This window comes from Podarcis filfolensis, assembly GCF_964270895.1.
Source record: "Podarcis filfolensis genome assembly, chromosome: 16".
Classification (NCBI taxonomy): Eukaryota; Metazoa; Chordata; class Lepidosauria; order Squamata; family Lacertidae; genus Podarcis; species Podarcis filfolensis.
The window spans coordinates 40,913,222-42,063,382 of record NC_139620.1 but is presented as its reverse complement, the minus strand read 5'-3'; the positions used below and the strand labels follow the sequence as shown (position 1 = coordinate 42,063,382).

The following is a 1,150,161-nucleotide window of genomic DNA, read 5'->3' as shown; positions in this document are numbered from 1 at the left end:
CTGCAAAATTTTTTAGCTTAGATACAAAATCTTTTTGTTCTGATACAAAGACTTGAGTCAAGTCCCTTCCAGTTTCAGCAAGATTATTTACTGTTTCATTCAATGTTGTAACATTTATAGCCAAAACATTGCTTTGTTCTTGGAATTTTCCCAGAAGAAGAAAGGTCTTTTCCAGTTCAATCAGTATTTTTCCACTTACAGCCATTCTTGTAATGTCCCAGAGCCCCCTCTAGAGGAGTTCTGGTTACTTAGTATTCCTTCCAGTTCCAATCCAAAAGTCAATATAACTTTTTCTCTTTATTTTCAACAATTTATTACCTGAATGTAACAAATATAACCAGCCGAGGCAACAGAAACAAAGTTCTCTTTTTCCCCCAGCTTTGACAGCTAGTTTGACAGCTGTCAAAATCTTCTATGTCTCTTCAACAGGCTCTCTCACGAATCACTCCCGGGTCCTGGGGGGGGTGGCAGTTCCACTCTCAAAATTAGCTCTTATCCTCCAGCAAAGTCACTTATACTGCCAAAACGTGAAATCAATTACTTTTATCCTCTCAAGAAGAAGGTGTTCTCTCAACCTTAGTTATCTAGTCCTTGCTTTAAAATGTTTACAAGACGGGGAGACGGACTTCCTCTTTGCGCCTTCCCCGCTCGTGCCAAATCCAAAAAAGAAATTTTAAGTCCAATTTCCGTATTACTCACGGGTTGTTACTTTTAGTCCAAATGTTCAAAGGAAGAAGTCAGCACTCTCCGACCATGGCATGCGACTTCACTCCGTAGGGGAAGCAGTCGACTCACAGCACCGCGCCGCTCCCTGTCCCCCGTTCCGAAGCCTTTAAAAAGGCTCCTTCGCGGGTCGGGGGGCGCAAATGGTGCCCGCCGAGTCACCAGGTCCACAGGCTTCAGCACCTGTGGTTTCTGAGGGTCCCCGCGTCGCCACCGCGGCAGGACCCGTCCCCTACTGAGCAGATTCCCTCCGGAGCTCGGAGGGAATCCGCCATTAGCCGTTCGCGCTAACCCGGAAGTCCAATTTGGCCTCCATATTGAGCTTTTTCTGAGCCTTCGCTTCCATTGGTGACAACCACCTTGGGGTTTTATTTTCCAGTAAATCTTTGTAACTTATCCAGACATTGAACAATGCTTTCCTGACAATATGGTTTTTAAATGCTTTATGTGCTTTAACCTTGTCATACCACAAATATGCATGCCATCCAAAAACGTTAAAACCTTCTAGGTCCAAAATGTCTGTGTTCTCAAGAAGCAGCCAGTCTTTCAACCAGCAGAATGCTGCTGATTCATAGTAAAGTTTAAGGTCTGGCAGGGCAAATCCGCCTCTTTCCTTTGCGTCAGTTAATATTTTAAATTTTATTCTAGGCTTCTTGCCCTGCCAGACAAATTTAAGAATGTCTTTCTGCCGCTTCTTGAAACAGTCCATCTTGTCCAAAATTTGCAATGACTGAAACAGAAATAACATTTTTGGCAATACATTCATCTTTATAGCTGCAATTCGACCCAACAAGGAAAGCTTCAAATTTGACCATATTTCCAAATCTTTTTTCACTTCTATCCAACATTTCTCATAGTTATCTTTAAATAAATTTAAATTCTTAGCAGTCATATTAACCCCCAAATATTTTACTTTCTTAACTAATGTTAAACCTGTCTCCTTCTGAAACCTCTCTTTCTCAGTTGGTGTAATTTTTTTCTCAAGCACTTTAGTTTTTGACTTGTTCAGCTTAAATCCTGCCACATGACCAAATTCTTGAATCAATTCTAATACTCTTTTCGTACTAGATTCTGGCTCCTGTAACGTCAAAACTAGGTCATCTGCAAAAGCTTTCAATTTGTATTGTTTAGCCAACCTGAATACCTTTAATCAGACGGTCCCTTCTAATCATATTCAGCAAAACCTCCAGAACCGAAATAAAAAGCAATGGGGAAATTAGGCAGCCTTGTCGTGTCCCTTTCTCTATATTAAATTCCTGTGTCATCACATTATTGACTATTAACTTAGCCTTTTGTTCTGAGTAAATTACACTTATACCATTTTCAAACCCTTGGCCCACGCCCATTCCCTGAATATTTTTCTTCATAAAATTCCAAGAAATAGTATCAAAGGCTTTTTCCGCATCTATAAAAATTAAAACTGCTTTGGTATTGATGTTCACTTGCAGCTTCTCCAAAATGTTAATTATGTTCCTCGTATTGTCAGACAGATGTCTACCTGGGAGAAAGCCGGCTTAATCTTTATGTATCTCTTCAACTAATACCTTTTTTAATCTGTTAGCCAAGATATCAGCAAAAATTTTGTAATCCACATTAAGCAGGGATATGGGGCGGTAGTTCTTGAGTTGTGTCTTTTCAGACTCAGTTTTCGGTATAAGTGTAATGTAAGCTTCCTTCCACAACTCTGGCGCCTTTTCCCCCTCCAAAATTTCATTACAGACCTCCTTTAGTGGCTGAATTAACCACTCTTTCAAAGATCTATAGTATTTGGAGGTTAGACCATCCGGCCCTGGAGATTTACCCAACTGCATGTTCTGAATGGCACCTTCTACGTCCTGTTCTGTAATTTTGTAGTTCAACATTATCTTATTTTCTTGAGAGATTTTTTATAATCCATTTGTTCTTAAAAATTGGCCTAAATCAGTCTCTTTCTGTGGCCCTTGTGTGTATAGTTGTTTAAAATATCTCTGGAAGCACTTTATAATCCCCAATGGATTAGGTCATCGAGTCTTTGACAGCCAGAAGAGGCAGAGGCAGCAGCGCAGGTCATCGTGGCTTTGACAGCCAGAAAAGCCAGAGGCAGCAGCGCAGGTCATCGAGGCTTTGACCGCCAGAAGGGGCAGAGTCAGCAGCGTAGATCGTTCAGGCTTTGACAGCCAGAAGGGGCAGAGGCAGCAGCATAGGTCGTCGAGGCTTTGACAGCCAGAAGAGGCGGAGGCAGCAGCGCAGGTCGTCAAGGCTTTGACAGCCAGAAGGGGCAGCGGCGGCAGCGCAGGTCGTCAAGTCTTTGACAGCCAGAAAAGCCAGAGCCAGAGGCAGCAGCACATGTCAACGAGGCTTTGACAACCAGAAGGGCCAGCGGCAGCAGCGCAGGTCGTCAAGGCTTTGACAGCCAGAAGGGGCAGCGGCGGCAGCGCAGGTCGTCAAGTCTTTGACAGCCAGAAAAGCCAAAGCCAGAAGCAGCAGCGCAGGTCGTCGAGGCTTTGACAGCCAGAAGGGGCGGAGGCAGCAGCGCAGGTCGTCAAGGCTTTGACAGCCAGAAGGGGCAGCGGCGGCAGCGCAGGTCGTCAAGTCTTTGACAGCCAGAAAAGCCAGAGCCAGAGGCAGCAGCACATGTCAACGAGGCTTTGACAACCAGAAGGGCCAGCGGCAGCAGCGCAGGTCGTCAAGGCTTTGACAGCCAGAAGGGGCAGCGGCGGCAGCGCAGGTCGTCAAGTCTTTGACAGCCAGAAAAGCCAAAGCCAGAAGCAGCAGCGCAGGTCGTCGAGGCTTTGACAGCCAGAAGGGGCAGCGGCAGCAGCGCAGGTCGTCAAGGCTTTGACAGCCAGAAGGGGCTGCGGCAGCAGCATGGGTCGTCACGGCTTTGACAGCCAGAAGGGGCAGCGGCAGCAGCGCTGGTCGTCGAGGCTTTGACAGCCAGAAGAGGCGGAGGCAGCAACGCAGGTCGTCGAGGCATTGACAGCCAGAAGGGGCAGCGGCAGCAGCACAGGTCATCGAGGCTTTGACCGCCAGAAGGGGCAGAGTCAGCAGCGTAGATCGTTCAGGCTTTGACAGCCAGAAGGGGCTGCGGCAGCAGCATGGGTCGTCACGGCTTTGACAGCCAGAAGAGGCGGAGGCAGCAACGCAGGTCGTTGAGGCTTTGACAGCCAGAAAAGCCAAAGCCAGAGGCAGCAGCGCAGATCGTCAAGGATTTGGCAACCAGAAGGGGCTGCGGCAGCAGCGCAGATCGTTGAGGCTTTGAAAGCCAGACGGGGCAGCGGCAGCAGCGCAGGTCATCAAGGCTTTGACAGCCAGAAGAGGCAGAGGCAGCAGCGCAGATCGTCGATGCTTTGACAGCCAGAAGAGGCGGAGGCAGCAGTGCAGGTCATCGAGGCTTTGACAGCCAAAAGAGGCAGAAGCAGCAGCACAGGTCGTCGAGGCTTTGACAGCCAGAAGGGGCAGCGGCAGCAGCGCAGGTCGTCAAGGCTTTGACAGCCAGAAGGGGCAGCGGCGGCAGCGCAGGTCGTCGTGGCTTTGACAGCCAGAAGGGGCAGCGGCAGCAGCACAGGTCGTCGTGGCTTTGACAGCCAGAAGGGGCAGCGGCAGCAGCGCAGGTCATCGAGGCTTTGAAAGCCAGAAGGGGCTGCGGCAGCAGCACAGGTCATCAAGGCTTTGACTGCCAGAAGAGGCAGAGGCAGCAACGCAGATTGTCGAGGCTTTGACTGCCAGAAGAGGCAGAGGCAGCAACGCAGGTCATCGAGGCTTTGACCGCCAGAAGGGGCAGAGTCAGCAGCGTAGATCGTTCAGGCTTTGACAGCCAGAAGGGGCTGCGGCAGCAACATGGGTCGTCACGGCTTTGACAGCCAGAAGGGGCAGCGGCAGCAGCGCTGGTCGTCGAGGCTTTGACAGCCAGAAGAGGCAGAAGCAGCAGCACAGGTCGTTGAGGCTTTGACAGCCAGAAAAGCCAAAGCCAGAGGCAGCAGCGCAGATCGTCAAGGATTTGACAACCAGAAGGGGCTGCGGCAGCAGCGCAGATCGTTGAGGCTTTGAAAGCCAGACGGGGCAGCGGCAGCAGCGCAGGTCGTCGAGACTTTGACAGCCAGAAGGGGGTGCGGCAGCAGCGCAGGTCATCAAGGCTTTGACAGCCAGAAGAGGCAGAGGCAGCAGCGCAGATCGTCGATGCTTTGACAGCCAGAAGAGGCGGAGGCAGCAGTGCAGGTCATCGAGGCTTTGACAGCCAAAAGAGGCAGAAGCAGCAGCACAGGTCGTCGACGCTTTGACAGCCAGAAAAGGAAGAGGCAGCAGCGCAGGTTGTTGAGGCTTTGACAGCCAGAAAAGCCAGAGGCAGCAGCGCAGGTCATCGAGGCTTTGACAGCCAGAAGAGGCGGAGGCAGCAGCGCAGGTCATCGAGGCTTTGACATCCAGAAGAGGCACAGGCAGCAGCACAGGTCATCGAGGCTTTGACAGCCAGAAGAGGCGTATATTACACTTATACCGAAAACAGAGACTGAAAAGACCCAGCTTAAGAACTACCGCCCTATATCGTTACTTAATGTGGATTACAAAATTTTTGCTGATATTCTGGCCAAGAGATTGAAAAAAGTATTGATGGAAGAGATTCATAGAGACCAAGCGGGCTTTCTCCCGGGAAGACATTTGTCTGATAATCTGAGGAACATAATTGATATTTTGGAAAAATTAGAAGTGAATATAAACACTAAAGCAGTTCTGATATTTGTGGACGCGGAGAAAGCCTTTGACAATATCTCTTGGAGTGTTATGAAAAAGAACCTACAGGGGATGGGGGTAGGCCAAGGTTTTGAAAATGGTATAGGTGCAATATATTCTGAACAAAAGGCTAAATTAATAGTAAATAATGTGGTGACGGAAGAATTTAAGATAGAAAAAGGGACACGACAGGGGTGCCCAATCTCCCCATTGCTTTTTATATCGGTCCTGGAGGTTCTGCTGAATATGATTAGAAGGGACCGGTTGGTTAAAGGTATACAGGTCAGAGCCAAACAGTACAAATTGAGAGCATTTGCAGATGATTTAGTATTAACGTTACAGGAGCCAGAATCTAGTACTAAAAGGGTTTTAGAACTAATTCAAGAATTTGGTCAAATGGCAGGATTTAAACTGAACAAGTCAAAAACTAAGGTTTTAGAGAAAAATTTAACACTGACTGAAAGAGAGAGGTTCCAGAATGAGACAGGTTTGACTGTGGTTAAGAAAGTGAAATACTTGGGGATTAATATGACAGCAAAAAATGCGAACGTATTTAAAGATAATTATGAAAAATGTTGGACGGAAGTGAAAAAAGACTTAGAAATTTGGTCAAATTTGAAGCTTTCCTTGTTGGGTTGAATTGCAGCTATAAAGATGAATGTATTGCCTAGAATGCTGTTTTTGTTTCAAACACTGCAAATCGTGGACAAGAAAATGATATACAGGTGGTACATGACACCAGTCAAGCTTGCAAAAATATATCATTTGCCCGATAACAAATGTTGGAAATGTAAAGAAAATGAAGGTACATTCTTTCACCTTTGGTGGACGTGCCCAAAGATTAAGGCTTTCTGGGAAATGATTTATAATGAAATGAAAAAAATATTTAAATATACATTCCTTAAGAAGCCAGAGGCCTTTCTCTTGGGCATGGTCGGCCAATTGGTGCCAAAGAAGGACAGAACTTTCTTTATGTATGCAACAACAGCAGCAAGAATTCTCATCGCAAAGTATTGGAAGACACAAGAGCTACCCACCCTGGAAGAGTGGCAGATGAAGCTGATGGACTATATGGAATTGGCGGAAATGACTGGCAGAATCCGAGACCTGGGAGAAGAGTTGGTGGAAGAAGACTGGAAGAAATTTAAAGACTATCTTCAGAAATACTGTAAAATTAATGAATGTTAAAATTATGCTTGGATTGGTAATAAGTGGTAACTAGTGACAAAAGTTAATAAGATTATGTAAAAAATGTATTGATAAATGGTTGAAAATATTGAGGTATAATATGTTATGGTATAAAGTTAAAATATTTGAAAAAGGGTAAGAATTTGCTGAATTAAGTATGCAAATGGGAACACAAAAGGGGGGAGGTGTGAGGTGGTCAAGGATTTAAGCATATGAAATTGAGGATACTGAGAAAAATGGATTTGTTTTATTTCTTTTATCAAATTTCTTTTTTCTTAATTAGTTGTTTTTTGTGTATTTTTTGTGTTTTCTTTTTTGTAATGTTTATTTTTATCTATGGTTTTTTTTATTCTGTGAATTTTTATTTTTCTCTTTTGTAAAACTCCAATAAAAATTTATTTAAAAAAAAAAGAAGAGGCATAGGCAGCTGCACAGGTCGTCGAGGCTTTGACAGCCAGAAGGGGCAGTGGCAGCAGCACAGGTCATTAAGGCTTTGACAGCCAGAAAAGGAAGAGGCAGTAGCGCAGGTCGTCGAGGCTTTGACAGCCAGAAAAGCCAGAGGCAGCAGCGCAGGTCATCGAGGCTTTGACATCCAGAAGAGGCACAGTCAGCAGCGCAGGTCCTCGAGGCTTTGACAGCCAGAAGGGGCAGCGGCTGCAGCACAGGTCATCGAGTCTTTGACAGCCAGAAGAGGCAGAGGCAGCAGCATAGGTCGTCGAGGCTTTGACAGCCAGAAAGGGCAGCGGCAGCAGCACAGGTCATTGAGGCTTTGACACCCAGAAGAGGCAGAGGAAGCAGTGTAGATCGTCGATGCTTTGACAGCCAGACGGGGCAGCGGCAGCAGCGCAGGTCGTCGTGGCTTTGACAGCCAGAAAGGGCAGTGGCAGCAGCACAGGTCATTGAGGCTTTGACAGCCAGAACAGGAAGAGGCAGCAGCGCAGCTCGTCGTGGCTTTGACAGCTAGAAGAGGCGGAGGCAGCAGCACAGGTCGTCGAGGCTTTGAGAGCCAGAACGGGCTGCGGCAGCAGCATACGTCGTCACGGCTTTGACAGCCAGAAGAGGCGGAGGCAGCAGCACAGGTCTTCGAGGCTTTGACAGCCAGAAGTGGCAGCGGCGGCAGCGCAGGTCGTCAAGTCTTTGACAGCCAGAAGAGGCATAGGCAGCTGCACAGGTCGTCGAGGCTTTGACAGCCAGAAGGGGCAGTGGCAGCAGCACAGGTCATTAAGGCTTTGACAGCCAGAAAAGGAAGAGGCAGCAGCGCAGGTCATCGAGGCTTTGACATCCAGAAGAGGCACAGTCAGCAGCGCAGGTCCTCGAGGCTTTGACAGCCAGAAGGGGCAGCGGCTGCAGCACAGGTCATTGAGTCTTTGACAGCCAGAAGAGGCAGAGGCAGCAGCATAGGTCGTCGAGGCTTTTACATCCAGAGGGGGCGGAGGCAGCAGTGCAGGTCATCGAGGCTTTGACAGCCAAAAGAGGCAGAGGCAGCAGCACAGATCGTCGAGGCTTTGACAGCCAGAAGAGGCAGAGGCAGCAGTGTAGATCGTCGATGCTTTGACAGCCAGTAGGGGCAGCGGCAGCAGCGCAGGTCGTCGTGGCTTTGACAGCCAGCAAGGGCAGTGGCAGCAGCACAGGTCATTGAGGCTTTGACAGCCAGAACAGGAAGAGGCAGCAGCGCAGCTCGTCATGGCTTTGACAGCTAGAAGAGGCGGAGGCAGCAGCACAGGTCGTCGGGGCTTTGAGAGCCAGAACGGGCTGCGGCAGCAGCGCAGGTCATCGAGGCTTTGACCGCCAGATGGGACTGTGGCAGCAGCGCAGGTCATCGAGGCTTTGACAGCCAAAAGAGGCAGAGGCAGCAGCGCAAATCGTCGAGGCTTTGACAGCCAGAAGGGCCAGCGGCAGCAGCGCATGTCATCGAGGCTTTGACAGCCAGAAGAGGCACAGGCAGCAGCGCAGGTCATTAAGGCTTTGACAGCCAGAAGAGGCACAGGCAGCAGCGCAGGTCATCGAGGCTTTGACAGCCAGAAGAGGCAGAGGCAGCAGCACAGGTCGTTGAGTCTTTGACAGCCAGAAGAGGCAGAGGCAGCAGCATAGGTCATTGAGGCTTTGACAGCCAGAAGAGGCACAGGCAGCAGCGCAGGTCATCAAGGCTTTGACAGCCAGAAGAGGCACAGGCAGCAGTGCAGGTCATCGAGGCTTTGGCAGCCAGAAGGGGCAGCGACAGCAGCACAGATCGTCGAGTCTTTGACAGCCAGAAGAGGCATAGGCAGCAGCATAGGTCATCGAGGCTTTGACAGCCAGAAGAGGCACAGGCAGCAGCACAGGTAATCGAGGCTTTGACAGCCAGAAGAGGCAGAGGCAGCAGCGCAGGTCATCGAGTCTTTGACAGCCAGAAGAGGCACAGGCAGCAGCGCAGGTAATCGAGGCTTTGACAGCCATAAGAGGCGGAGCCAGCAGCACAGGTCATTAAGGCTTTGACAGCCAGAAAAGGAAGAGGCAGCCGCGCAGATCGTCGAGGCTTTGACAGCCAGAAAAGCCAGAGGCAGCAGCGCAGGTCATCAAGGCTTTGACAGTCAGAAGGGGCAGCGGCAGCAGCGCAGGTCGTCGAGTCTTTGACAGCCAGAAGAGGCAGAGGCATCAGCACAGGTCATCAAGGCTTTGACAGCCAGAAGGGGCAGCAGCAGCAGCGCAGGTCGTCGAGCCTTTGACAGCCAGAAGAGGCAGAGGCAGCAGCACAGCTCGTCGAGTCTTTGACAGCCATACAGGGCAGCGGCAGTAGCACAGGTCATTGTGGGTTTGACAGCCAGAAGGGGCAGCGGCAGCAGCACAGGTCGTCGAGGCTTTGACAGCCAGAAGAGGCATAGGCAGCAGCGCAGGTCATCATGGCTTTGACAGCCTGAAGAGGCGGAGGCAGCACGGCAGGTCATCGAGGCTTTGACCGCCAGAAGGGACTGTGGCAGCAGCGCAGGTCATCGAGGCTTTGACAGCCAGAAGGGGCAGTGGCAGCAGCACAGGTCATTAAGGCTTTGACAGCCAGAAAAGGAAGAGGCAGTAGCGCAGGTCGTCGAGGCTTTGACAGCCAGAAAAGCCAGAGGCAGCAGCGCAGGTCATCGAGGCTTTGACATCCAGAAGAGGCACAGTCAGCAGCGCAGGTCCTCGAGGCTTTGACTGCCAGAAGGGGCAGCGGCTGCAGCACAGGTCATCGAGTCTTTGACAGCCAGAAGAGGCAGAGGCAGCAGCATAGGTCGTCGAGGCTTTTACATCCAGAGTGGGCGGAGGCAGCAGTGCAGGTCATCGAGGCTTTGACAGCCAAAAGAGGCAGAGGCGGCAGCACAGATCGCCGAGGCTTTGACAGCCAGAAAGGGCAGCGGCAGCAGCACAGGTCATTGAGGCTTTGACAGCCAGAAGAGGCAGAGGAAGCAGTGTAGATCGTCGATGCTTTGACAGCCAGACGGGGCAGCGGCAGCAGCGCAGGTCGTCGTGGCTTTGACAGCCAGAAAGGGCAGTGGCAGCAGCACAGGTCATTGAGGCTTTGACAGCCAGAACAGGAAGAGGCAGCAGCGCAGCTCGTCGTGGCTTTGACAGCTAGAAGAGGCGGAGGCAGCAGCACAGGTCGTCGAGGCTTTGAGAGCCAGAACGGGCTGCGGCAGCAGCATACGTCATCACGGCTTTGACAGCCAGAAGAGGCGGAGGCAGCAGCACAGGTCGTCGAGGCTTTGAGAGCCAGAACGGGCTGCGGCAGCAGCATACGTCGTCACGGCTTTGACACCCAAAAGAGGCAGAGGCAGCAGCACAGGTCTTCGAGGCTTTGACAGCCAGAATTGGCAGCGTCGGCAGCGCAGGTCGTCAAGTCTTTGACAGCCAGAAGAGGCATAGGCAGCTGCACAGGTCGTCGAGGCTTTGACAGCCAGAAGGGGCAGTGGCAGCAGCACAGGTCATTAAGGCTTTGACAGCCAGAAAAGGAAGAGGCAGCAGCGCAGGTCATCGAGGCTTTGACATCCAGAAGAGGCACAGTCAGCAGCGCAGGTCCTCGAGGCTTTGACAGCCAGAAGGGGCAGCGGCTGCAGCACAGGTCATTGAGTCTTTGACAGCCAGAAGAGGCAGAGGCAGCAGCATAGGTCGTCGAGGCTTTTACATCCAGAGGGGGCGGAGGCAGCAGTGCAGGTCATCGAGGCTTTGACAGCCAAAAGAGGCAGAGGCAGCAGCACAGATCGTCGAGGCTTTGACAGCCAGAAGAGGCAGAGGCAGCAGTGTAGATCGTCGATGCTTTGACAGCCAGTAGGGGCAGCGGCAGCAGCGCAGGTCGTCGTGGCTTTGACAGCCAGCAAGGGCAGTGGCAGCAGCACAGGTCATTGAGGCTTTGACAGCCAGAACAGGAAGAGGCAGCAGCGCAGCTCGTCATGGCTTTGACAGCTAGAAGAGGCGGAGGCAGCAGCACAGGTCGTCGGGGCTTTGAGAGCCAGAACGGGCTGCGGCAGCAGCGCAGGTCATCGAGGCTTTGACCGCCAGATGGGACTGTGGCAGCAGCGCAGGTCATCGAGGCTTTGACAGCCAAAAGAGGCAGAGGCAGCAGCGCAAATCGTCGAGGCTTTGACAGCCAGAAGGGCCAGCGGCAGCAGCGCATGTCATCGAGGCTTTGACAGCCAGAAGAGGCACAGGCAGCAGCGCAGGTCATTAAGGCTTTGACAGCCAGAAGAGGCACAGGCAGCAGCGCAGGTCATCGAGGCTTTGACAGCCAGAAGAGGCAGAGGCAGCAGCACAGGTCGTTGAGTCTTTGACAGCCAGAAGAGGCAGAGGCAGCAGCATAGGTCATTGAGGCTTTGACAGCCAGAAGAGGCACAGGCAGCAGCGCAGGTCATCAAGGCTTTGACAGCCAGAAGAGGCACAGGCAGCAGTGCAGGTCATCGAGGCTTTGGCAGCCAGAAGGGGCAGCGACAGCAGCACAGATCGTCGAGTCTTTGACAGCCAGAAGAGGCATAGGCAGCAGCATAGGTCATCGAGGCTTTGACAGCCAGAAGAGGCACAGGCAGCAGCACAGGTAATCGAGGCTTTGACAGCCAGAAGAGGCAGAGGCAGCAGCGCAGGTCATCGAGTCTTTGACAGCCAGAAGAGGCACAGGCAGCAGCGCAGGTAATCGAGGCTTTGACAGCCATAAGAGGCGGAGCCAGCAGCACAGGTCATTAAGGCTTTGACAGCCAGAAAAGGAAGAGGCAGCCGCGCAGATCGTCGAGGCTTTGACAGCCAGAAAAGCCAGAGGCAGCAGCGCAGGTCATCAAGGCTTTGACAGTCAGAAGGGGCAGCGGCAGCAGCGCAGGTCGTCGAGTCTTTGACAGCCAGAAGAGGCAGAGGCATCAGCACAGGTCATCAAGGCTTTGACAGCCAGAAGGGGCAGCAGCAGCAGCGCAGGTCGTCGAGCCTTTGACAGCCAGAAGAGGCAGAGGCAGCAGCACAGCTCGTCGAGTCTTTGACAGCCATACAGGGCAGCGGCAGTAGCACAGGTCATTGTGGGTTTGACAGCCAGAAGGGGCAGCGGCAGCAGCACAGGTCGTCGAGGCTTTGACAGCCAGAAGAGGCATAGGCAGCAGCGCAGGTCATCATGGCTTTGACAGCCTGAAGAGGCGGAGGCAGCACGGCAGGTCATCGAGGCTTTGACCGCCAGAAGGGACTGTGGCAGCAGCGCAGGTCATCGAGGCTTTGACAGCCAGAAGGGGCAGTGGCAGCAGCACAGGTCATTAAGGCTTTGACAGCCAGAAAAGGAAGAGGCAGTAGCGCAGGTCGTCGAGGCTTTGACAGCCAGAAAAGCCAGAGGCAGCAGCGCAGGTCATCGAGGCTTTGACATCCAGAAGAGGCACAGTCAGCAGCGCAGGTCCTCGAGGCTTTGACTGCCAGAAGGGGCAGCGGCTGCAGCACAGGTCATCGAGTCTTTGACAGCCAGAAGAGGCAGAGGCAGCAGCATAGGTCGTCGAGGCTTTTACATCCAGAGTGGGCGGAGGCAGCAGTGCAGGTCATCGAGGCTTTGACAGCCAAAAGAGGCAGAGGCGGCAGCACAGATCGCCGAGGCTTTGACAGCCAGAAAGGGCAGCGGCAGCAGCACAGGTCATTGAGGCTTTGACAGCCAGAAGAGGCAGAGGAAGCAGTGTAGATCGTCGATGCTTTGACAGCCAGACGGGGCAGCGGCAGCAGCGCAGGTCGTCGTGGCTTTGACAGCCAGAAAGGGCAGTGGCAGCAGCACAGGTCATTGAGGCTTTGACAGCCAGAACAGGAAGAGGCAGCAGCGCAGCTCGTCGTGGCTTTGACAGCTAGAAGAGGCGGAGGCAGCAGCACAGGTCGTCGAGGCTTTGAGAGCCAGAACGGGCTGCGGCAGCAGCATACGTCATCACGGCTTTGACAGCCAGAAGAGGCGGAGGCAGCAGCACAGGTCGTCGAGGCTTTGAGAGCCAGAACGGGCTGCGGCAGCAGCATACGTCGTCACGGCTTTGACACCCAAAAGAGGCAGAGGCAGCAGCACAGGTCTTCGAGGCTTTGACAGCCAGAATTGGCAGCGTCGGCAGCGCAGGTCGTCAAGTCTTTGACAGCCAGAAGAGGCATAGGCAGCTGCACAGGTCGTCGAGGCTTTGACAGCCAGAAGGGGCAGTGGCAGCAGCACAGGTCATTAAGGCTTTGACAGCCAGAAAAGGAAGAGGCAGCAGCGCAGGTCATCGAGGCTTTGACATCCAGAAGAGGCACAGTCAGCAGCGCAGGTCCTCGAGGCTTTGACAGCCAGAAGGGGCAGCGGCTGCAGCACAGGTCATCGAGTCTTTGACAGCCAGAAGAGGCAGAGGCAGCAGCATAGGTCGTCGAGGCTTTTACATCCAGAGGGGGCGGAGGCAGCAGTGCAGGTCATCGAGGCTTTGACAGCCAAAAGAGGCAGAGGCAGCAGCACAGATCGTCGAGGCTTTGACAGCCAGAAGAGGCAGAGGCAGCAGTGTAGATCGTCGATGCTTTGACAGCCAGTAGGGGCAGCGGCAGCAGCGCAGGTCGTCGTGGCTTTGACAGCCAGAAAGTGCAGTGGCAGCAGCACAGGTCATTGAGGCTTTGACAGCCAGAACAGGAAGAGGCAGCAGCGCAGCTCGTCATGGCTTTGACAGCTAGAAGAGGCGGAGGCAGCAGCACAGGTCGTCGGGGCTTTGAGAGCCAGAACGGGCTGCGGCAGCAGCGCAGGTCATCGAGGCTTTGACCGCCAGATGGGACTGTGGCAGCAGCGCAGGTCATCGAGGCTTTGACAGCCAAAAGAGGCAGAGGCAGCAGCGCAAATCGTCGAGGCTTTGACAGCCAGAAGGGCCAGCGGCAGCAGCGCATGTCATCGAGGCTTTGACAGCCAGAAGAGGCACAGGCAGCAGCGCAGGTCATTAAGGCTTTGACACCCAGAAGGGGCAGCGACAGCAGCACAGATCGTCGAGTCTTTGACAACCAGAAGAGGCATAGGCAGCAGCATAGGTCATCGAGGCTTTGACAGCCAGAAGAGGCAGAGGCAGCAGCGCAGGTCATCGAGGCTTTGACAGCCAGAAGAGGCACAGGCCGCAGCGCAGGTAATCGAGGCTTTGACAGCCATAAGAGGCGGAGGCAGCAGCATAGGTCTTCGAGTCTTTGACAGCCAGAAGAGGCACAGGCAGCAGCATAGGTCTTTGAGTCTTTTACAGCCAGAAGAGGCAGAGGCAGCAGTGCAGGTAATCGAGGCTTTGACAGCCAGAAGATTCAGAGGCAGCAGCACAGGTCATCAAGGCTTTGACAGCCAGAAGGGGCAGCAGCAGCAGCGCAGGTCGTCGAGTCTTTGACAGCCAGAAGAGGCAGAGGCAGCAGCACAGCTCGTCGAGTCTTTGACAGCCATACAGGGCAGCGGCAGTAGCCCAGGTCATTGTGGGTTTGACAGCCAGAAGGGGCAGCGGCAGCAGCACAGGTCGTCGAGGCTTTGACAGCCAGAAGAGGCATAGGCAGCAGCGCAGGTCATCGTGGCTTTGACAGCCTGAAGAGGCGGAGGCAGCACGGCAGGTCATCGAGGCTTTGACCGCCAGAAGGGACTGTGGCAGCAGCGCAGGTCATCGAGGCTTTGACAGCCAGAAGGGGCAGTGGCAGCAGCGCAGGTCGTCGAGGCTTTGACCGCCAGAAGGGACTGTGGCAGCAGCGCAGGTCATTGAGGCTTTGACCGCCAGAAGGGACTGTGGCAGCAGCGCAGGTCATAGAGGCTTTGACCGCCAGAAGGGACTGTGGCAGCAGCGCAGGTCATCGAGGCTTTGACAGCCAGAAGGGGCAGTGGCAGCAGCGCAGGTCGTCAAGGCTTTGACCGCCAGAAGGGACTGTGGCAGCAGCGCAGGTCATTGAGGCTTTGACCGCCAGAAGGGACTGTGGCAGCAGCGCAGGTCATTGAGGCTTTAACAGCCAGAAGAGGCGGAGGCAGCAGCGCAGGTCGTCGAGGCTTTGACAGCCAGAAAAGCCAGAGGCAGCAGCGCAGGTCATCGAGGCTTTGACAGCTAGAAGTGGCAGCGGCGGCAGCGCAGGTCGTCAAGTCTTTGACAGACAGAAGAGGCATAGGCAGCTGCACAGGTCGTTGAGGCTTTGATAGCCAGAAGAGCCAGAGGCAGCAACGCAGATTGTCGAGGCTTTGACAGCCAGAAGGGGCAGCGGCAGCAGCGCAGGTCGTCGAGGCTTTGACAGCCATAAGAGGCGGAGGCAGCAGCGCAGGTCATCGAGGCTTTGACAGCCAGAAGGGGCAGCGGCAGCAGCGCAGGTCATCGAGGCTTTGACAGCCAGAAGAGGCGGAGGCAGCAGCGCAGGTCATCAAGGCTTTGACAGCCAGAAGAGGCAGAGGCAGCAGCATAGGTCATCGAGGCTTTGACAGCCAGAAGGGGCAGTGGCAGCAGCACAGCTCATTGAGGCTTTGACAGCCAGAAAAGGAAGAGGCAGCAGCACAGGTCGTCGAGACTTTGACAGCCAGACCGGGCAGCAGCAGCAGCGCAGGTCATCGTGGCTTTGACTGACAGAAGAGGCGGAGGCAGCAGCCCTGGTCATCGAGGCTTTGATAGCGAGAAGAGGCGGAGGCAGCAGCACAGGTCATCAAGGCTTTGACAGCCAGAAGGGGCAGCGGCAGCAGCGCAGGTCGTCGAGTCTTTGACAGCCAGAAGAGGCAGAGGCAGCAGCGCAGGTCATCAAGGCTTTGATAGCGAGAAGAGGCGGAGGCAGCAGCACAGGTCATCAAGGCTTTGACAGCCAGAAGGGGCAGCGGCAGCAGCGCAGGTCGTCGAGTCTTTGACAGCCAGAAGAGGCAGAGGCAGCAGCACAGGGCGTCGAGGCTTTGACTGCAAGAAGACGCGGACGCAGCAGCGCAGGTCATCGACTCTTTGACAGCCATAAGAGGCGGAGGCAGCAGCGCAGGTCATTGAGGCTTTGACAGCCAGAAGGGGCAGCGGCAGCAGCACAGGTCATTGAGGCTTTGACAGCCAGAAGAGGCAGAGGCAGCAGCGCAGATCGTCAATGCTTTGACAGCCAGACAGGGCAGCGGCAGCAGCGCAGGTCGTCGTGGCTTTGACAGCCAGAAGAGGCGGAGGCAGCAGCGAAGGTCGTCGAGGCTTTGACAGCCAGAAAAGCCAGAGGCAGCAGCGCAGGTCATCGAGGCTTTGACAGCTAGAAGAGGCAGAGTAAGCAGCATAGATCGTTCAGGCTTTGACAGCCAGAAGGGGCAGCGGCAGCAGCATAGGTCGTCGCGGCTTTGACAGCCAGAAGAGGCGGAGGCAGCAGTGCAGGTCTTCGAGGCTTTGACACCCAAAAGAGGCAGAGGCAGCAGCACAGGTCTTCGAGGCTTTGACAGCCAGAAGTGGCAGCGGCGGCAGCGCAGGTCGTCAAAACTTTGACAGCCAGAAGTGGCAACGGCGGCAGCGCAGGTCGTCAAGTCTTTGACAGCCAGAAGAGGCAAAGGCAGCTGCACAGGTCGTCAAGGCTTTGACAGCCAGAAATGGAAGAGGCAGTAGCGCAGGTCGTCGAGGCTTTGACAGCCAGAAAATCCAGAGGCAGCAGCGCAGGTCATCGAGGCTTTGACATCCAGAAGAGGCACAGTCAGCAGCGCAGGTCCTCGAGGTTTTGACAGCCAGAAGGGGCAGCGGCTGCAGCACAGGTCATCGAGTCTTTGACAGCCAGAAGAGGCAGAGGCAGCAGCATAGGTCGTCGAGGCTTTTACAGACAGAAGGGGCGGAGGCAGCAGTGCAGGTCATCGAGTCTTTGACAGCCAAAAGAGGCAGAGGCAGCAGCACAGATCGTCGAGGCTTTGACAGCCAGAAGGGGCAGCGGCAGCAGCACAGGTCATTGAGGCTTTGACAGCCAGACGGGGCAGCGGCAGCAGCGCAGGTCGTTGTGGCTTTGACAGCCAGAAAGGGTAGTGGCAGCAGCACAGGTCATTGAGGCTTTGACAGCCAGAACAGGAAGAGGCAGCAGCGCAGCTCGTCGTGGCTTTGACAGCTAGAAGAGGCAGAGGCAGCAGCACAGGTCGTCGAGGCTTTGACCGCCAGAAGTGGCAGCGGCGGCAGCGCAGGTCGTCAAGTCTTTGACAGCCAAAAGAGGCAGAGGCAGCAGCGCAAATCGTCGAGGATTTGACAGCCAGAAGGGCCAGCGGCAGCAGCACAGGTCGTCGAGGCTTTCACAGCCAGAAGGGGCTGCGGCAGCAGCGCAGGTCATTGAGGCTTTGACAGCCAGAAGAGGCACAGGCAGCAGTGCAGGTCATTGAGGCTTTGACAGCCAGAAGAGGCACAGGCAGCAGCGCAGGTCATCGAGGCTTTGACAGCCAGAAGAGGCAGAGGCAGCAGCGTAGATCGTTCAGGCTTTGACAGCCAGAAGAGGCAGAGGCAGCAGCACAGGTCATCGAGGCTTTTACATCCAGAAGAGGCACAGTCAGCAGTGCAGGTCATCGAGGCTTTGACACCCAGAAGGGGCAGCGACAGCAGCACAGATCGTCGAGTCTTTGACAACCAGAAGAGGCATAGGCAGCAGCATAGGTCATCGAGGCTTTGACAGCCAGAAGAGGCAGAGGCAGCAGCGCAGGTCATCGAGGCTTTGACAGCCAGAAGAGGCACAGGCCGCAGGGCAGGTAATCGAGGCTTTGACAGCCATAAGAGGCGGAGGCAGCAGCATAGGTCTTCGAGTCTTTGACAGCCAGAAGAGGCACAGGCAGCAGCATAGGTCTTTGAGTCTTTTACAGCCAGAAGAGGCAGAGGCAGCAGCGCAGGTAATCGAGGCTTTGACAGCCAGAAGATTCAGAGGCAGCAGCACAGGTCATCAAGGCTTTGACAGCCAGAAGGGGCAGCAGCAGCAGCGCAGGTCGTCGAGGCTTTGACAGCCAGAAGAGGCACAGGCAGCAGCGCAGGTCATCGAGGCTTTGACAGCCAGAAGAGGCAGAGACAGCAGCGTAGATCGTTCAGGCTTTGACAGCCAGAAGGGGCAGCGGCAGCAGCATAGGTCGTCGCAGCTTTCACAGCCAGAAGGGGCAGAGACAGCAGCGCAGATCGTCGAGGCTTTGACAGCCAAAAGGGGCTGCGGCAGCAGTGCAGGTCATCAAGTCTTTGACAGCCAGAAAAGGAAGAGGCAGCAGCGCAGGTCATTGAGGCTTTCATAGCCAGAAGAGGCAGAGGCAGCAGCACAGGTCGTCGAGACTTTGACAGCCAGAAGGGGCTGCGGCAGCAGTACAGGTCATCGAGGCTTTGACAGCCAGAAGAGGCAGAGGCAGCAGCGCAGGTTGTCGTGGCTTTGACAGCGAGAAGAGGCGGAGGCAGCAGCACAGGTCATCAAGGCTTTGACAGCCAGAAGAGGCAGAGGCAGCAACGCAGATTGTCGAGGCCTTGACAGCTAGACGGGGCAGCGGCAGCAGTGCAGGTCGTCGTGGCTTTGACAGCCAAAAGAGGCGGAGGCAGCAGCACAGGTCTTCGAGGCTTTTACAGCCAGAAGAGGCAGCGGCAGCAGCGCAGTTTGTCAAGTCTTTGACAGCCAGAAGAGGCAGAGGCAGCAGCACAGGTCGTCGAGGCTTTGACAGCGTGAAGGGGCTGCGGCAGCAGCACGGGTCATCGATGCTTTGACAGCCAGAAAGGGTAGTGGCAGCAGCACAGGTCATTGAGGCTTTGACAGCCAGAACAGGAAGAGGCAGCAGCGCAGCTCGTCGTGGCTTTGACAGCTAGAAGAGGCAGAGGCAGCAGCACAGGTCGTCGAGGCTTTGACCGCCAGAAGTGGCAGCGGCGGCAGCGCAGGTCGTCAAGTCTTTGACAGCCAAAAGAGGCAGAGGCAGCAGCGCAAATCGTCGAGGATTTGACAGCCAGAAGGGCCAGCGGCAGCAGCATAGGTCGTCGAGGCTTTCACAGCCAGAAGGGGCTGCGGCAGCAGCGCAGGTCATTGAGGCTTTGACAGCCAGAAGAGGCACAGGCAGCAGTGCAGGTCATTGAGGCTTTGACAGCCAGAAGAGGCACAGGCAGCAGCGCAGGTCATCGAGGCTTTGACAGCCAGAAGAGGCAGAGGCAGCAGCGTAGATCGTTCAGGCTTTGACAGCCAGAAGAGGCAGAGGCAGCAGCACAGGTCATCGAGGCTTTTACATCCAGAAGAGGCACAGTCAGCAGTGCAGGTCATCGAGGCTTTGACACCCAGAAGGGGCAGCGACAGCAGCACAGATCGTCGAGTCTTTGACAACCAGAAGAGGCATAGGCAGCAGCATAGGTCATCGAGGCTTTGACAGCCAGAAGAGGCAGAGGCAGCAGCGCAGGTCATCGAGGCTTTGACAGCCAGAAGAGGCACAGGCCGCAGCGCAGGTAATCGAGGCTTTGACAGCCATAAGAGGCGGAGGCAGCAGCATAGGTCTTCGAGTCTTTGACAGCCAGAAGAGGCACAGGCAGCAGCATAGGTCTTTGAGTCTTTTACAGCCAGAAGAGGCAGAGGCAGCAGCGCAGGTAATCGAGGCTTTGACAGCCAGAAGATTCAGAGGCAGCAGCACAGGTCATCAAGGCTTTGACAGCCAGAAGGGGCAGCAGCAGCAGCGCAGGTCGTCGAGGCTTTGACAGCCAGAAGAGGCACAGGCAGCAGCGCAGGTCATCGAGGCTTTGACAGCCAGAAGAGGCAGAGACAGCAGCGTAGATCGTTCAGGCTTTGACAGCCAGAAGGGGCAGCGGCAGCAGCATAGGTCGTCGCAGCTTTCACAGCCAGAAGGGGCAGAGACAGCAGCGCAGATCGTCGAGGCTTTGACAGCCAAAAGGGGCTGCGGCAGCAGTGCAGGTCATCAAGTCTTTGACAGCCAGAAAAGGAAGAGGCAGCAGCGCAGGTCATTGAGGCTTTCATAGCCAGAAGAGGCAGAGGCAGCAGCACAGGTCGTCGAGACTTTGACAGCCAGAAGGGGCTGCGGCAGCAGTACAGGTCATCGAGGCTTTGACAGCCAGAAGAGGCAGAGGCAGCAGCGCAGGTTGTCGTGGCTTTGACAGCGAGAAGAGGCGGAGGCAGCAGCACAGGTCATCAAGGCTTTGACAGCCAGAAGAGGCAGAGGCAGCAACGCAGATTGTCGAGGCCTTGACAGCTAGACGGGGCAGCGGCAGCAGTGCAGGTCGTCGTGGCTTTGACAGCCAAAAGAGGCGGAGGCAGCAGCACAGGTCTTCGAGGCTTTTACAGCCAGAAGAGGCAGCGGCAGCAGCGCAGTTTGTCAAGTCTTTGACAGCCAGAAGAGGCAGAGGCAGCAGCACAGGTCGTCGAGGCTTTGACAGCGTGAAGGGGCTGCGGCAGCAGCACGGGTCATCGATGCTTTGACAGCCAGAAAAGGCAGAGGCAGCAGCGCAGGTCGTCGAGGCTTTGGCAGCCAGAAGAGGCAGAGGCAGCAGCGCAGATCGTCGATGCTTTGACAACCAGAAGAGGCAGAGGCAGCAACGCAGATTGTCGAGGCTTTGACAGCCAGACGGGGCAGCGGCAGCAGTGCAGGTCGTCGTGGCTTTGACAGCCAGAAGAGGCAGAGGCAGCAGTGCAGGTCATCGCGGCTTTGACAGCCAAAAGAGGCGGAGGCAGCAGCACAGGTCTTCGAGGCTTTGACAGCCAGAAGAGGCAGCGGCAGCAGCGCAGGTCGTCAAGTCTTTGACAGCCAGAAGAGGCAGAGGCAGCAGCACAGGTCGTCGAGGCTTTGACAGCCAGAAAAGCCAGAGGCAGCAGCGCAGGTTATCGAGGCTTTGACATCCAGAAGAGGCACAGTCAGCAGCGCAGGTCATCGAGGCTTTGACAGCCAGAAGGGGCAGCGCCAGCAGCACAGGTCGTCGAGTCTTTGACAGCCAGAAGAGGCAGAGGCAGCAGCATAGGTCGTCGAGGCTTTGACAGCCAGAAGAGGCAAAGGCAGCAGCACAGGTCGTCGAGTCTTTGACAGCCAGAAGAGGCAAAGGCAGCAGCATAGGTCATCAAGGCTTTGATAGCCAGAAGAGGCAGAGGCAGCAACGAAGATTGTCGAGGCTTTGACAGCCAGAAGGGGCAGCGGCAGCAGCGCAGGTCGTCGTGGCTTTGACTGCAAGAAGACGCGGACGCAGCAGCGCAGGTCATCGAGGCTTTGACAGCCAGAAGAGGCACAGGCAGCAGCGCAGATCGTCGAGTCTTTGACAGCCAGAAGAGGCAGAAGCAGCAGCACAGGTCGTCGAGGCTTTGACAGCCAGAAGAGGCACAGGCAGCAGCGCAGGTCATCGAGGCTTTGACAGCCAGAAGAGGCAGAGACAGCAGCGTAGATTGTTCAGGCTTTGACAGCCAGAAGAGGCGGAGGCAGCACGGCAGGTCATTGAGGCTTTCACCGCCAGAAGGGACTGTGGCAGCAGCGCAGGTCATCGAGGCTTTGACAGCCAAAAGTGGCAGAGGCAACAGCGCAGATCGTCGAGGCTTTGACAGTCAGAAGGGCCAGCGGCAGCAGCACAGGTCGTCGAGGCTTTGACAGCCAGAAGAGGCACAGGCAGCAGCGCAGGTCATCGAGGCTTTGACAGCCAGAAGAGGCAGAGACAGCAGCGCAGGTCATCGAGGCTTTGACAGCCAGAAGAGGCAGAGACAGCAGCGTAGATCGTTCAGGCTTTGACAGCCAGAAGGGGCAGCGGCAGCAGCATAGGTCGTCGCAGCTTTCACAGCCAGAAGGGGCAGAGGCAGCAGCATAGGTCGTTGCGGCTTTGACAACCAGAAGGGGCTGCAGCAGCAGCGCAGATCGTCGAGGCTTTGAGAGCCAAAAGGGGCTGCGGCAGCAGCGCAGGTCATCAAGTCTTTGACAGCCAGAAGAGGCAGAGGCAGCAGCACAGGTCGTCGAGGCTTTGACAGCCAGAAAAGCCAGAGGCAGCAGCGCAGGTCATCGAGGCTTTGACAGCCATAATAGGCGGAGGCAGCAGCGCAGGTCATCGAGGCTTTGACAGCCAGAAGAGGCAGAGGCAGCAGCATAGGTCGTCGAGGCTTTGACAGCCAGAAGAGGCAAAGGCAGCAGCACAGGTCGTCGAGTCTTTGACAGCCAGAAGAGGCAAAGGCAGCAGCATAGGTCATCAAGGCTTTGATAGCCAGAAGAGGCAGAGGCAGCAACGCAGATTGTCGAGGCTTTGACAGCCAGAAGGGGCAGCGGCAGCAGCGCAGGTCGTCGTGGCTTTGACTGCAAGAAGACGCGGACGCAGCAGCGCAGGTCATCAAGGCTTTGACAGCCAGAAGAGGCACAGGCAGCAGCGCAGATTGTCGAGTCTTTGACAGCCAGAAGAGGCAGAGGCAGCAGCACAGGTCGTTGAGGCTTTGACAGCCAGAAGGAGCTGCAGCAGCAGCACAGGCCCTCGAGGCTTTGACAGCCAGAAGAGGCAGAGTCAGCAACCCAGATTGTTGAGGCTTTGAGAGCCAGAAGGGGCAGCGGCAGCAGCACAGGTCGTCGTGGCTTTGACAGCTAGAAGAGGCGGAGGCAGCAGCACAGGTCATCGAGGCTTTGACCGCCAGAAGAGGCAGAGGCAGCAGCGTAGATCATTCAGGCTTTGACAGCCAGAAGGGGCAGAGGCTGCAGCATAGGTCGTCGCGGCTTTGACAGCCAGAAGGGGCAGCGGCAGCAGCGCAGGTCGTCGAGGCTTTGACAGCCAGAAGATGCGGATGCAGCAGCGCAGGTCGTCGAGGCTTTGACAGCCAGAAAAGTCAGAGGCAGCAGCGCAGGTCATCAAGGCTTTGACAGCCATAAGGGCCAGCGGCAGCAGCACAGGTTGTTGAGGCTTTGACAGCCATAAGAGGCGGAGGCAGCAGCGTAGATCGTTCAGGCTTTGACAGGCAGAAGGGGCAGCGGCAGCAGCACAGGTCGTTTAGCCTTTGACAGCCAGAAGAGGCAGGTGCAGCAGCATAGGTCGTCTCGGCTTTGACAGCCAGAAAGGGCAGCGGCAGCAGCACAGGTCGTCTCACCGTCAGATCCTAAGTGACACCAGATAAAGTCAAGCAACATTTATGGACTCAAGCCTGATATTCACCTGAGAAGGTGGTGCCTTGTTTTGACCCCCAGGCTTGTTGTGACCCATGGAAGGTGTAGAGCTGCCGCCCCCCCTTATCAGACAACTAATATCACGTATTTCATAAGCATATAATGTCATGGTTTTACAGTTGGAGTGTGAGCTCAGTTTCTAAAAAGCACCTCTTGAACGGGTTATTTTGTTTTTTGTTTTTTTATAAATATTTATTAAGTTTTCCAATTTTATGCAAATACAAAAAGAAAAAGAAAAAGAAAAATATTGAAAACAAATCAATTTCAATAACAATTTTTTTGAACGGGTTATTTTGGTATTCATTCAGGTTGGCCCCCAAAGCAGCTCACTTCAGTTCAATGGTCTCCAGCAAGAAGCACCCAGCCACTCATGACCCCTCCTGCCCCTTCTCATCCCAAACTGGCCGCAGCAGAAGCTAGACTGGTGCTTCCATTTGGAACTATGGAGTTCTCCGGTGGTTTCTGGTGGGCCTGGACCCCGCATTCCAACCTCTAGGGCCGGGCATGGACCTCCCAATCTAATTTGCCTCTGCTCTTCACAGTCAGGTACATTTTGGTGGGAAAGGGAAGGAAGGAGTATGAGCTGGTTGGAATCATGCTGAACCAAATGCATCCTAAGCTGGGTCTGAACTGCACGAGGGTTTGGACCTGGCTCATAAAGAGCATGAGATGAGGCTTGAAACTGGAGAAATCTCTTCAGTTCAAAGACTTAGTGGCCTCAATAAATAAATGAAAAAAGCTTATTTGGACGAGCAAAGGATGATGATGATGATGATGATTATTATTATTATTATGTCTCCCCACCCCGATACATAGCGGAACAAAGAGAAAAAAAGATATATAATAAACCAGCAGACACACATAAATCAATCTTTAAAGCAGGCAAAAATAAATACATATGAACTTATACCAGCTTTAAGGTGTTTCCAATAGTACATATAAAAATGTAATTTTAAGAAAAATCTTAGCCTTCCAAAGGTGAAGACTTGTCCATCCATTAACGGAATACCTGTATGATTGCTGCCTGCAGTAACTTGCGCGCTAGGTCACGGAAGTGTCCGTATCGGAGTCGGACATCCCCTAAGTTGGAGCAAAGCCACTGTAAGTGCATCTTTTATTATGTATACATTCATCTTCTATCAAAAAAATATTGTCCATATATATTAGACATGATAGCAGTGAATGCAGCTGAAGTTGTACAATTAAATAAAAAATGTGTAAATGCTAAAGAACATTTGACAGTTAAATTGCGAGGAATAAAGAAACCATTAGAAACATTAGAACAGGCATTCCCTTTTTCCAGTTCCTACCTCCAAGTAAAACGCCATGCCGATGGCTCTCTTCTTATTGTTTGGACAGCACATATATTCCCGTGCCAATCGGGCAATCCTCTTGTACTGTTCTGCCGAGGAGGTGAACAAGGTCCTGAAACATAAGAGTAAGAGACAAAGGATTCACAAGCCTGAAGCTGGCAGGAAGAACCGCTCAGCGTTCCTGCACAACAACCACCACCACCAGGTTACAGTGGTGCCCCGCAAGACGAACGCCTCGCAAGACGAAAAACCCGCTAGACGAAAGGGTTTTCCGTTTTGGAGGCGCTTCGCAAAACGAATTTCCCTATGGGCTTCCTTCGCAAGACGAAAGCCCATAGGGAAATCTCCAGGACAGCGGGGAAGCGCGTCTTCCCCACTGTCCTCGGACCTCCTCCGAAGGCTGGCAGCGGGAGGAGGTCTCTCCGCCCCACCGCCAGCCTTCGGAAGGCTGCTCCGAAGGCTGGCGGCGGGAGGAGGTCTCTCCGCCCCACCGGTAGCCTTCGGAAGGCTGCTCCGAAGGCTGGCGGTGGGGCAGAGAGACCTTCGGATGGCTGTCCTGAAGACTTGCGGTGGGAGGAGGGTTTTCCTTCCCACCGCCAACATTCAGAATGCTGTTCTGAATGCTGACGGTGGGGAGGAAAAACCCTCCTCCCACCGCAAGCCCCGGGAACAGAGGAGAAGCACTGCGCGCCTTCCCCTCTGTTCCCGTACCTGTCCTGAAGGCTTGCAGTGGGGAGAAAAGCCCTTCTCCGCACCGCCAGCCTGGCAAGTGGTCTCTATAGGAACGCATTAATTGATTTCCAATGCATTCCTATGGGAAACCGTGCTTCGCAAGACGAAAAACTCGCAAGAAGAAAAAACTTGCGGAACAAATTAATTTCGTCTTGCGAGGCACCACTGTACTTGAACGCTGAGCAGAGCCTCCCGCCTGCATTCGCTCCATAAGACGCACACACATTTCACCTTACTTTTTAGGAGGGGAAAATTGCGTCTTATAGAGTGAACAATATGGTACATTTTCTGAAATAAATAAGAAGTTTATCCCCATTTCCCCAGAAAGCAGGCCTTGCTCTTCATGCCTCACCTGCCAGTCCTTTTCACCTTCTTACCTTGCCAGAAGACGAATGCCTTCGAAAAAGCTTTCTGGACTTGACAGCATATCCCAGCAGCCCAAAACCTCAAATTCGTCAAGGTATTCAACACGCCCAATCAGTTGTTTCAGGGCCTGCACAGCGGTCCTGAGTCAAGTGAAGGAATTAAGAATATTATATTTTAAAAATTTGTATACTGCCCTTCACCCATAGATCTCCGGGCAGTTCGCAACATAAAAATGCAAGTTAAAAAGCACAAAATACAGAATAAAAACAAGAACCAAAGCAAACCAATAACTCCTCTCCCTCCAACAAACACAGTTGAAAGGGCATAGGAGGTTAATCTGCCAATGGCCTGATTGAAGAGGACCATTTTTGCCTGGCATCTAAAGGCACCTGGCAAGCCTCCCTGGGGAGAGCAACCCACTAATGGGGAGCCACCACAGAAAAGGCCCCTTCTTGTGTGGAGGAGGCACGTGAAGAGGGGCTTCCGATGATGAGCGCAAGGTCTGGGTAGGTTCATCTGGGGAGTTTTAGGTCCTTGACATCTTGCAGTCCAACCCCAACCATCACCCCCTGCAGCCTCCCCCATGTTTCCAGCACAAGCGGCAACCTTTCGGCTGTGATGGAGACTTAAGGTTTCATGACACGTGAGTCCACCACACCCAAATCAGCCCATCGTGCGGGAGAGTCTCCAACATCCTCTCCCATCCTAGGGTCCTTCAGATGTTTTGGGCTACAACTCCCATCTTCAGTCCAGTTGTGCTGGCTGGGGCTGGTGGGAGTTGTGGTCCAAAGCGACTGAAGAGCACAGGGGTTGGGGAAGCCTGGGTCTCCTAGCTATCTAACCTAAGCAGAACCTCCTTGTCCAAATGAAGCCTATCTCTTGGGGGAGGGCTGAGCCATCACCGCTATGGGTCAGAGAGAGAAGGGAGGGGCCCCCCAAATGCATTAGCAGGTCCCTTACGTCAGCGGATCGAGATGCGAAGAGGGCTCCGGGATTAGACTTGTCGCCCTCGAACCTCTTCTTCTCGCCTCATGGACAAAACAGATCCGAGTGCTAAGTGCAAACAGCAGGTGGTGGAACTTGCTCTTCAGGATACCTGCAGCCTCAGGCAACGACAGGATATGACACAGAGCGTTGGTAGCCTGGAGGGACAAGGACAGGAGAACGGCATTCAGCAGAGGTCATCGTCAGATCAAGATCTCAGACGCGACTCAGAGCCCCGGTCCATCTCACTCAGTGTTGTCTACACTGACTAGCAGTGGCTGTCCAGGGTTTCAGGCGAGGGACTCCCCGACATGGAGATGCTGGGGCCCTTCTGCATACAAAGCAGGTGCTCACAGGATGGACCACTTATTAAGATGCACCCCCCTCCCAGCAAGAAGCCCCCAGCCCCATCCAGCTCCCATTCAAAACAATCCAGGAGAGAGAAACTGAGTGGTTTTGTACCGCCATTGGCATTTGAGAAGTGCTGCGTCGCCTGGAAGTGACTTCCGCTTTGGGGTCTTCATCCTGCAGCCTTTTCAGGAGGGGTCTCAGCAGCTTGACGCTGGAATACGGATCGGTCACCAACGACTTCCAGATCGCTGCGGCACTTCTGCAATTTTTCAAAACAGAATTTTTCCTTTTTCCTTTTCTTAAAAAAAGTCAGGCCTTTGATATTTTCTTTATATTGCACATACATTAGCAAAGAAAGAAACCACAACTCGGAGCACAATTTTTTGCAAGTACGAAATTCAATATCATCAGAGCTGCCCAAGGTCCCAGCTCACAAAGGACCAACGCTGCTTCGTTGTTAAGTACAAAAGTCTTTATTGAAGTTCAGTTTCACTTCCAGAGCCGCAGCGCGCAGCTCTACGTCTCAACTGTCAGACCGCTGATGCTCCGTCTGAGTCTCCTCCCCCCTGACACCAATTTAAGATTCTAGCCTTACTCCACCTCTTCCTCAGTTCCTTCCGCCTCTGGTTCCGCCTGTCCGTTGGGGTCTCGCCCTTTCTAGCCTCTTCTGACGCTGAGTCCCCTGAGCCTTCCCCCTCCCTCCGGCGGGCTTTAGGAGCTGGCTCCCCATCCGGGTCTCCTGCTGTTCCCCGCGCCTGTACATTTGAACTTGGCGTGCGCGCCCAGCCGGTAACTTTTCTCCTGACCGTTTCACTGCTGCTGCTGTCACTGCTTCCCCCTCTGGGGGGGCTAGCTGCAACTGACCTCCCCTCCGTTGGAGGCGTGGTCAGCCCTGACTCACTCTCTCTCCCTGCTGGAGGAGACGCTGGCCCTGACACATGTGACTCTTCCCCCCCACTACGCTCTGGTGGGGAAACTGGTCCCGATCCCCCACTGCTGCTTTGGGGTTCCCCTCTGGCTCCTTGTTTCTGGTGCGTCCCCCCTGGGACCCCCCTTGCCCTGACCATCGGCGCCCCCTTCTGGGAATCTTCTGATTCACTGGAGAAGCTCATGGAATCTCTCGGGCCACTGTCATACTCCCCTACGCTGCCCTCGGATTCTTCCCCTTCGCTCTCCATTTCCTCTCTCCCCAGTGCTCCTGCTCCTGAGTCCCTGACAAATATAAATAAATATAAATTAAGAAACCCCTTAAATCTACCCCTCCCCATTTTCACATCACAAAAACTTACTCATCACACTCCATCGAGCAGTCCAACAGGCTGTCTACGACCGGCTGCAGGCGCTTGGTGGCTAGGCTGACAATAGCCGAAAGCGTCTCTTCCTTAGTGCGGGTGTCGGGGATCTGGTGGAGATGGTTGTAAATCTCCTTCACAACCATAGGCAGCTGGAAGAAGATTAAAGAAGACGAGGGTGAGAAAGTGTGGTGAACCTGGAGGACTTCCGGTCAGCGCCGGCGATTAATGGCTGACTTTCCCCCGAGCTCCGGGGGAAGCCTGCTCCGCGGGTTCGGGTCCTGTCGCAACGGCGAAGCGGGGACCCTAAAAAATCACAGGCGCGGAAGCCTGTGAGCGAAGAGATCCGGCAGGCACCTTTTGCACCCCCCCAAAACCGCAAAGAAGCCTTTTTAAAGGCTTTGGAGCGGCAGCGGGAGAACGGCGCGGTGCTGAGGGTCGCTGACAAAGCCTGCTGAGTGAAGCCGCATTGCCATGATCGGAGAGCGCTGATTTCTTCTCTGAAATTTGGACTTTAAAGCAACTACTCGTTAGTAGTAATAACGGGCTTAATTTGAAACAAAATTGGGAAGAAATTTGGTACTGCACGGGAAAGGTACAAAAAGGAAGTCTGCCTCCCCGTTGTGTAAATAACCTGAAGCAAAGAGACTGAAAGCTGTAACTTAAGAGGGAATATTTTTTTGGAACTAGTAATCCATCGTTTGGAAGAGTATTTCCCCCCAACGTTTGACAGGAGTGGAGGGGGGTGGAAATTGAACTTTTTATGCCTGTAAGAAAGGAACGCTTAAAAAGAACGTCCGCTGCTTTGATCTCTGGAGTCGGACTGCCTTGACAGGGAAACTGAATGGTGGACTGTCAATACATTGGGACTGTTTACAACAGTAACTTTATGTAAAGATACAGTGTCTTTGAATGGACTTATATATAAAATAGCATTGAAAATAAATTTGAAACTGTGGCTAATTGGAAAAAAGGGGGCTTTTAAGAGATATTGGTGTTACGAAAAAGGAGCAATGCTGCTGAGTTACTGCTGAGTTATAAAGTTACAAAGTGAAGCTGGAACTTTTCCCCCTAGTGGAGACTTTGTTGTTACAATAACAATCAAGCCACCAGAGTGAGAGCCAGTGGAAATTTCCTTCTCAAAACAAAGTACAAGAGTAAGACGTGACCTTGGCTCCGAATGAGAGTGTTATGGATAAAGAAAAGGGGAAGTCTGAAGAAAGAAGTTTAAGATCAGGCAGACAATACAAGACTGATTTTTCCCACCAGCGGAGAGCTTCAACATCCGGAGGCACGGGCACAGCTGCTGCCTCTCAAACTAAACCAAAAGTTATGTCAGCAGAAGACGCTTTAGCACAAGCACTTGGCAAGATTAATGTATCTTTGGAATATTTAACGAAGCAGGGAACAGAGACAAGTAAACAAGTTGTGGAAACTAATAAACAAATTCAGGAAACTAATAAACAAGTGGCTGAGATCTCAGCAAAAATTGATCTGAACACGAAAAGTATTGATGAATTGGGAAAGAAGGTAAATTCCAACACAGAGACTATTGTAAGACTTTTGGAGGACTCGGCCACAACTCGAAAGATTGCAGAGGAAGCAAAGGAAATAGCGGTTCTCACCCAAGAGAGGATACCACCGGTCATCAGGAAATTGGAGGATCATGATCTGACTTTGTCTATGATTGAACTGCAGAGAAAAGAGAGGAATTTAAGGATAAGATCGGTTCCGGAAAGTGAGAAAGATAACTTGGTGGACTTCCTGACAAAAGAATTTTTGGACTTTTGGCAACAGGGCCTGGAGAAGGAAGAATTTAAGATAGTGAGTGCATTTAGGCTTGGTACAAGACAAAGGAAGAATAAGGCAAGAGACTGCTTAATAACATTAAGGACAAAGGAAGAAAGGGGTAAAATTTTGAATCTGCACTATCAAAAAACCCTGGAGATTGAAAATTCTTACGTGGAGATCTTTAAGGATATTCCGAAGCACATTTTGGACGTAAGAACCTACTACAGAGATCTGGTCGTTTTATTGAAGAAAAACAAAATATTCTTCAGGTGGGAATTTCCACAAGGCCTATCTTTCAAATACAGAGGAAGGAAGATAAGAATAAGAACATTGAGTGATAAAGACAAATTCCTGAGAGACCACGAAGAGGATCTACAGAAGGAGGTGGATTCCGGGCAGGAACTGACATCATTGGGAAAAGGAACACTGGATATATCAGACATATCGAACTTGTCATTTGGTTTGAAACCATCGACAGAGGAAGAACAACTACTTGGAGCAACAGGAATAAGTAAATAGTCTCATCATGGCTCTGCAACTTCTAAGTTGGAATTGTAATGGCTTGAATATGCCTCGAAAGAGGAAAGCTGTTTTTCATATGTTGAAGAAAGAACAACTGGATTTGATCTGTTTACAAGAAACACATGTGACGAGGTTACAAAGGAAAATATTGGTGAATAAAAGATTGGGTCAAGAATTTATTTCATCAGACAAAGTTAAAAAAAGAGGAGTTGTGATATATGCAAAGGAAAAATTACTACCGAAATTTGTTTTTAAAGATGAACAAGGAAGATTCCTGGCAATTGAAATTCAAATCCAAGGAGAGAAATTTTTAGCCGTAGGAATTTATGCACCGAACGAGGGGAAATCTGAATTCTTTAAGAAGTTGCATGAGATTTTGTTGGACTATATGGATTATAATCTTATTTTGATGGGAGACATGAATGGAGTAGTATCTACTAATATGGATAAAGCACAAAGACAGGTACTCACTAAGGATGGAAGATTACCAAAAACTTTTTTTGAAATGACTGACAATATGGACTTGATTGATATTTGGAGAACAAAGAATCCTCTTGAGAGAGAGGGAACCTTCTTTTCTGAAGCCAAAATGACATGGACCAGAATCGACCAAATCTGGGTTACTAGAGGAATGGCATCAAAGATAAAGAAAGTGGAAATCTGCCCAAAAACCTGCTCCGACCACAATGCAGTAAGAATGGAGATGAAGCAAATATCAACTGGATCCTTTAGATGGAGGATGAATGACACCTTATTTAGAGATGAAGAAGTGTACAAAAAGGCCCAAAAAACTTTGAGAGATTATTTTGAAATAAACATGAACACTAATGTGGAAAAAAGAGTAATCTGGGACGCAAGTAAAGCCGTTATGCGAGGATTTCTGATACAACAAAATGCAATAAAAAAGAGAAGCCAAAATGAGAAAAAAGACAAGATTTTGGAGAAGATAAAAGAAGGGGGAAAGAAACTAAGATCAAAACCAAAGTCCAAAGAGATTTTGAGAGAAATCAAATTGTATCAAACACAATATATGGAGCTGATGAATCAAGAAATAGAATGGAAAATTAAACAAATGAGACAAAAGACATTTGAATCAGCAGATAAATGCGGCAAACTATTGGCTTGGCAAATGAAGAAAAGACAAAAATTAAATACGGTTACAAATCTAGAAGTGGAAGGAAAGAATGTATATAAGCCAAATGAGATTAGAAACTGCTTCCAGAGATATTTTAAACAATTATATACACAAGGGCCGCAGAAAGAGACAGATATAGACAATTTTCTCAAGACTTATGGATTACAAAAAAATTCTTATGAAAGTAAAATAGGTTTGAACCAGAAAATAACTGAACAGGAAATAGAAGGTGCCATTCAAAATATGCAACTGGGCAAGTCTCCGGGACCGGATGGGCTTACTTCCAGATACTATAAAATGTTAAAGGAGTGGCTATTACAACCTATGAAGGAAGTTTGTAATGAAATTTTGGAGGGGAAAAGGGCACCAGAAACGTGGAAAGAAGCTTATATTACACTTATACCAAAGACTGAGACTGAAAAGAACCAACTTAAGAACTACCGCCCTATTTCGTTACTAAATGTGGATTACAAAATTTTTGCTGATATTCTGGCTAAGAGACTGAAAAAAGTTTTGATGGAGGAGATTCACAGGGACCAAGCGGGCTTTCTCCCGAGAAGGCATATGTCAGATAATGTAAGGAATATAATAGACATTTTGGAAAAGCTAGAAGTGAACATAAATACTAAAGCAGTTTTGATATTTGTGGATGCGGAGAAAGCCTTTGACAATATTTCTTGGAGTTTTATGAAGAAGAATCTTCAGGGGATGGGGGTAGGCCAAGGATTTGAAAATGGTATAGGTGCAATATACTCAGAGCAGAAAGCAAAGTTAATTGTAAACAATATGGTTACGGAAGAGTTTAAGATAGAAAAAGGGACACGTCAGGGGTGCCCAATCTCTCCATTACTTTTTATATCAGTCCTGGAAGTCTTGCTGAATATGATTAGAAAGGACCAGTTGGTTAAGGGAGTACAGGTCGGAGCTAAACAATACAAATTGAGAGCATTTGCAGATGATTTGGTACTTACGTTACAAGAGCCAGAATCTAGTACTAAAAGGGTTTTAGAACTAATTCAAGATTTTGGCCAGGTTGCAGGATTTAAATTGAATAAATCCAAAACTAAGGTATTGGAAAAAAACTTAACACCTATGGAAAGGGAGAAGTTTCAGAATGAGACAGGTTTAACTGTGGTTAAGAAAGTGAAATACTTGGGGAGCAATATGACAACTAAAAATGTGAATTTGTTTAAAGATAATTATGAAAAATGCTGGACAGAGGTAAAAAAAGATTTAGAAATTTGGTCAAAATTGAAGCTTTCCTTGTTGGGTCGAATTGCAGCTATAAAGATGAATGTATTGCCTAGAATGTTATTTTTGTTTCAAACATTGCAAATTGTTGACAAGATGGACTGTTTCAAGAAGTGGCAGAAAGATATTTCAAAATTTGTCTGGCAGGGCAAAAAGCCCAGGATAAAATTTAAGATATTAACTGATGCAAAAGAAAGGGGGGGATTTGCCCTGCCAGATTTTAAACTTTATTATGAATCAGTGGCTTTTTGCTGGTTGAAAGACTGGCTACTTCTTGAGAATACAGATATCTTGGATCTAGAAGGGTTCAATAATATTTTTGGGTGGCATGCATATTTGTGGTATGACAAGGTCAAAGCTCATAAAGCTTTTAAAAACCATATTGTCAGGAAAGCACTGTATAATGTCTGGATTAGGTATAAAGACCTGCTGGAGAACAAAACTCCCAGGTGGTTGTCCCCAATGGAGGCAAAGGCTGTGAAAAAACTTAATATGGAGTCTAAATGGCCGAAATATTGGGAAATTTTGGAGCAAGAAGGGGATGTAATGAAATTGCAGAGTTATGAGAAATTGAAAGATAAAGTGAGAGATTGGCTCCATTACTACCAAATAATGGAGGTCTTTAAGTCAGACAGGAAAATTGGCTTCCAGGTGGAAAAATCAAAACTGGAGACAGAACTATTAGAATCCAAAACTAAGAATTTGTCAAAAATGTATAACTTGCTGTTGGAATGGAATACACAGGATGAAATAGTTAAATCAGCTATGATCAAGTGGGCACAAGATATTGGTCATAACGTTATGTTTGAGGACTGGGAACGGTTGTGGACCACCGGTATGAAATTTACGGCATGTAATGCCTTGAAAGAAAATATTATGAAAATGATTTATAGGTGGTACATGACTCCAGTTAAGCTCGCAAAAATTTACCACTTGTCTGATAATAAGTGTTGGAAATGTAAAGAGACTGAAGGTACATTCTTTCACCTTTGGTGGACTTGCCCAAGGATTAAGGCTTTCTGGGAAATGATTTATAATGAAATGAAAAAGGTATTTAAACATACCTTCTTGAAGAAACCAGAGGCCTTTCTCCTGGGTATGGTCGGCCAATTGGTGCCAAAGAAGGACAGAACTTTTTTTATGTATGCTACAACAGCAGCAAGAATACTCATCGCAAAGTATTGGAAGACACAAGATCTACCCACCTTGGAAGAATGGCAGATGAAAGTGATAGACTATATGGGACTGGCAGAAATGACCGGCAGAATCCGAGACCAGGGAAAAGAGACGGTGGAAGAAGATTGAAAGAAATTTAAGGACTATCTTAAGAAACATTGTAAAATTATTGAAGGCTAGAACGATGTTGATTTAGAAATTAAGGAGTTAAAAGCTGTAATGATTATGTGGTTAAGAAAAGAAAGGTTAAAAAGTACATAGAAATTAGGGAAAGGATTTGCTGAATTGACTTAATTAGAGAATGGAATACAGAAAGGGGAGGTATGAGGAGGTCGGGAAAGTAAGTTTTATGAATATAAGGGATGGAAACTATACCTGTTTTGTATGTGTGTTTTTTCTTTTTTGGATTGTATGTATTGTTATTGTTTTTGTTTTTACTGTTCTGTTTATTCTGTTTTATATAAATTCCTAAACTTTAATAAATATAATATATATATAAAAAAAGAGAAAGTGTGCTGAACCTGTTTCTATTTGGCTTAATGTATGTAGGGTTTGGTGTCAGCGTTACTCGTGCCGGTTCTCTGCTGTTCACTTGTGTTCCTTTGGTGGTGAGAGAGGTTGGGGTTGGCCTAGGGTGTGGTTGTTTGTTTGTGATTGGCTGTGGTGATCTTTGTTTTCGTGTGTGAGTGTGGTGAGTGGGTGTTTTGGATCAGGTTAGCCATATTGATTTGTATGCTGTTGGTGGATTATTGTCATTGTCTTTTTGGGCTGTGTTTGTGATAAAGGGGAGCCATACCAGGATAAAGGCGTCTTCTTCTGTTTGTCCCCGTGTCAGTTTCAGTTTATTGGTTAATTTTTCTAGTAGGGCTGTTTCCCATACTATTTGGTACCATTGGTCCATGCTTACTCCTGACAGGTCTCTCCAGTGTCTGGTTATGGTGTTTCTGGCTGCTGAAAGTAGGTGGGTTATGAGTTCTTTGTGGTGTAAGTGGGCATTGTTGTCTTGGAAGATGTTTAGTAGGGCCAGTTCTGGGGTGATGTCTGTACTTGCTTAGTTATTTTACATATTTCTCGTATGGCTGTTGTCCAGAATAGTTGGATTTTGGGGCATTCCCACCACATGTGGAGGTATGTGCCTGTGGTATGTGCACCCTCTCCAGCATTTTGGTGAGGTTCCTGGGCGTATTAGCGCTAGTTTTCTTGGTCTTAGGTACCACCTGTAGGTGAGTTTCAGAGTGAGTTCTTTTCGTTGATATGGATTTAAAGGGGGGGGGGGTTAGACCACATTCTGATCCATTGAGTGGGGTTAATCTCATAGCCTATGTCATTCTCCCATTGTTTTTTGATTGCGTCTAGGGGGTTTGTGGGATTTTGGAGTAGTATTTTGTATATTGCGGATACCATCCTTTTACCGTTTCCCTTTGTTGTTAGGAGGAGGTTTTCAAAGGTTATCAGGGGCCTAGTTGCTGCTGATTTTACTGTTGGATTGTTTAAGAGGGCATGTAATTGGTGTTGTGTTAACCAGGGCATTTGGGTGTCTTCTAGTTTGTCTTGTATTTCTTGTGTTGACAAAGGTTTGTTATTTTTACAGAAGTCTATTAGGCGATATAAGCCTTTGGTTTGCCAGGTTTTTATCTGGAGGTTTTGTGCTGCATGGTGGAATAATGGGTAGTACGGCAGGGGGATTAGTGGGGATGGGGTTGGTATTTTCAATTATGTCCCTCTCTAGGTGCACCCATTGTTTTGTCTCATCTTCTAGTATATATGGGATTATATGGAGTATTTGGCTGGCAATGTAATATGCTTCTATGTTGGGGATTCCCCATCTTCCTTCTGAGGTGGGGAGGTGCAGGTATTTGGGGCTTATTTTTGGTTTTTTATGTGAGAAGATAAAAGAGTGTAGTTTTCTCTGCCATCTGTGGAGTTGTGTTGGGGGAATCCAGATTGGGAGGGTTTGGAATAGGTAGGTTAGTTTTGGGAGGGTGATCATTTTGATCATAGCAAAGTTTTATTAATTGACCTCAGTGTTGTACACATTGTGTTTCCTTTGCACTGAAATGAACAGGGTGGAATAATGTAATTAAAATACTACCAAAGCAGACAGCGAGATGAAAAACAGGGGGGTTGATTTTTGGAAGCCGAACTGCAGCAGGATGGAAACAGAGGCGCGAGCCACAGACACGGAAATTGAAGAAGAAGAAGAAGAGTTTGGATTTGATATCCCGCTTTATCACTACCCGAAGGAGTCTCCAAGCGGCTAACATTCTCCTTTCCCTTCCTCCCCCACAACAAACACACTGTGAGGTGAGTGAGGCTGAGAGACTTCAGAGAAGTGTGACTGGCCCAAGGTCTCCCAGCAGCTGCATGTGGAGGAGCGGAGACGCGAACCCGGTTCCCCAGATTACGAGACTACCGCTCTTAACCACTACACCACACTGGCTCTTCTTACTTCCCACACAATGCCTTCTTACTTCCCAGAAACAAGCTAATTCTAAGTCTGAAGAGAATGTTTAATTTAGAGGAAACCTGCTCCCCCTGCCTCCGTTTTGAGCCTTACGTTTTCCATTTCCATCCCGCATTCCTCAAGGAAGGACCTCAGGAGCTTTCCTGCAGCCTGAGAGACGGCTCTGTCTTCCACTGTCAAGTTGTCAATCGCCTTCAACACGACTTCGTTGATCTGGCTGGGCTTGAGGTGCTCCCCAAAAGCCTGGCACAAAGAAGAAAGAAGAGGGAGTTTTCTTCTGCTCCACACTCTGACCACGTTTCAGTAGTCCAAGGGTGCCTTCACAAACCAAGTGAAAGACATCTCCACTCTGCCTTGAGAGGGTTGAACTAAGTGACCCCCGCGTCCCTTCCAACTCTACAATTCGGTGATTCTATTTATGTGTTTATTTAAATAGCTGAAAGATTTCACAACAAACAAAACTAAAAGTCAGGTGACACCTTGCTATTTTCGATCCACATCTTAAATTGGTTATGACATTGGAACATGAAGAGGTTCAATCTAAAATCAGACTAGAAAATTTAAAAAAAATTCTCGCAGGAACAGAGAGGGTGAATAATAGTGGCTATCCGTTATATAACCAGTGCCAAACAGACTGGGTGGGAACCTGCTGGCTGTGTGTTTAGTTCTTAATATACAACAAAAACACCCACCACAAGGTTGGCATAGTTCATTGGCTTGGCAGTGCCTTGTGAAAGATGTATTGAATGAGTCAACTTTTCCTATTCTTTTTCCGCCCTGAGGAGCCCAAGGTGGCAATGCATGGTTCTCTCTCCTCCCCGTTTTAGTCTCATGAGGTAGGTTAGACTGAGAGACTGTGACTGACTCGTGAGTTTCAGGGCTGAGTGGGGATCTGAACCCTAGGTCTCCCAGCACCTGGTAGAATTTCAATAAGTAGAATTCTGCATGCAGTTTAGGCTACCGGGCACTTGTCTTTGAGCAATTTATTCTAATACAATGCATTTCTGAATGTTATTTACACTAATAGCTCACACATGGATTTTTTTACACACTGTTTGGCATTGCGAAATTCAAGGACATGTGAATTTCAAAGGCGGGTTGTGTTTCAGTTCTCCTATTGTTTCTGAAAGCCTCGATTTGATAGCTTTGGCTTCCAGTGTGAACTGCTCTGAATCTCTCCCTCATCCCTAGAAGGCGTGGGCTGCCTGAGGGCAGGCTGAAGTTGGTGGGGCAGGGCCCCATTGGCCCGAGTGAGCAAATCTTTGCTAACTGGGAGTGGCTGCGGTCTTAGCAATAAAGAGTACAAAAAGCCACCCCTACCTTGGCCACTTTTGCGATGTGGTAGTGGAAGAGGGAGGGCCCAGGGATGAAGAAGTCTTCTCGGACCCATCTGACCATGTTGCCTTTCTTATTTTTATTCCTCCTCTTCTCCAGTTCCTTACCTAAGCAGGGTCGGGTTTTGGAATATGCATGCAAAAGAACCCAGCATTAGTGCTCCCTGCTCAAAACCTCCAGTTTTCCCACTGGGACCAACAAAAACAATTATCGATTTCACCTCAAAAATTATAATTCAGAACTGGGAAAAAGGTTCAGAAGGGGGCAACCAAAAGGACTGGGGTGCTTGTGGAGCTGGTTGCAGCATTTGGGGGGGTGTTCCGTTTAGAAAAATGGCGAGGAAGAGGAGACACAATGTATGGCATGGAGAAAGTGGAGAGAGAAAGCTTTCTCTCTCACTGTCAGAACATGAGAACAACTGGACCTCCAATGAAACTGAAGTTTCAGGATGGTCCTTCTTCTTGCAGTGCACAGCTAAACTCTGGAACTCCCTGCCACAGGAGGCACTGATGGCCACGGACCAAGATGGCTTTCAAAGAAGATGAGGCAAATTCATGGAAGAGAAGGCTACCCATGGCTATTAGCCAGTATGGCTATGCTCTGCCTCCATGGTCAGAGGCAGCAAAGTACAGGAGTAGAAAGAGCTTGAATTCTGCTTGCTGGATTCCCACAGGCATCTGGTCAACCCCTGTGGGAACAGGATGCTGGGCTGGGCTGGGCTGGGCCACTGGTCAGGTCCAGAAGGCTTTTCTGATCTTCTTCAGCAGTGAATCCCTCCCCCAAGACTGCCCTCTCGTCTCTGGCCAACAGGGTGTTGGCGTTAGGCCAGTGCTGGCACGAATTCTGGCCCTCCTGAACTCCCTGATCAACACCAGCAGCAGCCAGCATGGGCAACACTCAGGGATGATGGGAGTTGGAGCAGCCTCTGGAGGGCTACAGATCTCCCACCCTGCGGCTTACAAGAAACAAGCCATTTCCCAGCATCGCCCTCACCCATTTTGGCTATCATGATGTAATGGAGATGGTACAAGGCCTCCGCTGACTGCAGGCCAATCTCCTTCACGTTGTCTGCGAGGTGAAGGGACAAGAGCGCCACCAGCTGTCCAAGAAGGGGGAAATCCTGGGATACCTAGAAGGTGGAAACAGAGAGATGCACAGTCAGCCCTCGTCCCACAGAGCCCAGCAAGAGAAAACCGTCTGGCATGCTTTCAGTCGGCAAAGGTGACAGAGGGGCGCAGGGCAAGAGAGCTGTGCTTAGGTGGCCCACCCTAGGCTTGCCCCAGGGCTTTTTCCCCAGCCAGAACTCACTGGAACTCAGTTCTGGCTGTTGAATGGTTGAATGTTGAATGGTTGAATGTTGAATGGCTGTGTCAGCATTTGGGTGTAGTATATAAGGAGCAGCACCTAGCTCTCCCATTACCCTGGGGGATGAGTTGGTGGTTGGGTCTGGTTTGTTGATGATGTATTTAGTGTATAAGGAGTTTTTGTTTTTGTTATTAAAACCTTGTTTAAGTTATTTTTGAGTCCCTTTTTAATGCATGGTCTCCCCAGCAAGCTCTCTGCAGTGCTACTATACTGCAAATAGCTAACATCTTTGGTTATGGGCCCAGCTGCTGAGTGGATGACTGCATATTTTTGGACTCTGAGAAAGGTTTGAAAACTCCTTCTCCTGTTAGTGTAGTTTCTGTGGGTCTGGAAGAGTTCCAGAATGGTTGACCGGGTTCCAGAAGCCAAGAAGGCTCTGGTGTTCCCACAGCTAACAGATGAGAACTATAGTTTATGGTCTTTTCGGGTGGAGGCGCTTTTGACCTCTAGAGAAGTATGGACCTATGTAACTGATGACCCTCCTGACCCTCAAAACAAAAAAAAAAAAATTTCCTTCCAGTAGCACCTTAAAGACCAACTAAGTTAGATACACATCTGAAGAAGTGTGCATGCACACGAAAGCTCATACCAAGAACTAACTTAGTTGGTCTTTAAGGTGCTACTGGAAGGAAAAAAATTTTTTGTTTGTTTTGACTATGGCAGACCAACACGGCTACCTATCTGTAACCTCCTGACCCTGTAACTAATGCTTGGTCAAAAGGAGATGCGAAAGCCAGGGCAATAATTAATTTGGCAGTCAGCGACCAGCAAGTAGTCTATATAAGAAATAAGAAAACTGCCAAAGAAATGTGGGACAGTCTTGCAGCAGTGCATATTAGAAAAGAGTCAGCGTCCGCATTGACGTTTTTCAAGCAGCTGTACCAGACCAAGTTGCAGCCTGGTGGTGATTTGGCAGCACACTTTTTTTTAAAAAAATTAATATTTATTAAAATTTCAAAAGAAATTACAAAAGTAATAAAGAGATAGAAAAAAGAAAACAAAAGATACAAAATACAGAGGAAATAAAAACAATTAAAAATAAATCCATCATTCCATGTCTTGCCTTTCATTTACTTGTTTCCCTGACCTCCTCACACCTCCCTTTTTTGTATTCCAGTTCGAATGGTTAATTCAGCAAATCCTTTCCCTCTTTGTTTTTATCTTAATTCTTCATCTTAACATATTATAACTTTATATTTTCATCTATTAACAATCCATTTTACATACTCCTTTTTAACATTGTTGCTAAAACCGCTTCATTTCATTCCGACATCATTTTAGCATTCCTTAATTTTACAATGTTTCTGTAGATAATCTTTACATTTCTTCCAATCTTCTTCCACCGACTCTTCTCCCTGGTCTCGGATTCTGCCAGTCATTTCCGCCAATTCCATATAGTCCATCACTTTCATCTGCCATTCTTCCAAGGTGGGAAGATCTTGTGTCTTCCAGTACTTTGCAATGAGTATTCTTGCTGCTGTTGTAACGTACATTAAAAAAGTTCTATCCTTCTTTAACACCAATTGGCCGACCATGCCCAAGAGAAAGGCCTCTGGTTTCTTCAAGAAGGTATATTTAAATACCTTTTTCATTTCATTATATATCATCTCCCAGAAAGCCTTAATCCTTGGGCACGTCCACCAAAGGTGAAAGAATGTGCCTTCATTATCTTTACATTTCCAACATTTATTATCGGGCAAATGGTAGATTTTTGTAAGCTTGACTGGTGTCATGTACCACCTGTATATCATTTTCATAATATTCTCTCTTAAGGCATTACATGCCGTAAATTTCATACCGGTGGTCCACAACTGTTCCCAGTCAGCAAACATAATGTTATGTCCAACATCTTGTGCCCATTTAATCATAGCAGATTTAACCGTTTAATCCTGAGTATTCCATTTCAACAGCAAGTTATATATTCTTGATAGTATCTTAGTTTTGGGGTCTAACAGTTCTGTTTCCAATTTTGATTTTTCCACCTGGAAGCCAATTTTTTTGTCCAGATTGTAAGCCTCCCTTATTTGATAATAATGAAGCCAGTCTCGCACTTTATCTTTTAGTTTCTCAAAACTCTGCAATTTCAATTTGTCTCCTTCTTGTTCCAAAATCTGATTTGGCAGCACACTTGAGACGTCTGGAGGCAATACGCTGCAAATTAATTCAAAGGGACATAGAGATACCTGATATTCAGTATGTTTTTATCATTTTGTTCCCTTAATGAGGACTTTGATGGTGTAGCTAGCCAGATATCTGCCGTTCCACCAGCACAATTAACTGTGGAAGGGATAACGGCAAGATTAATGGGCGAGTTGGATAGAAGGGAGGCTTGTGCCATAAGCACTCCTATTTCCAGAAACAATAAGGAACGCCATATGCAAACTTGTGGTGATACGACTGCATTTAAAGCTGCAAAGCGTTATTGGTTCTGCAATAAGCAGGGACATTTTGCAAAGGACTGCAGATCCAAAAGAAAGCAAAGTACTCCCAAGTCTGTTTCTGTTCGTCAGTCACGGTCGTCAGCCCAGCAGCCGACATCGTACCGTAAAGACAGAAACGAGCCGCGAGCTTTTCATGCTCGGAGTACAGATCGTAAAAGAATTAAAGGTGCCAAGTGGAAGTCTTTTATTGTGGACTCAGGAGCATCCCAGCACATTTGCAATGATCGAAGCTTGTTTATTTCTTTTGAAGAGGAAATTGGTAATGTACATTTAGCCAATTCACAAGTCTTGCAGTCACTTGGCAGGGGTACTATTAAACTTGACTCTTTAAACATTACGATAGCGAACTGCATTTACTGCCCGTCAGTGGACAATTTATTGTCAGTAAGATGTTTTGCTCGTCAAGGCATAACTGTGCGTTTCTTAAAGTCAATGTGTGAGTTTTTCGATGGGAAAAAAAGTCTATTGTATGCCCGGGACTCTGATGGTTTATATAGACTGTATTTTCGCACCTACTCCCAATCGCCTATAAATTGCAGAGCAGCACAGTCAAGCCAGGGGTTGAGGAATGTAAGGCCACATTCCGGGTGTGCCCATGAAGCACACAGAATTCTGGGACATCTGAATTTTGCTGATGTAATTAAGACAAAGAATATTGTTAATGGCCTAAACTTAAAACCATGTAAATTCTTTATACAATGTCTATCCTGTTGCAAGAATAACATTAAGGTTGCACTCAAGGGTAGGTGCTCAGATAGGAAAGTAACTGAGCCATTTGAGCGTGTACATTGTGATTTAGTTGGGCCACTCCCACCATCATTAGGAGGTTCTAAGTACTGGCTTACCCTGACTTCCGGAGGCGGCACCATCGGTAATGGCGGATTCCCTCCAGCTGTGAGGGAATAGCTCCACGGGAATCGGGTCTAGTCGCGACGGCGACGCGGGGACCCCTTAGAAAACTACAGGCGGGAGAAGCCTGTGTTCGTGGGACTCAGCGGGCACCTTCAGCGCCCCCCTAACTGCGAGGGAACCCCGCAAGGGGTCCCGGAGCGAAACGGGGAGATAGGCGCGGTGCTGAGAGCCAACTGCTTCTTCCGTGGAGCGAAGCCGCACAGCTGTTGCCGGAGAGCGCTGACCTTTTTCCTGGGACAATTTGGCTAACAAACAACTACCCGTGAGTAGGTCAAGTTCAAAGACCGGGGAATTTAAGGAAAATAGGATTAATTTGGCACTGAAACGGGAAGGCGCAAACAGGAAGTCCGCCTTCCTTTTTGTATATAGATCAAAGCAAAGACTGATCAAGCTAACGCTGGAGAGCTGGGTTTAAAAGGACTTAAATCCTAACGTCAAATTAAAAGATTTCCCTCCCTGAATTGCAGGAGAGGGGAGGGAAGAGGAGAAAATATATTTTGCCTGCAAAAAAAGTGGAGAGAAAAAGGAGTAAAGACCACCACTTAATCCTTGGGAACGGACTGCCAGATTAATAAAATTGCTGTACTGAGAATCGCACTATTTATGGACAATGTAACTTTGTGATAGTTAACTCTGCAAGTGAGACACTTTTACTCTGAGGGTTACTTTGGACTTGGAACTGTTGCTTTTTTCTTTTGTAGAAGGGGGACTTTGGAAAATCGGAAAAGAGACTCTATTGCAATACCATTGATCGTTACTGTGTCCCCCTAGAGGAACTTTGAAATTGTTGCAACTAGCCAGGGGATTTTCCACTCTCGACTGGCCTGGGAAACTTCCACAGCAAAACAAGTTTTGGCCGTGGGATTGACCTTGATTTTCAGATCCTTAGATAAAGTGGCATGGCAGACTTGCTTCAGGAAAAGACAACAAGATCGGGAAAGGTTAGACAGCAGCAGACTAGTGTAACGCAGCAGCGCAGAGCATCCATATCTGCCTCTGCATCTGTATCTGCCCCTTCTGCATCACAAGGAAAAGATCCTGCACAAGGAAAAGATCCTGCACAAGTTGGGTCTAAAGGAATGGCTACTGAAGAGGGATTCACTTCAGTATTAAATAAAATTTTTGAAACCTTGGAAAAATTAAGTAACCAAGTTACTGAAGCGACTACTAAAATTGACCAAAATACTACTAGCATCAACAATTTGGGGCAGAAGGTGAACTCAAATACAGAAGCTATTGAAAGACTGTTGCAAGAATCCGCTTCGAACCAAAAGGCAGTTGAGGAAGCAAAGGAAAAAGTGCTGGCTGTAGAGGAAAAGATTCCAACTATATGCAAAGAGCTAAAGGACCACCGGTCGCTTCTGTCTATGATCGAACTTAAGGAAAAACAGACTAATCTGAGGATCAGGGCGGTCCCTGAATTGGAAAAAGACAGTTTAAGTGACTTTCTTACGCAGGAATTTGCAGAATTTTGGAATTTGGATGCTAAGCAAGATTTCAAGATAGTAAGTGCTTTTAGACTTGGAAGAGGAGGGAGAAAGAACAGGGTGAGAGACTGTTTGGTTACCCTCCGAACGAAAGAAGAGAGAGATAAAATACTGAGTCTGCACTTCCAGAAGACCTTGGAAATAAACGATTCAAGAGTGGAGATATTCAAGGATATTCCGAAATACTTATTGGATCTTATAACTAACTACGGAGATCTGGTGGCCCTGTTGAGAAGTAACAGAATTGTTTTTAGATGGGAATTCCCTCAAGGCCTATCCTTTACCTTTAAAGGGAAAAAGTTCAAAATAAGATCAGTGGAAGACAAGGAAAAATTCCTGAGAGACCACGAAGAAGACCTGCAAAAAGAAGTTCTAGAAGAGCTAAGAGCTTTAAAACCAGGAGTACTAGACATAGTACCACCACCTTTGGGATTGGACAAATTAGAAAAAGTGATACCACCGTCAGAACAAGAGGAATTAATGGGAGCAGTTGGAGGAAAGTAGAATAAATACACCATGTCTCTGCAATTATTAAGTTGGAACATTCATGGACTTAACTCCCCGGAGAAGAGGAGGAAAGTTTTTCATTTATTGAAAAAGGAACTGTCAGAGCTGCCCGAGGTCCCAGCTCACAAAGGACCAACGCTGCTTCATTGTTAAGTACAAAAGTCTTTATTGAAGTTCAGTTTCACTTCCAGAGCCGCAGCGCGCAGCTCTACGTCTCAACTGTCAGACCGCTGATGCTCCGTCTGAGTCTCCTCCCCCCAGACACCAATTTAAGACTCTAGCCTTACTCCACCTCTTCCTCTGTTCCTTCCGCCTCTGGTTCCGCCTGTCCGTTGGGGTCTCGCCCTTTCTAGACTCTTCTGACGCTGAATCCCCTGAGCCTTCCCCCTCCCTCCGGCGGGCTTTAGGAGCTGGTTCCCCATCCGGGTCTCCTGCTGTCCCCCGCGCCTGTACATTTGAACTTGGCGCGCGCGCCCAGCCAGTAACTTTCCTCCTGACCCTTTCACTGCTGCTGTCACTGCTTCCCCCTCTGGGGGGGCTAGCCGCAACTGACCTCCCCTCCGTTGGAGGCGTGGTCAGCCCTGACTCACTTTCTCTCCCCGCTGGAGGAGACGCTGGCCCTGACACATGTGACTCTTCCCCCCCACTACGCTCTGGTGGGGAAACTGGTCCTGATCCCCCGCTGCTGCTTTGGGGTTCCCCTCTGGCTCCTTGTTTCTGGTGCGTCCCCCCTGGGACCCCCCTTGCCCTGACCGTTGGCGCCCCTTCTGGGAATCTTCTGATTCGCTGGAGAAGCTCATGGAATCTCTCGGGTCACTGTCATACTCCCCTACGCTGCCCTCGGATTCTTCCCCTTCGCTCTCCATTTCCTCTCTCCCCAGTGCTCCTGCTCCTGAGCCCCTGACAGGAACAATTGGACTTAATTTGTTTACAGGAAACACATGTGATAAGGCTACACAGGAAAGTATTGTTTAATAAAAGATTGGGTCAAGAGTTTATTTCATCGGATAAGGTTAAAAAGAGAGGAGTTGTAATTTACACCAAAGAGAGCCTGTCACCGAAATTTGTTTTTAAAGATGATCAAGGAAGATTTGTGGCAATCGAAATTCGATCACAAGGAGAAAAATTTTTAATAGTAGGAGTTTATGCACCAAATGAGGGAAAATCTGAATTTTTTAAGAAATTGCACGAGACATTGTTAGACTATATGGATCACAACATCATTATGATGGGAGATATGAATGGAGTGGTATCTACAAATATGGACAAGTCACAGAGACAGATTGTAACTAAAGATGGCAGACTACCAAAAACCTTTTTTGAACTGACTGAGAATATGGACTTGATTGACATTTGGAGAATTAAGAACCCCCTAGGAAGAGAGGGAACATTCTTCTCTGAAGCCAAAATGACATGGACAAGAATTGACCAAATATGGATAACTAGAGGACTGGCACCTAAGACTCAAAAAGTGGAAATTTGCCCAAAAACTTGCTCCGACCATAATGCTGTGAAAATGGAGATGAAACTAACACCAATCGGTTCCTTCAGATGGAGGATGAATGACACCTTATTTAGAGATCAAGAGGTTATCAAGAAGGCCCAAAAAACCTTGAGAGACTATTTTGAGATAAATCTGAATACTACTACTGAAAAAAGAATAATCTGGGACGCAAGTAAAGCAGTTATGAGGGGGTTTCTGATCCAACAGAATACAATAAAGAAGAGAGCCCAAAATGGAAAAAAAGATAAAATTTTAGAAAAAATAAAGGAGGGTGAGAAGAAACTAAGAGCGAAACCAAAGTCACAAGAGATTCTGAGAGACATAAAGTTATATCAAGTGCAATATATGAAGATGATGAACCAAGAAATTGAATGGAAAATTAAACAAATGAGACAAAAGACATTTGAATCGGCTAATAAATGTGGAAAATTGTTAGCTTGGCAAATGAAAAAAAGACAAAAACTTAACACTATCACAAATTTGGAAGTGGAAGGAAAGAACATTCAGAATCCAGTGGAAATTAGAAAATGCTTCCAGAGGTATTTTAAAGAGTTATATACACAAGGGCCACAGAAAGAGTTTGATATAGACCAATTTTTAAAAACAAATGGATTACAAAAAATCTCTCATGAAAATAAGATAATGCTGAACTACAAAATTACAGAACAGGAGGTAGAAGGTGCCATTCAGAATATGCAGTTGGGTAAATCTCCAGGGCTGGATGGCTTAACCTCAAAATTCTATAGATCTTTGAAAGATTGGTTAATTCAACCACTAAAGGAGGTTTGTAATGAAATTTTGGAGGGGGAAAAAGCGCCAGAGTCGTGGAAGGAAGCCTACATTACACTTATACCGAAAACGGAGTCTGAAAAGACACAGCTTAAGAACTACCGCCCCATATCCCTACTCAATGTGGATTACAAAATTTTTGCTGATATTTTGGCTAATAGATTAAAAAAAGTATTAGTGGAAGAGATACATAAGGACCAAGCTGGCTTTCTCCCAGGTAGACATTTGTCTGACAACACGAGGAACATAATTAACATATTGGAGAAGTTGCAAGTGAACATTAATACTAAAGCAGTTTTAATTTTTATAGATGCGGAGAAAGCCTTTGACAATATTTCTTGGAATTTTATGAAGAAAAATCTTCGGGGGATGGGGGTGGGTCAAGGGTTTGAAAATGGTATAAGTGCAATTTATTCAGAACAAAAGGCCAAGCTAATAGTCAATAATGTGATGACAGAGGAATTTAAGATAGAGAAAGGGACACGACAAGGCTGCCCAATTTCCCCATTGCTTTTTATTTCGGTCCTGGAGGTTTTGTTAAATATGATTAGAAGGGACCGTCTGATTAAAGGTATCCAGGTCGGAGCCAAACAATACAAATTGAAAGCTTTTGCAGATGACCTAGTTTTGACGTTACAGGAGCCAGAATCTAGTACGAAAAGAGTATTAGAACTAATTCAAGAATTTGGTCATGTGGCAGGATTTAAGCTGAACAAGTCAAAAACTAAAGTTCTTGAGAAAAATTTAACATCGATTGAGAAAGAGAGGTTTCAGAAGGAGACAGGTTTAACATTAGTTAAGAAAGTAAAATATCTGGGGGTTAATATGACGGCCAAGAACTTAAATTTATTTAAAGATAATTATGAGAAATGTTGGACAGAAGCGAAAAAAGACTTAGTAATATGGTCAAATTTGAAGCTTTCCTTGTTGGGTCAAATTGCAGCTATAAAGATTGCCAAAAATGTTATTTTTGTTTCGATCATTGCAAATTTTGGACAAGATGGACTGTTTCAAGAAGTGGCAGAGAGATATTTCTAGATTTGTCTGGCAGGGCAAGAAGCCCAGAATAAAATTTAAAATATTAACTGATGCAAAGGAAAGAGGCGGATTTGCCCTGCCAGAGCTTAAACTTTACTATGAATCAGCAGCATTCTGCTGGTTGAAAGACTGGCTGCTTCTTGAGAACACGGACACTTTGGACCTAGAAGGATTTAACAATGTTTTTGGGTGGCATGCATATTTGTGGTATGACAAGGTTAAAGCACATAAAGCATTTAAAAACCATATTGTCAGGAAAGCATTGTTCAATGTCTGGATAAGATATAAAGACTTACTGGAAAATAAAACCCCAAGGTGGTTGTCACCAATGGAAGCGAAGGCTCAGAAAAAGCTCAATATGGAGGCCAAATGGCTGAAATATTGGGAAATATTGGAACAAGAAGGAGATAAATTGAAATTGCATAGTTTTGAGAAATTAAAAGATAAAGTGCGAGACTGGCTTCATTATTATCAAATAAGAGAGGCCTATAATTTGGACAAAAAAAATGGCTTCCAGGTGGAAAAATCAAAATTGGAAACAGAATTGTTAGATCCCAAAACTAAGATACTTTCAAGAATGTATAACTTGCTGTTAAAATGGAATACGCAGGATGAAACGGTTAAATCTGCTATGATTAAATGGGCACAAGATATTGGTCATAACATTATGTTTGCGGACTGGGAACAGTTGTGGACCACCGGTATGAAATTTACAGCATGTAATGCCTTAAGAGAGAATATTATGAAAATGATATACAGGTGGTACATGACACCAGTCAAGCTTGCAAAAATATATCATTTGCCCGATAACAAATGTTGGAAATGTAAAGAAAATGAAGGTACATTCTTTCACCTTTGGTGGACGTGCCCGAAGATTAAGGCTTTCTGGGAGATGATCTATAATGAAATGAAAAAGGTATTTAAATATACCTTCCTGAAGAAACCAGAGGCCTTTCTCCTGGGCATAGTCAGCCAATTGGTGCCAAAGAAGGATAGAACTTTCTTCATGTATGCAACAACAGCAGCAAGAATACTCATTGCAAAGTATTGGAAGACACAAGATTTACCCACCCTGGAAGAGTGGCAGATGAAGGTGATGGACTATATGGAATTAGTGGAAATGACTGGCAGAATCCGAGACCTGGGAGAAGAGTTGGTGGAAGAAGATTGGAAGAAATTTAAAGACTATCTTCAGAAACACTGTAAAATTAATGAATATTAAAAATGATGTTGGATTGAAAATAAGAGGTATTAGCAACAAAGTTAATGAGAATATGCAAAAATGAGTTGATAATGGATGAAAATATAGAGTTATAATATGTTAAGATATAGAGTTAAGATAAACGAAAGAGGGTAAGGATTTGCTGATTTGATTATTTAAATGGGAATACAAAAAGGGGAGGTGTGAGGAAGTTAAGGAAACAAGCTAATGAGTTTAAAGTTACAAAAAATGGATTTGTTTTTAACTCTTTTGTATCTATTCGTTTTTTGTACTTTGTATTTTTATTCTTCTTTTTTCTTTTTTGTGTATTTTTGTATGTTTTCTTTTTTTATCTTTTTCTTTTCTTATTTCTTTTATGTTTTTGTAAAATTTCAATAAATATTATACCAAAAAAAAAAAAAGTACTGGCTTACCCTGATAGACCAGTATAGTAGATATTGTTGGACTTATGCAATAGCTGAGAAGTCCCAAGCATTTGAGAAGTACAGAGCTTTTTGCAACTGGGTAAAAACGCATTTTAACAAACCAATTAAGAACCTGTTTACTGACCGGGGCGGGGAATTTGTTTCTGAGGATTTTGAGAATTTCCTGGAAGCGCAGGGGACTACACATGAGTTATCTTGTGCCCGAAGTCCCTGGCAAAATGGGCTTGTTGAAGTTGTGCAGCGTGACCTGCAGGCAGGGGTTAAAACTTATCTGCACAATGCTAATCTGCCCAAAGTCTTTTGGGCTGAAGCGCTCGATGCCTTTTGTTACGTTAGAAATCGCAGTTATCATTCTGGTTTAGATGTCACCCCTGTTGGGATACTGCCAGGGAGACAAAGGCCATCATGCCCCCACGTCGACTTCGGACGATCCATCAACCTCCCGTAGGAACGCAGTATCAGTCGAGCGACACAAGCCTCAGAAACAGCTTTCCACATTCCAAGGACTTGTGCACGCCCTTTGCAGAGTTCGCACAACGAAAGATGCACTCAGGAGAGCATTATTTACAACTTTATTCAGCGTTGGTCAGAACAAAGAAAAAACATGACTGCTTGCCTGCGTGTTCAGGCACAGAGAGAGAAACAAAAGCTATGTACAAAACATAAACTTCCTGTGAGCCGGAAGTACGCAGACTGTGACTCAAACAACAGCCTGCTCCCTGTTTAAGGTGGAACGGAAATATCCTAACAACCCCCTATGAGAAGCTGTTTAAAAAACGCCCTAATCTGAAATACCTACGCATTTGGGATTCAGATATAATTATGCATTATCCCGCTAAGCAGAAATTGGGTGAGCGTAGTGTTCAGGGAAAATTAATGGGCTACCAGCAGGGGGCGTACAGAATTTACATACCAGCAACTGGCAAATTTCATATTACCAGAAGCATGATACAAACTGTAAATTGGAATGGCGCTGCTGTTTTCCAAGATACTAACGGTATAAATGACACTGAGGAAGAAGAGGAAGCAGCAGCAGCCGCAGCAGCAGCAGGAAATGGTGCTTCTGAATTAATGGAACAAGACAAAAAGCCTGTTGAATCTGATAATTTGTTTGATGATTTAAAGTCACAGGCACCCGAGGGGAGGTTAGATTCTCTTGAGTTTTCTGACTGTGAGCTTAGCCTACAGGCACCTCTTCGGTCTGACAATGATGATTTACAACCTGAAACTAGTAGTTCACTTAGTCCCATTAAGTCTGAGGAGTCTGACTCTCCTTCCGGACTGAGACATTCAGATAGAAAAAGACAGAAGCCACAATGTTTTGCAGATGAACATTTAAATACTGTGTATGCCAATAAGGCTACAATGATGTTCAGAATTTACCTAAGCACCAAGCTGTAAATTGGTATAAAGCTATGAACTCTGAGATAGCTTCTTTAAAAGAGCATAACACCTGGTCTCTTGTACCACAAACCCCAGATATGAGACTTATTGATTCAAAATGGGTTTAAGAAAATGCAAATGGGAAGGAAACGCCTATGGTGTGTGGTTTCACCTTTACAGGTGAAGATAAGCCATTTCCTAACAAAACTTTGTATCGTTCTGCTATAGGCAAGCTAAATTTCATTCAAAGAATCTCAAGACCAGATATAACTTATGCCTTTCACTTTCTGGCAAAATTTGTGGAAAAGCCCACTACGCAATGTTTCTCTGCTCTTAAGAGAGTGGTAATGTACCTTAAACATACCAAACATTATAGGTTGCAGTTTACATCATGTATTGACAAAGGTTTTGAAATTTTCTGCGATGCATCTCATGCAGTGGAACAAAATAATTGCAGGGATGTGTCTGGTATGGTGTTTTGTTATAACGGTTGTCCATTTGAATGGAAGTCCCAGACACAAACCATTATTTGTCTCTCCACAACAGAGAGTGAATTATGTGCATGCGTTCAGGCCACTCATGATGTGGAATGGTATCTGCAAGTATTTGCAGACCTACAGATGAAAGTAACACTACCAGTAAGAGTTTACCTTGATTCCCAGAGCGGACTCGCTATCCTGTGTTCAGAGACCAATACGCAGCGCACTAGAGTCTTAAGGTTACGTTTACAGTTTGTAAAGAAACTAATTGCTGATGAAATGATTGTATTTCAATATGTTCCAGGTGACAATCAAATTGCAGACATTTTTACAAAAGCACTTCCAAAGCTTACTCATGAAAGACATGTACAAAATATGCTTTATGTTTTTGTTCCACAATGATGAACCGCAGGGGAAATGTTGAATGGTTTCTTTAAATGTAAAGGTTCATTATTGTTCCACCAGTTGTGTATGTCTTTAAGGGGCCAGAGCAAGGGCCAGAGCAAAATAACGAGATCCAGCTTTACAGCTGTGAAACACAGCAGGTGCTGAGTTGTATTGATTAAGCTGTGTCAGCATTTGGGTGTAGTATATAAGGAGCAGCACCTAGCTCTCCCATTACCCTGGGGGATGGGTTGGTGGTTGGGTCTGGTTTGTTGTTGGTGTATTTAGTGTATAAGGAGTTTTTGTGTTTGTTATTAAAACCTTGTTTAGTTATTTCTGAGTCCCTTTTTAATGCATGGTCTCCCCAGCAAGCTCTCTGCAGTGCTACTATACTGCAAATAGCTAACACTGGCACCTCTCAGGTGGGCGCTATTGCCATTATAAGAGAATGAGGGAGGTGAGTTCATGGTGAGTCCTGGCACCTCTTTTTCTAGAAAAATAGCACTGGCTGGCACCTTCCCCTGGGATGGCCATGCCATACAGCTTTCATCTAGTTCACACCTGAACTTTCCAACGCAATACGATTTGAAATTGCAGCGTTAAGCCTTGGTCACTCACATCAAAGTCCAAATGCTCGGAGACATATTTCATGAGTACGTTGGTGGTCTTGACTGCTCTTTGCCTCTCACTGATTTTTGTGGAGTCAATCCAGCCATTTGTGTGCTGCGAGAGAGAAATCATCGTCATCACATGGAAGGACAACCCTTAATCCAGGTTTGCAAATTCACAAAGCTTCATAGAGGGGACAAATTGCAAAAAGGGGTTGTTTTGTAAAGGAGAAAGTTTGCTGCAATTTGTTTATTATTATTATTATTAATAATAATAATAATAATAATACCCCACCTTTTTCCCAGACAGGGACTCGAGGCAGCTTACAAACAAAACAAGAACAACTAAAGACACAGAAAAAAGAAGCCATTAAAAAAAAAGCATTAGTAGAATTAGATATTAATTGGCTCTTGCGTTGCTTTTGTTTTATTATGCATTTTCTGTTCTGATTGTGTATTTTTATGTTGTGAACCGCCCTGCAATCTGTCATTTGTGTGTTTGTGTGTGTGATAATTACAACAATACAACATACACCTCACCACAGCCATAGCAATGGAATGCAGGAAGCATCCTTAGACCAAGCCCAGCCATTGATCCACAGGTACTGAGGACTGGCAGTTGGCCCTTTGGCCTTTCAGGCAGAGAGCCTTTTCCCAGCCCCACCTGGAGATGCTGAGGACTGAACCGGGGACCTTGGGCATGCAAGACAGATGCTCTGCCACAAGCCACGGCCCTTCCCCATATGCCATCAGCAGAGGACATATCTTGTGTGCCTTGCACAAGCATTGCTAGCAGAACAGAGGCCCACTTGACCATCAGCACCCACAACCAGCGAGTTGGCCGCAGATGCCCCACGTGCAATCATTTCAAGAGGGTCTGTCCTCCAGCATGGGAGCTGCTGCTTCCCCCTGCTCTGACACCTTGGGGGCTCCCTTACCACTAATATCTCCTGCAGCGTCTCCAGAGAGGGGGCCTCCGACAGCAAGCTGGTGAGCATGTTGAGCCAGATGTAGATGGTCTCTTGAAAGCAGTCCTGGAAGGAGAGAAGCAAAAGCACTTAGAAGCTGAAGACCCCCATGGAAATCCCACATGCTTTGGAGCCTTCTAGTCCAAATTCGTAACAAAGCTTATGCAGGGCTTCAAGCAAGGCACACAAAGAGTCATAAACAGCAAACGTTTCTTGATATATGTAAGGTTACAGGTCATGTGATATAAAGATACAGGACTCCACACTGGGCTCAACTTCCTTGGGGTGTTCCAAGGCAGAGGGCCTTCTTGGTGGTGGGGCCCACCCCGTGGAACACCCTCCTATCAGATGTCAGAGAGATACATCATTATACTTCCGTCTGAAGACATCTGAAGGCAGCCCTGCATAGGGAAGTTTTAAATATTTGATGTCTGGCTGTGTTTTAATTTGTTGGAAGCCGCCCAGAGTGGCTAGAGTAACCCAGTCAGATGGGCAGCATATAAACAAACAAGCAAACAAATAAAATTAAATGCAGCGTAGGAGGGAGGCATGAGAGTCACAAAATGCAGGCATGCAGGAATCATTTGTGGATGCATTTTAGCCAAAGGTGAAATGCAATAAATATGGAAACGTGATTAAAATCAAAAATATACACCCCAAGTCTCTGGCTGTTACATCATTGTGATGGGTCAAGTGTCTCGGGCAGCATTCTTTGCAGCTTACACGGCTCAGACTCTTTGCCCTCAAATCCTTTAACCTGGCAACCCCATTTTCCTCCAGAAGCAGAAGGTCCAGTCACCTGGCTCTGTGTTGCTGGCACAGAGCTCCCGGCTTTCACCTTTGTAACCTGCAATGATGGCAATTGGAAGACCTTCGTGGTGGTTTTCTGTAGCAGCAGAGACCGGAGCAGGGGGTCCATGCGTGGTCTCAAGGCACTGAAACGAGAAAGAAGGGGAGAGGAAAGGATCAGCACCCAGCAGTCCATAAACCTGGTGAAGAAATATGTACTGTGTCTGGCCGTACTTACGTCATGCAATTGATAGTTTCCATCGCTTGGTGTAATATGGTGAGCGATGCCATCGGCTCCTCTTTGATAACCTCCTGTGGTGGGGAAGCACACAGCATGTCAGGGAACTGGAGGCGCCATCCCTGCCACCACCATACCAAGCCCTGAGTTGTGCTCTCTATCCAGCCCACTTGACAACTTCTTTGCAATTGGCAAGTGGGTCCAACTAGGGGAGAAGAGTGGGCTTCCTGGATCTGGGAATAAGAAGGACACTGACAAACTGGAACGTGTCCAGAGGAGGGCAACCAAAATGGTCAAAGGCCTGGAAACAATGCCTTATGAGGAACGGCTAAGGGAGCTGGGCATGTTTAGCCTGGAGAAGAGGAGGTTAAGGGGTGATATGATAGCCATGTTCAAATATATAAAAGGATGTCACATAGAGGAGGGAGAAAGGTTGTTTTCTGCTGCTCCAGAGAAGTGGACACGGAGCAATGGATCCAAACTACAAGAAAGAAGATTCCACCTAAACATTAGGAAGAACTTCCTGACAGTAAGAGCTGTTCGACAGTGGAATTTGCTGCCAAGGAGTGTGGTGGAGTCTCCTTCTTTGGAGGTCTTTAAGCAGAGGCTTGACAACCATATGTCAGGAGTGCTCTGATGGTGTTTCCTGCTTGGCAGGGGGTTGGACTCGATGGCCCTTGTGGTCTCTTCCAACTCTATGATTCTATGATTCCCTTTTTCTCCTGGGCAGAGCTCTACCACATAAGAACAGCATAAGATCAGCCTTCTGGACCAGGCCAAGGGCCCATCTAGTCCAGCATCCTCACAGCATTCTCACAGTGGCCAACCAGACGTCTGTGAGAAACCAGGGAGCAGACCATGAGCCCAAGAGCCCTCTCCCCACCTGTGGCTTCCAGCAACTATATTCAGAAACATTGCTTCCTTCCTCTGTGGAGGTAGAACATAGCAATCATGGCTGGGAGCCATCGACAGCCCTCTCCTCCTGGGAGAACCTAGCCTCTTTTACTTAGGCGCTGGTGACATCCTGCTGAGGTTGCCACAATGTAGGGCTGCCTTTCAAGAGGGTTTGGAAACTTGAGTTGGAGCAGAACGTGACCACCCAGAAATGGTTTGGGGCCAGATGGTCAGAACATGCAACCCAGAGCTAGACCTACACAGCTATTTTTAAGAAAAAGCGCTCTGAAAATAAACCCCAGGAGATTCCCCCTCTTTTTTTCTTTTTCTTTTTACTCACTATGATGCCGAAGGTGAGCTCGTCTTTGTGGGGGAAGGTGACATATCCCACATTCGATTGCACAAGCGCCTTGGTTGTTAGAGCTGCTGCCTTCATAAAGCTCTTCTTCAAAGCCTCGTTCTGAAAGGAGAAGGGATTTTATAAAATTGAGTTTGAATCAAAATCACAAGGAAACATAAAGCCACACTGACCCTAACCCTAATTCTAATCCTTACCCTAACACTAACCCAATCCAAAAATTAACCCTAACCCAGAAATGGTCTTGTTAGATGGTTAAATTCATGGTAAATTGCTGTTTTAGGGTTTCTTTAAAAAAAGTCTGGAAAGAATTAATCCATTTTGCATTACTTTCTATGGGAAAGCATGCCTTGGTTTGGAACGCTTTGGTTTCAGAATGGATTAAGTTTGAGAACCAAGGTACCACTGTAATGCCCCATCTGGTCCTAAGGGTGGAGTCAGTATACACCCCAGTCTACAACCTTTCGGTGGATGAAGCCAGAGACCCTGCCCTAGGGCACAGTCTGAAGGCATGTGGTGCAAGGACCTTGACGGAGCTCAGGAGGTCTGCTCAGTGCCTGGATGGTGACCACGGGGGAAATGGAGTTGTATGATAGGAGAAAGGCAGGATATGCCGTATTTTTTCGTGTATAAGACACCCCCTATTTTGGGGGACTCCAAATTAAGAAAATGGGGGAAGGATTGCCCAGAGTTGCTGAGCTTTGGGGGGGAGGATTACCCACAGTTGTTCAGCTATTTCGGGGAGGGGATTCCAAAAATTGCTCACCTGCTGGACCTATGCTGCCACTCACACACGTCGCAAACCTACCTATTGTCTGTCCCTCGCCGGCAGAAACCGCCAATCGCCTTCCCAATTGCCGCAGCGACAGCCAGTCAACACCACCCCTTGCCGCAGCCACCAATAACATGCACAATAGCCGCTGACTATCTCCGGCTTGCAGCGGCAACCAATCCCACGTCCCCCCTATGCACTATCTGTGTATAAGATGACCCTCATTTTTAAACATCATTTTTTAATAATAATAAAAAACACCTCGTCTTATACACGGAAAAGTATGGTATAGCTGAGAGAACAAACAACAGGAGTCTGTGTGATAATCAGAGCCATACCTTCCTGCTGTTCTGGAATTGGAAGAGGAGCTCCACTGTGATGGCGTCTATAAAAAAGGGGAGATCATCCTGCCGTGCCCCGAATGCCATTTGCCCACAGCAAAGGATGACGGTGATACTGGCATTCGTCTTGCTAGTATTCTGGAGGGAAAGGATGGGGAAAGTGAGTTTGGGAACCTTAAGTGCAATTGGAGACAAATCACCATTTAGTTGGGACCTTTTAGCAGCTGGGAAAATATTCATAGAATCATAGAATCATAGAGTTGGAAGAGACCACAAGGGCCATCGAGTCCAACCCCCTGCCAAGCAGGAAACACCATCAGAGCACTCTTGACATATGGTTGTCAAGCCTCTGCTTAAAGACCTCCAAAGAAGGAGACTCCACCACACTCCTTGGCAGCAAATTCCACTGTCGAACAGCTCTTACTGTCAGGAAGTTCTTCCTAATGTTTAGGTGGAATCTTCTTTCTTGTAGTTTGGATCCATTGCTCCGTGTCCGCTTCTCTGGGGCAGCAGAAAACAACCTTTCTCCCTCCTCTATGTGACATCCTTTTATATATTTGAACATGGCTATCATATCACCCCTTAACCTCCTCTTCTCCAGGCTAAACATGCCCAGCTCCCTTAGCCGTTCCTCATAAGGCATTGTTTCCAGGCCTTTGACCATTTTGGTTGCCCTCCTCTGGACACGTTCCAGTTTGTCAGTGTCCTTCTTGAACTGTGGTGCCCAGAACTGGACACAGTACTCCAGGTGAGGTCTGACCAGAGCAGAATACAGTGGCACTATTACTTCCCTTGATCTAGATGCTATACTCCTATTGATGCAGCCCAGAATTGCATTGGCTTTTTTAGCTGCCGCGTCACACTGTTGGCTCATGTCAAGTTTGTGGTCAACCAAGACTCCTAGATCCTTTTCACATGTAGTGCTCTCAAGCCAGGTGTCACCCATCTTGTATTTGTGCCTCTCCTTTTTTTTGCCCAAGTGCAATACTTTACATTTCTCCCTGTAAAAATTCATCTTGTTTGTTTTGGCCCAGTTCTCTAATCTGTCAAGGTCGTTTTGAAGTGTGATCCTGTCCTCTGGGGTGTTAGCCACCCCTCCCAGTTTGGGGTGGACCTGTCGAAATGAATGGGCCTAACTTAGTCATCTTCATTAAATTCAATGGGTCTACTCTAGAACATAGTTGAATGGGGCCAGCAGGCACTCCCGTAAGCAGAAGAACCCTTGCACGAGAGCAACTTGGGCAGCTGCCCTGCCCCGGGATGCAGCTGAAACCTCTCCCCTCTTTCTCTCTGCCTCTCCCAGCCTGCCGCCTGCCTTCTCTCTTGGGTTCTGCTCCCTCCCCTCAGTTGGAGAGGTGTCCCCTCTTCCAAACTCTAAGAGGTTCTTCATTCAAAGCTTTCTGACAGCAGAACACTCTCCCTTGGGAGGTTGTGGACTCTCCGTTGGAGGTTGGATGGCCATCTCTCAGGGATGCTTGAGTTGAGATTCCTGCATCGAAGGGGGTTGGACTAGATGACCCTTGGGGGTCCCCCATTAGCTTCCACTATTGAAGAAATGCCAACCAACCATCTGACAACCAACCTAAAAACAGGGGTCAGCGTACTTTGGGGGATGACCAATGGTTTCTAACGAATCCGTTTGACTGACTGACTGAGCCAAGGGATCAGATCAGATCTAGGATCTGGAGCCACAGAGACAGGACTGCTGGAGCCCACTTCAGAAGGATGACTGAGACATACCCACAGAGGAAGCTGTCTGGCTTCCTACTGAGAGGATGAGCAGATCCAATTGCCTTTTTGGAATGGTAAGGATCCCATCCCTTGAAAAAGAGCATATTTGGAAATGGGGCAGGATTCGTTCTTTTCCAACACAGCTCTGTTTTACTAGATCAGAGGAACCCAGAGGCTGCTTCACGTGCTTTGGTGTGGATGTAAATAGCCGCTAAGGATCCAATTTGCCAGAACCTTTGTCTAACCATTGGCCATGCTGTCAGGGGCTGATGGGAGTTCCAATTCAAAACACACGGATGGGGAAGGGGCACCAGGCTGGGGATGGCTGACCTACACTCTTGCTGCGCTCTTTCCTCACTTCACACCCTTACCTCAGACGTCTCAGTCTTCATTGCAATAGCTGCACGGCCAAAATCCCGCACTGCCATCAGCGCCTGGGAAATATGGGTGCTTGAAGCCACACCAATAGCCTCAGAAATTCCCTAGGGAGAATGAGGCACGTCAAACATGTTGTTTTCTTGATTGCAATTAGTGATAATAATAATAATAATAAATTTTATTTATATCCCGCCCTCCCCAGCCAAAGCCAGGCTCAGGGCAGCTAACAACAATAAAATAGTACAACATTCTAAAAACATTTCATTATAAAAGTTAATTAAAATCAATTAAAATGAAATTGATGGCAACCATTAAGCTAAGCTGATCATGAGGGATGGAGGATAAATGTGATTCTGTAAGCAGATTGCTGCAAAATGTGGGGAACCAAATTTAAGAATGGAGAAATGAGACACTTAGAGAACCAATTTGAACAGATCCTTTCATCCCGGATAATAATAGGGGTGGTTTGAAGAACGATATTTCTGTGGATTCTGATGTGAACTGACCAGACCACACCTCCCAGACTCATGTGCAGCTTGCAATGCAAGGATGCCTTGCATTCTGACATTTTCGAATCTTGTGATACAGTTCTTGGCTTCATTAAACACCCAACTACATTAAAATGCATCATTTATTCCCTGGAAGTATTTGTAATCCACCCCTCACCCAAAGGCGCCAGAGCAGGAATATGCACCATCTAAACCAGGGTGCTCCAATTTCTCATACCAAGTGGGCCACAAGCGTAGTTCAGCACAGAACCTGTGGGCCACACACTGACTTGTCTTGTGGGAGAGGGGAGCAAGGCCAAAATTTGACACACACCCCCGGCCCGCATGCTGCCTTCCCAAAGGTAGGCAGGTGAGGCACTGGGTTTTGGGAAGGAGGCACGAGGCTCTGGTGGGACCTAGAGCCTTCCCACCTTCTTCCCAAAGCTGGGAAAGAGCTAACTGAGGACTCTAGGACCCTGACAGATCACACCTGCCTCCTCCCCCAAGCCCAGCACCTCCTTACCCAGCTTTAGGAAGGCGATGCAAGGCCTACAGGTGTGTAGGGGTGCCTCCAAGGTTGCTGAGGGCTGCCAAGAAAGGCATTGAGGGCCACTTGTTGGCTGCTCTGATCTAACCCAAAACTAAACAAATCTGCCCCAGATATGTTGAATGCTGAAAAGCGGTTCCTCCTGTAAGAGGCTTTGAGGGGGTGACTGGGTGGGCACGAAATCCTTGGAGGAAGGAAGGTCACGAGCAGAAATCAGGACAGAGGGCTGGTGGGGTCTGTGGGGTAATGTCAGGGACTGGCTGGATGAGTAAGAGTGGGGGACCCTGGATTGTGGTGGTGGGACACTGGGGAGCAGCCTGGGGAGGCACTTGAAGCAGGAGGGTTCAGAAGGAGGAGGCTCTTCCAGGACACGGCTGGAGGTGGAGAGTCTCCGTGTGAGCACAGTCCCAGTCCTGCTGGCTCTCCTCCCCCCTGACATCCCACACATTCACTCACCTCTCTGTCTGCTTCCTCTTCGAGAGGCAACGTCAGGAGTAAGTGCAGGTACTGGTGGACTGTCTCTGCGCTCCTGGAATCCCGCAGCTTGAGTCCATAGTATCTATAGAGGGCGTTCTAAGGGTTGGGGAAGGTTTGGGTGAGTCACAGGGAGGAGACCCCACCAGCTACATCAACTGCTTTTGGAAAACCAAAGAATTTCAATTTTACCGTCTGAAAATGTCGGGTAATACTGAATAATAATAATAGATTGCAAGTACTAGGCAATTGTTTTAATGATTTGCATGCAATTTTACAAATCTTCTGAATTCCCAAGTCATGTTACAACTCTTTAAAGGTAAAGGTAAAGGGACCCCTGACAAATAAGTCCAGTCGCAAACAACTCTGGGCTTAAAGCTCATCTCGCTTTAAGGCCGAGGGAGCCGGCATTTGTCCGCTTCCACAGACAGTTTCTCCAGGTCATGTTGCCAGCATGACTAAGCCGCTTCTGGCGAAACCAGAGCAGCACACGGAAACACCGTTTACCTTCCAGCCGGAGCAGTACTGGCTTCGGCTGGGGAGGGTGGGATATAAATAAATTATTATTATTATTATTATTATTATTATTATTATTATTATTATTATTTACTTGCACTGTGTGCTTTTGAACTGCTAGGTGTGTAGGAGCTGGGACCGAACAACGGGAGCTCACCCCGTCGCAGGGATTCGAACCGCCGACCTTCCGATTGGCAAGCCCAAGCGGCACAGTGGTTTAACCCACAGCGCCACCTGCGTCCCTATTACAACTCTTTAGTACTCCTCATTTGGGGAATTTGAAAGTTGACAAGTTCAGCATGTCCTAATTGCTCTGCCTCCACTGTTGGAGGCAGGAAGGCTTCTGAATACCAGTTGCTGGAAACCACAGGAAGGGGAGAGGGCTCTGTGTTCGAATTCTGCTTTCCAGTTTCCCATGGGCATCTGGTTGGTCTCTGTGAGATAAGGATGCTGGACTGTGCAGGCTGCTGGTCTAACCCAGCAGCCTCGTCTTTCATTCTCATGACACACTTTTGTCCTGGATATGCTGACCCTAGGCTCTTCCCGCTTTTTAAGAGAACTAATACCTGCACCCACAGCCTCTTACGGGTTTCCCCACCCTCCCTCCACGACTGAAATTGGGAGAGGGTGTTCTCTTTTGTGGCACCCCACAGTAATGTGATTGGCTGTCACCGGTTTAAAAGGGAAGCCTGTCCAATAGTGGTGGAGTGGTGTAGATGAGTGTGGAGTCTTCTTTTGCCTCAAGGCGCAGGTACTCTGTCTGATTATATGAACTGCTTCTGTAGATATTTGTATATATCATAGAATCATAGAATCATAGAGTTGGAAGAGACCACAAGGGCCATCGAGTCCAACCCCCTGCCAAGCAGGAAACACCATCAGAGCACTCCTGACATATGGTTGTCAAGCCTCTGCTTAAAGACCTCCAAAGAAGGAGACTCCGCCACACTCCTTGGCAGCAAATTCCACTGTCGAACAGCTCTTACTGTCAGGAAGTTCTTCCTAATGTTTAGGTGGAATCTTCTTTCTTGTAGTTTGGATCCATTGCTCCGTGTCCGCTTCTCTGGAGCAGCAGAAAACAACCTTTCTCCCTCCACTGTGTGACATCCTTTTATATATTTGAACATGGCTATCATATCACCCCTTAACCTCCTCTTCTCCAGGCTAAACATGCCCAGCTCCCTTAGCCGTTCCTCATAAGGCATCGTTTCCAGGCCTTTGACCATTTTGGTTGCCCTCCTCTGGACACGTTCCAGTTTGTCAGTGTCCTTCTTGAACTGTGGTGCCCAGAACTGGACACAGTACTCCAGGTGAGGTCTACCAGAGCAGAATACAGTGGCACTATTACTTCCCTTGATCTAGATGCTATACTCCTATTGATGCAGCCCAGAATTGCATTGGCTTTTTTAGCTGCCGTGTCACACTGTTGGCTCATGTCAAGTTTGTGGTCAACCAAGACTCCTAGATCCTTTTCACATGTAGTGCTCTCAAGCCAGGTGTCACCCATCTTGTATTTGTGCCTCTCATTTTTTTGCCCAAGTGCAATACTTTACATTTCTCCGTTAAAATTCATCTTGTTTGTTTTGGCCCAGTTCTCTAATCTGTCAAGGTCGTTTTGAAGTGTGATCCTGTCCTCTGGGGTGTTAGCCACCCCTCCCAGTTTGGTGTCATCTGCAAATTTGATCAGGATGCCCTTGAGTCCATCATCCAAGTCGTTGATAAAGATGTTGAATAAGACCGGGCCCAAGACAGAACCCTGTGGCACCCCACTAGTCACTCTTCTCCAGGATGAAGAGGAACCATTGATGAGCACCCTTTGGGTTCAGTCAGTCAGCCAGTTACAAATCCACTGAGTGGTAGCATAGTCAAGACCGCATTTTACCAGCTTCTTTACAAGAATATCATGGGGCACCTTGTCAAATGCCTTGCTGAAATCAAGGTAGGCTACATCCACTGCGTTCCCTTCATCTACCAGGCTTGTAATTCTGTCAAAAAATGAGATCAGGTTCGTCTGACATGACTTATTTTTCAGAAATCCATGCTGACTATTGGTGATCACAGCATTCCTTTCTAGGTGCTCACAGACTGTTTGCTTAATGATCTGCTCCAGAATCTTCCCTGGTATTGATGTCAGACTGACTGGGCGGTAATTATTTGGGTCCTCTCTTTTCCAGTTTTTGAAAATAGGGACAACATTTGCCCTCCTCCAGTCTGCCGGGACTTCGCCTGTTCTCCAGGAATTCTCAAAGATGACTGCCAGTGGTTCTGAGATCACATCTGCCAGTTCTTTTAATACTCTTGGATGCAGTTCATCTGGCCCTGGAGACTTGAATACATCTAGACTAGCCAAGTATTCTTGTACTATCTCCTTAGTTATTCTGGGCTGTGTTTCCTCTGCTGAATCATTTGCTCCAAATTCTTCAGGTCGGGCATTGTTTTCTTTATCGGAGAAGACTGAGGCAAAGAAGGCATTGAGGAGTTCAGCCCTTTCTGTGTCCCCTGTTTGCATTTCACCATCTTCTCCTCTGAGTGACCCCACTGTTTCTTTGTTCTTCCTTTTGCTACGAACATACCCATAAAAGCCTTTTTTGTTGCTTTTAACCTCTCTAGCAAGCCTGAGTTCATTCTGTGCTTTAGCTTTTCTGACTTTGTGTCTACACGTGCTGGCTATTTGTTTGAATTCCTCTTTGGTGGTTTCCCCCCTTTTCCATTTTTTGTACACATCCTTTTTTAATCTTAACTCAGTTAAAAGTTCTTTAGATAGCCACCCTGGCTTCTTTAGGCACCTTCCATGTTTCCGTCTCATTGGTATTGCCTGAAGTTGTGCTTTTACTATCTCCCTCTTAACAAACTCCCAGCCATCATGAACTCCCTTTCCTTTTAGTATTACTGTCCATGGGATCTCACCCAGCACTTCCCTAAGTTTTATGAAGTCGGCTTTCTTAAAGTCGAGAAATTGTGTCCTAGTATGCTTGGCTGCTCCTTTCCGCTGTATAGTAAACTTCAGAAGAGCATGATCACTCACGCCTAATGATCCTTCCACTTCTACCCCACTAACCAGGTCATCAACATTGGTTAGGACCAGATCTAAAATGGCTGTTCCTCTTGTTGCTTCTCCCACTTTCTGGACAATGAAGTTGTCTGCAAGGCCAGTGAGGAATCTGTTTGACCTTATGCTCTTGGCTGAGTTTGACATCCAACAAATATCCGGGTAATTGAAGTCCCCCATTACTACTATCTCCCTTCCTTTTGCATGCTTGGCCATCTGTTCCAGGAAGGCATCATCTATGTCCTCTGTTTGGCTTGGGGATCTATAGTAAACTCCCACAATGAGGTCACTGTTATTCTTCTCTCCCTTAATTTTGACCCAAATGCTCTCACTTTGGCTTTGAGGTTCTAAATCTTGGATCTCTTCACAGGTATACACATCCCTGACATATAACGCCACTCCTCCTCCTTTCTTGTCTGGTCTGTTCCTCTGAAATAGATTGTATCCCTCCATTATTACATTCCAATCGTGGGACTTATCCCACCAGGTTTCAGTGATTCCTATTATGTCATATTTAGTTTGCTGCACCAAGAGCTCAAGCTCATCTTGTTTATTTCCCATGCTTTGCGCATTAGTGTACAGACATTGAAGTCCATTAATCATTCCCCTGTGTCTCTTATTTAAGGATTTTTTCCTCCCACCACTAGGTCTGCGTGCTGTTTGCTCCATTCGGTCTATGACATTTGGATGATCATCTTCATCAATTGATAGACTCCTACCTTCAGGACCACTGTCTCCCTCCCCCACATTAGTCAGTTTAAAGCCCTCCTGATGAGGTTTCTGAGATTTTTTGCGAAAACATTCCTCCCAACCATTGTGAGGTGCAGCCCATCGCTTGCCAGAAGTCCATCTTCAAGAAGATGCATTCCGTGATCTAAGAATCCAAACTGTTCCTGTTTACACCATTTGCGAAGCCAGTTGTTCACTTCCACTATTTTTCCCTCTCTCCCTGGGCCACGTCGTTCAACTGGGAGGACAGATGAGATGACAATTTGTGCATTTAATTGCTTCAATTTCCTGCCCAGAGCCTCGTAATCTCTTTTGATCTTCTGGAGGCTATTGCTTGCAGTGTCATTGGTTCCCACATGAACCAAGAGGAAGGGGCATTTGTCAGTGGGTTTTATGATTCCTTGCAGTCGTTCAGTTACATCTTGGATCTTAGCCCCGGGGAGACAGCACACTTCCCGAGACATCTTGTCAGGCCCACAGATAACTGCTTCTGTTCCCCTCAGTAGGGAATCCCCTATCACCACTACACGCCTCCTCTTAGGTCTGGTCGGGGTTCTTCCGTGAGCTGTCCGTTCCAAGGTCGCCTGCACATTCCCTGAGGGCTGACTTTGCTGCTCGTCTTCATATACCTGATCGACTGTTAATGAGGGAGAGATCCTCAAATGGAGTCTGCTCTTCGTCTTCCATGCTAGGGGAGAGGACCTCAAAGCGATTGTGTATTTCTAAACAATCAGAGCGAACCCTGGGCCTCCTACTTCTTTGAGTCACGTTTCTCCATATATCTGGCTCCTGTGTTGGTGAACTAGCCTCCTTCTCAGGGGAGTCCCCTGTCTCCTCCTTGGTAGAGACGGTGTGCTCTGTTGCTTCCAAGAAGAGCTCCAGCTCTCTAATTCTTTGGAGCGTAGCTACACGTTCCTCCAGTTGCTGGACTTTGTCTTTTCAGAGGGCAATCAACATGCAATTGCTGCAGGTAAAGCTGCCTGCAACCTTTGGCAAGATGGCAAACATTGCGCAGGAACCACAGGCAACTGCAGCTGTTCCCTCACCCTCCATCTTGAGAACGTGTCGTTGGGGCTGACTACAGCGGTCCTCCATCATAAAAAGCGTGAAGACAGGACAAATAAATTCCCCCCCCCAAAAATATATATTTAGCTCACAATAATGAATACTGCACTAAAGAACCTGGGACTCTGAGCATTCTGCTAAAAGCGCCGCGAGGAATTCGTGACAGGGTTATGGGCCCAGCACGCTTCCGCTGCGCATGAGTACAGGTGGCAGTTATCTAGCCGTGGGTGCTGGAGGGGAGCTGCAGGGATGGAGCAGTCCAGAGCTGGCGTGTTGCTGGAGAAGCTGACGGCCACAAACTACAGGATCTGGTCAGTCCGCATGCAACACTTCCTCAAGCGTGAGGGCCTGTGGAAAGTGGTGGAAGATCCACCGCAGCCCCCTGAGGAGGATGAAAAGGATGAGAAAGCCTTGGCTACGATCATCCTTGGAGTGGACGACAGCCAGCTAATCTATGTAGCTGATAAGGTGACAGCAAGTGAGGCGTGGAATGCGCTCAAGGCTGTCCATGTGCGAGAGACAGCTGGCTCGCTGATAACACTGACCAGGAGAACGTACCGGTGTCGGAAGACACCGGGAGACTCCCTGGTGAAGCACATAAAATTCCTAACAGGCTGTTTCCAGGAGCTAGTCTTAAGAGGGAGGCCTGTGGGGGAAGAGGACAAAGTCTTTATAGTCCTGAGTTCCCTTGATGACAGCTATGATATGCTGGTCAATTCCCTCGAGTCGGTAGAGACTGATAAGCTGACTCTGGAATACGTTACCGGACGGTTGTATGCAGAGGAGAACAGGCGTTCAGAGCAAAAGATCACCTCAGTCCAGCTGTTGGAGCATCCCAGAGGGAACAACAGCCGGGAAGAGCAGAGGTGTCAGGAGCCGGAGAAACAACCAGGAGGAGCTGCTGCAGACCAGCTGGTGGTCAACAAAGTAAAAAGGTGTTTTTGCTGCAAGTCCAGTGGACATCTGCTTCGGGACTGCCCGAGGAAACAACAAAAACAGCAGAAGCACAGGAGGCAGCAGAGAGAGTCTAACACTTGGGTGTCTGCAGATGGTCAAGAAAATGAAGAGCTGTGGGTTCTGGACAGCGGAGCTTCTCAAACTTTTTGTAAAAGAAAAGCATTGCTAACTGATGCTAGGGCTTCCAACAAAACCATGTAAGTCTTGCCTCAGGCCAGAAAGCTAATATAGTCTGTGAGGGGGAGATTGTGTTCCCACAGCTGGGACACACATTCAGGAATGTGTTGTGTGTGCCTAGTTTGCAAAACAATCTCCTGAGTATTCCTGACTTAGCAAAAGCGGGCTTTGAAGTAAACTTTGTGGGCGATCAGTGCCAGATAAAGCCAAATGGGGCAGTATTGGCAAATGCTAACCTTAGAACTAATATGTATGTACTGCAGTGTGAGTCTAAGGTTGCGAATGTGCAAAATGTCCCGACCCATGATATGTGTATTCATCTGCTGCACAGGCGTCTGGCTCATGCCAGCTTTAAGGTGCTGAACAAAACATTGGAGTTGTGGGGGGGGATGAAAAACATTACAAGTTGTGATAATTACTTAGACTGCAATATCTGCAAGGAGGTTAAAAGCAGGGCTTGCCCAGTAGCAAGAGCAAGCCAGAGAGAAACAAAAAAAACCACTGGAGTTGGTTCATGCTGATGTAACTGGTCCTTTTCCACCAAGTGTCTCCCGCAACAAGTATTGTTTGATCCTAGTGGATGACTATTCTAGATTTGGCTGGGTCTATCCATTAAAGCAAAAATCTGATGTTGCCCAAACTTTGAAGTTCTGGGTAAGAAGGATAGAAAGACAACTTGGCCAAAAGGTGTGCTCTATTCAGACAGACAGGGGAGGAGAATTTATGGCAAGCTCCCTAAGAAACTGGTTGCGATCCCAAGGGATTAAACATAGGCTTACCAATGTGGCGACTCCTCAGGAGAATGGAGTAGCAGAGCGTAGGGGAGGTGTCTTGCAGACACAAATGAAAGCATTGTTGGCAGATGCAAATCTTCCAATTAAATACTGGACTGAGAGTATTAAGACAGCGAATTATATTGGAAATTGTTTGTGGTCAAGGGTACTAGATGACATACCCTATAAGATTCTCTATAACAAAAGTCCCAGTTTGCAACATTTGAGAATCTTTGGGACAAAGGCACGGGTTGACATACCTATAAAAAAACTGAAGAAAAGGTGGGAAAAGGGCACAGCAGTTGCTATTCCTTGGGTATGAAAGCGGTACGAAAGCCTACAGGTTTGAAGATGATAAAAATCTTTTGAGTTATAGTTGGTCAGCCAGCTTTAATGAGCAAAGAAATTGGCCCAAGATACATGCAAACCTGCTGCCAGAAAAAGTTTTACTGCCAAGCGTACCTGATAAGGCCGTTGAAAGAAAGCTGAGAATTGGCAGCTCTCCCAGAGAAATTGAAAGGGAGGTGGTAAAGACTGAGCATTTTTCTCCAGCTGCTAGCATGGAACGGGGGGGGGGGGAGTGCAACAGGGACAGGAGGAGGTAAATCTCCAGAGTCAATCCACCCCAAAAGCAGTCCTGAAGGTAGCCCAGGGGGTGAGATTAATGAACCAAGGAGGTCTGAAAGAAGTAATAAAGGCCAACCTCCAGCCCGTTATGGGTTCCCAGCCACCATAAACCAGGTTTGTGTAACTGAGCCAGCAAACTTTGAAGAAGTGCAAGAGTTACCTACTCTAGAGAAAGAGGTGTGGTTAAAGGCAATGCAGGCAGAGTATAACTCTCTGCTAAATAACAATGTGTTTGTACCTACTGAGGAGATTTCACCCCTCCCATATCCAAGAATCTGCTGATGTTCTCTGCTGATTCTCCAGAGAGGAGGGGGCGGTTTTTGCTCTCTATTTATTCCGCTCCAGCCTCACATCAAAGTGTCGGAGAGAGAGACTGAGTGTTAGAGAGAGATCGTGTGTATAGATAAGGTTGCTGCTAAGAGCAGCTGCAGACACTCAGTGCAGTTCAGCATTCATTTTCGTTTAGCTCTGTATATAGTTGTGTATTATAGTTGTAGATAGAATAAAGAAGATATTCTACAGAGCTGTTCTCCGAGTCATTTATGCTCTGCTGTACTCTGCTATACTCTGCTGTGCGACGACTGTCTTCTTGTGGAAGTGAATCTGGTGCTCACAACTCTAAGCTGTGAGTCCACAGCACTTTGACCTGTTCCTGTGCAGAAGGTGGTCTCTGGAAGTGCTACCCAGCTCGCCTAGCTCAGTTGGGGCTGAAGTGGATGAGTCCAGTTGGTGACACTGGCTCAAGGGCTATGCTGACACCTACAGAATTGCCTGAAGGTAAAAAGCCCATAAGCTGTAAGTGGGTTTTTAAAGTGAAAAAGCTGGCTGATGGTAGTTGTCAGAGGAAAGCCAGGCTGGTTGCAAGGGGCTTTACACAAAGGAAAATGATACATTATGATGAAGTGTTTGCCCCAAGAGCAAAGGCTGAAACAGTAAAATCAGTTTTAGCAATGGCAAGTCTGAGGGGGTTAAAAGTTAATCATTTTGATGTTGCCTCAGCATATCTAAATGCTCCTATTGACGCCGAGGTGTATTTACAGCAAATACCAGGTTATGAGCTGGAAAAAGACAGCATGGTGTTAAAGCTGCAAAGGGCACTATATGGTTTACACCAAAGTGCACGTCTATGGCATGAATGCATAGACACAACTTTGAAAAAGATGGGATTCAAACAAAGCCTGGCTGATTCCTGTTTATATTCAGCAATGGTGCAAGGAAGCGTTTGTTATTTACTTTTGTATGTTGATGATATCTGTCTAATAACAACTGCACTAAAGCAAGGGTCTTGGTTTATAAACAGCCTAGGTAACAAATACAAACTGAAGTATTTGGGAGAGATTCAGAATTACTTAGGAGTAGAGGTTCAGAGAAATGAAGAGGGCGTCTACTCTCTGAGTCAGAAGGAAAAAATCGAAAAGTTACTGAAGACATATGGAATGGAGAGGGCAAATGAGGTTGACACTCCCATAACTAAACAGTACAAAAATGAACCAGAAGGACAAAAATGTGAGAATGCAACTGTGTTTCATTCTTTGTTAAGTTTTCTGTTATATTTAAGTTGCTGGACGAGACCCGACATAACATTGGCAGTGCACATGTTAAGCCAAAGAAGTGCAGACCTGGCTCAGAGAGATTGGGTAGCACTTAAAAGAATCCTAAGGTATCTGAAAGGCACAAAAGATTACAAACTGGTGCTGGATACAGGATATGATCAGCAAGTGTATGCATATACTGATGCCAGCTGGGGAGACAGAGAAAATGGAAAGTCTACCACTGGCTATGCCATATATATTGGAAATGTCCTGGTTCAGTGGAAATCACAGAAACAAACATTTGTTGCCACAAGTACTTGTGAAGCAGAGTACTCAGCCATAAGCGAATGTGTGTCACAAGTAGAGTGGTTTGCTTGCCTAACAAAAGAGCTTGGAATACCTTCTGAAATGCCAATCTCTGTGCTCAGTGACAACATGGCTGCACAACAGCTTGCTAACCAACAGAACTTTAAGAGCAAGAGCAAACATATTGCTATAAGATACGGAAATGTGAAAAATGCTTTGGAAAGAAATGTGCTCAAGGTACAGCACTGTAACACAAAATGTAATGTGGCAGATTTGTATACAAAATGTTTGGATGCTCCTAAATTTCGAGACCTAAGAGAATTATTAGGTCTCAAGCCTTTGACTTAAGGAGGAGTGTTGGGATTCACAGGATGCTGTGCAAGTAAGTCTGCAGGCTTCAGTTTGCAACAGGCTGATGTGAAGGAATGGGTTTCCCAAACCCAAAACTGACTGTGAAGGCAGTTTGAAAACTGCACCAAAATCCCTATTTTTCCTTAGCTAAAATCCATTAACTTGAGCTCTGAGTCAATGTATAAACAAAAACCCGGCTGTGCTCGAAGCTCTCTCCCTTATCAGTCTGTGGCGGCAATGAGTGACCTTGCCAAGTTCCAGTAGAGCAGGGATGATGCGTGTGTGCCTTATCTTATGTGCTGACCACAAAAGACGCACAGACCCAATCTGGGAACAGCACCAGAGCGTGTTCCCGGAGATTATGACCTATTCCTCCCAGATAAGAGTAGGAAGAGGAAGATCCTTTTATGGTCAGAAGTACAGAAAGGAACACCCTTTTATGGTTAAGAATACCAGAGCAAGAACATATGTGATGTCAACCTGCGTACATAAGCTGATGTAGTTGGAAGGAGGGAGAGGGTGCCTGGAGGATATATATACTGCATGAAACTTGTCATTTCTTTGGACTTGCTGTGGACTTGATCACGCAAGTACCTTCTGCTATCCGGAAAGCAGAATAAACTCTTTCTTCTTTGAATCAACCTCGGTGTCATTTGGCTTCCTTCCTCCTGTCCCGGAGCAACGCAGACCCAATCAGTGAACTCCAATAAGGCTACAGATCCAATACTCTCTGTGGAAGTGCTGGGTCAGAATGATGCAGCAGTAATGTGATTGGCTGTCACTGGTTTAAAAGGGAAGCCTGTCCAATAGTGGTGGAGTGGTGTAGATGAGTGTGGAGTCTTCTTTTGCCTCAAGGTGCAGGTACTCTGTCTGATTAGATGAACTGCTTCTGTAGATATTTGTATATATATTGAGCTCACAATAATAAATACTGCACTAAAGAACCTGGGACTCTGAGCATTCTGCTAAAAGCGCCGCGAGGAATTCGCGACAAGGACTTACCTTGTTGTGTCCAGGTTTGGATGTATTCTGCTGGGAATAAAATGAAGAAAAGTGTCATGTTTCTTGTCTAGAGAACAGTTGCCATCTATCTGCCACTTGTCTTCTCTAAAAAAAACCCCACATGCCTAGAAATAGACTTATTGCAAAAATCATTTGGAGTAAAATCTATTGCAATCAATTCTTCTTCTTTTTTAAAGTAACCCTCCAAAGAAGATTAAATAAATCCTCCGGACTGGGAGACACACCATTCATTTAAAGCACTTTGTTTCCTGCCATGAACAAACAGAATCTAGGCATTGTGGCTATTACTATTATTTATTAAATTTCTGTACTGCCCTTCATCCGAAGATCACAGGGCGGTTTACAATATAAAAACTCAAAAATACATACCATAATAACAAACAGACAATACCACTCCCAGTATGATTATTTATTAAATTTTCTGTTGCATAAAGTATTTGCTTGCCTGCTCTGCCAAATGCCCAGGCCTGGCAAATTAACTGCTCTTGAGAGCGAAGAGGAAATATTGGCCATATCAGGCACAATACAGTCACGAAAACTTTTACTGCACAATATCGGGTTCTCAAACGTTCCCAGATATCGGGAACGATCAGTTGCAAAAGTTAAAGAAAAAAAATGCAACATTTCCTGGGGTCCAAGTCACCCCACCAAATCAAGTTCATGGATTGGTTCTTCTTCCGGTCTACAGATCCTGCACTGGTCGCCTTCTCTGCTTTCCCAAATTTGCCTGGTCCTCTTTTCAAGCCCCCCAGACTGGCGGCCACCACTCCTTCTCACCAGGGGAAAGTCGTCTCTTGCATCTGCAAATAGGACCTTCCTCCAAGCTGGGCTCCCAATAGTTCAGGCCTAGGCAAACACGGCCCTCCACCTGTTTGGGGACTCCAATGCCCATCACCCCTGACCCGCTGGTCCTGTTAGCTAGGGATGATGGGAGCTGTAGTCCCAAAACAGCTGGAGGGCCGAGTTTGCCTTTGCCTGTGATAGTTCATGGCAGTTCCCCTCAACTTGAACCCTTCTACATGCTCCCACCAGCCCCAGGCAGGATATGGTTCAGAACATTTAGAGGGCACCAGGTTGGGAAATCCTGGTTCACGCTGCGCAACATCAGACCAGGGTGGATAAAAATCAATGACCCATTTTTTTAATTTTTATTTTTTAAATGGATTTCTTTGATTTAAATCACATTTTTTAAAAAATTAAATTGGATTTCTAAAATAAAATGCTTTTGGAGGAAAAATCTTTCGAAATATATTTTTCTTTTTAAGTTGCATTATAGTCCAACGGCTATTCACTGGGAAGTAAGGATTTATTTTAAGTTTTTCATATATGCTAAAATTCATTTTAAGAATTTTTTTTTAAAAAATGTTTAACCACATCAGTTAACAAACATGGATATATATGCTATAATGTTATTGTTTTAGTTAAATAAATTGTTTAAATTCTTACTAAGGAAATGATTATTTTTATCCTTCCAATAAGGTACAGCAGAAAAGTTGTCCAAATATACAGTGGTACCTCAGGTTAAGAACTTAATTCATTCCAGAGGTCCGTTCTTAGCCTGAAACTGTTCTTAACCTGAAGCACCACTGTTAGAGGTATCGGTTGGTTGCTTGAGAGCAATCAGGAAATATGGCTCAAGAGTCTGTTTTCAAGCTTTCTTCTTACTGATCAAAACCTTTAGAATGCAGAGCGCCTCTATTCCGTGTCTTGCTCATTCACGGGCAGAATCTGAGAGTGGGCGGCCCTTCAACCTTCCCCAGCAGAGTAATTTCTTGGCGCCCAGTCTGCGCTTCCCCTCTCTGCGTGGAAACCTACTGCGCAAGGAAGGCTTGGGTAATGGGGGACCCCCCTTCTCCCCGCTTTGCTCAGGCAAGGTGTCCTGGCACCGCCTTGCCTCCTCCGACCCCTGCATCTCCTCTCCTTCCTCCGCTGAGGAAGTGCTGCTTCCCACGATCTTTGGGGGCTCTTTGTAATCCACCCGGCTTTTCCCCTCTTGCCCCTGAGCCGATGGCAGTTCTTAACCCAAGGTACTATTTCTGGGTTAGCGGAGTCTGTAACCTGAAGCGTATGTAACCTGAAGCGTCTGTACACAGTTAACTTATTATACCCCACAATAATACCTGGGGAGGTGGCTGGAGGTGTTGGAGGATGGTGTCCAAAATCTCCCTTTCATCCATCATCTCCAAGGCTTCTCTGACGGTTCTTCCTCCCAGGATCTTCTTACCCATCCACAAGTACTCAAAGTTTTCATCAGAGAGTTCTTCAGAAAGAGAGAGAGAGAGAGAGAGAGAGAGAGAGAGAGAGAGAGAGAGAGAGGTGAGTAAATGAGGCGGATGAGAGGGAAAGGTACCGTATTTTTCCATGTATAACACGCCCCCATATATAAGACGCCCCCTATTTTTGGGCACTCAAAATTTAGAAAATGGGGGCAGATTGCCAAGACTTGTTAAGCTTTTTTGGGGAGGGGTTGCCCAGAGTGGTTGAGCTTTATTTGGGGGGAGGGAGCCATTAATCAAATTGCACAATTGCAGGCATCAACCACCAAGTCACCTATCGTCTGCCAGTCGACAACAGCCCTTTTCACAGCAAAGAAATCATGGCTGGGAATCTCTTCCTGGCGGCTACAACCAAGCGCCCGTCCCCCCTCAGCACTCCCCCTGTAGAAGAGGAGCCCCAATTTGACACTTGATTTTGGGGGTAAAAAACCTCGTCTTATACACGAGAAAAGACGGCAAGTTCTTTCTCAGGGGGCTTCTCGCCTGTTGCAATGAGTGGGTGCATGCCATATCTGAACAGGGATCATAGAACTGTAGCATCTGAAGGGACCTGCGGGGTCACCTAGTCCAACCCCCAGCAATGCAGAACAGGGGCAGCCACCTGGAAGTCCCTGCTCCATGTTACACGCTGTCAGAGCTGCCCGAGGTCCCAGCTCACAAAGGACCAACGCCGCTTCGTTGTTAAGTACGGAAGTCTTTATTGAAGTTCAGTTTCACTTCCAGAGCCGCAGCGTACAGCTCTACGTCTCAAACTTCAGACCGCTGAAGCTCCGTCTGAGTCTCCTCCCCCCAGACACCAGTTTAAGACTCTAGCCTTACTCCACCTCTTCCTCTGCTCTTTCCGCCTCTGGTTCCGCCTGTCCGTCGGGGTCTCGCCCTTTCTAGATTCTTCTGATGCTGAATCCCCTGAGCCTTCCCCCTCCCTCCGGCGGGCTTTAGGAGCTGGTTCCCAATCCGGGTCTCCTGCTGTCCCTCGCGCCTGTACATTTAAACTTGGTGCGCGCGCCCAGCCAGCAACTTTCCTCCTGACCGTTTCACTGCTGCTGTCACTGCTTCCCCCTTCGGGGAGGCTAGCTGCAACTGACCTTCCCTCCGTTCCCCCACTCTCCGATGGAGGCGTGGTCAGCCCTGACTCATCTTCTCTCCCCGCTGGAGGAGACGCTGGTCCTGACACATGTGACTCTTCCCCCCCACTACGCTCTGGTGGGGAAACTGGTCATGATCCCCCGCTGCTGCTTTGGGGTTCCCCGCTGGCTCCTTGTTTCTGGTGCGTCCCCCCTGGGACCCCCCTTGCCCTGACCATCGGCGCCCCCTTCTGGGAATCTTCTGATTCGCTGGAGAAGCTCATGGAATCTCTCGGGCCACTGTCATACTCCCCTACGCTGCCCTCGGATTCTTCCCCTTCGCTCTCCATTTCCTCTCTCCCCTGTGCTGCTGCTCCCGAGCCCCTGACACACACCTCTTAACAAGGGGGGGGGGACTTCCACCCAGACATCAAGGAAACCAAGAGAGACCCCGACCTTGTATCATAATAATAATAATTTATTATTTATACTCCGCCCATCTGGCTGAGTTTCCCCAGCCACTCTGGGCGGCACCCAATCAAGTATTAAAAACAATACAGCGTTAAATGTTAAAAACTTCCCTAAACAGGGCTGCCTTCAGATGTCTTTTAAAGATAGGGTAGCTACTTATTTCCTTCACATCTGAAGGGAGGGTATTCCACAGGGTGGGCGCCACTACCGAGAAGGCCCTCTGACTGGTTCCCTGTAACCTTACTTCTCGCAATGAGGGAACCACCAGAAGGCCCTCGGCGCTGGATCTCAGTGTCCTGGCTGAACGATGGGAGTGGAGAGGCTCCTTCAGGTATACTGGACCGAGACCGTTTAGGGCTTTAACACTTTGAATTGTGCCCGGAAACGTGTTGTTGTTTAGTCGTTTAGTCGTGTCCGACTCTTCGTGACCCCATGGACCAGAGCACGCCAGGCACTTCTGTCTTCCACTGCCTCCCGCAGTTTGGTCAGACTCATGTTTGTAGCTTCGAAGACACTATCCAACCATCTCGCCCTCTGTCGTCCCCTTCTCCTTGTGCCCTCCATCTTTCCCAACATCAGGGTCTTTTCCAGGGAGTCTTCTCTTCTCATGAGGTGGCCAAAGTATTGGAGCCTCAGCTTCATGATCTGTCCTTCCAGTGAGCACTCAGGGCTGATTTCCTTCAGAATGGAGAGGTTTGATCTTCTTGCAGTCCATGGGACTCTCAAGAGTCTCCTCCAGCACCATAATTCAAAAGCATCAATTCTTCGGCGATCAGCCTTCTTTATGGTCCAGCTCTCACTTCCATACATCACTACTGGGAGAACCATAGCTTTAACTATACGGACCTTTGTTGGCAAGGTGATGTCTCTACTTTTTAAGATGCTGTCTAGGTTGGTCATTGCTTTCCTCCCAAGAAGCAGGCGTCTCTTAATTTCGTGGCTGCTGTCACCATCTGCAGTGATCATGGAGCCCAAGAAAGTAAAATCTCTCACTGCCTCCATTTCTTCCCCTTCTATTTGCCAGGAGGTGATGGGACCAGTGGCCATGATCTTCGTTTTTTTGATGTTGAGCTTCAGACCATATTTTGCGCTCTCCTCTTTCACCCTCAATAAAAGGTTCTTTAATTCCTCCTCACTTTCTGCCATCAAGGTTGTGTCATCTGCATATCTGAGGTTGTTGATATTTCTTCCAGCAATCTTAATTCCGGCTAGGGATTCATCCAGCCCAGCCTTTCGCATGATGAATTCTGCATATAAGTTAAATAACCAGGGAGACAATATACAGCCTTGTCGTACTCCTTTCCCAATTTTGAACCAATCAGTTGTTCCATATCGAGTTCTAACTGTAGCTTCTTGTCCCACATAGAGATTTCTCAGGAGACAGATGAGGTGATCAGGCACTCCCATTTCTTTAAGAACTTGCCACAGTTTGCTGTGGTCGACACAGTCAAAGGCTTTTGCATAGTCAATGAAGCAGAAGTAGATGTCTTTCTGGAACTCTCTAGCTTTCTCCATAATCCAGCGCATGTTTGCAATTTGGTCTCTGGTTCCTCTGCCTCTTCTAAATCCAGCTTGCACTTCTGGGAGTTCTCGGTCCACATACTGCTTGAGCCTTCCTTGTAGAATTTTAAGCATAACCTTGCTAGCGTGTGAAATGAGTGCAATTGTGTGGTAGTTGGAGCATTCTTTAGCACTGCCCTTCTTTGGGATTGGGATGTAGACTGATCTTCTCCTATCCTCTGGCCACTGCTGAGTTTTCCAAACTTGCTGGCATATTGAGTGTAGCACCTTAACAGCATCATCTTTTAAAATTTTAAATAGTTCAGCTGGAATACCATCGCTTCCACTGGCCTTGTTATTTGCAGTGCTTTCTAAGGCCCATTTGACTTCACTCTCCAGGATGTCTGGCTCAAGCTCAGCAACCCCACTACCTGGGGTGTACGAGACATCCATATCTTTCTGGTATAATTCCTCTGTGTATTCTTGCCACCTCTTCTTGATGTCTTCTGCTTCTGTTAGGTCCTTACCACTTTTGTCCTTTATTATGGCAATCTTTGAACGAAATGTTCCTTTCATATCTCTAATTTTCTTGAGCAGATCTCTGGTTCTTCCCATTCTGTTGTTTTCCTCTATTTCTTTGCATTGCTCGTTTAAGTAGGCCTTCTTGTCTCTCCTTGCTATTTTTTGGAAATCTGCATTAAATTTCCTGTATCTTTCTCTATCTCCCTCGCATTTTGCTTGCCTTCTCTCCCCCGCTATTTGTAAGGCCTCGTTGCACAGCCACTTTGCTTTCTTGCATTTCCTTTTCATTGGGATGGTTTTCGTTGCTGCCTCCTGTATAATGTTGCGAGCCTCCATCCATAGTTCTTCAGGCACTCTGTCTAGCAAATCTAAATCCTTAAACCTGTTCCTGACTTCCACTGTGTATTCATAAGGGATTTGATTTAGATTGTATCTTACCGGCCCAGTGGTTTTTCCTACTTTCTTCAGTTTAAGCTTGAATTTTGCTATAAGAAGCTGATGATCTGAGCCACAGTCAGCTCCAGGTCTTGTTTTTGCTGACTGTATTGAGCTTCTCCATCTTTGACTGCAGAGAATATAATCAATCTGAATTCGATGCTGCCCATCTGGTGATGTCCACGTGTAGAGTCGTCTCTTGTGTTGTTGGAAAAGCGTGTTTGTGATGACCAGCTTGTTGTCTTGACAGAACTCTATTAGCCTTTGCCCTGCTTCGTTTTGATCTCCAAGGCCAAACTTGCCAGTTGTTCCTTTTATCTCTTGATTCCCTACTTTAGCATTCCAATCCCCTATAATAAGAAGAACATCCTTCTTTGGTGTCACTTCTATAAGGTCTTGTAAGTCCTCATAGAATTGGTCAATTTCAGTTTCTTCAGCACCAGTAGTTGGTGCATAAACTTGGATTACTGTTATTACTGTTATGTTAAAAGGTCTGCCTTGGATTCGTATCGAGATCATTCTATCATTTTTGAGATTGCATCCCAGTACAGCTTTCACCACTCTTTTGTTGACTATTAGGGCCACTCCATTTCTTTTGCGGGTTTCTTGCCCACAGTAGTAGATATGATGGTCATCCGAACTGAATTCGCCCATTCGCGTCCATTTTAGTTCACTGATGCCCAGGATGTCAATATTTATTCTTGCCATCTCATTTTTGACCACATCCAACTTACCCAGGTTCATGGTTCTTACATTCCAGGTTCCTATGCAATATTTTTCTTTACAGCATTGGACTTTCCTTTCGCAGCATTGGACTTTCCCCTTCATGGATCACTGCCTTGCCGTGGCGAAGTGGCTTGAAGAACTCAAAGAAGCTATGAACTATGCCGAGCAGGGCACCCAAGATGAACAGGTCATAGTGGAGAGTTTTGACCAAACGTGATCCACCTGGAGGAGGAACCGGCAAGCCACTCCAGTATCCCTGCCAAGAAAACTCCATGGACAAAGACAACAGGCATATAAAAGTTATGACGCTGGAAGATGAGCCCCTCAGGTCGGAAGGCGTCCAACATGCTACTGGGGAAGAGCGGAGGACAAGTACAAGTAGATCCAGAGCTGATGAAGCGGCTGGGCTAAAGCCGAAAGGACGTTCAGTTGCGGATATGCCTGGAAGCGAAAGGAAAGCCCGGAAACGAACTGGGAGCCAATGCAGATCTCTCAGAACCAGTGTTATGTGGTCCCGGCGGCCGCTCCCAGTCACCAGTCTAGCTGCCGCATTCTGGATTAATTGCAGTTTCTGGGTCACCGTCAAACGTAGCCCCACGTAGAGCGCGTTGCAGTAGTCCAAGCGGGAGATAACTAGAGCATGCACCACTCTGATGAGACAGTCCGTGGGCAGGGAGGGTATCAGCCTGCGTACCAGGTATAGTTGGTAGACAGCTGCCCTGGATACAGAAGTAACCTGCGCCTCCATGGACAGCTGTGAGTCCAAAGTGACTCCCAGGCTGCGCACCTGGTCTTTCAGGGGCACAGTTACCCCATTCAGGACCAGGGAATCCCCCACACCCACCCGCCCCCTGTCCCCCCAAAACAGGACTTCAGTCTTGTCAGGATTCAACCTCAAACTGTTAGCCACCATCCATCATCCAACCGCCTCCAGGCACTCACACAGGACCTTCACCGCCTTCACTGGTTCTGATTTAAAGGAGAGGTAGAGCTGGGTGTCATCTGCATACTGATGAACACCCAGCCCAAACCCCCTGATGATCTCTCCCAGCGGCTTCATATAGATATTAAAAAGCATGGGGGAGAGGACGGAACCCTGAGGCACCCCACACGTGAGAGCCCAGGGGTCTGAAGACTCATTCCCCAACACCACTTTCTGGACACGGCCCAGGAGAAAGGAGCGGAACCACCGTATAACAGTGCCCCCAGCTCCCAGCCCCTCTAGACGGTCCAGAAGGATGTTATGGTCAATGGTGTCAAAGGCCGCTGAGAGATCCAGCAGAACTAGGAAACAGCTCTCACCTTTGTCCCTAGCCCGCCGGAGATCATCGACCAGCGCGACCAAGGCAGTTTCAGTCCCATGGTGAGGCCTGAATCCCGATTGGAAGGGATCCAAATGGTCTGCATCCTCCAGGCATGCTTGGAGTTGTTCGGCAACCACCCGCTCAATCACCTTGCCCAAGAATGGTAAATTTGAGACTGGGCGATAGTTGGCCAAACTGGCTGGGTCTAAAGATGTTTTTTTAAGAAGCGGTTTAATGACCGCCTTTTTCTGCGGGTCTGGGAAGGCTCCCTCACAGAGAGAAGCATTCACCACCCCGCAGAGCCCATCGCCCAGCCCTTCCCGGCTCGCTTTTATCAGCCAGGATGGGCAAGGATCAAGGAGACAGGTGGTCGGTTTCACTTGTCCAAGCAGCATGTCCACATCCTCGGAGGTAACAGATTGGAATTGATCCCATGTAACAGGACTAGACAGAACTCTAGCACTCTCCCGCCCTGGCCCTGCTCCCACAGTGGAGTCTACCTCCTTCTGAATCTGAGTGACTTTATCTGCAAAAAACTTTGCAAAAGCATTGCAGGAGATCTTGGGGTCCCTACCATGCCCCGGTGGTGCAGGTGGTTCCGATAGATTGCAAACCACCTGAAAAGGTCTCCTGCTGCTGTTTTCTGCAGATGCAATGGAGGCGGCGAAGAAGGCGCTCTTCGCCGTCACCATTGCCACTTGGTAGGCTCGACATTGAGCTCTAGCCCGTGTCCGGTCTGATTTAGAGTGAGTTTTCCGCCACCAGCGCTCTAGCCGTCTCAACGATTGTTTCATCGCCCTCAGCTCTGGGGAAAACCATGGAGCTGTCTGGGCTCCATGCAATCGGAGAGGGCGCTTCGGAGCCAGACAGTCAATAGCCCTGGTTAACTCCGCATTCCAAGGGGCCACCAGGGAATCAGCTGAGAGGCCATCAACGTGGAATAAAACATCCCCTGCCACTCTCTGGAAACCAGTTGGATCCATTAAGTAGCGGGGGTGGACCATCCGAATCGGTCCCACCTCCCTGCAGAGGGGAAGGGTCGCGGAGAAGTCCAGTTGCACCAGGAAGTGGTCTGACCATGGCACTTCTTTTGTTTCGCTTTTAGTTAGTGTCAGATCACCAACATCCGTAGAGGTAAACACGAAGTCTAAGGCCAAGGGGAACCCAAAAGGGATCTGGTTCTGCCTACTCACCTGGGAGCGCTGGCCCAGAGTCCTCGAGGCTCTTCTTTTTTGAGGGCCGCTGCTGGCTTGGGTCTTGCTTGCTGGTCTGGGGCTTCACCAGCCCTGGCAAGACTAGGGGTCTGGCCTCTGCCGGTCTGGCCTCTGCCGCTGATGTTGAAGGCTTTGCCAATGCCGGCAGTAGGGCAGGGGCCTCTTCCTCATACGAGGGGTAGATCTTGTTTTTGCGTGCAACTTGATCTTTCCTCCTGCCCTCTGTGGCTGATGTTGAAGGCTTTGCCAATGCCGGCAGTAGGGCAGGGGCCTCTTCCTCATACGAGGGGTAGATCTTGTTTTTCTTTTTTCTTTTTAGAAAAAAAGCCATCCTGCAAGATGCAAAAAGTTTAGGAATTATTGGGGAATGATATATAATGAATTGAAAAAACTGTTTAAAAAGTCTTTTGTTAAGAAACCAGAAACATTCCTTCTAGGAATTTTAGACCAAGATGTAAAAAAAGAAAATTGGAAATTATTTATGTATGCAACAACAGCAGCAAGAATTTTATTAGCACAAACTTGGAAGACAGAAGAAATACCAACGAAAGAACAATGGCAAGGGAAACTTATGGAATATGCAGAACCGGCAAAACTAACAGAAAAATTACATGAAAATGACAACAAAGACTTTAAAAGAGAATGGGAACCATTTACAACATATATGAAGAGGCAACATAAATAAATGGACTCATTGGCAGGGTTTGAGTGAACAATCACAACTGTCTACAACAAAAAATAAGACTATATGTATTGAGGAAATTTTGGGGAAACATCAAATACGCAAGGTGAACAATAGGGAAATAAAACAAAATGTGAGTACGAGGGAAGTCCAGGGGAGGAGGGTCGAAATATGAAAAATTGTTAAAGATATAGTGTTAGAAGTAGAATCCATGGAAAAAATCAATAAAAAATTATTTTAAAAAAATAAATAGAATCTCTGGATAAGAAATTGTCATTTTAAGGTAATCTATTAAGACTGGAGTATGATATTCCAGTTTTGATTGCTGGAAATTTAGCAACTGGGAAATATTATCCTGAATAGTGACAGAATCTGGGAATGATTCAAAGTATTTGGTATGGTATTTTTATTTGTAAACATTGAAATGAGGAAGTCTTTTTACTCAGAGTGAGAAGGATGACCAAATATTTGACAGACCTGGAAATAGCAAGCTCATGTAGATCCAAGGGAGGAGGAAGTGGATACCGCGGAAGAATATTGTAAAATTTGTGGAGGAAAATGATCTGACATGATCTACTATTCCAGCCTGGTTATCTCTTCCTAATTCTGGGTCTGTGTTTTATTATCTTCAATATCTCTTGTGAAAAGGTCTTTTAATGTACGGTCAGTAAAAGCCTGGATGTAAGGCCTGCCTTTTGTGTGAATAGTTTTGTTTTCGTTTTCTCATTATGGGTGGATCCCAGGACAGACTAGGTCTGGCTGAAGGTCTGCCCTGAAACCTTGCTGGAAGGATCTCCCATTGCTGTGCCACTTTGCAGGAGTCGACTCCTGCAGGTGGCTTGTCTTGTGTGCGGGTTCAGGCGTGCTGCCTGCAGAAGTGGACCCTGGGACTAGCTACCTGGAAAACCTCTGTGCCTGAGGACGCCACAACTCCCGTAGCCTTTTCAGGCTTTGCCCTCAGGTGGGAAGAGCATTGCACCCGGGAGAGGGAAAGGGGAGTCAAACAGGCACTCAAGGGATAATTTCAGAGAAAGAGCTTTATTTCTATCATCCGGGCTTGGTAGAAGGAGCTAGTGTGATAATTTCATAAACAAGCACAAGTTCACAGCCATTTGCACAGAGCATATATTCCCCTCCAGTTCCCTCCTCCTTCTCCCCCTCCTCAGGAGTCCTGCCTCATGAGTTTCCCTGAGCATGAACAGAAAGCTCCTGTCCTGGGACTCTTGGGACTCTTGGCGCCCTTCCCAGGAAAGGGGGATGAGAAGCCAAGGGGGTTGAGAAGCCTTGCGTTCAGCGTGTCCAAGATGTGATGCAACTGGATGAGATAAGACTCAGTTCCCAGACCTGCTTATTCCTGGCATTGACAGAGCCTATTCATTAGCTTTTTGAAGCCTTCTTGTACTGATAAAAAATAACCTTTTGCTTATGCAGCAGCATCTTGTGAGAAAGCAGAGAAGAGCAGAGAAAAGCTGTTGTAGACGAGAGAAATGGGAAATTTGGTTTTGAGGCCTGGGGTGACTTTGGGCCTAGGGGGGGTCACCTGTCCTCACCTCCTTCACTCCCTGGCTTCTCCCCCCCCCCCCCGGAGAAAGGGGAAGGCATGGACAACAGACAGTCGCTTCAGGACACCGATCCGCTTTCAAGAAGCCGGCGCATGGGAAGAGCCGCACCCCATCAGCTGCGAGCAGTACCTGTTCCACCTCCAAATAATCATTTGGGCTTCTGTGCATATTCCCAGGTTGTACTTTCAGTTAGTTGGAAGGGGGGTGGTTCTCCAGCAGATGCAGGAGTGAAACGCCATCCCTTTTGTTGTGTTGAAAACAACAACTCTCATCTGTGGGCGCCTCAGCTTCTGATCCTAAGGATGAGGCTAATGTTTCTGGTCCTATCCCTGAAGTTCTTTTATAGGTACTGAAGATTGACTGGATATTCTGTTTATTGGTTTGGTAATGCTGTGTGTCATTTAAAATGTGGTTGAACAACTCACACCGCTCATGTGATGGCTCTCTGGGAAGTCAGCCCAAGTCACGGCGTGCACCACATCCCAGAGAAAGAGGGAAAGTGAATTGCTGTTATTAAGATGAATGTGTTGCCGAGAATGTTGTTTTTGTTTCAAACACTGCAGATTGTGGACAAGATGGACTGTTTCAAGAGGTGGCAGAAAGACATATCTAGATTTGTCTGGCAGGGCAAAAAGCCCAGAATAAAATTTAAGATATTAACTGATGCAAAAGAAAGAGGGGGGTTTGCCCTGCCAGACTTAAAACTGTATTATGAATCAGCGGCTTTTTGCTGGCTGAAAAACTGGCTACTTCTTGAGAACACAGACATTTTGGATCTGGAAGGGTTTAACAATAGGTTTGGTTGGCATGCATATATATGGTATGACAAGGTAAAAATTCACAAAGGTTTCAAAAACCATATTGTTAGGAAAGCACTATATAATGTTTAGATTTGGTATAAAGATTTGTTTGAAAACAAAACCCCTAGGTGGTTGTCACCAATGGAAGCTAAGGAAGTGAAAAAACTTAACATGGAATCTAAATGGCCAAAATACTGGGAAATCATAGAACAAGAGGAGGGAAAAGTGAAATTGCAGAGCTATGAGAAATTGAAGTCAAAAGTAAGGGACTGGCTTCATTACTACCAGATAAATGAAGTTTTCAAACAGGACAGGAAAATCGGCTTTCAGGTGGAGAGATCAAAATTAGAAACTGAATTGTTGGAACCCAATACTAAGAATTTGTCAAGAATGTATAACTTGTTGTTGAAATGGAATACACAGGATGAGATGGTTAAATCAGCTATGATTAAATGGGCACAAGACATTGGTCATGACATTATGTTTGCTGACTGGGAACAGTTATGGACTACCGGTATAAAATTTACGGCATGTAATGCCTTAAGAGAGAACATTATGAAAATGATTTGTAGGTGGTACATGACCCCAGTCAAGCTTGCAAAAATCTATCATACGCCCAATAATAAATGCTGGAAATGTAAGGAAACTGAAGGTACTTTCTACCACCTTTGGTGGACGTGCCCAAGGATCAAGGCCTTCTGGGAAATGATCTATAATGAAATTAAGAAGGTACTTAAGTGTACCTTTCATAAGAAACCAGAGGCCTTTCTCCTGGGCATGGTAGGCCAATTGGTGTCAAGGAAAGATAGGACGTTCTTTATGTATGCTACAACAGCAGCAAGAGTTCTTTTAGCAAAGTATTGGAAGACACAAGAACTACCCACGCTGGAAGAGTGGCAGACGAAGGTGATAGACTATATGGGACTGGCTGAGATGACTGGCAGAATCCGTGACCAAGGAAAAGAGACGGTGGAAGAAGATTGGAAGAAATTTAAAACTTATCTTAAGAACTGTTGTAAAATTAATGAGTGCTAAAATGTTATGGGTAATGTAAAACAGAATTGCAGTGACAAATAATTGGGTAAGAGAAAAAGGATTAAAGAAAGTGAATTATAAGTACACTGGTGCCTCGCAAGACGAAATTAATTCGTTCCACAAGTTTTTTCTTCTTGCGAGTTTTTCGTCTTGCGAAGCACGGTTTCCCATAGGAATGCATTGAAAATCAATTAATGCGTTCCTATGGAGACCGCTTGCCAGGCTGGCGGTGCGGAGAAGGGCTTTTCTCCCCACCGCAAGCCTTCAGGACAGGTAGGGGAACAGAGGGGAAGGCGTGCAGCGCTTCTCCTCTGTTCCCGGGGCTTGCGGTGGGAGGAGGGTTTTTCCTCCCCACCGCCAACATTCAGAACAGCATTCTGAATGTTGGCGGTGGGAAGGAAAACCCTCCTCCCACCGCAAGTCTTCAGGACAGCCATCTGAAGGCTGGCGCGGGGAGAAGGTCTCTCCGCCCCACCGCCAGCCTTCGGGGGAGCCTTCCGAAGGCTGGTGCAGGGAGGAGGTCTCTCCGCCCCACCGCCAGCCTTCGGGGGAGCCTTCCGAAGGCTGGCGCGGGGAGGAGGTCTCTCCGCCCCACCGCCAGCCTTCGGAAGGCTGCTCGGAAGGCTGGCGGCGGGGCGGAGAGACCTCCTCCCGCCGCCAGCCTTCGGAGCAGCCTTGCGAAGGCTGGCGGTGGGGCGGAGAGACCTCCTCCCGCCGCCAGCCTTCCGAGCAGCCTTGCGAAGGCTGGCGGTGGGGCGGAGAGACCTCCTCCCGCCGCCAGCCTTCCGAGCAGCCTTGCGAAGGCTGGCGGTGGGGCGGAGAGACCTCCTCCCGCCGCCAGCCTTCCGAGCAGCCTTCCGAAGGCTGGCGGCGGGAGGAGGTCTCTCCGCCCCACCGCCAGCCTTCGGAGGAGCCTTCCGAAGGCTGGCGGCGGGAGGAGGTCTCTCCGCCCCACCGCCAGCCTTCGGAGGAGGTCCGAGGATAGTGGGGAAGACGCGCTGCGCTTCCGCACTGTCCTGGAGATTTCCCTATGGGCTTTCGTCTTGCGAAGGAAGCCCATAGGGAAATTCGTCTTGCGAAGCGCATCGAAAAACGGAAAACCCTTTCGTCTAGCGGGTTTTTCGTCTTGCGAGGCGTTCGTCTTGCGGGGCACCACTGTAATTGAAATTAGGGGTTGCTGGAAAAGTTTAAAACAGGGATGCAGAAAAGGGAGGTATGGGGAAGTCGTTGAAATAAGGTTTAAGAAAAAGAGGTTATGAAATTATACGTGTTTGTATATTTGTTTGTTTGTGTATTGTTAGTTGTGTTGTGTTTTGATATATGTTGGAAAATTAATAAAAAATTTATTTAAAAAAAGAGAAAGAGGGAAAGTGAGCCTTAAAAACCCTTTTGGATCTCTATCCCAACAGAACAGCTGCATTATTTCTCTGGGAAGGTTTTAGTTTAGGTTTTAGAATCCCAGTTGCTCCCCCCCCCCAATTCAGGTGACCCACCAAATCAGAAATCAGTTAGAGAGATGCCCGAAGTGGCATGCAAGAAAACACTTAAAGAAATTAAGGCAGGGAGGGTAGCCGGCCCCTTTTCTGTCCCTCCCATAGAGGGTTTGCATATATCCCCATTAGGCATCGTCCCCAAAAAGGCACCCAGTGAGTTTCGCATGATTCACAACCTATCCTACCCAAAGGGAGGGTCCGTCAATGATGCGATACCTCAGGAACTTTGCTCTGTGAGGTATGCCTCATTTGACCAAGCGGTTAAACTTATTCGCAAATTTGGAAAAGGCGTGTTGCTGGCGAAATGTGATATAGAGTCTGCTTACTGACTCCTGCCAGTCCACCCGGAAGATTTCCGGTGGCTGGGTTTTAAATTTGATGGGGCATACTTTGTAGACACGGGACACGGGTGGCGCTGTGGGTAAAACCTCAGCGCCTAGGACTTGCCGATCGTATGGTCGGCGGTTTGAATCCCCGCAGCGGGGTGAGCTCCCGTCGTTCGGTCCCAGCTCCTGCCCACCTAGCAGTTTGAAAGCACTCTTAAGTGCAAGTAGATAAATAGGTACCACTTTATAGCGGGAAGGTAAACGGCGTTTCCGTGTGCTGTAATGGTGCTGGCTCGCCAGAGCAGCTTTGTCACGCTGGCCACGTGACCCGGAAGTGTCTCTGGACAGCGCTGGCTCCCGGCCTCTTAAGCGAGATGGGCGCGCAACCCCAGAGTCGGACACGACTGGCCCGTACGGGCAGGGGTACCTTTACCTTTACTTACTTTGTAGACAAAGCAATGCCTATGGGTTGCTCAGTGGCCTGTGCAGCCTTTGAGGCATTTAGTACCTTTTTGGACTGGGCGCTTCGTTTTAGAACAGGCTTTGAGGGTGTGTCACACTACTTGGACGACTTTATTCGCATAGCTGATAGTAGGCATAAGTGCTCGGCCCTTCTGGAAGCCTTCACATCTTTAGCAGGAGAGCTGGGAGTACCTTTGGCTGCAGATAAAATGGAGGGCCCAGCTACAACTATGGTTTACCTAGGCATTGAGTTGGACACAGTCGCCCAAACCTCAAAACTTCCTAGTGAAAAATTGGTTGCGCTTAGGGACCTCATTCAGCAACTTCTCCCTCTAAGAAAAGTTACGCTCAGGCAGATTCAGTCATTGTTAGGCCATTTGAACTTTGCTTGCCGAGTGGTTTCCCCAGGCCGCCCATTTTGCGGCCGCCTCGCGAGGTTGTCAGCAGGCTTGTGGTCACCCCATCACAGGGTTCGCCTATCTAAAGAGGTAAAATCTGATCTGGAAGTCTGGCTGAAGTTCTTGGAAAGGTATAATGGTGAAGAAGCAACCGTTGGAACGCAAAGGCAACGCGGCCAGTACCAAATGCAAAGGGGTAGCGACAAAGACGTGTCCTTTTAAGCCTCCCTCCTTTTGCTCCACCAAGCCCCCCACAAACGTTAAAGGTGCCCCACCACCCTGCGAATGTGGCTAGAAATAAAAACCCCCAGCCAAACCTGATCCGTCGGGTGAGCTGTGCGCTTCCTAGTAAAAGGACTAAACGGCGATGGGCTGGCGCTGAACGTGCAAACCGCGTTCCGCAAAGCTCCGCTGCAGAGAAGCCACCCAGAGAGAAGGGAACACCCGGTCGATGGGGTTTTCCAGCGCGGTTTCAGCCCTGCTGTTCCGGAGCTAAATGGCTCTGGCTGCCGAAGCGGCTGCCTGGAACACGGGCGGGCTTGAGGCAGGCAATCCGATGGGAGGCACAACACCGATGCGCGGGTAAATCCAAGTGAAAATCGATCACCGAAGGAATTGAGATACACAGCCTAAAGGAAAGGTAAGCAAGAGACAAAACAACCTTAATACAAACCAAAGCGGGATGGCTGGCGAGGTGAAAAGAGGGTGAGCCCCGGCCGCGCCGGCCCTAAATAGGGCAGGCTACGCCCCCCAGCCACCCAACTGGCTGGCTGGGTTGACGACACAGCCGGGATTCCCTCAGTCTCACAGGGGCTGGAACCAGCCCCCGCGCACATGGAGTGGGCATGAAGCCCACAACCCCAACTCCTCGCCAGGTTCGGAAGTGGCTTTGTTGTGTTGAAAACAACAACTCTCATCTGTGGGAGCCTCAGCTTCTGATCCTAAGGATGAGGCTAATGTTTCTGGTCCTATCCCTGAAGTTCTTTTATAGGTACTGAAGATTGACTGGATATTCTGTTTATTGGTTTGGTAATGCTGTATGTCATTTAGAATGCGGTTGAACAACTCACACCGCTCATGAGATGGTGTGATAGGCGCACATACATAGATCAGCACAGGAAGACCGACCTGAAGCCATTTTGATTCCTAAACTGAGCAAATGTTTTCTCTGCAAGGTCAGACTGGAAAAGCCTCCCCACTGTCTTTTCCCTCACAAATCCTGTCTTAAGGGTATGTCTGTGTTTGAATAGGGTGTGAGCCTGTGACCTGGCCCAGGAACTAGGTATTTATCATTACAAAAGACTGGCCAGGCTCCCCAGGCAATCCAGTCAAGTAACCTGCCAAACAGGAGATAAACAAGGACAAAAACAACATCAAATTTCTGTTTAGACCGCCTTTTCAGGGATGTAGGTGTGATGTATCTGAGGGGTGGTCTTAGGTTACACCCCTTCTGTGACGTATGTATGATGTTCCAGGGGTGGTCTTGGTCTACAGGGTGGCAATTTCAAGAGTCCATATAAGGCCTTGCGCACCATTGTTCTGGGTTCCTCATCTCTCCTGCGGGTGAGGGGAGCACCCTGTTGCAACAGATCAATAAAGATCAAGCTTACTAGCTGCCTTGCTTCTCAATATTCTCTGGTTGGCCTCTGTTATCTTCTCCTACCAATAGGGAACCTATGTAAGGACTCTATATGGGCTCTTGGATAACCCCATAAGGAAAAAGGGCAATTTTTTATTTACAACAGAGGCTCTCTGGGAAGTCAGCCCAAATCACAGCCTGCACCGCATCCCAGAGAAAAAGGGAACGTGAGCCTAAAACGTACAGGGGAGGGAACCAAGCAAGCTGTTAGGGGCCAATTCTCATTTACTGCACCCTCATGGTAAGACCTTGGGAGAATGCCACTGTCAGGGGCTCAGGAGCAGGAGCACAGGGGAGAGAGGAAATGGAGAGCGAAGGGGAAGAATCCGAGGGCAGCGTAGGGGAGTATGACAGTGGCCCGAGAGATTCCATGAGCTTCTCCAGCGAATCAGAAGATTCCCAGAAGGGGGCGCCGATGGTCAGGGCAAGGGGGGTCCCAGGGGGGACGCACCAGAAACAAGGAGCCAGCGGGGAACCCCAAAGCAGCAGCGGGGGAGCAGGACCAGTTTCCCCACCAGAGCGTAGTGGGGGGGAAGAGTCACATGTGTCAGGGCCAGCGTCTCCTCCAGCGGGGAGAGAAGGTGAGTCAGGGCTGACCACGCCTCCAACAGAGGGGAGGTCAGTTGCAGCTAGCCTCCCTGAAGGGGGAAGCAGTGACAGCAGCAGTGAAACGGTCAGGAGGAAAGTTGCTGGCTGGGCGCGCGCGCCAAGTTCAAATGTACAGGCGCGGGGGACAGCAGGAGACCCGGATTGGGAACCAGCTCCTAAAGCCCGCCGGAGGGAGGGGGAAGGCTCAGGGGATTCAGCGTCAGAAGAGTCTAGAAAGGGCGAGACCCCGACGGACAGGCGGAACCAGAGGCGGAAAGAGCAGAGGAAGAGGTGGAGCAAGGCTAGAGTCTTAAACTGGTGTCTGGGGGGAGGAGACTCAGACGGAGCATCAGCGGTCTAAAAGTTGAGACGTAGAGCTGCGCGCTGCGGCTCTGGAACTGAAACTGAACTTCAATAAAGACTTTCGTATTTAACAACGAAGTGGCGTTGGTCCTTTGTGAGCTGGGACCTCGGGCAGCTCTGACAGCCACCTTTTCCCAGACATGAGCTATATAGAGAATGGTTATTTCTCTTGTGAAATCAGGGAGACGTTTAATTAGTAAGGAATTCCATGGGTTGTAATGATACCACCACAAATAGCTCTGAACAGGCCTCTGTCTCCAATTTCTACATTTTACCCTGGCCAGCCCCTGAAAGAGCTGAATGGTTCTGGCTTTGGAACAAAATTCTGCCTAAAAGGTCCTTCCTGGGGGTTTTTTATGATGTTAGCCGCTCCGAGCCCAGCCTCAGCCGGGGAGGGCAGGATACAAATAAAAAATTCTTATTCTTATTCTTATTCTTATTCTTATTAAAAGGGAACACAAATGCCAAATTAAAACTAAATATACCACACTGACTTTGGGGAGAACAAGAAAACACACTCACTCTCTATGGAGGTCGCTGTGTACCAGCGTTGCTAAGGGCCCCCAAGCCCCTGGAGACATGAGGTCACAGCACTATGACAACATGATGGAATGATGATGTCAGTGGAAAGGAGACCTCTTGCTCATCTCTTTTTCTATTTACATTATATTTGCTGATTTATGATCCGGCAAACCTTCATCGAAGATGAACTAAGAACTTATTAATGGATTGAATATTTTTAAAATTAATTCTCCATTAATAACATTCCAATGATAACAAATCAAATCAATTCTTGCCACATCATAATACAAACAATAAAGCCAATTATACATTCCAAACTAAAAAATTTGGGGAGGCCTTTCCATGTTCTGGCTGTTGAGAGAAAGCTTCTTTCACTTGTTCCTGCGTTCTTCTCTCTTGTTTCCCCCCAGATTCAGCTAGGTAGACCAACTACCTACCTCTAAGGGGCTACTGTACAATTTCTTAATTTTTTGGAAAGGATTCTTTTAAATACTTTTTTAGGACTTTTTTTAAAAAGACTTGATTCTTTTAAAGGGATTTTTGGAAGAGTTTTTTCAATATATTTTTTCCAAGTTTCCCCCCCATTTCATAATTCTGATCTTCCAGTCATTTTAAGATATCCTTCCTTCCAGAACACTCTCCTGTTTCTTAGTCCAAATTCTAATAATTTTTGAAGAGCTGAGTCCAGGGTGTCGTACATTGTCCTGAGCAAAGGTGGTTGGCATTGCAGGGTAAATATTAGGCTCAAGTGGCATCGCAAATTTTGCACACAGTGATCTCTAGGATAAGCCAGGCATGTGTTGCACTGGGACCTATAGCACTGTGTTTAGAGGTCAATTACAGTTCCCATGATTCTTGGGGGGAAGGAGTCATGTGCTGTAATGTTATGGCATGTCCACAGCCACTAACAACAACCAAGGTGAATAGTTTCTGATGAATTTTCCTTAAAATGTCTTGTCTCAATTATATTTTTAGAGTTTATCATTGCAATGGTGAGCTAGATACTGCAGTTTTTGGTTGTGGTGACCTGCTATTCGATATAATTAGTTAAAGATGTTTCTATATGTAACAACAGCAGCTAGGATTCTATATGCGCAGAAATGGAAGGAAAAAGAAGTTCCAAAGAAGGGATAAGTGAGATAATGGACTATGCAGAACTAGCAAAATTAGCAGTTTTGTGGACAAATAGGCCTTTTTCGGATTATAGTATGCTGAACTCGTAAGGAGGATTTGAGCTATGAGCAACGTAAGTAATTGGATTATAATACTGGGGTTATGATTTGACAAACAGAAGATGGGGTGCAGCAGGAGAGAAATAACAACTCCATGGAAAACAGGGTGGGAAGTTGACGAAAATTAAGAGAAAAGTCAAAATTGTGTTTTCACTGTATATGATTTTTAAAATATTGAAACAATAAAATATAATTGTAAAAAAAGAAGTTGTAACCACTTTTAAGCTTCTGGGTAGGCAGCCTCAGAATGGCTTGTAAATGTACTTTGAAGAAGCCAGCTTTGGCAGAGGCCACTGTGACTTCAATGCCAGCCCATAATAGGCCTTACGGCAGATGGAAGCTGGGCTCTCTTCCGGCACCTCGGAATTCAAAGAGGTCAGCTCAAGCCCTGCTGTTTCCTAGCTCAGGGCGCCATATCACCAAAGTCTACCCCTGGGGATTTGGGGGGGGGTGTTGAGTGCTCTCTTGTTGCCACACCTGCTCCTTGCATTTCCTCCTGACCTGAGCACAAGGCGACCCTTTTGTTTCTGGCGGACCACCTGATACAAGCGTTTCCTCACATGCGCAAGCAGACAAATACCTCTGCGCATGCGAAATGCTTTGCTCTGCCTATTTGCTTCTGAATCCCAGTTGCTGGAAACCTCAGGAGCGGGGAGGGCTCATGCGCTCGGGTGCTGCTTGCTGGTTTCCCACGGCCATCCGGTTGGTCACTGTGAGAACAGGAGGCTGGACTAGATGGGCCATTGGCCTGACCCAGCGCAGCCTTTTCTTCTGTTCTTAAGCAACCATAAGGCCTGATTGAAGTGGAAGAAGGTTGCGCTCCATAGACAGAGGGGCATGGAGCTGAGCATGGCTGCGAAGCAAAAGGCTGGGGCAAGGTTTTGGAAAATGCTCCATTCAGTTCTGCCAAGCTTCACCTGGAAACCCAAATCCCCTCTATCGTAGGGCAGCAGTATTCTGAGGGCATCTTCCATGGGCCATGGGCCTGATCCAGCAGCCTCTTCTTGTGTTCTTAATGTAGAACGGTAGCAGAGGAGTGGAATCAGGGTTTCCAGGTGAAGCTGACCTTCTGATTGGCAAGTCCTAGGCTCTGTGGTTTAACCCACAGCGCCACCCGCGTCCCTTTGTAGCAATATAGCAAGTGGGAAAATGAAGAAGGGAGAATCAACAAAAGATCCATGAAAATGTCAATGAATATCAAGCAATACTCATTGGTTAAAATCATGATGCCTGTTTCAGCAAACCAACAAAGCTTTCCAAAGATCTCTGAAGGAAGGGAGGGCTGCTCCTTGACAATATCCGCCCTCCCTTCCCCACAGGTGGGCAGGGTTTGCGGCACCGAGCGAGGCTCACCTGAGCGGGTGCCACCCACCTGCTTGAGCTGGCCTTTGACCCGCCCTCGGCCAGGGAGGACAATGGCCGGCCGGCCGGGGGTGGGCCTAAGGCCAAAAGAAAAGAGGCTGACCCCTGAGCTCAAGCCTCTTTTGCTGTTCTTACGCAGAGCCTTATCTGCTTGCGGTGTTAGTCCCCAGGAATATTCCGGGCACTCGTTCCGTATTGGGGCTGCCACTTCAGTGGCGATACAGGGTTGGGACCCCGCACACATCAAGACACTGGGGCGCTGGCGCTCAACAGCCTACAAAAGTCACATTCGTCCCGGCTCCTCCTCCTTATCACTTGCAATTTAATTGTCTTACAGGTTTGCCCACCCTGAAGATCTGGGTTATAGGCCACAGCATTGTCCATTGGGCAGCGGATTATGCACAGTCTCAAAATCGTGGCCATAACCTTAACATCCACCCCAAGGTACGCTTTTGTTGGATGGCCCAGCGGGGCATGCGTTGGTGGAGCTTGATGCCCATGCTGCGTAGTGCCGCAGCGACCCATGGCCCTCCAAGGGTCTTGATTATGCATGCGGGGGAGAACGATCTAGTGGAGCAAAAAGGCATTGCCCTTGCCCTTGCTGCAAGGGCAGATTTAAAAAGCCTACATGCCTTGTACCCATCAATGACCATCGGCTGGTCCAATCTCCTACCCCGTCTTCACTGGAGGGGGGCTTCCAATCCCTCTCACCTCAATTATGCAGTGAGTAAAATTAGCAGGGCCATGCGCAACACCATGCGCCGAATTGGTGGGTTCTCTATCCCCCATCCCACCATCACAGCAGATAGAGTTGACCTATTCCGGGGGGACAGGGTGCACCTGACCCCACTGGGCAATGACTTCTGGCTCCACGACTTGCGACGAGCCCTTGGGGACTGGATAGATTGCGGGGTTTGATTGGTCCTCGGTTGTGGGACTTGGCGGCGAGGCCCCTTAGGGCCTCGAGTGGCGGTTCTAGGCCTTGGCAAGGTAGCCTTTAGTCTAACATCAAGTTGGGGGGGGGGGATGCAGTCATGCTTGCAGGGCCCATTGAAGGGCAAAACCGGGAGTCCCTGGCCCTAGAGCGGCGGCATGTAGGTCAAACTCCCCAGACGAGGTCAGTGGAAGGGCATGCTGTGTAAGTTTGTGCTTTGCAGTCCCCTCTCACTGGATCTCATCTGCCTGCATATCCTCAGCCAGGCGGGCTGAGAGGGTTACCTGCCAAGGCCTGTGCCAAGTTCCCCACTTCTGAAGCTCAATCAAGTTGTGGCCAATTTGAACCCATACTCTGGTCTCTTGTCTTATCATTTGGGGAAAGGGGTAGGCACCACAGACAGGGTTTAGCGCGTGTGCCCGCAAACGTCTAGTAGCAGGGAGTTCCACAGGGCTTGGCTCTGGGTACATCCCTAGTGAAGACTAGATGAAACTCAGGGGTGCTGGGAACCACCAGAGATTCTCCGTGAGGGAGGTGGAATCATTTGGGTCCTAGTCGTTGAGGGCTTTTCTTTGCTTCAAAGAGCCTTCTTCCCCTGGGGGTTCCCCAGCTTGGGCCTCCCTCCAGTTCTCTGCATCCAGACAGTACATGACACCCCTGTCCTGAGACCAAGCTTCTGGTCAGCAGAAGCAGGAAGGCCTAGAAGGCCTGGCAAGGCCTGCACAAATCTCTCCAGCCTAACTGTTAGCAGTCAAATGCTGGGACTCCTCCCTGTGATAGGAATTTTGAGGTCTTAGATATATGTTAAATGTTCATAAGTGCACCAACCAAGCACGTACATAGATCAGCACAGGAAGACTGACCTGGAACCATTTTGATTCCCAAACTGTCCCAAACTGACCAAATGTTTTCTCTGCAAGGTCAAAGGAAAATGGAAAAGCCTCCCCATTGTCTTTTCCTTCACAAATCCTGTCTTAAGGGTATGTCTGTGTTTGAATAGGGTGAGCCTGTGACCATCCCAGGAACTAAGTATTTATCATTACGAAAGACTGGTCGGGCTCCCCAGGCAATCCAATCAAGTAAAGCCACTTCCGGCCTGCCCAGGAGGTGGGGTTGCGGGCTTCATGCCCACCCCACGTGAGCAGGGGAATCCCGGCCGGGTCTGCCCCCCCCCAGCCAGCCAATCAGCTGGCTGGGGGGCGTGGCCTGCCCTATTTAGGGCCGGCGCAGAGGGGGCTCGCCCTCTTTTCGCCGGCTAGCCCTCACGTTTTCCCACCCACCCTCCCTCCCTTTAAGTAGGCTTTAGGTAGGTCTTTGACTTTGCTATGGACTTCGGTCTGTCGCCGCAAGGGGCATGGTAGGAATTTTTCCCAATTGGCAATTTCTAGCCTTTTGGTTTTTCACCTACCTCATAGCAACTCGTCACAACTTCTCGGCATTGGCGGTAGGCATTGGTAAGAAGGGGTTAAGAGGATGTGGGGGGGAGGAACGCCATCACCTCCCCCCAGCGAGCGAAGGGTGGTCCGTTAAAGGACTCCGGGGGGCGTGGCCCTGTCCGAAGCCTATGGAGGTGTGGGCCAAAGGCACGCCCCAGAGCGGTGACCCGGGGGAGCTCCTAGTCGACGTGCCTCGGCAGGAGACTCCCCCGATATTGTGTTGACCCTTCCCCGTGTCTCCAGCAAATGGGCTGGAGCCGGATAGTCGTTAGGACCAATGCCTAAGCCAATGCCTCTCATTCCTGAATTCAATAAAGTTGTGGCCTAATTCGCCCAATTAACCTTAAAATATGGTGTCTCGTGTCTTTATTTATCCTGGTGGGGGGCGGGAACCCGCCACGCAACCTGCTAGACAGGAGATAAACAAGGACAGGAGAAAAACAACATTCAAATTTCTGTTTTAAACATCCCTCGAAATAGTCGCCAGGTGCTCTGTGGGCCTGAGGGTGTCTCAGCCAGGAGAAGTCTGTGGAATCGGGCTGCTGCTGCTGCTGCTGTGTAAACTAAGGCAGAGTGGCTCCAGGACTGCAGTTAATCTGTAAGGAGCTACTCTGAGCACTCTGTGTATGCTCTTTGGCTGTGCTGTTTAGGAGCAAGTTTATTTTCTCAAGTCAAGTCTCACCGCTGCATGACAACCACTGCACGACGGCTTCCATCGGCTGCCAATCTCCCAGAGGTCTGGGGGAAGACGGAATTGAAGCACGAGTTTCTTAGCCAATCAAAATGACCAAGGATTTGAGGGAAAGCCGCCCTTGATTAGTTGCAACTAGTCTCCCATCTCGAGAGACTGAAGCGATGTATGCACTTCAGGCCAGACCTTGGACCCATTTCGAAAGGCAAGCCCCTCATGACGTAGGAGCAATGAAAACTGCTGCTCTGACATCATTTATGACACAGGATGGAATTCTACAGCGCCGCTTTCTTATCTTCAAAGGGTCTTCCAATCTCCGGAGTTGGCCAGTTTTCTCGCTTCCTGGGTGAATGTGGCCTAGGTCGCAAGGATTTCCTAAAGAGCAGTCACTTACTGTTCTCTTCTTTCAGTGTTGGGGTCTCCCTATTAGCTTTGGGGGTACATTCTGTCCTTTTGGTCTCTTCCAAGCAATCTTAAATCTTACAAGCTTCTTTTTAAGGCATTTATTCTCTTGTTGCCCTGTGTCTTCCTTGAGCTATTTTAACTCCCCTTCATTAGCAAGCTCTTGCCTTCCAAGGTAATATCTGTCTCCTATCTCCTGACAAGGTTCCAGCTGCTAGTTTGCTGTTGTTGTTGTTTAGTCGTGTCCGCCTCTTTGTGACCCCCTGGACCAGAGCACGCCAGGCACTCCTGTCTTCCACTGCCTCCCTCATGCTGGTAGCTTCCAGAACACTGTCCCACCATCTCGTCCTCTGTTGTCCCCTTCTCCTTCTGCCCTCCATCTTCCCCAACATCAGGGTCTTTTCCAGGGAGTCTTCTCTTCTCAGGAGGTGGCCAAAGTATTGGAGCCTCAACTTCACGATCTGTCCTTAGTCTTCCTAAAATAGTACTCATTATAAGCAGTTTTCCAAGACTTTTCTATATTTATAGATAATATTGGGGTACACAACAGCCTTCTGTTCAGAGAGACTCTCTACTCAGCTTTTAGGGTGTCCATGTAAATAGTACTCTTTGAGGACAGACAGTCTCTTATATGGATTTTGATCACCTTTTAAAATCATTAAACTTGTAGCAGGAACCCCCCACCCCAATCATTCAGTTTGTACAAACTTCACACACACTCACACTCACACACTACATACGCCACGCTTCTTTTATAAATTCATAGAAAAATCAACCATACATCGGATTTGCACTGTTCCACTTTTATTTTACTCCATGAAGGAAAGACTACAAAATGGGGAAGGTTTGATACAGGGCACCATAATCCCTTCATCATCCCAGCACATCCACAAGAGCCCTGCCCAGTTGCTATGCCAACCCTGATGGTCCTAGACAGAAGACAATCAAGATCACAAAGAAGTTGCATATGGGAGTGGGTTCAGCATGGACTGGAACAAAGGACAATGATCAGATCTTCCCTCAGGGGACAGGAAATTGCGACTACCTTTTGCCTTCAGAAAATGACTCATGAGGAGGAGATGAAGGGAACCAGCCAGGTGACAGGACACTCAGGTTACCACCGCAACTCCTCCCTCAACCCCTCCTTTCTGTAATGTATGCATGATGTTTCTGGGGGTGGGCTTGACCTAGAGGATGGGAATTTCAAAAGTTTTTATAAGGTCTCGCACACCATTTTTCTGTGTCTTTTCTCTCTCCTGCAAGTGAGGGGAACACCCTGTTGCAACAGTTCAATAAAGGCCAAGCCTACAGGCTGCTGTTTTGCTCCAAGTTATCCTGGTTGGTGTCTTTGTTTTTGTCCAAGGGAGCCCTTGGATTTTTGTGGTAACAAACTGTACTGTTTTGCTTTCATAAAATTCCATTGTACGCATTCCCTGTACAATTTGCCCCTTGGGAGACCAGAGTTCGAATCCCCACTTGGCCATGGGGTGGGGGGGTCAGTCAGTGCCTATCAGCCTGGTCTACCTCCCAGAAAGTGGGAGAAGCATGATCAAATGGGCGCAAGATGTAGGTCATAATATTATGTTTGCTGACTGGGAACAGTTGTGGACCACCGGTATGAAGTTTACGGCATGTAATGCCTTAAAGGAGAATATTATGAAAATAATTTACAGGTGGTACATGACCCCAGTTAAGCTTGCAAAAATTTATCACCTGCCTGATAACAAGTGTTGGAAATGTAAAGAAGCTGAGGGAACATTCTTTCACCTTTGGTGGACGTGCCCAAAGGTTAAGGCTTACTGGGAAATGATCTATAATGAACTGAAGAAGGTATTTAAATTTACCTTTCCTAAGAAACCAGAGGCCTTCCTTTTGGGCATAGTCGGCCAATTGGTGCCAAAGAAAGACAGAACATTTTTTATGTATGCAACAACAGCAGCAAGAATACTTCTCGCTAAATATTGGAAGACACAAGATTTGCCCACCGTGGAAGAATGGCAGATGCAAGTGATAGACTATATGGAGATGGCAGAAATGACCGGCAGAATTCGAGACCTGGGAGAAGAGTTGATGGAAGAGGACTGGAAAAAGTTCAAGGATTATCTACAGAAATATAGTAAATTGTTTGAATGTTAAAATGATGTGGGATTTAAAGGTAACACGGCATTTGGGATATGGTTAAAAGAGGTATGAAAAAAAAGGACTTAAAAAAGAGGGGAAATTAGAGATATAACAAGTGGGAGTACACAATTATAAATGAGATGTGAAAGAGGGTTAGAATTTGCTGAATTTGACGGAATAAAGAGGAACACAAAAAAGGGAGATGTGAGGAGGTCAGGAAAAAGGGTTATAGAACTTTGAAATTTAAAAGTGGATTTTTTTTTCTTTTTCTTTTTTATTAAGTGTGTATTTTTTGTTTTTTGTGTTGATATGTATTTGTCTGATTTTTATGTGTTGTAAAATTCTAATAAACATTTATTTAAAAAAAGAAAGAAAGTGGGAGAAGCAACAAGAGGAACAGCCATTTTAGATCTGGTCCTAACCAATTTTGATGACCTGGTTAGTGGGGTAGAAGTGGAAGGATCATTAGGCGTGAGTGATCATGCTCTTCTGAAGTTTACTATACAGCGGAAAGGAGCAGCCAAGCATACTAGGACACAATTTCTCGACTTTAAGAAAGCCGACTTCATAAAACTTAGGGAAGTGCTGGGTGAGATCCCATGGACAGTAATACTAAAAGGAAAGGGAGTTCATGATGGCTGGGAGTTTGTTAAGAGGGAGATAGTAAAAGCACAACTTCAGACAATACCAATGAGACGGAAACATGGAAGGTGCCTAAAGAAGCCAGGGTGGCTATCTAAAGAACTTTTAACTGAGTTAAGATTAAAAAAGGATGTGTACAAAAAATGGAAAAGGGGGGAAACCACCAAAGAGGAATTCAAACAAATAGCCAGCACGTGTAGACACAAAGTCAGAAAAGCTAAAGCACAGAATGAACTCAGGCTTGCTAGAGAGGTTAAAAGCAACAAAAAAGGCTTTTATGGGTATGTTCGTAGCAAAAGGAAGAACAAAGAAACAGTGGGGTCACTCAGAGGAGAAGATGGTGAAATGCAAACAGGGGACACAGAAAGGGCTGAACTCCTCAATGCCTTCTTTGCCTCAGGCTTCTTCGATAAAGAAAACAATGCCCGACCTGAAGAATTTGGAGCAAATGATTCAGCAGAGGAAACACAGCCCAGAATAACTAAGGAGATAGTACAAGAATACTTGGCTAGTCTAGATATATTCAAGTCTCCAGGGCCAGATGAACTGCATCCAAGAGTATTAAAAGAACTGGCAGATGTGATCTCAGAACCACTGGCAGTCATCTTTGAGAATTCCTTTGACAATATTTCTTGGAGTTTTATGAAGAAGAATCTTCAGGGGATGGGGGTTGGCCAAGGGTTTGAAAATGGTATAAGTGCAATTTATTCAGAACAAAAGGCTAAACTAATTGTTAACAACGTGGTGACAGAGGAATTTAAGATAGAGAAAGGTACACGACAAGGTTGCCCAATCTCCCCGCTGCTTTTTATTTCAGTCCTGGAGGTTTTGTTAAATATGATTAGAAGGGACCGTTTGATTAAAGGTATTCAGGTCGGAGCCAAACAATACAAATTGAAGGCTTTTGCAGATGACTTAGTTTTGACGTTACAGGAGCCAGAATCTAGTACGAAAAGAGTATTAGAACTGATTCAAGAATTTGGTCATGTGGCAGGATTTAAACTGAACAAGTTAAAAACTAAAGTTCTTGAGAAAAACTTAACACCGATTGAGAAAGAGAGGTTTCAGAAGGAGACTGGTTTAACATTAGCTAAGAAAGTAAAATACTTGGGGGTTAATATGACTGCTAAGAACTTAAACTTATTTAAAGACAACTATGTTGCACAGAAGTGAAAAAAGATTTAGAAATATGGTCAAATTTGAAGCTTTCCTTGTTGGGCCGAATTGCAGCTATAAAGATGAATGTATTGCCAAAAATGTTGTTTTTGTTTCAATCCTTGCAAATTTTGGACAAGATGGACTGTTTCAAGAAGTGGCAGAGAGACATTTCTAGATTTGTCTGGCAGGGCAAGAAGCCTAGAATAAAATTTAAAATATTAACTGATGCAAAGGAAAGAGGCGGATTTGCCCTGCCAGACCTTAAACTTTACTATGAATCAGCAGCATTCTGCTGGTTGAAAGACTGGCTGCTTCTTGAGAACACAGACATTTTGGATTTGGAAGGTTTCAATAATGTTTTTGGGTGGCATGCATATTTGTGGTACGACAAGGTTAAAGCACATAAAGCATTTAAAAACCATATTGTCAGGAAAGCATTGTTCAATGTCTGGATAAGATACAAAGACTTATTGGAAAACAAAACCCCAAGGTGGTTGTCACCAATGGAAGCGAAGGCTCAGAAAAAGCTCAATATGGAGGCCAAATGGCCGAAATATTGGGAAATATTGGAACAAGAAGGAGACAAATTGAAATTGCAGAGTTTTGAGAAATTAAAAGATAAAGTGCGAGATTGGCTTCATTATTATCAAATAAGAGAGGCCTATAATTTGGACAAAAAAATTGGCTTTCAGGTGGAAAAATCAAAATTGGAAACAGAACTGTTAGATCCCAAAACTAAGATACTTTCAAGAATGTATAACTTGCTGTTAAAATGGAATACGCAGGATGAAACGGTTAAATCTGCAATGATTAAATGGGCACAGGATATTGGTCATAACATCATGTTTGCTGACTGGGAACAGTTGTGGACCACAGGTATGAAATTTACGGCATGTAATGCCTTAAGAGAGAATATTATGAAAATGATATACAGGTGGTACATGACCCCAGTCAAGCTTGCAAAAATATATCATTTGCCCGATAATAAATGTTGGAAATGTAAAGAAACTGAAGGTACATTCTTTCACCTTTGGTGGACGTGCCCAAGAATTAAGGCTTTCTGGGAAATGATCTATAATGAAATGAAAAAGGTATTTAAATATACCTTCCTGAAGAAACCAGAGGCCTTCCTTCTGGGCATTGTCGGCCAATTGGTGCTAAAGAAGGACAGAACTTTCTTTATGTATGCAACAACAGCAGCAAGAATACTTATTGCAAAGTATTGGAAGACACAAGATCTACTCACCCTGGAAGAGTGGCAGATGAAGATGATGGATTATATGGAATTGGCGGAAATGACTGGCAGAATCCGAGACTTGGGAGAAGAGATGGTGGAGGAAGACTGGAAGAAATTTAAAGACTATCTTCAGAAATATTGTAAAATTAATGAATGTTAAAATTATGTTCGGATTGGCAATAAGTGGTATTTAGCAACAAAAGTTAATAAGAATATGTTATGATATAGAGTTAAGATAAATGAAAGAGGGTAAGGATTTGCTGAATTGATTATGTAAATGGGAATGCAAAAAGGGGAGGTGTGAGGAGGTCAAGGAAACAAGCAAATGAGCTTAAAAATATCAAAAAATGGATTTGTTTTTTGTATTTTGTATTTTTCTTTTTTTTCTTCTCTATGTATCTTTGTATCTTTTGTGTTTTTCTTTTTTTTTGCTTTTCTTTTATTCTGTAAATCTCTGTTTTTTGTAAAACCCTAATAAATATCTTTTTTTTTAAAAAAAAGAGAGAATTCCTGGAGAACAGGCGAAGTCCCGGCAGACTGGAGGAGGGCAAATGTTGTCCCTATTTTCAAAAAGGGGAAAAGAGAGGACCCAAATAATTACCGCCCAGTCAGTCTGACATCAATACCAGGGAAGATTCTGGAGCAGATCATTAAGCAAACAGTCTGTGAGCACCTAGAAAGGAATGCTGTGATCACCAATAGTCAGCATGGATTTCTGAAAAATAAGACATGTCATACTAACCTGATCTCGTTTTTTGACAGAACAACAAGCCTGGTAGATGAAGGGAATGCAGTGGATGTAGCCTACCTTGATTTCAGCAAGGCATTTGACAAGGTGCCCCATGATATTCTTGTAAAGAAGCTGGTAAAATGCGGTCTTGACTATGCTACCACTCAGTGGATTTGTAACTGGCTGACTGACCGAACCCAAAGGGTGCTCATCAATGGTTCCTCTTCATCCTGGAGAAGAGTGACTAGTGGGGTGCCACAGGGTTCTGTCTTGGGCCCGGTCTTATTCAACATCTTTATCAATGACTTGGATGATGGACTCAAGGGCATCCTGATCAAATTTGCAGATGACACCAAACTGGGAGGGGTGGCTAACACCCCAGAGGACAGGATCACACTTCAAAACGACCTTGACAGATTAGAGAACTGGGCCAAAACAAACAAGATGAATTTTTACAGGGAGAAATATAAAGTATTGCACTTGGGCAAAAAAAATGAGAGGCACAAATACAAGATGGGTGACACCTGGCTTGAGAGCACTACATGTGAAAAGGATCTAGGAGTCTTGGTTGACCACAAACTTGACATGAGCCAACAGTGTGACGCGGCAGCTAAAAAAGCCAATGCAATTCTGGGCTGCATCAATAGGAGTATAGCATCTAGATCAAGGTAAGTAATAGTGCCACTGTATTCTGCTCTGGTCAGACCTCACCTGGAGTACTGTGTCCAGTTCTGGGCACCACAGTTCAAGAAGGACACTGACAAACTGCAACGTGTCCAGAGGAGGGCAACCAAAATGGTCAAAGGCCTGGAAACGATGCCTTATGAGGAACGGCTGAGGGAGCTGGGCATGTTTAGCCTGGAGAAGAGGAGGTTAAGGGGTGATATGATAGCCATGTTCAAATATATAAAAGGATGTCACATAGAGGAGGGAGAAAGGTTGTTTTCTGCTGCTCCAGAGAAGCGGACACGGAGCAATGGATCCAAACTACAAGAAAGAAGATTCCACCTAAACATTAGGAAGAACTTCCTGACAGTAAGAGCTGTTCGACAGTGGAATTTGCTGCCAAGGAGTGTGGTGGAGTCTCCTTCTTTGGAGGTCTTTAAGCAGAGGCTTGACAACCATATGTCAGGAGTGCTCTGGTGGTGTTTCCTGCTTGGCAGGGGGTTGGACTCGATGGCCCTTGTGGTCTCTTCCATCTCTATGATTCTATGATTCTATTCTATGATTCTATGATTCTAGGGCTGTTGTGGAGATTGAATGAGGAGGGAGAGAACCACCTTGGAGGAAAAGGTGGGATAAAAATGCAATAAAAAATTAGCCCTGGAGCATTTTTGTTCATTACATTGATATCCCACCTTTGCTCTGAGGAGCCCAAGATGGGGCACGTCATTAACTTCTCCCACATTTTGTCATCACAACGACCCTGCAGGCAGGTTAGGCTGGGAGGAAATAACTGGCTGCGGAGAGTCCCAAGCCCGGAAGGAAGCTAGGCTGATAGCAGAGAGACACTTTAGGAGGGGGTCCTACTGCAAGAGGCCCCACTGCCCCCACAAAACAGGAAAGGGTTGCCAAGGGAAAACCAGAAGGAAAAATCGGGGGAGGAAAGGAGGTGGGGGAAGAATGCACGTCAGAGAGAAACTGCGGCTCATTTGCATCAACTATTTCTTGTGACTTTCAAATTCATCCAATGTTAGCAAGAGCTAATGGAAAGTGTCAGGGAGCTAGCAGTGCCTTTTACCAGCTTTGTCTGGTTTGCTAGCTGCGGTAGGGCCATTCCTGGACGACGGATTGCCCCATTCCCCACTCCCTATAGGTCTTCAGCCCCTCTTATTTCTCTGAGTCCCTGTCATAGAATAGGGCGGGACTACTGTTCCTCGCACCATACAGTTGTGCTGGTTGAGACTGATGGGCTTTGGACGGATAGTCCAAAACATCTGGAGGGCACCAGGTTGACAAAGGCTGTTCTCTATTATGGTCTGTGACGAAGTCTTCCTGAAGCAAGCTTTGCCTGGTATTCATCTTTCCCCATTATTATTATTATATTCATCCACAAATCTTAGGGCGGTTTACCACCTAAAACTGCAATATAAAAAACACAAAATGCATAATAAAAATAAGAAGAAAAACAAGCATCCCCCCACGCAACACATTTAGAAAGCTGTCAAATGTCAATCAGCCAAAGGCTGGGTTGAAGAGGAACATTTTCGCCTGACGCCTACAGATAGGTCACGAAGGTGCCAGGCGAGCCTCCCTGGAGAGAGCCTTCCACAAACAGGGAGCCACTGCAGAAAAGGCCTGTTCTTGTGTAGTGTGATAGGAATTTCATGGTCTTAGATATATGGCAACGTTCATAACCACACGTACATAGATCAGCACAGGAAAGCCAACCTGGAACCATTTTGATTCCTAAACTGAGTAAATGTTTCTCTGCATGGTCAAAATGGAAAAGCCTCCCCATTGTCTCTTCCTTCACAAATCCTGTCTTAATCTGTGTTTGAATAAGGGTGTGAGCCTTATCATTACAAAAGACTGCCCAGGCTCCCCAAGAAATCCAATCAAGTAACCTGCCAGACAGGAAATAAACAAAGCGACAGGAGAAAACAACATGCAAATGTTCTGTTTTAGACCGCCTTATCTGAGGGGTGGTCTTAGGTTACACCCCTTCTGTGATGAATGCATAATGTTTCTGGGGGTGGTCTTGATCTAGAGGAGGGGAATTTCAAAAGTCTTTATAAGCCCTTGCACAGCATTTTTGGGGGGTCCTCTTCCTCTCCTGCGTGTGAGGGGAGTACCCTGTTGCAACAGATCAATAAAGATCAAGCTTACTAGCTGCTTTGCTTCTCAAATATTCTCTGGTTGGCCTCTGTTATTTTCTCCTACCAATAGGGAACCTATGTAAGGACTCTATATGGGCTCTTGGATACCCCATAAGGGAAAAGGGCATATTTTTATTTACAACAGATGGCGACCACGAACGAAGGGACTTTTGGTTACCCGGATTCTGGAGGCGAGGAAGAACTGGTTATCCAGCGCGCACCAGGCAGTTTGCCAGGAGGAATAACCAGTCCTCCATCGATCCCAGGGTCTGGAAATAACTGGAGGTTCAGCGGGGTTAACCAGGGGAAGCAACGCTTGATCAGGCCGGCCTTAAACAACCAGTCAAGAGATCGTGGGATCACCAGGAACAGCGCATGCGGAAGTGAGTATTAAGTAGGAAACACGGGTAGTGGGTTGGGTTCTCTAAACCACAGCAACCAAAATTCTTTAATTCTTCCTTTTTCCTTCAAATCTAAAATTTCTACTTTTTTCCTCATCTAAAAATTGCCTTCTCCTCCTTTCTGTCCCCTCGATCTCAACACCAGCCCTAGCCCTTCGGAGTATGCCCAGGCAAAAGTTGTGTGTGACTTCTTTCATTTCCCTTCTACAGTCTATATGCCAACCTATTCCTTTGGAGTTTTGCCCAGAAAAGGTCGTGCTTTTTCTTCTGTACTGAAACTATAACTCCCAGGTGCAGCCACACCTCTGCCATGGCGATCTTTGTTAGAGATGACCTGTGAGCAGAGAAAGCAAGGGCACCTGATTCCTTTCCTTCTTTGTCATTTCTGAGTCCCAATCTGGCACTGCGCTACGCAAGCGTCCAGTAGGGAACTCTCAGGTTAGGCAGAAGGTTGCTGTGGGCTCCCTGGCTGAGTAATGACCAAGGGGGGGGGGTTGAGATTGCTGACCGCACTGTTAGCTTAGTAGCCAGGAAAGGCCAACAGCTGTACCAGCCTAGTAAGTCAGGCCAGACGAACGGCGGTGTGTCACAGTACTAATTCTCGGAGTTGTCCAAATTGAGTCTACTGTGGGGTTATTTATTGTGTTTCCTGAAAAGTGGGGATAAAACCCCGACTGCAGTATAAAAGTAAAAGCTAGCGCTATTAAAATTCTTAAAATGGGTGCACCTCAATCAAAGAAATGAACCCGCAGATTCCTGATGGGAAAGAAGCCCAGTTGGCGCTTATTTCCGGCCTGGACTCTGACAGTCCCCTTCAATTTGTGTTTAAGAAACGTTTTTTCCTGTGTTTAAATTGTACTTAGGTAACATCCAGCAGCTGCTTATCTTGAAATGTGCCATCTAAAATAAAAATGCAAGCTTGCTCCAAAATTTTAAATCTAAGAAAGCCATGTTGGGCCTTATCTATCTTAAACAAGACAAAAATGAGAATGAAGTGTGCAAATGTTTGTTATTTGAGAGAGGCTCAAAAGAGTCTTCCTCCTTGTATGTACTTCATTAAGCATATGCCTATGAAAGTATGGTCTTCCTTCTAAGAAAAATATCTGAGTCCAGTTTTAACTTTGATTTTGTTGGACAGAAGAGTTATTGTAAGGCTCCTGATATCAGTCTCTATAAGACTTCCTGGCCTCTTTTCTTAGAAAATGCCCCCCTTGTTTCATTCTGTCTCTTTCAGAGGTTTTTCCTTCTTACTTCTGTGCCAGGTAAATTTACTCCCGAGTAAGCTTCCTTTAAAGGAAACTGCAAAGGGGGGGGCATAGATTAGGCTTACTATTCCTCTGCAAGTTCAGGAAAAATTGTTCACTTTTGTATTCCTTTTAAATCAAATCTATGGCTGTTTTAACTATGCTTTATAAGAGATCCTCTCCCTATCTTAGGAAAAATGTTCACTTCAATCTTCTTTTAAAGATAATTTCTCTAGGAACTTGCACTCTTTAGTCCAAGGAAGTAAACTCTCACTCAAACTAGCTTCAAGATCTGCTAAAAGGGTTATGTATAAAGTTGGGTACTTTTATTTTCCTCTTCCTTAGTACATGATAGGCGCATGGCTTGTGATAGGTGCATGGCTTGTGGTCTCTTCCCCAGTTGTGTCTGTGTACATAAGTATGTGTGTGTTTCTGGTAGTACAAATCTTGCTATGAACCCTGTATTTTAGGGTTGGACTAGATGACCCCAGGTCCCTTTCAACTTTCCCAATTTGTGGCTGATGAGTTGAAATTCAGCCCAGATTTGCTCTTTGTTTTTTAAAGGTGAGAGGTGAAAGCCGTGATGTTTTGAAGCAGAACTGGTGATATCAGGCATTTGAGTGATTACAGTGTTTATCATTTAGTCTATTATTTACAAAAATCAAGACTTAAAAGTCTACTCAAAAGTTTAAGCACATACAAATTCATATAATCAAGTAGAATGAGCCTTGACATATAATTGAGTAGCCTTGACCATCCTGTAAATAAAGGGCAGGAAAATTTTGTCTGCAAAATGGTAAGGCTGAAATGACTGAGAATGTTAAAAATCTTATGAATTCTGACTCTCTGGCCATTTTTTCCCATATATAAGGGCGTGGCAGATTGTTCCACAAATGGCCAGAGGGATATTAGCCCTTTCCTGTACATAAAGGAAGCAGTCCCTTTGCTTGGGCTGCAATTGCTAGCTTTGGTGAATTGCTGAGTTTCTCTTTTTTGTTTTAAAATCTAACCCTATTTTTAAAATCTACTCCTTACCCTTCCCTTCCCTTATTCAAATTCTAATTTAGCCAAAAGATGCAACATTTTCAATAGTATAAAAGGTTTGCTGAGACATGAACTCTGCACATGCACAGAGGCTAGATCAGCTTACAAAGAGAGAGAGAGAGAGAGAGAGAGAGAGAGAGAGAGAGAGAGAGAGAGAAAGGAGGGGGGAGAGAGGAGGTTTGGAGAGCTTGGGCTGCAGGGAGAAACCTATCCAAATTTCCTTATGTAAAACTTGGAACCATTGAGGGAAATCACCCTTAATGTGTCTTTTGCTCCAAAGGCTACTGAACCATTAAAAGTCAAGAGGTTGCCAAGTTTCAAATCTTAACATGCCAAATTCTTTTCACAGGTAAATATCAAAGCAAATTCTTTTCACAGGTAAATATCAAAGCACTCCCCCCCCCCCATGGGATTTAAATCACAGACTTTGTTTGTGTGCATTTTAGGAACAGCATTTCCTGACAGGCTTCTCACATGAAATAATTTTCCCTTTTAACAGGATATGTGAACCCCGATAACAAAGTGTTTGTCCCTTCTTTTCTCCCACAGCAACTTTCTTTCTGTTCTGTGAAACAAGTCTGAAACCTTGCTGTATTAGTGACTTCCATCTCTTTGTGGCTTTGACACTTTAAGTTACAAATAATCTGTCTTCATTTATTAAATCAGTTTTTCCATGATGTCTATGAAATTAATCGAAGCACAACCAAACATTGTTTGTGGAATGGTATTTGTTTACCTTTTGCCTGAGCATTTCTTATTAATTCTGTCATTTTGGCTAGTTCAAGGTACTTGCACAACTTTAAATTGCCATTCATTTTTTCTTGGTATTAAGTCATTTCCCAGTATTTTGCTATTGACATTCTAGCCGATGTTGTCACATCAAGAAACACTCTTTTATTTTCATTTGGGATGTTAGAATGCCAAAACAGGTTACTTCAGGTTTCTTAAAAATTGTGTGTCTTAGCATTTATTTATTTTTGATTCCTCATAGGTCATTGTGTGTGTGTTTTACTTTGGGGACATGTCCATCACATATTGAAAGTCATTTTAAGCCCTTTTCCATTGTTTTCCCATTTTTTTAGTCCAGTAGTAATCTGTGTGGTTTTGATAATATCTTTGTATTATTTAATAATTATTATTTTCTGAATCTGATGTCTTTGGGTCAACTCTGTTTTCATCTGACTGGTAATCTAATTTTTTGCTTTCTTTTTATTTTTTAACCTTTGTTGTATTTTTTACAGTTCTCTTTCTATACATGTGGAATAATTTTTTATTTAATAATATGAAAAAAACAACAAAAACTAAGTGAAGGAAAGCAAACAAACTTAGCAGATAATAACAGTAATTATATGAAAATGTGATAATAATATTAAAATGAGTAAAATGCTTAACTTGCTAAGATAACTCAAGGAGATTGGGGGGGGGCTTCTGCCCCTTCCTTTTCTAACTCTGTCTTTTAAGTCCCTAAAAAACCCTGCCCCCTTACAGGATGTCACTTCTACAGATGTGTTACTACAGACCTATGATGAAAAAGCTTCGCCACCACCTGCAGCAACAACAGACACCAAAGTTTTCAAAGTGCCCACAGCTATCTCTTTCAAAGGGTATAGACTGACAGAGGAGTGGGGCTGACAAAGGGGGGAGGAGTTGAATTGCAAGGACATTTTATCACTTTTGAACCTTAAGACTGTGCTCCAGGATTGAGAAGATCACAATTGTCTCAAGATATGCAACTGATATTTAATTAGGTTTTTTTGTATTATGTGTTATTACGTAGGAATGTTGAAATGTGTCTGACAGTGTGTTATTTCCACAAAGAGGGGGAGCTATTTTGTGTGTAATTGTTTTTAAGTTTAATGTCTTACTCCTTACACCCCAGTGGAGGATTCTCATACATTTTATGCGTTCTAATAGACCAGGCTATTGTGTAGTCCAATGTTTAGATTGTCCCACCTGGCACTATGCCAACCTTCCCTACCCATTTTAAAAATGTGCTAAAACTCGCTTTACCAAGGAGAAGCTTCTAAGATACATGAAGGTGGATATGCTTTGGTTTAGCAGGAATGATCCCTTATAGAGTTAAATTGACTTATTTGGACAAGTGCCCTTTTTAAGAATGGTTTTCTTTTAACAGTTTGTTTTGATAAGTTGAGAACCATGAGCATATATAAATTATAATTGGACTCAGTTTGAATTGGGCAAGTGTATCCAGGCTGCAATTAGCTTTTTGGTCCTTTAAGTGCAAGTGAGCAACTTCCCATGAGTGCAAGACCACAGCCTATAATAAAATCCCACAGAAAGGCCAAGGCAAAGACATCTCTCTCATGAGATGTCCAAACCTGTGCCAGCTATGGTGAATGCCAGGCGACATGGTTAAATGAAAGCCCCGAGGGGATTCAACAGGATGTGTTGCTGTAGCACTATGCTGGTGTGAGACCACAGAAGAGCTAGCTTGACACCTGAGAAACACACAAAAATGGCGAAGGACAAAACACCAACTGCATTTTTCAGTCAGTAGTGGACCTTCCTGCTAATTGTAAAGCATAGCCACTATTGAGAAAATGTTTCTCCCAAGAGCTAGAATGCCACAAGTAATTTAGTAACAAAATGCAACATATGTTATTTTTAGATGATATATTTATACAAAGGCATCCATTTACAACATACGATGTTATTGTTTGTGGGGCAAAAATTTTTAAGAAAAATTCTAGCCCCAAAGGGGGGATAATGTGATAGGAATTTCATGGTCTTAGATATATGGCAACGTTCATAACCACACGTACATAGATCAGCACAGGAAAGCCAACCTGGAACCATTTTGATTCCTAAACTGAGTAAATGTTTCTCTGCATGGTCAAAATGGAAAAGCCTCCCCATTGTCTCTTCCTTCACAAATCCTGTCTTAATCTGTGTTTGAATAAGGGTGTGAGCCTTATCATTACAAAAGACTGCCCAGGCTCCCCAAGAAATCCAATCAAGTAACCTGCCAGACAGGAAATAAACAAAGCGACAGGAGAAAACAACATGCAAATGTTCTGTTTTAGACCGCCTTATCTGAGGGGTGGTCTTAGGTTACACCCCTTCTGTGATGAATGCATAATGTTTCTGGGGGTGGTCTTGATCTAGAGGAGGGGAATTTCAAAAGTCTTTATAAGCCCTTGCACAGCATTTTTGGGGGGTCCTCTTCCTCTCCTGCGTGTGAGGGGAGTACCCTGTTGCAACAGATCAATAAAGATCAAGCTTACTAGCTGCTTTGCTTCTCAAATATTCTCTGGTTGGCCTCTGTTATTTTCTCCTACCAATAGGGAACCTATGTAAGGACTCTATATGGGCTCTTGGATACCCCATAAGGGAAAAGGGCATATTTTTATTTACAACAGTAGCCACCCTCCTCTCGGGGAGGAGGCATCCGAAGAAGGGCCTCAGAGGATGAATTTCCCTTGGAAACACCTTTATCCTTTGTAGAAAGCATCGAGGCCCAGTTCATCATCCCTAGGCCTCAGAGTTCCTTATTTACCCCCCTTGAAAGGTGGGGTGGTCTGTTCTTCTCATCCTGCGGTCTCTCTTCTCTCTTCCAGTTGTCACCCCGCATTCTGAGATCTGGTTTCTGGACCGAGCTCTCTACTGGCATTTCCTCACCACAACCTTCACTGCTTACTGCCGACTCCTGATCACCCACCTGGGGCTGCTGCATTGCCAATATGCCTTCACCAGCTACGGCATCAGCCCCCAGGCTAAAGTGAGAGAACGACAGGCGGCCCATCCCTTTTCCTAGGCTCTGCCACTCCTGCTCATTCTGTCTTCACAAAAGCCCTGCGAGGGAGGTCAGGCTGAGAGTGAGTGACTGGCCCGAGGTCATGGCCAGACGGGAATTTGAACCCGGCCTCCCGGGCCCTAGACCGACATTCTGATCCACTGTTTCTTCCCAGCTGTTGTCTGGACCCAAGTTTGAGAAACACTTCTCTTACCACTATGCCACACCACCTCTACACTGACTGGCTGCTGCTCTCCAGGGCTTCAGGTGGCATGGTGGGGGTATCTCCCAGCCCTCCTTGCAGATACCAGTGAGGATTTGCCTGCAGCATAAATGCTCTTGCCTCTGAACTTGAAGACTGACTCTCCAGGATTTGGGCCCTGGATCTGCACGCTAGACTTCTGTGGAGGCAGCCGAGAAGAGCATTCGCCTTTTTTGCTGCTGCTGCTGCTGCTGCTGCTGCTGCATCACAGCTTTAAGCTTCTGGTCTTCGCTCGCCCCCCCTCCCCAGCCTAGCCCATTCCCTGCTAGGTTGCATCTGTCCATGGAGGTCCCCCTGCAAGAGCTATGCTTCTCGGCCATACTGGCATCCTGTCTGCATTTACTCAAGTGAAAATCCCACGGTGCCCCCTGCCCCCCCCCATGCTCACTGCCAAGGATTTTGCTGCGCTTGCCTGTGCTTTTGCTGGTTTTGTAAACTGCTTTGAGCGTTTTTGTTCTACAATCAAGCAACACATACTTTTCATGAAATAGTGAAATGGAAACATGGCCACCTGCCCAACCTGAGGAGGTGTGTGCAGATCTCCAAAAACAGATTGGGTTTTCGTTGGAAGGGGACAACACCTGCTTCTGGTGCTCATGAGCAATAGTGAGTGAGTGTCAGTTGAAATCAAAGTGTACTTCCAGCATTGCAGGGGGTGGGCTGGATGACCCTTGGGGATCTCTGAAGCCTACAATTCTCTAGAATCTGAGGCAAACTGTCAGAGTGTTTAGCTTGGGTGTTGGTGCCAAATGAAGGCCTTTCTGCGGCAAATAGCCTGGATTGGCATAGATTTTTTCTTTGGGCCTTTCCCTGAACCCCTACATTTGGGACTTGCTTCCAGAAAAATGTGCAGGACAGACCTGCAGCCATTCCATGTAAAGAGAAAAGACCCCCCCCCCAAAAAAAGAGACCTCTATGCTGACTTGCCCATTTCAGGATAGTTTCACCCAGGTTCCAAAATGTCACACTGATCTCAACAAAATTTATTTCAAGTTAGTGTGCATATATAGATGATTCAATTGGTTTCACTTCTGCCGTGTGTGTTTGCCAAAGGACTGGCCATGGACTTTTTCGCCTGTTCTTAAAGACCACAAAGACCACACAGAGAGAGCAACTTGCGTAGGGGAAACTTCTGCACCAAATGCATCAGCGAACCCAATGCACCCAGGTATCTCTGCCTCGCGTGAGATAGAGAGTGGTTGCCAGTCAGTGCAGAGCAACCTTTCTCCACCTTGGGTCACCCAATGTCGTGGGAGTACAAGGCCCATCATCCCTGACCACTGGTCCTGCTAATGAGGTCCTGACCACTGGTGGCTTGGGCATGCTGCAGGCCCCGTGGTGAGTGCCGCCCAGCATTTTGTCACCCTCCTCAGTGGTGACGCCCAGGGTGGCACACAACCACCGCACCCCCTTCCTCCGCCCTTGCCTGCAGAGACAATAGAATGCATCCCTCCTGTCATAACCCTGTTTTTATCAAGGGACAGAGTTAAGAGCTTTCAGCAGCAGTAGCCACCTCCAAGGATGCTGTGTTTTGATAATCAGTTGGTGTTTGTTTCAGGCTGCTTTGGGCACCATTCAGTGCAGTGACATAGCGTATGAGCACACTTGTCAGAGCTGCCCGAGGTCCCAGCTCACAAAGGACCAACGCCGCTTCGTTGTTAAGTACGAAAGTCTTTATTGAAGTTCAGTTTCACTTCCAGAGCCGCAGCGTGCAGCTCTACATCTCAAACTCTAGACCGCTGAAGTTCCGTCTGAATCTCCTCCCCCCAGACACCAGTTTAAGACTCTAGCCTTGCTCCACCTCTTCCTCTGCTCTTTCCGCCTCTGGTTCCGCCTGTCCGTCGGGGTCTCGCCCTTTCTAGACTCTTCTGACGCTGAGTCCCCTGAGCCTTCCCCCTCCCTCCGGCGGGCTTTAGGAGCTGGTTCCCAATCCGGGTCTCCTGCTGTCCCTCGCGCCTGTACATTTGAACTTGGCGCGCGCGCCCAGCCAGCAACTTTCCTCCTGACCGTTTCACTGCTGCTGTCACTGCTTCCCCCTTTGGGGAGGCTAGCTGCAACTGACCTCCCCTCCGTTCCCCCACTCTCCGATGGAGGCGTGGTCAGCCCTGACTCATCTTCTCTCCCCGCTGGAGGAGACGCTGGTCCTGACACATGTGACTCTTCCCCCCCACTACGCTCTGGTGGGGAAACTGGTCCTGATCCCCCGCTGCTGCTTTGGGGTTCCCCGCTGACTCCTTGTTTCTGGTGCGTCCCCCCTGGGACCCCCCTTGCCCTGACCATCGGCGCCCCCTTCTGGGAATCTTCTGATTCGCTGGAGAAGCTCATGGAATCTCTCGGGTCACTGTCATACTCCCCTACGCTGCCCTCGGATTCTTCCCCTTCGCTCTCCATTTCCTCTCTCCCCTGTGCTCCTGCTCCCGAGCCCCTGACATCCATCCCCCCTCGAAGCCCCCCCTTCCCCCCTCCCCCTCTTCGGGTGTGGGTTCCGGGTCCTCCAGTGCTGTGAGTGTGAGTGCAGGATACCATTCTTCCCCCCTGGTGTGCAGCCGGCCAGCGGGATCCGGCCAGACCGCAATGGGCTCGTCGACGTCGATTTCTTCTGCTTCCATCTCTCTGCTGTTGTGCTCGAATCCAGGATCCTCCCCCAACACGTCCATGTACTTCCCTCCCCCGGGTACCTCGGGTGAGACTGTGTGTAAGGGTCCCCGCAGCAGTTCCCTGCTCCACCCCACCTCCGGTTGATTGTCCCACCAATAGGAGCGGTCTGTGGCAAACCCCGAGAGTGACCCCTCCGGGGAGCTTGTTTCCTGCGTCGTCTCTTCAGCTGATGAAGAACCCTGGAACATACTGGCTGAAGGTGTGGGTGTGAAAAGCCAGTCGTCGAAATACTCTGCCGGCATAGGTCTGTGTGGGAAGAGTGCATGGAACTCGTCTTTGAGGTAGTGCTCCTCCACGGCATAGCATGGTACCCACCTGTTGGCGCTGGCTGGGGTACCTTCCCTGGCGAGGAGATATTCCACTCCCTCTTCCCCCCACCTCGAGTCCAAAATCTCCGTGACCTCGTTGAGTGGCGTCGCCCTCTGTGACCCCTCCCCTGTTGGCGATTTGTTAAGTGGGTCTGGCGCGTTCCCTGGCGCCTGAAACCTGTGGGATGCCCTGTAGGGTGTGAGCACTGACCTATGAAAGACTGGATGCATTCTGGAGCCCTCCGGGAGTGTCAACCAGAAGGCCACTGGATTGATTTGTGCCACGACCTGGTAAGGCCCCAGCTGCTTGTGTTTGAGCTTCCTCTTAGCTAACGTCCTGGCCGGCACTGCCTGGGCTGCTAACCAGACCCAGTCCCCCACCTGGATGTCCTCCCCGACCCTCCTGTGCTTGTCTGCCTGCATTTTGTAGGCGTGTTTCGCCAGTTCCAATTGCCTTCGGAGTTGCTCGTGGACCTCCTGTAACTCTGCTGCTAAGTGCTCTGCTCCCCTTGGCTCCCCCTCCCCCTTCGTCTCTAACCCCGGGAAAGTTCTGGGATGCCGCCCGTTATTGGCGAAGAACGGTGTCACTCCTGTAGACCCGTGCTTCGTGTTGTTGTAGGCAAACTCGGCCAGCGGTAGGTAGTCCACCCAGGTCGAGGGTTGTTGATTGGCGTAGCATCGCAGGTACTGCTGCATGATGGCGTTGACCCTCTCCGCTTGTCCGTTGGTCTGCGGGTGTCGTGCCGACGCTAAGTTGATCTTGACGTTCAGGATGCCCAGCAGCTTCTGCCAGAAGCTCGAGACGAATTGGCGACCCCGGTCGGACAGGATGGACCGCGGCAAGCCGTGAGCTTTGAACACGTGGTCTATGAACAGCTTGGCGGTCTGTTCCGCTGTGGCCACCTTCGCGCACGGAATAAAGTGACCATCTTGGTGAACATGTCTACGACCACGAGCACCGCTGTTTTGCCTCGCGAGCTGGGCAGATCCGTGACAAAGTCCAGGGCCACTTTCTCCCACGGTTCGAGCGGCGTCTGTAGGGGTTCTAGTAGACCCGCCGGCTTCCTGTGTACTGGCTTGGCCCTTTGGCAGGTGTCACACCTGGAGACGTAATCCGCGACTTCTCCCCTCACCTTGGGCCACCAAAAGTCTCTGGTTACTAATTCCGCCGTTTTGTCCTTGCCGAAGTGCCCAGCGCTGGGCGCGTCGTGTAGCTGCTGCAAGACTTTCGCGCGGAGGTCGTCTCCGGGTACGTAGAGAGCCCCTTTGCGGATGAGCAGTCCGTCTCGTATCTGGAACTCGTCGTCCTTCGCTGTGCCTTTTCGCACCTCCTCCATCTTGGATTGTGCGAACAAATCCGTCTGCAGCGCTCGACGCACCGCGTCCAGGTCCACGGCAGCTGAAGCGCACGCCCACGCTTTCGGTGCGAAAATGTGCTTGGCCGCCACCGGCGCCACTTCCTCGAGATACTGCGGCTTCCTGGATAGTGCATCCGCCATGACTTTGTTGTCTCCCGGGATGTATTCTATCCGGAAATCGAAATCCGCAAAGAACTCCGCCCAGCGAATGTGTCTCTGGTTCAGGAACCGCGCCGTGCGCCAGTACTCCAGGTTCTTATGGTCCGTGCGGACTTGCACTGTGTGCCTGGCTCCAACGAGGAAGTGCCGCCACGCCTTGAAAGCTGCATGAATGGCCAGCAACTCCCTGTCCCAGATGGTGTAGTTCTGTTCCGCCTTGCTGAGTTTCCTGGAGTAGAATGCGCACGGCCTCCATTCCCCTTGCGGATCTTGCTGCAACAGGACGGCCCCCACCGCTCTGTCCGAGGCGTCCGTCTCAACCCTCATTGGTCTGCTGGGGTTTACATGTAGCAGCTGTTCTTCGGACGCGAAGAGACGCTTGAGTCTCCGAAAGGACTGCTCCGCCTGGTCCGTCCAGGTGAACTTCTTCTTCTTGGAGCTGAGAGTGTCCGTGATGGCCGCCGTCTCCTTCGCGAACCCTTTGATGAACTTGCGATAAAAGTTGGCGAAGCCGACGAACTTCTGGACCTCCTTCCGATTGCGCGGGCTCTTCCAGTCCAACACCGCGTGGACCTTGGTGCTGTCCATGGCGAGTCCCTTGTCGGACAGCTTGTAGCCCAGGAAATCCACCTCCGTCATGTCGAACTGGCACTTCTCTAATTTGGCGCAAAGTCTGTGCTCCCGTAGCCTCTGCAGGACCTCCTTGACCTCCCTCTCGTGAGCCTCCTGCGATTCCGAGAAGACCAGGATGTCGTCCAGGAAGCAGACGCACTTCTTGTAGAGGAGTCCCGCTAACACGTGATGCATGAAAGCTTGGAAGGTATGGGAGCCATTTTGCAGACCAAAAGGCATTACGCGATATTCATAGGTGCCTAAAGGTGTAAACATGGCTGTCTTCCACTCATCGCCCTCCCGCATGCGTATAAGGTTGTACGCCCCTCGTAGATCCAACTTGGTGAAGATCCGTCCCTTCCTCACCGTCGCAAGCAGGTCGTCGATCTTGGGCATGGGGAATGCTGCGGGCTTTGTTTTGGAATTTATGATCCTATAATCAACTATGAGCCTGTGTTGGGGCGTGTCCTTCTTCTTCACGAAAAACACGGGACTGCCCCCCACTGCATTAGATTCTTGGATGAACCCCCGCTTCAAGTTGTGATCTATGAACTCCCTGAGTTCTTGCAGTTCGTCTTCAGACATGGAATACAGTTTCCCAGTCGGCAGCGTCGCTCCCGGCAGGAGGTCAATCTTGCAGTCGTAAGGCCTGTGGGGAGGCAGGTTATCCGCTTCCCTCTCGCAGAAGACCTCCAAAAACTCCTTGTACTTGTTGGGTACCGCTTGCACCATGCTTAGGTGTAACTGCGGTTCATCCTCTTGCCCCTCCTCCTCCTGGCGGGTCTGGATGCAGTGTTCTGCGAAGTAGGAGGAGCAGAAGGTCAATTGCCGCTGGTACCATGCTAATGCCGGGCTGTGCCTATCCAGCCAACTCATACCCAACACTATGGGCGTGTCTGACAGGTGGGTGACGTTGAAGCTGATGACTTCGCGGTGGTTTCCAATTTGCATTACCATAGGCGGTGTTTGCTGTACCACCTCTCCTCCCAGTATCTTCCTGCCATCGACCGTGACGACGTTTAGGGGCATCGTGGCTGGTAGGAGTGCTATGTGATGTTGCTTGATGAAGTCCACTTGTCAGAGCTGCCCGAGGTCCCAGCTCACAAAGGACCAACGCCGCTTCGTTGTTAAGTATGAAAGTCTTTATTGAAGTTCAGTTTCACTTCCAGAGCCGCAGCGTGCAGCTCTATGTCTCAAACTCTAGACCGCTGATGCTCCGTCTGAATCTCCTCCCCCCAGACACCAGTTTAAGACTCTAGCCTTGCTCCACCTCTTCCTCTGTTCTTTCCGCCTCTGGTTCCGCCTGTCCGTCGGGGTCTCGCCCTTTCTAGACTCTTCTGACGCTGAATCCCCTGAGCCTTCCCCCTCCCTCCGGCGGGCTTTAGGAGCTGGTTCCCAATCCGGGTCTCCTGCTGTCCCTCGCGCCTGTACATTTGAACTTGGCGCGCGCGCCCAGCCGGCAACTTTCCTCCTGACCGTTTCACTGCTGCTGTCACTGCTTCCCCCTTTGGGGAGGCTAGCTGCAACTGACCTCCCCTCCATTCCCCCACTCTCCGATGGAGGCGTGGTCAGCCCTGACTCATCTTCTCTCCCCGCTGGAGGAGACGCTGGTCCTGACACATGTGACTCTTCCCCCCCACTACGCTCTGGTGGGGAAACTGGTCCTGATCCCCCGCTGCTGCTTTGGGGTTCCCCGCTGGCTCCTTGTTTCTGGTGCGTCCCCCCTGGGACCCCCCTTGCCCTGACCATCGGCGCCCCCTTCTGGGAATCTTCTGATTCGCTGGAGAAGCTCATGGAATCTCTCGGGTCACTGTCATACTCCCCTACGCTGCCCTCGGATTCTTCCCCTTCGCTCTCCATTTCCTCTTTCCCCTGTGCTCCTGCTCCCGAGCCCCTGACAACACTCAACTAAACTTGCCATTTGTGGGCACTCTCAGTTGGCATCTCTGTGGTTGGCAATGGTGGGAAAACAGAACTGAGATCTCTGTAAGAAGCTGGTGAGGTGGGCAAGGGGGCTTGGCTTAGCTCAGGCAAGGGACTGTTGGATGGCCTCCTTAAGTACAACTGATTGCCCGTTTTGATGAAGAGCAAAGAACTGAAGAGGTTGTGCCTCAACCTACCAGGCACTTTCTTGGCAGAAACAGTGACGTCGCAGAGATGGGTACCTTAGGGGGTATGGAAATCAGCAGCTCTGCAACTTACATCCATTGGAGGGGTCGGGCCTCTGAGCACCCCAAGTGCCTCACTTCACAAACAGGCAGACTTCAGAGCCTAGGTGGGTGCTGGTGTGGTAGGTTCTTTCATGGAGCTTTCACTGTGTTAGACCATGGAAGGCTGGGATGCTAACGAAACTGCTCCATGGAGTAAATATTGTGGGTGTTTAGAAATCAAATCTAAAAATGCATATTCTTACTAGTAAGCATGTGTGGGGATTAAAATCACAGAGCAGTATTGCTGTTAGGTGGACTCAGACCAATGCAATTGGTAGAGAAGGCTCTGTGTTATTTCATTTCACCTCCTCTCTTGGGAGGGAAGAAGCAAAGAAGTATTTTCTGTTCCTTCTCTCTCTCTCTCTCTCTCTCTCTCTCTCTCTCTCTCTCTCTTCAACCAGCCAATGGGAGAAGACTTGTATCTGCTTGCTCCAGCATCAGGCTTATGCCTGAGGCTGCTTTCACTATAAATACAAGTATTTTACCTGCATTTATTTTTAAAGCTGTTGTTGCTAAGGACAGGTGCTTGACTGTGAGTAAACTATACGTTTTAAGCATACTTCCCAGTTGGTGGCCTGTTTCTATAATAAATGGGGTAACAGAAGGAGGAGATCAGCCTAAAGGCTTTTGTTTTTACTGTTTAAGATGCTCAGCAATGTGCTTCTAAACACAAGCAATAAGCTGATGTTTTGTCTGTTGGCCGAGTTTGTGGATAAAATTTGGTTAACATATTCCCTCACCTACATGGTAAAACCTAACCAACATCTACCATAATGTGAAATCAAGCTATTCCAGGAGGTGTGCCGGAAGCTGAGGAGTGAGGGAGCAAATCATTCGATTCTGCTCCCTTGCCTCAGCCATGACCCCTCTGGTGGTGGGCAGACTGGGGGGTAGACTTTCTTGAAGCCTTCTCTTCCACAGTAGCCGGGCCTGTACAGTCATTGCATTGCTGGTGGTGCCAGATCACAGGGCCTCTCTCAGAGCAGCAAGATACCAGGTCAGAGCTCAATCTGGCTTTATTGCTCTTCAGTTGTTGGCAATTGTGTAGTGGATCCAGTCTTCAAAGATGCAGACCTTGGTGTACAGCCCCAGCCGGTTCTCTTCACTGCAGCTTTTCTTCCAGGACAGCAGTCCTTGGAGGGCTTCTTCACACACCAGGGGGCTGCCCACATCTCCCTAAGACATAGACAACAGCTTTGGGACTCTTCAGGGGACAGGATCAAATCATGGCAATTTATCACTGTTGTTATTTGAACTCTCAGGCCCTGGAGCACTGCCTGCAGCAGGAGAGAGGGAGCTGTGTGAGGCTTTCCCCAGCCACAAGTACCTCCTGAGTGGTCCCAAGAAGTTGGCTCTTGCAGCTGGAGAATTTCCCTTCCCCTGTTGGGGTGGGTGTGCGCTTGCGCTTACAGCCCCTCTGTCCCTCTCAAGAATGCGGGAATGACATAAATGCTATTTAACTTTGATATGGGGAGGATTTGGCACATGCCTGTTTATTGTACTTTTCAAATATATTATGCTTTGTTGTTTAGTTCTGGTTAATGTCCGGCCAGTAGCTACTAGCCTGCCTACGGAGCATGCTTGTGCTTGTGAGTGATTTGGTTGGAGACAGCTCTAGTCTGAAGGGAAGCATTCATCTATGGTGTGTGTGGATGCACATAATTAGACCATGTTACTGAACTCAAAATCAGGGACACCTATGTGACCTTACCTCCCACCAAAAAGTGCAGGTGCAGGGGGCCACCAAAACCACACCTCTCACCCATGGCTTGAAGTGGCTAGGAGCACACATGCCCACCTGGGAGGCCAGGCAAGGCATGCAGGCTCCTCTAGGCACCCATCTCATCAGCCCTGCAGGACCATCTCCCAGGTTGGCCAGTGGTGCTATTGGAACTGTGAGTGGAGCGCCAAGTGGCGCTTGGATAGAAGAAAGATAGAGACAGCAGGTGAGAGTTGCAGGAAGAGAGGGAGGGAGAGAGGAAGAAGAGCAGTCCTGGTGGTCATGGAGAAAATCACAGGCAGAGCATGAAAGGTGACAAAAAGCAAACCTTTAGAGTTTCTGGTCCATGGTCTCTCCCAGCTTCAGGTGTACTGATACAGCTTCTGGCCAAGATCACAAGGGAGTCAAGGTATGCCTCTGCTTGTCTGCTCCCCGCCCCCCAATCACTGGACTTCCCAGTGAAAAGTGAAGAGCCTCACCTTGCAGGCATCTTGGCTGCTGTCCAGCTGTCCAGCACAAAGCATCCTGTCAGTGAACCGTCCTGGGTAGACATTGTTGCACGTGATATCAGATGTGACTGGAAGGTAGGAGCACTGCAGAAGGTTGTCTGTTCCATCAGCTGTAAGCCCAAAATATGTTGATCCTGAGCAGCTGCCTGGGGCAAGGCAGGAGGGAGACTCTTATGCTCAGGCCTCACCCCTCTCACCTTGAGCTCTTTCTGCTTCAAGGGGGCACTGTCACCTGCCATGAATCTATCATAGTACAATGAATTGTTGGTGCCTCCCTCCCACCATTTGCCGTTCATCTACCCTTCCCTTTTTTGCATGGTGTCATTTATCTCATGCATCACAATAGCCTCCAGAAGATCAAAAGAGACTATGAGGCTCTGGGCAGGAAATTGAAGCAATTAAATGCACAAATTGTCATCTCATCTGTCCTCCCAGTTAAACGACGTGGCCCAGGGAGAGAGGGAAAAATAGTGGAAGTGAACAGCTGGCTTCGCAAATGGTGTAAACAGGAACGGTTTGGATTCTTAGATCACGGACTGCAGTTTCTTGAAGATGGACTTCTGGCAAGCGATGGGCTGCACCTCACAACGGTTGGGAGGAATGTTTTTGCCAAAAATCTCAGAAACCTCATCAGGAGGGCTTTAAACTGACTAATGTGGGGGAGGGAGACAGTGCTCCTGAAGTCTATCAATTGATGAAGATGATCATCCCAATGTCATAGACCAAATGAAGCAAACAGCACGCAGACCTAGTGGTGGGAGGAAAAAATCCTTAAATAAGAGACACGGGGGAATGATTAATGGACTTCAATGTCTGTACACTAATGCGCAAAGCATGGGAAATAAACAAGATGAGCTTGAGCTCTTGGTACAGCAAACTAAATATGACATAATAGGCATCACTGAAACCTGGTGGGATAAGTCCCACGATTGGAATGTAATAATGGAGGGATACAATCTATTTCAGAGAAACAGACCAGACAAGAAAGGAGGAGGAGTGGCGTTATATGTCAGGGATGTGTATGCCTGTGAAGAGATCCAAGATTTAGAACCTCAAAGCCAAAGTGAGAGCATTTGGGTCAAAATTAAGGGAGAGAAGAATAACAGTGACCTCATTGTGGGAGTTTACTATAGATCCCCAAGCCAAACGGAGGACATAGATGATGCCTTCCTGGAACAGATGGCCAAGCATGCAAAAGGAAGGGAGATAGTAGTAATGGGGGACTTCAATTACCCGGATATTTGTTGGATGTCAAACTCAGCCAAGAGCATAAGGTCAAACAGATTCCTCACTGGCCTTGCAGACAACTTCATTGTCCAGAAAGTGGGAGAAGCAACAAGAGGAACAGCCATTTTAGATCCGGTCCTAACCAATGTTGATGACCTGGTTAGTGGGGTAGAAGTGGAAAGATCATTAGGCGCGAGTGATCATGCTCTTCTGAAGTTTACTATACAGCGAAAAGGAGCAGCCAAACATACTAGGACTCAATTTCTTGACTTTAAGAAAGCCGACTTCATAAAACTTAGGGAAGTGCTGGGTGAGATCCCATGGACAGTAATACTAAAAGGAAAGGGAGTTCATGATGGCTGGGAGTTTGTTAAGAGGGAGATAGTAAAAGCACAACTTCAGGCAATACCAATGAGACGGAAACATGGAAGGTGCCTAAAGAAGCCAGGGTGGCTATCTAAAGAACTTTTAACTGAGTTAAGATTAAAAAAGGATGTGTACAAAAAATGGAAAAGGGGGGAAACCACCAAAGAGGAATTCAAACAAATAGCCAGCACGTGTAGACACAAAGTCAGAAAAGCTAAAGCACAGAATGAACTCAGGCTTGCTAGAGAGGTTAAAAGCAACAAAAAGGCATTTATGGGTATGTTCGGAGCAAAAGGAAGAACAAAGAAACAGTGGGGTCACTCAGATGAGAAGATGGTGAAATGCAAACAGGGGACACAGAAAGGGCTGAACTCCTCAATGCCTTCTTTGCCTCAGTCTTCTCCGATAAAGAAAACAATGCCCGAATAGTCAGCATGGATTTCTGCAAAATAAGTCATGTCAGACTAATAGTGCCACTGTATTCTGCTCTGGTCAGACCTCACCTGGAGTACTGTGTCCAGTTCTGGGCACCACAGTTCAAGAAGGACACTGACAAACTGGAACGTGTCCAGAGGAGGGCAACCAGAATGGTCAAAGGCCTGGAAACGATGCCTTATGAGGAACGGCTAAGGGAGCTGGGCATGTTTAGCCTGGAGAAGAGGAGGTTAAGGGGTGATATGATAGCCATGTTCAAATATATAAAAGGATGTCACATAGAGGAGGGAGAAAGGTTGTTTTCTGCTGCTCCAGAGAAGCGGACACGGAGCAATGGTTCCAAACTACAAGAAAGAAGATTCCAAGAAAGACTACAAGAAAACTACAAGATTCCAAGAAAACTACAAGAAAGAAGAACTTCCTGACAGTAAGAGCTGTTTGACAGTGGAATTTACTGCCAAGGAGTGTGGTGGAGTCTCCTTCTTTGGAGGTCTTTAAACAGAGGCTTGACAACCATATGTCAGGAGTGCTCTGATGGTGTTTCCTGCTTGGCAGGGGGTTGGACTCGATGGCCCTTGTGGTCTCTTCCAACTCTATGATTCTATGATTCTAGGTGGGTCAATAGTGTTCTCCCTAGAGTTTTTCTGCCTCAGCCTGGGTTGAAAGATTCCTTGATGACCCTCAAGGATTCTTGTAGGCAGGCAGTCAAATGCACAAGTTGCCCTCCTATTTCACATGAGAACAGAGCAGCCAACAGCAGAGAATGGACTTTATTCCCTGTGGGAGACAGATTGTGTGCAAAGGGTGTGAAGCAGGCTTATACCCACCTCCTGCTGCATTGAGCTGAGGACAACACCCATTCTTGGCTGATGAGGGCCCCACTGCAGACATGGTGCACTGACTGGAGGGAGACTTCCCATGGCACAGAATCTTGTTGGCACTTGGCACTACCAACTTCTCAGCAGCTGCAATAGCTCAATATATAATTGGTAGAGGAAAAAATCAAGACTTCTTCAATGGTTAGGAACATGCTAAAATGCAATGTGGCCTCATGAACTCAGGAAATGGTATCCAGCCTATCCCATGACATCTGTCAGCCAGACTACGGTAGCTAGATGAGGGCGCTGCATGCAATCTCTTCCTGCTCGTAAACAAAGGCTCAACTTTTTGCCACCATATCCTGCTTTCCACCTCCATCTCCCTGCATAGGAATCCTTTTAATTATTGGTCTCATATTGCAAGTAAGTGTGGCTGGCAACTGTTCCTGATTAATTTCTGCCAGAGTTCTACATACCATCACTCATACTGCTAAAATAAAAGCCACAGTTTTAAACCACAGGAAAGATCATAATGTATTATTGTAGACTATTCCAAAACAGTAACTATAACAAGTAACTATATAGTACACTGCTGGTTTGCCCCATGTAATAGTGACATTTCCTCTTTGTACAATCAGCCCAAATAATTGACTGCTTTTGATTATTCTGATATGAGCTGTTAATTTATTTTCTTACAACCTGCACATATATATGTACTGTATAAGTGTATTATTATATATGGGAATAAAATCAGCATGAAAACATCATTAAAATGCCATTAAATACTAATTAGTTAACAGAGTTGAGATTCCTGCATTGCAGGGGATTGAACTAGATGACCCTAGGGGTCCCTTCCAACTCTACAATACTATGAAAGAAGATTCATGTTACAAAGGCTTCTCTAAACATTAAAGTTTTCAAAAGATGTCTGAAGGGAGGGATGGCTCTTGGTGGCAGGGAGTTCCACAGGGCAGTGGCTGCCACACCAAAGGCTCAATCCCTAATGACGTCCAGCTAAACCTCAGGGTTCATTGGGGTGAGGAGTCCAGCAGAAGTGCCCCATCAACAGATCTTGGTGGTCACGTTGGAAAGTAAGTACTTTGGGGTCTCATGGTACTTTGGGACCGAGTTGCTTAGGGATATGTCAGTTTCACACACTGTTACAGAACAAATTCAGTGATGGACAGCACAGATTGACCAAATGCTGCTATGGTTAGTCTAACACCACTGAGATTTTTTAATAAAGTGGGGCTGGGTGAATAGTCTGAATGGTTAGTGTAGAGAGTGGGTTTTTGGGTTGTATCCAACTAAGTAATACTCAGAGTTGTCCCACTGAAATCAGTGAACTTAAGTTAGGCATGCCCTTTAATATCAGTGGGTTAAATCTGAGTATGACTGATAATGGAGATAGCCCTCCTGCATTTCTGTTTCCTGGCTTAACTGCCTGTTTCTCCTTCCCCTCCTCTGTTGCCAGGACACCTCTACTTGCACACTGAAATCTTAGCCCTCTTCTGGATTGATGGCCGTGGATTTGCATTCCAGCTTCTGTACTGCAGTTTTGTTCATCCTCACCCAACATTTCATGACTATTCTTGGGCAGATAAACTGTCCAGATTTTTTTTTTTGGGGGGGTTGTACCTGCAAGAGCCGCCAGCAGTAAACTGCAACTCAGCCACAGCATGTTCTCTTCTCTCAAACTGGCCTCACTGAGAATGCGGAATCCTGTGTGCACCTGGAAGTCGTCTAATCTCCCAGAATGGAGAGAAGAGAAGAAAGAATGTTTACACAGCTTTCACATTGACTCTTGTCCATGCAGTTAGGCTATTTTTAGTAACATTTCTGAAGGAGATAAGATTGCTGCTCCTTTGGGTTTGTAGGAGGTCTGGGCTGTAGGTTCCCCAAGTTTTCAGAGTGTTTTGTATTCAGACCCAGCATTGGGGCATTAAGCAGCTCTTTCAGCCTAACAAATCATCAGTAAAAACAATTACAGCCTAGAAAACACAACAGTGGTACCTGAGGCGCGCTTTCCCGCTGGTGCGCGATTTCCGTTCTCATCCTGGGGCTAAGTTCTCAACCCAAGGTACTACTTCCAGGTTAGTGGAGTTTGTAACCCAAAGTGTTTGTAACCTGAGGTACCAGTGTATTAACAAAGCGGCAACAAAAATATGCTAAACATTACAATTACAGCAAAAGTCATATTATATGATTAACAAAGCATTTATAATCTATAAAACAGTATTAGCAACTAAAAAAATAAACCAAGCGCTGTTAATACACGCACTCTCCATGCCCCCATGACTCATAATCTTTCACTCTATTCAGTTCATTGAAATAAACATAATGTCCATTGCTTAGCCAGCCTAGCCAGATGCTGCAGCAGCTGGTATCCTTAGGTGGTGGGCCAGGGCGGAGACGGTGGGACATAGACCAACATCTACCTTTAGGTAGCTCTTCCAGGTGCTGTTGATGAGGAACATGTTCATGTCACCCTCAGGAGGTCAATTCCCACTCAAGGAAGTCCGATGAGCCTGTCCCTCAAGAGCAGCAATCCTGCTGACATGTGCTTGAACAACTTCTTCTAGCGGCAATATAGGTGTTCTATGAATTTGAGAGGGGAACCCCCCCAACCCCAAGAAAATAATAAATGATAGGGTTTTGATTCATAGGGTTATTGTCCAACCGCTTGCAATGCAGGAATCTCAAATAAAGCATCCATTTGGAATATGAAGGGAAAATACAAACTGCAGACGAATTATGGGCAAGCTTATGCAAAACAACCTGGCTACGCTAGGGCTACTAAGAAGTGATGCAGGGTCACTGAGGGCCATTGGTAATGCAAGAGAACTGTCCTTCCCCCCTGCCCAGATGTACAAACAGAGACAGGAGATTTGGAAGGTTACCGGGGTAGCAGAGCATGATGTCATATGTAGAGTTGTGGGCTGAGAACAAAGGAGAGAACCATTTTGGCAGGATGGCTGAAGGGAGGCTGGGAGAGATGCCTTGGACTCCACTGCTGCACTGCTGTGGGGAACAAACCCCTCTTGGATGACCACGTTGTTAGATCTGGACTCCTTCCATCCAAATTCAGGTGTAGATATGTCAATATATCATATTTCTTAAAGCTACAACAGCCTCCTCCATGCCTTCATTCTCAAGGGAACACAGACCCTGGGTAAGTGCCTGGGACTCCCCTAGAATCTTGCCAAACATCACCAGAGATTGTGGGTGGCATCCAACCAACAGGTGTTATATAGATGTATTTATTTTGTGGAAAGATAACAAAGCAGTTCTGGTATGTTTCAGGGACTTTCCTCTCTTAGTTATTAAGCTGGCATTTGGGAATGCTACAGGCAAAGTTTTCCAGGCCCCCATATGCATCAGGCATCTTCCATATAAAAGACTGAGAGCCAGTGTGGTGTAGTGGTTAAGAGTGGTGGACTCGTAATCTGGTGAACCGGGTTCGATTCCCCGCTCCTCCACATGCAGCTGCTGGGTGACCTTGGGCTAGTCACACTTCTCTGAAGTCTCTCAGCCTCACTCACCTCACAGAAAATTTGCAGCTCAGGACAGGAGCCCAGCAAGGGGCTCACAAGCCTTCTGGTTGAAGGCCACAAGCAGTTAATTGAAATCATAAGCCCCCAGCTTTGGCATCCTCAGAGGATGCAAGTGCACCGCCTCCTATGCCTCTCTCAGGATTTCCTGATGCACAGAAGTCACAAGCAGAAAGTAGCTTTTCTCCATTATTTCTTTCCCCAACAGGAGGGCCTTCGGGTCCCAACTCCAAGAGTGACATTTAAACAGTTAAAAATTAAACAACTGCCCCATCCATTCCCCCTTTCCCATCATTCTCTTCACACTCCCAAGTCTCTTCCTGAAAGGGGAAGGGGTGGCTTTTGTCTCTCCCCTCTGCAAGTACCTGATGAATCTTCTCTTTATTCAGGAAGAACTTTCTGATAGCAAGAGCTATTTGACAGTGGAACACTCTCCCTCAGGAGAATGTGGACTCTCTTTCATTGAAGGTTTTTAAACATTGGTCATCTGTCATGGGTTCCTTGCAACTTTACAATTCTATGATTCTATCATTCTGCCAAAGGTGTACTGGGGAGAAGGGGGAGTCCCAGGGCTGCGGGGGGAGGATGCATGGATCTCCTGCCCTTCTCATGTAGGAGAGAACTAAGTCAGGGAGCCAAGGTTCCTCCCTCTCTTCCTCTCTGCAAGGCCTGGGAGGGGGCAAGTTTGCAGGAGGTCTGCAATGATATTCTTCATTTGTATCAATATGCTGCTTGCAGGGGCAAAACTAGGCTTTCTTTCACCAGGGTCAAAAATGGTAAAAGTCTGCAAGCCTTTACGCAATGACCTGGGAATAAGCTCCATTGAATTCAGTGGGGCTTACTTCTGAGTAGACATGTTGCAGTGAAAGGCTCAATTTACAATAAACACTCCACAAGTTTCCTTTAAAAATTGCTGGTTGTGCTGAACCATTCCATTTAAAAAATGTGAGGTGGATTGGCTACATTTTTCTTCAAAATTACAAGAATGCAGGAATCTCAACTAAATGAACTCCATGACAGATGGCCATCCAACCTAGAATCATAGAATCATAGAGTTGGAAGAGACCACAAGGGCCATTGAGTCCAACCCCCTGCCAAGCAGGAAACACCATCAGAGCACTCCTGACATATGGTTGTCAAGCCTCTGCTTAAAGACCTCCAAAGAAGGAGACTCCACCACACTCCTTGACAGCAAATTCCACTGTCGAACAGCTCTTACTGTCAGGAAGTTCTTCCTAATGTTTAGGTGGAATCTTCTTTCTTGTAGTTTGGATCCATTGCTCCGTGTCCGCTTCTCTGGAGCAGCAGAAAACAACCTTTCTCCCTCCTCTATGTGACATCCTTTTATATATTTGAACATGGCTATCATATCACCCCTTAACCTCCTCTTCTCCAGGCTAAACATGCCCAGCTCCCTTAGCCGTTCCTTATAAGGCATCGTTTCCAGGCCTTTGACCATTTTGCTTGCCCTCCTCTGGACACGTTTGTCAGTGTCCTTCTTGAACTGTGGTGCCCAGAACTGGACACAGTACTCCAGGTGAGGTCTGACCAGAGCAGAATACAGTGGCACTATTACTTCCCTTGATCTAGATGCTATACTCCTATTGATGCAGCCCAGAATTGCATTGGCTCTTTTAGCTGCCGTGTCACACTGTTGGCTCATGTCAAGTTTGTGGTCAACCAGATCCTAGATCCTTTTCACATGTACTGCTCTCAAGCCAGGTGTCACCCATCTTGTATTTGTGCCTCTCATTTTTTTTGCCCAAGTGCAATACTTTACATTTCTCCCTGTTAAAATTCATCTTGTTTGTTTTGGCCCAGTTCTCTAATCTGTCAAGGTCGTTTTGAAATGTGATCCTGTCCTCTGGGGTGTTAGCCACCCCTCCCAGTTTGGTGTCATTTGCAAATTTGATCAGGATGCCCTTGAGTCCATCATCCAAGTTGTTGATAAAGATGTTGAATAAGACAGAACCCTGTGGCACCCCACTAGTCACTCTTCTCCAAGATGAAGAGGAACCATTGATGAGCACCCTTTGGGTTCGGTCAGTCAGCCAGTTACAAATCCACTGAGTGGTAGCATAGTCAAGACCGCATTTTACCAGCTTCTTTACAAGAATATCATGGGGCACCTTGTCAAATGCCTTGCTGAAATCAAGGTAGGCTACATCCACTGCGTTCCCTTCATCTACCAGGCTTGTAATTCTGTCAAAAAACGAGATCAGGTTAGTCTGACATGACTTATTTTTCAGAAATCCATGCTGACTATTGGTCATCACAGCATTCCTTTCTAGGTGCTCACAGACTGTTTGCTTAATGATCTGCTCCAGGATCTTCCCTGGTATTGATGTCAGACTGACTGGGCGGTAATTATTTGGGTCCTCTCTTTTCCACTTTTTGAAAATAGGGACAACATTTGCCCTCCTCCAATCTGCCGGGACAACGCCTGTTCTCCACGAATTCTCAAAGATGACTGCCAGTGGTTCTGAGATCACATCTGCCAGTTCTTTTAATACTCTTGGATGCAGTTCATCTGGCCCTGGAGACTTGAATACATCTAAACTAGCCAAGTATTCTTGTACTATCTCCTTAGTTATTCTGGGCTGTGTTTCCTCTGCTGAATCAGTTGCTCCAAATTCTTCAGGTCGGGCATTGTTTTCTTTATCGGAGAAGACTGAGGCAAAGAAGGCATTGAGGAGTTCAGCCCTTTCTGTGTCCCCTGTTTGCATTTCACCATCTTCTCCTCTGAGTGACCCCACTGTTTCTTTGTTCTTCCTTTTGCTACAAACATACCCATAAAAGCCTTTTTTGTTGCTTTTAACCTCTCTAGCAAGCCTGAGTTCATTCTGTGCTTTAGCTTTTCTGACTTTGTGTCTACACGTGGTCAGTTGGCAGGATTTATTTTGAATAAGAAAAAACTAAAGCAATTACTAAAAATATAGGCCAGGAGATAGTTAACAGATTACAGCAGCAAACTGAAATAGAAGTGGTTAAGAAAGTTAAATATTTAGGAGTTTGGTTAGCCCCCAGGAGTATTGACTTGTTTCAGAATAATTATATCCCAACATGGAATAAGATTAAAAGGGATTTAGAGGTGTGGGGAAGAATGAAATTGTCATTTTGGGGAAGAATTGCAACGATAAAAATGAATGTGCTACCGAAGATGTTATTCTTATTCCAAACAGTTCCAGTAATCAAGGGGGCAGCAATTTTTAAAAATTGGCAAAGAGAAATTTCAAGGTATATCTGGGAGGGTAAGAAGCCGAGGATAAAATTTAAGATATTGACAGACGCAAAAGAAAGAGGAGGCTTCGCCCTGCCATACTTGAATTTTTATTACGAAGCATCTTGCCTCCGTTGGTTGAAGGAATGGATGAAATTAGAAGATACGGATGTGTTAGATCTTGAAGGTTTTGACAATAGATTCAGGTGGCACGCATATTTGTGGTATGACAAGAAACGGGTACATAAAGGATTTGAAAATCACATTATAAGAAGGTCTTTGATTGAAGTGTGGGAAAGATATAAAAACTTGCTGGAACAAAAAACTCCATATTGGTTGTCACCATTGGAGGCGATGAGCGTGAAGAAAGTCAGTATGACAGGGGGATGGGTGACATATGAGAAGTTAATATATAAAAGTGAAGGAAAATGGAAAATGAGACCATTTGAAGAAGGATTATGTGAATGACTGGCTGCATTTTTTCCAAATGATAATCAAAATTCCAGACAGAAATATTGAATAATGATTTTAAGATTTTAGCGAAAATGTATAAGATATTACTGGAATGGTGTACTAAGGATGAGGAGGTAAAATCAGTTATGATTGACTGGGCCAAAGATATAGGGTATAACATACAAATGGAGGACTGGGAAAGACTTTGGAAAGAAGGTTTAAGATTCACTGCATGCACAGTCATAAAAGAAAATGTTATGAAAATGATGTACTGATGGTATGTAACACCTGTGAAGTTAGCAAAAATGTGTAAGACAAGTAACAAATGCTGGAAATGTAAAGAAAAAGAAGGTACCATTTTTCATATGTGCTGGGAATGTAAGAAGGTAAAATGCTTTTGGGAGATGATTTATAATGAATTGAAGAAAATGTTGAAATATACATTTGTTAAGAAATCAGAAGCATTCTTACTAGGTATTACAGGTAATGAGATAAACAAGAAAGAAAAGAAGTTATTTTTATATGCAGTGACAGCAGCAAGAATATTGATGGCCCAGAAATGGAAACAAGAGGAGCTACCTACGATAGAAGAAGGGAGAACTAAAATGATCGACTATGCAGAATTGGATAGAATGACAAGAAGGATCCGGAATTGACGATATCAAAGATTTACAGAAGATTGGGAAAAGTTTATTCAATATATGCAAAAACTGAGTGATAATCAAATTATGTTTGTAAGTTTTAAAGAAGCTCTGTGAGGGGAAATGGTTAAAACGGTAGAAATGTGTAAAAAGTAATAAGGGGAAGGAATTACAGACAAATTGAGGGAAGTCAAAAAAGAGAAGTAATGTGTAATTAAGATGTATGGAGTGTATAAATTTGTTTTTGTATTTGAAAACCAATAAAAATATAATATAAAAAGAACAGAAAAGACGGTTGTCAGGGAATCAGGAGCAGGAGCACTGGGGAGAGAGGATTGGGAGAGCGAAGGGGAAGAATCCGAGGGCAGCGTAGGGGAGTATGACAGTGGCCCGAGAGATTCCATGAGCTTCTCCAGCGAATCAGAAGATTCCCAGAAGGGGGCGCCGATGGTCAGGGCAAGGGGGGTCCCAGGGGGGACGCACCAGAAACAAGGAGCCAGAGGGGAACCCCAAAGCAGCAGTGGAGGATCGGGACCAGTTTCCCCACCAGAGCGTAGTGGGGGGGAAGAGTCACATGTGTCAGGGGCAGTGTCTCCTCCAGAGAGGGAGTCAGGGCTGACCACGCCTCCAACGGAGGGGAGGTCAGTTGCAGCTAGCCCCCCCAAAGGGGGAAGCAGTGACAGCAGCAGTGAAACGGTCAGGAGGAAAGCTGCTGGCTGGGCGCGCGCGCCAAGTTCAAATGTGCAGGCGCGCAGAACAGCAGGAGACCCGGATGGGGAACCAGCTCCTAAAGCCCGCCGGAGGGAGGGAGAAGGCTCAGGGGAATCAGCGGGAGAAGAGGCTAGAAAGGGCGGAACCCCGGTGGGCAGGCGGACCCAGAGGAGGAAGGAGCAGCGGAGAAGGTGGAGCAAGGCTAGAATCTTAAATTGGTGTCAAGGGGGAGGAGACTCAGACGGAGCATCAGCGGTCTGACACTTTAGACGTGGGGCTGCGCGCTGCGGCTCTGGAAGTGAAACTGAACTTCAATAAAGACTTTTATACTTAACAACGAAGCAGCATTGGTCCTTTGTGAGCTGGGACCTAGGGTAGCTCTGACAACGGTGTTGTGTTATTTTGGTCTCATTGCTAAGCGCAGTCACTAGGCTGTATGCAGAAGTAGAGGCATCCAGAAAAAGGGAAGATGAAGCAGCAGCGCTCTGCTGGGATCTACAGGCCAGGTGGGAACGTTGGGGCAAAGAGGGGCTGCCAGGATCCAAGCCGGAGGGAGTTGGCCTCGGGAAGAGGGGGGGCAGCATAGTAGCCCACTTCGACGGGAACCTGCAGCAGTACCCTAACTTCAGAGCCGACATAGTTTACGCGCTCAATTTGCTTCGGAAAGACTTTAGAGATGAGGAAGAGAAAGTGGGATTCATAATTACTCATCTGCATGGGGAAGCTAAAGCGTGGCTGCAGAATTTGTGGCGCGAAAATGACCCCGCCCTCCGAGATTCCGATGCATTTATCAAAGCTATGGACGCTTGTTTGAAATCAACGGTAGATGTGGATGTGGCTCGGAGGGAAATGCATGGGCTGCAGCAAGGGAAAGCCACGGTGAGGCAATATCACTCACGCTTTTTTGCTTTACTGAACGTGCTGGGCTGGGAGAAGGACTCCATTGCCGTCAGAGACCTGTTCTGGGAGGGGCTAAATGGAGCCGTGAAAGATGAGCTGGCATGGGGGGAGAGACCCAAAAGCACCATAGAAGTTGCCCAAAGAGCGCTGGCGATTGGAGTGCGCCTGGAAGAACGCCCTTGGAGCGTTCCACTGGGGAGCGGAGAAGAGCTGATGGAGATAGGGGGTGCTAGGGCTCAGACTGCCTTCAGAGCCCAAACACCGGGAGCAGTCAAGGCGAAGGCTCCTAGAGGGACCAGGAAGTGTTACATCTGCGACAGTGCACAGCACATGGCCAAAGAGTGTCCCCAGAGGCTCCAGAAGCACACTGCAGCCTCAGCAACAGTAAAGGGAACAGGTCAGCAGCCAGAACAGCTGCAGTTAAACGAAGAAGCCTGGTTGGAAGGGGAACCACTGGGGCCCAACCAGGCGAGTCAGTGAAGCAGTTCCCAGAGATTTTACAGCCCACGGACCCCCTCCCACCCAAACCAGTGGTGCAACTCACCGCATCGCTCCAGCTGCCCAATGGGCTCACCCTGGAAGTACCAATTACCATTGACTCTGGGAGCAACGCAGACTTTGTAGGAGTGGACTTTATCAAGCAACATCGCATAGCACTGCTGCCAGCCACCATGCCCCTAAACGTTGTCACGGTCGACGGCAGGAAGATACTGGGAGGAGAGGTGGTACAGCAAACACCGCCTATGGTGATGCAAATTGGAAACCACCGCGAAGTCATCAGCTTCAACGTCACCCACCTGTCGGACACGCCCATAGTGTTGGGTATGAGTTGGATGGATAGGCACAGCCCGGCATTAGCATGGTACCAGCGGCAATTGACCTTCTGCTCCTCCTACTGCGCAGAACACTGCATCCGGACCAGCCAGGAGGACGAGGGGCAAGAGGATGAACCGCAGTTACACCTAGGCATGGTGCAAGCTGTACCCAACAAGTACAAGGAGTTTTTGGAGGTCTTCTGCGAGAGGGAAGCGGATAAGCTGCCTCCCCACAGGCCTTACGACTGCAAGATTGACCTCCTGCCGGGGGCGACGCTGCCGACTGGAAAACTGTATTCCATGTCCGAGGACGAACTGCAAGAACTCAGGGAGTTCATAGATCACAACTTGCAGCGGGGATTCATCCAAGAATCCAAAGCAGTGGGGGGCAGTCCCGTGTTTTTCGTGAAGAAGAAAGACACGCCCCAACGGAGGCTCGTAGTTGATTATAGGATCATCAATTCCAGGACGAAGCCCACAGCATTCCCCATGCCCAAGATCGACGACCTGCTCGCGACGGTGAGGAAGGGACGACTCTTCAACAAGTTGGATCTACGAGGGGCGTACAACCTTATACGCATGCGGGAGGGTGATGAGTGGAAGACGGCCATGTTTACACCTTTAGGCACCTATGAATATCGCTGTCAGGGGCTCGGGAGCAAGAGCACAGGGGAGAGAGGAAATGGAGAGCGAAGGGGAAGAATCCGAGGGTAGAGTAGGGGAGTATGACAGTGACCCGAGAGATTCCATGAGCTTCTCCAGCGAATCAGAAGATTCCCAGAAGGGGGCGCCGATGGTCAGGGCAAGGGGGGTCCCAGGGGGGACGCACCAGAAACAAGGGGCCAGCGGGGAACCCCAAAGTAGCAGCGGGGGATCAGGACCAGTTTCCCCACCGGAGCGTAGTGGGGGGGAGGAGTCACATGTGTCAGGACCAGCGTCTCCTCCAGCGGGGAGAGGAGATGAGTCATGGCTGACCACGCCTCCATCGGAGAGTGGGGGAACGGAGGGGAGGTCAGTTGCAGCTAGCCTCCCCAAAGGGGGAAGCAGTGACAGCAGCAGTGAAACGGTCAGGAGGAAAGTTGCCGGCTGGGCGCGCGCGCCAAGTTCAAATGTACAGGTGCGAGGGACAGCAGGAGACCCGGATTGGGAACCAGTTCCTAAAGCCCACCGGAGGGAGAGGGAAGGCTCAGGGGATTCAGCGTCAGAATAGTCTAGAAAGGGCGAGACCCCGACGGACAGGCGGAACCAGAGGCGGAAAGAGCAGAGGAAAAGGTGGAGCAAGGCTAGAGTCTTAAACTGGTGTCTGGGGGGAGGAGACTCAGACGGAGCATCAGCGGTCTGAAGTTTGAGACGTAGAGCTGCACGCTGCGGCTCTGGAAGTGAAACTGAACTTCAATAAAGACTTCTGTCAGCGCTGCCCAAGGTCCCAGCTCACACAAGACCAACGCTGCTCCTTGCCCAAGTTTAAAAGTCTTTATTGAAGTTCAGTCTCATTTCTAGACGCGCAGCGTGCAACGCTACATCTGTCCGTCAGACCGTAGAACTCCCATCTGAATCTCCTCCCCCCTGACACCAGCTTACGATTCTAGCCTTACTCCACCTTTTCCTCTGTTCCTTCTTTCTCTGGGTCCTTCTGCTAGTCGGAGTCTCAGCCCTCCGAGATTCTTCTGACGCTGATTCTCCCGACTCCTCCCCCCCCTCTTTCGGGCTTTAGGACCTGGCTCCCAATCCAGGTTTTCTGCTGTCCCGCGCTCCTCCACATTTGAACTTGGCACGCGCGCGCAGCCTCCCACTTTCCTTCTGACCGTTACACTTGTGTCACTGCTCCCCCTTTCGGGGAGGCTAGCTGGACCTGGCCTTCCCTCCGTTTCCCCACTCCCCGATGGAGGAGAAGCTGGTCCTGACTCACGTGACTCTTCCCCCCCACTGTGCTCTGGTGGGGGAACTGGCCCTACAGCTCCGCTACTCCCTTGGGACTCCCCTCTGGTTCCTTGTTTATGGATCGTCCCCTCTGGGATTCGCCTCGCCCTTACCATAGGCGCCCCCTCCTGGGAATCTTCAGATTCGCTGGAGAAGCTCATGGAATCTCTCGGTCCACTGTCATATTCCCCTACGCTCCCCTCTGATTCCTCTCCTCCGCTCTCTATTTGCTCTCTCCCCTGCTCTTCTGCTCCTGAGCCTCTGACAACTTCCTTACTTAACAACGAAGCGGCGTTGGTCCTTTGTGAGCTGGGACCTCGGGCAGCTCTGACAGTATGCTCCGTCTCCCTCTTAGAATTTAACCCTCGCAGCGTGAGTTGGTGCAGCGAGGGGCAAAACTTGGTGTTTTGCGAGCTCACGAAGATAGGCAAAGATGACTACAGAGGAGAAGGTGAAAGAACTGCAAAACGCACTCACGAGGCTTTACGCATAAGTAGCAGCATCCAGGAAAAGAGAAGAAGAAGCAGTAGCGCTCTGCCGGGATCTGCAGACCAGGTGGGAACTTTTGGGCAAGGAGGGGCTGCCAGGACCCAAGCCGGAGGGAGTTGGACTCGGGAAGATGGGGGGCAGCATAGTAGCCCACTTCGACGGGAACCTGCAGCAGTATCCTAACTTCAGAGCCGACATAGTTTTCACGCTCAATTTGCTTCGGAAAGACTTTAGAGATGAGGAAGAGAAAGTAGGCTTCATAATTACTCATCTGCATGGGGAAGCTAAATCGTGGCTGCGGAATTTATGGCGCGAAAATGATCCCGCCCTCCGAGATTCCGATGCATTTATCAAAGCTATGGACGCTTGTTTGAAATCAACGGTAGATGTGGATGTGGCCAGGAGGGAAATGCATGGGCTGCAGCAGGGCAAAGCCACGGTGAGACAATATGACTCCCGCTTTTTTGCATTAGTGAATGTGCTGGGCTGGGAGAAGGACTCCGTTGCCGTCAGGTATCTGTTCTGGGAGGTACTAAATGGGGCCATGAAAGATGAGCTGGCAAGGGGAGAGAGACGTAAAAGCACCACAGAAGTCGTCCAGAGAGCGCTGGCGATAGGGGTGCGCCTGGAAGACCGCCCTTGGAGCAGGGAGGAGGGACGTAGGGCAAGCACACCAGCCAGAACAACTCCCTTCCTACCCAGAGAGACAGGGCGCGCGCTATCCACGCCTCCACTGGGGAGGGGAGAAGAGCCGATGGAGATAGGTGGTGCCAGGGCTCAGACAGCAAGCAGAGCCCAAACAGCAGGAGCAGTCAAGGCGAAAGCTCCTAGAGGGAGCAGGAAGTGTTACATCTGCGACAGTGCACAGCACATGGCCAAAGAGTGTCCCCAGAGGATCCAGAAGCACACTGCAGCCTCAGCCACAGTAAGGGGAGCAGTTCAGCAGCAAGAACAGCTGCAGGGAAACGAAGAAGCCTGGTTGGAAGCGGAAGCACTGAGGCCCAGCCAGGCGAGTCAGTGAAGCAGTCCCCAGAGATTTTACAGCCCACAGACCCCCTCCCACCCAAACCAGTGGTGCAACTTACCGCATCGCTCCAGCTGCCCAATGGGCTCACCCTGGAAGTCCCAATTACCATTGACTCTGGTAGCAACGCAGACTTTGTGGGGGTGGACTTCATCAAGCAACATCGCATAGCACTCCTACCAGCCACGATGCCCCTAAACGTCGTCACGGTCGATGGCAGGAAGATACTGGGAGGAGAGGTGGTACAGCAAACACCGCCTATGGTAATGCAAATTGGAAACCACCGCGAAGTCATCAGCTTCAACGTCACCCACCTGTCGGACACGCCCATTGTGTTGGGCATGAGTTGGCTGGATAGGCAAAGCCCGGCATTAGCATGGTACCAGCGGCAATTAACCTTCTGCTCTTCCTACTGCGCAGAACACTGCGTCCGGACCCGCCAGGAAGAGGAGGGGCAAGAGGATGAACCGCAGCTACACCTAGGTATGGTGCAAGCGGTACCCAACAAGTACAAGGAGTTTTTGGAGGTCTTCTGCGAGAGGGAAGCGGATAAGCTGCCTCCCCACAGGCCTTACGACTGCAAGATTGACCTCCTGCCGGGGGCGACGTTGCCGACTGGAAAACTGTATTCCATGTCTGAGGACGAACTGCAAGAACTCAGGGAGTTCATAGATCACAACTTGAAGCGGGGGTTCATCCAAGAATCCAAAGCAGTAGGGGGCAGTCCCGTGTTTTTCGTGAAGAAGAAGGACACGCCCCAACACAGGCTCGTAGTTGATTATAGGATCATCAATTCCAGGACGAAGCCCACAGCATTCCCCATGCCCAAGATCGACGACCTGCTCGCGACGGTGAGGAAGGGACGACTCTTCACCAAGTTGGATCTACGAGGGGCGTACAACCTTATACGCATGCGGGAGGGCGATGAGTGGAAGACGGCCATGTTTACACCTTTAGGCACCTATGAATATCGCGTAATGCCGTTTGGTCTACAAAATGGCTCCCATACTTTCCAAGCTTTCATGCATCACGTGTTAGCGGGACTCCTCTAGAAGAAGTGCGTCTGCTTCCTGGACGACATCCTGATCTTCTCGGAATCGTAGGAGGCTCACGAGGGGGACGTCAAGGAGGTCCTGCAGAGGCTACGGGAGCACAGACTTTACGCCAAACTAGAGAAGTGCCAGTTCGACATGACGGAGGTGGATTTCCTGGGCTACAAGCTGTCCGACAAGGGACTCGCCATGGACAGCACCAAGGTCCACGCGGTGTTGGACTGGAAGAGCCCGCGCAATCGGAAGGAGGTCCAGAAGTTCGTCGGCTTCGCCAACTTTTATTGCAAGTTCATCAAGGGGTTCGCGAAGGAGACGGCGGCCATCACGGACACACTCAGCTCCAAGAAGAAGAAGTTCACCTGGACGGACCAGGCGGAGCAGTCCTTTCGGAGACTCAAGCGTCTCTTCGCGTCCGAAGAACAGCTGCTACACGTAAATCCCAGCAAACCAATGAGGGTTGAGACGGACACCTCGGACAGAGCGGTGGGGGCCGTCCTGTTGCAGCAAGATCCGCAAGGGGAATGGAGGCCGTGCGCATTCTACTCCAGGAAACTCAGCAAGTCGGAACAGAACTACACCATCTGGGACAGGGAGTTGCTGGCCATTCATGCAGCCTTCAAGGCGTGGAGGCACTTCCTCGTTGGAGCCAGACACACAGTGAAGGTCCGCACGGACCATAAGAATCTGGAGTACTGGCGCACGGCGCGGTTCCTGAACCAGAGACACATCCGCTGGGCGGAGTTCTTTGCGGATTTCGATTTCCGGATAGAATACGTCCCGGGAGACAACAACGTCATGGCAGATGCACTATCCAGGAAGCCGCAGTATCTCGAGGAAGCGGCGCCGGTGGCGGCCAAACACATTTTCGCACCGAAAGCGTGGGCGTGCACTTCAGCCGCCGTGGACCTGGACGCGGTGCGTCGAGCGCTGCAGACGGATTCGTTCGCACAATCCAAGATGGAGGAGGTGCGAAGAGGCACAGCGAAGGACGACGAGTTCCAGATACGAGACGGACTGCTCATCCGCAAAGGGGCTCTCTACGTACCCGGAGACGACCTCCGCGCGAAAGTCCTGCAGCAGTTACACGACGCGCCCAGCGCTGGGCACTTCGGCAAGGACAAAACGGCGGAATTAGTAACCAGAGACTTTTGGTGGCCCAAGATGAGAGGAGAAGCTGCCGGCTGGGCGCGCGCGCCAAGCTCAAATGTACAGGCACGAGGGACAGCAGGAGACCCGGATTCGGAAGCAGCTCCTAAAGCCCGCCAGAGGGAGGGGGAAGACTCAGGGGAATCAGCGTCAGAAGACTCTAGAAAGGGCGAGACCCCAATGGACAGGCGGAACCAGAGGAGGAAAGAGCAGAGGAAGAGGTGGAGCAAGGCTAGAGTCTTAAACTGGTGTCTGGGGGGAGGAGATTCAGATGGAGCTTCAGCGGTCTAGAGTTTGAGAGGGAGACCTGCACGCTGCGGCTCTGGAAGTGAAACTGAATTTCAATAAAGACTTTCGTACTTAACAACGAAGCGGCGTTGGTCCTTTGTGAGCTGGGATCTCGGGCAGCTCTGACATCAGCCCAAATCAAGCATAGTTGTTTTGGTGCCATCTCAAAAGAACCAGGATGAATAGCCTTGGATACTATATGCATGGAAAGAAAATGAATAAGCTTTGATTTCGCTTATTTCATGTTCTTTGGTGTTATTGCAAATTGACCCAGAAATTGCAAAGTGTGTGGAATGAGACCAAAATAACACAACACCGTCTTTTCGCTTCCATATGCGTCGAAAGAAGACGAATAAACTTTGATTGCGCATATATCTATTTGCATGGTGTTTTTTGGGTGTGCACCAGAATCACCACCAACCAAAGCAAAAAAGTTATTTGCGTTCCATCTACATAAAAAGAAGACGATAAAGCTCTGATTGGGCTTATTTCAAATTGGTGTTTTTGGGGTTAGAATGCACATTACCCAAAAATTGCAGAGTGACATGTTAGTTATCAGCCCAAATCAAGCATAGGTGTTTTGGTGCCATCTCAAAAGAAACAGGACGAATAGCCTTGGATTGTTCTTTCGCTGTTCATTCACCCACAAATAGCAAAGCGAAGTGTAATAACCCTAAAAAAAGCCAAACAGGTTGTTTAAGGTTTCAGCTACATAGAAAGAAGAATATTGGATTTCGCTTATTTCGTGTTCTTTGCTGTTAATGCACATTGACCCAGAAATCGCAAAGTGTGTGCAATGAGACCAAAATAACACAACACCGTCTTTTCGTTTCTATATGCATGGAAAGAAAAGGAATAAGCTTTGATGTCGCTTATTTCGTGTTCTTTGGTGTTATTGCAAATTGACCCAGAAATTGCAAAGTGTGTGGAATGAGACCAAAATAACACAACACCGTCTTTTCGCTTCCATATGCGTCGAAAGAAGACGAATAAACTTTGATTGCGCATATATCTATTTGCATGGTGTTTTTTGGGTGTGCACCAGAATCACCACCAACCAAAGCAAAAAAGTTATTTGCGTTCCATCTACATAAAAAGAAGACGATAAAGCTCTGATTGGGCTTATTTCAAATTGGTGTTTTTGGGGTTAGAATGCACATTACCCAAAAATTGCAGAGTGACATGTTAGTTATCAGCCCAAATCAAGCATAGGTGTTTTGGTGCCATCTCAAAAGAAACAGGACGAATAGCCTTGGATTGTTCTTTCGCTGTTCATTCACCCACAAATAGCAAAGCGAAGTGTAATAACCCTAAAAAAAGCCAAACAGGTTGTTTAAGGTTTCAGCTACATAGAAAGAAGAATATTGGATTTCGCTTATTTCGTGTTCTTTGCTGTTAATGCACATTGACCCAGAAATCGCAAAGTGTGTGCAATGAGACCAAATTAACACAAAACCGTCTTTTCGTTTCTATATGCATGGAAAGAAAAGGAATAAGCTTTGATGTCGCTTATTTCGTGTTCTTTGGTGTTATTGCAAATTGACCCAGAAATCGCAAAGTGTGTGGAATGAGACCAAAATAACACAACACCGTCTTTTCGCTTCCATTTGCATAAAAAGAAGACGAATAAGCTTTGATTGCGCATATCTCTATTCGCATGGTGTTTTTCGGGTGTGCACCAGAATCACCCCTAACCCAAGCAAAAAGGTGTTTTGGGTTACATCTACATAAAAAGATGATGATGAAACCCTGATTGGGCTTATTTCAAATTGATTTTTTGGGGGTTAGAATGCACAATACCCAAAAATCGCAGACATGTTTTTTATCAGCCCAAATCAAGCATAGTTGTTTTGGTGCCATCTCAAAAGAACCAGGATGAATAGCCTTGGATTCTATATGCATGGAAAGAAAATGAATAAGCTTTGATTTCGCTTATTTCGTGTTCTTTGGTGTTATTGCAAATTGACCCAGAAATTGCAAAGTGTGTGGAATGAGACCAAAATAACACAACACCGTCTTTTCGCTTCCATATGCGTAGAAAGAAGACGAATAAACTTTGATTGGGCTTTTTTCAATTCGCATGGTGTTTTTTTGGGTGTGCACCAGAATCACCCCAACCAAAGCAAAAAGGTGTTTTGGGTTCCATCTACATAAAAAGAAGATGATAAAGCTCTGATTGTGCTTATTTCAAATTGTTGTTTTTGGGGTGAGAATGCACATTTACCCAAAAATCGCAGTGACATGTTAGTCAGCCCAAATCAAGCATAGGTGTTTTGGTGCCATCTCAAAAGAAAAAGGACGAATAACCTTGGATAGTTCTTTCGCTGTTCATTCATCCACAAATAGCAAAGCGAAGTGTAAAAAGTCCAAAAAAAGCCAAACAGGATGTTTTGGGTTCCAGCTACATAGAAAGAAGAATCTTGGATTTCACTTATTTCGTCGTCGTCTTTGGTGTTAATGCACATTGACCCAGAAATCGCAAAGTGTGTGAAATGAGACCAAAATAACACAACACCGTCTTTTCGCTTACATATGCGTAGAAAGCAGACGAATATGCTTTGATTGCGCATATTTCTATTCGCATGGTGTTTTTTGGGTGTGCACCAGAATCACCCCCAACCAAAGCAAAAAAGTGTTTTGGGTTCCATCTACATAAAAAGAAGCTGATAAAGCGCTTTTTGCTCTTATTTCAAATTGGTGTTTCTGGGGTTAGAATGCACATTACCCAAAAATTGCAGAGTGACATGTTTGTTATCAGCCCAAATCAAGCATAGGTGTTTTGGTTCCATCTCAATAGAAAGAGGACGAATAACCTTGCATTGTTCTTTCGGTGTTCATTCCCCACAAACAGCAAAGCGAAGTGTAGTTAGTCCAAAAAAAGCCAAACGTTCTTTTGAGTTCCAGCTACATAGAAAGAAGAATATTGGATTTCGCTTATTTCGTGTTCTTTGGTGTTCATGCACATTGACCTAGAAATCGCAAAGTGTGTGGAATGAGACCAAAGTAACACAACACCGTCTTTTCGTTTCTATATGCATGGAAAGAAAACGAATAAGCTTTGATGTCGTTTATTTCGTGTTCTTTGGTGTTATTGCAAATTGACCCAGAAATTGCAAAGTGTGTGGAATGAGACCAAAATAAAACAACACCGTCTTTTCGCTTCCATATGCGTAGAAAGAATAAGCTTTGATTGCGCATATATCTATTCGCATGGTGTTTTTCGGGTGTGCACCAGAATCACCCCCAACCAAAGCAAAAAGGTGTTTTGGGTTCCATCTACATAAAAAGAAGATGATGAAGCCCTGATTGGGCTTATTTCAAATTAATGTTTTTGGGGTTAGAATGCACATTACCCAAAAATCGCAGAGTGACATGTTTTTTATCAGCCCAAATCAAGCATAGTTGTTTTGGTGCCATCTCAAAAGAACACGGATGAATAGCCTTGGATTCTATATGCATGGAAAGAAAATGAATAAGCTTTGCTTTCGCTTATTTCGTGTTCTTTGGTGTTATTGCAAATTGACCCAGTAATCGCAAAGTGTGTGGAATGAGACCAAAATAACACAACACCATCTTTTTGCTTCTATATGCATGGAAAGAAAATGAATAAGTTTTGATTTCACGTATTTCGTGTTCTTTGGTGTTATTGCAAATTGACCCAGAAATCGCAAAGTGTGTGGAATGAGACCAAAATAACACAACACCGTCTTTTCGCTTCCATATGCGTAGAAAGCAGACGAATAAGGATTGGGCTTTTTTCAATTCGCGTGGTGTTTTTTGGGTGTGCACCAGAATCATCCCCAACCAAAGCAATAAGGTGTTTTGGGTTCCATCTACATAAAAAGAAGATGATAAAGCCCTTATTGGGCTCCTTTCAAATTGGGTTTTTTGGGGTTAGAATGCACATTACCCAAAAATCGCAGTGACGTGATTGTTATCAGCCCAAATCAAGCATAGGTGTTTTGGTTCCATCTCAATAGAAAGAGGACGGTGTTCGTTCCCCACAAATAGCAAAGCGAAGTGTAATAAGTCCAAAAAAAGCCAAACAGGTTGTTTTGAGTTCCAGCTACATAGAAAGAAGAATATTGGATTTCGCTTATTTCGTGTTCTTTCGTGTTAATGCACATTGACCAAAAATCGCAAAGTGTATGGAATGAGACCAAAATAACACAACACCATCTTTTCGCTTCCATATGCGTAGAAAGAAGACGAATAAGCTTTGATTGCGCATATATCTATTCGCATGGGGTTTTTTGGGTGTGAACCAGAATCACCCCCAACCAAAGCAAAAAGGTCTTTTGGGTTCCATCTACATAAAAAGAAGATGATGAAGCCCTGATTGGGCTCCTTTCAAATTGGTGTTTTTGGGTTTAGAATGCACATTACCCAAAAATCGCAGTGACGTGATTATCAGCCCAAATCAAGCATAGGTGTTTTGGATCCATCTCAATAGAAAGAGGACGAATAACCTTGCATTGTTCTTTCGCTGTTCATTCCCCACAAATAGCAAAGCGAAGTGATTAAGTCCAAAAAAAGCCAAAAAGGTTGTTTAGAGTATCAGCTACATAGAAAGAAGACTATTGGATTTCGCTTATTTCGTGTTCTTTGGTGTTATTTCAAATTGACCCAGTAATCGCAAAGTGTGTGGAATGAGACCAAAATAGCACACCATCTTTTCGCTTCTATATGCATGGAAAGAAAACGAATAAGCTTTGATTACCCTTATTTCGTGTTCTTTGGTGTTATTTCAAATTGACCCAGTAATCGCAAAGTGTGTGGAATGAGACCAAAATAACACAACACCCGTATTTCGCTTCCATATGCGTAGAAAGAAGACGAATAAACTTTGATTGGGCTTTTTTCAATTCGCATGGTGTTTTTTTGGGTGTGCACCAGAATCACCCCAACCAAAGCAAAAAGGTGTTTTGGGTTCCATCTACATAAAAAGAAGATGATAAAGCTCTGATTGTGCTTATTTCAAATTGTTGTTTTTGGGGTGAGAATGCACATTTACCCAAAAATCGCAGTGACATGTTAGTCAGCCCAAATCAAGCATAGGTGTTTTGGTGCCATCTCAAAAGAAAAAGGACGAATAACCTTGGATAGTTCTTTCGCTGTTCATTCATCCACAAATAGCAAAGCGAAGTGTAAAAAGTCCAAAAAAAGCCAAACAGGATGTTTTGGGTTCCAGCTACATAGAAAGAAGAATCTTGGATTTCACTTATTTCGTCGTCGTCTTTGGTGTTAATGCACATTGACCCAGAAATCGCAAAGTGTGTGAAATGAGACCAAAATAACACAACACCGTCTTTTCGCTTACATATGCGTAGAAAGCAGACGAATATGCTTTGATTGCGCATATTTCTATTCGCATGGTGTTTTTTGGGTGTGCACCAGAATCACCCCCAACCAAAGCAAAAAAGTGTTTTGGGTTCCATCTACATAAAAAGAAGCTGATAAAGCGCTTTTTGCTCTTATTTCAAATTGGTGTTTCTGGGGTTAGAATGCACATTACCCAAAAATTGCAGAGTGACATGTTTGTTATCAGCCCAAATCAAGCATAGGTGTTTTGGTTCCATCTCAATAGAAAGAGGACGAATAACCTTGCATTGTTCTTTCGGTGTTCATTCCCCACAAACAGCAAAGCGAAGTGTAGTTAGTCCAAAAAAAGCCAAACGTTCTTTTGAGTTCCAGCTACATAGAAAGAAGAATATTGGATTTCGCTTATTTCGTGTTCTTTGGTGTTCATGCACATTGACCTAGAAATCGCAAAGTGTGTGGAATGAGACCAAAGTAACACAACACCGTCTTTTCGTTTCTATATGCATGGAAAGAAAACGAATAAGCTTTGATGTCGTTTATTTCGTGTTCTTTGGTGTTATTGCAAATTGACCCAGAAATTGCAAAGTGTGTGGAATGAGACCAAAATAAAACAACACCGTCTTTTCGCTTCCATATGCGTAGAAAGAATAAGCTTTGATTGCGCATATATCTATTCGCATGGTGTTTTTCGGGTGTGCACCAGAATCACCCCCAACCAAAGCAAAAAGGTGTTTTGGGTTCCATCTACAAAAAAAAAAGAAGATGATGAAGCCCTGATTGGGCTTATTTCAAATTAATGTTTTTGGGGTTAGAATGCACATTACCCAAAAATCGCAGAGTGACATGTTTTTTATCAGCCCAAATCAAGCATAGTTGTTTTGGTGCCATCTCAAAAGAACACGGATGAATAGCCTTGGATTCTATATGCATGGAAAGAAAATGAATAAGCTTTGCTTTCGCTTATTTCGTGTTCTTTGGTGTTATTGCAAATTGACCCAGTAATCGCAAAGTGTGTGGAATGAGACCAAAATAACACAACACCATCTTTTTGCTTCTATATGCATGGAAAGAAAATGAATAAGTTTTGATTTCACGTATTTCGTGTTCTTTGGTGTTATTGCAAATTGACCCAGAAATCGCAAAGTGTGTGGAATGAGACCAAAATAACACAACACCGTCTTTTCGCTTCCATATGCGTAGAAAGCAGACGAATAAGGATTGGGCTTTTTTCAATTCGCGTGGTGTTTTTTGGGTGTGCACCAGAATCATCCCCAACCAAAGCAATAAGGCGTTTTGGGTTCCATCTACATAAAAAGAAGATGATAAAGCCCTGATTGGGCTCCTTTCAAATTGGGTTTTTTGGGGTTAGAATGCACATTACCCAAAAATCGCAGTGACGTGATTGTTATCAGCCCAAATCAAGCATAGGTGTTTTGGTTCCATCTCAATAGAAAGAGGACGGTGTTCGTTCCCCACAAATAGCAAAGCGAAGTGTAATAAGTCCAAAAAAAGCCAAACAGGTTGTTTTGAGTTCCAGCTACATAGAAAGAAGAATATTGGATTTCGCTTATTTCGTGTTCTTTCGTGTTAATGCACATTGACCAAAAATCGCAAAGTGTATGGAATGAGACCAAAATAACACAACACCATCTTTTCGCTTCCATATGCGTAGAAAGAAGACGAATAAGCTTTGATTGCGCATATATCTATTCGCATGGGGTTTTTTGGGTGTGAACCAGAATCACCCCCAACCAAAGCAAAAAGGTCTTTTGGGTTCCATCTACATAAAAAGAAGATGATGAAGCCCTGATTGGGCTCCTTTCAAATTGGTGTTTTTGGGTTTAGAATGCACATTACCCAAAAATCGCAGTGACATGATTATCAGCCCAAATCAAGCATAGGTGTTTTGGATCCATCTCAATAGAAAGAGGACGAATAACCTTGCATTGTTCTTTCGCTGTTCATTCCCCACAAATAGCAAAGCGAAGTGATTAAGTCCAAAAAAAGCCAAAAAGGTTGTTTAGAGTATCAGCTACATAGAAAGAAGACTATTGGATTTCGCTTATTTCGTGTTCTTTGGTGTTATTTCAAATTGACCCAGTAATCGCAAAGTGTGTGGAATGAGACTGTCAGAGACTGCCTCTAGGTCCCGGCTCACAAAGGACCAACGCTAGCCGGTAGAACGGTATAAAGTCTTTATTGAAGTATAGTTTCCATTTCCAAATCTTAGCGTGCGTCTCTACGTCTATTCCCTAGATCGGCGAAGTCCCATCTGAATCTCCGCCTCCTGTACACCAGTTCAAGACCCTAGCCTTGCTCCACCTTTTGCGTCTCTCCTTTCGCCTCTGGGTCCTACCACCCCCCGGGGTTCCTTCCTTCCTGGATGCCTCGGATGCGGACCCTTCGGATTCCTCCCCCTCCCTTCGGCGGGCTTTAGGACCTGGCTCCCTTTCCGGGCTGCTCATTGCGCCTCCCTCTGTTACATTTGAACTTGGCGCGCGCGCGCTGTCTCCGACCCTCCTCTCTACCGTTTCCTCGCTCTCCGACGCAGGCGTGGCTGCTGCCGGAGAGCTGCCTGTCGCTGGTGCCTGGAACTCCTCCCCCCTGCTGCTCTCTGGTGGCGTAGCTGGTCCGGATTTCCAGCTGCTGCTCTCTGAATCCCCTCTGGTCCCTCCTTCCTGAGGTGCCCCTCTTGGCAACCCCCCAGCTCTGCCCACGGGAGCCCCTTTCTGTGAATCCTCCGATTCGCTGGAGAGACTTAGGGACCTTGGTCGGCTCTCGTCGCTAACTTCTCCCTCCGATTCCTCTCCATCCGTCCCTTCTGCTCCTGAACCCCTGACAGAGACCAAAATAGCACACCATCTTTTCGCTTCTATATGCATGGAAAGAAAACGAATAAGCTTTGATTACCCTTATTTCGTGTTCTTTGGTGTTATTTCAAATTGACCCAGTAATCGCAAAGTGTGTGGAATGAGACCAAAATAACACAACACCCGTATTTCGCTTCCATATGCGTAGAAAGAAGACGAATAAACTTTGATTGGGCTTTTTTCAATTCGCATGGTGTTTTTTTGGGTGTGCACCAGAATCACCCCAACCAAAGCAAAAAGGTGTTTTGGGTTCCATCTACATAAAAAGAAGATGATAAAGCTCTGATTGTGCTTATTTCAAATTGTTGTTTTTGGGGTGAGAATGCACATTTACCCAAAAATCGCAGTGACATGTTAGTCAGCCCAAATCAAGCATAGGTGTTTTGGTGCCATCTCAAAAGAAAAAGGACGAATAACCTTGGATAGTTCTTTCGCTGTTCATTCATCCACAAATAGCAAAGCGAAGTGTAAAAAGTCCAAAAAAAGCCAAACAGGATGTTTTGGGTTCCAGCTACATAGAAAGAAGAATCTTGGATTTCACTTATTTCGTCGTCGTCTTTGGTGTTAATGCACATTGACCCAGAAATCGCAAAGTGTGTGAAATGAGACCAAAATAACACAACACCGTCTTTTCGCTTACATATGCGTAGAAAGCAGACGAATATGCTTTGATTGCGCATATTTCTATTCGCATGGTGTTTTTTGGGTGTGCACCAGAATCACCCCCAACCAAAGCAAAAAAGTGTTTTGGGTTCCATCTACATAAAAAGAAGCTGATAAAGCGCTTTTTGCTCTTATTTCAAATTGGTGTTTCTGGGGTTAGAATGCACATTACCCAAAAATTGCAGAGTGACATGTTTGTTATCAGCCCAAATCAAGCATAGGTGTTTTGGTTCCATCTCAATAGAAAGAGGACGAATAACCTTGCATTGTTCTTTCGGTGTTCATTCCCCACAAACAGCAAAGCGAAGTGTAGTTAGTCCAAAAAAAGCCAAACGTTCTTTTGAGTTCCAGCTACATAGAAAGAAGAATATTGGATTTCGCTTATTTCGTGTTCTTTGGTGTTCATGCACATTGACCTAGAAATCGCAAAGTGTGTGGAATGAGACCAAAGTAACACAACACCGTCTTTTCGTTTCTATATGCATGGAAAGAAAACGAATAAGCTTTGATGTCGTTTATTTCGTGTTCTTTGGTGTTATTGCAAATTGACCCAGAAATTGCAAAGTGTGTGGAATGAGACCAAAATAAAACAACACCGTCTTTTCGCTTCCATATGCGTAGAAAGAATAAGCTTTGATTGCGCATATATCTATTCGCATGGTGTTTTTCGGGTGTGCACCAGAATCACCCCCAACCAAAGCAAAAAGGTGTTTTGGGTTCCATCTACATAAAAAGAAGATGATGAAGCCCTGATTGGGCTTATTTCAAATTAATGTTTTTGCGGTTAGAATGCACATTACCCAAAAATCGCAGAGTGACATGTAATCGCAAAGTGTGTGGAATGAGACCAAAATAACACAACACCGTATTTCGCTTCCATATGCGTAGAAAGAAGACGAATAAGCTTTGATTGCGCATATATCTATTCGCATGGTGTATTTCGGGTGTGCACCAGAATCATCCCGAACCAAAGCAAAAAGGCTTTTTGGGTTCCATCTACATAAACAGAAGATGATAAAGCCCTGATTGGGCTTATTTCAAATTGATGTTTTTGGGGTTAGAATGCACATTACCCAAAAATCGCAGTGACATGTTTGTTATCAGCCCAAATCAAGCATAGTTGTTTTGGTGCCGTCTCAAAAGAACCAGGATGAATAGCCTTGTATTCTATATGCATGGAAAGAAAATGAATAAGCTTTGATTTCGCTTATTTCGTGTTCTTTGGTGTTATTGCAAATTGACCCGGAAATTGCAATGTGTGTGGAATGAGACCAAAGTAACACAACACATTACCCAAAAATCGCAGTGACATGTTTGTTATCAGCCCAAATCAAGCATAGGTGTTTTGGATCCATCTCAATAGAAAGAGGACGAATAACCTTGCATTGTTTTCTGTGTTCATTCCCCACAAACAGCACAGCGAAGTGTGGTGTCCAAAAAAAGCCAAACGTTGTTTTGAGTTCCAGCTACATAGAAAGAAGAATATCGGATTTCGCTTATTTCGTGTTCTTTGGTGTTAATGCACATTGACCTAGAAATCGCAGTGTGTGGAATGAGACCAAAGTAACACAACACCGTCTTTTCGTTTCTATATGCATGGAAAGAAAACGAATAAGCTTTGATTTCGCTTATTTCGTGTTCTTTGGTGTTATTGCAAATTGACCCAGAAATCGCAAAGTGTGTGGAATGAGACCAAAATAACACAACACCGTCTTTTCGCTTCCATATGCGTAGAAAGCAGACGAATAAGGATTGATTGGGCTTTTTTCAATTCGCATGGTGTTTTTTGGGTGTGCACCAGAATCATCCCCAAACAAAGCAATAAGGTGTTTTGGGTTCCATCTACGTAAAAAGAAGATGATAAAGCCCTCATTGGGCTCCTTTCAAATTGGGTTTTTTGGGGTTAGAATGTACATTACCCAAAAATCGCAGTGAAGTGATTGTTATCAGCCCAAATCAAGCATAGGTGTTTTGGTTCCATCTCAATAGAAAGAGGACGAATAACCTTGGATTGTTCTTTCGGTGTTCGTTCCCCACAAATAGCAAAGGGAAGTGTAATAAGTCCAAAAAAATCCAAACAGGTTGTTTTGAGTTCCAGCTACATAGAAAGAAGAATATTGGATTTCGCTTATTTCGTGTTCTTTGGTGTTAATGCACATTGACCTAGAAATCGCAAAGTGTGTGGAATGAGACCAAAGTAACACAACACCGTCTTTTCGCAACCATATGCATAGAAGGAAGACGAATAAGCTTTGATTGCGCATATATCTTTTCGCATGGTGTTTTTCGGATGTTCACCAGAATCACCCCCAACCAAAGCAAAAAGGTGTTTTGGGTTCCATCTACATAAAAAGAAGATGATAAAGCCCTGATTGGGCTTATTTCAAATTGGTTTTTCTGGGGTTAGAATGCACATTCACCGAAAAATCTCAGTGACATGTTTCCTATCAGCCCAAATCAAGCATAGGTGTTTTGGATCCATCTCAATAGAAAGAGGACGAATAACCTTGCATTGTTTTCTGTGTTCATTCCCCACAAACAGCAAAGCGAAGTGTAGTGTCCAAAAAAAGCCAAACGTTGTTTTGAGTTCCAGCTACAAAGAAAGAAAAATATTGGATTTCGCTTATTTCGTGTTCTTTGGTTTTAATGCACATTGACCTAGAAATCGCAAAGTGTGTGGAATGAGACCAAAGTAACACAACACCGTCTTTTCGCTTCCATATGCGTAGAAAGAAGACGAATAAACTTTGGGCTTATTTCAATTCGCATGGTGTTTTTTGGGTGTGCACCAGAATCATCCGCAACCAAAGCAAAAAGGTTTCTATATGCATGGAAAGAAAACGAATAAGCTTTGATTTCGCTTATTTCGTGTTCTTTGGTGTTATTGCAAATTGACCCAGAAATCGCAAAGTGTGTGTCAGGGAATCAGGAGCCGAAGCACTGGGGAGAGAGGATTGGGAGAGCGAAGGGGAAGAATCCGAGGGCAGCGTAGGGGAGTATGACAGTGGCCCGAGAGATTCCATGAGCTTCTCCAGCGAATCAGAAGATTCCCAGAAGGGGGCGCCGATGGTCAGGGCAAGGGGGGTCCCAGGGGGGACGCACCAGAAACAAGGAGCCAGAGGGGAACCCCAAAGCAGCAGTGGAGGATCGGGACCAGTTTCCCCACCAGAGCGTAGTGGGGGGGGAGGAGTCACATGTGTCAGGTTCAGTGTCTCCTCCAGAGAGGGAGTCAGGGCTGACCACGCCTCCAACGGAGGGGAGGTCAGTTGCAGCTAGCCCCCCCGAAGGGGGAAGCAGTGACAGCAGCAGTGAAACGGTCAGGAGGAAAGCTGCTGGCTGGGCGCGCGCGCCAAGTTCAAATGTGCAGGCGCGCGGAACAGCAGGAGACCCGGATGGGGAACCAGCTCCTAAAGCCCGCCGGAGGGAGGGAGAAGGCTCAGGGGAATCAGCGGGAGAAGAGGCTAGAAAGGGCGGAACCCCGGCGGGCAGGCAGACCCAGAGGAGGAAGGAGCAGCGGAGAAGGTGGAGCAAGGCTAGAATCTTAAATTGGTGTCAAGGGGGAGGAGACTCAGACGGAGCATCAGCGGTCTGACACTTGAGACGTGGTGCTGCGCGCTGCGGCTCTTTAAGTGAAACTGAACTTCAATAAAGACTTTTATACTTTGTGAGCTGGGACCTAGGGTAGCTCTGACAGTATGCTCCGTCTCTCATAAAAACCGTCTCTCATAAAAACCTCGCAGCGTGAGTTGGTGCAGCGAGGGGCAAGACTTGGTGTTATGCGAGCTCACGAAGATAGGCAAAGATGACTACAGAGAGCCAGGTGAAAGAACTGCAAGAAGCAGTCACGACGCTTTACGCAGAAGTAGCAGCATCCAGGAAAAGAGAAGAAGAAGCAGTAGCGCTCTGCCGGGATCTGCAGGCCAGGTGGGACCGTTGGGGGAAAGAGGGGCTGCCAGGACCCAAACCAGAGGGAGTTGGCCTCGGGAAGAGGGGGGGCAGCCTAGTAGCCCACTTCGATGGGAACCTGCAGCAATACCCTAACTTCAGAGCTGACGTGGTTTACGCGCTCAATTTGCTTCAGAAGGACTTTAGAGATGAGGAAGAGAAAGTGGGCTTCATAATCACTCATTTGCATGGGGAAGCAAAAGCGTGGCTGCGGAATTTGTGGCGCGAAGAAGACCCCGCCCTCAAAGATTCCGATGCATTTATCAAAGCTATGGACGCTTGCTTTAAATCTACGGTAGATGTAGATGTTGCTCGGAGGGAAATGCATGGACTACAGCAAGGGAAAGCGACGGTGAGGCAATATCACTCACGCTTTTTTGCCTTACTGAACGTGCTGGGCTGGGAGAAGGACTCTATTGCTGTCAGAGACCTGTTCTGGGAGGGGCTAAGTGGAGAGGTGAAAGATGAGCTGGCAAGAGGGGAACGACCGCAAAGTACCCAAGAAGTTGCCCAAAGAGCGTTGGCGATTGGTGTGCGCCTGGAAGGACGCCCTTGGAGCAGGGAGGAAGGACGTAAGGCAAGCAGCCCAGCCAGGACAACCCCTTTCTTTCCCAGAGAGGCGGGGCGGGCGCTGTCCATGCCTCCTTTGGGAAGGGGAGAAGAGCCGATGGAGATTGGTGGTGCCAGGGCTCAGACTGCCAGCAGAGCCCAAACACCGGGAGCAGTCAAGGCGAAGGCTCCTAGAGGGACCAGGAAGTGCTACATCTGCGACAGTGCTCAGCACATGGCCAAAGAGTGTCCCCAGAGGCTCCAGAAGCACACTGCAGCCTCAGCAACAGTAAAGGGAACAGGTCAGCAGCCGAAACAGCTGCAGGGGGAAGAAGAAGCCTGGTTGGAAACAGAGCCACTGGGGCCCAACCAGGCAAGTCAGTGAAGCAGTCCCCAGAGATTTTACAGCCCACAGACCCCCTCCCACCCAAACCAGTGGTGCAACTCACCGCATCGCTCCAGTTGCCCAATGGGCACACCATGCAAGTACCAATAACCATTGACTCTGGGAGCAACGCAGACTTTATAGGAGTGGACTTTATCAAGCAACATCGCATAGCACTCATGCCAGCCACGATGCCCCTAAACGTCGTCACGGTCGATGGCAGGAAGCTACTGGGAGGAGAGGTGGTACAGCAAACACCACCGATGGTGATGCAAATTGGAAACCACCACGAAGTCATCAGCTTCAACGTCACCCACCTGTCAGACACGCCCATAGTGTTGGGTATGAGTTGGCTGGATAGGCACAGCCCGGCATTAGCATGGTACCAGCGGCAATTGACCTTCTGCTCCTCCTACTGCGCAGAACACTGCATCCAGACCCGCCAGGAGGAGGAGGGGCAAGAGGATGAACCGCAGTTACACCTAGGCATGGTGCAAGCGGTACCCAACAAGTACAAGGAGTTTTTGGAGGTCTTCTGCGAGAGGGAAGCGGATAAGCTGCCTCCCCACAGGCCTTACGACTGCAAGATTGACCTCCTGCCAGGAGCGACACTGCCGACTGGGAAACTGTATTCCATGTCTGAAGACGAACTGCAAGAACTCAGGGAGTTCATAGATCACAGCTTGAAGCGGGGGTTCATCCAAGAATCTATTTTTTTTAAATAAATATTTATTAAGGTTTTACAAAACAAAGAATTCATCATTTCAAAATGTATGATTTCCATACATAAAGCTCAAAAAAAACAAAAATATATGACAGAAAAAAAAATAGAAAAAAAGAAAAAAGAAATACACACTTTCTTAGATTTATAGAGTTCCATGCCCCTCTGTCTTGACCTCCTCACATCCCCCTTTTTTGTGTTCCACTTTATTCCAATCAAATTCAGCAAGTTCAAAACCTTGTTTAAACCATACTTAATTTTATATTCTAATTATTATGTCCCCATTTTCCATTATTTTAGTCCGTACCTCATCTTATATAGTATGACATAATAATGTTCTGTTCATAGGCCCCTATCCTTTTTTTTACATTCTTCTTTTCATACACGTTTAACCAAAGTCACACAAACCCTGTTGCCTTCACTTCCCACATCCTATTAACACTCAAAGATTTTACAGTATTTTTGTAAATAGTCCTTAAACTTTTTCCAGTCCTGTTCCATCAGTTCTTCTCCCTGGTCACGGATTCTGCCAGTCATTTCAGCCATCTCCATGTAGTCTATCACTTGCGTCTGCCATTCCTCCACGGTGGGTAGATCTTGTGTCTTCCAATATTTGGCTAAAAGTATTCTTGCTGCTGTTGTTGCATACATAAAGAATGTTCTATCTTTCTTTGGCACCCATTGGCCAACTATGCCCAAAAGAAAGGCCTCTGGTTTCTTAGGAAAGGTACTTTTAAATACTTTCTTGAGTTCATTATATATCATTTCCCAGTAAGCCTTAACTCTTGGGCATGTCCACCAAAGGTGAAAGAATGTTCCCTCAGCTTCTATACATTTCCAACATTTATTGTCAGGCAGGTGATAAATTTTTGCAAGCTTGACTGGGGTCATGTACCACCTATAAATCATTTTCATAATATTCTCCTTTAAGGCAATACATGCCGTAAATTTCATACCGGTGGTCCACAACTGCTCCCAATCAGCAAACATAATATTATGACCTAAATCCTGCGCCCATTTAATCATTGCTGATTTGACCGTTTCATCCTGCGTGTTCCATTTCAACAGCAAGTTATACATCTTTGACAAAATCTTAGATTTTGATTCTAACAGTTCTGTTTCCAATTTTGATTTATCCACCTGGAAGCCAATTTTCCTATCCAAATTATAGGTGTCAGAGACTGCCTCTAGGTCCCGGCTCACAAAGGACCAACGCTAGCCGGTAGAACGGTATAAAGTCTTTATTGAAGTATAGTTTCCATTTCCAAATCTTAGCGTGCGTCTCTACGTCTATTCCCTAGATCGGCGAAGTCCCATCTGAATCTCCGCCTCCTGTACACCAGTTCAAGACCCTAGCCTTGCTCCACCTTTTGCGTCTCTCCTTTCGCCTCTGGGTCCTACCACCCCCCGGGGTTCCTTCCTTCCTGGATGCCTCGGATGCGGACCCTTCGGATTCCTCCCCCTCCCTTCGGCGGGCTTTAGGACCTGGCTCCCTTTCCGGGCTGCTCATTGCGCCTCCCTCTGTTACATTTGAACTTGGCGCGCGCGCGCTGTCTCCGACCCTCCTCCCTACCGTTTCCTCGCTCTCCGACGCAGGCGTGGCTGCTGCCGGAGAGCTGCCTGTCGCTGGTGCCTGGAACTCCTCCCCCCTGCTGCTCTCTGGTGGCGTAGCTGGTCCGGATTTCCAGCTGCTGCTCTCCGGTGGGGTAGCTGGTCCGGATCTCCAGCTGCTGCTCTCTGAATCCCCTCTGGTCCCTCCTTCCTGAGGTGCCCCTCTTGGCAACCCCCCAGCTCTGCCCACGGGAGCCCCTTTCTGTGAATCCTCCGATTCGCTGGAGAGACTTAGGGACCTTGGTCGGCTCTCGTCGCTAACTTCTCCCTCCGATTCCTCTCCATCCGTCCCTTCTGCTCCTGAACCCCTGACATCCATCCCCCCCTCGAAGCCCCCCCTTCCCCCCTCCCCTCCTTCCGGTGTGGGTTCTGGGTGCTCCGTCGTGGCGGGGGTGAGTGCCGGATACAGTTCTTCCCCCGTGTCGTACATCACATCGGGCAGGTCTGGCTCGTCCTCCGTGCGCTCGTCGACGTCGATCTCCTCTGCTTCCATCTCCCTGCCTTCGTGTTCAAATCCCACGTCCTCCCCCAACACGTCCATGTCCATCTCTCCCCCGTTCCCCTCTGAGGGTGATGCCTGCCAGGGACCCCCCAGCCACTTCCTGCGCCACTGCTCCTCTGGTTGAGTATCCCACCAATAGGAGCGGTCTGAGGCAGAACCCGAGGTTGAACCCTCCGGAGAGCGTATGTGTGGTGCCGTCTCCTCGTCCGAGTCGAACCCCTGGAACGTGCTGCCTGAAAGTGTGGGTGTGAAGAGCCAGTCGTCGAAATACTCGGCTGGCATGGGCCTGTGTGGGAAAATGGCATGGAACTCTTCCTTGAGAAGGGGCTCGTCCAAGGCATAGCCCGGCACCCAACTGTTGGCGCTGGCCGGGGTATCCTCTCTGGCAAGAAGGTATTCTACTCCCTCTTCCCCCCATCTCGAGTCTAAAATCTCTGTGGCTTCGTTGATGCGCTCCCCTCTTGGCGACCCCCCTTCCCTGGGTCCTTCTCTGGGCGGATCTGGTGCTGTGCCTGGCTCCTGAAATCTATGCGGTGCTTTGTAGGGCGTGAGCCCCGATCTATGGAACACCGGATGCATTCTGGAACCCTCCGGAAGCGCTAACCGGAAGGCCACTGGATTGACCTGTGCCTGGACTTGGTAAGGCCCTAGCTGCTTATGCCCTAGCTTCTTCTTGGCCAACGATTTGGTCGGCACTGCTTGCGCTGCTAACCAGACCCAATCTCCCACCTGTATGTCTTCCCCTACTCTCCTGTGTCTGTCAGCCTGCAGTTTGTATGCGTGCTTGGCCAGTTCCAACTGCCTCCTAAGCTGTTCGTGGACTTCCTGCAACTCTGACGCTAAGTCTTCCGCTGCCTGCGGCTCCCCCTCCCCCACTCTCTCTAAACCTGGGAAGGTTCTGGGATGCCTCCCGTTGTTGGCGAAGAACGGCGTCACCCCCGTCGACACGTGCTTCGTATTGTTGTAAGCGAACTCTGCGAGGGGCAGGTAGTCCACCCACGTGTTAGGCTGCTGATTGGCGTAGCATCTCAGGTACTGCTGCATGATGGCGTTGACCCTCTCCGCTTGTCCGTTGGTCTGCGGGTGTCTCGCCGACGCTAGATTGATCTTGACGTTCAGGATGCCCATCAACTTTTGCCAGAAGTTCGAGATGAACTGCCGCCCCCGGTCGGATAGAATAGATCGTGGCAGACCGTGGACCTTAAACACGTGGTCTATGAACAGCCTGGCGGTCTGTTCTGCCGTGGCCACCTTCGCACACGGGATGAAGTGTGCCATCTTGGTAAACATGTCCACCACCACAAGCACTGCCGTCTTTCCCCTCGAACTGGGCAGATCCGTGACAAAGTCCAGGGCCACCCGTTCCCACGGCTCAGACGGCGTCTGCAACGGTTCCAGCAATCCCGCCGGCGGTTTGTGCACTGACTTGGCTCTTTGGCAGGTGTCGCATCTCGAGACGTAATCCGCTACTTCCCCCCGCATCTTGGGCCACCAAAAGTCTCTGGTCACTAGTTCTACAGTCTTTTCTCTGCCAAAGTGCCCGGCAGTGGGGGCGTCGTGTAGCTGCTGCAGCACCCTCGCGCGGAGGTCATTCCCCGGCACGTAGAGTGCTCCCTTGCGGATGAGCAACCCGTCTCTGATCTGGAACTCGTCGTCCTTCACCGTGCCCTTGTGCACCTCCTCCATCTTGGCTTGCGCGAAGGGGTCCTCCTGCAACGCTCGACGTACGGCGTCCAGATCCACGGTCGCCGAAGCGCAAGCCCACGCTTCCGGTGCGAAAATGTGCTTGGCTGCCGACGGTGCCTCCTCCTCGAGGTATTGCGGCTTTCTGGACAAGGCATCCGCCATGATGTTGTTGTCACCCGGGATGTACTCTATCCTGAAGTCGAAGTCCGCGAAGAACTCTGCCCATCTAATGTGCCTCTGATTCAGGAACCTCGCCGTGCGCCAGTACTCTAGATTCTTGTGGTCCGTGCGGACCTGCACTGTGTGTCTGGCTCCGATAAGGAAGTGCCGCCACGCCTTGAACGCTGCATGGATGGCTAGCAACTCCCTGTCCCAGATGGTGTAATTCTGCTCCGACTTGCTGAGCTTCCTTGAGTAGAAGGCGCACGGCCTCCAGTCCCCCTGCTGGTCTTGTTGCAACAGTACAGCTCCCACGGCTCTGTCTGAGGCGTCTGTCTCCACCCTCATTGGTCTGCTGGGATTCACATGCAGCAGCTGCTCCTCGGACGCGAAGAGACGCTTGAGTTTCTGAAAGGACTGCTCCGCTTCCTCCGTCCAGAGAAACTTCTTCTTCTTGGAGCTGAGCGTGTCGGTGATGGCCGCCGTTTGCATAGCGAACCCCTTGATGAACTTGCGATAAAAGTTGGCAAAGCCGACAAACCGCTGGACTTCCTTCCGATTGCGCGGGCTTTTCCAGTCCAATACTGAGCGAACCTTGGCGCTGTCCATGGCGAGCCCCTTGTCCGACAGTTTATAGCCCAGGAAATCCACCTCCGTCACGTCGAACTGGCACTTCTCCAGCTTGGCGTACAGCCTGTGCTCCTTTAGTCTCTGCAGAACTTCCCTGACATCCCTCTCGTGCGCCTCTCGCGACTCAGAAAATATCAGGATGTCGTCCAGGAAGCATACGCACTTCTTGTAAAGGAGTCCCGCCAACACGTGATGCATAAAGGCTTGAAAACAGTGAGAGCCATTTTGTAATCCGAAGGGCATAACTCTGTATTCGTAGGTGCCCAGTGGTGTGAACATGGCCGTCTTCCACTCGTCGCCCTCCCGCACACGAATCAGGTTGTACGCGCCTCGCAGATCCAACTTGGTGAAAACGCGTCCTTTCCTTACCGTCGCGAGCAGGTCGTCTATTTTGGGCATGGGGAAGGACGAGGGCTTGGTTTTCGAGTTCAAAATTCGAAAGTCCACTACAAGCCTCTTCTGGGGCGTGTCTCGCTTCTTCACAAAGAATACTGGGCTGCCCCCTACAGCTTTCGACTCCCGGATGAACCCGCGCTTCAAATTGTGGTCTATGAACTCCCTAAGTTCCTGCAGTTCATCCTCAGACATGGAATACAGTTTCCCTGTTGGCAGCGTCGCCCCCGGCAGGAGATCAATCTTGCAGTCATAGGGTCTGTGGGGGGGTAGCTTGTCCGCTTCCTTCTCGCAGAACACCTCCAAAAATTCAGAATACTTGAGAGGTACTGCTTGCAGCGTGCCCAAATGTAACTGTGGGTCATCCTCCTCCCCTTCTGGTCTAGGCAGAATGCAGTGTTCCGCACAGTAGGAGGAGCCAAAAGTCAGTTGGCGTTGGTACCATGCCAATGCTGGGCTGTGCCTGTGTAGCCAACTCATTCCCAGAACTACTGGCGTGTCCGACAATTGGGTGACGTTGAAGCTGATTACTTCTCGGTGATTCCCAATTTGCATCACCATAGGTGGTGTCTGCTGTACCACCTGCCCCCCTAGCAGTTCCCTGCCATCCACTGTGACAACGTTCAGGGGCAGTGTGGCTGGCAGTAGCGCTATGTTGTGTTGTTGAAGGAATTCCAGTGCGATAAAGTCCGCATTACTGCCAGAGTCAATCGTAATCGGCACTTCTAAAGTGAGACCACTGGGCAGCTGGAGCGATGCGGTGAGCTGCACCACTGGTTTGGGCGGGAGGGGATCCGTGGGCTTCAAAATCTCTGGGGACTTCTTTACTGACTCGCCTGGCTGGCCCCCAGTGCTTCTGTTTCCAGCCAGACTCCTTCGTTTCCCTGCTGTGGTTCACTTTGCTGAGTTGCTCCCATTACTGTCATTGAAGCTGCAGTGTGCTTGTGGAGCCTCTGGGGACACTCTTTCGCCATGTGCTTAGGACTTTCACAGATGTAACACTTCCTGTTCCCTCTAGGCTGCTTTGTTTTGACTGCTCCCGGTGTTAAGGCTCTGGTGGCTGATTGAGCTCTAGCACCGCCGATCTCCATTGGCTCCTCCCCCCCTGCTTGCGGAGGCGTTGATTGCGCACGCGCGACATCCCTGGGCAAGAGGGAGGGCGCTCTGGCTGGTGTGCGTCCCCAACGCCCTTCTTCTCTGTCCCATGGGCGGTCCTCCAGCCTCACCCCCACTGCGAGCGATCTGTCCACCACTTCCTGGGTGCTTTTGGGTCTCTCCCCCCGCGCTATCTCATCCTTGATTTGGGGGTTCAATCCTTCCCAATAAAGATCTCTAACGGGGGGGGAATCCTTGTCCCACCCCAAGGCATTGACCAATGCAAAAAAGCGGGAGTGATACTGCCTCACGCTGGCTTTCCCTTGTCTCAGCCCAAATATGTCCTTACGGGCAATGTCAATGTCTATTTTCGATAGAAAGCAAGAATCCATCGCTTTAATGAATGCAGCTGAACTCTGGAGCGCTGGGTCCATATCTCTCCACAGATTGCGCAGACATGCTTTCGCGTCTCCATGCAAATGAGACAAGATAAACCCCACTTTTTCCTGCTCATCTCTAAACTCTTTTTCCAGCAGTTTCAGCGCAAACTGCACGTCTGCTCGGAAATTGGGGTACTGCTGTAAATTCCCATCGAAGTGAGATACAATGCTGCCTCCTCTCCTCCCCAACCCGATCCCCTCGGATCTGGACCCCGCTTGTGCCTGCTTAGTAAGCACGTCCAACCTGGCTTGGAGATCTCGGCATGCAGCAGCCGCTTCATCCTCTCTTTTCCTGGAGGCGAGTATCTCTGCGCTGAGCTGCGTTACCGCTTCTTGCAGGGAAGCAATTTGCTCTTCAGTAGACATGTCGCTTGACTCTTGTGAGCTCCCAAGGCACCAGTCCTCTTTCCTCCCTGCTTCGCTCCCCACACGTCGCTTGAGTCAAAGAGAACTGATGAAAACTTTGAGAGATGGGACTTACTGTCAGAGACTGCCTCTAGGTCCCGGCTCACAAAGGACCAACGCTAGCCGGTAGAACGGTATAAAGTCTTTATTGAAGTATAGTTTCCATTTCCAAATCTTAGCGTGCGTCTCTACGTCTATTCCCTAGATCGGCGAAGTCCCATCTGAATCTCCGCCTCCTGTACACCAGTTCAAGACCCTAGCCTTGCTCCACCTTTTGCGTCTCTCCTTTCGCCTCTGGGTCCTACCACCCCCCGGGGTTCCTTCCTTCCTGGATGCCTCGGATGCGGACCCTTCGGATTCCTCCCCCTCCCTTCGGCGGGCTTTAGGACCTGGCTCCCTTTCCGGGCTGCTCATTGCGCCTCCCTCTGTTACATTTGAACTTGGCGCGCGCGCGCTGTCTCCGACCCTCCTCCCTACCGTTTCCTCGCTCTCCGACGCAGGCGTGGCTGCTGCCGGAGAGCTGCCTGTCGCTGGTGCCTGGAACTCCTCCCCCCTGCTGCTCTCTGGTGGCGTAGCTGGTCCGGATTTCCAGCTGCTGCTCTCCGGTGGGGTAGCTGGTCCGGATCTCCAGCTGCTGCTCTCTGAATCCCCTCTGGTCCCTCCTTCCTGAGGTGCCCCTCTTGGCAACCCCCCAGCTCTGCCCACGGGAGCCCCTTTCTGTGAATCCTCCGATTCGCTGGAGAGACTTAGGGACCTTGGTCGGCTCTCGTCGCTAACTTCTCCCTCCGATTCCTCTCCATCCGTCCCTTCTGCTCCTGAACCCCTGACAATAGGCCTCTCTTATTTGATAATAATGAAGCTGTCAGAGGCTCAGGAGCAGAAGAGCAGGGGAGAGAGCAAATAGAGAGTGGAGGAGAGGAATCAGAGGGGAGCGTAGGGGAATATGACAGTGGACCGAGAGATTCCATGAGCTTCTCCAGCCCTATGGTAAGGGCGAGGCGAATCCCAGAGGGGACGATCCATAAACAAGGAACCAGAGGGGAGTCCCAAGGGAGTAGCGGAGCAGTAGGGCCAGTTCCCCCACCAGAGCACAGTGGGGGGGAAGAGTCACGTGAGTCAGGACCAGCTTCTCCTCCATCGGGGAGTGGGGAGACGGAGGGAAGGCCAGGTCCAGCTAGCCTCCCCGAAAGGGGGAGCAGTGACACAAGTGTAACGGTCAGAAGGAAAGTGGGAGGCTGCGCGCGCGCGCCAAGTTCAAATGTGGAGGAGCGCGGGACAGCAGAAAACCCGGATTGGGAGCCAGGTCCTAAAGCCCGAAAGAGGGGGGGGGAGGAGTCGGGAGAATCAGCGTCAGAAGAATCTCGGAGGGCTGAGACTCCGACTAGCAGAAGGACCCAGAGAAAGAAGGAACAGAGGAAAAGGTGGAGTAAGGCTAGAATCGTAAGCTGGTGTCAGGGGGGAGGAGATTCAGATGGGAGTTCTACGGTCTGACGGACAGATGTAGCGTTGCACGCTGCGCGTCTAGAAATGAGACTGAACTTCAATAAAGACTTTTAAACTTGGGCAAGGAGCAGCGTTGGTCTTGTGTGAGCTGGGACCTTGGGCAGCGCTGACAGAAGCCAATCTCGCACTTTGTCTTTTAATTTTTCAAAACTCTGCAGTTTCAATCTGTCACCTTCTTGTTCCAAAATTTCCCAATATTTTGGCCATTTAGCCTCCATATTGAGTTTTTTCTGAGCCTTAGCTTCCATAGGTGACAACCACCTTGGGGTTTTGCTTTCCAGCAGGTCTTTATATCTTATCCAGACGTTAAACAAAGATTTTCTGACAATATGGTTTTTAAATGCCTTATGAGCTTTAACCTTGTCGTACCAAAGATATGCATGCCACCCAAAGACGTTGTTGAAACCTTCTAAATCCAAAATGTCTGTATTCTCAAGAAGCAGCCAGTCTTTCAGCCAGCAGAAAGCTGCTGATTCATAATACAATTTAAGGTCTGGCAGGGCAAATCCACCTCTTTCTTTTACATCAGTTAAAATTTTAAACTTAATTCTAGGTTTCTTGCCCTGCCAGACAAATCTAGAGATGTCTCTCTGCCACTTCTTGAAACAGTCCATCTTGTCCAAGATTTGCAGGGATTGAAACAAAAATAACATTTTTGGCAATACATTCATTTTTATAGCTGCAATTCGACCCAACAAGGAAAGCTTCAAGTTAGACCAGATTTCTAAGTCTTTTTTAACTTCTGACCAACATTTCTCATAGTTCTCTTTAAATAAATTCAAATTTTTCGCCGTCATATTAATCCCTAGGTATTTCACTTTCTTAACCACCGTTAAACCTGTTTCATTCTGAAACCTATCCTTTTCCGGACTTCCGGTTCAGCGCGACTCTGAGTCAGGCGGGGATTTTTCTTTAGAGGAAATCCCGAGCTTTTCGGAGAAAATAGGGGTTCCACAGGGCGCCGTGGTCCCCTGAAAAGTATCTGGAGGGGTATTCAGATACACTGGTTCCCGCGGAGCCAAAAAGCGGACCTCCCGGCCGTCAGGTAACTCCGTTTCGGAGCGAAGAGTACGGCGGGGGGAGAAGCGGGCTGAGGGAAGCCATAGCTGTCTCCGAAAAAGCAAAGCCCCGAGCCTGCAGGAGAAGCGCTGGATTCTCAAAAAAGAGAAATTCGAGCTTAAAAAGGGATAAAACTTAAATGGATAACAACTAAGGAAAGACTCGAAGAAGAGGAAGTCAAAAAGAGCTCGATTCTTTTCTGAAATCAGCGTAGACGCAGAGAACTAAACTAAGCGGAGGAAAATGTAAGTGACGCTAGCGGCTAAAGTTCTTCTCCCCGCTCTACTTTCTTTCTTTTTTAAGAATATATTTGAGGATACAAAATAACTGGCAAGAGAGGGAAGCAGAGGGGGAGCAAAGAGACAATATTTGGATATTGAGTGATACAAACTAGTCTCCTTTGAGACGGTGGAAAGAAGAGGAATTTAATCTCATTTCTGAAAGTTTTGCATAACGGAAGACTCTACTGCGTTACGGCGTGGACGCCATTGCTCATTGCTTTCGAGTATCTCAGAAGAAGAAGGGAAAGGAAGGCATGGAAGTTAAGCTCTCCTCTGCCCTTCAAAACTTTAAAACTTTGAATCCTTAACAAATAAATGTAAGTAATTCATATAGACTGCCTATAGTTACCATATATTTCCTCTCTCCCTTTTTTGGAGGAGGGGAATTGGATAATACCTTCCCTTTTTTTCTCTTTTTTTCTTCTTTGTCTCCTCCTTCTCCTCCCTGTGTTTTTTCCTCTTTTTTCTCTTTGGCGGTTGGCCCCCTGGTGGAAGGGAGAGAAATTGCAACTGACTTTGTTGGCACTCGTTAACCTTCCTGGGCTTGTTCAACGTTGCTGAAAGCTGGATTTATATATTTGGTCTGCCTGAATTCATTTTGGAACCCTTCGTTGATTCGACTTTCTGTGGGATCTAGCCCAATTGAGGGCAGGAAGATAAAGAAGATAAAGAGGGACTTTAGTAAAAATACATCTTCTTTTTGCAAACGATATTATAAGGATTAGCCTATTTGGAGGCAGGAAGAGCTGATTTAAGTATCTGATCTGAACTCATCGCAAACTTTGGACATTTATGACCGGAGCATAAATTTGAATTTGGATTTGACTTTTGAATTTTGAACTTGATCTTTCTTTCTGCAGGATGTGGGATCATTTCAATTAATGGATTAACCCAATTGGTGGCACCAAGAAGAACTATTGGAAGGTTATTTTAAATGACCTATTAGAACCGGTTTTGAACTATGTAAATACTGATAGAACTGAATTACTATTATTATTGTTATCCTCCCATATTTGAAAATGTCTCATTTACCAAAGAAAGGTGGGGATGGGGGGACTCCAGCAGAGAGAAAGGGGTCTAAGCAAGAATCAGATTTCAGATCAGAAATCTTAAAAATGTTTGCAGAAATTAGACAAAGTGAGAAGAATTTAGAAACAAAAATAGAACAGGTAGATTTAAAGATAGGGAAAATGGATAAGAAAATAGAGGAGACTGTAAATGAATTGAAAGGCCAAATCAAAGAAGTATCCAAAAGAACTCATGTGTTAGAGGAGGGAATGAAAAAGACGAAATTGGAAGTGAAAGAATTAAAACGTGAAGACGATAAAATTAGGGTAGGCCTTTTGGAAACTAATAGAGTACAAGAAGAAATGTGGGATGCGATTTCTATGAATGAACTCAGACAACGGGAAGTTAACTTAAGGCTGAGGGGGGTTCCAGAAAACCAAGGTGAAAATATTAGACAAAAATTAATAATAGAACTGGCACAATGGTTGGAGCTCCAAGCAGAGGAGGTAGCAGGTATGGTACAGAATGCTTTTAGAATGAAAGTGAAAACGGTTAAAGCAAGGAGACTCCCAGGCGATTGTCTAATAACCTTTAAGGATAGAGACATGAGAAACTTGGTACTCCAAAAAAACAGAGAAAAAAGACTATCGATAGATGGATATTATATAATTATTTTTAAAGACATCCCAATCAAATTGCTAAAACGAAGAGACCCCTACAAGCCACAGGTGCAAATCCTCAAAAAGAATAATATAGAATTTAAATGGGAGTTCCCGGAGGGGATCTCCTTTACTTACAAAAATAAGAGACACAGATTGATCAGCCCGGAAGAGATAGGCAAATTTCAGAGGAAATATAAAGAATTGCTAGCAGAGGAAGAAGAAGAATCGAAAGGAGCAACAGGAGGAGTGGCGGTTAAAGGAGTGAAGGATCTGGGGGAGAGGAAGGAAACAGGAGAAGAGTTAGAGGGAGAAGAGGGGGGAGAGGGGGAGGAGGAGGAGGAAGAGGAAGAAGAAGAAAGATTATAAAATAAAGTAGAGAGGGGAAAAAGGGGAAAAAAAATACGTTAGAGGGAAAATTTTTCTTTGAATATTTGGAAATAAAATGGCGTTAAAACTATGGAATTGGAATGTTAATGGATTGAATGATAAAAAAACGGAATAAGGTGGAACAATTCTTAAAGAAGAAAAACTTAGATATAATTTGTCTGCAGGAGACACACGTGGCGAAAAGACATAGGAAAATTTTGGTTAATAAAAGACTTGGAAATGAATTTATATCATCAGACAAAGAAAAGAAAAGAGGAGTGATTCTGTATATAAAAAATAAAATTGAAGCTCAGCAAGTTTTTAAGGATGAAGAGGGAAGAATTATAGCTGTCCAAATCAGCTGGCAAGGTGAAAAAATAATAATTGTTGGGATCTACGCACCTAATGGAAACAAAACTGATTTTTATAAAAATCTGGAAGAAAATCTACTGGAATATGTAGACCAAAAAATAATCCTGATGGGTGATATGAATGGGGTAGTGTCAACAGAAATGGATAGACTGAGAGACAGTGGGACAAAAGAAGGCAAACTACCTAAAACATTTTTTGAAATGGTTAAAGACTGTAACTTAATTGATATTTGGAGGTTAAGATACCCACTGGAAAAACAATTTACGTATTACTCAGAGCCAAATCAGTCAATGTCTAGAATTGATCAAGTTTGGATTTCGAATGAATTAACTCCAAGAATTATCCAAGTGGAAATCGAACCAAGAGTAATTTCAGATCATAGTCCAATTAAATTAGAACTCAAAGGCTTTGAAGAAAGATCATTTAGGTGGAGGGTGAATGAAGGCCTATTTGATGACCAAAATTTTGTCCAAGAGGCACAAAGGAAGGTGAATGACTACTTTGAGGATAATTGTAATAAAGGAACGAAGATGAGTATAGTATGGGATGCAAGCAAGGCAGTGATGAGAGGGTTCTGCATACAACAAAACTCATTTAGGAAGAAGAATAGAGAGAAAGTAAAGACAGAGATTTTAAAACAAATTACGGAAAACGAGAAAAAATTAATCAAAAAACCAAACAATATAAGAATCAGACAAAGTATTAAGGCCCTGCAAACTCAATTTGCAATGATAATAAATAAAGAGGTGGAATGGAATATCAAAAGATTAAGACAGAAGAACTTTGAATTTGCAAATATATCAGGAAAATGGCTTGCTTGGCAGATCAAGAAAAGGAAAGAACAAAGCACAATAAATAAAATCAATGTGGAAGGAGAAGAGATAGTTAGCCCTAAAGGTATCAGAAAAGGATTTTTGGACTTCTATAGACAATTGTACAGGAATAAAGAAAAGAATAACATGAGGAAAATAGAAAGATATCTAAAAGAAAAAGAGGTGCAAAAGATCCCGACAGACGCAACAGAAAGGCTGAACACTCCGATCAATATAGAGGAGATTAAGGAGGTAATAACAGAACTGAAAAACGGGAAATCCCCAGGACCAGATGGGTTTACAGCAAGGTACTATAAAGAGTTGAGAACAGCTTTAACAACACCATTAAAAGAAGTAATGAACAACATCTTAAAAGAGAGAGAAATTCCGGAGACATGGAAAGATGCATTTATAACCTTTATTCCAAAAGAAGATGCGGACAAAACACAAGTAAAGAATTATAGACCGATTTCCCTATTGAATACAGATTATAAAATCTTTGCAGGAATAATGGCGAAGAGATTAAAAAGGGTTTTACAAGAAATCATTCATGAGGATCAAGCGGGTTTCCTTCCTGGCAGACAGATGAGAGACAACGTGAGGAACATCATAAATACCCTGGAATATCTGACAGCTAGGAATGAGAGACGGGCAATGTTAATGTTTGTAGATGCCGAAAAGGCATTTGACAATGTCTCATGGGACTTTATGTTGAAAAATATGGAATATATGGAACTGGGGAATGATTTCTTTAATGGAATTAAGGCAATATACACTGAACAAAAGGCGAAATTGATAGTGAACAATGTGATAACAGAAGAAATCAAAATATCAAAAGGCACTAGACAGGGCTGTCCACTCTCACCTTTGCTGTTCATAATGGTCTTGGAGGTTTTCCTGAGTTCAATTAGGAAAAATGAAAGGATAAAGGGGGTGACAGTAGGCCAAAATGAATACAAAGTTAAGGCCTTTGCCGACGATTTGGTAATAATGGTGGAAGACCCGATGAATAGTGCATTTGAAGTGTTAGAGGAGATTGAAAAGTTTGGTGACGTGGCAGGCTTTAAGTTAAATAGGAAAAAAACTAAAATTATAATTAAGGATCAAATATGGATCAAATAATGGATCAAATAATGATTGAAGTGTTGCAGCAACAAATGGGTATCGAAATCGTTAAAAAGGTTAAATATTTGGGAATATGGTTAACCCCAAAAAATATTGATTTGTTCCAAAATAATTATGTCCCGGTGTGGAATCGAATCAAGAAAGACCTGGAGGGATGGGGAAGGCTAAAATTATCCTTCTGGGGCAGAATTTCGATGATCAAGATGAACGTGCTCCCAAAGATGCTATTCTTATTTCAAATGATCCCAATATTAAAAGGAGTAAGGATATTCGAGGAATGGCAAAGAATGATTTCAAGATATATCTGGCAGGGCAAAAAGCCGAGAATCAAATATAAATTATTAACAGATGCAAAAGAAAGAGGAGGCTTTGCCCTGCCAGATTTAAAATTGTACTATGAGGCATCATGTCTTTGCTGGATAAAAGAATGGATAAAACTAAAAAATACTAAACTATTGGATTTAGAGGGCTTTGATGTTAGATTTGGGTGGCATGCTCATCTATGGCAAGGGAAGAAAATGGGCTATAAATCGTTTGAAAACCACATCTTCAGGAAACCACTAATGGAAGTGTGGGACAGATATAAGAATATATTAGAAATGGGGGTTCCACATTGGTTATCCCCATTAGAGGTTATGGGAGTCAAAAAAATTAATATGAGAAGTAATTGGATTACTTACGGAGACTTGGTGGTAAAAGAAGATGGGAAATGGAGACTGAAACCATATGACCAAGTAAAAGAACATGTATTTGATTGGCTACACTATTATCAGATAAGTGATATGTTTAAAAAGGATGTGAAAGAAAGAGGGTATAAAGAAAAGGATTCGAAATTCCAAACAGAAATTGTTAATAACGATCATAAGATAATCTCCAAAATGTATAAAATCTTACTGGAATGGTATACGTTGGACGAGGAAGTTAAAGCAGTAATGATTCACTGGGCCAGAGATGTAGGGTATAGTATAGATTTGGAAGATTGGCAAAAAATATGGAATGAAAACTTGAAGTTTACAGCATGTACCACGTTGAAAGAGAATACTATGAAGATGGTATATAGATGGCATATGACCCCAGCTAAATTGGCAAAAATGTATAAAATTAGTAACAAATGCTGGAAATGTGGGGAAAAGGAAGGTACATTTATACATATGTGGTGGGAGTGCAAAAAAGTGAAGAGATTCTGGGAAATGATTTACAATGAGTTAAAAAAATATTGAAATATAGTTTTGTAAAGAAACCAGAATCCTTCTGTCAGAGACTGCCTCTAGGTCCCGGCTCACAAAGGACCAACGCTAGCCGGTAGAACGGAATAAAGTCTTTATTGAAGTATAGTTTCCATTTCCACATCTTAGCGTGCGTCTCTACGTCTATTCCCTAGATCGGCGAAGTCCCATCTGAATCTCCGCCTCCTGTACACCAGTTCAAGACCCTAGCCTTGCTCCACCTTTTGCGTCTCTCCTTTCGCCTCTGGGTCCTACCACCCCCCGGGGTTCCTTCCTTCCTGGATGCCTCGGATGCGGACCCTTCGGATTCCTCCCCCTCCCTTCGGCGGGCTTTAGGACCTGGCTCCCTTTCCGGGCTGCTCATTGCGCCTCCCTCTGGTACATTTGAACTTGGCGCGCGCGCGCTGTCTCCGACCCTCCTCTCTACCGTTTCCTCGCTCTCTGACGCAGGCGTGGCTGCTGCCGGAGAGCTGCCTGTCGCTGGTGCCTGGAACTCCTCCCCCCTGCTGCTCTCTGGTGGAGTAGCTGGTCCGGATTTCCAGCTGCTGCTCTCTGAATCCCCTCTGGTCCCTACTTCCTGGGGTGCCCCTCTTGGTAACCCCCCAGCTCTGCCCACGGGAGCCCCTTTCTGTGAATCCTCCGATTCGCTGGACAGACTTAGAGATCTCGGACGGCTATCATCGCTAACCTCTCCTTCCGATTCCTCGCCATCCGTTCCCTCTGCTCCTGAACCCCTGACATCCATCCCCCCCTCGAAGCCCCCCCTTCCCCCCTCCCCTCCTTCCGGTGTGGGTTCTGGGTGCTCCGTCGTGGCAGGGGTGAGTGCCGGATACAGTTCTTCCCTCGTGTCGTACATTACATCGGGCAGGTCTGGCTCGTCCTCCGTGCGCTCGTCGACGTCGATCTCCTCTGCTTCCATCTCCCTGCCTTCGTGTTCAAATCCCACGTCCTCCCCCAACACGTCCATGTCCATCTCTCCCCCGTTCCCCTCTGAGGGTGATGCCTGCCAGGGACCCCCCAGCCACTTCCTGCGCCACTGCTCCTCTGGTTGATTATCCCACCAATAGGAGCGGTCTGAGGCAGAACCCGAGGGTGAACCTTCCGGAGAGCGTATGTGTGGTGCCGTCTCCTCGTCCGAGTCGAACCCCTGGAACGTGCTGCCTGAAAGTGTGGGTGTGAAGAGCCAGTCATCGAAATACTCGGCTGGCATGGGCCTGTGTGGGAAAATGGCATGGAACTCTTCCTTGAGAAGAGGCTCGTCCAAGGCATAGCCCGGCACCCAACTGTTGGCGCTGGCCGGGGTATCCTCTCTGGCAAGAAGGTATTCTACTCCCTCTTCCCCCCATCTCGAGTCTAAAATCTCTGTGGCTTCGTTGATGCGCTCCCCTCTTGGTGACCCCCTTTCCCTGGGTCCTTCTCTGGGCGGATCTGGTGCTGTGCCTGGCTCGTGAAATCTATGCGGTGCTTTGTAGGGCGTGAGCACCGATCTATGGAAGACCGGATGCATTCTGGAACCCTCCGGAAGCGCTAACCGGAAGGCCACTGGATTGACCTGTGCCTGGACTTGGTAAGGCCCTAGCTGCTTATGCCCTAGCTTCTTCTTGGCCAACGATCTGGTCGGCACTGCTTGCGCTGCTAACCAAACCCAGTCTCCCACCTGTATGTCTTCCCCTACTCTCCTGTGTCTGTCAGCCTGCAGTTTGTATGCGTGCTTTGCCAGTTCCAACTGCCTCCTAAGCTGTTCGTGGACTTCCTGCAACTCTGACGCTAATTCTTCCGCTGCCTGCGGCTCCCCCTCCCCCACTCTCTCTAAACCTGGGAAGGTTCTGGGATGCCTCCCGTTGTTGGCGAAGAACGGCGTCACCCCCGTCGACACGTGCTTCGTATTGTTGTAAGCGAACTCTGCGAGGGGCAGGTAGTCCACCCACGTGTTAGGCTGCTGATTGGCGTAGCATCTCAGGTACTGCTGCATGATGGCGTTGACCCTCTCCGCTTGTCCGTTGGTCTGCGGGTGTCTCGCCGACGCTAGATTGATCTTGACGTTCAGGATGCCCATCAACTTTTGCCAGAAGTTCGAGATGAACTGCCGCCCCCGGTCGGATAGAATAGATCGTGGCAGACCGTGGACCTTAAACACGTGGTCTATGAACAGTTTGGCGGTCTGTTCTGCCGTGGCCACCTTCGCACACGGAATGAAGTGTGCCATCTTGGTAAACATGTCCACCACCACAAGCACTGCCGTCTTTCCCCTCGAACTGGGCAGATCCGTGACAAAGTCCAGGGCCACCCGTTCCCACGGCTCAGACGGCGTCTGCAACGGTTCCAGCAATCCCGCCGGCGGTTTGTGCACTGACTTGGCCCTTTGGCAGGTGTCGCATCTCGAGACGTAATCCGCTACTTCCCCCCGCATCTTGGGCCACCAAAAGTCTCTGGTCACTAGTTCTACAGTCTTTTCTCTGCCAAAGTGCCCGGCAGTGGGGGCGTCGTGTAGCTGCTGCAGCACCCTTGCGCGGAGGTCATTCCCCGGCACGTAGAGTGCTCCCTTGCGGATGAGCAAACCGTCTCTGATCTGGAACTCGTCGTCCTTCACCGTGCCCTTGTGCACCTCCTCCATCTTGGCTAGCGCGAAGGGGTCCTCCTGCAACGCTCGACGTACGGCGTCCAGATCCACGGTCGCCGAGGCGCAAGCCCACGCTTCCGGTGCGAAAATGTGCTTGGCTGCCGACGGTGCCTCCTCCTCGAGGTATTGCGGCTTTCTGGACAAGGCATCCGCCATGATGTTGTTGTCACCCGGGATGTACTCTATCTTGAAGTCGAAGTCCGCGAAGAACTCTGCCCATCTAATGTGCCTCTGATTCAGGAACCTCGCCGTGCGCCAGTACTCTAGATTCTTGTGGTCCGTGCGTACCTGCACTGTGTGTCTGGCTCCGATAAGGAAGTGCCGCCACGCTTTGAACGCTGCATGGATGGCTAGCAACTCCCTGTCCCAGATGGTGTAATTCTGCTCCGACTTGCTGAGCTTCCTTGAGTAGAAGGCGCACGGCCTCCAGTCCCCCTGCTGGTCTTGTTGCAACAGTACAGCTCCCACGGCTCTGTCTGAGGCGTCCGTCTCCACCCTCATCGGTCTGCTGGGATTCACATGCAGCAGCTGCTCCTCGGAAGCGAAGAGACGCTTGAGTTTCTGAAAGGACTGCTCCGCTTCCTCCGTCCAGATAAACTTCTTCTTCTTGGAGCTGAGCGTGTCAGTGATGGCCGCCGTTTGCATAGCGAACCCCTTGATGAACTTGCGATAAAAGTTGGCAAAGCCGACAAACCGCTGGACTTCCTTCCTATTGCGCGGGCTTTTCCAGTCCAATACTGAGCGAACCTTGGCGCTGTCCATGGCGAGCCCCTTGTCCGACAGTTTATAGCCCAGGAAATCCACCTCCGTCACGTCGAACTGGCACTTCTCCAGCTTGGCGTACAGCCTGTGCTCCTTTAGTCTCCGCAGAACTTCCCTGACATCCCTCTCGTGCGCTTCTCGCGACTCAGAAAATATCAGGATGTCGTCCAGGAAGCATACGCATTTCTTGTAAAGGAGTCCCGCCAACACGTGATGCATAAAGGCTTGAAAACAGTGAGAGCCATTTTGTAATCCGAAGGGCATAACTCTGTATTCGTAGGTGCCCAGTGGTGTGAACATGGCCGTCTTCCACTCGTCGCCCTCCCGCACACGAATCAGGTTGTACGCGCCTCGCAGATCCAACTTGGTGAAAACGCGTCCTTTCCTTACCGTCGCGAGCAGGTCGTCTATTTTGGGCATGGGGAAGGACGAGGGCTTGGTTTTCGAGTTCAAAATTCGAAAGTCAACTACAAGCCTCTTCTGGGGCGTGTCTCGCTTCTTCACAAAGAATACTGGACTGCCCCCTACAGCTTTCGACTCCCGAATGAACCCGCGCTTCAAATTGTGGTCTATGAACTCCCTAAGTTCCTGCAGTTCGTCCTCAGACATGGAATACAGTTTCCCTGTTGGCAGCGTTGCCCCCGGCAGGAGATCAATCTTGCAGTCATAGGGTCTGTGGGGGGGCAGTTTGTCCGCCTCCTTCTCGCAGAAGACCTCCAAAAACTCCTTGTACTTGTTGGGCACCGCTTGCACCATGCCTAGGTGTAGCTGCGGTGCATCCTCTCGCCCCTCTCCTTCCTGGCAGGTCTGGATGCAGTGCGCTGCGCAGTAGGAAGAGCAGAAGGTCAATTGCCGCTGGTACCACGCTAATGCCGGGCTGTGCCTATCCAGCCAACTCATGCCCAACACTATGGGCGTGTCCGACAATTGGGTGACGTTGAAGCTGATGACTTCTCGGTGATTCCCAATTTGCATCACCATAGGTGGTGTCTGCTGCACCACCTGCCCCCCTAGCAGTTCCCTGCCATCCACTGTGACCACGTTCAGGGGCAGTGTGGCTGGCAGTAGCGCTATGTTGTGTTGTTGAAGGAATTCCAGTGCGATAAAGTCCGCATTACTGCCAGAGTCAATCGTAATCGGCACTTCTAAAGTGAGACCACTGGGCAGCTGGAGCGATGCGGTGAGCTGCACCACTGGTTTGGGCGGGAGGGGATCCGTGGGCTTCAAAATCTCTGGGGACTTCTTCACTGACTCGCCTGGCTGGCCCCCAGTGCTTCCGTTTCCCTGCCGTGGTTCACTTTGCTGAGTTGCTCCCATTACTGTCATTGAAGCTGCAGTGTGCTTGTGGAGCCTCTGGGGACACTCTTTCGCCATGTGCTTCGAACTGTCACAGATGTAACACTTCCTGTTCCCTCTAGGCTGCTTTGTTTTGACTGCTCCCGGTGTTAAGGCTCTGGTGGCTGAATGAGCTCTAGCACCGCCGATCTCCATCGGCTCCTCCCCCCCTGCTTGCGGAGGCGTTGATTGCGCACGCGCGACATCCCTGGGCAAGAGGGAGGGCACTCTGGCTGGTGTGCGTCCCCAACGCCCTTCTCCTCTGTCCCAAGGGCGGTCCTCCAGCCTCACCCCCACTGCAAGCGATCTGTCCACCACTTCCTGGGTGCTTTTGGGTCTCTCCCCCCGCGCTATCTCATCCTTGATTTGGGGGTTCAATCCTTCCCAATAAAGATCTCTAACGGGGGGGGAATCCTTGTCCCACCCCAAGGCATTGACCAATGCAAAAAAGCGGGAGTGATACTGCCTCACGCTGGCTTTCCCTTGTCTCAGCTCAAATATGTCCTTACGGGCAATGTCAATGTCTATTTTCGATAGAAAGCAAGAATCCATCGCTTTAATGAATGCAGCTGAACTCTGGAGCGCTGGGTCCATATCTCTCCACAGATTGCGCAGACATGCTTTCGCCTCTCCATGCAAATGAGACAAGATAAACCCCACTTTTTCTTGCTCATCTCTAAACTCTTTCTCCAGCAGTTTCAGCGCAAACTGCACGTCTGCTCGGAAATTGGGGTACTGCTGCAAATTCCCATCAAAGTGAGATACAATGCTGCCTCCAGTCCTTCCCAACCCGATTCCCTCGGATCTGGAACCCGTTTGTGCCTGCTTAGTAAGCACTTCCAACCTGGCTTGGAGATCTCGGCATGCAGCAGCCGCTTCATCCTCTCTTTTCCTGGAGGCGATTATCTCTGCGCTGAGCTGCGTTACCGCTTCTCGCAGGGAAGCAATTTGCTCTTCAGTAGACATGTCGCTTGACTTTTGTGAGCTCCAAAGGCACCAGTCCTCTTTCCTCCCTGCTTCGCTCCCCACACGCCGCTTGAGTCAAAGAGAACTGATGAAAACTTCTGGGAGATGGGACTTACTGTCAGAGACTGCCTCTAGGTCCCGGCTCACAAAGGACCAACGCTAGCCGGTAGAACGGAATAAAGTCTTTATTGAAGTATAGTTTCCATTTCCACATCTTAGCGTGCGTCTCTACGTCTATTCCCTAGATCGGCGAAGTCCCATCTGAATCTCCGCCTCCTGTACACCAGTTCAAGACCCTAGCCTTGCTCCACCTTTTGCGTCTCTCCTTTCGCCTCTGGGTCCTACCACCCCCCGGGGTTCCTTCCTTCCTGGATGCCTCGGATGCGGACCCTTCGGATTCCTCCCCCTCCCTTCGGCGGGCTTTAGGACCTGGCTCCCTTTCCGGGCTGCTCATTGCGCCTCCCTCTGGTACATTTGAACTTGGCGCGCGCGCGCTGTCTCCGACCCTCCTCTCTACCGTTTCCTCGCTCTCTGACGCAGGCGTGGCTGCTGCCGGAGAGCTGCCTGTCGCTGGTGCCTGGAACTCCTCCCCCCTGCTGCTCTCTGGTGGAGTAGCTGGTCCGGATTTCCAGCTGCTGCTCTCTGAATCCCCTCTGGTCCCTACTTCCTGGGGTGCCCCTCTTGGTAACCCCCCAGCTCTGCCCACGGGAGCCCCTTTCTGTGAATCCTCCGATTCGCTGGACAGACTTAGAGATCTCGGACGGCTATCATCGCTAACCTCTCCTTCCGATTCCTCGCCATCCGTTCCCTCTGCTCCTGAACCCCTGACACCTTCCTTTTGGGAATAACTAAAAATGACATAAATAGGAGGGACTGTAAACTCTTCCAATACGCAACAACAGCTGCGAGAACATTGATGGCCCAAAAGTGGAAGCAGGAAGAACTCCCAACTTTGGAAGAATGGAGAGCAAAACTAACAAACTTTGCAGAACTTGATAAACTAACTGGAAAAGTTAGATTTCAGAGAGATAATAAGTTTTTAGAGGACTGGGGAAAATTTAGAGATTATTTGAAAACTGTATGTGAAGAAAATATAACGCTAGTGTGTTTCAAAGAAGCTTTGTGAAAAAGAAGGAATATCGTAAAAATGTAAAAGAGGATGGAAAAATGTATTAAAAGGCGATACTATAACTAAGGAATGTGTAGATAGGATGTAAGCATGAATGATTGTCAGAGGAGTTGAGGGAGGTCTATTAAGCTAAAATATGTGATGTTAAAAATTGTATGATTGGAGATATTACGGAAAAACCTAATAAAATATCATAAAAAAAGAGAAACCTATCCTTTTCCATTGGAGTTAAATTCTTCTCTAATACTTTAGTTTTTACCCTGTTTAATCTAAATCCCGCCACATGACCAAATTCTTTAATCAATTCCAAAGCTCTTTTCATACTGGATTCCGGCTCCTGTAAAGTTAGAACCAAGTCATCTGCAAAAGCTTTCAATTTATATTGTTTGGCTCCGACCTGAATGCCTTTTACAAACCGGTCCCCTCTTATCATGTTTAGCAACACCTCCAGGACCGAGATAAATAATAATGGAGAGATAGGGCAGCCCTGACGTGTTCCTTTTTCTATCCTAAAATCTTCAGTCACCACATTGTTTACAATCAATTTCGCTTTTTGTTCTGAATATATTGCTCCTATACCATTTTCGAACCCCTGACCCACTCCCATCCCTTTCAAATTTTTCTTCATAAAACTCCAAGAGAGGTTATCAAAGGCTTTCTCCGCATCAATAAAAACTAAAACAGCTTTCGTATTAATATTCCTTTGCAACAACTCCAGAATATCAATTATATTCCTTGTATTATCAGATAAATGTCTGCCTGGGAGAAAGCCTGCCTGGTCCTTATGTATTACTTCCATTAATACTTTTTTAAGTCTGCTAGCTAGAATGTCTGCGAAGATTTTATAATCCACATTCAAAAGGGAGATGGGACGGTAGTTCTTTAGTTGTGTCTTTTCAGCTTCTGTCTTGGGTATCAATGTGATGTATGCTTCTTTCCACGATTCAGGCGCCTTTTTCCCTTCCAAAATCTCATTGCACACCTCCTTTAATGGTTGAATTAAGAGGTCTTTCAAAGTTCTGTAATATTTGGAGGTTAGTCCATCCGGTCCTGGAGATTTGTCCAGTTGCATATTCTGAATGGCACCTTCAATTTCTTGTTCTGTAATTTGCTGATTCAATACTAATTTGTTTTCTGAAGATATTTTTTGCAATCCATTGGTTCTTAAAAATTGGTCTATCTCAGTTTCTTTCTGCGGCCCTTGCGTGTAAAGTTGTTTAAAATATCTCTGAAAGCACCTTCTAATCTCCTCCGGGTTCTGTATGCTTTTTCCATCGATCTCAAGATTTGTAATCGTATTTAACTTCTGTCTTTTTTTCAATTGCCACGCCAATAATTTCCCACATTTATTAGCTGACTCAAAAGTCTTTTGTCTCATTTGTTTAATTTTCCACTCTATTTCTTCATTAATCAATTTCATATATTGCACCTGATATAACTTAATCTCTCTTAAAATCTCTTTTGAGTTTGGTTTAGCTCTTAACTTCTTCTCCCCTTGTTTTATTTTTTCCAGAATTTTCCCTTTCTTCTCATTTTGAGATCTCTTTTTTATTGCATTCTGTTGAATCAGGAACCCTCTCATGACCGCTTTACTTGCGTCCCAAACTGTTCTTTTTTCAACCGTAGTTCTCATGTTTATTTCGAAATAGTCTTTCAGAGTCTTTTGGGCCTTCCTTACGATATCTTGGTTTCTTAGTAAAGTGTCATTCATCCTCCATCTGAAGGAACCGATAGGTGTTAGTTTCATTTCCATCTTTACCGCATTATGGTCGGAGCAGGTTTTTGGGCAGATTTTCACCTTTTTTATTTTAGGTGCCAGACCTCTAGTTGTCCAAATTTGGTCAATCCTTGTCCATGTCATTTTGGCTTCAGAAAAAAATGTTCCCTCTCTACCTAGGGGATTTTTGGTCCTCCAAATATCAATCAAATCCATATTGTCAGTCAGTTCAAAAAAAGTTTTTGGTAGTCTGCCCTCTTTCGTTATGGTCTGTCTTTGTGCTTTATCCATATTCGTAGACACCACTCCATTCATGTCTCCCATCATAATAATATTGTTATAGTCCATAAAGTCCATCAATGTCTCATGCAGTTTCTTGTAAAACTCTGATTTCCCCTCATTTGGTGCATAAATTCCTAAAATCAGAAATTTCTCTCCTTGTGTTTGGATTTCTATTGCCAAAATTCTTCCTTGTTCATCTTTAAAAAGAAACTTTGGTGATAGGCTTTCTTTTGCATAAATTGCCACACCTCTCTTTTTAACCTTGTCTGATGAGATAAATTCTTGGCCTAATTTTTTATTAATTAGCACTTTTCTGTGCAGCCTAATCACATGTGTTTCCTGCAAGCAAATTATGTCCAATTGTTCCTTTTTTAATAAATGAAAAACCTTCCTCCTCTTTTCCGGGGAGTTTAGACCGTGAATATTCCAGCTTAGTAGTTGCAGAGACATGTTGAGATGGTGTTATTTTCCTCCTGTTGCTCCCAAAAGTGGCGTGTCTTTCTCAGGATCTTTCAATTCCCCAGGTGCAGGTGTTAGGCTTGATGATCCCGGTCCTGGATCGCTTGGCTCTTCAATCCCTTTCTGAAGGTCTTCTCCGTAGTCGTTCAAAAATTTGTCTTTATCTTCCACCGATTTAATTTTGACTTTTTTCCCTCTGAAGGTAAAGGAAATCCCTTGGGGGAATTCCCATCTGAAGATAATCCTATTGCTCCTCAAAAGTTGCACCAGATCACCGTAATTCACTCTGAGCGCCAACAAATGCTTAGGAATATCCTTATAAATTTCCAACCTTGATTCTTGGATCTCTAAAGGCGTCTTGAAGTGCGCACTCAGGATTTTGTCTCTTTCTTCCCTCGTTCTGAGGGAGATTAGACAGTCTCTCGACTTAATCTTCCTCCCTCCCTTTCCCAGTCTGAATGCACTTACAATTTTAAAGTCCTTTTCTTCTTCCAAGGGCCAAAATTGTGTAAATTCTTTCGTAAGGTACTCAATTAGATTTTCATTATCAATTTCCGGTACAGATCTGATTCTTAAATTATTTTCCTTATTTTTCAATTTGATCATAGACAGCAGTGCCTGGTGTTCCCCTATCTGTTTGTGCATAGGTTTAATTTCTCCCTGGACTTCTTCAACTTTCTGCTTTGCCTCTTCAGCAATTTTACGGTTTACAGTAGTGTCTTCCACCAGCTTTCCAATAGTTTGTGCATTTAAGTTTACTTGTTGAGTCAAGTTGTTGATGCTTGCAGTGTTTTGGTCTATCTTAGCTGACTGGTCAGTGACTTGTTTGCTTAAACCTTCCAACTTTTCAAATATTTTATTTAGCACTGAAGTAAAGTCCCCACCTGAGGCCATTCCTTCCGGCCCAGGTTGTTCTATATCTTCCACTTGTGCCACAGAGATTGTGGGGACAGATGATCTGCGCAGCTGAGAAGTTAAAGTAGTTTGCAGTGTTTTTGCTTTAGCTGATCTTGTCCTTCCGCTCATACCCCTCTTATCTATGCGTCAAGGTCAGTCTCACAGTCTGTCTTTCTCATGGAAATCCCCGAATCAACAGATGGAAAATTCCCCCAGTAGGTTGCCAAACTAAGTTGTTCCACTAGAGGGATACTGTAATCAGGAAGGCTCAGAGATGTCGCAGTTCATAAAAGTTAAAAAGTTCCCTCTAGACGTTAAACAGTGTCCAATTTGTAAAAGACCTTCAGACTCCTCTTAAATCCCTTAAATTTCCACAGAGTTACTCTTTAACAAAGATGAGTTGTCACAACAAAGTGCGAGATATTAAGTAACAGTTCCAAAGTAGCCTTCAAATTCCAGACCCTGGCAGCTCAGTAACCAGGGATTCAATATTTTCCAGTCCCAAAGTTCAAAGAATCGGCAGGAAAAAGCTGATTTTTCACCCCTCCTCCCCTCAATAAAATTGAGCGGGGGTCTTTAAACTTGATGTGAGAGTTTGCAACTTATTTATCCCAAAGTCCGGGGCTTGGGTTTTTTAAGAGTCTTTGCTTTGTTCTTGAAACAAAACCCGGGAGACGGACTTCCTGGTTGCGTCTCCCGCTTGTATGCCAAATTCTTAAATTTATCTTCGTGAAGCAAATAAAGTCCCCTACTTACGGTTTGAAGTTTATAGCCAAATAGTTCCCAGGAAAAGGGTCAGCGCTCACCGGCAGCAGCTTAGCGGCATCACTCCGCAAAAAGAGCGATCGACTCACAACGCCGCGCCACCCCCGACACGATCCAGAGCTCCTTACGGGGTCCCTTCACGTAGCAGAGGAGCGCTACAGGCGCCCGCCGAGTCCCACGACCACAGGCTATCCCCACCTGTGGGTTTCTGACAGGGGTCTCCGCTTTGCCGTAGCGAACGACCCGTTTCTGCGGAGCTTCCCCTTCACAAGTGGAAGGAGACCGCCATTACCGTTCGCGCCGCCCCCGGAAGTCCATCCAAGAATCTAAAGCAGTGGGGGGCAGTTCCGTGTTTTTCGTGAAGAAGAAGGACACGACCCAACGCAGGCTCATAGTTGATTATAGGATCATAAATTCCAAAACAAAGCCCGCAGCATTCCCCATGCCCAAGATCGACGACCTGCTCGCGACGGTGAGGAAGGGACGGATCTTCACCAAGTTGGATCTACGAGGGGCGTACAAACTTATACGCATCCAAGGATGAATAGCCTTGGATTCTATATGCATGGAAAGAAAATGAATAAGCTTTGATTTCGCTTATTTCGTGTTCTTTGGTGTTATTGCAAATTGACCCGGAAATTGCAATGTGTGTGGAATGAGACCAAAATAACACAACACATTACCCAAAAATCGCAGTGACATGTTTGTTATCAGCCCAAATCAAGCATAGGTGTTTTGGATCCATCTCAATAGAAAGAGGACGAATAACCTTGCATTGTTTTCTGTGTTCATTCCCCACAAACAGCAAAGCGAAGTGTGGTGTCCAAAAAAAGCCAAACGTTGTTTTGAGTTCCAGCTACATAGAAAGAAGAATATCGGATTTCGCTTATTTCGTGTTCTTTGGTGTTAATGCACATTGACCTAGAAATCGCAGTGTGTGGAATGAGACCAAAGTAACACAACACTGTCTTTTCGTTTCTAGATGCATGGAAATAAAACGAATAAGCTTTGATTTCGCTTATTTCGTGTTCTTTGGTGTTATTGCAAATTGACCCAGAAATCGCAAAGTGTGTGGAATGAGACCAAAAAAACCAACACCGTCTTTTCGCTTCCATATGCGTAGAAAGCAGACGAATAAGGATTGATTGGGCTTTTTTCAATTCGCATGGTGTTTTTTGGGTGTGCACCAGAATCATCCCCAAACAAAGCAATAAGGTGTTTTGGGTTCCATCTACATAAAAAGAAGATGATAAAGCCCTCATTGGGCTCCTTTCAAATTGGGTTTTTTGGGGTTAGAATGCACATTACCCAAAAATCGCAGTGACGTGATTGTTATCAGCCCAAATCAAGCATAGGTGTTTTGGTTCCATCTCAATAGAAAGAGGACGAATAACCTTGGATTGTTCTTTCGGTGTTCGTTCCCCACAAATAGCAAAGCGAAGTGTAATAAGTCCAAAAAAAGCCAAACAGGTTGTTTTGAGTTCCAGCTACATAGAAAGAAGAATATTGGGTTTCGCTTATTTCGTGTTCTTTGGTGTTAATGCACATTGACCAAAAATCGCAAAGTGTATGGAATGAGACCAAAGTAACACAACACCGTCTTTTCGCTTCCATATGCGTAGAAAGAAGACGAATAAGCTTGGATTGCGCATATATCTATTCGCATGGGGTTTTTTGGGTGTGAACCAGAATCATCCCCAACCAAAGCAAAAAGGTCTTTTGGGTTCCATCTACATAAAAAGATGATAAAGCCCTGATTGGGCTCCTTTCAAATTGGTGTTTTTGGGTTTAGAATGCACATTACCCAAAAATCGCAGTGACATGATTATCAGCCCAAATCAAGCATAGGTGTTTTGGTTCCATCTCAATAGAAAGAGGACGAATAACCTTGCATTGTTCTTTCGCTGTTCATTCCCCACAAATAGCAAAGCGAAGTGTAATAACCCTAAAAAAAAAGCCAAACAGGTTGTTTAGAGTTCCAGCTACATAGAAAGAAGAATATCGGATTTCGCTTATTTCGTGTTCTTTGGTGTTAATGCACATTGACGTAGAAATCGCAGTGTGTGGAATGAGACCAAAGTAACACAACACCGTCTTTTCGTTTCTATATGCATGGAAAGAAAACGAATAAGCTTTGATTTCGCTTATTTCGTGTTCTTTGGTGTTATTGCAAATTGACCCAGAAATCGCAGTGTGTGGAATGAGACCAAAAAAACCAACACCGTCTTTTCGCTTCCATATGCGTAGAAAGCAGACGAATAAGGATTGATTGGGCTTTTTTCAATTCGCATGGTGTTTTTTGGGTGTGCACCAGAATCATCCCCAAACAAAGCAATAAGGTGTTTTGGGTTCCATCTACATAAAAAGAAGATGATAAAGCCCTCATTGGGCTCCTTTCAAATTGGGTTTTTTGGGGTTAGAATGCACATTACCCAAAAATCGCAGTGACGTGATTGTTATCAGCCCAAATCAAGCATAGGTGTTTTGGTTCCATCTCAATAGAAAGAGGACGAATAACGTTGGATTGTTCTTTCGGTGTTCGTTCCCCACAAATAGCAAAGCGAAGTGTAATAAGTCCAAAAAAAGCCAAACAGGTTGTTTTGAGTTCCAGCTACATAGAAAGAAGAATATTGGGTTTCGCTTATTTCGTGTTCTTTGGTGTTAATGCACATTGACCAAAAATCGCAAAGTGTATGGAATGAGACCAAAGTAACACAACACCGTCTTTTCGCTTCCATATGCGTAGAAAGAAGACGAATAAGCTTGGATTGCGCATATATCTATTCGCATGGGGTTTTTTGGGTGTGCACCAGAATCATCCCCAACCAAAGCAAAAAGGTCTTTTGGGTTCCATCTACATAAAAAGATGATAAAGCCCTGATTGGGCTCCTTTCAAATTGGTGTTTTTGGGTTTAGAATGCACATTACCCAAAAATCGCAGTGACATGATTATCAGCCCAAATCAAGCATAGGTGTTTTGGTTCCATCTCAATAGAAAGAGGACGAATAACCTTGCATTGTTCTTTCGCTGTTCATTCCCCACAAATAGCAAAGCGAAGTGTAATAACCCTAAAAAAAAAGCCAAACAGGTTGTTTAGAGTTCCAGCTACATAGAAAGAAGAATATCGGATTTCGCTTATTTCGTGTTCTTTGGTGTTAATGCACATTGACGTAGAAATCGCAGTGTGTGGAATGAGACCAAAGTAACACAACACCGTCTTTTCGTTTCTATATGCATGGAAAGAAAACGAATAAGCTTTGATTTCGCTTATTTCGTTTTCTTTGGTGTTATTGCAAATTGACCCAGAAATCGCAGTGTGTGGAATGAGACCAAAAAAACCAACACCGTCTTTTCGCTTCCATATGCGTAGAAAGCAGACGAATAAGGATTGATTGGGCTTTTTTCAATTCGCATGGTGTTTTTTGGGTGTGCACCAGAATCATCCCCAAACAAAGCAATAAGGTGTTTTGGGTTCCATCTACATAAAAAGAAGATGATAAAGCCCTCATTGGGCTCCTTTCAAATTGGGTTTTTTGGGGTTAGAATGCACATTACCCAAAAATCGCAGTGACGTGATTGTTATCAGCCCAAATCAAGCATAGGTGTTTTGGTTCCATCTCAATAGAAAGAGGACGAATAACCTTGGATTGTTCTTTCGGTGTTCGTTCCCCACAAATAGCAAAGCGAAGTGTAATAAGTCCAAAAAAAGCCAAACAGGTTGTTTTGAGTTCCAGCTACATAGAAAGAAGAATATTGGGTTTCGCTTATTTCGTGTTCTTTGGTGTTAATGCACATTGACCAAAAATCGCAAAGTGTATGGAATGAGACCAAAGTAACACAACACCGTCTTTTCGCTTCCATATGCGTAGAAAGAAGACGAATAAGCTTGGATTGCGCATATATCTATTCGCATGGGGTTTTTTGGGTGTGCACCAGAATCATCCCCAACCAAAGCAAAAAGGTCTTTTGGGTTCCATCTACATAAAAAGATGATAAAGCCCTGATTGGGCTCCTTTCAAATTGGTGTTTTTGGGTTTAGAATGCACATTACCCAAAAATCGCAGTGACATGATTATCAGCCCAAATCAAGCATAGGTGTTTTGGTTCCATCTCAATAGAAAGAGGACGAATAACCTTGCATTGTTCTTTCGCTGTTCATTCCCCACAAATAGCAAAGCGAAGTGTAATAACCCTAAAAAAAAAGCCAAACAGGTTGTTTAGAGTTCCAGCTACATAGAAAGAAGAATATCGGATTTCGCTTATTTCGTGTTCTTTGGTGTTAATGCACATTGACGTAGAAATCGCAGTGTGTGGAATGAGACCAAAGTAACACAACACCGTCTTTTCGTTTCTATATGCATGGAAAGAAAACGAATAAGCTTTGATTTCGCTTATTTCGTGTTCTTTGGTGTTATTGCAAATTGACCCAGAAATCGCAGTGTGTGGAATGAGACCAAAAAAACCAACACCGTCTTTTCGCTTCCATATGCGTAGAAAGCAGACGAATAAGGATTGATTGGGCTTTTTTCAATTCGCATGGTGTTTTTTGGGTGTGCACCAGAATCATCCCCAAACAAAGCAATAAGGTGTTTTGGGTTCCATCTACATAAAAAGAAGATGATAAAGCCCTCATTGGGCTCCTTTCAAATTGGGTTTTTTGGGGTTAGAATGCACATTACCCAAAAATCGCAGTGACGTGATTGTTATCAGCCCAAATCAAGCATAGGTGTTTTGGTTCCATCTCAATAGAAAGAGGACGAATAACCTTGGATTGTTCTTTCGGTGTTCGTTCCCCACAAATAGCAAAGCGAAGTGTAATAAGTCCAAAAAAAGCCAAACAGGTTGTTTTGAGTTCCAGCTACATAGAAAGAAGAATATTGGGTTTCGCTTATTTCGTGTTCTTTGGTGTTAATGCACATTGACCAAAAATCGCAAAGTGTATGGAATGAGACCAAAGTAACACAACACCGTCTTTTCGCTTCCATATGCGTAGAAAGAAGACGAATAAGCTTGGATTGCGCATATATCTATTCGCATGGGGTTTTTTGGGTGTGCACCAGAATCATCCCCAACCAAAGCAAAAAGGTCTTTTGGGTTCCATCTACATAAAAAGATGATAAAGCCCTGATTGGGCTCCTTTCAAATTGGTGTTTTTGGGTTTAGAATGCACATTACCCAAAAATCGCAGTGACATGATTATCAGCCCAAATCAAGCATAGGTGTTTTGGTTCCATCTCAATAGAAAGAGGACGAATAACCTTGCATTGTTCTTTCGCTGTTCATTCCCCACAAATAGCAAAGCGAAGTGTAATAACCCTAAAAAAAAAGCCAAACAGGTTGTTTAGAGTTCCACCTACATAGAAAGAAGAATATTGGATTTCGCTTATTTCGTGTTCTTTGGTGTTAATGCACATTGACCCAGAAATCGCAAAGTGAGACCATAATAACACAACACCGTCTTTTCGTTTCTATATGCATGGAAAGAAAACGAATAAGCTTTGATTCCGCTTATGTCGTGTTCTTTGGTGTTATTGCAAATTGACCCAGAAATCGCAAAGTGTGTGGAATGAGACCAAAATAACACAACACCGTCTTTTCGCAACCATATGCATAGAAGGAAGACGAATAACCTTTGATTGCGCATATATCTATTCGCATGGTGTTTTTCGGGTGTGCACAAGAATCACCCCCAACCAAAGCAAAAAGGTGTTTTGGGTTCCATCTACATAAACAGAAGATGATAAAGCCCTGATTGGGCTTATTTCAAATTGATGTTTCTGGGGTTAGAATGCACATTAATCAAAAATCGCAGTGACATGTTTGTTATCAGCCCAAATCAAGCATAGTTGTTTTGGTGCCATCTCATAAGAACCAGGATGAATAGCCTTGGATTCTATATGCATGGAAAGAAAATGAAAAAGCTGTGATTTCGCTTATTTCGTGTTCTTTGGTGTTATTGCAAATTGACCCAGAAATTGCAAAGTGTGTGGAATGAGACCAAAATAACACAACACCGTCTTTTCGCTTCCATATGCGTAGAAAGCAGACGAATAAGGATTGATTGGGCTTTTTTCAATTCGCATGGTGTTTTTTGGGTGTGCACCAGAATTATCCCCAACCAAAGCAAAAAGGTGTTTTGGGTTTCATCTACATAAAAAGAAGATGATAAAGCCCTCATTGGGCTCCTTTCAAATTGGGGTTTTTGGGGTTAGAATGCACATTACCCAAAAATCGCAGAGTGACATGATTGTTATCAGCCCAAATCAAGCATAGGTGTTTTGGTTCCATCTCAATGGAAAGAGGACGAATAACGTTGGATTGTTCTTTCGGTGTTCGTTCCCCACAAATAGCAAAGCGAAGTGTAATGTCCAAAAAAAGCCAAACAGGTTGTTTTGAGTTCCAGCTATATAGAAAGAAGAATATTGGATTTCGCTTATTTCGTGTTCTTTGGTGTTAATGCACATTGACCCAGAAATCGAAATGTGTGTGGAATGAGACCAAAGTAACACAACACCGTCTTTTCGTTTCTATATGCATGGAAAGAAAACGAATAAGCTTTGATTTCCCTTATTTCATGTTTTTTGGTGTTATTGCAAATTCACCCAGAAATCGCAAAGTCTGTCCTGACAGTGGCAGACAGGTGTTGGCTTTTACTGGCTCCTGGACTTCCTCCTCCTTCCCCCCAACAGCTCCCGCCATCCCTTGCCATTCCTTTCTTTGCGGGCAGACTCTGGCAAAGTGACCTGGCTGCTGGCAGAGATAACATTTCTTGGCGCTCTTTCCCTCCTTCTTCCTCCCTTCACTGGGATTTGAAACTGCGCGCGCGCGCGCTGTTCCAACTTCCATCGGCTCTCCGGGCGGGAAACTTGGTTCTGGAATCTCTGGAATGCGGAAATCCCTCCAACGCTCTCCTTTCCCCTCCCGCTTCTCCAAGGCTCTTGCCTCCTGGCGCGCTCCAATGGTCAGCGCTGATTTGGTCAGCTGGTCCATAGACTCCGCCCTGGGCGCCCGGGAAAGTTCGTCTTTCACCGCCGAAGAAAGCCCCTCTTCAAAGAGCATTTGAATGGGTTCCGCCGATAGGTCCCACCCCAATTTATGTATCAACATTACAAACTCAGTCCAGTACTCACGAACCGATCGGCTCCCCTGTTTGCAAGCCATCAATTGCCTGCGCACCAGTCCCTGTTCAATCTCGCTGGAAAACATCAAATCCATGGCGCGAAAAAACTTCCTCGCGTCCTTCAGCATGTCACTATTCCCTGCCATCAGGGGCCTGACCCAGTCTCTCGCCCCTCCTTCGAGATGGCCAATCACAAACGCCACTCGCGATGCCTCATTGGGAAAGTTGTTAAACTGCAGTTCGAGAGCATACTGCATCTCTGCCCTAAAGGCTTGGTAGTTCCTGGGGTCCCCCCCAAACTTCTGCACCATTCCTGGCATCTTTCTTGCTAGTGTAGCGCCTTTTGCCTTTTCTGCATCCTGCGCCCTCCTTTCTTCTAGCCTCGCCGTTTGCATTGCTAGCTGGAGTTCCAACACTCTGTACCTTTCTTCCAGACTTGGACTTTCTCCAGCTCCTGCTGCTCCTCCGGCTCCGGCTGGGTTGCTCATGATGCCTCTCTGCACAAGCTGCTTTCAGGGACTGTCCGATTGCTGTGATGGGATGGTGAGCTGCTTGTGCGTAAAATCCTGATCCCTCAGAGTTTGGCTAAGTCCCCAAACCTCTGTCTGTGATGGAGCTCCTTAAGCATGGCTCCATCAATCGCTCGTTGAATCGGACAGTGGGCGTTTACGGAACTTCTTCCAGCATAAAAGCTCCTTAACGGAAACGCGTCTTCTGGACTCTCGGCGTGACAGTTTCCGCCGAGGAGTGGGTGTCCCTACGGGAGGTCCTGAAACCTCCCCACTGTTCTCGCTTGAAGTGTCTCTGAGCCCTCCCTCCGACTCACTTTCCCTTGGAACTCCACTTCTCCCCCTGCTGGTCCCCTCCTCCGCTGAGTGGTCTCTCTCACCCTCCATGAGCCCTTTCACCTCCTTCGTCTCAGATGACAGTTCCCTGACAAACACCAATTTGAAATAACCCCAATCAGAGCTTTATCATCTTTTTATGTAGATGGAACCCAAAACAATTTTTTGCTTTGGTTGGTGGTGATTCTGGTGCACACCCAAAAAACACCATGCGAATTGAAATAAGCCCAATTAAAGCTTATTCGTCTTCTTTCTACACATATGGAAGTGAAAAGACGGTGTTGTGTTGTTTTGGTCTCATTACACACACTTTGCGATTTCTGGGTCAATGTGCATTAACACCAAAGAACACGACTTGAAATAAGCTGTCAGGGAATCAGGAGCAGGAGCACTGGGGAGAGAGGAATTGGAGAGCGAATGGGAAGAATCCGAGGGAAGCGTAGGGGAGTATGACAGTGGCCCGAGAGATTCCATGAGCTTCTCCAGCGAATCAGAAGATTCCCAGAAGGGGCTGCTGATGGTCAGAGCAAGGGGGGTCCCAGGGGGGACGCACCAGAAACAAGGAGCCAGAGGGGAACCCCAAAGCAGCAGTGGGGGATCGGGACCAGTTTCCCCACCAGAGCGTAGTGGGGGGAAGAGTCACATGTGTCAGGGCCAGCGTCCCCTCCAGCGGGGAGAGGAGGTGAGTCAGGGCTGACCACACCTCCATCGGAGAGTGGGGGAATGGAGGGGAGGTCAGTTGCAGCTAGCCCCCCCGAAGGGGGAAGCAGTGACAGCAGCAGTGAAACGGTCAGGAGGAAAGCTGCTGGCGGGGGGCGCGCACCAAGTTCAAATGTGCAGGCGTGGGGGACAGCAGGAGACCCGGATGGGGAACCAGCTCCTAAAGCCCGCCGGAGGGAGGGAGAAGGCTCAGGGGAATCAGCGTCAGAAGAGGCTAGAAAGGGCGAGACCCCGGTGGGCAGGCAGACCCAGAGGACGAAAGAGCAGCGGAAAAGGTGGAGCAAGGCGAGGGTCTTAAACTGGTGTACGCGGGGAGGAGATTCAGAGGGATCATCAGCGGTCTGACAGTTGAGACGTAGAGCTGCGCGCTGCGGCTCTGGAACTGAAACTGAACTTCAATAAAGACTTTTGTACTTAACAACTAAGCAGCGTTGGTCCTTTGTGAGCTGGGACCTTGGGCAGCTCTGACAGTACGATCCCTCTCAATTCACAATTAAACCTCGCAGCGTGAGTTGTTGCAGCGACGGGCAAGACTTGGTGTTTTGCGAGCTCACGAAGATTGGGAAGGATGACTACTACAGAGGACCAGGTGAAAGAACTGCTAAGCGCAGTCACTAGGCTGTATGCAGAAGTAGAGGCATCCAGAAAAAGGGAAGATGAAGCAGCAGCGCTCTGCCGGGATCTACAGGCCAGGTGGGAACGTTGGGGCAAAGAGGGGCTGCCAGGATCCAAGCCGGAGGGAGTTGGCCTCGGGAAGAGGGGGGGCAGCATAGTAGCCCACTTCGACGGGAACCTGCAGCAGTACCCTAACTTCAGAGCCGACATAGTTTACGCGCTCAATTTGCTTCGGAAAGACTTTAGAGATGAGGAAGAGAAAGTGGGATTCATAATTACTCATCTGCATGGGGAAGCTAAAGCGTGGCTGCAGAATTTGTGGCGCGAAAATGACCCCGCCCTCCGAGATTCCGATGCATTTATCAAAGCTATGGACGCTTGTCAGAGGCTCAGGAGCAGAAGAGCAGGGGAGAGAGCAAATAGAGAGCGGAGGAGAGGAATCAGAGGGGAGCGTAGGGGAATATGACAGTGGACCGAGAGATTCCATGAGCTTCTCCAGCGAATCTGAAGATTCCCAGGAGGGGGCGCCTATGGTAAGGGCGAGGCGAATCCCAGAGGGGACGATCCATAAACAAGGAACCAGAGGGGAGTCCCAAGGGAGTAGCGGAGCTGTAGGGCCAGTTCCCCCACCAGAGCACAGTGGGGGGGAAGAGTCACGTGAGTCAGGACCAGCTTCTCCTCCATCGGGGAGTGGGGAGACGGAGGGAAGGACAGGTCCAGCTAGCCTCCCCGAAAGGGGGAGCAGTGACACAAGTGTAACGGTCAGAAGGAAAGTGGGAGGCTGCGCACGCGCGCCAAGTTCAAATGTGGAGGAGCGCGGGACAGCAGAAAACCCGGATTGGGAGCCAGGTCCTAAAGCCCGAAAGAGGGGGGGGGAGGAGTCGGGAGAATCAGCGTCAGAAGAATCTCGGAGGGCTGAGACTCCGACTAGCAGAAGGACCCAGAGAAAGAAGGAACAGAGGAAAAGGTGGAGTAAGGCTAGAATCGTAAGCTGGTGTCAGGGGGGAGGAGATTCAGATGGGAGTTCTACGGTCTGACGGACAGATGTAGCGTTGCACGCTGCGCGTCTAGAAATGAGACTGAACTTCAATAAAGACTTTTAAACTTGGGCAAGGAGCAGCGTTGGTCTTGTGTGAGCTGGGACCTTGGGCAGCGCTGACAACGCTTGTTTTAAATCAACGGTAGATGTGGATGTGGCTCGGAGGGAAATGCATGGGCTGCAGCAAGGGAAAGCCACGGTGAGGCAATATCACTCACGCTTTTTTGCTTTACTGAACGTGCTGGGCTGGGAGAAGGACTCCATTGCCGTCAGAGACCTGTTCTGGGAGGGGCTAAATGGAGCCGTGAAAGATGAGCTGGCATGGGGGGAGAGACCCAAAAGCACCATAGAAGTTGCCCAAAGAGCGCTGGTGTCAGAGACTGCCTCTAGGTCCCGGCTCACAAAGGACCAACGCTAGCCGGTAGAACGGAATAAAGTCTTTATTGAAGTATAGTTTCCATTTCCACATCTTAGCGTGCGTCTCTACGTCTATTCCCTAGATCGGCGAAGTCCCATCTGAATCTCCGCCTCCTGTACACCAGTTCAAGACCCTAGCCTTGCTCCACCTTTTGCGTCTCTCCTTTCGCCTCTGGGTCCTACCACCCCCCGGGGTTCCTTCCTTCCTGGATGCCTCGGATGCGGACCCTTCGGATTCCTCCCCCTCCCTTCGGCGGGCTTTAGGACCTGGCTCCCTTTCCGGGCTGCTCATTGCGCCTCCCTCTGGTACATTTGAACTTGGCGCGCGCGCGCTGTCTCCGACCCTCCTCTCTACCGTTTCCTCGCTCTCTGACGCAGGCGTGGCTGCTGCCGGAGAGCTGCCTGTCGCTGGTGCCTGGAACTCCTCCCCCCTGCTGCTCTCTGGTGGAGTAGCTGGTCCGGATTTCCAGCTGCTGCTCTCAGAATCCCCTCTGGTCCCTTCTTCCTGGGGTGCCCCTCTTGGTAACCCCCCAGCTCTGCCCACGGGAGCCCCTTTCTGTGAATCCTCCGATTCGCTGGACAGACTTAGAGATCTCGGACGGCTATCATCGCTAACCTCTCCTTCCGATTCCTCGCCATCCGTTCCCTCTGCTCCTGAACCCCTGACATCCATCCCCCCCTCGAAGCCCCCCCTTCCCCCCTCCCCTCCTTCCGGTGTGGGTTCTGGGTGCTCCGTCGTGGCAGGGGTGAGTGCCGGATACAGTTCTTCCCTCGTGTCGTACATTACATCGGGCAGGTCTGGCTCGTCCTCCGTGCGCTCGTCGACGTCGATCTCCTCTGCTTCCATCTCCCTGCCTTCGTGTTCAAATCCCACGTCCTCCCCCAACACGTCCATGTCCATCTCTCCCCCGTTCCCCTCTGAGGGTGATGCCTGCCAGGGACCCCCCAGCCACTTCCTGCGCCACTGCTCCTCTGGTTGATTATCCCACCAATAGGAGCGGTCTGAGGCAGAACCCGAGGGTGAACCTTCCGGAGAGCGTATGTGTGGTGCCGTCTCCTCGTCCGAGTCGAACCCCTGGAACGTGCTGCCTGAAAGTGTGGGTGTGAAGAGCCAGTCATCGAAATACTCGGCTGGCATGGGCCTGTGTGGGAAAATGGCATGGAACTCTTCCTTGAGAAGAGGCTCGTCCAAGGCATAGCCCGGCACCCAACTGTTGGCGCTGGCCGGGGTATCCTCTCTGGCAAGAAGGTATTCTACTCCCTCTTCCCCCCATCTCGAGTCTAAAATCTCTGTGGCTTCGTTGATGCGCTCCCCTCTTGGCGACCCCCTTTCCCTGGGTCCTTCTCTGGGCGGATCTGGTGCTGTGCCTGGCTCGTGAAATCTATGCGGTGCTTTGTAGGGCGTGAGCACCGATCTATGGAAGACCGGATGCATTCTGGAACCCTCCGGAAGCGCTAACCGGAAGGCCACTGGATTGACCTGTGCCTGGACTTGGTAAGGCCCTAGCTGCTTATGCCCTAGCTTCTTCTTGGCCAACGATCTGGTCGGCACTGCTTGCGCTGCTAACCAAACCCAGTCTCCCACCTGTATGTCTTCCCCTACTCTCCTGTGTCTGTCAGCCTGCAGTTTGTATGCGTGCTTTGCCAGTTCCAACTGCCTCCTAAGCTGTTCGTGGACTTCCTGCAACTCTGACGCTAATTCTTCCGCTGCCTGCGGCTCCCCCTCCCCCACTCTCTCTAAACCTGGGAAGGTTCTGGGATGCCTCCCGTTGTTGGCGAAGAACGGCGTCACCCCCGTCGACACGTGCTTCGTATTGTTGTAAGCGAACTCTGCGAGGGGCAGGTAGTCCACCCACGTGTTAGGCTGCTGATTGGCGTAGCATCTCAGGTACTGCTGCATGATGGCGTTGACCCTCTCCGCTTGTCCGTTGGTCTGCGGGTGTCTCGCCGACGCTAGATTGATCTTGACGTTCAGGATGCCCATCAACTTTTGCCAGAAGTTCGAGATGAACTGCCGCCCCCGGTCGGATAGAATAGATCGTGGCAGACCGTGGACCTTAAACACGTGGTCTATGAACAGTTTGGCGGTCTGTTCTGCCGTGGCCACCTTCGCACACGGAATGAAGTGTGCCATCTTGGTAAACATGTCCACCACCACAAGCACTGCCGTCTTTCCCCTCGAACTGGGCAGATCCGTGACAAAGTCCAGGGCCACCCGTTCCCACGGCTCAGACGGCGTCTGCAACGGTTCCAGCAATCCCGCCGGCGGTTTGTGCACTGACTTGGCCCTTTGGCAGGTGTCGCATCTCGAGACGTAATCCGCTACTTCCCCCCGCATCTTGGGCCACCAAAAGTCTCTGGTCACTAGTTCTACAGTCTTTTCTCTGCCAAAGTGCCCGGCAGTGGGGGCGTCGTGTAGCTGCTGCAGCACCCTTGCGCGGAGGTCATTCCCCGGCACGTAGAGTGCTCCCTTGCGGATGAGCAAACCGTCTCTGATCTGGAACTCGTCGTCCTTCACCGTGCCCTTGTGCACCTCCTCCATCTTGGCTAGCGCGAAGGGGTCCTCCTGCAACGCTCGACGTACGGCGTCCAGATCCACGGTCGCCGAGGCGCAAGCCCACGCTTCCGGTGCGAAAATGTGCTTGGCTGCCGACGGTGCCTCCTCCTCGAGGTATTGCGGCTTTCTGGACAAGGCATCCGCCATGATGTTGTTGTCACCCGGGATGTACTCTATCTTGAAGTCGAAGTCCGCGAAGAACTCTGCCCATCTAATGTGCCTCTGATTCAGGAACCTCGCCGTGCGCCAGTACTCTAGATTCTTGTGGTCCGTGCGGACCTGCACTGTGTGTCTGGCTCCGATAAGGAAGTGCCGCCACGCTTTGAACGCTGCATGGATGGCTAGCAACTCCCTGTCCCAGATGGTGTAATTCTGCTCCGACTTGCTGAGCTTCCTTGAGTAGAAGGCGCACGGCCTCCAGTCCCCCTGCTGGTCTTGTTGCAACAGTACAGCTCCCACGGCTCTGTCTGAGGCGTCCGTCTCCACCCTCATCGGTCTGCTGGGATTCACATGCAGCAGCTGCTCCTCGGAAGCGAAGAGACGCTTGAGTTTCTGAAAGGACTGCTCCGCTTCCTCCGTCCAGATAAACTTCTTCTTCTTGGAGCTGAGCGTGTCAGTGATGGCCGCCGTTTGCATAGCGAACCCCTTGATGAACTTGCGATAAAAGTTGGCAAAGCCGACAAACCGCTGGACTTCCTTCCTATTGCGCGGGCTTTTCCAGTCCAATACTGAGCGAACCTTGGCGCTGTCCATGGCGAGCCCCTTGTCCGACAGTTTATAGCCCAGGAAATCCACCTCCGTCACGTCGAACTGGCACTTCTCCAGCTTGGCGTACAGCCTGTGCTCCTTTAGTCTCCGCAGAACTTCCCTGACATCCCTCTCGTGCGCTTCTCGCGACTCAGAAAATATCAGGATGTCGTCCAGGAAGCATACGCATTTCTTGTAAAGGAGTCCCGCCAACACGTGATGCATAAAGGCTTGAAAACAGTGAGAGCCATTTTGTAATCCGAAGGGCATAACTCTGTATTCGTAGGTGCCCAGTGGTGTGAACATGGCCGTCTTCCACTCGTCGCCCTCCCGCACACGAATCAGGTTGTACGCGCCTCGCAGATCCAACTTGGTGAAAACGCGTCCTTTCCTTACCGTCGCGAGCAGGTCGTCTATTTTGGGCATGGGGAAGGACGAGGGCTTGGTTTTCGAGTTCAAAATTCGAAAGTCAACTACAAGCCTCTTCTGGGGCGTGTCTCGCTTCTTCACAAAGAATACTGGACTGCCCCCTACAGCTTTCGACTCCCGAATGAACCCGCGCTTCAAATTGTGGTCTATGAACTCCCTAAGTTCCTGCAGTTCGTCCTCAGACATGGAATACAGTTTCCCTGTTGGCAGCGTTGCCCCCGGCAGGAGATCAATCTTGCAGTCATAGGGTCTGTGGGGGGGCAGTTTGTCCGCCTCCTTCTCGCAGAAGACCTCCAAAAACTCCTTGTACTTGTTGGGCACCGCTTGCACCATGCCTAGGTGTAGCTGCTGTGCATCCTCTCGCCCCTCTCCTTCCTGGCAGGTCTGGATGCAGTGCGCTGCGCAGTAGGAAGAGCAGAAGGTCAATTGCCGCTGGTACCACGCTAATGCCGGGCTGTGCCTATCCAGCCAACTCATGCCCAACACTATGGGCGTGTCCGACAATTGGGTGACGTTGAAGCTGATGACTTCTCGGTGATTCCCAATTTGCATCACCATAGGTGGTGTCTGCTGCACCACCTGCCCCCCTAGCAGTTCCCTGCCATCCACTGTGACCACGTTCAGGGGCAGTGTGGCTGGCAGTAGCGCTATGTTGTGTTGTTGAAGGAATTCCAGTGCGATAAAGTCCGCATTACTGCCAGAGTCAATCGTAATCGGCACTTCTAAAGTGAGACCACTGGGCAGCTGGAGCGATGCGGTGAGCTGCACCACTGGTTTGGGCGGGAGGGGATCCGTGGGCTTCAAAATCTCTGGGGACTTCTTCACTGACTCGCCTGGCTGGCCCCCAGTGCTTCCGTTTCCCTGCCGTGGTTCACTTTGCTGAGTTGCTCCCATTACTGTCATTGAAGCTGCAGTGTGCTTGTGGAGCCTCTGGGGACACTCTTTCGCCATGTGCTTCGAACTGTCACAGATGTAACACTTCCTGTTCCCTCTAGGCTGCTTTGTTTTGACTGCTCCCGGTGTTAAGGCTCTGGTGGCTGAATGAGCTCTAACACCGCCGATCTCCATTGGCTCCTCCCCCCCTGCTTGCGGAGGCGTTGATTGCGCACGCGCGACATCCCTGGGCAAGAGGGAGGGCACTCTGGCTGGTGTGCGTCCCCAACGCCCTTCTCCTCTGTCCCAAGGGCGGTCCTCCAGCCTCACCCCCACTGCAAGCGATTTGTCCACCACTTCCTGGGTGCTTTTGGGTCTCTCCCCCCGCGCTATCTCATCCTTGATTTGGGGGTTCAATCCTTCCCAATAAAGATCTCTAACGGGGGGGGAATCCTTGTCCCACCCCAAGGCATTGACCAATGCAAAAAAGCGGGAGTGATACTGCCTCACGCTGGCTTTCCCTTGTCTCAGCTCAAATATGTCCTTACGGGCAATGTCAATGTCTATTTTCGATAGAAAGCAAGAATCCATCGCTTTAATGAATGCAGCTGAACTCTGGAGCGCTGGGTCCATATCTCTCCACAGATTGCGCAGACATGCTTTCGCCTCTCCATGCAAATGAGACAAGATAAACCCCACTTTTTCTTGCTCATCTCTAAACTCTTTCTCCAGCAGTTTCAGCGCAAACTGCACGTCTGCTCGGAAATTGGGGTACTGCTGCAAATTCCCATCAAAGTGAGATACAATGCTGCCTCCAGTCCTTCCCAACCCGATTCCCTCGGATCTGGAACCCGTTTGTGCCTGCTTAGTAAGCACTTCCAACCTGGCTTGGAGATCTCGGCATGCAGCAGCCGCTTCATCCTCTCTTTTCCTGGAGGCGATTATCTCTGCGCTGAGCTGCGTTACCGCTTCTCGCAGGGAAGCAATTTGCTCTTCAGTAGACATGTCGCTTGACTTTTGTGAGCTCCAAAGGCACCAGTCCTCTTTCCTCCCTGCTTCGCTCCCCACACGCCGCTTGAGTCAAAGAGAACTGATGAAAACTTCTGGGAGATGGGACTTACTGTCAGAGACTGCCTCTAGGTCCCGGCTCACAAAGGACCAACGCTAGCCGGTAGAACGGAATAAAGTCTTTATTGAAGTATAGTTTCCATTTCCACATCTTAGCGTGCGTCTCTACGTCTATTCCCTAGATCGGCGAAGTCCCATCTGAATCTCCGCCTCCTGTACACCAGTTCAAGACCCTAGCCTTGCTCCACCTTTTGCGTCTCTCCTTTCGCCTCTGGGTCCTACCACCCCCCGGGGTTCCTTCCTTCCTGGATGCCTCGGATGCGGACCCTTCGGATTCCTCCCCCTCCCTTCGGCGGGCTTTAGGACCTGGCTCCCTTTCCGGGCTGCTCATTGCGCCTCCCTCTGGTACATTTGAACTTGGCGCGCGCGCGCTGTCTCCGACCCTCCTCTCTACCGTTTCCTCGCTCTCTGACGCAGGCGTGGCTGCTGCCGGAGAGCTGCCTGTCGCTGGTGCCTGGAACTCCTCCCCCCTGCTGCTCTCTGGTGGAGTAGCTGGTCCGGATTTCCAGCTGCTGCTCTCAGAATCCCCTCTGGTCCCTTCTTCCTGGGGTGCCCCTCTTGGTAACCCCCCAGCTCTGCCCACGGGAGCCCCTTTCTGTGAATCCTCCGATTCGCTGGACAGACTTAGAGATCTCGGACGGCTATCATCGCTAACCTCTCCTTCCGATTCCTCGCCATCCGTTCCCTCTGCTCCTGAACCCCTGACAGCTGGCAATTGGAGTGCGCCTGGAAGAACGCCCTTGGAGCAGGGCGGGCGCTATCCACGCCTCCACTGGGGAGGGGAGAAGAGCCGATGGAGATAGGGGGTGCTAGGGCTCAGACTGCCTTCAGAGCCCAAACACCGGGAGCAGTCAAGGCGAAGGCTCCTAGAGGGACCAGGAAGTGTTACATCTGCGACAGTGCACAGCACATGGCCAAAGAGTGTCCCCAGAGGCTCCAGAAGCACACTGCAGCCTCAGCAACAGTAAAGGGAACAGGTCAGCAGTCGAAACAGCTGCAGGGGGAAGAAGAAGCCTGGTTGGAAACAGAGCCACTGGGGCCCAACCAGGCGAGTCAGTGAAGCAGTTCCCAGAGATTTTACAGCCCACGGACCCCCTCCCACCCAAACCAGTGGTGCAACTCACCGCATCGCTCCAGCTGCCCAATGGGCTCACCCTGGAAGTACCAATTACCATTGACTCTGGGAGCAACGCAGACTTTGTAGGAGTGGACTTTATCAAGCAACATCGCATAGCACTCCTGCCAGCCACCATGCCCCTAAACGTTGTCACGGTCGACGGCAGGAAGATACTGGGAGGAGAGGTGGTACAGCAAACACCGCCTATGGTGATGCAAATTGGAAACCACCGCGAAGTCATCAGCTTCAACGTCACCCACCTGTCGGACACGCCCATAGTGTTGGGTATGAGTTGGATGGATAGGCACAGCCCGGCATTAGCATGGTACCAGCGGCAATTGACCTTCTGCTCCTCCTACTGCGCAGAACACTGCATCCGGACCAGCCAGGAGGACGAGGGGCAAGAGGATGAACCGCAGTTACACCTAGGCATGGTGCAAGCTGTACCCAACAAGTACAAGGAGTTTTTGGAGGTCTTCTGCGAGAGGGAAGCGGATAAGCTGCCTCCCCACAGGCCTTACGACTGCAAGATTGACCTCCTGCCGGGGGCGACGCTGCCGACTGGAAAACTGTATTCCATGTCCGAGGACGAACTGCAAGAACTCAGGGAGTTCATAGATCACAACTTGCAGCGGGGATTCATCCAAGAATCCAAAGCAGTGGGGGGCAGTCCCGTGTTTTTCGTGAAGAAGAAAGACACGCCCCAACACAGGCTCGTAGTTGATTATAGGATCATCAATTCCAGGATGAAGCCCACAGCATTCCCCATGCCCAAGATCGACGACCTGCTCGCGACGGTGAGGAAGGGACGACTCTTCAACAAGTTGGATCTACGAGGGGCGTACAACCTTATACGCATGCGGGAGGGTGATGAGTGGAAGACGGCCATGTTTACACCTTTAGGCACCTATGAATATCGCTGTCAGGGGCTCGGGAGCAAGAGCACAGGGGAGAGAGGAAATGGAGAGCGAAGGGGAAGAATCCGAGGGTAGAGTAGGGGAGTATGACAGTGACCCGAGAGATTCCATGAGCTTCTCCAGCGAATCAGAAGATTCCCAGAAGGGGGCGCCGATGGTCAGGGCAAGGGGGGTCCCAGGGGGGACGCACCAGAAACAAGGGGCCAGCGGGGAACCCCAAAGTAGCAGCGGGGGATCAGGACCAGTTTCCCCACCGGAGCGTAGTGGGGGGGAGGAGTCACGTGTGTCAGGACCAGCGTCTCCTCCAGCGGGGAGAGGAGATGAGTCATGGCTGACCACGCCTCCATCGGAGAGTGGGGGAACGGAGGGGAGGTCAGTTGCAGCTAGCCTCCCCAAAGGGGGAAGCAGTGACAGCAGCAGTGAAACGGTCAGGAGGAAAGTTGCCGGATGGGCGCGCGCGCCAAGTTCAAATGTACAGGTGCGAGGGACAGCAGGAGACCCGGATTGGGAACCAGTTCCTAAAGCCTACCGGAGGGAGAGGGAAGGCTCAGGGGATTCAGCGTCAGAATAGTCTAGAAAGGGCGAGACCCCGACGGACAGGCGGAACCAGAGGCGGAAAGAGCAGAGGAAAAGGTGGAGCAAGGCTAGAGTCTTAAACTGGTGTCTGGGGGGAGGAGACTCAGACGGAGCATCAGCGGTCTGAAGTTTGAGACGTAGAGCTGCACGCTGCGGCTCTGGAAGTGAAACTGAACTTCAATAAAGACTTCCTTACTTAACAACGAAGCGGCGTTGGTCCTTTGTGAGCTGGGACCTCGGGCAGCTCTGACAGTATGCTCCGTCTCCCTCTTAGAATTTAACCCTCGCAGCGTGAGTTGGCGCAGCGAGGGGCAAAACTTGGTGTTTTGCGAGCTCACGAAGATAGGCAAAGATGACTACAGAGGAGAAGGTGAAAGAACTGCAAAACGCACTCACGAGGCTTTACGCATAAGTAGCATCATCCAGGAAAAGAGAAGAAGAAGCAGTAGCGCTCTGCCGGGATCTGCAGACCAGGTGGGAACTTTTGGGCAAGGAGGGGCTGCCAGGACCCAAGCCGGAGGGAGTTGGACTCGGGAAGATGGGGGGCAGCATAGTAGCCCACTTCGACGGGAACCTGCAGCAGTATCCTAACTTCAGAGCCGACATAGTTTTCACGCTCAATTTGCTTCGGAAAGACTTTAGAGATGAGGAAGAGAAAGTAGGCTTCATAATTACTCATCTGCATGGGGAAGCTAAATCGTGGCTGCGGAATTTATGGCGCGAAAATGATCCCGCCCTCCGAGATTCCGATGCATTTATCAAAGCTATGGACGCTTGTTTGAAATCAACGGTAGATGTGGATGTGGCCAGGAGGGAAATGCATGGGCTGCAGCAGGGCAAAGCCACGGTGAGACAATATGACTCCCGCTTTTTTGCATTAGTGAATGTGCTGGGCTGGGAGAAGGACTCCGTTGCCGTCAGGTATCTGTTCTGGGAGGTACTAAATGGGGCCATGAAAGATGAGCTGGCAAGGGGAGAGAGACCTAAAAGCACCACAGAAGTCGTCCAGAGAGCGCTGGCGATAGGGGTGCGCCTGGAAGACCGCCCTTGGAGCAGGGAGGAGGGACGTAGGGCAAGCACACCAGCCAGAACAACTCCCTTCCTACCCAGAGAGACAGGGCGCGCGCTATCCACGCCTCCACTGGGGAGGGGAGAAGAGCCGATGGAGATAGGTGGTGCCAGGGCTCAGACAGCAAGCAGAGCCCAAACAGCAGGAGCAGTCAAGGCGAAAGCTCCTAGAGGGAGCAGGAAGTGTTACATCTGCGACAGTGCACAGCACATGGCCAAAGAGTGTCCCCAGAGGATCCAGAAGCAGACTGCAGCCTCAGCCACAGTAAGGGGAGCAGTTCAGCAGCAAGAACAGCTGCAGGGAAACGAAGAAGCCTGGTTGGAAGCGGAAGCACTGAGGCCCAGCCAGGCGAGTCAGTGAAGCAGTCCCCAGAGATTTTACAGCCCACAGACCCCCTCCCACCCAAACCAGTGGTGCAACTTACCGCATCGCTCCAGCTGCCCAATGGGCTCACCCTGGAAGTCCCAATTACCATTGACTCTGGTAGCAACGCAGACTTTGTGGGAGTGGACTTCATCAAGCAACATCGCATAGCACTCCTACCAGCCACGATGCCCCTAAACGTCGTCACGGTCGATGGCAGGAAGATACTGGGAGGAGAGGTGGTACAGCAAACACCGCCTATGGTAATGCAAATTGGAAACCACCGCGAAGTCATCAGCTTCAACGTCACCCACCTGTCGGACACGCCCATTGTGTTGGGCATGAGTTGGCTGGATAGGCAAAGCCCGGCATTAGCATGGTACCAGCGGCAATTAACCTTCTGCTCTTCCTACTGCGCAGAACACTGCGTCCGGACCCGCCAGGAAGAGGAGGGGCAAGAGGATGAACCGCAGCTACACCTAGGTATGGTGCAAGCGGTACCCAACAAGTACAAGGAGTTTTTGGAGGTCTTCTGCGAGAGGGAAGCGGATAAGCTGCCTCCCCACAGGCCTTACGACTGCAAGATTGACCTCCTGCCGGGGGCGACGTTGCCGACTGGAAAACTGTATTCCATGTCTGAGGACGAACTGCAAGAACTCAGGGAGTTCATAGATCACAACTTGAAGCGGGGGTTCATCCAAGAATCCAAAGCAGTAGGGGGCAGTCCCGTGTTTTTCGTGAAGAAGAAGGACACGCCCCAACACAGGCTCGTAGTTGATTATAGGATCATCAATTCCAGGACGAAGCCCACAGCATTCCCCATGCCCAAGATCGACGACCTGCTCGCGACGGTGAGGAAGGGACGACTCTTCACCAAGTTGGATCTACGAGGGGCGTACAACCTTATACGCATGCGGGAGGGCGATGAGTGGAAGACGGCCATGTTTACACCTTTAGGCACCTATGAATATCGCGTAATGCCGTTTGGTCTACAAAATGGCTCCCATACTTTCCAAGCTTTCATGCATCACGTGTTAGCGGGACTCCTCTAGAAGAAGTGCGTCTGCTTCCTGGACGACATCCTGATCTTCTCGGAATCGCAGGAGGCTCACGAGGGGGACGTCAAGGAGGTCCTGCAGAGGCCACGGGAGCACAGACTTTACGCCAAACTAGAGAAGTGCCAGTTCGACATGACGGAGGTGGATTTCCTGGGCTACAAGCTGTCCGACAAGGGACTCGCCATGGACAGCACCAAGGTCCACGCGGTGTTGGACTGGAAGAGCCCGCGCAATCGGAAGGAGGTCCAGAAGTTCGTCGGCTTCGCCAACTTTTATTGCAAGTTCATCAAGGGGTTCGCGAAGGAGACGGCGGCCATCACGGACACACTCAGCTCCAAGAAGAAGAAGTTCACCTGGACGGACCAGGCGGAGCAGTCCTTTCGGAGACTCAAGCGTCTCTTCGCGTCCGAAGAACAGCTGCTACACGTAAATCCCAGCAAACCAATGAGGGTTGAGACGGACACCTCGGACAGAGCGGTGGGGGCCGTCCTGTTGCAGCAAGATCCGCAAGGGGAATGGAGGCCGTGCGCATTCTACTCCAGGAAACTCAGCAAGTCGGAACAGAACTACACCATCTGGGACAGGGAGTTGCTGGCCATTCATGCAGCCTTCAAGGCGTGGAGGCACTTCCTCGTTGGAGCCAGACACACAGTGAAGGTCCGCACGGACCATAAGAATCTGGAGTACTGGCGCACGGCGCGGTTCCTGAACCAGAGACACATCCGCTGGGCGGAGTTCTTTGCGGATTTCGATTTCCGGATAGAATACGTCCCGGGAGACAACAACGTCATGGCAGATGCACTATCCAGGAAGCCGCAGTATCTCAAGGAAGCGGCGCCGGTGGCGGCCAAACACATTTTCGCACCGAAAGCGTGGGCGTGCACTTCAGCCGCCGTGGACCTGGACGCGGTGCGTCGAGCGCTGCAGACGGATTCGTTCGCACAATCCAAGATGGAGGAGGTGCGAAGAGGCACAGCGAAGGACGACGAGTTCCAGATACGAGACGGACTGCTCATCCGCAAAGGGGCTCTCTACGTACCCGGAGACGACCTCCGCGCGAAAGTCCTGCAGCAGTTACACGACGCGCCCAGCGCTGGGCACTTCGGCAAGGACAAAACGGCGGAATTAGTAACCAGAGACTTTTGGTGGCCCAAGATGAGAGGAGAAGCTGCCGGCTGGGCGCGCGCGCCAAGCTCAAATGTACAGGCCCGAGGGACAGCAGGAGACCCGGATTCGGAACCAGCTCCTAAAGCCCGCCAGAGGGAGGGGGAAGACTCAGGGGAATCAGCGTCAGAAGACTCTAGAAAGGGCGAGACCCCAACGGACAGGCGGAACCAGAGGAGGAAAGAGCAGAGGAAGAGGTGGAGCAAGGCTAGAGTCTTAAACTGGTGTCTGGGGGGAGGAGATTCAGATGGAGCTTCAGCGGTCTAGAGTTTGAGAGGGAGACCTGCACGCTGCGGCTGTGGAAGTGAAACTGAATTTCAATAAAGACTTTCGTACTTAACAACGAAGCGGCGTTGGTCCTTTGTGAGCTGGGATCTCGGGCAGCTCTGACATCAGCCCAAATCAAGCATAGTTGTTTTGGTGCCATGTCAAAAGAACCAGGATGAATAGCCTTGGATTCTATATGCATGGAAAGAAAGTGAATAAGCTTTGATTTCGCTTATTTCATGTTCTTTGGTGTTATTGCAAATTGACCCAGAAATTGCAAAGTGTGTGGAATGAGACCAAAATAACACAACACCGTCTTTTCGCTTCCATATGCGTAGAAAGAAGACGAATAAACTTTGATTGGGCTTATTTCAATTCGCATGGTGTTTTTTGGGTGTGCACCAGAATCATCCGCAACCAAAGCAAAAAGGTGTTTTGGGTTCCATCTACATAAAAAGAAGATGACAAAGCCCTGATTGGGCTTATTTCAAATTGATGTTTTTCAGGTTAGACTGCACATTACCCAAAAATCGCAGTGACATGTTTCTTATCAGCCCAAATCAAGTATCGTTGTTTGGGTGCCATCTCAAAAGAACCAGGATGAATAGCTTTGGATTCTATATGGAAAGAAGATGAATAATGTCAGGGAATCAGGAGCAGGAGCACTAGGGAGAGAGGATTGGGAGAGCGAAGGGGAAGAATCAAAGTTTATTTGTCTTCTTTCTACGCATATGGAAGAGAAAAGACGGTTGTGATATTTTGTTCTCATTCCACACACTGCAATTTCTGGGTCAATTTGCAATAACACCAAAGAACACGAAATAAGCGAAATCAAAGCTTATTCATTTTCTTTCCATGCATATAGAATCCAAGGCTATTCATCCTGGTTCTTTAGAGATGGCACCAAAACAACTATGCTTGATTTGGGCTGATAACAAACATGTCACTGCGATATTTGGGTAATGTACATTCTAACCCCAAAAACATCAATTTGAAATAAGCCCAATCAGGGCTTTGTCATCTTCTTTTTATGTAGATGGAACCCAAAACACCTTTTTGCTTTGGTTGGGGGTGATTCTGGTGCACACCCGAAAAACAACATGCGAATAGATATATGCGCAATCAAAGATTATTCGTCTTCTTTCTTCGCATATGGAAGCGAAATACGGTGTGGTGTTATTTTGGTCTCATTCCACACACTTTGCGATTTCTGGGTCAATTTCCAATAAGACCAAAGAACACGAAATAAGCGGAATCAAAGCTTATTCGTTTTGTTTCCATGCATATAGAAGCGAAAAGACGGTGTTGTGTTATTTTGGTCTCATTCCACACACTTTGCGATTTCTGGGTCATTGCAATAACACCAAACAACACGAAATAAGCGACATCAAAGCTTATTCGTTTTCTTTCCATGCATATAGAAACGAAAAGACGGTGTTGTGTTACTTTCGTCTCATTCCACACACTGCGATTTCTAGGTCAATGTGCATTAACACCAAAGATCACGAAATAAGCGAAATCCAATATTCTTCTTTCTATGTAGCTGGAACTCTAAACTACCTTTTTGGCTTTTTTTATACTTATTACACTTCGCTTTGCTATTTGTGGGGAATGAACACCGAAAGAACAATGCAAGGTCCTCTTTCTATTGAGATGGAACCAAAACACCTATGCTTGATTTGGGCTGATAACAATCATGTCACTGCGACTTTTGGGTAATGTGCATTCTAACCCCAAAAACACCAATATGAAATGAGCCCAATCAAAGCTTTATCATCTTCTTTTTATGTAGATGGAACCCAAAACACCTTTTTGCTTTGCTTGGGGATGATTCTGGTGCACACCCAAAAAACACCATGCGAATAGATATATGCGCAATCAAAGCTTATTCGTTTTGTTTCCATGCATATAGAAGCGAAAAGACGGTGTGTTATTTTGGTCTCATTCCACACACTTTGCGATTTCTGGGTCAATTTGCAATAACACCAAAGAACACGAAATAAGGGAAATCAAAGCTTATTCGTTTTCTTTCCATGCATATAGAAACGAAAAGCTATTCATCCTGTTTCTTTTGAGATGGCACCAAAACACCTATGCTAGATTTGGGCTGATAGCAAACATGTCAGTCTGCGATTTTTGGGTAATGTGCATTCTAACACCAAAAACATTAATTTGAAATAAGCCCAATCAGGGCTTTATCATCTTCTTTTTATGGAGATGGAACCCTAAACACCTTTTTGCTTTGGTTGGGGTTGATTCTGGTGCACACCCAAAAAACACCATGCGAAAAGATATATGCGCAATCAAAGCTTATTCAAAGCTTGTGTTATTTTGGTCTCATTCCACATTGCGATTTCCGGGTCAATTTGCAATAACACCAAAGAACACGACATAAGCGACATCAAAGGTGATTCGTTTTCTTTCCATGCATATAGAAACGAAAAGACGGTGTTGTGTAACTTTGGTCTCATTCCACACACTTTGCGATTTCTATGTCAATGTGCATTAACACCAAAGAACACGAAATAAGCGAAATCCAATATTCTTCTTTGAAATAAGCCCAATCAGTGCTTTATCATCTTCTGTTTATGTAGATGGAACCCAAAATACCTTTTTGCTTTGGTTGGGGGTGATTCTGGTGCCCACCCGAAAAACACGATGCGAATAGATATCTGCTCAATCAAAGCTTATTCGTCTTTTTTCTACGCATATGGAAGCGAAATACGGTGTGTTATTTAATGCACATTGACCAAAAATCGCGAAGTGTGTGGAATGAGACCAAAGTAACACAGCACCGTCTTTTCGTTTCTATATGCATGGAAAGAAAACGAATAAGCTTTGATTTCCCTTATTTCGTGTTTTTTGGTGTTATTGCAAATTGACCCAGAAATCGCAAAGTGTGTGGAATGAGACCAAAATAACACAAAACCATCTTTTCGCTTCCATATGCGTAGAAAGAAGACGAATAAGCTTTGATTGCGCATATATCTTTTCACATGGTGTTATTTGGGTGTGCACCAGAATCATCCCCAACCAAAGCAAAAAGGTGTTTTGGGTTCTATCTACATAAAAAGAAGATGATGAAGCCCTGATTGGGCTTATTTCAAATTCGTTTTTCTGGGGTTAGAATGAACATTCACCGAAAAATCTCAGTGACATGTTTCCTATCAGCCCATATCAAGCATAGGTGTTTTGGATCCATCTCAATAGAAAGAGGACGAATAACCTTGCATTGTTCTTTCGGTGTTCATTCCCCACAAATAGCAAAGCGAAGTGTAATAAATCCAAAAAAAGCCAAAAAGGTTGTTTAGAGTTCCCGCTACATAGAAAAAAGAATACTGCATTTCGCTTATTTCGTGGTTTTTGGTGTTATTGCAATTTGACCCAGTAATCGCAAAGTGTGTGGAATGAGACCAAAATAACACAACACCATCTTTTCGCTTCTATATGCATGGAAAGAAAACGAATAAGCTTTGATTCCGCTTATTTCGTGTTCTTTGGTGTTATTGGAAATTGACCCAGAAATCGCAAAGTGTGGAATGAGACCAAAATAACACACCGTATTTCGCTTCCATATGCGTAGAAAAAAGACGAATAAGCTTTGATTGAGCAGATATCTATTCGCATCGTGTTTTTCGGGTGGGCACCAGAATCACCCCCAACCAAAGCAAAAAGGTATTTTGGGTTCCATCTACATAAACAGAAGATGATAAAGCACTGATTGGGCTTATTTCAAATTGATGTTTTTGGCGTTAGAATACCACCACACCGTATTTCGCTTCTGTCAGGGAATCAGGAGCAGGAGCACTGGGGAGAGAGGATTGGGAGAGCGAAGGGGAAGAATCCGAGGGCAGCGTAGGGGAGTATGACAGTGGCCCGAGAGATTCCATGAGCTTCTCCAGCGAATCAGAAGATTCCCAGAAGGGGGCGCCGATGGTCAGGGCAAGGGGGGTCCCAGGGGGGACGCACCAGAAACAAGGTGCCAGAGGGGAACCCCAAAGCAGCAGTGGAGGATCGGGACCAGTTTCCCCACCAGAGCGTAGTGGGGGGGAGGAGTCACATGTGTCAGGGGCAGTGTCTCCTCCAGAGAGGGAGTCAGGGCTGACCACGCCTCCAACGGAGGGGAGGTCAGTTGCAGCTAGCCCCCCCGATTGGGGAAGCAGTGACAGCAGCAGTGGAACGGTCAGGAGGAAAGCTGCTGGCTGGGCGCGCGCGCCAAGTTCAAATGTGCAGGCGCGCGGAACAGCAGGAGACCCGGATGGGGAACCAGCTCCTAAAGCCCGCCGGAGGGAGGGGGAAGGCTCAGGGGAATCAGCGGGAGAAGAGGCTAGAAAGGACGGAACCCCGGCGGGCATTGGTGTCGAGGGGGAGGAGACTCAGACGGAGCATCAGTGGTCTGAGACTTTAGACGTGGGGCTGCGCGCTGCGGCTCTGGAAGTGAAACTGAACTTCAATAAAGACTTTTATACTTAACAACGAAGCAGCGTTGGTCCTTTGTGAGCTGGGACCTAGGGTAGCTCTGACAATATGCTCCGTCTCCACTATAAAAACCTCGCAGCGTGAGTTGGTGCAGCGAGGGGCAAGACTTGGTGTTTTGCAAGCTCACGAAGATAGACAAAGATGGCTACAGAGAGCCAGGTGAAAGAACTGCAAGAAGCAGTGACGACGCTTTACGCAGAAGTAGCAGCATCCAGGAAAAGAGAAGAAGAAGCAGTAGCGCTCTGCCGGGATCTGCAGGCAAGGTGGGACCGTTGGGGGAAAGAGGGGCTGCCAGGACCCAAACCAGAGGGAGTTGGCCTCGGGAAGAGGGGAACGACCGCAAAGTACCCAAGAAGTTGCCCAAAGAGCGTTGGCGATTGGTGTGCGCCTGGAAGGACGCCCTTGGAGCAGGGAGGAAGGACGTAAGGCAAGCAGCCCAGCCAGGACAACCCCTTTCTTTCCAGGGAGGCGGGGCGGGCGCTGTCCATGCCTCCTTTGGGAAGGGGAGAAGAGCCGATGGAGATTGGTGGTGCCAGGGCTCAGACTGCCAGCAGAGCCCAAACACCGGGAGCAGTCAAGGCGAAGGCTCCTAGAGGGACCAGGAAGTGCTACATCTGCGACAGTGCTCAGCACATGGCCAAAGAGTGTCCCCAGAGGCTCCAGAAGCACACTGCAGCCTCAGCAACAGTAAAGGGAACAGGTCAGCAGTCGAAACAGCTGCAGGGGGAAGAAGAAGCCTGGTTGGAAACAGAGCCACTGGGGCCCAACCAGGCAAGTCAGTGAAGCAGTCCCCAGAGATTTTACAGCCCACAGACCCCCTCCCACCCAAACCAGTGGTGCAACTCACCGCATCGCTCCAGTTGCCCACTGGGCACACCATGCAAGTACCAATAACCATTGACTCTGGGAGCAACGCAGACTTTATAGGAGTGGACTTTATCAAGCAACATCGCATAGCACTCATGCCAGCCACGATGCCCCTAAACGTCGTCACGGTCGATGGCAGGAAGCTACTTGGAGGAGAGGTGGTACAGCAAACACCACCGATGGTGATGCATATTGGAAACCACCGCGAAGTCATCAGCTTCAACGTCACCCACCTGTCAGACACGCCCATAGTGTTGGGTATGAGTTGGCTGGATAGGCACAGCCCGGCATTAGCATGGTACCAGCGGCAATTGACCTTCTGCTCCTCCTACTGCGCAGAACACTGCATCCAGACCCGCCAGGAGGAGGAGGGGCAAGAGGATGAACCGCAGTTACACCTAGGCATGGTGCAAGCGGTACCCAACAAGTACAAGGAGTTTTTGGAGGTCTTCTGCGAGAGGGAAGCGGATAAGCTGCCTCCCCACAGGCCTTACGACTGCAAGATTGACCTCCTGCCGGGAGCGACACTGCCGACTGGGAAACTGTATTCCATGTCTGAGGACGAACTGCAAGAACTCAGGGAGTTCATAGATCACAACTTGAAGCGGGGGTTCATCCAAGAATCTAAAGCAGTGGGGGGCAGTCCCGTGTTTTTCGTGAAGAAGAAGGACACGCCCCAACGCAGGCTTATAGTTGATTATAGGCTCATAAATTCCAAAACAAAGCCCGCAGCATTCCCCATGCCCAAGATCGACGACCTGCTCGCGACGGTGAGGAAGGGACGGATCTTCACCAAGTTGGATCTACGAGGGGCGTACAACCTTATACGCATGCGGGAGGGCGATGAGTGGAAGACAGCCATGTTTACACCTTTAGGCACCTATGAATATTGCGTAATGCCTTTTGGTCTGCAAAATGGCTCCTGTCAGAGGCTCAGGAGCAGAAGAGCAGGGGAGAGAGCAAATAGAGAGCGGAGGAGAGGAATCAGAGGGGAGCGTAGGGGAATATGACAGTGGACCGAGAGATTCCATGAGCTTCTCCAGCGAATCTGAAGATTCCCAGGAGGGGGCGCCTATGGTAAGGGCGAGGCGAATCCCAGAGGGGACGATCCATAAACAAGGAACCAGAGGGGAGTCCCAAGGGAGTAGCGGAGCAGTAGGGCCAGTTCCCCACCAGAGCACAGTGGGGGGGAAGAGTCACGTGAGTCAGGACCAGCTTCTCCTCCATCGGGGAGTGGGGAGACGGAGGGAAGGCCAGGTCCAGTTAGCCTCCCCGAAAGGGGGAGCAGTGACACAAGTGTAACGGTCAGAAGGAAAGTGGGAGGCTGCGCGCGCGCGCCAAGTTCAAATGTGGAGGAGCGCGGGACAGCAGAAAACCCGGATTGGGAGCCAGGTCCTAAAGCCCGAAAGAGGGGGGGGGAGGAGTCGGGAGAATCAGCGTCAGAAGAATCTCGGAGGGCTGAGACTCCGACTAGCAGAAGGACCCAGAGAAAAAAGGAACAGAGGAAGAGGTGGAGTAAGGCTAGAATCGTAAGCTGGTGTCAGGGGGGAGGAGATTCAGATGGGAGTTCTACGGTCTGACGGACAGATGTAGCGTTGCGCGCTGCGCGTCTAGAAATGAGACTGAACTTCAATAAAGACTTTTAAACCTGGGCAAGGAGCAGCGTTGGTCTTGTGTGAGCTGGGACCTTGGGCAGCGCTGACAGTAACTCCCATCCCACTAAACTCTGCAAGCTCACGGAGATAGGCAAAGATGACGACTGAGGAAAAAGTCAAGCAATTGCAGGAAGCGGTGTCAACGCTCTACGCAGAATTGGCTGCGTCTAAGAAAAAAGAAGAAGACACAGCTGCGCTCTGCCAGGATCTGCAAGCCAGGTGGGACAAATGGGGAAAGGAGGGGCAGCTGGGAGCCAAGCCGGAGGGAGTTAGCCTCGGGAAAAGGGGGGCGAGCCTTGTGACCCATTTTGACGGGAACCTGCAGCAGTACCCTAACTTCAGAGCAGAAGTAGTCTTCGCGCTCAATTTGCTTCGGAAAGATTTTAGAGATGAGGAGGAGAAAGTGGGTTTCATAATCACTCATCTGCATGGGGAAGCTAAGTCGTGGCTGCGAACCTTGCTACGCGAAAATGACCCCGCCCTCAAAGATTCAAGCGCTTTTATTGGAGCCATGGACGTTTGCTTTAAATCAACGGTGGATGTGGATGTCGCTAGAAGGGAAATGCATGGATTGCGACAAGGAAGAGCGACGGTGCGCCAGTATCATTCCCGCTTTTTTGGGTTAGTAAATGTGCTGGGCTGGCAGAAGGACTCAGCTGCCGTCAGGGATCTGTTCTGGGAGGGGCTGAATGGAGCCGTGAAAGATGAGCTGGCCAGGGGAGAGAGACCCCAAAATACAGCAGAAGTAGTCCAAAGGGCGCTCGCAATTGGGGTGCGCCTGGAAGAACGCCCGTGGAGCAGGGAGGAGGGGCGAAGAGCAAACACGTCAGTTAGAACGACTCCCTTCCTACCCAGAGAGACAGAGCGCGCTCAGTCCACGCCTCCTCTGATGAGTGGAGAGGAGCCAATGGAAATCGGAGGTGCAAGGGCTCAGACAGCAAGCAGAGCCCAAACACCAGGAGCAGTCAAGGCGAAGGCTCCTAGAGGGACCAGGAAGTGTTACATCTGCGACAGTGCACAGCACATGGCGAAAGAGTGTCCCCAGAGGCTCCAGAAGCACACTGCAGCCTCAGCAACTGTTAAAGGAGGAATTCAGCAGGGAGTAGAGCAGCAGGGAAAAGGCGACGCCTGGTTGGAGATGGAGGCTCTGGGGCTCAACCAGGCGAGTCAGTGAAGCAGTCCCCAGAGATTTTGCAGCCCACAGACCCCCTCCCACCCAAACCAGTGGTGCAACTCACTGCATCGCTCCAGCTGCCCGATGGGCTCACCCTGGAGGTCCCTATTACCATTGACTCTGGTAGCAACGCGGACTTTGCAGGGTTGGACTTCGTCAAGCAGCATCGCATAGCACTCCTGCCAGCCACGACGCCCCTAAATGTTGTCACGGTAGATGGCAGGAAGATACTGGGAGGAGAGGTGGTACAGCAGACACCGCCTCTGGTGATGCAAATTGGGAACCACCGCGAAGTCATCAGTTTCAACGTCACCCACCTGTCGGACACGCCCATAGTGTTGGGCATGAGTTGGCTGGATAGGCACAGCCCGGCATTAGCGTGGTACCAGCGGCAATTGACCTTCTGCTCTTCCTACTGCGCAGCGCACTGCATCCAGACCTGCCAGGAAGAAGAGGGGCAAGAGGATGCACCGCAGCTACACCTAGGCATGGTGCAAGCGGTGCCCAACAAGTACAAGGCCTTTTTGGAAGTCTTCTGCGAGAAGGAAGCAGACAAGCTGCCTCCCCACAGACCCTACGACTGCAAGATTGACCTCCTGCCAGGGGCGACGCTGCCGACTGGGAGACTGTACTCCATGTCTGAAGACGAAATGCAAGAACTCAGGGAGTTCATAGATCGCAATTTGAAGCGGGGATTCATCCGGGAATCCAAAGCAGTGGGGGGCAGTCCCGTGTTTTTCGTGAAGAAGAGAGACACGCCCGAACGGAGGCTCATAGTGGATTATAGAATCATCAATTCCAGGACGAAGCCCACAGCATTCCCCATGCCCAAAATTGACGACCTGCTCGCGACGGTGAGGAAGGGACGGATCTTCACCAAGTTGGATCTACGAGGGGCCTACAACCTTATACGCATGCGGGAGGGCGACGAGTGGAAGACAGCCATGTTTACGCCTTTAGGAACCTATGAATACAGAGTCATGCCGTTTGGTCTCCAGAATGGCTCCCATTGTTTCCAAGCTTTCATGCACCACGTGCTAGCGGGACTCATCTACAAGAAGTGCGTCTGCTTTTTAGATGATATCCTGATCTTTTCGGACTCGCAGGAGGCGCACGAGGAGGACGTCAAGGAGGTCCTGCAGAGACTACGGGAGCACAGACTTTATGCCAAACTGGAGAAGTGCCAGTTCAACACGACAGAGGTGGATTTCCTGGGCTACAAGCTGTCCGACAAGGGAATTGCCATGGACAGCGCCAAGGTCCTCTCAGTGTTGGACTGGAAGAGCCCGCGCAACCGGAAGGAGGTCCAGAAGTTCGTCGGTTTCGCCAACTTTTATCGCAAGTTCCTCAAGGGGTTCGCGAAGGAGACGGCGGCCATCACGGACACCCTCAGCTCCAAGAAGAAGAAGTTCACCTGGACGGACCAGGCGGAGCAGTCCTTTCGGAGGCTCAAGCGTCTCTTCGCGTCCGAAGAACAGCTGCTACACGTAAACCCCAGCAAACCGATGAGGGTTGAAACGGACGCCTCGGACAGAGCGGTGGGGGCGGTCCTGTTGCAGCAAGATCCGCAAGGGGACTGGAGACCGTGCGCATTCTACTCCAGGAAGCTCAGCACGTCGGAGCAGAACTACACCATCTGGGACAGGGAGTTGCTGGCCATTCATGCAGCCTTCAAGGCGTGGCGGCACTTCCTCGTCGGAGCTAGACACACAGTGCAGGTCCGCACGGACCACAAGAACCTGGAGTACTGGCGCACGGCGAGGTTCCTGAACCAGAGACACATCCGCTGGGCGGAGTTCTTTGCAGATTTCGATTTCCGGATAGAATACATCCCGGGAGACAACAACGTCATGGCGGATGCGCTATCCAGGAAGCCGCAGTATCTCGAGGAAGCGGCACCGGCAGCGGCCAAACACATTTTCGCACCAGAGGTGTGGGCGTGCGCTTCAGCCGCAGTGGACCTGGACGCAGTCCGTCGCGCACTACAGGCGGATTCGTTTGCGCAATCCAAGATGGAGGAGGTGCGAAACGGCACAGCGAGGGACGACGAGTTCCAGATACGCGACGGACTACTCCTCCACAAAGGGGCTCTTTACGTACCGGGAGACGACCTTCGCGCGAGAGTTTTGCAACAGCTGCACGACGCGCCCAGCGCTGGGCACTTCGGCAAGGACAAGACGGCGGAATTAGTAACCAGGGACTTTTGGTGGCCCAAGGTGCGGGGAGAAGTTGCGGATTACGTTTCCAGGTGTGACACCTGCCAAAGGGCCAAGCCAGTACACAGGAAGCCGGCAGGTCTGCTGGAACCGCTGCAGACGCCGCTCGAACCATGGGAGAAAGTGGCCCTGGACTTTGTTACAGATCTGCCCAGTTCGCGCGGCAAAACAGCGGTACTCGTGGTCGTAGACCTCTTCACCAAGATGGCGCATTTCATTCCGTGCGCGAAGGTGGCCACAGCGGAACAGACCGCCAAGTTGTTCATAGACCACGTGTTCAAAGCTCACGGCCTGCCGCGGTCCATCCTGTCCGACCGGGGCCGCCAATTCATCTCGAACTTCTGGCAGAAGCTGCTGGGCATCCTGAACGTCAAAATCAACTTACCGTCGGCACGACACCCGCAGACCAACGGACAAGCGGAGAGGGTCAACGCCATCATGCAGCAGTACCTGCGATGCTACGCCAATCAACAGCCCTCGACCTGGGTGGACTACCTACCGCTAGCCGAGTTTGCCTACAACAACACGAAGCACGGGTCTACAGGGGTGACACCGTTCTTCGCCAACAATGGGCGCCACCCCAGAACCTTCCCGGGGTTGGAGACCGAGGCAGAGGGGGAGCCACGGGGGGCAGAGCACTTAACAGCAGAGTTACGGGAGGTCCATGAGCAACTCCGAAGGCACTTGGAACTCGCGAAACACGCCTACAAGATGCAGGCAGACAGGCACAGGAGGGTTGGGGAAGACATACAGGTAGGGGACTGGGTCTGGTTAGCAGCTCAGGCAGTGCCGGCCAGAACGCTAGCTAAGAGGAAGCTAGGACACAATCAGCTGGGACCTTACCAGGTCGCGGCACAAATCAATCCAGTGGCCTACCGGTTAACACTCCCGGAGGGCTCCAGAATGCACCCAGTCTTTCACAGGTCAGTGCTCACGCCTTACAAGGCGCACCACAGGTTTCAGGCGCCAGGGACCGCACCAGCTCCACGTAGGTCATCGCCAACAGGGGAGGGACCACAGAGGGCGACCCCACTCAACGAGGTCACACAGATTTTGGACTCCAGATGGGGGGAAGAGGGAGTTGAATATCTCCTCGCCAGGGAGGGTACTCCGGCCAGCGCCAACGAGTGGGTGCCGTGTTACGCCGTGGAGGAGCACTACCTCAAAGACGAGTTCCATTCGATCTTCCCACACAGACCCATGCCGGAGGAGTATTTCGACGACTGGCTTTTCACACCCACACTGTCAGCCAGCACGTTCCAGGGTTTCTCCTCAGATGAGGAGCCGACGCCGGGGAAGAGCTCCCCGGAGGGGTCGCTCTCGGGGTTTGCCACGGACCGCTCCTATTGGTGGGACACTCAACCAGAAGTGGGGTGGAGCAGGGAACTGCTGAGGGGGCCCTTGCACACAGCCTCACCCGAGGGACCGGGTGGAGAGGAGGACATGGACGTGTGGGGGGAGGATCTTGGTTTTGAGCACGACAGCAGAGAAATGGAAGCAGAGGAAGTCGACGTCGACGAACCCATCGTGGGGGGGCCTGATCCCGCTGGCCGGTTGCACACCAGGGGGAGAGAACGGAAGCCAGCACTCACACCCCCAGCGCTGGAGCACCTGGAACCCACATCCGAAGAGGGGGAGGGGGGAAGGGGGGGGCTTCGAGGGGGGGATGGATGTCAGAGGCTCAGGAGCAGAAGAGCAGGGGAGAGAGCAAATAGAGAGCGGAGGAGAGGAATCAGAGGGGAGCGTAGGGGAATATGACAGTGGACCGAGAGATTCCATGAGCTTCTCCAGCGAATCTGAAGATTCCCAGGAGGGGGCGCCTATGGTAAGGGCGAGGCGAATCCCAGAGGGGACGATCCATAAACAAGGAACCAGAGGGGAGTCCCAAGGGAGTAGCGGAGCAGTAGGGCCAGTTCCCCCACCAGAGCACAGTGGGGGGGAAGAGTCACGTGAGTCAGGACCAGCTTCTCCTCCATCGGGGAGTGGGGAGACGGAGGGAAGGCCAGGTCCAGTTAGCCTCCCCGAAAGGGGGAGCAGTGACACAAGTGTAACGGTCAGAAGGAAAGTGGGAGGCTGCGCGCGCGCGCCAAGTTCAAATGTGGAGGAGCGCGGGACAGCAGAAAACCCGGATTGGGAGCCAGGTCCTAAAGCCCGAAAGGGGGGGGGAGGAGTCGGGAGAATCAGCGTCAGAAGAATCTCGGAGGGCTGAGACTCCGACTAGCAGAAGGACCCAGAGAAAAAAGGAACAGAGGAAGAGGTGGAGTAAGGCTAGAATCGTAAGCTGGTGTCAGGGGGGAGGAGATTCAGATGGGAGTTCTACGGTCTGACGGACAGATGTAGCGTGGCGCTGCGCGTCTAGAAATGAGACTGAACTTCAATAAAGACTTTTAAACCTGGGCAAGGAGCAGCGTTGGTCTTGTGTGAGCTGGGACCTTGGGCAGCGCTGACAGCTCCCATACCTTCCAAGCTTTCATGCATCACGTGTTAGCGGGACTCCTCTACAAGAAGTGTGTTTGCTTCCTGGACGACATCCTGGTCTTCTCGGAATCGCAGGAGGCTCACGAGAGGGACGTCAAGGAGGTCCTGCAGAGGCTACGGGAGCACAGACTTTACGCCAAATTAGAGAAGTGCCAGTTCGACATGACGGAGGTGGATTTCCTGGGCTACAAGCTGTCCGACAAGGGACTCGCCATGGACAGCACCAAGGTCCGCGCGGTGTTGGACTGGAAGAGCCCGCGCAATCGGAAGGAGGTCCAGAAGTTCGTCGGCTTCGCCAACTTTTATCGCAAGTTCATCAAAGGGTTCGCGAAGGAGACGGCGGCCATCACGGACACCCTCAGCTCCAAGAAGAAGAAGTTCACCTGGACGGACCAGGCGGAGCAGTCCTTTCGGAGACTCAAGCGTCTCTTCGCGTCCGAAGAACAGCTGCTACATGTAAACCCCAGCAGACCAATGAGGGTTGAGACGGACGCCTCGGACAGAGCGGTGGGGGCCGTCCTGTTGCAGCAAGATCCGCAAGGGGAATGGAGGCCGTGCGCATTCTACTCCAGGAAACTCAGCAAGGCGGAACAGAACTACACCATCTGGGACAGGGAGTTGCTGGCCATTCATGCAGCTTTCAAGGCGTGGCGGCACTTCCTCGTCGGAGCCAGACACACAGTGCAAGTCTGCACGGACCATAAGAACCTGGAGTACTGGCGCACGGCGCGGTTCCTGAACCAGAGACACATTCGCTGGGCGGAGTTCTTTGCGGATTTCGATTTCCGGATAGAATACATCCCGGGAGAGAACAACGTCATGGCGGATGCACTATCCAGGAAGCCGCAGTATCTCGAGGAAGCGGCGCCGGTGGCGGCCAAGCACATTTTCGCACCGAAAGCGTGGGCGTGCGCTTCAGCTGCCGTGGACCTGGACGCGGTGCGTCGAGCGCTGCAGACGGATTCGTTCGCACAATCCAAGATGGAGGAGGTGCGAAAAGGCACAGTGAAGGACGACGAGTTCCAGATACGAGACGGACTGCTCATCCGCAGAGGGGCTCTTTACGTGCCCGGAGACGACCTCCGCGCGAAAGTCTTGCAGCAGCTACACGACGCGCCCAGCGCTGGGCACTTTGGCAAGGACAAGACGGCGGAATTAGTAACCAGAGACTTTTGGTGGCCCAAGGTGAGGGGAGAAGTCGCGGATTACGTCTCCAGGTGTGACACCTGCCAAAGGGCCAAGCCAGTACACAGGAAGCCGGCGGGTCTACTAGAACCCCTACAGACGCCGCTCGAACCGTGGGAGAAAGTGGCCCTGGACTTTGTCACAGATCTGCCCAGCTCGCGAGGCAAAACAGCGGTGCTCGTGGTCGTAGACATGTTCACCAAGATGGCGCACTTTATTCCGTGCGCGAAGGTGGCCACAGCGGAACAGACCGCCAAGCTGTTCATAGACCACGTGTTCAAAGCTCACGGCCTGCCGCGGTCCATCCTGTCCGACCAGGGTCGCCAATTCGTCTCGAGCTTCTGGCAGAAGCTGCTGGGCATCCTGAACGTCAAGATCAACTTAGCGTCGGCACGACACCCGCAGACCAACGGACAAGCGGAGAGGGTCAACGCCATCATGCAGCAGTACCTGCGATGCTACGCCAATCAACAACCCTCGACCTGGGTGGACTACCTACCGCTGGCCGAGTTTGCCTACAACAACACGAAGCACGGGTCTACAGGAGTGACACCGTTCTTCGCCAATAATGGGCGCCACCCCAGAACTTTCCCGGGGTTAGAGACGAAGGGGGAGGGGGAGCCAAGGGGAGCAGAGCACTTAGCAGCAGAGTTACAGGAGGTCCACGAGCAACTCCGCAGGCAATTGGAACTGGCGAAACACGCCTACAAAATGCAGGCAGACAAGCACAGGAGGGTCGGGGAGGACATCCGGGTGGGGACTGGGTCTGGTTAGCAGCCCAGGCAGTGCCGGCCAGGACGCTAGCTAAGAGGAAGCTCAAGCACAAGCAGCTGGGACCTTACCAGGTCGCGGCGCAAATCAATCCAGTGGCCTTCCGGTTGACACTCCCGGAGGGCTCCAGAATGCACCCAGTCTTTCATAGGTCAGTGCTCACACCCTACAGGGAACCCCACAGGTTTCAGGCGACAGGGAACGCGCCAGACCCACTTAACGAATCTCCGAAGAGGGAGGGGTCACGGAGGGCGACGCCACTCAACGAGGTCACGGAGATTTTGGACTCGAGGTGGGGGGAAGAGGGGGTGGAATACCTCCTCGCCAGGGAAGGTACCCTAGCCAGCGCTAACAGGTGGGTACCGTGCTATGCCGTGGAGGAGCACTATCTTAAAGACGAGTTCCATGCACTCTTCCCACACAGACCTATGCCGGCAGAGTATTTCGACGACTGGCTCTTCACACCCACTCTGTCAGCCAGTACGTTCCAGCGTTTTTCATCAGCTGAAGAGACGCCGCCGGATACTAGCTCCTCGGAGGGGTCTCTCTCGGGGTTTGCCACAGACCGCTCCTATTGGTGGGACACTCAACCGGAGGTGGGGTGGCGCAGGGAGTTGCTGCGGGGACCTTTGCAAGCAGTCTCACCAGAGGTACCCGGGGGAGGGGAGGACATGGACGTGTTGGGGGAGGATCCTGGATTCGAGCACATCAGCAGAGAGATGGAAGCAGAGGAAATCGACGTCGACGAGCCCGTTGCGGTTGGGCCGGATCCAGTGGACCGGCTACACACCAGGGGGGAAGAATGGTATCCCGCACTCACACCCACTGGACTGGAGCACCCGGAACCCACACCCGAAGAGGGGGAGGGGGGAAGGGGGGGCTTCGAGGGGGGATGGATGTCAGGGAATCAGGAGCAGGAGCACTAGGGAGAGAGGATTGGGAGAGCGAAGGGGAAGAATCCGAAGGCAGCGTAGGGGAGTATGACAGTGGCCCGAGAGATTCCATGAGCTTCTCCAGCGAATCAGAAGATTCCCAGAAGGGGGCGCCGATGGTCAGGGCAAGGGGGGTCCCAGGGGGGACGCACCAGAAACAAGGAGCCAGAGGGGAACCCCAAAGCAGCAGTGGAGGATCGGGACCAGTTTCCCCACCAGAGCGTAGTGGGGGGGAGGAGTCACATGTGTCAGGGGCAGTGTCTCCTCCAGAGAGGGAGTCAGGGCTGACCACGCCTCCAACGGAGGGGAGGTCAGTTGCAGCTAGCCCCCCCGATTGGGGAAGCAGTGACAGCAGCAGTGGAACGGTCAGGAGGAAAGCTGCTGGCTGGGCGCGCGCGCCAAGTTCAAATGTGCAGGCGCGCGGAACAGCAGGAGACCCGGATGGGGAACCAGCTCCTAAAGCCCGCCGGAGGGAGGGAGAAGGCTCAGGGGAATCAGCGGGAGAAGAGGCTAGAAAGGACGGAACCCCGGCGGGCAGGCGGACCCAGAGGAGGAAGGAGCAGCGGAGAAGGTGGAGCAAGGCTAGAATCTTAAATTGGTGTCGAGGGGGAGGAGACTCAGACGGAGCATCAGTGGTCTGAGACTTTAGACGTGGGGCTGCGCGCTGCGGCTCTGGAAGTGAAACTGAACTTCAATAAAGACTTTTATACTTAACAACGAAGCAGCGTTGGTCCTTTGTGAGCTGGGACCTAGGGTAGCTCTGACAAATAAGCTTTGATTTCGCTTATTTCTTGTTCTTTGGTGTTATTGCAAATTGACCCAGAAATTGCAAAGTCTGTGGAATGAGACCAAAATATCACAACACCGTCTTTTCGCTTCCATATGCGTAGAAAGAAGACGAATAAACTGATTGGGGTTATTTCATTCGCATGGTGTTTTTTGGGTGTGCACCAGAATCATCCCCAACCAAAGCAAAAAGGTTTTTTGGGTTCCATCTATATAAAAAGAAGATGATAAAGACCTGATTGGGCTCCTTTCAAATTGGTGTTTTTGGGGTTAGAATGCACATTACCCAAAAATCGCAGTGACATGATTGTTATGAGCCCAAATCAAGCATAGCTGTTTTTGAATCCATCTCAATAGAAAGAGGACGAATAACCTTGGATTGTTCTTTCGCTGTTCATTCCCCACAAAGCGAAGTGTAATAAGTCCAAAAAAAGCCAAAAAGGTTTTTTAGAGTTCCAGCTGCATAGAAAGAAGAATATTGGATTTCGCTTATTTCGTGTTCTTTGGTGTTATTGCAAATTGACCCAGAAATCGCAAAGTGTGTGGAATGAGACCAAAATAACACAACACCGTCTTTTCGTTTCTATATTCATGGAAAGAAAACGAATAAGCTTTGATTTCCCTTATTTCGTGTTCTTTGGTGTTATTGCAAATTGACCCAGAAATCGCAAAGTGTGTGGAATGAGACCAAAATAAAACAAAACCATCTTTTTGCTTCCATATGCGTAGAAAGAAGACGAATAAGCTTTGATTGCGCATATATCTTTTCGCATGGTGTTATTTGGGTGTGCACCAGAATCATCCCCAACCAAAGCAAAAAGGTGTTTTGGGTTCCATCTACATAAAAAGAAGATGATGAAGCCCTGATTGGGCTTATTTCAAATTGGTTTTTCTGGGGTTAGAATGCACATTACCCAAAAATCGCAGAGTGACATGATTGTTATGAGCCCAAATCAAGCATAGCTGTTTTTGAATCCATCTCAATAGAAAGAGGACGAAAAACCTTGGATTGTTCTTTCGCTGTTCATTCCCCACAAAGCGAAGTGTAATAAGTCCAAAAAAAAGCCAAAAAGGTTTTTTAGAGTTCCAGCTACATAGAAAGAAGAATATTGGATTTCGCTTATTTCGTGTTCTATGGTGTTAATGCACATTGACCTAGAAATCGCAAAGTGTGTGGAATGAGACCAAAGTAACACAACACCGTCTTTTCGTTTCTATATGCATGTAAAGAAAACGAATAAGCTTTGATGTCGCTTATTTCGTGTTCTTTGGTGTTATTGCAATGACCCAGAAATCGCAAAGTTTGTGGAATGAGACCAAAATAACACAACACCGTCTTTTCGCTTCTATATGCATGGAAACAAAACGAATAAGCTTTGATTCCGCTTATTTCGTGTTCTTTGGTCTTATTGGAAATTGACCCAGAAATCGCAAAGTGTGTGAAATGAGACCAAAATACCACCACACCGTATTTCGCTTCTGTCAGGGAATCAGGAGCAGGAGCACTGGGGAGAGAGGATTGGGAGAGCGAAGGCAGCGTAGGGGAGTATGACAGTCGCCCGAGAGATTCCATGAACTTCTCCAGCGAATCAGAAGATTCCCAGAAGGGGGCGCCGATGGTCAGGGCAAGGGGGGTCCCAGGGGGGACGCACCAGAAACAAGGAGCCAGAGGGGAACCCCAAAGCAGCAGTGGAGGATCGGGACCAGTTTCCCCACCAGAGCATAGTGGGGGGGGAGAGTCACATGTGTCAGGGGCAGTGTCTCCTCCAGAGAGGGAGTCAGGGCTTGGTGTTATTGCAAATTGACCCAGAAATTGCAAAGTGTGTGGAATGAGACCAAAATAACACAACACCGTCTTTTCGCTTCCATATGCGTAGAAAGAAGACGAATAAGCTTTGATTGCGCTTATTTCGTGTTCTTTGCTGTTATTGCAAATTGACCCAGAAATCGCAAAGTGTGTGGAATGAGACCAAAATAACACAACACCGTCTTTTCGCTTCCATATGCGTAGAAAGAAGACGAATAAGCTTTGATTGCGCATATATCTATTCGCATGGTGTTTTTTGGGTTTGCACCAGAATCACCCCCAACCAAAGCGAAAAGGTATTTTGGGTTCCATCTACATAAAAAGAAGATGATAAAGCCTTGATTGGGCTCCTTTCAAATTGGTGTTTTTGGGGTTAGAATGCAGATTACCCAAAAATCGCAGTGACATGATTGTTATCACCCCAAATCAATCATAGGTGGTTTGGTTCCATCTCAAAAGCAAGAGGACGAAAAACCTTGGATTGTTCTTTCGCTGTTCATTACCCACAAATAGCAAAGCGAAGTGTAATAAGTCCCAAAAAAGCCAAAAAGGTTGTTTAGAGTTCCAGCTGCATAGAAAGAAGAATATTGGATTTCGCTTATTTCGTGTTCTTTGGTATTATTGCAAATTGACCCAGTAATCGCAAAGTGTGTGGAATGAGACCAAGATAACACAACACCGTCTTTTCGCTTTCATATGCGTAGAAAGAAGACGAATAAGCTTTGATTGCGCATATATCTATTCGCATGGTGTTTTTTAGGTGTGCACCAGAATCACCCCCAACCAAAGCAAAAAGGTTTTTTGGGTTCCATCTACATAAAAAGAAGATGACAAAGCCCTGATTGGGCTTATTTCAAATTGATGTTTTTGGGGTTAGAATGCACATTACCCAAAAATCGCAGTGACATGTTTGTTATCAGCCCAAATCAAGCATAGTTGTTTTGGTGCCATCTCAAAAGAACCAGGATGAATAGCCTTGGATTCTATATGCATGGAAAGAAAATGAATAAGCTTTGATTTCGCTTATTTCGTGTTCTTTGGTGTTATTGGAAATTGACCCAGAAATCGCAAAGTGTGTGGAATGAGACCAAAATATCACAACACCGCCTTTTCGCTTCCATATGCGTAGAAAGAAGACGAATAAACCTTTTTTGGGCTTATTTCAATTCGCATGGTGTTTTTTGGGTGTGCACCATCCCCAACCAAAGCAAAAAGGTCTTTTGGGTTCCATCTACATAAAAAGATGATAAAGCCCTGATTGGGCTCCTTTCAAATTGGTGTTTTTGGAGTTAGAACGCACATTACCCAAAAATCGTTATCAGTCCAAATCAAGCATAGGTGTTTTGGTTCCATCTCAATAGAAAGAGGACCTTGCATTGTTCTTTCGCTGTTCATTCCCCACAAATAGCAAAGCGAAGTGTAATAAGTCCAAAAAAAGCCAAAAAGGTTGTTTAGAGTTCCAGCTACATAGAAAGAAGAATATTGGATTTCGCTTATTTCGTGATCTTTGGTGTTAATGCACATTGACCTAGAAATCGCAGTGTGTGGAATGAGACGAAAGTAACACAACACCGTCTTTTCGTTTCTATATGCATGGAAAGAAAACGAATAAGCTTTGATGTCGCTTATTTCGTGTTGTTTGGTGTTATTGCAATGACCCAGAAATCGCAAAGTGTGTGGAATGAGACCAAAATAACACAACACCGTCTTTTCGCTTCTATATGCATGGAAACAAAACGAATAAGCTTTGATTCCGCTTATTTCGTGTTCTTTGGTCTTATTGGAAATTGACCCAGAAATCGCAAAGTGTGTGGAATGAGACCAAAATACCACCACACCATATTTCGCTTCTGTCAGGGAATCAGGAGCAGGAGCACTGGGGAGAGAGGATTGCGAGAGCGCAGGGGAAGAATCCGAGGGCAGCGTAGGGGAGTATGACAGTGGCCCGAGAGATTCCATGAGCTTCTCCAGCGAATCAGAAGATTCCCAGAAGGGGGCGCCGATGGTCAGGGCAAGGGGGGTCCCAGGGGGGACGCACCAGAAACAAGGAGCCAGAGGGGAACCCCAAAGCAGCAGTGGAGGATCGGGACCAGTTTCCCCACCAGAGCATAGTGAGGGGGGGAGAGTCACATGTGTCAGGGGCAGTGTCTCCTCCAGAGAGGGAGTCAGGGCTGACCACGCCTCCAACGGAGGGGAGGTCAGTTGCAGCTAGCCCCCCCGAAGGGGGAAGCAGTGACAGCAGCAGTGGAACGGTCAGGAGGAAAGCTGCTGGCTGGGCGCGCGCGCCAAGTTCAAATGTGCAGGCGCGCGGAACAACAGGAGACCCGGATGGGGACTCAGCTCCTAAAGCCCGCCGGAGGGAGGGAGAAGGCTCAGGGGAATCAGCGGGAGAAGAGGCTAGAAAGGGCGGAACCCCGGCGGGCAGGCGGACCCAGAGGAGGAAGGAGCAGCGGAGAAGGTGGAGCAAGGCTAGAATCTTAAATTGGTGTCAAGGGGGAGGAGACTCAGACGGAGCATCAGTGGTCTGACACTTGAGACGTGGAGCTGCGCGCTGCGGCTCTGGAAGTGAAACTGAACTTCAATAAAGACTTTTATACTTAACAACGAAGCAGCGTTGGTCCTTTGTGAGCTGGGACCTAGGGTAGCTCTGACAGCTTCCATATGCGAAGAAAGAAGATGAGTAATCTTTGATTGCGCATATATCTATTCGCATGTTGTTTTTCGGGTGTGCACCAGAATCACCCCCAACCAAAGCAAAAAGGTCTTTTGGGTTCCATCTACATAAAAAGAAAATGACAAAGCCCTGATTGGGCTTATTTCAAATTGATGTTTTTGAATGCACATTACCCAAAAATCGCAGTGACATGTTTGTTATCAGCCCAAATCAAGCATTGTTGTTTTGGTGCCATCTCAAAAAAACCAGGTTGAATAGCTTTGGATTCTATATGCATTGAAAGAAAATCAATAAGCTTTGATTTCGCTTATTTCGTGTTCTTTGGTGTTATTGCAAATAGACCCAGAAATTGCAGTGTGTGGGATGAGACCAAAATGTCACAACCGTCTTTTCTCTTCCATATGCGTAGAAAGAAGACGAATAAACTTTGATTGGGCTTATTTCATTCGCATGGTGTTTTTTGGGTGTGCACCAGAATCATCCCCTACCAAAGCAAAAAGGTCTTTTGGGTTCCATCTACATAAAAAAATGATAAAGCCCTTATTGGGCTCCTTTCAAATTGGTGTTTTTGGGGTTAGAATGCACGTTACCCAAAAATCGCAGTGTGACATGAATGTTATCAGCAAAAATCAAGCATAGCGGTTTTGGTTCCATCTCAATAGAAAGAGGACGAATAACCTTGGATTGTTCTTTCGCTGTTCATTCCCCACAAATAGCAAAGCGAAGTGTAATAAGTCCAAAAAAAGCCAAACAGGTTGTTTTGAGTTCCAGCTACATAGAAAGAAGAATATTGGATTTCGCTTATTTCGTGTTCCTTGGTGTTAATGCACATTGACCTAGAAATCGCAAAGTGTGTGGAATGAGACCAAAGTTACACAACACCGTCTTTTCGTTTCTATATGCATGGAAAGAAAACGAATCACCTTTGATGTCGCTTATTTCGTGTTCTTTGGTGTTATTGCAAATTGACCCGGAAATCGCAGTGTGGATTGAGACCAAAATAACACAAGCTTTGAATAAGCTTTGATTGCGCATATATCTTTTCGCATGGTGTTTTTTGGGTGTGCACCAGAATCAACCCCAACCAAAGCAAAAAGGTATTTAGGGTTCCATCTCCATAAAAAGAAGATGATAAAGCCCTGATTGGGCTTATTTCAAATTAATGTTTTTGGGGTTAGAATGCACATTACCCAAAAATCGCAGACTGACATGTTTGCTATCAGCCCAAATCTAGCATAGGTGTTTTGGTTCCATCTCAAAAGAAACAGGATGAATAGCTTTTCGTTTCTATATACATGGAAAGAAAACGAATTAGCTTTGATTTCCCTTATTTCGTGTTCTTTGGTGTTATTGCAAATTGACCCAGAGATCGCAAAGTGTGTGGAATGAGACCAAAACACCACACCGTATTTCGCTTCCATATGCGAAGAAAGAAGACGAATAATCTTTGATTGCGTATATATCTATTCGCATGTTGTTTTTCGGGTGTGCACCAGAATCACCCCCAACCAAAGCAAAAAGGTCTTTTGGGTTCCATCTACATAAAAAGAAGATGACAAAGCCCTGATTGGGCTTATTTCAAATTGATGTTTTTGGGGTTAGAATGCACATTACCCAAAAATCGCAGTGACATGTTTGTTATCAGCCTAATTCAAGCATTGTTGTTTTGGTGCCATCTCAAAAGAACCAGGTTGAATAGCTTTGGATTCTATATGCATGGAAAGAAAATGAATAAGCTTTGATTTCGCTTATTTCGTGTTCTTTGGTGGTATTGGAAATTGACCCAGAAATCGCAAAGTGTGTGGAATGAGACCAAAATATCACAACACCGCCTTTTCGCTTCCATATGCGTAGAAAGAAGACGAATAAACTTTGATTGGGCTTATTTCAATTCGCATGGTGCTTTTTGGGTGTGCACCATCCCCAACCAAAGCAAAAAGGTCTTTTGGGTTCCATCTACATAAAAAAATGATAAAGCCCTGATTGGGCTCCTTTCAAATTGGTGTTTTTGGAGTTAGAATGCACATTACCCAAAAATTGCAGTGACATGATTGTTATCAGTCCAAATCAAGCATAGGTGATTTGGTTCCATCTCAATAGAAAGAGGACGAATAACCTTGCATTGTTCTTTCGCTGTTCATTCCCCACAAATAGCAAAGCGAAGTGTAATAAGTCCAAAAAAAGCCAAAAAGGTTGTTTAGAGTTCCAGCTGCATAGAAAGAAGAATATTGGATTTCGCTTATTTCGTGTTCTTTGGTATTATTGCAAATTGACCCAGTAATCGCAAAGTGTGTGGAATGAGACCAAAATAACACACCATCCTTTCGCTTCTATATGCATGGAAAGAAAACGAATAAGCTTTGATTCCGCTTATTTCGTGTTCTTTGGTGTTATTGGAAATTGACCCAGAAATCGCAAAGTGTGTGGAATGAGACCAAAATAACACACCATCCTTTCGCTTCTATATGCATGGAAAGAAAACGAATAAGCCTTGATTCCGCTTATTTCGTGTTCTTTGGTGTTATTGGAAATTGACCCAGAAATCGCAAAGTGTGTGGAATGAGACCAAAATATCACAACACCGCCTTTTCGCTTCCATATGCGTAGAAAGAAGACGAATAAACTTTGATTGGGCTTATTTCAATTCGCATGGTGTTTTTTGGGTGTGCACCATCCCCAACCAAAGCAAAAAGGTCTTTTGGGTTCCATCTACATAAAAAAATGATAAAGCCCTTATTGGGCTCCTTTCAAATTGGTGTTTTTGGAGTTAGAATGCACATTACCCAAAAATTGCAGTGACATGATTGTTATCAGTCCAAATCAAGCATAGGTGTTTTGGTTCCATCTCAATAGAAAGAGGACGAATAACCTTGCATTGTTCTTTCGCTGTTCATTCCCCACAAATAGCAAAGCGAAGTGTAATAAGTCCAAAAAAAGCCAAAAAGGTTGTTTAGAGTTCCAGCTGCATAGAAAGAAGAATATTGGATTTCGCTTATTTCGTGTTCTTTGGTGTTATTGCAAATTGACCCAGTAATCGCGAAGTGTGTGGAATGAGACCAAAATAACACACCGTCGTTTCCTTTCATATGCATGGAAAGAAAACGAATAAGCTTTGATTTCGCTTATTTCGTGTTCTTTGGTGTTATTGCAAATTGACCCAGAAATCGCAAAGTGTGTGGAATGAGACCAAAATAACACAACACCGTCTTTTCGCTTCCATATGCGTAGAAAGAAGACGAATAAGCTTTGATTGCGCATATATCTATTCGCATGGTGTTTTTTGGGTGTGCACCAGAATCACCCCCAACCAAAGCAAAAAGGTATTTTGGGTTCCATCTACATAAAAAGAAGATGATAAAGCCTTGATTGGGCTCCTTTCAAATTGGTGTTTTTGGGGTTAGAATGCAGATTACCCAAAAATCGCAGAGTGACATGATTGTTATCACCCCAAATCAAGCATAGGTGGTTTGGTTCCATCTCAAAAGCAAGAGGACGAAAAACCTTGGATTGTTCTTTCGCTGTTCATTCCCCACAAATAGCAAAGCGAAGTGTAATATGTCCAAAAAAAGCCAAAAAGGTTGTTTAGAGTTCCAGCTGCATAGAAAGAAGAATATTGGATTTCGCTTATTTCGTGTTCTTTGGTATTATTGCAAATTGACCCAGTAATCGCAAAGTGTGTGGAATGAGACCAAAATAACACACCATCCTTTCGCTTCTATATGCATGGAAAGAAAACGAATAAGCTTTGATTCCACTTATTTCGTGTTCTTTGGTGTTATTGGAAATTGACCCAGAAATCGCAAAGTGTGTGGAATGAGACCAAAATAACACAACACCGTCTTTTCGCTTCCATATGCGTAGAAAGAAGACGAATAAGCTTTGATTGTGCAGATATCTATTCGCATGGTGTTTTTCGGGTGGGCACCAGAATCACCCCCAACCAAAGCAAAAGGGTTTTTTGGGTTCCATCGACATAAACAGAAGATGATAAAGCCGTGATTGGGCTTATTTCAAATTGATGTTTTTGGGGTTAGAATGCACATTACCCAAAAATCGCAGTGACATGTTTGTTATCAGCCCAAATCAAGCATAGTTGTTTTGGTGCCATCTCAAAAGAACCAGGATGAATAGCCTTGGATTCTATATGCATGGAAAGAAAATAAATAAGCTTTGATTTCGCTTATTTCGTGTTCTTTGGTGTTATTGGAAATTGACCCAGAAATCGCAAAGTGTGTGGAATGAGACCAAAATATCACAACACCGCCTTTTCGCTTCCATATGCGTAGAAAGAAGACGAATAAACCTTTTTTGGGCTTATTTCAATTCGCATGGTGTTTTTTGGGTGTGCACCATCCCCAACCAAAGCAAAAAGGTCTTTTGGGTTCCATCTACATAAAAAGATGATAAAGCCCTGATTGGGCTCCTTTCAAATTGGTGTTTTTGGAGTTAGAACGCACATTACCCAAAAATCGTTATCAGTCCAAATCAAGCATAGGTGTTTTGGTTCCATCTCAATAGAAAGAGGACCTTGCATTGTTCTTTCGCTGTTCATTCCCCACAAATAGCAAAGCGAAGTGTAATAAGTCCAAAAAAAGCCAAAAAGGTTGTTTAGAGTTCCAGCTACATAGAAAGAAGAATATTGGATTTCGCTTATTTCGTCTTCTTTGGTGTTAATGCACATTGACCTAGAAATCGCAGTGTGTGGAATGAGACCAAAGTAACACAACACCATCCTTTCGCATCTATATGCATGGAAAGAAAACGAATAAGCTTAGATGTCGCTTATTTCGTGTTGTTTGGTGTTATTGCAATGACCCAGAAATCGCAAAGTGTGTGGAATGAGACCAAAATAACACAACACCGTCTTTTCGCTTCTATATGCATGGAAACAAAACGAATAAGCTTTGATTCCGCTTATTTCGTGTTCTTTGGTCTTATTGGAAATTGACCCAGAAATCGCAAAGTGTGTGGAATGAGACCAAAATACCACCACACCGTATTTCGCTTCTGTCAGGGAATCAGGAGCAGGAGCACTGGGGAGAGAGGATTGCGAGAGCGCAGGGGAAGAATCCGAGGGCAGCGTAGGGGAGTATGACAGTGGCCCGAGAGATTCCATGAGCTTCTCCAGCGAATCAGAAGATTCCCAGAAGGGGGCGCCGATGGTCAGGGCAAGGGGGGTCCCAGGGGGGACGCACCAGAAACAAGGAGCCAGAGGGGAACCCCAAAGCAGCAGTGGAGGATCGGGACCAGTTTCCCCACCAGAGCATAGTGAGGGGGGGAGAGTCACATGTGTCAGGGGCAGTGTCTCCTCCAGAGAGGGAGTCAGGGCTGACAACGCCTCCAACGGAGGGGAGGTCAGTTGCAGCTAGCCCCCCCGAAGGGGGAAGCAGTGACAGCAGCAGTGGAACGGTCAGGAGGAAAGCTGCTGGCTGGGCGCGCGCGCCAAGTTCAAATGTGCAGGCGCGCGGAACAGCAGGAGACCCGGATGGGGAACCAGCTCCTAAAGCCCGCCGGAGGGAGGGAGAAGGCTCAGGGGAATCAGCGGGAGAAGAGGCTAGAAAGTGCGGAACCCCGGCGGGCAGGCGGACCCAGAGGAGGAAGGAGCAGCGGAGAAGGTGGAGCAAGGCTAGAATCTTAAATTGGTGTCAAGGGGGAGGAGACTCAGACGGAGCATCAGTGGTCTGACACTTGAGACGTGGAGCTGCGCGCTGCGGCTCTGGAAGTGAAACTGAACTTCAATAAAGACTTTTATACTTAACAACGAAGCAGCGTTGGTCCTTTGTGAGCTGGGACCTAGGGTAGCTCTGACAGCTTCCATATGCGAAGAAAGAAGATGAGTAATCTTTGATTGCGCATATATCTATTCGCATGTTGTTTTTCGGGTGTGCACCAGAATCACCCCCAACCAAAGCAAAAAGGTCTTTTGGGTTCCATCTACATAAAAAGAAAATGACAAAGCCCTGATTGGGCTTATTTCAAATTGATGTTTTTGAATGCACATTACCCAAAAATCGCAGAGTGACAGGTTTGTTATCAGCCTAATTCAAGCATTGTTGTTTTGGTGCCATCTCAAAAAAACCAGGTTGAATAGCTTTGGATTCTATGTGCATGGAAAGAAAATGAATAAGCTTTGATTTCGCTTATTTCGTGTTCTTTGGTGTTATTGCAAATAGACTCAGAAATTGCAGTGTGTGGGATGAGACCAAAATGTCACAACCGTCTTTTCTCTTCCATATGCGTAGAAAGAAGACGAATAAACTTTGATTGGGCTTATTTCATTCGCATGGTGTTTTTTGGGTGTGCATCAGAATCATCCCCTACCAAAGCAAAAAGGTCTTTTGGGTTCCATCTACATAAAAAGAAGATGATAAAGCCCTGATTGGGCTCCTTTCAAATTGGTGTTTTTGGGGTTAGAATGCACGTTACCCAAAAATCGCAGTGTGACATGAATGTTATCAGCAAAAATCAAGCATAGCGGTTTTGGTTCCATCTCAATAGAAAGAGGACGAATAACCTTGGATTGTTCTTTCGCTGTTCATTCCCCACAAATAGCAAAGCGAAGTGTAATAAGTCCAAAAAAAGCCAAACAGGTTGTTTTGAGTTCCAGCTACATAGAAAGAAGAATATTGGATTTCGCTTATTTCGTGTTCCTTGGTGTTAATGCACATTGACCTAGAAATCGCAAAGTGTGTGGAATGAGACCAAAGTTACACAACACCGTCTTTTCGTTTCTATATGCATGGAAAGAAAACGAATCACCTTTGATGTCGCTTATTTCGTGTTCTTTGGTGTTATTGCAAATTGACCCGGAAATCGCAGTGTGGATTGAGACCAAAATAACACAAGCTTTGAATAAGCTTTGATTGCGCATATATCTTTTCGCATGGTGTTTTTTGGGTGTGCACCAGAATCAACCCCAACCAAAGCAAAAAGGTATTTAGGGTTCCATCTCCATAAAAAGAAGATGATAAAGCCCTGATTGGGCTTATTTCAAATTAATGTTTTTGGGGTTAGAATGCACATTACCCAAAAATCGCAGACTGACATGTTTGCTATCAGCCCAAATCTAGCATAGGTGTTTTGGTTCCATCTCAAAAGAAACAGGATGAATAGCTTTTCGTTTCTATATACATGGAAAGAAAACGAATTAGCTTTGATTTCCCTTATTTCGTGTTCTTTGGTGTTATTGCAAATTGACCCAGAGATCGCAAAGTGTGTGGAATGAGACCAAAACACCACACCGTATTTCGCTTCCATATGCGAAGAAAGAAGACGAATAATCTTTGATTGCGTATATATCTATTCGCATGTTGTTTTTCGGGTGTGCACCAGAATCACCCCCAACCAAAGCAAAAAGGTCTTTTGGGTTCCATCTACATAAAAAGAAGATGACAAAGCCCTGATTGGGCTTATTTCAAATTGATGTTTTTGGGGTTAGAATGCACATTACCCAAAAATCGCAGTGACATGTTTGTTATCAGCCTAATTCAAGCATTGTTGTTTTGGTGCCATCTCAAAAGAACCAGGTTGAATAGCTTTGGATTCTATATGCATGGAAAGAAAATGAATAAGCTTTGATTTCGCTTATTTCGTGTTCTTTGGTGGTATTGGAAATTGACCCAGAAATCGCAAAGTGTGTGGAATGAGACCAAAATATCACAACACCGCCTTTTCGCTTCCATATGCGTAGAAAGAAGACGAATAAACTTTGATTGGGCTTATTTCAATTCGCATGGTGCTTTTTGGGTGTGCACCATCCCCAACCAAAGCAAAAAGGTCTTTTGGGTTCCATCTACATAAAAAAATGATAAAGCCCTGATTGGGCTCCTTTCAAATTGGTGTTTTTGGAGTTAGAATGCACATTACCCAAAAATTGCAGTGACATGATTGTTATCAGTCCAAATCAAGCATAGGTGTTTTGGTTCCATCTCAATAGAAAGAGGACGAATAACCTTGCATTGTTCTTTCGCTGTTCATTCCCCACAAATAGCAAAGCGAAGTGTAATAAGTCCAAAAAAAGCCAAAAAGGTTGTTTAGAGTTCCAGCTGCATAGAAAGAAGAATATTGGATTTCGCTTATTTCGTGTTCTTTGGTATTATTGCAAATTGACCCAGTAATCGCAAAGTGTGTGGAATGAGACCAAAATAACACACCATCCTTTCGCTTCTATATGCATGGAAAGAAAACGAATAAGCTTTGATTCCGCTTATTTCGTGTTCTTTGGTGTTATTGGAAATTGACCCAGAAATCGCAAAGTGTGTGGAATGAGACCAAAATAACACACCATCCTTTCGCTTCTATATGCATGGAAAGAAAACGAATAAGCCTTGATTCCGCTTATTTCGTGTTCTTTGGTGTTATTGGAAATTGACCCAGAAATCGCAAAGTGTGTGGAATGAGACCAAAATATCACAACACCGCCTTTTCGCTTCCATATGCGTAGAAAGAAGACGAATAAACTTTGATTGGGCTTATTTCAATTCGCATGGTGTTTTTTGGGTGTGCACCATCCCCAACCAAAGCAAAAAGGTCTTTTGGGTTCCATCTACATAAAAAAATGATAAAGCCCTGATTGGGCTCCTTTCAAATTGGTGTTTTTGGAGTTAGAATGCACATTACCCAAAAATTGCAGTGACATGATTGTTATCAGTCCAAATCAAGCATAGGTGTTTTGGTTCCATCTCAATAGAAAGAGGACGAATAACCTTGCATTGTTCTTTCGCTGTTCATTCCCCACAAATAGCAAAGCGAAGTGTAATAAGTCCAAAAAAAGCCAAAAAGGTTGTTTAGAGTTCCAGCTGCATAGAAAGAAGAATATTGGATTTCGCTTATTTCGTGTTCTTTGGTGTTATTGCAAATTGACCCAGTAATCGCGAAGTGTGTGGAATGAGACCAAAATAACACACCGTCGTTTCCTTTCATATGCATGGAAAGAAAACGAATAAGCTTTGATTTCGCTTATTTCGTGTTCTTTGGTGTTATTGCAAATTGACCCAGAAATCGCAAAGTGTGTGGAATGAGACCAAAATAACACAACACCGTCTTTTCGCTTCCATATGCGTAGAAAGAAGACGAATAAGCTTTGATTGTGCAGATATCTATTCGCATGGTGTTTTTCGGGTGGGCACCAGAATCACCCCCAACCAAAGCAAAAGGGTTTTTTGGGTTCCATCGACATAAACAGAAGATGATAAAGCCGTGATTGGGCTTATTTCAAATTGATGTTTTTGGGGTTAGAATGCACATTACCCAAAAATCGCAGTGACATGTTTGTTATCAGCCCAAATGAAGCATAGGTGTTTTGGTGCCATCTGAAAAGAAACAGGATGAATAGCTTTTCGTTTCTATATGCATGGAAAAAAAACGAATAAGCTTTGATTTCGCTTATTTCTTGTTCTTTAGTGTTATTGCAAATTGACCAAGAAATTGCAAAGTGTGTGGAATGAGACCAAAATAACACAACACCGTCTTTTCCTTTCTATATGCATGGAAAGAAAACGAATAAGCTTTGATTTCGCTTATTTCGTGTTCTTTGGTGTTATTGCAAATTGACCCAGAAATCGCAAAGTGTGTGGAATGAGACCAAGATAACACAACACCGTCTTTTCGCTTTCATATGCGTAGAAAGAAGACGAATAAGCTTTGATTGCGCATATATCTATTCGCATGGTGTTTTTTAGGTGTGCACCAGAATCACCCCCAAGCAAAGCAAAAAGGTGTTTTGGGTTCCATCTACATAAAAAGAAGATGACAAAGCCCTGATTGGGCTTATTTCAAATTGATGTTTTTGGGGTTAGAATGCACATTACCCAAAAATTGCAGTGACATGTTTGTTATCAGCCCAAATCAAGCATAGTTGTTCTGGTGCCATCTCAAAAGAACCAGGATGAATAGCCTTGGATTCTATATGCATGGAAAGAAAATGAATAAGCTTTGATTTCGCTTATTTCGTGTTCTTTGGTGTTATTGGAAATTGACCCAGAAATCGCAAAGTGTGTGGAATGAGACCAAAATATCACAACACCGCCTTTTCGCTTCCATATGCTTAGAAAGAAGACGAATAAACTTTTTTTGGGCTTATTTCAATTCGCATGGTGTTTTTTGGGTGTGCACCATCCCCAACCAAAGCAAAAAGGTCTTTTGGGTTCCATCTACATAAAAAGATGATAAAGCCCTGATTGGGCTCCTTTCAAATTGGTGTTTTTGGAGTTAGAATGCACATTACCCAAAAATCGCAGTGACATGATTGTTATCAGTCCAAATCAAGCATAGGTGTTTTGGTTCCATCTCAATAGAAAGAGGACGAATAACCTTGGATTGTTCTTTCGCTGTTCATTTCCCACAAATAGCAAAGCGAAGTGTAATAAGTCCAAAAAAAGCCAAAAAGGTTGTTTAGAATTCCAGCTACATAGAAAGAAGAATATTGCATTTCGCTTATTTCGTGTTCTTTGGTGTTATTGCAAATTGACCCAGTAATCGCAGTGTGTGGAATGAGACCAAAATAACACACTCTCAGAGCTACCCTAGGTCCCAGCTCACAAAGGACCAACGCTGCTTCGTTGTTAAGTACAAAAGTCTTTTTGAAGTTCAGTTTCACTTCCAGAGTCGCAGCGCGCAGCTCTACGTCTCAACCGTTAGACCGCTGATTCCCCTGAGCCGTCTCCCTCCCTCCGGTGGGCTTTAGGAGCTGGTTCCCCATCCGGGTCTCCTGCTGTCCCGCGCGCCTGCACATTTGAACTTGGCGCGCGCGCCCAGCCAGCAGCTTTCCTCCTGACCGTTTCACTGCTGCTGTCACTGCTTCCCCCTTCGGGGGGGCTAGCTGTAACTGACCTCCCTTCCGTTCCTCCACTCTCCGATGGAGGCGTGGTCAGCCCTGACTCCCTCTCTGGAGGAGGCGCTGGCCCTGACACATGTGACTCTTTCCCCCCACTACGCTCTGGTGGGAAAACTGGTCCCGATCCTCCACTGCTGTTTTGGGGTTCCCCTCTGGCTCCTTGTTTCTGGTGCGTCCCCCCTGGGACCCCCCTTGCCCTGACCATCGGCGCCCCCTTCTGGGAATCTTCTGATTCGCTGGAGAAGCTCATGGAATCTCTCGGGCCACTGTCATACTCCCCTACGCTGCCCTCGGATTCTTCCCCTTCGCTCTCCAATTCCTCTCTCCCCATTGCTCCTGCTCCTGATTCCCTGACACACACCATCTTTTCGCTTCTTTATGCATGGAAAGAAAACGAATAAGCTTTGATTCCGCTTATTTCATGTTCTTTGGTGTTATTGGAAATTGACCCAGAAATCGCAAAGTGTGTGGAATGAGACCAAAATAACACACCGTATTTCGCTTCCATATGTGTAGAAAGAAGACGAATAAGCTTTGATTGAGCAGATATCTATACGCATGTTTTTCGGTGGGGGAACCAGAATCACCCCCAACCAAAGCAAAAGAGTTTTTTGGGTTCCATCAACATAAACAGAAGATGATAAAGCTGTGATTGGGCTTATTTCAAATTGATGTTTTTGGGGTTAGAATGCACATTACCCAAAAATCGCAGAGTGACATGTTTTTTATCAGCCCAATCAAGCATAGGTGTTTTGGTGCCATCTGAAAAGAAACAGGATGAATAGCTTTTCGTTTCTATATGCATGGAAAGAAAACGAATAAGCTTTGATTTCGCTTATTTCTTGTTCTTTGGTGTTATTGCAAATTGACCAAGAAATGGCAAAGTGTGTGGAATGAGACCAAAATAACACAACACCGTCTTTTCCTTTCTATATGCATGGAAAGAAAACGAATAAGCTTTGATTTCGCTTATTTCGTGTTCTTTGGTGTTATTGCAAATTGACCCAGAAATCGCAAAGTGTGTGGAATGAGACCAAAATAACACAACACCGTCTTTTCCTTTCTATATGCATGGAAAGAAAACGAATAAGCTTTGATTTCGCTTATTTCGTGTTCTTTGGTGTTATTGCAAATTGACCCAGAAATCGCAAAGTGTGTGGAATGAGACCAAGATAACACAACACCGTCTTTTCGCTTTCATATGCGTAGAAAGAAGACGAATAAGCTTTGATTGCGCATATATCTATTCGCATGGTGTTTTTTAGGTGTGCACCAGAATCACCCCCAACCAAAGCAAAAAGGTGTTTTGGGTTCCATCTACATAAAAAGAAGATGATAAAGCCCTGATTGGGCACATGTCAAATTATTGTTTTTGGGGTTAGAATGCACATTACCCAAAAATCGCAGTGACATGTTTGTTATCAGCCCAAATCAGGCATAGGTGTTTTGGTGCCATCTCAAAAGAAACAGGATGAATAGCTTTTCGTTTCTATATGCATGGAAAGAAAACGAATAAGCTTTGATTCCGCTTATTTCGTGTTCTTTGGTGTTATTGGAAATTGACCCAGAAATCGCAAAGTGTGTGGAATGAGTTACAGATAGGTAGCCGTGTTGGTCTGCCATAGTCAAAACAAAACAATTTTTTTCCTTCCAGTAGCACCTTAAATACCAACTAAGTTAGTTCTTGGTATGAGCTTTCGTGTGCATGCATTACCCAAAAATCGCAGAGTGACATGTTTGTTATCAGCCCAAATCAGGCATAGGTGTTTTGGTGCCATCTCAAAAGAAACAGGATGAATAGCTTTTCGTTTCTATATGCATGGAAAGAAAACGAATAAGCTTTGATTTCGCTTATTTCGTGTTCTTTGGTGTTATTGCAAATTGACCCAGAAATCGCAAAGTGTGTGGAATGAGACCAAAATAACACAACACCGTTGTCAGAGGTCAATCTTGCAGTCGTAAGGCCTGTGGGGAGGCAGCTTATCCGCTTCCCTCTCGCAGAAGACCTCCAAAAACTCCTTGTACTTGTTGGGTACCGCTTGCACCATGCCTAGGTGTAACTGCGGTTCATCCTCCTGCCCCTCGTCCTCCTGGCGAGTCCGGATGCAGTGTTCTGCGCAGTAGGAGGAGCAGAAGGTCAATTGCCGCTGGTACCATGCTAATGCCGGGCTGTGCCTATCCAGCCAACTCATACCCAACACTATGGGCGTGTCCGACAGGTGGGTGACGTTGAAGCTGATGACTTCCCAGTGGTTTCCAATTTGCATCACCATAGGCGGTGTTTGCTGTACCACCTCTCCTCCCAGTAGCTTCCTGCCATCGACCGTGACAACGTTTAGGGGCATCGTGGCTGGCAGGAGTGCTATGCGATGTTGCTTGATGAAGTCCACTCCTACAAAGTCTGCGTTGCTCCCAGAGTCAATGGTAATTGGTACTTCCAGGGTGAGCCCATTGGGTAGCTGGAGCGATGCGGTGAGTTGCACCACTGGTTTGGGTGGGAGGGGGTCTGTGGGCTGTAAAATCTCTGGGGACTGCTTCACTGACTCGCCTGGTTGGGCCCCAGTGGCTCTGTTTCCAACCAGGCTTCTTCTTCCCCCTGCAGCTGTTCTGGCTGCTGACCTGTTCCCTTTACTGTTGCTGAGGCTGCAGTGTGCTTCTGGAGCCTCTGGGGACACTCTTTGGCCATGTGCTGTGCACTGTCGCAGATGTAACACTTCCTGGTCCCTCTAGGAGCTTTCGCCTTGACTGCTCCCGGTGTTTGGGCTCTGCTGGCAGTCTGAGCCCTGGCACCACCTATCTCCATCGGCTCTTCCCCCCTCCCCAGTGGAGGCGTGGATAGCGCCCGCCCTGTCTCTCTGGGTAGGAAGGGGGTTGTCTTGCCTGGCGTGCTTGCTCTACGTCCTTCCTCCCTGCTCCAAGGGCGTTCTTTCAGGCGCACTCCAATCGCCAGCACTCTTTGGGCAACTTCTTGGGTGCTTTTGGGTCTTTCTCCTCTTGCCAACTCATCTTTAACGGCCCCATTTAACCCCTCCCAGAACAGGTCTCTGACGGCAATGGAGTCCTTTTCCCAACCCAGCACGTTCACCAAAGCAAAAAAGCGTGAGTGATATTGTCTCACCGTGGCTTTCTCTTGTTGCAGCCCATGCATTTCCCTCCACGCCACATCCACATCTACCGTTGATTTAAAACACGCGTCCATAGCTTTGATAAATGCATCGGAATCTTGGAGGGCGGGGTCATTTTCGCGCCACAAATTCCGCAGCCACGCTTTAGCTTCCCCATGCAGATGAGTCCCACTTTCTCTTCCTCATCTCTAAAGTCTTTCCGAAGCAAATTGAGCGCGTAAACTATGTCGGCTCTGAAGTTAGGGTACTGCTGCAGGTTCCCGTCGAAGTGGGCTACTATGCTGCCCCCCCTCTTCCCGAGGCCAACTCCCTCCGGCTTGGATCCTGGCAGCCCCTCTTTGCCCCAACGTTCCCACCTGGTCCGCAGATCCTGGCAGAGCGCTACTGCTTCTTCTTCTCTTTTCCTGGACGCTGCTACTTCTGCGTAAAGCGTCGTGACTGCTTTTTGCAGTTCTGTCACCTTCTCCTTTGTAGTCATCTTTGCCTATCTTCGTGAGCTCGCAAAACATCAAGTCTTGCCCCTCGCTGCACCAACTCACGCTGCGAGGTTTAATTCTGAATTTTTGAGAAGGGTCATACTGTCAGAGCTACCCAAGGTCCCAGCTCACAAAGGACCAACGCTGCTTTGTTGTTAAATACCAAAGTCTTTATTGAAGTTCAGTTTCACTTCCAGAGCCGCAGCGCGCAGCCCCACGTCTCAAGCTTTAGACCGCTGATGACCCTTCTGAATCTCCTCCCCCTGTACACCAATTTAAGACCCTCGCCTTGCTCCACCTTTTCCGCTGCTCCTTCCTCCTCTGGGTCCGCCTGCCCGCCGGGGTCTCGCCCTTCCTAGCCTCTTCTGACGCTGATTCCCCTGAGCCTTCTCCCTCCCTCCGGCGGGCTTTAGGAGCTGGTTCCCCATCCGGGTCTCCTGCTGTCCCGCGCGCCTGTACATTTGAACTTGGCGCGCGCGCCCAGCCAGCAGTTTTCCTCCTAACCATTTCACTGCTGCTGTCACTGCTTCCCCCTTCGGGGGGGCTAGCTGCAACTGACCTCCCCTCCATTCCCCAACTCTCCGATGGAGGCGTGGTCAGCCCAGACTCACTCTCCCTCCCCTCCGGAGGAGACGCTGGCCCTGACGCATGTGACTCTTCCCCCCCACTACGCTCTGGTGGGGAAACTGGTCCCGATCCTCCACTGCTGCTTTGGGTTTCCCCTCTGGCTCCTTGTTTCTGGTGCGTCCCCCCTGGGACCCCCCTTGCCCTGACCATCGGCGCCCCCTTCTGGGAATCTTCTGATTCGCTGGAGAAGCTCATAGAATCTCTCCGGCCACTGTCATACTCCCCTACGCTGCCCTCGGATTCTTCCCCTTCGCTCTCCCATTCCTCTCTCCCCAGTGCTCCTGCTCCTGATTCCCTGACAACCGTCTTTTCGCTTCCATATGCGTAGAAAGAAGACGAATAAGCTTTGATTGCGCATATATCTATTCGCATGGTGTTTTTTGGGTGTGCACCCCAACCAAAGCAAAAAGGTGTTTTGGGTTCCATCTACATAAAAAGATGATGATAAAGCTTTGATTCGGCTTATTTCAAATTGGTGTTTTTGGGGTTAGAATGCACATTACCCAAAAAGCGCAGTGACATGTTTGTTATCAGCCCAAATCAAGCATAGGTTTTTGGTTCCATCTCAATAGAAAGTGAACCAAGTGAAATCAACCCATATAAGCTTATACGTGTTTTTTGGGTGAATATGCTTGCACACCTAAGGAACTATGCCCAGTCTAAATAAGCTTATTCGTCATCTTTCTCTGTAGTTGGAGGGGAGAACAACTTCTCCATTTTGAGATTCTTTCACTTCGCGTTGCGATTTTTGGGTGAATATGCTTGCACATGTATAGAAACAAGTGAATTCACCTAAATTCACTTACAGATGGATTCAAGAACAACGAGCTTTCCATTCTTTGAGATGCTTTCACTTCGCTTTGCGGTTTTATGGTGCACACCTAAATAATCAGGCGAAAGGCACCCAAACAAGGCTTAGTCCTCTTCTTTGTATGCATATGGAACAAGAAATCCTAGTTTTGCTTTGTTTGGGCCTCTTTCACTTCGCTTTCGGTATTTTGGTTGAATATGCTTGAACACCTAATGTACAAAGTGAAATCAAGCCAAATCAAGCTTATTCGTCCAAAAATTCCCTTTCGCTTTGTTCGAGATTCTTTCATTTCGCTTTTCGATTACTGGGTGAATGTGCATGCACACCTAAAGAACCAAGTGAAATCAACCACAATCTAGCTTATTCGTCCTCTTTGAAAGCAAAAGATCCCTTTTTCTTTGTTGGAGAGTCGGTCTCTCCATATTATGATTTTGGGGTTAATATGCTTGCACACTATCTAGAGAACCAAGTGAAATCAACCCATATAAGCTTATACGTGTTTTTTCAGTGAATATGCATGCAACACCTAAGGAACTAAGTGAAATCAATGCAAATCAGCTTATTCGTCATCTTTCTCTGCAGATGGAGGGCAAAACAACGAGGTTCCCATTCTTTGACCTCCTTACACCTCGCTTTGCGATTTTATGGTGCACACCTAGATAATCAAGCGAAAGACACCCTATCAAGGCTTATTCCTCTTTTTTGTATGCATATGGAAAAAGAAATCCCAGTTTTGCTTTGTTTGGTCCTCTTTCACGTCGCTTTCAGTTTTTTGGTTGAATATGAACACCTAATGTACGAGATGAAATCATCCCAAATCAAGCTTATTCGTCCTCTTTGAAAGCAAAAAATCCCATTTGCTTTGTTGGAGAGTCTTTCACTCCACATTGCGATTAATATGCTTGCACACTATCTAGAGAACCAAGTGAAGTCAACCCATATAAGCTTATACGTGTTTTTTGGGTGAATATGCTTGCACGCCTAAGGAACTATGCCCAATCAATGCAGATAAGCTTATGCGTCATCCTTCTCTGCAGATGGAGGGGAAAACAACGAGTTTTCCATTATTTGAAATCTTTCACCTTGCTTTGCGTTTTTCGGTGAACACCTAAATAATCAAGCGAAAGACTCCCGATCAAGGCTTATTCCTCTTCTTTGTATGCATATGGAACAAGAAATCCCAGTTTTGCTTTGTTTGGGCGTCTTTCACGTCGCTTTCGGTATTTTGGTTGAATATGAACACCTAATGTACGAAGTGAAATCATCCCAAATCAAGCTTATTCGTCCTCTTGGAAACCAAAAATTCCCTTTCGCTTTGTTCGAGATTCTTTCACTTCGCTTTGCGATTTTTGGGTAGATATGCATGCACACCTAAAGAACCAAGTGAAATCAACCACAATCTAGCTTTGTCGTCTTCTTTGAAAGCAAAAAATCCCTTTTGCTTTGTTGGAGAGTCTTTCACTCCACATTGCGATTAATATGCTTGCACACTATCTAGAGAACCAAGTGAAATCAACCCATATAAGCTTATACGTGTTTTTTGGGTGAATATGCTTGCACACCTGAGGAACTATGCCCAATCTATCCAAATAAGCTTATTCGTCATCTTTCTCTGCAGATGGAGGGGAGAACAACGAGTTCTCCATTTTGAGATTCTTTCACTTCGCGTTGCAATTTTTGGGTGAATATGCTGGCACATGTATAGAAACAAGTGAAATCAACCACAATCTAGCTTAGTCGTTTTCTTTGAAACCAAATGTCAGAGCTGCCCGAGGTCCCAGCTCACAAAGGACCAACGCCACTTCATTGTTAAATACGAAAGTCTTTATTGAAGTTCAGTTTCACTTCCGGAGCCACAGCGTGCAGCTCTACGTCTCAACTTTTAGACCGCTGATGCTCCGTCTGAGTCTCCTCAGTTTAAGACTCTAGCCTTACTCCACCTCTTCCTCTGTTCTTTTCGCCTCTGGTTCCGCCTGTCTGTTGGGGTCTCGCCCTTTCTAGACTCTTCTGACGCTGAGTCCCCTGAGCCTTCCCCCTCCCTCCGGCGGGCTTTAGGAGCTGGTTCCCCATCCGGGTCTCCTGCTGTCCCCCGTGCCTGTACATTTGAACTTGGCGCGCGCGCCCAGCCGGCAACTTTCCTCCTGACCGTTTCACTGCTGCTGTCACTGCTTCCCCCTTCGGGGAGGCTAGCTGCAACTGACCTCCCCTCCGTTGGAGGCGTGGTCAGCCCTGACTCACCTTCTCTCCCCGCTGGAGGAGACGCTGGCCCTGACACGTGACTCTTCCCCCCCACTACGCTCTGGTGGGGAAACTGGTCCTGATCCCCCGCTGCTGCTTCGGGGTTCCCCGCTGGCTCCTTGTTTCTGGTGCGTTCCCCCTGGGACCCCCCTTGCCCTGACCATCGACGCCCCCTTCTGGGAATCTTCTGATTCGCTGGAGAAGCTCATGGCATCTCTCGGGCCACTGTCATATTCCCCTACGCTGCCCTCGGATTCTTCCCCTTCGCTCTCCATTTCCTCTCTCCCCTGTGCTCCTGCTCCTGAGCCCCTGACATCCATCCCCCCTCAAAGCCCCCCCTTCCCCCTCCCCCTCTTCGGGTGTGGGTTCCGGGTGCTCCAGTGCTGTGGGTGTGAGTGCGGGATACCATTCTTCCCCCCCAGTGTGCAGCCGGCCAGCGGGATCCGGCCAGACCGCAATGGGCTCGTTGACGTCGATCTCTTCTGCTTCCATCTCTCTGCTGTTGTGCTCGAATCCAGGATCTTCCCCCAACACGTCCATGTCGTTCCCTCCCCCGGGCACCTCGAGTGAGACTGCGTGTAAGGGTCCCCACAGCAGTTCCCTGCGCCACCCCACCTCCGGTTGAGTGTCCCACCAATAGGAGCGGTCTGTGGCAAACCCCGAGAGTGACCCCTCCGGGGGGCTTGTTTCCGGCGTCGTCTCTTCAGCTGATGAAAAACCCTGGAACGTACTGCCTGAAAGTGTGGGTGTGAAAAGCCAGTCGTCGAAATACTCTGCCGGCATAGGTCTGTGTGGGAAGAGTGCATGGAACTCGTCTTTGAGGTAGTGCTCCTCCATGGCATAGCACGGTACCCATCTGTTGGCGCTGGCTGGGGTACCTTCCCTGGTGAGGAGATATTCCACCCCCTCTTCCCCCCACCTCGAGTCCAAAATCAACGTGACCTCGTTGAGTGGCGTCGCCCTCCGTGACCCCTCCCTCGTTGGAGATTGGTTAAGTGGGTCTGGCGCGTTCCCTGGTGCCTGAAACATGTGGGGTGCCCTGTAGGGTGTGAGCACTGACCTATGAAAGACTGGATGCATTCTGGAGCCCTCCGGGAGTGTCAACCGGAAGGCCACTGGATTGATTTGTGCCGCGACCTGGTAAGGCCCCAGCTGCTTGTGTTTGAGCTTCCTCTTAGCTAACGTCCTGGCTGGCACTGCCTGGGCTGCTAACCAGACCCAGTCCCCCACCTGGATGTCTTCCCCAACTCTCCTGTGCTTGTCTGCCTGCATTTTGTAGGCGTGTTTCGCCAGTTCCAAGTGCCTGCGGAGTTGCTCGTGGACCTCCTGTAACTCTGCTGCTAAGTGCTCTGCTCCCCGTGGCTCCCCCTCCCCCTTCGTCTCTAACCCCGGGAAGGTTCTGGGATGCCGCCCATTGTTGGCGAAGAACGGTGTCACCCCTGTAGACGCGTGCTTCGTGTTGTTGTAGGCAAACTCGGCCAGCAGTAGGTAGTCCACCCAGGTCGAGGGTTGTTGATTCGCGTAGCATCGCAGGTACTGCTGCATGATGGCGTTGACCCTCTCCGCCTGTCCGTTGGTCTGCGGGTGTCGTGCCGACGTTAAGTTGATCTTGACGTTCAGGATGCCCAGCAGCTTCTGCCAGAAGCTCGAGATGAATTGGAGACCCCGGTCGGACAGGATGGACCGCGGCAAGCCGTGAGCTTTGAACACGTGGTCTATGAACAGCTTGGCGGTCTGTTCCGCTGTGGCCACCTTCGCGCAAGGAATGAAGTGCGCCATCTTGGTGAACATGTCTACGACCACGAGTATGGCTGTTTTGCCTCGCGAACTAGGCAGATCTGTGACAAAGTCCAGGGCCACTCTCTCCCACGGTTCGAGCGGCGTCTGTAGGGGTTCTAGCAGACCCGCCGGCTTCCTGTGTACTGGCTTGGCCCTTTGGCAGGTGTCACACCTGGAGACGTAATCCGCGACTTCTCCTCTCATCTTGGGCCACCAAAAGTCTCTGGTTACCAATTCCGCCGTCTTGTCCTTGCCGAAGTGCCCAGCGCTGGGCGCGTCGTGTAACTGCTGCAGGACTTTCGCGCGGAGGTCGTCTCCGGGTACGTAGAGAGCCCCTTTGCGGATGAGCAGTCCGTCTCGTATCTGGAACTCGTCGTCCTTCGCTGTGCCTCTTCGCACCTCCTCCATCTTGGATTGTGCGAACGAATCCGTCTGCAGCGCTCGACGCACCGCGTCCAGGTCCACGGCGGCTGAAGCGCACGCCCACGCTTTCGGTGCGAAAATGTGTTTGGCCGCCACCGGTGCCGCTTCCTCGAGATACTGCGGCTTCCTGGATAGTGCATCCGCCATGACGTTGGTGTCTCCCGGGACATATTCTATCCGGAAATCGAAATCCGCAAAGAACTCCGCCCAGCGGATGTGTCTCTGGTTCAGTGCGCCAATACTCCAGGTTCTTATGGTCCGTGCGGACCTTCACTGTGTGTCTGGCTCCAACGAGGAAGTGCCGCCACGCCTTGAAGGCTGCATGAATGGCCAGCAACTCCCTGTCCCAGATGGTGTAGTTCTGTTCCGACTTGCTGAGTTTCCTGAAGTAGAAAGCGCACGGCCTCCATTCCCCTTGCGGATCTTGCTGCAACAGAACCGCCCCCACCGCTCTGTCCGAGACGTCCGTCTCAACCCTCATTGGCTTGCTGGGGTTTACGTGTAGCAGCTGTTCTTTGGACGCGAAGAGACGCTTGAGTCTCCGAAAGGACTGCTCCGCCTGGTCCGTCCAGGTGAACTACTTCTTCTTGGAGCTGAGTGTGTCTGTGATGGCCGCCGTCTCCTTCGCGAACCCCTTGATGAACTTGCGATAAAAGTTGGCGAAGCCGACGAACTTCTGGACCTCCTTCCGATTGCGCGGGCTCTTCCAGTCCAACACCGCGCGGACCTTGGCGCTGTCCATGGCAGAGTCCCTTGTCGGACAGCTTGTAGCCCAGGAAATCCACCTCCGTCATGTCAAACTGGCACTTCTCTAGTTTGGCGTAAAGTCTGTGCTCCCGTAGCCTCTGCAGGACCTCCTTGACGTCCCTCTCGTGAGCCTCCTGCGATTCCGAGAAGATCAGGATGTCGTCCAGGAAGCAGACGCACTTCTTGTAGAGGAGTCCCGCTAACACGTGATGCATGAAAGCTTGGAAGGTATGGGAGCCATTTTGCAGACCAAACGGCATTACGCGATATTCATAGGTGCCTAAAGGTGTAAACATGGCCGTCTTCCACTCATCGCCCTCCCTCATGCGTATAAGGTTGTACACCCCTCGTAGATCCAACTTGGTGAAGAGTCGTCCCTTCCTCACCGTCGCGAGCAGGTCGTCGATCTTGGGCATGGGGAATGCTGTGGGCTTCGTCCTGGAATTGATGATCCTATAATCAACTACAAGCCTGCGTTGGGGCGTGTCTTTCTTCTTCATGAAAAACACGGGACTGCCCCCCACTGCTTTGGATTCTTGGATGAATCCCCGCTTCAAGTTGTGATCTATGAACTCCCTGAGTTCTTGCAGTTCGTCCTCAGACATGGAATACAGTTTCCCAGTCGGCAGCGTCGCCCCCGGCAGGAGGTCAATCTTGCAGTCGTAAGGCCTGTGGGGAGGCAGGTTATCCGCTTCCCTCTCGCAGAAGACCTCCAAAAACTCCTTGTACTTGTTGGGTACCGCTTGCACCATGCCTAGGTGTAGCTGCGGTTCATCCTCTTGCCCCTCCTCTTCCTGGCAAGTCCGGATGCAGTAGGAAGAGCAGAAGGTTAATTGCCGCTGGTACCATGCTAATGCTGGGCTGTGCCTATCCAGCCAACTCATGCCCAACACTATGGGCGTGTCCGACAGGTGGGTGACGTTGAAGCTGATGACTTCCCGGTGGTTTCCAATTTGCATCACCATAAGCGGTGTTTGCTGTACCACCTCTCCTCCCAGTATCTTCCTGCCATCGACTGTGACGACATTTAGGGGCATCGTGGCTGGTAGGAGTGCTATGCGATGTTGCTTGATGAAGTCCACTCCTACAAAGTCTGCGTTGCTCCCAGAGTCAATGGTAATTGGGACTTCCAGGGTGAGCCCATTGGGCAGCTGGAGCGATGCGGTAAGTTGCACCACTGGTTTGGGTGGGAGGGGGTCTGTGGGCTGTAAAATCTCTGGGGACTGCTTCACTGACTCGCCTGGCTGGGCCCCAGTGCTTCCGTTTCCAACCAGGCTTCTTCTTTTCCCTGCAGGTGTTCTTGCTGCTGAACTGCTCCCTTTACTGTTGCTGAGGCTGCAGCGTGCTTCTGGATCCTCTGGGGACACTCTTTGGCCATGTGCTGTGCACTGTCGCAGATGTAACACTTCCTGCTCCCTCTAGGAGCCTTCGCCTTGACTGCTCCTGGTGTTTGGGCTCTGCTTGCTGTCTGAGCCCTGGCACCACCTATCTCCATCGGCTCTTCTCCCCTCCCCAGTGGAGGTGTGGATAGCGCGTGCCCTGTCTCTTTGGGTAGGAAGGGAGTTGTTCTGGCTGGTGTGCTTGCCCTACGTCCCTCCTCTCTGTTCCAAGGGCGGTCTTCCAGGTGCACCCCTATCGCCAGCGCTCTTTGGACGACTTCTGTGGTGCTTTTAGGTCTTTCTCCCCTTGCCAGCTCATCTTTCACGGCCCCATTCAGTCCCTCCCAGAACAGATCCCTGACGGCCACGGAGTCCTTCTGCCAGCCCAGCACATTCACTAACGCAAAAAAGCGTGAGTGATATTGTCTCACCGTGGCTTTCCCTTGCTGCAGCCCATGCATTTCCCTCCGCGCCACATCCACATCTACCGTTGATTTAAAACACGCGTCCATAGCTTTGATAAATGCATTGGAATCTTGGAGGGCGGGGTCATTTTCGCGCCACAAATTCCGCAGCCACGCTTTAGCTTCCCCATGCAGATGAGTAATTATGAATCCCACTTTCTCTTCCTCATCTCTAAAGTCTTTCTGAAGCAAATTGAGCGCGTAAACTATGTCGGCTCTAAAGTTAGGGTATTGCTGCAGGTTCCCGTCGAAGTGGGCTACTATGCTGCCCCCCCTCTTCCCGAGGCCAACTCCCTCCGGCTTGGATCCTGGCAGCCCCTCTTTGCCCCAAGGTTCCCACCTGGTCTGCAGATCCTGGCAGAGCGCTACTGCTTCTTCTTCTCTTTTCCTGCATGCTTCTACTTCTGCATACAGCCTCGTGACTGCGTTTTGCAGTTCTGTCACCTTGTCCTCTGTAGTCATCTTTACCTATCTTCGTGAGCTCGCAAAACTCCAAGTCTTGCCCCTCGCTGCACCAACTCACGCTGCGAGGGTTAATTCTAACTGAGACGGAGCATAATGTCAGAGCTGCCCGAGGTCCCAGCTCACAAAGGACCAACGCCACTTCATTGTTAAATACGAAAGTCTTTATTGAAGTTCAGTTTCACTTCCGGAGCCACAGCGTGCAGCTCTACGTCTCAACTTTTAGACCGCTGATGCTCCGTCTGAGTCTCCTCCCCCCAGACACCAATTTAAGACTCTAGCCTTACTCCACCTCTTCCTCTGTTCTTTCCGCCTCTGGTTCCGCCTGTCCGTTGGGGTCTCGCCCTTTCTAGACTCTTCTGACGCTGAATCCCCTGAGCCTTCCCCCTCCCTCCGGCGGGCTTTAGGAGCTGGTTACCCATCCGGGTCTCCTGCTGTCCCCCGTGCCTGTACATTTGAACTTGGCGCGCGCGCCCAGCCGGCAACTTTCCTCCTGACCGTTTCACTGCTGCTGTCACTGCTTCCCCCTTCAGGGAGGCTAGCTGCAATTGACCTCCCCTCCGTTGGAGGCATGGTCAGCCCTGACTCACCTTCTCTCCCCGCTGGAGGAGACGCTGGCCCTGACACATGTGACTCTTCCCCCCCACTACGCTCTGGTGGGGAAACTGGTCCTGATCCCCCGCTGCTGCTTTGGGGTTCCCCGCTGGCTCCTTGTTTCTGGTGCGTTCCCCCTGGGACCCCCCTTGCCCTGACCATCGGTGTCCCCTTCTGGGAATCTTCTGATTCGCTGGAGAAGCTCATGGAATCTCTCAGGCCACTGTCATACTCCCCTACGCTGCCCTCGGATTCTTCCCCTTCGCTCTCCATTTCCTCTCTCCCCTGTGCTCCTGCTCCTGAGCCCCTGACACCAAAATATCCCTTTTGCTTTGTTGGAGTCTTTCACTCCACATTGTGATTAATACGCTTGCACACTATCTAGAGAACCAAGTGAAATCAACCCATATAAGCTTATATGTGTTTTTTGGGTGAATATGCTTGCACGCCTAAGGAACTATACCCAATCAATGCAAATAAGCTTATTCGTCATCCTTCTCTGCAGATGGAGGGGAAAACAATGAGTTTTCCATTCTTTGAAATTCTTTCACCTCGCTTTGCGTTTTTTGGTAAACACCTAAATAATCAAGCGAAATATGCCCAATCAAGGCTTATTCCTCTTCTTTGTATGCATATGGAACAAGAAATCCCAGTTTTGCTTTGTTTGGGCGTCTTTCACGTCGCTTTCAGTTTTTTGGTTGAATATTAACACCTAATGTACGAAATGAAATCATCCCAAATCAAGCTTATTCGTCCTGTTTGAAACCAAAAAATCCGTTTCGCACTTCCGGGTTAGCGAGCTCCGGAGGGAATCTGCTCAGTAGGGGACGGGTCCTGCCGCGGCGGCGACGCGGGGGCCCTCAGAAACCACAGGCGCTGAAGCCTGTGGACCTGGTGACTCGGCGGGCACCATTTGCGCCCACCCCGACCCATGAAGGAGCCTTTTTAAAGGCTTCGGAACGGGGGACAGGGAGCGGCGCGGTGCTGTGAGTCGACTGCTTCCCCTACAGAGTGAAGCCGCATGCCATGGTCGGAGAGCGCTGACTTCTTCCTTTGAACATTTGGACTAAAAGTAACAACCCGTGAGTAATACGGAAACTGGACTTTAAATTTCTTTTTCGGATTTGGCATGAGCGGGGAAGGCGCAAAGAGGAAGTCCGTCTCCCCGTCCTGTAAACATTTTAAAGCAAGGACTAGATAACTAAGGTTGAGAGAACACCTTCTTCTTGAGAGGATAAAAGTAATTAATTTCATGTTTTGGCAGTATAAGTGAATTTGCTGGAGGATAAGAGTTAATTTTGAGAGTGGAACCATCACCCCCCCCCCAGGACCCGGGAGCGATCCGTGAGAGAGCCTGCTGAAGAGACATAGAAGATTTTGACAGCTGTCAAACTAGCTGTCAAAGCTGGGGAAAAAAGAGAACTTTGTTTTTGTTGCCTTTGCTGGTTATATTTGTTACATTCAGGGAATAAATTGTTGAAAATAAAGAGGAAAAGTTAACTTGACTTTTGGATTGGAACTGGAAGGAATACTAAGTAACCAGAACTCCTCTAGAGGGGGCTCTGGGACATTACAAGAATGGCTGCAAGTGGAAAAATACTGATTGAACTGGAAAGGGCTTCCCTTCTCCTGGGAAAGTTACAAGAACAAAGCAATGTTTTGGCTACAAATGTCACAACATTGAATGAAACAGTAAATAAACTTGCTGAATCTGGAAGGGACTTGATTCAAGTCTTTGTATCTGAACAAAAAGTTTTTGCAGCTGAACAAAAAGTTTTTGCAGCTGAACTAAAAATCTTTGCAGCTGAAAAAGAAAAGAAATCTGAGAAATTTGAGAAAGTGGGGAAAGAGATAAATGAAGATTTGGAGGGAAAGGAAGGAGGAGCTATAATGCTGCAGATGATTAAGGAGAGCCAGAGGCCTGTTAAGATGGATATAAAGGAAAATAAGAATGGGATCATGAAAATCTGGTTTGAATGGAAGAATGAGGAATGGAGAGATCTCCTCATGTGGAGATCTGAAGACTTATGGATTACAAACCTGATTAAAGTGGAAACTGGAGTTTCTGGGACATCTGGACTTAAAAGAAGTAAGAAACAAGATTTGGACTACACTTTTAAATATGGAGGCCTGGCTGGAAGAAATATGGACCTTATTGGGACAGAGCTTCTCCGAGATTTGGTGTTTAATATAAAGGACTATCAAAAAAACCGGCAGAGAGGAATTGAGAGAGAATTAAGAGCCTCGGACGTGAGGTCACCAGGCTGACTGCAGATAGACTGATGGACATTTGTTGGAGTTCGAAACCGGGAAAGGCGGGGAGTGGGGCTTTGGGAATCCAAGGGTGTACAATTATACTTTGTTTTTATGTATTTTGTTTTGCTACTTATATTAAAATGGGGAACTCGTGAAAGGGAATTGGGGTCGACCTTAGAAAAAGATATTAAGAATAAGTACTGATGCATAAAGACTGAGGTTTATGTTAAAATTGGTTAATTAAAATGAATTAAATATAATAAGGTAAAAATTGGGGATAAGAACTTGCTGAACTAAAAATTGAATTGGAATACAAGAAGGGGAGGGGTGGGGAAGTCAAGGAAATATGTTATTGAAAGAAAGGAATGCAATTATATGTGTCTTTTTTATTTTTATCTTTTTTGTTTTTTCTTTATTTTTTGAAAATTTCAATAAATATCTTTAAAAACATAAAAAAAAACAAAAAATCCGTTTTGCTTTGTTCGAGAATCTTTCACTTCGCTTTGCGATTTTTGGGTAAATATGCATGCACACCTAAGGAACCAAGTGAAATCAACCACAATCTAGCTTAGTCGTCTTCTTTGAAAGCAAAAGATCCCTTTTGCTTTGTTGGAGTCTTTCACTCCACATTGCGATTAATATGCTTGCACACTATCTAGAGAACCAAGTCAAGAACCCATATAAGCTTATACGTGTTTTTTGGGTGAATATGCTTGCACACCTAAGGAACTATGCCCAATCAATGCAAATAAGCTTATGCGTCATCCTACTCTGCAGGTGGAGGGGAAAACAACGAGTTTTCCATTCTTTGACATCCTTACACCTCGCTTTGCGGTTTTTTTGTGAACACCTAAATAATGAAGCGAAGGACATCCAATCAAGGCTTATTCCTCTTCTTTGTATGCATATGGAATAAGAAATCCCAGTTTTGGTTTGTTTGGGCCTCTTTCACCTCGCTTTCGGTTTTTTGGTTGAATATGCTTGAACACCTAAGGAAATAAGTGAAATCAATCCAAATAAGCTTATTCGTCATCTTTCTCTGCAGATGGAGGGGAAAACAACAAGTTCTCTATTCTTTCACTTCGCGTTGCTATTTTTGGGTGAATATGCTTGCACATCTAAAGAACCAAGTGAAACCAACCCAAATCAAGCTTAGTCGTCTACTTTGTAACCCCTGCTTTATTGGACACCCAAAAATAGCAAATGTTATCAGCTCATTCATCCTCTTTGAAACCAAAAAATCCCTTTTGCTTTGTTGGAGAGTCTTCACATTGCGATTTTTGCGTTAATATGCTTGCATACTATCTAGAGAACCAAAAATCAATCCATATAAGCTTATACGTGTTTTTTGGGTGAATATGCTTGCACACCTAAGGAACTAAGTGAAATCAGTCCAAATAAGTTTATTCGTCATCTTTCTCTGCAGATGGAGGTGAAAATAACGAGTTTTCCATTCTTTGAGATTCCTTCGCTTTGCGATTTTATGGTTCACACCTAGATAATAAGCGAAAGACATCCAATCAGGACTTATTCCTCTTCTTTGTATGCATGTGGAACAAGAAATCCCAGTTTTGCTTTGCTTGGGCCTCTTTCACTTCGCTTTTGGTTTTTTGGTTGAGTATGCTTGAACACCTAATGTACAAAGTGAAATCAAGCCAAATCAAGCTTATTCGTCCTGTTTGAAACAAAAAAATCCCTTTCGCTTTGTTCGAGATTCTTTCACCGCTTTGCGATTTTTGGGTGAATATGCATGCTCACCTAAAGAACCAAGTGAATTCAACCCATATAAGCCTATTTTTTTTGGCTGAAAATGCTTGCAAACCTAAAGAAATAAGTGAAATCCACCCAAATCAAGCTTAGTCGTCTTCTCTGAAACAAAAAAATCCCTTTTGCTTTGTTGGAAATTCTTCCGCTTTGCGACTTGGGTGAATATGCATGCAATCCTAAAAAACCAAGTGAAACCAACCCAAATCAAGCTTAGTCGTCTACTTTGAAACCCCTGCTTTATTGGACACCCAAAAATAGCAAAGGGAAGTGTTATCAGCCCAAACAAAGCAAAACAGATCTCCATAGATACCACGAAGAAGCTGTGGTTGCGCTTCTCTCAATTTGCGTCGTGTTTTTGTATTTGGATGCATATTCACCCAGAAATCGCAGTGGTGTTATCAGCCCTAGAAAGAAAGTGTAATCATTCCAAAATAGCAAAACACCTTTCTTTCGCTTCCATATGCATAGAAAGAAGAAAAATTAGCTTGACTTGGGCTTATTTCAATTTGCTTTGTGTTTTTTCGGTTTTCATACACCCACAATAGCAAAAATCGCAAAGCGAAGTGTAATCAGTCCAAAATAACAAAACGGGTGGTTTTGGGTTCCATCTACATAGAAAGAAAAACAAGCTTTGATTGTTCTTAGTTCGCTTTGTGTTTTTTCTGTGCACCAGAATCACCACAACATCGCAGTGAAATCATTCCAAGCAAAGCAGGTTGTTTTCCATCTACATAAAAAGACTTTGATTTGGCTTATTTCAATTCGTGTTTTTTTGGGTTTGAATGAACATTCACCCAAAAATAGCAAAGGGAGTATGAGCCCAAAAATAGCAAAGGGATGCCTAAACAAAAGCCTAAACAAAGCATAACAGGTGTTTTGGGGTTCATCTCCATAGAAAAACGACGAATAAGCTATGATTGCGTCGTGCTTCTTGGATTTGGATGCATATTCACCCAAAAATCACAGGTGTTATCAGCCCAAAGCCAAACAGGTGTTTTGGGTTCCAACTCCATAGAAAGAAAAATGAGCTTTGATGGTTCTTAGTTTTGTTGTGTTTTTTCTGTGCACCAGAACATCTCAGTGAAATCATTCTGAACATTCTAAACAAAGCAAAACAGGTTGTTTTTCATCTACATAAAAAGAATAATAAGCTTGGATTGGGCTTATATCATTTCACTTCAGTTATTTTTTGTGTTAAAGCACATTCACACTCACCAGCAGCAGCGTCGGAGGCGGCAGAGGAGCGGGTGGTAGACATTCAGGAGGCGGAGGCACCTGCGGCAGCTGCAGAGGTCAAGGCAGTAGAGGCTTTGGCGGCGGAGGCACCAGAGGCAGCGGCAGAGGCCCAGGTGGTAGAGGCTCTGGCGACCAAGGCACCAGCGGCAGAGGCCAAGGCGGTAGAGCGTCTGGCGGTGGAGGCACCAGCGGCAGCATCAGAGGCCCAGGCAGTAGTGGCTCTGGTGGAGGAAATAGCAGAGGCCCAGGTGGTAGAGGCTCTGGCTGCGGAGGCACCAGTGGCAGCGGCACAGGAGGTGGAAGCTGAGGCGGCGGAAGCACCAGCGGCAGTGGCAGAGGCCCAGGCAGTAGAGGTTCTGGCGATGGAGGCACCAGTGGCAGCCGCAGAGGCCAAGGCGGAAGAGGCTCTGGTGGCGGAGACACCAATGGCAGTGACAGAGACCCAGGTGGCAGAGGCTCTGGTGGCGGAGGCAACAGCAGCAACGGCAGAGGCCCAGGCGGAAGAGGCTCTGGCTGTGGAGGCACCAGTGGCTGCCGCAGAAGCTCACACGGTAGACGCTCAGGCTGCGGAGGCACCAGTGGCAGCCGCAGAGGCCCAGGTAGAAGAGGCTCTGGCGGCAGAGGCACCAACGGCAGCGGAACAGGCCCAGGCAGTAGAGGCTCTGGCAGTGGAGACACCAGCGGCAGTGGCAGAGGCCCAGGTGGTAGAGGCACCAGCAGCTGCAGCAGCAGCCAAGGAGGTAGAGGCAATGGCAGTGGAGGCACCAATGGCAGCGGCAGAGGCCTAGGCGGTAGAGGGGCTGGCGGCGGAAACACCAGCGGCAGCGGCAGGGGCCCAGGCAGTATAGGCTCTGACAGAGGAGCGGCAGAGGCCCAGGCGGTAGAGGCTCTGGCGGTGGATGCACCAACGGCAGCGGAAGAGGCCCAGGCGGTAGAGGCTCTGGCAGCAGCAGAGGCTCTGGCGGCGGAGGCCCATGCGGTAGAGGTCCAGGTGGCGGAGGCACCAGCGGCTGCGTCCGAGGCTCAGGTGGTGGAGGAACCAGCAGCAGTGGCAGCGGCAGAGGCCTTGGCGTTAGAGGCACCATCGGCAGCAGCAAGGCAATAGAGGCTCTGGCAGTGGAGGCACCAGCGGCAATGGACCAGGCGGTAAAGGTTCTGCCGGCAGAGGCACCAGAGGCAGAGGCTGACGTGGTAGAGGCTCTTGCGGCGGAGGCATAAGTGGCAGTGGCAGAGGTCCAGGCGGTAGAGGCTCAGGCAGTGGAGAACCAGCGCCAGCGGCAGAGGACCAGGCGGTAGAGGATCTGGCGGCGGAGCACCAGCGGCAGCACAGAAGCCCAGGCTGTAGAGGCTCAGGCTGCGAAGGCACCAGGGGCAGCCGCAGAAGCCCAGGCGGTAGAGGCTCTTACGGCGGAGGCACCAGTGGCACTGGCAGAGGCCCAGGCGGTAGAAGCTCAGGCGGCAGAGGCACCAGCAGCAGCAGCAGAGCCCAGGCAGTAGAGGCTCAGGCAGCGGAGGCACCAGCGGCAGTGGCAGAGGCCCAGGCGGTAGAGGCTCAGGCTCAGGAGGTACCAGCAGCAGCGGCAGAGGCCCAGTCGGTAGAGCCTCTTGCGCAAAATAACTTTATCTAGGTTTTAACAACAAAAACAAAAAACTCCTTTTACATTATAATATATCAATAAGCATGACCCATCCATCGACCCAACCACCAGGGAACTGAGAGAGCTAGGTGCTGCTCTATATACACTGTACCCTATTGCTGACACACCTTAATTAACAAAACTTAACAGCACCTGCTATACTGCTTCACAGCTGTAAAGCTAGGTCGGGTTATTTGCTCTGGCCCTTAAAGAAATATACATTTGTGGTATAATAATGAACCTTCAAGTTAAAGAGACGATTCAACAGCAGCGGCAGAGGCGAAGGTGGTAGAGGTTCAGGCAGCAGAGGCAGCAGCAGCAGCGGCAGCGGCCCAGGCGGTAGAGGCTGAGGCGGCGAAGGCACCAGCGGCAGCGGCAGAGGCCCAGTCGGTAGCAGTTCAGGCGGCGAAGGCACCAGTGGCAGCGACAGAGGCCCAGGGGTTAGAGGCTGAGCTGGTGGAGGCACCAGCAGCAGCAGCAGAGGCCCAGGCAGTAGAGGCTGAGGTGGCGGAGGCACCAGTGGCAGTGGAAGACTCCCAGGCGGTAGGGACTCTGGCGGTGGAGGCACCAGTGGCAGAGGCCCAGTCGGTAGAGGCCCAGTCGGTAGAGGCTTAGGCTGCGGAGTCACTAGCGGCAGTGGCAGAGGCACAGGATGTAGTGGCTGAGGCGGCAGAGGCACCAGCGGCGGCGTCACACGCCCAGGCAGCAGAGGATCTGGCGGTGAATGCACCAGTGGCAGCGGCAGAGTTGCAGGTGGTAGAGGCTGTGGCAGCGGAGGTGGTAGAGGTTTAGGCGGCAGAGGCACCAGCAGCAGCATCAGAGGCCCAGGCGGTAAAGGTTCGGGAGGTGGAGGCACCAGCGGCAGTGGCAGAGGCACAGGTGGTTGTGGCTGAGGTGGCAGAGGCACCAGCGGCATCAGCAGAGGCTGAGGCGGCGGAGTCACCAACAGGAGAGGCGCAGGTGGTAGAAGTTCAGTCGGCGGACGCAAAAGCGGCAGCGGCAGAGGTGCAGGCAGTAGAGGCTCATGTAGCGGAGGCACCAGCTGCAGCGGCAGAGGCCCAGGCGGTAGAGGCTGAGGTGGCAGAGGCACCAGCCGCAGCGGCAGAGGCCCAGGCGGTAGAGTTTCAGGAGGCGGAGGTACTAGTGGCAGAGCCGCAGGTGGTAGAGGTTCAGGCGGTGGAGGCACCAGCCGCAGCGGCACAGGAGCATGCGGTAAATTCTCAGGCGGCGGAGGCATCAGCGGCAGAGTCCCAGGCAGTAGAGGCTCAGGCTGTGGAGGCACCAGCGACAAAGGCCGAGGTGCTAGAGGCCTAGGTGGGTATTTGCAGACTAGTTGCGCTCCAGAGAGCTTGCTGGGGAGACCACACATTACAAGGTATGCAAAATAACTATAGCTAGGTTTTAATAACAAAAACAAAGAATTCCTTTTACATTCTAATATATCAATAAGCATGACCCATCCACCGACCCAACCACCAGGGAAGTGAGAGAGTTAGGTGCTGCTCTATATATACTGTACCCAATTGCTGAGACACCTTAAGTAAAAGAACTTAACAGCACCTGCTATACTGCTTCAAAGCTGTAAAACAAGGTCTGGTGATTTGCTTTGGCCCTTAAAGAAATACACATGTTGTGGAACAATAATGAACCTTCAAATTTAAAGAGACCATTCAACAGCAGCGGCAGAGACGAAGGTGGTAGAGGTTCAGGCAGCACAGGCACCAGCTGCAGCGGCAGAGGCCCAGGCGGTAGAGGCTCAGGAGGCGGAGGCACTAGCGGTGGAGGCACAGGGGTTAGTGGCTTAGGTGGCGGAAGCACCAGCGGCAGCGGCAGTGGTGCAGGTGGTAGAGGCTGAGGCGGCAGAGGCACCAGCGGCAGGTGGTAGAGATTCAGGCGGCGGAGACACCAGCGGCAAAGGCACAGGTGGTACAGGCTCAGGATGCGGAGGCACCAGCGGCAGAGGCCCAGGCTCTAGAGGCTGAAGCGGCAGAGGTACCCGCAGCAGCAGCAGAGGCTCAGGCAGTAGAGGCTCTGGTGGCCGAGGCAGAGGCACAGGCTGTGGAGGCTAAGATGGTGGAGGCACCACCAGCAGCAGCCGAGGCCAGGTGGTAGAGGCTCAGATGGAGGAGGCACCAGAGGGACCATCAGAGGCCCGGTAGAGGCTCAAGTGGCGGAGGCAGCAGCAGCCGCAGAGGTGCAGGCGGTAGAGGCTAAGGCAGCGGAGGCACCAGCGGAAGCAGCAGATGTGCAGGTGGTAGAGGCTCAGGCGGTGGAGGCACCAGCGGCAAAGGCAGAGGGGTAGGTGGTAGAGGCTCAGGGGGTGGAGGCACCAGCGGCACGGCAGAGTCTCAGGTGATAGAGGGTCAGACGGTGGAGTCAAGAGCTGCAGGAGAAGACGCACAGGTGGTAGAGGCTTAGTTGGCGGCAGAGGCACCAGAGGCACCAGTGGCACCATCAGAGGTGCAGGTGGTAGAGGCTGAGGCATAGGAGGCATCAGCCACAGATTTGCAGGTGGTAGAGACTCCAGCGGCAGAGGCACGAGTGGTAGTGGCAGAGGCACAGGTGGTAGAGTCTCACATGGCGGAAGCACTAGCAGCAGCGGCTGAGGCCCAGATGGAAGATGCTCATGCCATGGAGGCACCAGCAGCAGCGGCAGAGGCTCAGGTGGCGGAGGCAGAGACACCAGCGTCTGCAGCAGAGGCGGAGGTGGTATGGATTCAGTTGGCGGAGGCACCAGCGGCAGCGGCAGAGGCGCAGGTGGTAGAGATTCAGGCGGCAGAGGCACCAGTGGCAGCGGCAGAGGCGCAGATGGTAGAGGTTCAGGCGGCAGAGGCACCAGTGGCAGCGGCAGAGGCGCAGATGGTAGAGGTTCAGGCGGCAGAGGCACCAGCGGCAGCGGCAGAGGCGCAGGTGGTAGAGATTCAGGCGGCAGAGGCACCAGTGGCAGCGGCAGAGGCGCAGATGGTAGAGGTTCTGGTGGCGGAGGCACCAGTGGCAGTGGCATAGGCGTAGGTGGTAGAGGGTCAGGCGGCAGAGGCACCAGCGGCAGAGGTGGAGGTGGTAGAGGGTCAAGCGGCGGAAGCACCAGCGGCAGAGGCGCAGGTGGTAGAGGCTCATGCGGCGGAGGCACCAGCGGCACCGTCAGAGGTGCAGGTGGTAGAGGTTCAAGTGGCGGATGTAGAGGCACCAGCGTCAGCAGCAGAGGCGGAGGTGGTATGGATTCAGGCGGCGGAGGCACCAGCGGCAGCGGTAGAGGTGCAGGTGGTAGAGCCTCAGGCGGTGGAGGCACCAGCAGCAGAGGCAGAGGAGCAGGTGGTAGAGCCTCAGGCGGCGGAGGCATCAGCGGCAGAGGCTCAAGCGACGGAGGCGGCAGCGGCAGAGATACAGGTGGTAGAGATTCATGCGGCGGAGGCACCAGCACCAGAGGCGCAGGTGGTAGAGGCTCTGGCGGTGGAGCACCAGCGGCAGCGGCAGTGGCACAGGTGGTAGAGGCTCACGCGGCGAAGGCACCAGAGGCAGCAGTAGAGGCTCAGGCCGCGGAGGCACCAGCAGCAGAGGCGCAGGTGGTAGAGGCTCTGGCGGTGGAGCACCAGCGGCAGCGGCAGCGGCAGCGGCAGTGGCACAGGTCGTAGAGGCTCACGCGGCGAAGGCACCAGCGGCAGCAGTAGAGGTTCAGGCCGCGGAGGCACCAGCGGCAGAGGCGCAGATGAAGAGATTCAGGCGGCAGAGGCACCAGCAGCAGAGGCATGTTAGTTCCTGTTTCTCACAGTTTCTCACAGTTTCTCACAGTTTCTCACAGTTTCTCACTGTTTCAAGAGTGCAAAGGCCTCTCTGCGACCCTCTGAAGGCTCTGATCGAGAATAAGGAATATAGCATGCAGCAAGTACAGAGCCTTCAGCAACATGCAGTGACGGTGTATGGCTCAGATGCTATGCATTGGTATGAGCGTTACAAATGTACACATAGAATCAAAGAATCTTAGAGTTGGAAGGGACCCAATGGTCATCTAGTCCAACCTCCTGCAATGCAGTAATCTCAGCTAAATATCCATGACAGATGGCCATCCAACCACTGCTTCAAAACCTCCAAGGAAGGAGTGTCCACAACCTCCCAAGAGAGACTGTTCCACTATCAAACAGTTCTTACTATCAGAAAGTTTTTCTGTATGTTTAGTCAGAATCGCCTTTCTTGTAGCTTGCAGCCATTGGTTCGAGTCCTGCCTTCCAGAGCACAAGAAAACAAGCTTGCTCCATCTTCCATGTGACAGACCTTTTTCAGAATCGGAAGAATCTTTATTTGCATCAGTCACTAGCCATAGCAATAAAATAAAATTAAGTAAAATGTACTAATGATAGAGGTAAAACCGTAACTATACAAAATAAATTCTGGATGTTTACATCAATAATAAAATAATAGATCTTATTCTAATTGCCCCTGCTAATTTTTTTTGCAGTTTTTGCTGTCACCTGGTTATCTTGATCTGCTAGAAGAAAGGACACAGTATGTACCACCCCCTGATCCGAAATAAGGGGGTGAGGGCACTAGGCACACAGCCCTCGTGTGGTACGGCTCTCCCGGACGCTGTCTCTGATTGCGCGCCTGGTTGCAGGAGCTCAAAATAAACAATTAGAAAGAAGCAAATGTACATATTTTGAGTGAAGATCGGGAGTTAAGACTGCTAAATGAAGTAACCTCAGTGAAGTGGAGCGACGGGTTGGATTCAACAATAAATCAAGAAGAAGACACATCAAAGGGTCGGTATATCGGAACGGGACTGAAAGGGGGGAGGGAAAAACTTTTCTTTTTTTATCTTATGTGAGTACCTAACAATCCTCCCCCCAAGCCACTTCCTGGAGGCGGCGCCTCCGACAATGGCGGATTCCCTCTAACTCAGAGGGAGACAGCTCCGCGGAAATCGGGTCCTACCGCTGCAGCGAAGCGGGGACCCTTTAAAAACCGCAGGCAGAAGAAGCCTGCGGACCTGGGACTCGGCGGGCACCGTTTGCGCCCCCCCCGTTTGGCAAAGGAACCCTATAAAGGGCTCCGGAGGGAGACGGGGGTTGGTGTGGTGCTGAGAGTCAATCGCTATCTCTGCGGAGCGAAGCTGCACAGCTGTTGTCGGAGAGCGCTGTCCTTCTTCCTATGACAATTCGGATTCTAAACAACAACCCGTGAGTAGGACAATTGAAAATTTTGCATTAAAATACAGCCTGGAATTAGACCTGAAACGGGAAGGTGTAAAAAGGAAGTCCACCTCCCGTCCTTTGTATAAAGATCAAAGCAAAGATTTTACAAGCTAAAAGCCGGGAAAACAGATAGCCTGAAGGTTCCTGCACTTTTAACCATCAAAACCCCCCTTGACAGCAGGAGGAAAGGGGGAAAAATTTGACTTTTTAAGCCTGCAGAGAGAAAGTTAAGAAAATAAGTTTCCACTGTCCCTAACCTGGGGACGGAATGACAGGAAAGACACGGTCGGTGATATTTACAATTTGAAAATAGAAAAATTGATATATAGAACTGGAAAAGGGAAAAATAATTCCAAAGCCGCTTTCTGCCTGTTTGTTTTATATTGAAAGGAAATAAAGTATCTGGAAACCGAAAGGAATTTTTCCTTGTTGGATACAATTTAAAGATGGATGCCAAAAAGTAACTACACCCCCTAGAGGAAGCCAGCCAGTGTGTCTGTTTTTCAGTTATAAAGAGAACATTGTATCAGGGAAAACTAGACCGTGGGACCAGCTCCCTGACCTTGACAGAAATGAATAGAGAGGAAGTCTTATCTGCTCTGAACAAAATATATGATGGGCTGCGACAGCTGGAGGAGAAAATGATTTTGATGAATCAAAAGAGGGACAATACAGCAGCTAAAGTCAGTAAAGAGGCGCCAATGGAAAATGCAGCTACAGAAACTGTACAACAATCTATGCAGGAGACAGATTCAATAGGGCAACTGCAAGGTCAGAGAAAGATGGATGGGATTGTGAATGTATTTCAAAAGACACAGAGGATGGAATTTGGAGGACACTGGCCAAACTTTGGAGTTAAGAAATTTTTTATCTTTGGTGGGACTGTGAAACGAGTGGAAGAATTTTTTCGGAACAATTACTTTTTGGATTACAAACTAAACACTGGGGAGTGCAACACCGGGGAATTGGACAATTGGAGAAAAGGAAAGGAAGAATGTTACTGTACGGAATCACCTGGTGATTGGACCCTCAAGGAGAAAGAGAAGGAAAGGCGAAAGAACTCAACAGGGATCAAGGATGTATGTAACTACAAACAGGAACAAGAAAACTTGCAGAAGGGGCTTGGAAATGATTTGAGAGCCTCAGACATTAGGACACCTGACTGATAAGGATATAATGATATATGGACTGACATTGCCGTGAACCAGGAAAAGGGGCGCTGGACTAACCTAGAATGAGAAATGTCTTGTGTAATTAACCTATATTTATGGAATTAGTTCAATACTAATGAAATATTAAAATATGTTGGAAATGATGTAATTGGCTTTAGCAAAATTTAGTCTAAATTTTGAAAGTTTAATGATTTGAGGACAAGATAAAATTAATGAAATTAATGAAATTATTGTAAAAAAGAAGTGGTTTGAGTAATAAGGTGAAATAAGAATTGGTAAGAACGGTTTGATTATAAATGAAAATATGAGGATATTATATGGGGATATATAATCAAGGGTAAGATAAGAGGTATGAATTTGCTGAACATATCGTTAATTGGAATACAAAGAGGGAGGAGGGAGGGAGTCAGGAAAATAAGTTAAAAAGGGAAAAATGGTGAGAAATTGAAAAGAGAGATTTTTGATTTTCTTGTTTTTTCTTCTTTTTTCTTCTTTTTTTGTTTTTCTTCTCTATGTTTTTTCTGTTTTTTGGGTTGAATTTATTGTTTAAGATTTTGTAAATTTTTTTTTTCTGTTTTGTTAAAATCCAATAAAATATCATTTAAAAAAAAAAACAATCCTCCCCCCAAGAAGAATCGTTGCAATTACTGATTACAAGCAGGATGATTAAGAACTGTGTGGAAATAAATTACTAATCAAAAATACAGTTTGTGGGAATATCCGGAAAGGAATGAAAGGCCTTTGTGACGCAGTTATAAAAAGATACTTCTCAGGGCAGGCCTGGCTACAGGTTTTATGATCGAGGGGGAGGAGACCAGGGCTTGTTATTTGATCGGACTGTGAGTTTGATCTGGCAGAACCCCCTTAGAAAATTGATGAGAGACTGTCAGGCCTGTGAGAATTAATGGACAGACTTTAAGAACGTTCTGTATGGAAGTGCGGAAATGGCGTCTGTCTGTCTGATATGGCTCTTGGAGGAATGCAAAATCCACACAGGATATAACAACGTTTGTTTTTAACCCGCTTGTGGAGACTACCAGAGGTCACAAAAAAAGAAAGGAATATATGACAACAATAAGAAGATGAGGAAAATAATAAAGAGAAGATGGAACAGCACTGTGAATATTATTTGGACATAATTGTGAACATCAAAGCAGCAGCAAGAGAGATGTTTGGATCCCTTTCCAAGCTCGAAGCATGGGTACCCCAACAAAAATTTAAAAATTTGGCTGTGTAATTTGGAATTAATGTGATTTGATTGATTGGTTAATAAAAATTATATTTAAAAAAGAAGAAGAAGAAGAAAGGACACAATATGGTATGGGTATGGTATGGTAGAGGGATAATAACCTCACTCCTCAAATGTTTATAAAGAGTGAAATATAGAAGCACATGAGCTACAGATTCAATACTGTCATCTCCACATGGACATAATAAGCATTATCCATGCAACAGCCTATTGAGATACCGGTATTTGAAGATATGAATCTCCTCTCAGTCTCCTCTTTTCCAGGGTAAACATATACAGCTGCTTCAATGATTCCTCATAAGGTTTGGCTTATAAGCTGCCATTTTCAGACCCTTAATCATCTTGGTTGCTGTCTTCTGCATACATCCCAGCATGTTAACATCCTACTTAAATTATGGTGCCCAGAGCTGGACACAGTATTCCAGGTGTAGTCTGACCCAGGCAGAATAGAGTGGAACTATTTCTTCCCTTGACCTGGACACTATATTTTTGCTGATGCAGCCTAGAATAGCATTAGCTTTTTTGCTGCTGCATCATATTATTGATTCATGTTAAGCTTGTGGTCCACCAAGACCCCTAGATCCTTTTTACATGTACTGCTGGTAAGCTAGTTTCCTTGTTACCATCTGCAAAATAGTGGAGGGTGTATATTATTTGAGTGCCCCACCAGGAAAAGCATCACGCGCAGCATATCAGCATGTTGAAAAAAGAATGAAGAAATGTCTCATAAAATACTCCCCTACTCTTTGGTCCTCCCCAATACCAAGAGTAAGAGACATGGGAATCAATATTTGAGTGAAATCAGGCCACAACTTTATTGACAACAGATGTAAGAGGTTTGGCTTAGGCACTGGGTAGCCCCATCCTTTCCGGCTCGCTGGTTGGAAGAACTTGCATTTTGGGGTCAACTGAGACTGGTGGGTGGAATAGATATGGGAGGATGGCTCAGTCCCATGAGACTCTTCCTCTGTGGGTTTTGGGTTCCAGCCAAAAAGATTGGGTTGGATTGGATGACCCTCAGGGTCCCTTCCCATTCTCCCATTCCCATACCCACAGGTCTCAGGGCAGTTCACGAGACAGACAGAGAGAAACTCACTCACACATACACACACACACACATATGACCCATATAAAATATTTTTGAAGAAAGAATTATCATAAAGAGAACAGGAGCCTTATTTCTACTCCTTTTTTCCTTACTGCTTCTCTGCATGCAACCAGGAGACAGGATCATCCAGAGCAATGCTGCTTTGGGGATCCCTCCCAATGGCACCCTCAAGGAAAATATTTCAGCTCCTTCTGCCAAGGGACATTCTGCTTTCCCCCTATTTATATCGCAGAAGTGCTCTAGGAAGGCAGTGTGGTGTCAGACCTGGGAGATCAGGGTTCGAATCCTCACTCAGTCCAGAAGCTCAATGGGTGACTTTGGTGTCAGTTGCCTCCTCTTAGCAAACCTTGCAGGGTTGTTGTAGGGAATAATTAGTGGGGTGAATCACAGATTCCTTGGAGAAAAAGGGGGAGACCAAGGCAATAAGAATAAGTTGGAATCTAGTTACAAATGTCTGTAAATTTCTTATCAAAATAAATGCAATCGAAATGTGCTTAAAACTTTTGTTGACTTCTTTGGGTTAACTGTTCATATCTGCTGCTTTGTGAATGTGCTTACGTAACATTGATGCAAATCCGTGATTGCGCAGAAGGGGCTTTGGGTTGCATTCAGGAACATTTCCATGAGCTTGGTATGATCAAACATCCACAGATGAAGTTTCATAGATACCCATACATACATACATACATACATGGGACATTGTGTTGACAATGCAATATTGTGAACTGGCTTTTAGAATTTTGGAGAAAACACAAAGCTGTTTTCTCTGTGCGTGCAAATATCCATGTCAATTTATAATAAAATATCTGTTTTTCTGCAAAGCCACTTCCGACGTAGAAGGAGGTGGGGTTGGGGCTTCACCCTCCCACCATGCACGCGCCTCAGCCTCCGCGCGATTGCGGGAATCCCGATCGCATCATCCCCTGGCCAGCCAATCGAATGGCCTGGGGGCGTGGCCTGCTCCATTTAACGCAGGGGTGGCCTGGGATCTCCCTCTTTGCCGCTTCCAGCTGCTCCAGTTTGTCGGAGCTCTTGTCTCCGCGTCGCCTGCTCTGGAGCACGTGCGCCTGCTTGTTCCCTTTGCTTTAATCTTCCCCTTTCCTTTTAGTTGCTGTGCCTGCTGCTGCCTGCCTTTTCCGGCTGCTGCTTTCCCCCTTAAGAGCTGCTGTTTGCCAGCAGGAGCCCTTTCTTTTCCTGTGAGTAGCGCTTTGTCCGGCAGCCTCTGCTGCAAGTCTCTTTCCCCGGCTTTGGAGCCCTCTCCTCATTTCACCCTGAGTGCAGTGGCGTAGCGGGGGGGGGGGGGGCAGCCGCACCGGGCGCAACACCTGGGGGTTAGGGTTAGGGAGCGCAAATCCATGGGTTAGGGGGCGCAAATCCACGGGTTAGGGGGCACAAATTACTTGCCTTGCCCCGGGTGCTGACAACCCACGCTACGCCACTGCCTGAGTGCTTTGGAGCCGCCGCTTCCTAAGGTTTGGAGTTGGTGTGGGGCTGACCAGGAGGGACTGCAGAACTAGTTGGGGAGTAATTTGCTTTAGCAGTTTAAACTATTGGTGGCTGGGTCGCCCAAGGGCAAAAGCCTGTTTGCTGTTGCTAGGGGCAGCGCAGCACGTGGAGCTTTTAAATTGGTCACTGTAGAACAAGGTCAGGGAGCACTGGGGTTGCTTTGTGTGTACATTATTCTTGATTGGGGGGAGAGTGAGGCAAGCAGGAAAAAGGGATTGTTCTGGGACTGCATTACCAGCCCGTTTATCAGGTTTCAGCCTAATCCCCCTCCCCCCTCCCATGGCTCTCGTGCTGCTGGTTGTTTATTGTTGTCAGGGTTACGGCTCCCTGGCCGTCACCATTTTGTTTTCACCACGTGGTCCAGCACAGGCAGCCATTTTAGGAGAGGCATTTTCTTGCAAGGCTGGCCCCTTTTTTCATGTCCGATGCATTTTGGGGCTTTTTATTAAGCTCCGTTGCATGCGAGCCCTCTGGGAACTTGAATTTATCTGACCATCACCTTTACTTACCTCCTGTGGGCTATATTGTTTATAATCTAGCTTAGTTTCTCCGTGCTAGTAGCTTTATATTGTGACATAGCTAGCTACATCGGTATTTAATTGCATCACGTTTCTTAGCCTGCAGTCCCTATCGTTACACTGCGGCTTGCCTTCAGCTTGTTGCTACTAAAGTGATACATTGTTGGTTCTGAATGCTTGGGTAGTTGGTGGTTGTGGCACAAATTGATAGCACGCGTGGGTTTTCTGGGGCTGATTGTGGGGCTAAAAATAATAAATAGATAATATATATATATATTAAAATGATATATATATATATATATATATATATATATATATATATATATATACTACAGTGCTTTTCATTAAAGTTAATAGGGAGAAACGAACGCAGCTGACTGCACAGCATAAAAATAAAATAAAATAAATTTAGCAATAATAGTAATAATAATAAAATTTAATTATATCATTGCAATTTTATTGCCTTACACCTGGCACAATTTACTTGAATAGCATGAGGCTCTTTTTTTAAATAAATATTTTTATTGGTTTTTAACATACAAAATTATAAAACATACCACACAATTTATCACAAATACATTCTTATTGGACTTCCATCAGCACCTCTGATAATCCTCCATCTTAATCACTTCTTACGCATTTCCTAACTTAATATTGCCTTTACATACATCTCTTAACATATCACGTCTCCTCCATTTTTGCAATATTTCTAATATTATTCCTCACAAAACTTGCAAACCTACAAACGTCGTCTGGTTGTCACAAATACTTTTCAAATAATCCGTAAATTTACTCCAGTCCTCGGTAAACTTCTGGTCCCGCCAGTTTCGGATCCTTCCCGTTAGTTTATCAAGTTCCGCATAGTCCATTAACGATTCTTCCATCGTTGGTAATTCTTCTTGCTTCCATTTTTGGGCCAATAGTATTCTTGCTGCTGTTACTGCATATAGAAAAAGCTTACATTCCTTTCTGTTTATATCGTTTACAGCAATACCCAAGAGAAATGCTTCTGGTTTCTTTATAAATGTATATTTCAGCATTTTTTTCAACTCATTATATATCATCTCCCAGAAGCATTTCACCTTTTTACATTCCCACCACATGTGATAAAATGTTCCCTCTTTTTCCTTACATTTCCAACATTTATTACTGACTTTATACATTTTTGCTAACTTCACTGGTGTAATATACCATCTATACATCATTTTCATCACATTTTCTTTTAGTGCATTACATGCAGTAAATTTTAAGCCTTCCTTCCATAATTTTATCCAATCACTCAACTGTATGTTATACCCAAAATCTTTGGCCCAATGAATCATAACCGACTTAACCACCTCATCTTTCAAGTGCCATTCAAGCAGCAATTTGTACATTTTGGACAAAATTTTTAAATCATTATTCAATATCTCTTGTTGAAACTTTGATTCTTTTTCATAAAAACCTTTTTCTTTAAAGTCTTGTTTAAACATTCCATTGACCTGATAATAATGTAACCAATCATTAACATACTCTTTCACTTCTTCATAGAGCATGAGGCTCTTAATCTCAGAGTTGTGGTTCGAGCCCCATATTGGGCAAAAGATTCCTGCCTTGCAGGGGGCGGGACTAGATGACCCTTTTAAAATACGCAAATAATAAACAAATTGTTCTTCCGTTCGCAATCTAATTAACCTAATTTCATTGGCTATTGTATTTACTAGTTGCTGCCTATGAATTCTTACCTATATTTTGCCTATAAGCAGTGTAAACGGTGCTGAACTAGGCTTGCTGGTCTATAGTGTATTCTTAAAAAATAAACAAAACAAAAAAACAAAACAAAAGCAAGAATAAAAAGAAAGAAAGAAAGAAGGAAAGAAAGAAAGAAAGAAAGAAAGAAAGAAAGAAAGGGGGGATTGGTTTGGGAAGGGAAGGTGAAGGCCTGCGGCCTTTAACCTGCGCACCTGGTCTTAACCTAGTTTCATTGGCCATTGGGGATTATTGGTTTTTGAATCTGATTTCTTTCGAAGTGTGGTCAGTTTAATCAATACTGAACTAGGCCGGCTGGGCTAAAGTGTCCTCTTGTAATAAAGGCTTAATTTTAAAAGGGAAAGGACTTCCGGGTTGGCGCCATCGCCGAATGGCGGACTCCCTCCGAGCTCCGGAGGGAGCCGGCTCGGCAGGGGCTGGGTTTTACCGCACCGGCGATGCGGGGACCCTTAGAAACCACGGCCACGGGGGCCGTGGACTTGGAGACTCGGCTAGCACCGCTAGCGCCCTCCCGACTCGTGAAGGAGCCTTTTTAAAGGCTACGGATCGGGTGCCGGGGAGAAGCGTGGTGCTTTGAGTCCTCTGCCATCCCTGCCGAGCGAAGCCGCATGCCATCCGGCGGAGAGCGCTGACTTCTTCCATTGAGAATTTGGACTTTTAACAACAACCCGTGAGTAAATTGGAAATCGGGTTTAAAAGAAGAAAAATTTTTTGGATTTGAGACGAGCGGGGGGGGATCTAAAAAGGAAGTCAGTCCCCCTCCCTATTGTAGACATTTTAAAACAAGGATTGGGAAGCCAAGGCCCAAAAAGAACGGTATCTTTGCTAAAATCAAGAATTCCATGATGGGAAAGTACAAGAATTGTGCTGGAGGAAGAATTGAAGGAGAAGGAAAATGCACCCCCCTCCCTGGGAACCGGGGCGATTGAGGAGTGAGCCTGGTGAAAAGAGCCGGTGATTTTGACAGCTGTCAAAGTAGCTGTCAAAGTCGGAATTTTAAAGAGGATTTTATTACAAGGACCTGGCTGGTCAAATTTGTTACAACTTGATATAATTTGTTAAGACTCGAATACAAAATGGCGAAAATACGGAGAACAATCGGATTTTTGGAAACAAAGTCACAACAACCCCCCTAGAGGAGCTTCGTGACATTACAAAGATGGGCGTAAGCCGGGAAAAATACAACACTTCGGAATTTCACAGAACTGGTTATCTCCTGGGAAAGCTGCAAAACTGAAACTGAATCTCGTCTACAGGGTGTTTAGACTAAAAGGAGACAACAGAATACTTTACTGAAGAAGGAAGGGACTGAACGCAAGTTTTTGTTCCTGAATAACAACAACCCATGTAGAGTTACTAAACTTCTGAATAAGAAAGTTTTAGCAGCGGAACAAGAGGAAGCTGGACTATAACCTTGAAAGAACAATGGGGGGAATTTTATAATTTGACATTTTTAAAGATTTAGGAATTAATTTTTAAAAAGTAATCCTAAAAATGGGAAATAATTCTGCAAGGAGTTGGGGGAAAAATGGGATTGATGGACTTAAGACTTCCAGGCTGGAAACATAGATTGGAGGATAAGGGAAATTAAACCGGGGAAGGGGAGGGAGAATTAGAATCCAAAGGCTTGCAACTATTTTCTGAATTGGTTTTTTTTTTTTTCTAATATATTTCTTATTTTTTTATACTTTTATTCTGTGTGCTTTTACTTTAATGGGAAAAAAGGGGGACATTGTGGAAAGAAAAGGGGGCGGGCTACGGGGAGAGATCTTTTGCTTTTTTTTATCAAGGGTGTTGCATAAGGTTTGTATAAATTTAAATTTGAACAATGGGGTATATAAATTGTGCTTTAAATCAGAAACAGAACTTGTGGAAACAACAATATGAAAGGGGAATACGGTAGGGGTGGGGGAAGGGGGGAGTCCCAGAAAGTGGATGTTTGAAAATAAGGTTCTGAATGTATCTTCATAATTTCTTTTCTTCTCTTTCTGTATTTTGGAAACTTCAATAAATATTATTTAAAAAAAAAAAAAAAATAATTTTAAAAGGGAAAGACTCAGGCTTGTGGGTCTAAACAGTGCACAGCCTGCTTGGCCAACTTGCACAATTAAAGTTTGGAGTACAAGGGTTACTGTTGCAGCCGATATAACGGCTTCCAAGAGGACCCAGCAGGTGCGATCTTCTGTTCCTCCCCAAGAACTCCCCAATATAAGTGGGTCCTGTATCCAGGATGGGTCAGGGTAGCCTCCTGTGCCCTGCAACCCACAGGCTTTGTCGCAGTTTTTTCTGCTTTGAAACCTTTTACCAACAATTCAGGCCCATGGTCACTGCGTCCTCTTCCCAGATAGTGAGTACTCCTGATTTCATACCCGTTACTGTGCCCAACAATGAGGAGCTCCCTTGCACTTTGGCCTCCTTATTTAGTGTTCCACATTCAGGTAGCAATCCATCTATGCGTCCTCACACGCGATCACAGTCTACGCGTCCCCAGGCTTCCAATGCCAGATCCTCAGGTGGTAGGGTTCATGCTTCCAATAATAATAATAATGAAATTTATTTATATCCCGCCGTCCCCAGCTGAAGCCGGGCTCAGGGCGGCTAACAACAATAAAATAGTACAACATTCTAAAGTCATTCCATTATAAAATTAATTCAAATCAAATTGATGGCAACCATTAGGCTAAAGTTCTGTGAAGATTGCCAAAGGAGGGAGTCAGGCTGTTCCCTGACCAAAGGCCTGGTGGAACAGCTCTGTCTTGCAGGCCCTGCGGAAAGATGTCAAGTCCCACAGGGCCCTAGTCTCTTGTAACAGCGCGTTCCACCAGATTGGAGCCACAGCCGAAAAAACCCTGGCTCTAGTTGAGGCCAGCTAATCTCTCTGTGGCCTGGGACCTTCAGGATGTTTTTGTTTGAAGACCGTAAGTTCCTCTGTGGGACATACCAGGAGAGGCGGTCCCGTAGGTACGAGGGTCCTAGGCCAGGTCCTAGGCTGTATAGGGCTTTAAAGGTTAAAACCAGCAGCTTAAACCTGATCCTGTACCCCACCGGGAGCCAGTGCAGCTGGTATAGCACCGCGTGAATGTGATCTCGCAGCGAGGACCCCGTAAGGAGTCTTGCCGCAGTATTCTGCACCCGCTGGAGTTTCTGGGTCAGTCTTCAAGGGCAGCCCCACGTAGAGTGAGTTACAATAATCCAGTCTGGAGGTGACCATTGTGTGGATCACAGTGGCTAGGTCAGGGCGAGAGAGGTAAGGAGCCAACTGCTTAGCTTGCCGGAGATGAAAAAATGCCGCCTTTGTTATGCAATCTGCGCCTCCATGGAAAGGGAGGTGTCGAAGATTACACCCAAACTCTTAACGGACGGGGTGCTGGCACTAATTGTACCCCCGCAAGAGATGGGAGTTGCCCCCCCCAATCCCATATCATCCCTTCCCAGCCAAAGGACCTCTGTCTTCGAAGGATTTAGCTTCAACCGGCTCCCACATAACCATCCAGCCACAGCTTCCAAACATCTGATCAGTGTGTCTGGGGCCGAGTCAGGATGGCCATCCATCAACAGATAGAGTTGGGTGTCATCAGCATACTGATGGCAGCCCAACCCAAAACTCCAGACAAACTGGGCGAGGGGGCGCATAAAGATGTTGAAAAGCATTGGGGAGAGTATCGCACCCTGAGGCACTCCACACACCAAGGAGTGGCGCAATGACAATTCCCCCCCCCCCAAGCGCCACCCTCTGTTCTCGACCAGAGAGAAACAAGCACAGCCATTGAAGGACTGTGCCCTGGATCCCCATGTCGGCAAGGTGGTGGTCCAGGAGTTCATGATCAACCATGTCGAAGGCTGCTGACAGGTCTAGAAGAATCAGCAGCCCCGACCCGCCTCAATCCAGCTGCCTGCGGAGACCATCTGTTAGGGCGACCAGAGCCGTCTCGGTCCCATGACCAGCGCGGAAGCCGGACTGGAATGGATCCAGAGCCGATGTTTCATCCAGAAACCCACCAATTATAACCTTTCTGCCTCCCCCAGACTTTCCCAGTATTCTACAGGATTCACCTCAGCCTTTACCACGGAAGGGGGCTCCGAAACATCATCGGAGGAAGAGATGCAGGGGCAACAGGAAGTGTCAGCGGCTGCAGAACAGCACCGGTCTCCAATGACGGGCAAGGGAGAAAGAAGTCTAAGAAGAAGCATTCGGCCAAGAAGAGCAAGAGAAGTAAGCCTTCTGATTCCGAGGACAATTCAGAAATGCTTCCCTGCTGCCCACCACCTGCTGGGACCTGAGTGACCAGAATTACTGGATGGAGCACGTGGGTCCCTATGTGGAAAAGAAGCAGCCAGATCCCCCTAAGTTTGGAAATTCGAAGCTAAGTGAGTCCCTCACCGTGAGGTTTGCTGGGTGTGTGCCAGGGGCCAAATTGTAAGTATGCGCATGAATGTGAAAAGTGCCTAGGTAACTACCCGGCGTCCTCATGTTTTAAAGGTAAACAGCCCTTTCTGGGCGGTAGGGGGCATTTCCACCAGGGGTCTTGAAATGCTCACAGACCCGCCCAAGAGCAGCCGCAAACCGGTATTAATTTGGCCCATGGTTTTGGCGTTCTCTTCTGTTAAGCTCTCACCTCTTAGATCCCTCCTAACTCAGGGGACCCCCTAAACCAAACAAACAAACAAACAAACAAACAAACAAACAAACCAGTTAGGGAAATGCTAGCTTTTGCAAAAAGAAAATAAACAAATAAATTCTGGCTGGGAGTGTGGCTGGCCCCTTCAGGGAGCCGCCTATAGTGGGTTTACACATTTCACCTTTAGGCATCATCCCTAAAAAGACTCCAGGAGAGTATCGTATGATCCACAACCCATCCTACCCTAGAGGTGGCTCAGTCAATGATGCAATACCACAGGAGCCTTGTTCTGTGAAATATGTCTCCTTTGATCAGGCTATAAAGCTTATTCGCAGGTTCAGCAGGGGGGCGCTCTTGGCTAAGTGTGTCATTGAGTCAGCCTTCCGCCTCCTGCCAATTCACCCAGAGGACTTTCTGTGGCTAGGTTTTAGGTTTAGGGCTTATTCATAGACAAATTTATGCCGATAGGGTGCTCAGTAGCTTGTGCAGCTTTTGAGTCATTTAGTACAATTTTAGACTGGGCCCTTTGCTTTAGAACTGGTTCTGAAAGGGTGACCCATTACCTCGATAACTTTTCTCTCATCACTAGTAATAGCCCTGATTGCGCTTCTCTTTAGAGGCTTTCACCTCCCTGGCTGAGGAGCTTGGGGTACCTTTGGTGGCAGACAAAACAGAGGGTCCAGTTTCGACCATAACCTATTTTGGGTATTGAATTGGACACAATCGCACGGACATCAGCCTACCAAGGGAGAAGCTAGCAGCACTTAAGGAATTAATTCTGTAACTTCTTCCTCTCAAGAAGGTCACCCTTAGGCAAAGTCGATCACTCTTGGGTCACCTCAACTTTGCATGCCGGGTAGTGCCCCCTGGCTGTCCCTTTTGTGGGCGATTGGCTAAGCTGTCAGTGGGACTGCATGCTCCTCAACACAGAGTGCGCCTCTCAAGTTCCTGGATAAGTACAGGGGAATTCTTTGTGGCAGGACAATTTGATGCTGCGTTCAGACTTTCAGGTACAGTCTGATGCATTTGGTTCCCTGGGGTTTGGTGTCTACTTTAGGGGATGCTGGTGTGCTCAGCGTTGGCCTACCAGCTGGCAAGGAAAACCTATCATGCGTGACCTCACCTTCTTAGAATTTTTCTATCGTAGTTCCGGTGCACTTGTGGGCTGATGAGTTCGGGAATCACCAGGTATGCTTCTGGACTGACAATCAAGCTGTTGTCAGTGTCCTGTCTAAGCAATCATCACACTCTCCTAGGGTGGCAAACGTGCTCCGGTGCTTTGTCCTTTTGTGCTTAGAATTAATCACCTATTTCTCTGCCAAATTTATACCTAGGGTTAACAATGACATCACGCATGCTCTGTCTCGTTTTCAGATGGACTGTTTCCGCTCATTAGCACCAGAGGCGCAGCAATTGCCACAGCCATTCCTGGAGCACCTTTGGAACATGATGTCCTGAAGGGAGTATTGGCTTCAGTAGTCCCATCCATGCTTAGACATTATAAAAAGGCTTGGTTGGCAAATTAAAAAATGCTAGGCTTGTCACCGCCCCCTACCAAGGCTGAAGTTCTGCAATACTTGGTACATTTGAGGGAGCTGGGTCACGCAGCAAAGACTCTTAAACATCCAGTCAGCTGCAATCTCCTTCTGTAAGGCTATTTACTCCATAGACCCTTGTGTGGATTTCTTAGTGTGAAGGGCACTGGGGGGCTGGCGCAGGCTGCAGCCTCCCAGCAGTGATGGTAGAAGGCCCATAACTTATGACATTCTATGCAAAATCCAAATAACAACAACAACAACAACAAAAATAAAAGTTGAGAAGTATCTGTTGGTCCAAGTACAAGGCCCGGTTATTTTTCGGCTGCATACTCCATTGAAGGAATGGGTTTCTGCGTACGCAGAATTAGATAAACTAACGGGGAGAATTCGGAACCGGACTGGAATAAATTTACAGAGTATATTAAAAATATATGTGAAGAACAATTAACATTAGTAGGTGTCAGGGAATCAGGAGCACTGGGGAGAGAGGATTGGGAGAGCGAAGGGGAAGAATCCGAGGGCAGCGTAGGGGAGTATGACAGTGGCCCGAGAGATTCCATGAGCTTCTCCAGCGAATCAGAAGATTCCCAGAAGGGGGCGCCGATGGTCAGGGCAAGGGGGGTCCCAGGGGGGACGCACCAGAAACAAGGAGCCAGAGGGGAACCCCAAAGCAGCAGTGGAGGATCGGGACCAGTTTCCCCACCAGAGCGTAGTGGGGGGGAAGAGTCACATGTGTCAGGGGCAGTGTCTCCTCCAGAGAGGGAGTCAGGGCTGACCACGCCTCCAACGGAGGGGAGGTCAGTTGCAGCTAGCCCCCCCGAAGGGGGAAGCAGTGACAGCAGCAGTGGAACGGTCAGGAGGAAAGCTGTTGGCTGGGCGCGCGCGCCAAGTTCAAATGTGCAGGCGCGCGGAACAGCAGGAGACCCGGATGGGGAACCAGCTCCTAAAGCCCGCCGGAGGGAGGGAGAAGGCTCAGGGGAATCAGCGGGAGAAGAGGCTAGAAAGGGCGGAACCCCGGCGGGCAGGCGGACCCAGAGGAGGAAGGAGCAGCGGAGAAGGTGGAGCAAGGCTAGAATCTTAAATTGGTGTCAAGGGGGAGGAGACTCAGACAGAGCATCAGCGGTCTGACTCTTGAGACGTGGAGCTGCGCGCTGCGGCTCTGGAAGTGAAACTGAACTTCAATAAAGACTTTTATACTTAACAACGAAGCAGCATTGGTCCTTTGTGAGCTGGGACCTAGGGTAGCTCTGACAGTAGGTTTTCAAGAAGCTCTGTGATAATAATGGAAAGAAATATTGTTTTATAATAATTGTTAAGATTAATATGGTAAAAAAAAACCCAATATAGATGAAAGAAATGTGAATAATTGTGATAATATGGAAAATTTCCAGATAGACTGAGGGAAGTCTGAAAGTAGAAAGATTAGAATTGGATGTAAATTTTGGATGGAATTTTTTTCCTTTATTGTTATATTTGAAAAATTTTATAAATAAAATTTTTTAAAAAAATAAGGAATGGGTTTCTGTGCAGGGACCCAAAATCCACTTTTTTCCTTTTCCAAGGGAGCATTTCTAGAATGCTTTAACTTGAGCTCTTGAGCGAAAACCCAGCTGCATAAACAAGTGCTCAGAGCCCTCTCCTTTATCAGTTTGTGATGGCAAGGATGACCTTGGCTGTTCTAGTGGAGTAGGGATGACATGTCTAGGTCTTATCTTACGTCCTGACGCACAGACCTAGTCCGGGAACAGCGCCAGAGTGTGTTCTTGGAGTTGGTGACCTCTTGCTCCAAGATAAGAGTAGGAATAGGAATACCCTTTTATGGTCAGAAGTACAGGAAGGAATATCCTTTTATGGTTAAGAATACCGGAGCAGGAACATATGTGATGTCAACCTGCGTGTATAGGCTGATGTGGTTGGATTCCTGGGGAAGGAGGGAGAGGGTGCCTGGAGGATATATATACTGCATGAAATTTATTATTTCTTTGGACTTGCTGTGGACTGACCACACAAGTGCTTTCTGCTATCTGGAGAGAATAAAATAACTCTTTCACTGAACCAACCCTCGGTGTCATTTGACTTCCTTCCTCCCATCCGGGAGCAACGCAGAGCCCACCAACCAGTAAAGTCTAATATGGCTACACCATCGCCTCCTTTGGCGCTCTGCGCATTGGCGAAGTGGTTTGTGAGGGCCAACAAGATTCCGCTGCTCGGGGAAGTTTGAGAGACCTGACCTTGTCCAGATCCAATTTAGTCCTGCATGTCTGATGTTCCAAAACTGATCAGCAGGGAAAGGGGGCCCTTATTCGGCTCCAAGCAACTAGTCACAATGGGCCATGCCCAGTAAAGAGTACTAGACATTTCATGTACGTGAGACCAACCGTCTCAGGCCCATTCCTCATACATTTGGATGGCTCCCGCCTTGCACGGCATCAGTTCATGTGCGCTATGCGAAGGGCGATTGCTGCCTGTGGTTTACCCCCAGCTGAATTCACGGCCAACTCCTTTCGGATTGGGGCCGCCAGCACAGCAATGCATTTGGGACTCTCAGCTGAATGGATGAAGGACTTGGGGCGGTGGAAGTCTGATACTTTTAAGGGATATATTCGTAAGACCTCGTGATTGTTCATGGTATATCTGACCTGGCTTTGTTACCTTCTTTTGCTTTCAGGAGACGTTATGGTGCACATTTAGATTACAGGCCACAGCATTGTCCACTGGGCTAGTAACCATGCCATCATCTGTGGCCTGGGGTGCAGGCTGGATCTTCTACTAAAAAATAAAGTTTCCTGAATCGCACAGAAGGGGGTGCCCTGGGCAGAATTTATGCCTGCAGTGAAAGCCACAGCCACTTTGGAAGGTCCCCTCATGCTCTGGTTATTCAGCTGGGGGAAAATGACTTGGCCTATCGGAAAGGCGTGGACTTGATGTGGGACATTTACAATGATTTCAATGAACTGATTGCCTCATTGCCAGATTCAACCCTAATTTGGTCACCACTGCTGGCGAGGCATGTATGGAGGGACTGTCAGTGCCCTCTTGCAATAAACAAAGCCCAGGAAGCTTTTGGTACATTTGGTGGAGTGTAGAGTGGCAGCTCTGGCAGGTTGGGTCATTGACCACCCCAACATCCAGTTCAGCTAAGTAGCCCTCTACCAAGAGGATGGCGTACATCTTTCCGATGTGGGAAGCTATGTGTGTTGGCATGCTGCAAACTCGAACCCGGTACTGTTGCCTGAACCCTGATGCTCACCCAACACTCGCCACTGACCTCCGCAGTGAAATTCCTGTAGTGCCAGCTCCCGCCCTCCCTCGAACCTGCCGCCGGCATCTCAGCCTGCCGCTCACCCTCTTTCTCCACGCAAACATGCAGAGAGCCTGGTGAGGGAAAGCAGGGCATCGTTTCACTGGGGTCCTCTAGCTTGGAGGCAAGAGGGAACTCTGTGGGCCATCCAGCCCACCCTGAGCTCAGAAGCCAATGCAGTGGGTGCCCCCAAGCAGCGAGTATATCCCCATCCGCAGTGCCGCTGCTTCACCTGCCACCAGAGAGCCAGTGCTGGTGTCGGCAACCATGTAGTGCCATGGGGAAGCGAAAAGATGTGTTTCAGTTGGATCTTCTTCTGGATTGGAAACCCCGGGGGTCATCCAGTCCAACCTGCCGCAAGGCGCCACTCACCCTCCGGTGTGCCCAGAGTGTGGTCATCAAGCAGACCTTGTTCCAAGGTGCCACCCCGCCACGCCCACCTGGTGGGGCCGGCTCCTAGGAAAGGACAAGGGCTGATGGGATCTGGAGCCGTTCCTTGACTCCCAGCACCCATCTGCAGGGTGGATGACCCAGGGTGTGCCCTCCAGCTCTACAATGCTATCATTCTGTGACGTTCTAAAGCAGGACATGCTCAAAGCAGAGGGTGCTGGATTTTAGTGCTGCACAGGCTGCTGCCCCTGGGTGGGCTCAGACCCAGCAGGGAATTTGGTTTCCGTGTAACGTGGCCACCCCATTTCTGGCATGACAAGATATGCGAGGAGAAAACACTTTCCTGCCTCCTGTGGCAGCCAGTTCCACAAGTTAACAAAGGCATGTGGAAGGCTCAAATTCCCTGCAGATGCTCACCACACTGGCTCTCCTCTGTGCCGTCATGGCAGTCAGGCTCGAAGTCGCACATTTGCTCTCTGCTGATGCAGCGCAGGCAAGCTGGCCATCCTTGCAGGTGCCGGGGTGTATGTGGCTTGCTGGGGGGGGGGGGAGCAGAGAACAGGCCTGGATGGAGAGGGAAGGAGGTGTCAATGTCCGGGACTGGTGGAAGGAATACATATGGGAGAATGGCTCTATCCCATGAGACTCCTCATCTGTGGGTTTTGGGTTCCAGCCAAAAAGATTGGGTTGGATGACCCTCAGTGTGCCTTCCCATTCTCCCATTCCCATAGGGCGGTTCACAAGATACACACATGTAAAATATTATTGAAGAAAGAACTGCTATAAAGAGAACTAGAGCCTTATTTCTACTCCTTTTACCCTCACCGCTTTGTTGGATGCAACCAGGAGACAAGAGCAGGTCATCCAGAGCTATGCTGCTTTGGGGATCCTTCCTGAAGCTGCCCCAAGGACAATCTGGAAGGAGGGAGCAAGGCAGATAGGATCCCTTCAACCTGCGTTATCCTCTGAGCCTACCTCACAGGGTTGTTGCAGGGAATAATAGGCGGGGCAAACCATGGACTCCTTGGAGAAAATGGGTGGGGGGAGAGACCAAGGCAATAGGAAGCTTCTCCTTCCTTGAAGGTTTTGAAGCCGGGCTTTGATGGCTGTCTGTCCTGGATGTTTGAATTGAGATTCATGCCTTGTAGGGGGTTGGACTAATGACCGCCACGCTCCCGTCCAACTCTATCATTCTACATTTTTTGAAATAAGCCCTTCTGCTTAATGAAGTTGGAGGGCCCAGCCAGACGGACATGTCCATTGCCAACCTGGCACCCAGAGATCTCCATGCAGTTGCAGTTGGCCCCACACCTGTGGCAAAATGCACCTGGCGAATGTCAAACCCTGATGTTAGGGCGGGGCAAAACCCACCACTATGGTTGTCAAATTCCTGGCAGCAGCAGCACTCCTCTGCCTTTATATGGATTGGGACAGGAACATAAAGGCACCTGGAAGTCCTTGGTCCTGTTGAAAGTGGCCTCCTCGGGGAACAAGAAGTTGCTGGCACGGCTGCGGATAAGCTCCCTCTTCTTCTCCATCTGGGACTAGATGTTCACGTTTTGGCAGTATAAGTGACTTTGCTGGAGGATAAGAGCTAATTTTGAGAGTGGAATTGCTACCCCCCCCCAGGACCCGGGAGTGATCCGTGAGAGAGCCTGTTGAGGAGACATAGAAGATTTTGACAGCTGTCAAACTAGCTGTCAAAGCTGGGGGAAAAAGAGAACTTTGTTTGTATTGCCTCGGCTGGTTATATCTGTTACATTCAGGTAACAAATTGTTGAAAATAAAGAGAAAAAGTTATTTTGACCTTTGGATTGGAACTGGAAGGAATACTAAGTAACCAGAACTCCCCTAGAGGGGGCTCTGGGACATTACAAGAATGGCTGTAAGTGGAAAAATACAGATTGAACTGGAAAAGATTTTTCTTCGTCTGGGAAAATTTCAAGAACAAAGCAATGTTTTGGCTAGAAATGTTACAACATTGAATGAAAAAGTAAATAAATTTGCTGAAACTGGAAGGGACTTGACTCAAGCCGTGGGTATAGAATGGAAACGGGCCATGGTAAACGCTCTTCTCAAATTGGGCTCCGTCAAGTCTATCAAGTAGTTGGCCAGTGATCTTACCACTTTCACTTTAGGGAACCACTTGGAGAGGTGAGCTGTGGTGGACTGTGCCCGGTCCATGGCCTCGTCTCTTGTAAGAATCCAGGCCCGGATATTATGATGGTCCCAAGATGACAGCGTGTCAAGATCTGGGAGGGAGTAGCGTGCCGTGATAATCTCCATGGCCTTGGACCATTTGTTGTTATGAGCACAAGTTAAAAAGGCTTGCCTGGCTAGTAGGGAGCCTGGGGCATTGATTAATTTACAATAAAAACTAATTATTCTAATGTGGGCTCTCGCAACAATAGAGGGGAGGCCCAGTTCTGTTCTTAACTGTGCAGCAACCGAGCCCTTGGGGAGGCCCAGTAACTTTCGTGCAAAAGAGTTTTGTAGAATCTTGAGCCGTTGTAGTGTTTTTAAATTCCACCCCCAGATTTCAACCCCCTACAGTAACATCGGGAGGACTTTGCTGATAAATGCTTTTCTGATTGGAGGAACCAACTGGCCGCCTTTTGCATAGAAGAATTTCTCCAAGGCTTTGATGGTTCTACGGGCAGCCAGGATGGTCATATTTAGGTGAGCTGACCAACTAAGCCCATGCTGAAAAGTGATGCCCAAATACTTGAATGCTGAACAATATTCAATAGAGTGGCCCTCAAATTTCCAGAATGGCTTCCGAGTTTTCGTGCCAAAAGTAAGAATTTTGGTTTTGGCGAAATTGATTTTGAGGGAGTTGGTATCACAATATGTCATGAGCCCTCTGAGCATGTTGTTTAAGCCCTGCTTGGTTAAAGACAGTATCACCATATCGTCCGCATAGAGTAATATGGGGATCTTGCGCTGTTGTAAAGAGGGGGCAGATTGGTTTAGGGCCATCATGGTTGTAACAATGTCATTAATGTAGAAATTAAATAGAAAAGGGGCCAAGAGGCACCCCTGTTTGACCCCTTTATTCAGAGGGAAAGAATCAGAAAGAGCTCCCAGAGGGCCAAATTTTACTCTGGCCGATATGTCATTATGAATTTCCATAAGAAGGTGGAGGAGTCTCTTATCTATGTTGGTGTAACTAAGCTTCTGCCATAGCCTATCTCTAGGGATGGAGTCAAAAGCGGAGGTCAAGTCCACAAAAGCCGCGTGTAGTTTGCAGTTGAACCTGTTTAGGTATTTATCAATCAGTGTAAATAGAACAAGACATTGGCCAGATGTACTATGACCTTTACGGAAGCCAGCCTGTTCCGGATGGAATAACTTTGTTTCTTCTGCCCACTCGATTAATTTCTCTAACAAGAATCTAGAGTAAACCTTGTATGATATGTCCAGCAGGCTAATAGGTCGATAGTTACGCGGATCTTGTGGGTCCCCCTTTTTATGTATTGGGATGACTATGCTCTGTTTCCAGTTAGGTGGAATCTTAAGAGTAGCATTAATAGTCGTAAAGAGAGATGCTAAAATAGGGGCCCACCACGTCTGGTTCGATATAAATACCTCAGGTGGTATCATATCCTCCCCCGGGGATTTATCCCCTGATAGCATGCTAATTAGTTGTAAACATCTCACTGGGGAAACTGGTTCCCAGGTGGGCAAGGCAGATGCTAGAAGAGAAGAGACTACGTTTACTTCAGGATCTGGGGCGGAATACAGCTGAGCAAAGTGAGAGTGCCAACTGGCTGCTGTGATATTATTAACGATGAATGAGTGGGGTCTTAAACCTGCATTAATTAAATTCCAGAATTTCTTGTCGTCACGGGTTTTAATGGCCACTGACAGGGCCGTCCAGCGTTCTTTCGCAAAGAGCAATTTCTTATGTTGAAGCAACTTCTTGTAGTATAAACGGAATTGGGCTAACTCCCTGATTTTGCTCTGAGAGCTGTCTGATTTCATATCAGACTGAAGAAATCTAAGCCAACTTCTGCACTGTTTGCATTCTTGGTCGAACCAAGTTTGATTCTTCCAGGTTAGAATTGCACGGGGAGATTTCGTGAGTGAAGGAAGCAAGTAGGCTAGAATTTGCTGGACAGTTGAGAAATGATTCACATTCATTGTTAACAGCTGAGCTTTCAAGGCTAGGATCTCAGGGGAATTTAGGAGGACTTTTATGTCTTGCTCCAGATAGATATCCCACTTCTTACGTCCGGGGGCTAAGATCAGTGGGTCCTGGAGGTGGAATGAGCTGGGAAGCCCCAGCTGTGTGTGGGGGAAGGAGATGGTGATTGGAAGGTGGTCACTTTCGGTTCTGTTGAACACATTGAAACAATATGCCTTATCATTAAATGCCGAAGAGGACCAGATGTAGTCTATAACGCTTGCCCCTCTCGAACCTAGAAAAGTATAGAATCCCCCGGACCAGTCTTTGGGAGTGCCATGCAAGCTGTGCAGCCCGCAGTTTATGGAAAGCTCCAGTAGTATGATGCCAGCCCTATTGATGGTCTTATCATGTGAATTCCACGTAGGAAACCACTCCTCCTCTATGAATAATTGCGACTTATGGGTGAATGAGCTTATGTCTGCTCCGATTCTGGCATTAAAGTCCCCCATTATAAAGATCTCTGACTTTGGAAATTCAGCCACCGATTTATCGAGGATAAATCTTAAATCCTCCCAAAACTGATTTGAATGAGAAGGGGAGGAGGTAGATGGATTGTACAAGTTTACACATATGAAGTCCCCAACCAAGCTGTTAGTGATATGTAAAGTTTGAATGGAATTACTCTCTAACCAAAAGAGAGGAGAGATATTAAGTTGAAGCTCCTGCGAAACAAATGTTACCAGGCCACCACTCGGGCGCCCATACAAATGTGTTTTGGTCGCAGGAATCACATAAGCGTCATAGCCCGGTAGGGATGGGGGGGGGGAGACGATTCTAGGCACCAGTTCTCTTGTATACCCATAATCTGGAATTTCGCTAAAAACTCTTTCATATCCCCGCCATCCTGTTTGGACGTCCATCCCGCCACATTCCAGGATAGCACATTAAAGCAGTTTGGAGAGGGACTATGTGCTAGTCAGTTACTCTGGTTACTGGTGGGAGAGGCATTGCCAAGGGTCTGAGACAGCACCAGGCGTGAAGTTACCGAAGGTAACGAAGGGGTGGTAATTTGATTGATATGTCCAACAGGGTCATCAATAAGACCTGAGCTGTCTCTTTGCACCGTGGCTTCCTTAACGTTTATGTATTGGCTTGAAGAGGTTGTGGGTAAATGAGATTCTGCCAAAAGAGGTTGACTGGCAAAGGATGAGGATGTACAGTCATCTGAGTGGGCCGCACTGATTGAAGACTCCAGGTCAGGCATAGAAGAATAGGACATTGACAGATTTCCAAGATGAGGGGTGTTTGGCGCATTGCTCTTTAAGACGAAGGGCGAAGTAGTTGATTGCAGATCTATTAGTAGAGGTGAAGGGAGACTGCGTTGCGACGGAGTATGAGGAGCTTCCGCCAGGCAGGCTGCCATATCACCCGTTAATGGAGTCCCAGTATTTGGCAGGGATTTCTGAGGTGTTAGCCCCTTCATGACTGCGTTCCTTTGATTTAGTAGGTTACTATGACCAGATTTTGAGATTTTTTTCTCTTGAAGTACATGTGTAAGTTGCTGCTTGAGTATATCAAGCCTATTTATAACTTCCTGCTGTTCTTCTAATGGCAACTCACCATAGGATGAGATAAGGTCCCTCTCCTCTAAAGCAGCCAGAAGGCTGGGCCCGCTTTGGTCATGCTTCTCTGTTGCTGGAGTAGATAAACCAGGTAGCTTGGGCTGAGAGGGAGGGTGAGGTTCCCGGGGTGGCAGCTTGAGTTTCAAGACTATGTCGCGCCAGTCTGGTGAGCGGATACCTTTTTGTACGATGTTACGGAAAAGAGGTTTAATCCTGGTGTCATGAAAGACTCTCGTTGGAAAGATGCCCCAGGTAGCCAAAAACGCTTTACGCCTAACCAGTATGGAAGGAATTTTTGGTGACTGGAAGGAGAGCAGTACTTTTTGGAACCGATGATAGTAGTTCAAAAGTTTCACTGAACTAAGATCTATTAGCGGAGGCCAAATGTGAAGGAGTTGCCTTAGATGATCTTTGATATCTCTTGAGTTATTCCACCTTGGGGACCTAGGGTCACTGCTGTGTATAGTTAGGCATATTTTGTTTGCTTGTAGGATCAGAGATTGAGAGTCCAATTGAGCTTTTAATAAGTGACTACCAGAGCCACTTTCATGTCTAACAGGGGAGGTACCCCTCTGTCTCTTTAAATCCCTCGGAGGCAGAGTGAGGTTGTGCTGCAACTCCAACAAATGGGCCTCAAGCTTTTGGTGAAGGTTATTCACCTGCATGGAAATCCCATTTATGCTCTTAAAGATGCAGCGCAGGGTCCTGGTTATTAATTGGAAATGATCGAATCCCATGCCCAGGGCCGACTCGGACTCCCCCTTCGAGTTGGCTCTCACTTCTTTGTCGTTATCCTTAGCATTATTCGTTGCCTTCAAGTTCACCCCCTCCACTTCTATGTCAGCTGCGAGGTCAATTAAAGGATTAAAACGATTGTAAGTTTCAACCGTGTAGCTATCTTCCTCGTTATTTCTGCTACAGTTAAAAAAGAAAGAATCAATCTTGGACTGCTTGGGCCTCGGGGGAGGAATTGCCTCGTCCAGGTCCCTTGGCCGCTTGCCGTGGCCCATAGTGGAGATAAGGAGAAATATCCGCAGTAATTGGAAATATCTTAATGCACCTTAGAGAGTGTTGTAGGAGGCAGGGGAGTGGTAAGTAAAAAAATTGGTAGAGTTCGTTGCTTACTTACAATTCTCAGTCAAGAGGACACCGGAGCAGAAAGGAGAACAAAAGTGAAGAAAATCCAAGCTCATAAAACTGATAAAAAGCTAATAAAAACTGATAAAAATAATAAAAACAGCATCAACTGATGCAGAGCTCAAGTCGACGCTACTACTAACGACGACGCCATCTTGCAGGGGATTTACTTTAAGACCCCCATTACTCAGCATCTATGTCCATGCACAATGAATGAAGTAGAGGACTTCATACATTTCTTTTTCTACTGCCCTATTTATGAGCTAATAAGAACTAAGCTCCTCCTCTTGATCCCGCCCACCATCACATCTAAGGAAGACTGTTTGAAATCGCTTCTTGTGGATGCAAATCCCCAAATTTCACGTGGGGTGGCAATCTTTATAGTGCAGGCTTTGAAACTCAGGGCTACACTGACTGGGTAGTGTGTCCCAGACCTGGACCTGTTTTAATTCTTTGTATTACCTTTTTAACCTAATGTGCCGAGCCTATTTTGGGGCCATTATATGTTTTATATACATCTGCATTTTAGATTCCCGGCGCTGGCAACTAAATTTTTACATTATTGTTTTAGGGTAATTTAAATGTCACAATGCCAGTAATATTGTTTGAATCTTGTTAGGTTGCTTCTCTCTAGCATTTTTGTCTTATCCTGCTATGGCTGTATGCTAATGCAATAAAGGTATGATGATGATGACTCAAGCCTTTGTACCAGAACAAAAAGACTTTGTATCTGAGCTAAAAACTCTTGCAGCTGAACAAGAAAAGAAATTTGAGAAATTTGAGAAAGTGGGAAAAGAGATACATGACAATTGAGAGGGAAAGTAAGGAGGAGCTATAATGCCGCAGATGATTAAGGAGAGCCAGAGGCCTGCAAAGATGGATATAAAGGAAAAGAAGAATGAGATTATGAAAATCTGGTTTGAATGGAAGAATGAGGAATGGAGAGATCTCCTCATGTGGAGATCTGAAGACTTATGGATTACAAACCTGACTAAAGTGGAAGCTGGAGTCTCTGTGACACTTGGACTTAAAAGAAGTAAGAAACAAGGTTTGGACTACAATTTTAAACATGGAGGTCTGGCTGGAAGAAACATGGACCTTATTGGGACAGAGCTTCTCCGAGATTTGGTGTTTATTTTAAAGGACTATCAAAAAAACCGGCAGAGAGGAAATGAGAGAGACTTAAGAGCCTCGGATGTGAGGTCACCAGGCTGACACCAGATAGACTGATGGACATCTGTTGGAGATTGAAACTGGGAAAGGCAGGGAGTGGGGTTTTGGGTATCCAAAGGCTGTACAATTATACTTTGTTTTTCCCCCATATATTTTGTTTTGCTACTTATATTAAAATGGGGAACTCGTGAAAGGGAATTGGGGTCGACCTTAGAAAAAGATATTAAGAATAAGTATTGATGCATAAAGATTGAGGTTTATGTTAAAATTGGTTAATCAAAAGGATTTAAATATAGTAAGGTAAAATTTGGGGATAGGAACTTGCTGAATTAAAAATTGAATTGGAATACAAGAAGGGGAGATGTGGGGAAGTCAGGGAATATGTTACTGAAAGAAAGGACTGTAATTATATGTGTGTGTCAGGGAATCAGGAGCAGGAGCAATGGGGAGAGAGGAATTGGAGAGCGAAGGGGAAGAATCCGAGGGCAGCGTAGGGGAGTATGACAGTGGCCCGAGAGATTCCATGAGCTTCTCCAGCGAATCAGAAGATTCCCAGAAGGGGGCGCCGATGGTCAGGGCAAGGGGGGTCCCAGGGGGGACGCACCAGAAACAAGGAGCCAGAGGGGAACCCCAAAACAGCAGTGCAGGATCGGGACCAGTTTCCCCACCAGAGCGTAGTGGGGGGGAAGAGTCACATGTGTCAGGGCCAGCGTCTCTTCCAGAGAGGGAGTCAGGGCTGACCACGCCTCCATCGGAGAGTGGAGGAACGGAAGGGAGGTCAGTTACAGCTAGCCCCCCCGAAGGGGGAAGCAGTGACAGCAGCAGTGAAACGGTCAGGAGGAAAGCTGCTGGCTGGGCGCGCGCGCCAAGTTCAAATGTGCAGGCGCGCGGGACAGCAGGAGACCCGGATGGGGAACCAGCTCCTAAAGCCCGCCGGAGGGAGGGAGAAGGCTCAGGGGAATCTGCGTCAGAGGAGGCTAGAAAGGGCGAGACCCCGGCGGGCAGGCGGACCCAGAGGAGGAAAGAGCAGCGGAAAAGGTGGAGCAAGGCTGGAATCTTAAATTGGTGTCAAGGGGGAGGAGACTCAGACGGAGCATCAGCGGTCTAACGGTTGAGACGTAGAGCTGCGCGCTGCGGCTTTGGAAGTGAAACTGAACTTCAATAAAGACTTTTGTACTTAACAACGAAGCAGCGTTGGTCCTTTGTGAGCTGGGACCTAGGGTAGCTCTGACAGTGTGTTTTTTTGTTTTTTTCTTTTCTTTTCTTTTTCTTTTTTTAAAATTTCAATAAATATTCTATAAAAAAAGAACATACAGTATATCATATTATATATATCTTTTTTTAACACCAGAGCTTTCCAAACGGCCTGTCATGCCACTCTATACATTGTATATAGAGCGCCCTTCATTCCAAGAGGGTTGATCTATATAAATTATCTATCTATGGACACCCACCCACCCATAAATCCATTTTATTTATATACATATATCCATGCATATATATATATATATATATATATATAGATAGATATATAGATAGATATATAGATATATATATAGATATATATAGATATACATACACATACTTATATCCACATATCCATTTTATGTATACACATACACACAGTCAAACCTTGGTTGTCGAACATAATCCATTCCGGAAGCCTGTTCGGCTTCCAAAACATTAGACAACCAAAGCATGGCTTCCAATTGGCTGCAAGAGCTTCTTGCACTCAAGCAGAATATGCGTTGGAAGTTTGACTTCCAAAAACTGGAGCATTTACTTCCAGGTTTTCAGCATTTGGGAGCTGAAACATTCTAAAACGGAGCTGTTTGGGAACTGAGGTTTGACTGTATATGCGTGCACATACACATATCAATCATATATATATATATATATATATATATATATATATATATATATATATAATACACACACACATGCATACACACACACACATATACTGTAGGGGAAATGCGGAAGACCATTGTAAATTCGAGGAGTTAGATGACATGTCTCTTTCCCTTTTACATCCATGGTTTAAGGTTTGCTAAAACATGATAGTATAATTTGTTTTTCACACACCTGTATCAGGAGTTTTCTGGGTTCCCTGTGTTCTAAGTGCTGATTGGCTAGTCGGGAGGATACCCAGTTGCAGTGAATTGGGTTGGAGACTCTCAGCTGCTCTGCATTAGTTGCACCTGGTGTCCCAGGCTGATCATGAGTGATGCCTGCTAACCAGGTGCAATCAATCAAATCAAAGTTGTCTATAAAAGCTGTAGGCTGAAGGGGCTCAGTGAGCTTCTTCACAAATGGAGGTACCAGATGCTGTGAGACTGTCAGCCAGGGGTCTCTCTTGCTGCTCTACCTGGAGCTCCGGGCAGCTGAAGGGGAAATTGTGTGTGACTCCTCTCTGGTATGCTATAATTTGTGTTTTGTATGCCTGCTATCTGTTAACCTTATGCAAATAAAGCATTGCTTATTCTTCATCCACTGGTGTGCTTATTGGCTCCAGATCCAGAAATAATCCTGCCCTTGGCAGAACATATACAGTGCTTTTTTTCTGGGGGGATGCAGGGGAATGCATACCCCAAAGTCACCTTTCATTTAGATGGAGATTGAATGAAGATTTATTAGATGACCAAAAATTTATGGAAAAAGTTAAAAAGGCCTTGAGTGATTATTTTGAAATAAATATTCAAGGACAGACAAAATTGCAGACGGTCTGGGATGCAAGTAAGGCGGTAATGAAGGGACTGTTTATACAACAAAACTCATTTAAAAAGAAATTGAAAGGAAAAAGGAAAAAAGAGATTCTAGATGAAATTGTGGAAAAGGAGAAAAAAATATCAAAGAAAGCAAATAAAGGGTCAGTTAAACAGGCGATTAGAATATTACAAACTCAATATTCTATGATAGTTAATGAAGAAATTAGTTGGAAAATAAAATGAATGAAACAAAAATATTTTGAGCATGCCAACAAATCAGGAAAACTGCTAGCATGGCAGCTGAAGAAAAGTGAACAAAGGAATTCCATAAGTAAAATAAATATAAATGGAAAGATCACAGACAAGATGAAGGAAATAAGAGCAGCATTTGTAAAATATTTCTCAGAATTGTATAAGAAAGGGAAGGGGAAAATTTTTAAATAGAGGAATATACTCAAATACTCTAACATTGTTAGAGGCAATAAAGTGGAAGAAATTAATTGTGGATTCAAATTTTTAAAAGGAATTCAAGCAATATATTTAGAACAAAAAGCTAAATTGATTGTAAATCAGGTGATAATGGAGGATTGTGAGATACAAAAAGGAACTACACAAGGATGTCCACTATCACCGTTATTGTTCATTCTGGTTCTGGAGGTACTTGCAAGAAATATAAGAGCAGATAAAGAGATCACAGGGATAAAAACTGGAAAAAGTGAATTTAAATTGAAAGCATATGCTGATGATTTAGTAATTACAGTGGAAGAGCCAAAAAATTATTTCCCTATAGTTATAGAAAAGATTCAAAAATTTGGGGAAGTGGCAGGATTTAAATTAAACAGAAATAAAACTAAGTTATTAGTCAAAAATTTGAAGGAAGAAGAGAAAAAAGGTAAAATATTTAGGGATATGGTTAACAGCAGAAAATATAAATATCTACAAAGATAATTATGAAAAAGTGTGGCTTGAGATAAAAATAAATTTAGAAATATGGAGTGGAATGAACCTTTCCCTATTAGGAAAAATAGCAGCGATAAAAATGAATGTATTGCCAAAAATGCTCTTTCTCTTCCAGACAGTCCCAATAATGGTGAAAGACGATTGCCTCAGAAGATGGTAGAAGGAAATTTCTAAGTTTATGGGGGGGGGGGAGGCCAAGGATTAAACATAAGATACTTACAGATACAAAAGAAAGAGGCGGTTTTGCCCTCCCAGACCTTAAATTGCATTATGAGGCTGCATGTTTGGTATGGATTAGGTACTGGATAAAACTGGAAAAGGAAGAAGCATTGGATTCAGAAGGTCATGATAACAGATTTGGATGGCATGCATACTTGGTATCTGATAACAGATTTGGATGGCATGCATACAGTGGTACCTCAAGTTAAGTAACTTAATTCGTTCCGGAGGTCCATTCTTAACCTGAAACTGTTCTTAACCTGAAGCACCACTTTAGCTAATGGGGCCTCCTGTTGTTGTTGCGCTGCCGGAGCACGATTTCTGTTCTCATCCTGAAGCAAAGTTCTTAACCTGAAGCACTATTTCAGGGTTAGCGGAGTCTGTAACCTGAAGTGTATGTAACCTGAAGCGTATGTAACCCGAGGTACCACTGTAACAGATTTGGATGGTATGCATACTTATAGTATGGGAAAGGAAAAGTACATAAAGGATTTTATAATCATATAATTAGGAAATCATTATAAAGATTTAATAGTACAAAAGACACCTTGGTGGCTGTCACCAATTGAAGCTTTGTTGCTCAAGCCACTTGGCAATAAAGGGAAGTGGCTTACATATTGAGATTTATTAAAGGATCAAGAAGGAAAATGGAAACTAAAAGACTATGAGGAAATAAAAGACCATTTTCACAGTTGGTTACACTACAGGCAATTACACGAGATGTACAAAGAAGACAATAAGAAAGGATTTAGCTACACCACTTCTAGATTTCAAAAGAGGGTCATAGAAGAAGATGTGAAGCTGCTGAAGAGTGCATATAGTATTCTACTACAATGGGAAACAAAAGATGAGGAGGTAAAATCGGTCATGATCAAACAGGCACAGGATATAGGACATAACATACAATTTGAGGATTCGGAAAAATTGTGGAAAACAGATTTAAAATTTACAGACTGTTCTCTTTTGAAAGAAAATTATATGAAAATGATGTATAGATGGTACATAACACCAGTACAGATAGCAAACATGTATAAAACCAAAATGCATGTTGGAAATGTAAAGAAAAAGAAGGGACTTTTTATCATATGCCGTGGGAATGTAGAGAAGTTTAAAAAAAATTGGGAAATGATATATAATGAATTGAAGAAAATGTTTAAAATGACATTTGTAAAAAAAACCAGAAGCATTTTTGTTAGGGATTGTAGGAAGAAGAAGAGGAGGAGGAGGAGTTTGGATTTGATATCCCGCAAGAGTCTCAAAGCAGCAAACATTCTCCTTTTCCTTTCCACAACAAAGACTCTGTGAGGTGAATGAGGCTGAGAGACTTCAAAGAAGTTTGACTAGCCCAAGGTCAGCCAGCAGCTGCATGTGGAGGAACGGAGACGCGGATCCCCAGATTACACGTCTACCGCTCTTAACCACTACACCACACTGGCTCTCAAGACCTGCCAAGGAAAACAAGGAATTTATGTATGCTACAACAGCAGCAAGAGTCTTGATAGCACAAGGATGTAAGAATGAGGAAGCCCAGACAAAAGAACAGTGGCAAGAGAAATTGATGAACTATGTGGAACTGGCTAAACTGACACACAAATGGCAAGAGAAGGACAACTGCGATTTCAAAGAAGAATGGGAACTTTTTATGAATTACTTAAAAAGACAACAAAAAGAACTGGACTCCTTGGCAGGTTTTGAATAAACATACACAAATTTATTGATTGTTAACATAGTAGACAGATAATATAAAGATTTATACAATTTTACAATATGCTGAAAATAATATGTGTGGAGAAATCAGAGAGAGTTGCTGAGGGAAGTCTCTGGGGGGGTTTGATGGAGAGGTAGGAGGAAAGGGGGGGAAATAAAGGGGGGAAAGGGGGGAAATGAACAGGATATGTTCTGATACTTTGATATGTTGAAATTGCTAATAAAAATGTTTTTTTAGAAAAAGAAAAACTTGGAAAAGCGATATATTATTCAGAAAGCAACAGTTAAGGTATTACAGGGCAGGTGGTGATTTGTTAGAAATGCATGGGGTGATTTGATTGATACATAATGTACTGTAAAAGGTATTTCAGCCCTGTGTTCTGGGCTCAGACTTTGGAAATAATTCCTTTGAGACATTCTGCTAGCTAGCACAAAATAAACACCTTTCCTTTTCCATTGCTGTGTGGAGTTTTTCCTTCAGCCTATAGGTTTGCAACAGCAGGGGGAGGGGGATCCTATCCATGCAAGAGAGACTGGCAGGGAGATGGCGGAGGAAGGGGGATCCTACCTTCATGCAAGGGAGGCTGGGGACAAAGGGGAGGCCGACCTGCCGAGTGCCCAGGCCGGTGCTGTGCTGCTCCTCCCAGCACCACACACGGGCAAGGGGATTTGATGAAAATAGATCAAAGTTTGAATTAGAGATATTAAGCAACGACTGTAAAATTTTGTCTAAAATGTATAAATTGCTGCTTGAATGGCATTTGAAGGATGAGGAGGTAAAGTTGGTTATGATTCATTGGGCTAAAGATTTTGGGTATAATATACAGCTGAGTGATTGGGTAAAATTATGGAAAGAAGGTTTAAAATTTACTCCATGCAATGCCTTAAAAGAAAATGTGATGAAAATGATGTATAGATGGTATATTACACCCGTTAAATTAGCCAAAATGTATAAAGTTAGCAACAAATGTTGGAAATGTAAAGAAAAAGAAGGAACATTTTATCACATGTGGTGGGAATGTAAAAAGGTGAAAAACTTCTGGGAGATGATATATAATGAGATGAAAAAACTGTTGAAATATACATTTATAAAGAAACCAGAAGCATTTTTACTGGGCATTGTAGGAAGTGATATAAATAGAAAGGAATGTAAGTTGTTTTTATATGCAACAACAGCAGCAAGAATATTATTGGCACAAAAATGGAAGCAAGAAGAATTACCGATGAAAGAAGAATGGAGGATGAAATTAATGGACTATGCAGAGCTAGATAAACTAACAGGAAGGATTCGAAATCTGCGGGACCAGAAATTCACAGAAGACTGGCGTAAATTTACAGACTATTTGAAAAGTATTTGTGATGATCAGACTACGTTTGTAGGTTTGCAAGAAGTTTTGTGAGGAGAATTATTGGAACTATTGCAAAAATGGTTAAAGGGGAGGATGGTTAGTTAAGATAATTAAAGGCAATAGGAATTGAAGAAATGCATAAGAAGTGGTTAAAACGGTGGATCATCAGAGGTGCTGATGGAAGTCCAAAAAAGATTGTATAAGTGGTGAAGTTTTGTGGTATGTATTATAATTTATATGTTAAAATTAATAAAAATTATTATTAAAAAAAAAATTAAATACAGTGGTACCTCAGGTTACATACGCTTCAGGTTACATACACTTCTTTTTTTTATAAGATATTTATTAAAGTTTTTTTAAAAGTACAAAAAGAAACATAAAAAAACATCCTTTTAAACAAAACAAGATGAAATACAAAAAAGAAAAAAGAAAGATCAGAAAGAAAAAAACAAAGAATTAAAATCCATTAAACAAAAAGAAAAATCAAGAAAAAAATACAGCAACTCTTCCCATTTGTTTTCTTTCATTAGCTTATTTCCTTGACCTCCTCACACCTCCCTTTTTTGTATTCTAGGTCACTTATCCATTTCAGCAAATCCTTTCCCTCCTTTCAAATTTTTGTCCTGTAAATTTATCTTGATATTAATATAACTTTACTTTCCCTCCTTTCACCAATTAACAGTCTGTTTTTTCCTAAACCTTTATAACATTTCTGCTAAAATCACATAAATTCATTCCGACATCATTCTAACATTGATTAATTTTGCAGTGTTTCTGTAAATAGTCTTTAAATTTCTTCCAATCTTCTTCCACCGACTCTTCTTCCTGGTCTCGGATTCTGCCAGTCATTTCCGCCAGTTCCATATAATCCATCACCTTCATCTGCCATTCTTCCAGGGTGGGTAGATCTTGTGTCTTCCAATACTTTGCAATAAGTATTCTTGCTGCTGTTGTAGCTTACATAAAGAAAGTTCTATCCTTCTTTGGCACCAATTGGCCGACCATGCCCAGGAGAAAGGCCTCTGGTTTCTTCAGAAAGGTATATTTAAATACCTTTTTCATTTCATTATAGATCATCTCCCAGAAAGCCTTAATCCTTGGGCATGTCCACCAGAGGTGAAAGAATGTACCTTCAGTCTCTTTACATTTCCAACATTTATTATCGGGCAAATGATAAATTTTCGCAAGCTTGACTGGGGTCATGTACCACCTGTATATCATTTTCATTATATTCTCTCTTAAGGCATTGCATGCCGTGAACTTCATACCTGTGGTCCATAACTGTTCCCAGTCAGCCATCATGATGTTGTGTCCAACATCTTGTGCCCATTTAATCATAGCAGATTTCACCGTTTCATCCTGAGTATTCCATTTCAACAGCAAGTTATACATTCTTGACAAATTCTTAGTTTTGGGATCTAACAGTTCTGTTTCCAATTTTGATTTTTCCACCTGGAAGCCAATTTTTTTATCCAAATTATATGCCTCCATTATCTGATAATAGTGAAGCCAATCTCGCACTCTATTTTTTAATTTTTCAAAACTCTGCAGTTTTAATCTGTCTCCCTCTTGTTCCAAAATTTCCCAATATTTCGGCCATTTGGCCTCCATATTGAGCTTTTTCTGAGCCTTCGCTTCCATTGGTGACAGCCACCTTGGGGTTTTATTTTCAAGCAAATCCTTGTTTCTTATCCAAACATTAAACAGTGCTTTTCTGACAATATGGTTTTTAAACGCTTTATGTGCTTTGACCTTATCATACCACAAATATGCATGCCACCCAAAAACGTTGTTAAAACCTTCTAAATCCAACACATCAGTGTTCTCAAGAAGCATCCATTCTCTCAGCCAGCAAAAAGTGGCTGATTCATAATAAAGTTTTAAGTCTGGCAGGGCAAATCCACCTCTTTCCTTAGCGTTGGTTAATAACTTAAATTTTATTCGAGGTTTCTTGCCCTGCCAGACAAATCTAGAGAAACCCAGGTTACATACGCTTCAGGTTACAGGCTCCGGTAACCCAGAAATATTACCTCGGGTTAATAACTTTGCTTCAGGATGAGAACAGAAATTGTGCTCCGGCAGCACGGCGGCAGTGGGAGGCCCCATTTGCTAAAGTGATGCTTCAGGTTAAGAACAGTTTCAGGTTAAGAACGGACCTCCAGAACAAAATAAATACTTAACCCAAGGTACCACTGTTGTTCAGCTGGAATACCATCACTTCCCCTGGCCTTGTTATTTGCAGTGCTTTCTAAGGCCCATTTGACTTCACTCTCCAGGATGTCTGGCTCAAGGTCAGCAACCACACTACCTGGGGTGTACGAGACATCTATATCTTTCTGGTATAATTCCTCTGTGTATTCTTGCCTCCACTTCTTGATGTCTTCTGTTTCTGTTAGGTCCTTACCACTTTTGTCCTTTATTATGGAAATCTTTGTACGAAAAGTTCCTTTCACATCTCCAATTTTCTTGAACAGATCTCTGGTTTTCCCCATTCTATTGTTTTCCTCCATTTCTTTGAATAGCTTGTTTCAGACAACCCTCTTGTCTCTCCTTGCTATTCTTTGGAAATCTGCATTCAATTTCCTGTATCTTTCACTATCTCCCTCGCATTTTGCTTGCCTTCTCTCTCCCACTATTTGTAAGGCCTCATTAGACAGTCACTTTGCTTTCTTGCATTCCCTTTTCATTGGGATGTTTTCCGTTGTTTTTGTTTTGTTTTGTGTTTCAGTAGGATTGTCAATTTTTCTTGATTTTACTGCTTTGGTGTTTTTTGTTTTTTGTTTTGGTAAACCAATTTGCAGGTTTTTAAAAATAAATTTTATTAAATAAATATAAATAAAATAACACAAGCCAAAACACAATCCATCCTGTAGATTTAAGTATCTGTCCACAGTCACCTACTTGTTATCAGAGGCCCAGAATCCACATTCCTTTATAAAAAAATATGAAATAAAGTCAAACCATTTCTGCAGGCAAAAAGTTTTTTTTTAAAAAAATCAATGGGGGTGGGGTGGGAGAGACAAGAAATTTTCCGCACCGGGTACCACCTGACCTTCCTATGCCACTGGGTCTGGGAAGGGAGCATGGATAAGGCAAATAACAGGCAGATAATATGCCTGGTCTGTTACTTGCATACAATAATAATCCTGTGTCATGGTATTGCCAGAGAATGCAGGGGAGGAGCAGAGACAGGCAGAGGGAGGGGGGCAGGAAGTGGCGACTGAGGAAAGAGGGGAAAGCCAGGAGGTGGGACAGCTCACAGATGTTGAACCAGAGCCACAGGAAGTTCTGGCACAGACAGTGAAACAATGCCTATTCCGTCTGCCAAGGAAAGGAGAGTGTTAAAGAGGAGGGGGCAGAGGCGTCACGTGAAACTTTCCCGCCTTTTCTGTTGGAGAAGGAGCTGGCATAAGCCACTCCCAGAATCTGAGCCGTAGGATTCGGATGCATGATTGTAATGGGCTGCTTGTACATATGTAAAATAAAGACTGTATATATGTATCTCTGAGTGAGCAGAAGCATTTCTTGCGAAGAGCATTCACAAGCCATCACATCCTGTATATTAGCTAATTTACTATCTTGAGTTGGTAGACCATTTTTCAACGTTAACATATCTCAGTCATAGTGGTTCATATTAACATAATTGGGTTTTTTTTTACTTTAAACATTAGAGTTTTTCTCGCCAAAGCTCCTGTAGAGAAGCAGTCATGCCGCAAGTCCACGATGTGACTTTTAAGTGATCATTTCAAACCCAGGAACCACAACAGTATTCCATCTGATTACCAGCACATCCTGTCTATCTCTTTGAGTCTCTGCACAAATTATGCTGCTCTTAACACTAGTCAGACAGAACATAAAGTGGCATCTCCTCCCAAATAATGCAGACGGCTCTAGATTAAATACTTCAGCTTAACTGATCTTGATTTGAAGATTCTGAAAAAAGATGAAAGGCCTCCTCTAATGAGAACAACCTGTGGGTCATCCCACGGAATACTCAGATAAATGGCGAAAGTATGCTGATAAGAGAATATGACAGCACCAGCTTGTTATTTTTAAATAGATGAAGTCAGCCGACATGGAGTGGGGAGAGCGAGAGCGAGCCCAAAATTATTACCTGAAATAGCACAATGACGAAACCCCTTCGGAAAGTCTACTGAAGAAACATCTCAAAAAACTACAGTCTTCCAAATTACAAAACTTGAGAGCTTACCATAGACTCCTAACCTATGTGCTGTTTCTTTTTAAAACAAAACAAAACCAATTTTGCTCCTGATAATTTCAAAGGCTGCTAAGGTTGCTGGAAACTACCTGTTCTTGAGATCTCTCTCTCTCTCTCTCTCTCTCTCTCTCTCTCTCTCTCTCTCTCTGTGTGTGTGTGTTCTAAGGATGGGTGGAACTGTCTGTTTTGGTTTCTCTCTTTTTGTCATTTTTCCAAGCTTGGGTTCAGTTCTCCACATTTCCATATTAGTTTGCCATTAAAAACAGCCCTCATGTTAATATACACATTTTTGCAAACCAATTTCCCGTAGAGAAGAAGAAGAAGAGTTTGGATTTGATATCCCGCCTTTCACTCCCTTTAAGGAGTCTCAAAGCGGCTAACATTCTCCTTTCCCTTCCTCCCCCACAACAAACACTCTGTGAGGTGAGTGGAGCTGAGAGACTTCAGAGAAGTGTAACTAGCCCAAGATCACCCAGCATCTGCATGTGGAGGAGCGGAGACGCGAACCTGGTTCCCCAGATTACGAGACTACCGCTCTTAACCACTACACCACACTGGCCCTAACATGATGCTTTAAAAAAAAACTAATTTATGCATTTCTAGACACACCTTACCTTGGTATATGAATTTTGGTGCCCATTCTTTGGCTGGAAAGCTGTATTCTGAGAAGGACGAATTTTGAAGGATGGATGTTTCAGTTTCTGTATTGTTTCAGCAAGTGCAGATTTGGTAGGTTTGCCTTTAAATGTGAACTGAACTGAATTTCTCCCCTAATCCCTAGTGTATTCCTAATCTCAATTAATAATAACTTAATGACATTGTCAATCTCTCCCTATAGAGTTGGCAAAGTGGGATATAACTTGAATAAGTGAATGAATGAATCATTGATTCCAATAGGGGCTGTTTTGGCAAAGAGGATTTGCTTCTTTTATTTCTCTAACTACTGAGAGAAATAAATTTAAAAATTTTAAAAATGTCCAGTAGCACCTTAGAGACCAACTAAGTTTGTTCTGGGTATACCTGAAGAAGGGTCTGGTGACTTCTGTTTCAGTGTATCTGAAGAAGTGTGCATGCACACGAAAACTACTCAGTTGGTCTCTAAGGTGCTACATTATAATTTTTAAATTCTTTTGGAAGGATTCTTTTAAACTTTCTTAGATCATACAACTTTTTTGAAGACTTGATTCTTTTAAGGGAATTTTTAGGTTTTTAAGAAGAGTCTTTTTAAATATCTTTTTAAAGAATTGTTTTAATTTATTTTGACTGTAAATGAGAAACATGCTTTGCCTCTAGTTCCAGGGATGTGACCACAAGGTATCAGATGCCTGAGAAGGGTTGGCTCATTTGGACATACTTTGAGAATTTTTTTTAATTTGCTCATATTAAAAAGAAAAAAAGAAAAGAATCACAAACATCTGTGAGGGGGCCACTGAAAGTAATGATTTCAGAAGAGCTACTTGAAGTAGGACTAACAGAAACCAACTCATGATGCAATTTAACATGGATTGGGCAGCCTACAGTCCAAAGGCAGGGGCCATAAAAAGCTGAGGCTCTGGACTTGAGAGACGTGCGGCAATGAAGACACTTCACCTTCTGTCATTCTGCCGGCTCATGGTAGCAAACGAGACAAGGAAGTTTGAGGATTGTGAATTGTTTTACAAGCTGAGAGATCTTGGGACTGGATGGCTTTCGCGGTATTGACGTAAAACAATGTGAGTCTTGTTTGTTGGACGTACAATGTCCAGCTGCTCTGTTAGGATAAATGTACACCCAATTTGTTGTGGATCCCAACCTCCCTTTGCTTTCTCATTTCTAGATGACATGTGTAGCAATTTATATGGATTTGTTTGGGTTTTTTGTTTACAGTATTATTGTTATTATCTTTGACCATTTTAAAATAATGTGGCATATCTGAAAAATGAGAACTGACAGAGCAGGCAAGATTGAAAATAAAGAGTCTTGTGGCACCTTAAAGGCTGACACATTTATGATATAATAAATTTTCATGAACTTCATCAGTTGCAAGACTAAAGGTAAAGGGACCCCTGACCGTTAGGTCCAGTCGTGACTGACTCTGGGGTTGCGGCGCTCATCTTGCTTTATTGGCCAAGGCAGCCGGCGTACAGCTTCCAGGTCATGTGGCCAGCATGACTAAGCCGCTTCTGGCAAACCAGAGCAGCGCACAGAAACACCTTTTACCTTCCCGCCACAGCGGTACCTATTTATCTACTTGCACTTTGACATGCTTTTGAACTGCTAGGTTGCCAGGAGCAGGGACCGAGCAACGGGAGCTCACCCCGTCTCGGGGATTTGAACCACCGACCTTATGATCGGCAAGTCGTAGGCTCTGTGGTTTAACCCACAGCGCCACCCACGTCCCCAAGATTAAAGGTAGCACTGGATAATTCAGAATGTTTTAGGAAAATGTTAAAAGCTGTTAGAAACATTGCTATTTTAAGAATACTGAAATAGAAACAACAGCATTTCAAAACTCAGAATGTCAAAACCAAGAAAGGGTATGTCAATGTTTTGAAAGTGTTTAAACAGCAGGATTTTTGGAGAAGTTTTAAAAATGCTTTTCTGTTTCTGTGTTTGGGAACTGATTTTAGGAAAGAAAGGACACTCTGAGTCCCTGGTTTTTATACTTTGCTTCCTTACCAGATGTCTGTATGGCTGGATTCCCAGCTAATTACAACACTGAATACTACGAGACAGAAGAGGGTGTCCCACACTACGGGCTATTCCATCTGAGCGGCCAGGAATGGTGCTTTAATGACAGGCGGCCCTCACAGAACAAATGCAACATTTCCTGTGATTGTGAGTGACCCTTTTTTTCCTGCTTGTGCCATGTACTGTATGTCTCAAGATGAGTGGCTTATTTCTAAAAAGAGACAGGCCTTGGATATTTCCCCAAATTTTGCAATGCAATACTCCAGCCAGTAAACTTATGCAAAAGTGCATCTATTAGGGAGAAAGCATGCACAAACAGGCATTAATGATGAGCCATGCTAAAGCGGTGTGTGTGTGTGTGTGCTTGGCCTGAGGAAAGTCTTGAAAGCAGGATAAAGAGAGCTGGATTTGGCCTCTGGGCCCCAGGTTCCACACTTCCTACTCTAAAGCCTATACTCCAAGACAGCTTGGACGTCCTGAGCACATTAACCAACAGGTGCATGATTCACCAGACTGATGCAATCCCCACTTGATAACCTGAGCAGGTTTGAAGTTGCCTGGTGCAATTTGGGAGGGGGGGGGAGAACCTAAGCAGACTTCCAGAAGGGCAGGATGCAGGTTAGAGCATGAACTGTGAAACAAATGGTAATTATGTAATGAGACTTTATAGCCTATTATTTCATACATACATATATGTTGGAGACCTAGGCCAGGTTCTGAGAGGGACTTCTGCTTCAGTGCCCTGTTCCAAAAATAAAAGCACCCCACCATGCATCCCTAAAGGAATTTTTTTAAAGGTTATCAGTCTGCACAAAATTTGCATATGGCAGTTTATTTGCATATAAGCAAATTTAGATATAATTATGAAATTACTCGTATAATTACAAGAAAACAAATTTAATTTAATTAATGAACATTTATTTTAAATTACTATTATTTAAATAGAAAAACATATTGCCACAGTGTGGAATACATCAAGTGACTCGTGCTCAGCAGACGCCAGGTCCTGATGGGCAACTTCAAGACCTCTTCAGTTCTTGCTTCTTAGGGTTGTTTATCTCTAAACTGAACTTAGACCAGGCAACACTTTAAGTAGAGGGGGAAGATATACATGGCCACCCGAACTGTGATCATTATGCAAGTTTCCTATCTGGTAAGGGAGGCCTCGTTTACCTGCATAGCAGAATAAGGTAGCCTGAAGTGGTAGAAGTGATTAGAGACCTTCAAGGCCCCTGGGGCTCTCCCTCTTTTTATGGCCCCTGAAGTTTCAATCAGAACTGCCCTCAAACGGGGGGGGGGGGGGGGCGGGCCGGTCCGGGGGAAATTATCAAGAACCATTACTGCCCTACCTACCCTCCAAGGTGGTTTGGGACCCGGCGCTGGGGTTCCCGGCCTAGGCGAAGAAAACGAGACGAGGCCGAGTGGATTCGGCCTTGCCTTGCCTTTACCCTGCCCCCAACCCAGCTGGCCAATCGCTTGTGGGCAGGGGACGGGGCTAGGGCAAGGCAAGGCCGGATCCCCTTGGCTTCAACTCAATTTCTTCACCTAGGCCAACTTTCTGGGCTGTTGGGGAAGCCTGCCAAGGCCGCTGCCTGTCCCGCTTTGGGCCCCCGTCCCCCTCCGACAAGCCTCTGCTGCCCCCGACAGCGGAGCACGTGGGACAGTGGCGGCGCTGCTGCCCCGTTTTGCCCGCGTGTGGCGCCAGTGGAGCAGCTCAGCAGCACCCTGGGCACTGGGCCGGTTGGCCTCCTCTTTGCCCCCAGCCTCCCCGGCAGGAAGGTAGGATCCTCCTCCCCCGCCACCCCCGCCGGTCTCCCTTGCATGGGTAGGATGCAGTCAGGCGAGCAAACAACGGAGGAGGATGGGAAGTTATTTTGATGGATGCATCTGATCAATGCAATATGCTTAGTTCATAGTTGGCCCACGTGGCTTGCTTCTACACACGTGGCCCTCAGTGATTTTTTCAGACCGGCCTTCTCAGCTCTAGGGTTTGAAAGCTTTGCTAATATTACTGCATTTATTGCTTTCGCTGACATACACTCAAAGGAGCTTGATTAATAGTTCCAGAACGCTATGTGCTTGACCACACTTCCAACCCCCAAAGCAGTTGTGTGCCAGTAATTAAAAGAAGACAAGAAAAATCAGCAAAGCAATTCTGTGGCTAACTGACCAATTCCTTTAAATGGGGTCTATTAGTGAAGTTCACACTTTTGACAACCAGTCTGATGCTTTTGCAGAAAAATATTCCTAGACACAAGACTTTTATTTTTTATTTTTTAAGCCCTTTCAGTCTCCCATCTCAAGGCTAAGTACAGCAAACTGTACATTCCCACCCCTCTCCCCAAGGCTGGTGACAAAGCTTATAAAACCATGCTTTTGTGCAGAGTTTTCATTGTGTGTTGGCATTTGTTTTATGTTATTTTTAATGACCAAGTATTTACAGTGGTACCTCGGGTTACATACGCGTCAGGTTACAGACGCCGCTAGCCCAGAAATAGTACCTCAGGTTAAGAACTTTGCTTCAGGTTGAGAACAGAAATCATGCTCCCGGGGTGCAGCGGCAGCGGGAGGCCCCATTAGCTAAAGTGGTGCTTCAGGTTAAGAACAGTTTCAGGTTAAGAATGGACCTCTGGAACGAATTAAGTACTTAACCCGAGGTACCACTGTATACGCCAGATGCAGCTTGTCACGCTGGCCACATGACCCGGAAGTGTCTTCGGACAGCGCTGGCCCTCGGCCTCTTAAGTGAGATGGGCGCACAACCCTAGAGTCGGACACGACTGGCCCGTACGGGCAGGGGTACCTTTACCTTTACCTACCACTCTATACAGATTCTCAGAGTGGCCTCCAAATAATTCAAATTGTGCCCAAAAAAATGTGTCTATGTGTCTGCAGCGCTTTCAGTGATACAGAGAAAATGTCTTCTGGAGAAAACGTTGCAGTAATTTTGAGGATGAAATTTATCACCGACCTTCGCAGAAATTGCTCACGTGCTAGCCTCCATTCTCAGGATGAGGTTACCATACTAAAATAATCTTATCCGTGTAACATAAAATGAATGTGCCTCATTTCCTCTGTCATGGGTCAGTGGGGATTTAGCTTCACTTAACAGCATAACACTTAACAACTTGATGATATAACATCAAGCCACACTATTTACTTCTGTGTGCTTGTGTATCTGTGTCTCCCTTGTATCAATTAGGAACTATTCTCTCACCTTTCCTTTGATATGTACCGTATTTTTCGCGTTATAGGACGCACTTTTTCCCCTCCAAAGATGAAGGGGAAATGTGTGTGCGTCCTATGGGGCGAATGCAGGCTTTCGCTGAAGCCTGGAGAGCGAGAGGGGTCGGTGCGCACCGACCCCTCTCGCTCTCCAGGCTTCAGGAAGCTATCCGCAAGCCTTGCGAGCCCGGCAGAGTTGCCGCGGGGCTTGCAAGGCGTGCGGGCAGCAGCCTGCAGCGCGAAGCACGGGGCGCCCTCCGGAGGGCAGCCCGTGCTTCGCGCGAGTGTTTGCAAGCCTGCAGCGCCCGGCGGAGTTGTGGGTGCCTGGCAGAGTTGGGCGCCTGGCAGAGTGCGGGCAGCAGCCTGCAGCGTGAAGCACGGGTGTCCACAAGCAGATTCCTACCACCAGATTCCCACTACCAGTCACACAGGTGCCAGCCCAGGCAGCCCGCCCCCCCTCCCCGTTCCTTGTTGTTAAAAGGTAGGCTGTAAAAGAAATTTTCCAAGTCCCTTTTGGAATTTAACAAACAATCCTGGAGGTAACAGATAACTTTTAGCTACTTTAAAATGTGTCCAGACAGCAGCAGGATACAAAATAACAGAGTCAATGGAAATGAAAATCAAATGTTTCCTCTTCCATTGTGATGTCACAATGGAGTCTAGCCTTTCCATCCCGGGGGTCCGCAGCAGAGTGAAGGAGCTTCTTTACTTTAATCACAGTCTCGCAGGGTTTTTAAAACTTAAAGTAATTCCCCCCCTTCCCCCTGCAGAAGGGGGGCATTAGATTTGACTTGCAAACTTTCAAACAGTCTTTTTACTATTGAGGCTTCGGTCCTCGTTTACAGACTCTACTTTAGTTCAACGAAAGGGATCAAACTCCATTTTTAAATCCCTTTTTTCCTTCTAATCTTGATCAAATTTAAACTTTATCCTTTACTTACAGTTCCAATTTTTTTTTTTTTTAAGGAATTGGCCACTCACAAACCCCAGACTCGGAGCTTCGCACTGTGAAGGAAGCAGTCGTTTCCGCTGTGCCGCATCTCCGACCCCACTGGCTCTCGGGGCTCCTAAGAGCTTACCGGAGAGTGGGGTAGTCGCCAGAGTTACCGGAGAGTGGGGGAGTCACCAGAAGGCACCCACCGGATCACCAGGTCCTCAGAACGCGCGATCTGAGGTTTTTCCCGGGGGACCGTGTCGCTCTTGCGGTCTCTCCTTGCTTCACTGCGCTGGGGCTCTTTCAGCCGAAAGAGCTCCCGTCTGCCATTACCGGGCAACCAACCAAAATCCAAAATGACTCCCAGGCTGCACACCTGATCCTTCAGAGGCACAGTTACTCCATTCAGGACCAGAGAGTCCTCCACACCAGCCTGCCCCCTGTACCCCAAAAACTACTGTCTTGTCAGGATTCAACCTCAATCCATTAGCCGCCATCCATCCTCCAACCGCCTCTAGACACTCACACAGGACCTTCACCGCCTTCACTGGTTCTGATTTGAAAGAGAGGTAGAGCTGGGTATCATCCGCATACTGATGAACACCCAGCCCAAACCCCCTGATGATCTCTCCCAGTGGCTGCATGTAGATGTTGAAAAGCATGGGGAAGAGGACAGAACCCTGAGGCACCCCACAAGTGAGAGCCCAGGGGTCTGAACACTCATCCCCCCACACCACTTTCTGGACACTGCCCAGGAGGAAGGTGCGGAACCACTGTATTAACAGTTCCCTCTAGATGGTCCAGAAGGATGTTATGATCGATTGTAACAAAAGCCAACTTAATGAGAGTATGTTAAACAAAAGCCAACTTAATGAGAGTATGTCAAACGATGAAAAAACTGTACAGAAGGCCAAGCAAATCTTAGAAGAATATTTTAAGTTTATTTAAATCAAGGAGTAGATCTAGAGAAAGTTTGGGACGTGGGTAAAGCCGCTTCTTTATCCAACAAAACGCATTCCAACGGAAAATAAAGGAGAAGAAGAAAATGGAGATCTGGGAGGAAATTAGAAAAAAGGAAAGGATCCTTTTCCAAAAACCAGATGATGAACTAATTCAGCAAAGTATAAAAGTTCTCCATGATAATAAATGAAGAGATAGAATGGAAGATAAAATGGTTGAGACATAGAAATTTTGAGTTTGCAAATAAACCTGGCAAACTTCTGGCCTGGCAATTAAAGAAGAAAAAGGAAGATCGAATTATCAATAAAATTAAAACTGAAGACAAATGGATCCAAGAACCGAAGGAAATTAGTAAAAACTTTGCTAGTTTTTTCGGAAAACTATATAAAGAAGATCCAGAGACTCTAGAAAAAGTAATAGATTAAGGAAAAAACTGAAATCTTGAACTCACCAATAACAGCTATGGAGGTGCAACAAGCTATACAGAGATCAAAATTGGGAAAGACACTGGGCCCAGATGGTCTCCCAGCTAATTACTATAAAAAGTTAGAACAAGCATTATTTCTTCCTGTGAAAGACCTAATGAATAATATTCTGGCAAATGGAAAGCTACCGAAAACCTGGAAGGACAGCTTTATTACTCTTATCCACAAACAGGGAACAGATGCCTCAAACATGGCCAATTACAGACCCATTGCACTGCTAAATAACAATTACAAGATATTCGCAGACATTCTTGCAAATAGATTAAAAATGGTGCTGAAAGAGATAATTCATAAAGATCAAACCGGATTTCTTCCCGGACGATTTATGCAATCCAACATTAGATGTTGTAGTTACAGATAGGTAGCCGTGTTGGTCTGCCATAGTCAAAACAAAAAAAATTTTTTTCCCTTCCAGTAGCACCTTAAAGACCAACTAAGTTAGTTCTTGGTATGAGCTTTCGTGTGCATGCACACTTCTTCAGGTATCTGAAGAAGTGTGCATGCACACGAAAGCTCATACCAAGAACTAACTTAGTTGAATATTAGATGTGTGATTAATGTATTAGAATATTTGGATATTAAAATTGATGAACCAACAGCTATTATGTTGGTGGACGCTGAAAAAGCTTCTGACAACGTGTCCTGGAAGTTTATGAAAAAATTAATGGAAGAAATCGGACTGGGAGAAAATATTTGTAAAGGAATAAATGCCATCTATTCGGAACAATATGCAAAATTGATCATCAACGGAAGAATTACTGAGGAGTGCAAAATAAACAAGGGAACCAGACAGGGCTGCCCACTGTCACCACTGATATTTATCTTGGTGATGGAAGTCTTGAACAATCAGATAAAAAAGGATCAGCTTGTTAAAGGCATCACTCTGGGAAACAAAACATATAAAATTAAAGCTTTTGCGGACGATTTATTTGTTATGACTGAAAACCCTAAAGAAAGTCTGAAAAGAGTGCTGGAATTGATTAAAGAATTTGGAGAAGTGGTAGGCTTTAAGCTGAATATAACAAAAACAAAAATGCTTGTTAAAAATGTAACCACAGAAGAAAAGGACGACTTAGAAAAAATATTGGGCCTGAAAATCTCCTCAAAAGCGAAATACTTGGGTATTTGGTCACCCTCAAGAACATAAACTTATTTCAGGATAATTACACCAAAACTTGGTTAGAGATTAGAAAAAACTTTGTAACCTGGAGTAAACTAAAATTAACATTTCTGGGTAGGATTTCCATTACAAAGATTAATGTGCTTCCAAAATTAATCTTTTTATTTCAAATGATTCCAATACTGGGCGAAGCAGGTTATCTCAAGATATGGCAAAGAGAAATTTCCAAATTCCTGTGGGAAAGGAAGAAACCTAGGATTAAACACCTGATCTTAATAGACATAAAAGAGAGAGGAGGCTTTTCCCTACCCGACCTAAAACTTTACTACGAGGCAGCCTGTTTCACCTGGCTAACAGATTGGTGCACGTTGCAGGATTCGGACCTCCTGGACCTGGAAGGTTTTGACAACCGTTGGGGATGGCACACCTACCTAATATATGGAAAAGCGAAAATTCATAAAAATTTTACCAACCATATAATAAGAAAGTCACTCTTTGCTGTATGGGAAAAATATAAAGACCTGATGGAGCCTAAAGTCCCGTGGTGGACTTCTCCAATAGAAGCCATAGGAGTAAAACGGAAAAATACTCAGGAAAGCTGGCCAACATATAAAATACTTCTAAAAAATGAAGATAACCAAATAAAATTTAAAAACTTTGAGGAAATAAGAGAACACATTTCAGACTGGTTCCAATACCATCAGTTATTTGAAAAATTTAAATCTGACAAACAAAAGGGGCTCTCAAAAGAAATTTCCCGATTTGAATCTGATCTGGTAAATTCTAAAAGAAAAACTCTTTCCAAAACTTACCGACTCCTCCTTGACAGTGGCAATGGTAACAGTGGCAATGGTGAGGTGGTCCCAGGATTTTGGCCATCCAATAACCATGGCCCAATGGGAAAATTTATGGAAGATCAATTGGAAATTCACAAATTGTTATACGATGAGAGAGAACTTTCAAAAAATGCAACATCGATGGTATCTAACACCATGGAAACTTTCAAAAATGTATAAAAATGTGTCAAGTAATTGTTGGAGATGCAGAGGCTCAGGAACATTCTATCATATGTGGTGGATATGTAGGAAAATACAGGTATTCTGGGAGAGTATACATGCAGAACTGCAAAAAATGCTAAAGATCTCTTTCAATAAAAAACCAGAGGCCTAACTCCTGGGAATAACAGATTTGGATATCATAGAATCATAGAATCATAGAGTTGGAAGAGACCACAAGGGCCATCGAGTCCAACCCCCTGCCAAGCAGGAAACACCATCAGAGCACTCCTGACATATGGTTGTCAAGCCTCTGCTTAAAGACCTCCAAAGAAGGAGACTCCACCACACTCCTTGGCAGCAAATTCCACTGTTGAACAGCTCTTACTGTCAGGAAGTTCTTCCTAATGTTTCGGTGGAATCGTCTTTCTTGTAGTTTGGAACCATTGCTCCGTGTCTGCTTCTCTGGAGCAGCAGAAAACAACCTTTCTCCCTCCTCTATGTGACATCCTTTTATATATTTGAACATGGCTATCATATCACCCCTTAACCTCCTCTTCTCCAGGCTAAACATGCCCAGCTCCCTTAGCCGTTCCTCATAAGGCATCGTTTCCAGGCCTTTGACCATTTTGGTTGCCCTCCTCTGGACACGTTCCAGTTTGTCAGTGTCCTTCTTGAACTGTGGTGCCCAGAACTGGACACAGTACTCCAGGTGAGGTCTGACCAGAGCAGAATACAGTGGCACTATTACTTCCCTTGATCTAGATGCTATACTCCTATTGATGCAGCCCAGAATTGCATTGGCTTTTTTAGCTGCCGCGCCACACTGTTGGCTCATGTCAAGTTTGTGGTCCACCAAGACTCCTAGATCCTTTTCACATGTACTGCTCTCAAGCCAGGTGTCACCCATCTTGTATTTGTGCCTCTCATTTTTTTTGCCCAAGTGCAATACTTTACATTTCTCCCTGTTAAAATTCATCTTGTTTGTTTTGGCCCAGTTCTCTAATCTGTCAAGGTCATTTTGAAGTGTGATCCTGTCCTCTGGGGTGTTAGCCACTCCTCCCAGTTTGGTGTCATCTGCAAATTTGATCAGGATGCCCTTGAGTCCATCATCCAAGTCATTGATAAAGATGTTGAATAAGACCGGGCCCAAGACAGAACCCTGTGGCACCCCACTAGTCACTCTTCTCCAGGATGAAGAGGAACCATTGATGAGCACCCTTTGGGTTTGGTCAGTCAGCCAGTTACAAATCCACTGAGTGGTAGCATGGTCAAGACCGCATTTTACCAGCTTCTTTACAAGAATATCATGGGGCACCTTGTCAAATGCCTTGCTGAAATCAAGGTAGGCTACATCCACTGCATTCCCTTCATCTACCAGGCTTGTAATTCTGTCAAAAAACGAGATCAGGTTAGTCTGACATGACTTATTTTTCAGAAATCCATGCTGACTATTGGTGATCACAGCATTCCTTTCTAGGTGCTCACAGACTGTTTGCTTAATGATCTGCTCCAGAATCTTCCCTGGTATTGATGTCAGACTGACTGGGCGGTAATTATTTGGGTCCTCTCTTTTCCCCTTTTTGAAAATAGGGACAACATTTGCCCTCCTCCAGTCTGCCGGGACTTCGCCTGTTCTCCAGGAATTCTCAAAGATGACTGCCAGTGGTTCTGAGATCACATCTGCCAGTTCTTTTAATACTCTTGGATGCAGTTCATCTGGCCCTGGAGACTTGAATACATCTAAACTAGCCAAGTATTCTTGTACTATCTCCTTAGTTATTCTGAGCTGTGTTTCCTCTGCTGAATCATTTGCTCCAAATTCTTCAGGTCGGGCATTGTTTTCTTTATCAAAGAAGACTGAGGCAAAGAAGGCATTGAGGAGTTCAGCCCTTTCTGTGTCCCCTGTTTGCATTTCACCATCTTCTCCTCTGAGTGACCCCACTGTTTCTTTGTTCTTCCTTTTGCTACGAACATACCCATAAAAGCCTTTTTTGTTGCTTTTAACCTCTCTAGCAAGCCTGAGTACATTCTGTGCTTTAGCTTTTCTGACTAAAGATGTTGAAAAGCATGGGGGAGAGGACAGAACCCTGAGGCATCTCACAAGTGAGAGCCCAGGGGTCTCAACACTCATCCCCCCCCACCACTTTCTGAACACAGCCCAGGAGGAAGGAGTGGAACTGCTGTATAACAGTGCCACCAGCTCCTAACCCCTCTAGACGGTCCAGAAGGATGTTATGGTTGATGGTGTCAAAAGCCGCTGAGAGATCCAGCTGAACTAGGAAACAGCTCTCACCTTTGTCCCTAGCCCACCGGAGATCATTGACCAGTGTGACCAAGGCAGTTTCAGTCCCATGTTGAAGCCTGAATCCCGATTGGAAGGGATCCAAATGGTCCGCTTCTTCCAGGCGTGCCTGGAGTTGTTCAGCAACCACCCGCTCAATCACCTTGCCCAAGAATGGAAGATTTGAGACTGGGCGATAGTTGGCCATATTGGCAGCATCTAAAGATGGTTTTTTAATTTGAAGCTATACTATGAAGCCTCGTGCCTTTGCTGGGTTAAAGATTGGATTGTTATAAAAAATACAAACCTGTTGGACTTGGAAGGTTTCAACATCAGTGTCAGGGAACTGCCATCGTAGCCAGAGGCGGAGGGAAGGCTCCAGAGGGATGCCGGAGAGGGTCCCAGTAGGGAGAGAGGCAGCCCATCTGCTGGGGAAGGAAATCAGTGTAGCACCAGTGGAGAAGGGGGGCAGAAGGGGGAATCGGCGAGGGGGCTCCAGGAGACCAGCGGGGAGAGCACGGGTCCTCCGTTGCCCACACCCTCCCTGCACAGAAGACTTACGCGCAGGGAGAGTAGGAGGAGACTAGGTGTCAAAGAACTTCTTTGCTGGAAGAAGTTCAAGAAATGCCCACTGACGGATTCTGCCAGCGATTGAGGCAGCCACGGGAGAGAGGCTGTCCAGACAGAAAGGGTTCACCCAGGTAACCTAGCCAGGAATGGCGACAACTTACGCACGAGCAACCCCTAGAACCATTACAGCAATCCGTCAGTCACCGACGTTGCTTGTGCGCAGCCCCAGAGAGGCAGCACGATGAGCCAAACCAGGACAGCCGGAGAGATGGAGCAAGCAGCTGGAGTGCAAAGTCTGGTAGAGAGGAACCGAGACTTGGAACAGCATGTAGCTCTCCTGACGGCGTGGCTGGACAAAAGACGGGCTCAGGATGCGCAGGTCAGACCCACCACCATCGCAAGGAAAGTACCGGGGCTGGTACACAAGTTTGGGGGGAAACCCCAGGACTACAATGCGTTCCGAACGGAAATAGAGTACGCTTTGGAACTGCAGCATAATGACTTTGCTGATGACGGGGAGAGGGTAGCTTACATTGTGGGGCATCTGGAGGATGGGGTGCGCGATTGGATCAGGCCCCTAATGGCGACGCAAAATGATGCCTTGAAGGACCTTAAGAAATTCTTCCAGGCAATGAATGCGATGTATTCCAGTGAAGTGGAGCAAAGTGTGACTCGGTGGGAACTGATGGGGTGCAAGCAGGGAAACCTGTCAGTTAGAGACTACTGGTCGCGCTTTGCGATGTTGATCCACCGGCTCGGCTGGGATCTGGACTCTGAACCGATACAAATGTTGTTTGAGGAGGGGTTGTCCCCAACTGTGAAGGACGAGTTGTCCCGCACGCCCCGCCCACAGTCGATGGATGAGCTGACCAAGGCTGTGCTTGTGATTGGAGTACGGCAGGAAGCGCGGGCTCAGGAGAAACGCGAAGTGAGAGGGGAACGTTGCCATGACTACCGCATTCCTGAAATACCAAGACAGCTTTCCCAGGCGGCTGAGCCAATGGAAATTGATGGCGCGCGCACACGCACGAGGTTTCAAACTCCAGTGAAGGTCGCAAGAGGGAGGGGAAGGATTGGAAAACCACCAAGAAGTGTTTCCTCTGCCAGCGGCCAGGACATTTTGCCAGGGTCTGCCCTCAAAGAAAGGACTGGCAAGGGATGGTGGGGGCTGCTGGCTGCGAGGAGAAGGGGAAGGAAGGGCAGGCGCCGGGAAACGACAACGCCTGGCTGCCAACCAGCAGGGGCAGCAGCCAGGCCAGCAACCAATAGAAGTGCCCTAGCTGGACCATCCCAAGGCAGCTATAGCCATAGAAGTGGTGCTAGAACTCCCGAATGGGCACCCAGTCAAAGTTGAGGTGCTGCTGGATTCGGGCAGCTCCTGCAATTTCTTCAGCAGGGACCTCGCTCTGGAGCACCAACTCCACCTGCTGCCCCTGGATTTTCCCTTGCAAGTGACCACCATCGATGGCAGGGAACTTCTGGGGGGGAAGTGACACACCAGACCCCGCCAATGCGAATGAGGGTTTCCAGGCACACGGAGACCATTGCCTTTCACGTGGCCACACTGGCAGGACCCCCAATAATACTGGGGATGAGCTGGCTGGCACTACATGATCCAGTAGTGTCATGGCATCAGCGGTCAGTCACCTTTGGGTCAGCTTACTGCTTGGAACACTGTCTGGGGGGGGGGGGAGAACCCAAGAATGACAGTGGCCAGGGTGGCTGGGCTGGCTGTGGAACCAAAAGGGGAGGTGCCACCACAATATGCTGACCTGAAGGAAGTCTTCAGCGAGAAGGAGGCGGATAGACTACCCCCCCATAGGCCCTTTGACTGCCAAATCAACTTACTCCCAGGGGCTCAGCTGCTGGTGGGTAAGCTGTATGCCATGTTGGGGAGACTGCAGCTAAGATGGCGACGTGAACGGCAGCCTTGCTCTATGCTCGGTAAAGCTTTGTTTTTACTATCTGCTTTGGCGGGTTCTAAGGGCCCTAAGATGCCTTAAGGCGTTTATTCTAGAAGTTTTATGGTTTATGGTTCAGATTATTTCTACTTCTCCCATAAATCTGCAAGAAATCGCGGCAGATAAAGATAAACGCGGCAGATAAAGACTGTTAAAGGGAGTAGGGCTCATTAACAGCAAAAACTGCCCTGACCCTGCAATTTTGAGAAATCCTCTCCCTATTTTTCTTGCCGACATGAGAGGGAAGAAACGCTGCAGGCAGCATTCCAATGAAGCTACGAGCACGGCCAAAAAACAGACAAATATCAGGGATTTCCTGCCTGACAATGACCTAAATGAGATCTGTAGAAACTTCCCTACAGCAAACAGTTATGAGGCCCTAGCTCCCAGTACTACTCATGAGGAGCCTGCCGGCACTGTGGACGGCCTACAATTAGCCTCGAACCTGCGTATGAAGGAACAGATGGAACAGACTTTTGAGTCCCTGCAAAAAACTTCACCTGAATTATCCCAGCCACCAGTCCAGTTAAACAAAGACCGAGAGGCACTGGAACTGCTAATCTACCAGACTGAGTTGATAACACATACCATCACCAACTTATATAAAAGGCAGGATGGGATTGAAAAGAAGCTTGGAAAAGTCTTTGGCTTGTTCAGTTGCCCCCCTCACTTCCTCAGTTTAACAATATTGCAAACCCCGCTCACCTCTGCCCAACTGTGCAGGTTAACCTTGCACAAAAACAAGTGAGATGCCTGCCCAACCAAGTACAAAACTCAAGTCTGCAACTCCAGAACAGCAAACTTGCAGTATTGGTGGGAAACTACCCCTTGAATCACAACAAATGGGCGGATAAACATTTGGTTGCAAATTCCCTGACCCAACTGCTGGGGCAGACACTACGCCCTGTAGATATAGTGGACATCTTATGGCTGCCTTCTGGACCTTATATGAGACGTATGGTTATTAACTTTAGATCTGCCCACTGTGCTGCAAAGATTTTAGGACTAAGAAACCGTACAAGAAAATGGTACATCTATTTCACAAGGGTATTCACCAACCTGACCCGCACACCGCTATGCACCAGGATAGGTGCTGTCTGTGCTGATGCTGGGCCTGTGCGCCATAAAGAACAAATAGTTGGGGGAATGGAGCCGGGATACATTACCCCTCAGGGAGTGGCAAGCCTGCCCGCAAATGACCTAATTGATTTTCTACACCCCCCGCTTGGTACCCTGGTCTCTATGTGCAACGAGCCTGGTATTGGACTACCCAAGCCAGACCAGTTTGAAATGCTCTCGTCCTCATATGCCTCGATGCCGGAATTGGAGGCTTCCATTATTTTAAGTCCGATACGTAATCAAGATCCACAGCATTTGTCAAATTTTGACCCGCTAGCAGTACCGACACAAGACTCAGCTGTTGACCTGCTACCTGTACAGCCTATATGGGTCGGCAAAGCCCTTGCTCTGCATAAACCAGCTGAACATCATGATACATCAGCTGATCATCATGATATTTGTAATGGTGTCATCGAAGACCCTCTGGGCCAAATCAACCAATTGGCCCCTCAGTTAAAGCCATCACACCTACCTTGGGACCAGCAACCTCAAACCTGGAACCACCAAGCAGGGCAGAAGGAGGAGGAGCCTAACTCAGGAGTCTCAAACCACCGGAAAAGAGATTGACTGCCACTATTTCCACCATCACCCTATTTCCACATCCTATCTTGGAATGTGGCAGGATGGCTATCTAAGCAGGGTGACGTCGACCTTCTGGATTTCCTCACAAAATTTCAGATTATATGCCTACAGGAGACATGGTGTCTAGATCTCCATGTCCCTTCTCTACAGGGATACGAAGCTTTTGCTACCCCTGCGATAAAACCAAATTTTCGAGGCCGACCTAGTGGTGGCTTAGTCACTTTTGTTTCCACCAAGCTAAAGTGCAAGGTCCGGCAACAGCAGTGGGCGAAGAGTAACAATCTACAAATCCTACTTATTTCTAGCAGTGAAGGAGGAGATTTCCTTTGCTTTAATATATATATCCCTCCTATAGGCACCCCTTCCCAGTCGTTACAAACCTGGGAAGATTTAGAGCTATGTTTGGAAAAGGCTGAACTAGAATTCCCTGGCATGGATATCCTGCTGGCAGGTGATTTCAACGCCAGGATAGGAAACGACATTAATACGTACTGCTCTAAATCTCAGTTGCTGCCAGAGGCAGATTGGTTTATTCCCTGGTCCTCTGATGATAAGGTCTTGAATAAAGCAGGCATTACATTAATGGAGACTGCCTTCAAACATAATCTGTATAATTTGCATGGTACCCGTATGGACAGGTCAGGAGGTTTCTTTTCTTTCCTTGGGCCTAGAGGTGTGAGCGTTATTGATTATATCCTGGTCTCCCCAAAACTCTTGGAGAGGTCACAGGGCTTTAGGACTTTCAACAGAACTGAGAGTGATCACCTCCCTATATCAATTTCACTAATTCCCCGTGGTTTGGAGGATCCGCAATACTGCAATCACTGTGCAGACCCACCTCCAACTCTGGCCCTTCGCAGGCGTAAATGGAACAGCGACCTGGAATTCAAAATCAAACTACACCTGCATTCATCAGAATTACTGGCCTTGAGAGACCAGTGTATTTTATCTAATTCTGACCCCTTTCTAACATTTCAGCAGGTCTCAGAGTCGCTCTTCCCACTACTCACGAACCCCAACCCTCCCAAACAACAAAATAATTCGAGGGCCTGGTTCGATAAAGACTGTAGGAATCTAAGATCTTTGCTCGGGAAATTACAAAATAAGGTAAAACAGGAAGGGACCCTGTCCTCAGTGGAAAACCTGCACAGGTGGCGCTCTCATTATAAAAATACTCTAAAACTTAAGAAATCCCTCTATAGAAAGGAACAGTGGGAGGCACTCGACAAGGCGATCAAATTGCGGGACGACAAAAAGTTCTGGGAAATAATTGCTCAGGGAATTTCACCCAAAGGGATAACTGTAACCAACAGTATTTCATCTAACATGGTACCAACATTTTTCCCGGCTATATAACCCTAATCCTAACCCTAACCCTAAACCGAGCCAGTTTCCTCTTAAAAACGATCTATTAATGGGCTGGGATCCTGTTACTGAATTAGAATGTTTACAGCTAATTAAAACACTCCAGAATGGCAAAGCTCCTGGTGAAGATATGATTCCTCCTGAGGTGCTTAAACTAAATGCCCAGTGGTGGGCTGCTTTTTTGGCCCAACTTTTTACGGTAATAAATGATACATGCAAAATCCCAGAAAATTGGAAACTGAGCCTGGTAGCCCCATCTATAAGAAGGGCGACCCCAAGACCCCTCAAACTATCGCCCCATAAGTCTCCTGGACATTGTGTATAAACTTTATACTCGCCACCTGTTAAATAAATTGGTTGACTGGGCTGACCACTCTAACTTGCTTAATCCGGAACAGGCAGGGTTTAGAAAGGGCCATAGTACAATAGGCCATTGTTTGGTATTACAGACAATGATAGATAAGTATACAAAGACACATAAGAGCAAACTTTTTGTGGCTTTTGTAGATCTTACATCCTCTTTTGACTCAATCTGTAGGGACAAATTATGGCAAAAACACAGATATAGATAGACGACTTTTCAAAATACTTAGAGAGTTACATACAGACATCACAGTTAAAATTAGAACTGGGATGTCAGGCAACTATACTGACCCACTGCCACTGGGGAAAGGGGTTAAACAGGGCTGTTTGTTAGCGCCGTTCCTCTTTAATTTCTATATAAACGACATTGTTCAACATATGGCTAAGTATAAGTCATCAGCTCCTGCCCTGGAAGGCAAACGCCTGAATATACTGCTATATGCTGATGACATGGCGGTCATGGCACTCACTCGAAGGGGCCTACATAGCATGCTGGAGGGGCTCGTAGCTTATTGTTCCCAAAACTCTCTAAAGATAAATTATGATAAAACAAAAATTGTATTTACTAGAGCTCGCCACACATTCGATGGTCTTTAGATGAACACAAAATTGAACAATGTCTTCTCTTTAAATATCTTGGTATCACTTTCCAAGCTACATCTAGCTGGCTTGCCCACTTCAAGACTGTAGCCCTTCTAGCATGTAGGACAATTGGTGCTCTGCTCAGCTTTTTTTATTCGAGGGGAGGGCAACTGGTGACCCCAGCACTAAAAACTTTTGTTGGAAAAGTGATTCCCCAGATGTTATACGGAGTAGAACTCTGGGGATGGAATCAGAAGCTGTTAGAATGGCTTGAAATCTTCCAAAATTTTTATCTCAGAAGAATTCTAGGCCTCCCTCAGAGCACTCCGGCAGCTTTCCTAAGAGTGGAAGTAGGATTACCCTCTGTGTCTGCCAGGGCCCACTTAAGATTCCTGCGTTTTTTCACCAACCTCATAGATGCCCCGAACACCTTATTGGCTAAACAAGCCTTTGTATCATTACAAAATAATACCACTTGGCATAAAAATCTACTAGACATTTTATCTAGATACAACCTACCTGAGTTTAATACTCTCAAATTGTGGAGCCCTGATAAAGAATGGATCTTTGAAAAAGACGCCTTTTTGGACTCCACTAAGATAAAAAACTCTGGGTTTTCCTACTGGTTCCCTCGAGTAAAAGCAGTCAAAATCTGTGCCAACTACTTGGTGGAGATCACTGATCCCACCCTTCGGAGAGCTTTTACTATGGCACGGTTCCAAACATTGCCAACTGCTTATTTGACCGGTAGATACACAAAAACCCCAGTAGAACACCGTTTATGTCCTTGCCTTATGAAAATTAAAGAGGATCTTACACATTACCTCCTCTATTGCCCCATTTACTCGGGCTTTAGAGACGCATTGCTGCAAATTATACCCAATTCTATAACCAGTCCTGAAGATAGAGTAAAATTTTTGTTAGTTGATGCAAACCCACGCATTACCCATGTGGTAGCGGTTTTTGTGATGAAGGCCATGAAAGCCAGGGAAAGATTTATGGACGACAATGTAAAGACCCCTTCATCGTCTGTTTAACTCGTTGCTCGTTTTCCCTCCTTTTCTATTCTGTGGGAAGAAGGTTTCGTTGGCCTAGTATGTAATGAATTTTAATATTTTTAACTATTGTAGTGTTGATGTTTGTGCACAGGCATGGTCCTCACAATAAATGGATTTGATTTGTATGCCATGTCTGACCGGGAGATGCAGGAGTTGCGGCAATTTATTGACAAGAACCTGAAGAGGGGGTTCATAAGGGAATCAAAGGCGGTGGGGGGCAGTCCGGTGTTCTTTGTGGACAAAAAAGAGACTAATCAGCCCAGGCTAGTCGTGGATTATAGGGCCTTGAACCTAGTGTCAGAACCCGTGACCTTCCCAATGCCCAGGATTGACGACATTTTAACACGGGTGAGGCAGGGGAAATTTTTTACCAAGCTGGACCTCAGGGGAGCGTACAATTTGATTAGGATAAGGGAGGGGGACGAATGGAAAACTACCATGTTCGCCCCCCTGGGGGCTTTTGAGTACTTAGTCATGCCATTTGGATTACAATCGGGCTCTGCCTGCTTTCAAGCTTTCATGCACCACGTGTTGGGGCCCCTGCTGTACAAGAACTGCGTAGCCTTTTTGGATGACGTCTTAATCTATTTGGACAATGAGAAGCAACATGTCAGAGACGTCAGGGAAGTGCTAAAGAGACAGCAGAAGCACCAGTTGTGGGTCAAGCTGGAAAAATGCCAATATCACGCCAGAGAGGTCGAGTTTCTGGGGTACAAGTTGTCAGACAAGGGCCTAGCTATGGACCCAAGCAAGGTGCAGGCAGTGCTGGAATGGAAGGCCCCCAAAACCTGGAAGGATGTGCAGAGGTTCTTAGGGTTCAGCAACTTCTACAGGAAGTTCATCAAGAACTTCGCCCACTTGACAGCGCCCATCACAGATTGTCTCAGTAGCAAAAAGAAGTTCGCGTGGACAGAAAGTGCCCAGCAATCCTTTGAAAGACTGAAGAAGGCGTTCGCTTCGGAAGAGCAGCTCCTGCACGTTGATCTGGAGAAGCCCATGAGACTGGAGACGGACGCGTCCAACTGAGCCATTGGGGCGGTCCTTTTGCAGCCAGGGGCCAAGCAGGGCTGGAGGCCATGTGCCTTTTTCTCGAGGAAGCTGAGCAAGTCGGAGCAAAACTATACAGTGTATGACCGCGAACTGCTTGTGATCTATGCGGCGTTTCGCCGATGGAGACATCTGTTAATAGGGGCGCAGCACAAGATCCAGGTTTGTACTGACCACAAGAACTTGGAATACTGGAGGACTGCGCAAGTATTCAATCAGAGACAGATTCGATGGGCTCAGGAGTTCTCCAAGTTTTCCTTCGAGATCCGATACGTGCCGGGAGAGGAAAACATAAGAGCAGATGCTCTCTCCTGGAAGCCGGAGTACATGGAAGGAGAGGGACCGCCGGAGATCCGACACGTGTTTCCCGAGTACCGATGGGTGTGTGGCGGAGCGTTGGTTGGGAAACGAGAACTGGCCGGGCTTACTAGAAACGACGCGTTCGCTCAAACGAAAATCAGGGAACTCCGGGACGGAAGGGAAGACCATGGAGGGTTTGAGGAAAAGGAAGGGTTACTGTACTATAAGGGGGCGCTGTATGTACTGGGGGAGACCTTGAGGGGGAAGGTACTCAAACAACTCCACGACAACCCAACAGCTGGGCACTTTGGACAGCACAAAACCATGCTGCTCGTCACCAGGCAGTTGTGGTGGCCAAAGGTGAGGGAAGACGTACAGGAATATGTACGGGGGTGCGACCGCTGCCAGAAGGCAAAGGGGGAGAGGGCTGCCCCCGCAGGGTTACTGGAACCCTTACCCACACCGGGAAGACCCTGGGAGGTGGTGTCCATTGATTTTATGACAGATTTGCCCAAGTCAAGGGGGAAGACAGCAGTCATGGTAGTAGTCGATCTACTGACGAAGATGTGCCATTTCATAGCTTGCTCACATGCGGTGACGGCAGAGGAGACAGCCAGGTTGTTTGTGGATCACATCTTCAGGGTGCATGGAGCTCCCTCGAGGGTCATCTCAGATCGCGGGAAACAATTTACTTCACGGTTCTGAAGGAAGCTCATGAGCTTGCTGCAGGTCGAGGTGGGCTTCTTGACGGCGAGGTACCCGGAAACCAACGGACAAGCAGAAAGAGCGAATAGTATACTCCAGCAATACCTACGCTGCTACGTCAGCGAGAGACAGAACGATTGGGTAGAGAAACTAGCGTTGGCTGAATTTGCGTACAATAACGCTGAACATGTGTCCACAGGAATGAGCCCTTTCATGGACAATTATGGGTGTCACCCCAGGGCCTTCCCGGGGAGGGGGGAGGAAGCATGGAGTGTACCAGTGGCAGAGCAGTTTGTAGAAGAAATGGAGGCCTTGCACCAGCAACTCAAGATGAACTTGGAGCGGGCCAAGGAAGTTTACAAGAGGCAGGCGGACAAGCACCATTAGGAGGGGGAAGCCATACGGGTGGGAGACCGGGTGTGGTTGTCAACCCAAGGGTTACCCCTAAAGGGAGGGTGCAAAAAGTTGCAGCCGAGGCGACTGGGGCCTTTTGAGGTAACACAGCAGGTGAACCCCGTGGCATTCAAGCTCAAGTTGCCTGACAGCATGAAGATACATCCGGTGTTCCATAGGTCCCTACTTTCACCGTACAGGGAGGGGCGGGAATTTCCGGGGTGGGAGGGAGGAGCCACCACCCACCCGCTGGTAGAGGAGAGGGAACACCGCAACCAAGCGATAGAAATACTCGATTCAAGGTGGCGAGGTCGCCAGGTGGAGTACTTGGTAGCTTGGGAGGGAGAACCCAGGTCAGAAAACACGTGGGACCCCGCTGAGTCGATCAATGATGGGTATTTGGTGGGAGAATTCCACAGTTTGTTCCCGGATAAACCAAAACCACTAGCGAGATTCTGGGAGGAAGAATTTGGGACCACAGACGACGAAGGGGACTTTGTGGGTTTTCTTGCCTCCGAAGAGGAGGGAGGGGAGGTGTCAGAGGGAGAAGAATCAGACTGGGAGGCCCACCCTGTGGGAAGAGATCGGAGCGGGTGGGAAGCGGGGTTTGAATCCTCAGAGGATGGTGACAGCTCCTTCAGGGGATTCCCCGCATCGTTGCCGCAGAAAGGGACGAGGTTGAATCGGAAAATCGGGCCAGGGGTGGAGGGGGTCCTGGGGGGGAGGTGGATGTCAGGGAACTGCCATCAGAGCCAGAGGTGGAGGGAAGGCTCCAGAGGGATGCCGGAGAGGGTCCCAGTAGGGATAGAGGCAGCCCATCTGCTGGGGAAGGAAATCAGCGTAACACAAGTGGAGAAGGGGGGCAGAAGGGGGAATCGGCGAGGGGGCTCCAGGACTCCTCGCCGGAGACCAGCGGGGAGAGCACGGGTCCTCCGCTGCCCACACCCTCCCTGCGCAGAAGACTTCCGCGCAGGGAGAGTGGGAGGAGACTAGGCGTCAAAGAACTTCTTTGCTGGAAGAAGTTCAAGAAACGCCCACTGACGGATTCTGCCAGCGATTGAGGCAGCCACGGGAGAGAGGCTGTCCAGACAGAAAGGGTTCACCCAGGTAACCTAGCCAGGAGTGGCGACAACTTACGCACGAGCAATCCCTAGAACCATTACAATCAGTTTCGGCTGGCACGCATATTTGTGGCGCAATAAGGAAAAGGTCCACAAAGGATTTTCTAATCATATTATTAGAGGGCCACTGCTGGAAGTATGGGAGAGAAATAAAAAATTATTGGAAAGAAGCACTCCCTGGTGGTTATCGCCAATCGACATCTTAACAACAACAAAAATAAATATTGAAGGAGAAAGATGGACTTATGAAGATCTGTTAGTAAAAACAGAAAAAGGATGGAAGATCAAACCATATGAAGAGATAAAGAATAAACTAACAGGTTGGATTCAATTTCATCAAATTAATGCTTTGTGGACCGAAGACAAAAAGATCGGGATGAACGAAAAAAAATCCAGATTCCAGGTAGAAATATTGGAAGGCAAATCAAAACTCCTATCCAAAATGTACAACCAGCTGCTGGAATGGGATACTAAAGATGAAGAAATAAAAGAAGTAATGGTGAAATGGGCGATAGACTTTGGATACAATCTAGAGTATGATAGTTGGAAGAAACTTTGGAATAAAGGCATGAAATTTTCAGCTTGTACAACACTTAGAGAGAACATGGAAAAAATGATGTACAGGTGGTACATCACACCTGTAAAATTAGAAAAAATGTATAAAACCGAAGATAAAACAGGCTGGAAATGTAAAATTAAGGAAGGCAATTTCTACCACATGTGGTGGATTTGTGAGGTAATTAAAAAGTTTTGGGAACTTATTTATAGTGAATTAAAAAAAATATTTAAATATACCTTCACAAAAAAACCTGAGGCCTTCCTTTTGGGGATAATTGGAGAAGAAATTAAAAAGGAAGACCAAATATTATTCCAATATGCAACAGTAGCTGCTAGAATATTAATAGCACAAAATTGGAAGACACCAAAACCCCCAACTGTAAATGATTGGCAAATTAAATTATTTGAATACCGTATTTTTCGCCCTATAAGACGCACTTTTCCCCCTCCAAAAATGAAGGGGAAATGTGTGTACGTTTTATGGGGCGAATTCAGGCTCCTTGGCTTCAGCGATAGCAACGCGAAGCCTCCGAAGCCTGCGCTCCAGAGGCTTCGCGTTGCTTCCGCTGAAGCCAGGAGAGTCTGCTCTTTGAGGCTGGCGGTGGGGGAAAGCAACGCTTCCCCCATCACCAGCCCCAGAGGATGGGGGGGCAGCAGGAAGGCGCACGACGCCTTCCCGCTACTCTCCAACCCAGCTTTGAGGCTGGCGGTGGGGGAAAGCAGGCTTTTCCCCAAGGAGGGAGAAGGGAATGACGGTCCCAAGTCCGTCCCTTCTCCCTCCTGTGGGCTTTTGCGGGAGATGGGGGAATTCCCCCACCTCCCGCAAAAGCAGGCAAAAGCCTTGTGCTCTTTAAAGGGGCAGCGCGGCTTCTACTGGCTTTTCTAGGAGGTGGGGGAATTCCCCCACCTCGTAGAAAAGCCCGTAGGAGCCACGCAGCCTTTAAAGAGTGCGCCGCTCTTTGGGGCTTTTCCCCAAGGAGGGAGAAGGGACTGACTGGCCGTTTCAGTCCCTTCTCCCTCCTGGTCGAAAAGCCCGCAGGAGTCGCGCGCGGCTCCTGTGGGCTTTTGCGGGAGGTGGGGGAATTCCGCCACCTCCCTCAAAAGCAGGAAGAAGGTCTTGAAGTAGCGCACAGGATGAAGGTGATGGACTATATGGAATTAGCGGAAATGACTGGCAGAATCCGAGACCTGGGAGAAGAGTTGGTGGAAGAAGACTGGAAGAAATTTAAAGACTATCTTCAGAAACACTGTAAAATTAATGAATGTTAAAAATGATGCTGGATTGAAAATAAGTGGCATTAGCAACAAAGTTAACAAGAGTATGCAAAATTGAACTGAAAATGGATGAAAATATAGAGTTATAATATGTTAAGGTATAGAGCTAAGATAAACGAAAGAGGGTAAGGATTTGCTGATTTGATTATTTAAATGGGGATACAAAAAGGGGAGGTGTGAGGAGGCCAAGGAAATGAGATAATGAGTTAGGGTTACAAAAATGGATTTGTTTTTATTCTTCCTTTTCTTATTTTATGTATTTTTCTATGTTTCTTTTACTGTATTTCTTTCTTTTTATATGATCTTTTAAATTTATGTTTTTGTAAAACTCCAATAAATATCTAAAAAAAAAAATGAAGTAGCGCACAGGCTACTCACAGAGGGAAGCATTCACCACCCCACGAAGCCCATCACCTAGCCCTTCCTGGCTAGCTTTTATAAGCCAGGATGGGCAAAGATCAAGGAGACAGGTGGTTGGTTTCACTCGTCCAAGCAGCCTGTCCACATCCTAGGAGGTAACATCCACAGAGGATTGAGGCCTCTACTGCATCTGCAAGCTATGCCATGAAGCACACATTGCAATCAATTTATATTGACTGGAAAAAGAGCAATTGCTGCCCTGGGATCATTTCCCTCTCCTAAAATGGTGCTGGCGGCGCTTTGTGCCCTCTTCTAACATGGAGGCACTTCTGCTGGCTATTTCCCTCTCCTAAAATGGCGCTGGCGGTGCTTTGTGCCCTCTTCCAACATGGAGGCACTTCCGTTGGCTATTTCCCTCTCCTAATATGGTGCCTGCGGTGATTTCTGCCTAAGGTCCCATCCCTCACCGCCGGGGCTCGAAGCAGGGACTGCCTACCCACCGAGCGCGGAGCCCTGGCACTGGGCATCCTTCGATCTCCTCCCTGTCCGTGGGGACTCTCTTCAAAAACCTCTTCCTCTTGCCCTGCCCCAGCCCCAACGAGGTCCAAAGGCAGGCGCCTGCATTGGCCCTTTAAGGCGCAGGGTCTGCCTTGGGACCCCCTGGAGCTGCCAGGTAGGACTGGCTCCAGGGAACCTTGGCTTCCTTTGAGGGTTTTTTTGGGGGTGGGGTGGGATTTTTGCAGTCGTCACCTTCTCTCCTCTCCTCTCCCCACCCTGCCCCCTGCAGCGCAGAGCAATGCTTTTTGTGTTTCACATCTTCCCAGAAGGTAATACTTTTGTTGTGATACGATCGTATTTCTAGAGCAGATATTCAAAGTACAAATTCTTGAACCTGAGAAGATGAGTAACGTTATTGTGATAGTTGGCTGGAATGTAATGACACATCCCCCTTCCATATGATTTTATGGTTTTTACATAATTTGGGGAAGGTGTTAATCCTTAGGGGACAATGCACACTGGACATTACTTCACAAATATCAATAGTAAATGTCTTCGTGTCATGGTTTCTTTCTGGTAAAGGTAAAGGTAAAGGGACCCGTGACCATTAGGTCCAGTCGTGACCGACTCTGGGGTTGCGGCGCTCATCTCGCTTTATTGGCCAAGGGAGCCGGCGTACAGCTTCCGGGTCATCGGGCCAGCATGAGTAAGCCACTTCTGGTGAACCAGAGCAGCGCACGGAAACACTGTTTACCTTCCCGCAGGAGCGGTACCTATTTATCTACTTGCACTTTGATGTGCTTTTGAACTGCTAGGTGGGCAGGAGCCGGCACCAAGCAACGGAACTCCCGCCGGGCTCCCCAGGTTTGCGGAGAGCTGCCCGAGGCCCGAAGCCTGGGGTGCGCTGAGTAGCACTCCTCGGGTTTTGGGCTGCAGGCTGCTGTCAGCAAGCCTTGGGAGCCCAGCCTTGGGAGCCCGGCGGGAAGTCGCGCCGGGCTCCCAAGGCTTGCGGAGAGCTGCCCAAAGCCTGGGGCGCGCTCCGCTGCGCTCCCCAGGTTTCGGGCTGCAGGCTGCTGTCTGCAAGCCTTGGGAGCCCAGCGGGAACTCCTGAGGGCTCCCAAGGCTTGCAGATAGCTTCCTGAAGCCTAGAGAGTGAGAGGGGTCAGTGCGCACCGACCCCTCTCGCTCTCCAGGCTTCAATGAAAGCCTGCATTCGCCCCATAGGACGCACACACATTTCCCCTTCATTTTTGGAGGGGAAAAAGTGTGTCCTATAGGGTGAAAAATACGGTAATTTGTATGTTATGTTACATAGTTTGTAGGTACATCATTTTTGTTTAATTTAGAGTATACATGGCTGACGAAGCCCGGTTGGGCGAAACAAGGTATTATCCCAGAATCCTTGTTGTGCCATACCTTCAAGTTTTCCATCTGATCTGATATCTACATACAATGCATGTTAGACTCCTCAAAGCAGCGATACGTGGAACATCATAAAATAAGCATACCATATTGTGGTTATTGCCAATATGCCACTTTAGGAACCGAATGGACTTTATCCCCTGACCATTCATTGGACTTTAATTTCTCTTGATATGTTCTGTTTGCATGATGTGTTGGTCTATGGAATTACACTTTGTGAGATATTATATGTTGAATTGTGTTTGAAATAGAAGTTACATAGTCAAAAACAGCCTATTACGTTGTGTGTGTTGTAACCAGGATTGTATTTACGTAACCTAAGGTTTAGTAGTATGTTCCATTAGCTAGGCCATCATAAGTTTGGACAAGGAAACTTTTGAAAGTACAATAAGCTATAGTAGAGGGTCGGTTTGTGGTGCTCTTGTGTATGTTTGCATATGTCTCATTATCTGCATGCTTTCTCATGAGTGAACTCCATTCTGTTTAATGAGGCTTTCCTCATGTGTTTTAGGCTTGCGCTAGTGAGTCATCCTTGTTTTTGGTGCTTGAGCAAGGGCTCGCTGTGTGCGGGCCTGGAGGATCAAGCTGACCCTTGAGATGTGCTCAGAGGGGAGGAGAGCAAGGGCTTGGCTCAGTCAGCTGGCTGGCTGGCTCTTCCTGGCCCTGTCACTCAGCCATCCCCCAGTCCTGATGCCTGGGCATATTTATAGCCATGACCTGTCCCCTTGGCTCAGCTGCTGGCTCTCATCTGCGGTGGGCGGGAAGGGAGGGGCCCCCTTCTTAGCCTCTGCCCTCCTCCTCTCCGCTTTTCCTGTGCTTGGTAGGAACCTGTAGCTGCTCCTAGAGCCTGGGAGGCTCTTTGTGTAGAAACTGTACCCCTCCTGTTGCTGGCAGTGCTGAAAATAGAGAAGGTAGACAATCCCTGGGCTTGTTTGGTTGGGGAGGAAATTGGGGAGTGGGTTCTTGGGGAGTGATTGGGAAGGGGATTAATTGGGCAGGGGGCTGCTTTGGGATACAAAATGTCTTTCTTTCAGTGTGCTGCTTGCTGGGTGTGAGGGGCTATTTTTAGCCAGGTATGAAGAAGGCCTGGAGGAACACGAGGGGCCATCAAATGGCTGGAGCTGATCCCTTCAGCATATGGCTGTTTGTGCGCACACCATAGGATCATATATGCTGAGCAAGACATGATTTAAGTGGGCAGGAATGTTCATTTATTGATTCTCTGAATTATCCATTCATCAGAAGTGAGCTGCCAGGCACTGATGAAACTAGGAGCATCCTGTTAGGTAGGGATGGAAAATTCGTTTTCTGAATATTGATTGTTTTTGCAAAGGTGGCATTGAGGCCCCTTCTGGAATCAAGACGTTTTGAGAAGAGTGCCAGTGTGGTGTAGTTGCTTAGAGTGCCACCAGGGTTCAAATTGCCATGGAGCTCACTGGGTGACCTTGAAGGTCAGCCACACTGAACTCTCTCAGTCCTAACCTGCCTCACAGGGTTGTTGTGGAGATTAAATGAGGAGTTCCTTGGGGGGGAAGAAGGATAGAAATGCAATAAATACATAATCTAGGAACTGACAAAGATGGAGAGAGCAAGATCTAAAGTGTGAAAATGAAAAAGAAAAAATCCTGATGCAAGTTTTAATCTGCTTTTAGTGTTAACATTGCTTTAACTTTTTGGAAGTCTTAAATTATTGTTGTTAATATTGTTCTTTTCATTGATATTTTTAAGTTGTCTTTTTTTGGAAACTGTTTTGAGGTTGTTGTTTTACAATCAAGCCATGTTTAAATTTTATGAAAATAAAATAAAAATAAAAATCCCAGAAGCCCAACTTGGTGGGATGAAGGAATGTTTCCTTTTAAAGAAATCAAATGGGGGGACTGTAATGGTGGTGTTTACTTACTCATTGATAGGAAATGCAGAAATTTAGGCTTTGAGCTCTGAAATGCTATAGAGACTGCTAGCAAAGCAGGGTGTATTTGTGCGCCCCATTCAGCATATCCATTGGTGCATGAGAATTTAATCATAGCAAGGCATGTCTGAATGAGTTTGAATCTGCTGATCGGGAGTGTCTGATTTTTGGTTTGCTGGATGCAAGTGCTGGAGAAAATCCGGCATTGAACGACTGTGATCCTGACAGCTGAACATTGTGAGATCCAAACTCCTCATTCCTTTCCTTTCTTTCGCTTAACGCCACTCACACAGAGAGCTCTCAGCAGAGGGAAACGGCCGTGGATTTGTGTGGAGAAGGCCCTACCAGGAAATCCATGGTGTGAGGAAAACTAAGAATCTGAAAATTTGTAACCATTTTATGGAGAGAGCAAAAGAGGTCCCTTGTGCTTCAAACAGCTGCATAAGTCAGAAACTGAAAGGTGAAGCTATTCCTGGTATGGAGGTGCAATGGTGGGAAAAGCTTCATCTAGGTGCATGCACCTGTGTATATGTATGTGAAAGGCAAGGGGGCAAAGAGGCCATGACCCTGAAGGAGGGAGCCAAGTGGGTAGGGGGGTGGCGGGTGAAGTCATCTCATGGGCATTGTGCTTTGAGTGGCGTATTTCATTTTAAGCACAGTATACAGTAATTACTGCATTGCAGGGGGTTGGAATAAATGAGAACATGAGACTCTAAATCTCACAGTTGTGGGTTGGAGCCCCATGTTGGGCAAAAGATTCCTGCATTGCAGGGGATTGGACTAGATGACACCTATGATTCCTTCCAACTCTACAACTCTGTGCTTCTACTTTTTCCGTAGTTGTCTCATTGCTCCTATTGAGACAGAAACTGGAGAGAATGTTAACAGCATTACATTGACTTAGAATAATAGAATTGTAGAGTTGGAAGGGACCCCAGGGTCACCTTACTAGGTGCAATGCAGGAATCTCAACTAAAGCATCCATGCCATCCAACCTCTGATTAAAAACCCCCAAGGAAGGAGAGTCCACAGCCTCTCCTTCCTTGAGGGAGATCGTTCAGCTGTTGACCAGAAGGTCTTTCTGATGTTTACTCAGAATCTTCTCTCTTGTAACTTGAAGCCATTAGTTTGAGTCCTACCCTATGAGTCTCCTTCAAGAGATCCTACTCTGCTTTCCTTGTTTTTCAGAAAGGACCCACCGTGGTGTAGGGCATGTGGAGATGTGCTTTGCTCAGGGCTAGATAGAAAGCCCTTTAAAGCAGGAGTCGGAAGCCTTTTTTAGCCCAATGGGCACCTTCCAAAGGGCACCCTCCAAAGGGCTGCATGCCAGCAGTGGTGGTGGGGCCCATAGGAAAAAAAAGGGTGACTCCACTAGGTAACCACTCAAAAGCCAAAGGTTCCTAAACATAAACACCCTCCCCTATTTATTAATGTGATAAGAGGCAGTGTTGTGTAGTGGTTAGAGTACTGGACCAGGATCCAGGAGACCAGGGTTCAAATTCTCCCCCTTGACCATGAAGCTCACTGAGTGACCTTGGACCAGTCCTTGCTTCTCTCAGCCTAACCTACCTCGCATGGTTGTTATGAGGATAAAATGGGGAGGCGGGGAATGGTACAAGCCACCTAGGAGGAAAAAAGTGGGATATAAATGCAATAAATAAATATTATCCATGCAGGCACGATCAGAGCTCAAGGGGACATTCCAGCCAGCCAGAAGCAGGGGGAGGGGATGGGCCTGAGGAAGGGCCAAGCCTGGGGAACAATCCTCCAGGCCTGAGCTTCCCCGTGCCTGCTTTTTTAGACAGTTTGGCTACTGGGAAAATGACTTGACCAAAATTTCAGAGAGTCTCTGGTGTTCAGGGTTAAGGCAAATAAATAATGGTCTTTCAAGTGTTGAAAGCATGTTGCCCTTCATAATCTTTAACAGCTTTAACATCTTTAACAGTACAAGTATTATGGGAGAGGGGCCATAGCTCAGTGCTAGAGCACCTGCTTTGCACACAGAAGCTCTCCAGTTCAATCCCTGACAGCTCCAGATGGGGCTGGGAATGTCCTCTGCCTGAAACCCTGGATTTCTATGGGGTTTAAGGCAGGGATTTTCCCTGGATCCTACCTGGAGCTGGCAGAGATTGAACTGCAGTCCTTCCTTCTGCATGCAAAGCAGATGCTCTGCCACTGAACGACTGCCCCATAGGAAAGAAGGATCTGCAAACCATGTCTTTCTTCACAGATTCCTGATAAGGAAATACGCTTTTGATTTGCTCCCTGGCTAGACTTTGATCAAACTGACTTGTAGGCAGCAATTCTCCATGGTTGTTAGTCGCCCATCTGCAAGAAGACAGTCCAGGTTGCTTTCTGGAAAAGGTGCTTGAGCTGACTGCAGTTTCTATAGCTAGGAGTCCCTGGAATGATCAGATTTCTCCTGAAAGTCCATCCCTGTGGAATCCAGCCAGCCAGCCAGGGCATGTCCAGGTGGCTCCAATTTCAGGGTTTCAGGCGCTTCTGATCCTTCCTGGCAGATGTGCTGAGCTCTGCAGCCCTGGGTGATTTTTACACTGGGCCACACAGATTGGATCAACAAAGGGTGCAATGGTGGTAATGGGGGTAGACTGCTTGGGGTAAGTAGAGGCAAAATATGCTGGCTTTTCTGTGGTTGTGTGATGCTATAGCACTGAGTTTGGCAATGTGTGGAGCCACTGGATAGCACATGCTTTTCTTCTCCTTGGACATTTTGCCAAAGACGCAGGTATGACTAACTCAAATGCACGTCGGAGCTGCTGTTCTAGGTCTGTCTAGCTCAGCAACATGGCAATCAAGGACACTGGATTAATATCTTAAAGATAGTAAGCTGTGCTGGTTGGGACTTATAGCAGCTGTAGTCCAAAGCATCTGGCAAACAAAAGGCTGCTGTTGTTGACAATACTGAACTGGATGGGCATAAGACAGCTTCCTGCAAGAGACCTTTGGGGACAGAGGGATGGACAACAGACAAAACAAGTTGCAGGAACTGTGGTGATACTTACAGGAGCTGTAGAGAGAAGGAGGCAACTCCCAAGCCTTCTCTTAGGGCTGGCTGGTTTTAGGAGGAAAGATCAGATGCTTTGCTCTAGTCCTAATTCCATTGTTAGGTGACACTCTCAATCTGCAGATCCTTAGTCCCAAAGCAGGGGCTGCATGGATGAAGCTGTGAGTAAAGAACGTTCTACATTTGCCTGTCAAAGCAATGATGGCTGTTAGTGGTTTGAACACGTTTGGGTGGGGAGATCAAGTGAAAGAGGGGGTCTGGGTCCAAAAGAGGTGGAAATATAGATCTGACCCATGGGTGGGTAATTAACAAAAGAATCAGCTGGGTGTCTAGATTCAAAAATGGGGATTTGCACACTCTTCAGTGGGAGAGAGCCTCCAGATTTAAAAACACTCTCAGAGTTAACAGCAGCCGCATAGTGTGGAATATAGGTTGTTAAACCCTTTTGCATATCCCATTTAGTCTGCCTTAAGATGCTTGCCCCTCCTCTCTACCCCTCTAGCAATAAACAGACCATACACTGTTAAGTAAGTTTAAAATTCTTTTCTTACTAAATCCAAAGGTCTGGTTCATCCGTTATTCCATGCAGCAGCAAGGAGCACACAGATAGATTACTACTGGGTTTAAAATACAGCATAAAGTTTCAAACATGCAGTCTGAACTTTGGAGCAAGTTCAGACATGCCCATCCTACTTGGTTACATGAGGAAAGGAAATAGAAGACACTTCACTTTCTCCCTTGTGGGGGTGAGGGGCCATGACCTAGCTGAGTCTAGGAACAGAACTCTGCTGTTAACCCCTTCATGCACTAACTAGCGCTCATGCATAGTTATGTTTGTCTGCAATCTCTCACAACTCTGAAATACGCTCTCTCTAGATTTGGGAAGGTCTGCTTCTGTTTATCATAGCAGGAGCCCAGCAGATCGGACTAGAGGCTCTCATCCTGTCCTCACAGGGACTAACCAGATCCCACTGGGAAAAAGGAAGCTGTGAGCACAACAGCATTCCCAGCACCTGTGATTTCCAGCAAGTGGGATTCAGAGACATGTTGCCCCTGTTTCTAGATGTAGTGCATAGCCATTGTGGCTAGTATGCATTGCCAGCTTTATCTTAATAAAAGCGAGCTGGGAAGGGCTGGGCAATGAGCTCTGTGGGGTGGTGAATGCTTCCCTCTGTGAGGGAGCCTTCTCAGACCCACTGAAAGAGGGGAAAATTAAACCGCTTCTTAAAAAACCATCTTTGGACCCGGCCAATATGCCCAACTATTGCCCAGTCTCAAATCTTCCATTCTTGGGCAAGGTGATTGAGTGGGTGGTTGCTGAACAACTCAAGGCACACCTGGAAGATGCAGACCATTTGGATCCCTTCCAATCCGGATTCAGGCCTCATCATGGGACTGAAACTGCCTTGGTGGTGCTGGTTGATGATCTCTGGCACGCTAGGGACAAAGGTGAAAGCTGTTTCCTAGTTCTGTTGGATTTCTCAGTGGCCTTTGATACAATTGACCATGACATCCTTCTAGAGGAGCTGGAAGCTGGGGGCACTGTTATACAGTGGTTCTGCTCCTTCCTCCTGGGCTGTGTCCAGAAAGTGGTTTTGGGGGATGAGTGTTTAGACCTCTGGACTCTCACTTGTGGGGTGCTTCAGGGTTCTGTCCTTCCCCCCTTGCTTTTTAACATCTATATGAAGCCGCTGAGAGAGATCATAAGGGGGTTTGGGCTGGGTGTTCATCAGTATGCGGATGATACCCAGCTCTATCTCTCTTCTAAATCAGAACCAGTGAAGGTGATGAAGGTCCTGTGTGAGTGTCTGGAGGCGGTTGGAAGATGGATGGTGGCTAACAGATTGAGGTTAAATCCTGACAAGACAGAAGTACTGTTTTGGGGGGACAGGGGGTGGACAGGTTGGGGGGATTCCCTGGCTCTGAATGGGGTAACTGTGTCCCTGAAGGACCAGGTGCGCAGCCTGGAAATCATTTTGGACTCACAGCTGTCCATGGAGGCGCAGGTCAATTCTGTGTCCAGGGCAGCTGTCTATCTGTCTATCTGGTACACAGGCTGAGACCCTATCTGCCTGCGGACTGTCTCGCCAGAGTGGTGAATGCTCTAGTTATCTCCCACTTGGACTACTGCAATGCACTCTCTTCTACCTTTGAATGTGACCTGGAAACTACAACTAATCCAGAATGTGGCAGCTAGACTGGTGACTGGGAGTGACTGCCGAGATCATATACCACCGGTCCTGAAATACCTTCATTGGCTCCCACTACGTTTCTGAGCACAATTCAAAGTGTTGGTAAAAGGTAAAGGTAAAGGACCCCTGACAGTTAAGTCCAGTCGTGAACGACTCTGGGGTTGCGGCTCATCTCGCTTTACTGGCTGAGGGAGCTGACGTTTGTCCACAGACAGTTTTTCCGGGTCATGTGGCCAGCATGACTAAGCCACTTCTGGTGAAACCAGAGCAGTGCACGGAAACGCTGTTTACCTTCCTGGTGCGGTACCTATTTATTTACTTGCACTTTGACATGCGTTCGAACTGCTAGGTGGGCAGGAGCAGGGACCGAGCAACGGGAGCTCACCCTGGCACAGGGATTCGAACCACTGACCTTCCAATCGGCAAGCCCTAGGCTTTGGTTTAGACCACAGCACGACCCACGTCCCATAAAGTGTTGGTGCTGACCTTTAAAGCCCTAAACAGGGTCTGCAAGACAGAGTTGTTCCGCCTGGCTTGGAGTCAATTTGATTCCCTCCCCCTCTTTCTTTTTTCCTTTCACCTCCTGTGATGAGGCTGCATTTTAACGTTTTAATGTTGTATTTTAATCTTGTTTTTAAGTTGTATTCATTCAACTTGTTTTTATTATTGGTTGTTAGCTGCCCTGAGCCCGGCCTTGGCTAGGGAAGGCGAGGTATAAATAAAATTTATTATTATTATTATTATTATTATTATTATTATTATTATTATTAAATGGCCTCAGCCTGGTATACTTGAAGGAGCATATCCCCCCCCCCGTTGTTTTGCCTGGACACTGAGGTCCAGCTCCAAGGGCCTTCTGGTGGTTCCCTCACTGCAATAAGTGAAGCTACAGGGAACCAGGCAGAGGGCCTTCTTGGAATGCTCTCCCAACAGTTGTCAAGGAAATAAACAACTATCTGACTATTAGAAGACATCTGAGGGCAGCTCTTTTTAGGGAAGTTTTTAATGTTTGATGTTTTGTCACATTATTATTATTATTAGTATTATTATTATTTATTATTATTCTGTTGGGAGCTGCCAAGAGTGGCTGGGGAAACCCAGCCAGATAGGTGGGGTATAATATGATAATAATAAATAATAATAATAAATAATTATCATAATTATAATAATAATTAATATTATCTTCCATGAATTTATCAATAGGAGCCAACTCCTAGGGGCTTAGGGGGCTTCACTCCCCCAATAAAATATTTGAGCCCCTCCCCCCAAGTTGATAGCCATTGTCATTCAAAAGGTGTGTGTTCACTGTGTCATGTGATCAATTACAGAGGGCAGGGCTTATCTACCCCCCCATGGCACCCCTGAATTTGTCTAATCCTCTGTTAAAGCTTTCCAGATTGGCAGTCATCATTACAAGCTCATGAGAAGAAGCCACCCACATACTTGTGATAGTATGACTGATATAGGAAATTAAACACAAAGGATTGTACCCAAGGAAGTTCTACCTAGAGTAGGCCCAATCTCCATTAATTAATTAATTAACTAACTAACTAACTAACTAACTTACCAACTAACTAACTAACTAACTAACTACCGTATTTTTCGCCCTATACGACACACTTTTCCCCCTCCAAAAATGAAGGGGAAATGTGTGTGCGTCCTATGGGGCGAATGCAGGCTTTCGCTGAAGCCTGGAGAGCAAGAGGGGTCGGTGCGTACCAACCCCTCTCGCTCTCCAGGCTTCAGGAAGCTCTGCGCAGCCCTTGGGAGCCCTGCGCGAAGTTGCGCTGGGCTCCCGACTGCTGCACGGAGGTGCCTGCAGTCCCGGGCTTCGCCCAGCTCCGCGCAGCCCTCCAGAGCCCGGTGCGAAGTCGCGCTGGGCTCCCGACTGCTGCGCGGAGCTGCCTGCAGCCCCGGGCTTTGCCCTGCTCCGCGCAGCCCTCCAGAGCCCGGTGCGAAGTCGCGCTGGGCTCCCGACTGCTGCACAGAGGTGCCTGCAGTCCCGGGCTTCGCCCAGCTCCGCGCAGCCCTCCGGAGCCCTCCCGACGGCTGCGCGGAGCTGCCTGCATTCCGAAGCCTGGGACACGTGACGAGCGCGCCCAGCTTCGCGCACCTTTCCGCAAGCCTGGGGAGACCGGCGCGACTTCGCGCCGGGCTCCCTAGGCTTGCGGATAGCAGGCTGTTCTGGGGGCTGGGGTCGGGAGAAGCTCGGGCTTCCCCCGCGCCAGCCCCACGCCTGGGGGGGGGATATAATTTTTTTTCTTTATTTCCCCCCCAAAAAACCTAGGTGCGTCCTATGGGGCAGTGTACCCTATGGGGCGAAAAATACGGTAACTAACTAACTAACCAATCAACCAACTAATTATTAACTAACTAACCAACCAACCAACCAGCCATCTCCATTAATTTCATTGGGCCAACGTTGGCATACAGCACAATATTATTTAATTTTCTTGATATATTTCTTGCACTATAAAGTGTATTCAGTATTCTAAACAGAGCAAAAATAACCTAATATAGATTGCATAGAAAATTTGCAATATTCCAAAATCCAAAATCATGCCTGCGCATTTGTTTTAATCTATTTACATTTTTGTACCCCTGCCTTTTCTCAGATAGGGCTGAAAGCAGCATACATAAAGCAAAACACCCCTCCCCCAATTAATAATGAAATCAACAATTTTCAATATATGAAAAGCATAAGAGAAAACTATAGGGTTGTGCAGATAAGATATTTACCTCCAAACTCACTTTCCTGAGTCAGGTGACAGGGGCAAAAACTTGGATGTCTTCCTCATTTACTGCAAGGTGGAAATCAAGAGAAGCCTTTCATTTTTTGTGTGTATTTTTGCAGAATTGGATGAAATTTTCCAGCATAGCAGTCTGTTCAGAGGGGGCAGAGCCTGCAAAATTTCAGTCAAAGAGATGCATTTTCTTTTTGTACTAAGTACCGTTAAACTTTGAGTGTTTAAAAGAACGATTTATTGCTCTTCTTTGTGCGCAATTTGCCTGAATGTGACATCCCCCCATCTCCCCCTCCCCCCCAATGTCTCAACAAATGAAACTGATTTGTAAAAATGTTACATGGAAAAAATACGAGAGACATTACACATACTTCTGTAAAACAAGAAAATCTTTAATAAAAAGAAAGAAAGAAAAGAAATCTAGTCAAGTTCCCTGCAAAATTTCAGAAGCATAGAGAAAGGAGTTGGGGGAGGGTGCTATGGGGGAGAACCAATTCTCCCCCATTTTATTTTAGTTATTTTGACCGATGGGCATTTTCCAGGGCCCGCTTTAACGCTCTCCCTTCAGCTCTTCTAGAGGGAAGATACAATAAAATACCGATTGAACAAAGATTATGTCCCTGTAACAGCAATGAAATTGAAACCATTGGGCATGTCATCTTATACTGCCCATTATATCGAGACTCAAGAAAAGAGCTGATCGAACCGATTCTGAGGAAAATACCTCGTAGTACAGACGACACCTATATCAGACACCTCTTAGCTGACAAAGAGCCCGAAATTAACAGGCCCATGGCAAAGTACTGTTACATTGCAACAAGAATAAGACGAGCAATGATGTCAACAATGGAGTTCAAATTGTAAACATCGAAGGAACGATAATAAACAGTAGCGACACCTGAATTGAATTTTTAAAACTTTAAAAGTCGAAACCTGGTCATAAATATAAGCACCAATTCTGTGAATTGGCCATATTTCTACTGTTATTTGTAGCACAATACTACTTTTAATGTCATATTTTTATAAATGCTTCCTGGTCACTGACCGTATTAAAGATATTTGATTTGATTTTTTTAGTTATTTTGTTTTCTGCTCAGATTGCAGCAAAGCCACAGTCTTCCTGTCATTGTTGTGACTGGAAATTGAAAGAAAGACTGGGTCAAGTTGTTCTGTCTGGCAGCTTGAGGAATCAGTAACAGAATTGCACCCATTTCCTCTGCCTCTCTCCCTTCTATCTGCCTAGTGCTTTACATTCATGGAGACCTTTTTGGGAGGTTTCAATGCTGGTCTGTGTATCCTTGCATGGAAGCAAATACTTTTGGTGGAGCAGTTTTTAATCTCCACTGAGCTGGGCATTCCAAAGGCGTGGTGCCACCACCAGTATGCCCTCTTTCTGATCAATATCCTATTGGCAAAACCTATTGGTGTTTCACAACTTTCTGACTAGTTGCAGGACCTTAGCCAGACCTAGCAAAGTAAACGCAGAATCCATGGAAGCAATTGGCAACTTGGCTGCAGACAGGATAGATGAAGCAGGAACCAGGAACTTGTAGTTAGGTGTTTATTATATACAGTGGACTATATACAGGAACGGGACGCGGGTGGCGCTGTGGGTAAAACCTCAGTGCCTAGGACTTGCTGATTGTAAGGTCGGCGGTTCGAATCCCCGCGATGGGGTGAGCTTCCGTCGTTTGGTCCCAGCTCCTGCCAACCTAGCAGTTCGAAAGCACCCCTAAGTGCAAGTAGATAAATAGGGACCGCTTTATAGCGGGAAGGTAAATGGCATTTCCGTGTGCGGCACTGGTGCTGGCTCGCCAGATGCAGCTTTGTCACGCTGGCCACATGACCCGAAAGTGTCTTCGGACAGCGCTGGCTCCCGGCCTCTTGAGCGAGATGAGCGCGCAACCCTAGAGTCGGTCACGACTGGCCCTGATGGGGTACCTTTACCTTTATATACAGGAACAAAATATGGATCTTTAGCTTGCTCTCTCATACACGACTCACAACTCCCAACCTCCAACTCCTACACTGAACACTGAACTATTCCAGTTAGTAGGCCATTAATTTTCACTCCCTTGAGAGAGCTTGGCCAATCATGGAGCTGTCTCCATGCCTCTGTATCACCAGGCAGACTTATTCCTTCAGATTGCCTTCTGGCTGTTTGCCAAACCTTAATTAACTCTGTGTGAGTAGCTGCACGTATTCAGATTCCCAACATATCCATTGTACCACAATTGGTAGAGGCACCGGGATCAGAGATCAGCTTTGGGCTTACCCGAGGCAGGCGCAGCCCAATCCGTTTTACCACCTGAGACGAAATGGGAATGTTCTCCCCTGCCTCCCAACCATGCGTATTGGTAGGCTGGTTTTGAAGACCTGAATCTACACCAGCCAGAAGCAATCAATCAATTGACGGACTAAACCAACTGACTGACTGATGAAGCTTCCAAATGACAGACGGGAAAGGGTAATGCAGACCCTCCCCCATGCCCTTTCTCCACTAAAAGTGGTAGGTGGGGAGTCAGTGATCAGTGGGAGACAGCCCTTCCTTCCTTCCTTCCTTCCTTCCTTCCTTCCTTCCTTCCTTCCTTTCTTTCTTTCTTTCTTTCTTTCTTTCTTTCTTTCTTTCTTTCATCACCTTATACCCATGGATCTCAGGGCAGTTTACAACATAAAATTACAATACAGAAAACACAAAATTCATTATAAAAATAAAAGCAGAGACAACCCAATAACCCTCCCCCCTTCTATAACAGCACTGACAGCTTCAGGGGTTTCAAGCAGGAAACCTAGGCTGCTTCTGTCCAGAATGGATCTAGATCTTTGGACAATCCCAGAGATGATCCCTGCACCACGTGCTTTTTCAATCGGCCAGAGATGGGGCATTTTTGGTGATGGCATTGCATCTTCAGAATTACCATTCCAGGGATTCCTGCTCTACTAATCAGTGGCAGGGGTCAGCAAACTTTTTCGGCAGGGGGCCGGTCCACTGTCCCTCAGACCTTGTGGGGGGCCGGACTATATTTTGGAAAAAAATAATAATGAATGAATTCCTATGCCCCACAAATAACCCAGAGATGCATTTTTTTAAAAAGCACACATTCTACTCATGTAAAAACACCACACAGGCCCCACAAATAACCCAGAGATGCATTTAAATAAAAGGATACATTCTACTCATGTAAAAACATGCTGATTCCCAGACCGTCTGCGGGCCAGATTTAGAAGACAATTGGGCCAAATCTGGTTCCCGGGCCTTAGTTTTCCTACCCATGGTGTAGAGCAGCCTTTTCCAAACTGCTGTTCTCCAGATACTGTTCGACTCTAACTCCCATGAGTCCCCACCAACCTGGCCAGTGATCAGGGACATTGGGTGTTGGAGACCAACAATTTATGGAAGACATCAGGTTGGGGAAGGCAGTTGCAGACTATGCTAAAATGAATGGAGCCAATGATCTTACTAATGCAGCTTCTTTTCTCCCTAAGATGGCAACAATTGAAAGTGGCAAGACAGAGGGTCTTCAAGGAATGGTTTACAACATCTCCATTCAATAGCTGAGCTACAGGATCTTTTTATCTAGCAGTATTTTTTTAAGTTCTTACAATTCATAGAGGATATGGCTATCATTGGCTATTAGCCAAGATGGCTCTGCCCTGCCTCTATGTTCAGAGGCAGTAAATGCTTCTGAATGTCAGTTGCTGGAAGCCACAGGAAGGAAGAGGGATCTTGTGCTCAGGTCCTGTTTGTGAGTTTCCTATTGGGGGATCTGGTTGTCCACTGTTGGCCATTGGCCTGATCCAGCAGGTTCCAGTGATGATGGTGATGATGATCATGATGAGGATGAGCATGTTATTATTTCTACCCCCAGTTCTGAATACCCCCAGCTCTAGCCACTCTGGGAGGCTTCAAGCATATACAAAAACATTTGTTGTTGTTTAGTCGTTTAGTCGTGTCCGACTCTTCGTGGCCCCATGGACCAGAGCACGCCAGGCACTCCTGTCTCCCACTGCCTCCTGCAGTTTGGTCAAACTCATGTTTGTAGCTTCGAGAACACTATCCAACCATCTCGTCCTCTGTCGTCCCCTTCTCCTTGTGTCCTCAATCTTTCCCAACATCAGGGTCTTTTCCAAGGAGTCTTCTCTTCTCATGAGGTGGCCAAAGAACTGGAGCCTCAGCTTCAGGATCTGTCCTTCCATTGAACACTCAGGGCTGATTTCCTTAAGAATGGATAGGTTTGATCTTCTTGCAGTCCATGGCACCCACCCTGTGGAACGCCCTTCTTTCAGATATCAAGGAGATAATTAATTATACAACCTTTAGAAGACATCTGAAGGCAGTCCTGTATACAAAAACATAATTAAACATTAAACATTAAAAACTTCCCTATAGAGGACTGCCTTCAGATGTCTTCTAAAGATTGTATAAGACTTATCTCCTTGATATCTGATAGAAAGGCATTCCACAGGGTGGGTGCCACTACTGAGAAGGTCCTCTGCCTTCTTAGATCATAAAGTGCATGCAGATATGAACCCGTACGCCATGGGTTCACCTTTGGACTTGCAGCAAGTGGAATGGGAACTAGCACCTTGGGACAGGCTCTTCAGCAGAGAGAGCAGCTTGTTTTCTTCGCTCACACCTTGCTGCTCTCTTTGGACACTTTTAGGCTGCTAATGCTGACAGGTGGGTTGAATTGGATATAGCACAAACTGATCCCTATGAGCCAGATGTACTTTCTAATTAGGAAGAAGTGTTTTAGACATTTATCCAACTTTTGCAAGAGCTTTCAAAGGTGTGTTTAACCTCTTTTTGTTTGTGTGCAAAACCTTCATTTAATACCCTTTCAGCTCTAGAAGATGCCTGTGAAAAGAATACCAACTTTTAAAGCCCCTCCTTTCCCGCTAAATACAAATGCCTCTGAACCTCTGAACACCTCTGAATGATTTGAATTGCCTCTTAAAATTCTGCATCTTCTCCCTTACACCCCTTTTAAGACAGGAAGTAGTGGTGAGCTGCATACTTTGACAATGCACTGTGTGAAGAAGCAATTCCTGCATTTGCAGGGGCTTGGGCTAGATGACCCTTTGGGTCCATTCCAACTCTCCCATTCTATAATTCTGTGAGCATGAACACTAGAACTGTGTGAGCTATATTTGTCATAATATCACATAACATCACAATTTTTATGGCATTTAATTATCCTTTCGTTGTGGTTCTAAAGTGTGCAGGATGTTTGGAACTGACTTAAGTATTTTGCAAGACACTTGCTGATTCAGGATGCATGTGGCATTTGTGTGATAGAGAATAAGAGAGAGGCAGAGAATGGTGACCGTTTTGATTCCATTCTTCCTGGGCTCCCTTCCCATGAACCTTGATAAAATCAGGCCTGCTTCTGGATGGACTTTGCCCGGATAAGTCTATAAGGACATATAGAAAATATTTGAGCGGTTCTCAGCTCTAGCTGTCTAGAAAGCAACCAGAGCATGACTTTTTTTAATGAGGCAGCGCAGGGTTGATGCCTTGGCATTCTGTGGAGGGAGGCCCAGTACCTGTACAAATCAAAGGATCCGCGTGAACAGCCTTTAGCTTCATGCAGGAATGGTTCATTGTGTTTCTTGGCCTGTGGGCTTCTCTTGCTCGGTGATTCTGTGACCTCAAGAGCTGGCACTGATGTTCACAGGTGAGGGACTTGCCTGCAATCAGCATTGCTTGAGGGCTTCTGATTAGAGAGAGAGGCAAATATGCCAATTTTGGTTCCTCAGTTTGGTGAGCCAGTGTGGTGTAGTGGTTAAGAGCGGTAGTCTCGTAATCTGGGGAACCGGGTTCGCGTCTCCGCTCCTCCACATGCAGCTGCTGGGTGACCTTGGGCCAGTCACACTTCTTTGAAGTCTCTCAGCCCCACTCACCTCACAGAGTGTTTGTTGTGGGGGAGGAAGGGAAAGGAGAATGTTAGCCGCTTTGAGACTCCTGAAGGGAGGGATATCAAATCCAAACTCTTCTTCTTCTTCTTCTTCAGTTTTTCATTTTTCTAGGCATAAGTTCAGTTCTCCACATTTTCACAGCATTTTTAAAAAGTCAATGAAAATTCATCAATTCACATTTCAGATTCTTCTACCTTTTGCTAATGGACATATGCCTGTATGCAATTTTGCCCAAGGTACACTTTTTTTTTGCAGAACAATTTCCCCTAATATTATGGATTTTTGGATGCTGTTATTAGGAATATATGTATATTTATGCACACTTCACCCCTATCTATGCATTTTTGTGCATGTGCCATGGCTGAATAACATTGCAAAATTCAGAGAAGTATGGATTTTTAAGAATGGGTTTCAGTTTCTGTGTATTTTGGAGAAGTGCACATTTGGTAAGTTCACCCAGAGGCAGAGCTAGCTGCTCTGGCACCTGGAGCGGTGCACCTGTGGGCGGGGTGATCCACTCACGGGGGTTCCGGTGCGCATGGTGATCCCGGGGGGGTGTGTGGCACGGTGAGCACAGAGGCAGTGGCGCACATGGCAAGTGTCCCCAAGGGGCGGTGCCACCGGTGGTGAGTGTCCTGAGCAAGTGTCCCAGGGGGTGCCACCCGCAGCGATGTCACCTCCCTCAGGTATGACACCCGGGGTGGAGCGCACCCCCCACACCCACCTTCCTCCGCCACTGAGTTCACCTTTAATGTGAACTGAATTGAATACCTCTCCCACTCCTAGTTCTGATTGTGTGCTTGTGTTCTACTTTACAGAGGATAACCCTCTATTTGAAGGAGTCTTCTGTCTGGCGTGCTGCCTGGTCCAAGCCCAGTGTGCTTTGTTTGTTTGTTTGTTAAATTTATATCCCACCTTTTCTTCCAAGGTACATGCTACTTCCCAAAGGCAGATCTAGGGGAGTGCAACTAGTTCAGTCATACTGGGTGTGGAGCTTCTAGGGTGCTACAGCAAGCGCCAAGGTCCACCACTGTTTTCTCACCCCTCATTTAATTCCCTGTGAGGTAGGTTAGGCTGGCAGGCAGTGACTAGCCCACTGCATCACATTGCCTTTCTCTCTTTTTTTTAATTTTTAAATTGATTTTCCAATACAAATTTATAAAACCATACCAAAATTTTTTATCACAAATATATTCTTTTAGACTTCCCTCAGTTCTCCTGCGAATCTTCCGTTTTGATTCTTTCTTTACGCATTTCCTAATTTAATATTGCCTTTCATCAAACCTTCCCCCTCCCTATTCCCTTTTTTACAATACTCCAGATATTTTCACAGAGCTTCTTGCAAACCCACAAGCGTTATTTGCTCATCGCATATACTTTTCAAATAATCTGTAAATTTACTCCAGTCCTCAGTGAACCTGTGATCCCGTAGATTTCGGATCTTTCCTGTTAATTTATCAAGTTCTGCATAATCCATGAACTTCATTCTCCATTCTTCCATCGTCAGTAATTCTTCTTGTTTCCATTTTTGGGCCAGTAATATTCTTGCCGCTGTTATTGCATATTGAAAAAATTTACAATCCTTTCTATTTATTTCATTTCCTACCATTCCATTCCTAACAAAAATGCCTCTGGTTTCTTAACAAATGTATATTTCAACATCTTTTTCAATTCATTATATATCATTTCCCAGAAGCCCTTCACCTTCTTACATTCCCACCACATATGGTAAAAAGTTCCTTCTTTTTCTTTACATTTCCAACACTTATTACACATTTTATACATTTTTGCTAACTTTACAGGGGTGATATACCACCTATATATCATTTTCATAACATTTTCCTTTATCGCAGTACAGGCCATAAATTTTAACCTTTCATTCCATAATTTTATCCATTCATTTAGCTGTATATTGTACCCAAAATCTCTGGCCCAATGTATCATAACCGATTTAACTTCACCTTTAGTATACCATTCTAGCAGCAGTTTATACATCTTTGATAAAATTTTGTAATCATTATTTAGCATTTCTGTTTGAAATTTTGATTCTTTTTCAGCCAGTCAGTTCTTTCTTTAACTCTTCTTACCACCAGTTGCTGCCAGAAAAGTTTTTTAACAAAATAAAAATGGAGAAGAAAAACTTACAATCCTGTTGCGCAGTTACTTTTAAAACCGAAACTAAAAAACTCCTAGCGATCCTTTTCCCACGGTCTCATCCGTTTCACCAAAAAAGACTTCAAACTATATTAAACAGTATCTTTCCACTCCTCCTTTGCTCTCAATATCCTTATTATTTAAGTATATGTCCAAATATTATAAAAACAGAAGAAAAACCGCTTGCGGTAACTCACACTCCACTCTCCTGCGTTCTGCGAATTCCCTTAGCGTATAAGTTCGATTTCAGATGAAGCTGACCTCCTTTTTCTTCACTTCATCTGTTCCGAATCCTTTCCCAATTAAAATTTTCATTAAATACCTCAATTTAGGTCCGAAGTTCTTATTGGTTGAGAATCGATCGCTTTTCTGTGCAAGCCTGGAGCTGCGCTTTCGGAGGGTAGAAAATGGCTTCCCTTAGCCTGCTTCTTCACTCCGCCGTACTCTTCACCCCTTTTAAGGGCTACCTGACAGCCGGGTGGTCTGCAAAAAGGCTTTGCCGGGAACCTGGCCCCCTGGATTTTCCTCCAAGGGGGAATTGGGGGCTGCGGCGCCCTTGCAGCACCCCTTTTTTCCTCCCAAAAGCTCGGAATTTCTCTCCGAGAGTATTCCCGCTTGCTTTTTGCTCCGCGATCGACCAGAAGTCGCAGCACATTGCCTCTCAAAAGTGCATGTCTGGCCATCCTAGTTCAAGAACTCCAAATAAAAACTCCATTTTTTCTGGAAAAAATGTGCAGACCCCCTCCCATCTAATTTTTTAGTAGCAACTATCCAGACTCTGCCCCTTCCACCCTGGAGATGTTGCCTTCTATAGACGAAGGGGTGTTGTGGAGCTTTTAGAGACACCAAAGCTGTTCTTCCCCAGCAGGAGTTGGCAAAGTCTGCACCACCCAATATTAGCAGCGGTGCCCCCCCTAGTGCAGGGGGGGTGTCCTTTGCCATGCCTTCCCCTCCCTGTGTGATGTACAGTAGAGTGACTTTAACACAGAGGTATGTGAGCTGCCCAGCTCTGCCAGGTGGCTGCAAGAAGGATCCGGGGAGGCCAGATTTCCAAAGCGTCAGTAGGAAAAGGTCACTCGCTTGTCTCCTGTTCTCCCCTGGGACACATTTTTGCAGGCTGCAGGCAGAGGGGCTGCCTGAGCACCAGTGGCTGGGCAGGTGCGATGCCTTGTAACAGCCCAGAGGCCTACTATTTAACTCAATTTCAGTCCTGCTCTTCAGCCAAAGAAGTTTCCCAAGATGGTTTACAAATGCCACTGATAAAACAGTCCCTGCCCTTCAGCTTTTACAGTCTCAATGCAAAAGGAGAGTGGTTGGGGAGGGAAGAGGGAAGCAAAAAGATTTATTAGCCGCAGAGTAATTGTGATAATCTGCTGGAATGGGAAGATTTCAGGGACAAGAGGAGCCCAAAGTTTCTTCTCTTGCAGCAGAAGGGAAGGAGAGGCTTTGCAGACCCTCTTCCCTTCCCACCCCTCTGCACATTGGTTGGAGTGGCTACTGCAGGTAACAGCAAACAGGGAAGCAATGCTTGGCCAGAGTTTGGGGTTTGAACAAAGGAGTGTTGCCACCAACAAAATAATTGAAGGGTGTTCCTTGATGGTCGGTAAGAGCCTCTTTATGGGAGCTAAATGGAAAAGGAAAGGAATAGATTGTTTCTTGAGAGTGATACCTCTGTGGGATATTATGGATGGAAAAAAGCGAAGATGCATTCCTTGACTTATAGGGAAGAAGCTGACTAAAAGTATCTGTGTGTGTCTGTGTGTGAAGCGCACTGCTGTGGTCCTCATAATCACCCTGACTTGCAACATTAATTTTCTGCAGAAGCCTGGATGAAAAGAGAAGTCTTTACTTGACACCAGAAGGCCCCATAGCAAAAAGGGGTCCTCCACACCTCCAGCAGGAGGGAATTCTGTAGCCAGGGTGTCATTACCAGTGTTAATTTTCTAGAAAAAGAGGTGCCAGAACTCACCACAAACACCTCCCTTGTTCTCTTATAATGGTATTTGTGCCCACTTGAGTGTTGCTGGAACTGAGTTCTGGTGAGTTCCGGCTGAAAAAAAGATCTGGTCATTACCAAGAAGACTTGATCCTGTATTTCCACACAGCAGGCTCCACCTGTTTTATTTATATTTATTTATACGTTTAATTTGTATACCATCCTTCATCTGAGAATCACAGGGCAGTTTACAATATAAAAACACAGACATGCTTAATATAGCCCCTCCCAGCTCTACAATTCTATGATTCTATAGTAACACATAAACACAATAACACTCCCCCTAAAAGCACATAGATGGTTTAATTAGCCAAAGGTCTGGGAGAGGAGAAATGTTTTTGCTGGGCACCTAAAAATATGTAATAAAGGTGCCAAGCAAGCCTCCCTGGGGAGAGCTGCTTTATTTATTAAATAACTTTAGAAACGGATTATAGCCTCCATTGATAGTCTTATGCTTCATGAATTTGTCATGGGAAGTCATTATAGAAGATATGTATTAGGAAATTATTATATTTAGATGTATTGTGTTAAAGGGTTTTTATTTATTTGTTGTATGTTTTTTTGTAGAAATTAATAAAGCAAATATATATATATATATATATATATATATATATATATATATACACACACACATACATACATACACACACACACGCACACAAACATACATACAGTGGTACCTCAGGTTAAGTACTTAATTCATTCCGTAGGTCCGTTCTTAACCTGAAACTGTTCTTAACCTGAAGCATCACTTTAGCTAATGGGGCCTCCTCCTGCTGCCGCGCCGCCGGAGCACGATTTCTGTTCTTATCCTGAAGCAAAGTTCTTAACCTGAAGCATTATTTCTGGGTTAGCAGAGTCTGTAACCTGAAGCGTATGTAACCCAAGGTACCACTGTGTGTGTGTGTGTGTGTGTGTGTGTGTGTGTGTGTGTATTCTCTTTTAAAGCCATCCGCCATCCAAATTGGTAGCCACCACTGCCCAATGCCTCCTGTAGGAACGAGTTACATAGGTCAGCATTGTGCTGTGTGAAGAAATCCTATCTATGCCGAATAGGGCTATATCTTTTTGACAACCAAATGTTCCTGCAGCTTAGTTAGATGAACTTTTGCCTAAAAACAAAGGAATGAACTGTCATTTCCAAATCTTTAAAAAAAGGTCACCCCAAAATCAATAAATCAATATTTGTATCTGTAACTGTATAATGTATTATGTAACGTTCATAGCATATACATGTATTATAATACAGTCATACCTCGGGTTGAAGTAGCTTCAAGTATTTTTGGGTTGCGCTCCGCGGTGACCCAGAAGTAACAGAGTGTGTTACTTCCAGGTTTCGCTGCTCGCGCATGCACAGACACTCAAAATGACGTCACGCGCATGTGCGGAAGCGGCGAAACATGACCTGCGCACGTGCAGATGCGCAGTTGCGTCTTACGTTTACTTCAGGATGCAAACGGGGCTCCAGAACGGATCCCGTTCGTATCCAGAGGTAGCACTGTACAGGAAAAACAAAGCTTGCAAATTTTCTAATATTTGTACAGTGGTACCTCAGGTTAAGTACTTAATTTGTTCCGGAGGTCTGTTCTTAACCTGAAACTGTTCTTAACCTGAAGCACCACTTTAGCTAATGGGGCCTCCTCCTGCTGCCGCGCCACCGGAGCATGATTTCTGTTCTCATCCTGAAGCAAAGTTCTTAACCCGAGGTACTATTTCTGGGTTAGCGGAGTCTGTAACCTGAAGCATATGTAACCTGAGGTACCACTGTACAATGTTTTGTACATTGTACATCACTTCTTATTGCTTAGAATAAATCTTTGTTTATGCTGCAAGCACCATAAAGTTCCCCCATCACTTTCATTGTGTGATGTGCACTTATTACTTCTGAATATCTGGAATATGGATGGCTCCTGCTTCCAGGATTCTCCAATACAGTTTTAGGAGTTCAAGGTGGAAGCTACACACATATAAAAATGCTGTGAAAATGCTTAAAAAAAAAATTCAAATACATTGAATTTGGATAGCTCACTGTTGCCATCTAGGGTCACATTTATATTTTGCACTACACAGCACATTTAAAAAGTTTTATTTGCAGCTGTATAGCTGAGTCCCCAGACACCTGTAAAAGTTCTAAACAGTTCCATAAAGTTTTTTAAAGTGCTATTACTTATGATTAGTCTCAGGGGACTGTCATCGGAACAGGGGAGAGGGGTAGGGGAATACAGAAAGCCTCCGACGCTGCTGAGGAGCAGCTCCTCGTCCAGCGGTGGGGAAAGGGGGTAGCCAGGCGAGGGGAGGGCTCGAAGATGCGACTGAGAGCCCAAGCCCTCACCTAGCCCTGCTGGCCAGGAAACAGACATGCCATTTCCGTCGCCCAGCTTGTGCAGAGGGGTGAAATGTACAGAGGGGTGTCTAAGTTCTTATGTTGGGGGGGGAAACCGGAAGGGGCCACTCCCGGAATCTGCAAGTGACTAAGACGGACATGAACTTTGGGGTTCTGCACTGTAAATAGTTTGCACCAATAAAACCTGTAAAAGACAGGCCAGAGTCCTGCCTGGTTACTCGCGAGCAACCACCACCAGCACCTGACAAGTAGCAACGTTACATATACGGTGATTCCAACTTTTCATTTCGGGGTGACCTTTTTTCAGAACTAAGAAGAATTAGTCCCTTTTACAATATTTCTAAGCAAAAGTTCATCCCGTTATGATACAGGAAAATGGGTGTTTTTTTGGGGGGGAGGAGGAAGTAAAAAAGTTACAACCCTAGTCCTGACTCTTCATTGGATGTCCAACAATTCTACTGTTAGGAGAGATGGAGAAAATGTTTTCTCTATCTGCTTTCTCCATTTCATGCATAATTGTGGGATGTAAAAATGTAGTGAAGTACAACATTCCTACAGTGGACATTTTAGGGGATGTTTTGTCCCACTCAGGAGAAGACTTCCTATTTCCTCCTGAGCTGGGACAGACTTGAAGAGTGTGAGGTCTATTGTACTAGCATGGAGGAGCCCATGGCCTCCATGTTCAGATCAGTTTGTATGTTGCTGTGTGTTTGGAGAAGTGACTGCTTAGTCGTCTTCTTTATGGAATAGTTCTAGTTGTTATGTAACCTAATTCTGCCTTCAGGGATATGTCTGTGAACCTGAATGAATCTGAGTAAACTACTTTTATATTAGCATTAATCAGGTTCTTGTGTTTATTCCTTTTTAGAAGGGATTTTTCCAGGAAGGAATCTTTAATAGTAAGACTCAGATGAGTCAGCAACAAGCTGATTGCTGCGTAATTTAAAAAGGGGGATGTTTGGAACTCTGCTAGAATATGGAACTTGCTAGCGCAAGTTAGGAAGGATATCATTAAATAATATATCCTCTCCTGCCTCCCTAATCATCCCCACAATAATTTTATAAGCTTCTATCCTGTTGTCTCTTACTTGCCTTTTCTCTAAATTGAAAAGTCCCAAACACTGCAAACTTTCCTCATATGAGAGTTGCCCCATCTCCTTTATAATTTTGTGTGTGTAAAAAAATGGAAAAAGGGAGGGAAGCTCTATTTTGCAAAAAGTTTACAATGGAAACTTAGAGCTGAATCTTCCCCATCCTTTATTATTTACGGCGTGAACTGAATAATGCTAAGAGGACTTGGAATTTAATTTAATTGGAAGTATAATTGCTTATTTATCTTCAGTTGGACAGAAGAATGAAAGGAGTCTGCCAAGGAACTGATAAGGTTCATTACTGAGTCATCTGCAGCTTTATTTTCATCCATGAAAATCTGTTTTTTAAAAGTACATGTTGCCAGTGTGAGGGCCCTGATCCAGACTAGAACCCCAATGAGAGGGACTCTTTACCCATCTCCCTATAGTCATAATTTGCCTGTCTTGCTTTTGGGTCTGGAAGCTGGGAATGGGTAAGACAGACGAGCGCTGTCAGTGTCCTTCTTTCAAAAACAAGGTACCGTATTTTTCTGTGTATAATATGCACCCGTGTATAAGATACAGCCACCAATCACCCACCCAATCGCCGCTGCAGCAGTCAATTGCTAGCAGGCCTTGCTGCAGCCATGACTTGCCACTTACAAACTCATGCTCGCGGCTAACACTAGTCGCTCGTACCCCCTCTGCACTATCCGTGTATAAGATGTGCCCCCATTTTTTAGATTTTTCTATAATAAAAAAACATTTTCTTATACATGGAAAAATACGGTATTTATTTGTATTTATAGCAAATGAAACATTTTTTTCATTATAAGGTTTGACACACATTATCGTGGCAGAGAGTCTTCACTATAATAATAAAATAGCATTGATATAATAAAGGGGATGCATCTTACCTGTTCAGAGCTTAGAATTTCCTATGTTCAAGTATAATGCAAACTAGGTTTACAATGTTTTCAGTATAACCTTCTCAATGTTTTTATATTGAGTTTTGGTATTCTAGTGTTCAGTGAATTTATATCAACATTCCATTGTGTCTGCAAATGGGTGGGGACAAGATAGCTCAGGATGGCATTCGCTGCCTTGCAAGAGGCTGTTTTGCCCTGACAGGTGGCGTATAACTTTATTAACTAAATAAATGTCTGTATAGTCCTGGTTCCATTCCAAATCACAGCCTTCACCAGCTGCTGCTTTCCATGATATCCAGGTTCTTCATTTGGTAATGGGATGAATGTCTCAGCTGAGCTGCATCAAAAAATTACCTGTCTTAAGAATAAGAGAGGAGAGTGCTACTGCTAGTTTTTGTCTTGTGCATGTGTTCTCTTAATAGTCAAAGCTAATGAGTATAGATTAAAGGTTTTGCATTGAAAACAGAGAGATCAACTTTGTTGCAGTGGTGAAGTGAAGACAAAGAAGGGTTGGGTTGCCTGCTTGGCTTATTTTCGTTCCCTCTTGGGGTGCAAGCTGCACCCTGTGTCATCACATAGATATGTAAAAGTCTTTTATTTTTTCAGTAAAAACATATTTATTTGCCCAGGCCCGCTACCTGATCACACGCACGCACACACACACACGCACACACACACACACACACACACACACACACACACACTTTTTGCCCTGAGCTTTCCCCATGAAAACCTGTTCTTTAAAGCTGAATCGGAACAAACATCAATTCAGGTTTGCTCTGACTGAGCTTTAAAGAGTGGGGTTTTGTGGGGAAAGCTCTGGAGCAAAAAACAAAAAGGGTGCTCAGACTGTGAGCTTTAAATCCTGAATTATGCCGGGAAAAAGCAAATGAAAAGTAAGTGTGGTCATGCTGTTTTTATAATGACTGCATAGTATTATTTTGTTTGGTTTTATATTTTACTCTGTGCTGTATTGTGACTCACATTGTACTATGACCTGGGGCCATGGTACGATGTAAAAACTGAACAATTCAGGTTCAACCCAGAGTCTCTCACCTCACCCAAGAAAAAACAACAACCCTGTAGAGTGAATGAAATGGTTGTGTTTGCAGATGTCTGAAAAGTCTTTCTCTCTCTTTTTCTTCCTTGCACTATGTGTGTTTCTGGTCCTGAGGCAGGTCAGTGTCCTCATCTCCATAAAGCATCATTCCTTGTGTCTCATCTTTTGAAGCACCATAACCTCTGAGCCACCCTCACCACATCAGCATGGCCATCTCATCACGTCTGGCTCTGTGGGAACAAAAGGAAAGTGCCATTCCCCTACCACACTCTTAGCCCTTCTGCATGCAGAGAGATTGGAGCCTATGGCATGAGGGAGGAGCTTTGCCCTCTCCTTGAAATCCAGGCCTTTACAAACCCAATGAAAGCACTGCAAATGTCTCCTGGTTCCCTGTTGCTGTGGCTAACCCATGCCCAATACTAAATAGCTTATCACCAGCACAATTTAATTTAATTTTAGATTTTTGCTTTCCATATAGAATTCTGCTGCTTTTGGTTTCTTTTTCCGGCCTTCTCTGCTTAGAAGTCTCCTCCTGTATTTGCCGGGAGGCTGATTCTAATCCTCCCTGCCTCCCCAGAATTGAAGGCAATTTGAAAAAGGAGATGTGCCCAGTCATCCCACATTACCTCTGGTCTAATGAGCTGGCAGGTCCTTGCATTGCTTTAAAATTTGCAACCTGTGTGCATGGGAGGAAAGAAATCGTTATGTGTGCAGCATGGAAAAGTATCCTTTTCACCATCCTTTTCCCTCTTGAACCCAATTGCCCACCTGCTGCCAAAGTTGCTTTACCGGGTTTGCATGTGCCAATTTCACCCCTGCGCTGCCACAGCTTGGTTTCCTTTGAGCATCTTTTCTGTCCTTGTAGCTCCTCTTAGGAAATCTTCAGTGAGAGCAGATTTTATTTCCCTTTTCAAAATCCTGACAGAGAAGCAGCAGATGGGTGTAATTGGCTAGTGTGGTCTGTGGCCCTTGTGGCAGAGGGTTCTGTGGAATGCCTTTGCCAGCGCTGTACAATAACTCCATTTTTGCTTGTGTATACAGATTAGGGAAGAAGACCGCAGCCCCCCACCCACCTCGCCACCCCCACTTTTCTCGGTCATTCCTGGAGGCTTCATCAAGCAACTTGTGCGGGAAACAGAAAAGGAGTCCAAAGAAGCAAAATTAAAAGAGAAATTAATTTCCAAAGAAGATGTGAGTAAGAAAACAAAACTGAGAATTAAAACATTCAGCTGCAGTCTCTGCACTGCTGAATCCTTGGGCCTGTCCATATTTATGCATTAGTTAGGTGATAATCTACTTTCCCCCCAAGGCAAATGGATAAATGGTAAATGAAAACAATTGAATAGATTTGGACAATTATTCCAAACCCAACACTTGAGAAGTAATACAGACTGACAATTGCTGTCTGAAATGTAAAGGTATTGGCACCTAAGGACAAAAATCAAAAGATATTGGGCCAATATTTTTATTATGCAGCCAACAGAAATGTCACAAAATGGTGTATAAGCTTTTGAGTCCCCCAAAATACTTCACCAGACTAGAAAGAAAAAAGGAAAGGGAAAATAAAGACTGGCATCTCACACCACCCCTGGGCTGACTGCACTGGCTACCATTTAGTTTCCAATTCAAAGTGCTAGTTTGACCTATAAAGCCTTAAATGGCTCGCCTGGCACCTTTGTTAAATATCTTTAGGTGTCAGGCGAAAACATTCCCCTTTTTCCAGGCCTTTGGCTGATTAAACAATCTATGGCCTTTTAAACTGTGTGGTGTGTGTGTGTGTGTGTGTGTGTGTGTGATTGTTTGTTATTATGGTATAAATGTTTGTGTTTTTATATTGTAAACTGCCCTGTGATCCTTGAGTGAAGGACAGTATAGAAATATTATTAATATTAGTAGTAATATTAACATCATCAAAGTCTGGGGGAGAGAAAAGTGCTTGAAAAGTGCCTTTTCTTTCTCTTCCTTTCCCTCCCCACTTTGCATTTTTGCCATCTAACCTGATGAAGAGTTCTGGGGAACTGCAAAGTTTGCACACTATTTTTTTTACATTTTCATTTGTCTAATAAAGGTATTGCCTTAATATGAAATATATTCAGTTTTGCTATTGAATTAGATTTTGGCGCAATAGAGGAAATAATTACAGTAGAGTAGTGCTGACATCACATCACCTTGCATTAATTTTTAGGGGAATTAATGTCAATGGCTAAAATGTATATCCTACCCCCCCCAGTCCAAATAGCTACTCTGGGTAGCTCACAGTGATAAAATCATAACCACCATATCAAATGATAAGTCAGCCAGTCGCTACAGTTACACTGGTTTGATGTTGAAACATCTATCAAGCAGAGAGGCAAGCAGGATCATGCCCTAAAAACCCTTTACAAGAGGGAAGCTTTTGCCAGACTTTGAGAAAGTCAGAAGGCATGCCTTGGTTTAGCCCCTGCCAATTCATGTCTTACTTTCCACTGAAACTCACAAATAAGATGTACACAAACTTTTAAAGGAGATGGCCTCCAGGTCCCTTCACACACCACCATTTTGGATGTGCATCTAAAAATGTAGAGAGAACACAATGGACCCACTATGGCCCCGAATTCTCAGCAGTGAACAGTGACTGGCTTCAGTGGCCTGTTAGGTGCCCACATTGGTTGGCAGATCCAGATCTTCCCTGTGTAATGTGTGCAATGACCATTAAATACTTAATTTCTGGCAGGAGGACCCAGCTGAGTCCAAATACCAGGCTGATAATTATACAGTATACTGGAAGAATTCAGAGAGTGCTTCTTCGACAGACTGGTCCAATAAAATATGGGAATAGCACTTGTGGAAAATTGGCACAAAATTTGAAGCATAAAGACTCCTTTGTAACTGTTTGGTATAGCTTTATACCAAACAGTATAGACACACAGTAACAAAATGAAACTAGACGGCTCCCCTCACGTTATAAAATGTCTTGGTTGGCATAAACTGAATATTGCTTTCTGTACAAATGGTTGTCTGGGATAGGAACTCACAGTATGATGCAATCTGGATGTTATTTTGGATGTATGGCCTTAACTCCATCTTCTGGACTGGTATGGGATATTTTATTATTATGTGTGCATGATGTTGTAATATGTTGTAAGAATCTAATATAACCTATTTAAAGGCAACAAACCCTACCAGACACAAATACCTTTGAAAGGCCCTTGAGATGACTATGTCTCAACTGATGCTGCTGCACTCTAGGAAACACCCCTCTGCTTTGTTTGGAAATGGGCATGACTGACTCCTCTGGTGCTAATGTCCTTGAGTGTGTGTTTGTTTCCCAGCCTCCAGGAAAGCAGGTTGACAGGCCCGTGCAGCAGTTTGTAATCAGGGACACCAACATTTTGGAAGTGGGAGAGGACATGGCCAACAAGGGACAGCTGCTGCAAGGACGATTGAATGGTGAGAAGCATGGAGTGGAAGGTGAGTCTGAGATTCCAGAAAGGAAGCCTTTGCCTTTCAAGAGAACTGCCCAGAGTGGCCACACCCAGCAACCAGTACTGCCTGTGCCTGAATTAGCACCGGCCACTCCAAAATCAGCACCAGCAGTTCCAACACTGGGCGAGGAGGTCCACTTGGATGCATCTCAGCCTCCTAAAGTTCCTGCAGCTCCAGATCAAATCAAAAGCAGCAGTGCTAAGGATCTACCTGGGTCTGGAACAGAACATGAAAAGAAGGGCCATTTACTCTGGAACAAACACTTTGAAAGCCCAGGAAAGGAGAATTGGAAAATGAGGACCAAGGAAGAGGCTGTGAGCAAGCCAGGAAATAAGGCAAAATTTACAGGGAAGGGGAAAGAGCTTGGAGAAAATAAAGAAAAGGCCACAGACAGTGGGAAGCAGCCAGGAGAACCCAAAGAGAGGCATGTAGAAACCGAGAAAGTATTAGCAGAATTGAAGGTGGAACAGGGAGAAATGGAAGAGGAACTGTCTCGGAAGGGAGGAAAAAGAAAGCAAGAATCCCCAGTAGCAGAAATGAAGGAGAAGCCAGAGGAAATTAAGGAAGTGTTGGCAGGAGAAAACAAAGAAGAACTTGGAGAAAGCACAGATTCGGACAAGGTGAGGTTGATGCTGAATTCAGTGTTATGGGCCCACTTCCTAGGGTTTCAGCTGTATATCCCTTTGCTGGGGAAGGGCTTCATCCTGCACCCTTGGTAGTTTTACCTAGTGCAGAGCACTCTGCATGTGTCCTGGACAAGGCCTCCCAAAGATTCCTAACTTCTCCTTGCATGGCTATTTTTTCTTCCCTGGAATTTGGAGTTCTGTCTCAGCTATGCTGGTTTTCAAAGTGGAACCTCTGCAGTAGAAATCCCGCTTGTTTCCTCTCCCTCACTGAGTGAAGATTCTTTCACCGAATGTCAAATCTTCAGCCATCTCATTTCTGAGATTGCTCTGAACATTTGGACCAAATCAGGAAGGAATAACTTTGACTGTGGGAGATCCCTGACAGATGAATGAATTTGGATGAAAAGCAAAAATGATCCACAACTATTGTGCACAATTATTCCCCTTCCTCACTCTTCCTTCCTTCACCCAGGTGTACCATGATGTCTGGTATGAAACAGAGAAAGTTTGGCTGTTACAAAAAGATGGATTCACTCTTGGTAAGGTGGCCGTGGTTTTCTCCAGCCTTTACACTTTGTAGCTACGAGGGTGTGAGAATGTCAAGGTGGGAAGCTGCTCTTTGTTGGTGGTGCGTGTGCTCCAGATCACAATAGTGCACATGATCATGTGTGTGAATAGGGGTGCATTACAGCAGAGGCTTCTCCTTCAATTAAAGAGATAGTGGTGGCAGAAAAGGTGTGACCAAGGAGGAACAGGAAAGAATGGCTACAGAAATGGTCCCACTGGGTGCAGAATGTGTAGAGTTGCGTGAGATTATCCACGACCTGAGGATGGCAGGAGGGGAGAGTTTAGGAGCATGGGAAGCTGCTTTATACCAAGTCAGACCCTTGGTCCATCTAGCTCAGTATTCTGTACAGTGACCAGCAGTGACTCTCCAGGGTTTCAGGCATGAGCCTCTCCCAGCCCTCCCTGGATATGCCATTGGGAATTGAACTCAGGAACTTCTGCATGCAATGAAAGGCAGATGCTCTACCACTGGGCCTTGGGAGCCCCTGTGTTGAGAGACTGCCTTATACACAGCTGGTCAAACAGCTGGTCTATCTGGGTCTACACCAGCTTTCTGCAACCTGCTGTCTTCCAGACAGCTTGAACTATAACTCTCATCAGCCCCAGCCAGCATCAGTGTGCTGGTTGGAGTTGATGGAGTTGGTGAAGGCTGGCCTTTGCTGGCTGGCAGCAGTGGCTCTCCCAGGTCAGGCAGGAGCATTTCCAGCCCAACCTGAAGACTCTGGGAACTGAACCTGAGGACTTTCTGTCTACAAGAAAGGCCCTTGGACTGCCACTGATCTGTGGCCAAGCCAAAGAGGAGAGAACAAAGAGCCTTCAAGTATTTGAAGAGTCATTTCCCTCTCACTACTCCATCCCCCCCCTTTGGCAGCTACTGAACTGAAGCCAGATGAGGGCACTCCTGAGTTGCCTCCAGGGACAGTCCGAGTCCGAGTGGAAGCTGATGGCTCGATCATGGAGGTGGATGAAGAAAAGGTCCAGAGAGTGAGTTGTTGTGCCTCTCCCTTCCTCAAGCTTCCAGCAGAGCCCATGGCTGCAGCGAACCATCCCTACTTGGTCTAGTTCTGAGGCACCTTCCTTGCCTACTTCAGATACATGGGCTGCCTCTGGACTGGGGAGGCTTTCTCCTCAGGAGTCCCCTTGCTTTCCTCACAGTCCCTGACTTTCAGGGCTAGCCCTGCTATGAAGCAGGGTAAGGTGATGGGGAGGTGCTGGGTGCCTCCAAGCAGTCTTCTTCCTAAACATGCCCTTCGGTGTGTGGTGGAGGACACTATCCTGTTGCCCATTGTGATAGGGCAGTTTGAGGGCACATTCCGCCATGCAAATGATGAGCAGAGGTTGTTTGCCTCCCACCCACCCACCCACCCTTGCCAGCTGTTTTGAATGAAGCCCAGGCAGTCTGTAGGAGAGGGGGAGCTGGTCTGAAAGAATACAGGCAGAGGAGCAGGCCGGTTCTGCCACAAAGAAAGAAGAGCATAAGAAGAGTCTGCTGGCCCTTCTAGACCAGCTTCCTGTTCTCACAGTGGCCAACCAGATGCCCCAATGAGAAGCCCTCAAGCAGAATCTGAGCACAAGAATCCTCTCCCCTCCTAAAATTGTGGGGGTGGGGGAGGGAGTGGGAGCAAACTCATGTAAACAGCAATTTCACCATGGTTGGCAGGCAGCGTTGTGTTGAGCTCTTATAACACTCATCCCCCAGACCAATCCTTCAAAATTTGACTACGCCGAAGACTTGGCCTCCCTAGTCAGCCTGAATGAGTCAAGCGTCATCCACACTCTGTGCCGCCGGTACCAGTCTCAGCTGCTTTACACCCACAGTGGTCCTGATCTGATCGCCATCGAACCACCGTCTTCTTTTTCAACTTGTTCAGTAAAGGTACGGGGTTGAGTCTGGGGTGGCACCGCTTAACAAGGACCTCTCTACCCAGTTAGGATAATTGCCTGGCAGGAGACCTGCCCTTTCCTGTGGCAACCAGTGATGTAATGACACTCAGAAGTGCAGAGACCCTTCATGGTGGTCATAGCCGTGCCCCCTTCTAAGATTACACATTAGTCTTATAATTACACAATCATAAAAATAATTAGAGATGCATTGCAACAATGCATTGCCTTTCAGCTAGCTCTGCTATTTTCCAGACATGCACATGGGCAAATCATTTGGAATGCTCCATTATCTCCTTTCAGAGTGACTTAAATTGCATTTTCTTCAAGTTCCATTGTACGTAACAGAACTTTCACACCATTCTCGTGAAAACGTTTTCTTGTTCTAAACACTTAGCTTTTGAGCACATGGAACAACTCCTTCTCGGTGTTCTTCTGTTGCACCTTCTCCTTGGAGCCCATCCTCAGTGGTTGACTCATCACTCTGAGCAGCACAGAGGGTGAGAAGACTTTGTCTCTATGGACAAAAAGCTCCTCTTCCATGTTGATTGGGTGGCTCTAGGGTGCTGGAGAAAGGGACCCTGATGCAGAAATAAAAGCAAGTCTTTGATCCCCTATGACCCCAGACCCCTGTACTACTGGTGGTAAATAAAACCAAGGGCTTGTGGCACCTTAAATGACAGCTTTATTCTTACACTGTGCACCTTTATGGCACCATAAGTGACTTTTTCGTGGCTTTTGCTGCTACAGCCACAACGTTCCTCCCTGCATCTCCAGATGCTTTTATGAGGAGGGCTGTCTGAGATGCTTGGCGGAGGATGTTCTTGCACTGCTTAGCACTGGGGTGAGGAAACCTTTATTAGCCTGTGGACTGCATTTCTTCAGGAGCCACCTGCCAGGGGCTGTATGCCGCTGATGAGCAGGAGCAGTGGATGTGACTTCTACACCCAGGTGACGAGGAGAGGTCAACACAAATAATTGCATAGTCCACCCTGGGCAACTGCCATACAGCAGAAAATGAGTCTTAAAAGCTAGATAATATTGGTGCAAAAGTTGGAGGCTACTTCCAATTTCTGCCAAGCTGTGACAAGATTCCAGAGGGTTGTAGACCCTCACCCAGGGCCTGTGTTCCAGTGAGAATCAAGGTGTGGCAGAGACTGTTGTGCCTTTAGAAATGTGGATTAATTGCACATATTTACACCTTTAATCTACATTGAGGGTGTACAGCATGGTCATCTCAAGAGGGGCTTGTTCCCCACAACAGGGCAGCACTGGAGTCAAAGCAATCTCTCCCAGGCAGCCTTCAGCCAGCTAGCCAAGATCATTCTGGCTTTTCTCAGCCATCCCAAAGGCTGTGATCTTCCAAATCACCAGTCTCTATTCAAACCTCAGGGCAACAGGGAAGGACAGTTCTCTTGCATTCCCAATGGCCCGCAAAGACCAGGCCATTGTTTCTTCAGGGCCCTAGCCTGGTGAGGTCATTTTGCTTCGATATTCCTCTGCACCTTGTATTTTCCAAATAATCAAAATCCTAACATTTATTAATTTCCAGGGTTTAGTGGGGAAACCTCTCCCCCAAACCTATAACACCATCTGGGCAGCAACACAACCAGTGGTCATCAGGTGGTGTGAAGAACGACCAGGAAGATGGATTTCAATCTGGACTAGTGAGGCCCTCCTTATCTAGAGATTTAGGATCACTTTGCATGGATAGATACTGTAAAGAGTGCCTACTTGCCTGTTGCCTACTTTCTCTGTTGTGAAATTTAGGTGGGGATTAGGGGAGTGCAAAGCCCCTTTAAGAACTTCTAAGTTTTTGTTAAAGTTCTTTCAGTACAGAAACATGCTTCCCCTTCATCTGCAATCTGCCATTTTTTGGGTGGGGGGAATCAAAGGAAGGGTAAAGGTGTTTGAAGTATTGCTGTACAACTGCACTCCCTCTTAATCCCCTTAGACTGAGTATGCACCAGATTTTCTACCCTTATCACCTTAAAGCACATTCGTTGCCTCAAAGAATTATGGGCACTGCAGTTTACCCCCCCACAGAGAGACAATTGCCAGCAGCCCTCAATAAACAACAGTCCCGAAGAATTCCTGGAGGGGTGGAATGTGCTTCGAATGTGCTTTAAAAGTGTAGTGTGTATGCAGCTTTAGGCCACATCCATACTAGGCATTTTTTTGCAGTTATCATACCAACGTCATTTCCAGGGACAGTCCTGTAATTACAAAAGCCATCCCAGCTTCTGATTTGATCCTGGAATGGCCCTGTTTCCCTTGCCAGTGCCACCACTGCTGAGCTTGGGGAGGAGGATGTGCTGCCTCAGTGACCACTGCGAGGGAGCATCCCATTGCCTCTCTCTGCTTCTTCATGGTCACCACTGCCTGCCTCCTCCCTTGGCCGCTGGATAGCAGGCAAAGAGGAGGAGAAGCCACAGATGCCAAGGCCCAGCCCTGATGCGCTGACTCTGAGGAGCAGGGAGAGGGCAGGGTGGGAAGAAAGCGGGAGCGGAGAGCAAAAAGTCCTTTTTAAAAAAATGCTTTGTGCGTCTGTGTCTAATCTTGGCCCTTTCTAAGATTTCTTTATTAGTGTGTGTTTTTCTTTTTGTAAATCTACCAAATAAAATAAAATAAATAGATTAAGTGGTTCTCTCAGGATGGTAGAGGGGGTGTGCTGTGTCCCACTGGTATAGTGGTGGTGGCACTTGCTCTTCTTCTGATAGGAAATGCTCTGTGGGGGGGGGGCAGAATGGGGGGTTGAGGATGGTTAGTTAGGAGTGAGGGAGAAATGTCCCTATTTTCATCTAGGAGAGTAGGGAATATATTGTACATATTTCATATCACTTGCAAACAACGCCTGCTCCAGCACCTTATCTGTAAAGCTACAGTGAAATGTTTTGTTGTTGTTGTTGTTGTTTAGTCGTTTAGTCGTGTCCGACTCTTCGTGACCCCATGGACCAGAGCACGCCAGGCACTTCTGTCTTCCACTGCCTCCCGCAGTTTAGTCAGACTCATGTTTGTAGCTTCGAAGACACTATCCAACCATCTCATCCTCTGTCGTCCCCTTCGTGAAATGTTTTACCATCGTTCATTTAGAATTTATGGTGTTGCCAAGGATCAGGGCCCAAATAAGATTACTTCAAGGAATGACTCTGCATCTGGAGCCACCACTTGGCCCTTCCTGGTCTAGTTGACTCCCTGCTCTGAAGGACAAGGAAGAGAGCATGCAAGAATCTCAGTTCTTGCCCATGGGACCTGGACTGCCAGCTGGGCACTTGCATCTCCTGCTCCTACTTCCTCTGCCACCACCCACTGACCAGACATGCTCAGCACTCTGGCTGCAACTGCAGTATTTTGGGGGGTGGCCCCTGAGAGGGCCACTGTTCCCGCCATAGGGAGGAGCCATCTCTGCTGGCTCACCTGCCTGTCCGTGTGCTTCTGCTTGGCTGCTGCATGCCAAGCCACACAGAGGGAAAGAGCAAGCAAGCGGAGGAAGGAGGGATGCGCAGCAGTGGTGGCGGGCACAGGTGAGGTGGGAGAAGTATTGAGGGGGCCGGACTCCGAGAGGAAAATAATGGGGGGGGGGGATAGGAAAGGTACCCCAGCCCCCTAGAGTTGGTGCCTATGATTACAGATGGCCATCCAATCTCTGCTTAAAAGCCTCCAATGAAGCAAGAGTCCACAACCTCTTGAGAGAGACCATTTCACTGTTGAACTGCTCTTATTGTCAGATCGTTCTTCCTGATGTTTAGTTGGAATCTTCTTCCAACTCCTTCCAAAGTTGAATCCATTGGTTTCCAAACCCTTGAGCTTCTTTGTTGTCCTCCTCTGCACATATTCTAGCTTCTCAACATCCTTCTTAAACTGAGGTGCCCAGAACTGGACACAGTATTCCAAGTGTGGTCTCACCAAGGCAGACTAGAGTAGTACTGTTGCTTCCCTTGACCTGGACACTATATTTTTGTGGATGCAGCCTACAATGGAATTAGCTTTTTTTTTTTTTTTTTTTGGCTGCTGCATCACACTGTTGACTCATGTTAAGCTCCTTTTCACATTTATTGCTAGTAAGCCAGGTGACCCCATCTTATATTTATGCATCTGGTTCTTCCTGCCTAAGTGCAGAACCTTACATTTGTTCCTGTTGAAATTCATTTTATTAGTTTGGGCCCAGTTTTCCAATCTGTCTTCTACAGCATTAGCTTCCCCTCTCAAATTTGATGAACATCTCCTCAATTCCTTTGTCCATAAAGGAATTCTAAAGACGTTAAGCAACAAAGGGCCCAGGACAGAATACTGTGCCATCTTACATGTGACATTTTTCCAGGATAATGAGGAACCATTAATGGGCTCTCTTTAGGTTCAGTCAGTCAACCAGCTACAGATGCACCTATCAGTTACCTCATTCAGCCCACATTTTACCAGCTTCCTTGCAATAATTTCATAGGAAACCTTGTCAAAAACCTTACAAATCAAGATATATTATGTCCACAGCATTCCCATGGTGTACCAAGCTTGTAAAAGAAATGAGTTTTGTCAGGCATGACTTGTTCTGTGCTGGCTCTTTTCTAAGTTCTCACAGGCATACTGCTTCTGTTCACCTTTTCCCAGGCATTCAAGGGCAAGCGGGATGGACTGTCCCCACACATTTTTTCCGTGGCACAGAGGGCCTACTGGCGCATGCTTATGCAACGGCAGGATCAGACCATCATGCCCTTGGGCAGGAACAATTCTGGCAAGACCACCTGCTGCCAGAACACCCTGGAATACCTAGTGGCCACTGTGGGGAGCATGGACAACCGAGTCACAGGTAAGCCTTTGCTTGAGGCAGCAGGTGATGTGCTAAGGAGGCAGGGGCCTCCATGTGCAGGACATCTTTCTCTGGGCCTCCATCATCCCTGACCACTGGCCTTGCAGACAAAGCTGCTTGGTCCAGCATCGCCTGGAGGGCATGAGGTTTCTAAGAAAGGCACGTGCAGGGCATGGTGGGTGTTTCCTTGGGGGAAATTGCATGATGGTCTGCAGGCTGGAGGTGGGAGGGATGAGATGAAATTGTTTAGAAAACAGACAGTGAGTGCTTGATTTTTGCAGTGGAGAAAATCCAGGCCATGTTCAGGGTGCTGACAGCCTTTGGGACAGTGACGACCAGCCACAACAAAGCCTCCACCCGCTTCTCCATGGTCATGGCACTGGATTTCAGCGCCACTGGCCACATCACAGCTGCTCATCTCCAGGTAATGCTTCTGTTGCCTCCCTTGGAAGTAGTGTGTGTCTCTCTCTGTGTGTTGACGAGATGGGGACACCAATGGCAGAAGGAAGCTGAGGAGTGGAAGGTTTGTGATCTTCTCCTTTGGTCTCTGTCTGCTTCCTGAACTCTAGAGTAGACCAAGGAAAGCTTGAAAGTCAATTGCACCACCACCATTGAGTGGCATCCTCTGAGTGGTGGCAAGCAGTGGGATGGATGCTGGCATTCTCTCTCTTTTCTCTGCCCAGACAATGCTGCTGGAAAGGATCCGTGTGGTGCAGCAGCCAGAGGGAGAGAGCACCTTCAATGTCTTTTCTCAGATGCTTGCAGGGCTGGATCTGGATCAGAGGTATTGCTCAAAGGGAAGGGGGAGAGGCTGGTCTCTGTCTGATGCTCTGGTGAGCATCCCATGGGAGTGGAGGTGGTGGGAATGACACCTGCACCCTATTCAGATATGCCTGAAGTGGCTCACACTGTGATATTTTGGGCACTAAGAATGTGAGTGATGCTGTGCTGGATGCAGTCCAAATGCCCATCTAGTCTATCCTCACCATGGCCACCTAGATGCCCCAAAGGGAAGCCCCAAAGCAAGACCTGCTGTTGCTCCTCAGCAACTTGGATTCAGTGATAGAATTCTAAGCATGGAAGATTCAGTTTCAGAAGGTACATAAAGATCTCCTTGTTGAATCAAAGCCAAGGGTCCATCTAGTCCACTATCCCCCTTCTAACAGGGCCCAACCAGAATGGATGAAGAAAATGCACACAGTGGGGAGGGTTGCCCCCAACTTCTAATCCACAGAGGAAGGCTGCCTCTGTGGCCATAGCTCAGTGGCAGAACACAAGCTTTGCACACACAAGGTTCTGGGTTCAATCTCCAGACAGATCAGTAGGGAAAGACCCCTGTCTGAAAGAGCCTCTGCCAGTCCGTGTAGAGAGTCCTGAGCTAGATGAACCAATGGTATATGCCAGCCTCCCCTGTTCTACAGAGGTGTCACTTGTGGGGAATAGCTGACAATAGCTTTCTGCCCCTCTCATCCCCCTTTAAAGCCATGCATGTTGGTGGCCATCGCTGCCTCCTGTGGGAGGGAGTTCCATAGTTTAACTATGCACTGCATAAAGAGAACCGTGCTCTTCAATGCTGTCAAATTTCTGTGAGAGGCTTTAAAAATAATTGAATTGCAAACTGATTTGGAAGTGTGGCAAACTGAATTTAAGACAGGAAAAGTAGAAAACCCCAAATCGACAAATTTGTCAATCCATAGTTGATGTAGGCAAAGGATTGGTCTGATTATGAAGGAACCTTATTTCACCTGTAGAGGGCACAAGATGACTGAGAAACCCTCCCAGGACTGGCCTAGGCTCACCATCATTTTGCTTCCTGAAGCAGGTAATGAGACGCAAGCAGGGCCTGGTGGCATCCTGCCAATCTCTTTTGGAGGCCAGCTATCTTACTTTACTCTGCCCAGGAAGAGGGGAGGCAGTTATTGTTCCCAGTGCAAGATCTGGACACGTAGTTCCAGTGACACATACACAATCCATTGTCTGATGACTAGGATTTGAAAGCAGCAGTTGGTAAACAAAAACAAATGTGTTGTTACTCAGGGAGGGAGATACATTTTGTTTTAACTCCTTAGTTTGTGCACCATTGGATTCCTGCTGTGTTTAATTTGAAGTAGCCCAAAGCCTTTCTCTAAGGTGTAAAAAGAATCCAAAATGGCAAGAAGTTGCTGGGGGACAATGGGGAGGGGCACTTCCTATGATCTCTTGAGGCAGCTCCTTCCAATGACATTAGGGTGTTTTTCATAATGTTTTGCCAAAATCTGCTTCCTTGCTGCAATTTGCACCCCGCAGTTCTGCTCCTGCCCTGCTCCTGGAGTAACAGAGAAGCCACGCCTGTTCGATCTTCTGCAAAATTTTATTTTTTAAAGACCATATCATAAGTTTACCAGATTTTTTTCAATGAATCTGGGGACACTTATTGTTCACTATGTACATGTGAATGCTGAGAAAGCTGTAAATCTGGGGACTGTCCCCAGGAAACGGGGACGTCTGGCAACCTTACCATATCTAACCTACTACAAATATCTAAGTGGTGTACAGAAAAGGAAAGCAAAAGACAACTTGAACTACAATTACTTTTACAAGAATAAAGGTAAAGGGACCCCTGACCATTAGGTCCAGTCGTGGACGACTCTGGAGTTGCGGCGCTCAGCTCGCTTTATTGGCCGAGGGAACCGGCGTCATGTGGCCAGTATGATTAAGCCGCTTCTGGTGAACCAGAGCAGCACACAGAAACACCATTTACCTTCCCTCTGGAGCGATACCTATTTATCTACTTGCACTTTGACGTGCTTTCGAACTGCTAGGTTGGCAGGAGCAGGGACCGAGCAACAGGAGCTCACCCTGTCGCGGGGATTTGAACCGCTGACCTCCTGATTGGCAAGCCCTAGGCTTTGTGGTTTAGACCACAGCGCCACCCGCGTCCCTTTACAAGAATACATAGATGTAGATAAAAATGTTACAGTTAAGCAAAAAATTCTAAATACATGCAAGCCAATATCAGTTCCTCCTGCTCCTGGAATACCCCTCTCGGCCTCACCCAGGGCTCAACTTGCCCTGGCACCTGCACCCAGGGCCTAAACTAACTCACAGCTGTTCCTCGGAAAGCTCCCACAGAGGGGAAGGTTCCTAGAAGCTCCTGCCATCGCCCTAGTCTCTCCCTCCACGTATGCTTTTTATGGGCAGGCCCAAGGTGGAGGGAGCCTCATCAGGCTGCTGCCCACAGGTGTGTCCCACTCAGCAGCCAGCTGCCCTCTCCACACCCAATTCCAGGTGCAGCAGGTTTGGTGAGTTCCCCAGGGGGTCCCAATGATGGAAGAAGGGTGCCCCTCCACTCACAATTCATTTTCCAGCCTCCGCCCTCTCCTCCAGCTACACGATGATCCTCCTGGTACTTCCAGACAGCTATCGTAGAATGGGCTTCCAGAGTGGGGCTGATTCATTCCATACTGCATGTTCGTTTTGGGTTTTGGAGTGTGTGCCATCCACCTGCTCATTGCCTATAGGCCAGGGGTCAGCAGACTTTTTCACCAGGGGGCCAGTCCACTGTCCCTCAGACCTTGTGGGGTACCGGAGTATATTTTGAAAAAAAGAAAGAAAGAATTCCTATGCCCCACAAATAACCCAGAGATGCATTTTAAATAAAAGCACACATTCTACTCACGTAAAAACACCACGCAGGCCCCACAAATATTCCAGAAATGCATTTTAAATAAAAGGACACATTCTACTCATGTAAAACACGCTGATTCCCAGACTGTCCGTGGGCCGGATTTAGAAGGCGATTGGGCCGGATCCAGGCCCCAGGCCTTAGTTTGCCTACCCATGCTCTAGGCCATCAGTGGGTTCATTGCCCATTGATAAAAAGACTCCGCCCCCTTTTAAAATAATGTTACCGTATGTAGTTGTATAGAGATTATTTTTTAGGATGGGGTTGGAGTTCTAGACCTCCCATAGAGCAAGGTTTTGGACTGCCTTTTATTTGTGAGTTATTAATGCACACATATTTCACACATGTTCCATAGGAAGCACAGAGAAGGGGGGGGGTTTGCCCTGCCGGACCTGAGGTTGTACTATGAAGCTGCAGCCTTCTGCTGGTTGAAAGATTGGTTCTTGTTGGAAAACACTGATGTCCTAGATCTGGAAGGTTTTAATAATGCTTTTGGTTGGCACGCATACTTATGGTACGACAAGGTTAAAGCACATAAATTGTTTAAAAGCCACATTGTCAGAAAAGCAATTTTTGCAGTCTGGATGAAATATAAAGACTTACTAGAGAGTAAAACTCCGAGGTGGTTATCACCAGTGGAGGCCAAGGCCCGAAAAAGACCCAATATGGAGGCCTACTGGCCGAAATATTGGGAACTAACTGAAAAAATTGGAGACAATTGGAAGTTGCAGAGCCAGGATAAACTAAAAAATAAGGTGCGAGATTGGCTACATTATGCTCAAATTCAAGAGGTTTTCAAAATGGATAAAAAAGTTGGTTTCCAGGTGGAAAAGTCGAAACTAGAGACAGAATTGTTAGAACCAAAGACAAAGCTGTTATCTAGAATGTATAACTTGCTGCTTATGTGGAATTTACAGGATGAGACAGTTAAATCTGCTATGATTAAATGGGCACAGGATGTTGGACACAACATTATGTTTGAAGACTGGGAAAGGTTATGGAACACCGGAATGAAATTCACGGCAAGTACTGCCTTGAAGGAAAACATTATGAAAATGATATACCGGTGGTACATGACCCCAGTCAAGTTAGCTAAGATACATCACCTGTCTGACAATAAATGTTGGAAGTGTAAGGAAGCAGAGGGGACTTTCTTTCACCTCTGGTGGACATGCCCAAAGGTTAAGGCTTTCTGGGAAATGATTTATAATGAGTTGAAAAAGGTATTTAGGTATACCTTTCCCAAGAAACCAGAGGCCTTCCTGTTGGGCATGGTGGACCAGAAAGTGTTAAAGAAGGACAGAGCTTTGTTTATGTATGCTAGTACAGCAGCAAGAATACTCATTGCAAAGAACTGGAAGACACAAGATTTACCCACGCTGGAGGAATGGCAGACGCAGTTGATGGACTACATGGAGATAGCTGAACTGACCGGCAGAATCCGAGATTTGGATGTAGAAACAATTGAGGCGGACTGGAAAAAGTTTAAAGACTACTTGCAAAAGTATTATAAACTGTATGAATCTTAAGATTGTGCATGATTTGGAAAGGATACGCTTTAGCAATCATGATTAAGTAAATAGTAAATCAAGTGATAAAAGAGAAAAGGAGATAATATGAATTGAACATGTTACGTTTATTTTAAAGGTATAAAAATTGTGATATAATATATTGAATTTAGATACATAACATGTAAAAGTTACAATAAGGTAGGACATAAGGTAATAAATTGCTGACAAGGTTAATATAAAGAACGCAGAATCGGAAGGGGTGGGGAAGTCCAAGTTGGGATTTATTTTTGTTTTGATTTTTATTGGTTTGTTATAAAAAAAAAAAAAAAAAAAAAAATGGTTTCTTGTAAACTCCTCATTTGCTTGCAATGTACAAAATTTGGAAAGAAACGCAATAAAAAATACTATTAAAAAAAAAAAAAATAAAAAAAAAAAAAGGAAGCACAGAGAAGGGGAAGGATGCACCAACTCAGATGGCTTTAAAAGAGATCAAGGACTCAGCTACATTTGTAAAAAAAAAATGTTTTGAATGCATTATAAACATGCAATACCAGATGGCACCAGAGAGCAAAAAAAATCTATGCAATTTTTCATAGCGGTTTTTTCCTTTTTTTATAATGATTTAATTTCTGACTTATAGCTTCCCCCCCCTGTGAGTAGATCCACCCTCAGACAAATTCACCAAGGATAAAGCTACTCGAAGGCTACTAGCCACAGTCAGGGGCAGTTATACTTCTGAACAGCAGATGCTGGAAACCACAGTAAGGGAGAGGGTTCTTGTGCTTGGGTCCTGCTTGCTGGTTCCCCATAGGCATCTTGGGTAGTGAGTGTGACAACAGGATGCTGGACTAAATGAGCCCCCATTGGCCTGATCCATATGTTCTTCATATGTTCTTATGTTTTTAGTTGGCTGAGCAGGACCCCTTGTCCTGAATGCTCTCTGCCTCACTTGGCCTTGTGGCTGGGCTCTGCCTCCTTCCTGTGCAGCCTCACGTGCCTTGTGTGTGAGGACAGATTCTGAGCTGCAGCTTCAAATACCAAGCCCAGACTCTTCTTCTGTTCTTATGCAAATGAACTGGAGCTGTGCAAGATGATGCATGCTCTGGTTCTGGAATTCATTTTCCAAAATACTTCTAGTTAAATCCGAATTCAGGAGGAATGGAAGGCAGAGTCAAAAGTTCAACAGAGGAACAAAGCAAATGAAATTGTTCTTCTCTTCCTTGAACACTATGCAGGAGCAGACCACCCATTATCATTTAATTCGTGTTCCCTTAAGAAACTCTGGGAGGAAGGTCAACTTTGTGTGCCCATTTTACAAAGGGCAGAACTGAGCCCCCCAGGATAATGCCATGGCCGCCATGGGACTTGAATCCAGTGCTCTTATACCCAAGTGCCATTTTCAGTTATTTGGGTCACAATGACTCAGTCAGGGGCAGTGCCATGCATTCCATTCCTGGAGGTTTCTCCTTTGCTCTTGCAGTAAATGACGTTTGAGAGATCAGCAGAAATCACTGGCGACTAGACCCAAAGAGAGAAACCTCTGTTGGATAGAGCTATCCTCTTTGCCTAAAAGTAACACTCTTGGCTTTATTTTATCTGTGTTGTTATAGTTTGTGTAAGCTGCCTTGAGTCTCAGTCTGGGGAAAAGGTGGGGAAATAAATATTATAACAACAACAACAACAACAACAACAACAACAACAACAACAACAACCATGCCCAAAGTTTGAGGTCAATGGATGATCTGCCTTGATTTGTCTCTCCATCTGGGATCAGTTCTCCACCTCGGAAGCACCAGCTACTCCTGTCCTGCTTGTGGGTTTCCCAAAATTGACCACTGCTGGGAATGGGGTGCTGGACTCAAGAGGTCTTTGATCTGACCAAGCAGCCAGGTTTTTTTTTTTTAATTACTCTTTAAGCGGCTGCATCTGATGTGAGGGATTTATTTTTTAATGTGCGTGTGTTTCCCCCACAACTAGGACTATGCTGCATTTGCATCAGATGGCGGAGAACAGCACCTTTGGCATCAGACCGTGTCAGAAGGTAGGCAGCTGAGTTAGCCTTCCTCCTCCCCACCCCGTTGCTATATGAATCCTTGAACACAAAGTATGGAGGTTAGTTTCAGTAGCATTGAGACCAGGTCTCTGCCCCAAGGAACTTGCTTTCCTTTGGGGGGGGTAGAACTCCTTTGTTGTATTGCCTGTGTTTTGATGCAAAAAGTGAGGCATGCTGGTTAGCGTTTCTAATGAAAAAGGGATGAGGATTATGGGAGAGAAAGGAGGGCAGGACTGGTGGTGGGGTAGGATGGGAAAGAACAATGTGCTTGGGGGAATAGTACCAGCCAGGACTGGCTCAAGGCATATTATTATTTGTTTGTTTATTGCATTTATATTCCACTTGTTGCTCCAAGTAATTCAAGATGGCATACATGATCCCCCCATTTTATCCTCACAACAGCCACCCTGTGAGGTAGGCTAGGCTGAGAGGCAGTGACTGGTCCAAGGATACCTAATGAGCTTCATGGCTGAATCAGGATTTGATCCCTGGTCAGCTGGATCCAGGGGCTTTGTCAGTGGGTAGCTAGAGTCCCAGGCCTTTGCTCATGGGCCCTGAAGTGCCTGGTCCTTCCTAGAATCAAATCCTGCATGATATCTTTGCAGCATAATTTGATGTGCCTATTCATACAGTTATATGCATTGTCAAATGCATCTGTTTATGGGCTGGTTACCCAAGAAACCTGCAGTGTACATACCTATGCATACCCTGGAGAGGTGTTGCTGCCAGTCAAGGGGCTCACTTCATATAAGGCGGCTTCCAATGTTCCCACTCCCAGCCAGTGGCATCCCTCTTTCTGTTGGTGGAAGACCAAATGCTTGGATCCAAGTAGCTGGCTTCTACAGGGTCAGGTTTTATTTAGTTAGAAAGGATTTTGTTCTCCCCAATTGCATGTGTGATGCAAAGAAAAAGTAAGATGACCTGACCTCCTGAGGCCGGGAGTTCCATAGGCAGGGCACCACCGTGGAAAAAGCCCTCTCACCTCTTGCCGTCAATCTTGCCTCAGAAGTAGGGCTGTAGGATGGTCATTGTTTTCTATTCTGTCCTGTATTTGTCACAGTCAGTGACTCTCCAAGGATTCTGACAGAAGTCTTGTCCCTTCAGCAGCCCCACTGTCAGGGAGTCTTGATAACAAACGAGTGTAGTTAATTTTTTAAAAAAAGATTTATTGCAAAAACAAAGTTCACCGGAGTGGTGATCACAGCCGTCCGTTCATAAATCAAAGATGTCCCTTCTAAGGAGGGTGTTTCCGGTGAGACCAGAAACAGCTTAACTTCCTCTTGTGACGTAGTCTGTCTTGAAGACCCCCCCATATGCCTAGACCGTGGGCTAAGGGGGTCAGCTCCCATCCCTTCCTCATTCTCTGAGAGTATACTTCCGTGGTCTTTCCCGCTCTCTGAGCTGCTTCCGTTTCTAGCTTCTGCATTTTATCCTTCACTGGCGCACTGGCACTGCTGCCAACTTTCCGAAATGCTATCACTTGGCATTCCCAAGGGAGGGGGAGTTTGCTATGGGCTATAATCCTCCTGTCTTGCAATTAACCCTCACTCTTCCTGGTTCCTTTCTTCACTAGGAGCTGCAAACTTCCCTTGAGGGCTGGCTCATTTATGACACCTATGAATTGAGAGACCCCCATAAACTACAGACCCTTCTAGGGGGCAAACGTCTGCATGCAAATGGGAATTCCCACCCCCATGCCCACTGTAATATTGGCTCCCACCTTGTAGACAAAGCCTAGGCGGTCGCCACTGCCATCCTCAGAAGGTGAAGAAAGAGGGATATTTTTAAATCCTGGATCGGATTTGGTCCAGAGCACTCCTTGTCCCCAATTGCGCAGTATAACATTTCTCTAGTGTGCTGTGTTCTGTCCGGCTCTTTCGTTATATAAGCCAGGCCTGTTCGGCATGCATTTCCATGCACTTAAATGTACTTACTCTTGCGTGTGAATGTGCTGAATCTACAGAGTGAAATCTTGCTCCCCAGTCAGCAGGAGATGGTGGTTGGAACATATGGAGAAACACCCATTTCCTCTCCAGGTCCTGGAAATGGTGCCAGCAATTTAGGGAAGGGAACATTGGAAGCAGCCTTACATGGAGGGCTCATCCACACTTAGCTTTGCACTGCATTTCTCAGAAGTCAGACCATTGGTCCACCAAGCTCAGTATTGTCTACACTGACTGGCAGCAGCTCTAGCAGCTCTCTAAGGCAGGGGTCCCCAAACTTTTTAAACAGGGGCCGGCTCACTGTCCCTCAGGGCTGGACTATAGTTTGAAAAAAATATGAACAAATTCCTATGCACACTGCACATATTTTATTTGTAGTGCACAAAAAACAGGAAAAACAATACAACATTTGAAATGAAGAACAATTTTAATCAACATAAACTTGTAAGTATTTCAATGGGAAGTATGGGCCTGCTTTTGGCTAATGATATGGTCAATATCACCAATGTTCATCCCTACAACCCAGCCTACACATGGATCTCCCTCACTCCCATGGCCCAGTCTATGTGCAGGCCTTTCATGCCCCCATGCATAGCGGAAGGCAAGCCAAACCTGCGGCCGAGGCTGGCGAGCTTCCCTGCAAGCATCCATCCTCCAGCAACTCCGGGCATCTTCCTCTCCTGACCTCGGGTGGGACACATCCAGCCTGTGGGCTGTAGTTTGGGGATCCCTGCTCTAAGGTTTCAGGCAAGATTCTCTCCCAACCCTACCTGGAGATGCTGGGCATTGAACCTGGGAGCTTCTGTTTGCAATGCAGATACTCGGTCACGGAGCTATGGTGCTTCCTAATGGGAAGGTCTTCTGTGAACAGTAGCATCCTCCCACCACAACTGGTGCCCTCCAGATGTTTTCGACTGCAGCTCTCATCTGCCCCTGTCAGCATGGCCATATGATGCTGGGGCTGATGGGAATTCTATTCCAGAACACTTGGGCCAAAGTTTGGATCTTCAGTGGATGGGTCTGCAGCCACAGCTGACAGAAGGTGGCTCACAACAACTGTCCTGGGACCAGCTAAGAGGAGAGTCCACAAATTCATGTTTGAATGAAAGCTATACCACATCAATTTCTAAAAATGAGTTGGTAGTTTAAAAATATTCTTATAAAGAAATAAGCGTGGGTTCTAGGTCTGAAAAAGTTTAAGGTGTTGTTTTCTGCATTTGAAGTTTGTGAGCTTGGGAAAAATGGATTGCAGATGGGTTTCATGTAAGGTCCAACATATTCCTCCATTATCTAGCTGACAATTTCATTTCCCAGAAGTTGGAAGAAGCAACAAGGGAATCATCTATCTTGGACCTGGTCCTCACCCACAGTCAGTGGCGGAGCAACATGCTGCAACCCCCGGACTGGAGAACAGGCGGGGGCGTGGCTGGCGCACGTCCCGAGGTTGCATGGCATGTGGCGCATGTCCCAGGGTGTGGCGGCCGTGATGGCACCCTTTCCCCAAATGGTACCTGGTGCGATGCGCTCCCCCACCCCCCCTCCGTACACCAGTACTGACCTAACCCAAAGAGAACTCGTTAATGGTTCCTCTTCATCCTGGAAAAATGTTACAAGTTGGGTGCTGCAGGGTTCTGACTTGGGACTGTTGTTCAATGTCTTTATAAATGACTTGGATGAAGGAATTGAGGGGATGCTCATCAAATGTGCAGATTGCACATTTGATGAGCATCCCCTGAGAGGGGTGGCTAATGCCGCAGAAGAAAGAACTGGGATTCAAAATGACCTTAACAGATTGGAGAACGGGGCCCAGGCTAACAAAATGAATTTCAATAGGGACAAATGTAAGGTTCTCCACTTAGGCAGGAAGAACCAGATGCATAAATGGGGGTCACCTGGCTTACTAGCAGTAAATGTGAAAGGAACTTAACATGAGTCAACAGTGTGATGCAGCTGCAAAAAAGAAAGAAAGCTAAAAAAAGAAAGAAAGAATGTCATCGTAGGCTGCATCAACAGTAGAGTGTCCCAATCAAGGGAAGTAATAGTCCCACTCTATTCTGCCTTGGTGAGACCACACCTGGAATACTGTGTCCAATTCTGGGCACCACAATACAAGAAGGACATTGACAAGCTGGAAAGTGTGCAGAGGCAGGCAACCAAGATGATTAAGGGTCTGGAAACCAAGCCTTATGAGGAACGGCTGAAGGAGCTGAGTATTCTTAGCCTAGAAAAGAGGAGACAGAGATTTCATAGCCATCTTCAAATATCTCAAGGGCTGTCTCATGGAAGATGGAGCAAGCTTGTTTTCTCCTACTCTGGAGGGTAGGACTCAAACCAATGGCTTCAAGTTACATTAAAGGAGATTCCAACTAAACACCAGGAAGAACTTTCTGACAGAAGAGCTGTTCAACACTGGAATGTTCTTCCTTGGCAGGTAGTGGACTCTTCTTCCTTGGAGGTTTTTAAACAGAGGTTGGATGGTCATCTGTCATGGATGCTTTAGCTGAGATTCCTGCATTGCAGGGGGTTGCACTAGAGGACCCTTGGGGCTCCCTTCCAACTCTCCAGTTCTGTGATTCTATGTCTGAACAGGCCAGTGTCAGTTGCAGATTTGGAGAATTCAAGTTTCAGGTGGTGTCAGGCTGCCAGGCGAGGCTTACCTTCCCCCTCTCTGTGGATAACAGCATGAAGCGAAAGCAGTCTTTTGCCACAGTAGAGAGGTTTATTGAACACAGCACAAACATAGCATCCATTCTTATTGTGCAGGTGCTCCCAATTAAGTTTCTCCCACTTCCCTCTAGTTACTTCCATCTTCCTGTCTCCTCACCACGTGATCCCTTCACCACTGAGCCTTCTGAGAGGCTGCCCTATCTGGTGGCCTGGCTCTCAGGCTCATGGGAAGCACACTTTCTAGTAAGGGAGATTCAAACAGCTCTCTCTCTTCCCGTTCCTCTCCCCTTGGTTGCTCTTCTCCCAGCTCCGTCCGACTGTCAGTTCCCGAACTGTATCCTTCCATGAACCATTGCTCTGGGTCGATACTATCCTCCTGCTCCAGAGGAGCTTCAGGATTAGGCCCTTGCGCAGAGGGAGAGGGGGCTCACACCATTCTTCCTCAGAGCGATACCCTTCAGTCTGGTTCCTGACATCTGGTTTGTTTTTTTCACATGTGAAGATCTTAATTGTTTCCCTGGCACATTTGATGTCAGCGTTTGAAATAGGGAAGGTGAGAGATTAGTGATGCAAATATGCACTTTGGCCAATGTAGGCTCCAATCTGCATCCCATTTATGCCAGAGCTGCTTTGAACTTCCCTGTGGAGTGAAATGACTGGCTTGTGCCAGGACTCCTTCATTTTTTTTTTCTAGTTACAGATAGGTAGCCGTGTTGGTCTGCCTGTGTATCTGAAGAAGTGTGCATGCACACGAAAGCTCATACCAAGAACTAACTTAGTTGGTCTTTAAGGTGCTACTGGCAGAAAAAAAAAATTAGTTTTTTTTCTGTTATCATTGAGTCTGCTGCTGTCAACACCCTCTGTGTGTCTGGGCTGGGCGACCCACCTTGAACTTGTGCTGTTAGCACTTTCCACCAGAGCCCGATTCATTCTGCTGACTTGTGCAGAAACACTGAGCGGAGGATTTTGTGTGTCTGGAGGGACACTGCAGTGGGGGAGGCAGACTCTAAGCACCACTGCATGAAGAATCCCCCTGAAAGGCTGTGTCCTTGCACATTTCCTTGCTTGGCTGTAGAGAAATGTGCAAGAATGGAAGGCAAACTATAAGGACACATGAAGAGGGTTACAGTGGCTCTCTTAAGCAGGCAGGGAAGATGGGGGAAGGGGTGAGCACTCCCAGCTATTGTAGGTCTCCCTTTCCCAGATACTGTCCTGACCCCCACCCCAACTGAAGTTTCCACAGGAGGCAGTGATGGGACATGGCCACCAATTTGGATGGCTTTAAAAGTGGATTCAACAAATTTATGGAGGAGAGGGCCTTGCTCTGCCTTCACAGTCAGAAGCAGCCATGCTTGTGGGTTTCCCATTGTCATCTGGTTGGCCACTGTGAGAACAGGATGCTGGACTAGGTGGGCCATGTTCTAGCAGGTGGGCCTGTTCCAGCAGACTATTCTTTGGTTCTTACATTATTATTCCTTGGAAGCCACCTACTACTGCCAAAGGCACACCGCCAGCTAACCTGCAAATCTGGAGGAGTGAGGCATCGGGTCTTTCAGCAGGCAATGCTCTCAACCCCAAAACAAAACAGAGGTATGTCACTGAAAGTAGCTGGAGTGAGTGCCAAGCCAGGAATCATGCTTCTTTTCAAACCATGTTCTGAAGTTTGTTTCATGATCAGAACAATCCTCTCAAGTGATTGTTTTCACCCTGCTTTAAAAGCAACACTTCAAAGAACGGCTCAAAAAAATAAACACACAAAAAAAACCTTAGCAAAACAGGATTCCCAATGAAATGGTCTGCCTCACAGCCAGAGGCTCTACTCCAAGGAAGCACTGAGGAGGACTGTGACAGATTGGAGCTTTGCTGTGTGTTCTCTGATCTGGTGACACATGCTGTCTGTTGAAGTTGAATGGGGAGGGGCCCTTAGATGTCTGAAAGAGTTCTGGGACTTGATGGTTAATGGGATTTTCTGCCATCCTCAGCGGATGCTCAGCCCTTCTGTCTATTCCAGCTGTAGGGTTTCAGAAAGTTGCTTTGAGCCAAACACACTCCCCTTTGAAAGCTTCAAGATCTCAAGTCTCAAATGTTTGGTAGCCAAGAGCATGGCTTAATTAGAACTGGAAACACTATTGAAAAGGTTTACTTTTCAAATACATTTAAGTAGGAATTACTCAGCCTTGGAGAAGCCCCTTCCTTGGGTTTCTGTCACTCACCTGTGACTGTCAGAGTCACCCACCTGTCGGTCACTCATCCATTCTGAATGGGTAGAAAGAAGCACAGAGCTATGACATACAGAGAGGCGTCAGGCAACCTCACTGGAGGAGGACTGGTGATTCTGGCCATGTATCTGAGTCAGTAATCACAACACAGAGAATTGCCAGAGTTAGAATTAATCATCCTAGCAGAGACTGCTTGGAAGTACGGAATTCAACAACAATCAATCATGCAGAGATGCAACGGAGAACCTTTTCTGAAATTAGAAAAAGTTGCCCAGTGCTGGGGAATGACCCCAGTCATGTCCAGTGTGGGAGAGACATGGCAGGATTAACCACCCTGTGCTCTTTCAGCAACTTTGTCTGTGGTCAAGAGCTGTAGGTGCTCATCAAATGGAAGCCCTACTTCCATCTACTGCTCTGAAGTAGGGTCATCTCTGCCTCCAGGTTTTCAACTTTTATGCACATCTTCTGAAAATGCACAAACCTTTTCTCTTGTATGAATGATGCCAGGTTTTAGCTCACTGGTTCCTTTATTTTACCCAGTTTTCTGTTTGGAATCTTAATGGCTCCCCCTTTGTAAAAGCCTTTCCTCAGAAAAGTGGATAAGGCAAAAGAGGAGACCCATATATTGTAGGTGCCTTGGAGGGGTCATATTTGCCTCCACACAACCATGTGCAGAAGAGTCATGGTTGCTCCTGACAGGGGCAGCCTTTGACACCACCACCACCTCCCCAGGAGAACACAAAGCTAGCGTATTTAGTAATGAGAATATTTTGTCTCCCCAAATACCGGTAGTCTTGCCACTTGTAATGTTTTTATTGGGAGGAGGAATAAGGAATTGCACCTCCTCCCAACTGCTTAGCCCAGCCATACTGAATTCTGTCTGTTGATCACACTCAAACACAACAAGGGACTAGGGCTGGAGGAGAAATGTGATTCAATTTGCATTTAAAGGCAAACCTACTTAATTTGCACTTCCCAAAACAAAATGAGTACTGAAGTGCAGCCATTGTTTGAAATCCACACTTGCTGAATTTTGCAAGGTTGTCCTCCAGTCAAGCCATGTGTCCAGAAATGCATGTATTAGGGAAATAACATACAGAAATGTATTACATTAATTTAAATTGTTTTACAAAAATAAATTAGGCAAGTTATACATACAAACTATGTGCATGTTATGAGAAATTTGCACTAAAAATGCTGGTGATTTTTTTCTTTTAATTGCAAACTGATGTGGGGATGTGGCAAAATATTTTTAAGGTGACATGGAAATGAGGAGAGCTAAACTTAAGACATAGGTATAGCCAAGGAGGGGCAGATCCAAAAATATTATTGAAAAGCATTGAAAGTACTCAATTATCTGAGGTTCTGCTCCCCCTCAGCAGAAGCCTGGCCGCCACAATGTCTTATTTATGGTGTATTTTTGCCTGTGACTTAAGAAACTGAAACTGAAAGATTCTATCATCCTTACAAGGGAAGTAACCTAGGCACTATCTCTCATTCAGTTCTGTAGCTTGGGGGTTCCTTCTACTGGAACCTTCGCCAACCTGGGGCTGGAAGCTGCAGGAGGGGAGGAGAGGGCTCTTGAGCTTGGGTCCTGCTTATGGGTTTCCCTTTGGGGCATTCACTGTGGAAGCAGGATCCTGAATTAGATGGGTCATTGGCCTGACCCAGCAGGTTTTTCTTAGTTTCTATGTTCACATGCTGGTTTAAGAATAATCAATGTAGGTGATGTATTTTGGAGAGGTTCTGGCCCTGTCGGGTTCTTTTTAAGGGTGCTTTGTATGCTGCCATTCTTTCTGAAGGCACCTTGGTATCTCTGGTCCCAAACCATGCCCTCATGCCATAGACCTGGCTGTTCCTTTCTCTCCTTGCAGGCTGAAGCGAAGCAGAAGGCCTCAGCTGCATTTGCTCAGCTCCAGGCTGCCATGGAGATCCTGGGAATTGTGGTGGAGGAGCAGAAGGCCATCTGGCGAGTTTTGGCCGCCATCTACCACCTGGGTGCTGCAGGGGCTTGCAAAGGTAAGACTAACGGCTGGCAAAGGTGGCATTTTGGGCTGGGTGGTTCTACAAGGAGACTGCTGTGCTGGATCCATCTGCTGCAGCCTGAGAAAGGAGATGATGGAGATGTCCCTGTCTCTCATCTCTGCTTTGTAGGCTGCATGGTGCAGCATTTCAGAAAATCAAGCCATCTGCCTGGGCTCATTTGTCGGAATTCCCTGCCCCCTTTTAGCCTATCCTTCTAGGAGCATTACAGAAAGTCAGTGGATCTCAGTTCAGCCTCTCTGCTTGAGAGGCTGCTGTTTTCATATAATGCTGGTCTTGCACAAGGCCTGCTCTTGGAGATCCCTGGAGTGGGAGGAGAGCCAGAGAAAGTGCAAGACCCTCCAATATGTGTTCTGTCTGAGCCAGCAAGCAGAGTGTGCCACCCACTGCAGAGTTGGCAAAATGTTAAGCCACTTGCTATCTTACATAGAACCATAGAATTGTAGAGGGCTGCCTCATGGAAACAAGCCTGTTTTTTGCTGCTCCAGAGAGTGGTACCCGAACCAACAGATTCAAATAACAAAAGAGGAGATTCTGATTAAACTGGGAAGAATGTTCTGAAGATAAGAGCCATTTAACAGTGGAACAGACTCCTTGGAGGCTTTTAAACAGAGGTTGGATGGCCATCTGGCATGGATACTTCAGTTGAGATTCCTGCATTGCAGGGGGTTGGACTAGATGACCCTTGGGGAGGCCCTTCCAACTTTACAATGCTATGATTTCCTCAACACCCCTCAGCCTCCCGGGCTGCTCACACTTCCTGATCTGAATATGCCTCCTAGTAGGAGTTCTCTTATTGTGCCTTTCCCTGGGCTTTGAAGAGTGGTTGCCTAGGAAAGCTGCAGAATGCAAATCCCTGGGGCGATAATTTTAGAATGAGAGAAGGGACTCTCACAGCCACCCCTTGGCTCCCTTAAAATTAAAATGTGGGCTAAATATTCAGCACAACAGTAGTCCAAGAGGATAGCAAAATCATACAAGGATCATGAAAGTGTATTATCAGAGATGGCTACAAGCAATGCTTCTGTTCCAGAGGCAGAGTCATATGCTGCCTATGCACTGGTGGAGGAAGAAGGGACGGGGGGAGTGCACCGCCCCCGGCAGAGCAATCCCATTGGGGTTCCATCGTGGTTGCCCCCCCCCCGCCCACACTGGGCACCCCACCTCCACAGGCGGCATACCGCGCCCCCAGGACGTGTGCCAGCCCTGCCCCCGCCTGCTCTCTGCCCTCAGTGCCGGAGCATGACGCTCTGCCACTGTGCCTATGCACAGTTTATCCATCTGGCTCCATTTTGAATTTGCACCCTCAGCCTTCATTACCATTTTATTATGGTAATGAACAGAGTTGAGTCTGATACTGCTGGCTCCTCTATCAGCTCCTACCTATCAGTCTCCCAGGTGCCATCAACACTGCCTGGCCTTGCAACTGTATTTTATTTTCTTCTGATTATGATTTGGTGTTGCTGTGTCTGAATTATAGCAAGAAGAATCTTCAGTGGAAGTCGTGCTTGTGAAGACTTTATTTAAATGCAGAGAAAGTGAGAGTGGGGAGGGCATTAAGGAGGGAGAAGATGGTGCTCTTCATATTTTTTTTAAAGATGTGCTCTAACCTAAAGGCAGCTCCTGGTGTTTTATGTACTTTGGATTCTAAGCACTTTGGGACTGCGGTGTTGCGAAATCAGCTGGGGGGGGCATTTATATACATCTCTGTAGCATGTCACAGCACCATTAATGAACTATAATTATTTTAAAATTAGGAAAGTTCACTGCTTAGGATGATGTCCTTCACCTGCCAAATGCTTTATACCAGAGTTTCCTGAAGATAGTATGAAATATCCAGGAATTTTTGTGAGGCTCTGGGTTCAGTTCTGGAATCAAGCCTTTGATACCCTGTCTAAGGCAACATTTGATAGCAGTGGCTTGTTGATTTCTAAACAGAGGATCACTTCATTGCTCTGTAATGCTTCATTCCAGATTTTTGTAGATTACTTGGGAATTGCAAAGAGTGTGATTGCATCCCCATGTTCCTGCTTTTTTATTGCTGCAATTGTCACATGATAGTTTGGTGATTATGGATGACACACTGCATGGAGATTTCCCTTGCATTTTGAATAGTTGGAGCTTGGTTTCCAATAGTAAAATTACCACTAAAGTTCATGGGTTATTACTAAGGTGGTGGTTGCTGCTGCGGCTTCTGCTTCTTCTCCAGCTCATTGCACACAGCTCTTTACAGCAAAAGGGAAAGGCCTTATCAGTGGCCATCAGTTGAATGCAACCTGCCCATTCTGTCTGTGGCCAACGCTTAGGCCACATTCAAGTCATACCTTTAAAGCACTATGATACCTCTTTAAACAGTCATGTTTCCCCCAAAGGATTATGGGAGCTGTAGTCTGTTAAGGGTGCTGAGCATTGTCAGGAGCCCCCTATACCCCTCCCAGAACTACAGTTCTCAGAGTTTCCTGGGAAGAGGGATTGATTGTATAGCTACTCTGGGAACTGTAGCTCTGGGAGGGTAGGGGAGGAAGTTTCAGACATACATAGGTGAGTTCATCTCTGTTATAATCTTTTCCAGCAAGGTCACATCAGGAAAAGTTTGATTCTCGCAAAAGTAGCTTGACTAGGCCAGATACTTCCTAGTTTATATCTTTACCATTTTGCGGGTAACAGAAGGGTGTTGTCTCTGCAAACTAATGAAGTTCTGTGAGGGGGATACGAATCTCCTGACAGCTCTCAGCATCCTTAACAAACTACAGCTCCCAGGAAGCCATGACTGTCTGGAGTGGTGTCATAGTGCTTTAAGTGTATGCTGTGGGCACAGGAGCTGAGTAGACCTTTGCTCCCCAAAAGATGCCTTGTGATGGTGCCTTCTGGCAGCCAAGCAAGTACCTGTGTTGCAGCTCTGAGCTTCCCATTAGGGTCCACTGCCATCTCCTGAGGTCTGGAGAGGGAGCATCAGGGATCAAGAGGGGGCTCAGAATGTGGTCAGGGTGGTTTTCGGTGGTGGTAAGAACAGCCAAGGCGGTTCAGGCTGCCTTGTGGGGCTTCTGAAGGTTCTTCCAGGTCCTCATTTGTTCTCTGTGGGGTTTCTTGCCTCTTTCATACAGGAGGTCTCCATGAGATCTGGACTAGGCAGAATCTTGGCCTGTTTGGAAGAACTGAATACCAGGCTGCTTCAAGACCAGCTATTTAGTGAGGCACATCCTGCTTCATTCAATCACTTTACAGGGCATCCACATGTCTGCACAAAATCTGACATTTTTCAGGGGTTTGGGAGTGGAAAAATAAATAGCTCTTGTCTCTCTTCTTTCAGCAGCTCACCCTTTGCTCCAAAAATCGATTCTGTTGCCAAAGGGAATCAAAGGACTCACAGATTTAAAAATGGATCAAAGCAAAATAGAAGTGGACTGAGAGAGAAAAAGATGAATTAGTTCCTATAACTCCAGTCCTCTGCTCTTCCTGCATTCAGTGGTATTCTTGTCAGGGACTTTTTTTTATTAATGTATTTGTTTGTTTTTTTGTTTATTAAACTTATATCCCAAAGTTGCCCAAGGCAGCAAACATGATAAAATGATAAAAACCTCTTAAAAACAGACCATTCCAGTAGAGATGCAGACTGGGAAATATCTAATCTTAAAAGGCTTGTTGGAAGAGGAAGGTCTTCAACTGGTACCAGAAAGAGGTGGCACCTCTCTAGTCATAGAATCACAAAATTGTAGAGTCATCTAGTCCAAGCTCCTGCAATGCAGGAATCACGGCTAAATGTAATATTCAAGGGAAGGGCATTCCAAAGGCCAGGTGCCACAAAACTAAAGGTCAGACTCCTGTATTTTGCAGAACAGACCTCTTAATAAGAGGGTATCTGCCACAGGCCTTTGCCTGCAGAGCACAGTGATTGACAGTTGGGGGGGGGGGTCTAAAACCCTAGGTGCCTAGGGTCAAAACGATCCCTTTGAGTAGCTGTCGAAGCCAGCCTTCGACAATCTTTGGGGTTGGCTAATTTGGGTAGCCAACCCCAAAGATCAAAGTCTGACAGTCCTTCATGTTGAATGTCACTGAGCCTCCCTGACAATTCGTGTATGTTATTTAAGTGTCTGGTGATGTTCAAGGATTGGTCAGTCACATATGTGCAACATTCGGCGCCTATCAAAGCACAGGTCCCCCCTTGACTTGACAATAAAAAGTCTGTAGCAATCCTCGTTTGTAACCTACCTCAGAGAACTCAGATACCAAAGAATCTGTTATCTGAGTGGCTTCTTGCATGAACTTCAGGAGGATGTCGGTGAGTCTGAGAATATCAACGTGGTTAGATCCAGCTCCGTAAGCAGGGAACAGTGCCTAAGCCACAGTCTCTCCATTGGCAGTGATGTCGGAGAGATCTGACAGGTCCTTTGGTTCCCTTTTATTCCTCTGTCTCCCGGGGAGTAGATGCGGGGTGACCCTAATCCCAGGGACAATGTATCCGACAAAGCAGGACCCAGACATGTGTGGGCTTATCCAGGTGTATGCCCGGTGTCCGCACACCCAGAACAAGCACTGAGGAACGATTCCATTCTGCCAGATGCAAAGGTCTGCAATAGCATAAGGTCCAAGTGTTGTGGCTTCCAAGTGGGTTGGTGGCCGATTGCATTGGCCCAGGCGAGGGTGAGGTTTGGAAAGGTCTGGGAATGCGTTGGGTCAGTGACAGTCACTTGTCCTGTGGCTAGAATCTCGAGGATGACATTGCAGGTGCTAGTTCCGATAGAGGTCCCTTCTCCGGTGAAGCGGCGACAGAGGCGTCCCTTGGTGGGACCTGTGAGGTACAGATATTGGTGGGTAAGGTTTAAAGCGGTTAAGTTCCAGGAGGAGGCAACATCTCCAGAATGGTATTGTTCCAGTGTTATGGCTACTGGAACTAGCGGAAGACTTTGCTGGAGGTGGCTGGGTGCGTGGGCACAGATCCAACAGTTCAGGTAGGGAGTTTCTTTAGCCACCTGGCTAAGAAGTTTGATGTAAGAGTTCTGCTCCCAGGATGAAAGGAGATCTACTCCCGGGAAGGAGAGGTCTGTGCCAAGCTGCCGGGGTGCGATGCCAACCGGGTATAGTGGGTCAGTGGTATTCAGGAGCCGTCTGTCCTTAGCAATCCTGCCACATCTCAAAGGACCGGTGTTGTCCCACACAGGGGTGTGGGAGGGGTGTATAGGATGGTGCCAACCCTCCAGGTACTCTGCCCCTCTCCAGTCGTGAGTGAGTCCAAGGTTCCATAGGCAACAGAATCGCTTTAGGCAGAGTCCTTGTAGTTAGGGTTTTCGTGGCTCAGGGGTCATAAAAAGGCATTGGAAACCAAAGATCAAATTTTTGGAAGGGTGGTGTGTCTGTGTACACGTGTGTAGCCCCTCCGGCTTTGATTTCGGTCCAGTTCGGATTTCTAGAGATCTCTCCTTGGCCATAAAGTAGGTAAGTCCCATTGTTGCATCTCAGGCAGTAATACTGATGGTTGAGAGTGAGGACGGCTGACCCTATACGTTGGAGATTTTGGTCTCGTATAAAGAGTTCCCAGTACTAGTTATTGGTAAGTCTGGGTACTAATGAATGGTGCAACAGAGTCAGTGACTCAGGGAGACAGAAGTCAAAGTCCCCCATTCAGTCAGGGTTGGATTTCCTCCCAGATTCGATACTGTGAAAGTCCAAGAAATGGTAGTTTGTTTGTAATCCAGTGCAGTGGCTTGACGCGAAAGCGGAGATCCTGGTCAGGGAGGAGAGGATAAAAAGGGTGGGGAATAATTCCATGTTCAGCAACGGGGTAGTAAACCGGATGAACGGTGTGCTGGGTTGGCGCTCGGAAACAAGGAGTTGAGCGATTAAGCGGTGAGCTGTCAGTGGAGCTGTCAGCTGAGCTGTCAAACGGAGCACTGAAGGAAAATGATGAAGCGATGAGCTGTCAGTGGAGCTGTCAGTTGAGCTGTCAAACGGAGCACTGAAGGAAAATGATGAAGCAATGAGCTGTCAGTGGAGCTGTCAGTTGAGCTGTCAAACACGTTTGAGGCGTAGTTTAATGGCGGTTGTGTCCCGGACAACTTAGGAGGTCCAGATGGGCTTGGAGGTGGTATCTGGTCCGGTCTGTTGGGCTCGATCCTGACCCTGATCTGGTCTGGTCTGTTGGGCCCGATCCTGACCCCGATCTGGTCCGGTCTGTTGGGCCTGATCCTGACCCCGATCTGGTCTGGTCTGTTGGTCCTCGTCCTCATTGATGTAGGAGGTTGCGGCGGGAGGTGGGGCATCAAAGATGTAGTCCTCTCCCTGACTCTCCTGTGCCTCCTGGGGCGGTGGTGTTGCCTTGCACCTAGTGTGATGTAGTCAGGCGTTCTTTTCTCCCACCTTCACAGCTGTAGGCGAGGTTAGAAGTACTTGGTACGGGCCCTCCCAGGCAGGTTGAAGGGGCAGCTTCTGGTACACTTTAACCAGGATCCAGTCCCCCGGGTGGAAGGAGTGTGCTGGGACATTGATTGGTAGATTCTGTTCCTCTATGGCAGCATACTTGTGGAGATGTTGTAGCTGTTTTTGGAGATGAATGACATAATTAGTAAGTTCTGCTTCCCCCACCTCAAGTTCCAAGAGGGGAAATAAAGTGTTATAAACAGGGGGAGGGGGTCTCCCAAACAGAAGTTCAAAGGGGGACAGATTTAACGGTCCAGTGGGGGCACTCCGAATATTATGGAGAACTAGTGGGAGCGCATTTACCCATTTTAGTCCGGTGGTACTACAAAGTTTCCCTAGTTGTATCTTTACCTCTTGATTCATGTGCTCTACTTGTCCTGATGAGGCTGGGTGGTAGGGTGTATGGAGTTCCCACTTTGGAGCTCGGGCCACCTGTTGGACTACCTCCGCAGTAAAGTGGGTTCCCCTGTCACTGTCCAGTCGACGGGGTACTCCATACTGGGGAATGATATCTTGTAAAAGGGCCCTGGCGAGTACTGAAGTGGTTGCCTTCTTGCAAGGGAATCCCTCCACCCAGGAGGAGAATTTGTCCACTATGATTAGGGCATGTTTGAACCCCTGACACTGGGGTAAGTCGATGAAATCCAGCTGTAAACTCTCAAAGGGAACAAAAGCCCAAGGCCTGGCTCCTGGGGGTCTTTTAGGCTCCCGTTTGGGGTTGAAGTTTTGGCGTGTTATGCAATTCTTTGAGGCTGCTGTGGCTGCAGCCGCTATCCCTGGAGCATACCAGCATCTTTGGACATGGTCTATTAGTCTTCCCTTTCCCCAATGAGTCTGTTGGTGGAGGACCCTCACAAATTTTGGAGTCCAGGCTTTTGGCTTGACGGTTCTGCCCTCTGGGAGGAGCCAGACGCCATCCGTTTTGTTGGCGCCCATGGATTCCCACATTGTTTTTTCCTCTTCAGTGGCCGATTGGTACATTTGTTTGAAGTCAATGTCGGCAGGGAGTTGTATACCTTGGAACTCAGTCTCGTCCTCTGGGGGTGTAGTGAGGCCATTTGGGCTGCCCTGTCGGCTTGCCTGTTACCTTTGGAGACTGAGTCCCTCCCCTTTGTATGTGCTTTGCAATGGACGACGGCTATTGCTTTGGGCATGTGGATGGCTGTTAGTAACCTTTCCACTAGGGCTGCGTGGGAGATCTGAGAACCAGCTGCGGTCAGGAAGCCCCTTTGGAGCCATATCTGGCCAGTTGTGTGTACTAGTTGTGTGTACTAGTCCGAAGCAATATTTGCTGTCAGTGTAAATGGTTGTCCTTCTTCCTTCATTAAGCTCACAAGCCCTTATGAGGGCAATTAACTCTGCCATCTGGGCACTATATTGAGGGTTTATAGGGTTGGCTTCTAAGACTTCGAAGTCAGAGACTACGGCATATCCAGTCTTCCTTTCCCCGTTTATGATTTTGGAATTGCCGTCTGTGTAGAGTATTAGATCAGGGTTTTCTAGAGGGAGGTGGTCTAAATCTTCTTGGGGTTTCTCAGCTTGGCAGACTATTTTTGTACAATCATGGTGCAGGGTGCCATCATCTGGGAGGGGTAGTAGGGTTGCTGGGTTTAGGGAGTTGACCCGTTTAATAGTGACATTGGATGGAGTTAACAGGAGGGCCTCATAATGGTTTAGACGTGGGTTCAAGAAGTGGTGGCAGCCCCTTAGAGTTAGAAGGGTTGAGACCGCGTGGAGAACATGGATTGTGATCTTATGTCCCAACACTGTCTCTTGAGCCTTTTGAAGGAGGAGTGCAGCGGCAGCAATGGCTCTCAAGCAACTCACTGCTCCCTTTGCAGTATTGAGTTGTAGACTGTAATATGCCACTGGCCTTTCTTGATCTCAGAAGGGCTGGGTAAGAACTCCTGAGGCTACCCCCATTTGTTCATGAATGAATAGGTTGAAAGGGATGCGATAGTCCGGGAGGCCCAAGGCGGGGGCAGATTTTAATTCCCTCTTAAGGCGTTCAAAGGTGTTATAGGCTTCCTCTCCCCAAACCAGTTCATCAGGATGATCTTGGCGGGTCATAGTGGACTGGGGTTTAGTTATTTCGCTGTAGCTGGCAATCCAAGCTCGGCAGAAGCCTGCCATACCAAGGAAGCCTGGCAATTGTCTCTGTTTTGGGGAGGGGAATTTTGGTGACTGCCTCTATTCTGTCAGTTGCTAGGCATCGGGTGCCTATCCCCAGGATATGTCCGAGGTATTTTACTTCCTGCTTGCAGTATTGCAGCTTCTTAGGGGACACCTCGTGTCCTTTATATGCTAGCTCGAGAAGGAGGTGTTCTGTGTCTAATTTACACGCCTCCTCGCTGGTAGAACATATTAAAATGTCATCTACATACAGCAGATAGGTAGACGAGGCAGATGTACATCCTGTAAATCCTGGTGTAATATTGCAGAAAATATAGCGGGCGATTCCGCATAACCCTGGGGTAGTCTGGTCCAGGTTAGTTGACTAGGTCCCCAGGTGAAGGCGAAGAGGAATTGACTCTCAGGGGCTAGAGGGATACTGAAGAATGCAGAGCATAGATCTGCAGCGCTGTACCATGTAGTTCCTGCCGGGCTTGCATTTAGAAGGGAATTTGGGTTGCCCACCACTGGGTGGTGTGGTATCACAAATTGGTTGACGAGTCTCAGGTCCTGAACAAAACGGTAACAAACTGGGGCCCCTTCCCCCAAAGGTTTTTTGATGGGGAGTACGGGGGTGTTACAGGGTGACGCGCAAGGAACCAGGATCCCCTTTTCAAGGAAATCCTCAATCATAGGCGTCAATCCTTCTATGGCTTCCTTTGGTAAAGGGTATTGTGATGGGATGATGAGCTGCTTGTGCATGAAATCCCTAGTCCCTCAGAGTTTGGCTATGTACGCAAACCTCTGTCTGTAACGGAGCTCCTAAGCATGGCTCCGTCAGTCGCTGGTAGAATCCGACAGTGGGCGTTTACGGAATTTCTTCCAGCATAAAAGCTCCTTAACGGAAACCCGCCTTCTGGACTCTCGGCGTGACAGTTTCCGGCGAGGAGTGGGTGTCCCTATAAGAGGTCCTGAAACCTCCCCACTGTTTTCGCTGGAAGTGTCTCTGAGCCATCCTCCCGACTCACTTTCCCTAGGAGCTCCTTCCCTCCCCCTGCTGGTTCCTTCCTCAGCTGATAAGTCTCTCTCAACCTCTGGGAGTCCCTTCACCTCCTGCTCTCCCGATGGCAGTTCCCTGACATCCACCTCCCCTCCAGGGCCCCCTTCACCCCTCCCCTTCCCTCCTCTGCGGGCGGCGAAGGAGCAAAACCCCTGAAAGAACCTCCCTCATCTTCCGAAGTCTCAAACATTTCCCTCCACCGGTTGCTGTTTCTGGTTTCTAAGTACTCCTCCTCATCGGAGTCTATTCCTTCTTCCAACTCCGATTCCGCGAATCCTTCCAGTTCCTCCTCCTCGTCGGTGGTGCCAAAGTACCCCCTCCGGAACCTCGCTACTGACTGAGGTTTCCTGGGGAACCTTTGATGAAACGTTGCGATCAAAACCTCGTCATTGACCTCCTCTGCCGTCACCCAGGTGTTTTCTGACTCCGGTTCCCCTTCCCACGCTACCAAATACTCCACCTGATTACCCTTCCACCTGGAGTCGATGATTTCCGCCACATGGTTGCTGCTTTCCCTCTCTTCTAAGACTGGTCCCCGTGTGGAAACCCCTTCACCTTCCCCCCTATACGGTGACAGTAATGACCTGTGGAACACTGGGTGCAGTTTCATGTGGTTCGGTAACCGGAGCCTGAAGGCCACTGGGTTGACTCGTTGAATGACCTCAAATGGCCCCAATCTTTTGGGTCTCAATTTCTTGCAACCCCCCTTGAACGGCAACCCTTGGGTTGACAGCCACACCTGATCCCCCACCCTTATGGTTTCACCTTCCCTCCTGTTCTTGTCTGCCTGCCTCTTATATTCTTCTTTGGCCCTTTCTAAGTTGAGTTGGAGTTGACGATGGATAGCTTCCATTTCTTCTACAAAATGTTCGGCGGCCGGGACGCTCCATCTCTCCCCTCCTCCCCCTGGAAATGCCCTGGGGTGGCACCCATAATTAGCCAAAAAGGGGCTCATCCCGGTGGACACATTCTCCGCATTATTGTAGGCAAATTCCACCAGCGCCAACTTCTTGACCCAATCGTTCTCTCTGTCATTGACATAACACCTCAGGTATTGTTGGAGGATGCCGTTTGCTCTTTCCGCCTGCCCGTTAGTTTCAGGGTGTCGGGCAGTCGAAAAATTGACCTCTACGTGCAGTAAGCTCATGAGCTTCCTCCAGAACCTGGACGTAAATTGTTTGCCTCTGTCTGAGACCACCCTCAAGGGGGCGCCATGCAGCCTAAAAATATGTTCTACAAACAATTTCGCTGTCTCCTCCGCCGTGACTGCATGTGAGCAAGCTACAAAGTGGCCCATCTTAGTTAACAGGTCTACTACGACCAGGATGGCGGTTTTCCCCTTGGATTTTGGCAGGTCAGTCATAAAATCTATCGATACCGCCTCCCATGGTCGTTCTGGTGTGGGTAACGGTTCTAATAACCCTGCCGGCGCCCGCCTTTCTCCTTTGGCTCGCTGGCATTGGTCACACCCTCTTACATATTCCCGTACATCTTCCCTCACCTTGGGCCACCAAAATTCCCTGGTAACCAACCACATGGTCTTGTGTTGCCCAAAATGCCCCGCTGTGGGGCTGTCGTGCAGCTGTCTGAGTACTCTCCCTCTCAATTCCCCTTCGGGTATATATAGTGCCCCTTTGTAATACAATGCCCCGTTTCTTTCTTCAAAACCTCCGGGGTTTTCTCCCTCTCTCCTTAGACATCTGAGCTTATTCTGGGCGTATTCATCATTCTCCGTTCCCTCTACCAGTTCCCTTTGCCCCACCAATGCCGCCCCACACACCCAGCGGTCCTCTGGGATGATATGTCTCTCTTCAGGTGCTCCCTCCCCCTCCAAATATTCAGGTTTGCGTGAGAGAGCGTCCGCCCTGACGTTTTCCGGACCTGGCACATAGCAAATTTCAAAATTAAACTTGGAGAACTCCTGGGCCCATCTCACTTGTCGTTGGTTGAGCACTCGTGCCGTTCTCCAATACTCTAAATTCTTGTGATCCGTGCACACTTGCACCTTATGTTGCGCACCAATTAGTAAGTGTCTCCATCTCCGGAACGCTTCGTGAATGGCGAGTAATTCTCGGTCATATACCGTGTAGTTCCTCTCGGATTTGTTTAGCTTACGCGAGAAGAAGGCACACGGTCTCCACTCCGACTTACTCTTCCCCGGCTGAAGAAGCACCGCCCCCACCGCCCGGTCTGATGCATCAGTTTCCACTCTCATCGGTTTTTGTAGATCCACATGCAGGAGCTGTTCTTCCGAAGCGAATGCCCTTTTCAATTTTCAAATGCTTGCTCCGCCTCCGCCGTCCAAGCAAATTTCTTCTTGCTACTGAGACAGTCCGTAATGGGAGCCGTTAAGTGGGCAAAGTTCTTGATGAACTTACGATAAAAGTTCCCAAATCCTAAAAATCTTTGCACATCCTTTTTTGTTTTCGGTGTTTTCCATTCCAGCACCCCCTGGACCTTGCCTGGATCCATGGCTAATCCCTTGTCTGACAAGCGGTACCCCAGGAATTCCACCTCCTTGGTGTGAAACTGACACTTCTCCAATTTCACCCACAGCTGGTTAGCTTGCAGTTGGCTCAACACTTCCCTGACGTCCTTTACATGTTGCTACTCATTCTCTGAATATACTAACACGTCATCTAGGAACGCCACGCAATTCTTGTAGAGCAGAGGTCCCAGGACGTGGTTCATGAACGATTGAAAACATGCTGAGCCTGCTTGTAATCCAAAGGGCATAACGAGATATTTGAAAGCCCCCAAATGGGTGAACATGGTGGTCTTCCATTCATCCCCCTTCCTTATCCGTATCAGGTTGTATGCTCCCCTCAGGTCCAGTTTAGTAAAAATCTTTCCCTTCCTCACCCTGGTCAAAATGTCATCAATCCTGGGCATAGGGAAAGCCACTGGTTCCGACACGGCATTTAGGGCCCGGTAGTCCACGACCAGTCTCGGTTTATCCGTGTTTTTTTTGTCTACAAAAAACACTGGGCTGCCCCCCACCGCTCTGGACTCTCTGATGAAACCTCGCTTCAGGTTTTTATCAATAAACTCCCTTAACTCCTGCATCTCCCTGTCTGACATGGCGTACAGCTTGCCTACTGGGAGCTGGGCCCCAGGGACTAGATTGATTTGGCAGTCAAAGGCTCTATGCGGTGGTAGTTTGTCTGCTTCCCTTTCGCTGAAGACATTGCTTAGGTCAGCGTATTGTTTGGGCACCTTCCCTTTGTCCGTTACTTCCATCCCTGCTAGGAAGGCCTTTGCCCCTTCCGGAGCCTTCCCCTCTTTGCAGTGTTCTAGGCAATGTGCTGACCCAAAGGAGACCACTCTCTGATGCCAGCCCACTAGCGGATCATGCAACGCTAGCCAGCTCATCCCCAAAATAATGGGAGCCCCTCCCAAGGTGGCCACATTGAACGCTATTCTTTCGGTGTGCCTGGCCACCCTCATTACCATTGGGACGGTCTGTAGGCTGACTTCTCCTCCCAACAGCTCCCTCCCATCGATCGTGGTCACCTGCAAGGGGTTACTTAAAGGGATGGTCTGTATCTGGTGTTCAGCTGCAAACTCCTTACTCATAAAATTACAGGAGCTGCCTGAGTCCAAAAGCGCCTTTATCTTTAGTGGGTGTCCGTTTGGCAGCTCTAGCAACACCTCTATCACTAGAGCTGGTCTTGGAGGTTCCGGCGTGGGCACTTTTACTGCTCCTTGGCCTGGCTGCTGTGCCCTGACGGTGGCAGCCAGGCGTTGGCTTTTACTTGCTCCTGGACTTCCTCCTCCTTTCCCCCAACAGCTCCCGCCATCCCTTGCCATTCCTTTCTTTGTGGACAGACTCTGGCAAAGTGACCTGGCTGCTGGCAGAGATAACATTTCTTGGCGCTCTTCCCCTCCTTCTTCCGCCCTTCACTGGGATTTGAAATTGCGCGCGCGCGCGCTGTTCCAATTTCCATCGGCTCCCCTGGCGGGAAAGTTGGCTCCGGAATCTCTGGAATGCGGAAATCCCTCCAACGCTCCCCTTTCCCTTCCCGCTTCTCCAAGGCTCTCGCCTCCTGGCGCGCTCCAATGGTGAGCGCTGATTTGGTCAGCTGGTCCATAGACTCCGCCCTGGGCACCCGGGAAAGTTCGTCTTTCACCGCCGAAGAAAGCCCCTCTTCGAAAAGCATTTGAATGGGTTCCGCCGATAGATCCCACCCCAATTTGTGGATCAACATGGTAAACTCAGTCCAGTACTCACGGACAGATCGGCTCCCCTGTTTGCAAGCCATCAACTGTCTGCGCACCACTCCCTGCTCAATGTCGCTAGAAAACATCAGGTCCATGGCGCGAAAAAACTTCCTCGTGTCCTTCAGGACGGCATTATTCCCTGCCATCAGGGGTCTAACCCAGTCTCTTGCCCCCCCTTCGAGATGGCCCACCACAAACGCCACTCGCGATTCCTCGTCGGGAAAGTCGTCAAACTGCAGATTGAGAGCATACTGCATCTCTGTCCTGAAGGCTTGATAGTTCCTGGGATCCCCCCCCAAACTTCTGCACCAATCTTGGCATCTTTCTTGCCAGTGGGGTCCCTTTTGCCTTTTCTGCATCCTGCGCCCTCCTCTCCTCGAGCCTCGCCGTTTGCAGTGCTAGCTGGACCTCCAACACCCGGTACCTTTCTTCCAGGCTTGGACCCGCTCCAGCTCCTCCTGCTTCTCCGGTTCCGGCTGGGTTGCTCATGATGCCCCTCTGCACAAGCTGCTTTCAGGGACTGTCGGATTGCTGTGATGGGATGATGAGCTGCTTGTGCATGAAATCCCTAGTCCCTCAGAGTTTGGCTATGTACGCAAACCTCTGTCTGTAACGGAGCTCCTAAGCATGGCTCCGTCAGTCGCTGGTAGAATCCGACAGTGGGCGTTTACGGAATTTCTTCCAGCATAAAAGCTCCTTAACGGAAACCCGCCTTCTGGACTCTCGGCGTGACAGTTTCCGGCGAGGAGTGGGTGTCCCTATAGGAGGTCCTGAAACCTCCCCACTGTTTTCGCTGGAAGTGTCTCTGAGCCATCCTCCCGACTCACTTTCCCTAGGAGCTCCTTCCCTCCCCCTGCTGGTTCCTTCCTCAGCTGATAAGTCTCTCTCAACCTCTGGGAGTCCCTTCACCTCCTGCTCTCCCGATGGCAGTTCCCTGACAGGTATTGTTTAGTGCAAGGGAAAGGAAGGCCTGTTCTGTAAGTAATCTTAACCAGGGTAGCCAATTTTAGAAGTCCTACTGAAGTGGACTCAGTACCCCATAGCCAAGGGGGCATTTCATTCTCTAGATCAGGAGAGAGGTCCGGAAATTGGCGTTCCAATTTAGCATCTTGCACTATTCCTTGGAAGGTGGGGACGGACTCTTCAGGCATGTATAGATATATGCCATCTCCCGAACACTTTATTGTGGCATTTAATTTGCAAAGTAAGTCTCTGCCAAGGAGGTTTATTGGGCTGCTAGTTAAGAGTAAGGTGTGTTCCGCCAGCAAGGGACTGACCTTAGCTGGGTGGAAGAGCAGACAAGTGTGGGGTATCCTGTCCAGCCCCATGACCTTTCTGGTCTCTGATCCAGGTTCCAGGTGGCTATTTGCTAAAGTTGAATACGTGGCTCCCATATCTAGTAAACGTTCATAGGGATGCCCGTTGATGTCAATCGTGCAAATGGGGTCTTCCGGTGATAGCGCAAGGATGGGGCAGATGGCTTGGGTTTGGTCGGGATCCCCTCTTAATTGTCAATAAGGCTCTCCATCTCACATCATTATGTCGCAAGGAGGAGGTGGGTATTCTGGTGGGCGCATGGGTGGAGCAGTAACATTGGTCCGATGGGAGTTGGGTGGATTTAAGGTGGCCATTTGAGATCTCATGTTCTGTTGGGGCCGGTGGTTCTGGGGTGGTAGGAGTGGAGGTGCTTGCGGACCATAGGATGCAGTAGGTTGGCCCCCATATCCCTGGGTTGTATTAGAACAGGTTGGGAAGGGGCATAGCTGTTATTTCTCTCATAAGGAGACCTTAATTCCTGTCCTCCATAGGCTCCTGTGTTGAGGTATGGGCAGAACTTTTTTATGTGCCCTTCTTCTTGGCAATTATAGCATCCTCCTGTAGTGAGGCCCCATGGTCTGAGTGCGCTAGGGGGTCCTCCTCCCTGGGACCCTCTTCCTCTTCCGGTGCCCTTACCCCGGTAGGGGTTGGGTTCCATGCTCAGGGCCAGCACATGTTCGCTCTCTTGCCTAGATTCTTTCCACTTTCTCTCATCCTGGGTGTTATAGACAGACTTGGCTATCAACAGAATCTCGCTTATACTTTTCCCTTCATAGCCAATTCGGAGGTTGAGAGCTGCCAACGTGGGGATCCAGGGCACAGTCCTTCAATGGCTGCGCTCGTTTCTCTCTGGTCGGGGACAGAGGGTGGCGCTTGGGGGGGAATTGTCATCGCGCCACTCCTTGGTGTGTGGAGTACCTCAGGGTGCGATACTCTCCCTGATACTTTTCAACATCTTTATGCGCCCCCTCGCCCAGCTTGTCCGGAGTTTTGGGCTGGGTTGCCATCAGTATGCCGATGACACCCAACTCTATCTGTTGATGGATGGCCATCCTGACTCGGCCCCAGACACACTGACCAGATGTTTGGAAGCTGTGGCTGGATGGTTACGTGGGAGCCAGTTGAAGCTAAATCCTTCGAAGACAGAGGTCCTGTGGCTAGGACGGGACGATATGGGATTGGGGGGGCAACTCCCATCTCTTGCGGGGGCGCAATTAGTGCCAGCACCGTCCGTTAAGAGTTTGGGTGTAATCTTCGACACCTCCCTTTCCATGGAGGCACAGATTGCAGCTATAACAAAGGCGGCATTTTTCCATCTCCGCCAAGCTAAGCAGTTGGCTCCTTACCTCTCTCGCCCTGACCTAGTCACTGTGATCCACGCGACGGTCACCTCCAGACTGGATTATTGCAACTCACTCTACGTGGGGCTGCCCTTGAGACTGACCCAGAAACTCCAGCGGGTGCAGAATGCTGCAACGAGACTCCTTACGGGGTCTTCGCTGCGAGATCATATTCACCCAGTGCTATACCAGCTGCACTGGCTCCCGGTGGAGTACAGGATCAGGTTTAAGGTGCTGGTTTTAACCTTTAAAGCCCTATACGGCCTAGGACCCTCGTACCTATGGGACCGCCTCTCCTGGTATGCCCCACAGAGAAACTTACAGTCCTCAAATAAAAACATCTTGAAGGTCCCAGGCCACAGAGAAGTTAGGCTGGCCTCAACTAGAGCCAGGGCTTTTTCGGCTGTGGCTCCGATCTGGTGGAACACTCTGTCACAAGAGACTAGGGCCCTGCGGGACTTGACATCTTTCCGCAGGGCCTGCAAGACAGAGCTGTTCCACCAGGCCTTTGGCCAGGGCACAGCCTGACTCCCTCCCTCGGCAATCTTCGCGGAGCTCTGGCCCAATGGTTGCCAGTGGCTTGAATTAATTAATTAATTAATTAAATTAATTCATTTTATAATGAATGATTTTAGAGTTTTGTTTGTGCTGTACTCTTGTACTGTTTTATTGTTGTTAGCCGCCCTGAGCCCGGCTTCGGCCGGGGAGGGCGGGATATAAATAAAATTTATTATTATTATTATTATTTCTAATATCTGGGTTGGCTTTTTCTTTGAAGAAGCCCTTTACAATGACTTCATGCTGGGAGTTCTCCGGGTCTATTCCTCCCCATGTTTTAATAGCGGATACAAGCCTGGTATAATAGTCCGAGGGATGTTCGTTTGGTCCTTGTAGGATGGATTGGACTTTGGTCCAATTGACAATGCGCTGACCAGCAGCTTTTATTCTGCCTAATATGGCCTTTTTGAACAAATTTAAACACCAGATCCCGTCAGTGGTGTTGTAGTCCCAAGTTGGCTCATTCCGTAAAACTTGGGTTGTGAGTGCTTCTGCCCCTGCGGGCCGGTTTGCCTGATAGTCTGGGAGTTCTAGCGCCTCTCCTGCTTTGGTTGGAATGTCTGCTTTCTCAGCTTCATTAAAGAGGGTGTTTAGAAGTACATGAATGTCTGGCCAGGTGGGTTTGTGGGTTGAGAAGATGGCACTAACTTGATGGTGGCACTTGTCTGGGTCATCACTCAAGGAGGGCATTTGGTTCGACCATGTGACTAGGTCTGCAGTATAAAAGGGTTGGTGCGTGTATACCATCCGGGGGGGGGGTGTCCATTGGGCTCTAGAGGTGGGATCGGTAGAGCCCTTAAAGGCATCTGAACCACTGCTTGGCTAGAGGTTCCCAGTGGCTCTACTGGTTCTTCTAATTAAATGAGGTTCTTTGGCGCGGCACCCTTTTTCGCCTTGGCTTGCTGGCGAGTGAGTATTTGGCTAGTGCTGCCCCCCGCTCCTCCTCCCCTTGATTCCATGTCGGTATCTGAGTCATTATTTGGGGCAGATGGTGTTACCCCTTGGTAATAGAAGGGAATCAGGGCTTGTTCGATAAATCATCTGTGGGGTGTCCCTCGTAGGGGGAGCAAGGGCTGTTTTCTGGGCTTTAGCAGGGGCAGCTGCAAAGAGGGGGCTCCATGAGGAGCCCAAAGTAATCCCCTAACAGCCTTGAAGGCAGTTAGGTATTCTAGCTGACGGGGCTTCTCTTCCATCAAGTGCTTTCTTAGATTGTTTAAACGGTCTTCGTTAAAAGAACCCCCCGGCGGCCAGCGAAACTCAGGTTTCACGGAGGCTGTACCGGCGGACCAGGATTCTCTGCAGAGGTCCTCCAACTTCTGTCTGGACAATGCTTTATGGCCTGGTATTGACTTCCAGTAGGTTATAACAAATTCAAGGAGAGGAGACAGGGTCCCTCTGGGACTGGGATGGCTTCCGTGAAGCCTTCCTCCCAGAGGAAGCCCGCTCATTTTTGGAAGCCTGGGTACCCATTTTCTTAGTTCACGCGTGCCTGGGATAAAGAAGGGAGACAGAAAAGGGGGTTGGTAAGGATTTCGGGTAACCTATACAGGGGTTTCTCTGATTCTTCTATCTTCCATTGCCTAACAATTTAGTGGGGTTTTTTTTTGAGCCCTAGCTATCTGGTTTCCTCCCCAGACCCTCGGCACTCATCCTTTCCTTTTTCTTATTCCTCACTCTGCCAAATGTTTCCTCACTCTGCCAAATCCTGTTTCCTCAGTCTGCCAAATCCTGCCCAGTTCCTCCCAGGCTATCCCTCCTGGCAACCTCCTACCTATCGTCACAAACTTGAGGAAAAGGGATGTTATGCAGTGTGGTGCCAGCTCAGGTGACCCCTGGATAGAGTTTTTGAACCGGAATACCCCCCCCCTGCTTTCAGAAGCGGGCTCACGCACGATACACGTGTTATGTGGCACGACTGGTGCGGCTGCGGTAAGGATAGAAAGATAGTCCCTTCCAGCCCCCTGGGCGGCTGGCTGGAAGATCGGAAAAAGAGCTCCAACCCCTTGCTTTCAATGAGATGCCCGTTGCGGTGAGGTGGGTGTTTAAGTCGGTCCTCTCCGTCTTACTTCCGGGCTCTCGATTGGTGCGGCTGGCTGGAGTGTTTAAGACAAAGAGATAGAGCTCAGAACCCCCGTTTTGGGTCAAGCAGTGGTCCTCTGTCTCTCTCACTAACCGGACCAAGAGGAAGGTAAGAAAGAACGATAGATAAGAGGGCAGAGAATTAAGTTGCCAGGAGATTACCACCCCCCTTCCCACCAGTGCACTGGATTTTAACTTATACTCACGTGCCTTCAGCTGTGATCCCGGGATCGTTGAATAAGCCGGCCGGATCTCTCTTTGCTCCCTGGCTGAACCCCTTGAGGCTGGTCGATTACCGCCCTGAAGATGGCCAGGGGTCCAGAGGGATCTTCCCAGGCAAAACGGCCCAGTGCCGGCTGAAGACTTTGGGGCTCCCGGTCAGCAACACGGGAGAACCGCAGCCCCACATTGGGTGCCAAACTGTTACGGAAAATCTAGGTGCGAGGCTGCTCTGCCACCTAGCTCGTCGGACTAAGTCTGCGGGTCCCTGCGGAACAAAAGGAGTGCAGCCAGAGACCGGAGCAATTTAGAGAAGATCCACGTTTATTGCGCAACAGGTTCAAGGTAAGATTGATGGGGTGTCAAGAACTTTTAAAACTTCCCACCATTACCCCAGATACAGTTCAAAAGCATCATCACTACATCATTGCTACATCATGATTACATCAGGAAAGGGGTGGGTTATACAGGATTAACATATGGGCAAAGGAGGGGGGAAACATGCAGAGCGGAGCATGTATTGAAAGGCACATTTTATGTACCGATGATTAGAGAACAATAGGGTCTTAGTTTATATAGTCTAGGGGCGCAGGGAGAAAAGGGGCACTTTTATTTCGGGGCTTGAGTTTTGTGTGGTGCTTGGTGCGACACAATGGAGGGGTTGGAGGGTCTCTGCAGGGCAGAGTGCCCTCGAGGTCATCGCCTCGAACCCTCCACAGGCTTTATGGGAATGGGAATGGATTACAAACATGACCCCCCCCTTTCTGCTCCGTAACAGTTGATCAAAGAGTTCACAATGATGTGTGAACAACTGACCTGTCACTGGCCAGTTTAAAGGACCCTAAGAAGGGAGAGTTGAGTGGTGGCAGTGACTTGTGGTTGAGCATCCATGGCTGGCACTTAGAAGGCAGCCTGAGCAGGCACCCTGGTCCCCTGGGCACAGGCTCCTTGACCATGCTGAGATGTTTTGCATTTCTATTTCAATGATCATGGATTTTTAAAATCTGCATCTTTACTAGTGATGGAAAGATGTGCTACTTTTGGTTCTTTCAGTTTCTCATTTTTCCAAACTTAAATTCAGTCCTCCACATTTCCACAGCAATTTGTGATTTTCTTTTTGGAAAATTCTTTTTGAAAAATTCATCAGAATGTTCACATTAATGTTTCCCAATAAACACATTTTTGTATGCAGTTTTGCAAGCAATTTTCCCAAACACAAGGCACATTTGTGTATTACTTTCACAAATATATTCATTTTTATACACATTTTTTCCTAATATTTGCATTTTTGTTGTTGTAAATGTTGGTTAGCTGGAGAACTGCATCACAAAGTTTGGATAGGTGTAAATTTTGGTTGCCTTGAAATGTGAGCTGAGCTGACTTTCTCCTTGATCTATACATATAAATTAGCACATGAAAATTGTTTGCAATTCTGTGTCCTCTTTTTTTGCGGGGGGGGGGGATGTGTAAATAACCACCCTAATGAAGAAAAAAAGTGGTACAGAAGTCAACATGAGGAACGTGCCCCTCTAGACGCAAGATCCTTAGGTTGAAGGCTAAATCTCTGTTTATGCAACCAAATAGGAGGCCAGTTCCGTGTGCATGCAGGTGGAGATGGGGACCTAGGCAGAAGCTTTAACATGGAAGTGCATGGAAACCTCTGTGTGGATCAGGGCCTGGCTTCAGCTCCTCTATAAGCTCCCTGGTCTGACTGGTTTCATTGCTGGAGCAACACCACCCATCTAGCTCCACGCTCCAGCCTACTAGGACAGTAGCTGCCATTAAGAGCCCAGTGGTTTGAACATGTTCCAGTAAGGACTGTTGGAGTCAAGGAGCCTGCTGCTCCTGCTTGCATTGTTTGCCAGCCCCACCTACCCTGCACCCTTGCCAAACTCCCCACCCCGCTTGCCAACCCCCAATTTGCACTTCACCCAATGCCCCCATCCATAGCTACGGGGGGCTAGCTGGTTTTTTGTTTTCTTTTTTGCCCCAGAGGAACACCATTGAGGCTCCCAACCTGTGTGTACACAAATGTTTGTGGAGGGGGCGCCAAACTCGGTTTTTGACCCAGGTGAAATGAAGCATGGTTTCACCCCTGCCCCCATCTCCTCATGCCTCCTTTAATGCCCCATATCCCTGTTGGAATATTCTAGAAAGAATAGAAAGAACTTGGTCTTAAACAGGTTGCTAGGCAATAGAAAAATCTACCCAGCAACAGGAGCCTTTATAAAGGGCATGTGATCAATAAGGGTCAGAGTGTCAAGTGTCAGTATGTAAATGAACATGAGTCAGCATTAGGTCTCTGGCTGGATGGCTGGAAGAGGAAAGGATTACGTATGTTATTTTATATTTGTATTTGACCAGTGTAATTTGTTGTAAATAATAAAGATACTCAATTAAAACAAAACTCTGTTGCAAGTCTATTAAAAGAAGAAAACCCAAGAGTAGATGCTGCACACACATCAACAATCCCCACAGCTCCTTCAAGTCCCCCATATGTTCACAGTTCCTCTCTCTCTTTCCCTGCATTGTTCAAAAGTCTGCTGTTGTTTAAAAATTGCCTTCTTTTTAGCTCCCCTGCCCTGAGTTCATGCAAATCCAGGACTGTGATGCAAATCCTTCCACAGATGAAAGACTTACGTTTTTATGCATAAAGGAGGACATACTTAAACTATCATGGTTCTCCTCCTCCAAAAAAAGAATGAAAGGAATCTGAGGAATTGTGGTTTGGAATTGTAGGGTTTGAGGTTTTTGTTTTGCCTTGTTTAGCTAGAGATTGCTAGTCCTGAGGAAAGGGGATTGACCATTTCAGACAGTTTGTCGGGTCAGCATGTGGGTGGCTCTTTCCCTTCTTGTCTTTTTTTCATCATGTCATAAGACTTAACCCAGTGAGAGACCTTGCTCCTTGCTCCATTGCCTTTCTATCCAGCTTCCAAGTTGCATATGTAGGACCTGGTTTCCTGCCAGCTTGTGGGTTCTGCAACTTATCAGTCTGAAGCTTTGCAGACTGGCTCATTCTGCAATTTGACTCTCTATTGATCCTTTTTGGGAAACATGAAGCTGAAGTGATTATCCCAGGGGATAAACGATTTCCTTGGAAATATATTCACCCAGTTGGTTTTGTGGGGGTGTGGCTGGGTGGCTGTAGCCCCATTCTTTCCAGGATTGGCTGCTCCTTGCAGGAGGCCTTCCGGGCAGTCCCACAAAGAGTGTTTCCAAAGGGGAGAGCAGTGGGCAGAGCTGGAGGCAGGGGAGTGGGCTCTTATTTTGTAGGTGCCCTTTCAAAGCCACCAGCAAATGCTGTGCTGCATTTCAGCGCATGGAAATATGACTCCTGCAGGGCAAAATCGAAGGCAGCGCTCAGAGGTGAAATGAAATCTAATTGCTACCATTAGTTTAATTCTGCTGTCTCGTTTATGAATGGCTGCCATCAAATTGCAGCTAATTACCGCCAGCACTTTGTACGTGAACAGCCATTCATTTTCAGACCTGATTCGTTTCCTTCTCTCCCCCTCTCTTTAAAAAAAGTCTGCCTCATGAACTTGCTTTGGTTTTCTTTTCCTCTGGCTACCGTGCTCTATTTCTTTGGCCACTCTTAACGGAAACACAGCCCACCCAGGATACATCAACACTACAAACTTGATCCCCTTAGCCACATAGGCCCATGTGCAGAACTGGCCTTGTTACAGGGGACACTTAAAACATGTACAGTGGTACTTCGGTTTAAGAACAGCCCTGTTTATGAACTATTTGGTTTACAAACTCTGCAAAACCAGAAGTAGTGTCTCAGTTTGCGAACTTTACCTTGGTCTAAGAACGGAATCTGAACAGTGGAAGGGCCCTGGGCGGCAGAAGGCCTCATTAGGGAAAGCGTCCCTTGGTTCAAGAACGGTTTCAGTTTAAGAACGGACCTCCAGAATGGATTAAGTTCGTAAACTGAGGTACCACTGTACCGCTGTGAGTAATCGATTTCTTAGTGTGGCAGCACCCACCCTAGGGAACTCCCTGCCTCTTGACACCAGGCAGGCATCTTCACTGTGCTCTTCAGCACCTGCTAAAAGCAGTTTTGTTTCAACAAGCTTACATGGATATATAGAATGCTGACATGTGTTTTTAATCTGTTGTTGGTTTATATTTGATCTTAAATATGATTTGAATGTTTTCAGTAGCTGTTCTTAACTGTTATTGATTTTGCTGTTTTATTCTTTTTGCAAACCACTCTGGCATTTTTTCTTCTTACAATTGGGTGGTGTATATATAAATGATATGAAATAAATAGAATCATAGAATTGTAGAGTTGGAAGGGACCCCGAGGGTCATCCAGTCCAACCCCCAGCAATGCAGGAATCTCAGCTAAAGCATCCATGGCAGATGGCCATCATCCAACATCATGAACAACTCTCACTGTCAGAAAGTTCTTCCTGATGTTTAGTCGGAATCTCCCTTCTTGAAACCTGAAGCCATTGTTTTGAGTCCTACCCTCAGGAGCAGTAGAAAACAAGCTCGTTCCCTTCTTCCATGTGACACCCTTGAGATAGTTGAAGATGGCTATCATATGTGAATTATATCAATATCCTATTGTAAATTACAAATAAATAATTTGTCATTCACAAATCACAAAATTCACAAATTTAAGCATTAAAAGTGAGCCAGAAGGAGTCATCATGGAAAACAAAGGCTTCCTGAGCATAAGCCCCTTCCTCTCCTTTCTGTTCAGTTGGCAGGAAGCAGTTCATGCAGTTTGAGTGGGCCAACAAGGCAGCGGAAGTCCTTGGCTGCGATTTTGAGGAGCTCACAACAGCCGTCTTCAAGCACCACCTCCAGAGGATTATTGAGCAGGTCACGTCTGGAGCCGGAGGACAGCTCAGCCAGGACCAGGGCTGGTCGGATGGTAAGGGCCTTTCCTCATGCAAAGTTAGCAGGGGAAAGAGAGGCTCCGTTTTGACAATTCCCCTCCCTCCATCAACCTTGGGTTGAATATGCATGTTTGAATCCATCTTGGGAACAACTCAAACAGGTACAGATAGATTCCCCCCCTCGGCCCATCTAGTGCAGCATCCTGTTTTCACAGTGGCCAGTCCACAAGCAGGACATGAGTACAGTAGCAGCACTCTCCCTGCTCATGATTCCCATACTGGAAGCAACGTGCTGTCTCTGTGGCTAGGTGTTGATGGTAAACTTATTTTCCATGAACTTGTCTAAACCAATTTCAAAGCTACCCAAGTTGGTGGCATCACTGTATCTTGTGGCAGTGAATCCCAAGGGTTAGCTATGTGCTCTGTAAAGAAGTGTTTCTGTTCTGAATCTCCCACCATTTAGCTTCACTGGATGACCCCTTTGGGTTCTGCTATTCAGAGAGAACAAGAAAAACTTTTTTCTCCACTCTTTCTGCACAAGACATTGTTTGATACTCCCTGGGTTTTAGTTTTATGAGAGAGAAAAGCTTCTCTTTCACCGCACCATGCATAACATTATTAACCTCTGACCTGTACCCTCTTGCTCTCCTTTTCTTTAGAATAAAAATACCCAGTTGGTGTACCCTTTCTTTATAAGAGAGTTTATCATTTTGCTTGCCCTTTTATGAACCTTTTTCAACTTTGCAATGTCCTTTTTGAGGTGAGGCAGCCAGAGTTGCACACAATATTTCAAGTGTGTTCACACCATAGATTTGTATAACAGCATTATAGTAAAAGCAGTTTTGCCCTTAATCCCTTTGCATAGCATGGAATTCACCTTGTAACAGGGACCTGTGAAGCTGCCCTGCTCACCCGACCTCAGTATTGTCAGTGTAGTAAACAGAAAGAGGCAGCTGAGGCTCACAGAGGCCATTCTCAGCTCTACTGCCAAAAAGGTCCTCCTTAGAGATTCCAAGCCCTGAACCATGAGCAGATTCCCCACACTGAAGTCTAAGGAAGGGCTATGGCTCAGGGACAGAGCACTTGCTTAGCACATGAAAGGTGCTAGGGTCAATCCCTGCCAGCTTCACCAGATAGGATTGGGAAATACCTCTGTGCCTGGTGAGCCAATGATCTGGCTCAGTACAGGCAGCTTCCTGTGTTCCTATGGAGAATGATGGGCCCACCAAATCCAATGCAGTCTGCTTTGGTTGACAGCAGTGCTGTTTTCCCCCCGAAAAACAGGTGCCAGAACTCAACATGAATGTCTCCCTTGTTCTCTTATAATGGCAATGGCACCCACCGGAGAGTTCTGGCCGAAAAAAAGCCCTGGTTGACAGTAGCTGTCCTATGCCTGAGCTTAGGCCTGCTGACCAAGCACATTTCTTACCTGGAAGTTGCACCTGAGACCTTCTGTATGCAAAGCCAAGTGCTCTTTCACTGAGGTCTGGGTTTTTTCTGCATATCACTTCTCTCTCTGCCTCTCTGTCACACACCTTATTGTTCTGCCTCTCTTAATTGTGGCACTCATGCAATGATTAGGTAAGTGTGGACACATTTGCAGGCAGTGATGCAGGAGGAGAGGAAGTGCTCACAACCCCGTATCCAAGGACCACTCCCCCCTCCCTTCTAACTAGCACTCTGTGGGCCACAGCATGCAAAGCCACCTTGTCAGAGGCAAATTGCCTTCAAATTTTTGACTACAACAGGGGCAATCAGAGGTAACATATTTTTTTTTGCACTTGAACACAAAACAATGAGATTGGTTATTTAAAAATAAAACCCTTTTGATTTTCAGCCCTTTAAAAAAAAGGTAGCTAAGCGCAGCTGGCTTTCCAAACAGCTCTTTGAATTGTAAATCTGCCAGGTATTTGAAAGCAGGAAAAGCGGGTTGGAGAAGGAAGGCGTAACCAAGATATTAGCTGCCTACTGAGATCTGGGACAGGCAACAAGCTGTTTGCGGCCAGCTGTCTTGCTGTTTTTTGCCTTGACAACGCCCCTCCCTCTGCTTTTCTGTAACTCTTTTCATCTACTGCCTCCCGCCCCCCCACTGCTACCTGCTTTTGTGCACTAAGTAACAACCAGTGTTTATTCGTGGCTGAAATTTGCCAAGGAATGGCCCTGAAAACAATTTAGAAAAGATGCCAGCTGTGGTTGGTTTCCTTAGCAACGGGCTCAGGTTCCAAGCATGTAAAACCCTCAAAGAGGCACCTGCTTCCCCTTCTTCCTTCCTTAAACTCTCCTCCAATCAATATTTCTAAATCCCCTACCCCAATTCAGGTTTTTTGCACCAGGAAAAGATCTGCCCTCCCAAGAGGAACAGGAGCGACAGAGCTGCTCCTGGTGCTGAACCCTGCAGCTGTTGGCAACATTTAAGATCTCTCAGTGCATCTAACTAACATTCAGATCAGTTTGGAAAAGGGACAACTGCAAAAGGACATGACAGAAGTTTATAAAATTATGCACAGGATGGAAAATGGAATATATGTATTTATAGAGTGAGAAATTTTTATCCCTCTCCCATTATACTAGAATGGGGAAGGAGGTAGTCACCAAATTAAATGGATTCAGAATGGAGGAAAGTCATTCTGCACACAGATAATGTTTGAAACTGTTTTTCCAAATGCAAACAAGTTTTTGTTCTTAATGGATCTTTGATAAACAAACAACTTAGTGGAAGAAGACTGAACTTTGTTGAACAAAACAGGCTTCTATACCCACATACAACAGTGCAAAACCTCCCCAAACAGACACAGTCAACGAACCCCCTTCTCATTTAACACACGCACACACAAATAATCAATCCCCAACAAACATTTACCCAAGCAACCAACACATAGTACCAGACCACTAAACCAAATCCCTCCTTAGGCCTAAGAAACAACAGCAGAGTGGCTCTTCTGTCTGGTTTGCAATGCAGCAACCTTGACCCACATCCAGGCACACTGCATTTAGGTTCAAGCCCTGTTATTTATACCCAGCCGAGATAGGCAAGGCTTAATGCCTCAACCGCCTCCACCTATACTGATTAGTGTCATGTTTACATCCTCCCAGTCCCATGATCTGGGTAATCAAGCCCCAACTTGGCCCTCTTCAAGGGTAGAAGTGCTCCTGCAAGGACTTAAAGCGGCCTTAAATGAAGGGTTAATTGTGCAAGGCCACCAAGCCTCCTCATCCATCTTCTGTGTTTCCACTACAGGAACTCAGTGCCACAAGATGGATATGGACTTACATGGCTTTAAAACAAGCTGGGGGAGGTATGGGCCAATGGCAGTGGGCTGGGCTATTCCCTTCAAGCCTCTACCTGTCCATCATGATTTGGATTTTTAATTTTGATAGTTTGTGTCCCATGCTGATTCCCTGTTGAAAAGTTCCAACGTGATGCTGGTGGTTTGGGTGCAGGTTGTATTGGAGACTGTGTGCCCCTCTCCTCGTTAGAATACGTCATGCATCTGATGGAGTGGCCTCCTGCATTACAGGGAGGAGTTGGACTAGTCCCTTCCAACGCTACAGTTCTATGATTCATGCCCTCCAGACATTTTGGATGACAGCTGCCATCAGTCGCAACATCAGACAGCCCTGCTGGCTGGTGTCCACAGGAGCTGTCACTCAAACATTTGGAGGGCACCAGGTTGGTGAAGACTGGCTTATGCCATAACAAATGGTTAGTTTTCTTCAGGTGCAACAAACCTTTTGCTGTTTTTTTCCTGCAACAGACAGACACAGCAGTTGCCCTGGTTGGAAATTGCTTCTGGTTTGATCGCAAAGCTCTGAACTAACAGCATGTGGGGAGGACTGCTGAGCAGCCATGCCCAAAGGCACTGTCAGGAAAATTAAGCAATCTGTGTCTCTCTCCTTCAGGTCCCAAGATGACAGGTGTGGAGTGCGTGGAAGGGATGGCTGCGGGGCTCTATGAGGAGCTGTTTGCAGCTGTTGTGTCGCTCATCAACAGGTATGTTTGTCTTTGAATGCTGCAAACTCACTTTTGGAAAAGTAGGCCTTTCCTTGGCTAGATCACAAAGATGTGATGAGCTATTGGAAGAGCTGAGGGGTTGTTGCATCTTTCTGGGTTTTCCACTGCCCATGACACCTACATTTTAAAAAAGACTTCAGTTGAAAGTTGGAGAATAAATGAGAGGCGGGTGTTTGGTATGGAGGGAATGCCATTTGTGAAGGATGCTTGCAGCGGAAGAAAGATGTGAAAGGGCCATAGCTCTGGGGCAGAACACCCACCTGGCATGCAGAAGGTCCCAGGTTCCATCTCTGACAGCATCTCCAGGGAGGACTGGGGAAGTCCCCTGTCTGATACTCTGGGAGCCACTGCCAGTCAGAGTAGACAACACTGAGCAAGGGGGACCAATGGTCTGACTCTGTCTAAGGCAACTTCCTGGGTTCCTATGTGATCCTCCATCAGGGTGAGTGTCTTTAAATCATCTGTTGCTTTTGCTGTCCAAACATGTTGGAGAGAATATGTAGCATCTTAGTCTGGTTTTCTTGGATGTTGAACATAGAGAGCTAGGGAGACATCAGGGAAGAGCGGTGCCTTTTTATATGTGAAGTTTCATTTGCCTTTGAGATTCTCCTCCTCCTGCATGAGAACATAGTTCCACAATAGCTTTTAAATATGGTTTTCTGTACAGTTGTTGTCAATGTTAATGAATGGTGGTATTTAAATGTTTTTTAAATAAATAAGAAGATCATGTGTGTGCCTCAGCCATCAAGTAGCTGCCAGGGGTGGGAAGTTCAGACCTGCCACATGCCTTAACTGACTTTTAGCTCCACTAATGCTGACATCACTTTGTCCTCAGTTCTCCTCTTTGCAATCTAGATTCTTCTTGCACAGAAATCCCAAGGAGAATGTGGGGAGCTCTCAAGCACCCGGCAGGCCCGCAATCTAATTTTGGAAACAAGTTCCATCTTCAAGGTGCAACTACAGAGCTCATTGGCCCCTTGAAGCACCTGAAATTCCCAGCATGTTGGGCCTCTTGGTTGGTGGGCCTTGGAGTCAGGCTTCCTGGGATGGACCTTTCCCAATTAGTGCTCATTTCCACACATAGGTTCAGCCTCCTTCCCATTCAGCAGTTGGGTTAGTTCCTGCCGTGTCCTTGCTTCCATTAAGTGGGACACCCTGTTGTTATCTGCATAGGTGTAAAGATGAATTTGTTTGTTTTGTTGTTGGTCTTTTTATTTTAAAAAAGAGAGCATGTGGAGTGAAAACTGTGGTGTGCTGAGAGCAACTCTTGTTTACTTATTAATAATGGATGTGACTTTGCAGGATTGACACGAAGGTTACCAGCATGTTGAGATTAATGTGCCCACTTGAGGGAGTCAAATAACAAGCTTCATATGGGGCAGGCGGGGGGACACGGAGAGGCTTGCTTCCTAATAAAAAGGCTTCATTAGACTGGATCCAAAGGTCAGGAGGGAGAGGCCTTGGTTGCCTCTTCTGTCCCAACAAGGTGGTGGTTGTAGTAATTACTAGATGTGCTGTCAATCTGCTGCTGTTGTTGCTGGGCTGGGAGTGGCTTTTCCTTGTGGCTTCACAGCTGCAGAAAATGCTGCTTAAAGCTTCATTGGGACCAGGCTTGGAAAGTGCTAGCAAATCCTCTTCCCAAATGCCACACCAGCCATTGATGTAGAGAGCACACCTCCTTGTGCAAAAATGCCATGTATCTAAGGAATACGGCTTGCAAAAACTGTGTACATTGGCTAAAATTGCATACAAAAATGTTTGTGTTAGGAGCAATGCACCTAAAATGCTGGTGAGCATTTTTCAAAAAGAAAAAAAAATCATAAATGCAAAAATGTGATGAACTAAATTTAGGGTCCAGGGGGAAGAAGGAAACCAAAACGGATAGATTCATCCTTCCTGTAAGGATATCAGGGGGTTACTTGAGAGCAATTAGGCAAATGCCTCCCTGGTAGGCTGTAAAGCCTCGTTATTGGTGCCAAAAAACCTTCACCATGCAGAGCGCCACTATTCCGTGGCTCGCTCATTCACTGGCAGAATCTGAGAGTGAGCGGTCCTCAAACCTTCCCCAGCAGAGTCTTGACGCCCAGTCTGCGCTTGCCCTCTCTGTGTGAAAGCCTACTGCGCAAGGAGGGCGTGGGTAACAGAGGACCTCTCTCCTCCCCGCTTTGCTCAGGCAAGGTGTCCTGGCACCGCCTCCAAGCCCTGAAGCTCCTCTCCACTGGAGGCGTGGTTACTCTCCTCCGCTGAGGAGGTGCTGCTTCTCATGATCTTTGGGGGCTCTCTGTAATCCATCCGGCTTTTCCCCTCTCGCCCCTGAGCCGATGGCAGTTCCCTGACACTTCCCTAGTTACATAGTTCTTAGATCAGAGAGATTTTCTTCTGCCTTCAAATCTTAGAGGTTTTATTCTCTGTCTTAGCACTCATCTTTGGGAGAATGTGGTATTTATGGCAACTTCTCTCTTGAATATCACTTTCACTGTGTGCTGTGCATGCATGCATTCTTCCTTTCCCAAATGCAAAAGAATCATCTTGGCCTTTTAAGTGACCCAGGTGGAAATGCAGCCTGTCATAACAACGTAAGAAGAGAGTCCTGTAGCTGGACCAGGCCAATGGGGACCCATCGAGTCCAGCACCCTCTCTTCACGGTGGCCAACCAGATGCCCATTGTGGGAAACCCACAAGCAGGACCCAAGCACAAGAACATTGTCCCACGCCCTGTGGTTTCTGGCATTCAGAAGCATTGCTGCCTCTCCCACTGTGGAGACAGAGCAGAGCCATCTTAGTCAATAGCCACTAAACCTCTTTTAAAGCCAAACATTGATGCTCCTTTTTGAGTTTAAAACAAACTTGAATAGCTTTTGGGTATCACTGCACTTTCAGAATTGCAGGGCACATCGTTAGCTATGACTTGAAATTCTCTGGAGTTAATTCTAAATAGAGATTTCGTTTGTTCCGGGAACTGGGCAGAGGTGATGCGGATGGCCACAAGCAGTGCTTTTTTTCTGGGGGTATGCAGGGGTATGCATACCCCTAAACATTTTGTGAATCTAAGTTTGGCCTCATTGAGGGGCAGTATTTCAATGTGAGTAGGAAAATAAGAGTACCCCGGCCTAAACATTTTTCAAGAAAAAAAGCACTGGCCACAGGTGCTCCTTCTCCCTGCTTCTAGCCATTGCAGGCAACATGTTTTGTTAACAGTCTCCATTTGAAACAAAGCAAACTTCCCTTCATACTTGTCATTGGCACACAGGTAGCCAGATGTTGCTTCTTGCCTTGTTCAGTCAGGCTGGAGAAGGTGGGGACACAATTTGATGTGGGGCCAAGTCTCCAGTACACTTTGCCGTGTTTCAGGCTGATATTTCCTGCCACATTTCCTGTCAGTGTTTGTAAAAAGCAAAAAAAAGGTTCTGACCTCCCTTTGTTGCCTCAGCCTGGCCCTCGGACCCTTGTCGGCATAAAAGAGTCCACGAGAAAAGTATCCTTGCAGAGTACTTTCTGCTTTTATTCTTAAAAGTCTTTCTGCAAAAGGGACTGACCAACTGCACACACATCAACACTACCAGCTTTCACTAACCAACCAATCAACACAACCCAAACTAACATTTCTCACACTATATATACATATACTATACTATATACATATACTATATATGAGTCATATATATATATATACTATATATGAGTCAGCAGGTAACTGACTCATGCTGACCCAGCTTTTTTAAGCATTAAAGAAGCAGCAACCAATTTTTAGCCGTGACATTTCCTACCATTCCTGCATAGTAAAGCTTGCAGAAGGGGAAGAATGTGGCTCTTTCAAAGCTGTTGTTTCATGGCCGTTCAGTGATGTCTGGGCTATGAAGGTGATGTGCACAGGAAGCAGGAGTGATCTATCCTGCTCATATACAATTTTCTGAATGTTGCTTGTGTGCTTTGGCCCTGCTCATATGTGGGAGAAACCTGGAATAGACAAGGTTACAAGGGACATTGGCATCAGCCTGTGATGACACGTTGGGTCCCTCCCAACTCTGGTTTCCCTTTTTGAAATATGGCAACCCTAATCCTTCATATTGTTCCAAAAGTTGTGTGCCACCCCCACCCCGACTCTGCAAGATTCCTGGGGGTTCGAGGCACTCACCCAGAGTCTGTGTTCCTTTAAAGTATTGAGAAACAGCAGAGACCGTTATGGCCTTAAGAAATATGGTTTATTCACTTATTTACACCTTCAATCTGCATGGAGGGAGTCCAGCTCTTACAGCATGCCTTCAGCCAGCCTGTCCAAAATGAATCCCAGTCTTTCTTCTTCCCAGCAGCCCTTACTCAAAACTCCCTTTCCCAGTTACCCTGGCAGCCTTCCAAACCCCCAGTCTCTGTTCACCCCTCAGGGCAAGGGAAAGGACAGTTCTCTTGCATTGCCAATGGCTCTCCATGATCCTGTATTATTTCTTAATGACCCTAGCTTGACTGGGTCATTTTGCATAGGCTAGCCCAGGGGTTCCTCTGTGGCTTGTATTTCTCCCTTCACATCCCAAATAATCAAAATCCTACCATTTATAATTTTATAGGGTTTATGGGGGTCTCCCCCCCAAAAAACTATAACACCATCAGCCGTCACTTGGCTCTGCTCAATGACCCACCCTTGCATCGTGGTGTTCACCTTCTGTTGTCGGATATATCTGTTTTTATGTCCCTGTGTTTTTATGTTTGTACATATTTTATGGGCTAATAGCCGTAAATAAATAAATAAATAAATAAAATAAACACCATGTTTAGACTATGACTCCCATAAACCCTGACTATTGGCTGTGCTGGACTGGAGCCGGTGGGAACAAGGAACCTGCTGATGGCAACATGTGAGGGGCACTGCTGGGCCCCTGAACCAGTTCATGTCTGCCTTTTCTTTCATGGGTGGTGGGAAGCTGAAAGTAGATGGTGCTGCTGAGCTGCAATCCTGCTTTCTGCTTTTTAAATTATTGCAAGGAAGGTTTTTACATGAGAGGGTGCCTGGGAAAGAGAGGAGGGGGTCAGAGAGAAGCCCAGACAGTCCTCGGATTAAGAGCATCCATGGCACCCTCTGGAGGCTTCACCCAGAGCAAAAGTCCTGGCAAACCCCCTTAGTTTTACCCCTGCAAGAACCTTTGGCCTGGTCTGGAAGCAGATGGGTAGCCTGTGCAGAGATTTTAACAATGGTGTTCCATGTTGCTGACCCCTTCAGCATTCTGGCCACTGGATTCTGCACCAGCTTCTGCACCAGGTGCAATGGCAGCCTCACACAGAGCACTTTGCAGTAATCCAACCTTGAGGTTGCCAAGGCATGGATTACAGTGGTTGGGCTATCTCCATCCAGGAACAGCTGTAGCTGGTCAACCAGATGAAGCACTCCTTTTACCTTGCTCTGCTGAAACCAAAATGTGGCATCTATTCCAATGAAATATGTATCTGGCTTCTACCAGTCAGCAAGTTTTGACATCTACTGCTAACCTTGTAAGGAGTGAATGCTCTTTGTGTAAGCAAGGTCTTTTTAAAAGCCCTTCCTTGGGTCCCAAACATTGAAAAGACTACCTGGAGTTCCATCCACAGCCAAAGGCCTTGAGATGATCTCTGCAGATATTGGACCACAAAGTCTTTGGATGTCTTGCCCGCCTTCTTAAACTAGAATGCTACAGACATAGGTCAGACCCTGGGGCCATCTAGCCCATCATCTCTCCATGATTTCAGGAAGAAGTCTATGGCAGTCTTAACAAGAGATGTGGTACAGTGGTTAGAAGAAAGGAGATTCCGACTCAAAATCAGAAAGAACTTTCTAACAGTAACAGCTGTTTGACAGTGGAATGGTTTCTCTTTCATTGGAGGTTTTTAAGCAGAGGTTGGTTGGCCATCTGTCGTGGGTGCTTTAGTTGATATTCCTGCACTGCAGGGGGTTGGACTAGAGGACCCTTGGGGTCCCTTACAATTCTACAATTCTGTGATTCTATGATTTGAGGGTTGGACTACGATACGGCAGACTAGGGTTCAAATAATCCCACTGGGTGACCTTGGGCCCGTCACCGCCTTTCAGCCTAACCTACCTCAGAGGGTTGTTGTGGCGAGGAAATGAGGAGGAGGGGGGAGAACCATGTATACCACCTTGAGCTCTTCGGAGAAAAGAAAGTAGGGGTATAAATGAAGTACACAAATAAATAAATGAACATCAAAGACCAGACCTGGATTTTGCATGGAAACAAGGCACTCTTTCCTAACCACCCTTTCCCTAGGTCCTTCTCTTCAAGTTCCCTCTCCATGGCCTCAATCATGGTGGTGGACACGCCTGGCTTCCACAACCCCCGGCACCAGAAGAGAGAGCGTGCAGCGACTTTTGAGGAGTTCTGTCACAACTATACACAGGAGCGGCTGCAGGGCCTCTTCTACAAGAGAACCTTTGTGTCTACACTGGAGAGGTACCAGGAGGTGAGTCTCCACAATCTGGTAACTTCCAGGTTGGATTATTGCAACGTGCCCTACTTGGTGCTGCCCTTGAAGGCAACTTGGACACTCCAGCTGGTCCTAAATGCAGCATCTAGATTAATGGCTGGGGTTGCCTATAAAACAGCTGCATTGGCTGCCAACTCATTTCCAGGCCCAATTTAAGGTGCTCACATCAGTGTTCAAAGCCTTAAATGACTCAGGCCAACAATACCTAAAATACCACCCACAGACCCCATTGGGTGCTGAGATTGGAAGAGGGGGCCTCTTGGTTGTTCCACTACTTTCAGAAGTTCAGGGGTCAGCAGCCCAGGAGAGGGCCTTCTCTGTGGCAGCCCTTAAGCTGTGGGAATCCCTCCCCACAGAGGGCACCTGGCACCTTCATTGTACAGCTTCTGAAAAATGCTGAAGATGCAGCTCTTTGCTCTGACCTTTGGCAGTTGAGACACGTATTTTTAAAGACCCACTTAATCAATATGAGTGTGAGTTGTTTAACCTGTTTTTAATGCTGTCTTTTAATTATTGCAAACAACTGTGCTGTTGTGGTAAGTAGGTGGCGCTGTGGTCTAAACCACTGAGCCTATGGCTTGCTGATCGAAGGTTGGCAGTTTGAACGATGGGGTGAGCTCCCGTTGCTCTGTCCCTGCTCCTGCCAACCTAGCAGTTCAAAAGTACATCAAAGTGCAAGTAGATAAATAGATACCGCTCCGGCGGGAAGATAAATGGTTTTTCTGTGTGCTGGTTTTGCCAAAAGCGGCTTAGTCATGCTGGCCACATGACCCGGAAAAACTGTCTGCGGACAAACGCTGGCTCCCTCAGCCAGTAAAGCGAGGTGAGCGCCGCAACTCCAGAGTCATTTGTGACTGGACTTAACTGTCAGGGGTCCTTTACCTTTTTTTACTGTGCTGTTGACCAAAAAAAATGAGTATGCCTCGTACAGCGCTCCCTGTCAGGCTCCAAGCAGTTGCTTTTCTCTCTCTCTTTGCATGTGTGTGTTTGGGTCAGGATCAGGTGGACGTGGAAAAGCTGGGGATCACTAGACCAACAAATGAGAATAAGTTGGGATGCCCTGAGAGGGAAAAGCCAGTCAGGGGTTACGATCCAAAGCAGCCATAAAACGAAGGTAGCAGGAGCATCAGAGTGTTCTCCTAACAGCAGAGGTGAATCGGTTGAATGGAAGAGTGAGCTCTGAGGTTAAGCAGGCTGGTTCTGCAGCCTAGAAAATGCCCTTGAAACATCAAGCTCAGTAGAAGCAGAGTGTGGGTGGATCAGGAGGTGAGGCATGGGATCAAACCACTCCAGGCACCTTCTGATAGTTCAGCTCAAAACCCAGAGTCCTCTCCCTGAGAATGGAACAAAAAGTTGCAGTATGGAGTACTGCTATTCATTGTGCCTGCCAGCCAATCAGGCTCTTTCCATTCACACTTACTTACTTTTTACTTTGTCAAACCTTCATTAGGAATTACAAATATAGGCCATCATAAAACATCCATCCCATTAACACCTTTTCCCACTTCCCCTTCCCCAGATAGACACTCAGCATTCTCTGGCCCCTGAGCATCCTCACTGGCCTGTTTCAGGGCTTGCTTTTCCCCCTCCTTAAGATTTGCCCCAAAATATTTTTCTGCTTCTGCAACCCTTGAAGCCCCCGTTTTTGTCCCATCTTGGGCGAACCCCATCTTCATTTTGGGGAAAAGTGACAAGCGGTGTGCCGCAGGGTTCTCTCCTGGGCCATTGTTGTTCATCATTTTTATAAATGAAGGAATTGAGGGGGTGCTTATCAAATGTGCAGATGACACCAAACTGGGAGTGGTAGCTAATGTCACAGAAGACAGAATTGAGATTCAAAATGAGCTTAACAGAATTGGGAAATGGGCCCAGGCTAACAAAATGAATTTCAATAGGAACAAACTTAAGGTTCTGCACTTAGGCAGGAAGAACCAGATGCACAAATATAAGATGGGGGACACCTGGCTTACTAGCAGTAAATATGAAAAGGATCTAGGGGTCTTGGTGGACAACAAGCTTAACATGAGTGTGATACAGGAGCAAAAAAACCTAATACTATACTAGGCTACATCTAAAGAAGTCTAGTATCCAGGACAAGGGAAGTAATAGTTCCACTCTATTCTGCCTTGGTGAGAAGAATATTGACAAGCTGGAAAAGTGTGCAAAGGTGGGCAGCCAAGATGATCAAGGATCTGGAAAGCAAGCCTTATGAGGAACAGTTGCTGGGTATGTTTAGCCTGGAAAAGAGGGCTGTCCCTCTTCTATGTAAGAGGGAACAAGCTTGTTTTCTCCTGCTCTGGCTTCAAGTTTCAAGAAAGGAGATTCCAGCTAAACATCAGGAAAAACTTTCTGACAGTAAGAGCTGTTTGAGAGAGGAACTGTCTCCCTAGGGAGGTTGTGGACCTTGATGGTTTTTAAGTAGAAGCTGTATGGCCACCTGTCATGGATGCTTTAGTTGAGATTCCTGCATTGCATGGGTTGGAGTAGATCATCCTCAGGGTCCCTTTCAACTCTACAGTTCTATGATTCTATGATCTTTACTCAGCACCTGCATTTGCAAAGAATATATGATGAATGGGGTGTAGAATCCACAACATTTTCGTGGGGAAGCTCCCCATTTTAAGGAAATGACTAGGTCTTGTGTGGTGCATTCTCCCGACATCCTCTTATTGTCAGGGCACCCATTGCTTATGAAGCCTGCTTAATATTTACCCCACCCCCGCCATTGCGACAAGAATGACTTGGAAGATGGGAGACAACTCTGGCTCCAGAGGAGTTGGCACTTCAAAGAGGTTGCTTTGATCAGCAAGCTTCAGAATGCCACCAAAGGCAGAGAGAAAAAGTAAAAATACACGACTATATATTTTTTTTAAGTGTGTGAGATGGGTTCTTTTGTTCTATCACTCAAATATAAACTCTGTCTTTGTCCTTCATGTCTTCTAGGAAAATATTGAGGTGCCATTTGATCTCCCCGAAGTCTCCCCAGCAACCACAGTAGCCATTGCAGATCAAAACTCATCCCAGGTAATTAAGAAATGAAAGGGGTGTGTGGAATGGGGGGAGGGAGGTGAGTGCTGCCATTTTGCCACTGCCTTGGCCTGGCAGGAATTTAAGTGCAATGCAGAATACCCAGCTGAGGGATCTTGTTTTTCTGTGAAGGATGCGGCTGTGTTTGCTGCTACATTAAGACTTTTCCTGTGGCAGAGAGTGAAGATGGAGAGCTTTGAAGTCCTTGTGGCAAGAGCAGAATGATCACCATAGGCCTGGAGGGATTGCTGGGAAATCAAAGGCAAAAATTCACAACCATACTTTAAAACATGCAAAATTAAAATACTGAAACAGAGTAAAATTACCTCAACTTTCTTAGCATCTGCGTAGGCTTGTTTAAACAATAACATTTTTGGCAGGTGTTGAAAAGTATACAGTGAATATGCTGGGAGCTGCCCTCTGAGTTTGCATGGAAATGGCATGTTTATGCATGAAGGGTGGAGGTGCCCAAGACCATGATGGTGCCAAGGCAGGAAATGCAGGCAGCATTAAGATAAATTCAACAGTGTAAATATGTTTTGATGGATGCAATAGTGGAAAACCGATTGGTATACTTTTTGTAAAATATGCAGAGATTTAAGATATGAACCAAGGGAAATGAAGAAGGGAAATGAACCAAGGAAAGAGAAGAAGAGAAGTCATTGATATAACAAGGATGTAAAATGTTTATTTGAAATTGTAAAACAAAATTTAATAAAAATTATATATATATATTTAAAGGCAGGAAATGCAAACCACCCCACACCATAGGTGGTAAATGCAAAACATAACCTTAATCCTAACATTAAATTGGTCTGGTGACCCATCACAACTGACGTCACGGGCACTGTCCAATTGGAGGCTGGCACACTTGGTTCTCTCTCTCCAAGTGACAAAATTACAGTTTGGTTTCTGGGGGTGGCCTGTGGGTGGGAAATGATCTTTACTTGGAGTACTATCAACAGAAAAGTGTATATGGATTGTGTTATGTATCAAGATGGAGGACATATGTCCTTCAGTTGCTGCTGGACTTCCATCAGCCCCAGGCAGAATGGTGAAGGCAAGATAGGAATTCCACTTCAGCAGTATCTGTAGGACCACAGGACCCATTCCTGTCTTTCAGCCTAAGAGACTGCCCATAAAGATCCCAGGGCACCATGTAGCCCATGAGCACCCTTGGAATGTTGAGAGTGCACTGTGCACGCCACCTTTGGGTGCTTTTCCTGTCACCAGGGTCACCCATAGAGAGAGAGAGAGGGAGACTGAGGATGCACACACAGACTTTCTTTCTTTCTTTTCCAAGGGATGTGGATGAATATCTGATCCAGGAGAACTGAAATGCATTTTTCTTGCAGTTCCATGATTTTTACATGGAGCTCCTCTCAAAACACCCTCAAAGTAAAGCTTGCACTGGTCCAAGCGCACAGTGAAAACCACAGAAATGCAGAATAGTGAGGATTTTCATGATTTTTACATAGGATCACATTCACAGCAAGCTTTCCAACAAATCACAGGACACATCTGTGGACCTGCATAGAGGTGACCTATGATTTAGTAGGGATTTGGAGGGAATCCTTTGGGTTTTTTTAAAAAAAATATTATGAAGATCCAGAAGGTTCCATGTCTCAGATCCATGTTTTTGAACCATGGCAAGGCTGGATGATTTTTATGATTCTATCAGCAGTGACAGTTGTGATCTGTGATTTTGTGACAGTTTGGTGCCAGAGATTTGTAAACAGACTGTTAGGTTTCCAAGGGGTTGCTCGTGCGCAAGCAGGCAAATCTCTCCCTGGCTGGCTGCTAATGTAAACTTTATCTGTCTGGAGAGCCACTCACCTGTGGCTGACTCAACTGGCAGAATCCGTGAGTGGGCGTTTCTTAAACTACCTCCAGCAAAGAAGCTCCTTCACGCCCAGTCTCCGCCTTCCCTCTCTGCGTGAAAGCCTTCTGTGCAGAGAGGGCGTGGGCAGCGGAGGAACCCTTCCCTCCCCGCTTGTCCCAGGCAAGGAGTCATGGGACCGCCTCGCCGCTTCCGACTCCTGCACCCCCTCTCCACTGGAGCTGCGTTTATTCTCTTCCCCAGAAGATGAGCTGCTTCTCCCGATCCCTGGAGGCTCTCTATAATCCCTCTGACTTTTGCTCTCTCCCTCCGGCACTGATGGCAGTAGTTCCCTGACACAGACTATGCACTTGCAAGGCTTACTGGATTTCATTTGTATGTGTTGGGGCACAAAGCCCAACACAACACAACACAAAGCGCTCTCTCTCTCTCTCTCTCTCTCTCTCTCTCTTCCTCTCTCTGGCAGTGCTCCCCTCCCCCATGCCTTCAGCACCCCACTTTCTTTCTCCCAGATCCCTTTCCTTCCAACCTTCATGGATGCTCTGCTATCTGTTTCAATGCTCACCTGAGCTGTGAAAAGCACATAGAACTGAAATCAGAAGCTAGAAAGAGCAGCATACTTCCAGCTTCTTCCTTTTCCTCTAGGGGCTTTTCAAGCAGGCGGGAAAGGCAACCACCCTCACCCCTCACAAGAAGTATGGGTGGGGAGGCTTCAGGTGCTTCATGGGCGCCAGGGGAAGTCCAGTGACCTCAGCAATATTCCCTGGCCCTACTTACAATAGCTGGTCTGTTTCTCCTGCCCCTCTAGGTCCATGCCACCCCTGGGGGCCAGGCAGAAGACCCCAAGGGCCTGTTCTGGATTCTGGATGAGGAGGCCTTGATCCAAGGCTCCAGTGACAGCACTGCGCTCAACCGTCTGTGCTCTTACTTTGTGAAGGAGGGTCCGATCAATGAAGGTAAAATGGAGGGGCCCTCAGCTCCTGTTGACATGGGGTTGGGGACATTATGTGGCTGGGTTGGTACAGGTCTGTCCACAGCCTGGCTCTTTAAGACTGCTCAGCCTCCATCCAAGGCTCCACTGTCTGCAAATGGGACTGTCTCTGGCCCATTGACCCTTGGGTTGCCCATCTCCCACCTATTGGCATCAGGGCGTCTTCCTGGTCACATGATTGGCTGGATACAACCGCCTGTCAGTCAAGACTCATGGGAGGGTGGGGTCAATGCCTTTCAAAGCTGGACTTGGTGAAGTGCCCTTTGTCCTCCATTCACCACCTCTGCTGCTACACCCAAGGAGACCAGAGGCCTGTTTTATGTGTCCTGAATCTTCCAGCATTCAGCTTTGTTGGATGTCCTTGATTTCTAGAGTTATGAGAGAGGGTGGAAAGCTTTTCTGTATCCACTTTCTGCTTGCCAGGCATAATGTTATGCACTTCTATCATGTTACCTTTTACTCCTCTTTTCTCGAAGCTAAAATGTTCCGAACACTGCAACCTTTCTTCATAGGGGAGTTGCTCTACCCCCTCAATCATTTTAGTTGACCTTTTCAGAAATGACCTTTCATGTTTTAAGGGACAATGGGGCTCCCTGTGTGGATTCTAACCCTTGCTGAGAGCTCCCAAGTGGTGCAAGGCAAGATTTCACCCAGGTCACTCATTCACACCATTTTGGAGATTTCCCTTGCCATTCCTTGGAAAGTCCTTTTACCCCTCCCCTGGCCTGCACCTGCCATTTGCTCATTCCCTTTCCTCCCACTTAAGTAACCCTCTCCTATTTCGTTGATGTCTCTTCACTGCAGGACAGGGATCCCTGCGCAAGTGTGAGCAGGCCCTGCAGTTCGAGATCGCCCACCAGCTCGGCCAAGACCCCGTCCGCTATGATGCCACTGGCTGGGTGAACAAAGCCAAGTGGAACCTCTCAGTGCAGAATGCCATCCAAGTCCTGCAGGAGTCGAAAATGTAAGTTCTTCTGCATGCAGAATTCCATGCCAGAGGCAGCACCAAACTCAGGTCCTGGGGGAAGTTTTATTTCATGCAATTTATTTATCACTTGATATTGGAATTTGAACTCCTCACCCAATAAAGCTAAGAGGGAGGAGATGCAGTCGTTCATATTGTGCTTCAGAATTAACTGATTAAATTCAATGCCCAGTGGTGTGCTGATGGCTGGTTTTAAAAGGGATCAGCATCGGGGAGAATTGAAGGCCCACACAAGGACAGGAACACAAGTGGAAACTGCTATTAAGTCATGATGACATGGCAGTCTCCCATCACCATGATTCATAAATAAGTGGAACTTATTCAGCTATGTGTTGGAAATGCCCCAGAGCAAGAGGGAGATTGCTATCACATGTGGTGGGGTTGTTAACTAGCAAAAAAGGTATTGGAATTTAATTTAAGTACCAAGTGGAAAATATATTCGGAGATGCAATCCCACAAGACCCCAGTTTTTTGTTAAATTATATGAATGACTTGGTAAAAGCAAGCAGAAAAAATAGTCTTTTATTTACAAATAATAATAATAATAATAATAATAATAATAATAATAATAATAATAATTTATTATTTGTACCCCGCCAATCTGGCTGGGTTTCCCCAGCCACTCTGGGCGGCTTCCAACAAAGATGAAAAATACACTAAAATGTCACATATTAAAAACTTCCCTGAACAGGGCTGCCTTCAGATGTCTTCTGAATGTCAGGTAGTTGTTTATCACTTTGACATCTGATGGGAGGGCGTTCCACAGGGCGGGCGCCACTACCGAGAAGGCCCTCTGCCTGGTTCCCTGTAACTTGGCCTCTCGCAGTGAGGGAACCGCCAGAAGGCCCTCGGAGCTGGACCTCAGTGTCCGGGCAGAACGATGGGGGAGGAGACGCTCCTTCAGATATACTGGACCGAGGCCGTTTAGGGCTTTAAAGGTCAGCACCAACACTTTGAATTGTGCTCAGAAACGTACTGGGAGCCAATGTAGGTCTTTCAAGACCGGTGTTATGTGGTCTCGGTGGCCGCTCCCAGTCACCAGTCTAGCTGCCGCATTCTGGATTAGTTGTAGTTTCCGGGTCACCTTCAAAGGTAGCCCCACGTAGAGCGCATTGCAGTAGTCCAAGCGGGAGATAACCAGAGCATGCACCACTCTGGCGAGACAGTCTGCAGGCAGATAGGGTCTCAGCCTACGTACCAGATGGAGCTGGTAAACAGCTGCCCTGGATACAGATTTGACCTGTGCCTCCATGGACAGCTGTGAGTCCAAAATGAGTCCCAGGCTGCGCACCTGGTCCTTCAGGGGCACAGTTACCCCATTCAGGACCAGGGAATCCTCCACACCTGCCCGCCTCCTGTCCCCCCAAAACAGTACTTCTGTCTTGTCAGGATTCAACCTCAATCTGTTAGCCGCCATCCATCCTCCAACTGCCTCCAGACACTCACACAGGACCTTCACCGCCTTCACTGGTTCTGATTTAAAAGAGAGGTAGAGCTGGGTATCATCTGCATACTGATGAACACCCAGCCCAAACCTCCTGATGATCTCTCCCAGTGGCTGCATGTAAATGTTGAAAAGCATGGGGGAGAGGACAGAACCCTGAGGCACCCCACAAGTGAGAGCCCAGGGGTCTGAACACTCATCCCCCACCACCACTTTCTGAACACGGCCCAGGAGGAAGGAGCGGAACCACTGTATGACAGTGCCCCCAGCTCCCAGCCCCTCAAGACGGTCCATTTATTATTTATACCCCACCCATCTGCCTGGGTTTCCCCAGCCACTCTGGGTGGCTCCCAGTTGAATATTAAAAACACAATACAGCATTGAATGTTAAAAACTTCCTTAAACAGGGCTGCCTTCAGATGTCTTTTAAAAGTAGGATAGTTGCTTATTTCCTTGACATCTGATGGGAGGGTGTTCCACAGGGCGGGCGCCACCACCGAGAAGGCATAGAACACATAGAACACATAGAAGGCCCTCTGCCTTGTTCCCTGTAACTTCGCTTCTCGCAGCGAGGGAACTGCCAGAAGGCCCTTGGAGCTGGACCTCAGTGTCCGGATAGAACAATGGGGGTGGAGGCACTCCTTCAGGTATACTGGGTCGAGGCCGTTTAGGGCTTTAAAGGTCAGCACCAACACTTTGAATTGTGCTTGGAAATGTACTGGAAGCCAATGCAGGTCTCTTCAGGAGGCCACAGAGAATCCTATCTCTAAGGGAGCAGTCAGGAAAAATGGGGGAGGTGATGTTGCACCAGAGGGAGAAGAAGCACCTTCGCAAGGTAAACTGAGGCAGAGGCAGAGTCACCTAATTTTTGGAGGGTGGTGGGTAGGGCGAGGACACCTCAGCCAAACAGCTTAGAACATTTTAAAATTTAATTTAATTAATATCTGCAAAATTAGTTCTGCATCTCTGCCCATTTAGCACTTTCTCCCCTTTCGCTGCACTGGTTGCCTTCCTTCCCTTAATGAACAATAGAACTTTAATTGGAATTGGAACATCCCCTGGGGATTTGAAAGCTCCATGATTGGAGGGGAAAGTGATTTGCTTTCAGAAGGCAGCCTGTGGCCCCTGGTCCTCCTCCCATTAATCCCAAAAAAGGAGGAGGAGGAGGAGGAGGAGGAGGAGGAGGAGGAGGAGGAGGAGGAGGAGGAAGAGGAAGAGGAAGAGGAAGAAGAGGCTTAAAAATGTACATTTATGGTTGGCTGGGAACCAGCTAGGAATATAATAATAATAATAATAATAATAATAATAATAATAATAATAATAATAATTTATTATTATTATTTGTACCCCGCCCATCTGGCTGGGTTTCCCCAGCCACTCTGGGCGGCTTCCATAGAAACCAAAAATACACTAAAATATCACAGATTAAAAACTTCCCTGAACAGGGCTGCCTTAAGATGTCTTCTGAATGTCAGGTAGTTATTTATCGCTTTGACATCTGATGGGAGGGCGTTCCACAGGGCAGGCGCCACTACCGAGAAGGCCCTCTGCCTGGTTCCCTGTAGCTTTGCTTCTCGCAATGAGGGAACCGCCAGAAGGCCCTCGGCGCTGGACCTCAGCATCCGGGCAGAATGATGGGGGTGGAGACGCTCCTTCAGGTATACTGGGCCAAGGCCATTTAGGGTTTAAAGGTCAACACCAGCACTTTGAATTGTGCTCGGAAACGTATTAATTCCATAAGGTGAAGATCTAAGGATGTTAATGTTTAAGTTAAATTTCATTTATGGTTGGCTTCCTCTTTAGCACCACGCAGCCTCTCCCAGCTGGAGAGGTTGCGCGCAGCTATGGCAGAAGCCTCTTCTGCCTGCGTGCCTTTCCGCTGCTCCCCGACCTGCTCTTTGGGGCACCAGCCCCAAAGAGCAGGTCGAAAGGAACCCGAAGCCTCCAGAGCGCAGCAGGAACTCCCGCCGTGCTCCAGAGGCTTTGGGTTGCCTTCACTGAAGCCTGGAGAGCGAGAGGGGTCGGTGTGCACCGACCCCTCTCGCTCTCCAGGCTTCCAAGGTAGCCACCTGAAGGCGACTGAAGGCACCTTGAACGGCACCTTCTGCGCTGGGCAGAGAGGGGGAGATTTTTTTTCTCTTGTTCTCCCCCTCTAAAACAAGGTGCGTCCTATGGTCGGGTGCGTCCTATAGAGCGGAAAATACGGTAAACCTTCTGACGGTAGGAGCTGTTTGACAGTGGAATGGGCAATGGAGGTTTTTAAGCAGAGGCTGGATGGCCAAGTGTCTGGGGTGCTTTAGCTGAGTTCCTGCATTTCAGGGGGTTGGACCAGATGACCCTTGGAATCTCTTCCAACTCTACAATTCTATGATTCTAAGTGAGTGGGGCATGCGGAGAGGAGCAGCAGGAGCTGAGCCCTGCTGCCTCTGCTGCCCACAGCAACTCCTGGACGGTCTTCTTAAATGATTAATGGGTCATGTATAATGACATCACTCTTGTGACATTGCTAGGGGCTGCCCCTTGGTCTCAGGTTTGGGCCCTGAAATCTCAGGCTCTGGGATGCTTCTGACCTTGCAGCCCTATTTTGGAGATGCACAAGGATCTCCCTCCCTCCCTTACACACACTAACCAAGGCCCATCTTATATCATACAAGGGCAGCTCTTAAGGTTGGGTGATGCATTTCCCTCTCCACAGAGACCCTCTGAAGAAACTGTTTCTGTTGCGGTCCAAAGTGCCCCTGATATGCCGGTCTGTTGCGGGGCTGGAGGGGAACTCCCAGCAAGCACTGCGGCGAGTTGGCTGCGTGAGGAAGACTTTCACTAGCAGCTTTGCAGCTGTGAAGAAGAAGTCTGTGTGTGCTCAGATCAAGCTTCAGCTGGTGAGTGAAAGGGTTGCCTAGAACTGGCAGAGGGGCCCAGGACTTTTTTATGCATCAAGTCCAGTTTTGCTTTAAGTTATTCAGTTATTATGCTGTTGTATGCCCCCCAGTCCCCAAGTGGCATGAGGCTCCAGGGGTGCCTGCACTTTCCCGGGGTTTGGTTTCCTTGGAATGAAGTTCAGCCATGTCAATGTGAAAGTCTTTAGGCTATAGGGCTTTATTTTCACATGTATACACCTGATACACTATGCATGGGTTCATAGTGTTAACTTCCCAACAGATTTTGTTTCCCCATAGGGTTCCAGGGGACCCCCAAACTCACAGCTTTGAATCTCCAATTTCCAGCATGAGCCAAAACTCTTCCCCCCACCCCACACGTCTTGGCTTATTGTTCTCCCCACAAGGATGATGTGGCATCCAGCCAAGTGAGGTGGGAAAGGCCTGCCCATTTTCCTCTATGGCAATAGAGCAATCACTTTGGGCAAGTAAATGACAGTACTTAACTGGCCAGCCAAGGGCTTTACCTTAACCGAGGAACTACTATGACTGGTTCAGCAGGTTTCCTCTCATAGATTCTAACCCCACACACAGTGGATCACAGATTTGGGATCTGCAATCAAACCAATACATTTATCCTCCCCCCAACCTGGGGCCTTCCATATTTTCTTACTCGAACTTCCATCAGCCTCAGCATCATACAGCTGTGCTGACAAACCTCTGGAGGGCACCACGTGGTGAAAGTTGTTGTAAAGGTACCATTAGGTCCAGTCGTGGCTGACTCTGGGGTTGTGGCGCTCATCTCGCTTTATTGGCCGAGGGAGCCGGCGTACAGCTTCCGGGTCATGTGGCCAGCATGACTAAGAGCAGCTCACGGAAACAGAAAGTTGTTGTACATACCATATTTACTCAAATCTAATGCTCACCTTTATTGGCCAAATTACACTGTGAAAATTAAGATGCCATTAGATTCGATGGCACATTGACATTCACTAGCAAATACTTTTTTTGGTTTCAAGGTTCTGAAAATTGAGGTGCACATTAGATTCGATGGCACAGTAGACTCAAGTAAATACGGTATTTTGGATGTGATCCTTGGTATTTTTCCAGGGGGTGTTCAGTTAGTGAGCTTTTCCCATTCTATGATTTTTTAAAAGAGTATTATGCACAATGGTTTGTAAGAGAGGATGGAGGCAGCTTTTGAAACCCCACCAGGGAAAACCAAGTAACGCTAAGAGTGTTAGGTTTTTATTATTTCTCCAATGTTTTTTTTTAAAAAACAACAACAGCATTAGCAACTTGAGAGTCTGATTGACAAGGCAGAAAACAAATATTTTTCTATTTGAGTGTTTCTAGATGCTTAGCAGTTCCATTTACTTGATGCCGCTTTTTCTGTGAACAGACAGTGGTCTTAAGAATGTTATCTATGTGGTTTTTATTGCTGCTCTGGCTGATTTTATTATTATTTGTGTGGTTGGCTTTTATTTGAAACTTTTTTGCTACACTATGATGCTTTTTGTCCCTGTTTATTTTATTGATTGATTGCATTTATATCCCGCCTTCCTTCTTCCAAGGAGCTCAAGGCACATGTAATATACCTGCTTCTTCCCGCTGCATGTTATCCTCACAAAAACCCTGTGAGGTGGGTTAGGCTGTGAGTGAGTGACTGGCCCAGGGAGCTCCATGGCAGAGTGGGGATTCAAACCTGCACTTTGCAATCAGATGCAAAAAGTGGGTGGGTGGATGAGAGGGTAAGAGAGAGAAGTGAAAAAGAGGTTGACTGTCCAGAGTTCCCTGTGAAGAGGGATTGATCGTTGACCCTCTCTGGAAATTGCAACTCTGGAACAACAACTTTTGTATGGTGTGAATGTGGTCTATAATCTTCAAGCAGAAGATCAGGAACTCAATTCCTTTGTGTTTTTCTCCACTTCCGTAGGATTCTCTCATCAACCTAGTGAAGAGATCCCAGATTCACTTTGTCCATTGCCTCATTGCGAGAACAGAAATGGACAGAGAAGGAGGCACCGTTCTGCAGTCCTGTCTGATGGCAGGGGGAACAGCAGCAGGATGGGACATCTCCGCCCTTCGAGCCCAGCTCTCCGGGGGCCAGATATTGGATGCATTGCGGCTCAGCAGGATAGGTGCAAGAGGGTTTCTGTTGCATGGAATGGCTGGGCATCCTGCATCTACTCACTGGGTAGACATTTATAAAAAGAGGCATGGCATGGAAAAAGTGGATGAAGAATATTTTTCTCTCACTCTCTCATAACACTTGAACACATGGACATCCAAAGAAGCTGAATGTTGGAGGACTCAGGACAGATGAAAGAAAGTCCTTCTTCATGCAGCACATAGTTAAACTATGGAACTTCCTCCCACAGGAGGCAGTGATGGCCACCAGTCCAGATGGCTTTAGAAGAGAATTAGTCAATTTCATAGAGGAGGAGAGGGCTATCGAGGGCTCCTAGCCAGGAGGGCTCTGCTCTGCCTCCACAGTTGGAGGTTGTAATGCTTCTGAATGCCAGTTTCTGGAAGCCACAGGAGGGAAGAGGGATGTTGTGCATGGATCCTGCTTACAGATTTCCCGTTGAGGCCACTGGTTGGCCACTGTGAGAACAGGATGCTGGACTAGATGGGCTGCCTTTTGCTTGACCTAGAAGCCAGACTCTGTTTATGTTCTTAGGGTGCTTGACTCAGTGCAGGGAGTGTTACAGCTCCTCTGCAGCAGGGCAGGAGAACCTGCTGCCCTCTGGATGTTGTTAGACTCCCATCTCTCATCAGCCCCAACCAGCATGGCCTGTGGGCAGGAATGATGCAAGTTGGAGGGCTGTAGCATGAGTAGAGAATTGGATCCAGCCAGTGGGCTAGATTCCTAAGTACCCCATCTCCTTGTGACCCAACCTTGGCAGGTGGGTGGGACTGATGACACTGGGTGATTGACACCTGTCAAAGTTCCAGGATCAGCTGAGTGGTGGTGAAGTCAACCTACTTTAAAGAGGTGCTTGCTGCACCAGTTTCATCACACTGCACTGCAGGGAAGAGAGAAGGAGCATGGAAAGGAGACGGTTCATCTTTGCTCTCAGTTTTATGTTTTCATCAGATGTGTGAGGTCTTTTCTTTTGTTTTCTTGTAATAAATTTTATTAAGGTTTATAGAGAAAAATAAAAAACTTAATATCTTCCCCCCTTTTTAAACCAAACTAAGACTTTTATCTAGATACAGTGAAAACATAAAAAGGGGGGGGAGAGAGAAAGAAAAAAAGAAAAGGAAAGGAAAAGAATAGAAAGGAGGTTAAAAGAAAAAGATAGAAAAATAAGATTTAGAAAGTAAAGTACTTCTGCTATATAAAATCAGTATTCACTTTGTCCAATCCAATATAATACCCAACAAAGCCACTTTCTATACACAAACATTATGTTTAATCCTCAAATCCAAATATCATTATTTCTTTTTCTTTTTCATGCAAAAAGTCTATGACAGGTTTCCAGTCTTTAACAAACGTTAATAATGACTTTTCTCTGATTAAACATGTCATTTTCGTCATCTCAGCTAAGTCTCTTAGTTTTAACAGTCATTCTTCCATTGTTGGAAATGATGGGTCCTTCCAGCTTGGTGCCTGTAAAAGTTTCGCAGCTGTGACCATATATTGAAACAAAGTTCCATATTCCTTTTGTAACTGTATATCCATAAGTCCCAGCAGACAGAGTTCTGGCTCCAGTTGATAATTAATCTTCAATGTTCTCCATATCAGTGTATGTATTTCTATCTTTTTTTTTTTTTTTTTGCTTTTTTATGTGTCCACCAAGCATGATAAAATGTCCCTTAATGTTCTTTACATTTCCAACAAATATTTTTATAATATAGTTTCTAAATAATTTCTTTTGAAAAGGATTTGTTAGGTCTTGAGGATTTGCCAGGTTTCTGGTGGGTTGGTTTGGATAAGCAAGGCAGTCAGAGCACTAGTTGCTGGTGGCAGTGTGGAAGACCCACATTCAAATCCTTACTTAGTTGTGGAACTATTTGAGACTGTTGGTGTTTGATCTGAGTGCATGTCACAGGCTCCTGGGGCTTCCCAGAAGGTTGCCAGGGGTTCCTGATAATGAAACATGAACATATTAGGGATACCTGTGCGTAAAAAAATGAAAACCCTAGTGACAATAATGTAGAAAATGCATTATGCTGGGGAAAATTAATTGCAAAAATGTATATGAACAGAAGGCCAAACAGCATATGAAAATATGCACTTTAGGAAAGATACACTCTCAAATTTGGAGGGAGACTTTTTAAAATTAAAATTGCAAACTGATGTGGGAATGTGGCAAACTGAATTTAAGATTATAAAAATGAGAAACTGAAAGAGAAACAGATGGATTTGCCCGTCTTTGGGAGGTGGCTTCAGTGGCTTCTTATCCTCTGACAACTGAGTGAGCCTTGGGAGGAACCAGACTCTCCTTTGCCAAATCTGCTCAGCCCCTCAGCAAATGCCCCTTTTGCTTGCCTTGCAGGGTACGCAGATCGTATGGTGCGCATGCAGTTCCGACACCAGTTCCAGATCCTGGCTCAGCCAATGATGAAAAAATACAGCTCAGCCTATGAGATGACAGATGAAAATAAGGTGAGCCATGGGCGGAGGATGAGCAAAGACACCACAGGCAGCAGAGGCACTTTAGAAATATTAATATATTTTGGCTAAGTTGCTGCTGTTTTTGCTGCTGCTGCTGCTTATAACAATAATAAACAAACATTGCTTGTTATATAAAGGTTCAGAAATGTGCTTCCATATTATCATTCACCTGAAATATTGTTATTTACCTGCTATTATAGGTGTAATAGCATTGGCTCATCATTCTGTTATGAAGGTGCCTATCTAATAAAAAAGAAAAAATAAATGGGAAGAAAAAGAGATTGTTATATAAGGAAGACCATATAAACAGACATCATGAAATCATCTGTTAGAATATTAAGAACCTGTTAACATAAATCCCTTAAAAAGGGGGGGGGAGGAGAAATATATCTATACTCAAAAAAGAAAGTAACATATATTAATGTGGGGGGGGAATCACTGAAAAGATAACTGAAAAGGAGAATCAGAAAATACAAATTGCATAGTTAGATTAATTGCAGACAAATTACAAGCTAAAAATTTCATGTAAGATTAAAGTAATTCCAAATTCTATTAATTCAACTCCCTTCCCAATTATACTGATTAAATCAGACAAAATGGATTAAATAAACGAGAATGAATTAACTTCTATTATTATTATTTATTATTTCTGTGTTAACTGATACTACTAGGTGACATTAATAATCAAGTGGCTGTCAAAAATACATTTCTCCAGAGAGATCAGAGGCTATAATATAAGCAAACAGCCACTTACAAAGAAGAAGAGGAGGGATGACGAACAGTGCCTAAATTCTTGAAAATTCAGCCCCCCCCCCGCTTCTGCATAATGGAAGCCTCTGTGCAAAATTGATCTCCTTCTCCTAATTTTCTGAGGGATTTTGCAAGCTCCTTCACAGATTCTTCCCCCGCTTACAAATCCCAATTGCAATGAGGCTGTGTGTGAACCAACTGCTCTTTCTGATGTGTATTCAGGGGGCATCACATAGCTGGGAGCTGAATTGCAGATGTGTGTGTGTGAGAGAGAGAGAGCATGAGAGAGCGCTGCATGGGGCAACAAAGGCTGTGCATGTGCATTTCAGTTAAGACTTCAGGTTTCAAAAAGAAAATCTTGACAGTCCGAAAAGGTCAATGTTGTTACTTGGTGCTGCGGGGAAATCAAGGGTGTGGGTGGAGGAATGCAGCTTGTCCCTATTCTTAGTTTTATTCTTTCATTGGAAGTTTTGCCAGGCTGTTGGTGGGTTGGGCTGGTTACATAAGGCAGGCAAGATAGTCATGTTGGTCCCACGAATGTCAGAATTCCCTTGATCCCATCACATCAGAGGCACGGTGAGAGCAAGCCTTTCCTGTGGCCGCTTCCATGCTGTGGAATCCCATCCCAAGAAAGGCTAGACAGGCTCCCAGTTTCTCATCCTTCTGCCAGCAGGCTAAGGCCTTCCTGTCCAGACAGGACTTTGGAAACTGAGGTACAGACAGTCCTGAACACTGAGCATCTGTAAGGTCAAACTGCATTTTAATTGCTGATTCTAAATGTGTTTTGATGTGTTTTAACTATTATTTTTTAAGTGGTCTATTCTTGAAGACCCATGTTCAATCCCTTTCTTACCTACAGATATCTTTGGCTCCATTGGTGTTTGATTTGACTTCTGTCACAGACTTCTGGGGCTCATTGGAAGGTTGCAAGGGGTTTTGGATAATGCAGAGATCAATAATGGGGGACAAGCCCCCATTCTCTCCCCCCCAGCTTCTGCTTATTGGGTAGAAAAGGGGATGTGGAGAGTTTCATTCCTATGTCTTCTCCCTTTCTCTTCAGGCTCTGGAGGAGCTCATCCAGGCCCTCAATTTGGAGAAGAAGACCATTGCTGTGGGTCGCACTCAGGTACAGTGGAAGTCAACGGGAGTCCTGAGCTCACCCTGTGATGAATGCCAGCTTTTGAGTTGTCCCTTTGGCATCCCCGACTTTTATCCTGCTCGGATCCTGTGGCTTGATTTTCTCTCTCTTTCTTTCTGGGCAGGTGTTCCTGAAAGCTGGAGTCCTCTCTAGGCTAGAAAAGCAGAGGGAAAAACTGGTGTCTCAGAATCTGATTTTCCTCCAAGCAGCTTGCAAGGGGTTTCTCTCCCGTCAGAAATATAAGAAATTAAAGGTAACCTCTTCTTTGAAGATTAGCAAAGCCAGGGGTTGTTGTCATGGTAAATGTTAACATCTCTTGGGATGCTGCTGAGCAAATCCACCACCACAGCTTCTTCATAGCTGTGATTCTGCTGTCGTAAACAACTTTGGGCAAAAAAATTTTAAAAATCAATTTTTGAAATACGGGAACCCTAGCTTAAGACTCCCTAATGAAATAGCATCCAGCACCTGTGAAGGCCATCTGCTCCACTCTGAACCAGCTCTTTTCCTGCGTCAGTTACTTCAGGGGTTTCCCTTGCGCTTGCTTTGGAAGCTGCAGTTGGCTACAGCACGATTGCGGAGAGGAGGGAGGCCTTGTCAGCATATCATTCCTGTGCTCAGAGGTCTGCACTGGTTGCCCATTTGCTAGCGGGCCAAGTTCATGGTGTTACTGTTACTACATAAAGTCATTAACAACTTGGGATCAGTTTAGCTGCTAGATGCACCCACTCAACTGCTTTCATCTGCGGAATTGGCATTGTTCTGGGTGCCCCATAATCCCTGTTCTGCATTTATAAGAACTCTGTCTTTTAGTGTGGCAGCAGTTACACTTTGGAACTCCCTGCCTAGTGCTACCAGGCAGGCGCCTTTGCTCTGCTCTTTTTGGCACCTGCTAAAAACATATTTGTTTAGGAAAACCTACCCAGATGTTTACAAAGTCTACTGTTATTTTAACATTTTGAAAGTCTTAAATTATTGCTATTATTTTTTCTTATTGATAAGTTCATTGTTATCTCCTTTTTGTAAATCACTTCAAGCTTTTATAAAAAGCAATCAAGCAGTGTATAAATGTTATGAAATAAATAATAGGGAGGAATTGTGCTGTTATGCTTGCTCCATCAGCACAAGCATTTCTGTTTCCCAGACAGAACAATCTCCCCTCTCTTCTCTGCCCCATGCAGTGTTGGGGGTGGGACTGGGTGGAGGGAATGCTTGCTGCCACTGTTTAGTAGTTGAACCTGAGCCCCAGTGCCCAGGGTAGCCCAGGGCAGAGTTCCCTCTCTCCACAGCTGCCTGGGATGGTTTGCTCCCTCTGGGCTCTGAGGGGGACTCCTGCTCTCCTTTCAGATTCAGCGTTTGGCTGCTCGGTGCATCCAGAAGAACTTGGCCATCTTCCAAGCTGTGAAGGGCTGGCCCTGGTGGCAACTGATGTGTGGCATCCGGCCACTGTTGAGCACCAGCCTTGCAGAAGGTCAGCTCCGAGTCAGAGAGGTAGGTGACAACTGTGAAGGACAGGTGAGGACAGACATGGTGAGGTAGACCTCTGAGGGGTTCTGCTGGGACTCCCATGAGCCACAGAGCAAAGCCACTGTCCATATCATTCTTTTCCATACTTTCGGCACCAACTCTATTGGGGAAATTGAATGAATAGAGATATGGAACTGGAAATTATAGAACCCCAAAGTCATCATGTTCAGTACTTCAGTAATTACTAGAACAGTGCTTAAAAGGTGCTGTCTCAGAGGGCCCATAGATCTGTGACAGGCAAGGGAACTTCCTTTGCATGCAGAAGTCCCAGGTTTGATCTGCAGCAACTTCAGTTAGAAGGATCAGGTCACAGGCTGATGCAAAAGAGACAATTTCAAAAGGATTAGACAAGTTCAAGAACGTGAGGGCTGTCACTGGCTACTGCCCATTGCAGTTTTGCTTCCACAGCTGGAAGCAGCAATGCTTCTGGACACTCCAGGAGAGGAGAGAGCTCTTGTGCTTGGATCCTGCTTGGGGGTTTCCCATAATAGGCATCTGGGTGGCTACTCTGAGGTCAGGATGCTGGCCTGTTTCCGCAAACTGTTCTTATGATCTGATGAAATACAAATAATCTGAGCCAATACAAGGCATCTTTGCCTGCCTGCCTGCCTGTTTATATCTTACCTGTTGCCATTTGACCAACCAGCCAACTGCTGAACCTAAAACATTTTGTAAATGAAATATGTCACTTTCTCTTCATCACAGCATCCTGTCGCATTGTGGTGTGACCAAGCCTGACAGAACCCATGTGGCAAATGAATAGGTGGACTTGATTCTCACTGGCGAGTTCCCAGGGGCTAGTTTATGTTTTGCCTCAGTGGTGTCCCCGAGTGCACCCCATTTAATTTCTCCCCTCTTAGCAGTAGGTGGCTGCCGCCCAGCACTTTGCCCTTCAGTGCGTGATGGCTTCCCACTTCCCAGCAGCCAAATGGGCTGGTTGTTGAGGATGATAGGAGCTGGGGCCCAGCCGCCCCTGGAGGGGCCCACAGGACTCTCACCCTTGCTATCCACCCATAGCAACCTCAGTTTTCCTTATGTAGCTAACATGACACCATGGAATGCTGACTCCTTGTGGAAAAGGAAAATGGGAAGGGAAGTGAATAGAACAGCTGCTGGCTGGACACTTGAACAGGAGCATTCAACCCTGTGGGGTTTTGTCACAGTGCCAACTTCTGCTCACACTAAGTGCAAAACCTCTCTGTCAAGGCTGATGCTTGGTGGTCCCATCGCCTCCAAGAATCATTGCATGAAGTGGGGGTGCATTGGTGGTGCTGTTGAAGTATACATTGTGGTTGTACCTGCACACACCCCAGACACACAACTAGGGATCATTGAAGCACACAACTGCACTCTCTTTTTTTTAAGATATTTATTAAGATTTTTTAAAGTATTACAATAAAATGGAAAAAAATAACAATAACAAAAATACAAAATAAAAATAATTTAAAAACACACAAATTTTCCATTGCTTATTTTCCTTTAGCCTGTTTCCCAGACCTCCTCATACCTCCCTTTCTTGTATTCCACCTCAAATTGTTGGTTCAGCAAATCCTTACCATTATGTTTTTGCCTATTTATAACCCTTTTCTCATATTCTCTTAAAGCATTACAGCTGGAAACCACTTAATTTCTATCCAACATCATTCTAACATTCGTTAATTTTACAATATTTCTGTAGATAATCTTTAAATTTCTTCCAATCTTCTTCCACCGACTCTTCTCCCTGGTCTCGGATTCTGCCAGTCATTTCTGCCAATCCCATATAGTCCATCACCTTCATCTGCCATACTTCCAAAGTGGGTAAATCTTGTGTCTTCCAATACTTTGCAATAAGTATTCTTGCTGCTGTTGTAGCGTACATAAAAAAAGTTCTGTCCTTCTTTGGCACCAATTGGCCGACAATGCCCAGAAGGAAGGCCTCTGGTTTCTTCAGGAAGGTACCTTTTTCATTTCATTATATATCATCTCCCAGAAAGCCTTGATTCTTGGGCACGTCCACCAAAGGTGAAAGAATGTACCTTCAGTTTCTTTACATTTCCAACATTTATTATCGGGCAAATGATATATTTTTGCAAGCTTGACTGGTGTCATGTACCACCTGTATATAATTTTCATAATATTCTCTCTTAAGGCATTACATGCCGTAAATTTCATACCTGTGGTCCACAACTGTTCCCAGTCAGCAAACATAATGTTATGTCCAACATCTTGTGCCCATTTAATCATAGCAGATTTCACCGTTTCATCCTGTGTATTCCATTTCAACAGCAAGTTATACATCCTTGACAAAATCTTAGTTTTGGGTTCTAACAGTTCTGTTTCTAATTTTGATTTTTCCACCTGGAAGCCAATTTTCTTGTCCAAATTATATGCCTCCATTATCTGATAATAATGAAGCCAATCTCGCACTTTGTTTTTTAGTTTCTCAAAACTCTGCAGTTTTAATCTATCTCCCTCTTGTTCCAAAATTTCCCAATATTTCGGCCATTTGGCCTCCATATTGAGCTTTTTCTGGGCTTTTGCTTCCATTGGTGACAGCCACCTTGGGGTTTTATTTTCCAATAAATCCTTATATCTTATCCAAACATTGAACAAAGCTTTCCTGACAATATGGTTCTTAAATGCTTTGTGTGCTTTAACCTTGTCGTACCACAAATATGCATGCCACCCGAAGACATTGTTAAAACCTTCTAAATCCAAAATGTCTGTGTTCTCAAGAAGCAGCCAGTCTTTCAACCAGCAGAATGCTGCTGATTCATAGTAAAGTTTAAGGTCTGGCAGGGCAAATCCACCCCTTTCCTTTGCATCAGTTAATATCTTGAATTTTATTCTGGGCTTCTTGCCCTGCCAGACAAATCTAGAGATATCTTTCTGCCACTTCTTGAAACAATCCATCTTGTCCACAATTTGCAGTGTTTGAAACAAAAACAACATTCTAGGCAATACATTCATCTTTATAGTTGCAATTTGACCCAACAAGGAAAGCTTCAAATTTGACCAAATTTCTAAATCTTTTTTCACTTCCGTCCAACATTTTTCATAATTATCTTTAAATAAGTTCCCATTTTTTGCTGTCATGTTAATCCCCAAGTATTTCACTTTCTTGACCACATTCAGACCTGTCTCATTCTGAAACCTCTCTCTTTCTTTTTTTTGTTTTTTTTAAAGATATTTATTAGAATTTTACAAAAACAAAGGTTCACAGAATAAAAGAAAAACCAAGAAAAATAAAAAATTCAAAAATACATAAAAAAGAAAAAAGAGAAAAATACAAAACACAAATCCATTTTTTTATATTTTTAAGCTCATTTGCTTGTTTCCTTGACTTCCTCACACCTCCCCTTTTTGCATTCCCATTTACATAATCAATTCAGCAAATCCTTACCCTCTTTCATTTATCTTAACTCTACTTCATAACATATTATAACTCTATATTTTCCTCCATTTATCAATTCATTTTTGCATATTCTTATTAACTTTTGTTGCTAAATACCACTTATTGCCAATCCGAACATAATTTTAACATTCATTAATTTTACAATATTTCTGAAGATAGTTGTCAGGGAACTGTCATCTGAGACGAAGGAGGTGAAAGGGCTCATGGAGGGTGAGAGAGACCACTCAGCGGAGGAGGGGACCAGCAGGGGGAGAAGTGGAGTTACAAGGGAAAGTGAGTCGGAGGGAGAGCTCAGAGATACTTCAAGCGGGAACAGTGGAGAGGTTTCAGGACCTCCCGTAGGCACACCCACTCCTCGGCGGAAACTGTCACGCCGAGAGTCCAGAAGACGCGTTTCCGTCAAGGAGCTTTTATGCTGGAAGAAATTCCGTAAACGCCCACTGTCCGATACAACGAGCGATTGATGGAGCCATGCTTAAGGAGCTCCATCACAGACAGAGGTTTGGGGACTTAGCCAAGCTCTGAGGGATCAGGATTTTACGCACAAGCAGCTCACCATCCCATCACAGCAATCGGACAGTCCCTGAAAGCAGCTTGTGCAGAGAGGCATCATGAGCAACCCAGCTGGAGCCGGAGGAGCAGCAGGAGCTGGAGAAGGTCCAACTCTGGAAGAAAGGTGCAGAGTTTTGGAACTCCAGCTAGCAATGCAAACGGCGAGGCTAGAAGAAAGGAGGGCGCAGGATGCAGAAAAGGCAAAAGGCGCTACACTAGCAAGAAAGATGCCAGGAATGGTGCAGAAGTTTGGGGGGGACCCCAGGAACTACCAAGCCTTTAGGACAGAGATGCAGTATGCTCTTGAACTGCAGTTTAACGACTTTCCCGATGAGGCATCGCGAGTGGCGTTTGTGATTGGCCATCTCGAAGGAGGGGCGAGAGACTGGGTCCGGCCCCTGATGGCAGGGAATAGTGACATGCTGAAGGACGCGAGGAAGTTTTTTCGCGCCATGGATTTGATGTTTTCCAGCGAGATTGAACAGGGACTGGTGCGCAGACAATTGATGGCTTGCAAACAGGGGAGCCGATCGGTTCGTGAGTACTGGACTGAGTTTACAATGTTGATACATAAATTGGGGTGGGACCTATCGGCGGAACCCATTCAAATGCTCTTTGAAGAGGGGCTTTCTTCGGCGGTGAAAGACGAACTTTCCCGGGCGCCCAGGGCGGAGTCTATGGACCAGCTGACCAAATCAGCGTTGACCATTGGAGCGCGCCAGGAGGCAAGAGCCTTGGAGAAGCGGGAGGGGAAAGGAGAGCGTTGGAGGGATTTCCGCATTCCAGAGATTCCAGAACCCAGTTTCCCGCCCGGAGAGCCGATGGAAGTTGGAACAGCGCGCGCGCAGTTTCAAATCCCAGTGAAGGGAGGAAGAAGGAGGGAAAGAGCGCCAAGAAATGTTACCTCTGCCAGCAGCCAGGTCACTTTGCCAGAGTCTGCCCACAAAGAAAGGAATGGCAAGGGATGGCGGGAGCTGTTGGGGGGAAGGAGGAGGAAGTCCAGGAGCCAGTAAAAGCCAGCGCCTGTCTGCCGCTGTCAGGGCACTGCAGACAGGCCAAGGAGCAGTAAAAGTGCCCACTCCGGAACCTCCAAGACCAGCTCTAGTAATAGAGGTGCTGCTAGAGCTGGCAAACGGATACCCACTAAAGACCAAGGCGCTGTTGGACTCAGGCAGCTCCTGTAATTTTATGAGCAAGGAGTTTGCAGCTGAACACCAGATACAGACACTCCCTTTAAGCAACCCCCTGCAGGTCACCACGATCGATGGGAGGGAGCTGTTGGGGGGAGAAGTTAGCCTACAGACCGTCCCAATGGTTATGAGGGTGGCAAGGCACACTGAAAGGATAGCATTCAATGTAGCCACCCTGGGAGGGGCGCCAGTCATTTTGGGAATGAGCTGGCTAGCGTTGCATGACCCGCTAGTGGGCTGGCATCAGAGAGTGGTCTCCTTTGGGTCAGCACATTGCCTGGAACACTGCAAAGAGGGAAAGGTGCCAGAAGGGGCAAAAGCCTCTCTAGCAGGGATGGAAGTGGCGGACAAAGGGAAGGTGCCCAAACAATACGCTGACCTGAGCAAGGTCTTCAGCGAAAGGGAAGCAGATAAACTACCACCGCATAGAGACTTTGACTGCCAAATTAACCTGGTCCCTGGGGCCCAGCTCCCCGTGGGCAAGCTGTACGCCATGTCAGACAGGGAAATGCAGGAGTTGAGGGAGTTTATTGACAAAAACCTGAAGAGAGGTTTCATCAGAGAGTCCAGAGCGGTGGGGGGCAGCCCAGTGTTTTTTGTGGACAAAAAAAACACGGATAAACCGAGATTGATCGTGGACTACCGGCGGCTGAATGCCGTGTCAGAACCAGTGACTTTCCCCATGCCCAGAATTGATGACATTTTGACCAGGGTGAGGAAGGGAAAGATATTCACGAAACTGGACCTGAGAGGAGCGTACAACCTGATACGAATAAAGAAGGGGGATGAATGGAAGACAACGATGTTCACCCCCCTAGGGGCTTTCGAATATCTCGTTATGCCCTTTGGATTACAAGCAGGCTCCGCCTGTTTTCAATCGTTCATGAACCATGTACTGGGACCTTTGCTCTACAAGAATTGCGTGGCCTTTCTCGATGACGTGCTGATATATTCAGAGAATGAGGAGCAGCATGTAAAGGATGTCAGGGAAGTGCTGAGCCAGCTGCAAGCAAACCAGTTGTGGGTGAAATTGGAGAAGTGTCAGTTCCACGCCAAGGAGGTGGAATTCCTGGGGTACCGCCTATCAGACAAGGGATTAGCCATGGATCCAAGCAAGGTACAGGCGGTGCTGGAATGGAAGACACCAAAAACGAAAAAAGATGTGCAAAGGTTCTTAGGGTTTGGGAACTTTTACCGTAAATTCATCAAGAACTTTGCCCACTTAACGGCTCCCATCACGGACTGTCTGAGCAGCAAGAAGAAATTCGTTTGGACGGCGGAGGCGGAGCACGCTTTTGAGGAATTGAAAAAGGCATTCGCTTCGGAAGAACAGCTCCTGCATGTGGATTTACAAAAACCCATGAGAGTGGAAACTGATGCCTCAGACCGCGCGGTGGGGGCGGTGTTGCTTCAGCCAGGGAGCAATAAGTCGGAATGGAGACCGTGTGCCTTCTTTTCGCGTAAGCTGAACAAATCCGAGAGGAACTACACGGTATATGACCGAGAACTACTCGCCATTCACGAAGCGTTCCGGAGATGGAGACACTTACTAATTGGTGCACAGCATAAGGTACAAGTATGTACGGACCACAAGAATTTGGAGTATTGGAGAACGGCACGAGTGCTCAACCAACGACAAGTGAGATGGGCCCAGGAGTTCTCCAAATTCCATTTTGAAATCTGCTATGTGCCAGGTCCAGAAAACATCAGAGCGGACGCTCTCTCTCGCAAACCTGAATATTTGGAGGGGGAGGGAGCGCCAGAAGAGAGACATATTATCCCAGAGGACCACTGGGTGTGTGGTGCGGCCTGGGTGGGGCAAAGAGAACTGGTAGAGGGAACGGTAAATGATGAGTACGCCCAGGATAAGCTCAGAGGTTTAAGGGGAGAGGGAGAAGACCCCGGAGGTTTTGAAGAAAGAAACGGGGCATTGTATTACAAAGGGGCGCTATATATACCTGAAGGGGAATTGAGGGGGAGAGTACTCAAACAGCTGCACGACAATCCCACAGCGGGGCATTTTGGGCAACACAAGACCATGTGGTTGGTGACCAGGGAGTTTTGGTGGCCCAAGGTGAGGGAGGATGTACGGGAGTATGTGAGAAGGTGTGACCAATGCCAGAGAGCCAAAGGAGAAAGGCGGGCGCCAGCGGGGTATTTAGAACCGTTACCCACACCAGAACGACCGTGGGAGGCGGTGTCGATAGATTTTATGACTGATCTGCCCAAATCCCAGGGGAAAACCGCCATACTAGTCGTAGTAGACCAGTTAACTAAGATGGGTCACTTTGTAGCTTGCTCACATGCAGTCACGGCGGAAGAGACAGCAAAATTTTTTGTAGAACATATTTTTAGGCTGCATGGCGCCCCCTTGAGGCTGGTTTCCGACAGAGGGAAACAGTTCACGTCCAGATTCTGGAGGAAGCTTATGAGCTTGTTGCACGTAGAGGTCAACTTTTCGACTGCCAGGCACCCTGAGACCAATGGGCAGGCGGAGAGGGCAAACGGTATCCTTCAACAATACCTGAGGTGTTATGTCAATGACAGAGAAAACGATTGGGTCGAAAAGTTGGCACTAGCGGAATTTGCTTACAATAATGCAGAGAATGTGTCCACCGGGATGAGCCCCTTTATGGCTAATTATGGGTGCCACCCCAGGGCGTTTCCAGGGGAAGGAGGAGAGAGATGGAGTGTTCCGGCCGCTGAACTTTTTGTAGAAGAAATGGAAGCGATCCATCGTCAACTCCAACACAACTTAGAAAGGGCCAAAGAAGAATATAAGAGGCAGGCAGACAAGAGCAGAAGGGAAGGTGAAACAATTAGGGTGGGGAGTCGGGTCTGGCTATCAACCCAAGGGTTGCCGTTCAAGGGTAGTTGCAAGAAATTGAGACCCAAAAGATTGGGACCATTTGAGGTCATCCAACAGGTCAACCCAGTGGCTTTCAGACTCCGGTTACCGAACCACATGAAACTGCACCCAGTATTCCACAGGTCATTACTGTCACCATACAGGGGGGAAGGTGAAGGGGTATCCACACGGGGGCCAGCCATAGAAGAAAGGGAAAGCCGCAACTATGTGGCAGAAATCATCGACTCCAGGTGGAAGGGTAATCAGGTGGAGTATTTGGTCGTGTGGGAAGGGGAACCGGAGTCGGAAAACACCTGGGTGAAGGCAGAGGAGGTCCATGACGAGGTCTTGATCGAAACGTTCCACCAAAGGTTCCCCAGGAAACCTCAACCAGTAGCGAGGTTCCGGAGGGAGTACTTTGGCACCACCGACGATGAGGAGGAACTGGAGGGATTCAGGGAATCGGAGTTGGAAGAGGGTACAGACTCCGAGGAGGAGGAGTACTTGGAAACCGGGAACAGCAAAAGGTGGAGGGAAGTGTTCGAAACTTCGGAAGATGAGGGAGGTTCCTTCAGGGGTTTTGCTCCCTCGCCTCCCGCAGAGGAGGGGAGGGAAGGGGGTGAAGGGGGCCCTAGAGGGGAGGTGGATGTCAGGGAACTGTCATCTGAGACGAAGGAGGTGAAAGGGCTCATGGAGGGTGAGAGAGACCACTCAGCGGAGGAGGGGACCAGCAGGGGGAGAAGTGGAGTTACAAGGGAAAGTGAGTCGGAGGGAGAGCTCAGAGATACTTCAAGCGGGAACAGTGGAGAGGTTTCAGGACCTCCCGTAGGCACACCCACTCCTCGGCGGAAACTGTCACGCCGAGAGTCCAGAAGACGCGTTTCCGTCAAGGAGCTTTTATGCTGGAAGAAATTCCGTAAACGCCCACTGTCCGATACAACGAGCGATTGATGGAGCCATGCTTAAGGAGCTCCATCACAGACAGAGGTTTGGGGACTTAGCCAAGCTCTGAGGGATCAGGATTTTACGCACAAGCAGCTCACCATCCCATCACAATAGTCTTTAAATTTCTTCCAGTCTTCCTCCACCACCTCTTCTCCCAAGTCTCGGATTCTGCCAGTCATTTCCGCCAATTCCATATAGTCCATCATCTTCATCTGCCACTCTTCCAGGGTGGGTAGATCTTGTGTCTTCCAATACTTCGCAATAAGTATTCTTGCTGCTGTTGTTGCATACATAAAGAAAGTTCTATCCTTCTTTAGCACCAATTGGCCAACAATGCCCAGAAGGAAGGCCTCTGGTTTCTTCAGGAAGGTATATTTAAATACCTTTTTCATTTCATTATAGATCATTTCCCAGAAAGCCTTAATTCTTGGGCACGACCACCAAAGGTGAAAGAATGTACCTTCAGTTTCTTTACATTTCCAACATTTATTATCGGGCAAATGATAGATTTTTGCAAGCTTGACTGGGGTCATGTACCACCTGTATATCATTTTCATAATATTCTCTCTTAAGGCATTACATGCCGTAAATTTCATACCTGTGGTCCACAACTGTTCCCAGTCAGCAAACATGATGTTATGACCGATATCCTGTGCCCATTTAATCATTGCAGATTTAACCGTTTCATCCTGCGTATTCCATTTTAACAGCAAGTTATACATTCTTGAAAGTATCTTAGTTTTGGGATCTAACAGTTCTGTTTCCAATTTTGATTTTTCCACCTGAAAGCCAATTTTTTTGTCCAAATTATAGGCCTCTCTTATTTGATAATAATGCAGCCAATCTCGCACTTTATCTTTTAATTTCTCAAAACTCTGCAATTTCAATTTGTCTCCTTCTTGTTACAATATTTCCCAATATTTCGGCCATTTGGCCTCCATATTGAGCTTTTTCTGAGCCTTCGCTTCCATTGGTGACAGCCACCTTGGGGTTTTGTTTTCCAATAAGTCTTTGTATCTTATCCAGACATTGAACAATGCTTTCCTGACAATATGGTTTTTAAATGCTTTGTGTGCTTTAACCTTGTCGTACCACAAATATGCATGCCATCCAAAAACATTATTGAAACCTTCCAAATCCAAAATGTCTGTGTTTTCAAGAAGCAGCCAGTCCTTCAACCAGCAGAATGCTGCTGATTCATAGTAAAGTTTAAGGTCCGGCAGGGCAAATCCGCCTCTTTCCTTTGCATCAGTTAATATTTTAAATTTTATTCTAGGCTTCTTGCCCTGCCAGACAAATCTAGAAATGTCTCTCTGCCACTTCTTGAAACAGTCCATCTTGTCCAAAATTTGCAAGGATTGAACAAAAACAACATTTTTGGCAATACATTCATCTTTATAGCTGCAATTCGGCCCAACAAGAAAAGCTTCAAATTTGACCATATTTCTAAATCTTTTTTCACTTCTGTCCAACATTTCTCATAGTTATCTTTAAATAAGTTTAAGTTCTTAGCAGTCATATTAACCCCCAAGTATTTTACTTTCTTAGCTAGTGTTAAACCAGTCTCCTTCTGAAACCTCTCTTTCTCAATCGGTGTTAAGTTTTTCTCAAGAACTTTAGTTTTTGACTTATTCAGTTTAAATCCTGCCACATGACCAAATTCTTGAATCAGTTCTAATACTCTTTTCGTACTAGATTCTGGCTCCTGTAACGTCAAAACTAAGTCATCTGCAAAAGCCTTCAATTTGTAATGTTTGGCTCCGACCTGAATACCTTTAATCAAACGGTCCCTTCTAATCATATTTAACAAAACCTCCAGGACTGAAATAAAAAGCAATGGGGAGATTGGGCAACCTTGTCGTGTACCTTTCTCTATCTTAAATTCCTCTGTTACCACATTGTTAACAATTAGTTTCGCCTTTTGTTCTGAATAAATTGCACTTATACCATTTTCAAACCCTTGGCCAACCCCCATCCCCTGAAGATTCTTCTTCATAAAACTCCAAGAAATATTGTCAAAGGCTTTCTCCGCATCTATAAAAATTAAAACTGCCTTGGTATTTATGTTCACTTGCAACTTCTCCAAGATATTAATTATATTCCTCGTGTTGTCTGACAAGTGTCTACCTGGAAGAAAGCCAGCTTGGTCCTTATGAATTTCTTCCCCTAACACTTTTTTTAACCTGTTAGCCAAAATGTCAGCAAATATTTTGTAATCCACATTGAGCAGGGATATGGGGCGGTAGTTCTTAAGTTGCGTCTTTTCAGACTCAGTGTCAGGGAATCAGGAGCAGGAGCACTGGGGAGAGAGGATTGGGAGAGCGAAGGGGAAGAATCCGAGGGCAGCGTAGGGGAGTATGACAGTGGCCCGAGAGATTCCATGAGCTTCTCCAGCGAATCAGAAGATTCCCAGAAGGGGGCGCCGATGGTCAGGGCAAGGGGGGTCCCAGGGGGGACGCACCAGAAACAAGGAGCCAGAGGGGAACCCCAAAGCAGCAGTGGAGGATCGGGACCAGTTTCCCCACCAGAGCGTAGTGGGGGGGAAGAGTCACATGTGTCAGGGGCAGTGCCTCCTCCAGAGAGGGAGTCAGGGCTGACCACGCCTCCAACGGAGGGGAGGTCAGTTGCAGCTAGCCCCCCCGAAGGGGGAAGCAGTGACAGCAGCAGTGGAACGGTCAGGAGGAAAGCTGCTGGCTGGGCGCGCGCGCCAAGTTCAAATGTGCAGGCGCGCGGAACAGCAGGAGACCCGGATGGGGAACCAGCTCCTAAAGCCCGCCGGAGGGAGGGAGAAGGCTCAGGGGAATCAGCGGGAGAAGAGGCTAGAAAGGGCGGAACCCCGGCGGGCAGGCGGACCCAGAGGAGGAAGGAGCAGCGGAAAAGGTGGAGCAAGGCTAGAATCTTAAATTGGTGTCAAGGGGGAGGAGACTCAGACGGAGCATCAGTGGTCTGACACTTAAGACGTGGAGCTGCGCGCTGCGGCTCTGAAAGTGAATCTGAACTTCAACAAAGACTTTTATACTTAACAACGAAGCAGCGTTGGTCCTTTGTGAGCTGGGACCTAGGGTAGCTCTGATACTCAGTTTTCGGTATAAGTGTAATGTAGGCTTCCTGCCACGACTCCGGTGCCTTTTTCCCCTCTAAAATTTCATTGCAAACCTCCTTTAGTGGCCGAATTAACCAATCTTTCAAAGATCTGTAGTAGAAACCTCTCTCTTTCAATCAGTGTTAAATTTTTCTCTAAAACCTTAGTTTTTGACTTGTTCAGTTTGAATCCTGCCACTTGACCAAATTCTTGAATTAGTTCTAAAACCCTTTTAGTACTAGATTCTGGCTCCTGTAACGTCAGTACTAAATCATCTGCAAATGCTCTCAATTTGTACTGTTTGGCTCCGACCTGTATACCTTTAACCAACCGGTCCCTTCTAATCATGTTCAGCAAAACCTCCAGGACCGATATAAAAAGCAATGGGGAGATTGGGCACCCCTGTCGTGTCCCTTTTTCTATCTTAAATTCTTCCGTCACCACATTATTTACAATTAATTTAGCCTTTTGTTCAGAATATATTGCACCTATACCATTTTCAAAACCTTGGCCTACCCCCATCCCCTGTAGGTTCTTTTTCATAAAACTCCAAGAGATATTGTCAAAAGCTTTCTCCGCGTCCACAAATATCAGAACTGCTTTAGTGTTTATATTCACTTCTAGTTTTTCCGGAATATCAATTATGTTCCTCAAATTATCAGACAAATGTCTTCCCGGGAGAAAGCCCGCTTGGTCTTTATGAATCTCTTCCATCAATACCTTTTTCAATCTCTTGGCCAAAATGTCAGCAAAATTTTTATAATCCACATTAAGTAACGATATAGGGCGGTAGTTCTTAAGCTGAGTCTTTTCAGTCTCTATTTTCGGTATAAGTGTAATATACGCCTCTTTCCACGACTCTGGTGCCCTCTTCCCTTCCAGAATTTCATTGCAGACTTCCTTCAAAGGTTGTAATAGCCACTCTTTCAAAGATCTATAATATCTAGAAGTCAGCCCATCCGGTCCTGGAGATTTGCCCAATTGCATATTTTGAATGGCACCTTCTACTTCCTGTTCAGATATTTTATAGTTCTACACAACTGCACTCTCTCTCTCTTCACACACACACACACCTTCCATAATGTGATGGTGACTAGTAATCAGGGAATTATTCTGTGACCATCCTGTCACTATGTAGCATGTAGAACTGGTGGCGCTCAAGGACGTAATTGTCTAGGATAGTGTTGTCATTTATGCATGCATGTTGTATTCTGCTGGCATCTGTCTCTCTCTGGAGACAATGGAGCAGGGTGCCTTGGGGGTGGGGAGGGTGAGATCAAGCTGTTAGAAGGTTACAGAGCCTTCTGGGGCTGTAGAGACCAATGCAGGAGAGACATGTTTTGTTTCAGCCGGGGCAGATGAAGGCATCCAGGTGTGCTGCTGCAAATGCACCATGGCGTTTCTTCTCTCTGTGGCTCCTCCCAGCAGTTATTCCACCTCTGGTCACCTATTTGTGTGTCTCCTGGCACTGTCAGTTGTCTGCAAGGGATTCTCACATGGCATGGTTGATATTGCCAGCCTTCATGTCATGTTTGCAGACATCTTTGTAACACAAAGTTGGCCTGGTGCCTGAAGTCAGCTCCACATAGTGCACGTCCTTGGGGATCCTGACATCTTCCATTCTGTGGATATGACCAAGCTAGTGTAGACATCACTGAGACAGGAGTGTGAGCATGCTGGGAATGTGGGCTTGTGAGAGCACATCCTTGTTTTGCACTTCCATAAAGCAACGTGCTCAACACACAAGCCTGGTAGACCTTCATCCTGGTATTGGATGCTAGCATCACATTCTCCCATACCCTGTTGTGCTCATGATTATGTATAGTTTCTATCCATACTGCACTATCAAAGTACATCATGAGGTACAGCAAAGCAAAAGGGAGGTATCTACCTAAAAGGAGCATACAGTCAAAGATTTTACAGTTGAGAGGGGGAGAAGTACAGAATCAAAGCCTATAAACAAATGGAGGGTACAGAAAGGCTCAAAGAGGGTGTGTTTTCTTCTTTCTCCCCATTTTTAGGAGGAGTTGGCATTGCTGCGAAAGAAATTGGAAACTTCAGAACTTTCACGGCAGGAGCTTCGGCAGAGCACAGAACAGCTGGAAAGCAAGGTCAGAAATAGAAACCGTGTGAGGTTCTGTCCTTGCTTCTGGTTGCAACATCATAGATTTGTAGAGTTGGAAGGGAGCTCAAGAGCCATCTAGTCCACCCCCTGCAATGCAGGAATCTCAGCTAAAACCTCGGCTTGAAAACCTCCAATGAAGGCAGTGGACTCTTCCTCACTGGAGGTGTTTAAACAAATATTGCTTTTTTCTTAATTCACACAACAATAATTCAAGCTGGTCCTTATAAGAACAACTGTTTAGGAATTGGCATTTGAGAGTGATTCTCCCCTGCCTTCCTTCCCTGTTCCTTTCTGCTTTTTATTTTTGGGCCTGCAGGCAGGCACTGTCTTGTTTTTGCTGGTTGTGTGTAAGCTGCTCTGGAAGTTTTTTTGGGTGAACATTTATTTAATTTAAATAATTAATTTAATTTAATTTAATTTAATTTAAATAAACATTAAATAATTTATTTAATGTTCTCATTAAATAAATAAAATGAAGAGACTTGCTGAATCAACCTGAAAAGGCTCATCTGCAGCAGTGGCTCCCAACCTCCTTTGGGAGAACAAGTTGCAGCAGTGAAACTGTGCTTGACATGGTTGTACATCGAAATGTGACAGGCCTCTTGTTGAATGCAACATGCATAATAATTACTCCTCTGTTTTCCCAAACTTTGGATGGCAGAGCCTGCAGGGATGGGTGGCCCTGGCAATTTCAGTTTCTGTCCATTTTGTGCTTTTCTCATCTTAAGTTCAGTTCTGCACAAAAAGGTAAAGATAAGGCACCCCTGACAGTTAAGTCCAGTTTTGAACGACTCTGGGGTTGCGGCGCTCATCTCACATTACTGGCCGAGGGAGCAATTTTTCCGGGTCATGTGGCCAGCATGACTAAGCCGCTTCTGGTGAAACCAGAGCAGTGCACAGTTCACATTAAAAAAAAGAGAAGTCCTAATGAAAATTCAGCAGCTTTTTAGTGTGCATTTCACCATGGCAACCCTGGGCTGTGGAACTCCTTCCCACAGAGGTGCATCTAGCACCTTCATAATACAGGCTGGATTTACACTGATCTGGAAAATGCTATTTAAAACACACTATTAAAAAACTATAGTCCCCAATGCAATTTCTCATTGGCAACAGATCACTGCTCTGCAGTGCCCTCTGGTGTCACATTTTACCACACATTTTTAACATTTAACTCACCAGTATAGATTAGTCTACACTCAGCTTCTGGCAAATGCTCAAGATGCAACTTCGTGCCTCTGCCTCTGACACTTGGAAAACTACTGTATGCATGTTTCCAGGACCCACCTTATTTCTGTCATTTTACGTGGTTTAAAACTGTTGACTGTTGTTAGCCGCTCTGAGCCCGGCTTCGGCTGGGGAAGGCGGGATATAAATAAAATTTATTATTATTATTAACTCAGGAGGAAGTACTATTCCGTGATCATGCCTGAAACCACTGATCTCCCTTTTGGCAGTCAGAATTTTATCTACCCTCCCATTCCTGAAGCCATTGTGATGTCAGGGGGGCACATGAGGGCGGTTTGGCCACATGGAGATGCCTAGCACACCCAATTCAAGCTGGGATCGAAGGGTGCAAGGTTGTTGCATCCTTCTCACACCTCCCTCCCTAAGCCGTTTGGGAGGCTGGGATCTGATCATAAAGTGGCACAGGGCTGGCTTGGGGAGGGTGGCATGAGCAGCACGGCCCCCCCTTGGGCCTGGGGCACTCACCCTAGCAGCCCCCATGCTATGCCCCCCTGGATACCAGGGACTGAACCAGGGACTTGCTGAAGACATGCTCTGCAGCTGAGTTATGGCCTTTCCTGTGCCCCATACGCTGTGTCCCCATGAAGGTGTGCTAGAGAAGGGAGCAGCTAGAATCCCAAAAGCAACTATGATGGGGCAGAAAAGAAAACCGACTTGGATTAAACATTTCTAATGTAATCACTCCCTAGGAATGGTGAAGATATTTGGTTTGGCTTCCATTAAAATGTAAACCTTCCTAAATTTACGCTCCTGAAACAATATGCATACCAAGCACAGCTCTCTGTCAAAATACTAAATGCATATATTAATGAAAGTAATACTAAAAATCTCAGCGGAATGATTAGAGTGCTGGACTTGGACTTGGAAAAACAGGGTTCAAACAGCCCCTGCTCAGTCATGAAGCTCACTGGGTGACCTCGGGGCAGAGGATAAAATAGGGAGAGGGAGAATTGTGTGTGCCGCCTTGAGCTGCTTCAAGGGAAGGTGGAGTATAAAAGTAATCATAAACTTTAAAAATACGTTATATCAGAGAAAATTGCTTGAAAAGATTTGTAAAGGTAAAGGACTTTTACAACTAAACGACTAAACAACAACAAGGCAGCTAACATTCTCCTTTCCCTTCCCCCCCGACAACAAACATTCTGTGAGGTGAGTGGGGCTGAGAGACTTCAGAGAAGTGTGACTAGCCCAAGGTCACCCAGCAGCTGCATGTGGAGGAGCGGAGACGCAAACCCAGTTCACCACATTACGAGTCTACCGCTCTTAACCATTCTCACTGATAACTCTTATGGGGATCACAGAAAGGGAGGGCAAATATTCACAGCAGTGGCTGCAACACTTTTCAGAGAGAACCCTGTGCTCCCCAAATGTCACAGGGGGACAAGAAAGCTCCAATAAATTGGCTGGCCATAATATCAAAGTGCAAAGCAGTGAATCTCATACCCCACCGCCTTCCAAGTCTGTCCAGAAACTTGGGAGAGTGTTTGAGTTCTCACCAGGAAGCGGGGTGGTGCTCTAAAGAGTAGGCACCCCACCTGATGGCAGCAACCCTGAAGTGAAGTTACAACTGGCTCTGTATTTATTATGCAGAAGTCTATGCTTTTGAATAACGTTTTCCCACTGTATTTATTTATTTTGCAGAAGGGATTTCTCCTGTTCACTCCACCTCAACCCATCCAGACTCAGGTTCACTTAAGGTGGCCACTTAGGCATATCTCCCTCTGTCCCACGACACTCTCCCTCCCTCCCTCCCTCTCACTCACACACACCACAGAAATTTGTGTAATATTTGCACAAGCTAACTTATAGAAATAGATGCTAATTTGTTTATTTACATGAAGGCCATTGTGGGCTAACCTGCCTTTCCCCAGTTTGCTCTAGGGATGTTGGGAACCATGGGAAATGTATTTTCACTTGTTCCCAGGGTCCCTAGATATTGTCAGGCGCATCTGGAGCCTAATGGAGACCCAGACGTGGGGCTTCCTCATTGTCATTGCTTCATTTGGGGTCCTTGAAAATGCATTGGGGAGAGAGTGGGACTTGTGTGAAAGGTTTGGCCTTGGGGAGGCTTTACTTTTTATGTCTGGAAAAAGAACATTTGCAGCCTTAGCTCATTCTGGATTCTGCTGGGGTCGCTCAAGAAGGACACTGACAAACTGGAACGTGTCCAGAGGAGGGCAACCAAAATGGTCAAAGGCCTGGAAACGATGCCTTATGAGGAATGGCTAAGGGAGCTGGGCATGTTTAGCCTGGAGAAGAGGAGGTTAAGGGGTGATATGATAGCCATGTTCAAATATATAAAAGGATGTCACATAGAGGAGGGAGAAAGGTTGTTTTCTGCTGCTACAGAGAAGCGGACACGGAGCAATGGATCCAAACTACAAGAAAGAAGATTCCACCTAAACATTAGGAAGAACTTCCTGACAGTAAGAGCTGTTCGACAGTGGAATTTGCTGCCAAGGAGTGTGGTGGAGTCTCCTTCTTTGGAGGTCTTTAAGCAGAGGCTTGACAACTATATGTCAGGAGTGCTCTGATGGTGTTTCCTGCTTGGCAGGGGGTTGGACTCGATGGCCCTTGTGGTCTCTTCCAACTCTATGATTCTATGATTCTATGAATGGAGAGCAATAAAAGACACTGAATCATAGAATCGTAGAGATGGAAGGGGCCAAAAGGGTCATCCAGTCCAATCTCCTGCAATACAACAAGAAGAAAGCAGCTTAAATTGTGGGTGCTTCCGAACACCAGGAATGCTTGAGAGAGCCCTTGACTGCACAACGCCCCCCCCCCGCTTGCCTGATTGAAGCAAGTTCAGAGCTGCCTCATGTGACCTGTTGCATTTCTTCCCCCCACTTCAGATCATAGACCTCACGACGGAGCTGTCAGATGAACGCTTGAAAGGTGATGTTGCCTGTCAGATCCTGGAAGGTGAACGAGCTGAAAGACTGAGAGGGTCAAGAGAGGTCAGAGAGCTGCAGGTATGTGCCCAACGGGAGGGCTGGGGGGGGCAGCGAGATGGAACTTGTATGTTGGGTCTTTGCACAATTTCTCCACGGGACATGGAGGAAAAGCAACCTGTTCACCCAAACAGCCCTGCAGGGCCAGCCCAAGACATTTTGCAGACCCTCCCCTTGGGATGTCCATTTATACATTGTCGGAGAAAGAAGATATGTTTGCATGACATTTAAAAATCCAGAGTGGAAACCTGCTCTTTAATGCTGAATTGGAACAAACAGCAATTTTGGTTTTCTACAGATTGCCATTTGCTCTGATTCAGTGGTAAAGAACAGGTTTTTGCAAGGAAATCTCAGACATAGCACCTTAAAGCCCTGACCTTTGCCTAGAAACATGGCACAAAAGGAAGTCTGTATGAACCCTCAGTCATAATAATTTTAAAGTCCCATCACTTACTATTTCCAGCATCTGACAAGCCACTTGGAAACCAAGCTCCTCTCCTATATGCTGCTGGGGGCAGGGAATCAATTTTATGCTTGATGTTCAAAGAGGGAGTAGAACTTCCCTGGGAATGGTGCTCTATAGTGCTGGTGCACTTCCAAGAAGTCTTGATCCAGATAAAGGTCAAAGCCTTATCTGCTGATCTTAGGGGCTCAACTGAGAAAGCCAGTGTCATGAGCTGGCAAGACACCAAGGAAAGGGAGGCGGATCCCAGTGAGGGTTGCAGCCATGTTTGGTGCACAGCTGAAGAGGGGAGATTGGGGACTTAGGAGGTACTCATGGGGCTTCAGAGGATGTTGAGTGGCTAGTGGACAATTCACAGGAGCCAGGGGATGAGACACATCACCAGAACCAGAGGTACCCCCATATCCACAGATACGGCAGGCTCTGGAAACACCAGAAAGTGCACTCAAGGAAACTAAAGCAGGCAAGGGAACACAGCTCAACTCACTAGTGGACCAGATGAAGATCATGTTAGGTCCGGAAGGAGGTTGTGGGCACTCAGCTGGATGAGGCTCAGGGCAGGTGAGGATCATATTCTTTGTCAAGTGGAGAGGCACAGGGAAGCAATCCAGAGACTCTCTGTTTGCTCAGTTTTCTCTGTTTTCTCAGGCTTGGCTGCTTCAGGGAACTCCACTGGACGGTGACTTTGGGACTGACCTTGCATGTGTAATAGAGACTTGGTTGGATGAAGCAGATGGGTCTGTTCTTGCTGCTGCTTGTCCACCAGGTTTCTTTTACGCACAGCAGCCCAGGTCATGTGAGCAGGGTTGCAGTGACTTTTAGGAAGTCATTAGTTTACACCAGACATCCTATTGGGAAGACCCAGTTTTCTGAGTGCATGCTCTGGAAGTTGGGCAATAGGGGCAGTAGAGGATTCCTTTTGGCGTAATGACCTCCCCACTGCACCAAGGATCCCCTGGCCAAGCTGCTTCAGGTCATTGCGTATGTTCTCCTGGAGACATCTAGTTTGGTTTTTCTAGGGGGTTTTAACATCCATGCCATCCATGCTTACAAGGGGCCGCTCGGGACTTTATGGAAAGCATGACCTCCATGGGGCTGTCCCTGAATAAGTTTGGCCCAACTCATAGTCGTGGATATGCCTCAGACCTGGTGTTCACCTCTATGGATGTGGGTGACACTGAGTAAAAGTGAAACTAAAGAAGTGCCATGGTTGGATCACTTCCTGGTGCAACTGGACTTCTCTGTGACCCTTCCCCTCTGCAGGGAGGTGGGACCGATTTGGATGGTCCGCCCCTGCCACTTAATGGATCCAAATGGTTTCCAGAGACTGGTAGGGGAAGTTTTACCCCATGTTGATGGCCTTTCAGCTGATTCCCTGGTGGCCTGCTGGAATGCGGAGCTAACCAGGGCTATCGACTGTCTAGTTCCGATTGCACGGAGCCCGGACAGCCCCGTGGTTTTCTCCAGGGCTGAGGGTGATGAAATAATCACTTTGAGATGGTTAGAACGGCGCTGGCAGACTCTCACTCTGTGTTTTTTTTAAAAAATAATTTTATTGGATTTTTACAATTTTATAGTCACTCAAACAACACAATGTAACATTTGTCATATACTGTAAAAGAAAAAGACACCCCACCCCACCATGACTTCCCTCAACTTCGCCTTCTGGTTCTTTAAATATTTACTACTTCTGCTTAATTATTATCTTATTTTTATATTCATATACCTTAATGCTTTTAATTTCTTTTCAGTTTTATGTCAAAATTTCTTTCATAATTACATCTTACATTTCAATTTCATTCCATGTTATCCTTACTTAACCTTTGGTCTTATTTTCTCACTTGTAAGTGCTTAATCAAACCCTGCTAGTGAGTCCATTTCTTTACAGTATTTCTGTAAATACAACATAAAGGGTTCCCAGTATTTTTTAAATTCTTCCTTATCATTGTGGAAAACTCATTCTGAATCAGACTAGACACAGGTTAGAGCTCAACATCGAGCCTACCAAGTGGCGATAGCAACAGCAAAGAGGACCTTCTTCACCACCTCTATTGCATCTGCAGAAAACTAGCAGCAGGAGACTCTCTCAGGTGGTTCACAATGTAACGGAACCACCTTCGCCATTGGGGCCCAGTAAGGACCCCAAAATCTCCTACAATATTTTGCAAAGTTTTTTTGCAGATAAAGTCGCTCGGATTCAGAAAGAGGTAGACTCTACCAGAGGTAGACTCTACCATGGGAGTGAGAGAGTGCTGTCTAGTCAAGTTGTATGGGATCAATTTCAATCTGTTACCCCTGAGGATGAGGACAGGCTGCTTGGACAAGTGAAACCGACCACCTGTCTCCTTGATCCTTGCCCATCCTGGTGCATAAAAGCGAGCTGGGAAGGGCTGGGCGATGGGCTCTGCGGGGTGGTGAATGCTTCCCTTTGTGAGGGAGCCCTCCCAAACCCGCTGAAAGAGGTGGTCATTAAACCACTTCTTAAAAAAACATCTTTAGACTCAGCCAATATGGCCAACCCCCTTCATGGATCACTGCCTTGCTGTGGCGAAGGGGCTTGAATAACTCAGAGAAGCTATGAGGTATGCCATGTAGGGCCACCCAAGATGGACAGGTCATAGTGGAGAGTTTTGACCAAATGTCATCCACTTGGAGCAGGAATCGGCAAACCACTCCAGTATCCCTGCCAAGAAAACTCCGTGGACAAAACAGGCATATAAAAGTTATGACCCTGGAAGATGAGCCCCTCAGGTCGGAAGGCGTCCAACATGCTACTGCAGAAGAGCGGAGGACAAGTACAAGTAGATTCAGAGCTGATGAAGCGGCTGGGCCAAAGCCGAAAGGTCGCTCAGTTGTGGATATGCCTGGAAGCGAAAGGAAAGTCCAATGCTGTAAAGAAAAATATTGCATAGGAACCTGGAATGTAAGAACCATGAACCTTGGTAAGTTGGATGTGGTCAAAAATGAGATGGCAAGAATAAATATTGACATCCTGGGCATCAGTGAACTAAAACGGACAGGAATTCAGCTCGGATGACCATCATATCTACTACTGTGGGCAAGAATCACGTAAAAGAAATGGAGTGGCCTTCATAGTCAACAAAAGAGTGGCGAAAGCTGTACTGGGATGCAATCTCAAAAATGATAGAATGATCTCGATACGAATCCAAGGCAGACCTTTTAACATCACAGTAATCCAAGTTTATGCACCAACTACTGGTGCTGAAGAAACTGAAATTGAGCAATTCTATGAAGACTTACAACACCTGATAGAAGTGACACCAAAGAAGGATGTTCTTCTCATTATAAGGGGATTGGAATGCCAAATTAGGGAGTCAAGAGATAAAAGGAACAACTGGCAAGTTTGGCCTTGGAGTTCAAAACGAAGCAGGGCAAAGGCTAATAGAGTTCTGCCAAGAGAACAAGCTGGTCATCACAAACACTCTTTTCCAACAACACAAGAGACGACTCTACACATGGACATCACCAGATAGGATGGGCAGCATCGAAATCAGACTGATTATATTCTCTGCAGCCAAAGATGGAGAAGCTCTATACAGTCAGCAAAAACAAGATCTGGAGCTGGCTGTGGCTCAGATCATCAGCTTCTTATAGCAAAATTCAAGCTTAAACTGAAGAGGCAGCAATGAAAACCATCCCAATGAAAAGCAAGAAAGCAAAGTGGCTGTCAAACGAGGCCTTACAAATAGCGGGGGAGAGAAGGCAAGCAAAATGTGAGGCAGATAGTGAAAGATACAGGAAATTGAATGCAGATTTCCAAAAAAGAGCAAGGAGAGACAAGAAGCCCTTCTTAAACAAGCAATGCAAAGAAATAGAGGAAAACAATGGAATGGGAAAAACCAGAGTTCTGTTCAAGAAAATTGGAGATATGAAAGGAACATTTCGTACAAAGATTACCATAATAAAAGACAAAAGTGGTAAGGACCTAACAGAAGCAGAAGACATCAAGAAGAGGTGGCAAGAATACACAGAGGAATTATACCAGAAAGATATGGATGGCTCGCCACACCCCAGGTAGTGTGGTTGCTGACCTTGAGCCAGACATCCTGGAGAGTGAAGTCAAATGGGCCTTAGAAAGCACTGCTAATAACAAGGCCAGTGGAAGTGATGATATTCCAGCTGAACTATTTAAAATTTAAAAGGATGATGCTGTTAAGGTGCTCCACTCAATATGCCAGCAAATTTGGAAACCTCAGCAGTGGCCAGAGAATTGCAGAAGATCAGTCTACATCCCAATCCCAAAGAAGGGCAGTGCCAAAGAATGCCCCAACTACCGCACAATTGCACTCATTTCACACGCTAGCAAGGTTATGCTTAAAATTCTACAAGGAAAACCTAAGCAGTATGTGGACTGAGAACTCCCAGAAGTGCAAGCTGGATTTCGAAGGGGCAGAGGAACCAGAGACCAAATTGCAAACATGCGCTGGATTATGGAGAAAGCTAGAGAGATCCAGAAAGATATCTACTTCTGCTGCATTGACTTTGCAAAAGCCTTTGACTGTGTAGGCCACAGAAAACTATGGCAAGTTCTTAAAGAAATGGGAGTGCCTGATCACCTCATCTGTCTCCTGAGAAATCTCTATGTGGGACAAGAAGCTACAGTTAGAACTGGGTATGGAACAACTGATTGGTTCAAAATTGGGAAATGAGTACGACAAGGCTGTATATTGTCTCCCTGCTTATTTAACTTATATGCAGAATTCATCATGCAAAAGGCTGGGCTGGATGAATCCCAAGCCAGAATTAAGATTGCCAGAAGAAATATCAACAACCTCAGATATGCAGATGACACAACCTTGATGGCAGAAAGTGAGGAGGAATTAAAGGACCTCTTAATGAGGGTGAAAGAGGAGAGCGCAAAATATGGTCTAAAGCTCAACATCAAAAAAAAAAACAAAGATCATGGCCACTTGGCCCATCACCTCCTGGCAAATAGAAGGGGAAGAAATGGAGGAAGTGAGAGATTTTACTTTCTTGGGCTCCATGATCACTGCAGATGGTGACAGCAGTCACGAAATTAAAAGACGCCTGCTTCTTGGGAGGAAAGCAATGACAAACCTAGACAGCATCTTAAAAAGTAGAGACATCACCTTGCTAACAAAGGTCCGTATAGTTAAAGCTATGGTTTTCCCAGTAGCGATGTATGGAAGTGAGAGCTGGACCATAAAGAAGGCTGCTCGCCAAAGAATTGATGCTTTTGAGTTATGGTGTTGGAAGAGACTCTTGAGAGTCCCATGGACTGCAAGAAGATCAAACCTCTCCATTCTGAAGGAAATCGGCCCTGAGTGCTCACTGGAAGAACAGATCGTGAAGCTGAGGCTCCAATACTTTGGCCACTTCATGAGACGAGAAGACTCCCTGGAAAAGACCCTGATGCTGGGAAAGATGGAGGGCACAAGGAGAAGGGGATGACAGAGGACAAGATGGTTGGACAGTGTTCTCAAAGCTACCAGCATGAGTTTGACCAAACTGCGGGAGGCAGTGGAAGACAGGAGTGCCTGGAGTGCTCTGGTCCATGGGGTCACGAAGAGTCGGACATGACTAAATGACTAAACAACAACAACAATATGGCCAACTATTACCCGGTCTCAAATCTTCCATTCTTGGGCAAGGTGATTGAGTGTGTGATTGCTGAACAACTCCAGGCACGCCTGGAAGAAGCGGACCATTTGGATCCCTTCCAGTCAGGATTCAGGCCTCATCATGGGACTGAAACTGCCTTGGTCGCACTGGTTGATGATCTCTGGCAGGCTAGGGACAAAGGTGAAAGCTGTTTCCTAGTTCTGCTGGATCTCTCAGTGGCCTTTGATACCATTGACCATAGCATCCTTCTTGACCGTCTAGAGGAGCTGGGAGCTGGGGACACTATTATACACTGGTTCTGCTTCTTCTTCCTGGGCCGTGTTCTGAAAGTGGTGGTGGGGGATGAGTGTTCAGACCCCTGGGCTCTCACTTGTGGGGTGCCTCAGGGTTCTGTCCTCTTCCCCATGCTTTTTAACATCTATATAAAGCCGCTGGGAGAGATCATCAGGAGGTTTGGGCTGGGTGTTCATCAGTATGCGGATGATACCCAGCTCTATCTCTCTTCTAAATCAGAACCAGTGAAGGTGATGAAGGTCCTGTGTGAGTGTGATGGCCTGGGAATCTGATTCAGAGGCTGAACCGGAGGAATCCCAGCCTGCACAGGAGTCCCTGCCTCCAGGGCCAGCTGAGCCGGGGCAGGGCCTTGAATCTGAAGCGCCTGCACCTGTGCTGGATCCTCAGGAGCAGACACCAGATGAATCCACTCGGACTCCGGAGGTGATTGAGGACCCATTGCCTATAGGTTCGCTTCTTATGAGGAACGGCTAAGGGAGCTAAGGGAGCTGGGCATGTTTAGCCTGGAGAAGAGGAGGTTAAGGGGTGATATGATAGCCATGTTCAAATATATAAAAGGATGTCACATAGAGGAGGGAGAAAGGTCGTTTTCTGCTGCTCCAGAGAAGCGGACACGGAGCAATGGATCCAAACTACAAGAAAGAAGATTCCACCTAAACATTAGGAAGAACTTCCTGACAGTAAGAGCTGTTCGACAGTGGAATTTGCTGCCAAGGAGTGTGGTGGAGTCTCCTTCTTTGGAGGTCTTTAAGCAGAGGCTTGACAACCATATGTCAGGAGTGCTCTGATGGTGTTTCCTGCCTGGCAGGGGGTTGGACTCGATGGCCCTTGTGGTCTCTTCCAACTCTATGATTCTATGATTCTATGATTCTCCCAGCCCTGTCAGGGGAAGGTGAGCCTCCCCCTGGGTCCAGTAACCCTCCAGCCTCTCCTGAGCTGCAGAGGCTCAGGGCAGAGAGGTGGAGGGAACTGGGTTCTCTCAGGAGGAGTGCTAGCCTTAAGGCCAGGAGAGGCGGGTCACCTGTGGGCCGGGACTGCCCCTGGCCTCAGAGAAGATAAAGGCCAGTCAGCCCGGTCCCAGGTTGTGGGAGCAACGTCGCTGGAAACCTGCTTCTGCCAGCACCCAGTCCTGCTCTTACGGAGTTCCCGACCATGCCCGGCTTCTTGCTTCGGATCCCGCTTCGCCCTTTGTAGACTGTCTCTAGACCCTTGACCCAGGACCGGACTCTGACCACACCTCACGGTAACCTCCCCCCGGGACCAGCACAGTGAGTGTCTGGAGGAGGTTGGAGGATGGATGGTGGCTAACAGATTGAGGCTGAATCCTGACAAGACAGAAGTACTGTTTTGGGGGGACATGGTGGGCAGGTTTGGGTGACTCCCTGGTCCTGAATGGGGTAACTGTGCCCCTGAAGGACCAGGTGCGTAGTCTGGGAGTCATTTTGGACTCACATCTGTCCATGGAGGCACAGGTCAATTCTGTATCCAGGGCAGCTGTCTACCACCTAGTACGCAGGCTGAGACCCTACCTGTCCGGGGACTGTCTCGCCAGAGTGGTGCATACTCTTGTTATCTCTCACTTGGACTCCTGCAGTGCACTCTATGTGGGGCTACCTTTGAATGTGACCCGGAAACCACAACTAATCCAGAATGCAGCAGCTAGATTAGTGACTGGGAGTGGCCGCTGAGACCATATAACACCAGTCCTGAAAGACCTGCAGTGGCTCCTAGTATGTTTCCGAGCACAATTCAAAGTGTTGGTGCTGCCCTCTAAAGCCCTAAACTGCCTCGTCCCAGTATACCTGAAGGAGTGCCTCCACCCCCATTGTTCTATCCGGACACTGAGGTCCAGCTCCGAGGGCCTTCTGGCAATTCCCTCACTGGTAGAAGCGAAGCTACAGGGAACAAGGCAGAGGGCCTTTTTGGTAGTGGTGCCCGCCCTGTGGAACGCCCTCCCATCAGATGTCAAGGAAATAAATAACTATGTTACTTTTAGAAGACATCTGAAGGCAGCCCTGTTTAGGGAAGTTTTTAATGTTTGATGTTTTGTCGTATTATTATTATTAATATTTATAATAATAATATTCTGTTGGGAGCCACCCAGAGTGGCTGGGGAAACCCAGCGAGATGGGTGGGGTATAAAGAATAAATTGTTTTGTTTATTATTATTATTATTATTATTAGATCCTTAACCTCTTGAGAGGCTCCGTGGGAGCAGCTGTGGGTGGTGGACATGAATGTGGGTTCAAATGTACCAGCCCTCCCTTTAACACCTGTGTATATTTTTGAGGGATTGACTGGAGCTCTCTTTTAAGGACACACACTTGGCACTTGGGCTCTTCTGGGATTGCTGTGGGAAACCCTGGTCCCTGAGAGCCTGCAAGGAGCACAATGGCTGTGCAGCATGTGGAGCAGGCCATCTGAGTCACTCTTCTGTTTCAGACCAAGCATGACCAACTGCAGAAGAAGCTGGAGTCGGCAGAGAAGCAGCTGGAAGAGGCACAGCAGCAGCTTCATTTGCATGAAACTGGGGCAAGCAGCTCTGGCAAAGGTAGGGGGCATCCTTCAAATGGCAGGCTTTCTTACTTCATGGCATCTCCTTCCTCCAAGTCTAAGTTCACTCTCTGAAATTCTGGACCATATTTTAGGTAACCAAAAAGTTGTGTTTTGAGATGTCGTTTTCTTCCTTCCTTCCAAATTCATTCCTTCCCTTAAGCCTTAATTTTCAGCCTCCTTGTAACTTAGTCGTCTGCTTCCCTCCCCTGTTCTTTTCTCTCTGCCATCATTCCAGATTGCTCCATCCAACAGTTCTCAGGAGTGACATCTGTCTCTCCTCGTCATTCTGACTGGAGAGAGGCAGCAGGGTGGTGCTGAGAGTATGTCAGTTTGCGTAAAACCTCATTTTGGCTGCCCTGGAGAATTTGTGCTCCAGATATGTCAGGCAGATTTTGTAGCAGCAGATTGCTCAGGAGGCCTTGCGAATTGGTGTTTCAGTGTCCACACACAACAGCTAAGGTTATTGTGAAGGTTGAGAGAGAAAAGAGCTGAGTTTTATTTCCTCAACTCCCCCCCCCCCCAATCCCCGGTACCAAGACTGTGCAGAGATGTGCAAAGGCTTCTAATTTGTGGGGAAATTGCTTTAGGTGGCTGAAGTTATGGCAAATCCACTTCAAAATGGGAGCAAAGGCCTTCTTCCTGCATACAGAAGCCAACTGTGCTGGCACCTGAATCTTACATCAACAGCACAAGCAACAGGATTCATACCTGAAGCAGTGGACTAATTTAGGGGGTGCATAGCAAACTGTGTGACATGCATGGCTCTGTCTGCTGATGGAGATGAATGGCCGGGAAGTTCAGAAGGAACAGTTAAGGGATGCCACCACTGTCCCCCCACCATCTACCCCCTGAAGCACTTGCTCACTCTGCCTAATGATAGAGCTGGCCTGCGATATTTCAGTCCAAACACTACTTCTGTGATACAGGTGGTACCATTCAGCAATTTGCACCAGCTTCTGAAGTCATACCATTTTAAGCCATTAGCTTTCAGTTGTGTTCCCACCACATGTGCTTAAGCCCTGCAGCCATGTAGATCAAGGAACTCCATCAAACTATCTCACAAGTTTAGTGCAGCGGATTCTGATGTGTCAGCATCATTGCTATCATTTAAGACGGATATTGACAAGCTGAAATTTGTGCAGAGGAAGGCGGCCAAGATGATGAAGGGTTTAGAAAGCAAACCTTATGAGGAACAGTTGAGGGAGTGTATGGGTAGCCTTGAAAAGAGGAGACTGAATACCTGGAGGGCTGTCACCTGGAAGGTGGAAGAAGCTTGTTTTCTGTTGCTGCTGCTGCTACTGCTTCAGAGGGATAGATGAATTCAAATTGCAAGAAAGGAGAGTCCAACTCAACTGTAGGAAGAACTATCTGACAGTAAGAGCCATGTGTCAAGAGCTGGAGTCAAGCGTAGGTCAGCAATAAAAAACATGGTTTCAGTGAAAACTCTTTATTCAAAGAAACCAAAACTGTGCAGGCCTAGTGATCCCAGCACTCTTTCCAGTAGGTATTGCCTCAGTGAGGCAGCACTCTTCCCACTGCTCTCTGAGGCTCTTGCTCTCCAGGGTCTTTCCCAAGCAGTCGCCAACTGCCTCTGTGCACAACCAATCTCTACTCTGCTCTTTTCACTTCTCTGCATGTTCTGGGAGACCAGGGGGTTGGGTTGTAGCAGGAGGGGGAGACTCCCTGGATTCTTCATCTGCCTGACTCAGCTCTGCTTCTTAGCCACCCTCCTCTCCAGCCTCCCCTTCAGCCTCAGAGTCTGAACTGCTCTCTGCCGCAACCACTTCCTGCTCACTAAACCCTGTTACGTCTTCTGCCTCTGACACCTCCTCCTCCCAGTGTGCTCCCTCTTCTTCTTCCAACCACTCATTGTCCCACCACCAACCCCTGGCTCTCAGCCTTCTTCCCCTGGGGTTTCCCCAGTTGGGGCCTCCCACCACTTCTCTGCACCGCCCCCCCCCCCAGTCCATGACACCATGGAGTGGAATGGACTCTCTTGAATGGTGGTGGATTCTCCTTCCATGGAGGTTTTTAAACAGAGTGTGGAAGACCATCTGTTAGGGATTCTTTAGCTGTGATTTTTGCATTGCAGGGACTTGGACTAGATGACCCTTGGGGATACCTTCCAATTCTACCATTCTATGATTCTGTTACCTTTCAGCATCTCTGTTCAAGGCCATTTCAAATCAATGGGGCTATTTTGAAAGGAAAACAGGATGCCCCTTTAAGCCAGATATTGTTGGATCCCAACTCCCATCAGCCCTTTAGCTAGCATGCCCAGTGGTCAGTGTTGATGGGAGTTGTAGTTCAGCATCATCTTCAGGGGACCAGGCTGGGTACCCTGCCTTCAAGCAGAGTGCTCCATTTTATCAGAACCATTAAATAAAAATGTTAGAAAGTGTATAAGGACAATACCTTTACTGGGTCAACCAAGAAGTCCCCAAAAAATTATTTCTTTTATCTGTCCTGAATTTTCCAGCATTCAGCTTCATTAGACATCCACACATTCTGGTGCTCTAAGAGGTGGAGAAATTTCCCCCCTCTATCCACTTTTTATCCACTTTTTGTGGCAATGTTAAGGATAGTAGGAAAGGACATATTGAATAACTATTATCCTTCCTTCACTCACGCTAGTAAGTGCGGTAGCAGAGCAGATTCCCCTCAATATAGCTAAAAGCTAGTTTGGGGGTTCCTTTGAATCTCTTAGTTAAGATTATTTCCTGGTGTCCCCTTTGATCCCTCTTAAAAGAATAAAGACACAAGAGTCTGAGTAAAGTAACAAAAAGTTTACTCACATTTCAGTTCATGATTTGATCCCTGAAAGGCAGGTTTTACTTGGTACTTACACAAACAAAGTGTGAGTTCATCTCATATGGAGACTGAACTCATGCACTGTTGGCTGAGAGTCAGCAGACAGCAAAATTACATTACAAAATGTAATTAAATTACAAAATGGCAGCAGGACAGCAGCATGGCAGCAAAAGAGCAGCAAGACAATAGAAAGACAAAACAGCTTCCGGCGGAACTGCAGACATGATAAGAAGCGCGAGATAACCCTCTGGGGGGTCTCGAGCAGTGTGGGGGCTATTTGAGAGGTTTCGCGAAGGCTACGCGGACCTCAGAACCTCGGGAAGAGATCCTGAGGGGCGCTGGTACCCAGCGGTGCCCAGAGGTGCTCTCTTGCTCCCTGGGTCTTAATAATAGACTCAGGGACGGGATTGAGCTGCGGGCACGAAGGAGGAGCAAGTTTAAACCCACACCGTGAAGCCTCAGACTTCTTATGAAAGCAGTTAGCTTCCAAAACCAACAATGAATTCGGACCTACAGCTGACGGAGCTAATCCGAGCACTGCTTTAAAACTTGAAATCTATTAGAATTCGGCGAGTTACGGGATGCAGAAAGGGAGTCCATCCCGGACAACTGGGAGAAAATGGCGCACGATGGAAGGTTGGAGGAAGGAGGAGAGAAAAAAAGTTTCCGTTGAGTGAGTGTTACTTTTTAAGCCCTCGAACACGAACTACAAAGTGTTGAGGCAAAGCTACTTTTGAAATGACTACTGGGGGAAAAGTACTGTAGGTGTCTTTTGATCTGCTTGGGACGGGTCTCTGTCGGACGGAGGCAAATCACTAAATAATTCATCGCACTCCTCCATTTTAAGTGAAGAGGGTCTCAGTCATACTGGACTTGCAAAAAGATTTGGCTGCAGACTCAAAGAGAAATCAAGGAGAAACCCTGACGGTAGGAGAAGCGCGTGGTGGTGGTTTCTACACAGACTTTTAACAGTTTCCTGAGGGGGCCAAGACTAATATTAAAGGAACAAAGAAAAACAAGGGGGGTTTAATCTCCCCCTCCCTCCCCCCCTCCGTCAACGGGAGGAAGAAGAAGCCAGAAATTATGCTTCGGGAACTTGGGAGCCTTACACAACCCGCGCGTGGTTTGAAACAACCTTATGGACTGATAGAAGAAGAGAAGAAAACACATGGGGGATAATAAATAAACTCTTACCCTTTGCCTTTTGGAATATCTGCCTGAAGACTCTCGGACTTCCCTGCTGCCTCCTGTGTGTTGGAGGACGTGGGGAGAGGAGGGATAGAAGTGACGGACGTGCTGGGAGTGACGAGACAGTGACGAGACAGCGTGTGGATTAGGGACTGCCACCGTGTGGGGAGCTAAAAAATTACATTCTAAAAGCAAAGAAGACGGGAAAGTGCTCCCCTTGGTGGCTGGCTGAAACATTGTGTGGACTGACTTTGTGTGATATATATATAAGATCTAAATTTTTGTATAATATATAAGATGTCCAGGAACAATGGGAAAAAGGGAATAGGGACTCCAGCAGAGAGACGCCCATCTAGGCAAGAAAATGGAAAAGAAAACAGGGAATATGAGAGCTTACTGGGGGAAATAAGAAAATAGTTTAAGCAGAATGAGCAATATATAGAGAGAAAATTATTGGAGGTCTAGGAAGCCTTAGACAAAAAATTGGAAATGGTGGTGGGAGAGTTGACAGGGAAGGTAAAAGACTTGGAAATAAGAACTAAGGTGGTAGAGGATTCAACCAAACGCACGCAGAAAGATCTAAAGGAAGTAAAAAGACAGACAGAACAAATTAGAGGAGAAATTACAGAAATGAATAGGGCACAGGAGGAGATGTTGGATAATCTATCTACTCTGGAGATGCGTCAAAAAGAGCGAAATCTGAAATTCAGGGGTCTCCCGGAGACGCCAAATGAGAATATAAGAGATAAAATAATAAGAGAACTGGCTGGGTGGATGGAACTAAGAGAAGAAGATATTGGCCCAGTGATAATGAATGTCTTTAGAATAAAGGTTAGATCAGTGAAAGCAAGGGCAAAAACGCTTCCTGGAGATGTTCTAGTCATGTTTAACTCATTGGACATAAGAAATGAAATACTGAGACTGAATTACAACAAAAATCTATGCATAGATGGAGTGAAAATCTTGATTTTTAGGGAGATCCCTGCCAGGTTTCTGAAACGAAGGGGAATTTATAAACAAATGGTGAGTCTACTGAAAAGGAATGGAATTCAGCATAGATGGGAATTTCCAGAAGGAATCTCCTTTTACTTTAAAGATAAAAGATTCAAACTAACTAGCCCCCAAGAGTTAGAAAAATTCTCCAGAAGATACGACAAAGAGTTAGGGAGGACAGGGAAAATAAAACCAAGACAGGACCAGAAAGAGGAAGGAAAGGAAAAGGAGAAAGAAGAAGAACATCAGGAAGAAGAGGAGGAACAAGAAGAAGAGAGAGAGGAATCAGAAGAAGAAGACAACAACAAAGAATAGTAAACTTAGCACAACTGAGTGGGAACTCTTAGATAAAAGAAATAATGAACCTGAAAGTATTTTCCTGGAATGTCAATGGGATGAACAATTTAAATAAGAGACGAAAAGTTAACCATGTTTTGATTAAACAAAACCTAGATATCATATGCCTGCAAGAAACACATGTAGCGAAAAAGCATAAAAGAATTTTAAGTAATAAAAAACTGGGCCAAGAGTTTATCGCGTCAGATTCGAACAAAAAGAGAGGTGTGGTAATATATGTAAAAGAGAAGCATAATCCAAAATTAATTTTTAAGGAGGATGAGGGAAGAATATTGATTGTACAAATTGGGTTTCAAGGGGGAAAATGGCTGATTGTGGGGATCTAGGCACCAAATGATAAGAAAGCTGAATTTTATACAAAGTTGAATGAAATAATGTTAGAGTATTTAGATCAGAAATTGTTACTACTGGGAGATTTTAATGGAGTGGTGATACCGGATTTAGACAGATTAACAAAGAGGCGAAATACATATGAAGGTAAACTGCCAAAGGCCTTCTTTGATATGGCCAATACATTGGGAGTAATTGACATCTGGAGATTAAGGAATCCAACAGTAAGACAATTTTCATTCCACTCTGAACCAAACCAAAGCTTCAGCATAATAGATCAGATCTGGGTTTCTAAGATTCTAACACCGAGAGTAACTAGAATTGAAATTCTCCCAAGAACCCTGTCAGATCATAATCCGCTATATATGGAATTAAAAGGAAAGGACCCTTCTACACATAGATGGAGAATGAATGAGAGCTTATTTAATGACCAGAGAGTAGTGGAAACTGCAAAAGAGACAATAACAGACTATTTTAAATGGAATCTAAACAAAGAAACACCAATTGAAACAGTCTGGGACGCGAGCAAAGCGGTGATAAGGGGTTTCCTGATTCAAAAAAACAGCTTCCAGAAAAGAGGGAGAGAGAAGAAGAAAGAAGAGATCCTGTCTCAGCTCATGGAGAACGAAAAACAGCTAATAAGAAAACCTAAAGATGAAATAATAAAACGAAATATAAAAATGTTGCAGTCTCAGTTCTCCATGGTGGTGGGACAGGAGATCGAATGGAAAATAAAAACCATGAGACAAAAAAATTTTGAGTCTGCCAACAAAGTTGGGAGATTCTTGGCGTGGCAAATAAAAGCAAGACAAAAACAGAACACAATTTGTAAAATAAAAGATGGGGATAAAATGATTGAGGACCCGAAAGAAATTAGAAAAGTATTTCAGAGATTCTATAGAGATCTTTATAGGAAAGATAAAGAAGACAATAAGAGAATAGAAAAGTATATCCATGACCATAAATTGCATCAAATCTCAGAAGAAGAAAAAAGAATGCTTAACCAGGAGATAACAGAACAAGAGGTCACAAAGGCAATAAAAAGAATGAAAATAGGGAAGGCCCCAGGACCGGACGGTATCTCAGCAAAATATTATAAAACACTATCGCAATACCTGACACCTGTTCTAAGTGAAGTAATGAATAAAGTCTTAAGAGAAGGAAAGATGCCAAACACCTGGAAAGAAGCCTATATTACACTGATCCCGAAGAAAGAGGTGGATATATTAGATGTAAAAAATTTCAGACCAATTTCGTTATTGAATAACGACTATAAGCTATTTGCGGATATACTAGCGAATAGACTAAAAATGGTGTTAAATAAGGTGATACACAAGGACCAAACAGGCTTTCTGCCAGAGAGGCAACTAAGGGACAACGTAAGAAACCTGATAAATATAAATGAATACCTTGAAGTCAGAAATGAGAAACAGGCAGTACTAATGTTCATAAACGCGGAAAAAGCGTTCGATAATGTTTCTTGGCATTTCATGAAAGAAAACTTAAAAGTATTAGGAATTGGTGAAAATTTTTTGAGAGGTATTGACACGATTTATTCGGACCAAAAAGCAAAGTTAATAATTAATAACAACATATCAGATAACTCTGAGATAACTAAAGGTACTAGGCAGGGATGTCCTTTGTCTCCCTTGCTATTTATTACAGTCCTAGAGGTCTTGAACAAGAAGCTAAGAGAATCATCAGAAGTCAGAGGCATTAAGTGGGACGAACAGAATTTAAGTTAAGAGCCTTCGCAGATGATCTAGTCTTAACGTTGGAAGAACCAAGACAAAGTGTGAAAGAGGCAATAAAAAGAATGGAAGAGTTTGGGAAGGTATCAGGGTTTAAACTCAACAAAAACAAGACGAAAATGCTAGAAAAAAATCTGAAGAAAGAAGAGATGGAAGAATTACAAGTAGACTCAGGAATCGCGATAGCTAAAAAAATAAAATATTTAGGAATTTGGATGACAACAAAAAATATAAACCTGTACAAGGACAACTATGAGGTGGTATGGAAAGAAATTAAGAAAGATATGGATATATGGAGCAGACTAAAATTGTCATTATCAGGCAGAATCTCTGTGATAAAAATGAATATACTACCGAGACTGTTATTTTTATTTCAAGCAATACCAGTGGTAAAAGGGATAAGACAATTTAAGGATTGGCACAAAAAATTAGCGAAATTTGTCTGGCAGGGGAAAAGGCCAAGGATAAAAATGAAGATACTAGTAGATAAGAAAGAGAGAGGAGGTTTTGATTTACCAGACCTGACTTTATATTATGAAGCTTCGTGCTTGGTATGGTTAAAAGATTGGCTGACTTTAGAAAACACTGACCTATTAGATCTAGAGGGCCACGACAATAGATACGGTTGGCATTCGTACCTATGGTACAACAAAGTAAAGGTACATAAAGGTTTTCTAAACCATGTGATTAGGAAATCTTTATATGAAGTATGGGATCGGAATAAAAACCTCCTGGAAAGAAAGACACCGTGGTGGATATCACCAATTGAGGTGTTGACAACAAAAAAAGTAAACATGGAAGGGGAAAGAGTAACATATGAGGATATTACTAGGAAAACAGACCAAGGGATAAAGCTCAAACCATATAACCAAATGTCATAGACCAAATGGAGCAAACAGCACGCAGACCTAGTGGTGGGAGGAAAAAATCCTTAAATAAGAGACACGGGGGAATGATTAATGGGCTTCAATGTCTGTACACTAATGCACAAAGCATGGGAAATAAACAAGATGAGCTTGAGCTCTTGGTACAGCAAACTAAATATGACATAATAGGCATCACTGAAACCTGGTGGGATAAGTCCCATGATTGGAATGTAATAATGGAGGGATACAATCTATTTCAGAGAAACACACCAGACAAGAAAGGAGGAGGAGTGGCGTTATATGTCAGGGATGTGTATACCTGTGAAGAGATCCAAGATTTAGAACCTCAAAGCCAAAGTGAGAGCATTTGGGTCAAAATTAAGGGAGAGAAGAATAACAGTGACCTCATTGTGGGAGTTTACTATAGATCCCCAAGCCAAACGGAGGACATAGATGATGCCTTCCTGGAACAGATGGCCAAGCATGCAAAAGGAAGGGAGATAGTAGTAATGGGGGACTTCAATTACCCGGATATTTGTTGGATGTCAAACTCAGCCAAGAGCATAAGGTCAAACAGATTCCTCACTGGCCTTGCAGACAACTTCATTGTCCAGAAAGTGGGAGAAGCAACAAGAGGAACAGCCATTTTAGATCTGGTCCTAACCAATGTTGATGACCTGGTTAGTGGGGTAGAAGTGGAAGGATCATTAGGCGCGAGTGATCATGCTCTTCTGAAGTTTACTATACAGCGGAAAGGAGCAGCCAAGCATACTAGGACTCAATTTCTCGACTTTAAGAAAGCCGACTTCATAAAACTTAGGGAAGTGCTGGGTGAGATCCCATGGACAGTAATACTAAAAGGAAAGGGAGTTCATGATGGCTGGGAGTTTGTTAAGAGGGAGATAGTAAAAGCACAACTTCAGGCAATACCAATGAGACGGAAAAATGGAAGGTGCCTAAAGAAGCCAGGGTGGCTATCTAAAGAACTTTTAACTGAGTTAAGATTAAAAAAGGATGTGTACAAAAAATGGAAAAGGGGGGAAACCACCAAAGAGGAATTCAAACAAATAGCCAGCACGTGTAGACACAAAGTCAGAAAAGCTAAAGCACAGAATGAACTCAGGCTTGCTAGAGAGGTTAAAAGCAACAAAAAAGGCTTTTATGGGTATGTTCGTAGCAAAAGGAAGAACAAAGAAACAGTGGGGTCACTCAGAGGAGAAGATGGTGAAATGCAAACAGGGGACACAGAAAGGGCTGAACTCCTCAATGCCTTCTTTGCCTCAGTCTTCTCCAATAAAGAAAACAATGCCCGACCTGAAGAATTTGGAGCAAATGATTCAGCAGAGGAAACACAGCCCAGAATAACTAAGGAGATAGTACAATAATACTTGGCTAGTTTAGATGTATTCAAGTCTCCAGGGCCAGATGAACTGCATCCAAGAGTATTAAAAGAACTGGCAGGTGTGATCTCAGAACCACTGGCAGTCATCTTTGAGAATTCCTGGAGAACAGGCGAAGTCCCGGCAGACTGGAGGAGGGCAAATGTTGTCCCTATTTTCAAAAAGGGGAAAAGAGAGGACCCAAATAATTACCGCCCAGTCAGTCTGACATCAATACCAGGGAAGATTCTGGAGCAGATCATTAAGCAAACAGTCTGTGAGCACCTAGAAAGGAATGCTGTGATCACCAATAGTCAGCATGGATTTCTGAAAAATAAGTCATGTCAGACTAACCTGATCTCGTTTTTTGACAGAATTACAAGCCTGGTAGATGAAGGGAACGCAGTGGATGTAGCCTACCTTGATTTCAGCAAGGCATTTGACAAGGTGCCCCATGATATTCTTGTAAAGAAGCTGGTAAAATGTGGTCTTGACTATGCTACCACTCAGTGGATTTGTAACTGGCTGACTGACCGAACCCAAAGGGTGCTCATCAATGGTTCCTCTTCATCCTGGAGAAGAGTGACTAGTGGGGTGCCACAGGGTTCTGTCTTGGGCCCGGTCTTATTCAACATCTTTATCAACGACTTGGATGATGGACTCAAGGGCATCCTGATCAAATTTGCAGATGACACCAAACTGGGCCAAAACAAACAAGATGAATTTTAACAGGGAGAAATGTAAAGTATTGCACTTGGGCAAAAAAAAATGAGAGGCACAAATACAAGATGGGTGACACCCGGCTTGAGAGCAGTACATGTGAAAAGGATCTAGGAGTCTTGGTTGACCACAAACTTGACATGAGCCAACAGTGTGACGCGGCAGCTAAAAAAGCCAATGCAATTCTGGGCTGCATCAATAGGAGTATAGCATCTAGATCAAGGGAAGTAATAGTGCCACTGTATTCTGTTCTGGTCAGACCTCACCTGGAGTACTGTGTCCAGTTCTGGGCACCACAGTTCAAGAAGGACACTGACAAACTGGAACGTGTCCCGAGGAGGGCAACCAAATTGGTCAAAGGCCTAAAAACGATGCCTTATGAGGAACGGCTAAGGGAGCTGGGCATGTTTAGCCTGGAGAAGAGGAGGTTAAGGGGTGATATGATAGCCATGTTCAAATATATAAAAGGATGTCACATAGAGGAGGGAGAAAGGTTGTTTTCTGCTGCTCCAGAGAAGCGGACACGGAGCAATGGTTCCAAACTACAAGAAAGAAGATTCCACCTAAACATTAGGAAGAACTTCCTGACAGTAAGAGCTGTTCGACAGTGGAATTTGCTGCCAAGGAGTGTGGTGGAATCTCCTTCTTTGGAGGTCTTTAAGCAGAGGCTTGACAACCATATGTCAGGAGTGCTCTGATGGTGTTTTCTGCTTGGCAGGGGGTTGGACTCGATGGCCCTTGTGGTCTCTTCCAACTCTATGATTCTATGATTCTATGAAAAGATGTTAACAGGGTGGCTGCGATACCACCAGATCAGTGACTTATTAAAGGAAGATAAAAAGAGAAATGGGTTCGAAGATAAAAAATCGAAATTCCAAATCGAGTTAATAGACTGTAAAGATAAAATTTTATCAAGAATGTATAGTTTATTGCTAGAATGTTATACAAAAGATGAAGAAGTAAAGGAATCAATGATAAAATGGGCAATTGATATTGGGATAACATTGAATTGGATGCGTGGAAAAGATTATGGAAGGAAGGTTTGAGATTTACAGGATGCATGGCTTTAAAGGAAAACTTGCTAAAAATGATGTATAGATGGCATTTGATGCCAGTAAAATTAGCTAAAATGTATAGGAAAAAAGAAAGAAAATGTTGGAAATGTAAAAAGGCAGATGGGGACTATTTCCATATGTGGTGGACCTGCGATAAGGTAAAAAAAAAATTGGAAATCAATTTATAATGAACTCAAAAAAAATATTTAGATATACTTTCCCCAAAAGACCGGAAGCATGTCTTTTAGGCTTAATAGGAACAGAAATTAAAATAGAAGATCAAAATTTGTTCATGTATGCTACAGCTGCCGCGAGGACCCTTCTGGCCCAAAGATGGAAAGTACAAGATATACCAACTATTCAGGAGTGGCAGGCGAAGTTGACAGAATATGCAGAGCTTGCCAAACTGTCAGGGAGGATCCGGGACCAGGGAGATCAAAGATACCAAAATAACTGGAGTAAATTTATTGAATATTTAAAGAAGAATTGTAAAGAGGTCAAGACACTAGCAGGATTGACATAATACCTCCAATGTATAATAGTACTAATATGAGAATGATGTGCGCGATGGAAAGAGGATAAATATACCAGTTGTGGGGAGGGAGGGGGGTCGCGACTCGACAGAGTCAAAGGGAATGTATGGTGCTATTACAATTTGTTGGAAAAGAATATGTAAGGAAAAAAAAATTTACTTGGAAAAAAAAACAGACTGAGAAAATGGCTCCGTGACTCGGCTCTTTTATGGAGTCAGTCAGAGCCACGTCCATCTCCTAGGTCACATGCAGGAGGAGAAAGCTCCAGACGAGTGGGACAGGAAGTTACCCAGACTGGATGTCCCCCTGCCCGTGCCCACTCTAGGGAAACAAAGAACGTTGCATTTGACTGCACCAATGAATTACATCCAACACTTTTCGTATCATGTTACCTCTTCTCACTTTTTCTCTAAACTAAACAGTTTCCTGTAAACAGCTGCCCTTTACAGCTCAGGACCCTGGTTGACACTTCTCTAATAACACAGCACTTCACTAGGTCCCCTGAAAATCCTGTGACCACAAGCCATTTTGTTGTGCCTGCTTGGGTGCAGCAGCATCTGCGTGGACTTTATTTGAGCAGTTTGGATGTGCAATGTAAATGTGTCTCTTTTGGCATTAACAGGAGATGAATGGCAGATGCGCCTGGACTGTGCACAGACTGAGATTGGATTTCTCCGGAAAAGAATCACACAGCTGGAGGAAAGGCTGGAGGCGGAGCAGACATCCAAAAAGGAGCTGGAACAAAAGGCAGGCCAATGAGCATTGGCTGGGGTGGGGCCGTGTTTTTACATTTCCCCCCAGCGGGCTCCCATGTGCAGATCACTGAGCCTGTCATGAGAGTCTTCCTGAAGCTGCCCTTGGATGTCAGGCAGTGCATAGTTAGACTAGGGAACTCACTCCCACAGGAGGCAGTGATGACCATCAGCTTGGATGGCTTTAAAGGGGAATTGGACAAATTCATGGCTTTTGATAGCTATTACCACAATGGCTATGCTCTGCCTTCAAAGTCAGAGGCAGCAATGCTTCTGAATACCAGTTGCTGGCAACCACAGGAAGGGAGAGGACTGCTCTTGTGCTCAGCTCCTGTCTGTGGACTTCCCACAGTGAGAAAAGGGCTATTCTCTCCCTGCTGGCTTGCTACTCCTTCTGGGTCTTAGTCCCTGATGGCTTTATGCCTTTGACACAGTAGTTAATGGTGCCCACTGGCCTGGACTATTCTGTATACCACAGTTTATAGAAGCCCAGAGAAATGATTCAACTCCCAGTGCAAACAATTGGTATAGATCAACCTTCCCTAACCTTGTCTGTCTAGATGTTTTGGACTGCAACTCTCACCAGCCCCAGCTAGCACTTAATGAGAGCATATTTTATATTTTAGTTTTTATATTTAAGACCAAAGCAACAAAAGACAGCTTGAACCACAACGGGTTTTACAAAAATACAGAGTTACTTATAAAAATGTTACAGTAAAGCAAAAATTCTAAATACATGTAAGCCAATATCAGTTCCTCCTGCTCCTGGCATACCCACCCCTCTCGGCCTCACCCAGGACTCAATTTACCCACCCTGGTACCTGCACCCAGGGCCTAAACTAACTCACAGCTGTTCCTCGGAAAGCTCCCACAGAGGGGAAGGTTCCAAGAAGCTCCTGCCATCGCCCTAGTCTCTCCCTCCATGTATGCTTTTTATGGGCAGGCCCAAGGTGGAGGGAGCCTCACCAGGCTGCTGCCCACAGGTGTGTCCCACTCAGCAGCCAGCTGCCCTCTCCACACCCAATTCCAGGTGCAGCAGGTTTGGTGAGTTCCCCAGGGGGTCCCAATGATGGAAGAAGGGTGCCCCTCCACTCACAATTCATTTTCCAGCCTCTGCCCTCTCCTCCTCCAACTGCTCTATCTGTCATCCAAAACATTTGGAGGGACCTGGTGGGCTTCAAGATTGGATACGACTGGCTCATTCAGAAGTGCTTGATGCAGCAGAATCAATTTAATTTTAATTGGTCTTAATTAATTAGATGATGTTCTGCCCTGCCGTTCAACTTTAAATGTTTGCGAAGCAGTTAATGACAAAAAGGCATCAAAATACCAGTGAATACAAAGATCAATAAGCAGCAATAAAACAAGACTATTAACCCCTTTTAAAACAGCAGCAGGAAAGGAGTGGAAGAAGGGGATAATAAAAGCTGAGGCAGAGCAATCAAAGAGAGAGGAGCATCAATAAAAGCACACTGAGGAAAGCAGTAATACATTTATTATTATCATTTTTTTCTGACCCATCATTGGGGTAGCTCCTCACAAGAGGGCCTCCCTATGCAATGGCTAGGCAGCTATAATAAATGCACCAACAAGATTAAATGATTAAAACAGCAATAAAAGGAAGTCCCTCTTCACGCAGCACAGAGTTAAACATGGGCACTCCCTCCCCCAGGAGGATGGGATGGCCACCAACTTGGATGACTTTAAAAGAGTCTTGGATGAGTTCATGGAGGAAAAGGCTGCCAGTGGCTGCTTGTCAGGATGTCAAGATGGCTCTGCTCTGCCTCCATGGTCAGAAACAGTGATGCTTCTGGATACCAGTTGCTGGAAAAGAGAGGAGGGGAGAGTTGCTTTTCTGCTCAAATCCTACTTGAGGGTTTCCTTTTGGGGCATCCAGTGAGGCACTGTGAGACAAGAAGGTGGACTGGATTGGCCCTTGACCTGATCCAGCAGGCTCTCCTTATGTTCTTAATATTACACAAAATATAAGCATTGCTGGCTCCTTTAGGTACCGTTTTAGAGGACTTTTAAGTGTGTGTGTGAAAAGAGAAACATGTTTAGGGCTGGGGCTTGCAGATTTCATTAAAGCCCCTCTCAAATAATGCAAGCATTGCCGTGAGATCACCTCAGGGCATCTGTGATGAAGAAGCCTGTAGCTCCATGGAAGAGCACTGGCTTTGCATGCAGAAAGTAACAGGTTCCATCCCTGTCTCCATCTCCAGGAAGGACTGGGAGTGTCCCCTGCAGGAAACCCTGGAGAGCTGCTTCTGCCAGTCATTGCAGACAAAGTGCAGGCAAATGGGCCAATTGCTGGACTCAGGAGAAGGCAGCTTCTGAGATCCCTTTTCAAATCAGCCTTTTATTTGGAACCATGAGCACTGGGATCTTTGCTTTTAGGGAAGGACTGTAGCTCAGAGTTTAGAGCACCTGCTTTGCATGCAAAGAGTCCCTGGTTCCTGCGGTTCCATCCGTGGCAGCATCTCCAGGGAGGTCTGGGAAAAGACCCTGGCCTGAGAGCCCAGGGAGCAGACAGCACAGAAGCAGAGCTAAATGGACTGATGCTCTGACTCCGTGTAGGGCAGATGCCTGCCTTCTAAAAATAAACCAGGGTGGACTTGCGGTTTGCTTTCCAGCCCAAAGCCGCCTTGAAGAACTGCTGATGATCCCCAGGCTGAAGGAATGGGCAAGAATAACTATATAAAATCATGGCACATTAAAAAGTAATGAAGCTTCCGTCATTCTGGAGGGCTGTGGTGAAGGCAAACAACCCATTTGCATTCAGGCACTTGTCTGGAATTACAGGCTTCATTAATTCAACATTCAGCTTATTTAAAGGGACTCCTTAATAGCAATTGCTCTCTCTGTCACCTTCTTTGCAGAGGTTGGAGGACATGAGTTCTAGTGAAAAGGGGAGACCTGACCTCCCTAAGGAACACTTGTTTCATTCTGGCCCACAAGTGAAGCACCAGGAAATGTGGCTTCCTACTCGAAGGAGATACCCCTTCATGGAGATACCCCTTCATGGATCACTGCCTTGCCGTGGCGAAGGGGCTTGAATAACTCAGAGAAGCTATGAACTATGCCGAGCAGGGCACCCAAGATGAACAGGTCATAGTGGAGAGTTTTGACCAAACGTGATCCACCTGGAGGAGGAACCGGCAAGCCACTCCAGTATCCCTGCCAAGAAAACTCCATGGACAAAGACAACAGGCATATAAAAGTTATGACGCTGGAAGATGAGCCCCTCAGGTCGGAAGGCATCCAACACGCTACTGGGGAAGAGCGGAGGACAAGTACAAGTAGATCCAGAGCTGATGAAGCGGCTGGGCCAAAGCCGAAAGGATGCTCAGTTGCGGATATGCATGGAAGCAAAAGGAAAGTCCAATGCTGTAAAGAAAAATATTGCATAGGAGCCTGGAATGTAAGAACCATGAATCTGGGTAAGTTGGATGTGGTCAAAAATGAGATGGCAAGAATAAATATTGACATCCTGGGAATCAGTGAACTGAAATGGACGGGAATGGGTGAATTCAGTTCGGATGACTATCATATCTACTACTGTAGATACCCGTAAAAGAAATGGAGTGACCCTCATAGTCAACAAAAGAGTGGCGAAAGCTGTACTGGGATGCAATCTCAAAAATGATAGAATGATCTCGATACGAATCCAAGGCAGACCTTTTAACATCACAGTAATCCAAGTTTATGCACCAGCTACTGGTGCTGAAGAAACTGAAATTGAGCAATTCTATGAAGACTTACAAGACCTTATCGAAGTGACACCAAAGAAGGATGTTCTTCTCTTTATTGGGGATTGGAATGTGAAGGAATGCGAAGGAACAACTGGCAAGTTTGGCCTTGGAGATCAAAACGAAGCAGGGCAAAGGCTAATAGAGTTCTGTCAAGAGAACAAGCGGGTCATCACAAACACACTTTTCCAACAACACAAGAGACGACTCTACACATGGACATCACCAGATGGGCAACATCGAAATCAGATTGATTATATTCTCTGCAGCCAAAGATGGAGAAGCTCTATACAGTCAGCAAAAACAAGACCTGGAGCTGACTGTGGCTCAGATCATCAGCTTCTTATAGCAAAATTCAAGCTTAAACTGAAGAAAGTAGGAAAAACCACTGGGCCGGTAAGATACAATCTAAACCAAATCCCTTATGAATACGCAGTGGAAGTGAGGAACAGGTTTAAGGATTTAGAGTGCCTGAAGAACTATGGGTGGAGGCTCGCAACATTATACAGGAGGCAGCAACTAAAACCATCCCAATGAAAAAGAAATGCAAGAAAGCAATGTGGCTGCCCAACGAGGCCTTACAAATAGCGGGGGAGAGAAGGCAAGCAAAATGCAAGGGAGATAGTGAAAGATACAGGAAATTGAATGCAGATTTCCAAAGAATAGCAAGGAGAGACAAGAAGGCCTTCTTAAACGAGCAATGCAAAGAAATAGAGGAAAACAACAGAATGGGAAGAACCAGAGATCTGTTCAAGAAAATCGGAAATATGAAAGGAACATTTCGTACAAAGATTACCATAATAAAGGACAAAAGTGGTAAGGACCTAACAGAAGCAGAAGACATCAAGAAGAGGTGGCAAGAATACACAGAGGAATTATACCAGAAAGATATGGATGTCTCATACACCCCAGGCAGTGTGATTGCTGACCTTGAGCCAGACATCCTGGAGAGTGAAGTCAAATGGGCCTTAGAAAGCACTGCAAATAACAAGGCCAGTGGAAGTGATGGTATTACAGCTGAACTATTTAAAATTTTAAAAGATGATGCTGTTAAGGTGCTACACTCAATATGCCAGCAAGTTTGGAAAACTCAGCAGTGGCCAGAGGATTGGAGAAGATCAGTCTACATACCAATCCCAAAGAAGGGCAAGTGCCAAAGAATGCTCAAACTACCGCACAATTGCACTCATTTCACACGCTAGCAAGGTTATGCTTAAAATTCTACAAGGAAGGCTCAAGCAGTATGTGGACCGAGAACTCCCAGAAGTGCAAGCTGGATTTAGAAGAGGCAGAGGAACCAGAGACCAAATTGCAAACATGCGCTGGATTATGGAGAAAGCTAGAGAGTTCCAGAAAGACATCTACTTCTGCTTCATTGACTATGCAAAAGCCTTTGACTGTGTCGACCACAGCAAACTATGGCAAGTTCTTAAAGAAATGGGAGTGCCTGATCACCTCATCTGTCTCCTGAGAAATCTCTATGTGAGACAAGAAGCTACAGTTAGAACTGGATATGGAACAACTGATTGGTTCAAAATTGGGAAAGGAGTACGACAAGGCTGTATAATGTCTCCCTGCTTATTTAACTTATATGCAGAATTCATCATGCAAAAGGCTGGGCTGGATGAATCCGAAGCCGGAATTAAGATTGCCGGAAGAAATATCAACAACCTCAGATATGCAGATGACACAACCTTGATGGCAGAAAGTGAGGAGGAATTAAAGAACCTTTTATTGAGGGTGAAAGAGGAGAGCGCAAAATATGGTCTGAAGCTCAACATCAAAAAAACGAAGATCATGGCCACTGGTCCCATCACCTCCTGGCAAATAGAAGGGGAAGAAATGGAGGCAGTAAGAGATTTTACTTTCTTGGGCTCCATGATCACTGCAGATGGTTACAGCAGTCACGAAATTAAAAGATTCCTGCTTCTTGGAAGAAAAGCAATGACAAACCTAGACAGCATCTTAAAAAGTAGAGACATCACCTTGCCAACAAAGGTCCGTATAGTTAAAGCTATGGTTTTCCCAGTAGTGATGTATGGAAGTGAGAGCTGGACCATAAAGAAGGCTGATCGCCGAAGAATTGATGCTTTTGAATTATGGTGCTGGAGGAGACTCTTGAGAGTCCCATGGACTGCAAGAAGATCAAACCTCTCCATTCTTCAGGAAATCAGCCCTGAGTGCTCACTGGAAGGGCAGATTGTGAAGGTGAGGCTCCAATACTTTGGCCACCTCATGAGAAGAGAAGACTCCCTGGAAAAGACCCTGATGTTGGGAAAGATGGTGGGCACAAGGAAAAGGGGACGACAGAGGATGAGATGGTTGGATGGTGTTCTTGAAGCTACCAGCATGAATTTGATCAAACTGCGGGAGGCAGTGGAGGACAGAAGTGCCTGGCGTGCTCTGGTCCATGGGGTCACGAAGAGTTGGACACGACTAAACGACTAAACAACAACAACAACTCGAAGGAGATAGAGGCTGCTTGATAACCAGCCCAGACTATTTGCCCATCTAGCCTGGCATCATCCACTGTAACTGGCAGCAACTCTCCAGGGTCCCAGACACAAAAGAGGTTGCATAAGGACAGAAAAGAGCCCGTCTAAGTTAGTTCAAAGGCTCATCTCGTCCAGCCACCTGTTTGAACCCCAGCAGCTGGTACTTGGGCAGGAAAGATTATAGCTCTCTGGACTAGTAGCTGTCCACAGTCTTCCCATCCATAAACTTGGTTAATTCTATTTTAAAGCCGTCCAGGTCAGTGACCATCACTACATCTTGTGGGAGCAAATCCACTGCATGAAGAAGTCCTTTCTTCTGTCTTCAACTCTTCAGCTTCATTGGATTATCACATTGGGCTCTAGTATTATGATGAGAGAGGGAGAAAGACTTGTATACTTTCTCTATGGTTTGCACCTGTCTGTCATGGGAGACAGTGGAGGGGTGCTTCTTTGAGGGTGACGTCAAACCGTTGGAAAGATACAGAGCCTGCTGGGGCTGTAGAGACCAATGCTGGAGAGGCATGCTTTGTTGCAGCCGGGACAGATGAAGGTGTCCAGTTGTACTGCTGCAGATGCACCAGGACGTTTCTTCTCCCAGCGGTCATTCCTCCTCTGGTCACTGCTGTGGATACACAACCTGTCTGTCTGTTTCTCTCCAGGTACTACAGCCAACTGCAATATACACCTCTATAATGCCCTCCTTTTACTGGTCTTTCCCCTCTAAATTAAAAAGCCCCAAACAACTTTTCCTATTGCCTGATCCTTTTTTATCTGAAGATGCCTTTGGGGTTTAAACCTGGAATCTTCTGCATGCCAAGCAGATGCTTTTGATGTGAGCTCTGAGACCTTCCCAGCACCTCAAATGTACAGACGCAATTTTTAATTTGGGTTGCCATGCTCAGGAAAGCATCTTACTCTTTTGTAAAAAGGGATTTGAGAAATGCATGGAGGGTTTTTTAAACTTGTGTTTTCAACCTAGATCTACAACCTGCACTTTCTGTTCCAAAGAAAACACTAAGCAGCTTACCAACATGATGTTAAAACAGCCATGGTTCAATAAATAGTCAGGAAACCTCCACCTGCATGAAACAATCAATTATGGACTGTAATAACTATATGATGGACTGTAATACTGTAATAACTAGACAGAACCCTCCTGTTCAGGAGCAGTTTATCCCTGAGTATTACTCAGGGATCCTTCCTAAAAGAGGCTCCTGGGAGGCCGGAAGGACATTGCTGGAACAACTCTTGGAATGGGGCAACTGGCTAAAATGTTTTAAAATATTTTAAATGGTTCTAATTTTGATTCCTCTGCTTTTATCAGGTTGATGTTGGTTAAATGTTTAGTTGGAGTTGGCGGTTATTTTAATTTGGGTATAATTGTAAATTGTTTATAGTTGTTGTTGTTGGTTTCTATTGGTTTGTTGCTCGTATAGGATATTTTGTTTTTTAATGTTTGATGCTTTGTTGTGTTTTTATCTATGTTGTAAGCCCAGAGTGGCTGTGAAACCCAGCAAGATAGGTGGGATATAAATATTATTGTTATTATACCAGGTGTTGGGGAAAAAGAGAAGAGTAAAGCCACTGGCTAAGTTCCCTGCTTATGGTTTTCCCAGCCACCTGGCCAGCCACTGTGGGAAGCAGAATGGCCTTTTAGCCTGATCTAGCGCAGTTCTAGTTTTGTCCCAATGGACCCTCCATGGTCTGAGGCAGCTACCACTGAATTTCAGCTGCTGTTGGCAAGCAGTGGGAGAGGGCAATACCAGCTGCTTGTGGTTTTTTCTGCAGCCATCTGCTTGGCAACTGGGCAAGTGGCAATGGGGTTTTACGGGGCCCACATCCATTGGGTGAGCATGTGACACTCCTGTGCGGGTCTCTCTTGTTTTCACTTCTCAACCCACCACACTCCCTGCCTTGCAGCTAGGTGAGGCCCAGAAGGCGTATGAAGGTGCCAGGCGGACAGCGCAGCGGCTGAAAAGAAAGTGTAAGCAGCTGACGTGTGATTTGGGAGATACACGAGTGTTGATGGAAAGCCAGCAAAGCCGGAACCATGAGCTGGAGAAGAAGCAGAAGAAGTAAGATGTGGGTGTTGGACTGGGGAGTTAGATCTTTTAAAGACTTTCTGAGATCTGCTATTTATTCAGCCCAATACAATTAGAACATACCTGCAGTGGGGCAATGGGGAAGCTAAGGAAACACCCCATTTCCTATGGGCCCTCTTTCAAAGGAAATAGTGTGGCTTTATTTCACCAACTAATGTCGTGCAGCAGTAAATTAATCAATGCAGAGTCTTCTTCATAAACAGTGTTGTTCAGAAACAGCATAGTTAAAGAGCATACACAGAGTGCTATCTGACTCTTCACAGAGGCTCAGTCTTAGTTACTGATTTACTAGAGTCCTGGAGCCAATCTGTCTGCAACAACACAACACACACACTGGCTGGGACACAAACACTGAGGCCCATAGAGAGGCTGGCTACTTTTATAGGGAGACTCAAGATGAGTCAAGAGTCACAGTGACTTAGCAGTTTGCTGCTAACAGCAGTTAGCAGGCTTGAATAATTGTGTAGGCCTTGTAGGCCTTACTGCTCTGCTCTCAAGAACCTTTGTCTCATGAACTAAGAGCATTAGAAGAGTGTTGGATGGAAGAAACAGTATGAAACAGAGGTGGACAGACCAGGCTGGACAGATTTACTTGGGCTGGTAGATCTCAAGGTGTGAGTGAAAACACAATCAGCAAAAAAGATAATTCTCTTCTTCTTGTTGTTGTTTAGTCGTTTAGTCGTGTCTGACTCTTTGTGACCCCATGGACCAGAGCACGCCAGGCACTTCTGTCTTCCACTGCCTCCCGCAGTTTGGTCAAACTCATGCTGGTAACTTCGAGAACACTATCCAACCATCTCGTCCTCTGTCGTCCCCTTTTCCTTGTGCCTTCCATCTTTCCCAACATCAGTGTCTTTTCCAGGGAGTCTTCTCTTCTCATGAGGTGGCCAAAGTATTGGAGCCTCACCTTCACAATCTGCCCTTCCAGTGAGCACTCAGGGCTGATTTCCTGAAGAATGGAGAGGTTTGATCTTCTTGCAGTCATAGAATCATAGAATCATAGAATCATAGAGTTGGAAGAGACCACAAGGGCCATCGAGTCCAACCCCCTGCCAAGCAGGAAACACCATCAGAGCACTCCTGACATATGGTTGTCAAGCCTCTGCTTAAAGACCTCCAAAGAAGGAGACTCCACCACACTCCTTGGCAGCAAATTCCACTGTCGAACAGCTCTTACTGTCAGGAAGTTCTTCCTAATGTTTAGGTGGAATCTTCTTTCTTGTAGTTTGGATCCATTGCTCCGTGTCCGCTTCTCTGGAGCAGCAGAAAACAACCTTTCTCCCTCCTCTATGTGACATCCTTTTATATATTTGAACATGGCTATCATATCACCCCTTAACCTCCTCTTCTCCAGGCTAAACATGCCCAGCTCCCTTAGCCGTTCCTCATAAGGCATCGTTTCCAGGCCTTTGACCATTTTGGTTGCCCTCCTCTGGACACGTTCCAGTTTGTCAATGTCCTTCTTGAACTGTGGTGCCCAGAACTGGACACAGTACTCCAGGTGAGGTCTGACCAGAGCAGAATACAGTGGCACTATTACTTCCCTTGATCTAGGAGACTCCCTTGATCTAGGAGTCCATGGGACTCTCAAGAGTCTCCTCCAGCACCAGAATACAAAAGCATCAATTCTTCAGCGAGCGGCCTTCTTTATGGTCCAGCTCTCACTTCCATACATCACTACTGGGAAAACCATAGCTTTTACTATATGGACCTTTGTTGGCAAGGTGATGCCTCTACTTTTTAAGATGCTGTCTAGGTTTGTCATTGCTTTTCTTCCAAGAAGCAGGAATCTTTTAATTTTGTGGCTGCTGTCACCATCTGCAATGATCATGGAGCCCAAGAACGTAAAATCTCTTACTGCCTCCATTTCTTCCTCTTCTATTTGCCAGGAGGTGATGGGACCAGTGGCCATGATCTTCGTTTTTTTGATGTTGAGCTTCAGACCATATTTTGCGCTCTCCTCTTTCACCCTCAATAAAAGGTTCTTTAATTCCTCCTCACTTTCTGCCATCAAGGTTGTGTCATCTGCATATCTGAGGTTGTTGATATTTCTTCCGACAATCTTAATTCCGGCTAGGGATTCATCCAGCCCAGCCTTTCGCATGATGAATTCTGCATATAAGTTAAATAAGCAGGGAGACATTATACAGCCTTGTCGTACTCCTTTCCCAATTTTGAACCAATCAGTTGTTCCATACCCAGTTCTAACTGTAGCTTCTTGTCCCACATAGAGATTTCTCAGGAGACAGATGAGGTGATCAGGCACTCCCATTTCTTTAAGAGCTTAGAATCATAGAATCATAGAATCATAGAGTTGGAAGAGACCACAAGGGCCATCGAGTCCAACCCCCTGCCAAGCAGGAAACACCATCAGAGCACTCCTGACATATGGTTGTCAAGCCTCTGCTTGAAGACCTCCAAAGAAGGAGACTTCACCACACTCCTTGGCAGCAAATTCCACTGTCGAACAGCTCTTACTGTCAGGAAGTTCTTCCTAATGTTTAGGTGGAATCTTCTTTCTTGTAGTTTGGAACCATTGCTCCGTGTCTGCTTCTCTGGAGCAGCAGAAAACAACCTTTCTCCCTCCTCTATGTGACATCCTTTTATATATTTGAACATGGCTATCATATCACCCCTTAACCTCCTCTTCTCCAGGCTAAACATGCCCGGCTCCCTTAGCCGTTCCTCATAAGGCATCGTTTCCAGGCCTTTGACCATTTTGGTTGCCCTCCTCTGGACACGTTCCAGTTTGCCAGTGTCCTTCCTGAACTGTGGTGCCCAGAACTGGACACAGTACTCCAGGTGAGGTCTGACCAGAACAGAATACAGTGGCACTATTACTTCCCTTGATCTAGATGCTATACTCCTATTGATGCGGCCCAGAATTGCATTGGCTTTTTTAGCTGCCGCGTCACACTGTTGGCTCATGTCAAGTTTGTGGTCAACCAAGACTCCTAGATCCTTTTCACATGTACTGCTCTCAAACCAGGTGTCACCCATCTTGTATTTGTGCCTCTCATTTTTTTTGCCCAAGTGCAATACTTTACATTTCTCCCTGTTAAAATTCATCTTGTTTGTTTTGGCCCAGTTCTCTAATCTGTCAAGGTCATTTTGAAGTGTGATCCTGTCCTCTGGGGTGTTAGCCACCCCTCCCAGTTTGGTGTCATCTGCAAATTTGATCAGGATGCCATTGAGTCCATCATCCAAATTGTTGATAAAGATGTGGAATAAGACCAGGCCCAAGACAGAACCCTGTGGCACCCCACTAGTCACTCTTCTCCAGGATGAAGAGGAACCATTGATGAGCACCCTTTGGGTTCAGTCAGTCAGCCAGTTACAAATCCACTGAGTGGTAGCATAGTCAAGACCACATTTTACCAGCTTCTTTACAAGAATATCATGGGGCACCTTGTCAAATGCCTTGCTGAAATCAAGGTAGGCTACATCCACTGCGTTCCCTTCATCTACCAGGCTTGTAATTCTGTCAAAAAACGAGATCAGGTTAGTCTGACATGACTTATTTTTCAGAAATCCATGCTGACTATTGGTGATCACAGCATTCCTTTCTAGGTGCTCACAGACTGTTTGCTTAATGATCTGCTCCAGAATCTTCCCTGGTATTGATGTCAGACTGACTGGGCGGTAATTATTTGGGTCCTCTCTTTTCCCCTTTTTGAAAATAGGGACAACATTTGCCCTCCTCCAGTCTGCCGGGACTTCGCCTGTTCTCCAGGAATTCTCAAAGATGACTGCCAGTGGTTCTGAGATCACACCTGCCAGTTCTTTTAATACTCTTGGATGCAGTTCATCTGGCCCTGGAGACTTGAATACATCTAAACTAGCCAAGTATTATTGTACTATCTCCTTAGTTATTCTGGGCTGTGTTTCCTCTGCTGAATCATTTGCTCCAAATTCTTCAGGTCGGGCATTGTTTTCTTTATTGGAGAAGACTGAGGCAAAGAAGGCATTGAGGAGTTCAGCCCTTTCTGTGTCCCCTGTTTGCATTTCACCATCTTCTCCTCTGAGTGACCCCACTGTTTCTTTGTTCTTCCTTTTGCTACGAACATACCCATAAAAGCCTTTTTTGTTGCTTTTAACCTCTCTAGCAAGCCTGAGTTCATTCTGTGCTTTAGCTTTTCTGACTTTGTGTCTACACGTGCTGGCTATTTGTTTGAATTCCTCTTTGGTGGTTTCCCCCCTTTTCCATTTTTTGTACACATCCTTTTTTAATCTTAACTCAGTTAAAAGTTCTTTAGATAGCCACCCTGGCTTCTTTAGGCACCTTCCATTTTTCCGTCTCATTGGTATTGCCTGAAGTTGTGCTTTTACTATCTCCCTCTTAACAAACTCCCAGCCATCATGAACTCCCTTTCCTTTTAGTATTACTGTCCATGGGATCTCACCCAGCACTTCCCTAAGTTTTATGAAGTCGGCTTTCTTAAAGTCGAGAAATTGAGTCCTAGTATGCTTGGCTGCTCCTTTCCGCTGTATAGTAAACTTCAGAAGAGCATGATCACTCGCGCCTAATGATCCTTCCACTTCTACCCCACTAACCAGGTCATCAACATTGGTTAGGACCAGATCTAAAATGGCTGTTCCTCTTGTTGCTTCTCCCACTTTCTGGACAATGAAGTTGTCTGCAAGGCCAGTGAGGAATCAGTTTGACCTTATGCTCTTGGCTGAGTTTGACATCCAACAAATATCCGGGTAATTGAAGTCCCCCATTACTACTATCTCCCTTCCTTTTGCATGCTTGGCCATCTGTTCCAGGAAGGCATCATCTATGTCCTCCGTTTGGCTTGGGGATCTATAGTAAACTCCCACAATGAGGTCACTGTTATTCTTCTCTCCCTTAATTTTGACCCAAATGCTCTCACTTTGGCTTTGAGGTTCTAAATCTTGGATCTCTTCACAGGTATACACATCCCTGACATATAACGCCACTCCTCCTCCTTTCTTGTCTGGTGTGTTTCTCTGAAATAGATTGTATCCCTCCATTATTACATTCCAATCATGGGACTTATCCCACCAGGTTTCAGTGATGCCTATTATGTCATATTTAGTCTGCTGTACCAAGAGCTCAAGCTCATCTTGTTTATTTCCCATGCTTTGCGCATTAGTGTACAGACATTGAAGCCCATTAATCATTCCCCCGTGTCTCTTATTTAAGGATTTTTTCTTGCTTGCTTGCCATAGTTTGCTGTGGCCTACACAGTCAAAGGCTTTTGCATAGTCAATGAAGCAGAAGTAGATGTCTTTCTGGAACTCTCTAGCTTTCTCCATAATCCAGCTCATGTTTGCAATTTGGTCTCTGGTTCCTCTGCCCCTTCAAAATCCAGCTTGCACTTCTGGGAGTTCTCAGTCCACATACTGCTTAAGCCTTCCTAGTAGAATTTTAAGCATAACCTTGCTAGCGTGTGAAATGAGTGCAATTGTGCAGTAGTTGGAGCAGTCTTTGGCACTGCCCTTCTTTGGGATTGGGATGTAAACTGATCTTCTCCAATCCTCTGGCCACTGCTGAGTTTTCCAAACTTGCTGGCATATTGAGTGTAGCACCTTAACAGCATCATCTTTTAGAATTTTAAATAGTTCAGCTGGAATACCATCACTTCCACTGGCCTTCTTATTTGCAGTGCTTTCTAAGGCCCATTTGACTTCACTCTCCAGGATGTCTGGCTCAAGGTCAGCAACCACACTACCTGGGGTGTACGAGCCATCCATATCTTTCTGGTATAATTCCTCTGTGTATTCTTGCCACCTCTTTTTAATGTCTTCTGCTTCTCTTAGGTCCTTACCACTTTTGTTCTTTATTATGGTAATCTTTGTACGAAATGTTCCTTTCACTTCTCCCATTCTCTTGAACAGATCTCTGGTTCTTCCCATTCTGTTGTTTTTCTCTATATCTTTGCATTGCTCACTTAAGAAGGCCTTCTTGTCTCTCCTTGTTCTTTTTTGGAAATCTGCATTCAATTTCCTGTATCTTTCACTATCTCCCTCGCATTTTGCTTGCCTTCTCTCCTCCGCTATTTGTAAGGCCTCATTGGATAGCCACTTTGCTTTCTTGCATTTCTTTTTCATTGGGATGGTTTTCGTTGCTGCCTCCTGTATAATGTTGCGAGCCTCCATCCATAGTTCTTCAGGCACTCTGTCCACCAAATCTAAATCCTTAAACCTGTTCCTCACTTCCACTGTGTATTCATAAGGGATTTGATTTAAATTTGTATCTTACCTGCCCAGTGGTTTTTCCTACTTTCTTCAGTTTATGCTTGAATTTTGCTATAAGAAGCTGATGATCTGAGCCACAGTCAGCTCCAGGTCATGTTTTTGCTGACTGTATAGAGCTTCTCTATGTTTGGCTACAGAGAATATAATCAATCTGATTTCGATGCTGCCCATCTGGTGATGTCCATGTGTAGAGTCGTCTCTTGTGTTGTTGGAAAAGCATGTTTGTGATGACCAGCTTGTTCTCTTGACAGAACTCTATTAGCCTTTGCCCTGCTTCGTTTTGATCTCTAAGGCAAGACTTGCCAGTTGTTCCTTTTATCTCTTGATTCCCTACTTTAGCATTCCAATCCCCTATAATGAGAAGAACATCCTTCTTTGGTGTCACTTCGATAAGGTGTTGTAAGTTTTCATAGAATTGCTCAATTTCAGTTTCTTCAGCACCAGTAGTTGGTGCATAAACTTGGATTACTGTGATGTTAAAAGGTCTGCCTTGGATTCGTATCGAGATCATTCTATCATTTTTGAGATTGCATCCCAGAACAGCTTTCGCCACACTTTTGTTGACTATGAAGGCCACTCCATTTCTTTTATGGGTTTCTTGCCCACAGTAGTAGATATGATGGTCATCCGAACTGAATTCGCCCATTCCCGTCCATTTTAGTTCACTGATGCCCAGGATGTCAATATTTATTCTTGCCAACACATTTTTGACCACATCCAACTTACCAAGGTTCATGGTTCCTACATTCCAGGTTCCTATGCAATATTTTTCTTTACAGCATTGGACTTTCCTTTCACTTCCAGGCATATCCGTGACTGAGTTTCCTTTCGGCTTTGGCCCAGCCACTTCATCAGCTCTGAATCTACTTGTACTTGTCCTCCGCTCTTCCTCAGTAGCATGTTGGACGCCTTCTGACCTGAGCGGCTCATCTTCCAGCGTCATAACTTTTTGGTGCCTGTTGTCTTTGTCCATGGAGTTTTCTTGGCAGGGATACTGGAGTGGCTTGCCGGTTCCTGCTCCAGATGGATCACGTTTGGTCAAAACTCTCCACTATGACCTGTTCATCTTGGGTGCCCTGCTCGGCATAGTTCATAGCTTCTCTGAGTTATTCAAGCCTCTTCGCCACGGCAAGGCAATGATCCATGAAGGGGAATGCTCTTCTAGGCCTCATCAACTGAGGCCATTTCATCAGATTTAACCTAAAGAGATTTAGCTTGACATCTAGTTTATTTTTTCAACTGGAGGTTTGTTTTCATTGGCTTCTCCTACACCTGGAAGTTTGATCATTCAGCTGCATTATTTCATTGCTTATTCGCATGGCCAGGCAGGAGGCGACTTCTTTCACAACACAACATTCTATCCAGTGACACACACACACACACTGAAGTACAACTATGCTGGGAGTAGCCAGAGATGAATCCCACTTCTTTCCACCCAAGAAACTGAGCACCAAAAGTGGGTTGAAATTTGCTCCCCTACACTCCACAGTTCTTCCAGGTGCAATGCTTCACAAGCCTGTCTTCTCAGGTGCAGCTGCCCTGCCCTTTCCCCAGCATGCCCCTGACTTCAGTAATGCAGTTTTAAGTCTTTATAGCACACGCTTCATTGAAGACGCTGAAACTTCCAATCTATCTCTGAGTCTGTGGAAGTTTGGCACTGAATTCTAAATGGCAAAGCCATTAATTATGAATGGGGGAGCTCGTGAATTGCTAATCTAATCAAACAATTCCAATCTCATACCATTTATTGGAAGATGCTCAACTTTTTTAGAAGAGCTCAGATATTGGATGCTTTAAGTTCTTTATCAGAGCATCCTTTTTTAAAATAAAAAAGGGGGGGTGTATGGGAGTCTCAGTGTTGGCATCCATCCAGAAACCGATTCTCGGGTCTCAGGCAGAGATCGTTGCAGGCACTGCAAGTAGATCCTTTAACTCAAGGATTGAGGGTCTGCCACTGACCTTTGATCCCCGCTCCCCACCTCAAGGCCTACCTGCTTCATCTCTCCTCTGCTTGCACCCTGAGATACTGCTAGGGTGCTGGGGCCAGGCAGCAGGGTCCTCAGATCTCTTCCTGAGCACCCAATGTGTTACTGGGTAGGTAATGAATTTGGATTGTTGTACAGTTTTGGAGAAATAAATGCATTTAAGATGACCTTATCTAGAGGTTATTTGGGGGTGGGTAATGAAAAACTAATCAAATTGATTTGGAACAGGATCTGCTAGGAAATTCATTGGGGAAAACAGATTGAAGAGAAGCTTTTGGGGGGCGGTGATCTGAGGTGATTATATTTGGGCGAATTTGGACTGGAAATTAGTTGTTTCCTCCTACGACATTCACACTCTAAATCTACATCTATACCTATTAAGCTAGCAGCATATACACGTTTTATTCAAAGGTCAGTCTATGGGTCAGTGCCCCAAATCTTCTAAGTCCCCAGCAAAGCTTCTGCTTCAGCCTGCTGTAGTTGCCACCCAAATCCTGCAGTTGGTTAGGCTACATAAGGTGCTGTGGAAAGGTTCATGGCCTGGTCTAGGAGAGCCAATGCGGTCTAGTGGTTAAGAGTGTTAGACAAGGACCTGGGAGACCCAGGTTCAAATCCCCTCTCGGCCGTGAAGCTCACTGGGTGACCTTGGGCCTGTATCTGCCTCTCTCAGCCTAACCTACCTCACCGGGTTGTTGTGAGGATAAAATGGGGGCGAGGAGGACTATGTACACCACTTTGAACTCTTCTCCAAGGAGTTCAAGGTGGGATATAAATGCTGCTGCTGCTGCTAATAATAATAATAATAATAATAATAATAATAATACTCAGAAAGGTGGAATGTGTGTGTTTGTGTGTTTGTGTGTTTGTGTGTTTGTGTTCCTAAACCCACCTAATATATTTCATATTCATTTTAAAATATATGAAACAAAATTGCAATAAAGCTGGGCTTGCAAGCTGGTCCTGGCTCCAGCAACTGTCCTTAAGGACTTTGAGGCCACGATCGTCCTCTCCAGGTCAAAATTCATGTGTGGCCATCTACAGCTCTGGCCAAGACTGGCAGCTCCTGGCCTGCATCTTTGCCCTGCTGTGGGACTTCCTGCTGGGAGTGATGGAGGGCCAACTCATGAGACCTTTTGCCTCTGTCAGATTTGACCTGCAGCTGGCTCAGGCCTTGGGAGAATCCGCCTTCGAGAAGAGCCTTCGGGAGAAAGTGTTACAAGAGAGCACCAGCCTTCAGTTTGAGCTGGGGAAGTTGCAGCGGAGCTTAGAGGTAAGGCAGGGCAGGGCAGAAGGAAGAGGAGCAAAGGGCACAAGGGTTCTGTGGTGGGACTAGATGACCCTTGAGGTCCCCTCCAACTCTACAATCCTATGGTTCTGTGAAATGAGCCACGGCAAAATGCATCCAGATATGCAACTGCTGGGGCACATACACAGGTCAGACAGCTGCACAAATCTTTCAGAATCTCAAAGTCTGAATTCGAAAGCCAACCTTCCCAAGTTTTTATTAATTGCTTTAAGTTCATGAAATTTATATACTACTTGGTTGTAAGAAAAACCTCCAGGTGGTTTGCAAAACAACGAAACATTAATATTATCAATAAGGACAATTCAAAAAACAGCTACATAAAAAACTTTGAAGAAAAAAATTCAAAAATGGCTTCAGAATTCAGGATCTCAAAATTTTTATTTTGAAATGTTTATTTTTGAGATGCACTTTAAAAAGAAAGCACATCTTGCCTAGTTTCTGATTTTAAATCCTATCAGCACCAAGAAATGGTACCTGTATTGTTTTCCAAGACCTTTTTCAAGGTACAGTATCTGAAATCGTTTAACTCTCCTGCCTTATGGATGCTGCATTTTAATGTTTTATTGATATTGTAAGTTGCCCAGAGAATGTTGTTGCCTGATGGCACATATATATAGATGGCAAATAAATAAATGATACAGTTGACTAAACTGTGGATGTGTCAATTTTTTCCCTTGTCTTCTATGTCCCCCCACCTTCACGATCCCCCCTGCCGACCCCAGCAAAAAGAATTGGACAATGCCAGCCTCAACCAGCGGCTTGTGCTGTTGAGCAGCCAGGTGCAGGAGCTCAGCGCCCCCAAGGACCTGGATGCCAACTCGCTGGCTGCCCTCCAGAAGAAACTTTGGGACCTGGAGTCAAGAGCCTCTGAGCAGCAGAAGGAGCTGAGCTCCCAAGCAAGCACCATTGAACAGCTGGAACAGGTAAGGTGGCCTCCTGAGGAGGAAGTGATTTGGCTTTCATCAGCACTTTGGGTGCAACCTTGCCCTCCCTCTGTTCCAAGAGCACCAGCTAGGAAGTACTGAGCTAGGCACAAGAGCTTGGGAAGAAGAGGACCATGCAAAACTCTCTTCTCCACAGCCCTCAGTCTCCCGCCCCCCATCTAGAGTCAACAGGACTGACCTCAATTACAGGGTTATTTTAAGGAGCACAGAAAGGTGATGCAGGGGGCAAGCAACCTACACCCCCCCCCCAGCCATGGACTACAAGGAGGAGAAAATAAGATGAGGGAGTAGCAGAAAGAGAGGGGGGAGGGTGCCTTCAGTGATGTTTGGCTCCACCCACTACAGATCAGTGGCTCCCAACAAATTTTCCATAAGTGAATGTGGCTCTCAACAGAAACCCTCAACAAGTCACCCTCCCCAACTGAAGGTGCTTGTGTTAGTGTTCAAAACCCTTTTACGGCTCAGGTCCCAAATATCTGAAAGATCCCCCCTCCTTCCCTGCAGACCATCTTGAGTGCTCAGGTTGTTGTAACCCTGCCCCCCAGGACCTCACAGTGAAGGGTGGATAATTCATCACCTTCATCTTCATATTGTCCTGGTGCTTCCTTTCAGCTTCACCTGAGACTCGAACTGGAAATTGAGAGGATGAAACAGCTTCACCAGAAGGAGCTGGAGGACAAGGAGGAAGAGCTGGAGGATGTTCGGCAGTCCTGCCAGAAAAGGGTATGGCATGGGGAGGCAGCCACCTTTGTCCTTGTGTGTCCTTAGTCTGGCAGATTTCTGTAGCTCTGGGCATTCCAGCAGACAGAGCTCTCCACTCCTGCCCTTGAAGGCCGTCCTGTTCATTTCACGTAGGAAGCAGCTGCAGTGAATAATGGCTAAGTACCTATGTGTGGCATGGAGAAAGTACTGGACAGCGAGAAGTTATTCTCCCTGTCTCATAATACTCAAATCTCATGGACACCCAATGAAGCTGAATGTTAAAAGATTCAGGACAGACAAAAGAAAGGACTTCTTCACGCAGCACATATTAAACTATGTAACTCCCTCCCTCAGGAAGAAGTGGGATGGCTTTAAAAGAGGATTAGACAAATTCATGGAGGAGAAGGCCATCAATGACTACCAGGCATACTGGCAAAACTCTGCCTCCAGAGCTGACGCCAGTAATGCTTCTGAATCCCAGTTGCCACTGGAGAGAAGAGGGCTCTTGTGTTCAGGTCTTGTTTGCTGGGTGCTGTGCTGGATGAGCTGTTGGCCTGACCCAGCAGTCTCTTCGGATGGTCTTGTGTTCAGCTGATTTGTCCCACGGACCGTTCTGTCTTGTCAGATACAGAATGCGGAGCACAATGGACACTGGAGCTTGACCGCTGTCATTGGAAGGCAGATCTCATTGAGGGATTAGTTCTGCTTCTATAAATTAGAGAGAATTGTGGCTGATTATATATGCTTTCTGGTCCCACTGAGTAAAAGCAAGACTGGATTCAAATTAATTTCTTTTTAATTAACTATATAATTATTTCTGCCTATGATGCTTCAGAGGCACTAAAAATATTAGGCAAAGCTTGTTTTCAAAATTATAGTGATATATTAGAAATTTGAATCTAACACGTAATGTTAAGGTCTGCTGCTTGGTATGCATGAATCTTCATGGATTTCCATTTCCTTGGGCTGCTATTAATCTTTTCACAGAAAAGAGACATTATTTTAAAGAACTACAAATAAATCATGATATGGGTGAGTGGGGACAGCATCGGCATGCATGTTATGGGCTGGAATTAAGAGATAAAATGATGGGCCTCAGATTGTGGCCCTGATCTTGAAGGTGTCGGTTTTAATGACACCTTTGATGGTCGTCTCTGCAAGTGCCCACTTGTTGGGACTTTAGTCTTATTTTAAATGCATCGGATGTTTTGTGTTTTAAAATGTTTTTAATTATCTTATATGCAAATCACATTGAGGCGTTGGTTTAGAATATGATAATCAAAGATAATGATGACAATAACAACAACATCAACAACATGCAAAGAATCCCAAATTAACCCAGAAACCGTAAGAGGATAGTTTCAATTCTTATAAATGACACTTCCAATCCAATCAATCAAAAAGGGTCAAGCTGTATTTGTTTTTCTTTCTTGGGTCAGTTTTTCCCAGTCAGGAGCTGCCTTTGAAACATAAAACAAAGAGCAATTAAAAACAAAAATACCACCAGTGCAATTTCAGGTTTCTGGACATAAGGAAAGTTGTTCTGGTGAAGAAAGGATGGCATTAGCAATGGCTGCAGGCTGCTGCTACTCGCTGGCTCCCCTCTCAGTTCCGCTCAGTCCATTCAGACATCACTCTGTTCCTTGGCCTCTTTTACAGCTGCGTCAGCTGGAGATGCAGTGTGAGCAGGAGGGCGAAGAGAAGCAGGCAATTCTCTGTGAGAAGCGGGACCTGGAAGGGCTGATTGCCACACTCTGTGAACAGGTAAGGGAAGTGCAATCTGTCAGTGACTTGGAAGGATGTCACCATTAGGCCTTGGGGAAACAATGTAGAACGCCAGCAGTGGAACAGGTGGCTTGTCTCTACCCTGCCATCTCCTTTCCTGGAGCCATATTGTCAGAGCTACCCTAGGTCCCAGCTCACAAAGGACCAACGCTGCTTCGTTGTTAAGTATAAAAGTCTTTATTGAAGTTCAGTTTCACTTCCAGAGCCGCAGCGCGCAGCCCCACGTCTAAAGTGTCAGACCGCTGATGCTCCGTCTGAGTCTCCTCCCCCTTGACACCAATTTAAGATTCTAGCCTTGCTCCACCTTTTCCGCTGCTCCTTCCTCCTCTGGGTCCGCCTGCCCGCCGGGGTTCCGCCCTTTCTAGCCTCTTCTCCCGCTGATTCCCCTGAGCCTTCTCCCTCCCTCCGGCGGGCTTTAGGAGCTGGTTCCCCATCCGGGTCTCCTGCTGTTCCGCGCGCCTGCACATTTGAACTTGGCGCGCGCGCCCAGCCAGCAGCTTTCCTCCTGACCGTTCCACTGCTGCTGTCACTGCTTCCCCCTTCGGGGGGGCTAGCTGCAACTGACCTCCCCTCCGTTGGAGGCGTGGTCAGCCCTGACTCCCTCTCTGGAGGAGACACTGCCCCTGACACATGTGACTCTTCCCCCCCACTACGCTCTGGTGGGGAAACTGGTCCCGATCCTCCACTGCTGCTTTGGGGTTCCCCTCTGGCTCCTTGTTTCTGGTGCGTCCCCCCTGGGACCCCCCTTGCCCTGACCATCGGCGCCCCCTTCTGGGAATCTTCTGATTCGCTGGAGAAGCTCATGGAATCTCTCGGGCCACTGTCATACTCCCCTACGCTGCCCTCGGATTCTTCCCCTTCGCTCTCCCAATCCTCTCTCCCCAGTGCTCCTGCTCCTGATTCCCTGACACATATGCAGGGCGGCAAGGGGGTCACTTGGAGGAGCACAGCCTCCAATGCCTTCCTTTCACCCTTACAGAATAAAATAAATGTGTAAGCCAAGGCAGTAGCACACAGGCAATTGTCACCACACAATCTAAACAGGGCAGAATCACAAAGCCTTTTAAATGCCAAAGAGCTCCAAAGTGTCTAGAATCGATCTCATGCTCACAAGCTGATGGCAAACCAGCTGATTGTGCAATTTCAGGGTGTAGAAGGGAATTCACATAACTGAATGCCCTTCCTTTCCTAAAATAAAATGAAATCACAATCCTTGCCTATAGAAAATTGAAATTGAAATACTTTATTGTCACTTGTACAACTTGTATACAGTGAGATTACACGAGCACCCCCCACTCAGCTCTCTTAGTCTTTTTTTAAAAAAATAATTTTTATTAACCGGCCAATCAAACCAAATTAAATCACATCACATAAATTCCGAATTACAAAGCCGAATTTTAAATGTTGTTGGGGGGACCCATATTTCAAGATCCGAAGGGGGATTCTGATCATCTTCTTGCTACTGCGTTAATGTCCAAATCAGTCCAAACAGAGTTCATAATTCTATCCAGTTTTATCTTGCTGTTTCCACATGACATCTTGTTCATATATTTTCTCTTTTTTCTTTATGATCTCTTCTGATAGTCTCCTTAAGCCGATAAACACCAATAATAATCCTGTGTGAATTTTTCCGTTCTTCCAATCCTCAAATCGAGATGGTTTCTGTCAGGGAACTGCCATCGGAGCTAGAGGCGGAGGCAAGGCTCCAAAGCGATGCTGGAGAAGGGCCCAGCAGGGAGAGAGGCAGCTCATCGGCTGGGGAAGGAAATCAGCGTAACACCAGGGATAAAGGGGGGCAGATGGGGGAATTGGCGAGAGGGCTCCAGGACTCCTCGCCGGAGACCAGCGGGGAGAGCACGGGTCCTCCGCTGCCCACACCCACCCTGCGCAGAAGACTTCCGCGCAGGGAGAGTAGGCGGAGAGTTGGCGTCAAAGAACTTCTTTGCTGGAAGAGGTTCAAGAAACGCCCACTGACGGATTCTGCTAGCGACTGAAACAGCCACGAAGTGAAGGGCTGTCCAGACAGAAAAGGTTTAACCAGGCAACCTAGCCAGGAGTGGCGGCAACTTACGCACGAGCAACCCCTATAACCATTACAGTTTCCATATATCATCACCTTCATAGCTAACATTGCTCTTTCCATCATTTATCTCGCCAAACTGTCGCTCTTAAGTCCCTCTGAGGAGTTTCACCCACCATATATAAACAGCTCTATTTCTCTCTTTCTCCTCCCAGACTCAAGACCTCCGACAGAACTTCCCAATATGGCGACGGCATTTTTAACTGTGTCATTCCAAAGCTCTTATACATTCCATGCTCTTCTTAAAACATGCTTTGGTTCGAAAGTTTATCTCCACACAACCTTAAATCCACAGCTTAAGTCCTTAAAACGACAATTCTGACTCGTGAGGGGAGGGGATTCTTGTTTAATCACATAAGGAAAGAAAGAAAAGTTTTCCCCCTCCCCCATCAGTCATTTGCCATACCGTATCTTGGCGTATCTTCTCATGTTTTATTCTTTTCTTGTTTTATCAGAGATCTCTTCTGTTAGCAGTCTTTACTCCCCCTCCTTCCTTGAATATGTGCATTCCTTCATCCAAATTGTTTCTTTTGAAGTTCTTGCAGCTAGTGGCGCGGATCAGGGACGGTGTCCAGGAGTGCCGGAATCCCACAGGAGGGCTTTGTGCCTAGTGCCCCCATCCCCACAAATTCGGGGGTGGTATAGGGCACAGCAGGCAGGGGCAGTCCCCCCCACCATCCTGGGGGGGGGTAGGGAGGCTAATTACTCCCATCATAGCCTCCAAATTACCTCATGTGGGTCGGAGAGATGTTATTGTCAGCCATCTTCCGATGCGCCCCCTAGTGGCCCCCCTCAGCTCTCTTAGTCTTAATTCCCCTCGTTTACTGACGCACATCCACCAAACCCGAAAGTCAGTTGCCCTGTTGTTATATTTTCATTCAGTAGCCTAACAGCCCACGGATAGAAGCTGTTCTTTACCCTGTTGGTGTGACTAAGCATACTTCTATATCTTCTGCCCAAGGGAAAGAGCATGTCAGGGCAAATGTGGACCTGGTCACTTTGCCCCTAAGACGTTAGCTTTCTCTGTGCAAGGATTTGTGTTTTGGGCAGTGCAATGCTATGACTGTCCTGCTCAGAAGTAAATCCTAGTGAGTTCATTGAGGCTTACTTCCAGGTAAGCATATAAGAGGATATCCTAACTCTATGTTACATACCCTTATCATGGCAAGCCACCCAGAGTGGCTGGGACAATTCAGTCAGATGGGCGGGGTACAAATAATAAAATATTATTATTATTATTATTATTATTATTATTATTATTATTATTATTATTATTATTATTATTATGTTGAGCCAGGCCCTCATAAAATACTCCAAATATCCTCACCTTCTGACATATGTGCTGATGAGGTTATCATCCGTTGGTCTAAGCCTCACCATCTGAACCCAATTTCTCTCATTGTTCTTCTCCAACTTAAAAAAAAATAAAAACCTTTCTAAGCTTGAAACCTCTAACAAGCCTACTCTAAGATTTCTTGGACCACATCTGTTTGGGGTTTATTTGGAAGAGGAGCTGCATGTCTGTTTCACAATAGGACAGGATGGCACACAACTCCCCCCCCCCAGGAACTTCCTGAACACTACCTTTCTGCTTCCTGGGATGGGAGCAGTGCCAGATTTACGTATAAGCTAAACAAGCTGTAGCTTAGTGCCCCACTCTCTTGGCCCCCCCCCAAAAAAAACTAAAGGAAAAAAACCTGGATGTACATTTCCAAAATATAAGATAAAAAACAAATAAAATAAAACCTACATACAGCAACTGTGTTTTGTGCTGTGTAGGCTCCTATGAATTACCATATTCAACACAAAAAACAGTAACAATTTGTTGTTGACAAAGGACAGCTGGACATAGAAAGGGCCCCATTACCTTCAGGAGCTGAGGGCCTCATCAAATCTAAATCCAGCCCTGGATGGGAACCATGACTGGGGAATCTTGCAGCATGCAGTGAATGACTCAGTTGAGGGCAAGGTTCAGGCTACTCCTCGGGAGGAGAATCATCAGTATTTCATTTGGATCCCCTTCAGAGGGAGGACACAGTCCTGCCACCATCCTCTCACTTAGAGGATGAGTTCCCTCTGTCTATTCCCATCCTTCCAGAAGCCAAAGTCTTGAAAATAATGAGTGCCCATTAAGCACCCAACCAGCTCTTCCAGGGAAGCAGAGGCTACCACATGCCTGATCAGCCTACAGTTGACTCTGGCTCCTTGCAGATACAGCGTCTCTTGATGAACTTGACATCCACTGAAGCTGAATGCTGGAAGAGTCAGGACAGAGAAAAGTCGTGTGTGGAGGTAACAGAATGTCCCAGGATTTGGGCTGTCTTCCAGCTGCAAAGATTCACAATGTGACAGAGAAGTCGCCAAATCTTATAAAGCCCACTGACCACTAACCCTTCCTTCTGATTCATGTGGGTAAAATAATACTGACACACACAGCCTTCAACATATAGCAAGGGAACATGAGACTCTGGGCAGGGACTGAAGTGTGCTGGTCCCGGGGGGGGGGTTACTGTGTGGCATGGTCCATGTCCGGTCCGAGGCTGAAGCGGGGTCCAAGGCAGGGAGTCGGGTGTGGTCAGGAACTCTGGCAGAAAGCAGGACAGGGTGCCGGCAGGAACAGGTAACCAACGATGTTGCTCCTGCAACCTGGGACTGGACGGGCTGGCCTTTATCTCCTCTGAGGCATAGGGCGGCCCCGGTCCACAGGTGACTCGCCTTTCCTGGCCTGGAGGCGAGCACTCCTCCTGCGAGAACTTAGTTCCCTCCACCTCTCTGCCCTGAGCCTCTGCAGCTCAGGAGAGGCTGGAGGGTTACTGGACCCAGAGGCAACCTCACCTTCCCCTGACAGGGCTGAGAGAGGAGCACCTGCAGGCAATGGGTCCTCGATCACCTCCGGAGCCAGAGCAGATTCAGCTGTTGTCTGCTCCTGAGGATCCGGCACAGGTGAGGGCCCTTCAGGTTCAAGCCCCTGCTCCGGCTCAGCCGGCCCTGGAGGTGGCGACTCCTGTGCAGGCTGGGATTCCTCCGGTTCAGCATCTGAATCCGATTCCCAGGCCATCATGAAGAGACTTGGGGCACAGGTGGTATTTTCATCACTCCTTCCTGTTGTTGAAGAAGAAGAAGAAGAAGAAAAAGAAGGAGGAGGAGGAGGAGTTTGGATTTGATATCCTGCTTTATCACTACCCTAAGGACTCTCAAAGCAGCTAACAATCTCCTTTCCCTTCCTCCCCCACAACAAACACTCTGTGAGGTGAGTGAGGCTGAGAGACTTCAGAGAAGTGTGACTAGCCCAAGGTCACCCAGCAACTGCAGGTGGAGGAGCAGTGGTGGCCCAAGAAGACAGAGGAAAACACTGGAGATAAACCACTGGCTGCGCAGGTGGTGTAATGAGGAAGGGTTTGGCTTCTTGGATCATGGTCTTGAGGAAGGACTTCTGGCAAGAGATGGGCTGCACCTCACAGCAGTTGGCACAAATGTGTTTGCTAGGAGTCTTGCGAATCTGATCAGGAGAGCTTTAAACTAGAACTTCAGGGCGAGGGAGACAACATTACAGATGACAGAAGAACTCACAGTGCTAGGGATAATAGTTTCTTTGATGCACAGGAAACTAGCCCTAACCCTAACCCTAACTGAAACCGAAACCTGCTAAAGGGCAAGAAACTACAAGAAAGAAGCAGCTGGAGGGAACAACTCATGGTTTCCATTGTCTCTACACAAATGCACAAAGTATGGGAAACAAGCAAGACGAATGGAGCTTTTAATGCAGGATGGCAAATATGACTCTGGTAGACATTATTGAAACCGGATGAGACCCATGACTGGAATGTAGGAATTGAGGGGTATAACCTGTTTAAAAGGAATAGACCAAACAGGAAGGGAGGAGGAGTAGCCATTATATATGAAGGATGTGTACACTTGTGAGTGTACGCCTCCAGCAGGAGTCTTCATATGTTCTTACGTTTTTAGTTGGCTTTTCAGGACCCCTTGTCCTGAATGCTCCCTGCCTCACTTGGCCTTGTAGCTGGGCTCTGCCTCCTTCCTGTGCAGCCTCAAACGTCTTGTGTGTGAGGACAGATTCTGGGTTGCAGCTTCAAATACCAAGCACAGTACAGTTAATGGCTGATAACTGTGTGTGCAGAATGCATAATTCAAGATGTGTTAAAAGTCACCTTAAGGGCAAGACGCGACCCATGAAAGTGGATTTTGGAGAATTGGAATTTGCTTGCAAGAAGTGGAATTTATACCTTTGCTAATTTGTTAGTTTTAACTTCTTTGAGTCTGGCTGTGGTGTGTGGAGGGGGAGAAGGAACTAAATTTAAGATGCTTATATTTAATAACAAGATATTGGTTTTTTTTAAAGGGTGCCTTACTGAAATAGATATCAAAAGCAAACTGACATTTTCAAAAATCAGAACTGCAGATTTGTGGAGTAACTCAGTTTAATTTCCAGGTTCTTGCTTTGAACTTGCTGGCCCATTGAAGCTGAGAAAGGCAGCCCCTGTGCCAGCTGCTCTCCCTGGGGCACCAAGGGTGTTCTGCAGTGCTTTCTGCGGCCGCTGCTCTGTGCTCATGGCTCCTGAGGGCTGCTGGAGGCAGGCAAGAGATTGCTGCTGCTGCCAGTGCCACTGCCTTCCTCTGACCTCCACCACTTGTGATTCATTGGCTGTTTCTGCTAGCAGAAGGAAAGAGCTGCCAATTTGGCCATTGCTTGAAACGCTGCAGAAGAGAGTGACGTTTGCAGCCACTCTCTCAAGCCCTTGTTCGTTAGCGTGACACAAGGTTGGAGATGGCAGAGGCAAACACTGAGGTCTGAAAACAGCAGCAGTGACTATATTTGTATTTAGAGCACGGAATTAATTTATTGTGTCAGATGCATTCTGTGATAAGACCAGCGGAGCATTACAGTGACTGAGGAAGAGAGAGTCCAAGGGGACTAAGTGGGGAAAGCAGAAGCCATGTTTTGCCCAAACGTTCCCCAGCCAGAACCCATTGTCAGAAAAGTGGGGAAGGCCACTGGCAGTGCTGATTTGTCCTGTTGCAAAGGGACTGTTGCAGGCTGTTTCCATGGGTGCCCAAATGGCAGGAATGAGTTTCCCGATCTGATTCCCTCAGATGTTTTGGAATGCAACTCCCATCAGCCTCCACCTCATCTGACTGGGGCTGATGGGAGTCGTAGTCCAGAGCATCTGAAGGGTTCCAGGTTGGGGAATGCTGGCATTCTGGCATCAAGCCTCCTGAGTTTTCAGCACCAGGTAGAAACCACAATCTTTGTCTTTTTCTCTCAGAGGAATGCTACCATCTCAGCTGCTGCTCAGCTTCTCTGTCTGCAGTGCCCTTATGCATCATATATATGCATTTATATATATATAAAGTTTTACATAACAAATTTATTTGGAGAAGTAGCAGGCTTTAAATTGAACCCCTCTAGAGTCAGACACAACTAAACAACAACAAAAGATGAAACTGTTGGTCAAAAATGTAACAGCACAGGAAAAGGAAGAATTGGAAAATACATGTGGCCTCAAGATCTGTCATAAAGCAAAATACCTTGGCATCTGAATCACTCCAAAAAACATCAAATTGGTAAAGATGTACCATAATTGTGACAATGTATGTTGGAAATGTAAAAAAAAAAGAAGGTACCTTCTATCATATGTGGTGGACTTGTCCCAAGGTAAAGGACTTCTGGGGAAAAAATTATAATGAATTTTTTAAAAAATGATGAAATATACATTTATTAAGAAACCAGAGGCCTTTCTCCTTGGGATAGTTGGTACTGAACTGCCCAAAAAAGACGTGAAAGTATTTTTGTATGCCACAACAGCTGCTAGGATTTTACTAGCCAGTAAATGGAAAACACAAGAATTACCAACGGTAGAAGAATGGCAGATGAAGATGATGGAATTTATGGAGCTGGCGGATCTCACCGGGAGAATCCACAACCAGAAAGAAGAGGATTACCAAGAAGATTGGAAGAAATTTAAAGACTATTTCAATAAGTACTCTTAACATTAAAGATATGTAACCACTTCAAAGAACCAATCAGGCCTAGGACAAAATTAGACCTAAATGTATAAATAAGAAAATGTACTATAAGAAAGGTAAAGAAATTGGAATACGACTGTAATATTGTTTTATGAAATAATGATACTGGAAACTGCTACATTCAAATTAAGAGGAAATTCAGATGGAGAAGATTAGAGGAAGTCAACTAAAATGTTTATGAAATTTGATTTTAATTAATTAATGGAGTTTCTTTTTTCTGTTTAGGTATGTTAAGTCTGTTATTCTTTTTTCTTATTTTTTACTTCTATATTGTGTTGTTGTTGTTATGTTGTTGTGTTGTTGTATATTCTCTGTTTTGTTATGTCTATTGAAAATTAATAAATATTATTGTGGGGGGCGGGAAACATCAACTTGTTTCAGTATAATTATGTGAAAGTTTGGAAAGAGATCAAAGGGAACCTTGAGATCTGAAGTAGGTTAAACCTCTAATTTTTAGGAAACATTTCCATCATCAAAATGACCGTGGTTCCCAAACTACTTTTTTTTATTCCAAACAATTCCGATACTGGGTGGAACAGGCTACCTCAAAATCTGGCAAAAAGACATTTCCAAATTTTTATGGCAGGGAAAAAGACATAGAATTAAACATCAATTTTTAATTGATACAAAGGAAAGAGGAGGCTTTCCCCTGCCAGATTTAAAATTATATTATGAGGAAGCCTGTTTCACCTGGATAAAGGAATGGTGCATGCTTTAAGATCCCAACCTCTTAGAAGGGTATGAAAACAGGTACAGATGACATGCATACCTGTGGTATGGGAAAGTTAAAATTCACAAGAACGTCTTGAATCACATTGTTAGAAAATCCCTGTATATGGTCTGGGAGAAATATAAAGATCTCTTAGAGCCAAAGGCATCTTGGTGGATCTCACCAGTTGAGGCATCTGCGGTAAAAAGGAAAAACACGGGAGGAAATTAGCCAACATATAAAATACTATTAAAGGAAGAAAAAAATGAATTAAAGCTGAAAAGCTTTGAAGAGATAAGAGAGAAAAATAGCAGATTGGTTCCAATACTTTCAACTATTTGAAACATTCAAAACAGATAAAAAAGGGGGCTTGAGACAGAGGCAATCAGATTGGAAACAGATTTGGTCAATTCCAAAACAAAAGCTCTTTCTAAAGGATACCGACTCCTCCTTGACTGGGAAGTCAAGGAGGAGGAGGTGAAAGTGGCCATGATTAAATGGGCCCAGGACTTTGGGTACAATATAGATCTGATAGAGTGGGAAAATCTATGGAAAGTAAATTGGAAATTTACGGCGTGTTATACGCTGAGGGAAAACTTTCAAAAAATGTAATATCATTGGTACCTGACTCTTTGGAAGCTTTCAAAAATGTATAAAAATGTATCTAGTACTTGCTGGAGATATAAAGAAGGAACCGGTACAATGTTCCATATGTAGTGGTTATGTAAAAAATTTAAGATCTTCTGGGATGACATTTACATAAAACTTTAAAAAATGCTCAGGGTTTTATTTACAAAAAAAACCCAGAAGCCTTTTTACTCGGAATTACAGGACCAGACATTCCTAAGAATGTAAGAGAAATATTTTTATACGCCGCTGTCGCTGTGAGACTTTTAATAGCAACTAACTGTAAAAGTAATAAAATTGGTTGAATATGCAGAGTTAGCCAAATTAACCGAAAAAAATAAAGACAAGTCAAAGCAAGTATTTATTGCAAAATGAGAGGTTTTCAAAATATACCTTAAGAACAATTGTGGTAGTATGAAATTGGTCACTGCCTTTGAATAACCTCTGTAATTATATTAAGTAAGAAATAAGGACACAGGAGAAATAATACTTTATTATAAAATAATCAGATTGGTTTATGCAACAAGTCTGTAAATATAAAATGAAGTATGGAGATGACGGGAAGTTAAATGTACTTTAAGAAGATTAATTGTCAAAATATATCAATTTATTTTCTTTTTGTTAACTTTGTATCTATGTAACAAATGATGTAAATATATGTTTTACATAACAAATTTAAATTCAGACACACCATTCACCTCCTCATTTAGGATTCCCTGATTCCTTTGACTTCCCTCCCTCCTTCCATGGTTACCATTATCAATTTTTTTTTTATCTGCTTATCTTATTTTCTCTATTTTGTTCAAAGAATAAGAATCCATTTTTCCATAGTTTTTCGTACATTACAAGCATTAATCAAATCCTGACAAAGCATCCTTCATGCTGTGTGGACATTGTGGCTCTTCTTTGGCTTAAACCTGGTTGTGTGTTGTCCAGGGGCCGTGCGTCCCATTGTGCAGCCTGAGGCAAAACAAGAAGCCACTTCTCCTTGCTTCTCTGGCAGCAGGTGGGGCACCCATGGTGGCTCTAGATGATGGTGATGATAGAGATAAAGAGAAATAATTTATTATTTATACCCGCCCATCTGACTGGGTTTCCCAGAGAAGTGAGGAGAAGTGACCATGGCTTCTTGCAAGATCTTGCAAGATTCCACAAGATTCCTTGGGAGCTCACCAGAAGCTGCTGCCACAGCTTCTCTGCCAGCAGTGGAGGATGGGTGTGATGCCCATGATGCTGCTACCCCCTCTACTCTGCCACCTGAGACTGCTGCCTCTGTTTTTAAAAATTGTTTTTGAATTTTAATTGTACTTGATTGGTGGCTGGCTGCCTTGAGGTCTTGTGAGAGGAAGCAGGAAATTAATTAACGACATTGATTGAAGGAAGGAAGGACCAGCTATTCTGTGGGGTCCCCAGTCTTTTTTGGGGTTGAGGGGCACATCTAGAAATCTAGGAAAATACCTACATTTCCCCCTCAGATAGAAGAGAAGACAGATAAAATGAAAGCAGGCAACAGCCCCCAAAACAAAGCCATCCCCAACCAAGCAAGAAAAAAGAAACCCTTCATTTTAAGAAAAGCTGGGTGGGGTGGTGGAAGAGGCCTTGGCAAGTGCTGGGGGGGCGTGTCTGTGCCTGAGTCACAGCCCAATGCTCCCCTCTGCACAAAATTTGCATATGCTAATTTATACTTATGGGTGCAAAGGGGAAAGGGCATGAGATTTGGGGCTTGGTGCAAGTTGCCCACCCTAAGCCTGCCCCTGCTTTCTCTTCCCACCCCCCTTTCCAGATTGGCCATCGAGATTTTGATGTGGAGAAGCGACTCCGGCGTGACCTGAAGAGGACTCATGCTCTGCTGGCTGACATGCAGCTCCTGCTGGAGACCTCAGGGGCAGATGCAGGGTCGTCCGGGGGCAGGGAGGAGCTGGAGAAGCTTCGTGGCAAGGTGAGAAGCTGGATGGATGGATTGGTTGACTGCATTTATTATTATTATTATTTATTATTTATTGAATTTAAATACCTCCCTATACCCAGAGGTCTCAGGGTGGTTCACAAAACAGATCGCAATATATAAAAGAAAAAGAAAAAACAATAACCCAATAATAGAAGTAAAAGAATTAATCTACATCCCCAACCCATTCTTTATTTTTTAAAGTGCCTTCAGTATAGACAGGCATCTTTCACAGGAAGCATTTAGAATTTAATTAAGGCAATTAGTTAAATAGATTGTTTCTGTCTTTAATTCCTTGGACCACACTAATTAGTCTCTCCTCTGTGTGTTTGCTTCTGCCTTTCTACTGCTTGCAATCGCCAAGCTGTGCTTTCAGCATCTGTTGTTGGAGGGGGAAAGGGATCCTGGAGGAGCCTGGTGTTGTGGACCAGAAGCTGCAGGGAGAGAATCCCGAGATGGATCTCCTTAGATTAGGAACGGGGTGGGGTGGGGGAGGAGAGAGCGTCAAAGGGGTGGGGTGGGGGTGTAGAAACCATTCAGTTTAAACATGCAGAGCCCCACATGTGTTGCTAAATGCTTTTCGGGAAATGAGAAGAGTCACAATGTGTTCTTCCATTTATATGCTGCCTTTGCTTTGGCTGTTGTGGAACTCCTGGCGTCAAACACTAGGAGTTTTCTATCCAGGCTCCAGCCCTCGCTGCCAGTTAAGAACATAAGGAGGGTCCTGATGGGTCAGGCCAATCCCTACCCCCCAGTGCAGCCTCCTCTCCTCACCGTGGCAAAGCAGATGTCTCTGGGAAACCCGCAAGCAGGATTCAGGCACAAGAGCCCCTCCTCTCCTTCAGTTTCTAGCAATGGGTATTCAGGGCTGCCCAAGATGTTTTGGCACCTAAGGGAAACTGCAAAATGCTGTGGCTCCTGCTGCCCAAGGCATTCGCCTCACCTACCCTATTGGTAGTCAGAAGTTTTGTTGCCACCACCATAGCCTGGATCAGAGCAAGAGGCGGGTGAGCAAGCAAGCCATGTTGCAATGGAGAAGGGGAGGTGCAGACCCAAGGGAACACTAGATAGTGGACTTCTTTCTGGGGTGCAGGTCCCCCCTCCAGCAGGTGCCCAACCATGCTGGTTGATGGCATCCCCTAAATAGAAAAAAACCTGACAAGCTGTTGTAGAAAAGTTTGGCATGTGATGATAAAGTCAAGACTAGCCGCAGGTGTTGGTAAGGGCACAATGACTTTATTCAGGTAACATAAGTGCTGTGCTTTGTAAATACCCAAACAATAATGTTTGTGTGGAAGGCTCCTCAGCCAGCAATCCAGGCGCAACAGATTGGAGGCATGTGAGAATGGGATTAGAAGGGGTGATGGAGACTGCTCACAGCTACTCTGATTCAGTCCTGCAAAGCACATCCCTAGGCCTGACAGAAGAATTGCATGGAGGGTAATGGCAATTTAGTGACACCAGTCTTCCAGAGCCATTAAATCAATAATCTGCTTTGCTTATTTCCATTGAAAACATGCCATTCTGGAGACGTAGGCAATTACAGCTAGCACACATCTATAATTAGGATAATAATTCTGGGTAAATAGCATCTGTGAGCTGCAGCTGTTTCTACCTGGCTTGATGGGAGGAGGCAGCAGGAGGAAATAGATGGTCAAACCTTTTCTGGGCTGATGCCCTTGGCTGTGTGTTTGCAGCAAATGCTGTCCTCACAGCCAGTCTCTACTTGCCATGCCATTATGTGCAGGAAAGTCCAGGTGTCTGGCTTCTTTGCAGAAAAGCAGGGTTAGGGAGGGATGGTTAACAATGGAGAAAAATGTTGGGAGGAGGGAATCTAAGCCGTTTCCCTGCCTTCTGCATTTCCTGATAAAACACTTTCCCCAAACTGAGCTGCAGGCATATATTTGAAAGTGGGAACTAAAAACACCTGACCTGCTATGAGATATATTCTCCCCATTCTGAAAATACTGTGAGGGTGGCAAGCATTGCCAAAATCTCACAGTTGTGGGTGAGTTTTCTCAATCCATGTATTTTTTTATGTGATTTTTATGTGATTATTTGATAAAACTAGAATACTGACTCCTGTTCATACATGCATCTGTATTGGACTACAGCATGGATTTTAACCTCATTTCTGTCTTGGTCGTTTGGATACTGAAGCTGTGGTTGCTAGACTTCCTCCTTTGCACTCAGCATGCAAAATAAGCTCTACATTTTTTAAAAAGTGTGTATCCCATCACTGGCAGAGGAAGGGGGTGCGGTGGGTGCGGGCCACCCTGGGTGTCATCTCTGAGAGGGGGGGTGACATTGCCCCCCGCCCACGGGTGGCACCCCCTGGGATGCTCGCCTCACCCTGCCCTGTGGGTGGCTAGCCCCGCCCCTAGGTGAACAGCATGCGCCGTTCCGGGGGCCGGAGCAGCTAGCTCCGCCTCTGTTTCCCATAATAGATGACTGGAGGTATTAGTCTTCTCACCACAAGCCTTTAATCAAGGGAATGGAGCAGCTCCTTTACAAAGAAAGGAGAGAAAGAAAAGGTTTTCTCCCAATACTGTTACTTGTGGATATCGGATGAAGCTGAATGTTGAAAGATTCACTGGATCCTTCCTGAGTCATCTGCAGCTCTGGCTTAAATATTTTGCATGGCAGAACTGTATATCAACAAATGCAAAAGCAAAACATAAGCAGAGCCTGTCAAAGAGACCCTCTCATCCCTTTCAACTGTACAGTTCTATGATTCTCTGATAGGGTTTCCCACATTTCCCTAGGATGAAGAGCGTTGTTCTCCAGTGCTCCCTTTGCCAGCATTTGGCAGCTTCCCTCATCTGACATGATGGCTTTCACTTTTAATCTGGCCTGAGGAGAATTTTCCCCTCTGTTTTTTCTGGGTGTTAATGCCACATTTAAAAATTAATCTCCACTGGTCTGCTGGGCTCTTCTTTGGCACCAAAGACAGATGATGTTCATTGACTTTCATTTTCCCTTCATCTCATTTGGGCTTAATTGGGCAATCTGTTATGATTTGACAAAGGCTTTTACGAAACACTGCTTGCTTTTTTTTAACACCCCCCAAAAAGAGTTTTTTCTGCAACATTGACCTTTCTGGGAGCTGTTGCCAGAATAAAACAGGCTTTCTCTCACCCGAGTCAAAGACTCAGTTTGGCCCACACAGCCCATGCGTGTTTGCACACACATACCTCAACAGATTTGTTTTAAAAGGCATAAAAGTCAGCAATATATTATTTGAATACAAAGTTTTATTTTTTTATACTATGTTTATTGATTCCTTGTGTTTTCTTTCAGCCCCCTTTCTCTTACGTTAGGAAGGCAGGCATGGTTAATATGCACTGAGCCAACCATCCACCCTGCAAAAGCAATGCAGCAAAGCAGTAAATTGAGACTTACACTGCAAACCTTGGGTGGAGAAAAGGGAACAAAGAAGTAAATAACTATGTTACTTATAATTCCTTATACTGGGGAAACACTTGCAGTGTGTAACAACTTTTAAAGATTTTTAAAATACATACACTTTTAAAGATTTTTAAAACTTTTAAAGATTTTTAAAATACATACACAAAACTAATGTCTGAAAAATAATTGCTAATTTCCCGATCACCCTAGATATGCAACATAACCTTAGGAAAACAGGATAAGTTAGGCAAAAGACAGCCAGGTATTTTAAAGTGATTGTTAAATTCTTCCATGCCCACAAAGTCTTTCCAAACCAGTCTGCTATCGTACAAACACATGTATGCCTTCATCATACACTCATGCCTTCATCATACAGGCAGACACCCACCCCCAAGTAATAAATATTATATGCAAGCATTTCACTCCATTCAGAACTTGGAATGCATTTCAAATAACTACGGTCGGTTGTTTCATTGAGCTACACACAGGAAAGTAAGGGGGTGAACAATTTCCCTGCCAAATGCAAGCTAGTCAGCCAGGTTGTGATAGGATTGCAATGGAAGGACATTTTCTACTTGAAATAAGACTTGCAAAAAGCATTTCTTCACCTTACCTGGAACCTAGCATGATTACAAAAGTATCATTTCCTGAAATGAGTAATCAAACCAAAATACAATTGAAGGAAGCTTACTCAATAATAAATTTACACATCGAAACTCCTTGAAAGGGTTTGCACAGAGTTACCATCTATACATCCTTTTTTATAAATTCTCCATTAGGGTATAACATGCTGAAAAATTCACTGTTGCTGCACGTGGAAGCTCTGCTTTTGACAAACAATTTATTGCTCATTTTCCCTTTGGTTATGCAGTTATAATACTTCTGGGTCAAAACAAAAAAATTTTTTTCCTTCCAGTAGCACCTTAAAGACCAACTAAGTTAGTTCTTGGTATGAGCTTTCGTGTGCATGCACACGAAAGCTCATACCAAGAACTAACTTAGTTGGTCTTTAAGGTGCTACTGGAAGGAAAATTTTTGTTTTGTTTTGACTATGGCAGACCAACACGGCTACCTATCTGTAACTAATACTTCTGGGTGTAAGTTTACTCTGCTGCCCAGCTTGTTGGGGTGCCACTCCCCACAGGTCTCTCCTGGTCAGCAAAAGAAGGAATCTCCTGCCAAGTTAAAGAAGCAAAGAGCGGTCAGTAGACCTGATCTTTATTTGTTGCAACAAGGTTCAAACACACAAAGAGTAGGAACCCCTAGCATGGGCTTGCACGTACTTTTAAGACCGCCCTCCCTTCCCATAATACATTTCCAGATATATCACCAACGTGTCACTAAGAAGAAGGGAATCTGCACAGTAACATGAGTCCATCATTCATCCCTGTTATCAGATTCAGTTCACCACCTAAGTATCCACCACCAAGAGAACAATAAAATACCCCTCCACCCAAGATGCTGTTAGTTGTCAGGGACTCCAGTGCTCCCACTCCCTCCTTGTCTGCTTCCTCCCTTCCCCTCCCCAAATGTTTGCCTTCAACACTCTGTGGCCCCTGAATGAGCACGCTCTGTCCTCCTTGGACTGTCTCTTCTCTTCTCTTTCTTTCTTTTTAAAAGTTGCAGGCTAACATATTTCTGCACTGATGATGATGGGGAAGGGAGCAGTTGACAATGGCGCTGGCTCCATTTGTGTCATCCTGCCTTCATAATAATAATAATTTAAGAATAATTTATTTTTTACACCCCTCCCATCTGGCTGGGTTTCCCCTGCCACTCTGCTTATTGGCTGGAGTGTGGCGGAATTTGCAGTTTTTAAGAGAGGATGGGTGGAAACTAGGATCTGGCATGTCTCTGTGTACAATGTATATTTGCCTGCTTTTCCAGTAAATATGTGAGCTGGCGAATTCCTGGCAGTGGAACTAAATGCTAACAGCAGAGGGTTAAACCTCGGAAATCTCCTAATGACAATAATGGCTTCTCAAGCCCCAGATGAGTAATAAAAAATAGAAAGCTGCAGTAACTTTAAAGGACAAGGTGTTTTTGCTGGATGAAATGGGTTTTAGCAGGCATGGTGCATTAGCCGCCCCCCCCCCCCCCCGCAGCACAATAGCTCATGGCTGGGATTTGTTCATTAAGAGGCTTTTGGAGCTGGGTTTTGTATGGGAGTAAATCCTTTGCCAAATCCTTGGGTGGGCAGGGGGGTGGGGGTGTTCCAAAGTCACACTTTCTGCCAGAGGAAGTTTCTCTTGCACCCTGTGACTGCGGGAGAGAGACCATGTGGGATAGTGGTTAGTGTTTCTGACTAGGACCTGGGAGCACAGGGTTCAAATCCCCACTCAGCTATGAAGCTTACTGGATGTGACCTTGTGACTACGCTGCCTCTCAGGCTGGTCTACTTCTCAGGGTTGTTGTGGGAATTACAGGAGGAGGGGGAGAACCCTGCATATGCCAGGGGGGCAGTGAGACATACGGTAAATGCCCTAGTTTTGTAATGCTGGTCAAGCTGGTCATATGACCATAATTGTGGATGCAGGAGAGTAGCAAATAAATGAGAAGCACCCAAGCTGCCCTCTTAAGTGGATATTATAGGTAAGACAATACAGGTAAATCCAGTAGACATTATTATTATTATTATTATTATTATTATTATTATTATTATTATTATATTTTAAAAATAATGTTTGGTCTTATTATGGATCTTTATTGTTTTATTTTCTATATAGTTTATTCTTAGGCCCACTGCTTAGAAATGCTAATGACTGAGTGGTATATAAAGGCCTTAAAATATCATTATCATTATTATTATTATTTTAAATAAACTTACTAGTCACTCTTTTTGCTAGTGCAGCCTAAAGTGAATTAAAACAATATGTAAATAATATACATTTAGACCATCATAAAACAAAGCATAGAAAAATCTAAAATAAATTCATATTTTTAAAATGCAGGATTAAAACAACCTACCCACCCAAGGAGGCCACAGATAATTAAAAGCAAAAGGCCTGGTGGAAAACAAATGTTTTTGCCTGGTGCCTAAAGATGCATTGCAAGGGACGCGGGTGGTGCTGTGGGTTAAACCACAGAGCCTAGGACTTGCCGATCAGAAGGTCGGCGGTTTGAATCCCCGAGACGTGGTGAGCTCCCGTCGCTCGGTCCCTGCTCCTGCCAACCTAGCAGTTCGAAAGCACGTCAAAGTGGAAGTAGATAAATAGGTACCGCTCCGGCAGGAAGGTAAACGGCATTTCCGTGCGCTGCTCTGGTTCGCCAGAAATGGCTTGTCATGCTGGCCACATGACCCGGAAGCTGTACGCCGGCTTCCTCGGCCAATAAAGCGAGATGAGCGCCGCAACCCCAGAGTCATTCGCGACTGGACCTTTAAAGATGCATTGCACAAGTGGGGAGCCACTTCTGAAAAGGTCCCTGTTAAGTTGTGGGCAAACATATCAGACGACACAGTGATTCTTCAAACAGCTCTTGTTTATTCCGAGGCCAGAACAGAACTGAACTGAAGAGCTCAGTCAGCCTGCTTATATAGAGCTCCAGAAGAGCGTAACTGTTGCAACTTTCTAAAACTATCCAATCACTGAACGTCACTTTCGATCCTTCATTTGCATAACTATCTACAGTATCCCCCTGCTGGCCCAGGGTGAGAACTTCAGTACATAACAGTCCCATTCCGTGTTGCCACCTTCTGGACCTCCCATGGAGAGGGCAGAAAGAGGGCGACTCTTATGATGACCACAGATTCCAGGAAGGGTCATATGGGGAGTGGTGGTCCTTGAGGTACTGGGGTCTTGAGCTGCAAATGGCTTTACTTTGAATTAGGCCCAGCGGCTAACTGGTAGCAGTTGAGCCAGGATTTGTGTTATATGCTGAGACTGTCTTGCCCCAGTGAGCAACCTGGCCTCTACACCAGCTACAGTTTCTGTAGTTTGAACTGTCTTCAAAGGTAACCCCATATATAACACATTGCAGTAATCTAACCTCGAGGTTGCCAGGGCATAGGAGACAGAAGTTAGGCTATTCCAACTTCTTAGTAAAAGAAACTGAAATGAGATCTCCTCTTGCTGTGGTGTAGCATTCAGAGGTGCCAACTTGAATGAAATATTGTGGGAGGCAGGTAAGCCCCAACTCCACATAATCAGTCACATAGCATGGTGCATACACAACATTTGAATGGCAATACCCATCAACTTGGGTGGGTGGCCCCCTCAAATATTTTATTTGGGAGGCACAAGAATCCTCAGCTCATAGGAGTGTTGGCTCCTATGGCAGCATTAATCTAGAAGAGGCTTCACAAATCTTGTTTTGGACTTCAATTCTCATCAGCCCCAGTCACCCCAACCATATGATGCTGACCTATGGGGCTGATGGGGGCAGGTGCCTTGCAGAAGTTAGAAAAGACGAAGAGGATCCAACTTGGGACAGAGCTTTGCCAGAAAGCCAGCACATTTTGCAGCCTTCATCTCTCTGCTATGCATAGGAAGGGCAGCATTACGTTTGAAAACACATTGTCATTCTTTTTAGTTTAAGACCATCATGATTTCCAAGAGCGTCTCACAATCAGCTCTGCAAATTGCAATAACTAGGAGAATTCAATAAACAGGAGAAAGGGTGTTTTTTTCGGAGGAAGGGGAGAGAAATCCCCCAACTTTGTTTTTTTTTTTTTAACCCACAATCTGTATGTTCATCAGAATCAAAATCTCTTTAGAGTTGTGTTTGGTAAGTCTGAGGCATTCATTTTAAACAGGTATCTAACAGATGGCAGGACGCTGCCAACTTAACACTGTTGATCTGTTCATACATTATGCATCTTTTTCGATGGGAATTTCAATTTGTTTGTTCCCAAGTGGGAAAATTCCATTATGCAGATGTAAGAAGCAAAAAAGAAAAGAAAAGAGGAAAGAGCAACAGAGATGGGGGGTGGGACCAAGGGAGACCTCTCTCTCTCTCTCTCTCTCTCTCTCTCTCTCTCTCTCTCTCTCTCTCTCTCTCTCTGTGTGTGTGTGTGTGTGTGTGTAAACAACCTTGCAGAAAGGGGAGGAAGCAAGAAACAGATAAACTATCTGTGTTTATAACCTGAATTAAGGATGAGGAAGGGTGGTACAGCTATAGCTGTTAAACAAAGCTTGGGTTTGGGGTTTTTTTTTTACAGCTAAAGAGACTTTTTCAGTTGTTGCTGATGACTAGAAGATGGTTACATAAGATTAATGGGCCCTGAAGTCTGGTGGCTACTAGTTATTGGATATGCCCCATCAGAACTAAAGAGTCCAAAATTCTGTTTTCAGTAATGGCAAAGCAGATGCCTCTGGAAAGCCCACAAACAAGACATACCAGGCAGGAAAGAACCTTCCCCCATTCTATTTTGTCATCAGTTATCCTTAAAGATACACTGCTTCTGTATCTTGGAGATACAGCATATGACAATCATAGCTAATAACCATCAAGAGGTCTCTCCTCCTCTGTGAACTTGTCTGCCACATTTCTAAGCTTTAGAAGTTGGTGCCCATCCCCATATCATGCAGCAGAGAGTTTTCTAAGTCAGCTCCATGTTGCATGAAGAAGACCTTTCTCTGGCCTGCCCTCAATCTCCTGGTCAGCCATTTCATTGTGTGGGACTGTCCAGCCAGAGAGAAGCAGTTTGGCCTTGGGGGTCCTTTCAAGAGGCATCTGGTCATGGGAACAGGATGCTGGACTAGATGAGCCTTTTGTCTGATCCAGCAGGACTGCTTTTAGGTTCTTCTGGAAGGACCAGTCATGCTGAGACTCCCCACCCCCCTTCAGGGCTGGATTCAGCACAAGACGCAGGCCAAAGGGGGGGGAGGGGTCACCTCACCTGAGGCTCCAAGTTTCCCCTTGAATAACCAGCCACGGTTATTCCCACCCATGTTATTTAATCCCACCTCATTCCCCAGGGTAGGAGAATTGAATTATCATCTGCAAAGTGTTCTGCATAAAAAGACAAGGCTGTTTTCGGCTCCTGCATGGAAAGGGATTCCTGCTTGCCATGAGTCTGCCTAAGCTATAATTCTCCCCCAAGACCCGCCTGTGGATTGATGGTAAATTACAAGGTGTTTCATCAAAATATCACCAAAGGCACAGCAATATCATTGTAGTAATATCACAGCTCTCAGAAAAGCTAAATGCTTCTCTGGCCTGGCTGTTGATGTTTGTGTTGTATTTCACTATGACTTGTGGGGCCCAGAGGGGATCCTGGTGCTTGATGCCTCTGACGGAGATGGATTACCTGGGACTGATGTGATCAGAAGCCCAGCTGGCTTATCCTGTTCTGAAAAGTTCCAGCTATGTATTTTGAAGATGCTTCTTCTGAGAGCATGTTACACTCAAGACAGAAACTGCCGAGGGATGACGGAAAAGGGAGGCTTGAAGCTTAGAAGCACTCCCCCCCCCGCCCCCCAAGCAAGTCTTTCAGACCTCATGGTCTCCTCTGCAAGGTCCAAAATGGAAATCATGAGGCTGGTCTGCCTCACCATTTTCAGCCCGCCCTCAGCTCCCACCCAGCCACCTACTCACCCACCTGCCTACTTCAACCAGTCGGGGGGGTGGGGGGACGACACTCTATTGGCTTGCTCCTCCTTTCTCTCAGTGTTATGCCATTCAGCAAAGATGAGAGCAGGGGAGCCTTTACCATATGTCCTGCCGGGGTGCAAAGATCTGCCCAGCGCCCCCAAATTTAGTTTAGCCCCCAAATTAACTTTTATTATGCTTATGTCAGACAACACACTGATGCCTTATCTCTTGTTTACGAAAGGAGGAAAAAGAAACAAACTTTTTTATTTGATCATTTATTTACAATACACTTATACTTGCTGAGTGCTGCTGTTGTGAATGACAAGCGCCGCCACTGGTGTGGTGCGTCTTTTGTAAATGAGTGTACAAAGTTGAAAGTCCATGCACATTTCTCTCAATATATGCATTTTTGTACACAATTTTGCCATAGCCTATGCATTTTTGGAAACAATTCCAACACCCCAGTACAATTATTTTTGTACTGATTCACAAAATTTGGAAAAAAGTGAATTTCAAAGGAGAAACTATTGATTTAGGAAGTGTGGGTGTGATAAATTCACATTTACCAAACAAATATCTCCTCTAACCCTACCTGCCCTCCTCTTGGAGCTGCAGACCATTTTTTGGATTGAGTAAACTGAGCAAGCAAAAGCCACTGCACTCTCTACCCCCTCCACCCAAATAAAGACCTTCTTTTTGGAGAGTAGCACAAACAAGAAGTAAGAAAGAAAGGACAGAGGTAGATGGGATCACTGTGGAGCAGTGCAGTGAGTTATATAGCTCACCCTCCCACCCACCCCGTTCCCCAATCTTGTAGTGTAGAGTACTGTTATGCACAGTCTTAAAGCCTTTCTTGCATTGTATCACTAGATTGCAGGCATGAATCCACCCCCCCCCCCGTATGCATTTTTTAAAAGCCAAACCAACACCACAAACATTCCCTACACTTAGAAAACTAGGACAAAATGGCCTTCTACTGATTTGCTTATTTTCTACATGCATGGAGCTGCTTTTTTATGTATGTTAAAAAAATTAAAAGTAGTGTAAAAGCTTTTTAAAAAATCGTTGTTGGAAGAAAGAAAGCAGCAGGAAGTACAACCACCAAACAATGCTGGAAGAGAGTGAGGATGTTGGAGTCAATTCTCTCTTGTTCTGCCCAGTTTGGCTGCTAGCAGTTGAAGAAACCACAAGCAGCCCCAGCAGCAAATTAACACTCGCAAAATGCTTCCTTTTGGGGTGGGGTGTGTCTGCAAAGTGCAATTAGAGCTCTTTGGTAAAAAATCATTTGTGAACCCCACTTGTAAATAACTCACATCTTTGCAAACTACATGCAATTTGCATATTTTGGCTAATTAATGAGCCTAGATTTACTGCAAGATTTGCCTGAAATAAAGTCAGGGGTTTGGCATAAGAAGTGGGCTCAGGCTTGCTGTGCAAAAGCAACAGTTTCTCTTTGCCTTCCAACTGTTGTCGCTGAGATGGGAAAGGAATGGGATTGCAAGAAAAGCAAATTTTCCTGCTGTGAGATGCTTGGTACTCTTGTGTCTCTAGCTAGAGCTGTGTTTCGTGGGCTGCGTGTGTGTGAAATCAGTGTCGCCAGTCCTCAGAGGAACATAGCTGTAAGCAGGCAGAGTTGTGATGGGCTTCAAAATGTAGAAACACTCTTGGAGTGGAATGTAAATAAATGTTGCTTAAGGGCAGAGGGAGAAAGCTAAGCTAGCTAAATGGTGGGAGGTGATGCATTGACTGCTTCTCGCTATGCATTTTGCAGCTGGAAGAGAGCACAGCCAGATGTGGAGAGGCTGAGAAGGCACAAAAGATGCTAGCTCTGGAGCTCGAGAACCTGCACCTTGAGCTGGAGACGTTCAGCAGGAACAAGAACTTGGTAGGAGTCCGCAATGAAAGTTGCTGTGGCCCATGGTTATACATAATCTTTATTGATTTTCAAATATTAAAATCCAATGACAGCCACATTTTATCAATATCAAATTACAATTCCCATCCAAATATAGATCATTTTAGTGACTTCCCGTCTGCTGGATTTCGGAGTGCAAAGCTCTTATTTCTTCCTGCTTCCAATATCTTGGTTAATCCAATTGCATTCAGTCCTGATCTTAGTCCCTTATCAACAGCTGCTGATTTCTTGAGCTCCATTTGTGTTGAGATATTTAATAACAAAAAAATTATCCTTTTTTAAAAAAATTATCTTTATTAATTTAAAATAAATATATTTATGAAAAACAGATGTACATACAAGTAAACAAACAAACATACAATCAAATAAACAAATAACAGAAAAATCAAACAAACCACCACACTATAAGATATAAGAAGATTAATATAATTATCATCATCTATACTCCTGGTATTGAACACAATTATAAAATTTATAGAAAAGAAATTTAAAACTGACTTCCAATCAATCTCACTGTACTTTGTCTATCCATTACTTTATACCGCACAGTTACATATTTCTTATATCATTTCTTTTTACCTCCCTACAAACTTATATTTATACAATACAGGGATCAGTCTAATTCTGCCAATATGTTTCCTTTTATTCCATAGTTTTCTAAATATTCTTTAAAGATTCCCCAATCCTTATAGACTTTTTGTTTTGGTTGGCCTCTTACTCTTCCTGTCACTTTCGCTAGCTGCAGATATTCTACCATTAGGATTTGCCAATCTTCCGTGTTGGGTATTGTTGTGTTTTTCCAATTTCTTGCTACTAAAATTCTGGCCACCGTTATTCCGTACATGAACAATGTTCTTTTCGATTTCCCTATTTCTTTTGGCAAAATGCTTAATAAAAATATTTCTGGCCTCTTTTTGAATGTTAATTTAAATAATTTTTAAAGTTCTACATATATTTTTCCAAATAACACAAATATCTGTGCATTTCCACCACATATGCAAATAAGACCCAATTTCTTTATTACATCTCCAACATATAGGTGATCTGTTCTTATACATTTTAGCAAGTTTTTCTGGAGTTTGGTGCCATCTATACATCATCTTCATTGTGTTTTCCCTGAGATTGTAGCAGGCCATGAATTCCCGCCATAATTTTTCCCATTGTTCCATGTAAATATTATAACCCAAATCTTGCGCTCATCTCACCATTACAACTTTCACTTATTATTCCTTTACCTCCCATTGCAATAGGAGGTTGTATACCCTTGAGATATATTTTCCTTTACTTTGTATCAATTCTTTTTCAAGTTTTGATGTTTCTTTAGCAAGTCCTGCTTTTTTTATCAATGGTTAATCTTTGATTAATGCCATGCCATCGCGAAGGGGCTTGAATAACTTAGAGAAGCTATGAGTTTTCCATGCAGGGCCACCCAAGATGGACAGTTCATAGTGGAGAGTTTTGACCAAACGTGATCTACCTGGAGGAGGAACCGGCAAGCCACTCCAGTATCCCTGCCAAGAAAACTCCATGGACAAAGACAACAGGCATATAAAAGTTATGACGCTGGAAGATGAGCCGCTCAGGTCAGAAGGCGTCCAACATGCTACTGAGGAAAAGCGAAGGACAAGTACAAGTAGATTCAGAGCTGATGAAGCGCCTGTGCCAAAGCCGGAAGGTCGCTCAGTTGTGGATATGCCTGGAAGTGAAAGGAAAGTCCAATGCTGTAAAGAAAAATATTGCATAGGAACCTGGAGTGTAAGAACCATGAACCTTGGTAAGTTGGATGTGGTCAAAAATGTGATGGCAAGAATAAATATTGACATCCTGGGCATCAGTGAACTAAAATGGACAGGAATGGGCGAATTCAGCTCGGATGACCATCATATCTACTACTGTGGGCAAGAATCCCGTAAAAGAAATGGAGTGGCCTTTGTAGTCAACAAAAGAGTGGCGAAAACTGTACTGGGATGCAATCTCAAAAATAATAGAATGATCTTGATACGCATCCAAGGCAGACCTTTTAACATCACAGTAATCCAAGTTTATGCACCAACTACTGGTGCTGAAGAAACTGAAATTGACCAATTCTATGAAGACTTACAACACCTTATAGAAATGACACCAAAGAAGGATGTTCTTCTCATTATAGAGGATTGGAATGCTAAAGTAGGGAATCAAGAGATAAAAGGAACAACTGGCAAGTTTGGCCTTGGAGTTCAAAACGAAGCAGGGCAAAGGCTAATAGAGTTCTGCCAAGAGAACAAGCTGGTTATCACAAACACGCTTTTCCAACAACACAAGAGACGACTCTACACATGGACATCACCAGATGGGCAGCATCAAAATCAGATTGATTATATTCTCTGCAGCCAAAGATAGAGAAGCTCTATACAGTCAGCAAAAGCAAGACCTGGAGCTGACTGTGGCCCAGATCATCAGCTTCTTATAGCAAAATTCAAGCTTAAACTGAAGAAAGTAGGAAAAACCACTGGGCTAGTAAAATACAATCTAAATCTAATCCCTTATGAATACACAGTGGAAGTGAGGAACAGGTTTAAGGAGTTAGATTTGGTGGACAGAATGCCTGAAGAACTATGGATGGAGGCTTGTAACATTATACAGGAGGCAGCAACGAAAACCATCCCAATGAAAAGCAAGAAAGCAAAGTGGCTGTCCTGCGAGGCGTTACAAATAGCGGGGGAGAGAAGGCAAGCAAAATGCGAGGGAAATAGTGAAAGATACAGGAAATTGAATGCAGATTTCCAAAAAAGAGCAAGGAGAGACAAGAAGGCCTTCTTAAATGAGCAATGCAAAGAAATAGAGGAAAACAATAGAATGGGAAAAAACAGAGATCTGTTCAAGAAAATTGGAGAAGTGAAAGGAACATTTCGTACAAAGATTACCATAATAAAGGACAAAAGTGGTAAGGACCTAACAGAAGCAGAAGACATCAAGAAGAGGTGGCAAGAATACACAGAGGAATTATACCAGAAAGATATGGATGGCTCGTACACCCCAGGTAGTGTGGTTGCTGACCTTGAGCCAGACGTCCTGGAGGGTGAAGTCAAATGGGCCTTAGAAAGCACTGCTAATAACAAGGCTAATAGAAGTGATGATATTCCAGCTGAACTATTTAAAATTTTAAAAAATGAGGCTGTTAAGGTGCTACACTCAATATGCCAGCAAATCTGGAAAACTCAGCAGTGGCCAGAGGATTGAAGAAGATCAGTCCACATCCCAATTCATAGAAGGGCAGTGCCAAAGAAGTGTAGTTGAATGCTCCAGCTACTGCACATTTGCACTCATTTCACATGCTAGCAAGGTTATTTTACAAGGAAGGCTTAAGCAGTATGTGGACCGAGAACTCCCAGAAGTGCATGCTGGATTTCGAAGGGGCAGAGGAAACAGAGACCAAATTGCAAACATGCACTGTATTATGGAGAAAGCTAGAGAGTTCCAGAAAGACATCTACTTCTGCTTCATTGACTATGCAAAAGCCTTTGACTGTGTCAACCACAGCAAACTATGGCAAGTTCTTAAAGAAATGGGAGTGCCTGATCACAACATCTGTCTCCTGAGAAATCTCTATGTGGGACAAGAAGCTACAGTTAGAACTGGGTATGGAACAACTGATTGGTTCAAAATTGGGAAAGGAGTACGATAAGGCTGTATATTGCCTGCCTGCTTATTTAACTTATATGCAGAATTCATCATGCGAAAGGTTGGGCTGGATGAATCCCTAGCCGGAATTAAGATTGCCAGAAGAAATATCAACAACCTCAGATATGCAGATGACACAACCTTGATGGCAGAAAGTGAGGAGGAATTAAAGGACCTCTTAATGAGGATGAAGGAGGAGAGCGCAAAATATGGTCTGAAGCTCAACATCAAAAAAACAAAGATCATGGCCACTGGGCCCATCATCTCCTGGCAAATAGAAGGGGAAGAAATGGAGGCAGTGAGAGATTTTACTTTCTTGGGCTCCATGATCACTGCAGATGGTGACAGCAGCCACGAAATTAAAAGACTCCTGCTTCTGGGGAGGAAAGCAATGACAAACCTCGACAACATCTTAAAAAGCAGAGACATCACCTTGCCAACAAAGGTCCGTATAGTTAAAGCAATGGTTTTCCCAGTAGTGATGTATGGAAGTGAGAGCTGGACCATAAAGAAGGCTGATCGCCAAAGAATTTATGCTTTTGAATTATGGTCTGGAGGAGACTCTTGAGAGTCCCAAGGACTGCAAGAAGATCAAACCTATCCATTCTTAAGGAAATCAGCCCTGAGTGCTCACTGGAAGGACAGATCCTGAAGCTGAGGCTCCAGTACTTTCGCCACCTCATGAGAAGAGAAGACTCCCTGGAAAAAACCCTGATGTTGGGAAAGATGGAGGGCACAAGGAGAAGGGGACGACAGAGGACGAGATGGTGGGACAGTGGACTTCCGGTTAGCGCCAGCGCTTAATGGCGGATTTCTCCCGGAGCTCCGGGAGAGATCTGCTTCGTAGGTTCGGGTCCTGCCAGCTACGGCGGAGCGGGGACCCTCAAAAATCACAGGCGCGTAGCCTGTGAACTGGAGACTCGGCGGGCACCTTTGCGCCCCCCCGACGCTGTGAAATAGCCTTTTTAAAGGCTGCGGATCAGCGGAGGGGTTATGGAGCGGTGCTGAGAGTCGCTTTCACCCAGCCTGCGAAGCGAAGCCGCGTCGCCATTAGCGGAGAGCGCTGATTTCTTCCGGTGAATTTGGACTAAAAAGAACAACTATCCGTGAGTAGGATTGACTTCTAAAACTAAATTGGACACTAAATTTTAAGAAATTGGGTACCGAGACGGACAAGCACCAAAAAGGAAGTCTGCTTTCCGTTCTGCAGCAAGATCAAAGCGAAAGGCATTTAAGCTGTAACCGTATGAAAGGAGAGTTGCGGGAACTAAGAAATTCAACACCAAGCAAAGAACTCCCTCCCCGAAGGCAGGAGGGGGGGGGGGAAGAAGACTTGAAAGTATTTTCCTGCCAATTTAAAAGAAATTGAGTTATTTACCGCTGCTCTTTTACCTGGGGATCGGACTGCCGGAGAAAAAGCACCGGCTAAGGACTGTTGCTACAAGAAGGTAAAAAAGTATCTTTGACTGACTTTGGCTACTCTCAACTTTAAACATGTATTTTGTTGCAAAGTAAAGATACTTGCAGGATATTATTGATTTGAAACCTCCAGAAAGAGAAAAGAATAATTGAAAGGGACTGGAAGGACCTTTGTTTAATTTTCTGGAGAGTGTGGGACTAATTAGAAAGTAAAAAACTGACTTTACGCCCTCTAGAGGATTTATAAATTGTTTCAGCAATAAGTGGAGTTTAAAATCTGAGAACTTTGTTTGACAGCATAAGAGTGTGGGAATGACCTTGACTAAAAGACTTTGTTATGGCAGATGGTAAAGAGAAAGAGGATTCACAAGAAGCAACCTTGAGATCTGGCAGACAATACAAAGTGGATCTTTCCAAGCAAAGAAGGGCTTCTGTAACAGGGGCCTCTGGAATTACAGCTGTCTCAAAGGCAAAAGTGAAGACAATGTCTTCAGAAGAATCATTTGCTAAGGTTTTGGAGAAGATAAACGATTCACTGGAGGAACTAAAAAAGCAAGGTGTAGAAACTAAAGTACAAATTGCTGAAACAAATAAGAAAATTGAAGAAATCTCTGGGAAAATTGATTTAAATACAAAAAGCATAACCGACCTTGGGAACAAAGTGAACTCAAATGCAGAAGCAATTGGGAAATTACTGGAAGATTCATCTACAACACGAAAGATAGCTGAGGAAGCCAAATAAATTGCAACTGCTGCTGAGGAAAAGTTTCCACCAGTGTACAAGAAACTAGATGAGTATGAGCTGGCACTCTCTATGCAGGATATGCAACGTAAGGAGAGGAACCTAAGGATCAGACTTGTGCCGGAAAAGGAAGGAGATAACCTGGTGGACTATTTGACAAAAGAATTTTCTGACTTTTGGAAGCAGGAGCTGGACAAAGAAGAATTTAAGATAGAAAGCGCATTTAGATTGGGAGCAAAGCAGAGGAAGAATAGACCTAGAGACTGCTTAATAACTCTAAGATCAAAGGAGGAGCGAGACAAAATATTGAACCTGCATTTTCAAACAACCCTTCGAATCGAAGATTTTCATATTGAGATTTTTAAAGACATTCCCCAAAGTATCTTGGACGCAAGAGGATTCTACAAAGACTTGGTGACACTGCTGAAAAGGAACTACATACCATTCAGGTGGGAATTTCCCCAAGGCTTGTCTTTTAAATACAAGGGGAAGAAAAGAAGAATAAAGACAGTGAGTGATAAAGACAAGTTCTTGGGAGAACACGAAGAAGACCTACAGAAAGAGACGTTTCCAGGACAAGGGCATCCGTCATTGGATACGGACACGGAACCACCGACAGACGAGGAACAAAAACAGGGAGCTGTAGGAGGAAAGGGTAAATAATCCCATCATGGCTTTGCAACTTCTAACCTGGAATTGTAATGGTTTGAACATTCCCAGAAAGAGAAAAAATATATTCCACGCTTTAAAGAAAGACCAATTGGACTTGATTTGTTTACAAGAGACTCACGTGACAAGAGCACATAGAAAATTACTAATAAATAAAAGATTGGGACAAGAATTTATATCTTCAGACAGAGTAAAAAAGAGAGGAGTGGTGATCTATGCAAAAGAAAAGTTGCAACCGAAACAAATCTTTAAAGATGACCAAGGAAGATATCTGGCAATTGAAATTCAATTTCAAGGAGAAAAGTACCTGATAGTGGGAATCTATGCACCAAATGAAGGGAAAGCCGAATTTTTAAAGAAGTTGCATGAAATTCTGATGGACCATATGGATTACAACTTAATTTTGATGGGAGATATGAATGGAGTAGTTTCAACAAATATGGACAAAGCACAAAGACAGGTAATAACAAAAGATGGAAGACTACCAAAGACTTTTTTCGAAATGACTGACAATATGGACTTGATTGACATTTGGAGAACAAAACACCCATTAGAAAGAGAGGGAACCTTCTTTTCTGAAGCCAAAATGACATGGACAAGGATTGACCAAATCTGGGTGACTAGCAGTATGGCGCCGAATATAAAGAAAGTGGAAATCTGCCCAAAAACCTTCTCCGACCATAATGCAGTAAAGATGGCGATGAAGCAAACAACAACTGGCTCTTTCAGATGGAGAATGAATGACAACTTATTCAGAGATGAGGAGATTTGCAAGAAGGCCCAAAAAACTTTGAAAGACTATTTTGAAATTAACTTGAGGACTAAAGTAGAAAAAAGAATAGTATGGGACGCAAGTAAAGCCGTGATGAGAGGGTTTTTGATACAACAAAATACATTAAAGAAGAGAAAACAAAATGAGAGGAAGGAAAAAATCTTGGAAAAGATAAAAGAAGGGGAAAAGAAATTAAGATCGAAGCCGAAATCGCAAGAGATTTTAAGAGAGATTAAATTCCATCAAACACAATATATGGAGCTGATGAATCAAGAATTAGAGTGGAAAATCAAGCAAATGAGACAAAAGACCTTTGAATCTGCTGATAAATGTGGCAAGCTATTGGCCTGGCAAATAAAGAAGAGACAAAAACTCAACACGGTAACAAATATAGAAGTGGAAGGAAAGAACATAAGTAACCCAGCGGAAATTAGGAATTGCTTTCAGAACTACTTTAGACAACTTTACACACAAGGGCCGCAGAAAGAAATGGACATACAACAATTCCTCGAGAAAAATGGGCTGAAAAAGGTTTCACAGGAAAGTAAGTTAATTTTGAACCAGGAGATATCAGCACAAGAAATAGAAGATGCCATTCAAGGCATGGCGTTGGGCAAATCCCCCGGGCCGGACGGACTGACTTCCAAATACTACAAAGTTTTGAAGGAAGGATTGATACAACCTTTGAAGGAAGTCTGTAACGAGATTATGGAGGGGAAAAGGGCACCCGATACGTGGAGAGAGGCCTACATTACACTTATACCAAAGACAGAGACTGAAAAGACCCAACTTAAAAACTACCGACCCATCTCGTTACTAAATGTGGATTACAAAATTTTTGCTGATATTTTAGCAAAAAGATTGAAAAGAGTTTTGATGGAGGAGATTCATGGGGACCAAGCAGGCTTTCTCCCGAAAAGGCATTTGTCGGATAATGTAAGGAATATAATTGACATTTTGGAAAAGTTGGAAGTGAATATAAACACTAAGGCTGTTTTGATATTTGTGGATGCCGAGAAAGCCTTTGACAACATTTCTTGGAATTTTATGCTGAAGAACCTCCGGGGGATGGGGGTAGGCCAAGGGTTCGAGAATGGTATAGGTGCAATATATTCTGAACAGAAAGCAAAATTAATTGTAAATAACGTGGTTACAGAAGAGTTCAAGATTGAAAAAGGGACACGTCAGGGGTGCCCTATCTCCCCACTACTTTTTATATCGGTCCTGGAGGTTTTGCTTAATATGATTAGGAGGGACCAGTTGGTTAAAGGGATTCAGGTCGGAGCTAAACAATACAAATTGAGAGCATTTGCAGATGACTTAGTACTTACATTGCAAGAGCCAGAAGCTAGTACGAAAAGAGTTTTGGAAATAATCCAAGAGTTTGGTCAATTGGCAGGATTTAAATTGAATAAGTTAAAGACAAAGGTATTAGAGAAAAATTTAACACAGACTGAAAAAGAAAGGTTTCAGAATGAGACAGGGTTGACCGTGGTTAAAAAAGTGAAATATTTGGGTATAAACATGACAGCTAAGAATGTGAACCTATTTAAAGACAATTATGAAAAAACTTGGACAGAAGTGAAAAAAGATTTGGAGATTTGGTCAAACTTAAAGCTTTCCTTGTTAGGTCGAATCGCAGTTATAAAAATGAATGTACTGCCAAGAATGTTGTTTTTGTTCCAAGCATTGCAAATAATGGAAAAAATGGACTGTTTCAAGAAGTGGCAAAAAGATATATCTAAATTTGTCTGGCAGGGCAAGAGGCCCAGAATTAAATTTAAGATATTAACGGACTCAAAGGAAAGAGGGGGGTTTGCCCTGCCAGACTTTAAACTTTACTATGAAGCGGCAGCTTTCTGCTGGCTGAAAGAATGGCTACTTCTTGAAAACACAGACATTTTGGATTTGGAAGGTTTTAATAACATTTTTGGGTGGCATGCATATTTGTGGTATGACAAGGTTAAAGCACACAAAAGTTTTAAAAACCATATTGTCAGAAAAGCATTATTAAATGTTTGGATTAGATATAAAGATCTGCTGGAAAATAAAACTCCAAGGTGGTTGTCGCCAATGGAAGCTAAGGCAGTTAAAAAGTTAAACATGGAGTCGAAGTGGCCAAGATACTGGGAAATTTTGGAAAAGGAAGGGGACAAATTGAGATTGCAGAGTTTTGAGAAATTAAAAGGGAAGGTGAGAGATTGGCTGCACTATCATCAAATAAATGAAGCGTTTAAATTGGACAGTAAAATTGGCTTCCAGGTGGAAAAATCAAAATTGGAGACAGAATTGTTAGAACCCAGTACTAAGAATTTGTCAAAAATGTACAACTTGCTGCTGAAATGGAATACACAAGACGAAACGGTTAAATCAGCTATGATTAAATGGGCTCAGGACATTGGTCATAATATTTTGTTTGCTGATTGGGAAAAGTTGTGGACCACTGGGATGAAATTTACGGCATGTAATGCTCTAAGAGAAAACATTATGAAAATGATATATAGGTGGTACATAACCCCAGTCAAGCTTGCAAAGATTTACCACTTGCCTGATAATAAATGTTGGAAATGTAAAGAAAAGGAGGGTACATTTTTTCACCTTTGGTGGACGTGCCCGAAGATTAAGGCATTCTGGGAAATGATCTATAATGAACTTAGAAAGGTATTTAAATATACTTTCCCTAAGAAACCAGAGGCCTTTCTCTTGGGTATTGTCGGACAGGGGGTGTTAAAGATGGATATAACTTTCTTTTTGTACGCTACAACAGCAGCTAGAATGCTTATTGCGAAGTACTGGAAGACACAAGAACTACCCACACTGGAAGAATGGCAGATGAAGGTGATAGACTATATGGGCCTGGCAGAAATGACGAGCAGAATCCGAAACCAGGGAAGAGAAGCAGCGCAAGAAGAATGGAAAAAGTTCAAGGACTATTTAAAGAAATATTACAAAATTAATGAAAGTTAGAATGATGTTGGACTGGAAAGTAAACGGTTACTATTAGCAAGGGTTAAGACAAGGAGAATAAGGAAGATTAGATTAAATTTAAATTAAAATAAGGGAAGATTTGCTGAGTAATTGATAAGAATTTGGAATACAGAAAAGGGAGGCATGAGGAAGTCGGGGAAGAAAGGTATAAGAAATTAAGATATGAAATGGTACATGTTTTTTGTTTTGTTTTTGTTTTTGTCTGTTTATGTATTTGTTATATGTTTGTTATTGTTATAAAAACCTTTAATAAAAAATTATTTTTAAAAAAAAGGAAAAAAAAAAAGAGATGGTGGGACAGTGTTCTCAAAGCTACCAGCATGAGTTTGACCAAACTGCGGGAGGCAGTGGAAGACAGGAGTGCCTGGCATGCTCTGGTCCATGGGGTCATAAAGAGTCGGACACGACTAAACAACTAAACAACAACAACAAAAATATTTGATGTATTTGAAAATATTGCAGCCAGTCTGTTAGGTGCCCTTTAGTTTCTTCATATTTTTTTCAGTATTACCGATTATTATTAGGACAACAGGATGAACCTATACTGAAAAATTTCCACAAAAAGAGTTCTGTTTCCTGTAAATTCCCTTTGTGATAGGTTTTCCCCCTCATTTGTTTCTTCATTGTTCTAATCCTGTCTTACATGGCATCTCTGCTCCCACTTTTCCAATCTTTCTTTCTACTGTTGAAATTCAATCTACGTCATTACGCCATCTTTGTTGTTTATGTAAGGGAGTAATCTGGCATCCCGCCATAGCTCCAGGCAATTTTCCAGTTCTCCCTCTCCTCTAATTCTTATCTCTAATGATCTGGCATCCCGCCCAGAGATGGAGCAAGGTCGGTGTGGTCCGCCCCGGGTGTCATCCTGGGTGTGTGACAAAATCCTGGCCATGCCAGATCTCAACCCCGCCCCCCCGGCCGCGCCAGAGCGCAACCCCCCAGCCTGGCCGCTGAGCCGGATCACACCCCCTGGCTGGGCCGCTGTGGTGAATTGCACCCCCCCCGGCTGGGCGTGATTGTCCCACCCCCTGGGTCGGGAGTTGCGCGGGGTGGCGCACCTTTACCTTGCACTCCTGGCTGGAGGAGGCAGGCAGGCAGGGGAGAGGATAGGAAGGAGGCAGGCGAGCAAACAACGGAGGGGGACAGGAATGGGTGCTGCGCTCCCCGTCCTGTCTCTCCCTATGGGCGGCTTGCACCATCCCAGGTGCCGGAGAGACTTCCTCCGCCACTGGTCCCACCAGAGCTACTGCACATCAAAGACCATAGTCCAAATTACCGTCCAATGGAAATTAGATGCTTTAAATCATTTCAGTGTTCTCACACAGTTCTATTTTCATGTTTATCCATAGATATGATTCTGTTCTCTTTTTCTCTTTTTGCTTTTTTAAAATTTATTATAAATTATTTTTTATTCATTTTGCAATACAAAATATAAAAACACATAACACAATTTTTCACAAATACATTTTTTGGAGTTCCCGCCGCTCTTCTGCAAATCCTCCGTTTCAGTCCTTCTTCCGCATTTCTTAATCTAATGTTGCCTTTTATTAAAAACCTCCTCCCTCTGATTCCCTTTTTTACAATATTTCTAATATTATTTTCACAGAGCCTCTTGCAAATGTTAATTGTTCATCACAAATACTTTTCAAATAGTCTACAAATTCACTCCAGTCTTCAGTGAATCTGTGGTCTCGTAGGCCTCGGATCCTTCCTGTTAATTTATCAAGTTCTGCGTATTCCATTAACTTCATTCTCCATTCTTCCATCGACGGTAATTCTTCTTGTTTCCATTTTGGGGCTAGCAGTATTCTTGCCACTGTTACTGCGTATAAAAAAGGCTTATGATCTTTTTGTTTATTTCATTTCCTACCATTCCTAACAAAAATGCCTCTGGTTTCTTAACAAATGTATATTTCAACGTTTTTTTCAATTCATTATATATCATTTCCCAGAAGCCTTTCACCTTCTTACATTCCCACCACATATGATAAAAAGTCCCTTCCTTTTCTTTACATTTCCAACATTTATTTTCTCTTTTTGCTTTTTATCAGTTGTTATCATTTAGGAGGAGGTTTGCCAAGTCATTTATATAGCAAATATAGTATTAATTTAAAAAAAGGGTAAAGGCTCCCCTCCCCCCTGACATACCATATTCTTCAACGAATGAAATTTTTCCGGTTTGAAATGTTGCAACCCAGTAGCTGATTCTCTTGGCAGTTTGTAATCTTGTCCCCTTCATCCTGTACACGTCTGTAAATTAAAGCTAATTTCATCCTAATATACAGAAGAACCTCTGCTCTTAATGGCTGTGCCTGGGGGTTACCGATACGCAAAGCGCTTTTCCACTCAGCATCTCCTGCCTCTCGAGTTCCATACCAGAGTGAGAGTCAGTTATCAAGATGATCTGTGAGTGAAGCTCACTCCTCACGGGCCCTGGGGGGAGCTTGTAAGAACAATTACTCCCAAATCATCCTTGTTTTCCTCCACAAATGGTCTCCACTAGCGTGGGAGCTGCATCCATTTAAGGCAGGAAGTACCGGAAGTTGTTGCTGTGGCCCAAGGATTCAGTTATAAGCTCTTCAGGGGCAGACCCAAACAAAACAAGCATGGCACCCTCATGCACCAGCATGGGGCAAAGGCCACTTGGAATTACTCTTGTGTGGACCGAGTTGAAATGAATGAGAGTTGTGCAATGGCATGATAGCCATCAATCGGAGAGTGTCTCTGAACATGTGCAGAGTCCCCTCACCTCTGGATAAGCAACCATTCCTCTGTATCTAGGGTTGCAGGGCATAGGCCAGGCCCTGAGAGAAAGGACAAGGTGGTACCCTTCCCATTTCCACGCCTGAGTCCAACTAGATTGGCAGCTGAGTCTTACTTCAAGAGTAAGTAACCATACCTCAAATGTTGAAGGAAAACACACCACCTTCTGAGGAAGTCCGATCTACTGTTGAACAGCTCTTACTATCAGAAAGTTCTGCCTAATTTTTGGTCAAAATATCCATTCTTGTCATTTGAATCCATTGGTTTGGGTCCTCTTCTCTGGAGCAGCAGAAAACCTTAGAATCTTAGAATTATAGAGTTGGAACAGACCCTGTGGCTTATCCCCCTGCAATGCATGACAGACAACCATCCAACCACTGCTTAAAAACCTCCAATGAAGGAATGGGAGGCCATTCCACTGTTGAACAGCTCTTGCCATCAGAATGTTCTTCTGTCACAATCTTCTTAGTTGTAACTTGATGTCATTGGTTCGGGTTCTGCCCTCCAATGCAAGAGAGAACAAGCTTGTTACCTTTTCCATCCCTTTTGATACCTGAACACAGCTATCATATCTCCTCTCAGCCTTCTCTTTACCAGGCTAGACATACCCAGCGCCTTCAAGCGTTCCTCATAAGGCTTGGTTTCCAGACCCTTGATCATCTTGGTTGGCACATGTTCCAGTTTGTCAATGTCCTTCTTAAATTGTGGTGGCCAGAATTGGGCAGTCTTCCAGGTGTGATCTGGCCAAGGCAGAATACAGCAGTACTATTACTTCCCTTCATCTTTGCATTATACTTCTGTTGATGCAGCATAGAACCACATTGGTTTTTTTTTTTGTTTGTTTTTTTTGCTGCTGCTGCCTCACACTATTGCACCCCAGGTTTTTTATTTTTCTGTTCTGCTGCAGGTTGATGAGCAGTTATACCAGTTCCAGCATGAGAAAGCTGATCTCCTCAAGCGCATTGATGAAGACCAGGAGGATCTGAATGAACTGATGGCCAAGCACAAGGCCTTAATTGCTCAGGTAAAGTGGGGGGGTGGAGAGGGAGGCCCACCCTTCAGAGTGGCCTTGCCTTATTTGGGGTGCTTGGACCAGGAGCCCTGGTTGAACCCTGGTGGCACAATTTAGCTTTCCAGTTTTGTAAGGCTTGGAGCCCTGACTGGCTTCATTCCCTCCACCTTCTTTTGCTAGTCAGCACCCACAGAATCATAAAACTGTAGAGTTGGGTGGGACCCTGAGGGTCATCTAGTTCAACCCCCAGCAATGCAGGAATCTGAAGTAAAGCATCTGTGGCAGATGACCATCCAACTTCTGACTAAACATCTCCAAGGAAGGAGAATCCACCACCTCCTGAGGGAGTCCATTCCACTGTTGAACAGCTCTTACTGTCAGTCTGTTAGCTGTTATTCCATTTCTATCCCATCAGTTTCTCCAAACTGCTCAAGGTGGCACACAGTTTTTCTCTTTCCTAACTGTGAGGTAGGTTAGGCTGAGAAGCAAGGCCCAAGGCCACCCAGTGAGATTCATGGCTAAGTGCGGATTTGAATCTCAGCTTCCCAGGTCCTAGTCTGACGCTCTGGCTACTGTGCCACTAATTCAACAGCCAGCTGATTCAACCAAAATGGTTCCAGTAGCCTCTTTTCCCTTAGGGAGCTCCTCCCTTTCCAGTGATACCATCTCAGCACCTCCTGTAAAGGTTTGCAAGGTTTGCAGGATCCAGAAGGCAATTCCCAGCATGCACACACCTATATGACTTAGGTGCTCCAGTCTTCAAAGGAGCCCCTGCCTTGTCTGACTCTCTTCTGAGGCTCTTCCTTTTTGCAGTCTGCAACAGATATCACCCAGATCCGAGAGCTGCAGACCCAGTTGGAGGAGATGAAGAAGGAAAAGCATGGCCTGCAAGAAAAAGTGAGTCCTCCCCCCATTTCCAGTACAAATGCAGAACTTAACTCTTCTAATGCTGAAGAATCTCAGAGTGAGGACATCCTGAGAGCCCTGACACTGGATCAGAGGAATGCCCTTCCTGGCCCAGCATCTGGAAGCAGCAATTCTCTCCTGTTGTTTATGCTGAGTGACTGGTCTTCTGAGGCATGTGTTTGCCACTGTATGTCAACGCTCTAGATAGCTCTGGTGGCTAATATCCACTGATAGACTTCTCCTGAGTACATTTGCCTAATTTTCCTGTTCTGCTGAGGAAGTTGTAGCCAGAGCCAACACTTGAACTGGAAGGACATCCAATGAAGCTGAATGTTGAAAGATTCAGAACAGATAAAACAAGAAATTACTTCTTCATGCAGCACATGAGAGCCAGTGTGGTGTAGTGGTTAAGAGCGGCAGTCTTGTAATCTGGGGAACCAGGTTCGCGTCTCCACTCCTCCACATGCAGCTGCTGGGTGACCTTGGGCCAGTCACACTTCTTTGAAGTCTCTCAGCCCCACTTACATCAGAGGCAGCAGGAGGGGAGAGGGCTCTTGTGCTCAGGTCCTGTTTTAGGGTTTCCCACTGAGGCATCTGACTGTGAGAACAGGAGGCTGGATGGGCCATTGCCCTGATCCAGCAGGCTCTTCTTGTGTTCATTCCCAAAGCCTCTTTGAGGAAGGTGTGGCAAATCAGGACCCTGGACAGCATCAGGTGGGCTCAGTTCACGGAAGGGCAAGCCATCATTTGAGCTCAGAACCAGAGTTATGGAGGTGCCTGGCAGGGCCTTCCCTTCTAGTAACTCTGCCCCTGCCCCACGCGAGCTGTCTGCAGTTTTTTAAGGGTCCTTAGTCAGTTCTGCAGGAGCACAAAGCTGCATGGCTGTGGAGCAGCAGAAGCTCCCAGGGAGTCTTCTTCCATCTCCAAGGCTGGTGGGAGAGCCACATGCTCAGGCCAGAGCCCTGTGGAATGGGGTGCTGAGGGATCTACCCCAAGTGGGTGACTTGCGAGCCATCTGGATCAGAGTCTGCCTTGTGGCAATGCTAGAGACATGGCTCTGATTATCTTTTCTGTAAGAACTTAAGGAGAAACCCCACTGGATCAGTGATCAATGGCCCCTCTATCCCAGCCTCCAGCTTCTCACAGAGGTGAAACGGACTTCTGGGAGTTCCAACAGCAGAAAGTGAAGGTGACAGTCCCCTGTTGGCTGGCCCTCAGCATCACATGCCTTTTTTGTCTGTGCCCCCCGCAAGAAGTCTGAGGGCAGCAACCCGAGAACTGGCCTTTCTGTGGTGGCTCCCTGCTTGTGGAATGCTCTCCCCAGGGAAGCTCGCTTGGCACCTTCATTATACATCTTTAGGCACCAGGAGAAAACATTCCTCTTCAACCAGGCCTTTGGCTAACTGAACAATCTATGGCCTTTTGAACTGTGTGTGTGTGGGGGGGGTTATTGTTCATGTTTGTTACTATGCTTTGTATTTTTGTGTTTTCATATTGTAAACTGCTCTGTGATCCTTGGGTGAAGGGCAGTACAGAAATTTAATACATCACCATCATCATTTAATACTAAGAGGTACAGTGCCTCTGTAGGTGGAGGTTCTGCTTTAGCTGTTGCAGACAATATGTCTAATCCCATTGTGAAATCTTCTACCCAAAAAGCCATCCCCATTGTGGCAGAGTTGCTGGTGATCCACGAAGTATTTATTTTTGTCAGTGCTGACTCCTATGGTCAGTGAGTCATACTACATTGACTTTTGGGTGCTTGAGGGAAGTTGTGTTAATTGGATTGCAAGGTGCCAGGACTTGTGGAAAGAAATGGGCAAAGCGTGAGGGTTAGCATCAAACCTGGCTGAATTCTTGTTCAAATGTGTAAGTTGAGCAATTCCACCTGCGCCCAATGGGTTGCTGTTGATTACGGCCTTGCTGTGCTTTATCACCTTGGAGGTGGATTTGTATTCTTTCTATTGATTTCACTGTTGTAGCTTTTAACTGCGCACTGCTTGTGAGAGGCCCCTGGCCTGAATATAAACAGGATATAAATTGTGGAAATTAAATAAAATGGTAGGAATTGAGTTAAATGATCTCTTGTCTGGAAACAGCTGCAGGTGTCCCAGGCCCGGGTTGTCTATTTGGAGCAATCAATGGTGGAGAGGTCCATCGTCAGCCGCCAGGAGGCCCTGATTTGTGACCTGGAGAACAAGATGGAGTTCCAGAGTGTGCAGATCAAGCGCTTTGAGGTTTGGATGGCCTTGCCCTTGGCAGACTGGGGAGGATGTTGATCAAGACCCCCAGAGAACAAACCACAGGGCCATAGCCCAGGGGCAGAGCCACTGCCTTGCATGCCGGCTCGGTCCCAGGCTCAGTCCCCAAGGGAGGGCTCAGAGAGACCCCTGCCTGAAACCCGGGAGAGCCATTGCTGCCAGTCAGTGCAAACAACACTGAGCTAGATGCACCATTGGTTCATTGGCAACTCCTCATTTGCACAGGGGTTACGTTCTGAACCTGCGTGCATGTCAGGGAAATTGCATAAAATGAGGAGTCATCTGTCTGTTCCATAAAAGCCCCGCTGATGGGTGAGGAAGAAGCTTCCCCATTAATCAGCTGAACCTGTCAACAAGACCCGCTGCCCCTCTGGCTCACATGAGGCACAGGGGGCTTTCTGGCTAACAGCTGGCATGCAGGAAAGTGCAGCTTTTCTGTGTGTCAGCTGCTGTTAGCTGGGAGTCTCAGCAGAGCCCCGCTGCACCTCCAGCTCACAAGGAGACCCACCCCGGAGCCCAAAGAAAATGTCCCTTTTGGGCTCTGGGGAGGGTCTCCTCACCAGCTGGAGGCAAAGCAGAGCTTTGCTGAGGCTCATCAGGTCTCCCCACACACTTCCAAGTTTCTGGAGCCTCACATCCATGTGGTGGTCACGCATAAATTGAACACAGGTACATTGGGGGGGGGATGCCTGTCAGGCAGCTTTGCGTGTTCCTAAACACTATGCTATGGGACGTGGGTGGCGGGGTGGTCTAAACCACTGAGCCTCTTGGGCTTGCCAATCAGAAGGTCAGCGGGGTGAGCTCCCGTTTCTTGGTCCCTGCTACTGCCAACGTTGCAGTTGGAAAGCACACAAGTGCAAGTAGATAAATAGGTATCACTCTGGCGGGAAGGTAAACGCCGTTTCTGTGCACTGCTCTGGTTTTGCCAGAAGTGGCTTAGTCATGCTGACCACATGACCCAGAAAAACTGTCTGCGGACAAACACCGGCTACCTTGGCCCAGAGTCTTCTGCGACTGGACTTAACTGTCAGGGGTCCTTTACCTTTTTTTAAACACTATGCTACAGCCTTTAACTTATTTAATTTTCATTCCAACCACCCAGAGAATCCTGGGAACTATTTTCTATAAGAAGAGCAATTGTGGCATTAATGGTTTTAGCGTCTGAATAGGAATGGGAGACATGGGTTCAAATCCCCCATGGACCATGAAGCTCATAAGGTGACCTTGGGCCAGTCACTGACTCTCAGACTAACTGTCCCCCCCTCCCCGGCATATTGAGAGGCTAAAAGGAAGAAGGCTCTCCCGTCAGATGTCAAGAAAATAAAAAAAATCTGACTTTTAGAAGACATCTGAAGGGAAGTTTTTAATGTTTGATGTTTTAGTGTGGTTTTATTGGAAGCCACCCAGAGTGGCTGGGGCAACCCAGTCAGATGGGCAGCATCTATCTACCTATCTATCTATCCATCCATCCATCCATACTATGTGTGATTGCAAGCAACAAAGTCTGCTGTCTAACCAAATACACAAGCCATACTTGGTAAACTCTCTGCCTAACAATAGATGCCCTGTACTTACAGGCATATCTCTGCATCCATGAGGAATGAAACCTTCCTTTTAAGGTTCTTGGGGAGTGCAAGTCCATGGCACAATTTTCACTTGTGCATCGCATCCTGCTGGTGTTGTATCTGTCATTGTAGAAGGCAGAAAAGAAAAGAAAGAAGGGTGGTTGGACTAGATGACTGTTGGGGTCACTTTCTACTCTCCAGTTCTGTGATTCTGTGACGGGTTTCTGTTCGACTCCCCCCCACTGCCCCCTAACTCTTCTCTCTCCCCAGATGCTGGTTCTCCGTCTTCGGGACAGTGTGATCAAGATGGGAGAGGAGCTGGAGAAGGCGAAGGAAGGGGAGGCACGGGAAAGAGAGAAGACCTGCTACTACCAGATGAGGATGGAAGAGATGAAAGCAGACCTCAGTGAGCTGGCCCAGAGGGAGCTGGAGGCCAATCGCAGGCGGGTGGAACTGGTAAGAGGGCCAGGAATGGGGGTGGCGGGAGGGAGAATGGATTTATTTATTTTCAGTTGGCTCTTCATTGAATGTTTCCAATCCCAGAACAGGGAACAAAGCAGTAAAAAAGAGGGGGAAATATGCCAAAATTACTTATACAAACTCGCAAGATATGAATGCATATAAAAGCAGACTTGCCACGGCCAAATTCAATGATATTTGGAATGCATTTTTAGAAATACTGTAATAGGTTAAGATCTGGTGAAGTACAATAACAACCTTGTAAAGCATACAGTTTTGGGTTCCCCCCTCCCCCCTTTATTTTCCCTTCTACATGGGTTCTGTTTCTCTTTCTCTTTTTCTCTCTTTTGTTTACGTCTCACAATGTTTATTGCACATATATTTATGTACTTTTTGAACTTTCAATAAAGATGTTAAAAACAAAAGAAAAATAATATGCCAAAATTACGGAATCTTATAAACAGGACCAATAAACAACTAAACAAATGCATCATCGGGTAAACAAGAGAAATTAAAGCAGGAAGTGTAGGATGTGTATAGAGTCTACGAGACAAACGTGAAATCACACACACACACACACACACACACTGCATTGGGAAGGATAGAAAAGAACTGGGAGAAAATAAACAAGTGGAAAGCCTGGATTAAGGATAAACAAGAGATAAACTGAATCAAAATGCCACCAAAATACTCTTTGTAAAACTTTCAGAGAGCTAGCAAGGAGTGACAAAGAAGACACTGGGAGAAAGGTTTTAAAGAATTAGCTTTCCTCCATGATTGGACGTGAAAACTGCCAGCATACTCCAGCACCTCCCTTTCCATTTCCCATTATGGTGCCGATTACATTATTTCTGTAATTTTTGAGATGGGCTACTTGGCTTAGATTAGATTCCCAAGAGCTTCTGCTTGGATCGCTTCAGAGAGGCCCCCACTGAGACACACTTGGGTTTAGCATGTTATCTGCATCCAACCTCATGCCTAGAGACCCTGCTTTTCTGTGTACCCTGTATACGCTAGTGGTGGTGATAAGACTATGGAGTCACCTCGAAGGTCATGCTAGGATACAGGGATCAGTCGTGGCCAACAGGACTGGCGGGACAGAAAGCCAGGCTACTAATGGTAGGCAGAGCCAAGAGGAGGGTGCTGGCCTGTGCACACGGCGAGACTTAGGCTTAGGTCAAAGGAGGTATCTAAGCCTGTAGAGAAGATCCAGGACACACAAAAGAAAGTCCTTCTTCATGCAGCACATTGTTAAAATGTGAAACTCCCTCCCAGAGGAGGCAGCAATGGCCGGCTGTAAAAGAGGACTGGACACTTTCCTGGAGGAGTAGAAGGCTACAATGGCTTTCAGCCACTATGGCTGCTCTGCCTCCATGGACAGAGCTGCGATGCTTCTAAAGAGCAGTTCCTGGAAAGCGCAGGAGAGGGAAATCCACAGCCGACAGATGCTTGGCCACTGTAAGAACTGGATGCTGGACTGGGTGGGCCATTAGTCAGCAGGCTCTTCTTACGCTCTTAGAGAAGGCATTAAAACAAAAAATTAACTGGAGAGCAAATGAAAGCTGGATTTATTTATTTTTAAAAAAATAAATGAAATGCAAAATGCCCTCCTATCCCTTGTGTAATTTATTTTAGGCCTTTTAGTTCTGCGGCTCTGAATGCTGGTGCCACAGAGTCCCTTCTGACAGCAGACATCCTTCCTAATTGCAGAAGTTGTTATCACAAAGCCTTCCCCAGGCAGTCTTGCACTTCTCTGCCTTGGCGCTTGCAAAACTGTTCACGCTTTGCACGCCTTAATAGTTTCCCAGCTTTGGTTGTGAGTTTCATGGAAGAAGGAGCTTAGTAATAATTTCATGACTCCCGAAAAGGTCTGATCCCCTCTGACTACAAGCTATGACAGCAAGGTGGAAATTGAGAGATTTGGGCATTCTTTTCCTGCAAAAAAGGTGGGAGGAAACCACCCCACAAGATTCAGCTGGGAAATTTTCACTGAGGATACCTTGATAAAACTCTGTGGTTCTTTGTGGGGGAAAGTTATCTTACCCTACTTAGTAAATTCTGAGTTTTGTGGGAAATAAAAAGTATGGTGGCTTTCTATCAGCCCAACAGCAGTTTATCAGCACTTAAGATCAGCTAATACTAATTACAGCCATTGCCTTTGCTTGATGGATTTGCAAGAGATTTCACCTGAGAGGTTTTCTGGAGGTTTTGTCACTTCAAAACTGGCAAGCAGCCCTGATGAATATTACTTAATATATTAACAGAGGGGTGCTAGTGTACAGTAAATTGCAGAAATAGAATCCACACTAATCTCAAAAAACTTTAATTAGTTTATAGCAGGCATGTCCAAAGTCTGTTTCGGGGGCCTAATCTAGCCTTCGGGTCGATTTAAGACGGTCTCTGGGGTAAAATCCTAAAAAAAGCTCAGCAACTTAAATCCAAAAAAAAGCTCAAGAAGTTGTAAATCCTAAAAAAAAGCTCAAGAACTTTGGTCAGCCCTCACTCGTGTTCACTTCATCAAATCTGACCCTCTTTGAAAAAAGTTTGGGCACCCCTGGTTTATAGTGTAGTAAAGGGGGCAGGTGGGGAAGCTTGACAGTGCAGATGGGAATGATAAATAAGCAAGCCATGAAAGAAGCCATTTTGGCTAGCTGTTCATGCGAATATTTTATTATTGAGTCAGCCTCAATTGAGGCAGGAGCTCACTTGGTTTGGACTTCTCTGCCTTCTGCCTGGCCCTTGTGGTCTCTGCCTTCCCCTAGAGCTCCGTCTGGGGCACAGCTCCTCAGAAGGACATGGGCTCATGGGACAGAATTGCTTTGGGAATCTATGCACAGATCAGAGAAGTAAATAGGGATGCAAAATCACAGTGAGAAATTGACTGGTTGTATCAAAGCTCCTCAGGTCAAGGGCTGCTGGGATAGAAGCAGTTCAGGTCACTTGATGCGATGCCTGCATATGCAAGGGGATGGCTGGGGAGAGGCCAAGGCGGCTGGTCTCTTGGCAGAGCCTGATGGAATAGCCCTACTCTCTGCAGCTTAATGGAATAGCCACAGACATTTCCTACTGAGCATTTGGGAAGCAGGAGGAAGAGAAACTCCCAGGACTGGTTGGATGCACTTCCCAGAAAGGTGCCACTTCCCAGACAGAAGGGTCCTTGCCTCCTCTCTCAGCTCCTCTCCCCCAGGACAGTGGAGGGGCCCCTGACTGGGCCAGCTGTATTCTCATCCCCACATTTAAATGAAAGGCTGGCATTTATGAGGTGTGGAGCCCTTGATGGAGCTTGGACTGCATTTGTCAAAGCTGAGCCAATTAATCCAGTTCTTCTTTATTTCCTTCCTTGGGTGAAAAAATCACCAGCAAAGCCTCTTTGTTAATCAGAACTCTTTATTAATCCTTTTCAGGTAATAATTGCTGGGTGCTTTGGGCTTCTGTTCCCTGATTTTGGTTAGTCTTTAACTTTGCTGACTGATGGGATTGTAGAAATGCCTGAACGCCTTTTGATTTTAGGGTATTTTGCCAATAGACATCTGGGCTGGAGGAAAATATTGCAAGATACATATTTACTAAAAGTGATCTTGGAGATATTTATTTTGAAAAATGTGCCACCAGCATTAAGGGGGGAGGGACCAATCCTGGTGGTGAACAGCATAAAATCTACAGTAAAACCACATTCATAAAACAAAGGGTGGATTCCAACATTGCACTATTATAAATGTTCTGCCTGTTCAAGAGTATGAGCTTGTCAGATGGAACAGCCTCCCCTCGACACACATGCTCTTCTGGGGGTCAAACTCAGAGAGTGGAGGGAGGAGAGGAGGGAAAGCCCCATTGCATAAGGCCCTGAATCCCACCCAAAATACCCTCTGGGTCACTGAACCCATCTGCAGAGGTGGAGGGAGACCCAGAGGATTGAACTCAGGGAGGCACCATCACCTGCACTGGCATGAACAGACTCAGCAAAGCCCCCCCCATAGAAGCACTTCCTTGCGAGCTCTTTCTCCTTGCTCACACAGAATCATAACACTGGAAGGGATGCCAAGGGTCATCTAGGGCCCTGCAATGCAGGAATCTCAACTAATGCATCCACGACAGATGAGCATCTAATCTCTGCTTAAAAACCTCCAAGAAAGAGAGTCCAAGATCCCTAGATCCTTTTCACATGTACTGCCAGTAAGCCATGTGTCCCCCATCATATTTGTGCATCAGGCTCTTCCTGCCTCAGTGCAAAACCTTACATTTGTCCCTGCTGAAATTGATTTTGTTCGTTTGGGCCCAGGTCTCCAATTTGTTAAGGTCTTTTTGAATCCCGATTCTATTTTCTACATCATTGGCTCTTTAAAAGTGGAGCTCGGGTGTGTGTCAGGTGTTTGGACAACATATTTGCTTAGATCTAGCCCAGAGAATGCTCCAACTACCTCACAATTGCACTCATTTCACATGCTAGCAAGGTGATGCTCAAAATTCTACAAGGCAGGCTTAAGCAGTATGTGGACCGAGAACTCCCAGAAGTGCAAGCTGGATTTCGAAGGGCAGAAGAACCAGAGACCAAATTGCAAACGTGCTGGATTATGGAGAAATATCAACAACCTCAGATATGCAGATGACACAACCTTGGTGGCAGAAAGTGAGGAGGAATTAAAGAACCTTTTAATGAGGGTGAAAGAGGAGAGTGCAAAATATGGTCTGAAGCTCAGCATCAAAAAAACTAAGATCATGGCCACTGGTCCCATCACCTCCTGGCAAATAGAAGGGGAAGAAATGGAGGCAGTGACAGATTTTACCTTCTTGGGCTCCATTATCACTGCAGATGGTGACAGCAGTCACGAAATTAAAAGACCAGAGGCGTAGGAAGGTCAGGTGGTACCCAGTGCGGAAAATTTCTTGTCACCCCCCCATTGATTTTTTTATTGATTTTTTTTGCCTGCAAAAATGGTTTTACGTTATTTCATAATTTCTTACAAAGGAATGTGGATTCGGAGCCTCTGATAACAAGTAGGCGACAGATACCTAAATCTACAGGATGAATTGTGTTTTGGCTTGTGTTATTTTATTTATATTTATTGTTTATTTATTTAATAAAACTTATTTTAAAAAACCTGCAAAGTGGTTTACCAAAACAAAAGAAAAAAACACACCACAGCAGTAAAATCAAGAAAAATTAACAATCCTACTTTAAAACATACAAAAGCTAAAATATTAAGATTAAAATTACTTCAACTTCCTAAGCATCTACGTATGCTTGCCTAAATGTCAGGGAACTGTCATCGGAAGAACCGGTGGTGCAAGGGCTCCCAGAGGTTGAGAGAGACTTATCAGCGGAGGAGGGAACCAGCAGGGGGAGAGAAAGAGCTCCAAGGGAAAGCGGGTCGGAAGAATGGCTCAGAGACAATTCCAGCGAGAACAGCAGGGAGATTTCAGGACCTCCTATAGGGACACCCACTCCTCGCCGGAAACTGTCACGTAGAGAGTCCAGAAGACGTGTTTCCGTTAAGGAGCTGTTATGCTGGAAGAAATTCCGTAAACGCCCACTGTCGGATTCTGCCAGCGACTGACGGAGCCATGCTTATGGAGCTCCGTTACAGACAGTGGTTTGTGGACTTAGCCAAACACTGAGGGACTAGGAACTTTACGCACAAGCAGCTCAACATCCCATCACACTAAAGAAGAATGCTTTTAGCAGGTGCCCAAAAAGAGTCTAGCAAAGGGACATGCTTTGTTGAAATTTCAGCCTTCACGACATAGGAAAACAGCCAAGAAAACAGCTATTTTCGTGGAGGAGGGTCAAGATATTAACTGATATGCATGAAATTTCATATGTAGCTATATAATCCTTAGTGTAGTAAGATAAGACCTTTGGAGCAGGCATTTTTAAAAAAAAGTTTTTTGTGAACCGCCCTAGTAGGGCAGTAATTGTTCCTTGATAATTTTTCACCCCCCCTCCATGATGGCACCTGGGGCGACCTGCCGCCCCCTCCCTTTCCTAGTCCCCTGTAAAAGACGCCTGCTTCTTGGGAGAAAAGCGATGACAAACCTAGACAGCATCTTAAAAAGCAGAGACATCACCTTGCCGACAAAAATCTGTATAGTTAAAGCTATGGTTTTCCCAGTACAGTGGTACCTCGGATTAAGAACTTAATTCATTCTGGTGGTCTGTTCTTAACCTGAAACTGTTCTTAACCTGAGGTACCACTTTAGCTAATGGGGCCCGCTGTACCGATGCTGCGCGGTTCCTCTTTTTTTATATAAATATTTTTATTGTTTTTAAAATACAAAATTATAAAACATACCACACAGTTTATCACAAATACATTCTTATTGGATTTCCATCAGCACCTCTGATAATCCTCCGTCTTAATCACTTCTTATGCATTTCCTAACTTAATATTGCCTTTACATCTCTTAACTTATCGTCTCTCCTTCTCCATTTTTACAATATTTCTAATTAGATAGATTAGATATATCTTTATTGTCATTGTCCCATGTAGGACAATGAAATTGCAAAACTACATAAAACTACATTAAAACTACATAAAACTACATTAAAACTACATAAAACTACCACAAAACTACATAAAACTACATAAAAACTACATAAAACATTCAAAAACTCCTAAAAACTCTAAAACCCTATTTTAAAATACACTATACTGTAGAAACCCCTTATGCTGCATTTAGAACCAGAATTGCATTTGCATAGAAACTGTTAATAGAAACTAATAATAATATTATTCCTCACAGAACCTCTTGCAAACCTACAAACGTCATCTGTTCATCACAAATACTTTTCAAATAATCCATAAATTTACGCCAGTCTTTGGTAAATTTCTGGTCCCACCAGTTTCGGATCCTTCCCGTTAGTTTGTCAAGTTCCGCATAGTCCATTAATTTCATCCTCCATTCTTCCATCGTTGGTAATTCTTCTTGCCTCCATTTTTGGGCCAATAGTATTCTTGCTGCTGTTACTGCATATAGAAAAAGCTTACATTTCTTTCTATTTATTTCATTTCCAACAATACCCAAGAGAAATGCTTCTGGTGATTCCTGTTCTCATTCTGAAGCAAAGTTCTTAACCAAAGGTACTATTTCTGGGTTAGCGGAGTCTGTAACCTGAAGTGTCTGTAACCTGAAGCATCTGTAACCCGAGGTACCACTATAGTGATGTATGGAAATGAGAGCTGGACCATAAAGAAGGCTGGTCGCCGAAGAATTGATGCTTTTGAATTATGGTGCTGGAGGAGACTCTTGAGAGTCCCACGGACTGCAAGAAGATCAAACCTATCCATTCTTCAGGAAATCAGCCCTGAGTGCTCACTGGAAGGACAGATCGTGAAGCTGAGGCTCCAATACTTTGGCCACCTCATGAGAAGAGAAGACTCCCTGGAAAAGACCCTGATGTTGGGAAAGATGGAGGGCACAAGGAGAAGGGGACGACGGAGGATGAGATGGTTGGACAGTGTTCTCGAAGCTACCAACATGAGTTTGACCAAACTGCGGGAGGCAGTGGAAGACAGGAGTGCCTGGAGTGCTCTGGTTCATGGGGTCACGAAGAGTCGGACACGACTAAACGACTAAACAACAACAACAAGCCATGTATACCAAAACTCTGCTTGTGGACATTTGAACCATGTATCCTGACTTCTTAAAATAAAGCTTTCATGTTTCCTTGAGGTGGGAGCCCATGCACTGTTTCCAAGGGAGGGGGCCAGGAGACAATGTTTCCTCTTAAGTTAACACTCTCTGGCAGTGGCAGAGCATAAAAAGCAACTGCCCAGGGCGGGCAGGGTGGTCCCCCGAGGGGGCAGAGCACAGAGGAAGCCCTCTGCATCTTGCCTTGCAAAGCAGCGTGTGCAGTGCACTCGCATGCCACAGCCCAGCAGAGGAGAAGGACTGCAACTGCTGCCAACTCTCCTCCTCTTCGCCCTGCAGGTTAGACCTGACCCAGCGACGGAGCTGCAGTTGGGAGCAAGGAAGCTGCCTAGCCAGCTCCCTCGCATGTGCAGCCCAGCAGAGAAGAGTTGTTGCAATGCTACCAACGACTATCCCACACTCTGCCCCGGGTCAGGCTTGACCCGGGAGTGGATCTGCTGAGGCTGGGTGTGAGAAAGCTGCCTCGGCCATTCCCTTGCACACCAGAGCCAGGCTCCAATGATTGAGCCTGTCATGGGGGCACCCAGGACCAGGGGGGTCAGCACCTCCCACACTACACCACTGCTCTCTGGTTGTTTTTCTGCACAGGAAATCTCTGGATCAGAAAGGACAAATGTTGGCTTAGAATTTCAGTGTTTTCTAAATGAGCCACCCTACTTTCCAAGCAAGGCTTCAGTGTTAGAATCCCAGATGAAAAAAGGAGCAGGATGTAGCCAATTCTTCTTTCGTGATGTCGGTTTCCTGTGAGATTGTGCCAAAATCTTCCTGTATAAAAGCCCATTTCAATCATCATTCAATTTCTTGTAAATACCCAAGTTCTGTCATCAATAATCCTGATGCGGTTTTGAGCCAAATACTCAAGGTATGCTTAAAATATCAAGGGGGGAGCCAGAAATGTGGTACATTATACATCTTCAGAAGAGTACAATTATGTTGAACACCCCCTTTACCTTTTAAAGCAGCATCTCTCGCTCACATACCATATAACCTTGTGTGACTCCCATCTTAGCGATGGCATTAAAATATCTTTTATACCCAAAATAACTGCTTTGACACTTAAAACTTCCCGGGTTTTCAAACAGACAGAGTAATAATCATCATCACTTGATGTCTCCTGAATGCAAAGCAGGGAGCTCTATGGCAGGCAACTCTTAACAATAACTCCCTGTTTCAAAACCAAAATCCTATTCCCACCTAGGCCCTTAGAAAAGACTCAGTCTTTCCTTTGTCCCAAGGCCAGTCAGAGAGCTGAAGAAGTATCTGGGGCATGTTGGTTAGGATGAGTGTAAATATTTCAGCTACTGTCAAGAGTACCATATTGAAACCTACCAATCGAACTCCACACACACATGCTGCCCCCTTTGTCCTGCAGTCAGCTTGTCTGAAGCTGGCAGGGCAGGGCAGAGAGCCAGGAATCAGGAGCTGGGAGCCAGGAGGGGAGGGCAGCCAGAAAGGCAGCCAGGAGGGCAGGACCAGAGAGCAGTCAGGATCAGAGCGCCAGCCAGGAGTCAAGAGCAAAGCTAGAAATGCAAGCCAGGCAACCTCAAGGGAGGTTCACCTGGATGTCATAGAATCACAGAATTGTTGAGTTGGAACATATACTGAGGGTCACCTAGTCCAGCTCCCCGAAATGTCATAAGTTCCTAGGAGACATCGTGAAAGTGCTGGCCAGCTCAGCATGAGGAGGGGGCCGTTAGAGGACCTATTCATTGACAACCCCAGGGAGGTTGGTGTTATTATTGTCACTGTCCAGCATGGTGAAATTCTGTAACTTATGTTGTCATTAGATTATTGCATCCCATTCATTTCAATGCAAGGAAACACAAAGCAAATGGTGGGGGCATAATCAATTATGCATTGTTTCTGGACTGAAATAAACAACAGCAGATATCAGTTGTATTCACTGAACTGATTTTTGTTCCAGACACAGGGCAAATAAACACCTCTGGCAATTTCTGCTCCCGTTTCCATCAGAATTCTCTGACATCATGAGCTAGGTGATTTGGCCAGGCCAAATCCACAACAGATTTTTATTTTTTAAAATTCTAAACTACACTTCATCCAGACAGACCCCAGGGCTGTGTACACAAAGAACAATGGAGTAAAACCTGTTATCCAGCATAAAGCTGCAGAAATTGGAGCAAGCTGCAGACAGATGCAGCCCCCTGAAAATGCCTGGTGAAGGAAGGGGGCTCACAGACCCAGTTTCACAGGACTTTCCATTCACCATCCAAGTGCACCTATTTGGCTTCAAACTTTGCCTCTCAGTGATCCTAGTTCTTGACCCACACAAGGGATGTTAGGCCCAGGAGCAAATTAAAAGGGTGGGTTCCTGGGGTCTTTCTGGCTTTGCAGGATGCATAGCAGCCCTGGAGGCCAAGTTCTGTTTAAAACAAACATACAATCAAAGCCCAGCAGAAAAGACCCAGGACTTGGGGGTCCCAGGCCACCTGCTACCAACATGGCTTCTGCACTTGAGCTGAAACCTTTTGTTCTGCCTCACTCCAGAATGATTGCTCTGGGTCAGCCATGGCAGTGCCTTACACCTCAGTGGACCCATCCATTTTTCCACCCCCAGAGCTTCTAAATCCCTGTGACAGTTTGAAAATCTTTCAGCTTTCAAGTTCCACCAGAAGGCAATAACTCAACTGCCATGCACCCCTCCTCCCAGATAAAAAAGATGTGTGAGCACCATGCAAAGAAGGGGGGGGCATATGCTGACATAGAGAGGCATCTGCTGTGGGGGAACTTGCATTGTTTGTTAATAATAATTTATAAAATCCAGATTGAGAAAACTGCTCGTGGGTCTTTTAAAAATACATTTTGAGCGCAGTCATGAGCGAAGAAGGCAGCAACATTTCCCAGATCTTGCCAAATAATTCCTGCTCATCGTTGTTGGCAGGCAGACACTCTTGGTTGTCAGGAAGAGAGAAAGAAAAGGGGTAGGGGGACTGAAAGAACAGAGCCAGGCAGTTGGGATGAATTGAGCTTCATCTTTGGGAGAGGGAGGAAAATTATTTTAATATATGTTGTCATCCAAATGTTAGAGGGGCTGAGTTTGTTCTGAATCAATAGGTTGTTTGCCTTCCTGATTCTCATTTACAAATTGCCAATTACAGCCACTGTTACCTGTCCGACATTGCATTTTTTCTCCCCGGTAGATGCAATCTTTCAGCGCCTGCCTCTGTCGCTATGAAAGTGGGTCATGCATTCCACAAAGGTGTCAGTTATAAAAAACATTTTTAACGCTTGCCTAGCCATTCTTCAGGTTGCTCTTTTAGACTTCCAGTAAGGGAGTGACACAAGATAGAAACTCCAGCCCAATCCCAGTGTCTTAACGTTCCAGGTTCCATATGTCAGCATCATAGAATCATAGAATTGTAGAGTTGGAAGGAATCCCGAGGGTCATCTAGTCCAACCTCCTGCAGTGCAGGAATATCAACTAATGGACAGATGGCCATCCAAACTCTGATTAAAAACCTCCAAGGAAGGAGAGTCCACTTCTTCCCAAGGGAGACTGTTCCACTGTCAAACAGCTCTTACTGCCAGAAAGTTCTTTCTGATGTTTAGTCAAAATTTCCTTTCTTGTAACTTGAAGCCATGGGTTGGAGTCCTACCCTCCAGAGCAGGAGAAAACAAGCTTGTTCCTTCTTCCATGGGACAGCCCTTGAGGTATTTGAAGACGGCTATCCTATCTCCTCTCAGGGTCCTCTCTTCCAGGCTAAGCATACCCAGCTCAGTGGCCAACTAGATGCCTCTGGGAAGCCCACAAGCCTGTGCAATGGTCAAGCTGGTGGGAGTTGCAGTCCTAAAAGTCTCCTCTTCTGCCTTAGGACCGTGTGTGTGTGTGCGCGCGCGCATGTGCACATAATTTATGTTATGGCGGTCAGCATATTGGATTGCAGTATATTGGATTGCAGTGCTGACTGTGCTTTGGGACAATAATCCAAGCAACAATGAAGAACATAAGAGCCAATGGCTCATCTAGTCCAGCATCATCCAGTTCTCACAGGGCCAGCCAGATGCCCCTGCAAAACCCGTGAGCTGGACCCGAGCACACACACTCTCCCTACCTGTAGCTTCCAGCAACTGGTTTTTTGGAAGCATTGCTGCCTCCAGCTGTGGAGGCAGAGTATAGTCATCATGGGTGGCAGCCACCAATCGCTTCCGAGTCCTTCAAGCACACTGCCTGGCCCTCCAATGTCAGCATGCCATGTGCACATGCCCCACGACTTGGGTGCATGTTGTGAGCACACCCTGCAGTGTGCGTGCATGGCCACTGGGGAATTTTGAGGGGGGCTGTCCCTGCTCCTTGAAATCCATCCTCCATGAATTTATCTTACCCTCTTTTAAAGCCATCCCAGTTGGAGGCCATCCCTGCCTCCTGGCGGAGCAAGTTCCATAGTTCAGCGATGCATTGCATGGAGAAGTTCTTCTTTCCTTTTTTTACCTGTCCTGACAGGGAGCGTTCCATTAGAGAAGATTCCCACTTCAGCAAGTGAAGGGAACCATGCGAAGCAAACAGATCAAGGGCCTTCAAGGGTGAACCCCAGAAGGCCAAGCCTACCCATCCTAGGAGCCTTTTGCAGCCGGTGTCTGCCTCCTGTCTGTTCAGCATACATCACTCCTTCCCTACAGGAAAGGTGGATGCAATATCAGAGAAATGTTAGGAGTTTAACCGAGGCCAATGTCTCATCTGCCCAGCAGGCAGCTCACCTTTCTCTGCTCCAGCCACCCTCCTCAGCACAGCCGAGTATCATCAGATCAAGGCATTTAGGGAGGTGGAAAGAGCCACCCATGCGAATTTGCCTTCTAGTGCACTTTCAGTCAATTTCCTGCTGCTGTAATTCCTTCCTTCCAGCCTCCTGCCTGGCCGAACACTTACCTGATTTGACCCTCACTTTTAACTGTCCTTTAAAAAAAAAAAAGAAATAATGATAGTAGAGATATCTTCATTTACCATAGTTTTCAGGAATAACAAAGAAACAATAAAACGAAGATCAATGAATGTATGAAGCAAATTATTGTAGTTGGAATAAAATGGACAGAACGTTCAGGACACTTTGCAGACTGTAATAAAATAGATTCTGCAAAGGGACATTTCAGGAGTCATATAGAGTCATAGAACTGTAGAGTTGGAAGGGACCACAAGGGTCATCTAGTCCAACCCCCTGCAATGCAGGTATTTCAACTAAAGTATCTTAGCTAAAGATGGCCATCCAACCTCTGCCTAAGAACTTCCAAGGAAGGTGAGTCCACCACCTTCTGATGGATTCCATTCCCCTGCAAAACAGCTCTTACTGCCAGAAAGTTCTTTGTGAGTCAGATTCTTGTAACTTTTCTTGTACCTTGAAGACATGTGTTGTTGAGGGCTGTGCAGTGCACTATTTTTATTTATAAATCATAGGAACAGAAACCATACAGCATCCAGATGGCCTCATTTCATAACCCTTGTGATGGGTTACATACTCAAGCAAGACAATGTCCCACATCCTCTCAAACCACCCAGCCCTAGAGGGACCTCATGCAGACTTCCAATGTTTGGCAATTTTGAGTCTGGCTGCAGCAGAGCTAGCAACCCTTTGTGAGCAAGGGAAAGTCGCTTTCAACAGCCTGGCAGGAGAGCTAATTCTGTCTGGGTCCAGGGTTAGAGATTGTTTTGTTATTGCATAGAGGTCCTTGGGTAGATACCTATTCTTGGATGCCTCACGTTTTTATCTTTCCAGTGTTTTGCCACTATAACCCTTGCTGCTGACGTTGCATACATAAATAGCCTAGTTTTGTTTTTGGGAATGCCTCATGTTGCCACCTTCCTCTCTTCCTTCAAATCCATTTTCAAAACACACCTTTTTCTGGATGCTTTCAGAGCAAAGCCCAGGTCACAAAGCACAGCGTAAGGCAGCTATCCCTGTTCCTTTTAAAGTTAGCTCTTTATGCCAGACCATGAAAATGGAATCTTGTTTCGCACTTAGCTCAGTGGCAAAGCATCTGTTTTGGATACAGGAGGTTGAAAGTGCAATCCCCAAGCTCTCCAGGTGGGGCTGGGAAGGCACCTGGCCTGGAATCCTGGACAGCTGCTGCCAGTCAGTGCAGACAATACAGGGCAGAGCCTGACTTGGTGTGAGGCAGCTTTCTTTGCAGTGCTGGCATTGGGGAAAGTGGTTCCCTCCACATGTGGTTGAGCTGCAGCTCCCATCATTTCTGGCCATTGACTATGCTGGCTAGGGCTGATGGGAGTTGTGGTCCAAGAGGAGGCCTGCAGGTTCTTCATCCCTGGTTTAATGAGTGACCTGGGTTGTCACTCTAACCACTGCACTACATTGTCTTTTTTCAAACCACCTTCCACTTTCTAGAATAAAGCACAATACCTTAACAGAAATGCATTGAGCAAATGATTTGCTGAGCTGACCTGTTCAGGACTGCCTTGCTTGCGTGTTGCTTCCTGGGCCACCACTAACCCTCCCCCCCCCCCACCCTGTGCTCATGTTTCTCCAGGAGAAGCAAGTGGACGAGCTCTCTGCAGTGAGGCAGACGTTGCAGGCAGACCTGGAGACCTCCATCCGCCGCATTGCGGACTTGCAGGTGGCTCTGGAAGAAGTGCAGTCGAGTGACGACAGTGATAGGGAGAGGTGAGTGTGCTGGCAGGACTGGGTCTCCACCTCTCAAGCCAGCCTGCTGCTTCCCCCGCGCCCTTCCTCTTCAGACTCCGGGCTCCTGGCAGGGCTGCCTGCGGGTGCTTTCGACTGGCACCATTCAAGAGGCCTGGTTGTCTGTGTGAAAAAAATCAAAACTTGTGAAATCAATTTTTTTTTTAAAAAAAAGTGCCTGGGGGTGGAGCCACCAGTGCAGTGTGTGAAGAAAAGCCAGAAGGCACAGCCCCAGAGAGCCTTCCCAGGTCAAGGGGTGGAGTGGAGCAGAGCTGGCTGGAGTTGGGGCTTTGGAGCTGGGTGCTCTGGGTGGGTGCGCTTTCACATCTCAGTGCCCCTGTGAAGTAGTGCGGCTAGGAAATGGTGGCTGTGGCACATACTGTCTGGCCAGCTGTGTGTGGAAAGGCCCAAAACTCAGCAGGAGGCTATCTGCTTGGCCTGCAGAAGGCTCCCGGTCCAATCCCCAATGAAGAGCCTTGCAGGGACTGGACTAGGTGACCCTGGGCGTTCCCTTCCAGCTGTACGATTATGTGATGCCTGAAAACCTGGAGAACCGTTGTCAGTCAATGCAGACAGCACTGATCTGTCTCAGCAGAAGGCAGATTCCTATGGTGTGTTGTGTGCAGATACACATCCATACAGCTTCCATCTTTTAGGACAGGGGTTTCCTTTTAGAGCTTCCCCGCTGCCTGATCTAACTTGAGCATGGAACAAACCACACTCCATGAAATGATGCATTGCATGGAGAGAGTGGAAGAAGAGGTTTTTCCCCTGGTCACACTGGAACTCATGGATGTTATTGTTGTTGTTGTCCTGCCTTTTTCCCTGACAGACTCAAGTCAGCTTACAGATAAAATAGGAACAGCTAAAAACAAAGGCAGTGTGTGTGGGGATCACTTAAAAACAATTAAACATTAATAGAATTTAAGCTACACACACACACACACACACACACACACACACACACACACACACACATACAGAGTTATCCAGTGTAGCTAAATATTGGTAGAGTCCTTCATGCTGTGCATAGCTAAACTATGGAACTCTCTGCCACAGGAGGCAGTGATGGCCATCAAATTAAATGGCTTTAAGAGAGGATTGGACTAATTCATGGCGAAGGGGGCTGCCAATGGCCATGCTCTGCATCTACAATTGAAGGCAGTGATGCTGCTGCAAAGCAGTTTCTAGACACCACAGGAAAGGAGAGGGCTTCCTATAATGGGCATCTGGCTGGCCCCTGAGAGAACAGGATGCTGGACTAGATGGGCCATTGGCCTGATCCAGGAGGCTTTTCTTGTGGCTTTTTGAGTGTAGGACCAGGCAAGTTCTCTCAGTGAGGTTTCCCCTCCTAATTTGTCAAAGGCCAGAGCAGAGCAGCTCCTTGAGTCTCTGCTGAAAACCTTTCATCTTTGTGGCAGCATCACGTGATGGACTCACTTTGCAGAGGGATGACTCAGTGCATGAGGTGGAGAGAAACCAGTCTGGAGCCAGTGCATTTCCACGCTTCCTCCTGGTGGATGGGAACTCAACCTTTAGTGTTTGACTCTGGGGTGAGGGTATTGAGCAGGAAAGGGAACTGGTCCCAGGAGCTGAAAACAACAAAAGAACCTTAAAAAAGCAAAACAAAAACAGTGAGAGCAACGTGGCCTCAATCTGATGCCTCCTGGGGTTCCACTGTGCATAATCAGGAGCCGTGAGGTTGAGACATGTGCTGCATCGAGTCCACCTGAAGCTGCTCCTGCCTCCTGAAGGTCATAGATATGCAAAGTTAGATGAGACTATGAAACTCACTGCCACAAGACATGTTCCTGGCCTTTGGCTAAGGTAGTTTTAAAAAAGGGTTAGAGTAATCCATGGCAGGTAGAGCGGGAATGAAGATGGGTCAATTCTCATGTTAATGTGAAGCTGCCTGATTCCTGGTCTCTGAAACTGTGTGTGAACCAAAATGAAGCCATCTTTCTGTGTGAACTGACCTGTACAAACAGGCCATAAGGCATTGCTGGAAATCTCAGGGAGAAAGAAGAGGCTTGTGATGATCTCATTGCAACCTGTAGTGGGCGGGTGAGATGATGCTGAAATCTAAACTGTCCCAGCCATGCTCATAGCAAGAACTTTCTACAAACCACCCAGACAAACAGAGGATTCAGTGCCCAGAGGCAAGCTAAACCAGAGGGCTAATTCCTTCACTGATACACCATCATACACTGATACACTGATACACAGGTTGAGCTGTGGAATACAGCAATTTTGGGGGGATGCAGAAGGATTATTGAGGGAAGCCTGAAGGAGGGGGCAATGCCCCTCACCTTGTAGCTAAGAAACTTTTTGTAGAATTTAAATTACAGTGCTACCTCGGGTTACATATGCTTCAGGTTACATACGCTTCAGGTTCCAGACTCCGCTAACCCAGAAATAGTACCTCGGGTTAAGAACTTTGCTTCAGGATGAGAACAGAAATCATGCAATAGCGGTGCAGCAGCAGCGGGAGGCCCCATTAGCTAAAGTGGTGCTTCAGGTTAAGAACAGTTTCAGGTTTAGTACGGACCTCCAGAACGAATTAAGTACTTAACCCGAGGTACCACTGTATCTGAATTTTGTGCAGTTTCCCCACAAGGTATTATGTATAAAATGCATATATTTATTAAAATATCACACAAACATGCACTATTGTGAGCTTTGTTTGAAGAAATGTGTGTATTGGGAGAAGTGCAAAGTAAAATGCCAACAAATTTTCATGAGGCCTTAAAAAAAGGCAGATGGAATGTGGAAACATGGCAAAGTGACCTTAATATTGGAAAAAAAGTGAAACGAAGACTGAACTTGACAGATTTGTCACGCACCCCAGGGAGGGCTGTCCAGTTGTTATTAGCAACTCCTGCAACTAAGCTGGTGCCAAATGTCTTGCTCTGCATTCCTTTGGACCACATCAGCAAGACTGAGAGGAGGTCTTGTCATTTGGGCAGCTCAGGACCTCCAGACACCCTACCTGGGCTTGTGCCCCAGGGAGGTCACCGGTGCTAACACAGCAGTTTGATTTCAACCCCAGAGGCTCAGTCCATTGTCTCTCAAGTCAGACAGATATAACAACAGTATATCAGCTCCTTTGCAAGGTAAGAGAATACTTTGGCAAACACGAGCCCAGAGCCAAGCCAAGCTGAGCCTTGCAAGTGGCCGGCTGAGGAGCTCTCCTCAGCCGGCGAGAATTTATGGATGGAGGCCACTGGGTAAGTGATTTGGCTTGCAGCTGCCATAATTAACAGACTTCTATTCAGAAGCGTATGCCTTGGCATGGTTTCTGAGCAGCCAGGCTTCAAAGGAAAAGCATTTTGTTTTGTGTGTCTCCCCCTCTCACTCCCAATTTGGTTGTGGTTTTTCCCTCTCTCTCCCTCTCTCATTCGCAGTTGGGTGCTTTCTTCTCTGTCAAATAAAATGCATAAAACGAATGACATGAAGTGAAGGCAAACATGACAGCAGGGGCCACTAACAATGTAAACTTTCTGTGAGCAGCCAAACTATTCCGACCCTGCCCAGGAGCAGCCAGCAAATTCCTCTCACGTAGGCCTGCCTTGCTCAAAGTTGGGCTCTGCTTCCCCTGCACGCTTGGAGGGATGCTGAGCCATCCTCCAGGAGCCCAACCTGGAACATCTTTGCTATCTCAGCTTTTCCAGGGGTTGGTGGAGTTACAGCACCAGAGGGGCTCCTCCCAATGTTGCTGGACTGCCGTTCCCATCGTCTGTGGCTGTTGGCCATGTTCACTGAAGCTGATGGGAGTTGTAGTTCAGCAACATCTGGAGGCCTCAAGGTTCTCTGCCTGTGGGTGATAGCAGGTTGCAGGGAAAGGGCACCACAAAGGGATCACATGCTCCATTTCCCATGCTCTGTTGGCCTCTGTAAAATAACTTTCCACCATTCCCTGGTGCTAATGGAAAACAGTTCACTAACTGAAATGCATCTATCTTTTGGAATGCACATCATACTGAAAATAGTATACAAATCTTCATTATATAAGGGAGATTGCTTGCAAAATGTGTATGTTAGGAGAATTCTATACTAAAATGCTGGTGAATTTTGCACTTTGGACTGTGTAAATGTGGCAAACTGAAAATGAGTTTGTGTGCAAATATTAGGAAAATGAGGAGCTGAGGGAAACTGAAATTGACACATTCACTCATCTGTAGCTGTGTCTTTCTTTCACCACAAATTAGGGATGCATATATATGGTGTCGTGTTTAGAGTGTCGGACGAGGACCGTCTATTGCAGGGGTAGGCAACCTAAGGCCCAGGGGCTGGATGCGGCCCAATCACCATCTCAATCCAGCCCACGGATGGTCTTGGAATCAGCATGTTTTTACATGAGTAGAATTTGTCCTTTTATTTAAAATGCATCTCTGAGTTATTTCTGGGGCATAGGAATTCGTTCATATTTTTTTTCCAAAATATAGTCCGGCCCCCCATAAGGTCTGAGGGACAGTGGACCGGCCCACGGCTGAAAACGGTTGCTGACTCCTGGTCTATTGCAACCCTAATCCTGGGGTTGGTTAGCAAAGCAAAAAGTGTTACTGTTGTAAAGTTCTGTGGAAAGGTCTAGGAGAGCCAATGTTAGACTAGGACCTGGGAGACCCAGGTTCAAATCCCCTCTCGGCCGTGAAGCTCACTGGGTGACCTTGGGCCCATCACGGCCTCTCTCAGCCTAACCTACCTCACGGGGTGGTTGTGAGGATGAAATGAGGGTATGCCACCTTGAGCTCCTTGGAGGAAAGGTGGGATGTTTGCGTGCGTGTGTGTATTTGCGTGTTTGTGTGCAAATAAAGGTACCACAGGGATCCTTTGCTTTATGATAAGATTTTCCTAAATAAAAACAATCACTTAGACTCCCCCACAGGTTTTTTAAAAAGTGAAGGTTCTTTGCTCCCACCCTTTCCTTAAAGGAAGATCCTTCTGAACATTTCCTCCAGCAAAAGGGCTGTTTCAGGGGAGTCTGCTGCAGAAGGGATGGACAGATATTAGTCCTCACTGGGAAGAGTGACTGATCCCTGTCTTTCTCTCCTCTCTCCCTTGTAGTGTTCAGACGGCTCGAGAATCGCTCAGCTCAAGAGGAGACACGTAAGTGAACTCCAACGGGAAATGCCTGATTCAAGCTTATGTGGGACTAGAGGATAAAACACATTGATTAACAACTGCAAAAAGTACACTCATTGAACAGCAGCCAAAATATGGGGGGTGAGAGAGATGGGCCATGTCCTTCCATTTGTTTCCAATCTATTTTTCAGATTTATCCCCTTTTACATTTGCTGAGCCCACATTGATCTTCCCAAATGCTATGCCTCTTAACATACAGCAGATATTAACAGCTTCTTCAATCTCTGCCCTCCTGCCTCTGCAAATAAATAGGAGTTTCTATTGTCTCAATAGGTTCAGTAGTGGGATAGTCTTCAGGTTTTTAGAACCAGCTTGATTTTTCAGTGGGTCATAAAGAAGGAGGAGATAACTCAAAAGTTCATGAGAAGTTGAGCTGATGGACTATGCTGAAATGGCAAAGCTGATTGGTAAACTCAGAAACCAAGAGAACAAAAACTTTTAAAATAATTGGAAAAAATTATAACATATCTAGGAGACCACTGCAAGCAAATGGAAACAACTAGCAGGATTTTAATCTACTTGTAATGTAACAGATACTATCAATAATTTGGATTGAAATAAAATATAGAGTATGGAATAATATGCAGTTGTAAATGCTGATAATGTTAACGGAAACTGTTAACAGAGAAATGTGAGAGCTCCCTTGGACAAAAAAAAAAGGACACCAGCCAGGAATACCAGAGCAAAACAGCAGCCAGTAGGCTTGGTCTTTATTGAAGACTGTGGCGCCAGGACTCCCACCTGCCACCAGGTGGAACAAGATGGAAGCCCTGAACAAAAGAGCCCCCAAACTTTTATTAGCTGCTAATCCCCATGTTACCCCCCCCCCCCAAACTACATCACTCATACATCATGGTTATATCATGAAAGGGGAGGTCTGGTGGCAGTAATTTGAGCATCCTGGACCCTACCCCATGGTTCTCCTTGCCCTCCACCAAACACCCATCAATGTAACAAAAGAGATATTTACATTTCCCTGTTTCCCAGCCAAGTTAATCACACCGTTCATCTGGGTTTGTTATTTCTGGAATGGCTACCTGTCTGGCACTCAGGTATCAGGATGCCAGGAATTATCACTCAGGCAGAGGGGCTGCTGAGTAGCTGAGCTCACATGTCTATAGGAATTTCTGAAGTTTTCCCAGTGAGCCAGTACATAGATACATTTATCAGTGAATTGTTACATTTGGTATCGTGCAGCAGAGGCCCTTTGAAACTGTGATGGGGTGTTTTGTGGGGACAATTCACAAAAGTCACAAAAGCAATTGTGCTGGTTTTGGTAGTGGGCTGCATGTGCATGATATCTGCTGGAGGGGTAACCCCCACAACCTATACATAAATTCCTGCAACAATAATAGGACCCATGGAGGGGGTGGGGGGAAGTTGTGAGATTCAGGGTAATCTCTATATATGGATATGCATTTGGATTGTTATAATTGTCCATGTAGAAGAGAAAACAAAGTTGGGATATATGTGGTGCAGTTGAGCATTCAGCATAGGCAGATGCCTTAGGCAGAGTCAGGCTATTGGCCTGTGTATCTCAGTGTTGCCTACATGGACTGGCAGCAGCTCTCGAGGGTTTCCGGCAGGAGATGCCTTTGGGAATGGAAGCAGAGACTTTCTGCATGCAGGACAGGGGCTCTCCATTGAGCTATCCCCCCCCCCATTCCCAACAATGCAGATTTTACATCTACAAAGTGATTGGTGCAAGAACCACTTTTCTGTCCTATCTGTAAAAAGCCCTGTCTGTAAAAAGGCCCCCATAATTTGGCTTGGTTCAGACATAACATCTCCACTTTGCACTTGAAGGGAAGAGATTTCAAGCTTCACTTTCTGGTTTCTAGCAAACTATACTTTGTTGTTATAGCCAGGGTGGAAGGGATGTGTCTCCAGCCCACAGCCTGCCCAAGTTCATCTACAGTTGCAATAAAAATTATTCCGCCCCCATTGCAAATCAGGTTTATTATCAAAATTTACAGAATTTCAGCAGATGGCAGTGAGCAAATCAAACAAAAGCAATTGAAATAGCTCAACACAACAGATGCTTCAAATGGTTTCCCCAAATTCAGCTGAAAATGCAACTTTAACTGGTTTCTCCACTCTCACTATTCATCAACCCCCTGAATAGAATCCCTCACAACAGCACAAATACAACAGGTGTTGTCTCAGGCACACCTGATGCAACTAATCAAGGGCTTGAGACAACATAAACAATAATTGCATTACCTATCAATAATCATATATGGAAAAATCATATGAATATGTTATGCAAGACCACAAATGTTCAAAGGAAATGCACTTGCAAAGCACAGGAGCTGATTGTGCATAATTGTTGTGACTGTGGAAATAAATATTTGCAGTTTTCTTAAACAGCTTCTTGATTCTTAGATTCTTTCAAATTTGTTATGAACTTCCATTTGTGCCATCTCACCCTTCCTCCAGGCAATTCAGGGTGGCGTGCATGCACTGCCCCACAACCCATGGTGGCTACAGCTGATGGGAGTTGTAGTCAAAAAACACCCAGAGGGCATCGGGTGGGCAAAGGCCTCTCTCCTTGCCCATTTAGCCTCACAACAACCCTTCTGTGTTCTTCCGCTTACAGCGAGAGTCAGCTGAGTCTGGGGTCAACCATGAGCTTGAACTTGGAACCTGAAGAAAGCGTCAAATCGTGGTCCAGTTTGGCATCGGCATGGTCCTCTCCATCCAGGCAAACCGTGGACAGCCGTGGTACCCAGAGCCTGAGGTGAGACTCATTCTTAAGTGTATGAAAAGGGGTGTCTTCTGAGCAATGCAACAGGTTTGTAGAAACTAGGGCTGTGCATGTCCACCTCTATTCCCTGGATCCAATTCAGATCAGCCCCAACTTGAGACAATCCAGACCAGACCTGACTCCTCCGACTGGAGCATGATCTGGAAAATGGAGGCCATGTGAGCTTGCTGCATTTTGAGACGTTACCTTCCCTTCCCCCAAACACACTAATTAGGGAGATTCTAGCCCTGAATTGTAATCTAGATCTGTCAGTGAGCAAACCCCAGCTCCCCTCCTCCCCTTGGTGTTCACCTTATATAGTACTGTAATTAAAAGTTGCAACACTTTATGTGTGATCTTTTTAACTTGAGAGAGATTTTTTTTTTTTTTTAGTTGCTGAGGAGTCAGTCCCCTGGTGTGCTGAGCAGGGCAACGGGGGCTGTGTAAATTCTGGCAATGCTATCCAGCCCCTCCCTCTGATACAAAGGGTGGACCTTCTCTCTGTGGGTTGGACCTGGCAACCATCCCTTCCACCCTGGCTAGCATAGAGGGGAGGGGTAGAGCCTCCAAAATCAGGGCCAATGTGCTGCTGGATCCCAGATCCTGGGAGCTGCTGCTGTGCTCTGGCCCTGCCTCTGTCTGACCCATTGTGTGAACTCAATTGTATTTCATCTGATCCATCTACTGCAGTTATTAAGTTTGCAGATGATACTACCATAATGGGTCTAATTACAGGTGGAGATGAATCAGTGTATGGGGGGAGGTTCAAAAAGTATCTACATGGTGCCTAAAGAATAACTTGCACCTAAATATTAGCAAAACAAAGGAGATGGTGTTGGACTTTCGGAGGAAGAGAGGGGAACTAGCCCCGTTGTATATCCGGGGGAGGGGGGGTTGTGTGGAGAGAGTCCATTTAAATTCCTGGGAGTTTACCTTAGTGAAGACATCACTTGGAAAAACAATATAACTCAGGTTGTTAGGAAGACCCAACAGAGGCTCCAATTCCTCAGGGTCTTGCGAAAGAACAATGTTAAACAACAGCTGATGACCTCCTTCTACTGGTCCACAATAGAAAGTGTCCTCTCATATTGTATCACAGTGTGGTACATTGGCTTGACAGCCACGGACAGAAAGTCTTTACAGAGGGTGATGAACACAGCACATGGGCTGTCCCCTGAGCCCGCTAGATGATATCACAAGGGATAGATGCCTTAGGAGAGCGAGAAAAATTCTCAGGGATGATTCACACCCTGGCCAGCACCTTTTTAATCTTCTACCCTCTGGCAGGATATATAGAAATATAATCAGTCGTACCAACAGGCTAAAAAACAGTTTTTATCCGTGGGCTGTTAGGCTGCTGAACGGAAAATAATATAGTGCAATTGACTTTTGGGGTTGGTGCGTTGTGCAACAAGCACACAGAGTGCAATGAGATTGAGTGTTTGCTGGGGGGCAGGTTTGGTTCATTTCATTGTGCACAGGTTGTATATTGACAATAAAGGTATTATTATTATTATTATTATTATTATTATTATTAGCCTTTGGCCTGATCCAGCCAAGGGATCCTTCCATTCTTAGCACATACTACCTCAGGCTGACTTGGAAGGCTGCTCAGCAGCCAGTAGCTGCAGCTTTGAACGAAGTCTGTCTTGAGCTGACTTCATTTGCTTATTTTCTCCATGGATCATCTTCCTAATCCTTGCCATTCTGGAAGAGAAGCAAACCATATATAAAATATCTCTCTCTCTCGCTCTCTCTCTCTCTCTCTCTCTCTCTCTCTCTCTCTCTCCCCTGCAAATGTCAAATATTTAGAGGTCTCTTCAACTTTAATTTTTCAAAGACCAGTTCCAAGCAATGGCATTTACTCACAACGTGGGTCGCTTGCTGATATTCAGCTCTAATAAAGGTCTGCAGGTCCTTTCAGGGAACAAACATCTTGAATGTACGCAGGCGATTCTCCTCTGGGGATTTCTTCTCTCTGTATCAAAGGCTCCAAAGCAGGAGAGTCACTTAACAAAACCCCCAGTCCCCCAAAGCAGCAGCCCCTCAAATGCCATTTTTTAAACAGCACTGCTAATATGAGGTGGGGCGGAGACTGAGATTTTAACAGAGGAGTTGTTGCAGTAAGGCTGCGCTTAACCACTGGCTGTTCTTGTGCTCCAGCTCATCCCCTTCCCAGATTATCTCTCCCTGCCCTCAGATTCCTAGGTGGGTATTTTCAGGACTAAACATGCCTTTGGAACGTAAGTGGTGGCGGCGGCAGGAAATGAGCTTGAATGGAGGAAAGAGTTGCAGTTTAAAAACAATCAGCACCAGGTGAAAAGATGAATCCCACCTCTGCTCAACATGCACCTCTCTGTGAAAAACGGTCTTCATTTTTAAAGAATTGACCATTGGGAAAATGTTGCCACAAAGATCTAGCCACGCATCTAAGCAGTGGCGTTGCATGAGCTTATGGTGCCCAGGGCAGGTGCATGCACTCCGGAGGGTGCGCATGCATGCGCTGTGTGTGTGTGCATGGAGGGTGAAGGAGGCCACCATGGCACTCCAGCCCTCGCCACTGACATCGCTGGAACGATCCCGCACAGCACTGGAGCCAAGCAGGGCCACGCTGTGCCACCTGCCTTGCCTGCATAGGGGGGAGCCTGGCCAGCCAATGTGGCACTTGGCGGGCATGAACCAGTTGCCCCACGCCAGTGCCCCCAGCACAGCCCGGCCCAATGCTCCTCTCCATGTGCGTTAGTTTCTCTGATGCCAGGAGAGGAGTGCTAGGCTCTGCTGGGGGTGCCTGCATGGGGGTGTGTGTGCCTGCTTTGTTGTTGTTTAGTCATTTAGTTGTGTCCGACTCTTCGTGACCACATGGACAAGAGCACGCAAGGCACTCCTGTCTTCCACTGCCTCCCGCAGTTTGGTCAAACTCATGCTGGTAGCTTCGAGAATACTGTCCCACCATCTCATCCTCTGCCATCATCTTCTCCTTGTGCCCTCCATCTTTCCCAACATCAGGGTCTTTTCCAGGGAGTCTTCTCTTCTCATGAGGTGGCGAAAGTATTGAAGCCTCAGCTTCAGGATCTGTCCTTCCAGTGAGCACTCAGGGCTGATTTCCTTCAGAATGGAGAGGTTTGATCTTCTTGCAGTCCATGGGACTCTCAAGAGTCTCCTCCAGCACCATAATTCAAAAGCATCAATTCTTCGGCGATCAGCCTTCTTTATGGTCCAGCTCTCACTTCCATACATCACTACTGGGAAAACTATGGCTTTTACAATACGGACCTTTGTTGGCAAGGTGATGTCTCTGCTTTTTAAGATGCTGTCTAGGTTTGCCATCGCCTTTCTCCCAAGGAGCTGTCGTCTTTTAATTTCGTGACTGCTGTCACCATCTGCAGTGATCATGGAGCCCAAGAAAGTAAAATTTCTCACTGCCTCCATTTCTTCCCCTTCTATTTGCCAGGAGGTGATGGGCCCAGTGGCCATGATCTTCGTTTTTTTGATGTTGAGCTTCAGACCATGTTTTGCGCTCTCCTCTTTCACCCTCATTAAAAGGTTCTTTAATTCCTCCTCACTTTCTGCCATCAAGGTTGTGTCATCTGCATATCTGAGGTTGTTGATATTTCTTCCAGCGATATTAATTCCGGCTTGGGATTCATCCAGCCCAGCCTTTCGCATGATGAATTCTGCATATAAGTTAAATAAGCAGGGAGACAATATACAGCCTTGTCGTACTCCTTTCCCAATTTTGAACCAATCAGTTGTTCCATATCCAGTTCTAACTGTAGCTTCTTGTCCCACATAGAGATTTCTCAGGAGACAGATGAGGTGATCAGGCACTCCCATTTCTTTAAGAACTTGCCATAGTTTGCTGTGGTCGACACAGTCAAAGGCTTTTGCATAGTCAATGAAGCAGAAGTAGATGTCTTTCTGGAACTCTCTAGCTTTCTCCATAATCCAGTGCATGTTTGCAATTTGGTTCCTCTGCCCCTTCGAAATCCAGCTTGCACTTCTGGGAGTTCTCAGTCCACATACTGCTTAGGTTTTCCTTGTAGAATTTTAAGCATAACCTTGCTAGCGTGTGAAATGAGTGCAATTGTGCGGTAGTTGGGGCGTTCTTTGGCACTGCCCTTCTTTGGGATTGGGATGTAGACTGATCTTCTTCAATTCTCTGGCCACTGCTGAGTTTTCCAAATTTGCTGGCATATTGAGTGTAGCACCTTGACAGCATCATCGTTTAAAATTTTAAATAGTTCAGCTGGAATATCATCACTTCCACTGGCCTTGTTATTAGCAGTGCTTTCTAAAGCCCATTTGACTTCACCCTCCAGGATGTCTGGCTCAAGGTCAGCAACCACACTATCTGGGGTGTATGAGACATCCATTTCTTTTTGGTATAGTTCCTCTGTTTATTCTTGCCACCTCTTCTTGATGTCTTCTGCTTCTGTTAGGTCCTTTCCACTTTTGTCTTTTATTATGGTAATCTTTGTACAAAATGTTCCTTTCATATCTCCAATTTTCTTGAACAGATCTCTGGTTCTTCCCATTCTATTGTTTTCCTCTATTTCTTTACATTGCTCATTTAAGAAGGCCTTCTTGTCTCTCCTTGCTATTTTTTGGAAATCTGCATTCAGTTTCCTGTATCTTTCACTATCTCCCTCGCATTTTGCTTGCCTTCTCTCCCCCGTTATTTGTAACGCCTCGCTGGACAGCCACTTTGCTTTCTTGCATTTCTTTTTCATTGGGATGGTTTTAGTTGCTGCCTCCTGTATAATGTTGCGAGCCTCCACCCATAGTTCTTCAGGCACTCTAAATCCTTAAACCTGTTCCTCACTTCCACTGCGTATTCATAAGGGATTTGGTTTAGATTGGAGGCAGTGAGAAATTTTACTTTCTTGGGCTCCATGATCACTGCAGATGGTGACAGCAGTCACGAAATTAAAAGACGACAGCTCCCCATTGGCTCCCCATGCCATGCCCCTGGCTAAAAGGCCACCTGAGGGCCTAGCAGTAAATGATGTTTCCGCTACGACCATGGCATGAGAGCACATAAGAGTCCTGCAAGGGGGCCACCTAGTCAAACATCCTAGGTGGCCACAAACCAAGCCCACAAACCAAATGCAAATCCAAGCTCACAAACCAAATGCAGCAGGACGCACCTCGCTGGTGGCCACTGCCTATGGTACTGGAAGTGGCACACAGCCATCATGACGAGTTGCCATTGATAGGCTCCATGTGTTTACCCAGTGCCCTTCAAAAGCCATCCATGCAGGTGGCGCTCATGACATCTTCCGTTACCAAACCCTACAGTTTAGCCATGTGCTGCATGAAGAAATACATTGATTCAGGACGCACTAATGAAAGTGTGCCTGTCCAGAATCAGCTTTGTTGGATGTTCCCGAGTTTTCGTGTTCTGAGTGAGGAAGAAAAATGTCTCCCTAGTCACTTTGCCCGTGCCCTGCATAATTTTATACCCCTCAATCATGTCCCCCCTGCCTTTATTCACCTTTTTTTTTCTGCAGCAGCGACAGAAAGAAAAATCCTGCACCAGCCGCAGAGTGATGGGGTGTATGTGTTGGGGAACAGGGGGGGAAGGGGCTTTAGCAACCCTGTGCTGAGGGTCCCCTGAAGTCTGGCACTAAGCCTGGTGTGTGGGAGACTTCCGGGTTGGCGCCTCCGGCAATGGCGGAGCTCCTCCGATTGGGAGGAACTTGCTCCGTGGAAGGCAGGGTCTGACTGCCACGGCGAAGGCGGAGACCCTCTGAAATCACAAGCGGGAGAAGCTTGTGAACTTGGAATTCGGTTGGCACCTTCTGCGCCTCCCCTACTCGCGGGGAAACCCTGTTTTGGGGATCCGGAGCGATGTGGGGTGAGTGGCGCGGTGCTTCGAATTGACTGCTTCTTTCACGGAGTGAAGCTGCATTGCTGTTGCCAGAGAGCGCTGACTTTTTCCTGTGGACAATTGGATTTTAAACAACTAGCCGTGAGTAGAACGGAAAATTGGATCTTTAAATACCTTAATTTGGCATCGAAACGGGGGAAGGTCTTAAACAGGAAGTCCGTATTCCCCTTTTGTAAATAGATTGAAGCAAAGACGTTATAAGCTAAAGTCTTTGAAAGCTTTTGGCAAAGGATTAAATTTTCATCCGTTAAAACTACAAAACCCCCCTTGGAAGCAGGAGAAGAGGGGGAAAATTTTGGACTTAGCAAGCCTGCAGGAGAGAGTGAAAAACCAAATTACCACTGCTCCGAACCTGGAAAAGGGCTGCCAGAATGAGTGAAGTTTTGGGAGAGTCCATTGACTGCGAACAGAACATTTTTGACAGCTAGTTATACAAGAGAAAGATACTGTTTCAATTGTCCTCTTCTGCGTTTAAAAAGGAGGAAAAGTAACTGGAAATTGAAACTATTTTTATGGCTTGAATTGTGTTCGAAAGGATTGATACAAGTGGAGACTGTTTCCCTCTAGAGGGAGTCTTTGAAACTGTCACAGGAGTGCAACTGGGGAATCACCAGCTGCAAGATAAGTAATTGTGAGAACCAGAGATTGACCTTGGACCATTCAAAATGTTGACAGGAGAAGCCATTGTGACGGTATTATGTAAGATAAGCTACTCACTGGAACAGCTTCATAAGAAGACGGATGACATGTCTTTTAAAATTGACAACTTGGATCAAAAAGTGACTAATTGGAGTCAAAAAGTGAGCACCAACACAGAAATAATTCAGGACTTGGTACAAGAATCTACTTTGGCAGGACAGATTGTGGAGGAGAAAGAGAAAGCTGTGGTTGTTGAGCCTAAAGTAATACAAGCGGGATCCTCAGCATTACAGAAGCAAATTGAGGATTACAAGTTGAGGCCTTCTATGATTGAATCTAGAAAAAGCCAGATTTTGAGGATTGGATCCCGGCTTGGATGGAAGAAGGAAAGTTGGAAAGATCCCTCTATGCAGGGATTAACTGACCTTTGGGACATGGACTTGGGTCTGGAGGAGATTGGAGTTCTGGGGGCCTTTGGATTTGGAGGAACTTTGAAACATGTCATGAAACATCTTATAGACCTCAGCTTCAACTATGGAAATTTGGCTGACCTGTCTGGAAGGAATAAAAGCATTGTTAGGTTGGAGTCTTCCCGAGATCTGCTCTTTGGCATTAAAGAATATGAAAAAGACCTGCAGAAGGGACCTGGAAAAGAGTTAAGAGCCTCGGACATAAGATCTCCAGGTTGATGGACTATATGGAATTGATGGAAAGGACTGGCAGAATCCGAAACCAGGGAGAGGAGATGGTGGAAGAAGATTAGAGAATTTAAAGTTATTTAAATTTAAAGAATTTAAATATATAGAAATACTGTAAAATTAATGAATGATAGAAAAATGGTGGAAAGAAATTTTATGGCCTTAGCAGAAATGTTATAAGGAGTTAAGCATATATAAGTATTTTAGTTTTAATGATAAAAAATATGTTAAGATATTTATAATATGACAGAAAATAGAGAAAGATGCTGAAACAATTAATAGAAGTGGAATACAAAAAGGGAGGTGAGAGGAAGTCGAGGAAACAAGGGAATGAAAGATAGAGTATGGAAAAGGTGTGATGTATGTTTTTAAATGGTTATTGTTTTGTTTTGTTTTGTTTAGGGTTAAGGTGGGTTAGGGTTTTGTTTAGTTTAGTTTAATGTGTTAAGGTTGTGTTTTGTATTGCTTATATATTATATTGTATTGTTTCTTTTCTATTTTTTGTTTTTTCTATCGTGTCTTTTTTCTTTTTCTTTTCTTTTTCTGTAATCTTTAAAAGTAATAAATATTATTTTTTTTAAAAAAAAACTAAGCCTGGTGTGGGGTTTACGAGAGGGAGCAGTTGTCCTAAAACAGCATCAAGCAGAGTAGTGCTGATTGATTGATTGATTGATTGATTGCTTTCGTTTCTCTCCAGCAAACATAATTTTGGCTGTGTGTGTGTTTGCGCGTGCATTCATTGGCAGGGAGGGGCAGTGGAAGGAGCAGGGAATCAATTTCAAGCATTTCTTTTCTTCTTTTTTTAAAGAAATATTTATTAAAGTTTTACAAAAACAAATATACAAAAACACATAATAAAAGAAAAAAAGAAATAAAAATAAACACACGGAAAAAATAAGAAAAATTAAAAACAATTCCATTTTTCATAACTTAAAACTCATTTGCTTGTTTCTTTGACCTCCTCACACCTCCCCTTCTTGTATTCCCATTTAAATAATCAAATCAGCAAGTCCTTACCCTCTTTCATTTATCTTATCTCTATAACTTAACATTTTATAACTCTGTATTTTCATCCATTATCAATTCATTTTTGCATATTCTTATTAACTTTGTTGCTAATACCACTTATTTCCAATCCAACATCATTTTAATTATGTTTTTACCTAATTATAACCCTTTTTTCCATATTCTCTTAAAGCATTACAGCTGGAAACCACTTAATTTCTATCCAACATCATTCTAACATTCATTAATTTTACAATATTTCTGTAGATAGTCTTTAAATTTCTTCCACTCTTCTTCCACCGACTCTTCTCCCTGGTCTCGGATTCTGCCAGTCATTTCTGCCAGTCCCATATAGTCCATCACCTTCATCTGCCATTCTTCCAAAGTGGGTAGATCTTGTGTCTTCCAATACTTTGCAATGAGTATTCTTGCTGCTGTTGTAGCGTACATAAAAAAAGTTCTATCCTTCTTTGGCACCAATTGGCCGACGATGCCCAGAAGGAAGGCCTCTGGTTTCTTCAGGAAGGTATATTTAAATACCTTTTTCATTTCATTATATATCATCTCCCAGAAAGCCTTGATTCTTGGGCACGTCCACCAAAGGTGAAAGAATGTACCTTCAGTTTCTTTACATTTCCAACATTTATTATCGGGCAAATGATATATTTTTGCAAGCTTGACTGGGGTCATGTACCACCTGTATATCATTTTCATAATATTCTCTCTTAAGGCATTACATGCCGTAAACTTCATACCTGTGGTCCATAACTGTTCCCAGTCAGCAAACATAATGTTATGTCCAACATCTTGTGCCCAGTTAATCATAGCAGATTTCACCGTTTCATCCTGTGTGTTCCATTTCAACAGCAAGTTATACATCCTTGACAAAATCTTAGTTTTGGGTTCTAACAGTTCTGTTTCTAATTTTGATTTTTCCACCTGGAAGCCAATTTTCTTGTCCAAATTATATGCCTCCATTATCTGATAATAATGAAGCCAATCTCGCATTTTGTTTTTTAGTTTCTCAAAATTCTGCAGTTTTAGTCTATCTCCCTCTTGTTCCAAAATTTCCCAATATTTCGGCCATTTGGCCTCCATATTGAGTTTTTTCTGGGCTTTTGCTTCCATTGGTGACAGCCACCTTGGGGTTTTATTTTCCAATAAATCCTTATATCTTATCCAAACATTGAACAAAGCTTTCCTGACAATATGGTTCTTAAATGCTTTGTGTGCTTTAACCTTGTCGTACCACAAATATGCATGCCACCCGAAGACATTGTTAAAACCTTCTAAATCCAAAATGTCTGTGTTCTCAAGAAGCAGCCAGTCTTTCAACCAGCAGAATGCTGCTGATTCATAGTAAAGTTTAAGGTCTGGCAGGGCAAATCTACCCCTTTCCTTTGCATCAGTTAATATCTTGAATTTTATTCTGGGCTTCTTGCCCTGCCAGACAAATCTAGAGATATCTTTCTGCCACTTCTTGAAACAATCCATCTTGTCCACAATTTGCAGTGTTTGAAACAAAAACAACATTCTAGGCAATACATTCATCTTTATAGTTGCAATTTGACCCAACAAGGAAAGCTTCAAATTTGACCAAATTTCTAAATCTTTTTTCACTTCCGTCCAACATTTTTTATAATTATCTTTAAATAAGTTCCCATTTTTTGCTGTCATGTTAATCCCCAAGTATTTCACTTTCTTGACCACATTCAGACCTGTCTCATTCTGAAACCTCTCTCTTTCAATCAGTGTTAAATTTTTCTCTAAAACCTTAGTTTTTGACTTGTTCAGTTTGAATCCTGCCACTTGACCAAATTTTTGAATTAGTTCTAAAACCCTTTTAGTACTAGATTCTGGCTCCTGTAACGTCAATACTAAATCATCTGCAAATGCTCTCAATTTGTACTGTTTGGCTCCGACCTCAATTTCAAGCATTTCTGCTAGATTTATCCAAGTAACAATGCCCCTTTATTAGTTCCCTGGTACGTGCTGTGCCATGAAATTCTGGGTAGTTTTGCAAAGTTTGCATAACACAGAGCATATTAGAGCATTCAGAAAATATCGTTGTCAGCTAAAGAACTTGCATGTGCTCCTTTCGAGGGCTTATGCCGCCTTCCAACCTGTAGCGTAGTTTGTCAACTTCAGGGGAGGGGAGGGGAGCCACCAGCTAGCAACTGTGGACTTTTGCTACTCATATGAAGCTAGCACAGTTTATCTGCCTGGGGAAGAAGAGAGTGGTCCTGGCAAAATACTTTGACAAGCAGGGAGAGCAACCTGACCATTAAGCAAAGTGAGGCAGCCAGTTTGGAGATCTCATGAAATCCACAGTTATCTTTGGGGAAGGATGATGGCTTAGTGGTAAAACACATACTCTGCATGCAAAACATCTCATTAGTTAGAACTGTGGAACTCCCTCCTGCAGGAGGCAGTGATGGCCATCAAGTTAAATGGCTTTAAGGACAAATTCATGGAGGAGACATCCATGCAGCCATACTTCTGAATACCAGGGAGAGGGTTGTTCTCATGCTTAGGTCCTGCTTGTGCATTTCCCACAAGCATCTGGTTGGCCCCCGTGAGAACAGGATGCTGGACTAGATGGCCATTGGCCTGATCCAGCAGGCTCTTCTTAAGTTCTTACATTTGTATCTTCAGACAAGGTGAGGAAAGATCCCTACTTCAGACCCTGCATAGCCACTGCCTTTTGCAGTTAGACAGTCTTGAGCTGGACAGAGCAGGGGTCTGACTTTGTATCAGGCACCTTCCCATATTCCTTTTCAAATGAAGATAAACGCTAGAAGATTCAAGAGAGTCCAAAGGTCTTCTTCACACCACACATAGTTAAACTCTGGAATTTGGTACAGAAGTTGGGATGGACACCAGCTTGGCTGGTTTTAAAAGGCTTCTCCGTCAGAACATGATGGGTTGATTTGTGCTCATGAAGGAAATTAACCCCTTCCTTTATGTCTGGCTCCTACAACATCTTGTTCCCAGAGACATGAAAGAAGAAAGAGCCAAATTCAAGCACGGAGAGTCTGACATGAAGAGGTCACCATCACGATTGCTGCTGTTGTGTCATTAGTTTTAATGAACTGCAGCAGACCTTTAAAGAACACACAGTGCAGTTGGCCCTGGTCCCAATAAAGACACAACCATAGGAGTTTGTACAGAGCATTGCAAGAGGCTGGATCTCGACCCGTGGGAAAGTCAAAGTGGTGATGTGTGCAGGAGTTAAGGTCACACAGCATCCAGCCAAGGAAGGTGGCTGCTGCTAGACTGGAATGAGTCAAATGTTAGATGAAAGATGCCACATCAAAACACCCTACTTCAAGTGAGATAATGTGCCTTGATGTGTTCTCCAGAGATAATTGAAAGAGATAATGTAATGTATTTGAGAATTTGTACCATATACTCTGTCTGTTGCTGCCAGAGAAGAGTGAGGGCTGCATGGCTGTATGGCTGTACTTTTTGATGGGGAGGCAAAAATGTGAGCTTCCCCAGAGGAGAGTGAAACAAGATGAAGGGAGGCTGGCTGGCTGGCGGCCCTCCGAGGACCAGGGTACATATGCCCAAGTCTCAAGGCCTTGGACCTCAAATTTGTCTAAGTTCCCTCTCACACCCCAAGAAGCTCAAGGCAGCATGCATGGCCCACCCTCCTGCACCGTGTCATCTTGACAACAACCCTGCACAAGACATTAGGCCTCCCATTTTATGGACTTGTGAGTTTCCCTCATGGTCACATTCTGTGGGTCTATTTCCACATTTATCTGTGGGATGTGCTGGCTTCTGTGCATCGTTAGCCCCCACCCTGGCTGGATCACATCTTCCCTTCCCCATGCTGATGCCCTCCAAGTACCCTCTGGTGCCACCACAGGTAGAGTATTGGGGACAGCTCTGGTCACCTTGACGCAAAAAGGATATTATGGAGTTGGAAAAGGTTCAGAAAAGGCTGACCAAAATGATCAAAGGAATGGAGTGACTCCCCTATGAGGAATGGCTGGAGCATTTGGGCTTTTCAGTTCAGAGCAAAGGCATGTAGAAAGTGGCATGTAGAAAATGGAAAGAGAAATCTTTTTCTCCTCTCATAACACATGGACATCTGTCTCAAGACAGAGAAAAGGAAGTCCTTCTAAAAGAAGGGACTACTTAATGCAGCACATAATTAATCTATGGAACTTGGTCCTATAAGAGGCCAACTTCGATGGCTTTAAATGAGGACCGGCAAAATTCATAGAGGAGATTACGCATTAAGCAAACTAAGAAAGTGCTTAGGGCCACAGAAATTTTCTATTGCCAGAATTTTAATGTTGATGGTCACAAATTGCTCAGCTGGGTGTTCATCTTCTCAGTTGAAGTATATTAAAGACCCCAACAGAACAACTATGCAACAAGGCAGGGTGCCTTATCACTACTAAGTATAGAAGCAGATGCACTACATAAGATTAGTTTTGAGGATCTGATCAAAGATTTTGCAATTAGAAAAGTGGGAGAAAAAATTCAAATATAAATAAAGTGGAAGTATACAAAAACAAAACATTATTTTCCATTTTACTGTAGGTTTTGTTTCATTTCAAAAAAATTAAATTTGTTTATACTTTGAGTTAGATATACTGTATACGGTGGCACCAAAATATTTTACGTGCTTAGGGCCTCTAAAGGTCTTGATCCATCCCTGCTCTGCCTCCACAGTCAGAGGCAGTAATGCTGGAGGGGAGAGGACTGCTTTTGTGCTCAGCTTTTGTGCTTTTGTGGGCTTCCCATGGGCATCTGGCTAGCCACTGTGAGAACAGGATGCTGAACGACATGGACCATTGGCCTCATCCAGCAGGCCCGTCTTATGTTCTTAAGTTTTTAACCTGGTGTCCTCCAGATCTTCTTGAACTCCAACTCCCATCAGTCCCAATCAGCATGGCCAATACTCAAGGGTGGTGGGACCTGGGCCTCCCCAAATGGACTCCAGGTGTGAGACGGCTGCCATTTAAGGCTCCTTCTCTGGAGCCTGAACATTCAGAGTCTAGCTGAGCCAGTCCAAGTTCATTGTCTTCTCACTAGGTGGCAGCATCAGGCATGCCATCCACATGCTACCAACCTGCCTTACAGGGTCGTTGTAAGGACTACTGAACCTAAGAAGCACTTTGTGCAATAAAGGAGAACACTGTTGGGAAGTGGGTGCTGGTGATATGAATGACTGCACTCCTGGTTATCAAGTTGTTATTTCAGTGACATAGAATCATAGAATCATAGAATCATAGAGTTGGAAGAGACCACAAGGGCCATCGAGTCCAACCCCCTGCCAAGCAGGAAACACCATCAGAGCACTCCTGACATATGGTTGTCAAGCCTCTGCTTAAAGACCTCCAAAGAAGGAGACTCCACCACACTCCTTGGCAGCAAATTCCACTGTCAAACAGCTCTTACTGTCAGGAAGTTCTTCCTAATGTTTAGGTGGAATCTTCTTTCTTGTAGTTTGGATCCATTGCTCCGTGTCCGCTTCTCTGGAGCAGCAGAAAACAACCTTTCTCCCTCCTCTATGTGACATCCTTTTATATATTTGAACATGGCTATCATATCACCCCTTAACCTCCTCTTCTCCAGGCTAAACATGCCCAGCTCCCTTAGCCGTTCCTCATAAGGCATCGTTTTTAGGCCTTTGACCAATTTGGTTGCCCTCCTCGGGACACGTTCCAGTTTGTCAGTGTCCTTCTTGAACTGTGGTGCCCAGAACTGGACACAGTACTCCAGGTGAGGTCTGACCAGAGCAGAATACAGTGGCACTATTACTTCCCTTGATCTAGATGCTATACTCCTATTGATGCAGCCCAGAATTGCATTGGCTTTTTTAGCTGCCGCGACACTCTGTTGGCTCATGTCAAGTTTGTGGTCAACCAAGACTCCTAGATCCTTTTCACATGTAGTGCTCTCAAGCCAGGTGTCACCCATCTTGTATTTGTGCCTCTCATTTTTTTGCCCAAGTGCAATACTTTACATTTCTCCCTGTTAAAATTCATCTTGTTTGTTTTGGCCCAGTTCTCTAATCTGTCAAGGTCATTTTGAAGTGTGATCCTGTCCTCTGGGGTGTTAGCCACCCCTCCCAGTTTGGTGTCATCTGCAAATTTGATCAGGATGCCCTTGAGTCCATCATCCAAGTCGTTGATAAAGATGTTGAATAAGACCGGGCCCAAGACAGAACCCTGTGGCACCCCACTAGTCACTCTTCTCCAGGATGAAGAGGAACCATTGATGAGCACCCTTTGGGTTCGGTCAGTCAGCCAGTTACAAATCCACTGAGTGGTAGCATAGTCAAGACCACATTTTACCAGCTTCTTTACAAGAATATCATGGGGCACCTTGTCAAATGCCTTGCTGAAATCAAGGTAGGCTACATCCACTGCGTTCCCTTCATCTACCAGGCTTGTAATTCTGTCAAAAAACGAGATCAGGTTAGTCTGACATGACTTATTTTTCAGAAATCCATGCTGACTATTGGTGATCACAGCATTCCTTTCTAGGTGCTCACAGACTGTTTGCTTAATGATCTGCTCCAGAATCTTCCCTGGTATTGATGTCAGACTGACTGGGCGGTAATTATTTGGGTCCTCTCTTTTCCCCTTTTTGAAAATAGGGACAACATTTGCCCTCCTCCAGTCTGCCGGGACTTCGCCTGTTCTCCAGGAATTCTCAAAGATGACTGCCAGTGGTTCTGAGATCATATCTGCCAGTTCTTTTAATACTCTTGGATGCAGTTCATCTGGCCCTGGAGACTTGAATACATCTAGACTAGCCAAGTATTCTTGTACTATCTCCTTAGTTATTCTGGGCTGTGTTTCCTCTGCTGAATCATTTGCTCCAAATTCTTCAGGTCGGGCATTGTTTTCTTTATCGGAGAAAACTGAGGCAAAGAAGGCATTGAGGAGTTCAGCCCTTTCCGTGTCCCCTGTTTGCATTTCACCATCTTCTCCTCTGAGTGACCCCACTGTTTCTTTGTTCTTCCTTTTGCTACGAACATACCCATAAAAGCCTATTTTGTTGCTTTTAACCTCTCTAGCAAGCCTGAGTTCATTCTGTGCTTTAGCTTTTTTGACTTTGTGTCTACACGTGCTGGCTATTTGTTTGAATTCCTCTTTGGTGGTTTCCCCCCTTTTCCATTTTTTGTACATATCCTTTTTAAATCTTAACTCAGTTAAAAGTTCTTTAGATAGCCACCCTGGCTTCTTTAGGCACCTTCCATTTTTCCGTCTCATTGGTATTGCCTGAAGTTGTGCTTTTACTATCTCCCTCTTAACAAACTCCCAGCCATCATGAACTCCCTTTCCTTTTAGTATTACTGTCCATGGGATCTCACCCAGCACTTCCCTAAGTTTTATGAAGTCGGCTTTCTTAAAGTCGAGAAATTGAGTCCTAGTATGCTTGGCTGCTCCTTTCCGCTGTATAGTAAACTTCAGAAGAGCATGATCACTCGCGCCTAATGATCCTTCCACTTCTACCCCACTAACCAGGTCATCAACATTGTTTAGGACCAGATCTAAAATGGCTGTTCCTCTTGTTGCTTCTCCCACTTTCTGGACAATGAAGTTGTCTGCAAGGCCAGTGAGGAATCTGTTTGACCTTATGCTCTTGGCTGAGTTTGACATCCAACAAATATCCGGGTAATTGAAGTCCCCCATTACTACTATCTCCCTTCCTTTTGCATGCTTGGCCATCTGTTCCAGGAAGGCATCATCTATGTCCTCCGTTTGGCTTGGGGATCTATAGTAAACTCCCACAATGAGGTCACTGTTATTCTTCTCTCCCTTAATTTTGACCCAAATGCTCTCACTTTGGCTTTGAGGTTCTAAATCTTGGATCTCTTCACAGGTGTACACTTCCCTGACATATAACGCCACTCCTCCTCCTTTCTTGTCTGGTCTGTTAGGGAGGTGCCACATAGGACCAGTGTGGTCTACTCTGACTGGCAACAGCACTTCCGGACCTCAGCTCTATAAATGTGTTCCCAATAATGCTGTTGGGGATTGAACCTGGGACATTCCAGATGCACAGCTGTGCTCTGACACTGAGTGCCAGCTCCTCCCTTAACTTGGTTCCATTTCCCAGCTCTCCTTAAGCAGGGCTTGTCTAAGGCAAGGATAAGCAAACATCCATGTTGCATTACCTAAGACTTACCCATCCCTCTTGAGAACTACAGTGCTCATGACCCACCAGTGGACACTGTGAATTTACAAAGTAGATGTGCTTATTTAGGATCCAGTAAGGCTAATCCGTCTCCTTTAATGATCCTGACAGCGCACTCATGCTTAACAACTTTTTCTCCATAGAAAACAAGTCTTTTGCACACACACACCAAATTCCTCCCTTTTAAGTTCAAGCTAGATCTAATGGGAGAATGCAAAAACATCCTTAAGCCAATCAGAATTTTTGTAGTGAGCAATCTGCACCAAAGCAAATGACATACAACAGTAATTAACGAAGATTACACAGCAATTAGGGTGATTACGCTTATGCTAGTCGAAATAATTTATGCAATAATATCTGTACTTAAATTGAAGCACAGTGCATGTCCAGAGACAAAAGGAGATGAGCCATGATTCTGCATGGGGTGGGGACAGGATGTAATGACAATGTGCAGAAAGAGAGGGGGGAGAGGAAGTGTCACTCGGTTGAGCAGAGAAACATTTCCCCCTTCAATATAACATAGCTCCAATAGAAAGCAAGAATTCTTTCAGCTCTGGAGGCCTCAAGGATGCATTTATTTGAAATCAGCATAAACTCCCCTTGCCTCTGAAGTCCCTGGCTCTGTGCCCCTCTCCTTATCTCTGCCCGTTTCCACTCTCATTTCTCCCCTTCCTTTCTTTACTACTCCCTGGCCTAGGCTTCCTTCAGGGGGCAGATTTCTCCATTCCCCACTTCTTACTTTCTGAGGACAAGAGCAGCATAGCCATCAGCAACTAGAAGGATAGAGCTCCCTCCCAGAGGAACCAGGGGTGGCCACCAGCTTGGATGGCTTTAAAAGAGGATTGGGCTGTTTTGTGGAGGGTCAGACTACTGGCCATGTTGGCCAAGCTCTGCCTGGAGGCAGAAATGCTTCTCAGTCCCAATGGGTAGAAACCCTGGGAGAAGGGAGTGGACTTGTGCTAGATTCCTGCATGTCTGTTTCCTGTGGGCATTTGGGTGGCCTCTGAGAACAGGATGCTGGACTCGATGGGCCACTGGTCTGATCCTGCAGGCTCTTCTTAAGTGACCTTTTACATGCCGCCACCTGCCATCCCACCCAACCTTCTGTGTCACAATGGCAGTTCAGCCAGCTACCCCAGGGTCTCCATCAACCCCTCTCACGGCATCCTGTGAGGCAAAAGTGGGGAACCTTTCCTGGCCAGTGGGCCAGATAGTCATCTCCCCTCCCCTTGGTGGACCAAACTTGACATCAGGGTAGCCTCAGATGATACTGTGCTTCAAAGCGCAGAGCTGGGCTGATTGAAAGCCCTTTGGAGACAGCTTTGTGCCTTGATCAAGGAGGGGGAATCCATTTCAATTCAGTGGAAACCATGTCTCCCTCTCCACATTGCTCCTTAAATCTTCAATTTCAGAGGTTTAAAGGAGCAGCAGAAGGCAGCTTCCAAAGGGATTTGCAAGCACACTGACACCTCTCCCCCCTCCCCCTCCCCCGCTGCTCCTTTAAACCTTTGAAAGCAAGTATCCCACAGAGAGCTGCAGAAAGAATGTAGTTGGTCAAAGGAGCACTGGACTCAAAAAGGTTGAAAATCTCTGGTCTACACTGACTGGCAGGAGCTCTCCAGGGTTTCAGACAGAGCCTCTCCTACCCCTACCTGGAGATGCCAAGGATTGAATCTAGGACCATCTACATGCAAGGCAGATACTCTGCTACTGAGCTACGGTCCTTCCTTGACAGGGGTTAGGGAAGCCTGTTATAAGGGGAGAGCTTCAAACCACAGGTGGTCCACAAACTAATTCACCAGGAAGAGAAGCTGTTTCTGCAAAGAAGAGCTGCCAAGCTCTAGTGTCTCCCCCCTTTCGCCACAGTGCCTCCCTCCCTCCCTCCCTCCCTCCCTCCCTCCCTCCCTCCCTCCCTCTTCTGCCTCCCTATCAGATGAATCCACTAGCTGGCATCTACCTGGCAGCCCTCCTGTGCTACCTTGTTATGAGGGAGCTCTGCAGGGTGGAGAGAAATGCAGTGAGCTCCATTTCATTGTTGCATCACAGTTTCACCCCAGCCACCCACGGATTTCAGGTGGAAGGATCAGATGGGCTCTGCAGGCATAATTCATTCCTTCTCTCCCACGGAGGCTTTTCAAAAGGGTATCCAGATACCACTGCTGAATACACAGCTTCACCATTCCAGCTTCTCGGAGCAGCACAACACTGCCTTCTCCCTTTCGGGGGCTTCCTACACCATCTGCCCAGCCACTCCTTGTCGCTCTTAGCAACTACTTGGAGATATTTCCAAGCACAGACCCTAGGAAGGCAGCTACTGAGGCACAGATTGGGGCAAACTGAAGTTTTCAGGGTGTATGGGGGGACGACTCCTGTCTGACCTGGAATCTTGTGCTTGCAAGAGAAGTGGGGAGCTTAAAGCCAGCCAGGAACCTGGACCAGGAAAGGAGCTGTCCAAGGAAGCTGTCCATGGTAGCCCTAACTCAGCCCACTGAAATGTTGGGTAGGCAACCTGGGGTCCTCCAGATGTTTCTGGTCTCCAACTTACATCATTCCTGACTATTGTCTATGCTGGTTGGGGCTGGTTGAAATTGGAGCCCAACTACAGCTAAACAACCAGCTGAACAAACCTATCCATCTTCTGGCAGGCCTTGTGGCTTCACCTTACCTTGTCCTTACCTGAGCACTGGAGGGGCCATGATCAGAGGCGGCGATGCTTCTGATTATCAGTTGCTGGAATCCACAGTAGGGGAGAGTGCTGCTCTTGTGCTCAGGTCCTGCCTGTGGGTCAGCCCCTGTGAGAACGGGATACTGAGCTAGATGAGCCATTGACCTGATCCACCAGGGTTCTTCTTGTGTTCTGTCTCACCTTAAGGTGTGGGGCCCAAGGAATGGATGCTGCATGATGTTAGGCATGTAGCCCACTTTCTAATGGTGGCTTCTGTCTGGGTTCACCACTCTCTTCGTTGGGTCCCAGATGTGATCAAGGGAAGCAGGCTCTTGTCACAAGGGGTACAGATGGCTGCTGGGCTCAAGGGTGTGTGTGTGTGTGTGTGTGTACCTCTCATAGTTTGTTTGTGTTGGTCTGAAGCAAACAGCCTGCCTTTGAGAGGTTTTTGAGATTACTTGTGAGCAGCAAAGAAGAGCATCTTTCTCTTTGCTTAGTGAAGTCTCCAGCTAGCTCTGAGAATACTATCATTGACAAGCTGAGTGGGGAGGAATAGACCCACTCATCCTCCTGTTCTGCCTTGGATCTGATGAGGCCTGAAATGGTTACTAAGGCAACAGAGGTGTAAATGAGTCTGCAATGCATGCTTTGATGGGCAGAAGATGCACTGCACACACATGCCTTGCCCAGGCTCCAGAGCATGTGGAGTCCTTACATGACTGAACCTCTTGTCTGCAGCAAGACGGAAGTGGCCTGGACACCTCTTGCAGAAACTCAGTGCCTATGATCACAACTGCTGGCACAGAAGGCAGGCGTTCTTCTTATGGGCGTTCCAAAAGTATTTCTCATTCTAGGCTGTTGCAAGGATCATGCCTGAGATGAGAGAAGTCCGTAGGAGGCCTTATACCCATTTCCACACTGAGGAGACTATTTTTTTGGTGCTGGCTTTCAGCTAATCCTCTTCAACGGCTCTTTATAATAGCATCACTGAGTCTGCTTAGCATTTGATGCTGGGCATGCTTTATGCATATCTGAGATGCAGCAGAAGTCATTCTCTAACTGCACCCCATAGATGCCCTCCTCCCAGGTTGCTCCACATATACCCTGACAAGCATGGTGGGATTTTTGAGCAAGGGGGTCTCTGGAGCATGCTCCAAATGCAAATATGACACCTGCACATCCAAGGATTGCAGTTCATCCATTTCTGCATGATAAAGAACTGCATGGCTTTTTAAGCCCACATCTGAAGGAGGAGGAGGAGGAGGAGGAGGAGGAGGAGGAGGAAGTTTTCATCCACCAAGTAATTTCAGCTTAATAACTGCTTTTGCAGTAACTTCCACTGCATGACAATGGGCTTCCCTGGTTTATGTGTTGCATGTGCGAAGATGGAAATAAATCTAGGTTTCCTTGCCTACAAGACATGAGCAGTGTGTGCAGATGGTCAAAGAGCTGGTGGAGCCTGGCAGGAAGAACTAACCATGAAGCCCCAACACAACCACAAAACCCATGGGGGGGCCTTTGCCCATTTGCCCTTCCTCAGCCCAGGGGTGAGATCTTTCTTCCCCCACCCACAACCGTGACCCTTAATCTGTTCCAGCATTCTCCAGCCTGGTGCCCTGCAGATGTGTTGGACTGCAACTCTCATCTGACGGGTGTTGTAGTCCAAAGCATACACTGAGCAGCAAGGGGACAAGGGTAGATCTGATTCTGGATGTGCACAGACTGGGGGTGGTGGGACTTTAAGCTGAAAAGCGGCTTCCAGGGCTTTCAATCCTTGGCATGAGATCTTGGTTGTATGAAGCTATAGAGGCGGAGGGATTTCTACAGTGCCATGGTCATTTTGGGGAGATCAAACCTAGCAATTTGGAGATTTGCTTCCCAGAACTACTTTGTATTTTTTAAAAAATGTAACGTTTAAACCTTTCTGCTCAGCACTGGTCTTCATATTCCAAGGATGCTACTGCTTCTGCCTCCCACTCAAACAGAAATTATGTAGCACTGCTTGGTAACTGACCAAATTTGGGTGTGCAGTGCCATCACTGAGGGCTAGTGAGGGCATTTTAAGCATTTGACACTCCTGGTGAAAATCGAAGGCATCGTTTGGCACTTTGAGGAAAAAATGTTCATGAAAATCAGAGCATAGGTTTGGTTCAGCCACATCCACTTCTAGACAGTGAGCTCAGAACTTTCGTACATTTAACTTATGTACATTCAGTTTTATGTATGTGGCAAAAAATAAGAAAAATTAAAAAGAAGGCAGAAAAGGAGCAGGATTCTGTGAAATATGACTTTGGCAATCCCACCTGCCATTGAACCCAATGGGTTTTGACTATACATGACATTGGCTTTAGTCATGATCCCTGGAAGCTGCTGGCCTGCTGTACTGTACATTTCTCCACTAGCCCAGAAAAGACTAGCCACCCACTCAAAACGTGTGCTGTGGGTTAGTTTAAAGAAAGGCAAGTTATGCCTTTCCTCCCTGAAGGATAGAGAAGGTACCTAGCATAGTGTCTGAACAAACAAAGAACAGGAAAGGAACGACAGGCTGATTTCATGATATGACAGGACATTTCTTGAAATGGCCAGGTGGGTATGTCCTGATTTGGCCCAGGCTGCTCCAGAAATGCATCTTGCACAGTCATTAGGGTGGGGGTGGGGAGAGAGCATGCATCACTAGAGATGGGAGTGCAGGGGATTTGTTCAGCTCATATTTTAATTAGCAATTTTTTAAAATAACACTAAAAATATAGCCCTCCTTAGAAATTTGCACTTCTCCCAGTTTGACAGTGCAGTTCTCTAACCAAAAATTGTGCAAAAATGTGTGGATTAGGGGAAAGTGTGCTTGAAAATGCATGTGTTCATGAAGGTAACCTTTTATTTTGTTTATGGGGGAATTACATGTGGAAATGTGTGTGTTCAAGGAAATGGCTTACAAAAATGTGTGTATTAGGGAAATGTGCATATTCAGCATTGGGTGGGTAGCTGTGAGGGACCCACAGCTCTGGCTTTCTCAGAAGGTGTGGAGTTGGAGCAGGTACACCAGACAAGCTCATTCAGAGAAATTGCAGGGGGAAGGGATTGGGGTCACATTTTGGCTTATAGCCTCTCCCACCCCCTTACAACTTGGGTGAGTCCAGGGGACCCTGCTGGCTTTGGGCACAGTCAAACTCTGTGCATTTTACCCAGCCCTGGTAAAGACTGGGTTCGTTTTCATCGTTGGGTGCTTCTTGCCACTATGGTGCCCAAGAAATGCCTCTTGTTTGCTGTGCATCCAGAGGGGAATTTCCCCATCTGTTTGCTTATTCTGCCCTTTGCTGAGCCAGATCCGTTTCCGTGTGTGTGTCTTTGTGTTGTCTCAAGAGGTTTCCGCATGTAAATTTCCTTCCAGGTCAACCCTGCTGGGTCTCAATGTGCCCAGCATAGTCTGTGAGATTGCAGGGTGGCATAAGGTTGCTATGGCAACTACATCTCTTCTCCTTAGCTAGAAGTGTTGATTACTGTCAAGGCTAAATCTTGAACAACTGTATTTCTGGATCGAGGCTCCTCTCCAAAGCAGCAAAGTGCTTGTTCTGGGGAATGGGGGAATGGTTTCAGAGCATCTCCCATATTAAAAAGATGACACAAAGGAGAGGATAGGCCAGCCCACTTTCCTGCAAACACAGAAGACTGATTCTTTTATGGGGGGGGGCATGTTTTGGATTTAGCAAGAGGCAAAAGGCAGCAAAAATGTCCTTGTCAACAAAGGCCTTGGCCCAAACCTCTCTCAATGTGCAGAATTTGCAGGAGGAAATCCTCATCTCCTTACGTAGCTCAGCTGACCATAGGAGCCAATTCCTAGGGGCCATGGGGGCTTTGGCACCAACAATAAAATATTTGAGGGGGCTGGGTCCCCACAAAGTTGATGGGCATTCCCATTCAAATGGTGTGCGTGCACTGCGTCATGTGGTTGATTATGCAGGGTGGGGCTTACCTCCCCCCCCAATATTTTATTCAAGTTGGCACCCCCGCAGCTGACTGAACCTCCCCAATCGCCTCTGCCTTGCCTAAAGGTGTACTGTCTCCAGAACTTTTGAAGCAATGGTGTGGGGGGGATACATTTTATCCTTTGTTTGGGGGAAAATGGAAATTGTCCTAAACATTGAAAAAACCCAAACAACAGTTTTTCAAAAGGGAAGCCCAAAAAACATGGGGGGGATGAGAAAGTGGTTTCCCCCCTGAATTTTCATACCCACCCCCACATGGGGCCTTGACCACTCTAGCCTGGCCTCATGTGGGAGAGAGATTCCCTGGGTATCCAGAGTCTCATGTATGCGCTGTGTGGACCTTTGGGCACATCAAGTATCAGGAAATGCTCCCTGTAAGATTCCAAGCCAGCCAGCACCCTAAATACCTCCAGCATACCATTGAATGCTGAGATGATTTCCACACACCCCAACCATACTTAGAATCATAGAATTGTAGAGTTGCAGAGACCTGGGGGTCATCTAGTCTAATCACCTGCAATGCAAGAATCCTGTCCACAGCCATGGGCATAGCCAGGATTTATTGGGGAGGCAGGCTTTATGTTAGCGGGGGGCAGCACCGAGTCATCTGTGATGCAATTGGTCAGATAGGTATTTGCCCCCCTGGCTACATCCATGTCCACAGCTGTCCCTGGGTGGGCTCAAACCACCAGCGTTCTGGTTAGCAGCCAGACAGACTGAAACCATTTGAGAAGGGACAGAGAATTCAGCTTGTTTTAGTTTCTCTCAATATTTCCAATCTGAAGTTCAGTTTGTCATATTTTTGCATCAGGTTGCATAAAAAAAAAGATGGCCAGAAAGAGAAAAATTTCCATACAAATAAAATAACAAAGAAGCACTAAAATCAGATGCAACATAAGACTCATCAAGAGAAGATGAAACAGTTACACAATTTTTCATAAATCTGAGGGGTTCACATACAGAATTGGCAAGTGGAAGGAAGGAATTGCTTCCTAATTACTAGCAGTCTGTTGCAATTTTTTAAAAAAGGCCTCTTGAAATTTGTTGTATGTTGTATGTTGTATGCAATTTTAACTAATACATGTATACATGCAAGCAGGTTATCCTAATACAATTCATTTTTTATGTAACTTCCACTAATATATCATAGAATCATAGAATCATAGAGTTGGAAGAGACCACAAGGGCCATCGAGTCCAACCCCCTGCCAAGCAGGAAACACCATCAGAGCACTCCTGACATATGGTTGTCAAGCCTCTGCTTAAAGACCTCCAAAGAAGGAGACTCCACCACACTCCTTGGCAGCAAATTCCACTGTCGATCAGCTCTTACTGTCAGGAAGTTCTTCCTAATGTTTAGGTGGAATCTTCTTTCTTGTAGTTTGGATCCATTGCTCCGTGTCCGCTTCTCTGGAGCAGCAGAAAACAATCTTTCTCCCTCCTCTATGTGACATCCTTTTATATATTTGAACATGGCTATCATATCACCCCTTAACCTCCTCTTCTCCAAGCTAAACATGCCCAGCTCCCTTAGCCGTTCCTCATAAGGCATCGTTTCCAGGCCTTTGACCATTTTGGTTGCCCTCCTCTGGACACGTTCCAGGTTGTCAGTGTCCTTCTTGAACTGTGGTGCCCAGAACTGGACACAGTACTCCAGGTGAGGTCTGACCAGAGCAGAATACAGTGGCACTATTACTTCCCTTGATCTAGATGCTATACTCCTATTGATGCAGCCCAGAATTGCATTGGCTTTTTTAGCTGCCACTGCACACTGTTGGCTCATGTCAAGTTTGTGGTCAACCAAGACTCCTAGATCCTTTTCACATGTAGTGCTCTCAAGCCAGTCACCTATCTTGTATTTGTGCCTCTCATTTTTTTTGCCCAAGTGCAATACTTTACATTTCTCCCTGTTAAAATTCATCTTGTTTGTTTTGGCCCAGTTCTCTAATCTGTCAAGGTCGTTTTGAAGTGTGATCCTGTCCTCTGGGGTGTTAGCCACCCCTCCCAGTTTGGTGTCATCTGCAAATTTGATCAGGATGCCCTTGAGTCCATCATCCAAGTCGTTGATAAAGATATCCAGTTTTATACACATTTGTGTACAAGCTACGTATAGGGGGCAGGAGAATTGCATCTGAAAATTCAGAGAGTTGGGAATTTTGAAGCCTAGTCATGTTTTGGTTCACATACTGCTTCAGGAAGAGCAAGTCAGCAAACCAAACCCAATATCTTCCCCATCTCTGCCCACAAATGTCTGTCATCTTCTTCCATGAGTTCTACAGGATGTTCCTGTTTCCATTCACTTTCTGAGGCTTCTCTGAGTTGGTCACTGACTTGGTCACAAACCCCTTGACAGATAGTCAGTGTTTTACCTTCTTGTTGGTTTTGTGAGGCATGGGGGCCGCTGCCTGCAAGGCCCTTTCCGCCTGGCCTGGGAGGCGAGGCCCAGATTCACCAGCCCTACTGAAGAAGCTCCTCATGAGGCCGGAGGAACATTGCCCAGCTATTGTTTTATTGATTTATTGATTTAATATGCTGTACACCGCTTTAAGGTTTTTTTAAAAAATATAAAGCGGTAAAGAATTTTTTTTAAAAAAAATTGCTTAGCTGGGTGTGTTTTTTTAGAATACAATATTCCTTGAGACTTGAAAAGGAGGCACATTTTTAATAAATAAAATGCCCACAGGGGACGGGAGGCTTTTTCTCCAACTCTTTCACTCTTTTTCATAGCTATTCTAATTGAAGATTAAGATTAAGGCAGGATATAAATATGTCAAATAAATAATTCAGCCATTTGTGATTAGCTTAATGATGTTAGAAATTACTTCCTACAACACAAGGAACAAACTGCAGACACCGAGAGCCATTTCCAATGTAAATATTAAATTTAAATATTAGGCTTCCTCTGAGAATTCTGTACATGTACTTGGATTGTGAGGATTCAAAGCACTGAAAGCATTCAGAGGTAGGATAGCCTCACCAAATGTAGCACTCAGCTATCAACCACGGTGCCGTTTGTTCAATGGTTTTTCATGTTCATCTCGGGTTCCCTCCCGTCTGGGCTGCAGCCACTACCAGAGAGTAAAGCCCGCTGGCAGCACTGCAGGGCTGTTGTGTTGCAGGACAAAGGAAGGGGTGGGAGAGGCTCCTTTCAGCATATCCCCTTCAACCAGCCGAAGGGTCTCTGCCAGAGGCCAATGGAGGGTGTGGTCACAGGGAAAAGTAGGTGGATCAGTGCATGTAACGCGGAGCTCTGTGCAGCGACACACCTTTTGTCCACACAAAAGCTGGAGGGTTTTGTGAAGACCCCACTCACACCTCTCTCCTTCCAGACAAGCAAGTTCAAGGACACATCCCAGTGAGTCAAAGGTTCTGGAGGTGGATGCACCGCACAGCTGGGGAGGAGGCATGTGCCCTGCACAGTGGGCACCCCTAAGCAAGAGTCCTGGAGGCTGGATAGACAGGCTGCGAAGGCTGAGGCTCCCCACTCCTGGGGCAGGCATGCCATTCTCAGATTGGACGTGGGGCAGCCATCAGGAGTGTGGCGGAATTTGGAGAGATTGGAGAGATAGTAGCCAGAATTGACAGGACAGTCTTAGCCTCAGCCATCTCACTTCTAGCATCAGAAATAAATGGGTTTTCAGACAGTGTGTGTGAGAGAAATTTTCAGTTGCTGGATAAAAGGAGGTATTGCCAAATCTTTTTTAAAAGTTTATCTCAAAGTAAAATTCTATTATATGACCAAGTGATACAAAAGGGGTAGTGTTCATTACTTGCATATCTCAAGGTATTTTGACGGACACCAACTTGGACAACCGTAGAATCATAGAATAACAGAACTGTAGAGTTGGAAGGGACCCCCAAGGGCCATCTAGTCCAACCCCCTGCAATGCAGGAATCACAGCTAAAGAATCCCTGACAGGTGGCCATCCAACCTTTGCCTAGAAACCTCCGAGAAAGGAGAGTCCACCACCTTCCAAGGGAGTCTGTCGAACAACCCCTACCATCAGAAAGTTCATCCTCGTGTTTAGTTGGAATTTCTTTCCTTGTAATGTGAATCCATTGGTTCAGGTTGTTTATAAAGACTCTGAACAACAGGCCCAGAGCAGGACTTGCTACTTTTTTCCAGGATAATGAGGAACCGCTACTAGTGAGTACTCTTTGGGTTCGGTCAGTCAACCAGGAACAAATCCACCCAACAGCTGCCTCATCCACCCTGCATTTTGCTAGCTTCTCCACAAGAATATCATGGGGGACTTTGTCAAAAGCCTTCAGGAAATCGAGATACAAGGTGCTGGACTAGATGAGGCGCTTTTGGCCTGATCCTGCTGCCGGGCTGTTCTGATGCTCAGCAGCTACATTCAAAGTCTTACAAGAGGAACAGATATCAACGGGCTGCTGAGATCTTTCAAAAAGGTTGTCAGAAGGGGGGTGTAGTATTTATGTAAAAAGTATAGAAAATATTAATAGCTACAATGAATATGTGAAACAAAGCTGGGAAAGGGAAGGTATGAACAAAACGACAGAAAAAGATTGGCTTATAATAACACACAAAACACAAAATAACTGGCTGTTGTCGCCTTCAGGAGAATTGTTATTTTTTTGTACCTGAAGTGTCCAATTCAAAAGAGGAAGGGGAACATTTGCTGGGGGCATGCATCACTTATGAGTATCCCCAAATAATGAGTTATATCGGGGTGATATACTGAGTCGGATTGCACTGCTGCTGTTGAGGATGATCAGGACTTCCTGATGCCCAACCTTCTGAGTCTCTCTGTTGCCTCAGTTTCCCTTTAAAGTTGTTTGTTTCCCCTTTTCTTTCTTGAGAAACCAAACCAAACTGACAGTTTTCTGGGAAGGTAGGAATAATTCTGCAGAAATCTTTCAGGAAAAACTGGAGTTTGTACAATTCTGAAACAGTTATACCCAGGTGGTGGAAGATTTCAAGCCTTTCAGGACTCTTCCCAGCCCAAACTCTTTTCTGTGCTCCTTGAGCAGTTTTTGTCTGCCTTGAATGTGTCCTTGAATAATGTTTGATTGTTTATAAGAGATTGTTTAAACCACCAACTTGTTTGAAAAAAATATATTATGGGGGTGTGCAGTGCATTTTTCTGGGATTGCTCGAGGGTATGTAGTACCAGGACCTCTCCTGCCCCCAAATGTTTAAAGTGTGACACTTACGGTAACGACTTAATGGAGAGTGCCGGCACCTTTTTTCCTAAAAGAACAAAAGCACTGAGTAAAATCATTTACATATCATAGAATCATAAAACGCAGAACACATGACCAGCACTTAATCAAATTAATTCTCTAAAAAACACTTGGCAAAACCAGGATTTTGTGCCCACTTTCCACAGGAACATTGTGGAAATGGCTAGCAGTGCTTGGTTCATGTAGAAACTAAATTTATATGTCTCTTGGATGGAGGTGCAGGGAATGTCTTGCTGTGCTTAAAAACCTCTGGTTTTTGCATGCTTCCAATATCACCTACTGCATGAGATACATCTGATGCCCGCCCACTGCTTGCCATTGGCCCCACCCACTTTTTCCCTCCAGCCCTGCACATCACCAACACGTGGCTCCTCGGAGGAGCTAAAACCCTTGGGCTGACAAGGGCTCCACTCCACCCCTGGTCTGTGGACCTTTTGAAAATCTAATATGAAAGGTTAAATTGGGACACTATCCATAGGAATCAATTACTGTATTTGCATTCCTGTTTGCTTTTCTTGAAATCATAGGGTTGGATTCAGACTTACATAACTCAGAGTAGACCTACTGAAATCAGTAGGCCTTAAGTTACCGGATTAAGTCTGGATCACTCCATAGTGAATTTGTAAATGTGATATGAAGCCATTCAATAAAAACTTTTCTTTTTTAGTTTTAAAAATAAATTATGGATGTTGAAGTCTGTTGTCCCATGTAATGCTTTGCTCAGTGGCTGTTGTTTCACCTTTTGTCCCAGGATAAACAAGGATCAAGAAACAAGCCAGCAGCTGTCTCCCTTAGGTGCAGAACAAAGGGGATATGGAAGGAGTGCAGGGGGTGCTGATTTTGGCAAAGCTAATCAAAGCCCTTCCTTCGGTACCCAAAGATCAGATTATGGGAAACCCATTTCAAATGAGGAGTTTTTCACTCTCCAAAAGTTAGGAGCTGTGTCTCCATCCATTACAAGAAGGATGTCCTCTCCAGCAGTGGCAGAAGAGATGTTATCAAGTCCTTTGTCCCCTTCTGTGCTCAAAAGGGTGTCCCCTTCAGCAGAAGACAAGTTGTCACGCTCCTCCTCTGCACTTTCTGAATATGTTGAAGAGCTGCGAAGAAAAAGACTGAAGGACAAAGAGCCCGGGAACTTAGTGTTAGATGATGCCTCCTCTTTGCCTATTTACCAAACAACAGGAGCCTCATCCCTTAGAAGATGCAAGACTTTGAAGGATGATGAAGATCTCCCAGTAACTCTGGAGGGAATTGGTGAAAGTTCTCGAGCTGGCCTGGTCCGCTCCTCTAGTTTGAGGAGCATATCATCTGAGAGCATGGCACGGCCAAACCTCTCCCCAGCTCTGAAAAGGGTCTCCAAGTTTGGGTCCTATGACTCTCTCATTCAGAAAATAGATGACACCTACTCAAAGCTCAGCTCCCCAGCCCTGAGTGGAGAAATGTTCAGCACTTTGCGACTTAAACCATGGAGAAGTTGCCTGGAGGCATCCCTGGAAGAAACGACAGACACAGATCTAGGAAAAGAACCTCTGGTCTTTCAGAACAGAAGATTTGGTGATGTTCCAAGTGAGGGAAAGGAAACTGATCCACTCTCTTGGAAAATACCAACTCTGAGCTATGAGAGGAAAACGAATGATGACTCAGATGACTTCCTTCCAGCCATCCGGAAAGGCCAGTCAACCAGCAGCCTGGCCAGAGGTCCCAAAGAGAGGAGAGAAGGCCAGAGGCCCATGAGTGTCCGTTTTGAAGACCAAGTCTCGCCCAACCTCTCTGAGATAAAGGCCACTTCATCACCAAGTCCAAAACCCGAAGAGGACCCTGGAAACCTCTCTGACTCGTCTTCGTCTTCTGGCTCAGTTGTATCTTTCAAAAGTGCTGACAGCATCAAGAGTCGGCCAAGGATCCCGAGGCTGGAAGGGGAAGGATGCGTTGGGAAAAGAAGCCCGGAGGGCGCGAGAGATGACTGGCGGTCTGAAGCCGAGGGGAAGGAAGATGATGTAAACAGTATCATGATGAAATACCTAGGAAAAGACTAAGGTAAAGTGCTGGCATCTTTCATTTCATTTTTTTCATTTCACTTTTAATTTCTTTCTATATTACTATACACAAGGCAGTTTAGAGCAATATATAAGGAACACACCTTATAATAATCTGATCCAATACAAAAAGTCACAGTAAAACATAACTTTAAAATAGAATGACTTATATCAAATAAAGTAATATTCAACAATCTGTTAGAATAGTACACAATAAAATTAACTCTCAAACCACCAGCAAATAATAATTAAACAGAAATTCACTCTTAACCATTACAATAAATGATTACTAAACTATGATAAATAAAAATGACTGCAAGTCACAATGCATAAAATACCACAATGCATAAAATAGCACAAATTGAGCAACAAAGACCCACAAAACTATTTCCCCCTTTCCCCTTCCCAGCTGCTTCTGCTGTTCTTACAGTCCTGCCCTAGGAGAGGCTACTTGCTCAGCTGGGCTTGGTTGAGGTTGGGGAGGCAAGGCTCTTTCTCCCTTCTTTGCACTTCCTCACCGGGGAAGCAGACTTCTACTGGATTACTTTAGAGTCTTTCTATAGGTTTTCTTTTTGTAGACTTTTCCAAACAACTTCCAGCCAGGAGCCCTCTGGACAGCAGGTTTGCATTCCTCTGTCCTTTTAGTAAAGGAGAGATGAGTGGATTCTGGACACCAGTTTTCCTTCTAATAAGTGTTGACTTGTGCCAATACCAATATTGGTGCAACTATTGTGTGCTGCTCTGGTTCACCAGAAGCGGCTTAGTCCTGCTGGCCACATGACCCAGAAGCTGTACGCCGGCTCCCTTGGCCAATAAAGCGAGATGAGCGCCGCAACCCCAGAGTCGGTCACGACTGGACTTAATGGTCAGGGGTCCCTTTACCTTTACCTTTTACCAAATATCTCCAGGTCCTTCATACTTAGGCAGGGGTTCATGTGCCCAATTGCATTCTTTACAGAGTGGTTTTCTTGGCCTGCACCATCTGTGCAGCAAGGGGGCAACGGCTGCATCCACACGATGCCATTATTCAAAGCACCTTCTTCCTTTCAAAGAATTATGGGCACTGTAATTTACCCCTCACATAGCTGCAATTCCCACAACCACACAACAAACTACAGTGCCTGGGATTCTTTGATAGAAAGAATGTGTTTTGAATGAGTGTGTACCGAGCCATAGTCTCAGTAGTTTCTCCACAGCCAGAGCATTTTCTAAGAAGTGTTGCAAGATCTTCTGGTTTGGCCTGAATTTTTTAATGTTAATGAAGCTGAACGTTTGAAGATTAAGACAGGGAAAAGAAAGTACTTATTCACACGGTATATACTAGGAAACTCCCTCCCATAGGAGGCCGTGATGTCTCCCAACCTAGACGGCTTTAAAAGAGGATTGGACAAATGGATGGAGGAGGAGAAGACTATTGAAGGTCACAAAGGAGTCTATGCTCTTCCTCCACAGTTGAAGGCAGCGATGTTTCTGACTGCCGGTTGCTGGGGCCCCCAGGGTGGGAAAGGGCTCTTTTGCCTGTGAGAAGAGGATGTTGGGCCACATGGGCCCCCACTGGCCTGATCCAGCGGGCTCTACTTATGTTCTTATACTTTTTGTGTGGATGCAGTTCCATGGGAAGTTTTGGCTTAGTTTCAAAATTTGCATTTTTATAGCTCTTCCCTGCAGGCCCATATAAGTCAATGTGCACATAAAGAGAAGTACAGTACTCTTCTGTACACACAAAGCTTTATATGGGAAAGCAAGCTCTAGAGGTGTCGCACATTGGAGTTGGTTTGTTTTTTTGCTCAAAGTGTCCACCAGCTCCAAATGTTTCCATTTCTTGGTCATGTCTGCCATGAGGATTTATTTCTCTAACTTCGGTTGGAGCTCCATTTCCCAGATGGATGGACACCCCACTGCTGCAGTTAAGTGCTTAAAACACATTAGAAAACATTTTGCGAGGAGGCTTCCTTTGGAGGACATTTTCACAGGTCCTGCTGTGATCAAAACTGCTGAAGCAACACCAGGCAGCTTGGATGTGTTAATAAAACATTTCTTTATAGGAAACACCGTCTACATAACTGAAAGAGCCATGTTTGTGTGTGTGTGACTTTTGTTTGAAGTCAGTTGCAGGGAACTGGGGTTTTAGTGGGGAGGAGATGGAAACTTACTCTCATCCCTGGAATCTGTTGCCCCAAAAGTGTAAAGATGGAAAGGGCAGCCCAAAGCAGTTGTGGAGGGATTTTTAAAAAAATGCAAAACAAAATATACAAGTGAAGTTGGAATGTACATTTTACAATGTCCCCCACCCCCTAACTACGGTGCTTCTGATCCTTGTTACAGAAGCTCTGAAGAATCTACAAATATTGGGGGGGGGGGGGGCAGAACAGCAGGTCTTATGAGTGAGATAGCACAATACAGCACACAAAGCTGGCTTTAGGCAGTCATTCAAACCCACCAGCTACTGTAAGCTCCCTCCATTCTAGTCTGGACGATGCAGCCCCTGTGTCCTTTGCATTCACCCTGGATGAAATGTGAAAAGCAAGGCAACTGGAGTGGGTATCTTTAAAATAGTTTCAGCCACCCGCCTCCATAGCACTCCTTGTGACATCCCTTCATATACTTAAGGCCATCTGCCTTTGGCTCGCACAGCTCTTTCATGGGACTTGGTTTCCAGACTCTCCACCTTCCTGGCATCCCACCTCTTGATACATCTGGGTTGGTCACTGTTCTTCTTGAAATGTGATGCCCAAAACTTGACAGGACAGGACTATGACTGCTAGTGATCTGGCCACTATGTCAAAATCATTGCTGGCTGGGGCTGATGTCAAAAACATCTGGAGGGCACCTGATTGGTGAAGCTGGCATCCACTTTGCTGAGATGAGATGATTTGTTCCATCTGCCATGCTTTAATATTCCTAATATCAATTGTAGTTTCCTCTCCTTAGCTTGCTGGCAGATGAGCTCATTAAGAGCCAGTTAAGAAATTAAATCTGAGCAGCTCAGATTTTCGCAAATGTTTTCATTTAAATGCAAGTTGTGTGATGTTTACAGGGGACCTGAGATGGCTTTGAACATTTGGCTTTTCTTGTGGAAGCGCACATCTTGGTAAGTTCACCTATGATGATGATTGCAACATTAGGGCTGAATCCCAATGAAGGTGGGAGATCAGATTTTCAAAATGAGATGGACAGAAACAGGGAGGAAACTGAGTCTTTAAATTAGAAAGAGGTGCCGGCAAATGTGAATAAATTTCAATTCAGTATTTCTGGTATCTACATTCCCCCCTCCCTCCCCCTCTCCTTCCCCTCTCCAGGAGCCAAGCTTTTGTCTGAATCATCACCATCCAGGCATCCTTGTCGGTTCCAGGCTCTGGCTTCCCCACCTGCTTTGGAGGCACCTGAGTTTCCTAACCCAACAAGGCACAACAACACATGTGTATGTAAGAGAAGCGGGCTGTGCTCTCTCTTTGATTTATACAAAATAAAACATTTTGCTTCTTGCATCTGAGTTTTTCCTCCTCCCTCTTTCCTGTCTGTTCTCAAGATGGCTTCAGGGAACCCTTCATGCTCTGAAAAATCCTATTGGGATTAGGAAGAGCCAACCATGGACATGACGTAATAGAAGCCTAGGCAACTGCATTATACTGAGTCGGGCCACTGGTCCATCTAGCTCAGTATTGCCCACACTGACTGTCAGCAGCTATGCAAGGGTTCTTGCCCAGCTCTTCCTGGAAATGCTGGAGATTGAACCTGGGAGCTTCTGCAGGTAAAGCAGATGTTCTGCCAGTGAGCGACAGACCTGCATCACCAGCCAGTGCCCGCTACTGGAGCGGGTGGCGCTGTGGTCTAAACCACTGAGCTTCTGGGGCTTGCTGATCAGAAAGTCAGCAGTGCAAGTCCGTGCAACGGGGTGAGCTCCCGTTGCTCTGTCCCAGATCCTGCCAACCTAGCAGTTTGAAAACATGCCAGTGCAAGTAGATAAATAGGTTTCCATGCTCTCTGGCACTCGTCAAGGTGTCTCATTGTGCCAGAAGCACTTTAGTCATGCTGGCCACATGACCCAGAAAGCTGTTTGTGGACAAATGCCGGCTCCCTTGGGCTGAAGCGAGATGAGTTTGACTGGGCCTAACTGTCCAGAGGTCCTTTACCTTCTTTACCGACTGTCAGGGGCCCCAGAGAAATGCTCTTCCTATTCAGCGGGGCTTAGATCTACCTTACAGAGGAATCTTTCTGGTGGGAGTGGGGCAGGTCGGGATGGGGGTTGGGAGCTGGTTGGTTTCTCATAACAGAATGAAGAATGCCTGTACCTTTTGCCCGATATTTCAGGTCTTGCAACTGCTAGAAACCTACGTGTTTTTTAAAAATGAAAGCTCGTAATCGGAGGGTTATGGTTGATGGATGCTCATGATAGAAATATGGCAGTTAAGGGTGGGAGGGATGAAGTTGGTGGTGGCAGGGGTGGGGTGGGGTGGGGGGGACAAGTGGCCAGAGAATGAAGGACTGGAGGAGTTCAAATACAGGAAGAAGATGGCAGAAGGGCTGCAGCTCACCTGCTTTACCTGCAGATGGGCACAGGTGAGATCCTTGGGCTGTCATCTTCAGGCATGGCTGGGAGAGGCCCCCTGCCTGAAACCTTTGGAGAGCTGCTGCCAGTCAGTGTTGATAATACTGAGTTAGATGGTTTTATTCAGTATAATGCTGCTTCCTCATTGGACCATCCTGATTTGTAGTCCTGCTGAAATGTTGCAACCTATGTGTGTGTTTCATTGCTTACTGTGGCATTATGACACACACACACACACACACACACACAAGTGTGTTTGTCAGTAGATCAATCCATCACCCTGACTCGCTGGAGAATTCTGCTTCCCTTTCTTTTGCTTTTTCTCTCTGCAGAAGAACAATTGCCTGCTGATCCCATACACATCAGGCCAGAATATTGCTCCAGTTGGATTGAATAAGAAAATACATTGCAGCAGAGAGAGGCTTCCAGAAGCTCAGCTTGGCAGAACTGACGGGGGTGGGGTGGGGGGTGGGATGGACAGATCCATCTTGCAGTGAAGGGTTTGCTGATGGCAGGGCTGCAGCAATTCTGCTGGCATTAGAGCAGCAGCAAAAGCATACCTGGGATTTCTCAAGAAGCTCACTAAATCCAGAGCACTGAGAAAAGCAGGGCATCTGTTCAGGCCCACCTTTGCTGCTGTTCCGATTCCAGGGACCAGTGGAGAGGCATCCTTTAGTTGAGCTTATGGGGCTGTTTTCAGGACTGAGGTTGTGGATGCCCTAAAGCTTTTCCCCTGGAAGCAAGACACCAGCAGCTGGAGCAAAAGCAAGAATCAGGCCAGGCCACAAACAGTGACAGCAGCAGTCCCTGTGACACTTGTTTTCAGAAGGACGTATGGGCATTATGCAGATTAGGACTTTGCTGTACATCACTTGAGCAATTGGCTGAATAGTCTATTCATGGACAAGGACACAGAATGCATCATCTGATAATATGATGATGGTATTCTTAAACCTACAGCCTGAGTGAAACATATTTTTTGAATAAGCGGGAGATACTATTATTCTTATTATTTACATAGGCAGTGTATACAGGCCTACTCACAAGAAACTTACAGAATTAACCGTTCCATTACAAACTGAATGATCCCTGCTTTTGCACTTCTAAAACAATCATATACACTGAGACTCAGAAGAAGGTCTCTTTGTGTTCAGTGGGTTCTGCTCCCAGGAAAATGGATATAGGATTGCAGCCTAAGAAGATGTGTCAAGAGCTATGTGGAAAATGTGCCCCAGGGTGGGGTGCAGGGAGGAAGCAGGGGCCATTATGCCATCTCCTGAGGCAACTCTTTTCCCAACATGTATATGCTAAACCATCATCTTCACCTATTGAAACATGAACAACAATTTTGAAATAATAATATTATGAGTCTGCGTCTCAAATCTATGGATTGTGACTTGCCCATATAATCTAAAAAGAAATGTCCTTGATGCCTTGAGCACTTCCTTGATGCCAACTTGTGTGTTCTTCCCTGGCTTAGTTCCTAAGCAGAGGACAGGGCATCTGTTGTAGGATTTCCTGTCTGTGGGCATGTGCCTTGCTGCACCTCTAACGCCCTCAGGCCAATGACATTGACACCGTTAATATGGCTGTGAGCCAAACAAACTTCCTTTCCCTTGGCATTTGCTGTCTAGTAACCTCAAATGCTTTCACATCCATCTCCCCCTGTATATCTTTGCCAAATCAGTTGTCATTTGGGAGCAACAGGTTGGTTCCTGGTGTGCTCTGTGCTGTGCAAAGTTCTCTCAAAATATGAGCTGGTGCCAATGGCCAGGAATTTATTTTATTTTTATTTTTTTGCATGAGCACCCATCGTGAGAGCCCCTAGTGGTAGACCTTGTTAAGTTGATTGATCCATGGCCCTGAGCTGGGAAAGCCAATATAATCTGATTAAACTTTAAATAGTCTCTGCTCATATCTCTGGCAACACAGAGGATGTTACATAAAACATCAAAGGACCTGATCAAAGCTCTGGGTGAGAGGGATAAATCAAGGCTGAGAGGGATGGCAATTGCCTGATGGGTAAACAGAGGCCAAGATATAAAAACAAAATAGGGTGAGGATGTTTAGTCAATGAGAATTGGTGAGAAGAACCAATTGCATTTTTTAATTTATTATAAAATGCTCCAGATTTATTGGTCAGCACATGTATTTTTTTAAAAGCAACCCATCATTGTAAGTACTTCAAATAAAAGAGACAGTCAGCAGCTCAAAAGAGGCATCTCACCTTCCCTGTCACATCGATGGAACAGTGTCTTGTAAGATAACAGTCTCCAGGGATGCAGAAGCACCATTTCTTTAAAACTTCTGCATATTTAAGGATGTGTGTTTTGACGACAAAATCAGATGTCATTCCTGATTTTATATTATATTCATTTACATACATCATTACCACTAACAGTGTAGTTAGGTTTTTTTTAAAAATACCCCCAAGATAAGAGTATTGTATTTAAATATTCAGGGGGCTCCACAGGCTTGCAGAAATAAATAAGAAGAAAACATATTTTCTAAAATTTTCTGAAAACAGCCCAGAAAATATCTACAAGCTTTCAGGACCTACAGAATGTTTGTGGCAGCTGGTGACTGTTCTGGCTGGCACTGAAAAGTGCTTGAGTCCAAAAAGTATGTCGGGCACCCAGTTGGCAAAGGCTAGGCTAAAGGAACTGCATGCTGTGTGAACCAGGTGGCTTTGTCCACACTGGGGATTAATGTGGTTTGGAAGCTGTGTGTGCCTCACTTTCCCCCTCCTGGCATCTACACTGACCTTCCATTCTGCTTCCATCAGTCCAAACAAAAGTATGCCAGCTGCCTTTTTAGATTGGTTTTTGCAAGAAGTGACATTTGGTGTTTTTATTTTTAATGCAGCTCTTCTGTATGGAGCTGGTCTTGCACATTGAGGATGTCACTCAAACTCAACCAATTAGGGATTTGACAGGAGGTGGCATTCTTAGATTTCTCCCCTTGTAGAAGGTGGGAACTGAGAAGGGCAGGGAAGGAAGATATGGCCTCTCATGTTTGCTTGTTTAAAAAATTGTCTGGAGAGACACTGCCAGTCACTGTTAACAGTAGAGAGTTAGTTGGACCAATGGACTGACTTGGCATCAGCCAGCATCCTGTGTTGTCGATGGACCAGACACTGGAGGAGGTCAGGCAGGCAAGAGGCTGCCCGCAGCTGCCACAAGAGCTAATGGGGAGCATCTGGGAAGGGGGGAGTTAGGACTGAGAATGATGCATGAAGTAAAGTTAAATAGATGGGTAGCTTAAGGTTACCAGATGTCCCTGTTTCCCGGGGACAGTCGCCGGATTTACAAATCAGTCCCCTGACAAAATCCATCTATTTAGTGGGAAGTTCGAAAGTGTCCCCAGATTCATTTAAAAAATCTGGTAACCTTAGGGTAGCTCTTATAACCATCTGAGGCCTAGAACTTCATCTGTCTTCCCTTTCTGCCTGTAAAAGTGAGTTCATGCATTTGCCCTAACATCATCTGCTTGTGAAGAGCAAAACAAATAATTTATTCTGCTCCTCTGTAATCTCCGTTTCTTCCTTTAGCACATCTCTGACTCCCCTCCATCCAAAGGTCTCCCCAGCTGGTTTCCTGCTTCTAATGTATTTATTTTTTAACTGTTGGTCTTAAAGTTTTTAGCAATGTGCTCCTCAGTTTTGTGGTTCTGCATCCCTTCTTCTTTATCTGCTTTTCTTCCCCTAAAGTGTGCATGCATTTTTGTTTCTCATTTTGGCAAGACTTCCATTTTGCCTCCAGTCGCTTCCTTGCCTCTGCCCATTAACCACACTGCCCTCCTCTTGGCCCTGGGCTTCCCTCCCAGACCTGCAGTATGCATTCTAGCTGACCTCCTATGATTGTAGTTTAGAATAACTTTAGAATAACTTCAAAGCCTTTTGGAGAGGTTGGACCCTCTTGACTTTCAGCTTCCCTTTTATTAGTCCCCTCATTTTCTTTTTAAAAGTCTCTTCTTTTGACATCAAATGTGACAGTGCTGGACCTTCTTAGCAATTGTCCAGGGTCAACAGTGCATTGCATAGCAGCATATGGGGATTTAAATCCACCTCTTCTGTAGTGTAAATTCAGCACTCTTAACTGCTACAATCCACTGCTCCAAACTTTTTTCAAAGAGGACCAGATTTGATGAAGTGAACATGCGTGAGGGCCGACCAAAGTTGTTGAGCTTTTTTTAGAATTTTACCCCAGGACATTTACTGCCACGGGGGCCGAATTAGGCCCCCAAAACATACTTTGAACATGCCTGCCTTATGGGGTACCCAAGAGCCCGTATGAAGTCCTCTATCGGTAGGAGAAAATGACAGAGGCCAACCAGAGAATATTGAGAAGCAAAGCAGCTAGTAAGCCTGATCTTTATTAAACTGTTGCAACAGGGGGCTCACACACACACCCCACACAGAGGAACCCAGAACATTGGTGCGCAAGCCCTTATATAGACTTTTGAAATTGCCAGCCCCCCCCCAATACATCATACATACTTCACAGAAGAGGCGGTCTACAGCAGAAAACCTGTCTGCCTGGTACCTGATAATGGTCACTGATTGCATTACTTGGGCAGTCTGGCCATTCTTTTGTGATGGTAAATACTCAGTTCCTGAATCCAGCTCACCCTATTCATACACAAATAGGCCCTTAAGACAGGATTTGTGAGCTAAGAGACAATGGAGAGGTTTTCCCATTTCCTTTGTCCTTGCAGAGAAACATTTGAGGTCAATTTGAGAGAGTCAGAATGGTTTCAGGACTTTTTTCCTGTACTGTTTCAGACATGTGGTTTATATATATATTTATGTATATATTTATGTATATGTTTACCTGGTACATTTATGAACATTTATTTTATGTCTTAGACCTTATAATTCTCATAACAATGGAAATACAGGGATTTTGTTATTCTCTGTTTCTTTTAGGACCTTCATCTGTCTCCATTATTTTTTAAATTTTCCCCATCTCATTTAGTACCTGCAAATTTGGTAGGTTAGTGAGTGGGTCTAGTATTATTTACACGTATTAGTTGCTCTTCTTTCTTTTTTATTTTTTTAATGAAAATTAACCCAGAGTGACTTACAGAAGTCACAATATCCTGTCCCTACATTCATGGATGCTAATACTGTCAGCCAGTGTGGTATCTGGACCCAGTCAGAAAGAAGAAGAATCGCAGACAATAAATTCAAAAAAGAATGGGAAATGTTTATTACGTATGTACAAAACCATTTGTACGGCGCTGTGGGTTAAACCACAGAGCCTAGGACTTGCCGATCAGAAGGTCAGAGGTTCGAATCCCCACGACGGGGTGAGCTCCCATTGCTCAGTCCCTGCTCCTGCCAACCTAGCAGTTTGAAAGCATGTCAAAGTGCAAGTAGATAAATAGGTACCACTCCAGCGGGAAGGTAAACAGCATTTCCGTGCACTGCTCTGGTTCACCAGAAGCGGCTTAGTCATGCTGGCCACATGACCCGGAAGCTTTCTGCGGACAAACGCTGGCTCCCTCGGCCAATAAAGCGAGATGAGCGCCACAACCCCAGAGTCGGTCATGACTGGACCTAATGGTCAGGGGTCCCTTTACCTTTACCTTTACAAAATCATTGTAAACAGGTCAAAACATTAGCAGGATTCTAAATACACTTGTAATGTAACAGAAAGTATAGATAATTTAGGAATATGAAAAATTAGACATGCAGTTGAAAATAGAATCAATAGGACCCATGGATGGGAAGGGGGAAGTCAGGAGATTCAGAGTAATCTTGACATGTGGAATTTTTATGATATTTTGCTGTAACTTTATTTCTTCTCTTATTTGTTCTTTTCTTTATTTTTGAAAATAAAATAAAAATATATAAAAAGAAGAAGGAAGAATGTAACTAATCACATAACAGTTTCCATCATGATTCACACTCCAGGTCCAGGAAGGCAGACACGTCAGAGATGCGAAATGTCACCCCCATCAGACTGAAAAATAAAAGGCCAGCTACTGGAGCCTGCCAAATTTCTAATTAATTAACACCATTAAGGACCATGCTTGTCTGCAATGGATTCACTTTCAGAGAATGTCCATCAGAGAACTGGTTTCTTCTTTGGAAAACTCCCAGCTCTGCAGGATGTTCTATAAATTCCGTTGAAGCAGACGGTGGCTCATCCCAAAGGAATCTTGCTGCTAACAGCAAATTTTACAAATGACCACTTGCATCCTCATAGTCAGTTGGCATCACCTGGCATCTGCCATGGCACCCACTCCTGCAGAGGTCCCGCTGCCCAGTCTCTGGATTCTCTGGATCCTGCTCATGTCTTCCATTTTGTTGCCTGCCTTCTCCAAGGTACAGGTGAGGAGGATGGAGCCAGAGCTCCCTTGGAGAAGTCATGCAGACCTGGCCCAGAGGGAGAGGGAAACTTGGTGAGCAGCAGTACCTGGGAGTGAACACCCCCTGAACATGACCTTGTTTATTTATGCTTCTCAATACCAGCTGCTGGGGAGCCACAGTGAGAGAGAGCACTCAAAGCCTCGTTGTTGGTTTCCCAGAGGAGGCATCTGGTTGGCCACAGGGAAGCAGGAAGAACTGCAGGTTCTTGTACTCAAATCCTGCTTGCAGGTTTCTCACAGGATATTGGACTAAATGGGCCATTGGCCAGATCCAGCAGGCTCTTCTAATCTTCTTACCAGTGCTGAAGTCAGATTCAACCACCAATCCAGTTAGCTTCTGTATGTGGAATTGGCTGGTGGGTGAGCAGGAGAGGCATCATCTTCAGGTTGGGAGGCTGCAAGCTACAAGATCCTGGGAGGCAATATTGGAGTATTGTCCACATGATTTTTAAAGTTTCTCAGCACAGCTTCTACACCACTTGCCTCTGCAGAAAAAAGCCCCTCCGGGTGGGGACCCTCCCCATCCTGTCAATAAGTGTCCTGCTGTACCAAGCATAGGAAAGGAAAGGTGGTCCAGAAATGACACCAATCCATTTGTGAATTTGCTGTGAAGCTTTTGTCCAGAAAGGTCTAAATGGTGGGCTTCTGGCCCACTCCTTCTTCTGTTTGCTTAGCTCCACTCCTGCTGCAAATCACTCTCTTTTTTTTTAATAAATTTTTTATTGATTTTCCAACATATATTAAAACACATACAACTAACAACACATAAACAAACAAACATATATAAACACGTATAATTTCATAACCTCTTTTTCTTAAACCTTATTTCAACGACTTCCCCATACCTCCCTTTTCTGCATCCCTGTTTTAAACTTTTCCAGCAACCCCTAATTTCAATTACTTATAATTCACTTTCTTTAATCCTTTTTCTCTTACCCAATTATTTGTCACTGCAATTCTGTTTTACATTACCCATGACATTTTAGCACTCAATAATTTTACAACAGTTCTTAGGATAAACTTTAAATTTCTTCCAATCTTCTTCCACCGTCTCTTTCCCTTGATCTCGGATTCTGCCAGTCATCTCAGCCAGTCCCATATAGTCTATCACCTTCGTCTGCCACTCTTCCAGCGTGGGTAGTTCTTGTGTCTTCCAATACTTTGCTAAAAGAACTCTTGCTGCTGTTGTAGCATACATAAAGAACGTCCTATCTTTCCTTGACACCAATTGGCCCACCATGCCCAGGAGAAAGGCCTCTGGTTTCTTATGAAAGGTACACTTAAGTACCTTCGCTGCAAATCACTCTCAAGCTCCCAGCCAGAACCAGGCGGGGTCTAACTTTCTTAACTCTCTCTGCTCTGCCTTCACTGCCTGGCTCTTCTGGCTCCCTGTTTGCTGCAGTGGGAACTCTCCTTCAGCTCCTGCTTTTCTGGGTCCCAGCTGGCCAAAAGAGCTCCTTGAAATTTAGATTCCCTACCCTGCCATGTGCATCCTTTTACACTTGTTGCTGCTGAATTTCATTTTATTGCCCATATACTCAGCTAGAAAGATGTTTTTGCAGCTCTTCACAATCCCTTTTTGTCTTCATCACCCCAAACAATTGGACATCCTCAGCAGACTTGGTCACCTACTGCTTACCCTTAACTCCGGCTCATTTGTGAACAAATACCCACTTCCATTGGGAGAACGGCCCATTTATTCCTGCTCTCTGCTCCCTGTTTCCTAACCAGTTACCAAATCACAGGTGGGTGGGGTATATAAATGATGATGATGATGATGCCTCTTTTCTTCTGTGAGAAGCTGTTAAGCTTACTCAGGAGTCTTTGCTGAGGTACTTTGTGAAAAGCTAAGTAGGCAATCACAACTGGCTCAAGCACATCAGATGACATGGAAGGCCTGCTGCTTGATTAATTTTAAATTTATTTTTAATCAGTTCAGTTTTTAAAATTAATTTAATCTAACCATTAAATAATTAAATATAATTAGGTGTGGAATTTACTTGTGAGTAGACATGTCTAGGCTTTTGCTGTGGCTGTTGCTGCCCTCACTGGAAATGATCTGGACAACTTTGCCCTCTCTCTTTCTTGCCATCCGCACACCCACAATCCGCTTGAGCCCAGCATCAAGCTGTCTGCAAGGGGACGGCAGCATCTAAGCCCCTCGCCATTCCCATCTGGTGCTGCAGAGACACAGACAAAGCCAGAGGGTATTAATGCCACAGATTTGAATAACAAATTAGTCCAGATGCGATATGACTTAAAAAATATAAATTAACCAAGCTCCTTGATCCAGCTAAATCCTCTGGAGTGATCTGCTCTGCCAATGTGGATTCTAAGGGAGTTTAGCCTGGGAGAAGGGCTTAAGCAAAAGACCTCTGGATCTTGCCATCCACCTTTTGGTTATATCTTTTTTTCCTTTGCTAGTAATCCGTCCAGCTGGTCCCCAATAAGTCTGACCGGACTGTTATGAAGTCATGGGGGCAGGTTTTCTCACCATCCTTTGGACACGTAAGCTTTTCAGTTATACAAATACTTGGCACCTAACTAAACTGAAAAGCACCTTCCTTTGGTTCATAAGGCAGGGGTGAAACGAGGCTCATTTTCACCCAGGTCAAAGGCCCAGTCAAAGTCCCACACCCATTGTGTACACACATGCAGGCTGGTATCCTCAATGGCGCCCCTCTGGGTCAAAAAATCCCAGGGCCAAAAATCTTGGGTCTAAGGCAAGAATGGGGAACTTCAATCCTGCAGCCCAAATTTTATAAGCAAAAGTGTTAAAATGAAAAGAGGCTGGCAAAGAGTTTCAAACGAATCTTTCCAAGCACAATGGCAAGCACAATTCCTTGTAAAGTGATGCACATCAGGAGAAAAAAATCTTAATTTCACATAAACGCTTGTGGGGTCTGTGGTCCCCTGTGTGCAACAGCTGTGAGGAAGGTAAATTCCATGCTAGGGATGATTATGAAAAGAATTGAGAATAAAATTGCCAATAGAATAATGTCATTAAATCTGTAGTGTTTGGAATACTGTGTGCAGCTCTGGTCACTTCATCTCAAAAAGGATATTGTGTAGCTGGAAAAGAGTCAAAAAAGAGCAGCCAAAAGGATCAAGCGAATGGAGCAACTCTCCTATGAGGAAGAGTTTGGGGGGATTTTATTTAAGAGGAAAGGTAAGAGGAACATATGGGACGCGGGTGGGACTGTGGGTTAAACCACAAAGCCTAGGACTTGCCGATCAGAAGGTCAGCGGTTCGAATCCTCACGACGGGGTGAGCTCCCATTGCTCAGTCCCTGCTCCTGCCAACCTAGCAGTTCGAAAGCACCTCAAAGTGCAAGTAGATAAATATGTACCGCTCCGGCGGGAATATAAACGGTATTTCTGTGCGCTGCTCTGGTTTCTCCAGAAGCGGCTTAGTCATGCTGGCCACATGACCCGGAAGCTGTACGCTGGCTCCCTTGGCCAATAAAGCGAGATGAGCGCCGCAACCCCAGAGTCAGTCACGTTTGGACCTAATGGTCAGGGGTCCCTTAACTTTACCTTTAAGAGGAACGTGGTAGAAGTGTATACAATGATGCATGGTGCAGAACAACTGGATAGAGAAAAGTTTTTTTCCCTTTCTGATGATGTGAGAATTCAGGGACACCTCAGGGAAGCTGTCGGAGTGTTGGACAATTCAGGACCGACAAAAGAAAACTTCTTTGCACAGCACATAGTTAAACTTGCTCCCACAAGATACAGTTGTTGCCAACCATAGGATGGGACAATGCACAAAATTGGGTGTCCAGGGGAACATGAAATTGTCAGGTGCCCCTATCTGCCTCCATGGCTGGATCAAGACATATTGATATCTGAGGTGAACCACAAAATGGTATTGCCTACCTCGCCTTCCTACCCCTTCACCAGGGAAGAAGCGTGAAGGTGTACGTCAGGAGCAAGGGTGAGAAGAGCCAACAGCACCAAGAGGCCACTGTAGAGGCAGCATTGGGGGCAGGGCTGAGGAGCATTGCCAATATTAATATTTCACAGCATGAAGCAATCAGATGCATCAGACTCCTTTTGGAACAAAAATTGTCCAGACCCATACATGTTTTTCAAAACTTTACTTCCTTCAAAACAGAACAAAAACAATAGTGATACATCCAAAACAGTCACATGCAACATCTTGTGTGTGTCCAGCACAGGCTCAGCTTTTTACAAATTATGAAATAATCTAAGAGACTGAAAAGCAGAGATCTCTCTCTCCACACACAGATGCCCTTAGCCTGCCTTCCAGACCAAGGCCATTTACTCCAAGAAAGGCTCATTGTCACATCCTTTGGGTTTGATTGCTTGAAAAAAAAGACTTAACTCACACAAAATGGAGACCCACAGATTAACATGTGCATAGCGTGTGATCCTATCTCTTTCATGTGATCTGAGTCAGGCAACCAATGGAGCAGAGAGCAGCAACAACCTGTGGAAGCTCAGAGAGAGCTTCAGGATGCTATAATGGAAAAAACATTCTATAATGTCAATAAACATTATAATGTCAATAAACATGCTATAATGTCAATAAACATTCAATTGCACAGAGCTACTTTCAATGTCAATTGAACAATTGTATTTAATAAGGAGGAACCAGATCTGGCTTCCAAAGAGGTGACCACAGCTGGATCTGATGCCCCTGTGGATCCTGCTCCCCAAGGCAGTCACCTCACTTTGCCTCCTGGGTGGGCTGGCTCAGCCTGTCTCTGAATAGCAGCTTCTGCTGACAAACAAGCCTGGCATGAGGGCATCCTAGACCTGCCTGGTCTCTGTGGGTGGACCTTTCATCTGATGGGCAGCACCAGGCTTGTATCTGTTTGGTGTGTTCAGGAGTCACTCTACCCAATTGTGAGCAGCACAAAGCCATTCTCCCAAGATGAAACTTCCCACTCCCTTTTTAAATGTGCGTATTTACATCCTCTTTATAGCTGGCTGTATTAAGATGCTGGCTGTTCTTTCAATTAATTGAATCACTTTTTGCTATTGTAAGCACATTTCTTCAGAATAAATAATGCAATTTGCAAGTGGAGAAACTGAGTGTATTGATTGCAGCTGGCATTGTTTGGGCCAACCCATTTCAGAGAGGTGGAGGCAGATTTGGCATTTCTCACCCCTCCCTTGAGGGAAATGAAATGAAATGAAATTTATCCTGGTAGGGGAATTTGCAAAAATGCCTCCTCTCCACATGTGGGATTTGGCATGACTGCTGTGGTTCAAGGTCTCCCTTGATGGATGGGTCAAGTGACACAGAAACTTCCTTCAAGTTAACTTGGCAGATGCCTGGAGGATGAGGGTTGGCTACCAGGAAAAAAGAAGTAGGACTTGGCGTATGCTCAGAGAAACTCTGTCCTGCATTGCTGCTTCATATCTTCTGTTATGTACTGAGTTGAATAGGATCCAAACTGCAGCAGTCTTATTGGTCCTAGAACAATGCAGCAGTATGATTGGTTGGCAGGAACCACCCAATCATGCTCCAGATAGAAGTGAATCCACAACCTGATTGGCTTACAGTAGAATTCCGGAATTAGCCAATCATGTGCAGCCCATTGTTTAAATAATGTATATAAAGCAGATACTTTGAGGGGACATTCATTCATTCCTCCTCACCACTATGAGCTGAATAAAGAGCATGAAATCACTTTGCGACTCTGAGTATATTTCATCTTCCAAGATTATTTAGCTGTGTTTCTGCATTGCAGGGAGCTGGATGATGACTTCAACTCTACAATTCAAGATGATGCACTTGGCCTCTACTGCCAAGTGAGATCCCCACCCCTGGGCGAAAACAGGGATTCTGAGAGAGGCGCCTGTTTGGGTGATACAAGAGAACAGGGCTCCATGTTCCTTCTTCTAGATGGCCTTTCAAGCCATGAGACTGGGAAGAGTCTGAGAGCCAGATGAAGAGGCTCAGAGAGCTGCATTCAGGGCCCCAGACTAGAGAGGTTCATGGGTTCACCACTGCTGACACAGCTACCAGCTGCGGTCTTTTTTCTGACTTCCCTTTCATAGTGTTCCAGACCCTCTGGATCCACTTACACAATTAAGGAAGACACACGCACAAAAGCAAGTTGCCACTCTTCTCTCTGTCCCACCCGCACACTCCCTTGTTTATAGGAACTTGTTCAAGATACTCCCTGATGCCTCCTGTGCTTTTAAAAATAGAAATAATTGCACTTGCTCTCTTTCCTGTGAGCAGTGTGTAGGAGAAACAGCCTGGGAAATTTATGTATTGTTATTCTGTCACACAGGCCTGTGGATGTTGCAGCAGGAGAAGGATCCTACTTGTACCACTTTGACTGGATATCCCCAGCCGATGTGGACAGACTCCTCCGAGCTGGAAAGCCCACCACCTGTCCTCTTGACCCGTGCCCGTCTTGGCTGATTAGAGCGTGTCCAGACGAGGTGCGGGCCCCCCTGGGTGATATCATCAATTAGTCCCTTGGCACCGGGATATTCCCAGGGGAACTGAAGGAGGCAGTGGTGCGTCCGCTCTTAAAGAAAACATCATTAGATCCCTTAGATCTATCCAATTACCGCCTGGTTTCGAATCTTCCATTCCTGGGTAAGGTGACTGAGAGAGCGGTTGCTGAACAGCTTGGTAGGTTTCTGGATGAAACATCGGCTCTCGATCCATTCCAGTCCGGCTTCCGCGCTGGTCATGGGACCGAGACGGCTCTGGTCGCCCTAACAGATGATCTCCGCAGGCAGCTGGATCGAGGCGGGTCGGGGCTGCTGATTCTTCTAGACCTGTCAGCAGCCTTCGACATGGTCGATCACGAACTCCCGGACGCCTTGCCGACGTGGGGATCCAGGGCACAGTCCTTCAATGGCTGTGCTCATTTGTCTCTGGTCGGGGACAGAGGGTGGCGCTTGGGGGGGAATTGTCATCGCGCCACTCCTTGGTGTGTGGAGTGCCTCAGGGTGCGATTCTCTCCCCGATGCTTTTTAACATCTTTATGCGCCCCCTCGCCCAGCTTGTCCAGAGTTTTGGGCTGGGTTGCCATCAGTATGCCGATGACACCCAACTCTATCTGTTGATGGACGGCCAACCTGACTCGGCCCCAGACACACTGACCAGATGTCTGGAAGCTGTGGCTGGATGGTTACGCCGGTTGAAGTTAAATCCTTCGAAGACAGAGGTCCTCTGGCTGGGACGGAGCGATATGGGATTGAGGGGGCAACTCCCATCTCTTGCGGGGGTGCAATTAGTGCCAGCAACGTCCGTTAAGAGTTTGGGTGTAATCTTCGATACCTCCCTCTCTATGGAGGCGCAGATTGCAGCTATAACAAAGGCGGCATTTTTCCATCTCCGCCAAGCTAAGCAGTTGGCTCCTTACCTCTCTCGCCCTGACCTAGCCACTGTGATCCACGCGACAGTCACCTCCAGACTGGATTATTGTAACTCGCTCTACGTGGGGCTGCCCTTGAGACTGACTCAGAAACTCCAGCGGGTGCAGAATGCCGCGGTGAGACTCCTTATGGGGTCTTCGCTGCGAGATCATATTCATCCGGTACTATACCAGCTGCACTGGCTCCCGGTGGAGTACAGGATCAGGTTTAAGGTGCTGGTTTTAACCTTTAAAGCCCTATACGGCCTAGGACCCTCGTACCTACGGGACCGCCTCTCCTGGTATGTCCCACAGAGAAATTTACGGTCTGCAAATAAAAACATCCTGAAGATCCCAGGCCACAGAGAGGTTAGGCTGGCCTCAACTAGAGCCAGGGCTTTCTCGGCCGCGGCTCCAATCTGGTGAAACGCTCTGTCACAAGAGACTAGGGCCCTGAGGGACCTGACATCTTTCCGCAGGGCCTGCAAGACAGAGCTGTTCCACCAGGCCTTTGGTCAGGGCGCAGCCTGACCCCCTCCTTTGGCAATCTGCACAGAATTTGCTTAATGGTTGCCATCAATTTGATTTTAATTTGATTTTAATTAATTTTATAATGAATGTTTTTAGAATGTTGAATTATTTTGATTGTTGTTAGCTGCCCTCAGCTCAGCTTCGGCTGGGGAGGGCAGGATATAAATAAAAATTATTATTATTATTATTATTATTGTAGGAGGGGAGTGGAACAACGGAATTTCTGGCCTAGGCAAGATTCTACCTCCCTCCCTCCCTTGCTCCCTGCTTTCTTTCCCAGTGCATCAACAGAAGAACTGTTTTTCCAGTTATTGCTTTGGATGAGGCGAGCCCCTCCCTCACTGAAGCGACTCAATCAGGGGCCCAATCCAAAGCACGGAAGCAGGGGGCCCAGTGTGGTGTAGTGGTTAAGAGCGGTAGTCTCATAATCTGGGGAACCGGGTTCGCGTCTCCGCTCCTCCACATGCAGCTGCTGGGTGACCTTGGGCCAGTCACACTTCTGTGAAGTCTCTCAGCCCCACTCACCTCACAGAGTGTTTGTTGTGGGGGAGGAAGGGAAAGGAGAATGTTAGCCGCTTTGAGACTCCTTAAAGGGAGTGAAAGGCAGGATATCAAATCCAAACTCCTCCTCCTCCTCCTCCTCCTCTTCATCTTCTTCTTCTTCTTCTTCTTCTTCTTCTTCTTCTTCTTCTCTTATTTGCCCACATCTGTAATCAACACAGAAAGCTGGCAGAGAACCATTGGCATTGGTGTGGCATCTGCATCCAGAAGCACAGATGCCCTGATGGTCACATTGGAAAAGTTTGTTCCGAAGCCTAAGGGGAACATGAAGAATTGCTGTGAACTAAAATTAAGCCTCCGGTGCTGGTGCCTCCCAGAGGTTTGGAGCAAGGACAACTCCATCAGCCCAAGGCAGCACAGCCTTATGATCCAGAGGGGACCAGATTGGAAGTCAATGGGGCACATTCACAGACCCCTCTGTGGTTTGGCCAGGAGGCACAGCCTGGTAAGATACTCTGAAGCATCTTCACTAGGAGTCACTTTGTAAGACCCCAGTGGATGGCTAAGAGAAGGCTGCAATATCCTCTTAACACCTTTTCCTGGATTTACCCTAACCACCGCTCTTAGATCTACAGATCTGTGTAGATCTGTGTGCTTGTATCTAATCACACACACATTATATATATTCCATTCCTTGTGCCTGCCAACAGGGAAGACAATGCTAATCTGTTGTGTGGGTTCTTGTGTAATAAAGGAGTGTGTTGGTGTAACCAGGATGGCCATGTAAAAAATTAATCATAGAACAAGAACATGGTGTGAAGGAATTGCTAAGAGACTGGTTTGGCCAGAAGCCTCACCGGCAATGGAATTAGCAAGGCCAGAAGAGAGAGCCAGAAGTCCCTGTTGGGTCAGTCCATGCCTGCAGCCACTCCCAGGCCCCATCCTTTCCTGTCTTCAACCCATCTGGAGGGACTGAGCTACTCATGAGCAAGCAGACAGTAGCACCATCTCCTCCTCACAGTGTTCTGCACGTAGACATTAAACCACCACTTTTATGATGCAAAGTCTCTCTCTGTGTGTGTGTGTCCCCCAAAGCAAGAGCTTTATACACAATTCAGAAAGAAGCAATAACAAGGGGGGGGGGAGAGAATTAATGCATTGGTTCTGCTTTGAAAAGAAGACTAAGCAATTGGAAACTCCAGAATCACTGCAGACTACCTAGGCTCCCTTGCACCCTTGGCAAACACTGTATTGGGACCCTCCACTGCCTTTGGCAAGGAGATGTATCATTGCTCCTTGAGCAACTGGATTCTTTAGCTGAGGCACCCAGAGGTGGGCAGGCTCCTAGCCACTCTGAGCCAGAAGCGAGGCAATATTTTAATGCTCCCCTGGGCCGGGGCCCTTGCTGGAGGCCTAGCTATGCCCCGTATCCAGATTGGTGGGCTGCCTGCTCCAGACAGAGCCTGGGTAGAGGATCTGTGGCTGTCCTGATCAACCCCATCCAGCATGGGGGTTGTAGTCCAATATCATCCAGAGGGCTTCAAGTGTTGAAGATTGCTGTCGATCACATGGCAGTGTATGTTTTGACTCCACAGAGTGGGAAGTGACGGAGACAGGATGTTTTGTATTGCCGTGTTCCGTGAAGTGAGACTATTGTCCTTTGTTCTCTCTCTTTGCTGTCCAATGAGAAAGAGGAAGGAGCTAAGTCAGAATGCTCCGAGTGCTTTATATGTAAATAAAGTAGATTAGCCAAAATGCTAATGAGATTAGCCAAAATGCAGATCCCTGAGTGTGCCGATGTCTGTTGGCATTGGTCGCTGTAATGTTCAGGCTAAAGAAAGTTTTTGAAGCTCCCGAACGATTGACCAGGAGGGAGAGAACATGCCAGATGGGTATGTGTCTCTGCCAGGGTCCTACTCAAGAGTAGGGCGGCTCCTAACAACAAGTTCCTGTTCTGCAGAGACAGCTACTGTCTCTGAATATTTGGAAAGCTTTAGCATGGAAACCATGCCCAGACTATCACTATTTCTGAGTAGGAAATTCAGGTTGCAAAATTAGAGTTGACTGGGAGGCATTGCTCAACAAGCCCTTTCCCCCAGAAAATTGGACTTCTTATGGAAAGGAAAATAACTGGAAAAGTCACTTGAAAGTGTGGGGTAACACTTGATGTGATGCAGTTGTTCAGCCAGATGGGCAGGGTATAAATAAATTATTATTATTATTATTATTATTATTATTATTATTATTATTATTATTATTATATCTCCCTGCAAACAAATTGGAAGGAATATTCTATCATCAGGCCAATTGGCAGCCCTAAGACAGGAAACAGAAAGCATCTCTCCACTCCCCTGCCTCCCACTAAGGATCTGGTAGAGTCTCACCTGGATACTGCAGGGTAAGTGCAAGCAGTTTGAGATGCCAAGGCAATTAAGTCCGCAGGAGCCCTCAGGGCAAACTGTTTAATTTAGTTCCAAAATGCAGTCAGAACACCAAAAGCCACTTTTATAAGATAACTGGATTGAATGGGCTTTAAAATACAGAATGTTGGTCAAGTAACAGCTCCAGAAGTACAATATTGCAAAGCTACTTTTGCAGATATAGGACACTTTCTGGAACTCAGTGCCTGTTGAATCATAGAATCATAGAATCATAGAATTTGAGTTTATCTTTCCAACAAAAAAGGCAAATCAACAGAGCAGATCTACTTGGAGGAAGGAAGAATCATTGAGTTCAACGGGGCTTTCTCAGGGAGGTGGGTACTGTATAGGATTGCAGGGGCTGTTTGCTGTCACTATCCCAAAACACAAAGGCTGTTGGACCAGCGTGAACAGAAGAAGACACTGGAGGGATCCCCACATCCAGGAACCTCCATTGCATGTGGATTGTATGGTGCATAGGGACAGCCCAATATATTGTGGCACCCGAGGCAAACCACAAAATGGGGCCTCCCTGCCACCCTGGAAGAAGGGGTGAGAGAAGGTCTACATCAGGAACAAGGGAGGAATAAAGATCTACATGGGGATGAAGGGTGGGAGGAGATCAGCAGTGACTCCTATTTGCCAAGAGGCCACTGCAGAGGAAGGAAGCTTCCAAGGAACAGCAAGCGATGCCTTCCTGGGAGACCAGATCTGCTACCCCTGTGGATCCTGCAGCTTGAGCAGTTGCCTCACCCTGCCTCGTGGGTGGGTCAGCCCCGGTGGGGTGTGGGTGGGTGGGAAAAGTTGTGCATGGGATGCTCTGTTTCCACCTCCCTTCCCCTCCATAATACTGGAGCTCAAGGCTATGCAAGGAAAATGTTTCCCTATCCAAAGTTTACCGCTCAGGTCCTTCTTCACGCAACACAAGATTTGTGGAACTCACTGCCACAAGATCTGAGGATGGCTGCCCTGAGTTCCTTGGGAGGGGCTGGGAGGTTAGCTGTAAATGTAATAAAACAAATAACTAGGTAGTACATATTCTGCATTAAGCTGAGGTGTAGATGAGCCCCGAGATAACTTTCTGTTGAATTCTCAGCTTGGTCACCCTGAAGCAGATGGTGGCCCAGTGGGAGCTCAGACTGTCCCCAGAGGACCCAGTTGTTGTTGTTGTTGTTGTTGTTATTCATCACAAGATCTCAGGGTGGTTCACAGAATAAAATACAAGATAAAAACACAAGTAAATAATTAAAAGAAAAACAACAAAACACCAGTGGTTGGTGGCTCCGCTAGGGGCGCCATGGGAGATGGCCGACAATACTATCTCTCCAGCTCCCACGAGGTAATTTAGAGGCTGAGATGGGAGTAATCAGCCTCCCAAATTCTTCCAGGTGGAAGGGAAGATGCAGTCTCATCTGTGGTGCCCAACAAACCACCCCCGAGTTCGTAAAGAAGGAGGGGGTGGGGGCACTGGATGGAAAGCCCCCAAGGGAGTTCGGATCTCCTGGACGCTGTCTCTGTGAGCGCACCAAGTTCCATTTCTTAAGATAAAATATTGGATTTCATCTTCCAATTAAGCCAGCCACTGAGCTTGCAAGAGTGACGGAGAGGAAGAAAGATAATATCTAAGAATAACATCTAAGCCGGTATGTTGGAACGGAATGGAAAGGAGGGGGAATAAAACTTTTTTTTTTCTACTACGATAATACCTAACAACCCCCCCCCCCGAAGAACCGTTTACAATATTTACAGCAAGTGAAATGGGAAAATATAAACTGTATGGAAATAATAATACTATATAACTAAAGCTTTTGTTTTTTTAAACGTTTGGAAGAAGATAAAAGACTCTCCAAATATTGATATTAGAAAGAAGCAGGATCTCGTTAGCCGCTGGAGAGACACCAAAAAACTTTGGACGGATTCTGAGAAGGATGATGTGGCAGTGGTCTCCTGGGCAGTTGAATGCACACGCATACTCCGTCTGTTTCCCTCCCTCCCACCTGCCCTCCACATGGCCCCAGATGCTGGCAACCCAAGCTATGCCACCAATTCATGGCAGTGAGGGTGATCAATGGTCACTAGCCACAATGGCTCTGCTCTGCCTCCTCCAGTCGGAGGCAGTGATGCTTCTGAATCCCAGATTCACTCACTGCAGGAGTGAGGAGGGATGTTGTGAATAGATCCTGCTTGTGATCTTCCCATAATGGGCAGCTGGTTGGCCACTGTGAGAACAGGGTGCTGGACTTGAAGGCCTGATCCAGCAGGGATCATCTTATTGGAAAGTGCATTAAAGGTAATAATAATAATAATAATAATAATAATAATAATAATAATAATAATAATTTTATTTATACCCCGCCCTCCCCAGCCAAGGCCGGGCTCAGAGCGGCTTACAAGCAATAATAAAAACAAGATGAATGATTACAACTTAAAAACAAAAATAAAATACAACATTAAAATAATGGAACATTAAAATATTAAAATGTAGCCTCATCGCAGGAGGAGAAGGAAAAGAAAAAAGAAAGAGAGGGAGGGAGGGAATGAAATTGGCTCCAAGCCAAAGGCCAGGCGAAACAACTCTGTCTTACAGGCCCTGTGGAAAGAAATCAGATCCTGCAGGGCCCTGGTCTCATGAGGCAGAGCGTTCCACCAGGCCGGAGCCAGAGTTGAAAAGGCCCTGGCTCTGGTTGAAGCCAATCTAACTTCCTTAGGGCCTGTGACCACTAGGGTATTGTTATTTATGGACCTTGAGGCTCTCCGTGGGGCATACCAGGAGAGGCGGTCCCATAGGTACGAGGGTCCTAGGCCGTGAAGGGCTTTAAAGGTCAAAAGCAGCACCTTAAATCTGACCCTGTACTCCACCGGGAGCCAGTGCAGCTTGAGAAGCACTGGGTGAATATGCTCCCATGGCAGAGACCCCGTGAGGAGCCTCGCTGCAGCATTCTGTACCCGCTGGAGTTTCTGGGACAGCTTCAAGGGCAGCCCCGCGTAGAGCGAATTACAGTAGTCAAGCCTGGAGATGACCGTCGCATGGATCGCTGTGGCCAGGTCGGGGCGGGAAAGGCAAGGGACCAACTGCTTGATGCGGCGAAGGTGGAAAAATGTCGCCTTGGCTGTTGCTGTAACTTGCGCCTCCATGGAAAGGGAGGCGTCAAGGATTACACCCAAACTCTTAACGGAAGGCAGTGGCACTAATTGGGCTCCCGCAAGAGAAGGGAGTTGGTCCCTCATCCCCATGCCATCCCGACCTAGCCATAGGACCTCTGTCTTCGAAGGATTTAGTTTCAATCGGCTCCCACGAAACCATCCAGCCACAGCTTCCAAGCATCTGGTCAGTGTGTTCGGGGCCGAGTCGGTGTGGCCATCCATCAGCAGATAGAGCTGAGTGTCATCAGCATATTGGTGACAGCCCAGCCCAAAGCTCCGGATAATCTGGGCAAGGGGGTGCATAAAGATGCTAAAAAGCATCGGGGAGAGAATTGCGCCCTGCGGCACTCCACACACCAAGGAGTGGCGCAACGACATTTCCCTCCCTAGTGCCACCCTCTGTCCCCGACCAGAGATAAAAGAGCACAACCAGTTACGGGCTATGCCCTGTATCTCCACGTCTGCGAGGCGGTGGTCCAGAAGATCATGATCGACCATGTCAAAGGCTGCTGACAAATCTAAAAGGATCAGCAGTCCTGACCCGCCTCGATCCAGTTGTCTACGGAGATCATCTGTTAGGGCAACCAGAGCCGTCTCCGTCCCAAAACCAGGACGGAAACTGGACTGAAATGGATCTAATGCCGATGTTTCCTCCAGAAACCTACCAAGCTGTTCAGCAACCGCTCTCTCAATTACCTTACCCAGGTATGGAAGATTTGAAACTGGGCAGTAATTGGATAGGTCTAAGGGATCTAATGAAGTTTTCTTTAAGAGTGGACACACCACTGCTTCCTTCAGTTCCCCTGGGAATGTCCCTGTGTCAACGGACAAATTGATAATTTCAACCAGGGGGGTCCGCGCAACATCTGGACATTCCCTAATCAGCCAAGACGGGCACGGATCAAGGAGGCAGGTGGTGGGCCTACCAACTTGGAGGAATCTATCCACATCGAGGTGATTTCATCATTTCAGACTTCTAACCAGTTAGGCAAAGGTAAAGGACCCCTAGATGGTTCAGTCAAGGGCGACTATCGCTTTTCAGGCTGAGGGAGCTGGCATTTGTCCGCAGACAGCTTTCTGGGTCATGTGGCCAACATGACGCTTCTGCTACAACAGGACACCGTGGTACAGTGGCGGAGCTTCATGCTCCAGGGGGCGGAGAGGAGGCGGGGGTGGGGCTGGTGCAGGGGTGGCGTGCATCCTGGGGGCATGGCGTGCTGTGGGGGTGTGGCACCCAGCGCGGTGGGGGGCATTCGCGATGGCACCCCACCAGGATTGCGCTGCCGGGGGTGGTGCGCTCCCCCCGCACTCCTCTTCCTCTGCCAGTGCCATGATGGAAACACTGCCAGAGCGCAGGGAAACACTGTTTACCTTCCCGTCACAGCAGTACCTATTTATCTACTTGCACTGGTATGCTTTCGAACTGCTAGGTTGGCAGGAACTGGGACAGAGCAACAGGAGCTCACCCTGTTATGGGGATTTAAACTGCCCACCTTCCAATTGGCAAGCCCAAGAGGCTCATGGTTTAGACCACAGTGCCACCCGCGTCCCTCAACCACTTAGGATGCAACTCTGGAAGCGGAGATGGTTCAGCTGGAAAGAGAGTTTTCCATTTTTGTCTCTCCAGGACTGGGGATGAGCCATGACCAATGTCTCAGAGCAATCCCAGTTCTTTTCCAAGAAGCAAATGCGTCTCATATCATTCTTGCCAAGCCTGCAAGAAATTGCCAAGCCATTTGTACCTGCACTATGCAACACACCTGGCTTAATGAAGTAATCTGTCACTGTCCTATGTATTAAAGCAGGGCTTAGCAATGAGTTGAAGGGAAAGGTCGGTGTGTATCTATGAGCATCACTGGGAGGAACAGAGCCAAGCCAGGGCCTCTTACCAAAGGATTTCTGACGGAGACAAAAATTGCCCGGCTTTGCTTTGCAGTGATGTGCTTTGTTTAAATCACAGAGAGTTAGTCCTGTGCCTGGCTTCTGTCTGCAGCACTGCCTGCCTCTGGCAGAGCTCCAGCCAGCGAGTGGTTGCTTGATACACTTTACAAAGCCAAAAAAAATCATTGTTGTTGCGTTTTCCCCTTTACAACAAAAACCTTTTTCATTCATTACTTATTTATTGCCTTAGGAAAACCCAGCTTCATAATAAAAACAACAATATTTCCTTATACAGTGGTACCTCAGGTTACAAACACCTCAGGTTACAAACTCCACTAACCTGGAAGTAGTACCTCGGGTTAAGAACTTTGCCCCAGGATGAGAACAGAAATCACGTGCCAGTGGTGCAGCAGCAGTGGGAGACCCAATTAGCTAAAGTGGTACCTCAGGTTAAGAACGGTTTCAGGTTAAGAAAGGACCTCCAGAACTAATTAAGTTCGTAACCAGAGGTACCACTGTATTTGAAAGCTAAAGTGTTCAATATGTGCATATTGCCTGTGGTGTGTCATGGAGCATAGAACTGGACTGTGAAACAGAGAAACAGGAACATCATAAGTGCAAATAGCAACACAACATGTCATGGAGCTTGCAATGTTAAGAATAGCATTAAAAGACAGAAAAACTAATGCTTGTATATGGTAAAGATCATCATCATCATTTTATTTGTTTGCCGCCTTTCCACAGTTAAAACAATGCTCAAGGTGGCTTACAATATGAAAAGATTTACATAGTTACAAACATAGCAAAGTAGTCATAAAAATAAATAAAACACATCAAAAGCTACATTACCAAACTGAACAATTTCCACATAAAAATAAAGATACAAAAAATTAATATCAATAACAGCAAAAACTCCAAACAAAACTTTCCCCAAAATACCCCAGTCCTTGCTGGGCAGCAGCAGCAGCAGCACTTCTTATGAAGCCTGTTAGGCGCCACCCTGGGCCAGGTGGAGAGAATGGGGCCCTCAGGCTCCCAGCAGGCCAGATCAAAAGATGTGGTAGGAAAGGCCACAAAGTGAAAATGAACATATGCAGGACTTGGGCAAGAGAGGATTCCTAGAATCATAGATTGTAGACTTGGAAGGGATGACGAGGATCATCAAGTCCAACAGCCTGCAGTGCAGGAATCCTTTGCCCAATGTGGGGGTCAAACCCACAAATGACCCTGAGCCATGTGATTCAGGCCGATGGAATAAAGCCATGTTAGCATGGAGACCCTGCAGCTTCTGTGAGGGACGTTAGGCTGAGAGTCAGTGAGTGGCCCAACGACTGAGTGGAGATTAGTCTCCAACACTCTCCCCACACCCCCACCCTAGATGAAAGTTAAGGTACCTTATATGAAGTCAGAGCTTTGGGCTCATCCACACTTGTCCTGAGCCTAGAAAGCACAGGTCCAATCTGTTTCCCATTTGACCCATGCTTTCTAGACATGGGTCTGAGTTGTTTACTTCTTGTCCCACTCAACCACTCAACCCCACTAAACCAAGGAAAACCTGCTCTCTAGTGCTCATTCAGACCAAATATCAATTCAGAGAAAACTCGAGTTTCCATTTGCTCCAGTTGATCATTAAATTCCCCAAACAATCAACCTCCCTGTGAGGTAGGTTGCACTGTGAGACAGTGAAATCACCCAGTGAGCTTCATGGCTGAGGGGGGATTCAAACCCTGGTCTCCCTGGGTCTGACACTCTAATCACTATCTCCACTAGGAAACACCATCCTTCCTGAAAAGGCAGCAAACTAATCTTAAAAGCTGTGAATATGGAGGTGTATGGAGGAAGCATCGTGGCAGGTAACATAACTGAAAGACTGAAAAAGAAAAAGAAAAGGAAAAGACTCAATGCCTGCTGGTCCACACATGAAAGGAAAGTCATTGAGACAAGATTTTATACCAAATTTCAGGGCTGCAGCTCTATTGTCATTTTGATAAGCCCATCAGTAAGTCAGTCCCAAGTAAAATAACAGTGGTTGATGGCTGAAATATCCAGGAATAGTTCCCCATGTTCAGAAGCATTATATCTGCATACTAAGTTAATACGGCATGGATCTAAGGAATGGCTGTCTGCACTGCACAGCATACAGAATGGCCTGTGGAAATCTTTCTGAAGGTGTCTGGATTGACCTAGCCAGGCTGGCTCTAGAGGGCTTCCATGTGGGCAACTTCTGCATGACTGCAATATAATGCAATTGCACACAATAGTTATTGGAAGAACCGTAGTCAAGAGAGGAAAGAAATTAGTCACCTTTCCACAGCTTGAAAATAAGATCCGATCCCTCAGCCCAGGTCCATTTCAGAAGCCCTCTGCAGCCAAGCGAGAAGATTAAAAGGGCCTTAAAGGTAAAGGTACCCTGACTTAGGGTACCTTTAGACCACAGCGCCACCCTTCCCTTACTATAAGGGCCTTTAAAAAGGGACCCTTGACCGTTAAGTCCAGTTGCAGACAACTCTGGGGTTGCGGCGCTCATCTCGCTTTACAGGCCGAGGGAGCTGGCGTTTGTCCGCAGACACTTTCCAGGTGGCGTACTTTCGAACTGCTAGGTTAGCAGGAGCAGAGACAGAGCAACGGGAGCTCACCCCATCATGGGGATTCGAACCGCCAACCTTCTGATCGGCAAGCCCTAGGCTCTGTGGTTTAGACCACAGCGCCACCCGCATCCCAGTAAGGGCCTTACTGCTCTACTATGGGAGCCTTATGGATTTAAAAGAGGATTAGACAAATCCATGGAGGAGGAAAGGGCCATGGATGGCTACTAGCCATGAGGCCTCTTCTCTGCCTCCACAGTTGGAGGCAGCCATGCTTCTGGATATCAGCTGATGCAAACCCAAAGGACTGGGGAGAGAGTGTGCTCTTGTGCTTGCAAGTTTCCCATAGGAGCATCTGGTTGGTCACTGTGAGAGCGGGATGCTGGACTAGATGGGCTGTTGGTCTGATCCAGCAGGCTCTCCTGATTTTATGTTCTTAATGCTCAGGTTCAATTTCTGTCATCTCTAGGTAGGTCTAGCAGAGCCCCTTGCCAGGAAAACTGGAAAGTTGCTGCCAGTCAGTGTGTGTAGACAATACTGAACTAGGTGGGTCAATGTTCTGACTCAGCAGAAGGCAGCTTCCTGTCTCCCTGTCTCCCAGGAGCATCTTTCATCCAGGGCTGCAGTCTTCCTTGCTCAGTAATGTGAGAGACCCACCCAACACAGTGCCTCCTCGTTCCCAGTCTATTAGATTTGATTGTTTGGGGGAACTCTTCTGCTACCCCTGGATCCTAGCAACTGTGCTGTCACAATTGATAAAGTGGGGTGAAAAATGGAAATGAAATGTGGCTGTACTTAGTGGGAGTGAGAACATTTCCGGTCCTTTCAATTTCAATTCAGGTAACATGCTACCAGGTTCCAGGCTCCCGAAATCTAGAACTGAGGTTCCCTTGAGCCAGCTTGGAAAATATTGATATGACAGATGCTGTCCAAGTCTACTGCATGCATTAATGGACCCTGATTAGCTTCTATCATGCTCTCCTGGTGGGCTCAGTGCCTACATATATTCCTTTTAAAATACATTTTTTTTTCAATTTTTATACACATCATATCTGTCATTTATCCCTTCTCCTAGGACTTATCCGAACCCGAACCTGAACCCTAATGGGGAACCCCTAATGGGGAACCCCTAGCTTGACAGCAGACCATTTGGGAAGGATCTAGGGGTCTCAGTAGACCATAAGCTTAACATGACTCAAGAGTGTAATACAGCAGCAAGAAAAGCTAATGGTATTCTAGACAGAAGTCCAGTGTCCGTGTCAAGGGAAGTCATAGTCCTACACTTTTCTCCCTTGGTCAGACCCCACCTGAAGTCCTGTGGGCACTGGATATTGACAAGCTGGAATGGATGCAGAGGAAAGCGACCAAGTTGATCAAGGGTCTGGAAAGCAAGCCTTAGTAGGAACATGTGAGGGAACAGGGGATGCTTAGCCTAGAGAAGACTGAGGGGTGAGATAATAGCTGTCACAATGGAGCCGCCTTGTTTTCTGCTGCTGCAGAGAGTGAGACCTGAACCAATGGATTCAAATTAAAAGAAAGGAGATTCCAACTAAATTTTAGGAAGAACTTTCTGATGGTAAGAGCCATTTAACTGCAAGATGGACTCCCCTGAAGGGTGAAGAGGAGATTGGAGGGGAGATGACCCTTGGGGGATCCCTTCCAACTCTAGGATTCTATAAGCTGCTATTTTACAGTATTTGCCTATCTCTTTTGATCAGAAGTGGTTTCTTGGGGTTTCTGGCAAACGGAAGTCTCTTTCCCATTACCTGGCCCTTTTTTATTTTTATTTTTTAAAAACAAACAAACCCAGAAGTGCCACAGATTGACCCTGGAACCTTCTGCATGCAGAGGGATGGACTCTTCCCCTGTGAGAAAGACAGGGAAGAATTTGCCTATCTCTCTCCTTGTCCTGCACCTCCCCCCCCCCTAATTATTTCAGTTCTTTAAATTAATTGCAGTAGGTTTCATGCTTGAAAGCAAAGAAATGTAAGGTTTGATTTTCAACAGCACCTTAATAGCTGAACACCAAGTCCTGTTTCCCAAACACAGGCATTAAACACAGACAACCCCACCAGCAGCACAACTGGGCTTCTAGCGGCTTTGTTTAATTACGGAGCACACCATCTAAAACTAATCTCCAGCTCTGTTAACAGAAAAACCACCTCGTTTCTCCTTATTCTTGCTTTCTACCTGCCAAGGAACCTGTTTGTTTTTAGGCTAAGGATGGGGACATGTCTTTTTGAACATATGAAATTGGCCGTCTGATGGAGCTCATTTGAATGTCTTCTGTCTCCCCTCACATTTAGTCTGAAGTCTGTGATGAAGAGCAGCTTCCATCCACACCTCAGACAGCTTTTCTGGCTGACATGGTAGAATTTTATAAAATGCTGTGCATAGGCATGGAGAAAGTGAACAGAGAAAATGTTTTCTCTCTCTCATAACACTGGAACTCATGGCCATCCAATGAAGCTGAATGTTGGAAGATACAATAAAGTCCTTCTTCACGCCATGCCTAAATCCAAGGAAGCTGTCCCAGTTCTAACCCAAAGTAATGGACTGGATGAAGGTGGAGACATTTAAACTAGTCCAGACAAGACATAGGTTCTCAGTCAGAATAGATTCAGCCTGTACTGAAGAAACAAGATTGCAGTTTGGGTGTGCTCCTGGACTCAGCCCTGAGTGGGGATGCTCCGGTTTCCGTAGTGGCCAGGAGGACAAGTGAGGCTAGAGTGCCGGCTGCACCTGTTCCTGCCTTACATGGCACTGCCTTTGAAAAGGGCTCAGAAACTTTGACTGCCTCAAAGAGCTGCAGCCAGACTCTTGGCCCGGGGCTGGTCATAGGAAGCATAGGAAGCAGAAGACTCACTGCCTGGCTTATCTGGGGGATTTTAAAGCTTGCACATGGTATGGCTGGCCTAATAAAGGCCTCCTTGGATTTCTTACTGCTGCTGGCCCTCATCTGATCAGCACTCCTAGCAAGAAAGGCTAAAGGATGTTGCGTCCTGCCAAGAGTCTTGGTCAAACCAAAAGCAGAGATAAGACACACATCACTTTTGCAGGGGCGTCTTTAGCATATGTGGTGCCGGGGTGCAAAGATACGCCCAGTGCCCCCAAATTTAGTTGTTGATGATGACCGCATTGATCGCCTGGGCGGGCGCCGAGGAGAAGTCCGCGTTCAGATTGCTGCTGGCGCTTCCTCCTCCTCCTGAGTAGTAGATACTGGAGCCACCGCCGCCATCTGCCATGGCTAACAGCGGGCAAGCCGGGGCTCCAGGGAGCTCCCGCTGCTGCTGCCACTGCCAGTGCCTCGGCCAAGCCCATCCCCAGCCATAGCACTGCTCTTCGGTGGGGAGACGCGCAAGCCGAGCCTCAGCAGGTGGCCGCCTCTCGGCCCCTCTCGCTCTGGCGCCCTTGCCGCCGCCGCCGCCGCCGCCTTTCCTTCCAAGATTCTGGAGGGAAAGAAAGGCAGCGGCGCCTCCTCCTCCTCCCGGTGGCCAAATCAGAGGCTCCCCCAAAATGAAGCCAGCAGCCCCCCTCGTGCCGGCACCTCATGACGCCTGCCCCGAATGGCAGGCAGGCAGGCAGGCAGGCGGCGCGAGATCAGTCATGTCAAAGGTGCCGCTGACCCCGCAGCCGCATAGCAGCTTCATACAATACACTTTGGCAGCTTCAGCGGCAGGCGCCCTGCGCGCCCCAGAATTCGGCGTCGGGGTGCCCTGCACCCCTTGCACCCCCGGGTAAAGAGAGCCCTGCACTTTTGTCAGGATATGTGAAAACTATAAATCAATAAAACATAGAGCGATGACACCTGCCATCAACTTTTAAGTGCAAAGACTTTATGCTGAAATCTCCTGGCTTTCAAACACATTTATCATTAATAATAATATTAAAAACCAAGGAGCTCGAGGTGGCATCCATGATGGTCCCTCCCCTCCTTTTATCCTCACAACAACCCTGTGAGGGAGGTTAGGCTGAGAGGCAGTGACTGTCCGAGCCATAGGTGCCAGGTCCCAGGGGCCCTGTGTGCTGTGGCTCCCACAACATTTTGAATGAGGGGGCAAGGCATTCTCAAAGTGTATCACGGCCTGAGGCGTGCAACCCTGGGCACCCACAGTCATGGGGGCAAGCTGGCGCCGCTGGTCCCAGGCACCCAGTGAGCTTCATGGCTGAGGGGAATTTTGAACCCTGGTCTGTCCTGGGTACTTGTTCAATACTCTAACGTTGTATCCACTGCCACCTTCAACCCCACTAATTATTTGTGGGCAGAGCTTGGTTTCCATTTTCCTCTGGTGTCATGATTGACAAGACCACCCCTCCCTGCACATACTTAGACTTGGGGGGCCTGGCTAGTGTCCCCTCACCCCCCACAGGGATGGGCAACCTGTGGCTACAGAGGTTGTGAACCATGACTCCTAGAATCTCTTGACCACTGGCACTGCTGGGGCTGCTGGGAGGGGAAGCCCTGAGCTAAGTTCCTGAGCTAAGCACACCCACCCCGGGTGTGCTATTGGGAGCCCCCAACCTGTTGGGAGCACCTGCTGAAGCTTCAGGTTCCCTGCCCTCCCCCACTGCTTCCGTGGTCATTCCAACCTTCTGCTTCTCCCTCTGCAGCACATAAAGGGACACTTGGATGACGGCATCCTGCTTGGAGCAACTATATTTTTAGAAAAGAGGAGGAGGAGGAGGAGGAGGAGGATTGTTTTACAGACAATTACCACAGAGGTTTTGGAAGCAGCTCACTTGCCAGAACAATTAAGCTGATAATGCAAGTGATTAAATTCTCTGCTTGGGTCTGTGGTTGTTCCTCCTGGTGTGTTCTGCAGCCTGCATTTCTCAATCAATTCCCAGATGTAGAAGATGCCGCAAAGTCCAAAGGCCTGGAGGCTGCAGAGTGGCTGACATTCCATGGCTGCAGAAACTGGTGGAAGTTATAGTCCCAGGAAGGCGCTCTGTTTGGCAAAGGGTACCTTGAGCAGAGGGGGATGAACAGGGCTCTTCAAGGAGGGAGGCTCTGTGTGCAGCAGTGAATCCAAAGGCCTCTCTTCTGTCTCGGACAAATGTACTCCAGGAAGCAGAGTGTGGCCTCAGAACTCAGGTTGCCAGGTCAGAAACAGACCAGACCCTGAGATTTCAGGGCCCAATCCTTAGACCTTGGTGTGGTCCCTGTTGATATCATTAAGCATGTCAGTCAAACAGAAAGGACATAGTATAGCAAGTGAGCTGATGTGTCAGAGACCCTCCAAATATCTGTATTTTCCAGGGACGTCCTTGATTTAGAGATGCTGTCCTTGATTTAGAGAAGCTGTGTTGGATGTTTGGCTTCTGAAAAATGCTCGCAAACCGGAACACTCACTTCCGGGTTTGTGACGTTCGGAAACCGATTTGTTAAGGAGACAAGCTGTTTGACAACCAAGGTGTGTTGGAAGCTGCCCAGAGTGGCTGGGGCAACCCAGTAACATCATGATGATGATGATGATGATGATGATGATGATGGAATAGGACGTCCCTATTTTTATCAGAGAAATGTTGGAAGGTATGGTGTCACTGGCAGGAAATTAAGAGAGAAACCTTGGCCAAAGGGTGTGCTCCCAGTTCCTGCTGAAGTAACAAGATCCTCACCTGCTTAGGTAGCCTGGGTGGGGAAGGAGCTCTCATTCCTAGGGTTCCCAGTTGGAAGAGTGAGGGGGGCTGCCTGGAGGCAGAATGAGGGAAGTGCTGGAAGGCGATTGGGAAATGTCCAAATTCAGCATTTCCTCCCTTTCTGCCACCGAGGCAACCTCCCCCACTCCCCCCTGAAATGACCCTTCCAATCTCCACTCCACTTCAAAAGATTGTTAGGCTGGAGCTCAGAAGTTGTGCACATTCTTTCTTTTTAAAAAAATGAATGAATGAATAAGATGCTACCACCCACCTGGAGATTCAAGCACTCTCCCTGCCCCCTTGGGGAGGCCAGGCAAACTTGGAGACTTCAGGTCAACCCTGCTTGAGAAACACTCCACTTAAGCCCTCCTTCCCTTCCACAATTCCATTTGCTGGCACAGGCTGACTCGTGCCATGGTTCTCCTGCTCTGGGTTGAGGCTGCCTTTTCCTGTTTGACAGAAAGTCTGGTGCAGGTGAGGCCTGGCAAAGTGGTCACTTCTGGCTGCTGCTCCCTCCTGTTCCCTCTGCTGACTCCTAGGGCGACTGCCTGGATCCTTGGTGTAGCTTGGCTCTGTTTGAGCAAACCATGCTGGTGCATGCCTGGGAAGCAGAGTATCAGTGTGCTCTGATATTAGACTCTTAATCTAGGGGTCATGGGTTCAAGCCCAACATTAGGCAAAAGATCCCTGCATTGCAAGGGGTTGGGTTCAGTTATACTCATGGGCTCTTTCAATTCTATGACTCTATCTCATCTCCTCCCAGTTGTGCATTTTAGACAGTGTGAGGTAGCAGTTAGAGTGTCAGACTAGGACTGGGGAGAGAGACCAGGCTTCAAAGAATACCTCAGCCCTGACGTTCACCGGGTAGTCACTCACTCTCAACCCTAACCCAACCAGGGTTGTTGTGAGGGGTTAAATAAGGAGGGGAAGAAACCATGTTCATCATCTTGAGTTCCTTGGAGAAAAAGGTGGGCTATAAAAGCAATCAATCAATCAATGCTGCCAACTATTTTGTGGTGGTTCTACCAGTTTCTGAAGGCAACAAGCTGTTTTCACAGATGCAACAGGGGTGTGGTGTGAACCAGGGGCAACCATCCCAATTCACCTCTAAAACTGCAATTGCCACCTACTGCAAACACACACACTGCCCCCACTGCCTGCTCCCCCAACACTTCTGCTGCTGGAACTCCATGAGAGCCAGGACACTGGGCAAAGCAGTGCGGCTTGGCTTCTCTGCCCAGGAGGTAGGGAGACAAACAACAACATGGAGCACTGGAATTCCTCCCTCTCACCATCGGCAGCAGAAGCAGTGGGCTGGGACGACTGGAGGGCCACCTCTGGCACTTCCACTGCCTGAGGTGAATGCTGCCTGAGGTGAATGTTGGAGAGCAGCAGAAGAACACATGGGCACGCCACACTCCTTTTGCTAGGAAAGAATGAATGGAGGAGAGGCGGGAGAGAGAGAGAAGCCCAGGGGATTTAGCCCAGGATAGAGACTTACAAGCCTGGCCTTATGAGTCAAGGGCTCTTAAGGACAAGGGAATAGATGTGTGGGGATTTGAAGTGCAGAGGAGTCTGGCTTAGCTGGCTGCAGAGCAGAAAGGAGCAGGAGCTGCAACTGCCAGAGCAGGAGGAGTTCACCTTCTTGCCACAGAGCAGAAGCCCCCTATTCCTAGCACCTCTCTCCCAGCAGGGTGTGTGTGTGTGTGTGGCTCTTGCAGCTTGTGTGTGGCACCTGCTCTTGACTGATCCTTTCAAAATATTTTTATGAGTTTGGGTGGGGGTTAGTCGTGGCTTGTGATTCTGTATCAAGGAGGCTTAGAATGTAGCAGAAGAGGCCCCTGAACTGTTTGGACAAGTTTCTTTGGAAGGCAATGGCTTTGGCCAGCCAGTTAAGCACAGAACTGCAATTTAACTTTAGAAAGAGGTTGCTCTGCTGCCATTGTCAGACCACACCTGGAGTCCTGTGTCCAATTCTGGGCACCCCAATTTAAGAAGGATGTTGACAAGCTGGAAGGTGCACAAAGGACGGGAACCAAGATGATCAAAGGTCTGCCTTATGAGGAACGGTTGAAGGAGTTGGGTAGGATTAGCCTGGTAGAGAGGAGACTAAGAAGAGATATAAGAGCCATCTTCAAATATCTCAAGGGCTGCCACATGGAAGAAGGAACAAGCTTGTTTTCTCCTGCTCTGGAGGGTAGGAATCAAACCAATGGCTCCAAGTTACAAGAAAGAACATTCTTGCTGTCAGGAAGAACTTTCTGATAGCAATAGCTGCTTAGCAGTGGAGCAGACTTCTATGAGAAGTTGTGCACTCTCCCTCCTTGGAGGTTTATAAACAGGTTGGCTGGCCATCTGTCACGTATGATGTAGTTGAGATGCCTCCATTACAGAGCATTGAACTACAAGACCCTCAGGGTTCTTTCCAACTCTATAGAGTTTATGGAATGGGTGGGCCTTTTTGCACTTCCCCTGGCTGGATGCAACCTCATCCTTTGATGGAGAGCAATAGGTAAAGGGTGGGGGGCTGTGTATGGGAGAAAGTCTGGGCTGATGCTGGAAGCTGGACACAGAGAAGCCTGTCTTGCTCTGTGCTGGATTTGAGGCTCCTGCTTTGGCAAAGCAGGATTGCCTGGCTGCAGCGCAGAGGGTTGGGCCAGTGAAACCTTTGGGCCCCTCCCAGCCCTACAGTGTCTGCTGCCTTCATTCCAAGAAGACCGAAGCTGAGGCAGCCTGCGCTCTCTCCCTGCTCAGATATTGGGGTAGCATTAAGCAATCCAGGCCACTGTTTGTTTTATCTGCTTAGACCTGGGAAAGGGAAGGCAGGTGTTGTGTGTGTCTGTGTGTGTGTGAATGTACCTACCACACTCAGATGTTTTTTGAATGTTGAGAAAGACACGGGCAGCAAGAGGAAAGGTCAGTGGCAGAGGACCTGCTGTGCATGCAGATCCCAGGATCAATTCCCAGCAGCATCTTACTTTTTTATTTATTCATTTCTATCTCACCCTTTTCTCCAAGGAGCTCAAGGTGGCGCACATGGCTCTCCCCCTCATCATTTAATCCCCACAACATCCCTGTGAGGTAGGTTAGGTTGAAAGGCAGTGACAGGCCCAAGGTCACCCAGGAACTTCATGGCTGAGTGGAAATTGGAACCCTGGTTTCTCCCAGGTCCGAGTCTGACACTCTGACTGCTATGCAACACTGCCTCTCTTCCAATAGGGTTGGGAATGTGGCATGTCTGAAACCCTGGAGAGCCAGTGAAGTCATGGCTATGCTCGCTGTGGCTGATGAGAACTGTAGTCCAAAGCATCTGCAGTTTGGTGATGGTTCATGTAGATAATGAATATAATGAACTCTGTGGAAGATGGACTCACAGCCCCCACCTCTCTCCACCCAAGGATGAGGATGAGGACTCACAACCAGGATTAATTGCCCACATCTGAAAATGTCATATTTGATTGGGAAAGAGACTTTGAAATCAGGAGGCAGAGTCAAAGCAATTTTATGTTGACAATATTCCCAATTACAGTGTCTGTTGTCTGGAAGTGGGAGTTTAGAAGTGGGCTGAGAAGGTGTGTGGAATATGACTGCTTATTTTTAAAAACAAAAACGAATGAGATGTCAATATATTTAGTTATTTGAAAAGTGTCTCTCCAAATAAATAAATAAATAAATAAATAAATAAATAAATAAATAAATAGATAGATAGATAGTCAATACCTGCTGTCTTCACCACCCTTTTGGATCCCCACCCATCTGTGCAACCATGGAAAGGTGGGGGGATTATTGCAGGATGAAGCCAGGGGCTGCCCCACCACTGGGTTTGGTTCTCAGGATGCCCTGCGGTTCTAGGGTCAGGTCTTTTTCTCCTTTCCACCATCAAGGAACCCTGAAGGAAAAGAGAAAGCAAAATCCCCTCCCTTGTTTGATTCTTCTGAACAATAACACATCCCTCTTCTCTTTCCCCTCCTCCAATTGAAGAGACCCTGCTTCTGTCTCAATTCCTGTGTGGTGGTTGTTTTCTTAGTGCTATGAAAGAGATAACAGTGATAGCAGTGAGGGGGGCCTGGGGAGATGGGGGAAGGTGCCCTAGTTTTAACAACAGAGATGGCTTGTTTGCATCGCAATGCCAAGACAGGTGCATGTCCTCTTAATTGCCATTTCGCCTAGTGATGGGGTTGCCATGGGAACAGTGGGACTGCTGAGTGGTCCTTTTGCATTTGCAGCCCCAGACACAAGGCAGCATTCAAAAGCAGCCTGCTGGTGCTGCCTGTGTGCGTCACACCTAGAGAGATACAGTCATTTTTTGTGAGAAATCCCCCATCACCACCACGTCCACTGCCTCCATCCTTACCACTGAAGACTCAGTCAAGTGGAAGGCTCAGGGAAATGTTATTTACTGAGATGTCAACGGAAAGGGGAGCAGGGAACATGCACATTTCTACAAGAGCTTTCTTGAAGTGATGAAACAAACCCAAATTTAGAATTCCATAAAGATAATAGTATCATGCTGCAGTAATTGATAGATTTGCCAGTTTCACTTGAAAACAATGTATTATTTCTTTCCCCTCCCCCCTTTCTCATTTTACTAAAAGGAACTAATGCTTTCAGTCTCCTTCATATACGCACTTCGCCTCAAATTGGCACTACAACACACTTTTTCATTAAACAGGGAGATTTACAACCCATGATAATAGGAACAGACATCAGCCAAGACTTTGTGGGTCGGCTGCCAGTTTGTGTTTGAAAACTGAGGAGGAGAAAGAGAAGAGGAGAGCAAAAGCCCAGCTTGTCCCAGTTTCAAACCATGGATGCAGCACAGAGCCTGCTGTTTTTGCACCTCCAAAACCACACACACACACACACACACACACGCACGCACACACACACACACACACACACACACACACGCACACACACACACCTTATACATAAACAAATAAAGTTGCAAGAGCCTGAATTTGCCTGAAAGAAGCAGCACTAAACCTCTAGCCTAGTTGTAAGAGGGGGCGGGGAATGTCTCACCCTTAATTTGCTTTCTGTTCAGTGTGTTCAGGGATGTACTGCTAATGTTGGCTTTCAGGGGGTGGGCTCAGCCAGCCATAGAAAGTCACGCTTCAGGAGAGGAGGCTGCTTTCACCATGGACCTGGCTGAAAAGCCCACAGAGGGAGGCGGTGGTTCTCAGTCGGAGGTTGCATGACTCTCTTGCAGGGCTTAGCTATGCATCAGAGCAATCATCTGCTAGCAGGCTACATGGGGTCAATACTTGTGCACCAAAGGGCACACTTGATCATGGAGGCAGTTCCGCATTTTGCAGGCGGAACTCTCCATTGTGCAAATTCAACATGCATCAGAATGAGTGTTAAATTAATTGCTCCCAACCTGCAGAAATGTTATCCTCAGTGTGGAATATCTGGATTTTGGCCTGCTGAATTTGGGGTACAGGAATAGGGGAGATTGAGAGCACAAATGCAGAGCCCTGAGAAGAAGATTATTCTTCCTGGATGCTTTGCTGCATTTCATAGAATCATAGATTTGTAGAGTTGGAAGGTATCTCAAGGGGTCATCTAGTCCAACGCCCTGCAATGCAGGAATCACCAGCTTATGGACAGGCAGGCAGGAGCATAGATAGTTACACCTCTTTCTTACACATGAGGAAAGTGATCTCACAGAGTTCTCTCTAGCAAGTTCTGTGAGCCTCAGCCCCTTCATGTGCCTGCCTGGCAAAACATGAATTGTTGGTTTGACTGTGATAAACATCCCAGATTTCTAAAATCCCCTTCCAGGGCAGGTCACAGAGGGCACCAAGTACCCATGTCTCCTTCCAGGGACATGTGCAGGTTAGGAAGATGTGCTGCTAATGGGACTGGTGCTTCTGTGTGCCTCTGTTGGCCCAACTCCCTAACAAAACTTGCATTACACACACACACACACACACAACCTCTTCTTAACAAACTCCATATGCAAATTGACACTAGAACACCCTGACAGGCAGCAATTTTGCTGTCCTTCAGCAAAAAAGCAGGAGGAAGAATCCTGACATGTAGCCATTTTCCAACAACCAAGCCAGCACACAGACCTTGTCTTGTTTGGTAGCCTGTTAGACAGTGATGGAGGTGATCCAGCAAGATGTCCTCAACATGCACTTGCAGCAGATGGGGTCACTCCAAACTTGTTCATTTTTTTTTAAAGTCTGTGTCCCTATGTTTTCTTTCTTTCTTTATTTTTTATTGGGTTTTTCACAAACAAACAACAAGAAAATAAAGCAATCTTTTACAATCAATATTTTAAGTCATCATATTTACACTGCGTGTCCTCACGCCTCGACTTCCTTCCTTCCCTGCTTCGGTTTTCTTGAGACATATCCCCTCCTGTAGGTTCTTATTCCCCTTCTATGCACATCACAGGAATTATGTTAACCCTGCCATAGTTTTTAAGCTTCTACAGTTTGTTCTTATATATACCATAAATTTACCCCATTCTTCATCAAACATTGCCCCTTTTTGGTCTCCTATTCTATATGTCATTTTAGCTAATTCTGTATATTCAAAAAAATTAGCCTGCCATTCCATTACCGTGGGAGTCTCCTTTAGTTTCCATTTTTGAGCCACGAGTATTCTCGCTGCTGCAGTAGCATATTGAAATAATTTATGATCTTCCTTTTTTACTTCCTTCCCTATTATCCCTAATAAAAAGATTATGTGTTTTTTAGGAAATGTATACTTGAGAAGTTTTTTTAATTCATTATATATTGACTCCCAATTTTTTTTCATCTTTTCACACTCCCACCACATATGATAGAGATCCCCCTCTTTGGATTTACATTTCCAGCAGGCTTTATTATTCAATTTATACATTTTGGCCAGTTTGACCGGGGTAATATACCACCGGTATACCATTTTTTCTAGATTTTCTCTTAAGGTGGAGCATGCTGTAAATTTCATCCCTTTGTTCCACAATTTAACCCATTTATCGTAATCGATATTGTAGCCAAAATCGATTGCCCACTTTATCTTTTTTTTTGTAAATAATTTTTATTATTTTCCAATACAAATATACAGTTCTGTCAAATTTTCACAAATTTTCACAAATTTGATTTTTTTTAGACTTCCTTCGACTTCTCTGACAATCATCCATAATTACTTCTCAGTTTACGCATTCCTCTGTTTATATTGCCATTAAACTTCCCTCCCACTCCTATTTGTTTTTAACAATATATCTCTGCTTTCACAGTGCTTCTTGAAATCCCACCAGTGTTGTTTGCACATCACATGTTTTTTTCAGATATTCAACAAATTTCCCCCAGTCCTCGATGAACTTTTGGTCTTGAAAATACCTAATTTTCCCTGTTAATCTGTCCAATTCTGCATAGTCAGTCAGCTTCAGTCTCCATTCTTCTATTGTCGGTATTTCCTCTTGTTTCCATTTCTGGGCCAGTAGAATTCTTGCTGCTGTGGTTGCATATTGAAAAAGTTTACAGTCTTTTCTTCTAATTTCATTCCCTGTAATTCCTAAAAGAAAGGTCTCTGGTTTCTTTACAAATGTATATTTTAACATCTTTTTCATTTCGTTATAAATCATCTCCCAGAAGCCCTTCACTTTCTTACATTCCCACCACATATGATAAAACCTTCTTTTTCTTTACATTTCCAACATTTGTTACACGTCTTATACATTTTTTATAATTTTACCGGTGTAATGTACCATCTGTAAAACATTTTCATGACATTTTCTTTAAGTACTGTACATGCAGTAAATCTTAAATTCTCTTTCCACAGTTTTTCCCAGTCCTCAAACTGAATATTATAACCAAAATCTCTGGCCCATTGTATCATTACCGATTTAACTTCCTCGTCTTTGGTATTCCATTCCAACAATATTCTATACATTTTTGACAGAATTTTACAATTATTATTTATCACCTCTGTCTGAAACTTTGAATCTTTTTCAACATATGCAAATGATTCAGCAGAGGAAACACAGCCCAGAATAACTAAGGAGATAGTACAAGAATACTTGGCTAGTCTAGATGTATTCAAGTCTCCAGGGCCAGATGAACTGCATCCAAGAGTATTAAAAGAACTGGCAGATGTGATTTCAGAACCACTGGCAGTCATCTTTGAGAATTCCTGGAGAACAGGCGAAGTCCCGGCAGACTGGAGGAGGGCAAATGTTGTCCCTATTTTCAAAAAGGGGAAAAGAGAGGACCCAAATAATTACCGCCCAGTCAGTCTGACATCAATACCAGGGAAGATTCTGGAGCAGATCATTAAGCAAACAGTCTGTGAGCACCTAGAAAGGAATGCTGTGATCACCAATAGTCAGCATGGATTTCTGAAAAATAAGTCATGTCAGACGAACCTGATCTCGTTTTTTGACAGAATTACAAGCCTGGTAGATGAAGGGAACGCAGTGGATGTAGCCTACCTTGATTTCAGCAAGGCATTTGACAAGGTGCCCCATGATATTCTTGTAAAGAAGCTGGTAAAATGCGGTCTTGACTATGCTACCACTCAGTGGATTTGTAACTGGCTGACTGACCGAACCCAAAGGGTGCTCATCAATGGTTCCTCTTCATCCTGGAGAAGAGTGACTAGTGGGGTGCCACAGGGTTCTGTCTTGGGCCTGGTCTTATTCAACATCTTTATCAACGACTTGGATGATGGACTCAAGGGCATCCTGATCAAATTTGCAGATGACACCAAACTGGGAGGGGTGGCTAACACCCCAGAGGACAGGATCACACTTCAAAACGACCTTGACAGATTAGAGAACTGGGCCAAAACAAACAAGATGAATTTTAACAGGGAGAAATGTAAAGTATTGCACTTGGGCAAAAAAAATGAGAGGCACAAATACAAGATGGGTGACACCTGGCTTGAGAGCACTACATGTGAAAAGGATCTAGGAGTCTTGGTTGACCACAAACTTGACATGAGCCAACAGTGTGACGCGGCAGCTAAAAAAGCCAATGCAATTCTGGGCTGCATCAATAGGAGTATAGCATCTAGATGAAGGGAAGTAATAGTGCCACTGTATTCTGCTCTGGTCAGACCTCACCTGGAGTACTGTGTCCAGTTCTGGGCACCACAGTTCAAGAAGGACACTGACAAACTGGAACGTGTCCAGAGGAGGGCAACCAAAATGGTCAAAGGCCTGGAAACGATGCCTTATGAGGAACGGCTAAGGGAGCTGGGCATGTTTAGCCTGGAGAAGAGGAGGTTAAGGGGTGATATGATAGCCATGTTCAAATATATAAAAGGATGTCACATAGAGGAGGGAGAAAGGTTGTTTTCTGCTGCTCCAGAGAAGCGGACACGGAGCAATGGATCCAAACGACAAGAAAGAAGATTCCACCTAAACATTAGGAAGAACTTCCTGACAGTAAGAGCTGTTCGACAGTGGAATTTGCTGCCAAGGAGTGTGGTGGAGTCTCCTTCTTTGGAGGTCTTTAAGCAGAGGCTTGAGAACCATATGTCAGGAGTGCTCTGATGGTGTTTCCTGCTTGGCAGGGGGTTGGACTCGATGGCCCTTGTGGTCTCTTCCAACTCTATGATTCTATGATTCTATGATTCTATGATTCTATGATAACCCCTTTCTTTCATATCTTTTTTGAACATTTCGTTAACCTGGAAATAGTGCAACCAGTCATATACGTATTCTTTCACTTGTTCATACAGTTTTAATTTCCATTTTCCTCCTTCTTTAATTATCAATTCACCATATGAAATCCATTTAGTTCTCATATTTATTTTCTTTACACTCATAACCTCTAATGGTGATAACCAGTGTGGAACTTTCGGTTCTAATAGGTTTTTATACCTATCCCATATTTCAATTAATGAACTCCGGAATATGTGGTTCCCAAAGCCTTTATGAACTTTCTTCTTTTCGGCCCATAAATACGCGTGCCATCCAAATCTGTTATCAAACCCCTCTAAGTCTAATAATTCCTTGTTCTCTAATTTTATCCACTCTCTCAACCAGCAAAGACATGCTGCTTCATAATATAGTTTCAAATCTGGCAGGGCGAAGCCTCCTCTTTCCTTTGCATCCGTTAGTAATTTATATTTAATTCTCGGCTTCTTGCCCTGCCAGATATACCTTGAAAGCACTCTTTGTCACTCTCTAAAAATTGCTACCCCCTTTAATATGGGGATAGCTTGGAATAAAAATAGCATCTTTGGAAGGACACTCATTTTTATCATAGATATTCTACCCCAAAAAGATAGTTTCATTCTTCCCCACACTTCTAAGTCCTTCTTTATTCCGTTCCAAACCGGTGTATAGTTGTTCTGAAACAAATCAATATTCTTAGGAGTTAACCAAATTCCTAAGTATTTAACCTTTTTCACCACCTCTATCTCAGTCCTTTGTTGCATTATTTCTATTGTACTTTGATCCATATTTTTTGTGATTATTTTGGTTTTCTTCTTATTTAGTCTAAACCCTGCCACGCTTCCAAATTTCTCAATCTCATCCAAAACTTCTTTTACACTTTCTAAAGGTTCTTCAATCGTAATTACCAGATCATCAGCAAAAGCTTTAACTTTATATTCATTCTGACCAACTGTTACCCCTTTTATTAGTTCATTTTGTCTCATTGACCTCAGGAAGACCTCAAGGAATAATAAATAATAATGGCGAAAGTGGACACCCCTGCCTAGTTCCTTTTGTTATTTTTATATCTTCTGTAATTACATTGTTTACGATTAACTTTGCCTTCTGCTCTGTGTAAATTGCCTTTATCCCGTTAAAGAACTCAATTCCCACATCCATAAACTCCAGATTCTTCAACATAAAGTCCCAAGCAATATTGTCAAAGGCCTTTTCTGCATCAACAAACATTAATATAGCTTGCTTCTCATTCCTTGCAGTCAGATATTCCAAAATATTAATTACATTTCTTATATTATCTTTCATCTGCCTGCCTGGAAGGAAACCTGCTTGATCTTCATGAATAATTTCTTTCAATATTTTTTTCAATCTATTCGCTAGAATCCCTGCGAATATTTTATAATCTGTACTGAGCAGTGAGATAGGCCTGTAATTTTTCACTTGTGTTAAGTCTGAGTCTTGTTTAGGGATCAGTGTAATGAAGGTTTCTTTCCATGTTTCTGGGATGTCTCTTTCCTTTAAAATGTTGTTCATTACTTCTTTCAATGGTTGCATTAAAACCTCTCTCATTTCTTTATAATATCTTGCTGTAAATCCATCTGGTCCTGGGGCTTTCCCTCTTTTCAGTTCCTTTATAACATCTTTTATCTCCTCATTTCCTATTGGGGCATTCAGTTGGTCTCTCTTTTCTGTCGGGATCTTTTGCACCTTTTTTTCTTTCAGAAATCGTTCTATTTTCCTCATGTTGTTTCTTTCTCTGTTTCTATATAAATGTCTGTAAAAATCCAAGAATCCTTTTCTAATTCCCTTCGGATTATCTATTTCTTCTCCATTTACAATAATTTTGTTGATCGTATTTTGTTCCTTTCTCTTTTTAATTTGCCAGGCGAGCCATTTACCAGATTTGTTCGCAAATTCAAAGTTTTTTTGTCTTAGTCTTTTGATGTTCAGCTCTATTTCTTTATTTATGATCATTGCAAATTGTGTTTGCAAAATCTTGATCTCTTGTTTTATTTTTGGATTGTTTGGTTTTTTAATAAGTTTTTGTTCATTGTCCATTATCTGCTTTAAAATTTCCTTTTTCCCTTTTTCTCTGTATTTATTCTTCAATGAATTCTGTTGAATGAAAAAGCCTCTCATCACTGCCTTGCTTGCGTCCCATACTACATTCATCTTCGTACCTTTGTTACTGTTCTCCACAAAATACTCAATTAGTTTCTTTCTTGCTTTTCTATAATTTTTTGATCATCTAAAAGACAATCATTAATTCTCCATCTAAAAGTTCTTTCTTCAAATCCTTTCAATTCCATTTTTATTGGATTGTGGTCCGAGATTGTTCTAGGTTGAATCTCAATTTGTAGGATTCTTGGGGTCAGTTCGTTCGAGACCCATATTTGATCTATTCTTGACATTGACTGATTAGGTTCGGAGAAATAAGTGAACTGTTTGTTCAATGGGTGCCTTAGTCTCCAAATGTCTATTAAGTTGTGGTTTTTAACCATTGAAAAGAAAGTCTTAGGTAATTTTCCTTCTTTACTTGTTCCATCTCTTAGTCTATCCATTTCCAATGAAACCACTGCATTCATATCTCCCATTATTATGATTTTCTGGTCCATGTAATCAAATAATTTTTCTTCTAATATTTTGTAAAAATCAGACTTATTTCCATTAGGTGCATAGATCCCGACAATTATCAAACTTTCGCCCTGCCATTTGATCTGTACTGCTATAATTCTTCCTTCTTCATCTTTGAAAATTTGTTGCGCTTCAATTTTGCTTTGAATGTATAAAACTACCCCTCTTTTCTTCTCTTTGTCTGATGATATAAATTCGTTCCCTAGCCTTTTATTAATCAAGATTTTCTTGTGTTTCTTTGCGACGTGTGTCTCTTGTAAACATATAATGTCCAATTTTTTCTTTTTAAAGAATTGTTCAACCTTATTCCGTTTTTTTCCTCATTCATCCCATTAATATTCCAATTCCATAATTTTAGTGCCATATTGATTTCCAATTAAATAAATTTTATTTATTTTTAACTCTTTCATAATTTATCTGTATCTTCTTCTTCCCTTTCTTCTTCGTCTTCTGTCTTTTTTCCATTCTCATCGTCTCCTTCCCCCGACTCTGATTCATCCCTGGCACCTGCTCCTTTAACTTCTTCAGCTTCCTCTTCTTCCGCCTTTAATTCCTTATATCTTCTGAGAAATTTTCCTGTTTCTTCTGGGCTTGTTAGTCTGCGCTTCTTAGTTTTATAAAAGAATGAAATTCCCTCCGGATATTCCCATCTGAATTCGATGTTATTCTTCTTAAGTACCTGCACCAACGGTTTATACGGGTCTCTTCGTTTCAATATTCTTATTGGTATGTCTTTAAAAATGATTATGTAACTTCCGTCAATATATAATCTTTTCTCTCTGTTCTTCTGTAATATCAGATTTCTCATTTCTCTATCCTTGAAAGTGATTGAACAATCTCCTGGAAATTTCTTTGTTCTTGATGTTCTTGCTCTCATTCTAAATGCATTTTGTACTGTTTTAGCTACCTCTTCTGATGGCAACTCCATCCATTGGGCTAATTCTGTTATCAGTCTTTCTTTAATATTTTCATTCTGTATTTCCGGGATGGCTCTCAGTCTCAAATTAATTTCCCTCTGTCTCAATTCATTCATAGCAATCAAATCTTTAAGTTCTTCTTGGGATTTGTTTAGTTCCATCATCTCCACTCTGATTTTTTCTTCCTCTCGCTTCATTTCTTGTTTCATTCTCTTGGCCCCTTCTTCTAGTGAATGAGTTCTCTTAGACACCTCTTTTATCTGCCCTTTCAATTCATTAACTGTCTCATCGATTTTTTTATCCATTTTCCCAATTTTATTGTCCACTGATTCTAATTTTGTCTCTAAATTCTTCTCACTCTGTTTAATTTCAGCGAACATCCTCAAAATTTCTGCTTTAAATTCTGTTTCTTGTTTAGACCCTTTCCTCTCTGCTGGTGTCCCCCCATCTGCCCCCTTCTTCTGCTGGTGTGTCATTTTCCAAATTTTATGTTTTATATTTAGCCACCTTAATAAAAACTATAGAATATAGTCAAATTAACAGCCCAAAAATAAAAAAGGAGAACAAAACAAAAGTAGTCTTCTTGCCACCAATTAGGCTATTCCACCAAAGTACCTAGTTCGGGTACAAACCCTGCAGAGTAATATAATACAAAATTGATCCTCTTGCCTCCAATTAGGCTATCTCCCAATAGACTTTTGCAGATTAATCCACAGTTGTCTTCCAGGAAGTGTAGCCAAAAGTCAAATTAAATCCATCCCAAAAAAAGAAGTTCCAAGAGAAGAGATCTTAAATTATATCCAATTATCCAATTATCGACCCTTTCCAAAATTTATCCAAAATGACCAATATCCGGAGGTAAATTTTTTTTAAATGCAGAACAAGAAAATGCAGTTCTTAAATGCAGAAGTAAGAGAGATTGCTGAATTCTATAATTAAAGAGACACTTGTTGCTTTCCAATATTGTATCTCTCCAAAAGAGAAACTAAAAAGAAGACTTGAAAAACAAATTGTAATTTTCCATTTCCGCCACTAGGGTTAAAGTAATTCACTTCTTTAAAGGTTCCAAATGTAGAAAAAAAAAAGGTTCCAAAATTTATATTCCTTAGGTGACAGGAGAACTAAATTCTTCTTTTATAATTAAGTTCCAAAACAAAGATTTAAAAGTCTTATATTCTTTATCTTTACTGTAATGCAGCAAACCCAAATAAGTCTTAGTAATGGAGTCGGAAGCTCCCTTTCCGTTTCCAAGCTCTTTGTTCTTTGTTCTTTTTAAAATTGAAAGTAGCAAACCGTAACCTCCCTTCACTCCCTTCTGTTACATCGAGGGCTTCAAACAGATATACTCTTCGCTCTCTGCTCCCCCTTTTAGCTTTGGTAGTCTTTTTAATTTGTAACTTCTAAAAGAGTTACTTTTTAAAAGTTCTGGGGGAGAAGGAAAACAATAGCCACTGGCGGCAACTTACTTTCTGTTTCCAGCCCTGTGCGCTGCGTTGCGTCTGTGCTGATTCCAGATGACAGCCGAACTCCTTATTTTTATGTTTGTACGCCGAATCCTTCCTTAATCAATTTCCTTTTAATTTATAATCCAATTTGGTTCGGGTCTCTTCTATTTTGAGAATGTAGCGCTCCTCTTGCAAGCTCGGGGCTTCGCTATTTGGATATAGAAAATGGCTTCCCTTAGCCCGCTGCACGCTCCGCCGTTCTCTTCGCCCCTTTTTGGGGTTACCTGACGGCCGTGCGGGTTGCTCCTGGCTTCGCTGGGAACCTGACCCTCTAGATATTCCCCTAGAGGTTAAATTCGGGGGCTACTGCGCCCTGTTGCACCCCTTTTTATCCAAAATAGCACGGGATTCACCTCGCGGTAAAATCCTCGCTTGCGGGAGTCGCGCTCCACCGGAAGTCCTCCACTTTATCATAACTTCTTTAACCATCTCATCCTTAGTGTCCCATTCCAGCAAGAAATTGTACATTTTGGATAAAAGTTTTGATCTACTTTCCAAAATATCTGTTTGAAATTTAGATTTTTCCTCGCTAAATCCCTTTTTTTGTGTCTTCTTTTAATAAACCGTTTATTTGATGGTACTGTAACCATCCTGTGAGCCCATCTTTTATTTCCTCATATGGTTTAATTTTCCACCCTTGTTCTGTTTTCACTAATATATCTTCATAGGTTATTCTCTTTCCCTCCATATTTAATTTTTTTATTGTTAACACATCTATCGGGGATAGCCACCAGGGTGTGGTTCTTTCTAGCAGAGATTTGTTTTTGTCCCATACATCATATAAGGGACCCCTAAAGATGTGATTTGTAAAACCTTTATGTATTTTCACCTTGTTTTGCCACAGATAGGAATGCCAACCCTATCTATTATTGTATCCTTCGAGATCTAGCAAGTCAGTATTCTTTAAGATTATCCATTCTTTTATCCAGCACAGACAGGATGCCTCATAGTATAATCTCAAGTTTGGAACTGAAAGTTTGTGTCCCTATGTTTTCATCTCATGTCTTTCTTTCCTTTTCCTTTTCCTTTTTTTTTTTTTTTTTTTTTTTGGCCAGGTCTACTAGTTCATGTTGTAATGAGCTGCATGGGAAAAAGAACTGAGGGGCAGTCACAATGAGATAAGTGATAATAAAACAAAACAAAATAAAAAGCTATAGATTGGTGCAAGCCAATTTCCAGTATCTCGTAATGTCATTCCGTTGGGTACAGTCACCCTCCAACATCCTCAGGCTGTGGAAGCTGTTTAATTGTGCCTTAGCTGCTCTGCAGTGTCCCTTGAGCAGTACGGAGAAATGTCAGCTTTTCAAAGGTTTGGCAGGAACTTTCTTTTCATTTTCTTTTTTACAAATGTAATGCCCTTGTTAGTATGGCAAAGCAGCATAGCAGCATTTTGAAAAGACTGACATGAGTAATACAGGATGGGAGTGGGGTGAGGTGCTGGGTGGTAGTACCAGATCAGGAAGCAGAACTTCCGAGGACAGTTTAAAGAAAAGAACCAAGTGTTGTAGTGGTTATGTAATGGCTTTAGGGGTTGCTTGTGCGTAAGTTACCGCCGCTCTGGGCTAGGTTGCCTGGTTAAACCATTTCGGTCTGGACAGCCATCCACTCTGTGGCTGTTCAGTCGCTAGCAGAATCCGTCAGTGGGCGTTTCTTGAACCTCTTCCAGCAAAGAAGTTCTTTGACACCAAGTCGCCGCCTACTTTCCCTGCGTGGAAGTCTTCTGCGCAGGGTGGGTGTGGGCAGCGGAGGACCTGTGCTCTCCTCGCTGGTCTCCTGCGAAGAGTCCTGGAGCCTCCTCTCTGCTTCCCCCATCGGCCCCCCTCTATCCCTGGTGTTGCGCTGTTTTTCTTCCCCAGCCAGAGACCTGCCTCTCTCCCTGCTTGGCCCCTCTCCAGCATCGCTGTGGAGCCTCGCCTCCTCCTCTAGTTCCGATGGCAGTTCCCTGACATCCATCTCCCCCCCAGAACCCCCTCCACCCCCGGCCCGACCTTTGGATCCAACTTCGTCCCTGTCCTCGGCCGACGATGCAGGGAATCCCCGGAAGGAGCTGTCGCCATCCTCAGAGGATTCAAAACTCGCTTCCCACCCGCTCTGATCTCTCCCCGCGGGGTGGGCCTCCCAGTCTGCATCTTCCCTCTCCGACGCTTCTCCTCCCTCCTCTTCGGAGGCAGGAAAACCCTCAAAGTCCTCCTCGTCGTCGGTGGTGCCAAATTGCTCCTCCCAGAATCTCGCTGGTGGTTTTGGTTTGTGTGGGAACCGACTGTGGAACTCTTCCACTAGATACCCGTCATTGATTGCCTCCACGGGAACCCACGTGTCTTCTGACCGGGGTTCTCCCTCCCAAGCTACCAAGTACTCCACCTTGCGCCCTCGCCACCTGGAATCGAGTATTTCCGTGGCTTGGTTGTGGTGTTCCCTCTCCTCTACCTGCGGGTGTGTGGTGACTTCTCCCTCCCGTCCTGGGAATTCCCGTCCCTCCCTGTACGGAGAGAGTAGGGACCTATGGAACACCGGGTGTAACTTCATGCTGTCAGGCAGCTTGAGCCTGAATGCCACGGGGTTCACCTGCTGAGTTACCTCAAAAGGTCCCAGCCGCCTCGGCTGCAACTTCTTGCACCCTCCCTTAAATGGTAACCCTTGGGTTGACAACCACACCCGGTCTCCCACCCGTATGGTCTCCCCTTCCTGACGGTGCTTGTCTGCCTGCCTCTTGTAAATTTCCTTGGCCCGCTCCAAATTCATCTGGAGTTGCTGGTGCAAGGCCTCCATTTCTTCCACAAACTGCTCTGCTGCAGGTACGCTCCACCCTTCCTCCCTCCTCCCTGGGAAGGCCCTGGGGTGACACCCATAATTGGCCATGAACGGGCTCATTCCCGTGGACACGTGTTCAGCATTATTGTACGCAAATTCAGCCAGTGCTAGTTTCTCTACCCAATCGTTCTGTCTCTCGCTGACGTAGCAGCGTAGGTATTGCTGGAGTATACTGTTCGCTCGTTCCGCTTGCCCGTTGGTTTCTGGGTGTCTCGTCGTCGAGAAGCCCACCTCGACCTGCAGCAAGCTCATGAGCTTCCTCCAGAACCTTGAAGTAAATTGTTTCCCGCGATCTGAGATGACCCTCGAGGGATCCCCATGCAACCTGAAGATGTGATCCACAAACAATCTGGCCATTTCCTCTGCCGTCACCGCATGTGAGCAAGCTATGAAATGGCACATTTTTGTCAGTAGATCGACTACTACCATGACTGCTGTCTTCCCCCTTGATTTGGGCAAATCTGTCATAAAATCTATGGACACCACCTCCCAGGGTCTTCCCGGTGTGGGTAAGGGTTCCAGTAACCCTGCAGGGGCCGCCCTCTCCCCCTTTGCCCTCTGGCAGCGGTCGCACCCCCGTACGTACTCCCGTACATCTTCCCTTACCCTTGGCCACCAGAACTGCCTGGTGACAAGCATCATGGTCTTGTGCTGACCAAAGTGCCCCGCTGTTGGGTTGTCGTGGAGTTGTTTGAGTACCCTTCCCCTCAAGGTCTCCCCCGGTACGTACAGCGCTCCCTTATAGTACAGTACCCCTTCCTTTTCCTCAAACTCTCCATGGTTTTCCCTTCCTTCCCGTAGTTCCCTGATTTTAGTTTGGGCGAACTCGTCATCCCTGGTGAGACCGGCTAGTTCTCGTTTCCCAACCAACACTCCCCCACACACCCATCTGTCCTCGGGGAACACGTGTCGGGCTTCCGGCAGTCCCTCTCCTTCCATGTACTCCAGCTTCCAGGAGAGAGCATCGGCTCTAACATTCTCCTCTCCCGGCACATACCGGATCTCGAAGGAAAACTTGGAGAACTCTTGTGCCCATCGAATCTGTCTCTGGTTGAGTACTCGCGCAGTCCTCCAGTACTCCAAGTTCTTGTGATCCGTGCAAACCTGGATCTTGTGCCGCGCCCCTATTAACAGATGTCTCCATCGGCGAAACGCTGCGTAGATAGCTAGCAGTTCGCGGTCATACACCATGTAGTTCTGCTCCGACTTGCTCAGCTTCCTCGAGAAAAAGGCGCACGGCCTCCAGTCTTGCTGGGTTCCTGGCTGCAAAAGTACGGCTCCAAAGATGAATGTATTGCCAAGAATGTTGTTTTTGTTCCAAGCATTGCAAATAATTGATAAAATGGATTGTTTCAAGAGGTGGCAAAAAGACATATCTAAATTTGTCTGGCAGGGCAAAAAGCCCAGAATTAAATTTAAGATACTAACGGATTCAAAGGAAAGAGGGGGGTTTGCCCTGCCAGACTTTAAACTTTACTACGAAGCGGCAGCTTTCTGCTGGCTGAAAGAATGGCTACTTCTTGAAAACACAGACATTTTGGATTTGGAAGGTTTTAATAACATTTTTGGGTGGCATGCATATTTGTGGTATGACAAGGTTAAAGCACATAAAAGTTTTAAAAATCATATTGTCAGAAAAGCACTACTAAATGTCTGGGACAGATATAAAGACCTGCTGGAAAATAAAACTCCAAGGTGGCTGTCGCCAATGGAAGCTAAGGCAGTTAAAAAGTTAAATATGGAGTCCAAGTGGCCAAGATACTGGGAAATTTTGGAAAAGGAAGGGGACAAATTGAGATTGCAGAGTTTTGAGAAATTAAAAGGGAAGGTGAGAGACTGGTTCCACTACCATCAAATAAATGAAGCGTTTAAACTGGACAGTAAAATTGGCTTCCAGGTGGAAAAATCAAAATTGGAGACAGAACTGTTAGAACCCAGTACTAAGAATTTGTCCAAAATGTACAATTTGCTGCTGAAATGGAATACACAAGATGAAACGGTTAAATCGGTCATGATTAAATGGGCTCAGGACATTGGTCATAATATTTTGTTTGCTGATTGGGAAAAGTTGTGGACCACCGGGATAAAATTTACGGCATGTAATGCCTTAAGAGAAAACATTATGAAAATGATATATAGGTGGTACATAACCCCAGTCAAGCTTGCAAAGATTTACCATGTGCCTGACAATAAATGTTGGAAATGTAAAGAAACTGAAGGTACATTTTTTCATCTTTGGTGGACCTGCCCGAAGATTAAGGCATTCTGGGAAATGATCTATAATGAACTTAAAAAGGTATTTAAATATACTTTCCCTAAGAAACCAGAGGCCTTTCTCTTGGGTATTGTCGGCCAAGGGGTGTTAAAGACGGATATAACTTTCTTTATGTATGCTACAACAGCAGCTAGAATACTCATTGCGAAGTACTGGAAGATGCAAGAACTACCCACACTGGAAGAATGGCAGATGAAGGTGATAGACTATATGGGCTTGACAGAAATGACGAGCAGAATCCGAAACCAGGGAAGAGAAGCAGCGCAAGAAGAATGGAAAAAATTCAAGGACTATTTAAAGAAATATCATAAAGTTAATGAAAGTTAGAATGATGTTGGACTGGAAAGTAAATGGTTACTATTAGCAATGGTTAAGACAAGGAAAATAAGGAAGAATAGTCTAAATTTAAATTAAAATAAGGGAAGATTTGCTGAACAATCGATAAGAATTTGGAATACAGAAAGGGGAGGCATGAGGAAGTCGGGGAAGATAGGATATGAAATTAGGATATGAAATGATACATGTTTTTTGTTTTGTTTTTGTTTTTTGTATGTTTATGTTTGTTGTATTGTGTTTATATGGAAAAATAAAAATATTTAAAAAAAAAAACAAAAACAAAACAAAAGTACGGCTCCTATGGCCCGGTCTGACACGTCGGTCTCTAGCCTCATGGGCTTCTCCAGATCCACATGCAGGAGCTGCTCTTCCGACGCGAACGCTTTCTTCAGGCTTTCAAAGGATTGCTGGGCCCCTTCTGTCCAGACGAACTTCTTTTTGCTACTGAGACAATCTGTGATGGGTGCTGTTAAATGGGCGAAGTTCTTGATGAACTTCCTGTAGAAGTTGCTGAACCCTAGGAACCTCTGCACGTCCTTCCGGGTCTTGGGGGCCTTCCATTCCAGTACCGCCTGCACCTTGCTAGGGTCCATAGCTAGGCCCTTGTCTGACAACTTGTACCCCAGAAACTCGACCTCCCTCGCGTGAAATTGGCATTTTTCCAGCTTGACCCACAACTGGTGCTTCTGCAGTCTCTTTATCACTTCCCTGACGTCTCTGACATGTTGCTTCTCATTGTCAGAATAGATTAAGACGTCGTCCAAGAAGGCTATGCAGTTTTTGTACAGCAGGGATCCCAACACGTGGTGCATGAAAGCTTGAAAGCAGGCGGAGCCCGACTGTAATCCAAAGGGCATAACTAAGTACTCAAAGGCTCCCAGGGGGGTGAACATGGTGGTTTTCCATTCGTCCCCCTCCCTCATCCTGATCAAATTGTATGCTCCCCTGAGGTCCAGCTTGGTAAAAATTTTCCCCTGCCTCACCCGTGTTAAAATGTCGTCAATCCTGGGCATTGGGAAGGTCACGGGTTCTGACACCAGGTTGACGCCACGGTAGTCCACAACGAGCCTGGGCTTATTAGTATCCTTTTTGTCCACAAAAAACACCGGACTGCCCCCCACCGCCTTTGATTCTCTTATGAAACCTCTTTTCAGGTTCTTGTCAATAAATTCCCGCAACTCCTGCATCTCCCTGTCCGACATGGCATACAGTTTACCCACCGGCAGCTGAGCCCCTGGGAGTAAGTTGATTTGGCAGTCAAAGGGCCTATGGGGGGGTAGTCTATCCACCTCCTTCTCGCTGAAGACCTCCTGCAGGTCAGCATATTGGGGTGGCACCTTCCCTTTTGGCTCCACAGCCACTCCAGCCACCCTGGCCACTGTCATCCTTGGGGTTTCCCCCCCATACAGTGTTCCAAGCAGTAAGCTGACCCAAAGGTGACTGACCGCTGATGCCATGCCACTACTGGATCATGCAGTGCCAGCCAGCTCATTCCCGTATTATTGGGGTCCTGACAGTGTGGCTACATGAAAGGCAATGGTCTCTGTGTGCCTGGAAACCCTCATTCTCATTGGCGGGGTCTGGTGCGTCACCTCCCCTCCCAGAAGTTCCCTGCCGTCGATGGTGGTCACTTGCAAGGGAAAATCCAGAGGCAGCAGGTGGAGTTGGTGTTCTAGCGCGAAGCTCTTGCTGAAGAAATTGCAGGAACTGCCTGAATCCAGCAGCCCCTTCACCTTGACTGGGTGCCCATTTGGGAGTTCTAGCACCACTTCTATGGCTATAGCTGCCCTGGGAGGGTCTGGTTGGGGCACTTCTATTGGTTGTTGGCTTGGCTGCTGCCCCCGCTGATTGGCAGCCAAGCTTGGCCGTTTCCCTGGGCCTGATCCATTTCCCCCTTCCCCTCACAGCCAGCAGCTCCCACCATCCCTTGCCAGGCCTTTCTTTGAGGGCAGACCCTGGCAAAATGTCCTGGCCGTTGGCAGAGGAAACACTTCTTGTGGGTTTTCCAATCCTTTCCCTCCCTCTTGCGCCCTTCAGTGGAGTTTGAAACCTCTCTCTCTCTCTCGCGCACGCCATCTATTTCCATTGGCTCAGCCAGCTGGGAAGGCTGCCTCGGTATTTCAGGAATGCGGTAGTCATGGCAACGTTCCCCTCTCCCTTCGCTCTTCTCCTGAGCCCGCGCTTCCTGTCTTACGCCTATCGCACGCACAGCCTTGGTCAGCTGGTCCATCGACTGCGGGCGGGGCGCGCGGGAAAGCTCATCCTTGACCGTTGGGGACAACCCCTCCTCAAACAACATCTGAATGGGTTCAGCGTCCAGATCCCACCCAAGCCGGTGGATTAACATCGCAAAGCGCGACCAGTACTCTCTAACAGATTGGCTCCCCTGCTTGCACCCCATCAATTGCCGTCGAACCACATTTTGCTCCACTTCGCTGGAATACATTGCATTCATTGCCTGAAAAAATTTCCTGACGTCTTTCAAGGCGGCATTTTGCATTGCCATTAGGGGCCTGATCCATTCCCGTGCCCCATCCTCCAGATGCCCCACAATGTAGGCCACCCTCTCCCCATCATCCGCAAAGTCATCATGCTGCAGTTCCAAAGCGTACTCTATTTCCGTTCGGAACGCGTTGCAGTCCTGGGGCTTCCCCCTAAACTTGTGCACCAGCCCCGGTACCTTCCTTGCGATGGGGGTGGGTCTGACCTTGGTATCCTGAGCCCTCCATTCGTCCAGCCTCGCCGTCAGCAGAGCCACATGCTGTTCTAAATCTCGGTTCCTCTCCACCAGATTCTGCACTCCAGCTGCTCGCTCCGTGGCGCCGGCTTCTCCGGTTTGACTCATTATGCTCCCCTGCCTGTCGCTGTGCACAAGCAACTTCAGGGACTGACGGATTGCTGTAATGGCTTTAGGGGTTGCTTGTGCGTAAGTGTCAGAGCTGCCTGAGGTCCCAGCTCACAAAGGACCAACGCCGCTTCGTTGTTAAGTACGAAAGTCTTTATTGAAGTTCAGTTTCACTTCCAGAGCCGCAGCGTGCAGCTCTACGTCTCAAACTCTAGATCGCTGATGCTCCGTCTGAATCTCCTCCCCCCAGACACCAGTTTAAGACTCTAGCCTTGCTCCACCTCTTCCTCTGTTCTTTCCGCCTCTGGTTCCGCCTGTCCGTCGGGGTCTCGCCCTTTCTAGACTCTTCTGACGCTGAATCCCCTGAGCCTTCCCCCTCCCTCCGGCGGGCTTTAGGAGCTGGTTCCCAATCCGGGTCTCCTGCTGTCCCTCGCGCCTGTACATTTGAACTTGGCGCGCGCGCCCAGCCAGCAACTTTCCTCCTGACCATTTCACTGCTGCTGTCACTGCTTCCCCCTTCAGGGAGGCTAGCTGCAACTGACCTCCCCTCCGTTCCCCCACTCTCCGATGGAGGCGTGGTCAGCCCTGACTCATCTTCTCTCCCCGCTGGAGGAGACACTGGTCCTGACACATGTGACTCTTCCCCCCCACTACGCTCTGGTGGGGAAACTGGTCCTGATCCCCCGCTGCTGCTTTGGGGGTCCCCGCTGGCTCCTTGTTTCTGGTGCGTCCCCCCTGGGACCCCCCTTGCCCTGACCATCGGCGCCCCCTTCTGGGAATCTTCTGATTCGCTGGAGAAGCTCATGGAATTTCTCGGGTCACTGTCATACTCCCCTACGCTGCCCTCGGATTCTTCCCCTTCGCTCTCCATTTCCTCTCTCCCCTGTGCTCCTGCTCCCGAGCCCCTGACAGTAAGTTACCGCCGCTCTGGGCTAGGTTGCCTGGTTAAACCATTTCTGTCTGTACAGCCATCCACTCCGTGGCTGTTCAGTCACTAGCAAAATCCGTCAGTGGGCGTTTCTTGAACCTCTTCCAGCAAAGAAGTTCTTTGACGCCAAGTCGCCGCCTACTTTCCCTGCACAGAAGTCTTCTGCGCAGGGTGGGTGTGGGCAGCGGAGGACCTGTGCTCTCCTCGCTGGTCTCCTGCGAAGAGTCCTGGAGCCTCCTCTCTGCTTCCCCCATCGGCCCCCCTCTATCCCTGGTGTTGCGCTGATTTTCTTCCCCAGCCGGAGACCTGCCTCTCTCCCTGCTTGGCACCTCTCCAGCATCGCTGTGGAGCCTCGCCTCCTCCTCTAGTTCCGATGGCAGTTCCCTGACAGGCTAAGAGCAGTGGACTCGTAATCTGGTGAACCAGGTTTGTGTCTCTGCTCCTTCACATGCAGCTGCTGGGTGACCTTGGGCTAGTCACACTTCTCTGAAGTCTCTCCCGTCAAAGAGTGTTTGCTGTGGGGGAGGAAGGGAAGGAGATTGTTAGCCGCTTTGAGACTTAGGGTAGTGATAAAGCGGGATATCAGATCCAAACTCCTCCTCCTCCTCCTCCTATTCTTCTTCTTCTTGTTGTTGTCAACAGCAAGTGACATCAGAAGAGCCTGGCTGGTGGATCAGGCCAGTGGCCCATCTAGTCCAGGCAGCCCCCTGTTTTCTCATGGTGGCCCAGCAGAAGCGCATGGTGGGAAACCGGCAAGCAAGACCTGATCACAAGAGCAGTCTCCCATCTTCCTGTGGTTTCCAGCAACTGGTGTTCAGAAGCATTGCTTCCTGTGATCCTTGAGACAGAGCTCAGCCAGCCTGGCTAGTAGCCACTGACTGCCTTCTCCTGCATGTATTTGCCCAATCCTCTTTGAAAGCCATCCAGGTGGGGGGCCATCTCTGCCTCCTGTGGGAGCACAAAGATTGTAGACTATAGCGAGTTCCACAGTTGTCTGAAGAAGGGTTTTGTTTTCTCTGTCCTGAGTCCTCCAACATTCAGCTGAAGCTGAGGGAAATGGATGCTGATTAAGAACGGAAGGGAGAGTTCATGTGGGAGAGATGACAGAGCAGGTGGCACACTTTCCAATTCTTATCCTTTTCCATGTCAGGTTGCTGTTAAAGGAGGCAGTGGAAGAAGGGATGTGGCTCCATGAAATTCCCCACCCTTTCCTTCAGCTGAAGCCCCAGTTCCAAAGGCCACGTCAAACCAGTAGGCTTTGCAACAATAAAAATAATTAATATTATTTATGATGTTGTGGTGGGCTCCAGATTGCGCCCTCCTTCCTTTTATGAAACATAAATTCTTTAAAAAAAAAAACACAACACCCTATCCTTATAGAGCAACTGGATGCAAAACACAGAGCAAGTCATAGAATCATAGAATCATAGAATCATAGAATCATAGAGTTGGAAGAGACCACAAGGGCCATCAAGTCCAACCCCCTGCCAAGCAGGAAACACCATCAGAGCACTCCTGACATATGGTTGTCAAGCCTCTGCTTAAAGACCTCCAAGGAAGGAGACTCCACCACACTCCTTGGCAGCAAATTCCACTGTTGAACAGCTCTTACTGTCAGGAAGTTCTTCCTAATGTTTAGGTGGAATCTTCTTTCTTGTAGTTTGGATCCATTGCTCTGTGTCCGCTTCTCTGGAGCAGCAGAAAACAACCTTTCTCCCTCCTCTATGTGACATCCTTTTATATATTTGAACATGGCTATCATATCACCCCTTAACCTCCTCTTCTCCAGGCTAAACATGCCCAGCTCCCTTAGCCGTTCCTCATAAGGCATCGTTTCCAGGCCTTTGACCATTTTGGTTGCCCTCCTCTGGACACGTTCCAGTTTGTCAGTGTCCTTCTTGAACTGTGGTGCCCAGAACTGGACACAGTACTCCAGGTGAGGTCTAACCAGAGCAGAATACAGTGGCACTATTACTTCCCTTGATCTAGATGCTATACTCCTATTCATGCAGCCCAGAATTGTATTGGCTTTTTTAGATAGCCACCCTGGCTTCTTTAGGTACCTTCCATGTTTCCGTCTCATTGATATTGCCTGAAGTTGTGCTTTTACTATCTCCCTCTTAACAAACTCCCAGCCATCATGAACTCCCTTTCCTTTTAGTATTACTGTCCATGGGATCTCACCCAGCACTTCCCTAAGTTTTATGAAGTCGGCTTTCTTAAAGTCAAGAAATTGAGTCCTAGTATGCTTGGCTGCTCCTTTCCGCTGTATAGTAAACTTCAGAAGAGCATGATCACTCGCGCCTAATGATCCTTCCACTTCTACCCCACTAACCAGGTCATCAACATTGGTTAGGACCAGATCTAAAATGGCTGTTCCTCTTGCTGCTTCTCCCACTTTCTGGACAATGAAGTTGTCTGCAAGGCCAGTGAGGAATCTGTTTGACCTTATGCTCTTGGCTGAGTTTGACATCCAACAAATATCCGGGTAATTGAAGTCAGACCTTAGACACGTGCCATCTGAATTTCTGAGAGACATCTATGCATATAAATTCACACATGCAAACTTTTTGCAAATTTGTAGCATGGCCCTGTCACAAAACAACCTAGAAATGTCCCTGAACCCTATAATCCCCCCTTTAAAAAAAACCCCAAACCCCCCAAAAATATTTCTTCCTACCTTCCTATCAGTTCCTGGGAATTTCAGGAGGGGAGAAGGCTCATGTTCTTGGGTCCTGCTTGCAGGTTTTCCACTGAGGTATCTGGCTGGCTGCTGTGAGAACAGGATGCTGGACCAGGCTATTATATTTTTGTTTCTTCTTCTTTTTTAAATATGCTATTTTTTGTGGGGGGGGGGATAAATCCTGATCCTGTAAGAACAGGCCCTGCACACAAGCTCAGAAGCAGACCCTCCAAATGTTCCTATTTTCCAGGGGCAGTCCTGGATTTACAGCAAAATGACAATATAAGCAGGCAGCAAATCTTACAACAGAAACATGCTTTGACCTGAAAAGTAAAATAGTTCCTAACTATTCCCCAAAGCCTAAAGAAAGTGTGTGTGACAATATTGGCACAGAATCCAAACTAACAACAAAGTGAGAAAGAGAGGGAGGGGAACCTGCCCTGTGTGGTAAATGTGTGTTGGTCCCCTGAGGGACTTGAGTAAATGAAATTTCTTGCTGGAGGAGCCATTGGGGAGTGTACTCATTTTAGCCAATGCATCCCAATGGAGAGGGCACAGGAGGTCCCTTCAGCCCCCCCCCCCCAATTGAGGTGACAATTCCTCCCCACTTGATGGGCATTGGTATTCAAATGGTGTTTCTATGCCATGTCATGTGATCGATTTTATGGAACGGGGCTTATTGCCCCCCCTCCAATATTTCATTCAAGTTGGCATCCCCGGCCTTTGAGATGAGTAAGTAGTTTATAATACGTAAATTTTATTGTTCTACTGTCTCTGCAGGTTTCTGAGTATTTCCCATTTCATTTGCTCTGCTGAATTGGGAGTTGAAAAAATCTCATCCTAGTGAGAAATAAGTAAACTGGTTATCTTTGTTTTAAGGTTAACTTATTATTGTATATGTGGAACCCACTGTTTTACAGGAGGTGTTAATTAAATTTTGCTGGTAACCAGATTACTTGTGCTGATCTTTACATAAAGTCTTTGGAGCTCAGGAAGTCTTTCCCAGGCCTTCCAGTGAGATAAGAACTAGGCCATAGTCAGGACAGTTCATTTAAGGGTACATTTTATATTGAATGATCCCAACTGTACCAATGCCATGGTCTGCTTGGCAGGCGGTTGGACTTGATGGCCCTTGTGGTCTCTTCCAACTCTATGATTCTATGATTCTATGCTGTAATAAGCCATGCAAAAGGTTCAGATTGGCACCCTGTATTTCATGGACTCTTGTCCCCTCTCAGGTGCCTGAACCAGCAAGGCTCCAACTGCAAGACCCAAAGAGCTTTTGATTGTGAGCTCTTCCCCGAATCTTCTCTTCCAAACATTTACTTACTGCAGCTTCCAAACCTCATCTAGCATTTTCTCAGATAAGGGCAACTAAAGAGTTAAAGGCACATATTAACCAGCCAATGAGGCAGTAAAAGATTTACATTTGGTGGGAATGGAAAGACATTTTCCTTGGGAGATGGCTGGCATCCTTTTCAGTACATTAGCTGAGCCCATCTTGCTTTTCCAGGGCATTTCCCTGGCTCCGTCACTCGTGTGTTTTCCCCGCTCCAGCCCCCACTACCTCCTGGTCCGAGGACTTTGTTGCAATTCTGGTCTGGATTTTTAGAAGAGACACCACTGCTATAAATTCCTTTGTTTTGTTTTTTAAAATGTATTTTTATTAAAGATTCCTTTGTGACCCACTGAGCATTTTAACAAGTCCATCTGCACCGGAAAAGGTCTGAGAGTGTATGGGGGGGGGTGGAGTGCTCTCCTCCTGGCCCTGGGACAGGATACTGGGGTTCGTGGATTAAAGCACAACACATGCACTGCCATGGCACTGCCATCTGTGACTCCCTCCCCCCATTATTCCTTCTAGAACTTTAAGTCACCCAAAAATGAAGCTGGCTGGCACCTGAATGGCTAGACCAACACACACCTGCAGGCTCCCCCTCCCTCCTCGGTTGCCCTTCTGTGGGATGGAGGTGAGAGCTGTCCATAAGCATCCATGGAGGAGAAATCCAAAATTCTTGCTCAGCTATGGGCACTAAGTATCCTCACAAAACAACAAATCTAGCATCAAAAACAGGTTTTCTAACACAGGTCCTTAGACTCTGCCTGTGTGTAGGTATTAATATTTCACATAAAATATCAGGATGGACCTGGACAAGGCAGCTCACCTGTTTCTCCTCTGGCTTTGTACTGTGAGCCAGGGATGCATCTCCAGCGCTTGGCTGGTGCATTGAGCTAGTGGCAGTGGCTAGAAGGCCACTTCAATAAATATCTTAAAAAAAAAAAAAGAAGGCGGATAGAAGGCAGTTCCTTTTTTGCATTGGGATATTATATCTAGAAAGATAGGTTGTTGTTGTAATTATTCGTATGTTTTAAACATACGAATGTTTAAACATGTTTAAACGAATGTTTAAACATATCTTAGTTTTAATTCTATTAATGTTTGATTGTTCTTTAATGGTTATTAAAAATGTTTTTAATGATTCTTGCTGTTTTCTGTAAGCTGCTTTGAGTCCCATCAAGGGGAAAAATGAGGGCAAATAAATATAATATACCCTACCATTTTCCTGACAGGGATTCAAGGCAGCTTACAGATAAAATAAGAACAACTAAAAACACCGGGGGAAATCATTAAAAAAACAATTAAACATTAATAGACAGATATATAATCTGCTTAAAAGATACAGGTAATCACAGCAAAAACAGCACTGCAGCAGCCCTTTCCTGAAAAGCAGTTGATTCCCCAAAGCCTGTTGGAACAAGAAGGTCTTCCCCTGCCAGCAGAAGGACAGCAAAGAGGGAAGGAAGGAGCAGCTCACTAAGAAGGTCCTCCCCTGTGAGCATCCCTGAGAGAGTGGCAGAGCTAAAAGAAGGGCCTCCCCCCCCCAAAAAAAAACAAATCTCAGTGCCTAGGCAGGTTTGTGTGAGGGAATACAGTCTTTCAGATAGCCTTGGCCTAAGCTGGATGGATAGATAGATGATAGATAGATGATAGATGATAGATAGATAGATGATAGATGATAGATGATAGATGATAGATAGATAGATAGATAGATAGATAGATAGATAGATAGATAGATGATAGATAGATAGATATAGATAGATGATAGATAGATAGATAGATAGAAGATAGATGATAGATAGATAGATAGATAGATAGATGATAGATAGATGATAGATGATGATAGATAGATAGATAGATAGATAGATAGATAGATGATAGATAGATAGATATAGATAGATGATAGATAGATAGATAGATAGATAGATAGATAGATGATATAGATAGATGATAGATGATAGATGATAGATGATAGATGATAGATAGATAGATAGATAGATGATAGATGATAGATAGATAGATAGATAGATGATAGATGATAGATAGATAGATAGATGATAGATAGATAGATAGATAGATAGATAGATAGATAGATATAGATAGATGATAGATGATAGATGATAGATGATAGATGATAGGTGATAGATGATAGATGATAGATGATAGATGATAGATGATAGATAGATAGATAGATAGATAGATATAGATATAGATAGATATAGATAGATAGATAGATAGATGATAGATAGATAGATAGATAGATAGATAGAAGATAGATGATAGATAGATAGATAGATGATAGATAGATGATAGATGATAGATAGATAGATAGATAGATAGATAGATAGATAGATAGATATAGATAGATAGATGATAGATAGATGATAGATAGATGATAGATAGATAGATAGATATAGATAGATGATAGATGATAGATGATAGATGATAGATGATAGATAGATAGATAGATAGATAGATAGATAGATAGATAGATGATAGATAGATAGATAGATGATAGATAGATAGATAGATGATAGATAGATGGATAGATAGATAGATGATAGATGATAGATGATAGATGATAGATAGATAGATAGATGATAGATAGATAGATGATAGATAGATGATAGATAGATAGATAGATGATAGATAGATAGATATAGATAGATGATAGATGATAGATAGATGATAGATGATAGATAGATAGATATAGATAGATGATAGATAGATAGATAGATAGATAGATAGATGATAGATAGATAGATGATAGATAGATAGATGATAGATAGATGATAGATAGATAGATAGATAGATAGATAGATAGATAGATGATAGATAGATATTTTTTTTAAATAAATTTTTATTAAAGTTTTACAGAAAAGAAAAGATTCTCAAAATAAAAAAACCATAAGTTACAGAAAAAAGAAATACACAGAGATACAAGAAAAAAAAAATCACAACTAATTAAGAAAAATTAAATTTAAACAAAAAACAAAAGATAAAAACAAATCCATTATTCCCAATGACCTCAAATTCATATGCTTCTGTTCTTGACCTCCTCACGCCTCCCCCCTTTTGTATTCCCGTTTAGATATTTAGTTCAGCAAATTCTTACCCTTTTTCAAATATTTAAACTTTATACCATAACACATTCTATATCAATATTTTCAGCCAATCATCAATGCCTTTTTTTGCATGATCTTATTAACTTTTATCACTAATTACCACTTATAACCAATCCAAGCACAGTTTTAGCATTCATTAATTTTATAGTATTTCTGAAGATAGTCTTTAAATTTCTTCCAGTCTTCTTCCACCAACTCTTCTCCCAGGTCTCGGATTCTGCCAGTCATTTCTGCCAATTCCATATAGTCCATCACCTTCATCTGCCACTCTTCCAGGGTGGGTAGCTCTTGTGTCTTCCAATACTTTGCGATAAGAATTCTTGCTGCTGTTGTTGCATACATAAAGAAAATTCTGTCCTTCTTTGGCACCAATTGGCCCACCATGCCCAGGAGAAAGGCCTCTGGCTTCTTAAGGAATGTATATTTAAATATTTTTTCCATTTCGTTGTATATCATCTCCCAGAAAGCCTTAATCTTTGGGCATGTCCACCAAAGGTGAAAGAATGTTCCTTCATTTTCTTTGCACTTCCAACATTTATTGTCGGGCAGATGGTAGATTTTTGCAAGCTTGACTGGGGTCATGTACCACCTGTATATCATTTTCATAATATTCTCTCTTAAGGCATTACATGCCGTAAATTTCATACCTGTGGTCCACAACTGTTCCCAGTCAGCAAACATAATGTTATGACCAACATCTTGTGCCCATTTAATCATAGCAGATTTAACCGTTTCATCCTGCGTATTCCATTTTAGCAGCAAGTTATACATTCTTGAAAGTATTTTAGTTTTGGGTTCTAACAACTCAGTTTCCAATTTTGATTTTTCCACCTGGAAACCTATTTTTTTATCCATGTTGTAGGCTTCTCTTATTTGAAAATAGTGCAGCCAATCTCGCACCTTATCTTTTAATTTCTCAAAACTCTGCAATTTCAATTTATCTCCTTCTTGTTCCAATATTTCCCAATATTTCGGCCATTTGGCCTCCATATTGGACTTTTTAAGTGCCTTTGCCTCCATTGGTGACAACCACCTTGGGGTTTTATTCTCCAATAAGTCTTTATATCTTAACCAGACGTTAAACAATGCTTTCCTGACAATATGGTTTTTAAATGCTTTATGAGCTTTAACCTTGTCGTACCACAAATATGCATGCCACCCAAAGACATTGTTAAAACCTTCTAAATCCAAAATGTCTGTGTTTTCAAGAAGCAGCCATTCTTTCAGCCAACAAAATGCGGCCGATTCATAATAAAGTTTCAGGTCTGGCAGGGCAAATCCACCTCTTTCTTTAGCATCAGTTAGTATTTTATATTTTATTCTGGGCTTCTTGCCCTGCCAGACAAATCTAGAGATATCTCTCTGCCACTTCTTGAAACAGTCCATTTTGTCTAGAATTTGCAAGGATTGAAACAAAAATAACATCTTTGGCAATACATTCATTTTTATAGCCGCAATTCTGCCCAACAAGGAAAGCTTCAGGTTTGACCATATCTCTAAATCTTTCTTCACTTCTGACCAACATTTCTCATAATTATCTTTAAATAAGTTTAAGTTCTTAGCAGTCATGTTAACCCCCAAATATTTGACCTTCTTTACTATTGTTAGGCCTGTCTCCTTCTGAAACCTTTCTTTCTCAATCGGTGTTAAATTTTTCTCAAGAACTTTAGTTTTTGACTTGTTCAACTTAAAACCAGCCATCTGCCCAAATTCTTGAATCACTTCCAAAACTCTTTTCGAACTAGATTCTGGCTCCTGTAATGTTAAGACTAAGTCATCTGCGAATGCTTTCAGTTTATATTGCTTAGCTCTGACCTGAATGCCTTTAATCAGACGGTCCCTTCTAATCACGTTCAATAATACCTCCAGGACTGATATAAACAACAATGGGGAAATTGGGCAGCCTTGTCGTGTACCTTTCTCTATCTTGAATCCCTCTGTCACCACATTATTAACAATTAATTTAGCCTTTTGATCTGAATAAATTGCACTTATACCATTTTCAAACCCTTGACCCACCCCCATCCCCTGAAGATTTTTCTTCATAAAACTCCAAGAAATGTTGTCAAAGGCTTTCTCCGCATCTATGAAGATTAGAACTGCTTTGGTATTTATATTCACTTGCAACTTCTCCAAAATGTTAATTATGTTCCTTGTATTGTCCGACAAGTGTCTACCCGGGAGAAAGCCAGCTTGATCCTTATGGATCTCTTCCAATAGTACTTTTTTTAACCTATTAGCCAAAATGTCAGCAAATATTTTGTAATCCACATTAAGGAGGGATATGGGGCGGTAGTTCTTAAGTTGCGTCTTTTCAGACTCAGTTTTCGGTATAAGTGTAATGTAAGCTTCCTGCCACGACTCCGGCGCCTTTTTCCCCTCTAATATCTCATTGCACACCTCCATTAGTGGCCGAATTAACCAATCTTTCAAATCTCTATAATATTTGGAGGTTAAACCGTCTGGTCCTGGAGATTTACCCAGCTGCATATTTTGAATGGCACCCACCACTTCCTGTTCTGTAATTTTGTCACTCAACAATGTCTTTTTTTCTTGAGAAATTTTTTGTAATCCATTTTTCCTCAGGAATTGGTCTAACTCGGCCTCTTTCTGTGGCCCTTGTGTATAGAGTTGTTTAAAGTATCTCTGGAAGCAGTTTCTAATTTCCAATGGATTCTGTATGATCTTTCCATTTACCTCCAAATTTGTAATAGTATTTAATTTCTGTCTTTTCTTCATCTGCCATGCTAGCAGTTTCCCACATTTGTTAGCCGATTCAAAGGACTTTTGTCTCATCTGCTTAATTTTCCATTCCACTTCCTGATTTATCATTTTCATATATTGTACTTGATATAACTTAATTTCTCTCAGAATCTCTTGGGATTTTGGTTTCACTCTTAGTCTCTTCTCTCCTTCTTTTATTTTTTCCAGAATTTTGTCTTTTTTCTCATTTTGGGTTCTCTTCTTTATTGCATTCTGTTGAATCAGAAACCCTCTCATGACCGCTTTGCCTGCGTCCCAGATTATTCTTTTTTCCACCGTAGTGTTCAAATTTATCTCGAAATAGTCTCTCAAAGTTTTTTGGGCCTTCTTAGTCACCTCCTGGTCTCTAAACAGGGTGTCATTCATTCTCCATCTAAAAGAACCGATTGGCATTAGTTTCATCTCCATCTTCACTGCATTGTGGTCGGAGCAAGTTTTTGGGCAAATTTCCACTTTTCGTGTCTTAGGTGCCAGTCCTCTAGTTATCCATATTTGATCAATTCTTGTCCAGGTCATATTGGCTTCAGAGAAGAATGTTCCCTCTCTTCCAAGGGGGTTCTTAGTTCTCCAAATATCAGTAAGATCCATATTGTCAACTAGTTCAAAAAAGGTTTTTGGTAGTCTGCCATCTTTAGTTACCACCTGTCTTTGCGACTTATCCATGTTAGTAGATACCACTCCATTCATATCTCCCATCAAAATGATGTTATAGTCCATATAGTCCAGCAATGTCTCATGCAGTTTCTTAAAAAATTCAGATTTCCCCTCATTTGGTGCATATACTCCTACAATCAAATATTTTTCACCTTGTAGTTGGATCTCAATTGCAACAAATCTTCCTTGCTCATCTTTAAAAGCAAATTTCGGTGATAGGCTCTCTTTTGCATAGATAACAACTCCTCTCTTTTTAACTTTGTCCGATGAGATAAATTCTTGACCCAATCTTTTATTAATAAGAACTTTTCTATGGAGCCTTACCACATGGGTTTCCTGTAAACAAATTAGGTCTAATTGTTCCTTTTTCAATATGTGAAAGACTTTTCTCCTTTTCTCCGGAGAGTTAAAGCCGTGAATGTTCCAACTTAATAATTGCAGAGACATGGTGTAGTTATTTTAGTTTCCTCCAGTTGCTCCCAAAAGCTCGTCAAGTTCTTGCGGTGGTATCTTCCTTTTCGATTTGTCAAATTCCAAAGGTGGTAGTGCTGTGTCTACTCCTGGTCTCGAGGCTTTTAGCACATCTGTCGCTTCCTTTTGTAGATCTTCTTCAAAGTCTCTCAGAAATTTTTCCTTATCTTCCACTGATCTGATTCTGAACTTTTTCCCTTTAAATGTAAAAGACAGTCCCTGGGGGAACTCCCATCTGAAAGCAATAGAATTCCTTCTCAGCAAGGCCACCAAGTCTCCGTAATTAACTCTCAAATCCAGAAGATGTTTCGGAATATCTTTAAAAATCTCCACTCTGGACTCATTAATCTCTAAAGTCTTCTGAAAGTGAGCACCCAATATTTTGTCCCGTTCCTCTTTCGAACGAAGGGTCACCAAACAGTCTCTCACCCTGTTTTTCCTCCCTCCTCTTCCAAGTCTAAAGGCGCTCACTATCTTAAAATCTTTATCCAGCTCCAAATTCCAAAATTTCCCAATTCCTGTGAAAGATAGTCGTTCAAATTGTCTTTCTCAAGTTCTGGCACCGCTCTGATCCTCAAGTTTGTCTGCCTCTCTCTCAATTCGACCATAGACAGTAAGGCCTGGTGGTCCCCAATCTGTTTACGTATTGGTTTAATTTCTCCCTCTACAGCCACCGCTTTTTCTTTTGCCTCCTCAGCTTTTTCTTTTGCCTCCTCAGCTATTTTCCTGGTAGTCGCAGATTCCTCCAACAGTTTTTCTATAGCTTTAGTGTTTGAGTTGATGCTAGCTGTGTTCCCTTTAATTTCAGCTGACTGATCTGAGACCTGCTTACTTAGGCCTTCCAATTTTTCATAAATTTTGTTCAACACAGATGTAAAGTCCCCTTCTGAGGCCATTCCTTTTAACTCAGATTGCCCTGCGTCTTTCTCCTGAGTCGCAGGGGGGCCAGGCACAGATGCTCTGCGTTGCTGGGAAGCTAAGGTGGACTGTTGCACTTTGACCTTAGCTCTTGTTGCTCTTTGTTCAGTCATTCCCCCTTATCTTCCGTTAAGGTCAATTCCCAGAGTCAAGCCTTGCAGTGGAAAGTCCCCAAAGTTGGTAATGGGAAATTCCCCCAGTCAGATACTGACTTCAATAGTCCTCTAGGGAGACACAGTAACCGCCATTGGATTCAGTAACCAAATAACAAAGTCTTTTTGTAACTTTCCGTGTCCCCTCTTTAGTTGAAACTAAGTGTCCAGTTAAGAGGAGACTCTGAATGTATCACCTTGCAGAGTTAGAGCTTAGATATTTACAGTATCCAAGTCAATGCGAGCTCAAATGTAGCAGTCCTCGTTAATCTGACAGTCCGTTCCCAGGGAGTCCGAAAGAAAAGATCTATTAAGTTCCCAGAAGATCCCCAGAAGAAATACAGTCACTTTCTTAATTTCCCCCTCTCCTCTAATGGGGGAGTTCCTTCTTTTAATGCTTGGAATTCAAATTTTGCATCCCACTTTGAAGTACTAGCGTAGAAAGGTCTTTGCTTTGATCTTTTACAAAACGGAAAGGCGGACTTCCTGTTTGCACCTTTCCGCTTCGGAGCCCAAATTCACTATTTTTTCTCTTCAAATTCGAAATTCTTAAATTCCCCTACTCACGGATGTTCTCTTTAGAGCCGAATTTCACAGGAAAAAGGTCAGCGCTCTCCGGCAACAGCTACGCGGCTTCGCTCCGTAGACGCAGCAATCGACCCGTAGCACCGCGCCGCTCCCGCTGCACACCGGAACCCCTTACGGGGCTCCCTTGCTAAAGCGGGGGGCGCAAAAGGTGCCTGCTGGGTCCCACGCTCGCAGGCTCTTTCTGCCTGCGATTTCTGATCGGGTCTCCGCTTCGCCGTAGCGGAACAGACCCACTTTCTACGGAGCTTCTCCTCCTACTCAGAAGGAGACCGCCATTGCCGTTGGCGCCGCCTCCGGAAGATAGATAGATAGATAGATAGATGGTAGATGATAGATAGATATAGATAGATGATAGATAGATAGATAGATAGATGATAGATAGATATAGATAGATAGATGATAGATAGATGATAGATAGATAGATGATAGATAGATGATAGATAGATGATAGATAGATAGATAGATAGATAGATAGATAGATAGATGATAGATAGATAGATGATAGATAGATATAGATAGATAGATAGATAGATAGATAGATGATAGATAGATAGATAGATAGATAGATAGATAGATAGATAGATATAGATAGGTGATAGATGATGATAGAGACAGATCTGTGGAAAGGCCTTCCCCACATGCAAAGTCTTTTTCATCTTATTTGCCTTTGTCACAAAGGGCAGGGCCATGGATGTTCACCCATGGAGTTCATTTGTTTATCCAGGTGGAGAAAACAAGAATGGGAGACCTCATGGGCAGAGCTTGGTGGCTGAACACCTGCCTGCCTGCAGACAGGGCAGTGCCCAGCAGCATATCCTAGAGGGGTTGGAGAGCTGCTGCCAGTCCGTGCAGAATAGACTGAGCTACAGGAACCTACATTGTCATTGGGGATCCCGCAGAAAGAAGATGGGAACACTGAGAACAGGGGTACAGACTCTGTCCAGAGCTGCCTGGTGGATGAGACCTATTGGGTTGAGTCCTGCAAAATTCTTGGAGGCTGCTGTGCAGTTGCAGAGTTCTTGGACTGGCTTCTGCATCCATTGCAAAGGAATAGTTCAGAAGCTTTAAGTTAGAAACAAAAGGAAAGAGGAGTCAAGTGCACTCTGCCTGCTTCATGCACACTTTGGTGGGAAAAGGAGAGGGAGGACTTAAAGGATTTCTTAAAGCAAGGTGGTGATCTAGAGGCAGTCCTGCTAAAAACTTACAAGCACCATGTTTGATTTCTTGTCAGGCCTTTTACAGGTGAATCAATTGAGTCATCAGGAGCTCTGAAAATATGCAGTCACAGAGCAGAGAGCCAGGAAACATGTGTTCAAGACTATGGATTTCTTCAGGAAAGGAAAAACAAAATGGCATCACTACTTAAAACAAGAGAAAAAACAAAGCAAGATGTTCTTAAAAAGAAAAGTGTAACTCACACAATGCCAGAGAGAAGATAATAAAGAGTGGGGAGGGAAAACCATAGTGAAATCTGATGGAAAGTGGTCACAAGCTGGGCCCAGAGGTGAGCAAGCATCCTCAGTGAGTGGGGTGGGAGTCTAGTGACCCAGTTCTAACCTAGCCTAGATCATGTTGGAGAAAACATGGGGAACTCGCAGGGACATGCACAGCACAAAATGGAAATTGCAGAATGCACAAAAAGTATACATTTCCTGCAAAAGTGGCACAAACCTTAAAGTGCTGTCAAGGCACAGCCTGGTGTGGAAGGCGGGTCTCAGAAGCTCTAGTTGGAGGTATGGAGCATGCAAGGCATCTCTTGGGCAAACTGGGCAAATGAGAGAGAACTAGATTTATCAGTGCATGTTGCATCATTCCCTGAACCGCAACCTGGTCATATGAATTCACTCTGAGATCCTGCTCCCACCTGAGGCCACAATGCTCCTCAAGAGAGAAATTCCTCCATCTTCTCACTTTGAAGGCAAGCCTGTGGGCCAATCAAGTGAAGCTAAGATACAGGCCAATGGCAAGAGACTCATTCTGGCAGCAAAAACCATCAGGAGTATTGTTGCACTTTAAAGATTAGCACATTTATTATGACATCAGCTTCCCTGGACTACAGTCTACTTCATCAGATGCAGATTTATTATCAGGTCCCCAAACTTGGCATACCCCCCAACAGGTGTTAAGGTATTCTTTGATGCTTTTGCTGCAGTAGACTAACACAGATGTAAGTTCTCTGAAAAACTTTAGCAGGCTTCTTTGATGATGTTGGGGCTCTTTATTGGCTTGATGGAAAACTTAACTGTGCCCCCATTTCTATCTGGCTCACGACTCTTCCTAAGCTAGACCCCTCCCTGGCCTTGCTCTATGTACTCTCCTGAGAGTTGCTGCTTGGCTAGAATAGGAACACAGGAAGCTGTCTGTCTCAAGTCAGACCATAGGCCTCTTTTGCTCCGTCCTGTCTACTCTGACTGGCATAATCTTTCCAGGGTTTCCAACAGGAGCTTTCCCCAGCCCTACCTGGAGACACCAGGGATTAAACCCGAGACCTTCAGCATGCAAGGCAGACACTCTGCCACTAGGACACATGTATAAATGGGTCCTGGAACTCGGATTGTGCTTCTTGCTGGATGGAGGCTAGAAAGGGATGCCACCGTGTGTGTAGAAATGAGCGTACTTCTTTCCTCCACCCACTTTTGCCTCTGGCCCCTCCCACTGCCAGCATGTGGCCCTTAAAAAGTCACCTAGAAGGGAAGGTGGCCCTCAGGTTGGAAAAGGTTCCCCGTCCCTAGCTTAAGAGATGCAATGTGCCTCTGCTACAGTGACATTAATGTTTTCTGCTCTTAAAACAAAATAAAATACTGTTACCTGTATTATTTTACTTGTTTACAGGATATGAATGAGCAACATAAGAAGTACTGGAGTGAAAGGAGAGGTTTTATTTCATTTTATTTTACAGTGTGTTAACAAAAAAGAGATGTTGATATGGCAGCAGTGACCCTGGCAGGATGTCTGCATCCCTCCTTGGCAAATCCCAAGCGCTTTCCTCAGCAAGACAATTTGGCCTACAAAAAATGGGACAACAAAGCCCATCTTTTGCTGCATCCCGGCTATCGATTGCCTCTCTCTCTGTGTTGCTCTGTCCTCCCAGTTGAGTCAGCAGGGATTTTAGCGAAGGACACGCAGAGCCCCTGCAGCTAAGAGAAGAGCTGCTGCTTGATGAAGGCATGACGTGTCTCCAAGAGCAGGCAGAGGCTGGTGTGTGTATAAGAACTGGGCTGCCTGGGCTCTGCACACAACTGGCCAGCTGCTGAGGCCTCACTGGAAATTTATTTGCAGCATTTACTTATTTCATAAAATTTATTTTTTTAAAAGCCCCAAGGAGGTTGACACAGAGAATGAAATAATAATAATAATAATAATAATAATAATAATAATAATAATGCTTTTTCACCAGATTAGGGCTCAATGTGGCTTACAGATAAAATAAAAACAGCTAAACATAGAGGGGGGGAACAAGCAATTAAGCACAAATTACACACACACACACATATGGATAATTACAACGAAAACAGCATGGCAGCAGGAGCCTTGCTAAATGCAATCAGTTATCCAAGGTCTCTTGAAAGAGGAAGATATTGATGTCACCTGCCAGTGGAAGCACAGCAAGAAGGGGGCCAGTAGCTTCTCTTGGGAGGGAGTTCCCAAGTTGCCTGGGAGCAGCCACCAAGAAGGCCCTCTCCCGCTTCCCCACCAAATGTGCCCAAGAGCACCCTAGACCAAGAGAAGGGCCTTCCCCAAGATCTCAGAACCTGAGCAGGTTCACATGAACGGAAACAAACTTTCAGAGAGCGTGTGCCTATGCAAGGCAATAAAAACAATGAAATGATCAGTAACTCTTTAAAACATTCAAAGGGTAAAATCAACAATAGGCTAAAAACATCAGCCTTCTCCATGTCTGTATAGGCTTGTCTAAACAAAAATGTTTTTAGCAGGTGCCAAAGAGTACAGTGAAGGTGCCTGCCGCGTGTCAATATGCAGGGAGTTCCAAAGAGCTGGTGCTGCCACACTAAAATATTGATTTCTTCCAAATGCAGAATAAGTATTATGTGGCACCTGTAACAGGGCCAGTTTCTCAGCTCAAAGCAGTCAAATAGGCATATATCAGATAAAGTGATATCACAGGAAATTACCAGAGAGGTGATTCGATCTTTGCAACCTGGGACTTTCCCCCACCACCAGCAATTAGATGCCAGGGATTTCAGTTTGGGTGTAGCCAGGTGTCCAGCAGATCATGGGGCCTGCCCTGATCTTATGTTTTTTAAAAACCAACATCTTGGGATGCAAAGAGTGATGCTGTTGAATCCCCAGTCACAGCCCCATTAACTTTGCCCAGCGGCACCTACACATACAAATCAGCACATGCAAATTAGATACAAATATGCACCATGGGCCTGCTCCCTAAGTCCTTCATATACCTAGCAATGCACCTGATTTTGAGCATGTAGACATGCGGCCTTACTTCTTCCTCCACCATTTGCAGAGTGCAAGAGCCACACACTTTTGCTGAAACCCAAGAACAGGGAATCCCTCCCTGCCTGGGAAACAGCTCAGCTGTCTCTTCTCTTGACTCATCTTTTATATTGATATCCTGGGTGATACTGCTTTGTGATGACTGTTGCTGAGGTAACCAAAGTCAGCATAATTGCTGCTGCTTCTTTTTAATCCAGTAGGTTTATTAGACAGCAGTGCCAACATAGCTACCATTATCATACGTGTCAGATCACATTGTTGAGGGATTTGCTTTCACACCTATTATCATAGTGTAGGATCCAACACAGCCCAGAAACAGACAGGGCAGGATCTGTGCCAGTCTTCCCCAACCTGGTACCCTCCAGATCTCTTGGACACAGCTTCTATCAGCCCCAACCAGCTGAGTCCAGTGCTGGCTAGACTTATGGGATCTGTAGTCCCACTTTGGAGCACCATGTTGGAGAAAGCAGATTCCATAGGAACATAAGCAGAGCCTGGCTGCTGGATCAGGCCAATGGTGCCCCACCTAGTCCAGCCTCCTCTTCTCACAGTGGCCAACCAGGTGCCCCTAGGAAGCCCACAAGCAGGATCCAAGCACAAGAGCAGCCTCCTCCCCTCCTGTGACTTCTGGTCGGTAGAGCATTAGACTCATCTCAGGGTCCTGGGTTCGCCCCCCACCGTTCGAGGCCTTTGAAGGGTTCAACCTGGTTGCAGAGTAAGCGCTCTGCGGCGGTGGCGAGGGGGGCTAGGCTGGGTCACAGGGGGCTAGGCTAAGTTTGGGTGGCTAGGTGGGGTCAGAGGATTGCTCTTCGGGTCCCCGCGCAGAGAACATTCGGGAGTTTTAGCAGCGCCTCGATGTTGACTGAATGCTCTGGACAGGGGAACAGGGCTCTGGACAGGCGGCGGGGAAGCGAGTGGGTTGGGTGGGACCGAGGCTGGATTTCCCTGAGTGGCGGGTGGCCGGAGAGGGTCTCCGCTGAAGGTCCTTGGAGCTCACGCGTCCTTTCTTGAGATGTACGGAGCTTGACCAGGTCTGGCGATCAATAGGACGGAGGGATTTGTGGACATGGTGTGCGGGTCTTACGAGGTTTCAGAGACGCTTCAGACTGACAAAAGAAAACTTCGTGGAGGACTTAAGTCTCCTGCCATGATTCACGAGGGAAAGGCACTCTGCACGTGCTCAGAGGCGCTCCTCGGCTTCTGCTTCCCCTGCTCCTCAACTGTGCGCCCTGGCACTGGGAGAAAGAGGGTCGTGGGTTGGAATTACATCCTGGAGCCTCTCATCGAGCGGCGGGTGAGGTATTTTCCTGTTGGGGTGGCAAAAGGCGGGGCAGATCGACAGCCCTGATAATCCCCTCCCTCCCTCCTTCCCTCCCTCCCTCCCTCCTTCCTTCTCTCCCTCTTTCCCCCCTCCCCTCGCAGCTCCAGCGCCGATTTGCAAAGGAGGGACTTCGTCGCTGCCGCCGCCACTACCGAGCCAGGCTGGGAAGAGAGGGAGCGGCCGCTGGGCTGGGCAGCAGCTCGAACCGGACCGGGACCGGGACCCAGCACCATGCCGGCCCCCCGAGGGCTCGCCCTGCTCCTCCTCTTCCTCCTGCTGGGCACCCACGCGGCCAGGCGCCCCCAAGGTAGGACCTGCGAACCAGGAAGAAGGGCGGCTTGGAAGGGAGGGGGGGTTCCGTTTCTCTGCTCGGTCTTTGTCCCCGAGGAAGGGGGACGTGCCGTTGCCATTGGGGAGCAGCGCTGTGCTGGGAGGGGTGTTCAGGAGTCACTCGCCGCTTACCTGTCCGCTGGAGCTTCGCCCCCCCCCCCCGCCTTGCAAGCTGGCGCTCAAACTTCCAACACGGTGCAATGGGGGTGGGTGGGGGTGTTATTGCGCCCCACCCCTATCTGCCTTTTGAACTGGGACAAGCGAAGGATAAACTGGGGGAAGAGGCGGAGTGCTCGCGCTGCGCCCGCGTTTGCGTCTGTGTGTGCGGACGTGTGTCCGCTGCCCGCGGCGGGACAGAGGCCGGACAGAAGCCTGAGCAGCTTCTGGGAACAACTTTGCTGGGGGTCCCGTCAGGAGGAGGGGGAGGGGAGGCGTGCAGTGGGCGCAGCAACCCCCCTCCCTCCATCACTTCTGCACTTGGCTCTTAAAAGTGGGGATGCCTCTGGTCTGAAGTCCCTTCCTACCTTATACCTCAGAAGCAGCTGGAGACGGGGCTGGTTTGAACATCGGAACCTGACTTTTACCCAGACAGACCGTGGGTCCATCTAGCTCAGTACTACCTACACTGCTTGGCAGCGGCTCTCCAGGATTTCAGGCAGGAGCCTTTCCCAACTGAGCCCGTAGGTGCTGGGGATTGAAACGCAGACCTGCTTGCAAGGCGGACTATCTACCGCTGACCAGAAGCAGCGTTGGGGACGGGTCCAAGTCTCGCCCCCGCTTTCCGCTCCATCCAACGCAGGTTGACTTTGATTTCAATGGGGCTGCTTGCCTCCCGGGGAAGTGTGGGCAGAGAGGCGGCGGAGTGGAGTCCGCCGAGTCGCCGATTGCCTCCTTGCTGCCCCTCCGAGCCCTAGGCTCTCGCTCTCTCCTCTGCCGCCCGCGGGACTCCAGGCCACATGATGCTTGGAGGGCCGCGCTCGCCGCCGCACGAGAAACGCACGAAGCCGCCCTCAGCCAGACAAACTTCCTTAGATGTTGCCTCCAAGCTCAAGGCTCCGGCCAGGCGCTTCTTCTGCTCTCCCGCCTCCATCACTGACACGCTGGAGATCAATGGCTCGCGCGATGCCCTCTCGGAACAACCCGCTCGGGGCTTCCATGAGACGCGGGGCGCCGCCAGGAAGGAGAACAGATCAGCGGCGACTAGGCAGGCAAGCGCCTGGCGGCTTCCTTTCCTTCCTTCTTTCTCTCCATCCCAGGCTCGCTCCCGCCCGGCGCCCCCGCGCTTGGTCCGCTGCCCATCCTCGTCGGTCGGTCCCATCTCATGCCACGCAAGGCTGGCGAGGACGGGGGCGCCTCTCTCCTGGGCCTGCTCTTCACTTGGGTACACTCGGAATTCCCGGCAGCCCCTTTTTTTGCTTTTTCGCTTTTTTAATCAGACTAGTTTCTGGGTCTTTGTGGGTGTTTTCCAAAAAAGGAGAGCGGCCTGCCTTTTGAGAGAGGTTCTCTGGGTGCTGTCCCAGTTGGGCTGCTGGAGGGGAGGCTCCTCAAGCCTCTTCCTTGCAGGCAGGAGGTCCTCGGTCCAATCCCTGGCAGTATCTACAGGTAAGGCTGGGAGAGAGCGAGCCCTGCCTGAAAAGCGGGAGAGGCCCTGCCAATCAGTATAGACAATACAGAGAGAGAAGGACCAATGGTCTAGGGCAGGGTAGGCAACCTAAGGTCCGGGTGCTGGATGCGGCCCAATCGCCTTCTCAATGTGGCCAGCGGACGGTCCAGGAATCAGTGTGTTTTTACATGAGTAGAGTGTGTCCTTTTGTTTAAAATGCATCTCTGGGTTATTTGTGGGGCCTGCCTGGTGTTTCTACACGAGTAGAATGTGTGCTTTAATTTAAAATGCATCTCTGGGTTATTTGTGGGGCATAGGAATGCGCTCATTTTTTTTCTAAAATATAGTCCGGCCCCCCACATTGTCTGAGGGACAGTGCCCACGGCTGAAAAGGTTGCTGACCCCTGGTCTAGGGTCACAAGGCAGGGCTTATGTCAAGGTTATATTGTTTTTCTTCCTTCCTACATGTGCCCCCTTTGGGGAGAGAGGGGTTCAGGACTGTGTGTATGTTTAGAAACTGACCTTCCTATGCACACTTACTTGGAAGTAAGCCTTCACAGAAATAAATAGGATTTTCTTCTGAGTAGACATAGGGTCATGCCATCAGTATTCCAGAGTGCCACTCCTTTCCTTTAGAAAGGTTTAACTGAGCCCAATTTCAGAATTAAATAAGTAAAACTGTCTTCTGTCCTGCCAAGCTCTCTGAAGTGTGTCAACCACAATGATTTCCACTCTCCCCATCATTTTCTGGCCAAATAGAGAAAGACAGAGGAAGCAGATATTCCTAACAAGATGAAAAGCAAAGGTGGCCCATGAAGGGGGTGAGGGAATCCAAAATCCATAATAGGGCAATGACCTTTGTTAGAGTAACCACCAAACTTTCTAGTCCTCCATAACTCTTCTTCAGGCTAGACTCTAGTCCCTAGGTGGTGAACAAGGGGGGGTGGCTGATGGAGAAACCATGGAGCTAATCTTAAGAGAGGGGTGTTGGAGGAGGTGGCAGCCATCTGAATGCAATTCAAATGCACTGACATAGGAGCCAACTCCTAGGGGCTGAGGGGTCTTTACTCCCCCAATAAAATATTTGAGCCCCCCCCCCAAGTTGATGGGCATTGTGATTCAAATGGTATCCATGCATTGCATCAGGTGGTCAATTATGCAGGGCAGGGCTTACTTGGGCCCCCCAATATTTTATTCAAGTTGGCATTGAATAATTAAGTCGGTTTCCTACTCCTAGTGCTGCTTTTTAAAAAAAAAAATATTAAATTTTCCAACATACATTTATTGTATCCAAAATTTTCCAACATACATTTATAGTATCCAATCTAAATTTATCACATATTTTCTCTTTTAGACTTCCTTCAACCTCTCTGACAATCATCCATTATTCAAATTTTTAAATACGCATTTCCTAATTTTATATTGCATTTTATAAACCTTCACACACTTAGTTTTCATCAATACAATAGTCCTCTATCATTTACAGAACTTCTTGAAATCCCACTAGCATTATTTGCTCATCACATACACATTTCAGATAGTCTGAAAATTTTCCCTAGTCTTCAATGAACTTTTGATCTCGTATATATCTGATCTTTCCTGTTAGTTTGTCCAGTTCAGCATACTCCATCAGTTTCATTCTCCATTCTTCGAGCGTCGGCAGTTGTTCCTGTTTCCATCTTTGGGCCAATAATAGTCTCACTGCTGTTACTGCATATTGGAAAAGTTTACAGTCCATTCTATTTATTTCATTTCCTACTACAGTGGTGCCTCGCAAGACGAATGCCTCACAAGACGAAAAACGTGCAAGACGAAAGGGTTTTTCGGTTTTTGCGTTGCTTCGCAAGACGATTTTCCCTATGGGCTTGCTTCACAAGACGAAAACGTCTTGCGAGTTTGTTCCCTTTTTTCTTAAAGCCGCTTGAAGAGGTGCGGTTGCGACAGACCGTGCTTCGCAAGACGAAAAACATCGCAAGACGAAAAGACTCGCAGAACGAATTAATTTCGTCTTGCGAGGCACCACTGTATTCCTAAAAGAAAAGCCTCTGGTTTCTTAACAAACGTATATTTCAACATCTTTTTCATCTCATTATATATCATTTCCCAGAAGCCCTTCACCTTCTTACAATCCCACCACATATGATAAAATGTTCCTTCTTTTTCTTTACATTTCCAACACTTATTACATGTTTTATACATTTTTGCCAGTTTCACAGGTGTGATGTACCATCTATAAATCATTTTCATAACATTTTCCTTTAATGCAGTACATGCCGTAAATGTTATACTTTCATTCCACAGTTTTATCCAATCATTAAACTGTATATTATAACCCAAATCTCTGGCCCAGTGTATCATAACCGATTTAACTTCCTCATCTTTTGTATACCATTCTAGCAAGATTTTATACATCTTGGACAAAATTTTATTTTCATTGTTTATTATTTCTACTTGAAATTTCGATTCTTTTTCCTCATAACCTCTTTCTTTTACGTCCTTTTTAAACATTTCGTTAACCTGATAATAATGCAACCAATGATACACATACTCTTTCACTTCTTCATAGGATTTCATTTTCCATTTTCCTCCTTCCTTTATAATCAATTCTTTATATGTAATCCAGTTCCCCCTCATATTGACTTTCTTAAGACTCATAACTTCTAACGGAGATAGCCAGTGGGGAGTTCTTGATTCTAATAAATTTCTATATCTCTCCCATATTTCTATGATAGATCTTCTAAAGATGTGGTTTTTGAAACCTTTATGAATCTTTCTTTTCTCACACCATAGATATACGTGCCAGCCAAATCTGTTATCAAAACCTTCTAAGTCCAATAACTCAGTATTTTTTAACTTTATCCATTCTTTCAACCAGCGGAGACATGAAGCTTCATAATATAATTTCAAGTCTGGCAGGGCGAAGCCGCCTCTTTCTTTCTCATCCATTAGTAACTTATACATAATTCTTGGCTTCTTACCCTGCCAGATATATCTTGAAATTGCTCTTTGCCACTCTTTAAATATCACTGTCCCCTTAATTATTGGAATTGTCTGAAATAAGAATAACATCTTTGGCAGCACACTCATCTTAATCGTTGAAATTCTCCCCCAAAAGGATAACTTCATTCGGCCCCACACCTCTAGATCTTTCTTTATTCCCTTCCACACTGGCACATAATTATTCTGAAACAAATCAATACTCTTGGGGGTTAACCAGATTCCCAGGTATTTAACTTTTTTCACCACTTCTATCCCTGTTTGTTGTTGCATTGTTTCTATCATACCTTGATCCATATTTTTTGCTAACATTTTAGTTTTTTTCTTATTCAATATAAACCCTGCCACTTGACCAAATTGTTCAACTTCCTCCAAAACAACTTTTGAACTTTCCGGCGGTTCTGTTATTACCAGATCATCAGCAAAGGCTTTTACTTTATATTCATTATGGCCTACTGACACACCTTTTATTGCTTCATTTCTCCTTATTGAATTTAGGAAAATCTCCAGAACCATTATGAATAACAATGGTGAAAGAGGACATCCTTTTTTTAAGGTGCTGCTTTTTTAAAGGTGTTGGTAGACACCATGAAGTTGTTTCAATAAGGTGGGAAAGTGTGCCTACTCCTGTTGTTGAAAATTTATCTTCCCCTCCCCCACTGCCCTTCTCTTTGAGCTGAAAGGGGCAACTCCTCCAAAATACTTAATGGGTGAAATTTGAACCTGTGTCTTCAGATCTACACCTCTTTTATGTGCTGGATTTTCCTGGTCAAAAAACTCTAAGACTGCTGTAGCCTCTGCTGTTTTCTTTTGGTAAAAAAAAAGGAAAGATGAAGGATGAAGGGTAGAGAAGAGGTCAAAATTGGGAGTGGTCATTGCTGGGGGCACCTCCTCACAATAGCCTTGAATACCCCCCCATGTGAGAAGGCCAGGTACTTCCCCCCCCCCATGATCATTCAGGCTTGTAAACTGTCTCTGCAAAATAGCCTTTGATGTGGCTGGAGTGATCCCAGCAGCTACATTTCTACCTGCAGGTAGTTTTAACTAGGGATAGAAAGTATCTGCCCACAAATGCTGCCGGGAGAAACTTTGCTGTGAATTCTGTAACTGTGAGTCCTACATTGCAGGGGTTGGACCAGATTACCGTTTGAGTCCTTTCCAACTCATCTCTGTGCCTTCGTACTTTGGGAATACTGGTAACATCCCAAGGTGACTGTCAATAGGACCTATTGATCAACAGCTCCACAAATGCCCTGAACACATTCCTCCCACCCCACTCCATGCCACAGGTCTTCCAGGAAGCCTCTTTTTCTCAAACTCAGTATAAAGCAACCAATATTTAAGTCCCCAGGCAAAGCAACCTTCCCCTGGGCGGATCCCCTGGATTATCAAAGAAGTCTGGGGCAGCGGATCTTTTTCTCAGTCCTCCTGCCCTTGTGCAAAGAGGACCACTGGAGCTGCGGGGTTGCATAAGATGTACCAGGGGCACATTTTCTTTGCACAAAAACTATGCTAGCTGGCGTGAGCTCCCTTACTTGTGAGCCTGTGGCAGGCATCTCCCTGTTCCTTTGCAAGCTGCAACAGCCTGCAAGTTCATTTGGGAAGAGGCTATTTTGAGATGGAAGCCAGCATCACTTTTCACTGGTATTGCAAGATGCCGGGCTGCTGACTGCCCAGCTCTTCAGAGTCCCATCATGTGACCAACTGGAAGCCAGCAAACATCCCTATGTGGTCACCTGAATCTCATTTTTGCATGCCAAAACACTCCCATTTGGGAAGGGGCATTGAAGAGGTGCTTCTGTCCTGGATGTTGCTGTCATAGGTCACTGGCTGCTGTGGACACACAGCATGTTTCTTGTGGCTTTTCTCTCAGCTTCTGCATGTTGCTTCTGTCACTTCTGTTGGACATCTGACATTCTATCTTCCATGGACACTCTCACTCCACCATGGCAAAATAGGGTTTGGGGTTTCATGGGACATTCTGAGGTATGACACATTCATTTGCAACATACTCAAAAAGAATATTGTGGCGCTGGAAAAGGTTCAAGAAAGGGCAACTAAAATGATTAAGAGGATAGAGATACTCCACCATCATCATCCTCTGCTCTTCATCAGTAGTAGAAGTAGTAGTAGAAGTAATTTATTTGTACCCCACCCTGGGTAGCCCCAGCCACTCTGGGCAACTTCCAGCATATGTAAAAACATAATAAAATGTTAAACCTTAAAAAGCTTCCCTATACAGGGCTGCCTTTAGATATCTTCTAAAGGTTGTTTAGTTACTCATCTCCTTGACATCTGATGGAAGGGCATTCCACAGGGAGGGTGCACTAACTACCAAGAATACCCTCTGCCTGGTTCCATATAACCTCACTTCTCACACTGAGAGAACTGCCAGAAGACCCTCAGTGTTTGATCTCAGTGTCCAGGCTGAATGATGGGGGTGGAGACGCTCCTTCAGGCATACAGGGCTGAGGCCGTTTAGATCTCAGGACAGTTCACCACATAAAAATACAAGATAAAAACACAAAATACATACTAAAAACAAGAGCGAAACAAACCCCAAGAACCTCTTTTCTCCGTTTAGGGCTTTTTAGTTTAGAGAAGAGGTGAGAAAGAGGTGACATGTTAGAAGTCCATAAAATTATGCATGGGATGGAGAATGCAGAGAGAGAGAAAAGTTTTCCTCCCTCTCGTGTAATACTAGAACCTGTGGGCATCCCATGAAGCTGAATGCTGGAAGGTTCAGGACAAAGAAAAGAAAGGATTTATTCAGGCAGCACAGTTGGAACTTGCTCCCACAGGAAGCTGTGAGGGCCACCAGCCCAGATGGCTTTGAAAGAGAATTGGATAAATTCATGGCTACTAGCCAGGATGGTCATGCTCAGTGATGCTTCTGACTATCAGTTACTGGAAATTAAAGGAGGGGAGAGGGCTGCTCTTGTGCTCAGGTGCTGCTTGCTGGTTTCCTACAGATATCTGGTTGGCCACTGTGAGAAGAGGATGCTGAACTTGATGGGGACCCATTGGTCTGCTCTAGGATTGGAAAACTGCAATGAGATTTCACCCATCTAGCTTCACATCTTATTTCTGCACCTGGATTCTCTTTGGGACTTAACACTTTAAGTAAACCACTGTACAGTGGTACCTTGGGTTAAGTACTTAATTCATTCCGGAGGTCCATACTTAACCTGAAACTGTTCTTAACCTGAAGACCACTTTAGCTAATGGGGCCTCCTGCTGCTGCTGCGCCGCCGGAGCACGATTTCTGTTCTCATCCTGAAGCAAAGTTCTTAACCTGAGGTACTATTTCTGGGTTAGTGGAGTCTGTAACCTGAAGCGTATGTAACCTGAAGCGTATGTAACCCGAAGTACCACTGTAATTTAAATTCTACGAAAAGTGTCTTAGCTACAAGGTGAGGGGCGTTGCCCCCTCCTTCAGGCTTCCCTTAATAATAATAATAATAATAATAATAATAATAATAATAATTTTTTATTTATACCCCGCCCTCCCCAGCCAAGGCCGGGCTCAGAGCGGCTTACAAGCAATAATAAAAACAAGATGAATGATTACAACTTAAAAACAAAAATAAAATACAACATTAAAATAATGGAACATTAAAATATTAAAATGTAGCCTCATCGCAGGAGAAGGAAAAGAAAAAAGAAAGAGAGGGAGGGAAGGAATCAAATTGGCTCCAAGCCAAAGGCCAGGCGAAACAACTCTGTCTTACAGGCCCTGCAGAAAGAATTCAGATCCTGCAGGGCCCTGGTCTCATGAAGCAGAGCGTTCCACCAGGCCGGAGCCAGTGTTGAAAAGGCCCTGGCTCTGGTTGAAGCCAATCTAACTTCCTTAGGGCCTGGGACCACTAGGATGTTGTTATTTATGGACCTTGAGGCTCTCCATGGGGCATACCAGGAGAGGCGGTCCCGTAGGTACGAGGGTCCTAGGCCATGAAGGGCTTTAAAGGTCAAAAGCAGCACCTTAAATCTGACCCTGTACTCCACCGGGAGCCAGTGCAGCTTGAAAAGCACTGGGTGAATATGCTCCCATGGCAGAGACCCCGTGAGGAGCCTCGCTGCAGCATTCTGTACCCGCTGGAGTTTCTGGGACAGCTTCAAGGGCAGCTCCACGTAGAGCGAATTACAGTAGTCAAGCCTGGAGATGACCGTCGCATGGATCACTGTGGCCAGGTCGGGGCGGGAAAGGTAAGGGACCAACTGCTTGATGCGGCGAAGGTGGAAAAATGTCACCTTGGCTGTTGCTGTAACTTGCGCCTCCATGGAAAGGGAGGCGTCAAGGATTACACCCAAACTCTTAACGGAAGGCAATGGCACTAATTGGGCCCCCGCAAGAGAAGGGAGTTGGTCCCTCATCCCCATGCCATCCCAACCTAGCCATAGGACCTCTGTCTTTGAAGGATTTAGTTTCAATCGGCTCCCACGAAACCATCCAGCCACAGCTTCCAAGCATCTGGTCAGTGTGTTCGGGGCCGAGTCGGTGTGGCCATCCATCAGCAGATAGAGCTGAGTGTCATCAGCATATGGTGACAGCCCAGCCCAAAGCTCCGGATAATCTGGGCAAGGGGGTGCATAAAGATGTTAAAAAGCATCGGGGAGAGAATTGCGCCCTGCGGCACTCCACACACCAAGGAGTGGCGCAACGACATTTCCCTCCCTAGTGCCACCCTCTGTCCCCGACCAGAGATAAAAGAGCACAACCAGTTACGGGCTATGCCCTGTATCCCAAAGTCTGTGAGGCGGTGGTCCAGAAGATCATGATCGACCATGTCAAAGGCTGCTGACAAATCTAAAAGGATCAGCAGTCCTGACCCGCCTCGATCCAGTTGTCTACGGAGATCATCTGTTAGGGCAACCAGAGCCGTCTCCGTCCCAAAACCAGGACGGAAACTGGACTGAAATGGATCTAATGCCGATGTTTCCTCCAGAAACCTACCAAGCTGTTCAGCAACCGCTCTCTCAATTACCTTACCCACGTATGGAAGATTTGAAACTGGGCGGTAATTGGATAGGTCTAAGGGATCTAATGAAGTTTTCTTTAAGAGTGGACACACCACTGCTTCCTTCAGTTCCCCTGGGAATGTCCCCATGTCAAGGGACAAATTGATAATTTCAACCAGGGGGGTCCGCGCAACATCTGGACATTCCCTAATCAGCCAAGACGGGCACGGATCAAGGAGGCAGGTGGTGGGCCTACCAACTTGGAGGAATCTATCCACATCAGTAGGGAGTATCCGATGGAAATGGTCCAACACTGGACCTGAAGTCAGTCGAGGGGCCTCCAGTTCAGTCACTGTATCTAAATTGGCAGGGAGGTCACGGCGGAGCAACAGGACTTTCTCCGCAAAAAAGCTCGCGAATGCCTCACAGCTGTGGGTCGAATTTGTGCTTAAATTTGGTTGTCCTCCTAAGGACGTTATTGACCTAATTATTCTAAAAAGTTGTGCCGGGAGAGAGCTTGCAGATGCAATGGAACCTGCAAAGTAAGATTTCTTAGCAGCTTTCATAGCCATCTCATAGGCTTTCATAAGCGTCCTATAAGATATTCTTGAGGCTCCGTCACGAGTCCGTCGCCATACTCATAGAATCATAGAATCATAGAGTTGGAAGAGACCACAAGGGCCATCGAGTCCAACCCCCTGCCAAGCAGGAAACACCATCAGAGCACTCCTGACATATGGTTGTCAAGCCTCTGCTTAAAGACCTCCAAGGAAGAAGACTCCACCACACTCCTTGGCAGCAAATTTCACTGTTGAACAGCTCTTACTGTCAGGAAGTTCTTCCTAATGTTTAGGTGGAATCTTCTTTCTTGTAGTTTGGAACCATTGCTCCGTGTCCACTTCTCTGGAGCAGCAGAAAACAACCTTTCTCCCTCCTCTATGTGACATCCTTTTATATATTTGAACATGGCTATCATATCACCCCTTAACCTCCTCTTCTCCAGGCTAAACATAATAATAATAATAATAATAATAATAATAATAATAATAATAATAATTTATTATTTATACCCTGCCCATCTGGTTGGGCCTCCCCAGCCACTCTGGGCGGCTTCCATAGAAACCAAAAATACACTAAAATATCACACGTTAAAAACTTCCCTGAACAGGGCTGCCTTAAGATGTCTTCTGAATGTCAGGTAGTTGTTTATTGCTTTGACATCTGCTGGAAGGGCGTTCCACAGGGCGGGCGCCACTACCGAGAAGGCCCTCTGCCTGTAGCTTTGCTTCTCGCAATGAGGGAACCACCAGAAGGCCCTCGGCGCTGGACCTCAGCGTCCGGGCAGAACGATGGGGGTGGAGACGCTCCTTCAGGTATACTGGACCGAGGCCATTTAGGGCTTTAAAGGTCAGCACCAACACTTTGAATTGTGCTCGGAAACGTACTGGGAGCCAATGTAGGTCTTTCAAGACCGGTGTTATATGGTCTCGGCGGCCGCCCCCAGTCACCAGTCTAGCTGCCGCATTCTGGATTAGTTGTAGTTTCCGAGTCACCTTCAAAGGTAGCCCCACGTAAAGCGCATTGCAGTAGTCCAAGCGGGAGATAACCAGAGCATGCACCACTCTGGCGAGACAGTCCGCAGGCAGATAGGGTCTCAGCCTACGTACCAGATGGAGCTGGTAAACAGCTGCCCTGGACACAGATTTGACCTGTGCCTCCATGGACAGCTGTGAGTCCAAAATGACTCCCAGTCTGCGCACCTGGTCCTTTAGGGGCACAGTTACCCCATTCAGGACCAGGGATTCCTCCACACCTGCCCGCCTCCTGTCCCCCAAAAACAGTACTTCTGTCTTGTCAGTATTCAACCTCAATCTGTTAGCCTCCAACCACCTCCAGACACTCACACAGGACCTTCACCGCCTTCACTGGTTCTGATTTAAAAGAGAGGTAGATGCCCAGCTCCCTTAGCCGTTCCTCATAAGGCATCGTTTCCAGGCCTTTGACCATTTTGGTTGCCCTCCTCTGGACACGTTCCAGGTTGTCAGTGTCCTTCTTGAACTGTGGTGCCCAGAACTGGACACAGTACTCCAGGTGAGGTCTGACCAGAGCAGAATACAGTGGCACTATTATTTCCCTTGATCTAGATGCTATACTCCTATTGATGCAGCCCAGAATTGCATTGGCTTTTTTAGCTGCCGCGTCACACTCATCAATGGCTGCCAAGAGCCGTTTATTCCAGTCCTCAACAAGGTCATCTAATGAGTCGCCAGGAGGAGCAGGTTTCCGCAAGGCTTGTCGGAATCTATCAGGATCCATCAGTTTTCGCGGACGAGCCCAAATAGGTTCGCCACCCGAGCCGGGGAGGAGCGGGAAGTCAATCTTGGCTTTCAGAGCGTAGTGATCAGACCATGGCACTTCCACAGCGGGGAGCATGATCACATCTATGCCAGCCCCAAAGATCAGATCCAGCGTGTGGCCTGCTTGATGAGTGGGGCCCAAAACAAACTGGGAGAGCCCTAGTGTTGCCATGGAAGTCACTAGGTCCAGAGCCTGTGAGGAGGGAGCGGCATCGGCATGGACTTTGAAGTCTCCCAAAACCAGTAGGTTTGGGAACTCCAAGGCCCAGCCCGCCACCACCTCCAGCAGGTCTGACAGGGTGGCTGCAGGTGTGCTGGGTGTTCGGTACACCAGCCAGACAGCTAAGCTCTCCTTGGTGCCCCACACGAGACCAACACATTCAATGCCGGAGATCGCCGGTGATGGCAGAGCTCTGAAAGAGCAATCCTCCCGGAATAACAACGCTACTCCTCCCCCCGACCCACAGTCCGCGATTGATGGAGGACAGAAAAACCTGGGGGTGTTATCTCATGTAGGGAGACTACTTCGCCTTCCCGTACCCAGGTCTCCGTCATGCAAGCCAGGTCAATCCCCTGCGAGACAAAAAAGTCACGCATGGTGGCGGTTTTGTTGCCTATGGACCTGGCATTGCACAGCACCAATGAGGGAGGTGTGTAATCCTTGCTCTCCCTACCCTCATCCCTTGGGATGGGGCATAGATTGGAAGGGGTTCGAGGATCACTGCATCTCGAAACCCTTCGCCGATAGAGATATCTAGCCCCACCGCCATTCCTCCCTAGCCCTTCAATTGTGGAAATCCCAGATCCCATACTAGCCTCCCCAATAGATGGGTAACATCCCCTCAATAACAAGTCATCCTTGGGCCAGGACTCCTGGGTCAAAATGGTATGGGAAAGTGGTGGAGGTCTGATAGGGTAAGTATCCCTAGAAGATAAAACCCAACCAACTGCACCCCAAGCGGGGGGGGGGGGGCAGTCCCATGGTGTTTCGTTAACTGTCAATCCCCCTCTCCCTCCTGGGTTAATTGGAGGATTGTTGGTTCTATCTGTGGCTGTGGAAGTATTAATGAGCTATGTGTTATAAAATGTGGATCACTGGCCAACAAAGAGCCAGATTCGAATTCGGAAGATCTGTCCATCCTGTCTCGCCAGGAGTACAGTAGAGAAGGCTGATCATTCTGATAAATTTTTGGAACATTAGGCAAAGGTCCAGATGTAGATTTGGTGCTGGATATCTCCAGATTGTCAGCAACATAGAGTTCTTTAGGTGTTGTTGCCATAGAAATGTCGGAGGCGCCAAATTCCTCATCTAATTTGGTGTCGTTTGAAAAGGGAACAGGGAGTTGCACTGATATCTTTCTATGGGATAAAGAGCTGTTGGACGTCTTTAAATATTGTGCTCTAGGCTCTACTGTCCTTATATTTTGGGTAGAAATCTCAGTCTTTATAATCATTAGCTTCTTCTTCAGGTCTTGTAATTCTAGGCTTACAAAGTTCTTTTCTTCCTTCGGGCAATTAGTATTTCTAGTGTTGAGCTTGGTTTCCTTTATCCGCATTAGCTTTGACTCTATGCAAGGGACCAATTGCCTCCTAGTTTCGTCCTTAAATACCCTCACTGGGCGGAGAGAATGGAACCACCATAGGGTATCCTTTATCTCCATGAGTCGAGATGGGAGGGTTGATGACCTAAAGGTCATAAATAGGCGCATGGTGTTTCTCAAGGTAGGCAGGAAGTGGAAATTTTCTAGATCTACATTTCGGTAATGGTAATTCAGGAGCTGAGACAAGGACATAGTAATTTGTCTGCGGTTCAGCCACCTGTGAGTGTATCGGTGAATCTCAAGCATTATCTGGTTTGTTTGCAAGACTTGACAGGACCTCACTTCATACATAGTTTGAGTTGGTGAGTTGTTAACAGAGTCATTTCTTATCATCCTTTTAAGCCCTTGGGCATTTAAAGGGGAGGAACTAGTATCCAATTGTTTCTCAATGTTAACTATTCTAGTGAGGATTTCATCCAGTCTTTGGAGAACCAGAACCATAGTTTCTGCAGACAACATGCAAATCTCTTGGTAGGGGTGAGCAGGCTCCTCTGATATCTTGTTCTAGAGGCATGGGTGGGTCAGTGTTAGGAATGGGAGGAATCCCTCCTGCTCCTGCTCTTGCCCTCTTGGACGGATTAGCTTTTTCTGGGAGGAGGGGGGTCGGGTCATTGACCTCCTCCTTAAGGGGGGGTGAGGTCCCCCCAACATTGTTACTCACTGTTTGTTCTATTTGCTCCGTTTTCTCGGTTTCCTCAACCCGCTCTGTTTCTGAGCCAGGGCAGATGGCGTTGGCTCTCTGCCGATTCTTTGTTTTAGAGGAATTGTGAGTCTCAATAATGGTCTTCTGGCTCTTTGCACCTCGTTTTCTCCTTCCGGCAGGCATTCTCAATAAGGAATAATAATTAATAATAATAATAATCCTTCTGCATCCCCCCAAAGTTGGTGTATTCCACAGCTCAACCTGTGACGATGGTGTATCAGTGAAGGAATTAGCCCTCTGGTTTAGCTTGCCTCTGGGCACTGAATCCTTTGTTTGTCTGGGTGGTTTGTAGAAAGTTCTTGCTATGAGCATGGCTGGGACAGTTTAGATTTCAGCATCATCTCACCTGCCCACTACAGGTTGCGATGAGATCATCATAAGCCTCTTCTTTCTCCCTGAGATTTCCAGCAATGCCTTTAAATCAGAAGCAGTGATTTCCTTTTGTTTATGGCCTGTTTGTACAGGTCAGTTCACCTTGCTTTCCAGAAAGTGTTCAGAAAGTGGTGTTGGGGGATGAGTGTTCAGACCCCTGGGCTCTCACTTGTAGGGTGCCTCAGGGTTCTGTCCTCCCCACCCCATGCATTTTAACATATATATGAACCCACTGGGAGAGATCACTTGATGTTCATCAATATGCAGATGATAACCAGCTCTACCTCTTTTTTAAATCAGAACCAGTGAAGGCGGTGAATGTCCTGTGTGAGTGTCTGGAGGTGGTTGGAGGATGGATGGCGGCTAACAGATTGAGGTTGAATCCTGACAAGACAGAAGTACTGTTTTGGGGGACAGGAGGCGGGTAGGTGTGGAGGACTCCATGGTCCTGAATGGGGTAACTGCACCCCTGAAGACCAGGTGCGCAGCCTGGAAGTCATTTTGGATTCACAGCTGTCCATAGAGGCACAGGTCAATTCTGTGTCTGGGGCAGCTGTCTACCAGCTCCATCTGGTACACAGGCTGAGACCCTACCTGCCGGCAGGCTGTCTCACCAGAGTGGTGCATGCTCTGGTTATCTCTCACTTGGACTCCTGCAATGCACTCTACGTGGGGCTACCTTTGAAGGTGACCCGGAAACTACAACTAATCCAGAATGCAGCAGCTAGACTGGTGACTGGGAGTGGCTGCCGAGACCACATAACACCGGTCTTGAAAGACCTACATTGGCTCCCAGTATGTTTCCGAGCACAATTCAAAGTGTTGGTGCTGACCTTTAAAGCCCTAAACGGCCTCAGTCCGGTATACCTGGAGTGTCTCCACCCCCATCGTTCTGCCCGGACACTGAGGTCCAGCTCTGAGGGCCTTCTGGCAGTTCCCTCCCTGCGAGAAGCGAAGTTACAGGGAACCAGGCAGAGGGCCAAGAAGTGTCCTACAGTGGCGCCTGCCGTGTAGAACACCCTCCCATCAGATGTCAAAGAAATAAACAACCACCCGACTTTTAGAAGACATCTGTTTAGGGAAGTTTTTAATGTTTAAGGTTTTATTCTGTTTTTAATGTTCTGTTGAAAGCCGCCCAGCATGGGTGGGGAAACCCAGCTAGATAAGTGGGGTATAAATAAATTATTATTATTATTATTATTATTATTATTATTATTATTATTACTACTACTACTACTCCTATTATTATTTCAAATCTGCTAGAAATGATTTCCAAAGCAAAATTTGATAAATTAAAAAGCACAGAATTTAACTTAAAAAATTAGAACATAATAAAAAAAGATTAAGAACAAGAACAAGTATTTTTTTTTATCAAAGGAGACTAGGATTAATTGCAGAATAGAAAAAGTTTTGACAGCCTGTCTAAAGCTGTGCTGACTTTACTGTGGGGTAGCTGGTCCTAAGAAGCAGGTTACACCTAAAGGCAGACCTTTTGTGAAATAAGGAGGAAGAGCCATAGAACCTCACCTGTTCACAGGTGTGAAGCTGGGAAAGATGTGGCAGACACAGGTGCCAGTGCCAGGGGTACACTGGAGGTAGCTTTGTTTAATCAGCATGAAATTCCAAAAACTTACAGTAATTACATTATCACAATAAGATAAAAGTTTAATGTAGATAAGGCATTAAAATAAAGTGTCGAGTGCTCAGTCATCCCCAAGAACTTTACCTCTTCCATCAATGTGCAAAAGACAGTAAAAGCTTGTTCTGGGGGCGGCGGGGGGGGGGGAGTAATTGGTTTTCTCAAAACCAGTCAGAATCTGCCAGGTTTGTCAATTAATTAATCTTTCCAGAACCTACCAGTTTTACCCCTGCCCCCTTTCTGAGTGCCAGAAATAAATCTGTCTGCCCAAATAAATAAAGAGGACTAGAGCTGTGATTCCTGCATTGCAGAGGATTGGTCTAGATGTCACTCAGGGTCCCTTCCAGCTCTATGATAATATGACTTTTCTGAAAGAAATGCAAATTGAAAATGTTGGGCAGGAACTTGGATAGTCCTGAGAGGGTGGTCCCCAGGTGGGCTTGGCAGTTGCTGTGGCCTGGCCAATGGGGGAGTGGGTCTCCATGGTGCCTGGGGTGGGCATAGGCTGGCCAGGGGGAGGAGCAAGACACTCTTGCCACCAACGCAAAGCCAGGCCCAATCTGCTTTGCGAGGCTGGGGTCAAAGGGTGTGTGGCTGTTGCATCCTCCTCATGCTGCCCTGCCAGCGCCCCCCTAAATGTGCCATGGGTCATCACCCTGGCAGCCCTACTCCCATGCTACCCCTCCCCCACACTCTCCAAATAAATAAGGAGCATTCATTCAAACTTACAATGGCTGCTTCTCCTAGCATATTTCTATCTACAGCCATGCAATCCAATTTCCTCAACAATCCCACCATTCTCTCACAGTCTTAGCGTGACGAAGAAACAGGAAAAGTATTAGGCCAACCCTCGCACATATTTTTAAATCATTTTCATTTATCTTTTGTGAGTACAGTATTAGCTAATGTACGGTAACTGAAACAGACAGATCTCCAAGTTATACTTTTCCTGGTCTCACCACACAACACCCTCCTAAGTGATGAGCATTTTGCTACGAATGCATACAGTATTCTTTAAAAGTAAGAGCATGGCTCTCGTCTTTTGAAAACACCCTCGATGGCAGAGGTGAGGCTTAAGTTCAGCTGGTCCATCTGAAAGACCTTTCTTTCACTGCTTGCTCATCTACAGGAGCTGGACTCTGGAGTGTCATTTGACCCACTGAAACCCAGTGCTCTGCCTCCAAGAGAGATCTGACATGGAGCTTTGAAGCATCTGAAGCAATTAACACAAAGAGGTCTCTGCGTGGCCAAGAGGGAATTGGCAGTGCCCCTGACATGCAGTCAGTGAGGCGAGGGATGAGTTTTGCTCTCCAATACATCTGGCTGGCCTCCTCCCCATTATGGGGCAGCCTATGCAAGAGCAAATGCCACGGAGTCTATTAAAGCAAGCGCTCAAGACAGAGGCCCACAGAGAATCTCGCTCTGCAGTTAATAAGCAGGAAGATGAGAGGAGAAATAGAAAACGCGCTCAGAATTGAATCCGGATGGTTTTTGCCTTGTGGGTTAATGAACCTTGTTTCCAAGGGCTCCTAGTGCTGCCTGGGAAGGGGAGGGGTGTGTGGCGTGCCCTGGAAGCTGCATTGCTTCTCGTGTTCGATCGGGGTTAAGCTGCTGTTAAAGAAAGGAAGAAAGGGCCAATAAAGCAAGATGAGCGCCGCAACCCCAGAGTTGTCCGCGATTGGACCTAATGGTCAGGGGTCCCTTTACCTTTAAGATGAAGATTTTGCATGTCCCAAGAGTGACTCTTCTGAAAGTCAGTCATGGAGGTCTTGGCCCCAGAGATTATGAAGCACTAGCTTCTTGCTGTTGCAAGTGCTGCATCTCAGCATTTCTCTATGTCTTTGAGAGTTTTATCACCGCCTCCTATCCCCAGCTGCCAGAGAGAATCAAGAGCGGCTGAGCCCTTTTGCAAAAAAAAAAAAAGCTCTTGAAAGTCCAAGATCTTGGCATTTCAGATAGACTGCTCCTGTTCCAAAGCTGCTGTGCAAAAAACAAAAAGACAAAAACAGAAAAGTTCCCTCTTGCAGCCCCATGCAATGCCATGTGCTTCTGATTTTCCTCCTCCTCCTCCTCCTCCACCACCACCACCACCAGGATTTAATAGCTGGATGAGGTGTAATTGTTAGGCTGCAAGCAGGGGACCAAAGAGAGGAGCCTTTCCTCTCTGCCAGGCTGGTTGCTCTCTCAAAGCCTCAGAGCATGGTGACACCTTGAAACAGTGCTGAAAAAAATAAAATTATGTTAAATTATGTAATGTTTCTTTAACTGTCCAAACATTATATGATTCTGTATTTCTCACACCACCCTTGTTGCCCTCTAGATAGTTTGAAATACAAACTCCATCAGCTCCAGGTAACAGAATCATGCTATCTGGGGATGATGGGATTTGTAGTCCAAAACTCCTAGTTGGTAAATGCTGGCTTAGATCTGGGAAGTTGCTTTTAAACAGACTAATACAGAACTTGCCCTTCCTTGTCCCTCCATGCCTCTTTCTTCCCATCAGGCACACCAGCCCCCCTGGCTTGGCCTTTGGAACTTCCAGAGGAGGAACATGGGAAGTTGCCTTATGCAGAGTCAGGCCAATGGGCCATCTAGCTCAGGGTTATTTGCACTGCCTGGTCGCAGCTCTCCAGGGTTTCAGAGAGGGGACCTTCAGCATGCAAAGCAGATTCTATATCACTGAGATGCAGCCCTTCCCTTCAAAACAAAGTCAGATTCCACTCCTTGTTTCTGAAGGAAGGGCTGATAGAAATCGGAACTTAAGAGGCTACCTCATTTGCCCATCTAGCTCAGTATTGTCTCTACACTGAGTGGCAGCAGCTTTCCAGGGTTTCATGTAGAGTCTCTTTCAGAGCTATGTGGAGATGGCAGACATTGAACCTGGCACATTCTACATGCAGAGCAGATGCCCTACCACTCAGATGTGCCCCTTCCCTGCTGGCTCTTGCATTGCTCCGTCCTCCCACCCCACCCTTCTGCAGCACAGAAGTTCTCTCCCATCCTCAGACCCTGTGAAATAGTTTCCATTGCCTTCCTCCTACCTTCCACTCACCCATGCAGCTCCTCCTGCCTCTGTCCCAGAGAAGGTCTCCCATAGCCAAAATACTTGATTCACTTTTCTTACAGCAGTGGCACCAACTTTTGACATCCTATGCTCCATTCCCACCCCCGCCAATCTCTCAAAGTAATTAGAATGCTTGCGGCATCTCTGTGAGATCACAGAAGCCCCCTCAATAGGGGAGGAGGCAGCAGGTGATTGCAAACAGAAAAGGTTTGTTACCTCGCTTAAACCCATGTCTCTCTGGCCCTAGTCCAACACTCTAACCACTAGGCAATGCAAGCAGAGAATCCCTTAACTAGCAAGCAGTCCCAGACAACTCTCTCTTGTCCCCATTTTACTCTGGGTAGGTCTCCAGGACCTTTGAAGGTGAAGATGGCTTCTTGCCACCAGCTGCCTTGGCTTTCTGCCAGAGCTGCTCTCTTGCCTAATCAGGTCTACGGGAAGGCGGCTGAACAAATTGCAAATCCAGACAGGCTAAATTAGATCTAATGGATGAAATAAGCCTCTTAACAAGGAGACATTCCATTTTTAAAACCACCACCACCAAGCCTCATGGTAAGGCAAGCATAGAACCTTGAGGCTTTGGCCAAAGAGCATTGGGTGCCCATGGGCAGAGAGATGCTTTTTCTGTGCTGCTGAGTCCCCCCCCCCCCCAATTCTAAGAGGGCCTGGCAAAGGAGAGAGATGTGCCTGCATAGGGTCCAAGATTCAATTCCCAGCTAAAAGGTCTTCTATAACAAGGAAACTTGCTGGATCAGACCAATGGCCCATCTGGTCCAGCACCCTGTTTTCACACTGTTCACCCCAGATGCCCCCATGGGAAATCCACAAGCAGGATCCAACCCCAAGAACACTCTTCCCTCCTGGTTTCCCCGCAACTGGTACTTATAAGCATTACTGCTTCTGATCATAGCCATTTATAGCCTTGTCTAAGTTGATGGAAGAGGAAGTTGCTTTAAGCTGCATTAAATCCTTGGGCCATCTAACTCAGTCTAGTCTACTCTGACTGGCAGCAGCTCAGCAGGTGTCCTCTTGCAGAAAAGGCAGATCTTTCCAGAAAGCCACAGTCTTCCCTGCAGTGAGTCATTGCCAGGTCAGGCAGGTAGACTGCCTCTAGTCAGAATGCACCACATGCCCATCTTCCCAACCTGTTAGGTGTTAGTTAGCATTTAAAACCACCACCTTAATGAAGCAGAGTTGCATGAGCAGAGCAACAGAGGTCTTCAGCTCTTTAGGGATTTGTGGAAATGATGGAGCCCATGAATGATCATGGAGCACGGCTGCACCATGTTGGAAATGTGTTGGTTCGTGTATGGCTTTTAATTATTTTAAATATTGTGAATGGCCCAAACATTAATAAACTACATCACATTATTTTTAATATTTGTATTCCATTTTTTTTAAGGGAAGAGGGTTGCTTTGCATCCTGCCTTGGGATGCTTTAGTATAAAGAGCATTCTAGAAATAAACATAATATAAAAGAAAGTCATTCTTCACACAGATCATGGTCAAACTATGGAACCTGCTCCCTCAGGAGGCAGTAATGGCCTCCAACTTGGGTGGCTTTCAAAGAGGACTGAACAAATTTATGAAGGAACAGGCAATCAACGGCTACTCATCATGCTGGTTCTGCTCTGCCTATATGACTGGAGGCAGTAAATGCTTCTGAATCCCAGTTGCTGGAAACCACAGGAGGACGAGTGCTGCTCTTGTGCTCAGGTCATGCTTGTGAATTTCCCCTTGGGAGAACAGGAGGTTGGACAAGATGGGCCGCAGGCTTAGTTCAGCAAGTTCTTCTTATGTTCTGATAGGGTTGCCATATTTTGAAGAGCAAAAAAGAGGACACATTTGCCAACTTCTACTTTTAAGGCAGGTGGTGCTGTGGTGTAAACCACTGAGCCTTGGGCTTGCTGATCGGAAGATCAATGGTTCAAATCCCCGCGATGGGGTGAGCGCCCGTTGTTCGGTCCTAGCACATCAAAGTGCAAGTAGATAAATACCGTATTTTTCACCCTATAGGACGCACCGGCCCATAGGACGCACCTAGATTTGGGGGGGGGGATAAAGGGGAAAAAATTATTTCCCCCCCCCAGGCGCGGGGCTGGGGCGGGGGAAGCCCGAGCTTCCGCCGACCCCAGCCCCCAGAACAGGCAGCTCTGGGAGCTTGCGGGGCTGGGGTCGGGGGAAGCCCGAGCTTCCCCCTCCCTCAGCCTCCAGAACGGGTCCCAGAGCTCTGCCAGCTTGCAGGGCTGGGGGGGGGGGAGCCCGAGCTTCCCCTTCCCCCAGAATGGGTCCCAGAGTGATGCAGAAGCTGCGCGCAGCTTCGGCATCGCTCTGGCAACTTGTGCGGCTGGGGTCAGGGGAAGCCCGAGCTTCCCCTCCCCCAGCCCCCAGAACGGGTCCCAGAGCGATGCTGAAGCTGCACGCAGCTTCGGCATCGCTCTGGCAGCTTGCGGAGCTGGGGGAGGGGGAAGCCCGCCACCAGCCTCCAAACCAGGTCGGGCGGGAGACAGCGGGATGGCGCACTGCGCCTCCCCGCTGTCCCCAAGCTTGCAGGGCTGGCGGCAGGGAGAAGGGGGTTTCTCTCCGCCGGCAGCCTCCAAACCACGTCGGGAGACATCGGGATGGTGGCGTTCCGCCTCCCCGCTGTCCCCCGAGCTTGTGGGGCTGGCGGTGGGGCTCTTCTGAAGCCTGGAGAGCGAGAGGGGTTGGTGCGCACCGACGCCTCTCGCTCTCCAGGCTTCAGCGAAAGCCTGCATTCGCCCCATAGGACGCACACACATTTCCCCTTCATTTTTGGAGGGGAAAAGTGCGTCCTATAGGGCAAAAAATACGGTAGGTACCACTCCGACAGGAAGGTAAACGGCGTTTCCATGCACTGCTCTGGTTTCGCCAGAAGAGACTTAGTCATGCTGGCCACATGACCCGGAAAAACTGTCTGTGGACAAACACCGGCTCCCTCGGCAAGTAAAGCGAGATGAGCGCCCCAACCCCAGAGTGGTTCGTGACTGGACTTAACTGTCAGGGGTCTTTTACCTTTACCTTTTTTACTTTTCACTATGGTTCGCCCTGATGATTCTATCCATGAAAAGAGGGAATATGACAACCCTACAACAACATGGGGAAAACCTTGTCCAGCCTCAGCATGGAAATTGTCCTGGAAGACATAGCTGTTCTCAGCAGGCGGAGTGATTTGACTGGCTAATTCCAGGAACCAACAACTCTTTCGCATGCTAATTGATTGTGTGACCTCAAGTCTTTTCCTTCAAGCATTTGATGAAGCCTGAGCAAAAGAACTGCACTCTGCTGCTGCTGCTGCTGCTGCTGCCGCTGGATTGCAATGTTATTATATTTATCAGTTTATTCTTTTGTTTTATTTGAATGCAGGTTTTATTTGAATGCATATATTAATTTTTAAAAAAATTCAGTTCAGCTGGGTATTGTCCTGCAAACCTTATAAATGGAATTAAATGACATATGTAGTTTATTATTTAGTTATTAAATGTATATTCCTCCCTTCCTCCTTAAGAAGCTGAGGGCAGCAAACGCATTGGCAGATGAAGAGGCCCTTGTTGCCATTTGATCTTGATGATAGATGAACCTAGACAAGGCCGTCTTGTGGTATTAGATCCCATGGATACAGATTTTTTGGGGGGGAGGGGAGCATTCATGTGACACCAGTGGCATCAAAAAAATATTTTTATAACCCGTATTTGCCTTTTAAATCTAGAGTTACCCTTTCTATGGAAAATCCAATAATAATAAAAACACCTCTTGCCAATAGCTCATTTACGATATCTCAGATGACCCACTTGCAAATTAAGGTCCTGTCCAGAAGCATCTTGTATCCGAGAGCTGGTGGCCTCTTGGGTGGTGCTAGACTCCAGATCCCATCATCTCTGGCAACTGCTCACCCTGGCACAGGGGGTGGGAGCTGGACAACAGCTGGAGGGTCTTTCTCACCCATGCCCAAAAGCTTTTCTCTAATCATTTTAATGCTATTTAGGTTTTTAATGGTCTGAAAGCTGCCCAGAGAACTCAATTGCATCACTCGTATACAAATGTGATAATAACCCTCTCTCTTATGGAGATCTGAATTAAGTGATTAGCTATGGTTCCTGCATTACGTGGGTTTGGACTAGATGTCCCTTGGGTCCCTTCCAGCTCTACAAGTCAATTATTCTAAGTGGCCCCTTAGTTTGGGGACCTGGCACTAATTTGCTTCAGGATGCCTTTGTCTCTTTGCTGCTCCTTCCCTCTTTGGTGGTTTCCAGTCCCACAAAGCTCACAGTATGGGGAATAAAGTGGGCATTTTGGCTCTTTCAGTTCCTTGAGGAAGAGCTTTTGCACCCCACCATCACCAGCCTTCCCTTTCTTTTGGCTTTCCTTCCTTCACTGCAGACTTGCCTGTGTTTGTAGAACAAGCAGCAAAGAACAGAATCCCCAAACCAAGCTGGAAATGCTCTGCCTCCTTCCATTTATGGCAGCCCCAGGAACATCTAACCTTGAGTCATCCCTCTTGCTGAATTAGAGAGCAGACAGTGTTGCCTTTCAGCGAAGAACAAACCCGGGAGCTCTATGTACAAATTCAAAAAGGAAGACTGACATGGAATGAGGATTTGGCGTTCCTCTCAAAGTGTCCCCTAGGCCTAGATGCGGGAAACTCTGCCAAATGCAAACCTGCACATGCATTCCCCTGCCAGATTCGTTCAGATCTGTCCATCCAGTTTCCTTTCTTCTCATCCTCCTCCCAGGCTATTTATCACCCACTTTTTAAATGGCTGGAGGACTGAAAGCCCAGTACGTTCTAATCAGTACGTTCTAGATTGTGGGAAGAGGGTTTTGATTAAATGCAGTAGGAGTATGAATCGCTCAAGCACAATTTATTCTTTTACAGACCTGTCAAAATGCAAATCAGCAGTTTGGAAGGGTTCGCTCCTGGGCATCCCCACTCCCCACTAACACTTTGCAATGCCAAATCAATGGCAGCAAAATCTGATGTGGCAGCAGCTTTGGGTGGCATGGGAAAGTAGTTAACTGAAGGACTTTGGTCACCTGGCGTCCCCCTGCTAGTGTGATGTAGCACAACTTCCCTCCACCTGATGACCTTCAGGTGCTTCAGACTACAACTCCCATCAGCCCTGATGGCATAGAACCATGCTGGCTGGGACATAGGGGAGTTGTCCAAAAGGGAACCAGCATGGGGTGTGACGGTTAGAGCAGGATCTGGGAGAGGTCACGATTTAAATCCCCACTTAGCCATGAAACTCCCTAGGTGACCTGAGGCCAGTCATTGCCTTCTTTGAGCCCCTTGGGGAAAAGAGCAGGCTGCAGATGCAATAAATCACTCAACAGAAACTGCTGGAATGGAGTAATGGTTCATCTAGTCCAATATCCTGTTTTCACCATGGGTTGTGGGAAAGCAGGAAGCAGGAGCCAGGCACAAGAGCCCTCAGCCGCCCTGTGGCTCCCAGCAACTGGGATTCAGAAGCATTGCTGCCTCAGACCAAGGTGGGAGACCAGAGCCACTGTGGCTCATAGCCATTAAGAGACTGATCCTCCCTAAGTTTGCCCAATCCTCTTTTAAAGCTACCCACGTTGGTGGCCATCCCTGCCTCCGGTGGCAGGGAGTTCTATAGTTTATGTGCTTGCATGAGGAAGGACTTTATTGGACTGGGGGGGGCGGGTTGGAGAGAAAGACCATCAATCCTCTAGGCAACTGCTTCCATTCTTAAGCAGCTTTTATAGTCAAGATACTTCTCCAAATGTTCAGCCAAAATCTATACCCTCTTGTAACTAAAGTTCATTTGACGGCCCTTCAGGCATCTGAAGTGAGCAGTATCCAAACTACACATAACTGATTCATCCTTCATCCTTGTCCATATCCCTGACCATCTTTCCTGTCCTCCCTTGAACCCATTGCAATCTATCTACTTTCTTCTTACAATGCAGACAACACAACAGTCCAGCTGAGAACATCTGAGTGCAGCAAAATAATATTCTGTTTTAAAATTCTGAACAAATCATTAAAGCCCAGTTTTCACCTGAAACTTTCAACTCTAGAGCTGAGCCGTGGAACAGATGAAGGAATAATTAAGAGTGGAGCATGTCAGAGCATGTGCCATGTACCATTCACAAGATGGATGCATGGAGGGTAGTCCAAAATAGCAAGGGATTCAAATGACAAGAAAGGCGATTCTAAGGAAGAACTTTCTGACAATCTCTTTTGGAAGGTGGTGAGCTCTTCTTCCTTGGAGGTTTTTTAAGCAGAGGTTGTGTGGCCCTCTGTCAGGGCTGCCCTTTGGAGACCATGAGACTCTTCATCTCAGCTGTCAGGAGCCCAGGTCTTGGTAACACACAAGTCGTAATTAGCTTGAAGATTTATTGCAATACAAACAGCCTCGGATCATCTGGGCCTTATGAGTCAGTTGACCCTTCTGGGGAATGTATCCTGAACCTATGACCCTTACGCTTCTGGGTTTGTTTTCTGTCTAAGACCTTTCCCATACGTCTACTCTTTGGGCTCAGGGGATTTATTGCCTTCTCTTCCGGTGAGGAACAGGTACCCCGCCTGCTTCCCAAGGCTGTCTGTGCTTCTTGAGCGAGCTGACTTCTCTCCCTCTCCCTCTCTGCTGACACCATATCTACATTCCATTCTGGTGCAGGAGGAGGGAGAGGGGGACTGCTTGAAGCTGTCTGACTGCTTCCAAACTCATGCTGTGTTTCTATACTTGAGGCAGATGTGTTCATTACATCAGGGCTGTGGGTCTGAGTCCCACGTTGGGCAAAGGACTCCTGCATTGCTGAGGGTTGGGATTCTAGGCCAACTCTACAATTCTATGATTCCTGCATTGCAAGAGGTTGGACTAGATGACCCTTGAGGTCCCTTCCAACTCTACAAGCCTAGGGTTATATGATTGCCAGGGCAGAGAGAACCGTAAGAACTACCTTTAGTGGAATATCCAGCCTCATATATTTATGGGAAAGATGGAGTGGGTGTGACAGGGGTGCTGGTGGGAAGGTGTGGGCAGTTGTCAGAAGATTTCAGAAGATGTCCGGAAGGCAAGGGGGCATTGTGGGTCACTGGGAGGTAGGAAATAAAGTGCAGAAGGATCACTCTGAACACAAGAGAGAGGCTGGGACTGAAGGAGGCAAGAGCCACTGGCACATTGCTCAGAAAAGAGGGAAGGTGTCCCCAAAAAACCAAGACACAGATTTGCATGAAATCTGCATATGCTCATTAATATGTATAGGTGCAAACTGAGAAGCAATTGCCACAATTCAAACAGAAATGCAATGTTACATCTCACCATTCTGGAGAGCAGGAGCAAAACCCCGGCAAGCCAGCCAGAAACCCTGGAGACACTGCAACCATTTAATATATTGTTTTTTTATGACAGGCCTTGTTCCCCCTGAGGCAAGATCCTTTATTTAGCTCTTTCCAGTCGATTTACAACTGTGGGATTCAGAATGATTTTCAGAATCTCTTTGATCAGGGCTACCCAGGGTGAAATGCAAACATTTCCAAAAGCATCTATAAAAATGGCTTGTGTCAAAAGTGGGAACTCAGTTCCCCACCCCAATGGAGCTATAGTTCCCAGCACCCTTAACAGACTGCAGTTCCCAAGGATTTGGAGGGGAGAAGCCATTAGCTTTAAATGTGCTTTATAGTGTGGATGTGGTCAAACACCTGTGTCTGCTGACTCCAGCTAATGGGTTTCATAACTATGTTAAAAGACACACACACACACACACCAGGCCTGGAAGGACAAAATAGCCTCACCCCCCACAATTCCCCATAGAGAGGACAACTGGACCGACATGCACTGCCAATGGGACAGACAAAAGAACCTCAGAAGAGCCCTCAGCTGAGTCAAGCCAATGACCCATCTAGGCCAGTGTCATGGACACGGCAGCCCAAAACCAAGAAGGGCAGCCTCAGCTAGAAAGCAGGCAGGCAGCAGCAGATCAGAGAGTATTGCAGAGTTCTCAGACAGCTGGAAATGGGGGGCTGACACCTCCTCCCCACTCTGAAGCTGGCAGAAATGCGGCTTATCAACATAGGGAAGGCGGGCTGGATGGGAGCCAGCTCTCTGAGGAGTTACAGTCCCTCACGGCACAAGGGAGGGAGGGAATTTCGTCACTGGAAGAGGAAATAGCTGACCCCATCAGTCCCAGAACTAGGTGAATGGAGAAAGTCCAAGACAGACGACGAAGCCAGAAATGTAAGACGAGGAGGTTCAGGATATTCTGCAGTAGCCGGATGTGTTCTTCAGAATAGTTAACTTGATTGTGATAGATGGTCGCTCAGAGAGAGCGGTCAGAGGCTAATTGCTTGTCTGCAATAAATCTTCTGTAATTACCTCTTAAGTGCTGTTTTCTCAAGCCGGCCAGCTCCTGACAGCCAGCATCCTGTTCTCCCAGTGACCCATCAGATGACTCTTTTGTTTTTTTGTTTTTTAAAGATATTTATTGAAGTTTTCAAAAAATAGAGAAAAAACAAAAGAGAAATTAAAAAAAGAGGAAAACCCTCCGAACGAAAGAAGAGAGGGATAAAATATTGAGTGCACACTTTCAGAAGACCTTGGAAATCAACGATTCGAGAGTCGAGATTTTTAAGGATATACCGAAATATCTTTTGGACCTGAGAACCAACTACGGAGACTTGGTGGCCCTACTGAGAAGAAACAGCATTGTCTTTAGATGGGAATTCCCCCAGGGATTATCTTTTACCTATTGTCAGGGAACTGTCTTCGGAAGAACAGGTGGTGCAAGGGCTCCCAGAGGTTGAGAGAGACTTATCAGCGGAGGAGGGAACCAGCAGGGGGCGAGAAAGAGCTCCAAGGAAAAGCGAGTCAGAAGAAGGGCTCAGAGACAATTCCAGCGAGAACAGCGAGGAGGTTTCAGGACCTCCTATAGGGACACCCACTCCTCGCCGGAAATTGTCACGTAGAGAGTCCAGAAGACGTGTTTCCGTTAAGGAGCTGTTATGCTGGAAGAAATTCCGTAAACGCCCACTGTCGGATTCTGCCAGCGACTGACGGAGCCATGCTTATGGCGCTCCGTTACAGACAGTGGTTTGTGGACTTAGCCAAACACTGAGGGACTAGGAACTTTACGCACAAGCAGCTCAACATCCCATCACACCTATAAAGGGGAAAAGTTCAAAATTAGATCAGTGGAAGATAAGGAAAAATTTTTGAGAGACTACGAAGAAGACTTACAAAAAGAAGCACTAGAAGAGTTAAGAGCCCTGAGACCAGGAGTTTTAGACACAGCACCACTACCTTTGGGATTGTACAAACCAAAAAAAGGGATACCACCGTCAGAACAAGAAGAGCTTTTGGGAGCAGTTGGAGGAAAATAGAATAAACACATCATGTCTCTGCAATTACTAAGTTGGAACATTCATGGTCTTAACTCCCCGGAGAAGAGGAAGAAACTATTCCATTTATTGAAAAAGGAACAATCGGACTTAATTTGTTTACAGGAAACCCATGTGATAAGGCTCCACAGGAAAGTTCTAATTAATAAAAGACTGGGTCAAGAATTTATTTCATCGGACAAAGTTAAAAAGAGAGGAGTCGTTATCTACGCTAAAGAGAGTCTATCACCGAAATTTGTTTTTAAAGATGAACAAGGAAGAATTGTTGCAATTGAGATTCAATCACAAGGAGAGAAATTTTTGATTGTAGGAGTTTATGCACCAAATGAGGGGAAGTCTGAATTTTTTAAGAAATTGCATGAGACATTGTTGGACTATATGGACTATAACATTATTATGATGGGAGATATGAATGGAGTGGTATCCACAAACATGGATAAGTCGCAGAGACAGGTGGTAACCAAAGATGGCAGACTACCAAAAACCTTCTTTGAACTGACTGACAATATGGACTTGATTGACATTTGGAGAACTAAGAACCCCCTTGGAAGAGAGGGAACATTCTTTTCTGAAGCCAATATGACTTGGACAAGAATTGACCAAATATGGATAACTAGAGGACTGGCACCTAGGACTCGAAAAGTGGAAATTTGCCCAAAAACTTGCTCCGACCATAATGCGGTGAAGATGGAGATGAAATTAACACCAATTGGTTCCTTCAGATGGAGGATGAATGACACCTTATTCAGAGATCAAGAGGTTATCAAGAAGGCCCAAAAAACCTTGAGAGACTATTTTGAGATAAATTTGAATACTACAGTTGAAAAAAGAACAATCTGGGACGCAAGCAAAGCGGTTATGAGAGGGTTTCTGATTCAACAGAATGCAATAAAGAAAAGAACTCAAAATGAGAAAAAAGATAAAATTTTGGGGAAAATAAAAGAGGGAGAGAAGAAACTAAGAGCGAAACCAAAATCGCAAGAGATTCTGAGAGAAATTAAGCTATATCAAGTACAATATATGAAAATGATAAATCAGGAAGTGGAATGGAAAATTAAGCAGATGAGACAAAAGACATTTGAATCGGCTAACAAATGTGGGAAACTGCTAGCTTGGCAGATGAAGAAAAGACAAAAATTAAACACCATTACAAATTTGGAAGTAGATGGAAAGAACATTCAGAATCCATTGGAAATCAGAAAGTGTTTCCAGAGATATTTTAAACAACTATATACACAAGGGCCACAGAAAGAGACCGATTTAGACCAATTTTTAAGAACAAATGGACTACAAAAAATCTCCCAGGAAAATAAGATAATGTTGAGTCACAAAATTACAGAACAGGAGGTGGAAGGTGCCATTCAGAATATGCAGTTGGGTAAATCTCCAGGGCCAGATGGTTTAACCTCTAAATACTACAGATCTTTGAAAGATTGGTTAATTCGGCCACTAAAGGAGGTTTGCAATGAAATTTTAGAGGGGAAAAAGGCACCGGAGTCGTGGCAGGAAGCCTACATTACACTTATACCGAAAACTGAGTCTGAGAAGACGCAACTTAAGAACTACCGCCCCATATCCCTGCTCAATGTGGATTACAAAATATTTGCTGACATTTTGGCTAACAGGTTAAAAAAAGTATTAGGGGAAGAAATTCATAAGGACCAAGCTGGCTTTCTTCCAGGTAGACACTTGTCAGACAACACGAGGAATATAATTAATATCTTGGCGAAGTTGCAAGTGAACATAAATACCAAAGCAGTTTTAATTTTTATAGATGCGGAGAAAGCCTTTGACAATATTTCTTGGAGTTTTATGAAGAAGAATCTTCAGGGGATGGGGGTTGGCCAAGGGTTTGAAAATGGTATAAGTGCAATTTATTCAGAACAAAAGGCTAAACTAATTGTTAACAACGTGGTGACAGAGGAATTTAAGATAGAGAAAGGTACACGACAAGGTTGCCCAATCTCCCCACTGCTTTTTATTTCAGTCCTGGAGGTTTTGTTAAATATGATTAGAAGGGACCGTTTGATTAAAGGTATTCAGGTCGGAGCCAAACAATACAAATTGAAGGCTTTTGCAGATGATTTAGTTTTGACGTTACAGGAGCCAGAATCTAGTACAAAAAGAGTATTAGAAATGATTCAAGAATTTGGTCATGTGGCAGGATTTAAACTGAACAAGTCAAAAACTAAAGTTCTTGAGAAAAACTTAACACCGATTGAGAAAGAGAGGTTTCAGAAGGAGACTGGTTTAACATTAGCTAAGAAAGTAAAATACTTGGGGGTTAATATGACTGCTAAGAACTTAAACTTATTTAAAGATAACTATGAGAAATGTTGGACAGAAGTGAAAAAAGACTTAGAAATATGGTCAAATTTGAAGCCTTCCTTGTTGGGTCGAATTGCAGTTATAAAGATGAATGTATTGCCAAAAATGTTGTTTTTGTTTCAATCCTTGCAAATTTTGGACTGTTTCAAGAAGTGGCAGAGAGACATTTCTAGATTTGTCTGGCAGGGCAAGAAGCCTAGAATAAAATTTAAAATATTAACTGATGCAAAGGAAAGAGGCGGATTTGCCCTGCCAGACCTTAAACTTTACTGTGAATCAGCAGCATTCTGCTGGTTGAAAGACTGGCTGCTTCTTGAGAACACAGACATTTTGGACCTAGAAGGTTTTAACAATGTTTCTGGGTGGCATGCATATTTGTGGTACGACAAGGTTAAAGCACATAAAGCATTTAAAAACCATATTGCCAGGAAAGCATTGTTCAATGTCTGGATAAGATACAAAGACTTATTGGAAAACAAAACCCCAAGGTGGTTGTCACCAATGGAAGCGAAGGCTCAGAAAAAGCTCAATATGGAGGCCAAATGGCCGAAATATTGGGAAATATTGGAACAAGAAGGAGACAAATTGAAATTGCAGAGTTTTGAGAAATTAAAAGATAAAGTGCGAGATTGGCTTCATTATTATCAAATAAGAGAGGCCTATAATTTGGACAAAAAAATTGGCTTTCAGGTGGAAAAATCAAAATTGGAAACAGAACTGTTAGATCCCCAAACTAAGATACTTTCAAGAATGTATAACTTGCTGTTAAAATGGAATACGCAGGATGAAACGGTTAAATCTGCAATGATTAAATGGGCACAGGATATCGGTCATAACATCATGTTTGCTGACTGGGAACAGTTGTGGACCACAGGTATGAAATTTACGGCATGTAATGCCTTAAGAGAGAATATTATGAAAATGATATACAGGTGGTACATGACCCCAGTCAAGCTTGCAAAAATATATCATTTGCCCGATAATAAATGTTGGAAATGTAAAGAAACTGAAGGTACATTCTTTCACCTTTGGTGGTCGTGCCCAAGAATTAAGGCTTTCTGGGAAATGATCTATAATGAAATGAAAAAGGTATTTAAATATACCTTCCTGAAGAAACCAGAGGCCTTCCTTCTGGGCATTGTCGGCCAATTGGTGCTAAAGAAGGACAGAACTTTCTTTATGTATGCAACAACAGCAGCAAGAATACTTATTGCAAAGTATTGGAAGACACAAGATCTACCCACCCTGGAAGAGTGGCAGATGAAGATGATGGATTATATGGAATTGGCGGAAATGACTGGCAGAATCAGAGACTTGGGAGAAGAGGTGGTGGAGGAAGACTGGAAGAAATTTAAAGACTATCTTCAGAAATATTGTAAAATTAATGAATGTTAAAATTATGTTCAGATTGGCAATAAGTGGTATTTAGCAACAAAAGTTAATAAGAATATGCAAAAATGAATTGATAAATGGATGAAAATATAGAGTTATAATATGTTATGATATAGAGTTAAGATAAATGAAAGAGGGTAAGGATTTGCTGAATTGATTATGTAAATGGGGATGCAAAAAGGGGAGGTGTGAGGAGGTCAAGGAAACAAGCAAACGAGCTTCAAAATATCAAAAATGGATTTGTTTTTTGTATTTTGCATTTTCTTTTTTTTTCTTCCCTATGTATCTTTGTATTTTTTGAATTTTTCTTTTTTTTGTTTTTCTTTTATTCTGTAAATCTCTGTTTTTTGTAAAACCCTAATAAATATCTTTAAAAAAAATAAAAAATAAAAAAGAGGAAAAAAACACATAGAATTTACATTCCTTACTTTCAATAACATATTTCCCTGACTTCCCCACACCTCCCCTTCTTGTATTCCAGTTCCAATTTTTAGTTCAGCAAGTTCTTATCCCCAAATTTTACCTTATTATATTCAATTCATTTTAGTTAACCAATTTTAACATAAACCTCAGTCTTTATACATCAGTACTTATTCTTAAAATCTTTTTCTAAGGCCTTTCCCAATTCCCTTCCACGAATTCCCCATTTTTATATAAGTAGCAAAACAGAATAAAAAGAAACAAAGTATAGTTGTACACCCTTTGGATTCCCAAAGCCCCACCCCCCGCCTTTCCCGGTTTCGAACCCCAACAAATGTCCATCAGTCTATCTGCTGTCAGCCTGGTGACCTCACGTCCGAGGCTCTTAATTCTCTCTCAATTCCTCTCTGCCGGTTTTTTTGATAGTCCTTTGTATTAAACACCAAATCTCGGAGAATCATAGAATCATAGAATCATAGAATCATAGAGTTGGAAGAGACCACAAGGGCCATCGAGTCCAACCCCCTGCCAAGCAGGAAACACCATCAGAGCACTCCTGACATATGGTTGTCAAGCCTCTGCTTAAAGACCTCCAAAGAAGGAGACTCCACCACACTCCTTGGCAGCAAATTCCACTGTCGAACAGCTCTTACTGTCAGGAAGTTCTTCCTAATGTTTAGGTGGAATCTTCTTTCTTGTAGTTTGGATCCATTGCTCCGTGTCCGCTTCTCTGGAGCAGCAGAAAACAACCTTTCTCCCTCCTCTATGTGACATCCTTTTATATATTTGAACATGGCTATCATATCACCCCTTAACCTCCTCTTCTCCAGGCTAAACATGCCCAGCTCCCTTAGCCGTTCCTCATAAGGCATCGTTTCCAGGCCTTTGACCATTTTGGTTGCCCTCCTCTGGACACGTTCCAGTTTGTCAATGTCCTTCTTGAACTGTGGTGCCCAGAACTGGACACAGTACTCCAGGTGAGGTCTGACCAGAGCAGAATACAGTGGCACTATTACTTCCCTTGATCTAGATGCTATACTCCTATTGATGCAGCCCAGAATTGCATTGGCTTTTTTAGCTGCCGCGTCACACTGTTGGCTCATGTCAAGTTTGTGGTCAACCAAGACTCCTAGATCCTTTTCACATGTAGTGCTCTCAAGCCAGGTGTCACCCATCTTGTATTTGTGCCTCTCATTTTTTTTGCCCAAGTGCAATACTTTACATTTCTCCCTGTTAAAATTCATCTTGTTTGTTTTGGCCCAGTTCTCTAATCTGTTAAGGTCGTTTTGAAGTGTGATCCTGTCCTCTGGGGTGTTAGCCACCCCTCCCAGTTTGGTGTCATCTGCAAATTTGATCAGGATGCCCTTGAGTCCATCATCCAAGTCGTTGATAAAGATGTTGAATAAGACCGGGCCCAAGACAGAACCCTGTGGCACCCCACTAGTCACTGACTAAAAATCTGACTTTCGGCAATTCACTCAAAAATGTTGCCAGACGGTTGCAAATGCTCCCCTGAAAGAAGCTCTGTCCCAATAAGGTCCATGTTTCTTCCAGCCAGACCTCCATATTTAAAAGTGTAGCCCAAATCTTGTTTCTTACTTCTTTTAAGTCCAAATGTCCCAAAAACTCCAGCTTCCACTTTAGTCAAGTTTGTAATCCATAGGTCTTCAGATCTCCACATGAGGAGATCTCTCCATTCTTCATTCTTCAATTCAAACCAGATTTTCATCATCCCGTTCTTATTTTCCTTTATATCCATCTTAACAGGCCTCTGGCTCTCCTTAATCATCTGCGGCATTGTAGCTCCTCCTTCCTTTCCCTCCAAATCATCATATATCTCTTTCCCCACTTTCTCAAATTTCTAAGATTTCTTTTCTTGTTCAGCTGCAGAGATTTTTAGTTCAGCTACAAAAACTTTTTGTTCAAATGCAAAGACTTGAGTCAAGTCCCTTCCAGATTCAGTAAGTTTATTTATTGTTTCATTCAATGTTGTGACATTTGTAGTCAAAACATTACTTTGTTCTTGTAACTTTCCCAAGAGAAAGAAAACCCTCTCCAGTTCAGTCAGTATTTTTCCACTTGCAGCCATTCTTGTAGTGTCCCTGAACCCCCTTATCAGATGCCTCTTTTGGAAAGCCATCAAAAAGGACCAATCATAAGACCACCCCCTGCATCTACATAGTTTCCAGAAACTGGGATACAGAAGCATTGCTACTTAGAACCATGGAGGCAGAGCATAGCCAGCATGGCTGGTAGCCATTGGTCACCCTCTCCTGCGCCACAAATTTGTCTAATCCTCTTTTAAAGTCATATAGGTTGGTAAACATCACTTCCTCCTGTGGGAGGGAGTTCCACAGCTTACCTCCCTGCTGCAGTCACACCTCAGGTCAGCAGGCTAGAGTGGGAACAGGGTGCTGGTTGGCCACCACAAAAACACTGGACCATGCGTCCCATTGGCCTGATTCAGCTGAAGGGTCTTCCCGTGTTTCCTTCCTGGCTGTGGGGTTCCAGAGGAGAGCAGCAGTGCTGCTGCTTCCCAGCACCTTCCAGGAGAGCACCAGCCAATGCCAGCCCACTCATGAGGTAAAGTGAGGCAGCTGCCTCTGGTGGCAGGATCCACAGGGGCAGCAGATGTGGCCTCCATGGAATGCATCACCTGCCGCAGCATGCTCCTTGGGAGCTGTCTCTGCCGTCTCCTCCGCAGCCCCTTCCCAATGCTGCTTCCACAGAGCTTCCTGGTGAATAGGAGGTGCCTGTTGATCTCCTCCCACCCTTGTTCCTGATGCAGATCTTCACTCACCCCTTCTTCTCTGGTGGGGACATACCGTATTTTTTGCTCTATAAGACTCACTTTTTCCCTCCTAAAAAGTAAGGGGAAATGTGTGTGCATCTTATGGAGCGAATGCAGGCTGCACAGCTATCCCAGAAGCCAGAACAGCAAGAGGGATCGCTGCAGCGATCCCTCTTGCTGTTCTGGCTTCTGGGATTCAGAATAATTTTTTTTCTTGTTTTCCTCCTCCAAAAACTAGGTGCGTCTTATGGTCTGGTGCGTCTTATAGAGCGAAAAATACAGTGCCTCAGGTGCATAAATGCCTTGGCCCGGCCCCAGCCATGCCTTCCTGCCAGAAAAAAAAAACATCTTGACTACAGGGTGCCCTGTGTTTTTTTGGCTTGTTGGAAGAAACTTGTGTTAGGAAAAATGTCATGCTAAATTTTGAGAAGGTGAGGAGGAACTGTGGGATCAGATCAACCGAGAGGAGACATGATAACCATCTTCAGATACCTGAAGGGGTTGTGAAATTGAAGATGGAGTAAGCTTGCTTTCTGCCTCTCCAGAGGATTCAAATGACAAAAACAGAGATTCCAACTAAACATTAGGAATAACTTTTTGAGGGTAAGAGCTGTTTGACAGTAGAAGGGGGCTCCCTCCAAATAATAGAATCAGGAAGGTGGTGGATTATCCCTTCCTTGGAGGTTTTTAAGCAGAGGTTGATGGCCACCAGCCAGGGGTTGTTTAGCTGTGATTCCTGCATTTCTGGGGGTTGAACTAGATGGACTTTGCGATTTGTGTGAATCTGTGAAATCCCAAGCAAGGGAGGTAGGAGGCTATAGACTGGGATCCTTGGGAAAGAACGGAGAAGGATCTCTTCATTGTCATTTTTCTTTGAGGATAAAGGCTGTCTGGGAAGATAAAGTACTGAGACATTCTCATACCCAGTGAGCTTCCCATCTACCCCTTGAGTGACGGATGATCAGCTCCGCTTGATTTCACTCTGCATATTATTTCTAATTTTATGCTGCGAAGAAAGACTCCCATGTCAAAATGCATTCAGCAACGGAGGGGGGTTTTTTTTGGACAAGGCATGTTGGCAAAGAGAGAGGGATGCCGGCAGTTTTCTCTGGGTGTGCTTGTAAAATGATGAATGTGCTGTTCATTACTTCTGCTACACTAGAGCTGGGGGCTAACAATCTGAAGTTGTTTTTGTTTTATTAATATGAAGCAGTTTGCAACAGTTACGTTTGGTGGGTTTTAAAATTTTAAGGAGAATTTTAGACACGTTGTGGCTAGGAATGAACAGACTCCTCCACTGCTGTTTTGTACCCATATGACTGGGTATGACTAGGGAAGCTGTGGGCCTTCAGAGGACGCCTGAGCCCAGTCCAAGGGGGAAATTTTGAGAGCATAAGGGTCCAAACAGCAAATAACTGGGATGGAGCAGTTTCACACATGTTCATAGAAGCCTGCCCTGTTTCTTTAGTAATCTGCAATCTACACAAAACTTTGAATATAAACATATGTTTAAGGTGTTTGCTCTCAAATTTCTTAAACATATTTTATCCTAAAGTGCATCTTTTTAACATGCACTTTGGTATTTATTTCTTGGGACAAGAACTGCATAGCAAAATTCAAATAAATTCCCGGTCAGTTCATCTTGGGATTTGTAAGGAATGGATTTGCTAAACATCACTAATTAATAGTCTTTTGTAGACACACCTCTCTTCTATGAATTACAGTCCTTTAAAAAAAAAAAAACTCTTGTGGCAGTGAGTTTCACATGCTAAAGGGGTTTTGGTCCACAAAGCATTTCAGCCACCATCTGTCCATTTCATTGGGCAACCCTCTAGGCCTAGGATTATAAGAGAGGCAGAAGACACCCCCCCTCCCATGCTCTGTTCAGTCTTTTCACATGCTGATTATAATTTTAATGTGACAACTGTAATTAACATTGATTTAAAGAACTGCTGTGAAAGAGGAATAGGTTCAGAGAAAAATCAGCTCTCCAAAGTTACCTGCAGCAGCAGTGATGAAGAGCGTCTCTTTGCTGCCACAGAGCACAAACCGTTCCAGTTCTGGAGGGGCCCAGCTGGGACCCCCCACAAGTCTTTCTAATTCACTGGCTTGTTACCTGCTGAGACACTTGGAAAGCAATGCTCCTCCTTCCTATCTCTCTGTAAGCCAGCTCTGCTGGAAATTGCAGACTGGTAAAACCTGGGCTGCTGAAGGGAGCAGGAAGTGTGCAAGCCAAGTGTGGGAGGGAGGGAGCTCTCCCTTGGAGAGAAAAAGGACATGCAGATGGATCAGGATGCTTAGTCTTACTTCCTTTCAAGAGCTCCCTTGTGACGAGAGTGATTATGGATACCAATAATAATAAAATGAAATACTGTATTGATTATGCCAAGCTAGTGTTAAAGACCCACTGTGAGATGTTGCACAAGGACAAGATGCAACATTTTAAAAAAAATGGACACCACAAACTTGCTATTTATAGGGAGTCAGTGGCATTTTAGGTTGCAACATGGACTTTCAAATCTACTTCCATCTAAGTTGATTTACTGTGTCTGCTTGCTTTTCAGCCCCAACATATTATTCAGTTAGGCTGGAGGTTTTCAACCTTTTTGGGTCCACGGCTCCCTTGACCAACCGCATTCTTTCTGCGGCGCCCCTGTGGGGCTCAGGAGCCCAGTTAGGTCACCCCTTGTTTGCAGAGCTGGCAGCCCCTCACCCCTTTTTGAACACCCTCCCTTGTGGAGTGTTCCCTCAGCCCCTTCTCTGCTCTCCTCTTTTTGGGAGTCCTTTGGGCAGCTGCTGATGCCATCCGTGGTGTCTGAGCTGCCATCCCCTGCCTCAAAAGAGAGGGGCCTGGGAAGCACCCCCTAGCCAGCCCCAGAGGCACTATTTGCTTGGGGGGCTTGTAGCCAGAGCTGCTGCAAGAAACAGCTATGCAACCCTTTGGGAGGCAGAGATGTGAAAGGGCATCAGAGGAGGAAGGGAAGAGGAACAGAGGCCAATGTTGCTCACGGCACCCCTGACCATCCTTCAAGGCACCCCAGGGTGCCATGACACACTGGTTGAAAACCACTGAGTTAGGCTTTCTCTGGGTAACACTGCATAGGATGGCAGCCTTGAGCTAAGAACTAATAGAATCCAAGGGAAATAGTTTCACAGGCTATTTGACCCCAGCATTATTTTTGCACATCACTTTTTGAAACATTTGAAACATTTAAAGTGAATCATCCCATTTAACTTTGCAAAAACCTGCAAAGTTGGCCCCTAAAAGACTGAAAAACTGAGAACTGAGGTGGAAGGTTTGAACTTGGGTCCATCAAACACAGTTCTCAGATGTCAGTTAAGATTGAGAGTCAAATTAGACATGACATGACTTAATTAGGGTTCCCTGAATATGTTGTGTTGCTTGTTAGGGTTCCCTGGGTCTGCTTTGAAGATGGGGAAGTGGCTTTCTGGAAAAGTGTGCAGAACCATTCCCCTTGTGAATTGTCCCCTCCCCTTGAAGATAATGTAGCATCACAGGGAGGGGAGGAGACAGATAAAGATGCCTAATAGGATCTTTATGGTTGAGGATCAGGCACATACAGTAGCCAGGCTTCATGGTGCAGATATAGGAATAAAGATAGCAAAGCAACTACTACATCCAGTTTTATGATGGGTTGGCCAATAATCTCTAATCCAATATGAAGATTGTGTTGGGTATTTATTTCTAATGCTTTTATATAAAGCGAAATGAGGGATGTCTTGAGTAGAACTATAGCAGTCCTGTGAGCATGTCCAATCTGAGCAGCAAGGAACATGTCCTAGTCCTGTTGAGGAGAAAGTTATCCCCCATTTGTTCTGTGGTCATTTTACAAGGAAAAACTCATGTGCTTACATGAGTCGGCTGCTTTGAGGAGGGAGCCAAGTCAGGAAATGGAGCTGGATATTCTGGGACAGGAAAATATTAAATCTAATCAAGCAATGACCTAGACGTGCCAGGCCTGATATTAATGATCATGAGCCAAAGGTCTCCTCGAAGATAACAAGGTGAAATAATTGGAATGGGGGGGCAAGGTTATGTGGATTTATGCAGGGGAGGCTAAATGGAGCTAAGCAGTAGAGAGGAAAGGCAGCAGGAGAGATCACAAATGTTTGCTACAGCAAAGGTGGAGCAAGCTGCTGACATAAAGGCCTATCATTATCCTTTCTAATATACCGTATTTTTCGCTCTATAGGACGCACTTTTTCCCCTCCAAAAATGAAGGGGAAATGTGTGTGCGTCCTATAGGGCGAATGCAGGCTTTCGCTGAAGCCTGCAGAGTGAGAGGGGAGACCCCGCCGCCAGACCCGCAAGCTCCGGGGACAGTGGGGAGGCGCAGCGCGTCTCCCCGCTGTCCCCGGACCTGGTCTGAAGGCGGGCGGCGGGGAGAAGAGCGCTTCTCCCCGCTGCCTGCCCCGCAAGCTCCAGGGACAGCTGGGAGGCGCAGCGCGTCTCCCCGCTGTCCCCGGACCTGGTCTGAGGGCGGGCGGCAGGGAGAAGAGCGCTTCTCGCCGCTGCCTGCCCTGCAAGCTCCGGGGACAGCGGGGAGGCGCAGCGCGTCTCCCCGCTGTCCCCGGACCTGGTCTGAGGGCGGGCGGCAGGGAGAAGAGCGCTTCTCCCCGCTGCCGGCACCACAAGCGCCTGGGGGGGAAATAAACATTTTTTCCTTTATTTCCCCCCAAAAAAACTTGATGCGTCCTATGGGCCGGTGCGTCCTATGGAGCGAAAAATACGGTAATTAAGACCAATTCCTGATTCATGCCCCTCCATTAGCAGGATTTAAGTCAAGAGTAATCTAAGGTAGGGATAACCAGGGGAGAGAGCAGGTGGACTTTATCCACAACACTAACCTCCATGTAATTCAGGTAACTTTGCTACCACAAGATGTTGTGATGGCAAGCTACTTGGATAATCTTAAAAGGGCTTAAGTGAAGTCAAGGAATATAAGGCTGTCAGTCACTGCTAGTCATGATGGCTATGGGCTGTCTCCAAGATTAGCAGTGGCATGCCTTAGCATGCTGGTTTCTGGCCTTCAAAAACAAGAATCATAAAATAATAGAATTATAGATGAAGAAGAGGCCCCAAGGGTCATCTAGTCCAAATCCCTGTCATGCAAGAATTACAGCTCAAGACTTCCTGACAGATGGCTAGCATATCAATATCCTCCTTAAACTGTGGTCCCAGAACAGGGCACAGGGCTCCAGGTGTGGTCTGACCAAGGTGGAATAGAGCGGATGACTTCCCTTGATCTGTACAACGCCTGGGTCTGCCCTCATAACTTGGTTCTGGGCTTCTTAGAGACAACTTGTTGGTCACTGTGTGAAACAGGATGCTGGACTGTGCCTGGCATCTCACCACTGGTTCAGCTGCTGCCATGGGGCCACCCAGGCTCTCGCTGTTCTATTTGCAGTTCTTAGAGCAGTGCACCTGCCATTTCCATTCCAAATGTCTTCATTCTCCTTCTAAAGGCCTATCGTTATCCTTTCTAATATAATTAAGACCAATTGAATTGAATAATAAAGAGGAGGTCATGGAGGCGATCATCTCCCCCAGGGAAATACAGTGGGCTGCATTTATCAAAAGGAAGAATGTGAAGCCATCTTAATTGTTTTAACTTTCAGAAATTACTTTGCATGCCTCATAATGTTATCAGCTTCCGAAATCTTAATGAAGAGATTGAGAGAGAGAAAATATCTTTTTACATAAAACTCTTGCATGGGGCTCCCATTCAGAGCTTAAAGTTATCAGTTTCTGCCATGGGAAAGGCGGCAACTCAGAAATGCCTTGTAGTCTTTTCTTGGTGAAAAGCAATGTATATAAATAATTTAAAGTAAAACAAACAAATAAATGGGACAAACCTTTTCAGGAACCAACTTTGCTCTGTATAGATTTCTCCCAATACATATTTTCCTAAGGATGTAGTCAGGCTGAAATTCACAAGGCCACTGACAGGTGGGGCTCAAAACTACAGTGTGATGACAAACTAAACTCTCAGAACTTCTGTGCCATTGAAGTGGCATTGAAAGAGGCATAGGAGGGAACTGGAACTTGGGGCAGACTGGCACTAAGGCTAATGAATGAGTGGGTAGCTGAGGCTGGCAAGAAAGCGGGCAGGTGGCCCAGGCCAGTGAGTGAAGGTTTGCTGAGGTGTAAGAGGAGAGGAAGGGGTGGTTTTGGTGAGCTCTGAGGGGAAGGGGTGGCTTTGGTGATGGAGATGGAGATGTAAAAGGAGGTAATGGCTTTGGTGAGGAATAAGGAGAGGAGGTGGCTTTTGTGAGCTATAAAGGGAGGGAGTGGGTAGCTTTGGCAAGAAGTGAGGGAGACAGAAGGGAAGTACTTTGGAGAGTGTCTCACACCATTCTTTGCACAACTGCCTTCCAGAGTAGGCCAGTTACAGTATTGGTGCATCTTAACTATCTGATAACAGCTGCCACCACTTCCCTCTGAACTCACAGACCTCTCCCAGATGGGAAAAAGTCTGAGTTGCCCAAGGAAATGCTAAGCAGCCTGAGAACTTAGGAACAAGGCACGCTGCATCTTCCAGCAGTTTACACAGGGCATAAAGCCAGCTCACCCAGCCCAGACGCAAAAAGAACTGAAAGACTGAGCTGGACTAGGTGGGCCACTAGCCTGGCCCTGCAGGCCCTCACGCTCTTGTGCTCAGGCCCTGTTTGTGAGTTTCCCAAAGGCATCTGGTTGGCCACTGAATATGCAAGAAAACTATGCAACACTTTCTCTAAGAAGCTGCTCAAACATCTGATCAGCGTTCTCTACTCTAAACAGAAGCTAATAAAGGAGGAACTCCTTGTATTGGACAATTCTATCAGGAACCACCAAGCTTGGCAAGAGTTCCAAAAGGAAAAACAAAACATTTACGACTCTCAACTGGAGCTACTGAAAAAACAGAAAAACAAGAAACTCTCTAACCTTTCCAACCTACAGGCTACTAATCAAAACAAGATCAACAATATTGTCAATCTCTCACAGCAAGCACTCAGCCCAGCTGAGGAATCAGTCCTTTCACGTGGACTGTCATTCTGCCCTGCCAAATCCCCACACATGATTCAGTTCTACGGGGACTTGGAAGCATTTTTCCGCCGTTTACGCCTGAAGGAGTATTTTCAACACACACAACAAGACAAAGCAGAACAAGCAACAACTCCACAACACAACACCTCTCAACCCACTGGAGAACAACAACCACCCTCCCAACAGAACACTGACCACCAACTACCACCGAAAAAGTGTTACACAAAAAGGGACTCCACATGGACCCCTTCTGATGGACGCAATACCACACTGGACTTGTACATTGACTGCTTCCGCCACAGAATCCAAACAGATGTGACCAGAAAACACCATCGCTTACAACAAAATCTAAACCATGCTGAAAGGAGAGCCATAGATAATCTCAGAAACAACCCAGACATTATAATTAAAGAAGCAGACAAAGGTGGAGCTGTCGTTATCATGGACAAAACTGACTACATTCAGGAGGCTCACAGACAACTTTCCAATACCGCCTTTTACATAAAATTGGACTCAGACCCCACACAAGAATACAAAAAAGAACTGAACAAGATTGTTAAGGAGCTACCCCCACACATCCAAGAACAGATCCTCACCAACACACCAACAGAACCTCGACCAGGAACTTTCTATCTTCTACCTAAAATACACAAACCAGGAAATCCAGGACGCCCCATCATTTCAGGTATTGGCACTATTACAGTGGGTGTCTCCGGTTATATGGACTCTGTTCTGAAACCATATGCCATCAGTGCTCCCAGCTATGTACGTGACACCACAGATTTTCTGAGGAAAATACAATCTTTAAATAATCTTCCCAACAACACTATACTAGCTACTATGGATGTGGAATCTCTGTATACCAACATCCCACACAACGATGGTTTACAAGCTATAAGGAACACCATTTCAGATAAAACCACAGCGGACTTTGCCACCAAACTCTGCCAATTTGTCCTTACCCACAACAACTTCAAATTCGGTGATGACCTGTTCCTTCAGATCAGCGGCACAGCAATGGGCACCCACATGGCCCCACAGTATGCCAACATCTTCATGGCAGATTTAGAACATTTCCTAAACTCCTACCCACTCAAACCTCTCTTGTACCTGCGATACATTGACGATATTTTTATCATCTGGACACATGGTCAACAGACCCTGGACACCTTCCACCAGAAATTCAATGATTTTCACCCCACAATCAACCTAACAATGAATCAATCTATGCAAGAAATACATTTTTTGGACACCACTATAAAAATACAGGATGGACGCATAGACACCACCTTATACCGTAAACCAACTGACCGACAAACATATCTACATGCCTCTAGCTACCATCCCAAACATACCAAACAGTCCATTGTATATAGCCAGGCACTACGTTACAGCCATATCTGTTCCAATTCTACAGACAAAGACTCTCACCTAAGAGATCTACAGCAAACCTTTTTAGAACTAAAATACCCAGCAGATGAAGTTAGACAACAGATCAACAGAGCCAGACAGATACCCAGAGAGAACTTGCTGCAAGACAGACCCAAAAAAGAAAATAACAGAACACCTCTAGTCATCACATACAGCTCCCAAGTTTTACAGCGTTGTAAAACAGTACAACGCATCATCAGAGATCTACAACCTCTCCTGGACAATGACAGTTCTCTTTCTCAAGCTCTGGGAGGAAGACCTTTCATTGCCTACAGACAGCCACCCAATCTTAAACAACTCCTAACCCACAATAATACTACAACCAGACGTAACACGGACACTGGCACCAGAGCCTGCAATAAACCCAGATGCCAACTTTGCTGCCACATACACCCGGACAACACCATTACTGGCCCCAACAACATCACACATACCATCTCAGGACTATTTAATTGCTCATCGTCTAACATTGTATATGCCATCAAATGCCAACAGTGTCCCTCAGCTCTCTGTATTGGACAAACAGGCCAAACCTTACGCCAAAGAATAAACGGACATAAATCGGATATCAAGAATCACAAGACAGAGAAACCAGTAGGAGAACACTTCAATCTCCCAGGACATTCTATACAAGATCTCAAAGTAGCTGTATTACTACAAAGGAATTTCAGAAATAGACTGGAAAGAGAAGCTGCTGAATTGCAACTCATTACCAAACTTAAAACCATGGAGAGACCTGGTCTGAACAAAGACATTGGATTCTTATCTCATTATACATGACAAAGCCATTTTTCACCTTCTCACCCCTTGCTTTTTCCTGTAAGACCTATTGCAGTCGTTAAGAGTCGTCAACAGGCTCATCACAGCTATCTGCCAACCACCCATTCCCACCACCCTTCTGAGTAATACCCCTCCCCACCTTCTCACTATATAGAAGGATCTGGCAACTTCTGTTTCAGTGTATCTGAAGAAGTGTGCATGCACACGAAAGCTCATACCAAGAACTAACTTAGTTGGTCTTTAAGGTACTACTGGAAGGAAAAAAAAAATTTTGTTTTGACTATGGCAGACCAACACGGCTACCTATCTGTAACTGGTTGGCCTCTGTGAGCACAGGATGGGCCATGAGCCTGAACCAGCAGGCTCTTGTGTATCTAAGGGGGAAAGTGTGACCCACAAGCTCTTGCTTCATTCACTCAGGGAATTTGTTGTTGTTGTTTAGTCGTTTAGTCATGTCCGACTCTTCGTGACCCCATAGACCAGAGCACGACAGGCACTTCTGTCCTCCACTGCCTCCCACAGTTTGATCAAACTCAGATCCAAGATTTAGAACCTCAAAGCCAAAGTGAGAGCATTTGGGTCAAAATTAAGGGAGAGAAGAATAACAGTGACCTCATTGTGGGAGTTTACTATAGATCCCCAAGCCAAACGGAGGACATAGATGATGCCTTCCTGGAACAGATGGCCAAGCATGCAAAAGGAAGGGAGATAGTAGTAATGGGGGACTTCAATTACCCGGATATTTGTTGGATGTCAAACTCAGCCAAGAGCATAAGGTCAAACAGATTCCTCACTGGCCTTGCAGACAACTTCATTGTCCAGAAAGTGGGAGAAGCAACAAGAGGAACAGCCATTTTAGATCTGGTCCTAAACAATGTTGATGACCTGGTTAGTGGGGTAGAAGTGGAAGGATCATTAGGCGAGAGTGATCATGCTCTTCTGAAGTTTACTATACAGCGGAAAGGAGCAGCCAAGCATACTAGGACTCAATTTCTTGACTTTAAGAAAGCCGACTTCATAAAACTTAGGGAAGTGCTGGGTGAGATCCCATGGACAGTAATACTAAAAGGAAAGGGAGTTCATGATGGCTGGGAGTTTGTTAAGAGGGAGATAGTAAAAGCACAACTTCAGGCAAAACCAATGAGACGGAAAAATGGAAGGTGCCTAAAGAAGCCAGGGGGGCTATCTAAAGAACTTCTAACTGAGTTAAGATTAAAAAAGGATATGTACAAAAAATGGAAAGGGGGGGAAACCACCAAAGAGGAATTCAAACAAATAGCCAGCACGTGTAGACACAAAGTCAGAAAAGCTAAAGCACAGAATGAACTCAGGCTTGCTAGAGAGGTTAAAAGCAACAAAATAGGCTTTTATGGGTATGTTCATAGCAAAAGGAAGAACAAAGAAACAGTGGGGTCACTCAGAGGAGAAGATGGTGAAATGCAAACAGGGGACACAGAAAGCGCTGAACTCCTCAATGCCTTCTTTGACTCAGTCTTCTCCGATAAAGAAAACAATGCCCGACCTGAAGAATTTGGAGCAAATGATTCAGCAGAGGAAACACAGCCCAGAATAACTAAGGAGATAGTACAAGAATACTTGGCTAGTTTAGATGTATTCAAGTCTCCAGGGCCAGATGAACTGCATCCAAGAGTATTAAAAGAACTGGCAGATGTGATCTCAGAACCACTGGCAGTCATCTTTGAGAATTCCTGGAGAACAGGCGAAGTCCCGGCAGACTGGAGGAAGGCAAATGTTGTCCCTATTTTCAAAAAGGGGAAAAGAGAGGACCCAAATAATTACCGCCCAGTCAGTCTGACATCAATACCAGGGAAGATTCTGGAGCAGATCATTAAGCAAACAGTCTGTGAGCACCTAGAAAGGAGTGCTGTGATCACCAATAGTCAGCATGGATTTCTGAAAAATAAGTCATGTCAGACTAACCTGATCTCGCAGGAAACAAGCAGGAAACACCATCAGAGCACTCCTGACATATGGTTGTCAAGCCTCTGCTTAAAGACCTCCAAAGAAGTAGACTCCACCACACTCCTTGGCAGCAAATTCCACTGTCGAACAGCTCTTACTGTCAGGAAGTTCTTCCTAATGTTTAGGTGGAATCTTCTTTCTTGTCGTTTGGATCCATTGCTCCGTGTCCGCTTCTCTGGAGCAGCAGAAAACAACCTTTCTCCCTCCTCTATGTGACATCCTTTCATATATTTGAACATGGCTATCATATCACCCCTTAACCTCCTCTTCTCCAGGCTAAACATGCCCAGCTCCCTTAGCCGTTCCTCATAAGGCATCGTTTCCAGGCCTTTGACCATTTTGGTTGCCCTCCTCTGGACACGTTCCAGTTTGTCAGTGTCCTTCTTGAACTGTGGTGCCCAGAACTGGACACAGTACTCCAGGTGAGGTCTGACCAGAGCAGAATACAGTGCCACTATTACTTCCCTTGATCTAGATGCTATACTCCTATTGATGCAGCCCAGAATTGCATTGGCTTTTTTAGCTGCCGCGTCACACTGTTGGCTCATGTCAAGTTTGTGGTCAACCAAGACTCCTAGATCCTTTTCGCATGTAGTGCTCTCAAGCCAGGTGTCACCCATCTTGTATTTGTACCTCTCATTTTTTTTGCCCAAGTGCAATACTTTACATTTCTCCCTGTTAAAATTCATCTTGTTTGTTTTGGCCCAGTTCTCTAATCTGTCAAGGTCGTTTTGAAGTGTGATCCTGTCCTCTGAGGTGTTAGCCACCCCTCCCAGTTTGTGTCATCTGCAAATTTGATCAGGATGCCCTTGAGTCCATCATCCAAGTCGTTGATAAAGATGTTGAATAAGACCAGGCCCAAGACAGAACCCTGTGGCACCCCACTAGTCACTCTTCTCCAGGATGAAGAGGAACCATTGATGAGCACCCTTTGGGTTCGGTCAGTCAGCCAGTTACAAATCCACTGAGTGGTAGCATAGTCAAGACCGCATTTTACCAGCTTCTTTACAAGAATATCATGGGGCACCTTGTCAAATGCCTTGCTGAAATCAAGGTAGGCTACATCCACTGCGTTCCCTTCATCTACCAGGCTTGTAATTCTGTCAAAAAACGAGATCAGGTTAATCTGACATGACTTATTTTTCAGAAATCCATGCTGACTAATGGTGATCACAGCATTCTTTTCTAGGTGCTCACAGACTGTTTGCTTAATGATCTGCTCCAGAATCTTCCCTGGTATTGATGTCAGACTGACTGGGCGGTAATTATTTGGGTCCTCTCTTTCCCCCTTTTTGAAAATAGGGACAACATTTGCCCTCCTCCAGTCTGCCGGGACTTCGCCTGTTCTCCAGGAATTCTCAAAGATGACTGCCAGTGGTTCTGAGATCACATCTGCCAGTTCTTTTAATACTCTTGGATGCAGTTCATCTGGCCCTGGAGACTTGAATACATCTAGACTAGCCAAGTATTCTTGTACTATCTCCTTAGTTATTCTGGGCTGTGTTTCCTCTGCAGAATCATTTGCTCCAAATTCTTCAGGTCGGGCATTGTTTTCTTTATCGGAGAAGACTGAGTCAAAGAAGGCATTGAGGAGTTCAGCCCTTTCCGTGTCCCCTGTTTGCATTTCACCATCTTCTCCTCTGAGTGACCCCACTGTTTCTTTGTTCTTCCTTTTGCTACGAACATACCCATAAAAGCCTATTTTGTTGCTTTTAACCTCTCTAGCAAGCCTGAGTTCATTCTGTGCTTTAGCTTTTCTGACTTTGTGTCTACACGTGCTGGCTATTTGTTTGAATTCCTCTTTGGTGGTTTCCCCCCTTTTCCATTTTTTGTACACATCCTTTTTTAATCTTAACTCAGTTAAAAGTGTCTTCTGCTTCTGTTAGGTCCTTACCACTTTTGTCCTTTATTATGATAATCTTTGTACAAAATGTTCCTTTCATATTTCCAATTTTCTTGAACAGATCTCTGGTTCTTCCCATTCTGTTGTTTTCCTCTATTTCTTTGCATTGCTCATTTAAGAAGGCCTTCTTGTCTCTCCTTGCTATTCTTTGGAAATCTGCATTCAATTTCCTGTATCTTTCACTATCTCCCTCGCATTTTGCTTGCCTTCTCTCCCCCGCTATTTGTAAGGCCTTGTTGGACAGCCACTTTGCTTTCTTGCATTTCTTTTTCATTGGGATGGTTTTAGTTGCTGCCTCCTGTATAATGTTGTGAGCCTCCACCCATAGTTCTTCAGGCACTCTGTCCAGCAAATCTAAATCCTTAAACCTGTTCCTCACTTCCATTGTATATTCATAAGAGATTTGGTTTAGATTGTATCTTACCGGCCCAGTGGTTTTTCCTACTTTTTTCAGTTTAAGCTTGAATTTTGCTATAAGAAGCTGATGACCTGAGCCACAGTCAGCTCCAGGTCTTGTTTTTGCTGACTGTATAGAGCTTCTCCATCTTTGGCTGCAGAGAATATAATCAATCTGATTTCGATGTTGCCCATCTGGTGATGTCCATGTGTAGAGTCGTCTCTTGTGTTGTTGGAAAAGCGTGTTTGTGATGACCAGCTTGTTTTCTTGACAGAACTCTATTAGCCTTTGCCCTGCTTCGTTTTGATCTCCAAGGCCAAACTTGCCAGTTGTTCCTTTTATCTCTTGATTCCCTACTTTAGCATTCCAATCCCCTATAATGAGAAGAACATCCTTCTTTGGTGTCACTTCTATAAGGTCTTGTAAGTCTTCATAGAATTGCTCAATTTCAGTTTCTTCAGCACCAGTACTTGGTGCATAAACTTGGATTACTGTGATGTTAAAAGGTCTGCCTTGGATTCGTATCAAGATCATTCTATCATTTTTGAGATTGCATCCCAGTATAGTTTTCGCCACTCTTTTGTTGACTATGACGGCCACTCCATTTCTTTTACGGGTTTCTTGCCCACAGTAGTAGATATGATAGTCATCCAAACTGAATTCGCCAATTCCCGTCCATTTTAGTTCACTGATGCCCAGGATGTCAATATTTATTCTTGCCATCTCATTTTTGACCACATCCAACTTACCCAGGTTCATGGTTCTTACATTCCAGGTTCCTATGCAATATTTTTCTTTACAGCATTGGACTTTCCTTTCGCTTCCATGCATATCCGCAACTGAGTGTCCTTTTGGCTTTGGCCCAGCCGCTTCATCAGCTCTGGGTCTACTTGTACTTGTCCTCCGCTCTTCTCCGCTCAGGGAATAGGGCAGAGCAAAGCACAACTGAGGATGGATCAGAGAATTGCCATCACTGTCCTCCAGTTGAGCAAAAATTGGCTCTTCCAGCTCTCTGAAATGGCCACTGCCTAATTTGGCATCCAAAAAGCATGCCACTTTCCATAAGAAATCAGAGTGGAAGGCTTTGGACTTTCTGGCTATTTACCTCCTCAGCCTGGGTATTTGGAAACCCTGTAATTTGGCGGGAAGCAAACACATTTCCTTCCCTTGAATTTTCCTTGATGCGTTACTTTAAACCATGGGTCAGCAAACTAAGGCCCATGGGCCGGATCAGGCCCAATTGCCTTCTGGATCCAGCCCACAGACTGTCCGGGAATCGCCACATGGATCGGCGTGGATCTGATTCTGATCGTTCAGGCTGAGCCCCCTCCCTCACACACACCCCGGCAACACCTCCTCCCTCCCTCCCTGCTCCTGGCTTCTCCCCGCCCTGGCTTTGATTGGTGCCAGCAGCATTGCTTCCCTCTCATTGGGGCCAGCAGCTTTCTTTCCTCCTCCTTCCCTCCTCCAACGCTGCTGCCGCACTCCCTTGCTCGCGAGCGCTGTCCCACAAATAAAGTCTGGCGCATGCAGGCAGCTCCGAGCCGGTCCCTGAGGCAGAAGGCTCATCTCGCCAGGGAGCCGTGCCTGGCCTGGGAGCCCTGGCGGCGGTGCGAGGCCAGAGGAGGCAGCGACGACCCAAGCTCTCCCATGTGCCTCTTGCCTGATCGGCCGCCGGCTTCCCCGGTGCCTGCTCCCCGTGCGCCCAGGGCGCCGTTGGTTGTAACTGCTCTAGCTTGACGAGGTACAAAGGAGCCCCAGGAGCAGCGAGGCTGTTGTGGACTGAACCCCGAGGTTTTCTCTCACTTCACACTCCTTTCTTCCCACTGCCTCGCTAAGCGGCCTCTTTTCCCTGGTTCACTTGGCTCTTCCCGCCCTCCCCCCTTTGCTTCCTGGCAGTTTCAACCAAAAAGCTGCTCCTCTCGCTTCCCTTTCTTTCCCCGGTTTCCTTTCCTTCATCTTCCTTGTGCAAAGGCAGTTTCTTACTCAACTATTCGCTCGACAGTCATTTGGCTTCGAGCGCCACATTTTGCTTTTCATCCTCCCGTTCCCCATCATCTGTATACACTTCTACCCACCCAGCCCGCCTCCCTCCCTTTTGCTTCGCTTTGTCCTTCACAACTTCAGATTTCTGGTAACTCGGATTCTTGGTAACTCCAAAGCGGCTTTAATGCTGCTGTCGGCTGCTGCTTGCAACCGCTGGGTCCCTGAACCCTCAAACTGAGGACGTAAATTCTCTTTAAGGACTTTTGGGCAGGTGAGACTTTAAAGGGCTTTGGTCTGGGCCACCTGTGCATGTTGTTCATCCTTAAATGTCTCTTAGCTCCACGGGCAATTTTGGGCACTGTAGTCCACCCCCTCAAAAAAATATAGTCCAGCCCCCCACAAGGTCTGAGGGACAGTGGACCGGCCCCCTCCTGAAAAAGTTTGCCGACCCCTACCCTAGGCCAACCCCAACTTCTCTTACCACCAAAGGAACACAAGCAAATAGAAAAGAGAACCTGCACAAGCATCGCTAGCACAAAACCCCACACATACATTAAGTCAGGGGTTGGTGGTGGGCGGGGGAGTAGGGGGGTTAGAATTAGATTTGGGTTAAAGAGTGGGGATAGATTGTAGAAAGTATCTTATATGTAGTCATGTAGGTGTTTGTTTGGGGTATCTTGGGCCATCTGGCGTTTAGCTGGTTGGTCCTAGGTCTCAGCTGGTGTGGATGGCCTTGATCAGGGACAGGCTTTCCTCTATGTCATTTGCAATAGGGGGTGTTCAGTGAGACAGTGTTAAGCGTCTTTGTGACACCAATGTTGGGTATAGGGTTCATAAGTAATGTTGCCAAGGTTATTAGCAATATCACTGGTATGTTGGGGTAGGGATGTGGGTGTCAGATTTTAGCCTGTTTGTGGGTTGTTTTATTGAGGTTGGAGGAGTTATTTTACTTAGTATGGAGTAGAGGGATGCTGAAAGTGTGGGTTGTGGGTTGTTGGGTGATGGGGAATGTGATTTGAAATTGTCTGGACTGGTGCTGGACTGGGAATTTCTGTGGAGGTGTGGGGCTGGGGGGGATATTGGCGGTGTTAGCTATATTTATGGCCTAGCAGGAGAGAAAAGGGGGGGGGGTTCACCAGTCCATCAGTCTGAGGTCTTTTCCGGTTGCTTTGTTCAGTTGTGGTTGTTGTTACCGGGTTGTCCATCCATGATGTGTTGGATTGGTGGATCCGGTTGAGGACATAAGGACATCAAGGCACAAGTCTGGTGTCTTGTGGTATGTGTTTGGTGTGACTATTCTGTGTGCGGTGCTTGACTGTGCTGCTTTGCATTGTCAGGTAGCTTCTGTGATTTCTTTTTCCTCTTTACTGTTGTCCAGTCTCTTGTTGTTGTTTCTTTGTGGTCATGGCTGTCATTTGGTGGGTCTGTCTGTTGCCATTCCGGTGGAGGGTCGAGTTTGAGGTTCTTCAGTAGTTGCAGGACTTCAGCTATGTTGGTAGCCATGTGTTGTGTTGTGTTGTGTTGTGTTGGTTGTTACAATGAGGCAGAAGGGGAAGCCCCATCGGTACTTGATCCCTGCTTGTTGGAGACGCTGGATGCATGGACATAGGCTTTTCCTACAATTTAGGGGGTCCTGAGATAGATCCTGTAAGGCCAATATGGGGTTGTCTCCGTATCGAAGGCTGGTTGAGTTTTGGAGGTTGTTCCATACCTCTTCTTTCTTTTTGTAGCGAGTGAAGCACATGGTGATGTCTCTTGGGGGGGGGTGTGCTGGGTTTTGGCATGGGTTTTAGGGCTCTATGAGCCCTCTCCAGGTTGTCTACCTTGAGTGTCAGGTTTGGGATTGTATTTTTCAGCCAGTGTACAATTAGGTCTGCTAGGCTTTTCTCCTCCACTTTTTCAGGAAAGTTGTAGAAACGAATGTTGCAGCATCTACTTCAATCTTCAAGATCTGCTTGTTTGATTTTCCTTTCTGTTTTTTTCTGTTTCTATTATTTCCAGGTGGCTTTCCAGTTCAGCCAATTTATTATTCACACATGTGTTTTCTTCTCGGTACTGCTCTATTATTTTTTCTTGTATTTGGTTCTTGTTCTTTAGAGTTTCCACTTTGGAGGTCAGGTCATTGTACACTTTCAGTAGTTCTGTTGTATCATTTTCATTTTATTATTGAATTCAGGTCACAGGTCACAGGCTCACCCTATTCATATCTTAACTGTGCCCTTGAGACAGGATTTGTGAGCAAAGAGAAAATGGAGAGGCTCCCCATTTCCTTCGACCTTGCAGAGAAATATTTGAGGTCAATTTGGAACAGACAAATGGTTTCAGGACTTTTTCTGTGGGTTTCAGACATGTGGTCTATACATTTATGTATGTGTTTGCTTGGTACATTTATGAACATTTACTTTTTATATATAAGACCTTAAAATTCTTATAACAGTGTGTATGTATGTGTTCTCTTTAGAGAATAAGAAAGGGGAAAAAAGGAGAGGGGGAAGGAGAGAAGGAGGGGATGAAGAAAGAGAGAAGGGGGGAAAGGGGGGAGGAAGGGAAAGGTATCAATAGCAATAGCAAGTTTTATTTTAAAGGTGGATGGTGATAGTAGTGGGATGGTGGGGGAGGGAGGAAGGATTGCCCTGACTGATCCAAGCTTTACCAACTGAAATTCATCCTGCACACGGGGAATTTATCATTGTAGTCGTGTCACGTAGAAGCTAAAGGGATATATATGTTTAAAAGTAATGTAGCTAAATATATTCTATTCCAGAAGCTAAAGGTCCAATCTAGAGGGCTGCTCCAAAAGACCATTTAAGCAGTAAAATGTCCTGGCTGTCTCCAAAGATCCCGCCAAAATATTAAATTTCTTGCATCAAAGCACATGCTGAGATTTTTGATAGAGGCAGAGAAAAAAACAAGCCAGGAGCTCAGAACGAAAAGCCAGCTGAGCGGAAACACAGAGAACAGGGAGTTCTTGGATCTGCTAAGGCTGCTTTATGCAAGAGAAACTTCTGACACCCACAACACCACTCCTGTGCAGGAAACTGTGGGCACCCTGGGCCCCTGCACAACTCATCCATACATGATGAGATACATTTAGGACTTCCGGTCAGCGCCAGCGACAATGGCGGATTTCCCCTGATCTTCCAGGGGGACCGCTCCGGGGATTTAGGGTCTGTCGCTACGGCGAAAGCGGAGACCCGTTAGAAACCACAGGCGGGGGAAGCCTGTGGACCTGGGATCCGGCGTGCACCTTTTGCGCCTCCCTTGCTTGCGAGGAGTCCTTTCTTTTGAGGCTCCGTTGCAAGGCGGGGTGAGCAGCGCGGTGCTTCGGATCGACCGCTTTGTCCCCGGAGTGAAGCCGCACAGCTGTTGTCGGAGAGCGCTGATTTCTTTCTGGACAATTCGGCTCTAAAAGTAACTACCCGTGAGTAGAACCGATTAGAAGATTTAAGATAAAGACCGAGGTTTAAAGAAATTAAACTTTAATTGGAAATTTTTAAAGAGGAAGAGTTAATCTGGATTTAATAGCGGGAAGGTGTAAACAGGAAGTCCACCTTCCGCTTTTGTATATAGCTTGAAGCAAAGACACTACAAGCAAAATCCTGCAATTTTATTTTGCAAGTTTAAATATCCGCTGTTTAAGGTACCTACCCCCTTTGGAGGAAGTAGGGGGAAACTTTGATTTGGACAATATTAGGACTCAAAATCATCTCAGCACTGACCTGGGAACAGGCTGCCTGAATGCTAAGATTTGATTTTAAAAATTACTTCTTTTTTCTGATAAAGGGATGTTGACAGCTGTTTAAAAGATACAGTTTCCTCTACCCCCTTTTGCATTCAATATGGAGACCTGCAACATTGTTTACTTCTTCTTGAAATTGAACTGGCACTTGGGAAATAGTTAAATTGTATCCCTCTAGTGGGGAAACTTTGAAACTGCTACAGGAACAAGTGCCAGCTGCAGATAAAAGTCTGGGAATTGACCTTGAGCAATTTAAAATGCAGACCTCTGAAGTAATAATGAATGAAATACACAAAATAAACTTTCTGCTGGAAGGGATCCATAAGAAATTGGATGACATGATCGGATCGGACAGCGGGGAACAGGAAAAGAATGGTGAACTGGCAGAAGGAAAGGAAGAAGAGACTAAAGGAATACACGAGGAACTTTTGACTCCACAGAGGCAAACTGAGGTTTACAAACCGAGGACATGTGACATGGATTTTGCTGAGGGTCAGATTGTTATAACAGGATGTCAGTTCGGATTGGTAAAATGGAAAGATCCCATTTCACAGGGATCTGTGGACTGTTGGAATATGGACATGGATCTGGGTTTGGAAGATTCAGATGGACTGGGGGCCTACGGGTTTGGAGGCACTTGGATATACCTTCTGAAAGATCACTCAAATTACAATTATAACCTTGGAAACCTAACTGAATTGCACAAAGGATGTAACTTCAATGTCAGGATGGAATACTTCAGAGATGAGTCAGTTGGTATTAAAGAATTTAAACAAAATCGGCAGAAGAGGCCTGGAGGGGACTTAAGAGCCTCTGATATTAGATTTCCAGATTGAGAGACATCAGGGAATGGACGGAAAGGACAGGCAGTTTTTGGGACCAGGGGGATGCTGAGGGGGAAAATTAGGGAAATTCAAAGTGTATAAAATATATATTAGGCTCAAAGTTTAATGTAAAACAAAGTAAAATATTTGCGAGATTGAACAACGGTGGATAGACACTCCCTGGATTTTGTGTAAATGATGTGAGAGTTTATGTAATTATATGTGGTTAATTTAAAGTTTAAACAAGGTTGAGGAAAGTACGCTAAGTATACAGACAAAATTTCTGGTAAAATGGGAGGGATTTGCTGAAATAATAATCTGAAGCGGAATACAAAAAAGGGAGGTGTGAGGAAGTCAAAGAAACAAGCAAACGAAAGTATGACTATGGATGTTTTAATTTGTTTTTATGTATTGTTTATTGTTGGATTTTTTTTTCATTTTTGTGTTTTTATTTGTTGTTACTGTTTGTGTTTTATCTTTTAAAACTTAATAAATATTACTTTAAAAAAAATAAAATGATGAGATACATTTAATTGCAAGATTCCCTGACCCCAAACACACCCTCTCAACCGCTTGTGATTTGAGGAAGTGGCTCTGTTACAGGTGCCACATAATACTTGTTCCACATTGGTAAGAAATTAAACTATTAGTGTATAGAACCATGGATTCCTTAGGATACTGCTGCTGCCGCTTTGCCGTGAGTTTGTGGGGAGGACTGCTCCTCCTGGAAGCCCATTTTCCACCTTGGGCCTGGGGGCGGGCCCCATACTCCACCACAGCATATAAGGCTCCAAGGAGGCCTCGGGACATTGCTGCTGCCGCTTTGCCGTGAGTTTGTGGGGAGGGCTCTTCCCCCTCCAAGCCCATTCTCCACCAGGCCAGGGGGCGGGGCCCACACTCACCACCACCACAACTTTAAGGACACTGGTGCTGCTGCAGCAAATGTTAAAAATGTTTTTATATATTTTAAAGTGTTTTAAAAGTGTTTTTACTTTTTACTTTGTTGTACCACCATAAACGGTGGTTTTTATTCATGTATTTTTATTTTGTTTTGTTTTATTTTGGGTTGGGATGGTTGTTGAGTGGGGTGGGGATTGGTTTTGTTTTGGTATAATTATTTTTTGTTTGTTTTGCTTTTATATTTTGTAAATGGAGGCTAGTATGAGGCTTGGGATTCCTACCGTGGGGGGGCGAGGGAGGGATGGCAGTGGGGGCAGATGTCATAGGTGAAGGGGATCGAGATATGGATATGCTCGTACCCCTTCCAATCTGCGCCTCATCCCGAGAGACGAGGGTAGGGTGAGCAAGGATTACTCACCTCCGTCACTGGTGTTGTGCAATGCCAGGTCTATAGGCAACAAAACCGCCACCCTGCGAGATTTCTTCACCTCGCAGGGGGTCGACCTGGCTTGTGTGACGGAGACCTGGGTGAGCGAAGGGGAAACTGTTACCTTACGAGAGATGGCGCCCCCGGGTTTCTCCGTCCTCCACCAGTCGCGGACTGTGGGCCAGGGGGGAGGGGTGGCATTATTAATCCGGGAAGATTGTCCTTTCAGGGCTCTACCATCGCCATCAATCCCCGGCATTGAATGTGTTGGCCTAGTGTGGGGCTCCGAGGAGAGCTTGGCTGTCTGGCTGGTATACCGGCCACCTAGCGCACCAGCAGCCACCCTGTCAGGCCTGCTGGAGCCGGTGGCTGGCTGGGCCTTGGAGTTCCCTAACCTATTGGTATTGGGGGACTTCAACATCCATGCTGATGCCACTCCCTCCTCACAGGCTCTGGACCTGGTGTCTTCCATGGCAACACTAGGGCTCTCCCAGTTTGTTTCGGGCCCCACACATCAAGCAGGCCACACGCTGGATTTGATCTTTGGCGTCGGTATAGATGTGATCATGTCTCCTTCGATGAAGGTACCATGGTCTGATCACTACGCTCTGAAAGCCAGGATTGACGTTCCACCCCCACCCTGCTTAGGTGGTGAGCCGATTTGGGCTAGCTCGCAGAGGCTGATGGACCCTGATAGATTCCGTCAAGCCTTGCGGGACCTTTCTCCCCCTGGCGACTCATTGACTGAGCTTGTTGAGGGATGGAATACCCAGCTCCTGGCAGCCATCGATGAGATCGCACCTAAGTGCCCTCTGCGACCCCGCAGAAACCGGCCTCCCTGGTTTACTGAGGAGCTCCGGAAAATGAAACGGGACCTCAGACGGCTAGAGCGAGTATGGCGGGGTGCCCATGACGGAGCTTCAAGAACATCTTATAGGGTTTTTTATGAAAACCTACGAGATGGCAGTGAAGGCCGCTAAGAGGTCGTACTTCTCGGCCTCCATTGCATCCGCTAGCTCTCGCCCGGCGCAATTATTTAGTATAATTAGGTCTTTAACATCCCTCAAAGGACAGCCAAATTTAAATAACAATTTGACACACAGCTGTGAGGCATTTGCGAGCTTTTTTGCGAAGAAGGTCCTGTTGTTCCGCCATGACCTCCCTGCCAATTTGGATACAATAAAGGAACTGGAGGCCCCTTGACTGTCCTCGGGTCCAGTATTGGACCACTTTGACTGGATATCCCCAGCCGATGTGGACAGACTCCTCCAAGCTGGAAAGCCCACCACTTGTCCTCTCGACCCGTGCCCGTCTTGGCTGATTAGAGTGTGTCCAGACGAGGTGCGGGCCCCCCTGGGGGATATCATCAATTTGTCCCTTGGCACCGGGACATTCCCAGGGGAACTGAAGGAGGCAGTGGTGCGCCCGCTCTTAAAGAAAACATCATTAGATCCCTTAGATCTATCCAATTACCGCCCAGTTTTGAATCTTCCATTCCTGGGTAAGGTGATTGAGAGAGCAGTTGCTGAACAGCTTGGTAGGTTTCTGGATGAAACATCGGCTCTGGATCCATTCCAGTCCGGCTTCCGTGCTGGTCATGGGACCGAGACGGCTCTGGTCGCCCTAACAGATTATCTCCATAGGCAGCTGGATCGAGGCGGGTCGGGGCTGCTGATTCTTCTAGACCTGTCAGCAGCCTTCGTCATGGTCGATCACGAACTCCTGGATCACCGCCTTGCCGACGTGGGGATCCAGGGCACAGTCCTTCAATGGCTGTGCTCGTTTCTCTCTGGTCGGGGACAGAGGGTGACACTTGGGGGGGGAACTGTCATCACGCCACTCCCTGGTGTGTGGAGTACCTCAGGGTGCGATACTCTCCCCAATGCTTTTCAACATCTTTATGCGCCCCCTCGCCAGCTTGTCCGGAGTTTTGGGTTGGGCTGCCATCGGTATGCCGATGACACCCAACTCTATCTGTTGATGGATAGCTATCCTGACTCAGCCCCAGACACACTGATCAGATGTTTGGAAGGTGTGGCTGGATGGTTACGTGGGAGCCGGTTGAAGTTAAATCCTTTGAAGACAGAGGTCCTCTGGCTGGGACGGGACGATATGGGATTGAGGGGGCAACTCCCATCTCTTGCGGGGGTGCAATTAGTGCCAGCACCGTCCGTTAAGAGTTTGGGTGTATTCTTCGACACCTCCCTCTCCATGGAGGCGCAGATTGCAGCTATAACAAAGGTGGCATTTTTCCATCTCCGCCAAGCTAAGCAGTTGGCTCCTTATCTCTCTCGCCCTGACCTAGCCACTGTGATCCACGCGACGGTCACCTCCAGACTGGATTATTGTAACTCGCTCTGCGTGGGGCTGCCCTTGAGACTGACCCAGAAACTCCAGCGGGTGCAGAATCCTGCGGCGAGACTCCTTACGGGATCCTCGCTGCGAGATCACATTCATCCGGTGCTATACCAGCTGCACTGGCTCCCGGTGGAGTACAGGATCAGGTTTAAGGTGCTGGTTTTAACCTTCAAAGCCCTATACGGCCTAGGACCCTCATACCTACGGGACCGCCTCTCCTGGTATGCCCCACAGAAGAACTTACGGTCTTCAAATAAAAACATCTTGAAGGTCCCAGGCCACAAAGAGGTTAGGCTGGCCTCAACTAGAGCCAGGGCTTTTTCGGCTGCGGCTCCAACCTGGTGGAATGCTCTGTCACAAGAGACTAGGGCCCTGTGGGACTTGACATCTTTCCGCAGGGCCTGCAAGATAGAGCTGTTCCACCAGGCCTTTGGTCAGGGCGCAGCCTGACTCCCTCCTTTGGCAATCTTTACAGAACTTTAGTTTATGGTTGCCATCAATTTTGATTTTAATTAATTTTTATAATGTTTTTAGAATGCTGCACTATTTTAGTGTCGTTAGCCACCCTGAGCCCGGCTTCGGCTGGGGAGGGCGGGATATAAATAAAATTTATTATTATTGTTGTTGTTGTTGTTGTTGTTGTTATACCAGTTTCTGGACTTCATAAACAAGAATAATAAAATAATAGAATAGTAGAGTTGGAAGGGACCCAAGGGTCATCTGGTCCAATCCCTTCAATGCAGGAATCTCAGCTAAAACATCCATGACAGAGAAACATCCAGCATGTGCTTGAAAAACCATTGGTTTAGGTCCTCTTTTCCAGGCTGAACATACCCAGCTCCCTCAACCCTTCCTCATAAGACTTGGTTGCCCTCCTCTGCACACCTTCCAGCTTGTCAACATCCTTAATTTTTTCAAATGTTTAACATAGTTGTTTTTCATTGTTTGTATCAATAATATTATTTTATTCCTTTTTTTAAACTCCTTTGTGGTGTATAAATAATTTATACAGTGGTATATAAATTTTATGAAATAAATAAGTATGTGAGGAGCTGATGTAATACAGCACATGGCTTGGGCGAAGGAGGGATGTGTCTGAATCTTGCATAGCCATGGTGCTCCCTGGGCATGTTCAGATCAGTCACTGAAATGGCCCCTGCCTACCTCACAGGGCTAAAGTTGAAGGGGTTCTGGGCTGCCCAGATGACAAGACTGCTTTGCTGATGTGGCCCAAGGGAAAGTGGAGCAATGTGTTGGGCACCAGCTTGGCTGCAGGAGTTGCGAGAAGGAAGTGTACAAGGCGCCATCCAACTGTCTCAGGGACTCCACTCCGGCTCTGTGTAGGGTTTGTTCCTAAGCCTTTTCTTCCCCCAAAGATATCCCACAAGGCAGCAGAGGTTTAGAATCAGTTTCCCTTCTGCTTGATGGGCTTCTGCCAAGTGCGGGAGTTCCCCTCTCTCTTCTGGAAGCTCACCGATAAGAATTAATGAACATCTGGTAGATTTATAGTCTTTTTATTACAGTATCATGTTGCGAACACAGATTGGCATCTCTCTGCAAGGATAGACGTTGCTCACTCTGACTCCTCCCCCCCCCCACTTCCGAGCAAGAAGCGCACCAACAGGATGTCCCTCCTCCCCTGCATATCTTTTGTTCTCTGACATGCTCATACCTCCGAGTTTGGGGGGAAGGAGGGGTTTCACCCAGCTGCTCCCTCCCTTCTGGCTGCTCAGCAACTATCTCAAAGCTGGGTAGTTCTGTGTCTGCCGGTCTCTCTGCTTCTGGAAACGCTGAAAGCAAGGGGGGTGAATAGCTCCCCTTCTCTTCTGTTAGAAGCTGATCTCCCTCCCTTTCCCAATCCTCATCTTCAGAGTACAGTGGACGCTTGGGTTGTGAACGTGATCCATGCGGGATGCCTGTTCACAACCCACAGTGTTTGCAACCCGCAGCGGCGCATCTGCGCACACGCGGGTTGCAATTTGGTGCTTCTGCGCATGCGCAAAGCTCGATTTAGCACTTCTGCGTATGCGTGACCACCAAATCCCGGAAGTAACCTGTCCCAGTACTTCCAGGGTTCGTCGGGTCCATAACCCAAAAAAACCGCAACCTGAAGCGTCTGTAAACCGAGGTATGACTGTATTCTCTGACAGCTCCCTTCCCACGTGGATGAACCCCACCTGCCCCTCACTTCTCTTAAAAGCATGGACAGAAACCTCCTTCTAGACCAGGGGTAGGCAACCTAAGGCCCGGGGGCCGGATGTGGCCCAATCATCTTCTCTATCCAGCCCATGGACAGTCTGGGAATCAGTGTGTTTTTACTTGAGTAGAATGTGTCCTTTTGTTTAAAATGCATCTCTGGGTTATTTGTGGGGTTTGCCTGGTGTTTTTACATGAGTAGAATGTGTGCTTTTATTTAAAATGCATCTCTGAGTTATTTGTGGGGCATAGGAATTCGTTCATTTCTCCCCACCACATAGTCCAGCCCACCACATGGTCTGAGGGATGGTGGACCGGCACATTGATGAAAAAGGTTGCTGACCCCTGTTCTAGACTGTTGGACCCACTTTTGTCCCGTCCGCTCCATCCATCAGAGCCTGTCTTCATTTGCAGGGGAAGTCCCTCAGTCACTGAGCAGGGGTATAGCTGGCGGGGGGGGGGGACATCGTGAAGAGTGGCATTTGCCAGGGGGCTGCAGCACGCCCGAGCCACACTTTTCTCCTGGGACTCTTGAAATGGCAGTGTGGGGCTTGCATCTCTCCACCGCCTTCCCCTCAGCCGCCCTACTGCTGAAGGGGAGGCAGCAGGTGGACTCCATGGAGGCTCTGTGCAGCAGGCCCTGCCCTGGCTCACTCTGCCCCCATGGGCAGCTCACCCTGCCCAAGCGACTAGCTACGCTGCTGTCACTGAGGGTTTGAGGCTCCCCTCCCCTGGCTTAGCCAGCCAGTCAAAGCCGTTCCCAGTGTTATAGGAAAAAACTGCTCCTATATCCCTTATGGGGTATAGAGTCCATTTAGAGTCCTTACATAGGTTCCCTATTGGTAGGAGAAAATAACAGAGGCCAACCAGAGAATATTGAGAAGCAAAGCAGCTAGTAAGCCTGATCTTTATTAAACTGTTGCAACAGGGTGCTCACTCACCACAAGCAGAAGGGAGGAGGAACCCAGAACAATGGTGCGCAAGCCCTTATATAGATTTTTGAAACTGTCCACCCTGTAGCTCGTGACCACCCTCCAAAACGTCATACATACATCACAGAAGGAAGTGGGCTACAGCAGAAATACATCACAGGAGGGGGCAGTCTACAACAGAAATCCTGCCTGGTAGGATACTGATAATGGTCACTTGATTGCTTTACCTGGGGACCTGGCCATTCCTTTTGAGATGCTAAATATTTAGTTCTCGAATCCAGCTCCCCCTATTCATGCACAAATACACCCTTAAGACAGAATTTGTGAGCAAAGAGACAATGGGGAGGCTTTTCCCATTTTCTTCCTCACTGCAGAGAATTATTTGAGGTCAGTGGAAGAGTCAAAATGGCTTCAGGATTGCTCTCTTGTACTATTTAAGACATATGGTTTATATACTTATGTATGTATTTGCCTTGTAAATTTATGAACATATGATTTATATATATGTGAGATCTTAGAATTCCTATAGCACCAGGATTGTGGCTGCTGTTGCATGCTGACAGCTTCTAGGAGCCACAGGTGGCAGCTGAGTGCAGAGTGGGGTGCAAAGGCGGGCAAACAATCCCAGAAGGAGTATGGCATGTCCCCCCTGTTATTTACTGAAGTTCTCACCCTGGGCCAGCAGGGGGATACTGTAGATAGTTTTCACTCAGGTCCACATATGCAAATAAGGGATTGAAAGTGATGATCAGTGATTGGATAGTTACAGAAAGTGGTTACTGTTGTATTGTAGTGGAGCTCTATATAAGCAGGCTGGCTGAACCCTTCATTTCAGTTCTGTTCTGGCCTGTGAATAAACAAGAGCTGTTTGAAGAATCACTGTGTCGTCTGTTATGTTCACCCACAACTTAACTCCCCCCCAAGTATTGCCTCTCCCCTAACGCCCTGAACACCGTATGTATGTATGTATGTATGTATGTATGTATGTATGTATGTATACACAAAAAATAGTGTGTTATTTGGGTTTTTTAAAGTTATTTTCATGTTGAATCACATATGGGGAGGACACCACCATCTTTTCAGTGCTTAGAACCTCTAAAGTTCTTAATTTATCTTTGATTGCAGTTCAACCTCATCCTGGAGGGCACCAAGATGGGGAAGGCTGGGCAGGGGAAATGAGAGAGAGAGAGAGAGAGAGAGAGAGAGAGAGAGAGAAGAGCACTTTTCAGAAACTGTTAGTTTGTAAAACAAAACAAAAATCCCCAGTCAACAAGATATCTTAAAGACTTCTTTGTTTTAAATTGAATGTCTGCTAATCTGCTCTGCTATTAATTTGGCTGCTGTTGTCTGCTTTCCTTGCTGCTTTTAGAATTGCTGTTCATTGTTGTCCATCTAAGTCTTCATTCTGCATTTCAACTTCTGTGTGTTTGTTAAATAGACAATGTAAACAAGAAACCCAGGGAGAAAGCAGCAGATGCATTTTGAAGACTGTGAGCCCAGAGGATGATCTGATCTTAGCTGGGGTCTCATTAGTGCCTGGATGGGAGATAGATGTCCTCTTCAAGGCTCTGTCAACAGCTAAATGGAACATCCATGCTCAGAAGTAGTATATCTTCAAGTGGCATCTGCTGGGACAAAGCAGTAGCAGTGGGAGGGAGGTTCTCTCTCTTTCTTTCATATTTATTTTAAGAGGCATTTGACTGGCTCCAGTTGAAAACTCAGGGCTAGTCTAGGTATGATCCAACAAGGATAATACTCTACTATTAGATTCCTAATTGCAGGGCTGCGGGTTCAATCCACATTGGGCTAAAAGATTCCTGCATTGCAGAGGGTTGGACTAGATGATCCCTTCCACCTCTACAATTCTACGATTTTAAGGCAGTTCTAGTTTTTGTTTATCCTTCCTTAACCTGGTCCTTCCCTCTTTCTCAATTTTATCCTCACCCTAACTAAGGTTGCCACATATTCTCTTTTTCATAGGTAGAGTCGTCCTAGTGATCCATAGTTAAAAGTAGTAGGGGACAGGCACTTTGGTTTTCACCTGGAAATGTCCACTTGCTTCCAACTACTTGCTTCCAAATGATCTCTGTGTTGTCTTTGAGTGCTAGAAACTTAGATTCCCAGGAAGTGAAATTCTATGCCCAGAATCCAAATGTAGAAATCCCAGAGACTGAGGTCAGTCTTCCCTGAATTTAATCTCCATGAAGACTTGTGCTTTAGTGGGTCCCTTGAAACCTATGAGGGGTACAAAGCCAAACTCTGCTGTGGTGCTTACAAACTGGTTTTTGCTCAGTCTGAATGCAGTGGGAAGATAACATAGTTAAAAGATAACATATTTTCTGACCATGTCTTTCCTCTCGAGGCTTGGAGTCTCAGTCTCGCCAGCAGAGAAAGAAGCGTCCCTTATTTAACCTCCAAAAGATACAAGACTGAAGCCATAGAGTTGCTTTCAAGAGATAACTGACAAGGTTAAAGCCAATATTCCATGTTGCTACAACCACAAGCAGGGTCCAGCATAATCATCTCAGTGCATGATAAATGTACAGTGTTTTGTCAGGGGAAACAGTGGAAGAAAACTGATCAGAGGCAGTAGCTAGAATTTGAGGGGTGTTTACAAGTTCTCAGCAGTAGCCCTGCAGCCAGTCCAAGACATTTTGCATCCTGAGAGGACAGCCTTTCCCCGCTCCATGGAAGGGACCCAGCTGGGTGGCTGCTGTGACCATATGAGGCAGGTGGGATGAAACAAATACATGGAGAAGATGTCTGCTGATCACTGCTGACCATTCATTGGCTTTATCACTCTGAAGACCATTCACTGAAGAACACGAGGAAGATATGGCCTCTGAAGGAAAGAAGAAACAGGGTCAGGTCTTCTGTTTTGCCCACCAAGGATGTTGGTGGTGGAGTTGATGAGTTTGGTGCTGATGTTTCTTTCTCCTTCCCCAGAAGCCATTTTATGCCAGCTCAGGTTGTTGGTGCTCAGTATAACCTATGGCAGTGGCTCTCCAGGTTCCCAGGCAGAGCAGGGCCTTTCCCAATCCTGCTTTCCAGTTTTCCTTTTTCACTTGGTGGCATTGTGGAGCAGGGGTGAAGCACCACGTCTTATTTCATAGCGGGGCAACCCTGTTCTGCCAGGGTGCTCTTCGCCAGTCCTTGGCATGCCAGATGAAGAAGCTTTCCCTAGAGGGAAATGCCCCAAACAAGCCGAGAAGATTAAAGGTTCCACTGCCAGCTCAGGCCTGAGCTGCCACTTTTATTTTGGGGAAATGCCGAAATCTCTACCAGAAAGTCATGTGATGGGAAGCAAACATTTGAGCGCACCAGAATTCTTCATCAGGCTGGATGTTAAACATCTAGATTGAAGCTGAAGTCATATGTCTGTATTGGCCAAAAGTGCCTCCCTGCGGTGTAATCTTCAAAGGGGTGAGGCTACAGGGGGTTGTCATGGAGAGTGCCTGAACTTCAGAATTTCCCATACTGCTTGGGATGCAAAAAATGGAGCCCAGGAACATCTGCAGCAAAGCCTGAGCTCTGTGTGCCTGTTCCACATCCTAACAGGAAACAATGACATCTCAAGGCCCACCCTGCCACAGACACACAAATATTTATCCCAGATTTACACCAATGCAAAGTGCTCTCTTTCCTCCCATCAGGAGATAAGTCAGGTAAGTCAGACAGCTGAATCAACAGTGCAAACTGCAGAGATAATCACACCCAGGGGCAAAATCTGAAGCTGGGGGAGATCTATCTGCAGTCCGCAACAGTCCCAACCTAGAGACAGCGCATTATGTGCGCTAATGACTGGGAAAGCAGGGTCACCTTGGGGAATCATTAGGTGCTTTAAAAATCACTCTGCGAGGCTGCCAAGAGACAGTGAGGAAGTTTTTCATCACAAAATGCCCTTGAGGAACCAAGGAGTCGAGCAGTTGCGATATTGGTGTCACTGTTAAAAGACAACAACAACACAAGCCCCAAATGAGTAAAGAAAGACAAAATAAGACTCTGGAAGATTTCAGGATGTTAATGCAAGAGCTGAACCTTAATGAGCATTTGCCACACTACCCTGCAGAATTAGCCCTCTGTAAAACATGAAAATATAATCTGCCTTATACTGAGTGAGACCATTGGTGCCATGTACACCAACTGGCAGTGACTTTCCTTTTTAAAAAATAATTAAACCTTTATTTGACATTCAACAATTACTATAACAATCAACAATAACTAACACAAAAATTCACCATTCACTACAGTTAACCATCCTTAACAATGCATAGTATTACAAAATGTTACATCGACTAGATCAACATTCCATTTTTTTTATCTGTATCTGGTTGCATAACAAAGAAAAGAAAAAAGAAAAATAAGAAGAAAGAAAGAAAATAGAAAAGAAGGGGGGAATCAAGAGAAAAATAAATTTGACTTCCGATTAGACTCATTGTGCTGTTGTTCCTATTATTGTTTTATGCACAGTTTCAAATTACCATGTTATTTTCTTTGTTCTTATCAAGAAAAGAGTTATCTGTACTATTTATTTTACAAGAGTCATTTGAGTTCTGCCAGAAGATTTTTGTTGTTACAATAATTTTTCAAATACTCCTTAAAAATTTTCCATTCTTGATTTTGGACTTCCGGTTTTTACCGTGACCAGGACGGGCATGCTCCATGGGCTCTCCAGAGAAGGAGCGGTTGTTGAAGGGGGTTTGGGGGCGACATGGAGGCTACGCGACCCAAAAAAAAGCTCAGGGGGTGACTCTGAGTTGAAGCAGTTCCAGCAGCGTCAAAGGGATTTCCCTTTCTCTGTCGTTAAGTGATAGAGGGGGAAGCCCAGACACAAGGAGAGGACCTCCCCCACAACAAGAGGCCTCAGACCCAAAATGGCACAGAGTGTGGTAAAAAATTCCAGACTCTACTTTACAACTGTAACTAATTGGCGATTGAAAAAACTCCCCGAGGTAGAAGGAAACAAATGGCTAAAAAAGAGTAAAGTGCATAAAGGGGAGTACGATATTCAATGTGAACAACCTAAAACAGAGAAGTCTTAACAAGAGCTGAATGCAAAGCCAATTAGACAACTTATGTAAATGGCAAAACAACAAAAAACAAACCCAACAGGAAATATAAACAGAGTTTATTCTCATTGTATTTGAACTTTAGCACAGCTACTTAATGCAAGGCTCAGTAAAAAAGCGGAGTGAAACTTTAGAAAATCTGCCATAATTGACTTTACCTCACAAAGGAGAGAGTAAAGCAAAGAGAAAGAGCGGCATACTGACTAAAAGAACTGGCTGAAGGGATTTAAATACCAAGAGGAAACCAGCAGTAAGCCACAAAAGGGACAAAAAAGGACAAAAGAGGGAAAAAATAAACCCACCAGTTCATTTGTATTCCTTTTTATTGCTTTGTGGTATTGTTTAGTCGTTTAGTTGTGTCTGACTCTTCGTGACCCCCTGGACCAGAGCACGCCAGGCACTCCTGTCTTCCACTGCCTCCCGCAGTTTGGTCAAACTCATGTTGGTAGCTTCGAGAACACTGTCCAACCATCTCATCCTCTGTTGTCCCCTTCTCCTTCTGCCCTCAATCTTTCCCAACATCAGGGCCTTTTCCAGGTAGTCTTCTCTTCTCATGAGGTGGCCAAAGTATTGGAGCCTCAGCTTCACGATCTGTCCTTCCAGTGAGCACTCAGGGCTGATTTCCTTCAGAATGGATAGGTTTGATCTTCTTGCAGTCCATGGGACTCTCAAGAGTCTCCTCCAGCACCATAATTCAAAAGCATCAATTTTTCGACGATCACTCTTCTTTATGGTCCAGCTCTCACTTTGTATTGCTTTGTATAAATGGTTAAATGTTGGCTTTTTGGACCTGCACCCTTGGCGATGATGGAAACCACAGGAGGAGGTTGAATAAAAGAGGCAACCCAGAGAAAATAGGAAAGAAAAGAGCTTCTGGTTGAACTGGAAGAAGAAAATATAATTGCAACCAAAAAGAGAGAGAGGGAGAGACAGACTTCAAATGGGACTGAGACAGCAATAATATAAGAATAAGAAGAAGCGAACGAGAATAGCCATTGATGGAGGACAATAAGAAAACCAATTAATGAATTAAGTGGTAATAACATAAAGTGACAATAATACAAGTTGATTGTAAGATAGGTGACAATTGTCTATAAAGAATTTTTGGAATTTTTGGAAAAGAATTTAGAAGGCAATAGATAAAAGATTTAAAAAGTAATGAATTTATAATATACAGTGGTACCTCGGGTTAAGAACTTAATTCATTCTGGAGGTCCGTTCTTAACCTGAGGTAACACTTTAGCTAATGGGGCTTCCCGCTGCCGCCATGCCACCACAGCACGATTTCTGTTCTCATCCTGAAGCAAAGTTCTTAACCTGAGGTACTATTTCTGGGTTAGTGGAGTCTGTAACCTGAAGCGTCTGTAACCCGAGGTACCACTTTATTAGCAGAAGAAGTCAAATTTGGGAACTGGGAATATTAAAGTGAATTATATAATTTATTGAGGGAGGAAATACAATTAATTGTTTATAATTTTAATTCTCACTGTTTATTTTTCAACTGTTAATTTGAAATGAGACTGGGTGGACTGTAACAAGGGTATAAGAAGCATCAAGAAGTGTCAAGAGAAATAGTTCAGCCTCAAATTTAATGGTGTTAAAAGGGACTCAGAAGGTGACAATAAGGTAATAACGAACTGTGGAGTATTTTTGAAATTAAGGGATTTAATTCAAAAAGGAAATTCTGAATTAAGAAATACTCAGTGCCCCTCCCCCCAAAATACTGAAATTTAAAAAATGGAAGATATAAGGGTAAATATGCTGCCATCAAAAAAACCCACATCTTCTATGCACAACCAGCACGGAAGGAGGAATTCTGGATTTGATTCTGACATGGATTTAAAATAATTAATTTGGAGTTTGAAAAGTGATGCAGGAGACATGAAAAAAGACTTTAGTTAATTAAAAACAGTTGAGTGAGAAGGTTAAAGGAATCAATGATATATTAGATAAGATGGGTAGGAAAATTGACGAAAACACAAAATCAGTTGTAGAACTGAAAAAAAAACATAAATGACCTTACTGGAAAAAATAATGAACTAACAAAAACAGTGCATGAACTACAAAATAAAACACAAAATATGGAAGAAGCATCCAAAAAATCCTCAATAGAATTTAGAGAAAACAAGAAAAATGGGAAAGGACTAAAGAGGAAAATGATAATGCAAGAAGCAACATGGGACGCAGTGGCTATTCTACAGATGCAGACTAGAGAAAAAACTCTGACTATTGGGGGTCCCAGAAACCCCAGAGGAAAATATACAAACAATAATTATTAAAGGTACTGGCCACTTGGTTAGACTTGGAAGAATAGGAAATAATAAAAAACACCAAGATTTTATTTAGAGTAAATTTTTAAAAGAAGCCAGGGCAAATAAATGGCTGGGAGATTGTCTAATTACATTCACTTTGAACAAATTAAAACAAATTTTACAAACAAGAGGCCAAAGAAAATTTAAAATCGAGGGAAATGAAATTATAATTCTGAAAGAAATACCACCCCATCTACTAAAAAAAGAAATAAATTCCAGGTTCTGACCAAAGCTCTTAAAGCAAAATCAATATTTTATAAGTGGGAATTCCTGGAAGAAATTTCCTTCAATTTTAAAGGGAAAAGGAGAAAACTAGAAACAATTGAGGACACCAATATTTTGTGGAGGAAATATTGGAAGGAGTTAGGAGGAGAAAGACACAGAAAAGATGGTGACTCCAGTCCTAAACCTGTGGTTCCGGAGCGAAATTCTGAAAGTGACTAGAAACTCCAACAAAATCTACTGCACGCTATTATTAAAATTTTCTTACTGTAATTATTTTTGTTTGTTTTAACGAATAAAATGCAAATTCAACATTACTGTCATGGAATGTAAATGGATTAAATCAAAAGAAAAAGAGAAACAATATAGAACATGTATTGGTGAAAAAAGCTTGATATCATATGTTTACAAGAAACGCATGTCAACAGAAACCATAGAAGAATTCTGATAAACCCAAAGTTAGGATCTGCATTTATCTCCTTAGATCAAGTAAAAAAAGAGAGGAATAATGGCTTACGTTAAACCAAGCCTTGAACTGGAATTGTTACATAAAGACTCCAGTGGAAGAATAATAATAATCAGAATTAAAAGTCAAGGGGAAGTAATCATCTTAGTTGGAGTATATGCCCCCAACAAGAAAAAGGTAGATTTTTTTAAGGAATTAGAAAAAAAAAATTGCTGGAATACATGGAAGAAAAAATAATCCTCATGGGAGATTTAAATGGGGTAATAAATCCAGAGTTGGATAGAACACCAGGAAAAAGAGGGGGGAAAGAAGGGAAATTGCCACAGTTTTTTTTCGAAATGGTAGAAAATATGGATTTAAGAGATGCATGGAATTTAAGCATCTAACAGAAAGGGACTATACTTATTTTTCAGAACCAAATAAATCTGCCAGTAGAATAGTTGCTATTTGGCTATCTAAGGAGCTACTTGGGAGAATAGATAAGATAGGGATTTTACCAAAAACTATATCGGACCACAATCCACTACTTCTAAGTTTAAAAGCAAACGGGAAAATTGGAAGAAGATGGAGATTAAATGAATCCTTATTAAATGACAAAAATATAATAAAAGGAGCAAAAAGAATGATAGATTATTTTTTTGAATTCAGTACAGATTAAGGCATAAACAGAAATGTGATCTGGGATACATGTAAGGCATTGATCAGGGGCTATTCAGCAAAATTCTGCATGCAACCTCGCCACCGCTCCCAGAGCTTTGCAGGGCTCGGGACGGGCTTCCCCCGACCCCAGCCCCCAGAACAGGTTCAGGAGTGGCAGCGAGATTGCGCGCAACCTCACCGCTGCTCCTGGAGCTTGCGGGGCTGGGGACGGGGGAAGCCCGAGCTTCCCCCGACCCCAGCCCCCAGAACAGGTCCAGGATCGGTGGCGAGATTGCATCCTATAGAGCGAAAAATACTGTAAGTGATAGACAACGGAAAATCATCAGAGGTGTTGACAGAAGTCTAAAATATTGTATAAGATGAGAAGTTATGTTGTATGACTGTTGGAATTGATATGTTAAAAAATTAATAAAACCTACGATATATAAAACCCACAATATATAAAAAAAACCTACGATAAATGAGTGGCAGGTCCAAATGACAGAATATCTGCAGTTGGCCGTGATGACAGGGAGAGCTTATCCAAAACAGAAAGTACAGAAAGAATGCAAAATCTTTAAAGAATATCTGGAAAACTATTGTAATAAATAACATCTCCTGGCGGAACCAGAATAATTCATGTAAAATAAGAAACATAATGTTTTTGGTATCTGATAAAAATAAAGAAAGTAATACAGTAATTTAGAACTGTGTGTGACAGAACACTAGAAATAATAATACAATGAGTCTAATCAGAAGTTAAATGTGTTTATTGTTTCTGTAAATTCTTTATTATTATTATTATTATTATTATTATTATTATTATTATTATTATTATTTCTTCCTTTTCTTTTTTTCTTTTCTTTCTCCCTTTTTTCTCACCTTTTTTCTCCTTTGTTTTTCTTTCTTCTCACTTTCTTCTTTTTGTCTCCTAAAGTGATGTTTTGTAGTTTGTTAACTATTGTTAAAGATAGTCAAATGTAATGAATTGATGTATTCGTTATTGTTGATTTATTGTTATTGTCGAATGTTAAATAAAATTTATTTTCCCCCAAAAAAATAATCAATTTTTTCTGTACCTTCTGTATTGGGTTACCCTCTAACTCTCCCTGTCATCATAGCCAGTTGCAAATATTCTATCATTTGGACCTGCCACTCATTTATCGTAGGAGTTTTCTTGCGATTAAAATCCTGGCTGCTACTGGCATATACATAAAAAATGGTCTAACATCTTTTTTGATTTCTGGCAGCATTATGCCTAGGAGGAGGGCTTCAGGTTTTTTTCTTGAATGAAAACCTAAATAGCTTTTTTAATTCATTGTAGATGTTTTCTCAGAATTCTTTAATGGCTGTGCATTCCCACCACATGTGCAAGTATGACCCTATACCACCTTTACACCTCCAGAAGATTGGTGATCTGTTTTTATACATCTTCACAAGTTTGGCTGGAGTGTGGTGCCACCTGTATTGCATTTTCATGATATTCTCTCTAAGATTGTAGCACACCGTAAACTTAATATCCTCCCTCCATAATTTCTCCCATTGGTCCATGTATATATTATAACCTAGTTCTTGTGCACATCTCACCATTGCCCCTTTTACTAATTTCTCTTTCACCACCCATTCTAAGAGGAGGTTATACATTCTTGAGATGTATTTTTCTTTATGCTGAATTAATTCTTTTTCGAATTTAGATGCTTCCTTTGCAAGACCTTCCTTTCTGTCCAAACTTAGTCTTTCATTTATCTGAAAATATTGCAACCAGTCTGTCAGATAAGATTTAAAAATACTTTGTGTACTCTCACCTTTTCGTAAATTAGATATGCATGCCAGCTGTAGCAGTTATTAAAACCCTCAAGGTTCAGCAGATCTGTTATCTCTTAAAGTAATCCAGTCTTTGGTCCATATCAGCCCAGCGGCCACATGGTAGAATTCTAATTCAGGTAGGGCAAAACCTCCCCTCTCCCTTTGGTCTATAAGTATTTGATGTTTAATTCTTGGCTTTCTTCCATTCCAAATGAATCTGGCGATGTCTTTCCTCCAATTTTTAAAGCATTTCATTCCTCCTAGAATTGGAATGGTTTGAAACAGGAATATCATTTTTGGTAAAATATTCATTTTAACTACTGAGATCCTGCCCCAGAGGGAGAGATGGAGTCTATTCCAAATTTCCATGTTCTTCTTTATCTCGTTCCATGTTTTTATATAGTTGTCCTGATACAGATTAATACATTTTGTGGATATCCAAATTCCAATGTATTTTACTTTATTCTTAATCTACAAACCCGTAGTTTCTTGTAAATCATTTTCTCCTCAGGTCTCATATTTTTAACTAATAAGTTAGGTTTTTTGTAATTTATTTTAAATTCTGCCAGTCTACCGAATTTGTTAATTATTTCTATAGCTGCTGGAATACTTTGTTTGGCGTTTTCAGTTGTTACTATCAAATCATCCGCATGTGCTCTAACTTTGTATGGTTTTTCTCCTATCCTGACTCCCTTTATTTTTTCGTCTTTTCTCAAAGTTTGCTGGCAGTGACTTTCCATGGTTTCACCTGTGGGGATTGAACCTGGGGCCTTCTACCTGCTTGTGGGCTTCCCTTGGGGGCACCTGGCTAGCCCCTGGGAGAACCGGATGCTGGACTAGAGGGGCTATTGTAAGGTTACCACACGTCCCTGTTTCCCGGGGACAGTCCCCAGATTTACAAATCAGTCCCCATACAAAATCCATTGAAGTTGAAAAGTGTCCCCGGATTCATTGAAAAAAATCTGGTAACCTTAGGCCATTGGCTGATCCAGCAAGCTCTTCTCATGTTCTTAGCTGACTTCCCATGGTAAGCATAAGGCTGCCAAGGGTGGCTGTCTCTCTAAGATGCTATCCTTCCCATGGAAGCCCTTTTATGTCATATCAAGCCCTCCCCCACAGCAGCAATTTTGTCATGGGTACTCCCAACACACACACTCAACAATGTGCTGACTGCTCCAAAAAGGTTGATGAACCCGGCACTAACTACTATGCCACACTGCCTCTATGCATCATTATAAGTGCAAAGTCTGCTTCCAGCCCAGCATATTGTAGATGCTCATGGATTTCATGGTTCTTTACCTCCTCTTAGAGCAGGGATCAGCAAACTTTTTCAGCAGGGGGCCGGTCCACTGTCCCTCAGACCTTGTGCGGGGCCAAGCTATATTTTTTGGGGGGAAATGAACTAATTCCTATGCCCCACAAATAACCCAGAGATGCATTTTAAATAAAAGAACACATTCTACTCATGTAAAAACACCAGGCAGGCACCACAAATAATCCAGAGATGCATTTTAAATAAAAGAACACATTCTACTCATGCAAAACACACTGATTCCTGGACCGTCTGTGGGCCAGATTGAGAAGGCGATTGGGCCGGATCCAGGCCCTGGGCCTTAGTTTGCCTACCCATGTCTTAGAGCAGCCCAGATTCAGATCCCCTGCTGCAAGGGGGAGGAGGCCTTTGAGAGGATGGGAGAATAAATAGCTTGGATGGTGCCAGCCCCCCTCCTGCCAAATTTCTTGTGTTTCTAATTTAAGTGTGCATGATGGACTATAAATCACCTATTTGTCATGAGTTGCATTATCACAATTGCAGGTGTGTGGCAAGGAGCTGCCAGCTCTCATCACATTTAATGCAGTGGACAGGGTGCTCTCATTTCTTTCTGAATTTTAATGCAGTGCAAAGTGGCCTGCCACGGCAAGGAAGACCAGCCTGGGCCACGAATACACAGCCCCTGCCACCTCGGGGGCCCCAGAAGAGGAAAGAAGGTGCCAGGAACATGCAAGCTAGGAATGGGGGATGAGCAAAACATGGAAGGATCTCTTTCTACTTGGCTTGGGGAAAGGGCAACAGAAGTATGTCAAGCAAGAAGATGCACTTGGATGAGGAAGAAGGGAGATGGGGCCAGTGATTCTCACAGCCTCCAGATCATAAAATCATAGAATTGTACAGTTGGAAGGTCATCTAGTCCAACCCCCTGCAGTGCAGGAATCTCAGTTAAAGCATCCATTGTGCTTGCCCACTTTTGTCTCTTTGTCTGGTAAGCAGGCAGGTGGCAGCCATGAGGTGGAGGAGGAGATAATGGCAGAGAGCTGGTAGTAGGGTTGCCGGGTCACGACTATCCCAGACCCTGAGATTTCAGCATCCAAACCTGAGACAGAATGGTAGGCCCCAGTGATTCTTCCTCTGTGCTCCCTCCCATCACTGAGCCCTGGAGATGGAGGTTAATTGGGAGATGGGAGGAGGAAACAGAGGGGGGAAACCTCTCCAGTTGTACATGCAACAATTTGCAGCCAGCTCCTGCCAGGCTGAAGCCTGCAAGCTGCACACAGTCATCTCCTCCTCCTCTTCTTCTTAAAGGCAATCTCGCCCACCTAGAGATTCAAGCCCTTCCGCTGCCACCTGAAGGGGTCCAGGCAAACCTGGAGACTTCCAGTAAGGCCTGGAGGTCTGGCAACCCTAGCTGGTATGCCCTCATAGAGGGGGTCTTGCCTTGGGCCTTCTCAAACCCCGAGGTGGCAAAACTAAAGCTTAGCCACATACTTGCTGTTCTATAACTATATAACATGGTGAATAGGCTGTGGAATGAGGAATAGGGGAAGGGCAGAATTTGCAGCCCACAAATATTTGCACACTTCCATGCCCTCCCACCTCCTGAGTCTATTTTTGTGCCTCACTTATGTATGTCCCTCTTGGGTGGGCTACAGTAGTCTTCCTGCTCCATTTCTTCCATTTCTTCATGGTGTATTTATTGACTAACTCCTTTACCTCACTCCCTGCCCATGGTTTGCCCTTCCTCTGTATGCACACATTCACTGAACTTCCTCTGCTTATAAATCTTGCCCCACCTCAGCTTAAGATCACCCCTTCACCTGAATTGCAGTCAGATACACGGAGAGAGAGTCTCCCAGCACATTAGAGATGCAAGCCTTTTTGCCTCCTAATGTGGATCTCTGCAGGCAACTGTGCAAGTTGAATACAAATTGAGGAGGGGAAGGCTGAATTAAGAGGAAGAGAAACAAGTGTGTTGCTTGGGGACAGATAGAAGGAAGGAGTCGGAGGAGGACGCGCCAAATTTAGGCAAGGCAGCCCTGTGGCAGGACTGAAGAACAGCTGCATCATTCTAATGTTGGAACATGTGGACATCCAAGGAAGCTGAAGGACAGAGAAAAGAAAGCACTTTTTCAAGCAGCACATTTAAAAAACTAAAACTAATTTTTATTGGTTTTTAAACAAATACAAATATAAGAACCATTAAACACTTATCCAGCAGTACATCTAATGGTGTTTATTCTATCTATTGACTCTAGACATAAACTTACACATTCAGTGTTCAAACATATTACTTAATGTAACCTTTCCACAGAGAATATTGAATGGTTGGTTTAACAAGGTCATGATTTTTGTCATTAACATAGTTAACAAAAGGGGTCCACATTTCCTGGAAGGTATCTCTATTTGTTACGCTTTTAATTGCCCTCCTGTGTCTGGTGAGATGCTCAGATATTGCTGTATCCCAGAAATTATTTTCCCATATGTTATGGGGTATTTCAGTCTGGTTCTTCCACTGTTGAGCTATTGCTAATTGTAGGGATGTGGTTGGCACTGTGATCTAAACCACTGAGCCTCTTGGGATTGCTGATCAGATTATTGGCAGTTCAAATCCATGCAAGAGGGTGAGCACCCCTTGCTCTTTCCCAGCTCCTGCCGATCTAGCAGTTCGAAAGCACGCCAGTGCAAGTAGTGAAATAGGTACTGCTGTGGCAGGAAGGTAAATGGTGTTTCTGTGCACCCTGGTACTCAGATGTCCTGTGCGGCAGAAGCAGTTAGGATTTTTTTTTTAAGGGGGGGGTCCGGCCAATGACCCGGAAAGCTGTCTGTGCAGAAACCAGCTTGGAACAGAAGGGCTTCCAGGTGCAGCATTCCACCTTCAGTTTTCCATTGTCCTCAGAAACCCTCTTCTCTCTGTAAACAGACTCACCAAGGCTCCATGTTATGTGTGACCAGTGCATCTTCCTTTCCTTGGCAGATGAAGACACCTTCATGTCTGTGGGGCTCTACTGTAGCCTTTCCCCACTCTTTTGAAGCCCCCTCCTCCTTGGCCTCGGAAGCCTCCTGTCATGAATGAGCCAGCCCAGCCAGCTTCCAGTGAAGGAAGTAGTCAGGAAGAGATAGGATTAACTAGCAGAAAAGAGGAGCCTAGCCCAGAGCCAACTTCTCCGCCGAGCAGGAAGAAGTTGGAGGGGATCCAATGAGCCCATGGAGTTGCCGCTGAGGGAGGGTGTATGATAGGAGGTGGAAGGGTGTATGATAGGAGAAAAGGCAGTCTACAACAGAAATTTGAATGTTGTTTTTCCTGTCTGTCAGGTTATCTGATAATGCCTTATCTGATTGCCTTTCCTGGTAGTCTGGCCATTCCTTTGAGATGGTGATTACCCAATTCCTGAGACAATGGGAAGGTTCCCTCACCCCCTCCCTCCTTGCAGAGAAACACTTGGTCAGCTTGGGAGTCAAAATGGTTTTAGGACGGTGTTCCTGTGCTGCTCCAGACATGTGGTCCACATATCTATGTTCTGCGTCTCAGTTGCTTTGTGTCTGCAGTGAGGTTAATACCTAAGTACTTAAATCTTCCATGTGCTATGGCACATGGAGAGTTAACTAGTAACCAGTCTCTTGTAGTGTCATCTAAATTGAAAGGAAGAAGCACGGATTTAGAATAGCTGATTTGCAATCCTGCTACTCTGTGATACATTTCTAACTGCTGCTTAGGTGGCTCGAGGACTGTTATTGGATTTTGTAAAAATAAGAGGATGTCATCTGCAAACATATTCACTTTGTGTACCTCATCCCGCACGGTGACCCCCCCTTAAAAAAAAAATCCTAATCAGCTTCACACACTCGTGATGTCCAACACCATCTTTCCAGACTAGCTGAAAAGATGTGATGTGTCTCTCAAAGCCTCCTACCTTGACACACATATTAAAATCTAATGAGTCCTTTGTGTGCCTCTGGTGTGTTTACAGAGCCTGTTGGGTTTAACCTTGCAAGTTGTTTTCTTTATTTAAACGTTGTTTTAAAGGCCCTGTTCAGGGTATAGATCAGATAAGCTTGTTCTGAAGCAGCTCCGGATTACTGAAAAGGGTTCCTTACTGAAAATGAACTACCGACAGACTTGTGCTATTTCAGCCTCCCTCAAGCCTGGCAAGTACACAATGGAATTGGTTACGGCATGCACCCCCTGGGTTCTTGTGTAATGAATACAACACAGGGACTCCCTTAGAAAAGTTTTGGGGTTTGCCACCTGTCCTGTATAATACAGGATTGTCCCATATTTCAATGTAAAATGCACCGTCCTGTCCTCTAGATTCAGGTAAGTAGCCGTGTTGGTCTGACGTAGTCAAAATAAATAAATAAAAATGTGCAGTAGCACCTTAGAGACCAACTAAGTTTGTTTTGGGTATAAGCTTTCATGTGCATAAACATGTGTGCATGCACATGAAAGCTTATACCCAGAACAAACTTAGTTGGTCTCTAAGGTGCTACTGGACAATTTTTTTATTTATTCCGTCCTGTATGGATACATTTTTGTTCTCTAGTGAAGGAGAGTCCCCCACCTTCAGAGAGAGTCTGTTCCACTGCCCAATGACTGTTGCCCTCAGAAAATTCTTCCCAGGGTTTAGTCAGAATCACCTTTCTTGCCATTGGAATCCATTGATTTGGGTCCTGCCCTCTGTAGCCAAAGAACGTTGTTGGAAAATTCAGGAGACAAAACGAAGGACTTTGACACATAGCACAGAGTTAAATTGTGGCATTCACTCCCATAAGACAACGGTTGTTGTTGTTGTTGTTGTTGTTGTTGTTGTTGTTGTTATTCACTCTTCACTGGAAGGTCCCAGGGCAGGGAACAACACAAAGCCCAATATTAAAAGCAGTTTGAAATAATCTCAGAAATAAGGCGGGTCTTGAAAATACACATCTTGAGAGGGTTGAGGGAAAGAGGTGCACTTTCAGCATTCCCTGTACAATGAGACTTCCAGATGTAACTTTCTAGGAAAGGATTTCCCAAGCTTGGGGGCCACCACAAGGCCCTCTTATTCCCTTGAGCCCCCAGCCCCCAAGCTTCTGAGGGTGGTGGAACTACCAAGAAGGCCTCCTCTGCCAATCTCAGAAAGTTTGCCAGGAGGCAGGTGGTTTCTTAAAGGGATGTAGCAATTGTCACAGCAAATAAGGCTCCCAGCAGCTCCCTGCCACAAGTTCCTGTCCTGCTTGGGAGCTTCCCATCAGCTGCTGGGCTAGCTGTGCCTTGGACCCAGCAGGACTTCTTAAGGGTTACAGGGAGAGATTGAGGGCTGTCGCTTTCATGCCCTGCCGGTGGGCTTGTGGGGGGTCTCCGGCTGGGGAAGGCTAGCGAGGTAGGAGGCAACCAGCCTGGGGGAAGGGAATGCTAAGCAAGCTGGGCCTGTGGGCTGGCCTCGTGGCCTGGGGGGCCTAGGGAGATGGGGGAGTCCTTCTTGGCTGCCCCACCTCAGGCAGCAAAACGCCGAGGCCCCTGCTTGGATCCTCATGGAGTTGAGGTGGGGGGGTGGCAAATGGGGGAGCCACTCTTTCTGGCTTCAATATGAACCAACTTCATCCCGCAGAGTCAACCAACAAGAGTGTCTTTAGGAAATTAAGTGGTTTGAATGGATCTCATTATGGGCTCGTGGTGCTACATTTTTCATTTCATGCCTTGTTGAAGAGGCGGCTCATTCCAGTGCTTTCTAGCAAAGGATCTAATGAGAAATTAGTCATATTATTTTAAATGGCAACAACCATTTTAAATAACAATCTTGGGAAGCATTTTTACCTCCACTGAGTAGGTAGGTGGGGGGAACACACTGCTTTTCAGAAATAAATTTTAATCCCCCTTCCTTTCTCATAAATTAGTTCATTAAAGGATTTTGAAAATGACTTTAATGCACATAGCAAACAAACCTCGCAGGCTGAGGTAAGCAAAGGGGGAGAAAAAGTTTTCTTTCTTTATATATATACGATATCTTTATTGTCATTGTCCCTTGCGGAACAATGAAATTGAAAACTACATAATAATACATATTGTGTTATTCTATCTCCTTCCAACACTTTGGTGCACTTCAGTGCTGCACAATTAGTGTTAATGCACTCAGAGTGAATGGCAGTAGGTACAGAAACAGTGGTTGTGTTGGGATGCAACTCGGTTTGCCCTGTAGCTTGATGTGTCTGCATGGATGGATATAGCTAGAGAGAGGAACTGCTGCTGACCTCATTTCCTCGCCTTCCTCCTCCTTGCTCACCTTGGGAGAGAAGACATATTTGCCCCCCCCCCTCAATGTTCGATCAATTTTATTAAAAAAATTCAGCATAAAATTTAATAAAAGCAAACCTAATCTAAATTTAAAAAGAGCAAAACTAAAAAGAAAAGAGAAAATAGAAAGGAAGAAAAGTGAAAGAAAATACAAAGCCCTCTATCAAACTTGTATCTTAACCCTTGTTCCACACAAAGGAGGGTGAACCCTCCCAGCCCTCCCCTGGGAACTTCCCCCTCTTCCCCCAACCTCCCACCCTAAGAGATCCAGGAGAGGAGATGCCTTTCTGTGTCTCTCCTGCTGAGAATAAAGAGCAGGCCTAGGCTCTACCGTAGTTGGACTGTAATAAGATCTTTCCTATCAAGCATGTACGGTATTTCCTTTAACAAACTTAGCTTTATTGTTTTCCAAGCTCAGAGTCTTGGTGTAATTACATCCTGGGTACAGTGTGCTCCTCCACCAGTGCCCTATTTATTTATTTCAATATTTTTACACCACTGTGTCTATATGGGGGAAAGGGGTTATAGCAATAAAAACATGACACCAGTTAACCATTGTGGAAGGATGTGCTCTTAATTTCCTGTGTAGGCCTGGGGGAATAGAAAAGTTTTCAGCAGACATTTAAAAGTTGGCATAGAAGGTGCACACTGAATCTCCAGTGGGAAAGAGTTCCACAGGACTGGGCCAGTGACACTTCAGGCTCAGTTTCTGATAGTTATCGAGTGAGCCTCACCAACTCAGGGAACAACCAGCAATGCTCCTGCGGCTGATCTTAGTGATCAAGCTGGGATGCATGCAAGGGTTCAGGTGATCCCTGAGGTACCTGGGACCTAGGTTGTTCAGGGCTTTGTAAATTAATACCGGAACCCTGGACCTGGCTCATGAGTAACCTGACTTGGCTAATGTCAGGGAACTGCCATCAGAACTAGCGGAGGAGGCGAGGCTCCACAGCGATGCTGGAGAGGGGCCAAGCAGGGAGAGAGGCAGGTCTCCGGCTGGGGAAGAAAATCAGCGCAACACCAGGGATAGAGGGGGGCCGATGGGGGAAGCAGAGAGGAGGCTCCAGGACTCTTCGCAGGAGACCAGCGAGGAGAGCACAGGTCCTCCGCTGCCCACACCCACCCTGCGCAGAAGACTTCCGCGCAGGGAAAGTAGGCGGCGACTTGGCGTCAAAGAACTTCTTTGCTGGAAGAGGTTTAAGAAACGCCCACTGACGGATTCTGCCAGCGACTGAACAGCCACGGAGTGGATGGCTGTCCAGCGAGAAACGATTTAACCAGCCAACCTAGCCCAGAGCGGCGGTAACTTACGCACAAGCAACCCCTAAAACCATTACAGCTAAGCTTCCAAGTTGCATGTTAACTCTAAATATTGAGGTGGTTATTTAATGCAGCCTTTGCAAACCTGGTGCCCTACAGATACTTTGGATAGCCCCAGCATGACCACGCTCACCTCAAAAGCAAGGCGTCCCTGCAGACTGTCAGACAGAAGATGGAGCAGACTTCTTGGTCACTCCAGAGAGCAGGACTAGGACAACTTGGCAGAAATGGCGGCAAAGCAATTCTGATGAAAGATTCAGAGAAACATCCTAAGGGTAAGGACTGTTTGGCTGCCTCAGGACCAGAGGGAGCGAAGGACTCCCCTCTGCTGGATTTGCTGGAGAAATGTAGTCTGGCTCTGTCCTTGCAAGATTCCTCCGTGACAGACCCTGCGCAGAGGTGGGAGGTGGACACAGAATCAAGGTTTCTTTGCTCTCAGCACTGCACCTGCACTTCTGAGTTACTGTGGCGCATGATGTAAGGATGGCCCCCAACACAGATGGCTTTAAAATGTGATTAGGCCAATCTGAGGAGGAGGCTATCAGTTCCTATCAGTCATGATGACTCTGTATTGGGTGGTATCCAATGCTAATTTGACCCAGAGGCATTGAAATAAATGGACCAAAGGTGCCCATTCCTTTCAATGGGTCTGCTCTGAGGAAGACCAGGACTAGTGGCCTCAGCCTTTTGCTCGTGATGTTGGTGACAAGCTTTGCATCGTTGGCTACTGTGAGAACAGAATTGTGGACTAGATAGGCCCCCTTTGGCCTGATCCAGCCATTGTACCCCAAGAGGAGGGAATCCGGTCCATCTGGAAAGTAGTAGGGAGGACTTTTTTGGCATGGGGTGAGGAGGTGGCTTCTCCCAACTCCCTCTAGCTTCCCCTCCTGCTAGACCCAGAGCTGCCATCTCCCATCAACAGTTTTGGTCGAATGCAGCAAGAGCTGCCTATTTCTTTGGCTGAGCCATTTACTGAAAGAAAACTAGTGAAAGGAGCCATTTATTTCCCTTAACAGCTTCTTGCATTCCTAGGAAATAGCTCAATTTCTTTCTTTCTTTTTTATAAAATATTTATTGAAATTTTACGAAAACATAGATTTACAAAATACAAAAAAGGAAAAAAAATACAAAAATACATAAAAAAGAAAAAAGAGAAATAAAAATACAAAATACAAAAAACAAATAGATACAAAAGAGTTAAAAACAAAGCCATTTTTTGTAACTTTAATCTCATTAGCTTGTTTCCTTGACTTCCTCACACCTCCCCTTTTTGTATTCCCATTTAAATAATCAAATCAGCAAATCCTTACCCTCTTTCGTTTATCTTAACTCTATATCTTAACATATTATAGCTCTATATTTTCATCCATTATCAACTCATTTTTGCATATTCTCATTAACTTTGTTGCTAGTGCCTCTTATTTTCAATCCAACATCATTTTTAACATTCATTAATTTTACAGTGTTTCTGAAGATAGTCTTTAAATTTCTTCCAATCTTCTTCCACCAACTCTTCTCCCAGGTCTCGGATTCTGCCAGTCATTTCCACTAATTCCATATAGTCCATCACCTTCATCTGCCACTCTTCCAGGGTGGGTAAATCTTGTGTCTTCCAGTACTTTGCAATGAGTATTCTTGCTGCTGTTGTTGCATACATGAAGAAAGTTCTATCCTTCTTTGGCACCAATTGGCCGACTATGCCCAGGAGAAAGGCCTCTGGTTTCTTCAGGAAGGTATATTTAAATACCTTTTTCATTTCATTATAGATCATCTCCCAGAAAGCCTTAATCTTTGGGCACGTCCACCAAAGGTGAAAGAATGTACCTTCATTTTCTTTGCATTTCCAACATTTGTTATCGGGCAAATGATATATTTTTGCAAGCTTGACTGGTGTCATGTACCATAATATTCTCTCTTAAGGCATTACATGCCGTAAATTTCATACCGGTGGTCCACAACTGTTCCCAGTCCGCAAACATAATGTTATGACCAATATCTTGTGCCCATTTAATCATTGCAGATTTAACCGTTTCATCCTGCGTATTCCATTTCAACAGCAAATTATACATTCTTGAAAGTATCTTAGTTTTGGGATCTAACAATTCTGTTTCCAATTTTGATTTTTCCACCTGGAAGCCAATTTTTTTGTCCAAATTATAGGCCTCTCTTATTTGATAATAATGAAGCCAGTCTCGCACTTTATCTTTTAATTTCTCAAAACTCTGCAATTTCAATTTATCTCCTTCTTGTTCCAGTATTTCCCAATATTTCGGCCATTTGGCCTCCATATTGAGCTTTTTCTGAGCCTTCGCTTCCATTGGTGACAACCACCTTGGGGTTTTATTTTCCAGTAAGTCTTTGTATCTTATCCAGACATTGAACAATGCTTTCCTGACAATATGGTTTTTAAATGCTTTATGTGCTTTAACCTTGTCGTACCACAAATATGCATGCCACCCAAAAACATTGTTAAAACCTTCTAGGTCCAAAATGTCCATGTTCTCAAGAAGCAGCCAGTCTTTCAACCAGCAGAATGCTGCTGATTCATAGTAAAGTTTAAGGTCTGGCAGGGCAAATCCACCTCTTTCCTTTGCATCAGTTAATATTTTGAATTTTATTCTGGGCTTCTTGCCCTGTCAGACAAATCTAGGAATATCTCTCTGCCACTTCTTGAAACAGTCCATCTTGTCCAAAATTTGCAATGATTGAAATAAAAATAACATTTTTGGCAATACATTCATCTTTATAGCTGCAATTCGACTCAACAAGGAAAGCTTTAAATTTGACCATATTTCTAAGTCTTTTTTTCACTTCTGTCCAGCATTTCTCATAGTTATCTTTAAATAAGTTTAAGTTATTAGCAGTAATATTAACCCCCAAATATTTTACTTTCTTGGCTAATGTTAAACCAGTCTCCTTCTGAAACCTCTCTTTCTCAATCGGTGTTAAGTTTTTCTCAAGAACTTTAGTTTTTGACTTGTTCAGTTTAAATCCTGCCACATGACCAAATTCTTGAATCAGTTCTAATACTCTTTTCGTACTAGATTCTGGCTCCTGTAACGTCAAAACTAGGTCATCTGCAAAAGCCTTCAATTTGTATTGTTTGGCTCCGACCTGAATACCTTTAATCAGACGGTCCCTTCTAATCATATTTAACAAAACCTCCAGGAGGAAATAGCTCAATTTCAGGGTAATGGGTTTCCAGAGCTCATTCCTCACAGTGCTCCTGAGTGGAGCAGAGCCATCTAGAAAATCCAAGAGGATCAACAGCAGCAAAAGACTGCCTCTCCATCCCTCACTGTGATGGGCTCCTTACCCATTACCCAGTCATTAGGAATGACACACACACCAGTGGCATTTCTCTGTTCTTGCCACTGAAATTCTGCCTATCAGGTTGGAAATTGCACGGGCACCATGTTCTACACCACCACAGCTGATCTCAGCAATGCCTCTGAATGCCAGCTGTTGGAAACCTCAGGAGGAAAGATGACTCTTGTGCCCAGGTCCTGCTTGTGGGATTCCTACAAGCATGTGGGTGACCGCTGTGAAAACAGGATGAGCCATTGGCCTAATTCAGGCAATTTTTTTCAAAGAAGAAGAGTTCACATAAGCATCTGGACACATTTTGTGTATATAGACATTTCAGTTTTCCTTAATGCAATTCATTTCTGTGCATTATTTTCACCAGAACACTTTCCTCTTACACAGGCATATTTGTCTGCATCCTTTGGATTGACAAGGCATTTGGGCGGTTTGGAGACCCACAACAGAAACAGGCATTTCTGTTTACCTATTTATTCGGGAAGTACAAATTTGTCAAATGAATTTATCCCCCACCTCAAATTGTGGGTATGGTAGAATGAGCAGGATTAGCAATTGCAAAGCTCCTAGTCACTTCTGCTGGCCACAGAAATGTCTCCATCTTGCAAATTTCAGAGAGATAATGTATCCCCCTTCCACCAGATTTTGGCAATTCTCTGCATGTTCGTTAATGCACCACAAATCCTTCAGCTTACTGCCTTGCAGGGAATCTGCCAATTCCATCAGCATTTCCTGCCTTCCTGATTATCACTCCCATCCTTGCCTGGTGTTTATGTAATTAATTGCAACAAGATTATGATTTAGTTCTTAAGACTAATGAGATAACGCCGCTTTTATCAAAGAAATGGCAACCTCTTCCTTCTGTTTCCAGCGGGGAGAGCTTGAGCACCTGCAGCTTTGGAAAAGGTCCAGACCACACAGGCGCTGAGGTTTTCATACTCAGCCAAGAAATGCTTCTGCAGCCAGTGACACCAACACCCAGCAAGATCTGATGCACGAGTCCCCTACATCCTGGGTACTCAACAATTCCTTGCTGCTTTCTCAGGGCAACACCAAATGTTCTCTGGCCATCAATTATTTTACAGTGAGAATAAATTCTATTCAAAACATCAAACAAAAAAGCACCAATCAATGAACTGACACAATGTATAGATTTCACAGGTTTCCAACGTGGGTTTCAATAACTTATTACATTCAGGAAACTTCCCAAATCCATTGATTGCTGGCCAAGGATGGCAAGGAGAAGCCAAAGGTGGTTCTGGCACAGACACTCTACTTACTCCAGCCGGTGACCACCAGCCCAAATGGCCCTCGCCCTTGCCATAACACAGCTCTGAAGGCAAGTTAGAAGAGGAGGAGCAGCAGCATCTGCTTGGTTCTTGTTTGAGGGCCTGACAAGAGACTGACATTTATTTAATGTCATCTCCTTACCATAAAATCCATTTGGCCAAAGTGTGTGTGTGTGGGGAACAGGACAGTGAAATTTCTCCACAAGCTCCAGAGGATGGGGTGTTTTACTGGGGGTGGGGGGTGCCATGCCTCACCAAAACTGATCATCACTACCCAGCAAACCCTGCAATGTATGTTTTATCCTTTCTTAAAGTTTAATCACCAAGTCTGCAGCAATGAAAGAACATTTGCCTTTCAGTGTGCTGTCCTGAGTTTAGGCCTAGAGAGCATTAACTAATTTGATTAAACAATTCAACTGATTTACTTAAGAAATTAAGAGCCTGCAGCCCAATATCTGGTGGAGTTGATATTTTAAAAAAGAAATCAAGGGGGGGGTGTGGAGAAAGATGCTTGTTCCCACCAAACCGGAGCACAGACAGCTCAAAGCCATAAGGTGGGGAGTGTCATTTTGAAGGCAGCCTTTTCCTGCCTTGCATGCTCATTCATCTCCCCCCTGTTCTGCCTCCTTTCAAAGATAAAGGAACGTAATAAGGTGAAGGAGGCACAGGAGTCTGAAAGGGTTCAAAAGGAAAGTTTCTTTATTTGCGCACATTCAAGTTCCCTTGTTTTTTTCCATTTTAACCAGCTCAGAAATTATTTCATCAAGTGGGTTCCTGCAGTCGCTTTCCCTTGAGAGCATTGCTCGGTTAGGGGGATTCCACTTGGATGCACCCCCTGGCAACATTAGTGTGGGCTTTCTGACGTGGTGCGTAGGTTGGTGCAGGCACCCAGCATGGAGATTGCTCTTGGAACCCAGGAGCCCATTCAGAACTGCAAAAATGCCAGCAGCCCCATCACCCACGCACACTTCCCTGACCTTCCAGAGTTTCCTTAGCGCTGAAAGAGAGCTATGGCAGCAAGGCAGTGGAATGCCACTTTTCTCATCAGCCTGCCATTGTCACTGCTGCTCTTTATTATTGGCTTCCTCTCTGTACTGAGGGCAGGGCAGCTAAGAGGGGCACTGGGCTCTCTTCCCACCCACTGTGCTCCACAGAGGTGACTTCTAAAGCCTCTTTTATGGAAAACAATTTGCCATAGCAGCTCAAGCAAAAGCATTAAAACTGTAGAGGAAGAGCACAAACAACCATTTAGCCATTCTGGTCTGATGGCACGTACATGGGAAGAGTGCTAAACCCACTCTGGCCAAATCTCTTTTTTTTAAAAAAAATATTTTTTTTTATTAAGCAATTTTTATAACCTCACAAACATAACATAAATACAACAAATACATAAACAAACAAAAACAAAGCAGAAAAAAAAACGAGTACCATTTCATATCTTAATTTCTTAAACCTTTCTTCCCCGACTTCCTCGTGCCTCCCTTTTCTGTATTCCAGGTTCTAATCAATTACTCAGCAAATCTTCCCTTATTTTAATTTAAATTTAAGCTAATCTTCCTTATTCTCCTTGTCTTAACCATTACTAATAGTAACCATTTACTTTCCAGTCCAACATCATTCTAACTTTCATTAATTTTGTAATATTTCTTTAGATAATCCTTGAACTTTTTCCATTCCTCTTCCGCTGCTTCTCTTCCCTGGTTTCGGATTCTGCTCGTTATTTCTGCCAAACCCATGTAGTCAATCACCTTCATCTGCCATTCTTCCAGTGTGGGTAGATCTTGTGTCTTCCAGTACTTTGCAATGAGTATTCTAGCTGCTGTTGTAGCATACATAAAGAAAATTATATCCGTCTTTAACACCCCTTGGCCGACAATACCCAAGAGAAAGGCCTCTGGTTTCTTAGGGAAGGTATATTTAAATACCTTTTTAAGTTCGTTATAGATCATTTCCCAGAATGCCTTAATCTTCGGGCACGTCCACCAAAGGTGAAAAAATGTACCTTCTTTTTCTTTGCATTTCCAACATTTATTATCAGGCAAATGGTAAATCTTTGCAAGCTTGACTGGGGTTATGTACCACCTATAGATCATTTTCATAATATTTTCTCTTAAGGCATTACATGCCGTAAATTTCATCCCGGTGGTCCACAACTTTTCCCAATCCGCAAACAAAATATTATGACCAATGTCCTGAGCCCATTTAATCATAGTTGATTTAACCGTTTCATCTTGTGTATTCCATTTCAGCAGTAAATTATACATTTTTGACAAATTCTTAGTACTGGATTCTAACAATTCAGTCTCCAATTTTGATTTTTCCACCTGGAAGCCAATTTTACTGTCCAATTTAAACGCTTCATTTATTTGGTGATAGTGCAACCAATCTCTCACCTTCCCTTTTAGTTTCTCAAAACTCTGCAATCTCAGTTTGTCCCCTTCCTTTTCCAAAATTTCCCAATATCTTGGCCACTTCGACTCCATATTTAACTTTTTAACTGCCTTAGCTTCCATTGGCGATAGCCACCTTGGAGTTTTGTTTTCCAGCAAATCTTTATATCTGGTCCAGACATTTAATAGTGCTTTTCTGACTATATGGTTTTTAAAACTTTTATGCGCTTTAACCTTGTCATACCACAAATATGCATGCCACCCAAAAATATTGTTAAAACCTTCCAAATCCAAAATGTCTGTGTTTTCAAGAAGCAGCCAATCTTTTAGCCAGCAGAAAGCTGCCGCTTCATAGTACAGTTTAAAGTCTGGCAGGGCAAACCCCCCTCTTTCCTTTGAATCCGTTAATATCTTAAATTTAATTCTGGGCTTCTTGCCCTGCCAGACAAATTTAGATATATCTTTTTGCCACTTCTTGAAACAGTCCATTTTTTCCATTATTTGTAATGCTTGGAACAAAAACAACATTCTTGGCAATACATTCATTTTTATAACTGCAATTCGACCTAACAAGGAAAGCTTCAAATTTGACCAAATCTCCAAATCTTTTTTCACTTCTGTCCAAGTTTTTTCATAATTATCTTTAAATAGGTTCACATTCTTAGCTGTCATATTTATACCCAAATATTTCACTTTTTTAACCACAGTCAACCTGTCTCATTCTGAAACCTTTCTTTTTCAACCTGTGTTAAATTTTTCTCCAATACCTTAGTCTTTAACTTGTTCAATTTAAATCCTGCCATTTGACCAAACTCTTGAATTATTTCCAAAACTCTTTTCGTGCTAGCTTCTGGCTCTTGTAACGTAAGTACTAGGTCATCTGCAAATGCTCTCAGTTTATATTGTTTAGCTCCGACCTGAATCCCCTTGACCAACTGGTCCCTCCTAATCATATTAAGCAAAACCTCCAAGACCGATATAAAAAGTAGTGGGGAGATAGGGCACCCCTGACGTGTCCCTTTTTCAATCTTGAACTCTTCTGTAACCACATTATTTACAATTAATTTTGCTTTCTGTTCAGAATATATTGCACCTATACCATTTTCAAACCCTTGGCCTACCCCCATCCCCCGGAGGTTCTTCAACATAAAACTCCAAGATATATTGTCAAAGGCTTTCTCGGCATCCACAAATATCAAAACTGCCTTAGTGTTTATATTCACTTCCAACTTCTCCAAAATGTCAATTATATTCCTTACGTTATCCGACAAATGCCTTTTCGGGAGAAAGCCCGCTTGGTCCCCATGAATCTCCTCCATCAAAACTCTTTTCAATCTCTTTGCTAAAATATCAGCAAAGATTTTGTAATCCACATTTAGTAGCGAGATGGGTCGGTAGTTCTTAAGTTGAGTCTTTTCAGTCTCTGTCTTTGGTATAAGTGTGATGTAAGCCTCCCTCCACGTGTCGGGTGCCCTTCTCCCCTCCATAATCTCGTTACAGACTTCCTTCAAAGGTTGTATCAACCCTTCTTTCAAAACTTTGTAATATTTGGAAGTCAGTCCATCCGGTCCGGGAGCTTTGCCCAACGTCATGCTTTGAATGGCATCTTCTATTTCTTGTGCTGATATCTCCTGGTTCAAAATTGTCTTACTTTCCTGCGAAATCTTTTTCAGCCCATTTTTCTCGAGGAATTGTAGTATATCCATTTCTTTCTGCGGCCCTTGTGTGTACAGTTGTCTAAAGTAGCTCTGAAAGCAGTTCCTAATTTCCGCTGGGTTATATATGTTCTTTCCTTCCACTTCTATGTTTGTTACCGTGTTGAGTTTTTGTCTCTTCTTTATTTGCCAAGCCAATAACTTGCCACATTTATCTGCAGATTCAAAAGTCTTTTGTCTCATTTGTTTAATTTTCCATTCTATTTCTTGATTCATCAGTTCCATATATTGTGTTTGATATAATTTAATTTCTCTTAAAATCTCTTGCGATTTTGGCTTCAATCTTAGTTTCCTTTCCCCTTCTTTTATCTTTTCCAAGATTTTCTCTTTTGCTTTCTTTTCTTTAGTGTATTTTGTTGTATCAAAAACCCTCTCATCACGGCTTTACTTGCGTCCCATACTATTCTTTTTTCTACTTTAGTCCTTAAGTTAATTTCAAAATAATCTTTCAAAGTTTTTTGGGCCTTCTTACAAATCTCCTCGTCTCTAAATAAGGTGTCATTCATTCTCCATCTAAAGGAACCAGTTGTTGTTTGCTTCATCACCATCTTTACTGCGTTGTGGTCGGAGAAGGTTTTTGGGCAGATTTCCACTTTCTTTATATTCGGCGCCATACTGCTAGCCACCCAAATTTGGTCAATCCGTGTCCATGTCATTTTGGCTTCAGAGAAGAAGGTTCCCTCTCTTTCTAATGGGTGTTTTGTTCTCCAAATGTCAATCAAATCCATATTGTCAGTCATTTCAAAGAAAGTTTTTGGTAGTCTTCCGTCTTTTGTAACTACCTGTCTTTGTGCTTTGTCCACTCTGGCCAAATCTCACTCAATTTAAGATTTTCTGTGAAAGCAAGTGGGCTTCTTTGCTTTGGGTTGAGGTGAAACGAGAGGCTTGAAATGCAGGAGGGGATTTGTCGTATCTGTGGATTGGTGTGTGCATGTGGCGGTTCTGTATTTGCTTTTTGAAGGTGGCACTTCTCCTCAACCCCAAGTGAAACCACAGGTGAAGGGGCTTTTTTTAAGACAGCAAATAAATTACCCATTAGTATGCCAGACATGGAAAATCTCTGACTGAGCAAAGATGATGATGATGATAATTTTATTTATTCCCCAGACACTCTGGGTGGCTACCAACAGAGGACTAAAACAGAATAAAACTTCAAACATTAAAAACTTCCCTAAACAGGGCTGCCTTCAGATGTCTTTCCTGGGACCAGTTCCAAGCAGACAGCCATTGACTAAGAGGCAATGACACCTTGCAGCCATTTAGTCCTGTTTAGGATCATTGCATCACTACAGCAAGTCCTGCACGGCCAGTTTCCTGATCAGGTGCTGATGCTGGATGGCAAAGTTTTCCTGACCCAAGAGGATACTGCGCTTTCCTACCAAGCACATAAATTATTATTATTTTCACATTGAAATAAATGCCCACTATCTGTATACAGAGAAAGAGCTTTTAAAGAGCTCTGGGTCAAGCACCTGAGATTTGACATAGCTTACTGGTAGTTTCCAAGTCAACTGTCTTGCTTAACTTGAGTAGGTTCAGCATGTGGGGCTACATTCAGATCTTGAGTGAAAGCCATTGCCCACCATCTTTTGGAGGCGTTAGAGTAGCCTTTTCTCTCCGAATGTTTTGGCCTGCAGTTGCCACCAGCCCCAACCAACCCAGGCAGAGGATGTTAGGGCTGATGAGAGTTGTGCTCTTAAAACAGCTGCAGGGCCCCAGGCTGGCAAAGCTACATTGAAGCTGGGAATGCTACAGATGCCAAGAGGTCTGGAAGAAAGCCACCTTTACCTGGGGAGGAAAGACTCTGTTATTCCTGCATTGCAGAGGGCTAGACTGGTTGACCCTTGGGGTCCCTTCCAACTTTACTAGTCTATGATCCTATGAGATGAGCAAAGTGTTCCTGGCCTCTGCCAAGACCCCAAGGGGCAACTAGTCCAACCCCCTTCAATGCAAATGTACCTAATGCACGCCAGAGCTTTTAAGTCTCTTTCTCTGGACCTTCTGTTACAGGCATAAACTCTGGATTGGAGAGGGACTCTTTGAAGGCATCCCCACACCACTCGGATGAGTCCACCAACAACACACTGCTAAGAGAGAACATGGAGTCAAGATACCCTACCCCTGAGAGTCTCATTCTGTCAACAGAGGACATCTTTGCTTTCCCAATGAATAAGATGGGTGAGTCCCCAAAACTGACAGCTCCCCCTTACACCAACACGAGACACATCCAACCTTCCAAGAAGAAGCCATCCTCTTCCAAGCAAGGAAACACAGCCAGGAAACATCAGAAACTCAGAACCACCACAGCTGCTGCCAAGCCCAGCCTGCCAACATTGAGGGCATCCCTTTCCAGAGATCACTTGCACACTTGGGGGGACAACAATGACATGATGGCTACAGTTCACAAGGAGAAGCCCACAACGCCAGAGCAGACCTCATGGGGCAGCAGGAAAGGAAGCCGTGAGGTGACCAGTCACTCCCTGTTTCAAATCTCACCATTTACAATGCAGCCGACAATCCCACAGACCTTCTCTCATGGCCCCAAAGCCACAGAGCCGCTTGTGGCTGCCTTTCCAGAGGGCGAAGCCCAGATTCCGGTCAAGAGCCCAGAGGATGAAACGAAGAGGGGGCCTTTTTCCAAGGAGGGCCGAGACACAACCACACCCACCATCATCACCACCACTGTGATCACCACTGAGCAAACTCCAAGTAAGACATCTTACTTCTGCAATGATGTCATTGTGACAGAAATGCTGGGTTTGCACACAAGAAGTCAGCAGGGAGGGAAAGTCATTCCAGGCACTGCCTGTGCCCCCTGGGGACTTCCCCTCGTTACCAAATTCCTCTGCCTTCCCATACTCTGAGGCAGGGGTCGCCCACGGGGTTCCCTCCAGAGGATGCTGGACTCCAAATCCCATCAGTGAAGAAGGGTCAGAGATGATAGAACTTGGAGGCCAACAACCTCTAGTGGGCACCATGTTACCTGCCCCTCTTCTGAGAGTTGGGGTGGTCACAACTGCTGCTTTATCACAAATTTGCAGGGCAGTGGAAGACAGCTGACTTGCCAGATGGTCAGTGCATTTGCTAAACGGCCGTTTGTCTTTGGGACAGCAGATGGGGAGGGCAAAGGCAGAAGGGTAGAGGCATGAAGAGAGGAACCATGTGCATTTGACAGAGGCCACAGAGCATCAGCAGAATAATTGCTTTGCTTGCAGAAAGCAAATGGGAGCAGCTTTGCATAGGTCTGGGAAAGACCCTCTGCCTGAGACCCTTGAGGGCCACTGCCAGTCAGCGTCAGCCAGGGATGGGGAATCTGTGGACCTCCAGATGTTGGTTTCTGTTCTGGCCTGGGCTGTAGTCTGTCCCACAACATGGAAGGGTCCCAAGCAAACCACTGCCTCTTTCTCCTTCTCAGCCCTGCCATCCCAAATGGACTCCTCCCCACCACTAAACACTCCATTACTTTTGGCATTTAACTGTGCCAACCCACTCCCAGAACTGGGTAGAGTGGTATGGCTCTTAGATGGGAGGGGAATAACAAGGCCTCCAACCCATTTTTTCCCCAAAGCACATTATGCTTTTACTTAATTTTTTAGTAAGCATTGTAAAGTTTATATGGAGGGCATTAGCCCTGACAACAATTGACAACTTAGTGGACATTTGGTTATGGATTTTATGGGGTAGGTCAGTCTATGATTAACATGGAGTTTCCTTCCAGTTCTCTGCGGCGTGAATTTTTACGAGCCGGAAGGATACATAGACTCAACCGACTACCCACCTCTGCCGTGGAACCGTTTCCTGGAATGCACCTACAATGTGACTGTTTACACTGGATATGGGGTGGAACTGCAGGTAGGCATGCAAGAGGGAGGCAGCCCAGCCCTAGCCTACATCAGGGTGTGGGTGTGAGTGTGCGAGCCCCCACCTGCCTAGGCTAACCTGGACCCAAATGTCAAAGCTGGTCTGCGCTCAGTTTGAGCTGGAGCCCTCAAGTCTTGCTTTCTGTGTAAGCTCTGAACCATGCAAAGCAGCAATGCTTAAGCAGAGTGCCTCTGATCATGTGCAGAGTGCCTTTCCTTTATCACCACCATTATTGAAATTAATTTTATTTGGAAAACTAACATGTAATATAGATCTAAACAGTGTACATACGTCGTAAAAAATACCCATTGTGCCTAGTTAGTAGGGGCAGTTGGAGCAGATGCACAGAAAAAATGCAGAGGGGAGGGAGGAATAGCCGAGTGGTACAGCACCTGCTTAGAGTGCAGAAGGTCCCAGATTCAATCCCAGGCATCTTCAGGTACAAGTAGGGATGCAGTTCTGCCAGACTGAAACCCTGGAGAGCAGCTGCTAGTCAGTGTGGGCAATACTGAGCTACATGGAACTTAGGACGCTGCCATCTACTGAGTGTGACCCTCGGTGCATCTCGCTCTGTCTCGTCCTCGTGGACTGACAGGGTCTCTCCAGGGTCAGGCAGAGAGTGTCTCCCAGCGTTCTCTGGAGATGCTGCTGCCATTGGGGATTGGACTTGTTTTATTTATTTCATTTTTATTTCATAAAAATTATACACTGCTGGATTGCTTAAAAAAGCAGTTTACTAAAAAGATAGTAATAAAATGATCCCTAAGAAGAATTAATAACAACAATGTAAGACTTTTGAAAAATTAAAATAACAATAAACTAAAACATATTAAAACTTGTGTCAGCGTTCTAAGCATGTGGGTAGGTTTGTCTAAACAAAAATGCTCTTAGCAGGCATTGAAAGAGTGCCATGAATGATCAGACATGTCCAAAGGAAAGTTGTTGCCACACTAAAATATTAAATTCTTACAAATGTAAAACGGGGATTATGCAGCCTTTGTAACAGGGCCACTTCTGCTGTTTGAAACTGGTCCCAAGTTCTTAAGGGCATTGTATATTAATGGCAGGGACGCGGGTGGCGCTGTGGGTTAAACCACAGAGCCTAGGACTTGCCGATCAGAAGGTTGGAGGTTCGAATCCCCACGACCGGGTGAGCTCCCGTTGCTTGGTCCCTGCTCCTGCCAACCTAGCAGCTCGAAAGCACGTCAAAGTGCAGGTAGATAAATAGGTACCGCTCTGGCGGGAAGGTAAACAGCGTTGCTGTGTGCTGCTCTGGTTCGCCAGAAGCGGCTTAGTCATGCTGGCCACATGACCCAGAAACTGTCTGTGGACAAACGCCAGCTCCCTCGGCCTATAGAGCGAGATGAGGGCACAGCCCCAGAGTTGGTCACGACTGGACCTAATGCTCAGGGGTCCCTTTACCTTTATATTAAGGGCAGACTCTCCAAGTGTCCCTGTTTTCCAGGGACAGTCCCAGATTTACAGAAGCCGTCCCAGTTTCTGATTTGATCCTGGAGGCATCTGAAGGCAGCCCTGTATAGTTTTATTATGTTTTTATATATGTTAGAAGCCACCCAGAGTGGCTGGGGCCTCTCAGTCAGATGGGAGGAATATATATATATATATATATTTATATATATAATTACAGACTAGGACAGCCCTATTTTCATCAGACAAATGTTGGAGGACATGTAATGGTAACACCCTGAACTTGGCCTGGCAGCAGATGGGCAACCAGCACAGATCTCTGAGCACAGAGGTTCTGTGATTCCATTACTCTACAAAGGGGGTCTGGAAATACGCCAGTCCTCTTTAGCCAAATAAAGACAGCAGAGTTCATATTTATTGCAGGCTGCAGCAAAAATAACTGATCCAGAGGAATTCTCCAAATTCTAGATCTTGAATTCAAATTTCAAGACACTTTTATAATATTTACATGTGTGATCACCTTGTGCACAATCCTTTTCAGCAATATGATTGGATAACAGAATGCATGGACAGCTTGTGGACCCCTAAAACAAATTTCATTGGTCAGAACAGCCTGCCCCTAATTACTATGGCTACAGGTATCTTTAAGCAAAGTTTATACAAAATATTGCTTTTCTGCTATCTGCTATATGAAGACTTGTCTGGGTGAGGAGAATCTACTGTTTCTCATCTTTGAAGATTTCCCAGTATTTCTTCTCCTCAAGGTTAGCTTGCTCTTCTCTGCTTTGGAAGCTGATAAGAAAGGCCTACAATGGGTGCAATGCCAGCAAAATACAGATACCTTGTGGCTGTGGCTGTGAGAGCGTGTTTATGCAGACTCAGCACTTAGCAGGCAGAGGTCAATCGTGTATCAGGAATGTACTCTGGGACAGAGGTGTGAACATTGGTGTGCATGTCGTAGGCCATGACATCCACCTGGGTCCCAGGTCATGACATCCACGTATCAATTCCACAAACTTCCAGGGTGCCCTCAGCACCGGCAGATGAGGGCATCTATGGAAGGCAGCTGGAAGGACTTCTGCAACAACCTCAGGGGTGGACTCTGTGTCAGCATTTGCTCTGGGAGAGAGACACCAGAGCTGGAGATGGAGATAGGAGCCCCAGCGAATGAGGCTGGGGTGGTGCAGTGGATTGCGCAGCCAGAGCAGAGCAACATCTGGTGGAGTTTAGTGGTGAGAATTTCCCAGCGATTACAGGGGTCACCCTTATCGTATCCCTCCAGCTTAAAGGATAAAAAGAAAGGAAGGGAAGGGAAGCACTAAGCTGATCCCAGCAGAGGCGGGCAAGATAAATTTGCTTCCATGAGGTAGGCAGGTGGCCGCTGTCAGAAGGAGGCAGAGCCGTGGCTCTCTCAAAAGGGCCCCCACCTGACCCCGACCCCACATCTATCTTGCTTTGGCAGAAGCAAACACTCAAGGCAAGAGGCATCTGCAAAATGCAAACCGGGTTTCTTTGATTTCTTTCACACCGTTGTGAGTGACAGCATCACAAAGAGTATCCCTTGGGCTGACCAACCACTAGGAAAGGGATGGAAAATAAAATGCCAATAAAATCATGCCATTATACAAATCTATGGTGTGATTCTGGCTGCCAATCTCAAAAGGGATTTTGCAGAGTTGGAAAAGGCTCAGAAGAGAAAGGGGGACCAAAGTGATCCAGGGTGCTCAGTGACTGCCCTATGAGGAATGCTTGCAGCTTGGAGGGAGAAATGGTGATTTACAAGAGAGAAGTAGAAGAAGAGAGAAGGGTGGAGAACAGGAGGAAAGGGAAGGGGAAGGAGGAGAAGAGGAGGAGGAAGGGGAAGAAGGAGTAGGGGAAGAGGAAGTGGAAAAAGAGGAAGAGGGAATAGAAAACAAAACCACTCGGATATAAATTAAGTATTTGGATATCGGCAAGTAAACATAACAATGAATCTGAAAATTCTGTCATGGAATGTGAACGGTGTGAATGAGAAAACCAAGAGGAATAAAATAGTGAATGTTTTGAAAAGAAAGAACCTTGATTTAATCTGTATGCAGGAGACACATGTGACCAAAAAGCATAAACATATCTTGATAAATAAAAAATTGGGAGTTGAATTCATAAACTCCATTGCAGAAAAAAAAAGAGGAGTAGTAACATATGTTAATGAAAAATGGGAACCTAAACTGATTTACAAAGACGATGAAGGAAGGATATTAGGGGTGCAAATTAATTTCCAGGGTGAAAAACTTAATGTGATAAACATATATGCACCGAATTCGGATAAATTGGATTTCTTTAAGAAATTGGAGCAAGTATTATTAGAGTTAGAGGATAACAAGACGATATTATTGGGAGACTTCAACGGAGTACCGGTACCAGAAATTGACAGACAAACAGAAAAGAAAAAGCGTAATCAAGGGAAGCTGCCAAGATCATTTAACAATTTAGAAGAAAATCTAGACTTAATAGACATTTGGAGACACAAACATCCAATAGAGAAGCAATATACCTTTTTTTCAGAAGTGCACAAAAGCTGGGGTAGAATTGATCAAATCTGGATCTCAAGAGAACTTACCTTAAGAACCTCAAAATGTGAAATCCAACCGAGAACCCTCTCTGACCATAATTCGATAATGTTGGAAATAAAAGGTGTATCACAGGGGGGGTTCAGATGGAGAATGAATGAATATTTATTGGAGAGTGAGGAAATTATTGAAAAGGCTAAAGCCACTTTAAAAGACTATTTCGATTTGAATCTTAATACAGAATCAAGTATAGAGATAGTCTGGGATGCTAGCAAGGCAGTCTTAAGAGGCTTCTTTATCCAGCAAAACAGTTACAAGAGGAAAATAAGGGAACAAAAGAAAGAAGAAATTCTCAATCAACTAAGAGAATGTGAGAAAAAACTAACAATAAACCCAAAAGATGAACAAAACATACAAATAATAAAAATTTTACAAACACAATACTCAATGCTGACAAATCAAGAAATCGAATGGAAAATTAAGTTAATGAAGCAAAAATATTTCGAATCAGCTAATAAAACAGGTAAACTACTAGCTTGGCAATTGCGAAGAAGGCAAAAACAAAATGTGATAAATAAGATAAAAATAGGGGAGCAATTGATAGAGGATCCAAAGGGAATAAAGGAAAATTTCCTCAAATTTTATGAGAAACTGTACAAAAAGGAAGAAGAAGATTCAAAACAAATAGAAAAATATCTAGAAGACTGCAGCGGAAAAACTATTACAGAGGAAGAAAGATTACAATTAAACAAACCTATAAAAATAGAAGAGATCCAGAATGCGATAAGAAAAATGAAATTAGGGAAGGCCCCGGGACCGGATGGACTGTCTGCAAAATACTATAAAGTATTAGAAGATCAACTAACGCCAGTGCTATGTGATACTATGAATAAAATATTAGCGGGAGGAAAGATACCAGAGTCATGGAAAGAGGCCCATATCACGATGATCCCCAAACCGGACACGGATAGATTAAACATCAAAAATTATAGGCCTATATCATTACTAAATAATGACTACAAAATCTTTGCAGAGGTAATGGCAAATAGACTTAAAAAGTGTTTAGTAAATCTAATTCACAAAGATCAAGCAGGATTCCTCCCAAACAGGTTTCTTAAAGATAATGTAAGGCATACTATAAACATTATTGAATATTTGGAGTGCAAGAACGAGATACCTGCGGCGCTGATTTTTATTGACGCGGAAAAGGCATTCGATAATGTCTCATGGTCGTTCCTATTAAAAAGTATGGAAAAAGCAGGGATAGAGGGCGAATTCATGAAAGGAATAAAGGCAGTATATTCGAGTCAGTACGCCAAATTGATTATAAATAACAACTTAACAAATCCATTTAGAATAGAAAAAGGAACAAGACAGGGTTGCCCTCTTTCCCCGCTTTTGTTTATTATAGTATTAGAGGTCATCGCGAGTAAAATAAGAGCAACACCAGAGATTCGAGGGATTAAAGTAGGAACGAAAGAATATAAATTAAAAGCTTACGCAGACGATCTGATGTTATCCGTAGAAGAGCCGCAAAAAAGTGTTAGCAAGGCGCTGGAAATATTAGAAGAATACGGTAAACTATCCGGTTTCAAATTGAATAAACTAAAGACAAAAATGATGACTAAGAATCTGGGAAAGGACGAAAGAGAAAAATTAGAGAAACAAAATGGAATCAAGGTGGCTAAGAAAATAAAATATCTGGGAATCTGGCTAACTACAAAAAATATAAATTTAATTCAAGATAACTACCTGACAACATGGAAGGAAATTAAAAAAGATCTAGATATATGGAATAGAGTTAAGCTTTCGTGGATGGGAAGGATGGCGGCAATAAAAATGAACGTACTTCCAAAAATGTTGTTCTTGTTCCAAAGTATACCAGTGATTAAAGGCTCCAAAATGTTCAAGGATTGGCAGAAAACCCTTTCGAAGTTTATATGGCAAGGGAAAAGACCGAGAATTAGATTTAAATTGCTTACAGATCGAAAAGAAAGAGGGGGATTCTCGGTCCCAAATTTGAAATTATATTTCGAGGCCGCCTGCCTTTGTTGGATCAAAGAGTGGATAACTTTGGAAAATACTGACCTATTAGACCTAGAAGGATTCAACAATAGGTTCGGCTGGCATGCCTACTTATGGTCAAATAAAGAAAAGGTACATAAGGGGTTTTCAAGCCACATCATTAGAGGACCACTATATGAAGTTTGGGAGAAAAATAAAAAACTCCTAGAATGGAAAACACCTTGGTGGTTGTCCCCAATGGACATTTTAATAATTAAGAAAACAAATATGGAAGGGAAAAGATTAACGTACGAAGACCTACTAATAAGATCAGAAAGCGGCTGGAAATTAAGAACATATGAGGATTTGAAAGAAAAATTAACAGGCTGGCTACAATATCATCAAATAAACGCAATGTGGATGGAAGATAAAAAAGTAGGGATAAGTGAAAAAAAATCCAAATTTCAGATAGAAATAATTGAAGGTAAAACCAAATTATTATCTAGAATGTATGATATACTATTGGAATGGGACACCAAAGACGAAGAAATAAAGGAGGTTATGACAAAATGGTCAATGGATCTGGGATACAATATAGATTATGAAAAATGGTCGAGATTGTGGAATAATGGAATAAAATTTACGGCAAGTGTTACCCTTAGAGAAAATCTGGAGAAGATGATATATAGGTGGTATATCACACCAGCAAAATTAGGAAAAATGTATAAAACAGGAAATAAGGCCTGCTGGAAGTGCAAAATCAAAGAAGGCAATTTCTACCATATGTGGTGGACTTGCGAGGAAATGAAGAAATTCTGGGACTTGATTTATAATGAGTTAAAAAAAATATTTAAATATACTTTTCCTAAGAGACCGGAGGCCTTTTTATTAGGTATAATTGGGGATGAAATTAAAAGGGAAGATAGGATTTTATTCCAGTATTCGACAACAGCGGCCAGAATATTAATTGCACAGAATTGGAAAAGTACAAATATACCAACGGTTAGAGAATGGCAAACAAGATTATTCGAATATGTTGAATTAGCAAAAATGACGCAAAAAATTAGAAACCAAAAAAATACAAAGTTTATTAGTGATTGGAATAAATTTATGGCATACATTGAAGGAAACCATAGAAACCTAAAAACTATAGCAGGTCTGTTATAAAACTTATGATGTGCAAATTGTTAACAAATACTAGCTGCAGAAAATGGAAAATTTCATCAAGAAGCCCGAAATCAGGAGGGAAGGAGGTCAATAGGGGAGTAGAAGAAAGATATAAATATCTAATCATATAAAATCTTAATGAATAAGAGATAGAACTGTAACAGAGATTGTTGCTTTTTGGTGTTAGATGTGGATACTTTTTTTTTTCTTGTCTTCTTGTTCTCCTTGTTTCGTTTTGAAATTGTTGTCTTGTCTTTTGTGTTTTTTGTTTTTTTTGTTTTTCTCTTTTTTATGTTGTAACTGAAACTTAATAAAAAGAACTTAAAAAAAAAAAAAGAGGAATGCTTGCAGCATTTGGGACTTTTAGAGAAAAGGGGAGATAGAGACATGAGAGACATTTATAAAATTGTACATGGCACAGAGAAAGTGAATAGAGAAAATATTTTCTCTCTCTCTCTCCTGACACCAGAACTCATGGAAAGCCAGGGAAGTGGAATGTTGGAAGATTCAGGGGGAAGGACTTCCTCACACAGCACCCAGTTAAACTATGGAACCAGTAATGGTTCCCTAGGCAGTAATGGACACCAGTCCAAATGACTTCAGAAGATGAGAAAGAGGAGTACTATTATGTTGGGAGGGGGGCAGGAAAATGCAGTCTGACTTATTTACTCCGATTCTTTGTAGTAAATCAGCAGCAGGTGTTTGGGGCTAGATGACCTTTGAGGTTCCTTCTAAGTTTGTGATTTGTAGGATTTGAATAGTTTTGCAAGCCAGGTGGTGAACCCAGAACTGGAGGAGGAAGTTGTGCAGGAGACCTTCCTGGTGGGTTGTGTCTGTCCCTCTTCAGTATTATTACTCGGACATTTTCAAGGCCCTGTGCTTTGCAGCCTCCTCTCCCAAATCCCCATGCTATCTGCAAATGGCCATGTTGCAAAACAATTTGAGCTGGGAAAGTATCAGCCACACATTTTTGTAAGCCACTTCCATGCTTTTGAATAACTCTATTTCATGGGGAGATGAGTTTCCTGTCTGGAGCAGCCAATTATTGCAAGCAAAAAGGGATTTCAAGCAGGCTGGCTGACCCCTCCTCTCACCTCTCTGTTACAAAAGTGAGGCTCCACCACCTCAGGGGAGTTAAAATTGCTGTACATTCTGCCTTTTATCTTCTTAGTTACAGACTAACCCGAAACAGAATTTTCTTTAAACACTTTGAGCTTCAGAGAGACCCTTCAGAGGGATGAGGAGCTGGGCTCTCACCAGTATTAAACTGTGTGTGTTGATGGGGCAAGAAAGTGCCATCTCTCAGGGATGCCGGGGAGCTCACCTCCGTTACAATGCTCATAATGGATAGTTCAGCAAAGATGTCAGCCCAGTTGTGGAAAAGGGGGTTCCAGGCCAAGGGGCAGTTAGGAGAGCAACGGAGAGCAGAAGGAGACGATGCAAAGCTCCAGGGAAGCAGCATTTGAAGTATACTCACCTCGCCTCCAAAGGCATCTTGGAGGAATCCACATTTTGCAACATTATGCTATGAGAGGGCAAAGTGGATTCAGAAATGGTTCAGAAAAAGGCCTCCCAAATTATGAAGGGGGTGGATCAAGTTCCCTATGAGGAAGGGCTGGCCACTGCGAGGACAGGATGCTGGATGTGACGGGCCTTTGATCCAGAAGAGCTTTTCTTAGGTTCTCATGGGGAAACGCTCAGCCGACAGGCGGGAGGCAACTCTCATCCCCGGGTTTTAAAATATGTTAGTATACTGACAGACCAGCAGGGTGGGTAACCCACCTCTCTGCTGGGAAGATTAAGGAATCCCAGAAACACCTACAACAATAAAATAGAGGTTGGCACACACACACACATAAACTTATCAGCCTGCAAGATTGCCTTGCCTCATAAAAGCCTCTCGACTTCTCAGATAGGCGGAACTGGCATGGTTTTCTTTTTTTTTTAAAGATATTTATTGAAATTTTCAAAAAAAATAAAGAAAAAACAAAAAAAGTAAAAAAAACACACATAGAATTTACATTCCTTACTTTCAATAACATATTTCCCTGACTTCCCCACACCTCCCCTTCTTGTATTCCAGATCAATTTTTAGTTCAGCAAGTTCTTATCCCCTAATTTTACTTTGTTATATTTAATTCATTTTAGTTAACCAATTTTAACATAAACCTCATTCTTTATACGTCAATACTTATTCTTAATATTTTTTTTTCTAAAGTCGACCCCAATTCCCTTTCATGAGTTCCCCATTTTTATATAAGTAGCAAAACAAAAAACAAAGTATAATTGTACACCCTTTGAATTCCCAAAGCCCCACTCCCCGCCTTTCCCGGTTTCGAACCCCAACAAATGTCCATCAGTCTATCTGCTGTCAGCCTGGTGACCTCACGTCCGAGGCTCTTAATTCTCTCTCAATTCCTCCCTCCCGGTTTTTTTGATAGTCCTTTGTATTAAACACCAAATCTCAGAGAAGCTCTGTCCCAATAAGGTCCATGTTTCTTCCAGCCAGACTTCCATATTTAAAAAAGTAGCCCAAATCTTGTTTCTTACTTCTTTTAAGTCCAAATGTCCCAAAAGCTCCAGCTTCCACTTTAGTCAAGTTTGTAATCCATAGGTCTTCAGATCTCCACATGAGGAGATCTCTCCATTCCTGATTCTTCAATTCAAACCAGATTTTCATGATCCCATTCTTATTTTCCCTTATATCCATCTTAACAGGCCTCTGGCTCTCCTTAATCATCTGCGGCCTTGTAGCTCCTCCTTCCTTTCCCTCCAAATCATCATATATCTCTTTCCCCACTTTCTCAAATTTCTCAGATTTCTTTTCTTGTTCAGCTGCAGAGATTTTTAGTTCAGCTACAAAAACTTTTTGTTCAAATGCAAAGACTTGAGTCAAGTCCCTTCCAGATTCAGCAAGTTTATTTACTGTTTCATTCAATGTTGTGACATTTGTAGCCAAAACATTTCCTTGTTCTTGTAACTTTCCCAGGAGAAAGAAAGCCCTCTCCAGTTCAGTCAGTATTTTTCCACTTGCAGCCATTCTTGTAGTGTCTCAGGGCCCCCTCTAGAGGAGTTCTGGTTACTTAGTATTCCTTCCAGTTCCAATCCAAAAGTCAAATTAGCTTTTTCTCTTTATTTTCAACAATTTATTACCTGAATGTAACAAATATAACCAGCAAAGACAATAGAAACAAAGTTCTCTTTTTTTTCCCCAGCTTTGACAGCTAGTTTGACAGCTGTCAAAATCTTCTATGTCTCTTCGACAGGCTCTCTCACGGATCGCTCCCGGGTCCTGGGGGGGGGTGACGGTTCCACTCTCAAAATTAACTCTTATCCTCCAGCAAATTCGCTTATACTGCCAAAACGTGAAATTAATTACTTTTATCCTCTTAAAGAGAAGGTGTTCTCTCAACCTTAGTTATCTAGTCCTTGCTTTAAGATGTTTACAAGGCGGGGAGACGGACTTCCTCTTTACACCTTCCCCGATCGTGCCAAATCCAAAAAAGAAATTTTAAGTCCAATTTCCGTATTACTCACGGGTTGTTACTTTAAGTCCAAATGTTCAAAGGAAGAAGTCAGCGCTCTCCGACCATGGCATGCGGCTTCACTCCGTAGGGGAAGCAGTCGACTCACAGCACCGCGCCGCTCCCTGTCCCCCGTTCCGAAGCCTTTAAAAAGGCTCCTTCGCGGGTCACCAAGTCCACAGGCTTCAGCGCCTGTGGTTTCTGAGGGTCCCTGCGTCGCCGCCGCGGCAGGACCCGTCCCCTACTGAGCAGATTCCCTCCGGAGCTCGGAGGGAATCCGCCATTAGTCGATCGCGCTAACCCGGAAGTCGGAACTGGCATGGTTTTCAGGGGCCACATAGTACCTGGTCTGCAACTGCAAGAATCAATTATGAATGTGGCAACACCCATACTTGGGAACTCCCTGCCTCTTGAGACCAGGCAGGCTCCTTCACTGTGTTCTTTCCAGCACCTGCTATGAACATGTTTGTTTCAACAAGCCTACCCAGCTATCTAGGATGCTGGTGTGTGGATGCTTAGTATATAGCTGGTTTGAATTTTTTGAATGTTTATATATATATATATATATATATATATATATATATATATATTATAATTTTTATTGATTTACAGCACAAATATTCAATTTTATCCAATCTTTGACAAACAAATTCTCTCTTTTTGGACTTCCCTCAGCTTCTCTGTCAGTCTTCCATCTCTACCTCTTAGTTACGCATTCCTTTCTTTGCATTGTCATTGATCTTCTCTCCCACTGCTCTTTTTTTTTTTTTTAACAATACATCTCAGCTTTCACAGTGCTTCTTGAAATCCTACTAACGTTGTTTGAACGTCACATGTATTTTTCAGATATTCTACAAATTTCCCCCAGTCTTCGATGAATTTTTGGTCCTTAAGATATCTTATTTTCCCAGTTAATTTGTCCAGTTCCGCATAGTCTGTTAGTTTCAGTCTCCAGTCTTCAATCGTTGGCATTTCCTCTTGTTTCCATTTCTGGGCCAGTAAAATCCTTGCCACTGTAACTGCATATTGGAAAAGTTTACAGTCTTTTCTTCTTATCTCGTTTCCTGTGATCCCTAAAATAAAAGCCTTTGTTTTTTTTACAAATGTGCATTTTAACATCTTTTTCAGCTCATTATATATCATCTCCCAGAAACTTTTCACTTTCTTACAGTCCCACCACATATGATAAAACGTTCCTTCCTTTTCTTTACATTTCCAACACTTGTTACACATCTTAAACATTTTTGCTAGTTTTACCAGTGTTATATACCATATATAAAACATTTTCATCACATTTTCCTTTAACGCCGTGCATGCAGTAAATTTTAAATTTTCTTTCCATAATTTCTCCTAATCATCAAATTGTATATTATAACCAAAATCCCTGGCCCATTGTATCATTACCGATTTCACTTCTTCATCTTTCGTATGCCTTTCCAACAATATCTTATACATTTTTGACAGAATTTTACAATCATTGTTTATTATATCCATTTGAAACTTAGGATCTTTTTCTACATAGCCACTTTCTTTAATATCTTTTTTAAACATTTCATTAACCTGAAGATAATGCAACCAATCATAGACGTATTCTTTAACTTGTTCATATGGTTTTAATTTCCATTTCTCTCCTTCTTTAATTATCAATTCACCATAAGTAATCCATTCACCTCTCATATTAATTTTCTTTACACTCATGACTTCTAACGGAGATAACCAGTGTGGAACTTTTGGTTCTAATAGGTTTTTATACCTATCCCATATTTCTATTAGCACACTCCGGAAGATGTGGTTCCCAAAGCCTTTATGAATTTTCTTTTTCTCACACCATAGGTACGTGTCAGGGAACTGCGATCAGTGCCGGAGGGAGAGAGCAAAATCCAGAGGGATTCCAGAGAGCGTCCCGGGATTGGGAGAGGCAGCCCATCTTCTGGGGAAGAGAATCAGCGTAGCACCAGTGGAGAAGGGGGGCAGATGGGGGAAGCGGCGAGGCGGTCCCATGACTCCTTGCCGGGGACCAGCGGGGAGAGTAGAGGTCCTTCGCTGCCTACGCCCTCCTTGCGCAGAAGGCTTTCGCGCAGAGAGAGTAGGAGGAGACTAGGCGTCAAAGAGCTTCTTTGCTGGAAGAAGTTTAAGAAACGCACACTGACGGATTCTGCCAGCGATTGAGACAGCCACGGGTGAGTGGCTGTCCGGACAGAAAAAGTTCACTCAGGCAATACAGCCGGGTGTTTGCACCGGCTTATGCACGAGCAACCCCTAGAACCATCACAGCAATCCGTCAGTCCCTGACGTTGCTTGTACGCAGCACCGGAGAGGCAGCACGATGAGCCAAACGGGGCCGGCCGGAGAGACAGAGCAAGAAGCCATGGTGCAAGGTCTGGTCAAGAGGAACCGAGACCTGGAGGCGCATGTCGCTACCCTGTCTGCGTGGCTAGAGGAAAGACGGGCTCAGGATGCACAGGTTAGAGCCACCCCAATAGGGAGGAAGGTCCTGGGGCTGGTACACAAGTTTGGTGGAACGCCCAAGACTACAATGCCTTCCGGACGGAAATTCAATACGCTTTGGAATTGCAGAAAAAGGACTTTGCGGATGATGGGGAGAGGGTGGCTTACATTATTGGACATCTGCAGGATGGGGCACGCGAATGGATCAGGCCCTTGATGGCATTGGGGAATGACGCTTTGAAAGATCTTAAGAAATTCTACCTTGCGATGGACGCGATGTTCTCCAGTGAGATTGAGCAAAGCGTGACATGGAGGGAGCTGATGGGGTGCAAGCAGGGGAGCCTGACCGTCAGAAACTACTGGTCGCGTTTTGCGATGTTAGTCCACAAGCTCGGGTGGGATCTGGACACTCAACCAGTACAAATGTTGTTTGAAGCGGGTCTGGCCCCCGGAGTGAAAGACGAGCTGTCCTGAGCGCCCCGCCCACGGTTGGTGGATGAACTCACAAAGGCTGTGCTTGCGATTGGTGTACGCCAGGAAGCGCGGGCTCAGGAAAGGCGGGAGATAAGAGTGGAACGTTTCCATGACAACCGCATTCCGGAGATGCCGAGGGAGCCTTCCCAGGTGGCGGAGCCAATGGAAATTGATGGAGCGCACGCGCGCGAAGTTTCCAACGCCGGGGAAGGTTGGGAAAGGGAGGGGAAAGAGTGGAAAACTACCAAGAAGTGTTTCCTCTGTCAGAGGCAGGGACATTTCGCAAAGGTCTGCCCTCAACGAAAAGCCTGGCAAGGCATGATGGGGGCTGCAGGCCACGACGATAAGGGGGAGGAAGAGCAGGTGCAGGGAAACGACAACACCTGGCTGCCAACCAGCAGGGGCAGCAGCCAGGCCAGCAACCAATAGAAGTGCCCCAGCCTGACCCCCCCCCCCAAGGAAGCTATCGCCATAGAGGTGATGCTAGAACTCCCAAATGGGCACCCCGTCAAAGTGGAGGGGCTGCTAGATTCTGGCAGCTTGTGTAATTTCTTCAGCAGAGACTTCACTCTGGAGCACCAGCTCCACCTGTTGCCACTAGATTTTCCCTTGCAGGTGACCACCATCGATGGCAGGGAACTCCTGGGAGGGGAAGTGACACACCAGACACCGCCAATGCGAATGAGTGTCTCCAGACATACGGAGACCATTGCCTTTCACGTGGCCACACTGGCAGGACCCGCGATAATACTGGGAATGAGCTGGCTGGCAATACATGACCCAGTGGTGTCATGGCATCAGCGGTCGGTCACCTTTGGGTCAGCTTACTGCTTAGAACACTGTCTGGGAGGGAAGGAACCAAGGACTGTGACCAGGGTGGCTGGGGTGGCCCTGGAGCAAAAAGGGGAGGTGCCACCACAATATGCTGATTTGAAGGAGGTCTTCAGCGAGAGGGAGGCAAACAGATTGCCCCCCCCCACAGGCCATTTGACTGCCAAATCAACCTGCCTCCAGGGGCTCAGTTACCGGTGGGTAAGCTGTATGCCATGTCCGACCGGGAGATGCAGGAGTTGCGGCAGTTTATTGACAAGAACCTGAAGAGAGGTTTCATAAGGGAATCAAAGGCGGTGGGAGGCAGTCCAGTGTTCTTTGTGGACAAAAAAGAGACTACTCAGCCCAGATTAGTCGTGGATTACAGGGCCCTAAACCTGGTCTCAGAACCCGTGACTTTCCCAATGCCCAGGATTGACGATATTTTGACACGTGTTAGGCAGGGGAAGATTTTTACCAAGCTGGACCTCAGGGGAGCATACAATCTGATTAGGATAAGGGAGGGGGACGAATGGAAAACGACCATGTTCACCCCCCCTGGGGGCTTTTGAGTACTTAGTTATGCCATTTGGATTACAATTGGGGTCCGCCTGCTTTCAAGCCTTCATGCACCATGTGTTGGGGCCCCTGCTGTACAAGAATTGCGTAGCCTTTCTGGATGACGTCTTAATCTATTCGGACAACGAAAAGCAACACGTCAGAGACATCAGGGAGGTGCTACAGAGATTGAAGAAGCATCAGTTGTGGGTCAAGCTGGAAAAATGCCAATTCCACGCCAGGGAGGTCGAATTCCTGGGGTACAGGTTGTCAGACAAAGGACTAGCCATGGATCCAGGCAAAGTGAAGGCAGTGCTGGAATGGAAAGCCCCCCAAAACAGAAAGTATGTGCAGAGGTTCCTAGGCTTCAGCAGCTGCTACAGGAAGTTCATAAAGAACTGCGCTCACTTGACAGCGCCCATAACGGATTGTCTTAGTAGCAAAAAGAAGTTCGCGTGGACAAAGGATGCGCAGCAATCCTTTGAAAAACTGAAGAAGGCATTCGCCTCGGAAGAGCAGCTCCTGCACGTGGATCCGGAGAAGCCCATGAGACTGGAGACGGACGCATCCAACCACGCGATTGGCGCAGTCCTTTTGCAGCCCGGGGCCAAGCAGAACTGGATGCCGTGTGCCTTTTTCTCTAGGAAGCTGAGCAAGTCGGAGCAAAACTACACGGTGTATGACCCAGAACTACTTGCGATCTATATGGCATTTTGGCAATGGAGACATCTATTGATAGGGGCGCGGCACAAGATCCAGGTCCGAACTGACCACAAGAACTTGGAATACTGGCGGACCGCGCGAGTGCTCAACCAGAGACAGATCAGGTGGTCTCAGGAGTTCGCCAAGTTTTTCTTCGAGATCCGATACGTGCCAGGAGAGGAAAACGTAAGGGCAGATGCTCTCTCCCGGAAACCGGAGGACATGGAAGGAGAGGGGCCACCAGAGACCAGGCACGTGATCCCCGAGGACTGGTGGGTGTGTGGGGGAGCGTTGGTTGGGAAACGAGAACTGGCAGGGCTCACCAGAGACGATGAGTTTGCTCAGACAAAAATCAGGGAACTCAGGGACGGGAAGGAAGTCAATGGAGGGTTTGAGGAACAGGAAGGACTACTGTACTATAAGGGGGCGCTGTATGTACCAGGGGAGACTTTGAGGGGGAAGGTACTTAGACAAATCCATGACAACCCAACAGCTGGGCACTTTGGACAGCACAAGACCATGCTACTTGTCACCAGGCAGTTCTGGTGGCCAAAGGTGAGGGAAGACGTAAGGGAATATGTATGAGGGTGCGACCGATGCCAGAGGGCAAAGGGGGAAAGGGCTGCCCCCGCGGGGCTACTGGAACCCTTACCCACACCGGAAAGGCCCTGGGAGGTGGTGTCCATTGATTTTATGACAGATCTGCCCAAGTCAAGGGGAAAGACAGCGGTCATGGTAGTGGTCGATCTACTGACTAAAATGTGCCATTTCATAGCTTGCTCACATGCAGCAACGGCAGAGGAGACAGCCAGGCTGTTTGTGGATCACATTTTTAGACTGCATGGAGCTCCATTGAGGGTAATCTCAGATCGCGGGAAACAATTTACTTCCTGGTTCTGGCGGAGACTCATGAGCTTGCTACAGGTCGAGGTGAGCTTCTCGATGGCGAGGCATCCAGAAACCAACGGACAAGCCGAAAGGGCGAACGGCATACTCCAGCAGTACCTACGCTGCTATGTCAGCAAGAGGCAGAACAATTGGGTAGAGAAATTAGCTTTGGCTGAATTTGCATACAATAACGCTGAACACGTGTCCACGGGAATGAGCCCTTTCATGGCCAATTACGGGTGTCACCCCAGGGCCTTCCCGGGGCGGGGGGAGGAAGGATGGAGTGTACCTGCGGCTGAGCAATTTGTGGAGGAAATGGAGGCCTTACACCAGCAACTCAGGCTGAACTTGGAGCGGGCCAAGGAAGTCTACAAGAGGCAGGCGGACAGGCACCGTCGGGGGGGAGGCCATACGGGTGGGGGACAGGGTGTGGTTGTCATCCCAAGGGTTACCCCTAAAGGGAGGGTGCAAGAAGTTGCAGCCTAGGCGGCTGGGGCCGTTTGAGGTAATACAGCAGGTTAACCCCGTGGCATTTAAACTCAAGTTGCCTGACAGCATGAAGATACATCCGGTGTTCCATAGGTCCCTACTTTCACCTTACAGGGAGGGGCAGGAGTTCCCGGGACGGGAGGGAGGGGTTACCACCCACCCGCGGGTAGAGGAGAGAGAACACTGTAACGAAGCCACGGAAATACTCAATTCAAGGTGGCGAGGTCTCCAGGTAGAGTACTTGGTAGCCTGGGAGGGGGAACCTAGGTCTGAAAACACTTGGGTCCCGGCGGAATCAATCACTGACGGGTATCTGGTGGAAGAATTCCACGGTTTGTTCCCGGAGAAGCCCAAACCATTAGCTAGATTCTGGGAGGAAGAATTTGGACCCACAGATGACGAAGGGGACTTTGTGGGTTTCCCTGCCTCCGAAGAGGAGGAAGGGGAGGTGTCCAAGGGAGAAGGATCAGACTGGGAGGTTCAACCAGAGGGAAGAAGTCCGAGCGGATGGGAGGCTGGTTTTAAATCCTCAGAAGATGATGACAGTTCCTTCAGGGGATTCCCTGCATCGTCGACCGAGGAGAGAGAGGAGGTTGTACCGGAAAATCACGCCGGGGGGGTCCTGAGGAGGAGGTGGATGTCAGGGAACTGCCATCAGTGCCGGAGGGAGAGAGCAAAATCCAGAGGGATTCCAGAGAGCGTCCCGGGATTAGGAGAGGCAGCCCATCTTCTGGGGAAGAGAATCAGCGTAGCACTAGTGGAGAAGGGGGGCAGATGGGGGAAGCAGCGAGGCGGTCCCATGACTCCTTGCCGGGGACCAGCAGGGAGAGTAGAGGTCCTCTGCTGCCTACGCCCTCCTTGCGCAGAAGGCTTTCGCGCAGAGAGAGTAGGAGGAGACTAGGCGTCAAAGAGCTTCTTTGCTGGAAGAAGTTTAAGAAACGCCCACTGACGGATTCTGCCAGCGATTGAGACAGCCACGGGTGAGTGGCTGTCCGGACAGAAAAGGTTCACTCAGGCAATACAGCCGGGTGTTTGCACCGGCTTACGCACGAGCAACCCCTAGAACCATCACAGTATGCGTGCCATCCAAATCTGTTATCAAAACATTCCAAGTCCAATAGTTCTTTATTTTCTAATTTTATCCATTCTTTCAACCAGCAAAGACATGCTGCTTCATAATATAACTTCAAATCTGGCAAGGCAAAGCCTCCTCTTTCCTTCACATCTCTTAACAACTTAAATTTAATTCTCGGCTTTTTGCCCTGCCAGATATACTTTGAAATCGTTCTTTGCCATTCTCTAAAAATTGTTATCCCTTTTATTATGGGGATAGTCTGAAATAAAAATAACATCTTTGGAAGGACGCTCATCTTTATCGTAGAAATTCTACCCCAGAAAGATAGTTTCATTCTGCCCCACACCTCCAGATCTTTCCTTATCTCGTTCCAGACCGGTATATAATTGTTCTGAAATAAGTCAATGTTTTTAGGAGTTAACAAAATTCCTAAATATTTTACCTTTTTAACCACCTCTATCTCTGTTTTTTGTTGCATTGCTTCTATAGTACTTTGCTCCATATTTTTCGCAATTATTTTAGTTTTCTTCTTATTTAATTTGAACCCTGCCACTTTCCCAAATTGTTCGATCTCTTCTAATACTTCTTTTACACTTACTATTGGTTCTTCAATCGTTATTACCAGATCATCAGCAAAGGCTTTAACTTTATATTCATTCTGACCAACTGTTATCCCTTTTATTAATTTATTTTGTCTAATCGCATTAAGAAAGACCTCCAGGACCATTATAAACAACAATGGTGAAAGCGGACATCCCTGCCTTGTTCCTTTAGATATTATAATATCTTCTGTTATCACAATCAATTTAGCTCTCTGTTCTGTATAAATTGCCTTTATCCCATTAAAGAACTCATTTCCCACTTCCATACACTCCAGATTTTTCAACATAAAGTCCCATGTTATATTATCAAAAGCCTTTTCTGCGTCCACAAACATAAGTATAGCTTGTTTCTCATTCCTGGCAGTCAGATATTCCAAAATGTCAATTATATTCCTTACATTATCCTTCATCTGTCTGCCTGGGAGGAAACCTGCTTGATCCTTATGAATAGTTTCTATTAATATCTTTTTCATTCTTCTTGCTAAAATCCCTGCAAAAATTTTATAGTCTGTATTCAGCAATGAGATAGGCCTATAATTTTTAACTTGAGTTAAGTCCGAGTCCTGTTTTGGGATAAAGGTGATGAATGCTTCTTTCCACGTTTCCGGGATGTCTCTTTCCTTTAGAATGTTATTCATGACTTCCTTTAAGGGTAACATCAAAACATCTTTTAACTCTTTATAATAGTCTGATGTAAATCCACCTGGTCCCGGGGCTTTCCCTCTCTTCAGTTCCTTTATAACCTCTTTTATCTCATCTATTTCTATTAGGGTATTCAGTTGGTCTTTTTTGTCTGCCGGGATCTTTTGCACCTTTTTCTGTTTTAAAATTTTCTCTATTTTCCTTATATTATTCCTTTCCTTATTTTTATATAATTGTCTATAAAAGTCCAAGAATCCTTTTCTGATTTCTTTCGGATTGTCTATCTCTTCTCCCTTTACAACAATTCTGTTGATTGTGTTCTGCTCCTTTCTTTTTTTGATTTGCCACGCAAGCCATTTGATTGCAGAGTCTTAATTTCTTGTTTTATTTTAAAATTGTTTGGATTTTTAATTAATTTTTGTTCCTTGTCCATTATCTGCTTTAGAATTTCCTTTTTCCCTTTTTCTCTGTTTTTATTCTTCAGTGAGTTCTGTTGGATAAAAAAACCTCGCATCACTGCCTTGCTTGCGTCCCATACTACACTCATCCTTGTATCCTTATTACAATTGTCAACAAAATATTCAGTTAATTTCTTTTGTGCTTTTTCTATGATTTTCTGATCGTCCAAAAGATAATCTTTAATTTTCCATCTAAATGTTCTTTCTTCAAACCCTTTTAATTCCAATTTTATTGGGTTATGATCTGAAATTACTTTAGGCTGAAATTACTTTAGTTCCTAATTAAAATAAATTTGTTTTATTTTCTTATAACCTATCCGTCTTTTCCCCGTCCTCTTCTTCTTCATCTTCTTCTGATTTCTTTCCATTTTCTTCTTCTCCTTCTCTCCTTTTTGAATGTTTCAGTCCTTCAGCAAACCTCTAGGCAACCTAAGGCTCGGGGCCCAGATGCAGCCCAATTGCCTTCTCAATCCAGCCCACGAATGGTCCAGGAATCAGCGTGCTTTTACATGAGTAGAATGTGTCCTTTTATTTAAAATGCATCTCTGGGTTATTTGTGGGGCATAGGAATTCGTTCATTCCCCCCCTCAAAATACAGTCCAGCCCACCACATGGTCTTAGGGACAGTGGACCAGCCCACGGCTGGAAAAGGTTGCTGACCTCTGTTCTAGGGGGCTTATTGACTTCAGTGGAATTCAGAGGCAGCCCTGTGCAGTTCCCCTTGGTCACCGAAGGGTTACTGCAAAGCTTCTTGTCCATCCCCAGTCCTGTTTCAATAGAGACCCTTCCCTGCTTTAGAAGTCAGCACAGGCAAGGCATTTCAGCAGCTTCAAGCACAGGCAATGGTGGGAGGGGGGTCTTGGATAGTGAGGGTTGGTGGAAAAATGGGAGTGTTCCAGTTGTAAAAGGAAGTCTCCGTTTTATTTTCCCAAGAGCTGGAGGAGCCAGGCAATGTGTCACAAAGGACATTCTGCCTTCTCTTGCTCCAGACTGTCACTGTTTTGTTTTCTTTCTGTACTGCTCCATCGCTGCCCCTTCCCTTAAAAAAAAAAATCCCCTGCAGCTTCCAGGAGGCTTAAGAAGAGAGGTCGAGATTGAGCAACCTGCATTTCTGCAGGGCTGCTCAGCTGCTAACAAATGGCTCTGCTTTGACATCACCTCTCAAATTGTCTGGGGAAAGCTGTCAGTTTCTGGCTTGCTTCCTGGCAGAAGGATGGCTTTGAGCTGACTTCACAGTCGCTGTGGATCTGTCCACAAGCCTTGGATTTGCTGCAGGCTGACAAGGCAGCCTCTTCTCCTGGCCTTGCTCATGTCACATCTCATCACCTGGCAACCAGGAGACACACACACGCACAAACACACTGGTGACAAGCTGGTGACAAAGCAGCATAAAGGATGTCCAATGCACGCCCAGTCCTGGTGGTTCTCTCCCCCTCTTTTCCTCTTTTCAGGTTTCTGTTGAACATCTCTTCCTAACATGATGCTTGGCTTGGTTCTTTCCTAGTGGGGAGTCCCCAGTACTGCTTGGGATTTTTTAGAAAACAACAAATAGGGTGACTTTTAATGGATAATGTAATTTGTGAGTTTAGTCCCATCACACCAAAAAGCAGGTGAAATCATGCCAAAGTCATGTTTCAACTTGCCATTTCAAATCAGAACGGTGCTCGGCATCCAAACATCCTGAACCCCGTCCTGAGTTGGTTGAGGGTATCTTGAGTGATGGGCAAATCTCTGCCAAAAAAGGGCAAAGTCTTGTTTCAGTCTCGATTCAAAATGGCAGTTGGCATCTAAACATCAGCAACAACTGCCACCCTCACCTCAGGAATCCTTGCGAGGCAGCTGAGCCTGTAGAGGACAGATGGAAAGACGCCCTTTCCAAAATATAGAGAAGGTTTTAGAAATTCCTATAAACTGCTCTTCATCCACAAATAGATTTTCAGGGTGGTATACAAATGAACTTCAAAATTCCAAAAACCAACTATGCAATGAAATTAAAAGGAATTAGACACATTCGATCAGCTAAAACAATACCATAATTACAACTGCCCAGGCAAATAGAAAGGCACCGTGTTGATGAAGGGGCTGGACTAATTGACCCTTTGCCAATGTCCCTTTGGAGGGCATCCATCCCAAAGCTGGGAATGTCACTGCAAAAAAGATCCCCTCACTCTTTTGTACATAAAATCAGAGAGCTAGAAGGGACCCTGAGGATCATCTAGTCCAACCCCCTGCAATGCAGGAATATGGAGCTGCCCTTTACGGGAATTGAACCTGCAACCTCAGCATTCTCAGCACCATTCTCTAAACAACTGAACTATGCAGCTGATGTGCTTTTCCCCAAGGAGAAACACAAAGAAGGAGCCATGACTATTGTAGTGAACAGGCAGATTGATTCAGGAAGAGGGTGTTAATTCACGTATTTGGGCCCTGGGCTGTTACTTGTTTAGCACTTTAAAATGTAATCATCAGCACTTTGAACTGTGCTTGGAAGTGAACCAGGAGCCCCTGTAGCTCCTTAGAACAGAAGTCACATGGGACACTTTGGGGAATCCTACTAAAATTCTGGCAAATGGGTTTTGTAGCAGTTGAAGCTTCTGGACTGTTCTCAACAGCAGCCTCATACAGAATGCATCATAACCGTGGTTCCCAAACTTTCTCAGAACACCACCCCCTTGGTTCCATGAACCCATCCCAGGGCCCTCCACCCTGCCCTATAAAAATACTATTCAGAACAAAAGTTTGCATGAGCCACTAAGAAAGGTCTGAACAAAATAACATTCAAAACAATTGAACATTTGTTCAAAATCCAATTAAAACTATTTAGTTTAATTAATTCAATGAAAACAATGAACTTGTTCTGATGATACCAGCACACGTGGGGAGGAGGAACTGGGGGTAAAACATGTGCCTTAGTGAAACCTCATATTAAAGAAAATTGCTTTGTGTATACCTTGTGTATACTAAAGGAAATGCACACACAAATACCTATGAATTGTCAGGTGGAGAAACTGAGAGGAAAAAATTCATCCATCCCCAGTTATTAAGCTATTTGTTTGAAAGGTTTATAGCCTATTATTCAATGACACCGTTACTTAAAAGTGGATGTTGTAAAAACAGCTAAATCAATAAAAACAGACAGCAAACCCATCGAGATATAAACAGAGATGGCACAGAAGGCTTCAAAACAATTAAAACCATTTTTTAAATTACTTAAAAAGGTAAAGGACCCCTGACAGTTAAGTCCCGTCGCAAATGACTCTGGGGTTGCAGTGCTCATCTCGCTTTACTGGCCGAGGGAGCCGACGTTTTGTCCACAGACAGTTTTTCCGGGTCATGTGGCCAGCATGACTAAGCAGTGCACGGAAACGCTGTTTACCTTCCCACCAGAGCGCTACCTATTTATCTACTTGCACTTTGACGTGCTTTCGAACTGCTAGGTTGGCAGGAGTTGGGACCGAGCAATGGGAGCTCACCCCGTCATGGAGATTTGAACCACTGACCTTCCGATCAGCAAGCCCTAGGCTCAGTGGTTTAGACCACAGTGCCACCCGCGTCCCTACACCATTCAAATATGAAGGACAACTTTTCTAAAGTTTAGCATCCATTTAGTGAACCCATCATAGTAAAGGAATGAGATTGGCAGCTGTCGTCTCCTCATGGATTCCTTTGGGAAAACATTCTAAGAGAATATGTTTATGAAGGACAATTGTATGGAATTAAAAGTCATCAATGTTTTTTAATAATGTACTCCTGCTGCCTCCTCTCTCCTCATGTCTGTCTATTCCATTCTTTTCCCTTTCTTGCTTTGATCTCTTCCCTTTCTCTTTCTTATTTATTGTGGCTGCTTTTTGTGCATTAGAAAATTAAAATTAGAACAAAATTACAAAAAAATACATCGGTGACATCTTGACTTGGTGCCATATGAGAGCTATTGTCACTGCCTGTTGTGCGTGAGGGGGAGCATTCTGCAGGCTGGGAGATACCCAAGGGATGAACCTTCCCTCAATCCTGGGCATCTCATGGCGCTCTTTCTCCTTCCCTGGGACACAGGTGAAAAGCGTCAACCTCTCCGAGGGGGAAGTGCTGTCTATCCGAGGCATGGATGATGACCAGCTGATAGTCCTGGCCAATCAGACACTCCTGGTGGAGGGCCAAGTCATACGCAGCCCCACCAATACCATCTCAGTCTTCTTCCGCACCTTCCAAGACGACGTGATTGGGACTTTCCAGCTGCATTATCAAGGTACAGGGGCTTTTTGTTAGGGGGGCTGCCAAGGTGAGGAGGAAGCCCTGGATTATGCAGCTACTGTGCATTTGGCGGGGGGGTGTCACCAACCTTTTTGAACTATTGGGGCACATTTCACATTTTGAGAGGATGCTAGGGGCACCAGTCACGAAATGGCTGCCATGAGGGGGATGTTGCATAAAATCACAGTCTGCTGATTTTCCTCCCTTGGCTTACAAGGGGAAGTCAGATCTCTCCTACTGATCCCGATTGTGGAGATGCAGTTGTCAAACACACAAGAAGAGCCATGTTTTCACCAATGCCAACCCTAAAGCAAATTGTGGGCTGCCACCCTGTGCCTCTCCTTCATGGATCACTGCCTTGCACATTCCCCTTTTTAAACTTGCAGCGGATGCATTTTGTCAGGCTCGCTAAAGCCTCTATAATAACTGTTCTGGGATTTTCCCCTTATTCCCTCATAAAAGATAAGACATGACACAGTCTTGTATAAAAGTATAAAAAGGTTTACTCACACAACATTCTGTTCACAATAGGATCCCAGAAGGCAGACTTAGCTTAGAAAAGTAACATATACCTAGAAACTATCTCATAAGAAGACAGTCCCTTTGGGCATCTTTGGCAAAGCAGATGTTGCTACTTCGATGCATGTAGTAAAAAAAAGAGAGAGATGGCTGCCCTGCCCTGTGCTTTTGTCGTTACCTGCACAGGTAAGGCCACGCCCACCTCTTAGTCACATGCAGAGGAAGTCTGCCCCAGACCAGAAGGAAACAGGAAGTTTACCTGCTGGCTAGACAAACATTTCTCCCCATGTATAAACATGTTCACTCTAGGAATGTTGTACTTGACTGCTCTTGTGTTTCACATCCCACAAGGCGGAGTGGAGGAGAGTTGGCAGCAGAGCTGCTACCCCTCTCCTTCGCTGCACTGCATGAGAGAGAGAGCTGCATTAGCAGCTCCCTTATTCCTGGCTGCAGCTCCACTCCCGGATCAGACCTGACCCAGAGGCAGAGTGGAGAGTCATGCAAGGACTAGGCAGCTTCCTTGTGCCCAGCTGCAGCTCTGTTCCCAGGTCAGGTTGGACCTGGGAGCAGATTGGAGGAGAGTCAGTGAGCAGCAGTGGGCTCCCTCCACCCCCTGCCCCCCCCCCCGGGGTGTGCCCGCCACTGTAGAGACATATTTTAAAAACAGGTAGTGGAGGGAAAGAATGAAAGCTCAGAGTCCTGGGCACCTGCAGTTACTATGATGTAACCCATAATATGATGAGCAGCATAACTAATCTAATGGCTTTCTGAAAAGCGTGGTCTTCACCATCGGAGAGCTAGCCTGCTGGAAACCAACAGATCCTTCTCTGAATCAGTTCAACTCTTCTTCAGCAGCCCCCAAAGCATCTCAGATTGAAGTAATCTTTAATTGATTTATTCTCCCACATTAATACCTTCCCCAATAACCCATATCAACCCCCAGTTTTCCCCAAATTCCCCCAGAAATATTTAGGGCATTCAGAAAAGGGGGGGCTTTTAATTAGGATTTTAATGCCTAACACCTGATAAGCAAGGAATCCCAGAAGTTCTTTATGGAGGAACCTAAGAAGATAGCTTACACCAGTCAGACCACTAGTTCCTCTAATTTGATCTCGTCCACTGAATAGCAGCAGCTCCAAAAATCTCTTTAATGAGTGAATTTATTGCTGCTTCTGGCCCCTTAGAGCAGAGCTCCATCCACCTGCCTTTCTTATTTCCCTCCCTGGCTCAAGAAGCAGAGAGCAGCTTCTGGCTTTTAGAAACAGGAGAGAGACATGTGGAGGCCAAGCACTAATATTGTGGGCCTGGGAGTTGAAACTGATCATATGCAACTTGCTCATAAAAGTGATCTAGGAAGGGCTGGACAATGGGCTCCATAGGATGGTGAATGCTTCTCTCTGTGAGGGAGCCTTCGCAGACCTGCTGAAAGAGGTGGTTATTAAAGCGCTTATTAGAAAAACCATCTTTGGACCTGGCCAATATGGCCAATTATTGCCCAGTCTCAAATCTTCCATTCTTGGGCAAGGTAGTTGAGTGGGTGATTGCTGAACAACTCCAATGAACAACATGCCTGGAGGATACAGAACATTTGGATTCCTTCCAATTGGGGTGCTGGTCTGATCCAGAAGGCTCTGCTTATGTTCTTATGTTCTCTCTTGCCATTGGCCAGATGATATTCATGAGACAGGATCTCAACAACCACGGTCTTGCAAAACCCAGCAGCCTAGATATGCTACATCCCTTAGGGACATGGTAGGTGCTCCTCCAGGGCCTGATTGTAATCCCATCTGTTCACTTTCATTGCAGTATTTATGCTGAGCTGCAGCTTCCCACGGAGGCCAGATTCTGGGGAAGTCACCGTCATGGGTCTGCATCCTGGTGGCACAGCACACTTCCACTGTCACCTGGGCTATGAGCTGGAAGGTCCAGAAGTTCTGACCTGCATTAATGCTTCCAAGCCGCACTGGAGCAGCCCAGAGCCCATCTGCTCAGGTATACAGAGCTGGGTTTGCAAGGATGTGGGCGCCTGGTGCAAGATGTCACTGTCTGATGATCACACACACACCCGTCTCTCTCCCCCCCCCACCTGCATCTGTAGCACCCTGTGGAGGAACAGTGCACAACGCCATCATCGGACGCATCTTGGCCCCGACTCACTGGAGGAATCACACTGAGAGCATGCTGTGCACCTGGACCATCAGCACCCAGGGGGACCAGAAGCTCCACCTGCATTTTGAGAGGCTCCTGCTGGGAGACAAGCAAAGGTGAGGTCTCCTTACAGCTGCTGCTCCAGCTCAGTGAGTGCAGAGATCTCTGAGTTGTGGCCCAGCTGGCATCTGCTGGGGAAGGAGGGGAAACACCTAAGATGTGCAAATCCACTGGGCCCCACTCCAGATCTGTCTGCAAAATTCTGCCCCCTCCCAATAATTCTGATGGATGAGTTATTCAGGGAAATTACCTTAACTGTTTATTTATTGACAACAAAAAAGGTGCAAACATAGCAAAGAAAAGAAATCAAAGAATCAGCAATTGAACCACCAACCTTCTGGTTAACAGCCAGACACACTGAACGATTACGCCACAGGTCTGGGATGAGAAGAGAAAAGTAGGTTGGATTGTATTGGTGAAAATGTCTGACAAACAAACATGGTCTTCAAAATTGCCCCTGTGACAGAAGGGAGGGAAGGCCGTTCACTCTCTTCCTTACATTCCTTACATGAGCTTGCAGGGCAGCAGCTGAAGAAGGAGCAAAAAGGGTTTTCTTGTGTGTGTGTGTTTCTTTGTGGCTGATTAGCTGCTCTCCCTGTGCAAAGGTCAGAGGGGGCAGGGTTTCTGTTGAGGCAGGTGATTAGCTGTGGGAGGAGCTTATCAGAGCTTGCAGGGCAGCAGCTGAAGAAGGAGCAAAAAGGGTTTTCTTGTGTGTGTGTGTGTGTGTGTGTGTGTGTGTGTGTTTCTTTGTGGCTGATTAGCTGCTCTCCCTGTGCAAAGGTCAGAGGGAGCAGGGTTTCTGTTGAGGCAGGTGATTAGCTGTGGGAGGAGCTTATCAGAGCTTGCAGGGCAGTTTGATCCATCTTTCAGATTTAGGGGAGCTAGTCTCAAACGTTTGTTGTGGGAGACCTAGGTTTTTTTTGGGGGGGAGTTATTTGTCCTGTCTTCACGCTTTTTATGATGGAGGACTGCTGTAGCCACCCCCAACAACACGTTCTCAAGATGGAGGGGGAGGGAGCTGCAGTCGCCTGCGGTTCCTGCGCAATGTTTGCCATCTTGCCAAAGGTTGCAGGCAGCTTTACCTGCAGCAATTGCATGTTGATTGCCCTCTTAGAAGACAAAGTCCAGCAACTGGAGGAACGTGCAGCTACGCTCCAAAGAATTAGAGAGCTGGAGCTCTTCTTGGAAGCAACAGAGCACACCGTCTCCACCAAGGAGGAGACAGGGGACTCCCCTGAGAAGGAGGCTAGTTCACCAACACAGGAGCCAGATATATGGAGAAACGTGACTCAAAGAAGTAGGAGGCCCAGGGTTCGCTCTGATTGTTTAGAAATACACAATCGCTTTGAGGTCCTCTCCCCTAGCATGGAAGACGAAGAGCAGACTCCATTTGAGGATCTCTCCCTCATTACAGTCGATCAGGTATATGAAGACGAGCAGCAAAGTCAGTCCTCAGGGAATGTGCAGGAGACCTTGGAATGGACAGCTCACGGAAGAACCCCGACCAAACCTAAGAGGAGGCATGTAGTGGTGATAGGGGATTCCCTACTGAGGGGAACAGAAGCAGTGATCTGTGGGCCTGACAAGATGTCTCGGGAAGTGTGCTCTCTCCCCGGGGCTAAGATCCAAGATGTAACTGAAGGACTGCAAGGAATCATAAAACCCACTGACAAATACCCCTTCCTCTTGGTTCATGTGGGAACCAATGACACTGCAAGCAATAGCCTCCAGAAGATCAAAAGAGACTACAAGGCTCTGGGCAGGAAATTGAAGCAATTAAATGCACACATTGTCATCTCATCTGTCCTCGCAGTTGAACGATGTGGCCCAGGGAGAGAGGGAAAAATAGTGGAAGTGAACAGCTGGCTTCGCAAATGGTGTAAACAGGAACGGTTTGGATTCTTAGATCATGGACTGCAGTTTCTTGAAGATGGACTTCTGGCAAGCGATGGGCTGCACCTCACAACGGTTGGGAGGAATGTTTTTGCCAAAAATCTCAGAAACCTCATCAGGAGGGCTTTAAACTGACTAATGTGGGGGAGGGAGACAGTGCTCCTGAAGGTAGGAGTCTATCAATTGATGAAGATGATCATCCAAATGTCATAGACCAAATGGAGCAAACAGCACGCAGACCTAGTGGTGGGAGGAAAAAAATCCTTAAATAAGAGACATGGGGGAATAATTAATGGACTTCGATGTCTGTACACTAATGCGCAAAGCATGGGAAATAAACAAGATGAGCTTGAGCTCTTGGTACAGCAAACTAAATATGACATAATAGGCATCACTGAAACCTGGTGGGATAAGTCCCACGATTGGAATGTAATAATGGAGGGATACAATCTATTTCAGAGAAACAGACCAGACAAGAAAGGAGGAGGAGTGGCGTTATATGTCAGGGATGTGTATACCTGTGAAGAGATCCAAGATTTAGAACCTCAAAGCCAAAGTGAGAGCATTTGGGTCAAAATTAAGGGAGAGAAGAATAACAGTGACCTCATTGTGGGAGTTTACTATAGATCCCCAAGCCAAACGGAGGACATAGATGATGCCTTCCTGGAACAGATGGCCAAGCATGCAAAAGGAAGGGAGATAGTAGTAATGGGGGACTTCAATTACCCGGATATTTGTTGGATGTCAAACTCAGCCAAGAGCATAAGGTCAAACAGATTCCTCACTGGCCTTGCAGACAACTTCATTGTCCAGAAAGTGGGAGAAGCAACAAGAGGAACAGCCATTTTAGATCTGGTCCTAACCAATGTTGATGACCTGGTTAGTGGGGTAGAAGTGGAAGGATCATTAGGCGAGAGTGATCATGCTCTTCTGAAGTTTACTATACAGCGGAAAGGAGCAGCCAAGCATACTAGGACTCAATTTCTTGACTTTAAGAAAGCCGACTTCATAAAACTTAGGGAAGTGCTGGGTGAGATCCCATGGACAGTAATACTAAAAGGAAAGGGAGTTCATGATGGCTGGGAGTTTGTTAAGAGGGAGATAGTAAAAGCACAACTTCAGGCAATACCAATGAGACGGAAAAATGGAAGGTGCCTAAAGAAGCCAGGGTGGCTATCTAAAGAACTTTTAACTGAGTTAAGATTAAAAAAGGATATGTACAAAAAATGGAAAAGGGGGGAAACCACCAAAGAAGAATTCAAACAAATAGCCAGCACGTGTAGACACAAAGTCAGAAAAGCTAAAGCACAGAATGAACTCAGGCTTGCTAGAGAGGTTAAAAGCAACAAAATAGGCTTTTATGGGTATGTTCGTAGCAAAAGGAAGAACAAAGAAACAGTGGGGTCACTCAGAGGAGAAGATGGTGAAATGCAAACAGGGGACACGGAAAGGGCTGAACTCCTCAATGCCTTCTTTGCCTCAGTCTTCTCCGATAAAGAAAACGATGCCCGACCTGAAGAATTTGGAGCAAATGATTCAGCAGAGGAAACACAGCCCAGAATAACTAAGGAGATAGTACAAGAATACTTGGCTAGTCTAGATGTATTCAAGTCTCCAGGGCCAGATGAACTGCATCCAAGAGTATTAAAAGAACTGGCAGATGTGATCTCAGAACCACTGGCAGTCATCTTTGAGAATTCCTGGAGAACAGGCGAAGTCCCGGCAGACTGGAGGAGGGCAAATGTTGTCCCTTTTTTCAAAAAGGGGAAAAGAGAGGACCCAAATAATTACCGCCCAGTCAGTCTGACATCAATACCAGGGAAGATTCTGGAGCAGATCATTAAGCAAACAGTCTGTGAGCACCTAGAAAGGAATGCTGTGATCACCAATAGTCAGCATGGATTTCTGAAAAATAAGTCATGTCAGACTAACCTGATCTCGTTTTTTGACAGAATTACAAGCCTGGTAGATGAAGGGAACGCAGTGGATGTAGCCTACCTTGATTTCAGCAAGGCATTTGACAAGGTGCCCCATGATATTCTTGTAAAGAAGCTGGTAAAATGCGGTCTTGACTATGCTACCACTCAGTGGATTTGTAACTGGCTGACTGACCGAACCCAAAGGGTGCTCATCAATGGTTCCTCTTCATCCTGGAGAAGAGTGACTAGTGGGGTGCCACAGGGTTCTGTCTTGGGCCCGGTCTTATTCAACATCTTTATCAACGACTTGGATGATGGACTCAAGGGCATCCTGATCAAATTTGCAGATGACACCAAACTGAATTTTAAAGATGAAGATGAATTTTAACAGGGAGAAATGTAAAGTATTGCACTTGGGCAAAAAAAATGAGAGGCACAAATACAAGATGGGTGACACCTGGCTTGAGAGCAGTACATGTGAAAAGGATCTAGGAGTCTTGGTTGACCACAAACTTGACATGAGCCAACAGTGTGATGCGGCAGCTAAAAAAGCCAATGCAATTCTGGGCTGCATCAATAGGAGTATAGCATCTAGATCAAGGGAAGTAATAGTGCCACTGTATTCTGCTCTGGTCAGACCTCACCTGGAGTACTGTGTCCAGTTCTGGGCACCACAGTTCAGGAAGGACACTGACAAACTGGAACGTGTCCAGAGGAGGGCAACCAAAATGGTCAAAGGCCTGGAAACGATGCCTTATGAGGAACGGCTAAGGGAGCTGGCATGTTTAGCCTGGAGAAGAGGAGGTTAAGGGGTGATATGATAGCCATGTTCAAATATATAAAAGGATGTCACATAGAGGAGGGAGAAAGGTTGTTTTCTGCTGCTCCAGAGAAGCGGACACGGAGCAATGGATCCAAACTACAAGAAAGAAGATTCCACCTAAACATTAGGAAGAACTTCCTGACAGTAAGAGCTGTTCGACAGTGGAATTTGCTGCCAAGGAGTGTGGTGGAGTCTCCTTCTTTGGAGGTCTTTAAGCAGAGGCTTGACAACCATATGTCAGGAGTGCTCTGATGGTGTTTCCTGCTTGGCAGGGGGTTGGACTCGATGGCCCTTGTGGTCTCTTCCAACTCTATGATTCTATGACTGCCAGTCCTGGTAGCCTGGAAGCCGCATGTCCAGAGCCCAGTTCTCCTCCCAACCCCAGAACAATCCTGCTGGAACCCCTAAGCCTCAAGGAGCAGCACCAGTCGACAGAAGGCCTCCTGCAACACACAAGGCTGTTTAAGGAACTGACGCTTGTGTTTAAAGGAGCATTAGAAAATGCAGTCTGGTAATGGGCAATAAAGCAACTTTATGAGCTGTAGTGAAATCCAAGAGTAAAACATCTGTTTATGACTGCAGTAAACACATAGGTGGAGAGAGAGTTTCAGCTTGTATAATCCTTCTAAAATAATGGCTTCATGCAGGAGCAGGGGCAAGAGGAATGAGCAGGGTGGGACAATTCACCAAGAGGAAAGTTATGGGATGGAGAGAGTCGCAAAAGGGCTCACACAGAGTTGTTAATGGTAATCCCCTGCTCTTAGCTGTTGTTTTTTAAAAAAAATGGAGGTGTGGAGGTGGGAGCTGAACCAAATGTGAACTAGAGAAACAGAGAGAGCATTGGACTGAACAGAGGAGGCTGCTGTATACCAAGCCCGTCTATCAGGCCCACAAGCCCAAAATTGTCAACAGTGGCAGGCAGCAGCACCCCAGGGTTTCGGGAAGGGCTCTCGCACAACCGCTCCTGGAGATGGCCAGGGATTGACCTGGGGACCCTCTGCTTGCAAGGCAGACACTCTGCCACTGAGCTATGACGCTTCCCCACACACGACAAGAGCACACATTGCTGCTTACTCTGCAACCCCCAGACTCCCTCCACTGGCTTTTGAAGATATATACACACAAGGTTAACCACAATCCATATCTATCCTGTAGTTTCTTGAAAAATGCAGCTGTTTGATGGGTTTCCCTTCAAATCAGCTCCCATCCAAATGGAAAACTTCACAGTTCAACGAGGTGTTTCCATTTGAGACAGCTGTTGCACATGCTCAGATGATTGGGTCATTAATAGGAGGGGGTTGGGGGGTGCAGGGCCAGGGAAACCAAACAGGTAATGTGTACGGGTTGAAGGCATCCCTGCCTCCTCTTTGATGTGTCTGTGCAGGGATGCTATAGCTCTGCTGGATCTCATTGCTTTCATGTCTGCTGTCCCAGCACTTTGATCTTTCCTTTCATCATAATGTTATTATTGAGGGCACATGGCGCTGGGGGGAGGGGAGATTTTTAAAGGCGAGTCTAGGAAATATTCTTAGAGTTGCACCTAGGAGACTCCTTCTTCCCAAAGGCAAAAGAGGGACAATTCCCAGAAAGCAAGCAATTGCCTTAGGCAAGCTGGGACAGGTGGCAGCAGAGGATTCTGGGAGGGAGCCCTTGGACCTTCCGTCTGGCCTTCCTGACCCTGTGCCTGTCCCGTCCCATCCCCCACACCCGCAGCATACTGGTCTACAACGGAGACAGCAACCAGTCGGCCGTGCTCTACAACTCCCACCAGAGCGACAGCGTCCCCTTTGAGGGGGTGATCAGCGAGGGCACCACCTTACGCATCGACTTTGCCTCGGAGGACCCCAGCGCCATCCCTACGTTCAACATCCGCTTCGAAGGTGATTCCCTCCCCACTTGCGGTTCTGATGATGATGGAAATGCAGCAGGGAGTCCCTTTGCAGTCCTGCTGATCACGATAGATTAAGGCAATTAATCCAGGCATTGATTGTAATGTCCTGGGCAAGAGCAGAGAGAGTTGGCCTCATTGGGCATCAGCAATTTTCACTGCAACACTTGCCAGGCGCCGGGGAAACTGCTGGTTCGCCTGTCCAGTTATAAAGGGGACAAGGCTCAGTTGGTCTGGCAGTAAGGAAGGCCCTGCAGGGGTGAAGCCTGGGCCCCCACAAAATCTGGCTGAAACAACAACAGCCCACCACCCCAAAACTGTCTCGTGGGCAGTTCCAGTGATCCTAGCTCAACATGGATGCTATTGGGCTGGGTGGAAGAGGGCAACCAGCAGGACCAGAGGGCAGAGGCACTTTCCCTTACCAGGAAAGAGGAGCAATGGACATCTGTGCTCTCCAGATGGGATTGGACGACAACTCCCTGCAGCCAGAACCAACATGGCCAGCAGGCACAAGCCGGAGGAGTTGGAGTCCAACCACATCTGGAAGGCCAGCTGTACTCCATGCCTGCACGAGAGCACTTGGGGTGGGAGGTGGTGGCAAGTGAAGGTATGTGTGTGTTGAAGGGGGAGGCACATAGTGATGCTCTGGAACTTGCTCCCCCAGGAGGCAGGGATGGCTTCCAGCTTGGATGGCTTTAAAAGAGAATTATACTGCTGAATGGAGACGGTGATCAGGGACTGCTAGCCAGGAGGGCTCTGCTCTGCCTCCACAGTCAGGCAGAAATGCTTCTGCACTGTGATTGCTGGAAACCACAGGAGGGGAGGGGCTCTTGTCCCTGGGTGCTGCTTTGGGGCATCCCATGGGTGACCAGGATGCTGGACTAGATGGGCCATTGGCCTGATCCAGCAGGCTCTTCTTACGTTCTTAGAGGCTAAGGCGGCTGTCTGTCGGGGAGAGCTGTAGTTGCAGATCCTACATTGAGCCAGAGAGGTGGACCAGATAACCCCCAAAGTCCCACTTTTCTGTTGAAGTGTTGAGCATTTTGGACCATCAACCCTCTCATTCCTGTAACATCAATGCATATGCAATATAAATACAGCTGGGTAGATGCAGGGGTGCAGAGACACAAGTTGGACATGGAAACCTCAGGAGATTGCCATGAAATGTGGTGTGAGTCAGGAAGAGGGGGGCATCATCCACTCTCGTAGTGGCAGCTCCTAATCTAGAATGTAGGGAACAACAGTTCTCTCCCCCCCCCCCCCAGGTATTCTGTGTGCAAAACTGAATGCAAAGAGTGGATCCCGTTGCAAGCTTGAAAAGCCAAATAAGATTATAAAAGACAAGTGCATTATCTAAAGCAGCTACATAGGCTGCTGTATCTCTTTGTCTCCAGTCACACTGGTGGAGACAGGGATTATTTTGAAATGGCCTTCCAGGCAGAGAAATCTCCTTGATTCCAGCTCCTCACCAGGGAATGAAGAGCAGATAGAGATCTGGCTGCTGGATCAGCCCAAAGCCATGGTCCCGGCAGTGGCCAAACAGGTGCCCCTGGAGAAGCCCACAACAAGACCTGAGGCAGGGCGGTGTTTCTGGGCAGTGTACAAGGAACTTTCGGGGGATGGGGAATCTGTGCTGGCTTTGCGTCAGGAGGGAATTTTTAAAGAAAAAAGACTCAGGGTTGCAGTCACGACTCTCTTTGCATCTTTGTCAGGCAATCCGCAGCCCGTGGCGTGAAAATGTGTTCTTCTGCATTTGCGGATATGTCTTGCTACACTCCACTGTCTTTGCACAATCTCCGTATCATCCCAGCTCAGTCCTTATTAATACACCGCTTGCCAACACAGCGTGTGATGTTACCGCTTGTTCTCCAGCAGGTATTTTGCAACCTGGAGCTGAAATACTCAAGGCAGATCAAACACTGCTGGATGCAAATGCTTTAGAAGGGAGAAAATGTTCTGGAGCTGCAAGGAAGGAGGCTTCGCTCAGAAACAGGGAACAAGTGAGATATAGAAACTGACCAGTAGAGCAGATTTAAGTCATCTTTTTAAAAAAAAATCATTTGTTTGGGTAGAGGATGATGCTTTGTTCTTTGCTATCCTGTTCAGTTATGATTAAGATTACATTTAGTCCACTCATTATTCCTCCCTGCTCACACAAAAGGCATCCTGACAAAGCAAAGCCCTAAATCAATTAGAGTGACATGGATTCTGACATGCAAGCACCAGAAATGTGACATATCCCTCAAGTATGAAAGGACAAATATTGTTTTAAACCTTTAGTGACAGCCAAATTCCCTTGCTTCATGCTAATCAGAGATAGCTGGCAGAAAGAAGAGTTCTCAGAAAGGTGGTCTACCTTCATCCTTTGTTATTTGAACAAGCTGGACCTGCACATAGGTGTAGCCAAAGGGGGAGGGGCGGGCAGCTGCCCCCCATCAAGTAAATAAATAAAAATACTTAACTGACCAATCATACTGCAGAAAGCTTGTTTCTGCCCCTAACAAAAGTCCTGTCCCCAAACAAAAATCCTGGTTATGCCCCTGGACCTGCAGCAAGTGCAGATGTTCAGGATTCTCCGCCACCCCGCCCCCCGCCCCTGCTCTGGCTTTCTGCCCCTTCCCTGAATCAGCCTCCTGTGGACACTAATATGCACAGTCCTCACTGGGCTGTTTTGAAACCTTACCCTCCCCCGCCCCCACCAAATCTGCTGTCTTACTCTCAAATCTTTTTTTTTTTTACCTATGCAAACCTTGGGGCTGGTTCCAATTCCACTGATAGTTCCTTCTCATGTATGGATGGTGCAAAAAGTCATGGCGCTCTAAGACTGAAATTGGAAATACAGGGAAGGGTGATAGCAAGCTGCAAATCTAGGGACCAGGAAGTGACACCAGATTCCTCCAGTTTTTAACAGTCCAAAGCTGCCCCTCTTGCTAGGATGTGCCTTTCCAAGAAGGGTGGAATGCATGTGCTACTCTAAAACTAAATGTACACATTGGAGAATCTGTATGAGAGGGGAGACAGCAAAGCATCATGCCATACACAAGGACAGAGCACTCCAGGGAGGCCTTTCAAGATTCTACATTGCGGCTGCTTGGGGGGAGGTCTGGGGTTTTAATTCTTGATCTTCCTAAGAAGGTGAGGAAGAAACAGGCTTCCTTCCTTAACTGGGGACCTAAATCCTTTGCACAGTTGCAATTCAAACCCTTTCTTCTGTTTTCTGCATCAGTCCCACCCAGCTCCCTTGATGAAAGCAACAAGGGAGACGTAGCTCTGAGGGATGGATGCTGTCTGTGGCCCCAGCGCTCACTCTTGGCCAGGCAGGCCTCTGGCTGAGCATCCCAGCTCTTCATTTTAATTAGGATGGAACAGAAAAAATAGCTCATTCCCCAGGGAAGTAAAGATGGATCAGCCTCTTTCTGGGGAGATTTAAAGGGGAAGCAGTTCTCTCCAGCCCCCTCTGCCGCCAGCACTTGCAAGGACTTCTGCTCTTTCAATCTGGCATGTCAAAATGCAGCCTAGCTGCTCATTACATGATCTCAAAAGAGAAACAGAAAGAAAGAAACCAGAGGGGCAAGAAGGAGCAAAGAGGGCAAAACAGCAATGAAAAGCAGGTGGATGGGCAGTGGAGAAGACAGGCTCCAGAAATTTACCTCTTCTGGTAAACTGAGAACCACCTGCCAAGCCCCTCTCCTTCACCCTCAGGCACTGGCTCCATGTCACCCCCGCAAGAGGTGATAGGATAGAAGCTGATAAAATTATGCCTGGCCTGGAGAAGGTGGGCTGAGGAAAGTTTTTCTCCCTCTCAGATAACACTGGGACTCAGAGGATGCTTCTGAATGCCAGTTGATGGAAGTTTCATGAGGGGAGAGTGGCAGCTGTGCCCAGCTCCTGCTTTGGGGCTACCCATAAAGGGCATCTGGTTGGCCCCTGTGAGAACAGGATGCTGGACTAGGTGGGCCCTTGGGCTGATCCACCAGGCTCTTCTCATGTTCTTACAAGTTCCTAGTCCTTCTTTGTTGTGCTTCCTGCCTCTCATTATTCCTCTTTTCCTCTTTCTCTCTGTCTAGAATACAGAAGGGAAGGCCTGATCCAATCAGAGGAGGGCCCAGTCTGGCAGAGGGAGGAGGTGGGGGGGTTGTGCATGCAAACAATGGCTGTCCTTCTGTTCCCCTTCAAGCTTTTGAGAAAGGTCACTGCTATGAGCCGTACATCCAGAATGGGAACTTCACCGCCTCTGATCCCACCTACAACCTTGGGACCATTGTGGAGTTCACCTGTGAACCTGGCCACTCTCTGGAGCAAGGACCAGCCATCATTGAGTGCATCAACATCAGGGAGCCCTACTGGAATGACACTGAGCCACTGTGCAGAGGTGAGAGGAAGGAGCGGGAAGACCTCTGTACCGCAGGGCTTCAACTCACCTGTTCTTGGGGGATGTTTTTTCACAAACGCATGCGCGCGCACAAGTCCTCTTTCTTTCTTTCTTTCTTTCTTTCTTTCTTTCTTTCTTTCTTTCCTTCTGTTGTTTTGTACCAGGATGAAAATGGGCATAACAATGGTTGCAGGGGGCCATTCACACAGGTGGTCCTTGCCTTTGTTATTTCTGCATGTTTGCTAGGCATATTTATAGCCTAGTCTTCATCACAGTAGATCTCAGGGTAGGGTACAATAATGAACATGTGATAAACTAAAAATGGCATAAAGTCAACTGAACAGCCAACATGGGTCAGCTAGCCACCACTCTTGGGCCCCTTTCCCACCCACCAGAGCAGAAGGACCAACCACCAGAGTGGGCAGCTGCTGTGCAATATGTGTGTCATGTATAGATTCACCCTTCTCCTTACAATTTACATAATAATAATAATGTACAAAACTACAGGGATTGGAGAGTTGGTGATATTATTTGTACCCTAGCCAATGTATCCATGGTTTTCCTTCTTCCCATTTTATCCTCATAACAACTCTATGAGGTAGGTAAGGCTGAGACTGGCTGAGAGGGCACTAGTACTCTGGTCTCCCAGGTCTCAGTCCAGCACCACCTCTGCTTCTTGTGCTGCTCTCAGATGGCCTTTCTGTCCTTTGCCCAGAGCAAGCCACCCTCTGCTCCACTCACCTCACAGCAGCCTCCCGCCAAGGCCTGCCACTACCTTTTGGTTCCCCAGGAGCAGATCTCATCCTCAGCAGAGGCTGAGCAGACTCCATGTGCAACTCCTTAGCAAACGACAGCAGAGGCGGCTCAGATCTGGCCTTCCCAAGTGGCTCTGAGTTGCATCCTGGCCATTTAACGCTGGCCTCTCTTGATGTTACAGCAATGTGCGGAGGGGAGCTCTCCACCGGGGCAGGGGTGATCCTTTCCCCCAACTGGCCGGAGCCCTATGCCGAGGGCGAGGACTGTGTCTGGAGGGTGCACGTCGGAGAGGAGAAGCGCATTTTCCTGGACATCCAGTTGTGAGTAGTTTCCCTACTTGTTGGACTGAGTGCCTCTCTCGGCTGTGTGCATTGCTCCATTGAAGGGACTCATCATACAGGCTGACACAGACACACAATATTTTGAAAAGTTGCTTGTTCACTATGCATTTGAACACTTCTTAAGAGATCATGACCAGATTTTGCTTGGTGGCTCTCAAGATCAAGGAGCAGGCTTGCATGTCTGTTTGGATATAACTGGATATCATTTTGAGTCAAAATGGCACAATGGACCTTTCAAAGCTGCACTGATTTTAACCACTGCCCTTATCTTTTGAATATTTTTAAATACTTGCTTTTGACATGTTGATTTTTTATATTATATTTTTGTAAACCACTTAGAGGCTTTTCCTACAGTTGAGCAATATATAAATATTGTTTAGTAAATAATAAAGTAAATTATCTCTAGCCAGTTCCTTGGTGAAAGTGCAGTTGGACTAGATAACCCCTGGGATCCCTTCTGACCTTACAGTTCTATATGATAAAGGCAAGCAGGCAAGGAAAGGAAAGGGATAAAGACTTTTTAATAACTAGATAGATAGATAGATAGATTCTTTATTGTCATTACACACGTGCAACATTGCACAAGTGCAACGAAATTGGATGCCATCCCTTAAAAACAACAAAAGCAAAACCACAACAACAACCCACAAACCACATTCCAGCCACACCCACACCCACACCCATCAATCTCCCAAGTCACACTATCGAGTTACAGCATTCAAAAGGGCCACAGCTCTCGGGTAGAAACTGTTTTTCAGTCTATTTGTCCTTGACTTGATGTTTCTATATCTCCTGCCAGACGGCAGTAGTGCAAACAGACTGTATCCCGGGTGAGATGAATCCTGCAGGATGTTGTTTGCTTTCCTAAGACAACGGGAACCGTACAATTCTTCCAAGGATGGGAGAGGTTGACCAATAATCCTTTGTGCTGTGGTTATGACCTTCTGGAGCACCTTCCTCTCCCTAGCTGTACAACTGGAGAACCAAGCACAAATACAGTATGTAAGAATGCTCTCTATGGAGCCTCGGTAGAAGGACACCAGCAGTCTCTCACTCAGGTTGTTCTTCTTTAAAAGTCTGAGGAAATAAATTCTCTGCTGGGCCTTCTTCACCAGAGCAGTGGTATTTGCGCTCCAAGTCATGCCCTGATCGATAGTTACTCCCAAAAACCTGAATTCCGCCACCCTCTCCACCCGTTCCCCATTGATATGCAAGGGCTGAATGTCCGCCTTTTTTTTCCTGTAATCCACCACTAATTCCTTGGTCTTAGCCGTATTAAGAGCCAGATTGTTCTCTCCACACCAAACACAGAGCCGCTCCACCTCGTCCCGATAGGCGGACTCATCCCCTCCTGAAATGAGCCCTACCACCGTAGTGTCATCAGCAAACTTGATGATTTTGTTGCTGGAATAGATGGCTGTACAGTCATACGTATAGAGAGCATAGAGCAGGGGACTCAACACACAACCCTGTGGTGAGCCGGTGTTAAGGCTAAGGGCTGTGGACATATGTGACCCTACTCTAACCCTCTGAGAACGTTCTGACAAAAAATCCAAAACCCAGAGACAGGTGGAGTTGGAGAGTCCAATCGCCTCTAGCTTGGACACCAGTCTATGGGGGAGGATAGTGTTAAAAGCTGAGCTAAAATCCACAAACAGCAGCCTCACATAACTTCCCGGCTGCTCCAGATGGGACAGAGCAGCATGGAGAGTGGTGGTGATAGCGTCCTCTGTGGATCTATTTGCCCTGTATGCAAACTGGTAGTTGTCAAAAGTTAATGGAAGACAGGAAATAATATGACGGCGCACCAGTTTCTCAAAACACTTCATGATGATTGGAGTCAGTGCAACTGGTCTGTAGTCGTTCAAACTACTGATTGTGGATTTTTTAGGCAGAGGGACAATAGTTGACGACTTCAGGCAGGGTGGGACAATAGACTGGTGTAAGGACTTGTTGAAGATCTTAGTAAAGACCCTCGCCAGCTGATCCGCACAGCCCTTCAACACCTTTCCAGTGATGCCATCAGGTCCAGCCGCCTTCCTCGGATTCACCATCCTCAATACCTTTCTCACCTCATGCTCCTCTACCGTGAATGAGGGGCCCCTATGGGCTGGTGGCTGTAATACCGGCGTCTCAGGTGGCTCCTTCTCGAAGCGAGCAAAGAAGAGGTTAAGCTCCTCCGCCAGCAAAGGGTCACCGTCGACAGCACCAAGGTTAGGTTTGTAGTTGGTAATGTGCTGAATCCCCTGCCACATCTGTCTTGTGTTGTTACTCCTTAAATTATCCTCAATCCTCAGCCTATAATCCCGTTTTGCCTGTCGAATACCCCTCTTCAAGTTTGCTCTTGCCACACTGTAAAGCTGCACCTCGCCTGACCTGAAAGCCCTGTTCCTTTCCCGCAACAGGCCCTGGACCTCTCTATTCATCCAGGGTTTCTGATTGGGATAAAACCGGATGGATTTGTTTACTGTGACAGTGTCTGTGCAGTGATTGATATAGCACAGAACTGCCGCCGTGTGCTCCTCCAGGTCTGAACGATCGAAAATATCCCAATTAGTTCTCTCAAAACAGTCCTGCAGCTGGTGAATAGCACCTTCAGGCCAGATTTTAACAGATTTTAATATTGTGGGACCTTACAGTTCTATATGATAAAGGCAAGCAGGCAAGGAAAGGAAAGGGATAAAGACTTTTTAATAACTAAGCAGACATTCTCTGTGATGCAGCAAAACCTGCTGCTCAGACCCTATAGAGCATCCTCCGCACAATGGATGGGGATGCTCAGGCCCAGGCTTCCTGAGAGATGGCTTTGCCATATGCTGAGATCCTCAGGTGAGCACCTTCTCTCTCTGGTCCCATCTTGGTCCCATTCAAACCAGAGGCACAGCTGGGAATGACCCAGGGGAGCCCTTTCAGTGGCTGCTCCTGAATTGTGGATGGCCAGAGTCCAATTGTCAGTCAAGCAGGACATTTATTTAGGTGTTGCAAGGCCAGTGTAACACAACCTCAGCCAGCAAGGAGTTGAGAGGTGGCAACACAAATATAGCAAAGGCACAAACATGTATACACTTACAAGCAAAGGGAAGCAAAGCAGCAGTTCTATGGCAGGACATCCATCTTCCAGCTTATACTGGTTTAATCACAAGGCATCACAACTTTCTTATCTTTCCCTCCTTCCTTTGCCCTCAACAGTCATAGCAACAGCTCCTGCATGTGTCTCATTCTGTCCTTCTCAGAAGCTTCTCCCACAATCACAACCTTCACTTTCCAACCTTCACTTGTTCAGCCTTTCTCACACACATTTCAAATTTTAATTCTATTTTTTCTATAATTTCTATGACACTAAAAACATTTAAAACCAGCTGAAAACATTTCAAAGCATCTCAAGCATCTAAGCACATTTAATGTTGAATGCTCACATGCTGTACATGCCACTGTCAGGATGCTGTCAATGATAAAGACAAGGAAAAGTTCCTTGCAGTCCTTTTTTATTTTAATCTTTACACAGAGAGGCTATGGACCCCAGCCTCTTGGATAATGGCGTTGTCCCAAGTGAATCTCCACCCCTCCTTCTTTCCCACTTCCTCATTGGTCATCGTCTCCTCTACAGGTGCTGCTATGTGCCCTCTGTCTTTGAGCTCTTTGCTCTCCTACTTTTAAGGCTCACATGGTTCTTGGTGATGGAGGGTCTGGAATGCTTTCTAATGACAGTGTGTCAGAAGGATGTGCATGCTCAGAGAGCCAGTGTGGTGTAGTGGTTAAGAGCGGTAGACTCGTAATCTGGTGAACCGGGTTCGCTTCCCTGCTCCTCCACATGCAGCTGCTGGGTGACCTTGGGCTAGTCACACTTCTTTGAAGTCTCTCAGCCCCACTCACCTCACAGAGTGTTTGTTGTGGGGGAGGAAGGGAAAGGAGAATGTTAGCCGCTTTGAGACTCCTTAGGGTAGTGATAAAGTGGGATATCAAATCCAAACTCCTCCTCCTCTTCTTCTTCTTCTTCTTCTTCTTCTTCTTCTTCTTCTCTGTCTCTTCCGTGATTTCCCAGTTTTTCCCCTCATCTGCCTCTGAGCTTCTACCTCCTTCAAACCCCTGTTGTAAATCTACACTGTCCTCCTCTTCCTCTCCCCTGAAAGAGTCAGGATGGGGAGGCAGCCTCCACCACTCCTCCTCTGCCCAGTCCCTGACACAAACTGGCTCTCTATTAAATAAGATCAGCTGATGGGCAGAAGACCAGCCTGCAGGCTCAAGTCGAGATGTCCAGGACAGAGCTGTTGTCTCCCCTGTCCCCTCCTGCCAGGACCCCACTAATGAGTGAGTCCCCTAAGGCATCTGATTCTTCCCCTCCACATGTGAAAGCCTCCCTCCACACGTTGAGGGTGGAGAGACAGGGAGATGTCTGGCAATGGAGGATAAAGCAAGGGAACAAGTCAGGGGAACAGAGAGATGGTTGTGATTAGCCAGTGAAGATCCAGGTGTAGATATCCTCTCAAGCCAGGAAACTGGGAGGCCTTGAGCAAATCTCTGGCTCTCAGTATAGACTTCCCTACAGATGATGATTAAAAAAGGAATGATATGCATGCTTCCGTGATCTTTTGTGGGGGGGTGGCATAGGGGGAAGCGAAGGACAGGAAGATGAGGCAGTGGACAGCTTTGTTATACACTAGAAACTAATGGAGAAAACAAATGTCTCTGAGCATGCACAAAATGCTGCCGAGTAGCTACAGCAGGCAAATCACATCTGATAATAGGGCAGACAGCATAGATTCCTATGGAGCAGCTCCTTTAGCATCAGTCGCCCTCCTCCCTCCAACTTGCTTGAAGGGATCAGAGAGAAATTCCCTTGGCAAAAGCCGCTTTGCGGTTTAGGCAAGAGCTAGTTCCACAACTTTATTTACCACTTGAGCTCACTGAAGGCTTTGTAAATACCCGCCTTCCATTTATTTAAGCCTGATGGGTCTTTGTCTTGCAATAAATCCACACGCCTCCCATCTAACACCAAGCTGAGATTTCTGACTGCAGCATGGAGGCAAACAGACGGCCTCTGCACCAGGCTGGCAGACCAATGCTGGCACAGCTGCCTCCCTGGCCCAGAAGCAGACTCAGGGCATGGCGGGCAGCTCCCCCCCCCCCCCCCCAGGGCACTGAGCAGAAGAGGAGCATCATCCCTATATTGATACGAGTATCTACTGAGTATCTACTGAGAAGATCCATAAAAAGCAACTGCACCAAAAGGAATTATTGTGAAAATAAGAAATATTTAGTGGGTGGTGCCCAACGTTGTCCTTGCTCAGGGTACCATATTACCAGAGTCTGGCCCTGCCTGGCCAGTCATTCCTCTTCCTCTGTCTAGGTACAGAGACAGACAAGCAGATATTTTCCTATGCCCTCCTAACATTCAACAGAGAGGTAACTGGGTAAGGAAAGGCCCCAACCCCAGCCATGAAGCTCAACCCCTCTCTCTTGGTCTGGCCTACACTGCAGGCTTATTGGGAGGAAGAAATGGGGAAACAATTATGGACACTGCCCTGAAATTCATAGAGGAAGGATGGGATCTAACTATGATTCGAATGTTAAGAAATTAAACATGTAGCAGGAGACCCAATTTATTTGTGTATTTCTGAGCGAAGCTGCCATTTAGGAATATTCATTGGACGACTGCATTTTATCCTTGGGAATTAGTTGCCAGGGGCCAAAGAGCAGCTGGAGATGAAGGCACCCCAGAGTTGGGAGGACTCCAGATGGGGGCTTAGCATCACAAACAGGTCACATAGATAATTGCAAAAGAGATGCCAGCAACTGCATGGGTTGTCTGTCTGTCTGTCTGTTTGTTTGTTTGTTTGTTTGTTTGTTTTAAATAATGCATTGGATTTGTCATGGATAGGGAAAATCTGGATTAAGGGATTGGGGGTAGGGAATACAGGCTATCCTTTTTATACCAGTGATGTCATGTGGACACTGTGGAAAAGTTGCAAGTGTGAGCTGCAGGCTTTCCACCTCTGGAAGCAGCACCTGGAGATTTCAAGGGGACCAAAGGGGCTTCCCAGTTCAAGACTGCAGACCTTATGCTTATTTAACATGCAATATAGGGCCCATCCTCTGAACCAGCTGCTGCTTCTGAAGAGTCTGCAATTGCTACAACAGCCTGGCAACCACATCTAAATGGTGGCTGCCAGCTCCAGTCAGAGGACAGCAGGTCCCCTCGCCCCACCCCTGCAAGGGTGCCCTCTTGCGTTGCACTTCGGGCCAATGACATGCCAGTTGCTGGCTTTGGGGTTTTGGATTTCACAGCTCTGCAGGTCACAAACAGTAGTGGTTGGCAGGTGTGTGGGTAGCAGTAGCACGACCCTTTCTGGCTGACCTGTGATTTGAGAATAAGAAGAGGGCAATTTACATCCACCCTTGAAGGAAGCTTGAAGGAAGATCCCACCCACCCTCCCCTCTCCAAATCTTTGGTCAGCCTTCTAATCCAGGGTAGGTCCTTTTCCAGTCTGCAGTGTCTGTTCGTCGTATTTGGAGCAGTCCTCAGAATCAGAAGGTTTTTGCTCTCTGTGTGAACCCATTAAAGTTGTGCTCTCCTCAGCTCTTAGGAGAAAAGAAGGGACTGTGTGTTACCAGGCATAAATGTCACCACGAAAACAGTCTTTTGACAGGAAGCCACGATTTACTAAAAAATGTCAGCTTTCCAGTGGGATTATCCAAGTGGCTTCCAAGAAGAACTTTAATCAAATTCCCAGCTAAGCTGGTGCACAGCCAAGGATGAGGAGGGAGCCTCAGCAGCTGTATGGGCTGAGGCAAGGAGTGGGGGCAGATCTGAGCAAGGCAGAATTCCATGCAAGGGAGACAGAATCATAGACTTGTAGAGTTGGAAGGTACCCCAAATGTCATCTAGTTCAGCCCCCTGAAATTCAGGAATCACAGCTAAAGAGTCTCTGACAGATGCCCACCCAATGAGGAAGCTTCCAAGGGAGCCTGTTCCACAGTCGAGCACCTCTTACCACCAGAATGTTATTCCTAATGTTGCATCAGAACCTCCTTTCTTATCATATGAATCCATTGGTTCCAGTTTTCCCTTCTGGAACAGCAGAAAACAGGCTGGCTCCATCTTCCATGTGGCAGCCCTTGGGATATTTTGAGATCTTCACAACAGGTGACTTCCAAGTGCTCTCTCTCCTGTTGTGGACCAGCACGGTGTGGTGCAATTTACATCTTAGACCAAGGGTAGCCAACATGGTGCTCTCCAAATGTTCTTGGGATTCCTATTCTCATCAGCCCAGTGGCACCAGGGATTATGGGAGTTGTAATCCAGCAACATCTGGAGGGCACCCCTTTGCCTACCCATGTCTTAGATGGTGCTCTGCTAGCCCTTCCCATTGCTCCCTCCAGGGGACTTTTTATTGCAGCTTCTTCATCTCTCCTTCACCCATCTCCTGCCACCAGCATCAGGACCTTAAAATTATTAAACAGAACTGAGAACCCCGTGGTGTTCTGGAAGTCACAATTTAGTGTGCAGACATTAGCAGATGGTGATAACTGTGAATGCTTTGGGCTGCTGCTGATTCCTACTGATAAAGACACAAGAACATGGCGGGGCTCTTTTCTGGCTGGCTGGCGGACTGGTGTTTCTCCTTGACTCCACCTGCCCCCACGCCCAAATATTTGCCATCAACTCTGAGTTGAAGGGGAAAGTTTGAATTTACTGAAGAGCAGCACCCTCTGCTGGCCAATAGAAGCTCTGCTACTGTGTTGAATTTAGAAGTGAGACCAGTGAGGGGTTACCAGTTTCTGATATTGTCCCCTGTCTGCTTGCCATGCAGAGATTCACTGATCTTCATACCATGAGCTTTGCCTGCTGCTCCCGTTCTTTCTTCTTCTTTTTTGCTGTTCTTTTTTATTGGTTTCTTTAGACATACGTTCATCATACCACATTGTAACAACTTGATTTTCCTGTAAATTAAATATATGTTTTTAAAACATTTGTTGTTTAGTCGTTTAGTCATGTCCAACTCTTTGTGACCCCATGGACCAGAGCACGCCAGGAACTTCTGTCTTCCACTGCCTTCCGTAGTTTAGTCAAACTCATGCTGATAGCTTCGAGAACACCATCCAACTATCTCGTCCTCTGTCGTCCCCTTCTCCTTGTGCCCTCAATCTTTCCCAACATCCAGGGAGTCTTCTCTTCTCATGAGGTGGCCAAAGTATTGGAGCCTCAGCTTCACAATCTGTCCTTCCAGTGAGCACTCAGGGCTGATTTCCTTAAGAATGGATCGGTTTGATCTTCTTGCAGTCCATGGGACTCTCAAGAGTCTCCTCCAGCACCATAATTCAAAAGCATCAATTCTTTAACGATCAGCCTTCTTTATGGTCCAGCTCTCACTTCCATACATCACTACTGGGAAAACCATAGCTTTTACTATACGGACCTTTGTTGACAAGGTGATGTCTCTACTTTTTAAGATGCTGTCTAGGTTTGTCATTGCTTTTCTCCCCAGAAGCAGGCGTCTTATAATTTCGTGGCTGCTGTCACCATCTGCAGTGATCATGGAGCCCAAGAAAGTAAAATCTCTCACTGCCTCCATTTCTTCCCCTTCTATTTGCCAGGAGGTGATGGGACCAGTGGCCATGGTCTTCGTTTTTTTGATGTTGAGCTTCAGACCATATTTTGCGCTCTCCTCTCTCACCCTCATTAAGAGCTTCTTTAACTCCTCCTCACTTTCTGCCATCATGATTGTGTCATCAGCATATCTGAGGTTGTTGATATTTCTTCCGGCAATCTTAATTCCGGCTAGGGATTCATCCAGCCCAGCCTTTCGCATGATGAATTCTGCATATAAGTTAAATAAGCAGGGAGACAATATACAGCCTTGTCATACTCCTTTCCCAATTTTGAACCACTCAGTTCTTCCATATCCAGTTCTAACTGTAGCTTCTTGTCCCACATAGAGATTTCTCAGGATAATTCCTCTGTGTATTCTTGCCACCTCTTCTTGATGTCTTCTGCTTCTGTTAGGTCCTTACCACTTTTGTCCTTTATTATGGTAATCTTTGTACAAAATGTTCCTTTCATATCTCCAATTTTCTTGAACAGATCTCTGGTTCTTCCCATTCTGCTGTTTTCCTCTATTTCTTTGCATTGCTCGTTTAAGAAGGCCTTCTTGTCTCTCCTTGCTATTTTTTGGAAATCTGCATTCAATTTCCTGTATCTTTCACTATCTCCCTCGCATTTTACTTGCCTTCTCTCCCCCACTATTTGTAAGGCCTCGTTGGACAGCCACTTTGCTTTCTTGCATTTCCTTTTCATTGGGATGGTTTTCGTTGCTGCTTCCTGTATAATGTTGCGAGCCTCCATCCATAGTTCTTCAGGCACTCTGTCCAGCAAATCTAAATCCTTGAACCTGTTCCTCACTTCCACTGTGTATTCATAAGGGATTTGATTTAGATTGTATCTTACCTGCCCAGTGGTTTTTCCTACTTTCTTCAGTTTAAGCTTGAATTTTGCTATAAGAAGCTGATGATCTGAGCCACAGTCAGCTCCAGGTCTTGTTTTTGCTGACTGTATAGAGCTTCACCATCTTTGGCTGCAGAGAATATAATCAATCTGATTTCGATGCTGCCCATCTGGTGATGTCCATGTGTAGAGTCGTCTCTTGTGTTGTTGGATAAGAGTGTTTGTGATGACCAGCTTGTTCTCTTGACAGAACTCTGTTAGCCTTTGCCCTGCTTCGTTTTGAATTCCAAGCCCAAACTTGCCAGTTGTTCCTTTTATCTCTTGACTCCCTACTTTAGCATTCCAATCCCCTATAATGAGAAGAACATCCTTCTTTGGTGTCACTTCTATAAGGTGTGGTAAGTCTTCATAGAATTGCTCAATTTCAGTTTCTTCAGCACCAGTAGTTGGTGCATAAACTTGGATTACTGTGATGTTAAAAGGTCTGCCTTGGATTCGTATCAAGATCATTCTATCATTTTTGAGATTGCATCCCAGTATAGTTTTCGCCACTCTTTTGTTGACTATGAAGGCCACTCCATTCTTTTATGGGTTTCTTGCCCACAGTAGTAGATATGATGGTCATCCGAACTGAATTCGCCCATTCCCATCCATTTTAGTTCACTGATGCCCAGGATGTCAATATTTATTCTTGCCATCTCATTTTTGACCACATCCAACTTACCAAGGTTCATGGTTCTTACATTCCGGGTTCCTATGCAATATTTTTCTTTACAGCATTGGACTTTCCTTTCGCTTCCAGGCATATCCGCAACTGAGCGTCCTTTCATAGAATCATAGAATCATAGAATCATAGAATCATAGAATCATAGAATCATAGAGTTGGAAGAGACCACAAGGGCCATCGAGTCCAACCCCCTGCCAAGCAGGAAACACCATCAGAGCACTCCTGACATATGGTTGTCAAGCCTCTGCTTAAAGACCTCCAAAGAAGGAGACTCCACCACACTACTTGGCAGCAAATTCCACTGTCGAACAGCTCTTACTGTCAGGAGCTTTAGGTGGAATCTTCTTTCTTGTAGTTTGGATCCATTGCTCCGTGTCCGCTTCTCTGGAGCAGCAGAAAACAACCTTTCTCCCTCCTCTGTGTGACATCCTTTTATATATTTGAACATGGCTATCATATCACCCCTTAACCTCCTCTTCTCCAGGCTAAACATGCCCAGCTCCCTTAGCCGTTCCTCATAAGGCATCGTTTCCAGGCCTTTGACCATTTTGGTTGCCCTCCTCTGGACACGTTCCAGTTTGTCAGTGTCCTGCTTGAACTGTGGTGCCCAGAACTGGACACAGTACTTTCGTCTTTGGCCCAGCCGCTTCATCAGCTCTGAATCTACTTGTACTTGTCCTCCACTCTTCCTCAGTAGCATGCTGGACGCCTTCCGACCTGAGGGGCTCATCTTCCAGCGTCATAACTTTTTGGTGCCTGTTGTCTTTGTCCATGGAGTTTTCTTGGCAGGGATACTGGAGTGGCTTGCCGGTTCCTCCTCCAGGTGGATCACGTTTGGTCAAAACTCTCCACTATGACCTGTTCATCTTGGGTGCCCTGCTCGGCATAGTTCATAGCTACTCTGAGCTATTCAAGCTCCTTCACCACGGCAAGGCAGTGATCCATGAAGGGGATGGATCACAGTGATCCATGAAGGGGCTGGATCCATGAAGTTTAAAACATAGTACAAGAATAAAACAACAGAATACATACTTATTTATTTGATATTTGTAATCCATTTGCATTTGACTTCTTTTAAAGGCACAGGAACATCCGAGTTTTATTTTCCCATGCCCTTGGGGAAACGGTCTTGCTTTGCATTTTGGATTTCATCACTTTGCAAGTCATGCCTACTTGGCTTGGTTCTTCCCTGCTTGTCTACCACTAAGGCAAACTAGCTCAGGGGGCCAAGGGGGCTCGTAAAAGCAACTTCTCCTAGTGATCTGGATGTGAATCCCACTTCTGCCTCTGATCGAAACAGGTCTGGGCAAACTTTTGAGTTGTTCTGGGAAACTGCAGCAATTGATTTCCAGGCTCATGTACAGCAGGGCTCAACCTTGACATCTGCTTTCCAGTGTCAACATACAAAGTACTGGCAGTTTCTAGCATTGCCCAGGAACTCTAAGAAAACCAAAATTTTAAAAACAGTGCAGTTTTAAAATATTCCGTCCACCACCTTGGTTGAAAATGGCATCCAGACATAAACAGCAGCCTGCTAAGAGCAGCAGAAGAGCCTGTTGGATCAGGCCGAGGGCCCATCTCGATCATCATCTTCCCAACCAGTTCCCCACAGGAATCCTGCAAGAAGGACCCCAGAGCAACAGCAGTGCTCCCCCCACCCCACGCTACTTGCACATTCAGAGGCACATTCTGAACCGTTAAGGCCGAACATAGTTATTGTGACTAGTAGCCATTGACAGCCTTAGGCACATTAATTTCTCTAATCCTCCTTTAAAGCCATCCAAGTTGGTGGCCTTCACTACTGCTTGTGGGAACCAGCTGCCCCAAGTCCACACTCAGGGCAATCCAAAAAGGAATTCCATAGTAAAAACACAGGGGCAACTCAAGAAGCAAAGTCCAGAAACAGTCTAAGGTCAAGACAGAGAAAACCCCTGTTCTGACAAGTTTGTTCCACCATCCTGGGTCCAAATGGAGTTCAATTGTTTCGAAAAATAGAAGAAAATCTGCTCCTTCATCTGAAATTTGATTACAGTATCTTAAGATGTCTAAATCATAGAACTGTAGAGTTGTAAGGGACCACAAGAGTCATCTAGTCGAACCCCCTGCAACACAGGAATCTTTTTGCCCAGCTTGGGGCTTGAACCTGCATCCCTGGGATGGTGGTGGTGATGGTTGTTTTTATTAATTTCTATTATTTATAAGCCACCCATCTGACAGGGTTGCCCCAGCCACTCTTGGCAGCTCCCAACAAAAAATAGTAAAAACACAGTTACAACATCAAACACTATAAGAGTCTCATGCTCTACCAACTGAGCTACGCAGATCAAGCAAGCACACAGACAACAAGATTAGATTTCTTCTCCACCTCTCCATTTTGAGGTCCCTGAGTGAGTAACAACAACTCAAAAATACAATATTAAAATTAGTTAAGACCAATTATGATCAAAAGAATAGGGCATGTTCCAAAATATACCTCTAGATGAGCCTTTGGTCTGATCCAGAAGGGCTGAGTAACAGCAAAGGAGAGCTACTTCCTTCATGCTCAGCCTGCGCACTTCCTGAAAGCATTGGACTGGCCTATGTGGGAAGCAGGATGCTGGGCCAGAGAGGCTTTGAGCCTGATCCTGCACGGCTCCTTTGGTGTTCTTGCTGTTGCTGAGACACATTCGCCGCAGGGACGTCTAGCAGCCACTCCTCCTGCTCCTTCCTATGGCAGCAGATCATGGAGTTTCCAAGTTCAGAGGCAATATACCATTGAATATTGGTTTATCAGAGGCAAATGCTTGGTGTCCTGCTTTGTGGGCAGCCTGGAGGAAGCTTCTTGGCCACTGTGGGAAGGAGGTTGGAGCCCAGACCAGATGATCCAGAAGGACTCCTCTCACGGTGACCCTCTCTTTCTCTGCCTGCCCATTCCCCATCCCCCCGCACAGTCTGAACCTGAGCAACAGCGATATCCTCACTGTCTATGATGGAGACGACGTCAGCACCCACATCTTGGGACACTACCTGGGCAGCAGTGGGCCTCAGAAACTCTACTCCTCCACGCCAGACTTGACCATCCAGTTCCACTCAGACCCGGCTGGGCTCATCTTTGGAAAAGGGCAGGGATTTATCATGAACTACATTGGTGGGTGCCTGGAAGGGTGCCCAGAGGCCTCGCCACCTCCTGGCCTGGAAAGGGCAAAGCTGGGGGAGGGGCTGACTGCACAAGATGCAGAGGCTCACTGGAGATGGGTGAGGAGCCCATGACCCGCCAGGCTTTCTTGGAGTTAAACTCCCATCAGCCTTAGCAGCCAGAGAGGGAGCTGGGAGTTGCATTTCGGCAACATTGGAAGGGCGACAGCTCCCTGCTCCCCACTCTGTAACCTTTAAGAACTAGCAGTTGCAGCTGTTCAAGCTCCAGCCAAGAGGGACTTGAAATGTGTTTGGGGGCAGCTCCCTCCATTTGTCCTTTAACTGGGGAGGAGAGAGAGAAAGAGAGGCTTCCTGGGGTGCCTGGTTGGGGGGGTGGCAGAGCAGTTTCTCTGAGCACAGAATGCCCACTCCCTGCATCTCTATGGGAGAGGATCAGGAAGAGCCCATGGGGAAAGGGACCTCTCTGTGACTGAAACCCCTTCATACCCTCCCTTTAAAGTGCCACAATAACACTTTAAACAGCCATGGCTTCCTCCCCAAGAATCCTGGCAGTTTGTTAGGCAACACTCCCCCCACACACACACACACACCCGAGCTACAATTCCCAGAGCTCCTTGTGAAGAGGGGTGGGTTGTTAAACCATGATGGGAACTGTAGCTCTGGGAGGTGACTATCAAAGGGCTTTCACTGTGTGGTGTGCAAGTGTCCTGAGATGACCCTGTCAGAGTAGACAGAGATGATAGATGATAGATGATAGATGATAGATAGATAGATGATAGATAGATAGATAGATAGATAGATAGATAGATGATAGATGATAGATAGATGATAGATAGATAATGATAGATAGATAGATGATGATGATGAAGAAGATGATAGATAGGTATAGATAGATAGATAGATAGATGATAGATGGATGGATAGATAGATAGATGGATAGATGATAGATAGATATAGATGATAGATAGAGATAGGCAGGCAGGCCAGAGCAAAAACGCAGAGGATGGTGGTGCAAACTTGATCCATGGCCCTTGGGATCCTGCCTGGCCACCCACAGTGCTGATTTAGGGACCTGCAGCCAAATCCTTGACTTTGAACTCTCACTGTCTGGAACTCCTCCCAACTCAGTCAGGGGCATGGAATCTGCTGTGGCTGCCTAGACTCTGTTTCTGGGCTCTGACCCGCATCTTCCCCAGCCACTGTGAGCAGAGGTCAGCTGCGTCTTGATGGTCCTCACAGGCTCTCTGGCCCTATGCAAACTGAGACCCAGAGTTCCCCTGGCTGGTCCCATGGGCTTTTGTCAGCCTGCTTCCCCCACCCGCACCCCATCTGCATTTCCCACTTCTCAAGGCCTTGGCAGCCTCAAGACCTTGACAGCATAGAGCCCTTTCCATCAGCAACAGCGCTGATTTCTTCCTCCTCTGACTTTGCCCCTCCCTCTCACCAGGGAGGGTGTTGCAAGCCACAGGAGCCAACTCCTAAGAGCCAATGTCCCTTTGGGGGGCCCCCTAAAATATTTGAGGGGGCCAGGGGCTGCCAGAGTTGATGGGCATTGCCATTCAAGTGGTGTGTGGGTGTGTGCCGCATCTTGTGATGGATTATGTGGGGTGGGGCCTACTTGCCCCCCCCCCATATTTTATTCAAGTTGGCATCCCTGCTGCAAGCTCTCTGTGATGTCACAGAATGCTCTAAGCAGGGCGCATCCCATCACCGGGGCACCTCTTCTGGAGACGGTGCCATCCAAGCTGTGTGCACAAGCTCCTTAAAGGAGGCAAAATGTTCTGTTAGAGAAGCCCAGGTTTATGCAGCCCAGATTTTGAGAGTTCCACCTCCAGCTTCTCTAGAACTTGATGTTTCCTGCAGCTGTCAAATAGCTGCCAAGAGGGTATTTGAGGTGCTTGAGGAGCAGGGTCCAGCTGTGTACCCAGCTGCTTCTTAACTGCAAGTTCTCTTTCCGGGTACAGAAGTGTCACGGAATGACTCCTGTTCAGACTTGCCTGAAATCCAGAACGGCTGGAAGACCACATCTCACACAGAACTTGTTCGTGAGGCCAAGATCACCTACCAGTGTGACCCAGGCTACGACATTGTCGGGAGTGACACCCTCACCTGCCAGTGGGACCTCAGCTGGAGCAGCGACCCGCCCTTCTGTGAGAAAAGTATGGGCTTCGCAATGTAGGCAAGGGTGGCATGACCTGTGCTGACTCCGCGTCTGCCCTGCTCCTGACTCTTAACACGTCTTTCCTCGTGGTTTGAGGAACCCTCCCTGCATCTGCCATGTAAGAGAGAGCCTTGCACCTTGCAGAGCAGAGCTGAGGGGGCTCCCCCAGTTTACACAGTACGATCCCATCTTACACAGAGGTATGCCCAAGTCCTTTGGAGCTGCCAAGCAAGTCGGGGGAGAACTTAAAAGCTCTTTTTGCAGCAGGTAACTCAAGAGGAACCAGCACAAAGGGAGCTTTTAAGGCCTCTGCCTTGCTTGGAGGTCAAGGCCAGCGTGTCAAAATAGGACCTGGGAGGCCAGGGTTTGAATCCCCACTCAGCCATATGGAACTCGCTGGTTGACCTTGGGTGCTGGTCCCTGCCTCTCAGCCTAGCCTACCTTGCAGGGTTGCTGTGAGGATTAAATGAGGAGTGGGGAGAATTGTGTATGCCACCTGGAACTCCTTGGAGAGAAAATGTGGGGTGCAGTAAATAACTATCAAGGGCCTCTTTGCACACCAGGTCCAGAAGCCTAGTGATCTTCACAGGAGATCTCACGGGAACCCCAACAGTCTCGTCTTGAGCTCTCCGCCTTGCTTGGATTCAACTTGTGCCATTTCAAGCAGCTGGTCTTCAGCCCCATGTAGCTGAGATCACACCAGTTCAATGTGCATAAAATGTGACCGCCCTGAGCAGCCTCTGCTGGGGATTCCCAGGACCCGCTTTGGATTGCTGTGCAGGTGCAAGAAGGGGTTGAGCTGAACAAAGATGCCTTGCCATTTGGCAGCTAGAAGCCCCAGCTCAGCCAGCTGCGGTTTCTGCTACGAGTGTTATTACTGTCATTCTGATCTGCTTTCCTCAAAAAGTGACCCCCAGAAAAACATACAAAAACACTGTCTGAAACCAAGCATAGCAACCCAACCAATAAAAACCTGAAAATACAGCTCTACAGATAAATGGCAATTCTTACACATCCCAGTACATTAAATGAGGCACACCTGGAAGAAGCGGACCATTTGGATCCCTTCCAGTTGGGATTCAGGCCTCATCATGGGACTGAAACTGCCTTGGTCGTGCTGGTCGATGATCTCCAGCAGGCTAGGGACAAAGGTGAGAGCTGTTTCCTAGTTCTGCTGGATCTCTCAGCGGCCTTTGATACCATCAACCATAACATCCTTCTAGACTGTCTAGAGGAGCTGGGAGCTGGGGCCACTGTTATACAGTGGTTCCGCTCCTTCCTCCTGGGCTATGTTCAGAAAGTGGAGGGTGAGTGTTCAGACCCCTAGGCCCTCACTTGTGGGGTGCTTCAGGGTTCTGAGCTCTCCCCATGCTTTTTAACATCTACATGAAGCCACTGGGAGAGATCATCAGGGGGTTTGGGCTGGGTGTCCATCAATATGCGGATGATACCCAGCTCTATCTCTCTTTCAAATCAGAACCAGTGAAGGCGGTGAAGGTCCTGTGTGAGTGTCTGGAGGTGGTTGGAGGATGGATGGCGGCTAACAGATTGAGGTTGAATCCTGACAAAACAGAAGTACTGTTTTGGGGGACAGGAGGCGGGCAGGTGTGGAGGACTCCCTGGTCCTGAATGGGGTAACTGTGCCCCTGAAGGACCAGGTGCGCAGCCTGGAAATCATTTTGGACTCACAGCTGTCCATAGAGGCGCAGGTCAATTCTGTGTCCAGAGCAGCTGTCTACCAGCTCCATCTGGTACGCAAGCTGAGACCCTACCTGCCTGTGGACTGTCTTGCCAGAGTGGTGCATGCTCTGGTTATCTCTCACTTGGACTACTGCAGTGCGCTCTACGTGGGGCTACCTTTGAAGGTGACCCGGAAACTACAACTAATCCAGAATGCAGCAGCTAGACTGGTGACTGGGAGTGGCTGCCAAGACCACATAACACCAGTCTTGAAAGACCTACATTGGCTCCCAGTACATTTCCTAGCACAATTCAAAGTGTTGGTGCTGACCTTTAAAGCCCTAAACGGCCTCGGTCCTGTATACCTGAAGGAGCGTCTCCTACCCCACCGTTCTACACTGAGGTCCAGTGCCGAGGACCTTCTGGCGGTTCCCTCCCTGCAAGAAGCGAGGTTACAAAGAACCAGGCAGAGGGCCTTCTCGGTAGTGGCACCTGCCCTGTGGAACGCCCTCCCACCAGATGTCAAAGAGAATAACAACTACCAGACTTTTAGAACACATCTGAAGGCAGACCTATTTAGGGAAGCTTTTAATGTTTGATGAATTACTGTATTTTAATATTTTGTTGAAAGCCGCCCAGAGTGGCTGGGGAAGCCCAACCATATGGGTGGGATATAAATTATTATTATTATTATTATTATTATTATTATTATTATTATTATTATATTGAAACCTTTCAAACTGAAGGGTGAAAAGGCATCAGATTTCAAAGCTTTCATGAGGACTAGAAGCATTTCAAACCGGAAATCCTCCACATCCTACAATACTGCAAGCTAGAGAGACCAACTCTTGCCATGGATGCCCCCAGTTCTCATCTAACTCTGTTCCTTTCTCTCCTCTAGTTATGTACTGCACAGACCCTGGGGAGGTGGAGCACTCAGCCCGTTTGATTTCTGACCCCGTGCTCTTGGTCGGGACCACAATCCAGTACACCTGCAATCCGGGCTTCGTTCTTGAAGGAAGTTCTCTCCTGACCTGTTACAGCCGCGAGACAGGGACACCCATCTGGACCTCAAGGCTGCCCCACTGTGTTTGTATGTTGGGCTCTTTACCCCTCTAAATGCAAAACTCACACACTTCCTGGAAACGAGAAGCCACGGTTGAGTTGTGGGGGACTGCAACCCCTGTGGGTTGGCATTTGAATATAAATACAAGAATACCATATGAAGCTGCCTTCAACAGGTCCAGGTCCTTGATAGATTTGGGCTCAAAAAGATCTCTTTTAACCAGCAGGAGCTCCCTTCAAGGCCTCGGATGGAGAGGGCTCTTCCATATCATCTAGAATCGTAGAATTTAAGAGTTTGAGGTGACTGGGGGTCATCTAGTCCAACCCCCAGCAATGCAGGAATCTCAGCTAAAGCATCCCTGACAGATGGCCATATGACCGCTGCGTAAAAATTTCCGTTTTTGTCATTTGAATCCATTGGTTTTAGGCCCTACCCTCAAGCTTGCTCCGTCTTCTGTGTGACAGCCCTTCATATATTTGAAGATGGTGATCTGCAAATATGGTGCCAGAAATCTTTTTTCCCTTGATATGCCAGGAACTGAGCCAAATTATAGCATCAAATCAATATTTGTTGCCAGCAAGTGGTTGGATGAGCCCTCCAAAAGACAGGTGGAGAAGCACTTGGCTCACACCTGCAAACAGCTACCACAAGGTGCTCCAAGCCCACAGGTTAATTTGTGGCCTTTGCTGTGAGAAAACCCTCGTTCTTCACAGGGAAGGTTGCACATTTGTGGGGCAGGAGAGGCAGAGCAGCACTGCTTATGTGGAGTCAGTCTTGCTTGAGCCGCTGGGAAAAAACACTCTCTGTCTCATGCAGTGTGGCATGAGGACCTGGGAGACCAGAGTTCAAATCCCGGATTTGGCCATGCGCCTTGGGCCAGCCATTGCCCCTCCCAGCCTAGCCTGCCTCACAGGTGGGAGCTAAGTGCAAGAAATAAATCCATGCACCCTGAACCAAAGAAGCTTCATGCAGACCAGATTTGGAGAGGGAAAGAATGTTCAAAGGCTTCCTCCTCTGTGTGTTTCCTCCTAGCTGAAGAATCCCTCGCCTGTGAGAACCCAGGCCTACCAGAAAACGGATACCAGATCCTCTACAAGCGCCTTTACCTGCCCGGGGAGTCCCTGACATTCATGTGCTATGAGGGTTTTGAGCTCATCGGAGAGGTCACCATCAAGTGTATTCTGGGGCAGCCCTCCCGCTGGAGTGGGCCACTCCCTGTCTGCAAAGGTACTGTCCCCTGGAAAGAGAGAGGGGCCAGGATGCAGCCGCTTGCTTGCTTGCTTGCTTGCTTGCTTGCTTGCTTGCCTGCCTCCTTTCCCTCATCTTCTCTGGGGCAGCCTCTGGATCCAGCAGCCCCAAGCTAACCTACCTGCCTTTCTCTTTCAGTGAATCAAGACAGCTTTGAGCATGCCTTAGAAGGTGAGCAGAATATTTTCATGGGCTCCCCGAGTTCCAGAGTCAACAGGACCCAGATTAGTTTTCCTTTGGAGTTTCTGTCATGTGTGCTTTATTGGCAAATCCATTAGGAAACAAAAAGTTTATTAAGATGCAAAAAAAAAAAAGTAAGATCTTTTAAGAAAAAGATATTCCAAAGAAAAAATTACAGGAAATCAGCAAATTCCCCAACAGAGCAAGAGAGCAAAGACTAAATGCAGTCCTCTGCTCCTTCTCTAAGCCCATTCCCCAAAGATTCCCACTTCCCTAAAGATGGCTCTCAATGGCTACCAGCCGCAGTGACTGTGCTCTGCCTCAACAGGTGGGGAGAGCGCTCTTGTGCTTGGAGCCTGCATGTAGGCTTACCTCTGGCGGGCCACTGTAAGAACAGGGTACTGGACTCGATGGGCCACTGGCCTGATCCAGCAGGCTCTTCACGTGTTCTAGAGACAGAATCTTCCACAAGCTCCTTTGCTGTCCTCCAGTCATTGGCCTCCTGGCCAGCACCTGTTCTTATAGCATCTCCTTGTCCATCAAATGCTCCCCGCAGAGGCCCCAGGAGCAAGGAATTAGGGAGCTTTCAATTTGCCTCTCCTCTGAGATATGCATGCCTTATATCCTGCCATGGATAGCAGTTGTGGATTCCAGACCCAGGGCAATTGCTAGGTTTCCCAAGTAACTATTTAATTCCCAATGAACAAACACAGAAAATATGCATTCCATGTAATATGCGTACAAGATCCCATTCCTTCACAGCCTGCCTACATTGGGATGGGTGACAGCTGACATTCTCCCAGCCACAGCCCAGTAAACAGGAGTCAGGGAGATGGCAAGCAACCCGTGTGGGCAGGCAAAAAAGATATTTGCTCTTGGAAATTACCACCAGAGTTTTCTCCGTCTTCCTGCCTGACAGAACTGTATCCTTGAGCTTGTGGATTCAGGAACTGGCTTGGAGTGCAGACCTACTTTGCTCTGGCTAAATGGAGGGCAAGAGAGCTGGGCTCTTCTCTGCAGGGGAAAGCTCTGTTGCTTTAACAGACAGTCAGTGTTTCCTCAGCGCGAGCTAATTGTGGGAAAGATTGTCTTCTGATATCTGAAGATCTGTCTTGAGTGTTAGCCATCCACCAGGGTGGGTGGAGCTGCAGAAACTCTCACACTCGCTCAGGTGCCTATTTGGCAGCTGCCCTTTGCCCAGTCCTAGAAGGGCAGAGTTGGGAGGCAGCCTTTCCCCTCAACTTGCTTGCATTCCCCCCTGGGATGAGGCTGCTCCCAGAGGGCTTGTGTGGGAGGACCAAAGGACACTTTGCACTGAACATGGACACCCATTTGTTTCCTGTGCCTGTTCAAAGCCTCTTAAGCACCTAGCGGTGCCCTTGGAGGGAAATCCATTTCAAGACTAATCTCCAATCTGCAGCTTCCATTAGGTGCTTTGGGGTGTCAGTCTTGGGTGCCCTGTAAGAGAGAATCCCATGGGGTGCTTACCTGTCCAGGATCTCACCCCGGCACTTCTCTCTTCAGTAGCTGAAGCTGCCGCAGAAACGTCCTTGGAAGGGGGGAACATGGCGCTGGCCATCTTCATCCCAGTGCTTGTGGTCTCTTTGCTGCTGGGGGGAGCATACGTCTACATCACCAGGTAGGAAGGCAGGGTGGTGGCAGGTGCCCTCTCTGGTTCGGGAGGCGTTTGGGGCGTTTGGAGGGAGGGTTCAGCTTCTGAGCCAGCTTGGCTGCTTCTGCCAGCCCACCTGTAGCTCTTGGCTTCTCAGGGACCTTTCCTCAGCACCCTTGCTCTGTCTTTGTGGCACTGTGCTCTGGGAGGTACATGTCAATCTGTGGCAAACTAATGGAGTGGGAGGAGGGGCCCTGGGGCAGCTGGCGTTCAGCCCCCTTCCAATGATCCCAAAGTCCTGGGCCATCAATGCATCATCTCCCTCAAAAGCACCCACCACGAGTGCTGCTGGAAGGGCTTGGAAAGTGTTGCTCAGTGGATCCCTTTGGACTCTGCTCTCTTGACTCTTCTCTCTGGTGTCTCTCTCTCCCCAACTCACAGGTGCCGCTACTACTCCAGCCTGCGCCTGCCCCTCATGTACTCTCACCCATATAGCCAGATCACAGTGGAGACAGAGTTTGACAACCCAATTTATGAGACAGGGGTGAGTTGACGGATTCCTGGATTGAAAGCAGCATCTTGATTTGGCTCCAAGTGGAACACACAAGTCCCTGTGGAGGCAATTGTGAGGCAGACACAGGCAGTAAAATGTCTCAGGACAGTCCTGAATGTTGCTCTCATTCAACTGCCTCGAAGAACCACAATGATGCTCCCTTGTCTTGCCCCATGTGCCATCACAGTAGTTTCTGGGCCTCTCCATAGTGGCCACATGGTAAGCAGAGTCACTGGATGAAATGAGCTGCCCTTTCCAAGGTTACAGCCTGGGTTTATTTGCTCAAGAGACTTGCAGTTGGTAGTCTGAGAACAAGGCATGACATCCAGCCTCACTGCATGCTTCCAGTCTGTGGTCCTACTAGTGGCAGCAGCAGCAGTCCACAACCATCTTCCTCTCTTTCGGCCGTCAGTGAGGAGTCCCCATCCCTCATCCTGATTGCCAGCATTCTGTCAAAGATGGCAGGCAGTTTTCTCTCAGTGCTTAGCATGTCTGTGAATGTACCGTGACATCAGAGCAGGCCAACCAATGGAGGAGCTGCCATACCCTAAAGGGGTTGCCTTTTATGGAGAGTGAAGCTGTGTGACTCCTTCCTCCTGCCCCAAACTTTTATTTTTTTTTTTTTAATTCTTTTTATTGAGTTTCAGTTACAACGTCAAAAAAAAAGAAAAGAAAAGAAAAGAAAGCCAAAAGGGGGGGGGGACGAAACAACAGTTTCAGAAAAAAGGGAAAACAAGAAGAAAAAATATCCATACATAACACCAAAAAGAACATCAATCTCTGTTACAGTTCTTTATTTTATTCTTTAAATCTTTATATGTTTAAATATTTAGATCTTTCTTCTACACCCCTGTTGACCTCCTTCCCTTCCGATTTCGGGCTTCTTGAAAAAAAAGAAATTTTCTATTTTCTGCAGCTAATAATTATTCATAGAATCATAGAATCATAGAGTTGGAAGAGACCACAAGGGCCATCGAGTCCAACCCCCTGCCAAGCAGGAAACACCATCAGAGCACTCCTGACATATGGTTGTCAAGCCTCTGCTTAAAGACCTCCAAAGAAGGAGACTCCACCACACTCCTTGGCAGCAAATTCCACTGTCGAACAGCTCTTACTGTCAGGAAGTTCTTCCTAATGTTTAGGTGGAATCTTCTTTCTTGTAGTTTGGATCCATTGCTCCGTGTCCGCTTCTCTGGAGCAGCAGAAAACAACCTTTCTCCCTCCTCTATGTGACATCCTTTTATATATTTGAACATGGCTATCATATCACCCCTTAACCTCCTCTTCTCCAGGCTAAACATGCCCAGCTCCCTTAGCCGTTCCTCATAAGGCATCGTTTCCAGGCCTTTGACCACTTTGGTTGCCCTCCTCTGGACACGTTCCAGTTTGTCAGTGTCCTTCTTGAACTGTGGTGCCCAGAACTGGACACTGTACTCCAGGTGAGGTCTGACCAGAGCAGAATACAGTGGCACTATTACTTCCCTTGATCTAGATGCTATACTCCTATTGATGCAGCCCAGAATTGCATTGGCTTTTTTAGCTGCCGCGTCACACTGTTGGCTCATGTCAAGTTTGTGGTCAACCAAGACTCCTAGATCCTTTTCACATGTACTGCTCTCAAGCCAGGTGTCACCCATCTTGTATTTGTGCCTCTCATTTTTTTTGCCCAAGTGCAATACTTTACATTTCTCCCTGTTAAAATTCATCTTGTTCTCTAATCTGTCAAGGTCGTTTTGAAGTGTGATCCTGTCCCCTGGGGTGTTAGCCACCCCTCCCAGCTTGGTGTCATCTGCAAATTTGATCAGGATGCCCTTGAGTCCATCATCCAAGTCGTTGATAAAGATGTTGAATAAGACCGGGCCCAAGACAGAACCCTGTGGCACCCCACTAGTCACTCTTCTCCAGGATGAAGAGGAACCATTGATGAGCACCCTTTGGGTTCGGTCAGTCAGCCAGTTACAAATCCACTGAGTGGTAGCATAGTCAAGACCGCATTTTACCAGCTTCTTTACAAGAATATCATGGGGCACCTTGTCAAATGCCTTGCTGAAATCAAGGTAGGCTACATCCACTGTGTTCCCTTCATCTACCAGGCTTGTAATTCTGTCAAAAAACGAGATCAGGTTAGTCTGACATGACTTATTTTTCAGAAATCCATGCTGACTATTGGTGATCACAGCATTCCTTTCTAGGTGCTCACAGACTGTTTGCTTAATGATCTGCTCCAGAATCTTCCCTGGTATTGATGTCAGACTGACTGGGCGGTAATTATTTGGGTCCTCTCTTTTCCCCTTTTTGAAAATAGGGACATTAACCTCCTGCCCCAAACTTTTAAAAGTTAACATGAATTTAAAACCTCAAGAATGTAAAATCTCAACAACAACAAAACATTGGTTTTTAAAAAACAAAACAAAAAACCCTGAGAAGTATTCAGAGTGCAGAGGCCCCCTGAAATAAAATAGTTCTGATCAGGTGTCTGAAGCTCTAAGCAATTTCCCCTGCTGAAAAGACATAGCTGGCACCCTTTTTGGAGCAAAGGCAGCCGTTGACCAGAGTCTGTTTTCTTTCCCCAGGAAACACGAGAATATGAAGTATCCATATAAAGCTGACCTCGTGGAACTCTCCAGACACAGCCTTGATTTCTTCTCCCAGAACCTCCTCAAGTGATAAATGTCCAGTGGAGTTTGGCTGAGAGCTTGACCATGTTGCTCCTTCTCCTTTTGCCACCTTCCTCTCCATCTTGAAGTCTTCTCCAGTTATGTTCCCGGTAGTATCACGATTGGGTGCTGCACTCAAGATTTGCAGGCTCTGGAGCTAATCCCTGCTCACCAAGGCAACCTCCTGTATGGCTGCATAAAAAATAACACTGTGGTGCATTCGTTGTGTATTGTGAGTTGGGGTTTTCCTTACTGTCGCTTAAAAAGGAAGCTGCTTCTGGTCCCTGAGTGAGCTGGGCAACACCAGGTCCAGTGGGCAGAGGGATCTCTTCTCATGGCAGCCACTGCGTCCCCCCCCCCCCCGGAACTTGGTGCTGAGTTTTCCTCTGCTTGAGCTGCTGGAAGAGAAAGTGGGGCCAACTTGTAGAGGAGCTTGGAAAGCCACTGGTGACTACCTGAAGAGCAACAGTGACAAAATGACGAAAATCGTGTGTTGAAATCTCGTCCCATTTTTGTCTTGAATCATGGATGTAAACCAGTGTAAAATGGCCAGCTAGGGGATGGTTTGGCTAGGGAAGGCAGAGAAAAATGTCTCTGGAAGCTGGGTGAATTACTCCCAGCTGGTCTTACCTGCCTTCAAAGAATTCTGTGGCTGCTGCTTAAGTCTGCTGTCTGCCAACTTTTACTGTACCTCAGGGCAAAAATGGCAGTTCCGGGCTCTTTGGTTCATGTTGTAGTGTTTCTGCTGCACACATTGGAGCCAACAACATAAGAAAACGGTGGATCTTTGGCTCTCTGAAAGGCATGTGAAGGAATGGTGTGTGTATTGGATTAGTGGCTTCTGAACATGGAGGAGGGAAATGCTGCATCCAGTCTTTTTTGTCTGGAATATGACAGGAAGCAGGCAGGTGACCATACTGGCAACTGTTTGGTCCCCCATCTTCAGTTCCCAAAGCAGGGTATAGCAAAAGCCCCATCATTCACACAAGGTTCCTGTTCAATACATCATGTTTGTGTGTGAGAAACATTGGAATTCTGAATCATCGGGATTTTGCACTGTTGGGCCTTTTTTTTGAAAAAGCCACCTGGAACAACTGCTTTAGATGAGCTAGATCAGGAGAAAGGAGTGGTCTGCAAAACACCACTTGCCTTGGGGCATGGGACAAATGCACCCGATTCCCCTTCCCACCAACTCCCTGCCTGCTTTCACACCGGAAGGCCCTGCAGTGTGGACTGTCTTTGCTCCTGGACGATTGTGCAAAGAAAGCAAACTCAAACCTGCAGCCTTTCCATAGGAACATGAAGATGGGAAGAGCACTATTTGGACTGCAGAGAAACTCTGCCCCTTTTGCCGCCCCTTCCTGCCTCCATCCAGCCTGTCCCCCTCTCAAACCATCCCTGTTATTAATGGGTAACTGGAGGGGCAGCTGATGCCCCTCTTGGCATTGGCATCTTTGTAAAAATGGTGAAATTGTAACCATGGCAATGTTTTTTAAATGTCTGTTTTAGTTTAGAAACCTGGTTTGTGTGTCTCTGCAGTTGTCAAGAGTAAGGCGTAGGGGCTATTTAGTAATTTACTTTTTCCTCCCCCCCAAAAAAAAAAATTACAGGAAAAAAGAAGAATGTGTATTTGTAATTTGCAGTGGTAAGAGGAGGGAGAGGGAAAGTGCCAAAAAAGAAAAATTGTACCCAGATTTCTGTTTCCGTTCTTACAGGTCTCTTTTTATAAAATTGTTGGGATTAAATATTTTTAAGCTAAAACTTCCATGGGAGGTGGCAGAACTTAGTGTAAGTTACCTTAATAGAAATTGTACTGCTCTGTTTTTTAATGGTGAAGGCAACAAGTTGTCGGAGTTTGGGAGTGTAGCCTTTCTAGGCCTTTTTCAAGGGGGGGGGAGGAAGGAGCCAATACAGACACCGAGGGGTTAATTCAGAGAAAGAGTTTTATTCTGCCATCCGGGGTAGCAGAAGGCACCTGCCTGATAACTCACAGCAAGCACACCTGAAACCATTTTTACAAGCAGTTTATATCCATCTTCCAGATCCCCCTTTCCGCCTCCCAATCTTATGAGTTTGCACACAATGTTGGCAGAAACAATCTCTATTCATGATGAAAAAAATTGTTTCTCTCTCTGGCTCTCCTGGCGCTGTTCCCGGAAGAAAGTTGCAATTGGTAAGACAAGCTGGATGCGCTGCTGGCAAGGCCACTGAAGGCCTGGGAAACAAAAAGCATTGTTTTCTCAGCCTTTTTTGTTACAGCAAAGCTAATGCTAGCTAATGCTTTGTTAGCTACTGAATCCTCAGAGAAAGTAATTTGAAAGTCTTGAGGCCTGGTTGGAGGGGGGTGACTACACAGGTTTTTGGGTAACCTAACCTGTCCCCTTCAGGAGCACAGAGGATGCTGCTGCCACATGGCCTGGGTGGCAGCGCCATGGGCTCCCACATGGATTTCTGACTGGCAGATGCCAACGGCAGCCAAGGTCTCCCTACACACACCTAAGGCATAGTTAACCCAGCACTGCAGTTCCTTACTGCATGGGATCCAAATTATGTGGACTTCTTTCTGTGTAGTTGGCTACCTGGCATTGGGAATATGAAAAAAATCTGCCTGCTCAGTTCATCCACACATCCAGACTGGATTTCTGCCCAGTTTTTGACAAAGGCCCCGTTTCCATAGTCTCCAACTGCCCTGAAAATGTCGAGACCATAAGGAAAACCCCCAAGGCATCATTAGGCTTCTCATTTTGTCATGCAGAGTCCTGGATTCCCATCTTTGTAGAGGTATGCTAACCGGAAATAGCTTCACGCTGGGGGAAGCGGGGGGGGGGGGTGTCAACCCAGGCTGCTTCCTTCTCCTCCTCCTCCTTTGCTTCGGCTCCTGGGAATCAGAGAAGGCAGGGTGGGGGGAAGAGGGCAGGAGTAGTGGAGGGGAGGGAGGCTGTGACTCTCCAGCCTGTCGGCCCCCAGCCATCCATCTAGCTGGAGGAAGTGATCCCCGGCCTGAAGAGATCATGAGAAAAAGTAATAAACATCTTCACATGAAGAAAAGCCCCTGTCCCCCTGGCAGTGATGCTGATGTAGAAGAGAACGTTCCTATTTTCATCTGAGGAAGGTTGAAGGGCAGGTAGTTCCTGTCCTCGCAGGAGGCTGCATTCCATCATTGCAGGGACTTATTAAAAGGCTATGCAATAATTTCTTGCTTGGCCTAGTGACTCATGAAGAATGGGACGGTGCTCATAGCTGCTGTCTCCCCTCTCCCCTTTCCATGCAAGGCATTGTCTGGGGATCACAAGGACATAAGAACTGCCTTGCTGACTTAGCAGAAGGTTCACCCAGTTTTCAACAGCAGCCAAGCAAGCACAATTCACAAGCAGAGCCTCTCTGTCCTGTTTGTGTCCCCTGACACCTGAGTAGGCTCCCTCTAAAGAGGGAGGCTCCATTCTTAGCTTCCATGCATAATGGCTACACGTAGTCCAATCTTTCCTCTTTCTAAATGGTGTAAGGAGGTGGGCTGTCAATTTCCACAAGCAAGAGCCACAGGAGGCATTTAAGGCTTCTTCCCTGTGCAACTTAAGTTGGAGAACCAGGGGCAAGTGGGAATGGGGCTGCAGACCAGGGGTCACAGACTTGCTATATTTCAGCTCATTGGGCTCAAATCAGACTTCTGGATCCCTCTCAAGAGAGGATTCAAAACTATTTCATCTCTTTGACAAATTGTTTGTGTTTTCCCCAAAATGTGCCTATCCAATCCTCTGAAATCCTGCTAGACTTCTCTGAGCTTTGCCCATCCTGGCAGGGGAAGTTAGTTCATTTCACTGCAATCCACTTCAGTTTTCTTATGACTTGCCTCACACACTTTGTCTGCACCCAAAACGCCCCACAAACAGGATGGTTTTTCTTTTTCCGCTTGTGCACCCACAGTCACATCATAGCAACGGCAGTGCACTGTGCTAGGTGCTGCATGGTTTTTAATGGCAGTTTTACAGGTACACCTGACCACCTGAATAAAGCTTGCAGACCACTGGTGGTCAGCTTATGGCCTGAGGTGTAATAGTAGATTTGGAAGTGCAGGATCTCATCATGGCACACACATCAACCACACCCGCAGAAGAGACTGAACACATGACTGCCTTCCCCTGTGCACAGTTGACCAGAGAGCTCCGTCAAACTCAGTGATGCTGACCTGACCTTTGGCTGCAGAAAAACACCCTGAGCTATTGCAAAAGGCAGCCTTCAGCCAACCAAAATGCAAAATTCAGCTTTTAAGTAAACAACCTAGCAAAAGAAGTACTATTATTAATAAGAATAAACACTCTTTTCCACCTCTTTTATATGCCAGAACAAGGAGGAGCCATCAGCTGCCCTGGCTGGTGCTCTGGCAGAGGACATATTTGCTCCTGCTCTTAAAAAAAGAATCCCTGGAGCTGCAGTCTGTTGCCACTGCCCTTAGGGCAGAGGAGATACCTCTGGGAACTCCAGGAGCTGCTGAAACCGTTGCAAGTCTTGCCATCTCTGTGGCAGCAGCTCCCTGCCCTTCAGTTGCTCTGTGCCGGAACATAGAATCATATGTCATCTTTTTCAGAATCCAAATTCTGTGTCTAGGAAAATAATAACAACCCTCGTTTACTCAAATAAACCACACTTTTTCACTTAGTTAGACCTAATTAATTCAGAATTCATTTGATCATGGACTTTCCTTCCCTGGTGATTTTTAAACTGAGGTTGGGTGGTCAGCTGCCATGGATGCCTTAGCTGAGATTCCTGCATTGCAGGAGGTTGGTCTAGATGACTCTTGTGGTCCCTTCTAGCTCTACAATTCTGGGCTTCTATTATCTGTCACTTCCTGCAGGACTCTGCAGGGAGGATCACTGGCTGCGGTACTGAAATCTGTTTGACTCATCTTCTTTTTGGCCTGAAATCTGGGGGCTGCTGACCACCCCATTGCTTGGGCCATCACCTCCCTGCCATGGAGAGCAACCCCCATGGACCAGGTGTTGTGTACTGGAGCACGTCTCCACTGGTGCAGTTGTGCCTGATGTGCTGGGGAGGCGGGGGGGGGGCTAGATGCTGCCTTGCCATCAAACTCAGCCAAAGAGGCCATAAACCTCCAAGGCTGTACCACATTCACAGGCTAAAAGGCTCCTTTCTCAATTGCCACACATCCCTTTAGCCCAGCTAGCATGGAAGCAGAGGTTCTTTGTGGCTGTGTTACCTAGAGACATTCTTCCCCATGGCCAAGATCCTTCTATAATGTCTACGCACAAGTAAGTTCCATTCAACCAAGTTTCCTCCCTGGCAATTTCAAATAAATGTTTATGACTCCCCCCCCCCCCCACTGATGCCACCAGGGGGATTTAGTGAGTATTCGTCCTGTGAATACCCTCCCTCAGTCATGAAAAGGTAAGGCAAGCTTGCAGGCTCAGGCCAGTGGCCCCATCTGGTCCTGAATCCTCAGCCTGGCCAGCCAGATGCCTCCATGGGAAGCCTGCAAGCAGGATCAGGGCCTAAGAGCCTTCTCCCCGCCTGCGTTTTCCAGCAACTGCTATTCAGAGGCTGCTCCTATGATGGCAGGTATAATAATGATGTTGTTGTTGTTGTTGTTGTTTTAAATATCAAATGATATTTCACTCCTTTACCCCCAAATCTAGATTGTAAGGGGTGAGATATTCTTGGTGGCTGCACCCCTCCACATCCACCAGATGGCATCAGGCACTCGGTTTTGGAGCATGTCAATTGCAGCCTGAGGGGGGTCCCAATCCCCATGCTGTCACCGCAGCCCAGCACACCCCCACCCCCACCCCCCGGAAGTGGACATAGTCAGAGCTCTTGCCCCAGTTGTGATAAACTAAGACAGCACAGGCTACAGGTTGCCAGCATGCCACAATTAATCCACTTGACCCTTTGAGTGTGAGTGGAGGACTCTTATCAGGAGCTGTGGAGAAAATTTAGAAGATCCCTTTTCTCTGGACACCAACTTGTCTCATCTTCAGCCAGGGCATCTTCTTGCTGGGTAGGGAATCCCGACTGGTGGAAGCTGTTGTTTCCCTTCTTTCCCTAGCATCAGACTCCTCTGATTTTGCTGGGGGGGGGGAGAGAGAGATTTGCTACACCTAATGAATTTCTGCCTGTCGCACAGTTGCCAACAGTCAGGGCTGCCTGAATAGGAGAAGTACACCAATAGTCCCGGAGAGAGCTTCTCTTAGCATGTACAGAAAGACCCTTCCCACCTACCACTGAATAACTATATACAACCTCTACAGACCTAGGAGCAGGAAATGTGGCAGATGACACCACTCCCCAGTGGGCTTCAGGCCCCACACCCATCTCCCCCACTAGAAGCTTCCCCACCTTGGGGAAGGCAAAGGCATCTGGAGGCTGTGTGGCTTTTTGCCGGGATTCAATGTTGCCGGAGGGAAAGAAAAAGGCCTTCCCAAACAAGTCCCTTTTCTAATTACTCTTAATCCTCTTCCTACCTCCCAGGGGATAAGAGGAAATAAATTGCATTTTTCCTCTCTCAGTCTCTCTCTTTCCCTGCCCCCACCACCCAGAAGCATAGGGAGCTGTGCCTGGAAGGTTGAAATCTCTCTCTCTTGCTATCTTGAATGCATGCACACCCCCTCTGCTGCCCATGACGTGGGCATCCAAGGAAGCAGACTGCTGGAAGATTTGGACACGGAAAGCAAAGTCCCTCTTCATGCGGTGCAGAGTCAAATCAGGAAACGCACTGAGGAGGCAGCGATGCCCACCAACTGGGATGGCTTTAAAAGAGGACTGGGGAAATCTATGATTGTAGGCTAAGGCTATCAATAGCTCTTGGCCACGAGGGCCATGCTTTGCCTCTGCAGTCAGAGGCAATGATGCTTCTGAATCCCAGTTGCTGGAAAGCGCTGGGCGGGAGAAGGCACAATGATCACCTGGTTGGCCACTGTGAGAGTAGGAGGCTGGACTAGATGGGCCACTCTTCTCATGTTCTTAATGACAAGTGTCTCAGAACTCAAGTGATTTAGGCTGAGGCTCCATTGGGTCCAGTCTTTCGAATCCCCCTATGTCTCTGTGGAGACCCCCAGCAGGACACCAGAGGCAGCAGCCATTACCCGCTGTTTGTCCCACCCCTGCCCAGACCCACAAGAAATCTGGGGCTCAAAGGCATCTTGCCGCTGCATGTTGGGCCCAGCATTTTCTCTGTGGCTATTTCTCTGTGGCCTGTGGTCATACCCTGAATTCATCAGATTATTGGATCTGCCTTCTGGGCCACAGAAAACGGCTCACAGTCTGCTGGACGCTGCTGTGAGGGGCTGGCAAGCAAAGCCCAAAGGCAGGTGGCTGGTGCAGTGTTGTGTCTCCTACATCTGGAACCCCGTGTCCCAGCCTTCCCCCGCTGGGATGCGGGTCTGTGCTGGGTTGTAGTGCAAAATATCTGGAGGCCACCTGGGTTGGGAGAGGGCTCTCATTTAGCTACAGCAAGATCTCTCAGCTATGGATTTGTCTCCCCTCTTTCCAGAAGCCACCTGAGGGCATGAGGCCTCAGCTTATAGGCCTCAACAGCTGGGGACCCAAAGACCTGAAGAAGGAGCATCTCTTGCTCCTTCAGGCATTCAGTAGAAGCTCCCATGCTCTGCTGGCAAGGAGGTGGAAGTGGACCCCTCTTTAGCTGTAACCACTGGACCCTTCCTGGGCATCTTCGGGGCACCAGGCATTTTAAACTGTTTGTGCTGGTCAGTTTACGTTCTGTGGCTTTGGCTGCCTCTTCTTTTCCTTTGACGATGGTTTTGTTTGATTGTGCTTGGTTGTGCTGTGATTTGCTGTGGCAGCCCCCAAACAATTTCATTTTTCCTTATGGGGTATCCAAGAGCCCGTATAGAGTCCTTAAGTAGATTCCCTATCCGTAGGAGAAAATAACAGAGGCCAACTCTGTTGCAAAAGGGTCCCCCACTCCCCCCACACAGGGAGGGAGGAGAGAAACCCCAAACAATGGTGTGCAAGCCCTTATATAGAATTTTGAAATTGCCCACCCTGCAGCTCAAGACCACCTCCCAAAACATCATACATACATCACAGAAAGAGGTGGTCCCCCGCAGAAATCCTGTTTGTCAGGATACCTTATAATGGCCACTGATTGTTCTACCTGGGCAGCCTGACCATTCTTTTGTGATGGTAAATACTCAGTTCCTGAGTCCAGGTCATAGACTCACCCTATTCATACACAAATAACCCCTTAAGACAGGGTTTGTGAGCAAAGAGACAATGGGGAGGTTTCACCCATTTGCCTCCCTTACTGCAGAGGAATAACTGAGGTCACTAGGGAAGTCAAAATGGCTTCAGGATTGTTCTCCTGTACTGTTTTAGACACATGGTATATATACTTATGTATGTGTTTGCCTTGTACATTTATGAACATTTATTTTATATTTGGGACCTTAGAATTCTTATAACAGTTCCAGCAAAATAAACAATGGCAGTGAATTTGATGGTGGCATCACAGGAGACCCTTGCTTTTCTTCCCTGGCACACACACAGGAACACATCCAGGCACATATGGCAACCCCGTGGTCCTGAAGTGGGGCTTCCACTGGGAAGTTCTCCTGGACTGGAGTTGGGGAAGAGCTGCAGCTCAGGGGAAGAGCATCCGCTTGGCCTGCAGAAGGTGCCAATCCCTGGCAGCATCTCCGGGGAGGGCTGGGGGAGAGAGACTCCGGCCAGAAATCCCAAAGAGCTATTGCTACCAGTCAGTGTAGGCAATACTGACAAATGCTGGTCTGACTAAGGCCTCAGCCCCTTTCCTACCCACTGCCCCCTTACCCAAGGCTTCCTCTGCTTTCAGCTCAGCACTTGGGGGGGGCAGTCTGAACAGGAGCTTGCAGTAGATAAGGCTGCTTCTCCAGTATTCCTGGGGCAGAAGGAAGGCTCCCTGGAGGAAGAAGGCAAATGCGTGACTTGCCCAACAAGGGAAGCCAGATCCAGACCCTTTGCTAAGGGAGAACCGCATCCTGCAAAGAGCCCAGCTCCAGAAACCCAGCAATTCACCAAAGCTTAGGTGATCAATGGCAATTCAGAGCTTAATGCCAACCCCAGGACAAACCCTGTAGAGCCTTACCAAAGGGGGGGGGGTTCCTGACTCAGGAACCCCACAAAGTGGAGTCCCCCACTTCATTCATTCTGTTAGTCAGTCAGTCAGTCAGTCAGTACCCCACTTTTTCCCCTGATGGGACTCCAGACAGCTTACAGCTAAAAACACAGAAAGAACAATAATTAAAAAGCACTTAAACATTGATAAGATTAAAACAATATACACATATAAAATCTGTTAAAACCATACCAATATTTATAATAAAAACAGCAAAAAGCGAAAGATTTCTACGATCTGAAGAGAAACCAGTTAAAAGATAACATACGAAACATAGTAAATATAATTGAATATTTAGAAACAAAAATAAATAAACAAGCTGTATTAATCTTTATAGAAACTGAAAAGGCGTTTGATAAGGTGTCCTGATTTTTTATGAAAAATAATTTAGAAATGATGGGTCTGGGGACAAAGTTTTTAAGAAGTATAGATGTAATTTATAAAGACCAGAATGTGAAACTTATAATAAATAATAATAATAATAATAATAATAATAATAATAATAATAATAACAACAACAACAACAACAACAACACTAATAATTTTTATTTATACCCCGTCCTCCCCAGCCAAGGCTGGGCTCAGGGCGGCTAACAAGCAATAATAAAAACAAGTTGAATGATTATAACTTAAAAACAAAATTAAAATACAACATTAAAATATTGAAACATTAAAATATTAAAATGTAGCCTCATCGCAGGAGGAGAAAGGAAAAGAAAAAAGAAAGAGAGGGAGGGAATCAAATTGGCTCCAAGCCAAAGGCCAGGCGGAACAACTCTGTCTTACAGGGCCTGCGGAAAGAAATCAGATCCTGCAGCGCCCTGGTCTCATGAGGCAGAGCGTTCCACCAGGCTGGAGCCAGTGTTGAAAAGGCCCTGGCTCTGGTTGAAGCTAATCTAACTTCCTTATGGCCTGGGACCACTAGGGTGTTGCTATTTATGGACCTTGAGGCTCTCCGTGGAGCATACCGGGAGAGGCGGTCCCGTAGGTATGAGGGTCCTAGGCCGTGAAGGGCTTTAAAGGTCAAAAGCAGCACCTTAAATCTGACCCTGTACTTCACCGGGAGCAAGTGCAGCTGGAAAAGCACTGGGTGAATATGCTCCCATGGCAGAGACCCCGTGAGGAGCCTCGCTGCAGCATTCTGCACCCGCTGGAGTTTCTGGGACAGCTTCAAGGGCAGCCCCGCGTAGAGCGAATTACAGTGGTTAAACCACAGAGCCTAGGACTTGCCGATCAGAAGGTCAGCAGTTCGGATGCCCGCGACGGGGTGAGCTCCCGTTGCTCGGTCCCTGCTCCTGCCAACCTAGCAGTTCAAAAGCACGTCAAAAGTGCAAGTAGATAAATACCGTATTTTTCGCTCTATAAGACACACCAAACCATAAGACGCACCTAGTTTTTGGAGGAGGAAAACAAGAAAAAAAATATTCTGAATTCCAGAAGCCAGGACAGCAAGAGGGATCACAGCTCAGCCATCCCGCTTGCTGTCCTAGCTTATGGGATAGCCGCGCGCAGCCACTCCCGGGCAGCGGGATGAAGGCTCCCCTTGCCCGGGAGAGGCTGAACGTGGCTAAGCAAGAAGCAGCGATCCTGCTTGCTGTCCTGGCTTATGGGATAGCCGCATACAGCCTCTCCCTGGCAGCAGCATGAATTCTCCCCCTGCCCAGGAGAGACTGCGCATGGCTAAGGCTCCCCCAAGAGCTGCACTCCCTTTAAAGAGTGCGTGGAGCGTGTGTGCAGCTCTTGGGGCCCCCAAGAGCCACACACATGCTCCACACGGCTCTTTAAAGGGAGTGCTGAGCAGAGCCTCCCGCCTGCATTCGCTCCATAAGACACACGCACATTTCCCCTTACTTTTTAGGAGAGGAAAGGTGCGTCTTATAGGTGCCGCTCCAGCAGGAAGGTAAACGGCGTTTCCGTATGCTGCTCTGGTTCACCAGAAGCAGCTTAGTCATGCTGGCCACATGACCCGGAAGCTGTACGCCGGCTCCCTTGGCCAATAAAGTGAGATGAGCGCCGCAACCCCAGAGTCGGTCACGACTGGACCTAATGCTGAGGGGTCCCTTTACCTTTACCTATCCCAATTGTAACTGGACACGGCCAATTCAACGAGTGGCAAAAAACAATTTTAAGGTTTGTATGGCAGAGCTAGATGCCTAGAATAAAATTCAAACTTTTGACGGATAAAAAGGAAAGAGGAGGCTTATCACTAACGGATCTTAAGATATATTATGAAGCTGCATGTATAACATGGTTAAAAGAATGGTTCAGCTTGGGTACATTTTTTCATCTTTGGTGGACTTGCCCGAAGATTAAGGCATTCTGGGAAATGATCTATAATGAACTTAAAAAGGTATTTAAATATACTTTCCCCAAGAAACCAGAGGCCTTTCTCTTGGGTATTGTCGGCCAAGGGGTGTTAAAGACGGATATAACTTTCTTTATGTATGCTACAACAGCAGCTAGAATACTCATTGCGAAGTACTGGAAGACGCAAGAACTACCCACACTGGAAGAATGGCAGTTGAAGGTGATAGACTATATGGGCTTGGCAGAAATGACGAGCAGAATCCGAAACCAGGGAAGAGAAGCAGCGCAAGAAGAATGGAAAAAATTCAAGGACTATTTAAAGAAATATTACAAAGTTAATGAAAGTTAGAATGATGTTGGACTGGAAAGTAAATGGTTACTATTAGTAATGGTTAAGACAAGGAAAATAAGGAAGAATAGTCTAAATTTAAATTAAAATAAGGGAAGATTTGCTGAACAATCGATAAGAATTTGGAATACAGAAAGGGGAGGCATGAGGAAGTCGGGGAAGATAGGATATGAAATTAGGATATGAAATGATACATGTTTTTTGTTTTGTTTTTGTTCTTGTATGTTTATGTTTGTTGTATTGTGTTTATATGGAAAAATAAAAATATTTAAAAAAAAAAAAAAGAATGGTTCAGCTTGGAAAATACAGATATATTAGATCTGGAAGGGTTCAGAAATAGATACGGGTGGCATGCATACCTTTGGTATGAGAAGGTTGGAGTACATAAGGACTTTTAAAATCACGTCATAAAAAGACCACTTTATGTAGTTTGGATAAGATATAAAGAGTGGTTTGAAAGGAAGACTCCATGGTGGCTGTCACCCCAAGAGGCATTTTCAGATTATGGTAGACTCATAATCTGGGGAACCGGGTTCGCGTCTCCGCTCCTCCACCTGCAGCTGCTGGGTGACCTTGGGCCAGTCACACTTCTTTGAAGTCTCTCAGCCTCACTCACCTCACAGAGTGTTTGTTGTGGGGGAGGAAGGGAAAGGAGAATTGTAGCCGCTTTGAGACTCCTTTGGGTAGTGATAAAGCGGGATATCAAATGCAAAACTCTTCTCTCTTCTTCATTGAAAAGATTAAACATGAAAGGAAAATGGTTGTCTTACAGAGACATGTTGTCAGAAGAGAATAATGTAATTAATGTAATTATTTTATCAAGTTGGATGGAATACCATCAAATGAATGACATCTTTTCAAAGGATAAAAAAGTAAGAGGGTTTGAACAAACAAAATCAATAATAGAAACTGCGGTACTACAAAATAACAAAAAATACTGTCCAATGTCTATGAGTGTTTACTAGAACGGCACACAAAAGTTGAAGAAATCAAAAGTGTCACGATTAAATGGGAAATTGAGTATGAAAAGTAGATAAAATTATGGAACACTGAGCTAAAGTTCACAGCGTGTACATTGTTAAAAGAAAATTTGTTTAAAATGATGTGCAGATGGTACCTCACACCAATTAAATTGTCAAAAATGTATAAAAGAGGAAATAAGAATTGTTGGAAGTGTGGGGTGAAAGAAGGCAGTTTCTTTTGACGCGCAGCATAAATTAATAATGCAGAGTTTTAAAGAATAAAAGCTTTACTGAGTTAAAACAAACTTCTTCATAAACAACATGGTTCCAAACAGTTTGACTGAGATTACATACTGTTACGGTAAAAATCTGGGTGCGAGGCTGCTCAGCCACCCAGCTCGTCGGACTAAGTCCGCGGGTCCCTGCGGAGAAAAAATGAGCTCAGCCGGAGACAGGAGCAAGCTGCAGAAGATCCAAGTTTATTGCGCAACAGGTTCAAGGCGAGATTGAACAGCGGGAAAGGGGTGACATGAGCTTTTGAAACTTCCCTCCATGTCCCATAATACAGTGCAAAATACATCATAGTTACATCATGAATACATTAAAGAGAGGTTGGGTTACACAGATGACATCATGAATACATTAAAGAGAGGTTGGGTTACACCGGATTAACATACAGAGGAGGGAGGGGGAATATGCAGAGCTGGAGATATGCGCAGATAAACATTTCCTGAGTACCGGTGATGAGAAGACAATAGTTCGAATATGTAAAGTCTGCCACCTGGCACTGCCCAGAGGAAAGGCTGGGCAGAGCGATTTGACCGGATTAGGGTTTTCCTGAGTACGTGACACCTCGCTTGAGGGATTATGGAGGCAGGGGAGGTGTCATGGAGTCCTGAAGAGACTGAGTCGATTGACACCAAAACCAAGGAAATTGGAGTTACGGTTGATTTTATACGAATTTTTAAGGATTTTTAGTTCGTTTCAGTTCATTCTATATTGGTGATTGAAGTTGGAAACAAAATAGATACATTGTTGCAAGATTTGACACTTTTACTAGTTCACAAGTTTCAGTTCTATTGTTCTCCCAGCGGGGAGCCGTCAGTAGCTTGTCAAGAGGTTAAATGAGGCGTGCAGGAGCTCGCTGAGCTAGCTCTGCAAAGCGAATGCATGGTTCTGATTGGATAGAACGCAGCCATTGAAACGAATGGGGATATAACTTTGTACGGTCTACCCACAGTAAAGCTAGAGCGAGAAGGAGGCTTATTTCGCCCGTATAGGAAAGGGAAAGGCACTTTATTTATGGGGCTTGGGGTAGAGTGTGGTGCTTGTGTAACGGTGTGGGGGCTGAGGGGTCAGTGTAGGGCTGGGTGCCCTTGAGGTCATCGCCTCGGACCCTCTGGTGACCGGCGGAAGGGTGAAGGGAGGCATGCCCCCCCTCCTTCCGTATCACATACTGATTCTGTTCACAGCTGAAACAGACTGACTCTCACTGACATCTTACAGAGAACACAAAAGAGAAAACTGGCTACTAAGTCACATGTCAGAATGACTCAGCAGTTAGCAGTTAGGCCTGGATAACTTTAGTAGGCCCCAAATGATTGTGCAGTCCCAGCACTTCCCAGCCTGCTTTGCTGCTTCTGCTCTCATGTGTCTTTGTCACATGACATCTTTCACACATGGTGGACATGTGACAAAGTGAAAACGTATAACAATAATAATTTATTATTTATAACCCGCCCATCTGGCTGGGCTTCCCCAGCCACTCTGGGCGGCTTCCAAAAAAATATTAAAATACTATAATACATCAAACATTAAAAGCTTCCCTTAACTTATTGAGAAAACATGTATAATGAACTAAAGAAGATCTTTAGGTATACGTTTTTGAAAAAAAACAGTCATTCCTGTTGGGAATGGTGGGAAAGGATATCGATAAGAATAACCAGAAACTGTTTTTATACGCAGCAACAGTGGTGAGGCTTTTGCTGGCCCAGGTGTGGAAACAGCAACAAATGCCAACAGTAGAAAAGTGGCATTATAAGGAGTATGCAGAAATAGCCAAACTAACAGCAAAATTCAACATCAGGGTGATGAAACATATCAAAAAGAATGGGGAAAATTTATGTTATATATAGAGAAGATGATGTGAAATAGAACTGAAATAAACCTCATAATGGGAAAATACAAAGAAATTTATTGGACAATAATATCAAAATGAATTAAAAATGTATACTATGACCAAGGTTGAACAGTATTTGTAAATGAATATAGACAGACAACAAGAACTGTATATATAGAAAGATTTATTTGTTTATGGACATTTCATGGACAAAAATTGAAGAAGAACAACTACCGTACAGTGGTACCTCGCAAGACGAATGCCTCGTAAGACGAAAAACTCGCAAGACGAAAGAGTTTTTCGTTTATTGAGTTGCTTCGCAAGACGAATTTCCCTATGGGCTTGCTTCGCAAGACGAAAATGTCTTGCAAGTTTGTTTCCTTTTTCTTAAAACCGTTAATACCCAGGGAATCCGTGCTTCGCAAGACGAAAAATTCGCAAGACGAAAAAACTCGCAGAACGAATTAATTTCGTCTTGCGAGGTACCACTGTATATACAAAATAGATAAAGGCAATGCAAAAAGACGACACAAAAAAGCCAGAAGAAGGAAGGAGGGAAGTCAGCTCTTGAGAGCAAGAATAAATGTAAAATGTAATATAATATATGTATGTATAGTATGTAATTATAAAAAACCAATAAAGATCAGCTTAAAAAAAACCCAAAAAACAGCATTGCCCCAGCCCTTTCGTTCAAAGCAATCAGTTCCAAAAGCCTTGGAGCACTGAAGGAAGAAGCCAGTCCAGCTTCTCTCAGGAGGGAGTTCCAAAGCTGCCTGGCAGCAGCCACCACTGAAAAGGCCCTCTCCTTTGTCGTCCCCCCCAAGCCTGCCCGTGTCTCCCCCACAGATCTCAGAGCCCAGGCAGCTTTGTACGGGGGAACACGGTCTTTCAGACGGCCTGGACCGAGGGCCTTATAAGTCATAACCAGCCCTCTGAATTGTGCCTGGAAACAGACCAGCAGCCAAGGGAGTCATCTGCTCCTAAAACCAGCCCCAGTCCACAGCCGCAGCTCTTTGGGCTACATGGGGTTTCTAAGCTGTTATGTACTGAAGTTCTCACCCTGGGCCAGCAGGGGGATACTGTAGATAGTTCAGGTCCACATATGCAAATAAGGGATCGAAAGTGACGTTCAGTGATTGGATAGTTACAGAAAGTTGTTACAGTTACATTGTACTGGAGCTCTATATAAGCAGGCTGGCTGAACCCTTCAGTTCAGTTCTGTTCTGGCCTCTGAATAAACAAGAGCTGTTTGAAGAATCGCTGTGTCGTCTGATATGTTCACCCACAACTTAACACAAGCACTTTTTGATTTGCTTCGCAGAAGAGGGTCCTTCACAGCCATGCCAGTCATCCTATGGCTGGTTGCTTCCTCATAAGCCCCATTTCTCAATCCCCGGAGGTAGACCTGCTCCTCCAAAGGGCAGCTGCTGTTTCCTCTCCCTGATCTCCCACACATACATCTCTTCCCCCGCCGCTAAAACGATGCCAGGAAGCTGGATCATGCCACAAGATAACCCTCCTTCTAGAGCTATTGAAGGGCAACCGCTGCATGTGTCTCTTGATGATCATGTGCAATTGGTGCTCGCATAGACCTCGGTTCCAGTGCATTTCCCAGGAGCTGCAGTGGCCTCTTAAGACCTCATAACTTGGGAGTTCATAGTTTATTCATTTTATTGCATTTCTATGCCACCTTTTTCCTCTGCAGGGTGCAGGAAGCTGCTTGACAGTGGAACAGTCTTCCTCGGAAGGTGTTAGACTCTCCTTTACCCTCCTTTACCCTTCCAACTCTACAGTTCTCTGATTCCTATGATTTTCTGGCCATAGTTAAACAACCATCCTATGCCTATCCAACTAACATTATTGAGATCTGGTGCAAAATCAGAACAAGCAGGTAAAAGTGTGCTACATTTTGGCCTGAGATGGAAACAAACCCAAGCAACTCTTTGTGTGCAGAAGGGTATTCCACATTCCCATCACTTACTTCCATGAATCTTGCACCTAGAGACAGTTGTTATATGACAGAAATACTCACTGTTTCATCTGCTAAAACTGAGAATCTCAGGAAATAGCAGGCCTTCACAACAATAGTCTCTCTCAAAATCATGCCACACAACTTTATTCCTCTGCGTTCTTGCATCCCCTGCAAAATGTCTATTCTGTTGCCTGTGGCCCTGGTCTTACCACAAAGAGCAAGGTCCTGTGACTCATAACACCCAGTGTTACATATTGCAGCTTCTGTTCATTCATTCCATCATTTATTGGATTTCTATCCCACCTTCTTCTCCGAAGAGCTCAAGGTGGCGAACATGGTTCTTCCCCTCCCCACAATAACCCTGTGTTGAGAGGCAGTGACTGGCATTCAAGGTTCATGAACCCTGGTCTCCTGGGTCCTAGTCCAACACTGTAACCACTACACCCACTTTCCCCTAGTACCTCTTGCATATGACATTAAGCAGCATTTAGCAAGGCATGGTAGTCCTTTCCAGGGAAGGCAGGTAGCAGCTCAAAGCCAAAGTCCTTTCAATAAATATTAGGAAAGGGAGATGGGGGCAGAGCTGATCTCACGCACACATTTGGGAGGAATCAGGTAGCTTTGGGGAGGCCTGACTCAACTTGCAAGGAGGAGAGCTCACAACTAGCAGAGCTAACAGTAGCCAAGAAGGATCTTATTCCTGCTGCATTTCAGCTGCCTGACCCACTTTGGCTGCAAATAAAACAAAAGCAGCAGGAAGTTTAATCTCCTAGAGGGCTTAACTCATTGCTCACCAGACTGGAGCCAAAAGCCTTTGGGATGCCAAGGTGGCTGACCCCAGAAGAGCAGGCAGCCCTGGAAACATGCAGGAGGAGGAGCCAGGCTTACAGTGGGGTTCCCCATTACAGGGCAAGCATGCCAGAAGCATGAAGTTGGCAGCTACTGTACCTTGGAAGCAGCTCAGAGCATCCCATGAAAGAGTAACTCCATCTTCATACTTTGTAGAGTCTTGGAAGAGACCGAAGGTGGCTCGTGCCAGTGGGGATGGAGTTCAGTCTGCTCTCCTGGAAATGTTTGTCCGCTTTACCTGAGAATTGTAGAGTTGGAAGGGACCCAAGGGTCATCTGGTCCAACCCCAAGCAATGCAGAAACCACACCAGAAGAATCCATGAGAGGTGGCTATGTGACATCTTGCTTAAAAATATCCCGTAAGGAAGAGTCAATCACCTTCTGAGAGAGTCCATTCCACTGTCGAACAGTAGGCCTGTGATCCCCAGGACCTATTCTGAGCCCACTGACTTCATTGATTAGTCCTGAGTGTGACTTGATTGTACGAAATTGTTCTAAGCAAATTAGAGTTGGCTCCTATGACCCGCTCACACTGGCCGGACACTGAGGTCCACCTGGAGGGTCTTATGGTGGCTGTGTCCTGGGAGGAGTGAGGCTGCAGGGAACCAGGCACAGGGCCTTCTCCGTGATGGCCCCGCCCTGTGCAATGACTTTGCACAGGCTTCTGAAGAAGGCAGCCCTGTAGCGGGAAGCTTTGAACGTTTAATCCTCTTTTTGTAGATGCTGGAAGCCGCGCAGAGCGGCTGGGGCAACCCATACAGATGGCTGGGGTACAAATCATAAAAGTAGGATGACATGATGGTGAAGATGATCCTTTCGCAAAGCAAAGGAAGCCGCCCCGCCTGCGGTGCTTTTAGCCGCGCCGCTCTCCGCCCGCAGCAAGCGGCCCTCTGCACATGCCCCGGGCCCCGCGCGGCGGCGGCGGCGGCGGCGGGCGGAGAGCGGCGCGGTCCTCCCGCCGGGGCGGGCGCTGGCTCGGCGGCCCCTCCCGCGCGGCGCCGACGTCGGGCTGCTGGGAGTTGTGGTCCGCGCTGCCGAGCCGCCGCCGCTGCCGGAGAGCCTCGCCGTGCCGGGAGCGCCGAGGGCGGCCGGGAGCGTCGGCGGGAAGCGCGGGCAGCAGCAGCAGCAGCAGGTAGGTGGGCCGCTGGGCAGGTGGGCGCCGGAGAGCAGGCGCGTCTCCCTCCGTGGCCGCCTCGGCCGCGCCGGAGCCGGGCGCTCGGTCCGGGCGGCGGGCGCAGCCAGCAAGTGCGTCGCCTGCCGCCTCCGCGAAGAGCGCGTGGCCCCGATCCCGCCCGCCGGGGGACGCGAGGGCGGCACTCTGCACATGCTCGAAGGCGGCCCCTTTCGCGCCATCTCGGGCTGGCTGGGCCTCGGCAGGCGAGCGGCCGACCCGGTGGCTCTGCAAGCCAGAGAGCCCCGCGGAGCCAGTGCGGGGAGGACTCCCGGGCCGAGCCCTTGGCGCCGGGACGCCGGGTGCGCCGCCGGGGAGGCTGCGGGGGCGTCTGGCTCGGCCGTGCGACTCACAGCCGAGCCCCTCCGGAGCACCTCTCCTTCAGGACTACACCGGCAGGGCAGGAAAGTACTCTGCACATGCTCTGGAGGCCCTCTTTAAACGTGTTCTGGGCTGGTCAGCCGTTGCAACTGAACCTGGACTTCCAGAGAATATGAACAGGGACTGGGGGAGGTGCTCGGAGTTGCTGCTCTCAAACCCCTCTGCTCATGCTCAGGAGTACTTCCTGGCATTCCAAGGCTCCACAGGACAAGAGAAGTGGGGAGGAGGACGGACCTCCAGGCGCCCCATCGCCTGCCCCCAAGTGCTCCAGGCAGCCCAGGCCCCCTGACTGGGATCCTCGGGCAATTGCTTTGGCTTGGGTGCTCCCCCAGGCGATGGCTTTGGCTGCTCTCCAATGCTCTAGGAACCATCTGCTTCACCCCGGCTTATCATCCTGGGAGGTTTCCCTCCTTGCCTGCCAGGAGATTCCTTGAGAGCAGGGGAGGGCTCTCCCCCACCCCCAATATTCTTGCTTCAGAACAGTGTTGGCACACACACACACACACACACACACACACACACACACACCCTTACACCTCCTGTGCTTGACACTTCCTGCTGCTTCTGCACCTCAGTCCTTACATAACAGCTTTTCCTGCCTAGGAGTTTCTCCACTTGCCACTTTGGAGTGTTCAGTACAAGTGCAGTTTGGAAATGGATCCTCTCCCCTCCTCTCTCCCCACCCTTTCCTGTTGCCCCCAATTCCAAAGTGACAATTCATGCAAACACGCTGGAAGCAGCCTGAGCAGGTCCTGGGCACGTCCAGACCGGAGGAAGGAAATCCAGGCGGTGTTTGCTTCCTGCATGGGAAATGCCATCATAAACTGGTTTGCTGCTGTGTCACAGTATTTGCTGCCTGCCCACCAATCCACTTCCATTTGCCATGTGGCAGTGCTGGCCCCTGGTTGGTGTCCACGTCTCCCAGAACCTTTCAGCACCAGTACCAGGCCTGGGTTCCAAGGTGGGCCAGCCGGAGGCAGGAAGGAAAGGGCTCTGGGTCTTGCCAGAGGACCCAACACTCAGGAGGCTGCAGAGATCTCAGCCTGAGCAGAAGGTGAGCCCAGCTTTGGCTCACTTTCCTTTGGGGCATCAGGGTTTGTTGTAGCATGGAGATGGAGACCAAGTTAATTAAATTTGGGGGGCGGGTGTCTCCCAGCAACGAGGAAGCTTTTTATTGCCTGCTTGGTTGGATTGGGTGAGTTACCTTATTTCCTTGGGGTTCTTTTTGCAGCGCCCATGGGGTGCTGTGGGGCTCATTCTGGAACTTCACCAAGTGCCTGGAGCCTGGGTGTCCAGAACACAGTCAGGCAAGTAGTCTTTGGGGGTTCTCCCAAGTCTGAGGACCATCGTTTGGGGCTTGAGTTGAAGAAATGCTGTGGCGGTGGGCTCTCACGTCCTGCGTTTTGCTCTCATTGAGGCTGCTCCGAAAGCCCCCTGTTTAAATGGGGCAGTGGAAGGGTAGCAGCAGAACAAGGGCCGGGTCTCTCCATAAGGTGGTCTCTGCCAGCTGTGCCCTCTGCTCAGGACAGGGTCCTGGGTTGGGGGAGTCCTGGCCCAACCCCCTTTCTGGGGACTAAGGGACCACTGGACATTGCCTCTGGTCCTGGCTGGTTTGGAATTGAGAAGTTCTCTCCCAAAGTCTGTCTCTGCTTGTTTGCAGCACAAAATACTAGGGATCTTTCTGCCATCCCAGGTAAGCAGGAGCCGCCTTGCGAATCTGGTGGCCCTGAGCCTGAATGCTCTTTGAGGGGAGTCTGGCTTTGGGTAAGGAAAGCTCTGCTGCGCAAGGCAGCCTCCTTCTGCTGACGTTTCCCTGGCACCTGTACAGGCTGGATGGGTCCTCAGTCGGACCCAGCAAGGTAGTTCCACCAGGGGAGCAGGCCTTCCTTGCAGAGCAGAGTAAATGGAACCACTCTGGGAGGTGATGCTGTTTGCAGCAGCACTCCAGAAGGGGCACTACCTGCCAGCTGGCAGGCGGGTGACTCAGGTGCCAATTGCCACGTTTGTGGTGAGTGGGTGGGACGCATTGTCAAGGGTGATTGACATGTGCGTGCGTGGGGGGGAGTGGGGAAGGTGCCTCCTGCCCCTGCTGAGAGGGTGGGAGGGCTGAGTCTGGCGCTGCTGATTCAAATCTAGAGAGATGGAGCACAGGGCAGGCAAGCGAAGCTGGCAGGGCTGCTGGACTCCAGAACCATCTCTGGGAGCTGCACAGAGGGAGGGAGGGCTGGAGGGAGGGGGAAGAAAGCCAGCCTGCAGGTCTGCCCTGTCCTGTTCCACCACCACCCCCGCCCCGCTCCTGGACCAGCTTGAGGCATCCAGTGATTGGGAGCAGTGCAGCTAGAGCACTCTGCTCACCTAGAGAGCCAGCGTGGTCTAGTGGTTAAGAGTGTCAGGCTAGGGCCTGGGAGACCAGTGTTCAAATCCCCACTTGGCCATGAAGCTCACTGGGTGACCTTGAGCCGCTCACAGTCTCGCTCAGCCCACAGGGTAGTTGTGAGGAGGAGTAGAACCCTGTGCACCACCTGGAGCTCCGTGGAGAGAAAGGTGGGATGCAGTAAATTTTAAAAAAATAAATAAATCAGCAGTAGCCCAACCCTGGTGGCAAAATGACATGGGAGATGTGAGGGTGGGTTGTTGTTATTTTAACCGAGTGATGGGGAAGAGGGGCATTGCTGCTTCTGGCACCACATGGGAGCTCATCTTAGCTTTGTCTACGTGCCAGAAGGTGATGGCAGATCAGAAGAAAGGTGTGTCCATGCAGTGCACTTGGCCTCCCTTGAAGACTCTGGCCTGCGTCCCACTTGAGGGGGGGGTCACAATTATGCACAAGGGCTAAGGTGGGAAGCCTCCAGGGGCCGTCCAGACTTTCCTGCCCTCCAACTGCCATCTTCCCCCAGAGTCACTGGCCATGCCAGCTGCTGGAAGTTGGAGCCTCACAGGGTCTGCAGAGCCCCGGACAGCCATCCTCCCTGCTTTTGGAAGTCCTCTACAACCTCCACACACAAGTGGAAAACAGGCTGGACAGGCAATGGGGCTCAGGTGCAAGAGGGACCCGTTTTCTCAAGGCTCCTTCCTGTTTTCTTGCAGATCCTTCAATGGGAACAGAAACTGGGACCTGGACCGGGTGCTTGTGGAGGGAGCATGCGCCCCTTGTGCATCCGTTTAACCTGGGCAACAAATGAAGGAGGCCCCAGAGACCAGAGGACTCTGTTGCGGGTGACAGCAGCTTTGCAGGAGTGAAGTTGTTCCACAGATCCTGGATCTCATGGGGCTCCATGGCGCTCATTGGCTCGGAAGCGATGTGAGAGCATCTGTGGAAAGGCAGCGCCTGAGCTGAGCAGCTTCTCCACTGTGCCCCTGGCTGCTTGAATTCTGGAACCTGCCTTTCAGGATGGCTGCCCCTGAAGCTTTCCCAGGTCTTCGGCCCTGACGCAGGAGCTGGCGAGCTGCCACAGATGCAGCCTGTCCCCCTCTGGGACCCCCTGGCACTGCTTGCCCATGACTGGCCTCTCCCCACTTGCCCCTGTCAGCCTGCGTGGTGCGGGTGCCTGTGGAGATCTCGAGAACTGACTCTCCCTTGCATGCGCTAGAACCCGGCACCCGTTCCGCAGCCCCAAGATGTCTCTGGAATGGCTGGCAGGATGGAGCGGGTCTCTGGACCAGCTGAGGGACTTGATCGCCAGTGGGATCCAGTCTGTGCGGGACTGCGACACCACCGCCCTGGGCACCGTGGCCTTCCTGCTGGCCATGTTTGTGTGGTACTGCTACCACGTTGGGCGGGAGCAGCCCCGGACGTACGCCCTGGGGAACTCTCTCCTGCAGGGGGTGGACACCAACGGCCTGCAGAATGGCTACACCCACTGCCACTCCCCGGAGTGTGTCCGCTGTGCCCACAGCGATGGCCTGAACCAGAAACTCTACCACAACCTGCAGGAGTACGCCAAGCGCTACTCGTGGTCTGGGATGGGCCGCATCCGCAAGGGCATCCGCGAGCAGGGCCGCTACCTCAGCAGCCGCCCCTCCATCCAGAAGCCAGAGGTCTTCTTCCTGCCCGACCTGCCCACCATGCCCTACTTCCCCCGCGATGCCCAGAAGCACGACGTGGAGCTGCTGGAGCGCAACTTCCAGACCATTGCCTGCGAGTTTGAGGCCCTGTACAAAGCCTTCTCCAACTGCAGCTTGCCCCAGGGCTGGAAGGCCAACAGCACGCCCAGTGGCGAGTGGCTGACCTTCTACCTGGTCAACCAGGGCACCTGCGTGCCCCGGAACTGCCGCAAGTGCCCCCGGACCTATCGCCTGCTGGGCAGCCTGCGCACCTGCATTGGCAACAACGTTTTTGGCAATGCCTGCATCTCTGTCCTGACGCCGGGTGCCGTTATCGCAGAGCACTACGGACCAACCAACATCCGCATCCGCTGCCACTTGGGTAGGCACCTTCGGTTTACCTTCAGTTCTGGCCTCCTCCCTTTCAGGAGAGCCTCCCTTGACTGTGCCTTTAGCAGTCAGGGGCTCTGGGCAGACGGAGCAACTGTCCTGCACAGCAGCTTGGAGGGCAGCTCAGCCCCCTTACCTGCTGGGTGTTAAAGATTCTGGTGGGCAGCTCTGGGGAGCATCATGAAAGCGAGGCTGACCTGTGGCCCTCCATCTGTTGCTGGACTCTAGCTCCCAGCGGCCAGCCTGCCCAATGGTCAGGGAGGGCAGGAGTTGGGGTCTGCATCTGGAGAGGCCCCACAGCTACCCCATCCCTGCCTTGCTGTGGACTTTGCAGAAGTTGAGGCCTGAAAAGGAAGCTTTGCTACTCCTCCGGGGGAAATTTTCCCTTGAGGTGTGTGAGCCCTACACCTTACAGGTGCAAAGAGCACACCCACTCCATACTTTGTAGGGTGGTGTGGTCCATGTATCTGTTCCTTAAAGGAGGGAGAAATTCTATAGGTCCTTTAAAACTGACGTGGGTTTCTTCCAGACGTCATGGCCCTCTGCAAATTGTTCAGGGTGCAGAGTTCCTTTTCAAGTCCTCTGTTTCCCAAGCAATTGATGGGCAGCCCCCTAAGAGAACAGCGGATTATGAAATGAGGAAACGCTGGGAATGCAAAGGGGGCCAAAAATCCACAGTAGTCTTGGGAATGGGCTCCCTCCGAAGGTGCTGGAGTCTCCTGCGCTGGAGAAGGTGGCAGAGAGGTTGTGGGTGGCCATCTGCCAAGGAGTCTTTAGCTGCGATTCCTTCATTGGACCAGATGCCCCTTGGAGTCTACTACATCTCTACAATGTCAGGATTCTGTGCTTTCCTTTCCTTTTTTCCATGCAAAAGTCTGCACCCGACTGCATTTCCTGCCTTGCTTTCAAGTAGATAGCAAACGCAGCTCTCATTGTTTGCTGGGTGCAACTCGTGCTGCCAGGCTGGGCTGCTGCCATAGCAACCCCTGAGGCGGTCTTGCGTGCTTCCAGCCTGCCAGCCGGCCAATCTGAGACTGAAGCCTGGCGGATGCCTGCCTCCCATTAAAAGTGCCACAACGGCTGGTCTTGTTCAGCCAGGTAGGGCTGGCGTTAAGCGGGGTCAGTCTTGCAGGGAGCTTGGCCTGGCAACTGCAAAGTATTTGGGTCATGAGCTTTTTTGAAAAAAGGATTGGACATGTTTGTGAAGGACAGCTCTAGGGCTGTTGCCGTGCCAGCCTATTCAAAGCCTCCCTGTCCCGATGCCATCCCAGGTGCCAGAGAGGCAGAGCGGTGTAGTGGTTGGAGAGACACCAGGGTTTGAAACCCCCGTCAGCCACGAAACTCACTGGGTGACCTTAGGCCAGTCTAGCCTTCCTCACTGGTTTGTTGTGGGGATTAAATGAGCTGGAGAGCGCCATATAGGCCACATGAGCTCCTTGGAAGAAAAAAGGTGGCTAATAATAATAATAGCATAAGGGGGATGATCATCTCCTTGGTGCCCCTCAAGACCTCTTCCTAGCGGAAAGAGTACGCTGGACCTGGTGGGCTCTGGATCCAGCCTAGCAAAGCAGCCCCTCTGCAGCAAGCCCAGGACTGCAAAAGGTAGAGGGCAAGATTGTAAAATCCACCCGCCTTCAGGGAACAAGGAAACACAGGTGTTTTGGCTGGCTGGTGTTGGGCTGCTCCCATTGCCGTTCCTCCTTGGCTCTGCCCATCATGCATCTTCTTTCTTCCTGCAGGACTGAAGACCCCCAGCAATTGTGAACTTGTTGTGGGAGGGGAGCCCCAGTGCTGGGCGGAAGGGCGCTGCCTGCTCTTTGACGACTCTTTCCTGCACACGGCATTCCACGGTGGTAAGTCTGAAGCCCTGACACACCCAGAGGCTGGAGTGTGCCCTGAGGTGTTTTCCCAAGGGGCTGATGGGGGAGGGGAGGGCTTTGCTGGAAACAGGGGTGTGTGTCCCCCTAGCTCCACGTGATTCCCAAGCGCTGAGAAGGAAAAACCCTCTCTCTGCCCGACTCCTTGCAAAGCTGCCTCAGTATGTCCCATGCAACTTCTGACCCTTGCAGTCAGCTTCTGCAGCTCTAAATGACATTTCAGGTTGTTGGAAAAGGTACTTGTGTGCATGAGCATGGGAGAAATATGGACGAGGGCAGGGAGAGACACTTTCAAGTGTTTCTTCCCACCGCCTTGAGGGCTAGCAGCTAGATTTTTAAAAAGAATAAAGATAACACCAGGCCTGAGTGCATGGTCCTGTGAAGCGCTCCCTAGTCCTGTTCCCTCTTGCATGCTGATTAACCATGGGGTGCACAGAATACTGGGGACTCTTTTCAGCAGAGCACAAAGGGGGCGCATCCTAACAGTGTTCTGACCAGAGCTGGGGAGGGGCTTTGTCCTGCAAGACCCAGAAAACACATCATGGTTCCAGCCAGCCTTAGTGGGGCTGCTGCTCCTGCCCCTCCACTGAGATACAGAGGGGGCATTCAATCATACATTCACAGCCATAGGAGACCTCATTAAACTGCCACGGCTGGGAACTGTAGTTTGTGAAGGGGCTGAGAGTTGTCAAGAGGCCCTGCCAGAACCATTTATGGTGGCATCGTAGTACCCTAAAGGTATGGTAGTAAGAGAGACCTGGCAACCAAACTCACCCGCTGAACTGCTTGCCCTTCCTTTTCTTCCTCCAGGTGCCCCCGAGGAAGGACCCCGGGCCGTATTCATGGTGGACCTCTGGCACCCAAATGTCGCTGCTGCCGAGCGCCAAGCCCTTGATTTCATCTTTGCTCCCGGACGATGACGCAGCTTCCTTGGGCGCAGCAGGCTGGAGGGCAGGCAGAGGGTGCCATGCGGGGTGGCCTGGAGCCTGGAGCCCCCTCCCCAGTTGGCCTGCCTGTGCGAGGGTCTCACACACACAAACAAACTCCATGTGTAGCTCCTTTGCACCAGGTTTTTGGTCGTGGAAAATTCCACCTTGCAGTTTTCTTTCCTATTCTTTGCTTGGGGGGGGGGTGGAGGAGAGGCTCCCCAAGTCCTCCTTCCCACTCCCCACCTGCCCACCTTTCTACTCTGTGGTTGGGCACCGTGCCACTGTAGTGTGTTAACGTTGCTGTGTTTTGCAGTGTCCTGACTTTAGAAGCTAACAACCCTGATGTTATTGATGAATGTAGCCATGTCAGTGTCACCTTGTCATCTTTAAAGACAAAAGCACCCCCCATTGGTCTAACTCAGAGGTGGGGGGGGAAAGGGGGCTCTTCTTGCTGTAGCTTTTCATGGGGGCTTGGATGGCCTGGGGTCCATTCTTCCCCCTACCTGTAAGAAAACAGGCCCCCTCCAACATCTCTATGTGCAACAGGTGAGAGCAGAGGTAGGAGGGACAAACTCTGTCCTCCCCCTAGCATAGAGCAGTGGTGTGGGACCCCCAGCCCCCCTCTCTCTCAAGCTTTGCATCAGCTTGCTTTGTGCCTTCTCCTTCCTTTTGGCCCCTGCTGCTTTCTGTCCTGGCCTTGAGCACTTGCTGCACATTCCTGCAAGGAAGAGGCGGATGAAGAGGTCGAGGGGGGTAGGTTGACCTCCTGGTAACTCCCCCCCCCCCCAGCTGCCAAGGGGAGGCTGAGCAGCCTGTCATGTATCTGGGAGGTGCAGAGTGGGGGCAGAAGAGGATTTATTTGATGCTCCCCTCCCAATCAGAGTGGCTGGAGGGAGACTTAAAGCGCAGTGTGTTACAGCTGGGGGTATCTGTGCCGGCAAAAACCACAAAGGCTATCCAATAAAAAGAAGTTTTGCTTAAAGATGCAGTTGGTTTGTGGGAGGAGGCTGTGGAGCCCCTCCTAGCTGGAGTGGGCACAGAGGGTAGGCTGCCTTACGGTCTCCACCTCTCTTGCTCCTGGGGGCTGGGCTGTGCCTGGCACGACTCTCTTTTGTAGTTGCAGGAACCCCGGGAAGGAGGGGATCTGAATGGCAGCAGCATCAAACACCTCCAAAAAGCGGTTGGGGGCACACGTGTGCCCCTTCAGAGGGAGGCAGGGAGTTTACAGCCCCCCCAAGCCCGTCTGTGCCCTTGGTCTGCCTTTGCCAGATGTGTTGGACTGCAGCTAATGGCTGGGTTCTTGCATTGCAGGCCCTTGGGATTCCTTCCAACGTTTTACCCCCATAAGAACTTACTGTCAGGGGGGAGGGCAGGACTGTGAATTCAGTCTCAGAAGTGGTGCATTTGAGCAAGCGTAGGGTGAACATGTGGGTCCAGGGTGGAGCATGACCCAAGGCTCCCTCTGCAAAGTGCTCCTTCCAGTCTCTCTCTCTCGGTGTGTGTGGGCAGCCTTCCCCACCCGCTGCCAGCATACGGCGCTCACAGATGGCAGCAAGTGGCCCTTCTCTGCAGGCAGCAGCGCAGAAGCTGTTTTGGTTCCCTGCCTTTGTTGCTCTTGCAAACACCCCTTCCTGGCGCAAGACCAAGCCACCCACAGCCCTGCTGCCTTCCCAGGGCCTGCGCTCTCGCGACTCGCCTTCTGGCAGGCGAGGGGGGCTGGGGTGCCAGTGGGGCAGGAACAAGAGGGGCTTTTCTGGGCGGCAACTTTATTGCTGTGCTGGGGGACTTACAGAGCAGAGGGTAGGAGCTCCGACCTTCTCAACACCCCCCCCAAGGAAGGCAGCCAGTCACTTTTCCTTCGCAAACATCTGCGACACAATCCAGGCACTTGATGCAAAGCGGAACTGGCTGAGAGCTGTGCACCTGTTCCCACTTGCCCTGAAGGAGTACAAAGGTGCCACCACCTCAGAAGGCAGGGGGAGAGGAATGCATGGGCCCGCCGGTCCCCATCAGCACCATGTCCCTGTCTCCTCAAGCCCTGTCAGCCGTGACGAGGGTGGGCCAGCATCACGAGGGGAGTGTGCGCTGCCATTGGCAGCAGGCCATCTTTGGCGGAGGAGTCGATGTGCCCGTGCGCAAGAGCCAGGCAGGCCCCAGGGAGGAGGCTGAAAGGCAGCCACTGAGCATCCGGCAGGTGGGGGGTGCACATGGCAGGAGGCTTAGCTGCAGAGCAACAAAAATGTCTGGTCAGTTGCCGGGGGAGAAGCTCCAGGCCTCCCCCCACGGTTTCAGAGCTCATCTAAAGCATCAAACAGCATTCAATAGAAAGCAAAGACAGAAACATCTGGAGGGCATCAAATTTGGAGAGGGGACGGTGGCCTGGTTTAGAAAAAGCCCTCCAATAAAAAGGGTTTTGAAGCTACACCCCACTAAGCTCATTAGGAAAAATGAGCAGGGCAAGGAAAAAAAAATCTTTCTAGGGAAGCTAGCTCTCCAAAGGCAGGCAAAAGTCCATAGACGAGTGTCCAATGATACGCTTTTGGGAGGGACGTGTTCCCTCAGAGGAGCTCTCCGGGGAAGCAGGGGAGCTATGATCTTGCCCCTTGGAGTGGGTAGCAGGGGGTGGGCATCCATGTGCTCTCCCAGCTGGAACTGAGCCAAGGGGGGGCTTCTTCCAGCCATACGGTGGGGCTCTGAAGTCCTGACAGCCCTCAACCCATTTCATGGAACCGAAACAACAAAGACTCTGGTAACACTGTAAGAAGTCCTGGAGGATCGCAGCCCATGCAAGGAGGAGCCTCCTGGGTCTTAGAGAAGGTTCACTCCATGCTTGAGCAGCTTCTGCCTCGCCTTGCTGGCCAGGCCAAAGGCGCTGTCGTGAGGGTTGGGCATTCCTGAGTTGCGCAGAGGGGAGGCCACCTGCTGGAAGTAGGTCTCCTGGACAGCACTCCGACACGCGTACACAGCAGTAGAGGCGTTCCTGTGGGGTGAGAAAGCCATGTTTCACAGGTGTGACTAGAAGGCAGGAGAGATGCAAGCTTGACCCCGTGCCGGTGCTTCTGCTGCTGCGAACAGGGATCAAGTCCAGAGAAGAGCCTGCTGGATCAGGCCAATGCCCGCCCCCCCAGCCCAGCATCCCCATAGCAGCCAGCCAGATGCCTCTTTCTTGCAACAAGGATTCAAGCCCAGAGCCCTCTTCCCCAGCAACTGGGAGGCAGAAGCATTCCTCCTTCCAACTGGGAGGCAGAGCAGAGCCACAGTGGCGAGGAGCCATAGGCTGCCCTTTCCTCCACGAGAGAAACTTCTCTGTGAGGAAAGCCCAAATCTGCTAGTTTACAGGTGGTGGGAAGAGAGAGGAGATGTAGGTTCATGAGATCACATATGGTGTAGAGAAAAGGCAAGGAGGAAACTGGAAGCCAACAAGGTCATCTCTATTTTCTGGAACACACTTAAAGGACACTATTCAATTATAAGCAGATTTTCAGGGGAAACACAAAAGAGGACAGCTGTTTTTTGGTCAGCATTCTTTCAGGCAAGGAAGTTACACCTTGTCTGCTTCACTTGGGATCCCCATAGAAGCACTTTTATGCAGATTGTGTGAAGTAACTCTGCAGAGATAGACATGCGCCTGCATATGGAGACTGCTCAGTAAATGGCGGTTTTCTAGGGATCCCCCCTGCAAGGTGGAAGCTCAGTCCAAGGACAGGCAGCCGGCATCAGCCTTTCCCAACCTGGTGCTCTGCAGGGGATGCCAGCATGGCCAATGGTCAGGGGGAGCTCCACAACAGCCGGAAGGCAAAAGGCCTCTAAGTCTCATGAATTTCTCTGGTGATTTCCAAGAGAGCCTCAGCTGGCCTTCTTGAAAGCCAATGCAGGGTGTCGGGAGTGGCAGAGGCAAGCCTGGCCATGGCTTGGCCACATTAACAGCTGTGCTGAATGCAAGAGGAGGAGGGGCAGGGGGGTCCTCTTCAACAAGCAAATGAAAACCCCACTTTTTGCTGAAAATACACAAACATAATGAACTGGAGCCTCAAGGAGAACTGAAAAAAGCGAGCAACTTGCTTGGTCAACGCAAGTGACGAACAAGCAGGGATTTGGCTGGTTAATGGGCATGGCTAATCTTTCAAAGCTTGCAGTCTTTCCTTTCAGCATAAATGTCTTTGTCCTAGTTAGACCAGGGTGTGGCTTTGGTGTGCTGTTATCATGCCTTCAGCTGAGAGGAAAGGGGGGGGTGAGCACATGTGCAGAGCAGCAGGTGATGAGGAATGGAAATAAGCGGCCAATGCAGCCTTGGCCCCTCGAGCCAGGAGGGAAGCTGCCTCACTCTGCCTGCTGGAACGCCACCATCTGCTTGCCAGCGTCACGGCTTGCTTCCGCCTGAGTGATCAGGGCCCAACAGCAAAACCTCCTTCCTCCCTGGCCAATTATAAGCCCTGCTGGCGCTCAGCCAACCAGCGGCTCTCACAGCCCCTGAGCAGCCGCCAGAGAAAGATGCTGCTTCTAAACCTTCCAAGGGCTGCTCCTTACTCTGAGGCCCAGATCCCATTCTGGTTCCAGAGACAACTTGCAGCTCCCTCTGCATGCCCACCTGCACCCCGGGCTTATTCCTGCCCTGCGTGCTTATGAGGCTCGCAGGCAGGAGGAAAAGCCAGGTGGGAGCTTTTTCAAAGGGAGCACTGTCTGTCATCTGCACGCGCACAGGGGCCTCCCCACCTTACCTGACCATTATTTCTGAAGTCGTGGGCAGCTGGTGGAAATTGGCATGGATCAGGCTGGCTGCCCTCAGGAAGGAACGGTCTGCGGGGCTATTAGCAGGCAGGAAGTTGGCTGCAACATGAAGGAAGGAGGAGCCAGGGGTTAGAATCTCAGGACGGCAGAGCTGGAAATCCAACCCTCGGCAATAATAATAATAATTTTTATTTATACCCCGCCCTCCCCAGCCAGAGCCGGGCTCAGGGCGGCTAACACCAGTAAAATTACAGTAAAAACATAATTGGGAATCAATTTAAAATACAGGTTAAAATGCAATTTAAAATGCAGCCGCGTTTTGAAAGTAGCCCATAGATAAAAACCATAAGGGGAGGGAAACATAAGGGTCAGACTTGAGTCCAAACCAAAGGCCAAGCGGAACAGCTCTGTCTTGCAGGCCCTGAGGAAAGATGTCAAGTCCCGCAGGGCCCTAGTCTCTTGTGACAGAGCGTTCCACCAAGTCGGGGCCAGTACTGAAAAGGCCCTGGCCCTAGTTGAGACCATTTTTGGACCTCCAAAATGTTGTCATTTGTGGACCTTAAGGTCCTCCACGGGGCATACTAGGAGAGGTGGTCCCGTAGGTACGTGGGTCCTAGGCCGCATAGGACTAGGTGGACCACGATGCAATGTAGGCCAGAAATGGGCTGAATAACAGCTTCCAGCATTCAGAGGTCTGCTGCCCCTGTCCCTTCCATACTGCCACGATAGCTGGAAGCCAAGAAGGACCTAAGAGTCCCTAAGAGCAGCTCGACGGCTCCTGGCCGCTGACTCCCACAGAGCAGGCTCTCTCTGAGGCCCCCCTGCCCCCTCAGCACTTACTGGCCAGAACCTTCTGCACGGCGTCATAGTGCGCAAAGCCGTAGGTGACCTTGGCTGCAGAGAGGCTGTCCTTTGGGAGGGTCTCCTTCAGGTGGACCTCCAGGCCGTTCAGGGAGGCCAGGCTGCTGTGATACTGCAGGCCAAGGGAGAAAATTAGCTCACTATGCCTGGAGAAGGCACCTGCCCTGCGCACAACAGTCCCAAACCAGGCCAGGGCCAGCTCACACAGGACAGTGCTTGCTGAGCCGTGGCAGGGCCACACGGTTCCCCAGCCACGTGCCCATTGGCCTCGTCTCCCCAAAACATCCTCCTGCACACCCTTGGGGTCAAGGCACAGCTTGTGGCTGCCAGGACCCTGCAGAGCCCTCCTAAGAAGGCTGACCTGGGAATCCCAGAGCAGAGCGCACCCGACTGCACTTGGGCGTCTGGGGGCCAACGCTCAGTGACAGAAAGTCCCTGGGCTCCATCCCTTCTGGCCGCTCTACAGCATCGCAGGGGTAGTGAAAGCACCTCTTCTGACCATGCTCTTTCCATTTGAGCACAGCGATAAGAAAGCCATTTCAGGGGGAAGGGAGGCTCCTACTCTGGCTAAGGACTGCAGCTCAGAACATCCCCCTGGCAAGCAAAAGCTCCCAGGGTCAATCCCTGGCAGCACCTCTGGGGCACGGCTGGGAATGTCCTGGCCTGAAATCCTGGCAAGCAGCTGACAGAGCAGTTGATACTGAGCGAGATGGTCCAGTGGTCTGACTAGGTGCAAGGCAGGTCCCCCGTTTCCTCCCTCTCCAGCTCCACACTAGTTTGGTGCAGGCTCCTCCCATCAGCCCTGCCAGAGAGCCATGGAAAATGGGACTTGCAATCCCTTGGCTTCTCCACCTCTTCCTCCCCAGGGATCCTGCAAGAGACAAGGGACCCCTGCTGGCAGGAAGGCCATGGTGCAGGCTGCCACTCCCCAGAGGCCGAGCCACTCAAGGCGGGGACGGGGGTCCTTTGGCAGTAAGATGAACAAAGGAGTCTCTTACCACATCCTCAACAGAGGTTTTGGTGTGTGCAAAGTGCTCTTCAGCCAGGAGGGAGAGCACCAAGCCTCGAACATGGTGGACATACAAGACCATCCTTACCGAAGTGGTGCCACCTGACCCACCAGTTGCTCCAGCAGAAATCAGGCCATCTTTGCAGCTGCCTGGGCCTCCCTGGGACCTGAGAGAAAGAGAAAGAGGGAGACTTCTCTCTCTCCTGTAATTCTCCAACTAAGGATCCCCCAGTAAAAGTGGCTTGCAGAAGATTTGGGGACAGACCAAAGGAAGCCCTTCTTCACACTTATGGACAGGGAAAGCCCCCTTCTACTCCCTCTGCTCCTTCGCCAGATCCAAGGACTCCAGAGTGATTCCAGAGTCACCTACATGCTCCTTTTGTAAAGGAATGGATGTGGAACAGCCCCACTCAGGGCTTCATCAGAGAGACAGGGTCTTCCTCCTCTGAATCTCTTTTCAATAGGGAAGCCCTCCAAGGGAGCTGAGGATGTGTGTGTTTGCTTTGTGCTATTTAGAGGTTTACTTACAATCAAGCAGTATAAACATTTTCTTAAATAAATAAGTTAGGACCTGCAGGGCAGCCCTAGTTTAGCAAGGAAAACTTAACTTGCAAAAAATACCCTGCCTTTACTCACAGCCCCAGTGATGGATACTGTTGGGGTTCAGGGGGTTTGCAAAAAAAGATGGAAGTGTGTTAAACACCAATGCTTCCCTGTCGGCTTCCCTGTCTGACAGATCACACATAGCAGATCCAGGGTGCAAAGGAGGAACATATGCAGAGTCTGAAAGGGGGAACCAAAGCCAGGGCTGGCGAGAGGCCCTTGGCGGGGCTGCTGCTCCTGTCTTACCTGATCATCCACTCCACAGGGAAGTCCCGGAGGGCAGTTGCTTCATCATCCAAAAGGTAAACGGGGGTGATCCGGACCCCTGGAGGTAAAGGGGGCTCTGCAAAAGGGGTCAGAGCACTTCTTAGGGAAAGGAAGAACGAGTCTTGGGTAGACTGTTTGGACCTATAAAGCGCAGCCCCAGTGCAAAGGGTACCTTCTGATAACCATGACGTTGGAGCATCGAAGGGCTTGCACACAATTACATACTGAAAAAATTGATTCAATGATGAAATCAGGCAGATTCTATGGTAAGGCGGGTCAAAAGAGAGGGCGGGTTTATGGGAAAGCAGTTCTAGGGAATTATATCCTTGAATGCAGGTTATACAACAATATTAGGGGCTGTTATTTTGATCCTCTTTTAAAGAAAATGAAATTTGGGGTGCTAAAAGGAAGCTGGGTTTCCTGCTCAGGCCACTGTTGTCTCCTTGGTAGGAAAGGCTGCTCTGCATAGCAGGAAGGCATGTAGCCGCCACTGCCGCAAACTGCCCTGGAGAGCGGAAAACATGAGAGACGCATATTAAAAGAGTAAAGTGTATTATGAGACAAATGTTTTTAATACATTTTATGCTTTACTATGAATCTGTTTCAAATTTATTACTCCTAATCACTAATTTTACTAATTACTAATTTTAAGTAGTGAGCACTATTTTCTTTCTTTTTCAATATAAGTTTATTTAAATTTTGTTTTCTGGCTTAAATTTTGTCACATTCCTCTGTGCTGCTATGGTCCAAAGATTACTGCAAGAAAAGTTATTCTGTTCTACAAAGTGATCATTTTGTCTGTCTCCAATACGAACCAGCCCAGACCCTACACTCCTCTTCATCAGAGAAGCCTCACCAGGCAAGTGAAGGGTGACCAGGGCCTTTTCAGTGGTGGCCCCATTTATGAAATGCTCTTCCCAGGGAAACCTGCTTGGCGCCATCATCACCATCAGGCTTTAGGTGCCAGGCTAAGATGAGACCATTTTTTTTACGCAGGCCTTCGGTAATTCAGTCGCCCCGTGAGGCACTGCTCATCTTTTAGCAGAGCTGGGTAGATGGTAACCCAATTAATATGTTACTGGGTGCACATTTGATGCATTTTCGCATTTATTGTTTTAAATTTTCTGAATTTAATTGTTTTATGCATGGTATTTTATCTTGTTGAGTCACTTTATTAGTATTTATTTATATACATATTTATAGACTATTTCATAAAATAACACTGTAAAAGCATACAAAAAGTTAAAAATGGACATCAAGTAGCCGTTGTGGAAATATGTGTTAATAGCTGGCATAAGCTTACCAGAATAGAAAAGTTTTCAGCAGGTGTTTAAAAGTGGCACCAAAGGTGCCTGCTGAAATTCTAGTGGCAGAGTGTCTGGGCCAATGGCACTAAAGGATCCGTTTCTGGTTGCGATCCAGTGAGCCTTGCCAACTGGGGGAACAATCAACAATGCTCCTGCAGATGAGATGCTTTCTTTTTTAAGCAGATCCCACAAAGAGTAGCAAGCTGTTCTCTCAGGGGCTGGAGAGCAATGCTTCCTTGCTGTTCCATAGGATCATTTACCCGCATAATGCAAAACAGCCTGCCAGGGAATGGAGTTGAGCTCACCTGAAATTCCTTTCTTGGGATCACTACCCTACGTTAAACAGCCTCCAGACTGTGTGAACAAGGCAGGGCCTTGTGAACCACAAACTCTGGGGAGAGGGGAGGGTGAGCAGCATGGAGGTCTAGGAGCCAGCCATGTGTCAAGACCTCCATGAAAGCGGAGGGATGAGAATGCAAAGGTCTCCAGGACTGGGAAGAACTGGGATGAGGGAAGCTCTCTGAGTAGCGCCAAGGAATCTGCAAGATGGGAGGAGGCGCAATGCCTGCTGCCTAAAGATGCAGCCCTTTCCAACCCCCCCCACCTGAGCACCCTCTGGATGTAGGCCAGCAATGGGTTGTAGGCATCAGAGCTCAGCCTCTGAGCATATGTGGGGCCCATTTCCCCCTTGCTGTGTTGTACCTCCAGCTTCTACACTCCTACACAGGCGGCAGGGCAGAGGAAAGGGCATGAAGGCCCAGCACCCAGAGACGCAAGAGGGCTCCGTGCGTCTCTCATGCAAGCAGTCCCTGGCAGACCCAGCCACCCACCAGGGCAGTCTCCTCCTCTGCCAGCCCAGCACGCCTCTCCCCTCCCTCCCGACACTTACCCTGAGTCTGCAGCACAGCCCCATTTCCCGCCTCGCCCTGAAAGGGAAGGTAGAGAGTGGCACTGGGTGAGCTTGATAATAAAACAGCCAAGGCAGATGCCGGCAAGGGTTCCAGACTGGAGATAAGGACAGAAGAAAAGCCTGCTGGATCAGGCCAAAGGAGGCCCGTCTAGTTCTCAGAGTGGCCAGCCAGATGCCTGTGGCAAGCCACAAACCAGGAAGCAGGACCTGAGCACAAGAGCAACTCTACCCTCCTGCGGCTTCCAGCAAATGGAATTCACCTCCAACTGTGCAGGCTGAGCACTGTGGCTGGGAGCCATTGATAGCCCTTTCCTCCTCCTCCTCTTCCTCCTCCTCCTCCTCCATGAACTTGTCTGACTCTCTTTTAAAGCCATCCCAGTTGGTGGCCATTCCTGCCTCCTGATGGAGCAAATTCCACAGTCCTGTATCTTCTAACATTCAGCTTCACTGAACGTCCACAAGTTCTAGTGCTATGAGAGAAAGAGGAGTTGACTTCATCCACTTTCTCCATACTAGGCATCATTTTATAAACTTCTGTCAGGTCACCTCTTCCTCGCCTTTTCTCTAAACGAAAAAGTCCCAAACGTGGCAACCTTTCCTCAGTGGGGGTTCCTTCACCACCCTTTTCTGAACCTCCTCCAACTCCACAATATCGTTTTTGAGGGGAGGCAATCAAAACTGCACAGTCCTTCAAATGTGGCTGCCCCATGGATTGGGGTGATGGCATTACACTGGCAGTTTTATTCTCAATTCCTTTTGTAAGATTTTTACTTAGAAAGTGTCTTCTGCTTCCAGGAAGAGTTTGGAGTTGTGGTTGCCTCGAGAGAAAACCTGGACATTTGAGGCAGGTGGTGGGTAAGGAGTGGCCATGAGAGGTTAGAAAGATCTAGTGAAGCCTTTTTAGACTTTCTTCAGCAATCATGAGAACCAGAAACCTGACTTTTAACATTAGCTTTCAGATTCCACCCTTGTACAGTAAGGAACCCATGCAACATGTTTTTCTCAGGTGCTGCGCCAGCACCGAACCACCCTTCTCCCTCCCTTGGCTGAGCTGAAGCTCACCTCTGAGGCTACGTCCACCTCCTGCAGCAGAACTCGGGCAGTGAGGTCTGGCGGCAGCTGAGTGCTGACAACCCTGGGCGGGGATGGGGAAAGGAGAGATGGCAAGTATTAACACGAATGTCCCACTGGTTTCCTGAGGTTGGATGCTGTGTTCCCTCCTGGCTCTCAGCTGAGCACGGTAACCTAGGGAGAGCTGCAAATGCTGCTCAGAAACATTCAGACAGTCGTGGCTTGATTTACCCGGAGTGCGCTGTGTGGCCCAATCCTTCCCCGGGTCCAGCCACAAGACAGATCCCTGCATGCAGGGCAAGTCCTTTGGTCACCCTGTCAATCTCACCATCTGGGAGGCCCAAGGGGTGAGTCTATAGAAGCAGACATAGGAAATAGTGGGTGAAAATGTGGATTGTGGCCTCTGTGGACAAATGTGAGGACAGTACAGAGCAAGTAGCAGGGCTGAACAACATGTGCACCAAACACACTTGCTCTGGAGTGCAGGAGGCTGCCTTAGACAAAGTCAGACTATTTGTGTTCACCTTCCTCAGTACTGCCTACACTGGCTGGCAGTGGCTCTCAAGGGTTCTAGGCAAGGGGGGTCTCTCTCCCAGCAGGTGCTATTGGGGATGCAAAGCAGGTGCTCCAGCACTGAGCTACAGTCCTTCTCTTAAAAGCCAAGCTTCCAGTCCTCAGCTTTCTGAAAGGGCTCATTTAACCTGGAGCAAGTCAGGTCCGTAGTCCATTCAGCTGTGCACTGTCTTTTCCAGCCCACCTTGGAGATGCCAATAGGGACTGAACTGGGGACCTTCTACATGCAGAGCAGGTGCTCCAGCACTGAGCTACACCAGCCTTTCTCCAATGGGGAGAGTGCAGGAGAGTCCACACAACAAGTCATGATACTCACAGCCCCTGGTAAGAAATGCATCCCGCCCGGACATGGAGGGTGCGCTGGCAGGTCTGCAGGATGAGAGCCGCTTTCAGCAGGAGCAAAGGCTCCACCTGGAGAGAGGAGCACAAAGGAGGCTGTCAGGGCTTCCTGACACCCTGTGGGGAGGGGAGGGGAGGGGAGAAGCCCCAAAGAAGCAGCAAGGTCTGCAGGGAGTTACTTTGGTTTTGTCCAAGGCCCAGAGGGAGTTGAAGATCCGGTGTAGGTCAGTGGTGTTTTGCTGCAGGTGCTCCACGTAGCGATCCCATGCCTGGTCCAGCTCCTCCTGGGCACGTTCCTGGGAAAGGACACAAGAGGCCATGTCAGCGGAGAGTTTATCCCTGGTGGGCGAGTTACAGGCTGCTTGTGGGCTGCAGGAAACTGTCCAACAGAAGCCAGGGCAGCAAAAAGGAAGAGAAGAGGTCCCTAAGATTCCAGAGGACTCAAGATTTCAGTCCGGGAAGCAGATCTGCACATCAGGACTCCGTTCTGGAGGACAAATAAAAGGAGCAGTCAAGGTGGATATGTGCCCAGGCCCTTGCAAAGGGCTTTCCCCCCCACGGCCAGCCTCTGAGCATCTTGGATTTGGGGGGTAGGAAGGAGAGGTGGGTCTGGATTGCCTTGAGAGACCCACATAACTTTCAAGTCACACAAAAGCCTTTGCTTAGAGAAGCCCACCTGTGAGGGAAGGGTGCAGCAGGCTGCAGAAGCCCATCTGCAGGGCAAGGAGGCTGCAGAGAGCAGGCCAGCCTGAAGGTCAGCCAAGGCAAGACTAAGAGGTGTGGCTCAAGGCTGATGTGAGGGTCAGAACACAAAAGGAAACAGGAGGGAAATGGCTGGGAGTCAAGGCAGCATCTGCTCAGCAAGGCCCCGCCGCCCCCTTGGACCAGCAATCACCATGTAAGCCTGGCGAACAGGCCCATTGTAGAAGCAGAAGAGTCCCATCAGCTGCTCCAGGAACCGCATGCAGCTGATGTCAGGGAGGTCAGTAGTGCAGCCCAGCACCTGCAGCAGAGAGGAGGGAGGGAGACTCTTGGTGAGTCCCATGGAACCAAGCCAGGCCAGGCCTATCTAATCAGGGCACTCAGATCCCCCATGACAACCAAGAACATCCCTCTGAGAAGCCCACAAGCAAGGTGGGAGGGCAATCGGTGGCCCTCAGGAGGAAGGCTGCCTCTGAACATGGGCCTTCCATTCAGCTATCAGAGCAAAGTTCTCCCAGTGTTATATAGAGGAGCACAAGAACAGAGCTGGAGAATCACCTGGATGAACATGTTGCTTACATCCCAGAAGCTCCAAGAAGCCCAGAAGCAGGGATGGCAGGCCAGTGCCCTCTCCCATGTCTGCTCCTGGCAACTGGCACTCCAAGGTAGGCTGCCTCTGTTCCATTCAGCTAGCACGGCTAGCAGCTTCTTCCCATATAAACGGTTGCCATCATGCAGCCTGCCTGCACACCCACACCCATCTTTGAAGATTTCACCAACGCCAGCTTTATTCCTTCCTCGGGCTTTATTCCCGTGCCCAGAAGAGCAACAACAACCTGTGTCGCCTTGCACTGACTCACCCAGATGTAGCTTCCATCCACTTTCACAGAGAGCTTGAGCTTCCTCAACCGTATGAGGCCAGGTGGAGAGCCCGAAATCTCCTCCATGCAGCGAACCACGCCAGCTATCTGCCCACACAGAAGCTCTTGATGGTCCAGAGGAGTCTGAGAGATGTGGGGAATGAAGAGCCACAAAATGGTTATGCTATGGATTAGCCTTGTCACATCCCAGGCTATGGAGATCTGCCGAGCTTGGAGCATGAACGGCCAAAACCACCACAGAGTGACAGAAGATTGCATCAGAACAGAGCTCTACCCCCGATATTACTAGGTCCCTGCCCCAAGGAGCAAATAGTACAATGTTTGCCAGCACAGAGGGATGGAGGAGAGGGCTACGGGGCCAACTGAGAACAAATAAAATTCTCCGCATGCAGATTTTGTGGGGAAATAAGCTAGCCCTACCTGACGGGGGTTGAAATAGCAGATCCCAGCCTGCGTAGGATCTCCTTCTTCCTTCACCTTTGAGCCGTCATAGAGGAAAAAGCAGTTCCACCTGGAAAACATCAGTGCCATGGCGTTCAGGATGCATCACCTCATGGGAGCAGTCAATATTCTCCAGAGGGCAACCTAGTTTTTCCCCAGGCAAGGGGGATCCGTACATGGTGATGTGGGGAAGCTATACAGTGGTACCTTGGGTTAAGTACTTAATGTGTTCCGGAGGTCCGTTCTTAACCTGAAACTGTTCTTAACCTGAAGCACCACCTTAGCTAATGGGGCCTCCTGCTGCCGCCGCGCTGCCGGAACACAATTTCTGTTCTCATCCTGAAGCAAAGTTCTTAACCTGAAGCACTATTTCTGGGTTAGCGGAGTCTGTAACCTGAAGCATAACCAGAAGCATATGTAACCCGAGGTACCACTGTACTCCGTAATTCTTGAAGGCATGTTTAGAAGGGAAGAGATTCAAAGTACAGCTACTGACTTTCCAGGTGACTTTGACGCTTCTTAAGAGAAAGGTTTCAAGTGTGTCAGAGACTCTTCACTTCCCTGCTCCTTGCATCTCAAAGGAACACACAGGGGCTGAAGAAGGCTAAAAGAAGCTGCCACAGAAACTAAGGAAGGGCACTGCCCCAGTACGAAGCAAATGAAACCAACCAGCCCACCCTTATTTAAATAAGAAGAACATAACCCAAGAGCCATGCAGTCCAGCATCCCATTTCTTACAATGGCTGGCCAAATGCCCCTGGGAAACCCACAAGAAGGACAGGAGAGCAGTAGAGTCATCTCCTGCTGCCATTCCCTGCCGAAATGTATTCAGGGGTATGTTCCCTCTGCTGTCAGAGATAACAAAGAATCACTGCAGCAGGTAGCTGCAAATAGCCTTCTCCTCCATGAATTTGATATTGGAGGCCATCACATCTTGTGGTAGCACACTCCACAGTTTAAGTATGCACTGTGTAAAGAAACACAGGAATTGTGTCCTTCTTGAAACTCTCACTCTCATTTGCTCAACGTTGGAGTTTCAATTGTTTGTTTGTTTGTTTGTTTTTTAAAGAGAAAGATTGTAGGAAGCAGCCCCTAGGATGCTGTAATGGTACTTACCAGGCCCTGGAGGTTGGATCAGACTGCACACAGTCCGCCATTTAACTCAGATTCTCTTCACCACATCTCATTATCTTCACAAAGAGCTTCTCATCAGAAAAAGGTAGAAGAGGACTAGATTCATATTCCAGACAGTGGTTGATTGCTCCAAGAACCCATCACATACTTAGGTCCTGAGTGGGTTCTGAATAGGGATGGCCAAATCCCCCCAATGGGTGGCTGGGGGGGCTTTCTTACAGATGCTGATGCCAACAGGTCCCCCTCAGCCTCATTTTCATGCCAAGCACATTCACCAAATATGGATGCTCAGTCAGACAGGACAAGAGAAACAACAGAGACCTTATTTAGCATCTCAGCAGCCATTTGGATGCCAGTTTGGGGACTGAAGAACGTTTTAGCTGAAGCTTCCAAACCAAGATTCTTTGAAGCTCTGTGTGTGTGCGTGTGTGTGGAATGTCTTGTGATTCCTGCTCCAGGCGTGGCTTCCTTCACTCTAAAATTAAGAACTGGATTAACGTATGAAGTCTGCTGCCCAAGTCATGTGACCCACAGCAGCTGATAAGTGCCGAGCATCCAATTTTAACAAGACAGCCAGGATGGTGCAGTGCTGAAGGGGGTCAGAGTAGGACTTAGGCAAGGGTGGCTTAAAGATCCGACGAGGATAGCCTACCTCGCAGGTTTGTTGTGAGGTCCTGCCCCTTGAACACGGCACTGTGTCTTGAAGGAAGGGCAAGATTTTGAAAAGGAAACGAGAAGAAACCCAGCCAAGAAACTGCTTGCGTGTAGTGGCCGCGCCCCAATTCCACTGGTGAGCCCAGGGAGCCCAACTCTCCACCGGGGCTCGGGCTCTCTCGGCGAGGCGCCTCTGCAGCCTGACCCGAGGTGGGGAAAAGGACAGGAACGAGGCTCCCCAGGCCGTGGGGGAGAGAGCGAGGCCCCTCTGCTCTTGGGCTCCCTCTCCGGGCCGACCCCTCGGGCTAAAGTCCGGCGAGGAGAGGGCGGCGTGTGAGGCGGCAGAACGCAGAAGCCCCCCCACCCCGCGGGGAAAGAGGCGCTCTGTCCATGCTCAGAGGCCAGGCCTGCCCACTTCCCGAACCTGAGAGACAGAGAGAAGCAGCCAAGGGGCCCCGGCCTCTTCCGGGTTCCACCGCCACGCGCTCAACGGTCACATGACCGGCCCGACCCGCACGTGACGCGCAGAGAAGGGGGCGGACCGAGGCCTAGGGCGAAATGCGCAATAAACACATCCGGTTTGCGATCGAACCGGATCGGAGGAGAAAGGGAATGAACGGGCCAAAGAGAAGCGCCCTCGGAGACACTCCAAGGGCTGCCTCTGCCCGGGCTCCAACTCTGAGCCCTCCCAGCCCAATATTGTGCACCGTTTGTTGCGGAGTCGCGGTCGTAGCGTCGCTACTGCCCCGCATATGGCGGCTGCCGAGTGGGTGAGGGTAACGGAAGTGGTGTGTCTGCCACGCGCCTTTCCTCTATGGTCTCTACGGGTGCCGCGGAGGGACTCTCCTGGTGGAATCGCGCTTGCCCCTGGCTTTGCATGGAGCGCTGCCGAGCGGGCGAAGGCTGGGACGCCCCGGGAGGGAGCAGGAGGCGGCGGCGCCGGCGGCGGAGAGAGGAGCGGGGCGGCGGAGAGGCCGAGAGCCCCGAGGACGCGGGAGAAAGGCAGAGGCGGCGGCTGCGGGAGGCGTGGTGAGGGGCCGTGGATCCTCCTTGGGCAGGGGCAGTCTACCCCGAGGGGCAGCTGCGGGAGGCAAATCACGCGCGGGCCGCCGGGAGGCTTCCGGGGGAAACCCTTCTCGGGGGAGCAGGGGGGCGCGCTGCGTCGTGGGCGAGCTTTCGGGGGCCACATGCCAGGAGCGGGCGGGGCCAGTGGGCGTGACTTGGGACTTCCGAGACGGTACTCCAGCCAGAGTCGGAGAGCCCAGCAGGAGGGCAATCGGGGCATTTTCGCCCGCGGGGGAGGGGGCGGCCCCGGCTTGCCAAGAGAGCCACATGCAGCTTCAAGGCGGGCCTGAGGTTCCCCCTGGACAGGGCAGACTACCAGCTGCTGCAGGGCAAATCCCAAGGAAAATGGGCCGCATTCCTGCTCTGCTTCTAAGCTTCCCAAAGGCTCATAGCTGTGAAGGGGCCTCCTTGAAGTATCTGACTGGCTGCTGTTGGAAATGACGCCTTGGTCTGTCGGTCTTCGTGGAGCTGGTTCCCTCAGATGTTTTGGACTGCAATTCACATTATCCTCAGCCAGCATTATTGTCTTTCCATCACCCGCAGCATCACAGCTGTGATAGCTGCAGCTGATGGGAACTGTAGTCCAATCTAGCTGCAGAACTGGTCTGTAAACGGTTCTAATTTGCAGTAGAAATATATATATATATATAAATAAAAATTTGTCTAGTAGCAACTTAACACTTCTAAGTTACGTGTGGGTTGGCAATTTGGCAGCAGTTGGCCAACAGGGAACTCTGTGTATGCTCAAGGATGCTGCTCCCTTATTACTTCACATATCCACTTGCATTTAAATCAGGTTCTGGGATTAAATCCTGATAAGTCTCTGCTAGTATCCTCAAAACCATCATAAAGAGGCTTACTGGATCAGACCAAGGGTCCAGCTAGTCCAGCCTGCTGATCCCACAAGATCCTTCCAGCCCTAAATCCCACCTTCTGTAACATATCTTCTTCCTCTTCTCCCTGCCTTTCTGTGACAGTTCAGAACTGCAGAGCTCAGAATTCTGGGATTCAAGCCTCGGTAAGTCTTGCATCTCAAGAGAGACCTTGGATTTTTATTTTGTAGCTACAGCCTTGGATTTGTGCCTGTTTGTAAGCAAATCTATCCAGGGGTGAAGGTGGTGGGGAGGCAAGATGCAGTCATGGCTGAAGTGGCATTAGTCTATATTGCACCCTTTCATTGCTCAGGAACCATCTTAAAATCCCTCCCCAAACACTCAGCAGCAGGGAAGGGGGCAACCAGACCTTCCGTGGAGAAAGCCCTCTCTGCCTTTGAGAAGCTGCAGCTCACACCACCAGCTGAGTCAGTTCTTGAGCCCAGCTCCCAGCTGCAGGAGGAGCCCAGCCGCAGCAGAGCCCAGGACTTGCAGTGTGTGTGTTATGGCATTGGGAACTTCTCCTCTTGCGTTCAAGCGCGATACCAGCTGGCCTTCCTCCTGCTGCTGCTTGAGGAGCTGAAGGTGAGGGTCACAGCTGTGGCGGACTTGGGAGCAAAGCTCGCCAGAAGCACACAGGCAACATTCCCTCTCTCCCCTTGCAGATCCCTGAAGATCTGTGTTACATATTTGACCCTGTCTTTTCCACGCTGGAAATCAAAGTCCTTGCCCATCTTGGGCTCACGGTGCTCCTGGAGAATGAGGTGAGCTCCAGGAAGAGAGGAGCACGAACTCAGGGAGAAACGTGCCCAGGGATCAAAACACACAGCTGAGGACTGTAGCCTTTCTCAAAATGATTGATACCAAAAATTCACAGCTGTGTAACTCCTTTAGCTCTTGTGGGGTGGGGGTTGGTTGCAGTTCTTGCAGGATAACACCCCTCTTCCTTGCATCCAGGAGGGAAAACGCTGCATCCACAATCCTACCATCTTCTACATGGTCCACTGCGGAAAAGCTCTCTATAACAACCTGCTCTGGAGCAACTGGTCTATAGAGGCACTTTCCAAAACAGTCATCATAGGGAACAGCTTCAAGGGCATTGAAGACAGGTAGGGAGCCCTTCTGCATCACCCAGCCCAAGAGCAGGCAGGGCTGGGCCTCTTGGCTGCTGCTGCTGCCCAGTGTCTATACAAGAACAGAATTGGCATTTTCCACTTGTCTTCCCACGAAAATCTGGGTTTTGAAAATTCAACTCCTTTTTGCAGTGATTTCCTAAGAATTTTTGCAAGTATGGTAGTCTCTGAAGGCATTTAACCACACACAGAATGGGGAAGGCTTTGCTCTGCCTCCGCAGTTGGAGGGAGGGCTGCTTCTCCCCACAAGAGGGAGAGCGCTCTTATGCTCAACTGGCTTGCAAGTTTCCCACAGACATGTAGCTGGTCCCTGTGGGAACAGGATGCTGGATTAGATGAGCTGTTGGCCAGACCCACAAACCCTTTGGATGTTCTTAGCTTAGCAGCACCCTCTGCTTAGTAGGCCGTGGTGTTGCCTTTGTTGCAACTGCCAATGATTTCTAATGCCCTTTGCTCCTAGGGTGCTGAGCAGGATATTTCAAAAGGACTACAATTACATTGCAAAGGTACGGCTTTGTTGCTTGAATAACAGCGACTGTTCCCCATCCAGCAGAAGCCCTTAATGCGTCAGCTCCTAACGGGGGGGGGGGGATCCACGCTTACCAACTCTTCTCCCTTATTCCCACTTGGCTGTGTTCTAAGCAGCTTTGCTTTTGCTGGGCTTATAAAAGTCTTCCAAGAGCTGAGCACCCAGCTTCAAAGGCAACTCTCTAACTCCCTCATAAAACAAGCTGACTGAGGCTGCCCTTCTGTCAAGCCCCACTCAGTGGAAAACAGGCATCTGGTGGGTCAGGGCGCAGCAGAGCTCTTACACAAGAGTGGAGCTGCTCTGCACCCAGCAGACACGGAACCTGCTGGATTGCTTGGGTAGCCTTTGATGTGAGCTGGCTTTGGAATCTGCACATCCATTTTAGTCTTATTGGGCACTGTAAAACTTGAAAGCATGTCACACAAATACTGAGATCAGTGGTTAAGATAGGTAATGGAAAAGCTAAGGACCCGTCACCCCTCAGACTGGATTTCCAATTTCCATCCTGGAGGGATATGTCAGGTGATGACAACAGAGGACCACAGGTTCCCCAGCCATAGGGGATGAATTCTGAGGAGTCAAAATATCTGCTGCAGGGGCTTTCATAAATGTGGCACGTGGCTAGCTGTGGATCTGAGCCTGTTGCTCTCCTCCTTTCTCAAGGGCCAGTTCAGCAGCCAAGTCGCCCCCATTAACTGCCTCTTTGCTGTGCTTGACCATTTCTAGGTTTTAATAGCAACAGATGAAGAAGCCCTTCCTTCTCACCCTCAATACTTGGACATATTTAACGACACCTCTGTCCACTGCTTTCCTCTGGAGAAACTGAGGGACCTTCCCCCAGAGATCTGGAAGCTTCAGGAGGAGCCAGTTTACCCAGATGAGGATCAGCCAGAGATCATCAGAAACAAGAAATGAAATTCAATTCCAGAGGCTATGGACTGGAGGTGCAGGGCTGGGTTTGGGTTTCCTTCTTTGGAGAGGGGCTTGAGTTACTTCTGGTGTTGCAAAGAGTTCATGTTCATGTTAATGTCACACACACACCCCACCCGAAAGCAGATGACTAGCCACACTGTCTTTGTGTGTTGCTCTATGGCATCTCCATGGGACAAATGAGGCATGCGCAGCATGCACAAGATGCCAAAGCTCTCCTTGTCTCTCTCTCGCTTGTTCACTGAGCAGCAGAGCTTGGGAGGATCAATGGGGCAAACCAAGCATCACCACCATCTCTGTTCAACTCTGGTCTGGTACCTCCTATGAGAGTTCCCTCATGGGATGGAAAAAGGGGCAGAGATCTGGTGGTGCTAGGCAAGCTGCCCAGTAGGACTGGGCTCCCTCATTAAGGGGGAGAGCCATTCACACTCCCAGCTGCTGCTTCACAATTAAGGCAGCAACTTCTCAGAAAACCAAATTTCTCCACAAACCTTGTATTTCTAATAATGTTTTTAATTAAAAGCAACACACATTGAACTTTTGTGGTCATTTCTTATTGCCAGTTACCTCCTCCCCTGTTCAACATTGTGAGCAAGCCCTGACTCCTGCCAGGTCAAACTGCACCAACAGTGCTGTGATCTCACACTTGGAACTACTGTCTCACTCTAGCTGCTGCATCTCAAAACAGAGCTCAAAAAAAAAAAGTTGACATTTTTATTCAGGGCGTCAGCATTTTCTAGATGCACTGATTGGAAGCTCAGGTGGACTAAGGCTGGGCAAAGGGTGGAGGTGCTTCCAATCAGATTTAGTGGTTATGGTACCTGGCCCCCAGCCCTAGATACAGGGGGCTAGACACCTTGCAACATTAGATGCACTTGGTTTGCACTGGTCTTTCTGCAGCCTGGCAGGAGAGTTTCAGCATAGCCCTCAACCCACACGCACTGGGGCAGCTCCCACTCAGGGACTGCCTTCCTGCACCTCCCGGTCCCCAGTGAATGAGGCAAGGCAGCCTGCATGGCAGTGCTGTGCCCCCTGAGTCCCAGCACCTTGTTCTCACTTTGCCATGTCGATGAGGCTCTGCAGGGAGGTGGGGACCCAGGTCTTCTCCCCCTGCACAAAGACCACACCCCGGTCAATGTAGATGACGATGCGGCCAAAAGTGTAGAGCTGCTTCCCTTCATGCCGTTTTCCAATGACTGGCATGAAGACGATGTTGTGCTCCTCCGCCTTGGTCTGGATGAGGTCCTTGAAATTCATGGGCACAGAGCCTGCGGCCATGCCGATCCCGCGCTGCGCCATGTTCTCAGCCTCCCGGCGCTCCTGCATCGCCTCATACTGGAAGTCCTTCCGGCGCTCTGTGTGTGTGAGGTAGGCAATGTTCTCGCGGGCCCCAGGCTGCATGTAGCCACCTGGCAGAGGAGCAAAGGGAGAGAGATGAGATGGCAGTTGGCAAATTTTTGCAGCCTGTGCTCTGCACAGGCCCTCCTAGCACACAGCCAGAGCCCAAGGGAAGAGGACACAGGGGGTCACACAGCCTGCAAGGCTGCCCAATGAGCTGGAAAGGTGGAGCGAGGGGACAAAAAGCAGAAGAGGAGCCCTCAGCTGGATCAGGCCCAAGTGGGCCCATCTGGTCCAGCATCCTGTGTTCTCGGCGGCCAACCAGATGCCCCAGCGGGAAACCCGCTAGCAGAACCCGTGCACAAGAGCCCTCTCCCTCCTGTGGCTTCTAGCAACTGGTATTCAGAAGCATCACTGATTCTGACAGGTGAAACTGAGCACAGACATCCTGGCTGGTAGCCTTTGATAGCCCTTTCCTCCTCCATGAACCTGCCTAATCCTCCTTGAAAGCCATCCAAGTTGGGGGCCTCCTGGGGGAGCAAATTCCATAGTTTAATAAACTATATGCTGTCAGTGCAGTCCCTGTTTCTTCTCCCACTGTGCTGATTTTGACGAGGTATGGAATAGCAGACCTTCTGAAATTGGGGCAAAGAGGAAGAAGAGAACCAACTGCTCTAGAGAGCTGGAAAGGACTATAAGAAACATGGGAGCTCATAGTGCAATTCTATGTGTGTCTCTTCAGAAGGACGGCCCCTTGGATTCAGTGGGATTTACTCACGAGTAAGTGTGCAAAGCAAGGGTAGCCCAAATGGTGATCTCCAAATGTGGACTACCACCCTCCCCAATGGCCGCTTGAGGCTGGTGAAAATCGTGGCCCTTCTACAGGGCTCTGCAGCCTCAGTCTCTTCCATTTTCCTCCTCTATGAAAAGGGACACTATTGTGTTGAGCGACTGTTTCCAATGATGATCCTTGAATTACTTCACTGCCCAGCCAATGCAACATTTGTGTTGGCAACCATCACTCACGCACCGACACTGGAAGAGACCGCTCTGTTCATGATGTCCAGAGCCTCGTTGAATTTTTCCTTGATGGAGGGATGGGCCAGCACCTGGTCGGAGAACATCGACTTCCAGCCCAGGTACCACTTGGTGATCTCTTCGTAATTGGGGTTGTTGCTGAGCCAGGAGCACAACACCTGCAGGAGGAGGAGGGTCAGCAGCAGGGAGACCACAAGCAACCCACCCCACCCCCCAAGGCAGAGCTCACAGATCAGGGACTCAAGGCTTTACTTGGGCTGCGGACGGGACAGGCTCACGAGGAAGCAGCATCTGATGCATTTCTGATCCAGGGACAAGTATTTCAAGGGAAAACCAGAAGCCACCCAACTTCCAAAGGAGAGGGCCAGCAAAGCCCCTGCTGAAGTCCGGCAGCTCACATGGAACTGTAAAGGGGGGCACTGGTCAAAAGGAAAAAAACAAGTTCCAGCAACACCAATCCACCCCTGCTAGCAGAGAAGCCAGAAAACCAAGCAGGTCCAGAGAGATCAGATGAGCAGGAAGGGAAAGGGAGGAAAGATGGCACACAAGACGTTTCTTGTCAACTGTCCCTCGACAGAGATAATTATGTGGTGATTAATGATAACTGAGTTGTAAATCTTGGTTATCACATCTCTCTGGTCCTCTACTCTGGACTGTATGTACATGAAGGTGATGGCTGGCTGGTGAAAGACCCTGTGTGAGAGGCAAGGAAAGGAAGAGCTCCCAGGGTGGGAGGCTGGGAGAGGAAAGGGAAGCTCCCAGGTGAGAGCTGAGGGGGCACCCCCTTCTGTATGAGACATGGGTGAAGATCTGCCTTTGAGAGAGGACTTTGCACTTTTGTTGTTGTTGTTGTTCTAAAAAAAGCCATAATAAAAGTTTTGTGGCAAACAGATAAATCAGGTGAGCCTGCCAAGCTGCAGGGCTCCAGTCCATTTCAGCAGGGGTACCGGGGGCAGGGTGGGGATTCCTTACTGCCTCTTCCCTGGAGCCACCCTTAAGCAAAAGCTGAACTGAATGTGAGTTCACAAAACCCAACACTGCTGTTTGTGGCAACCTCAGATGTCCCTAAGGAAAAGTGTGGCTGAACCCAGCCGGGCACTGCTGGAGTCACACACCTGCAACCACTTGGGGAAGAAATGCTTCTCCAGGATCCCCACAAGGCTAGAGACAGAGATCATCCCTTCCCAGTCCATCACCCAGAAGAAGGAGTCCATGTGCTGCTGGTGGGGGTTGATCATCAGCTCGTTCAGACACAAGCCTGTGGAGGAATGTGGAGACGACAGCAAGCTTAAACCAGCTCAGCCTAGAGAGCAGAGGGACTTCTTTGCACATGCACCCCCCCCCAAATTGTTGATGTTCTCCCCTCAGGGAAACCAGCAAAGTTGCAACCAAGATAAACTTTGTAGGGATGATCGCTGGGTCCGGAGCACACTCCCCACCCGCAGGCAGACTCAGCCTGCCTGCACACGTGACCTTGGGGTGCGGAGCACACCCCCTCACAGACAAAGCCACAGCTGTCTGAACATCATGCCCTCTGTCTAACCTTTTGTGATCTCAATAGTCTGCGGTGTCCTGTCTGTGACCTTTGTCTCTGAGACCTTTGTCTCCTTCGTCATACACTGTGCAAGGGGAAAATGACGCGGTGGAAACAGGTGCCAAAATAACTTTGTACCACACCACGAGCTCGGGACTGGAAGAAGTATAAAGGTCACAGCCCAAAATGTATCTGCCTGGGTTTGCATATTTGTGTCAATAAAAGGAGCCTCCACAGAGCTGGCAGGCAGCTTGCATGCAGCTCACCTGTGCGCAGCTCACCTGCATTATCAACTCCTGCCTCGTCCTTCACTTCAGAAACAACTTTCTCTAGTGAGGATCCCAAAAGCTCTTTCACGCTGTAAGAGAGCAACTGCTGAACTCCCTGTTCCTTCCTCACTTGGATACACTTCCCCTTGAGCTCTGCCACGGATCATCAGCTGGACCAGCCTTCCCCAGCCAAGCACTTTCAATCTGCCCCACTACTGTACAATCATAGTGACCGAGGACAATGGGAAGTTTGGATTGGAGGTGGCTGCCCTAGATTCCTACACTGGAGAAAACATTGCGCTGACTCCAACCCCAAACATTTTCTGCCCCCAAGAGCAGCCCAAATAGGGAGAATGGGATGGAGTATAGCTGGCAGCTGCAAAGCATCAACCCTGTACTTCCTACCCCATATCAGTTTCACGTAACTCAGCAATAGAAACAAATTAAAAAAATTCCTTCCAGTAGCACCTTAGAGACCAACTAAGTTTGTTATTGCTATGAGCTTTCGTGTGCATGCACGCTTCTTCAGATACACTGAAACAGAAGTCACCAGACCCTTATATATAGTGAGAGGGTGGGGAGGGTTCACCCATTCCCACCACCCTTCTGAGTAATACCCCTCCCCACCCTCTCACTATATGTAAGGGTCTGGTGACTTCTGTTTCAGTGTATCTGAAGAAGTGTGCATGCACACGAAAGCTCATACCAAGAACAAACTGACCATATTTTTCGCCCCATAGGACGCACTGGCCCATAGGACGCACCTAGTTTTTTTGGGGGGGGGAAATAAAGGGGGAAAAAATTATTTCCCCCCCAGTTGCTCTGCACTAATCCCGGAGCTTGGGGCGTGTGGAGTTCAGCGCGCCCCAAGCTTCTGGGTGCCGACAAGGTGTCCGCTAGCCATGGGAGAGCCGCGCGGCTCTCCCACGGCTAGCGGAGCGCTGCGCTAATCCCGAAGCTTGGGGCGTGCGGAGCTCAGCGCGCCCCAAGCTTCTGGCTGCCTGCAAGGTCTCCGTTAGCCATGGGAGAGCCGCACGGCTTTCCCATGGCTAGCTGAGCGCTGCGCTAATCCCGAAGCTTGGGGCGTGCGGAGTTCAGCGCGCCCCAAGCTTCTGGGTGCCGACAAGGTCTCCGCTAGCCATGGGAGAGCCGCGCGGCTCTCCCACGGCTAGCGGAGCGCTGCGCTAATCCTGAAGCTTGGGGCATGCGGAGCTCAGCGCGCCCCAAGCTTTTGGCTGCCGGCAAGGTCTCTGCTAGCCTTGGGAGAGCCGCGCGGCTCTCCCACGGCTAGCTGAGTGCTGTGCTAATCCTGAAGCTTGGGGCGTGCGGAGCTCAGCGCGCCCTAAGCTTCTGACTGCCGGCAAGGTCTCCGTTAGCCATGGGAGAGCCGCGCGGCTTTCCCATGGCTAGCGGAGCGCTGCGCTAATCCCGAAACTTGGGGCGTGCAGAGCTCAGCATGCCCCAAGCTTCTGGGTGCAGGCAAGCTCTCCGCTAGCCCTGGGAGAGCTGGGTCTCCCACGGCTAGCGGATAGCTTCCTGAAGCCTGGAGAGCGAGAGGGGTCGGTGCGCAACGACCCCCCTTGCTCTCCAGGCTTCAGCGAAAGCCTGCATTCGCCCCATAGGACGCACACACATTTCCACTTCATTTTTGGAGGGGAAAAAGTGCGTCCTATAGGGCAAAAAATACGGTAGTTGGTCTCTAAGGTGCTACTGGAAGGAATTTTTTTAATTTGTAACTCAGCAAGACAGCAAGCCAATAGGAAGTGTTCCAGAGCCAAAATCAGCTCCAGAGGCTGCTACCTGCCTGACCCCACTTTCCACCCTCCCTCAAACCGACACCCTACCTACCTACCAAACAAACCAACCCAAATCATTGGATCAGCAAGAATTAAAGTGAGTTTAAGGCACGTGCAAATTCTGCATGCCCATGCTTTGGTCTCTGCCCCTCTTGCATGTGCTTCTGTGGGACAGTCCTGCTTCCTTAACCCCAGAAGGGTTTCTTGAGAGGCAGGGCACCCATTCTGCATGCAAAGTCCAGGTTCAACCCGTGTCACTGTCTCCACACAGGACAGGGAACGTGCCTTGCCAGAAATCCCGGAGAGCCGGTCACTGTGTGTAGGCAATGCGGAGCTAAATGGACCTGTGGTCTGTTTTAGAAGAAGGCTGCTTCCCGCAAGGCCTCCAACCCCAGTCGCCCGCCTCCTGGTCTGCTGCAAAGGCAGCCCTGGGGGGACCGACTCACCCAGCTTGGGCACAATGTTCTTGATCATGAAGGCCTCCCAGGACCCCGGGGTGAAGACCTCCTTCCAGGGCTGCAGGATCAGCTTGGCCGAGGAGTCGCTGGGGTGCCATTTCTGGAGGGCGTTGGACAGCTTGTTGCGGATGGGCGAGTAGAGTGGTTCGAGCCGGGTGTGCATTAAGGGCAGCCAGGGGTGGATCCACGAGTGGATGGGGACCGTGTCTGTCAGGGGATTCCAGCTTTCCACCTTGAAGCAAGAGCAGCAGTAAGCCTTATGGGACACCCAGAGGCATTAACTTACTGCTTTTCTATCCCACCTTTTTCTCCAAGGAGCTCAAGGTGGCATATGTAGTTCTTTCCTCCCTCATTTAATCCCTCACACCAATCCTGTGAGGTAGGCAGACTGAGAGGCAGTGACTGGTACAAGGTCACCCAGTGAGCTTTGCAGCCATATAGGGATTGGAACCCGGGTCTCCCAGGCTCTAGTCTGTTCCTCTAACCCAAGGGTAGGCAACCTAAGGCCCGGGGGCCGGATGCGGCCCAATCGCCTTCTAAATCCGGCCGGCGGACGGTCCAAGAATCAGTGTGTTTTTACATGAGTAGAATGTGTCCTTTTATTTAAAATGCATCTCTGGGTTATTTGTGGGGCATAGGAATTCGTTCATATTTTTTTCCCCAAAATATAGTCCGGCCCACCACATGGTCTGAGGGACAGCCCATGGCTGAAAAAGGTTGCTGACCCCTGCTCTAACCTCTACACCACGCTGCCTTCGCAACAAGGGCTTTCTGGTTAAGCCTCCTGCCCCACGCAACAAGCCCTGCTGAAACTTCAACGCCCAGTATGCCTGAAAGGAGCCCCAAGAGCCCCTCATCTACCTCTTTCTGCAACTTGGGGCAGATCAGCTGGTCCAGAATGTTGTCTAGTATCCAAACAGGAATGATGTGCCCCCAGCTGTCAAGGAAGTCCACCATCGGGATGCAGTTCCGGGGCTGCCACTGTGCTACCACGTTCCGCACGTACGGCATCCAAGTCTCCCACATCAACCTGAAGGATTAAAAATCTCAATTGAGTGGGGCCAGGGGCAGATCCAAACCACGCTTTGCTTCTTCAGTAGGAACTAGGGGTGCTTTAAGAGATTTCCTTCTGATGGACAATGCAAATGCAGCTACTGTGTCTTCAAAACCTCCTTTCCCAGCTTCTCTCTTGGGCTTAGGGCAAGTCTGAAATCTCTCTCTCGTGAGGTACACATGCCTGAGCAAGTCTGATGGACTCAAGGGTATATAGGCAGCAAAATGCTTTTCCACGTCATCAGCTTTTGCATTTCAAGCCTACGTGTTACTACAATATAGCCAGAGAAAGGAGGTGCATGGGCTGCTCCAAAGCTTTTGCTGGACTCCCAGCTCCCATCAGACCCAGCCTGCAAGGCTGACGTCAGGGATGAAGCAGGTTGTTGCCTATGCTATGGTCACCTTCAGGTTAGATTGCTGCAATGCATGATGTGTGGAGCTGCCTTTGAAGACAATTTGGAAACTGCAGCTGGTGCAGAAGTCAACAGCCAGCTTATTGACCAGCGCAGTAAAGATTTAGTAAAAATTGGAATTATTAAGGAGATGCAGGGGGAGAAACTATAATATAAGGGTCCACAAAAGGGGGGGAAGGGAAGTCCAAGGGGATAAGTTTATTGTTTTGCTTTTCTTTTTACCTGATGCTTATAAAATCTGAAAAATTGAGAAATAAAATTTTATTGACCAATGCAGGGGTAGTCTGAACCACATAATACCACTTCTGGCACAACTGGCTTGCAATTCACTTCTGGGCTCAATTCAAGGTGCTGGCTTTGACCTATGAAACCTTTCGTGGCTCAGGACCCCAATAACTAAAGCACCACCTCCCCCCCTGCATGAACCAACCTGGAACCTGGGTTAGTCATCGGAGGCCCTTCTCCATGTGTTCCCTCTGAGGGAGGCATGAAGGGTACCATTCTCAGTGGTAGCTCCCCATTTATGGAATTGTCTCCCCAGTTGCATGGGGGTTGTGTTCCAGGTCATTGTGTGCTTGCATGAAACTGTAATTGAAACACCCTGTTCCGCCGCCGCAGCCCTCCCCCCGCCCTGTTAGTGACATCTTTTATGACATTTTTGGGTCACTTCCAGGTTTGGCACTGGACAACATAGTGGGAGTTGCCTGTATCTACAGTATTTTTAAGTGCCAGGCAAAAACACATTTTCCCCATCAGGCCTTCAGCCTTTGATTTGGAGGGTTTTGATATATGTGGCCTGCTTCAATGCCTTTTTATAATTATGAATGCGTATTGGCTTAAATTTATGTGCTCCCTTTTTTTGTAAAGCACTTTCAGTTACTTTTGTATCTATAAAGAAGCAGCTAACAAGTGCAATATATAATTATTATTAAGAAAATCCTCCCCGCAGCATTAAGGAAGGAATTGGATTAGCCAGGCCTGTTTGACCAGCACAGGGCTGCTCCTCCCTTGGAGAGAAACTTCCCTGCCAAACCTGCACAGACGCTATGTTCACCTGTGAAAAGCATCCGAGGCAAGGTCCTGCCCACCGTGCGACAGCAACTGGTCGTTTTCCAGCAAGCTCTTCCACTTGGCTAGGATATCAGTGCCATACATGTGATCCTGGAGAGGAGAGGAGAGGCAGTGTGTTAGGTGTACAAGGCAATTGAGAGTCAAACGAAAAAAAGGGAGCTCCTATTTGGAGAAAGGGGACAGCTCTTTCCCCAAGGCTGGCATGGCGTATTAGGTTTATCTGGAAGGCTTTCTATTTGGTAAGGTGTTCTTCCTCACCCTGGATGCTTTTGGGGTGCAATGGCCAGAGTGTGGGACTCTTGGCTAGGGAGATGCACCTACAAAGTTCACAGGGTGACCATGCGCCAGTCACTCTCTCTCAGCCTGGCCTACCTCACAGGGTTGTTGTGAGCAGCGGCATAGGTGCCGGGTGCGGGGCGTGCATCCTGCAGCTGGGGGCAGGGTGAGCCACCCATGAGAGCAGGGCATGCTGCGTGGAGCCTCTCCGCAGCCTCTCCTTCAGCTGTAGGGAGGCTGAGGGAGAGGCAGTGGGCAGACGCAAGCCTCACGCTGCCATTTCAGGCAGCGCCAAGCCTACAGGCGCTCAAGCCACCACCTCACTCCCAGGAAATACAAGTGGCTCAGGCACGCTGCAGGCCCCGTGGTAATGCCGGCCCCTGCAGTGTGGCACCCAGTGTCAGCCGCATTTCTTTACATTTGTTGACTGAAGTAAAAGCTTTAGTGAGCCCTATTTTAATTTATTTATTTTATTTATTTTTATATATATATATATATATATATATATATATATATATATATATATATATATAAAAGCTCGTATTTTTGTCATTTTGTCCCCCACCACCACCTCAGTGATGACACCCGGGGTGGCCCGCACCCACCACACACACCTTCCTCCGCCACTGGTTGTGAGGATAAAAAGAATAAAATGCTTCAGTGCTCTGATGGTGTTTCCTGCTTGGCAGGGGGTTGGACTTGATGGCCCTTGTGGTCTCTTCCAACTCTATGATTCTATGAAAATGTTTGCACTCCCCTGCTAAACTCATTGGAGGGAGAGCAAGAAAAAAAGTAATTAAGAAACCCTTTATAGGCAGAAGGACAATTGGGGTTTGGGAAGCTGAGCTTGGCCAGCAAATGTGGGTGTTTGGCCACCCAATTGGCATGGCCCTTTTGCTGCTCCTGGTCTCTGAACCCACCCACCTTCAGAGGGTCCCAGTTTTTGAAGTAGTCCTTGACGAGAGGGAAGACAATGGCCACAGCAAGGTCCACGCGGTCGGACATCCGGTACTCTTCGTAGTATTTGTCCTGGAGGGTCTCAAAGATCCTGGCGCACTCAGGCAGGGTCAGGGGGTCCTTGCAGTTAGGCTGCATCCGCCTCTCACACTCCTCCACCAGCTCCAGGACCTCGCTGAGGTTGCGCGTGTCTGCCTCCTCCCGCTCCAGGACCTCCGCCATCTTGTCGATCTCATGGGTCAGGTTGACCACCATGTCCCTCTCGTACTGCAGCTGCCGGTCATTCTGGATGATCTCCTGCTCCGTCAGGTCAATGAGGAGCTGCAGGTTGTGCTCCAGTTCAGGCAGACTGAAGGCCTGCGCCTTGGAGTCCTTGCCCAGCGGTGGAGGCAGCTGGGGGTTGTCGTCAGGGATGTTGTGCTTCTGGCTGATCTGGCTGTAGCTGTAATAGACTTTCTGCTCCCGGCCGGTCATGTCAATCACCTTCCAAACAAGCAAACAAACAGAAAACCCCCAACAAGTTACAAGACCACTTTCAACCAACAGCAGGTACTGCTTCATGGTGTCCTGGTGAGCAGAATCTATACAAAGAGGGTAAAACAATACTTTTCAGAGGGCCAATTTGGGCTGCTGGAGTAGTAGGCGACCTTTCAAAGTCCAGTCAATTCAAATTCCAAAGCTTGCGTATTCCAGATGCAAACCCAAGTTTGGTACACTGCAGAATTACATTGCATCTTCTAACGAGCCCAGCACAGCCCAACACTTTTTGCCATTTGCAGTGATGGGACCGTCTGCAGGCTCCAAGGGAATGGTTCACAAGGGTCAGGGCATGTCTCTCCACTCCCACTTACCCCAGTGTAACCTTGGCTCCACCACTGCCCTCTTCTCCTGGAAACCCAAGGGCTGACTACCATTTATTTCAGAGGACAGGGCAGGACTTAGCCCTAGGGCTCATGAGCCAATAATGAAATTAACCACAGACACCCAATGCCAACCGGCCATTTTTAAGAGCTGTACTTCTGTATGTCAAGGATTTGGGCTTTTAGGGAGCACGTGGGCTCTTGACTTCCCTTTCCAGTTTAAATCAAGCCAGGCAATTGTTCCAGAATGCAGCAGAGCTCTCTGTTGCTTTTCAAGCATTACATACAGAGGCAGGTTTGGACTTGCCAGCATGAAAGGGCACAAGAGCTAACAGGTCGGAATAGGTCATGCCAGTCATCTGCTTACAACCTCAATCATGGAGGAATATTAAGGAAAAAGAAAGACAGCTAGCTCTTGAACCTGGGAGAAAAGCTTCCTTGGCTCATCCTGGAGGTAGTCATCATCTTCTGTATTTCCCTCAGCAGAGGGACCTGTTACAAGCCAGTCAAAGCTCCCCCTCGCTGAGGACAAAGGTCAGAGAACGAGCCAGGAGGAGAGCGCTCTGAGTAGTTACTAGCCAGGATGGCTCTGCTGTGTCTCCACTGTTGAAGGCAGCAATGCTCCCAAAGACCAGTTTCTGGAAACCGCAGGAGCAAGGGCTCTCATGCTTGGACCTTGCTTGTGGATTTCCCACATGCAGCTGGTTGGCCACTGTCAGAAGATGATGAACTACATGGGGCCCCCTTGGCCTTATCCAGCAGGCTCTTTCTAAGTTTTTCTGAAACCTGCCCCATCTTGCTTTGGACAATCAGCCTCACCTTCACTTGTGCCAGCTCCTTCTGAGGTGCCGACAGCTGCTTCCCGGCCCGGCCTTTGGCTTTCAGTTCCTCCACAGTCTTGTAGGTGTACTTTGGCTTCTTCTTGCCCCCACCTGGGTCCTTCCGCCACTGGCTGAGCTCCTTCTGGAACTCCTGGGATGAAAGAAGAGATGGGAGAAGTGCAAGATGGAGGAGGAAACACTCCACTGGGGACTGCAGAGCACCAAACCCTTTCCTTGGTCTGGGGCTGAGCAGGGAATATTGCCAGTGGACTATGTCCAGGGGAGGGGAGGGGGGGTTCACTCTTTTAAAGGTCTGCGCCAACAGGCACCAACCAACCCTAGCTCTGGTCCACAATATGGTCTTCTACAGGACATGCCTGAAAGCAAAAAGCAAGGCTTTAACTCTCTCAGTCCTACCAGCTGCCAACATAAGTTGTTATGTGTACAGAAATGAACTGCCACCCCAGGTTCCAAGAACTGCTTTGTACCCCGTTTAAACGTTTGCCAAGGGAAGAAAGAATCACAGAATTGTAGAGTTGGAAGGGACCCAAAGCATCATCTAGTACAACCCTCTGCAGTGCAGGGATCACAGCTGCTCTCACGCACAGAGCCAGATACAACAGTCAAATGCAGAAGGCAGTTTTTGTTAGGATGTAAACACCATTGTAAGAAATCACTACATTTCTTCCACACAGGTCCCCAAATATGGCAATGAGGAGAGTTGGGGGAGGGGGAGAAATGAGGAGAAGGAAAGGGGGGGGGGCGGGAATACCTCCTCTGCCTCTTCGTCTGAGTCAACAACAGGGAAGTCCTGCAAGGACTGTGTGGTTCGCTCAGAGCCATACGCCCCTATGGCTGCCTTGCCTTTCCTCTGCTTAGCTTCAATAGGGTTGATGATACCTAAGAAAATTCACAGCTGTTAGTGAAGTGAATATAAGAACACAGAACGATCAGAGCTGCCTGGAAAGGGAGGCAAAATAGCCCAGCAGCAGCTCTACTATTCCCTGCGCTTGAGCCCTGGTTGGCTCTTCTATTTTCAGAAAGCCTGCCCCCCATATATTTCCCCACCCACATCAAAAAGAGCTGATGGGGTTGCATCTCTTGGTCTTAAAGGGCCAGGCAGTTAATTAGCCCTGTGGCACTCTGGGAAAGGAGTGCTGCTGCTTCCCCTACTGTTCATCCTGGATGAAGTGCAATTTTCCTATCTGGACATTTCATGTTAACCTGAATCTTTGCAAGTAGCCACTGTTTAACGCCTTCCCCAACCTGGTGCCTTCCAGATGTGTTAACTACAAGTCCCATCAGCCTCTGCCAGCACAGCTGACAGTCAGGTTGGCCAAGGCTGATTTACAATTTCTGTGCCAGTTTTACATACAGATCAAAATTAACTGATAGGCTGATTCTGCTTGAAGGAGAAAGAAAGGCAGATACCAACTTGGTTTTTGTTTTCCTGGGGTCTTCTTAAAAGCCTGTACAACAAATCAAGTGGGGTGCTGGGCCATACCTTGAGCATTCTTTCCAAGGCCCCTTCCAGGCACGTAGCCCATTTTTTGAAGAAGTTTCTGCCCAATTCCTTTTGTATGCCTCTCCCAGCTACCAAAGTCCATAAAAGATTTGGTTCCTCCTATGAAGCCCTTCTGGCTCGGTTTGAAATTGCCACCCTGTTAAAACACACACAAAAAGATTAATTAAATATCATAGTTCATGGGTAGGCAAACTAAGGCCCAGGGGCTGGATCTGGCCCAATCGCCTTCTAAATCCGGCCGGCGGACGGTCCAAGAATCAGTGTGTTTTTACATGAGTAGAATGTGTGTTTTTATTTAAAATGCATCTCTGGGTTATTTGTGGGGCATAGGAATTCATTCATATTCCCCCCCCAAAAAAAAAAATCTGCCCCCCCCCACAAGGTCTGAGGGACAGTGGACCGGCCCCCTGCTGAAAAAGTTTGCTGACCCCTGTCCTAGTTCATTCAGTGCCTGGCTCTACTGACAGCTCTATTACTAAAGCACTGGTGTGTCTCAGTCCAGACATTTATTTGGGGTGTTTATAGTTGAGACTGTGCACATTCCACACCAACAAAATCCAGATTGTGTGGTTCTTCCTGTTGCGGTTAGTGCTTCCTGAGGTTCTTTAAGACACTCCAGAACCACAATTAAAATGCAGTGATTTATGGCCCAATTAACTAAGAACTCACTGTCTTTAACTTCTTTGGCACAAACTCTTTGGGGATTTCTTCCTGCTTCAGAGGCTTCTCATCCTCATCAGAATCTTCATCTGTTATCTCATCAGCTGCTGGCTTCTTCAGCCCAGCACTGATAAAGTTAACAGGCGCCGAGTAATCTTTAGACCTGGGTTAAGAAAAAATACATTTATTCAGAGATGTTTCTGTAGTCTACAGATATGCATTTAGACATGAAATAGCTTTTTCCTGATTAAATTCACTGTTGAGAGACATCTATGCTACTTGTCAAGTTAATATCGCAAAATCAGAAGCTGACATATACAATCAAGGGAGGTGTTAATCAAGGGTTTGGAAACAGGGGTGCAGAACCTTCAAGAACAGCCTCACAAATCACAACATTCCCGATCACTTCCTCGGGGGGCCAGTACCGTTTGCCCCCAAAGCTGGGCCTCTCATCATCAGAATCGTGCTCAGCCCACATGCCATACGTGGCCTCCTCCTTGGTCTGCCAGTGGCGCTGCCGGTTGGGATTGAACTCATTCTGAAGGTCCCAGTCGGTGATTTCAAATTTCTCCATCTCCACATCGTCATCAGCAGCAGCGTCATTTTTGCCGTACAAATGGGACAGCGACATGATGCTGGCATAGGTATGGGGAGAGGAAGCAGAAGATGAAGAAATAACCCAGGAAGCTCCCTGTGCACACTCCCCAACCCCTCAACCTGCTCCCTGACCTAGCTCTCTCCCTCTGACCATTCCTTTCCCCACTCCGTGTCTATATGTGATCCCCTGCCTGCCCCTCATCTCCCAAAATACTGTCTTCTGGCACACACACAAGCCACCTTGCCTCTACTCCTAAACCTGGCCCCAGGTTCCTCTACAATCTTAACCTTTGCTGCTGCCCACTCTCCCTCCTGGTTATTCCTACAATTACCCCAATATAAAATGATTAAGGGTATGTGTGCCTCCCCGATTTTGGGACTTTTTAATTAAGAGAAAAGGTGAGCAAGAGGTATGACAAGATAGGAGTAAGTGAATAGAGGCTCTTCTCCCTCTCATAGCACATGACATTGGTGTTGAGAGTGTCAGATGAGGGCCTGGGAGATCAGGGTTTGAATTCCCCAACTAGCCATAAAGCTCACTAGGTGACCTTGGGGGAGTAACTGCCTCAGCTTACCTCACAGGGCTGTTGTGGGCACCCAGGAGGGGGAGAATCAGCTTGAGCTCTTGAAAGAAAAGGTGGTGCCTAAATGCAACAAAGAAATATAATAATAATGACAAGTGAGGTGCGCGTTGGAAGATTCAGGACAGACCCAAGGAAGCACATTGTTAAGTGATGGAACTCCCTCCCGCAGGAGGCAGCGGTGGCTATTAACTCGCAGGGCCTCCGGAGGGGACTGGGCAAACTCACAGAGGGTGGTAAGGCTAGCGATGGCGACCAGGCAGGTTCTTTTTATCATATGTGCTGTCTTGTAGTAAGGTTGAAGCTTACTGGGATACAATATATAATGAACTGAAAATGATGTTTAAAATGACAAACTTGTAAAAAAAATCCCAGAAGCCTTCCTTTTGGGAATTATAGGGACAGAACTACCCAAACCCAAACTGTATAGAAATTTATTCATGCATGAGACTACAGCGGCAAGAATGTTGCTTGCCCAAAAATGGAAAGTCCCAGCAAAAGAAGAATGGATACAAAAACTTATGGGTTATGCAGAAATAGAGAAACTTACCAGAAAAATAAATCAAAATAACAAACTTTTTATAAAATAATAGAAATGGAAAAATAAATCAAAATAACAAACTTTTTATAAAATAATAGAAATGGTTTATTGAATATTTATTAAATATTTACAAACAAACTAAACAGATAAGAACATTGGCAGGATTACTGTAATAACCCGCAGTTTTAAGAGAGTATGTATTTAAAGTAGATGAATAAATGAGTAAATTAATTTGGAATATGCAGAAAACATTAAAAATAAATTTAAGGAAAATCAAGAGGGGGAAGGAAGTCGAGTTTCGAAATGTTAAAATGATTGCAAAATTATTGAAGTGTATAAAACTGAAAATCAATAAAAAGGGATGGCGACCAGGCAGAGTGGCTCTGGCCGGGCTCGAGGGGCCTCATCCGGCTGCCTCCCGGAGCCGGGGCCGCAGCTGAGCCTCCCTCCGCAGCACCATCGGGGCGGCGCTCCTCGCGGAGCCTCCAGGCCCAGCGGCAGTCTGCCCGGGACTCCTCGGGAGGCGCCGCGCCTGCTGGGCCCCTCCCGCTCCGGGCCCCCCCCCCCCGCCTCACTCACCGCCTCGCCCGCCCGTCGCCCGAGGCAAAGGAGACGCGCATGCGCAACCGCCCGCTTCCGCCGGAACCAGGAACCATAGAGGCGTAAGGAAGGGCGCCGGGAGGGAAAAGGCCCCTCCTTCCCTCGGACTCGGTGGTCCCGGCGGAGGACGGAGCCCTCTCGGAAGGAAGGAAGGAGAGGATCCCCTGACCATGGGCAGAGTGCCCTTTCTTCCAGACTGTGTGTGCCCCGCCCGCTCCCCAATTCGGAGCCCGCTTTTGTTTGGCTCTTGGCGGCGAGACTTTTGCAGCCCGCATTCACACGTGGCGTGGGCAACACGCGGGTTCCAGAGGCGTGTCCGGGAGGGAAGTCTTTGCCAAAGCAGCCACGGCTCCAGCTGGAGGAGCAGGCAAGCGGCCCCCGACCCCTCCACGGAGCCCCTTGTGGGCTTTTGATGCTTCTTACTTGCCCGGCTTGTGGGTTTAGAATAATTTATAAATGATCCAGTAGATTTTGGTTTATTTGGCCAGGTTTATAATCCTGCTTTCAACAACACTTTGTAGATTTTTCTTTTTACAATCAAGAGGTATATAAATTTTATGAAATAAACACCAGAAAGTTTCCTAGCTAATAATTGCTGCCAAATGTGTTCATAGAATTATATAATTGTAGAGTTGGAAGTGTTCCCAAGGGTCATTTAGTCCATCCCCTTGCATAGTTAAGAGAGTCCCTGACAGATGATCCTCCAGCCTCTGCCTAAAAATGTTCCTTGAGGGAGAGTCCACCCCTTCCAGCTTGACTATGTACTCAGGAAGAGCACCTGCTCTTCCTGAAGATCTAGACAGGTTCTAGGTCGCACACACATTTTTCTTCTATTATGCGATCTTCACACAGGGATATTGTCTTTGGGAATCCACACTATGGAAAACGAGAGAGGCAGGCAGGCAGGGCAGTGATTTGACAAATTGTCTCCAATAGATTTCCACTTCTCAGTGGATGTGTTACTGGAAACTGGTGGGGGAAAACAAACAGCCTGCATTGCTTCAAGAGCATTGCCGGCCAAAAGACATCAGAGTGGCCACCACCATTTCTTTCCATAAAGGACTTGGACTAATGGGGGGGCTGACAAACAGGGGGAAGTTGTATTGTAAGGACATTTTCTCTCTTTTTGACCTCCAGCCCTTGTGCTTAAAGGTTAAAGATATGTGTAAAAGCAGCAAGAATAGTCTCAAAATTACATGATTGCCTCAAGATATCCAACTAATATAGGACTAGTAAATAGTATCATCTATGTATTTTGTGTTATTAAGTAGGAATGTTGAATAACTATGTCTGCTAATTATGTATTACTCCCACAGAGGGGGGACCCAATTTTGTGTATAATTGTTATTATGTTTAATGTATAGTGCATACCTATGAACAGTAGAAGTGGGACGTTGGTGGCGCTGTGGTCTCAACCACCAAGCCTCTTGGGCTTGCCGATTGGAAGGTCGGCGGTTCGAATCCCCGTGATGGAGTAAGCTCCCATTGCTCTGTCCCAGCTGCTGCCAACCTAGCAGTTTGAAAGCATGCCAGTTCCTCCGGTACCGCTCCGGCGGGAAAATAGGTACCGCTCCGGCGGAAAGGTTAATGGTGTTTCTGTGCGTTCCTCTGGTTCACCAGAAGCGGCTTTGTCATGCTGGCTACATGACCCGGAAAAACTGTCTGTGGACAAACGTCAGCTCCCTCGGCCTATAGAGATGAGCGCGCAACCCCAGAGTCATCCGCGACTGGACCTAACGGTCAGGGGTCCTTTAGCTTTGCCTTTTTATGAACAGTAGAAGGGTTTGGCTTACACCCCAATGGCATGGAGGATTCTCATGCACTTCATGCTTTCTAATAGATCAGGCTATTGTGTAGTTCAAAATTTAGATTAGATCAATTTATGACCACATTTCCTCATCCCACCTCTTCAGTGTGCAAACCTCCTCTACCCATTTTTAAATTGTTTTAATTTGTTTTACCATGGAGAAGCTTCAGGATCCAGGAAAGACCAGATAACAGGAAGGGTATATGTTTTGATTTAGCAGGAATGATTCCATATAGAGTTAAATTGACTAATTTAGACAACTGCCCTTTTTAGAATGGTTTTTAACAGGTTGGTTTGAGGGGTTGAGAACCATGGGGCTAGGGGGCTCCGCTAGGGGCGCCACGGAAGATGGCCAACAATACCATCTCTCCAGCTCCCACAAGGTAATTTAGAGGCTGAGATGGGAGTAATCAGCCTCCCAAATTCTTCCCGGTGGAAGGGAAGATGCAGTCTCATCCACAGCTGCCCACAAACCACCCCCGAGTTCATAAAGAAGGAGGGGGTGGGGACACTGGATGGAAAGCCCTTGAGGGAGTTCGGATCTCCTGGATGCTGTCTCTGTGAGCGCTTCAAGTTTCATTTCTTAAGATAAAGATTGGATTTAAGAATTTTGGACATGCTTCGGGCGAAGAAAGGGTAGTTAATCTGCCAACTACAGCCACTGAGGTGTCAAGAATGACAGGAGGAAGAAAGATAACATCAAAGAATAACATCTAAACCGGTATGTTGCAACGGAACGGAAAGGGGGGGATAAAACTTTTTCTTTTTCTACTATGATAATACCTAACAAACCCCTCCCCCCGAAGAACCGTCTACATTTACTTATAGCAAGTGAGATCGGAAAATATAAACTGTGTGGAAATAATAATATTAACTAAAGCCTTTGTTCTTTGAAATACTTGGAAGAAGATAAAAGCCTGTGACGCACCTTTAATCAGGATCCGCCATTATGAGACAGACTGAGTTGCAGAGATTAATAGTCATAGGGGGAGGCAAGCTCTTACTTTGTTATTATATCTGTATTTCAAGTCCGATTTGGCAAACCTCCTCTGGAAAGACTAATGTTTGGTGCAACCTGTCTGAGAAAATTAATGAGCAAACGCCTAGATTTTATTTCATCGGAATTGAGAGAAGATGGCGTCTGCCACCAGAGAAGGACTTTTGGATTGATTCGACATAAACACCAGCATGTGAGGACATACTGCAAATAAAAGACTTACCAGCTGAAGGGAAAAAAAGGAGAGTCACACAGAGTTCACACAGAAGCATATTATTGCTCATTTCAGCTCGCCTGTGGAAACAACTCAGAGGCTATGAAAGAAAGAAGGATAGCGAGGACCCGAAAAAAATCACAGGCGGGGAAGCCTGTGAACTGAAGGCTCGGCGGGCTCCATTTGAGGCCCCCCCCCCCGCTGCAAAGGAGCCTTTTTAAAGGCTCCGGATCGGACCGGGGGTGAGGGGTGCGGAGCTGAGAGCTGCCTATCCGTCTCCGCGAAGTGAAGCCGCACAGCCAGGGTCGGAGAGCGCTGATTTCTTCACTGGACAATTGGACTCGAAAACAACTACCTGTGAGTAGGATTTTGACATACATTTGGAAGAAATTATTAAAGAATTTGGCACCGAAACGGGAAAGGTAAAAACAGGAAGTCTGCCTTCCCGGACTGTTAATAGATCAAAGCAAAGAGACTGTAAAGCTGTGACTGAGAAAGACGTGCCTTTGAAAGGACTAAAATCCAGCACCAAAAAGGAAAATTCCCCCTCTGTTGGCAGGAACGGTGGGGAGACATTTGAAAGATATTTGCCCTGCAAGGAAAGGAAAATTTTAAAATATATCTGCTGACTTTAAAACCTGGGAACGGACTGCCTATGACAGGGAAGCCGACTAGAGGGAACTGTCAAACTGAGAGTAAAAAAAAAAAAAGTTTGATTCAGCTCTGCAAAGGATACAGTGTGGACGAAATACATTGGAAATTAAAGTAACCTTTTGGGATTGAAAACTTGATACTAAGATACTGGGATTTTATCGGGACTTTATTTGTTAAAAAGTTGCAATAAGAAGTTGGAACTGTGACCCCTAGAGGTGACTATGTTGCAATGACATTCTAGACAATAAGCACTGCTGTGGAAAAATTTCTCTTTTTTCAAAACAAACTCTCCAAGCGTGTGACTGACCTTGGGAGTGTATGTGAGTGTTATGGCAGATGATAAAAAAACAGAGTTGACACAGGAAAAAACTACCAGGTCTGGTAGACAATACAAAGCTGATACTACAAGAAGGCCTTCAATAGCTGGTGCAGCGGGCACAGCAGGAGCTGCTGCCCCACAGGTAAAACCAAAAGTTATGTCAACTGATGACCTTTTGGCCCAAGCATTGGGTAAGATTGATGCAACTTTGGAGAAATTGGCCAATAAGGTGGAAGAGACAAATAGACAAGTAGCTGAGGCTTCTGCAAAAATTGATTTGAATACTTCAAGTATTAATTTGAATACTTCAAGTATTAATGAATTAGGAAAAAAGGTGAACTCTAATACACAGTCTATTGAAAAACTACTGGAAGAATCGGCTTCAACTAGAAAATTGGCTGAAGAGGCCAAGGAAATTGCAACTGCTGCTCAGGAAAAGATTCCACCGGTATATAAAAAGTTAGAAGAGCATGATTTGACACTGTCCATGATAGATCTACAAAGAAAGGAGAGGAATTTAAGAATCAGAGGCGTGCCAGAAAGTGAGAAAGATAATTTGGCAGAATTTCTCACAAAGGAATTGTCACAATTTTGGCAGAAGGATCTGGGGGAAGAAGAATTTAAGATAGTGAGTGCATTTAGACTTGGCAGAAGACAAGGAAAGAACAAAGCAAGAGATTGTTTGATTACCTTAAAAACAAAGGAAGAAAGAGATAAAATCTTGAACCTACATTATCAAAGAACCTTGGAAATTGAGGATACCTTTGTGGAAATCTTTAAAGATATACCTAAATACATTTTGGAGGTAAGGGCCTACTATAGAGATCTGGCTGTCTTGCTGAGAAAAAATAAAATAATCTTCAGGTGGGAATTCCCCCAAGGCCTGTCTTTTAAATACAGAGGAAAGAAAATAAGAATAAGGACAGTAAACGACAAGGACAAGTTTTTGAAAGATCACGAAGAGGACCTACAGAAGGAAGTGGAATCTGGTGAGGACTTATCGGCGTCAGGAAAAGGACTCTTGGAGATAGCAAATTTGTTATCTGGACGCTCCGGTTTAGGGAGAGACAAGCCACCGACAGAAGAAGAACAACAACTTGGTGCAGTGGGAGGGAAAATTAATTAACTAATCATGTCTCTGCAACTTCTAAGTTGGAATTGTAATGGACTGAATTCTCCTAGAAAGAGAAAAGAGGTTTTTCACATATTAAAGAAAGAACATTTGGACTTGATTTGTTTACAAGAAACACATGTTACGAGGCTACACAGGAAAATACTTGTTAATAAAAGATTTGGGCAAGAGTTTATTTCGTCTGATAAAGTTAAAAAGAGAGGAGTGGTGATTTATGCAAAGGAGAAACTTTCACCGAAATTTATCCTCAAAGATGAACAAGGAAGGTATTTGGCAATTGAAATTCAGTTTCAAGGAGAGAAATTCTTGATAGTAGGTGTGTATGCACCAAATGAGGGGAAGTCGGAATTTTTCAAGAAGTTGCATGAGACTTTTATGGACTTTATGGACTACAATATAATTCTGATGGGGGACATGAATGGAGTTGTATCTACTAATATGGACAAGGCGCAAAAACAGGTAGTCACCAAAGATGGTAGACTACCAAAAACCTTCTTCGAAATGACTGATAATATGGACTTGATTGATATTTGGAGAACTAAGAACCCTTTGGAGAGAGAGGGAACATTTTTCTCTGAAGCCAAGATGACATGGACCAGAATTGACCAAATTTGGATCACTAGAGGAATGGCACCAAAGATAAAAAAAGTGGAGATCTGCCCTAAAACTTGCTCTGACCATAATGCTGTAAAGATGGAGATGAAGCAAACAACAACCGGCACCTTCAGATGGAGGATGAATGACACCTTATTTAGAGATGAAGAAGTATACAAGGCCCAAAAGACTCTAAAAGACTATTTTGAATTAAATTTGCCAACAAATGTGGAAAAAAGAGTAATCTGGGATGCAAGTAAAGCTGTGATGAGAGGGTTTCTGATACAACAGAATGCATTAAAAAAGAGAAGGCAAAATGAGAAAAAAGATAAAATTTTGGAGAAAATTAAAGAAGGTGAGAAAAAATTGAGAGCCAAGCCGAAGTCACAAGAGATTCTGAGAGAAATAAAGATTTACCAAACACAATATATTATATCTGTATTTCAAGTCCGATTTGGCAAACCTCCTCTGGAAAGACTAATGTTTGGTGCAACCTGTCTGAGAAAATTAATGAAATACAATTAAATACAATTACAAACCTGGAAGTAGAAGGAAAAGACATAAACAATCCAAATGAAATTAGAAATTGTTTTCAGAAGTACTTCAAGCAATTATATGCACAAGGGCCACAGAATGAAAGGGATATTGATGGATTTTTGAAAATAACCGAGGTGGGGGGCTGAAATTCTGGCCAAAGTCTTTGATGCAATTAATTCTACAGGGCTTATCCCTAGGTCATGGAAGGAGGCCGTGATCGTGCCAGTCCATAAAAAGGGTCCCCCTGCTGACCCGGAGAACTATCGGAACATCAGCCTTTTGTCTATCATCGGGAAAATCTATGCAAAAGTTTTGCTGTCCAAGCTGTCCCATTGGGCAAACGACTCAAATTTGATTGGCCATGAGCAAGCGGGCTTTAGGAACAATTACTCGACCTCTGACCATATGGTAATCATGTATCATCTTGCCAGAAAATATTCTGCCCCGAGTCGGGGGCGCCTATGTGTCGCTTTTATAGACCTAAAGGCTGCCTTCGACAGTATCCCAAGAAATTGCCTATGGAAGAAATTAGAGAGATGGGGCATAGATAGAAGGCTGTTATGGCTTATAACCCAATTACACCATGGGTCATCGGCTAGAGTGAGACTCACACCGGCGGGAAACCTATCCAACGAGGTCCCAATAAATAGAGGTGTGCGCCAAGGCTGCATTTTGGCCCCACTCCTCTTCAACCTGTTTATTAGCGATATGAAGCTCTTTCTGAACGAGTCTCAAGCCAACATTCATGCCCCCCGCCTAGCTGATTTTCGCTGCCCTTTGCTCCTATATGCCGACGATGCAGCGATCCTTTCCTACTCTAGAGTTGGTTTATGCAGAGCTCTAAAGATTTTTGCAGCTTATTGCAAACTTAACCATCTGACAATTAATCATGGGAAATCTAAAGTCCTGGTCTTTACCAGGTCTCGGAAAACTTACAGCTGGAAGTTAGATGGAGTCCAATTAGAACAGGTTTTCAAATTTAAATACCTGGGAGTCTTTTTTCATTACAATCTAAGCTGGAAGCCACAGATACAGTATTTACTAAACAAAGGGAAAACAATACTTTATACTCTACTCCAATTTCTTGCGGCTGACGGAGCCTCTCACATCCCTTCTGCATTGAAGGTATACCACGCAAAAGTGGTTTCCACCCTCTGTTATGCTGCCCCGCTCTGGGCCCCAGGGTCCAATTTAACATCACTGGGGACATTGCAGAATCAGTTTCTCCGTCGCCTTCTGAAACTCCCCATGTGTGTGAGCAACGCAGCCATACGTCTGGAGTTAAGGATTGCATCATTGGAGACTGTCATCTGGAAGCGAGTCTTTGGCTATTGGCTGTCCAGCTGGCATAGGCTTCCCGACCATTACCTTTTTCAGTGCCTCTGGCGGGACGTCTTTGTCAATCCGTGGGTAGGAAAAATCCATGCCAAACTTCTGAGCATCGGAATTTCCCCAGCGGACTCCTTAAAGATGAACTTACGCTCAGCCAAAAGCCTTATTGAGCAAAGATTAGCGGACATTGAAAATCAACACAACCTCGCCAGGGGTGGGGGTGTCTGCTCCCCCAGGTATCACGGAATAACCCCACCACTTGGCTTTCCATCATACATGTCATCTCTTTCATCAGTACCACACCGACGTGCATTTATTCGTGCAAGGTTCAATGTCTTTCCATCGAACCAGCTGAACCACAGATTTTCCAAGGGTTTGGTGTCTCCGCTATGCGTGTGTGACGGGGAAACTGTTGAATCTCTTTCCCATATAATGTTCAACTGTCCCCTACATAGCATAGCCAGGGCTAAATTCCTGGGTCCTGCTTTACTGCGCTTGGTTGGCAGGCCTGTTGAGTCACACGCCGCACTGCTTTTGCAGGATACAGATCCTTCTGTAACTCTGCAGGTGGCGAGATTTCTGAATGCGGTTATCTCACACTCAAAAACCACCAAAAAACAACAACAACATCAAAACTAATCGGACTGTCATGATGAGAGTGCATGTCGGAGTTCGTCTTCAGTTTTCCTTTTCTGTGATCCGTCCCTTGGAGCTCTCCTGGCCCCAAGCTGTCACTTGGCTCTGCTCAATGACCCACCCTTGCATCGTGGTGTTCACCTTCTGTTGTCGGATATATCTGTTTTTATGTCCCTGTGTTTTTATGTTTGTACATATTTTATGGGCTAATAGCCGTAAATAAATAAATTGTATAATTGGACACTCAAAGCAGTAGAAACATAAGATGATTGGACCCCGCTGAACTTGAAGCATGGAAAGCCCCAACAAATATTTATAATTTAGCAAAATATTTGGACTTTATGATTTGTATTTGCATAATTTGGAATATTTAATGTGATTTGATTGGATTGTTAAAATGGAAAACTTAATAAAAATTATTATTAAAAAAAAAGAGAACCATGGGGCTATATAAATTCTAACTGGGCTCAGTTCTAATTGGACAAGTGTATCCCAAGTGCAATTAGCTTTCTTTGGTTCCTTTAATAGCAATTGTGCAACACACCGCTTGAGCCCAGGACCAAAGCCAAAGTATAACCCCATGGATGGTCCAGATGGGGCATTTCTCTCCAGGGAATGTTGCCACCTTGCTACATGAGATACTCCTTAAGGTCCATCACTGCAAGCCCTAACCAGGGATGCATTATGACGGGTTGTTGCTGTGAGTATGCTGAACGTACAAGGGCCAGGAGGCTAACTTTGACATCTGAGAACACAAAAAAGGCAAAACAAAAAAAAAAAATTCCTGCCAGTAGCACCTTAAAGACCAACTAAGTTATGTTGCATAGTTTTCTTGCATATTCAGTGGGATACGTGGATTGTAGAGGGTTCTTAATTCTAAGACCCTTGGGTATAATGTCCAGGTTCTTGCATTTAGTAAGAAAGAAGATATCAGTCTGTACCTGTGCAAGTTTCTTGGTGAGGTTAGTTGGTCTTAGTTGGTCTTTAAGGTGCTACTGGCAGGAAAAAATTTTTTTTGTTTTGACTATGGCAGACCAACACGGCTACCTATCTGTAACAAACAGAAACAAAACAAACTGCATTTTCCAATCATATTTGGACCTTCCTGCTGTGTAAAAAGAACACTACTGAGAAAATGTTTCACCCAAGTAATTGAGTAAAAGAACGCAATGTGTTTTGTGTTTTTAATGTGATATCCCATGTCCACCTATGCGCACTGCTTCACTTGTGAATAGCCTTAGGAGGTCTGACATGCAAGTTTCTTCAGGTTAACACAAAAGCATCCATTTACAAAACATGGTTATTATTTATGGGGCAAATTTTTTAGTACAAATTATACCCCCAGAGGGGGGGTTGTTATAGGAATTCTAAGGTCTCACATATATATAAATGAAATGTTCATAAATGTGCAAGGCAAACGGATACATAAGTATATAAACCATGTTTCTGAAATACTACAGGAGAGCAATCCTGAAGCCATTTTGACTCTTCCAGTGACCTCAAATATTCTCTGCAGTGAGGAAGGAAATGGGAAAAATCTTCCCATTGTCTCTTTGCTCACAAATCCTGTCTTAAGGGTGTATTGTGCATGAATAGGGTGTATTGTGCATGAATAGGGTGAGCCTGTGGCATGGATTCAGGAACTAAGTATTTAGCATCTCAAAAGGGATGGCCAGGCTGCCCAGGTAAACCAATCAAGTGACCATTATCAGTATCCTGCTAGACAGGATTTCTGCTGTAGACCGCCCTTTCTGTGATGTATGTATGATGTTTGGGGGGGGGGTCTTGAGCTACAGGGTAAAATGGTAAAGGTACCCCTGCCCGTACGGGCCAGTTGTGTCCGACTCTAGGGTTGTGCGCTCATCTCACTTAAGAGGCTGGGAGCCAGCGTTGTCCGAAGACACTTCCGGGTCACGTGGCCAGCGTGACGAAGCTGCTCTGGCGAGCCAGCACCAGCGCAGCACACAGAAACGCCGTTTACCTTCCCGCTATAAAGCGGTCCCTATTTATCTACTTGCACTTAGGGGTGCTTTAGAACTGCTAGGTGGGCAGGAGCTGGGACCGAAAGACGGGAGCTCACCCCGCCACGGGGATTCGAACTGCCGACCATACGATCGGCAAGTCCTAGGCACTGAGGTTTTACCCACAGTGCCACCCCTACAGGGTAGGCAATTGCAAAAGTCTATATAAGAGCTGACCTTGAGCCAGACATCCTGGAGAGTGAAATCAAATGGGCCTTAGAAAGCACTGCTAATAACAAGGCCAGTGTAAGTGATGGTATTCCAGCTGAACTATTTAAAATTTTAAACGATGATGCTGTTAAGGTGCTACACTCAATATGCCAGCAAGTTTGGAAAACTCAGCAGTGGCCAGAGGATTGGAGAAGATCAGTCTACATCCCAATCCCAAAGAAGGGCAGTGCCAAAGAATGCTCCAACTACCGCACAATGGCACTCATTTCACACGCTAGCAAGGTTATGCTTAAAATTCTACAAGGAAGGCTTAAGCAGTATGTGGACTGAGAACTCCCAGAAGTGCAAGCTGGATTTCGAAGGGGCAGAGGAACCAGAGACCAAATTGCAAACATGCGCTGGATTATGGAGAAAGCTAGAGAGTTCCAGAAAGACATCTACTTCTGCTTCATTGACTATGCAAAAGCCTTTGACTGTGTCAACCACAGCAAACTATGGCAAGTTCTTAAAGAAATGGGAGTGCCTGATCACCTCATCTGTCTCCTGAGAAATCTCTATGTGGGACAAGAAGCTACAGTTAGAACTGGATATGGAACAACTGATTGGTTCAAAATTGGGAAAAGAGTACGACAAAGCTGTATATTGTCTCCCTGCTTATTTAACTTATATGCCGGAAGAAATATCAACAACCTCAGATATGCAGATGACACAACCTTGATGGCAGAAAGTGAGGAGGAATTAAAGAACCTTTTATTGAGGGTGAAAGAGGCGAGCACAAAATATGGTCTGAAGCTCAACATCAAAAACGAAGGTCATGGCCACTGGGCCCATCACCTCCTCGCAAATAGATGGGGAAGAAATGGAGGCAGTGAGAGATTTTACTTTCTTGGGCTCCATGATCATTGCAGATGGTGACAGCAGCCACGAAATTAAAAGACGCCTGCTTCTGGGGAGAAAAGCAATGACAAACCTAGACAGCATCTTAAAAAGTAGAGACATCACCTTGCCAACAAAGGTCCGTATAGTAAAAGCTATGGTTTTCCCAGTAGTGATGTATGGAAGTGAGAGCTGGACCATAAAGAAGGCTGATCGCCGAAGAATTGTTTTTTTTAAAAAAAGATATTTATTGAGATTTTACAAAACACATAAGTTTACAAAATAGAAAAAAAGTCACATAAAAAGAAAAAAATACATAAAAGAAGTCGTAGAAAAATACATAAAAAAGAAAAAGGAAGAATAAAAATACAAAAAACAAAAAACAAATAAATAAAAAAGAATTAAAAACAAATCCGTTTTTAGTAACTTTAAACTCATTAGCTTGTTTCCTTGACCTCCTCACACCTCCCCTTTTTGTATTCCCATTTAAATAATCAAATCAGCAGATCCTTACCCTCTTTCGTTTATCTTAACTCTATATCTTAACATATTATAACTCTATATTTTCATCCATTTATCAATTCATTTTTGCATATTCTTATTAACTTTGTTGCTAATGCCACTTATTTTCAATCCAACATCATTTTAACATTCATTAATTTTACAGTGTTTCTGAAGATAGTCTTTATAGAATCATAGAATCATAGAATCATAGAGTTGGAAGAGACCACAAGGGCCATCGAGTCCAACCCCCTGCCAAGCAGGAAACACCATCAGAGCACTCCTGACATATGGTTGTCAAGCCTCTGCTTAAAGACCTCCAAAGAAGGAGACTCCACCACACTCCTTGGCAGCAAATTCCACTGTCGAACAGCTCTTACTGTCAGGAAGTTCTTCCTAATGTTTAGGTGGAATCTTCTTTCTTGTAGTTTGGATCCATTGCTCCGTGTCCGCTTCTCTGGAGCAGCAGAAAACAACCTTTCTCCCTCCTCTATGTGACATCCTTTTATATATTTGAACATGGCTATCATATCACCCCTTAACCTCCTCTTCTCCAGGCTAAACATGCCCAGCTCCCTTAGCCGTTCCTCATAAGGCATCGTTTCCAGGCCTTTGACCATTTTGGTTGCCCTCCTCTGGACACGTTCCAGTTTGTCAGTGTCCTTCTTGAACTGTGGTGCCCAGAAGTGGACACAGTACTCCAGGTGAGGTCTGACCAGAGCCGAATACAGTGGCACTATTACTTCCCTTGATCTAGATGCTATACTCCTATTGATGCAGCCCAGAATGGCATTGGCTTTTTTAGCTGCCGCGTCACACTGTTGGCTCATGTCAAGTTTGTGGTCAACCAAGACTCCTAGATCCTTTTCACATGTAGTGCTCTCAAGCCAGGTGTCACCCATCTTGTATTTGTGCCTCTCATTTTTTTTGCCCAAGTGCAATACTTTACATTTCTCCCTGTTAAAATTCATCTTGTTTGTTTTGGCCCAGTTCTCTAATCTGTTAAGGTCGTTTTGAAGTGTGATCCTGTCCTCTGGGGTGTTAGCCACCCCTCCCAGTTTGGTGTCATCTGCAAATTTGATCAGGATGCCCTTGAGTCCATCATCCAAGTCGTTGATAAAGATGTTGAATAAGACCGGGCCCAAGACAGAACCCTGTGGCACCCCACTAGTCACTCTTCTCCAGGATGAAGAGGAACCATTGATGAGCACCCTTTGGGTTCGGTCAGTCAGCCAGTTACAAATCCACTGAGTGGTAGCATAGTCAAGACCGCATTTTACCAGCTTCTTTACAAGAATATCATGGGGCACCTTGTCAAATGCCTTGCTGAAATCAAGGTAGGCTACATCCACTGCGTTCCCTTCATCTACCAGGCTTGTAATTCTGTCAAAAAACGAGATCAGGTTAGTCTGACATGACTTATTTTTCAGAAATCCATGCTGCCTATTGGTGATCACAGCATTCCTTTCTAGGTGCTCACAGACTGTTTGCTTAATGATCTGCTCCAGAATCTTCCCTGGTATTGATGTCAGACTGACTGGGCGGTAATTATTTGGGTCCTCTCTTTTCCCCTTTTTGAAAATAGGGACAACATTTGCCCTCCTCCAGTCTGCCGGGACTTCGCCTGTTCTCCAGGAATTCTCAAAGATGACTGCCAGTGGTTCTGAGATCACATCTGCCAGTTCTTTTAATACTCTTGGATGCAGTTCATCTGGCCCTGGAGACTTGAATACATCTAGACTAGCCAAGTATTCTTGTACTATCTCCTTAGTTATTCTGGGCTGTGTTTCATCTGCTGAATCATTTGCTCCAAATTCTTCAGGTCGGGCATTGTTTTGTTTATCGGAGAAGACTGAGGCAAAGAAGGCATTGAGGAGTTCGGCCCTTTCTGTGTCCCCTGTTTGCATTTCACCATCTTCTCCTCTGAGTGACCCCACTGTTTCTTTGTTCTTCCTTTTGCTACGAACATACCCATAAAAGCCTTTTTTGTTGCTTTTAACCTCTCTAGCAAGCCTGAGTTCATTCTGTGCTTTAGCTTTTCTGACTTTGTGTCTACACGTGCTGGCTATTTGTTTGAATTCCTCTTTGGTGGTTTCCCCCCTTTTCCATTTTTTGTACACATCCTTTTTTAATCTTAACTCAGTTAAAAGTTCTTTAGATAGCCACCCTGGCTTCTTTAGGCACCTTCCATGTTTCCGTCTCATTGGTATTGCCTGAAGTTGTGCTTTTACTATCTCCCTCTTAACAAACTCCCAGCCATCATGAACTCCCTTTCCTTTTAGTATTACTGTCCATGGGATCTCACCAAGCACTTCCCTAAGTTTTATGAAGTCGGCTTTCTTAAAGTCGAGAAATTGAGTCCTAGTATGCTTGGCTGCTCCTTTCCGCTGTATAGTAAACTTCAGAAGAGCATGATCACTCGCGCCTAATGATCCTTCCACTTCTACCCCACTAACCAGGTCATCAACATTGGTTAGGACCAGATCTAAAATGGCTGTTCCTCTTGTTGCTTCTCCCACTTTCTGGACAATGAAGTTGTCTGCAAGGCCAGTGAGGAATCTGTTTGACCTTATGCTCTTGGCTGAGTTTGACATCCAACAAATATCCGGGTAATTGAAGTCCCCCATTACTACTATCTCCCTTCCTTTTGCATGCTTGGCCATCTGTTCCAGGAAGGCATCATCTATGTCCTCCGTTTGGCTTGGGGATCTATAGTAAACTCCCACAATGAGGTCACTGTTATTCTTCTCTCCCTTAATTTTGACCCAAATGCTCTCACTTTGGCTTTGAGGTTCTAAATCTTGGATCTCTTCACAGGTATACACATCCCTGACATATAACGCCACTCCTCCTCCTTTCTTGTCTGGTCTGTTTCTCTGAAATAGATTGTATCCCTCCATTATTACATTCCAATCGTGGGACTTATCCCACCAGGTTTCAGTGATTCCTATTATGTCATATTTAGTTTGCTGTACCAAGAGCTCAAGCTCATCTTGTTTATTTCCCATACTTTGCGCATTAGTGTACAGACATTGAAGTCCATTAATCATTCCCCCGTGTCTCTTATTTAAGGATTTTTTCCTCCCACCACTAGGTCTGCGTGCTGTTTGCTCCATTCGGTCTATGACATTTGGATGATCATCTTCATCAATTGATAGACTCCTACCTTCAGGAGCACTGTCTCCCTCCCCCACATTAGTCAGTTTAAAGCCCTCCTGATGAGGTTTCTGAGATTTTTTGCAAAAACATTCCTCCCAACCGTTGTGAGGTGCAGCCCATCGCTTGCCAGAAGTCCATCTTCAAGAAACTGCATTCCGTGATCTAAGAATCCAAACCGTTCCTGTTTACACCATTTGCGAAGCCAGTTGTTCACTTCCACTATTTTTCCCTCTCTCCCTGGGCCACGTCGTTCAACTGGGAGGACAGATGAGATGACAATTTGTGCATTTAATTGCTTCAGTTTCCTGCCCAGAGCCTCGTAATCTCTTTTGATCTTCTGGAGGCTATTGCTTGCAGTGTCATTGGTTCCCACATGAACCAAGAGGAAGGGGTATTTGTCAGTGGGTTTTATGATTCCTTGCAGTCGTTCAGTTACATCTTGGATCTTAGCCCCGGGGAGACAGCACACTTCCCGAGACATCTTGTCAGGCCCACAGATCACTGCTTCTGTTCCCCTCAGTAGGGAATCCCCTATCACCACTACACGCCTCCTCTTAGGTCTGGTCGGGGTTCTTCCGTGAGCTGTCCGTTCCAAGGTCGCCTGCACATTCCCTGAGGACTGCCTTTGCTGCTCGTCTTCATATACCTGATCGACTGTAATGAGGGAGAGATCCTCAAATGGAGTCTGCTCTTCGTCTTCCATGCTAGGAGAAAGGACCTCAAAGCGATTGCGTATTTCTAAACAATCAGAGCGAACCCTGGGCCTCCTACTTCTTTGAGTCACGTTTCTCCATATATCTGGCTCCTGTGTTGGTGAACTAGCCTCCTTCTCAGGGGAGTCCCCTGTCTCCTCCTTGGTGGAGACGGTGTGCTCTGTTGCTTCCAAGAAGAGCTCCAGCTCTCTAATTCTTTGGAGCGTAGCTACACGTTCCTCCAGTTGCTGGACTTTGTCTTTTAAGAGGGCAATCAACATGCAATTGCTGCAGGTAAAGCTGCCTGCAACCTTTGGCAAGATGGCAAACATTGCGCAGGAAACACAGGCGACTGCAGCTGTTCCCTCACCCTCCATCTTGAGAAGGTGTCGTTGGGGGTGACTACAGCGGTCCTCCATCATAAAAAGCGTGAAGACAGGACAAATAAATCCCCCCAAATAAACCTATATCTCCCCCAACAAACGTTTGAGACTAGCTCCCCTAAATCTAAAAGATGGGCGCTGCCCTACAAGCTCTGACAAGCTCCTCCCACAGCTAATCACCTACCTCAACAGAAGCCCTGCCCCCTCTGACCTTTGCACAGAGAAAGCAGCTAATCAGCCACAAGAAACTCACACAAGAAAACCCTTTTTGTTCCTTCTTCAGCAGCTGCCCTACAAGCTCTGACAAGCTCCTCCCACAGCTAATCACCTACCTCAACAGAAGCCCTGCCCCCTCTGACCTTTGCACAGAGAAAGCAGCTAATCAGCCACAAGAAACTCACACAAGAAAACCCTTTTTGTTCCTTCTTCAGCAGCTGCCCTACAAGCTCTGACAAGCTCCTCCCACAGCTAATCACCTACCTCAACAGAAGCCCTGCCCCCTCTGACCTTTGCACAGAGAAAGCAGCTAATCAGCCACAAGAAACTCACACAAGAAAACCCTTTTTGTTCCTTCTTCAGCAGCTGCCCTACAAGCTCTGACAAGCTCCTCCCACAGCTAATCACCTACCTCAACAGAAGCCCTGCCCCCTCTGACCTTTGCACAGAGAAAGCAGCTAATCAGCCACAAGAAACTCACACAAGAAAACCCTTTTTGTTCCTTCTTCAGCAGCTGCCCTACAAGCTCTTTAAATTTCTTTAAATTCTTTAAATTTAAATTTCTTTAAATTTCTTCCAGTCTTCTTCCACCAACTCTTCTCCCAGGTCTCGGATTCTGCCAGTCATTTCCGCCAATTCCATATAATCCATCACCTTCATCTGCCACTCTTCCAGGGTGGGTAACTCTTGTGTCTTCCAATACTTTGCAATAAGTATTCTTGCTGCTGTTGTTGCATACATAAAGAAAGTTCTATCCTTCTTTGGCACCAATTGGCCGACTATGCCCAGGAGAAAGGCCTCTGGTTTCTTCAGGAAGGTATATTTAAATACCTTTTTCATTTCATTATAGATCATCTCCCAGAAAGCCTTAATCTTTGGGCACATCCACCAAAGGTGAAAGAATGTACCTTCATTTTCTTTGCATTTCCAACATTTATTATCGGGCAAATGATAGATTTTTGCAAGCTTGACTGGTGTCATGTATATCATTTTCATAATATTCTCTCTTAAGGCATTACATGCCATAAATTTCATACCGGTGGTCCACAACTGTTCCCAGTCAGCAAACATAATGTTGTGACCAATATCTTGTGCCCATTTGATCATAGCAGATTTAACCGTTTCATCCTGCGTATTCCATTTTAACAGCAAGTTATACATTCTTGAAAGTATCTTAGTTTTGGGATCTAACAGTTCTGTTTCCAATTTTGATTTTTCCACCTGGAAGCCAATTTTTTTATCCAAATTATAGGCCTCTCTTATTTGATAATAATGAAGCCAGTCTCGCACTTTATCTTTTAATTTCTCAAAACTCTGTAATTTCAATTTGTCTCCTTCTTGTTCCAATATTTCCCAATATTTCGGCCATTTGGCCTCCATATTGAGCTTTTTCTGAGCCTTCGCTTCCATTGGTGACAACCACCTTGGGGTTTTATTTTCCAATAAATCTTTGTATCTTATCCAGACATTGAACAATGCTTTCCTGACAATATGGTTTTTAAATGCTTTATGTGCTTTAACCTTGTCGTACCACAAATATGCATGCCATCCAAAAACGTTGTTAAAACCTTCTAGGTCCAAAATGTCCATGTTCTCAAGAAGCAGCCAATCTTTCAACCAGCAGAATGCTGCTGATTCATAGTAAAGTTTAAGGTCTGGCAGGGCAAATCCGCCTCTTTCCTTTGCGTCAGTTAATATTTTGAATTTTATTCTAGGCTTCTTGCCCTGCCAGGCAAATCTAGAAATGTCTCTCTGCCACTTCTTGAAACAGTCCATCTTGTCCAAAATTTGCAATGATTGAAACAGAAATAACATTTTTGCATCTTTATAGCTGCAATTCGACCCAACAAGGAAAGCTTCAAATTTGACCATATTTCCAAATCTTTTTTCACTTCTATCCAACATTTCTCATAGTTATCTTTAAATAAATTTAAATTCTTAGCAGTCATATTAACCCCCAAATATTTTACTTTCTTAACTAATGTTAAACCTGTCTCCTTCTGAAACCTCTCTTTCTCAATTGGTGTAAAGTTTTTCTCAAGCACTTTAGTTTTTGACTTGTTCAGCTTAAATCCTGCCACATGACCAAATTCTTGAATCAATTCTAAAACTCTTTTCGTACTAGATTCTGGCTCCTGTAACGTCAAAACTAGGTCATCTGCAAAAGCTTTCAATTTATATTGTTTGGCTCCGACCTGAATACCTTTAATTAGACGGTCCCTTCTAATCATATTCAGCAAAACCTCCAGAACCGAAATAAAAAGCAATGGGGAAATTGGGCAGCCTTGTCGTGTCCCTTTCTCTATCTTAAATTCCTCTGTCATCACATTATTAACTATTAACTTAGCCTTTTGTTCTGAGTAAATTGCACTTATACCATTTTCAAACCCTTGGCCCACCCCCATTCCCTGAAGATTTTTCTTCATAAAATTCCAAGAAATATTATCAAAAGCTTTTTCCGCGTCTATAAAAATTAAAACTGCTTTGGTATTGATGTTCATTTGCAGCTTCTCTGACGAGAGCCCGCTCGTCATAAGTAATAATCAATCTCACACCAAGATGGTTTTAGAGAGCCTAACAGCCTCCTAACAGCCTCAGGAGCTGCTGCAGCCCAACATTTATTATGAACAGTAAAAAACATACAACATTGTATCAGCCGGCAGATAAAGACAATACCATACATGGGCATCACACCACCATCAGGCTATGCTACGTGGACCAATCATTGAGATCGCATGAGCTGTCCACGCGCTGATCATGCTCCAAGCAACGTTTCTTGCTTGAACCCTGTAATAAACTTTTGCCCATGTGCTTATGCATAAGCAACCATTTCCCTACACTTCTCCAAAATGTTAATTATATTCCTCGTATTGTCAGACAGATGTCTACCTGGGAGAAAGCCAGCTTGATCTTTATGTATCTCTTCAACTAATACCTTTTTTAATCTATTAGCCAAAATATCAGCAAAAATTTTGTAATCCACATTAAGCAGGGATATGGGGCGATAGTTCTTAAGTTGTGTCTTTTCAGACTCAGTTTTCGGTATAAGTGTAATGTAAGCTTCCTTCCACGACTCTGGCGCTTTTTCCCCTCCAAAATTTCATTACAAACCTCCTTTAGTGGCTGAATTAACCAGTCTTTCAAAGATCTATAGTATTTGGAGGTTAGACCATCCGGCCCTGGAGATTTACCCAACTGCATGTTCTGAATGGCACCTTCAACCTCCTGTTCTGTAATTTTATGATTCAACATTATCTTATTTTCTTGAGAGATTTTTTGTAATCCATTTGTTCTTAAAAATTGGTCTAAATCAGTCTCTTTCTGTGGCCCTTGTGTATATAGTTGTTTAAAATATCTCTGGAAGCACTTTCTAATCTCCAATGGATTCTGTATGTTCTTTCCTTCCACATCCAAATTTGTAATGGTGTTTAATTTTTGTCTTTTTTTCATCTGCCAGGCTAGCAGTTTCCCGCATTTATTAGCCGATTCAAATGTCTTTTGTCTCATCTGCTTAATTTTCCATTCTACTTCCTGGTTTATCATTTTCATGTATTGTACTTGATATAGCTTTATTTCTCTCAGAATCTCTTGCGACTTTGGTTTCGCTCTTAATTTCTTCTCTCCTTCTTTTATTTTTTCCAAGATTTTATCTTTTTTCTCATTTTGAGTTCTCTTCTTTATTGCGTTCTGTTGAATCAGAAACCCTCTCATGACCGCTTTGCTTGCGTCCCAGATTACTCTTTTTTCAACCATGGTATTCAAATTTATCTCAAAATAATCTCTCAAGATTTTTTGGGCCTTCTTGGTAACCTCTTGATCTCTAAATAAGGTGTCATTCATCCTCCATCTGAAGGAACCGATTGGTGTTAGTTTCATCTCCATCTTCACCGCATTATAGTCGGAGCAAGTTTTTGGGCAAATTTCCACTTTTCGGGTATTAGGTGCCAGTCCTCTAGTTATCCATATTTGGTCAATTCTTGTCCATGTCATTTTGGCTTCAGAGAAGAATGTTCCCTCTCTTCCAAGGGGGTTCTTAGTTCTCCAGATGTCAATCAAGTCCATATTGTCAGTCAGTTCAAAAAAGGTTTTTGGTAGTCTGCCATCTTTAGTTACAACCTGTCTCTGCGACTTATCCATATTTGTAGATACCACTCCATTCATATCTCCCATCATAATAATGTTGTAGTCCATGTAGTCAAGCAATGTCTCATGCAATTTCTTGAAGAATTCAGATTTCCCCTCATTTGGTACATAAACTCCTACAATCAAGAATTTTTCTCCTTGTGATTGAATCTCAATTGCCACAAATCTTCCTTGTTCATCTTTAAAAACAAATTTCGGTGATAGGCTCTCTTTGGCATAAATAACAACTCCTCTCTTTTTAACCTTGTCCGATGAAATAAACTCTTGACCAATCTTTTATTAATCAGTACTTTCCTGTGAAGCCTTATCACACGAGTTTCCTGTAAACAAATTAAGTCCAATTGTTCCTTTTTCAATAAATGCAAGACTTTCTTCCTCTTCTCCGGGGAATTAAATCCATGAATGTTCCAACTTAATAATTGCAGAGACATGGTGTGGTTATTCTATTTTCCTCCAACTGCTCCCAAAAGTTCTTCTTGTTCTGACGGTGGTATCGCTTTTTTTAGTTTGTCCAGTCCCAAAGGTGGTGGTACTATATCTAATACTCCTTATCTTAAAGCTCTTAGCTCTTCTAGTACTTCTTTTTGCAGGTCTTCTTCGTGGTCTCTCAAAAAATTTTCCTTATCTTCCACTGATCTTATTTTGAACTTTTTCCCTTTAAAGGTAAAAGATAGTCCCTGGGGGAATTCCCACCTAAAAACAATTCTGTTTCTTCTCAGTAGGGCCACCAGATCTCCGTAGTTGGTTCTAAGATCCAATAGATGTTTCGGTATATCCTTAAAAATCTCCACTCTCGAGTCGTTGATCTCCAAAGTCTTCTGGAAGTGCGCACTCAGTATTTTATCTCTCTCTTCTTTCGTTCAGAGGGTAACCAAACAGTCTCTCACCCTGTTTTTTCTCCCTCCTCTTCCAAGTCTGAACGCACTTACTATCTTAAAGTCTTTCTCCAGCTCCAAATTCCAAAATTTTCCAAATTCCTGCGTAAGGTAGTCACTTAGGTTAACTTTTTCAAGTTCCGGTACTGCCCTGATCCTCAGATTGGTCTGTTTCCCCCTCAGTTCAATCATAGACAGAAGTGACTGATGATCCCCAATCTGTTTGCGCATAGGTTTTATTTCTTCCTCTACAGCCACTGCTTTTTCTTTTGCTTCCTCAGCTATTTTTCGATTAGACGCAGATTCTTCCAGCAATTTTTCAATAGATTCTGTATTGGAGTTCACCTTCTGTCCCAGATTATTAATGCTGGCAGTATTCCTGTCTATTTTAGTTGATTGTTCCATAACTTGTTTGCTTAGGCCTTCCAATTTTTCATAAATTTTATTTAACACAGAAGTAAAATCCCCTTCTGAAGCCATTCCTTTTGACCCAGCTTGTGCAAAATCTTCCCCCTGTGTCACAGGAGGGCCGGGAACAGATGATCTACGTTGCTGGGAAACTGTACTGGGCTGCTGCACTCTAGCCTTGCCCGATCTTGTTGTCCTATCAGTCATCACACTTTTGTCTATGAATCAAGGTCGGTCCCATGGTCAAGTCTTGCCGTGGAAAATCCCCAAAGTCCAGAATGGAAAAATCCCCCAGCTGGGTGTACAGCTTCAATGTTCCTCTAGGGGGACACTGTAGCAGTCATTAAAGTTACAATAAAGAATCTTTTCCAACTTTCCTAAGTCCCCTCAAGAAAACAAGCAACAGTTTCAAGTCCAGAGAAGACCTTCAACAAGTATCTCCTTTGCAGAGTTAACCATTAAAAAGTTACATTGTCTATAAATAGTGCGACTCTCAGTGCAACAGTTCTAGTGAACCTGGCAGTCCATTCCCAGGAGTTAGATAATTGTCTCTATTTTTTCCAGAAGTAAAAAAGTCACTTTTCCCTCTTCCCCCCCCCTCTCCACTAACCTGGGGGGGGGGAGTTCTTTCACTTTGATGTTCGGATTTAGAACTTTAAAAGCACCGCTCTCCAGGTCTTAGCTTAAAAACGTCTTTGCTTTGATCTGTGTACAGAAACAGAAGGCGGACTTCCTGTTTACACCTTCCCGCTTCAGTGCCAAATTAATCCCTTTTTTCTTCCTTTAGTCCCAATTTCTTAAGCTTCACCTACTCACGGGTAGTTGTTTAGCAGCCGAATTGTCACAGGAAAAAGGTCAGCGCTCTCCGGCAACAGCTGTGCGGCTTCACCCCACGGAAAGAGCAATTGACTCTCAGCACCGCGCCAAGCTCCCGTTACGCTCCGGAGCCCCTTGCGGGGTTCCTTCGCAATTTCGGGGGGCGCTAAGGGTGCCCGCCGAGTCCCACGTTCACAGGCTTCTCCTGCCTGTGATTTTCAAAAGGGTCTCCGCTTCGCCGTAGCGGACAGACCCACTTTCCGTGGAGCTTCTCCCTCCAGATTAGGAGACCGCCATTGCCGTTGGCGCTGCCTCCGGAAGTCTGATCGCCGAAGAATTGATGCTTTTGAATTCTGGTGCTGGAGGAGACTCTTGAGAGTCCCATGGACTGCAAGAAGATCAAACCTCTCCATTCTGAAGGAAATCAGCCCTGAGTGCTCACTGGAAGGACAGATTGTGAAGCTGAGGCTCCAATACTTTGGCCACCTCATGAGAAGAGAAGACTCCCTGGAAAAGACCCTGATGTTGGGAAAGATGGAGGGCACAAGGAGAAGGGGACGACGGAGGATGAGATGGCTGGACAGTGTTCTCGAAGCTACCAGCATGAGTTTGACCAAACTGCAGGAGGCAGTGGAAGACAGAAGTGCCTGGCGTGCTCTGGTCCATGGGGTCACGAAGAGTCGGACACGACTAAACGACTAAACAATAACAATATAAGAGCTTGTGCACCATTGTTCTGGGTTCCTCTCCTTCCTCCCTGGGTGGGGGTGTGTGGAGGACCCTGTTGCAACAGTTTAATAAAGGTCATGCTCACTAGCTGCTTTGCTTCTCAATATTCTCGTACCAATAGAGAACCTACATAAGGACTCTCTCTGTATGGGCACTTGGATACCCCATAAGGGATAAAGGAGCAGAAATTTTCTTATAACAAGAGGGACAACATTTCCCCAGCCCTACCCAAAATGAAGAGTTGCTGATGACCCCCTTGGAGAGAATGACTCCTGGAGCCCCCGTCTAAGCCAAGACTAGAGCCTCCTCTGTGAGAAAGTGGGACCCCCACTCAAATACCTCTGCCCAGCCAGACCCTATGGCTCACAGTCCCGCCCCCCCCTGCACAGCAGCCTCCCTCTCAATGCTCCGCTGGGCCTCCATGCCAATAACCAAGCCGGCTCCAAATGGCTTCTGGTAGCTTTTGAGCATGATCAAATATTAATCTCACAAAATGGAGGGGGGGAGAACAGGGGGAACACGCCGGCAGAGCCATCAAGGATTCATGCGCCCACTGCCAGCACATGGCAGCACATCCATTACAGCAGCCAGGCGCTCACCTCGGTCTGGGAAGTTCATTTTGTGGCTGGCTGGCTTGCTAGCTGCTCCTTGCTCTCCAAAAACACCCAGGCGGGAGAGAGATTCTCTGTGGTGGGGAGGGAGGGAGGGAAGAAGGACAAGGTCAGTCAGATGCTGAGCAGGGAGGCGGGGGGGGGGCCTTGGAGCCACAAGGAACAAGAGATTCCACTTCTCGGCAGCATGGGTGCTGTTTCTCAGCAGCGGTCAGCTGGGCTCCTCCTCCACCCACCCCAAGACACGCAGTTATGACACAAGCCCACACAAAAGCGGGTTGCATCTGCAACACCAAACCGAGCGCTGGGTGTGCAAACAAGCAGCCGTGTTGTTGAACCATTTATACATAGCTTAACACTGTAATTCAGGGATGGAGGACGTCAAAGGTTGCAGGACTGCAGCTCTCACTCTCCATCCCATCCGCACCCCCCGGGTGGCTGTTGGTCAGGGGTAATGGAAGTTGTCCTATCTGGTGGGTCACAGATTACCTGTCCCAGGATTAGATAAATGTCTGCAAATGAGAGTGATTTAAAGCAAATGCAGCAACTGTTGGTTTAGCAACAGACCAAAATGGGACAAGTTCATAGAAATATAGGATCGGAAGAGTCCAGAGGGTCATCTAGTCCAGCACCTTCAGAAAGTTCTCTTTACTTGTACTTTGGATCCATTGGTTTGGGTGCTATCCTCCAGAGCAATGGAAAACAAATGGCAGCCCCTCAGATATTTGCAGGTGGCTTTCCTCTCCCCTCTCGCCCTTTTCTCCTCCAGACTAAGCATCCCCAACTCCCTGAACCGTTCCTCCTAAGGAGCCTGGCTACCCTCCTCTGCGCACCCTTCCAGCTTGCCATGAGCCTTCTTTTAACTGTGTTGCCCAGAACTGAGCACAGGACTCCAGGTCTGACCAAGGCAGAATTGGTGTCACCATTAGTTCCCTGGGTCTGGACTTCTGTTGCTGCAGCCTAGAATTACATTAGCTTTTTTTTGCTGCTGCAGTTTTATTTTTCTCATCCTCTCCCCTGCCAGTTTTGATAACTTGGTTGTCACCCAGAAGGTGAGAAAAGCTGCAGACTTTTAGGTGAATGGAAGATAAGAGCTCCGCTTATGTGATACCAAGTTGTTGTCTCTCTGCCTTGGTGCTACATTTCCTGCTCAATCTGGCATCACTTTGCAGGCCAGGAAATATTGGCGTTGACACAACAGGCCCTTAAAGGATGTAACAGATGCAGCCCTTGCTTTGGTGCCCTCACACAGGGGACACGAAGAGACTTTTGAGATGCTTAGCAAGGTGGGCTGGCAAGGAGGTGAGGAGGGATTGCTTGATGAGAAGGGATGGAGAGGCCGTGAAAGTTGTGCAAGCAGAAGCTCGTTTGGGGTCTTGGTAGGGTTTGTCCCTCGTTGCAGAGGAATCCCCCCGCCCCCGCTAGTTCAGTGGCAAAGAAGCAGAGCTGTGCAGGGAGAGGATGGCGTTAGTGTATTGGAGTACCTTTCATGCTGGCACAGCCTTTGGTGGTGGTGACCCCCATGTAGTGGCACTATTTTGCCCTTTTTAATAGGGGTGTGCTCCCCATGTGTACACACATTCTTGGGCAATGCTGGCTCCAGAGCACCTTGAGTGGGCCTCTTAACCTGGAAGAGGCAGGACATACAAATGGATCATTAAATTTGGCAGCACCTGAGCTTCTTCTGTGAAAAGTAGAAAGGGCAGAACTCTCAGGGCAAGGGGCCCTCGGCTGCTTTGGGCCCCTAACAAATGGCCCTCCTGACCACCCTAGTCTGGAGCCCTCTCCCTCCCTCTCTCTCTGCCCCACTCTCCTTGTGTCTGCAAGTAAGAAGAGTTCAAAGTAACCAGGAAAGTCACCAAGTCCTGCTATAGCTTTATAGACATGTCATAGAATCATAGAATCATAGAGTTGGAAGAGACCACAAGGGCCATCGAGTCCAACCCCCTGCCAAGCAGGAAATGTCCCTGCCTATCATTCAGTTCTGTGCCACACTTGTGCCTACAGAGACAGTCACACATTTTCTCTTTTCTACAAACATGGGGGGGGGGGTTAATTTCAATATGATGACAACAGGAACAATCTTCTATGTAAAGAGTGGCTTTGTGGTTACAGCACTTGAATACTGTATCTGAACCATTCTTAGCTCAGGTGAAATAAAGGAAGGCAACATGTGAAGGAGACAGCCTCATATATTTATTAAAGAATTAATAAATAAATCTATTTTATTTTTGTAAATTACAAATGAGATAATTAAAAGGAGGCAAATTTGGGATTGTTGCCTATAAGACAAAAGCGCTGTAACGAGGTTATATTAATGGAGCTATCTGAGGTCTGCAAATTAGAGAACAAAAATTACAAGACACTTTTAAAAGGTCCCCAGTAGACCACTATAAAATCATCTCCAATATACTTTGTGGTTCTCTTTTATTTCCACAGATTTCACCCTTTTACCACAGGGAGTGTTCAAACAAGGGAGTCAGAATTGTCCAAACCTGGCAAATAAATGCACACACACATACATACACACACAAAAAGTGTTTCACAGAGAGCACTTGATTTGGCAATATCAGTAGCAAGCAATATGCTTGGATAACGGAGCTCCACTGTTGCTGGTTGCAAATTTTCTCCTCCTCAGAGCAACGGGAAGCAATTTGCATCTAAAGGAGGCAAAGAGGAAGGCAGAAAAAAGTTACTCCTGGAACTCAATGCCAAACTATTGATATTTATTATATTAATGCCAGTGCTGCCACCCAAAATATATAAGTTTAGGATTACAAGGCAAAGCTTTTAGACATATCCCCCCACTCCTAATTTTTATAAACTTAGGGAAGCTGAGAATTGAGAGAAATAAGTTCTACTACCCTGGCAAGAAGATCTGCTCACCTTCTCAAATACGTACGTGGAAATCACTAGCTTTGTCAGTGAAAAGCAGTAGTATTTTGTGCACCCTGCAAAAAGACACAAGACAGAAAAAATAGCATATTATTTGTGCTCTTTTTACACTGAGAACTCTGCCTTTCTAAACTTGGCCAAGGAGGAGCAAAGTTAGTCTGCCAAAATATTAAATCAACCCTCTATATATCATGTGCTGCAGAATTGATATCTCAATTAGAAAAAGTCAAAGCTGCCTAAAAATGTGTAGAATTATACATTTCACCATGATGGAGCTTTTTTTCTTTTCTGTTTACAAATATGTGTAATTAGAAGAGAATGAAGGGGGAATCTCCATGGGAAGAACATTTCAGAGTCCCAGATGATCTCCTAAACATGGCTGCAATTCAGTTCCAAAGTGCAGAACCTCGAGATCAAGGCAAGGGGGAAATAGGACATTTGCAGTTTCTCTTCAGTAGCTGGCCTGGGAGGGAGGGTCCAAAACATTCCTGGGTCTTGGGGGGGGGGACAAGCATAGAGGCAACAGAGAATAGAGCGGAAGAGATGAAGAAAGGTGACTGGGAAAGGGGAACTCACCTGGAGGTGTCCTTTCAGATTGGCAGGCGTTTTAAAATCCCCATTAAGAACCTGTGCAAAGAGCAAAAGGTCAGGTGAGGCCCCTGCCCGCCTAATATTTCCACACCTCTGATTTCACATTCAACTCTCACGGAGTCCACCTCCACTCTGAATGCTGCTCTTTGGCCACGGCATGAGTGATTACTCCTGCAGAATATCTCTGCACAGTTGGGAAGCTGGCTATCCTCAATAATGCTGGCCCATTCTGGATTCTAGTCAATATTATGCAATGCAATGACTGACTGCAATTAGGACAATAAAGGCTGCAAATCACAGAATGGAAAGGAAGTGAACTGGAGAAATGGGGAAAGTGGGAAGAGGCTCTTCTTGACCTCTAGGAAGACACATTTGGCTGCTCAGAGGAACACAGAAGAGCTCAGATAGAGAACAATATGTGTATCTTCTAGCTTTGAGAAATGGGGGTCCTTCAGCCACTAGGATGCTAGGAATGAGAGACAAGCACTTCCCAATTCTGCCCAACTTAACACAACTGGAATGTTTAAAATATCAAGGCTACCAGATCAGCTTGTATTGCAGGGAGCTTAAACCCCACACCCCACAACTCTTTAATGTACTTTCATGGGGGGGGAGAGTGCTCCATTCTTGGTAGCCATGGGGATTAACCCTTTCCCTGATCTAGACTGTCTCTGAAAGTACTGGCATGCGTTTTTACCACTGCAGGGGCTCTTTGGATCCTTCTGGGGTATGAATCAGATCAGCGTAGCAACTGCATAATTCCCTGCCGCAGCAACTGCATAATTACTTATTTATTTAAACAGGAGATCTGATCACAAATCTTCACCAGTACATTATCTTACAGCCCTGAGGAGAGTAAGAACTTTTGCTGCCTTTCTTGATATTGTACTAGTTGCTTCCCTTTCCTTGAACAATGAAGGCTTCGTGCTATTTTTTTAAAAAAAAAATCACGTTCTCGAGCAGAATGCATTGTCACTGAACTGCTGCACCATAAACACAAACTTTAGTAATGCTAAAAGCCAGACAAGTTGATCTGCTACAGGATCTTTTATCACATGGCATAGATCTGGTGGAAACCACACAACCCAGCTACTGTCACCTGAAGGATGACAGGCTTAGTGGCACTCACCCTGTGTGTGTTGTTGATCACCAGAGGGTCTGGATTCCCATAGTTGGGTGGATTTGCATAGGGGTCATAGCCCAGCCTGGCCAGCATGGGAGCAATCTGAGCCATGTCCTGCAGCACATCTGCTGGGATGTGCCCCAGCCACTTCGTCAAGGCCTCTGTGTTCACTGGCTTGATCACCTGGTCCGTGGATCGCTCAATCCTGCACAATAGCAAGAAAACAGTAAGAACCGGCTAGAGCAGAGAGGCAAGGGGTGGCACCTGCTCACGTTCTCTCTTGATTTCTTCAACCTTCCACAGTCCCTAGTTTTCGCTGTGAGGCCCTTAATTGGCTTCTCTTTACTGTAGCCATTGCTAAATGACCGTAGAAGGCCACAGCAATTGAGCCAGGACAAAATTCAGTGTACAAACAGAAGTTTAAGCCTAGTGCTCAGTTTAAGCTTTAAATGCAGTTCATCGTTTCAATTTAAAAGTTTTTAGCATAGGTTTAGGCAAGAGCTAATTTTAACAAACCAGGACGAGGGTGGCACTGTGGGACAGAGCCTAGGGCTTGCCGATCAGAAGGTTGGTGGTTCGAATCCCCGCGACAGGGTGAGCTCCCGTTGCTTTGTCCCAGCTCCTGCCAACCTAGCAGTTCGAAAGCACGTCAAAGTACAAGTAGATAAATAGGTACCGCTGCGGCGGGAAGGTAAACGGCGTTTCCGTGCACTGCTCTGGTTCACCAGAAGCGGCTTAGTCATACTGGCCACATGACCCGGAAGCTGTACACCAGCTCCCTCGGCCAATAAAGCAAAATGAGCGCCGCAACCCCAGAGTTGTACGCAATTGGACCTAACGGTCAGGGGTCCCTTTACCTTTACCTAATTTTAACAAGCTTGCATTCATAGGAGGTGCTTAACTATCCGAACCCTCCTGTCATCACCACTGTCTCTGGTCCACAGCTGAACCACGTGCCCTTGTTGCAACAAGGCTCTCAATCCCCACGGCTATATAAGTTTAAAGGTAGTTTGCAAGGAAGCCCAGCTCTACAAACCCTAACCCTACAAAGCAAGAGCTCTACAAACCCAGGCAGGGAAGCACCCAGGAAAACACTAACAATGGCCAGGTGAATTAAGCACTTGTGTGAGTTTAGCAACAGACGAGGAGGTCAGATCAGAAACTCCACACTGAGCCTGGAGGGAGGGGAAACAGCTATGAAGCTAGAAAAGCAGCAGGGCTGGAAGAAAAGTAGGATATAAATTAAGCAAGTCAATACAGGGAGGCTTTGAGGGGGACTTTGCCTCCCACAGCTCCTTGTGTGCGAGTTTTAAGAAATGAGTTTCCCCTATGACTTTCCCAGCGCTAAATTTGCAGCCCCCTCCTGCAGCTGTAGCAAAGCAGCTTCCCTGGGCCCTACCTGGAAGACAGATGGAGCTGTTCGTCCCTCCCATGCCAGATTCTCAATGGACAGGAGAGCCCTCCAATCACGTTTTAGTGATCCCTTGCAAAATCTAACTCAGTGCTGTCTCTGCTGGCTGGCGGTGGCTCTCCAGGGTTCCACATGGGGGACTTTCTCTGCCCTCTCTGGAGATGCCATCAGCAGAGACAGAACCTAGGATCTTCTGCACCCAAGGAGATGCTCTTAAGACTCAGCTGCACCCTATCCCATATTGTGTGTGAACTAAGGCGTGACAATTCCAGAGATGACGGCCAGTGTGCTAGGAATGCACACATCTCAAGCACTGCAGCGAGGCTGCAGCACAGACACTCACTTGGAAAGGGAGACTCCGCCTGGCTTCCCAATCAGCTCCTCGTGGTGCAGGACGGCATCGCTCCAGGCGATGTCCAGGAATTCCATGATGGCCTGCATCGTTTTTTGGGGGTGCAGGACAAGCTGCTCATAGTAGATGGGGAGGCATCGCGAGAGCCCAATCTCCAAGCACTGGGAGTGCATCACCTCAATGGCTTTGTTCCACTTGATCAAGCAGTCCCGGTAGCTGCGGAGGTCAAAGCCGGCAATGGTGACTTTCCTGGTGATCATGGAGTGGACGGAAGCCCGGCCGTCACGCACCATCAGGAGAAACTTGGAGTTTGGGAAGATGCGGGAGAGGTACAGGGAGGACTTGAGCGTGAAGGGGTCTTTGTTGCAGAGGTACCTGGCTGGCTCTCCGTGCTTGGCAATCACCTCCAGGATGAAGGCCTGCATGGCGGCATCCAAGACTTGGTCAGTCACCCCAGCCTCGTCCAAGCGCATCTTCTCCCGGCCAGATTTGGACCATGCTTGGCGCATGGCTAGCACACGCGGGATGATGCGCGTCTCCTCCCCACAGCGTACTTCCGGGTGAGCATCCAGCATGGCACGCATCAGTGTAGTCCCGCTCCGGGGGACGCCACCGATGAAGATCAGAGGCATCTCCTTGCTGTAACGGTATTCCACCCGGTTGGAGTCCAACATCACCAGCTCCTCGTTCTCCGGGCGCATCAGTCCCCGGTTGGCGCCTTGGCCCAGTATGTGCTGGCATTGCAGCATCTGTTGGCCCAGGTGGGCAGAGACCATCAGGGCAATGGCAAAGCCCACCCCCATAAGAACCCGCCTCATGGTCACCCGCATCCTCTCCCCATCCACATGGGCCCAGGATCCGGAGGTGCTCTCCCCACTTTCAGCATTCGGAGGATGGAAGACCAAGCCACAGACTCCCTGGAAAGGACAGAAGCCAACCATTCAAGACAGGGATGGATACTTGTTCTTTGGGCATTTAGCTTAATATTTTCATTGCATTCTATTCCTTTATGGGGAGAACAAGGGAGCCAAACTGCTTAGTAGCGGTCCACCTACTTTAGTTTTGTCTACACTGACTGGCAATGGCCATCCAAATTTTCAGAAGAGCATTTTCCTCCAGTACTACCAGAAGATGCCAGAATTGAACCTGGGACGTTTTGCATGCAAAGCAGGTGCTCAACCACTTTGAACCTTCTGGACCTTCTCTTCATCCAGTTCTAACACTCCCCCAAGGCTGACTGCCGATAGACCCCTTGAACTCTTGGAGGGAACCACTCCTGGAGCCCCCGTCTGAGCCAAGACTAGAGTCTCCTCCGTGAGAAAGTGGGACCCCCACTCAAATACCTCTGCCCAGCCAGACCCTATGGCTCACAGTCCCGCCCAGCCCCTGCACAGCAGCCTCCCTCTCAATGCTCCACTGGGCCTCCGTGCCAAAAACCAGGCTGGCTCCAAATGGCTTCTGGTAGCTTTTGAGCGTGATCAAATATTAATCGCACAAAATGGGGCGGTAGAACAGGGGGAACACACCGGCAGAGCCATCAAAGATTCATGCGCCCACTGCCAGCACATGGCAGCACATCCATTACGGCAGCCAGGTGCTCACCTCGGTCTGAGAAGTTCATTTTGTGGCTGGCGGGCTGGCTGGCTTGCTAGCTGCTCCTTGCTCTCCAAAAACACCCAGGCGGGAGAGAGATTCTCTGTGGTGGGGAGGGAGGGAAGGAAGAAGGACAAGGTCAGTCAGATGCTGAGCAGGGAGGCGGGGGGGGGGCCTTGGAGCCACAAGGAGCAAGAGATTCCCCTTCTCGGCAGCATGGGTGCTGTTTCTCAGCAGCGGTCAGCTGGGCTCCTCCTCCACCCACCCCAAGACACGCAGTTATGACACAAGCCCACACAAAAGCGGGTTGCATCTGCAACACCAAACCGAGCGCTGGGTGTGCAAACAAGCAGCCGTGTTGTTGAACCATTTATACATAGCTTAACACTGTAATTCAGGGATGGAGGACGTCAAAGGTTGCAGGACTGCAGCTCCCAACTACAGAGGTTCCACATCCCAGTTCCACAAAATTATGCATCCAGTTGAACAGACATAAATACCGTGCTGCTGTTTATGTGATCATTTCCATCCCAAGCTGGAAGAAGGACACATGATAAGAGCCCTCATCTCGCTAGAGGTCATTCTGAAGGCCAGATTTTCCATGATGCCCTCGGTCGCTTGGCAATGTTACCACATGCTAGACGGCCAGCCAAGGAGTAGCAATGTGTGGAAAATGTAGCAAAAAGTGTATTTAAAGCTAAGGAAGTGAAAAAACTTAATATGGAATCCAAATGGCCAAAATATTGGGAAATTATAGAGTATGAGGAGGGAAAAGTGAAATTGCAGAGTTATGAGAAATTGAAGTCTAAAGTAAGAGACTGGCTTCATTACTACCAAATAAATGAAGTCTTTAAACAGGACAGGAAAATTGGCTTCCAGGTGGAGAGGTCAAAATTAGAAACAGAGCTATTGGAACCCAATACTAAGAATCTGTCAAGAATGTATAACTTGCTGTTGAAATGGAATACACAGGATGAGACGGTTAAATCAGCTATGATTAAATGGGCACAAGACATTGGTCATAACATTATGTTTGCTGACTGGGAACAGTTATGGACCACCGGTATAAAGTTCACGGCATGTAATGCCTTAAGAGAGAACATTATGAAAATGATATATAGGTGGTACATGACCCCAGTCAAGCTGGCAAAAATTTACCATACGCCCAATAACAAATGTTGGAAATGTAAGGAAACTGAAGGTACCTTTTACCACCTTTGGTGGACGTGCCCTAGGATCAAGGTCTTCTGGGAAATGATTTATAATGAAATGAAAAAGGTGCTTAAATGCACTTTCGCGAAGAAACCAGAAGCCTTCCTCCTGGGCATGGTAGGCCAATTGGTGTCAAGGAAAGATAGGACGTTTTTTATGTATGCTACAACAGCAGCAAGAGTTCTTTTATCAAAGTATTGGAAGACACAAGAGCTACCCACACTGGAAGAATGGCAGACCAAGGTGATCGACTACATGGGACTGGCGGAGATGACTGGCAGAATCCGTGACCAAGGGAAAGAGACGGTGGAAGAGGATTGGAAGAAATTTAAAGTTTATCTTAAGAATTGTTGTAAAATTAATGAATGTTAAAATGTCTTGGGTAATGTAAAATAGAATTGCAGTGACAAATAATTGGATATGAAAAAAAAGAGTTAAAGAATGTGCTATAAGAAATTGAAATTAGGGGTTGCTGGAATGATTTAAAACAGGGATGCAGAAAGGGGAGGTATGGGGAAGTCGCTGAAAGAAGGTTTTAAGAAAGAAAGATCAAGAAATTATACGTGTTTATATGTTTGTTTGTTTATGTATTGTGTTGTGTTGTATTGTCTTTTAATATGTGTTGAAAAACCAATAAAAAATTTATTTAAAAAAATATGTATTTATCCTACAAGAGGCAATTTTTTAAAAAACACAAAAATTTCCACTTGAGTTAGAACGGGAGGCAAATAACTATTGTCTAAATGGCTCATCATTGGGGCTTCTTTACAACTACAGATTCACTCCAAATGGCCCAAGGCAATCTAAATGTTTTTGGTGGAAGCTACCCCAGGTTAAAGTGTGGTGTCGGCAGGCACTGACTTGTCCCCATCTTAAAAAAGGGACCCTTCAAATGCGCAGCCCACAGAATAAGCCTGTCACCATGGCAACCTGGGGCAGCCATGTTGTACAAAGTGAAGCAAAGCAGGGGACATAAACATCCCTTAAAGGGCTTCAGCCATGAGCAGCCTTCCCTACTCTTATTTATAGATTCGCACACGCACAAATATGTATAATATGACTTAAGGGGGGAAAGGCCTGTCAGCAGTTCAAAGAAGAAACTTCCTCTTTGCAATCTCAGAGAAATCTGCTCTCATCCACTTAGCCATTGTGTTTAGAATAGCACAAAGCAGCTACATTCGGTGTTGTTTGTTTTGCTAAATGTTGGGAATACATGTGGAATATCATCAAAAGTGGGTTTTTTATTGTCATTTTATGTTGTGAATCACCCTGAGATCTGAGGGTATGGGGTGTACACAAATTTAATAAATAAAAATAAAATAATCAAAAGCGGAATGCTCAACAGAGGTTTAATATTAATTTCCTAAAGGTACATTGAACCAACTAGTAAGTGTCTGGAGGGCACCATTTTGGCGAAGGCCAGACTCGCACCCTGATGGCCTGTCTGGCAATCATCAAGGCAGCATCAGCATCTTGATGATAACAAACTCTCTCTGAAGCACAGGAGGTCGTCCCAATGTTACAGCAACTGAGCATGTGTTTAGCTCAGAAGGAGGGAAGCTTTGGCTAACAGCCTCGCTCACAAGGTACCTGCACAGGCTCCGCAGACAAAGATGGCAAGAACCACAACGCATAGAACAGCACAAAGGGCACAGGTGGAAAGTGGTGGGAGCCACCCGGAAGATCGGGGGGGGGGAGTTGCCCAAAGGTTTCATAAACACATCTTTGCACACCTTCTGTCGTGTCCCCCTCTATCCCCTACTCCCAATTCCCCATCACTTGCTGCTTCCTTGCTCCTCCCTTTAACTGGAGATGCGACTGGGGTGTTGTTGTTGTTGTTGTTGTTGTTGTTATTTCTATACTGCCCTTCATCCGAGGATCACAGGGTGGTTTAAAATATAAAAACACAAAATTGGTGCCCATGGGAGCTTTCTTCCCAATACAAACAGCAGTGTCAGGGGAGCGATTTAAACCTACATTCTGCAAAGAACCATTTGACATGGAACCTAGTTTGGACCTAAGGCATTATTTGGGGTGAGTTCATGCACTCACTTACACCTAAACACACGTATACATATATGGCCGCAATATCAAACAGGACTTGTGTATTTGCAACAGCCATCACTGATCAAATGCTACACAGGGAGCAGTGTTCAGCACTGCACCACCACTGGAAGAAACTTAAGTTAAAAAGCAGAAGACATGTCAATTTATTTACTATGCATTTCATTTCCTCCCAGAAACTCAGATCACAATGCTTTTCTAAGGGGATATGTTATGTACTGAGTTGAATAGGATCCAAACCGCAGCAGTCTGATTGGTCCTAGAACAATAGGATCCAAAAGGCAGCAGTCTGATTGGTCCTAGAACAATAGGATTCAGAATGCAGCAGTCTGATTGGTCCTAGAACAATGCAGCAGTATGATTGGTTGGCAGGAACCACCCAATCATGCTCCAGATAGAAGTGAATCCACAACCTGATTGGCTTACAGTAGAATTCCGGAATTAGCCAATCATGTGCAGCCCATTGTGTAAATAATGTATATAAAGCAGATACTTTGAGGGGACTTTGATTCATTCCTCCTCACCACTATGAGCTGAATAAAGAGCATGAAATCACTTTGCGACTCTGAGTATATTTCAGGATAGTTCACGTGTTTAGCTGATGCACACTCATGAGTGATTCAACTTCACTTTCTTGGTTACACACAGAGAGAAACAAAAATAAACTGAGGCTGCAGTCTTAAAGCTACTAACCAAATGAACCTGGGAACTTTTGCCCCTGAGCTATGTTCCCAACTCAGCGGAGACTCAGAGGGTAGAAAGGGAGAGGTGTGTCACCTTACATCCTGCCACCAATTCTCCCCCATAATTGCTGTTTCTGAGTCCCTCATGCCCTGCAAGCAGGCCTTGGTTCTGATCACGGAGCTTGGCTGGGGAGAATGGCAGGTGGGCATGTTCCTTGGGAGAAGATGCAGACTAGGGAAAGCGGGAAAGCATAAGCTCGCTCTTGCTGAATCTCTCCTGCAATCGCACCCCCCCCCCCAGAAAGAGAGAACATTAACGCAAGATCCGTCCCAACTTGTAAACTAGGCTCCTTTACCAAGAGCTGGAGGAGCAGAAGGGCTGACTGTGCAGTCCAGCAAGTCTCCAAATCTATCTGCTTAAACCCTGGTGTCCTACTTGCAAACAAGGTAGTAAAGGGTTATGTTCTTGTGGCCACGTGTTCTTGTGGCCTTACAGACTTTTCAAAAAGTAGTTCAAATGGATGGAGATACTCTAGAACCGTCACATGTGCTTGTTGCTAAGGAAATTCTGAGCCGTGCAGCTCACTGCCAAGAGAGATATTCATAGGAGAGGACCCTTTGGACGTTCTCCATGCACTCCTACAAAGCGCCTCACCAGGGATGGCAGAACAAACGCCAGCTTCTTCTTCAGCAAGGTTTAAATAAAATCAGCAATGATTCAACAGATGCTGCTGAGTGCAAATGCACTCAGTTGTGGACTGCCTTGGGGAGTTTTTGTGATCGGAAGGGCATTTCATTATCCAGCTTAAACTCCAGGGCATTTTGGAAGTAATAAATTGGTGCAAGGCTTTTTCCCTTTAATAAAAAGTCTCCTGTTCCAGAAGAAGCGAGTGAGATGGTGGGGAGGGAAACGACAGCAGGAAGCTTGTCTTCGATTGCAGGTGTTCTGCACACCACCAGGCCTGCCAAGGTGGAATATGCCACTTGCTCTGCCACCCATGAGACAAGGCCAGGCACTCTGGGATTGCTGAGGGAAGGCAGAGATCCCACAAGCAGGAAAGGGCCAAAGGCCCCCACTGCCTTATAACCAATTGTGCCCTGGAGTTGCCTGGCTCCATATTGTCTACAAGGACAGAGGCCGGGGCTCCAGTGTTTCAGACGGGAGACGTTTCCAGCCCTGCCTGGAGATCAAGATTAGAACTTTTTGTGGGCACAGCTTTACCTCCGAGTTCCAGGCTGCCCTGACTTTGTAACCTTCTGCTTCAAGGCAGCACCCTCCATCCAACAACATGCAAGGCAGTCCAAACTACTGACAGCAGTAGAAGGTGGGCAGCAACGCAGATCATCTGCTGATGAGAAATTGCTCTCTGTTCACAGAACCATCCACGACGCAGGCAAGGTGTTTGCCACGCAAGGTCCAAGTTAAGGCCTCTTGGCTTACAAAGTGAGAGGACAGTTAAAGAGTCTAATCCAAGCCCACCAGAGCCCCCCCCCCAGCATATTCCAAGTGTCCTCCTTCACAGAGCAGAAACCAAACAGTGAGAGTTACCTACCCCCAAAGAGGGTAGGGAAAAAACAGGTGGCAATGAACTCCCATTGTGGACACCCCCATGGGAATTGGCCTACAGATGGGCTGAGCAATTGTGGCTCTCCAGATCTTGAGGGGCTCCAACACTCATCATCCTCTACCCTGGCCCTGTGGACTGGGGCTGATGGGAGTTAAAAGTCTCACAGCATATGGAGGGCCAACGTCTTCTCCATCTCTGGGCTACCTGGTGAGCTCCTCATTCAGTTCACCATTTCCTGCATGGTCCGCACTTTGAAGTTTTGTGTCCCAGTGCTCTCTCGCTTTTGCCTTGGAGCCTTCCCCTCAAAAACCTACTGTCTGAAGCTGAAGCACAACAAAGAGCAATTCAAGTTTTCCAAAGATTGCCATTTCCTCCATTTCTGGGTTTTTCATGTGGAAAGCTCTGGGGCAAAAAAAGAACACTCAGACCTGGAGCCTCAAAGCGTGGGCTGTGCCTGGAAAGTGTGGAGGAAAGGTAAGTGTGGAGAAGCCCTCAGTATCTGCTAATTTTCAGGGCTGCAACCCTTGGATGGGGCAGGCTACGCCATGACCTGTTGAGCAGCCCTTTCTTTGATGCCTCCATCCCTGCTACTGCCAGACAGAGACAGAGAGTGCAGCAATACCTGCTGCTTCCCTCCTTGACTCTAAATTAGGGAACACCAGGAGGAAGCATGAGGGCGAAGGGATGCCAACACAGCTGCAGTGGAACTGGGACAACCAGCTATCGTGGCACTTTGCTAGTGATGGAGTTGGCCAGAGGATGGGCATGAACCCAATCTGACATAAAAAACAGGAGACGTGGACCAGGAAAGGGGCTGGGTTTGGCCCCCAGAGCAATTTTATATGGCACCTGCTGGCCTCCTCAAAAATATTTTCAGGTTTTGTTTCTAAGTCTGTGTGAGAGAGTCCACGCTTGCAAGTATTGCAGCTCTCTCTTGGTCTGGGTTTGCCATAAGTTGATGCACATCTGCAAGCCAGTGTGGTGTAGTGGTTAAGAGCGGTAGTCTCGTAATCTGGTGAACCGGGTTCGCGTCTCCGCTCCTCCACATGCAGCTGCTGGGTGACCTTGGGCCAGTCACACTTCTCTGAAGTCTCTCAGCCCCACTCACCTCACAGAGTGTTTGTTGTGGGGGAGGAAGGGAAAGGAGAATGTTAGCCGCTTTGAGACTCCTGAAGGGGAGTGAAAGGCGGGATATCAAATCCAAACTCAAATACACATGCTCCATATTTACAAAGCATTCACTGATGGATTGCTCTGATTTCATTATGGAGGCGTGCGTCCCAACCCCCAACAAAACAGGTCAGGTGAACAATACCAAGATTGGCCATCACTATCCCAGGCAATTAAAACACTGGCGCATGGCTATCAGTGACTTCCCATCAGAGACATCAGAAAGTATTCATGAGTGTGTGCCCATGTTTCAAAATATCCACCTGCAAAAAAATAAATACACAATCTGAAAGTCCTGCTTGCTGTGTGCAGATCATTCCCTGTTTTCTTATTGTTTGGCAAAGAAGTCTTCCTGTCCAGCAGCCAAGAGTCTCCGCTGGAACCCATGTCTCTTCCACTGCAAAATGACCAAAAATCACACTAGCTCAGGAGATAACCTGCTGATGCAGCAGCATTTAATCCACCCACAGTACAGTGGTTATTCCAAATCCCTTGTGAACTAAGAGTTGCTTTCCAAAGCTCACAGTGTTTCATTGATGGTACAGTTCGGATTTGGTGCAACTGCTGATTATGAAGGTTTGGGGAAATGCAGCAGAGCATACAAAGACACCCCACCTCCTCAGGCCCGTATCCATCTATGACTGGGGTAAACAAACAAAAATCAGGCTTTGAAATCACTAGAGCAAATTGCAGAAATGCAAACAGAGGCTCAATTGAATTTAAATCCCCCATTATCAAGAGAGTTGGGGCAATATAAATCTACATCAGTTGGAAATGGTTGTGTTGAGTTTGCTATTGGAATTTCCATGACGCCTGGCCTCACAAAAGAGCAACAGAAATGTTGCAAGCTGAACTGCTGTTATCAAGTGTGCCAGCCCAGCAATGCATCACCTGACTGCTCACCTGGGCACACAAGTGACAAGGTGGAACAGCTTGAGATGATGCCAGGGAGGCCCCGGGCACGTCTGCTGTGTAAGTGGCTTGCCCCACCACAGCCCCCTGGCAGCCAGCTGCTCACTCACTCTCCACAAGCCCCCTGGCTTCATGGAGCTCACTCCATCCAAGACACCGCTTTTGCTAAATGGCCTCCTGCAGAAGAGCAGCAAGGCAGCCGCTGCACACTCAGCTTCAGAGAGGCTTCCTCTGGAGGCCAGCCAAGCCCAAACAGCATATCCACAAGGCAGAGGAAGTGCAGCATCGTGAAGCTAAAGCATCAGCTCCTCCCCCATCACTACCCCTTTTTGCACGGCAAGCAGTCAAAATCCTGCAAGGAAGCTTCTGGGTTGCACAGGGCTGTTCCCAAAGGATGCAAGTTTCAGAGCAGCAATTAAAACGAAAGTGATGGGTGTCCTGCACGCTGTAGGGCTGAGGTCACAGTCTCATCTTCTTTGAAAGACAAAAGGAGCAGAAGCCTTTGGGAGCTACCAGGGCAAACAGTGTTTCCATCAGAAATGGCTGATACCCGAGACCCTGTAAGCTGTATTGGCTGGCTAGGCCAAGAGCATGGCCTGGAACAAGGCAGCCACAGAATTGGGGAACAGCATCACAGCAAAGGGGGAGGGGGAGCACGTGATGTGAAGACAGGAGGAGAGGAGAAGGTCCCAGGCATCTTTCATCAGGAAAGTACAATCCTGGCACAGGATTTGCTTCCTCTCCACTTATCTATACTGTACCCCATTTTCTCCCACCAGCACCCTCACCTCACCAACAGCAGCCTGTCAGGCACTTATTTTCACCACCACAGCCACTTGGGTAGCCCTGAACCCATGAGGACTAGGATCATGACTCTTAAGTTGAAAAAATAATAATCATTGGAGGGAAGTAAGATTCAACCTGCTCTCCAACATTTATTATCGGGCAAATGGTAAATTTTTGCAAGCTTGACTGGGGTCATATACCACCTATATATCATTTTCATAATATTTTCTCTTAAGGCATTACATGCCGTAAATTTCATACCTGTGGTCCACAACTGTTCCCAGTCAGCAAACATGATGTTATGTCCAACATCTTGTGCCCACTTAATCATAGCAGATTTAACCGTTTCATCCTGAGTATTCCATGTTGGAAAATGTTGGAAATGTAAAGAAATTGAAGGTACATTTTTCCACCTTTGGTGGACGTGCCCTAGGATTAAGGCTTTCTGGGAAATGATTTATAATGAATTGAAAAAGGTATTTAAATATACCTTTGTGAATAAACCAGAGGCCTTTCTCCTGGGCATGGTCGGCCAATTGGTGTTAAAAAAGGATAGAACTTTCTTTATGTATGCTACAACAGCAGCAAGAATACTCATTGCAAAGTATTGGAAGATGCAAGATCTACCCACTCTGGAAGAATGGCAGACGAAATTGATTGACTTTATGGGACTGGCAGAATTGACTGGCAGAATCCGTGACCAGGGAGAAGAATCGGCAGAAGAAGAATGGAAGAAATTCAAAGACTATTTGCAAAAATATTGTAATATTAAGGAATATTGAGTGATGTTGGATTGAAATTAAGGGGTTATCAGCTGTAATGGTACAAAAGAATATGAAAAAATAGTTCTTTTTTGTATATAAGTAAAAGTATAAGTTACAATAATTTAAGAAGATGGATAGAAAATAAGGTTTTTAGCTGTAATGCTATGAGATAAGGATTTGCTGGATGAACAATTTGAACTGGAATACAAGAAGGGGAGGTATGAGGAGGTCAGGGAAATATGTTATTGAAAAATAAGACATGAAATTTATGTGTTTTTAATATTTTTTCTTTTTAAATTTTTTCCTTTTTTTCTTGGTTTGTATAAAATGGAAAATCTTAATAAATATCTTCTTAAAAAAAAAAAAAAGATTCAACCTGCTCTTGTTTAATGGGATTGTCCCAAACAATGAAAATCATTTGGAGATACGGAATAAAAAGGAAAATGTTTTTCTCCTTCAAATTCTCATAGTGCACATTGTTAATTGTAAGCATACTGGCTATGAAATCAGATCCTCCCATATACAGTATGTTATGGAAAATAGTTTTAAGAAACAGAGGGGGGGGGGGGAGAGAGAGAGAGAGAGAGAGAGAGAGAGAGAGAATCCCAGAGTCTAACAGAGGATGTTGCAAAGGTGGAAGAAACATTGAAAGAGTTCCTTGCCTTCAAGGGAAAGCAAAAGAATTTGGGGCTTCTTAGCAAAGAAAAAGATGGTGTTGCCTGTAGTGCAGCTATGGAGAGAGAGAGAGAGAGAGAGAGAGAGAGAGATTTATCTCACTCTCACAATACTATGGAGTCATCCTAAGAAACGAATGGCAAATTCAAGACAGAGGAGAGCCACTTTCATGCCATTCATTTGAAGCACTAGGATACCACTACAAAAACACTACTTAAAGCACTATGTTGCCATCTAAAATTCCCTATGAAGAGGGAGAGGCTGTTAAACTACCGTATTTTTCGCTCTATAAGACGCACCAGACCATAAGACGCACCTAGTTTTTGGAGGAGGAAAACAAGAAAAAAAATATTCTGAATCTCAGAAGCCAGAACAGCAAGAGGGATCGCTGCGCAGTGAAAGCAGCAACCCCTCTTGCTGTTCTGGCTTCAGGGATAGCTGCGCAGCCTGCATTTGCTCCATAAGACACACACACATTTCCCCTTACTTTTTAGGAGGGAAAAAGTGAGTCTTATAGAGCAAAAAAATACAGTACTCTGCAAATTGTAGCTCTGGGAGGGGAATGGGGGTCTCCTCACAACTCTCAGCACCCTGCTTAAAAATGTATCCTAGCCCTTGAAACATGCGCCCCTACACAGAATTACCTAACAGAGCCTCCCTGTCACTTGATGTGTTGGTGGCTCTTGCCTTGGGTGGCTTCTGAAAAGGAGAGGTCTATCCACACCTGCCACCCACAATGGTTGCATGGAACCTCAGGGGTCAGAAGCAGCCTACCTGGGAAGAGCAGGTGCTGGGGGACCAGAAGGTGGGGCAGCCCTCTTGGTGGGCTTCTCCCTGGGGCACCTGGCTGGCCATGGTGGGTTACAGGAACCTTTGCTCCAGCCACAGCTCCTCCTTTAGCCCCAGGCCATTGTCCTGTGACTTTCCTCACCCTCTGCTGATCAGTTAGCGGGGAGACAGGAGCATGCAGTGGCCTCGGGGTCATGCGCACAAGCAACCTTCGCTCCCTCGGCGCATTGGTGACCACCTTCAGCTGTCACACCACAAGGGACTTGAGCCTCTTGCTCTCACACAGGAAGGCGGATGTCCCATTCAGGCTGCACAGCAGCACACCCTGTTCCTGCCCAACTGCAGGGGAAGAGAGAGGAAGTCGCCTACATAAGGCCACACAAGTTCCTCGCCCACAACTTGTGTAGCCCGAGAAAAACCCTTTTCTTCAAGCTGGACAATCCTTTATTGACAAGGCCCAGAAAAGGCTCCCCAGGATGAGAGCAGGGCCTGAAAGCTGCCCAAGCCACCCCCCTGGCCCCACAAGCCACTCTCCTCAAGGCTGGCGGGCTCAGCAGGAAGCCAAAGGCCAGACAGGAGAGAGGGAAGGTGTCCAGGCTGGGGGCACCCGTGGGGTGGGGAGGGGGGCCTGGAGCCACACCTGTGGGTGGCTGAGTACCAGGTACCAGGGTTCTCCCCCCCCCCCCGCCTCGCATCCCCACCAGTGCAGAAACCAACAGCCTGGAGGGTAGGAGCAGCTCAAGCGCAGCCCAGTCGTGTCTGCCCCCCCCCCACGCCCCAGGTCGGAGATGCCAAACGGCCTAAGACGGGGGGGGGGGTGCGCCGCTTTGGCCGGCCTGAGCAGCAAAAGGCCTCTGCTCTCGACTCAACTTCTCCCGCAGCTTTTTCCAAAGGGCAGCGCATCTCTCCGCGCACAAGGCTGGACAGTTCCCCCATCAGGGCCGCCATGTGCCTGGCGAAACAGAGGGAGGTCGCGGGACGGGGAGTCCTGTTTCACCCCCACCCACCCCCCCGCCATGTTCCGATCCTGCGGGGCCCGAAGCCGCGGGCCGGGCCGGGCCGGGGGGGCGACCCCTCCCCATCTCCCTTCTGCGGGACCCCCGAGCACTCACCGCCTGGATGGGGCGCCGCCGGGCAGCAGAGAGAGGAGCGCGGGCGGCGGCGGCGGCGGGCGGCTTCGGCGGCGCCTCCTTCGCTCCTCCCGCTGCCCGCCCCGAGAGCACGTCACGCGCAACCGGGAGCAGGAACGCGCTCGCCGCCCCCGCCTGCCGCGTGGGGCCCCCGGGCCTCTTCTTGCCGAAAGGAGGAGTCGGCAAAGGGCTCCTCTTTTTCGCTCTTCGAAAGATGGCAACCCGCCTTCCTCCCAGGAGCTCAGCGGGATTAGGGCGGGGCGATACCTGGTTTTCAACATTGCGATATATCACCGCTAAATATCCCGATATATATCTGCAGCGGAGGAGGACCTTGTCACGCCTCCCCATGGCGGCAGAGGGTCCCACTATACTTCGCCGCAGTGGTGGAGGGCCTTAAAATGTAAGGAAGTAGTAGATGTAATTACAAAATCTTAAATAAACTTCCATTTATATATTTTCAACTTATTTCAGTGATTTACTAGTAAAGTTGCATCTGCTTCCACACTCGGAGGTCTAAGTGGAATCTGTGCATGCATAAGCCCCATTGAGTTCTACTAAACTTCTACTTTCCTGAGAGTAAGCTTCATTGAATTCAGTAGGGCTTGCTTGTGAGCAGACACACATTTGCTTGCGTTGCTCACTGAAAAACGCCCTCCCCACCATTCTCACAAGGTACCCAGCCTTCCAGTTAAGCATAAGGCTGCCAGCCAAATCTTCTCCCCTCCATTCCCCCCCACCCAAGACTTCATTCCAACAATCTCTCCCTTTTTATCAAAGGGTATGAGGGAGGGATGGGACGTGAGTGGCACTGTGGGTTAAACCACTGAGCCTCTTGGGCTTGCCAATCAGAAGGTCGCCGGTTCAAAGCCCTGTGACGGGGTTCCTGCTCCTGCCAACCTAGCAGTTCGAAAGCACGTCAAAGTGCAAGTAGATAAATAGGTACTGCTCCAGCGGGAAGGTAAACAGTGTTTCTGTGCGCTGCTCTGGTTCGCCAGTCATGCTGGCCACATGACCCAGAAGCTGTACGCCGGCTCCCTCGGCCAATAAAGCGAGATGAGCGCCGCAACCTCAGAGTCGTCCGCAACTGGACCTAATGGTCAGGGGTCCCTTTACCTTTACCTTTATGAGGGAGGGAGGGCAAGCAAGCAAAGACTTAGGCTTCTTTAAATAAATAAAAAACCCACCATTCCTTATTAATATGGAGGAAAGCTACTTAGGGGAACCAACAACATAAACACCACCAGAAAATGAAAATAAAAACTCTTCCTCCTTTTTTTCCAGCAGTGTGTGTGAGTGTGATGAAAGAAAGAAGAGCTTTCCAGTTCTTTGTTTACTCTGCCTGCAAAGTATCTGCAAAGCATTGTTCAGCTGGGAAGCTATTAATTCTCCACCTCCTTTTGTTTACTGGCGTATTGCCTTGTTGAAACACTTATCACATGTTATTTCAATACCAGTCTTCAACTATTTATTGCACAGCCCTAAGCAGGGTGTCTGTAGAAGTTCTCCTGGGCCTTGTTTTGTCCCCACCACAGCAATCCTGTGGGGCAAGTTAGGTGCTGCCTGCCAGCTTCCTCTGCCTTCCCTCTCAGTGTTGCCTTGATAGCACAAAAGTTAGAAGGACTTGATTGATTGATTGATTGATTGATTGATTGATTGCATTTATACCCCATATTTTTTCTCCATGGAGCTCAAGGTGGTGTGTATGGTCCTCCTTGGAAGCATCTGCCTGGGAGTTCATGCTTCAGAAGCCCTCTTTTCCTTCCCAGAGCTGTGACTTGCTTGGATGAGGAAGGACTGTAGCTTGGTGTGGGTGTCAAACCCGGGAGCTTCTGTGGGAGGCTGCAGCCCAGCCCAGCCCCATCTGAATTGCCTTCAGGCTGCTGCAGAGGACCCACTGGCACCCATAGCCTTGCAGACATAGCCCTTCAAGTCCCAAGCCTTCTTCAGCTACGCAGAGTTAACAGAAAGTATGCTGTGCCCAACAGAGTTTAATTTCTCTTTTCAAAAGGACAGAGGAGGCTAAAAGTCTAGCTGGGGGCATACCATTGAACTTGGAGGCCTTGATTCTGTGTGTGAGAGAGAAAAGAGACTCATTGGGTTGTTCGCTGAGACACAAGTATGTGGATTAAGGGCCCAAAAACACTTCTGCTGGGCCTAGAAAGCAGCTGTACGAGTGGTTTTGTAGCACCCTGCTTGTGGTTAACACTTAGCTGGAATGAAATATTCAACGCAGCAATAGAGAAATTAAAATAATAATTTATTTGTCAGACAAATAAATGAGAGACACAGTGGTATATGGTTACCAAAGCTCTGCCCACTCCAGCCCTGATGGTCAGCACTTATATTTCCTCAGCCCAGCCCCCTTGCTCCTCCTTTGGCTGCCTCTGTCCAATCAGCCTGGTTGAAATTTCTATTGGCTGTTTGCTAGAACCAATCATAAAAGATACACCCATTTCCTATTATCTTTTATGGGAGACAAAGAGCTATATTTCCTTCTATCTATAAATGGCAAACAAGTAGCCATATATCTTACATTTGCCTCAACAAGGCACCTTAATTACCAGATCACCTCTTGCCCTCCTTGCCCTATTGCCCTCCAAAACAGATGGCTAATGGTTTTAAATTTTTATCTTAAACAGAGGTCAGAGATCTTGGGTTCACATTCTCACACACCATCAATGAAAGATCTCCTTCTTTGGAGGTCTTTAAGCAGAGGCTTGACAACCATATGTCAGGAGTGCTCTGATGGTGTTTCCTGTTTGGCAGGGGGTTGGACTCGATGGCCCTTGTGGTCTCTTCCAACTCTATGATTCTATGATTCTATGAAATAAGAATCTAACATAAGAATCTAACATTTCTTACTTTCTAAATCCTTTGTATAATTACATTTAAGCCAATATATTTCATACATAACATATATAGATTTTTAGAAGCAAAGGCCTTTTCAAAGTAAAACTTCTTCAATTTACACCCCCTTTCCTGGCCAGCTGCTTTTCCCATTAGCTCTTGCCCTTTAACCTGTGGCTCAAGTCTCTAATGGGAGACACATGGTATTATATTTTGTTAAACAATGAATCCTACTATTTACCAACTCTTAATTAGTGCTTTTGCAGCTTGATTGTATTCTGTAGGGTCAGTAACCTAGTAACCTTTGCTCTCAGCCTGTAATTCCCTTTTTACAACTTTGAGAATTTTGGCTCCTGCTATACATCAGGGGGCCCTTGTCCAGGAGGATAAACATCTGCCAAAAGTCTTTTAGACAGCTGGTCTTCTGCCTGGCATTAAAAACACACAAGCATCTGCAAATATATATATATATATATATATATATATATATATATATATATATATATAAAGCTCATTTTAAAATACAAGTCTTGATCAGATGCCTCAGTTTTTGGCTTGCCTGGTGCTTCCTAGGCACGAATCAGAGCAGTTTCCCCCTTGCCCCACGCCTTTCTCAGCGAAAACCTACTCTTTAGCTCTGAACTGGAACAAATAGCAATCTGCAGAAAACCAATATTGCTGTTTGCTTCACTTGAGCTTTAAAAAGCAGGTTTTCACAGGGAAAGCTCTGGAGCAAGAGAAAAAGAGGGAGCAGGGTGCTTGGAAATGGAGCTTTAAGACACAGACTCGTGGCTGAAAAGAGCAGGGCAAAAAGTCAGTGTAGATGAGCCCTGAGTTGTAGCATCACAATCTGACCTGAAGGGTAAATACGTAAATAAATAAATAAATGGTTTGCATCTCAGGCTGATCCCCAAGGACTTTAAATGATCAGGTACCATACTCTCTTTTCCTTGAAGGAGGGTGAAAGGCCGTTGACCTCAATGCTGGACAAAGAAGAAAAGTGGTCTTCAGAGGGGCCCCCCAAGGCAACTGGTATTCAGGGTCTGACTGCCTCCTGTACTGTGAAGAGTGCACAGCCTTGTGGCGATTGCCACTCACCAGCGTCTATTCCATGGATTGGTCTATTTCTCTTGTGAACCCATTTACGCTGGTGGGCATCACCACAGCTTGCCTGAACCTGACCCTATCTTTGCAGGGGGTGAAGATGAGGGGAGGTTTCAGGTAATCCCCGCCCTGCATAACCGACCACATGATGCGGTGTGCACACAGCACTCAAATGGCGATGCCCATCGGGGGGGGGCTCAAATATTTTATTATGGGGGCCAAAGACCCCTCAGCCCACAGGAGTTGACTCCATTGGGCAGTTCACAGCCCTATCAGTTATGGTCCCCGGGCTTTTCAAGAGGCCCCTGCAATGAACAAGAGCCAGAGGAGAGCAGGCGCTGGCGACACCCACAGATGCAAGAACTCTTGAGAGTGCTTAAAAGTCAAAAAGGCCTCATTCCAGGTAAAGAAACAGCTTGAAAAAGCAGCAGAGCAACAACAACAACAAAGAAATATTTCTCCACATCTATGTGGAACATCTGCAAAGAATAACTGAGGGCATACTACTAATCTTTCAAGCTCATAGAGATGGAGGCTTTTTCACCCCAAAACATGCCAGAGCCTGTTCTCCTTGTCTTCTTCCCAGTCTCCTGGGTGAGGTTTGCCAGGGTTTCACTCTGTTTTCCACGTTTTCCTGTGCTCCCTCTTGCTTTCCTTTGCACACAAACAAAGGGGCAGGGATAAAGCAAACAAGTTGTAGGCATCTTTCCACTCTGTGCTTTTCTGTATTGTTTTAAATTGAGAAATTGCATGGGAAGAAGAAGAAGAAGAAGAAGAAGAAGAAGAAGAAGAAGAAGAAGAAGAAGAAGAAATAATAAATAAACTTCCTTTTAGCTCCTGAGCCAAATTCAAGCTTTGTTTGTGGACATTTAAATCCCTAAACAACTGGAGACCCAGATCTCTGCCATGGCTCAGCCGCGGAATCATCATCAGAGGCTCATCCCTCTGACGCGTAGAGCCAGCACCTTGCGATGAACCCAAGGAGGAGCCACTTTGCACCCAGGGTGAATTGGGAGGTGAGAGCGATCTGGCTGTGACATCTGTCACCCCATAGATTGCCAGGGTTGATTGGGCTGGGCTGGTTGGCTAGGCGGGTGTCCCCTCCCTGCTCCATGTGCATCCCTCCTGAAGCTGTGTGTTGTTCGATGGAAGAGGACAACCATTCCAGACAGAAGGAGAGTCTTTAGTCAAGGCTTTACGATCACTGCACTCCCCTGCTAAAAGTTCTCAGGGTTTCTGACACTGAGGTTGGACAGGCAGCACCTTAAACACCTGATGCAAACCTGGCCCACATAGAGAAATGCTTGACTCCTCAAGCAAGGACTCCTCAGGAATCAAGGTCACCTGCAGTTCTGGCCTGGAAAAGCTGCTGGAATGGGCCAGCTTAGCCTAGCGGTTACTTCGACTTTACATTTGCAGAATCACTAATTGCTTAACAGCAGTTCGATACTCTGCGGGCGCTGTCTGGCTTTTTTTAAAAAAAAAGGGGGGGGAAAGGAGAGAAAAAAAGAAAAGCTGCTGGAACAAGGTCTCTGTTGCAGCTCTGCACTCTGCATGCCTTGGATGGCCTCTCTCGGCCATGCCTGACCAGGGACTCCTCTAATCCTGCCTCTCATCTGGCCCTTTGCTTGGACTCCAGTGCCTGCAGGTGAGAGCAGGGTAATGCCCAGCAGACCACCTCCCCTGGTGCAGAGACCCCACCAGATCTTCCAAAGAGACCCGGGAGACTTAGCTGGGCCTTCCACAATTGTCACGAAAGCAGGCCTTCTCCAAGACAGCACCCCCCCCCCCCACTGGGATGCCCTCCTCCCTCTGGCCATTCACAAGGAGGAGACAGACACGGCTCTTAAGAACTTATGTGCTCCTAGATTCACGACACTTTGATTTTAATTTTAATTCTGTAGACTACTTGGTTTCATTTGTGATATACAGTTGTGTTTTTATCTTCTTGTAACTCATTTGTTAGGTATGCATCAATAGGAGCTGCATCAATAGGAGTATAGCATCTAGATCAAGGGAAGTAATAGTGCCACTGTATTCTGCTCTGGTCAGACCTCACCTGGAGTACTGTGTCCAGTTCTGGGCACCACAGTTCAAGAAGGACACTGACAAACTGGAACGTGTCCAGAGGAGGGCAATCAAAATGGTCAAAGGCCTGGAAACGATGCCTTATGAGGAACGGCTAAGGGAGCTGGGCATGTTTAGCCTGGAGGAGAAGAGGTTAAGGGGCGATATGATAGCCATGTTCAAATATATAAAAGGATGTCACATAGAGGAGGGAGAAAGGTTGTTTTCTGCTGCTCCAGAGAAGCGGACACGGAGCAATGGATCCAAACTACAAGAAAGAAGATTCCACCTAAACATTAGGAAGAACTTCCTGACAGTAAGAGCTGTTCGACAGTGGAATTTGCTGCCAAGGAGTGTGGTGGAGTCTCCTTCTTTGGAGGTCTTTAAGCAGAGGCTTGACAACCATATGTCAGGAGTGCTCTGATGGTGTTTCCTGCTTGGCAGGGGGTTGGACTCGATGGCCCTTGTGGTCTCTTCCAACTCTATTCTATGATTCTATGGTATTGGTTATTGAATTTGTTTACAATTTTAATTGCTATTGTATTTTTATTGCAAGCCACACACGCACACAAAGTAAGTGCACAGATAAAGTTATGGTATTTCTCCATCAAAAAAACCTACCCGTCTCCACGCACCCCCATAAACACCCACCCACAGGAATCTCATGGAACCAGTGGTGGACCTACATGGTGGAGGCCCTGAAGCTTGAACTGTCATGGGAGCCCCTTCACAACCAGCAAGGTCTGGGTAACCCCTGTCATCATCTTCAAGGGGGTTGTTCTACGACAGATCAGCACTTTTTAATACGGTATATATTGTCATGAACACATCTGCCCCAAGTAGAGAGGCACAGCTTGAGTTAGGAAGCAGCCAGCAGCAGGAAAGCTTGCCTTCCTCTCAGACACCTGGGAGCAGTCAGCTGTCTACTCCCCCTGACACTGAAAGGAATGCAGATAAGAGGCTAGCAGAGGGCGGGATGGAGAGAAGCCAACTCGCTGAAGAAGCACAGGCAGGCTCAGAAAGGCAGGGGAGCATTTCCTCACCGGAAGAGGAGGCAATTAATCCTATGAGCCCAAGGAGCAGACATATGGGAAAGGTATTTGACAGGAAACAAACCCAGAAACGTAAGAGCCATAGGTTCAGGATATTCTGTAGAAGCAGGAAGAACTCCTCAGAAGGGTCAACTGAATTGTAGGGTATGGAAGCTCCGATAGAGCATCTGAGGCTGATGGTTTGTTTTGCAATAAATATTCAAGCTAATTATGACTTGTGTGCTGTGTTACCAAGACGGCAACCTGGGCTCCTGACATTACACACACACACACACACACACACACACACACACACACACTACTACTGCATTACAGATTTTGATTAAAATGGTATGATATATAAATTAATTAATTAATTAATTAATATAGGGGGTGAAAATCAGGGAAATGTTATATACAGTGGTACCTCTGGTTACGTACTTAATTTGTTCCGGAGGTCCGTTCTTAACCTGAAACTGTTCTTAATCTGAAGCACCACTTTAGCTAATGGGGCCTCCTGCTGCTGCCGTGCCGCCACCGCGTGATTTCTGTTCTGAAGCAAAGTTCTTAACCCGAGGTACTATTTCTGGGTTAGCGGAGTCTGTAACCTGAAGCGTATATAACCTGAAGCATGTGTAACCTGAGGTACCATTGTACATGCGTGATGCACTTTTTAAAGCAATTTTTAAAGCAAAGTGAACTCCAGTCTTTTGGGTCCCCTCCAGGATGGGGGCTCTGAAGCTGAAGCTTCATTCGTTTCATAGAAGATTCGCCCCTGTGGGGAACCATCACAATCCCAGAGCTAAATCCCAATGGGACATGGTAGAAACACACACACACAATTTTTAACCCTCTTCTTGACTATATTTTAGTTTGGATAACTACACAAATTTTGTCCACCAAAGTGCAATGTACAAGGGGAAGGTTCGGTGAACACAAAAGGGGAGCGCTGCTCTTGCTTGTAGCAGGTCCCTCGGGGGGAGGCAGCGTCTTCTCCTCCACCTGCTCCACCAAACTTCTCAGGTTCTCTGCCGGCTGCCCGAGGGGCTCACTCAGTTTGAGGGGCTCCTGGCTGGAAGGAAGCAGCCTTGGGGGGCCCACAGCATGTCACGGATGCGCCGGATGGACTGGATCTGCGGCTGGGAGGCGGCCCACTCATTCCAGTGTGCAAAGTCTCCGCTCTCAAAGAGATACTGGTAACCCCGATAGCCAGGGTACTGGTAGCCCACCCAGCTGTGGGGGGAACAAAGAGAAGGCTGGCATCAGTAAACACAGGGAGGAGAAGGTGCCCAGCTATCTCTCGCCCAGGGCTCAGCTGCCCAAAGCCAAAGCCATAGGGCAGCCAAGGTAGGGCGGCCTGGCTTTCATAAAAGCCAGTGGTTAAAAAATCATCCCAAAGCAACATGGATCATAGGGATCCAGTGCAGTTATGGGAGGCTGCGGTCTTCAGGAAGAACTTTCTGAGGGTAAGAACTGTCCGACTGCAGACCAGAGAGCTTTGGAAGGCTGTGGACTCTCCTTCCTTGGGAGTTTTTAATCAGAGGTTGGATGGTCGTCTGTCATGGATGAGATTCCTGCCTTGCAGGGGGTTGGACTAGAGGACCCTGGGGTCCCTTCCAACTCTACCATTCTATGATTCTGTGATTCAGACTTTTCAAAACAGAGAACCACCTTCAGCCCAAACATGCATTTGGGAGGATCCACTTCTTAGTTTTGTGCTGCCTATTTGTGTGGTGGTGGGGATGCTAGTGCTGCTGTTTTACCCACAAGGAAAGCCCTGCAAGAGAATCAGGCCAAAAGGCAACATCCTGCTTCCTGCAACTGCCAGCCAGATGCCCCTGGGAAGCCCAGAAGCCAAAGCGCTCCCCTGCTTGTATCCAGGAACTGATATTCAGAAATAAACTGCCTCTGCACATGGAGGCTCCATCTCACCATCATGATGACTAAGACTAACTGACATAAGGACTCCCCCTTCTCTTTTCCCAAGTCCCCATTATATAGCTACTTCAGCTATTGACAATCCCTCTTATCTTGCAGTTCCAAAAATTAATGTTGTGTGGGAAGGATTTCCATGGTCTTGCCCAAATCTCCTGCCCATCAATTTCACTGGCTGATCCCAAAGTCCTAGCATGATGAGAGAGGGAGGAAAAATCCCACTTTGTGGGAGCAACAGAGGCAGATTCCTCTCCTTAGGGAAATACGCCACCCAAAGCTCATTTGAACACCAGTAATGTAGGATAGGGACGCGGGTGGCGCTGTGGGTAAAACCTCAGCGCCTAGGACTTGCCAATCGTATGGTCGGCGGTTCGAATCCCCACGAGGTGAGCTCCTGTCATTCGGTCCCAGCTTCTGCTCACCTAGCAGTTCGAAAGCACTCTTAAGTGCAAGTAGATAAATAGGTACCGCTTTATAGCGGGAAGGTAAACGGCATTTCCGTGTGCTGCGCTGGTGCTGGCTCGCCAGAGCAGCTTCATCACGCTGGCCACGTGACCCGGAAGTGTCTCCGGATAGCGCTGGCCCCCGGCCTCTTAAATGAGATGGGCGCACAACCCTAGAGTCGGACACGACTAGCCCGTACGGGCAGGGGTACCTTTACCTTTAATGTAGGATAACCAGCTTCATATAACAAACATGCTTATCCTAATTAATGCATGAAGGGGTTAATGCCATAGAGTAAGCTGTCTTGCCAGGCTTAGCTAGGTCACTCCCCCTCACCTTGGGGAAAAGGTTCACCCTCAGTCTACCTGAGACGCTCAGCATGTAAAGAGATCTGAGCGGCTTGCTCCAAGCTCAGACCTCATGGCTCTTACAAACCACTCCTCAATTCCTATACTGATAATTATTTAGGAACTTTCACCACTGTAACTAAACCAAGTTTTACTGCCTCTGCAACTTTTCCTGAATGCTATATGGAAAAGCACATAAATCTGACCATTGGAGAGTTGGTAAGTAAACTGTTTTTACTTACAAACTGTTTTAAACTTACCAAGCATGTGGTCTTTTTCTATGTTGGGGTAAGAGGGGGCTATTTGGGAACTCGCAAGGGTATTTTTTAAAGGTCTAACAGCCTATATTTGCACTGCATATATTGTGATTTTAAATCTCTGCTGGGGTTCTCTCACCAAAGAGTACTTGCCCCAATCCTGGATCTTGGCACCCAGGAAATTCTTTATATATCTGTTTTTTCCTTGCCACTAAGAAGCGGAGTGCTTAGCATTCGGAACTCACCATTCCCTGACAGGATCTGCGGTTCATGCCAGGGGCTGCAGCCCAAACCCTTTCTTCTCCAGGAGGAATATACGAAGCTACCTTAGACCAAGTCAGAGCATTGGTCCATCGAGCTCAGTATGGCCTACACTGACTGGCAGAGGCCCCCCACAGAGGAAGTCTCTCCCAGCCCTGCCTGGAGATGCTGCCAGGAATTGAACCTGGGGTCTTCTGCACGAGCTACGGAGCTTCCCAAAGAGAAATGGCACCCATTGATTCAGAGGGAAGCGGTCAGATCCAGGCTCTGACTTACATTCCACTGGGCACCTTCACGCTGCCCAGACGCCCACAGAAACCGTGGGCCCAGAGGGTTGGCACGTCGTCTTCCTGGATCTCCATCTTGTTTCCCCTGAAGTTGGCACTTTCAAAGAGGAGGATCTTCTGCTCTTGGGCCTCCTGCTGCGAGAGAGAGGGTGGGGGCATCAACTGCTCCTCTTCCTCACCCCCACAGGTTCCCAGGCCACAGCAAGAGGTGGCAGAATGAGATTGCCAGGGAGGAAGAGGTCTGGGAGGGAGTGGGGGCCCTCAGCAGATGCCCAAAGGCACTACCCTGGCTAGGCCTGGACTCACCATTCTCACGGGGCGCAGGGAGCGGAAGCAGTCGCTGCGGCAGCTGCTGGACCAGGTGTCCCATCGCGGGTACTCGCCCTTCTCCAGGATGAACATTTCGCCACGCAGGTTGCACTGCTCAAAGGCCACCCAGCTGAGGGCAGCGTGCAAAGGAAGGTGTGTCCAGAGGACGGAGGACATTGGCAGCCACAAGACAGAAAGATGGAGGGTGACTGGATGCAGCAGAGCACCTGTGACTTGGCAGTCAGCATTTCAAGACAGCAAGGTCCTGGGCGGGGGGAGGGGGCCTCCTCCCCTCCCACATGTAGAACCCAGCTGGAGTGGCAGCTAAATCTTCCTTCAGCACTCCAGAGGGCAAGGGCTCTGCTTGGGAGGCAGAGGGCAGTACTGTCTTCCAAGGCTTTAGATCACCCCCCCCCCCGATTTGCGACCTGATGGCAAAGATCATCAACTTTGGGTGGGCCTAGCCCACTCGGGTATTTTATGGGGGGGGGGCAAAGACCCCTTGGCCCCTGGGAGGTCATAGCTCCCATTCCTTGAACTGTGATATGCCTAAGGAAGCAGAGTAGCCTAGATTAGAATGAGAATGTGTTCTTATAGTTACAGGTAGGTAGCCGTGTTGGTCTGCCGTAGTCGTAACAAAATTTAAAAATTCCTTCCATTAGCACCTTAGAGACCAACTAAGTTTGTTATTGGTATGAGCTTTTGTGTATCTGAAGAAGTGTGCATGCACACAAAAGCTCATACCAATAACAAACTTAGTTGGTCTCTAAGGTGCTACTGGAAGGAATTTTTTTAAATTTTGTTTCATATATTATGTTAGAAGCTTCCCAGTGTGGCTGGGGCAACCAAGTCAGATGGTCAGGGTATAAGTAAATAATAATAATAATAATAATAATAATAATAATAATAATAATAATGATGATGATGATGATGATGCCTTTAAAGCATGGCGAAGTGGAGCATCCTCACTCCCACCAGAGGAAGCAATGGCCATTAACTCTGATGTCTTGGAAAGAGTACTGGAGAGATGGATGGAGGAGAGAGCTGTCAAGGGCTTCTGGGCCCCAGGGCTCGGTCTGTTGGAGGCAGTAACACTTCTGAATATCACCAGTCACTGGAAACTGTTGGAAGGAGACTGGTCTTGCACTTGGGCTCTGCTTGTGGGCTTCCCATAATAAGCATCTGGCTTGCTACTCTGAAAACAGGATGTTGGACCAGATGGGCCATGGGCCTGATCCAGCAGGCTCTTCTTCTGGGCTTATGTTTGGAGGTATAAAATGGCTGTAAAAGGGGATTTAGTGCTTGCTTTGGGGGCATCAATTTTTGCTTGCTTTAAGCAAAGGCATTCATTTTGTTCTCCCTTTCACTCCCACCTGTAGATTAGCATGCCTCCAAGGCTTCATCCAATTTTGCATGATTACTGTGTATTTAGATGCATAATTCCCAATTGCATTCAAGTGAGTTTACTTCGAGGTTAGTGTGCACAATGGACCCTCTCACCATGAGCTCTTCTCTGCCGCTTCCTCACAAAAAAAAGCCTAGGTTGCTGCAATCTGGCACCCACTTACCTGGGAGTAAGCCCTATAAACCACAAAGAGACTTACTTTTGAGCAAACATGTCTGCTGAGTAGTAGAATCTGCAGAAAATAGCTTACATGGAGTACTTTATCTCAAGCTGAGATTTCAAGGAGACCCTAACAAGAAAGGGAAGGGGGGTGTATCCAAAGAGCTCATTTGTCAACCCCAACTCTGATTTCATTCATTGACTAGAAACACGAAAACATAGCAGCCTGCCTGGCTCATCTCACATAAAATAGGGGAGAGGTCTTATGTTGCTTCCTTGTTTTCTTTCTAGGAGGGTAGAGATTTACTTTTTAAAAAAGAAGGAAGAAAGCGAATCACCTGGGACTCCTATTGGCTATGGAGCCTAGCACATCCCCATCTCCAGCACCTGCCTCTCGATAACCCTGTTTGGCTGAGATCACTTACGGTCCAGAGGTTGCCAGGACACTGCGCACCCGGTCAAATCCATGGTCCCCCAGGTTCAGGCATGCACTGGTGAACTCCATCTGCTTGCCCTGGAAGTTCTCCTGGTCAAACACAATGATCTGAAAGAAGCAATATGAAACGTCTCCTGGGGGCGTTGGGGGAGAAGCACAAGCAGCAGTTATTAGAGGATTTGTTTCTTTATTTGCTATGGACATTTATAGTCTCTCATTCCCTGAAAGGTCCCAGGGCAGGCAGCACATATAGATTAAAGCCCCAGTTTGGCAATGTAACACCAGAACAAAATGCATCAACAGCACAGATGTGATTACAAGAAGATCCAGCCAGAATAGGTCATTTTGCTGCCCCAAATCAAAATATGAACCCTGAGAAGTCTGTGCCACGTCAGACAGGGCCAGCTGCCAGAGGGCTACTTACTGTTCCATTGACACCTTAAGGAATGAGCGCTCAGGGAGGGTGGCTTGAATGTCCAGGGATGCGGCAGAGGTGAGCTCTGGAGCCACATGCACCAGATTCAAATCCTTCAGCAGGGATTAAGGAACAGCATAAATCCAATTTTCATACTTTGTAGCTCACAAACTCCCTGCTGGGTTAATACAAGAACACATGCGTGTTTGCACACATGCATGCACACCCAAACACATATATCCCTGGTGTGCTTGGTGAGGAAATGGCCATGTAGTGAACTTTCTCTGCCACCCTCTGTTCTTCCTGTGTTTCCGCCACCCAGCTGCCTTATCTTCTTTTATTCCTGTCAGTTGCCAGAGCCCCCTTTCAATTTCCCATTTAATTCAGATTCTGGTAAGATGTTTCAGGGCGCCACGTCCAGGGTTGGTGCCTTTGCCTTACAGAGGAAAGACTAGTATGGTGAAGCTATTTTGTAAGGTTTCTATACAGAAAAAGCAAGCAGAGCATACGGGGAGGTGAATGCCAACCCCTCTGATAAGACAGCAGACCCTGGAGAAAGATGCAGCTCTTTATGATTTTTTGCTTTTCTTTACATCCCACTTTTTTCCCACGGACCTCAAGATAGCTTGCATTCCCCCCATATACACCTTGATCCTCACAAGAACCTAGTGGGCCAGGCTAGGCTGAGAGCCAAACCCCCTCCTGGCAGGCATTGGGTAGGAGGAAGACGTTCTGGGCACAGAAGCAGAGCCTTAGCAGTGGGTTGATTCTGCCCTGGTTTGTTCTGTGATGCCAGCCCACTATTTCTGTCTGAGGGGGGATTAAAGATGACAAGAGCGAGGCGAAGCCAACCAGTATCTTTGTGGTACAAGAAGTTACAGGATTTCAGCAGGAATTGTGGGCTAGGCACTGACTGAAAGTGAAGTAGTGTGACCAGCCCAAATCTTGTGAGGGTGCAAACAGTATTGGAAATGGGATTGCCCATGGCTCCCCCTGAGCATTGTGAATACAAATCACCCTGCATGCCCCATAGGAAGGATATCTAGAGGGGTCCCCAGGGGTGGAACCTGGGTCCCCCATGGCTTCCCCAGTCCGAGGGGGGCATGTCATGGGCTCTTCCCCACGGCTGCCTGCTGTTTCTTTCAGGAGGTCAGGTGTGTTTGTCTGGGTGGAGAGAGTGAGCAGCCCTGCATAGGGAAGCTTTTTAAGGTTTCATGTTTCACTATGTTTTGATATATGCTGGAAGCTGCCCGGAGTGGCTGGGGCAGCCCAGTCGGATGGGAGGGAGTACAAATCAATGGTTGTTGTTGTTATCACTTTCCTGAAGCTCTGGTGGCCATTCCATTGCAGCAGAGAGAAAGAGAGCTGCAAGTGTCTCCTCACCATTCTTTCCAGTTCTGGTCTACCAGCCACTGACCTAACCAAAGGATAGGGACTGGGCTTCCAACAGGGCTCTCTTCCCTTCCCCTCCCAAGACAGGCCCAGACTGGATGCAGCACCGAAGGGACAGCCATGCGCTCTAAGGGATCAGGGCCTCCTCCCCATGTCCTGCCTCTCTGCTCAGAACTGGCACCTTCTCCCAACTCACCCGGAAAGGTTCTGCAGAGGACTCTTCACCCTGACTGCTGGAATCGGGGGATGAGTTGGTGGATGGGGTGGGACTGTCTTTTTCCTTCCTGTCCATGTCATGGCTGGGAGGGGTGGTTCTTGTGCTTTCGGACATGGCCGTGTCTGGGTAAGACCTGAAATTGTAACACCTGTTCAGTTAGAAAGCACCTTTTCAGGTGCCTACCCTACATATCTGGAGCAGTCTCATGCCACCTCCTGCCCTTTCCTGCTGACTCCCTCAGGTTTCTCAAAAGAAAAGCACTTTTTGCATACTTTTCCACACAACTAATCATAAGCTGCAAATTAAAATACGACTGCTATCGTCCTGGGACACACTTCCTTACTGCAGGAGCATTCTGGTGAAATATGCTGTTACTTCTCCTTCCAATATCTAACTTGTGGGGCAGAGTTTGTCGCTTCCCAAAATTCATCTTGTCCTTTTGGTATTATTCTGTTTTCCACCCCTGCCTTTTGCTGCCAGTTCCTTTCTGCCCTTTCTTCAGGGCAGTGTGTGCTTTTCATCAATGCTCAGAGGAAAGAACCTAGGAAGGGCCTGCTGGATCAGGGCAATGGGGGACCACCTCACGCAGCCTCCTGTTCTCGCAGTGGCCAACCAGAGGCGTCATTGGGAAACCCACAAGCAATGGAGTCCCAGAGCTCTCTGCCCTCCTGTGGTTTCTAGCAACTGGCATTCTGAAGCACAGCTGTCTGCAGCTGGGGACACAGCCATGATGGGTGCAGCCATTGATAGCCTTCCCTGCCTCCATGAATCTGCCCGGCACTCTTTCAAAGCCATCGAGGTTGGTGGCCATCACTGCCTCCTGCGGGAAGAACAACTTTCTGTTCCCTGTCCTGATAACATTTATTTGATCTGGTCCATCTTCCTGCTGCTCAGATCCTGAGCCATCTTTCCCGCTGCTTGAGGGACTGACGAGAAGGTTTCCATGGTGAAGGAAGTGAGCAAGAAAAGGGCTCTCCCCGGGAAATGAAGGCATGCCTCGTGCCTTGATGGGGTGGGACACACACACACACACACACACACACACACACACACAGTAGCCAGAAGCCCCCAGATGTCTCCAGGATGCAGGGCACCTTCCCTCCACCTCTTACCTGGGTTGCTGGTGCTTCGTGGTGGAGTGATTGGGCTGGTGTCGTGACTCCACTGCATTTTATACACTCTCGTTTTATGCCCTAGCCAGGGCAAAGCCCAGGAGGACACAATGGAGATGCTTGGTCATCGGAGTCCTCCTCAAAGGCCACAGTCATCACATCTTGCAATGAGGGCACTCAGCTGGAAAACCACCAGATATCCACCCCAGCCCTGCCCTCTGCTCCACAATACCCGCCACCCCCACCCCCCCGCCGCCACCCCCACCAGACTGGTCCTCCCTCCCAAGCAGAGCAGTTGCTGATGAAGCAGCTTCCATTGTGGAGCTTGTGAAAAGGCCTTCCTGGGCTGAGGAATATTTTGCAACTCGGTCTGTATGCCAGGCTATAAATAGCATCCCAAGCAGGGCATGCAGCCCCAAGACCACCTACCCAACCTCCAGGCCTCCTGGACCAGCCAAGAGAGCCACACAGTGAGGGAGACCCAGGTTCAAACCTTCATTGGCACCCTGGGTGGTTCTGAGCAGATCCCCATCCCAGTCTCCCCTTTGTCCCACTCCACAGGGTTGTTGTGGCTTGTCAGTGCCATGAGGGAGGCATCCACAGAAGAACATAGGAAGAGTCCTGCTGGATCAGGCCAAAGGCCCATCTAGTCCACAATCCGCTCCTGCCTACGGTCAGTCAGACACCCACAAGGCGGGGGCTGATGGCAACTGCCATTGGAAAAGGTGCCCTGCCGCCAACAGTGGAGGCAGGACAAGCCATCGTGGCTGGTAGCCATTGATAGCCATTTCCTCCATGAATTTGTCTTGCTTCCTTCATAAGAGCTGGTGGCCATTGCTACTTCCTGTGGGAAGGAGACCCAAAGTTTAACCAGGCGCTACTCCGTCTTGCACCTTCCAACATTCAGCTTCACCAGACCGCCCTGCTGGCTTCTAGCATGATATAGGTGGCTTTCTCTCTATCCTCTTCCTCCACCTTGCACACCATTTTGTAGGCATTCTGCTTATGCTCTGAGGCACTCCTCATCCCCTTGTTTCTGGGTCAAGCTTAGCATCAGGGAAATAGTAGTTCTGCACACAGGGGCTGCTCTGAACCCCACCATGTGCCCAGTGACTTTTTCCCTGTCTCCAGTTCCTGCGCTGAGAGGAAGAGAGGGAGAGTGACTGTGAGGGGTCGGGCTCTGGATGAGGCCAGCTTGATCCTCTGGGAGACAGACCTTTGTTCCGGCCTGTGCTGAGTCAGGGCATTTGGGGATGCACAGCGGATATAAAAATCCCTCTGGAGAAGAGCTGATGGGGAGAGTCTGGCTGGAGCTCACCAGGTAAGTGCCGTTGGAAGTCCCATGGGGGGCAGGCAGGCATGGTTCCGTTCGCTTCAACCCTAGAACAGGTTCAGGCAGACTTGGGTACAATCCTGGAACTAGCAACCCCAGGCAATGGGTGTGAACTATTGACTCAAGGAAGGATTGGATGTCATTTTCCGAGGGCAACGTGCCCTGATAGGTGTCTTAGTGGCAAGAAAGGGGAACCATACTCTGCACATGCTCTGTGGCAAACTCATCCATAAGTGCTGTCTAGTGGTGAAAGAATCTGTCAATGTCGGTTCTCTTAGTTCCTCATTTTTTCCAACCTTAAATTTGGTTCTTCACATTTCTGTAACAATTTGAAGGTTGTCCTTTTTTAAATCTTCATGTGTATTCTTAAGCATTTTAGTGCAAATTTCTTCTGCTAAAGATATTTATGTGAACAATTTTGACCAACGTACACATTTTGCAAGCAGTTTGCTCTAATAGAATACAACTGTGTATGCTATTTTCACAAATATATCCATTTTTAATGCACATTTCACCCTAATATTTGAATGTTTGAAAACTTTGGTTGGCTGGAAAACTTCATTGCAAAAATTCATATATGTGCAATTTCAAAGGGTAGGTCTGCGTTTGGTTCTCATCTTGTTAAGGAAAGTGTAAATGTGATAAAATGTGGTTTAAATGCGTCCTGAATTGAGTGTCTTCCCTGCCCTAGTCCTGGCTGAAGGCAGGTCCCTTGAGTAATCGCTACTCTTGCCCTTTCCACATGTTTCTCCTTTATCCCAGCTTTTCCGTATTGGAAGGATGAGTGGTGTGGCCTGGAAAAGAGGTTTCCAGCGTTAACCTTAGCTCCCCAAGATGTCCTGTAACACCTTTGGCCCTGCGCTTTTCTCCCCTACAGGGAAGCAGAGTCTACCATGAGTCATCACAGCGGAAAAGTCTCTGGACTTTGGAAGGTATGGAGCAATGAGCCATGTGTATAGCCGGGTTGTAGAGGAGTCCCAGGGAACAAACTTTTTTGCAAGGGGGGGGGGCGGTATCAAGAAACTGTGAAGGCAGAGAACAGAAATTTGGGGCAGGTTGCTTGAAACCAATTAACAAAAGCAAATCATGTTATTTATCTTACACTTCCGATCTGCCAGGTGCTTCACTGCATTCATTGTGCTCTCCCCCCAAGTACCCTGTCAGTTAGGCTTGCAGCCGTCCCATTTTGCAGATGGAGAGCTGAGGCTTAGAGTGAGTGAATTCTTCAAGGCTAAACAAGGAGTCCAGGAGAGGGAAGGACTTGAGCTCAGATGTTTCTGCACTAAGGAGGGATCATATGGTGTAGTGATTTGGGAGCACTTGGCTCAGGCCTGTGTTCAAATCCCCTCAAAATCTCCCTTCCCCTCCCTCCTACTTCACTGGCTCTTCTGGGGATAAGATGAGGTCATTTGCATTCATGTGCTTCCTCGTGTTTGCTCACGCAGGCAGGTGCTTCTCCCCAGAGGTGCTGCTTGTGGGGTTGAATGCGGACGCATGCCTTCATATACGACTGTGGCGGGCATTGAGTGTGTGGCTTCTTCCACTCACCCCTGCACTCTGGAAAAGGGGGTCAGGGTCACTTCTGGCTGCTCCTGACCCTTCTCTCGACCAAGCCTTCAACCCTCCAGTGAGGAATGAGAGACCCTCACCCACCAGTGCCCCTTCAATCCTGCCAGTCTGAGGGCAGATCTCTGAGCAGCGACAGCAGGTTCTCTGGTGGGCTTTCCTCCCTGCTCCCCCCTCCCCAGGACCCTGAGCCCCCACCCTCGTCTCTTCTCAGATTGTGGCCTGGGACGAGCCCGCCTTCCGGGGCCGGAAGCATGAGTTCACCTCTGAGTGCTACGACATCACATTGTGTGGCTTCGACAATGTCTGCTCAGCCCGCGTTGAGAGCGGCACGTGAGTTGACTCCCTACTGCTTCCCAGAACCCTTGCCCACTTTCTTGCTTTTCCTGGGACCCCTTCACCCCACTGCCCCTGCCTCGTTCCCACCTTCGCTCTGGTGGTGAATGCCTCACTCACACGTCGTGAGTGGACCTTGCTGAGCTTCAGAGCCTGACTCCTTTCCTCAGAGTTCATAGCAGGTAAATCCCTGAGGCTTGCAACCCTAGACCTGCTCAGATGAGGAGTGTTGTGCAGTGGTTAGTGCTGAGCTGGGACGTTGGGAGACCAGGGTTCAAGTCTCTGCTCAGCCACAAGGCTCCGCTGGGTGACCATGGGTCCATCACAGTCTCTCAGCCTAACCTACCTCACAGGGTTGTTGTGAGGATGGTATGGGGAGCGCTTTGGAGGAAAGAAGGAGGGATATAAATGTAGTGAATCAATAAAATAGCTCCAGCTGCCTTGGAGAGTGAATGTGCACAGGACTATGCTGTGTGCAGCGGGGAGAGAGTGCGCCTGGCCTGTCTTGTGCATTCACGCCAATGTCTGCACACAAACATTCCGGCACCATGCAGGGCACAGCCAGATGATGCTTTTCTAGCCTGCTGGGGCCGAGCTTTGTTCGCAGAATGTTCCTTCCCCCCTCATCCCCCAAGCTAAGCCTGCACCTTCCTGGCTACAGAGGCCCACCTCCTTTCTCCCCACAGGTGGGTCGGCTTTGAGCACCCCGGTTTCCAGGGGCAGCAGTTTGTGCTGGAGCAAGGTGACTACCCCTGCTGGGAAGCCTGGAGCGGAAGCAACGCCTACCATGCCCACCGGCTGAGCTCCTTCCGGCCCGTCTCCTGTGCGGTGAGCAACTGGGGTGGGCCAGCAGGAGGCTGCCTGGAGGGAGTTGTAGCCCAGGCTGCCTGAGGGTGGCAGGGTGCCGGCCTTGCATGCAGATGGTCCCAGGCTCAGTCCCTGGCAGCATCTCTAGGGAGGGCCAGCGAAAGACCCTGCCTGAAACCTGCAGAGCCTCTGCCTGCCTGCGCACGCAATACTGAGCAGGCGGACCAAGGTTTAGACTCCAAATTATGTTCCTCGGTGAGAGTAGGGTTGCTCTGCTGAGGAATCATAGAAATGTAGAGTTGGAAGGGGCCCCAAGGGCCATCTAGTCCAACCCCCTGGAATGCAGGAATCTCAGCTAAAGCCTCCATGACAGGTGGCCATACATCCTTTGCTTAGAAACTGCAAAGAAAGGAGAGTCCACCACCTTCCCAGGGAGACTGTTCCACTGTCAACCAGCTCTTACAGTCAAACAGTTATTCCTGGTGTTTAGTCAGAATCTCCTTTCTTAGAACCTGAAGCCAGGGGTCCAAGTCCTCCCCTCTGACTTGCTAAGCTCAGCTTTTTTATTTTGCTAACAAACTTAAGATGAGCCAGGCAGAATCAGACTCAGGTGGGTCCATCTAGCTGAGCATCCTACATCCCGCAGTGGCTGAGCCAAGGAGCCTACCCAGCAGCCCTGAAGGTAGCATCCTCCTCATCTTGTTTAGTCCCAGCAGCTGTTACTCAGAGATAGACTGCTTCTAAACCTGGGGGTTAAGAATGTTGCTTCTCCATGAATTTCCCTCATTCCCTTTGAAAGCCTTCTGGACCAGCAGGCATCACCATGTCTCAGACAGGAGCTAATGGTTGAAGTAAATCACTGAGAAGTCCCTCCTGTGGTCTGCCCTGGGTCTACTGCCAAAGAACTTCATAGCTTTGTGCCAGCAAGCCCACTGGAACCCAGCTGTCAGCCACACTGCCTTAGAGGTCACAGGGAAAGTCAAAACCGACCAAGTTTGTCTGGTGGCTTTAGAAACCAAGCCCTGCACTACTGACATCTGGAGAGGCAGGAGGTAGCTCAGCCAAGCCTCTCATCCCTCCAGGAGAAGCGTCAGTAGGAGGAAGCAGCCAGCATCTCCTTGACACAGGAACGCAGCCCTTGGGGTGTCAGTGGGCTGCCGGGCTTTCGTCATTCCTGACTAAGGGCCACACTGGCCTGGCGGGAATTGTTCACATCCAGCATCTGAAGGACTGTAGGTTGCTCACCTGCGCCTTGACAAATTTGGCTCCTTGGCTGTAGAGGCCCAAGAGCTGCAGGACAGACATGGTGGCTGGTATTATTATTGATATTGATATTGTTGTTATTTGCATTTATTAATAATGAGGAGTCCAGGCCAGTGCATAAGATGATGTTTTTGCCCTGCACAGAATCACCGGGAGAGCAAGATGACCATATTTGAGCAGGAAAATTTTATGGGACGCAAAGGGGAGCTGAGTGATGACTACCCATCTCTCAAGGCGATGGGCTGGGGCAGCAATGAGGTGGGGTCCCTCCGTGCGAGTTCTGGAGCGTAAGTACTTTTTTGCGGCCCTGCCAAGTACTCCTCTTCCATTTGTTTCTCAGGGCTGGAACTGAGGGTCACATTTCTCAGGGCGAGTTTCAAAGGAGAGCTGAGCTAGCATATTGCAACGTTTTCATGTCCCTGGACTTGTCTTTGGTAGAGAAAGGGCTTCCTCCTCCTTTCTGCAAGGGATTGATTGATTGATAGCAATAGGATGGAGCCAATACGATTTTGCACAACAAGGCCTGGTGGCCTGGCCTGTGACATTACCTTCTGGTGTTTCTGTGGGCCCTCTGGTCTGAAGAAGGCAGCTCCCTGAACCCAGCAGAGCAGAGGCCTTGCCATTCTTAGGGGCCTCTGCTCCCTAAGAATAAGCAGCAGCAGGGAATTCTATGCGGATGAGGATGGTGTGTGGCCTTGCAAAATCAGAGTTTTCTCGCAGCCTCCAAACACCCCCTGCCCTCTGAGCACTTTGAGGGAGTCCTGAGCCCCTGGCTGCCCTGCTCTGTGCTGGCTTGATCTCCCCACATCTCAGCTGATTTCTCCCCCCTCCTTTCTGTCTCCTCAGATGGGTATGCTTCCAGTTCCCCGGGTACCGGGGCTTCCAGTACGTCGTGGAGAGCGATTGCCATGGGGGCGAATACAAGCATGTCCGGGAACTGGGATCTCATGCTCAGACCTCCCAGGTGCAATCCATTCGCCGAGTGCAGCACTGAGCAAGCCCCATGCAGCGTCTGCCACTTGCCTGGCCCCTGGGTGGGTCTGCCAAGCCGAGGGTTACTTCATCCTGTGCTCCCCTTGCCATGCGCTGGCACAGTGGAATAATTAACTGCCAGGCCACAGCAAGGATTTCCTCCGATGGTGTGTTGTCAAGTGCATTTGTTTAAACTCTTCTGAATATCTGGCTGTCACAGGCAGAGAGAAAAAGCCAAGGATCTCTACCCATCTAATGTTGTAACCCAAGGCATCTGGAAGGCTCTCAGAAGGCATTGCCTACTCCCACCTCCCCCAAACCCATGAACACCACAACTCTCAGGAGGCTGCAGTCTCCCTTTCATGCCAGTGGTGTGGCATCTTCCCTAGGGAGCGCTTCTTTCTCCCTTCCCACCCCTATTCCATCACCAGGCCAAGGAAAGTTTCACATATAAGCCAGAGAGATGCCAGCCAGCAATGGCTCTGAAGCAATTATAGGGCTGCTCCCTCAACTCAGACAACTGTCAAATATTCGCAAAGGGGTGGTAGAAGCATTGTGCTGATAAGAGTTTCACTCTTTGGGGTGGCGTGGGGGGTAGGAAAGGGGTGCGTGGGAGAGAAATTTTGCACAGTGAAATTGCTTGGTTTGTGCATGAACTTCACTGCTTTAAGGTCGGATTCCACTGCAGTAATCAGGAGACATTTCCTTACAAGAGAGATTGGGGTGGGAGTTGGAGATGATCCCTGGGGAATGGCTGAGGGAACTCCATCAGGAAATGAGTGTTGGCTGAAACTGCTAATAAAGTCACCATACTAACGACTGTCTCAATACACTGACCTCAGACTTATTGCTGCCACAAGCATGGATGGATCGGAATGGGGTGCTTGTAGAAGAGAAGGGAGGGTCCTGAGCGTGAGGCCTGAATGTGTTCAGAGGCAGTCTACCTGTGAAGAACAGCATGGGCATACTACACACCATACCTGCTTGGGAGGGGACACAGCATGAAATAGGATCTCCCATTGTCTTGATCCAGCTGCGGGACTTTTTTATTATAACATTTTTATTAAATTTTCAAGAAAAATAACAAAAACAAAAAACACACAATAACAAATACAATAACAACCAAAATATATACAAAACAATATCAAATCGATAAAATGGGATTCTCCGAATACCGTGACTCCCCTCTCCCCCCACCCACTGCATATCATTTCTACTCCAAATTATTATTATTTACCTCAGATTTTCTGTACTATTTCTAAAATTACAAGTGTTTTTAAAATCCTGCCAATGTATTAACCTGTTTACAATACTTTTGCAAAAGCATAATAAACATTTCCCATTCTTTTTAAAATTTCTTGTCATCTTGATTTCTGAGCTTTCCAGTTAGTTTCTAGTCCAGTAACTTGGTTTGCCAATCTTCTTTGGTTGGGACTGCTTCCTCTTTCCATCTTTGGGCTAACAGTATCCGGGCAGCCGTCGTAGCATACAGAAACTTTTTTTCCTGGTCTTTTGGAATTTCTGCTCCTACAATACCTAATAAAAAGACTTCTGGTTTTTTTTAACAAAGGTTACTCTAAACATTTATTTCATTTCATTATAAATCATTTCCCAAAAGTTTTTAACCTTCCAACATTCCCACCACATATATAACGTACCCTCTGTTTCTTTACATTAACAACACTTATTAGATCTTTTTGCTAATTTAACCGGGGTTAGATACCACCGATACATAATTTTCATATAATTCTCTTTCAGCAGAGTACATGCAGTAAATTTCATATCTGTCTTCCAAAGCCTTTCCCAATCCGCCATTAATATATTATGTCCCACATCTTTCACTCATTTTATCATAACACATTTGACCTGTTCCTCTTTGGTGTCCAACTCCCAAGAGCAGATTGTAGATTTTTGACAGCACTTTTGTACTACCTTCTACTATTTCTCTTTGAAGTCTTGACACTTCATAACTAAATTCTTTCTTTTTATCATTTTAAAGTGTTTCATTTAATTTAAAATATTGTAACCATCTGTTACTTTTTCTCTAACGTCTTCAAAATCTTTTAATTTTAATTGGTTGTCCTCATATTCACTTTTTTCATAGATATTACTTCTAATGGGGAAAGCCACCATGGTGTTTTCTGTTCTAATAGATCTTTGTATTTCTCCCAGACTTAAAGAATCAAGTTTATTATTATATGATTATAAAAACTTCTGTGGCCTTATGATACCATAGATACGCATGACAACCAAATCTATTATCATGACCTTCCAAATCTAAGAAATCAGCATTTGTTAAATTTATCCAACCCAGGATCCAGCAAATGCAAGATGCTTCATAATATAAACTTAAATCCAGTAGAGAGAAACCTCCTCTATCTTTAACATGTATTAATAATTTGTGTTTAATTCTTGGTTTTCCCTCTCTCCAGATAACTCTTGATATGTCTTTTTGCCATTCTTTGAAGCAGCTCACACTGCTTACCACCAGATTTGATTGAAACAAAAACAATGTTTTTGGCAATATGTTCCTCTTTATCACTGAAATTCTACAAACTCAGCTGTGGAACTCTTCTTAGGATTCCCATTGGGAAGGCCTTTTGTGTCCACTGATATAAACAAAACAAAACAAAACAACAAACAATCCAAATCCCACCTCTCCTCCCCTTTCATAGCCCCACCTCTATGCTTATCCTTCTCCTCCACTAAGATCTCCTCCTTATGACCCATACTGATCAACGGCAGTTGGTGCCTTTTAAGCCAGCAGCAAGAGATTTCACAAAGGCTGCTGGGGAGTTCTGTTGCCACCCATCTTGAGTCTGGGCCCCTCCAGCCACTCCTGAGTTGAGGTGCTTCTTCAGACCAAGGAGGCACCTGATCTTCCACCTGCCAGCTTGCAGAGTGTGGGCAGCCCAGTCAGAAAACAGGTCCATTTAGCTTAGTGTTGCCGACACTGGCCGGCAACAATGGCTCTCCAGGGTTCAGGGAAGAGTCTCTCCTTGTTCTACCTGGAGCTGCTGCTGGGGACCAACCTTAGGAACTTTGCTTTCTTCCCAGGTGGCAAACGCTTCCATCTGCTAGCCTTTGTGGGCTGTTGAGCTTCCCAATGATATAGCTGCTGGTCCCCTCTGATAAGGGTGAGGCCAACATGCCCACCCCCATCCCATAACCACACCAGCTGATTTCCAGCTGGACTGTGACTATACTTGGCCATGATGAGGCCAGAGGGGGCTGAAGACTTGGAGTCTGCTGCCGACAGCTCCCTGCACAGTGCAAGTTGCTAGTCACCCTGACCTCTGGTGGGAGTGGATTCCACGGTTCATTGATGCCGTGTGTGAAGAAGTCCTTCTTCTTGCCTGTCCTGAATTGTCCAAGATTCTGCTCCATTGGATGACTCCTTGGGGTTCTAGCATTACAAGTAAGCGGAGAAAGGTTTTTCTCTGCTCACATTCTCCACTCTGTGCATCATTTTACACCTCTGTCATGCCCACAATTTACTTTTTCTAAACTAAAAGGGCCAAATGTTGTAATCTTGCCATACAAGGGATCTGCTCTAGTTCCTCAAGCATATCAGCTACCCTTTTCTGAACCTTTCCTAGCTCTTTCCCATGTGCTATTATACATTTTAAAGCACTGTCCCTCCAGTAAGCCTGACATTTGGTTTCTTTTTAAATCATCAAGCTTTATGCCCTCAAGTGCACATGTGTGGTCCAGTGCTGGAGGGCTTTGATGTTCCAAGGTTCTCTGTCATCCTTTTCTCTTTGGGGGTGTTGGGTAAGGTTTAAAGGGGGGGGTGGATGAAGAGCTCCCACCAACAGTGTGCTGCTCACTTCTAGCTTGGCTCAACGCTTGCGATGCAGACATCAGCTACAGGCACAGAAACTATGATGGCGACTTCAGAACTATGGTTTCTGCCCATACATACAAATTTGATTTGATTGCTTGATTAGTCCAGCTCATGAGATTAATCAGCTAAGGATTCTTTCATCATGCAATTGCCTTACTTCTAGCTTTCCACAAGTGATTTTGGGGACAGAAGTTGTGGGAGGCAAAAGAGTTGCAGGGTGGGGAATGGTGGAAGAATCTCTACAGATGCAAAAGGCCAGTCATGTAGGGGAAGGACCAGTTGAGGTTAAAAAGCCAAGCTGTGAGCCAGGAAGCTCCCAGTTCCAATCTTGCAATGGTCCTCCTTCCTTGGAAGTTTTTAAGCAGACGGCCATCTGTCACGGATGCTTTAGCTGAGATTCCTGCATTGCAGGTGACTAGATGACTCTTGTGGTCCCTTCCAGCTCTACAATTCTATGATTCTATGCTGTTTCCCCAACAATCCCACAAACATTTCAGGACAAATCCTCCTCTTCATCACTGCTGCAATGCAACCTGCCACCTTGGCATTCTGTTAGTTTCGCAATCTGTTTACTCACCCCTGATAACTTTGTCTTCAGCACTCATGGGGGGGGGAGGAGTGAGGGGGTGTGTATCTTCCCTGGGCTGAATGACATGATTTTGACCCAACCCATTAATTAATAGCTCATTAGGAGCCCAAATTTGTGATAGATCAGCAGTGGACTTGGCACACTGGCTTAATTTAATGATTTCTTGCATTACTTTGCTAATCATCTTTAGTCTGATTCAATTCATCTCAATGTGACTATGCTAATTTCTAATTAGGGCTGAAATGCCTATGCTGCATATGAACTGCAGGCAACCGTCTTAAGGCAACATGCCGGCCAAGTTCCTCTCTGGCAAGGTGTATTTGCATGCTGATGGTGCAAGCAGCCCCCTCTGGCCGCTTCCTTCCTTGCTCCTTGCTTGCCGCTTGTCTTGGGGGGGGGGTGTGCAAATGGGTCTCAGCTGCTGAGCTTCTCAGGGAAGGCAGGAAACTTTGCGAGAAAAGTACGCCTGCTAATTCAAAACATTTACGTTAGCCGATATAAATTTATTTAGTGCCATAAATTACATAATTGAATTTTTATTTCCTTCATATATTTGAGTGAAATAACTAATATTTTGAGTCGGCTTGGCCTGCAGATGTCTTTCACAGATGTGTTTCCTGTAATATTATGCCTGTATAAAGCTGACATTTAAACGGTTTAATAAATGAGCAGTTGTTTGACTTGTTTCAGATTCAATACATTCTGGAATATTAATAAAATATATTTCATAAGGCAGCTCAATAGACCATCGCCATACAAAGACCATAATTTATTAGTGATACTTTTGCTATTAGGGAGGGACAGATACTCAAAATGTCATTAAGGTTAAAATAATAATCAATCACACTAATTAGACCCTATTTTTCATATGCAAATATAATTAAGCATACACTTCCCAATAACTTTAAAGAGAATTATTGGAGCGGCGGAAAGGGTGCTGGAGAGAGGGAAGGAGAGAGGGGTCCCCTTTTGCACTAATGGAGCAACCGTTTCCCCACTTGAACATGCAAACAAAACCACTTTGTGTTTTTCCCATAACTCAAAAAAATTCAGGCAGCATCAGGGAATAACGAGGCCTTCAGGGGGAAGCTGCTTTGGGGAAGCAGAGGTAAATTCTGAAGTGCAGGAGCCATAATGAGAGGCCCCCACAGCAGCCACAGAACCATGGAGAATGCAAAAATGCAGCCAGCTGCTCCGATCATGTGTATAACACCCACACACCCTAAACAGCAGCAACGCCATAACATCCCAAGATCACAACCCTACACATTGTTTCCAGGGAGGAAGCTCAACAGACCTCAGATACATTGACTTCTGACTGCTAAAGTGCAGCTTGTAAAGCACATTGAGCTTTAGCAAAAGATCTTCAGCTAGCTGAAATGTAACCTTTAGCTTTTAATTAGAAGTGCAAACATCATTAAAACTGCAAGCATGAAGTAGGAACCCCTTCAAAGAAAAGAGGGGTCCAGCCTCTATCTGACTGTCTTCCTCATCCTCCTTCCATGCTAATCAGTCATAAACAATAGTGAAGCTTAAAAGCCTCATCAAGACCTGATTCACAGAGCCAGGAGGGTCTGCGAGGCAGCATGGCACTCCAGCAGATGACACCATTACCCCCGCGCTGAAAAAAATCCCAGACCTGCTCTCCTGCTCTGCACAACAACATGACAGAGGTGGCTAAAAATCAACAGGGAGAGATAGAGGACCGCAGAGGAGGAAGCTGCAAGTGATTTATTTGCCCTAACAAATAAACCAATCCACGTTACTGTTCTTCAGGGGCAAAATGGTTTATTTGCCAGTTATGTAAAAAAATGCTGTTTTAATCGAGGTCCTGCCTCTGAGGACTGCTAAAGGTAGGAGAGCAACTCTCTGCCACTGTTGTGAGCTTGGGTAGTTGGAATGTAGAACAACTGATGAAAGCCTTCCTTGTATTGTTTTGAAATACATTCACATGTTAGCAACATAACTACCCTTCTACCTCTTCTGTGCTGTCCAAAACTGTCTCACTGCCACATGCGCCAGAGCAGCCTGTGCTACTTTGGACCGTGTCCCTATTTGAATTCCCCTGCGAGGAAGGAGGAGTGTTCCTCGTAGTCAACAAAAGAGTGGCGAAAGCTGTACTGGGATGCAATCTTAAAAATGATAGAATGATCTCGATACGAATCCAAGGCAGACCTTTTAACATCACAGTAATCCAAGTTTCTGCACCAACCACTGGTGCTGAAGAAACTGAAATTGACCAATTCTATGAAGACTTACAACACCTTATAGAAATGACACCAAAGAAGGATGTTCTGCTCATTATAGGGGATTGGAATGCTAAAGTAGGGAGTCAAGAGATAAAAGGAACAACTGGCAAGTTTGGAGTTCAAAACGAAGCAGGGCAAAGGCTAATTGAGTTCTGTCAAGAGAACAAGCTGGTCATCACAAACACGCTTTTCCAACAACACAAGAGACGACTCTACACATGGACATCACCAGGTGGGCAGCATCGAAATCAGATTATATTCTCTGCAGCCAAAAATGGAGCTCTATACAGCCAGCAAAAACAAGACTTGGAAATGACTGTGGCTCAGATCATCAGCTCCTTACAGCAAAATTCAAGCTTAAACTGAAGAAAGTAGGAAAAATCACTGTGCCGGTAAGATACAATCTAAATCAAATCCCTTATGAATACACAGTGGAAGTGAGGAACAGGTTTAAGGATTTAGATTTGGTGGACAGAGTGCCTGAAGAACTATGGATGGAGGCTCACAACATTATACAGGAGGCAGCAACGAAAACCATCCCAATGAAAAGGAAATGCAAGAAAGCAAAGTGGCTGTCCATCGAGGCCTTACAAATAGCAGGGGAGAGAAGGCAAGCAAAATGCGAGGGAGATAGTGAAAGATACAGGAAATTGAATGCAGATTTCCAAAAAATAGCAAGGAGAGACAAGAAGGCCTTCTTAAACGAGCAATGCAAAGAAATAGAGGAAAACAATAGAATGGGAAGAACCAGAGATCTGTTCAAGAAAATTGGAGATATGAAAGGAACATTTCGTACAAAGATTACCATAATAAAGGACAAAAGTGGTAAGGACCTAACAGAAGCAGAAGACATCAAGAAGAGGTGGCAAGAATACAAAGAGGAATTATACCAGAAAGATATGGATGGCTCGTACACCCCAGGTAGTGTGGTTGCTGACCTTGAGCCAGACATCCTGGAGAGTGAAGTCAAATGGGCCTTAGAAAGCACTGCAAATAACAAGGCCAGTGGAAGTGATGGTATTCCAGCTGAACTATTTAAAATTTTAAACGATGATGCTGTTAAGGTGCTACACTCAATATGCCAGCAAGTTTGGAAAACTCAGCAGTGGCCAGAGGATTGGAGAAGATCAGTCTACATCCCAATCCCAAAGAAGGGCAGTTCCAAAGAATGCACCAACTACCGCACAATTGCACTCATTTCACACACTAGTAAGGTTATGCTTAAAATTCTACAAGGCAGGCTTAAGAAGTATGTGGACCAAGAACTCCCAGAAGTGCAAGCTGGATTTCGAAGGGGCAGAGGAACCAGAGACCAAATTGCAAACATACGCTGGAATATGGAGAAAGCTGCAGAGTTCCAGAAAGACGTCTACTTCTGTTTCATTGACTATGCAAAGCCTTTGACTGTGTCGACCACAGCAAACTATGGCAAGTTCTTAAAGAAACTTCCGGGTTAGCGCGATCGGCTAATGGCGGATTCCCTCCGAGCTCCGGAGGGAATCGGCTTCGCAGGAGCTGGGTCTGGCCGCTGCGGCGACGCGGGGACCCTCAGAAATCACAGGCGCTGAAGCCTGTGAACCTGGTGACTCGGCGGGCACCATTTGCGCCCCCCCGACCTGCGAAGGAGCCTTTTTAAAGGCTTCGGAACGGGGGACGGGGTGAGCGGCGCGGTGCTGAGAGTCGACTGCTCCTCCTGCGGAGTGAAGCCGCATGCCATGGTCGGAGAGCGCTGACTTCTTCTTGTGAACAATTGGATTCTAAAAGTAACAACCCGTGAGTAGTACGGAAATTGGACTTGTAAAGGAAATTTTTTTGTTGAATTTGGCACGATCGGGGAAGGTCCAAACAGGAAGTCCGCCTCCCAGTCTTGTAAATAATTTAAAGCAAGGACTAGTTAACTAAGGTCGAGAGAATTTCTTTTTCTTCATTGGGTAAAAGATATTAATTTCACGATTTGGCAGTATAAGCATAAATAACTTTATCGGAGGATAAGAGCTAATTTTGAGAGCTGAAGTGCCACCCCCCCGGACCCGGGAGTGATCCGTGAGAGAGCCTGTTGAGGAGATATAGAAGAGTTTGACAGCTGTCAAAATTTAGCTGTCAAGAAGGAAAAAGAGAACTTTGTTTCTGCTGTCTCTGCTGGATATATTTATTGCAATTTGGTTATATTTTGTTGAAAACAAGGAAGAACTGATAGAAACTAACTTGATTTTTGGATTTGAACTGGAAAGAATACTAAGTTACCAAAATCCCTCTAGAGGGGGATTTGGGACATTACAAGAATGGCTGGAGGAGGGAAAATTCAAGCTGGGTTGGACAGAGTTTTTGTTCTCTTGGGAAAGCTACAAGGCCAAATGGATGTTTTGGCTACAAATGTTGCAACTCTGAACTTAACAGTAAATAATATCATTGAATTTGATAAGGATTTGACTCAGGAAGCCCATGTAGCTGGACAAAAAGAGAAACTTGAGAGTGTGGAGAAGGAGACATATGTTGTTTCTGAAGAAAAGGAAGGACGGGGACTTCCGGAGGCGGCGCCAACGGCAATGGCGGTCTCCTTCTGAGTAGGAGGAGAAGCTCCATAGAAAGTGGGTCTGTCCGCTACGGCGAAGCGGAGACCCGACTAGAAATCGCAGGCAGAAAGAGCCTGTGAGCGTGGGACCCAGCAGGCACCTTTTGCGCCCCCCGTTTTAGCGAGGGAGCCCCGCAAGGGGTTCCGGTGCACAGCGGGAGTAGCGCGGTGCTACGGGTCGATTGCTGCGTCTATGGAGCGAAGCCGCGTAGCTGTTGCCGGAGAGCGCTGACCTTTTTCCTGTGAAATTCGGCTGCAAAAAGAACATCCGTGAGTAGGGGAATTTAAGAAATTTGGACTTGAAGACTAAAAAATGAGTGAATTTGGGCTCCGAAGCGGAAAGGTGTAAACAGGAAGTCCGCCTTTCCGTTTTGTAAAAGATCAAAGCAAAGACATTCCAACGCTATTATCTTAAAGCGGACTGTAAAGTTTTAATTCCAAGCATTAAAAGAAAGAACTCCCCCCTTAGAGGAGAGGGGGGAAGTTTAAGAAAGTGACTGTATTTCTTCTGGGGATCTTCTGGGAACCCAATAGACTGTTTGTGGAATCCCTGGGAACGGACTGTCAGACTTATGAGGATTGCTACATTCGGGCTCGCACTGACTGTGGATACTGTAAATATTTAAGATCGAACTCTGCAAGGAGATACATTTAGAAAGTCTCCCTTGGACTGAATTACTTGTTTCAACTAAAGAGGGGGCACGGAAAGTTACAAAAAGACTTTGTTATTTGGTTACTGAGAATTCAATGGTGGTTACTGTGTCCCCCTAGAGGACTACTGAAGTCTGTTTCTGACTGGGGGAATTTTCCACTGCTAACTTTGGGGACTTTCCATTGCAAGGCTTGGCTGTGGGAACTGACCTTGACAGAAGATAAAGGGGAATGACTGAACAAAGAGCAACAAGATCTAAGGTCAGAGTGCAACAGCCCACTTTAGTCTCCCAGCAACGCAGAGCATCTGTGCCTGGCCTCCCTGTGACTCAGGAGGAAGACTCAGGGCAAATTGAGATAAAAGGAATGGCCTCAGAAGGGGAATTTACATCTGTATTGAATAAAATATATGAGAAACTGGAAGGCCTAAGTAAACAGGTAGCAGACCAGTCAACTGAAATTAAAGGGAACACAGCTAGTATCAACTCAAATACAAAAGCTATAGAAAAACTGTTGGAGGAATCTGCGACTACCAGGAAAATAGCTGAGGAAGCAAAAGAAAAAGCTGTGGCTGTGGAGGAAGAAATCAAACCTATGCGTAAACAGATTGGGGACCATCAGGCCTTATTGTCCATGGTCGAATTGAGAGAGAGACAGACAAACCTGAGGATCAGGGCGGTGCCAGAACTTGAGAAAGATAACTTGAGAGACTATCTTTCACAGGAATTTGTGAAATTTTGGAATCTGGAGCTGGAAAAAGATTTTAAGATAGTGAGCGCCTTTAGACTTGGAAGAGGAGGGAGGAAAAACAGGGTGAGAGACTGTTTGGTGACCCTCCGTTCGAAAGAGGAACGAGATAAAATATTGGGTGCTCACTTCCAGAAGACCTTAGAGATTAATGAGTCCAGAGTGGAGATTTTTAAGGATATACCGAAACATCTTTTGGATTTGAGAACTAACTACGGAGACTTGGTGGCCTTGCTGAGAAGGAATTCTATTGCTTTCAGATGGGAGTTCCCCCAGGGACTGTCCTTTACATTTAAAGGAAAAAAGTTTAGAATTAGATCAGTGGAAGATAAGGAAAAATTTTTGAGAGACTTTGAAGAAGATCTACAAAAAGAAGCGACAGATGTGCTAAAAGCCTTGAGACCAGGAGTAGACACAGCACTACCACCTTCGGGACTTGACAGATCGAAAAAGAAGATACCACCACAAGAACTTGACGAGCTTTTGGGAGCGGCCGGAGGAAACTAAAATAATTACATCATGTCTCTGCAATTATTAAGTTGGAATATTCACAGTTTTAACTCTCCGGAGAAGAGGAGGAAAGTCTTTCATATATTGAAAAAGGAACAATTGGATTTAATTTGTTTGCAGGAAACCCATGTGGTAAGGCTCCATAGAAAAGTTCTTATTAATAAAAGACTGGGCCAAGAATTTATCTCATCGGACAAAGTTAAAAAGAGAGGAGTTGTTATTTACGCCAAAGAGAGCCTATCACCGAAATTTGTTTTTAAAGATGAACAAGGAAGATTTGTTGCAATTGAGATCCAACTACAAGGTGAAAAGTACTTGATCGTAGGAGTATATGCACCAAATGAGGGGAAATCTGAAATTTTTAAGAAATTGCATGAGACATTGTTGCATTATCTGGACTATAACATCATTATGATGGGAGATATGAATGGGGTGGTATCTACAAACATGGATAAGTCGCAGAGACAGGTGGTAACTAAAGACGGCAGACTACCAAAAACCTTTTTTGAACTAGTTGACAATATGGACCTTACTGATATTTGGAGAACTAAGAACCCCCTCGGAAGAGAGGGAACATTCTTCTCTGAAGCCAACATGACCTGGACAAGAATTGATCAAATATGGATAACTAGAGGACTGGCACCTAAGATACGAAAAGTGGAAATTTGTCCAAAAACTTGCTCCGACCATAATGCAGTGAAGATGGAGATGAAACTAATGCCAATCGGTTCTTTTAGATGGAGGATGAATGACACCCTGTTCAGAGACCAGGAGGTGACTAAGAAGGCCCAAAAAACTTTGAGAGACTATTTCGAGATAAATTTGAACACTACGGTTGAAAAAAGAACAATCTGGGACGCAGGCAAAGCGGTCATGAGAGGGTTTTTGATCCAACAGAATGCAATAAAGAAGAGAACGCAAAATGAGAAAAAAGATAAAATTTTGGAAAAAACAAAAGAAGGAGAGAAGAGACTAAGAGCGAAACCAAAATCTCAAGAGATTCTAAGAGAAATTAAGTTATATCAAGTACAATATATGAAAATGATAAACCAGGAAGTGGAATGGAAAATTAAGCAGATGAGACAAAAGTCTTTTGAATCGGCTAACAAATGTGGGAAACTGCTAGCATGGCAGATGAAGAAAAGACAGAAATTAAATACTATTACAAATTTGGAGGTAAATGGAAAGATCATACAGAATCCACTGGAAATTAGAAACTGCTTCCAGAGATATTTTAAACAACTCTACACACAAGGGCCACAGAAAGAGGTCGAGTTAGACCAATTCCTGAGGAAAAATGGATTACAAAAAATTTCTCAAGAAAAAAAGACAATCTTGAGTGACAAAATTACAGAACAGGAAGTGGAGGGTGCCATTCAGAATATGCAGTTGGGTAAATCTCCAGGACCAGACGGCTTAACCTCCAAATATTATAGAGTTTTGAAAGATTGGTTAATCCGGCCACTAATGGAGGTGTGCAATGAGATATTAGAGGGGAAAAAGGCGCCGGAGTCGTGGCAGGAAGCCTACATTATACTTATACCGAAAACTGAGTCTGAAAAGACGCAACTTAAGAACTACCGCCCCATATCCCTACTTAATGTGGATTACAAAATATTTGCTGACATTTTGGCTAATAGGTTAAAAAAAGTATTATTGGAAGAGATCCATAAGGACCAAGCTGGCTTTCTCCCGGGTAGACACTTGTCGGACAATACGAGGAACATAATTAACATTTTGGAGAAGTTGCAAGTGAATATAAATACTAAAGCAGTTTTAATTTTTATAGATGCGGAGAAAGCCTTTGACAACATTTCTTGGAGTTTTATGAAGAAAAATCTTCAGGGGATGGGGGTGGGTCAAGGGTTTGAAAATGGTATAAGTGCAATTTATTCAGAACAAAAGGCTAAATTAATTGTTAATAATGTGGTGACAGAGGGATTTAAGATAGAGAAAGGTACACGACAAGGCTGCCCAATTTCCCCATTGCTGTTTATTTCAGTCCTGGAGGTACTATTGAACATGATTAGAAGGGACCGTCTGATTAAAGGCATTCAGGTCGGAGCTAAGCAATTTAAATTGAAAGCATTTGCAGATGACTTAGTCTCAACACTACAGGAGCCAGAATCTAGTTCGAAAAGAGTTTTGGAAGTGATTCAAGAATTTGGGGAGATGGCTGGTTTTAAGTTGAACAAGTCAAAAACTAAAGTTCTTGAGAAAAACTTAACACCGATTGAGAAAGAAAGGTTTCAGAAGGAGACAGGCCTAACAATAGTAAAGAAAGTTAAATATTTGGGGGTCAACATGACTGCTAAGAACTTAAACTTATTCAAAGATAACTATGAGAAATGTTGGTCAGAAGTGAAGAAAGATTTAGAGATATGGTCAAACCTGAAGCTTTCCTTGTTGGGCAGAATTGCGGCTATAAAGATGAATGTATTGCCAAAGATGTTATTTTTGTTTCAATCTTTGCAAATTTTGGACAAGATGGACTGTTTCAAGAAGTGGCAGAGAGATATCTCTAGATTTGTCTGGCAGGGCAAGAAGCCCAGAATAAAATTTAAAATATTAACTGATGCTAAAGAAAGAGGTGGATTTGCCCTGCTAGACCTGAAACTTTATTATGAATCGGCCGCATTTTGTTGGCTGAAAGAATGGCTGCTTCTTGAAAACACAGACATTTTGGATTTAGAAGGTTTTAATAACGTTTTTGGGTGGCATGCATATTTGTGGTACGACAAGGTTAAAGCTCATAAAGCATTTAAAAACCATATTGTCAGGAAAGCATTGTTTAATGTCTGGCTAAGATATAAAGACTTACTGGAGAATAAAACCCCAAGGTGGTTGTCACCAATGGAAGCAAAGGCACTGAAAAAGTCCAATATGGAGGCCAAATGGCCGAAATATTGGGAAATATTGGAACAAGAAGGAGATAAATTGAAATTGCAGAGTTTTGAGAAATTAAAAGACAAGGTGCGAGATTGGTTGCACTATTTTCAAATAAGAGAGGCTTATAATTTGGACAAAAAAATAGGTTTCCAGGTGGAAAAATCAAAATTGGAAACTGAATTGCTAGAACCCAAAACTAAAACACTTTCAAGAATGTATAACTTGCTGCTAAAATGGAACACGCAGGATGAAACAGTTAAGTCTGCCATGATTAAATGGGCACAAGATGTTGGTCATAACATCATGTTTGCTGACTGGGAAAAGTTGTGGACCACAGGTATGAAATTTACGGCATGTAATGCCCTAAGAGAGAATATTATGAAAATGATATACAGGTGGTACATGACACCAGTCAAGCTTGCAAAAATCTATCATTTGCCCGACAATAAATGTTGGAAGTGTAAAGAAAATGAAGGAACATTCTTTCACCTTTGGTGGACATGCCCAAAGATTAAGGCTTTCTGGGAGATGATTTATAACGAAATGAAAAAAATATTTAAATATACATTCCTTAAGAAGCCAGAGGCCTTTCTCTTGGGCATGGTCGGCCAATTGGTGCCAAAGAAGGACAGAACTTTCTTTATGTATGCAACAACAGCAGCAAGAATCCTTATCGCAAAGTATTGGAAGACACAAGAGCTACCCACCTTGGAAGAGTGGCAGATGAAGCTGATGGACTATATGGAATTAGCGGAAATGACTGGCAGAATTCGAGACCTGGGAGAAGAGTTGGTGGAAGAAGACTGGAAGAAATTTAAAGACTATCTTCAGAAACACTATAAAATTAATGAATGTTAAAATTATGCTTGGATTGGTAATAAGTGGTAATTAGTGACAAAAGGTAATAAGATTATGTAAAAGAGGTATTGATAAACGGTTAAAAATATCGACGTATAATATGTTATGGTATACAGCTAAAATATTTGAAAAAGGGTAAGAATTTGCGGAATTAAGTATGTAAACGGGAATACAAAAGGGGGGAGGTGTGAGGAGGTCAAGAACATAAGCATATGAATTTGAGGATACTGGGAAAAATGGATTTGTTTTATTTTTTTTTCTAAATTTAGCTTTCTTAATTAGCTGTTGTTTTTCTTTTGTGTATTTGTTTTTTGTGTTTTCTCTTTTGTAATGTTTACTTTTATCTATGGCTTTTTGTTTTGTGAATTTTTATCTTTCTCTTTTGTAAAACTTCAATAAAAAATTATTTTAAAAAAAAGAAAAGGAAGGACGAGCTGTAATTTTGCAGATGACAAAGGAGAGCCAGAGGCCTGACATGATGGTTACAAAGGAAAATAAGAAATCGAGCCAGAGGCCTGACATGATGGTTACAAAGGAAAATAAGTACTGGATGATGAAAATTTGGTTTGAATTGGAGATTGAAAAGGTGGAAGTTGGAGCTTTCGGGACAATTGGACTTAAAAGGAGTAAGAAACAAGATTCGGGCTCCACTTTTAAGTATGGAGGTCTGGCTGGAAGAAACATGGACCTTGAGGGGACAGAGCTTCTCCGAGATCTGGTGTTTAATACTAAAGACTATCAAAAAAACCGGCAGAGAGGAATTGAGAGAGAATTAAGAGCCTCGGATGTGAGGTCTCCAGGCTGATAGTAGATTAAGACTGATGGACACCTGTTGGGGATTGAAACCGGGAAAGGGGGTGGTGGGGTTTGGGAATCCAAAGGGTGTATAATTATAATCTGTTTTTTTTATTTTGTTTTGTTATTAGTAAGAAAATTGGGGAATTCGTGGAAGGGAATTTGGGTCGACTTTAGAAAAAGGTTTTAAGAATGAGCACTGATGTACAAATATGGATGTTTATAAGTTAAAATTGGTTTTTTCTTTAAAATGAACTAAATATAAAAAGGTTAAAAATTGGCGATAAGAACTTGTTGAACTAACAATTTGAATTGGAATATAAGAAGGGGAGGTGTGGAGAAGTCAGGGAAATATGTCATTGAAAATACGGATTGTAAACTTTATGTGTTTTTTAATTTTTTTTGTTTTTTTGATTTTTTTTATTAAGATGGAAAATTTTAATAAACATTTATTAAAGAAATGGGAGTGCCTGATCACCTCATCTGTCTCCCAAGAAATCTCTATGTGGGACAAGAAGCTACAGTTAGAACTGGATATGGAAGAACTGAGTGGTTCAAAATTGGGAAAGGAGTATGACAAGGCTGTATATTGTCTCCCTGCTTATTTAACTTATATGCAGAATTCATCATGCGAAAGGCTGGGCTGGATGAATCCCAAGCCGGAATTAAGATTGCCGGAAGAAATATCAACAACCTCAGATATCCTGATGACACAATCATGATGGCAGAAAGTGAGGAGGAGTTAAAGAAGCTCTTAATGAGGGTGAGAGACGAGAGCGCAAAATATGGTCTGAAGCTCAACATCAAAAAAACAAAGATCATGGCCACTGGGCCCATCACCTACTGGCAAATAGAAGGGGAAGAAATGGAGGCAGTGAGAGATTTTACTTTCTTGGGCTCCATGATCACGGCAGATGGAGACAGCAGCCACGAAATTAAAAGACGCCTGCTTCTGGGGAGAAAAGCAATGACAAACCTAGACAGCATCTTAAAAAGCAGAGACATCATCTTGCCAACAAAGGTCCGTATAGTAAAAGCTATGGTTTTCCCAGTAGTGATGTATGGAAGTGAGAGCTGGACCATAAAGAAGGCTGATCGCCAAAGAATTGATGCTTTTGTATTCTGGTGCTGGAGGAGACTCTTGAGAGTCCCATGGACTGCAAGAAGATCAAACGTATCCATTCTTCAGGAAATCAGCCCTGAGTGCTCACTGGAAGGACAGATTGTGAAGCTGAGGCTCCAATACTTTGGCCACCTCATGAGAAGAGAAGACTCCCTGGAAAAGACCCTGATGTTGGGAAAGATGGAGGGCACAAGGAGAAGGGGATGACAGAGGACAAGATGGTTGGACAGTGTTCTCAAAGCTACCAGCATGAGTTTGACCAAACTGCGGGAGGCAGTGGAAGACAGGAGTGCCTGGCGTGCTCTGGTTCATGGGGTCACGAAGAGTTGGACACGACTAAACAGCAACAAGCGAGGAAGGAGGACTCTGCATTTCTTGGTCCAAATCCCACAGATCAGTACTCTGCGGGTAATCAGAGAGCCCTGTTTAGTTATGCTATAAAAATGTGGGGTTGTTCTTTGGGCCTATATATTCTCCGTGGGTGTATATATTCCATATATTCTCTGTGAGTGGCCTATATATTCCCGGTGTGTGTCGCTTGTTTCTGGGGCGATGCTCAGCGCCCTTTGGCTTGGCAAAGGTCTTTATGGAGCGTCTCTGAAGGGACTCGCGGCATAGAAGCAAAGAACGGTAGAGCTGGAAGGGACCCCAAGTATCTTCTAGTCCAACCTCCTGCAGTGCAGGAATAGGCAGCCGTCCCAGGCGGGGAGTCGACCGACAACCGGCGTGTTCTCAGCTTTAGCCAGCGGAGGTGTCCAGGCAGGAGGCCAAGGCAGAATGAAGGGAGTAGGCAGGGAGTGTATTAACAGTTGGAAGGCAACGCCCGGAGAGAAGGAGGAGGAATGCATCTGGAGCAAACAAGATCTGCAGGCTTGGCTGATAAGCGAAAGGTGTGCACTGGCGAAATGTTTTAGCAACACCCAAATTGGGCAAATTGGGGAATATGATATGATGAGTTACTGGTGGGGGGTGGTCGGGAGGTGCTGCAGGGGTATAAATATTGCTTGCTTACGTGTATTAGGGGCCGCCAGCCTTTGGAAGCAATTCCGCTGGTTGCCTCTGCGCAGATCACAATAAACTTTTTTCTCCGAAGGAACTGAATCCGTGGTCCTTTTTTTTGGCTCCTCTACGTCCTGGGTAAGCGGGCAAATGGATCCCAAGTAATTAAGGCTTCAGCAATGACTCGGAAGCGCCAAAGCTGCTTCGTGTAAATCACAGAACCCATTACGACTACTACTAATTATTATTCTTATTATTCTGATTTCCATCCGCGGTCCCGTTCTCCGCCCACCGCCGGGACGCCTCTCCCCCGAGAGCCGCCTCCCGCCGGGGCCGGAGGGCTCCGCCCGCTGGGAGGAAGCGAGGGCGGGGAGGGGCTCAGCACCGCCCGGGCCTCCAGCCGCCTCCTCCCCGGCGCCCCGGCAGGGCTGGCCCGGACGGGGCCCGGAAGCCGCTCCGTTGGGCGGCCGGATGTCCGCCTCGGCTTTATTTATTTATTTATTTATTTACGGCTATTAGCCCATAAAATATGTACAAACATAAAAACACAGGGACATAAAAACAGATATATCCGACAACAGAAGGTGAACACCACGATGCAAGGGTGGGTCATTGAGCAGAGCCAAGTGACGGCTTGGGGCCAGGAGTGCTCCAAGGGATGGAACACAGAAAAGGAAAACTAAAGACGAACTCCGACGTGCACTCTCAACGTAACTCCTTTCCCAATTTTGAACTAATTTTGAGCTGCGAGTCACTTCCGGCCGCGCTCCGCTCCCCGCCCGGCCTCCGGGCGCCGGGTGGCGCTGGTTGGCTAGAACCGGGGCGCCCTTGTCATTGGCTGGAGACTACGGCCCGTCCGCTCGCGCGCTCCGCCAATGAGCGAATGCGTCGGGACGCTGTGGGGCGGGCGGACACTCCCGGCCCTCGTGCCTTCCCAAGTCCCGCTCCTATTGGTGGGTCAGATCGGCAAGGTCACGACGGCGATTGGCTGCTCTCTTCGGGGCGGGGAGCAGCTCCCGGAAGGTGCGCGGTGCGCTATGGGCAGGAGGCGCCGGTCGCGCCTGCGCGTTGGCCTCCTGTCTGCGGGGGAAGATGGTGCTCATCAAGGAATTGTGAGTGGCCGGAGCGGGGAGGGGGAGGGGGTCCTTCCTCCGGCCTCGCCCCCCCAGCGCCGCCCGCGCCCGACTCCCTCCCGGCGAAGCCCCGAGGCGCTCAGGGGAGCCAGGCGGAGGGAGGCGGCGGCGGCCGGCCCTGGGGCGCCTCCTGCGCTTCTCGGTGGCTTCTGCGCGGTTGGCGGGGAGAGCGCTAGTCTTGAAGTCCAGGCCGGGCCGGCTTGTATTTTGCTAGCTGGCCGGGTTTCGTATGGGCTTCTCCGTGAGAGAGAAACTCGGTCGAGCAGAAGGGGAAGATCGCTGGGAAGGCAAGTCGCCTCCACTCCTGGCGAGCCCAGGGGCCGCACCTGCGGAGATGGGTTGGTGCCAGTTCCCCTAAGAAAAGCAACAGCTGCAATTCCAGACAATGTCAGATGGTATTTAACTAGAAGAAACGCGAACTTTCTGTCTGGAAGCAGGAATATTATTTTCCTATCCATGTGGAGCTTTGCTCACTCATAAGGAACTTGCGGAGGGCGTTTAAGACCCATTTTGAAACGTATGTTGAGTGGGATACATAAAGTTAAGCAGAATTTAGATCCTTCTGAGCCTCGCTGGACACATTATCCTGTAGAGTGAGCTGCTTTGGGTTGTTCCTATTTTATTTCAGGGAATACGGGATCCAGTGAGCATCTTGTGCTACTGACTGGGCAGCACTTGCCTTATAGAATTCCTGTAATGTACCTGAATGTTTTGTATTGGAGCCAAACTTCATTACAGGGTTGCAGTCACAAACACTTTTGTGGAAAGGTTTATCCACAGGGATGATAGTTGATTCCAAACCCCAGTGGTGAAATGTGAAGTTATCATCTAGGTTTAATCAGTGATACTGAAGAAATGAGCCCTTAGGCATGCTTCACTAAGTTCATTGATGCAATCCAGTGTCTGGATCTGTGCAGGAAAGAGTTTTGCGTCCTGCTGAACCTATTACTTTAGCTAGGAGTTGTCTTTTTTAGTCTCTGCTGTTCAATGATGCGTGGGGGAAGGGGGAAAGAGGTGGAGGGGGAATGGGGGGTTGGGGTTGGGTGGCAATGCTTCTACAGTCATACCTCAGGTTGAAGTAGCTTCGGGTTGAGCTTTTTCGGGTTGCGCTCCGCGGCGACCCAGAAGTAACGGAATGCGCTACTTCCGGGTTTCGCCGCTTGCACATGCGCAGACACTCAAAATGACGTCATGCGCGGAAGCAGCAAATCGCGACCCAAGCAGACGCGGGCTGCATTCACTTCAGGATGCGAACGGGGCTCCGGAACGGATCGCATTCGTATCCAGAGGTACCACTGTATTCTACTTAGTGAATGTGGGGGTTTTGTGTCAGCATCAGTTGTGTGGGCTCTTTACTATTCGCTTGTGGTGAGAGAGTTTAGGGGTGGCCCAGGGTGTGGTTGTCTTTGATTGACTGTAGTGAAATCTGTTTTTGTGTGTGAGTGGGGGGTGTGTGTGTGGTTTTGGATCAGGTTAGCCAGATTGATTTGTATGCTGTTGGTGGGTTCTTGCTGTTATCTTGTTGTGTATGTGATAAAGGGTAACTATGCCGGGGTGAAGACGTCTTCTTCGATTTGTCCCCATGGCAGTTTCAGTTTGTTGGTTAGTTTTTCTAATAAGACTGTTTTGCATACTATTTGATACCATTACTCCTGACAGGTCTCTCCAGTGTCAGGGTTTGATGCTTCTGGCTGCTGAGAGTAGGTGGGTTATGAGCTCCTTGTGATGTGAGTGGGCATTGTCTTGGAAGATGTTTAGTAGGGCCAGTTCTGGGGTGACTTTTAATACTTGCTTAGTTATTTTGCATATTTCTTGTATGATTGATGTCCATAAGAGTTGGATTTTAGGACGTTCCCATCACATGTGGAGGTATGTGCCTGTGGAGGTGCATCCTCTCCAGCATTTTGGTGAGGCTCCGGGGCGTATTAGTGTTCATGGTTTTAGGTACCACCTATAAGTGAGTTTCAGAGTGAGTTCTTTTCTTTTCACTGATACAGAATTAAAGGGAGGTTTAGACCACATTCTGGTCCATTGGGTGGGGTTAATCTCAAAGCCTATGTCATCCCCCCATTGTTTTTTGATTACATTTAGGGGTTTTGTGGGATTTTGGAGTAGTATTTTGTATATTGCGGATACCATCTCTTTGCCATGTTTTCGAAGGTTGTCGGGGCCTAGTTGCTGCTGACTTTACTACTGGATTGTTTAAGAGGGCATGTAATTGGTGGTGTGTTAGCCAGGCCATTTGGGTGTCCCCTAGTTTGTCTTGTATTTTTTGTGTTGATATGGGTTTGTTATTTTTGTAGAAATCTGTTAGGTGGTATAAGCTTTGGTTTGCCGGGTTTTTATCTGGAGGTTTTGTGCCTTCCCATCTCTAGGTATCCTAAACTGGATCGGTTGAGTGGGCATGGTTTATAGTGTTTCCACTCCTACCTCCAGATATTTAGTGGCACATTTTCACAAGCCCACCATTAAAGTGCCACTAAATAGCTGTAGAAAAATTTTTTTTCCCCGCCCATATCCTTGCAGTTCTCTGAAGGGGTGTCTGCCTTTGGTGCTTCCCCTTATGAGGTCCTGGCATTAGTGACAAGCCCAGTCAAAATCCCTGGAAGTCAGAGGGTGGGGGGACTGAAGTGGCAGATTAAGCTGAAAAGGGCTGAAGGGAAAAGGAGCCAGGGGAGTCTTTCCCCACAACCCTGCTGCTTATCTCTTTCTCGGACATGTGAGAAAAACAGCACCCCCATAAAATTGCATATTTACTTATATGTATATATCTGTATATATAATTAACTATATTGGGACGCGGGTGGCACTGTGGGTTAAACCACAGAGCCTAGGACTTGCCAATCAGAAGGTTGATGGTTCGAATCCCCATGACGGGGTGAACTCCCGTTGCTCGGTCCCTGCTCCTGCCGACCTAGCAGTTCGAAAGCACACAGTGCAAGTAGATAAATAGGTGCTGCTCTGGCAGGAAGGTAAACAGCATTTCCATGTGCTGCTCTGGTTCGCCAGAAGCGGCTTAGTCATTGCTGGCTACATGACCCAGAAGCTGTCTGCGGACAAACGCCGGCTCCCTCGGCCAGTAAAGCGAGATGAGTGCCGCAACCCCAGAGTCCGCGACTGGACCTAACAGTCATGGGTCCCTTTACCTTTAATTAACTATATTAATAGTATATATTAAATATATTGAACACTTTAATTTACAGTATGAAAATTTAATTCAGTATATGGCCCACAGGTTCTGTGTCAAAGTCCTCTCGCAGCCCACTTGGTATGAAAAGTTGGATAGAACAAATTTTCTAGAACAAAAAACACTGCAAAGCTTATTAGCCAATTCTTGTTTGTTTTCAGGGCAGGATTTGAGCTTGTAGTTGAGTGAAACTGTTCCACCCCTTGCACCAAGAAACTGTTTTATCTGCAAACATAAATCCTTAGCCAGCCTTGAACTGTTGTGGACTCTTCCTCTTGCCAGCCCTCTTTTGAAGTTGTCTTACATGCATGGCCTCTTCTCTTTTGTCTTTCAGCCGTGTGGTCCTGCCCTGCTCTGTCCAAGAGGTACGTGTGTCCCTGCCCCGTTCCCCTGGTGATCAAATTTTTATTTGGATTGAATCAAGTTAGAAGCTGCCTGCTGCTTTTCCTGGCAATGGTTGCCCCATCCTTCTGAAAATGGATCGTCTGTCACCGCCCAGAGAAGTGTCACCAATCCTTTGCTGCTCACAAGGGCCTGGCAGCTGCTTCCTTGTTATTTGGGATTATGTGACTCTGGTTACTGGTGAAGATATGAGTTTCCAGCCAGCTCTCGACTCCCCTTCAGCCCAGGAAGATGAGGGTGTGAAAAGGGGCTGGGGTTCCTCCTGGCCCTGTGCTTGGATGGGCAAGGCAGTTCGGCAGGCAAACATTTATCTGCCTTTGAAGATGGTTCAGCTGCCTGCCTGGATGTTTGTGTTCAGAGGACATGAAACTGGTTCTGTGTCAGATACTTTGGCTACCTGCTTTCTTCTGTGATAAATTGACCCTTAAAGCTGCAAGCCAGGAGTGCCAGTCCTGCAGCCTGTGGGCCAGATTTAGCCAACCATATCATAGGAAGTGGCTGGCAAATGCCAGCTTTATACTCAGAGTAGAAATAGTCCTCTGTCTGCTTGTTAATAGTGAAATGCAGTATTGCTAGCCACCTCATCTCTTAAGTGGGTGTGTGGAGAAAGGCTTCTTTTTAATTTGCACAGAATGATTTACAAAACAAAAGGCAGCGTTTCCAGACATACCCAAGTGCTGGATTGGGGTGGGCTAGAAATGCTCGGTGGGGTTGGGAGTGGGTGCTTTGCTCCTGCATGACTGGTGAGTTTATATATTTGTGTGTGTATATGCATTTATATTGGCTGTGTCTGCCACTGGGGTGTGGCCCTTTAAAAAATGACTGGCTGTCAGTGCCACCCTTGGGCCCCCATTCCTCCTTGAATGCCTTGGGGTCAGAGTGCTTAAGGCTCACCTGCCCAGGTGCCAAGCACCATCACAGAGGCTCTGCTACTAGGTCGGTTACCATTGGTGGATACAAAAGACAGAGTCCTTTTCAGTGGAGGCTACAGATCTGTGCATGTCCCTCCCTCCCAGAAGGAGGTCTGTCTCTGACTTCTTCCCTGACTGCTTCTAAGTGGGCTTTAAACATGATATTTTAACCTGCCTTTAGCTGAAGCTTTAAACTAACATGTTCATTGATCTTTGTTGGGAATTGTTTTGCTTTTTTAAAAATTAGACATGTTGTAAAATGTTCTTAAGAATGAGTGTAAGCCGTCTTGGGAAACAGTTTTCTCTTGAGCCTTAGCAGAGATCTCTTGGTGAATGGTAGTCCTGTATGTGGGGTGCCAGGAGAACCTCTGGCCGTATTGGAGCATGGGGTTTTATTGGCCAAAGAACAGAGCATTGTGGGGACAACAGCAAGGGGAACTCTTGTGGGGTTTCCCTTATGCTGGGCTTTCCCAGCCGTTCCATAAATATCACAGTTATGTGTGGTGGGCTGCTGAAAGATACGAGGCACTTTACAAAAAAAGAATCTTAACATTCCTTTCTCCTCCCCGCCCCCTTAGTATCAAGTTGGACAACTTTATTCTGTGGCTGAAGCCAGTAAAAATGAAACTGGTGGTGGTGAAGGGATCCAAGTCTTAACCAACGAGCCTTATGAGAAGGATGGCGAAAAAGGACAGTATACGCACAAGATTTACCACCTGAAGAGGTAAGAGAAGGGGCTGCTTGCAGAGAGGTGTGCCTGAAAGAGTGGGGTGACTCAGCCTTAATCCCTGATAGGCAGCCTGGGGGCTACAGGAGCTTCCCTTTCTGAGTGCCCCCCTCAGCTTCCACTCTTGAGGGCACGACAGATATCAGCAGCTGGGGTGGGCTGGAGAGACATCTTCCTTCGGACTTGATGACCTTTCCTTGTCCACCATACCTCCCTCCCTCCGACCTTGTTGGCAATGCGACACTCTTGGAAAGAGGCAGAGCTGAGCCCCTGACTTTAGTACAACTGTATTTGCCATTGCTGAGGCTGTGCATGCCATAGAATGTGTTTGTGTAAGGGATGCCTCTTGGAGCAGGTGCCTGGACCATACTTCACTTGGCAAGGCTCACATCTGACATCCCACTTTGGTTTGTTGCAGCAAAGTTCCTGGGTTTGTGCGGATGTTTGCTCCAGAAGGTTCGTTGGTATTCCATGAAAAGGCCTGGAATGCCTATCCTTACTGCAGGACGAGTGAGTCTCCTTTCCCCATTCTTTGGCTATGTGGTTTCAAAGGTATTCAAGCAAAACACCACTGTGGGGCCGGGCCAGGCAAGAAAATAATCTGCCACTTCGGTCCCCCACCTCCACCCTCTGACTTCCAGGGATTTTGACTGGGCTTGTCACTAATGCCAGGTCCTCATAAGGGGAAGCACCAGAGGCCTGAACCCTTCATAGAACTGCAAGGATATGGGCGATCTCAAACTCTTCAGAGTTGTCTGCAACTGGGATTGCTTTCATTGGAGTTGTGGCTCAGTTCTGACCTGTCTGATGTTATAAAGAGCTGCTTTCTCGGGCGGGGGGGGGGGGCAGGTTGCTTGTGACCGTGGCTCATGCAGTGTGTGCCTTAGCCTGGACCTGATGCTGCAGGAGCCACATGTGTCTGTGAGAGATCGCACCAAGCACCAATCAAACAACGGGTTCTTAAGCTGTGATGTCCAGAGGGGCTTTTTTGCAGTTTGCAGTGCTTTGTTTTATTTGTTTTTAGCTCATATCTTTTCATGATGCCTGCTTTGATGCTGTTTGTATTTTAGTATTTCACAAGTAACCTTGAATACGGTTTTTTAGAGTGGCCAACCTGCCTTTTCACAATGCAGCCACCAGAATTGAACACAGTATTCCAAGTTCACCATAACAGCATTATGATGTGGTGGTGGTTGTTTTTTAAGTTAAATCACTCTCATTTATTTATTAAGTTAAAAAGCACCAACATTTCATTGAGGCCTAAGCTCTTCCTCCATCACAAACTCAAATCTGGCTGCAATTTTTGAAAAGGATCTTGACTTCTAAAAAAGGATCCAGCATTTAGGGAATTCCAAGATGCAGGATAGAGACACGTTCAGAGCAGGCTAACAACCTCAAGGGATCCCTCTCTGACGTTTGGGAGATCTCTCCTCTCCCAGGGTTCTCTTCTTGCAAGCCTAAGAGGGGGAATGAGCAGCAGGGGTGGCTGCCCCAGCGATGGGAGAGAGGGTGGGGATGGACTGGGGGTGTCAAGGGCCATGGCAATCCAGCTGAGGATGAGGAGGGAACCACCATAAGGTGCTGCCTTGGTCAGGACCAGGTCCCCTGTCACTGTGTAGTAATACAGGGTGCTGGAGAACATGCCCAGGGATAGGGGGCTGCCAGCCATCAAGGGATAGCGGCTGTGGGGCACAGCCAGGAGACCAGGCTGTGGAGGAAGTGATATTTGTTGGCTGTCTCATAGAACTCTTTTAAGTAGACATCCTGGTCACTCTGAGGGAAACCATGAGCCCTGTAGGTGGCTGCCCTGACTGCCGCAGTCCCACTCAGTGCTCCAAGCCATCGGAAAAAAACCCCAGCGCCTACAGCCATTCTTATCCCCAAGTGAAAATGTATCCACAGCATTATGATGTTGACGTTATTTTAGATCTCTATCACATCAAGTTTTATTTATGTAGGTTGTATACTGCCCTATACCTGTAGAGCGCAGGGTGGTTCACAACATAAAATTGCAATACAAAAAAAAAACCATAATAAAAACAAAGACAACCTAATAACCCCCCTAGTACTTTCTAGCCCTCAGGTACAGAAGCTGTTCTTAGGCAAAAGTTACTTATATTTGTTGTGAGACCAGCAATTTCACCCTTGAGTTCTGTAAATAAGAATGCTGAGATACATTCATACCTGTTTGTCTCCCTTTTCTTTTTCTTTCCATGTCTTGGTGGGCTTCAGTTGTAACGGTGAGTACTATGTTTCTCTTGGCTTGTGAATAGGCTGAACTGTTGGCACCTTTGAAGCTTTTTAGCTCTTCTCGGTTGAATGTAGGCACCTGGTTCCTCAGTGTGAGGTCCCTCTATGAGGGGTTCAATCTTTCAGGTGCAGTCCTGCTTCTATGATAGTACTCAACAGTAGAGTACCACCCCTCTCCATGACAGCCATTTTGTGCTGGTGCCCACAATGCTTTTATCAAGGTGTGAGTACAGGCACCTCATTTTTTTTTAAAAAAAAAACAGCACTCTTACCTTTCTCTGAAAATGGTTTCCCTCCTTCACAGCCTTCAATCAGCAACACATGCCACATTCAGCTCTGTGAGAGCTAAACTGGGAGTGGTGGGTCAGACAAAAGTTTTAGTCTGTGGTGTGTTTAACCCACTTGCCATCACAATACAGCTAAAATAATAAAGTGGGGTGACGTTCTGGAGCTTGCCTGTTTGGGCATTGCTCATGGAGTTCCATGTTTATTTTATGTAGGTATTGCCCAATAGTTAGGCAGCTTATAGTAACAATAATATAAAATGCTAAACAGTAAAATAAAAAGCAGGGAATTTAATTAGGCCAACCTCAAAACAAAACACTCCATTGGTGGTCTGCCTACAAATGTTTGCCTGCCCTGTTACGCAGGAGGGTTAGGGAGGGTGGAGAAAGGTGCTTTGCCCTACCTGCTCTGGGCAGTGCTCTCCTGTGAATCTGCTGTTGTGGGGTATAGGGAGGGGACATTTGCAGGAAAGAATCTGGTTGGTTGGAAGCTTCAAGCGTTCTCCTGCTTCCTGACAGTTCTCTTCCTCCACCACACATGTACTTGCCTTTGAGTTGGGGGTGGGAATAAGGTTTGCCTCCCCCCATCCCTGATTGCCTCTCTAAAGACCAGATGGATATATTGCAAAAGACTGGAAGAGGATTTACAAATGAACCACATTAGTTACTGCCTTATTTATCTTTTATCTTTGATAGAATGAATATATGAAAGACGACTTCTTCATCAAAATTGAGACTTGGCATAAATCAGATTTGGGAACATCTAACAATGTAAGTTGGAGAGCCACATTTTGCCACCACCTTGTTTGGGCAAGGCCTTTACTGCTGCTGCTTCTTTGCCAGACAGCAGACTCCAGAGCTTGACAGCCACTAAGCAACGCTAGGGGTGGGGGGCACGGGGGTTCATACCAAAGCAAATGTTTCTCCCCTACCCTGAGTGCTCAGACTGTACTTCAGCCTCTGGCTCCATCCAACTCTGGTACAGTGGTACCTCGGGTTAAATACTTAATTCGTTCCAAAGGTCCGTACTTAACCTGAAACTGTTCTTAACCTGAAGCACCACTTTAGCTAATGGGGCCTCCTGCTGCTGCCGCGCCACCGGAGCATGATTTCTGTTCTCATCCTGAAGCAAAGTTCTTAACCTGAACCACTATTTCTGGGTTAGCGGAGTCTGTAACCTGAAGCGTATGTAACCTGAGGCCCCACTGTATTTTAAACGTGTATGTATACTGACGTTTAGCAATTAGTTCAAGGTAGTTAAGAAATCTCTAAAACAAGCACATCAACAATAAATACATGCAAAAAACCCAGCAGATAAATGCTCATTCAGTTTAAAATACTAAAGTTAATTTTTAAAATGTTTTTAAATGCTCAGGTGAAAGAAAGTTACATTAAATGTGAAACTAACTCCCTTTAAAATGAGACATGCATGTTCCTCTCAAAATGGTCTCACGCCCTCCTTTTGCCTTGTTGTGTTTGCAGCCGGTGTTCCATATTGGGTGGGTGAGCTGCAGCCTGACAGTGGCCCCAGTCAGAGGGAAATGGATTCACATTGACTCTACCCTCAAGGCCACATTGTAGGATCTCTTCCTCCTTTGAGCCAGGAGGGCATTATTGGGGAAACTCTTAGTTGCTGCCCAGGTTGACCCCATTTCCTCTCCTCCCTGCAGGTGCACGACTTAGATCCAAATACGTGGAAGAACGTGGAAGTTGTCCACATTGACATTGCTGACAGTAGCCAAGTCGAGCCTGGAGTAAGTGGTCTCATGCAGCTGCGGATCACACAACTCAGGGTGCTGCAGACACTTCTGGTGGGGTTAATCACATGGGCCTGTGGAAGGCTTTTTTTTCCTGGATCAGTGCCTTCATTGAAACTTTTTGCTGTTTTTGTGCTAGTCCACCTGCCCTGCTTGGCTTGGCATCTGCTGTATCTGAAGGGCAGAAGCACCTCTAGTCTTGTTTCTGCCCCTTCCTCCCCCAGGCCTCACAGAGACCAGCAGTGGGGTGGGGGTGGAGATTCTCCAGCATTTTCCCTCCACGTCCTTGCACTGTGTTGAGGGGGGGGGGATGCATTCAGGTGCCTTCTTAGCTTGCAAATGTGCCTCTTCCCTCCCCCCCCATGCCCATTGTAATATGGGCTGAGGGAAGGGGAAGGAGTGTTCCTTTCTGAGTGCCAAGGACAATGTCACCACAGCAGACGAAGAAGAGAGGCCATTAAAGGCGAGGTAAATGGAGGCAGAAGCAGCCAGGTTTTTTGGGGGGGGGCTGCTGGGACACCCACAGCACCAAAGGTGGGAACACCTCTGCAGAACATATTTTTTAAAAAATTTAATTGTTGAAATGTTGGGAGTGCACAAGAGCTCTTCGGTGAGGGGATCCAGGCTGCAGGTTAGCTGCTTCAGCTGTAGAGAGTGAATGATCCATGTGCAGAACAACGTAGTACAGTTGTACCTTGGTTTTTGAACAGCTTAGTTCACAAACCACTTGGAATTCAAACACCGCAAACCTGGAAGTAGGTGTTCCGGTTTGCAAACTTTGCCTTGGAAGCCGAACGTCCGGCGCGGCTTCCAATTGGCTGCAGGACGTTCCTGCACCCAATCGGAAGCCGCACTTTGGTTTCCGAACATTTCGGAAGTCAAACGGACTTCAGGAATGCATTCTTTTTGAAAACCAAGGTTCAACTGTACTGTAATCCTGAACAGCTCTCCCCACTCTCCTCCTCCTCGCTCTGTGTTGCATTTAACACAGTTAACTCCTTTCTCTCCAAATGAATTATAGGAACCGCTCGCAAAAGTGAGGAATGATGACAGCCCCCATTTTCCCTCTGCAATTTGTCCCTACTTGGTAGTTGGAGGACTCATGCATCCCAGTTGTGCTGTCCTAGCTCTACTTCAAGGTCTGGAAGCGTTTGACCTTGGAAGGGCTTGCAGTTCCTGCACAGAATTGGGCCATCACACCCCACTGCTCAGACCTCCCTTTGCTGGTCTTCTCTCTCCTCTTTTCATCAGGCTTAACCTTTGAAGCGACTTTTTTGTTCTTTTTGTTTCAGCACGGTCCGTGGAATGTTTTGCAACACTTGTCATATTTTGCCTTTCAAGTTCCTATGTTGGTTTGGAAAGGGGATCTCTCAGCAGTAAAGGCCCTTCCTGTTGCTTCCCCCCCTCCCCGGCCCCGGAGTGTTTTGTAGTAGAAAGAGCTCTTTGCTATCCTCTTGGAATCAGGCTGCAGCCTGGCTATTCTTGGTGCTGCAGACTTGGCTGAAAAGTGAGCAGATAACCCTGTGAGGGGAGCACAGGGATTTTTTTTGCTCTCCAGCTGCTCATGTGCTGCTCATGTTATGCTTAGCATTCGGCCTTCGACTTGAGTGAACCTTGGCCAAACCATTTTTGCAAGGCGGTGCCTTTTGTTCCAAGGCTCTAATCAATGAGCAGCTGGCCCCAAGCTCTATGTGCTCTTGAAGGTCCTAATGAAACTCAGATGCCAGCTCTTTGCCTCTCCAAATGTATACAAATGGTTCATTTGACATCTGCTGCTTTCTTAAGGTATAAATGGAAAGCTGGCCCCTTCTAATCATCTCCAGAGGTTTGTCTAAGCAGTTTTACGTGATTTGTATACAAAAGTCACTTCCCAAGAGAGGAGGAATCTTTTAAAGTGTAAGCAGAAGGAGACACACAATTAACTACAGAAAGGCCTCTGCTTTTGGAAGTGATTTGGAAGAAAATGAGCAGAGTGAAAACCCAGAAATTGAAATCAGCTTCTTGCCTTTCCTCTGTGCCCAGGGGCTGGGGGTTCTCTTGCTTGCCCCCTCTTCTGCCCAGGCCCAGGCCAGCTTCCCGGCACCATCTCCTTGGCTTTCCGTCTGGCAAGGGACCTGGGCCACAAGTTCAGGCCCATCCATGATGGTTCAGTCACTTGCATCACCTCCCTGTCAGTTGTCTTGGCTTCCCTCGCCATCCTAGGGCTGCCATCCTGATTGGATGGAGGAGGACCTCCGAGGAAGCTCTGCCCTCAGGGCACTGTCATCTTAGCTAGCCTTTTTATCTGGACCACCCCTTTGGGTCTTCATTCAGCAAGCCAGCCTCATTGCATCTTGCATGTGAACCATGAGCTACTGCTGCAGCTTCCAGGGTGTGGGGGTTCAAATGCACAAAGTGGGGAGCGTCTTCCAACAGTTTCCTCCCCTTGGCAACAGGCTTGTGGAGAGGAAGAAGGAGCAGCAGCAGCACCCCCAGACACCAGAGCACAAACCACTGCCTGCCTTTCCTGAACTCCCTCCTGGGCAGTTGGCTAAAGGGCTAGCAAGGATCACCTTGATCCCTGCAGGGCTCCTTCCTTGGTGGTCTCTACAGCTCCTGGGAACCCCCTTGGCAGGACGGTCAAGAGCCCTGGCTGTTGTTCCACCTCCATGTGCTGCCCCTGCTGTTTTCCCCACGCAGACACACGCTGTGACAGGATCCTCCATCTGCCTCCCTCCACGCTGACTTGCATATTGAGTGAATCTTTTGAATGTGCTTCCTCTTGTTTTAACATTCCTGCTAATTTAGTTTTAATACATGAAATTAGGTTAAGAGAAGTGAGGAGCTGCAATCTTGCTGGAGGCGCCTGCTGTGGTTTGACATGAAGCCACGGCTGACTCTGGTTACAGCACTTTTTAATGCTGTTCTTGAAAGGGCTCATTAGCATACATACATATATATATATAATCCAGCGGTTGTTGTGGAAAGTGCTTCTGAGTGAATTGACAGTCTCTCTAACAATATGAAGAGCAGGATTTTTAACATTAAATGAAAACGTATTGGAGAGAACAAGCCATTCCCATAACCTTGAAATATCACTGGGGCTCACCAGAGTTGCTCAGTATGCTTTTGGTTGTAAAAATGTTTTGCCAGCAGTTGGGAATCACCATCCTAGAGAAAAGGTGAATCCAACTGTGACAGCCTTCCAAAGGATCTGTAAAACTGCAGCAAGTCAAGCCAACTCCCCTTTCTAGGGAGCAGAAGCAAAGGGCAGCCGATTGACTCACGTTCCTGCCTGCCACGCCACAAAGGGGATAGTGTCCCCATTCTGCCCACCTGCCTACACACCAACACCCCCACAAAGCTGCCTGTGGGTGGGGTTTCCCCTTCCTTCCTTGCTCCCCTTCTCCTTGTGCCCTCAATCTTTCCCAACATCAGGGTCTTTTCCAGGGAGTATTCTCTTCTCATGAGGTGGCCAAAGTATTGGAGCCTCAGCTTCATGATCTGTCCTTCCAGTGAGCACTCAGGGCTGATTTCCTTAAGAATGGATCGGTTTGATCTTCTTGCAGCCCATGGGACTCTCCAGAGTCTCCTCCAGCACCATAATTCAAAAGCATCAATTATTCGGCGATCAGCCTTCTTTATGGTCCAGCTCTCACTTCCATACATCACTACTGGGAAAACCATGGCTTTAACTATACGGACCTTTGTTGGCAAGGTGATGTCTCTGCTTTTTAAGATACTGTCTAAGTTTGCCATCGCCTTTCTCCCAAGGAGCAGGCATCTTTTAATTTCGTGACTGCTGTCACCATCTGCCGTGATCATGGAGCCCAAGAAAGTAAAATCTCTTACTACCTCCATTTCTTCCCCTTCTATTTGCTAGGAGGTGATGGGCCCAGTGGCCATGATCTTCGTTTTTTTGATGTTGAGCTTCAAACCATATTTTGTGCTCTCCTCTTTCACCCTCAATAAAAGGTTCTTTAATTCCTCCTCACTTTCTGCCATCAAGGTTGTGTCATCTGCATATCTGAGGTTGTTGATATTTCTTCCGGCAATCTTAATTCCAGCTTGGGATTCATCCAGCCCAGCCTTTCGCATGATGAATTCTACATATACGTTAAATAAGCAGGGAGACAATATACAGCCTTGCCGTACTCCTTTCCCAATTTTGAACTAATCAGTTGTTCCATATCCAGTTCTAACTGTAGCTTCTTGTCCCACATAGAGATTTCTCAGGAGACAGATGAGGTGATCAGGCACTCCCATTTCTTTAAGAACTTGCCATAGTTTGCTGTGGTCGACATAGTCAATGAAGCAGAAGTAGATGTCTTTCTGGAACTCTCTAGCTTTCTCCATAATCCAGCGCATGTTTGCAATTTGGTCTCTGGTTCCTCTGCCCCTTCAAAATCCAGCTTGCACTTCTGGGAGTTCTAGGTCCACATACTGCTTGAGCCTGCCTTGTAGAATTTTAAGCGTAACCTTTCTAGCGTGTGAAATGAGTGCAATTGTGCGGTAGTTGGAGCATTCTTTGGCACTGCCCTTCTTTGGGATTGGGATGTAGACTGATCTTCTCCAATCCTCTGGCCACTGCTGAGTTTTCCAAACTTGCTGGCATATTGAGTGTAGCACCTTAACAGCATCATCGTTTAAAATTTTAAATAGTTCAGCTGGAATATCATCACTTCCACTAGCCTTGTTATTTGCAGTGCTTTCTAAGGCCCATTTGACTTCACTCTCCAGGATGTCTGGCTGAAGGTCATCCATATCTTTCTGGTATAATTCCTCTGTGTATTCTTGTCACCTCTTCTTGATGTCTTCTGCTTCTGTTAGGTCCTTTCCACTTTTGTCTTTTATTATGGTAATCTTTGTACGAAATGTTCCTTTCATATTTCCAATTTTCTTGAACAGATCTCTGGTTTTTCCCTTTCTATTGTTTTCCTCTATTTCTTTGCATTGCTCGTTTAAGAAGGCCTTCTTGTGTCTCCTTGCTATTCTTTGGAAATCTGCATTCAATTTCCTGTATCTTTCACTATCTCCCTCGCACTTTGCTTGCCTTCTCTCCCCTGCTATTTGTAAGGCCTCGTTGGACAGCCACTTTGCTTTCTTGCATTTCCTTTTCGTTGGGATGGTTTTCGTTGCTGCCTCCTGTATAATGTTACGAGCCTCCATCCATAGTTCTTCAGGCACTCTGTCCACCAAATCTAAATTCTTAAACCTGTTCCTCACTTCTACTGTGTATTCATAAGGGATTTGACTTAGATTGTATCTTACTGGCCCAGTGGTTTTTCCTACTTTCTTTAGTTTAAGCTTCTATTTTGCTATAAGAAGCTAATGATCTGAGCCACAGTCAGCTCCAGGTCTTGTTTTTGCTTCTCCATCTTTGGCTGCAGAGAATATAATCAATCTGATTTTGATGCTGCCCACCTGGTGATGTCCATATGTAGAGTCGTCTCTTGTGTTGTTGGAAAAGCGTGTTTGTGATGACCAGCTTGTTCTCTTGGCAGAACTCTCTTAGCCTTTGCCCTGCTTCGTTTTGAACTCCAAGGCCAAACTTGCCAGTTGTTCCTTTTATCTCTTAACTCCCTACTTTAGCATTCCAGTCCCCTATAATGAGCAGAACATCCTTCTTTGGTGTCATTTCTATAAGGTGTTGTAAGTCTTCATAGAATTGGTCAATTTCAGTTTCTTCAGCACCAGTGGTTGGTGCATAAACTTGGATTACTGTGATGTTAAAAGGTCTGCCTTGGATTCATATCGAGATCATTCTATCATTTTTGAGATTGCATCCCAGTACAGCTTTTGTCACTCTTTTGTTGACTATGAGGGCCACTCCATTTCTTTTACGGGTTTCTTGCCCACAGTAGTAGATATGATGGTCATCCGAACTGAATTCGTCCATTCCTGTCCATTTTAGTTCACTGATGCCCAGGATGTCAATATTTATTCTTGCCATCTCATTTTTGACCACATCCAACTTACCAAGGTTCATGGTTCTTACATTCCAGGTTCCTATGCAATATTTTTCTTTACAGCATTGGACTTTCCTTTCGCTTCCAGGCATATCCTCAACTGAGCGTCCTTTCAGCTTTGGCCCAGCCGCTTCATCAGCTCTGAATCTACTTGTACTTGTCCTCTGCTCTTCCTCAGTAGCATGTTGGACGCCTTCCGACCTGAGGGGCTCATCTTCCAGCGTCATAACTTTTATATGCCTGTTGCCTTTGTTCTTGGCAGGGATACTGGAGTGGCTTGCCGGTTCCTGCTCCAGGTGGATCACATTTGGTCAAAACTCTCCACTATGACCTGTCCATCTTGGGTGGCCCTGCACGGCATAGCTCATAGCTTCTCTGAGTTATTCAAGCCCCTTCGCCACGGCAAGGCAGTGATCCATGAAGGGGACAACAACAGTTAAAGGCCTTTTTTGCCACAAAAATGGCCTTCAAAATAGCTGCAATACAAATCAGAATTGTAGAGTTGGAGGGGACCCCAAGGGTCATCTAGTCCAACCCCCTGCAATGCAGGAATCTCAACTAAAGCATCCATGACGGACGACCCTCCAACCTCTGATTAAAAACTCCCAAGGAAGGAGAGTCCACCACCTCTTGTGGACGTCCGTTCCACTGTCAAACAGATCTTAGTTTCAGAAAGTTTTTCCTGATGTTTAGTGAGAATCTCCTTTCTTGTACCTTGAAGGCATTGGTTCGAGTCCTCCCCTCTAAAGCAGGAGAAAACAAGCTTGCTCCCTCTTCCATGTGACAGCCCTTGACATATTTGAAGATGACTATCATGTTTCCTCAGTTTCCTCTTTACCAGGCTAAATATACCCAATTCCCTCAAGTGTTCCTCATAAAACTTGGTTTCCAGACCCTTGATCATCTTGGTCACCCTCCTCTGCACACCTTCCGGCTTTTTAAATTGTGGTGCCCAGAACTGGACACAGTCCTCCAGGTGTGGTCTGACTAAGGCAGAATAGAGTCAAACTATTAGTTCTCTTCATTTGGACACTATACTTCTGCTGATACACCAAAGAATGACATTAGTTTTTTCCACTGTTGCATCACACTGTTGGCTCATGTTAATCTTGTGGTCCACCAAAACCCCTAGATTCTTTCCACATATACTATTGACAATCCAGGTGTCCCCCATCTTATATTTGTGCAGATAGTTCTTCCCGCTTCAGTGTAAAACCTTACATTTGTTTCTATTGGAATTAATTTTGTTAGTTTGGGCCCAGTTCTCCAATCTGTTAAAGTCATATTGAATCCAGATTCTGCTTTCTGCGACATTAGCTAACCCTCCCAACTTGGTGTCATCTGCACATTTGATGTGCATTCCCTGAATTCCTTTCTCCAAGTTGTTGAACAACAAAGGGCCCAGAATTGAACCCTGTGTCACCCCACCTGTCCCTTTTTTCCAGGATGATGAGAAACCATTAGTGAACACTCCTTAGGTTTGGTCAGCCAACCAGATACAAATTGAGGTATCATGGGGGACTTGTCAGAAGCTTTACTAAAATCAAGATGCATTAGGTCCTCAGCATTCCCCTGATCCACCAAGCTTCTAACTCATCAAAAGAAGAAATGAGATTCGCCTGGCATGATTTGTTCTTGAGAAACCCATGCTGGGTCTTAGTAATCACAGGGCTCACAGATCAACTGTTGAATTATCGGTTCTAGGACCTTTCCTGGTATCTGCATCAAGCTGACTGGTTGGTACTTACCCGTGTCTTCCTCCACCACCACCCCCTTTTGAAGATGGGGGCAACATTTACTTGTTTTCAGTCCACAGGGACCTCACCTGTTCTCCAAGAATTCTAAATAATTATAGACAGAAGCTCTGAGATTACATCTGCAAGCTCTTTTAGTACCTGTGGGTGCACCTCATCAGGCCCCGGAGATTTGAGTTCATTTAAAGAAGCCTAGTGTTTCCTTAGCACCTCTTTTCCTATCTTGGGCTGCAGCTCCCTCCTGGCATCGTTTACTCTGTTATCTCCAGGCATAGGTGCCAACTCCTAGGGGCCATTGGAAGTGGCTTAAGTGCTGCTCTGCTGCCCAGGAGGGAGGCCTGCCCACAAGATGGTGCTCTCGTTGCCGGGCAAAGGAGGAGGAATCTGAAGCAACCAGCCATTGAAGATTTGCCTGGGCTGCACTGGTTTGATAATGAGATGAAGAGTCTGTAGTTGGTGGCAAGGAGAAGGCAACTGCTCAGCCACGTGTCTCTCCCATTCCCCAATAGCCTCCGAGTTGGCTCTGCTGGTCAGTTGCTTCTCTGTAACTCAGAATTAGAGCTGAGGTGATGTTTGCTCTGTGCTGTAGTTGTTGGACGCAGAAGGAAAAAATACATACCAAGAGTGATTGTGGCAATTGCACAGGAATCCCTTGGCTTCAACTGACTTAAGGCCAAGGTCCCAACTTGCACCTGGCCAGAGCCTGGCGTGTGCACCTAGAGCTGGGAGCAAATGCCGAGGGAGGGCAGCAGAACTCCCATCTTCCAAAACTGCTAATGGGGCATTTTGCTTTCTCTGGTATCCATGGGATTGATTTTTGCATACCTGTTCATCATCCTGATGGGGGCAGGGCGGTGGGGGGTCCCAGAGGCTGGACAGTCTTCCATTCTGTTGGTCATATGTTTGGACACGGATTTTTAAAGCCTGCTCACCCACTGGCATAAACAAGTCCAAAATGCTCTCCCTCAACAACAGATGTGACCATCTGTGATTCTGCAGTGTTGGGGGTGGGGGGACAAGACTTTTTTTGGAATGTGTTCACTTGCTGCCATCCTTGCTATCCTTCAGGCATCAAGTGAAGTCCAAACTTTTAAATGGACTTAGGATTCCTTAATGAGGCTTCCTAAATAAATAAATAACACCTGTGTGTAGAGATATTGATGGAAGACGCATTGGGAAGTCAGCTTAAGGGCGAGTCTTCTGGAAAAGTGGCCAGTATTGTGTTAAATTCCCCTTTTTAGGGGAATTAGCTGCTGCTAAATCAGGGGTCAGCAATCTTTTTCAGCTGTGGACTGAAATGTAGCTAAAGCGGGCCTCTGGAATTGGCCCATTCTGGGGTGGCATCACAGTTATACCAGGAAGGTGTTGATTCCCAGCAGTGTGTGAGGCTTTCTTCTTCTCTTCCCCTTGCAAGTTCAACACAATCTCCCCAGCTGTATTTTTTTATTGTTAGGCAAGGCGGTGCTAATGTTCTAACGAGATTTCACACCTTAGCTGGTAAAGTGGCCAATTAGATGTGGGGGTTGCATGCTTAACCCTACGCCCCAACCAGTTGGGCTCAGTTTTGAAATCATCTTCATGATGTTGTCCAGGGGTCAGCAAACTTTTTAGCAAGGGGCCGATCCGCTGTCCCTCAGACCTTGTGGGGGGGGCTGGACTATTTTTTTTGGGGGGGGGGAGAATGAATTCCTATGCCCCACAAATAACCCAGAGATGCATTTTAAGTAAAAGGACACATTCTACTCATGTAAAAACACCCTGATTCCCCGGACCCGTCTGCGGGCCGGATTTAGAAGGCAGTTGGGCCACATCTGGCCCCCGGACCTTAGGTTGCCTACCCCTGTACTAAATGAACAGAACACAGCTATACTCTCCTTTATTCTACAGCTTCTGTGGCTCCTACTTGATTGTTTTTTGGCAATGAAAAATGCTGCCTGAGTGCCCCCCCAAAAAAACCCCATTCTAATTCCTCATTGGGCTTTTGATTTCACAGGACTACAAAGCTGATGAGGACCCAGCCTTGTTCCAGTCAGTCAAGACCAAGAGAGGCCCTTTGGGACCTAACTGGAAGGTAATACTATTTTACTTTTCTGTCCTAATCAACAGAAAAAGTCAACACGGAATAGCTCTTGAGCAGGGATTGCCAACCCAGCACCCACAAGCGCTGTGGTCCTTTGGTGCCCCCAGGATGAACCATAATTCGTAAATTCCCAGCTTTTGTTTTAAAAAAGTTTCTAGCCTTTTTTAGAACCAGATATATGAAATAAAACATATAGACTATTACTGTTTTGGGGGGTTGAGAATCTAGCCTGCTGTACCTTTTCAGTGTTTTGCTTTGTGCCCCTCCCTCTGAGTCACCCCCTTTGGCCACGAGTGTGAGAGAGGGAGAGGTGTGCATCTGTTTGGTGTGTTTGTGAGAGAAGGACAAGAGCAAGTGTCTGGGTAGTTGGGGGGGAGTGGGGGGAGGTATGTCTGAATAGGTGGACTGTGAGAGTGAGGCACAGGTGTACAGGTGAAGCATTTGCCCTTGAGTGAGAGGCATGTTTGCCTGTGGTCTGTGTCTGGGCGAGGGAGGGAGGGATTTTTCTCCTGGCTGTGGCTTGAGGCCTGAATTGGGGGGTTGTAGGCATAGATCTCTTAAAGCTCCCTTCTCCTGTGAATGGGTGAGAGTCAAGGCAAAACTGGCATGTTAGTTTTCTATCATGGTGCCGGATTTTTGAAGCATTCAGCATCCTAATTAATCCTAACTGCTTCCTATTAATCTGCAACCACAGCAGGTAAACATGCTGGTTGCCTTTAAACTATTTAAACCTTGAATCTTCTTTGCATGTGGAATGTCTGAAGTTTGATGCCCAGGGGCATCTCAAGGCGGGCGGGGGAGAGACTCCCTCCTCGGAAACCCTGGAGAACCATGGCTGCTGTTCCGTGGAGGCAATACTGAGCTAGAAGGGTCTGACTTGGCACAAGGCAGCTTCCTGTGTTCCTATGGGAACAGGAGTACTGTGAATATTAAATCTCTTTTGAGCCTTCTTTTGATATGAAATGGCACACCTGCTCTTGAACTGAATGTAGCATTGATAAAATATCGGTTCATTTATTCTGGCTCTTTGCTGCCCTCGCCTCTTTTGGGGCACCAGGATTTCTTGCTGTGTGGTAGGATATTGCCCAGCCTCCCCCAGCCTCCCTATCAGCCCTTTTCTCTGAGGAGGGTGACTGGCCTGTGTGTGAAAATGTGCACCAGCTAGAACTGCATTGCACAGCCATGTTGGAAGGAAGACTGCCCACTGGGCCAGAGGCCTCCTGGGTGCATCTTAATCAGCCATCGAAAAGCACTGACAGTGAGGGCCCAAAGCAGCCTTGGAGAGGAACTCCTGTTTCATAGAATTGTGGCTTGATTTTTTAGTAGGGATGACTTCAAGGTAAGGCACTTCAATTCAGTTCCCAGAGTCTGCCTGATGCCTGTCAAACAGAAACGCCCCACTCACCTTCTTCTTTTGCTTCTCTGCAAACAGAAGGAGTTGTCTGCTGATGGGGACTGTCCGAAAATGTGTGCTTACAAGCTGGTGACAATCAAGTTTAAGTGGTGGGGACTGCAGAACAAAATAGAGAACTTTATTCAGAAGGTGAGAAGCTGGGAATGTTTGTCAGAGCTTGGAGGAGACAAGCTTCTTGCGTGTTGATTTGAATTGCTTGGTTTGACTTTGGAAGAATTGCCTTCTTGGGGGTAGATCTGCTTCTGGACTGTTCCCTTAGTCCTGTGAGAGAGGCAGCTATGAAGGCTGCAGGAGAAATAGAACAGCAGTTGCTTAGTGAACCTGAGGGACTGTGGCCTCAGCCTGCTTTTTTTTCTCTCTAAAGCAAGAAAAAAGGATATTTACCAACTTCCATCGCCAGCTCTTCTGCTGGATTGACAGGTGGATTGACCTCACGATGGAGGACATCCGGCGGATGGAGGATGAAACGCAGAGAGAGCTGGAAGCGGTAAGAGTGCTCTTGCAGAGGTTTCTGACTTGGCGCAGCTGCCATGTTCTGCTGCATTCAGGCCTTCTGGGAAATGCAGGACTGCACTTTGTTGGAGCATTACTGTGGTGGGAGAGACTGCTCAGCCCTCTGGAGGCTCCCTCTTGAAGCAAAAAAGACAAGAGTGGCAAACAGAGCTTGTAGGCAGGCTGCTCACTTGAGCCAGCCCCCCTTTGTAAAAGGGCAAACCACAGATTGATGGGCTAGCTGCCTCATTGACCAGGACATCCTGGCCAGTCTGCAGGGCTTTCCTTTCCCCTGTATGAAGTTTGGCTATTAAAACTTGCCTTGGCTTTTTGCTGCATATGTGTGCTTGTTCTGTACGCTTCTGAATTACTGCTAATGCTACTAACGCTACAAGGGACATCTCCCCATAGAGCAGAGTGGCTGAGAAACCTGAGGAAAGAGTCAGAGCAGGAAGGAAGATCCCCAAGAGAGCAAGGGGCTACTTGTTTCATGCCCCCTGGTGTCTGCCACATTCTTCTTCTGCTGCTCATTTGTTCAGTCCTCCAGCGAACAAGGATTTTACAGTACATGTACATCATGGAGACTGTCCTGTGTTTCCTTTCTGTCCTTCCCTGTCATGTTGCTGCCTGTCTCCTCTTGCATGTTGCTTTGTGGGGCTCCCTCCATGGAGGTAAATGCAGGTTGCTCTTGGGCTCTGCACCAGGACCTCCAGCAGCCCATCCAGCCCTTGCTGCGGTGCTCCTTGAAGCTGCTGCCCTCTTCATAAGCATCTCTGTGTCTCTGGGCAGCCCAGTTGCACAGATGCTTCCTCATGTGATCAGAGGCACGGGGGTGCTGAGGGGTGCCAAGACTGCCTAGCCTGGAGGGAGGGGGAATGGGCTTTACGGACCTCTTGCCCCCTTGAGCTCTTCTGGCCTTCCTCCTTCCTTGAAGGTCTCTGGCTGCCTTGGCTCATCTCTTCTTCAGCCAGCTTTTCTGTTTCTTCTTGACATCTTGTTGTGTGTGCTCCTTCTCTGATTCATCTCACCTCCTGCATCCCACCTTCTTTTTGTCCGTTGTGACTAACATCTTGCATCTGGTGGTTGTTTGCCCTTCATAGGAGGCCCCAGCAGGGGAGAGATGTTGCAGGACAGGTGTTTTCAACTGTTTTAGACCCAGGGACCACTTTTAACCCTAACATACATTTGGGGATCCATTTCTTAACCTTTTAATATATATTTGCTTGGTGGTAGTTCCTCCTCTTCTTTTTCCATTTCTCCTCCCCTGGGCAACTCGGAGTTTGCCGTTTGCTTGAACTGTGTGCTGTTGGTTGCAAATGGAGCGCTCTTCCTTCCTCTCACTTGCTTCAGGGCACAAGGCTATTTGATACTGGCTACCAGAGGCTTTTCTCTGACCAGTGTAATCCTTTCCAACTAAATCTTCCTCTGTTAACTGCCTAGTGGCTGACAGTTTTATTTTGCATCTAGATGCGTAAGAAGGGTTCCGTCCGAGGTACGTTGGCTGCCGATGTCTAGAGGAATCTTCTGTAGGGTCAGAGGCCAAATGAAGCTGTGTAAGTGATTTGGGTGCTGAGGATCTCAGGCCTCTCCTGCCAAAGGACATTTCCTGCCAAGGGGAGTTACTGTATCACTCAAATGATGCCACAGTGCTCCTCTAGCCTCCTTTTCCACCTTTCCCAGCTCAGGCGCTGGCACCTCAATGCAGGCATTTCATTTGTTATTTACTTTACTTAAAAGAGTTATAGCCCACCTTTCATGATGATGAGGTACAGCATAATATAAATGATAAAGAACTGATCAGTAAAACAAAAAAATAATTCTTTAAGATGCCAGTAAACAAAAGGTGATGAAAACAGTTGCAGAAAAGAAGAAGCTAAAAACCTAAAAAGCCTTGGTAAGGAGGCGCATTTTCACTTGGGGATCTGGTGTGCCTGTCAGGGGAGGGCATTTCGCCAGCCAACATGGCGACACACTCCAGGGCAAAGGCATCTCCTCAGAGCGACACACTCTGGGTCCTTGCTTCACCCCAACAGTGAGTGGCTTTTCTTGTGAACGTGACAGCTGTGGTTTTATATCAGAATGTTAAAAAACAAACAAACCCCACCCTCACCCCAGTAGCAGAACCTCATACTTTCCTGCCACACCCTAGATATACCCTAGACAGAGCTATCTGGGTCGCTCAGGACTTTGCTCTGAAGTAGGAGCGGCACTAAAAACTTGGTGGTTAAACTGGAAAAGAAGTAACAGGCTGCAGGCCTTTCCTCATTTTGCAAGGTGTATCCGAGCCATAGTCACACTCTAGGCTGTTTCTCTCAAGTTAGCATGTTTGGGCTCCCGAGGAATTCCAGGAAGGCCAGATCTTCCTACTGAATGAACTACAGCCTCTTGAGGCCCAAAGTTTGGCCTTCATACCTAAATGCACAACATCAGGATCTCTTATTCTGAGTGGGACACCCTGCAAATCGCTGAATGCTGCTTCAATTGTAAATTGACATTCACATCAGCTTCACAACATTCCTTTATCTTGGTGGTTTAGCTGCACGATGTAAAGATGGCTTCCCTGGAGAAATGTTCAAGAGCATTTGTCTGTCTGTCTGTCTCTCTGTCTGTCTGCCTGTCTATCTGTCTATCAGTGAAAACTGGTCACTGACTGACGGACTCTTTCCCCCCCCCTCTCCCCCCATACAGTTGCGTAACCAAGGTGAAGTGAGAGGGACAAGTGCTGCCAATGACGAATGAAGACCGATCTGTGCTCAAGTCGCATACATGGCGTGTTGATACAACTGTGTGTGTGTGCATGTGGGTGCATGATTTTTGCACGTGCAATCATGCATGCACACGCACACGCTCACACACACATATGGCGTGCATTTGTACAGAGAGACCGCTGCAGTTTCTCCAAGGTACTGAATCTCTTCCAAAAAAGACAGAAGCTGCTTTCATTATGTATACCCAAAGCAAATAAAGCCACCTAGTGTCATTTAAGAGAGGAAGAGATTGTTGAATTATGCTAATTGGTATGTTTCAAGACTGTTGATGCTGGACCAATTCTTTCCCTCTTGTTTTACGCCTGTCTTGAGTGTCTCTTCCTGCTAGGACATGCCTTGTCTTTTATGCTTAGGTTTGGATCAGAAGTTAATTCCCCATTTTGTGTTTCCTTCATGATTTTGTAATAGGAACTCTGAATGTATTTATAGCTATTTATTTCTAGATTGTCACTATCTTGGAATCAAATCAGAACTGTTTATTGGCAGTAAGGATCATTTCCCCCTCTATTGAGTGAAAAATACAAACACAACTTTTATCTGTCTGCTGCAAAAGGATCTGTCTTATTGGAGTTTTCTACATTGGAAAATCAAGTGTTTCTTCATTATAATTGGCAAAATAAGAAAATGCTTATAAGTCATAAGCATCAGGAGTAAAGGCATTACTGAAACCTTGTCAGTTCTGTCCTTAAGCATAAATTACCATAAAAGCAAAGCGCCCAAAAAGAGCCAAAGCGGCTGCTTTCTGGAAAGGTTGCCTTTTCCAACAGTTTCGTTTGGAAGCTATGCAGAAGTTCAGGAGTTTTGCACCAAGCACATGATCACATAAAGCTGGCACTCCATAGAAATTTCTTAAAGCTGTTTTCAGTTGAGGAAGGTGAATTGTATCTTGGATATAACTATCACAGTGCTTAGTAGCTCAGCAGCAAATATTCCAGGACCCCAAGCAAGCTTAGAGTTTGGGTTTGGCTTTCTGTTTGAGAACTAATGGACTTTTGTTTGTTTGGTCGAAAGGCGCTGAGGTCTGATGAGCTCACCCTCTTTTTGAATGAGGCAAGCATGCCACTGGCTTGTGCAGGGGGAGGCACTTAAAGTGTAATAGAAGCTTGCTGCATTTTCATCTGGAGCCTGACCTTTCCAGGATTATGGTGCTTCTTCATCACCCCACCAGATGATTAGCTTTGTAAATATATAAATACTGTTTTTAAGAGACTTGCTCCTCTAGGCTTGTTGCTCATAAAATAATCCAAGGGCTGGCTTTTCCCATGCAAGAGTCTGCTCCCACCAATACAAAGGAGAGCCCCAATACCTGCCCCAAACAGCAAGTTACACAATGCATCAGTTGTGTGGGTTTGGTTGGGGGGGGCGGTTCATAATAAACGAAGAGGGGGAACTTTGTAGCGAATGTAAAACTTAGTTTACTTCTGCAGTTTCTAAACTGTATTAAGAAAATTTAAATAAATTTGCTCAGAAAATACTCCTTGTCTGTTGTGTTCGGCTCTGGTGAAGAAGGGCAGAATTAGAAGCAGTGGAGGGCGTAGAACTGGTTCAGAGGAAGGGTCAGGCAGAGCCTTCAGTCTGGAAGGTCACTTTGCCTGAAAGCTCACAGAATGGCCATTTTATCAGCCAAAGAGCAGCAGCCGATAGTCCTTTAGGAATTGCCCTCATCTGATGCTCAAAGAAGGCAATATCCACACAGGCTAAGAAAAAGCAACGGTTTGGTTAGAGTCCCTCCCACCCCACCCCAATTATGCCACCAACGCCCTGGGACAGGCAAAACTGAGTATGCAGCTGCTCGATTATAGGAAGATGTTCCTGTGATCGTGAAATTTGGCCATCTTAACTTTGCTATCCATTAGTGTTTATGGCCGGGGCTGGGGGGTTATGTCACTTTATCATATATGAATACATTTTTTGGCCTCTTTCTGAGATTTGGTTCCCCTCTCCCTTCTTCTCTGATTCTTTTCATCCTCTGTTGTAGTGAGTATGGCTCAGTAGTCAGTCTGCGTTGCCTCTTATTTGGGATCAAAAGAGACAGAGGCCACTTAGCAGGTGAAGGGAGCAGGAAAGAGACTGTGCACCAAAGAAGGCAAAGATTGCAAGCCTGCAAGACTTTATTGTATGTGAGCTGCTCTGGGAGCTTTTTGCCTGAATAATAGGTACAAATGCTCTAAATAAATTAATAATGGTGGTGATGAAATAATAGAAGAAGCTGCCTTGGCATGAGCACCAGATCCACAATGGCATCCTGATCTTAGTTGGTTGTGCGTCCTTTGATGGAGTACCTTCAGGAAAGGGCTTGTGTGCCATTTTGAGCTGGATTCCCTGTCATATGAGGGATCCATGAAGGTGCCATTTTGGTGCTCAGGTCTAGAGAAGGCTCTGCCAGGCAGCGCATCCCAGTGGATCTGCAGCCTCTCTGGTGATTGAGCTCAAGCTGCCCAGTCGTCCCAAAGGCATCCTGGCTGCCTGCTGGGCCGAGGGTGAGGAAAGCAATGCTTGCCGTCTCGAGCAATGCAGCTTTGTCCTTTTTAATATGTCCAAGTGACAAAGTTGAAAGGTGGGCCTGGGGCGCTAATGAGTTTGAAGTTATTATGATCTGCCCATTAAGTGTTAGCCTTCACCATCATGTTCATTGTCCCCACAAAGTGAGAGTGTAGGAAGTGCTCTGCAGTGTCTCCTTCCTGGGCCTGGAGGTGATTTAACACTCTTATTTATTGATTCTCTTGATTAAACTCTAATTTTATCTCCTATAAGTGTGGAAGATTTACATGAAGTATGTTCCATGAAGCCTGTGGCACATTAGAATAATTGAGTTCATTCTCTCTAGAGTCCTCATCTGCACTTGGAATGCATTATTTTTATTTTATGTATCCTACTTAGTTTTTTCAGGCTTTGGTTTGCTAGGCCACGATTATTTCTAAAGTATCTTGTGTTCCAGATATCATTCATCTGTATTGCTTTCTGCTTAACAACAACAACAAAAATCCACTCCAGAACAGACATCACCCCACCCCTAAAGAAGAGTCAAGCAATAGAGGAACTTCAAATTACTGCAACCTATTAACTACAAATTCTAAAGATACTAAATTCTGTCAGCTGCGACTTGAACCAAGACAAAGGACAAGTGTTAAATGGCTTACCAATGCCAATATATTTGTGTTATTGCCAGCTCTGTTGCCAACTGCCACTGTTAATAGCATGCTTGTCACTGTTCATGCCAGTTGGTTGGGGATCACCATCTGATGAAGGCTATGGACCTTCTTCCCAGAAAAGGACACACACACACACAAAGATTTGCATACAACTGATTTTATCACGTTGGAAAAATAAATGTTTGTGCCAAATTAATGGACCCTTGGTTAAGAACCCTTGCTCACTACATTTCATTTCCCTTTGACCTTAGTATTTATAATTCTACCTGCATCCCAAAAACAACTTATGTGTACTTACATATACCAGCAACTCACAGCAACACTTCATGCATTTGGTGACATAGGCTAGTGTCCATAAAAGCTTATGCTGTAATAAATATGTTAATACTTAAGGTGTCATCAGATGCTAAGTTGCTTCAGACACACGAGTGGCCTTTTCAGTAAGATGCCCAGAGACCAAGAACTGATAATTGCCTAGCCATTCTCATACTTGATTTAAGTGGCTGGATTTCAAGTTCTCGTGTGAAGGAAAAAAATCACCTTTCTGTACAACATTCAGAATCATACAAGCCTCCACTATCCTCCCTCTTTCTTAGATGTTGATTTGGGGTTGTGTCTAATGTTATTTACTCAGTGTAAACAAACTTAATGGGCACGATCAACTTAGGCCCATTAATTTCAATGGGTCTACATTGAGGACAACTAGCATTGGCTTACAACCCATTTTTTGTAACCAAAAGCCCCAGATGCCATCAGAACAATTCTCCCAACTCCTTGATCATTCCCTGCAGCTGAGATGGGACAACACAAGCTGAACACTGCACTCCAAAGGTGGCCACACCATGGGTCAAAGCATTTTTATTTTCCTGATGATCCCTAACATGGAATTGGCCATTCACCTGGTATATAGAGAGTGGCTTGGGCTGAGGGACCCCACTGTCTTTGGGCTCTCAGCATTCTGCTGAATCTCCACAGCCTTGGCCGCTTCTCGGGACATGCCTAACTCCAGATCATTTTTATATTAAATAACACCAGTTGCGTTACAGCTGTGTGGAACTCCACTGCTAACATCCCTTGGCTGTAAGGACCATATGTTGCTAATCCTCGCCTTCCTCTTCCTAATTACCAATACATCAGAGGACTTTGCGTTGGCTCCAGGTTTTGGGGGGCCTCTGGGCCCTCTTGCTTCAGGTCTAGCCAACAGAACCTCAGCAGATGCCTGGCTGTGCAAAGGACTGTGTCAGAAGATTTTTAGAATTAAAATGATGCCTGCAGTCTTGCCACCACGCTCAGGGGTTGGCAAGGGTAGCACAAGTTTTCAGGAGGCCCTAAGTGCCCTCACAGCCAAGCGACAGGATTACCAGGTAACAATGAGTAGCCTTCAGTCTGCAGCAGTGACCGTGAATAGCCAGGATTGAGCAGCTGAACTTGCCATGGTCTGCCCCACTTTAATTTCCTCATGATGCAGTTCCACTGGGCCTGGTATTCTTAAAGCACCAGATGCCTCTCAGTTTTTCTATAGGGGACTCAGATGGCCAGGCATCAACAATAGTGGGCTCTGCTGGGACCCTAGCAATTGCACAAGGATGCTGGTGCCATACAATGAGGCAGGATTTTCCTTTGTACAGAGAATACTGATTTTGTGTGTGTGTGTGATTCTTCTGTAGCTTTCAATAATTTAATCCCTCAGTGTGTCCTTGTTTCACATGACACTCCATGCTTTCCAAAGACACCAGACTACTGGATGACACAAGCCCACCTGGGCACAGGAGCAAATCCCTGTTTATAGAACCATAGAATCGTAGATTTGGAAGGAACCGCTAGCCCAGCCCCCTGCAATGCAGGAATCCTTTGCCCAGTGTGACCCTGGGACGAAGCATCTCATGCTTTCCCGACGGAGCTAGATAACCAACACCTCACAACCAGTTAAGAATTCATTGCATGACGTCATCCATCTATCAAACAGGCTAAGGGTTAGCGGCTGTCTCAGACATAGGAAGCTGTCTGGTCATTGGTCCAAGCAGCTCAGGATTGTGGGCAACATGAATGTCTTTCCCAGCCCTATCTAGAGGTGGTGTCAGGGCAGGACCCTACTGCTGAACTATGCAAGGTAAGTAATAGTTAAAGTGTGGAAGGGAACATGGGGTTTTGGGGCATCTCTCTTTGCTCCTGTCACCTTCCCAGAGTCATTCCTTGGATGGTCTTTCCTCTATCTGTGTGAGAGTCGTGTGTATTTGAGTCCAATGACCAGTAGGTGGTGGTGAAGGATGTGAGAATAGGCCTGACTTCCTCTGATTGTTTTTTCCCCCTTCACTGTGCAAGATCACCACTCCTTGTAGGACGGAGGGGCGAGGAAGACTGCTGCTGCTGCTTTTACACAAACTACTCAAGCCAGCTACACATATTGAAGGACTTTAACCAAAAGCAGCTGTTCATGGAGTGAAAATGCAGATTGCATGTTTATAAAATGGAAAGCAATTAGATTGTATATAATATCCTAGGACTCTGCTTGCAGAGAGTTGGGTGCATGTAGTGCACAGGGAATTGTGATTGCTTCCTCTCCTCACCCCCTTCCTGTACTGAATGATTAGGATTTAAAAGAGACAGGCGGCAATCTCAGAACTATATGCATGGAAGCAGCTGTTTTTGAAAGCTACATTGCCTGTGTTGGCTTTTTGAATCCTTAGTTGTGGTTATATTGAATGTCTGGGAGTCTCCAGTGCCTGGAAGAGCTACCAAGCTTGGGGTGTGTTTTTGTGTGTGTTGGGGGAGAGCAGTTTTCCCCAAGGGATCCCAGTGACATTGTCCAATTCCCTGCACTACTGGAGTTAACATTTTCTGGATGGCCTCCTGGTTGTTCCCCAGCCTCCTTCCTTTCACATTCTGCTCTAGGAACACTCCCCTCAGCTCAAGAGAATTCAGAAGCTGTGGATGACTGGTTGGAAGAAAGTTAATCAGTTTATGAGAGCTCTCGCCTGGCTTTTGCCATTGACACATCATGTGTGCTGAGGGGGCTATGTACTTCTGGCTAACTCTGTCTTGCCCCTCATCAGAGCACACCCAAGAACAAAAGTAAGGAGGGCGATTAGCTCTGCACAGGGAATAATCACCACCTAAAATGTTTGCAAAGCACAATCAAGAGGACTGAGTGAAATGGGGAGAAGAGGGCAAAGGGAAGGCTGCCTGCTCCCAGAGTTCTTAGTGGTGAAGGAGAGTGGATAAGGAAGGAGCAAGTGAGGGACTTCCTCCCTCAGAGAGCTTCTGCATCTGGATTGTGCAGTTTTGTGCCCTTTCCTAGCAATCCATTAAGGCTTCAGTGCAAATAAAGAGCTGCTCATGTTAAAGGACTTTTGTGTGTACTTCAACAGAGAAGCCTGGAGGCCAACTGAGCAAGTGGAGAATCTTTTTCTGAGCTGGTCAAGAATTTCCAGGGGAACGTGGACTCCATTTATACTACATGGAGAGAGTCTGTGAATGGAGCATATTCTGAACCACTTCACTAAGAGGAACTTTGGTTATTAAACTACCCCCCATTCCACTTCAGCAATATAAACCCCTCGCCTTCCCCAATCGCGACTTGGGCTTCACAGGCAGAGGTGACACATCAAAGGAGATGGTCAGAGAAGGTGGGCACAGGCTTCTTGTGTGACTGGTCAACAAAACATCCCATCCATTAATTGAGAGAGAGAGGCAAAAACTCCACACTTACGGATAGGAGAGGCTGTGCCATTTACAGTAGATACCAGGTAACTTTGAAAGGGTTGTCGGGTGGGGGGGGGTCCATGTTCTCCACTGACCAACCTCAGTATTACCTATTAGGTCAGGGAAAGGAAGCATGTGGTGCCTATAGATTGTTGGGCTGCAGTTCCCATCATCCCTGGCTGTCGCCCACACTGGCTGGAGCTGGTGGGATCCAATGGCATCTGAAAGCCCACAGGGTCCCCATCCCTTCATTTGAGGACACCTTGGTTGCTCCTCGGATAGATTTCCTGTTGGCGCTAGAAGCCAAAGCTGGCCAGGATTCTCATTTGTGCAACAAATCACCCTTTTGCTTTCTTTTCTGTATTCTGTATTAAAAGGCAAGTTGTCTGAATAAAGAAGTTTTAATCTCACAAGAACTGAAATGCTTGTATAAAAAAGTCTTCCTGAGCCAGGAAGTCCGTGGCTCAAACTGAGCCTTCTCAGGGTGCCCTTAGGGAAGCCTCCTGGCCTGCGTTACATGGTTGCTGCAAGGATCACTGGGATGGTGCATTTGAACACTTAAGTGAAAACTAAAGATGATAGCAAGGCTGCAACACTGAACCGATTAAAAAAGCCTTTTGCTTGAGGAAAAGGTGCTTCTGACTAATTGGGTGGAACATTTTTAAAAGAGCCTTCTTACTTATAAAACACATAGATGGCATTCTTCCCATCTGGGGGGCTGAAGTGGGGGGGGGTTAGTGCTACAGAAAAGGTGGCTGTTGTGCTCAGGTCCTGCGAGTGAGCTTCCTCCCATGGGGCATCTGTGAAAACAGGATCATAGAATCATAGAACCATAGAGTTGGAAGAGACCACAAGGGCCATCGAGTCCAACCCCCTGCCAAGCAGGAAACACCATCAGAGCACTCCTGACATATGGTTGTCAAGCCTCTGCTTAAAGACCTCCAAAGAAGGAGACTCCACCACACTCATTGGCAGCAAATTCCATTTTTTTAAAAAAGATATTTATTAAAGTTTTACCAAAAGAAGAAAATTACAGAATAAAAAAGAAAAAAAAAATACAAAAAGTACAAAAATACATAGAAAAAAAGATACAAAATACAGAAAAAATAAGTAGAAAATAGTTAAAAACGAATCAATCTTTTCATATCTTAGATTTCGTTTACTTATTTCCCCGACCTCCTCACACTTCCCTTTTTTGTATTCCTGTTCACATGGTTAATTCAGCAAATCCTTACCCTCTTTCTTTTTATCTTAATTCTATATCTCAACATATTATAACTTTATATTTTCATCCGTTATCAATCCATTTTTACATATTCTTATTAACCTTGTTGCTAAGGCCGCTTGATTTCAATCCAGCATCATTTTAACATTCATTAATTTTACAATGTTTCTGCAAATAGTCTTTGAATTTCTTCCAATCTTCTTCCACCGACTCTTCTCCCTGGTCTCGGATTCTGCCAGTCATTTCCGCCAGCTCCATATAGTCTATCACTTTCATCTGCCATTCTTCCAGGGTGGGTAAATCTTGTGTCTTCCAATACTTTGCGATGAGTATTCTTGCTGCTGTTGTAGCGTACATAAAGAAAGTTCTATCCTTCTTTGGCACCAATTGGCCGACCATGCCCAGGAGAAAGGCCTCTGGTTTCTTCAAGAAGGTATATTTAAATACCTTTTTCATTTCATTATATATCATCTCCCAGAAAGCCTTAATCCTTGGGCACATCCACCAAAGGTGAAATAATGTACCTTCATTTTCTTTACATTTCCAACATTTATTATCGGGCAAATGATAGATTTTTGCAAGCTTGACTGGTGTCATGTACCACCTGTATATCATTTTCATAATATTCTCTCTTAAGGCATTACATGCCGTAAATTTCATACCCAGACCACAAGGGCCATCGAGTCCAACCCCCTGCCAAGCAGGAAACACCATCAGAGCACTCCTGACATATGGTTGTCAAGCCTCTGCTTAAAGACCTCCAAAGAAGGAGACTCCACCACACTCCTTGGCAGCAAATTCCACTGTCGAACAGCTCTTACTGTCAGGAAGTTCTTCCTAATGTTTAGGTAGAATCTTCTTTCTTGTAGTTTGGATCCATTGCTCCGTGTCCGCTTCTCTGGAGCAGCAGAAAGCAACCTTTCTCCCTCCTCTATGTGACATCCTTTTATATATTTGAACATGGCTATCATATCACCCCTTAACCTCCTCTTCTCCAGGCTAAACATGCCCAGCTCCCTTAGCCGTTCCTCATAAGGCATCGTTTCCAGGCCTTTGACCATTTTGGTTGCCCTCCTCTGGACACGTTCCAGTTTGTCAGTGTCCTTCTTGAACTGTGGTGCCCAGAACTGGACACAGTACTCCAGGTGAGGTCTGACCAGAGCAGAATACAGTGGCACTAGGATGCTGGACAAGATGAGCCCCTTTGGCCTCATCCAGCTGCTGCAAGGCTCTCCTGCTACAAGAGGGAATCCCTTATCCAGGATGGTGTCTCCTGGGACATTGCCTGAGAACAAAGTATGTTGCTGTTTCCCCTTCAAACCTGTATTTAATGAAATAATTGATTCAACAATGTGATCATATATGTGTACTGAGAAGTAATCCCATTGAATTCACTGAATTCCCAAAATCAGTCAGTTTAGGATAGCCTTAACTTTTTAGGATTACAGTGTTTATTTTTAATTAGATGACAGCTGTAATAAAAATATGCAAAATATGTTATAGAAATGCTAAGTATTAACAGAGGAATCGCCTCAACCCTTGCACTCCAGCTCAGTCATTGAGATCATCTGCAGGAGCATTGCTGGTCATTCCCTGAGCTGGCAAGGCTGAGCTGGAAAAGAAACGGAGGGAGAGAGAGCCCATCGCAACACCCCCTCCCAGGAAGAGCAGCCAGTCCCCCCCCCTTTGGGGGATTAAATGGGGGGGCTGGGGGAAGATGGAGCCCTAAAGGCAGGAGTCAGTTCACCAGAGCAGGCCAAGGCCAAGGCCAAGGCATGGAGAGGGATCTAAGAGAAGGGGTGCAGGGAGAGGGTCTGCTCAGCCCCTCCTTTGGCTGTCCTTTGCAGCACCCTGAATCTTGCAGGGGGCTGGCGGGAGGGGGAGTTCTGCCAGAATGATGCTGTGCAAGGGGGAGAAGGGCTCCATCCTGGCTGAGGGGGGAGGGGCCCCTCCAAATCTGTCTCATTTCCCCTTGTTGTTATGGTGTATATTACAAAATGAAGGAAGCGTTGCGCCATCTTCCCCCAGCCCTTACAGGCCCTCTGTGAAAGCATATTTGTGGAACTTTTGTTTCTCAAGGCTTCTCAGGTCAATGTGTCAAAAGAAGTCCGCTCACTCATTGGGTTTCTATTTTCTTCTGCATAAGTTTTCAGGGCCAGCCCTGCAGTTAGGTAGAGGGAGGCAGCTGCCTTAGGCAGCTCATTTTGAGTGTTATGAAAGGGCAGCAGATTGTTAACGATTTGATCTGTTCCTTCATGCATTTTTACTGCTAGGAGGGGAGAGAAGCACTTGTGAGTTCCCCCCACCCCTCCAAAATACTACAGCTGGCCTTGGATACTCTGCATCTTGATCTGACGCCATTTGTTGCTCTGCCAACACTCGGCCAAGTGTCATGTGCCTACGCTGGTGATGCTCCAGCCCTCTTTTATGGGAAGAAGCAAGCCCTTTCCCTCAGCAGCTTTCCTACAAAGGTAAATGGGCCAATTCTCTCACTAGGTGAGCTAAATTATGGAAACCCCCTGTGAATATGTGTAGAATCATTCTTTTAGTGTGGCAGCACTATCACTCCGTGCCTATTGTCACCTGGTAGATGCCTTTGGTGTGTTCTCTTTAGGCCTTCTTGAAACATTTTGTTTAGACAAGCCTATCCAGACACAAAAATGCTGATGTATTTTAATTTCTTTTTAGTTTACTGCTAATTTTAATGGTTTTTTATTCCTTGCTTTTAACTATTTTTACTGATAATTTTCATATTTCTTAAAAAAACAACACTTAAATGTTTTGTTACAATCTAGCGGTAAAATGTTGTTAAATAAATAAATTAGATGTTTTAACTTCTTCTACCATTGATATCAGCTGCTGAGCCCCAAAATTCTGCACAATGCATTTAAAAATGGGCCAATCATTTTATGTTTGAGATCTGTACAATTGTTAATTATATGGAGACTGCAAACAGTCTGAAATAATTTTCTCTCTGTGTGTCATAAACCCTAGAATTTAGAACCTCTCAATGAATTTAATTTGTTCAAATCAAAATGAAATACTTTTTTCATGCAGTACAGAAGTAGCCTGTGGAATTCATTGCTACAAGATGTTAAGATGGCCATTGATACAGAAGAATTAAAAAATACATTAAACTGTGCACCCATTCACCTTTATTAGGGCTGCTCCTCATTACAGTTTCATGCATGCTGTTTTATAGTGTGTGAGAAACAACCCTCTGGCTTTTAAGCATGATGGCTACAAATAGTATTTCATTCTCTGTGTAGAGGGAGTAGTCCTGTAACTACCAAAATCTGGGGGCAGCCACCACAAGTCCCTGCTTATGAGTTTCCTAGAAACTTCTTGCTGGTGACTGTTGGAATGAACAACAGTGCTGGATTACATGGACAATAGGTGGGCACTCAGATTGTCAATTTACACAGGCCCTTTTTGAAGCTCCATGCTCAGTGACAGAAACTAATTCTATTTGCCACAGGAATACGCTAATCAATCCCCCCGCCGCCCCCCCATTTCAGACAGGAGGAAGCACAAATCAAATTTTGGAGTGGAACCTTTGCTTCTCAAAGGCTATATATGCAGCTCTGACTTGCATTTTACTGAAATGGCTTCTTTATAGCAAGCAAAGGTAAGATACATTTTTGCTGGATGAAGTAATGTAAAAGAGTCTTTCTTGCTGCTGACTGACTGAGCTCAAGTTTCTCCCGCGTACGTGCTTGTTTTGTGCAGTTTACATGTCAGTATTTCTAGTTAGATTCTCAGTGGTAATGAGCCCACAAAGTTGATTGCTGCAGGGGAGAGAGTATCATTCTCAATAGCTTTGCTGAATAATTATGGACTAAGCTAAACTCTTGCATTTCCTTGCTAATTGTGTATGGTTGGTGATGTTTTATGTATGGTGCATTCATTTTGTTTTAAAGGACATGTATTTTGCTGTGCAGCAACTTTTCTCAGCAAGTTGAATTGGCCTTCATTTGTACAGTGCCTGTATAACATCCAGTCATGTGGCTCAGCCTTGGCATGTTTGAAACAGCAGCCGGACCTCACGTGTCAGAAGCCCCCCACCCTTCCCGGTTCCACATGGATATGGCAGCAATAACTCTGTTGTATTCTGTTCTGCACTATAAAATTGAGTTGGAGAATTTTCAGTTTGGATGCCACTGAATGGTCCTGGCACTGGTGGTCAAAGTGAGGTGCAAGTCTCATGAATTGCAGTGGAATTTATTTCCAAACCTGGCACTGTGATCTGAAACATTCTTGTTGGAGCAGTTGCTATTTCCAGTGACAGGATAATATTGAATAGTATTTCTGGATCTGTGAATAGCAAGTTTGGGTTAGGCTTGGCAAGTAACATGGATTTATTGTACGGCCTTGAACAAATCTATATAAGAGCAGCCTGTATGGAATGAGGTCAAATCCAGCACCCTGTTTCTAACGGTAGATTACCAGAGCTTTTTAGGAAGGCCACAAGCATAGCATGAAAACAATGGCTCTCTCTAGCAATTGGTATTCATAGGTATACTACCTCTGAACATGGAAGCTTGTTTAGTTATCATGGCCCACAGCAGTTGATGTTACGTATCTACTAACATACCTGTTACGTTGCCTCCCAGCTGCAACCCTTTACTGCAACCTGGGAGTAACTAAATTGCACATACTAAACCTAACTTCCAAGTAAATGTATGGGGTTGCACCATAAGCATCTTTAATATCCATTTGAGCTATTGATCATCATCACATCTTGTTGCAACCAATTCCATAAAATAGCTATGTGATTTATTTAGAAGCTCATTGTTTTGTCTGCCCTTAGTCTACTGGCATTTGGTTTCATTAGAAGACCTTGAGTTTTGCTGTTTTCCAAGAGGAAAGGAGGCGGGGGACCCATAGATCTACTTTCTTCACACTTTAACATTATGTAACACTTAACATTAGAGGTCTCGTCAGGCCTGGTCTGTAGTTGACATGTTTCTGAGCTAAAAAGCCTCAGGCTGAGACAATTTAGCCGTTACTCATAAAAAAAGTTGCCCCAGTCCCTTGAAAAATTGGTTGCTCTTTTCTGCACCTTTTCTAGCTCCCACCTTGAAATGAGGCGATCAGGAGAGTACCCAATATGCCAGTATGGTTGTATTATAGATTACCAAGCATATAAAGATACTTTCAATCACTAATCCCTAATACTTTCAATTTCCTAATCCTCTGTGGTGCCTTTTTCATTCATTGCACTACACAGGGAGCTGACATTGTCACTGAGCCATCCACACAAGCTCAATATTCCTTTTTAACTAGGCCTTTGGTTGACCTGATCAACATCCCATACCCTTTTAAAATGTGGCTCTTTTGGGGGGGGATATTATTGGGTTATTGCTTTTATTTTTATTTTATATACTGTGATCCTTTTATGTGAACCGCCCTGAGACCTCTGGGTATACAGTGGTACCTTGGGTTACATACGCTTCAGGTTACATATGCTTCAGGTTACAGACTCTCCTAACCCAGAAATATTACCTCGGGTTAAGAACTTTGCTTCAGGATGAGAACAGAAATCATGCTCCGGCGGCGCGGCAGCAGCAGGAGGCCCCATTAGCTAAAGTGGTGCTTCAGGTTAAGAACAGTTTCAGGTTAAGAACAGACCTCCAGAACAAATTAAGTTCTTAACCAGAGGTACCACTGTATATAAACAAAACTAAACTAAACTAAACTAAACTAAAGTTATCTTCTTCCTGATTAGTCTTCTCACTGCCAGTTCATGCCTCATCAGTATATATGTGAAGTTGGGTGGGGGGAGGTTGAATAATTTTACACTAACTGAAAATCTAATTGGTTATTTTCTTGCCCATTCATCCAGTTTGAAGACAGCTGTGGGAAGCACTTATTAGCTTGCTTGGATTTTCAGTCCTGTAGTTGCTAGCTCTCAGATTTCATTGCATATCTGGAAAACAGGAATAACAATTATTGACTTCACTGGGCTCTTCTGGCAGACAGCACAGAACAATTCCAGAGACGTTGTAGTGGTGTAGCACTTGGGAAATGTTATCCTAAGTACTTTTGTGCTAGTAACAGTTCTCCTGAGTTTTGCAGACTTCATACCACCATCCTAAACATAATTACTTAAAAAGAAGTGAGTCTTCTAGACAACATTGGTCTCTGATACCAATGCCCGTAGAAGGAACAAGACAGGCCACTTTTTAATGGTCCCCTGCATAACAATCCTACAAATAGAAAAATAGCACAAGGAGAGAGTGCTTAAGCTACTCCTTCCATGTTTGTGATCTCGTCTTAAACTAGGGAGACACATGTCATAGCTGCGTATTTCTGGGTTCACATGCTGGTCCTTAATTAATTAACAGACTCTTAACTGTTACAGGGTCTAATCATTACAAACCACAAGCCTTTTAAAGTGTCCACGTTGCACTTAAATTGTTTTCAAACCCATCAACTTCAGCAGCTCCAAGCCAGTTTAAGTGGCTTGTGGGAAGCAGCCAATTTTTCCATGTATAGGACTGTTTGGTCCTGTGATGCAATTAATTGCACCCTTCCAGGATGCAATTTTGTGATGTTGCAGGTGCTGAAAGGGAGAGATAGCAAATTATCTCAGCTTTTGTTTTTCAAATTGCTGCTTTCTTCCATGTATAACCTTGATGCACTGGAGCACTGAGCTGCAAACAGCAAAATTAAACAATTTAAAGGACTCCACACAGAGATGTAAACCAGAATGGTGGAAACTGCCAAGAACTGCACATCTGGGAAGAGTAAGGGGCTGCAGTAGATCATGGAGAGCTTCAACAGCAGTTTGGCATATGGTGTAAGAGGGGCATTTACTTAAAAAGGACAAAGTTCCTTCTGGTTACATGCTCTTACTAAAGGAGCTCTCTGGATCATGGCCAGAATGATTCTACTTCATGATGGAGTTCAGCTGGCATAAGCACGTGAAAAGAGAATTATAAATGGTGGGTTCAGGCTGTCTAGTTATTTTTCCCCTTAGGGACCTTGATATTTAACCACTTTTAAAATTTTAAGGGGGCAGGGGGAGAAATATTTAGAATAATATTTTTCAGGTTTCTAAATTTTAACTTTAATAAAAACATACTTGCACATGCATTTCTTGCATACTGCTTACTCCAGCTCCAGTGTGCTCCCACCACTGTTGTTTAAAGCTTGAATACACATGACGTTAGCCACAATCCATCTGCATCTTGTAGTTTCTTGAGAAACACTGCTGTTTGATGCGTTTTCCCTGAAACCATTTTCCATCTGATTTGAAGACTTAAGACTCAGTTAAGCTGAGGTGCCTACATCTGCGGCAGCCGCTGTATATGTGCAGATGATGGCTCCGTGGAATAGGAGTTCTGGGGGCTGGGGAAAAAACAAGCCAGGCAATGTGCATTGGGTGAAGACATCTCCACCCCTCTTTAGCATGCACAGAAATGTGAAACTGTGACTTGAAATGCAGCAGGGGAAAACGAGCCTGCTGTCTTTCAAGCTGCTAATGTCTACATAGCCCCACACCAGTCCATTCCTACCCCGGAATGCCTCTTTGTCATAGGTTGGTCAGATCACTTCCTGGTGCAACTGGACTTCTCCGCGACCCTTTCCCTCTGCAGGGAGATGGGACCAATTCGGATGGTTCACCCCCACCACTTAATGGATCCAAATGGTTTCCAGAGGGTGGTAGGGGATTCTTTATCCCATGTTGATGGCCTTTCAGCTGATTCCCTGGTGGCCCGCTGGAATGTGGAGCTAACCAGGGCTATCGACTGTCTGGCTCCGAAGCGCCCTCTCCGATTGCATGGAGCCCAGACAGCCCCATAGTTTTCTTCGGAGCTGAGGGTGAGGAAACAATCGCTGAGACAGCTAGAGCGTCAGTGGCAGAAAACTCACTCCGAATCTGACCGGACACAGGTTAGAGCTCAACGTCAAACCTACCAAGTGGTGATAGTGACGGTGAAGAAGACTTTTCTTCACCGCCTCTATTGCATCTGCAGAAAATAGTAGCAGGAGACTCTTTCAGGTGGTTCGCAATTTAACGGAACCACCTTTACCACCGGGGCCTTGTAAAAACCCCAAGATCTCCTGCAACGATTTTGCAAAGTTTTTTGCAGATAAAGTCGATCATATTCGGAAGGAGGTAGACACCACCGCGGGAGTATTGCCGGGGCGGGAGAGTGCTAGAGCCCTGTCTAGTCAAATTGCGTGGGATCAATTCCAATCTGTTACCTCCAAGGATGTGGACAGGCTGCTTTGGACGCATGAAACCAACCACCTGTCTCCTTGATCCTTGCCCATCCTGGCTAATAAAAGCAAGCTGGGAAGGGATGGGCAATGGGCTCTGCAGGATGGTGAATGCTTCCCTCTGTGAGGGAACATTCCCAGATCTGCTGAAAGAGGCGGTCATTAAACCGCTTCTTAAAAAAACATTTTTAGACCCGGCCAGTATGGCCAACTATCGCCCAGTCTCAAATCTTCCATTCTTGGGCAAGGTGATTGAGTGGGTGGTTGCTGAACAACTCCAGGCATGCCTGGAGGATGCAGACCATTTGGATCCCTTCCAGTTGGGATTCAGGCCTCACCACGGGACTGAAACTGCCTTGGTTGCGCTGGTTGATGATCTCTGGCAGGCTAGGGACAAAGGTGAGAGCTGTTCCTAGTTCTGCTGGATCTGTCAGCGGCCTTTGATACAATCGACCATAACATCCTTCTGGACCACTAGTGACTAGTGGGGTGCCACAGGGTTCTGTCTTGGGCCCGGTCTTATTCAACATCTTTATCAATGACTTGGATGATGGACTCAAGGGCATCCTGATCAAATTTGCAGATGACACCAAACTGGGAGGGGTGGCTAACACCCCAGAGGACAGGATCACACTTCAAAACGACCTTGACAGATTAGAGAACTGGGCCAAAACAAACAAGATGAATTTTAACAGGGAGAAATGTAAAGTATTGCACTTGGGCAAAAAAAATGAGAGGCACAAATACAAGATGGGTGACACCTGGCTTGAGAGCAGTACATGTGAAAAGGATCTAGGAGTCTTGGTTGACCATAAACTTGACATGAGCCAACAGTGTGACGCGGCAGCTAAAAAAGCCAATGCAATTCTGGGCTGCATCAATAGGAGTATAGCATCTAGATCAAGGGAAGTAATAGTGCCACTGTATTCTGCTCTGGTCAGACCTCACCTGGAGTACTGTGTCCAGTTCTGGGCGCCACAGTTCAAGAAGGACACTGACAAACTGGAACGTGTCCAGAGGAGGGCAACCAAAATGGTCAAAGGCCTGGAAACGATGCCTTATGAGGAACGGCTAAGGGAGCCGGGCATGTTTAGCCTGGAGAAGAGGAGGTTAAGGGGTGATATGATAGCCATGTTCAAATATATAAAAGGATGTCACATAGAGGAGGGAGAAAGGTTGTTTTCTGCCGCTCCAGAGAAGCGGACACGGAGCAATGGATCCAAACTACAAGAAAGAAGATTCCACCTAAACATTAGGAAGAACTTCCTGACAGTAAGAGCTGTTCGACAGTGGAATTTGCTGCCAAGGAGTGTGGTGGAGTCTCCTTCTTTGGAGGTCTTTAAGCAGAGGCTTGAGAACCATATGTCAGGAGTGCTCTGATGGTGTTTCCTGCTTGGCAGGGGGTTGGACTCGATGGCCCTTGTGGTCTCTTCCAACTCTATGCTTCTATGATTCTATGACCATCTAGAGCGGCTGGGAGCTGGGGGCACTGTTATACAGTGGTTCCTCTCCTTCCTCCTGGGCCGTGTTCAGAATGTGGTGGTGGGGGATGAGTGTTCAGACCTGTGGGCCCTCACTTGTGGGGTGTCTCAGGGTTCCGTCCTCTCCCCCATGCTTTTTAACATCTACATGAAGCCGCTGGGAGAGATCATCAGGGGATTTGGGCTGGGTGTTCATCAATATGCGGATGATACCCAGCTCTACCTCTCTTTCAAATCAGAACGAGTGAAGGCGGTGAAGCTCCTGTGTGAGTGCCTGGAGGCGGTTGGAGGATGGATGGTGGCTAACAGATTGAGGTTGAATCCTGACAAGACAGAAGTACTGTTTTTGGGGGACAGGGGGCGGGCTGGTGTGGAGGACTCCCTGGTCCTGAATAGGGTAACTGTACCCCTGAAGGACCAGGTGTGCAGCCTGGGAGTCATTTTGGACTCAAAGCTGTCCATGGAGGTGCAGGTCAATTCTGTATCCAGGGCAGCTGTCTACCAGCTCCACCTGGTACGCAGGCTGAGACCCTACCTGCCCGCGGACTGTCTTGCCAGAGTGGTGCATGCTCTAGTTATCTTCCACTTGGACTACTGCAATGCGCTCTACGTGGGGCTACCTTTGAAGGTGACCCGGAAACTACAACTAATCCAGAATGCGGCAGCTAGACTGGTGACTGGGGGCAGCTGCCGAGACCAAATAACACCGGTCTTGAAAGACCTACATTGGCTCCCAGTACGTTTCCGAGCACAATTCAAAGTGTTGGTGCTGACCTTTAAAGCCCTAAATGACCTCAGCCCAGTATACCTGAAGGAGCGTCTCCACCCCCATCATTCTGCCCAGACACTGAGGTCCAGCCCAAGGGCCTTCTGGCGGTTCCTTCATTGTGAGAAGCAAAGCTACAGGGAACCAGGCAGAGGGCCTTCTCAGTAGTGGCACCCGCCCTGTGGAACGCCCTCCCATCAAATGTCAAAGAGATAAACAACTACCTGACATTCAGAAGACATCTGAAGGCACCCCTGTTCAGGGAAGTTTTTAATGTGTAACATCTTAGTGTATTTTTAGTCTTTGTTGAAAGCCGCCCAGAGTGGCTGGGGAAACCCAGCCAGATGGGCGGGGTACAAATAATAAATTATTATTATTATTATTATTATTATTATTATTATTATTATTATTAGTGACCTGGGGGCTTAAATTACAACTTGCAAGAGCCCAGTTTAACACACGTACCCTTTTCCTGAGTTCGCCTTCTACCTGACTGAGCCTAGTTAGTCTTCCATGTTATTTGAGACTCAAAAGCAAAACACAGCTGCAAACCAATTGATGATCACAGTTGCATGATGGAAACTCACAAATGGAAGCACACCTTTCCCCTCAAAGCACTGGTTTTCAACCAGTGTGCTGTGGCACCTGGGGTGACCGTTCCTCAAAATGTTCAGGAGAGCCCTGGGGGGGGGGCATCCTTTCATTAACTTGCGGCCCATATCTTCCTGCATTCTCTCTCTCCCTCTCTCTGAGGAACATTCAAGGGAGCTGACAGCTATAACTTGCAGCTCATTATCTTCCCGAAATAAAATACTGGGAAGAAAAGTGGGAAAACCCTTTTGCACAACTGCTTACTGTATCTTCTTAAAATCTTTTCTCCCCCTCCCACAAACAAAAATCCTCCCCAGCTTCAGTAACTAACAGTTCCTCAGTTTTACACAGAGGGCTTGAGAAATGCAAGAAAATAGTAAACTAGCTTGAGGGTGTGTGTGTTCTCTATAAGGAGGGATGTAAAAATAACCCTGAAAGTTTCTCTTCTACCCCCAACATCCCTCCCCCTGCAGGCATCCCTCTCCTCCTTAATGGTCACCCAGCTTTGTGGAGACAGGGAGAATGTTGTAAGAAAGGACCACGTCTGCCTGTGTGTCTTGTGCTGTGTGTCTCGCTTTCCTTCCCCACAGTAACAAAATATGTCTGCTTCTGATCTTCATCTTGTTTTGCTCTCTCCACCCCCCACCCATGTGCACACTAATTTTGGGAAAGGCAGGCTGGGGCTGCCATGTGGAGTGTGTCAGCTCGGCCCTGTAAAGCAGTGGTGTTGCTTGGGATCCCATCGACACATGCACTTCCACTTATATGCGTGTCAAAAAGGGTGGAATGGGGTGGGGTGGGGACAGTAGAGGGAAATTCCTGTAACGGAACCCCAGGGTAAGTGGCTCCCACAGGGGAGCCGCAGAAAGAATGAGGTTGGTCAAGGGAGCCACGGACTCAGAAAGGCTGAAAACCTCTGCCTCAGAAATTGTAGGCACTGTAGCTTACTCCTCACAGTTACAGTTCCCTGCATTCTACCCCTACAAATGACAGTGTGCAGAATTCTTTTTTGGGCGGTGTGTCTGTGTGCTTTGAATGTGCTTTTTAGGGTAGTGTGTGTCCACAGCCTGAGTGAGGAAAGCTTTGGAGCACATTTTATGTAGGGAAAGCGAAAAGGGATTGTGCTGCTTTAGCTTGCATGAAAAAAGTGCTAGGAGACGGCACAGAGGAAAGAGGGAGGACCACTGAGAGGAGGAGGACACAGAGAAGCAGCAGGTACACATTTCAGCCAAGGTGTTTCCTGCATGTTTCTTTGGGAGCTGTCTGGTATACAAATGTGTCCATACCGCATTGTTCTGCCAACAGGCTTGGTGACTAGTATGGAGTGCAAGACAGCTGCGCAGTCTCTGGAGGTGACTACCTCTTATCACCTCTTAAAACTTTACACAGATCTTTATTTGAATGCTTCTTGGTCATTTCCCTTCCTCTCTGCAATCAATTGAACTCATCTGGTAGGGCAGTGAACAAATGTTAATCTCACCTTCCTATAAAGTCCAAGTGTCTTCTGAAATGTTTTTTGGGGGGTGGGGGCTAAGGTTACAAATGGCTGTCTTCACATTTACAGCAGCCACCTCTGGAATCAGTGCTAGATGTTAAAGGTGTGGTAGCGGAAGAGGAAACTGTATTCCTGTATGTGAGGAACGGCATCCTGGAGAGTCTCCTCCTGGGCTAGAGCTGGGTGCCCAATTCACTTTGGTATGTATCCAGTCTCCTGATACAGTGCTGCTGGCTTCTGCTTCACGGGCGGCCCACTGGGAGGCTGGGTGAACAGACTGAAACTGCCTTGGTCACGCTGGTTGATGATCTCCGGCAAGCTAGGGACAAAGGTGAAAGTTGTTTCCTAGTTCTGCTGGATCTCTCAGCGGCCTTTGATACAATTGACCATAACATCCTTCTGGACCGTCTAGAGGGGCTGGGAGCTGGGGGCACTGTTATACAGTGGTTTCACTCCTTCCTCCTGGGCCGTGTTCAGAAAGTGGTGGGGGGGATGAGTGTTCAGAACCCTGGGCCCTCACTTGTGGGGTGCCTCAGGGTTCCGTGCTCTCCCCCATGCTTTTTAACATCTATTTGAAGCCGCTGGGAGAGATCATCAGGGGATTTGGGCTGGGTGTTCATCAATATGCGGATGATACCCAGCTCTACCTCTCTTTCAAATTAGAACGAGTGAAGGCGGTGAAGCTCCTGTGTGAGTGCCTGGAGGCGGTTGGAGGATGGATGGTGGCTAACAGATTGAGGTTGAATCCTGACAAGACAGAAGTACTGTTTTTGGGGGACAGGGGGCGGGCTGGTGTGGAGGACTCCCTGGTCCTGAATAGGGTAACTGTACCCCTGAAGGACCAGGTGCGCAGCCTGGGAGTCATTTTGGACTCAAAGCTGTCCATGGAGGTGCAGGTCAATTCTGTATCCAGGGCAGCTGTCTACCAACTCCACCTGGTACACAGGCTGAGACCCTACCTGCCCGCGGACTGTCTTGCCAGAGTGGTGCATGCTCTAGTTATCTCCCGCTTGGACTACTGCAATGCGCTCTACGTGGGGCTACCTTTGAAGGTGACTCGGAAACTACAACTAATCCAGAATGCGGCAGCTAGACTGGTGACTGGGGGCGGCCACCGAGACCACATAACACCGGTCTTCAAAGACCTACATTGGCTCCCAGTACGTTTCCGAGCACAATTCAAAGTGCTGGTGCTGACCTTTAAAGCCCTAAACGGCCTCGGTCCAGAAGGAGCGTATCCACCCCCATTGCTCTGCCCAGACGCTGAGGTACAGCGCCGAGGGCCTTCTGGCGGTTCCCTCATTGTGAGAAGCAAAGCTACAGGGACCCAGGCAGAGGGCCTTCTCGGTAGTGGCGCCCGCCCTGTGGAACGCCCTCCCATCAGATGTCAAAGCGATAAATAACTACCTGACATTCAGAAGACATCTTAAGTTTTTAATCTGTGATATTTTAGTGTATTTTTGGTTTCTATGGAAGCCGCCCAGAGTGGCTGGGGAAACCCAGCCAGATGGGCGGGGTACAAATAATAAATAAATAAATAAATAAATAAATAAATTATTATTATTATTATTATTATTATTATTATTAGCCCCAAGCCCCAGTCAAGGGGAAAGAGATACTACTCAGAAGGATATTTGAAATGGAGAGATGGCACAGTCTTTTGAGAAGCAATGACTTCCAAGAATGGTTTGACCAAACAAAACAAAAAGAAGAGGCAAATAAAGAGTCAATCAGTTCATTTTGGAAAACCGTTATAAGGACATGCAATGAAATTCAACCAAGGGGAAGCGAGGAAGTCACTTAACAATGTGAACAAGTGTAATTTTCAATAAGGCTATGATTTATGTTTGTTTGTCTTATGTGTTTGTTTGTTTATATTGTTGTGAAAACCATTTTAAAAAATAAAAATAAAAAAAATAAAAAATCAGTTCCTTTCACTGTGTCACTTCAGATTGAACTGATTAGGGTTGGGATATTAAAAAACAACGAGAAAAGGCAAACAATGCCTGGGCATAAACTAGAGACTTATACACATGTATCAGTCCACAGGATTGATGATCAGGCTGGGCTGTCACTGCTCCACCACACGTCAGGATTGTATCTCACGTGAAAATGTAAAGGTGGTCTCTCTCTCTGAGTGTTTTCCTTTCCGCAAAACATTTTGCTCTTTAACTTAAATTTCATTTAAAAGAATGGCATCCAATGATTTAATAATATGTTGTCTTCCTTATATGGGCATGGGGCAGAAAGAGATGCAGAAGAAAGTCTCCTTATACTAGCACAGCAGGGGAGCACTGACTTGCGATGCGCCCGTGGAAGGTGGGTTATTATTGTTCCAGGATCCCGGAGGGCCTTCTATTGACGCCCATTTCTCAGCTTTGGCACTGACTTGGCTTCCAAGGTACGGCTTTGGAAAGAGAGCGTGTGCAGAGCGCCTAACTTACACGCGCCGGCGCACGTACAGAGGGCGGAGAAAGCCTCGGCGGGGTTCGCCAGAGCGCCCTCGGGCTGGCGAGAGGAGGCGGTGCTGCGGATGCCCCGTCGGAGGCGCGTCGCCGGCTTGAGCGGGGAGCGGAGAGCGCGCGGGCTCGGCGGCCAGGCAGGGTGGGCTGGGACCCGGAGCCCGGCGGTGGGCGACCGGCGAGCTGCTGCAGGAGCCCCTCCCGTTGCTGCCGCTCTCTCCAGCGCCCGTCACTTGCTAAGTAATAATTTCCCTGTCCAATTCCATTCCTTTTCTAGTTCTGAAATCTCGAAGCCATCAGCAAGGAGGATAGTTCACATGAAAACTAATTACACAAAATCAATATTTAATCACAGCCCAGCATCCTGATCCTGCAGAAAAATCCTTTAAAAACTCTCCTGCCATATACAAAGACTTCTTCGGGGCCGCTTATTTATAGATCTCCTGGGGGAGGCGGGGGAAGCGCCTGCGGTGCATTGGAAGGGCGGGGAGGTGCTCCCCTTCTTCCCGGGGACCCCGAGTGGCCCCGAAGGAGCAGGCCGCGCGCTGGTCTCTGCTGGGGGGGGGCCCGTAAACAAGTTGCATGCTCGGGAGAGAAATCTGTGCTGGGAGGGTGGAGTTCAGCCCCCGCGGAGGTCAGCGGGCGAGGCGCGCTCGCACCTAGGCGACGGGGATAAATATTTCAGAAAGAGCCGCGCGGCTATTAAATGACACCCGATTGATTCGGGGCTGCCGGCCCCTTCGCCCCCCGCCGGCCCACTAACTGCTCTCTTAAGGAGGCGCCGCTGGGGCGCAGCCTGGCCGCCAAGCCCGCCGGCAGCTGGCGCTGGAGATGCTCGGCGGCGGCTCCCTTTGGCGGGGGGCGGCGCCGTGCGAGCGCGCGGCCGGGAGAGCCACCTTAAGGAGGAGCCCCGCCCTGCCGGGCGCTCATTGGCGCAGCCCGGATGGCTGGACGCGGCTGCTGAAATGCAAAACTTGTTGCTGTTTCTTGGGCGCGGGCGGAGAGCGAGCGAGCGCAAAAGAGGCAGGCGGGCGGGCGCCTGGCAGCGGCAACGCGACGAGGACGACGAGCCCGCCCGGCTCAGCCTCCGCGGGCCATGAGGCGGAGCGCGCCTCCCGGCCAGCCGAGTCCGTGAGCTCCGGCGCCGGGCAGCAACTTTCCCGCAAGATGTGAGCCGGGCGCGCGGGGCGTCCTCCCTCCTCGCGTCGCTGCCGCAGCAGCAGCAGCAGCAGCCCCCGGCTGGCTGGCCGGCCGCCCGTCATGGCCCCCCAGTGACGGACCGACCCGGCCGGCCAGGGACCGAGGCAGCAGCAGCGGCGGGATGTTCGGGCTGGAGCAGTTCGAGCCGCAGGGCAGCGGGCGGAGCGGCGAGCGCGGCGGCGGCTTCGGGCCGGGCATGGGCTCGCACTTCAAGCCGCCCCCCTTCCACGGCGGGACCCCCGGAGGCGAGGCGGGGACCCTGGGCGCCCTGAGCGAGCCCGCCTCGGCCATGCTGGCCATGAACTTGAACTTGCCCGGGGAGGCGTACGGCTTCCACGCCTCCCGCGGGGGCCACGCGGACCTGCAGCAGGCCCAGCCGGTGCACGGCTTCTTCGGCGGCCAGCAGCCTTCGCACGGCGCCCACCAGCAGCCGCCGCCGCCGTCGCACTTCGGAAGCGGCGGCTTCGGGGCCGAGCCCAGCGCCTCCTGCCTTCACGGCGGCCGGCTCCTCAGCTACCCAGGCGGCCAGCAAAGCTTCGCTGCCGACGGCTACGAGCAGCATCTGGCAGAGGGCCAGGCAGGCGCGGACGGCTTCGGGCAGCAGAGGGCAGGGCCCCTCCAGGACTTCCAGCCGCCGCAGCAGCACCACAACCCCGGCGTGCCGGCGCCCTGCCTGCCGCTGGATCAGTCGCCCAACCGCGCGGCCTCCTTCCACGGCCTGCCAGGAGCCGCCACCTCGGAGCCGCACGGCCTCGACTCGCAGAGGCGCCTTCCCAGCCAAGCAGCGGCCGCCGTGGAGTCCCTGGAGTACAGTTACCCGAGCGGCGAGAGTCATTTCGACCTGCCCGTCTTCTCGCCGTCGGAGGCCGACGGGCAGCTGCCCCACTACGGGGCCAGCAGGCAGCAAGTGCCGCCAGGCGGGGGGAACTTCCCCGGGCCCTCCTCGGCCTTGCCCCGAGGGCCCGGCGGCCTCGGCAAGGTGCACCCCCAGCAGCAGCAGCAGCAGCAGCACGGCGGCGGCGTGTTTTTCGAGAGATTTGGGGGCGCTCGCAAGATGTCGGTGGGCCTGGAGCCGAGCCTGGGCGCAGGCAGGCACCCTTTAATGCAGCAGCCCCCGCCGCCGGGGGCCCTGCTGGCCAGACAGAACTCGTGCCCGCCGGCGCTGCCCCGGCAGCAGCCGTGCCCCGAGGGCAACGCGGCCAACCCCGGCCTTCAGGACGGCGGCCCCCTCCTGCAAGGCCAGCACGCGCAGTTCGAGTACCCCATCCACCGGCTGGAGAACAGGAGCCTGCAGCATCCGTACGGGCCGGGCGAGCCGGTCTTCAGCGTTCACCACCACCCGCCGGCTCAGCAGCCTCCCAGCCAGCGGCTGCAACACTTCGACGCGCCCCCCTACATGAACGTGGCCAAGCGGCCCCGCTTCGACTCCTGGAGCGGCGGCGGCAGCGGCGCGGGCATGCACAGCGCCAGCCTGGACAGCCACCTCTCGCCCTCGGCCGCCTACCCGGGTCTGCCGGGAGACTTCACGCCGCCGGGGCCCGAGAGCTTCCCGCCGCCGGGCGCCGACCACCAGGCGGCTCTCCAGCAGCAGCAGCAGCGCCAGAACGCCGCCCTGATGATCAAGCAGATGGCGGCCTCTCGCAGCCAGCAGCAGCAGCAGCGCCTCCGCCAGCCCAGCCTGCAGCAGCTGAGCCACCACCACGCGGGCCACCACCACCACCACGCGGGCCACCACCACGGCGAGCCCGCCTTCGAGGCGCAGGAGGGCACCTGGTTCCCGGCGCCGCATCCTCCCTCGGCTGCGCCGGGCGCAGGGGACTTGCTCTTCCGGCCAGGCGCGGCCGGCATGCCGGGCTTGCAGGAGCCGCCGCCGCCGCCGCCGCTGCGGATTCCGTCGGGGGGCGAAGGACATGTGCCCTCGCCGGGCAGCCTGCACGGCCAGTTTGGCCTGAGCCCGCCCTCGGAGCGCAGCAGGCCGGGCCCGCCGGACTTCGCGGCCCAGCAGGGCTTCCCCTTCGGCGCCTCCAGCCGCCAGGCCACCCCGCACAGCGCCTCGCCCGCCTCCTACGGGCCCCCGACGGACTTCCAGCCCTCTGGGCCGCCGCCGCCGCCGCCGCCCCGGCCGCCGCAGTCCAGCAGCAAGCTGGGCGCGCTGTCTCTCGGCTCCTTCTCGAAAGGGAGCGGGGTGGCGGGGCCTCCCGGCAGTGGCGGCGGCGGCGGGGCCCCGGGCCCCAAGGAGAGCAGCGGCCTCTTCGGGCAGAGCTGCCTGGCGGCCCTCTCGACAGCGTGCCAGAACATGATCGCCAGCCTGGGCGCGCCCAACCTCAACGTCACCTTCGGCAAGAAGGGCGCTCCGGCCGCGGGGAGCGGAGGCGTCGGGGCGGGGAGCGAAGGCCCCAAGCGGAGCAAGCTCGGCCCGGCCGAGCCTCCCGAGCCGGGCAGCGGCGGACCTCAGCCGCCCGCGCCGGCCCCGCCGGCCCCGGGCGAGAGCGGCCTGTCCCCCAATTACTCGCCCGGCCCGGGCCCCGACGCCAAGGCAGGAGGCGGGCGCGGTCGGGGGCGCAGGAAACGGGACAGCGGGCACGTCAGCCCGGCCGCTGGAGGGGGCGGCGGCAGCAGCTTCTTTGACAAGTACGGCCCCACGGCCGGGGTGGAAGGCGGGAGTCCCGGGCAGGGGGCAGAAAGAGGGGGCGGCACTCCGCATCTCCACGAGCCCCACAAGGCGCTGAGCTCGCCCCCGTCGGCTTGGGCCAAGGGAGGCGGCGGCGGCGACCTCCTCCTGCCTCCGCCGCCGCCGCTTTCCGAGCAGCCCGAGCTGCTGCCCTCCCTGGAGAAGGCGGACTCCTGCTCGCCCCGCGGCGCAGGCGACTTCCCCGACGAGGCCGGCAACGAGGACGAGGTGTCGTCGAGTTCCGACAACCAGCTGGCCAAGGGCTGCCCGGCGGGGCGCAGCCCGGTGCAGCCCCGTCCGGGGGACCACGCACTACTGAACGGACAGAAGGCCTCCCTGGCCCAGCTCAGCCTCCACGCCGGCGCAGGCAGCAACTCTACCTCCAGCCCCGACAGCTACGGCGGCGGCCCCCCCGCCGGCGCCCCGGTGCAGGACGAGATCCACCCGCTGGAGATCCTGCAGGCGCAGATCCAGCTGCAGCGGCAGCAGTTCAGCATCTCCGAGGACCAGCCGCTGGGCCTCAAGAGCGCCAAGAAGCCCCCCGACGGCCCCGCCGGAGCCGCGGGCGGCGGCAGCCAGAGCGGCGACAGCGCCGAGCTGAGCAGCTGCTGCGCCGCCGCCAGCGCCGCCGTCGAGAGCGGCAAGGGCGCCATGAGCACCATCGACCTGGACTCGCTGATGGCCGAGCACTCGGCCGCCTGGTACCTGCCCAGCGACAAGGCCCTCCTGGAGGGGCAGGACGACGACGACAAGGCCCTGGCGCCCTGGGAGAAGGCCAAGCCGCCCAACCCCAGCAAAGAAGGTACGGGGCGCGCGGAGGTGGGGGGGCTTCTGGGGGCGCCCCTTCCAGGCAGATGCTGTGCAGAAAGGGGGCGGCAGGAACCCCCTTGCAAGGCTAGGCCAGCGCAACCCGAAGGCAGGTGGGAAGTGGACTCCAGCCCCTTGGCGGCCGTGGCCTTCCTGGGTCCCGGGCAGGTGAAGGAGGAAGCAGGCTGCGGGAGGATCAGCCGCAAAAACCTGCGCCAACTAACGTCGGCCCCGTTCCCTCCGACCCCCCCCCCCATGCCTTTCCTTGTGCTTGAGAAATGGGGGAGGAGCGGCGGAAGGCCGAGCTAGTATTTTTGTGTCTCTGCCGCACTGCCTGTGTGATGTGCAGGGATATGTGTTCTTGCCAGGATAGCTGCGTTAGGAAAAGCCAGCTTCTTCTGGAGGCTCATGTGTGAATGATCTCTTTGAGGTGTCCCACATGTGCCCTTTGCTGTGTTTTGCTCCCTCCGCCCCTGCAGAATTATCAAAAGGTACTCATGGCGACATCACGTAGAGCAGGCTCTTCCAGCATATTTTCCTGACTCTTTCAAATAAGCGCATACACAAATTGCATACACAAATGCACTTCAGTAGCATTTAAGTAAGAGAGGAAAGGAACTGTGTGCCTGGTTAAATTTCTTCATTCATCTTAGGAATCTCTGGTTTTCTTGTTCCTAAGGTGCATTTGATTTATTCCAATTCAGGTGTTGCGTTGAAGTAATTAAATATGGTAATAAATTAAAAAGTTAGAGGAGCGGACATTGCTTAGTTTTTCATTTTTAGGTCAGACTTAGAATGTGTTGAGGGCTAAAGCTAGGCAGTTACAATGCTCTTCTGCATTTGGTGGAACTCTCTGTTAGTGAGTGGAAAGGCAGGGCAGCAGGACCTGGTGAATTGTGACCAGGCACTTCTTCATTCGCTCATTAGTATGTGGAATTCAGTAGATGGGTAGGATCCCTGTGAAACATGATAAGGAGCTGACTACTGGGGAGTACTAGCCATCGGTCTTCCTTTTTTGTGGTTGTTTTTCCAGCATCTGCTCAGAAAAAGTTTTTGTGTTGTTTTGCTTTGTTTTGAGCCTTGTGTTTTTAGGGTATGTGGAAAGGTTTCTAGGAGGCTGTTTGAGAAACTCCCCGCTCCGCTGGCTTTCGTCTCTTTGGCTTTGTCGAATCTGAATGCTGCCTTTGCTGTTTGTCTCTTTGTTCCCTGGCAATGCCAGTGCAGGGAGCTTCTTTTTCTGAGGCAGAGAGTGCTTAGCATGCGCGGCAGATACCGGGAAGCCCATCAGCATTCTTCAGGCTTCATCCAGGCAAGGACATAAATTGGTTTGTTTGGGGGGCTGCCTTTTCCATTTTTAAATGGAGTTTCACACAGCATCCTTCCTGGCTCCTTCTTTTATTGTTTCTTGTACACAACATCTAGATCTGACTGGATCAATAGCTAGTTAGCACAAATCACAGCTCCCGTCACCTCTACCTTGCCAGACGCACACCTAAGTGCAGACATGCACACACTTGTTCCCTATAAGTACAATCGGATTGGAAAGGAGAGAAATAACTTGACCATCTTAATTTGTTTCTAAGAAACACACAGGTGAAAAACTTCTGAGCTCTGCTTTGCTTCATATCAGTGATGTTTTGAGGTCACACATTGGCCACAATCCAGCAAAAGAGTTAGGCGGGTTTAAGCCTGATATTTGCATGATTTTCATTTCCAATGATTCCTGCCATTGTTATGTGATTTATAACAACTTTAAAGGCAGCAGCCCTTATTGATCATACCATGCTAAAAAAAGGCACTGTCACTTAATCTGCCAGCTTTCTGAGCAGAAAGCTACCATCGTATTACTGGGTCTAAAGTTAAACGTAAGATACTGATCTAACTTTGCCAATGGTATGAGTAGAAAAACGTAGCCAATTTCTGAAAATTTGTCCTTAAGAAGGCTAACAGAGGTATGTAGAGAATTACAGTAGGTGTTCTTGCCAAAGGTTACCAAATATTTCAGGATTTATGCAGCTGAACAAATGAACCATCTACAGGAGGAAAAGGGGCACTCTTTACATCTTTTTTTTTTTTTAATCTGCCAAATATAATATATTTATTTTGGTCCAAAGACCCACAAAAACATTTTCAAAAGCAAAATAAAACAGAAAATCAGGGAAAGGATTCAAAGGCAGTCACTCTGCTTTATCCAGAGCATGTAGGTTTCTATTTCTTATTGCTTCCAAGAGGACAAATATATATTAGATGTCAACCAGGACCTTTAAAACAGAGCCTATTCACACTTTGCTGCTGCATCATTTTTTTAAAAAATGATACATAAAATGAAACAAAGCTAAACATTTATTTTGAAGTGTTCATGCAGTGCAGTGCTGCTATTCGGTGAGTTTGTGAGTGAAGAATAATGGGATTGGAACTTTGGAAGTTAGGCTGTGCCTTGTTCCTGAGGATTTCTTGGAAACACTTGGTCATTAAGAACTTCAGACATAAGCATCTTCCTTTTTTCCAAGCTTAGCTGCAGTTTAACATCGACTGCAGTGTAAGAATTCATCCCCACCCCCCCCTCTCTCTGTGCATGTCATATATCCCATAGCTATTCTAATTATAGCAGTTAACAATCTGTGAAGACCTTTTCTTACTGGAGAAATCCATTGTTGAAATCAACTACCATATCTCATTTTTGTTTATTTTATTTGTATAGATGTGTTTTTAGGTTTCTATTGGTTTTGTTATAATTGGCTTTAATGTTTATGCTCTTTATGTAAGTAGTTTTGGGTCAGTTTTGTGAGAAAAGTGCTTAGTAAATATAAATAATGTTATATATCTGAAGGCAGCCCTGTTCAGGGAAGTTTTTAATATTTAACGCTGTACTGTTTTTAGCACTTGATTGGGAGCCGCCCAGAGTGGCTGGGGAAACTCAGCCTCATGGGCGCGGTATAAATAAATTATTATTATTATTATTATAGTTTAAAATTAGTTTGTGTAGATATAACACATGGATCTATATTTATGAATAACCTTGTTGAATTTGTGTATGTCAGAAATTTAATACAGATCTGATACAGGTTTAAAACTCTAGGAAGCCAAAATAAGCAAAACCCATACCTTTTTTTAAAGACTGGACTAGAATCTTCCATAGTGACTCCTAGCAGCAAAGGATGACATTTCAGTAGCAAACATCTGATAGGGCCATTTACAGTTAAAACAAACTTGGAAAGGCAGTATCAGTTCATCTATCTGTCCTTTGCTCTGGAACAGTTCCACAAAACGCAATGGGAGTGTTTCTGAGATGAATGGAGTGAGGAGGTATTCTGGGTTACAGTCTCAGGGCTGTTTCCCATGTGGCAGCAGGGAGAATTCTGTATATTTTGCTCCTACTACTCACATTTAGAAAGTATCGTAGAGCAGAATGAGACCTTTGTACCATTTATATGCATGGCGGTGTACACATTTTATTTCTAAGTGGAATTTATCTTTGAGTATAAAAATACCAGTATGGAGTGATGCTAGATTCTGTCTAGAAATAAGCTCCCCTGCATTCGGATCCTAGACACCTTCCTGAGAAGGAAGTTTCCTCTTATTTACTTGGGCGTATATTGCTAACTTAAATCAAGGTGACATTTTTCCTTGTTTGGGTATATAGAGTCACGTTTGTTGCACACGCTATTTCTTTCATGAATAAGCAAGAAAAATGCTACAAAGCCCATTCTTTCTGTTCAATTTCTTCTGTCCTCGATTTCTTCATTATAACTTCTTAAGATCCATCGCAGTTGGACACACACCCCTGACGCCGTCCCATAGGAACAGGCAACCTTAAACAACTTAGGTGGCTGTCAGGCAAAATGTAAATAGATGTGGTTACGCTCTGCAGCCGTTGCATTTTTATTCACAGGCCTTTGCAGTGCATTTAGCTCCTGTTTGTTGGTCTGGAAGCATGTCATAGCTCTCATAAACCTGTCCTTGTAACTAGCCAGTACATGGAGCAGACAGAACTCTGAACGGGACAACCTGCTTAGCATGAAACGTTTATTTGTGCCCTGAATGACGGGCTGGATGAGTCTGTTGGGTCAAAGCTGTGGCCTCTTTCATCTCCTAGTGTAGTCTTGGGTAGTCTTTATTTTTAAAGTTTCTGATCTGCATGAGGGAATAGCTTCGCTTGTTGAGACTTGTTTATAACTTGCAGAAAATTCCAAGCACCCTCAAAAAACAGTACCGTATTTAGATTGAAATTGATTTACGATGTAAGAGCTATTATAAACAGGTAACCTGACTAAATACTGCCATTGTCATAAAACTGTGAATCCCAATTATTTGGTTTCAAAGCGGTATTTAAACTTACGTGATGTATTTTAATAGCATTGACAATGTAGCTTCCATCACCAAGTTGTTACATGATACAGTCCATTGATATGAAATATGCATCATTAATAAATGATCCGGTTTAGTAGTGTGATTTATGATAAAAACTCACTTGTGGAAAGAGATTAAGATAGTCATGTAGTTCGAGTTTCACATTTAACAAGCTTTAAAAAAAAATTATTTGTGCATTTAAAAAAAAAATATGAAATAAACCAAACTTCTTTTACGTGATTTGATTTAATTATTTGTTAGCCAGCATCATACTTTTGTCTCTCAACAGTGAAGTATTTCACAGTCATTTGATGGGGAAAATACTTCTGGTCAGTCTTTTCATTTGTCTTTCCTGTCTTCTGTTTTCTGCATTTCTGGACGCTTCTCAGGAGAAAATGTGCATAGTTTTATAAAACAGCTGGTGCTGAAGAATTGGGGCTGTAAGTATAGAACGGTTAAAACCTTTCTCCATGTTTATCTGTGAGAATAACTGGAGGTAGCTTACATCTGCTGACTGACATAAGCACAAATAGCTTTGCATTGAGTTTAGGCCCCCCCCCCATTTTAAAAAAAACCTTAAATCTCAGTTTGTGGCACATTTGTGGCGCTACATGTAAACTGGAATTTTAATTTGCACGTCAAATTGGAGCAAGCAGGAGAATTTCCCCCGTGTTCTCAACATGCTGTGTGAAAGTATGTTCTGTTGCCTTGAATTGTTGGGCGTTAAATTTGAGTAGCATATTCCAGATTAACACAGGGAATGTGTTGCATAGTGAAATCAGGTTTAGGAGAAATGGTTTATGTTTAGAATTGAGTTTTTCTGAAATGCAGATACTAGGTGTCATTTAAATGTACTGATTTACTATTTACTTATACAGTACGATTTTGTAAGAATTTTACAATATAAATGGTTTGCATGAACTGCAGAGGAGGAGGAGGATAATGAGGATGTGGGTAACGTTTTAATACAACCCAATGACACTTTAGTGCTTCTCCCGTACGTACAGAAGTATTCGTAGACATATGAATTTACACACTAATAATAATAATAATAATAATAATAATAATAATAATACAATTATTTCTACCCCACCTACCCAGCTGGGTCTCCCCAGCCACTCTGGGCTGCTTCCAACAGGTTAAAAATATATTAAAGGTACAAATACTGAGCAACCACTATCTTACTGGAGTGCAGCCTGTGTTTCCACATAACCCAAATCACATTTCATAAAATGAGCCTTGCCTTCCCCCTCCCCCCCCCTTTCTACAGAATAATTTATTTGAGTTCCCACTGTAGATTTTTGAAACTGCATTGGACATTTAGAATATCTTATGTGGGAAACTTGGCTTTCTTGCACCCTTTGCAGTGCTCCTCCTGTAGCTCATCTTAAAGCAGGAAAGCACTATTTGCCTAACAGTGTAAATGTGTGTTGACTGTGACAATCTATAGTTTATTTTGGTGAGCAGGAGCAAGCCTTCCACTAGCCTTCTCTAGTTATTTTTGCACATTACAGGAATCTTTGGAAGAGTGTTAACTTAAAAAAAAATCCTGCTTAAAATTGGAAGGTGGGCAAAAGCTTCTTCAGTGATATTCTAAGAATATTTTTCTTTGATTAGCAATACATTTGGAACCTGACTTGATTACCTGCTATTTATAGTCTGTATTTTAAAATTAAGTAGTAATTGGGGCACAGGCAGTTTAGAAATGTGATGTAATTATACTGCCTAATAAAGTTCTAGGCATTGGTCTATTGTTGTATTACGGCCGCTAGTTTTCATTAAAAATGGGTGGACAACCTCAGTTGTTTTTAGTGGTGTAAAGCATGTGGGAGAAAAGCCCGTTGCAATATCCAGTTTGTGCGTGAATGGGACAACTGGGATGAGGTGCTCCCTTCCGCTGGTCCCTCTCTCCCCCTCGGGCCCTTTCTGCTCCAATGTGGCAGTCACATTTCTTTCAGCACGACATACATTTCAAGATTACGTGGCAGAGATTCCTCTTAAATCTTGGGCTGTGTGAATTTTACTAGCTGGAGGGATAATCCATTAATTTTAACTAGCTGATTTTCTTAATTCTTCAAAGGGAGCAACTTAGATGATACTGCAGTGCAAAAATTATTAGCCAAAAGCCTCTAATTGTTAGCTCCTTGGCTTTCAAATGATGGAAGTGATGTTTAGTTTTTATGCGGAACTGAGTCGCCTGGACCTACTCAGTGGAATTTACTATGTGGAGGCGCCAGTTGGATGTTACAAGGGATTGTGTAAGTTAATGCTCAGAGTTTGATGCTGAGAAGGATTTGTTCCCTACATTTTCTTTTTGGAGCTTTTGGGTCTGTGTGGGTTCTAGAGGTCATGTGTGGCTGGTGGGTGTGTATCTTGTGTTGATTTGGGAGCCTTTTAAACCTGTTTGTAGCCGGCAATAATTGCACCTAAGATAAATTTGCAGTGTGGGTTCTCTCAGCTTTGTTTAGGGACAAAAGCACTACTTGGAATAATCTGTAGATTTATTGGTTTTTAATAAATAAATTATAACAACTTCCGTTAGGTATTGGACTAACCTGAGATATTAAGTGCTGAAGACTTTTGCACAAAGAAGACTTTGTCTGAATAATTTATTTTTATGTGGGACCTTTGTTTGTCTCAAAAAGCTGAGAGCACTCCTTAAATAGCATCAAATGTTGCCGACATTGAGACCCTAATATTTTACCTGGTTGAGTATAGTTCCAATAGGTTGAAGATGTAGTGGTTAGAGTAATTATTGCTCAAGGAGAGCTCATATGCTGTTTTAGCTTGGTTTTTTTTATGTAAATAGCTTCTTTGTGCCTTGGACACATTAAGTTTTGCAAGAGTAGAAATTTTAAGGGTATCTTCCCACTAGAAATCCATTTAAAAACATAGCTTAAAAACACAGTAATCAGATTTATTTGGTATTGTGGCTTTTTTTTAATTAAAAAAATAAAATCCAGTTCAGCACAGAAAATTGCTCCTGCTCTGAGTCTCACAACGCTTTCCCCTCTCAAAGTGCAACAGTTCATTTGAGGTTATATGCAAAAGCAACAAACCTCAAGGCTCTGGATAACTGCAGAGGTTCTCACCAGAAGATCACTTTCATTCAGAACGTAGCTCTTCTGCGTTGCGCTCCTTGTGCTGGATTTGTGGCCCTTGTGTGGGATTCTCGGTAGCCCTTGAGCCCCAGTGCACAACATCAGAGCTCCAGACCTCACAGGGCCCAACTAGATGCGACATGATAGGATATTTATTAAGTGATTTCCTGACCTCTTTTTCTTTGGCAGATGCAGTCACGTTGACCCCAGTTTGGATTGGGGTCCACAGCAAGGGGCTTTTAAATCCTTCCCTTGCCTCAGTTTTCAAATTTCATCCCTTCCTAGAGTTGCTAGTAGCAGTGGAGGGGAAAATATGCAGGCACAGACCTCTTGGCACCTGTTTCTTCTACTTGCCTGGGCTCAATTGCCTGAAAAGAGAGCTGTTGGGAAACTGATGCAAAATCTGGTTTTTCTTTTAAAAGAATGGGGATTTGATAATTGAAATACTTTCTTGCACTCCAGTCAATGGCAAAGCATCTTCAGAAATTTCAGGCCAATTTTAGGTAAATTTTAATTGCTGAAGAAAAATGGCTTGGAGTAAAACGTCAACCTTTCTAAATAATAATAATAATAAAAATCTTGTAACTGCTTCATCTAAGGCTAAGCAAACAAAAATGGAGATATACCTTCGATTTGGGAGAATTTGTTGTCATTTAATGTTTAAATAAAAGATGGGGGTGGTGTCAGCCCCTTTACTAATGTGAATATATTGAAAGGAACATGAACTATTAACACATGTAGAGGAGAACTAAATTAAGTTTTGGAGTGCCTGAGGCTCTGGCGATTCTCCCCTCTCCATTTTTCCCAGTGTGTCCTATGATATGACACCCCCCCCCGCCCCAATGCAATTTACATTTTCACACTGGAATGAAGAGGAGAACAGATAATCTCCTTCATCGCACAGAATCCAGAGCATGCGGTGGACGGGTGGGGGGCAGAATGGCTACCTAGAGCCTCTTGACATGTTAGTCTTTAACATTTCTTTGTGACTTTAAAGATGACCCACAGCTCAGTTAAAGCAGCCTCCTTTTTAATTTATTCTCTGGCACTTTTGACCTCCGGGGTTATATCTCAAGGCAGAGGACTGGGCTGTAAGCTGTTTTGGTCCCATAACAGTGATATCTGTGTTGAATTTTATGGACAAGGTGGCTCAAGAGAGATTGTTTTAGCCCAAGTCAGTCCCTCAGCCGCCCCGTATATTTTCCCAGTGATCAGTCAGTCTTTTAACACCAACTAGTTGTTCTGCAGCTGATGTTGGCATTGTGAGGTGAACTGCAAATCAGAGAGAGATGCAATTATGTCCCAACAGGAAAGAGAGAGACTGTTGGGCACCAGAGCAATCTGCATACTTTTGGTATTGATGTTCACACCATGCAGTGCTTCAGACTAAAGCACTGCCCTGCCTCTACTTTGACAGTTGCAGATTGATCATGCCACCATGAGTATGTTTTCATGGGGTGACATTTCCCTCTTGGAGGTGCCATCCCATCTTTCTCCCTCTATGTAAAAGAGAAAAGTGTACTAGACCAGCAATCTGAACCTAAGCAAGGGAGCGGGGAACAGAATCAGCTAGGCAATGTTTTGAACTCAGAATTCTGGTTGCAAAAATGGATCCAAAATGGACTCTTTCACTTCTTTCTGGAGTAGCTGAAGGGCAAAGTTCAAATTCCCAATATCTCCTTCAGACAGGTTCTCACTCCTTTATTTCTGAAACTAGCAATTCTTTGTTTGCTTGATCACAGCTAACGCACAGTTGTACGTATTGGTGATACGGTATGCTGGAAGTGTAAATAATGCAGAAGTGTAACAGCGGGTATCTAAACTGGGCAGTTCCAATTTACATTAACTGGTTCTTAGTGAAGATTTCTGTATGTGTGCTTGGGGAAGGCAGGGAGTTAGGCTATTTCCATCCAACTAAGACAAATATATAAGCCAGAGAATGACTTTGAAAACACTGGGAGCTCCATGACTCTCACTTCATGAAAGCAGCAGAGGGAATCTAATTACTGCTAGTCGCCAACTCTTGAATGCTGGCCTCATGTTTGATCAATGAAAGAAAACCCAATCCATTACCCGCACTTCCCCATAGATGTGCTCCGTCTGACTGTTCTTTCAGATTCCAGCCACAGCCACTGAACCAGTGCTGCTTATGTCATAACTATTCCAAACGGTGGAATTTCAGGAAATATGAGACATTCTGATATTCCATGCATGGGGTGGTGCGCCAGCAAGAATGGTAACTCATTCAACCCAAGTTTGATCATAGCTGTTCTGAAAAGGTGATGCTTGAAAACTCAAATGAATGCCACTGTGCTCCTTCATTCTTTTCTTCCAGCCTGCCTTCAGTTCTGGCGGTGGGGGCAATATTTAATTCATTTCAGCTGTTTGCAGAATGAACAGCGTCAGGCCAGATTATGAGATGATGGCAGTTGGCATTTCTAAAGTTTGGAAATGAAGCTTTCTTGACCCACCCACCTTCACGCATATGCACTTTTAGGGTTGCAACTGATATAACTAGATGAATTGTCTGAAGGATGCTTCTTTGCTTTTCTATCTCTATTTATTTATTTATTTATTTATTTCTGGGTATTTCTAGCCCTTTACTAACTGGTCCTAAGGCAGAAATAAAACAATAAAGCAAGAACAAATGAATAAACAATAACTGTGTGCACATCATAATTAAAACATCCTTATTTGGATATAATCTGGAGCGGCAGCCTTCTTCAGAAAGAGTCTCTTGGTTGAAGGTTGTCTGTACACACGTAAATATATCTGAGTTTTGCCAAGTCTAAATTTATCCTGACCTGTCGTCCTTTGATTGTTTCTTTGAAATCCATTTGTGTAAATGACTCAAATTTTTTGGTTGCCAATTGGCAGAACTCGGAAGAGAGTGGCCGGCGAGGGTGGGGAGTGTCACTTGAGGTTGGTTTGGATGGATCCTGCAGTTTAATTTTTATGTTTGCCTGTGCGGAAGGGTTTGGCGGCTGAAGGGCCTTAAACTTCAAAGGGCTTCCAAGTGGAAGTTGCTGCTTTGTCTCACCCTGGGATTGTACACAATAGCCCAGCTAGGGAACGGCAAATAGAAGATGGCTGCCTGTCTGGTGCAGCAGTGGTGTGAGACTGGTGCTTGCGGTTACAGAGCTTATTACCATGCTTTAGTTACAGGTTTCCTCCACCACCACCAGGACTCTTCCATGGTGGCACCTGGTGGAGGTGGGCTCCTAACCAGCGCTGTTTTTCTAGAAGGAGATGCTGGAACTCACCATGAACGCCTCCCTTGTTCTCTCATAACGGCAATGGCGCCCGCCTGAGAGGTGGCGGAACTGAGTTTTGGTGAGTTCCAGCTGAAAAAAAGTCCTGTTCCTCACCATTTCTTGGTATGCCTGGGGACTGTGCTGGTGTCTTTCTCGTGCCAGGGTTAGGGGAATGCATTTCTGTTCACCTGGGCTTTTAACTTTGTATTTACAGTGCTGTTGTTTTCTTAGTGGGGCTTTTGCGCTCTGTGTTCTGCTGTTGTGTTCCCTATTTCTGAATCTGATTTATTTGATTTTAATGGAGCTGTGGGGTGTGCATTTAGGAAATGAGAGAGAGAGAGAGAGAGAGAGAGAGAGAGAGAGAGAGAGAGAGAGAATTTGAAAGACGGTTGAATTTAAAAATCTGGACAATATCATTATTGATTTTAAATGATATGGAAAAGGCTGTAGTCCTTAATTTAGCTCTGGGATGATAGTGTTATTTCAGAAAGATTAATTGCCACAGTTAGGTAAAGGTAAAGGGACCCCTGACCATTAGGTCCAGTCGTGGCCGACTCTGGGGTTGCGGCGCTCGTCTCGCTTTATTGGCCGAGGGAGCCGGCATACAGTTTCCGGGTCGTGTGGCCAGCATGACTAAGCCGCTTCTGGCGAACCAGAGCAGCGCACGGAAACGCCGTTTACCTTCCCGCCGGAGCAGTACCTATTTATCTACTTGCACTTTGACGTGCTTTCGAACTGCTAGGTGGGCAGGAGCAGGGACAGAGCTATGATAGCTCACCCCGTTGCAGGGATTCGAACCGTCAACCTTCTAATTGGCAAGCCCTGGGCTCTGTGGTTTAACCCACAGTTCTGGGATGATAGTGTTATTTCAGAAAGATTAATTGCTACAGTTACTTTCAGCTAAATATGACATGTGGAATACCCAAACTGTGATTATGAATTTAAATGGCATTGCTGAAGGCACTTGCCGCCCATCCAGTCTGCGATCTTGCTCCCCGAGAGCAGCGTCTGCAGGGCAAAGTGCCTGTACAGGTGGCTCCATCATGTGGAGGCAGAAATCCAGGCTCAGCCAGAAAGGGGGGGGGCGCTTTGCTGAGCTTTTGTGAAGTTTCTGTTAATCTTGCTGCTTCTCATTCTGCCTCTTGGACCTGATGTTTAACTGGACATCCCACTGTCAATCGCTCTGTAGGATTGCCACAGTAGAGCATCTCTGCAGTCTTTGATCTTGGCGGAAGCGGCCCATGTGTGAAAACAAGAATTTGCTTCTGGCACTAACTTGCATGGCCTCCGTTTAGCCCTTTTCCAGAGGATGGGTCATGGGGAGGAGAGCATTATTCATTTATTTAAAATCTTTAATACTCTGCCCTTCAGTTTGACAACTTGCACAGCAATTTGCAGCTGGCATTTAAAAGCAAATACCTCCCCCCCCCGAAAAACACACATTTGATTTAAAAAATAAATAAAATGCAGTGAATACAGTGAAAGAGCAGAACACCGGAGCAAAAGCAGCAAGGACAATCCCATACAAATAATAAAAGTGTTGGATAATTAAACAAAAAACCAAAGTCTTCAGCAGGAGGGCCTAATATACAGCAGCACCTGCCAGTCCCCCTGCTCAGAGCCTTCCACCAAGGAGGTCTCCTCAGCCTGGAAAAGGACCTTTCTCTGTCTGCTACCCACCTAACCTCTGAAGGTGGAGGCGCCCAGTCCAAGCCCTCAGAAGGTAGCATTCCTGTTCGGGCCTTTTTGCATGGGAGCCTGTAGTCCTGCTTCTCCAAGGGAAGGAAGAAGGAAAAAAGAGCCTTGTTGCCATTGTTATTATTGTGGGCTTGTTTTTTGTTGGTATGGTGAAATGAGAAATGAGAAGGCCTCACAGGAGGGCTGTGGTGAGGGAGAGGAAAGCTGCAAAGACTCCCTGCTTCTCCCCAGTGTCTCTTGAACTACATATCTTCCAAATTTCAGACTGGCTCCTGAAATGCTATGGCCCTGATTACATGGGTGTGTTTTTAAATCCTTGTAAGGGAGCTTAGTCTCAGGAGTCCGTTATTTCCAAGAGTGGGAGGTAGAAACAGGGGAGAAATTTGAACCACTTCACATTTCAAGGTGCTTCTATGTAATTTGCACTTTCCCAAACAAGACACAAACAGAAAGATTAGCCACCCTTCAAAATTCCACACTTCTTCAAATTTTGTGGTGCAGTACTCCAAGTGATGTGTACAAAAATGCATATGCTAGGGTAAAGTGGGCATAAAATGCATATATTAGTGAAAATAACATACAAAAATGAATTAGAAAAAAATTGCACTAAATGCTGATGAGTTTGACTCAACCCAACAGGGACTCCTTGTGACATTTGCCCAACCACCCATAGTCAATGCAGCTTTTCAGATTGCAAGATTCCCCTCTTCTGTGGGGAAAGGCCGGAGCCAGCTGCAGATCCAGTCACCAGCATCTTTGAAAAGGACCAGGAGGCCGCTTAGCCTGAGACTCTGCAGAGCTGCTGCCAGTCAGAATCTATAGGGTTCTGCAATAGAATGGACTATGGTCCATTTCAGTATAAGACCGCTTTGTATGTGTTCAAAGAGCTGCATTTTCCCTGCAGCAGTTATATTGCAGTTTTGAACCCTGGAAATCTTTATATTCTCCAGACAGAAGCGTTTCATGAATCTTGGAAAGGCATATTTGGAACATGAGTAGCAAATGTATGATCGCTGTCTATAAACAGATTGTTTTGGAAAGCCTTTCTTTTGTGTGAGGTGGTTATGGGCAAACACTGTGTTATGTGCAGAAGTATGAGCCTTTGTTTCTGTGTGCTTGTTATTTCTTATTTTGTAAGTGACTGCAGGGAGTGGGGGAGTGCATGGCTATTGGCTTTCCTGCCATTTACTTGTTCCTAAACAGTCTTTGGGGGAAAGTTCTTTTGCAAAGTTCAAAATGCCCATTTTCCTACTTCCTTAATGTGAGTCGCAGCTGAAATGCAACATATAGTTGGCCTTTGATTTGTCCTCATCTCCCTTTGCACCAGCTCCCAATGCTTTGCTTATATACACTTTATGTGATGCTTCTGCTGGAATAGATGTCATGGGCTATTTTCCCAAATATTTGACACTGTTTCTGCTGTCAGGCGTGGTCCACAAACCACCTGTTACAGCCTTATTTTTTTAGAAGTATAAATAGGGGGAATGTAACTCTAGCGTCCTGGCTCTAGGAACTAATTTCACATTCTTCCTAAATAAATATGCTTTCAAGTTGTATTATTGCTATCTCTAGTCACATTTGGAGAGCAGGCAGGTCTGAAGTGGCATGCAGTCACTTGTGTGAGAATTAGTAGAAAAGGTTATCAGTGAGTTGACTGTTTTATGTTCTTTCCTAACCTGCTCAGCAAAATGTGGGGAATAGCCCAACATCTGGTTAATCTAGAGTACTGTACTTGAGCATCCCACCTCTTGGGGGATTCACAGCAAATCTCTTATACCAACCAAGTTAAAGCTATAGCTGAATACAAGAGATTTTGTAAGTACATGATGAAGATGACACTTTATTGATTGCACAGTATAGATAAATTGGCCCAGATTCACAGCTCTTTGCTTGAGTTGATACATTGTTGTTTTTAAACATACATATGAGAGTGCCATAAACACCAGGCCCCTTTTGCTGGGAGCATGTCTGTATAACATTGAATTTAAAATTCACTTTTGAATTTGCCATTGCTGAATGAATAAATTAATCCATGCCTGGAGCTTTTTACTCTACAAATCCTGCCAAATATCATAAGGAGACTCTTCTACTGCTGGGTCCTTTTGCCAAGAGGCTTATCTGACCCTGGAGAAGTGCTTTTGTTGTGTCATGTTCCTCAGGCTGAAAAGATTTGTTTTGTCTCAAGGCTTTTAGTGCAGAATATGGACACAGTATTTCTGCAAGGAGGCTCAGCACTAAAAATCTGCTTAGCAGGTGAGCATTGGCTGGTGGATGCTGGTGGTAGTTGGTTTATATAGAATTTTTACACGGAGTGCTTTATGTTGCCTGTTCCTCTGCTTAACTACAAGACATCCATACTGAATGTTCCAGATGCAGAGGCCGAGAGTGCTTGATTCACTTGAGATAGGTCAGGGAGCCAGTAGGTGGCTGAGGTTTGAACACATCAGGTCCATGTCCCAAGTTCTTCTCCCCTAAATCCCCCTGGTGTTTGGTTATGGCTCACTCTCACCAGTGAGTCTGGGTGTGGGTATTTTCGGACACCTCAGCATAGTGCGCCAGTGTTGTTGACTCTGGTGTCATGCCATCCTGGGTTATTAGCTGGCTTTTGTAGAGATGAATATAGATTCTTCTGTTCCGTAGCTTTCCTGTAAGATTGGAAGGAACAGTTCCCTGCTTTGTGTAATGGCCCTTCTTCTACTGCCGCCCGTGTTTGTAAGATAAAGAAACCTATTTGGCTTACAGTAAGCAAATGCAAAGGACTCAAACAAGCACCTCCTGGCACAAAAAAAAAATCAAATTTTGACTTTAATGTGTCTGTGTTTATCATTAATAAATAAACCTCCCTAGCCTTGTCATAGGGTAAAGAAGACTTAGGAAAAGCCTCTGCTTTTAAGTAGATATTTATTTGCTTCAATTTATGGGGAAAACCTGTATTGACTGTCTCACAGTTTGCCAGAGAGAGAGAGAGAGATGCAGTAAATTGTTTTTTCTTAAGTAGCTAAGCTACTGAAACAAAAGTTCTTCAGTGTTGAGAGCAGATGTGTTGAGGGTAGGCTATCTTCTCCTGACGTTTCCTTATTACGAATGATTTCTCTTGCAAAATCCCCCTTGGTTTTGCAGATATTTCCATCTTACTCCATTTAAATGGCAAATGCCGTTTATGTTTCTGATAGTGCTCGCAAGTCACATCATTGTGTGCTCATTTGAATGTGCTCTTGTGCAGAGGTGTTCTTCAGCATTTCTAACTCCCATTGTGTGAGTTCTCCACTGTGTTTTACCCTCAAGCAGAGATGGGCACACATTTTGTTCAAGCTTGAACAAAAATCAGATCAGTTCCCAGCAACTTAAGTATGTGCATAGTGGGGTTGAGGGCTACTTCATTAAGCTTTAAATTATTTCAGTGGACAACAGTTTATCCGTAAAGTCCCCGATTTTGCTTGGTTTAGAGAACAAAAGATGTTGCCCTGACGACAGAGGAGCCATTTACAAAAATAATTGACAAAAGTTGGCCAAACAGTAGATGAGCAGCTGAACCTGGGAAGTAGGGATATAATTTAATTAATTAATACTTTCCCCAGTGTCTTCTGTTTGCTTTTATGCCCAGTGGCAAATGCTTTTTGACATAGACTAACTCAGAAACTAGCCCTTTTCCAACTACAGAGCTTGTCAGAGTGGAGGAACATTCTTAAGTCTTGTCTTGTAGCCAGTGAAATGTATTTTTGTTCCACACCCAATAAGGACTTGTTTTTATTAATTGAAAACTGCAGATCAGGTAATCTTAAAAATAAAAATAAAATTTACATATAAAAGTATTAATAATGAAAGCAGGAATTTTGGTTCTGCAGTTTTGCCTATTTTATTTGTGATTTTAATGATTTATAATGAATATCTTCATCGCATAGCTGAATATGCTTCATTTATTTATTGCATATCCACATAATTTGCATACCTAGCCAACTCAGTTTTTAACCTTCCTGTTTTCTGGATAGAGTTCATACTGTTGACGTCTTACACAAGGCATCCCAGTAATAAGGTGCAAAAATAAAATAAAATAATCTTTCTTGCAACTTATATAATATAGACTGACGTACACACTGTGGCTGGGATCCAAAAGAGCAACTTTAGGCGTGCCTATTGATGGATGTGCATGCCTGAAGAGGGAGGTTTCCACCGGCAATGCTACGTCAGGCCACAAACCGTTCTCAAAACTCTCATGGCATTAATAATTTTATATAAACTGTTCTCTGAAGTCTGGCTGGAAAGTGGAATATGAACACCTTATCAATAAATATTGCCTATTTCTCACCAGTCACCAGTTCTCTTCCCAGGTTGTGCTGTTGCACTGAGGGTAGTTTTTTTCTAAGAATCCTCCTTCCTGTTACAGTAGTTCCAGATCCTATGGCACCTTATGCACCTTATATTGTTGAAGTCTAGCTTCTTTCTTTTAGCTTTCTTAGTTCAGATGCATCCTTGATTTCATTGTGCGATGGCACAGTAACAAACAAGGGCTTCCAAGGATTCAAGCTGACTGGTGAGAAATAGGCAATATTTATTGATAAGGTGTTCATATTCCACTTTCCAGCCAGACCTCAGTGAACAGTTTATATAAAATTATTAAAACAATAAGCATCAGAATACAAAGCAATAAAACAGAGAAGACGAGCAACTCTTTGTCATTGGAGTAGCTCCCCTCTGTGGCACGATGTTCTTTAGAAGCTGCTCTGGTGGCAGCTGCAGGAAGTGAGGGGTCAGTGCTGGGCACTGGGTGGTGGCACCTCACAAACGGTTTCTATTCTATTCCATTCCCCACACATCCTTCTGCTCTACATTGATCTGGAATAGGTACCACTCCCTCAGTCTGTATTTGCACAAATTGAATTTTCATTCCACCCATGCATATGCATTGAAAGAACCAATAAAATCCAGGGACGACTTCTCCTCTTTTTCAGCCGTTGATATTGTGAATTGTGGCAAGATAGTTAAGAAGTAGCCAACCCACTAGTGCTGGATGCAGGTGTAGTTGATGTTGGCACAAAAGGTTCCTCACAGACACTGATTTGTTCTGTTCTCTCAGGTCCCTCCTTTTGGATTGGTTTCTTACAATTTGCTTTTGACTGAAACTGTATACACACCATAATTTTAAAATGGATAAAAAGCACACCGCTCCCAGAGAATCCTGGAAACTGTAGTTTCCTCTCACAGATCTTCACTTCCCAGCATCCTTAATAAACTACTGTTCCTGGGATTCTTTGAGGAAAGCCATGTACATTAGATGTGTTTTATTTAAATGTATCTTGTGTATGCAGCCAGCAGCAGCTCAACTCATTTGCTGCTACGCAATTTGTGCCGCTCCACAGCCCAGTTTCATCTCTGTGTTGCTTAGCTCATAGAGGAGCAGGGGCCACAGTTCAGGTGCCTGGGACATTCAGTGGCACACACCTGTTTCTACCCCGTTAGGCTCTCAAAAGAGGATGTTCTTGTGACACAGCAACCTCCTGGTCTTTTTAGGGCCTTTGTGAAAAGTCTAAGGATGCAGCATCACATACATGTTTAGTGACAGCCTCCAAACCTTTGAGCCCCCTCTGCTTGCTTCTTCCTGGTATATCACATTGACCCACGTGCATCTGTCTTCGTCTAGCTATTTTTGGCAGGCGCCTCTGCATAGAGGGCAAGGACTTTGCAGGGCATAGTTGAGTGAGCTGCTGGGAAGGGGTGAAGCGTTCAGGCCACACACCTGTTTGTGACTTGGTTGATCTGTCTTAAATGTCCTCTGGCCGTGGGAAGGAAGACAGGCCCGAGCTTTGCTTTAGAGCCACAGAGAATGGGTCCTTGGGAAAGCGGCAGGAGAACCGTGGATGGAGAGACTGCTGGGTAACGTATGCAAGATAGGAAAAGTAAATAAGGGGGGGTCTATCCCTAGCCCTGACCAAACTGTGGGAGGCAGTGGAAGACAGGAGTGCCTGGCATGCTCTGGTCCATGGGGTCACGAAGAGTCGGACACGACTAAACGACTAAACAACAATCCCTAGCCCTTAAGACCATGGGTCCAGTCCAGCCTGGAACAGGAACCTTGGAGCCGTGTTTGGGGCATTTCTGTTTTAAAATAGCAAAATGTGACTGAGGAAGGATAATGCCAGTTCTGCATATTTTTCTGAGGGGACTGCATCTTAATGTTGCTGTGTAGATTTACGTCATTAAATCAGAAAATAATTTGAGCGTTTGGTATCTCTTTGTAAATTTGTCTGTCGCCTATAGAGACATTTCCGATCAGATCTTTTCGCACTGATAATTGTGCAGAGGAAGATGTGGTCAGCCTTCCAAGAGTATGGAAATTTGGGCCTCCAGTTACAGGTTTTGCGGTTAACAGATAGACCTCGCCCAGCTGCAGCAGCCAGACCCTGATGATATTGCTTTTGCATCTGAACTGTTAGGAAATGGAGCCCTGGCTGTGCCTGCCTCCTCCTGTCTGCCCAGCCTGTTCCCGTGGCCTTGGGCAGCTTGTGTGTGCCAATGAGAGGCGAGTGGAAATGTCAGGGGTCAAGCTGCAGACAGGCAGGTCAGCTTCAGCCACAGCCTTGCATAGTGCAGAAACAGGGAGTTCTCTCTGGGGAAGATTAACTCTTTCCAGCACTGCTGCTTACTAAAGAACGGCGAAGGACAGGCTTTGCCTTGCGCTGCACTCTCTTGGTTTGCACAGTAACTGGAATCAAAGTTTTGCTGCATCTCCACATTGGACTTGAAAGACCCCAGGATGTGACCATCTAGGGAGCCTTGTAGCTTTGGGCTTATGCACCTTTCCTATGCACTTTAAAGCTCAGTCGGAGCAAACAGCATTCTGTGGAAAACCGAAATTGACGTTTGCTCTAACTGAGCGCTAAGAGCAGGTTTTCATGGGGAAAGCTCCAGTGAAAAAAGCCCACAACTTGGACATGGAGCTTTAAAGCACGGACCTGTGCCTCGAAAGAGCAGAGCAAAAGTGTAAGTGTGGACAAGCCCTTAGTGGATCCCGAGACACAGGAGCTGATGTTGCACCTTTGTCCCAGGGGTGTTAGCAGATGCTGGGATAAATCTCCATTGACCCTCTTTGTACAGCCCATTTAGAGGAATTTATTTGGAGGCCTGGATGCAAGTCCTGCCTTTGCTATGTCCTTGCGAAGTTTCCTCCTTCCAGTTTTTCTAAGAGTTGTCACAGCAGTTGCAATAAAGATTCTGACATAGAATCATAGAGTTGGAAGAGACCACAAGGGTCATCGAGTCCAACCCCCTGCCAAGCAGGAAACACCATCAGAGCACTCCTGACATATGGTTGTCAAGCCTCAAGGTGACCGTCGTGTGGATCACAGTGGCCAGGTCGGGATTCTAAAGCATGTTGCAAATGCTAATGGCAAATAATCTATAGCAGTCCTTTGGCCCTCACGTTGAATGCACTTTTGGAGGAGAGGAGAAAAGTGGGGACAGCTCTCTCTCTTCATATGGTTTTTACCTTGCTGTTTGGGGGATCTTAAAGCATGCTATGAGACCATATGGCTTTCACGAGATGGGCAAAGCCTCACTTGAACCATCCTGACTGACTTAGGGATTTTAAAGATGCTTTCTGTAGGAAATGCACAATGGTCTTCTGTAACTGGAAACACAAATACCTTACTCAAAAAATAATAATACTTTGGCTGAATCCGTATTGCCTGTTTCTTTTTAAAGCCCTCATGCAGCAGCAGTCCCTTGTGGGGGCAATGTCTGATGCTGCAGCTACAGTTGCATTTGAAAGGTGCATGAGTGTCATGGGCATCTACTGGATAGTACCCCTAATACCTCTGTCCACTTACCCAGAAAATGCTGGTAAATAATTCATTTTGTAATAAAATGAAACCTTTTATAAATTGACTGTATTTAGAAGCTGCACCACCGGAAGTGGGGAGTGTTCCTTTTCCTTCGCCCTCTCCATCCCACCCCCCTTGATCCCTGTTCCAGGTTCTTAGGGTATGATTGGGGCATGGAGGGTAGTCTCACAGGCTGATATCTTGCAACTCTAAACCTCTTCTTAGCAAAGATTCCCTGCCTGGATGGCGCCAGCCAAAGTGGAGGGCTGATTCTTACATGTTGCTTGAGGAAATTGACGTTTCCTACATAGTTGTAGTTTTTCTTGTTCATTTGTTTCAATCTAGGCATCTCTTCCCATAAACGTCTCAAAGTGACTTAACAAAAAATTGGAAGTAGAATACAAAATACAGCGTTAAAATCTGACATGCTGTTTGTCCTCTGATGGGCTTCACTTCCGAGGGCTCATCCGCAATGAATGCGAGTCCTGAGCCTCGAAAGCATGAGTCCGAGAGGTTTTCCACTTGTCTCATGCTTTCTAGGCACAGGTCTGAGCAGTTTTGCCTTTGCCCTGCCACTTTCCCCAGGAAAACCCGCTCTTCAGTGATAAACTGGAACAAACAGCAATCTGCAGAAAACCTCATTGCTATTTGCTCAGATTCAGGGCTAAACTGCAGGTTTTTCCAGGGGAAAATGACGAGACAGACAGTGTGGATGAGCCCTGATATCATACAGGCAGATGAGAAGGTTTTCAAAATCATAAAACAAATCCCTCTAAACCCCCATAGACTCAGTCACCAAACAAATGCACCCCAATACCTTCAACTGCTTCAGAAGGGTGAGGGAGAGTCTCCATCAGGCAAGGCCTCCTTCTACCTGCCTTGCCTTACCCTTTAGTCTCTGCTTCTCAATTTGTATTGTATCATTTTATGCACTGTGGCTTGCCGTTGTTTTATTGATTATATTTTAGAAATTATTTATTGTAACTGTGGAGTGGATTTCTGTTTAACTTTTATATGTTATTATTATTTAATACTTTTCTAATGATTGTTGAATGTTACTTTTTTGATGTAGGTTGCCTATTTTAAAGTTTTATTATCACATTTTTGTATTGCATTAGATTGTCATAAGTTGTACATTTTTTGTTTCTTCAGCTTGTAAACCGCCTTGAGTATTGTAAGATAGAAAGGCGGTATACAAATTAAAAGATGATGATGATGATGATGATGATGATGATGATGATGAAAATGAACACTCCTATGTCTGGGAGAAAGGTCTTTTGCTTGATGCCAAAAAGATGTCTGTGTTGGCACCACTTCATCAGGATTCCTACAGAAGGCATTTCATAGGTGGAGGACAAGGCCTGTCCTCTTGTAGCCAGCCTCTGAATTGCTACCAAAATGAAGGGCTTCTGAAAATGACAATTTAGTCAACTTAGTCACTTTACACAGAGGATGACCTCAGATGTTCCACAAGATGTTGGTCCTTAGCTATACAAATCAGAAGTTTGAGTTGGATCCACAAATGAATTGGCAGCTGCTGCAATTGAACTAGAATCGGATGCAAGGCACAGGCAACGGAGGTCACTTGTTCAGAGTGCTTCCTAATGGCTGCCATTACCTGGCTTTCTCCCCATGTATTCAGTTTTCTGGACTTTCATTTTCCCTCCAAGGTCCATAATATTCTGCTTCTCAGTGTGAGAGGCTGTCAGGAGCAGTCGGTGATATACTTGAGTAGTGTACCCTATTCACTATTTAGGTAAGGGGAAGCATTGGAAAGAGTAAATAGGACAGAAACATGACAGGGAAAATGTTGCCCTATGGCAGTGCAGTTCAGAGGCTCCGGCTTTGTTTTGGAATGCGGTGGTTATGGTTAAAATATTTTTTAAATTGGCGGAATACAATTTCAAACTGATATAAGTTGGTGAGATATTTGTTTGCCAAGGAGTGTGGTGGAGTCTCCTTCTTTGGAGGTCTTTAAGCAGAGGCTTGACAACCATATGTCAGGAGTGCTCTGATGGTGTTTCCTGCTTGGCAGGGGGTTGGACTCGATGGCCCTTGTGGTCTCTTCCAACTCTATGATTCTATGATTCTATATGAAACCATCTTTAATTAGGAGGAGATACTGATAGCAAAGGAGTAGGGTGGATCCAACATCCTCACACTTCCCAGGTTACACCGCGTAGCCTCTTGTTAAGTTGGCATGTGCTAATCTCACTGGCTAAGTACACTGGGAGCCCCTGGAGGAGTCTGTCCATTCTGCTCTTCTTGAGCATGTGGCTGTCTCTTTGCTTTAGGCAAGCCAGGTTGGCAAGCTTCACTCTCTGTTTATGAAGGGAGTCCCATGTGAGGGGCCTTTTTCATGTTTGAATTGAAAGCTGCCTTTGAACTCCACGTTACTCTGCAGGGAATTGTCTCTTTCACCTAAAAGGCACCACGGGAGAGCTTTCTATGGGAAAACGTCTTTGGGGTGTTGTGGTGACCAGACGTTAGCCACACCCTGCTTTTCAAGCAACATCCAGCCTCTTCTTTTGCAGTACACGAATCTGTGGCTAGGGCAATGTCCCACCTGCAAGATGATGTTCTTAAAAGTTGCTGAAGGTTTTCAATGACTAGCTCTCCAGTGGCTGGGATGGGGGGATGTTGGGGCAGCAAAAAGTCAAGCATGAGAATGGAGGTTGCTGCTGTCCATCCTCTTTGATGGGCTTCCCTTCCTATGGCTCACCCACACTTCTGCCTGTCCCCTGGCTAGAAAGTACAGGGCCATGTGTGCTTTTTGTTTGGCCTGCCACTTTCCCTGGGAAAACCCGCTGTTTACTGCTAAATCTGAACAAACCTCAATCTGCAGAAAAATCAATGGGCGTTTGTTCCGATTCAGCAGTAAACAGCAGGTTCCCCTGAGGGAAAGTGGCGGAAGAAGCAGAAATGTGGACAAGACTTCAATGTCAAGAAGATGGCAGTTTATTTCAGGTGGGCTGGATATTTAAACAGATGCAAATGCTGTCCCAAACCAGTAGATACAAAGTTGAGAATTGGAGGTTGTTTAGGTAACCAGTGCTGAATAGTTTTTGCTTTAGACAAAATACTTGCAGGCCATTGGAGTGCCTCCTTTCAATTTCTGCTATGGGGTGTGAGAGTAGCTGATTGGCCAGAATGTGAGGAAATGGGTGTGGTCTGCTGGGGGCACCCAGTGCACTCTGGGTGGTGGCTGCTTCTGAAATGCTGAACGTGGCCATAGAGCCTGAAAGACAAATGTTGCCCCATCACAATAGAGGCTCCAGGCACCTTTCCATGGCATTGATTCATGAGCCTTGGGTTGCTGGTGTGTATGCTCTGACCAAGAAACCGTTGGGGGGGGGGAGGTCCTGAGCCAGATTGCGAGGGAGGCTGGGTGGTTGTGTTCATCTTTTGCCCTCTTGGTCATCCTATTCAGAGCTGCTTTCGCTGCACCTTCTATTTGCACTGGGTAGAAAGCTTCTCTGGGGGGACATTTCTGATGGGAGCAAAGGACTAAAACTCCCTTCCTCCATGGCCATGGCCCCAATACAGCCACCAAAAGGCTATACATACAATGTGACGAATCATCACACACAGCTTTTCCTTTAGCTTTGCCTGTTGAGCACGAAAGAACTGTTGCCTCCTTTTGTGTGTGCAGATGTTGGCCTCTGCCTGGAGGGACAGCCTGTGCTTTTCCACTGCTGCCTGAAGGTGGACGTGCGAGAGCCAGTAAAGAGCTCCTTCCTCTGTGCCCTTCTCTGCATTGTAAGCCTGTGGGAAGTATCGGGTTTTCTTCTTTTTCCTTTTGGCTGGTAAATGGAAGAGCAGCAGCTGTGCCTTTTTGGCCCTGGGTGCCTGTATGTGTGATGGGGATGAGGTCAGCCACTGCTGGTTTGGGTGCAAATGTAGCCTGTCTTCATGGCACCCTCCCTTTCTTCAGCGTCACAGGCTCTTCCTTTCCAGACCTTGTCAGTCCTCCTCGGTGGAGTCAGTGAGGTTGCCTCCCACCTTTGCTCCTTCCTTTGCCTCCTCCATGCAGAGTCTCCAGCAGCAGTGCCAGCAGGAGAAATTCGCTCTTCGCCCTCCCACCGCTGTTAGGCCAGCCTTCCAGTCTGGGTGGAAATACAAACCAAAACGACTTAGTAGGAACATACTCCCAAGGTGTCTTAGTTTCCAGCAGGTCCCTGCTATCTGCTGGTATCTGGTTTTCTCGGCAAAAGCCAAGGGTCAGCAGCTCCTTTCCAGCTTTTGGAGCCTGAGAAGCAAAACAAACATCCTTGCAACATGGCCTGATACATGCTCTCTTTAGAATCTCAGACAGCACCTCCATTAATCATCCTGTCGGTGAAGGAAGAGCCTTTGAAGATTAGAGGACACTTGCCAGGGCTGACAAGAGCTGCTGCAGGAAGGGCCAGGCACAGAGGAGGCGGCATTAAGGATAAATGGGCTCCTTCCCAATGCAAGTGTGTGCATTCATGTGGAGGGGGGGATCCCACCCAGGTTTCCCTCCCTCTCCGGTCTCCATAGTGAGTGATGATGACTGCTAATACTTCAATGACTGGAGCAGGGGAGAATGTCCCACTATGCATCACCACAGCGTCTGCTAAAGAGCCTTTTGCTTTCTCTAGAAAAAGTGGTTTTTGCAGAGTGAGTGGCATGGCTATAAAAATGCTTCTTCCTGGCCTTTGGAGTGCAGCCAGTTCCTAGGCAAGCCAAGTGTCTCATGCCATGATGCTACTGTTTCAGATGTGTCTCTCGTTGTGGGCTTAAGACATGCTGAGCATACAGGAGGATCAGAAACCCAGATTTTGAAGCATGCACTTACTTAGGAGCTGTGTGTGCCTCCTTGAGCACTGGCCAGAGGTGCAGCAAAAGCATCTCCATCCAGCAGCGGGAGGCTGAACAACTGGAGGGGGGAAATGACCCCATGCAAAATGGTTTTGAATGGCTACAAGTCACGCTGACTGTATGCCACCTCCAAGAGTCATGGTCTGCCTCTGAAGACCAGTCGCTGAGGAACATGCGGCGGGGGGGGGGGGCTGTTGCACTGCTGTCCTGCTTGTGGGCTTCTCAGAGGCCTCTGGGTGGCTGCTGTAGGAGCAGAAGGTTGGGCTCCTCGGGCCTTGAGTCCATTCCTTCAGCGAGGGAGCGAGGAGAGCCTCTTGGAAGGTGCTTGTGGGAAGGAATGTAGTTTCTGCTGCTGTTGTAAATGGAGAGGAGTGTAAGCTTCTGCTTCCAGTTTTTAAAATGGTGTGGTCATTTCAGAAAGTGCTGTGTGGGACAGTGGTGGGTGCGCATGGCGCATCTCCTTTGCCTGGCATTGACCGTGACCCCTTTGCGGATGAGCCTTTCTGTTCAGTTGCAAGAGCAGATTGCTCTATTGGTGTGAAAGGCAGCGTGTAGCTTGTGTCGGTGTTCTGTCCTCTGAGTATTCTGTGGTGTGCACAGATGCACAGTTAGGTGTCCAAACCAATATGTCAAACTGTCACGGGGGAGACTTAGTGAAAAAGATCTTGTCCTAAGGCAGTAATTTTAATAGCGAGATGCAGCAGCAGCAGCAACAGCAGCAGCAGCAGCAGCAGCCCTGAAAGCCACTCCCACTGGGGAGCGCTTGGCCTTGTGCACCAAAGCGCATGACGGGGGGAGGAGGAGGAGGGAGTCTCCCAGAAGATGGGGCTTGAGCCTTCAGCCTTAACCTTAATCAAGGAGCTTCACGGTTGGCTGGCCACAGAGGGCCGAGTGCCATCGGCCAGCCCCACGCTGGGCTGGGAGGATGCAACTCTGGCTCAGCCGACGACTGCCTGTAGCTGCAGGGCTTTGTCAGAGCCTTCTGAGAGGTGCAAGGGATGAGCCTTGAGGCAGGTCTCTTCCTCCTGCGAGAGCAAATTGACAGCGCTGGATGGCCAGACCTTGACCAGGCTCACAGTTGCTCCTTGGTTGTGTGTGTGTGCATGCGCCTGTGCTTCTGCCGCCTCCCCCCCCCCCCATCACTTCAGAAGAAAGAGACGGCTTCTGGCCTTCCTGCCATGTCTCCTGTTGCCTTCATTAAGGTGCTGGTAGGCTCATAATTCAACATTCCTTGCAGGTGGTGATGTGTGAGATGCCTTCTTTGCTGGCAGGTGATATTTCTGAGGACTCTGGCCTTGTGTGCTGCTTCTTCCTGCTCCTTGCAGAAGCAGAAGGATGCGTGTGCCCGAGGCTCCTTCTGAGGGCAGGTGCTCTGAAGAGAGAGGCAAGGCCTGGCTCTCTCCTGCACCCTGTCCAGTTTCCCTCCTGGTAGCGGCAGCACTGCCTCTTGACTGCTGCCACAAAGAGTGCTAAAGCAGAGCCCCCGTCCCCCTCCCCACTGAGCATCCTGGCCCAGGGTGTGGCTGGACTCTTTGTCCCCACGTCCTTCTCTGTGCCGCTCTGCCTTAGCAGACCCCACCCTGAGAAGAAAGGGTTTGTGGGCTTGTCTTTGGCCCCACGTTCTCCTTTGCAGCCCCGTGGCCCCAGCATTTCCTTGGCTCCTTGCTTTCCCGCCCCCTGCCTCATTGTTCCGCTTTTTTTGGACTCCCTCAGCCAGCATTCTGGCCCCTCCCTGGAGCTCCCCCTTGCTCCCCCTCTGTGGCTGCCTTCTGGCTTCCTGGAACGTCTTCTCACCTCCCTTTCAGCCTCCTCTGCTGATGCTGCTTGTCTTCACCTGCCTAAGCTTCTGTGAGAGTTTTCTCCAGCCCAGCTGACCTTTCATTCTCTTACAGAAGCTGGCTGTTGGCAGTCTCATGTTTTTAGAAATCTTCACTGAGCATGTCAAAATATCCCTAAGAACGCAGGAAGAATCCTGTTTGGATCAGGCCAAAGGGGGCCCATGTATTCCAATGTCCTGCTTCCCACTCAGCCCCCCTGATGTCTCTTGGGGGGGGACCCCTGCCCTGCCCACAAGCAGGATATGAGTGCACTAGGCATCTCCCAGGTTTAGTCCCCAGCAGCTAATATTCAAGGCCTGTGGGAAGGTAATACGCAGCCATCGTGACTGGTCGTCTTTGCCTCTGATATACCTTGTGTGACATCGCAGCTGCTCAGCTCCTTGCTACCACAGGCATTCCTGCCACAGAACCCTTCAGTGCACTAAAAGAGGTGGCAGGGAAAGGAGAGTGCAGGTGCTGTTTAGAAATGCCACAGAGCTGCTTGCTGTGGTGGAGAAGAAGGCAGAGAGGATACTGAGAAGGCCGACAGATGGACCTCCTTCCCCTTTGCCATTGATGTGGCCAGACTTTCATGAGGACACATTTTTGGTGGGATCTTTGGCTTGAGCGGCACAATCAGCGTGGATCCTTTCACTATAGTCTGCCAGCACTGATGGAGGCAGTTTTGTGTTTATGTGGGACCAAAAGCTCCATGGGAGGATCAGATGGGAGGTTTGCACAATCCCCAGTGAGATCAGGGCATAAGGTTTTTTAATAGCAAAACTTGCTGCCGCCACCGTTTTCAGCCATCTGGTTAGTGAGTCTGAATAGGCACCCCTAGTTTGTGGATTTCTCTATCAAGGAGGGGAGAGGCCTAGATTTGGTGGAGTGGTGGGATGGAAATATTAAAAGAAAATAGTAAATAATAGCTGCCAGTGTTGAGCAGACTCCAAGGCTTAACCTCCCTATCTCCCGTTCTCTGGGAAACCCTCATACAAATATCCACCAAGCCAATTCACTTAAAACCCAAGACAGGATTGTGCCGTCAAATTTGGCACAGTCTGATGTTCTTGTGATCTCCTGAGCTCCAATTAGGACCATGAAGGAAAGGAAGAATGGACTAGATCAGTTGGGGCCCACGTGTGTTCGTTGGCTGTACAACTTGTGCTCATTTGAACTCATCTCTCACTCATGAGACTCGGGCAGGGTGGTATGGTATTTTAAAAGGTACAATATATAATAATGAAAAATGACCTGTGTTTATTTAACTTTGTCACCAAGACAGAAGTGTCTGCTTAGAAAACTCTTGCATTGTGCTCAGGCTAATCTCTTCAAGGCTGTAGGGAGCTCTGGAACTGCAAAGCGGCCTTCAAGGGGTGATTTCCTGCTTTTTGAATCTGATGACAATGTGAACTGCTGTGTGTGTGTGTGTGTGTGTGCGCGCAAAAGAGTCTGCATTTCTAGGCCTGGGTCCAGGCTTTCCAGGTCTGGGTCCAGGAACTTTTATTTTTGCCCTAGTGCTTTCCCTGCAAAAGCCCACTCTTTAGTGGTGAAAACAATTCCATGGAAAACCTGAATTGATGTTTGCTCTGATTCAGCAATAAATATTGGGTTTTCCTGGGGAAACCAGTGGGGCAAAAAAAAAAAAAAGTGGACAAAGAAGGTGTGTGGATGCGCCCTTAGTTTTGATAAAGGGAGGCAGTTCCTAAGCTCCACAGGAACCAGGTTTGTTATTTTAGAGGCTGGATTCTGGGGGGAAAACAGCAATAGAAAAAATAGCTTCTTGGGAACCTCAACTTTTCCTTTCCAAGTTTCTATCCCTTATGGCTAAAAATGTATGCTTGAAATTGTGTGCACAGTCCTTGGGGGAATTCTAGAAGCCAGAAGCCCAAACTTGATGTTACCTATATTGTGCAACTGTCACCATTCACATCCGTTCGCCATCTCCCCTGGGAATGTCTAGTTGAAGCTGACATGCAGCGTGATGCCATTGTGTTCAGCTTTTCCCTGCCCTTGCACCACTTAATTGGCTACTGCTGCCTATGTATTTGGATGGGGTGGATGCTGAATGCTGAACTCTGCGACATCATGTCATGAGTCTGATTCAGCTGTTGGAAGTTCCCAGGAGAGGTAGGGGAGAAATGCAGATTGGCCATCTGCACCAGGGAAAGTCCCATTTGGCCCAAGGTGGCAGCTGCATAAGATTTCCAGTAGTTTGGGGATAGAGGCAAAGACACACACACACACACACACACACACACACACACACACACACCCGCCACAAGACAATAAAGCAAGAATAAATTATGTAGAGAGAAAACAAAATAAGTTATGCAAAGTAAGAGAAATTTACTCTTTCCTTGGCACAGAGTTTGGTTTTTCTGGGTGTGGCAGTTGCCATTGTTTGTGTGGTGAGTGTGCAGCCTGTGGCTTAGGGTGACATTCATTATTTGGAACCCCAAGAGACTTTGGATTTCCCATCTTGAGGGGAGAATAGAGGCAGAGCAGGACCTGCAGGTGCTTTCAAAGGCAACCTGGGGTGCAGGCAGCTTCTTTCTCGTGACCATGTGCTCCAGGTAGGGATAAGGGAGAAATCTGATTGGTTTGCATTTAAAGTTTGATCTGTGGAACTGCTACTGTTACAGATGCAACATAATGCTCATTCTGCACTTGCAATAAATCAATCTTTTACTGTGGCAGCACCTACACTTTAGAACTCCCTGCCTGCTGATAGGCATGTGTCTTTGCTGCATTCTTTCAGACCCTGCTTAAAACCTTTTTGTTTAGTCAAGCCTATCCAGACATGTAGTTAAATGCATTTTGTCTTTCTTTACCTATTGCAGATTTTAAACGCTTTCATATATGCTTGTTTAAAACTTCTTCTCTTTTTACTGAGAATTTTAATATTTTATTTATATTATAATAAAGTGCTTAAAGGGGTTTTCCCTGCACAATCAAGCGGCATATAAATTATGTTGTTAAAATAAAGGTGAACCTACCAAATTCACATGAAACAGCCATCCTTTTACATCCACACTTCTCCAAATCTTGCAATGCAGTTCTCTGGTCAAGTAATGTGAACAAAAATGAGTAATGCTAGCCTGCATAGGAATGCATGTATTAGTGAAAATGGCTTTGCAGAAATGTACATATGGTAAAATTCCATACAAACATTAGCTGAAATCTACTGATAAATTTTCGTGAGGACTTTTTTTTAAAAAAGCAAACTAATGAGAAAATATGGAGAAATGGACAAATTAGAAAGTGCATAATAATGCATAATAATGCCAGGTTGTGAAATGTTTGCTTTTTACTTTGATACCTTCAGGGTTTGCTGCCTTGAGATATGGGTATTATTGTCAAGTGTGTAACTTCCTTTAATAAAGAGATTAAAGATACAGTGCAAGTGATTCAGATTTCTTTAGTTTTAGGGACAAAAGGCTAAGCAGAACCTTGCTGCATAAATGCAGCTTCTGATTTATTTGATTTCTATAAATTTCTATAGCACTGTACCAAATGATGCACAGCTTGGGGCGACAGAACAACTCCTGTGGACCCTTTGGCTCCCTCCCTCCCACTCCTGCCACACTCCCCTTCCACCCTTCCTTCCTGACAGATGTCATTGACTCCCCTCCTCCTCCTCCCACATTCCTTTCCCTTCTTCTTCCGAGAACATCCCAACTGCTTGAGGCTGCCATCAGAAGCCTGAGAACATTGTGCATTGAGTTATTTCTGTTGTTGTTGCTGCTGCTGCTGCTGCTACACTGAGCTGACCATAACCTCTCTGTCTACCCTCTGCAGCCCACGACCTCCCCTCAAGCAAGTCCTCGGCTGCGGCACAGAGTGGCAGCCATTTGCAGTGCCTTTCTGTCCACTGCACGGACGACATGGGCGAAGCGAAGGGCCGGACTGCAGTGCCAACGTGGAGATCCCTGCACTCGGACATCTCTAACAGATTTGGGACTTTTGTGGCTGCCCTGACTTGAAGAAGAAGTGGGGGGGGGGAGGATCTTTTCTTTTCTTTCTTTTTTTGTTTAAAGGGCCACTCCTGCGAGTCGGACTCTTTTTCTAGGTTGGTACCTGCTTAGCGGCATAGAGACTGGAAAGGGTTAATTTAAAATAAAGCTCACCTTGATTTTTTAAAAAACATCTCTCACCATGGTATGTTCCTACTGCTAGCCCATCTGTAAGATGCGTCTGCCTGAAAGATGGGTGGCTACCCACAGGAGGACTGATCTCAGCTGCCTGGCTAGCTGAGGCCTTCCTTGTCTCTCGGTATGTTGTGATGAGGCAAGACGGTTTTACTTTGTACACATTCCCCTGCCATGCTTTGTTCTGTCCTGATTAAAATGCTCCTCAAAGTGAAATTGCCACCCTAAAGCCACCGAATGGATGATGAGCTTTTGTGCATCTCCTGCAAGCGAAACCTGTAATGCTCAGTCCAGGATTCAGCCTGTGCTGTTTCTTTCCAGAGAGCGAAACTAGGAGGAGAGGGGGAAGGGGGGATGCAAGCTGCTCCCCCCCCCATTCCTGCTGCCTGTCTGCTTTTCTGTCGCAGAGTCTCATCCCCATTCTTCTTGGAGCAGCCAGAAGGCCAGGCAGAGCCACTTGCCCAAGCAGGGGACAGAGCCGTGTGTCTCCGTGGCAGCTTCCCTCCAAGGGCACCGATTCTCACCCAAGGCCTGTGTGCAAGCAGAGGGGGTGCTTTTCCTTCTTCCTCGCTCCTGATGCTGCCGGCCACCTTGGGGAGGGACAGAGTTTGTCTCGGCTGAGCTCAGTGTTGTTCCTGGTTGTGTGACAAGTGTATGCTTCCTTACAGGCTTGCATTGCTAAAGCAATTGAAACAGGGATTTATTAAATTTCATTTTAAAAACCTATTGTCATCCTGTGGAACTGGGCTGAGGCAGCTGAGGGCAGGAGTGGCTGCTGAATCCTTCGGGCTCTTCTAGGGCAGGGCTAAGCTGTGACCCTGTGGCAGAGCTGAAAAGCTGGGCAGGCCCCACTCTCTACCGTGCTGCTGGAAAGTGCTAGTTTCATTGGTCGTCCCCCCCCCCCCATGTCTCTGTCCAATGAAACTAGCATTTGCTGGAATCCACTGGCCATCATCATTTGGGGCAGATTTAGCACAGGCCAACCAACCATTGGCTGGAGTCTAATGGAGCCCCCGGTTTTTCGAGGAGTGTTTCAGAGGAGCGCATCCTGTGCCATTAACCCAGGGAACCCTAAAAAGAGATGTCACGCAAGTTGTGTCCCTCCCATCACTTTTAAGTAGCATTGGCACTACTGAGTGGCTTTTTCCAGTCCCTCTGCCTCTAGGGTTTGAGCAAGGCCAGCGCAAGACATTCTGCCCCCTGAGGCAAAGGAGCTTTTGAAAGAAGCAGGTAGTCTGAGGTTCTGCAGAACCTCCCGGCTGACCATGCCTTGCTCTGGTGAAGAATCCTGGGGAACCTAGGTAATTTGGCAGACTGGGACATTTGGGACCAGCAAGACCTGTGGGAGCACTGCTGGTCCATTTGCTCCTGGGGCACTAGGTGGTGGGCATGTGCAGGGCAGACTGGCATAGGGTGTGCACATTTGCCACCCCTCCCAGTCCACTGCCTGAGGCAACAGTTGCTGGGTGGTTAACAAATGGACTGGCCTTATTTGGGCAAGTGTGTGTGTGAGAGAATTTGGAAAGGCCCTTAGAAAATGCCAAAAATGTGTTGGTAAGGCCACATGAGATTTAGAAAGCTGCTTGAGTGATGTGGGTGTCTGCCACAGTCTGCAGTTCCTTTTGTGATCCAGTTCCTGCTGCTTCCATCTGTGCACTTCAAGGGCTCTCCTGTCTGTCTGTGCCTCCCACCCTCCTCTCTCTCTCTCTCTCTCATGCCCACATGAGACCCCTTCTCCCCTCCCATGGTGCTAATGCTGCATGGGCCAGAAGAGGCAGGCTGAGCATGATTCGCAGGCTGAACACATTTTGGATTCAGAAGGGTTAATTCCATAGCCAGCTTTAAAGCAGGGTGCCTGTCGTCTTAGCTACTTGAAGCTGTATGGGCAAGTGGTCACTGGCTGGCATTGCCTTGATTCTCTGAAGGGAGGATCACAGCAAAGGGAAACCCTAAGGTGTCAAGGACTTGTTGGTCTTCAGATCAGCCGTCCCCAGAAAGAGCCTGTTAGCTTCCACCTGTCTGGGCCATTGCTTTTCAGGCACAGGCTGTTGTTGCAGCAGCTTGATCTCCTCCCAAGCCCTTGGGGGCCCCCAACCATAATACTGTAAAGCCGTGTAAATGGTGAGGTAATGGGAATGGAAAGTTGTGGAGTGGGAAGGCACCTCCTCTGCCTGCTTTTGGGCAGGGTGTATTGCAGCCAGGAAGCAGCAGTCCCCAGCAAGTCTATGTTCTTTGCTGTTGGCCTTTCCTGGGATGAAGGAAAGGCCCTTTTGGGCTCTGGGCAAGGCAGTTCTTTCAACCTTTGCCTCACTGACTGCATTTTCCTAACTTTCTGTTCTTCTGGTTAGTTTCCTTTAATTGGAGGAGGCCGTCTCCTCTTTCTTAAACCCAAGAAATTCAAATGAAGGCATTTTAAATGTCTACTCAGATTTGTGTGAAATTATTTTCATGTAGCTAAAGCTAGATTTTACATTTTCTTATTTTCTCCCTGCGAGATTTGCAACTCCAGGCCAGCCGGAGAGTCTTTGGTCCCTTCCACATGACCTGTTCACTGAGCCTTCGTTCTGACTTGTGTCCAGGATGGGTAATGGACATGGTGTCATCCAGCAATCATCCCATGCTCTCCTGTGTCTTTGGCCATCATGCTCCTTCTCCTGAAATGTCTGGTTTTAAGGGCAGTGGGAATTTGGTTTGTGACTGAATCCCCCTCCCTCTCTGTTGCAGGAGGCAGATCAAAACACTGCCTTACAGGAATGAACTTGTCCCTCCTTGCTGCAGGCACATTGAAGAGAAGGAAGCAAGGCCTGCTGGGCAGGAGATCTGCTACTCAGAAGGGCTTGGGTTTCCACCCTTTGGCGCCTGCCACCTCTGGGCAATGGGCCTGGGGAGCAGAGCTGGAGGAGCCTCCCTCCCCCCTTGAGACCATGCAGATGAGCTGCTGCCTGGAGTCCCAGTCTAGGAGCACTGTTGGCCTGGGGACATTCCCATCAAACCACAAAAGATTATTTTAAACAACATTAATTTGTTTTCTTTTTAAAATTATGCTTTCTTGAACAATCAACACAACTGAAATTTTAAGTGTTTAAAGAATACAAAAATTATTAAAGAATAAGAAATTAATAATGATAACAAAACAGGAACTTTAAAAACCATCCAGTAGATTAAACTCTGATTCAGGCAATTTGGTGGGGGGGAGAAAGTTTCCAAATTGAAATCTTTTTCATTGCCAGAAAGTACTTTTGCAGCTAAGTAAATGGATCTCAGCAAAACCCTGCTGACAGCTTCCTGTTTGGTACCCACCCCTTCAAGTTGGAAATCACAAGAAACTGGCTGTAGACCCTCGTATTGGGGAGAGATGGCTGATAGGTTGCTTGCCCTAATTGGCACTTGGGCAGGGAGGATAGTCTGCTTTCATGGCAGCCAGAAAATCCTCTCCAAAGCTGGATGCTCCACCGACCAGCCTGGCTGTTCCTTCTGAAAAGCAGGGCTTCTGTCAGAACCGTAATCAGGTTAATTTGCTCTGACATTGGTCTGAGTCTCTGCACACGCAGAACCCTCTTTCCTTGAATTCTTAGATTTCGCCTCACTTCAATAGGAAGTCCGGAACTGTTCAGCAGAATTCTTTCTCTTACGATGAAAACTGACCTACAATAAACATTGGACAACTCATTTCTGCAGAGAGATTCTAAGATGAAATTTCAGGGGACTCCCACTTTGCTGCTTTGTATGTGTTCACCACCCCTAAAACAACTGCAGCTTTAAAAACGGTTTTTAAAGACAAAATGATGCTATTACTTTGTATTGAATCTAATTCCTTAAAAAGAAATCCCTTCCCCAATCCCTGACAAATCCTTACTGCATAGCAAATTCAGCCTGACAAACATTATTGCACATGTAAGATATGAATGTGGAGGGCAATCTGTAATCTACCCTTTCCCCTCCCTCCTCTCGCCCCCCTCCCCTTTCTGGAATTTTTGTTTAAATTCATTTCTCAATGCTTGGTTGGAAGACTGTGACAAAAGCTCATGAAAAGTGAGTGTTATTTTTTCTTTTTTAAAATATGTAAAGTGCAGTCTTCTGTATTCATGCATATTGTATATATCTGTATATGTTTTACTGAGCAGCTAAATAACAATAAATATGATGTTAATGGTGACTATTGGATATTTTTGCCTTAAATTGTGTATATCTTCTCTCCTCCTCCTCCGATGTTTTGGAGTGCTGCAGGGAGCGTGTTTCTTTGTCCTCTTCTCTGCTTGTTGGCTAGCTTTGCCAAAAGAGAGGGGCAAGGGCAACATGCGCTCGCTTATCCAGAAGGGCTGGATGGGTCTGGCCAAAGCTCATCTCTGCCTGGCCAAAGCTCATCTCTGCCTCTTGTGGCCCACAAGGGGGGTGGGGCCCTCCTCCCTCCCAGCTGTAACATGTCAACACCCTTTCATAATGTGCTTGTTTGAGACCAAATGTTTCCAGCTTCTCCTCTCTAAATGGGGCATCCCCCCCTCTTTTTCACTGCCACCCACATCTGTGCCAATCAAGGAATGCCGTTTTGATGATTTTAACCTTTTCTTTCCGCAGATCTCCAAGAGTTATAGCGATGCCATTGCTGTTAGCATAGCAGGCGGGCCAAATAAAGTAAAATCTGCAGGGCAGGTGTTTGCAGATACTGGGATCCATTGAGATCAAAGTGGTGAGGCAGAGTGGGAGCAGGAAAGTAGAGATAAGACGTGTCTCCGATAGTTTCTCTTGCAGCAGCACCTGCATCCCTCCTAGATCAGACTAAAGGCGTGTCCAGCCTCCACTTCCCTACAGTGGTCAAGCACATGCTGTCAGCAAACCTACAGACAAGACATGAGCACTATCGCCCCCTTGGGCCTGATCCAGCAGGCCTTTCTTCCGTTCTGGAAGTAGCGCACAGCAGTCACAACTGTAGCCTTGGAGAGGCTTATTGCCCATGAAGTTGTCTAATTGCCCTTTGAAAAGCCAACTTAAGTTGGTAGCCACCATTACAAAGCAAGCAGGTTCCATCATACTTCCTCTCAGTCTTGAATATCCCTCCACATACTTTCATGGGATGACCTCAGCTTCTAGTATTGGGATGGAGAAACCCAAAATGTCTCCATCCACCTTCTCCACACTATGCATTGCTTTATGGACCTCTATCATGTGCCCCCTTCGTTGCCTTTGAGGAAAGAAACAAAAAACTAAAAAATGTTGTTGCTTTTGCTGCTGTCTTGGACCAGGAGGATCTCCAAAATGCCTGATTCAGTTGGACAGGCTCCTCTCTGGAGGAGAGGAGGACAAAAGAGGCCCTTTTGTCTGGGCTATTCGCCCTCTTTAGCCTTTATTAGAAGACCTAGAACCTCTTTAGTACAGTGTGTTTGATAAAGGGTGGAACTCCTTTTAATATGCAGTAACTAGCAAAATGCAGACATTGTGTAAATTTGGGGGCTAAGGGCTAATCCTTTTGTTTTCCTTCTGAAAAATCTGTGGGATTTCCGCGGATTGACGTTTGTGCCAATTTAGCACTAGAGAGCAGGTTTTCCATGGACAGCGGCATGGCAAAGGGGAAACTGCTCAGACAGGTGCTTTCTAGCAATGGGACAAGCAGAAGTGTGGCTGAGCCCTGAGTCTGTCTACAATTTTCCTCACACCCCTCCAAGTCCCAACCAGTTTTGGAGGCAATCCAGGCAGGCATGTCAGTGGGATGGATGGGGTCCAGTGGCTTGATAGGCATGCAGGTAATGATCTGCACGGATCAGCGGAGGAGAAGGCCCTCTGTCTCTGTGTGAACACCTGCCAGCGAGTGAGCCAGCTGGTGTGAGGGGGCCTGGATTGAAACATTTTAAAAAGAAATGCCCCATGGAAATCTCCCCCTAATAGTTGTGAAGAGCAGGTTTGCTCTGTGCCTGTTTGGTCCCCTGTTTCACGTGCTGCTAACTCAGGATGGCCATCTAGTCTCCTTCCTCCCAGGGGCATAGGTAAAGGGACCCCTGACCATTAGGTTCAGTTGTGGCCGACTCTGGGGTTGCGGCGCTCATCTTGCTTTATTGGCCGAGGGAGCTGGCGTACAGCTTCCGGGTCATGTGGCCAGCATGACTAGGCATGGCAAACCAGAGCAGCGCACGGAAACGCCATTTACCTTCCTGCCGGCGCGGTACCTATTTATCTACTTGCACTTTGACGTGCTTTCGAACTGCCAGGTTGGCAGGAGCAGGGACTGAGCAACAGGAGCTCACCCCGTCGTGGGGATTTGAACCGCTGACCTTCTGATCGGCAAGTCCTAGGCTCTGTGGCTTAACCCACAGCGCCACCAGGATTTATTTTAGGGGGCAGGCTTTGTGTTGGAGGGGGCAGAACTGAGTTATTTACAATGCAATTGGATAGTTAAGTGTTTTTATTTATTTAGGGGGGCAGCTGCCCCACCCCCCTGCTACACCCACGCCTCCTCCCTACCAACCATCTCTTCTTTGAGTGGGGCTGCCTCCCTTCTGCAGAGTGGGGGTCGGGGCAGGCAGCTGGCCTTCACACCACCATTGGTCTATTGGGCGGCTGGTGCCTCCATGTTGTTTATGCACAGTCAGGTACATATTGGTGTGTATCTAATGTGGGTCTCCTGAGGGTCCATTAAGGGCCCTGATGTAATTGTGCCTCCTGTTTGCTGATGGGATGATAATTTCACTGCCTGCCTTTTTGCAAACCACCCCGGTTTCCCAGTGCACGACCCCTGCCATGGAATCCTACCTTCTGAACAAAAAGTCCTGTATTCCCAGAGAGGCTGTGCTTTGGTGAGGAGCCTGTGGGGGATTTAATAGGCTGAGGTTAACTGACACAGAATCTTCTGCTCTGAGGTTGGGGGGGGCAGCTGCTCTCCATGCCCTTTTATCCTCTGCAAAATGCACCCCCACCCCACCCCCACTTTTCCCATTATAATGCTGGGATTCTTCTAGCCTGCAAGAAAACTTTGCTGTGTAAATTTGCTCTTTGTGAAGAGCTCTTTGTTTAACCGCATTGTGAGAATTTTCTGGGGACAGAGAGGAGCTCTAGCCCCTGGCCCACCCCCCCACTGAATAAAATCCAGCACATTACCACATTCTTCAATAAGTGCAAGGCTGCAGGGAGTTGGACGGCCCTACCCTGCAGCCCTCCTCCTTCTTGGTGGGCCTTTTTTCATTAACCCCCTGCTGCCTAACCCAAACACACAGCAATGTTTTGTTAGTGCCCCAGGACAAGCAGAGGCCTTTTGTGGCTGGAGGAGGGAGCTGGGTCTGGAGGAGGCAGCAGCTACAAAATGCGACCCTGCGTTTTTTAACAAACTGCTTTTGGTGGGCCTGATGAGAATACAAGAGAGGGGCAAAGGCTAGAACTGAGGGGCTCACCAAAGCCAAGTCACAGCTTCTGAATCGCAGCAAAGGGAGGCCCAGGGGTGCAACTTAGGGAGCAAAATGGCTTTCTGCAGAGGTGAACCCAGTGGTCCCATAGGTGGTTGGACCTTGCATTTTTACACTGCTGTACACGCCAGACAGCGGGCAGGGATGCATTTGCTTAATGTGCACTCCCTGATTCCTCATTCTGTGCCTGAAACCTCCCCCTCACAATGCTTATTCTGTGAAGGTGTCATTTGCACATGCGCTGTTCCCTCCTCAAATGTCCCCAGTGCAGTTTCACCACAGGATGGAAGCTGCTTTGAGGGAAAACTCATCAAATAGCAGTATTTCTCAAGGATGTACACAATTTGTGTGGATGGGGCTACCTTCATGCATACACTGAGTTTGGTGTGGTGGAGCCGTAGTACAGTGGTACCTCGGGTTACATACTTAATTCGTTCTGGAGGTCCGTTCTTAACCTGAAACTGTTCTTAACCTGAAGCACCACTTTAGCTAATGGGGCCTCCTGCTGCTGCCGCGCCACCGGAGCATGATTTCTGTTCTCATCCTGAAGCAAAGTTCTTAACCCGAGGTACTATTTCTGGGTTAGCGGAGTCTGTAACCTGAAGTGTACGTAACCCGAGGTGCCACTGTAAATGTTTGTGTATACACAGCCTACAAGTATCCATTGGCAGCTGAGGGCTGACTGGGTGAAGACCTGCAGAAGATGGGCAAATTCCCCCTCGGACCATGGCTTGGTCAAGGCGAAATGCCCTTCTCCCTGGTTCAGTCTGCTTTAGGACCAGAAGGATCAATGGCCCCAGCAGCTTTGCTTCTCATAGGAGGGGGGGCACCCTGGGAAGCTGTCAACCAATGAGGAGCCTTATAGCATCACCTGCCTTTCAAGTGCTCACATTTGCACATGTGCTCACAAGGTGCCTTTTTGAGGCAGTGGAGGTGGGAGATCCCTTATCCGCCTTATGGATGAAAGCTTGCCTGTTCCCCATTAGGAGGAGAGGCTGGCTCTCTTTCAGGGACTTAAGAGGAGAGCATTGGGTGGAGTTGTCAGGTGGGCAGAGGGTCCTCTTCCTGTGAGCAATGCATGGCTTCTCTACTTGAGCCACCTGCTCCCTGCCATAAGGGGCTCCAGGCGCCAGAATATCCTGGCCTGTGGAGGGTGCATGCCTGGGGTGCACCATTGAGGAAACAGGGTTGCCTGTGCTTGGGGTATGTGCAGAGCACCAGGCGAAGGAATGTTCCCTAAATTGAGGTCCCCATGGAAGACGCATCTGCTCCATCAGATGTGCTCTTGCTTCTTAAGGGGGAGGAAGAGGTATGCGAAGCAAGGCTTCTTCCAGGATAGGTGGGGAGCTTGACCCCTCTGTGTCCTCCTGTACAAAGCCCCCTTTTTGCATCTATAGGAGAAGCAAGCAGTGGCCCTTCAGGGTTCCTGATCCCACAGTAGCCCTTTCGTTGTGGCCCAGCTTGGTGCGGAGTCAACAGGGCTCAGCCGCAAGGCTAAACTGGGAACAAGGAGCCCTTCAGGGGGGGGGCAGAGAGGCCCTTCCTGGGAGGTGAGGTGGACAGTTTGACCTCTCTCATATATCCTGGTTCCTTGTGAGGTTCGCCTTCAGGACTTGAAATATGCAAATATGGGATTCGTTTGAAGTGGAAAGCTGCCTGGCCATTTTCATCAGAGAAGGGGGATCTAAGAGAGGAGTTTAGAAACTGTTGTGCTGTGATCCCTGTTCAATTGGTCTGAGACCCCATTTGTAGGTCTCTGGTGTCCTGTCTGCTTCTTGAGAATGCCTTACCTCCAGACCGCAAAACTTGGAATGTGACGCATAAAAGAAAGACAGTGAGTAGTTAAGCTATGGAACTCACCTCCACAAGAGGCAGCAGTGATGGCCCCCAACTTGGATGGCTTTTGAAGAGGATTAGGCAAATTCATGGAGGAGAGGGCTTTTGAAAGCTACTAGCCACAATGGCTATACTCTGCCTCCATGGTCAGAGGCAGCGATGCTTCTGAATACCAGTTCCTGGAAACCTCAAGAGGGGAGAGGGCTCATGTGCTGGGATCCTTCTTGTGGGCATCTGGTTGGCCACTAGGAGAACAGGATGCTGGACTAGATGGGCCGTTGACTGATGAAGTGTGAGGGGCGGGTGCTTAGCATTTACCACCCTTCCTCTATCTGTGGTCCTTTTTCCAAGGAGCAAAATGGGTGGTTTGTTTTTTGAGCCAGGGATTGCTGGTCTACTCCAGAGAGATGATTTCAGTACAGCACCTGCTGCATCTTAGATGATTTAGGCGAGGGTAGGGGTGGGATATGTTGTCCATCTATCCCAAAGATCTTCAGTTGTGTCCAGAATAGCAAAGGAAGATGATACTCCAGTGCCCCCCTCCTCCAGCCTCTTTGACCTTCTAGTATCAAAAAATAATGACAATAATTGGCCTATTGACTTTAGTTTAGTGTTATTTATTTTGTCATAAAGAATTCTAGGTCACTTTTCATTAAAAAAAGGGGGGGAGCTCCCAAAATGGTTTACTACAATAAAATGATATCTTAGTAATAAGAAACCATAAAACAATAAAAAGCTATCATTACAGTACTGTACTGGAATCAAAAGCTGGAATTACTGGTCAGGGGCACAGGCCCTTGTAACAACTTTCCTCAGGGTCATCTCTACTGGAAATAGCCTACCCCTCACTGTGATGCTGTCTATAGGTCTCTGGTGACCGCTCAGCCCCACCCAACTCTGCCTCCTGACAGCTTTTGCAGCAGGTGTTGCAGATCAAGGTAAGGACCAGTGGGAGGCAAGGTGGACAGCCATTTCTGAGATCCTCATGCCTGCTCTCCTGATGGGCCCAAGTCCCTGTGCTGGCATCCTTAGTAATGTCCATGGCCAAACTGTGGTGGCTGTTCCCTGATATACATGGCTGATCTCCAAGCAGGCGGGTGGACAGACATGCCCCCCCCATCCCAAGCCCCCTCTCAGCTGCTTGGGCTGCCTCATTGAAGCTGGGCCTGGAAGCAACCCAACAGTGCCAGGTACCTGTTGTACTGATAACCCAGGCATTTTTGTCTTCTTTTCAGTAGTTAAGGAGCTTCCCTTGCTCAGTGACATTGGGCTCCAAACCTGGCCAAAGGTCTTCTCTAAGGTCACACACTCCTAGCCCAGAATGCCTGTGTGAAGACCCTCAGGGGCTGATTCCATGTGCAATAGTGAGCTGGCGAAAGCACCCAGCACTTGGAAGCCACTTTTGCATTTGACATGCCTCAGGCAGTGCAGGGTCACACCCACCCTGCTGCTTCCCACCAGACCCCAGTGGAAGGCAGTCCTTCCCCTGAACTTGCAAATACGAATGTTCCCTGGCCACACAGAGCCTCTTGCTGTTAGGCTCCCGCACTCCTTAGCCCTCCTGGAAGGAGCAAGAGAGCAGGGCTGGGGAAGTGGGCTACATCAGCAGCAGCAGCAGCTGTTGGGCAGACAGGGCTCCACCCACCATGGCATCACCAGGAATTGGCCCCTCAGTCTTCCAGGGCATGAGCCCCAGCAACAGGGGAGAGAAAGGGCCATTGTAGCTCAGCAGGAGAGCCACTGGGCTTTGCAGGCCCAGACAGCATCTCCAAGCAGACCTGGGAAAGGCTTCTGCCCCGGAAAGTCCTGGCTGCCCATCAGTGTGGACGAAGTGAACCTCGCTTGATGGGCCAAAGGTCTGGCTTGGGAGAAGTCAGCTCCTACGTTCTTACAGAGATCTGAAGAAGTGTATCTGAAGAAGTGTGCATGCACACGAAAGCTCATACCAATAACTAACTTAGTTGGTCTCTAAAGTGCCAGATTTTAAACTTTATTATGAATCAGCAGCTTTCTGCTGGTTGAAAGACTGGCTACTTCTTGAGAATACAGATATCTTGGATCTAGAAGGGTTCAATAATACTTTTGGGTGGCATGCATATTTGTGGTATGACAAGGTCAAAGCTCATAAAGCTTTTAAAAACCATATTGTCAGGAAAGCACTGTATAATGTCTGGATTAGGTATAAAGACCTGCTGGAGAACAAAACTCCCAGGTGGTTGTCCCCAATGGAGGCAAAGGCTGTGAAAAAACTTAATATGGAGTCTAAATGGCCGAAATATTGGGAAATTTTGGAACAAGAAGGGGATGTAATGAAATTGCAGAGTTATGAGAAATTGAAAGATAAAGTGAGAGATTGGCTCCATTACTATCAAATAATGGAGGTTTTCAAGTCAGACAGGAAAATTGGCTTCCAGGTGGAAAAATCAAAACTGGAGACAGAACTATTAGAATCCAATACTAAGAATTTATCAAAAATGTATAACTTGCTGTTGGAATGGAATACACAGGATGAAATAGTTAAATCAGCTATGATCAAGTGGGCACAAGATATTGGTCATAACATTATGTTCGAGGACTGGGAACGGTTGTGGACCACCGGTATGAAATTTACGGCATGTAATGCCTTGAAAGAAAATATTATGAAAATGATTTATAGGTGGTACATGACTCCAGTCAAACTCGCAAAAATTTACCACTTGTCTGATAATAAGTGTTGGAAACGTAAAGAGACTGAAGGTACATTCTTTCACCTTTGGTGGACTTGCCCAAGGATTAAGGCTTTCTTGGAAATGATTTATAATGAAATGAAAAAGGTATTTAAATATACCTTCTTGAAGAAACCAGAGGCCTTTCTCCTGGGCATGGTCGGCCAATTGGTGCCAAAGAAGGACAGAACATTTTTTATGTATGCTACAACAGCAGCAAGAATACTCATCGCAAAGTATTGGAAGACACAAGATCTACCCACCTTGGAAGAATGGCAGATGAAAGTGTTAGACTATATGGGACTGGCAGAAATGACCGGCAGAATCCGAGACCAGGGGAAAGAGACGGTGGAGGAAGATTGGAAGAAATTTAAGACTATCTTAAGAAACATTGCAAAATTATTGAAGGCTAGAATGATGTTGATTCAGAAATTAAGGAGTTAAAAGCTGTAATGATCATGTGATTAAGAAAAGAAAGGTTAAAAAGTACATAGAAATTAGGGAAAGGATTTGTTGAATTGACTTAATTAGAGAATGGAATACAGAAAGGGGAGGTATGAGGAGGTTGGGAAAGTAAGTTTTATGAATATAAGGGATGGAAATTATACCTGTTTTGTATGTGTGTTTCTTTTTCATATTTGGAGTGTATGTATTGTTATTGTTTTTGTTGTTATTGTTTGTTTATTTTGTTTTATATAAATTCCTAAACTTTTAATAAATATATTATAAAAAAAATTAAAAATGGAAGGAATTTTTACATTTTTTTTTCTTACAGAGAATGTCATCTTGGAGAGCCGCATGATCTCCCTCCCTGGCTGGGCACTTTCCACTCATTCCTGTGGGGTGTATTATTACTAGAGCAGTTGAGTACAACATTTTCCTGTTGCCTAGAACGGACACAGAGGGGAATGTGGCTCCAGACAGGGAGGACTTCCTGTCCTACCTGCTCTGGAGCTTCCTCCCCTTGTGTGTGACCAGGTAGATGGGCATGACCCTAGCTGACCACATCAAGGGCTGGCCACGCAACCATCTCTCTCTTGGTCTCTTGCTCTCCGGGCTCTTAGCCAGCGCATGGCTCAACCTTCACATAGGATGGAGCCCACAGGCAGAAAGTCTGAGATGTAGCCCAGGCTTCTTTTCACTGTAGCCACAAGGTAAAGCCTGCCTTCAGAGTTACTGCTGTGAACTGAATGTGAGTAAAACTTGATTCTTACTTTTAAAGAAGACTGTGTTGTGTTATTATTATTTTAAGAGGGAAATAAAGGGGAAACTTACCAGGAACAAGCCAGACTGGATTGCTTAATTATAGGATTCTAACGAATCATCATGGGGTCATGAAGAGTTGGACACAACTAAACAACAACAACGAATCATCAACTTGCTTCCAATAAGTTGCAAAGGGAATGTGCTCTGCTGTTTACTCACTAGAGTGAGTGAGGAGGAATAATATCAAAACAATATATCCTCTCCTACCTTCCTTAACATTCCCACAATTCCTGGGCTTAAGCACACACTGAGGTATTTATAGAGGCTTCAAGCTCAGCTCTTTCAGTGAAACAGTTGGACAAGATCCAGAGCCAAAGTCACAATATAAATAAGCCCCCTGAGCAGATGGCTCCTAATTGGGAAGACTTGGGAGAAGGACCCTGGAAGGTATTTTGGGCTCCAGCCTGGCTTGGCCTCTCTGCCCCTCTGGAACAGGAGGAGATGAGGCAGGCGGATCCAAAGGCAACTTGCCCCAACCCTGGATCACCTTCCGTTTCCCAAGCTTTGTTGGGAGGCTTCCATGGGTCACGTTACAAGAGAAGAGCCCTGGCAGGTCAGGAGTGTGGCTCTCTTGGCTTGTGGGTCCAGGGGTGGGGGTGGGAGGGAGGGAGGGCATGTTGCCTCCTCTGAACCTCACAGCTCACCACGTGATGTGACTCACCAGCCTGTGGTGACGAGCTCATGGAAGCATCCTTTCCTGGCTCCTTCAGTGACGGAGACATATGTATATGTAAAGAGAGGGACTAAGGTGCTGAACCGCAACCAAAGTTTATGAGGCAGACATGCAAGAATGGCTTAAAGTTAAGGAAAATGTATTTATTACAACACTTTTCATGAGCAAGTTATCATTTTGTCAAACTTTATTAGGGAAAGTAATTAATGGGCTGTAAAAGGTGCCAGTGCGTAGCCAGGGAAAGAGCAAGCCCCGTGCAAATTGACACTTGCGAGATTTATGGCCCCCTGTCCCCCATTTATTAATATGGAGAATGCACATGAAGTTGGCTGTAGCCAAGAGGTGGCCTCAGGAAGAGCCGCTTGCAGTGCCTTCATGCGAGGGATGCCCCAAAGGCTCCTCCTCTTCCTCCTTGGGGCCTCTCTGCACACACACTCTGGCCCAGAGTCCTCTTCCTCAGGCAGGCCAAAGCATCAAAATTGACACTCTGTTGCTCCCTGCACTGTCCTTTCCCTGCCTCGCAGCCAGTGGGTCTGTTGCTGTTGTGATAGCAAACATGGCCATGTGAGCATCACTGCAGAGAACATGAGCAATGTTGTGCATTGCTCAAACATGCCACACTTTGCCCTTCTGGCAATCTTTCGAAACGTTTGGGGTCCTGAGCTCCCTGCTTCACCACCGCCATGCATGGAAGGAAGTGGGCCCACCTCATCAAAGGGTTTGAAACAGTTTCTGAAATACATTTTGGCACTTTTCTGGAAGTGGCATGTTTCCCTGCTGCACAGGTAGCTGGACTTAAAAAGAAATGCACAGTGAAGATGAGATGCAAGAGTGAAGCCACTCCCAAATGCTCCTGCTTGCCTTTTGTGCTCACCTGTGCAGACCAGGCAGAGGCTGAGCACTGAAAGGGACCACCATATAAACAGCTCCTGGGCAAAGGTAAAGGTAAAGGACCCATGGACGGTTAAGTCCAGTGAAAGGCGACGATGGGGTGTGGCGCTCATATCGCTTTTCAGGCTGAGGGAACTGGCGTTTGTCCACAGACAGCTTTCTGGGTCGTGGCCAGCAGGACTAAACTGCTTCTGGCGCAATGGAACACCATGACAGAAACCAGAGCGCACAGAAACACTGTTTACCTTCCCGCCACAGCGGTACCTATTTATCTACTTGCGCTGGTGTACTTTCAAACTGCTAGGTTGGCAGGAGCTGAGACACAGCAACAGGAGCTCACCCCATTGCAAGGATTTGAATCACCAACCTTCCAATCGGCAAGCCTGAGGCTCGGTGGTTTTAGAGCACCCCTTTAGTCTCTCATGAGGACTGATGGGACAAGAAGCCTGAGTGAAACTGAATCTGCTTCTGCAACACTGACTGGGCTGCATTTGGAAAATTCTCTCCCAGGCATCCAGCAAAGGATGCCTCAGCATTAGCCATTGCTGGATTCCTGGTGAATTACAGAGCACAAAAGCAAAGCCCTGCAGCCTGGCTTCTTTATTCTTCAATTATGTAACAGAATGCATATACCATTTGGTTGCAGCAAAACATAAGCACTTTACAAGAAATGTTAAAATGATGAATGAAAAAGGTTTCAAACAATAATTAAAAACATTTTAAAAACAGTTAAATCAGCAATAAACTAAAAGAGATTAAAACGCACCAGCATCTATGTGTCCAAATGTCACAAGCCAGCACTGAAAAGAAAACAGTGATGTCAAGAGGCAGGGAGTTCCAAAGTATAAGTGCTGCCACACCAAAAGATCAGTTTTTTAACGGGTGGAATGGAGATCACATGGCACTTGTAACAGTACCAGTTCTGCAGATGAAAGTGGTACCGCAATCCTGCAAACAAACTGGTCCCAAACTGGTCCCTCACAGCAACACCACGAACTTAGCCTGGTGGGAAGCAGCACGGGGCTCTGGAAAAAGGCATCATAAACGGGCAGCATCTCGCTTTGCTGCGGTGAGTGCAAAATGCTGCAGTTCAAGTGCAAGGGAAGCCCCACAGAGAGGGCATTGCAACAATTCAAGTTTGGTTTGGGGAGGAGAGGGGAGTGGGGCCACATGAATGGCTGATGAAATAATAAGGCAAGGAGAGTGCAAGGATAGGCTCAGGGCCAGAGGCTGGCTAGACACAACCAGTGCTACAGAATGAGAGAGAGGAAGAAGGCAGAGAACTCCTTGCTTCTCATCTGGCACCACCATGACACAAGAGGCCATCCCTTGCCTCTGGTGTGTTGACTGGGATGGTGCTAAACCTTCGCCTCCTTGTCCAGCTGTCTGGCCGTGTCTCTCCCCGGTGTTGGTGCTGCCTTGTGGGGCTTGATTGCCCAGGCTGACAGGAAGGCTTCTGCCTCCACTGCTGGTGGATGAGAGGCTGAGCTCTCTGGGTTAAATGAAGAGGGGTCCTCTCCTCCTGCTCCTGTTCCTCTTCTCCCACAGCTGCTAGCAGTCAAAACAAAAAAAATTTTTTCCTTCCAGTAGCACCTTAAAGACCAACTAAGTTAGTTCTTGGTATGAGCTTTCGTGTGCATGTGTGTATCTGAAGAAGTGTGCATGCACACGAAAGCTCATACCAAGAACTAACTTAGTTGGTCTTTAAGGTGCTACTGGAAGGAAAATTTTTTTTTTTTGTTTTGACTATGGCAGACCAACACGGCTACCTATCTGTAGCTGCTAGCAGGACTTGGTTTGCTGTGCTGATAGGATTTTTCAAATGGTGCTTCTGCAAAATGGAAAAATAAAAAATAAATCAATGCACTGCTGTTTGTGCCTGCACACGAAAGCTCATACCAAGAACTAACTTAGTTGGTCTTTAAGGTGCTACTGGAAGGAAAAAATTTTTTTTGTTTTGACTATGGCAGACCAACACGGCTACCTATCTGTTGCTTGATGATGAAAGGGGTGTTGCCTCGTGCAGACTCCTCCCTCTCAGCTGCGTGAAACAAAAAGAAAAGGCCAAATTGCCAGAGTCACCTGCCAGGAATTCTCCTTCTCTGTCTCACTACCAGCACCCCTACCCCCCAAGCAGGAGGGTTGGCTGCTTCTCCCAAGCATTTTGGCCGTTGAATGCATGGCCATAAGCCCCATGGTCAGCCAGCTACTCTTCCTGTGTGATTGACAGCATTGCCGAGGAAGGGCAGGATGTGGCCGGCCTCTCCCCTGGCAAAGGCTTGTTCCCAAGTAAGCCCATTGCTGGGCAGGCCTTGCCAGAGGAGAAGCTAAGCATGCGCTGGCTGAACTGGTTGCCTTGGCAAGTGCTGGGTCAGCTGCCAGATTGCAGAAGCTGGCATCAGCTGAACCCAACCGGCCAGCTGAGTTGCCTGCAGGCCGACTGGCAAGAGGCATCTTGGCCAGGTCCTGGAGGCCACTTGGGCTCAGCATCCCCAGGACATGACCGCTGTCACCTGGCTTCTTCAAACCAAAGGCCCAGCAGCTCCAGTGTTCACTTTCTATCCTCTCAACCTAGGGACGCTTGCCTTGGAAGGTGGAGGCTCCAGCCAAGGCTTATCTTCACTGGTGGCCCCAAGCAGTTCCTCATGCAGAGGAGAGATCATATTTTCCCTCTGAATTTCCTTCTCTCCATTCATATGCTTATAAATTTCTATCTTGCTTCCATCAGTTTACTTGAAGAATTTCCTTGCCCCCCGCCCCGCCATACGCCCCCTCAACTGCTTCAATCTATGGGGCTTGCACTCTTGCAAGAACCTCCTGACCTTTGCTCCATGGCTGGGGGGAGGAGGAGCTTTGTTTTCTCCAGACCAGGCGCCCTGCAGGGCTGGCACGCTTTGAGGTACCCATTAAAAATGTGTTTGTTTTGGGAAGCCTCCCTATCGGCACAGAAACAAGGTATGTTTAGCTGTTTTCAATTTTTACTGACTTTTTGTGTATAGTAATAAATTGTTTTAAATCGCTCTGTGTGCACAGCTTAGGGATTCCTTGATTAAACAGTCTATGAATTCTTACCCGTCAATGGATCACAAATGTTCTCCTTCCCTCACTTCTTGTGCCTTTTCTCCTCGTGGTGATGACTTCTGCCTCTTTCCATTGCCCGCAATTTCTCTGCTGGGTCCTTAGACTTATCTGGAATGGGGGTGGCGGATGGGGTGTACCCCAGTTTGCATTTCCACATTGAACATCCCCTGAAGTTATTTTGTTCCTGGTGGGGGCTTCTGTGGGTCTCTTTGATCTCCCCAGTGATGAATGGGTGTCATGTACAAAGACAGCCGCCACACTGCTCACCCCAAACACCAAATGCTTCACGGATACAGTCAACAGTTCTGGTCCCAATTAAGGTATTTTGGTAGAGCTCCTTGCTCATACAGTTTCCCCCCAATGTTGCATCTCTTGGCTCTTTAGAGGGGCCAGCCCTCTTCCTGATCCCACAACTAGCGGGGCAGGGGCTTCCGCTCCAGGAAGGCTCTTCTGAGTTGAGCAGCCCCCCCTGAAATCCTACTCAGAGGACCTGGTCCAGCCATTCCTTATTTCCCCCTTGCCTTCAGACAGCTCAAAGCTTCTGCTTTGCTGACTCTAATCCTAGCTGACAGATCTGGGGTTCACAGATCACCATGTTTGCCTCGGGCCTAATTTAGGCTGGAGATCAGAAATGATCAGGAGCATCCGCACTCCACGGTGCCCTGACAGGACATCTGCACAGACACCAGCAAAAGTCCTGGCTAGCTGGGGAGGCTCCTCAGCAGATTTCTCCAGGGGGCTTTGCTTAGCTGCGAGTGGCCTGGCTGGCGAGGAGCGAAAGAGCTCCACCCCAGGTGGAAAGGGTTCCATCCAAGAGGAGGAGGAGCTGGGCATCTGGCAGCCCACCCAAGAAACTTGAGGTGTTCATGTGCAGCAGAGCCGCAGAGGTGCTGAGCACGTTATTGGGCTGGGTTTCGCCCAGGACATGAATCAGAAAGGCACCCTTCAGCTGGGTGCCACCCCAGGGGGTTCCCCACACTTCCCCCTGCTCTATGGAGGCGCAGTCTGCACTTGAGTCCTCAGACAGAGAGCTGTGCCAGGAATAAGCAGGGCAAAAGGTAAGTGTTGCTAATCCCATGCAGTTAGCACAAAGGCAGCCCAGCCTGCCTGCTTCCTGGTGGGTGTGGGATTTGCAGCATGGGGCAATGACCTGACTACCGTGTGGAGGCAACTCTGTCCTACCTAATCCCACGTCCCTGGAGGGCTCAACCCTCTCTTGCCCTGAGGGGGCATATCGAAAAGGGCTCCAGCGGTGGTGGACCTTCGAGTGCTCTGCACGACACCAAAATTTGGTGCCCCCCTCCTGCTTCTCGTGCTCCATTCAAAGTCACTGTTGCGGCACCCCTGAGGCTCAGTGTGACCCAACCAGTCCTGCTCCCCTACATCTGCATCTGGTTCCAGCCCCCATGCCCACAGCTTGACTGTGGGGAAATGGGACCAAGCATTGGTCTGAGTCTCTCCAGGAGCCTTCCAAGCTCCAGGAAGGGTGAGCAGTTTGGCTCTGTGTCCAAAAGAGTTGGAGGCAGTGAGAAGCCACCAGCAGCAGCCATGCTGAAGTCACTGCCATCAGCAGCCTGGCTGGCTGAGTTTCTCTCCTGGCAGCATTGCCTCATCAGCCATCAGGCAGAGGGAAGGAAGCTTCCATCCCACTTGCTGTGGGGCAGGGGCAGCCACAGCCACAGCTACAGCCACAGCCACAGCCTGCTCTGTGGACTCATTGCAGTGACCAAATGATACCCTAAATGATGATGATGATGATAATAATAATAATAATAATGATAAGTATTATTTATTTATTTATTTACACACACACACACACACACACACACACACACAGACCCCACCCATCTGGCTGGGTTTCTCCAGCCACTCTGGGCGGCTTCCAACAAAATATTAAAATACAATAGTCTGTCAAACATTAAAAGCTTCCCTAAAGAGGGCTGCCTTCAGAGGCAGCCTCTCTGCTTGGACCTCCTCTCCACTGCCCCCCCTCCATTGGGGAGGCACACAAAGGCCCTGCACTGTGGCCTCCTAATGGACACTTCTTGGGTGGCTGAGCTCACTCAGCGCTGGCTGTGAGAGAGGCTGGCACTCTGCGGCAGCTGCTCAAGGCATGTCTTCATGAGGCTCGGCCAGCCTTCATGGTGGCAGGCATCTTGCTGGGGCTCTGGGTTCTCTCTGTGCCCCTGCTGCCACCCAGCAGGACCCAGACTAGGGCTGAGCTCAGGAAGCCACCTGGAGGGGCATCATGTCACCAGGAAAGGCTGTGTTGCTTCAGGCTGGGGAGGGCAAGGTCGGGGTTTGGAGAGAGCTGCAGGGAGCACCTCAAAGGTGAGCAGGCAGGTGGGCAGGCGCAGCCATTGGAGAGCTCTCTGCAGCTTGGGTGGCACTAGAGTGGCATGGGCAGGCAGAGAAAGGTGGGCATTGCCAGCAGAGCCATACAGTCCTCGCCCATGAGGCGAGGTGGGGCAATGCACCTCAGGGTGGCAGGCCCGAAGCAGCTGGGAGGAGCGGCGGATGCAGCCCCCCAGGAGCGCTCTGCTCCCCGCCTCTTGCTCTTCTTGGCTGCCGCCTCCTCCTCCTCCTTTTAACTCCTGCGGGAGGTCATCCCACTGCCCCTCCTTGCTCCTTCCCGCACACATCTTCAAAGGAGCCCAACTCTCCCGCTTCCTGCTAGAGGCAGAGCTCCTTCCTTCGCAGCGAGAGGCAGCAGAGTGAGGGGTCCACCTGGGAAAGCCCTTTTCCTTGGCCTGCTTGGCGCAGAGGGAGGGCGACTTCCGCAGCAGCCCTTCAACAGCTCCAAGGTACTCAATGCAAGGCTCAGTCTTGACGGATGACATCTTCCTCCCCAGCGTCCTAAAAATGCCCCGTAAACTCTTTCTTCCCACCCCGCCCTCCCTGCCTCCCCAGCTGGCACGGAAGAACCACTTTGCAAGGATCCATGAAGTGGAGGCATCTCGCAAAAGAGCACAAGTCCAGCTCCAGGGAGCAAACTGAAGAGAGCCGGTGGGCCACTTTCACCGGGGTGACTCTGGCCAGCTTGTAGGTGGTGATGGGTGGAGAGCCCTCTCGCCTGTCTCACAGGGAGTGCAGGGGTGGGCAGAAGTCCCCCCGCTTGAAATCCTGCATTTGAAATGGAAAGACACCCCCCTCCCGCCACCACAGCAGCACCTCTCTCCGCCTCCTGCCTCCTGTGTCACTCCGGGGTTCCCTCTTGTTCTTCCTCCCTCCGAGATGCCTGGAAGGTGCCGCAGGGAAGCAGCTGGCTGCTCCAGAGGGAGGACGGAGGTGCTGAGCATGACATGCTGAGCCTCCCGTTCAGACATGCACGGCAGCCGCCCGGCTTAACAGTATGTTTATTCCAGGTGGGGCCACTCCCTGCCCGGTTATGTAAGTTGCCAACAGCCTGGCTGCAAAGCGCCTGCGAGAGCAGAGCACTCTGGTGGCAGGACAGCTCCAGCCCAGCCCACCTCTGCCTTCTTCTCCTTCGACTGGAGGTGCCAAAGCCGCCACCTCTTGCTTCCCTCCCCAACCCTGCAGAGCACAACCTCGTTGCAGAAGGGGCACCTGGGCCCTTCCTGGCGGTGGGCGGGGATGCATCTTGCGTGGGGTGGCACCTCCCGGCCACCTGCCATGCCTTGGAGGACGCAGCAGAGCTGGGTGGCTGGGCAGCTGCAGAGGACCCAAAGGAATGCATGTGGGTGATCCCTGCCCACCTGTCCACGTGCCTTGGGAAGGGCACTGAATGCTCAGCTTCCCAGGGAGTCTGCTGATTCCGTTCAGGTTGTGGCCTGAGGGCTGGGATGGGAGCAGGCCTGAGCTCTTATCGCCCCCGCCCTGTAGGAAATTACTCAACAGTGACGGCAGCCAGGGCCTGGCACATTCCCCCTGCCTGACTTCTGATCCTGGGACTGCCTTGCCTTGCCTTTCCTGCCTGGGCTTATCAGAGGCCCCAGCCTGGGGGATGCCATGGCACCCACCACAGTCTCTGCCCTCCTGGGTAGGGGCAGCAGAGCTGGCCAAGAGCGGCCTCCGTGCCACTGGAGGAGGCTGGCTGTAGCAGGCAGGGAACCATTGTGGAAACCCCTCATGCCCATGCCCAACGCCAGAGCCCCTCAGCCCCTTTCTTAGCCATGTTCTCTTGCAAAGGGCTGGCAAGGGCCAAACATATCTTTCTGCTTATTTGCTCTAAGCTGGTGCGTGATAGTGACCATGAACTGCTGGTGGGGTTGGAAGGAGGCTACTGGCTGCCTGAGAAATCCTACTGGGTTCAGAGGAAGAGGCTGCCCCCCTCTTAGTGAACAGGAGGGCTCTGTCAGGCCACCCAGCACCTTGCCTCGTGGGGGTACGTGTGGGGACACGTCTTTGTAGCAAATGGCTTCCTCCCCACCTGCAAGATGGCAAAGGTGCAGGTCAGATTCCCAAGTGCTGCTGCTTCTGCCCTTTGTGAAAATGCATCTAGCAGAGGAAGATTGTCAAGACTCATTTGCTTCTGCAGTATCTCTGCCGGATGATCCTCTTGTTAAAAGTGACAGGGAGGGAGCAGGACGGTCAGCCTTTGGCCAGGAATAAGGACACTGCCTTTCTTGATGTTGGTGAACAGACGGCCTTGGGTGGGGGAGTGGAAGAGGCACCACAGCCAGTTTTTCTGGGGTATCATCAGATCCTCCCTGCCCACCAGTGTCCTTTACAGGCTACAGAGACACAGCTCTTGTGCAGCTCCTCTCCTAAAGCCAGGACACCCCAGCCAGGGTTGCCCCAGCCTGTCTCCGAAACATTTCTAGCTCCTGGCAGGTTCACTCCCTGGACCTGGCAGGAATCCTCTTCCCTTTGAAAAACGGTGAGGGAGGGAGGACACAGCATCATCGGTGAGGATGTGGGAAGGGCCCCAGCTCCTTGGTAGGGCACATCCTTTGAATGCAGAAGATCCCAGGTTCTGTCTGCAGGTTGGGCTGAGAAAGACTGCTTGCTTGAAACCCTAGAAAGCTGCTGATGGACAATACAAAGCTAGATGGATGGTTGTTCTGACTTGGTATAAGACAGCTCCCTTGCTATGTTCCTTGCTATTAGAGGGGCATAGAATTTAGCAGGGTGTGGAGAAACTAGGAGTTTCTCTCCCCCCCCCCCAGGTCATTGCAGCTTGTTATCTTTAAACTGGACTTGACTCAGAGAGTCCTTCAGATGGAGGACTGAACTCTCTAAAACCAGCCACTTAGCCACTGCACTTCCTTACCCTTTGGGAATTCCAAGGATCCAGACAATCTTTCTTCTGGGTTCATTTACTGCCTTTCTCACCTCTCACCTGTTAATCCCAGGACCGGGAATTCAATTAGGTTGGCACAACTCTTATGGGCCACCAGCCCCCCCCCTTTCCTGCTGGTGCCAGAGGGAGGGGGCTTGGTAGGGCCGCATCCTGCCAATGGACAGTATTGTCTTTCCAAGCATGCAGGATTATCATTTTTCAAGGGCAGGTATTGCCACACATTTCACACGAACACCCTTCCCTGTGCAGCTCCTGTCGATGGGGGTTGCAAAGCAGGGAGTAATAAATTGGTCTTTGAGCCAAGCAAAGGCATCTCCCTTCTTCCTGGATGGATCAGGTGCATCCCAGAGTGCCCCCGCCCAGAAAACAGCATCCAGGCCAACAACTCAAGCAGCAATGTGGAAGGCAGTGCCAGGAGCACCAGAGCGGAGTCTGACTCTGCCATCCGTCATCTGCTCAGCCCCAAAAGCGGGAGTCGGGATGAGATGTGGCAACTTCTTCCTCCCTGTCGCCACCATTAATCGACATGCCAAGAAGCAGACTTTGCAGAGGGCCTGGGCATCCCAGAGAGGCTTTGCCTCTAATTCCAGATGGCAGGACCAGATCCCCCCAGGTAGCATTTAGCAGACACCCTGCACCGTCTTGCAGCCTGCAGGTGGAAGCAGCCAGCCAGGCTCTTCATGCAGGCGGGTATCAGGGCCATATTGTGGGACTGCATCATTGGCCAGCCTCGGGAGACAAGGCAGAGCTGGAGTGGGAGGGGGCAGCAGTGGCAGGGCAGGGGGGGGCAACTGTTGGAATGAGGGAAGGGGTCAGCTAAGGTTCTGCATTTTGCTGAGATGAGTTGGGCTCTTGCCGTGTTATGCAAAAAGAGATCCAGCTGGTGGTCTGACTACACTCCTGAGCTCTGAAGACATGGGGCACCAACGCCCATCCTTTCTGCCTCTGTGCATCTGGCCAGGCAGGTGTGGCCACTTCCGGGGTGGGGGACGGGGGAGGGGGAAAGACACAGGCCTTGTGTGCGCCAGAGAGCGGGTGACAGCTGCATGCAGGGGCAGAGGGCAGCTTTTATCTGCCCCTCTGTAGAAAAAAAGCAGGATAGGAGTCATGGCTGACCAGAGATCCTTGGGTGATCTGCCAGCCAAAGACAAAACCTGCAGAAAAAGAAAGAATTATGCAGAGGCAGCAGCAGAAGAACACCTGGATTAAACTGGAAGGCAAAAGGCTGAAAGGAAGGACTTCTCCACACTTACCTTTTGTTGCTCTTCCCAGGCACGGTCTGTGCTTTAATGAGCCATGTCCAAGCACCCCCCCCCCTTTTTGGTCAAGAGCCCCAGGCTCTCTTTAAAGCTCAATCAAGATAAACATCAATCTGTGGAAATCCGAACTGATGTTTGCTCCGATTCAGGTTTAAAGAGAGGGTTTTTGTGGGGAAAGAAGAAGAAGGGAAACACAAGAACGCTCAGACACAGACCATTAAAACACGGACCTCTGCCTGGAAAGGTTAAGTATGGATAAGCCCTAAGTGAGGAGCATTAGGAGCTGCCCAGATCATGAGAGGAATAATAGAATCATAGAGTTGGAAGGGACCTCCAAGCACACCTGGACGATGTGGACCACTTGGATCCCTTCCAATCAGGATTCAGGCCTCACCATGGGACTGAAACTGCCTTGGTCGTGCTGGTTGATGATCTCCGGTGGGCTAGGGACAAAGGTTAGAGCTGTTTCCTAGTTCTGCTGGATATCTCAGTGGCCTTTGATGCTATCGACCATAACATCCTTCTGGACCGTCTAGAGGGGCTGGGAGCTGGGGGCACTGTCATACAGTGGTTCCACTGCTTCTTCCTTCAGAAAGTGGTGGGGGGGGGGATGAGTGTTCAGACCCCTGGGCCCTCACTTGTGGGGTGCCTCAGGGTTCTGTCCTCTCCCCCATGCTTTTTAACATCTACATGAAGCCGCTGGGAGAGATCATCAGGGGGTTTGGGCTGGGTGTCCATCAATATGCAGATGATACCCAGCTCTACCTCTCTTTCAAATCAGAACTAGTGAAGGGGGTGAAGGTCCTGTGTGAGTGTCTGGAGGCAGTTGGAGGATAGATAGCAGCTAACAGACTGAAGTTGAATCCTGACAAGACAGAAGTACTGATTTGAGGGACAGGGGGCGGGCGGGGGCGGGGGATTCCCTGGTCCTGAATGGGGTAACTGTGCCCCTGAAGGACCAGGTGTGCAGCCTGGGAGTCATTTTGGACTCAAAGCTGTCCATGGATGCACAGGTTAATTCTGTGTCCAGGGCGGTTGTCTACCAGCTCCTCCTGGTATGCAGGCTAAGACCCTACCTGTCCGCAGACTGTCTCGCCAGAGTGGTGCATGCTCTAGTTATCTCCCGCTTGGACTACTGCAATGTGCTCTACATGGGGCTACCTTTGAAGGTGACCCGGAAACTGCAATTAATCCAGAATGCGCCAAGCTAGACTGGTGACTGGGGGTGGCTGCCGGGACCACATAACACCTGTCTTGAAAGATCCACATTGGTTCCCAGTACATTTCCGAGCACAATTCAAAGTGTTGGTGCTGACTTTTAAAGCCCTAAACGGCCTTGGTCCTGTATACCTGAAGGAGCGTCTCCACCCCCATCATTCAGCCCGGACACTGAGATCCAGCGCCGAGGGCCTTCTGGCGGTTCCCTAATTGCCAGAAGCAAGGTTACAGGGAACCAGGCAGAGGGCCTTTTTGGTAGTGGCGCCGACCCTGTGGAACGCACTCCCATCAGATGTCAAGGAAATAAGCAGCTATCCTATTTTTAAAAGACATCTGAAGGCAGCCCTGTTGAGGGAAGTTTTTAATATTTAATGCTGTATTGTTTTTAACACTTGATTGGGAGCCACTCAGAGTGGCTGGGGAAACTCAGCCAGATGGGTGGGGTATAAATAAAAAATTAATATTATTATTATTATTACCTCAAGGGTCATCTAGTCCAACCCTTTGCAATGCAGGAATCTCAGCTAAAGCATCCATCACTGAGCTCTGGTTAGAAAAGCCAGACAATGACTTTCCACCTCTGTTCCACATGCCTCTCTCTGACACTTGCTAGGAATCATGTCTGAGGGCCTGTCCACGCTTTCATTGCTCTGTGCGTCATCTCTGGGTTCACACTTGCACTTTTTGCTTTGCATTTTGCCCCAGTCCCTGCATCCTGTTCCTCCTCTGCCCACTCTTCAGTTGGACTTATTGTCTGATTGTATCTGCTGACAACTACATTCAGCTTGCTAGTCTGGGCTGAGCATGTGCAGCCAAATTGTGTCTGTGTGTGCCACCATTTTTAATTCCATAAGGAAGTATTTAATATTGGGAGAAGTTCTATAATTTTGCAAGCCCACACTTTGCAGATTTGCGATTATGCAGATTATATAAAAATTGTATTATGGTCCCAGACCAGTTTTACATACCATACTAAATGAGCATAAAACACAATAGAATTAAATTTGGATTAATAATCAAATATAACAAAAAACAATATGAATATGGCAGCAATTGGAAATGTGGTTTATGCAGATTTGCGATTGAATCTCATCATCAGAATGGGAAAATGAGTGAAAAGTATTTTTTTTAAAAAAGTCGGGGTGGGGGGAAGCAAAACACAACCATTCAACCTCCAGAGTTTAATTCCCATCCATGACACTGTGTGTGTGTGTGTGTGTGTGTGTGTGAGAGAGAGAGAGAGAGAGAGAGAGAACTGGGTTAACTGGGTTCTTTGGGAAATGGCAGGAAATCCCCCACCTGGGGAGCCCCAGAAGCTTGTTGTTCAGCAACTGGAAACTCAGATGAGACACTAGTCCAGGGGTCAGCCAACTTTTTCAGCAGGGGGCCGGTCCACTGTCCCTCAGACCTTGTGGGGAGCCGGACTATATTTTGAAAAAAATAATACAGTGGTACCTCGGGTTACATACGCTTCAGGTTACATACGCTTCAGGTTACAGACTCCGCTAACCCTGAAATAGTACCTCAGGTTATGAACTTTGCTTCAGGATGAGAACAGAAATCGTGCTCCGGCGGCGCAGCGGCAGCGGGAGGCCCCATTACCTAAAGTGGTGCTTCAGGTTAAGAACAGTTTCAGGTTAAGAACGGACCTCCGGAACGAATTAAGTATGTAACCTGAAGTACCACTGTAATGAACAAATTCTTATGCCCCACAAATAACCCAGTGATGCATTTTAAATAAAAGCACACATTCTACTCATGTAAAAACACTCTGATTCCCGGACCGTCCGTGGGTCAGATTTAGAAGGTGATTGGGCCTGATCCGGCCCCCAGGCCTTAGTTTGACTACCCATGCACTAGTCTTTGGCAGGAGGCGTGGAAAGACAGAGGGGAGGTGGGAGGGATCGCCCATGTCTGCAAATGCATTGAAAATCCAAAGATAATCGCCAGGATTATTCCAAAAGTGGTACATGAAGCAGAACAAATCTGCCATTGGATTTTCCTTGCACCATGCAGGCCTGGATTTTTGCCTTTTTTCATCTTATTTTTTAATATGCCAAACAAAACAAGTTTTCTTGGATTTGCTGGAAACCATTCCAGCAAATCCAATAAGAAAACTTTAGGAGAAAATGCCGGAAACTATGAGAAGCTTCCAGAACCAAGTTACCTGCAATGTGATTGTCAGTTCGAGGAAGCCACTCCTCTCTCTCGATGGGGTTGCCGGCTGCGTCGTGAGGATGCACCACAACATCATCCAAGTGACCTCAGCGAGTATTTCCATTTCAAATATTCTGATCATTTCTACTTTTCGTTAAGTATTTTTATTTATATGCCCATGCTCCTGACCACTTCATCTCATGCGACTGGATGGTGGTGGCATGGAGGGAGAGTGGCTCCTTGTCCTGGCGGCTGTGCTCCACCTTCCCTGCCAAAGACCTTCATGCCTCTGAATAATGCCCGTTGCAGGGATCCCAAGTGAGGAGGGTGTTGCTGTTGCCCCCCTGCCTGTGGGCTTCCCTTGTGGGTCTCTGGTTGGCCACTGGGGTGGGACTGGGTGGGCTCTTGACCTAATTCAGGGACGGGGGCAGCATTAGGTTCTGATGAGATATTTAGCAGGAGCAGGAAAGAGAAAGAGAAATGTCAGCCATCTGATGTGGTGACATGAGGGGCCTGACTCATCTTTCCAAGGCACAGCGAATAATGTATAGACAGGAGGGTCCTCCCATGACCGAATCATTGAGCATCCACCCATGTTTGAACAGAGGAGAAGACGGTGCCATACATTTGAAGCACATTGTTTCTCTCCCCCCCCCCCAATTCACAGAGCTACAGTTCCCAACACTCTTAACAAACTACAGGTCCCAGGATTCTTTGATGGTAATAATGTATGGTGCAGATATGACCAAAGTTTATCCCACACTTTTTAGTGAATTTTTGTGTCACTTTCCTAACCTGAAAAGGTTTGGCATTTTTAAAAAGTGGACTTCTTGTGACGGAGGTTGCCTCCAGACTCTCCATCTTTTGTTGGTGGGATTCAACCACTTATCAGAAATTTAGTTTTGCACAATTATAATAGATTAAAGCACTCAGTTGCAACAAATCAACTTTTCAAAAATGGACTTTTTGCGGTTAGGAAAGTAACGGGAAATGCACTAAAAAGTGTGGGGTAAATGATTGATTGAGGGAAAGAGGGAGAGCCTCTGCAGAAGCAAGTCAGGATGAAAGCCCAGGGAAGAGGTTTCCTGGAGAAGCCAAGGCAAAGGGCCACTTTAATCCCCCTTAGCTGTGCAAACCTGAATTCCCAGGATGCAGTTGAATCTCTCCTCAAAAGCACTCTGCTATGGAGGTGACCCAGCACTGTCATTCCTCAGTGATTTACCTTGAGTTTTCATGACTCAAAAGAACCTTTGGAAACAGTTTGCGTTTACTGGAGGCGACGAGGCTGCTGTTAGATACCCCCCCCCCCGCAGAATATGCAGCCATGCTCCTTCCTGTAGCTCTTTTGAAACGTTCATGACTGGGGAAATGAGATGCCTGCATCTCTCCAGTCTCCCCCACTACCATGAGGGGAGCAGGTGTAACACCCTTTGCATGACGTGCAGCTCAGACTACAGGTATACATTGTCCTGTGGGGGGAAGTGAGCTAAAGGAGGTCAGATTTGCTGAGAAGGAGAAGAGCTGTACCTCGCAGTGGATGTAGACTGCAAATTTGAGATCTTGAATGGGGTTCAGTTTGCTTTTCTTTTTCTGTTTTTTAAACTTTTTAAAATTCAAAATTAAAACAAGACATATTATCCAGAAACATAACATCCTTATTCCCCCCCATTTTTCCTCCCTCCCCCCACCCTCCCACACAACCCCCCCGCTTCCCTCAGTTCCAGTCTTTGATTTCTCTGAGAATGCTGTTTTCTGCATGTTACACAGTTGTATAGATCCTCAAACTATTTAGCTGATTATTATCAATAAAAGGTTTGTGAATGTTTATTCAAAGCCAGCCAAGGAGTCCAGTTCACTTTGTTGCGTCTTCAGATACTTTGTAAAGGGTTCCCATTCATCTTTAAAGTCACAGTTATCCTTGTCCCGTAGCTTATATGTCAATTTTGCCAGTTCTGCATAGTCCATCATTTTTTCTTGCCATGATTCTTTCGGAGTTTCTTTAGTCTTCCATCCTTGTGCTATTAGAACTCTCGCGGCCGTTGTCGCATACATAAAGATGTTTTTCAGCTTTTTTGGCAGATTTTTCCCTACAATCCCTAACAAAAATGCTTCAGGTTTTTAAACAAATGTTAAATGGAACATTTTCTTCAATTCATTATATATCATTTCCCAATTTTTTAAAATTACATTACAATCCCACCACATATGATAAAATGTCCATTCCTTTTCCTTACACTTCCAACATATATTTGAACTAGTTTTGTACATTTTCCCTAACTGCACTGGTGTACATCATCTTCATGTAATTCTCCTTCAGTAGGGAACAATCTGTAAATTTTAAATCAGTTTTCCATAATTTTCCCCAATCTTCCATCATAATGTTATGACCTACATCTTGTGCCCATTTAATAATAACTGATTTTATCTCTTCATCTTTTGTCTCCCATTCTAATAATATGCTGCCTTCAGTAATTTCACTTTCCCTTCAATCACTTCCGTTTGAAACCTAGATCTTGTGTAACTGAATCCTTTCTTGGTGTCTTCTTCATGTGTTTCATATAGTTGTCGATAATGCAACCAACTCTGAAAGTGGCCTTTGATCTCATCGTAATCTCTTAATTTCCATTTTCCATCACGGTCCTTTAATAAATCAACATATGTGAGCCATTTTACTTTCTTTCCAAGTGGTTTGAGCAGTAATGCTTCATGTGGTGAAAGCCACCACAGGGTCTTTTGTTCCAATAAGTCTTCGTATCTCTCCCATACTCTCATTAGTGATTTCCTAATTATATGCTTGTAAAAACTTCTATGAACCTTCCCTTTCCCGTACCATAAGCATGCGTGCCAGCCGAATCTGTTGTCATGTCCTTCTAGTTCTAATGCCTCTTGCTTGTCCAATCTCATCCAGTCCCTGATCCATACCAAACAAGCAGATTCATAATACAATTTAAGGTCTGGGAGGGCAAACCTGCCTCTGTCTTTTACGTCTGTAAGTACCGTATTTTGAAATCTCTTTCTGCCATTTTTTAAAACATTCATCTTTCAGGATGACTGGCATTGCTTGAAAAAGAAATAGCATTTTTGGCAACACATTCATTTTAATCACTGATACTTTTCCTGACAATGAGAGATTCATTGTACTCCATATTTCTAAATTTCTTTTTACCTCAAGCCAAATTTTTTCATAGTTATTTTTAAATAGGTTTATATTTCTTGATGTTAACCAAATCCCTAAATATTTAACCTTTTTATGGACTTCAGTCTCGATGTTTTGTTCTAACTCAGTTCTTTCTTCTTCCTTCATGTTTTTAACTAATAGTTTAGTTTTATTCCTATTTAGCTTAAATCTTGCCACTTCCCCAAATTTCTGAATTTTTTCTATTACTTTAGGGAGTGAAGTTTTAGGTTCTTCCACTGTCATCTGCATACGCTTTTAACTTGAATTCACTTTTCCCAGTTTTTACAACTGTGATCTCTTTATTTGCTCTTATGTTTTTGGCAAGTACCGGTACTTCCAACACCAGGATAAACAATAATGGTGATAGTGGGCATCCTTGTCTCGTTCCTTTTTGGAACTTACAATCATCCGTTATCACCTGATTTATAATTAGTTTGGCTTTTTGTTCTGAATAGATTGCTGCTATTCCTTTTAAAAACTTAGAACTACTTCTGATTTGTTCTAACAGCTTTATCATGAACTTCCAAGAATGGGGATCAGATTTCAAGGCCAGAGGAGATAAACTGGATGCCTGTGTGGAGAGGTGCTTGAAGCAGGTTTGGTCTGGACTAAGCAAAAGAAGTGCAACTCCTATTTAGGGGCTCCCGTTTCAGAATGGGCCCCCTGGCACCACAAGAAAAGGGCTGCAGGCATCAGGAAAACACTGTCAGGAGCCCACGGGAAGCAGCTTATTTACCTGGGACTGCATGTTGGGATCTGCAGTCCTTGCCCCATGGTCCCTCCCCAGAGAGGATGTTCTGAGACATAATCCCACCAGGCCAAGGGTGGGGGGCAGATTACACTTGGTGGAGCACAGTCCTCGGGAAGCGAGGCAGCAAACTACAATCTTCCAGCCCCCTCAGTGCAGACTTGTGGGTCACTCTTAGTACTGAGAAAGAGTTACTCTGCTTGTGCTCAGAGGCACACTTTCCTTATTCTTTATGTCACATGTTCCAGTCCTTGGCAATGGAACCAGTTTCCAGAACTTTGGCCTGGTGAGTTCTGGCTCCAGTGACAGGTTTGTTCTTTGGACAGGACTCTTTTTCTGCCCACTTCGATTGCTGCTGCTGCTGCCTGGTGACTTGGCTAAAGGAGCCAGTTGCCCTATGGCCCCCATGCGCCCCCTGCCTAGTGATTGTGCACCTTGCCATGTACCCGGGAGCAGCGGCAGCTGCTGCAGATCAGCTTGACCTTGGGGCCCCCTAGACTTCGCCCTCAGCTTTCTTCCGCTCTGACCTTTCCCAGCCTGAAATAGTACTCACCCATGCCAACCGTTTCTAAGCCTCCTGTGACTTCTGTAGGGGTTTGTGTGGACTCATGTAGCCCCAAAGCCCCACCAGCCTTGGTGAGGAGGGCAGCCCATGGTGGGGGGGCTGCTGCCCGCATGTGTCTGCTGCAGCCTCCTTGGAAACGTGTCCAAGAGAGGGAGTAGAAATTCTCATTTTTGTAGTGCTCCCCTCCATTAATTTTCCAGTTGTAGTACATTACTCATGGATAATTAAGAGTGAGCTATTAATACAACGCTTAATATTCAAGTGCAGCCAAGAGGAGAGGCCAATAAGTCAAGCAGTCGCATCCTACAAGACATTTCGGCTCTCTGATGAGATTTCTCCCCCCGGCTTTGGCTACCGGAGCATAGTGTGCCTCTTCCATTTACGGGTGGCCCTGAGAACTTCATTTATTGATAGAATACAAATAGGTCATTAAATCAGGGGAAGGGAATGGGAATTGCCAGCCATCGAGGGAGCCGGCACCATTCATAATTGTAGCTATCTAGTGGGAGAGAATTATTTGAGATTCTGCCAGGGCGAGTCTCTTAAAATTAATGAGTCCAAAGTCCATCTTGGAATGAAATGCAGGCTGAGGAGGACCAAGCGGCAAGCAAGAAGAAGCAAGACTTTGGATCAGGCCGCAGGACTGGGAGGGAGGCCAGGAGGCTGCCTCGCTCTCTCACTTGGCTGCCTGGCTGCTCCTTCAGACGGGGGCTGGTGGAGATGCAAGTTGGTGTGCTTGGGCTGTCTCTGTGGCTCACATTTCCATCTGGCTGGACACTTTGTGGCTGGGAGTCCTCACGCCCCTTGCTGGCTCTTGCCTCCCCCTGAGTAAATTCCAGCAAGGTCAGATTCCCAAGAGGTGGCTACCTGGCAGCGAAGGAGGGACTCACCCAGCCCAAGATACAGGAGAGAGAGGTCCGTCTCCAGCACAACATGGGAGGCTTGCAGCTTCTGCTGTGAGGAGCCCAGATTCCCAGGGCTGTGCCTGGTATGCGCTGGGCAGGAGACCTCCAGCGAGGAGAAGGAGGGGGAGGAAACCGGCTCACTGTGTTCCCCATCTCAGACAGCCACCTCAGCAGCCAGCATCCTGGCCGAGCTGTGCTAGTATGAGGGCACCATCGGCATCATTGCTGAAGAAGCATCTTCCTAGGAGCAGCATTGGTAAGGGTTAGCGTGTCCTCCGTGGGGCAACTGGCCATCTCTGCCCAAACTGTGCTCCACTCCTTCTGCCCCAGACCAGAGGCTGGCTGGGTTCTCCTTTGCATGTGCAAGAGCAGCAGCCGGCCTTTCTGCTTGTATCCTGTGGGGAGGGCTGGTGGTTTCGCATGCGGCCAGCCTGCTTTGCAGAGAGATGCCTCCAGAGAAGCGGAAAGACAGCCTTAGAGCCATCCACACTGGCATGCTTTCAACTGACTTTGATGATGTGTTCTTCCAACCTGTGTAAACAGTCGTCGACATGGGGAGCCTTCGTGTACCAAGAGCCTTGCCTGAAGACAACGCATTTCAGCGCCATAACAAGAATGCTCTGCAGACTGGTAACAGGAGAGATTTGTCACTTAAGAGCACTTTACGTAAGAGAGGAACTTATTAGTGAGAGTGACTGACTAATGGCTCACAAGCTTTAATTGAGAGCAGGGTGAGAGAGGGGTTTTGCCTTTTCAGATCTGGCCGCCTTGCTTTGCCAGTTCATTCAGCTGAAAGGATCATAGAATCATAGAATCATAGAGTTGGAAGAGACCACAAGGGCCATCGAGTCCAACCCCCTGCCAAGCAGGAAACACCATCAGAGCACTCCTGACATATGGTTGTCAAGCCTCTGCTTAAAGACCTCCAAAGAAGGAGACTCCACCACACTCCTTGGCAGCAAATTCCACTGTCTTCTCCAGGCTAAACATGCCCAGCTCCCTTAGCCGTTCCTCATAAGGCATCGTTTCCAGGCCTTTGACCATTTTGGTTGCCCTCCTCTGGACACGTTCCAGTTTGTCAGTGTCCTTCTTGAACTGTGGTGCCCAGAACTGGACACAGTACTCCAGGTGAGGTCTGACCAGAGCAGAATACAGTGGCACTATTACTTCCCTTGATCTAGATGCTATACTCCTATTGATGCAGCCCAGAATTGCATTGGCTTTTTTAGCTGCCGCGTCACACTGTTGGCTCATGTCAAGTTTGTGGTCAACCAAGACTCCTAGATCCTTTTCACATGTACTGCTCTCAAGCCAGGTGTCACCCATCTTGTATTTGTGCCTCTCATTTTTTTTGCCCAAGTGCAATACTTTACATTTCTCCCTGTTAAAATTCATCTTGTTTGTTTTGGCCCAGTTCTCTAATCTGTCAAGGTCATTTTGAAGTGTGATCCTGTCCTCTGGGGTGCTAGCCACCCCTCCCAGTTTGGTGTCATCTGCAAATTTGATCAGGATGCCCTTGAGTCCATCATCCAAGTCATTAATAAAGATGTTGAATAAGACCGGGCCCAAGACAGAACCCTGTGGCACCCCACTAGTCACTCTTCTCCAGGATGAAGAGGAACCATTGATGAGCACCCTTTGGGTTCGGTCAGTCAGCCAGTTACAAATCCACTGAGTGGTAGCATAGTCAAGACCGCATTTTACCAGCTTCTTTACAAGAATATCATGGGGCACCTTGTCAAATGCCTTGCTGAAATCAAAGGTAGGCTACATCCACTGCGTTCCCTTCATCTACCAGGCTTGTAATTCTGTCAAAAAACGAGATCAGGTTAGTCCGACATGACTTATTTTTCAGAAATCCATGCTGACTATTGGTGATCACAGTATTCCTTTCTAGGTGCTCACAGACTGTTTGCTTAATGATCTGCTCCAGAATCTTCCCTGCTATTGATGTCAGACTGACTGGGCAGTAATTATTTGGGTCCTCTCTTTTCCCCTTTTTGAAAATAGGGACAACATTTGCCTTCCTCCAGTCTGCCGGGACTTCGCCAGTTCTCCAGGAATTCTCAAAGATGACTGCCAGTGGTTCTGAGATCACATCTGCCAGTTCTTTTAATACTCTTGGATGCAGTTCATCTGGCCCTGGAGACTTGAATACATCTAAACTAGCCAAATATTCTTGTACTATCTCCTTAGTTATTCTGGGCTGTGTTTCCTCTGCTGAATCATTTGCTCCAAATTCTTCAGGTTGGGCATTGTTTTCTTTATCGCAGAAGACTGAGTCAAAGAAGGCATTGAGGAGTTCAGCCCTTTCTGTGTCCCCTATATGCATTTCACCATCTTCTCCTCTGAGTGACCCCACTGTTTCTTTGTTCCTCCTTTTGCTACGGACATACCCATAGAAGCCCTTTTTGTTGCTTTTAACCTCTCTAGCAAACCTGAGTTCATTCTGTGCTTTAGCTTTTCTGACTTTGTGTCTACACGTGCTGGCTATTTGTTTGAATTCCTCTTTGGTGGTTTCCTCCCTTTTCCATTTTTTGTACACATCCTTTTTTAATCTTAACTCAGTTAAAAGTTCTTTAGATAGCCACCCTGGCTTCTTTAGGCACCTTCCATTTTTCCGTCTCATTGGTATTGCCTGAAGTTGTGCTTTTACTATCTCCCTCTTAACAAACTCCCAGCCATCATGAACTCCCTTTCCTTTTAGTATTACTGTCCATGGGATCTCACCCAGCACTTCCCTAAGTTTTATGAAGTCGGCTTTCTTAAAGTCAAGAAATTGAGTCCTAGTATGCTTGGCTGCTCCTTTCCTCTGTATAGTAAACTTCAGAAGAGCATGATCACTCGCGCCTAATGATCCTTCCACTTCTACCCCACTAACCAGGTCCTCAACATTGGTTAGGACCAGATCTAAAATAGCTGTTCCTCTTGTTGCTTCTCCCACTTTCTGGACAATGAAGTTGTCTGCAAGGCCAGTGAGGAATCTGTTTGACCTTATGCTCTTGGCTGAGTTTGACATCCAACAAATATCCGGGTAATTGAAGTCCCCCATTACTACTATCTCCCTTCCTTTTGCATGCTTGGCCATCTGTTCCAGGAAGGCATCATCTATGTCCTCCGTTTGGCTTGGGGATCTATAGTAAACTCCCACAATGAGGTCACTGTTATTCTTCTCTCCCTTAATTTTGACCCAAACGCTCTCACTTTGGCTTTGAGGTTCTAAATCTTGGATCTCTTCACAGGTATACACATCCCTGACATATAACGCCACTCCTCCTCCTTTCTTGTCTGGTCTGTTTCTCTGAAATAGATTGTATCCCTCCATTATTACATTCCAATCGTGGGACTTATCCCACCAGGTTTCAGTGATGCCTATTATGTCATATTTAGTTTGCTGTACCAAGAGCTCAAGCTCATCTTGTTTATTTCCCATGCTTTGCGCATTAGTGTACAGACATTGAAGTCCATTAATCATTCCCCCATGTCTCTTATTTAAGGATTTTTTCCTCCCACCACTAGGTCTGAGTGCTGTTTGCTCCATTTGGTCTATCACATTTGGATGATCATCTTCATCAATTGATAGACTCCTACCTTCAGGAGCACTGTCTCCCTCCCCCACATTAGTCAGTTTAAAGCCCTCCTGATGAGGTTTCTGAGATTTTTGGCAAAAACATTCCTCCCAACCGTTGTGAGGTGCAGCCCATCGCTTGCCAGAAGTCCATCTTCAAGAAACTGCAGTCCGTGATCTAAGAATCCAAACTGTTCCTGTTTACACCATTTGCGAAGCCAGCTGTTCACTTCCACTATTTTTCCCTCTCTCCCTGGGCCACGTCGTTCAACTGCGAGGACAGATGAGATGACAATTTGTGCATTTAATTGCTTCAATTTCCTGCCCAGAGCCTCATAGTCTCTTTTGATCTTCTGTTTTTTTCCCCAAAAATGTTTATTAAAATTTTCCAAAAAGACAAAAAAGATTAAAAAAGAAAAAAGAAAAAAAGAAAAAACAAACAAACATTCATCTTTTACAACCTTTTTTTCAATAACATATTTCCATGACTTCCCCACACCTCCCTCTCTTGTATTCCATTTCCAATTATTAGTTCAACAAGTTCTTATCCCCAATTTTTATCCTTATTATATTTAATTCATTATTGTATTTAATTCATTTTATATAACCAATTTTAGCTTATAAACATCCAACTTTGTACCTCAGTAGCCATTCTTTAAATCTTTTTCTAAGGTTGACCCCAATACCCTTCCACGAATTCCCCCTTTTAATACCCCTGACAAAATAGAATAAAAAATCAAAATATAGTTATACACCCTTTAGGTTCCCAATCCCCACCCCCCTTTTCCCAGTGTTGATCCCCCACCAATATCTATCATCCTATCTGCGATCAGCCTGGAGATCTCACGTCCGAGGCTCGTAATTCTCTCTCAATTCCTCTCTGCCGGTTTTTTTTGATAGTCCTTTATACCAAAAACCAAAACTCGGGGAAGCTCTGTCTCAGTAATGTCCATTTTTCTTCCAGCCAGATCTCCATATTTAAAAGTGGAGCTCAAATCTTGTTTCTCAATCTTTTTAAGTCCAAATGTCCCAAAAGCTCCAACTTCTAACTTGATCAAATTTATAATCCACAAATCTTCAGATCTCCTGGGGAGGTCTCTCCATTCTTCATTCACCAATTCAAACAAAATTTCCCTCATCCAGTTCTTATTTTCCTTTGTAAATAGTCTCTTTTGATCTTCTGGAGGCTATTGCTTGCAGTGTCATTGGTTCCCACATGAACCAAGAGGAAGGGGTTTTTGTCAGTGGGTTTTATGATTCCTTGCAGTCATTCAGTTACATCTTGGATCTTAGCCCCGGGGAGAGAGCACACTTCCCGAGACATCTTGTCAGGCCCACAGATCACTGCTTCTGTTCCCCTCAGTAGGGAATCCCCTATCACCACTACACGCCTCCTCTTAGGTTTGGTCGGGGTTCTTCCGTGAGCTGTCCGTTCCAAGGTCTCCTGCACATTCCCTGAGGACTGACTTTGCTGCTCGTCTTCATATACCTGATCGACTGTAATGAGGGAGAGATCCTCAAATGGAGTCTGTTCTTCGTCTTCCATGCTAGGGGAGAGGACTTCAAAGCGATTGTGTATTTCTAAACAATCAGAGCGAACCCTGGGCCTCCTACTTCTTTGAGTCACGTTTCTCCATATATCTGTGTTGGTGAACTAGCCTCCTTCTCAGGGGTGTCCCCTGTCTCCTCCTTGGTGGAGACGGTGTGCTCTGTTGCTTCCAAGAAGAGCTCCAGCTCTCTAATTCTTTGGAGCGTAGCTGCACGTTCCTCCAGTTGCTGGACTTTGTCTTCTAAGAGGGCAATCAACATACAATTGCTGCAGGTAAAGCTGCCTGCAACCTTTGGCAAGATGGCAAACATTGCGCAGGAACCGCAGGCGACTGCAGCTCCCTCCCCCTCCATCTTGAGAACGTGTTGTTGGGGGTGGCTACAGCAGTCCTCCATCATAAAAAGCGTGAAGACAGGACAAATAACTCCCCCCCCAAAAAAACCTAGGTCTCCCCCAACAAACGTTTGAGACTAGCTCCCCTAAATCTAAAAGATGGATTAAACTGCGCATGCCGCTAGGTGCGCGCTGCTGCCCTGCAAGCTCTGATAAGCTCCTCCCACAGCTAATCACCTGCCTCAACAGAAACCCTGCCCCCTCTGACCTTTGCACAGGGAGAGCAGCTAATCAGCCACAAAGAAACACACACACAAGAAAACCCTTTTGCTCCTCCTTCAGCTGCTGCCCTGCAAGCTCTGATGATATTCCGCTGAAACCTCAGGAAGAACTTTCTGACAGAAGCAGCTGTTGGACAATGGAACGGTCTCCCTTGGGAGGCTGTGGACTCTCCTTCCTTGGAGGTTTTTAAGCAGAGGTTGGATGGCCACCTGTCATGGATGCTTTAGCTGAGTTTCCTGCATTGCAGGGGGTTGGACTAGATGACCCTTGGGGTCCCTTCCAAGTATAAAATTCCATGATTCTATTTTTCCTCTACTCACAATTGCTAAGCCGGCAGTTTTCCATCAAGGCAGACCTCAGCATGGAAAGGATTCCCCACTCAGGGTCACAACTGGGTAGGATTCTTGGTAATAAGAACCATAAAACACGCTGAACCCTGAAGAGAGAAAAGATGGGGGGGCACCACAAAGGGTGGCCTATTAATAGCTCTCTTCCTCCACCTGGTCTGCCTCCACTCCCCTTGTGGTGGTTGCTTCTGAGGGACATTTTCTCCCTTCCAGGTGAGCTGAAGGCAGGTGGCAGAGGCGGCCAGCCAGCTCCCTCACAAGGGTACCAAGGAGTAGGGAGCCATGCTAAGATTCTCCTCTTGCCCAGTCTCTCTTCTTGTCCTCCCTTGAACCATAGCTTGCTTTCCTCCTCCTCCTCCCCCCCTCCCCTCCTCCTTGCCAAAGTACCGTATTTTTTGCTCTATAAGATGCACCAGACCACAAGATGCACCTAGTTTTGGGAGGAGGAAAACAAGAAAAAAAATTAGTCTGACTCCCAGAAGCCAGAACAGCAAGAGAGATCTGGCTTCTGGGATAGCCTCTTGCTGTTCTGGCTTGTGGAATAGCCGGCAAAGCCTCTTCAGGGCAGAGGGATGAAGGCTCCCCCAAGAGCCGCGCTCCCTTTAGCTGAGTTTCCTGCATTGCAGGGGTTGGACTAGGAGAAGGAGAAGGGCAGCACACACGCTCCGCGTGCTCTTTAAAGGGAGCGCTGAGCAGAGCCTCCTGCCTGCATTCGCTCCATAAGACGCACACACATTTCCCCTTACTTTTTAGGAGGGAAAAAGTGTGTCTTATAGAGCGAAAAATACGGTACCACTTTTTTAAGCAAATGGAAATATTCTCTGCCTTATTGTGAATCTCAGTCAAATCTCTGGACAGTCACAAGCCTGACTAGCATATTGATGAATTTGCAATAAAGTGTTTGCACACATGCACATCTGCATGGGGTGTGTCTCCAGTTAGAAATCCAGGCTGGTCTCCCCCACCTGGCATTTCTTTCTTGTTCAACATCTGGCTATTTCCACACAAGCAACGTGGAGCTTTGGGAGACAAAGGTTTTCCAAGGCATGCGTTGCGTGCCTAAGGACTGCCTCTGCCCAGCCAGAGTCCTCCTAGTCCCGTGAGTGATTGACGACTAAGGTCATCCTCCTTCCAGAGCAGCCACTCACGTTGGGAGAAAAAGAGGCAAGTCAAACCCGGCCAGCCCCAGCCCAGCATCTGCCCCAACTGAAGCTGAGGGCTGGTCAGCTGTCCACAGATCACAGCAGGGGGCTTCCAGTCACCTGTCATCAACACATGATGGATGGATTGGAGTGGACACTTCCCCCTTGCCCCCTGCGGATGCTGGCCGACTGCAGCCTCAAGGCTCCTGGTGGTGGGCTAGATCTCTCTTTTGAACTGAAACGCCTTTGTTGCTGGCAAAGGCAGCAGAAGAGGAAGGGGGATTCTCACATCAGGTACCAAAGGCAGCGGCAGGGTCTCCTGGGACCTGTTTTCATGGGATGGCAGAGGAGGCGGTGGCAGCCAGGACCCCTCAAACCTGGAGTCATCAGTGCCACAGAGGGGGGTTTGCAAAGGCCATGCGTGTGGCTGCAGCAGTGGCAGTGGGGGCCTCTTTGGTGATGGAAGGAGTTTCTGGCAGATGCTCCTGTGCTAAACCAGGTTGAGATGTTCCAAGGCCCCAAAGCAAAGGACAAAGCCACCCTGTGGGCCTCAGGCCCCCGAGGTTGGGGATGAGGAAGCAGGATTGGGGGGGGGGTCGGGGCGGAGCAAGGCCCTCTCTAAATATAGGCCCCAGTAGGAAGAAACCTGCCTCCCCCCCGTCTAACGCCTCCATATTCCCTCCGCCTGGCAACAGGCTGGCCCTCAAAATACCCTTGCAAATCCCAGCCATAAAAATTCCCCGTAGTAGAGCATGCCAGAGGCAGCTTCCAGAGGAGCAGCAGGCTAAATTGAGAGGCATGAGCTCAGAGCCCTCTTCTGAAAAGGCACCATAAAGGGGGCAGAAGTGTGCGGGGGGGGGGGGGGAGGACCTCTGTATGGGACCAAAGTTGTTTATTTATTTATAGAAATACTTATATATTGCTATATCATAAAAATATATCACAGCCGTGAGCAGTTTACAGTAATATAAAAACATGAAACCAGACAACAAAATCCATAGACCTCTGTGGAATGAAGTCTTCTTAATTGCCTGCATAGGCCTGGTGGAATAAAGTCGTCTTCAGCAGGTATTTAAAAGTTGGCACAGAAGGCACCACAAGCTTTTGCCTTTGGCCGTTGCCTGAGGTTGTTTACCCTGGCAACAAATGAGCCCCATCTCTGAGGCTCCATGCAGCGGGAGGGGGGTGGGGGTGGCAGCAGACCCTCCCGCAAAGGCAGCGCCACCAGATGTGGGCACACCCATCCATGCCAGGCTCTCTCCACCCTGTTCCTGTTTCTCCACAGCATCTTCTGTAGCGTGCAGGACCCATCTGCTCCTTCTAAGGCAGACTAGCCTACAAGACGTCCCTGCTTCCTGTTGCCTTCTGCGCATGCTTTGAACATCTCTCTCACACATGCAGACACACTCACGGATTCACCCTTTCCTTTGTAAGTGGAAGGCAAAGGGCCGGGCAACACGGGGCACATCGTCAGCTTCTAGGCCAGGAGAGAGCCTCGCTGGCAGGTGGGGAGGAGGGGGGCTGGAGAAGGAAGGCACCCGGCCTTGCCCTCCCTTGCTCTCGAAGCCCAGCCTCCCACCGACAAGCGGGCTGCTGCATCAGCAAGCCCCCCCTGCACCTGCCCCTCTTCCCCACAAAGCCCCCTTTGTCCAGGTAACCTGACACCCTGAGAGCTGGGATAGAGGCAGGGGGGTCCCCAGCAGAGGAGCTCAGGCAGGGAATTTGGCTCTTGGGCATAACAAAGGCTGGGAGGGGGGAGGGGGCTGCCAGGCCTTTGCTGTCTGGCCCATTGAAATGCATGCAGACCCCCTCCCCCCTCCTGCCATTGTGGCATCTCCAGGCATGCTCACAAGCACCTTCCCTTCCTGGGAGGGGGGAGGGAAGCGGAGGTCTCTGATATAGTCACAGAGCCCAAGGGGTAGCCATGGCAACCTGGGGGGGGGAGGGAGAGAAGCAGCACCCCCCACAAGGCGCATTGTGCAGAACAAGGCTATGGAGAGACCAGAACAATGTGGGCCTTGTGGGGTTGCAAAGGCAGGGAGTGGGGCAGGGGCGCAAGGGGGTGGGAACAGGAGCAGTCCCACTCACACAGGTTGCAGCTCAGGGGTCCCCATTCCAAGAGTCTCTCAGAGAGAGCTGAATGAGCAGTGCTGGCCAAGGTCTGGAGCGGGACCTTCTGCACTCAAAGCAGGTGCTCAGTCACAGCGCATCGTGATTCTCCCTTCCCAAAAGCGACACATCAGCAGAAGGCTGAGCCCGCCTCTCCCCAAATGGTGTGCCTGAGCCCCTTGCCAGGAGTTCCCCAGCATATAGACTGCAGAAGCCCTTAAACATGCCAACCTAAGGAGGAAATCAGGAAGGAGTTGAGGCAAACTGGAGGCTGGGGGTGCCACTGATGCCAGCCCCGTGTCCCCTTGCCCTCCTGGGATGCAGCTGCTGGAATCGTTCTGGGTGCCCGCTTGGACTTGGGCTTCATCTCCATGCAGCACCCAGGCGGGAGCAGCTGCTGACTCTGCTACAAGTCTCTTCTTCTTCTTCTTCTTCTTCTTCTTCTTCTTCTTCTTCTTCTTCAATCCATTGTAGCCAAGTAAGATTGTCTTCCATGAACACGGTCTTAACAGTGAGTCTGTAAGTGACTGTGGAGGCCAATTCTGGATCCACAGGTCCTTCCACAGTGGGGACATTGCTTTCTGGGCGGGAGTTGATCACGGTGAGGATTTGCCAAGCATGCCTTCCACTTAGCACATTTCTCCCTTGCTTCCTAAGTTCGAGTGTCTTCAAAGTCCATGACACCTTTGGTAAAGGCTGTTCTCCAGCTGGAGTGCTCCCAGTTTATACTACATTTTTTTAGATTTGTCTTGAGACAGTCTTTAAACCTTTTTTGTTGACCATCGGCATTACACTTTCCATTTTTAAGTTCAGAATAGAGTAGTTGCTTTGGAAGACGTTAATCAGGCATCCGCACAACATGACCAGTCCAACGAAGTTGATGTTGAAGAATCATTGCTTCTTTGCTTCTTCCAGTACACTGATATTAGTTTGCCTGTCTTCCCAAGTGATGTGTAAAATTATTCGGAGATACTGTTGATGGAATCTTTCGAGGAGTTGGAGATGGCGTTTATAGGTGGTCCATGTTTCACAAGCATATCCTGCCTTTGTTCTTGGACCAGGGAAGGGGCTTCTCTTCCACCAAGGCCAGGTGGGGAAGGGGACCCCAGCAGACCCCAAACCACCAGAAGAGCCTCTGCACAGCCATCACAACAGATTCAGCCTTGGGATAAAATGGCAGGAATGCCATTTGCCTGCCACCCCCACTAGCCATGTGCCTCCCCCCACCCAACAGCCTGTCTCTCTCCCTGCCTGAGGATTAGTTGGCATCTGCTCCCCCGGGGAGGGGGTTCAATGCCTTGCCCCAGGCTGATCCTTGGGGTGGGGGGGGGGAGGATCAACTGGAGGAGAGTACCTTTGAGGATGGGCAAGGGGTGCATCCTCCCCCCAGCTCTCTCACAGCTTCAGTTGGGGGGTGTTCTGGGCCAGAGGCTGCAATGGCAGCTCTTTCCATCATGAGCTTGGGTGCCAACAGGCAGCCTTGCCTGACAGACCAAAGCAAAGGGATTCATTCACCTTGGAAATGCACCAGGCTGGGAGGGTCTTGTGATGCACCAATGCCGCAGGGATTCAGGTCAAGCTGGAGCAGCCCCCCAGCCCCATGCCACGCAGAGCAAATACTATCTGTCCTGGAGCTGGTGGGGCAAAGGGTGGCCACAGCTTGGCGGGGCCAGGCCTGGCCTGCCTTTCCACTCCCCCCAGCTGCTCCCAGGTGGTGACAGGCTCTTGCTAAGTGAGGTAATAGGCAATTGATTTTGTTCCGTTTTGCAGTGGGCAGTAATAAATCACACGCCCTGTCAGAGGGTGTTTCGCACGTTCAGAGAGAGTGTGCCAGCAATTAACCAGCAGAGAGCTCAGAGAGGCAGAGGCGGCCTCGGATGCAGGAGACCGAGGCTTGGCTGTGGCTTGGCTGCGGCTTGTGGCAGGCCATTCCCATGGGCCTTGAAGGAGCCAGAGGGCGCTGACAGGGCACAGGAAGCAGTGCCTGCTTCCTAGAAAGAGAGGGGGCCACGAGAAGCGAGGCTGGCAGTGTGCCCCTGTTTGCCTCACACACAGCTGGGCCTGCTTTGAGCCCTTGGCCACCCTGGAGAGCAAGGGCCACCACTGCCTTTGGCTCACAGCGTGTGGGCGGAGCAGACTGTTTGCCAGCTTCTGCTCTGGAGCTTCTGTGACTCTTATGGGGACTGTGCAGTTGAGACTCCTGAATTGCAGGGGGCTGGATTAGATGACCTTTGGGCATCGCTTCCAACTCTACAATTCGATGGTTCTCTGATGGCCCACTCAGTTGCATTTCTGGGCGCAGCCCTGCCTACCCTCCCTGCTTGGGCTTCTCAGTAGCTTGGCATGGCATGCTGTGTCAACGGAGCCCTGCGGCTGGATCAGGCCAAAGTGGGGCCATCCCGGTCAGCATCGTCTTCTGATGAGGGACCACATAGATGTCCAAGGAAAGCCTGGAAGCTGGACCTGAGCACAGCAACAGCACGCTCCTCGCTTGGCATCCCCAGCAAGGGGCCTTCAGAAGCACAGCTGCCTCCCACGGTGAAGGCAGTGAATGGCAGAGCATGACCATTTATGCTTTATGAATTTGTCCAATCCTCTCTTTCGCCATCCCTGCTTCCTGTGGGAGGGAGTTCCACAGTTTAACTGCATGACCAGGTACTTTCTTTTGTCTGCTCTGAATCTTTCACTGTACAGCTTCATTGAATGCCCCATGTTGAGTATTATGAAAGTGGAAGGAAAGCTTTTCTCTCTCTTCTTTCATCTGACTACCCTTGTCTTCAAACAAAGAAGCCTCGTGTTGTCACCTCATGCAGGAGTTTCTTCAGCCCCTGGATCCTTCCAGTCTATCTTTTCTGAACCTTTTCTAGCACCACAATATCCCCTTTGAGGTGAGGCAACCGGAACCGTGCACGACATTCCAAGAGTTGTCACTCTGTGGCTTTTATTTGACACCCAGCAGGGGCAGAGTCTCTGTGGATGCTCAGCTTTGGCGTTACTGAAAGAGCAGCTTTATGGAGATGGTTAAAAGTGCCCCCATTCCTAGAGAGCACCTGGAACATGTGATGCAAAAATACAGAAAAGGGTGCTCTTGAACATATGCAGAATGCACTCCCCTCACCCCACTGAATGTAGTCCCCATGCATTAGGCAACCCTGCCCCTCCCTTTATGGGACTTGAGCTCTGGCTGCTCCCCCTCCTCTAGGCAAGGGGTTTCCCTCACAGACAGCAGTCAGCATCAGCGGCAGAGTATGGGAGAGCGCCAACGCCTCTGAGCCGGCTCTTCTGTCGCGTGTTAGGCAGGAAGAGGCTTGCATCGCCCCACCTGGCAGCACCTTCCTTCCCCCCACCTCATCTGCCAATGTGGGTCCTCTAGACAACTCTCCTGTGCCTTTGCTCCGAGAAGATAGTCACCCGCCTGAACTCGCAGCCAAGCGGGGTCCTTGTGGCACAGGCCCCCATCTTGGCTATGACAGGCGCGTCACTTTGAGTTAAATCAGCCCAGTAGCGGCCTGAGAGCGCTTCCACTCCCTGCGGTCACAAGATTTTCTGTGCTCCAGAGATGACATGTTCAACCCCCAAGTGCCCTTCGGAAGTGAAGATGGGAGAAATTGGTGGAACATCTTGACTCCTTGGGAATGGCTGTAGAGTGGGTGGGGGGAGAACACCACCCTTGTGTAATTCAGAAAGCAGAGCAGGATCGATAGGGATGGCAGCCATTCAAGGGAGATTGGCAGCAAAGTTCTGCTTTCAACTCTCAGGCTCATCATGAATAATAATAATAATAATAATAATAATAATAATAATAATAATGCTGCATTTTACACATATCTAGTATCGCTCAGGAGCTGAAGCAGAGACGCCATAACTTCATGGATGAGTGAAGGGCTACAAGCCGGGGCCAGGGCAGCCCCCAGGAAGAAATGCTTTTGCAGGCCCCTGCAGGCCCATGACCCTCCTTAGAACACAGCAGTCTTGGGAGAGGAGCCATAGAAGCCCCCATGCCCTTCCTTCTCCCTTCTGCACTGCACTGGGCAGCCCCATGCTGTCTCCTGTTGGCATCGCTGCCCCTCCAGAACCTTCAACTCACAGTCTTTGGGGGAAAGTATTCTGCCACAGTGCCACATTCTGCCATTTGCTAAGCCTGTAACATTGTGGTTACAGGTAGGTAGCCATGTTGGTCTGCCATAGTTGAAACAAAATAAAATAAAAAATAAAAAAGGTGCGACTGGAAGGATTTTTTTATTTATTTTCTAACATTGTTCTGAGAGATGAATGCAGTTTTACCACACTTCTACATCTGATCATAAATCTTGTGCAGCAGGAAGATGGATAGGAATTTCCCCTCAACTTGGCAGGACTTTATGGGCAATTGACTTGACAGGTATCCATCCACATGTGCCAAGTAGTTGCATTGGTGAGCTTGCTGCATAGTTAACTGAACACCATCAAATGCATTCAAGTGCATGGAATCAGCGCTTTCTGTTCATGGCCAGCAGAGGGAGCTATTGCTTCAGGAAAGCCAACAGCACCTTAGTTTGGGCTCTTCAAATGGATCTGACTGGCCTGGTTCACACAACCTAGTAAGCTGCCTTTCCTGGTAACCCATGAGCTGCTGCTAAGGCTTGCTGATGTCTGCAGCTGTTGCTTAGCAGAGAGAACTCCTCACCACCAGCCTGGGTTCTCCAGACCTTGGCTTAGCTCAGGGCAGCTCAGGAGGAAAGACCAGGAAGGAGCAAGGCATTTGGGGGCTCTTGGGAGACCACCTTATGTACAGTCCCAGGGAGACATTGCTTAGCTTCTGGTCATGCCAGCTGGGGCAGCGTGTGTGCAAAAGGCTCCGTCCTCTCCTGATTCTGGGAGTGACCCTAGGGCAGGGGGGCTCCTCACCTCTCTAGAGACCCCTCTGACATCCTCCCCACCACCACCTGCAGGTCCACAGGCAAGCACAGGGCTCCCTTTCTGCTGTATTTCAATTCCTGGGTGTCTGCTGCATCCTGCCAGCTGCTGGCAGCAGGCAGGAGCTGTGTGCCTAGTCTCTAAAGGAGACTGTTTGAAAGGGGATATTGCAAGTTAAGTCACCTTGATCTTGCCTTTGATTTCCTGGGCTGCTACAGCATTGCTCTGTGTTCTCCAGCTGTGCTACTTAAGTGTAATTATTACTTGGAGAGATCTCAAAGCTCATATTGGGAGTCAGGGTTAATAATTAATTACCACTTTCTTTTAACTAACCAGACAGTGGGTTTTCTTCCGAAAGATGATAATAAATCTGTTTATATTAGTGGCTTTGACGTCCCATTGACATTCCCTGCTGCAGCAAATAGTGTGACCATGTCCTGCAGCTTAGTTGGGGAGCTGCCCCCCCCCATTTCATTGGGACTCTGCAAGCCCCAGGACAACATCACCTGCAGAGACCTGATTCCTTTACCTTATGATGCCCAGGGCTGCACCTGGGGGGGGGGGTTGGATGAAAGTAGGTGCTCCACTCTTGAGCTGTGGGTCTTGAGTCAATGCTGCCATGCCCACCTCTGCCCCTGTGTGTGTCTGTAACAGAAGACCCTCCTCCAGCTGCTTAACAGAAACACCACCCAAAGGTCCCTCAAACTGGACAGGGAGCGGATGGGTTCTAGTCTTCACCCCACTCTGCATTCTTGCTCCATGAATCCTCTGCTCCTGTTGACTAAAGGGAGAAGCAGCCCATGGACTTAGGGAACGGCACCTGCTGACCTTGCCCTCGAGAACCCAGGGAGCCAAGCCAGGCCCTCCTGGCAGAGCCCCACCCAAGTGCCCTTCCTTGGTCACACCAGATTGTGACAGAAGGCTGAGGGAACTGGATAGAAGGTTGAGAAAGAGGAAGGGAAACAGGTTTGTGGGCAGTGGAGGGGGGTCAGACTGCATGATTCCCTGAGTCCCTTTGAGTTCTTGAATTTCTATACCCAGTGTGGGTTAGAATCTAATAGAGGAGGTTGCTGAACTGGTCACACAAGTTTCTTGGGAAGACAATGAGCTTAGCTGGCCACTGAAGTGTCCTCATCCGCATCTCAAAAGAATGATCTAGGTTGCAAGATGGGACCTCAACTCATGGGTTGGCCTTTCCTCCACCCCCCTCACCTAAATGCTAGAGAGCCAGATAGATGCTTGCTCTTTTGCTGGATCCAAAGCAAGATCTGTTGGGTGTTGATGCTGTGAGCCCCTCCATCTTATGCTCAGGTTATATCTGTGTGTAAATAAAACCACATATCCAAAAGACAGCAGAGTCTCTGTTGACCTTCATTTCAAGGAACAGAACCCCGAGTGAATGCTGCAACCCTTGGAGTCTCTCACGTGACTCGGAGGTCAGGGTGGCCTGTAACGATATCATAGGTATAAGGAAGAGTGAGGAGGAGCAGAGCAAAGCAGCCCCAGACATTTCTGTGCATGAATGAAGAGAAAGGGACCCCATCATCACTTTGGCCTGTACTGCTTATCCCTAGGCCTAGGACCCTCGTACCTATGGGACCACCTCTCCTGGTACGCCCCACGGAGGACCTCACGGTCTACAAATAATAACAGCTTGGAGATCCTGGGTCTCAGAAATTAGGCTGGCCTCGACTAGGCCAAGGCCTTTTTGGCCGTGGCCCCAGCCTGGTAGAACGCTCTGCCACAAGAGGCCAGGGCCCTGTGGGATCTGACATCCTTCCGCAGGGTCTTTGGTCAGGGCTCAACCTGACTCCCCTTCTCTCTTTGTATAAGAACTAGTATGAAAGAAGCCTCCCAGCATTCTCACAGGCCCATATAAGAACAGCGTAAACAGTTGGGCCTGATGAGCATTTACTGTTCCCAACCCTAATCCTGAGGAAAGCCACCTAATTAGATTATAATTTGATCCTGACTTGTTTTTAGGAGGTAATTTAATTATTGTTTGATTTTATACCAATGTTATATATTTGATGTTAGCTGCCCTGAGCCCAGTCTCAGCTGGGGAGGGCAGGATACAAATAAAAGTTGTTGTTGTTGTTGTTGTTGTTGTTGTTGTTGTTGTTGTTGTTGTTGTTGTTGTTGTTATCACCCCTGCCTTCCCCAAGAGACAGAAACTAACAGGAGCAAAATGGCCAGCTTTTTTGGGGCAACCCAGCCAGGTGGGCGCGGTATGAAGAGGTTGGGGAGGGTGTTTTGCACTGGGACTGCTTCACCTCCCTTCAGGGTCAGGTTTCTTCTTGCAAGCAAATTTTTTTTAAAAAGATATTTATTGAGATTTTTCCACCTTAATACATTAAAAAATCAAAAAAGAAAAAACAAAAAAGTTAAAAACACATAAAGTTTACAATCCGTATTTTCAATAACATATTTCCCTGACTTCCCCACACCTCCCCTTCTTATATTCCAGTCCAAATTGTTAGTTCAACAAGTTCTTATCCCCAATTTTTGACCTTTTTATATTTAATTCATTTTAGAAAAACCAATTTTAACTTATAAACATCAATATTTGTACATCAGTGCTCATTCTTAAAACCTTTTTCTAAAGTCGACCCAAATTCCCTTCCATGAATTCCCCAATTTTCATACTAATAACAAAACAAAATAAAAAACAGATTATAATTGTACACCCTTTGGATTCCCACCCCCCCTTTCCCGCTTTCGATCCCCAACAAGTGTCCATCAGTCTTAATCTACTATCAGCCTGGAGACCTCACGTCCGAGGCTCTTAATTCTCTCTCAATTCCTCTCTGCCGGTTTTTTTGGTAGTCCTTAGTATTAAACACCAGATCTCGGAGAAGCTCTGTCCCAATAGGGTCCATGTTTCTTCCAGCCAGACCTCCATTCTTGCAAGCAAATTTTAAGTGGTTGTTTAGCTGCTTCGCTCCACTCCAAGGCTGGTGTGCTACCTGGGCGCTCTGGGGAAGCCTGGCACCCCCCTCGAAACCAGCCAAAGCTTTGCCTCTGGGATGCCAGTGGGGCAGGGAGAAGAGAACCACTTGCTATTTTGGGATCCCCAGAGTGGTGCTGCTCTCTGCTGCCATCCATGCTGCCTCTTTGCAGTGGGAAGGAGATCTTCGTTTGTCTGCCTGGTCTGTGGCTCTGAGATTGGGAGGCGGCGGTGGTTGCTACAGAGAGGAGGGCTGGCTCAGGGCCCAAAGTTCTGTTGTTTCCAGAAACATCTAATTGATGAGGCCATAAAGCAACATTATGTTTCCCTGACACAACAGTGATGCTCCTTCCCATGGTATTAATTGTCAATAAAAGTTAAATGAGGATGCCAGCTGAGACTGAGTGGCACTCGGGCACTTACGAGGCTTGTGCCATGCCGTGCTCTGGCTATTGAGCCCACCCAGCTCATGGTGGTTCGTGGCGGCTGTGATAATGCACCGCTTTAATTCAAGACGTCCCAGCTGACTGTGGAGGGCAAGCAAAGAGTCAGTCAAGAGCAGGAAGGGCCTCCCAACCCGGGACACCCTCGGGATCCAAGGCTCCTGAATGTTGGAAGGGCAGAAGCAAGATGCAAGAAGGCAGGTGGGCAGGTGGAGAAGACTCCTTGGCTTCTGTTTTCCTACGCCTTGAGTTATACAAATTTTTTTTTTTTGGGGGGGTAGATGCACCTTCTTAGATTTAGCAAAGGTCAGGAATAACTCAATAGTTGAGGTATTAAGGGAAGCTGCCATAGAAGCAGGGACAGAATTCTACGTGAGCTGGGGATGACAGGCTGGAAGAAAGAGTTGCCAAGGATGACTTTTTGCTGTGCTTGGAATCCAGTGTTGCTCTCCTGCAGGAAGCAAGCCGCTCTGGATAGGCGAGTGCTCTGAACTCTCACCACCTAGACACAGGTTGTAAATACATGTAAAGAAACCGTATCTCTTAAAGAAACCGCAGTCCCCAAGGTGGCTAATTTCTGAAAGACACACAACCCTGGCTGAGTGCCAAGTGGAGATTTTGCCTGGCTTCAGGGTGCCATGGTAGGCACAGCAAGGAGGGTCAGCGAATGTTGGAGTCTGCAGGCAGATACCTCCCTCTCAATCCTGCCTCTCCCCATCAATTCTGGGGGCCACTGCAGTTAAGCCATGCAGTTCCCACGAAAGGTGTGTGTGTCACCATGTTCAACAGCACACGTGCTGGTCAGGCAAAAGAGAGAGAGAAGTGGGGCTGCAGCCCTCACCTCCCCATACTTCAATGTGCAAATCTTTTCCCTGTGGCCAGATGGTGGGCCTGCTGGTGCTGATTCTAATAACTCCCAAATGGGAGCAAAGAAATGCTCTCTGCATTAGCTCAGAGGCACTTTATTCTAGGCTTGAGCCCTGGCATCTGAAACAGGCTGTGGAGCCCATTTGTGACTCAGATTAAGCACCAGGATGCTACGTAGGGCAAAAGTTCCCGGTCATCCCAGAGGTGTCCGTGTGGAACTGTGCAGCAAATGCTCTCCCCTACCTGCTTGTGTTTCTTTGAGGGAATTCCCCCTCCCTCTTTCTCTTGGTCCTTCCTGGAAAGCTGTGCTGGGACAGCACCAGTTGATCACCAGCCAAGAGCCTCTCCACAGATTCACCAGGAGGCATCAACATCTTCCCATTAGGAAGAGGTGACAAAACAGCCCATTTGGGGGTGATTAATTGGCAAGTTAAATTAATCATGAGCCTCAGTCTGTCTGCATCTGTGACATGAGATATTAACTGTTCCAACAGCCGCATGAAGAAGACCAGAGACCATTACAAAGTGCATTTGTCAAAAAGTCGCTTCCTTGCCTATTGTGGTGGCTGCTGAAAGGTCAAGTGACTTTGTTATTCTTAAGTAGAGAGCAGAGCAAAAACTCTAATGCCTGCAATGCATTTAATGTGCCAGTTAAGAGGTGGTAATCATCATCAGCTGGCTGGGTCCCCACCAGTGGGCTGCTTCACTGCAATGGCAGCCCCCAAATGTACCCCATCCAAAGCAGCAGCATTGCAGGGGAAGGAGGGGCAAAAGCATTCCATGTGGATTTTATGAAGCACTGACCACTGGGGGTGGAAGAGGAAGCGAGACAAGACCAAGGGGGCTTCTGTGCCTTAGTTAGCTTCCCCTGACCTTGTGGATGTGACTGACAAGGTGCCTCATGTGGGTGTCCCAGTCAAGGAGGAGGAATCTGCTGCTTTCCCGTCCATGTCTTTGAAGCCTCACCTAGAAATGGGGCCGCTCTCCTGCTGCCTGCAGGGCTGGCAGTGCCATATGCCAAAGCCAACCTCCCCCCTTGGCCCGCCAGGCCAGCCGTCACGTCTCTCCAGCCTGCTTCTTCTTCTGGGCTTCTCCTGCTTCAGCCATGTGACACCACAGAGGAGCTCTGCACCTCACTGCAAAGCATCTTTGAACCAGGTATTGAATCCCATAATCCATTTCCCTTTTTTAAACAGTTTTTATTAGCTTTTCAAATTTTACAAATTCTTTTAAACAACCAGCAGTTGCTATATTACTTGTATTTTGCCAATTATGTACGTTAATAATTATAAATTATTAAGCTGCAATTCTTATCTGCTGCTGTACTTCAAATCCTGCATAAGTTTTAACATAACCATGATATTTTTTGAAATATTCCACAAAATATTTCCATTCTTCAAGAAATTTTCCTTCATTCGGTTCTCCAATTCTCACAGATGGTCTAGCCACCTCAGCATATTCCATCATCTTCATGAGCAATTCTTCTTTGGCTGGGAATTCTTCTTTCCATTTTTGCATGTAGACTATTCCTGCCACTAACATAGTATACATAAACAAAGCTCTGGTCCAGTTATACCTAGCAGAAAGGCCTCAGGTTTCTGGGGAATCATCACTTTAAACTTCTTTTTTAACCATTATAAATCATTTCCCAATAACCTTTTGCCTTTCTGCAGGTCCACCGCCCCCATAACCTCTTTTCAGAGCCCGGGTTCAGGCACTTTGCTGCCAACCATGCGCTGGCCCTGGCAAATCCAAAACTTTCACCCTTGCCCACAAAGCCTGCCAGCCAAACCCCGCCCCCGTTACAACCCCAGCACTTTGACCAGTCCTCCAGGCCAAAGGCCACTTTCTTCGGCCTCCAGGGTGTCTCTGCTTCCGCAAAAGGAGAAAAGGTTGAAGCTGGCCACCTTGTTCCACCCTGTTGGTACCTCTGCTGCATCCAGAAACAAACTTGGACATGCTATTTACCATGTTAATCTCCAATGGAGTTGTTTTAATTTCTTTAAATTACTGCTGGCAAAATTGGAATGGTCAACAATCCATCAGTCTGCTTCCCCACCCCTTGGCCACCCAGTGCCAGGTGCAGTCTGCCACTGCCACTGCCACTGCTGCTGCTGCTGCTGCTGCTGCAGTGGAAGCAGTGAGATCTTGAGGAACTTTCAGAGGCCCACAAATTAACTGCAAATGCACATGTGCAGCAGCCCGGGAAGCAGAACGCAGCAGCTGCTGCTGCTCCTGCTGCTGCCAGGGAGCCCCCCAGTGCAAAATGCCCCTCTCTTTTCTCCAGGCAGGAGTGGGCCTCAGAAAGACCCCACTTGGAATCTGCATAAGATGGATCTTCTTTGCTAAAGGGTTGCTGAGATGCTGATTCCTCTGGTGCTTCTGCACTTCACACTGGGTGGGGCAGCTTGATGCTGCTTGGCAAACAGCTGTATTCACCCCCCCCACCGAAAAATCACTTTACTGCAATAGCCATATTAGAAGTTACTACATTTTGCACGACCCAAGCTTTAAGCTTCCAGACTTGGGGGAGGTGTGTGTGGTGCCGCCCTTGTGGACTGGGCAGGGTATTGAATCAACTGCGGCATGCTGAGGATGAGCACAAATGATTCTGGATTAAGAAAATGTTCATTTTTGAACTACAAACAGGCTAGCGTATACCCAGCCCACATTGTGTTTTGGACTGCCCTGACTGGCTGCTCCCGTGCAGGGACGGGGCTTCTTCTCTGCTGGAAGCAGCAAGAGGCCATTGGGCAGCTGCAGAGGCCCTTTGGAGACTGGGCTGCCTTGGCAGGGGCTAACCCTGCCTGCTTGGTGCTGCTGACCTGGCCCCATCCTGGCCTCAAGGTGGTGCAGGATTTGGCTGGAGATCCTGGCTGAGACGTGGTCAGAAGGGCCACCATGGAAACCCCAGCCCAGTAAGACCCCAGAGAGTATGACTCTTGCTCTTTGCCATCCCTGAGTTATGGAGCTCCGGCACTCATAAAAGATAATCACCCTTCACGGGTGAAGTAGCCTCCATTTATACCACCCTGGCGGAAGGATTGATGGAGTGTGCAATTAAAAGCACAAGATCTGTGGCTGTCTTGGGGGCTTGGCAAGATTTATCATCAAAGGACATTTTCGCAGCACTTGAAATCCTGGAGCATGGCCAGTGGGAGTTTCCGTCCGCCTTGGTCAGGGCTGGATCCTCTTGGAATCTGCTCATCTAGGACAGCGGGGCGGGGGGCAGAGGTGGAGAAGCTGCCCCATGTTCTGGGGAACGATTGCCAGGAGCCGAGATGCTGGGGAAGGTTTGGCTGGAAGGCACCCAAGAGGCCTCAGGGAAGTTGGCCAGAAATGCCCCCCCTTCTCATCTGAACTGTTGCCACACATGGGAAGCACACACACACTGTGAGATGGAGCTTGCTTCTGCTCCAACAAAGGAGCTGAGATGGGGCCACGGATGGCTTCACCGAGTCCTATAGCATCCAGCAGCACCATTCCTTGCTCTGTGTGTTTCCCACGTCCCCTCCAAATGGGCTCTCGGGGGTCAGGAGAGCCCCAGAACCGCAACACCAGAGAAGAGAGGATTCTGCTGAGCAAAACAGTGGAGGGTAATGATTTGGCAAGGGCAGCATCTAGATTCTCCTCAAAGAAAGAGTGAGCAAAGGATTCCATTGAAGAGGTCCGGTGTGGAAACAGCCTCTCTGGTGGGGCCTTCTTGGCTGCAGGCTTCCCTTCCACCGCATGGGGCAGGCCTTTAAAGGTATGTGCTGGTCTGGATGGGGCAAGGCACTCTTTATGGGATGCATCCCCGCTGTGTGTTGCCCCCTCTCCTGGATTAGTACTTCCCAACCCATCAGAAGCATGCAAGCATGTGTTTATTTGTGTGAAAGCAGCTTTAAATCCCTGCCCCCCCGTTTCAAATATATGTTTTCCAATGTTCCAGATTTGCACAAAACAGCAGTAAAAAATATGGTATGAGATGTGTGTCCTTCAAAGCCAGCCAAGGATTTGGAGTTGCTCACGTGAACGGCTGCCCCTTCCTTCCCCTTTGCCCTCCCTGCCTCCTGTATCTGCCAGGGCAGTTTATTTTTAATACAACTGTTTTGTGTAAGACCTGTTCATTGCAAAAGAAGAGTTTCATTTCATTCAAAAATAAAATAAAATAAAATACCAGGGACCTGCTGACGGAAGAAAAGTGGAAGGAAGGAGTGTGGTGGTGACAATGGATTGTGTCCCCAGAACCTGCCCCCACAAAACACTCCAGGGCTGCCCCCACTGCCAGATAACTGGCGGTTTTCTTTCTTTCTCATCTTCAGATTTGGTTTGGGAGCAAGATGGGCACGGTTGTGCCAACTGATAATTGTGAAGCAGCTCAAGCTGGAGAAAAAGGGTCCCCCCCCCGCTATGTTGGGGTGGGCAGGCAGGGGATTTGGAAAGTCATGCCAGGCACCTCCGCCCAGGCCTCCTGCCGTATGTGTCCTGGCCCTGAGTGTTTGGCCCCCACCTCACCGGGGAATAATGCACTGCATCCAGGGATTGCAGGGTGGGGCCGTTTGCAGAGACCTCTTGTCTCCCCAAGGAAGTTGTCAGATTGATGGGCACTTTCTATCAGTATTTTGTTTCTGAAAGGAAGGGTTCGTGAGAACTCAAGCTTGTGAGAAGGGCTGAGAACTCATGCTAGTCCGGAAGTCAGTCACACCCTCTGACATAAAAGCCAACTCCCACCAGCCTGCAGGGCTGTGGTGATGGGAAAGGCACTCTGCACATGTTCAGAACACTTTGGTGTTTTATTCCACAAGTCACGCAGCTGAGCTCTAGCACCAAAAAGGAATTTTGTAAGTCTGATTTCAAATGAAGCCAGGGCTTAGTTGGTCACCTTCATGTTCCCAAAGTGAGAAGGCCATCGAGGGTGACCCTGAATGGGTCCCCTGAACTGAAGAGCGCAGGAGCCAGGCCTCTGGGAAGAAACATCCCTTGCTGCCTTGCTTCCTGACAGCATCTTGCCCTGCCTCGCCCCCTTCCCCTCTTTCAGCTGACAGGCTGGTGACCGGCCTTCTGAGCTGCTCCTGCCTCCGCTGCCAATGCTGCCTTCACCTTCCCAGCACAGCTCAAAACATGGGATCCAGGTCACTGTGTGCGCCCCATACTGCTTCCCAACTGCTCTCTCAACCTTCGCCCAGGGGGGGACATGGGGAGGAGGGATGCCCTCCTGGCCTGCCCTGGCTCTGGGCAGATCAAGTGCCCAGGGAGGACCCCCCTTGTGTGATGGGAAGGGTGGGGGGGCTTCACAATGAGGCTTCCAGCTCAGCTAAGTGTCCTATCGCCCCCCTGGAAAGGAGCATCCATTAGGCAATTGCTTACATGCTAGGCCTTGGTCAGTAAGTGGAGAGACAGATTTTATGGCCCCATAAATCATAGAGTGTTCAATTAAACAAGTGCTTTAATTACCTCCGCTGCTCGCCCCCCCTGCCCCCCCTGCCCTGCCGCTAATGGCAGCCACCCACTGGGGAGGGGGCTCCTGGCCATTAGCAGCACGTGCGCCAGGGCAGTTTGTGGAGTGGGGCTTCTGAGGTCCCGCAAGCAGGAGTTGAGCCCAAGAGCCCTCTCCTGTCCTGTGGTTTCCATTGCTGACTTGGCTAGTAGCCATTAATAGCCCCCATGAATTTGTCTAATCCTTTTTTAAAGCCATCCAGGTTGGTAGCCCCCGCCCCCGCCTCCCATGTGAGCAGGTCCATAGTTTAACTCTGTGCTGTGCAAATACAGTAAGTCCTTCCTTTTCTTTGTCCTGACTCTTCACATTCAGCTTCTCTGGGTGTGTGATGGGAAGGCAGAACAGCCTTTCTCTCTCCACCTTCTCCAGGCCACGTAACAAGCAAGTGAACAAGTGAGAGGGTCCTTCAGGGCTGTTCACCATGGGAGCCCAGAAAGGGCCTGGGCCAAGGAAGAGCCCCACAGGCAAGGGCTGGTCTTTGCTCTCCTGCCTGGGGGCTCCTCTCCTGCCTGTGTTGTGCAGAGAGGACTCCGTTCCGCCTTTGGACACCAACTCCTCTCCTTTTCTTTTTGGAAGGATTTAGCTGATGATTCACTGGGGCCTCATTTCTGGCTGCCTCAGACTTGGCCCCTTCTCCTCTCCAGAGAGCAGCTGTAGAGGAAAGGGCAGGGAGCGGGGCTAAGGATTCCACCTCCTCTCTGGCCTTCTCAGCTCCCCGCTGCAGTTCTCGATGATGCCGGGCTGCCTGGGTCAGAAAAGCGTCTGCTGGGGAGCCTCTGCATCCATGCCATCATCTCTCCAAAAGGACTCCACTGGCCAGCCAGCCAGCCTCTGGAGGCTGCAGTCCTTGTGGGCTCGGGGGCTTCCTTTGTGTGGACCCCAAGTGGGCTCCACTATTTGTCCCATTGTGCCCACATCCCATTCAAGGGGTCGGAACCCACAATGAACCCCAGCACTGTTGGGGACCCAGAAGAACCTGCTGTAGTCCTAAGGCAGCCTGAAGTACCTGGTGGCCCTGCCACACCCTAAGCCCAGCCTTGAGCTCCCCCACCTCAAGAGCAAGGGAGACAGCAGGACTATGGGATGCCCAGAATCCACCTAGGACTGCTCAAGAAGGAAAGGGTCTACTTGGGAGGAGGGAAAAGCCAGCAAAGATACTCATTGCCTCTCTCCCCACCCCCACCCCTCCCTCCCTCTATTATAGGGAAGGGATCCAAATTGCTTTGACTCCCCGGCTAGTGCTCAGGCTGAAGAGTTTCTTCCACAAGATAACTCTGAACTGGTGCATGGATTTTCCACTTCTGTGCAAAGTTCTGTTACAAATCTGGGGTAAGAGAGTTTGGGGCTGCAAAGGCAGCCATAACTGCTAGAGCTGGTGAATGTTAGAAATCAATAAATGGTAGAATTGAGATAATATTTGGAGTAAGGAAGGGAAGATGCAGGCCAGTGAAAATACAGGCTGAACCAGTTCTGTTCAGGAGATCCCTGATAGTGATGCCATTAAGAACCAAGGAGAACTAAGTGCTGGGCCACTAAAGAACAACTGACCCTTTGCCTGAGTTGGGAGGGGAAGGTTACAAGAGGTGTGATGTCACACAGGAAAAACATGCCCTTTTGAAATTTAGAGGTTGGGGAAGAAGGGGGAGGACTCCACAAGCTGTTGTGAAGGCCAAAGCCATCTTGGCAGGCTGGCCGAAGGCAGCTGGAAGAAAGACTCAGTGATGTCTGGGAATGCAATGCTGGGTTCTGTGAAGAGCGGACTCCTGAGATGTGAATGCTGTGAAATCTCTCTCTGTTGAAAGCTTCTGGTGTAAATGTGTGCAAATAAATCATATTTCAAAGAGTCCACCACACCTCATTTTCCCCAGAGGAACACAGACCCTGGTGCCAAGACCCCCTGGGATCTCGTGCTCCGCTCGGCAGAGACTGGGGTAGCAGGAGCAGTTCTCAGACTGACATCCCCAGCAAGAGGCAGAAGGGGCTGCACAAAGCTTCCCTTGGAGATTCAGGCTGCTGCCACACTTTACTCTTCTCCAGAAATGCCCCCTTTGTGCCACACGCATTGTTCTGGAGCATCCAGACAGCATCCTCTTCTGTTCCAGTGTTTTCTGCATGGCCTTTCTGTTGTTTTTCAAATGTGATTTGGGACAAATAAGGCACAGTAGTAGCATCAGACTGTCCAGTAGGAACTGACAAAATGTTGTGCTTCAGAGCTAAAACACTTCCTGTTCACTGCAGCTGACTCTTTTATAACTTGCTGTTGGTCGCTGCTAGGAGGGAGGGGGTGGTTATGAATTGCCCCCTGAATAGGCTATTTTTAATGCACCAGTGTCAGTTTCTGTTCCCACAGGGGAGGCTTTAATTATTGCATTTCTTCCATTTTTCTCTCCTTCCCTCACCCCATTTTTTTTGTAGCAAGCTTGTTGAAGAGCAGTAACACTTGTTGGTGGATTGAGCAGCTCTCTCTGACTCCTGCAAGTGAGGGGAAAGCAGACAGGCTCACTGATGATTTATTAGTATTATTTATTATATTTGTATACTGCACTTCAGCCAAAGATTGCAGGGCTGTTCACAAATCTGTTCCGCAAATGGCAGACTTGAGCTGGGATTTCTTTTTAGTGACCAGCCGGGCGCTTGCAGACTCCAGCCCCCTCTGGACAGCAGAGGGTCCCTCCCGTCCCTCCTGTCTGCTGACGCTTCTCCTCTTGAAGGTTTTAGCAACTGACATGTGACGGGATCAGAATGTTCCATCTTGAGTTAAAACAATACCTTTTGAAGGCCGAGGCTTTCCTGTTTGTTCGGCTGCGCGCCAGGAGGATCCCAGCTGCCCCAGCAAAGGAGACAACTGCCTGGCTGCGGCTCCAGGCTGGGGGATGGACCAGCTCTCCAAAGCACCTGGCTCCCTGAGAGGCTCAGTGTCGCATCCCAGCTGCACCGTTCCACTGCCCCCTTGAAGGATCTAGGGCTGGTGGAGCCCAGGGAGGGGGCAGGATGGTGCTGGGAGGAAAACCTATGGACCTCTTGGGCCAAGGGCAAGGGAACTCCCTCTCCACTCACATCCCCTTGGCTCTCCCCCAGGCAGGTCCACCCGCTCGTTCACGGCATAGATATCATTTTGGAGATGGGCTGTCTGAGGAAAGGAAACGGCAAAGAATGAATGGGCTGCCCCACAGGGAATTCTGTAAAGCAGGATATTCTCAGCTGGCAGAAGGACCTGAGATGAGGCTGGAGGAAGCTGCCTGCACCCTGGCTCCCATCTCTAGACCAGACATCTGAGACATTGTGGGCTCCCCCTGTGTGCTTGTCTGAACTCTGGCTGAGCCTAAAATACATGACAGGAGACAGCGTGTAGAAGATCCTCCCCAGAGGAAGAAAAATGTGCCCTGATCTCCTTCCATCTTCGTGGTCCACAAACACTCGCCAAAGAGGCAGACCTGAAGATTTAGGGCCAACCAAAAAGGCCAGGCGATCTCAGATGGGCTCCAGTTTCTCTTGCAAGAAGCCAGAAAACTCTTTCTGTCCTTTGGAGCATTTTTTGTTTTGTTTCTCTCTTGCCTCCCCACTCCACTAAAAAAAATTAGGTTTAGTTCCAGCTCTTAGTGGGTGGATTGGCTGAGGAGAGAGAGAGAGAGAGAGAGAGAGAGAGAGAGAGAGAGAGAGAGAGAGGTCTCTGCTCTGCCATTCACTTTCCAGGCCAAGCAGAGTCCCTCCCCCCATTACTGGCTTAAGGCCTCCTGGGGCAATTTGGGGAGCATCAAAGCCACACAGCTGTTTGGACCCCCCTGAAATATACAGTCAAAACATTCTTTTACCACTATCATATGGAGTGGGTGGGAGGGTGGGGCACTCCCCATTTGAGCCTATTTTAGCATTCAGTTCAATTTTTATCATTTTAAGGTTCACGCGTTTCTAATTGTTATGAATACCATGGTAAAATTAATAGTTCTATGGTTGATTTATTACATTTAGTAAAATTATGGGCATGTAATGTTTGCCAAGAAAAGACACTGCACAGACTTTAATCATGTAAAGATGATAATTTAGTTGTTACACTTGTTGAAATGATGGGATTAATTTTTTAAAAGTTTGCAAACTAAGGGAGGAAGAGGGGGAAATGTTAATTTAGCGAGACAAGCAAAATGAGGAGAGGAGGAGGAGGAGAGGCAACTGGCCACCAGCTCTTCCCCAGGGAAGCAGCAGCAGCAGAGGCTCAGCAGGCTCCCCTCCCTCTGGAAGTGGTTGGGGCAGCTCTGGAAGCACAGGTTTTGTGCCAAGCGCATGCTCTGTCGCTGAGCTCTGGCTGTTGGGCAGGGCTTCCCATATTGCTTGCTGCATTGACGGGATCACCTGGTTTGTGGTGCTGCGCTGCCTGTCTCCATGGCCCTATGGGGATGTGCCTCCCCACAGAGAGAGGGCAAGAAACCAGGGAGGAGCCCCCTTTTTTGCAAAACATGAAATTTGGCATTTTGCTGGCATCAGATGCTGAGACCGTGCCTCTCTTCTGGGCTGGGGTAAGGAAGGGGGTTGGGACTGTTTGGAAGCAGGCTTCTCAGGAATTAAAAGGACAGACATCTCCTGCCCCAGTTGCTGACAATAAGGCAAGCGATTGCACTGGTTGCTGAGATACCCCCTGCCCCAATGAAGGCAGGCCTGCCCTCCATTCAGGCTGCTTCTCCATAAGGCAACTTCTGGAGGGTGAGGGTGGCTGATGGCTGGATGGCCAGCTGGCCATCATTTCTACAAAAAGGCTCAAAGGGATGTGTTGGTGCTGAGGCTGATGTACTTTTCTGTAGAAAAGGATCAAACTCTTAACCAAAACGAATGTTGAGGAGCTCTGTGCTCTATTGGATGCTCTCAAGACAGGGCTTGAGGATGGATCCTGTCACCTGCAGCACAGGTTGTCCAGGTGCGGTTGCGCAATGCAGGGATGGATTGCTTTGCTCTGTGCGCCAAGAACACTTGTGCTAGTTTAGCATGGACATGATTGATTTATCACCCTTTAACGTTTAAAGTCTGGTTCTTTCTAACTTGTTTTCCTTTCCTTTTTCAATAGCAGAATAGAATTGTTCCATAATAAAAATGAAAATAATAATGAGGAACCGGGTAATTAAAGCCCACCTGCTCCACAGGGAGCAGGAATGGAAGAATCAGTTCCTATCCATGTATCCATCCCATACATGTTTACTTAGAAATCATTCCTATTCCGTTCAATGGGATATCCTCTCAGGTAAGTTTGCATAGGGTTGCAGTCTAAGGGGCAACTAAGATGCAATTCTTTCATGCTGTGTTCCCCACTGAGAAAAGATGAGTAAAAGGGGATTTATGGAACGGAGAAAGTGGAGAGAGAAAAGTTTCCCTGCCTCTGTCATGACACTAGAACTTGTGGACAACCAATGAAGCCGAATGCTGGAAGATTCAGGACAGAGAAAGGAAGTCAGTGCAGAGTTAAACTAGGGAACTCAGTCAGCCACACAGGAGGCTGTGAGGACCTTTAAAAGAGGCTGAGACAAACTCAGGGAGGAGAAGGCTTTGCAAGGCAGTAACTGGCCAGGATGGCTCTGCTCTGCCTCCGTGGTGGAGACAGCAACACTTCTGAAGACCAGTGCTGCAAACCACAGGAGGGGAACCACAGCTCTTGTGCTTGGGTCTTGCATCAGGGTTTTGCACAGCAAAATCCAAGCCACTCCTGGCACAGGATCCTTGCAAAGCAGCCATAGGCTTTGTTTGGCCACTGCAAATACTGATGGGCAGTGCATAATTCTCTGGAGGGCACAGGCAGCCTTTGGATGTAGTCCCATTGTCATTTTTGGTCAAAGGAGGCTTTGCAGGTTTTTGAAGCACTACAGAAACCTGCAAAAATTCTTCCCCTTAGATATTGTGGTGGGGGTGACTATGTGCCCTGCAAACAACCACCAAGCAGGAAGTGAAAGCCCCTCCCAGACTGGACTGGAGCTCATTTTTAGATGAGGCAGAGATGGGGTAGAGGAAACAGTCCCCTTCTGGAGCCGGGCCCTCGCAGCTGCAGACCTGGCTGCCTCTGTGGCACAGGGCTTGTGAGAGCCAGCTTGTCAAAACCATTTAGCCACCATGCCAGAGCACGTCCTCCACAGGCCTCCTTCCCAAGGCGGGCTAAGCAGTGGCTTCTGCTCCCAGCCTCTGCGGGGGTGCTAATTCCAGGCACCCAGGAAGCAGGGGGCACATCTTGGGCGCTTATCCTTTCCTGCTGCTCCTGGAAAATGCTCTGGGGTAGGTCTCTCTCTCCCTCCCTCTCTCTCTCTCTCTCCACTGCCCCCTCTCTCTGCTTGCTCTCCAGCCCTCGCTGGAGCAGAGGCGCTCGATTTCCCGGCACGCTGCTGGAAACACTTAGCCGATGCATCCCTCTCCGTCAAACGTGCGCCGGCAGGCCCATTTCTCGCTTGCCTGCCACTGTCACCGGGGCCGAGCTGCAGGCCTAACGTCTTCCGACAGAGCCATTCTCAGTGCTGGCAGCTCTTGCATTCAATTCTTCTCCTTTCAGGGGAAAGTTTATTTACTCTGGAGCTGAACTGACAAGCCAGAGCTTTACAAATCATGGCTGGCCCAAATGTTTGTGCAGGGGCAAGGGGGAGCCAGAAGTAACACTGGGAGTTGGCCCCCCGGCAGAGAAGTGGTCAGAGTGGTGACCCTGGCCGGAGGGAGGCTGGGACCTCTCCTAGCCCAGCCCAGAACAGGGTCACCACCTCTTAAAACGTCTGCCGCTTCTGTACCTCTTGCAACAACTGGACAAACCAAGGAGGTGACCATCTCCCCCACCATGGACTCTCATGATAGGAAGAGCATCACCGGCTCCATTATGCATCTGCCAGGCTTTGGCTGAAGGCAAGAAGGGGGCACTGAAGACCCCCTTCTCTGCCCTGAAAGCTCTGATACATAGAGGCCAATGATGGCTGCAGGAATCCGGGAAAGATTCTTCCCACATATTGTCGGAGACAATGCCTTGTCTGTAAGGCCCTTCTGACCATGGGGCTGTCTTGATATATGTGAGCATATTGCCTCCACCCTCTCTGGGCATGTCTCTTCCCCAGTGTTTGGGTCTCCTGGCCTGCAGTGGTGGAACCTGGGGACTGTCTCCAGCTATGGTTAGACTCCAGCTCCCAGTAGCCCCAGCATGGCCAATGGTCAGGGATGGAGGGGGAGTCCAGCCACATCTGGAAGGCCCCCTGGGGTTCACCACCCTGCTCCAGGTTGTGTTGTTGTGGAGCAAAGGCTACTATTCTGCTCAGACTGTCCTGTGTGTGCCTGATCTCAGGAAAAGCTGCCTGACCCAAGTTTGCGTGACTCCTGAACCCACGAGACAGTTGTGTGGTGTCAGAAATGGGATAGAACCATAGAATCGTTCTGTGCCCAAGGAACCTTGGGGGGTTCTGGAAGGCTGCACCCACATCCATGGGCCTATCACCTTCCCGTTTCCTTCTGTCCTGCACATGTCGCCCCCTGTTAAACTGAAGAGGGCAATGGATGCTGATCGGATGCAGCAAGGAACACGAAGACACACATCCCTGTGTGCCAAGCTCCCTGGGAGGGAAACCATGGACTATGAGGGGTGGAGGAGGCTAGTGCCCTTGGCCTGGACATCTGGGATCTGACTTTGGGACTTGGGGGGCGCGGGCCGAGCTGCTGCTGCAGGATCCAGCCCTTCCTGTCCACCGGCCGCCACAGCCTTCTCAGCTGGTACACCTGCAGATTACTACAAAAACACCGAACGTCTCCAAGGCCTTCTCCTCAAGAGGAAAACGATCCTGCACAGCCAGCCTAGACCTTCCCATAACTCGAGAGAATCCTTCCACACATGTTGGGGGCTAAGTGAGGCCTGCCATTGCCCACAGGCCCAAGGCTGATCCTCAGACCAAGGGTGCTTCTGGAGAGGAGGAGGGACCCTGCCCTCCTTGGCTCGCAACTGCGCTCCAGTGCAACTAGGCCAGCAGAAGACGAGGCCTCTCCATTTTCTCCTTGGCAACCGATGGTAATTTGGCTCTGGACAGGCGCAGGGGCACATTTAGAGCACAGAGCTGTAAACAGCGAGGATTCGCATCCGCCAGCTCTTTTCTGACATCTGAATTGGTCAAAAGACAATTGCCTGTGACAAGGCTGCTTATTTCCCACCCAGCAGACCAGTTCGCGAATCGACGGCACCAAGGCAAGGATCTTGCCGCTTTCAAATCTCATTAAAGTAGGTTCCCTCTTGTTTCCTGCTGCAGGGTCAGGGGGGGCTGATCCCAAAGACGGGACTTCTGCCTCCAAGGGGACGCATTTCTGTTCTGCCAACAGTGAATCCGTGAAGGCCCCTTGTTGAGTTTAGCGTGCACACACACACACACACACACACACACACACACAATGGTGTATGAATGGTGTGACCTGAAGCCCTGTTCCTCACTGGATGCAACAGCCGGTGGACAGGTTGCTGGCATAGAAGTATACAATTATAGAATTGTAGAGCTGGAAGGGACCCTGAGGGTCATCTAGTCCAGCCCCTGCAGTGCATGAGCAGCTTGTCTAACAAAGGCAGAGGATAAATCTAACACTGGACTGCAGTGCTGCAAGACTCTTAGCATTAGCTCTAGCCTCTCAGACACTCACTTGTGGAAGGCACATTTCAGTGCACAATGACAATTCCATTGCATAAAAAAAGCCTGGGTGCTCAATCAGGCCAATGGGCACCTGGGGCAGCATCCTGTTCTCATAGTGGCCAAGCAGATGCCAAGGAGAAGCCAGCAAGCTGGATATGAACGCAGCAGCACTCCGGCCCATGTCATGAGCCCCATAGTGAGGTTGGGATCAAGCTTGGGCCAGCACCCTGGCATGGGAGGGGCCAGAAATAGGGGTGGGCCTGAAGGTTGGGGATCTGAGTTGGAGGAGGGAGGTCTCTCCTTTCCACCCTGACTTCCATCCCTTGGGAAGAGGGAGCAGGGATCCCAGTCCCACCACAGGGAGGACTTGGAGCTGCTGAGCACAGGGAGGAGGAACTGGAGGAGGCAATGGTAGAACACAGAGAACCAGGCAACATCTCTACAGATGGGAACAGGCCCCCCCCACGCCAATGCTGTGTGCCTTTACAATCCTGACATTACCTGAATTTCTCGTACTGCACTTTAAGTCCTGAACCGTGACTCCTGATCCTTGTGTCTACCGCTGAGCCTGTATCATTATTTCCTGGAATAAAGATCTATTTCTTATTTCCAAGAAAGTGCCTCTGCTTGTTTCTTTTTTTGAGGCGTGGGCATGAGGGAGAGCCAGGACAGTCCAGTACACAGTATGTGGATTGGGCTCTTCAACCTGCACACAATAAATGACACAATTTGCACACAAAAAATGCATATGCTTTGTGTCAGATGCAAATTTGTGTCCTTTTTGCAAGCAGAGTGGAGTGGTGCAAAAATAAATCAGTGGCCACACATGAGGAATAAGATGACTGGCAGACCGAAGGTGAACAGGGGAAGCCAGCTTTTGCTCCTGACCTCTCCCCCAAAGCATGTGCCAGGGTGATGGAGCAGACGAAGCCAAGTCCAGCGTCTCTTGCAGAGGCCTCAACTTGGTTTCTGCAACTGAAGTGAGGGGGAAGGACAGTTTGCTGCTCCAGAGAAAGTGGTCCCAGCTGCCACCATGAGCGGGGGGAGGGGGGCACAGCCAGAGTGGTGAGAGCAAGAGTGGAAGTGGAGCTGGAGATAGAGAGGGAGAGGAGGACCTGCCCTCATCAACCGGGCCCTGCTTGCTGCTCAGGGAGGGTCGGGGAGCTTGACAACTGCTCTGCTTCGGTCTGGCGAGGCTCCATTTTCTGGAAGCTGTAAAAGGGCTTTTTTGCAGTGAGGTGGATGGAAAGAGTTGCCTCATCGCCTCAGCCTCCTTGGCAAGAGAGATGCATGCAGCGTTGTTCACCAGCAGGCTGAGAGGGGAGAAGGAGGAATTCAAGGAGTGAAAGCAGGATTTGTTTCAACTGTGTGAAACCCCAAATAATTCTTCTCTGGTGGGAAGGAGCCCCCTCCAAGCCACGCAGGCAGCTGGGGTGTGTGTGGAAGGAGGGAGGGAGGGAGCAAAGTTCCCTTCCTTGTCCTTCTCCAACACCCGCTTGGCTGGGCTGCTTGAGAGAGCCTCCTTTGGAAGTGGCCTTCCGGGACATCTCTGCACGGCTGTTGTTTCCAGTGATAAGGGCTTGTTGTAGCAACTTTATTTCCTGGCCAAATCCCCAAACATCTCTAAACAACCGCCTGGCTCCCTCGCAAGCAGTTTCAAAGTGCATCTGACTGCGACTGGTGCTTCGTGTCTCCCTCTCTCCCTCTCAGGGAGCATTTCTGCAGCTGAGCACTAGGACTGTGCTGCTTTTAGGGGCCCTGAGCAGAAGGCCAGCCGGGCAGTGAACTTCACAAGACTAGCCAGATTCCCAGCAGATGTCCTTGGAGAGCCTCAGGCCGCATGGATGGCTCCCCCTGGGCCGAAGGAAGGATGGCCTGGCAGGGGGGCACCATGGTCAACCCACCCCTCACCCGGCACAACTCATGGTCAACCGTACCCCACTGGGGGTACAGCAAGGGGTACAGAACCGCTCCAGGCCTCACCCCATGCAATTCCCCATAGCATACCCTCTACCATTCCCCCCATGAAAATGGGGATGTCTCCAACAGGGAGAAATTGAAATACTTTATTGTCACTTGTACAACTTGTATACAGTGAGATTACACGAGCCCCCCCCACTCAGCTCTCTTAGTCTTAATTCCCCTCGTTTACTGACGCACACCTACCAAACCCGAAAGTCAGTTGCCCTGTTATCTTTTCATTCAGCAAAATGGGCCTGAAGCAAAGCGATGAAGTGCAGGGAGGGAAAGCTGATGTCCCTGCCCCACCTGCACACAGATTTTGGGGTGAAGAAAACAGAAAGGCAAGAGGGCTGCACCATCCCCCCCCATTCTATATGTAAAGAAACAAATGGAGCCTCCCCCACCCACAGCCAGTTGGGCATGAGGATGGGTGTTTGGGCTTAACCCCCACGGAGCCCCTTTGGGGGAGATGCAGGTCCCCCCGGCTCTCCCCCCCCCAGCAAACTCTGGGTGGCCCTCCTCCCTCAGGGGACCTGGGGGGCACAGGAGCCTCTGTGCCACGGCTCTGTGGGAAAGGCCCAGAGTGGCAGGGAATTTTAATGAGCCCCAGAACAAGTTGACACTGTTCACCCTGGGAGATATGGGATATTTATTTCTGCCATTTCTATCCCACCCGTCTGCCGGAACACTCTGGGTGGTAAATACGTTCAAACCAACAACAGGCAGCCCCAGTGCAGAAGTAAACATTAAATGGAAAACAATAAAGCGACCCCATAATTGAGACCATTAAGCCACAGCAAGCGCCCCCCCCCCCGGTCTGGGCCCTATTCTGTCACATACTGTACAGTACCTAGCATCACAGTTCTTCTTGCCTTGGGGAATCCTTTGGAAATCCATAGAACATGGTTCTCAGCCTGGCCTCTTGTGACCAGGATCTGGCCATTGCTGCCATGCTCAGAGCTGGCATGGGGCACAGCCTCCCCTTCCCCAGTGGGTCTCCTTGAGGGGTGGCAGCCCTGGGTGGAAAAACGGGGGGCCGAGAGGAGGAGCCAAAAGGGCGTGAGGGAGACGGGGCTCGTGAGTGCTATTTGCACGGCTGCCACGCGGGATATCAATTTTTAAGAATAATTGTTCCTGGAGAGCTCTCTGCAGGGAGCGCAAGTGTGTGTGAGAGAGAACGCATGGCTGTGTGCTGAGCGGACCCATTCTTTATTTCCTGACGGGGCAGCCTCCCTTTCTCTGCCCCCCACCTTCTGAGACGTGGGCTCCCGCACCTCTTTGCCCAGCCTGTGCAGCCGCATTCCTCTGACCCCCTTTTCATGAAGAAATGAGCGGTGTCACTTGCCTTTGAGTCAATAGCCTCTAATTAGTTTGCTATTAATTAAGGGTGTTAGTTCTATACAAATTAGTTGGCAATATTCCGGCTGCTGCCCCCATCCCGGGAACTGGAGATTTAAATCTTGTTGATTTCTGAACTAACCTGGAAGGATGTCAGCTTGGGGACTGCCTCTGGTGGGGGCTGGGGGGCATGTGCCGAATTCTGGCAGATGCCATTTGCAGCAGGGCTAATTGACAGCAATTAAGCCATTATCTCCTCTTGCCTGAAGTGTCTGAAGTAGGAGATGGGGCTGGCAAGAACAAAGCAGAGGCCTGGATGCCAGGCATGAGCAGAGAGCCAGAAGGGGGGCACCGGAAGGCACAGACCCACAGACCAGGTCAGAAAGACCTGGCACCCTCTGGGCACCCCACGTTCTCATACCCTCCCGCATTTCTCAGAGGAAAATAGAGGCACCCTATTCTATATCAGGACGCTTCTCCCGCGTTTGATCTCCTCCCACATAGGCGTCATCTGCACATCGACATCAGTCATCTTGAGCCAAGTGCAACCTCTCAGCCGAACCTACCTCACAGGATTGTTGTGAAGAAAAAGTGTTTGAGGGAAGGGATAATGTGAAACACTTTCAACAGATAAATGGAACGAAATAAATTTTAGCTGTAAGCTGCCCTGAGTCCATGTCAGGGAAAAAGGCAGGATATAATAATAATAATAATAATAATAATAATAATAATAATAATAATAGAAACTGTTACAGATAGGTAGCCGTGTTGGTCTGCCATAGTCAAAACAAAAAAAATTTTTTTCTTTCCAGTAGCACCTTAAAGACCAACTAAGTTAGTTCTTGGTATGAGCTTTCGTGTGCATGCACACTTCGTCAGATACGAAGCGTATCTGACGAAGTGTGCATGCACACGAAAGCTCATACCAAGAACTAACTTAGTTGGTCTTTAAGGTGCTACTGGAAAGAATAGAAACTGTGAGAATGATCAGGAACATATCACATATCAGAGAGAAAATTCTGTTGAACTCAGTGGGACTTAGTTCTGAGTAAAAATGCTTAGGTTTGCAGTGTAAGGCTGCACAGGCTTTTCCCTCGGGCTTGCCAATCAGAAGGTTGGCGGTTCGAATCCCCGCAACTGGATGAGCTCCCGTTACTCGGTCCCTGCTCCTGCCAACCTAGCAGTTCGAAAGCACATGAAAGTGTGAGTAGATAAATAGGTACCGCTCTGGCGGGAAGGTAAGCAGCATTTCCGTGCACTGCTCTGGTTCGCCAGAAGCGGCTTAGTCATGCTGGCCACATGAGCCGGAAGCTGTACGCCGGCTCCCTTGGCCAGTAAAGCGAGATGAGCGCCGCAACCCCAGAGTTGTCTGCGACTGGACCTAATGGTCAGGGGTCCCTTTACCCTTTAAGCTCCATTGAATACAGTGGGACTTACTTCTGAGTAAACAGTGTAAGACTCCATTTACAATAAAGGAATCAATACTCCATGTGTTTCCTACAAAATGGCTGGCTGCTGAAGCAATGCAATGACAGTATTTAAATTGGATTGGTGACATTTTCTTTCAAAATTATAGGAAGGGCTTTGTATGCCAGCTTCACCGTTTCCTTCAATTGGTATTTTATTTTCAGGATAAACAGAACTCCATTTTTGCACCTACCCACCCACCCACAGGCATTGCCTTGGGCACAGTATTTGGGTGGGGGAGCATCATGGCGCCCTAACGCGTCATGTGTTATTGCATCCTTCTCAGCGCCCTCCAGCTAGAGGGCATCATGAGAAGGATGCAAGAGGGGTGTGTCCTGGCCCCTGCAAACCCAGTGCTGCTTTTGCAAGTGGCACTACTTGCAGGGAGGGTGCCACGGGCTGTTGCATCCTTCTCATGGTGCCCTCCAGCTGGGGGGCGGCTGAGAAGGAGGCAAGAGGCACACACCTTGGCTGGGCTCTACCAAACCCCACAGGATTCCTCCTTGCCCACCTGCCCACCCCAGACACAGCTGCCCTTGCTTGTCAGTCTCACCAGTGCCTTCACACACATTTGCCAGGGGGCCCTGGAAGGCCTGGCCAGGATCCCTTCCTTAGACCCCTGTGAGATCCGGATATGCTTGGGCCAGGTACAGCTTGATGCTGTGCTAGGATGATGCCTGGAGCCAGGGACGGGTCATCAGAACCTTGCCTGCGATTGCTGGGCTCAACGTTTTAATTTTAATTCCTCCTCCGCAGCAAACAGCTTTGGGGAACTCAGCTGGGGAGATTGATAGAGACCATGAATGATTTATAAAGCCTTGGTGGTGGTAATCAATACTGCTTCTTATTACAGCCCTGCACTCCCAAAGCCTCTCTTTACAGCTCATTTCTCCAGCCCTTCTAATTTGACCCAAAGTTAATTGATGAGGCAACTGGGGAGAGGCTGCCCTCAGTCCCCCCCCCCCCGCAGTGATCAAACCCTGCCCATTTTGGTCCTCCTCTCCGCCTCTTCCTAGGGCTAAAATTCTGTTCTGGGCAAGTCTGCTCAGCACCGGTCAGGATGGTGTTCCCTGCTGTTGCTGCTGCTCCATCTTGGCAGCACAACCCTCCAGAGGTTGAGCACCCAGCTGCCCTGCAAAGCTCCCAGCATCTGCATCCAAAAGCCACTGGAGTTGGGGCCACATAGCAAGCTTTGCGACAGGGTGAATTCCTTCTCCAGGTGGGGCGGTAAAGAGTCTCCTCCACGCCTGCCTTCCTGGAACGTTGCCATGTCTCCTGAAATGCATGAAGAGCTAGCAAGAGTCCCCCTCTCTCTTACTTTTGGAAATTCCGGGGGTCAACCGGGGTGACACAGATATCTTCTTCAGGTTTGGGTCTTGGAGGAGAGAGGGGGGGGAGCTGCCTATCTTGACCAGTTTGTGCTTTTCAGAAGAAAGAAGCCAAAGGTTGGGGTCTCTTCAAGAAAGTCTTGGGGTGAGTACAATAAAAATTGCAGGCTTTCCTCTCTGGGCATGGGGAAGCCAGAAGTCTCCACTCATTTCTCTCTCTCTCTGGCAGGTTGCCTCATTTCCCACCAGCCAAAGGGCAACATGTTGTTGCTTTGAAAACACCCTCCCCCCCCTTCTTATCTGCCACTTTGCTTCTTGAAAAGCAACACCCCCATTAAGGCTGGTTTGCCGCATGATTCATGCAGAGCCTTTCCAGGTAACCAACACCTCCCCCCCCTTAGAGACTGAATTATGCTAAGCCCAATTTAGCACCAAGCAGTAGAATCACAGGATCGTGACCCTGGCGCATAACCAACGGGCACAACTGGAGCCTTGCTCATGGACAGGCACCTACCCATCCAAGGGAGGGGAGGAGGTGTTTGCCTGAAAACAAGCAGAACAACTACAAGGATCAGATTCGGGGTCAAAATCCAAAGTCCACTCCAAATTCCTTCCGCGCTGTGAGGCTGACCTCTGGCCTGAGAAGGAAGACCTGGGAGGAATGGGGAGGGCTCTGCATTCTCATCACTGCCCCCTCCCACCAGAATCCTGCGACTGGAGAGGACAAAAGGGGCAGGGCTCCCTCCTCCCACCCCAGACTGGTTTTTACCCTTTGGGGCAGCTGGATGCGGCCCTGTCACCCGGCTCACTCCGGCAAGAGGAGGAGGCCTCTTTATTCCCATTCATGTATTTCATATTATAAAATGACTGTTGTTGCCATGGAAACATAAAGGGAGCAGATCTCATTACCGCGGCCCGGCCACAAGATTTTCTCCAAGGAATTTCTTCTTTTCATTATTTTTCTCCAAAGGTCAGTTATCCTCTGAGGCAGGGCGGGAGACTCTGCAAAAGGTGAAGTGTATTCATGGTGAAATTCCCCAGGTGGAATTTACAACCATCCTCGCCCCCCCCCTTTTCATACTTGTTGAAAGCTCTTTTAGGCTAATGCTTTTTAACCCTTTCAGCCAGCAGTGCAAGCCAAGTGGGGAGGCAGCTTTTGCTCTCAAGGCTTGCGGGAGAGGAGAAAGAGCGCCAAGGGTTCAAGGGCCCCCTGCTCTGGATTTCCAAGGCCAAAGTGGTCACTCTTGGCCAGGGGTCAGCAATCTAAGGGCCGGATCAGGCCCAATTGCCTTCAGGATCCAGCCTGCGGACTGTCCATGGATCGGTGTGGGGATTCTGTTCATTCAGGCTGCACCATTTTTTGATGCACCATTCCATTTCCCCCCCTCCCTCCCACACACCTCAGTGGCACCTCCTCCCTCCCTCCTCCAGGCTTCTCCCTGCCCTGCCTAGAGGAGGAAGGGGGCTGGGCTGGGCTGGCTGAGCGCCATTTTAAGCAGCCCCTCTCTGGAGCCAGCCCTTTCTGCTGACGCCACCTCATCTTCCTGCTGACGCCACCACCCTGGTGCTCCTGTGGGCCAGAGAGTGGAGCAGACAAGCTCGCTCTGCCCCCCCCGCCTCTTTTCCCAGCTCCCCCCCCATGCCACTTCTCCGGCCCGCCACAAGGTCTGAGGGACAGTGGACCAGCCTGCTGCTAAAAAATTTGCCGACCCCTGCTCTTGGCCCTTCTCATGTGGCACAAACAATTGTACCCAAAGACGAAACAAAATGTGGAGTCCCTAGTTTTGCAAAGAGAGAGAGAGAAGTCTCAAAGCCATTTCCCTTTCTTCTCACGAGGTGCTTGTGAGAGAGAACCTAGATGAACAGAGCAAGGAGAGCCCCTAAAGGGGAAAAAGGAGGCTTGGAGATACCAAAGGTGGCTCATAGAATTGAAGAAGGTCTAGTCCACCCCTCTGCAGTGCAGGAATCGTGGCTAGATAATCCCTGACTGGTGGCTACCCAACCTCTGCTTCAAAACCTCGAAGGAAGGAGAGTCCAGCACCTTCCAAGGAAGATCGTTCCACTATTGACCAGCCCTTACTGTCAATAAGTTCTTCTTGATGATCAGTCAGAATCTCCGTTCTTGACATGTGGATCCACTGATTCAGGTCCTACCCTCAAGCTTGTTTGTGAGAGCCCTTCAGATACCTGAATGTGTTTTCTGGGGTTTAAACAGGCTTCCTGTAAGAGGTGAGGAACCCCAGGCCTGGGGGCTGGATGTGGCTGGACTGACTCTGCCTCCTCTTTGCCTGCAGGATGAGACACGGTTCTGGGTGTAAAACCTCTAACTCCCCCCCCCCATTGGCTCAAATGTGGCTCATGTGTTAGTGTAGGGTTGCCATGTTTCAAACAGTGAAAATCCAGACAGAAAAGTTGTTGAGCTTTTTGGGCAAAATCACAAAAAAGTAGTTTTTGAGGTATTTTTTATGGGAAAATGGCACTGCTGACGTGGGCTGCCATATGTCTGGATTTCCCCGGACATTCATACCCTGCTGCCAACTGCAGTGTTCCTTATGCGTCCAGGAAAATCCAGACACATGGCAACCCTATTAGGAGAGCAGGTTTAATGTTGGGGGTGGGGCAGAACCTCAGTTAAGCATTTTTATTGATTTACTTGATTTGAGAAGCAGATGCCCTCCTGCTTCCCCTGGCTCTGCCCAGGGTCCTCCTCTGGCTGATAAAGCTCAAGCCATGAGCTTTTGCTGCATTTCTGAGAAGAGACCCTGAGCAGGACATGGCGCTGGCTCCCTCTGCGTTTCAGGCCACGGCACGCGCCACAGACTCAGTGACCATTGTTCTAAGCAGGGAAATGGGCCTAGGCGCTAGGTACTCACGACAAAGCTACACATATCTTTGCTGAAAAGAGAAGAAGGCAGCAACCAAACTCATCTGTTTTTATTTCTCACTTTTAAGATCTTGGCACCCCTGCCCTGCTCTGCCTCTGTCTGCCCTCAAGGGAGCTTTCGGCAATTAAAAGAATCCAGTGAAGAAGCTGTTGCAGATGCTAAAATGAGCACAAATGATCAAACTGCTGCCTACAAAGTCATAACTAGAAAAATAACCTTACACAATATGCTTGTCAAAAGGCCTGGAGGGACTTGCTTTTTTGCAAGCAAAACTTGGGTATCCGTTTGAGTGTGTCCACTTCAATGCCCCCTTGCTAGTTGTGCGGGTGGGATGGCAGCCTTTTCCCTGTGGCAGCCCCTAAATTGTGCAACACCCTCCCTCCCCACAGGGGTCCCTGAGCCCCCTGGCCTTTGAGTGTTGGGGCATCTTGGCTTGTTGAATTTATATTCTTTTGGGTTTGGTTGGAAGGTTTTCGCTGGTTTTGTGGATACAATTGCTGAAGCCCATCCTGGGACCAACTTTTAAATAAATGAATACATGGGTTTTTGTGTGTGTTTTGTGTTGAAATAGATGCCTCAAAATGATCATTTCTGGTTTTCTTTTATTGTTAGCTGCCTGGTTGAAAGGTGGGGCAGAGAATGTTTTAAACCAGGGGTCAGCAAACTTTTTCAGCAGGGGGCCGGTTCACTGTCCCTCAGACCTTGTGGGAGGCCAGACTATATGGGGGGGGGACGAATTCCTATGCCCCACAAATAACCCAGAGATGCATTTTAAATAAACACACATTCTACTCATGTAAAAACACACTGATTCCCGGACCATCCACGGTCCAGATTGAGAAGGCGATTGGGCTGAATCTGGCCCCTGGGCCTTAGTTTGCCTACCCATGTTTTAAACAAATAACTACATAAATAAGAGTCCCAAAGACAACTGTCTGTTAAAAAATTTTCTGCACTCATCTTGTGTCCTCCTGAGAAGCAATGGAAGGATCTGTCAGTTTCCATTTTCTCATTTTTCCTCTCTTAAATTCAGTTCTCTACATTTGACAGTAATTTACAATTTAAAAAAAAAAATCATCATGAAAATTCACCAGCCTTTTGGACGTGCCCAAGGATTAAGGCTTTCTGGGAGATGGTTTATAATGAAATGAAAAAGGTATTTAAATATACCTTCCTGAAGAAACCAGAGGCCTTTCTCCTGGGCATGGTCGGCCAATTGGTGCCAAAGAAGGATAGAACTTTCTTTATGTACGCTACAACAGCAGCAAGAATACTTATTGCAAAGTATTGGAAGACACAAGATTTACCCACCCGGGAAGAATGGCAGATGAAGCTGATGGACTATATGGAACTGGCGGAAATGACTGGCAGAATCCGAGACCAGGGAGAAGAGTCGGTAGAAGAAGATTGGAAGAAATTTAAAGATTATCTACAGAAATACTGTAAAATAAAGGAATGTTAGAAGGATGTTGGAATGAAGTTATGTGGTTTTAGCAGTAATGTTACAAAGGGGTATGTAAAAATGGATTGTTAACAGCTGAGAATGTAAAGTTACAATATATTAAGATAAACTATTAAGATAAAGGAAAAAATGGTAAGGATTTGCTGAAACAACTATTGAACTAGAATACAAAAAAGGGAGGTGTGAGGAGGTCAGGGAAACAAGCAAATGAAAGATAAGACATGGAAGGATTGATTTGTTTTTAATTGGTTTTACTTCTTTGTATTTTGTATTTTGTATTTTTTTATTCTTTTTTGTTTTGTTATTTTTTTCATTTTTGTGATTTGTTTGAAACTCTAATAAATATTATTATTTTTTAAAAAAGAAAATTCACCAGCCTTTTAGTGCAAATTTCTCTGAGTAAACACATTTTTGTATGCATTTCTGATTAATCTACACATTTCTTCAAAGCAATCCCCTCCCTTTTTGTTCCCGTCCCCCACTAATATATTGGTTTTTATGCATACTTCACAATATATGCATTTCTGTAAGCATAGTTTGGTGGGAAAACCACATTGCAAGATTTGGTCAAATATGAATTTCCATTTCAGCTCACATTTTGTTTCAGAAAGTCCACATTGATAGGTTCAGCTTTAAAAGTGTTCCGAATTGCATTTCCTCCCCGCCTAGTCCTGAGCCTTGCCCTCCCCTCCTCCTTCTGGGCCCACTCAGTGGCTATGCATGTTTTTCTAAAACAATTCACTTTTCATAGAGGTTTCATAGAGTTGGAAGGGACCCAAGGGTCATCTAGTCCAACCCCCTGCAATGCAGGAATCTCAGCTACTCCCTTTTGTCCACTTTTCCACACCTGGCAGAGTCAGGAGCTATTTAGGCTATTTGTTTTAAGAATTTACATGTTTCCGATGCCTGCAGGGCAGTTTCCACAGATGGGGACAGGGCGGGGGGAGCACAGCACCACCCTTTGACTGTAATGGCACCCAAATGAAAATCCCCTCCATGCAAGGAGAAGGAGAGGTCCGGGTCAGGAGCAGCTGTTCTCCTCCAGGCCTCAGTCCTAAGCTGCTTTACACCAGGGCTGGACTGAATCTGAGGAAAGGAAGCGGGGGGCGGGGGGGGGGGCAGGAGAAAGATGGCTTTTTAAAGGTGCAAACTAGGAAGAAAGGGAACAACAGGAAAGAAACAAGTTGTGTCATGAGGAAAGGCAGAGGTACAGGCAGGAAAGAAGTTGCATGTTTCTGTTGACAGTCCTAGAGCCCAGTCCAAAGGCGCTGAATGATTTTGGGGGGGAACCCTGGGGGGGTGTCCTGTCTGGCCACACCTGGGAGGCAGCCCTGACCTGTCACCACATGTGTCTTGTGGCTGCAGCACCGCCCCTGTGGACTTGCCATTTGGGGAGGGCTGGGCGGGGACCCCCTTGGCAACACGGCCAGGATTCCTATTGCTGGCTCCCCCCCGCCCCCACTTGAAAGGTTGCTTTTTATATTGGGTCAATTCCAGACCATTTGTTATTGATATATGAAGATCCTGGGGGATTATAGTAATGCATTTTTCATCCCACTGTGATAGAATCATATAAGGAAAATGGGTCTGACTGTTAAGTACAAATTGAAAGAGACATGGTCATTTAAGATAAGGAGTTATCTGTATACAAGGAAATGCTATCAGGGAAATAGACCACTGCTTGACAGAAATAAATTTTGCTTTGTGCCCCCACCCCCATCTGGGCTGCTTTCCATGATTCAGCTCCAGCCCCACCTTGGCAGGGTCTCCCCTCCGTGTGTGGTGGAATCTGGGGGCAAATGGATCACCCTGGTTGCTTTCCCAGAGCTTCTTAAAGAACAGGATTGTGGACTGAGCTGCTGCTGCATGATCTGGCGGGATCCAGTCCCAGTTCCACGCTGGCATCTTCATGCACACTGGCGAGACTTTGGATCATGCCCCCTGGAGGTTTCTGGCAATTCCCAAGGCTGCGGTGCTGAGTCCTGACTTGCAGGTAGGAGGCCCAAGGCAGCAGTGGGTGTGAGAGACAGGGAGCTTTTACAAGGTGAATTCCCTCAAGGCCGATTTCTTTTTTGCACGTGGTCCACAATTCTTGATCTGTGCACATGGCAGGGGTGTATTTTTAGCTGTTGCTGGTCTCTTTGAAATGCACATGATCAGGAGACAAGCGCCCTTGCACCAGGAAAGACAGACATCAGGCCCTAAGTTGGGGGGAGGGGAAGGCATGGGAAAGTCCTTAACAGGATTCACCCAAAGCATTTAAATGGGTGAGGAGGGTCCTCCTCTGCATTCAGCGCAAAGAGCTTTGTTTTTTTGTTTGTACATATTGCTGCTCCCCTGCCTGCGTAATGACACAACACAGTTCAGGAAAGGTTGCACCAAATGCTGCTTCTGTGTGGCTGAATCAGTGCTGTGATGAGCAAGACTATGGAGCCCCCTGCCACTAGAGAGTTGTCTGTGGGCTGGGGTGTGCGAGAGAGAGATGGCCTGGTGATGGGACCTGCTTACCCAGGTGAGCTCTAGCAACAGAACATGTGCAGGTGGCAGGTCCAAAGAGAAGAATTATGGTATCTTCTGTGGCACAAGAGGGAACTGCTTGCCAGACCTCAGGCCGCCACCTGTGTCAACATGGCAACCTCTAGAAACCCAGATGACATCCTTCTGCCTCCCTTTCCTTGCCTGAGTGCCCCACAGAGGGGCCTGCAGGTAGGAGCAGAGGCGCTGACTTGGGAGTGTGATTGGGGGGGGGTGGTGTTGTGCGTGTGATGTCCTGCCTGTGACGACATCTGGATGTGGCACCATGCAGCTCCTCTTCCTCCTCCTCCGGCCGCCGCCACCAGCTGGGGCCTGTTTCCTGCTCTAGCAAGAGGAGGAGGAGGAGGAGGAGGAGGAGGATGCACATTGCTGCTGCTGCTGCTGCATTCCAGGCTCCACCAACCTGACACGAGATTTTTTTTAACATTGGCGGGGGTGTGTGTGAATATTAAGAGGGCCCAAAAGTGTTTGGCCCCTAGGAGTCAATGCCCCTGGGTAGGACAACACCACCTGGTCTTGGAAACTAAGCATGGCAGAAAGCTTCTATCCTGGATTACACAGAACTCTTTCTCAGGAAGAAACGGGGAACAGTAACGGGACTTCCAATAGTGGCTTCTCTGCATCCTTTGTCACAGGCCCAGCAGCTCCCCTCTCCTTACAAGTGAGGGGGGGGGGGCAGCTTGGCAAGCAAATTCCTGAGTGTTTCCAGTGAGCCATTCAGACAAATCCTTTTCCTGGGACACCTATGTTCTCTCCTGGGAGGAAGCCCAGAAGTTCCCACTACAACCACTACCAAAAGCAGAGGCTGCCCTCCTCCCCTGCTCCTGCCTGGTTTCACAGCCCCCCCTCACCCACTGAGACTCTCTCTCTCTCTCTCTCCAGTCCTCTGAGGGGCCATCAGCAAGGACTCTCCCTGCCATTTGAACGACAAGGTCAAATGCCCAGATTTTCCATGGAGGAGCAATTCAGGCTCTGAATTCCAGCAAGTGCAGCAATTTTTCAATTTCTGCCCTGGACATCCATTCCGCCTTTACAATCCCAGTAATGTCTGGGAAAATCCAGGCGTATGGCAGCCCTAGGTAAGGAGCTCTGCTCGCCTCCCCCAGCTCAAGGGGGTGGGACTGCTTGGAACTTTACTCCAGCGAACTGCCCATCTGGATGGCTTCTGCTGTTGGGAGGGTGCCTCGGGGAGATAGGGACACCCCACCCCTGCAACTGTATCGGGAAATCAAGACATGCATCTTGTTCATCCAAAGCAGAAGGAAGGGTGGGGCAGCGGCTGCTGAAGGCGGAAGCACCCTGTCTCTCAACTTTACAACTCTCTCGACAACTTCCAGGGTCCAGGAATAGGGCAGAGTGATCCCCCCTTTCTGTGGTTTTATCAAGGTTGGCTTGTGTGGGTTCCTACTCCCCAGAAGGGAGGGTCAAAGCTGTGCCGTTCCCCTTCCTTCCTTTCCTCCCTCCCCAGCAACAGCTGCAGAAGGAGCGAGTGACAATCCCAAAATAATACTCAGCCTATAATTAGAGTGTGCCAGTTTCTCTGGAGCCCCCTGGGCTTTAGCTGGAATTCTGTCTTGGTGGGTAAGGAGAATGCCAGCCTGGCAGGACACAACCCCCTGACTTTGGGATGAGCACATCATGTGCTCCCAATTCAGCAGCCCTCTCCAAAGGGAGAGATGCCAACCAGGCCCCTTGGAAGTCCTGGGTGGGCGATGGCAGGAAGCAGCGGCACCTCTGAGCCACATGGTCGGAGCGTTGTGGGAAGGAAGGAAGAGGAAAGCAGGGGCGAGGGGGTGGGGGACCCCAGAGCACCACTGCGGAGTCTGTGCAGAGGGGCCATCCTGGGCAGGATGCAGATCCCAGCATTCCCCTGCAAGGCTCAAGCCTTTGGGGGGGGCGGCTTTGGGACATGGACCCCTTCACCATGACATTTCACATGCACATCAACATCCAGCAAATGTTCTGAAGCCTCAAGTCTGGGAATGAGGGTTTTAAAATTCGTAACAACACTTTATGCTAGTTGTGATGAATATATATTTTCTCTCTTCCCCGGCAGGAAACCGATCAGCTCAACGCCTGAGGAGTGCCAGCATCTCTCTCAGACCTTCCCCCAGGACCTCCACACTTACCCCAAACACACCTCTCGGAGGCTTTTAACATGCTCTTTCCACAGACAGGAGCTCCAGACATAACTCCGCTGATTCCACCACAAGCCCCGCCCACCGCCCCACATGCTCAAAAAAGAAGCAGCCAGCTACAAAATAGGAGAGGGACCACATGCAAAAGGGCTTCAGTCCCATGGAGGGGGAGAAGCCCCCTCAGAAGGCTTCTATTGACAGTGAGATGGAATAGGCCTTATTTAGTTGGGCCGGACTGCCCCTCCCCCATTTTTAATTATATCATGCTGGGCTCTTTTTTACAATCCCATTTCACCCACAGCACTATTGAGGCCTGGGAGACTTAAAAATGGACCCCGAGAGAATTCAGAGCATTTGGGGTGTGCTGAAAACCCTGTCCTGAAAGATGCACTCCCAAAAGAAAGAAACAGACTCCACCATCCTAGATATTTTTTTTGCGGGGGGGGGGATCTGTGCTGCTGAGTATTCCTGCCCCAATGTGAGGCTCTTCTGTGGGGCTCCCTTCCTCCTCTGTGGTCCCAGCAGAGGGGCTGGGTCTGCCCCCTTTCGGCCTCTGACTGCCAGGGGGGCTTTTTCTTCTCTAGGACAAACCACGGTTTCTAAAGCAGGGTTCCTCTGGCAAATGAAAAGGATCACCCCATCTTATGTGAATAGCGCCTGCAAAGACACAACGTGGTTTGGAGGGGGGGGTTGATGGAGAGGAGAGAGAGAAAAAGAAAGGCCGGTAATAAAATGCTATTCAGGGAAGCACAATCTCTGCGAAACAGGGGCCCATTGAGATGACAGCCTGAAACCCATTTGCTAAGCAGTGCAATGGGCCCTTTTGTAACCTCTTTCCTTCTGTTGACAGTTACCTTTCAATCTGACAATTGTGCACTAAGTACTGATCTTTATTCAATGTTCTATTCACCCTGCGTATTAATGAAGGGGGGGGGGAGAAGAACTTGTAAGAATAGCCTTTAATGGGCTGATAGACAAGGCACCCTTCTTCTCCCTCCGAAGCAGCCCTTATCAGCCTCTCCCAGTCCTGTCGCTCCCCTGACCACCTTCCTGCAGCTCCCCTCCGCCAGCTCTTCCCTGGTTCAGATGGCAAAGCTTTCCTTTCCAGGCTCTCACTGGCCTTTCCTAGTGCTGGAGGGGGCGGGGGGGGGGGCAAAAAGGGAGCCCACAGAAAAGGTGAGGAGGGTGCCTCCAGATGATGGAGGCCTCGGAGGGCGAGTGCTTTTCGTGGGTAGCAGGGAGTCAGGCTGAGGCTCACTGGGCTCTGTCTCCTTCGTCATGCAGGCTTTGGACAGCAGATGAACCAGAGGCAGAGGAGTCTGGCCACAATGGCACTCTCTGCTCCCCACTTCTGGACATCAGAGGCAGCCCCCCCATCTTCCAACTTTCTCTCTTGCACTCACGCCCATGGACAGACCTGTCTTCTTCCTCCATGCATTTATCCTTTTAAACCCTACATATCCTGTGGCCATCAGTTCCACCAGCTGATCACGCATGGTGAGAAGAAATATCTTTGGTTTATCCAAAACCTGCCACCTTTCCAGTCAATGGATGATGCTGGATTTTGGGGCACCATTACTCAGGATTTTATGTCCTTCTGTGATGCTGTTCTCCAGCTGAATTGAACCCCACTCCCCTCAGCTCTATGGTCTTTCTTCGCTGAAGGAAGATGTTAGGACACTCCCATCTTCTGGACACCTTCAGCTGCTTTGGCTGGATGGGCTCCTGTCCATCCCCCTCCCAGGGAAAACTTGAATTTCTTGCCTCCTTAATTGGACCCCCCTCCTACACACACACACACACACACACACACACACACACACATGTGTGATGGGCCAGGAAGGTACCCCCAAGCCCACTTTGAGCCTCCCTTCTTCCTAGAGCTTCGGGGGAGGGAGCGCCTAACTCATAATTGCATCTTGACGCAAATGCGCCTGCCAATGTGAATACATTAAAAGGTGCTGCGTCAGCAATTGCGGTGGTGGCGAAATGGCATGTAAATGAGGCTCCAGCTTATTGCTCCATTTGGAGGCTGTGAAATGGCACCTTATTGTGTTGTTATAAGATTTCTTGCTTAGTTAACAGAAAATCCTCACAATTAAGACTGAACTCAGATTAATTCCCATTAGAGGAAGGGAGGTGACCTCAGCCCCCAGTTCTCTCCCTCCTGCTTCAGGCTCCGGGGGGTAGAGTCACAAAGGCCAGGAGGGTGTGTGGCTGGCCATACCAGGGAGCAGAACCCTGGAAGCGGGTGCCCTCTGTGACCTCCCTACAGGGAGGCAGTGTGGCACAGTGGCTAGAGCATGGATTTGAGCAGAGAGGGGCATTTGCGGCTCTTGGATGAGTGACTTTAGGGACATCAGAAGTTGCCTTGTGCCCTGGTCAGTCCCCTGTCTACCCAAGGCAGTTCTGCCTTCACTGGTTGGCAGCAGAGCTGCCAGGGTGTCAGGCAGGGGGGTCTCTCCCAGCCCTACCTGGAGATGCCATCTGGGGATTGAAGTCGGGACCTTTGCTGGCAAGGTAGGCGCTGTGCCATTGAGCCATGAGCCTTTGTGTCAGCCTCAGTTGCCTATCAACAAAGGGGGGGGGGTGGAGAGAAACTATAGGAGCAGAGACCCATCAAGAGTACATCTGAAACAGCAGCATCAATGACAATCCTTTTCACCACCTTCAGCTCCTTGGAAGATAAAGGTGGTATATAAATGTAATAAATAAAATAATAGAATAAATACTGCCACAACACACACAGGGTATTGCTTCAAGAGAAAAAAGAAAAATACCTCAAATAAGCAAATAAATAAATTCAGTTAGAGTCTGTATTGGAGTTTGCTCACATGTAAGGCCTCTTGGGGGGGGGGGAGCGGTGGTTCAGCATGGACTCCTGTGAAACACGACTGGCTGAAGCCCCACCAGGTGTTTGGGGTTGGCTTGAGTCCCTTGAGCAAGCTGGCAGTCCCCTGCAAGGCAAGAGAGGAGACCTATAACCTCAAGGGCTGGTGACCTTCAGAAGGACTGGAAGCTCAGTTTTAAACAACAGCAACATCATGAAGAGGGAGAGGTGACACAACCATCAAAGCTTTCTCAACCACAATACATTTGTCCCTCTTTAAGGACCCCCTCCCCGCCGATTCTTCTGTGAACTATGGAGTTCAGCCAAGGAGCTCTCCTCAAGCCTTCTGCCAGGAGAAGGTGCCCGCCCCACCAAAGTGCTCTGCTCCTCAGCTGGTGGGGCTCAGCAGGCAGCCCAAAGCTCCACCCACTGCAGGCACCTCTTCCATCCCTTCCATGGGCTTCTCCTGTTCTGGAGGCATCAGTGAGGGTCTTGGCTCCTTGCCCAGGTGGCTTCAGTGAGCACCCTGTGCCTGACTGCGGAAGGATAAACACTTTCCTTGTACAAACAGTAATTGTAGAAAGAGGCCTGTGGATAAATTATTATCATGACCCTCATTCCAGTGTGAAAAATTCTCCGCACCACAGAGGGAAAAAGTCAAAATTTGCATTTAAATGGAAAGCATTTGGTGATGTGCAAGACTTGGGGATGCTCTGGCAAGATGGTGGGCTGGCCAGTTCAGCACTTAGAATCATAGAATCATGGAGTTGGAAGAGACCACAAGGGCCATCGAGTCCAACCTCCTGCCAAGCAGGAAACGCCATCAGAGCACTCCTGACATATGGTTGTCAAGCCTCTGCTTAAAGACCTCCAAAGAAGGAGACTCCACCACACTCCTTGGCAGCAAATTCCACTGTCGAACAGCTCTTACTGTCAGGAAGTTCTTCCTAATGTTTAGGTGGAATCTTCTTTCTTGTAGTTTGGATCCATTGCTCCGTGTCCGCTTCTCTGGAGCAGCAGAAAACAACCTTTCTCCCTCCTCTATGTGACATCCTTTTATATATTTGAACATGGCTATCATATCACCCCTTAACCTCCTCTTCTCCAGGCTAAACATGCCCAGCTCCCTTAGCCGTTCCTCATAAGGCATCGTTTCCAGGCCTTTGACCATTTTGGTTGCCCTCCTCTGGACACGTTCCAGTTTGTCAGTGTCCTTCTTGAACTGTGGTGCCCAGAACTGGACACAGTACTCCAGGTGAGGTCTGACCAGAGCAGAATACAGTGGCACTATTACTTCCCTTGATCTAGATGCTATACTCCTATTGATGCAGCCCAGAATTGCATTGGCTTTTTTAGCTGCCGCGTCACACTGTTGGCTCATGTCAAGTTTGTGGTCAGCCAAGACTCCTAGATCCTTTTCACATGTACTGCTCTCAAGCCAGGTGTCACCCATCTTGTATTTGTGCCTCTCATTTTTTTTGCCCAAGTGCAATACTTTACATTTCTCCCTGTTAAAATTCATCTTGTTTGTTTTGGCCCAGTTCTCTAATCTGTCAAGGTCGTTTTGAAGTGTGATCCTGTCCTCTGGGGTGTTAGCCACCCCTCCCAGTTTGGTGTCATCTGCAAATTTGATCAGGATGCCCTTGAGTCCATCATGCAAGTCGTTGATAAAGATGTTGAATCACTTCCGGAGGCGGCGCCAACGGCAATGGCGGTCTCCTTCTGAGTAGGAGGAGAAGCTCCGCAGAAAATGGGTCTGTCCGCTACGGCGAAGCGGAGACCCGATCAGAAATCGCAGGAAGAAAGAGCCTGCGAGCGTGGGACTCGGCAGGCACCCTTTGCGCCCCCCGATTTAGCGGGGGAGCCCCGCAAGGGGTTCCGGTGCGCAACGGGAGCGGCGCGGTGCTATGAGTCGATTGCTGCGTCTGCGGAGCGAAGCCGCGTAGCTGTTGCCGGAGAGCGCTGACCTTTTTCCTGTGAAAATTCGGCTGCAAAAAGAACATCCGTGAGTAGGGGAATTTAAGAAACTTGGATTTGAAGAGAAAAAAAAAGTGAAATTGGGCTCCGAAGCGGAAAGGTGTAAACAGGAAGTCCGCCTTTCCGTTTTGTAACAGATCAAAGCAAAGACATTCCAACGCTATTACTTTAAAGTGGACTTTAAAGTTTTAACTCCAAGCATTAAAAGAAAGAACCCCCCCCCCTTAGAGGAGAGGGGGGAAGTTTAAGAAAGTGACTTTATTTCTTCTGGGGATCTTCTGGGAATCTAATAGATTTTTTGCGGAGTCCCTGGGAACGGACTGCCAGGTTTATGAGGATTGCTACATTTGGGCTCGCACTGATTATGGATACTGTAAATATTTAAGATCTAACTCTGCAAGGAGATACATTCAGAAAGTCTCCTTTGGACTGAATTGTATGTTTCAACTAAAGAGGGGACACGGAAAGTTACAAAAAGACTTTGTTATTTTGTTATTGAGAATCCTATGGTGGTTACTGTGTCCCCCTAGAGGACTACTGAAGTCTGCATCTGACTGGGGGAATTTTCCATTGCTAACTTTGGGGACTTTCCACTGCAAGGCTTGACTGTGGGAACTGACCTTGATAGAAGATAAAGGGGAATGACTGACCAAAGAGCAACAAGATCTAAGGTCAGAGTGCAACAGTCTACTTCAGTCTCCCAGCAACGCAGAGCATCTGTGCCTGGCCTCCCTGTGACTCAGGAGGAAGATTCAGGGCAAATTGAGATAAAAGGAATGGCCTCAGAAGGGGAATTTACATCTGTACTGAATAAAATTTATGAGAAATTGGAAGGCCTAAGCAAACAGGTTTCAGACCAATCAACTGAAATTAAAGGGAACACAGCCAGTATCAACTCAAATACAAAAGCTATAGAAAAATTGCTGGAGGAATCTGCGTCTACCAGGAAAATAGCTGAGGAAGCAAAAGAAAAGGTTGTGGCTGTGGAGGAAGAAATCAAACCTATGCGTAAACAGATTGGGGACCATCAGGCCCTATTGTCCATGATCGAATTGAAAGAGAAGCAGACAAACCTGAGGATCAGGGCGGTGCCAGAACTTGAAAAAGACAATTTGAGCGACTACCTTTCACAGGAATTTGAGAAATTTTGGAATTTGGAGCTGGAAAAAGATTTTAAGATAGTGAGCGCCTTCAGACTTGGAAGAGGAGGGAGGAAAAACAGGGTGAGAGACTGTTTGGTGACCCTTCGTACGAAAGAGGAGAGAGATAAAATATTGGGTGCTCACTTCCAGAAGACTTTAGAGATTAATGATTCCAGAGTGGAGATTTTTAAAGATATACCGAAACATCTTTTGGACTTGAGAACTAACTACGGAGATTTGGTGGCCTTGCTGAGAAAGAATTCCATTGTTTTCAGATGGGAGTTCCCCCAGGGACTGTCTTTTACGTTTAAAGGGAAAAAGTTCAGAATCAGATCAGTGGAAGACAAGGAAAAATTTCTGAGAGACTTTGAAGAAGACTTACAAAAAGAAGCGACAGATGTGCTAAAAGCCCTGAGACCAGGAGTTCTAGACACAGCACCACCACCTTTGGGACCTGACAAATCGAAAAAAAAGATACCACCGCAAGAACTTGACGAGCTTCTGGGAGCAGCTGGAGGAAACTAAAATAATTACACCATGTCTCTGCAATTATTAAGTTGGAATATTCACGGTTTTAACTCCCCGGAGAAGAGGAGGAAAGTCTTTCATATACTGAAAAAGGAACAATTGGACCTAATTTGTTTACAGGAAACCCATGTGGTAAGGCTCCATAGAAAAGTTCTTATCAATAAAAGACTGGGTCAAGAATTTATCTCATCGGACAAAGTTAAAAAGAGAGGAGTTGTTATTTATGCTAAAGAGAGCCTATCACCGAAATTTGTTTTTAAAGATGAACAAGGAAGGTTTGTTGCAATTGAGATCCAACTACAAGGTGAAAAATATTTGATCGTAGGAGTGTATGCACCAAATGAGGGGAAGTCTGAATTTTTTAAGAAATTGCATGAGACATTGTTGGACTATTTGGACTATAACATCATTATGATGGGAGATATGAATGGGGTGGTATCTACAAACATGGATAAGTCGCAGAGACAGGTGGTAACTAAAGACGGCAGATTACCAAAAACCTTTTTTGAATTAGCTGACAATATGGATCTTACTGATATCTGGAGAACTAAGAACCCCCTTGGAAGAGAGGGAACATTCTTCTCTGAAGCCAACATGACCTGGACAAGAATTGATCAAATATGGATAACTAGAGGACTGGCACCTAAGATACGAAAAGTGGAAATTTGCCCAAAAACTTGCTCCGACCATAATGCAGTGAAGATGGAGATGAAACTAACGCCAATCGGTTCCTTTAGATGGAGGATGAATGACACCCTGTTCAGAGATCAGGAGGTGATTAAGAAGGCCCAAAAAACTTTGAGAGATTATTTTGAGATAAATTTGAACACTACGGTTGAAAAAAGGACAATCTGGGACGCAGGCAAAGCGGTTATGAGAGGGTTTTTGATCCAACAGAATGCAATAAAGAAGAGAACCCAAAATGAGAAAAAAGATAAAATTTTGGAAAAAATAAAAGAAGGAGAGAAGAGATTAAGATCGAAACCAAAATCGCAAGAGATTCTGAGACAAATTAAGTTATATCAAGTACAATATATGAAAATGATAAACCAGGAAGTGGAATGGAAAATTAAGCAGATGAGACAAAAGTCATTTGAATCGGCTAACAAATGTGGGAAACTGCTAGCATGGCAGATGAAGAAAAGACAGAAATTAAATACTATTACAAATTTGGAGGTAAATGGAAAGACCATACAGAATCCATTGGAAATTAGAAACTGTTTCCAGAGATATTTTAAACAACTTTATACACAAGGGCCACAGAAAGAGGCCGAGTTAGACCAATTCCTGAGGAAAAATGGATTACAAAAAATCTCTCAAGAAAAAAAGACAATGTTGAGTGATAAAGTTACAGAACAGGAAGTGGAGGGTGCCATTCAGAATATGCAGTTGGGCAAATCTCCAGGACCAGATGGCTTAACCTCCAAATATTATAGAGTTCTGAAAGATTGGTTAATTCGGCCACTAAAGGAGGTCTGCAATGAGATACTAGAGGGGAAAAAGGCGCCGGAGTCGTGGCAGGAAGCCTACATTACACTTATACCGAAAACTGAGTCTGAAAAGACGCAACTTAAGAACTACCGCCCCATATCCCTGCTTAATGTGGATTACAAAATATTTGCTGATATTTTGGCTAATAGGTTAAAAAAAGTATTATTGGAAGAGATCCATAAGGACCAAGCTGGCTTTCTCCCGGGTAGACACTTGTCGGACAATACGAGGAATATAATTAACATTTTGGAGAAGCTGCAAGTGAATATAAATACTAAAGCAGTTTTAATTTTTATAGATGCGGAGAAAGCCTTTGACAACATTTCTTGGAGTTTTATGAAGAAAAATCTTCAGGGGATGGGGGTGGGCCAAGGGTTTGAAAATGGTATAAGTGCAATTTACTCAGAACAAAAGGCTAAATTAATTGTTAACAATGTGGTGACAGAGGGATTTAAGATAGAGAAAGGTACACGACAAGGCTGCCCAATTTCCCCATTGTTGTTTATTTCAGTCCTGGAGGTACTATTGAACATGATTAGAAGGGACCGTCTGATTAAAGGCATTCAGGTCGGAGCTAAGCAATATAAATTGAAAGCATTCGCAGATGACCTAGTTTTAACATTACAGGAGCCAGAATCTAGTTCGAAAAGGGTTTTGGAAGTGATTCAAGAATTTGGGCAGGTGGCTGGTTTTAAGTTGAACAAGTCAAAAACTAAAGTTCTTGAGAAAAATTTAACACCGATTGAGAAAGAAAGGTTTCAGAAGGAGACAGGCCTAACAATAGTAAAGAAAGTTAAATATTTGGGGGTTAATATGACCGCTAAGAACTTAAACTTATTTAAGGATAATTATGAGAAATGTTGGTTGGAAGTAAAGAAAGATTTAGAGATATGGTCAAACCTGAAGCTATCCTTGTTGGGTAGAATTGCGGCTATTAAGATGAATGTGTTGCCAAAGATGTTATTTTTGTTTCAATCTTTGCAAATACTGGACAAGATGGACTGTTTCAAGAAGTGGCAGCGAGATATTTCTAGATTTGTCTGGCAGGGCAAGAAGCCCAGAATAAAATTTAAAATACTAACTGACGCTAAAGAAAGAGGTGGATTCGCCCTGCCAGACCTGAAACTTTATTATGAATCGGCCGCATTTTGTTGGCTGAAAGAATGGCTGCTTCTTGAGAACACAGACATTTTGGACTTAGAAGGTTTTAATAATGTTTTTGGATGGCATGCATATTTGTGGTACGACAAGGTTAAAGCTCATAAAGCATTTAAAAACCATATTGTCAGGAAAGCATTGTTTAATGTTTGGCTAAGATATAAAGACTTACTGGAGAATAAAACCCCAAGGTGGTTGTCACCAATGGAAGCAAAGGCACTGAAAAAGTCCAATATGGAGGCCAAATGGCCGAAATATTGGGAAATATTGGAACAAGAAGGAGATAAATTGAAATTGCAGAGTTTTGAGAAACTAAAAGACAAGGTGCGAGATTGGCTGCATTATTTTCAAATAAGAGAGGCCTACAACTTGGATAGAAAAATAGGTTTCCAGGTGGAAAAGTCAAAACTGGAAACTGAATTGTTAGAACCCAAAACTAAAACACTCTCAAGAATGTATAACTTGCTGCTAAAATGGAACACGCAGGATGAGACAGTTAAATCTGCCATCATTAAATGGGCACAAGATGTTGGTCATAACATTATGTTTGCTGACTGGGAACAGTTGTGGACCACAGGTATGAAATTTATGGCATGTAATGCCCTAAGAGAGAATATTATGAAAATGATATACAGGTGGTACATGACACCAGCCAAGCTTGCAAAAATCTATCATTTGCCCGATAATAAATGTTGGAAGTGTAAGGAAAATGAAGGAACATTCTTTCACCTTTGGTGGACATGCCCAAAGATTAAGGCTTTCTGGGAGATGATTTATAACGAAATGAAAAAAATATTTAAATATACATTCCTTAAGAAGCCAGAGGCCTTTCTCTTGGGCATGGTCGGCCAATTGGTGCCAAAGAAGGACAGAACTTTCTTTATGTATGCAACAACAGCAGCAAGAATTCTCATCGCAAAGTATTGGAAGACACAAGAGCTACCCACCCTGGAATAGTGGCAGATGAAGCTGATGGACTATATGGAATTGGCGGAAATGACTGGCAGAATCCGAGACCTGGGAGAAGAGTTGGTGGAAGAAGACTGGAAGAAATTTAAAGACTATCTTCAGAAATACTGTAAAATTAATGAATGTTAAAATTATGCTTGGATTGGTAATAAGTGGTAATTAGTGACAAAAGTTAATAAGATTATGTAAAAAATGTATTGATAAATGGTTGAAAATATCGAGGTATAATATGTTATGGTATAAAGTTGAAATATTTGAAAAAGGGGAAGAATTTGCTGAACTAAGTATGCAAATGGGAATACAAAAGGGGGGAGGTGTGAGGAGGTCAAGGATATAAGCATATGAAATTGAGGATACTGAGAAAAATGGATCTGTTTTATTTCTTTTATCAAATTTCTTTTTTCTTAATTAGCTCTTTTTTGTGTATTCTTTGTGTTTTCTTTTTTGTAATATTTATTTTTATCTGTGGTTTTTTCTATTTTGTGAATTTTTATTTTTCTCTTTTGTAAAACTCCAATAAAAATTTATTTATTTTTTTTAAAAAAAGATAAAGATGTTGAATAAGACCGGGCCCAAAACAGAACCCTGTGGCACCCCACTAGTCACTCTTCTCCAGGATGAAGAGGAACCATTGATGAGCACCCTTTGGGTTCGGTCAGTCAGCCAGTTACAAATCCACTGAGTGGTAGCATAGTCAAGACCGCATTTTACCAGCTTCTTTACAAGAATATCATGGGGCACCTTGTCAAATGCCTTGCTGAAATCAAGGTAGGCTACATCCACTGCGTTCCCTTCATCTACCAGGCTTGTAATTCTGTCAAAAAACGAGATCAGGTTAGTCTGACATGACTTATTTTTCAGAAATCCATGCTGACTATTGGTGATCACAGCATTCCTTTCTAGGTGCTCACAGACTGTTTGCTTAATGATCTGCTCCAGAATCTTCCCTGGTATTGATGTCAGACTGACTGGGCGGTAATTATTTGGGTCCTCTCTTTTCCCCTTTTTGAAAATAGGGACAACATTTGCCCTCCTCCAGTCTGCCGGGACTTCGCCTGTTCTCCAGGAATTCTCAAAGATGACTGCCAGTGGTTCTGAGATCACATCTTCCAGTTCTTTTAATACTCTTGGATGCAGTTCATCTGGCCCTGGAGACTTGAATACATCTAAACTAGCCAAGTATTCTTGTACTATCTCCTTAGTTATTCTGGGCTGTGTTTCCTCTGCTGAATCATTTGCTCCAAATTCTTCAGGTCGGGCATTGTTTTCTTTATCGCAGAAGACTGAGGCAAAGAAGGCATTGGGGAGTTCAGCCCTTTCTGTGTCCCCTGTTTGCATTTCACCATCTTCTCCTCTGAGTGACCCCACTGTTTCTTTGTTCTTCCTTTTGCTACGAACATACCCATAAAAGCCTTTTTTGTTGCTTTTAACCTCTCTAGCAAGCCTGAGTTCATTCTGTGCTTTAGCTTTTCTGACTTTGTGTCTACACGTGCTGGCTATTTGTTTGAATTCCTCTTTGGTGGTTTCCCCCCTTTTCCATTTTTTGTACACATCCTTTTTTAATCTTAACTCACTTAAAAGTTCTTTAGATAGCCACTTCAGGGAGCCATGCGCTACAAGGGCCACCCAGTGGACATCTAGCCTGGTCTTGGAGCCCAATCAAGAGGTGGGGGGGAGGAGCTTCAGGTCCTCCCCTCAGGCCAGATCATGCACTGAGGACTGGAAGCCCCGTGAAGTCCTCCTGCTCCTCACCCCATGGCCATTAAGCAGCCTGTTTTCATAGTGGCCATCCAGATGCCCCATGAGAAGCGCACAAGCAGGACCCAAGGGCACCAGCAGCACTGCTCTCTTCACTTGTGATTCCCAGCAACTGGCATTAGAATCGTAGAACTGTAGCGTTGGAAGGGACCCCAAGGGTCATCTAGTCCAACCCTCTTCAATGCAGGAACCGCAGCTAAAGAATCCTTCACAGATGGCCATCCAACCTGTGTTTAAAATCCTTCAGGGAAGGAGAGTCCACCACCTCCTGACAGTGGAGGGGGAAAACAGCCCTTGTGTGTTGTGTGCCATTGGCCACCTTCTCCCTGATTCTGCTTTAAAGGTGTTCCTAGATCTTGTGGGAGCAGCACTGTGTCAAGTGGTCCCTCCCTCCCACCCATCTGTCCTGTATCTTCTAACATTTGGCTGCATGGATGGCCCTATGGTTTCATATAAAACATCTCCACAGCCCCTTTCTCCACAAGGTGCATGATTTTATACACCTGCTTGTCTTTTCCCTCTGAACTAAGAAGTCCCAAATTTTGCAACCTCTCCTCAGAAGGGAGCAGCTCCAGCCTGGATGAAGACTCCTGGCTCTGTGATGAAGGCTGGGAGATCTTCCAGGCAAAAACTCCGCCCCCAGGAGCTAATGAGGAACAAGGGGTGGAGCTCCACAAGGTACCACTAGCATGCCTCACTCCTCTTCTCAAAGGGGGTGGGGCTTGGGAATCTTTCCACTGCCTCTCCATTCCCTGCACATGTCACCTGACTAGTCCCCCACCTCCTGTTCTTTCCTGGCACCAGGCACTCCCAGCATCCCCTCTGCACACATTGGTGTAATTGGACATACCTTTGCACAGCTATTTCCCCAACTGCTTTCACCCTCTACCTGCAAAGCCTGATTTGAAAAAGGTGCCCAGTCCAGCTCTCTGCAACCTGCTAACCTCCTCCCCCATGCTTACCCTGAGGTGAAGAAAGAGGACTCTGCACATCCTCAGAGGCACTGTGGCTTCCTCCACGCTAGCACTAAGGGCCAACAGGCAAAACAAGTTCTGGGGGTGAGCCCTGCCTATGCCATTTGGAGAGTGGATAAAAATACCCTTTGAAAGGTTAGCTGGTCCCTCCTGCCCACAGTTAATGGAACTGCATGCATTTAAATTGTAGCAGTGGAAGCAATTAGCAGTATAAAAATGTTGCTGAAACTTGCTTTGCTTGGACAGAGGATAAAAAGTGGAAATCTGTGGCCTGGGAGGCAATTCTGTCAACCCCACCAGCCACTGTGCTCACTGCCAGGGGTGCTGAACCCCAGCTCTCTTCCGGCCCTTGGCATGAGTCTGCAAGCAAGGGAGAGGGGGTGCCTTGGCTCAGCCAGTCCCAGCCAGGAGATTTTATTGAAACATGGGGCAAGGGATTGTTTTTGACACAGCAACCCAGCTTTAACAGTCAGTCACCTGAGATCATGATGACAGTGGAGAATGGAAAGGTGGGTTGCCCCACCGGCCCCAAATCCTTTGCCCTGGGCTTTGCAAGTGCATGGCAGCCGACTGGGGGTCAGGCCCTTGGGAGCCACAGCAGGTGGGGCTAGCTGTGCACTTGGGCTCCCAAGTCACCCTGCCAATCCAGCAGCGTTGAGCTGGTGGGCAGTAACTTCAGCCCTGCTTGTCACAAGGATCAGCAGCACCATTGAGTTTCCCCACAGGTAATTCAGCCAGGCAGGTGACCCAGCTGCATCTCTCCCTTCCCCACACCTGGATAGTGGGGGTGTGCAGTTTGGAGGAAATGGCCTCATGGACCAAATTTGGCTCACAGGCAGGAGGCTCCCCACATGTCTCTTGTAATGCTTTCATAAGCCCTACGCCAGCTGGGTCAGGCCAAAGGAGGCAGGTCTAGCCCAGTGGCCAGCCAAATGCTCCAGGAGGAAGTCCACAGGCAGGAGCTGAGCGCAACAGTTGCAGCCCCACCACTTGCAGAGGGATGAGAGGAAGTGCGGCTAAGCCCTTTGTATTTCTGGGTCAGACCAAAACAGTGATCTGGCTTAGCTTCTAGCCCAGCCCAAAACTAGCTAGGGAGGCAGTTTGAGGCTTGGATGACAAGGGAGTCAAAGGGGTGCTAAAGGAGTAAAAGGAGATTGCAGAGAAGCTGAGCGAATTTTTTGCATCTGTCTTCGCAATGGAGAATATAGGGGAGATCCCAGAGCCTGAACTGTCAACTTTCACAGGAAGGGAGTCTGGGGAACTGAGGCCATTATAGATGACAAGTTCTAGTGCTTATTGACAAATTAAAAGTGGGCAAATCACTGGGTCCAACCGGCATTCACCAAAGAGTTCTTAAAGTCAAATGTGAAATTGCTGATATCGTAACAAAAATGTGCAGCTGATCCCTAAGACCAGCCTGTGTGCCAAAGTACTGGAAAGGAGCCAGTGTGGCCCGCATCTGTGCTGCCTGTGAGCCAAAATTGCAGGCCTGTTAGCCTAATGCCTGCCCTGGGTTGGGGTCTGCCATAAGTGAGCTTAACAGTCATGGGATCAGAGGAGAGGTCCTCCTTGGAGTCCGTAACTGCTTAAAGAACAGGAGACAGAGAGATGGAATAAATGGAGGCATGGAAGATCCCACAAGGCTTGGTTTGGCGACCTGTGTCTTTTATCTGGTTCATAAATGATCTGGAGTTTGGAGTGAATGGTGAAGTAGCCAGGTTTGCTGATGATGCCCAATTGTTCAAAGAAAAAGGATCTCTGCAAAGTGGGTGAATGG

The 1,150,161-nt window shown here is 46.8% G+C and overlaps 13 protein-coding genes and 5 long non-coding RNA genes across 41 annotated transcripts; 11 read left to right on the top strand and 7 right to left on the bottom strand.

The window, feature by feature from the left end:
• Window positions 1–23,634: 23,634 nt before the first annotated feature.
• On the bottom strand, window positions 23,635–91,108 carry LOC310751067 (maestro heat-like repeat family member 5). 6 transcript variants are annotated; one of them, XM_083589974.1, is made up of 22 exons: window positions 88,028–88,332; window positions 80,932–81,284; window positions 73,561–73,700; window positions 71,420–71,446; window positions 60,318–60,434; window positions 58,820–58,930; window positions 56,715–56,855; window positions 55,587–55,706; window positions 54,353–54,426; window positions 54,125–54,260; window positions 53,296–53,391; window positions 52,368–52,472; window positions 38,807–38,942; window positions 37,799–37,920; window positions 36,572–36,721; window positions 28,137–28,291; window positions 26,959–27,106; window positions 26,473–26,654; window positions 25,524–25,652; window positions 24,412–24,526; window positions 24,111–24,181; window positions 23,635–23,818 (listed from the first exon to the last, which is right to left on the bottom strand). In XM_083589974.1, the coding sequence occupies exons 2-21, from the start codon at window positions 81,281–81,283 to the stop codon at window positions 24,143–24,145; spliced, it is 2,595 nt and encodes an 864-aa protein (XP_083446100.1). In that variant the 5' UTR covers window position 81,284; window positions 88,028–88,332; the 3' UTR covers window positions 23,635–23,818; window positions 24,111–24,142. The 6 variants fall into 6 exon arrangements, with proteins under 6 accessions (XP_083446100.1, XP_083446097.1, XP_083446099.1 ...); XM_083589971.1 differs by lacking the exon at window positions 23,635–23,818 and adding an exon at window positions 90,823–91,108 and having other exon boundaries at window positions 23,889–24,181; window positions 88,028–88,339; XM_083589973.1 differs by lacking the exon at window positions 23,635–23,818 and adding an exon at window positions 88,815–89,395 and having other exon boundaries at window positions 23,889–24,181; window positions 88,028–88,339.
• LOC310751450 lies at window positions 26,605–27,252 on the top strand. Its single transcript, XR_014542510.1, has 2 exons — window positions 26,605–26,734; window positions 26,912–27,252. It is a non-coding gene; the product is annotated as an uncharacterized lncRNA (long non-coding RNA).
• A 2,081-nt stretch (window positions 91,109–93,189) lies between the features above and the next one.
• On the top strand, window positions 93,190–112,127 carry LOC310751460. Its single transcript, XR_014542522.1, has 3 exons — window positions 93,190–93,268; window positions 93,317–93,860; window positions 111,854–112,127. It is a non-coding gene; the product is annotated as an uncharacterized lncRNA (long non-coding RNA).
• An 8,467-nt stretch (window positions 112,128–120,594) lies between these two features.
• Window positions 120,595–122,067, bottom strand: LOC310751420. Its single transcript, XR_014542474.1, has 2 exons — window positions 121,796–122,067; window positions 120,595–120,772 (listed from the first exon to the last, which is right to left on the bottom strand). It is a non-coding gene; the product is annotated as an uncharacterized lncRNA (long non-coding RNA).
• A 152,492-nt stretch (window positions 122,068–274,559) lies between these two features.
• On the top strand, window positions 274,560–301,555 carry LOC310751436. The gene is made up of 3 exons (XR_014542496.1): window positions 274,560–274,799; window positions 299,357–299,775; window positions 300,725–301,555. It is a non-coding gene; the product is annotated as an uncharacterized lncRNA (long non-coding RNA).
• Window positions 285,878–887,201, bottom strand: TFIP11 (tuftelin interacting protein 11; the record flags this gene model as incomplete). 5 transcript variants are annotated; one of them, XR_014542379.1, is made up of 15 exons in its annotated part: window positions 285,878–286,393; window positions 871,614–872,166; window positions 873,126–873,291; window positions 874,249–874,391; window positions 877,179–877,422; window positions 878,052–878,220; window positions 879,711–879,817; window positions 880,928–881,443; window positions 882,640–882,792; window positions 883,414–883,541; window positions 884,146–884,302; window positions 884,836–884,989; window positions 885,252–885,461; window positions 885,999–886,067; window positions 887,125–887,201. XR_014542379.1 is itself a non-coding variant. In XM_083589958.1 (14 exons), the coding sequence occupies 14 exons, from the start codon at window positions 887,199–887,201 to the stop codon at window positions 871,811–871,813; spliced, it is 2,649 nt and encodes an 882-aa protein (XP_083446084.1). In that variant the 3' UTR covers window positions 871,250–871,810. The 5 variants fall into 5 exon arrangements, 3 of the variants coding, with proteins under 3 accessions (XP_083446084.1, XP_083446085.1, XP_083446086.1); XR_014542380.1 differs by having other exon boundaries at window positions 885,972–886,067; window positions 887,125–887,193; XM_083589958.1 differs by lacking the exon at window positions 285,878–286,393 and having other exon boundaries at window positions 871,250–872,166.
• Window positions 325,924–592,385, top strand: MYO18B (myosin XVIIIB). The gene is made up of 45 exons (XM_083589603.1): window positions 325,924–326,506; window positions 326,542–326,926; window positions 351,476–351,602; window positions 352,399–352,548; window positions 354,669–355,442; window positions 355,921–355,987; window positions 356,887–356,999; window positions 357,715–357,891; window positions 362,502–362,700; window positions 362,982–363,124; window positions 363,384–363,484; window positions 369,853–369,916; window positions 378,632–378,776; window positions 402,838–403,011; window positions 406,877–406,967; window positions 413,240–413,432; window positions 416,400–416,480; window positions 419,132–419,279; window positions 420,119–420,278; window positions 424,439–424,622; window positions 426,556–426,760; window positions 429,125–429,234; window positions 431,054–431,119; window positions 431,256–431,384; window positions 432,479–432,622; window positions 446,694–446,783; window positions 450,898–451,017; window positions 459,800–459,908; window positions 472,519–472,643; window positions 480,813–480,967; window positions 490,351–490,474; window positions 491,233–491,433; window positions 492,067–492,177; window positions 493,816–493,920; window positions 505,186–505,341; window positions 517,061–517,174; window positions 531,125–531,241; window positions 532,043–532,126; window positions 534,235–534,372; window positions 536,232–536,417; window positions 550,566–550,699; window positions 555,782–555,823; window positions 558,459–558,599; window positions 587,613–588,898; window positions 592,197–592,385. The coding sequence occupies exons 3-44, from the start codon at window positions 351,564–351,566 to the stop codon at window positions 588,895–588,897; spliced, it is 7,194 nt and encodes a 2,397-aa protein (XP_083445729.1). The 5' UTR covers window positions 325,924–326,506; window positions 326,542–326,926; window positions 351,476–351,563; the 3' UTR covers window position 588,898; window positions 592,197–592,385.
• On the top strand, window positions 665,963–826,035 carry SEZ6L (seizure related 6 homolog like). The gene is given in 20 exon segments (XM_083589829.1): window positions 665,963–666,130; window positions 666,133–666,205; window positions 666,334–666,408; window positions 666,411–666,539; window positions 759,178–759,876; window positions 760,886–761,019; window positions 784,897–785,089; window positions 787,420–787,605; window positions 787,712–787,877; window positions 794,170–794,336; window positions 798,522–798,716; window positions 799,654–799,792; window positions 812,913–813,109; window positions 815,082–815,276; window positions 817,860–818,051; window positions 819,057–819,251; window positions 819,411–819,443; window positions 820,977–821,091; window positions 821,506–821,608; window positions 824,191–826,035. Coding segments are annotated over 20 exon segments (3,369 nt in total). The 5' UTR covers window positions 665,963–665,977; the 3' UTR covers window positions 824,221–826,035.
• ASPHD2 (aspartate beta-hydroxylase domain containing 2) lies at window positions 842,893–851,730 on the top strand. 3 transcript variants are annotated; one of them, XM_083590507.1, is made up of 4 exons: window positions 842,893–843,088; window positions 846,596–847,934; window positions 849,682–849,795; window positions 850,630–851,730. In XM_083590507.1, the coding sequence occupies exons 2-4, from the start codon at window positions 847,127–847,129 to the stop codon at window positions 850,737–850,739; spliced, it is 1,032 nt and encodes a 343-aa protein (XP_083446633.1). In that variant the 5' UTR covers window positions 842,893–843,088; window positions 846,596–847,126; the 3' UTR covers window positions 850,740–851,730. The 3 variants fall into 3 exon arrangements, with proteins under 3 accessions (XP_083446633.1, XP_083446634.1, XP_083446635.1); XM_083590508.1 differs by lacking the exon at window positions 842,893–843,088 and adding an exon at window positions 843,290–844,562; XM_083590509.1 differs by lacking the exon at window positions 842,893–843,088 and adding an exon at window positions 844,603–844,703.
• Window positions 852,498–866,741, bottom strand: HPS4 (HPS4 biogenesis of lysosomal organelles complex 3 subunit 2). Of its 4 annotated transcripts, none has more exons than XM_083590331.1 (14): window positions 866,227–866,741; window positions 865,557–866,049; window positions 864,420–864,510; window positions 863,979–864,122; window positions 863,312–863,419; window positions 862,596–862,712; window positions 862,394–862,488; window positions 861,496–861,568; window positions 860,413–860,449; window positions 858,196–858,292; window positions 857,336–857,513; window positions 856,317–856,449; window positions 855,467–855,575; window positions 852,498–853,728 (listed from the first exon to the last, which is right to left on the bottom strand). In XM_083590331.1, the coding sequence occupies exons 2-14, from the start codon at window positions 865,595–865,597 to the stop codon at window positions 853,557–853,559; spliced, it is 1,395 nt and encodes a 464-aa protein (XP_083446457.1). In that variant the 5' UTR covers window positions 865,598–866,049; window positions 866,227–866,741; the 3' UTR covers window positions 852,498–853,556. The 4 variants fall into 4 exon arrangements, with proteins under 4 accessions (XP_083446457.1, XP_083446459.1, XP_083446458.1 ...); XM_083590333.1 differs by having other exon boundaries at window positions 857,435–857,513; window positions 866,227–866,669; XM_083590332.1 differs by having other exon boundaries at window positions 865,557–866,385; window positions 866,418–866,669.
• LOC310751466 lies at window positions 853,735–911,575 on the top strand. The gene is made up of 3 exons (XR_014542529.1): window positions 853,735–854,938; window positions 899,215–899,829; window positions 911,565–911,575. It is a non-coding gene; the product is annotated as an uncharacterized lncRNA (long non-coding RNA).
• On the top strand, window positions 866,981–871,294 carry SRRD (SRR1 domain containing; the record flags this gene model as incomplete). 3 transcript variants are annotated; one of them, XM_083590476.1, is made up of 7 exons in its annotated part: window positions 866,981–867,257; window positions 868,276–868,311; window positions 868,479–868,750; window positions 868,831–868,929; window positions 869,123–869,274; window positions 869,759–869,804; window positions 870,554–871,294. In XM_083590476.1, the coding sequence occupies 7 exons, from the start codon at window positions 866,981–866,983 to the stop codon at window positions 870,740–870,742; spliced, it is 1,071 nt and encodes a 356-aa protein (XP_083446602.1). In that variant the 3' UTR covers window positions 870,743–871,294. The 3 variants fall into 3 exon arrangements, with proteins under 3 accessions (XP_083446602.1, XP_083446603.1, XP_083446604.1); XM_083590478.1 differs by having other exon boundaries at window positions 867,106–867,257; window positions 868,271–868,311; XM_083590477.1 differs by lacking the exon at window positions 868,276–868,311.
• LOC310751235 (uncharacterized protein) lies at window positions 900,823–903,502 on the bottom strand. The gene is made up of 2 exons (XM_083590470.1): window positions 903,476–903,502; window positions 900,823–903,308 (listed from the first exon to the last, which is right to left on the bottom strand). Exon 2 carries the CDS (start codon window positions 903,207–903,209, stop codon window positions 902,136–902,138), a length of 1,074 nt encoding a protein of 357 aa, XP_083446596.1. The 5' UTR covers window positions 903,210–903,308; window positions 903,476–903,502; the 3' UTR covers window positions 900,823–902,135.
• Window positions 911,576–913,142: 1,567 nt separating the features above from the next.
• On the bottom strand, window positions 913,143–930,923 carry TPST2 (tyrosylprotein sulfotransferase 2). Of its 6 annotated transcripts, none has more exons than XM_083590291.1 (7): window positions 930,669–930,923; window positions 918,943–919,036; window positions 917,332–918,257; window positions 915,584–915,782; window positions 914,440–914,490; window positions 913,871–913,919; window positions 913,143–913,628 (listed from the first exon to the last, which is right to left on the bottom strand). In XM_083590291.1, the coding sequence occupies exons 3-6, from the start codon at window positions 918,168–918,170 to the stop codon at window positions 913,890–913,892; spliced, it is 1,119 nt and encodes a 372-aa protein (XP_083446417.1). In that variant the 5' UTR covers window positions 918,171–918,257; window positions 918,943–919,036; window positions 930,669–930,923; the 3' UTR covers window positions 913,143–913,628; window positions 913,871–913,889. The 6 variants fall into 6 exon arrangements, with proteins under 6 accessions (XP_083446417.1, XP_083446415.1, XP_083446414.1 ...); XM_083590289.1 differs by having other exon boundaries at window positions 917,332–918,253; window positions 930,669–930,788; XM_083590288.1 differs by having other exon boundaries at window positions 918,867–919,036; window positions 930,669–930,775.
• Window positions 930,924–938,600: 7,677 nt separating this feature from the next.
• On the bottom strand, window positions 938,601–946,897 carry CRYBB1 (crystallin beta B1). 2 transcript variants are annotated; one of them, XM_083590634.1, is made up of 6 exons: window positions 946,715–946,897; window positions 945,582–945,735; window positions 943,568–943,686; window positions 941,576–941,708; window positions 941,259–941,404; window positions 938,601–938,971 (listed from the first exon to the last, which is right to left on the bottom strand). In XM_083590634.1, the coding sequence occupies exons 2-6, from the start codon at window positions 945,714–945,716 to the stop codon at window positions 938,791–938,793; spliced, it is 714 nt and encodes a 237-aa protein (XP_083446760.1). In that variant the 5' UTR covers window positions 945,717–945,735; window positions 946,715–946,897; the 3' UTR covers window positions 938,601–938,790. The 2 variants fall into 2 exon arrangements, with proteins under 2 accessions (XP_083446760.1, XP_083446761.1); XM_083590635.1 differs by having other exon boundaries at window positions 941,259–941,401.
• Window positions 940,602–954,345, top strand: CRYBA4 (crystallin beta A4). Of its 2 annotated transcripts, none has more exons than XM_083590658.1 (6): window positions 940,602–940,683; window positions 948,925–948,979; window positions 949,828–949,946; window positions 950,636–950,777; window positions 952,164–952,306; window positions 952,866–954,345. In XM_083590658.1, the coding sequence occupies exons 2-6, from the start codon at window positions 948,941–948,943 to the stop codon at window positions 953,011–953,013; spliced, it is 591 nt and encodes a 196-aa protein (XP_083446784.1). In that variant the 5' UTR covers window positions 940,602–940,683; window positions 948,925–948,940; the 3' UTR covers window positions 953,014–954,345. The 2 variants fall into 2 exon arrangements, with proteins under 2 accessions (XP_083446784.1, XP_083446783.1); XM_083590657.1 differs by lacking the exon at window positions 940,602–940,683 and adding an exon at window positions 947,001–948,035.
• A 17,335-nt stretch (window positions 954,346–971,680) lies between these two features.
• On the top strand, window positions 971,681–997,401 carry PITPNB (phosphatidylinositol transfer protein beta). The gene is given in 12 exon segments (XM_083590777.1): window positions 971,681–971,905; window positions 971,907–971,932; window positions 975,475–975,505; window positions 977,032–977,177; window positions 977,599–977,690; window positions 979,413–979,420; window positions 980,411–980,485; window positions 981,385–981,468; window positions 991,167–991,244; window positions 992,686–992,796; window positions 993,032–993,154; window positions 995,848–997,401. Coding segments are annotated over 12 exon segments (1,035 nt in total). The 5' UTR covers window positions 971,681–971,695; the 3' UTR covers window positions 995,899–997,401.
• A 22,662-nt stretch (window positions 997,402–1,020,063) lies between these two features.
• On the top strand, window positions 1,020,064–1,058,894 carry MN1 (MN1 proto-oncogene, transcriptional regulator). Its single transcript, XM_083589826.1, has 2 exons — window positions 1,020,064–1,023,703; window positions 1,054,389–1,058,894. Exons 1-2 carry the CDS (start codon window positions 1,020,352–1,020,354, stop codon window positions 1,054,571–1,054,573), a joined length of 3,537 nt encoding a protein of 1,178 aa, XP_083445952.1. The 5' UTR covers window positions 1,020,064–1,020,351; the 3' UTR covers window positions 1,054,574–1,058,894.
• The last annotated feature ends 91,267 nt before the right edge of the window (window positions 1,058,895–1,150,161 follow it).

Bases quoted from the DNA above. Each gene is read 5' to 3' on its own strand.
- MN1 (XM_083589826.1), top strand. From the start codon at position 1,020,352: ATGTTCGGGCTGGAGCAGTTCGAGCCGCAGGGCAGCGGGCGGAGCGGC. The intron at 1,023,704-1,054,388 runs GTACGGGGCGCG...TACCCTCTGCAG, and splicing joins GCCCAACCCCAGCAAAGAAG to CCCACGACCTCCCCTCAAGC.
- HPS4 (XM_083590331.1), bottom strand. From the start codon at position 865,597: ATGGCGGACTGTGTGCAGTCTGATCCAACCTCCAGGGCCTG. The intron at 863,420-863,978 runs GTGAGTCAGTGC...TCTCTGCTGCAG, and splicing joins TGGATGGAAGCTACATCTGG to GTGCTGGGCTGCACTACTGA. The intron at 857,514-858,195 runs GTAAGACAGGAG...TCTTTCTCTCAG, and splicing joins CCTGTGGAGTGGATGATCAG to GTCCCAGGGAGGCCCAGGCA.
- MYO18B (XM_083589603.1), top strand. From the start codon at position 351,564: ATGGCCATCTCATCACGTCTGGCTCTGTGGGAACAAAAG. The intron at 352,549-354,668 runs GTGAGTAAGAAA...TTTGTTTCCCAG, and splicing joins AATTAATTTCCAAAGAAGAT to CCTCCAGGAAAGCAGGTTGA. The intron at 490,475-491,232 runs GTAAGGCAGGGC...TGCCGACCCCAG, and splicing joins AGTTGCAGCGGAGCTTAGAG to CAAAAAGAATTGGACAATGC.
- CRYBA4 (XM_083590657.1), top strand. From the start codon at position 947,968: ATGCACAGCGGATATAAAAATCCCTCTGGAGAAGAGCTGATGGGGAGA. The intron at 948,036-948,924 runs GTAAGTGCCGTT...TCTCCCCTACAG, and splicing joins GTCTGGCTGGAGCTCACCAG to GGAAGCAGAGTCTACCATGA. The intron at 952,307-952,865 runs GTAAGTACTTTT...CTGTCTCCTCAG, and splicing joins CTCCGTGCGAGTTCTGGAGC to ATGGGTATGCTTCCAGTTCC.
- CRYBB1 (XM_083590634.1), bottom strand. From the start codon at position 945,716: ATGTCCGAAAGCACAAGAACCACCCCTCCCAGCCATGACATGGACAGG. The intron at 941,709-943,567 runs GTAAGTGATCTC...CGCTGCCCTCAG, and splicing joins GTCCTGGCAACCTCTGGACC to CTGGGTGGCCTTTGAGCAGT. The intron at 938,972-941,258 runs GTAAGTCAGAGC...TTCCCCCCACAG, and splicing joins GTGAAGGTGCCCAGTGGAAT to CTGGGTGGGCTACCAGTACC.
- TPST2 (XM_083590288.1), bottom strand. From the start codon at position 918,908: ATGTGCTGGCAGTGGGCGCATGAATCTTTGATGGCTCTGCCG. The intron at 915,783-917,331 runs GTGAGTGTCTGT...GCTATTGTGCAG, and splicing joins GGCGGAGTCTCCCTTTCCAA to GATTGAGCGATCCACGGACC. The intron at 914,491-915,583 runs GTGAGTGCCACT...CTCTTTGCACAG, and splicing joins TGATCAACAACACACACAGG to GTTCTTAATGGGGATTTTAA.
- ASPHD2 (XM_083590507.1), top strand. From the start codon at position 847,127: ATGTCTCTGGAATGGCTGGCAGGATGGAGCGGGTCTCTGGACCAGCTG. The intron at 847,935-849,681 runs GTAGGCACCTTC...TTCTTCCTGCAG, and splicing joins CCGCATCCGCTGCCACTTGG to GACTGAAGACCCCCAGCAAT. The intron at 849,796-850,629 runs GTAAGTCTGAAG...TTCTTCCTCCAG, and splicing joins GCACACGGCATTCCACGGTG to GTGCCCCCGAGGAAGGACCC.
- LOC310751067 (XM_083589971.1), bottom strand. From the start codon at position 81,283: ATGGCTTTTTTTCTAAAAAGAAAAAAGAAAAACAAGATCTACCCCTCG. The intron at 58,931-60,317 runs GTGAGTGAATGT...CATTCTCCCTAG, and splicing joins AAGAGGAAGCAGACAGAGAG to GGAATTTCTGAGGCTATTGG. The intron at 54,427-55,586 runs GTGAGTAAAAAG...TCCCCACCACAG, and splicing joins AGCTCACCTTCGGCATCATA to GAGGTTATCAAAGAGGAGCC.
- LOC310751235 (XM_083590470.1), bottom strand. From the start codon at position 903,209: ATGATGGAGGACCGCTGTAGTCACCCCCAACGACACCTTCTCAAGATG.